Source organism: Jaculus jaculus, chromosome 12, assembly GCF_020740685.1.
Source record: "Jaculus jaculus isolate mJacJac1 chromosome 12, mJacJac1.mat.Y.cur, whole genome shotgun sequence".
Classification (NCBI taxonomy): Eukaryota; Metazoa; Chordata; class Mammalia; order Rodentia; family Dipodidae; genus Jaculus; species Jaculus jaculus.
In genome coordinates, this window is record NC_059113.1 from 87828006 (window position 1) to 88675505 (window position 847500).

General features: G+C 45.4%; 3 protein-coding genes and 1 non-coding gene across 5 annotated transcripts; 2 read left to right on the plus strand and 2 right to left on the minus strand.

The window, feature by feature from the left end:
• Window positions 1-28507: 28507 nt before the first annotated feature.
• Mgst2 (microsomal glutathione S-transferase 2) lies at window positions 28508-64209 on the plus strand. The gene is made up of 5 exons (XM_004655935.2): window positions 28508-28651; window positions 33599-33698; window positions 54070-54140; window positions 59710-59791; window positions 64077-64209. Exons 1-5 carry the CDS (start codon window positions 28594-28596, stop codon window positions 64207-64209), a joined length of 444 nt encoding a protein of 147 aa, XP_004655992.1. The 5' UTR covers window positions 28508-28593.
• A 10073-nt stretch (window positions 64210-74282) lies between these two features.
• Maml3 (mastermind like transcriptional coactivator 3) lies at window positions 74283-603811 on the minus strand. 2 transcript variants are annotated; one of them, XM_004655829.2, is made up of 5 exons: window positions 602465-603811; window positions 287629-289191; window positions 91179-91427; window positions 84955-85039; window positions 74283-77682 (listed from the first exon to the last, which is right to left on the minus strand). In XM_004655829.2, the coding sequence occupies exons 1-5, from the start codon at window positions 602945-602947 to the stop codon at window positions 76688-76690; spliced, it is 3375 nt and encodes a 1124-aa protein (XP_004655886.1). In that variant the 5' UTR covers window positions 602948-603811; the 3' UTR covers window positions 74283-76687. The 2 variants fall into 2 exon arrangements, with proteins under 2 accessions (XP_004655886.1, XP_044987113.1); XM_045131178.1 differs by lacking the exon at window positions 602465-603811 and adding an exon at window positions 359718-359829.
• A 14939-nt stretch (window positions 603812-618750) lies between these two features.
• On the minus strand, window positions 618751-618857 carry LOC123453867. The gene has a single exon (XR_006633044.1). It is a non-coding gene; the product is annotated as a U6 spliceosomal RNA (small nuclear RNA).
• Window positions 618858-621034: 2177 nt separating this feature from the next.
• LOC101596702 (40S ribosomal protein S24-like) lies at window positions 621035-621401 on the plus strand. Its single transcript, XM_045131842.1, is given in 2 exon segments — window positions 621035-621309; window positions 621311-621401. Coding segments are annotated over 2 exon segments (363 nt in total). The 5' UTR covers window positions 621035-621037.
• The last annotated feature ends 226099 nt before the right edge of the window (window positions 621402-847500 follow it).

An 847500-nucleotide genomic window follows, 5' to 3' on the forward strand; every position in this document is an offset into this window, starting at 1 on the left:
GCGCCACCTTGTGCGTCTGGCTTATATGGGTCCTGGGGAATCGAACTTGGGTCCTTTGACTTTACAAGCAAACATCTTAACTGCTAAGCCATCTGTCCAGCCCCTGAAGTGTCAATTCTCTCTCTCTCTCTCATAAAAACTGGCACTAATGAAAGGTTTCTGAATGTGCAATAACTGAAGAGTAATTCAAGTTCAAATGCATAATGAATCTGAGGAGCTTCTAGCAGTGGTCACTGGGGTTGCATTGAGTGACCTCACTGCAGCCTTGGTTCTGTGTAGATACCACACCAGAGTTCCGTGAGCCTTGGTTCCAAACCCATAACAAGGGCGCTTTGCATGAGGCACGCCACACAATGCCAACACACACTCTCTGAAACATCTCAGCGCATACTTGAGACTATCCCATATCATGAACTTACTGTACATGGAAAATTTTCTGCTATTCTGGAAACAGTGGTTTAATTATGAAATGCAAAGACTTTTAATCGTTTTCACCATCATTCCTTAGCATCTAAGTATATTATTAGCATATCTTTGGGTCGTATTGTGTTAAAATGTTTGATTTTAAAAATTGCTGTTTGAGTTGCTGAGTTGAGTCATAAAAAATTCATTAAGTGAATTTTGGCTTGGGATGAGAATTTCCAACAATTTCTGAAAAGGCCCTAAACATACTTCTGTCGTTTCATACTACATATTTATGTGAAGTGGAATTGATGATTATCAAATCAAAATATTGATCAATTCTGAGAAACACTGAAAATGGTCTGTGTCTTTCAGTATCAAATATTCAGCCAAGATTTCTTTTTGCAGAAATCAACAAGCATATCCATCTCATTAATATGCAAATTTGTTTCCATCTTTAATAAATGGAAAAATTATATGCATGCCAAATAATTGTTCTAAAACAAATTTCTTCCTGTTGTGTGTGCCAGAGGTCAAATGTCTTCCACAATCACTCTCCACCTTACTTTTGAAAATTTTTATTTATTTGTGTAAAATAAAATGTTTTTCCAACAATATTTTTATTTATTCATTCACAAACAGAGATGGGGTGGGGGGAGACAGAGTGAGTATGGATGCACCACGGCCTCTTACTGCTACAAACTCTAGAAGCATGCACCACTTTGTGCATCTGGCTTTAAGTGGACGCTGGGGAATCAAACCCATGTTGGCAGGCTTTGCAAGCAAGCACCTTTGAAATTATTTATTTAGTTAGTTATTTGTAAGTGTGTAATTGTGTGTGTGTGTGTTTGTGTGCGTGTGCAGGCACACACTAGCTCCTCTTGCCACTGCAAATGAATGCAGACACGCATGCCGCTTTTTGCATCCTGCTTACAAGGGTGGCTTGGGAATCGAACTGAGCCTGATAGGTTTCACTAGTAAAGTTCCTTTCTCCACTAGGCCATCTTCCCAGCTCCTATTTCTGTAAATGACTTAGTATTGGTAAATGTTTGGTTGTATACCTATTTACTCTCTCTCTCTCTCTCTCTCTCTGCATATGTGTGCCAGGGGCTCTGCAAAAATTTCTCAGGTAAAAAGAGGTAGCAAGAGGCTGGAGAGATGGCTCAGCCATTAAGTCACTTGCCTGCAAAGTCTAATGACCTGGGTTTGATTCCTCAGTACCCAAGTAAAGCCGGATACATGAAGTAGTGCATGCTTCTGGAGTTCGTTTGCAGTGGCTGGAGGGCCTGATATGACCATTCACATATTTTTTCTCTCTCTCTTCCTCCCTCCCTCTTTGACAAGAACGAAATAAAAAAAATTTTAAGGCCTGGAGAGATGGCTTAGCAGTTAAGGCATTAACTGGCAAAGTCAAAGGACCCAGGTTCAATACCCCAGTACCTATGTAAAGCCAGATGCACAAGGAGGCCCATGTGTTTGAAGTTTGTTTGTAGTGGCTAGAGTGCCTGGTGCACCCATTCTCTCTTTCTCTAGTTGCCTCTTTCTGTCTCAAATAAAAATAAATGAATAAAATATTAAAAATATTTTTAAAGGTGTGGTGAAATAACAAGACATTAAAAAAAGAAAAAGAAAAGGTGTAGTGAAATCTAGAATGATGGCTTAGGGGTTAAAGCACTTGCCTGTAAAGCCTAAAGACCCAAGTTTGATTTCCCAGAACCCAAATAAGCCAGTTGCACGGGTGGCACATGTTACCTGGAGTTAATTTACAGTGGCTAGAGGCCCTGGTATGCCCATTCTTTCTCATAAATAAAAAAAAAATATGGAAAAGTGGATGTACAAAATGGTGCATTCTTCCAGACTTCTTTGCAGTTGCTGGAGGCCCTAGTGTGCCCATTCTCTCTCTCTCTCTTCCTCTTTGAAAATAAATAAATAAAACATTTTTGTTGTTGTTGTTTTCCGAGGTGGGATCTTGCTCTAGCTCAGGTTGACCTGGAATTCACTATGTAGTCTCAAGATGGCCTTGAACTCACGGCTGTCCTCCTACCTCTGCCTCCTAAGTGCTGGGATTAAAGGCATGTACCACCATGCCTGGCCTTTAAAACATTTTTTAAAATTTTATTTATTTGAGAGCGACAGAGAGAGAGAGAAAGAGGCCAATAGATAGATAGAGAATGGGCATGCCAGGGCCTCCAGCCACTGCAAACGAACTCCAGACGCGTGTGCCCCTTGTGCATCTGGCTAACATGGGACCTGGGGAGCCGAGCCTTGGACCGGGGTCCTTAGGCTTCACAGGCAAGCGCTTAACCGCTAAGCCATCTCTCCAGCCAAAAACATTTTTTTAAAAAAGGAGTAGAGAGGACTGGAGAGATTGCTCAGTGGCTAAGTGTGCTCGCTTCCTGCACAAGCACAAGGGCATGAGTGGATCTGACACTGCCCAAAGTTCAAACCTCCAGATCCCACATAAGCAGCTGGCATGGTCACATGCTCCTCAGTGTCACAGGGGAGCAGAGACCCCAGAACTGATGGATCCCTGCAAGCTACACACACACACACACACACACACACAGAGAGAGAGAGAGAGAGAGAGAGAGAGAGAGAGAGAGGGAGAGGGAGAGGGAGAGGGAGAGGGAGAGGGAGAGGGAGAGGGAGAGACTATGGCTCAAAATAAGATCGGGCGGAAGAGCTATGCAGCTGGACACACAACATTTCACCCCAGCCACGGGTGACAAGTGACCACCACTGAAGGAGAGACAAAGGCGTGTGCCAAGGGCACATGCACAGGAAATAAAAGGGGGTAGCAAGTGGGAGAAGTCTGAGAAGCCTTCCTTTAGATTTGCCCCTGTCACCGCAAAGTGACACTCTAGTGCGGGTGGAGACATGATGATCTGTTGTTTTGCCCAGAGAGAAAAAGGCAGCTAGAGAGAGAGAATGAGCACACCAGGGCCTCCAGCCACTGCAAAGGGACTCCTGACGCATGCACACTTTGTGCATCTGGCTTATGTGGGTAATAGAGAATTGAACCTGTGTTCTTTGGCTTGGCCAGCAAGAGCCATAACCTCTAAGCCATCCCTCCAGCCCTTGCCCGGCTTTCTGATCTGCTCCAAAGAATTTATGTAAAATCCTATGTAGAAAGCCCAGCATGGTGGTGCACACCTTTAATCCCAGCTCTCAGGAGGCGAGGATCTCTGTGAGTTCAAGGCCACCTTGAGACTACATACTGAATTCCAGGTCAGCCTGGGCTAGAGTGAGACACTATCTCAAAAAAACAAGCAAAACAAAAATCCTATGTAGAGTTCTGTTATTGATTTTTCTTTTTAAATCCAAGCTGCTCTGGAAGCCAGAGGTACAACTAAGGTTCAAATCAAAGTCAAGGTGTATGTTTTAAGAAACTCAGTGTCCACTTGTGGGGTCACTTTTGTCTTTTTTTTTTTTTTTTTTTGTCAGTCAGTCTCCAGTAGGGATTTCTCTGAATCCAGAATCTGTGCCATGCTTGATGGAATGAATCTCTGTGGCAAAGCCTGGTTTGCATGTGTCCAGCTCTGAGTGGGTCAGGGCTAGGGCTAAACCCCGGGGTTTTTGTATTTGCTTAGCTGTTTTTTTTGTTTTGTTTTGTTTTTTTTTTTTGGCAATTGCTGCTTGTGAAGGGCTTGTGCCAGAAATGATCAATTTGTTGATCTCTGAAAAACTGCATTTTATAGCTAGATGACTTAGAAATGATTTTTGAGGAAGATTCTTCATGAGCTGACTTGTTCCAGTTTTGCTAACGTGCATCCTTGGGGATCTGGGCAGTGGGGAGGAAGCCCAGAGGACGGCTTGCCTCTAAGCTGAGGCTGCACCTACAGGCGGTGTGCAATCCCTGGAGGTCTGGTAACCCTGGGACTTGTGCCCCTCTGTGGTTTAACAAACGATGGAAAACACACAGTATAAGGCATTGCTCCCAGCCCTGAACATGTGACTCTGCGCATTCCTCCTCCACCTACTGCAAATTAGGGATGGAATGAGCTGAGCAGGCAGCGGGTCTGCTGGGAAGAGAATGAGGAGTGGGCTCATGGGGGGGCGGTGGGTGTAGAAGGATGCCTTAAGCTCCTCTGTTTGGAATTTCTGTCCCAGATCTATTTGGCTGGGAACTTCCCTGCCCAGAGACTGAAATTCCAAGGATTCTTCTTCAAAACTTCAGAGGAAAAAAAAAAACCCACCACAAAAAAAAACCCACCAGCAAGAACCAAACATGATCTAAGGGAAGCAGGAGGGCAGAGCAAAAGGCAAGAAAAAGAAGAAAAACAGGCATCTGGTTTGTGGGGTCCATTATCCTCTGGCTGGGCAAGCCTGACTAGCCTCTGGTGTTCCTATTGGGAGCCCGGAGGTTTCTTGTTTTGCTGTGGGGTGCCTTGTTTTCTATTAATCCTGACTGGGCCTGAGAATGAGTCAGGCTGGTGCCTCCTGAATCATATGGCAACAGGCTTGGGCTGAGGTTAACTCTTACCAGGCAAATCGTCATTACCAATGTAGGCCCAGCATCTCACTTCACAGTGAGGGAGAGTTAGTGTGTGCATGTCTTGCCTCAGGCTTCGTTTTGAGACAGGGTCTTACTCTATAGCTCAGGCTGTCCTTGAGTCCACAGCGTAGCCCAGGCAGACTACATCAAACTCATAATCCTTTTGCCTCAGCCTCCAAAGTGCTGGCATTACAGGTTGGTACCATCATGGCCAGCAGCTTTTTGGAAGCTGCTGTGTGTGTGAGATGCTTGTGTGTTCATGTGCATGCGTGCCTGTGGAGGTCAGAGGACAATGTTAGGTGTCTTCCCTAAATATATTTTTTTATTTTATTTATTTGACAGAGAAAGAGGGAGAGAGAGAGAGAGAGAGAGAGAGAGAGAGAGAGAGAGAGAGAGAGAGAGAGAGAGAGAGAAAATGGACATACCAGGGCCTTCAGTCACTGCAAACAAACTCCAGACACATGCTTCCCCCCCCTTGTGCGTCTGGCTAATGTGTTTCCTGGGGAACCGAACCTGGGTCCTTTGGCTTTGCAGGTAAATGCCTTAACCACTAAGCCATCCCTCCAGCCCATGTGTCTTCCTTACTTTTTTTTTTTTAAAAAAAAACTTTAACATTTATTTATTTTTTCCTTTTTTAAGTATTTGTTGACAACTTCCATAAATATAGATGATGGGCTGGAGAGATGGCTTAGCGGTTAAGCGCTTGCCTGTGAAGCCTAAGGACCCCGGTTCGAGGCTCGGTTCCCCAGGTCCCACGTTAGCCAGATGCACAAGGGGGTGCACGCATCTGGAGTTCGTTTGCAGAGGCTGGAAGCCTTGGGGTGCCCATTCCCTCTCTCTCCCTCTATCTATCTTTCTCTCTGTGTCTGTCGCTCTCAAATAAATAAATAAATAAATAAATAAATAAAAATAAATATAGATGATATACTATGATCAGAATCCCCTCTCACCACCCAGACTCCCCTCCACTGAATATTTCTTCTTTTCAACTCGTCTGTCTTCCATCTTAATGCCATCATTTTTTCCCTCCTATTATGCAGGTCTTGCTTTGGTAGCATCAGCCACTGTGAAGTCATGAATATCAAGGCCACTTTGTGTCTGGATGACAGCATCTTCCCCTGCCTTCGGCTCTCATATTCTTTCTGCCACCTCTTTTGAAGTGTTCCCCAAGTCTTGGAGGGTGTGATGTTTCACTTAGTTCCAAACACCCCACTGTCACTTCTCAGCACTATGGTGAGTTTTGAGTCACCCCAGCAGTCACTGCCATCTGGAAAGAGAATCTTCTCTAAGCATAAGTGAGAGCAGCATTAATATGTGGACATAAATGTGTTTAGAGGGTCATTTGTCCGCCTTATTATTTAAGACAAGGTTTGTCATTGAACCTGGAGCTTACTGGTTTGGCTGGACAAGCTAAGTGACAAGCTCCAGGGGCCCTCCTATCTACCTCCTCAGGACTGGAGTTACAGGCACACACTATCACACGTGACATTTATGTGGGCGCTGGGGAACTGAGCTCAGGTCCTGGAGCTTGCTTCCATCTCACAAGTGCAGAGCCAGTGCCGATTAAACTGGATGTCCAGGCCGCTGTATGTATGTCTAGTGATCTCCGTTCGATCTCAGCATATTGCTACAGTTAAACACAAAGCTTTGGAGGTCATAAGACTGGGCTGGACTAATCTTGGGCCGGTCACTAACCCCTGAGCATCGCTGCTTACCTGGAGAAGGGGAGTTCAAAGTTGCGTATCACTGGTTATGGAGGCCTCAGCCTCCAGGGTGCCAGGATCACGGGCTTGCAACACCACACTCACCACCTTCTTGGAACCTACTAGGATGGGCATCACAGGCTCTATTCAGGCTGAGAGTCTTCTGGGGCCAAGGCTCTTCTGTTTCTTACTCATCTGGTCCTAACAAATTTCTGCATAAGGCTCTGAGCATGGCCCTGAGGGGCCAGGGCAGGAAGCCCATGACAATCCTGTTTGTTTTTTTTTTTGTTTTTTTTTAATGAGAGCAAGAGAAATTGGTGCACCAGGGCCTCTAGCCACTGCAATTGAACTCCAGATGCAGGCGCCACCTTGTGCACATGTGTGACCTTGTGCAAATGTGTCACCTGGTGTGTCTGGCTTACGTGGGACCCAGAGAGTCGAACATGAGTCCTTAGGCTTTGCAGACAAGCGCCTTAACCACTAAGCCATCTCTCCAGCCCGACAATCCTGTTTTAAAGCATTTGATTCAAAATGTCGTTCAAATTTAAAATATGATGCTTACATCAAAGAGACGAACTCGTGGCTGTGGCCCCTCTTGCCCACCTACCCATGTGCTGGCAGTGGCTGCTTTATGAGTCAAACTTGTGTGGGATTGTGCAAACATGGCCGCCCTCCCTAGTATTTCTGCGAAAATATGTGTTCTGAGGCCTAAACATTCAGCTCACAGACTCTTGTTTTGGAACAGCTTGTGTGGATAGTATGTAAGTGCTCACGTGGCTTATGTGGCTATGGGTGCTGAGTGAGGGCATGCACGTGAATGTGTGGGCGTGCTGGTGGGTATGTGCTTTCAAGCAGGAAAGGGTGTGTAAATGACTGTGTGTGTAGAGGTGTGCGTGCTGGGAAGGGTCTGGAAGGAGGATGTCACTGTCTCCTCACCAGCCTCAGGAAGCTGCTTGGCTGTGCCCCCTCCGAGTCCTTATGCAAACTTAAGACACCTTGGGCTGAGACCTTCTGTGGTGGTGAAAAGCCATCTCGAAGCTGTTCGCATGCTGTTTTCCAGTCTCTAGGGGAACCTGCGTAGCCTTGGAAAAGAGGCCTTCATTCTGAGCCCCTCTGTGGCCATGTCATGTGGCCTTGTCAACACACACGGGCCAGTCTCTGCCCACCTGGGGCTGGGTGGCATGCACGGTGGGTGGGGTGGCAGTGGGAATGGACAGTGATGACAGCGGGCAGTGCCATGCCAGCTCTCTGCTGCTTGCTTCCCCTGGGTTACTTCCTCTGTTCATCGAGGAGCCCTGGAAGGTCAAAATTATCATTTTCATTGGAAGAAACCAGGTCCAGAGCAGCACAGCATCTGGCCCCTACACAGGGCTGTGGTGTCTGGTCACGGGCTCAAGTCACGCGCTCCTCTTTCCTCACGACGCTGAGAACTCTCTTTACCCTCTTGGGCCTTGCTCAGACACGGTATTCCTGATAGTGAGTGACCGGCAGTTTCTGCCAAGGTGTTTTTTAGAAGCAGACTGCAGCCCTCTGCTCTGGGCAGGATTTAGAAACAAGTACCTTTAACCACTGGGGTATCTTCCCAGCCCCTGGGGGTGTTTTTTTTTTTAATTTTTATTAACACTTTCAATGATTACTAAATATTTCCCATGGTAATTCCCTCCCTCCCCACCCCTACACTTTCCCATTTGAAATTCCATTCTCCATCATATTACCTCCCCTTTAAAATCATTGTAATTACATATATACAATATCAACCTATTAAGTATCCTCCTCCCTTCCTTTCTCTTCCATTTACGTATCCTTTTCAACTTACTGGCCTCTGCTACTAAGTATTTTCACTCTCACACAGAAGCCCAATCATCTGTAGCTAGGATCCACATATGAGGGAGAACATGTGGCACTTGGCTTTCTGGGCCTGGGTTACCTCACTTAGTATAATCCATTCCAGGTCCATCCATTTTTCTTCAAATTTCATAACTTCATTTTTCTTTACTGCTGAGTAGAACTCCATTGTATAAATGTGCCACATCTTCATTATCCACTCATCAGTTGAGGGACATCTAGGCTGGTTCCATTTCCCAGCTATTATAAATTGAGCAGCAATAAACATGGTTGAGCACGTACTTCTAAGGAAATGAGATGAGTCCTTAGGATATATGCCTAGGAGTGCTATAGCTGGGTCATATGGTAGATCAATCTTTAGCTATTTTAGGAACCTCCACACTGTTTTCCACAATGGCTGGACCAGATCGCATTCCCACCAGCAGTGTAGAAGGGTTCCTTTTTTTCCACATCCCCGCCAACATTTATGATCATTTGTTTTCATGATGGTGGCCAATCTGACGGGAGTGAGATGGAATCTCAATGTAGTTTTAATCTGCATTTCCTGATGACTAGTGATGTAGAACATTTTTTTAGATGCTTATATGCCATTTGTATTTCTTCCTTTGAGAACGCTCTATTTAGCTCCATAGCCCATTTTTTGATTGGGTTGTTTGATTCCTTATTATTTAACTTTTTGAGTTCTTTGTATATCCTAGATATTAATCCTCTATCAGATACATAGCTGGCGAAGATTTTTTCCCATTCTGTAGGTTGCCTCTTTGCTTTTTTCACTGTGTCCTTTGCAGTGCAAAATCTTTGTAATTTCATGAGGTCCCAGTAATTAATCTGTGGTTTTATTGCCTGAGCAATTGGGGTTGTATTCAAAAAGTCTTTGCCAAGACCAATATGTTGAAGGGTTTCCCCTCCTTTTTCCTCTAGCAGTTTCAGAGTTTCTGGTCTGTTGTTAAGGTCTTTAATCCATTTGGACTTAATTCTTGTACATGGTGAGAGAGAAGAATCTATTTTCATCCTTCTGCAGATATATATCCAGTTTTCAAAACACCATTTGCTGAAGAGGCTGTCTCTTCTCCAGTGAGTGTTTTTGGCATTTTTATCGAATATCAGGTGGCTATAGCTACTTGGGCTTACATCTGGGTCCTCTATTCTGTTCCACTGATCTACATGTCTGTTTTTGTGCCAGTACCATGCTGTTTTTGTTACTATGGCTCTGTAGTATAGGTTAAAATCAGGTATGGTGATACCACCAGCCTCATTTTTGTTGCTCAGTATTATCTTAGATAGTCGAGGTTTTTTGTGATTCCAAATGAATTTTTGGATTGTTTTTTCTATTTCCATGAAGAAAGCCTTTGGAATTTTGATAGGGATTGCATTAAATGTGTAGATTGCTTTAGGTAAGATTGCCATTTTCACAATATTGATTCTTCCAATCCAGGAACAAGGGATGTTTCTCCACTTTCTAGTGTCTTCTGCAATTTCTTACATGAGTGTTTTAAAGTTCTCATTGTAGAGATTCTTTACTTCCTTGGTTAGGTTTATTCCAAGGTACTTTATGTTTTTTTGATGCAACTGTGAATGGGAGTAATTCTCTGATTTCATCCTCTGTGTGTTTGTTGTTAGCATATATGAAGGGTACTGATTTCTGTGTATTTATTTTGTATCCTGCTACATTGCTGTAGGTTTTGATCAGCTCTAACAGTTTGCTAGTAGAGTCTTTAGGGTCCTTTATGTATAGAATCATGTCATCTGCAAATAATGATAACTTGATCTCTTCCTTTCCAATTTGTATCCCTTTTATGTGTGTCTCTTGCTTATTGCTATGGCTAAGACTTCCAAAACTATATTAAATAAAAGTGGGGACAGTGGACACCCTTGTCTTGTTCCTGATTTTAGTGGAAAAGCTTCCAGTTTTTCCCCATTTAGTAATATGTTGGCTGTAGGCTTGTCATAAATAGCCTTTATTATATTGAGATATGTTCCTTCTATTCCCAGTCTCTGTAGGACTTTTATCATGAAGGGATGTTGGATTTTGTCAAATGCTTTCTCTGCGTCTAATGAGATGATCATGTGATTTTTGTCCTTCAACCTGTTTATGTAATGTATTACATTTATAGATTTGCATATGTTGAACCATCCCTGCATCTCTGGGATAAAGCCTACTTGGTCAGGGTGAATGATCTTTTTGATATACTCTTGTATTCTGTTTGCCAATATTTTGTTGAGAATTTTTGCATCTATGTTCATGAGGGAGATTGGTCTGTAATTTTCTTTTTTTTTGTTCTATCTTTGCCTGGTTTTGGTATCAGGGTGATGCTGGCCTCATAGAAGGAGTTTGGTAGAATTTCTTCTTTTTCTATTCCCTGGAAAAGCTTAAGAAGCAATGGTGTTAGCTTTTCCTTAAAAGTCTGGTAAAATTCAGCAGTGAATCCATCCGGGCCTGGGCTTCTTTTAGTTGGGAGATTATTGATAACTGTTCGGGTCTCCATGTTTGTTATAGGTCTATTTAAGTGATTAATCTCATTTTGATTTAATTTAGGCAGGTCATATAGATCAAGGAAATCATCCATTTCTTTCAGATTTTCATAGTTTGTGGAGTATATGCTTTTATAGTATGTCCCTATGATTTTTTGAATTTCTCTGGCGTCTGTTGTGATGTTACCTTGTTCATCTCTGATTTTATTAATTTGTGTCTCTTCTCTCTTTCTTTTGGTCAGATTTGCTAAGGGTTTATCAATCTTGTTTATCCTTTCAAAGAACCAACTCTTTGTTTCATTAATTCTTTGGATTGTTCTTTTTGTTTCTATTTCATTAATTTCTGCCCTAATCTTTATTATTTCTTCCCATCTACTGATTTTTGGTTTGCCTTGTTCTTTTTTTCCCAAGGCTTTAAGGTGAAGCATTAAGTTGTTTACTTGCGACCTTTCTAATTTCTTAATATAGGCACTTAAGGCTATAAATTTACCTCTTAGAACTGCCTTCATTGTGTCCCAGAGATTTTGGTATGTTGTGTTCTCATTATCATTTGACTGTATGAATTTTTTGATTTCCTTCTTTGTTTCTTCATTGACCCATTCATCATTTAGTAGTGTATTGTTTAGTTTCCATGATTTTGTGTATGCTCTATAGCCTTTGTTGCTACTGATTTGTAGTTTAATTCCATTGCGGTCAGATAGAATGCAAGGAATTATTTCAATTTTCTTGTATTTGTTAAGATTTGCTTTGTGTCCTAATATATGGTCTATTTTAGAGGATGTTCCATGTTCTGCTGAAAAGAATGTATATTCTGCAGCCTTTGGATGAAATGTCCTGTATATATCTGTTAAGTCCATTCCTTCTATGACCTCATTTAGTCCAGTTGCTTCTCTGTTTATTTTTTCCCAGGATGACCTGTCAATTGATGAGAGTGGGGTGTTAAAGTCACCCACCACCACTGTGTTTGGTGTTATCTGTGACCTTAGTTCTAATAGTGTTTGTTTGACGAATTTGGGAGCCCCCATGTTAGGTGCATATATGTTTAGGATTGTAATGCCCTCTTGTTGGAGTGTGCCCTTAATCAATATAAAGTGATCTTCCTTATCTTTCTTGACTAACGTTGGACTAAAGTCTACCTTGTCTGATATTAGGATAGCAGCCCCTGCTTGTTTTCTAGGCCCATTTGCTTGAAACACCATCTTCCAACCTTTCACCCTAAGATAATGTCTTTCCTTTGTAGAAAGGTGAGTTTCTTGGAGACAACAAATTGTAGGATCCTGCTTTTTAGCCCAGTCTGCAAACCTATGTCTTTTGGTTGGGGCATTGAGGCTGTTGATATTAAGAGATATTACTGAAAGGTGTATATTTATGTTTGCCATTTTTTTTTTTTTTGTGGTTCCGGTTCTACCTGTGCTCTCTTCAGTTAACTAGTATTTGTTTATTGCTTGTTTTTTCTAGGTTCCTTATATGTGTGCTTTTCCTTTTCTTCAGCATGGAGGATTCTATCAACTATTTTCTGTAGAGCTGGTTTTGTCTTCAAATACTCCTTTAACCTGCTTTTGTCATGGAATGTCCTCATTTATCTGTCTATTTGAATGGATAACTTTGCAGGATAAAGTAACCTTGGTTGACAGTTGTTATCTTTCAGAACTTGGAATACATCACTCCAAACCCTTCTGGCTTTAAAAGTTTGTGTTGAATAATGTGCTGTAATCCTGATGGGCTTGCTTTTGTAGGTAACTTGATTTTTCTCTCTAACTGCTTTCAATATTTTTTCTTTGGTGTGTGTGTTTGGAAGTTTGATTATAATATGGCAAGGAGAGGTTCTTCCCGGGTTTTGTGTGGCTGGGGTTCTAAAGGCTTCCTGTATCTGCATTGGCACCTCTTTCCCAATTTGGGGGAAATTTTCTTCTATGATTTTGTTGAAGACGCCTACTATGCCTCTGGAGTGGATTTCTTCTCCTTCTACTATGCCCTGAATTCTTATATTGGATCTTTTCATAGTGTCCCGAATATCTTGAAATTCCCACTCATACTTTTCTATAAGTTTGTCTATCTCTTTGTTGGACTGTATTAGATCTGCCTCCTGGTCTTCTAGCTTAGATATTCTGTCCTCTCCCTCATCCATCCTACTGGTGAGATTTTCTACAGAGTTTTTTATTTCATTACCTGTGTTCTTCATTGCTAGTAATTCTGACTGGTTTTTCTTTATTATTTCTATTTCCTTATTTATATCTTGTATTGCCTTCTTTATTTCATTAAATTGGTGTCCTGCCTCTTCTTTGATTCCTTTGATTTCCTCTTTGATTTCTTCTTTGTTTCTTTTGATTTGTCCTTTGACCTCTTTGAACATATTTATAATCATTCTTTTGAACTCTTTCTCTGGCATTTCCTCTAACTCGTTCTTGTTGGAGGACATTTCTGATGCATTAATACTTTTAGGTGGATTTATATCATCTTGCTTTTTAGTGTTTCTTGTGTTATAATGTATATATTTTTGCATCTTGGATTAAGTTAATGCTTGGATTTTCTAGCTAGCTGGGTATTCTTAGCTGTATCAATTGATTTGATGTAATATATTTTCAGGGTAGGAGCTTAAGGTGTTAGGTGTGGCTCTTAAAACTCTCAGAATATCTACAAAGATGTTCTTAGGGGTTGAGTTTCCCTGCTATAGGAGTATTCAAGCAGGCTGAGTGGAATAAAATACAGGTAGATTCTAAAGTTTAACTAAACACTGTACATATTCAATCAAAAACAGCCCCGAGTATGTATGCAAGAGTAGTTATTATAACGACCAGATCCTCTATCAACAAAGAGGTTAAGATTTCTGGTCTGTTGAGGGATCCAAGTCAGCTTGCGACCAAGTGAGACCCTTCCCTGGTGCAATCCCAGTTACCTTGGATGATTTTGGTCTCAGTCAAGTTGCTGCCTGGGTTGTCGGGCTGCTGTTCTGATTTTTGGAGCTGGGCACTGCCTTTTCCTGCAGGGCAAACTGAGCCTGGCAAGTGTGGCCCTGCAGATCAGCACCCCTGCTCCTGGAACTGCTGCTCAAACTGCCACTGATGGGTCTGTAGCCGCTGCTGCTGAAGTTGCTGCTGCTGGACCCACCACTGCTGCTGCCTCTGCTGCTGCTGTAGCTGCCACTGCTGGAGCCACCACTGCTGCTGAAGCTGCTGCTGCTGTGTTCACTGCTGCTGCTCCCACAGAAGCTGCTGCTGCTGCTGGGTCTGCCGCTGCTGCCGCTCCTGGGTCTGCTGCTGCTGCTGCGACTGGAGCTGCTACTGCTGTGGCTGCTGTTACCGGTGCTGGAGCCGCTGATGTTGCTGCCGACCTCTGCTCCTGCTTGGGTCCCGCTGTCGGCTCAAGTTGGCGTGGCCGGGTCCCAGGCAGCTGCTCTGTTCGCTGGAGCTGGGTTCAGGCGGTGGGCGAGTGGAGGGAGCCGCGGCTGCTCTGGTTCTCTCGCTGCTCCAAGTGTTCTTCTACCTCGCGGTCTGCTCCTCCGTTGCTTGCTGCCGCTCTCCCCTCACGTTTCCCGAGTTGCGGAGAGCGCGGTGTGAGGGGAAGTGCCCGCATTGGCTTTTCCTGCGGCTCGAGCCGAGTCTGGCGGCTTTCTGCTGCGCTGCGGCCGTGGCGGTTGGCGGAGCTGCCGGAGCCGCTTTTCCCGCCTGTGTGGGCTCTGGATGCTCTGGAACTCTTCTACTTCTCCGCTGCCACTTCAATTCCCTATACACCTCACTTTTTAGTAAAAGTGTGTATTTTGCTGAGTTTTTTTGGTCTTTATTTCCCCCCTAGGCTGCTTTGGCATGGTGCCTACGCCGCCATCTTAACCGGAAGTCTTATGGGTGTTTTTTAATTAATTAATTAATTAATTAATTAATTTTTATTAACAACTTCCATGATTATAAACAATATCCCATGGTAATTTCCTGCCTCTCCCCACTTACCCTTTGAAACTCCATTCTCCATCATATCCCTTCCCCCTCTCAATCGTGTCTCTTTTATTTTGATATATTATTTATTTATTTGAAAGAGAGTAAAAGGGAGAGAGAGAGAGAGCACTAGAAGGATCCACGTATATTGCATCCAAGGGAGGATGTCTTTCTTCTGTCCAGCGAATGACACAAACAACTGGAATTTCTGTAGTCTTTTGTTAGGCTCTGTGGCAGTGTTTCATTGGCGGGATCATCTGGAAGTCCTGTCACTGTGGAATAAACTTCCTATTATGCTACATCGCTTTGTTTTATACCTTCCTACAGGCAGAAGCTAGCTACCCGCTCCTGCAAATGCGCCATTCTGGGGACTGAACTTAGGGCCTTGCACAAGCCAGGCAAGAACTCTACTTCTGAGCTATATCCTTCCCTCCCCACCAGCATTAAGTGCTCTTAAAGTAGATGCAAGGGTTTTAGTGTGTGTTGTGGGGGGGAGGGCAGGATGCAACAAGCCCACCATCTTCAGGGACGCTAGGGAGTCAAGCCCTGGGGTCCAGTTGGAGACATGGTATAGAGCCCCCTCCAGTGACTCCAAGGATGACTAACTGGGTGAGTGTTCCTTCACCAGCCAGACAGCGGGGCCACAGGCCCTAGCCACAGTGGGCCTGGCATTTGGGACACAGGATGATGTCTCCCAGGTTCCATACGTTGAGCCCTCCATCAGCTTCTGGATTGACAGAGCCCAGGACGCTGGAGCCATGTCCATAAACAAGCTTTTTAGCAAGGAGCAAGGCTCCCAGCCAGGGGCTCAGTCTTCCCAGTAAGAGATTTGGGTATCCAAAATGCAGTTGGGCATGGTGGCGCACGCCTTTATACCCAGCACTCGGGAGGCAGAGGTAGGAGGATCGCCGGGAGTCTGAGGCCACCCTGAGACGACACAGTGAATTCCAGGTCAGCCTGAGCTAGAGTGACACCCTACCTCCTACCTCAGAAAACCAAAAAACAACAACAAAAAAAGCACAATGGAGATGGAGGGGGTTTCCAGGCACCTTGGAGCTTTCTTTGTTTCTATTTTGAGAAAGAGAGAGAGAGAGAGAGAGAGAGAGAGAATTGATACACCAAGGCCTCAGCCACTGCAATTGAACTCCAGACATTTGCGCCACCTAGGGCCCATGTGCGACCTTGCTCTTGTGTCACCATTGTGCGTCTGGCTTATGTGGGATCTGGAGAGAGAGTGAACATGGGTCCTTCAGCTTTGCAGGCAAGTGTCTTAACCAGTAAGCCATCTGTCCAGTCCCCTTTCTTTCTTTATTTGACTTTGTATTAACCTTCTCTCAGGGTTTGAGGGATGGCTTAGGAAAGGTCAGGATAGAATCTTGTGAGTGGCCAGTCCAAAAAGTGTAATTGGGAGTTGTTCTGTCCTTTTTTTAAAAAAAAAATATTTGGTTTTTATTTATTTATTTCAGAGAGAGAGAGAGTGAAAGAGAAAGAGAGAGAGAGAGAGAGAGAGAGAGAGAGAATGAATGAGGCAGGTAGAGAGAGAGAATGGGCATGCCAGGGCCTCTACCCACTGCAAACAAACTCCAGACACATGTGTGACGTTGTACATCTGGCTTATGTGGGTCCTGGAGAATTGAACCTGGGTCTTTTGGCTTTGTGGGCAAGGGCCTTAACTGCTAAGCCATCTTTCTTTTTTGAATGTGGGCACTGGTGTGTGTGCATGGGTGTGTATGGAGGCCAGTTGACAATCTTGGGTGTAGTTCCTCAGTAACACCATCCATCTTTTGCTTTTTGAGGGTCTCTCATGGGCTGGCACCTTGACAATGAAGTTATAGAATGGTTGGTCAGTGAGTCCAGGGATCTGACTGTTGCCATCTCCCTCGAAGCTGGGCTTACAGGCACATGTCACCATGCCTGGCATCTTATCGTGGGTACTGGGGATTGAACTCATGTCCTCATGCTTGCAAAAGGCAAACATTTTGCCACCTGAACCATCTCCCCCGTTCTGGTCTGTGTGTGTGTGTGTGTGTTTTTTTTTTTTTGTGTGTGTGTGTGTGTGTGTGCGCACACACACATGCATGAGCCATGGCATGTGTGTGGAGATCAGAAGAACACTTGAGGATGTCTGTCCTTGCTTTCCACCTGTTTGAGGCATTGAAACATCTTCCCAGACTTGTTTTTTAAGCAGCTCTCTAGCTAGGGTCTACTCGACAGTTTCTCAAAACACAGGACTTGTTCCCTCACAGGTTGTAACCATCAGCCAGGGCCCCACATGTCTCTTCCCCTCTACTGCCATCCCTTGATGCCTCTCAGCTCCTCTGAGGCCTGCCATTTTTAGAAGCTGCTCCAGTGGGTGGTGGCTGTTTAGAGCTCTTGCCATGTGCTGAAGTGTGGAGGTCAAGCTAACTGGCAAAAGGCTGGTCTTTGCATAAGCTAAGCCTGGGGGCATGGAAGACAATGTGCCTTGGGTGGAGCTTCTCCTAAGATTTCCTGACGAATGTAAACAAACAGCTCATGACCTGATCTCATGTGAGCTCAGCTGGTGATCTGTCCTGGGCTGAAACCTCCCACTGCTTTGACTGCTTGAAGCTGAACAAAAGTGAGTACAGTCATTGGGCGAAGTGCTCGAATACATCTCCCCGACCCTCCATTAAGCCCAGTCTTGCCTGGTGTGTGTTCAGTTTGTGTTTGTCAAGACACAGCTGTCACGGCAAAGGGCAGAACCGTCCAGTGAACTGAGGGCATGAGAACACTTTGGTGCTGACCCAAACTTCACGGAGTTCAGATGAGCCCGAAGGAACCTGAAGTGACCAACCGGAGAGCTGGCAATGGAGGCCCAGGACTTGGGAAGCTGCGGCAGGAGAATCATGAGCTCCAGTTACCTGGGCTGTGTAGTGAGATCCTGTCAAAACCAAAGCCCACCAAGCAAATGGCATGGACGCTGTGAGCAGAGCTGGATTTCCGCGTTCAAGAATGTTGGCCGTCCCTGCTCCCAATATGAGTGTGGACTCTTGTCATAACACCTTGTACGTTCCCCCATGAATGACATACTTGAAGTCTTTGATGTGTTTTCACTTGAAATCAGGTCAGGGCATGAGTTTCACTTTTGATAATTTCTTCCTTTTGTTTTTTGAGTTAGGGACTCGCTCTAGCCCAGGCTGACCTGGAATTCACTATGTAGTCTCAGGGTGGCCTCGAACTCACAGTGATCCTCCTACTTCTGCCTCCTGAGTGCTGGGATTAAAGGCATAAACTACCACCTTTGGCTGATAATTTGTTTTTATTTTTATTTTTTATTTATGTTTTTGAGGTAGGGTCTTTCTCTAGCCCAGGCTGACCTGGAATTCACTATGGAGTCTCAGACTGGCCTCAAACTCATGGTGATCCTCCTACCTCTGCTTCCTGAGTGCTGGGATTAAAGGTGTGTGCCACCATGCCTGGCTAAATTTATTTATTTTTAAATTTATTTTTAAAATTTAATTTATTTGCAAGAAGAGAAAGGATGGGCACACCAGGACCTCCTGTCACTGCAAACAAACTCCAGATGCATGGCCACTTTGTGCATTTTCCATTCTGTTGGTACTGGGGAATTGAACCTGGGTGATGATATTAGCAGGTGAGGGCATTAGGGAAACAATTAAGTATAAGGTTCGGGAGTGACCGAGACCACGCAAACCACTCTGAGGCAAAGATGAAGGCTTTTATTTGGGAAAAACACGAGCTGCCAGGGCTGGCTCACAAGAGAGGAGCACAGCCAACCTGAGATTCCAGATAGTGGGCTCTATGGGGCTTTGGGGGGAAGGTGAGGAAGGGAAAAGAACAAATTGCCACGTTGTGAGACCAGATCAGTGAGCAGGACTTACGAGATAAGGGGGCAGGAAACCATGACCTGGAGCATTGTTAGGCAAGGACAGGATAATGGCTGGGTGGTTTCTTGAGGAATGTGGATAAGTCTCTGTTGCCATCCGGCTGTCCTTGGTGACTCCATTTTGGGAGCTTGTCCAGACCTAACACTCCAGTCTTTTGTTAATGATAAGAGACGAAGGTTAATTTTTTCATGCTGACCATAGGGGCGATGAGTTCTTATGGGAGAGGCTGGATAATGCAGTCAACGGGCCTTCCTTCAGGGAAGGTGATGAGGAGGCAGTTTCATGATGGCTAGAGGTGGCGGAGTGGTGAGATCGATAACCAGCACCAGTGTCGCATGTTGTTATGACTTGGTCCTGAGTGAAGCAGAGACTTCTCTCGTACCATCCCTGCATTGAGCTGGCTTCAGGGCAGTCACTGGCAGACACCGGTTATCGAGCAGGTGAGGGAGATGGGCTCTGTACACCCCGTGAGAAGACAGAAGGGAGAATTAAGGAGCTTGTTACTCTTGTCAACAGCTATGACATCTTTTTTTTTTTAAAATTAATTAATTTATTTATTTGAGAGTGACAGACACAGAGAGAAAGACAGGTAGAGGGAGAAAGAGAGAATGGGCGCGCCAGGGCCTCCAGTCTCTGCAAACGAACTCCAGACGCGTGCGCCCCCTTGTGCATCTGGCTGACGTGGGACCTGGGGAACCGAGCCTCGAACCGGGGTCCTTAGGCTTCACAGGCAAGCGCTTAACTGCTAAGCCATCTCTCCAGCCCAACAGCTATGACATCTAAAGGCCAGGCATCAAGGGAGGATGAGCAATCACAGGTGAGGGATAGAGGGCTTGGGGCAAGGGAGGAGGCAGAGGGGCATCAGTGTATTCAAGAGGAAAGTTATGGGACCGGGGAAGGGTAGGAACATGAGAGAGTTTAAGTTTATGAGTGTCTGTTGGGGTGGCAGTGTACTTAACTGTGGACGAGATAGGGTAAGGGCCAGGGAAGGAGGGGGCCTGAGGGATAGCTCTGCTTCTGGCTAAGGCAAGTGGGAGGGGCTGGGGCCAGGGTAGGTGAAGTTCAGAAGTAATCAGAGACAGGCAGAAGGTGTGAGTTAATGTTAGAGTTTAGTACTGTAAGCCAGCATCAGACAGGGGAGCCTATTAGTTTGAATCTGTGTTTATTTTGTAGTTATATTTTTCTTACTGGGTGATTAAGAGCATGGAGGCTGCCAGAATTAATGGTGTATTTTGGAGGTCATAGTGGAGAGGTCATACTGGAGGAGAGACTTTTATGGACCTGTGAGTGCTATGGCGCTCAGCATTGTCATCTGCTAGGATAAGTCAAGGTCGTGCTGACCAAGTGGCCCTCCCTCTTTTGGGAAGCCTGGAGGACTGATTTTCCTCCAGTGTGATGCTCCTGTTGCAGACACACTGACTTGGAATTCATTTCTGGGTTTCCACATCTTCTCTGATCAAGAAGACAGGTAACGTACCAAAGGCTAGCAGTTCAAGTGTTGCATCATCTCCTGTGGCCTTCTGACATGGGAGCAGAAAGCAAAATATTTGTTATCCTTTTTTAAAATTAGTTTTGTTGGTTAGCCTTTCAACTCCAATGTTTTCAATTGATTTTGGCTTCTACATAGGGTTATTAATCACTCAGAGAGACTTTACATACCTGATTAGCAGAACAGATTAGTTAAGGTGTTGAACGTATCTGGTTAGCAAAGTAGATCTGGTTAGAGAATGACACAATAGTTTAAAATCATTCTGATTAATACTTTTTAGTTGTTAGGTGATAGTGTCAGCTATATCTGGAACATAGAAAGCACACACATTTTATCTTTTTTTAAAAAAATTTTTTGTTTATTTTTATTTATTTATTTCACAGTGACAGACAGAGAAAGGAAGTGGCAGATATATATATATAGAGAGAGAATGGGCACGCTAGGGCCTCCAGCCACTGCAAACGAACTCCAGATGCATGCGCCCTCTTGTGCATCTGGCTAACCTGGGTCCTGGGGAATCGAGCCTTGGACCGGGGTCCTTAGGCTTCACAGGCAAGCGCTTAACTGCTAAGCCATCTCTTCAGCCCCACATTTTATCTTTTAAGTATCTGTCAGTTGTAAGTATAGGGAGAACATTTCAGTAGCCCTGAAAACAATATTTTACCAATAACTTTTAGACAATTGATTTAATCTAGAAATTGTATGTGTAAACTATATCTGGGACATAGAAAGTATACACATTTTATCTTTTAAGTATATGTCAGTTATAAATATAGGTAAAACATTTTAGTAGCCTGGAAAACAATATTTTACCACTTATTTTGTCAATAACTTTAAGCCAATTGATTTAATCTAGAAATTGTAAGCCAGGAAAAGACAAGACAGTATAAAAAGTTGGCATCTGTGTTTGAAAACAACTTTGGCTACTCTGCATACCAATGTAAATACCAATTACCCACTAAACTGGAAGCAGAATAGCAATTTAAGATTATTTTTCTAGGGCAGGAAACCTGGCTTAAGTATCAGTACCTCTATAAGCAATGAACTTAAGATACCAGAAATGAAACAATTAATTAAGTTAAACCTTGACTGAGACTGATTATACATAGCTTAAGAATAAAATAAAATATGGTCATTGTTGAGTTAAGCAAGCCTGATTTTAACATACATTAGAGACAATATGATAGACACAAAGTAACTTCTTAACTAAGTACCTTTACCATTGAACAATTTTAAGGCTTACCTAAAGAAATATTTATGACTGTTACATGAAGCTTAGCAAAACTATATTAACATTGTTGGCATACAGTGGATTTCCCTAAGACATAGGGAGCTTTCTTAATTTTCCTAAGAACAAAATCACAATAAATCACTTTTTATAAAACTTAGTTTATAATCTCAGTGATAGTCATCGAGCAAAACCAGCATGAAAAAGACATGACCATCTTAAATTTAGAGTTTTAGTCAGGCATGGTGATATATGCTTATTTCTAGCCAAACATCATGGACTTTGTATAAACCAAATTACAATATTTTCATATCTGGAAAAGTCTGATATTAACAGAAAGCAAAGTTCACATATTTAAGGTACATAAGGCTACAGAGAGTAAACTTTGAACAAAAGATCTGTTAACAGAATTGAAAATAAATAAACAAGAAATCTATATTATGTAGCAACATTTTTGCTTAAATATTAAGACAAGAAAAATTTCACAATTTTTAAAAGTTTAGCAGAATTGGGATATTTTTATATGGTAGATATTTTTATGAGATTTATCACTTTTAAGAGGTAAATAAGATGTCCACCCAGTGTATAAGTCAGTTTCTGAAATGAATTCAGCTATATTTATCATACCCAAAGAATAGAGGAACTGGATTAAACTGTCATGATCTAATGAAAAAATGAGACAAGTCTCATGGAAAAAGAGAGGGAATGGGCATGTCAGGGTCACTTGTCACTGCACACAGACTCCAAATGCATGCTCCACTATGTGTATCTGTCTTTGCAAATAAGCATGTTTACCGGCTGAGCCAGAAAGAAATACTTTTAATCTCCTTCAAATTAATTTTATAGAACTATATTGAATTTCAAACATACACAAAATTTTATGACACAATCTATAACTATTTGAACCTTAATCAACCCTATAATTCTGCCTGTGGTACTTTGGTAAACTTGTCTACTAATGATATAAGTTAAATTTAAAGAGTTAAGACTGATTTTTGGAGGAATCGCTGAATTACATCTTAAATCACACCATGTTTGTTTAGAAGTTGTTTTTTTTTTTTACTGGTCACCATGAAGTAAATAGTTTTCAAGCGTATGACAGATAAATATTGTTCAGTGTCTCCAAATATGGTCTATTTACCTTATAAAATAGGAAGAAAAGAGTAAAAACTTTCTCTGTGAGTTTTTTTTTTTTTTTTGAGGTGGTTTTAGATATAATGACCTTAGGAGAGAATTAAGTATTAATGAGTCAATTTTAACCTTAAGGTTTAGTTTAAAAGTTGACAAACAGGAACTTAGGTAACTTGGTTGGGTACTCTAAATTCAGTCTTTCATAACTATTATCATGATCTGATTAACATCAACAAGTTCAAGTTTAACGTTGCAGCCTGAATACCATAGCAACCTGTGACCAGCCAGCACCTTCCTTTGTCTGCTGTAAGCCCTAGGCTAATAGTCATTTTATATCTCAAGAGGTCTGTCATCTGATCAAGTCCTTTGTCTTTAACCTTCATATCTACATCTCATATCTTCATCTCCATGCTTTTATTCTACAGTCTATGTAACCACTCTGTAACAATCTTCGTCATCAAACATTTCCAACATTTAAAGTTTTCTCTCCAGTTTATCTTTTAGTCAGTTCATCTTATAACTACCAACAAAAACTTTGAAATAACTTTTTTACAAAAGAATATCTCAGATTTGACTTATACTTTTTTTTTCTTTTCTTTTCTGTTTTCGGAATTTTTGGGGTAGGGTCTCACTCTAGCCCAGGCTGACCTGGAATTCGCTCCGTATTATCAGGGTGGTCTTGAACTGACAGTGATCCTCCTACCTCTGTTTCCCGAGTGCTGGGATTAAAGGCATGCGCCACCATGCCCAGCTTGACTTATACTATTTATCCAGAATAAACATATAGAATTTATCAGTTATTGATTTTGGAACTTTGTTCCTTATAACTTTCCTGAAACACAATGTAAAAAAATATTTTATTTTTATTTATTTATTTGACAGAGAAAGAAGGAGAGAGATAGAGAGAGAGGGAGAGAGAGAATGGGAATGCCAGGCCTTCTAGCCACTGCAAACAAACTCCAGACGTGTGCGCCCCCCTTGTGCATCTGCCTAATGTGGGTTCTGGGAAATCGAACCTGGGTCCTTTGGCTTTTCAGGCAAATGCTTTAACTGCTAAGCCGTCCTTCCAGCCTTGAAACACATTTCTTTAAAAAATACGAAAGCAGATTTGAACATTATTAGAAATTTTGGAATATTTTTAAAAACTCAGTATTGAGTATGTCTAAATTGAAGCATAAATTTTGAGGCTGTTGTTTGTTAATAGTTTCACAGAAGCATAGAAAGATAAAGTAAATGTAAAGCAGCTACAAATTGTTTATAAGCAGCCCCCATCTGTTCACAGCAACCTGGCATTCACCCATCACCATGCTGGGGCCAGGATCCTGAGATTCCCTGTGCTTGCAACCCTCTGGCTCTCTCTGCAAGGCAGGGAAGCTAAGAAAGAGCCCCCTTTTTTTCTTCCTAAATTCCAGGGAGAGTTTTGGACTTCCCTCAGGGCTACAAGGCAGCTTTTTGATCCTACCATTTTACAAATCTTTAAGAGAAGGAGAATCTTGCTTCCCCCCTTCCCCCTGCCACCTATAATCTTAATTACTTTTAGTGTTCCTTCTGGGGGACACTCAACAGTAACAATTGGCTGTGCAGTCTGTCCAGTGGGCTTGTCCAGGGGCGAGCACTCCCCACAATGAAATGGCAGTGTTCAGAACAGAAATCACTGCAACCTTAGGGCTGTGAGCCACGTACATACTCCTACGTACACATTCAAGTGCACTTTTTATACAGACTCTAGACAACCATTCCCCCTCCACACATTCATTCATTCATTCATTCATTCACTCATTTAGAAACTATGCATGTCCCTTTTAAATGTCTATTGTATTTACAACTCCGGAGACTGAAATCAAACCTTGTCACCAGGCAGGGGCTCAGGAGAGGCTGAGGGTGCTGCAGGAGCCGGGGGAGCTGTTGGGGTGAGGTCCTCTATGGCGTCCAGGTCAGAAGCAGGGGGTGAGGATGAGTGTGGGGGAGGGGCTGAGCGAGAGCGCATTCCTGAGACCTTGGCTAGAGGGACCTGGTGAGCAGAGCAGGTACAGCAGAGAAGGCTGTGCATGCAGAGCAAAAAAATGTTTGAATATAGGGTATTTTGGACCATCTGCCTGTATGTTGGCAGCAGTTTTCTAACTTAGTGACAACTTAGAAATCAAAAGTACCCATTTTCAGGCCATTTGGACCCATTGTCCAGCTTATGGATGTGGCCAGGCAGAGTTGCAGAGAAAGATGTGGTGCAAGAGTCATAGAGGGGCTGGGGAGACGGCTTAGCGGTTAAGCGCTTGTCTGTGAAGCCTAAGGACCCCGGTTCGAGGCTCGACTCCCCAGGCCCCACGTTAGCCAGATGCACAAGGGGGCGCATGCGTCTGGAGTTCGTTTGCAGTGGCTGGAGGCCCTGGCGCTCCCATTCTCTCTCTCTATGTCTCTCTGCCCCTTTCTCTCTCTGTCTGTCCCTCTCAAATAAATAAAAACCAAAAAATTAAAAAAAAAAAGAGTCATAGAGGCTTTAAGTTCTTAAGGAGATAAGGAAAGAGCAAAACAACAGTGAGAGAAAGGAACCAGGGCTTAAGCTGGGTTTACACAGGACACCAATATGACCCCCTGGCCCACCAGGGTGAGTGGGGTCTGCACCACCCATGTGGGCAGAGGCCGTACAGGTCACAGCTGTCGGCTCTTTAGCCTGTTAGTGGGCAAGGCGGGCGAGGGTGCTCCTGATGGCAAAAACAGCTGGCAGTGGAAGATGAGAGCTCAGGAGGGAGGGGGACAGGAGGGAGGGAGATGGGGGTCCCGAGTTGGTGCAACTGATCCAAAGGCATCCCTTAGGGTACGGTAGACGAGAGAGCGAGAGGCCCGAGTGTCGAGAATGCATCTTTCTTGAGACCTGGAGTTGGGGCCCACAAGCGGGCAAGGGGCATAGCCTGGCATGCCAACATGGCTTCCATGAGGAGGGATTAAACCCAAGAGCAGGCCAACCCAAGAGGGACACTTACCAAGAAGGTGGGAGGAGACAAAGAAGGGAAGAAGAGCGAGGCCAAATTGTGGTGCATGTGAAAGCTGGTGTCAGGCAAAGATGGTCCAAAACCTTCAGATGGTCAATGGCAGCTTGGTGGTGTGGTCAGGGGAAAGAATGTTTGGCTGCCTAAGAGGGCAACAGGAAGCCATCTGTCCGAGTCAGGGCACCAGATGTAAGGTTCAGGAGTGACCAAGTGCACGCACACCACTCCGAGGCAAAAATGAAGCTTTTATTCAGGAAAAACATGAGCTGCCAGGGCTGAGTCTCAAGAGAGGTGCACAGCCAGCCTGAGATTCCAGGTAGTGGACTCTATAGGACTTTTCAGCTAGGGGGAGGGTCTTTACATCAGCCATTTCAAATAGCTAGAGGGTGTGAGACCAGAACAGTGAGCAGGTGACTTATGAGATAAGGGGCAGGAAACCATGACCTGGGGGCATTCTTAGGCAAGAAAGGGATAATGGCTGGGCAGTTTCTTGAGGAATGTGGATAAGGCTCTGTGGTCATCTTGCTGTCCTTGGTGACTCCATTTTGGGAGCCTGTTCCAACCTACCATTAAGTTCACAGGAGGTGATGAGAATGGGTGTCCCCATGATGGGAACAGTCCCTTGTAGGGGGTGAGCAGGGATGAACTTCCTCTGTCTCCACTACGTGAGGACACAGCGAGGTTCCTCCTTTATATTAAGTTACATTTCTCACTCCTGTGACCAAATCCCTGACAAGAAGGAACTCAAAGAAGGAAGGTTATTTCTTTTGGCTTACGGCTCAGAGGTTCCAAGTCCATCATAGCAGGGAAGCCATGGGAACAGGAGTGGGGGACAAGGACAGCAGGTCACATGACATCCACAGGAAGCAGAGAGAGAACAGGAAAGGGGGTCAGACTACCAAACTTCAAGGTCCACTCACAGCAATGCACTTCCTCCACTGAGGCTTCAGCCCCTTAAACGTTCCATTTCCTTTCCAAACAGCGCCACCAGCTGGGGACCACGGGGTTCAACACGTGAGCCTATGGGAGACCGGTCACTTTCAAAATACAACACTCCACAAACCGGGAGGAGCAGTTCTTCACCAGGTACTGAGCTGGCCAGTGCCATGAACTTGAACTTCCCAGTCATCAGAACTGCGAGAAATAGGGCTGGATAGATGACTTAACGGTTAAAGCACTTGTCTGTGGAGCCTAAGGACCCAGTTTTGATTCCCCAGGACCCATGTAAGCCAGATGCACAAGACTGCGCATACATCTGGAGTTCATTTGCAGTTGCTAGAGAGGCCATGCTGTGCCCATTCTCTCTCTAATAAACAAAATGTAAATAGAATATATAACAAATATAATAATAATCATAACTAAGTAATAAATATGAATAAAAAAGAACTGAGAAATAAATGAGCACTGTGTAAACCCCCATCTATGGTATTTTTGCTCTAGCAACCCCAGCTGGCTCAGATGGCGGCTCAAACTGAGCTGGTGAATGCGATGAGGAAGGTTCTTTCAGGGTGTTTTTTATTTTTGGTGGGGAGAGAGGCACTTCATCTTTAAGAACAAGACAGGTGTACTGGGGAGGGTGCTGTGATGGACAGGTCTTGCTGAAGAAATCCTCAGGTGAGGAGGGCTGTGCCTTGCTTAAGTGGTGTGTGATACGTTCAGATAGTGCAGAAGCTTGGCCCCCATGTGAGGACTGGGGGTGCTGGGCTTCCTACTAGATGTCTCCAAAATTCTAGATGCCTTCAAATAATAATCCACTTTTTTTTTCATAAGGGACCTCTTTCCCTCAGAACGTGTTTCTCAGTTTATTTATTTATTTTTCTTTGGTTTTTTGAGGTAGGGTCTCACTCTAGTCCAGGCTGACCTGGAACTCACTATCGAGTCTCAGGGTGGCCTCGAACTCATGGTGATCCTCCTACCTCTGCCTTCTGAGTGCTGGGATTAAAGGCGTGTGCCACCACGCCTGGCTTAGTTTATTTATTTTTGATTAAATTTTATTTATTTGCAAGCAGAGAGAGATGAGAGTGAGAGAGAGAGCAAGAGCAAGCGAGCACCAGGGCTTCTAGCTGCTACAAATGAACCCAGATACATGTGCTACTTTGTGCATCTGGTTTTACATGGGTACTGGGAATCAAGCTAGGGTGGTCAGGTTTTGCGGGCAAGTACCTTAGCCACTTAGCCATCTCTCCGGTCCTGTTTCTTAGGTTATTTTTAAAGAAATGTGTGGTCCCAGGGCTGGGGAAACGGCTCAGTTGGTTAAGTACTTGCCTTACAACCATGAGGATTTGAGTTCAGTCCCTAGAACTCATGTTTAAAAAATGCCTGGTGTGGTGGCCCACATTTCTCAGTGATGGGGAGCTGGCTCTCTGGGGCTCCCTGGCCAGCCAGTCTAGCCTAGTTGGCAAGCTCTAAGCCAGTGAGAGATCCTGTGCCTACAAAAGTGTGACCACACACAAGTTCACCTGCATACACATGAAATCACACACACACCACATCAGGGGAAGATTGAGGTGACAGTGGACAGCCACATGGTTACAAGGGACAGGGCACAGCTAGAATCGGGTAGGTTCAAATCATGGGTCTTTGATTTACGGTGTGATTTAAGTCAGGCCAGGTTTAAGTTAAGGGAGAAAAATCTCAGTGGGATGAAGGCAGGCTTTCTTCTCGACTTTCTACAGGAAGTGATTAAAGTCTCAGGAGGGACTGTCCATGTGGTGGGGGGACAAAGTGCTCAGAGAAGACCGTGTGACTCACTGAGGTATGGAGTTGGTGCTTCGGCTGTGTGTGTGTGTGTGTGTGAGAGAGAGAGAGAGAGAGAGAGAGAGAGAGTTTGTGTGTTCAGGAAGCAAAAGATATGGACTGATGCCAGCTCAGCCCAGCCTTCTAGGTTTCTGTTCCAGCGCAAAGGTCACTTCAGCCTTGAATCCACCCTTTTATTTTCCCCGTCCTCCAACTTTGTTGACCTGAGAAGGAAGCACAGCCCTTCCCGGGCCCACTCTTCAGCTGCTTTCCTACAAGTCGTTTGTGTACCAGAACAGCCCTGTGAAACATGGTGGGCCAATCAGTCCTGCTGGCAGCTGTCTCCTTCCTTTCTTCCTGTCAGCAAAGTAAGAGCATGGGAAGAGAGAGGGAAAGAGAGAGAGAGGGAGAGAGAGAGCGCCAGGGTTTGGGTGTGTCTTTAGTTGGTGGCCCTGGATGTTTAGCAGAGCGCAGACAGCTCAGGGAAGTCTGCTGCCTCCTTCCCTGGGACACGCGGTTTGGGGGACTTTTTCCAGAGAGGGGCCTCCAAGCCCAGGGACTCAGCATCATCTGTGGTCACAACCCACAGCCCTGAGCCCTGGAGCATGAGCAGTGTGTCACCAAGCTGGGGATCAATGTTAATTACCAGCATTCCACTGTTCCTGCATTTAAACCCCGGTGTGATTTCTTGCAACTTGGTTTTTTTTTTTAAAAAAGTATTTCTTTATTTGCAAGCTTGGGGCGGGGGAGGAGGGAGAGAGAGAGAGAAAGGGAGGGGGAGAACGGGTGTACCAGGACCTCTAGTTGCTGCAAACGAACTCCAGATGCATGCACCACTTTGTGCATCTGGCTTTATGTGGGTACTAGGGAATCAAACTCGGATCATTAAGCTCTTAAACAGCTCTCCAGCCCCTGACCTTATTTATTTATTTGTTTTGGTTTTTTGAGGTAGGGTCTCACTCTAGCTCAGGCTGACCTGGAATTCACTATGTAGTCTCAGCGTGGCCTTGAACTCATGGCGATCCGCCTACCTCTGCCTCCCAAGTGCTGGGATTAAAGGCGTGCGCCACCACGCTAGGCTCCCTGATCGTTTAATTAATATGCTTACTGAAATAAACTGCCCATGGCAGGTATGATGATCAAGTTAAAAATCTGCAGAAATATGAAATTTAGATGAAGTAAGTATTTCTAAATATTACAAGTCTCCACATCCCAATTTGCTGGTCACACGGGGCCGGGGCTGGGGTGGAGGGCTGCTCTTTTTCCACGAAGTCACTTTTGCTCTATTTGTGCAAATGTTACCTATTGACACGCTCCGGGAGCCAAGCTTCTTACCAAGAATGCCTGTCGGGTCTTATCAGTGTCACGGACTCAGGACCAGGGTTGGGTTCGGGCGGCAAGCGCCCGGAAGCACGACAGCCCGCTTCATGACAAAGGCCACCCTTTTTAAAATGATTATTGTTAGTTATGTACATAGTGTGTAAAAGGCCAGCCCTTCTCACACACCTGGTGGCTTGCCTAACCAGCCTGTTTGGTGGAGGGGGCAAACCTGAAACCTTCGGGCACACCGTCTGTGGTTTGGTTCCGGCGTCTTCTGTGGAGTCGAGCAGGTGTTTGCTACCAACCTTGGGGCTAAAGCAACAAGTGTCAATCTATGGGCGCTATGGAGCCCGCACGTGTCTTGATCCTGTGGGTGCAGAGAGAATAGGGAGAGCTTTCTGTCTGCTGACTGATGCCAGGGGCACTGTGAACAGGGATGAGAAGTTCAGTGTCCCAGTGGTAAGGGACAGAAGGGGCAGGAAGAGACGAAGAGAATGTTGGCTGGGCAGACAGGATGGTGGTGGTAAGGCCAGGGGAAGGGGTGTAGAATAATAGGGAAAGAGAGAGAGAGAGAGAGAGAGAGAGAGGGAGAGGGAGAGGGAGAGGGAGAGAGACAGAGAGACAGAGAGAAAACTTTGAGACTGTTCAGCTGGAGCTTAGAACAAGAATGTACCACTTAACAAGTCTTAGTGTTATGGGTTTTGGACGTCTTCTACCAAGGTGGAAAGAGTTCAGGTTTTTCAGACAGACCCATGTCTGTGTGCTCAAGCCACCAAATCAGTCGGTGACTCCTGGTGAGGGACCCTTCTGCATCTACGTCACAGAAACTCAAACAGGACCCTGGGTAGGAAGTGGCCCCGTGGCGCGTAGCCCGGGGTAGGAGATCCCATTGAGTTCTCATCCTAAACTCGCTCCCTGCAAAGAGAAGCTGCTGGCTGGCGAGGTGCTGCCTCAGGAAAAGGAGCCTGCTTTGGCCGAATGAATGGCCATCACTGGCTGGCAGGGTGGGGAGGGGAGGGATGACGCACCTCCCTTACTGTCTCCAGCATGTAGCTTCTGCCCTCATCCCGAGAAAGCTAGGAAAAATGAAAGATGGGGAAATTGGAAGATGGGTCAAACAAAGGCAACTGCTCCTAAGTGGGTTTAATTCATTCGTGAGAAGAAGGGAAGTTGAAGACTTCCAGGAAAAAAAAAAAAAAAAAAAAGAAGTAACCTGTTGCATGGTCTTTCTAAGGGCCCTCAGCCTAGGGTCTGGCACGGGGCCAGATGTTCCTTCTGATGGGATTATCCCACACCTCTCCCATCTGTCAGAGGTAGGTTCTCACACCTGCTGATATGATAGACAGGTGACTGTAAGGGACAGCCTTGAGGGAGACCGCACGCTCAGAGATTTTTCTAAATCTTTGAAGCCCCGAGCTCTTACGCCATTGCCAGTTTACCAATCTAGGAGCACACAGCCTTCATTGTTTCTGTTATGTAGCTGAAAATGAGGTGGCCAAGTGCTGTCTCCACAGCTGTGAAGCAAGTTAGGAGCAATGGCAATAGTGCAAGTTCCAACCCCCCTCACACATAGATCCCCTTTTGAGGGCTCAGCCGGACCCATGAGCTATTGGCTTGTCTAGACATATGTTAGCCTGGAAGAGTGCAGCATGGGCTGGCAAGAGTCAGCCCCCCCCCCCACGTATTCCTTATCCTTCCTCCAGTCCTAAGCCATCGCGCACTGGGAGTCCAGGGGCACAACTGGGAGGGACCTTGTCTGCTGTGCGAGCTGTGGGAGCCCTTAGTAAGCCAGGCTGTGTTGACTGACTGCTTGTTGAGAGGAGGCTTTAAGAGGAAAAAATAGCCCTGAATATGCTGACATGAGACAGACTGAAGCTGCAAACTTAGGGTGGAATTAAAAAAAAAAAAAAGAATTTAAAAAATATTGGAGTGTGTGTGTGTGTGTGTGTGTGTGTGTGTGTGTATGCATGTGTGTACAAGCATGTGCATGTATGTCTGGAGGTCAGAGGACAACCTGCGGGTACCAGTCCTCTCCTGTCCTCTCTTGTTTTGCTGCCGGGAAGGCCAGTCGAGCTGGCCCACGAGCTTTTGGATTCTCCCATTATCATCGGTGCATTGGGATTGCAAACCCATGAAGCCCTTTCGGCCTCGCTTTACCTGGGTGGTGGAGATCAAACTCAGGTTGGCAGGCTTGCAGAACAAAGACCTTTAATGGCTGAACCATCTTCCCAGGCCCCACAACTTTCATTTTTAAATTTATTTATTTATTTATTTTTTTAATATTTTAGTTTTATTTATTTATTTGAGAGAGATAGAGAGAATGGGCATGTCAGGGTCTCCAGCCACTGCAAATGAACTCCAGATGCATGTGTCACCTTATGCATCTGTCTTACATGGGTCCTGGGGAATTGAACCTGGGTCCTTTGGCTTTGCAGGCAAGCGCCTTAACTGCTAAGCCTTCTCTCCAACCCCTTTAAATTTATTTTTATTTTTATTTATTTGAGAGTGACAGAGAGAGAAAGAGGCAGATAGGGAGAGAATGGACGTGCCAGGGCCTCCAGCCACTGCAGACAAACTCCAGACACATGCGTCACCTTGTGCATCTGGCTAACATGGGTCCTGGGGAATCGAGCCTCGAACCGGGGTCCTTAGGCCTCACAGGCAAGCGCTTAACTGCTAAGCCTTCTCTCCAGACCAACTTTCATTTTTCTTTTAAAGAAAACTGTCTTCAAGTTGGAGGTGCAGGGATTGCTTAGTCAATAAAGGGATTGCTCTCAAGCATGAGGACCCCAGTTCCATCCTTACATCCCGTTCCTGGTGTGATGGTGAAGGATCAGGAATCACGGGACTGGGAAGCAGAGGCAGGAGGAACCCTGAGCCTCAGAGTCAGTGTTTGCGAAGCACAACATTGACGTTATCCTTTAGTCTCCACATGCTCACACGTGCGTGTGCACCCGCACACCTCCGAACATGTACCTCACACACATGAAAATGCACCACACACACTCATGCATGCATACATACACATGCATTAAAAAATGAAAAAAAAATGGCTGGAGAGATGCTCACTGGTTAAGGCACTTGCCTGCAAAGTCTAACAACCCATATTTGATTGCCCAGTAGCCATGTAAAGCCAGGTACGCAAAGTGGTGCATCGATCTGTAGTTCATTTGCACAGGCTAGAGGCCCTGGGGCATCCACTCTCCCTCCCCTTGAAAATAAATATTTACATTAAAAAGCAAATATTAGAAAGGGTGGACTTTGAGATATTAAAGTGAGATGACGTCATGTTGGCATGAGAACCCTTCCTGCTTTTGCACGGTCTCTTAGGTATCTGCCTCCTGGGGAAAATGACTGATATATAGGCGCTTTGTTTGACTAATTAAAAAAAAAAATCTCTTCCAAGATGTTTTTCAAAGTGGTTGGACCATTTTATGTTGCTACCAGTAGTATACAAGAGCATCAATTGCTCAAACATCTTAACTTGTCTTTATTTAAAAAAATATATTTTATTTAAAGCCAGGCATGGTGGCGCACAACTTTAATCCCAGCACTCATGAGGCAGAGGTAGGAGGATCACAGTGAGTTTGAGGCCACCCTGAGACTACATAGTGAATTCCAGGTCAGCCTGAGCCAGAGTGAGACCCTACCTCGAAAAACATTTTTTTCCTTTATTTATTTGAGAAGAGGGACAGATAGAGAGAATGGGTGCACCAGGGCCTTAGCCACTGAAAACAAACTCCAGATGCATACACCCCCTTGTGCATCTGGCTTACATGGGTCCTGGGGAATTGAATGGGGGTCCTTAGGCTTCACAGGCAAATGCCTTAACTGCTAAGCCATTTCACCAGCCCGTCTTTTTTTTTAATTTGTGTGGTCTGTTTTTCATTTTACACTTTCTGGTGGGCATTCAGTGGTATCTGGGAGGGGCTTAAAGTTGCATCTCCCTGGCGCCCAATGATGTGCCACACCTTCATCATTCCCTTCCCTTGCAGGTTATTTTGCCTGGCAGGTTGGAAATGCAAGAATGAAGTGCAAGGTTGCACCCCCAGCAGTCACCGGGTCACTGGAATTTGAGAGAATATTTCGTGCACAGTAAGTAATACCTGTCACAGAGTCCACACTATTTTTGGCCAGGAGGAGGGGTTCTGGAGATGACTTCAAATTCATTTCCAATAACCACTGACCAAAAAAAGCAGTCTTTATAGCCAAGGCCCTTTCTATAGCCCACGAAGCTTGAAGTGTCCACTGTAGGAATCTACACAGCTTACTGCAACTTTAGCAGGGTCTGTTGGGCAAGAAGACGGAGCCCCTGGAGGAAATGCCATGTCTCTCAGGAGCGGGAGGTTGGCCAGAGTCCCCTTCCAGCCTTTCCCAGACTGAGGTTGAACTAACTATTCTGTCTTTTCTTTACTATCTTATTTCTTCCCCCATCAGTTTCTCCATGGATCACTTCCTCAGATCAGAGCCATGTAAGAATGAGAAAGTTTTCCAGGTTTATGCATTCCAGCGTTTCTGATCATCTTGGGCTCCTGGCTTTTTCAGACCCACACAGGGCCATCTATCATAAACACCATGAACTTACTTGCTGTAAGAAGCTAGGATAACCTTTATATTTCCTCCCCAAAGCTAAGTGCTTTAAAAACATGACATGCATCACTGTTTATGCATTTCAAAAATTTTAAATTAATTTTTTGTTAATATTTTTTGTCCATGAGTGAGGATGACCTATACTTTTCTTGTATAGTTCTTGCCTCATTTTGCTATTAAGATTATATTAGTTTCACATAAGGTGGAAGAATCATCCTGTTCCTTTTTTTTTAGGTTTTTAAATTTTTATTTTTATTTTTTGGCTTTTCAAGGTAGTGTCTCGCTAGCCTTGAACTCATGGCAACCCTTGTGAGTGCTGAGATTAAAGGTGTATGCTACCACGCCCAGCTTGTTTGTTTGTTATATAGCTAGACTTGCCTGGTACTTGCTATGAGCCCAGGCTGTCTCAATCTCTTGAATTAATTTCTCAGATTATCTTTTTCTTTTGTGTGTGTGTATTTATGTGTGTGTATGTAGTTGTGACTAATGTGATGTGTGTATGGTGTATGCACACGTATGTGCAGATGTGCACACACTGGGTGTGGTGGTTTGATTCAAGTGTCCCAATAAACTTAGGGGTTCTGAATGCTAGGTTCCCAGCTGATGGAGATCTGGGCATTAACACCTCCAGGAGGCAGTGTATTGTTGGGGGCAGGCTTAGGGGTGTTATAGTCGGCTCCCCCTTGTTAGTGTTTGGCACAGTCTCCTGTTCCTGTGGTCCATCTGATGTTGGCCAGGGGGGTGTGTTCACTCTCTGCTCATGCAATCGTTTTCCCTGCCATCATGGAGCTTCCCCTTGAGTCTGTAAGCCAAAATAAACCTCTTTTTTTTTTTTTTCCCACAAGCTGCTCTTGGTTGGGTGACTTGTACCAGCAATGTGAACCTGACTGCAACAGTAAAGTGGTACTGAGGAGTGGGATTGCTGCTAGACACCTGACTGTGTGGCTTTGGCCTTTTGGAGATGATTTTCAAGAGGAATGTGGAAGGATTTGAAACCTTGACTTAAGAGATGTCTTGCAGTGCTGTAAGTACAGCTTGATGGACTGTTCTGGTCAGAGTTGAAAGACCTGAATGTAGTAAGCACTATGGACTGTGAGGGTTGCTTATGATGGTGAGAAAGAGAGCTGTGCCTGGACTGGGCTAGCTGTTTGTGTGCGAAGCTTGCTGTTATGCCCATGTCCTGAGAAGTTGTGCAGGGTTGCTTTGCATAGAAATGAACTGGTGTAAGCAGAGGGATATGGCACAGAAAGAAAAAATCTTCGGATGAACTGCTGCCTGTTCAGCTGCAACTGAGAGATTATAACCTTTGAGATTGGGCCAGCTGACCTGCACTGGAGCAAAGGAAGGATGTGACTAAGGAAGAATGTAGACTTTTTTGAAGGGTCTGAGTGGCCAAGGAATGTCCTGTTCTTCAAAGTCTGCTTTATCGCCCCCCGATTAACAAATTGGCACCTTACCTGGTATTGTGGAGGATAAGAAATGCAGGAAAAGGAGGGTTGTTGAATTTGCAACACGGTCTTATGTTTTGGAAATGGCCGTGGGCGGTGTGAAGCAGGTTTGCTGGTTGCCTGCATAGAGACCCCATGGAGCTTGATGATGAACCGTGGATTGCAGTGCAGACCCAGTGGAGATCCCGGGACCGTGAGATGGCTGCTAAGGAGAGCTGCCAGCCCTGGATAAAATTTCCCAGGACTGTGAGTAGCCTAGCTGCAAGGTGGAAATGGAACTCCAGAGACTTGCTGCTGGTTGGAAGTACTGGACTTGGAGAAGTGTCGCTGGCTAGAATTGTACTTGGAGCTCCAGGTGGATGTTTGCCCTGGTTGTTTTAAACCTTGTATTGGTTGAATATTCTTTTGCTATGGACAATGCCATCTTTTGCAGTGTGAATGTTTATTCTTTGTCATTATGTTTTTTTGGGGGGGTTGTTTGGTTTTATGGCTCAGTTAAAAGATTTTGGACTATGAGGATTTATGAACATTATTGGAATTGATAAAAACTATGGGGGGCGGGTGTGGTGGCGTACGCCTTTAATCCCAGCACTCGGGAGGCAGAGGTAGGAGGACTGCTGTGAGTTCGAGGCCACCCTGAGACTACCTAGTGAATTCCAGGTCAGCCTGGGCCAGAGTGAGACCCTACCTCCAAAAAAAAAAAAAAAAAAAAAAACAAAAAAACTATGGAGACTTTTAAAGTTGGGCGAATGTATTACATTTTACATCATGTATGGTTATCAGTTTATGGGTGGAATGTAGTGGTTTGATTCAGGCATCCCCCATAAACTTAGGTGTTCTGAATTAGGTTCCCAGCCGATGGAGATTTGGGAATTAACACCTCCTGGAGGCAGTGTATTCTTGGGGGCGGGCTTATGGGTGTTATAGCCAGTGTCCCCTAGCCAGTGTTTGGCACACTCTCCTGTTGCTTTTGTCCACCTGATGTTGGCCAGGAGGTGATGTTCACCCTCTGCTCACGCCATCGTTTTCCCCTGCCATCATGGAGCTTCCCCCTTGAGCCTGTAAGCCAAAATAATCCTCTTTTTTTTTTTTTCCCCACAAGCTGCTCTTAGTTGGATGATTTCTACCAGCAATGTGGACTAGGCGTGCATGTGTGGAGGTCAGAGGAGAATGCTGGGCGTCCTCCTCTATCACTTAGCCAGGTGTTTCATTCCTTGAGACTGAGTCTGTCTCTGAGCCTGAAGCTGCCATTTTCATGAGCCCCAGCACATCTCTAGCCTCCTTTCTCTATAGAATGGGGTACAGGTATGCAGGATCGTGCTCAGCTGTTTATGTGGGTGCTGAGGAATCAAATCAGATGGAGCTGGGTGTGGTGGCGCACATCCTTAATTCCAGCCCTCGGGAGGCAGAGGTGGAGGATTGCACGCGTTCAAGGCCAGCCTGGGACTACAGAGTGATTTCTGGGTCAGACTGCACTAGAATGAGACCCTGCCTCTAACACAAAACAAAAGCAAACCAAACAAAAGAAAACATTACAAAATAAAAACAAACTCAGATGGTCTCATGTCCTCTCATGCCCTTGTTCTTGTGTGGTAAGGGCACTTACCTGCTAGGCCATCTCCCCAGCCTATAGGTAATTTAAATTATATTGAAAGAACATGTTCCTCCAAATTTATGTAAATGTCAAACTGTCTCAACTGGATGTTTTTCTTGTGGAAATTTTTATTTTATTTTATTTTAGTTCATTTTTATTTATTTAAGAATGACAAAGAGAGAGGGAGAAAGAGGCAGATAGAGAGAGAGAGATTGGGCATGCCAGGGCCTCCAGCCACTGCACACGAACTCCAGACGCGTGCGCCCCCTTGTGCATCTGGCTAACGTGGGTCCTGGGGAATCGAGCCTCGAACCGGAGTCCTCAGGCTTCACAGGCAAGCGCTTAACTGCTAAGCCATCTCTCTAGCCCTTTTTGGAAATTTTTTAACTATGAAGTTTTCTTTCTTTTAATGACTACTGGGCCATGGAGGCTTCTAAAAAATTCACATCTTGAAGTCAATTTTGGCAAGCGTCTTAGAGCTGAGAACATGGGCCTCCTCTTGTTCAGTCACTTGTGCCGAGGAGGGATGGGTAGACTATTGGAGGTGTGGGGTGGATATCACTGGCTAGACACAAGATAATTTTGAGTTATGTGCAGACTTAATTTTCAAAACCATTGCCCCACACAAGGAGATGTTATTCCCACTCCAGTTGTCTTTGAATCCTTATAGTATATCAGGTAGAAAGGATTCACTTGGTGCCACTGGGCCCCACATCTAAAAGTTTATATTCTGTTTTTCTTTAAATCTGAGTAATACATATATAACTCATTATGTAGATAATTTAATAAATAAAGTGGAATTAGAAGTCATAACAACAAGCCATTGCCCTTGTGCCTACCTCTCAGCACCCCATCTATCTCCACGTAACTACTGGTGCCCATCTTGGCTACTTTTAGCTTTGCCAAAAATAAATGCTTTGGGACATATTTCTGTAGTTCTAAACACTATAGTTTCACTGTTTTTTTTAAAAAATATTTTATTTTTATTTCTCTATTTGAGAGAGAGGGAGAGAGAGAGAATGGGTGTTCCAGGGCATCCAGCCGCTGCAAACAAACTCCAGACGTGTGTACCACCTTGTGCATCTGGCTTACGTGGGTCCTAGGGAATCAACCCTGGGTCCTTTGGCTTTGCAGGCCAGCACCTTAATCACTAAGCCATCTCTACGGCCTCATCACCACTTTTTATTGGTTCGTGATTTGGGGCATTGCTAGTTCTTGTCCTTAATGGGAGAAAGGACTTCCTGTCTCTCTACTTCTCCTTGCCTTTCCTTATTCTTGGGTAAACTTACATCACTTTGGTGAGTTAAACCCAGAGCCAATGTATATATGTATGTATGTGCGTGTGTATATGTGTGTGTGTGTGTGTGTGTGTGTATATATATATATATATACACACACACACACACACACACACACACACACACACACACACACACACACACACACACATATATATATATATATATATATATATATATATATACACATACACATACATAGTCACAACTAAATATGGTCACAACTAAAGCTGAGTTATATAGGATTTTTGTCACCAGCCTAGATTTAGATCATCTGTTACCTGGATATCATTTATGCTTATTATTATTATTATTATTAATTTTTATTCTCTTATTTTGGTGAGGCATATTTGTTTGCTTTCTGTTATTGGAGTCAATAGTTGATGTCCTCATCTTACAGAGATGATTTACTTTGGCTCACAGTTTTGGGGATCTGCCATCTACTGGCCCTGTTGCTGTCGGCAAGTTCAAGACCAACCTGGAGTGTGCAGTGAGGTCCTGTCTCAATCAGCCACGGGCTGGAGATCTAAGTCAGTGTGGTGTGTTTGTCTTGTATATACACAGGCCCTGGGTTTGAGCTCAGCGTCACAAAACGAGTACCAACCAGCCAGCCAGCAGGCAGACGTGCACACAAACCCTTCATAAACAAAATAAAAAGCAAGCAAACAAAACACCAAGCCAAAAAAAAAAAAAAAAGTCAATTGCTGATTTATAAAAAAAACTGCTAAGTAGTGTATGGAGAAGCTAAAAATACCAACTGTGATAGGTCGATGTTTGAAGTTGGGTAGATACCATACTATTTGTAAGAGAACTGCAGAGGGAGATTTCAGATCGCCCCACTTTTTCTCCCCTGATCTGAAGACCACAGTGTTAGGCTTCTAGCAGGTTAGAACCATCAGCCACTTCTTGGTTCTATTTTAGTTCTCACAGTTCCCACACATATAATTTTCTTTCAAGTTACTGCTTTCTCTCTCTCCTTCCATATCTGGACTCTTCTCATCCCAGAAATAAAGCTGGACACTGATTCCAAATATTTCTCTATGTTGCTATTTATAAGGTAAGTATACAAGCTTAATTCTTTTTTTAAGAAAATATTTTATTTATTCGATAGGCCTAGAGAGATGGCTTAGCGGTTAAGTGCTTGCCTGTGAAGCCTAAGGACCCCAGTTCGAGGCTTGATTCCCCAGGACCCACGTTAGCCAGATGCACAAGAGGGCGCACAGTTCGTTTGCAGTGGCTGGAAGCCCTGGTGCACCCATTCTCTCTCTCTGTGTCTATCTGGCTCTTTCTCTCTCTGTCACTCTCAAATAAATAAATAAAATGAACAAAAAATATTTTATTTATTTGAGAAAGAGAAAGAGGGCAGGGGTTGAGAATGGGTGCACCAGGGCCTCTAGCCACTGCAAGCAAACTCCAGATGCATGTGCCACTGTGCATCTGGATTTATGTGGGTACTGCGGAATTGAACTTGGGTCCTTGGGCTTTGCAGGTGTCTTAACCACTAAGCAATCTCTCCAGCCCAGAAGCTCAATTCTCTATTAAATTTTTTTTGTTTGTTTGATTAATCACAGTGGTGCAGAAGGGTAAAAAATAATACTCATGAACTGGAGAGCTGGCTCAGCAGTTAAAGGTATTTTCTATTCAAGCCTGAAGGCCCGGGTTTGATTCCCAGTGCCCTCATAAACCCAGATACACAAAGTGGTGCATGCATCTGGAATTCATTTGCCCATTACTCTCTCTCTCTTTCTGTCCTTGCAAATAGATAAAAATATTTTTAAAATTATTTTCTGATAATACTGGGGTATCTGGCACCATGAGATCACTCAGTGGGCATATCAGCTGTTGTCTTTGTTTCTTTGAGAAGGGTGAATGGGGTGACCCTACCTCCTTCCCCGACTTTCTTCTACGATGCTCTACAACCCTAGGTGAGCTATTGCTTTAAGTTCTGTGGCTTGGTACAAATCTGGCCAAATCCCATCTGATGCATCACAAGTTGGCCATGTAGACCTTCTGACAGGTGCTTTACTTGAGTCTATTCAGTGATTTGTCTCCCAGGAATCAGTTTCCTTGACTTCTGAAGAAGGGATTCATTTTCCTTTCTGCCTTTCGTGGATGAAAGCATGGAGACCCTTCAGCTGTCCTGAAGCTTCTTATGAGCTTGACTTTCATAGAAATACTCTGTTTCCCACTCTTGTTTCTGGCTACTTCTATCTTCAGCATGGCCAAGATGCCCAAAGTTATTTAAGAAAAATAGAGAGACGGAAACACATAGAGAGAGAATGGGCACACCAGGGCCTTCAGCCACTGCAAATGAGCTGCGGTCTCATGTGCCCCTTGTGCATCTGGCTTCACGTGGGTCCTGGGGAATCAAACTCGGGTCCTTAGGCTTTTCAGGTGAGTGCCTTAACCACTGAGATATCTCTCCAGCCCTTAAATATATATATATATATATATATATATATATATATATATATTTTAGAATTTTACTTGCAAGCAGAGAGAGATAGAGAGAAGAGAGATGGAGAATGGATGCCCAGGGCCTCCAGTTGCTACAAACTCCAGATGCATGTGCTACTTTATGCATTTGCCTTTGTATGGGTACTGGGGAATCAAACACAGGTCATTAGGCTTTGCAGGCAAGCACCTAACCACTGAGCACTTTCTCCAGCCCCTTCTCGAATCTTTAAAAAATTTTATTTATTGACAATTTTGTAAAGTTGCATGCATACGATATATTTTGATCATAATAATCATTGCCTTCTCTTTTTCCTCTCTGACTCACATTGAACCATTCCCTCCTGGAAGGAGGAGGAAGGCTCCTAAGATTCAGGAAGTAAACAAACAACTCACAAGTGTCAGACAGCTCCTGGAACTCACTAGAATCCCAATGCCCCCTCCAAGGTTATAGGAGCAGTAGACAGTGGCGCAGAGGAGACTCCAAGCAGTGCAGCTGCCTGCAAGCCATATAGTGAACCCCAGGGGTCCAGCTTCCGTGAGCTGTCACCTATGCTGGGGTGGGCTTTTCAGTAACACAGCTGCCACACTGCAGGAAGTGACCTCTTACCCATGCTCCGTAATCCTAACAAGCTCATTGGTTTGCAAAGTTGTTCACTGGTGGAGTTCCACTTTGGTCTGTCATCTGTTCCTTGTCTGGGCTGAATGATGTCTGTTCACAGCTCCCAAGAACAAAGCCTCACCCCGACAATGGTTCTACTGGGGCTGTTCCCTCCCTTACGGAGCATGCACCCTTCACTGCTTAATGCTGAGCTGCTTAGTTCTAGTCCCAAGCTACCCCGCCAGAAGGCATGCATAAACCCCAGCAGCGCGAATCCAGCTGTCCTGGATATACTAGCCTTTCTCCTGTCTTAGTCTGTGTCCTTTTCCATCTTGTTAACTTTATATTGTTGGGTTTTTGAGACCGAGTCTCACTAAGTAGCCCACGTTGGTTCTCTGTCTTCTGCATCAAACCACAAACGAGGTGAGGAGGAGGGCATGCAGAGAGGGGCATGAGCAAAGTTTATAGCAGAGACAGAACCAGCTCTCCATGGAAAGAGGAGGGGCTTGGAAAGAGTCGCTGACCATCACAGGAACAGGCCTGAGTGGTGACTTACATGGAGAATCGGGCTCAAGCAGGTACGGGTGCTAACAGTTCTACATAAGCATATCTGGGGTCTTTGCCTGGTGAAGAGCTGAGCTTGTGCAGGCTCAAGGGGAACCCGCCAAGATTCTAAGGAAGTGAGGAGAGCAATGGGCAGGTGGTCAGCCCGCATCCTGATGGGTCAGCAGCCATCACTCAGCCCCTGAACTGGAACTGCAGTATTGGTGGAGGTCAGGGCACATAGATGTTTATTTCTCCTTGAAGACCTGTGAACATGGCTCAACTGTCAACAACTAGAGCTTTCTATCTCCCAAACTCTATGGGGGGGGGAGAGAGAAAAGGGGGTGTATTATCCAGAAGCACTCAATGCCTATATTTGCTGAGTTAGGTAAAGGGAATTCCCAAGATACTGAATAACTTGGGCTGAGAGAGGCAGCAGGGATTTGGGGGAGCTGTAAGGCTCACCCCAAGTGTTCATTCTGCTCCCACCAGCAGCACAATTACTGGGTGGCAGTTAGACTCATGTCCTGTGGCCATCAGAAGCCACCTCCCCGCTACATCCTCAAACATGAACCACCTGATGAAGAAAACCTTATTTTCTATGTTTTGACAGGCTCCTGCTTCATAGCTCAGGCTGGCCTGGAACCCTTGCCCCAGCTTCCTCACTGCTGTGATTACAGGGCTGGACCACCACACCAGCCCACAAGAATGTGTGTGTGTGTGTGTGTGTGTGTGTGTGTGTGTGTGTGTGCACGAATGTGTGTATGGATGCATTCTTTCTCATCCTACACACTTTTCTGAGCATGTCAGCATGTTGCTCTGGCCACCTTGATAATGTTATCTAAAGGATTTTTTTGGGGTTTGAAAGTTCACAGACCAGGCCTTGTCATTGGTGAATGTGAGGCTGCTGGGTCAGAGTGATTCAGCAAAACAGAGGACAAAGAAAGTGAAGCAAGAAAGAAACTTGAAAGAGGAGAACTTGTTTAGAAACCTCCTTTCATTGCTGACCTACTTGCATTTTCAACATTTTTTTTTATTTTTATTTATTTATTTATTTGAGAGAGAGAGAAGGAGAGAGAAAGAAGCAGATAGAGAATGGCACTCAGGGCCTCCAGCCACTGCAAGTGAACTCCAGATGCATGTGCCCTCTTGTGCATCTGGCTTACGTGTGTTCTGGGGAGTTGAACCTGGGTCTTTGGCTTTGCAGGCAAACACCTTAACAGCTAAGCCATCTCTCTAGCCCTATTTTCATTTTTTTTTTTTTGAAGTAGGGTCTCACTGTAGCCCAGGCTGACCTGGAATTTGCTATGGAGTCTCAGGGTGGCCTCGAACTCACGGCAATCCTCCTACCTCTGCCTCCCGAGTGCTGGGACCTATTTTCATTTTTAAAAGATGTCCTACCATGAGCATGGGGCTGGAATGTTCTGGGTTTGGCAACTTTTCCCTTTGGGATAAAAGCTTTTATTTTTTTTCCTTCTGATTTTCTGAATGAGGTGGTCGCAAGCAAAGGCTCATGTTGCAGGCTCAGAAATCTATTGTACAGAAGAAAGACTCAGAAAAGTTTCTTGCCAGATGTTTCCCCCATGCCAAAGTGTATCCCAAGTGTATCAGTGACTTTCTTGTTGCTTAGACCAGATACCCAACCAGAAGCAGTGCAGGGGAGAAAAGAGTTGCTTTTGGCTTGTAGTCGAGGAGAGCAGAGTCCATTGTGGAGGGGCAGGCAGGGCAGGAGCAGCAAGCTTGAGGCATGTCATCACAGCAGCAGGGAGAAGTGCAAAGAAGAGCATCTGGAACCATGCTCACAGAGTCCCGCCCCCAGCGACACGCAAGAACAGCAAGGTTCCATGGCCTTCGAAAACGGCACCACAGCCCGGGACTAAGTATTAAACATATATGTTAGTCGGGACTTTTGGCTTTCAAACCACCACACCAAGGAACCCACAAACAGCCAAGGACAATATTGGAGCTTCTATTTTTATTTATGCCCTTTTTGTTTGTTTTGCTTTCAAGGTAGGCTGGCCTGGAATTCCTATGTGGTCTTAGGGTAGCCATGAATTCACAGTGATCCTCCTGCCTCCCTAGTTCTGGGATTAAAGGCGTGCGCCACCATGGATGCACCAAGGCCCCCAGCCACTACAAACGGACTCCAGATGCATGTGCCATTTGTGCATGTGGCTTTATGTGGGTACTGGGGAATTGAACTCTGGTCATTCATTAGGCTTTGCAGGCAAGTGCCTTGATTGCTGAGCCATCTCTCCAGCCCTATGTTTATTCTTTAAAATCCCATTCTTAAATTTTTACTTTGTGTGCTTTGTAACACACATGTTGTAGCTACATTTCCATTGCTGGGACAAAGCACCTGACTAAAAGAAGCAGATGGGAGGAAAGTTTATATCTTGGCTTAGTGTCTCAGGGGAAGCTTCTTGATGGCAGGGGAAAGCCTGGCATGAGCAGAGGCCAGACACCACCTCTGCAATAACAGGTGGAAAGCAACAGCAAGAGAGTGAGCAAGGGGGCACTGGCTATAACACCCCCAAGCCCGCCCCAATAACACACCTTCTCCAACAAGACTCCACCTCCAAAACTGCCATCAGATGGGGACCAAGCATTCAAAGCACACGAGTTTATGGGGGACATCTGATTCAAACCACCACAATATGCAGAATCATTTTCTGGTTGAGCATTCCAAATTCTCAGGGGTTTAAAACAATGGATGTTTATATATTGGTCCCCTGATCTCTGTGAGTGTCCCCAGAATAGACGCCTTCCCACGTGGTCATAGAGGCCCACATTCCTTCCATCTTGTGGTAGGCTCTGCTTCCATCCAGCCCCTCATCTTCTCTGTTCTACAGTGAGTATACAAGGGGATTTGTCACAATAGCTACTTAGCCACTTAACCCTAGAAGTGACATCTTTGACTTTCCTTACTTTATATTCATAAGAAGTCGCTCCATTCATGTCAGAGGAGGCCGGAAACGTAGGCCTTGAGGAGCCACAGTTTCAGTGACAGTTTGCCCTTGTCTTTGTAGGTGGCAGCCTCCTCTGTGACAGGAGGAAATATGTACTTTTTATTTTAATGAGAGACAGAAAGAGAGAGAGAGAGAGAGAGAGAGAGAATTGGCATGCCAGGGCCTCTGCTACTGAAATTGAACTCCAGATGTGTGTACCACCTTGTGCATGTGTGTGACTTTGTTTGTCTGGCTTATGTGGGTTCTGGGGAGTCAAATCTGGGTCCTTAAGCTTTACAGGCAAGCGCCTTAACTGATGAGCCATCTCTCCAGCCCGAGAAATGTGTGTAGTTTTATGGAGTTGAAAATGTCACAAAGCAGAAATGTTTGGCGATTCCTATTTTAGAAACTACATGAGTTGAAATGGCCAGGCCTCAATTTGGCTTTTTTTTTTTTCTGTCTGAAGATGGTCAAAACTTTGTACTTGACTTGCTGACTGAGATGAGGCCCAAATGGACTTAATTCACAGCATCTCACTGTTTCTAGCCTTGGGCTTAGATAGAAGTCTTTAAGAGGTCACGTTCCTGAACCTCTGGGCTGGGACCAGGACCCCTGGTATTGGGATGGACAGTGAGGAATTTCAGCAACCCTGACTGCCCAGCCACATAGTGTGTGGCCCTCAGGGTGGCTACTGTGAGCTCACTATGCTAACATAGATAGACACGTGTGTCTCTCCACAATGTCAGAATTTATTAATAGCAAATTCTGAAGCTACATCATTTTGTTGGCTGCTATTTACTATGTAAGCAGCCTCCATTTCTCTTGGTAGCTGGCTGTTGGCCAACACAGGATCTTTCATTCTAATCTTTTTTTCTTTTTTTCAAGGTAGGGTTAAGTCTTGCTGTAGCCCAGGCTGACCTGGAATTCACTATGTCGTCTTAGGCTGGCCTTCCCACTCACAGTGATCCTCCTATCTCTGCCTTCCTAGTACTGGGGTTAAAGGTGTATGCCACCACGTCCAGCTTCACTCCAATGTTTTTTTAAAAAAATATTTTATTTTATTTATTTATTTGACAGGGAAAGAGGGAGAGAAGGAGAATGGGTGTGCCAGGGCCTCCAGCTACTGCAAATGAACTCCAGACACATGCACCCCCTTGTGCATCTGGCTAACGTGGGTCCTGGGGAATCAAACCTGGGTCCTTTGGCTTTGCAGGCAAATGCCTTAACTGCTAAGCCATCCCTCCAGTCCGTTCCAATCTCTAATATATATATATATATTTATTTATTAGAGGAGGGGTAGAGAATGGGCGCAAACTCCAGATACATGTGCCACCTTGTGCATCTGGCTTACATGGGGACTGGGGAACTGAACTCAAGTCCTTAGGCTTTGCAGGTAAGGACCTTAACTGTTAAGCCATCTCTCCAGCCCCTCAAATTTTAATTACTAATAATATCTCTCATAGAATTTTAGAGTAGGCTTCCTGGAGGCAGAGGCAGAGCTGAGTCAGATGACAGAGAATCTCTGCAGGTGGCTAGGCAGATGTTAAGGAACTCAGATGAAGAGTGACTGAAGGCTTGCAGAGCTCAGCCACCCAAGGTTGCAGGGCTGAGCTCCAGAGGAATAGGGCTGGACCATAGCCAGGAGGCCCAGAACTGGATCCAGATGGACCAGCAAGTGCAATTCCTGTGGGAAGTGGCCACATCAGCAGTGGGAACCGTGGTGAGCCAAAGCTAAGGGGCAAATTCTCTGCTTGTTGGTCACTTGATGCACACGCTGAGTGAATGAGTGGATGACTCATTGACAGGGCTATTTCCATTGCAATATCGGGTGTCCTTTTTATGGGGTACAGGTTAGAGTGTTGTACCTGTCATTGATCTAGTGTGTTTGATAGGTTCTTGGCCAGTTTTTCTTTTCTGATAGTGTTTTGTTGTTGTCTTAATCTAGGGCTGGAGAGATGGCTTAGTGGTTAAGGCATTTGTCTGCAAATCCAAAGGATCCTGGTTTGACTCTCCAGGACCCATATAAGCCAGGTGCACAAGGGGGCGCATGCATCTAGAGTTTGTTTGCAATGGCTGGAGCTCTGGTGTGACAGAGAGGAAGAGGAGAGAGAGAGAAACAACACAGAAGGAGAGAGAGAATGGGTGTGCCAGGGCCTCCAACCACTGCAAACAAACTCCAGACACATGTGTGATCTTGTGCATCTGGCTTATGTGGGTCCTGGGGAATCAAACCTGGGTCCTTAGGTTTTGCAGGCAAGCGCCTTAACCACTAAGCCATCTCTTCAGCCCTGATATGGTTTTAATACATGTGCTTATATGATCCTAATTTGCTTTGGTAAGTTTATAGGTGGTGCCTTCTAATTTTAGGAATAAGTTATCGTCGCTCTCCGTGCCTCGTGGTTGGTGGTGGACAGATGGTGGTATCTATGTAGGTGAGGTGCAGACTCCTCCTGCCTCTGTATCTGCCCTCAAAACGGAGCCAAATGCTGCTTTGTAAAATGGAGTCACTGAGGGCAAGGGGCAGCCTGATCACCACAGTGACCAACCCTTTCTGGTTTTTATGGGATTTTCCAAGTATTATCTCTTTAAGCTCCATGTTACCCCTAGATCTCTTAGCCTCAGGTGAATCAGAATAATTGACCTGGGGCTGTCCTGGTTTTAGAACCGGCAGTTCAGCTTTCTAGAAGCCATGGCAGTTCTGGTCAAACCAGGACACTGGCGCCCCCCGCTGTCCCAGTAAAGATCCTTTCTGTTATTTTTCCTTAGGTAGAATTCGAATGCCCCGATGACATTTGCTTATGACAAGGAATAAGCGCCCCCCACCCCACAATCTTTCCATGGAGACATCAGTGTCAGGAGAGCACACAAGTATTGTACAAAGTGGGCTGTGGTCAGGAAATGAGTACACGTGGCCTGTTTTCTCCTGGTGCGGACACTCACGGGAGGGACAGTCCATTGCTGGTCATAACCAACTGGACTCTGTGTTCCACACAAAGGACAATGTGTTCATAGATGCCCCCCACCATTTGCCATCTCATTTTGGGATTTTTCTTGTAGATCCTTCTAATGGGAGTACAGAGTATATCTGCTTTCATGGCTACAAAATTCTCCCGTGTTTCTTGTGATGTCACCAGGCCTAATTAGCTGCTGATCATATTGTCAAAGAATTTTCGGCACTTGGTTCCCTTTCGTTGAATATACCTGCGGATGGCTTACGGATGTCGAGTCTTCGTGGGGCAAACTACTTTCTATCATGGTGCGGGGGGCTTGCAGCAGCTTGGAAGAAATGCGGGTGGGGGCTGGGGAGATGGCTTGGCAGTTCAGGCACTTGCCTTATGAAGGTTATGGATCCATGTTCACCCCTCTAGGTCCCACGTAAGCCAGGAGCACAAAATGATGCAAGTGTGCAAAGTTGCACATGCGCATAAGGTGGCCCACGTGTCTGGAGTTCAATTGCAGTGACTGGATGCCCTGGATCACCAATTCTCTCTCTCTCTCTCTCTCTCTCTCGTGCTAATCTTCTTATCCTCACTTTTGCTCTTCACATAAAAAAGGCCAGTCTGTTGAGCTTCCTCCAAAAAGAGAGAGAGAAAAATGCAGGTGGAAGAAGGGCTTGATCACACAGCAGAGCGGGGAGAGGAGCGGACCCTCGGTGTTTGAAGGAGGCGCAGTACCTGATGCTGCACTGGGTAGGAGCAGCTACAGCAGAGGCCCCAGCTGGCAGTTAGAGAATCATTTCCAGTGTCTGGAAGATGAAGGCAGGAAGTGGGCATGGTTGCATGTGATGGTCTCTCTTCATACTCATCTTGACTGCAGTTGGAATCTCCTAGGAGACACACTCCTGGGTTTGCCTCCAGTGTGTTCTCAGAGAGGCTTGACTGAGAGGAGGGATGACACAGCCTTGAATGTGGGTGGCACCATCCCAGGGTCTGGGGCTCTGGGACTGAATTAAAAGGGGAGAAAGAAAGAAACCAGATGAGCAGCAGTGCTCCCCTCCTGTGGGGGTGTGAGTGCATGCCCCAATAGACTCAGGCATCTTATTTATTTATTTGAGAGAGAGAGAGAGGAAGAGAGAGAACGGGTACGCCAAGGTCTCCAGCCACTGCAAACAAACTCCAGACACATGTGACTCCTTGTGCAGCTGGCTTACATGGGTCTTGGGGGAATTGAACCTGGATCCTTTGGCTTTGCAGGAAAACACCTTAACCACTGAGCCATCTCTCCAGCCCCTCAGGTATCTTTTACAATTAAGGTTAAGCTTGCAACTTGAGTCTCCAGCAGGCTGCTGGAGGGTGTGTCACTGGGGATGGATCTTCAGTCCAGCCCCAAGGTGTGTTCAAAGCACTTTGAGCTCCAGCTGTTGGTGTTTGCTGGTGCTGGCCTCAATCTCTCTCTCTCTCTCTGCTGTGATGCATGCTGGGCTGAGCCCGCTTCTTTCACCATGATGGAACCTCCCCTGGACTTTGTAAGCCTGAAATAAACCTTTCCTCCCATCAGCTGCTTCTGGTCAGGTGTTGTCCAACAACGTGAAGATAACAGCAGCGCTTCTCTTCCTTCTGTCTGTGGATGCCTCATGGCCAGTTACGTAGGCTCTTACCTCCAGCTTCTTCTGTCATGATGAACTTGGCCCCTGAGCTGTGGGTCCTTCTTTCTTTCCTTAAGTAGATTTGTTGATGTTGGTTTTTTTTTTTTTTTTGAGGTGGGGTCTCACTCTAGCCCAGGCCGGTCTGGATCTCACTCTGTAGTTCCAAGCTGGCCTGTAACTTGTAACAGTCCTTTCACATCTGCCTCCCATTTCTATGCTGGGATTAAAGGCATGCACCACTTTGTCCTGCTTAGGTTGTTTTTTCAGTCAGGTGTTTTGTCATATCAATGAGAAAAGCATATATGGCATTTCAGAAGGACCAAAGCTCGAGGCAGGTCAGTCAAAGAGGATCAAGAAATCAAGGCGAGGGCTGGAGAGATGGCTTAGTGGTTAAGGTGCTTGTCTGTGAAGCCTAAGGACTCATGTTTGACTCTCCAGGTCCCACATAAACCAGACACACAGTTATTCAAGTGCACAATGTTGCATATGCACACAGGGAGACGGGCACATGCATCGGGAGTTCCTTTGCAGTGGCTGATGGCCCTGGCACGCCCATCCTCTCTCTCTCTGCCTTTCTTTCTTTCTCTCTCACCACAACAACAACAAAAAAATGAGGGCTGGAGAGATGGCTTAGCAGTTACAGTGCTTGCCTGCAAAGCCTAAGGAGTCATGTTTGACTGTCCAGATCCCATGTAAGCCAGATACACAAATGTGAGGCAAGCACAAGGCCGCTCATGACCACTAGTTGGCACCAGGTGTCTTCTGGAGTTGGATTGCAGTGACTGAGGCCCTGGCATGCTGATTCTCTCTCTAACTCTCTCTCTCTGAAATAAAATTTTAAAAAATGAAATCAGGGCAAATCAAACAGTAATTACTGTTTATGAGGGACAAAGGGGTGACCCATTTGGGGGAGAAAGGAAGATGCAGAGGTTTGATATAACCCATCCCAGTACTCCAGGCTCTGCCCTTCCAGAAATACAATCAATCGTTGCCTGATTTCAATGGCCTCAATGCTCATGCAGTGCCCTAGCATCAATGTCTTCATCTTCCTGGTTACTCTGGCAGCCAGAGGTGGTTCCCAGAGACGCAGGCTCTATTGCCAGCAATTTAAGGGAGGGGCTCAGTACCCGTGGCACCCATGCCTCAGGTTCTGGAGCCCCCCGTGTAACAGCCACAGCAGAGAACCCAGCTTGTCCACACTTTGCCTCCCCTACCTTTTGAGATACTCTGGGGATATCTACAGCCTCAGCCCCCTTTTTTTTGGTAGTTTGTATTTTAAGAAAAGGGCTCATGGACTTCATGGCTGGATTTGAACTCACTAAGGCAGGTTTTGAACTTAGCATTTCTCTTGCTTCAACCTCTCAGGTAGCTGGGGAGATAAACTACTAGGGAGCACTCTCCCATGCGGTCGAAAATGAACTAATAATGGTTAAGTTGACTTAGCTAATTTTTTAAAAATATTTTATCTTATTTATGTGTTTATTTGCAAGGAGGGGGGGAGAGACAAGAGAGAGAGAGAGAGAGAGAGAGAGAGAGAGAGATAGAGAGAGAGAAAGAGAGAGAGAGAGAGAGAGAGAGAGAGAGAGAGAGAGAGAGAGAGAGAGGGAGAATATGGGCATGCCTCCAGCCACTGCACATGAACTCCAGATTCTCGTGCTACGTCGTGCATCTGGCTTTATGTGGGTACTGGGGAAACAAATCTGGGTCCTTTGGCTTTGCCGACAAGCACCGTAAATGCTAAGCCATCTCTCCAGCCCCCTCATGGAGCTATTACTTCCTCTGGGATTAGGAAGAATAAGGAAATGACTATGCAGTCTCGCTGTGCTCTTTCTTTCTTCTTGTTGCTCAGTAAGAAAAAAGAGTAACTCTCCATGACCTGGGATAACAGACCAGGATCTTCTCCAGCTGGGTTAGTCGCTCAGTTGCCTCATGAATGAATAGTCAAGATTTCAGGCCTGTTAAAGGCAGACCCTGAGTGCCTTTGCCATCCTGTAGACCACAGTCTTTCACCCCTGTCTGCCCAAATCTCATTAATGGCTTCATAACGGTTCTTTCTGAGGTGAGGCGGTGGCTCAGTGGTTAAAGTACTTGCCACCTGACCATGAAGTCCCGAGTTTAAATCCCCAGCAGATATATCAAAATGCCTGGTGTGGGGGCTGGAGAGATGGCTTAGCAGCTAAGGCACTTACTGCACAGCTTAAGAACCCAGGTTTGATTCCTTAGTACCCACGTAAGTCAGATGCACAAGGGGGCACATGCATCTGGAGTTCATTTGCAATGGCTGGAGGCCCTGAATGCCCATTCTCCTTGTCTTCCCCTTTCTCTCTCTCCCTCTCAAATAAATAAACAAAATATCAGGGGAACAAAAGCCCAGTGTGGTGATGGTGGTACTCACCTGAAATCCCAGTGTTGGGGAGGTGGAGACAGGAAGATCTCTAGGACTTGCTGTCTAATCTAACAGACTAGATGAGCTCTATGTTCAGTGAAAGAACCTGTCTCTAATCATGATGATGATGATGATGTGGAGATGGGTTGGAGAGATTGTCAACAAAGCCAAAAGACTCGGGTTCAAGTCCCCAGGACTCATGTAAAGCCAGATGCACAAGGTGGCCTATACGTCTGGAATTTTCAGTGGCTAGAGGTCTAGCATCCCATTCTCTCTCTCTCTTTATCTGCCTCTTTATTTCTCAAATAAATAAATAAAATACTTGAAAAACAATGTGGAGACTAAAAATGACCTCTGGCCTTGGCACTTGTGTGTGCCAATCTGTGTGCATATGTGTGCCAATGTGCATAGAAATGAGCACTCCCCACACACAGTTCTTTCTGGCTGGTGACTGTAGGTGCAGAGCGGGGTCACCCTAACCAAGATCCCTTGGGGGCACAGCTCAGGAAGGAAAATGAATGTAGTTCATCTTTTCCCTCTTTGCTGGGGGTACCTGAACTAATCTTTAGTTCTCAGAGAACTATTCCCTTTTGCTTAAAATGGTATCAAAATTTCCATCTGACTTTCCTATAAATAGAAGCAATTTGCCGAGTGAGACTTTGGAATTGGGGATGGACACTGTCTGCTTTTGGTTTTCAGCAAGCAAGTGCCTTTAGCCACTGAGCTGTCTCCCTAGCCCTGACTTTTGGTTTTCTGTAGCACATCAATTAACCTGGCACTTGGGCCTTAGTTTCCTTCTATAAAATGGGAATTACACATGTTCATTCATTTACTTCAGAAAGTTTTAGGGGAATGATTGAAAACCATCTTTGAATGTCCTGAGCCACTCAAGTGGAAAGCAACGGATGTAAGGGAACCTTTGGGAGGAAGTCTGTTTAATATGAATTAAGTAATGGGTTCCTTGAGTCAGACACAGAATGATCTTGGGCTCAGAAGGCCTGTCTTTTAGGAGAGAGCTATGACTCATTGCTACTAGTGACAACTTATTGTAAGAGAATGATTCTTGGCTCTGCTCTGAGGTACAAGCCAGGTTTGAGTCTCACCTTGAAGGAATCTTTTTATTTTTTGTAAAATGTTATTTATTTTTAATTTTTTTTTGCTTATTTTTATTTATTTATTTGAAAGCAACAGAGAGAGAGAGAGAGAGAGAGAGAGAGAGAGAGAGGGAGGGAGGGAGGGAGGGAGGGAGGGAGGGAGAGAGAATGGGTGTGCCAGGGCTTCCAGCCTCTGCAAACGAACTCCAGACGCGTGCGCCCCCTTGTGCATCTGGCTAACGTGGGTCCTGGGGAATCGAGCCTCAAACCAGGGTCCTTAGGCTTCACAGGCAAGTGCTTAACCACTAAGCCTTCTCTCCAGCCCTTATTTATTTATTTATGAGAGAGAGACAGGCAGGTAGATAAGATAGAGAGAGAGAGAGAGAGAATAGGTGCATCAGGGCCTCTAGCCACTGCAAATGAACTCCAGATGCATGCGACACCTTGTAACATCTGGCTCACATGGGTACTGGGGACTCAAACCTGGTTTCTTAGGCTTCACAGGGAAGCAACCTTAACTGCTAAGCCATCTCTCCAACCCTAAAAAAAACCTCTTTTTATTTATTTATTTGAGTGCGTGCAAGAGAGGCAGAGAGGAGAGAGAGAGAAAGAGAGAGAGAGAGGACATACCAGGGCCTCCAGCCACTGCAAATGAACTGCAGACACATGTGCCACCTTGTGCATCTGGCTTATGTGGGTCCGGGGGAATTGAACCTAGGTCCTGTGGCTTTGCAGGCAAACCCTTAACTGCTAAGTCATTTCTCTGGTCCCTGAAAGACACTTTTTAAATGAAAGGCTCATTTAAGTTCTTTGTGTAAGTTCCTGTGTTATTATTGTTGGAATACATTAGACGTTTATGTATAGATGAAAATTAATGTGCATGGCTTCTCAGAAGTTAACCCACATCTTTATTTTTCTCCTGCAGACAAAATTCTTTGGAATTTTATCCCATATTCATTGTAAACTTGTGGATAGCTGGATGGTATTTCAATCAAGGTAATCACATAATAAAGTTATTTTATTCTAATGATGACTATGGATCTTAAAAATGACTAGGGGATAGATAGGCAAACATCTGGCTACTGATTCTAGAGACTAAACAACAGAAGCAATGCCTGTGTTTCAGATTGGCTAACTTTGGCTTCATTATGATTTAATGCAACTAAGAAAAATACTGAGAGCTGGCTGCAGGGGGAAAATACTCTAAATCCCAGCACTCTGGATTCAGAGACAGGAGGAGCCCTGAGTTCAAGGTTAGCGTGACCTACTCAGTGAGACCTGGTTTCACAAAGCCAAAGACTGGATATAGCTCAGTGGTAGAGTGCTTGCCTAGCATGTGTGAGATCAGCAGCACACATGCATGCAGCATGCACATAAACATGTAGGTGTGTGCACATGCACACACATACAATTTGACACAAGCTATATGCTGGGCTTTTAAGGTAGAAAGTACATAAGCCTTATTTTCAAATCTAATAATTTAATTCTAATTTTTGAAATTTTTTGTTATTTTTATTTATTTATTTGAGAGTCACAGAGAGAGAGAAGGAGGGAGAGAGAGGGAGAGGGAGAGAGAGAGAATGGGTGCATCAGGGTCTCCAGCCACTGCAAACGAACTCTAGACACGTGCACCCCCTTGTGCGGCTAACGTGGGCCCTGGGGATTAGAGCCTCGAACTGGGGTCCTTAGGCTTCACAGGCAAGTGCTTAATCACTAAGCCATCTCTCCAGCCCTAATTCTAACTTAACTAAAGGAACAGAACACAGAATTAACAATTCCCCTTCATAACAGTCATATAATGTTTATCACACTTACTTTGTATCACATAATTTTCAAGTTTGACAGCAAACCTGTAAGACTTAAACCATATAATTTAGGAAGTAAAGCCAGTCATGAATGCCTGCTTTATAGATGAGGAAACTGAGTTCAGAGAAACAAGCTGCTCAGCTTGAAATTCACCTTTGCAGAGAAACTTTCCTCCACGAGTCTGGAACAGGGTCTATTGATCTTGCAGGGTCTTATGGGTATTTGTCCCAACACATGCACTGAGGATCCCTTAGGACACAGTGCTACAGATGGTATGCGACAATTCTACAAACAGCCCCTTTCTACCTGACTGGAGTTTCCGTGATGAGCTGAGAGCTTGCTTTAAATCCTATGTACCTGTGAATCAGGGAGTTGCAAGTGCGTAGATACCTTAGCTAGAGAAATTTTATCCCCTCTGGTGTCTGGCAACTTTCATGGCCTCATTTGGATCTGGATTTGATTGCTGAGATTTAAATAAACCCAAATCTAAATGAATACTCATCAATCTCTTGTAATTTTTACCGTCAACTGAGGAATTTCATGTAAAATGACCTTTTTAGAGAATGACTTTTTAACTTTATCCAACTCATACTTCTATCCCTTAATGGTGCGAATGAAAGTGGCTGTTCATTTTCATCTAAGAGCGTATTAACGGCTAATAAGAAAAGTGCCTTTTCAAAAAGGGATCCGGTCTCTGCCTTTTGACCCCTCAGAGCTCCCCGTGAGGGGCCGAATGAGGCTGACGACTGCCTGGCAGAGAAAGAATTCTTGGGTGTACTGTTGTAATTCTCTGTTCATTTCTTTTCTCTTCCAAGTTATCTGCTAGCTGCTCCCGGATGTCCTTATTGGCTTTATGGGAGTAATTTGGTAGACAGGGATAGTAATTGTCAAGTCTGAGAGCATGCCTGGAATCTTCAATTTCCTCAGATGCCAGGGGCTTTGCCACTACTCTGGGTGCCCACATGCTCATCCTTCAGCCCTCCTCCACCACCGTTTCCTCCTGGGGGTTCTTCCTAGAGTCCTTTCTCAAAAGACACCCTCCTCCATGTCCGCCCCATCCCACATCACTCCTCACTTTTCAACAGTTTTTAAAAATGTATTTATTTACAGAGAGAGATAGAAGAGAGACAGACAGATGAGGGAGAGAGAGAGAGAGAGAGAGAGAGAGAGGGAGAGGGAGAGGGAGAAGGAGAGGGAGAGGGAGAGGGAGAGGGAGAGGGAGAGGGAGAGAGAGAGACTGAGAGAGAGAGAGAGAGAGAGAATGGATGTGCCAGGTCCTCCAGCCACTGCAACAAACTCCAGATGCATGTGCCCTCTTGTGCACCTGGCTACATGGGTACTGGGGAATTGAACCCCAGCTATTAGGCTTTGCAGGCAAGCACCTTAACCATCGAGCCATCTCTCCAGCCCTGTTCACATTTTTATTGTGTGTGCATGTGTGTGCGATTGCACATACGCACACTGACTGATGCCATGGTGGGCACATGGAAGTCAGAAGACAGCCTCGGTGTCAGTTCTCACTGCGAACCTCGTTCGAGGCAGGCTTCGTAGTTCTCTGTTGTGGATGCTATGCTGGTCATTCTACAAGCTTCTGGGGAGTCTCCTGTCTCTGCCTCCCATCTCCGTTATAGGGACGCTGGGATTACAGACACTTGTGCTATCGTGTCTAGTTGCGTGTGGGTTCCGGGGGTCTGAATGCAGGTCATCACACTTGTACAGGAAGTGCATTTCCCGCTGGCCATCTCCCCAGACCCCTCTGTATTTTCTTCATAGCACTTTGAAGTCTGGAGTTTTCTTCTCTCTCCCTTCCTCCCTTCTTCCCTCCTTCCCTTTTCCTCCTTCCCTCCCTATTTTCTTTCCTTCTTTCTTTCCTTTTTGATGTCCTTACAGATAGAATAAAAAAAAAATCTAAGACTAGAGAGATGGCTTAGCGGTTAAGGTGCTTGCCTGCAAAGCCAAAGGCCCCAAGTTTGATTGCTCAGGAACCATGTAAGCCAGATGCACAAGATGGTACATGCATCTGGAGTTCGTTTGCAGTGGCTAGAGGCCATGCGTGCCCATTCTATGTGCCTCTTCCTCTCTCTCTCTCAAATAAATAAATAAATAATTTAAAAAATCTACCCTATAAACTATTGTCTATGTATCAGACAAGTAATTCTTTTTCTTTTTTTGTCTTCTTGTGGTGCTGGGGACCAAACCCGGGATGTTGCACTTGCTGAATAAGTAAGTGCTCTACATGGAGCTACAGACTCAGTCCTAGAATATAGTAGCTATAATGTCAGAAAGCTGCTAAGCCAATCCTAAAATAATACTTGGCATACTGGGGACATCCAAAAACATCTTGATGACCAAGTAGACTGATGAGTTAAAAAATTTTTTTAACATTATTTTTATTTCTTTATGAAAGAGAGAGAGAGAGAGAGAGAGAGAGAGAGAGAGAGAGAGAGAGAGAGAGAGGGAGAAAGGAAGGGCATGCACCGCTTTGTGCATCTGGCTAACATGGGCCCTGGGGAATTGAACCTGGGTCCTTTGGCTTTGCCAGAAAACACCTTAACCACTAAGCCATCTCTCCAGACCCTTAAGATGTTTTTGCAGTTAAAACTTGTGGTGAAGTGAGTTCTGGCAAAGGTACTCACACCTGTGTGCTTCAGCCCTATATCAAGATGGGGCTATGACCCCCGAGACACTTCTGCTGTCCCCCCAAGTCACCCATTCTCACGCCTGTGCGCTGCGCACTGCTCTGCTCCTTCCATCAGGCGGTCTTCCCCATTCTTGATCTTCATGTGACTGGAACTGGGCAGAACTTGCCCATGCACAGTGCTTTGGCCACACAGCAGATGCCACTGAGATTTTCTGCATTATGAGAATGAGTCTCTTTTCATTGCTGAGGAACATTATACTGAACGACCACAGCGCCTTCTCCTTCTGAGAGACTTTGGGAGTATTCCAGTTTTGGGTTGTCATGAATAAGTAACTCATGATTATTAGGATAAAGCTTAATGTTTGGAAATGTTCATATATAAGCATTGATCAAATGGTATGCTTATTTTTATAAGAAATCATCAGGGCTGGAGAGATGGCTCACTGGTTGAGGTGTTTACCTGCAAAACCTAATGAACCTCATTGGATTCCCCAGTATCCACATAGATACAGGTGCACAAAGCAGTGCATGTTTCTGGTGTTTGTTTGAAGTGGCTAGAGGCCCTGGTGTGCCCATTCTCTCTCTCTCTCTATCTGCTTGAAAATAACTAAATAATTAGTTAAATTAAAAAAAAATCATCAAGGCTGGAGGGATGGCTTAGTAGTTAAAGCACTTGTCTGCCAAATGATCCAGGTTCAATTCCCCAGGGCCCATGTAAGCCAGATGCACAAGGTGGCACATGCATCTGGAGTTCGTTTGCAGTGGCTGGAGGCCCTTGTGTGCCCATTCTCTCTCTCTCTGCCTCTTTCTCTCTCTCAAATACATGAATAAAACAAGAAATAAAAAAGAAACCATCAGAACTTTTCTCAAAGTGGCTGGACCGGTTTGCACCCATCCACTCATATATCAGGACCCTAGCTGCTCCACATCCTTACTATTTTCTATTGATGGTCTTTTTATTTATTTTTGCATGTGTTTACAAGTGTGTGAATGTATGTATCCATGTTTATATGTATGTGGGTGTGTGCCTGTGCAGGTGCATACGCACATGTGTGCACATGTGTGTGGAGGTTGATGTCAAATGTCAAGTATTGGGCTGGGGAGATGGCTCACTGGTTAAGATGCTTGCCTGTGAAACCTAAGGACCCAGGTTTGATTCTCCAGAACCCACATAAGCCAGATACACTTGGTGATGCATGCATCTGAAGTTCATTTGCAGTGGCTTCATTTGAAGTGGCTAGAGGCCCTGGTGTGCCCATTTTCTCTCTCTTTCTCTCTTTCTCAATAAATAAATAAAGATTTTTAAAAATGTTTAAAAAAGCTTTAAGAAACTGGGTGTGATGGTGCATGCCTTTAATCCCAGCACTTGGGAGGCAGAAGTAGGAGGATCGCATGAGTTTGAGGCCACCCTGAGAATACAGAGTGAATTCCAGGTTGGCCTGGACTAGAGTAAAACCCTACCTCAAAAACCAAAAAACAAACAAACAAACAAACAAAAAACTTAAAAAAAAGTCAAGTGCCTTATTCAATTGACCTCACTTTCTTTATTGAAGCAGGGTCTCCCACTGAATCCAGAGCTCACTGGTTCAGCCAGTCTTGCTAGCCAGATTGCCCAGGGATCTGCCTGTTGCTACCTCCTGAGTGCTGGGATTATAGCTGCACACGGCTATGCCAGGATTTAAAGGGGTCCTGGGGAGCCAAACTCAGGTCCTTATGCTTGAGGGGTGAGTAGTTTACACCTGAGCCATCTCTCCAGCTCTCGATGTTCCTTTGAAATTGTAGCCATTCTGGTTGGCATGCAAAGGTTCACTGTAGCTATAGGTGGCAGTTGGCTGCCCTTGAATCATGTTGAAACACTTTTGATATGATTATTGGCACATTTCTTTATCATCTTATGACTTGTATATTCAATTATTTTACTCATCTAAGAAGGCGGTGTTTCTTTTATCATTGTAAGGGTTGTCTAGTATATTCTAGGTATAAATATTTTTTGTTGTTTTTTTGGGGGGTACAAGTATTTTGTCAAATAAATATTTTGTAAATGCTTTCACAGTCTCCATGCCATATTCTGAGAATCTCTTTCCATTTTGTAAATTCTCTTTATTTTTCCTTTCATAGTTTATGCTGCATGCCTGGGTTTTATGTACATGTTTGCGCGTCACAAGTATTTCTGGGGCTACGCTGAAGCCGCTGACAAGAGGTGAGGAAAAACCGATAGTGGGAGGGAGGCTGTGAGATGAGGCAGGGTGGAGTGAGCATCAGTGTCCTGCTTCTGAGGAGAATTAAGAACACAGGGTGACCAAAGTGATCCCTGTGGCCCAGACCCAAGTTTTATCATGCCACATTAGACAGGAGGTGGAGAAGTGCAGGTATGAAACTGCAGTGTCGGGGTAGGAAGAGAATCACAGGTATGAAAGTGTGCAGTGTCTGAGAAGGTAGGGAAAGGCAGGTATGAAACTGTGCAGTGTCAGAGGAGATGCAGAAATGCAGGTTAGAAAATGTGCAGTATCAGAGGAGGAGGAGAAATGCAGGTATGACAGTGTGCAGTGCGTGAGGAGGTGGATAATTGCAGGTATAACAGTGTGCAGTGTGTAAGGAGGAGGAGAAATGCAGGTATGACAGTGTGCAGTGTGTGAGGAGGAGAAATGCAGGTATGACAGTGTGCAGTGTGTGAGGAGGAGGAGAAATGCAGGTATGACACTGTGCAGTGTATGAGGAGGAGGAGAAATGCAGGTGTGACAGTGTGCAGTGTGTGAGGAGGAGAAATGCAGGTATGACAGTGTGCAGTGTGTGAGGGGGAGAAATGCAGGTACGACAGTGTGCAGTGTGTGAGCAGGAGTAATGCAGGTGTGAGAGTGTGCAGTGTGTGAGGAGGAGAAGTGCAGGTGTGACAGTGTGCAGTGTGTGTGGAGGAGGAGAAATGCAGGTATGACACTGTGCAGTGTGTGAGGAGGAGGAGAAATGCAGGTATGACAGTGTGCAGTGTGTGAGGAGGAGGAGAAATGCAGGTATGACTGTGCAGTGTGTGAGGAGGAGGAGAAATGCAGGGATGACAGTGTGCAGTGTGTGAGGAGGAGGAGAAATGCAGGTGTGACACTGTGCAGTGTGTGAGGAGGAGGAGAAATGCAGGTGTGACAGTGTGCAGTGTGTGAGGAGGAGAAATGCAGGTATGACAGTGTGCAGTGTGTGAGGAGGAGAAATGCAGGTATGACAGTGTGCAGTGTGTGAGGAGGAGGAGAAATGCAGGTATGACACTGTGCAGTGTATGAGGAGGAGGAGAAATGCAGGTGTGACAGGGTGCAGTGTGTGAGGAGGAGAAATGCAGGTATGACAGTGTGCAGTGTGTGAGAAAGAGGAGAAATGCAGGTATGACACTGTTCAGTGTGTGAGGAGGAGAAATACAGGTATGACAGTGTGCAGTGTGTGAGGAGGAGGTGAAATGCAGGTATGACAGTGTGCAGTGTGTGAGGAGAAGGAGAAATGCAGGATTGACAGTGTGCAGTGTGTGAGGAGGAGAAATGCAGGTATGACAGTGTGCAGTGTGTGAGGAGGAGGAGAAATGCAGGTATGACACTGTGCAGTGTGTGAGGAGGAGGAGAAATGCAGGTGTGACAGTGTGCAGTGTGTGAGGAGGAGAAATGCAGGTATGACAGTGTGCAGTGTGTGAGGAGGAGGAGAAATGCAGGTATGACAGTGTGCAGTGTGTGAGGAGGAGGAGAAATGCAGGTATGACACTGTGCAGTGTGTGAGGAGGAGGAGAAATGCAGGTGTGACAGTGTGCAGTGTGTGAGGAGGAGAAATGCAGGTATGACAGTGTGCAGTGTGTGAGGAGGAGAAATGCAGGTATGACAGTGTGCAGTGTGTGAGGAGGAGGAGAAATGCAGGTATGACAGTGTGCAGTGTGTGAGGAGGAGGAGAAATGCAGGTATGACAGTGTGCAGTGTGTGAGGAGGAAGAGAAATGCAGGTATGACAGTGTGCAGTGTGTGAGGAGGAGGAGAAATGCAGGGGTGACAGTGTGCAGCGTGTGAGGAGGAGGAGAAATGCAGGTATGACTTGCAGTGTGTGAGGAGGAGGAGAAATGCAGGTATGACAGTGTGCAGTGTGTGAGGAGGAGGAGAAATGCAGGTGTGACACTGTGCAGTGTGTGAGGAGGAGGAGAAATGCAGGGGTGACAGTGTGCAGTGTGTGAGGAGGAGAAATGCAGGAATGACAGTGTGCAGTGTGTGAGGGGGAGAAATGCAGGTATGACACTGTGTAGTGTGTGAGGAGGAGGAGAAATGCAGGTATGACACTGTGCAGTGTATGAGGAGGAGGAGAAATGCAGGTGTGACAGGGTGCAGTGTGTGAGGAGGAGAAATGCAGGTATGACAGTGTGCAGTGTGTGAGAAAGAGGAGAAATGCAGGTATGACACTGTGCAGTGTGTGAGGAGGAGAAATGCAGGTATGACAGTGTGCAGTGTGTGAGGAGGAGGAGAAATGCAGGTATGACAGTGTGCAGTGTGTGAGGAGGAGGAGAAATGCAGGTATGACACTATGCAGTGTGTGAGGAGGAGGAGAAATGCAGGTATGACAGTGTGCAGTGTGTGAGGAGGAGGAGAAATGCAGGTATGACAGTGTGCAGTGTGTGAGGAGGAGGAGAAATGCAGATATGACGCAGTGCAGTGTGTGAGGAGGAGAAATGCAGGTGTGACAGTGTGCAGTGTGTGAGGAGGAGGAGAAATGCAGGTATGACACTGTGCAGTGTGTGAGGAGGAGGAGAAATGCAGGTATGACAGTGTGCAGTGTGTGAGGAGGAGGAGAAATGCAGATATGACAGTGTGCAGTGTGTGAGGAGGAGGAGAAATGCAGGTATGACACTGTGCAGTGTGTGAGGAGGAGGAGAAATGCAGGTATGACAGTGTGCAGTGTGTGAGGAGGAAGAGAAATGCAGGTGTGACAGTGTGCAGTGTGTGAGGAGGAGAAATGCAGGTATGACAGTGCGCAGTGTGTGAGGAGGAGGAGAAATGCAGGTATGACAGTGTGCAGTGTGTGAGGAGGAGGAGAAATGCAGGTATGACAGTGTGCAGTGTGTGAGGAGGAGGAGAAATGCAGGTATGACAGTGTGCAGTGTGTGAGGAGGAGGAGAAATGCAGGTATGACACTGTGCAGTGTGTGAGGAGTTTAAATGCAGGTGTGACAGTGTGCAGTGTGTGAGTAGGAGGAGAAATGCAGGTGTGACAGTGTGCAGTGTGTGAGGATTAGGAGAAATGCAGGTATGACAGTGTGCAGTGTGTGAGGAGGAGAAATGCAGGTATGACAGTGTGCAGTGTTTGAGGAGGAGGAGAAATGCAGGTATGACAGTGTGCAGTGTGTGAGGAGGAAGAGAAATGCAGGTATGACAGTGTGCAGTGTGTGAGGAGGAGGAGAAATGCAGGTGTGACAGTGTGCAGTGTGTGAGGAGGAGGAGAAATGCAGGTGTGACCCTGTTTCTTGGCTCTGGACTTGTTCATCCCATGCAAGCATTCTGCATCTGCTCTTTCTTACCTTACTTCCTTTCTCCTGCCCTCCCTCCCTCTCTTTGTTTTCTCTCTTCTTTCTTCTTTTCCTGTCGTCTTTCTTCCCTCCCTCCTTCTCTTTCTCTTTCTCTTTCTTTCTTCATGGTAGGGTCTCATGTTCAGTCCAGCCCATGCTGACCTGGAAATCACTATATTGTCTCAGGGTGGTCTTGAACTCACGGCGTTCCTCCTTCCTCTGCCATCTGAGTGCTGGGACTAAAGGTGTGTGCCACTATGCCCTGCTGCATTCTTTCTTCCTCCCTTCCCTCCTTTTCCCCCTCCCTCTCTCCCTTTCTTCCTTCCTTCTTTCATTCTACCTTTTTTCCTTCCTTCCTTCCTTCTTTCCTTCCTTCCTTCATTCCTTCTTTCCTTCATTCCTCCCTCCATCCCTCCTTTCTTGTGAGTGGTTTATGGAGTGCATGCACAGGTGTACCATGGCATGCGTGGTTGCCAGCTGTTGCTGATTGACTTCCACCTTATTTTGAGCTAGAGTGTCTTAGGGCTCTGAGCTGTGCTTGCCAGGTTAGTCCGGCCCTGAGCTTCTAGCCCCCCTCCCTTCTTGGCTTCCCTTCTCCCTGGTAGGCTTGCTAGGATTACAGCCGCTCACACTGTAGCATCCGGCTTACATGGGCTCTGGGGATCTGAACTCAGGGACTCATCTTGTGTTTCAAGTGCTTTATCCACTGAGAAATTTCCTCAGGCTCACTTGAAAGGTTTATTAAAATATTCTAGCCAACCTTGATCATCCTTTGAGCTTTTTGAGTGTTCAAAGGGCGCAATTGACCTCTGTGCCTTGGCATCCCCTTTAATATATGTGATAAACCAAAAATGTCATGTGGCAAAAACATGGAAGTTCTGAGACATGCCATCAACGAGTGGCCTTTTTTAGGCCTCGCAAGTTCCTCTTCATAGCCCAGTTTGTCACTTCTGTCTTGTGTCTGTCCCACAGGGTCATTGGGTTCCGGTTGAGCCTGGGGATTTTGTTCTTGTTGGGTGTCCTGAGTGCCATGGGGCTTACAAGCAGCCTTCTGGATGAATACCTGGATTTCCATGTTGCCAAGAAGCTGAGAGGGGCCTTCTAACTTTTCCCTTTCATGCTTGGAGAAGCTATCTCCACTGTGAAGGTAATATGGTGTCATTTACTAAATAAAACCTAAAAGAATAAAAAGGGCTTTCCTTTGTTTTTCTTGCAATGGCTTTGTGGCAAAACACTCCCTATACAGAACGATTTCCTGTTTGTTTTAAGAGCTGCCTTGGCTGGATGGGACCCATGCCATCATCCATGTATGAGCACTGAGCTCTGGTGTTAGAAATGTGCCTTGCAGAATGATACTGGTGGGGACAGAGCGGCCCGACCCACGTACGTCTGCAGCCCAGGCTGCCTCCGAGACAGCTTCTGCCTGGACGAGATGTAGCAGACAGAGCTGCCGAGGCAGCTGAGCCCCTGTACTGTGCTCCAGATGGCTGCGAGTGGGAGATGTCAGATAAACACACCAGAGAAGCCAGAAAAGACAGCCACCAACTAATCGCACAACACAAATCTGCCTGGGAAAAATGCACTTTATAAAGAACAAAGGGAAAGTGAAAATAAGTTGTATCATGTTCAGAGACACCCCTCCTACCCCTGGGAACCAGGGTTCAGTGAGTATGGGTCCCCCAGGGCAGAGGAAGGAAGGAGGGGTCTGCTGACAGCTGGCCAATCTGAACTCGGTTCCCCTGCACATCTGTGTCCCGTGGGATTTTGTGCATGTTGCAGGATGCCAGTTGAGGCTAGGTGGCTGGCCTCTTCCTGATGTAGGCGTCTGGCACAATACGTATGCTATTTCTTCGTGTTCTTTCTCTGTGAAATGGGACTGATTCTGCCTCACAGCCTTTAAGGATCTTAGGAACAAGGATTCAAGCCATCCATAGCATGTTAGGAAAAGAGACCCCTGCCAGCTTCTCCAGAAAAAAAAAATTGATTGCTTGAGTCTGCTGTGGGCATCTTCCAGAAGATATTTTTAAAAATAATAATTTATATATTTATTTGAGGTGGGAGGAAGAGGCAGATAGGGAGACAGAAAATGGGCTCACTGGGGCCTTGAGCACTGCAACTGAACTTCAGACACACGTGCCTCCTTGTACATCTGCCTTATGTGGGTACTGGGGGATGGAACCTGGGTCCTTAGACTTCACAGGCAAGCAAGCGCCTTAATGGTTAAGCTATCTCTCTAGCCTCCCAGAGGCTATTTAATGTTACTTTATGGTAGGGATGACAGAAGTTAGGAAGGCTATGGAGAACAGAAAAAGAAAAAGAAATAAAAGCCACTAGTATGATAGTGTGATGAGTGTTTTTTGTTGCTTTTCTCACTGCTGGGACAAAATGCCTGAAAAAACAAAACAAACAACAACAGTGTACAGGAAGAAGGGTGATTTGGCCTTACATTTGGAGGTTATAGTCCATCATGGTGGGAAGGCATGGTGGCCGGAAGCAGCTGGTCACACTGCGTTGGCAGTAAGGAAGCAGAGAGCTGGGAATGCCAGTGCTCAGCCACCTGTTTATCTGGTCCAGGATCTCCCAGCCTGTAGAACGGCGTGGCCCATAATTAGTGTGTCTTCTCCATTCTGGATGTGGTGGCACACACCTTTAATTCCAGCCCTTGGGAGGCAGAAGCAGGAGGATTGCTGTGAGTTTGAGGCCAGTCTGAGACTACAGAGTGAGTTCCAGGTCAGTCTGAGCTAAGACAAGACGCTACCTCAAAAAAAAAAAAAAAAAAAAAAAAAAAAAAAAAAAAAAAAGCAAGGGCTGCAGAGATAGCTTAGTGGTTAAGGTGCTTGCCTGCAAAGCCTAAGGACCCATGTTTGACTCTCCAGGTCCCAGATGTACAAGGTGACCTGTGCACAGGTCTGGAGTTTGATTACAGTGGCTGGAGGCCCTGGCATGCCAATTCTCTCTCTTTCTCATTAAAAATATGCAAAAAATAAGAAGAAAAGAAAAGAGAGAGAGAGGAAAAACAACAACAAAAATGTGTCTTCTTACCTCAATGAACCTAACCTAGGCATGGCTAGGCTCATGCCCTAGGTGATTCAAGGTCCTGTCGATGAGCAAAGATGACTTACCAACCTGTGGGTCCCTAACACATCGAATGCCCCAGACTACATGGAGGAAGTACTGGCTTGGAATGGGGGACAGATGAGCACAGTTTTGAGTCCCCCATTGCTGGGTGTTTGACTTTGGATAAGAGACCCTGTTAGTGAGAGTTCTTATGGCAAAAAATTGAGGACTCTAGAGCTGCTGGCTACAGGACATCAGCACTTTCTAGCTTTGGTCTCTGTCTCTCCTTGGGCCAGATGGAAAGAGCTCTGAAATGCCACGATTCTATGGTGCTTTACTTAGCATGGCCTATTATGGCAGTGGCTTGAATCATGACATTTTGTTTCATACGTGGAAGATCAAGAAGGAAGAGAAGTGAAAATTTTGATCTTATGGCATACTCATTGCATAACAGCCCTTTGGAGTTTGGGGGAAAACACTTTCCAAATTGTGAGGATTTTAAAAGTTTCTATTTTGTCACGTGAATTGGTGATGGGCAATGTATGCTCCTTAGTTACCTTTCTCATGGCTAGGACAAAATACCTGACAAAAATCACATTAAAGAAGGAAGGCTTACAGTCTGAGACTGCAGTCCATCATGGTGGGGAAGGCATGGTAGCAGGAGCATGAGACAGATGGTGAACACACACACACACACATGCACACACACACACACATGCACATGCACACACACGCACACACACACACATGCACACGCACACACACATGCACACACACACATGCACACGCACACACACATGCACACACACACACACACAGTTTGGTTAAATAACATGTGGAAATAGGCAATGGGAGTATATCTTTAAATATTACTACTATAAATTGGATGTAGTGGTACATACCTTTAATCCTAGCACTCGGGAGGCAGAGGCAGGAGGATTGCTGATAATGCGAGTCCCGGTCAGCCTGAACTAGCGTGAGACACTACCTCAAAAAACAAAGAACAACAACAACAATGATGATATTACCACTACTTCGTTGTAATTCTCTGTTGTCAGGTAACCTCTTGATTATTTCAATTCCTATTAACTGGGGCTACAAGGCCTTGGGTCATGCCAGTATTTTCCACAGTCAGATTTCATTCTTTATGGCCAAAGAATTGTTTCTTTTGTTGTTGAGACAAATATATATCCTAGGCTGGCCTCAGTATCATGACCATTCTCTGTTTGTGAAAGTGGGACACTGTAGTGGTTTGAATCACATATCTCCATAAACTCATGCGTTTTCAATGCTTGGTCAGTAGCTGGTGAGAATTTGAGAGGTGGAGACTTGCTGGAGGAGGTGTGTTGTTGGGGGTAGGCTTTGCGGTATAATAGACTAATTTCTCCCATGTCAGAGCCCAGTTCATTCACATTGCTTTCCAAGAGCGGTGGCAAGACGCGCTGTCATCCTCTGCTCTACCAGCCTTTCCTTTCATCAGCTGCTTTTGGTCAGGTCTTTTGTCCAAGCAGTGAAGGTAACTGTAATAATATTTTATCTTTAGAAATCAGAGTCATCTGCATTTAAAAATATATTATATTTATTTATTTCAGAGAAAGAGAGAGAGAGGGAGAAAGAGAGGAAGTAGAGAAATGCTGTGCCAGGGCCTCTAGCCACCACAAATAAACTCCAGATGCATGTGTCCACTTGTGCCTCTGGCTTTATGTGGGTACAGGGGAGTTGAATCCAGTTCATTAGGCATTGCAGGCAAGCACCTTAACTGCTTGAGCCATTTCTCCAGCCGAGAACTTTGCACTATTAACAAAGTCTTATAATCCTTATATGAAAGGGCAGTGTGGGATCTTTGATAAATCCTGGTTAGGAATAAAAGAAAAGGGAAAAAAAGGCATGAAAACTTTTGTGAGACAATTGAAAAAATTTGAATAGGGGGTTAGAATTAGAAGGTTTTAGGGAAATAGTGCTCATTGTTTCGGGTGTGACGATGGCACTGTGGTTAGGGAAGAGGATTTCCATTGCAGCTGCATGCTGAGATATTGAGGGGTGATGTGCTCAGAGCTGCATAACTTGCTTTGAAATGTTTCTGAAATTATGTATGTGCGGTATTTATGGAAAAGTATTAACCATGATCAGACCTAGTTGACAAGTCTTTTTCATTTTCCTGTCTAGTTGAAAATGTTCATTAAAATGTTTTAATAGCTTTTAAAATTTTTTGAAGGACTTATTTTTTATTTATTTTAGAGAGACAGAGAAAGAGGCAGAGAGAGAGAGAGAGAGAGAGAGAGAGAGAGAGAGAGAGAGAGAGAGAGAGGGAGGGAGGGAGGGAGAGAGAGAGAGAGAGAGAGAGAGAGAATGGGTGCGCCAGGGTCTCCAGCCACTGCAAATGAACTCCAGACACATGTGCCACCTTGTACATCTGGCTTACAGTGGGTACTGGGGAGGAACCGGGGTCCTAAGCCATCTCTCCAGCCTTGTTTTAATATCTTAAGAGACATTAAAGTAAAAAAATAATCATGTTCTCCACATCTGGGAAGTTTCTTGTGTTGTGTGCTAGAGGTGTGAATGGGCTTTGACAGGGTGACAGCCATTATTGTTAGCCTATCCCTCGTACTGTGTGCGTGGGCAGAGACTCCAGGGCCCCAAGTATGTGGAAGCCTTAGTAATTCCTTCTTCTCTCTGTTATGGGAAGTGAGACAGGCACCAGTGACAGCTGGTTCAGAGTATACCAGAGTATATCACCTCCTCAGGACTCCTCACAAGAGAGAGGAGAGGAGGTGGGGATGTAGCTCAGCTGCTAGAATACTTGCCTGGTGTGCACAGAGCCCTGGGTTCAATCCCCAGCGCTGCATAAAGCTGGGCACAGTGACACACACCTCTAATCCCGATGTTTGGAAGGTCAAGGCAGGAAGTAGTTCAAGGTCATCCTCAGCCAAATAGGGAGTTTGAGGTCAGTAAAGATGTCTCTCTGAGAGAGAGAAAGAGAAAGAGGAGAGAGACACACACATACATTCAGGGTCCTGATATCCCTTCAAGAGCATGTTCCCAATTATCTAACTTCTTCCCATTAAGCCCCGCCTCTTAAAGGTCCTGCCACCTCTCAACAGTCCCATAATCTGGAGACCCAGCCATGAACACTGAGCCCTGGGAGGACACTTCACATCCAGTCTATAGCCTGGTGCCCCTGGTTCCTGCCTGGCTCTTGCACACAGCTGTGCGTGATCTGTAGTAGTGATCTGCCTCACCTAAGACCGCACATTGCTGGGAGATAGGGCGCAGACCCCATCTAGGGCTCATGGCATTCTGCTGAGCTGTCTCTCCCACTTCCATACCTGCCCTCACCTCCTAAATTCCATACTTTATCACGCCTTGGCCTTCCTTTGCTCTACCCTCCCTCAGCAACAGTTCTCCATTCCCCTCCAGTTGTCTGGCCCTTACTTAGGCTTTTGTCTCAATTTCAATGGCACTTCTTCCAGAAGCATCCATAAGTTCCATGTTTCTCCTTTCCCACAAACACTGTGCCACACTGTGATCCCTTGAAATCCATGCGTATTGCCTGATAAGCCAAAGATGGAATGAGCTTAAACAAAAAAAAAAAGGCTGGAAAGATGGCTTAGCGGTTAAGCGCTTGCCTGTGAAGCCTAAGGACCCCGGTTCGAGGCTCAGTTCCCCAGGTCCCACGTTAGCCAGATGCACAAGGGGGCGCACGCGTCTGGAGTTCGTTTGCAGAGGCTGGAAGCCCTGGCGCGCCCGTTCTCTCTCTCTCCCTCTATCTGTCTTTCTCTCTGTGTCTGTCGCTCTCAAATAAAAAAAAATTAAAAAAAAAAAGTCTTGAGAGGAGCTGCCAGGTCCTGTCTTCTCCTGCGATGGCTGTTGTGAAAAAATACCCCTGGCTGTGTGGCTTGAATGACACGCTGTCCCCCTCACACTTCTGGAATCCAGCATCAAGGGCTGAGTTCCGGTGCGGTCTCTTCCTTGCTTACAGGTAGCCACTGTATTAGTTGCTTTCCTCATTACTGTGACCAAATACCTGGCAAGAAGCAACTTACTGGCTGGGACGATGGCTCAGCAGTTCACGGTGCTTAGCAAAGCCTGCCAGCTAGGGTTGGGCTGTCCAGGACCCAGGTCAAGCCAGATGCGCAAAGGGGTGGATGTATCCGGAGAGCATTTGCGCTGCCCATTCTCTTTTCCTCAGTCTCTTCTTACTCCTTGCAAATAAATAAATAACGTTTTTGTTTTTGTGTTTTCAAGGTAGGGTGTCACTGTAGCCCAGGATGACCTGGAATTCACGAGGTAGTCTCTAGGTGGCCTCGAACTCACGGCGATCCTCCCACCTCTGCCTTCCCAGTGCTGGGATTAAAGGCGTGCGCCAGTAGGCCACTGCTGCATTTCTTACAGCATTCCATGCATTTACTTTTTGGCTATTACTAGGCTATTATTTAGGTATGGGATGAGGTGGAAGGGAAATGAGGAGGATCCTTTTGATGAAACTCTTGGTCCTATTTGGGGAAATGGTAAAATGATTGAAAGAAGAAATAATGGTTTGGTTTATGTTTAGAGTATTTACCTTTTCTTTTCTTTTTTAAAAAACAATATTTATTTATTTATTTATTTATTTATTTATTTTTTGAGAGAGAGAGGCAGCAAGAGAGGCAGACAGGGAGAGAGGGCAGGGGGGAATGGGAATGCAGGGGCCTCCAGCCACTGCTAACAAACTCCAGACACATGCGCTCCCTTGTGCATCTGGCTTATGTGGGTTCTGGAGAATAAACTGGGATCCTTTGGCTTTGCAGGCAAGCTCCTTAACTTCTAAGCCATCTCTCCAGCCCACCTTTTCCTTCTTTCTTTCTTTTCTTTCTTTCTTTCTTTCTTTCTTTTTAAAAGTTACTTATTTATTTTAGAGAGGCAAGGGAGGGAGAGAAAGAGACAGAGAATGGGCCTGCCAGGGCCTCCCGAATCATCAGGCTTTGTCAGGCCCCTTCACTGCTGAGCTGTCTCTCCAGCCCCTAGGTTTATCTTTTAAAGAAGAAGCATATTTTCTTCATCTGGTGCCAAACCAACTTGTCTGTCAACTTGAAAATGTGGTTTTCATCAGAATTAGCAGTAATGAACTCTTCACAGAGCTTCATATTTTTACCCCTTTTGTCAACTGCTCCTTACAGCCTCCCTTTATCAAAACTGATTTACTTCTTCTATCCCCTTACCTGGTCGAGTCCACATTCGCATTACAGGAAGCAAGGCTGGAGTCACACCACTTTCTCCCTGCTGTTCTGTATTAGTCTATGAAGCACAACTACCAGGATCAAGGCCAGCCTCTTCTTCCCCAGTCAAGTTCATTCTTTCTTTTGGTTTATGTATCTTAAAATTCACCTTTGTTTTGGACCCATTTTTATTTTATGTTAGACTATTTATTTTGGCAAGCACAGAGAGATAGAGAGAAGAGAAACAAACAGAATGGGCGCACCAGGGCCTCCAGCCGCTGTCAATGAACTCTGGATGTATGCGCCACCTTATGCATCTGGCTTTACCTGGGTATTGGAGAATCAAACTCTGGTTGTTAGGCTTTGCAGGCAAGTGTGTTTAACCACTGAGCCATCTCTCCAGCTCTGAACCCATTTTTTTTTAAAGATTTTTATTTATGTATTTGAGAGAAAGAGAGAAAGAGAGAAGAGTGCATGGGAGAGCCAGGACTTGCGATTGCAAACAAACTCCAGACACATATGCCGTCCTGTGCAGCTGGCTTTATGAGGACGTTGGGGACTCCAGCTTGGGTTGTTAGGCTTTGCAGGCAAGTGCCTTTAACTGCTGAGCCACCTCTCCAGCCCTAGACACATTTTTTTTTAAAGGAAAAACCCTTTATTTTATTTATTTATTTGACAGAGAAAGAGGGAGAGAGAGAGAGAGAATGGGCACACCAGGGCCTCCAGTCACTGTAAACAAACTCCAGATGCATGTGCCCCCTTGTGCATCTGGCCAACGTGGGTCCTGGGGAACCAAACCTGGATCCTTTGGCTTTGCAGGTATACACCTTAACTGCTGAGCCATCCCTCCAGCGCCCCCTTAGCCCCGTTTTTAATGCTGATGTTTTTCTGTGATCTGCTTTTCTGCCTGACTCACAGAGTTTTGGGACACATTGTTTTACTGTATGACTCAGGACAGGTCCCACAGCAGTGGAAAAATGTGTCCCCAGGTGATGCTTTATATGGTCAACTTGACAGGGCCTAGAGTCACCTGTGAGGGATCATTTAGATTCAGGTAGCCTCTGGAAATACCTGTGAGGGGTTGAGTAGGTTAATGGAGATGGGAGGGTTGACCTAAAGTGGGCAGTACCATTCCCATGAGCCCTGGTCCCAGGCTGTGTACCCGGGAGGGAGCTGGCTGAGCAGCGGCGCTCACCTCGCTGATTTGCTTCTCAGTGTTGGACTGAATGTGCCCGGTTCCTACGTCTCTCCTGGCCTGCCATGCTGAATGCTGCAGCGAACCTTTCCTTTTGGTCAGGAATTTTGTCTTAGCAGCAGGAAGTGAGTGAAACCAAAGGCTCCAAGGAGGAGATAAGGAAAGAATAGAGCAACGAGATTGAGGAAGGAGCATAAACCAAGCGTAGGGGACAACTTTAAGCGACACAGCCCAGTGAGCTGAAGGGTCATTCACTATCCGGGTCTGTCTGAACGAGGTAAGTGGTTCAGTCCTGCTCCAGTGGATGGTTATTAGCTAAAGTTAATAGATGATATACACGGACAAACACTTTCAGGATTAGTGTAGGCAAAAGCTGGGCTGGACCCTGATGTGAGGGGTGCCATCCATGTGGGCTTGTAGAAATAACGAACACCAGGAGTTGGGGTGGGGGGGGGTCTCAAAATCTTTCCCCATTAAATTTTCATTATCGGAGAGATTGTTCAGACGTTAAAGATGCTTGAGTGCAGAACCTGCCAGCCCAGGGTCAATTCCCCAGTGCCCACATAAAGCCAGACACACAGAGCAACACATGCCTCTGGAGTTTGTTTGCAGCAGCAGGATGTCCTGGTGTGCCCATTCTCTCTAAAATAAACAAATCAAAATATCTTTTTAAAAGTCACTATCTGGAGAAATGTCTCTGCGTCCTACCCATCACTGAGGGCTAAGTCCACAATGATGACCCATATACCTCAACAAGGAGGGGCCAAGGGGAGGGGGGAGGACATGGATGAGCCTAACAATGGTACCAACTTGACTGTATCCACTGAGTACAAGACTACTTAGTAAAACATAGTAATTTAAAAGAAGTCACCAATGGGGGCAGGAGAGATGGCTCAGCATGTGCTTGACTGCTAAGTCTAAGGACCTGGATTTGGTTTCCCAGCACATAAAGCCAGACGCACAAGGTGGCACACTTGTCTGGAGTTTGTTTCTTTTTTTAAATTTTTGGTTTATTTTTATTTATTTATTTGAGAGCGACAGACAGAGAAAGAGGCAGAGAGAGAGAGAGAGAGAGAGAGAGAGAGAGAGAGAATGGGCACGCCAGGGTCTCCAACCACTGCAGACGAATTCCAGATGTGTGTGCCCCCGTATGCATCTGGCTAACGTGGGTCCTGGGGAATCGAGCCTCGAAACGGGGTCCTTAGGCTTCACAGACAAGCGCTTAACCGCTAAGCCATCTCTCCAGCCCTGGAGTTTGTTTCTTTATAGTAGCTAGAAACCTTGGCACACCCATTCCCCCACCTCAAATAAATAAGCAAATGGTAAAATGAATATGTAAATAAAGAAAATTGTTTTGAAAATTCACTATCCCATTTTCTGAGTCCTCTGAGTTGGCCATTCTGAAAGTGAATTGCTCTGATAGGAATCTGTAGACAGACCTCTGGGTCTCTTGCAACACAGACATTCCTCCTAATATGTGCCCCATCCCTCAGCGCTCCAGCAAATTCAGAAAGTTTCAGTTGTGAGGTTGACTTATAAAGGCTGGGAATTACTGATTTCTACTGTCAAGTAAATGTGAAAACAATGAGATCAAAATTTTGAGAAAAGAATTTGCAATTCACCCATTAAACCATGGGAATAATGTGCCAGCTTAACTAGTGCCGAGGGTCTGGAAATGAACAATAAATATTTTGATTCAGATAATGATGTTTTATTTTTTTGTTTTTTTTCTTTAAAAGTGGTATGCCAACATCACTTCATTTCTACATTTCAGAGTTCTGTACATTTCTTGAAAGGAAATAAGCGATGCTCAATGTACAAAGTAAAAACAGAAAACTAGAAAAATCTGAATAAAATGGAGCAAGTTGCCAGAGGTCATACAGTACAAATTAGTCATTAGATGTCATCTGAAGTGTAATGCCACGGCTGCGATGATGAGTTAAGGAATGAAATAAAAATACTCTATTTTTAAACAAACAGTATATATATATATATATTTTATATGTATACTTTTTACAGCTAGTAGACCCAGTGATATCTGTAGTATTGTAAAAACTTATGTACAAATAACTTTTTTTAGACATTACATATACATCAGCACCGTAGTAAAAACAAAACAAAATCTTATTAAAATCTACCTCTCTATTAGTTGGTCCCCGTACTGAGCACTTGGAGGAGGCTTTATAAGATAAAGGAGGCCCCTCTCTCCATTGGCCTCCAGTTTCTCATCATTGCTTATATATTTCTTTCCTGTACCTGGCAGGAAAAAGTGATAATTATGTATTCTATCTCTTCTCATTTGTTTACTTATTATTATTTATTATTATTTTTGGTTTTCATGTATGTTTCCACTCGGTTTCCCTGGTGGCCATTCAGGGAGTTCACAGTCACCCCGCCACCAACTCTTTGGAGAGAGGTCCATGGCCCATCAACCTGGTGCCTCTGGCTTTACCTTGTGTCCCTTACTGAGCAAGTCTAAAACCCTTGGCATATGGAGAATGAGTCAAGGGCCATTTCTCTCCTCCATAACCCTCTGCCCCAGCATCTCTGGACTTCCCCAGGTCTGGCCACTGCACCCCCGCCAGCCCTGACCTTCTGTGGCGAGGTCTGTGTGAACGAATGCACAGAAGAAAGCCAGTATGTAGGACACGGGAGGAAAGCACACATGGTGGACAAGGGCCACGTGACCTCCAAAACAGGACTACAGGAGAGGACACTACTCGTGACAGTGGAGGCTGCTGGCCTCTCCCCGTTGATGATTTCACTTAGGGAAGAAATGGCCAAGTTACACAGAGAACAGCTCATCAGAGCTTTTGAGGTCGATTGCTCTTGGGAAAGGTACCATCATATCTTCTCCCTTTTTCCATCATATTTGCAAGGTGGAGCTATTGAGGTTTCTGCTCTTCATCTCTAGGACTTGATATCTGTCTTTCTGATGAGCAAAACTAATTTTGGGCAGTCACCACCCTTGGATGGTCCAAAGGGAACCACCAGACTTGGTGCCCTCCAGGCCGTTCCTCCCTGGAGCAATGAGCAGTGTGGGTGTGGCTCTTAGAAACTGGCTCCGGACACTAGTGCAGCCCACTTGGTTCTGAGAGGAGCTGTTTGACTGTACGCGTGCTGGACGAAGACAGCCCTGGAGCTACGTCTGCATTTCAACACTGTCTCAGTTGTTCTTATGGGTATTTCTGACTCTGCTCGAAGCTTCACTTCTTGGAAATCTGTAAGGAGAAGGGAAGGCAGGCTGGGATCCAGGAAGAGTAGAAGCAGTGGTTGAGGAGGAAGGCAATCTCTCTGGCAGTGAACAGATTGTAGCAGGGATCTCTCCACCTGCTCAGTGGGTGAGAACCACTTGAGAGTGTCAGATCGAATGGAGATCCCAAGAGGCTCATCCAACCCAGGAGTGACCGCCCCTACGGCCACCAGCAGAATCTGCCTGGAGGGACTTCTAGGCGGGACCTTCTCAAGCATAGCTGGCTTTCCAGCAGCAATGCCATGTCATTCCTGAGGGCCACTGCAGGGCCGGAGACAGAAAGGTCTGTAGGATCCTTGCTTGCCTCCATGGGGCCAGCTCTCTGCTCTTTGTGCCCGGGCCTCTGGTCCCGGGAGTGTGTTTGGACTTCTCTTTCCCCATCCCAGCGTTGGGAACACCTGGGACCGACGCAGGTGGCCTGTGTGCCACCTAGCAGCCTCTACAGGGCTCTCTCCAGGCGAGGCTCCATCTCTCCTCTCCAAAGCTGCAGTCTTGGGACCTGGGACAGGAGGGTCCAAGGGAATGTCACCTTGGCCTACAGTCCCTCTGAGCTGGAGCTGCTATTACCGGACCAGGCGGACACAGGGGTAGTGAGCAGAGGAGCTCCTGCTGCCTTGACTTCCCCACTCGCCCTCCACGCCCCTTCTCTGCAGCAGGGCTCTGCATGGCATCTCCTCTCGATTGCTGTGTGAAAATCAGGTGGAGTGAGGCCCCGTGGGGCTGAGCCTCCACACCTGGATCTTCCACTCTCAGCCAGCTCTATTTTCTTAGTGTACGTGGGTCAAAAAAACAACACAAAAAACAAGGATGGGTTAGCATCCTGTTTCTTTTTCTCTCGCGAAGCTCTCCCCGACTCCCGCTGTACCTCTCGATCCCCTCTAGACTAGGGGTTACTAAAGAGTTCATCAAGCTCTCGCATCCACTCGTCCCCGGGGCCCCCTTTCATGATGGAGTCTACAAGGTCGGGGCTGTCAGTGAGGCCCGGGAAGGAGGCCGCGGCACCCTCCCCGCTGTAACTGTATGGCATGTCCTGAGTGGGGTTCCGCTCATAAGCCTGGCCCTGGCTGCCCGCGGCAAAGTTGCCCACAGGCATCTGCTGCTGTGCTGGGGTCTGGCTGAATGCGGGCATGCCGGAGACACCTTGGCCAGACATGACCAACGGCCTCACCTGGCCGGTGCCTTGCTGTCCAGGCAGCGGTGGCATCATCGGCCGCCCCATAGCAGCTGGATTCAGGGTCCTCACTGCACCGGTGTTAGCGTCCATGACCGACTGACTCAGCCCCTGTGGGAAGTGTTGCTTGGTGAGCCTTGGCTGGCCAGCTTGAAGTGGGTAGCCGGTGCCATTGTTGAACGGTGCCAGGTCTCCACTAGTCCTCGTGGGCATCGCCTGCACGCCTCTCTGTGGCCAGCTTCGCGCTCCTTGCTGGGCCGTTCCCATGATGCTCTGAAGCCGTGGGGGCCCTTGGGCTCGAGGCAAGGCTTGGCCCACTGGGCCTTTCAGCTGCTGGTGTTGCTGAGAAAGGGCTGAGTTTACCAGCATGCTTTGCCCGAAGCCACCCACCATTCCTGCGCCTTGGCCAGAGGCAGGCTGCCGCGGTCCCTGGCCTTGGCTGTGTGGCATGCTCATGCCGCTTTGGTTTGGGTGCTGCATCAGCTGGGCCATTCCTGTGCTCATGTTGTACATTCCCGGCTGGCTGGTCGGAGGGGTGCTGTAGGGAGCCAGTCCCATCTCTGACTGGGCCGCTGCTGTGGCCATTGTCCCCGGGGTCTGGGAAGGCCCCATTCCCATCATGCCCGTGTTCTGGGCCATCAGCCGTGACGTTCGCATGCTCTGGAGGGTTGCTTGGCTTCGCACGGCTGCTATGTCCTGGGGTGAGCCTAGGGGAAAGCAAGGACACCCATTACGCACTTTTCTTCAATGCAATATGTAGTATAAGAGCTCGTTGAAATTTTCTTTGGGACTGACGATATTCCTTCACAAGAAAGGTACTCTGATAATAAATGTATATCTATATCTATCTATATATTTATCTTTAATGCTAATTGTGAAAAATGTGTAAAGTATTGAAAAGAACAAAGAGAAACATTATCACCCAAATTTCTACTATCCAAAGATGATGATCTCTGTCAACTTTTACTTACATTTAAATACACACACAAAATTGCGGTCACACCATGATGTTGTATTTGTTCACACTTCAGAAGCAAATTGTTTCTCACTTCTCTGGATATTGTATCACCAGCTCAGTGACATATCCTTTTCGTTGGAAGTGAGGAAGAATTTACATCTTGGGCAGAGTTAAGAAATATGAGCTGGTGGGACACGCAAGTCAGGAAGCAGAGGCATAAAGATTGAAAGTTCAAGACCAGCCTGGGGCTGTATAGTGAGTTCCAGGCCAGCTTGAGGCACACAGTGAGATCTTGTCTCAAAAGAAGGGGAGAGGGCTGGGGAAATGGTGTTTGCTTTCAAAGTCTGATGGCCAGGGTTTAATTCCCCAGTATCCTTGTAAAGCCAGATGCACAAGGTGGTACATGCATCAGTAGAAAGTACAATTTTTCTAAAGTATTTTATTTATTTAATTATTCATGAGAGAGAGAGAGAGAGAGAGAGAGAGAGAGGGAGGGAGAGAGAATGGGAGAGAATGGGTACGCCAGGGCCTCTGGACACTGCAAATGAACTCTAGACACATGCACCAGCTTGGGCATCTGGCTGACAAGCGTGCTGGGGAATTGAACCTGGGTCCTTAGACTTCACAGGCAAGCACCTTAACTGCTTAGCCACCTCAGAGTACTATCAACACCCTTACTTGGCAAGGGAGGGACCAGGATCCAGAATACTCTCAATGAAACCCATTAGGCTGACTTCCCTCGTTAAGATGTGAGTAGATTTGGGAGGGAGAGACCGTCATTAGCTCTGCCCTGAACCTCTTCTGACAGAGGGGACAGTGTTGAGAAGCACCCTTCAGCTTTCCCCATGCTCCCGAATGGAGTCTCTGGGTCATACCGGGTCGGTGCACGTGAACCAGCTCCTGAGGCTGACAAGAGAAGCCATCCTGCTTCCTGAAACCTGGCAACAAACTCTGCTTTTCTGCAGCAAAATGTATCCCCTTTTAAAAAAGTAAACATTTATTCATCTATATTTATGAGAGAGAGAGAGAGAGAGAGACAGAGAGAGAGAGAGAGAGAGAGAGAGAGAGAGAGAGAGAGAGAGAGAATGGGTGCACCAGGGCCTCCTTCCACTGCAAATGAACTCTGGATGTGTGTGCCACTTTGTGCGTCTGGCTTTATATGGGTACTGGAGAATCGAACCCCAGGCCATCAGGATTTGCAAGCAAGCTCCTTTAACTGCTGAACCATCTCTTCAGCCCAGGAATACAGTTTCAATAACGGTGTGTAAAGGTTGGCCAGAGGGCCGGGAATGTAGTTGATTGGTAGAGCACTGCCTAAATGTGTGAAGCCCTCGGGTCAATCCCCGGGACTGGCCACCAGGGGGCAGCTGACCAAAGGCTCCACACCAAGTCACTCAGCTTCCAATAGGTGGACCAGGGAGTCCTTTATATGTCCCCTGGAAGTGCCCACATGAGGCAGGGCAATCACACATCACCCACAAAGCCCCCATCCATGCACAGGCACATGCAAAATGGATTTCCGCTGTCCCTGCTAATGATTGAGTCTACGAGAAAAAGAAAAAGTTTCCCCCCACTTCTGGGCATTTAAAGAAGACAGAGCATGGAAGGTTAATCAATATGATAAGCAAACTTGATTGCACCTGGACCTGGGATGAAAAAGCAGGTAAGCATAGTCCAGCCTTGTTAAGTCTGGCATGTTGGTAGATCACTGAGGAACTTTGTTGTTTTGTCTTTCTGATGGGGTTATTGATTTCTGGGCAGCAACTATGTCTCTATATTGTCTTCCTTTCTTTAAGAATGAAAATTATGGGAATTTTGATTATGACTTAAGCTTTTGTGGGTTGGGATCAATATCATGTGGCATTAAAAACTGAAATGCTTACTGTGGAGAGAGCTGGAAGATCTTGAGTAGATCTTTAGAAATATTTCCACTTTTTGTTTTAAGCTTTATTTTAATGAAGAGATTATTGTGTCTGTGTGCATGTGTGCCGTGGGGTGTGGAGGTCAGAGGACACCTTTGGGTGTCTGTCCTAGTCTTCCACCTTGTTTGAAGCAGGGTTTCCTGCTGTTGTCTACTGCCGCTGTTCTCAAAGCTAGCTGGCCTGTGAAGTTCTGCGAGATTGTTCTGTCTTCTGTTTCCCTTCTTGCTGTAGGGTGCAAATGAATAAATTAAATATATATATATATATATATGTATGTATTAAAGTTCTTGGTAAGCCAGGTGTGGTGGTGCACGCCTTTGATCCCAGCACGCGGGAGGCTGGGATAGGAGGATCGCCGTGAGTTCAAGGCCACCCTGAGACTACATACTGAATTCCAGGTCAACCTGGGCTAGAATGAAACCCTACCTCGGGTGGCAGGGGGTAGTTCTTGGTTAAATCTTGGATGGCAATTTGAAATCGTGTTATAAAGTTTTGTGGCCTTAACCAGTAAATTTGTATTGACTGCATAGCCAATCAGATCAACTATAATACAATGAGATACTGAGTTGTTTGTAGAAAAAGTTAAGTGAAAAATATTGCTGACTCAGAGGTTAATTGGCCAGACCTAAATTATATGTCTAGGCCGCTGGCCTGCTGGAAACAGAAAAAAGACCATTTTGCTGTTGTTGTTGTATATTTATAATGCAAATGCTGAAGGCCTTCATACTGTGTTGCTCTAATATGTGAATGAGAAGTAGGTTTCTTTCTTAGCGGGCCCTTTGTCAGGGACTGAACCAATCATCAAAACAACAATTATTTTTACTTAGTGTGTATGAACTATCTAGATGTAATTCTGTGTGTTGGGCGGGCTATGCATGGAGGTCAAAAGAGACCCTTGGTTATCGGTCCTCATCTTGTATTTTGTTCGAGGCAGGTCTCTCGTTACCATTACATCTCACAGAGGCCTGCTGGAGCAGCTGGCTTTTTACAGGGGTTCTGCTTTTTATCCACTGAGCCATCTAGATGCAATTCTTATTTTTTTAAATATATTTTATTTTTATTTATTTATTTGACAGAGAGAAAGAGAGAGGGTGGGGGGGATGGAGAGAATGGGCACTCCAGGGCCTCCAGCCACTGCAAACGAACTCCAGACGCATGTGCCACCTTGTGCATCTGGCTTACATGGGTCCTGGGGGAATCAAACCTTGGTCCTTTGGCTTTGCAGGCAAGAGCCTTAACTGCTAAGCCGTGCCTCCAGCCCTAATTCTTATTTTTTTAAGAAACCATTGAAAACTCAGCAATCTGCCCAATATCTTCAAGTTAAGTGAGGTGAGAAGCCGTTTTATTAATCTCATTTTATGCCTTTGTTAATTTTAAATCTGTAAAGGGAAAAAATTCAAATGAATTCAAAGAATTAAACTGCTTTACCTGATTACTACATACATTAAAAAGAATACCTTTTCATTTTGTCTAAAACAGATCATTGTGAAGCACTGTATTCTCATGTATTCTCTTGCCTGCTGGTTAACATGACAGTGTCAATGAGAAGCTTCCATAGACAATAATAGGCATTTTCCCCTAAAAGGGTCTATATTTTCACTCTCAAGAAGCTTATAGTTGTAAAGAACAAGTATTTCCCCAAGGCAAAGAACTCAGTGAGGGAAGGAGTTACTAAGACCTTTGAAATGGCTAGGCAGGTAAAAAATTCTTGCTCTGCAAACATGAGGTCCTGAATTTGATCCCAAGGACTCATGTAAAAAGTAGGTGTGGGGCTAGAGAGATCGTTTAGTGGTTAAGGCGCGTGCCTGCAAAACCCAAGGACCCAGGTTCCACTCCCCAGAACCCATGTAAGCCAGATGCGCAAGGTGACACACACATCTGGAGTTCAGCTGCAGTGGCTGGAGGCTGGGGCATACCAATTCTCTCTCTCTCATTCTCACTCACTCTCTTTCATTTAAAAAAAAAAAAAAGAGAGAAAAAAAATGCTAGGTGTGTTCTTTCACCTGTAACCTCAGGGCTGAGTGATGCCCAGGAGAATCTCTGGGGTTTACTGCTAACAAAAACAATGGCTCCAGCTTCAATGAGAGACTCTGTCTCAAAGAAATATGGAAGAGTAATCGATGCGGATGCCCGGAATTCTCCTCTGGCCTTCAAGTGCATGCACACGGAGTCACGCACATCCGCACACACAAGTGTATATACCACACACACAAATTTTAAAAAAAGGCCTTTGAAAACGTGTAACGCAGGGGAGTACAGTATACATCCCTGGCCATTGCCCTTGAAGGACATTCATTATCTATCAATTTGTCTCTTTTTTACTATACCATCTAGAGTCCCAATGAAATACACACACACACACACACACACCCATAACATAGCAAAAACCTATTATATCTCAAACCAATCAGCTCAGAGACCCTATTTTGCTTATGTGGAGCTAAATTTCTGTGTCAACTACTTGTGGTTTATGGTTTCAGCAAAGTTCAAGGAGGTAAAGCCAATCCAGTGCAACTCACAAAAATATATCTGTGTCCTGCACTACAGAGGCATCCCTGGACTTCAGTGTGCCCCCTTTATTACAAAAGATAATAAACGAGGTACAAATAATCTATGAAACTCGGGAGGAAACTGTGTCAGCTTGATTAGATTTTACATTGTTTAAAAAAAAATAATCTACTTATTTGCAAGCAGAAAAAAAGCACATACAGAGAGACAGACAGACAGACAATGGGTGAACCAGGGCCTCTAACCACTGTAAATGAAGTCCAGATGCATGCACCATTTTGTGCAGCTGGCTTTATGTAGGTACTGGGGAATTAAATCTAGGTTGTTAGGCGTTGTAGGCAAGAGCCTTAACCACTGAACCATCTCTCCAGCCCCAGATTTTACATTGTAATAAGTGCATAATTTGATGTAGCAATTCTGCAAGTGTGGTTCTGCTGGCCTGGAGGATGAACAGCTCCTGGGAACGTATTAGAAACACAATTCTCAGACCTCAAGTTAGGACTACTGACTCAGATACCCTGGTGACGGGGCTTGGGATGTGGCGCTCCTGGTAGACTGCTTGCCTAGTATGCATAAGGCCCTGGGTTTGATTCCCAGCACTGTATAAACCGGGTGGCAAACATCTGTAATCTCAGCACTCAGGAGGTCGAGAGGCAGGAGGATCAGAAGTTCAGGGTTATCCTTTGGTACAAAGGGAGTTTAAAGCCAGCCTGGGGTACATGAGACCTTGTCTCAAAAACAAAACAAAACAAAACACCCACTGGGAATTGGGTCCCATTACCCGTGTTCCTGAGTCGTAAAAGGCTTTGTCAGTGATTCTGACGTGTGCTGAAGTTTGAGAACTAAGGTGAAAGGAGGGACTCATAACAAAAACTATTTATGGGCTGGAGAGCTGGCTTAGCAGTTAAGGTGCTTGTCAGCAAAGCCAAAGGACCCAGGTTCAATTCCCCAGTACCCATGTAAAGCCAGATGCACAAGGTGGCACATGGTTCTGGAGTTCTTTTGCAGTGGCTAGAGTCCCTGGTGTGCGCATTCTATCTGTCTCTCTCAAATAAACAAATAATATATATATTTAAAAACTATACATGTCACCTTGACTCTCTTCTGTTCTTCCCTATTCAAACAAGAAACGTAATTCTTCAAAGAATATTGGCTCAGATTCCATGCACGTACCTGCCAACAATTCAATTCCTTTTGTCCTTCCCTGGGCCAAGTTAAAGGGATTAAGATAAGGTCACTGGCCCAAAGTGGAAGGAACTGGAAGCTAGTACAGTCTTAGTGCTTTCACAGGCACTCCCTGGGGACAGCTGTCCGTAAACATGAGTGGCCCTCAGGGTCCTTCGCCACACTCATAGTACACGATCCACGACACACACATGTGGGTTTATAACAGAAACAAATGTTTCTGATATGCTATGACAAACTCTATAGTATTTTAGTTAAAACATGTTACTTCTGATCCATGAACTTGTTTGTATGTAAACTTATGTGCTGCGATTCAAAATCTGAACATGCTACCCTAAATTTTTCACCCAGGCTATTGATAAAAATTCCTGAGGGTTCCCATTTATAAAATGGTGCTGGATGTAGTTACATTCATGCATATTTCTGTGTAAGAGGCCCCATATTGTCTAGCATATTCTTTTTAAAATATTTTATTTATTTATTTATTTGAGAGAGACGGATAAAGAGGCACATAGAAAAAGAGGCAATGGGAATGCTAGGGCCTCTAGCCACTGCAGACAAACTCCAGACACATGCCCACCTTGTGCAGCTGGCTTCACGTGGGCACCGGGGAACTGAATCTGGGCCCTTTGGCTTTGCCTGCACGTACCTTAACCACTAGGCCATCTCTCCAGCTCTAGGGGAGCAGGTAACATTGACAAGTTGGGAAATACTGATCTTGATTCACAAAACACATTGATGTTATTTTAACTCACAAGAATTAGGATTTTGGCTGCCAAGTGACCCCCCCTGTGGGCTAGATTGGGAAGAGTTCTGTGGGCTGTTCCTCCACCCTACACGGGACTCTCTAGAGATCTCCCTTAGGCATGGGAGGGCTTGATATTTGAATGGGCCTTCTACTTGTACTATTTATACAGAGGTTATGCCGGCATACGGGGGCTCATGGCCACCTCTCTGCAGATGGCAGCAGGACCAGAACAGTCCATTTGCTCTCAGGGCCCCAGTGGTCTTCGGGGTTCAGCAGACTAGAGGTAGTTGTAAATCGAGTCTTTTGTTGGGTTGTCAGAAGTGAGCGTTTGGCCAGCCCACCTGCTGAGATGAGCAAGAAAGATAAGGCGCAGGCGTTTTGTCCCTATGGTCGCCGGGATGACCATGTGGACATGAACAAAGCCGATACCGGGTCATCAAGCATGGGTATGTTCCTGACTCTTGACGTACTCCGTAAGTAGGGTAGAGGACAGCTGTCTGCATTGCCTCTCCGCCAGATCCTGGGCTCCCGGGGCCCTCTCTGTGACCCCGGGAAGCCATTCTGATCGGCAGCTCTCCTGACTCTGCCGCTTGTTAAATAGGCTGGGCGGGCGCAGCAGCCACACGCAAGTGCCCGCCTCGGATTCACACGGCCTCACCTTGAAACTGATTGACCTGCTGCACCGGGAACGCGCTCCGCTGCTGCTGGAGGTGCTGCCGGGGAAGGTGAGGCTGCTGCAGCTGCTGCAACGACAGAACACAAGCCGGGCAGGGGTGAGACAGCGCCTGATCACGCAGCTAAGCCCCCTGGCAGTTTGGAGGATGTTTATCCAAAACTAAACTTCCTGTTGAGACAACATATACGCAGACGTGGGCCGACAAAGTGCACAGGTAAGATGGAGTTTCACAAGATGGTTTCCCCGGGTAACCAGCCAGGGCGTCACTCTCTCTTGATCCAGGGCACACTTACTAATTTTGAACCACTTAGATTACTTATGCCTGCTTCAGTATGTGATAGAAAGGGCTTTTTCTTAGTTTTTTAAAAATTTTTATTTTTATTCATTTATTTGAGAGCGACAGACAGAGAGAGAAAGAGGCAGATATATAGAGAGAATGGGTGCGCCAGGGCCTCCAGCCACTGCAGACGAACTCCAGACGCGTGCGCCCCCTTGTGCATCTGGCTAACGTGGGTCCTGGGGAATCGAGCCTCGAACCGGGGTCCTTAGGTTGCACAGGCAAGCGCTTAACCGCTAAGCCATCTCTCCAGCACTCTGCCTTTTTTTTTTTTTAAATGAGATTCACTCATGCTGATGTGATGGCTTGTTCAATCTCACTGTTCTATCACATGAACTGAGGTAGTTTGAATGTATGGCCCCATAGACTCAGGTGTTTTATTAAAACTGAGTTTTCAGACTCCTGCTACAGGGGGCGTGTCCCTGGGGTGGATCTGAATTCCAGCCCAAAGGAATTCAGAGAGGTTTGAGCTTTTATTTTATTTTTTTCCGTGTTTGCTGGCTAGTGATGGTGTCTCTCTCTGCTTGGAGTTATGAATGGGAGCCAGATTCCCCCGGATTCTGTAAGCTTGAAATATTTCCCACACAACTGTGTTTGGTTGGATGTTCGTCCCAGCATTGTGGAGCTGTCTGGTACATGAACCTATCACGATGGACCCATTCCACGAGGGCTAGTCTGTCTGTCCATGCTTTTTGCTGGTTACCTTCTCACATTTCTGACGTTTGACTTGCAGGTTCATGAGGGATGTATAGTGAGGGAGGCTTTGATATGGATTTGTGACATTAGCCTGTGTCCCTCCCAGCTCAAAGCAACAAACGACTACTTTAATGGCCTAAATAGATGCTGTGGGTATAAGGAAGTGGGCTCCGTAGGGGCTATTAAAAAAAGGGGTGATCTTATTCCCATCAGGCCACATTGCCTGTAAAATACACATCTACAAGTCAAATACTCAGCATTTACTACCCGAGGCCACCACGTGGATTTGTACATATGCTAAGAGCAGAGGCCTGCAGTTTTTATTTCTTTGTTCTCTCATGGGAATTCTGCAACATGCACATGGTCGTCAGCAGGCCGGGTGGGCTGCGACGATCGTTGCTGTACTGTACGCACGTGCAGGAGGGACAGGAAGGCCAGGGGAAGAGCGGGAAAGAGGTCTGAGGTCTAAGTGTGCCGTCTAGTAGCCGCATGACCTGCAGATGCCATTTAACCTCTTTCCCGCAGCTGCTGAATATTCAAGCATCAGGCAACCTTCCTCTGTGAGCGCCTCACACAGCTCATCTGAGTGTTCCTTATGAAAGTTAACACCCACAGCCCACTTCTTACCACCTGTGTTGACTTCTCTTTTATCCTCTCATATTTGTTCCAGGGCAGGTCTGTAATTTTCTGGTTTTCTTTCTTTTCCTCTAAAAGGCCAGTCAACATTCTGGCAAGAAGAAGAAGAAGAAGGAGGAGGAGGAGGAGGAGGAGGGGGAGGGGGAAGAGGGGGAGGAGGAGGAGGAGGAAAAGAAGAAGAAGAGTACTTTCTGCCCTGTTGCTGACCTCAGCCTGTATGTCTACTCTAGAAGTCTACAGAAAACTGTCGAAATGAATCAATGCATGGAACATTAATGTGTAGGCCAGAAACTACGTGACTCTTTCCTCTAAATTTCCTGCGCAGTGTAAACATTTAAATGCCCCCCTCGGAAGGTAGGAACTAGCCTGTGATGGGCTGCAGTGTGGCCTCCAGCCAGGCATCTTCCCATCTCTGCAATGTCATCTCTCTCTGGCTCTGTGGGCTTCCCATTTGAAAAATGCTCAGATTTCTCCACCTTTTTTTTTTTTTTGCATACGTACATGTGTGTGGTGTGCATATGTGTGGCTAGATGTTGACACTGGTGTCTTCCTCCATCCCTTCCTCATTGAACCCAAGGCTTTAACACTCAGCTAGTCTTGTTAGCTTGTCCTCTGGATTCCCTGTCTGTGCCTCTAGAGGGCTGGGATTATGGGGTGGTGGGGGAGCACCACACCTCCTCAGCATTTATGTGGGTGCTCGGGAGCCTACGTGTCAGTCCTCACATGTGCATGGCATCTGCCCTGCCCACAATCCCAATGTTTCTTTGAGACCTAAAATTGCAAGTTCGGTGGAACCTTGGAGAACGGACGCCAGGTGATGCGCTCTGTACTCTTGAAGAAGGTAGTTAGTGAACATTGGTTTCCACCTGCTTTCAACCTGCACGACTCTGATTTCCAAGTCACTGAGAATCATCTTTTTAAAATATATTTTATTTTTTAAAGTCTTTTGTTTATTTTTATTTATTTATTTGAGAGTGACAGACAGAGAAAAAGAGGCAGAGATAGAGAATGGGTGCATCAGGGCCTCCAGCCACTGCAAATGAACTCCAGATACATGCGCTGCGCTACCTTGTGCATCTGGTTTATGTGGGTCTGGGGAATTGAGCCTTGAACCGGGGTCCTTAGGCTTCATAGGCAAGCACTTAACCGCTAAGCCATTTCTCCAGCCCTAAAAAAATATTTATTTATTTATTTATTTAAGAAAGAGAGAGGGATTGAGAGAGAGAGAGAGAGAGAGACAGAGAGAGAGAGAGAGAGAGAGAGGGAGGGAGGGAGGGAGGGAGAGAGAATGGCATTGCCAGGGCCTCCAGCTACTGCAAATGAACTCCAGATGCCAGTGCCCAGTGGTGCTCTGGTTTATGGGGGTTCTGGAGAATCAAACCAGGATCCTGTGGCTTTGCAGGCAAACACCTTAAATGCTAAGCCATCTCTCCAGTCCCAACTGAGAATCATTTAAAAGTTCTTAAAGATACCTAGGGTCACCAATCCTGTTCTCCCTCAAATGACCTTTCAGGAAACACAAGTGTTTCCAAAATGGACCATGCTAGGACATTTTTAAAACCATAGAGACTGAGAACAATCAGGAAGTTAGCATGATGTGCATGCGATTAATATTTACTCTCAGGGCTGGGCTGGAGCTCAGTGGCAGAGCATTTTCCTAGCATGTGTGAAGTCTTGGGTTCCATCCCAGTATCCCAGACAACCACCACCACACACACACACACACACACACACACACTTAAAACAGGAAGCTCAGAGCTTACTGTGTGGAGTCCCCTGAGATCGTCCATCCTGACCAGCGTTATCTCCAGGCACAGGTAAGTGGGACACACCACTGACGTGACTGGATCCTGGTGTCAGCCTTTCTACACCAATCTCTACTATATTCCTGGCTCACGTGACCTGTGTCCACATACATTTGTGCACAGCACACAGCTTTCAAAGCATTTTGCACAGACTGCCTAGCTCACGTGATCTTTAAGACAGGGAAATTATTTTTGATTGTTGTTGTTGTTTTCAAAATCGTATTACAAGTGAAAGATGATCAGGTTCCTACCTTTGAGCCTAGTGATGTCTGTCAGGTTGATCGCTCCTTGGTACACAAGGTTGCTAAGGAATTATACTCAAGCCACAGCATCCTGTTTCTTCCACTGTTTCTAAGTAGCCTCAACTTTTTTATATTTATATTTCTTTATTTATGGAGGGGGGGGGGGTAGAACGGGTGTGCCACTGCAAATGATCTCCACACGCACGTGCCACAATGTGCATCTGGCTTACTGGGTTCTGGGGAATCAAATCTGAGTCCTCAGGCTTCACAGGCAAGTTCCTTACCCGCTGAGCCATCTCTCCAGCCCCAGCTTCAGCTCTCAACATGCTCAATTCTGAGGAGTTCCCCTCGTTCTCTCACCTCCTTGTTTATGTGCATCATTTTGACACACCTCTTCCCCAAAGCTTCGGTCCTCCCTCCTTGTTCCTTAGGGCTCACCTGACCAGGCATCGGTGGGAGTGTCCCTGGTTAAGCACAGGGGAGTTGTGCCCCAGTACCCCGATTTCCTTTGGTGCCTTGGTTGAAGCACACCTATCCATGGCCATTTCTCACAGCACCAGACACACCTAAAACGTCCTGGGGTTGGCAGAGGAGAGATTTACAAAGCCCGGTTTCCCCTCTGCAGCTCCATTTATCACTGCCTGAGAGATATTAGCCCGGCTCCCTGTCACACACCTTCTGCAGGGTGAGAGGGACAGAGGTTTGTTTGTACAATAGCTGCCAGGCGGCTGACTGACCTTGGTAAAAAGGGAGATAATTACACAGCTGTTCAGGAACAAAAGCAAAAATGGGGAACATAAGTGAACTGTGTCCAACAGTGCAATTTTTCTCTTTGCGGGGATGACTGGTGTTGCTTGTAACTGCTGTTCTTGGTGAGTAGGGACCTCCACGTGCCTGAATCCCACTCAGCGTCTTACATAGAGGCGATAGAGGAAGAAATACCCCGGATTCTGATCCTATCAGGAACATTCTAGAAGTAACAGGTAGAGCTTCGTTGGGCTTTGAGCCTTTTATGACAGCCTCACCTTTCCTATAATAAAGAGCCTGTTGTGTAAGATGCTTATGCAGGCCCCCACAGGGGCCATCTGGGGGTCTCTTGTGGGCAGCCTTAGGCCTTTCCCTGGGATAACACTCAATCAGCACCAGTGTTTCTAAAAGCAAAACAAATCAAAGCCTACAGGAGCGATCTGCAGGGAAGGCTGTCTTTCAAAGCTGGAGGAATTATAGTGCAGGGGTGGCCAAAGATGTCTAAGGAACAGGCACCTTTGTGTTAGCACTTCCTCCTCACAGATTTCCTGAGCTGTTTATTTATTTATATTTATTTATTTGAGAGAGTGAGAGACAGAAAGAGGCAGGGAAAGAGAGAGAGAGAGAGAGAGAGAGAATGGGTGCACCAGGGTCTCCAACCACTGCAAATGAACTCCAGACACATGCGCCACCTTGTGCATCTGGCTTATGTGGGCCCTAGGGAATCAGACTTGGGTCCTTTGGCTTTGCAGGCAAGCGCCTTAACTGCTAAGCCATCTCTTCATGCCCTGAGCTGTTTAAAAAGCTGTTAAGGCCTTTCTTGGGTTTGCACCCTTTTCTGTGACCCCCTCGTTCAGGTTCTCTGGTATTTCGGTTGGTCTAATTGTTGTGCATTGTTCTTGGTTCGTTGTCCATGACCAGTCTACAGTACCCTCAGTCTTTCCTCTTGCCATTTTCTCCCAAGAAACAAAGTTCTCTGAATTGTTATTCTTCTTTTACATGTGCACATGTATGTGTGTGTGCATGCACATGTGCATGTTGGCATGTGTGCAGGTGAATATATGTGTGTACAATAGTGTGAAGGCCAGAGACCACCTCATATCCTTGGATATGCCATTCACCTTTATTTATTTATTTTTTTGAGATGTCACTCACTGGCCTGGAGGATCACCAATTAGGCTAGACTAGCTGACCAGTGAGTCCCATGGATCTTTGTGTCTCTACCCCCTCAACTCTGGAATTTCAGGCACACATCACCACCCCAGGCATTCTTACGCAGGTACTGAGGCTTGAACTCAGGTCCTCATGCTTGCAAGGCAAGTACTTTACCAACTTAACTACATGCCCAGTTCTGAATTAATATTGCTGTCATTATCACTTATTTTGCCTAATGCTCGAAGTATTAGGGCTTATGAAGACCGTGAGCTAGCTCTAACTGCAGGCCCTTATTCCAGAAGTCAGAAGAAAGGAGCCAGGCGCAAATTGAAGAACTGTCTCTGGCAAATGGATCTTGAAGTGGATGGTGGAAGCATGTCTTTAAAGAATAGACTAATTCATTATAGGGAAAAAGCCTAACTAATTGAAAAAGCCTGAATGCCACAGGCTCTTCAACGATCCCAACAGCTGTTGTTCTGTGAGCATCTGCCAGAGGGAAGGGACCGTGGTGACTGCCTCACTGACAACAGGTGCCACGTAAATGCTTGCTGAGTGGATGGATCACATCACAGGGTAGTGTGGTGTTACCTGCTCAGCCAGAATTTGCTGCTGCTGCTGCTGCTGCTGCCTCTGCTCCCGCAGGAACTGCTGCTTCTGTTGCTCCATCAGCTGGGCCCGCTGGTCTAGCAGGATCTGCTTCATGATGGCTGCCTGGGGCTGGCTGCTTAAGAAGCCAGGAGCCCCAGGACTGGCACCTGAGACCATGCTTCCTGAGCCCTGCGGAACTGAGGACTGCATAGGGCCTGTGTTCCGGGGAAGTCCCACTGAGTGCTGCTCCTGAGGAGACAAGAAGAGAGATGCCACAGTTGCACTTGGTCACTTGCTGCCATTTCAAGGGAAGTTCCATGGGCGGGGGGGGGGGGGGAAGGGCAGAGACCCCCTGAGTGGTGCCCATTACATTTCCACAGAGGCACCTCACACTCCTCAAACTTGGCCTTGCCTTACAACTGCAGAGGCTCCAGGGGACAGTAACAAAAAATGACTGATTCAGACAGGACTGATTCATGGACGTGCTCTGTGTGGTCATCCTCCTGCCAAGGAAATGAACTAAGTTAAGTCCTCAGGCCGAGCTCACCTGAAGCCTGGAAGGCAACTTCCATCCTAAGCGATCCTTATCATCCTTATTCCTTTCTTTGCACTTGCACTTTTGTGTATGGTGCATGCATGTTCCCGTGTGTGTGCGTGTGTGTGTGCACACGCGTGTGCATGCATGTGAAAGCCAGGGGTTGACATTAGGTGTCTTCCTCAGTCACTCTCCATCTTATTTATTGAGACGGCATTTTTCACAAAACCCAAAGCTTGCTGATTTGGCCAGTCTAGCTAGCCAGCTTGCTCCCAGGATCCCGAGGGCTGGGATTATAGGCATGTGCTGGCATGCCTGGCCTTCACGTGTGTGCCAGGGACTCACACTTGTGCAGTAAGTACTTTACTGGCCAAGCCATCAGTCCAGCCCCTGATACTCATCTTTTTTAAAAAACAAATATGAGGGATAAAAACATAAGAGGCATTGGAGAGACGGCTTGGTGGTTAAGGCACTTGCCTGCAAAGCCTAACAACCCCATTTGCATTCCCCAGTACCCATGGAAGCCGGATGCACAAGCCAGGCAGTACATGCATCTTGAGTTAATTTTCAGTGGCTAGAGGTCCTGCAGCACTCATTCTCTCTCTCTATCTGCCTTCGTCTCTCTTTTTAATAAATAAATAAAATAAAACAATTTTTTAAAACACCAGAAGAGACAGGCATGGTAGTGCATGTTTTAATCCCAGCACTTGGGAGGCAGAGGTAAGAGGATCACCCGAGTTCAAGGTTACCCTGAGACTGAATTCCAGGTCAGCCTGAGCTACAGTGGGACCCAACTATGAAAAACCAAACCCAAAACCAACAACAACAACAACAAAATTCGTGCAAATCTGATATTGGATATTATTCCAATTGACTGCAATACTTAAAAGCCTTCTTACACACACACACACACACAGACACACACACACACGCACGCACATACACATTCAAATTCTACTAGCCAGAGTTATTGAGGGTGAGAACTGAAAATGTTTTCTTCTGAAAAAAATCTCAGTAATCTCCCAACATTTAAAAAAATAGAATCAAGTCTCAAATGTCTGGGATAATTTACGCATGGGGGATTAGACTGGGGCTTTTGATTCTATAATTATTTGTCAGGGAGTTAAGGATTGGCCTCTAGGAAATGGGATGTAACATGGTAAAGATCTAATTCCGTGTGCTGGGCAGATGTCTCCGTGGTTAAGACGCTTGCCTGCAAAGCCAAATTACCCAGGTTCGAGTCCCCAGGACCCACATAAGCCAGATGCATAAGGTGGTGCATGTGCCTGGAGTTCATTTGCAGTAGCTAGAGGCTCTGGACTACCTATTCTCTCTATTTCCCCGCCTCAAATAAATATAAAAATAATTTTTATAAATATTTAATACACATACTCCACAGGACAACCCAGAGAATATCCTCAGAGAAGTCTATGCAGAAGAATAATGGAGGCTGCCAGAGAAAATCAGCCAATGTTCATGGTAGGTGTGTGACCAAGGAACTCAGTTTCTAGACACTTCTAGCAGTGGAGGTCTTTTCTAAATATGTCTCAGAAATAGCCCTATTTCACTGAACTATCAAGCAAGGAATCTCAACAGGAGCTGACCTGTGAGGCCTACACAAATTAAATGGGTACACGTACAAGAATGGAACCAGCAGTACAATGAGGCATCATCATGTGACCTGACTAATGAAATGAATGTGAATCATCATCCCCATTTTAAAATTATAACCCCAAACTGGATTTCAGTATTTGTCTCCTTTTTGCTTTGCTACAGTTTCATTAAGGGCACCGTTGATCATGTAGGCAGTTTCCTTTCAAAATACAGAGCTAAGTTTATCTGCCTTTCCCACAGTTTTGGGTCTGATCCCTTCCTCTACCCTGGGCTTGCTGGGCTCCTCCTTCCCTCTAATGCCTACCCATGTGCATGGCCCTTTCTTGTGAATTTCCCCTATACAATATCTTTAGTCACTCTTCCTTCCTCTCCATCCACCCAGACAAAATGGAACAAGCAAAACAAAACTCAATGGTCTCTCTTACTTCGGAAACAACCGCCAAAGCCATTCTGGCCGATTAACGTAATAGTCCAGTAAACAGATGGACAGCAACAGACCCAGGCTGTTGACTTTGAGTCAAAGGCACATTCCTTGGAATCGCCTGCCCTAGACTCCGGGCCCAGAGTGCCAAGCACACTCCTCAGAACCACCTGTAATCTCCAGTGTCTCTCATATATTCACCGTGTTCTAGTTTTCAGATGCAAGTGACAGTCCTTATAGTTTTAGCTGCTGACAGGTTTCAGTTTATGTATTTGCTCTGCAATTAGGTAAGCTGTGAAGTATTTTTAATCCTAACGAAAAGATCTACAAAATGCCAAAAAACATTGATGTTACCAAAACTTTACTTTATAGCTGACCTTTGTTGGGGGTCTAAATGTTTCGGGGACTTTTTTCTATTCTAAATATTGCCACCTGCTTTTTTTTTTTTCAAGGTAGGGTCTCACTCTAGCCTAGACTGACTTGGATTGCAGTCTGTAAGCCCAGGCTGGCCTCAAACTCACAGCCGCCTTCCTACCTTTGCCTCCAGAGTGCTGAGATCAAAGGCGTGCGCCACCATACCTGGCTCTTGCTATCTGGTTTTCTAAGCCTTTCTTTAAAGCTTTTTTCTTGCATTGTTGAAAAACAAATGGCTGATTGACCTAACACTTTCACAAGGAATTCACACGGACATATAGTTAGCCAGCCAGCAAGAATACAGACAAGTTTCCCCCATGCTTTCCAGACCATTTAATACTTTCTAGTTATAACGAGGGAGAATTGGAGAGAAAGACGTAGCAAAGGAAATACACAATTTTCTGTAGCTGGAGTTTTTCTTTTCCTTTCTTTCTTGAGAGGGCTGATGCCCCGCCCTGCTTCTCTTGATGCTCTCTGAGATATTCTAGGCCTGTGTGACAGGCCTGCCCGGCTGGGTAATGTGGTTAGGTGTGGGGGAGGGTGCTGAGTGGAGGAAGGCTCCCCAGCCTCCCCCATCCACGGGGAAAAGAGAGGGACAAATGGAGTGGTGATATTCAAAACGTGGCGAGCCACTGTTTGTTGCCCTGTGTGGGGGGGAACCCCACCCCAAAAGCATAGCCAAGGTATCACTTCCGGGATTACATTAATTCCTCATATTAATATCCTCAAAGTTGCACCTTCAAGTTTCTCACTGAAGACTACAAGACCTTGCTGGCTGAAGGGCTGCCTTCCAGATGCAATAACCCTAAGTGCTTGCCCACAAGCTCTGCTCCAACAGAGGAGCAGATGAGAGAGGCCGAGCGCCCCGCACACAGGCACCCATTGAAGGTATACTTCATGACTGCTGTTTGTGTTCCTCCACTCCGTTTAACCTCTAGTTGAAGAGGCTTAATGAGAAATAGTCTTGTCACATTTCAGGATTTCAAGTCACCACTCTAGTTTCTAAGGAGGACACACACTCGGTTGTGCAATTAGAGACAAACAGGCTGAGCTTTCGTCATGCGACATGCAATGCCTTGAAGCCAAATGATGCAGTATTTTTAGTTTTAATTACTGGCTTGTTCTCTGCTCCCAGCCCAACGACCTCCCTTGCTCGCTACACAGAATCTTAACACGTTCTCTTCCCCTCAACTCCAATTTTGCTACATTAGATCTTCATCACTCTCTCGAAACCTTTCACTTTTCAGTAGAATAAGGGAAAGGGGGGGGACCCAAACCAAGGAACCCGTTTTACATGTGTATCTTTCCTCTCCAGGGACACGATTTGAACAACTTTCTAAACACTTAGGGTGAGGTGGGAGGTGTAACCCCCCTCCAAAGAGACACTTTCCGACTTAAAAAAAAAAATCAGTGGTAAAAATATCTCCCAAGAACAAGCCAGCTGTTTATTTATAATCTTGCAAGCGAGCAGAGCAGGGAAGCTCTTTCTCTGAACTGCTTTTTCGAGAACATTCCTAGTATTTGGTGAGCGGAATCAGATACTGAAAGCCCCGAGCTCCAAGGATGGAGGGGGATTGGTGATGTGACGGGGTACCTGGCTCCAGGGTGCCCAAGGCTTCTAGCAGTTTTTTTTTTTTCTTTCCAGGATGCCCTCCAAGCAGCTGCTGTTCTCCGGGTGGCCCAGCAGATGGTGGTGTCAGCCCGGGCCTGGGTTCCCCCCTCGGCCGCTGGCTGAGCCCCCGCCCCTCGCAGATGGCTTAATCAGGGCTCGGCGCCCCCGCCCCCGCCCGCGCCCGCGCCCCGCGCCCGGGCGGCCGAGGACCCGGAGCCAGGCAGTCAAGTGTTACTGCGTTCAGCAGGTCGCCTGGCAACTGCGAGCATAATACCGAGCAGATGGTGTTCGCACGGCGTGATGGACATCTCACACGACAGCCCGAGACAATCCAGGAATTCCCTGGTGACTCGAGGCCCTCTTTACACAAAATGAGTTCTCTCTCCAAGGCCGTGCATCTCGGGGTCCCTCTTTCTCTCTGTCTCTGTCTCTCCGATTTCTTTTTCCAGCCCAAAGGGAAGAGGGACTTGGAGGGATGCGGGAGGTAGGGAGGAGATGCTGGGGGGGCTCAGTGGTCCTCACACCCAGGGGCGCTTTATCCTCGGAGGGGACAGGATCCCCCTCCCCGGTGGCACAAAGCCTGCGCGGTTAAGGCACCGAGGCTCGGTCACTGCAACCCGCGTGGCATCTCCGCAGCCCAAATGAAATTTACGATTTGGGGTTGCAAAGTCCCCTGGGGCGTTAATTTAGCATCTCGACTCCAGTCTATCTGCTTACAAGTCCTCAGCCCCCCCCCCCCCCCCAGCTATGCTCACAGGAGAGCGGGCCCGGGTGCTGCTCCCAGGCCCGGGAAAGCCTCCCGCGCACGGCCTGGACGGAACAAAGAAGCCGCAGGGGCGACCCGGGCGCTCGGGGGCCACGAGGTCCTCCGCCCGCCCGCCCGCGCGCGCGCTCTGCAGGGCGCGGTGCCCAACGCCTCCGCTCCGCGTGTGCCAGTGGCCCGGAGGACACCGGAAAGGGCTCGTGGACGGAGACAAGGGCTGCCCGAGGCAGGAAAGAGTGGAAATGAATCAATACCTAAACAGAAAGGGTGCCCCAGAAAAGAAATCTGTGTTACAACACGCACAGGCCAGCACACGCGCACGCGCGCGAGCGCAGAACTGGGTCAAGTAATTAAAAAAAAAGAAAACATCAGTTTTGAGGCCAAATGGAATTTTGGCTAAATTTTATATATGAAAAGACTTATGGGATCGAGAGATGGCTTAGCAGTCAATACACTTGCCTGGAAAGTCTAAGAACAGAGGTTCTATTCCCCAGTACCCATGTAAGCCAGATGTACAAGGTGATGCATTTGTCTGGACTTCCTTTGCAGTGGCCACAGGCCCGGCATGCCCATTCTGTCTCTGTCTCTCAAAAAAATAAATTTAAAAATATATTTTTAAAAAGACTTCCATATTCATCCCCTCTGCAATACTGAGGGGCGGTCCGTAAAAGTACTATGTAAGTTTAAGTTCAGGAAAGCAGCAGGAATCTATGCACTGTGAAAGCTAACATCACACTTCCTGGGGAAAAAGTTCAGTAGTTTCATGTCAGTAGGCAGCAAGGTAAGATGAATCCATCCCCCATGAGTCCCTGGCTGTGACTCCCAGTGACACAAACGAGCCATCTTGACCTCTTGTCACCATCCCCACAGCCTGAAATGAAAACCACATCTAAGAAGAGTTGTCCTTGACAATGGAAACTTTGGAGATAGAAATGGCTTGGAAAATGCTGCAGTCTCCGTCCTTCTCAGTAGGGCAGTCTGCTTATAATAACTGACCGGCTTTAAGCAGCGACAGCGCCCCCTCCAGGAGTTTGTTAGAAATGCATGTTCCCAGGCTCAGCCCCAGGCCCATTCAATCACACTGGGGAGTGTTCAACCAAGTTTTCTGGGCGATGAGATGCCCCATCGTTGGAAAATCATTGGGGTAAATAATCCTGGCTGGTTGTAACCTGAGCCCTGATTCGACTGCAAACTTCCATTTTCAAAATCAAGCCAGGGCGCCCAGTTGCTCAGGTTTTATGACAAATGCTCCTGCATTTGGAACAAAGCTCTATTTCCTCCCTGACCTTCCCCGACCCCAGGATAGATCGACCCCGTCAGTGATGTTTGGCAAGTAAGCCCAAATATTCTAAAGGAAGTCCTGGCCTATGATTCCTCCGTGGAGGACACCCCTCTCTCCCAGTTGCAGCTGTGGTGCAGGGGCTGAGGGTGTTTAAACAAGACTAAGCAAAGGATGATTTTCGGCGTGGTCGTGCACGCCTTTAATCCCAGCACTCGAGAGGCATAGGTAGGAGGCTCACCATGAGTTCGAGGCCACCCTGAGACTACATAGTGAATTCCAGGTCAGCCGGGCTAGAGTGAAACCCTACCTCGAAAAAACAAAAAACAAACAAACAAACAACAACAACAACCACAAAAAACCCAAAGCAAAACAGGAAAGGATGAGTGCAATGTTGCTCCCTTAGCAATGACTTATGAAACATCACTCAACTTCCCCTCTTAAGGCAGCATGATAGATTTGAGGACTGTCCCAGTGGGCCATAGTGGAAGAAGATAACTAACATGTAAGAGGCAAAGCACTCTGCTAGGTGCATCCATTGGCGCAATTAACCTCATTTCATCAGTCAGAAAACCACAGCCTCTGGGCTGCAGAGATGGCTCAGTTGGTAAAGTGCTTGCTGGCCAAGCAAGAGGACCTGGGTTTGGATTCCTCATTATCCATGTAAATGTTGGGTGGGACAGTGTGCATCTGTAATCCCAGTGTTCAAAAGGTGGTGACAGGGTTCCCTGGGGTCCTCAGCCCAATTGGTGAGCTGTGGACTCAGTGCAAGAGACTCTGCCTCAGTGAGTAAGGTGGAGAGTGGCCGGTGAGGACACCTGACGCTTGTCTCTGCCTTCAATGCACACGTGCACAGGTGCACCTACATGCATATATGTACCCACACGTGTGCACACACCATACACAGCTGTACACATGTGTGTGCACACATACACAGTTGTACTCATGTGTGTGCACACACCATACACACATACGCAGAGGTACCCACACATGTGCACACACCATACACAGCTGTACACACGTGTGTGCACACACCATACACACATACGCAGTTGTACATACACATGTGCACACACCATACACACACAGAGGTACCCACGCATGTGCACACACCATACACACATACACAGCTGTACCCACATGTGTGCACACACCATACACACACACAGTTGTACATACACATGTGCACACACCATGCACACATACACAGCTGTACCCACGTGTGTGCACACACCATACACACATATGCAGAGGTACCCACACACGTGCATACACCTTACATACACATAGCTGTACACACGTGTACACATGAAACACATATATGCAGAGGCAACCACACGTGCACACACCATACACACACACACAGAGGTATCCACGCATGTGCACACACCATGCACACATATGCAGCTGTACACACACATGTGCACACACCTTACACACACACACAGAGGTACCACACATGCGCACACACAATGCACACATACGCACATGTACACACACATGCGCACACACCATACACACATACGCAGAGGTACCCACACATGTGCACAAACCATACACACACACACAGAGGTATCACACATGTGCACACACCTTAAAAACATATGCAGAGGCACCCACACATGTGCACACACCATGCAACATACGCAGCTGTACACACACATGTGCACACACCTTACACACACACAGAGGTACCACACATGTGCACACACCATACACACACACAGTTGTACACACACATGTGCACACACCTTACACACACAGAGGTATCCACACATGTGCACACACCCTACACACATAAACAGAGGTATCCACACATGTGCACACACCATACACACATAAACAGAGGTATCCACACATGTGCACACATCATACACACATAAACAGAGGTATCCACACATGTGCACACACCATACACACATAAACAGAGGTATCCACACATGTGCACACACCATACACACATAAACAGAGGTATCCACACATGTGCACACACCATACACACATAAACAGAGGTATCCACACATGTGCACACACCATACACACATACGCAGAGGTATCCACACATGTGCACACACCATACACACATACGCAGAGGTATCCACACGTGCATACACCATGCACACATACGCAGCTGTACACACACATGTACACAAATCTTACACAATACACAGCTATACACACACATGTGCACACAACTTGCACACACACAGAGGTACCACACATGTGCACACACCATACACACACACAGAGGTACCCACACATGTGCACACACCATACACACATATGCAGAGGTATCCACACATGTGCACACACCATACACTCATAAACAGAGGTATCCACACATGTGCACACACCTTACACACATACACAGAGGTATCCACACATGTGAACACACCTTACACACACACACAGAGGTATCCACACATGCACACACACCATACACACACACACAGAGGTACCCACACATGCACACACACCTTACACACACACGCAGAGGTACCACACATGTGCACACTCCTTACACACATACACATTTGTACACACACATGTGCACACACCATACACACATATGCAGAGGTACCCACACATGTGCACACACCATACACACATACACAGCTGTACACACACGTGTGCACACACCATACATACATACAGAGGTACCCACACATGTGCACACACACCATACACATATGTGCCCACACATATGGACACACCATACACATATACACATGCAACAAACGAAGGAAAGTGCAGGGGTCTGCGAGGGTAAATAACTGGTGGCGTGTCTCACAGCAGCAGCATCTCTGGGAACGCTCCTTGTCCACCACCTGGTCTTAATTGGAAGACCACCCCGGAGGACTCTGGAGTCAAGAGGGACAGGAAGTGGGAAGGGGACACACAGAAAGTACTGAGGTCAAAGAGCGAAGCTGACAGGGCACAGGAATATACATCACTTTTACTGCCGCCTGACACTCCAAACTGGGCTTCCTCCGCGACACCAACTTTGACATTTAAAGAAAGGGCAGAAGATTAGACCACTCAACCATAAATGAAAGGGAGAAACAAAATAAATTAAACCCTTAGAATTCCCTTTGAAGTTGATCAAGTGTCCAGGAATGGCTTCAGAATGGTGGCATCATATACATGTTTCTTTTCCTAGGACTTTGGTTCACCCTATGGGAACCCTTGGGCTTCAGAAGATTATTCCAGAAGGTTGTATCAAAAGTCTTGAAAACAGGGGGTGGCAGTACCTGCCTGTAACAGTAACACTCAGGAGGCTGAGCGAGAGGGCTATAAATGTGAAGTCAGCTCGGACTACATAGCACGATTTCATTTAAAAAAAATTGAAAAGAAATAAAAACAGGATAAAAGTCTGTGTGATGTGTGGTGGTTTGTAGCCCCCAAATACCTGACGTTTGAGGCGGTGGTGCTTAGTTTAGGAAGTGTGCCACTGAGGCAGCAGTAACAGAGCCTCGTGTGAAGGCTGTTAAATGGGTTCAGCAAAGTTCTTTGACTTCTAAGAAGACGCAGTTTACCTTGGCGAAAGCAGACGCTCCTGGCTGCGGGCGCAGCTCTGTGGTCAGCACGTGCCCATCACTCCGCCCAGCTACTGCAGGACAAGGAACTTGCACTTCCAAATTGGTTGGGTGCACGTGTGATTGTGTGTGTGTGTGTGTGAGCGCACGCGTGCAAGTGTGCACATGCTTGCGCAGGTCAGAGGTTAACATCTGGTGTCTTGTTTTTAAATCTTTTTTTTTTTTTCTTTTTCTTTATTTATTTGAGAGAAAGAGAGAGTGTGTGGGTGTGCCAGGGCCTCTAGCCACTGCAAACGAACTCCAGACACGTGTGCCCGCCACCTTGTGTATCTGGCTTTATGCAGTTATGGGGAATCAAACCTGGGTCCTTTGGCTTTGCCAGCAAATGTCTTAACCACTAAGCCATCTCTCCAGCTCTGCTGTCTTCCCAATCGCTCTCCATCTTATATTTTTATTTTTATTAAATTTTTATTTATTTATTTGAGAGTGACAGACACAGAGAAGGACAGATAGAGGGAGACAGAGAGAATGGGCACGCCAAGGCTTCCAGCCACTGCAAACGAACTCCAGACGCGTGCGCCCCCTTGTGCATCTGGCTAACATGGGACCTGGGGAACCGAGCCTTGAACCGGGGTCCTTAGGCTTCACAGGCAAGTGCTTAACCACTAAGCCATCTCTCCAGCCCAATCTTATATTTTTAGAGACAGGGTCTATCGCTGGACCTAGAGCTCACTGGTTCAGTAAGATTAGCTCCAGTGCCCACACAGCACTGGGATTACCATTGTGCCCGGCTGTTAGTGGGTGCTGGGCTCTGAGCTCTGGTTCTCATGTTTGCATAGCAAATGCTTAACCCATTGAGCCATCTTCCTAGACCCCTTTTTCTAAGTTTTCAATGAGCAGAATGGATTCTCTGCTTAAACACTTGATGAATCAACTGCAGTTGGTTGAATCCATAGGTTCTGCCTTTGAGCAATGAAAACAACCTCCCACTCCAAATCACATCTGTGCTGAACAACTACAGGTTTATTTTTCTTGTCACTATTCTCTAAACAACATGGTATTTACACAGCACTGACATTGTATTGGGGATTAGAAGTAATCTGGCGACGATTGGAAGTGTTCAGGAGGATTTGTGGGTTCTGTGCAAATACCAGGCTATTTTAGATAAGGATTGAGCATCCAGACTTTGGGATCCCAGGGGAATCCAGGAACCAATCCTCTACATACTCTGAAGGATAAGTACATTGTAAAAATGGATGCTTTGGGCTGGAGAGATAGCTTAGTGGTTAAGGTGTTGGCTTGTAAAGCCAAAGGATCTAGGTTTGAATCCCCAGGACCCATGTAAGCCAGATGCACAAGGTGGTATATGCATCTGGAGCCCATTTGCAGTGGCTGGAGGCCCTGGTGTGCCCATTCTCTCTCTCTCATAAATAAATAATAAATAATAAATAACAAAAATGGATGTTTTGCTGAGTCCCCAGCCTCTACCTTCTCAATCACAGAAATCTTAAATGCAACGTAGGAAAGCAGAAAGAAGAAAGTCAATAATGTCTCAGTGCTCCAAGGTGACCATTGTTAATGTTTCTGTTGCTTTTGTATCACCTCCCTCCTGGCTTCTCCTATGCAACAGCATTTTTATTCATTCTCCTGATCATGATATATAGAAACACACAAACACATAGCTACAACCTACTGGTTTAAACTATGTAAAATAGGACAGCAGAAAGTTCCAACTTCCAAGATGCTTACAGCTTATAGTTTACTGGCAGGAAAAATTGAAGTTTTTCCTTGTAGCCTCATGCTTAGCTTTTAACTTGTATGTAGCCAAGGATGTCCTTGAACTTCTAATCTTCCTGCCTCCCCCTCTCAAGTGCTGCTGGTGTTTTGTCCCATGAGGATAGAAATCTAAACTTTTTAAAAAGATATTTTATTTTTGTTTATTTATTTGAGAGAGAGACACAGAAATAGGCAGGGAGAGAGAGAGAGAGAGAGAGAGAGAGAGAGAGAGAGAGAGAGAGAGAGAGAGAGAGAGAGAGGAAGAAAGAATGGGTGTGCCAGGGCCTTTAGCCACTGCAAACAAATTCCAGATGCATGTGCCCCCTTGTGCATTTGGCTTACATGGGTCCTGGGGAGTTGAACCTGGGTCCTTTGGCTTTGCAGGTAAGCCCCTTGACTGCTAAGCCATCTCTCCAGCCCTGGATCTATAACTCTTCCAAGCATCCGGCACAGAGCTAGTCCCTCTGTTGTAACGTCACAAATATTTGCGAAACTCAGGTAACTGAGCATAACAGATTCTAGCCCAAACCAATATGAGGCATGATCAGAGCGGGGAAGAAGATAGTCTTATGATAAAACTGCTTCTCTAAGCTTCTGATGGGGCCTTCTGCTGAATATTAAGGGAAGGGTTAAAGTTGGCAGTACCATGGTGTTCAGATGTGGGAGTGTCACTAGACAAAGCTCAGGATTTCAAGGACTTTCTTGGGGCTAAAAACAACAAGAATGCCATTTGTCCCTGTCAGCTCTTTCACCAAAGCTACCATCCCTGCCTGCAGAAGATTCACAACTTTGAGAGTTATGTGTTTCCTCTGCCTTTGATGTAAATGATGGCGTCCTTTTGATCCTTTTGCTGTGTTTAATTCCACCACTAAAGAAACTGGTTAAAAGTTCATTAGTGTACAACAATAGGAGCTTGATTAAATAAATAATGCACATCCATCCCATGAATACAAGGTGACCAGTAAAAATCATGCCTTCTTAGACTACCACCTAATCATACGGGGAAAACTGAAAATACGTAGCAGAGAGAGGGGAAATAAGCATACTTTCTTTTTTATTTATTTATTTGAGAGCAACAGACACAGAGAGAAAGACAGATAGAGGGAGAGAGAGAGAATGAGCGCGCCAGGGCTTCCAGCCTCTGCAAACGAACTCCAGATGCGTGCGCCCCCTTGTGCATCTGGCTAACGTGGGACCTGGGGAACCGAGCCTTGAACCAGGGTCCTTAGGCTTCACAGGCAAGCGCTTAACCGCTAAGCCATCTCTCCAGCCCAAGCATACTTTCTAAAACACTAGCCACAAGATAATATTGTGGGGCAAGGATTATCAACAATTTTTATTTCTATACTTTTCAAGTTTTCTGTTATGAATACATACTGTTCTGAATAGATATTACCATTTGGGTTTTTTTTTAATTTATTTTTATTTTAGAGAGTGAGTGAGTGAGCAAGTGAGAGAGAGAGAGGGAATTGGCACACCAGAATTGGCCACTGCAATCAAACTCCAGATGCTTGTGCCTCCTAGCGGGAAGGTACGACTTGTGCTTGCCTTACCTTGTGCATATAGTTAACATGAGCTCTGGAGAGTTGAACAGGGGCCTTAGGCTTTGCAGGCAAGTGACTTAACTGCTAAGCCATCTCTCTAGCCCTTGGTTTGTTTCTATCTCCTTCCCTCCTTCCCTTCTTCCCGCCCTCCCTTCCTTTACTTTTTTTTTTTAAATATTTTTAAATTATTTATTTATTTATTTGTATACACACATTATATATATATATATATATATACACACACACATATATATACATATATATGTATATATATGTATGTATGTATGCATGTATGTATAAATAGAGAGGGGGGGAGGAAGGGAGGGACAGAGAGAGAGAGAGAATGGGCGCTCCAGCACCTCCAGCCACTGCAAACAAACTCCAGACGTGAGCACCTCCTTGTGTATCTGGCTAACATGGGTCTGGGGGAATCAAGCCTTGAACTGGGGTCCTTAGGCTTCACAGGCAAGAGCTTAACAGCTAAGCCATCTCTCCAGCCCCTTGCCTTTCTTTTTTAGAAAGTTAAAATATATATTTATTTGGGGGGGGGAAGGATGATATAGAGAGGAAATGGGCATGCCAGGGCCTTCAGCCACTGCAAATGAACTCCAAATACATTTGCCACCTTGTTCATCTGGTTTATGTGGGTCCTGGAGAATTGCACCTGGCTCCTTTGGTTTTGCAGCAAGCACCTTAACCACTGAGCTATCTCTCCAGCCCTCCTTCCTTTTTTGAGGCAGGGTCTTAGGTAGCATAGCCTGGCCTTGTACTTACTATGCAGCCAAGGATGACCTTGAACTCCTGATACTCCTGCCTCCACTTCTTGAGTGCCAGTATTACATCATATACCACAATGCCTGGACATATCAAATATTGCTGTTTTGAAAAGTTCATTAAAATCAGTCTAAAGTGTGCTGCAGTCATGGCTCAGAGACTGCTCTTACTGTAACTGGGATCATCAATATTCTGTCATGGATAGTGGAGCACAGCATGAGACCCCCCTCACTTTCCCCTGAGGAATTATTGGCAACTAAAGGTTCCTGAGGGACATTTTCTTTAGTGGCGTAGCCACTGGCAAGTTGCACGTGCTCTTGTAAATAACCCTCCACCCAGGCTCCTGCAGGAAACCCTAATTAAACTCAGAGTTCATACAAATACCCAAGAAAAAAGGCATCAAAGTAGAAGAGGGACTCGTTGGGGAGAAGAAGGGGTTCAGTGAGAAAGGGACGGGCACGTGGGAGAAGAGTAGGTGATGGAACTGGATGTTATTCAAAATACATTATATACATGTATGAGAATTGTCAATTAACAAAAAGAGTCAGTATGAAATGCTTTGCAATGAACTGTGGTGAGTTCATAAGGGACTCAGGTCATGTCTGGCTCAGGGCTCTGTATACTGCAACAGGTACAATGGTATGACCAACTAGGTTTGGCTGCCGGTTCTATCACCAGGCCAGATCTTCATGGATTCAGACAGCTCCCAAGCCCCAGGAAAGGCCCAGAAGGACCCTGGAATCTTTGGGTCTACCTGGATCTGCTTATCCTTGGTGGAGTTGCCCCGTTGTGGGTGGTTTTACTCCATGCCAGGCTGGCAATCACAGTGCATGGCCAGGAGCATTTACACCTGGCTCTTGAGAGTTCCCAAACTCAAGGGGTCAGCTCTGTGTGGTTGTATGCTCTTGGAATCCCAGCACTCCAGAGGCAGAGGCAGGAGCATTGCTGGGAGTTCAAGGCTGTGACAAAACACCTGGCCAAAGCAACTTAAGGGGCTGGAGAGACAGCTCAGCGGTTAAGCGCTGGCCTGTGAAGCTTAAGGACCCTGGTTCGAGGCTCAACTCCCCAGGACCCATGTTAGCCAGATGCACAAGGGGGCGCACGCGTCTGGAGTTCGTTTGCAGTGGCTGGAGGCCCTGGCGCGCCCATTCTCTCTCTCTCTATCTGCCTCTTCCTCTCTCTGTCTGTCGCTCTCAAATAAATAAATAAAAATAACAAAAAAAATTTTTTAAAAGCAACTTAAGGACGGGAGGGTTTATCTTGGTTCAGTGTGAGCACACAGTCCATTGGCAGAGAAGTCATGGTGCCAGGAACGTGAGGTGGCTGGTCACATTACATCCACAATCAGGAAGCAGAGCGAGAGATGGAAACTGGTGCTCAGCTCACCTTTTCCTTTGTACTCAGTCCAGGATCCCAGCCCTTGGAATGGCACTGCTCAAATTTAGGGTGTATCTTCTCACCTCAATGTACCTAATCTATAACCCCCCTCACTGACATGCCGGGGGTTCCAGGTGATGCTAGATCCTGTCAAGTTGATTATCAGTATCAACCATTACAAAGGCCAACCTGGGAAACATAATGAGTTCAAGGTCAGCCTGGACTACATAGCAAGACCTTTTTTCTCCTAAACAGAACAAAAGCCTCAAGAGGCTGACCTGAAATTCACTATGTAGTCTCAGGGTGGCCTCGAACTCACGGCAGTCCTCCTACCTCTGCTTCCCGAGAGCTGGGATTAAAGGCGTGCACCACCACGCCCGGTTCTGCCCTTTGTTTTTAATAATAAAACATTCCTTCTCCCCTTTAATGACTTTTTTTTTTTATTTCATAAGTGTGTCCAGAGGCTCGAAGGAATAGATGTGGCCCAGATATTTTCTTAACCTTGAGACTGATACAAATTCTCTCAGGAGGCTGGGCGATGATTCAGTAGGTGAAGTTCTTGCCACGCAAGCTTGAAGGGCAGAGTTTGGAGCCCCAGTACCCATGCAAATGCTAGCTAGGTATGTGGTCTGCTTGTAATCCCAGCACTCAGGAGGCAGACACGGGGGAATCCTCCAGGCAAGCTAGACTAGCAAAATGGATGAGCTCTGGGTTTAAGTGAGAGACTGTCTCAATGAATCAGAAAAAGAACAATTGAGAAAGATACCTGATATCAATCTGTGCCCCTCCCCACAAACACACCTGTATGCCCATACATTTGAACATGTATACACAAACATACACACACACAGGCACGCATACCTATGCACATACAGGGAACATGAATACACACATGCACGCATACCACATGCACGTATGACAAAAGGAAAGGAAAAGAAGGCTGGAGAGATGGCTTAGCAGTAAAGAGGCTTTCCTACAAAGCCAAAGGACTCAGGTTCGATTCCCTAGGACCCCCGTAAAACCAGATGCACAGGGTGGTGAAGTTGGTTTGCAGTGGCTGGAGGCCCTGGCATGCCCATTCTCTCTTTCTCTCTCTCCCTCAAATAAATAAATATATTTTTAAAAAAGAAAAGAGAAAGGAAAAAAATCTCGGAAGAAATCTAGACCTCAGAGAGATTCCTCAATTCTACTTGGATTGCAGCAAACACAGCTCTGGTCTCCACATCACGCGCATTGTGTGGAGGAACCAACTCGAACCCAGGCTCCCCAGGGTGTTGAGAGCTATGGGGGGGCCATTCTCATGCTCATTGTCAGCCGCTGTCACCATGGAAGTATGTAGCAGGTTCCTAGTCACCCTCAGCACCTCTCTAAGATGTGACATCTTAGTAACTTTTTTTTTTTTTGAGGTAAGGTCTCCCTGTAGCTCAAGCTGACCTGGAATTCACTATGCAGTCTCAGACTGGCCTTGAACTCACAATCATCCTCCTACCTCAGCCTCGCGAGTGATAGGATTAAAGGCCTGTGCCACCACGCCCAGCTGACCTTGGCATTCTGGCTGGCTTGTGGGAAGGGGACTCAAGGAAGACACACCCTCATGTCATTGAAATGCAGTGCCTGAGCTGCCAGCCTAACCCAAGGCGGAGTCAGAGATCTGAGTGTAGAGCTCAGAGTCTACGCTTTCCCTGTGGCCTCTTTTGTGACTGAAGCTTTGCCTCTTGGTGGCAGTTTCTGGACCTTCGAGAACGCACATAGCCACAACAAACAAAGCCAATAAACATACTAATTTGCTTGATACGGTACAAAATCTCACGGGAGTGGCTGGTGTTTACAGCTTTGCTTTGGGTTTCATGTGGGGCTGGTTACTATTGTTTCATGGTCAAAATACAAACAGAAACCAAGCATGTACCCCCAAAACCCGTTCCTGCCATTCGAGCACTGGAACCTCATGTATGGGGTATAACTGACCATTGCAGTTTTCTTTTTATTCTGATAGGTCTCTGTATCGATCTCTTTTTTATTTTTTAAATTTAATTAATTTATTTATTGGCAAATACTACAGACGGAATCAGTGCGAGGGAGGAGAGGGCTTGTATTTTGTAGTTCATGGTTTTAGGGGTGTTGCAGTCAGGTCCGCATTGCTGGTAGAAATCACCCAACCAAGAGCAGCTTCTGGGAAAAAGAGGTTTATTTTGGCTTACAGGCTCGAGGGGAAGCTCCATGATGGCAGGGGAAAACGATGGCATGAACAGAGGGTGGACATCACCTGCTGGCCAACATAAGGTGGACAATAGCAACAGGAGGGTGTGCCAAACACTGGCAAGGGGAGGCTATAACACCCATAAGCCTGCCCCCCAACAATACACTGCCTCTAGGAGGCATTAATTTCAAAATATCCATCAGCTGAGAAGCTAGCATTCAGAATACCCAAGTTTATGGGGGACTCCTGAATCAAGCCATCACATTCTGCCTCTGGTCCCCATAAACTGATAACCATCCAAGATGTAAAATGCAATGCATTCATCTAACTTTAAAAATTCCCATAGTTTTTATTAACTCCAATGATGTTCATACATCCCCATAGTCCAAGATCTTTTAACTGAGCCATAATATCAAAAAATAACCTCAAAAAAAACCCATGATGGCATGGAATAAATATTCACACTGCAAAAGATGGCATTGGGCATAGCAAAGAAACATTCAACCAATACAAGATTTAAAACAACCAGGGCAAACATCAAATTCTGTAGCTTCAAGTCCAACAACTCTAGCCAGTGACAAATCTCCAAGTCTGATAATTCTAACCAGCAACAAGTCTCTGGCATTCCAATTCTGCCCCTCCAGCTAGGCTATGCAGTCCTGGAAAACTTCATCAGGGCCAGCAGCTTTCCTTAGCAGCCATCTCGTGGTCCCAGCATCACCACTGGGTCTCCACTGCAACCCATGGTTCATCCTCATGGCCCAGGGGTTTCCATGCAGGCATCCAACAAACCTACTTCACACTGCCCATGGCCGTTTCCAAAACACAAGACCGTGTTGCAAACTCAATGACTCTCTTTCCAGCATTTCTTATACTCCACGATACCAGGTAGGGTGGCAATTTGTTAATCCAGGGGGTAATAAAGCAGACTTTGAAGAACAAGACACTCCTTGAGCACTCAGGCCCCTTCAAAGGAGTCTACATTCTTCCTGTTGCCCCAGTGCAGGTCAGCTGACCCAATGTGGAAGGTTGTATTCTCTCAAACAATTCGCAGGTGAATGGGCAGCAATTTAGGCCCAAAGATTTAATTTTTTCTGTGCCACATCCCTCTGCTCACACCAGTTCATATCTATGCAAAGCAACCTTGCACAACTTCTCAGGACACGGGTATGACAGCAAGCTTCTCACACAACTTGCCTTTATCCAAGTCCAAGCAAAGCTCTTTCTACCCTCGTAAGCCAAACCTCACAGTCCATAGTTCTTACTGCATTCAGGCCTTTCAACTCTGACCAGAATAGTCCATCAAGCTGTACTTACAGCACTGCAAGGTGTCTCTTGGGCCAAGGTTTCAAATCCTCCCACATTCCTCATGAAAATCAGCTTTTTTAAAAAGGCCAAAGCCACACAGTCAGGTGTCTAGCAGCAACCCCACGCTTGGTACCACTTTACTGTTGCAGTCAGGTTCGCATTGCTGGTAGAAATCACCCAACCAAGAGCAGCTTGTGGGAAAAAAGAGGTTTATTTTGGCTTACAAGCTTGAGGGGGAAGCTCCATGATGGCAGGGAAAATGATGGCATGAGCAGAGAGTGGACATCACCCCCTGGCCAACAGAAGGTGGACAATAGGAACAGGAGAATGTGCCAAACACTGGCATGGGGAAACTGGCTATAATATCCATATGCCCACCCCCAACAATACACTTCCTACAGGAGATTTTAATTTCCAGTTGCCATCAGCTGAGGAACCTAGCATCCAGAACACCTAAGTTTATGGGGGACTCCTGACTCAAACCACCACAAGGGGCATAGCCCATTCTGGGTGGGGAAGATGCCAGAGTTCATGTCAAGGACAGCATGTGGCTGGGTGAGGCATTTCACATCCTAATGGGGATGGCTGGAGCTGGAAGGAGGTGGGGCTATAGCCCTCAAAGGCCCATGCCAGCCCTGCCAGCCATGCTTCCTGTCTCAGAGTTTCCATAATCTTCCAAAATGGCACCAGTAGGAGGGGACCACATGTTCATACATATGAACCTGGTACCTGTCAGGGATAGTTCAGACTCAAACCATAATAGACTCCGACTAATTAAAAAAAAAAAAGCTAGCCGGGCGAGGTAGGTGCATGCCTTTAATCCCAGCACTCGGGAGGCAGAGGTAGGTGGATCACCATGAGTTCAAGGCCACCCTGAGACTCCACAGTGAATTCCAGGTCAGCCTGGGCTAGAGTAAGACCCTACCTCGAAAAACAAACAAACAAAAAAATGCTTTCGGGCTGGAGAGATGCTTTAGCTGTTAAGGCGCTTGCCTGAGAAGCATAAGGATCCATGTTCCACTTTTCAGATCCCATGTAAGCCAGACGCACAAGGTGGCATAGCCATCTGGCATTCAATTACGATGGCTGAGGCCCTGGCACACCAATTCTTTCTCTCTCTCTCTCTCTCTCTCTCTCTCTCTCTGTCCTCTTTCTGTCCCTTGCATTAAAAAAAAAAAAAAGAACTATCTGTTGGGCTTGGCTCAAAGAAAATATTTGAAAAGATGCTTTCATGTTCATGAAGTCTGCAACAAACTCTCCAGCATCCCCAGTATCAGAGCTGGTGTTGTGTGGGGTGCTAAGCCCCGGGTGGAGAATCAAGGGTTACCCTCACAGAAAAGCTCTATGCCAGCTGTTCAAATGGGAAACGAGTAACGTATGCTTTGGTTCCATGGAGTTCTGAGGAGCCAGCCTGGCCAGGCGTGGGCAGTCAGAGCTGCAGTATGGCGTGGTAGAAGACCATGGAGGTGAGGAACACTGGGATATAAGGAAGGCTGCCCTGGGGCGAGACTAAAAAGTCTCTGCTTCCTCTAAACAGTAGGTTTGTGGATAAAGAAGGATTTGATTGGAAGCCTGGATGGAAGTACAGATTTGGCTTTGACAGGAGAAGGAAGAAGAAGATGGAAATACCACCCACAAGGAGGGAGATGGGAGATTGTGTTTTATAGGTACACGGGAGGTCAGCCTCACATGGGATGGGGAAATTGCTATCAGCAAAGCAAACCTGGATTCAAGCGAGACATCATTTGATGCAAGCAATGGACAGCAGGGGCCAAAGTATAGGCGATGAAATGATAAACACTTTTCTCTTTTCTTCTCCCTTCCTTTCCTTGCCTTCTTTTCTTTCTTTCTTTTTTATTATTTGTGGTAGGGTCTCACTGTAGCCCATGCTGACCTGGAATTCACTCTGTAATCTCAGGCTGGCCTTGAACTCACAGCAATCCTCCTACCTCTGCCTCCTGAGTGCTGGGATTAAAAGTGTGCCCCACCACGCCCGGCCTAAACACATTTCTCTGAGCAGATTAAGCAGGTGCCAAGTAATGCAGAGATTAAATGGGGACTGGATCAGGAGAAGAAAGGCAGGAGGAAGGGTCGGCAGGCAGCCAGTGGGGCTAAACCAGCCAGGAGGCCAGGGGAAGCTGGTTTCCCACTGTGGCAACTGAAGTAGACCGGCAAACTACCTGTAAGGTAAGGTTTCTTGCCCTCTTTATCGTGTGCAAATACGGAGGGTCACTCTGGTCCATGAAGTACCCTCTCCTCTCACTTCAAGTCGGTTATTTTCTTTCTGTTTAAACCCAAACCACCACCAGAGGTCTGATCTGGCAGAGATAGTATAGCTCAAGCACTTAGGAGGCTGAGACAGGAGGATCCCCAGTTTGAAGCCAGCCTGCACTATGTAATGAGACTCTATTTTTTTTAAAATAAAATCTGGGACAATGGATCAGCGGGTAATCACGCTTCTGGTACAAGCATGAGGACCTGACGCTGCCTGAGTTAGACGCCCCAGCAGGGGTGCGCACGCTGGGCCTGGCCGCATACACCTGTAAGCTTGGTCCTGTGGGGCCAAAGACCTGAGACTCTCTGGGGCGCAGGAAAACAGCAGGCTCCGGAATCAGGGACAGAATGACACTTGTTTCTGTCTCAAGGAAACTTGTGGATGAGTAATGAAGGAAAGACACAGGCTCTTCTTCTCTGGCCTCTTGCATGCATATGCATGGGGTGCATGACTCTATGCACATATGCACACACACCCCCATACAATACACATGTCAATAACAAGCAAATCAAAAAGATCAGGTGTACATCATTCCAACAGCTCTTGTCTTCTTTGTTGTTAGAGAATTCAATGTATGTGAAACTGAACTTAGTCTACAGTGTTTTAGACATAGAGTATATGTGGTTTTTAATGGGAATTGAAGGTATATAGTATAGCACATGCCCTGGATAGTTGCTTTTTATTTTTTGTTTGTTTTGCTTTTTAGTTTTCTGAGGCAGGGTCTCACTGTAGCCCAGGCTGACCTCACTATGTAGTCTCAGGGTGGCCTCGAACTCATGGCAATCCTCCTACCTCTGCCTCTCAAGTGCTGGGATTAAAGGTGTGCTCCACCACACCTGGCTTTTCTTTTCATTTTTTTAAAAAATATTTTATTTCGAGGCTCCTCTGAGACTCCACAGTGAATCCCAGGTCAGCCTGGGCTATAGTGAGACCCTACCTCAAAACCCACCCCCCAATTCTTTAAAATTTATTTTATATGAGAAAGAAAGAGAAAAAAGCAGAAAGGCAGAGTGGGGCAGGGGAGAGAATGGGCACACCAGGGCTTCTAGCTATTGCAAAGGAGCTCCAGATGTATATGCCACCTTGTGCATCTGGCTTATGGGGGTACCGGGAATTGAATCTGAGTCCTTAGGCTTCATAGACAAGCACCTTCACCAGTAAGCCATCTCTTTAGCCCATGCCCTGAATATTTTCAAAGCTCTAACAATAAATCCTGGAGATGAAGGGAAGATGTCAAATAATATGAAATAAGATTTAAAAAGTACTTTGAGAAGACAATTTTTAATTTTGTGCATCTTTAATTTGCCTCTCCAATTTTATCTTTCCTGATAAATATTTTGGTTAAAGTTTATCAAGAAAGCCCGACAAGGAATAGTGAAAGTTGCAGGGCTTCCCAATTTGGGTTTTTATCAAAATTCTTCATAACCAACTAATTATATTCTAGGTTTTGGCTCATTTTGGGAGTAAAAAACGGTCAGAAAAGTGCTTTAACTCTCATAGCTAGAACTTGATGGCAACAGAAATGGTGTTGCACAGGTTTTATTTTTATTTATATTCTTTTTTCTTTTTCCAAGGCAGAATCTCACTCTATCCCAGGCTACTTCAAACTCCCTCAGAAGTTCCAGGCTGGCCTTGAATTCACAGTGATCCTCCCACCTCTGCCTCCTGGGTGCTGGGATTAAAGGTGTGTGCTAACAGGCCTGGGTTTTAGCTTTTATTATTAATATTTTATTTAGTTGCAAGGAGAGAGAGAGAATGAGCATGGGTGCACCAGGACCTCTCGTCACTACAAATGAACTCCAGATATATGCAGCATTTTGTGCATCTGGCTTTACGTGGGTCCCGGGGAATCAATCGAACCTGGGTCTTTAGGCTTTTCAGGTAAACACCTTAACCTCTGGGTCATCTTTCCAGCCCTTTTAAATTTTCCTCAATAATGTTTTAGATGCTGGGAAGCTGGCTCAGTGAGTAAGAGCAATTGCCTCACCATCATGAGAACCTAAATTCTATCCCGGTGCCCATGTAAGATGGCAGGCATAGCCAGGCACGCCTGTAATGCCAGTCCTCAGGGGACTGTGGACAAGAGAATCACTAGTCAGCCAGACTGGCCTGAAAACAGCAGGTCTAAGCTCATTCAGACTCTGTATCAAAGAACAACCTAGAAGAGCAATGGAGGAGGATGGGTGATGTGCTGCCCTGGCCTCTGCATTCATGCTCACAGGACACGGGCGTCTGCGCACACACACACACGCACGCACGCACGCTCTATACATTCTATGCATACATTCCACACATGTGTTCTTTTCTTTTATTTATTTATTATTATTTATTTATTTGAGTCAGAGAGAGAAGGAGAGAGAGAGCGAGACTGAGAATGGGCTCACCAGGGCCTCCAGCCGCTGCAAACGAACTCCAGATGCATGTGCCTCCTTGTGCATCTGGCTAACGTGGGTTCTAGGGAATTGAACCTGGTTCCTCTGGCTTTGCAGGCAAGTACCTTAACCTCTAAGCCATCCCTCCAGCCCCCACACATTCTTTTAGATTGGTATTTTTATGAGATAGCATTGCCTTTTTAGTATTTTTATTTATTTATTTGACAGAGAAAGAGGGAGGGGGAGAGGAGAGAGAGAGAGAGAGAGAGCACACCAGGGTCTCCAGCCACTGCGAACAAACTCCAGATGTGTGTGCCCCTTGTGCATCTGGCTAATGTGGGTCCTGGGGAATTGAACCTGGGTTCTTTGGCTTTGCAGGCAAACTCCTTAACTGCTAAGCCATCCCTCCAGCCCAGTATTGCCTTTTTTTTAAAAAAAATTATTTGCAAGCAGATAGAGATAAAGTGAGACAGAGAGAATGGGTGTGCCAGGGCCTCCAGTGGCTGCAAACAAACTTCAGATGCAAACATCACTTTGTATCTGGCTTTACATGGGCCCTGGGGAATCGAACCCCGTTTTTTTAGGCATTGCAGGCAAGCACTTTAGCCACTGGGCAATCTTTCCATCCCCAGTATTGCTTTTTTAACACTAATTTGTAAAGTTAAACTAGAGAGTGGTAAAAATAATTTCGAATGAGTTATTCAGCACAAAGCCACTTAGGTCACTGGACAATCATGACTGAAGTTAAGAATCCGCTGGTGGCTCTAGGTAAAATCTAATACTGTCCCCAACTTGGAGGTTGGTGTCTCATGTCAACACATGAAATACCTTCCCTATGAACATTTTCCTGGCCGTTATTGATGCCACAGTGAGGTGAAGCAAAGACTAAGGTTCATGACACTGAAATAACCCGAGCCTGGGACACGCATGACTTCCCCTGCCCTCTGATGAAGGGAGGGGCTGCCCGTCTCTTCCCGTCTCTGCTCCCAGGGCCGCTGGGTGCCAAGGTCCTTCCCACACTGGCATCTAAAGTAACAAGATTCCTCAGATGTTTGACACCAGCCTTTTACCTCTCTCCTCCTCTCCTCTCTCCCTTTCTAATGTGGGACAGTCTTTCTGTGTGTCTACCAAAAGTTATGTGTCAACCTGCCATGTTTTCTTTTATTAAACAAATACAGGGAGACAGATGACTTTCCTTCATCTGGTCAAGTAAAGCTCCAGGAAGTTGGGGATTGGAGGAGTGTCTGTTGGTCTAGCTGAGGCCTGCTCTCCACTGCACAGATGCTCTCTGAAGGAATGGGCTCACCCAGCTCTGTTTGATTTTTCCTTCTCTCTCTTTCTTTCTTTCTTCCTTCCTTCCTTCCTTCCTTCCTTCCTTCCTTCCTTCCTTCCTTTCTTCCTGCCTTCCTTCCTTCCTTCCTTTCTGTTTTCGAGGTAGGGTTTCACTCTAGCCCAGGCTGAACTGGAATTCACTATATCATGTCAGGGTGGCCTCGAACTCATGGTGATCCTCTTACCTCTGCCTCCCAAGTGCTGGGATTAAAGGTGTTTGCCACCAGGCCCAGCTCCAGCTCTAATTTTAACTCCTGGTCAGAGGCCAGCAGACAAGACTTCCTATTGTAGGAGCATCACATGTTCTGTATTCTGGGGGAAGGAAAGGAGAATAAAAAGAGAGGGAGGCCTGCCTTCTCCAAGTGCAGGGAAATCAAACTGAAATATCATGTCTTTTCTTTGAGACATATTCTGATATATCCTACAAAGGCTTTGAACTAGTGACCTTCTGGGACTACAGGAATGCACCATGGTGCCTGTCTTAAATGTCATTTTTAAAATAAATCTTTTATTGATTTACGAGAGAGAGGGAGGGAGAGAAAGGGAGGAAGAGGAGGAAGAGAGAGAGAAGCAGATAGATAGATAGAGAGAATGGGCCCACCAGGGACTCTAGTCACTGCACATGAACTCCAAACACATGTGCCATCTTGTGCATCTGGTTTTACATGGTTTCTGGGGAATGGAATACAGGTCCTTAGGCTTTGCAGGCAAGCACTTTTAACTACTGAGCAATGTCTCAGCCCTCATTTTTGTTTTACAGATTACTTTTCAAGATTCCAGAAGATCTGCAGGAAGTTATCAGGTAGGGAAAACAATGCATTTAACCAAGAGCACCAGCAAGTCCCCACCACGTTCACTATGGAGAAAGGACAACTCAGAGTGTGGACACATCTTGTTAGGGGCACCTGTGAGGGCCCATCCTCAGCACCATAGGAATAAAAAGGGAACATTGAAAATTGTGGGTGATATTTATTCCTTGCTCCCACGATTAATCTTTTTTTGTTATGTCTATGGTGTGTAAACATGTTCATATGTATGTGGACATAAGTGTACGTGTGGGTACTTGTACACATGTGTGCATGTGGAGGCCAGAAGTTGACATTCAATGTCTTCCTCAATAGTTCTTACCTTATTAGTAATATATATATTAAACATTTTATTTTTATTTATTAGAGAGAGAACATAAATGCAATGCAAACAAATTCCAAATGCATGTGCTACCATGTGCATTTTGGCTTATGTGCGTCCTGGGGACTCGAACCTGGTTCCTCAGGGTTTGCAGGCAAGTGCCTTAACTGCTAAGCCATTTCTCCAGCCCTAGTATGGAGCTTACTGACTCAGGTAGATCGGCTAACCAGCAAGCCCCAGGAATCCTCTGGGAAGGTGGGTGCATGCTGCTGCTAAGCCTGTTTTTTTTTTTTTAACATGGGTGCTAGGGATCTGAACTCAGGTCCTTCTGCATGTGCAGCAAGCACTCTACTGATGGAGCCATCTCCCCAGCCTGTTAATCTTATGCCCGATTCTTGTTAAAAGCGGTAAGAGTGCACAGAGAGCGAGACAGCCATGGTGGGCTTTTACAGAGCAGATGGAGCAAGAAGCTCCCAGCAGAGCTGCCTGCAGAACGTAAAGCACCATCCACTCCCAGGCTCTCTGTAAGAGTGCTTCCAGGGCTGGAGAGATGGCTTAGCGGTTAAGCGCTTGCCTGTGAAGCCTAAGGACCCCGGTTCGAGGCTCGGTTCCCCAGGTCCCACGTTAGCCAGATGTACAAGGGGGCGCACGCGTCTGGAGTTCGTTTGCAGAGGCTGGAAGCCCTGGCGTGCCCATTCTCTCTCTCTCTCCCTCTATCTGTCTTTCTCTCTGTGTCTGTCCCTCTCAAATAAAAAAAAAAAAAAAAAAAAAAAAAGAGTGCTTCCAGGGCTGGAGAGATGGCTTAGTGGTTAGGCGCTTGCCTGTGAAGCCTAAGGACCCCGGTTTGAGGCTCGATTCCCCAGGACCCACGTTAGCCAGATGCACAAGGGGGCACACGCATCTGGAGTTCGTTTGCAGTGGCTGGAGGTCCTGGCGCGCCCATTGTCTCTCTCTCTCTCTACCTATCTACCTCTCCCTCTCTCTCTCTGTCACTCTCAATAAATAAAAACGAACAAAAAAAATTAAAAAAAAAAGAGGGCTTCCAACCCTGTCAAGCGCCCCCGGGTGAAGCCCGAACATGGTACATCAGGTGTACAAGGTGGCACATGCATACGGAGTTCATTTGCAGTGGCCAAAGGGCCTGGTGCATCAATTCTCTCTCTCTATCTGCCTCTTTCTCTCTCTCAACTAAATAAGTAAAAATAAAAATATTAAAAACAGAACAAACAATGGCACTTGGGGACTCAGAGCTAGGGCACTGGGACCACAGGTGTGGGAACTTCCTAGACTGGAGTTTCCGGTCTCCATGACTAACACATGATGTACAGTGGCTTTGGAGAAACAGGCCCCCAACTCGAAATAGAGGCACTAGGGACTTAACGTCAGGAGGAGGGTCTAGAAGACATGACTCAAGTGAAGGATTGACCTCAGGAGAGATCTGGTTCTGAACATACAAAGCAGACAAGGGGGAGAAGAGGAGATGGCAAGATGGGAAGGACTAGAACTTCGGGAGCAGGAGGCTTGTCTGAGAAGAATCTGCCCAGGAGACAGGAAGAACAAATGTTGGTAAACAATCTGTTTGCACCTCCGTCCTCTGGCATGCCCTGGTACATTCTCCTCCCCAAAGCGGTGCATGCTTTCTGCAGTGTATAAGTTCCCAGGTTAGGGGGGCAAAGGTGCTGTTGAGATGAAATCTCTTTTTATTTTTTTTTTCTTTCAGCACAAATACTACTGGCTTTGAAAATTGAGCAATTTGAAGTAACTGCTCCATGGATTGTGGAAAGACAGGCTAGGCTTGGAATAAAGAATGAAGGTGGATCTTGATCTGATGGGGCATTTTTCTTGCAACCATTTTCAAGGCCTGCAAACTTGACCTGGCATTGTTTTGCTGGTCCCAGAAGGTAGCCTGTCTTAGAGGCATCTGTGAGGATGTCATGTAAGGTCCTGCGTTGCTGGTGAGTAGGGAGACATGACTTCTGGCTGCCTGAGCCTTGAAGTTGTAGAGGCCCCCTCCTTCTTCGACTGAGCTCCTTATGTGCCAGTGACAACAAAAACAATCCCACTTATCTATAGAGAACTCAAGGACAACTATTTCCTTCCTCAGAAAAGATTAGGAATTGCCTCAAATTAGGGAAGATCAAACAATGTCATATTCTAGTTTCTATATTCAACAAAACGGATGTTTCATGTGCTGGTTTGAATGAAATGTCCCCCATAGGCTTGTGTGTTTTGAATACTTTGTCCCTGGCTGTTGGCAAGTCATGAAATTTGAGGAGCCTTTGGGAGGTGGAGCCTTGCTCAAAGAGGTGTGTCACTGGGGGCAGAGCTTGAGGTTTATTAGTCCGGCCGGTAGGGTATGCAAATGTGCTCACACGGACTGCTCCCTCCCAGCTGCTGTGACAAGGTGTGATGCTCCAGTTGCCTGCTCTGCCATGTCTCCCTGCCAGGATGGAAGTGCCCCTTAAGGAGGGCAAGCTGACGTGAGCCCTTTCCTTACTTCCATATGCTGCTTCTGACTGGGTGTTTGGTCCCAGCAATGAGAAGGTAACTGCTTCATTCTGATTATATCAAATCATGGCAAAATTTACATTTGAACATCATATGTATTTCTTTCCATTATACAGACTTAAAACACATAAAATGAGGCTGGGGAAATGGCTTAGTGGGTAAAGTGGTTGTTAAATAAGCATGAAGACGTGAGTTCATATCCCTCCTCAAACCATATAGAACACACACACACACACACACACACACACACACACACACACACACACGCACACACACGCACACACATCAGGGGTGCTAGGACAGTCTGTAATCCCAGTGTTGAAAAAGCAGAGATAGGAGGATGTTGAGGGTTTGTGGCCAGGCTAGGTTAGCCAAATTGGTGAGCTCTAGGTTCATTGTGGGACCCTGTTTCAAAAAATAAGAGATGAGGAGTGATTGAGGAAGACACCTGACATCAAACTCTGGCCTTCACATACATGGGTACCTGTGTGCATAGATACCTGCACATTCACATTTGCCCGTGTGTGTGTGTATGTATGTGTGTGTGTGTATGTATGTATGTATGTATATGTATATATATATATATATATATATATATATATATATATATATATGTAAAATGTATATATATATGCATTCCAAACACACATGCCAAAAAGCCCACAGGATACAATACAAAAATTCTATAGTTTTGACCAGATCAAGCCACTATATAAGCACCATGGGGCCAAGCAGAAGGTTTAGTGGCATTAGCAGACACATGTTATCTCTTCTTAATGTTATTTTTTTTTTTTCTCTCCACAAACCCAAGTAAAACTGATTGTTCCAGCTCTAGGAAGAGCTCATAAACCTCACCACAGAGACAGCCCTCCCAGCAACAGGAACTATTTCCTTTGGCTTTACAAGCTCTGGTTACTGTTCATGGTGTGGGGTTGGGGTAAGGGGGAGAGTGGAGATCAGAGAAATCTGGAAAGATATGAGTCTGTCAGGACACATGAGAGGACTCCACACAGAGGCCACTTTTGTGTTCTACAACATGCATGAGCACTTCTGGACACATGCTATCTTTACGTGCAATTCTCAGGGCCATGGCAGCGATGCTAATTGGTGAGGTTGTCGATTGAGTGCGGTACCAAACAGGAGCTCTCTCACTCCAGGGAATGATTAATCCACGGTAATTATTCTATAGCCATTCTGCATCACCATCACTCCATTATCTCTTTATGCATCCTCCCCCTACAGTGGAGTTGAATGAGAACATCCATCCTCCTCCTATCCTAACCCCCCAAAGTGGAATTCATGTTTGAAATCAGCTTAAGGAAAGATTTGGAGGACAACAGCTATCCTTTTATTAATATGGATGGATTATTCAAGTCACTAGAGTGACAGTGAATCTGATTGTACCCTGAAGTGCCAACAGGATGCCAAACACAGCCGAGGAAAGCACAAGAAACTCACAATGCTTTGGAATTCAACTGCAAGTATCCCATCCCCCAAGGGATGGTGGCATGCAACATACTTGATATTTCAATACCAAGCAGAGGGAAGAGAGGGCCAAGGGTCCCCTGGGGGCCTCTTACAGCTACACAGGAGGGAAAGGAAGAGGGACAATTTCTCAGCCCCTTTCTAGATGGCATTAGAAGCTTTACAAACTTAATGTGGGTGTCCCTTGTGGGTCACCTTCCAGCTTCAATGAAATCAGTTGATGAGACAGAAGGAGAGGCCTTCCAGGTGGAACAGTTCTAGTCCTCCAAGTTGGCTACCTTGGCATTAAATTCAAACCAGGCTGGCATTAAATTCAAACCAGGCCGACTTCAGAAACGGCCTCTCAGGCAGTTTGGGGCCCTCCCCTTTGTTCCTTGAATCTTAAATGTCCCTGGAAGCTGAGAGTTACCAGGTAAGCTACTTCTAACCATACTGTGCTCCATGATGAAACCTGACATGCTAGAATTCATCCGTCTGCAGTTCACTCGGTCTGACCCCAAAGTCTACCCTTGTGGAATCCATAAAAAAAAAACAACAACAACAACAACAACAAATTTTCAAAGGGAGTTGAGTCCTCTTCAGGCTCCATTAATTTCTTTGTGTATGTTACCTACAGACCTGCATTTTGAGCTTATTCTTTTTAAAATTTATTCTTTTTATTTATTTATGAGAGAGAGAGAGAAGAGAGAGAGAGAGAGAGAGAGAGAGAGAGAGAGAGAGAGAGGGAGGGAGAGAATGGGCACACCAGGGCATCTAGCTGCTGCAGATGAACTCCAGACACATGCACCACCTTGTGCATCTGGCTCACGTGGGTCCTGGGGAATCGAACCTGAGTCCTTTGGCTTTGCAGGCAAGTGCCTTAACTGCTAAGCCCTCTCTCCAGCCCTTGCATTTTGATTTCCTAAAGCTAGAGACATACTTTCATCTCAGCAATTTCCTTCTTCAGGCTTCAGTGCTACTGCTCATGCCTCACCCCCTTTCGAAATTTTTCTCTTATGAATTAATTTTGGTTTCGTGAGGCAGAGTCTGGTTGCGGTTTAAATATGAAATTCCCTCATAGTTTGAATACTTGCTCCCCAGCTGATAGCACTGGGTGGGAAAGTAGATGGGGCCTTGCTGGAGGAAGCACATCACTGTAGACAACCTTGATGTTTTATGGCCCAGCTCCATTTCTCTCTCTCTTTCTCTCCTTCCTTACTGGATGCAATGTGACCAGCCACTTCCTGTTTCTGCTCACCATGCCTTCCCTACATTGACGGACTATATCCCTTGGAACTGTAACGCAAAATAAGCCCTTTCTTAAGCTGCTGCTTATATTTGCTTACAGTGATGAGAAAGTAACGAATACAAGGTCTCATGAAGCCCAAGATGAACTTGAACTCCTGATCTTTCTGTCTCCACTTCTGGACAACTGAGATTACAGGTCTGTGCTACCATGAATGGCTTCATCTCTATTTACCTATTTTTAAAATATATTTTATTTATTTGAGAGAGAGAAAGAGGGAGGGAGAGAGAGAGAGAGAACGAGAATGAGAAAGAGAAAGAATGGGCACACCAGGGCTTCCAGCTACTGCAAACGAACTCCAGATGCATGCGCCCCCTTGAGCATCTGGCTAACGTGGGTACTGGAGAGTCAAATGGGGATCCTTTGGTTTTGCAGGCAAATGCCTTAACCATTAAGCCATCTCTCCAGCCCTTCATCTCTTTTAATATTTTTTGTTTATTTTTATGTATTTATTTGAGAGCGACAGACAGAGAGAGAGAAAGAGGGAGGGAGGGAGGGAGGGAGGGAGAGAGAGAGAGAGAGAGAGAGAATGGGCACACCAGGGCTTCCAGCCACTACAGACGAACTCCAGACACGTGCGCCCCCTTGTGCATCTGGCTCACGTGGGTCCTGGGGAATCCAGCCTCGAACATGGGTACTTAGGCTTCACAGGCAAGCGCTTAACCGCTAAGCCATCTCTCCAGCCCCCTTCAATTTTTTAAATGTGGAGCTTCCAGAAAGGACATTTTTGTTTTGCTCCTCCATTTCTGGTCTTGGCTTCAGTTGAAGAATGAGCATCACTTATGGACAAGAGGAACGGGCGTCGTGTGCACCGCTCCTTCTCTAAGGTGGACGCCTTCAGACTTGGAGCTCTCACTCTGGGTCAGCATATGGCATCGAATACAAATGGGTCCTTTTTTGGAGCAGGGGAGTCAGGGTCTTGTGAATGTAGCCCAGGTTGGCCTTGAACTCTTCATCTTTCTCCCTCAGCCCCCTGAGGCCTGAGATTACAGGTGTACACTACCATGCTTACCTAAGGATGTGTCTTAAATGTGGGTTCAGTGGGTCACTGCCAGGAGCTATGCCTTGCTAGCAACGAACTGTCTCTAAACATATGTCTGTCATAGCTGTGTTCGCTTTTCATTTTGCACATGAGCACAGACCCCTTGACGATAACTATGACACCTCAAATCCTACCTGAAGCATTCTTACATATATACACAACCTTCCGTGCCCTGACCTCAAAGAGTGCTCGGGTTCCCAGGAGTGGCGGAGAGAAGCAGGGAACCTCGGGATAGGACCTTGCGTACGGAGCAAGGGGGAAGAGATATTGAAATCAACCTGACCCAGGTCACGATTCGGCCCTCAGTAAGCCTCCAAAGTTACGTGACATCTTTGACATCGAATCCACAAAAGATCTATTCTTTATTTCTTGTGTCTGAATGTGCGGTTACACTATAGCTCTTTTGATAAAGAAAGGTACCCATTGAAAGCGGAGACCTCCAAGGAGCCCCCATATAAAAGGAGGGCCCGTCTTGCATTCATTACTATTGTGGTCTGGGCCCAGGAGCAGAAATCTGAAGCTTATCATTTCTTGCTTGATTTTGGAATAACTGAGTCTTTTTCCTGGCCTGTGGCTTAGAGATTCACATTTGAACTTTCCTCACAGGTAGGTATTTCAACATTCCTACAAAATGGTATAAATGGCTGTCTTTCGTGTCTTCCCAATGTATCATATTTCTTTTAAAAATATTTGATTTATTTATTTGCAATCAGACAGATAGAGATACATACATACATACATATATATATGAGAGAGAGAAAGAGACAGAGAAAATAGGAGGTGCACCAGGGGTCCCAGCCACTGCAGACGAACTCCAGATGCATGCGCCACTTTGTGCATCTGGCTTTATGTAGGTATTGGGAAACCAAATCTTGATCATTTAGGTAAGCATCTTAACTACTGAGACATCTCTCTAGCTCCCAATATATCATATTTCATCAACTGTAAGACTCACAAAATTTAAGGCATTATTACACACCACTAGAAAGAAAGCTAAACGCTGCCTGACAAACCATGGTGTGCAATCAAATGTCAGATGCATCCTGACGTGAGTGGTGAAAAGTACATGCTAGGGGTCAGGATGACATGGTCACTTAGGCACTTTGGTCCCTTGGGCTCCAGCCTGGGTCTCAGTTCCCAGGCAGACACGAGGCCTGGAGTAGTATTGGTCACCTGCACTTAACCTGGCTCTCTTTTGCTCAAGGCCATCTCTGCAAAGAGAGATCACTCCCCACTTCCTTCTCAGGAGAGTGGGAGAGAAAAGTGGCCATGGGTCCTGAGGAGGTTAGAAGCCAGGCTTTCGCTCTCATGGCTTCATTCAGAGAGAGACTTGGTATAAACACCTTCTGTAACTTGGGTTTTTCTTGAGACGGTTTTATGTAGTCTGGGCTGGCTTCAAACTATGCAGCCAAGGATGACTTTGAACCCCTGATTCTCTTGTCTCTTTTCCCCCAAGTGCTGGGATTACAGGCATGCACCATCGTGCTCGGCTTGTGCAATGCTGAAACTTGAACCCAGGGCTTCATGCATGCTAGGTAAGCACTCTGCCCGCCCAACTCCATCCCAGCCCCACCTACTCTTTTTTTTGGGGGGGGCAGGCTAGACATTGACCCCAGTCTTCTGCTTGCTAGGCAAGTGCTCCACCACTGAACTATAACTTCACCTATCCTTTCGCAGGAGTCTAAATGAAACTAAACAGAACAAAGCCACACCTTACTACACTGCACGGCACACATTCCCCCCCCAAAGAGAGCATGCGTGTAGATGAGAAGGAGGAAAAAATTGTACACTCACACAAATAAACACAGGATGAACACCTAAGTGATTCTACAAGACCCAACAGCTATAGGGAGGCAAAAATTTTAAGGGGAAAAGTGCTCCTTCACAGTTCTACACATTGTGTAGACATTGCTTGTGTCACCAGCCATTTCATTTCCTGATGGTGACTCACACAAGGGCTCAAGGAGGGAAAGAAAATGGGATGGCCAGGTTTTGTTAGCTGGGATGATTATGTATATATATATATATATACATATTCTGGAAGATGCACCGCAGTCTTGAATCTAGTTCAGGAGAGGTTCAGCTAGTAAAAACCAGATGTTCAGAAAGAGTACGTACCACATGACTCAGTTCCTTCCTCTTCCCTCCCTTCTTTCTTTTTTACTGTGATAAAATAGGTAATAAAACCTTTCTCATTTTCATCCTTCTTGAGTGTGAGATTCAGTAGCACTGAGTACATTTCCAGTGGTGTGTAACTGCCCCCATTTCCAGGACTTTTCTATCTTTCCACAGAGAAACTATGTCTGTGTTAAGCAGCCTTCCTTGTTTTTTTTTTTTTAATTTCATCTAATTATTTGTGTTATTTTATTTTTGCTAGAAGCATTGCTAGTAAGGGCATTACTAAATTTTCAAAGGACCGTGGCAAATGCATGAAGGGAGAAGTACTGAGACTGAAAGCTAAAGATGAGATACAGAATCTAGTAGGACATTCATCATTCCCAGGCCTTTCCAACAGAGCCTAAAACTTATCAGAAACATAAAACAGAACCTTACAAAATGACCAGGAAGAATTGGGCAATTGTAAGACCTTTTATATTCCTTTCCCGCATACTTCCCTGAAGCTGAGGCCAGAAGTCACGAGTTTGCAAGGCTACAGCAAGGCAAAGAGATATGAGCTCATCAGATCCTGGCTGTTCATTTCCATGCAGCTGCTGGTCTGCCTCTCCTTCACGTGCATTTCTACTGAGAACGTGCCAGCACATGCCCGTCACATTGGAGGGCACCATCGCCGCCAAGAATCACTGGCTGTCTCTTAAGGCACTTCTACACCTGGGAGGAGGCGAGGGGATGTGAGTGGCTATGTCAGGAACAAAACTTAGATGCCAGAATGGCTAACTCTGCCTAGGGACTGGGGCAAGGGCAGGGGAGTTAACGAAAACACTCTCCACTCGCGGCAGAGTTCAGCATCAATATCAGCTACTCTGTGAGCACACAGCTGATATGTTATCAAGTTACAAATACAACTGGTACAGGCCATGCCTGATGATGACAGCCAGGTCTACTGGTGCGTGCCCTGTTGTTCCAGCATTTGGGAGGTATTGGCAAGATGATCAGAAGTTCAAGGTCAGCCAGGGCAACATGAGACCTTGTCTTAAAAAGAACCAAAGCAAGCTGGGTGTGGTGGCGCACGCCTTTAATCCCAGCACTCATTTGGGAGGCAGAGGTAGGAGGATCACTGTGAGTTCGAGGCCACCCTGAGAATACAGAGTGAATTCCAGGTCAGCCTGGGCCCGAGTGAGACCCTACCTCAAACAAAACAAGACAAAACAAAGAACCACACCAAACCAAACAACAACAAAACCCCCAAACTGTAAATGACACATGTCCTGTGAAACCTGACATCCTCTTTGCCCTCTGTACATGTGTGCAGGAGATGCACGCATCAGCACGTACATGTGCATGCACTATACACACCCACCATATCACACACACCACGCCACACATACCCCACAATTATGAGTGCAAAATGGTAAAGATTTGCTAACTTTTCTACCAAACTGTTGAATAAAATGAAATAAAAACTATGCTGTATTAGTCCATTGGATGGGGATATTATCACTTATTTAACCAATAGTCTGTTACTAGACATTTAAATCATTTTCAGTCTCTCACCTTTTTTTTTAAATTTCGAAGTAGGGTCTCACCCCAGCCCAGGCTGACCTGGAATCCACTCTGTCCTCCCAGGCTGGCCTTGAACTCACAGTGATCCTCCTAACCTCTGCCTCCCAGTGCTGGGATTACAGGGGTGTGTCCCCACACCCAGCCTCTCACCAGTTATTTTAATGCTAAAAACAACCCTTGTGCATAGTAAACTTTTGTGCATATCTCTGTTTCCTTTAGATAAATCCTACAAGTAGTTTTGCATCAAATAATGTGAATTTTTATGTCATATAAGTTTTTTAAAAAATTATTTATGAGAGAGAAAGAAGCAGAGAGAGACAAAGAGAGCGAGAGAGAGAAAGAGAGAGAGAGAGAATGGGCACACCAGGGCCTCCAGCCACTGTCAACAAACTCCAGACGCATGCGCCACCTTGTGCATCTGACTTATGTCAGTCCTGGGGAATCAAACGTGGGTCCTTTGGTTTTGCAGGCAAATACCTTAACTGCTCAGCCATCTCTTCAGCCCATCATATAATTTTTTTAATTCATATTATCAGTGTATAAAATAATGGGTTTCATTATGACATTTTCAGACTTATATCTCATTGTGCTTTGCTTATACTTGCCACTTCACTGTTTCCTGCCCTCCCTTACTGGTCCCCTCCACAAACCAAATAGTCCCTCTTCGAGCGTGCATCACTTTCCCAGCATGACCCCTAGCACCCCTGTAAAAAGCCAGGTGTGGCTGTGAATGCCTGGAACCCCAGTCCTGAAGGGGGCAGAGACAGGAGGATCACCGTGGCTCACTGGTCAGCCAGTGTACCTGAAAATCAGCAAGCTCCAGGCTTACTGAGAGATTGTCTCAAGGAAATAAAGCGGAAGGGAGGAAGACACCTGCCATTCTCCTCTGGTCTCTGCGTGGGTGTGAACAGGGTGTATGCATCCTCACACCCACCCTCCCTCCGACACACACACCACAAACTACACACACACAGAGCAAAAAATTTATCTGTTCATTGAAATTATTAGAAAAGCTGCCCATAGTAGATGGGAAAAAGAAAAACCAACAACAATGTCCTGCTTATATACTGAGTATAAGAATACCCAAGCATGTAGCAGCCGTATTGAACCTTCTCATCCTAATTTGCAGTTGCAGCAAAAGCAACATTCCAGGACTGGGCGTATAGCTCAGGAGTGAGGGTGCCTGCCTAGCATATGCCAAGCCCATGGAACAAGACAACTATAGTAGTAAAACTTCTCTCCCAATTGATATTTTGAAAAATAAGATGTGTATTGACAAGAGATTATTTACTTTAAAATTAAAAAAAATATTTTCAATATTTTATTTTATTACTATTTTTAATTTATTTATTTGTAAGCAGCGATAGCGATAGAGAGAGAGACAGAGACAGAGAGATAATGGGCACACCAGGGCCTCCAGCCACTGCAAATGAATTCCAAATGAATGTGCCCCTTGTGCATCTGGCTTACGTGGGTCCTGGGGAATTGAACCTTAGTCTTTTGGCTTCACAGGCAAGCACCTTAGCCATTAAGCCATCTCTCCAGCCATAATCTTATATTTTTATTTATTTGAGAGAGAGAATGAGGCAGAGGAAGAGAGAGAGAATGGGCATGCCAGAGAAATGAACTCCAGGTGCATGCACCTCCTTGTGCATCTGGCTTACATGGTTCCTGGGGAATTGAACTGACGTTCGTTGGCTTTGCAGGCAGGTGCCTTAACCACTAGGCAGTCTTCTTTTTTTTTTTTTTTTTTGAGGTAGGGTCTCACTCTAGCCCAGGCTGACCTGGAATTCACTACGGGGTCTCAGGGTGGCCTCGAACTCACAGCAATCCTCTTACCTCTGCCTCCTGAGTGCTGGAATTAAAGGCGTGTGCCACCACGCCCGGCTTAACCACTAAGCCATCTTTCCAGCCCACTTACAACAATTTTAACAATATTTTATTTATTTATTTGTGAGAGAGAGAGGGAAAGAGAAAGAATCTGAGAGGGAGGGAGGAAGAGAAAAAGTGAGAGTGAGAAAGAGAGAGAACGGGTATGCCAGGGCCTGTAGCTATAGCAAATGAACTCCAGATGCATGTACCACCTTGTGCATCTGGCTTACATGGGTACTGTGGAATCGAACCTGGGACCACAGGCTTCAAAGACAAGTGCCTTGCCACTAAAGTATCACTCCAGCCCCCAAACATGCATTTTCTAGCTGGGCATACACTGTCTAGACCCGGCCGCTTGACTACCACCATGGCATGAGGTCTGCTCTCATGCTGCTCTTTTTTTTTTTTTAATTTTTATTTATTTATTTGAGAGCAACAGACAGAGAGAGAAAGAGGGAGAGAGAGAAAGAAAGAGAATGGGTGCGCCAGGGCTTCCAGCCACTGCAAATGAACTCCAGACGTGTGCGCCCCCTTGTGCATCTGGCTAACGTAGGACCTGGGGAACCGAGCCTCGAACTGGGGTCCTTAGGCTTCACAGGCAAGCGCTTAACCGCTAAGCCATCTCCCCAGCCCCTCACGCTGCTCTTACTTGCTAAAAGGGTCTTGTTTACTCCTCTCTGTCTCCTCTGCCTCCAATCTGCCTTCTTTCATTCTTTCTCTAACTAACTCCTTTTCCTGATCCTTTAACTCTGAATTCTAGCAGCATACCCGTCCCCAGGAAGCCTTCCTTGCCCTCAGCGTCGCTGGCTGTCTCCGTTCCTTTGCTATAGGCCCACAGGCCTTCTTGTTGCCTGGGTCGCCATGTGTGCCTGGGGTACGGGTGCACATGCTCCGTCGGGCTGCGAGTCCCTTGCCAGCCCTTGACTTTACACTGGTTTTTTTCAGTGCCTGACACGCACTGAGATTCAGTGAGTGAGTGAATGAATGGATGATTGAATGAATGAATGACAGCCAAAAGACCCTTGATTAGCTGCTTCCTTGTAACCTTCCGACATTTCTTCAGATCTTTCCTACAGGTCAGCTCAGGACAGGACAGCCTTCATCTGCTTTTGTAAGTGTGCTGTCTAGATCACAAGTTTGAGCATCTATGGAAGAGACATGTCTCCCACAAACAGATGGGGCATGTGTATACACTGCTGAGTAGAAGCAGAGATCTGAGGGGTCACTGTAGACTCTACAAGGCTGATTTTTGTGGTTTTTCGAGGTAGGGTCACTATGCAGTCTCAGGGTCACTATGCAGTCTCAGGGTCACTATGCAGTCTCATGGTCAATATGTAGTCTCAGGTCACTATGTAGTCTCAGGTCACTATACAGTCTCAGGGTCACTATGCAGTCTTAGGGTCACTGTGCAGTCTCAGGGTCACTATGCAGTCTCAGGGTGGCCTGGAACTCACAGAGATCCTCCTACCTCTGCCTCCCAAATGAGTGCTGGAATTGAAGGCGTGCACCACCACGCCCGGTTTATAGAATTTGCATAACTTCTTAGAAAAAACATTGTAACCTATTTGCAAGGAGAGCAAGAGAGAGGGAGAGAAAGACACAGAAAGACTGAGAGAATGGGCATGTTAGGACCTCTACCCGTGCAAATGGACTCCAGATGCACACACCGTTTTACCTGGGTACTGAGAATCAAACCTGGGTTGTTAGGCTCTGCAAGCAAGCGCCTTAACCACCAAGCAATCTCTCCAGCCCTTATTTATTTATTTATTTTTCTGCATATCTTCTAAACTTTTCTGGTTAAAAATTTGCATAACACTGTAGCTGATTGCTTCCTAGCTGTGTGTGCAGAGACGGACAGAAAGACCAGGCTGTGTGGCCGACACCAGACCCATGACCTGTGTCTGAGATCTCCATTCAAGACCTGAACTATGTGGAGGTCTTTCAGAGCCAAGTTCTTTGCCAGAATGGTCAGGTCTTTTTCTTCATCCACTCCTGCGATGCCCAGTTGAAGGATGTTGCTCTGTATGTTGCTACATGCTCTGATCACCTCTTGCTCTTTCTCCCCACCATATTTTCCTTCAACAACTTGCTTAGAGTAGACCTTCCCCTTCCAACCTATGTTATCTTGCCACTAGCTTCTCTCCTCCCAGTTCCTCTATATAAATCATATTTTCCTAAAGCTTTTTTCTGGACCAAACTAAAGTTTAGTGGAGATTGTCGTGACATTGACAAATATGCCAAGTGATATCTGTTTCCAAAATATCAATCATACATCCAAAGGATGACTGAGCTGGAAGAGGCCTCTGGGAAGCCTGGTACATGAACTCCTCTTGATGAGAACCGACAGGAGATTCTGTTAGATGTTGGTCCGTCCATCCATCTGTGAAAAGTCACAGTGATTGGTTGAAGGCTGGTTCTAAACTGAACATAATGTATTTGGAGACAGATGTCCAACACATCACAGTCACCCAGAGAGAACCTTCTCACCCATATGATTCCTCTCTAAGCTTCAATGTTCAAATTGACATGTAGGGAAGCAAGACGTGTGTCCGGATGGAGGTGTGGGGCACAACTGCTATGATAAAGAGAGAAAGCCTGCAGCAGCAGAAAGGCCCAGTTATTCTCCTGTGGAGACCACATCGAGAAGACTGGCGGGCTGGGGAGATGGCTCTGGGGGTCAAGTGCTTGCTGAGCAAGCATGAGGACCTGTGTTTGCATTCCTGGCACCCACATAAACATGCCAGGCATGGTGGTCACACCTGTAACCCCAGCATGGGGAAGGTGATGACAGGAAGAGCCCCATGGCTTGCTGGTGAGCTCGAGGTTTCATGAGGGACTCTATCTCAAAGAATGAGGTAGAGGGCTGGAGAGATGGCTTAGCGGTTAAACGCTCGCCTGTGAAGCCTAAGGACCCCGGTTCGAGGCTCGGTTCCCCAGGTCCCACGTTAGCCAGATGCACAAGGGGGCACATGCGTCTGGAGTTCGTTTGCAGAGGCTGGAAGCCCTGGTGTGCCCATTCTCTCTCTCTCCCTCTATCTGTCTTTCTGTGTCTGTCGCTCTCAAATAAATAAATAAATAAATAAATAATTTTTAAAAAAAAGAATGAGGTAGAGAGTGACTGAGGAAAACCCATGACATTGACCTTTGGTCTCCACATGCACATATACATGTGCATACACACCTATATACACACACATACACTCAACATACATCTGGAAACAGATCAACACATGCAATACACACACACACACACACACACACACACACACACACACACAGGACTGGGGGACTTACCACCTTGAATATCAACATAATGAACTATGCAGAATGAACAGAGAAAACCTGTGGGAGCCATCCTACTGACTTATCCTCTTGAGTGCTGGGATTAAAGGTGTGTGCCATCATGCCCAGCTCAAGCGGTTAGTGCTGTTATTAAGAGTGATGTGCCACGGGTTGCTTCTATGCAGAACGTTCTATGCAGAACATTCATTGCCCACCAGAGCAGTAAGAATGGATACGGTGCCATGAATTTGAACTTAAGCTGCATACCCAAGGAGGGTCTCTTCGACACTGTGTTTAAGGTGTCAGGAGGCCAGAGAAGTGTCCAGAGCTGCATGACATGACAGCAAGAAATTAGAAGGAACTGGATATATTTGGGAAGGAAGAATGAGTAACACAGGTCCTAGCTCTCTTGAGGTACTAGACTAGCTGTTACATAGAAGAGAGCATTAAATTATTCTGTTGCTCTTGAAGACAAAATTTTTCAAGTCTGCAGCCAAGTTTGCTTAACCAAACGGAAAGCTTTTCAATAGAGCACGCAATGGAACGGATTGCTCCATTCTCCACCACTGCACACGCTCAGAGGACCTGCGTGAGTTACTTTCCTACTCAGTGGTAACAGCCTGTACTGCTTGATCCCATGGGGCCCCCTCCCAGCCTACCCCTTCACTATTAGGAAAGGATCTGCTGATTGCCAGCCTTTGCCACCAGGGATGAGAAGTCACAGTCTCACGCACAAGTGCACGTTCATCCAGTGTGAACTCATGGATGGCAGATCATTGCCCAGACACCACAGTATGCTACATGATAGGTCTCAGGAATCACCCAGGCTGAGGAGCAAATGGTCCCCTCAACAGCTCCCCGGGAAGAGACAGGCAAACCTAGAGGTGGGAGTTATCACCAGGGGCTCTGGAAGCTCACAGGGAGTGTGATTGTCCCAGTCCGGTGGGTTCAAGGAGGACCAAGGAGTTTTCTGGGAAAGAAGATTGGGTGAATTAACTACTAGTGGCAGAAGAGACAGTGAGACCAGAGTAATGGGATAGGAAACAGCCCTGTGGACAGGAAGTCAGGTGTAGCCAGGCTGTAGGCAGAAAAGCATGGCTTAGGAGGAAACTGGGCTGGGGAACCTGGGAGGGGTGAGTGCCCACACTGCCCTGTGGGCACTTCTAAGGGTCTGCATGCCACACTAAGGGTCTCCAGTCAAGCCCGATGAGTACATTGAGTCTCTGGCTTCAGGAAATGATGTGTGCACTTGCTTGTTTAATGCTTGTGGTAACTTTCCGTCCTCTGACTTAGGTCGGAGGTACTCAATTTATATAGAGAAGAAGGGTTATATTAGGTCACAGGCTCTTGTGTTGTTTTCTTTTTGAAAGAAGGAATCATGTATCCCAGGCTGGCCTTGATCTTGTCATACAGATGATGACCTTGAACTTCGGGTCCTCTTGCCTCCACTTTCTGAATGCTGGGATTACAGGCATGTGGCACCACGCCCAGGGCTGGGGTTTGAACCCAGGGCATTGTGTGTGCTAGGCAAGTACTCTATTAACTGAGCTACGTGCTCAGGTTGTTGGCTCATAGTCGTGATGGTTTAGGTTCCTGGTTGTCCGGCCTCACCGCTTTTGGACTGTGGTGAGACCACACATCCGGGCAGCGAGATGTGACCCTGCACAGCTGCTCACCGCATGGCTGAGATGGGAGAGAGAAGAGGAAGAGGAGGAAGAAGAGAAGGAAGGAACCAAGGACCCACTGCCCCTTCAAGAGCATGCGACTAATGACTATGCCCTATCTTTTACAGGAGTCACCAATTCTCCACACTTCCATGATCCAGGGACCGAACACCTAGGTTGCTGGAGGACCTTTCTTGCTATTACCATCGATGCGGTCTGTTCTGTGAGTGCAGGAACTTTGACTGTATAACTCACTGCTGCATTACCATTTCTGCTTTTTTAAAAAAATATTTTATTCATTCATTTGAGGGAGAGAGAATGGGCATACCAGGGCCTCTAGCCACTGCAAACAAACTCCAGATGCATGTGCCCCTTGTGCATCTGGCTTAGGTGGGTCCTAGAAAATCCAACTGGGATCCTTTGGCTTTGCAGACAAATAAATGCCTTAACGGCTAAGCCATCCATTTCTTTTTTAAACAATCTTTTCATTTTTATTTGAGACAGAGGAGGGGGGAGAGAATGGACACACCAGGGCCCTAGCCACTGCAAATGAACTCCAGACGCATGTGCCACCTTGTGCATCTGGCTTATGTGGAACCTGGAGAATTAAACCTAGGTCCTTAGGCTTTGCAGGCAAATGCCTTAACCACTAAGCCATATCTCCAGCCCCATATTCCCATCTCTAACAAGGTCTGCAGTAGCCATACAATAAATACTGCATGTTTTCGCTGAACGTGTGGGGACAGACAGGATACAACCTCACAGGACTTTTGTGAGGCTTCCTGAATGATTCTCTATAGCATGCGGAGAGTATCCCAGATCCTTGGCAGGCATTAATAAAGAAGAGCTATCATTATTTATTATTCATTTGTTTTGTTATTTTTTTAAGATTTTATTTATTTATTTGAAAGTGACAGAGAAAGAGGCAGAGAGAGAATGGGCGCGCCAGGGCTTCCAGCCACTGCAAAGGAACTCCAGACGCGTGCGCCCCCTTGTGCATCTGGCTAACGTGGGTCCTGGGGAATTGAGCCTCGAACCAGGGTCCTTAGGCTTCACAGGCAAGCGCTTAACCACTAAGCCATCTCTCCAGCCCCTGTTTTGTTATTTTCTTTTTCCTCCGAGGTAGGGTCTCACTCAGGCCAGGGATGACCTGGAATTCACTATGTATTCTCAGGCTGGTCTCGAACTCATGGTGATCCTCCTACCTCTGCCTCTCAAGGGCTGAGATTAAAGGTGTGCGCCACCACACCCAGCCTCATTTGTCTGGTTCTACCTTGGCTGTTGCTCCTGCTTACTACACTTAATTTTTTTAAATATTATTTATTTATTTAGAGAGAGAATAGGCGCATCAGGGCTTCTAGCCATTGCAAACGAACTCCAGATGCAAGCACCCCCTTGTGCATTTGGATTACATGGGTCCTGAGGAACTGAACCTGGGTCCTTTGGCTTTGCAGGCCAGTGCCTACTACATTTTTTTTTTTTTCATGGTGCTGGAAATGGAACCCAGGGGCCTTGTGCCTGCTAGGCAAGCCCTCTACTACTAAACTCTGGCCTCACTACACTATCATTTAATTTTGAGATAGGCTCTTGCTAAGTTGCCCAGGCTGGCCTTGAACTTACTCTATAGCACGGGCAGGCCTTGAACTCTCTTGATCTTCCCATTTCTGCTTCCCAAGTAGCTGGGATCACACTCCTACTCCACCAGAATCAGATGCTTAATGCCTTTCTGTAAGTAAAGGTGTTTCCCATCACCCAAATGCAGAGGTGCAGAAGGATTCAGTCATAAGTTGCAAAATGACATGTGCAGGAAGAGTGATAGGGAACTGATTTCTTCAAAGGAGAATCTTCAAACTTAGTTTTTTCAGGCAGGTCTTCTCAAGAAAGAGTGTGTCATACAAGGTTTTCAGAGTGAACCTTAGGTAAGGGGCGGGCAGGGCACTGGTGGGAATGGGACGTTATCTGTAGATGCCATGAGTTCTAACAACCATTTTAGGGGTGGGATTAATCTGGTCAAGGGAGGCCAGGAAATTGGAGGCTATGGTACTTTGAATTTATGTCCTCTAGTAGACTCACATGTTTGGTTCAAATTGTAAATTGTATTTCCAGCCACCTGGCTAAAAGAGGTGTCACTGGGGTCAGATCCTGGGGTCCATCCCAAAGGTGTTTGTTACTGGGGATGGATCTGTTTCCAGCCTAAAGATATGTAGCGTGAACTCAGCTGGGATCCATGTTGGGTTTTGGTGCATGCTTGCTTGTGGTGCTGAAGGCTTTGTTTTTTTTTTTCCTCTGTGCATGAATCTGTGCAAGGGGAATCAACTTCTTTTGCCATTATGAAACTTCCCCTGGGTCTGTAAGCGTCAATAAATATCCCTTCCTCCATAACTGTGCCTGGTCTGGAAGTTCATCCCAGCAACATGGAGCTCACGGTGACAGAGGCCTATGTGACCAAGGCATAGATGAGGATGTGTGAGTGTTTCTCCAAGGTTGTCCAAGGGCAAAAGCCAGACTTTCTCCAGAGCCAGCTGGTTCTGTGGGTAGAATGCTTGCTCCGCAAGTATGGGGTTTGGATCACCAGTACCTACTTAAATGTTTGGCATGATGGTGTGCTCCTGCAATTCCAGCACTGGGGAGGTGGAGACAGGGCCCCTGGGACTCACTGGCTATTTGATCTAGGACAATCAGTGAGCTCTACACCCAGCAAGAGACCCTGTTGCTTGGAGTAGTGTCTTCCTGGCACGGGACTGGCTGATCTTAGGGGAAACTGACCAGTGGCAGTTGGTGTATGTTTCTTGTTGGGAGATCCAGGGGAAATGGAACATTCTCTGAGACTCCAAGGACTTTTTCAGTAGTGATAATCTAACTTGATAGGGTCTAGTTAAAAGCTCACACATCCTTGTGGACAAGAACTTAAGCTCAGAGAGAGATTCCCCCACTACAAGATTAAGCCTACTAAGAGCTCACACATTCAGTCTCCTCTTTTTTCAAGTCCCCAAAGGAACCATCCCTTTAAGGAGATTTTGGCATCTCCCTCAGCCCCTACATGACTGGCCCCGGGCAAAGCAGAAGAGGTGGCTGCTCAAAGTTGGCTACGGAGGGGCCATCTGTCTACCGGAGTACAGGGCACATGACGTTCAAATATGCTCATCCCTGTTCTGGGGTTTCTGTTCTGTCTTGAGAAAAATGAAGCCTAAGTGTTATATGTTTTAGGGAAGGTAGAAATGACTTCCATTGCCAAAATTAACCAAATAGCCTAATGAATCTAACTGGGGGAAAAAAAAATAAATGAACCGGTTCAGTGTTAGATTAAAAAAAAAAATCCTCTTGCTGCTGCGCCTGTTTATTTGGCGGAGTGCTGGACCAAGAGGGTATATTTAGCCTCAGTATGCTGCAGCCTTGCATCTTGTAGCTCAACAGGAAATATCTGGAGTCATGGGCTAAAGATATCTCTGCATGTTCGGAAATTTACGAGCAGCTGTAAAAGTGGGGCTTTGGTGGGCAGGGGGTTGGAACCGTCTCCCTTTCAAATGAGGGAGGCCACTGAATTAAACACTCGAATATACCAAGTCCAGGGCACACACAGTGCACCTGACATGCTAAAAATAGCCAAGTGGAAGCTTCTACTGCTAAAACGAAACCCAACCGACGTGTTCCTTTCCCAAGCCTACAAGGTGCACAAGGGTGAAGGGATAGAGAGGCTGGGCTCTGAGTTTCCAAAAAGGTGTGTTGCCAAACCTTGCCAACGTGAGGGCAGTCATTTCCAAGATTTGGCACTTTCTAAAAATAAACAGCTTCCTTTAAACTGAGTGAGCTGAAGTCGTAGTAATCAATACATTGTTTCTTTAATAACAGGAGGCAGAAATGGCCACACCAAAAGGACATTGCATATCTGTGTCTGTAGTCAGCTGACAAGGAGCCCTACTGACAAACAGGCCTATTTCATCTGGATCAGGAACAATTTATTTTCAAATATCCTTTTTCCAGCTTCCCTTATTAGCAGCCCCACACACACCCTCCTCACTTATGCCCAGCTGGAAGGGTCCCATATACTCCTATGCACACGCCTGGCAAGGTCACAGAGCAGGCCACCACGTGTTCTAGAATCACTGGCAGACCCTTAGTTTGCATTCTGAGACCAAGGACAATACCTCATGTTCCTAAGTGTCACTTTCCCAGGGGTGCATTGTGGAACTAACACTTATCACCCTGGTGGCCTAGAAGGTTGTCCTGGAGACACAATGGGCCCACATACGCAGTGGCACTTGCGTTTTGGGGGAAGATACGGCCGCTGCTGTCACTGAACATCTCCCTGGAAAGATGGGGCACAAGGGCACTGTTTCTAGGTGATCGGAGAGAGCTATGCACACAACCAGCTGGCCTGTGTTGTCTTTTGTGAGGTGGAGCTATATGAAATAGGTAAAAATTGTTTCTATGCCTTCCGGAGCAGCGGGGGACTACAGGACATGTTCCATCCCAGGTTAGCTCTTTCCTGTTACACTCATGTTTCCCTTCCTGTGCCTTCTCTGGGCAGCGCACAGCAAGGCTGCGTCTGGTTATCAGCATGGCCACACTCTGTCACGGGTGCCCCAACACTGGTTAATTCCTCATAGCCAGGAGGACAGAGATGCCCACTTTTTCGTAGGCACATCCTCTGAAGGCTGCTCTTTGGGTGGTCATTTAACTAAGGGGATTATTGCTTATTTTCCTTGTTCCCTATCCCTCTCATGTGCCCTGTGTATTCCAATGAAGTCAGATAAAAATTATAACTCAGATTTACCTCAGTTGTTTGTTACAGTAGCATAAAGCCGACTAACACAGAAGCCTAGTATATTTTCAGTCCACGAAGAAGGAAGTATGTACTGGACACCTATGTGCAGAGCACTGGACAAGCTGTTATATATTTCTATTTAGTTCAATTCTCCCCCAAATGACTTCCCACAGTTGTCTTGTAAGGCACTTGGCAGCCAATATCCTTTGTGTGCGATCTTTTTTAAATTTTTATTTATTTATTTGACAGAGAAAGAGGGAGAGAGAGAGAGAGACAGAGAGAAAGAGAGAGAGAATGGGTGCACTAGGGACTCCAGCCACTGCAAATAAACTCTAGATGCGTGCGCCCCCTTGTGCAGCTGGCTAATGTGGGTCCTGGGGAATCGAACCTTGGTCCTTTAGCTTTGCAGGCAAAAGCCTTACCAGTAAGCCATCCCTCCAGCCTTGTGTGTGATCTTTTAATCTGCGTGTGTGTGTGTGTGTGTGTGTGTGTGCCCTTGGCCACTTCATAGGCTTGTCTGCACTGGCTGGAATAAATGTCAGCTGTCTCACTCAGTCATTCTTCCACCTGCTCTTGTTTTTGAGCCAGAGTCTTTTTTTACTGTTTCCAGAGCTTGCAGGGGTCCTTCAATTCTTGGATCTCTGCTCTTTGTGGGACTGGCGTTAGAGGCATGTGTGGTGGCACCCAGCTATTTTCATGTGAGATGTGGAAGTTTGAACTTGGGCAGTCTCAGTCCCCTCAGACCCTCATAATTGAGCAGGAAGCATACCCCACTGCTGAGCTCTCTCTCCTGTCCAGGCTGGCCTTGAACTCACTGAGATCCTCCTGGGTGCTGGGGTCACAAGGGTGCACTGCCATGCTTGGCCACGTATGACTTTTTTAAGCTCTACATATTAGGATAGCGTCAGTGATGGGAACATTTAACAATGTGTGGCACCTTAGGTATTCAGCCATAAACCATTAAAAGATTAGGCATGTCATTCCTAGCAGCATTCCTACAGCCATACTGTACAGTTTCCTCAGGAGTACAGCATAGTGGGTACCGACTCAGAACCTTTCCATTTCGTCCAGACAACTCCAATGTCACCATTTCCTCTAGCTTGATTATATATATATATATAAACTCTCACTCTATTCAACAAAGAGGTAAAGATTTGATGATGTGAAGGTTCTAGATGTTAGACACTCAGTGAACAAAGAGTAGAAATGAGAAAAGGGCCAAGTTTGGCTAGTGTTCTGACTGTGCATGCTGGCTCTGTAACCATGGCTACAGAGAGTGACAGAACATCCTCATGAGCTGGTAGCTCTTCATGTCACAGTGTCCACGCATGAAAACCTGGGGATCAGGGCATGTGTTCTTACCAACCTCACGGGGTATCTTGGGACCATGATTACTACTCATTTCATTATCACACCAATTTGATCACTTCAGTAAATCAACTTATATCCTTTACATCTCCAGGAAACAGATAAAATAAAACTACCACAATAACTTTTCAGTCCATTCTGAGTCGACACTTAAACCCCTTTGGTGGCACCAAGGGACATGTTAGGAAAGCACAGTGCTCTATATCAACGTCCATCTCAAACAGTGAGAGGCCCCACACCAAACCACTGAGTTTTCTCCAACATTACACTATAGAGCTATCATCCATGAAATTGGCTTAAGCCATTTTTGAAAAAATGTTTATAGTTCTATTCTTACCACATCTTAAGTTAATAAAGTGTCATGAGCTTATGAATCTCATGATCTAAATGAGTGGTGTTTCATTGTTTTTTCCTTCTTTTTTTAAAAGAATTATTTATTTGCAAGGAGAGAGAGAGAAAGAGAGAGAGAAGAAGGGAGAGAGAGAGGAAGAGGGAGAGGAAGAGAGACAGAGAAGAAAGGCAGATAGAGAATGGGTGTGCCAGGGCCTCCAGCTACTGCAAATGAACTCCAGAAACATGCGCCACCTTGTGCATCTGGCTTATGTGGGTCCTGGGGAATCAAACCTGGGTCCTTTGGCTTTGCAAGCAAGCACCTTAACTGCTAAGCCATCTCTCTAGCCCTGTCTTTTCCTTCTTGATTTTACCTTTGTTGGTCTCCGGCTTGTCCTTCTGATCACATTTGCACTAATATTTGGTGAAAGAATCCAATAAGCTCCTCTCAGTCTTTTAAAAAAAAATTAAGTTGTTTTTTTATTTGCAAGCAGAAGGAGAGGCAGAGAGAAGAGACACAGACAGACAGGGCACACCAGGGCCTCCAGCTCCTGCAAACAAACTCCAGGTGCATACGCCACTTTGTGCATCTGACTTTATGTAGGTACGGGGGAACTGAACCTGGGTTGTTAGGCTTTGCAGGCAAGTGTCTTAACCACTGAACCATCTCTTCAGCCCCTTTCTCAGTCTTTCTTTACTGAGACAGAAGAAATCCATAAACATTTCTCTAGAGTAAAGGATTAGAGTAATTCTCAAAGGAGCCCATCATTCTACTGAGAACAATCACCTTTTATCCCTTGGCTCCTGGAATTTTCTTCAGCTCTAGTTTGTTATTTTTGAGAAGCAGTGGCCAGGATGGCATCTATCTGTATAAATAAGAATATGTCAAGATTCTACAAGAACCAAAACCAAAAACAAAAACCAGATGATTTTCTCTGTAATCCCACAATCCCTCACCAGCAGGTGGATTTGGAATTATAGCAGCTGCCACTGGGTCCGCTTCTTTGGGGGAATGGTGCGTTCTGGTCCTCAGGCCCATTTTCCCAGTGAAATGTTATTAGACCATTAACACAACCTAATGAGAACAGTGTTCCTAGCTTGCTGCCTTGTGTTTTTCCACACTGAGTGTCACCTGCTGCTTCTCTTCTTTTCACCTGCCATCTTGTGAGACCTTCTGGGATTTATATGATGTGACTGGGCCTTTTATTGCGACAGTGTCCCCTGCAAACTTCCAGTGCTCCTGTTACGCCCCTCCCTGAACAATGTATAAATAAGGGACTGTCCATGTGGTGGACACAGCTACACCCTCAACATGGTGGTCCTGTGTGTGTGGCATGTATATATATATGTGTGTATGTGTGTATGCATACATATATGTATATATATGTATGCGTGTGTGTGTGCGTGTCTGTGTGCAAATCCCTGTGGAGGTCAGCAGTGGACAACAGGTGTTTTTCTCAGCTGCTATCCATCTTATTTCTTTGAGAGACAGAGTCTCTCAGTGAATCTAGAGTATACCAATTTAGCTAGACTAGGTGCTGGGTATCTATCTGAACTCAGGCCCACACACTTGCATGATAAGCATTTTACCCACTGGGTAATCTCTCCAGCTCCACAGTAGACTTTTGATTGAGAAGGGCCGTGACTGGGTGGGGCTAGCGGGCAGAGACCACAGGGCCAAGAAGCTCGTGTGTCTACACGTTAACTAGTTCTTGTCAGAGACATAAGCCAAGGGGAAGAAAGGTGTGTGAGCATTTGTTCTCCATTATTTCCTAGGCCCCATTTGATCATGAGACATAAGAAACAGGAGCCCACCAAAAGTATAAACCTGAGGGGAAACTTTCTGGAATGTTTTCCTCTATAGGAAGCTCCATTTCTCCCCACTTAGTTCAAATCTGTCTCTGCCATTTTCTAGACCACAAGAACAAGGATGCTTTTTTGGTAAAAATCCTATGTCTGAGATATTTTTTTTTAATTAATTAATTTATTTATTTGAGAGCGACAGATACAGAGAGAAAGACAGATAGAGGGAGAGAGAGAGAATGGGCGCGCCAGGGCTTCCAGCCTCTGCAAACGAACTCCAGATGCGTGCGCCCCCTTGTGCATCTGGCTAACGTGGGACCTGGGGAACCGAGCCTCGAACCGGGGTCCTTAGGCTTCACAGGCAAGTGCTTAACCACTAAGCCATCTCTCCAGCCCTGTCTGAGATATTTTTAAATAGTTTATTTATTTGAGAGAAAGAGGATGGAAGGGTGGGGGAGAGAATGGGCATGCCAGGGCCTCCAGCCACTGCAAACAAATTCCAGGTGCATGTGCTACACTGTGCATCTGGCTTATGTGGGTACAGGGGAATTGAACCTGGGTGCTTAGGCTTCACAGGCAAGTGCCTTAACTGCTAAGCCATCTCTCCAGCCCTGAAATAGCTTAATAGATTTTATAAAGGACTTTGTCAGAGATATTTTGATAGTTTCTGCAACAGCTTAAGCTATTTACTTAATTACCAGGTTCTAATAAAATATCACGTATTCTAAAAGTGTTTTGATTCATAAAAATAAATTGTTGTATAATTTCCACGTGTTAGTACTTACTATTACTTGGGTTAATCTGGTCTCATCAGTAGATAATACAGATACTGCCAGTCAAGCTGTAAACATCTCCTTTTTTATTTAAAATTTTTTGTTCATTTTTATTTATTTATCTGGGAGCGACAGGCAGAGGAAGAAGCAAAGAGAAAGAGAGAGAATGGGCATGCCAGGGCCTCCAGCCACTGCAAATGAACTCCAGACGCATGTGCCCCCTTGTGCATCTGGCTAACGTGGGTCCTGGGGAATCGAGCCTCGAACTGGGGACCTTAGGTTTCACAGGCAAGCGCTTAACCACTAAGCCATTTTTCCAGCCCTATAAACACCTCCTAAGAACCAACAACAATATAGAAAAGTGACTCCAGCTCCTTCAACTGTCCCCGTAATGTCTAGGAAATAATGCTACATTGGTGGAAATTTCTAGTGTTAGTTTTGGTACTATAATGATGTAAAGAAGATACCCTTGTAGGACTCTGTGGTGGTTTGAATAAGATAAAGCCATGGGTTCTGGATGCTTGGTTCCCAGCTGGTGGTAATTCGGTAGGTGGAGCCTTGCTGGAGAAGGAGCGTTGTTGGGGGCTTAGGAGTGTTATAGGAGGCTCCCTCTTGCCAGACCTCGGCTGTCTCTCATGCTGCAGCGTTCCACCTGCTACGGCAGAGGTGAGGTCCAGCCTCTGCTCATACCACATTTTCCCCTCCCTTAGAGACTATAAGCCACAATAAACAACTTTCCTCCCATCAGCTGCTTTTGGTGGGGTGCTTTGGCCAGCAACATGGGCCAAGGCAGAAATCAGTCTGGTTGCTATATGACGTTATTCTGACCAATGCATGGGGTCTTGATGGGCAGAAGTCAGATTCTGGGAGCCACTGTGGGTCTCTTAGACTGACAAGATTGCCAACATTGCATCTTTAAAGCCTGACTCTCCTTCACTCCTGGGTGGTAATGTAAGACAAGCCCATTTAAATCCACTTGGCTCCATCAGCACTGACATAAAGTGTACTTTATTGTATGAGAAAGGGAACATGGGAGCTTGGAGTCTGGCTACGATCCGATCGATCCTGGTTGTGGCCACTTTGGTAAGGACATGACATTTAGAATAAATAGTCCCTGTCTCTTTCAGATCTTGCCCTGTGGGTAATTCACTAAAGGAATTCCATGTTTCAGCTAAGACAGATACTCTGTCATCAACAAAGGCTTGGGGAATGTTCCAGGTTGGCGATGAACCCCAGGAACTGGAAGCAGATGGGCAGGGCAACCCACTTCTGGGTGCCCTTTTCCCACAAGTGATGCCCCCTGTACCCCCGGAGAGGCTCTAGGGTATGCAGATCCAGATCAGTTACAGATGAGATAAGGTAAAACACACTCTTGAGGACCATGAAATAGAGTGTGCTGCTTGACTAAAGGGTGTCCTCTCTCTGTTCTGTCCTCCACAGGAGAAAGTCATCTATATGACACTGATGCTCTGGTTTACTGCAAGGGACAGTGAGACCACAAGTTAGTAGCATAACCATAAGCAAATCCAGAGGTATGTGCCTCATTTATCAACCAATACTGTGATTTGGAAACCCTCCACATCCCACACTCCTTTTCTGTTGTGGGGATTTTTTTTTTTTTTAATTTCAAACCAGTTTAATTTTAAGAGTCTACATAAGGTAGAGAATACAGGCCATATACTATAATTTTATACACATAAAAGAAAGACACAATAATAGTAAAATGTTCCCTATCATGAAGGATGAACTTTAAAAGGGTGTTTTCTGCCTCTGCATTAACAATGTAATCTGATGATTCTCTGCTAGTTTAATTTACAAAGTCTCTGTGGCATTACAGTGAGACTCTACCAATCTCAAAAAGCAAAACAAAATCTTAACAAGGAAAAGTCTCTGTGATCACTCATTTTCACGCCCCCACGTGGGAAGTAGTCGGAGAATATCTGTAGAAATACAATTTATTGTCTGCTCCTCCACTCAGAAATAGCCCTGGTTCTGTCTAGTCCACACTTAGGACTTGTGGTAGTTTGAATAGATGGCCCCCAACATATTCAGTGTTTTATTACCTTGTAGTTTGGATCTGCAGCCACCTGGCTGGAGGAGGTATTACTTCATATCTTAAGGTGTGGTGGTGGGTTTGAAATTCCAATGTAAAGATATGCAAAATGTACCTAGGTAGAGTTCCTGAAGTGTGCTGTGTGGCTTTTGGCTTCTGGCTTCTCTCTTTCTCTCTCTCTCTCTCTCTCTCTCTCTCTATCAATCTCTCTGTTTTCTTGGTCCTATGAAAGCAGGCCCGCTTCTTCTGCCATTATGGAACTTCCCCTGGATCTATAAGCTTCAATAAAGATTCCTTCCTCCATAACTGTGCCTGGTTTGGAAGTTCATCTCAGCGATCTGAAGCTGTCTACCACAGGACTTATCTTTCTCCCCCCACCAAATTACCTTTGCATAGGAATAATGATATCGGGGAAATTTTCCTTTTGGAAACTTCTAGGTAAAATGGGGTTAGGGAAGATGCTCTTAATAATGCAATAGTTATCCTCACAGATAGAGCAGTGGGGGAGGGAAGGAAAAGAGAAGTCCTTAAGGGACTATTCTGATCATGTGACCAGTAATAGGCAACTCCCAGGTTCTCACAAGACCAGGAGAAAAAGAGATTGGTGGTGATTGGGTCGAAGCAGGACAGAGTTGGATACTGATGTCAGGGGAGAAGGCAGTCACTTGGTTGGAAAATTGTTCTTTGTTCCTAAAAATAAGTCTGACCTTGTTGTTTTTTTTAAACATCTCTGGAATGAAGCCACCCAACTGCTGGCCTCTTCTTTTTAGAAGTAGCTCAGTTACCCTAAGTCCTAAGGTGAGTTCCATAGTCCCAGTAAATGATACAGGACACGATTGCTTTTGAAAGGGCATGAGTGGTGTGTGTATTTGTAAAGACAGACCCAGTAGAAAGGGAGTCAGATCAGGACAAGGGCAGTGACTAGTGAACACAGGGAGAGCAGGCCACCTGGAGATTGTGAAGGGATGAACGACCAGGTGTGGAAGGAGGTATGAGGAGGTTCTCTAAGAGGAGGCTGGAGTGTGGCCCAGATGTCACAATTACTTTTCTCCTTGCTGTGACCACCTGGTAAGAAGCTACTTAAGGAAGGAAGAGTTTATTTTAAGAAAAAGTGAAAAAAAAATGGATACAGTTCATCATTGTGGAGAAAGTGTGGTGGCACCAGTGTTAAGGCACATTGTTTCCATAATCAGGAAGCAGAAAACAAACAGGAAGTGGGGCCCTGTTTATAAAGCCTTTCAGACCCACTCCCAGAAACCCACTTCCACCACTGAGGGTATACTTTCTAAAGATTCCATAACTTTTCAAAACAGCACCATCAGCTAGGGAATCAAATGTTCAACTATGTGAGCCTGTTAGGCACATTTCACATTCAAACCACAAAGCCCTCCCTGAAGGATCCACATCGTGCATTCTTTGCACTATTGGTGGGTTACAAGTTTCTAGGGTTACATGATTTTGGGGGGCACAAACAGAAAATTCTTTAGCAATAAGTCAGTGAACCTCATAGTAAATTCCAGCAACCCCATTGAGGAAGGCTGTCAGTGGAATGGGGGCAGGGAGGAGGGAAATGATGGTACCAACACATGATGTGTCCATACAAAGTTCCTACTTAATTACAAAAAATGTAAAACAAGGGAAGTGCAAATGTAGAACAGAAAGCTGTTTGCTGAGGGGTGTTTGTGTCTATGGCTGCATTAACGAGGTAACATACACGCAGGGTGCAGTTGCATAGACAGGGAGGAGACTCAGGTCATGTTGTCTCCCTGGTAAAGGCTTGTACAATAGAAACTTTTATTTTAGAGTACCATCTGGGCCTGGTTTCTTAAATTTCTTCTACCACATTCCCCCCTTTTGATGTCTTTTGTAAATACTGTCAAGAGACATCACCCTATCCTGCTATCATCACAGATGTTAATCCTTCGATACCCCTGGAAGAGTGTTTGAACTTTTCATATTGAGAATATAAGGGCCAAACAGAAGGACCATGAAGAGCATGAGGAGGAGGCCAGCAAATGGAAGAAGCCAGGATCCTTACCATGTGCCTATCTCTGGTTTGTAGAGCTTAATAGGGCACACAGTGTTATAAGAAGCAGATAATTAGGCTGGAGAAATTGCTCAGTGGTTACGGCACTTGCCTGCAAGTCCTAAAGACCCAGGTTCGATTACGCAGTGTCCATGTAAAGCCAGATGCACAAGATGGCACATGCATCTGGAGCTCGTTTGCAATGGCTAGAGGCCCTGACACACACCCCCTTATAAAATAAATAAATTTAAAATCCATTAAGAAGCAGATAATTTCTTTAACCAAGCACAGCAAATGTATGCGGAACATGGTTAGAGCTATCTCTTTTCGTTTCAGTGGGACTGGTGGACATCATGACCATTTTCCCAAGTATCTCACATCGAATTCCTCCGGCTTCTGCCACACGTGGACCAGCCAGCTTCCAGGATAGAAACAAGAGGGGAAATGGCCAATTGTGTTGGCTGCCCCCAGCATTTCTCTTCCCTGGCCAACAGTATCATGTGCACAGTCCATTGCTACTACAGAAGAGAACCCCAACACAGATAGTGGTGAAGCAGGTTACCAAAGGCTCAGGCTTCAAAGGAAGAGAAGTTGAATCTGGGCCACACAAAATGGAGACAGGACAGTGAATTTATAAATCCACGTCCATGGCTCACACGGATCCACTTGTCCACTTTCAGTGTATGTTGTGTGGATTCCTCCAAGGACCTTGACCACTTCAACCTCTGAACTGAAACTAGCGTTGTGAGGTGACTGAGTAATGTTCAATATGAAGAGAAATCACACACGACAGGGCCTCATGATGTCACATTCATTGGTTGTTTTCTTCACCTGGGCACTTCCTTTCTGAAACAGTTTTTCGAGTCTGAGAATATAAAACAAATGGCTAAGATGTGAAGCAAGCCCCACCTGGCCCCTCTTTGCTGTAGCAGGTCAGGCGACTTCACGTTTCCACTGAGTACCGCCAGCGTCACCGTGCCAAAATCTTGTCACAGCTCCCATCCAAAGGGTGCTCGCCCAAGGACAGCTTTGCTTCATTGTTCCCCAAACTCCAGAAGCTGAAATCATGGCCAGAGTGCTCCCATTGTGCCCAAGTCCTCCCCCTCAGCCCCACGCTGGGTGAGCATTGATTTAACTGCACGATGGTTTGATATGGTCTCCTTGGGCAGTCTGGAGGTGACAGGAGAGCAGAGACTACAACTGTCCTGTGCACCGATTTATCTCTAGTGCCCAACACCATGGCTGGTACAGACAGGGGGGTCATCCCCGAGGGTGGGGGATGTTTTGTCCTTACCTATTTGGCACCAACTTCTCACCGGGGCCACTGAGCCCAAACCAAAATTCCCCAAGAAGCAGGGCCTACCTGCATCAGAGTCACCTTCTTTCATCTGAGCAGAATGTATCACGTCACCTCAATGTGCCACGGACCCAACCGAGGCCAGAGGACTGTTGACAGCTGGATAAGGCTGCCACGCTCAGATTGAGCATTCCGAAGGGCCAGAGACGGCCTGCAGAGCTTCTGAGAATGAGAGGTGTCCGCCAAAGTGGAGGGCCAGGCCAAGTGGGGGGTCCCAGGCTGAGGTAGCAGCGAGCACAATGATGAAACAAAGCTACGTTCAGGAGCTGCAGGAAAGTCTTTGTGGCCCAAAAAGAGGGAGAGATGGAGGGATACAGGGATGAGAGATGAGGACTCCCCACATGGCAGAAGCCGGAGGGAGGATGTTGGGCCTTGAAGGTTGAAAGTGAGACTTTGTTCTAGGTGTGATGGTCAGTCATCTGGTCTGATTTATGCTCTATGAAGCTTTCCTGAGGGACAGGAGAGATGTCTCGGAGGATAAAGCACTGACCACACAAACGTGAGTAATTGAGTCAGATCCCTAGTACCCCTGTGCTGGGTGCTACAGAAGACATCTGCGGTCTCAGCATGCCCGTGGCAAGAAGTGAGGAGTCAGGAGGGCAGCCTGGCAAATGGTACAATGAATGACGAGAGGTCTTCCCTCCAGGAAGGCAGAAGGACCTATGCCTGAAAGCTCCACCCGCGGGCTGTGGCACATGCCCACACTCACGCACCCAAATAAAATAAAATAACTCAAACAAACAAACAAACAAACAAAAAGTTGTCTTGAGAATAGGTAGATGAGGTACACAAGAGTTGGGGCCAAGCAAACGGTAATGATGACAGCAAGGGAACAATGAATGGACGAGTATGCGAATGGACAGCAATAGAAATAACCGTGGGGCCCATTTCTAAGATTGACGGCATTTACCCGGCTTCATATTCAGTTTCAGAGCGCGAAGAATCATTCTGTAAGTTTATGAAAAAGATTTAAATTCCGTGTCACTCACTCCATTAATGATCAAGACAGGATGGATCTTAACAAGGAGGAAAAAAAAAGAGTGAGGGAGGGGAAAATGGTAGGAGAAGAATCATGTTTGAGAACTAATTGAAGATTTATGATAGTAATTTTTTAAGTCTTAGACATGAATTATTTTGAACCGTGATAACTGAATTCACTCCAGATGGCGGCTGTAGTGTGGCATGAACTGCTATATGATGTTTTATTGAATTTTCACACTGCAGAATTGGTGGAAATTAAGCTCTTTGTAGCTTACTTTGGAGGCAAGAGAAATAAATGTACATGTATATGTGAATGAGGCCCACGACCTATCTTTTGGTACAATATGAAACCTACACCTTGGATATGAGTCAAACTCTCTTTTGGGGGGAGACTTCTTACTTTTTTAAAACTATTTTTATTTATTTATTTGACAGAAAAAGAGATGGAGGGAGAAGGAGAGAGAGAGAGAGAATGGGCACACCAGGGCCTCCAGCCACAGCAAACAAACTCCAGGTGCCTGCACCACCTTGAGCATCTGGCTAACGTGGGTCCTGGGGAATTGAACCTGGGTCCTTTGGCTTTGCGGGCAAACGCCTTAACCGCTAAGCCATCCCTCCAGCCCAAGACTTCTCTCTCTTAGGAGTGCTAGCAATCTCCAAACCAGTAATGGTGAATTACACGGGTCTGGCAATAGGAGGGGGAAGTTACCATGACCAGCATAAACAGATAAAGCCGGGTACTTGCCCTCTCATGGCTGCGTGGTATCTGCTTCTCTGGGGTTTGTACTGTTCCTTCCTTGGCCCTGGGAACTCTTCATCCTGTTTTCATTGCTCTAGGTAAACTGGGAAATATCTCTTCCCACACTGCAGTTACTCACACAATAAACAGGTAATAAACATTTTACTGCCCTAAGCAACCTCCTGCTGGGCAGGCAGGCAGGAGAGGAAATGCTGCACAGGGGTGACCCCCTACAGAACAACTGTGGGTGACAAAGGATGTTAGTAACCCTTTAATAGAGCGCACCTCCTGGTTCCAGGAGACTGACCCTCAGCTGCTGGGACACATTAGCCAGCCCCAGAGCTCTGGAGTCCTCTCTGCTTGAGGCCAGTAGGGAAGATTTGATTTCACCAAAAGGTAATTTAGTTGCCATTTCAAAGCTCTGTCTAGCTAAATTAAGCATGAGGAATGAAACTGGAATTTACAGTCTCCCAGCTTAAACCATGGGCGCTGAGCCTGGGAGCGACCAAGAAGGGGCGTTTCGCTGCCACCGGAGGAAGGGGTCCTGGCCACTGAAAGATGCAGCTGGATTTCTCCTTGTTTCTGGATTGCATCTTGCTTTGTAGCACATCTTCATTTCTCTATTCGTGTTTGCATCTTCTCCATACGTCAGCCCAAATAAATGTTATCATCTGGTGTTTTGTTTGTTGTTTAATTTTTTTTTGTTCATTTTAATTTATTTATTTGAGAATGATAGAGACAGAAGGAGGCAGAGAGAGAGAGAATGAGAATGGGCACGCCAGGGCTTCCAGCCACTGCAAACGAACTCCAGACACTTGCGCCCCCTTGTGCATCTGGCTAACGTGGGTCCTGGAGAATTGAGCCTTGAACCGGGGTCCTTAGGCTTCACAGGCAAGCGCTTAACCGCTAAGCCATCTCTCCAGCCCTCATCTGGTGGTTTGTATAAAGCATGGTGGACATTGTATTCTTCTCTTCTTGATCCTCCTCTTTCTTTTCTTTTATGGTTTTTCTTTTGTTGAGGCAGGCTCTCGTGTATCCCAATCCCAGACTGTCCTCAAACTTGCTACAAGAGCTGAGGATGACCTTGAATTTGTGATCCACCTGCTTTTACCTCTGCAGTGTTGGGGTGTGTGTGCCATGACACGCACACACACAGTGCTGGGACTGAACCCAGGGCTTCGTGCACACTAGGCAAGAGCTTTTATCAACTGAACTACATCCCCAGTGCCTATGTTTTTATTATTTTCTGTCTCTTTTCTCCCTTTCCTTTTCTTTTAAAAAATATTTTATTTTTATTTTATTTATTTGAGAAAAGATAGAAAGAGGCAGATAGAGAGAGAGTGGGCATGCCAGGGCCTCTAGCTACTGCAAATGAACTCCAGATGCATGTGCCACCTGTGTATCTGGCCCACATGGGCACTGGGGAATTGAACCTGGGTCCTTAGGCTTTGCAGACAAGCACCTTAACTGCTAAGTCACCTCTCGAGCCCCTCTTTCTTTTATTTAGTTTTTGATACTGAGGATCTAACCCAGGGCTTTGTGCAAGTTGGTCAAACACTTGACCATTGAACCACACCCCCAGTTAAACACCCTATTTTTCTACCATACTTAGGATTACCTTCAAAGCTTGTTACTTTTAGACTTCAGTAAGACATTTTTTTAAAAAAAATTGTTTATTTTTATTTATTTATTTGAGAGAGACAGAAAGAGAGAGAGAATGGGCACACCAGGGCCTCCAGCCACAGCAAACAAACTCCAGATGCATGCACCACCTTGTGCATCTGGCTAACGTGGGTCCTAGGGAATCCCTAGGCTTCACAGGCAAGCGCTTAACCACTAAGCCATTTCTCCAACCCTGGTAAAACTTTTCATGATTCCAACTGCTTGGGAAAAATTTCAGTTTCCTTTCATGCTGAAGGCATAACTTGCAACTGTGAAAAGGTGCTGCGCCCATCTCTACTTCAGGGAGAGGGCAGGGCCGTATGGAATATGCTAAGCTTGGCTCCCACCACTGTGGCTTACCTTACTTACGGGAAATAAAAACCTTACTTACATAAATAGTTCCTCCAAATAGCATGCCAAATCTGAATGTTTTAACCCAAGGCAAAGGATAAATCTATCTGCAAAGACAATTTTCCAATTCGTGTAGGTTGGGGAAAAAAATGATCCTTTTATAAATCAATAGTTTTATGATATCAATCGCCATTAATTTATGGTATTTTTCTCTGCTTTTGTTTGGGGATATTAATTTCAGTGGCATTTTGTAGCAGAAGTGTCGGGGGCTGCCTGGTATGTGCCATAACCCAGTGCCATGGCTAAACACATATCTTTCCTTGAGACGCAAGTGTGCATGCCAGAAGTAAGGCATCGGACACTCTCCATAGGTCATTTTTGCTTTTGTCTTTCTTTGGAGCCTTTTTTGGGAGAGCTAAGGGGGTGACTTTAGATCAGGGTGACTACTGACTAGAAAGCACCTTGAAGAGATCAGGGGACCGTAACAAAAGCCACAAGGCAGCTGCAGCAGGGTGCCGGGCCATTTTGTTACAGGGATTCAGAGATTCTGTAAATGTTTCATACAAAGACAGGATGGGAAGTCTCAGAGCAGTCCCTTGCAAGGTGGAGCGGCACTTAACCCCTAAAAACAAAAGGCACAAAAATGGATGGCAAAGCCCGAGCCCTGTGGCAGCAGGGGACACAGATCACAGGTGGCCAGGGACCAGCCAGGCAGAACTCTCCCGGAAAGAGGACAGCATCCTGTGAGGCTTTCAAAGAGTGCTGGATCCTAAGTGCAGGAGGCAATCTTCTTGTTTTACTGGCGTTAGCCCGCTGTCGGGCCCCTCTGCCCTCCCACATAGAAAACTGGAGGAGACTCAGAGGCCATTAGCAATGAATAAAGGGACAGGGAAAAGTTCCTGAAGGCAGATCAAAAGGGATTCGGTTGTTTATCCTGGAGGAGAAGAGTGTTATGGGACAGTGTTCAAATACAGGGAGGGTTTTGGAGTGGCACCTCTCCCCTCTATGCTGCATGGTGACTGACAAATCCTAAGAGGCTTAGATTAAAAGAGCCAAGAGTGTTCAGTCAGGTAGAAGGAAGAACTTGGGGAATGGCTGAGTCAAAATCAAAACTGCAGACCACTATAAATCTTGGCTCAATAGTCCAACATAGAATTTCTGCTTCTTTTTTTACCACTCCCCCCAAAAAACAAGGCCAATTTCTACATTGTTGGTCAAATAAAAATAAGAAAAAAAATCTTGGGATTTGCTTGCTCCCATTTTCTCCTTTCCCTACCTACCCTCGTTGAATCCTTCAGCAGCTGCTGTAGGAAGGGGGTGAGCGTGATTGTTTTCACCCCTCACTATTGTCCCCATGGCCCAAAGAGTCATTACCACTTGTTTGGATCCAAGGTGGGGCATCACAAGGCCTCCTCTGCCCCATGCTTAAGGCAGGTCTTCCACACCATCCAAAGCGTTCCCATTATACCGACAATACAACCCCCCCCTTTCCATCACAGCCTGTAAATCCTGGCCTCCTTGGGCTCCTGCCCACTGTGGAGATCTCATCACAGTTTTTCCTCCCTTACAGCCACTCCTTTGAGCTACAACGACCTTCTTGCAATTCCCAGACAAGCCTACTTTATTCTTTGCTCTAGCTGCCCCTTTGGCCTCTTGGCACAGTCTGATCTCAGCCCATGCGTCACCTTAGCAGGTCTTCCCTTTGTCACTGGAGGTGTGCACTTCCAGGGTGGAAGCCTTATCTAGCTGTTGATGTTGGCATCTCTTAGCCTTCAAGATACCTCACACATTGGGGATGATGAAATAAATATTAGCCAAAAGAAAGAAAGAAAGAATTGATTACCAAAGCAGACTGTTACTTGTTAGCTTGAGAGAGGAGAGAAAATGAAACTGTTGAGGATGGTTTTATAGTGCTTTGGCCTGGATGGTCTTTGGGGCTGAGCAACATATTCACAGGGCTATATACTTTGTCTCCTCATTCTAGGTCCCAGAGAGACACAGTGTAGCTTGTCCTTACTGGAACAGGGAATTTTAGGGGTGTTTTCCTGAATACGAGAAGAAGCATAAGGGCTAATTTTGTCTTGGAGGGCATGGATGGGATAAGATCTCCATAAAGACAGTGGGGAGAGAGACGTGGCTCTGGATGAACTTAGAACTGCCAAGACAGTAACTCTCAGGTCTCAAGTTCTTATCTGCAGTTAGCAAAGATTTGAAAAATGCAGACACGGTGAAGGGTATACTGTGAACGATTTATTAAGGGAGAGTTCACGTAAGGGGGTGGGGGGGAGCAGAAAAGCTCCCAAGTCAAATAGAATTCCTCTCTTCTCAAGGGGAGAGAAGGAAACAGGACAAATCTCACACGGAGGCTTGAATCAGGTCCTTGTATAACTTAAGCATCTACTTAGGATGGGTCTCACTGTCAAGTTCAAATATATACAATGGACCTGGATTGGTTAGTGGGCCAAGAAGGAATGCAGCCTGAGAATGAAGCAGCCCATGGTGAATTCAAATCAGTCGACAGTTGAGGAAGGAGCAGGAAGATACTCAGTACCGCCACCTTGGATTCTTCTGGAGTTCCAGACTTGTCAGGGCAGGGTGGCATGCATGCTCGTTTGGGCCTGTGTCCCTGGCTGAGTACCTGTACAGGAAAGCTGACTTCCTCCTAATATGTACCAACAATGCAAGGAGCAAAGAGTAGGCTTGAAGGTCTTCTGCCTTGTCAGAAGACCATTGAGTTGCATCACCCGTCAGGATGAACTGAGAGATTTCTTCTTCCTGCTCTTCACAAAGCCTCAGGAGAGGCTGGCCACCATAGCTATTCTTGCCAGCACTTCCTCTCACACCCCCTTAGCCGGTTTAAGGTCCACGCACCTGTAGTTCTGCAGAAAGGCCATGAGCTATCTGCCTGAGTGTAGCCTCCTTTGACCCAGAACTGGACTGCAAGATTCCCAAAGCCCTGGCATGCAACAGCTCATCAAGGAAGGCCCCGGACAGTTAGTTAGCCAAGGCCTTTCCAGCAAGGTCAATGTCTTCTATTTTGTATTTGTCCCTAATGTCGGTAAAGAGCTGAGAGACAGTCTCTCTGGGGACTGTATAAATATCAATGGTTGGCTGACACACAGGCCACAGAATGCCATACCTCTATTGGGGTTGTAGCCTTTTTTTGTTGTTCTTCAATGAAAATCTCAAAATGTTATCATCAGGTGGTTGATGGACATTGAAAGTCATTTCAATGCATAGAGGCTTTAAGAAATAATGTGATTCCTCCCCTTAAAACACTGTTGGTGACAATTTTAATTGAGGGTGTGTTTTGAGGCAGGGTTTTATGTAGCCCAGGCAGGTCTAGAACTCTTGAACTTTGAATTCTCCTACCTTCAAGTCCTAATTGCTGGGATTATAAGCATTCCGTACAACACCAGTTTTATATGGTATTGGGTTTAAACCCAGAGCTTTAAGCATGTTAGGCAATCGTTGTATCAACTGAGCTACATCCCTAGCCCTTACTTGCATCTTTCAAGCTTTATAAACCTGTTCTTTTACATTTAAGATTGTTTCTAAAATGTTTCAGCAAAAACCAACAAACTTTTTCTATCTAGAAGCACAAGTTAGTATTTATTACCCATGGAAGGAATTAAGTCGTAGACAGTGCCTGTAACCTGGGATGTGACAGCATTACATCTGACCATTGGATACAGTGACAGCCGGGAACATGGACCGGGTTCTTTATAAATCAATAACTGGAGGAGGGGTGAGGGACTGTCGCTTTGGTGATTTCATTTTCAGACACAGCTGGCCAGCTTGCTTATTGGAAAATAAAAGTCATGGTAAATTGAGCTTGACAGTAACCAGGCTTGACTACGTAGGCCTCTTCTCCACCCGCTGAGGTTAGAGGGAGTGGAGGAGGGGAAGTGACAGGAGAAGACTTTCCTTGGCTCTGTCACAGATCCATCTTTGTTATCCTGTCGGGCACAAGCCATATGTCGTTCACGTTACTGCTCTTTCTGTTGCCTCACAGACTCTGCCCTTTCTTAGCTCCTCTAGACTGGCTGAAGGGGCATGGCCATGTTCCACTTCCTGCTCCTTTAGAGCTGACAAAATTGGAGGCGGGCTGTCCAATGCAGTGTCCACTCTTTGATGTGGGCTTTTGTGTGTGTGTGTGTGTGTGTGTGTGTGTGTGTATGCATGTTCATTGCACAGGTATACCCTCCATCTCTCTATGAAACAGGGTCTTCTTACTGGCCTGGAGCTGGCCAAGCAGGCTAGACTTGGCTGGTCAGTGAGCCCCAGGAATCTGCCTGATTCCTCCTCCCTACAGATTACCCCTATGCTTGGCTGCGGGGCTCAGTCTCAGGCCCCCACGCTTGCCAGGTATGCAGTTTACTGGCTGAGCCATCTTAGTCACCTCGGCTGCTTTCTAAGTACTGGGAGCAACACATGGCTGATGTCTACCATGGTGGGTTGTGTGGCCAAACAAACAAACAAACAAACAAACAAAAAACCCCAACACTCACATTCCAGAAACTTCTATAACACAGTTCCAATCCAGAAAACAAAATTGGCACCCCAATAGGTCCTTCTTTATCCACATATCTTTGTGGTAAAGATGAGAATTAGGTCTGCTAAGAATTTGAAGTCGGATGTCCCACATCTTTCTAGAAGGCAAGATGCGTGAATATTGTCACTTGGCACAAAGTTCAAGCATCCGGGTACTAAGAACGGACTTTGAATGAACGTTACATTTTCCAAAAGAAGCCTTATTCTGCCCAGCAATAAAAGACTCACGAGATGCTTTACCTTGTAGTAGCCTCCCTTCCGTTGTGACCCACAAGTGATCCTTACACCTATTTATTTGTAAATGACCTGTATGTAATTGTGCATGTATCATTTGTTTCTGACAAAGAATTTCCCCTTTGTTCAGAGGACGGTCATCAAAGTCAATACTTTTTCCTTGCTTGGCTTCTCAGCCTCTCAATCCCTCTGCCCACATGTAAGACTCACTGGACCCTGCTTGCAATGTATGTGAGGAACTTCTAAGATATTTTTTTCTTTTTTAAAATTCAATTTAATTTTTATTTATTTATTTGACAGAGAAAGAGGGAGAAAGAGAGAGAGAGGAGAGAATGGGTGCGCCAGGGCCTCCAGCCACTGCAAATGAACTCCAGATGCATGCGCCCCCTTGTGCACCTGGCTAACGTGGGTCCTGGGGAATTGAACCTCAGTCCTTTGGCTTTGCAGGCAAGCGCCTTAATGGCTAAGCCATCCCTCCAGCCTGAGAGTTATTTATTTTTTTTCTTTTGGAGGCAGGGCATTAATATGTAGCTCAGGGTGGGCTTCAACTTGTGATTCTCTTGTCTCAACTTGCAGAATGTGAATAACAGGTACGTGCACCATCACATCTGGCTCTTAAATTCTTCATTTATTTACTGCTCTCAAGGTGTTATACAACACTAGTGAAAAATAATTGAGAGATAGTTGCAAAGGAAACCTCAGAAACATTCCAAAGTACAAAGTACTCTAACCCTGCCTTTTCTGCTTCCTTTTGAAACAGAATTTACACCACTCAGCCTAATTGTTCACTTTTGGGGTCGGCATAAGGACAGGGAGAGCCCTTTATGCCTACCGACAGACATAAAACTGGGGTGTCCCACAGTTTGAAAGGCAGAGTCATGCTGTTTAAATTTGGTAACCATCATGCTGTTTAGTTCTGGTAAGCCCCAAAAGTCCTCATTCTGTGACTAGATTGAATTTATGACCAGCGCTTTCTTTCGATGATAACAGAACATTTTCATACAGATAACCCGCACCATACCCCACATTCTAGCTCTTTTTTTGTTCGTTTTACTGGATTCATTTGTTCTCCTACATTAGGCAGGATTAATTATTGTCCTAATTTCCTAGGTGGGCAAACGGTGGACAAAGCAGTAAAAGACTCTGGCTTCACACAGGGCAGTGAAGTGTGGCTTTACTTCCAGGCCACTGAGCACAAGCTAAGCTTATCTCACAGCCAAGACACGTGAGCACTGGCTTTGACATTAGCTACTCCATTCATGGCAAAGATGCCTGCCTCTCGTTGACGATATGAGAAAACTGTTTGCAACCTGAAATCGAGGTGACTAGCTAAAATGAATAGCATTATGTTAAGGATGGCAAAAATCCCTTCCTGACATTTCCCAGCATGTAAAAACCTACCTGCATCCTTTGCTTGAATAATCCTATGGTCATCAACGTTGGTCTGTGTGATGTGTTTGACGCCCACAGGCTCCCCCAACTGGTGATGCTGTTTGGAGAAGTGGGGTACTTTGAACAGATGCCCCTAGTGCATTCAGGAGTTTTATTAATGTTCATAATTTAGATCTCCAGCTGCCTGGCTGGAGGAGGTGTCACTGTGGTCAGATCCTAGGGTCTAGCCCTAAGGTGGATCTGAATTCCAACCTAAGATATGCAAAGTGTTGTGGTTTGGCTGCTTTATTATTATTTTTTTTTTCTTTTGGTACTGGTGGTGGATTTTCTCTCTGCTTGGACCTGTGAAAGGAGGCCAACTTCTTCTGCCATTATGGAACTTCCCCTGAATCTGTAAGCTTCCATAAACCCCTTGCTCCCTCCTATAAATGTGCGTGGTCTGGAAGTGCATCCCAGCGACAGGAGGTTGTCTACTACAAGGAGGTTGTGGAATCTTTGGGCCATGGGGGCTTAGATGGTGAATACAGGCAATAGAGAGGGGCTGGCCCTGCTTCCAGTCCTGCTCTGTGTGCCCCAATCTGCCAAGATGTGAAGACTTCACAGCAAAAACCCCTGCCACCACAGACAGAGCAGCTCTGTCCAGCCGCCATGCACTCCGCACTGTAACAGACTGCTCCCTCTGAACCAATAGTCCCAAAGGCGGAATTATGGGAAGGTGATGGAACCTTTAGCAGGCAGAGCCTACCTGGAGCTCATGGGGATTATGGATTCCGCCTGAGTTCCTCTTTGTCTTCTGGCTCATAAAGTGACCAGCAGGCTCTGCCATGTGGTCCTATCGTGATGTGCTGTTCTTGACAGAGGTCCAAAGAAATGGGGCCACCAGGTAGGGGACATGGCACAACGGCAAAGTGCTTGCTTTGCATGTGCCATGCCCTGGATTCAGTCTTCAGCATCATGCAAAAAAAAAAAAAAAAAAAAAAGGAAAGAAGGAGGGAAGGAAAACAAGATAAAGAAAAGGAAGGAAGGAAGAATGACTAGGGATAGTGGTATATGCTTAGTGGCATACGCCTTTGATCCCAGCACTCAGAAGGCACAGGTAGGAGGATCAATGTGAATTCGAGGCCAATCTGAGACTACATAGTGAGTTCTATGTCAGCCTGGGCTACAGTGAGACCCTACCTTGAAAATTAAAAAACAAAAAAAAAACAAAAAAAAAAAAACAAGAATGAAAGAAAGGGAACCACTGGATCTTGGTTTAGACTGGAACCCACAGAACTGTAAACAAACAAACCAAAAAAATGAAACCTTTTCATTGTGTAAGTTACTTGCCTCAAGTATTTTTATTGTGGCAATGTGAAGCTGACTAATACCATCAGGTTTGTTTTTTTTTTTAAGATTTAGCAAAATATTTTTTGGAATAACTTCACTATTTTTTTAACCAATGAGGCACACGATCTTAGGGTTCACATAGACACAAAGACGGAAGTGATAGATCTCAAATAGCTGGAGGATAGAGGGCTCTCCCTAGTTGAACAGGGCTTTCAGGATGAGCAATGCACACAGTAGACATAGATAGCCTTCCTGGTATTTCGTTTGACTGGCCTGTAATGAACAGCAAAGTCAGGCCAAGGAGCAAGTGTCAGTTGAGCTCTGTGGATACAGAGGAGCTGGCCAGAGCCAGCGTGTGTCTTTGGACTCTGTAGCAGCTGTAAATGTAGCTTTGGGTTGCTGGGGCAAAATTTAGGAACCATCTCTCACTAACCAATATTTTGTCCCTTCTTCCATTTCTCAGAAAGGGATTTACAGCTTCTGATGTAGGGCCTTATAATGCTATTTGGTGCTCTTTCCTACGCTCCAAACTTGGCTTTAGGCTGCCTATTTTCAGTGTTTGGAAGCCTCCAGACAGGAGTAATGCATGAAACCTCAAGCTAATACAAATCCTTCCCAGGGCCTGGCATTTAGCTGCAGCTCCAACAGGCAGTTTGAATTTTTAAATAAATAAATAAGTATTTTTAAAAAAGCCCATGCAGCCTCTCCAAGTACAGGGGCCTTAAAGGCGACGTGGTCTCCTGAAAGCCCTTTTGTGCTGTGGAGCTTCTGAGGGGACAATGAATGCGGAGATGTGTTGCCTGTTGTCCTTATGCAAATGCCACCTCCAGGACACAGTCTTTACCAGGCAGATGGCTAATTTCTGGGCTCTAACCTCATTTCTCTAGTGCTCCCGTGGTCCCGTGAAGTCCTGCCCCTGGAGTCAGGTCCTAATTGCTGTCAAATGTTCAGAGACAAAAGTACGGTGAACACATCATTCACGCGGAGGCTGTTAGCGGCTGGAGCTGCCGTGGCGGCGGCGGGGTTGCAAAGCTCGCGGTGGATAGGACCTGCCGGCGCTGCTGCTCCGAACCGGCTTCTCTATTTCCATGTGTCAAGCTGAACAGTTCCCTTTGTTACTGCTCCCAACCTCCTGACTCTAACACGCTAAAAGCTTCGTGTCTTTCTGTTAGGATCCAAGCCCACCTGCTCCCCCCGCCCCAACCTCTCTAGGTTTTCTCTGTGTCGTGGCACCAGGCAGATCATGCAAATCTGAGCAGGGCTAAGGGGGCCCATTTGTCTCATCACAGACTTGGGAGGGGGCTGGTTAACTTGTGGCACCCCTCAGAAGCCCTGCTGCCACCAAACAGACAGGTAATCCTATAGCCAGAACCCTGCCAGTCAGCGATTGGCCGTCTGATTGGATGCACATCCATCTTCAAATTATGTCGTGTGACAGCCCGGGCTGCTGAACACCATTTTAACATGCAGACTGACTCCTCGGAGGCTCTTCATTATGCATTTAGCGGTCTGTTTTCAGACTAACCAGCATGTCACAGAGGCCCTATCCCTTTTCCATCTGGGTGGAGGAAATAGCTCACTGACTGTGGGGGAGTCACAGATATTAAAATGCATATGTTTACTTTCCTAAGCAGCCACACCGACACCTTCCCCCCCGGTGCAAGAGAAGAAGGAACGAAGCAGGAGAGCCTTGATTCGGGAGGGCAGAGAAAATGGCTATGTCAAACAAAGAGAGCCTTTATGGGAGATGGGAGTCAACAAGCCTAGGCCAGCCAGGTTCTTGCAAGCCGGCCCGAGAGTGTCCACACAAGCTCTCCTCTCAGCTATGCATAGACCCTCTCTTCTCTCTCTCTCTCTCAGCCTGAAGTATTTTAAGCAGCACGCTTCCAGTTTCCTGTTTCTAAAATTGTCTTGTGTCTCCAATGGGATTCCGAGCAATCCTGGCGAGTCATGGGCTGAGCAGACTCTACTCCAAGGGAAGTGAGAGAGCACAGTGTCTGTTGTGGGAACACCCACCACCGTGCCTGGGGACACCTGCCCTTTTTCCTCTCTTTGATGTGATTTAACTTCCACTGGCTGGGACTACATCTCTGTGGCCTTTAGCGGTTAGTGTGTTTCATGTGTGTGTGTGTGTCCCCTTTCTTAAGCATTTTCTACATATTCAAAGAACCTTCATTATTACTGCTCAATCTTCTTCCTCCTCCTCTGTCTCTTCTTCCAGTGCTGGGAACTGAACCTTTGGACATGCTTGGCAAGTACTCTAACACTGAGCTACATCCTCCGCCCCGACCCCCTCGCTTCTTGAATGCACCCCAATTCCTCTGGCCTTTTCTATGGCTATGCATTTGTCTAGCCAGCAGACCCTTCCCATCCTGTGTGATCAGAGGGTGTTCCTAATGTGGAGAGCAGGTGGGGAGCCCTCCCGAGTGCTTGCTTGTGGGTAAGAAAGGTCCTGGACAGGCTTAGAAGGCTACCTTGTCCACACCAGCTCACAAGTGCCCACTAAGAGTCTCAGCAGTGACACCCACTCTGCTGCAGGCGTGCTGGGGGCCAGATGTCTGCTCAACAGCTTGTCTCTCAAGTTCTGGGTCCTCCAGGGTGGCACTGGCTCCTGGTATCAAAGCCCTGGCTGGGGTCTTGCTATTTACATTAAAATATTAACCAGCAGAGTTCATTTTCATCGGGCCACAGGCAGAAAATAATGTTGAAGGCAGCCTTGTATTCCTAATTCTTCTGGTGGGGATATGCAGAGGAATCAAATGATTCTGATGCTTGCCGTGGGATCAGAGAGCTCCTGATGAGTAATGGGGCAGAAACTGCAGCCTTTTCTTTTTACATGGAATACGGTGATCCCCACTGACAGGGACAGGTTGCTCGTGGTTGCGGGGCTGTTGTTGGCTGGAGTCACACTGTGGCGCATTGTCTGGAAAGGTCTCCCCCAGCAAGAACAATATGGCTACCTGATGCCAGAGGCGAAGCCTGGTGATCTGTGTCCCTTTTTCACTCACATATCTCTGCAGTAATTTTTTTTCCCCCTGTGATTAAGCAAAAGCAGCTCCTGATTTTAAAATGCTGCTGAAGAAATTCAGTGCTGGAAGATTTCATTGTGTGTGCGTGAGTGGAGTATGTGTGGGGTGTGGTATGTGTGGAACAGGCGTGTGCATGCGTGCGTGTGTGCACTCACAGAGGTAAATACCCTGTGTGCATCCGGGTGGAGAACTAAGGAGAACATCAGGGGTCCTGCTCTATCATTATTTAGCTTCGTTTCCTTGAGATCAGAACCCGGGGCTGCTGTTTTCAGTCAGACTGGGATTGCAGGTGTGTGGCCATGCTCAGCCTTTCAAACGGGTGCTGGATCATACCTGAGAGCTTATCCAGCCCTCTGGGTCTCTTGTGTGTGGGGCAAATGTTTTCATCTGCTGCCCATCTCCTCAGCCCCTCTTCTCTCTCTCTCTCTGTATGTGTGTGTGTGCATGCACGTGTGCTTAATATTTTTATTTATTAAAAAAACCAGGGCTCCTAGCCACTGCAAATGAACTCCAGATGCACGTGCCACTTTGGGCATCCAGCTATATGTGGGCACTGGGTAATCGAACCTGGCTCGTCAGGCTTCGCAGGCAAGTGCCTTAACCGCTAAGTCATTTTTCCAGGCCCCTGTTCTGTGTTTTAAGAATCGATCTTGATTGGCAAATGAGCAAGGGGCAATCTCTAGAGCGTAAACTTCTCATCAGGGAAGAAGGGGGCTTGGAATCCCAACCACAATCCCATGTGGTAGGAACCAGGGAGCTGGGTGGCTTTATTATGGAACAGTGGGGGAGCTGTGAGCTGAACTGTATCCCCTGTTCATGTGCTGAAACCCTCAGAACGTAGCTGTTCGGTGATATAACCTTTTAAAAGGGTGTTTAAAGTCAAGTGAAGTAGTTTGGGGGACCCTTCACCCAAAATGTCTGGTGTTCTTTTTTTAATTTAAGTTATTTGTTTCCAAGCAGAGAGAAACAGAGATAGACAGAAGAGAGACAGACACAGAGAGAATGGGCGCGCCAGGGCCTCCAGCCACTGCAAACGAACTCCAGACGCGTGCGTCCCCTTGTGCATCTGGCTAATGTGGGTCCTGGGGAATCGAACCTGGGTCTTTTGGCTTCACAGGCAAGCGCCTGAACCGCTAAGCCATCTCTCCAGCCCATGACTGGTGTTCTTGTAAGAAGAAATTTGGACAAAGACAGACATTAAATAAACATGGTGGCCATCTCCACACTCAACAGAGGCCTCAGAAGAAGTCGAGCTTGTCAACACCTTTATTTTTCCAGCCTCTAAAACTGTGAGGAAACAACTTTTCTGTCATTTCAGCCATCCATTCTATGGTGCTTCGTTACTGTGGCAGAAGCCGTCTCCTTACAAAGGGCATGAGTGCCAGTCTCCTTCAAGTGGAAGAGGGAAGGGAGCTTCTTCACATTATCTCGGGGTTTTCAGGCACCATTTTCTCTGATGGGGCTTACGGGACGCGGCTGGTCAGTCTCAGGCCAGATGTTGATTTCACAGGGACCAGGTGGAAACCGGGTTGTTTTCTCTCCGCAGAATCTCTGTAGAAATGCTGTTGCTCTTTTGCTTCCGGTGCATAAGGCAGGACTGACATCCTGAACTGAGAAAATGCCGCAGAGGACCGATCTGGCCCTTCAAATAAATCTCTGGATTTTTGTCTGAGCCAATCAATGGGTTCTCCAAGGTGTCAGCTGGCAACGGACGCGTCTGTCAATACGATAGGGGCTGCGGCCCGTGCGGCTGGGCTCACAGCAGGCAGCGAACTGCCTGCAGATCCTCAGATATGGAAAACGGATAACCCAGGACTGTGTAAAGAGTAAAGCGGGATCGAGGGCCAGCTGACTGCTAGTGTGGTTTCCAGGGGAGGGAGTGGGCATGATGTATTGACTGTGGGCAAGGCAAGGTTCTAGCCTTGGTGACGATCCGCACTACCCTACACCAGGGACATCCTTGACAGGGCCGGAAATACATGGTCTCTGGGCACATGCCTGCCAACTGTTGCTATGGGAGATGCTGAACTGTGAGAGTCTAGCCGGAGGCAACAATACACATTCTGTCCTGGGACAGTTCAGATTGTCAACTTGACAGGATTTAGAATTGTCTAAGAGACAAATCTCTCTAGGTACGCCTGGGAAGAACTTTCTCGATTAGGTTGATTGAGATGAGAAGGTGCATCGTCTGCTCCGGGGGGGCACCATTCCATAGGCTGGGGTCTGGGACTGAAGAAAAGGGAGAAAACGAGCTGAGCTCTCTGTTCCCTGACTGCAGATGTGACCGGCTCTGCCTCATACTCTGCAACCATGCCTTGCCTGTTATGATAGACTGACACCTCGAACTATGAACTGACATAAACTCTTCTGCCCTTAATTTGCTTCTTGTCACGCATTCTGTCATAGCAACATGGGAAGTAACAAATCACACACACACACCCCTGTAAAACAGAAACCTACTAGATGGACGTGGCAGGACAGGTCTGTAATCCCAGCCCTCAGGAGGCTGAAGCAGGAAGATTGCTTTGAGCTTGAAGCAAGCCTAGACAATAGTATAAGACTCTGTCTCAATATACAAAAACAAAACTTCAGAATCAATACCCTGCTCAAACAAAAAGAAACAAACAAAAACCCCAAGCACTAGCTAGAAGACCCAGACAAAAACACTCATACTTCTCCCATGAGCTTGGCCACTAGGCTTCTTTGGTTCTGGTGTCTGAGCAGCGGTGAGCAGGCCTGAGCTGCGCCAATGGGTCTGTAGCTTGGTGAGGCCCCAGGGATGTCCATACGCGTCACCTACACACTCCTAACTCAACGAACACATGTGCTTAGGCAAGCAAGTGCCTCTTTTTGCAAAATAATATTTGACTTATTTATTAGAGAGAGACACAGAGAGAACGCCAGGGCCTGCAGCCACTGCAAACGAACTCCAATGCAGGCTTCACCTTGTGCATCTGGCTTACGTTGGATCTGGGGAATTGAATCCTGGTCCCTTGGCTTTACAGACAAGCGCCTTAACTACTAAGCCATTTCTCCAGCCCAAGTCAGTGCCTCTTAATCACACAAAGATTTCCTTCCTAGAGCAAGGAAACCTCCATCCAAGGCACCCTGGGAAACAGCACCGTCTATCCTTGCCTGAAGTTCCCACCTTCTGAATTCATGAAGGATTGTCTTTTATGTTACACAGAGAACCAGGGAGGAAGTAACCCTTCCGAATTATCCATCCTGTTCTCCTGATGACACTTCCATTTCCTTCTCCCAAATGCCATTTTGTAAGTCAGTAAATGTCCAAAAAGCCCAAGCCTCACGACTTTTCTAAGCCATTGTCAAGTCCCTTTCCTGGGACTTAATATCTCTGAAGAAACTCAAACTGGACACAGAATAGCACTAATGTTTTATCTGTTATCTTAAAATTTTGATATTATTTTTCCTTTTCACCCCCCAAGCATCCTATTGGCTTTTTAAATTGCTGCTGCACATTAGGTAGATATTTTCCCCAAGTTATCAACTGTGACTCTTAACTTACTTTAGTATGAGTTCAAAACCGATCAGAGATTATGAGAAGTTTAGATTATTTCTCCCAAAGTGCATTATTTTATACTTAAGCAAATTAAATTTTGTCTACTTTCACGCTGCCCAATCCTCCAGTTTGTTTGACTTTGCCCAGAGTGTCTCATAGCAATCCTTAATTTTTTATTAACCGTGTCAATTCAAAGTTCTGTACTCAACTCTTCTTGAGTGCTTTCTCAAAGGCCAGCAACTCTCTTCACACTTTTGGCAATCAGCGGGTTTTAGAAGGTGTGCCATGAAGTATTATCTATTAGAGTTTATCTTTAGGGATATTTAAAAGGTCCCTCCAAATTACTGAAGACAGCCAGGAGCCCCAGAGTCAAACTCTACCCCACCAAACACCTTCTGGTCTGCACATGAAGCATCCTAACATGTCCCCATGTTGTTATGTTAAAAACTTGGGAAGACCAGCAAGTTGCTGACTGCTGGAGTGAAGCAGAGCCCTGTACTCCACTAATTACCCCTTCCTCTTCCTGGTGGCTTTTCCTTCTTTTATTTTTATTTAGTTATTTATGTGACAGAGAAAGAGGGAAAAAGAGAGAGAGAGACAGAGAGAGAGAATGGGCACACCAGGGATTCCAACCACTGCAAATGAACTCCAGACACATGTACCCCTTTGTGCATCTAATATGGGTCCTGGGGAATCGAACCTGGGTCCTTTGGTTTTGCAGGCAGATGCCTTCACCGTTAAACCATCCTTCCAACCCCTTTGATGGCTTTCCTTTCCTTTCCTTTCCTTCCCTTCCCTTCCCTTCCCTTCCCTTCCCTTCCCTTCCCTTCCCTTCCCTTCCCTTCCCTTCCCTTCCCTTCCCTTCCCTTCCCTTCCCTTCCCTTCCCTTCCCTTCCCTTCCCTTCCCTTCCCTTCCCTTCCCTTCCCTTCCCTTCCCTTCTCTTTCCTTTCCTTCCCTTCCTTTCTCTTCCCTTCCCTTCCCTTCCCTTCCCTCCCTTCCCCTCCGCTCCCCTCCCTTCCTTCCTTCTTGTGCATGCATGTGTGCGTGTGCATGTATGTTCAGGTACAAGTACACGTGTGTGTGGAGGTCAGAGGAGAACGTTAGGTGTTGAGGCACTAACCACCTTTTTGGAGAAGCTGGCCAATTAGGTTAGACTGGCTAGCCAGCAAGCTCCAAGGGTTTTTCTCATTTCTAGCTCCTCAGGGCTGGGATTAGAAACATATGCCATCACATCCAGCTTTTTTTTTTTTTTTTTAATGTATCTGCGTGTGTCTGAATGTGCCACTGTGTGTATGTGTGTGTCAGAGATCAACTTTGAGGGGTTTGTGCTCGACCTTTGAGACGGGTTCTCTTGCCGCTGCAAACACCAGACTAGCTGCCCAGGCCCCAGCTTTGGACTCTCCTGGCCCCGGCTCCATTGCTGCAGGGGCATCGGGGTGACACATATATGTACCACTTTGCATTCGGCTTTAGAGGGGTCCTGGGGAATTGAACCCAGGCCAGCAGGCTTTGCAAACAAGCACCTTAACCACTGAGCAATCTTTCTAGACCCTATACCTTTTTTTTTTTATAAATAGATATTTTTTTAAATTGTTTATTTATTTGAGAATGACAGAGAGAGAGGGGCAGATAGAAATATATATAGAGGATGGGCGCGCCAGGGCCTCCAGCCACTGTAAATGAACTCCAGACGCGTGTGCCCCTTTGTGCACCTGGCTAACGTGGGTCCTGGGGATTTGAGCTTCAAACCGGGGTCCTTAGGCTTCACAGGCAAGTGCTTAACTGCTAAGCCATCTCTCCAACCCCCCTATACCTTTTTAAATGTGGATTCTAAGGGTCAAATTCAGGTCCTCATGATTGTAAAAAGCATCATAGTGAACAAACTAGATCTCCAGCCAGGCTTTAATTTTTTCTTCTCTTCATGTGTGTGTCTCTGTGTGTATGCATCTTGATTAATAAATCAATAAAAAAGACATTTTAATGAAAGTTAAACAAAATTGATTTGACATTAAATTAAGCTGAAAGGTAATGTAGACATTTTGTTTTAAATAACTTGAAATTCTTATTTTTTTGTTTTTTTCAAGTAGGGTCACAGTCTAGCTCAGGCTGACCTGGAATTAACTCTGCATTCTCGGGGTGGCCTTGAACTCACGGCAATCCTCCTACCTCTGCCTCCTGAGTGCTGAGATTAAAGGCGTGTGCCACCATGCCCAGCTTATATCTTGAAATTCTTGATTGGTGCTGAATTTCAAAAAGTTTTACAACCATGTTAGAACTTTGCCGCAAAGTAAATCTTTAAGGTTTAGAAAATATCTCCCCCTTCTCAAAATGCTTCCTGAGAGGCAGTGTATTTTGGCAAAGCCTTTAAATAAAGGTATTGCAAGGTAAAAAAAAAAAAAATAAATAAATAAAAAATTAAAGTTTATAAAATATTATCTCATGGTTCAAGTAAACAAGGAACTCACTATCAAAACAGGTTATGTCACTGGATTACTAAGTTATAAAGAAATTTCCTCTGATATGTGATAAAAGAAGTTTCATGGGGTGCTGGTAGTGTAGCTTAGTGGTAGAGTGCTTGCCTAGCATGGGTGAGGTTCTGGGTTCAGTACTCAGCATTGCAAACAAAAAAAAAAAAAAATTCACTACGTGTTAAAACTTTCTCCCAGGCTGGAGAGATGGCTTAGCGGTTAAGCGCTTGCCTGTGAAGCCTAAGGACCCCGGTTCGAGGCTCGGTTCCCCAGGTCCCACGTTAGCCAGATGCACAAGGGGGCACACGTGTCTGGAGTTTGTTTGCAGTGGCTGGAAGCCTTGGCATGCCCTTTCTCTCTCTCTCTCTCTGCCTCTTTCTGCCTAATAAATAAATAAAAATAAACCAAAAAATTAAAAAAAAAATAAAACCTTTCTCTCTTTTTAACCTTTAAAGCTCCATCCACAATGTCAACAATTAAATTCAGAGCTTTGCACATGATAGATAAATTGCCCCGTTACTGAGCTATATGCTCTTATATGCTCTTAATTTCAAAATGACAGTCGAGGGAGACTGACTCATTAAATAGATGAATGCCCCTCCTGGAAATTAACCATTGAGCTTTTTGGTCGCAAAGCACATTATTCTAAAACTAATATTATTCCAGAACCCTGGGTATATTTTACAACATTTCATGCTAGCCATATGCTCTGTATGGGCTCCGCATGGACATAAACTATGGTTTGGCAGCCAGCTCTCTGGCATTGTTGCTGTGGATAAAGGTGTCCCTTCCCCAGGCAGCCTGCTACAGACAGATGGACCCTGTAATTAAGGAAGGTCTCTGCTGGCAGGTAGGAGACACACAAGGGTCTCGGCTCGAACTTAGACATTTTGGAGCATTTTTTGCAAATGGAGGTTGTGGGTGCGAGAAACATGAATTCAGACAATGCCATTGCTTTGAATGAACCAATTCACTTCAATGTTTATTGAGCACCTGCTAAGTCTCAGGCACTGTGATGGGCTCCAAGCTGCAACTGCGCTAGCAGAGATAGGGGAAGAATGGATGAGTGTCTTGTGATGGTCACACACGGGGGGGGGGGGGGGGGGCTCAAACTCACAGTGTCCACAACCCAAGAGAGACCTGAGAAGTCACTTACCCTAATCCCCCCCAGAGCAAGGAGCAAGCAACAAGACACTGCATATTTCACCAGTATTCCTGAGTCCAGCGGGGCACATCTACCACCCCAGCACTGGGGGAGTTGAGGCAAAAGAATTGTTAGTTCAAGGGCCAGACCTTGTCCCATAAAAACAAAAATAAGAACCGGGGAGATGGCTAAGTTAGGTTATGTGCTGGCTGTACAAACCTGACCAATGGAGTTTGGATCCCAGGAACCCACACAAAGCCGGGTGCAGAGCTCGAGCACTTGTAACCTAGAGACGAGGGAGGCAGAGGCAGGGTAATGCCGAAGCTTGCAGAGCAGGTGTCTGGGTGCAGATAGCCGCAACAAGAGAGCCCCTGCCCCCAAACAAGGCGGAAAGAAAGCGAGGACCATCCCTCCAAGTTGTCCTCTGACCTCTAGATGCATGCTATGGCACATGTGTGCCTGTGTTCACATACACGAACATGCATACCTCATACATGTACACATAATTAAAAAATTTAAAAGTCAATAAAAATACAACATAGATGGCCTTGGAATTGAGATCTAAACTGGTATCTGAACATCAATTCGTTTCATATATTTTTTAAAATTTTTTTGTTTATTTTAATTTATTTATTTGAGAGTGACAGAAAGAGAGAGAGAGAGAGAGAGAGAGAAAGAGAGAGAGAGAGAGAGAGAGAATGGGCGCGCCAGGATCTCCAGCCACTGCAAATGAACTCCAGACTCATGCGCCCCCTTGGGCACCTGGCTAACATGGGTTCTGGGGAATCAAGCCTCGAACCAGGGTCCTTAGGCTTCACAGGCAAGTGCTTAACTGCTAAGCCATCTCTCCAGCCCCCTTGTGTTTCAAATACTGAAGAAAGACTTCTGACAGTCATTTATTCACCCTCTTCCTAACAACACTAACTTCCTAACAACACAACTCCAATGCCATCTTGGAAGCAAGCTGTCTTCACTGCCTGTGAAACTGCTAGCCAAGACATCTGCCCTTTCATCAAAGTGTGTGCCCCTGACCACCGGCCCAGGGGAGCCTCACTGCCAGCTTACTGAATTCAAGCAGATGGCTGGAAGGATGCAAAGCAGTAGGAATTGACTCTTTAGTGATGCCCCCGCTGGGTGTGTGTGATGTGCATGTATGTATAAGCATGTCCGTGTACTTGTGGACGCCAGATGTCGGCTTCACGTATCTTCCTTGCTTTCTACTGGGGCAGGACCTCTCGCTTCAAGGCAGAGGTTCAGGTAATCTGGTAAGCTGGCTTGCCCTAGTGATCCCTCCGGAGCACTGGGCTGACAGGAGACACTTATGTGGGCTGCTGAGGATCTTAACTCTGGTTCTCAGGCTTGCGTAGCAAGCGCTAGACCTCCCCAGGCCTGGTTGTAACATCTTGATAGTGTAGGTACAAGAACCCCAAAAGTGCCTCTACTCCTCTGCTTTTCCAATTATAGCTCCTTAGTGTTCTGGAATCTGTGGACTGACTCCTTAATAGTTTTAGTACACACACGCTCACATACACATGAAACATATATACATGCATACATACATATATATGTATATATATATATATACACACACACACACACACACACACACATACATACATATGGCGATCACTCTGTAGTCTCAGGGCAGCCTCGAAGCCCTGGTGATCCTCCTGCCTCTGCTTCCTGAATGCTGGGATTAAAGGCGTGCAACGTCACGACTGGCTACGTACATGTTTTGTTTGAGTTCACTCTGGTTGGTCTCCACTACTCTCTCTCAAAGCACTCAAATTACATGCTGAGTACAGAGATGCAGCTCTGTCGCGCCAGAGGTCAGAACACAACTTCTGTAATTGTTTCACGGTGGACTTCCATAGGTGGCTGCTTGCGTGCCCACCTGCAGGAACCCCGGGTGGCGCACGGTTTGAGAGGCGATGACAGTAGTCATCATTGTACGCCGAGCATGCACTATGTTGCTAATCAGAAGACTGTCACCTTACAACATTGGCTAGAATTTATTGATGGGAAGTACTCTTGGGTCTCAAGAAGGGGCCTTTGTGGAGGATCAATATTCATGTCCGTGACTCCCTGGCCTCATTATGACCTGAAATAACTTATAAATCATTATCAAGGAAAGATTACATCAAACTACTTCATGTTAATGTAATGAATCTCATTTGAAGAATTGTAATATTCACGGTTTGTATTCTAGTTACTCCAGTAAGATTAACCAGGGTACCCTATCCCCTCAGCAAGTTAGATGGCAGGCAAAGTCATTTACGTCCTCGGGCAAATCATGCCATTCTGTCTGCAGGCTTGCCTCCTTTCTGGCTTGGGGCTAGGAAGATACATGGGGTGGTAAGGGGAGTAGGGGAAGCTACGACTCCAAACCAACACAGGCAATCCAGAGGTGCCCGGTGCTCCAGGACAACCAAGGCATACCCCCAGCCCATCGCACTGTGCACTGGATGCATAGAGGCCTCGCCAGTCTTGCCTTGGCCCTGCCCATAACATATTTCATTTTCATGCATGCTGTGGTTTCTAGCACTGCCTCTTCCTCCTCAACAGTTCAGTCTCTTTATCATGTGAACCACTAGGATTTACTGAGATGGGCTCCAAATCTGGACTTTGGCCCAGTATAAAGGACTATCCCAGTTACCAGAATGATTTCTTGGGAAAATGCCAGTTTTGTGGCTCCAGTGTAACTCGTGGGGGGCAAGGGTCCTGCGCTGGAAAAGGACATCTGTATTCTATTCTGGGGCTCTGCTAACAGTCCCCAAACCTCTGGGGAGCGGGCAAAAATTATCCTTGGTTTCACACCGTGTAATGGGCTGGGGTCAGGTGCCAAGGGGTTGCCTGCTCTGAAGGTTTCTTTGCTGAAGGAAAGTAAGAATTGGTGGCAATGACACATAGAAACTTCTAAATACCTGAAGTTTTTGAGAGACAGAGAGGGAGAGAAACTTCTGCCTCACCATGTAGTTCTGTGTTGAGAAAGTGGCTGAGACTCGAGTTACATTGCTTCTTCCCCAGGGCTCAGCAAGGGCAGCTGCACCATTAGGTGAGAAGACGCCTCTGTGCAAGATTCGCATCGCACCTGTCAGGTATGTCAATAATCCTTCCTGAGATTCAGGAAAGCCTGAAAAGCTGTCTAACTTGAAATTTCATTAGTAGCACTAATACAAAAAAAAGTCCAAACCCAACAATAACCCTGTGTAATGTCGAATGTCACAGACATTTTATTGAAGAGGAAATTAAGGTAGGCAAATTCAGAAGCCCTTAAAATGCAGAGTTCTGCCTAGTGTGGTTATTATTTTTTTAAAAAGGAAAACAAAACCACAAAAGTAGAAGGATGTTGGCGAAATTTGAATTCAATCAGATGGGTCGTGCTTTATATGCCTTGCATATTATACATGAGCCGTTTCTGAATGCATTTTAGTGAGTGTTAAGGGTGAAATTAGAATGGCTTAAAACTCTGAGGCAATTTCCTGTTAAATTGTCACAATCCATTTTGTTAACAGGACTTTCTGGGGGATGCTTAAAGCACTGCATTTCTTTCATTCGCTTTTTATAAGAAGCCCAAGAAGAGTGGATGACATTTTTAGAAAGTCGAATTTCCTGGTAAGGAACGGACTCCACTCTCTTCTCCAGAACACAGCCAGACTTTCTTGGCATCCGTGTGACAAATCTCTCCACCTCAGAGCTGTGTCTCAAAGGCTGTAGGCAGGAAAGGAACATCAGTCTTTATAGCTAATCTTTGTGAACAAGGCTTTGAGCGGATTCCTGTGACAACTCGCTGAACTATTGTTGCTGGGCATAAAACATTTCTGGAAGATTCTAAATGACTCTAGAAGCACTCCCTGGATGTACTTTTCATATATGTACAGACACACAGACGCACACACATGTATAGACAGGAGCCCACCACACCACCACACCAGCATACGGCGACACCCCACTTCATACACCTAGGCACTTATTCAACACTGGGGTTCCTACCTTCAGTGCCTTCTGCCACAACCTTCAGGGAGGGGATTTCAGGCTGTGTGTGGGAATCTTCTCTCTAAAGTTGGAAAGCTCATTCTCTTAAGCGAAGACTTTGTTAAGTGGGAAATTTTAGAGGACATGGAGATATGCGGGGGGGGAGGGAGGTCTTGTTTTTTCTTTCTAGAATGATCTTCTGTAATTTTTTTTTTTAAATGAAGGATAAGACCCATCTCTTACGCTAAATGGAATCCGTTCTGCCTTATAATCCTTGGCTTACCGACATGGTGGCTATATGAGACTTTAGGAACTGCTGCTATCTATTGGGTCTTTAGAGAGAAAAAAAAACTTTGAAAAACAGAAGATATTTTACGCTTCACATGTCTGACAAGGGTATGTGGGGCCAATTTACAGCAGGGGCTTAATATATTTTTGATGAAAATTGCTGCAATGTGGCTCGCAGATTAAAGAGAAAACAGCTATTTTGTAATGACAGCAGTAGATTCTAAAATGAAGCCCAGCTGGTACAAAGACCCTGTGTGGATTTCAAGACATGTTACCCCCTTCCCAGGCCTGCCGCTGCATTGCACAGTCCTCCAGGCTGTGGGCCTTATTGCTTTTCGTGGGGGGGAGCTACTGGGGCTCCACTCTCTAAAGTGGTTGGTCCATTACCAAAAGTGCAGGGGCATGAATGCATTGACAAACCAACCAGCCAATGAGCAGAAATCCGGGCAAGTCATTCCACCAGAACTTACCACTAACACCAAATATTATCAAAAGATGCACAGAGCAAAGATGGGTTCTGCTGGGCATAGTGGCACATGCCTTTAATCCCAGTCCTCCAGAGGTAGAGGCAGGAGGATTGCTGTGAGTTCAAGGCCAGCGTGAGACTACATAGTGAATTCAGGTCAGCATGGGCTAGAGTGAGACCCTACCTCGAAAAACCAAACCAAAAGAAAAAATAAGGGCTGGAGAGATGGCTTAGCGATTTAAGGTGCTTGCCTGCGAAGCCTAAGGACCCAGGTTCAGCTTCCCAGAACCCACATAAGCCAGACACACAAGATGTCACACACGCACAAGGTGGCACACACATCTGGAATTCGATTGCAATGGCTAGAGTCCCTGGCATGCTAATTCTCTCTCTCTTTCTCTCTTTCTCTCACCACACACACATTTTGCCTTCTGGTGCCAATTATTTTTTTTTTATTTTTTTTATTTTTTTTTGGTTTTTCAAGGTAGGGTCTCACTCTAGCCCAGGCTGACCTGGAATTCACTATGTAGTCTCAGGGTGGCCTCGAACTCACAGCGATCCTCCTACCTCTGCCTCCCGAGTGCTGGGATTAAAGGCGTGTGCCACCACGCCCGGCTGGTGCCAATTATTTAAGATGAGCAGAGCTGTGTTGGGCAACATGAAATTGCTAGTCTTGTAAGTGACCATGGTTGAACATCTATTATTTTATTTATTTTTAATATATTTTATTTATCTTTGTGAGGAGGGGGAGAGAGAGAAAGACAGATGGAGGTTATGGGTGAACCAGGGCCTCCAGCCACTGCAAACAAACTCCAGATGCGTACGCCTCCTTGGGCATTCCGCTTTCTGTGGGTACTGTGAAGCTGAACCTGGGCCGTTAGGCTTTGCAGACAAGTGCCTTAAGCCCTGAGCCAACTCTTCAGGCTACGATCTGTTATTTTAAAAGATTGAGCTATGAGCTGAGGATGTAACTCAGTGGTACATTGCTTGCCTCATATGCATGAGACCCTGGGTTTAATCTCCAGCAAAACAAAACAAAAGGTTGAATTCAACCCAAAGAACTTCAGGGTACTTTTCACCTCTGATATTTTACCCATAATCATAGATGGCTAAACTTTTCACAAAGTTCACTCTCTATACTAGCTTGGGCAGGACTCTCTAGATATGGGCACACAAAGTTTAACAGGCTAGTACCCTTCAATAACTGCTTCTGTTGTGCTGCTAATGGGAAGACATGAGCCATAGGTGTCCCCTTGCCTTGGCGCCTGTGGATGAGCCCACAGATCACTGGCCGCTAAGCATGCACCAGTATTATTTACCTGGAAATCTCTCAGATGCACATAGCATGTCATTCATTACCTAGGGGCCAAGAATGGGTCAGGTTTAATCTCCTAAAAACTGTACTTGTCCCCAGTTCACATGGGAGAAGCTCTCTTAGTTCGATATTCAGCCAATTGCCTATTGCAGTCCTGGCCTCAACATTCAAAATGAGACAAAATCTTTATGCTATTTTGTTCGTACTGGACTTCAAAGAGAGAAACTGCTGTTCAGTTTCACAGGGATGTATACATTTTTCCTTTTTCTTTTTACAGTGTCGGGGAGTCAAACGCAGGGCCACAGCTTTCCCATCACTTGATACCCTCAGCCCTTCATTCATATTTTTTCGTATATGTGTGTGCAGGTGAGCTTTCATATGGAGGCTAGAGGACAACTTCAAGTGTCACCTTCAGAAACACTACCTAGCCGGGCGTGGTGGCGCGCTCCTTTAATCCCAGCCCTCGGGAGGCAGAGATAGGAGGATCGCTGTGAGTTCGAGGCCACCCTGAGACTACATAGTGAATTCCAGGTCAGCCTGGGCTAGAGTGAGACCCTACCTTGAAAAACCAAAAGCAAACAAAAAACCAATAACAACAAAAGAAACGCTATCTAATTCTTCACGATACAGGTCTCTCACTGGCCTAAAGTTCATCAATTGGGCCAGACTGGCTAGCTGGTGAGCTCCGGGGACCTTCCTGCTGCCTCTTATCTTTCCAGGGTTGGGTTTACATGGGCATCCCACCACATCGGGCATCGCACATGGATACTGGACACCACACTCACGTGCACATGCTTGCAAAGACAGCACTTCCCCATTTACCAGGTTCCTTGATGGACCTCACCCATTAAATCTGTTAATTTTAAACATCTTATCAAATAAGATTATTTTTCTGTTCTTGGCAGATGAAAAGCAGCTGAGTCTCCTGGCCTGTAAGAAATTAGTTTAGCAAACTAAACTTAAGAGCCAAGGTCCTTCTTTCCTGCTGTCTGGATAACAACAGTATCCCATCCCTCTGAGGCCCTATCTATGATAGCCCGTGCTCCCCGGGGCTCAAGCTTGGAAGGGCACATTTACCAGAGTGGCCTGTTTTTCTTGTGTTTTAAGTATTTTGTATAATTACTGGATCAACTTCTAAAGCCAATTACTTCCATGACTTATAACTCCTCTTAAGAACACATATTCCGGCTGGAGAGATGGCTTAGCGGTTAAGCGCCTGCCTGTGAAGCCTATGGACCCCGGTTCGAGGCTCGGTTCCCCAGGTCCCACGTTAGCCAGATGCACAAGGGGGCGCACGTGTCTGGAGTTTGTTTGCAGTGGCTGGAAGCCCTGGCGTGCCCATTCTCTCTCTCTCTCCCTCTATCTGTCTTTCTCTCTGTGTCTGTTGCTCTCAAATAAATAAAAAATGAACAAAAAAATATTTTTTTAAAAAGAACATATATTCCATCTACTTGATCTTAGCCAAAAGACCATGAAGTGATGTGCTAGACTTTTAAAAAAAAAATTTTTTTTTTGTTTATTTTGTGAGCAACAGAGAGAGAAAGAGGCAGATAGAGAGAGAGAGAATGGGCGCAACAGGGCCTCCAGCCACTGCAAATGAACTCCAGATGTGTGCGCCCCCTTGTGCATCTGGCTAACATGGGTCCTGGAAAATTGAGCCTTGAACCGGGGTCCTTAGGCTTCATAGGCAAGTGCTTAACCACTAAACCATCTCTCCAGCCCTTTTTTTTTTTTTTTTGGTGGGATCAACAGCTCTTTAAGTGACTCTTGCTAGAAAACGTATCGCAACCTCACATAAATCAGCTTCATGCTACCAATTCTTTAATGACCAAGGTAATCCGTCTGGCTTCTGAGGATGAACCAACTGCACTCAGAAAGTAGCTAAGCAGGGCTGGAGAGATGGCTTCGTGGTTAAGTACTTGCCTGTGAAGCCTAAGGCTCCCGGTTCGAGGCTCGATTCCCCAGGACCCAGGTAAGCTAGATGCATAGGTGGCGCATGCATGTGGAGTTCGTTTGCAGTAGCTGGAGGCGCTGGTGCACCCATCCTCTCTCTCTCTGCCTCTATCTCTTTATGTCTGTCTGCAGCTCTCAAATAAATCAATAACAAGAAAGTAGCTAAGCAAACGTTCACAGATAGAATGGGGACTGTGTTTGCATGAAGGAGAAACAGATGGCCGAGAAGGAAATTCAACAATCCAAGGAAGGCCAGTACCAAAATTCTTACTTCCTCCTAAGGCAGAAGGTTATCGGGTTCGTGGAAGGAAAACTAAGACTGAATGATGTAAATTAGAATGGGGGGGGGGGGCAGTAAGAGCCTGGAAGGAACTCGACGTGAATCTTTTCCTTGGTGTTAAAATAACCCAGACCTTCTGTAGAAACCCCAAACTGGGACTGTACAATGACTGGTTCCCCTCCTACATTGAGCAGGCGGGGGAGGGAACAAGGTACACTTACAGTTGCCTTCAATTGCCGTCCTGGTTTTTCCAGAGGAAAGGCTCCCAGGCAGCCTGTGACTCACATTTACACAGTAGCAAACACACTTTCATAGTGAGCCTCTTAAGTTTCAGTGGAAGTAGGGCGAAAGGGAAGGAAAAGGGGGAACACAAGATCAAATATTTACAGTGTTAGGGGCAAAAGTCCAAATCTTTATAGGAAACAAAACTGGACTCTATTTACTCTTGCACTATACGAAAAGAAAAATCTATTATTAAATCCATGACCTGAATTGTTTTCATTTCAGTCAAGAGAAGAATCTGGCTCTTTTTTAAAGGCCTTAACAACCTACACTACTTATTTTTTTTAATATTACATGCATCACCTCATGGTGACTATTCTTGGCTGTTCCCTTATGTGGACAGTGTTACATGCACGAGTGGTTACAACCGGAAGATTATTTCTTGGTGTAGATTTCCTAATGATTACCTGTCCCATCTTCTTTAAGAAGGTGAAGAGTTGTATGTCAGTCTACGTATGTGGTCTTGGCAAAGGAAAATTATAAAGAGTTTTGCTTTTCGAGAGTGTAAACTCTTGTGTATGGGGCTGTCATGGATGCCTATGTGCTTAGCAAGTGACCTGAGAATTACAAAGATGAAACAGAGACCAATACACAACTCTTCAAAAGTTATAAAATCTGTTTTATAAGTTCTGCAGGGCTTGGCTTATGGGTACAGGAGTTGTCTACTGTGTACAAGGCCCTGGGTCCACACCCGGCACGTCCTGGTTTTAGGTTAATATTTTTTAACATTTTTTGTTTATTTATTTATTTATTTGAGAGCAACAGAAAGAGAAGGAGGCAGAGAGAGAGAGAGAGAGAGAGAGAATGGGTGCGCCAGGGCCTCCAGCCACTGCAAACCAACTCCCGACGCATGCGTCCCCTTGGGCATCTGGCTAACGTGGGTCCTGGGGAATCGAGCCTTGAACCAGGGTCCTTAGGCTTCACAGGCAAGCGCTTAACCACTAAGCCATCTCTCCAGCCCTAGGTTAATATTTTAACCAGTGAGAGATTTTCTTTTTAAAGTGGCTGGGGAGATGGCTCAGAGGTTAAACATGCTTGCTCCACAAGTTCTACCTCCTAGCACCTATGTAAAGTCTGGTGCAAAGTGGCACACATATCTGTAATGCCAACATGCCTATGACAATGGCAGAAGGAGCCAGGAGAATCAGGAAGTTCATGGGCCAGCTAGATTGGCATTTCCAGTGGCATCACAACAAGAAAGATCCTGTTTCAAAGAAAATGAACAGAGAGAACTGATGCTCCAAGGTTGTTCTTCACAAGCACACCTTGGCATGTGCACCCATATGTGCGTGCACACATGCACATGCCAATAATAATAATAATAATAATAATAATAATAATAATAATAATAAAACAGAACAGGAGAGCTGGGCCTAGAGAGGTTGCTCAGTGGTGAAAGGCACTCGCTTATAAAGCTTGACAACCCAAGTTCGATTCCCCAGTACTCATGTAAAGCCAGATGTACAAAGTGGCACATACATCTGGAGTTTGTTTGCAGTTTCAGGCGGCCCTGGCACGCCATCCTGTCTTTCTGTGACTGCCTGTTTCTCTCTGTCACAAATAAGTAAATAAATAACTTTTATTAAAAAAATAAAAAGAAAACTAATCCTTTTCAGGTGTCACGTAGTCCTTCATGATGCATAAGTGATAACAGTTTGGATCCTAAATACCTCCAGTGGCCACTGGCTTGGTTACCAGCCTGTGGTGTTATTAGGAAGCAGTGGAACCTTTAAGAGTTGGGATCCACTGGAAGGAAGTAGGTAACTGGAGGCATGCCCTTCCTTTATCTTAGTTTTGCTTCCTGCCTGCTCTCAGGTGAGCAGACGTCTCTTACCATGTTCGCCCCACCTCGTGCGGCTCTGCCACAGGCCCAAAGCACCAGGACCACATGATGAGGCATTGAGGCCTCTGACACCACAGACTAAAGTAAACCTTTCCCATCTTTAGTTTTTCTTGTCACAGTAATGGGAAGTGATCATAGGAGGCCCCAGTCCTTGGGACACTCTGTCCAGGAAGCCAAACAGAAGGGTGAGAAAGGCCTCCGGCCCACTTGTACTTGAAAGTGCAAACCTCTCTTAAAGTTCTGGAAGGAGGGCTGGAGAAATGGCTTAGCACTTAAGATGCTTGCCTGCGAAGCCTAAGAACTCATGTTTGAATCTCCAGGTCCCACATAAGTGGGAAGCACAGTTAACACAAGCACGCAATGTCGCACATGCACACAAGGGGGCGCACGCGTCTGGAGTTCATTGGCAGTCGCTGAAGGCCCCGATGCGCCCATTTTCTCTCCCTCTCTCAAAATAAATAAATTAAAACAAAAGTTTGGAGAGGAATCAGAGCCAATGACTCCAACATGACAGGGTAGCTCGACAAGCAGCTATTTGCCCAAAATGAATCATAATTTTGGACTGCTGAGTTGTAAACAACACCAATTTCATTTGTTTTGCAAGCAAGGCTGGCAAATGGTGTGGACCTGTAATGTTTTTGGCCCTCACTTGCAAAGTTGGAGGAAGTCCTGGCAGAGGGAAACATAAAAGGACATGTTGGTGCTTGTGATCAGATCTATCCTGCTAGGGTGAGTTCTTGGGAATGGGGGATGGGCTGCAGCTGCCTGCTCTCACTAACAGATCGAGGGAGGCAGTTCTGTTCATAGGCAGAACCAAGGTGGGCCTGCGGTAGGATGAGCCCATTTCAGTGGAAACCACCACCCTTAGCCCAGGGCTGTGAACCCTCGAGGCTCTTCCTCAGATGACTGTGAGTTGACAAATATGGCTGCCAGGGGCACTGCCAAGTAAAAGGCAATTTAAACAGTTAAACTTAAACTTCAGATGGACAGTTTCTACAGATTTATACACATAGCATAAATTATCTGAAGTTCAATTTTAATTGGGAATCTTGTTTTGTTTTTTTTTTTTTTTAAATATGTAACTTGATTCTCAAGTCAAAGTAATGCACTCTAGGGTGAAACTGAGCTTTGCCATCATTGCGGGGAGTGATGAAGCCCAAGGGCTGGCAGGGGGGACAGCTGGGCACCCACAGGGGCTCAGACACAGTGCACTTTTCCCTGCCTGATGGAAGGCCATGTCATATATTCTAGTGAGGAAGGCAACCCAGGAAAAGATTTCAGACAGCATCCAAGGGAGACCCACGTTGGAGAGATCAAGAACGGGGTGTACGTATGTATGCACACATGTCTGCTCACGCCTGAAATTCCAAGTCTCAGGCTCGCTGCAGCAGGTCTGGGATTCCCCAAACAGGTGCTCAGAGATGGAGGCAGAAACAGGACTGGACCCACACCGACCCCTTTAGAAAAGGGCTTGGTGTGCAACGTAGGAAGTCATGGTCTGCCTGTTTCTGAACACCAAGGGTTCTCTTCTGCTGTGGGGTTTTAATCCAGGGCTCAGATCAACATCACCTTAGAGACTTTCAAGTCCCAGACACAAGTGAGTTGGAGAACGTCACCTCTCTGGCCCCAGAAGGTCCAGCTATGCCCAGGAGAGTTAGGTAGGCTGCACGTGGGGTAGCTGAAGATATCCTGTGAATTGGGGACCTCAGGTATGGAACACAGCCCTTAAAGTGGCCAGAATATCTCGCTGGAAGATAGTATGGACCTTTGAATGAGCATCTTCATCTGGATGGCTGGAGGTGTGACACCAAGATCCCTCCTTCCGCAGAGGCCTTCCTTGTCTCTGCAGAGCTGCATAGGGGTATGTGGCGCTCCTCCTCTCCATTTTCTGTTCTTCCTGCATTCCTTCCTTGCCTCCTTTTGCCTCGCTGACATTCCTTATCCCTCCATTCTCTGAACACAGGCCTGTATTTTTCTCTACCTTAGATAATGAAATAATATGCATTTGAAAGGAAAGAACAAATACTGTTTTTTTTTTTTTTGTGGGTAAGTTGTGAGTGAGTGTGTGTGTGTGTGTCATTCATATGCATGTATGCATGAATGTGGAGACCAGAAGCTGACGCCTGGTGTTTTCCTTCCTTGATTGCTCTCCACTTGATTTCCTGGTCTCACGTGGACGCAGATCATGCAGATTCAGCTGGTCTTAGCTAACAAGTTTGCCCTAGAGACCTCCTGTCTCTAGGTGTTCTGGGGCGGGGGGGGGGGGGGGGGGGGCTGCTAACCCTGTCTGGAATTTACATGGGTGTTGGGAATCTGATCTCAGGTTCTCGTATCTGTGTGGCAAGTGCTTTATCCCCTGAGCCATTTTCCATACTCCTAAATACTATTTTCTTTTTCTTTTTTTTTAAATTTTTTTAAAAATTTATTTATTTGAGAGCGACAGACACAGAGAGAAAGACAGATAGAGGGAGAGAGAGAGAATGGGCGCGCCAGGGCTTCCAGCCTCTGCAAACGAACTCCAGACGCATGCGCCCCCTTGTGCATCTGGCTAACGTGGGACCTGGGGAACCGAGCCTCGAACCGGGGTCCTTAGGCTTCACAGGCAAGCGCTTAACCGCTAAGCCATCTCTCCAGCCCATACTATTTTCTTGAAAAACAAAACAAAACCCAAACTAACTAAATGCAACTGTTTCTTGTAGAAGTGAAACAAAACCCAAACTAACTAAATGCAACTGTTTCTTGTAGAAGTAGGGATGCCCCAGTCCTCCTGAGAAGGCACAGTCTGGGGGTGAGACTACCAGCTGCCTCTGAGAGATGGATGGATGCGTGGACTGGAGAATGCCTGGTCATAATGCCTGTGATGATTATGCGAGCGCCTTTCCTTTATTTAAAAAAATGATGATAGTCATTCCTTTTTAACAGCACTGTTGAAAAGATTAAATCAAATGTATATTTATACACTAAATTAATATGAATGCACTTTAGAAATTGAGTGGCACTTTTCGAATGTAAAATATTATTACTTAAATGAGAAAAATATCTTCTACCTTGTTTGGCTCTACAGAAATCGTGTTAGGAACATACGTGTAATGGTGCTGAGAAATGGCATGATCTACCCCCTAAAGTGTTCTCTTCTCGGATATGTAGCTAGTCCTAGGTGCTCCATAAGTGAACTGATGAAATCTCTACCACATTGTAGATCATTTTTTCCTTTCTTTTTAAAACTAAAATATATAAATTATGCCTGTTTATGAAATACGAGGTGATATTCCCATAATGTGTCTGACAGATCACTTTTGAATACAGTGCTTCTGGATATAAGATTAAAGCATCTTCATAGATTATTTATAGTTTCTCCTGTGTATTCAGGTTGCCATACAGATTTCCCTATTAATTTGTTAATGTGATGAAATTATATTTATTCCATCTCAAATATTAAAGTACTCTTATATTCCTGACGTCATTCCTACATAGGCTGTTGTCATACTGGATACACTCCTGGCTTTAATGTGTTAAAATTCTGAAGTCAAAGTTCAGAGTGCTAACCATTACACCATGAGGCCCACGATGTGTTAAAATTCTAAGAGTTTTGACCTCTGTGTTCATGAGGGATACTAGTCTACAGACTTCTTGTCTGGTCATGTCTTCGCCTGTGCCTGACATCATAGTAATGACTGCAATGTGGAGTTTGAGATTGATGCACAGCCTTTCTTGTCCCTTGGTGTCCTTAATTTGGCAGGCTAAAGTCCTGGACAGTTTATTGTTTTGTTTTTTTTTTTTGTTTTTTTGAGGTAGGGTCTCACTCTAGCCCAGGCTGACCTGGAATTCACTATGGAGTCTCAGGGCGGCCTTGAACTCACGGCGATCCTCCTACCTCTGCCTCCCGAGTGCTGGGGTTAAAGGCGTGCGCTACCATGCCCAGCATCCTGGACAATTTAAATGGCCACCAGAGTTGAGTCTTGACAAGACATGAACAATGGGCTGGAGAGATGGCTTAGAGGTTAAGCGCTCGCCTGTGAAGCCTATGGACCCCGGTCCGAGGCTTGGTTCCCCAGGTCCCACGTTAGCCAGATGCACAAGGGGGTGCATGCGTCTGGAGTTCGTTTGCAGAGGCTGGAAGCCCTGGCGCGCCCATTCTCTCCCTCCCTCCCTCTATCTGTCTTTCTCTCTGTGTCTGTTGCTCTCAAATAAATAAAAAATGAACAAAAAAATTTAAAAAAAAAAGACATGAACAAGTGAAAGTAGATTTAGTAAGGAGAAAGTTAGGAGGACTCTTAAGTGGGAGGGGAATGAAGGGAGTGAGGGAAGAAGGGAAGGAGGGAGAAAGGAGAGCAAGAGATCACCTAAGATTAAAAAAATTATAAATCAAAGTTTTCAATTCAAATATTACAGATTTCCAATTTGGGGGACAAAAAGATTTCAGAAAGTAAAAGAAAACCAAATCCTCTATCTTGAAGTTCTAAGTTAATGTTCTCCGACATAGAGTCATGAGGAGACCTTTGTCAGCAGTTGTCTAGGGAATGTGGAACTTAATGACACCCTTGCTATCAAAGCAGTGGAGAGGGCTAATTAGCTCAGGGGGGCTGGCTCTGGTGGAGGGTGTGAAGTTGGTGAACACAGGGTGGCAGCTGAAAATTAATGCTGCCACCCAACTCCACTATGCTTTTCTTACCTCAGTTCCCCCAGAGGTGGTAAAAATGGCAAACACCACCCAGCACTTTATCATTTAGACAGTACATAGATGTATGTATGCACATTCTTTCATTATAACCTGTCTACAACTTTGTGTGATAGGTCATGTTTCTGTAACTAATTTTTATTTTTAAAAATTACTTATTTGTTTGAGAGAGAGAATGGGCATACCAGGACCTCCAGCTAATACAAACTCCAGGTAGATGTATCACCTTGTGCATCTGGCTTATGTGGGTCCTGAGGAATTAAACCTGAGTCCTTTGGCTTTGCAGGCAAATGCCTTAACTGCTAAGCCATCTCTCAGCCCTGATATTTTTAATATTTTTTTTTGAGGTAGAGTGAGAAGAGAAAGAGGGAAGAAGAGAGAGAGAAAAAGAAAGAGAGAGAATGGGTATTCAAGGGCCTCTAGCCACTGCAAACTCCAGATGCATGCACCACCTTGTGCATCTGGGGAATCGAACCTGGGTCTTTAGGCTTCATGGGCAAGTGATGGCTAAGCCATCTCCCCAGGCCTTGTAACTGATTTTAATAGGAGACCGAGGTGAGAATTGAATATACAACAGGTGAGGCCAGAATTGGACTGAATCTCAGTAGAGGGGCCTGGCTTCTGGTGCCACCATCGAGCTCCTATGGGGCAGCTGTACAGAGCTCTGAAAGAATTTTCACAGATTTATACTAAAAGCTGGGGATTGGGAGATTCAACTTGCCAACCTGGCCCTTGTCCTAAAGGCCCTGTCGCCTCAGCAACAGGGATCTTTGTTTTCTCCTCTGAGTTCAAGAACTCTGTGGGAGAAGCATGGTCATTCTCAACTCTTTTTAGGGTGTTGCAACGCTTGGTAACCTCACAGTTTGGATGTACAACGTCCTCCAAAGGCTCGTGTCTTACAGGCTAGGTTCCCACAGCATTGTGCTATTGATCAGGTAGTGGGAACTTTATTTTTATTTTTTATTTATTTATTTTTTTGGTTTTTTGATTTTTTGAGGTAGGGTCTCACTCTAGCCCAGGCTGACCTGGAATTCACTATGGAGTCTCAGGGTGGCCTTGAACTCACGGCGATCCTCCTACCTCTGCCTCCCAAGTGCTGGGATTAAAGGCGTGTGCCAACCACGCCCGGAGGTAGTGGGAACTTTGAAAGGTGGGCTTGGGCAGGGGAGATAACTTAGTGGGTAGAGTGCTTATGTGACAAGCAAGAAGACCCAAGGATCCTCAGTGTCCCTGTACTAAGCCAAGGATAGCAGCAGCAGCCTGTAATCCCAGCTCTGTGGTGGTGGGGACAAGGAGAATCCCTGGGACTTGCTGGCTGGGTGGTCTAGCTGAATTGAAGGGTTTCAATTTCAGTGTGAGAGACGCTATCTCAAAGAAAAAAAGGTGGCAAGGGATTGATGGGAACACCCAATGTTGGTTTCTGACCTCCGCAGGCACGCGCATGCACCCGCATCACATACCTAGGCTAGCAAGTAGTAAGAGGCGAGGACTAATTAGGAGAGGCATTCAGGACCATGGGTTGTGTTCCCTGGAAAGACATTGTAGGATCCTGACGTCGTCTTCTCTTCCCTTTCACTTTCTGGCCACGACATGAGTGATTTCTCTCTCTCAGATGTTCCATGGGTGGCAACTTCTAAAATCACGAGCCCAAACAAATCTTTTCTCTTTGTAAGTTTTAGCAACAGGAAGTTGAGTAGCGCACACGTGAAATTCAGCTACATCACTCTTCAGAAAAATGGACACGTGTAAGATAAGCAACGTAACCCCGCCCACAATGTATCAGGGAACTCCTGGATCCCAGTGAGCCTGGATGGCTTGGGTGGTTGTTTGTTGTTTTTTTTTTTTCTTCAAGGTAGGGTCTTGCTCTAGCCCAATCTGACCTGGAATTCACTATTCTCAGGGTGGCCTCAAACTCATGTGATCCTCCTACCTCTGCCTCCTGAGTGCTGGGATGAAAGGCGTGCATCACCATGCTCAGCTGTCTTCTGTCCTTTTTAGCCACAGGGTCTTACTCTAGCCCAGGCTGGCCTTGAACTTAGGGGCTCACATGAGATTCCTGTCTTAGTCTCTTGAGTGGCTCATACCACTATGCCTGGTTATTCATCTTTCTCCAAGCACAGTCATTTTTCTGTGCTTATAGTCACATATGTGGGTATAAAGTTAAGTAGGACAGTAACGTATTCACTTGTGCATGCAGCTGATAAATGTACATTTGGGGAAATCAAAAGAAAAGATTTACTGAGCTAAGATTTGAGAGTTGCCTTAGGAGGGAAGTGTGACTTTAGAAGTAGGGAACAATGCACCTGAAACATTGCTACTTAGCAATGACAGACAACAATTTGATTAAAAATGAATTTATTATAATCCTGGAGTTCATTTACTTCTCATTTACTCATTGACTAAGAGTGGGGTGTTATTAGGGCAAGTCAGGGATGGTGATATGAAAGAGGGGTTGGGTATCTCTTGTCAGAGGAATAATACCTTAAAATGAGTTAATTTAATCCAATTAGTTTTCAGGTGAAAATTATTTAATTACTAATGATTTCTACCTTGTCAGGTTCTGTTGGGTTCCCACACAGTCTAACCTCAATTTAGCCCATCAGGACCCTCCTTTTAAAAGTGCCACTTTGCAATGATTCCAGAAACAGAAATAATTAAACACTTGCATTACTCAAGAATAACCTTCATAAGAAATGAATGGGAGCTATGTGGAGAAAATTAGAGAACTGTAAAAAAGACGGATGAATGGAGCTATGTTTCATGTTTGAAATGGAAAGACTTGCCATTTTAAAGATGTCAATTCGCCCCAAATTATTCTGTATATTTAATGTAATCCAAATCAATATTCCAGAGGGATTCATTTAGGAATTTAATGAAATGTTTTTATAGTTATCCTGGAAATCTCCAATAGGAGGAGGAGCTGAAGAAACTAAAGAGGAGCAATGTGAGATGTGGAATCTAGCTGGGAGCAACAAAAACAGAAACCCACGCAAGCAAGGGAAGGAACTGATGGGTCTCGGAAAGAGAAATGACAGTTCAGACAGATACTCAGAATCACTGTCAGTTAAGACATGGGGAAGGGAAGAACTATTAATATTTGAAGTTTGTACTTCATAACTATACCAGCATACACTTTTGAAAAATACATAATTACTGTGAACTTCCCAAGACATTTAAGAAGACAACATTTAAAGGTTTGGGCACAGGAGAAATTTTTCTATAACCATTAAAGAGAAGTTACAAGCTGGGCATGGTGGCGTACATCTTTAATCCCAGCACATGGGAGGCAGAGGTAGGAGGATCGCTGTGAGTTCAAGGCCACCCCAAGACTCCATAGTGAATTTCAGGTCAGCCTGGGCTAGAGTAAGACCCTACCTGGAACAACCCCCCCCCAAAAAAAAGTTACAAATGAAAAAGTTGATAGTTAAAAAGTTTTAAAATTAAGAAACAGATTAAATTCTAGATAAAATATGGACAAAATGCAAATTTATGTTACATAAAGTTTTGAAAAGACAAAATGTATGTCCTAGTCTAAAAAGTTGGCAACAGGCATGAATGGAATGCAATCTATGAATGAAAACTTAAATTTCATCCATAATTATTTTTCTTTGATACAGGTTCTTACTATGTAGTCCAGGCTGAATTTGAACTCATGAGTCTCTGTCTCCTGGGTGCTGGGCTTATAGGTGTGTGGTACAATGCTCCTTGATAACTAACAAATGTCCAATTTCCCTAATGACCCTACAAATGCTAATTAGAATTTCACGAAACAGTCTGAGGATGTGGTTCTGAGGTAGAATGACTACTGTGTGGGAAGCTCGGGGTTCAGTCTGTATCCCCGCAAACTAAGCAAACTCACAAAGATATGTTTCCAGTGCCATATTTGTAATTAGAAATCACAGTTCTTATGGCAGAAAAGATAAGATGATCAAAGCTGTTTTGAAAACTATAAACTCTCATAGAACTATAAACTATTATTACTAGGGATTTTTGTGTGGGACTGAGTTTAAAATACCAAACTCAATGGACCTTGCAGACGTAAGCAAAAATTTCTTAATGCCTATCTATGAAATCCCAATCCTGAACATCTTCAAATACACATGCTGATCTGTAACTAATGGCTTCACAGCAGAGAGGAATGACAAGTGACATCTACGGGCTGGGTAGGGTAGACAAGAGTTACGATCCAACCAAAGACACATGAGCTGGGTTGAGAATCCACAGGACACCTCAAGGGAGCATATAGATTGTCCCCTGAAACACTCAGGGCCTCAGAGGCAGAGGCAGAGGTGATTCGTGGTGGAACATACCCACTTCTATGCATGGGGTACACAGGGAGAGACCCACTTCTTTGCTGACAGAACGTGGCTCAAGTTAGATTATTGGCATCAAATTGGGAAGTAAATTGAAGAGGCTGATTTTATGATTGGCTTGACAGAGATGAACTGGGCTCTGGACATTGGGGTATCTGGCACATAAATCATAATGGCACACTCCAAGTTTGATATATTTTCTTATCAAACAACATGAGTATGGTTTTTAGCATATATAGTCTCAAGGAGGGGTACGCAGGACTCTTTCTTCGCTCACTTTCTCCTCTCTAGCCATGGGTACAGGCAGAGCATAGTTAAAACTTACAGTGTGTGACGATTTATCAGAGAACCTGGGTAAGTTTCCTGGCTTTCTGAGCAAGCTGTGTTTATAATACAGCACTGATCTCTCTTACCCATCATTCATTCATCTATTCATTAGCATGTCCGTCCATCCATCCATCCTTCAAACCACCATGTGTGCCCAAGCAAGTGTCTCTCTAGCATCTCTGGTGGCCTTAATACTTTCAGTGAACATACATTAGGGGTCAAGTGAAGGGTGTATATCATGGGCCTGTGGCCAACTGCTGTGGGCGCCATAGCACTTCTAAGCCCTGTTATTTGATTATCTCCAGCTTTATTGGCCACGGAGGGGAAGGGGTATTCTAGTTTTGTGGCTTTTGAGAGTTTCGGTCCTTTGTGAGCTGCCAAGGCTCTACGGTAGCTCCCAGATCACAGGATGGAGGGATTTTATGAACACACTGCAGCTCTCACTGGATAAAGGTAAAGGAAGAGAGCAGATGACACAGAATAGAATTCACAGTGACAGGTAAACGTAACAACACCAAGTCACCACCATTCTCCTTCTTACTTTTGCGTTCGGTCCCTCCCATTCTTCCTGTGGGAAATAGCCCCTCCCAGACTAGACTCCAGAAGAATCTAAATTGCCTCAACCTCAAAGGAAAAAAAACAAACAAACAAGTAAAACAGTTTATTATATTCTGTATCGTGGTTTCAAAAACGTGGCTCTCGGAGCCCACCTCGGTGTGAGCAGGTGCTCTCAGCAAGCCCTGAGAAGAGAGAGGGGCGTGGGCGTGGGCACACGCACAGATGTGTGGGGTGCGCAGTGCGCGTGTGTGCGCGTGTGTGCGCGCGCGTGAGAGCCGGAGAGAGAGGGAGGAAGGGAGCCGATGAATGTAGTGGGTGACGCCCCCCCACCGGCCCCTGCTCCGCAGAGCTGAGTGGCTCCCCTCTCTCAGAGCAATTACTACCGATGATTTATGTGGCCAGTCAAGAGGGCCTGCCAGGGTTCTTATTTCATCTCCAGAAAAAGGAACTCTGCTGGAATGTTATCAGGGAGTTTGGGATTAAACTGACAGCTGCCTTTTGTTTTCCCAGTGAAAGAGCTTCTCTGGACTGTGGCAAGCATGCAGTTTACACACACACACACACACACACACACACACACACACACACACACAGAGGAGAGAGAGAGAGAGAGAGAGAGAGAGAGCGCCAGAATGCCATTCAGCAAAGCTCAGCTAGATAGGGACCTCAAGGGAGGGAAGACAGTCATTCCCTGGGAGGAAGAGGTTTCTATCGGTCCTTCTGCATTCATCTTCAAAGACTGTGCGCCTTGCCACCCATTTCAGGAGGCAGCCCCGGCTCCTGCCACACCTGATGATTGGTTCTTTTTGCACGGTGAGGTCCCAACCACAGCACTGCCCCTTGTCCCTCTGTTAGCCAACGCCTCTTTGCGCTGCCAGGGGAACAATGGCCCCTTGCGATGCAGGTTGTTGACATGTGACCCTGGCTCTCAGCTTCTGCTGGATTGACACACGTGGACTCACAGGGAGTGGGACATGACACAAGGAAGGACGCAAAGACACTGAGGTCCAGACAGGCCGAGATGTGCTCTGGACACGAAAACACAGAGAGCAGAAGCTCTTGCACCCCGGGACGCCGGTAACAGATCGCAGCAGCCTTCCCAAGTGCTTGTGTGCAGCCCTCCCTGCCTAACATGGTTTGCAGTGTGAAAGGGGCAAGGGGCTGGCCGATCAAAGGCACACATGCACGCATGCACACATACACACCCTGAAATTCCAATGATCGCATCACAAAGCCCTGCAGATAAATAACAGTAAATACAAATTCAAGAAACTCTCAAGGGAACTGAGAAACATGGCAAAGAGAGGTGAGTGAGTGGGATAACAATGAGGGAAAAGAACACAGAGAAGATTAGAGATTCTAACGGGGGCTGGAGAGATGGCTTAGTGGTTAAGCGCTTGCCTGTGAAGCCTAAGGACCCCGGTTCAAGGCTCTATTCCCCAGGACCCATGTAAGCCAGATGCACAAGGGGGCACATGTGTCTGGAGTTTGTTTGCAGTGGCTGGAGGCCCTGATGTGCCCATTCTCTTTCTCTCTCTGCCTCTTTCTCTCTGCGTGTCACTCTCAAATAAATAAATAAAAATAAACAAAAAAATTTTTAAAAGATTATAATGAAAGACGTGGCCTGCAAAGTCATCTTTATGGATTTATATTTTTCTGTCTTATCATCAGAAATTCTCTGCCAAAAAATGTATGTTGGGGTTCTGGTATCAAATTTCACTTGTTTTAAATTCATGCCTTGTCAAGAGGTGTTGTATAATATCCAGAACACAATTAATTTTTATCAAGTTCTATGTAATTATTTAGCTCATCACAGTGTATGCTGATGGTGCGACGTGTTCAGGTATCAAACCAGAGAGGGAGGATCACAGATGGAGCCCCGATCTCAGAGCAGGGAATTCATATCTGTGGAGGCATGGTATGTAATAGGTATGATGTTAAACATTTCCTAGACATCTTCTCCTTCATCCCTCACTGTAACTCTGTGAGGAAGGCATTTCTATTCTCATGTGACAGATAAAGTTATGGATTTCATGTGAGATTGGCTAACTTGTTGCCTAGCATGAAAGACGCCTCTAATTGCCCAGCTAATATTTCTTTCTCTCTCTTCATTAGCATTGTGACTGCATTTGAGGAGGATTTCCCTGCCTCCTTTGTAGCTTGGGCTGGCTCTCTAACATAGTCCTGGCCCATGTGATGTCTTCAGAAGCCTGGAATTTGTGGACAGTCCCAACCTTTCTCCAATTGCTTTTTTCTATGGCCTGGAGAATAAGGCTGGTCAAGAAGACATCATCACATGACCTTGAAATAACAAGCAGGAGGATACACGAGTCAGGAATTACATGGCATTATCAATCAGTTGCATCTGTCTACATCTGCTTCTGAGTACATAAGGAAAACGAGGCATCTTTGGTATCATGCTGCTGCGATCTAGTCTAGCCTCTAACCTGGAGACCAACCTTCAAGCTATGTGTATCAAAAATCAATTTTATGTTTATGTTTGGGCCCTATCTCCAAGATACCTTATCATATATGTGCAAATATTCTGAAATCTGAAATATTTCTGGTCTCAAGCATTTCAGATAAGGGATACTCAATCTGTGTCTCAAACAGCCTGCTAATGTCGGTGGTTTACTGTGAAGAAACAGAAACATAGATTTGCCATAGGGATCAAAAGCATAGCAGAAGGTGAGAGTTTTGCATTTAGTGGAAATGTATGACTCAACGATGAGGTAGCCTTAGCCCATTCCAGATCACTCTGCCACCTGGTTTAAGAAAACTGGGAGATGGCCTCATTGTTCCATACAGAAGTCTGGTAGTCTCCTTTAATAAGCTAGCCAGCCTTTGAGAATTGACTCTCCTGAATCCCTAAATCAGGGCATCTAGGCTAATGATCATCACTTGAGAATCCTCACCTAGAAACATGGTGCCCCCAGTTAGAGTGCCAATGCCTTATGCTAACTATGAATGTACAGGCAAGAATCATCATACCTTTGAGGCAAGCCTCTAACACAGCATGTACTAGAGTCCAATAAACAAATGGTAGAGAGACAAAGTAGAAAATAAAAATAGCAGAACAATGATTTTAAAAGTCATTAATATATTTTCAAAAGAGCAAAGGATGAACCTATAATTGAGAACAGATTTTTTTTTTTTTTTCAAGGTAGGGTCTCACTCTGGTACAGGCTGACCTGGAATTCACTATGCAGTCTCAGGGTGGCCTCGAACTCTCGGTGATCCTCCTACCTCTGCCTCCCAAGTGCTGGGATTAAAGGCGTGCACCACCACGCCCGGTTCAGATTTTGTTTTTAATTACAGAACTTGGAAGGCAGAGGTAAGAGGATCGCCATGAGTTTGAGGCTACCACCTGAGACTACATAGTGAATTCTAGGTCAGCCTAGGCTAGAGTGAGACCCTACCTCGAAAACCAAAACCCAAAAGCAAACCAAAACAAAAAACAGGATGTTACACCTATAAATATTGGGGAATCTAAAACAAGCGGAGTATGGTTATACCAACTGAAATTCCTGGACTTGGGAGGCCGAGGCAGGAAGATTTTATGTTTGAGGCCAAACTGAGCTATACAGCAAGACTCTGGATGTGATGAGGAAGAAAGGGAGAAGAACAAAAAGTGGAAAAATATTCATAAAGTAAAAATAAGGCATCAGGAATAATATTAAATTAAAGGGTAATAAGGTAATGTTAAGGAACTTTTTTTTTTCAGTAGAATAAGGGGGCTGGAGAGATTGTGCAGTGGTTAAAGGCACTTTCCTGCACCTGCACCCATTAAGCCAGATGCACAGAGTGGTGCATGCATCTGGAATTCATTTGCAACAGCTACAGGCCCTAGCATGCACATTCTCTCTCTCTCCCTCTCTCTCTTCCTCACTCCTTGAAAATAAATAATTTTTTAAAAGTAGAATAAAATTCAAAGAGAAGGAAAGCAGAAATGTAGATAAGAGAGGACCAGATTAAAAGGTACAACATCCAAATAATAGGAACCCATCAAAGTGAAGAGAGAAACCAGAGTAGAGGAAATCATGAAAATACATGAAAATTTCTCAAGACTAAAGGTCAAGAACTTCTAGCCCTAGCCCCCAAAGCTCTAGAGAACTCCCAGAGCAATGAATTCAACAAAAGGAGCACACATCACTGTGAAATTTCAAAAAAAGCAGTAACAAAGGAGCAATCATGAAAGTTCCCAAGGATGAGGAATGGAATGGCAGTCAGCTTTTTTTTTTTTAATTAAAAATACTATTTATTTATTTATTTAGAGAGAGAGAGGGAGAATGGGTGCACCTGGGCCGCCAGCCACTGCAAAGGAACTCCAGATGCATGCACCACCTTGTGCATCTGGCTTATGTGGGTACTGGGGTCTTTAAGTTTCACAGGCAAGCCTTTGACTGCTAAGCCATCTCTCCAGGCCCCATTTTTTTTGTTTTGTGGGTCCTGGGGAATTGAACCTGGGTCCTTTGGCTTTGTAGGCAAATGCCTTAACCACTAAGCCATCCCTCCAGCCTCACAGTCAGTTTTTTGAAAGGAACTCTGGAAGCCAGATGAAAATTCATGAAACGCTGCATGGTTCCTTCTGGAAGTTATGTACTTCCTGGAATCCTATGTCTGCTCAAAGGTGAGACAAGTGTGAAAGGTGAGAGAAGTGTGAATCTATTTTTCTTTTTCTTTTCTCTTCTCCTCCCTTCCTTCTTTTCTTTTTTCTTTTTTTTGGGGGGGGGTTGAGGTAGGGTCTCACTCTAGCTCAGGCTGACCTGGAATTCGCTGTGTAGTCTCAGGGTGGCCTCGAACTCATGGTGATCCTCCTTCTTAACTCTGCCCCCCTGAGTGCTGGGATTAAAGGTGTGTGCCACCACATCTGACTTCTTTTTTTTTTTTTAAAAAAAAAAATATATATATATACATATACGTATATATATGAAAGAGAGACAGATAGAGAGAAAATGGGCACACCAGGGCTGCCAGCCACTGCAAATGAACTCCAGATGCGTGCACCACCTTGTGCATCTGGCTTATGTGGGAACTGGGGTCCTTAAGTTTCACAGACAAGCCTTTGACTGCTAAGCCATCTCTCCAGGCCCCCTTTTTTTGTCTTGTTTTTCGAGGTAGGGTCTCACTCTAGCCCAGGCTGACCTGGAATTCACTATGTAGTCTCGGGCTGGCCTCAAACTCACAGCGATCCTTCTACCTCTGCCTCTCGAGCACTGGGATTAAAAGGCGTGCGCCACCATACTTGGCTTGAACCTATTTTTCTATATGCAAGGCCTCTTATGCACTCCCCTGGAAGTGATCAGAGAACACATTTTGCCAAAACGGGTAATAAAGCCAGAGGAGACATGGAATGTACGGATAAAGGATCGCCCTCAGGAGTAACATGAGGATGGCTCAAGTGAGAGCTCTCCAGCCCTTTTAGCAATCCAGGAGGGGCCCTCGTGTGCAGGACTCGGGGGGAATCTTCCCAAAAAGAAAAAAAAATGTATTGGTTACCTCATGTTTGTGGGTAAATTTTGAAAAGGTTTCACCATCAATGAAGGTTCTATACATGGCTTAAGGATAGAAGCAAGAGAGTGCGAACAAAGACACATAAACAATTCCTGTAGGAAAGGTAAAATTTAGGTCTATTAGAAGTGCCATTAAAATCTGCCATCTGGCTTCCCTATGAACAGTATTTATCTAGCTGTAACACAGACACACGTACTCACTCCCGCACGCGCGCACACACACACACACACACACACACACACACACACACACACACACACACTGAATACTCATATTACTGGGAGTTATGATTTGACAATAATTGGGAATCTGGAGAGAGAGGAGCCTTGTTCGAGAGATGAATGAAATAAGTAAATCCCCGTGTCCCAGAGTTAAGCGGCAATATCAAAACAAAAGCCAAGTGGGTAAGAGTAGAAACTGTGTAAACATAGGCGTTCATTCCAGAAGAAACAGCTAAAATACTTCAAAGCTTTGGAACAGATATGGGGGTGAGGTGGGATTAATGCTTTTCCTCAGATAATGAAAGTATGTTTCTTGGTTAATGATACAGATCGAAGGTCAAAACAGCCAACTAGTGATGCCTGAAATCTAATCAGGGTGAAAGTAACTGGGGGTGTCAAATTCTCTGAGACTCCAGTGGCCATTTTGTGAACATATTCTACATACAGAGGAAGACGTCAGTATTTTTTAAAAAGTACTTTCATTTATTTATTTGCAAGGAGAGAGAGGAAGAGAGCAGATCAGAGGAGAGGAGAGTATGGGCACGCCAGGGTCTCGAGCTGCTGCAAACGAACTCCAGATGCTTGTGCCACATCTGGCTTTACGTGGGCAGCGCGGAACTGAACCCCGGTTGTTAGACTCTGCATATAAGCACCTTACTTAACTGCTGGGTCATCTTTCCAGCCCAGTGTCAGCGTTTGTATCAGTGATTCCTACAAATGTATATTCGTAGGGATCTTGATTTGTGCTTGTTTCGGAGTTACGAGAAAATTCCAATAAGCTATGTGGTTTCGCCAACTTTTTTTTTTTTTTTTTTTTTTTTTTGGTATTGTTCCAATGGCTGAAAGGTAGGTCTAACCTCCCAAGACTTGCTAAGCCATGTGGGTAGTGTAATTTCTGTGGCCTACAGGGCGGCTGAGAATTTTCTGGGGACCATGTGAGTCCCGTTTGCATCTGACACTTGCCTTGGCATTCTGTGACTCTCTCTGCCTTGCTCTCTTGCCCAAATAGTCCAGCCACTGACCACCGTCCTTCAACTAGTAAAGGCCATAGGCTGAGCGTGATCGAGAGAGCCGGGCAGTGCAGACAAAGGGAAAAGCTTCAGCAGAGAGTGGATATGTTCTACATCCACGGCTGAACCCAGAATCAAAGAGCACCATTAGGGCTGAGAGTCTATCGAGGCAGCAACAGATAAGCTGAGGCAAAGTCGCGGTATGGAAAATGTAATTATCTGAAGAAAAAAGTCACGGATTTAAAACACAAACCCCAACTTTGATGAAGTGAGGATAAAATTCCAACGATGGAAAAGGCAAATTCAAAAGCTATAGGGATTTGCTTATGAATGGAAGGTGGATCTATTCTGTAAATTAGGGTCCACGGAGTCTCTGTGAAGGATGGCTTATAAATTTAACAATAAGGTAAGGTAACATCCTGAGGTGTTCTGTGCTTGTTCAAAGAAAACTCTTTCAAAGACTGAATCATTTCTTTTAACATAGGTAGAACTGGTCTGATGTATAATAACAGCCAATATATATTGACAGCTTATCATGTGCTAACCCTAGCTTTTGTGTGTTTTCATGTTCACATGTGTGTGTGCATGCATGTAGAAGCCAGAAGTTGATGGTGTGTGCCTTCCTCAATCACTCTCCAGAACTTTATTTATTGAGGCAGAGTCTCCTGCTTGAACTCAGAGCTTGCTTAATTGGCTAGTTTAGCTAACCAGCTTGCCCAGGATTCCTCCCGTTTCCACCTCCCCAGTGCTGGGAATTCAGATGGGTGGAGGATCTGAACTCAGGCTGTTCACCTGCGCATAGCAAGTGCTTAATGTACGGAGCCAATTCTTTAGCCAGAAAACTGGATTTTGGGGCTGGATAAATGGCTTAGTGGTTAAGGCACTTGCCTGTGAAGCCTAAGGACCCAGGTTTGATCCTCCAGTACTCACATAAGCCAGATGCACAAGGTGGTGCAAGCATCTGGAATTCACTTGCAGTGGCTGGAGGCTCTGGCATACCCATCCTCTCTATCTGCCTCTTTGTCTCTCCCCCTCTCAAATAAATAAAATATATTTTAAAAACTAGCTTTTTTAATCCTCAGAACAATTCCATAAGACACTATCTATGATATATGTATGAGAGGTTAAAGAGTGTTTATTTTATATGGAAGAGAAAATAGAGACACAAGGAAATTAAGCAATCTGCCCCAAAATACAAGTAATAAGTAGGAGAGTGGAACTGAAATCCAAGGCTCCCAAGACCCAAGCACTTAAGATATCTATTTCTATAAAATATAACAATTAAAGTACTTCTCAGCATGCAGAGGCCTAGGGAGGAAAAGATATTGTTCACCAGTGGAGTATTTTTACAAGGCAATACTACTATATTGTGCTGGCGTTTGCTTTATATAGACTCATGGTTAGACTTCCGGAATTCAACCAGGATGAAGTTAAAAGTTGCAGTTCAGTACTGAAGTTTTCTCTGAAGACGAGTTTTAGAAATCAGATCCGGGCTCCCTCCCTTGCCTTCAATTCATCTCAGACCTCGGGAGGTAAGATCATCTTGAGATCCATAGAGCCACTAGAAGGATGCTGTTGAGCTTTACTAAATAACCCTTCCAACGTGGGCCCTGTGCCCCAGGAACTGGAAAACCACTGCTTGTCGTCAATGGTACAAATATCACATGTGTGCACGCATTCACCCAGGCCCCAGCATCATTCTTTAAAATATTTTATTTATTCATTTGAGAGAGAGAATGGGCATGCCAGGGCCTCTACAAACCAACTGCACGCATATGCACCACCTTGTGCATCTGGCTTACGTGGGTACTGGGGAACTGAACCTGGGACCTTAGGCTTCACTGGCAGGTACCTTAAGTGCTAAGCCATCTCTCTGGCCCCTCAGCATCATTCTTTTACCACTGCAGGCACTGAGACCTAGGCAGGGTGAGTCAGTGGGGAGGAGGGGGTGGAGAGCAAAGATAAAAATAGAGATGTTGATTGCATTGTTACTTTACTAATTCAGCTGAGCGCCAACAGCTCCAGCCTGGTGGTGAGTCAACATCAGGGAAGAGAAGACACTGAACAGAAAGGAGCCTGATGGATGCTCTGCGGGGCTGGGCTGAGAGAAAACAGCCAGTCACACTGGTGACTTCGCTGAGAAACAGACCCTCGGCACCAAGGCTGTGGTGTGAGTCCAAAAACAAACAAGTGGGGAGCACGGAGAGATGAAGTGGACTCAAATCGATGAGCAGCAGTTCTCTGACCCTCTGGCAAAGAGCTGCCTTTTGTAAGAAATCCCTGCTGTGGGGGATGGGCTGCAGACCCTGAGCTGAGAGGCCAACTTGCACCATTCAAACACAGCATTGTTTTCTCTGGGGCATAAGGCTTACTGCCATTCCACACTTGTCTCCATGGTAGCCGCGGAGGAGGGAGAGGACAGGAGGAACAGATGGGGGTCACTGAGGTCCTCATTCTCATGCAAGGGCCCCACTGCCTTTCTCCTTGAGGACCATAATTTGTTGTACCTTCTTGGGAGACCAGGGTGCCCCTGGTATTGGGGCAGTTCAACTGGATAGATCTTGGGGGCCCACTTCATGCTACCTTATCTTTCATTTTGTTTCCAGCTAGAAGTAGCTTCTGTATAAATACTCGATCTCTCCTTGGTTGTGGAAAGTCTTAAATGGGCAAAGGACCTGGTTTCCATACCCTTAGATTTTTTTTTTTTTTTATATTCCCAAGCTATATGGCTTAGAGGTTGATGATATATGGCCACAAAGATGGACTGTACTGAAAGATGTATGTTATATGGATGCACTTTGTAATCCTCAAATGCTAACCTTACATCAACATCAGAGGGAATGAAGTCCTGAGATGTTCCTGGCCTGGACTTCCTGCTTCTAGTTCCTCGCTTGGGCATGCTACTGCTGGGGGTACCAGGTCTTCCTTTCTGATCAAACATCCTCTGTATACTTGCACGGATTCCCTTCAGTGGTTAGCTTGGAATCCCAGATTGGTTATACCTGGCCCTTGTCCCTCCTGATCATTTTCCTCTTCTGTCCTTCAAGGGCTCTCATGGCCTTTGGAGGTCACAGTAGGTAGGATGTATGGATGATAATAAAGCAAACATTCTGAAGCTCCCTTCCATCTTCATTCTGCGGTCACCATATCTCCTTCATGAGAACAATTCCACCCCCCACCCCCCCTCAGCTTTTCACCTATGCAATTGCTACCAAGGTCTAGTTCATAGTTCTAAGGTTCCTCATAGTTGGTATGATCCAAGAGGCAGGCATGATCTCCATCCCTGGACTGGAGCCACTGCTGTCACTGTGGTTTTACAAGCTGGAACCCGGGCCCAATGCTGGAATGCCACTCTCCCTCAGGCTCCATTTCCAACCTCACCAAAGCCCTTTCTCCAGGGCCACAGCGCCGCAGTATCTGAGATCTGCTCTGCCAGACATTCTAGGAACTATTTTATCAGCTTTCAAATTATAGGGCCAAACTCGATTCCAGCCAAGTCTCTTCATGCCCACTCCTCTCCACCAGCTTAGCAGGAAGATAGAGGTTTTCCTTCCTTTCTCCCCCACGACCCCCTTTTGGTGTGCAGAGTCAGAGGGAAACCTTGGGGTCATCCCTAGGAATGACATCCACCTCCTTTGAGATTACTAATCAGGCTAGCTTGGTGGGCTAGTGAGCTCCAGGAATCCTCCTGTCTCCTCCACAGTACTGAGGCTCTAGGGAAACTTTACCATGTGCAAACATGGGTAATGGGGATCAAACTCAGTCCCTCATGCTTGTGAAGCAAACCCTTTACCCACTGAGCTACCTTCCCAGCCCCAGACGCTCATTCTACTAATCATCATGATAACTCACTGGCGGCGGCTGCTCGCTCTCGGGTCAGGGGACAGAACCCTCCCCACCTGCTGGGAAGCAACGTGACCACCACATCTTCCCGCTTTACTCCACCCCTCTCTTCTCCACTTGCATGTGATGTCTTCTCAAGCCTTGGGGTGTCATTACACTATTTCTTCTCCTTGAAATCCTCTGCCTCAGGCCATCCCTGCCCCTCCTCAGCTGCTCGCACACTGGTCCCCAAACGCCAAGTTCCATCACAATCACCCAGAAAGCTTACTACAACCAACAGTGTGCAGAGGCACGTTATTCTGCTGTAAAAAGATGGATACAATCCGACATTTGTGATAAGGATGGAACTAGAGGATTATGCTGAGTAAAGTAAGTCAGGTACAGAAAAAACATTGTTGCTTGCGTGAAAGCTAAAACACGGGTCTCGTAGAAGCAGAGAGAACAGTACTTACCAGAGCCTGGGAAAAGGGCGTTCAGAAAGGAGGGACAGTGGATAGAGTGTGGTTCCTGGGGACAGAGGTCCAGCTAGGCAGGAGGCATGGCTTCTAGTGGTATCTAGCACCATCACATAATGGCCAACAACCATTGCTTGAATATTTCCAAACAGTGAGTACAAAGGAGTTTGAATGTTCCCAACCGAAAGAAATGATATATTTCTGAAGTGACATTTAGCCTGATCTCATCTTTTACATTATTGAAATGTCACACTGTACCCCATGAAGCTGTACAATTACTAGGTGTCAGTTAAAAATAAAAGAGGGTTGGAGAGATGGTTTCATGGTTAAGGCATTGTCTGTGAAGCCTAAGGATCCAGGTTCAATTCCCTAGTACCCAAGCCAGATGCACAAAGTGGCAATACATCTGGAGTTCATTTGCAGTGGCTGGAGGCCCTGACGTGCCCATTCTCTCACTCACTCACTCTCTCGCAAATAAATAAATAAAAATTTAAAAATGTACAAAGAGAAGCATGATGATGCACAGCTACCTAGCACTTAGAGGCTATGGCAGGAGGATCGCCATGAGTTCAAGGCCAGCCTGCATGACAGAATGAGGCTCTTCTTTCATAAAAATACCAGAGGATAGGGAGGAAAAGTACAAAGAGAAAAATGAAGGTGAATAAAGATTTCTCAGACGGAGAAAAAAAAAATAGGCACCAACAACCGTCTCCCCGTTGGGAAGCACCAGGGGTTCCGGTTTAGTCTCAAGTAGGACACATCATCTGTAATTCCAAAAGCTCCCCAAGACGATGATGGACCCGGGACCACACTTTGAGAACTGCCTCCCTGGGTGCCAGCGTCTCCTAGAAGTTTCCTTGGCCAGCCCCTCCCTCCCACCGAAACTGCCTCTACATGTTCATGGCCATCTGTATGTTTCCTTCCCCGCACTGCCCCTCTTGGGGGCTGCAATTATGCATCTGTGTGCCTCATTTCATTACTGCCTGTCTTTGCAGCTGGACTCATGGGCAGGAGGTTAGGGGCCATCTCTATTTTCTGTCCCTGGTGTTTACGAAGGACCTGGCACATATGTGTGCTGTTACGGCAGGAATCATCTTTTCCATGAAGTTTTCTCTAGGGCACTCAGGGAAAGAGGAAAAAGCAGTGTGAATGCGGTAATGAGAGGTAGAGAGAGGGAGAGAAAGAAAAAAGATACATCAAGTTTTTGCGTTTGTGTGTGTGCGCGCGCATGGGCATGTGTGTGTGCATGAGGAAGCTAGAGGTTGATGTCAAGTGTCTTCCTCAATAGTTCTTCATTTTAGTTTTTTTTAAAAAATTTATTTATTTACTTTTATTACAGAGGGGGGGGGGAGGGAGAGAGAGAGGGAGAATGGGTATGCCAGGGCCTCCAGCCACTGCAAATGAACTCCAGATGCATGCGCCCCCCTGTGCATCTGGCTAACATGAGTACTGAGGAATCAAACCTGGGTCCTTAGGCTTTGCCAGCAAGTGCCTTAACCGCTAAGCCATGTCTCCAGCCCTTCATATTAGTTTTTGAGAAAGGGTCTCTTCTTGAACCTAGAGCTTGCCGATTCAGCTAGACTTGTTAGCCAGAGTTTCAGAGATCCTCCGGTCTGCCTCCCCAGCATTAGCCTTATAGGTACATGCTACCCCGCCTGGGCTGTTTATTTACTTTCTTATTTATTTATTTAACGAGCACTGCAAAGCTAAACTCAGGTCCTCAGGCTGTGTATAAGCATGTTACTCAGTGAGCCATGTTCCCCACCGGGATTCTGTACAGTGTTGAATGTGACATTAAGAAGCATTCTGCCCCATTCATTGGTAGTGTGGCTCCAACTGTGTATTCTGTGGGAATTACCTCAGCAACTCGTCATCTTTATGCCTCTTTTGGTTTGTTTAAGGGAAGATGAATGTGATATCTACATTCATTTAAATGGCTAGATAGACCAAGCTAGCCAAGTTTTTTTTTTTTTTTTTTTTTTTTTTTTTTTGGTTTTTCAAGGTAGGGTCTCACATTAGTCCTGTCTGACCTGGAATTACTATGTAGTCTCAGGGTGGCCTTGAACTCATGGCGTTCCTCCTACCTCTGCCTCCCAAGTGCTGGGATTAAAGGCGTGTACCACCATGCCCGGCTTAAATTTTTTTGTTGTTGTTCATTTTTATTTATTTATTTGAGAGCAACAGACAGAGAAAGAGGCAAACAGAGAGAGAGAGAGAGAGAGAGAGAGAGAGAGAGAGAGAGAGAATGGAATGGGTGTGCCAGGGCCTCCAGCCACTGCAAATGAACTCCAGACACATGTGCTCCCTTGTGCATCCGGCTAATGTGGGTCCTGGGGAATCGAGCCTCAAGTTGGGGTCCTTAACCGCTAAGCCATCTCTCCAGCCCTGTTTTGTTTTGTTTTTTAACTTCTTTTACTTAGTGCTTGCGTAGGCGCATGTGCCACAATGCAGATGTGGCGGTCAGAGGACAGCTTCCGGGACCATCCTCATCTTCTTCCTCATTTAAGGCAGGTCTCTCACTGTTCATCACTTGATTGACGAGCTTCCAGGCAATTCTCCCATCTCTGCCCTCTGCTCGCTGTAGACACACTAGTATTTAGAAGCCCCCCACGGCCTCTGGTGTTTACACGGGGCGTGGGGATCTGAACTCAGGTGCTCAGAGACATAAGGCAAACACTTTAACCCACGGATCTATCTCCCCAGGTTGTTGTTGATTTATCATTTACTTAAAAAAAAACACTTCTTATGGGGATATTTTCTTCTAGCTGGACAGTATTACTGCCAGGAAGGTGGTCACTGGTGGTTAGGATGCTATTATCCAAACACTCAAGAATTTCTCAGTGATAAAGCTGTGAAAGCAAGATTAACAAAAACAAACATAAACAAACAAACAACAACAAAAAAACCCACAACTAGAGGCGATGTTACTGAAGTATCATTCATATTTCTCTCCAACTTAATCTTAAGAATCTCCGAGAACTCTCCTGGGCTGGAAGACTTTTCTCATTAGACCCTGAGTGTTGGCATTTTATACTTTAAACCAAATGTCCTTTTGGGATATACATAGCTGCTATAGCCATGGTTGCCTTACCGCTTGTTGAATGATGTGTTTGTTTTTTTCCCTTGCTTATTTTTTTCTGATCCTTATGGTATTAAGATAGTATTTTGAGGCGGGCGTGGTGGTGCACACCTTTAATCCCAGCACTTGGGAGGCAGAGGTAGGAGGATCACCGAGAATTCGAGGCCACCTTGAGACTTCATAGTGAATTCCAGGTCAGCCTGAACCAGAGTGAGACCCTACCTCAAAAAAGCAAAACAAAACAACAAAACAAAACAACAAAAAAGATGATAGTCTTTTGAAGATTTGGACCTTTTTATCCCATCAGTGGTGCTTTGTTCAGCACCCACATGGCCGAGCCTCCCCACCCATGGAAAGAGGAAAGGACCTCCTGTATCCTTTTACTGCTTCGAGAAAGCATGGTGGGAGGATGGAAGATAGCTTAGAGGTCGAGCATGGGCCTAACACACGTGAGGTTCTGGATTTATTCCTCGGCGCTGCCACAGACCAAAACGCACCGTGGTGGATATGAGGCGCACCTCCACGTTGGTTCGACGAAGCTCCAAGTGGACCGACTCCAACTTGTCAGCCAGCTGTCTTGGCAATGCAGCAATAATGATACAAATGGCACAGATGCCTCTGCCTAGCTTTGAAAGGCCATGAGACCACGCGAGTGTCAGCTTACACCAGAACGTAACCTTTGGTAAAATAGGTTTTAAAGTCAGGAAGAAAATTAAAGGAGCATGAAGCAGGTTTAGTCTGATGTCCTGATGCTCTGTCATTACTGGCCACTTTGGCATCGAGAACAGTATTTCTGCCACTGCAGGTTTTCTCTGGCTTATTTCTTAAAGTCTTGGCTCACATTCAATAATAGAAAATAACCCCTATTTTCCATCTCATTAAACCCCAAATCAAACCTCAAGGTGTTCTCATCTTTATTCTTTAATAATAGTAGGATCGAGGCTGGAGAGATGGCTTAGCGGTTAAGGCACTTGCCAGCAAAGCCAAAGGACCCATGTTCGATTCCCCAGGACAGATCTAAAACAGATGCACAAGGTGGCACATGCCTCCGGAGTTCAGTTGCAGTGGATAGAGGCTCTGGTGTGCCCATTCGCTCTCTATCTCTTTCTCTCTGAAATAAATAAATATTTAAAAAATAATGCTAGGATCTGTCAGGTACGGCAGCTGACATCTGTAATCTCGACACTTGGGAGGTTGAGGCGGGAGAGTTGCTGCAAGTTTGAAGCTGACCTGGGCCATATAGTGAGTCCTGGGCCGTCATAGGCTAGTAAATGAGACTTGTTAATCCCATGAAAGCAAAACAAAAATAGGGGCACTGGAACACATTAAGATTACTTGAACCACTGTTTTCCCAGAATGCAATCCTAATTCTCCCCCAATACATAAAATTTTCTTTGTTCTTGATAAAAAGTAAAATATTAGAATCAGAGACAGTTTAATATTTCACCCATCACTTATTGTATCATGGACCCCCCCCCCAATTATTCAATCCTCTTCTAGGAAAAAAAAGGATTTAATTTTTAAAATTCAGTTTTGAGAGAGGACTTCATATAGCCCAGGCTGGCCTCAAACTCACTGTGTAGCTAAGAATGACCTTGAACTTGTGATATTCCTGTTTCTAGCTCCTGAATGCTGGGATTACATGCTTATGCCATCATACCTGGTTTATTTATTCAGTGCTGGGGATTGATGCCAAGGCTTTGTGCATGTTAGGCAAGCACTCTACCAAGTGAGCTACTTCCCCCTCTCCCCTTTCTAAAATACTTTCATAGCAGTTGAATGTACTGTCATTTATTTAGTTATTGCTTTGCTTTCGGTCATAGAGAAATTTCTCCCAGTTTTTTCACAACTATAATTAATGTCCCATGATTTTGATCCCATATCTAAATGTGTTTATTGTTTTTTTCAGTGCTTGGGATTGAACCCTGGGCCTGCACACACTGGTCAAGAACTCTACCACTGAGCCCCATTTGAAGCCCTCTGGTCATATTGTTAAAACCGAATAAGAACCCTCTGAGGGCTCCTCCACACGTGTTAAGTGCTCCTTGCTCATAGGAAAAATGCTTGGTGACAACTCTTGAAGGTTCCTATGAGAAAACCCATTGCTCAATTGATCTAAAATAGCACTTCTGTTCTCAGAGTAAATCCACTGTTCTTGTGACAGCAATGATTTACTTTATGTATGGAGCTCATCATTAAGTTTCACTTTAAATTAATTAGATGAACAATTTTTTGCAAAGGTTGTGAGATACATCCAGTAGGCAGTAAGCTAATCTAAATATGAAGGACCAACCTTAAGGCAGGTCTTCCTATCACACACAGGGAGACAAAGAAGGCTGACAGGGGACTGAAGAGTTGGCTTAGTGGTTAAGGCGCTTGCCTGCGAAGCCTAAGGACCCATGTTTAATTCTCTAGATCCCACGTTAGCCAGATGCACAAAGGCAAGGAAAGTGCAAGGCAGCACATTCCCACTAGGTGGCGCAAATGCCTGGAGTTCAACTTCAGTAGCTGAGGTCCTGGCACACCAATTCTCTCTCTCTCAAATAAAAGAAAAAATTTTTAAAAAGGCTGAGAGGAAGAGAGAGAGGGAGCAAAGCCTGGGCACTGGAACCCACCTTCTCCTAGGGCAAAGCCAGTGTGGTAGTGAGATATCAGTGAGCCAGTTTTTATGTAGTGCATGGAACCATGCCTCTATCAGGTAAGATAAAAATACTGATCACAGCACCATGTGGCTTGTAGGCATCCTGTACTTATTTCTAAAGACGACGAGGAGGATGGTGATGGAGATGTGGTGGTGGTGACGGTGGTAAGACGGTGATGACAAAGATCATAGGTACTTATTTTGGAAAATCATTAATTCTGTCCTCACAACTGCCTTTGGAACTTCATTATCTGGAGAGTAGTTGCCGCCATCTCCCTGGGTCCAGAAGTCTCTGTAGCTCACAGTGTTTCGTAAGCCCTTTATGTTGGTCAGGCAAGTGAGTCAGCATCATTACCATCCCCTCCGCCACCACCTCCACTCCATTCCGTCATCTTCCTCATCAACATCATTGCCAAAATCTTCATCCTCAGCACTGCCACCAGGACAGCCTTACCATCACCATCATCATCACCATCCACGCGATTATCATCTCTGCCACCACCACCACTGTCATTGTGACCTCCATCACGTCTCCAGCACCATTGTCTTCATCACCTTCATCACTACTGTCAGCAGGGACAGCCCCTCGCCATCATGGCAGCACACGGAGGAGACATGAGCTCGGGGATCCAGAGGGCTGTCCCTGGAGCTTTACCCCCCACCCTGTGCTTACTACTGGGTTCCTGCTGCAGCAATCAGCAAAGGCTTCTCGCTGGCGCTGCTCTCCATCTCTGGGCAACAGGTCTGCTGGAGGAAGAATGAGCCCTCCAGCTTTTCAGTCTCAGGAGACCCTTTATGGGCCCTAGACATATGGGCACGGTGTTCCTGCCAGGGCAAATGTTCTCCATCCTTAAGCACAGCATCTGTTCCACCAGAAATGAAGCGTTCTTTGAACCTGTTCCTTTCACTGACCATAAACAAGAAGCAAACAGCTGCAGAGCGACGCGCAGACACCAGGCTCCTTGCAGGATGGCTGCGCTCACTGCGGCACGGGCGCGCTTGGACAAGCTGCCCACATGTCAAACCCTAACCGGGAAGGAAGCCAGGGATCCCAGGGTTTAGTCCTAGTTAAGGAATGGGGACACGCGGCTCAGAGCTGGTTTGCTTTCTACTGAACAGATCCCGTAGTGTTCCGATGACGCATGTAGCGCACAGTCCTGACCCTGCCGATAGCAGACGAAGGTTGCGCAGTCGCTCTCCCGCAGGACTCCTAAGCTTGGCAGGGATCCTTGCCTACATCTTTCCTATTTGGCTGCAAGTGCTGACCACATAATAGGAGGAGAAGCATAGCTTCCAGATTTACAAAAAAAAAAAGCTGGACTAAACGTATGAGAAGCTTGGACAACTATGTGGCTTTGTTTTGGGGGTATCACTGGGTGGGAGCTCATGGGGCTGGCTCCGTCTTCCTTAGCACATCAATAAATGATTCCTTGTCAGCTAGACCAGCCACATTTTAATCGCTGTACCCGTGAGTCTATGATCGTGATCAGTGTCAGGAAAACATAAGTTTGTTTCACAGTGCAGGTCACACAATGAGCCGCTGACAAAAGCAGAGAGGCACACAACAGGTTCTCAAGTAGATTTTTGTTTAATGGATGAATGTTTATTAGCCGTTCTAATTTCAATTCTAGTTAAGCTTGTTAATGAATGCACGGACCAGACTTGCTCATCTGTTTGAAACATTTGCCCCCACCCATCCCCCAGCCCTCAGGCTCAAATGCTGCTCACGGTGCCCACGACACGGTTGGCTCTGACACCCCAAGCAATCACTGTCACTTGGCAAAATTGAGAAGGAAGTGAAATATTTACTGAAGCCGAAATTCCAGGGGTCAGAAGCCTGGCTTGTTGTCGCTTAACTAATGATGGCCCTTGACACCCAGGCCCACTTCGGTTTTTATTTCAGAAGGAGAAACAAGCCACTGGATGACTTTGTGAGTCACCATACTCAAAACTGTTTCACATCTTAAAAATTTCTCATATTGTCACCAACTACAATGAAACAAAATCCCAATTTAAAATGCCTTCCTATTTTCAGAGTGCCTTGCTCATTTGTTTTGTGTATATATCTGAGAACAGTCTCAAGAACTACATAAGAGAATAGAGAATAAAATTAAAGTCAGGGCTGGGGAGAGGACTCAGTTGGTCAAGTGCTTGGTTTGTAGGCGCAAGGACTTGAGTTTGATCCCCAGTGCTTTGTAAAAATGCAAGGGGTGTAATTCCAGTACTGGGGAGGAAAAGATAGGTCCCTGGGCTCCATGGACAGCCAATTTAGCTTAATTAGTAAGCTCCAGGCCATGAGAGACCTTATGTCAAAAAAGGTACGGTATACCTACGGAATGAGATTGTCCTCTGGCCTTCACACGCACACACATATAAGTGTGCTCACACAAATACAAACAGGAATACAATTGTATGCATAGGCATGGGCCACACACACACACACACACACACACACATAATGAAGCTGGAAACAGAAAACTGATTCTTTTCCACCCAAACCAGGACAGCAGGCATGTACTGTGATGGACTGTTTTAGGCGTATTGTCTTAGGTATAATCAACTTCCATTATGTTAGAAAAGTGCTGGCAATAAGTGCATTTGAAGTGTCATAAGCTCTGTGGTTGACATCCTGCTCAGTTTGCATTCAGGGTCACCGATGTTGATCAAAATATTCATATTGCCAATTTGCACTAATTTCACTAGTTTGTAAGTATCAGGCAAGGCTGTTCAATAATTGACCTAGCAAATTAATCCCTTTCCCCCTATTAATTTCCAGCTCTTTAGCCTGACAATATCAGCTACCCTGTTAAAGAAAAGGCCCGGGCAAGCTGGGGAGCTATTCGTATTCCTCCTTGGAGATGCTGTATCTACTTACATTCCCTCCCCCCAAACAGCTCATAGACCCCCCCCCCCATGCCAACCAGGCCTCTATTTTTTTTTTTTTTTTTTTTCAGTTTTCACAGTACAATCAGAATAAGTGAAAAAGGACCCTGATTTTCCGGAGGGACCATGCAGTCTGCAAAGGTACTTTTTCAACATCATTAGCAGTTCATCTTCTGAAACCTCAGGGCAGCCCGTAGGCAGCCCCTCCTCAACCCCCACCTCATCCCTCCTTTTGGTGTCAGCTTATCAAATTAATGAAGTCTATCTAGATAGGAGGAAGTTGGGATAGAAGATCGTGGCTTAGGCTCAATTTAATGCAAGTCCTCCTTCTCTTAAAAAAAAACAAAACAAAACAACACAGTGGAATAAAATCAGAATTTCTTTCCGCCTGGGAAGGGCAAAGGAGCCCATGTTGGGGGTGGGATGCCTATGATTGTCTCCTGGTTCCCTCAGGAGCAAGGTGTGTATTTGTTAAAAGACGCAGGTCCTTTGTGGGCAAGACTGATCCGGGCCACATTTTCTACTTGGTAGTGCTGGGTACAGGCTAAGCGCCCCAGGTAAAGGGTTAAACAACTTCCTGAGACCTTCCCTCTAACCTTTTGTTGTTGTTGTTGTTTATTTTTATTTATTTATTTGACAGCAACAGACAGAGAGAGAAAGAATCAGAGAAAGCGAGAGAATGGGCGCGCCAGGGCCTCCAGCCACTGCAAACGAACTCCGGACGCGTGCGCCCCCTTGTGCATCTGGCTAACGTGGGACCTGGGGAACCGAGCCTCGAACCGGGGTCCTTAGGCTTCACAGGCAAGCGCTTAACCGCTAAGCCATCACTCCAGCCCCCCCTCTAACCTTTTGATAGGACCCTTTCCTCTGTCATACTGAATGGCCCCCCTCCCAGGCGGGATGGGATTGCTGTGACCTTGCACAGTTGTGCCGTGGGCAGGTGGCAGTGGCAGCTGGGTGGCCACTGCCTGCTACCAGGCAAGGCGCACTGGGGCAGAGGCCCTTCCCAGCCTCTTTCTTTCCCTTGTATGTATCCGGAGAGGCAATTTTCAGTATGAGTTACAAAACACATCAACTGCTGCCATCACGTCACTGACCTAAATATAGACAATGACTTCAAGGAAGAGGAGAGGCGGGGGTAAAAAAAAAAAAAAAAAAAACAGTTGCACATTCTTTTATACCTGCAGAGCTCTTCAAACAAGCCTGGCAATGAGGAACAATAGATAACCAGTGAGATGTGAAGGGAGAAGAGAGGAGAGGTGACTGTTCTAGAATGATTGCTGTGATAAGGCCATTACAGTTGCTCAGTGGAACATCAATCCTCATTTGTAATCTGGGGTCGAGGCAGTGCTTTGGGAATGGTTTTGTGTCCCTGGCCAGCTTTTCCAGCGGGGAGGGCTATGGGAGGAACAGGGTGTCGGCCACACGTCCTCCCCGCTCGCCTGCACCGCTCTTCCCTGTTCAGGGCAGGTCAGATGCGTGTACTTGACCGGGCCCATTTATCTCCCATTCCAGAAGAGCGTGTGTGGTGTCTGAATTACTGAAGACACCAGCTGTCATTGCAGCCACTTCTGAGCCATGCACCAGACCCAGTCTTCCAGTGTCCCAGTCCCCTTCCTCTGGGGAAAGCTGGGGTGCGGTGGCTCCCTGGTGTCAGGGCCAGTTTTCCCCTCCCACCAGGAATTCAGAGTTGGGTCCCATCTTTGCATGCTGCATTCATGAGAGCACTTACTTTCTTATTAACTTGGGGATTATTCATCAGCTGCTTGAATGCAAAGGGTTAGATTGGAAGCTTTTTTTTTTTTTGGAGCAAGAATCCCACAGCCCATCCGGGGACCTTGGGAAAGATACCTGAACAAAGCACTAAGCAGAGACAGACCGGTATGGGCGATTAAGGCACAATTGAGCGCAATCTGTCTGAGGAGCAGTCACGTGCCTCGCACATATTTCTAATGCGCTTCCTGTTCACTCAGGCAACTATCTGCATGAGAACAACTAGGCAAGGGCTCCCCGAGTGATGCATAATTGCCTGCTGTTAGGGAACCAGCAAGCCACTTCAGACTTAAGCTGCCCAGAACTCCATCATTTAGCCTATAACACAAACCCACGCTCTTTTGGGTCAGCAAAGCTCCCATAAATGCAGCGATCAATTTGTTTCTGCAGAGAACATGCAGGCGCGCGCACACACACACACACACACACACACACACACACACACACACGAGCGACTTTGGTCAGAAACCTATTCCACCATCACAGAGTCCTGTCCCTTGGAAAAATGACAATGGAGAGTGACCGGAGGGAAGCCATGCCGCTTCCACCACACACGGACAAACACAAGTCATTGGAAGGATCCCAGCAAGAGTTGAGGACAAGAAGAAAGTAAGCCAGACGCTCTAATTAAAAACAAACAGACAACAATTATTTTGGCTAAAGAAAAGCCATGAGTGCCCAGGGTTAATAGAATCTCTCTGTGCGTGACAGTCTGGGCAGGAACACCTGGCACAGCAGTCCTCTGGCTGTCTCTACTTTTCCAGAAAGTGAGACTAAGTCACAGCGTGGAGGCAGCAGGTAGGTGTATATACTCAGAAAAAAAACAAAAACAAAAACATCCCAATGGGTGACAGAAACAGCTCCGCAGTGTATACATCATCACGAGGCACCCACAAGCAGACTAGGAATCCAGTTGTTCTACGCCATAGAGTGGGCAAAATTGGCAGCTGTGCCCTGCACCAGCCAAGACTGGCCGCTGATGGTGTCTACAGAAGAACTTGAACTGGGTTCACGTGAAGGTACTGGGAGATTCTGACAGCAATTCCACCCCATTGGGCCTGAGTTTCCCTACACAGACCTTGGAAATCATACTGTCTGGGCTAGGTGAATGCAATAAAAAATTCTCCAAGACTAGAGAAGGGAAGGAAAAGCAATTTGGTCAAGAAGAAATATGCCCAGAGTCATTTTTTTTCCAATTCAATATCTTTGTTAATTAAGCATTTTCCAACCTATGATGAGAATGCTAATAGTACTCTAATACTAGACCACTCATTACTAATAAAACATATTTATGAAATGGAAATATAATGTGCCTATTTCCAAAATGTGGTTATAAATGACTTACTAAGCCACAATTTAAAGTGGTTTGAGAAATGAGTCTTTAATAAAGAATTGATGAGGATGATGACTGCTGAAAATAATTCTATTTGGTAAGATTATGTGGCTTGCTTACGGCAATTTGCACGGAGGTGATTGCCTCAAAAATTACTACAAGTAACTAATATGGGGAAATTTAATTGATGATACATACAGTGGTGGTGTGTCAATTCTTGAAAAAGTGAGTGTGTAATTGAAGAATCTAGCATCATTTTTTTGTGTGCTAATTATCCTCAGTCATTATGGTGTTGTCAAGATGTTACTGGTTACATTTGCACATAGTAGGGATTTGTAAAGTAAGCGAATAAGTACCTATAATTAGGCCTCAAAGCGGGTTTCTATATACAATTACAGTTAATCATAAACCCATTAACATTTAGGGGGAGAAAACACCCAATTATACTACGGCTCAGGTTAGAGCTCATACCAGCATCTGTAATCGTGAGAAGTGGCCAGAAAACTCTGATGTTAGCACACCATCTCCACCTAGTCTGAGCTTTCTGGAAAGCAGGCACACCCTGTCAATTAAAACTCGCTTCTCTTTTAAATGGAATTACTGCAGTATGGGCCAGGGTGTCTTGACAGGTCCTGTCTGTCAAGGTGCTGAGAGTTTACAGAAGGCAAAGAGATGAAAACAAGAAGGTGGTCCCCCAAAATAAACCTGGTGCAATGACGGCATGGTACTAAAGGGAACAGAACAGGTGTAGAAGGAGAGAGAACTTTCTGTTTGTTTGTTTGTACTTGTCTTTATATTGCAATGTCTGGTCTTTGCTGGATATGAAAATACACATGGCACATTGGTTCAAGGGTTGGTGGAAACGAAATCCTCTGCTCAGTGTTTCCCTCCTGATCTTATCCTAAACATTCTAGCCTAACATGGGGACAACTAAGAGGTGACTCCAATTTGGAGATAAGCAGTAGTTTCCAAGTCAAATTAAATGTTGCCAAAGGTTCCCAAGCAGAGAACTGGCCTGTGTGAAGTCATGAAGAAGCTGGGTTTGAGCAAGTGTCATGTGACCCCTACAAGATGTTGGCGGGGGCAGGGGAACAGAGAACAGATGAAGTTGTATGAATCCAGGGGTCTGGATTCTACTGTGTGGATGGAGACAAACAACTCGGAAGGAATTCTGTTCTTCATTCACACTAGTAGATTTGTATGTTGGAAGAATAGCAGGAAAATGAGAAATATATTTTAAAAAAAAGGTCTTTACCAGGCTAGGAAAGATAAGTATTAATGCATGTTATAGTTACTGTCTCATTGCTGAGACAAAACAGCAGCTGATGCAGGGAAAGGCTTTTATTTTAGCTTTCAGTCTCTAGGGAAAGCTTCAGGATGTCAGGGAACAGCATGGCATGAGCACAGACTGGGCATCGCTTCTGCCACAGCAGGTAGAAAACAGCAGCAAGAGAGTGAGTCGATCTCTGGCAAGGGGGGAGCTAGCTGTGGCAACCCCAAGCCTGCTCGCAACAACACACCTCCTCCAGCAAGGCTCCAATTCTCAAACTGCCACCAGCTGGGAACGAAGCAATCAGAACGCATGAATTTATGGGGGACATCACATTCGAACCACCACAGTGTGCAAACACATGGATTCATGAACACTAACTGTAAGCAAAATCTTGTCTATATAACGTTTATGCTAAAAGATGGAAGGCCTGTACCTGATTCAAGCACAATGAGGCTGCAAATACAACACAGTAATGTTTTGTGTTCTCGGCATTAGTCAAGTGACATTTGGAATTTTAAACCGATCTGAAAAATATCTGATTTTAAAAAAGATGTATCAGTTAGTCTGAACATGTTGGAAAGAGGACAGTCTTTGTGATCACGGGTCAGAGAATCATGCCCCCAGGAGGAGCGTGGAAGGTCCAGCAGGGGCAGAGTGGAGACGACGGAGAACTATGATGGATTTGCTTAGCTCCATGGAGGTTGTGTATGAAAGCAGACTGACTCTGTGTTGTGACATGGGAACAAGGTGGAGCTTATATGGCGATGGATTTGAGCTGAACACGGGGAAGGACTTTCAAATCATTCCACATCCAGAAAGTAAAAGTGGGTGACAGGCCAGGACACTGTAGCCATTCTCACTCGGAGGCTTAGAGGACATTCCTGGTCTTTCTTGCCAAGAGTTAAGCTAGGTTAAGTTGACAGTCCTATGTAACCTCAAAGTCTCTGCAATGTCAGCATATCCTGGCTCTAACAGACCCCTATAATTTCAAAATAACTAATGGTCTGAAAGTCTGGTTTCCACGTAATTTTTTTTATATTATACCAATATTTGAGGAAGATAAAAAATGAAACACGTTCCTATCATCTCCCCCTTCCTCAAAGAGGCAGGCAATATCATCCAGTGGACTGTCACTAGCCTCTATGACATTAAAGACAACATGAATTAGGAAGCAGAAATCATTTAGAAATACTTCTATTAACAATGGAGCTTACCAAGTGCCTCGAGGGCGCAAAGGATCCCTTTGAATTACAAGCCCAAAACAACAAAAGACGTTTAGATAGAACACTTGGGTGCTTCAGGTTCACAGTTTGGCTTCTGGGTTGCATGAAGACAGGCAAAAAAAAAGAAAAAAAGAAAAAAAGAAAAAAAAAAAAAGATGGTTTTCATTTCCAAACTTGTACTGAGAATACAGTTGCGACCATCAGCCCCCTTCAGAGAATAGGTGTGGAGTTCATTTTTTCATAAGTAAGGGACAATGGATGAGTTCAAAGTGCAGAGGTTTGCAACGACTAGTTTCTAAGCTAGTGTAAGTATCAATTTCATGCAGCCCCAGAGATCTCTTTCTACCTATTATTACTTATGAAGTCATCAGGGTAAAAATTAGCATTAGCGTTTAAAAAATATTTTTATTTATTTGCAAGCAGAGGAGAGAGAGACACACAGCGAGAGAATATGAATGGGCATGCCATGGTCTGTAGCCACTGCAAATGAACTTGATGCATGCACCACTCTGTGTATCTGGCTTTATGAGTGTACCAGGAAATCAAACCCAGGATTTTAGGCTTTGAAGGAAAGTGCCTTAACCTCTGAGCCATCTCTCCAGCCTGAGCATTATCATTTTGTAAATAAATATTTATTTACTTGCAAGCATAGAAAGATAAAGAGAAGAGGAGAGAGAGAGAGGAGAGGGAGAGAGAATGAGCACACCAGGGCCTCCAGCCACTGAATGAATTCCAGATGCAGGCCTCACTTTGTGCATCTGGCTTTATGTGGGTACTAGGAAATTGAACCTGGGTCACTAGGCTTTGCAGGTAAGTGCCTTGACTGCTGAGCAATCTCTTCAGCCCCAGCATTAACATTTTAAATGTTTTTTGTTTGTTTTTTAAGCCCATAAGGAGGTCCTTGGATTTGTTTTGGAGAAACATAATTTACACTTAAAATCTTTTAAAAATCTGCATTAACCAAAAGTTTTAAGATTCACTGATAGGGCATCAATCCCAAACTCAAGCCCAGGCTGGGAGAACAGAGCCTTTAATTACAAGTCTTACTACAGTCAATTTTCCCATATGAAAAAACTTTTATACCATATTTTACTTATTGAAAGCAAAAGTCATGCTAGGTAACATTTTCTGTTCCTGACCAGTAAAGTCTTATTCATTCCAGTGACCAAGAGGTGGCCAGAAGGAGTATTTCTCACCTGACAAAGGTACCAAATGGGCCAGAGAGATAGCTTAATGGCTAAAGTGGTTGCCGGTGAAGCCTAAGGACTCAGGTTCAATCTCCTGGTACCCACGTAAGCAAGATGCGCAAGGTGGAGCCTGTGTCTGGAGTTTGTTTGCAGTGGTTAGAGGCCCTGGTGTGCCCATTCTCTATCTGCCTCTCTCTCTTAAATAAATAAATATTTTAAAAAATAGTTCCTAATGTATGTATAAGCTGGAGCATAATGCCAGGCCTCAGCATGGCGTCAGCTGAGATTCTGGCTAGGAAAAAAAAAAAGTCCACCAGAACATGATATCCTGAGGAGCAAAGGGTAGGGCATTTTAGGAAGCTGGTCCCTCCTCCCCATATTTAATAGGGATCGTGTTCCTCAAAACGTGTGGGAGGCTGGGAAGAAGGCTGGTTACACTTACTATCTGCAGCCCTCGTGTCCTTGAAGTGGGAGAGGGGTGTGGACTGAAGCATAGAAACCCCTGCTCTGATGTCAGACCTCCTCTCCGTTTCCCACCCTTTCCTCTAGTTTTGATCCACTGGGCAGGAATTTTTGCCTGGTATCTTTTTCCTCATTCTTCAGTCTCAGCAGCGAGACTGCATACAAGTCATCAGCTAACACACTTCTTTTGAAGGCATGACCTTTATATTACAGTAAAGCACGTGGAAAAGCAGAGGTGATTATGAAATCTGTGTAAACACATGATCCTAGAAGCTCATCGGTAAGGAAGTTCAAGTGTCTGGTATTTGTGCAGGGCGTTCTGTGACCAGCATGCGCCCTTCTTAAATAATAACCTTGGAAGAAGTGAGACACAGCTCCTTTATTTCCAGTTAAGAGGGGGAAAAAATAACAACAAACAGTCCAGAGAGCATAGGAGTAATTTATGATTTTGTTGGTGTATTATCATTCAGTAATAAGTGCAAAGCGAAACTGCCAATTATCTCCTAAGAGGGGTATCACCTTCTCTGTTGTGAATGACATCATCAATGACTGCGGGTTCAGCTTTTCAGTAGCAGAAATGAGCCAGGCAAGCACAGAGGAAACACACACACACACACACACACGCACGCGCACACACACACACACACACACACACACACACACAGCCAGTGTAGCTTCTGGCCTTACAACCCACCAGAGAGCCAAGGAAGACAGACAAGGAAGGGGGAGGGACAGTAGAATTGCCCGGAGCAGTTGGAGAGGTCACAGGCACGGGTGCTCAGCAGCAAACTCAGTTTACAAAGAGACATCTGTCCCATTACTCCAAAGCTTTGTGGCTAATTACATCCTGGTCCGTCTGTGAAATGACAGCCACTTATTCTCCAATGAACCGTAAAATCTGTACATGTTCGATTTGGGAATGGGAGTGCGGCCAGGAGGCTGGAGCACGGGAAAGGGGTGCAGCCAAAAGCCGACTGAACGAGGCAGCAGAGTTAGGAGGAGGGTCTGGGGGTCCCCTCTCCCACCAAGGTCGAGCGGAAGACAGGATGAGAAACGGAGGGTTGGCGTCCCTAGTTCTGAAGGCCCCAAGTTGGAGGTGAATTATGTGGCTATTGCTTTACCGTCCTGTTCAGCGACCGTGGCGCTTCCAAGTTCTCCATCACCATTTCCCCAGGGGGGACATGGGGACAGACTTGCAGTCTGAGGGCGGGGGTGGGGGCTTGGAAAAGAGGCAGCTGGTCCCAGCCATGGTGGGCGCTCCAGATGGGCAGGGTGGAGCCCTTGCATCGTTCTCTGGAGGAGTAGCTCAGAGCATCCACCCCCACCTGGGCACCTGCCTTCCTGGCCTTGGTGAGAATTGCCTTAGGGTGGCGGGAATCTATACCAAGTGTTCTTAAGAAAGAAAAAAATATCTGTGAAAGAAATCCTGGAGTAAAGAAAGAGAAAGAAAAGGAAAAGGAAAAGGAAAAGAAAGGATGCTCTCTCTGCTTTTGGGTAACATTAAAACTTTATCCTAGCCGGGTGTGGTGGCGCACACCTTTAATCCCAGCACTTGGGAGGCAGAGGTAGGAGGATCACCGTGAGTTCAAGGCCACCCTGAGACTACATAGTGAATTCCAGGTCAGCCTGGGATAGAGTGAGACCCCACCTCGAAAAAAGAAAAAAACTTTATCCTAGCAAAACTCCACAGAATCACTTCAGTAACTTGGTGACAGGTACTCGGGAAGTAGAAATGAGGACCACATAATAGAGCCCCGTTAAAAGTAGAGCTCTATTCTCGCTCTTCTCTCTTGTTTTCCACATACTCACCTCAACGACATAAACTCTGAAACTCTCCTGTTTTCTTACTTGCAGATTTGATATTTGTTTGTCTGACTTACACTGTCTCAAGACACATTCACACCTGAGTAGGCTCCCCTACACAGCTGGGGTTAAAGATTCAAAAGACCCTGGCTTTTGTTACTCCAGGAAAGGATATTCTCCTTGCCCACTCCCCACCCCCAGGTCAAGAGCAAAAGTCTGAACTAGGATCCCCTGCTGTGAACCCGAGCCTAACTGGTCAAAAGTTGCTGCTGCCCTGTTGTACGTGGGTGGGTAGAAGGATATGCAAAGACTGAGTTAAATAAAGCATTTTCATGAGCATGGTGGCCCACAGCAGGACAAAAATCTTTACTCCTAATGTTTGGAAATGTTCAAGAAGCAATGTCATGGAAGCAGCTAAACCAAGCAACCTCTGGATTCAGAATCTCTACTTGTAGGAAGGGCTGTTGGAAGGCCCCAAAGAGTCATCCATTAGGACCTTCGTTTAATAAAGCACTTAGCAAATTAAATAATGAAAAAAAAAAAAAAAAAAAAAAGTAGAGCTCCATCCACAGCGGAACGGCTTAATGGGAAAGTTATCTTCATGCCCCCACAAAAGACTGCCAGAGGATTCAGACTTCTGGGCTAAACTGTGGTTAAACATGGGTCTTTCTTATTCTTGGAACCAGGCTGTATTCTGTAGAACACAGTTTCTGGCATCAAAGAATTGGCATCTCTCTGGACCTGAGGTTTGCCCTGCAGTTTCTATTGGCTGCCATCTGTTTCCTCTCTTGGAGACTCAGGCTGCTGCCCCCCCCCTCCCCAACCCCCTTGTGGCCCTGGACTCGGCAGGATGCGGATTCTGATGCACGAAGTCAGGGTTAGGGCTTCTGCTGCTGCTGCTGCCCCCCAGACAGCAGCCAGGCCTGGAAGCAAGGCACCTCAGCCAGGTGCTGAGGCCCAAGAGTCTTGAGGCTCCCCTAAATAAGGAGGAATACGACAGAGTTCTTCCAAACTTAAAGAATAACACTAAATTGCTTTAGGAATTTGACTAATTTGGAGTCAAAGCAATTCTAACAACTCTGCATTAACTACAGAGATGTCATAAACTTAATCAGAGGGTGACCAACCCTCTTTGGGGAAGGGGTTGAGAAGGTTAAGTAGAGAGACAGGGGTGTGAAAATATGGAAATGGGCTCTCATTTTATGTGTACCCTCAAGAAGTTAATGTTGCTCAGTTTACACGGGGAAGGTAAGCTTTAAAGAGTCCTGGGTTTAAGCTCATAGTTGGTCAGGGAAACAAATAGCTCTGGGAAACAAAAGCAGGAGAGCTCTCCCTTCCTTTCTTTTTCTTTTTTTTTTTAAAAATTTTGGTGTATATGGGTGTATGCATGTTCACGTGTGTGTGAACACATACATGTAGAGGCCAGAGTTGGTGTAGGGGTCTTCTGTGATTTCTCTCCACCGTATTTACTGTGGCACTCAGGCTCTCTGATTCACCTAGTCTATCTAGCTTGCCACAGGGAATCCGCCTGCTTCTGCCGCCCAAGTGCCGGGATTAAAGGTCAGCTACTACATCCAACTTTATACGGGTGCTAGAGATCCAAACTTAGGTCTGCACCTAGAATGGCAAGCACTACATCCACAGAGTCATTTCCATAGCCCTAGTAACCTCTCTTCTTAAAAATATTTTTTTGTGGGGCTGGAGAGATGACTTAGCAGTTAAGCACTTTCCTGTGAAGCCTAAGGACCCCGGTTCGAGGCTTGATTCTCCAGGACCCATGTAAGCCAGATGCACAAGGTGGCGCATGCATTTGGAGTTCGTTTGCATAGGCTGGAGGCCCTGGTGTACCCATTCTGCCTCTATCTACCTGCCTCTTTCTCTCTGTGTCTGTTGCTCTCAAATAAATAAATAAATAAAAATAAACAAAAAATTGTGTACCCAATTAAAGTTAATGTAAGTTTCTGTAAATGTTTTCACTAAGAGCAGAGGATGAAGAGAGTTGAACACTTCATCCTCAGCAGAGATGGCCTCATGTGTCCACAGTGTACACAAATGCCATTGGTTGTACACACGTTTATGTTGCTGTTCTGCAATACTAATGAATGAGTTCTTAGCTTGGGCTACAGGATGCCTGATATGACGCCACAAATAAATACAAATATAAATTCAAGTGTTCAATGAAAGGTGCCAATTGACTAAATCCTTGAGTTCAGCTTTCATTTTATGAATGGAGGTGTCTTTTGGTTGATTTTCCTTTGTCTTATTCCTTTCAGACTCTGAACCTATACTTTTCTAGGGACCAGAGAACTGTGACTAGCTGGTTTCTGAATTCAAGAATCCAGTCTGGAGTGGGTAGTAGCCTGCAGACAGCTTCTAGACTGGGGAAATCATTTCAAGGCACATAGAGCAGCTTAAAAGAGCCAAAGGACCTTGGTTCGATTCCCCAGAACCCACGTAAGCCATATACACAAGTGACGCATGTGTCTTGAGTTCATTTCTCAGAGCTGGAGGCTCTGGCATGTCCATTCTCTCTCTCTCAAATAAATAAATAAATAAAAGTTAATTTTTAAAAAAAAAAGAAAGAAAAAAAGAAACAATCCACTTGATCTCTCCATTTTATCACTGAGGTCCATTCTCTCTCTCTCTCTCTCTCTCTCTCTCTCTCTCTCTCTCTCTCTTTTAAAGGTAGGGTCTCATTCTAGCTCAGGCTGACCTAGAATTTACTATGTGGCCTCAGGGTGGCCTTGAACTCAATCCTCCTACCTCTGCCTCCTAAGTACTGGCATTAAAGGCATGCACCACCATGCCCGGCCTATACTTGTTTTTTTTTTTTTTAATATTTTTATTTATTTACTTAGAGAGAATGGGCATGCCAGAGTCTCTAGCCACCGCAAACAAACTCCAGATGCATGAGCCACCTTGTGTGTCTGGCTTACATGGGTCCTGGGAAATCAAGCCTGGGTTCTTTGGCTTTTCAGGCAAGGGCCTTAATCATGAAGCTATCTCTCCAGCCCCCATACTTATTTTTACTCACAGATCTATGGGTACTGGGGCTAACAAGAAGCTGGGTGGTGTGAACTCTTGAATTCAACTCTCCTAACCATTGCTTGGTTTCATAGAACTTTTCCAAAGAAGGATTTCAATTTCCTTCATCCAATGAAGGGAGAGTCAAACATCATTTCTGCGAAGGAATTGGTACGGTGGCTCAAAAGAGGCAAACCTAAATGTAAAGATTGCATCGATGTAATGAAAATGGGGTAACTTTACAGTTTGGGGAGCCAATTAGTCATGGAGGTATGGATGACGGGATGATGGGGTTCTGTAAGACAGAGCGGATGACACAGAACCTCTTCAGGGATGCAAAAAAAGGTAGAGGAGAGTCACTGTGGCTATTGTCACTCTAGGGCTGAAATTCCAGTCAGGGGACATCAAATCTTACCACCGTGTCTCTTCGTGTCTATGTAGTTTCTATAGACTAAATGCCATAAAAATGCACTAGAGCCGGGCGTGGTGGCGCACGCCTTTAATCCCAGCACTCGGGAGGCAGGGGTAGGAGGATCGCCGTGAGTTCGAGGCCAGCCTGAGACTACATAGTGAATTCCAAGTCAGCCTGGGCCAGAGCGAGACCCTACCTCAAAAAAAAAAAAAAAAAAAAAAAAAAGCACTAAAATGGTAGCTATGAAACAGATAATACAAAGAGTCCAAAAGGTATTCTAGAGAGCAGTCACCCATGTACATTTCAGCCCTTCAATCATTTTGTCCATATCACTCTCCTGTTGTCTACTAACCTATTGCTAAATGAAGCAGGGTGTGGGGGGCAGTTGTGAGAAATGCATTCATGGAGTTGAAAACTCAGACTTTGCACGAGATTACTGGAGCTGGAGTTAGGGTGGGAAAGGAAACACCCTAAGAGGGTTGTTATGGAAATTATTTCCAGTTCAAAACAACCATGATGATAATCTTTATTCAATTATCAACTTCTGCTGTTTTAATGCTACATTTTGGGGTGGTCAGATTACCAATTAAAAAAGGATACCGCAGTTCCCACAAGCAAGCCCCAGGAGTTTAGACAGGGCTGGATCCTTCCTTTGATGACATGGCGAGGGGCCCTTCCCAGCTTCCTCACACCTGTGCCTTTCTCTAAGGGCCCAGAAATGCCCGAGAACTCAGGCCAAAACTACTCTTAGGGGATTACATCAGTCTTCTCACTTACAAAACAATACTGTTGTCATTACTATTCGACCATTTCTCCAAGAAACTATGAAGTGATTATAGATCTTTAATTTGCTTGACTGGCCAACTCTAATGCAATCCAAACATCTTCCCTGTCAATTTCTCTTTTCCCCCAAGAGCACAGTTAAGTTGTCAGATTGGGTGAGAGAAGGCACTTTCTCCCACCCTGCATAATTAGTTTATAATTCATTATTTATAACATATTAATTAAGAGGAAAATTGAAAAAGTTTAATTAGATAAATAAGAGCCAATTGGATCTGCATTCAATTGGAAATAGGGATTAAAAACTGGCCAAGAGATTGGGGCATGTTAGATTATCTTCCAATTAAAGGCAGGTTTGAACCAAGAACTGTGAAATTGAGATACAGTTCCAAGATCATCACTCCTAGGGTAATGTGGTTGGGGACCACTCCAAGAAGTTTCACTGTGTGAACCATGGACTTCTTTATGTGGTCCCAAGGAGACACTTAACGGTGATATAAGCACACATGTGAATCTCTTATTTATATTCCATGCGGCATGTGACATAGTTTTCGTTTTAGGAGTGAATTCTGAAAAACAAAAAAATACTGCATCTCAATAGCATTTTCTCACCTTCCAGATATCCTCTTCCCTTGAGATCTTCCCTGTCATCTCCTATCATGTCGAGTCTACTTCTGAAGAGGAGAGTACCCATTAGGTATACTCAACTCACCTTCTTCTTCACTCTGGGATATCTCTCTTGGTCTACTGAATCAGTTTGGGGAAAGCAGGGAGTCTTTCTGAGACAAGTATATTTCTGAGTCTGAAACAAAGATGATCCTGAAAGTACTGCTGTTCAGTCTCCTGACTGAAAACATTTTATTCTTTGGGCTTGCGAGATAGCTTATTCTGTAAAGTGCTTGCCTTGCATGGGGGTCTGAGTTAGAGCCCCTGTGTTTATATTAAAAATGGTGGAATGAGTCTGTAATCTCAGTGCTGGGGAATCAGAGATAGGTGGATCCCTGGGGCAGGCTGGCTGGTCAGACTGGCTGAAATGGTGAGCTCATCAAAATAACATGTCTCAAAACCAGGCAGATAGGGTTCTTGAGGTTGTCACCCAAGGTTGTCCACTGGTTTCCATGCATACATTCATACATACATACATGTGCACATGTAACTGCATGCATATGTACACACACATATATACATGCATATGCCCAAATTTTTAAATAAATTAATTTACTTTCAAGGAGAAGAGAGAGAAAGAGAGAGGGAGGGACAGAGAGGAAGGAAATTGTTGCACCAGGGCTTCTAGCCAATGGAAACGAATTCCAGATACATGTGCCACTTTGTGCATCTGGTTTTATGTGTATACTGCGGAACTGAACACAGGTTGTTAGGCTTTGCAGGCAAGCACCTTAACCATGGAGCCAACTCTCCAGCCTCTAGAATATTTTATCCTTGGCTCAGCTATCTTTTCTATTGTTACTCTTATAAGATGGATGCATTCTGTAGGGTTCCTTATGGAAAGTGGTGTGAGGTATATTTAGGAAAGCACGGTGTGGTGTACTTTCTGGGACTTTTTATTCTGGAATAGAAAAAAAGATAATGACTATTGCTGCTACTTTAACTATTATTAAACACTAATGTCATGTTCAAATAGTCTTTGACTCAAGCTGATACATCCCAGGGTAACATGAACAATGGTTAAGTGGACAGCCTGGCCCTCTGGTGACCTGTGCCTAAAGTCACTTGAAAGCATCCACGCTAAAACATTCAGGTGGTCTGAGCCTCAGCCAAGTTTTTAGTATCTCAGAAAGGTCTTAAGAGAGCAGATTTTCAGAAGCCAGGTGGCTTGTATGCCCGCAAGTCCAACTCATGGACACCTGAGAACCTGCTGGCATCATTCCTTGCCAGAGCATTTCACAATCCTCATGCCTGCCCCTTCTGCCACACCTCACTGGGAACAGTACTGACTTGGAAAGAATCAGACAGCAACACTGAGATCTTGGTCGGCCTAGAAAGTTCATCACTGCTTACTGTCACATAAATCAGATTCTACAAGAGCAAGGGGCTAAAGTCCTCTCGAGATATGTCACCAGAGAGTGGGGCTATGAAGCCGCTGCTTGTCGGAGTATTTCCTTATGCCTAGTGATCACCAGCGAGCTCATCCTTCATTGTACACTACTACCAGCTCCTTATCCAACAGATCAACTTTTTCTTTTAAGTGGAAGGTTCTTTGTGGGCGTTGCTTTTGCCCCCACCCTCGTGAGAAGTGGAGTTCGGGCCAGATATGTGGTGTGTGTGTGTATTTGTATGTGTGTGTGTGTGTGTGTGTGTGTGTGTGTGTGTGTGTGTGTGTGTGCAGACACCCAACATGTGTTTTCTTGTCCCCACCCTACATTGTTTGTTGAAATAAATATGGAAATAAGGCTGAGCAAGACAGCCAAGCCAGCCAAACTGAAATAAATTCATCACTCATGGGCTCTCAGGGGAAGGCAACCATGCATTTTTTCTAAATGATTATTTCTGAAGCACCGAAGGAATGGCTATGTCACTAATGAGGCCTGTGCACCATGACTGCTGATTATGAATGACCTGCAAAGGGACAAGGAGATGGTGGGGATGAAGGAGAGATAGTGGGGGGAGTGAGGGAAACAGTTATGGGTGCAGGCTGCTGCCGCTGGGACCCATGAACAACCACAATCCCCTCCCACGGGGTGAGCTCTTATCCCACTCCACTTTCTACCCCCAAAGAGCATGAGACTTATTCTATGTGAATTCAGGTAGATGAGAAATTGTCAAAAGCCCCTCCCAAGATAGCAAGTGACCTGTGTTTATACCTTCATCCACTCAGAAACATCCCTTTCTTCCCACGCATGGAAATTCTTGGCGGCAAGCCAAGATCTAGTGGAGGGGCTGGGGGAACGGCTCAGTAGGTAAGATGCTTGATGCCCAAGTGTGAGAACCCAAGTTCAGACCCCCGGCGCCCATGTGAATATTGACTGTGGTGGTGCACGCCTGAAATCCCAGCACTTGGGAGGCAGAAACAGGAAGATCACCGGTGTAAGACGTCTAACTAGTCCAGCCAAATCAGTGAGCTCCGGATTCATTGGGAGACCCTGTCTCAGTAAGCAAGGTGGAAAGAGACAGAGGAACGAAGACACCCGACATTAACCTCTGGCCGTTTCACTCACCTGCATGCACACCTGTGCACAAAATGTGCCCCCACACATATACCTGTATATATACACGGACATACCACACATGCAAAACCAAAAATGAAATAAAACCCAAAGGCTAAAACTCTCCTGGAGAATGAAGTGATACAAAATTTATATTAAGACACTAAATGTTTGCCCAACATTTGGCTGGGATCCTGTTTGGACAGGTATGAACTGAGCCTCAAGGACAAGAAGGTGCAGACAGAAAGGCAGCTCTTTTTACCAGAAGAGCCCACAGAGCAGTTCCAGGCCAGGCTGACAAGAACAGATTCACAAACTAGGACTGCTAACGTTCATCCCGGGACAGGCAACCCATATCTTAGCTTTGTGACTCAGTGGCACTAGTATTTCTTAAGATGGGTGATAAAGAAAAATACCTCTCAAATACCTCTGGGCAAGACTCATTCTGACAGAAGAACTCAGTATGCAATGCGAGCAGCCAGAAAAAGCCTAAAAAGAGATAGTTTTAACAAATGACATGACCCAGGCCCCGAGGGCAGGGGCAGAACCATGTGGCACACACTTCTGTCGCTGTGCGGAGTCAGGGTCTTACTGTGAAGCCCAGGCTGGCCTCAAACTTGACATATGCCAGCCTCCTAAATATAGAGTGTGTGTGTGCGCTACCACACCCAGCAAAATACCTTTTAAAATGGGTGCATTCCTTAAGCTATTATCAGTTACTTTCTCATTGCTGGGACAAAATACCTGACCAGAAGCAGCTTAACGAAGGAAAGGGTCTATTTTTGGCTGTTAGGTTCAAGAGGGAGTGTCCACTATGGCAAGGAAAACATGGCAGGGCTGGGCAGGAAGCCCGCGTCACCTTTTCACATCACTGGGGAGGAAGAAGCTAGACACCTGAAGACCTGAAGACCTGACCCCAGTGATGTGCTTCCTCTGGCAAGGCTCCACCTCCTAAAGGTTCCACAATCTACCCAAATGGTGCCACCAACTGGGGACCAAGTGTTCAAACACATGAGTCTATGGGGGACGCTTTGCATTCAAACTATCACACGACCCAAGGACACATACTCCTGAGGCTTGCATCCCCATGGAAAGCAGAAGTGGAAGGAAGGGACCTTTGGCAACCGGTTAGATCTGAAAGCCGTGGCAGGGCATGAGATGTGCCAGTGAGGTTCCCGAGCTTATTGAGTAGGCTTGCTTTCTTCCCTACTGTGCTGCATACCTTCCCACAATATCCAGCCACACACAGAGGAGCCACTTTTCACATGCCCCATGCATGCTTTTGTGTATGGCTACAGGGACACAGAGTTACCTGTGGCCAGAGGGAGGCACAGGCTTTGCCTCTTTCTGCTCTAAGCACTTGAGCCATCACAGGTTACTGGCAACTCATCCTAGTGACTGTACAATGAGCTGGGGATTCTGGATGACCACCTTCCATTTCCCAAGCATTCAAAAGGGGTAGGGGGGAAATATTAGAATCGAAAGATATGAGGCGGCCGGGCGTGGTGGCGCATGCTGTTAATCCCAGCACTCAGGAGGCAGAGGTAGGAGGGTGGCCATCAGTTCAAGGCCACCCTGAGACTACAGAGCAAATTCCAGGTCAGCCTGGGCTAGAATGAGACCCTCCCTCAAAAAACAAAACAAAACAACAACAACAAAAAGGATATGAGGCCAAATCTGCTAAGGCAATATTCATGAAGTGGGAGAGAGAAGACATAAAGGCTAATTATAAAGGTCCACTTGTTTTACTTTCTCCCTTCAGCCTTGCTGCTGTGGCAAGAAGGGTGCATGCTGTTAACACCCTTTCTGCAACCGCTCAGGCAACAAAAGGACACGTGTTAGTAAAGAGAAAAGTGACAAACAGCAGGTCCCTGTCTTCTTTACTTCATCACCACGAGAAATTCTATGCCCGGATCTATCTTTCTTTCTTATCTTCTTCACCTAGGGTCAAAGAACAAACAGGGGATCTCGAATAATCTTAACAAAGAAAAGAATGAAAAGTCACCCAATGCAAGATGTAAGCTCCATGCTTCGCTGTTCCAACCAGGGAGCAGAGCGGATCCCACCACACGTCGCCTCGCTCCTGGGCCACACGCTAATGATTCTGACCCCAGCTGTGGTTTCTAAAAGAGTGCAGTGGCGTGTCAGTGTAAACAGTGAAAGCCAGTGTCGTGTCAAGTGGTAACAAGGCTACTGCTGCTTTTTTTATATATATATAAGCACCATGCACTTAGCAGATAAAAATGAGCATCCTCTCGCTGTCCTCCACGAATCACACTTATCCACAGTGAGAAGAAACAATGCTTTTGTTTGACAGGTGTTGCTTGCTCGTGAGAGGAAGTTAAATTTCTTCCAGGCTGTCCATTAGCGTGACGAAAAGGTACCTTGCAGCTGCCTGCACCCTATCTTCCTGCATGCATGTGTCCACGGGCGTGCTGAGCTCAGCTTCCTGATGTCCCCTCTAATAAAGAGAACTAATCGCTCTCTGCAGTGCCACCTGGGCTTGAGACAAGCCGTGTCAGGACCGGGCTTTGACAAACACATTTATTTGTCCAGGACCAAGGCTGGGGCCAGCAATTGCCATTCTTCCTGGTATCAGAGTGGAGCCAGATGTATAAGAGATCAATGGAGGGTCCAGAGTTCACCGAGGGCTGGAGTCAGTACCTGCAGACAAGGTGTCCCCTGGGAGGATGTGGGCTTCCGGCATGGCAGGCAGCGGCCATGCAGCCTAAGCCTGCACAAAAAAAGGAGCCCAGCTCCTGCACCAGGACATAATACCAGGTCCAAATTCTTCTATGCATAAAGGTGAAGTGTTGGCAGGATGTCCAAAAAGAAAGGGTGCTCTTGATGTGAAAACTTGCTTTCTAGTAAGAGAATCCTAAGCAGATAAGTATATGCTGACATTAGCATCCTTCATCTTCTTTATTAAATATTTTGATTTATTTATTTACATGCAGAGAGAGATAGAGAAAGAAAGACAGAGAGAATGGACACACTAGGGCCTCCAGCCACTGCAAATCAACTCCAGAACTCCAGATGCATGTGCTACCTTGTACTGCATGTGGGTACTGGGGCATCAAACCCGGGTTATTAGGCTTTGCAGACAAGCGCCTTAGCAATTCAGCAATCTCTCTATCACCTCCTTCATCTTTTTTTTTGCATGTGTATGCATGTTTAGTGTTCGTGTGTGTGCATTCTTGTATGTGTGTGGGTGGGTGTGTGTGCAGACATGTGCACACAAATGTGTGTAACACAAGTTGACATTGGTCTTCCTCCATTGCTCTATGCCTTTTTTATTTTTTAAAAACATTTTGCTAATTTATTTGAGAGAGACAGAGAGAGAGCAAGACAAAGTGCAGGCAGATAGACAGGTAAGAGAGAGAATGGGCACACCAGGACCTCCAGCCACTACAAACAAACTCCAGATGCATGTGCCACCTTGTGCATCTGGCTTACATGGGTCCTGGGGAATCAAATCTGGGTCCTTAGGTTTCACAGGCTAGTGCCTTAACTGTTAAGCCATCTCTCCAGCCCTCCACTTATTGTTGAGACAGGATCTCTCACTAAACCTAGAGCTCACTGATTCAACTAGACTAGCCAGTGAGCCCTAGAGATTCCCTGTTCCTGAATCCTTGCAGCGGGGATTGCGGGCACACACCACCTCTCCTAGCATGTTATGCTCGTGTTGGGCATCTGAAATGGGGTCCTCATGACTGCACCCAAAGCACCCCACTGCGCCTGCTCCCTACACCAGCATCCTTCATTTTAAATACATCTGAAAAAGGGAAGAGAACTTGAATTTCTTGAACACATGCTCATTATATAGTTATCATTTTCACAATCCTAGGGTACACACACACACACACCCCTCAGGCTGAGGAATTTGATGAGTAAGATTTGTGGACTTGTTCAAAGCTTCTTGTGTAGTTTGGATCCACACCATGATCCATCTGACTTCCCACAAGCTGCTCAATGCCTCACAGAGATCTTTGTTTTGAAAAAGTGACCAGAGTACCTTTCTCAAGCTGCTGGGCCTATAGGAAGCCCTCAGGAGCCCAGTGGCCCTGGCCCACCCACGAAACTTTAATACGGTAAACAAACATGGCTCCGTTTCTCAGTTGGTCAGGTTTTACCTCTGGGGAGAAGGTAGAGATGCCTAAACCTACAACTCCCTGTATCTGTATCTGATCCTCCCCCGAACTCTTTGTGTGCCCATTTGATGATAGATCTTTGCCAATTACTTTATTTCTCCCAGCCCAGCCCCCTCAGCCTTTTGCAGAGCCCAACCCCAACAGCAAGAATATTCCACCAACCATTTGCCCAGAGGTGATGTGATCAGGACATGTCACCTCTCTGGAGAGGTGGGTTCACATTTAAGAACTTGCCAGTTCACTTACCACAAAGTTTGACTTGCTACCCAGCTTTCAGCATTTCAAAAATCACAGCCTTGACAGGCATGGAGCACACACCTTTAATCCCAGCACTCGGGAGGCAGAGGTAGGAGGATCACCATGAGTTCAAGGTCACCCTGAGACTACATAGTGAATTTCAGGTCAGCCTGAGCTAGAGCAAGACCTTACCTTGAAACACTAAAATGAATAAATAAATAAAAACAAATAAATAAATAAATAAAAGTCATGGCCAATTTATATAACAATCAGGTCTTTTTCTCTTCGTGTGTGGGGTGCGTGCATGTGTACATGAATTCTTGTGTGTGTGTAGGCCTGCTCATGTCCCTATGTGGAAGCCAGCAGTTGACCTCAAGTGTCTTCCTCAGTCACTCTATCTCATTTATTTATTTATTTATTTATTTTTTTCGAGGTATTTTTATATTTTTTTCGAAGTTTTCCGAGGTAAGTTCTCACTCTAGCTCAGGCTGACCTGGAATTCACTATGTAGTCTCAGGGTGGCCTTGAACTTATGGCGATTCTCCTACCTCTGCCTCCCGAGTGCTGGGATTAAAGGTGTGCGCCACCACACCCGGCTCATTTATTTATTTATTTATTTGAGACAGTGTCTTTTGCCAAACCAGAGCGTATCATCAATTTGGCTAGATTAGCTAACCACTAAGCCACAAGGGGCTGCCTGTTTCCCTCTCCCCAGTGCTGGGGTCACAGGCCTATGCCGCCACTCCTGGCATTCGACGTGGCTTTTGAGGATCTGAACTCAAGGCCCTCCTGCCTGCACAGCAATCACTGGACCCCACGGAGCCATCTCCCCAGCCCGAGCTATCAGGTCTTAATTATCCGTGTTTAAGGATGATGCAAAAATAAAACTTAAAACTTGATCGGTTAAAGTTCAGGATCATTTCATTTAACCCATATTTTTATCTTTTCAGCCCACCAAATTATTTGTTGGAAAGAAGTTTATAGACTACCTACTCATCGAGGTAGCTAATTATACGTAGTAGGAAATCACTTCTACACTAAAGTACATTAATTCTTTCGAATCTTGTCATAAAATGGCTACTATTCTCAGGTTAACAGAGAAATTATTACTGTTCTGTTTGGTTTGGCCCCAACACTAGCTTTTTTTTTTTTTTTTTTTTTTTTTTAATGGTGCTTACCTTATTTCTTAAGGTCTCTCTTTTTGGGCCCAAAGAAGTTGACTTCCTGTGTGTGGCACCATGGCCAGAGAGAAAAACCCACCACTGAAGGAAAAGGCTTTGCCCACAGGACCCCTGGGAAGTGCCATTTTCGTCTTCTATAGCACTGCGCTGACATTTTTAAATTATAATGACTCCACATCCCAAATGAGTCCTAAGAACATTCTGAATCAGCTAATTAATAAATCAATTGCTCTTCAGGATGGCATTTATCAAATTCACAACTAATATGTGAGGTGAGCTCAGAGTGGAAGTCTGTGGCCGCTATACCACTGGCCCCAGTAGGACCCACTTATGGAAGATCTGGCCAGGAGTTCTAGAACCTTCGCCGCACAAGGCGAAGCACTTGTGAGAATCCTTGCTACTCTTGGAGTCCCCTGGGACCCAGCTTCAGCATCCGAGGCATCCTGTGGAATAATGAGTAGCTGCCAAAGGCTTCAGCTCAGGGGCACGCCTCCTTCCCACACTCTCAGGGCTCCATATGGTGGCTGTTAACTGAAACTTCCCCTGGCCACACCGTCACACTAAGATTGAGATAATTAAGACTGGCAGATATCTAGATGTCGGTGACACTCGGGTGTCTTTATCCCGTTCAGGAGGCACCGGGGTGACATGTGGGTTGACAACACCAAGCTGGGCAGGCATCTTCGTCCTTGGTGCTTTTTATTTCTCTAGGTTCCAGAATCCTCCCTGCCATCCCAAATCACTTGTGACGATGAGATTGTCACAGCAGTGGGCACTGCACTGAATCATCTTTCTCATTCACCGTCTGTACCCACCTCACCATTGCATGTGCATGTGGTCGAGGCGTTGGTATTAACAGTGTGGGCAGCACAAAAATGATAGCGAGATATTCCAAATGTACCATCAGCTATAGTAGAATGAGGTAAAGTCGGACTAGAAGACAAGACAAAGGTGGTACAGGTGGTGGTTTTGGGGGGCTTGAGCTGATGAAGGAGAGACCTCAGAAAGCTGATGTTCCAAAGCCATGGGTTGGACAACGGATTGCTGCTGGTTGAGTCTTGGTTTGCCTCATATGGTTCACCCCAGTTTTCCTTCTTTTTTGTTCTGTTTCTTTAAAACTATTTTATTTATTTGTTTGAGAGAGAGTGAGAGAGAGAGGGAGGCAGATAGGGAGAAAGAGAGAATGGGCATGCCAGGGCCTCTAGCCACTGCAAACGAATTCCAGATGCGTGTGCCCCCTGGTGCATCTGGCATACATGGGTCCTGGGAATGGAACCAGAGTCCTTAGGCTTTGCAGGCAAACGCCTTAACTAACTGCTAAGCCATTTCCCCAGCCCCAGTTTTCCTTCTTTATATCATCTGTACGACTCTTTTCCTGGAGGGAACTGTTTTTTTGTTTGGTTTTGTTTTTTTTCTTTGGGAAGGAGATAATGGGCCTTGACTTTGCAGTCAAATAGTTACTCAGGCCTAATGGCTCCGCAAATTACTTAGACAGAATCTAATCTGAAGCATAGCTATTGAGGGTAGAATATGTGTGTGGGGAATTGGAAATGGCGCATCGTCCTCCAGAGAGGGCACACCCAAAGAGTTAAGAAGAAGGAGCAGGAGAAGAGGGGGAAGGAATCAGGTCTGTGACTGTATGAGACACAGTGTGAAGGAGTGCCTGAGCACTGAGGCAGGAAAAACACACGGGTGATGATAGGAACACAGACAGCTGCTGGTGCACTCCTGACGTCTCGGCCTTCAGGAAGCTGAGGCAGGAGGGTCACAAATTTGAAGCCAGCCTGGGAACCACACCAAGACCTTACTGAAATAGTACTACTAATCATAACAGCGATAACAACACAAACCCCAGAAAGAGAGAATGAAAACAGAAGATGTGATCACGATCCACGTTCAGAGGATCTGAATCAGGCCCAACTGTCAGAGACATCAGGTGGGAATTGAAGCCAGACAAGTTAGGTGCAGGGAAATCGCGTTTTGCTGCGTAAGTTCATTGGTGAGCAGGTATCAGAAAGCTTGACAGTTGCCTGTGTTCTTTCCATGACTGCACTGAGATCTCAAACAGGGAGTGTGCTATCCGGAGTTAGGCTGGCTTGACACTAAGGCAAAGCAGAAAACTACTTTGCATAAAATGTTACTCATTTCAGTGTTTTTTTAGATTCAAAACAGACGCTGACCACAGCATTTCCCGGAATGCGATTCCTTATTTCCTCTTTTGGGGTCCCCTTTCTAAATCGGTGGTAAGTGGCATATAATAGTTCTGTGGGGACCCCATCTCCTCATTCCCAGTATTATGAGAATTCTGCAACACCAACTGAATACATAGGTATTTTCCAAAGATTTTTTTTTTTTTTTTTTTGCTTGACAGATTGCATCTGCACACCAGTAAAATTATAGTTGCTTAGGTAAATCTCGAGTCAGAGGAAGGGTTAGCATGGCAATATTGATCTTTAACCCTTTCATCTAAAAGATGCTTTAGGAGTGGGAGGAAATCCCAACATCTATATCAACAGAGAATGCAGAGTTTGAAATGAGAAGCTCCAAAAAGACTTTCTCAGTTATTTATGACAGCTTGACAGTGATGAAGAAATCGAACTGGAATGCTTTCCCTGTGCGTTACAGATGACTATCTATGCAAGCCTGACTGATCATTTTGTGCCTTAATTTCCCTTCCTGCAGGTTGCCAGGAGCCTTGTCAACTAAATCAGATATTGTAATGAGCTGGCACATCACCTTATTTTTCATTAGTATCCAAACTCCTCTGTCATTAAAGTAAGCATCTTTGTATTTTTATTTATTGGCAAGGAGAGAGAGAGAGAGAGAGATTGGGCACACGAGGGCCTTCTAACATTGCAAACAAATGCCAGATTCATGCACTACTTTGTGAATCTGGCTTTCCCTGGATGCCTGGGAATCAAACCCGGACCACCAAGCTTTGCAAGCAAATACCTTTAACCACTTAGCCATCTCTCCAGCCACCCCTCATGCATGCATTTCCTTTGATGAAGTGTAGTGTAATCAATAGAAGGTAGAGATTCCTAGGATTCACTCCTTTTTTTTTTTCCAGTAAATATTGGATGGGAACCTCTAATGTTTTAGGCTCTGTGCAAAGGGTTAAGGAAATTGCAAACTGCCTTGAACCCCTGAGCAACCTCCCCAGCCTGGCAAATGAAACTTTTTCCTATTGTTGTAGTTTTCAAAACAAACTGCAAACATTGTTTGTTCTTGCTTCCCTTATACTTAACAATACTTACTGCTAGGCAGTGGCGATAGCTCAGTGGGTAAAGTGCTTGTCATGTAAATGTGAGGGCCCGAGTTTGCATCCCCAGAGCCCAGATCAGGGAGGAAGTGGTAGGACATGCCTGTAATCACAGCACCTCTAAGGTGATATGGAAGGCAGACAGGAGAATCTCTAGAAGCTTGCAATCCAAGGAACCTTATATATACAGTGTCAAACAAGGGACCCTGTCTCAAACAAGGGAGGAGGTGAGGGCTGATACCAAGGTCCTCTGACCACCACGTGCTCACTATAGTTCAAGTTTCACACACAGACACACACACAGAGACACACACACACCCCATACATACACATCACATCTACATAAAGATTTAAAAAAAAATACCTATGGTAGAGCTCTATCAGGAGATCCTGCAATTGAGGAGGTCAAAGTGATTCATTTCGATATTTTGGAGGAAAAGTGGCATGATTTTTGCCAGGCCACTCTTAGCCCTTTGATAAGCATAAAGGTGGGGGAGGAGAGATACCCTGAACTGGTATAATGAAACCGGATGGATCTGCATTTTTCTCACATCATTCAGGAAGATTTTCACAGTTCACACTGAGGATTTTCTGAATCTATGAAAAGGCAGGCCAGAGACAGGATAATGGGACTGAGCTGTCGCTGACTTGCAAATGGTATACACTCCATGAGGCTTGCTTCCTCTCGCCCTCCCTCCCTCCCTTCCTCTCTCTCTCTCTCTCTCTCTCTTTCTTTCCCCATTATTCCGAGTGGGTGAAATGACAGCATTAAAAATACACTTGCTTTCCTTTCTTTCTGGGTCACTATGGATTACTGTCAGGCCAGGGAAGGGCGGGGAGGGGGGAAGTTGGCACCCAAGGCAGAGGGTCCAGGACAAGTCCACTCACTGATCCCGCCTATTGGGCAATCAAGATTTTTTTTTTTTCCAGGAGACCTGTGAAAGTCCCGAGGAATCACAGTGCGCATTGCATCTGCATTTTCATGCATTCTTGATGCTGTATTTCCATCTCAGGGATTCAGGTCATGGAGGGCGCTCATGAGAACCGGAACACCGATTCTGAGCCTGGGTACAAAGCCTTTTAAGTGTGATTTAGGGAGTTGGGAACTGATTAAGAAAACTTCTGCGGCTGGCTAGGAAGCTGATTACACTGGTGAATGGAACAATTAGACACAGGAGGTAGGGTCTTCAGAAGCAGTCTCGCTGGGTGCACTGTTGCTCATCAACAACACTCGTTAAAAGAAGAAAATCATCTTCACTCGGTTATTGTGTCTGTGGACTTCACAGTGGCTTCTGCTGGCCTGAAAAGTCAAGTTCTTCTGGAAGAATGAATGACTGGCTGCCAAGCCTAGGTCACAAGGCACAGCATCCTGTAGGCAGAAATGTGTCTGTCTGGGATGCAGAAGAAATAGAATTTGCAACAGTTTGTTTGTCTGTCTGCTTATTTGACAGTATGTTTGATCTAGACAGAGGGGTATGTTAGGGTTCTCCAATCTCATCCACTTGATCAGTCCTTCTCTTAAGCTTGCATGCTTAGTAAATTATATGTTGGATAAGTGACCCTTGTGTGCCCAATCCCATCTCTTTTAATGTCCTCTTCTGTTCTGACAAGGAGCTCCAGTGTATTGGAATAATCTTCTCAACCGACAAAAGAGACCCCCAATTTCTAAGTTTTTAAACCATTAGTGGCTGATCAGTTGTAACAAATATGCTGCTACTGCTGCCGCAACACCTAATGACTGAATTTTAAATATTCATGATGGATGGCTGTCTGTGTGTGCGCCCAGAAATGACAGCAGCCGCGGTTGCGTCTCACCAGGGCACTGTTAGAGCCCAGACACAAACTGCGTATGTCAGATATTTTCTGCCTAAATATTCTGGCCATTAAAAAAATTATTCTATCATATAGATCCGGCAGCATCGAAATGCGAGAGCTGCACATCTACAAATATAACAATGTGGAAATGGGCAGATCACGTTGCCTCCCACCAAATGGCCCTATAATGACTGAAAAGCAAGGCAGAGCAAAGCCAAACACAACAGAAAAACAAGCAAGCCAGCAGTACTGAGGGGTGATAATTTTGGGGCATTGTGACTATTAAGTGATTGAAATTGTCTTAGTTTTTGTTTGTCTGTATTAAAAAAAACATTTCTTCCAATAAAAATAATCTTATGATAAGTTTAGAAATCCCAATCTAAACAAATTAATAATGTCATAATAAAATTTAAAATTCTTATTTGAGAGATAGACACAATTCACAAAAGAAGAGAAAGGAATAAGTTGTGTCTAAGTTTTAGCTTTGAATTAGGTGGACTATAAGGTCTTTATTATTCTCTAAGATGAGAAAAGGCAATCGATTTTTGGATGAAATTCAATACAGAGGATATAGTGATCAGAAAACAGACATGCTACATGCTTTAAATTTTTTTTTTTTTTTTACCAAAGGCCTTCTTTGATCCCTATTTGTGACTCAGATTATACACAACTGTGAAAAATTAGCCAACATAAAAAATGCAACATTTCAGTCTGTCAGGAAGAGCTTTTGCCTGCACTGGTCTTTCTGCTTTTCAACCATCTCGGTGGCCCCTTGGACTCTGTCTTTCTGGTGACGTTCTTCTTGGAACATGTATTTAAACACTGTAGGCCTTTGCTGCTTGCTGCACTGGGGCGTCCCATGACCCGCTTTCAAATGGATTCACAGTTAATAGTATTGATCACAGAAAAGGACAACAGATAACACAGGTGTAGCGGAGAGACAAGCCAGACATATTTGAACTGTTCTGATCGTGCAAAGAAAAACTGAACACTTGTTACCGTGTAGTAAGTCTATAGGTGGTAGGAATCAGTCAGTAAGTGGTTAAGAGGAAAACTGTGCTAAATGCTTGTCTGATTAGTCCCCAGGGATTTCCTGCAGGAAAGGATTAGAGTGAACACTGAAGGGAGAGTTCAGATTCTTCCCCGACAAGAAACGCAGAGGGGGCTGCAGAGATGGCTTAACGGTTAAGATGCTTGCCTGCGAAGCCTAAGGACTCACGTTCAACTTTTCAGGTTGCACATATGTACAAGGGGTGCATGTGTCTGGAGTTTGATTGCAATGGCTAGAGGCCCTGGCACGCCAATTCTCTCTTGCTTGCACACATACACACACTCTCTCTCTTGCCTTCTCTCATTAAAAAAAAAAAAAAAAGCTCCAGTCTGCTGGGCTTGCCTCAAAAAAAGAAAAAGCAAAAGAAAAGAAATAAAAGAAAGAGAGAAAGAAAAAAGAGGGGAATGAGCTAGACAAGATCTGAGCTGCCCGCTGTGTGTGTGGGCGTGGTCTGTGCCACTAGAGAGGTGGCATCGCGGGCTTGTTCAGGGGAAGGAAAGAGGCAGGGAGGGTGATGTAGAGTCAAAAGTAGCCTCACTGGGAAAAGAAAAATTTCGCATCTCAAGTCTGAAAATTGCTGGCATAGTAAAGATCTCACACCTAATGACAACAGAAACTGAGTAACCACAGTTACCCAACTGGGACTTGGCTTTGCCAATGCTTTTGCTCTGGCTCATCGTGATACCCCTGTGTGGTTTGTTTGTGGTTCACTGCGCGTCCTTGAAATGTTACACCAAATTTGAAGGGCTGTTTCTTTGTAACTGTTACCATGATGATAATATTTGGCCCTGTTAAAGAAGTTACAGAAGAAACTACCTATTAAAAAGCATGACTTGGAAGCTGGGCGTGGGGGCGCACGCTTTTAGTCCCAGCACTTGGGAGGCAGAGGTAGGAGGATCGCCATGAGTTCGAGGCCACCCTACCTGGAAAAAAAAAAAGGGAAAGCAAGCAAGCGGCTTGGTATACAAATAAACAAGACACACATATGAGCCTTTATACTATCAGAAAAAGTGGGATGCATAACTTATGACAGATTCACTGGCAGGCAGTATTTACACTGTCAACGATCTCTTTTGGCTTGCTTAAAACTTGTACTTGGGGCTGGACAGATGTCATAGCTGTTAAGTGCTTGTCTGTGAAACTAAGGACCCTGGTTTGAGGCTCGATTCCCCAGTACCTACGTAAGCCAGATGCACAAGGTGGCACACGCATCTGGAGTTCCTTTGCAGGGGCTGGAGGCCCTGGCGCACCCATTCTGTCTCTATCTGCCTCTTTCTCTTTCTGTCTGTCTGTTGCTTTCAAATACAAACAAAAACAAACAAAAAGAACCCTTTACTTGCCTGACACCCAATTTTTTTTAGGTTCCATTGATTTCCCACCACCACCCATTTATTTGTATCTAGTTGTCTTACACTTGCTATCAGGATATCAAATGAATTTGAAAGGAGGAAGCAGAGGTTGGGGATAAGGCTCAGTGGGTAAAGTGCTTACTATGCCAGCATGAAGACCTGAGTTTGGATTCCCCAGCACCCATGGAAAAGGTACGCATTTGCCTTTAATTCTATGATTGGGGAAGTCAGGACAAGACTCAGAGGGCTCACTGCCTAGTCCATGTTCAGTGACATGCCCAGACTCAAAAACTGAGGAGAGCCACTGAGGAAGACAGCCGACGCTGACCTCTGGTTTCCACATGCATGTACACACATGCCCACACACAAACATGCATGTACACCATACATATGGCCCCTCAAAAAAAAGCCCAAGAAAAAAAGAGGCAGTGTTTTGTGAACTCTGAAGCTTTCTCTGATTCTGTGCAAAGGAGATGCAAACATTTAAACAGCAAAATAAATATTGCAAAGACAGATTCAAGCCATTACTTAGCACTCTACCAGCCAGCTAACCTCACTGGGCACAATTAAGTCCGTTTGTCCTGATTTGCCATGCTCTTTCCTGATTACAGCAGTTGTCTTCCTGACCTCTTCGATTAGTGTTCCTTTTTATCTTTAACGGTGTGTTGGGTTATCATTCATTATTTGGCCTCACCTAAGGCTTTGTACCAGCTCAGGAGATAAGCTGGGTCATATTGCCAACATTAGCAGTGATGCAAAATCCAGCTTTATATAGTTTCTTTGCTCTTGCCATACATGTAGACCCGGTGAGGACAGAAAAAGACTGTAAGATGAAGAGAAAATACCGAATGTGAATAACCCAAGAAATACCCCATATTCTAGGGTCCTGTAGCCAGAAAAAGGGGAAGTTATGGTCATTTTCCATGAATTTCCCTTTGGAGTTGTAACACTGGCTCTTTTGACAACTGTGGCTTCAGTACTCTCTGTAAGTTTGCTTGCCTTTCAAACACTGTCTGAAGGCACCAATGGCTCTGTAATCTTACTGACTCTCCATGGGGCTCTTAGAAGTGGTCTGAGCCGGGATTGAAGGACAAACTTTTCATACATAGTGTGACAATGTGACTCCTTGTGGACGCTGCTTGCCTATGCCATGGTCTGCTATTGGCTTGCACTGCCTGTCCAACATCACAGGTTTGACATGGCACGCAGACCACCTTCTTCTGAGCCTTTGGAGCTGTCAAAGAAAAACCAGCTTCCTTTGGCTCTGAAAATCCACTCTTTATTGCCAGTGCTTAAAGCTATAAGCTCTGGATCTTAGAGAGATGCATGGGAGAAAAGAAATAGGAAGAGAAAGAGCTACAAACCTGGCTGAGAACAAAGTGTCATTTTAACTTTTTCTGCTTTCAAACACTGATGACCAACATATAGTTCATTATTTCCACTTTGCAGACAGAGTCCATATTCATAATTGGTAACATATGGCTAATATAAAGAATAAGAAGTGGGGCTGGGGAGATGGCTCAGTGGTTAATGGTGCTTGCTTGCAAAGCCTGGTGGCCCAGGTTTGATTCCCCAGTACCCAGGTAAAGTCAGATGCACAGATTGATGCATGTGTCTGGATTGTGTTGCCGCAGCAGGAGGCCCTGGCACACTCATTCTCTCTCTCTCTTAAATAAATACTAAATAAACATTTTAAAAAAGAATAAAGGAAACCGGGTGTGGTTCCATCTGACTATAATCCCAACACTTGGGAGGAAGGTGCAGGATGAATTCCATGAATCCAAGGGCTACAAAGCAAGATCCTGTCTCCAACACACAGCAAACAAACAAACAAAAACAAATCAAAACAATAAATAATGAAATACAGTGGCTCAAGGGCTTGGTTGGAGCTCAGTGGTAAAGTTCCTGCCTAGCAAATGCAAAGCCCTGGCTTTGATCCCTAGTATTGGGGGGAGAAAAGTGAGCTAGCATGGATGGCTCGGGATCTTCAACAGAAAATGGATTTTGAGTACATGGCTTCTTGAGGAGAAGTTTGCACAAAGAACACAGGAGGAACACGGTAGTGCTGGTCGACTGACCATTATGGTTTGTAGGTTGGTAGAAGTTCTTACACTAAAATAATGACCACACATGAGTGGCTGGTTACTGAAGGGACTTTCCCGCATGGAGCTGACCTGAACATTCGCCAGTGCGTAGGTGAGCGGTCACTAGAGGAAGTCATATGCTTCTGCATTGGTTAGATTTCCACCAATGTAACCAGTACCTGAGACCATCCACTTCTGAGGAACAGGCTGACTTGGCCTCTCATTTGGAGACATTTCAGCCCGTAGTTGGTGGGGCCTGTGGCTTTGAGTGAGGCAGCCCATTGTGGCAGAAGAGTGTGGCAGTGCAAGAGAGCTGAGGTCAGGGTCAGGAAGGACAAGCGCGTGTTGACAGGGTCGTCGCCTGCAAGCCCCTGGAGCGCGCCTGACCTTAATCCCCCCGCTAGACCTAACTTAAGTTCCAGCCATGCCCACGGGCACCGGCCTTTCACACACGAGACGCTGGGGGACAGTTAAAACCTACAGCAGGAGCTGGGACAAAGTGTTTGTTTCGCAGGCGCCAGGACCACAGGCTCTCCAGCACTCTCGTCGATGCCAGTGGGCATGGCAAACACGGGGAGCCCAGTGCCTGCGAGGGGTGCCCAAGGCGCGCAGCGCAAGACCAGCTGACTCGGCAAGGTCTGGGCTCCATAAAGAGACCCCGCCTCAGAAAAACGACAGCCATCCAATGTCCAACTGAGGCTTCCACACGTACACTCACGTGCCCCATGCATGCGCATGTGCTCACATGCATACATACCATGCGCACACATACACACATGTACGCACATGCATGCAGTCACTCCCAGACACATGTACCCACACACATGAACACCATGCGCGCATGTACGCACATGCGTGCAGTCACTCCCAGACACACGTGCCAACACAAATGCACACCATGCGCACACGTACGCATATGCATGCAGTCACTCCCATACACACGTGCCCACACACATGCACAGCATGCACACATGTACGCACATGCATGCAGTCACTCCCAGACACACGTGCCAACACAAATGCACACCATGCGCACACGTACACATATGCATGCAGTCACTCCCATACACACGTGCCCACACACATGCACACCATGCCACATGTGTGCAGTCACTCCCATATACACATGCCAACACAAATGCACACCATGCGCACATGCACACACATGTGGACAGTCATTCCCATACACACATACCAACACAAATGCACATCACATGCACATGTATGCACATGCCTGCAGTCACTCCCATACACATGTGCCTGATCACCATGTGCACACATACACACGTGTGCAGTTGCTCCCACATGTGCCTACACACATGCCCACCATGTGCACAAGTACACATGCGTGCAGTCACTCCCATACACATGTGCCCACATGCATGCACACCATGCCCACATGTACACACATGTGTGCAGTCACTCCCATACACACGTGCCCACACACATGCACACCATGTGCACATGTACACACATGTGTGCAGTCACTCACATACACATGTACCCACACCATGTGCACACGTACACACGTGTGTAGTAGCTCACATACACATGTGCCCATACACATGCCCTCTGTGTGCACACGTACCCATGTACCAAAACACAAGCAGAAACAACAGAAAGAAAATAACGCACAAAGAACGCCACACTACAGCCGTTTTCTGCGTACAGATGCTCTCCCAAACAAGAACCCCGGGCGTCTCGTGAGTGCACGTGTGTATGGGAGTGACTGCACACGTGTGTATAGCGCACTGCTGCTTTCATTCTGAGCTGTGCTGACACCACAGCCATCTCCATCCTGGTCTACCAACCGCACAGAACAGGGCAGCCCTCCAGCCCCAGGAAGCGGGCCCAGAGGAAGGACATTTGTGGAGCTCTTAACAACATCTTACCAGGCATATTCTGCATCACTAACGATCATTTAACCAGGCATTTCACGACCTGACTGAAGCGTGGTGGAGACGGTGTGAGATGGAGTTCTTGGCACCTTCCCTGTCAATCACCTGAAGCCGTGTCAGGCTTGCATGGCAGGATGGACGCGCACAGACGGTACCACTAACTGCTCCAAGCTCGCGGGGGAGGGCTGTCGTCCACAGCTTGTGTAACATGCTGCTCAACCAGGTCGGAGGACTGGGTATTTGCAGCAGTTTGGCGCTTTCCTTAGCTCTGGACCATCAGTAAAGCCATACCAGGAACTCCGCATTGGCCACAGTGGAGAACGGGGTTAAATCTTAGACTCACCAGCTGGGAACTGCAAGCCATGCCCAGGCTTCTCCCCTCACCCTGCCCTTCACTAGTGAGATGACCTTGACCTTGGGCAACTCTGGTGCCATGTCAGATGGGCCCCACTTTCTCTTTTCGCTTTCTTATTTCTAAGAAGTGACGTATGTGAACATTAGCTATAAATGGGAATAAATACTACACAAGTCATTACTATCCACTTGGGTTATAGACAAAGAAGTACGTGGAACAGTGAGGTAACCGACACAAGGGGCGTCCATTACAAAACCAGACATTTCGGGGAACCAACCTGTCAGGTCATAAACACTGTTCCTTTAAGAGGACAGATTTTCCTATGGACACAAGGGTGTGGCCCCTCCCCCCACAGCTTCTTCCTGACCCCATGTACAGGGAGAGGGAAAGCTGCCAGCCTGGGCAGGACCAGATAATAACCGGACTTGAACCCTATCCAGTGCCTTCTCAGCCCTTAACAGCAGGAACCATAGTCACATTTACTTTGGTAGCACGGCCTTATCTCTAGTTAGAGAACCTCTCCCTTTAAAAGGTTATGAGGGCTGGAGAGATTGCTCAGAGGTTAAGGTATTTGCTTGCAAAGCCTAAGGACCTGAGCTTGATTCCCCAGTAGCCAATAAGGCCAGATGCACAAAGAAGCGCATGCATCTGCAGTTTGTGTGCAGCGGCTAGATGCCCTGGCACACTCATTCTCTCTCCCTCCCTCTCTCCCCCTGCTTGTAAATAAATAAATGAGTATTTTTAAAAAGGTTATGAAAGTAAGGAATTTCCTTTGTCTTGAGAGCTACTTTGACCACCTGAGAATCTCCCTCAACTAAGCCCTCTCATTTCTGCTTAAACTTTAGACTAATGACTGACCTCAAATCTGCATTCAAAGTTTCAAGTTCAAATGGTTCTATCCAAAACTTTTCTCCTTTTCTGATGACAATATGTTCTCTTTATTTAAAAAGCATATTTATACTTATTTATTTGAGAGAGAGAAAGAGGGAGAGGGAGAGGGAGAGGGAGAGGGAGAGAGAGAGAGAGAGAGAGGGAAAGTGTGTATGTGTGAGAGAGAATGGGCACACCAGGGCTTCCAGCTGCTGCAAATGAACTCCAGATGGATGCACCACCTTGTGCATCTGGCTTATGTGGGCCCTGGGGAATCGGACTGAGGTCCTTTGGCTTTGCAAGCAAGTGCCTTAATCACTAATCCATGTCTCCAGCCCATGTTCCCTTTTAAAACAAAACAAACCTCAAATTTATCATTAACCTTGTTGAGGTTTCTCCTATGTTCCAAGTAGGGGACAAAGTTTATTTTCCTAAACAAGGTGAAGGTAGTGAGGACAGGGCCCTGAAGTTGTGCTTGCGTGTGAGCTGTGGGAGGGAAGCTGGGCAGATACTGGGGGATTATAGACATGGTCGGTGGGATGGCCCCTGAAGACACAGTTTGGAAGGCTGGATACAAGGTCAGGAGGCAGATGACTTCTGGCCCTCTTCTGAGGCGAGCTGGGAAGGTCACATGACCTCTTGATGTTCATTGTCTTGCCAAGGTCACCAGGCAAGGTCAGAAGATGTTAGAGAGGGGGAAAAAAAAACCCTCAGTGCTTCTCCCAATAGGTTGAGAATGAAGTCAAAACTTTCACTCTGTGTCTGGAGTATATTAAGCATTCTATTCAAGAAACAGTAAAATTCAGCCTCAGTTCTAGAGAGAAGGCTGAAGGGAAGAGGGGAATCCAGGCTTGTTCAAATCCATAAAGCTCAAATGAACAGAAACAACGCAAACTATAAACTTAATCACTTAGCCATGATTACAATGGGCACTCCCCCATGTCCTGCGCCACTTCTGATGTCCATGTGTTCCAGAGACAGGCATCTGGTGATGGACTGGGTGGACCCAGGTCTGCGGATGAATGATAATAAATGACAGAGTGGTGCACAGACCCTTTTCTCCATGTTCCATGTCAGTTCACGGATGAACCCGAGCTGGAGCTGGTTCACTGGGGCATGAGGGGCAATGTGGAGGGACCGAACCAGTCCCCGGGCATTGAGATTCTTGTTCCAAGGGTGGCCCCACTGTGTGCTCAGGATGAGGTAGTGTGGATATTATAGGGAAAGTGCAGAGTATGCAGGTGGGTACGAGGGTTAGCTAAGGGTGTAGCCAGCTGGTAGCTGTCACACAAGTTGCCCTGGCAAAATGTCCCTCTGTGTTGCTGGGGAATCGGAGCCTTGGACTCCTAGGACGACTGTGACCGTCTTCAGGCCCCTCCACAGCCTCTCTCCCTTGGCAAAGCTCATCAATGTGCTCTCTCCCTGAAGAAAGGAAACTGAAGCTAGTTTAAATCACTAACCTCCACCTACATTCCATCTAGAACAATCGCTTGGAGCCTGGCACGGCCCTGCATCTAAGGTGCTTTTGCCACTCAAGATGGGCAGGCTGAGAATACCCCGAGGACGCGTGAGGCATAGCCAGAGCAGGTGTTATATATTAAGCAATCCTGTCCTCCTTCTATTTGAATATGAACTTCATCTTGTGTTATGGGCAGGAGGGTAATAAATCTCCAACGCTGACACTTTTGGAAGTCTGAGTGAATGAAACTGCTGCAAGATAAAAAGCATTTCAGCCAAAGAGATGAGACGAAGCTGGAATAAAAAGTTTATCAATGTATATATTAGAGAAAAGAAATCTGTAAAATCAGGCAACATGGCTTCAAGGAGGTTTCATTGTTAAAGCCCTTATTTTTTCTACTGTTTTTCAACATGGGTGTTAATGGTTTCTCTACATGCATGGCAGACTGTTCTTGGCTCCATATTCTATTTTCTTTAAGAACCACCAGGGAATTTACAAAAAGGGAAAATACTCCCAATGTGATGCTTGATAGTCTTAAAATCTTACACTGGTGTGGTCTCCCTTTATAAGATGTGTCTATGCACATTTTCTCCTCCTTATCCTAGGCTTGCAAAAGCTTGCTAGCATTTGGAGTACAAGAGACTCATTCACGTCTGTGGAGATGGAATTACCCACTGCTTCTACATTTTAATTTTCATCTGGCAGCAAAAAAAAATTTTATGAGTCCATAGGAAAACAAAATAAACTCATAATGAGAAAAATCATTTTAGGCTTCTTTATAAAAAAAACTTATAAAAATAGCTATGTTACAAGTGTAAGATTATGAAAGGCCAGAGTCACTCTTTTTTTTTTTTTAATGTGTGCATGTAGTGTGATGTGGTGTGTGTGTGTGTGTGTGTGTGTGTGTGGTATATGCTTGTGCAAGTGTTCATGTGGGACCTGTGTGCTCTCCTGTGGTGGGGAGTGCTAGTCTTTAGAGGTCAGAGGGCAAGGCTGAGTGTCCTGCTCCATTGCTTTTTCTCCATTTTTTAAAAAATAGTTTTTAGTTTTATTTATGAGACAGAGAGAGAGGGAGGGAGGGAGGGAGAGAGAGGGGGAGAAAGGAGATGTGCCAGGACCTCCAGGCACTGCAAATGAACCCCAGACGCATGCGCCACCTTGTGCATTTGGCTTACGTGGGTCCTGAGGAATTGAACCTGGGTCCTTTGGCTTTGCAGCCAAGTGCCTTAACCACTAAGCAATCCCCCAGCCCTCTTTCTCCATTTCTTACTTGAGCTGGAGTTTCTTAATGATCCCAGAGCTTCGTGTTTATTCTTGAGCCCTAGGGACTCTCCTGTCTCTGCTCCCCAGAGGACTGGGCTGACAGATGTGGGTGTCCACGGCCAGTTATTCACTGGGTCCTGGGGACGGAACCCCAGCATCTCTCAGGACTGCTTAGGCTCTCGTGCTTGAACAGGAAGTGTTCTTAACTGCTGAGCCACCTCTCCAGCAACCAAGCCACTCTTTATGACTGCTTAAATCACAGTCCTTCTGGGGGCTGTCATACCCTGCCTCTGTCCCACAGTCTGGACCTGTGTCATTCTGAACTTCACAGGCATCTGTGTTTACCAAGATTTTGTCTCATTCCCACCACGTCCTGCCAGATAGCAAATCGGATGTCTTGTCCTGACTTCCACCTAGGTGTTCCGTACACACGGGATGAGGAGAGAGGAAACACCCGAAGGAAACCACACCTTATGTAAAGTGTGTAGTGAAAACTGGTGGATTCAAAGGTTGTGCTTAAGCACCAAGGTGGCTCTGGCTTTGATCGTCTGTGACATCAAATTCAAATGGGCACAGACAAGGGAGTGAGGAGAAGGAGGCTCCTGCTGGTGAAAGGACACTTAAAGGGAAGTGGATGGATGTGAGCAGCAGCGATTGGCCTCAGCTCTCTCCCCCAGCTTATGGCAGTTCCCTGGATAAAAGGATTCTGGGCTGCTGAAGGAGTGGAGCAGGCAATCCCCAGTGATAAGGAAGCAAGTGACCCGCTCTCTCCATCCTGATGGGCTCTACCCTGGCTACTGCAGGTCGATGCGAAGCCTCTTGTCCAAGTTCTATGAAGTGGAGAGAGGGTGGACTTGGAGCCTAGGGACGCAGGCCCCATGAAGTGATGCACCTCTCACAACGCTGGCAATCTTCCGCTTCTCAACTCTGAGGTACGGGGAATCCTGGCACTCCCCTTCCCTTACCCCCCAAAGTAAATCAACAATCACAGTGCTCGCCACGAGCGAAAAATATAATTCAGCACTCTTAGGAGACGGCAACTAATAATCCAGATCTGAACGCTACTTCGTGCCATTAACAGATGCTTAAGGCAATAATAAACCTAAACACACAAAGAGGATGCAAACTACTTCTGCAATGTCAGTGTGGTTCTGAGCTTCAAACGCTAATAGGAAAAAAATTAAGGAAATTTCCCTCCAAAGGATACAACATAAAAGATGATGAATTAGCATGGGCACAATGAAGTTCTGTGCTTTCATTTCATTTGTGTGTGTAGATGTGCACATGTGGTGGCAAAAGGACAAACTCCTTAGGTTCGCCATCTACCGTTTACAAGTATTTTTGGGGTGTGTGTGTGGTATGCGGGGTCTGTGTATAGTGTGTGTATGCATCGTGTATTGATAGTGTATGCACGTGTGTACGTAGATGCGTGCGCCCACGCACACACATGTGGAGGCCAAAGAAAAACACGGGGTGTTCCCCTCCACTGCTCTTCTGTACCACTTCCATGAGACAGCGTCTCTCATTCAACCTAAACCTGCTATTTGTTTTATTTTATTTATTTTTTTGGTCAGACTGGCTGACTAGCAAACCTTGTCAATTCTCCCATGTCTGCTCCCCACAGGACTGGGGTTTCAAGTCGGTGTGGCCATGGCTACCTTTTTACATAGGTGCTGGGGACTGAACTCAGGCCTTCGTGTTTGCAAGGAAAGCACTCTGATCTGCAGAGCCATTTTCCCAACCCCTGTTCACTTCTTTTTGGGACAGGGTCTCTCCTTGGCCTGGAGCTCAGCAGTTAGGCTGGAGGAGCTGGTGAGATGGGCCCGGGAGCTGCCGGCCTCTGTCTGTCCGGCTCTGGGACTCCAGGTGTGCACTCCTGTGTTGGAACTGCACGTGGGCCTGGGCGTCATGTCCTTAGGCTTGCAAGACAAGCATTTTAGTGACTCAGCTAACTCATCGGTCCCAAAGTTGTGTGCTTTAAAAAATTTTACTTGTGTGTGTGTGTGTGTGTGTGTGTGTGTGTGTGTGTGTGCATGATGTCAAGGTATATTGGTACTGCTAACAAATGTCTGTCCAGCTTTTCCTGGGTAACTGGGGAATTGAACCAGGGCCAGCAGTAGGCTTTGCAAGACAACATCTTTAACCACAGAGTCATCTCCTCAGCCCCAAGGTCTGTGATTTTAAATCCTAAATGGAACCTGAAATGAATGGGAACCATGAGTGACATTAAACACCAAAAGGAAAGAATAATGGGGGGTTGGGGAGGACTGGAGAGATGGCTTAGTGGTTAAGGTGCTTGTCTGTGAAGCCTAAAGACCCATGTTTGACAACCCAGATCCCACATACGCCAGATGCACAAAGATGAGGCCAGCGCAAGGTCACACATGCCCATCAGAGTTCGACTGCAGTGGCTGAGGCCAATTCTCTCTCTTCTCTCTCCTTCTCTCTAAAATTAAAAAAATAAAAATTAATTTCAAAAAAGAAACAATACCATCAGGTGTGGTGGTGCATGCCTTTAATCCCAGCACTCGGGAGGCAGAGGTAGGAGGACTGTGGTGAGTTTGCGGCTGCCCTGAGACCACATGGTGAATTCCAGGTCAGCCTGAGCCACAATGAGACCCTACCTCGAAAAAACAAAATAAAATTAAAATTACAAAATAAGAAAAGAAAGAAAGAATACTGGGTGTTGTCATTATCTCCATGACTAGTTAGTACCAGTGGAGGCAGAAGGAGGTTTAAGGGAGATGAAGAAGGACAGACAAGCAGGTCAAGGAGCTGGGCTTCCCTGGGCTGCCAGCACTCAGTCAAGGCAGGGTCTGAGTATGAACTCCCACTCCAGAAAGGGCAAGAGACGCGCAAGGGGGAGTGCATGCCTGCTCTTGGACACGATGGAGGTCTCCTCGTCCCATTCACGTGAATCTGAATGAAATGTACTAACCAAATTCTGGTCTGGTTATTTTGACTTTCTTTGTTGGCACTTAAGAAACCAGCACCTTGAGGGGAGATCGATCAGTGGGTAAAGTGCTTGTCTTATAAGCATAAGGTCGTGATTTTCTTCTTTTTAAAAAATATTTTATTTATTTATTTATTTATTTGAGAGGAAAAGAGGGAGAAGGGGGGAGAGAGAAAGGGGTAGAGAGAGAAAGTGAGAGAGAGAGAGAGAGAATGGGCATGTCAGGGCCTCCAGCCACTGCAAACAAACTCCAGACATATGCACCACCTTGTGCATCTGACTTACATGGGTACTGGGGAATTGAACCTGAGCCATTAGTCTTAGCAGGCAAGTGCCTTAACCACTATGCAATCTCTCCAGCCCAAGGGCTTGAATTTGATCTGAGTCCCTATGGAAAAATCCTAGGCAGGACAGGTTATACATGTAATCCCTGTGCTGGGGATGCAGAGACAGGAGAATTCGTGGGACTGGATGGTCAGCCTAAATAGCAGACCTGTTTCAAGAAAAGGTGAACAGAGCTCCTTAGGATGGTATCTGAGGATGTCCTCTAGCCTCCATATGCGTGTGAACACAAATGCACATGCACTTATACACACACATATCCATTAACAAATAAATCAATACATTCATAATTTTATTTTGCGCATTGTCCCCATCAAATACCCAGCCCCCTCTATTATCAGACTTACAGAATTTCAGAGATTGGAAATTGAAGGTCATGGAATCCACTCATCAATTCATCGAGTGGCCATTTGGCCAGTGGTCACTTATAATGGCCAGACCCTCATTTCCTCCTGAACACGTTGTTATCATCCTTGAGCAGTTCTGAATATTAGCACATTCTTCCTGAGATGGAGCCAAAATTTGTCTTTCTGAAATATCCACCTTTGGGCCCTAGGCAGAAAATAAATCTTAAACCGTCTACAATATGAGAACCTTTCAAATATTAGAAAATGCTCTTATGTACTGCTAGAGTCTCCGCGACTTCAGGCAATATATACTCAATTCTTTTAACCTCTCATCACGTGATTTTAACTTTTCCACCCTCGCACTACTTTCCTCTGAACTAAATCAAGTTTCTTTAGGTCTCTCTTAAAGTGTGGCATTTTTCTGGGCATATGTCACCTACTGTGGCCTGAAAATCACAGTCACAGAGGACCATCTCCACCTTGTTTGGGTCACCATATGCATCTGTCAGATAGCAGCAGACTGAAAGCAGCTCTTACTGTATTTACTGAGCACCTGCCATGTGCAAGAATTTCAGCATGCGGATTTTAATACAGAGACTGGCTTGACGTACGGGACTGCCATGATCCTGCTTCCCACATAAGGCCTCAGAGAGAGGTTCTTTAATTTATGTCAAGTCGCAAAGTAACTGAGGAGTCTTACATTAATTCCTGGCAGAATTAATTTTGTTCAGTTCTGCCCAGTATTCCTTTTTACTTACTTTTGATTTTATGCATGTGTGCATATGTGTGTGCATGTGTGTGCTTATGCGTGTGGAGGCCAGAGGACAAGCTTGGGTGTCATCTGCCTTTTATAACATGCTATATGTATTCATAAAAACGTCTACCAGGCCATTGCTATGGCTGGGTTGCCTCATGACTGTCTGCTCTTTCTTCTTCTCCTCCTCCTCCTCCTCTTCCTCCTTCCTCTTCCTTCTTCTTTCCTTTCCCCTTCTTCATCCTCCTCCTCTCCTACTTCTTCTTTTCCTCCTTCTCCTCCTCCTTCTTCTTTGAGACCAAAGGAAATTACTCCATGTAGTCAAATAATGAGACTTCATTTTTATTTATTTACTGATTGATTATTTTTTTTATTTATTTATTTATTTATTTATTTATTTGAGAGCGACAGACACAGAGAGAAAGACAGATAGAGGGAGAGAGAGAGAATGGGCGCGCCAGGGCTTCCAGCCTCTGCAAACGAACTCCAGACGCGTGCGCCCCCTTGTGCATCTGGCTAACGTGGGACCTGGGGAACCGAGCCTCGAACCGGGGTCCTTAGGCTTCACAGGCAAGCGCTTAACTGCTAAGCCATCTCTCCAGCCCCTGATTGATTATTTTTAACAAAATTTATTTACTTATTTATTTATTTATTTGCAAGCTGAGAGAGATAGAGAGAAGAGAGACACAGAATGGGAATGCCAGGGCCTGCAGCCACTGCAAATGAACTCCAGATGCATGTGCCACTTTGTGCACCTGGCTTACATGGGTCCTGGGGAATGAAACTTGGGTCCTTTGGCTTCACAGGAAAATGCCTTAACTTTTAAGTCATCTTTCCAGCTCCAAGATTTCATTTTTTAAAAAAATTATTTATTTATTTGCAATGAGAGAGAGACAGAGAGAAGAATGGGTACACCAAGGCCTCTAGCTACTGCAAACAAACTCCAGATGCATGCGCCACCTTGTGCACCTGGCTTACATGGGTCCTGGGGAATTGAACCTGGGTCCTTTGGTTTCACAGGCAAACACCTTAACTGCTAAGCCATTTCTCCAGCTGAAGATTTCATTTTTAAAAGGCACTCACAGGTGGTCTGTGGAATGCTTAGACCATGTCATATGTTTCTTTACATGCCATACAAATGCAAATGAGCAATGAGAATCCTTGAGAGAAAAAAGTACAGTGTTTACTGGGCTGGAGGGATGGCTTAGCAGTTTAGGCGCTTGCCTGCAAAGCCAAAGGATTCAGGTTCAATTCCCCAGTACCCATGTAAGCCAGATGTACAAGGGGGTATACAGGGGGTGCATGTATCTGGAGTTTGTCTGCAGTGGCTAGAGGCCCTGGTGTGCCCATTTTCTCTTTGTCTGCCTCCTCTCTCGATTTCTCCCCCTGTGCTTGCAAATAAATAAGTTGCTTTTTAAAGTATAAAATAAAAAAGCTCTCGGGTGGCACCTGCCCTGCTGACAGCTTTAAGGTGTGTGTACAGTTTCCTCACTAGCTCTGCTCTGTGCTTTCCCTGGGTCAGTAACACTGAACGTGATGCCTTTCAGACAGGAGACCTAAATGGACACTGAGACATCCAGAAAGAGTTCAAGACTGAAGTGAACTGGGGTACTGGATCAGAAGTCATCTAGAAGGAAGGGTGTCAGGATGGTAAGTGTCTGTCTACCACAGACAGGACCAGAGTCCAGAGATGAGAGCCCAAGCAAAAGTCTCTAGAAATGTCCACCTCTGAGGATGCCACCACAGACATAAATCTACATATACACATATCTACATGCCCAAAGACAGACACATAAATAGACACAAGACTGCCTGACACAAAAGGGGAAAGCTTCCTTGCCCCCAGTGCAGGTAAAACCACAGTGCAATGTCCATTTCTGTATCACTGTGAGCCTTGACCTTGACCTCTCTATGGTGTTTCTCATGGCCATCTTCAGATCAGGACATCACTCCCGCCTAGCTTCCCTCATATCTCCCAGAGAACTCGATTGTATCTCTTTCTTCTTGATGGCTCTTTAAAAAAACATTCTTATTGTTGTTGTGATATGTGAGTGATATGATGTGCACAGTGTGTACATATGTGTATGTAGAGGCCTGTGGCCCGTGTATACACTTGCGGAGGTCGGAGGAGAACATTAAGTGTCTTCTTTTCACTCATCATATTGCTTCCTTGAAGGTGGGGCCCATTGGGTCTCACTCAACTCAGAGCTGCTGTTTCCATCCCCAACCCTGTCAGCAAGCCCCAGTGATTCTCTGGTCTCTGCCCCCCACCCCCCAGTATTGGGGTTACTGATGTGCCTGGCCATCCCCAGCTATTTACATTGGTTCAGGGGAATGGAACTCAGGCGTTTTTAGACTCTCTCAGGATCTCATGGTTTCGTAGCGAACGCTCAACTGTGGGCCCATCTCCCCAGTCCTCTTACCAGTGCTTACAAAGAATTTTTTTTTTGTTTTAAATAAAACACGTTTTTTTGAAACAGAGTTTTATATAGCCCAGGCAGGCCTCTAACTCTGTATGTAGCTGAAGATGATCTTGATCTTTTGACCTTCCTCCTCCACTTCCACAGCGCTGAGTGACCACACCGACATATAGGTAACTGGGAAACAAACCTAGGGCGTTGTTTATGCCAAGCAAGAGCTTTCCCAAAGTGTGTCACCTCCAGTCTCCCTGTGCACGCTTTACTCTTTATATGTGCCTGGTACTTTTCAAAAGTCAGCACTCCCCAAGCTTCCGGGGCTGACTCAGTCTCTCTTCTCTGGGCACGTTCTCATCATACAGTTTTATTTCCTCCAAGGCATCCTTGGCTTCTCATTATTTTTCCCCCTGCCACTCCACTCACGTCCCTCCACCTAATTTCACAAAACGTACACCCATCTTTCAGTCAGCCACTGTTTCCAATGCTACAGAGTTTTCTATCTTATATCAACTAACCAAACCACAGTTGCACACTAGATAGAGACTGATCATATCCTCCACACCAGACAGAGACTGATCATAGAGCTGATCCTCCACGCTAGACAGACTGATCATAGAGCTGATCCTCCACGCTAGATAGAGAGACTGAACATAGAGCTAATTGTCAATGCTAGAGAGACTGAAATTAGAGCTGATCCTCCACACTAGATAAAGACTGATCATAGAGCTGATCCTCCACACTAGATAGAGAGACTGATCAAAGAGCCGATCCTCCACCCTAGATAGATAGAGAGACTGATCATAGAGCTAATCCTCCACACTAGACAGAGACTGAACATAGAGCTGATCCTCCACACTACATAGAGACTGAATATAGAGCTGATCCTCCACAGTATAGACAGACAGGGAATCACAATGAAGCTGCATTCTCCACACTATAGGCAAGGAAGTAAACACAGAACCAGATCCTGGAGTTATGGCTTTTGATGGCCAGGCTGCCCCTTGGTGGCCAATCATCCTTTAAGCTTCATTGTTCTCACTATCAGACACTAAGGCCATACTTAGGGGCCCGTGAAGGATTTTCATCCTTGAAAGCAGAGGTTTGGCTAATCACTTGACCTTGACAGTTGGCCAAGGTGTTTGCTTCTGTAGAGCCCCACGGGCAGGCCCCCTGTGGATATTATCAGGATCCCACAAGAATTGTTTCTCCTGGTTTCAGAAACTCCTCACATCATGTACCCTCAGGGTGGCCAGGGTTCCTTCGTCCTGAAATGTGATCATCTCTCTAGAATTTATTCTTAGATGAGGTCCTTACTAGTGGGTTTGGCCAGTGGTTACCAAACTCATTTGTACCGTGGAATCACTTCAGAGCTTAGAAGACACCAATACCTGTGTCTCCTCGGGGGATTGTGAGTTCACTGGTCTGGGATGTGGTCTGTATTTGATGTGGTCATATGTCACAGATTATTCTAGTGGCCAAGCATAAATTCAGGACGGATGTTTCACGTGTTCTGACTCTCCTATCTGTGTAGTCACTGCGTCTCTAACTCAGCTCTGGCCACCCAGTTTGACAAACTCCCGTGTTCTCTCCTGTTCATCTCACTTTTATTCTGGCCTGCCTGCTGCTGGGTGGAGAAGGAGTTAGACATGGCATAACCAGGGGAAACTGAACTGGATCTTGGCAGCTGTGTCTCCTGCCGGTCAGGCTATCCCTCGGGGCTGAACATCCTTAGTTGGTTGCTCCTGTTTTACTAGAAAGTAAGGCCCTCCATGAGGACCCCTGACAGGGTCTGTGCCCTCAAAAATGTTATAGCATTTGTGTTGTGGTTTTTGACCTCAGCTCCTTTCGTGGATTGTCTACAGGATTGTGGGAAGAAATACCCTCAAAGGGAGATCAATGATTTGGACTGAAAAATGGTCACTTCTCCCCACGAATATACCATCTACTTCACGATCATTCACAAGAGCTTTAAGATTCCCCAATGCAGAACCTCACTGGACTGTTTCCCCCTCTTTTAGGGCAGGCTACTCCAATCTCTCTTCAGAGTGTATGTTTTTCTTTGCTTTACTAAATAAATAAAGTTCTACTTAAAGTGTCCCATATCTCTGGGGTGGATTGTTTCCTTTGAGGAGACAAGAACGAAGAGATCCCCCTAACAGGGTCACCCATGTTGCCCTTTGATCTGGCCACTGGTCACTCAGGCTATCTGTGATCTGGCTGCTTGCTGGATGTGCACAGTGAAGGGGCCTCTGCCCTTTCACTGAAATGTCATCCAGAATATGACAATCGTCAAAGGGGAGACGATCTAGTGACTGAATGGGCGGTAAGTCCAGTAATGCCTGTGCAGGAAGAAGAAATGTCAACAGAAGAGCAATGATGAGAGAAAGACTTGATAATTAGGCAATACTGTCCCTACAGATGACATCTGGTAGGTGACAGGATGGGAAGCATAGCCTGAAAGACAGTACAGTCCACTGTGTGGCTCCCTCAATTTTTTTTTTCATTATCTTAAGCTCACATTCGTTTGTTTGTTTACTGGAGGTAGGGTCTCACTCTAGCCCAGGCTGACCTGGAACTTACTCTGTAGTCCCAGGCTGGCCTCGAACTCCCAGTGATCTTCCTATCTGAGTCTCTGGAATGCTGGGATTAAAGGTGTGCACCACCCCGCCCGGTTGATTCATTTATTAGCATGGCTCATTTTTCATCTCTGACTCATTGGCTCTTCTTGGGATGAATAAAATAAGGTCTTGAAGGGTAAATTTCTGAGCACTGAACATTAATTCCATTACTCACTCTACTCCTACAAGGGCCACCAAGCAGTTTAGGAGCAAAGGGGCCCATGTTGAGAAAAGCCCAATGTCGCCCCAGGAATGTCGAGCTCCTCACTCACTGAGCAGACCACGGATGAAGTGAAGCCTGGGTCTTAGGGACAACAATGCTGCAAATACTTGATTTATGCTTCCAGTCTTCTTAGTCACGTGCTTCCCTTTTTTTTTTAAAATTACTTGTTTATTTATTTGAGAGTGACAGACAGAGAGAGAAAGAGGCAGATAGAGATAGAGAAAGAGGGAGAATGGGAGCACCAGGGCTTCCAGCCTCTGCAAACAAACTCCAGACACGTGCGCCCCCTTGTGCATCTGTCTAACGTGGGACCTGGGGAACCGAGCCTCGAACCAGGGTCCTTAGGCTTCATAGGCAAGCGCTTAACCACTAAACCATCTCTCCAGCCCACGTGCTTCCCTTTTAAATCAGTCAAGTATTTTGTTCCTAAAACAAAGAGTTTGTGAAATGGAGACAAATTATAATGTTGAAATATCATTTAGAGTATTCTTTCAATTTGACAAAGTATGTTTGGGCAAAACTGAAAATGTGTTCTTTTTTAATTCTGCAGATAGTGCAATTTCAAATGCAGGATCTCCTTTCTCTGTATGGGTAAACATTCCATGAGCTGCTCCAGTTTTGTTTGAAAAAAAAAGTTATGTTTTTTTTTTTTTTTTTCTCCTTGGAGAATTAAAATTAACCTTCCACTGCGCCTCTGGGCGACACAATCAGTTGAAATGCTTCCTTGTGAAGGAGTCCAGGGCCAGCATCCAGTAGGAGGAGGAAGGGGGCAGATTGGAGATGGAGCCAGGTGACCTTGAGGAGAATTCATTCCTGTCATCCCCGCTTTGAGCTCACAAACTCATCATTCTTGTGCCTTCATATTCCTTGCCACTGAATTACAGAGCCCTTTGGCCCCTGTAAAAGCAGCGTCTCTCCACTCCTTAACTGAACACAATGACAGATTAAGAGTCCCTACCTTCGTAGAGCTGAGTCCCAATCTGGTCACCTCCCTTCTTTTCATCAGCCTTGCTGCTACCAGGTGACTCGACTCCACTTTCCTTGCCTCCCCCTCCTGAGTAAGCTGAGCATTGCGATGACCCTTCCTCTCTCATCTTCCTCCCCTCTTCTGTTATGAGGTCCTGGTCTTTCTGATTTAGCTGCCCTGTTGGGGTTCTTCCTTGACCATACCTTTCTGGACCACGATGATGCAGGGTCAAGGCAGGAGACTGTGATAGGTTCCCCTAGGTCTGTCCCCTGGCACTAGGTCACAAGATGGTCACAAGGACTGAAATGCATGTCAGCGGCATAGCCCAGTGTCTCTCAATGTGGAAGGCCCTGTACTACAGCATGGAGCCAGGGAGAGAGATGGCACCAAGGTGCCACACCCCCAGAAAGCAAGTACTCCGCGTTCTCACCCGGCCTTCACTGCTGTTGAGGATAAACTCGCTAAGCAAGCAATTCAGTAGAACAGATCTTACTGAGTGGGCTTTTGGCTCAATACAAATGATTAAGTACAGGCATAGGGTACGGAGGACTGCATTTGTAGTCTTGTCTAGGCCCCTCCTAAAAGTTAGGGGTGACACTGTCTCTCGCCACCCAGCCATCATCTTCGGGCAGATCTGCTGAGTTGGGTGGGGAATACCGATCAAAGCTGGGGTTGGGGTTGGGGTTGGGGGTCCCTCTTCCTGTCAGCCTCCTTCTTTGCACCGTATCCTCTCTCTCTCTCCAGGGTCAGCCACTGACAAAGCCCAGTGGTTAACTGCTAAACAGGAAGAGAAGTTGCTGTGTGTCCCGAGAGAGAAGGTTTGCAGGGAGCCTGGGCACTCCTGGGTCAGTCCCTGCCCACCAGGGAATCCGGCTGCACTGGTAACCACAGACACACGAGGGATCTCTTTTTCTCTTTATCGATTTTTCTCTTTCTCACTGTGTGATTTCGCTCCTCTCTTCTGAACTGTGCTGCAGACAGAGCAAGAGGCTGTGAAGATGGAAGCCGGCCAAGCAAAGATGAGGGGTGGGGGAAGCCACTGGCAATTCCAGTTTGACGCTAATGATTTGTGTACAATTCAAGGTCAGAGAATGATATGTGAGGCCTGCGCGCCCACCCACACGAGCATACACAATTTAGTACTTGATTATATCAGCATATAGCGCTAATGCATCTCGTTCACTTGCCTCTCCAATTAGAAAGAAAACGCAGAGGGCAGGGACCACATGTGACGCTCCTTTTGTTCCCCATCACACCCACCACCTTATTAGGCACATAATAGGCATTTGATAAATATGTTTTGTTAAAAGAGGCTTGCCTCTGTTAATGAAATAAATGTGTTCTTGAAATGTTCTGAATAAAGTGGGTTTCTGTAAATGGAATCTGATTTTAATGATACTGGGGACGTTGTAATGGGAGCGCCATGATAAATCCTTTTACAAACCCAATAATCATCACATTTGGATTGCCATATATTTTTTACCCTTTTGTATCTGAACCAGGGCATCTCTACCTGTGACTCTGGGAGTCCTTCACAATCATATCCACGTTTGTTTGGGAAATGCATATTTCCCCATGGTTTTGCTTTCATTCTAGCTTTATTGTATTTTCAAAGGGATGTGCTACTTTTTAAATAAATATTTTTATTTATTTATTTGACAGAGAAAGAGAGAGAGTTGGGGGGGGGGGGTGCGCCAGGGCCTCCAGCCACCGCAAACGAACTCCAGATGCCCCCTTGTGCATCTGGCTTATGTGGGTCATGGGGAATCAAACCTGGATCCTATAGCTTTGCAGGCAAACGCCTTAACCACTAAGGCATCCCTCCAGCCCAGATGTGGTACTTTTAAAAAATATTATTTCTTTGTAAGGAAAGAAAGACAGAGGGAAGGGGAGAGAGAGAGAGACTATATGGGTATGCCAGGGCCTCTCTGCCACTGCAAACAATTTCCAGATATATGTGCCACATTATGTATTTGGCTTTATGTGGATCCATGAGAATTTAACCCAGGCTGGCTTTGCAAGCATGTGCCTCTAACAGCTGAGCAACCTTCCCAGCCTGCCCCAAGTTTCTCTTTTTTTTTTTTAAATTTTTATTTATTTATTTATTTGAGAGAGACAGACACAGAGAGAAAGACAGATAGAGGGAGAGAGAATGGGCGCGCCAGGGCTTCCCCCTTGTGCATCTGGCTAACGTGGGACCTGGGGAACCGAGCCTCGAACTGGGGTCCTTAGGCTTCACAGGCAAGCGCTTAACCGCTAAGCCATCTCTCCAGCCCACTGCCCCAAGTTTCTCTATGCAAGTCCAGGCCAGCCTAAAACCCACAGTTCTGTCCTAGCCTCCCTAGTGCTGGGATTACAGGTGGGAACCAAGCACACTTGGATCAAAGGATGTGCTTCTTAAAAGAGAGGGGAAAAAAATACAGGAGTGAGTTTACATTTCTTGGAAAATAAGTCACCAGGTTTGGGATGAAGAAAGCTAGCATTTAGCAAGTATCTACTGCATCCAAATGGCACGCATGGTATGCAGTGCTCCCTGTGAGGAAGGCCCTGTCACTTCACTGTCAGATGAAGACACTGGAAAACCTAACCAGTGGCAGTTCCTAGACACTTCTGAAGTGTGAGATTGCAACCAGAGTTCTAAAACCACTTCAACAAAATCGCTTCTATGTCTGTGGCATTACACAGGCAACAAACATGAGGAAATGGCTCACTGGGTAACTTGAATGCTGTGCAAGTGTTAAGGCCAGAGTCTGGAACCTCAGAACCCAAGGAACGACACATGTGGTAGCTCACATGTTTAAGTTCAGCATTCTTATGGGAAGAGGGGATGCAAAAATGAGAGAATCACTGTAAACTCAAAGGCCATAGGGCCTGGTTTGGGCAGTGACAGACAAGAAAACATCCTTTGTCAAAGAAAGGTGACCGACACCTGAGGGTTGGCCTCTAACCTTCACACACGTGCCATGGAACACGTGTACCTGCACGTGCACATGCGCACATACAGACTGAAAAATAATTAAGATACGGGCTGGAGAGATGGCTCAGGGGTTAAGGCACTTGCCTGTAAAGTGTAAGGACCGGAGTTTAATTCCCCAGCACCCACGTGAAGCCAGATGCACAAGTGGCACATGGGTCTAGAGTTCGTTTGCATTGGCTAGAGGCTGTGGTGCATCCGTTTTCTGTCTCTCTCTGCTTGCAAATAAATAAATATTTTTTAAAAAGGTAATCATATGCAACTTAACCTAAGAGTACAGTATTCCATCCATGTCACAGACGGGAAAACGGATGTTAAGACATGTATGTGAGGGCTGGAGAGATGGCTTAGCGGTTAAGCGCTTGCCTGTGAAGCCTAAGGACCCCAGTTCGAAGCTCGATTCCCCAGGACCCACGTAAGCCAGGTGCACAAGGTGGCGTATGCATTTGGAGTTCATTTGCAGTCACTGGAGGCCCTGGCATGCCCATTCTCTCTCTCTCTCTCTTCCTCTTTCTCTCTCTGTCTATCACTCTCAAAAAAATAAATACAAATAACAAAATTTAAAAAAATGCATATGAGGTGTGAGGGATGTAACTCCGTGTGGAATGCTTGCAGACAAACGCAGGGCACCTGCCTGGATTCCCAGCCCAAGTCTGAAGGAAACCTGCTAAAGGCTCTGGTTAGGTAAAGGGTCAGTGTTCGAACCTTCGTCCGTCTACTGGCCAAGCCCACTGCTCCTCACTTCTTGGCCCAGTCGTTCCTGAGATGCATAAAAATGTCAGTGGGCTGAGGCCTGGATCCAATATGCCATAATGACTCTTCTGGAATGGAATTCTTTTTCTCTACATTTCTCTAGAGATAAGCTCAATCCCTCAAGCATTGATACGGCACTTATTTGAAGCCAGGGGGTGTGGCTGTGTGTGAGCATTTGTGTATTTGTAAAGAGACCACACTTTTAAACCAGTATGTTGGGTATTGCTTCTGATTGTCTGATTTTTACTTTTTAAAAAAATTACTTTATTTTATTTTTGTTTATGAGAAGAAGAGAGAGAGAGAGAGAGTGAGAGAGAGAGAGAGAGAGAGAGAGAGAGAGAGAAAGGCCATGCCAGGGCCTCTAGCTACTGCAAGTGGACTCCAGACATATGCACCATCATGTGCATCTGGCTTAGGTGTTTACTGGGGAATAGAATCTGGGTCTTTAGGTTTCACAGGCATGCACCCTAACTGCTAAGCCATCTCCACAGCCCACATTTTTTTTTACTTCTGAGCAGTTTGGGAAGGTGGTGATTATGGCTTCATCTGTTAAAGTTGCATGTAGAACCCACCTCTTCAGTCCTCAAGTTAATCCACCTCCAAATTTATCAGGGATCCAGACAATGTCACTGACATCGAATGTATGTGGAAGGCTAGCTTTGGGATCTTTCAGTATTCACTCGATCCTAAGAATTCATCCCATTTTGCTACTCAGCTGGTTCCTAGGAGAACAAATTAATGTGTTCATGTGCTTCCAGCTCATTGAAAACACATGGTCAGGTTGAATATGTAACCTGGAAGGCCATTTTGCACAGAAGGGAAGGAAAATTTGGTCCTGAATTCAGAGTAAACAGAGTTCAAATCTCTATACTGCCACTTACTAGCTCATAGGAAACAATGTGACCCAGCCTTCCTAAGCCTCCGTCTTTTCAAATATAAGTGGAGATCGTAACAGCACCATGAAAAGCTGTGAGAAGTGTGAGAAAATATGTACATGTCATGTAGAACTATGCTTGGAACATATATCACTCAAAATTGTAGGATTTTTTTCTTTTTTGCCTAACTTCATGCTTAAGAAATGGAACTTGCAAAAAAAAAAAAAAATGAATTGGTTAAATTTCTTTCTAAAAGTCCAAACAGGATGAAGGACACAAACACATTCTCCATCCTTATAGCGAAAGCTACAGGAAAAGAAATCTTAAATATGTCTCTTCCTGTGCATAGGTTTATCCAAAGTTCCTTCCCAATTTTATTTATCACTGTTGACATTTTATTGCTCAAAATAGTCTTGTGGGATCCCAAGGGAGCCCCCAGAAGGGGTGGGGTACTCTGACAAGTGCTTTGGTCTTTCTTACATGTCAATATGGAAACGGATTACTTGAATTCCATGTTTGTGTGGAAAGCACAGCCCAAGGAAGGGAGACTGAGCAGCCCAGCTGGTCTGTTCCAGTTCTTGCCTTTGTTTGGTATAGCTAAGACAAAATTCTTTAACCATCCTAAAAAGCAGAAAAGGTAGTGGAAGTGCCGGAAGCAGAGCAGAGACACGTGGATGCCCATGTTACTGGGCACTCGATCCTTCCCTTTCAGCTGACCAGCAAGACCATCAGACCCTTGTGTTAAAAGTCTGCATTTTCAAGGCTTCATGGAAGTCAGCTTTCTAAAAGCAATACTATTTAAAAATATTTTAGTTATTTATTTTTATTAGAGAGAGAGAAAGAAATGTATATATATATATATATATATATATATATATAGAGAGAGAGAGAGAGAGAGAGAGAGAGAATGGGTATATCAAGGCCTCTAACCACTGCAAACAAACTCCAGATGCATACACTACCTTGTGCATCTGGTTTATGTGGGTTCTGGGGAGTTGAACCTGGGTCCTTAGGCTCCATGGGCAAGGCCCTGAATTGCTAAGCCATCTCTCCAGCCCCTATTTTTTGTTTTGAATATACAAGTGTCCTTCAGTGAAAGTGGCAAGGAGGTTGTCATACCTTTAGGATACTGTAGACAGCAATTTTTTATCCAGAGAGGAAGTTGAAATGCCAAAAAAAAAAAAAAAAAAGAAAGAAAGAAAGAAAGGAAAAGAAAAAAAGACCTGGGAACCTGAATAAGAATGTAAAAACATCTGTCCATGCTACAGCAGGACCCGCGCAAACAGTTAACCACATTCCATCCCAACCTAACAGAGAGCGGATAGTATTCATTATAAACAAATAAACAAAAATCATTTACCTGACAGATGAGGATTCAGGGAAGCATGAAGGGAAGAGACAGAAAAGCACTGAAATTTCTTCTGTCATTGACTACATTTCAGAGGATTAAAAGTGCTTCGCATGGTTAGTGATCACTGCCTTGAAAAGGGTAGAAAAATGAGACTGAAATGTTGCTGTGACCTGTAGATGGTTTTCTCATCCTATTTTCCTCCAGGATTACCAACATGGTGACATAACTGTATCATGTTTCAGAGCTTGAGTTTGGATTGAACGTGGCTGTGCTTGGGTTCCTAGGTCTTGTGCTGATGCTGTGAGCAGACGACTTTATGTGCATAAGTGTTAAGATCATTTGACAATGACACTGAATGAGCGACTGACGAACGCTTCACACAGCACACAAAGCATTTCATTATATACACCTCACTTTGGGTCAAGATTCTCAGCTTCTGTGAGACTGGCATTTCCAGAAAGATAATCCGGAGTTGTAGGCACTGTCCTATGCATAGTAGGGTATTTAGTGGCACCTCTGATCATTATATACCAGATGTCAGTAGCAATCCCAATGTCCCTGCCCCTTAGTTATGAAAACCAAAAACATCTCTCTAAAAACCCAAACAGGATGATGGATGCATATGAGTTTTCCTTCTCCATGAATGATGTCACTGGGACTAAAAAGAAACTCCAGCCTTATCTTGACAAATGTCCCCTACGGACTAGGGGAACAAAATCATTTGTGTTTGAGGACCATGACTTTGAGCTAATCAAGTTCTAAAAGATGAAAATAACTCTATTCTTCTCTTTGCCATACATGTATATTTTAACCTCTACCTTTAGAAGAGTGAGAAATTTCATAATCACTAGGGTCTTGGTTTCCTCATTGCCACGCCATTATTTTGAGGTTCCCTCTTATTTTAAATTCTGAATCTGAAAGTTCGGTCCCGCCATTTTACTACATCAAGGATTTAAGATGATTTCTCCCTAGGCAGAAACGTATGAAAGCAGTATCAGTTCCACTAGAAAATTTAGAAAATCCAGGAAATTCAAATAAGCAAAAGAAGGAGAAGGGAAGAATTAGAATTTATAATCCAATTGGTCAGATAGAGTTAATAAGATGATGAGTGGGTTTGTGTGTATGTGGGTGTGGGTGTGTGGTGTATGCACATGTATGTGCCCGTGCAGTGTCTCATGGTTCACTTGTGTTGGGGGCCACATGCCCACCTGTGGTGACAGACAGAGTATTGGGCTTCCAGCTCCATTGTCCCTTCCTGTTTGAGCAGGAATCCCTTATGGATCCTGGAGCTTGCAGTTGTTTGTTGAGCTCCTGCGATTCCTGAGTCTTTGCTCCTCTGTGGGATGAAGACAGGAGAGCACGGGCACACTACATAGGTTCTGCAGATTCGACCTTGGACAGTGCCAGGTCCCCTCAGGTCCTTATGCTTATGCAGGAAGCACACTTAACCACCAAACCATCTCTGTAGCCCCCAGATAGTTTTCAAATTTTATTTGAGAGAGAGAGAGAGAGAATGAACGGGTGCACCAGGGCCTCTAGCCACTGCAAACCAACTCCAGACACATGTGTCACTTTGTGCATCTGGCTTCCGTGGGTCCTGGAGAATAGAACTTGGGTCATTAGGATTCGCAGGCAAGCATCTTAACCACTAAGCTATCTCTCTGGTCCTGGAAGCCAAACTGGACTCCAGTTTCCCTTCACGCTTTGGCTCCTGCTCTCCTAGCCCCTTCCCTCTGCCACGGCTGCATCTTTGGCTGCACATCCAGGGTCTTAATCGCTGGCTTCCGGTGTACTGTTTCCTAGCATCCCTCCTGCCGATCCCTTTGATCAGAATAGTTCTAGCCTCCTTTCCGAAGCCTGCAATGGCTGGCCATGGCTTCTTGTCTCACTGGGGTCCTATGGCCCCTGCATCCTCCTCCTCAACTCCTGCTTTTTTAAAATCCCTTCTCAGTCTTCATAGCCCCTGCTCTCTGTCCCTTGCTGAGCAACAGGCCATTCAAAGTGAAGCACACCAAAGCCCAGCGTCAGTGCCTTTGAAACGAGGAGAACCCGAGCACAGCGCTGAGCTGTTCTTCCGTCTCTAGCTACCAGTCTCAGAGACTTACTTGTCATGTCGACAGGGCCTACACCTTTTGTTATATATTGCTCATATACGTCTCATTTATTTATTTTGCTTTCAAAACACACATGGAATGTTTGCCAGATGGGGTGAAATCTCAACTTCAGACAATCTTCTTTCTTTTTTAAATATTTTTTGTTTTCTATTTTTATTTATTTGAGAGTGACAGACAGAGAGAGAAAAAGGCAGAGAGAGAGAGAGAGAGAGAGAGAGAGAGAGAGAGAAGGGGTGGGGGAAGAGAGAGAATAGGCGCGCCAGGGCCTCCAGCCACTGCAAAAGAACTCCAGATGCGTGCGCCCCCTTGTGCATCTGGCCAACGTGGTTCCTGGGAAATCAAGCCTCGAACCAGGGTCCTTAGGCTTAACAGCCAAGCGCTTAACCACTAAGCAATCTCTCCAGCCCCAGACAATCTTCCTGTAAAGACATCTCTCACGAGGACACATGTAGATATTTAATCCACTCCATGACAGCTAGCTTTCTCCATTAAAGGATGCACCAGAGCCCTTGGATTTGATCACTGTAACTTCTGGCTGGAGGTTTAGCTCAGGAGTGGAGCACCTGCCTAGCAAACTTGAGGCTCTACATTCTATCCCCAGCTCTGGGAATCAAACAAAAAGCAGCATAAATATTGTATCCTGGACACTATGTCACTCTTGTCTATAACTAGGACTTGATGCCCTGTTATCAGGTTTTTTTTGTTTTTGTTTTTGTTTTTCGAGGTAGGGTCTCACTCTAGCCCAGGCTGACCTGGAATTCACTCTGTAGTCTCAGGGTGGCCTTGAACTCTCAGCGATCCTCCTACCTCTGCCTCCCGAGTGCTGGGATTAAAGGCGTGCGCCACCATGCCCAGCCTGTTATCAGTTTTAAAACAAGCTTTTATATCCAGCTTTTGGGAGGGGGGAAACTTCTCAAGGTCGGGGGCCAAGCCTTTTGCCTGCTTTGTGACGTTCGCAGTGACGGGAACACGGCTCTGCAAGCACTGGGGTCTGGATGGAGTGTTGCTGGGTGATTCATGCTGGAGGGAGAAATGGAGCGACTGGCTGAGCACTCAGGATTTGCGTGCGGGCATCTCGCTGCGAGCGTCACCTCCGTGGGCGAGCTGAGTAAGTGGACAGCGTGGGGCACGGAGAGAGAGAGCTTCGGCCCCAGAAACATTCAGTGGAAGGAAGGGTTGCAATGGGACTAAGGGCAACACAAAGGTTGTGGCTGGAACTTCAAGGACAAGGGATGGAAGTAACCAAAGCTTTAACAGGAGGAAGCAAGGGAAAAGATTCTTAAAGCAAAAATGGAAAACAAAACAAAAAAAAAATCTGCCAATCACAAGGTTGGGTATAGATTGAATACGAGACTAGGATTCTCTTACGTTTCATTTCCTACTTTTACTACAGGCTTCCTATTTGACCACAGAACTCTGTTCTCTGTGGTAAGGTCTGACTTTGGTATCAGGCCTGGGGTTGTTAAGTGAACGGCTAGAAATTTCTGGTGTGTTTGGAGCTCATGGTTGCCTCCCTCTGCTCACCTGGCACCATGTTGCTGTCCCTGTCTGCCCACTCATGCCAGCTTAGTCTTTCTCACTCCAATCACTTCCTAATATGTCAAGAGCCATCCATGGCAATGATGGCATCCACAAGTTATGCTTCCAAATTCTTTGACATTCTCTGGTTCTAAAGAGAAAAATGAAATGTAATTTCCTACCCCTAGAGAGTGAGTGGATTTCATTATTTTGTGTCTGAGAAATGGAATAATAAAAGAAAGTGACAATGTGTGATGGCGACAGTCTCATGATGGGCACCAAGGTTTCCCCCTTGCTCTCTCTCGAATCACTGTCTCAAGGGGAGCCAGCTGCTAAGTGCAGAGAGCATGCGGGCAGCCTTGGGTAGAGCTCCTTGGGTGAGGAGCTGAGGCCCCCAGCCCCCAGCCAGGCAAGGGTACCACTGAGGAAGATCTCTAGCCCCAGGCAAGCCAGTGGATGGATGTGGTCCCAGGAGTGAGCCTGACAGTGACTTAGGAGAGACACTGATCCAGAAATGGCAGGCCTTCTGCTTGTGGATGCCCCCACTTGCTATGAGAAGCTACACAATTTAGATTTTTTTTTTAAAAAATTATTTTTATTTATTTATTTGAGAGCTACAGACAGAGGGTAAAAGAGGGAGAGAGAGAGAGAGAAAGAGAGAGAGAGAGAGGGAGGGAAAGAATGGGCATGCCAGGGCCACCAGCCACTGCAAATGAACTCCAGACGCATGTGCCCCCTAGTGCATCTGGCTAACGTGGGTCCTGGGGAATCGAGCCTTGAACCAGGGTCTTCTGGCTTCACAGGCAAGTGCTTAACTGCTAAGCCATCTCTCCAGCCCCACAATTTCGATTACTTATTTATTTATTTATTTGAAAGTGACAGAGAAAGAGGGAGAGAGAGAAAGAGAGAGAGAGAGGAAAGAGAGAGAGAGAGAGAGAGAGAGAGAGAGAGAGAGAATGGGCGCGCCAGGGCCTCCAGACACTGCAAACAAACTCCAGATGCGTGCGCCCCCTTGTGCATCTGGCTAACGTGGGTCCTGGTGAATCAAGCCTTGAACAGGGGTCCTTAGGCTTCACAGGCAAGCGCTTAACCACTAAGCCATCTCCCTAGCCCACAATTTCGATTTTTTAAAATTATTTTACTCTTATTTACTTACGAGAGACAGAGAAGCAGAGAGAGAGAGAGGCAGATAGAGAATGGACACGCCAGGGCTTCCAGTTGCTGCAAACAAACTCTAGATGCATGTTCCTCCTTGTGCTTCTGGCTTAGGTGGGTCCTGGGGAATTGAACCTGGCTTACTTAACTTTGCAGGCAAGCGTCTTGTTTGCTGAGCCATCTCTCGAGACCCACAATTTAGACTTTTTAAAATCAGCACTTTAGGAGCTGGAGAGATGGGTCAGTGGTTAAGGCCCTTGCTGACAAAGCCTAACCACCTGGGTTCGTTCACCATTACCCACATAAGGCCAGATGTATAAAGTGGCACATGCCTCTGGAGTTGGTTTGCAGTGGTTAGAGGCCCTGGTATGCCCATTCTCTCTCTCTCTCCTTGCAAATAAAAAAAAATATTTTAAAAAGTCAACACTTTAACAAAAAAAGTTTTCATTGCTTTTTGAGTATTGTTTATCTGCTCTAAGTAAATATGAAAGATGTTATAAATTGTCAGGTGAATTATATCCTATGTTTTTTTTAATTTCTAATTTTAATAAAAACAAATGATTTTTTTTTTCTTATAAATGAAGTTGTACAAAGCTGTGGGGATGGCACATAGCTGTAATCCCAGAGTTAAAGAAGTAGAGAGACAGGCAGAACCCAGGGGTTCATGGGTCACCCAGTGTAGCCTAATTGGTAAGGTCCAGGCCAAAGAGATGCTGTCTCACTAAAGATGGATGGCATTCCTAAGGAGTGATGCCAGTGGTAGTCCTCTGGCTTCCACATGCATATACACATGTGTGCGCACACCCTTCCCAACATGTCCTCACAAACACACATGTGCACACACAAAGGAAGGTCTAGAATCATCTAGAATATGCATTATAAGGCTTTGAGGGACCACCAAGGCATTGAATTGCTCATGATCTTTGAAATGTTTCCCCACTTAACATCATTTAACATTTGCCTAAAGGTGCCATTTTCAAATTAAAATGCAGCAAATAAATAATTTTCATTTTCAACAGAGGTAAAGGCAAGGAGAACAAGCTAGAGCCTTATGCAAAAGTTATTTCTAGCCAGGAGTGGTGGCACACACATTTAATCCTGCACTCAGAAGGCTGAGGTAAGAGGATCACTGTGAGTTCAAGGCCAGCCTGGGATTGCATAGTGAATTCCAGGTCATCCTGGGCTAGAGTGAGACCCTACCCCCCCAAAAAAAAAGTACTAAAACTTTCTAAGAAATGACTCACTATTTTGCTTATAATTCCTGCTCATATGTTTATATATTTTTCTCTCTTACACACACATACACATTTGTAAATATGTTTCTTCCAGAATCTTTTCTTCTTGGTATTGCTCAATGTCTAGACTACAGTTATATAATAAATGTCTATTGAATGATGAATGAATGAAGCCAGCTCCAAAAAAATGAAGCAGAGTTATATTTTCCTGGGGATTAAAAATGTGTATAACAGGGCTGGAGAGATGGCTTAGCAGTTAAGGCATTTGCCTGCAAAGCCAAAGGACCCAGGTTCAACTCCCTAGGACCCATGTAAGCCAGATGCATGAGGGGGTGCATGCATCTGGAGTTCATTTGCAGTGGCTGGAGGCCCTGACATGCCCATTCTCTATCTGCCTCTTTCTCTTTCCTTCTCTGTCTCTCTCAAATAAAGAAAAGAAAAAAATTAAATTAAAACATATTTTTAGGGCTGGAGAGATGGCTTAGCTGTTAAGCACTTGCCTATGAAGGCTAAGGACCCCAGTTCAAGGCCTGATTCCCCAGGACCCACGTCAGCCAGATGCACAAGGTGGCACACACATCTGGAGTTTGTTTGCAGTGGCTACAGGCTCTGGTGTGCCCATTCTCTCTCTCTCCCCTCTCTCTCTCTGTGCCTCTTTCTCTCTCTGTCTGTTGCTCTCAAATAAATAAATAAATAAGTACAAAAAATTTTAAATATATTTTTTTAAAAATGTGCCTAACTGAGGGAATAGTTCATGTTTTTAATTGAATGTAGGCATGTACATACGTGCTATGGGATATTACGGTTTGAATGAGAAACGTCCCCAATAGCCTCATGTGTTTGAACACTTGGTCCCAAGCTGGTGGCGCTGTTGGGACAGCTGTGGAACTGTAGGAGGCGGAGCCTTGCTGGAGGAAGTGGGTCACAGGGAGCAGACCTTGAGGCTCTATAGTCTGGCCCCACTTCCTGGCTCTTCCTGGATTCCTGTCCCACGCAAAGAGAGGAGCGGAGAAGTCGCTGCTGTACGCTGGTGCCATCATGCAGCCACCTGGCACCGTGATGGATTGCAGCTGTTCTAGGACCAGGAGCCAAAAGGAGCCCCACCTTCCTTATGTTGCTTTTGCCAGATGTTTTGTCATGGCAACCAGAAAAAGCCAATAGAATTCTAAGCGCTTTACTTAGACACACACACAGAATTGTTCTCCTAACCTCACTGTCATCATCTCTGTTTTCTAGATCAAACCCTCAAGCTCAGACAGGTGATGTCACCTGCCCGAGGTCCGGTCCTGCAGTAATGACGTGGTGAAGACTGGCTTCAGAATTGGCTCCCAACTTTACACCCCACCGCCACAGGCATCTCTTTGGTGGTGACAGACTTTCTTACACCAGGTCCTCTTTTTTTTTTAATTTTTATTTTTATTTATTTATTTGAGAGTGGCAGACACAGAGAGAAAGACAGATAGAGGGAGAGAGAGAGAATGGGCGCGCCAGGGCTTCCAGCCTCTGCAAACGAACTCCAGACGCGTGCGCCCCCTTGTGCATATGGCTAACGTGGGACCTGGGGAAGTGAGCCTCGAACCGGGGTCCTTAGGCTTCACAGGCAAGCGCTTAACCGCTAAGCCATCTCTCCAGCCCTACACCAGGTCCTCTTAACTAATCTCCACCCAAGTGAAGAGAAGGTGGAGATGGTGGGATTCTTCCAAAAGCTGCCATGTGTGGTTTAGGGGCATTGTGTTTATTCGTGAGTTTTCTCTTACTAGACTGCCAATTTAACACTCAGCCAACTGGCCAATTATTCATGTTCACGTGGAGCTAAGTGGATTCTTCTCCAGATGCACACCTTTCTTGCTCGACATAATTAATGAAGCTCATCAAAACCCTGGCAAACCAGCCCAGTGCACCAGCCACTCTCACTGACGTGTTAATAGGGGGTCAGGTGCTCCTGACCTCGCCACAGGATGTTTATATGGCCCCCAAGGCTCCTCACAAACGGTGTGTGTTGATTACGGGGTGTGGGTGAGGGAGGGTGGTGCGTCTTTGGATAAGTGGCCCGGTTACTAGACACACTCAGCTCCAGAGGGAACTGAAGACGGCTGGGTACCAGTGCCTGTGAGTTCTGATGACAGGGGCCCAAGACCAGCTGGCATCCAGTTTTCCAGAGCACGAGGCTCCCTCTCCACTTTGAGCTGGGTAGCACGAGTAATTTAGGATGTGTGGGGGGTGGCATGTGTGTGTGGGCGGGGGGAGGGTTCATGTCCGTGGAGGCCAGAGGTCTATGTCAGATATGTGTTTCAGTTACTGTCCACGTTGTTTTGAAAAAATAGTTTATTTTTATTTATTTATTTGAGGGAGAGAGAGAAAGAGACAGAGAGGAGAGAGGAAGAGAGAATGGCACAGTAGGGCATCCAGCCACTGCAAACAAACTCCAGATGCATGCTCATGCGCTACCATGTGCATCTGGCTTAAGTGGGTCCTGGGGAATTGAACCTGTGTCCTTAGGTTTTGCAGGCAAGCACCTTAACCACTAAGTAATCTCTCCAGCCCTCCCCCTCCTTTTTTTTTTTTTTTTTTTTGTTTTTCAAGGTAGGGTCTCACTCTAGCCCAGGCTGAATTCACTATGCAGTCTCAGGCTGCCCACAATGATCCTCCTATCTCTGCCTCCCCAGCGCTGGGATTAAAGGCGTGTGCCACCACGCCCGGCTTCTCCACCTTGATTTTTCAGACAGGGTCTCTCATTGAAACTGAGCTCAAGGATTCAGCTGCCCTGTGGATGTTTCTGTCTCCATCTGCCCAGTCCTATAAGTAACGCGAGTACAATCACGCCTGGCTTTGTGTGGGTGCCAACAGTGAACCGTGGTCCTCACTTGGGTGCAGCAAGCACTTTACTCAGTACTCACTGAGTCATCTCCCTAGCCCTGGGCTCTCCTCTCCTTTCCATCTATTCTGTTTTCTACTTTGATGTCATCACTTCCCCCCTTTTATTAGGCAGGTCTTGCGTAGGTCTTGAACAGTATGGCTACCTTGTGTCCAGAAGATAGTGTCTTAAATCACATCTCCCCTTCCTTTGGCTCTTACTCTCTTCCTGCCACCTCTTCTGCAATGGTCCCTTGAGCCTTGGAGGTGTGGTAGAGTCGTCTCACTTAGTGATGAACACCCCATTGTCAGTTCTTCTCAGCACTTTGGTGAGTTTTGACTGGCACAGCTTTTCAAAGGAGATGTTAGGGCTGGGAGATGGCTTATTGGTAAGAGTGCTTGCTGCGCGCATTAGGGCTTGAGGATGCCCAGAGCCAGCTGAACTCGATTCCCTGGGACCCATGGGAACAGCTGGGCCTGTCCACGCATGCCTGTAACCCCAATCCTGCAGGGATCAGAGACCCCCGTGACTCGCCTGAGCTTGCGAAAACCACGGTCCTGTGTTCCAAGAAGGCAGTCAAGGAAATGGGCAGGTGAGGAACGGAAAGAGGACATGGGACGTTTGCCTCTGGCCTCTGTGCATACAACACATGCATACAACACATGCAAAACAAAGTGCAATTCAAGTATCAGAAGCCCACGAACAGCCAGCACACCACGCAACGTCTCGCTTCACATCTGGTCCTGCTCAAGGGCTTTCTGGTCACGGCAGACACCGCAGCTGCGGCTTGGTGCGGGGCGTCCCTATGGGTGCCTGCCGCCCCCGTGGGGCTGTGGAGCCCTTGAAGTTGATGGGTCTGTGCTGAGTGCGCTCCAAGGGTAAAAGGAGCATATGGATTCAAAGATTTGGTATGAGAAAAAGAATGTGAAGTATCTCTTTAATGATTTTTACATCGACTGTTGTGCTGACGTAATTATAGTTTTTAATATAGTGAGCTAAATGAAAAGACATTAACATTCACTTCACTGGTTTCTTTTTACCTTTTGGAACATGGCTGATATAAAATGACATGGTTGGCATTGGTGGCTTGCTCCATGTTTTTGTTGGATGGCATTGTTTTAGAATGTGGAATCTAAAATTCACTAAACTGAGAGGGACTTTAAATGGTTTTCCAACTCTTGCCTCTGGGCCTTTTCTGCCAGGCTGATGAAAATATTACTAATGGGCAATATTTTTTAAAATTTATTTAATTTATTTGTTTAAGAGAGAGAGGGAGAGAGAGAATGGGCACATGTAACCCCTTGTGCATCTGGCTTATGTGGGTCCTGGGGAATTGAACCTGGGCCCTTTGGCTTTACAGGCAAGCACCTTAACCACTAAGCAATCCCCCCAGCCCAGTGGGTGATATTAAAATGAGAATCATGGGCCACCAAGGTTGGTCAGGCTTGGATGGCCTCGAGTTCCAGGGTCTTCTCTCCCACAGCTCCATGAGACAGGCTTGCACTCATCCAGCAAGCGCACAGTACAGCTTACCTCATTCCTACCACAAAGGCGGACTGCTCTGCATGTAGTGGCCGTTGGGGGGCAATCCTGTGGACCCAAGATGGCTCCCCGGGACTGTGCAGTGCTTACAAAGCTAAGTGTCCACAGGAAGGTGCAAACAGGGGTTGCCACCACACCACGAACACTGGTCCATATGGGTTTCTGACATGAAGGGCTCCTTATACACAGACCAGTCTTTTCTTGAACCACTGGGCAATCTTAGCCTGGTACTTACTGTGTTCCTGGCTTAACAAGCCCACTAAAGCGTTTAGAACATCTTGGCATGAACTGATCACAGCCCAGGGAAGAAAAGCCAGATATACCCCCAAAATGTGTCAGACTTAACAGCAACTAGAGAAATTAGGTATATGTGTAAACATTCCTCAGGAAATCACACTGTGGTAGTTTGAATAGGATAGATGGCCCCCAATATATTCAGTTGTTTATTTGTTTGGCTGGAGGTTGTGTCAATGGGTGATCTTAAGGTGTGGTGGTGGGTTTTAGATTTCAATCTAAAGATATGCAAAGTGTACCTAGCTGGAGTTCCTGAAGTGTGCTGTGGCTTTTGACCTTTAGGCTTGTACCCTTCTCTCTTTGCTTGGTCCTGTGAAGGCAGGCCAGCTGGTCTGCCATTATGGAACTTCCCCTGGATCTGTGAGCTTCAATAAATACCCCTTCCTCCATAACTGTGCCTGGTCTGGAAGTTCATCTCAGCGAACCTGAAGCTGTCTGCTACACACACCATTAATAAAAGGGCAAGTATTAGTTTGAATGTTATTTGAGGTTACTATTTACTATATAATAAAAATAGGTAGGCAAGCTGCATGATCTTACATCCTGATATGAATCAAAGCAATGCATTGGAAATTTCACTAACGTAACGTGTATTCTGAATTTTTATGTATGTTGTCAGATGCAACAACTTAATGTCATAAAGAAAATTATGCCTACAGAAACTTGCCCAGGAACCAAAATACATATTTCTATTTTATAAAATAGAGGAGTTTTGTAATTTCTAGAAAAGCTCAGAATTGCTGGGTAGTTAATGAATGTAGACGTCATACTTCTAAAGCTTGTAGCTCTGTTCTCATATACTTAGATAAGTGCTATCTTCATACAGAGTGCTCTTCTATTAATAGTCTCAAATTTCCATATCTGTGTTAAGCTCAATCCTGGGCTGGTAAATTTCTGCTAGGAAGAATTGTAACACCTGAATGTGGAACTCGTCTCTATGGGGGACACTGAACAGGGGGTCCAGCAGATCAAACACCACACCTTGAACAGAACCCACAAGTCAGGAGACAGGATGAAACTGAGCAGGTGGCCAACGTGTCCCCTCCTCAAAGTTCAGAAATACTTAAGGAAATCACTCAGTAGTCATCTTTGATCATGTCAGAACCCAGAACCCAGAGCCTTGGTCCTTATTAATGATATTCATGGGCTGGAGAGATGGCTTAGTGGTTAAGGTGCTTGCCTGCAAAGCCTAATGACGCCAGTTCAATTTCCCAGTACCCACGTATAGCCAGATGCACAAAGTGGCACATGCACCCCCCCAAAAAAAAAACGAAGAAGAAGAAGAAGCTGGGTGAAGACATGGGTGTAGGTGTGGGCGTGGCCGAGGGTGTGTGTGTGGACGTGGACATGGTGGCGCACGCCTTTAATCCCAGCACTTGGGAGGTAGAGGTAGGAGGATCACTGTGAGTTTGAGGCCACACTGAGACTCCATAGTGAATTGTAGGTCAGCCTGGGCTACAGTGAGACTACTTTGAAAACCAAACAAAAAAAGAAATGGCACTTGTCGTAGCTGGTCTGTTTGCGTTTGTGTCCGGGGCTGGAGGAGGGGAGATACAGAGTAATAAAATGCATATTCCCAGGCCTCATGCCAGAGCTACTGATTGGCAATGGAGTCTGTTTACCTGCATTTTGAACTATTTCCCCATGTGATTCCTAGGCCCATAAACGTTTCAGAACCTCTACTTAAGCTCTCTGAGTAAAAACAGAACATTCTCATTCCACAAAACTATTGTAAAACGAATTCCTTTCCCCCAAATTTTTCTTTCTGCTGTTTTTTCCCTCACCTAATATCAAAATCTGTCAGGATGTTTATGGAGGCAATTTTATTTTCCTCATAGATTGGGATGCTTTACTGATTATCTGCATTTTTTAAAATAAAATTTTTATTTATTTATTTAAAGCAACAGACACAGAGAGAAGGACAGATAGAGGGAGAGAGAAAGAATGGGCGCGCCAGGGCTTCCAGCCTCTGCAAACGAACTCCAGACGCGTGCGCCCCCTTGTGCATCTGGCTAACGTGGGACCTGGGGAACCGAGCCTCGAACCGGGGTCCTTAGGCTTCACAGGCAAGCACTTAACCGCTAAGCCATCTCTCCAGCCCCTGATTATCTGCATTTTTAAAAAGCATTTCTGCCTGCTTGGTTCCCTCAGCTGGGTGGCCTGGATTATGCCAGCCATGAGTGTTCTGCTAATACTTCACCTGGCACTGGAGTCGCCAGGTACCGTGGGCTTAGCCAGGGACACAGAATCTAAAGTGTTTTCACAGTCCTTTACGTAAGTCAGTATTTTCAAGATTCTACAAAGACTCCGTGAGTGTCGTCATAAGATCTTATTCTAAAGTGGCCCGGTGATGATGATGGCACTGCTGTCCCTTTGAATGCGTTTATACCCAGATAAGTACACTTATCATATCAAGACAGCATTTTAGGATTGATGGACACTGTTCCACTGAAGCCAAAAAGTGGATTTTTGGTGTATATATTTCAACACTGGACAATTTTTGGTATTCCAACAGGAAGGTATTGAAAGTCTCTGGTAGAACGAACTTGGCTTTCTCCAATACTCCTACCTCCTATATGATGTAAATAAAGAAGTAAAATGATATAAATGTGTGGTAATTTGAATTATGTCCCCCAATAGACTCAGCTATTTTATTAAAGCTTGCCACTAGCTGCCTGGCTGAAGGAGGTGTCACTCAAGGCAGACCTTGGTGTCCAGCCCTAAGGGGTCACTGGGGCAGATCTGCCATAAAGGTACACAGAGTCCTGAGCTCTACATGGGTCCTGTCTGCCTGCCAGTTCCCTGATTTTTGCTGTTGGTGCTTGCTTGTGGTGCTGGCTGTTTGGTGGCGTCCCTGCTTGGGTCTATGAATGGAAGCCAGCTCCTTCCGCCATCGTGGAGATCCTCTTGGATGGGGAAGCTGAAATAGCCCTTCCCCCCACAGTCTGTGTCTGCTTTGCATGTTCATCGCAGCCACGTGACGCTGTCTACAACAACATGGAAGGATTGGGGGGGATTGAGGAATGCCAACAAAATTTTAGATGATGAAAACCAGGTGACTTAGTGATCAAGAAAGCCTATTTATTCTATTGGTGAACCGGGTACCAGCACAAGGGTGAAGGAGATCAACACAGAGAACAATCAATTCCTACCAAATCAGATATCCAGAGACCCAGAGGCCCCCAACACCTCATCACTGAAGCAGACCATAAATGAACCCAACATGGCTCAGGGAAATTTTGTGGAAGAGGGGGCGGAAAGAATGTCAGAGCCACACGTTGGGTCATGATACACAGAGACCATTTCTCCTGCCCATAACTATGGGCTAACTCCAGAATGCACGATCCATATACCTCAACAAGAAGGGGCCAGTGGGAGGGGGTAGGACATGGACAAGCCTAACAATGGTACCAACTTGACTGCATCACTGAGTACAAAACTAATTTAAAAAAGTAATTACTTAATAACAAAGAAAGCCTATTCTAAGTCAAGGAGGGCCTAGCACCACCTCTGAATGCAAGGGTAGGACGTAGGAACATTACTGGAGTTGTTAGGGTCACAGCCTGGGCCCTGGAGTTAACCAGGTAGGCTCAGCCACCTGACCTCGACACACCAATGGAAGAATAAGTGGTATTGAATAGCAGAGAAAAGAGATTTTATTCACTGTGGTCATATTGAGAGGAACAAAAACAAGGGGGTCCAGTGACCCTTCTCAAGTCCATGTTCAGGGCACTGACATAAAGCTTAGGTGTAAACAGAGGACCAGAGGTGTAGGTAACTAAGTCATCCTGGTCAAGTAGTGGACCTGCCCTTCTTGAACCATCGTGGGCTCAGCTCTCTGGCTCTCCTGCGAGATAGACTGACAAGCTGTCAGAACGGTGTGAACCATCTTCCTGAGACACAAGCTCTTGCTTGGGCTGGTGCAAGGGCTTTAGCTGTCCCCTTGCTCCAGCATGGAGCTCCTGGTGATTGTAACGCCTTGGGACCATTGTTTTAATAGTCTGCTTGCCAGAGGGAGAAAGTGCAAGTGACTCTTTTTCGAATACCTTCACACCTTCCTGGATGGTTACAGAGATGGGTAAAGGAAAATGACTGAGGGTCTGTATAGTGAAGAGGTGGACCATCTCCTCCTCAAAGCTGGAGAAATGAAGGTGTTTTTTCTCATTCTTCAGAGATGAAGCCAACAGACTCCAGAGCCCTGGGTCGCAGGCCTTGCTGACGGTGGGTTGAGGGGTCACGGGAAAACTGAAAGTGTACACACTGTAGTGAGTCATCCCTCACTGTCACCAGCACTGCCAGTTCACATCCCTTGCTTAGTTCCAGAAGGCACTAGTACCAGGCCAAGAAGCCTCAGCAATGAGCTTAAGGAACCTTTCTGGTTGGACCGAAGGGAAAACCAACCGTGCCATCCATAGACATGGACCCAGTGACCTGGTCCAGTTCTAACCCACTGATCCTAGAGCAATGGGTAACATATATCCAATTTAGCAGGCACAGCAACTAACCAGGAGCACTGTGCCCAATGTGTGTGTGTGTGTGTATGTGTGTGTGTGTGTGTGTGTGTGTGTGTGGTGGCGGTGAGTGTTGGTGCTATGGTGGGTGTACCCTCTGTGCTTACTTGTGCAAAGGCCAGAGGAGAACTCTGGGTGTCCTTTCTTCTCACTCACCCATGTTACAAGTCTCTCATGGAACCCAGAGGTGTTTTCCATCAGACTGACTGACCAGAAATCCCCAGCTGTCCTCTGGTCTTAGCTTCCAACTAGGCTCATAGGTGTGCACAGCCATGATCACCCTTGGGTGCTGGGGAATGGAACTCGGGGTGAATCAGGTCCTCATGTTTGTGCGACAAGCACTCTTCACCATTGAGCCATCTCCCCAGGCACTTTAGTCTTAAGAAATAGTTAAGAAAACCTTTTAATAAAAAAAAGAAGGAAAACAAAATAAACGTGGAAAAGGGTGCTTGGGAGAAAACTGAGAAGAAGCAGGGAGCAAAGAGAACTTAATTTCAAACTGATAATCAAGGTAGATTAAAAAGGACAAGTCAGAGAACAAAAAAGAATTTGAGGGGCTGGAGATATGGCTTAGCAGTTAAGGTGCTTGCCTGCAAAGCCAAAGGACCCTGGTTCGATTCCCCAGGACCCAGGTAAGCAAGATGCCCAAAGGTGTGCATGCGTCTGGAGTTCATTTGCAGTGGCTGGAGGCCCTGGTGTATCCATTTTATCTCTCTCCCTGTGCCTTTCTCTCTCTCAAATAAATAAATAAAGATAATAAAATATAATCCCAGCACTCGGGAGGCAGAGACAGGAGGATTGCTGTGAGTTTGACCACATAGTGTACTCCAGGTCAGCCTGAGCTAGAATGAGACCTTATCTCAAAAAACAACAAGGATTTGTAGAAATTAACAACATGAGAAATGAAAAGAAACATTTGGTATCGAGGCTGGAAGACAAAGTTAAGGAAGAAAAACATAAAATAAGAAGAGAGCAACATGGAAAATATAACAGAGGAAAATAAAGAACAATTGAGGTGGTTTCCAATGAAGAGTGAGTAGAAATTTCAGACAGTTAAACAAAATAGAAAAACATGGGAGAAATTGTTCAAAAATATTTTTTAAAAATCCCAGATCTGAGGCGCATGCACTAACAGACTTCCAAATAGAGGTCACAGTTTTACATACAGTGAATCAAAAAGAGCTCCCTAAGATGCATTACTGTGAAAGCCTAGGGAAAAAGAAAGATCCCAAAACTTTCAAGTGACAAGACATGTTCCACCCACAGGCCTGGGAGAGGGCGCATGTCTCATTGCAGCTTTCAATAGTGTGGAAGTCAAAGAAACGCCTTTATGGTGTAATATGTTTCCTAACGTCTAGCTGTCCGGTAGGGTAAACTATTAACTCAAAGGACACAGAGATCCTCCTAGGTTCTCTTTCCTAAGAAACTCGAAAACCGTGTTCTACTGGCTTGAGAGAATGATACAAGAAGACGTGCCACACAGAGGCCAAACCCTTGAGAAGGAAAGATGAAGAGCCAGTGTGACACACAAGTGGACAGAAGCAGATTAGTGCAATGGAGTACAAGTCTTCCAGAAAGAAATGGAAGAAAGGAGGTAGAAAGACGGACAGAAGGAGGAGCTGGAAGGAAAAGAAAAAACAATCGATTTTCAGATGTGTCTGATCACACCGAAAGATTTTCAGGGTCAGAGAAATTCGTGGGTGGATGGGAGGTGGGTCTAGAGATAATATGCATTGTTAAAAGGAGCTGGCATGGTCGAGCAGGCCTACTGGAAATATTTTGTATTTTTTTGCAGAGAAAGAGAGAGAGAGGGGGAGAGAGAGAGAGAGGAGAATGGGAATGGGCGAATGGGCAGGCTAGGGCATCTTGCCATTGCAAATGAACTCCAGATGTATGTGCCACTTTGTGTATCTGGCTTTATGGGAGTATTGGGAAATCAAATCCAGACCGGAAGGCTTTGTAAGAAAGGGCCTTCAATCAGTGAGCCATCTCTCCAGCTACTCAAGAGGCTGAGGAAGCAAGATCAGAAGTTTAAGGGCAGCCTGGGCTACACAAGGGGTATCAGGCCAGCCTGAGTAACTTAGTAAGACTTCATCTCAAAAAAAAAGGGGTGTAGTTTATTGGTAGAGTGCTTTCTTAGTACAAGGCTCTGGAATTGATCCCCAGCATTACAAAATAAAAATTAAAGAAAGAGTCAATAATTCTTAAAGGTTGTCCAGGAAAGGAAATATAATCATATATACACCATGACCAAATGGTGAGATACTGTACAAAATTGAGTCATGTCTATATAGAATACTTATCAAATCATCATTTGTGATAGAGACAGTTATATACATATAGAAAAACAGACTCAAGAAGGTCACATAATTTTGTGAAGAGGCAATACACGTAAATTAAAGACTAATTCTCTTTTCTGTTCTGTTGTGTGTGTGTATGTGGGTAAATGTGTATGAAGGTGTGTATGCATGTATGTGTGTATGCAGGCTAGAGGACAGCCTTCGGTGACGATGCTCAGATATGTCACCCAGCAGCCTGGAGTTAACCAATCACTATGCTAGAAAAGCTGGCCAGTGAGCCCCAGGGATCTTCCTGCTTCTGCCTCCACAGCATTGGGATTATAGGCACATTCTAATGCACCCAGCATATTTATGTAGGCACTGGGGATAAACTCAAGTCATGCTTATGAGGACCTGACTGAGCTATTTCCCCAGCCCAATGCTAATTTTCTATAGAAACAGCAGTTGTTTTGTGCAGATAAATAAGCAAACATGCATTGAAGTGGTTGCCTTTGAGCAGCAGAAAGTAAGAAGAGCGAGTGGATAAGAGCTTGCTGTTTTTCATAAGATTTGAAGCAGTCATTGACTTTCTCAACTATGCATGTGTATTTCCTGGAAAAAGTATATATTTAAAGCAACTGAATAAAGGTGATCCAGGTTTTTGGGATTTTTCCTTTTTTGAGATAGGGTCTATCTAGGTTTTTATTAGGGATATTCAAAGAGATTTCCAGAAGGGCTGTAAATATTGGAGGTGTGCTCTGTTCTTTCTTTGGAAATGCAACGATCATTAACAGGCTCATCAAAATGCACCTTACAGATTTTAGGAACATAAACTTGAAAGGGAGAAACCTATCCACTTCTATGACACACAAGGCCGACACTCATTCAAGGAACAAAGAGGCCCATCAGCGTAGCCTTATCCAGTTCTGAGTGCCAGGAGGACAGGAAGTTCACACCACATTTTGGAAACTTGTCACTTTCCACCCGCTTGTATAGGAATTCTTCTCATGCCCTGGGTAGCCTGTGACCTTTCTTGACCTGTGGAGGAGGGTATTTGCTTTTAGTTTCTTTCTTTCAGACTCACCCGTTGTTTTTTGCTTGTCAGACACACGGATTGAGTCTGCCTTCCCAGCAATCTCACTGTTGCTCCATTGCTTCAAGATAACAACCTCCTATGAAAGCATTCTTTTCAGACTTGCTTTTCCACGTGCATTTGATCTCAAAAGCAGCTCAGTGGCATTTGTACCAGTGTGTCCTCCCGTGTGGCCCACGGTCAGCTGCAAATGTAATTCTGGCCTAAATATTGGTAACTGCTATTTTATTTATTTATTAAACATCGTTGGGTTTAAGACAGTGCCGGGCACTATGCGAAAATTAGGAGGGAGAGAGGGGAGAGAGAGCAATTACGAAAGAAAATACCTTAGGCAGACAAAACTAAAATGAGCGCTGATCATTTCATCTCAGAAATATATATTTGAAAAATTAGACAGGAGGTTCCATTGGGAGGAAAGATCCAGAACCTTGTTGTTGTTATTATTATTATTATTTTAAAGTGCAAAGTGGGCTGGAGGGATGGCTCAGTGGACACAGCAGTCACTGCACAAACTGGAGCACCTGAGTTTCATCTCAGGGCCCCATGTCAAAAGTTGGAAGGTACCGTGGGCTTCTGTGATCCCAGCATGATGATGCTGATGGTGAGATGGAGCAAGAGACTGGAGAATTTTCCAGATGAGCCCAGCAAAAAACAGCAGAGAGAGAATCCAGAGTGAGAAACCGTACCTCACATCAGGTGGTCAGGTGAGGATTGATCCGAAAGTTGTCCTCTGACCACCTCTAAGTGTGGCCTAGCACACCCATGCTTGCACTCACACATTAACACATGTGCAGGCGTACACATGTACACAAGTAAATAATAAAAAAAATATTAAAACTTAGCCGGGTATGGTGGCGCACGTCTTTAATCCCAGCACTTGGGAGGCAGAGGTACAAGGACTGCCGTGAGTTCAAGGCCACCCTGAGACCACATAGTGAATTCCAGGTCAGCCTGGGCTAGAGTGAGACCCTATCTCCAAAAACAAACAAACAAAAAATTAGAACTTCTGGAAAGACCAAAGAGGAGAGAGACATAGTCAAAGAAATCATAAAAAAAATGCTCCTGGCCTGGGGGAAATGGCTTAGCAATTAAGGCATTTGCCTGCTAACCCTAAGAGACCCAGGACCCACATAAACCAGATGCACAAGGGAGCATGTGCGTCTGGAAATCGCTTGCAGTGGCTAGCGGCCCTGGCATGCCCATTCTCTATTTCTCTCTAAATAAATAAATAAATAAAATATTTTAAAAAGGAAAATGCTCCTAGCCAGACGTGGTGGCACACGCCTTTAATCCCAGCACTCGGGAGGCAGAGGTAGGAGGATCGCCATGAGTTCGAGGCCACCCTGAGGCTCCATAGTGAATTCCAGGTCAGCCTGGGCCAGAGTGAGACCCTACCTCAAAAAACCAAAAAAAAAAAAAAAAAAAAAAAAAAAACCAATAAATAAAACCCCATGCTTCTGAGAAGACTGGCAAACTTAGAAAGCTAAAAAATTATTAAGACTTTCATTGTCACAATGCAGTAAGTCTTACAGGAATTAGAAGATAGCAAAGAAAGAAAGGGGAATGTTGTAAGGAAAAGGAAAAGAGACTCTGTGTGAGAGACAGGCTTGCAACTACGCAGTCAAACACGGACTCAGCTCACATATGCTAATGGCATTGCCTCAACAAAAGCACAAGTCCACTCAGTTCACAAAGTTGTCCTTTGAAAAACAGAATGCACAAAAGATAAACTTTATTTATTTATGATTTATTTATTTTCGAGTTAGGGTCTTACTCTAGCCCAGGCTGACCTGGAACCTACTCTGTAGTCTCAGGCTGGCCTCAAACTCATGGCCATCCTCCTACCTCTGCTTCCCAATGCTGGGCTTAAAGGCGTGCATCACCACACCTGGCACTTTACACACATATATACATATATATTTTAAATAGGGGTCCCCCTTGCTTAAAAATGCATTTTTTTTCAATGACAGAATGAGCACATGTGTGAGAGAAGATTCAGAAAACTCACTAAACAATGAAGAGCAAAATAATAATCACTCAGCCGGAAATGCCGTTTCTAACATCATCTCAGGGATGCAGTACTTTTCTACACTATTAAACAACACGATTTGGATCCTAGCATATATCCTATTTTATGATCTGCTTATTTAACTCATAGTGAGAGCCTTTCAACATGAGTAATCATGTCTTAGTAGCATGTGCTTCATGTATATTATACACTTGTTCAAAACACTTCTTTTAATCCCAGTTTTTCAGTATTACAATTAACAGCAACATTTGTTTAATCTGATGGCCATGTAGAACATGTAACTTCTGAGAAGTAGAATTATTTGAGAAAAATACATTACAAAGTATGAACAATTTGTGTATGTTTCTAGTTTTGGCTTATTTTTGTTTGCTTGTTAACTATCCACAATGATTTTCTACTCACTTCTGAAACAGCAGATTTCTACGTGTTTCAAATAAGTAATTATCTGCACGAGTTTCTGAAAACATTGTCTAGCTGTCTTGCATTATTTTTGATGTTCAAGCCATTCATTAAAATCGTGGCCAAGAAAAGTTAAAGTGAGTTGTCTCCCGTGGTAGCAGAAAACACAATAGAATTACGCTTTGTGTCTTGTCTGTAATTTGTGCCAGCGTCGACGTCATGTGTGGGCATACTACCGTATGCTGTGCTGAGAGCTAGGTAAATCCTGGTCCATGATCAGATAACACCCTGAAATCAGTGTCTGTAGAAAGAGCTCCACATGCCTCTGTGTGTATCTTGAAGCCTGTTTTGAATGGCAGAGTCACTTGCTCCTTAAAAAGCATGCTTGCATTTACCTGCCAACGCTTTAGGAGGTTAAGAAGCGATTATTCTAATGAGGCCTTGCATCTCGAGAGAGGGAAGGGAGCGGGAAGCAGCTCACTGCTTCTATCCAGAAAGCTTCTCCGCCTGACAAAGCCCTTTCAAAACATGACCCCCGTAGCTGAAGGCTTCTGTGACTCCGGGCCAGGCAGGCACCAGATCCCTAGGTGAGCATCTTCACACACGTTCCAGTGAAGTTGGGAACTCCGTCCCAAGTTAGTGGATTTCGAAAGAGGTTAGGGAGGGCGGGGGAGGGGGGAAGGGTGGGGACATGATCCAATCTCCGAGTCTGCCGAGCCGATGAGTAGGAATTAATCATCTTTGGTCAGGCTCAGAGAAAATACTGGCATAAAAACAGCAAGAGTCGAAGCGTAATTTGTATTAAGATTAACAACAGCTCATTTGACAGCTTGCGATCTCATAAGCCCTGTGACGCGTCTGCCTCCTTGTGCATTGCCTCTAATTCTGCCTGCTTTAGAATGTGATCTTTAAGTGTAGAAAAGGTTGTAGTTTCCAATGGCATGTATATGTATATATAATATATATATACCATATATAATACACACACACACACACACACACACACACACACAATGTTTCTATATTTTAGTGAAACCAAGATAAAAGCTCAAATCCACATTTTGAATTTCTGAGATGTTTTGCTACCACTTACTGATTGAGGTTGATGTAAACCAAGCAATCCTTTTATTTATTCAGACAGAATTTCTTTCAGGCTGGCTGGCATGTACAGACAAGAAGCCACTGTGAGGTTTGGGGGTTGGAAGGCTTGCGGAGGGCAAACATGAAGCCACAGAACTCAGGCCTGCCTCTGCAGGCTCATAGCACCTCCATTCCTGGAGCTTCCATCAAGCCAGGGGGTAGGGGGTGGAGAACGGGGGGGGTGGGGGTGAGAGTGGGGCGGGGGACTCTGGTCACCGAGTGAGACAAGATCTGTCTGTCTGTGTGGCAACCCACTTTTCTTAATGCATCCAATTGTAGACATATTTCCTTCCAACCAGTGTTTTAGACATGAAGGGCTATAAAGCAGACCTCTGCAAAATCTCCAGCTAGAATCATCAGGTCTGCATTCCAAAAAGGCATGGGGCAACTGAAGTGAAGTGGTCCTCATGAATTCATCACGTTTGTGGAGGTCGCTATAAGGTGCATGTCCCTGTTCTTTTTCTTCAGGGCGTGTCTAGTGTTAAATTAAAGGAACTTTGGGTACTAGCCATCAGCCAACGGAGGGAGAGCCAAATATTTGTCCATCAGTGGGTGGTTGCCCATTTTTATACTAGGCATTACAGTCCCATTCCCTAAGCAAGGCACCACAGAGAAACATGGTGGGAAATTTCATTTGAATATAGCATTGAAACCTAGTCACCATCAAAATTTCCTGAAACAGACCAGAAGAAGTTGGACAAGACTGAGGCATCACTCTTAGTGTGCAGCAGCAGCATTTAATGGTCCTACAAAATCTATCCTCCGATTCACTTTGAAAATTCAGAAAACTCCCCAACCTTTAGACATCAAGAATCCTGATTTTCCATTATTCATAACATATTAAGTTAGCTGGAAGGTGCTCAGGGCCTTCATAAATGGCTATAGTTGGCCCTAAACCCCCTGCCTTCCCATCACCATGAATATAGAGAACTGGATGACCCAGAAGAAAAACTGAGGTGCACCATGTTTGGCCAGATGGCCTATGAAGCCTACCTTTCTCACAGTGAACATCTGACAAAACTTTCGGTTTCTTTTCTGCACTCCAGAATAGGAGATTTGATTTTTATAAATTTATTATTTATTTTTATTTGAGACAGAAAGAGAGAGAATGGGCACCCCAGGCCCTCTAGCCACTGCCAAAGAACTCCAGACACTTGCACCACCTTGAGCATCTGGCTTACGTGGGACCTGGAGAATTGAACCTGGGTCCATAGGTTCTACAGGCAAGCGCCTTAACCGCTAAGCCACCTCTCTAGTTCAAGAACAGCAGATTTGAATCCTAGTCCATTCCAACACAAGAGAGTTCTCAGGCAAGAGAAGAGGGTTACCCAAGCACGTAAGGACATTCAGAGGAGAGTCAGCTGGTGACCCATCACACCAGGGGACAAAAGAACGGCTCCCAGCATGCCTCACTTCCCCACTTACCTGGCCATGGGAGGGAAGCGCAGCGTAGGCCATGGCTTGATTCATCACTCCTTTCTGCTTCATGAGCAGCATGCGTTTCTGGTCCTCGCTCAGGTGCGCCCTGGGGGCCTGGATCTGTGGTGCAGGTGGCGGTGGCTGTGGCTGCTGCTGCGGCTGCTGCTGCTGGGGCTGCGGCGGCTGCTGCTGTTGGATGTACGGCATCAAGGGGTTCTTGTTGGGGTTGGCCATAGGGGGTGTCATCCTCTGACTCAAGTCCGCGTTAAAGTGGGTCAGTGGTTTAGTGTTCCCGTATGTGAGAATATTGTGCTGTTTGCTTAAGGTGTTGGTGCCCAAGTTATTGGGCGGAGGATTGATCATATTCATGTGATTTGGAGGGAGGTAGTTCATGGTCTTCTGTAGGTTGTTTGCCATTGGAGGCACTGTCGGGGTTTGGTTGTTAAAGGCTTGGGGGTACATCATGGGGCTGTTTGGTTTTTCCGTGGGGAAAGCTGTCACATAAGGACTAGATGGGGGTCCCAAGGGAGACCAACTTGAAGTCTGATTTGAATGCTGCTGCTGCTGCTGTTGCTGCTCCTGCTGCTGCTGCATCAGCTTGGCCCTCTGCTGCTGCTGGGCAGCCATCTGTTTGAGCTGTTCAGCCGGAGACATGTCTGCGCTGGGGACCACCACAGGGCCTGACCCTGAACTGGCTACCGTCACTGCGACTGGGTTGAGGAGATATCCATTGCCAGGCCGAGGTGGGGCTTGGCCTGGAGCGTGGCCTTGGTTGGGAGTTTGAGGGGAGTGGACTGCACAGTTTGCTGGTGAGCTGGCCGGGTTTGGAGCCGCGGGGGTGCTGGCCACAGACGGTAAGCCAGAGGCCGACGAGACGGTGGAAAAGGGAGGGCCAGAGGACGAGGGCCTGGTCTGGGGTGATCCCAGGGAGGCGTGTGCAAAAGGAGAGTGAGAGGGGTCGCTCTTCACACTGGTGCTCTCCTGGGACAGAGGGGTCTCTGTGGCAGCCTGTGAGAATTCCGGCTCCTTCTTCTCTTCAAAGTCCTCATTGAACAGGTCCTGGATGTCATCTTCTGGAACTGTGTTGGCTAACTCATCGATCAGTTCTTGCCACTCCTGATCATTCAGGTTAATGTCAGAGAACAGTTTGTTCTGATTAGAAAGCGATGTTTCTGATGTGTCTATGCAAGTAGGGTCATCAAGAGGTTCTTGTTTGAGGTCCTTGCTCTGCACGATGGTGAAGCTCTCCTCCAGGTCACCACAGCCATTGACAGGAAGTTTAATCTCTGGGAGCCTACCATTCTTACTTAGGTCTTCTAGAAGCCCCGGTGTGTGAGTGCCACTGTTTTGCAAGGGCAAAGAAGGCTTCAGGTCGAGCTGGTGGAGAGGGGAAGCTGAAGGCAGTGGCATGCTGTTGGGTAGATTGTTGATGGCTTCCATCCCTGTGGGAACGTCCTTTCGGATGCGCTTGCTGGTTGGTGAAAAGCTCCCATCGCAAGCGCCGTTCTGTTGGTCTCCATTAAGTGGTGACCGGGCTCCTTCCAACTTCCTTTTCACAGTCTCTTGTAGCTGGAAAAGAAAGAGGAGAAGGGATGACTTCGTCTCCGAGTCTTATTGTGCACGTTAGGCATCGTGATGTGCATTGATATGGGCTACTCCCTTTTAAATGCTTTACAATACACACAAGAAACAAGGGTACGTATAGCTTCACAAACAGGAAACACGACAACGCAAATTCAAATGGGAAAAGGTTTTCTCTAGGAGCAGAGCACACAGAGTAAGAGACATCTGTAGCAAACAGCACAGAAGAATGGCCTTTTGGTGTTTTGAGGACTATCAGACATAAGATTTGGATGAAAATGTACCACACTTAGCTGGGCATGGTGGGTTATTCCTTCAATCCCAGTATTCAGGAGGTTGAGGGAGGAGGAACATCACAAGTTCAAGGCCAGCCTGGGTTACAGAATGAGTTTACTAGAGTGGACCCTATCTCAGAGAAAGAAAAAGTCTCATACTTGAGAAAAATGTTAATGCCTAGCTTATTCTCGCCACACCATCACTGAGAACATCAAGGAATCAAATCAACAATAGTTTGCGGAACATACAGAATATCTTATGTGTGTGGCATTTCCTACACAACACACACATACGATCTCTCGCAGGGTTCCATGAAAGATCGTGGGAGAGGGGACAGAAAGAACTCAGGAGCTGGTGAATGAAGGGAGGCGCTGCGGAATTCTGTCGTCTGGACATGACAAGGACATCGCACGTGTGAGCTCACAGCATGTGTGGTTACCTGCAGAAGATCTATAGAAGATGGGACCAGTCAGCACTTGGTTAGGCTAGAGAAGGGACTATCCCTCCCCTCTGCAAAGCTAAGGACAGTTAACAGTTTCTGGGACAGGGAGAGGTACCCTCTCCTGTAGCATCACCACTGGTGAGTGATGGGCAGACAGTATAGTGAGACTGGAAAAGGAGGGTAAGGGAGGGTCATGTTGGATACAGATAATCACAGATAGTCAAGATTCAACATGTACGTATGAAAACACGTAAAAAGAACAACAAATGACAGCTTGACAGATGTAAGCGGCAATTTGGTGCACACACCCCCCCCACTCTTCCTCTTTCCCTTTGTCTCCCTCTTTCTTCTCTCCACCTTCCCCCCCTTTTCTCACTCTCTAGGGACCTCTTGCTCTCTCCCTGGTACATGAACACCACTTCTCTTTCCCCCTCTTTCCTTCCCTATCTCACTCCTTCTTCTCCGGTCTCTCTCTTACCCATTAAAATAATGTCTTAAACTCAAGGAAAAGAAGGAATTTCATCCAGTTTTAGACTAGCATAAAAGTGAAGAATAATACTGGACATAACTGAAAACCCTCTTTCAATTGTTATCTGATGTCACCTTTGGGATCACTTGACACAGGGTTCTACTCTCTTTAAAAAAAATTGGGGAGGGGTGCTGGACAGATTGTTTAGTGGTTAAGGTGCTTGCCTGCAAAGCCTAAGGACCCAGGTTCAATTCCCCAGTACACATATAAGCCAGATGCACAAGGTGATGCATGCATCTGGAATTCCTTTGCAGTGGCTAGAGGCCCTGGCGTGCCCACTGTCTCTTCATATATGCCTCTTTCTCTCTTAAATGAAAAAGGAAAATAAAAATATGTTTTTTGTTTATTTGAAAGGAGAGAGAGAGAATGAGAATGGGTACACCAGGGCCTCCTGCCGCTGCAAACGAACTTAACACATGAGCCACTCTATGCATTTATCTGGCTTTACGTGGGTACTGGGGAATTGAAGCCAGGCAATCAGGCTTTGCAAGCAAGCACCTTAACGGCTGATCTATCTCTCCAGCTCTCTACTCTCTTTTAATGATATGTTTCCACTGGCTTCTAGGTCCTCCTCTGGACATTTCACAGACATCTAAACGTCAACATGCCTCCACATTCAAATTATTACTGTTTGTTCCTCAAACACAATCTTCACTCAAGCTCCCCATCTTGAGATCTATCCAGCGACCCAAGACGTAAGCCTGAGCGCTGCACTGGAACACGCTTGCCCAAGCACCCACGTGGTCACTGTCTCAGGCCAGAGGATCCCTCTCTATTGCTGGACTAGAGAAGCGGTCTCCCACTGTCCCTTAGCCTTTCTGTCTTCCATCCACGTATTCCTCCATCCTTCCTCATCTGTCCTTTTATTCTTTTTTTTTAAATTTTTTTTAAAGAGGTGGTTCTTTGTTTTATTTTATTTATTTATTTAAGAACAACAGAGAGAGAAAGAGACAGAGACAGAGAGAGAGACAAAGAGAGAGAGAACGGGCACGCCAGGGCCTCCAGCCACTGCAAACGAACTCCAGACGCGTGTGTCCCCTTGTGCATCTGGCTAATGTGGCTCCTGGGGAATCAAGCCTCGAACTGGGGTCCTTAGGCTTCACAGGCAAGCGCTTAACTGCTAAGCCATCTCTCCAGCCCTGTCCTGTTATTCTTTGTCTTGCTTTACCCAATCTCTTCTCTATACTGTCACCCTCCCAACAAAGGAACACTCCCGTTCCTGTGTATAACCCCGCAGTGATCAGATTACAATCCAAACCAGCTCCTGATTGAACCCAGCGGCTTCCGTCATCTGGGCACTCTCCTATCATTGTGCATTTTCCAGCCATTCTCCCCTAAAAGTCTTCAAACAAAACTCTCTGCCTATCTGATTCTGGGGCTCAAAGCCAGGGGCTTGCTCACGCTAGGAGAGCACTGAACCCCTGAACTACACCTAAGCGCTTCAGAACCTCTCTGAGTTCCTTACACATGCCAGGCTTCCCTCTGTCTCCAGGGCATTGTAATGTTGTTTTCTTTGCCTGGTACGTACTTGCTCTCTCCCCTTCCCCTTTCATTGGTTAATAGCTGCTTATTTTTTTCAGGTCAGATTCCCAATTTTCCTCACTGTAGGAAATCTTGTATCTCTCCTTCCCCTCCTCCAATCCACCGATGCTGGAGTATGTTTTTCCAAGCAATCAATACTTCCCCGTTGCATTTTTGTCATATTTTGAGGCAATAGCTTAAGTCTTGTGTCAGTCCCACGAAGGTGCAGACTGTGGCTGATCTGTCCCCTGCAATGGGCAGGTTCTCAGCAGTAGTCCATAAATAATTTCAAAATAGATGAAGACTTGTCTTGTCTAACGCGGGTGTGCTACAACAGTTGAATTTCAGCAGGGCTAGCAGCAGCCAGGGGACCAGAACAGAAGCCTGAGTTTGAGGCTTCATCCCTGATAATAAACTGGATAAGACTTGCTCTAGGGAGTATTATATACCCTTAGCTAGATTCATTGAAGCCATTCAGTTCGGGGCTGGAGAAATGGCTCAGTGGTTAAAGTTAAAGGCACTTGTTTATGAGCTTGTGGCCTGGGTTCGACTCCCCAGTCAGTACCCATGTAAAGCCAGATACACAAAATAGCATGGCTGTCTGGAGTTCATGTGTGGCGGCAGTGAGAGTCCCTGGGGGGCTGGTTCCTGTTTCTCCTTCTCTCCCCCTCCTTCCCTTCTAGCAAATAAATAATTTAAAAAAATCCAGTTAAGAAAAGCACTGGGCTCATCTCTTTTCCATCTTCCTTTCTGCTAGAAAGGGTCATTCGTAGGACTCTGGTAAATCAGTGGCTTTGAGTGGGTGCTGGGAAGATGTCTGATTGGAAAGGGAGACTGGGGGGCTGAGATGGGGCTCAGTGGTTAAATGTCCCTGGTGCACAGGCCCAAGGATCTAAGTTTGGATCCCCAGAACCCATGGTAGGCAGGACACAGGTCATGTGTCTTTTTTTTTTTAATATGTATTTTTTATTTTTATTTATTTGAGAACAACAGAGAGAGAGAGAGAGAGAGAGAGAGAGAATGGGTGTGCCAGGGCCTCCAGCCACTGCAAACAAACTCCAGATGCGTGCGCCCCCTTGTGCATCTGGCTAACATGGGTCCTGGGGAATAGAGCCTTGAACTGGGGTCCTTAGGCTTCACAGGCAAGCGCTTAACCGCTAAGCCATCTCTCCAGCCCCATCATGCCATTTTTTTAAAGTTTAATTTTATTTTTTCAATTTTAATGCTTTTAGAGTGAGCAAACGAGAGACAGAGAATTTGTGCACCAGGGCTTCAGCCACTGTAATCCACGTCCAGACACTTGCGCACCTAGTGGGCATGTGAAACCTTGTGCTTGCCTCACCTTTGTGGGCTTATGTGGGATCTGGAGAGTGGAACATGGGTCCTTAGGCTTCACAGGCAAGTGACTTAGCTGCTGAGCCATCTCTGCAGCCCCATCATGCCATTTTCTACCCAAGAACCCAGGATAAGAACTCAGATCCTCGTGCTTGTGGGGCAAGCACTCTTCCCGCTGAGCCATCTCTCCATTCTTGGAATAGGATTGGCTGAAGAGATGTTGGAAGGTGTTGTTTGTCCCTATGGGAGACAGGAATGGGATTCCCTGTGAGCCACACCTTCACTTCTGGCAAGTCTCTGGAGGAACAGCAGAGATGGTAAAAACCAACCTTCAGGGTGTAGCGGGTGGATGCTTTCTCAGAAGTTCAGGACTCCATCACTGAATCCAGAGCTGCTGATTTTTTGTTTTTGTTTTTGTTTTGTTTTAATTTTTCAAGGTAGGGTCTTGCTCTAGCCCAGGCTGACCTGGAATTCACTATGTAGTCTCAGGGAGGCCTCGAACTCTCAGCAATCCTCCTACCTCTGCCTCCCAAGTGCTGGGCTTAAAGGCATACACCACCACGTCCCAGCTTGAACTGCTGTTTTTCAGTCAGTAAGTTCCAAAGATTTTTCTGGTCTCTGCCTCAACACAGAACTGGGATTATAGGTGTGAGTGGCCACACCCAGATACTAACCCATGGGTGCTTAGGAATTGAATTCAGGACAAATCAGGACCTCTTGGGCTCATGCTTACAAAGGAAGCGAACACTCTTGCTTGCTAAGCCATCTCTCCAGCTCCCATCTTACATTTTTAAAAAATTTTTTTGTTCATTTTTATTTATTTATTTAAGAGTGACAGAGAGAGAAAGAGGTAGAGAGAGAGAGAGAGAGAGAGAGAGAGAATGGGTGCGCCAGGGCTTCCAGCCACCGCAAATGAACTCCAGACGCGTGCGCCCCCTTGTGCATCTGGCTAACGTGGGTCCTGGGGAATCAAGCCTCAAACCTGGGTCCTTAGGCTTCACAGGCAAGCGCTTAACCGCTAAGCCATCTCTCCAGCCCCCATCTTACATTTTAAGCCACAATTCCAGACCTGTCTCAATCACTTAGTAGAGGTTCTTGAAGTGCCGAAAACAGGGACCTAACTGGGACACACTAGAATTTGACTTCAAAGAAAATACTGGCTCAATCCATCATATTAGGTAGACACCGCTAGCAAATGATGTTATTTATGGAACAAACCTGCAGGCCATGGTTCTGATCATGACAGACACTTGTGCATACGGAGCTCTGAACACAGAGGCAAGTTCAAGTATCACAGTTTCAGGGCCTAATGGAAATGAGGCCCAGGGCACCTCCTGAAGTGATGTTAAGCTTCAAAAAACATAAGCACTTGTCTTGTAAAATGAACCCGACTTTATTTTAGAAATCGTAGGTCTGTGTTTCTGCTCAGGGTCATGTTATGGATGGAGCAGGACAAGAGAAATAAAGATGTTCCACTTGTCCCCTTGTGAAGTGACTGGGGCCAGGAGACAGGCCTGGCTGAGAATCAGTTCCCCTCTAAGCAGCTGAATAGGTGAGGCAATAGAGTGCAGTGTTATAGCAACAGGCTCAAGACCTTGGAGTCAGAATGACAGCTAAAGCTTGGAGCCAAGATGCCCTCCCCAAGAGTCAGCACGTATAAATGCTGTGTGGTACTCAATAAAGGGTGGTTGTGATGGTCTGCATCAGAAAGTTCCATGGAGGTGGCAATTTTCCTATTCTGTTTGCTTCTGAGACCCCAGCAGCTCACAGCTGACCACTCAAAAAATACCTGCTGAGCACCATGCCTTTAATCCCAGCACTCGGGAGGCAGAGGTAGGAGGATCGCCGTGAGTTCGAGGCCACCCTGAAACTACACAGTGAATTCCAGGTGAGCCTGGGCTACAGCGAGACCCTATCTTGAAAAACCAAAAAGGGAAAAAACAAGAACAAAAACAAAAAAAAAACAAAAACAAAAAAAAAACTCCTTTTGAATGGATAGATTTTGAGAAACTTCTGTAAACTTGTCCCAAACCTTGGTTTTGCTCTGTGCAAAGTGAGTTAATAACACTTTGCTCACAGAGTTAACAGTGAGGATGAGTTTATACAAAAATAATATGCAAACATGACCTCACACCTGGGACCCAGTCAACACACACTAATCCTTCACTTTAAATTCTTAAAATTCAGTGATCCAAAGAATCAGTCAAACCGGAAGAACAGAATGCTTCCTGGATCTTCAAGACACGCGTAGGTAGGATGATACTATTTCTGTTGCCTAGCCAGCAAAAACCCTACTGTTTTCCAAGCATCTGGTGTAGCTTTTTAAATATGATCAACAACAACAACAAAAAAATCAGATTTGCAATTCAAGCCGGAGTCCAAGTGCTAATGCATTCATGTCCTAGATTGTAGAACAGCAAAGGCCAGGTTGTTCCGGTTCAAACCAAATCCATTTTCAGCACACCACCTGAATGGAGCCACCTAGTATAATCTTTTCCCTAAGGAAACTCACGTTCTCCAGCACTGGCCCCTTTTAACCTAAATCTTGATATATATACATGTAATTCATGGATCAGCATTTTGCAGTATACAAAGGCATCGTTGAAGATGTTAGGCTATGGTTTTGATGTATGGTCTTTGTTATGTCTGAAATAGCAGAGCTATCTTCACGTCCATTCTGTCTCACCAGCCTTTGTTTTATGGAAAGGTGATCTAAGAGTCTAATTCTCTATTTCTGTCCCTTGTGGGAGATGGAAGGAGCTTGGGGAGGGAGACACGGAGCTGGCTGGGTATTGGATACCAGGCTTGTGAGCTTGCAAGCCGCTGGCTCAGTGAGCTGGAGAACAGCCGGGTGCAGACAGGCAGTTGTCCCGCGTCTCCTCAAGCAAACGACTCAGGCCAGTCCCATCCCAAACAGCCTATCTTTCTTTTTCAAAGTGGGGTCTCGCTTTAGCCCAGGCTGGCCTGGAATTGACTATGTAGTCTCAGGCTGGCCTCGGAATCACAGGGATCCTCCTACCTCTGCTTCCCAAGTGCTGATATATGCCACCACGCCCAGCCAAATGCCCTATGTCAAAAAGACCCTGGTCCTTCTGCCTTCCAGAGCTGGAAGTCTCTAGGTACTTACCATTGTGCCCTCGTGGGAGAAGCCCAGGAACTTTGCTGAGCAGTAGCCCTTTTGTTCCCATATGACCATGATTACATATTTTGTCCTGTGGGGCCGGGAGCTGAAGGGCACTGTTCATCCAATGCCTGTGACACTATGAGTCGCTGTCACATGTGTCACGTGGTCTGGAGAAAACAATTTCCCTTCCAGAAGATTCCTGAGCTTGCCTGCTGTGCATTATGGCTTCGTGGCTTGTGGTTTCTGTTTGATCAAGTGAGATAGTGTGAAAGACAGAAAGAGAGGTAGAGAGACAGAATGGCGTGTGTACATGCGTGTACATTACACTCAGAATAGCTGTGCCTTTAGAAGTACACAGCCCTTTTAAAATATTTTATTTGTTTATTTGAGAAAGAGATACAGAAATAGGCAGGGACGGGGGTGGGGGGGAATAGGTATGCCAGGGCCTTTAGCCATTGCTAATGAACTCCAGATGCATGCTCCCCTTGTGCATCTGGCTTACATGGGTGCTGGGGAGTCAAACCTGGGACCTTTGGCTTTGCAGGCAAGTGCCATAACCGCCAAGCCATCTCTCCAGCCCCAAAGCCCTTTTAGAAAGAATCACACTTATCCTCAGCATAGGCCTTTGGGGCATCATCTACAGTTGGGAAAGAGGAAGGGTTCAGAGAAATAGGGAAAGAAGAGTGACACATAACCCAGACAAGGCTGGCTAAGATGGCCAGGCCTCTGCTGACACCCTGGAGACCCTTCCTAGCAGATTGCTGAGGTGTTCCCACACCCCAGTTATGTCCATGATGACAATGTTTTTTCTTTTTTCTCTCTTGAAAGCTAACACAGGGTCAGCAAGTTTAAAGAAATTCTCAGTGGCGTGCCCGTGATTTTGCATGAAATTGGGAGGACCATTGCGCTTGGGAATATGGATGGCAACACTACCAACCGTGAGGACTGTAGCTGGGCATGGTGGTTTTATGTCTAAAGCCCAGCCCTCAGGAGGCTGAGGCGGGAGGGTGGAGAGTTCAAGGCCAGCCTGAGCTACATAGTGAGATTGATTTATTTAGTTTTTTTGAGATAGGGTCTCACTCTAGCCCAGGCTGAACTGGAACTCACTCTGTAGTCCCAGGATGGCCTCGAACTCACAGTGATCCTCCTACCTCTGCTTCCTGAGTACTGGGATTAAGGGCGTGCACCACCACGCCCAGCTCTGAGATATTTATTTTAAAATAAAGCACCACACGGCCCAAATGAAACTCTAAGACGGCATGCGCTAGAGTAGCCAGCAAATCCCTTACCCTGTACTTGTAGGGACTACTTCTAAAAGCGAGTTTTTATTAGAATCATCTGACCAGAGACAGACTTGAGGCAGTGTGAGATTAAGTAGTATCTGAGATTACAGAGGTCACGTCAGAGACGTGGCTAAAGTCAGGCTCAAAATTCAAACTCACGTCTGACTCCGTAGCCCTCACGACACCCTCATCTGGGACTGGACCAAGCACAGCTGGTGACTAACTCAGAGGTCAAGTGCATATAATGACCTCTCAGACTGTGTGTTCAGAACTTATCCTTGGTTCCATCTTCTTTGTGCTCACACCCAAGCTTCCAGCACTGCTGTCCTTTTTTTTTTAAAAAAAATATTTTTATTTACTTATTTATTTGACAGGGAAAAGAAGTACACACACACACAGAGAGAGACAGAGAGGCAAATAGGGAATGGGTACGCCAAAGGCCTCCAGCCACTGCGAACAAACTACAGATGCATGCGCCCCCTTGTGCATCTGGCTTACGTGGGCCCTGGGGAATCGAACCTGGGTCCTTTGGCTTTGCACGCAAGCACCTTAAATACTAAGCTATCTCTCCAGTCCGGCACTGCTGTTCTTATCATCAGTGGGTTTTATTCTCGCCTTCCATCCCCAGTGCCATTGCCTAAGAGCGCAACTCTTTTTTTTCTAACGGATCTTACGTCCCTCCTTGTTATGTCCTGCCTCCTCCCGTGCCTTCTTGACATGGTGGCTCTGGCTCTCTTCTTTAGATGTGCAGCAGGTCATGCCCTTTCTCCATCCCCAGCTTTAATTAAGCTGTTTACTATCATCATCCTATCTCTGGTCTGCTTCCTCCACTTTCTCTGCAACACTCACCGGCTCCAAACATTCAGCTACCTAGTCACGTGCACACAAATGATCTCAGACACGCCTCGTTCGCTGATGCTGTTCAAACGCCCCGCCCCGTGCACTGAGGTGGCTCTCATGTCACAGCGACCCAAAGTAACGGGGGCCTCTTGTATGTATGTCCCATCGCTGATAGAATAGTAACGTGGCTCGTAATTATTCTTAATGTGTGCAGTTCCAACAAAGATGTGTTTGTTTTCCCTTGAAATGTTTGCAAATAGGACACCCGTACCCGATTTCTTCACCCAGTCATTTATTTACCCTTCATAGTTCCAGTTAGTCATCTCTTTATGTGGTCATCCTTACAGCCCTTCCCCTGACTCCTGGTCTTGGCTAGCTCTCCGTGGGCTTCCCTGACATTCAGTAAAAATTCAGAAGTGGTAACCACACTGACTTCACGCCATCCCTCTTCAAAGCAGGCACTTGAAACATTGTCGGGCATTATGGCAGTTTTGAGGAAAACGAACAACTTCGTTTGGTTATTTTAAAATACTAGAAACAGAATTTTAATGTGTTTGAGGTCCCCAAAGGCCCAGGGGATCCCCACTGGGAAGTATGAGGGAACATACAAAGTGATTTGTGAAAAAGACCCTGAACCTGAAACCTAGAGTCTTTCAGAGACATTAACAAGGTCATGTTTTCACGTGCCTGTAGACTCGAAATGCTCAATTTTGTAGTTGGACTTCAAAGGCCCGCAAATGGCTTTGAGTGGGTCCACCTGACACAATGCCCCCTTGAAGCACAAATGTCAGTGAGCTTCGTTCCTCCACTGTGAGAGACCCAACTCCTTCCCGAGCTGAGTTTTAATCTAAGATGCCCATGCCCTCACTAATTCTGAGGCTCAAATAGAGCATCTTGGTCATTTTGGTCTGTTCTGGTCACACTTGAAGATGATTCCCTGGCATTAATTTTCATACAGTTATTCTCTTCCCACTCTACCGGGAATAATAAGCCTCTGGACACACGAATGAATTTGACTTGCTTATTCTGTATTTGATGAGTGACCCAGAATACTCATGCATTAGACATTTTCATTAGGAGAACAGGAATTATGTACAAAGCCTTTCCAGAACAATCTTCTACTTATTAGTATGCTTACAAAGGGTCTTCTAACATTTGTTAGGATTTTCCTTTTCTTAAAGAAAAACTCTGTTACACAGTAGTAAAATTACTTCAAATTCTTTTTTTGTATTAATTGTTACAGAGGGGGTTTCACTGGAATCTTTCCATATATACTTACAATGTGCTTTGATCATATTCAAGGGATTTCTTCTTTAGTGACCTTTCCACTTTAGTGGGACTGGTTACCTGGCAAGCTGTTAACAAAGCTCTCTAAATCTAAATCTAAATCTAAATCTAAATCTAAATCTAAATCTAAATCTAAATCTAAATCTAAATCTAAATCTAAATCTAAATCTAAATCTAAATCTAAATCTCTATCCCACCTCCAGCAGCCCCCCCCAAGTGGAGCCCAGACTGGGATACAGGATTGGGGGGCTCGGGTATCTATAGAAATCTAATGCATTCCTCAGGTTCTGAGTCAGCTAAACTAGGCTTTCCTGTGTTTAGACACTGTGATCTAGACTAACAGTTCTGTTTCTTTCTGACACACTGAAGGCTGAGACTTGATCTTTATAAGTGTTCATATGCATACTAACCTAATGCCCACAGAGAATGTTCCCGAGTTGCATCTCATAGCAGAACTAAGAAACTACACTCTATAATGGAATTTTCCAAACCTCAGGGGAATCTGATGTCTCTGCAAGATGGTTAGATTTACAAAATATATTTTGTGATTATATATGTATGTTTTAGGCTTCTCTGAGCAAAATAATCTATTTTGTTATTTCCCCTTTCTCACTGTATTCTTCCCTCCCCTTCCCTCCAGTGGACTGGGGAAAGGTGCTTCCTGCCTTTGCCTGGCACTGTGCCAGGCTTTCAGGGGCATCTCATTCCTCAAAACAAAGACCACCCTAGAAAGCAAACACATGCCACATGTATGCTCACAAAAGTTGGTGATGTTTGTTTGAAAGAGATTTGAATGAGTGGCAGAGAGGAAAAAGGAAAATAATTATCCCAACTCCTGAAGCTATGCTTGTCAACCTTAAGTTACAGAGAAAGCATATAAAATTTAAAAATAAGTTAAATTATATGACTATATAATTTTATACAAGTATTTAACACATGTATATGTATATATATTTTTATATATGTATATGAATGCCACTGCATTGAGTTCGAAGTATTTACAACGTCTGCATATGAGTAACCCATAAAGTAGCTCCCTTGGCCATGCTTGGTGGAAAGTGTTTGGTCTCGGGAGGGGTTGTAGCCAGGAGCACATCAAAATCTCCATTCTGAAATGTTTTGGGAAGAACAATCCAGTCATCCTCAAGGGGGCCTCATGTCCACAGTGACGATCAGCAATATCTGGAGACCCCCAAGGGAAGTATGGGACATGCAGCCCACTCTAGGGGACAGCACCGTTGGAAACATTTTTGAAGTACTCTGAGCAAATCTTTAAGAAATTGGCATGGTCCTTTTTTCTTTCTACTCTGAGTCAGATGAAAAACTCTATTCCCAGGTGGTCTTGAGTGGATGCAAGGCTGATAGTAGCTGTTTTCCAAGTCTGGAAAATGAATGATCACCAAATCCAGCTATGCTGTGCTGGAGCAAGGTCCTTGTTTAGGTACTCATTAAAAACAATTTATGGGGCTGGAGAGATGACTTAGCAGTTAAGCACTTGCCTGTGAAGCCTAAGGACCCCTGTTCAAGGCTCTATTCCCCAGGACCCACATTAGCCAGATGCACAAGGGGGTGCACGCGTCTGCAGTTCATTTGCACTGGCTGGAAGCTCTGGTGTGTCCATTCTCTCTCTCTTCCTCCTCCTCCTCTCTGTCTGTCACTCTCAAATAAATAAATAAATAAACAATTTATGGACCTGGAGAGATAGCTTAGTGGTTAAGGACCTTAGTGGTTAGATAGCTTAGTGGTTAAGTGGTTTTGGCCATCAAAGCCAAAGGACTCAGGTTCCATTCCCCAGCGCACACATAAAGCCAAGGTGCACAGCGGTGCATGTGTCTGGAGCTCATTTTGACTGGCTAGAGGCTTTGGCACACCCATTCTCTCTCCCTCTCTAAAAAACAATAAATAAACAATAATTTATGTCTGGGGAGATGGCTCAAGGCAAAAAATCTCTTGCTATCCAAGTGTAAGGACCTGATTTCAGATCCCCAGAACCCACATAAATGCTGGGTGTGGTGGCGCCTGCCTCTCATGCCAGTATTCTGGAGGAGACAACAGGTTGATCCCTGGGGCAAGGGCGCTAACTGGATTAGGGAAATCAGTAAATTCTGGGTTCAGTGAAAGACTCTAAATCAATATATAAAGTGGAGAGTGATTGAGGAAGACACCCAATGGGTGGACTTCTGGCCTTGACATGCATACACATATGCCACATACAAATACATATACATACATGCATGTACACCACACACACATAATATATGTATATAAAAAGTCCCACAACGGTTCATATCTTTTTTTTTTGTTTTGTTTTGTTTTTCGAGGCAGGGTCTCACTCTGGCTCAGGCTGACCTGGAATTCACTATGTAGTCTCAGGGTGGCCTCGAACTCACGGTGATCCTCCTACCTCTGCCTCCCGAGTGCTGGGATTAAAGGCGTGTGCCACCACGCCCGGCTTGGTTTATATCTTTTTATGTGTGGCTGAATTTTAGCTGTTTTTAATCCTTCAGTTACACGGAGACATGTAGTAAGTACCAGCTTAAATGTACAGCTCACTGACAGTGGGTCACAATACAACAGGAGCTGCATCAGGCAAAGCCCTTGACATTTAGAAACCCTAAGTAGTGAAGAGACCCCGAATCTCCACATTTTAGAATACACGAATGTGCACACAGACTCTTGGCTTTCTCACGACTGAATGAGCAAATTACGCTTTCATCACAGGTCACATGAATCATGAATCCTTTCTACTTTTCTATCTGACGTTTCAGGAGCTTTCATGAACTCTATACATGCCACTTCAACCGGTGCATTAACAACATGATTAACTTTTCATTAAAACCCGGGCTGTTATCCCTGTAATCACCAAGGTATGTGATTTTCAAATCTCCTCGTTCAGTTTTCAGTAGAATAAGTTTGTAGTAGATGACACAATTCACTATTGAGTAAATGTTTCCAGATATTATTATCATACACTATTCTAATGGCTGACAACTGAGTGTGTGTCAGGCATCAAGCTAAGTGCTCTTGATTTTTACACTAAAACAGGGTCTCCTATAGCCCAGGATAGCTTCAAACTCTCTACATAGTCAAGTCTGCCCTTGAACTCCTGGTCCTCTAGCCTTAGCCTTTAGGTGCTGGGATTATAGGTGTGTGCCACCATATTTGGTTAGTGCTTTTCATGTATTACCTTGATTTAATTCTCTCAATAACTTAGGATAGCTGGGGAATGTTTTCCAGGGATAGGTAACTTGTTCCTACCCAGCTCTGTCTCTCAAAGCTGTGTTCTCACTAACCTACTGGGGTGGTTTGAATGGATGCCCCTCAATTTATTCAAGAGTTTTATTAGGCCTGGAGAGATGGCTTAGTGGTTAAGGTACTTGCCTACAAAGCCTAAGGACCTAGGTTTAATTCCCCAGTGCTCATGTAAGCCAGATGCACAAGGCGGTGAATATGTCTGGAGTTTGTTTGCAACGGCTGGAGGCCCTGGTGCACCCATTCTCTCTCTCTCCTTCTCTCCAATAAATAAATAAAATAGTTAACTTTTTTAAAAAAAGATTAAAAACAAGACTTTTATTAAAGCTTGTAACTTGGTGTCACTGTGGGTGGGTCCTAGGGTCCACCTCTAAGGTGTGGGAGTGGAATTATAATTCCAACCTAAGATAGGCAAAGTGCATGAGTTATGCCCGGGTTCCTTGAAGCTTGGGTTTATTTAGTTATTATTTTGCTCTTGCTTTTTGATGATGGGCTTTCACTTTTTTTTTTTTAATTTGGCCATTATGGAACTTCCCCTGATCTGTAAGCTTCAAATCAATGCTATTCCTTGCACGAATGGTGCCTGGTTTGGGAGCCCATCCCAGCAAGGTGGGGCTGTCTGTTACACGTGCCATCCTGCCTGCGAGGACTTCTGTGCCCACCAAAGTGCCACACAGTCTGCTGAGTAACTCTGAGGCAGTGTCACGATGGTCTACAGAGAAGGCGCCTGACTCACAGGGTGTGCATGACACAGAAACGCACCATGCTTCTGAGCAGGAAAAGAGGCTGATCGTCAACATCAGCAAGTGTCTGAGCAGCCATGACAGCCTTGGCCCTGGAAACTTCCACGGGCGGTGTCTGTGTTCTTAGAGGCATCTCCTCCACTGAGCAGCTTTCTTAGAGAAAGCTCCATGGAGACCCATCATAATTCCACTGTTTGAACCCCGAAGGGCTCTGCCTTTCATACCCACAAACACACGCATCGCGTTGACTTTTTAAGGCCGAGAACAATTTTCTTAAGAGCATCTCCGGGTATTTCCTACTGGAAGTCCTGCATACATTTTCCATGCAAACACGCCTGCAGACATGACCTTGAGTTACGATGTGAAATTCCTAATGGGATTTGATTTACAGCTGTAGAGAAATGAAGGTGAAGGAGGTAGGGGAGGAAGAAGGGAAACCGGTAAGGGAGGAAGGGGGCAAATGAAAAGATTTAGCTCTTATCTGCATCCTTCCCAGCTGGGGACATTACACAGCAAGACCTACCAAAGAACAGGCCCAAGCAGGAGCCTGCGGATCTGTTTGTTTTCTGGGAGGAGGGAGGCAGGGAGGAGAAATACTTCAGAGATGTTCAGTCCTTTTCTCTCCCTTGGGTAGGAACGAAGAATATTTTTATGCTACTGTTTACTCAAAATGTCCCTTCTTTTCAATGAAGAATCCTCACTTTGGTTCTGAGCTCCCTTCCACAAGATCCTTTCCTCCCCAGCACTGAAGCCATGCACCATCTTAAGAGATGAAAATAGCTCAGAGCCTCCAGATGTGAGGTGCTGCTTTTGAATAAAATCCCAGAGCTGTTTATCTCCCTGAGGAAAACAAAAGTACCGAAATAAGATCTCTTGGTTTATAAAAAGCCTCCGATTTCTCTCAAAGAGGTCGGGTGCTATATGCTATCCTTCCTTTGAGTTTTCATTTTTTGTGTTCCACAGCCAAGAGCCACTTCAGGAAGGATTCTCTCTCTCTTTTTCTCTCTCTCTCCTATCAGCGAGCAAGCAAACACACATGATTCTTATTGCTATGCAGTATCTGATTCCTAGGCCTCTGTTGCTGGCTTTTACTCCAGAGCTGAAAGCTGAGGGATTTTGCATTCACCAACAAGGGGATTGCTGCATTGTTGCGTCTTTAGACTAACTCTGGCCACCAACAGGAGCCCAGACAGAACTGGAGTGGATCCTGTAAGAAGGAGGAAGACCCTCATGTGCACACAGGCCCATTCACATCCACAGGCCAGCATGGAGGCCAAGCACCGTCAGCTGGGGTAGCGCAGGCATCACACATTCAACCTGGAAGCGGCAGAGCCTTCTAGTGTGGGGAGTAGCTGTTTAGTTTCACCCCGCCAGCTGAAATTCATTTTTCAAAAGAAATTAGATGGAGGTACTGTCGTTATAGCAACAGCCAAAGTCATTTACACACTCCGCCTCTTCCCCACAGCCCCGCTAACTTCCGTGGGCTGCATCTCACCTGAGCAGTAGGAACGGCCAATACTTTTAAGGGGCACCCAGAAAAGCCCAGATCCTTTATGGGCAACCCAAAGCCCAAAGGCAATGCGTTCCACAGGGCAAGCAGGGAAGGCCAGTGGAAAACAAAGAAACAAACAAAAGAACTACTTTGGGGTCCATCTCCGAAGTAGGAACGGCGTGAACGCTGATTTCTCAGGCTTCCCCGAGGACTGGCAGCTCAGGAGGAGGAATTGCTGGTGAGCATGGTCAAGCTGCGGGGAATTCCGAGTGAAGCCATGACCTCAGTTCCACAGGACTTCACTGTGGCACTTCCCACTGCAATTGCCCACTCCAGCCTCTGGAAACAACATGCTCAATTCCAAAATGCTCTTCCCCTGATGGAACTGCACTCTTACCACATGTTTATGGCAAAGAACTCTCCAGAGAAGCAGCGCCACAATGCAGCAGCCCTTAGGTGTGCGAAGGTAAAAATCTGAGGCCAGTGCTTGTGACAAGTGCCACCTGTCAATTCATATGCTGAAAGACTAACCTCAGATGTGACTGTATTTGGGAACAGCCTTTATTTTAGGGAGGTAATTAGGTTAAAATAAGGTCCTTAGGGTGGGTCCTAATCCACTGACTAATGTCTTTGTAGGAAGGGGAAGATAGGACATAGATCACAAAGGAGACACAGAGAAGATGACCATGTGACAGAGAAGGAGAGAGGCCTGTCTTGGTCCATTTGTGCTATTGCAACAAAATAACCAGAGGCTGGAGAATTTCGTATAGGACTGGAGGCTGGGAAGACCAAGGGTAAAGGGCTGGCAGGGTTACCGTGTGGTAAGCCCATGCCTCACTGATGGCACTACATATGTGTCCTCACATGGAAGAAGAGCCAAAGCCAAAGGCCCAGACTAGATCCTGCTAACCCTTTTATTGTGCTTTCACCCAATTCATGAGGGTAGAGCCTCATGATGTAATCACTTTTCAATGGGCCCCACCTCTTAAGATGTCACCACAGGAGGATTAGGTTTCAACACTGAATTCCAGGAATCATTCAGACCACAGAAAGGTCTCAGGAGAGAAAAACAAAACAAAACAAAACACTGAAATGCCCTTTCCAGACACCATGGTTTTGAACTTGCAGCCTCTAGATCTGTGAGGGAATCTTTTTCTTTTTTTTTTTTTTAAGCCAACCGACGTGTGGTACTTTGTGATGGCAGGCCTGGTAAACAAAACTAATAACTTGATTTACACTTCTCTCGGCCCTCTCATGGCCTTAGGCTACATGCTTCATAACTATTTTAAAGTGCTGTTTTGCACAAACTTTCTCAGGCGTCTGTCCAAGTACTTTGGAACACTACTGGGTGCTGGTTCTGAATTATCAGACACCAGGGACACCCCAGTGGGCATAAGTCATCCTTGGGCCAGGAGTCTTCAGGAAGGAGGGAAGGGGAAGCAGTAAGCAGGCATGCTGCAGTTTGTAGTAGATACTGGAGCTGTGTGTCTCTTGGGCCACATCCTGACGGGTCTGATATGAAAGCTAAGCTTCTAAGGACTCAGGGTCCTGGGGAGACAGTCCCGGCAGAAGGAATACACCTTTTCCAGAGAAGAAATGAGTAGAAGCCTGAAGAACTGAACCTGGATAAGGAGAAACAGTATCATGAGGCACTTGGGTGGCATTGCGTTAGGAGGCTCAGGCAAGAACTGGAAACCTTCGGGAGACACGAGAGGAAAAGGAATCACTTGTGATGTTAACTTCTGATTTAGTAATGATAAAAATTGGCTACAACAACAAGTTACAGAAGGTGAAATATTTGAAGTGATCTATAGTGTTTCCCTCAGATTACCCTAACAACAACACCAGGCTGCTTGGCTGCTACAGTGTGGATCTAGAGGGCACCCCAAAGGTTCGTGGAACAAAGGCATGGTCTCCAGACTGGTACCCAATAGCAACAGAACCATTAAGAGATGGGCCAGCTGGGAAGATGTTATGTTATTTGGAAATATGCCATGAACAGGTCACGGCCAGTCTGCCTGCCTGCCTGCCTGCCTGCCTTCTCTCTCTCCTTCCTTCCTTCCCTCTCTCCCTCTCTCTCTCCTTCTTTTCCTAGCCACCATGAAGTAAGCAGCCTTCTCTTCCACATGTTTCTGCCATGATATCCTATACCACCACAGGGACAGACAGCAGGGCCACATGACCATAACCAAAACCTCTAAAATCATGAGGCCAAATAAAGTATTCCTCCCTCGACACGGGCTTATCTCAGGCACCTGTCATGAGACAGAAGGCTGACTATTCTGGAGGCTAGATGTCTAAGATCAAGGGGACAGTGGCATTGGTTTCTGGTAGGCATTCCCCATGTCCTCACATGGCCTTTTCCCTGTGATGTTAGATCACTAGCCTCTATATGTGTTCAGATTTCCTCTTCCCATAAGGACAGGTCACATTGGCTAAGGTCTTATTGTAACTGCTTCACTGTAAGCTTTCATGGCCCTACCTTCCAATATAGTTGCATTCTGAGGGCCTAGGGATTAGGACTTCAATCTATTAATTAATATTGCTTTTCTTTTTTTTTGGGGGGGGTGGGTTTCAAGGTAGAGTCTCTAGCCCAGGCTGACCTGGAAATCACTCTGTAGTCTCAGGGTGGCCTCGAACTCACAGTTATCTCAGTACCTCTGCCTCCTGAGTGCTGGGATTAAAAGCTTTGTTTACTTGTTTTTTTTAGTGTGTGTGGGGGAGTTCTATCTATAAATTTTGAAGAAGACAAAATTCAGCCCATAACATGATCTAACATCCTTCCTGCAAAGCTGATCAGACGAATGTCTAAAGGCATCCTTAAGTAATACATCACAAGGACATGGAGCGGGCCTTAAGGCACGTTCAACAATAGCTACTTGGTCCAGAGCTTATCAATGTTTTTATTTTTGGAAACATTTCTGTCTTCTTGTATTAAGTTACTGTTCTCATTTCTGTGACAAAAATAGACCTGACAGAAACAACTTCAAGGAGGAAAGGTTTATTTTGTGTCACGGTTTCGGTGGATTTCAGCCCACCGTGGTGGAACGGCACATGTCTGTGGCATTCCACTTCTCCATGTGGTGGCAGATACGAAGCAGAGAGCTGGACAAGAATCATCTTCAAAGGTCTGCTCCTCATGGTCTGTGACCACCAGCCCAGGTCCCACATCCCAGAGGTTAAACAATCTCTACCAAGGTGCCACCCTCTATGACCGAAAGCATAAGCCCGGGGCAGGGGGGTGGGTGAGTAATATTCCAGATTCAAACTATACTACTTTCAATTGCCAAATCCACTTCCTGTCACTCCTAAACTGCTGGCCAAACGCAACAGCAAGCTGTGACTTCAGAAGGACCTGAACAGTGGAGGCTCATTCCCTGAGCGTGAGCAAATGCTCCTTCATGGTGACAAGCCACTTGACTGCAGAGATCACAGAGGGAAAACGGGTACAGACAGGAGGGCCACTCGGTACTTCAGAGGCAGAACAAGGAGTGACAGGCAGGGTCCCTGCTCCAGCCCAAGGCTCCGTGTGATAAGTCACTTCACTTATAATAGGTTCAGAGTTTGTCAACTTTCTGCTCAAATTGTGGTGTGCTGTAAATGTACTGTAAGGCTGTAAAGTCAAGACTACGCGTGCCAGTGGTTTTTATCTCCCCTACCTAGCCATCCAGACATTATTGATGTAGTTTCTATTAGACTGCCACAGTCAAGTTTGCATAATATTTCCTGTAACTACCTACTTGTGAGTGGCTATGTGGCTGTGACTCTTAACAGCCCCTGGGGACAGAATCTCCGCCACCTCCCTCCACACCAGAGTCTCAGCTCATAAGTAACAATAAATAAATAAATAAAATTTAAAAAAACTGTAACCACAGACGATAACTTGAGAGATGTATTTCTGAAGTTGTGTGTAAGAGAAAGAAAGGGGGATTTCTTTTATTGCAAAGACTATTTTTTCACCTTTTGTCCAATTTAATACCATAAATCAAAGAAGTGGTCATAAAGACATCAAGCCAGGCAGTGTAATAGATTTCACTGCAGACTACCCCACCAACAGACTGAACTAAATGAGTTCTACACTCACATGTTTATCAGTATTTAAAAATACCCTGAGTGTACACAACAGAAAATGTCAGGAACTTGAAAAGCAAAAATATGCATGCAGCATTTTTTCAAATCTCTTTAAAGCACAGCCACTAAACAAACTTAATTATGTGATCAGGCCACAGTTACTTAACCTCACCAGACCTCAGCTGCCTCAATTAGTAAACGAGACAGTGGTAGTAACATGATCTCCAAGCTTTGTTCCAGCTCAAAGAGTCTCGGTCTGGATCCTGGATTCAAATCAACAGCTTACCTTCACAATTGCCCTGGAAGGCACTGCTAACTCAGATGTGCACTTGAGCATGGCACGTAACTAAGGTAACCAAGTAACTAAGATCCCCTTGAAACATCAGAGGGCAAGAACCCACGACTCTTCTGCAAAGGTCTCTTTGGCTGTTGGTACATTGTGAAGAAAAATTATACTTGAATCTTAATCACAATCATTTCTAAATCATCCTCCCTCAGAGCAAACCGAGCCCGTGAATGACACAATTTGTTTCAGCTTTTCCTAACGATGGCATACTTGGTATCAGATGGTAAGCCGGGTACAGAGGTTTTAAGAGGTGTGCAAGACTGATTTTGAAGAACTCTGCAGTCTGCTGCATGTTTTCATTTTGTTTCTAAGCAAAACTTAATTGGCAATGTTCCTTCATGGGTGACATTGGCATGACACACGACTCGAACCGTGACGCACCAATGCTGGCAGCTTGAACGGGGCTGACTTTTACCAGTGCGCATGCCTCCTGCCTGTCTTCACCATGAATAGTTTTTTTTATATATTTTTTTATTAATATTTTTTTAAAATTTTTATTTATTTATTTATTTGAGAGCGACAGACACAGAGAGAAAGACCGATAGAGGGAGAGAGAATGGGCGCGCCAGGGCTTCCAGCCTCTGCAAACGAACTCCAGACACGTGCGCCCCCTTATGCATCTGGCTAACGTGGGACCTGGGGAACCGAGCCTCGAACCGGGGTCCTTAGGCTTCACAGGCAAGCGCTTAACCGCTAAGCCATCTCTCCAGCCCACCATGAATAGTTTTGAATGTACGACCTTATCTCACATGAAGGGTCTGAACATTTTCTGTTTAGGTGACTAAATATTGGCACGTCGCTAGAAGGTATTCTCAAGAGGTGAGAATGTGACTCCGTGGGAGGGCACTAGCTGCTGTATGCAGGGCTCTGAGTTTGATGCCCACTGCTACCAAACAACAATACAGAACAGAACAAAACAGAATCACAGTTACAACGACAACAACAAAACTATGTAAGCTGGGAATGGTGGTGCATGCTTTTTTTTTTTTCGAGGTAAGGTCTCACTCTAGTTCAGGCTGACCTGGAATTCACTATGGAGTCTCAGGGTGGCCTCGAACTCATGGCGATCCTCCTACCTCTGCCTCCTGAGTGCTGGGATTAAAGGCGTGCGCCACCACGCCCGGCCGTGCATGCTTTTAATCCAAGCACTTGGGAGGCCGAGAAAGGAGGATCACTATGAGTTCAAGGTCACCCTGAGACTACATAGTGAATTACATGCCCGCCTGGACTAGAGTGAGGCACTACCTCAAAAAACAAACAACAAACTGGGCATGGTGGCACACGCCTTTAGTCCCAGTATTCGGATTACCACGAGTTCGAGACCACCCTGAGACTACATAGTGAATTCCAGGTCAGCCTGAGCCAGAGTGAAACCGTATCTTGAAAAACGAAAAAAGAATAAAAAAAGATACATGAAGAAGCAAACAACAAGAAAAAGCAAAACAAAGAAACAAAAAACAAACAAAAAAACCCTTATTTATTCCAGAGGTGGTCATACACATCTGTAATCCCAATACTCAGGAGACTGAGGCACAGGTTTGAGGCCAGCAAAGCCCTGTCTCCAAATAAGTAAGTAAATGAATAAATAACAAACAAGAATAAAGGAAGTCAGCATCTATTGCTATTTCTATGCATTGTATCGAAAAACCTAGGTCGTTTAATTCCTGTTAGCTATAACTTGGCTAAGGGCCAACCTGATATTTATCCCTATGTACAAAAAAAAAGAGCTTTCCATGTAAAAGAATCGGTATAATAAAGATGATAAGGGGAATGCTTAACCTACTTAAGATAGAAATGAGCCTCAAAGACTCAAGGACTCAAGAGACTCAAATTTAAATAAAACAATTGATACATGCATTATAAATTCTTCTCATACATTAGAGCAGTTCCCCAAGGATGCTTATTTACTAACAGTTTGATAGTCTAGTTCCGAACTGTACTTGCTACTTTTAAAATACATCACATGCGGTATGTATTTACCACTCTAGTTCAATTCCAATTTTTCTCAATTCAGGAAGCTGTTTGCCCAAATTAGTTTAAATTAGGGAGAGTCTATTGTATTCATAAACTCTTCATCCGCACAGCAGAAATGATGACGGTAACATTTGTCAGGTTTGTTGGGAGTCTGCAGCTTGACTCCTAGTCTGGAACTGGGAAAGAATGAGCACAACATGATTAATGGCCATTACTGATTTTTTCATTTTTTATGGCTGGAGCTTATCAGAATATGTATACACTAATACTGGACCCATGGTAATTATCTCATTACTATGAAGTGCCGCACAAATGCCATTTCAGGAAGCGCACGTTCAACCACATTTGGCAATTTCCTTCTGGGTTTAAACCTGAAGCTGTGTGTTCTGCAACAGATGAAGCCAGACATGGAAGCCGTGGACCCGGCTAATGTCGCTTGGACACTCAGCCATCTTCCTCTTTTTTTTGTGTGTGTTTGTGTGTTCGTGCGCATGCATGTTCATATGTGTGAGGGTACATGTGTGTGTATGTGGAGGCCACAGGACATCAGGTGTCATCCTTAGGAATGCCATCTACCCCTCTTGCGTGTGTGCGTGCACATTCATGTGTGTGAGTGTGGATGCACACCTGCTGCCGTGGTACACGTGGAGCTCAGGGGACAATGTTCAGCCGCGAGTCCCTGTTTTCAGCCTCATTTGGGGCTAGCTGCTCCATGAGCTTCCGGGAGATTTTCCAGTCTCTTTCTCCCATCTCGCCATAAGCATGCTGGGATCACAGAAGTCCATCACAGCTTATGACTCTGGCATGGATTCTGGGGATCTGATCTCGGACACTCACGTTGGTGTGGCAAGAACTTCATCCCTGGGCACTTCTTGTTGAGGTAAGGCCTCTCGTTAGCCTGGAGCTCACCACTTAGGCTAGATGGACTGGCCAGCGAGCTCCAGTGACCTTCATGTCTCTGCCTCCCCAGTGTTGGGAATGCAGGTACACACCACCACACCCATCATGGGTTTGGGGGGATTAAGCCCAGGTCCTCATGCTCACAAGGACAGTTCTTGTCTGACTGACACATCTCCCTGGATCCTCGGTTCCTTCCTCGAAACTTCCCTGCACCTCAATCCTGACTTGGAAAAGGAGTGTCTTCATGTGTGACCCCCACTATGTTAAACTGAAGGAACTGCGCAGTTTATGTCTATAAAACAGCTGGCCACCTACAGAAAAGGCATTGAAGAAAGTATTCAGCCTAGTGCTGTAGTGACTGCTCTGGCCACGTGAATATTTAATGAGCAGGTACACATAATGCTTGACATTTTTATGGGGCAAGCGTCTCAACATCACTAAAAGAAATGCATGGTACCAACGATCAGAGACCAGGGAGCCATCAGTGTCCTGGCCAGAGAGGGCAGAGACTGAATAGATTCGTTCTACATGATAGCGTTACCGAGTCATGGCATATTCCAGTACGGTTTTCCCTCATACCCGAAGGCTGTAGCCTTAGCAATAAGGAGGTGTCTATTTGAGGGTTACCCATCATGCAGAAGGCAAACTAAACAAGGTATGTGCAGCAGATCCCGAATGAATATATTGGTGGAAATAGGCCATGTTGGTTAGACAAGAGGAGACAGCAGAATATAGCCCGCATCAGTGAGAGGTCAAAGCAAAAGCCATCATCCAGGAAGAAAAATGAAACAAGGAGGAAAAACAAATGGTTACAAGCTGGGGAGATGACTGAACAGGTTAATAGGCTTATGGACAAACATGTGGACCTGAGTGCAGAACCGTAGCCCCCACGTAAAAGCTGGGTATAGTGGAATGCAGCCATGTCCCCGGCAGAGACAAGTGAATGCTTTGGTTAGCTAGCCCAGCTGGACCAGTGAAGGACACTGCCTCAGAGAATAAGGTGGACAGCAAGAGAGAACACCTGAAATCCACCTCTGGCCTCCACATGCACAGGAACAATTGTGTGTAGCCATGTGTCCACACACACACACACACACACACACACACACACACACACACACACACACGATAACCCCTACATATGCAGGGGTTACAGTTGCAGCTTTGAAATGAGGCCTGAGAAACTATGAGAGCAGCATGGAAGTGATTCCCTGGGGATCTAACAACATCAACTTCACCTACATTGACAACTCCTCAGAGTTCTGGAAGCTCTAACCCTAACCAAAGCCAGGACTGTGTGGCTCAAAACCGGCTCCAGGTGATGGGTGAGTCGGGCATCGTTGGCTCAGGAATAGCACTCTCTATCCAATAGAGCTTGGCGGGGGATGGACATATGCCACATCTGCTCCAATGCCTCTGTCACTAGCCACGTGTGGTTAGTGAGGTACTGGCTTTGAAATCCTATTAGTGTCAATCAAATTGAAAACAGCTATCTGTAGCTAGCAGCTACTGCATTGGGCGAATCAGTTCTAGAATGACACGGCCAATCACGGAGAGTTGGGGGCTCAGTAAACTGGGCACTTGGTGAAGAATGGAGATGTGAGCTGTGATTCCAGTGCATTCAAGAAACCTGTTTGGAAAGGTTTCCAGGAAGGAAAAAGGACATCATAGCTGCAGGTCATGAGGTGAAATAGAGACTTTTTTAGGTAAGGAAGCTAGAGCATGGGTGAAGGAGGAGGAAGACCAGAGAGCAGGAGAGCAAAGAAAAAGGGGACGAGTGAAATATTGTGTGAGAAAAAAAAATCTAAGATGCATGACATAGTCGTCTATGCATACTGAATTGTGGTATACTGCTAAGATAAAGTTTATCATTGCAAGCATCTTTCCACCTTGAGCATTTTTGTTACAGCTTTGTGGCGTTAAGCACATGTACCTTGCTGTAAGGTCATTTCCACTGTCCCTATTCAGAATTCTTTCCATCACGCAATTCTGAAAGTCCCTATCCCTTAAACCACTCCTCATTCTGCCCCTGACCTCAGCCTTTGGCCCGAAACCCTACTTTCTCCTGCTTAACAACTCTTAGCAGGACATATCAGTGCAATCATTGTCTCTCATCACTGGAATATTTCATTTATTATAATCTCCACGGGATTCACTCATATTGCAGGATATCAGGAGTTCCTTTCTTTTAAAGACTGAGTAATACTTCACAGTGTGTTGTAGACTACATGTTTATGTATTTCCCAGATTTCCTATGTTCCTATGATGGTACTAAGACGTAATGCCATGTGGGGCATCTGGGGAGCTATAGGTCATGTGGACTGTACCTTCATAAATGAAAGCAGTGACCCTACAAGAGTATTAAATAATCCCCCAGAGCGCCCCCTCATTCCTTCTAGCATGACAGCAACCAGACAGTTGTCAATGGCCAAGACCTGAGCTCTCACATGGACTTTCTAGCTTCTAAAACTGTAAGAAGTACACCTGTCATTTATAACCCACCCAGTATATAGCATTCTGTTACATTTACCCAACCAAGCAGACTAAAACATACATATGGGCCACATTTGCTTTGAAATTCATCCACTGATTGACACTTATCCTACTACAGAGAATGATGCTATTAATGAACACCGAGAGACAAAAGAATACCTGAATGTGGACCCAGAAGTGGAATTGCTGGGACATATGTTAATTCTATTTTTAGTGTTTTGGAGGCACCGGCATGCCATTTTCCTTTGTGGCCGTGTCACCATACATTCCCATGGAGATCTTTGTTTTGAGATAATAAAGGATGGCACGTTGGCATCTTCAAAAAGAATCATTATAAGACAAATGTCGAGGAGAGCTGCCTCACAAAGAGAGAGGCGGGGTGGGGACAAAGCAGTGCAGTTTTCACAGTTCCCATCTTCCCCGTGACCTTGGCGCAAGGTCATCATCTCTTGGAAAGAACACTGCAGAAAAGGAAAACGGGAGGACTTGGGGAGAAAAGGTTCTGTGGTGGCTGTCCATCACAAAAGAATCAGGAAACTTCTTATAGGCCACAAAGCAGAGGACTAGGCATTGCTGCAGATTGAATGGCATCCCTCCCCGCAAAGCATGTTGAACTCCTAACCCATCGTACTCTGGAACATGGCTTCTTTGGAAATGAAGAACCATGATGAAGTTAGTTAGGGCGAGGTCACAGAGCAATCCCCAAATCCAACACGGGTGGCACATCTTATAAACAAGTGGCCGTGGAAAGGTGACATACAAGTAGCATGTCGTGGGACCACAGGGGCATCTCCCTGCAGCTACACATAAGAGCCTGCCAGCCTCCCCGGACAGCTAGCAAGAAGCCAGGAAGGAGTCCCAGAAAGATCACAATCCCTGTGAGTCCTTGAGTTCTCACATCCAGCACCCAGCCCCGTGAGACAATCGATTGCTAGTGTTTTAAGCTCCCTTGTCTCTGGCATGGAAACCCTAGGAACTAATATAGCCACGAAGCCAATGAAACTACAGAGGGCCAAGGTCATTCCATACAAACGCCAAAATGAGTCTTTCCAAATTACGGCGAGTCCCACCTAGGAGCAATATGCTCTCTGACACACCGTGATAATAATACAGGCAGTAAGTCAACGTAATATATACCTGGAGTCACGGTCTTTACTGCAAGGTCTTCCTATGTCATCGCCAGGCAGAAAAGGGCCATGCATACAAACGTACTGAAATGTGTGCTTCTAAGAACAAGGTGCGAGGGGCAAGGAGGAGGAATTTCAGCCTCAGAAGTATGTACCGCGGATGTGCGTAAGTGGGGTTTCACGATACTGTCTCTCTTGAATGTCTTTCTGGTTTTTTTTTTTTTTTCACCTCCACATGTCCTATAATATTTTTTTCTGGGTTAAAATCCTCAGAATGGCTCTGGCTAGATCTGCAAAGGTCAAAGACCTTTCCTATGCCTTCAAACTTCTAAATGTGGCTGCTTTTGTTGACTTTGGTCTTTTCTCTCTCTCTCTCTTTTTTTTTTTTTTTGCTGGTTTATGTGTGTCTGTGGCTACACAAGTGTGTGTGTTGGGGGGTGGGGCATGCCAGAGCCTCTTACTGCTGCAAATGAATAGCAGATGCTTGCATCGCTTTTTAACATTTGGCTTACGTGGGTGGTTTGGGAATTGAATCTGAAGCAGTGGACTCTTCAAGCAAGTGCCTTTAATTGCTGAGCTATCCTCCCAGCCCTTTTTATCTTTTTATTTATTTATTAAGAAAGAAAGAGAGAGAGAGAATGGGCATGCTAGGGCTTCCAGCCACTGCAAACGAACTCCAGATGCGTGCGCCCCCTTGTGTATCTGGCTAACATGGGTCCTGGGGAATTGAACCTGGGTCCTTCGGCTTTGCAGGCAAGTGCCTTTTCAGCTAAGCCATCCCTCCAGCCCTTTCTTTCTTTCTTTCTTTGAACCACAGTCTCTCACTGAACCCAGAATACATCAATGGGGATAGACTAGTGTGGTAGTTTGAATGAGTACTGCCCAACAGATTTAAGAGTTTATTAAAGCTTTAGGTCTCTAACTGCCTGGCTGGAAGAGGTGTCACTGTGAAGGGATCCTAGGGTCCAGCCCTAAGGTGTGGTTGGGGCGCATCTGGACTCCCAGCCGTAAGGTATGCAGAGTGCTGGAGCTCTGTCTGGGGTGCCTGGGGTGTGTTGCTTGTGTTGTTGGTGTCGGTTTTCTCTCTGTGCGGACCTGTGAAAGGGGGCAGCTTCTTCTGCCATTATGAAACTTCCCCTGATCTGTAAACTTCAATTAATCCCTTCTTCCCACAAACTGTGCCGGGTTTGGAAGATGCCACCTCCCTAGAGCTGGGATTGAGGGCATATGCCAGCACAGCAAGCACTTGATTGACTGAGCCATCTTCCCAGCCCAACTTCAGTCTTCCACGTGAATATCAACGATTTCCTTTTTGTTGTTGTTACTTGGTGATGTGGATGGAGCCCGTGTCCTCACACATGCCAAGTACATGCTCTACCTCTGAGCTACATCCACAGTCTACCAGTGGTTTTTGGAAAAATGGTGACACTGTTGTTTTGTGACATTATTCTTTGGCACATGTGCACACACACACGCACACGTGTAAACTATGTATGTGGTGTGATGCGTGGCATTTGTGCATTCATGTTTGTGAGCAGATGCACACACTATGTGTGTGTGTGCTTGTGGAGGTGGGGGACATGAGATGTCCTTCTTTTGTCACTCATTTCTTTCCTTGAGACCCTTGAGACAGGGGCCTCGCTCTCTCCCCCAGGGGCTGTTGTCCATCAGTGAGGCCCAGTGATTTCTAGTCTCCACCACCCTGCAGACCATGTCTATAGACGAGCGCAGCTGTGCACAGTCTTTTACGTGGGAGACTTGCTGGTCTCCAGCTCGAGAGACCTCATACTTAAGCAGCAAGCGTTCTTAACCTATGAGTACGTTTTCTGACTTTTACACTTGAGTTTCATGCAAAGAAGTCAGGGATGGGCGGTGAGTGCAAACAAAAGGCTCCACTTAGAAAAAGCTGACTCTTTCAGAGATGGATGTGGGGCTGGGGAGATGGCTTAGCAGTTAAGCACTTGCCTGTGAAGCCTAAGGACCCCGGTTTGAGGTTCAATTCCCCAGGACCCACGTTAGCCAGATGCACAAGGGGGTGCACACATCCGGAGTTCCTCTGCAGTGGCTGGAAGCTCTGGTGCACCCATTCTCTCTCTCTCTCTCTATCTGCCTCTTTCTCTCTGTCTGTCGTTCTCAAATAAGTAAATAAAAAATAAACAAAAATAATTCAGGGCTGGAGAGATGGCTTAGCGGTTAGGCGCTTGCCTGTGAAGCCTAAGGACCCCGGTTCGAGGCTCGGTTCCCCAGGTCCCACGTTAGCCAGATGCACAAGGGGGCGCACGCGTCTGGAGTTCGTTTGCAGAGGCTGGAGGCCCTGGCACGCCCATTCTCGCTCTCTCCCTCTATGTGTCTTTCTCTCTGTGTCTGTCGCTCTCAAATAAGTAAATAAATAAATTTAAAAAAAAATTCAGAGGCGGATGTGCTATGCTGACGACAGCAGGAGGGGACCAAGGGTCTGCGAGGGGCCAGTGCTGCCACTTACTTCAGAGTGAGAGGAGGGCCAATGTCCTTCTCAAGGTCTGGCGGGTGTACCCTGAAGAGGCGGCCCAGCTATTGCCGATACAGAAGCACTGTGAGTTATGTGGTTAAGCAGAATAATCTACAACATTGGCTACATCACAACCCAAGTCACAAAAACAAACACAAGGATTTCCCTTGTGGCCACTTGCTCTCTCCCCTTCAGACATACTTCTTGCTTTTGTTAAAATTCACCTATGTCCTGGGAAAGGATGAGGAAAGAGCTCTGCATGGCAATTGTAAAGAAAACTCAAAACCCCAAACAATCACTGGATGAAGCTTAAATTTCCTTTACAAGGGGAAAAAAAATGTAGCAACAAATTCTTTTCCTCCACCCTCTCTCCCATCGCCCTTCCTTTTTCTTTTTCTTTTTCTTTTTTTTTTTTTTTTGCAAAAAAGCATTTCAATTTTGGCTTTTCATAAAAGGCATATACTAAAAGCATCTCTGTTCCAAAATTCCTGAGCAGTTTCACAATCATAACAAAATGAAGAAGGACATACTTTTGTTAAGGCCTTAAAAACAATCACCCCATGTCGCTCTGTGAACTATCTACTATCTTTATAAATTATCAAAGGCCTCACAAAAATTAGTTCATTCACTGAGCAGAAATGCACGAAGCATCATGGGTCCTCTGTGAGAAGCTGGGCTGTGAAGATGAATTAGGTTGAGCCTGTGTGGAAAAGCCAGCAACAGAAGGAAACAGGTGACGTGATCATTCACTGTAATGTGGCCAGGCCTCTACTGACTGTTTTCACCTTCAATCCCCAGGAACCTTGATTTTAATTCACAAGGAACCACCTTCCATACTGTGGGGAAGAAAACAAAACAAAACAACAACAACAAAATTGGAGGAGAAGGAAATGGCCACAGTAAATCCCATAAAGACGGCGGCAGGCCTTCTGGAAATAGTTACACTCTGAGCTTTAATCTCCTCTGGACTAAGGGCAGGGAAAGAAGAGACGCAGCCAAATGAAGAGCTGAGCAGAACAGAGGCCAAGTTCAGCAGACGCATGCAACGGCACGTGAGACATCCACAGCAAATCAGAGAGGAAATGATAGACAGCGTCAACATCAATTAGAGAGGAAAAGAAACAAGGTGGAAGAGGATGGAAAGGGCTTCCCCTCCCTGTGTTGTCCCTCAGAACTGCCCCAGACTCTCAGTGAAGAGAGACATTGAGGGTTCGCACACAAAGACATCTACGCCTGGCAGTGATATTCCAATTTGCACGTATTTTGGTTTTAATTGAGATGAGCCAACTTGGATCTCAAACCTCGGGTTTACAGATGGGACTGTACATTTGCTTAAAGCCAGCAGCTGAGGAGAGAGTGCGTGTGCAATACATCTGCAATCATTCATTACCTTCGGTCAGCTGGGAGGCTTAGATTCACTGCAACAGGCATTGGACTCACATTTTACAAAGACATGCAAATGGATCTCTCGCTTGCAAATGGTTCTGGGTACTTCTATGACCCCGTGCTCAGTTGGTGGAAGAACAAGGGGAAAGGTTTGAGCGAGTGATCAGGAAAATACTGCATTTGTCAGCTGTCAACAGCAGTCACGTGAATGTCAGCTCTCAGAAAGGGGTAAAAAATCAAAACCTCTTTGGAAACAGATTTATGCTGCAAAATTATCCAAGTTAATTTCCTTCAGTTAATTAAGCTAGTTTCCATATTAGCAAAGGGAGATGACCAACTCCGGTCCACATGTAATGAATGACTCACAGTGACAAGGTCTTAAGACTAAACTTTCAGGCATAATCTTCGAGAACTCACACAGGCCACACATATGTTACCCATGATCAAGTCCTGTTTCTATCATTTGATGAACCAAAGATGAGCTCAGAGATAACCATCTCGATCAACATGGAGACCTAGGAACTGCTAGATTCTTCCACACTGCTTCAACTCAGAGGTACGTGTGTGTGTGCGCACTCTGCGGGATGAGACACATTTGGCTCATTCTCTGAGTCCCCCAGGAACTTGACACCTTGCATGGAGCACAGGTTCACCCTGGACACCACCGGACCTCCTTCTCAGCAGTAGCAGAATGTGGAGGAATGATGACAATTGTAGACAGGGACCAAATTCCTTTGATCAGTCTGGGACCCAGGTCAAACCAGGCTACAGCTGGCAGCTGGGTGGAACTCAAGGAACATTACTCGAATGCTCCAACAGTTTTTACTCTTCTTCTAAGTTATCAAGCAACAATGATCTAATTTCATTGTTTTACTTCTGTGGCTGTTGTTCGGCAGGTAATCTCAAGAACTTCCTTCTCAATTCTCACATCAGTAAGGGAGATAAACTAATAAACGGCATTTATATAAATGAGGAAGCGGGAACTCAGAGAGATTAAATAAACTGCCCAAGGTCACCCAGCCAGAGCGAGGGAGTTGCGATTTGAATTCCAAAGCTCATGCTTGCCCTGTCACATGGCTCCCCACTTGTCTGTGGAATGTATTTCTCATTCCCCAACTATCCAGCATGACTCCTAAATGAGAGAGGACTTGGGGGTGGAAAGGCGTCCTTGGGAGCACTCTTGCTCCTCCAAGATGATCCATGGGACTTGCTGGCTAGTCAGCAAAACCTGTTTGGCAAGTTCTACGTGGTAAGAGACTCCATTTCAGAAAATGTGGACGAAACCCGAGGAACACTACCTGAGGCTGTCTTGTGGTCTCCACATGGATATTCACACAACACACACACACACACACACACACACACACAGTTGTAGACGGTCGTCAACCACAGTTCATTGCTGTCACCACAAAACCTCACTGTCGGGCTGGAGAGATGGCTTAGTGGTTCAGCGTTTGACTGTGAAGCCTAAGGACCCCGGTTCGAGGCTCGGTTCCCCAGGTCCCACGTTAGCCAGATGCACAAGGGGGCGCACGCGTCTGGAGTTCGTTTGCAGAGGCTGGAAGCCCTGGCGCGCCCATTCTCTCTCTCTCCCTCTATCTGTCTTTCTCTCTGTGTCTCTCGCTCTCAAATAAAATAAATAAAAAAATTAAAAAAAAAAAAACACCTCACTGCCACCACTCAGGAACCAGGTAAAGGAGGTGAGAGTATCTAGCAGGAGAAAGGAGTGTAGGGAGCAACCATTTTACAATTCCTTTATAAATAGTCGATGCCTGCTAGTGGGAAAAAGTATTGGGTTTAATCTGTGTCCCTCCCGAACATGGAACTAAGATCAATGACTCCTGTAATGGGAGAAAGAATTCAGTTTCCACTTACAGAGGAACTTTGAAAACGATTAGAGAGATTCAAAATAGCAAGGGCTGCTGGGTGAGGCTAATGAGCTTCCTGTCCCTTGAACTTACCCTGCCCACGCTGTGTGTCCATCTTTCAGGGCTGTGCCAAGAGGGCTGGGGGAGGGAAGGGAAAAATGACCTCTACAGCTGCTTCTAATGCCACGACTTGTCTGTGAAGGGGCTGCGTCTCTTATGAAAATTTGTAGTCAAAGACTCATTCACATCTTGCATTTATAGATACTCGAACCAAATCACCACTCTCTAAGTTTTGCTTATTACCTACTCTAGTTTATTAACACAGACTGCTCTTGTGTACAGAGGCACACTCCTCCCACTGGCAGCCTTTTCTGACTGAGTGCCATCCTGCCAGAGTCCAGCCTGTCTTGCCCCCTGCCCCGGACTCTTGCCCTTTCCACCTTACTTCTCACCTTACCCTCTCGGTTCTATTCTCCACGAGCATCCCGAGGAAGTCATCAAAGAAAAAAAAAAAAAAGGCCATTGTATCTTTCTGCCTAGATGTTTAGAGAATTCCCTTGCTCTTAAAGTCCGCTGTGTGCCATGGTCTAGGAGGTACTGGATGGCCTGGTGCCGTCAAACACGTTCGTGGCCCTCCTCTGCACCACGGCGCTCTTCCATGTTGCTCTGTCCTCTGGCTCCCCCTTCCCCCTTGCTTCTGCACCCGTGGGTCCCTCTGCATGTGTCCCTAGTGCTTCACCCAGTTCTTGACTGGGCTAGCTTGTGGTCATCATTTGAGTTTCGGTCCAAGGTTCTCCCAGGGAAGGCTGTCCTGGCCACCGTGTCACGGTCATCAACACTTCCCACTCTTCCTCTTTTATCTTCTGTGTATCACTAGTCACCAGTTATAGCCTCCTTGCCTTCATTAGTGTGTATATGTGTGTGCACATGCTTGCGTGCGTCTATGCATAGGCACGTGTCCACATATACGTCGGCAGAGAACAGGCGTGGGCCCGGGAGTGTGCACTTGGAATCCCAGTGATGGCACTTGCTGGTCAGTCAGAATATTCTATCTAGGGAACTCCAGGCCAGAACGTGACAGTGTTTCAAAACAGGATGGGCACACCTGGGGAACAGCACCAGAAGCTGTCCCCTGGCCACATGTCTGTGCACTTGTACACACACATGCACATGAACGCACATAAACATGCATCCACACACCAAGAAAAGCACACACAAAAACTTGAAAGCCAGAGATTAGAGAAAACAATGTTTTTCACTAGAAAGACCTTGTCCGTGACTCTTGAGTTTACGCCTATGCACAGTGGGGTAAAAATCCCAAGTAGGATGCTACTAAACCCCGAATCCAGGATGGTGTCTCTCCTCCCCACTCTCTCCCGGGGCTCCAAGAAAAAAAATATATTCTGGCAGTGAGGAGCAAGAGATTCTGGGATGGGTGACTGAGGAGGTGGGAGAAACTCCTTCTCCGGAGATTTTTAAAAATAGAGCAGCCATCTGGATGGTTTAGATGCGGTCTCCACTGAGGGCGGGGAACGGAGTGGGATAAAGGGTCTCTCTTGAGTCCTATCTTACCCTTGATGTTCTGATATTTCATTTTTGAATTTTATTTGCAACAAAAGCCAGAAGGGAGCAAAAAATTCACTTTTTTAAGCGAACATTCAATCCCACTTTATTTTGAACTGCAATTCTGCTGGCTCAGTCACCTTCTCTCTTCAAATGGGCAATTTGGATGTCAACACTTTTTTTTTGTTGTTATGTAGAAAGTTTGGATGAGACTTAACACACATTCTCTCTTTCCTAGAAAGGAAAGCGGAGGGATTTAAGATAGGAAGTATATTTAGATGTTGAGAAGTGACAGCCAGAGAAGTGCAGATCTACCTTGGGGCCTCTTCATGGCCCTGGGAAGGGCAGAGTGTTGGGACGCAACCCCTGGAGAAACTGAGCAGCATCTCAAAGGCTGTGGTGCACCCCATACTGGGGACACGTATGCCTGTTGAAGCTGACTCCGGAGTAAAGCCCCGGAGTTTGGGTTCGGTGTCTGTTAACTATTGATTGGTTTCTTCTGTTTGATGGGATTAAGTATAGCAAAATCAACATGTAGACAGCAAGACATTTATTTTTTTTTCTGAAATGTGGTAAGGAAATTATAGCAACTGAGTTGCCTCCTGGCTTTGTTCTTATGATTCTTACTTACCACATCAAAGCTGCAAAGTCAAAAGAATAATGGATTTTAATACACAGAAGGCTGGTTTTTTTTTTTCTATTTTTATCAGGAAGGCTAAACTGTAAAAAAAATCTTGTTAAATTTGTTTCTCAGCAGTATTTGCATGCCATAACTGTTTTTTGTAACCTGAATAAACTTGATTATCAAATACATTTATTCTAAAATGTTCATTACAAGCACTCCTGTATATAACAAACTAATGGCCAGTGTGACTCCAGTAATTTCCATCCCTTACCAAAGGAGCGCAGACAGCTTCCAATGATGACATTCACTTCTGTTTTTCTTTTGACAAGGTAACAAATAAGCCATATTTTCGTAGACTGTGTCTTAAGTCAGAACCGGGTGTGTCCATCAGTGTATGCACATAGGCTGGGCATGTCTGTGGGCAGTCCCTCTGAGCAGCTGGTGGGGTGGCTGCATGCATTTGCACTAGAAATGAAGCCTGGGTGTCAGAGGGTCACAGGAGAAAAGTGTGAAGGAAGAAATAAGGACATGGCTCAGCAGTTAAGGCGCTTGCCTGCAAGCCTATCAACGCGGGTTCCATTTCCCGGAACTCATTCAAAGCCAGATACACAAAGTGGCACACACATCTGGAGTTCGTCTGCAGTGGCTAGAGGCCCCAGTGTGCCCATTTTCCCTCTCCCTGTCTCTCATCTCTGCTTTTATTTATTAAATAAATAAAAATTGAAAACAGAAGGGAATAAGGACTTTCATACTGGGGTATTTGCACAGAACGTTGGGTTTGATCTCCAGCACTGCATAAACCAGGCCTGGAGGCACATGCTGGTAATCCTAGCACTTGGGAGGGACATGGAGGCAGGAGGATTATATGCTCAAGGTTATCCTTGGCTACATAGTGACTTCAAGGCTAGCCTGAGCTACATGCAAAAAAGAAGAAAAGGAAGAAGTCAAGACAGAAAAGAAGGATCTCTACACCAAATAGGCTGAAGTGGGATATTCTCAAAGACATTAATGAAATTTCTTCAAAATACAAAATCCACACGGTTTTGCACTTTGTTACATCCCGTGACGTGACTACATCACTTTAACCGAAGGCAGGTGTGTATTTGTTCAGATGGACAGAAACGCCTGATCTTTTAACAGTACAGCTAAGTGTCTGCAGGGACATTGCCATGTGGAGAACATGACTTCAACCTTCCATCCCGGAGGCTCCACTGTGAGCACTGGTGTCCCCAAGTGCTACCTGCACGAGCGATGCGCAGGATTCGAGCCTGGGCAGCGGCCCAGCGCTATAGCCTGGGAGAAAAGATGGGGTTGGCTTGGACCCAGCTTGGTTAGCTCTGCAAAGAGCAAGGTCCTGGTGCACACCTTCTGTGTGTTCTAGAATCTTCCCTTCACTCTATTCATGCCGGGCAGCTGGGAATGCAGCTCCCTTGGTCCCTCTTTCTGAATGCTTCGGCCCTCTCTTTTCCTTTTTGTCTCTTTCTTCCCTCCCCTCTCTTCTCTACCTTATGTTGTTCTGGTTGATTCCAGAGGCCTTCTAGGAGCTGGAACCAACTGAGCGCCCAGTGACTCTCTGGAGCCCGTCCCTCTGCCAGCCTCACAGTTCCAGGCTGCAGGGTGGTTCTCACCTAAACCCCACAGTGTTTCTTTCCCAGCTTCTGGTGGCCATCCTTCCCTGCCCAGGGCTGGCTGGCACATTGGAAAGCTGGTCACTTTGTATTTACAAAACACAGATTTCTGTCTCCCTCCCTCTTCTGTGAGGCTTGCAATTGCTCCTGTGGGGTTTTCTCACAGCCTTCCCTCACAAATTCAACACCACCACTCCCTTGGCGCGAAACAAGCCTGGGGAGCTTGCTGGGGCTTGCAAAGAAAAAAAAAAAAGGTGGGGGGGGGGAGAGCTGTTCTCTGCCATTGCCAATGTGAACGCCAATCTGTGGGGAGATTGCAATTCTAACATAATGAGATATTAATGAGCTTTGCGCAAGCCCCTAGCCACAACACTTCTTTCCTCCTCCCCCTTCCCCTCCAGGTTCTAGAAACCCAAAGAGAATGGGCTCCCTCAAGGACCCTACTCCTCCAGCCTGCCCTCTGCTGCCTCAGTGGGGCCTCCTCTGGCCTGCTCACCCCAAGCCACCGCCGGCACTACAGAGCACCAAGTGGGCGGCCACCACCTAGTTCCCCCGGCCTAATGGATGCTTGTTTAAACACTGGAGCTGTTTGCATTGCTGCGGCTCACTGCATGTTAAACACAGTCCTCTGAAACCCTATGCCAATCCAATAAAGGTATCAGCAGTTCAGCGTGGGGAGGCAATTACTATATGGTCCCAAGTGTGCCTTCTAAGCTCCAGGAAGGAAAATGTGATCGAACAACTAAAAGGAAAATCTGGTTCGGCTCAGCATCACGTGGAGGACACAAGGCTTAACTGCAGCCGGGTCTGCGGAGGGCACTGAGAAATCAATCCGCCAGCGAGGGAGACCAAGTGCACATTGTTAAGAGAGCTTTAAGCCAGGCTGTTAGTAACACTGTCTCTTCTAGGCTTGCGGGAGGCACCGCCTGTCCTCACGCCTGCTCTCTTTTGCCTGCCCACTTGCTTTGAAGGTCCAAGGGGGACACTTACTTATTATTATTATTTTTTAAATGACAAACTGACATTCCCTTCTGAACACCCCCTGGCTTCTCCCTCACCTTTAATTCCTTAAGCACTCATATAAAAAAAAAATGCCTTTTCTTGTGCCAGATCATTATCATATCAAAGGCCATAGAGAAGGAGCAAAAATGATAGAAGGATAATACACAGGCAGCTGGAAGAAGGCAGGCCTGGCTTCAGAGAGATCGGTGGGTCCCTAACCTCAAGCTAATGATACCAGTCGATACGGCGATGGATCAGTTTTCAGCCTTGGCTAAGTCTGAAAAATCAAGGGAATCAGACACACGATTTCCATTTATTTCTCACCCAAGAAGTTTTGGAAAAGTGAATCTCCTCTTGGGGCTTTTGAAGTCCTGGATATGACGAGACATGGGACTTGGGTTTCTCTGACTTGTGTTCCATGTAAAAATCTGCTCCAAGGGGCTGGGGACATGACAAGGTGTTTGCGTGGCAAGCATGGAGACCCAACGTCGAGTCCCAGAACACGCGTATGTCGCCGGTTGTAATGGTGTGCACCTGTCATTTAGCACTGGGGAAGTGGAGGCAGGAGGATCCCAGGAGCTCCCTGGCCATACAGACTGGCTCAATGAGACATGTGGACAGTATTCCTGAGGGTAACGCCCAAGCTTGTCTTCTGGCATCCACACAAAGGCACATGCATGTGCACATATGTGCACCCCAAAACATACACACACGTGTGTATGCAAAAGAAAACAATCTACTCTAAAATGGCCCTTCATTCACGAGGAAGCCTGGAAGAGCAGCCCCACATGTGCCTGGCAACACCAAGCAAGGCGATCCGCAGCGCTCTCTGGAGCGCCATCCATTTCCTAGGAGTGTGGCCAAGTCCCTGTCTATTCCCCCCAAGGTTCCTGGAGCAGGGGACAGAGCCAAGACTGAGCTGGAACACTGTTGTCAGCATTTGCCAGCCCAGCACTTTAGGTTGCAATGAATTTGAGAAGAAAGCTGTGCTTTCAAATGGTTTGGAGGCCAGAGTTCTGGGGCTCCAAATCTCAAGTCCTCCAATATGAAGACCTGCAGGAAGGACTGCGGCTCTGATCCCTGGTGTCCCCGCACAAAGACACAAAGGAAGCTCTACCCATGCCATGGTGCCGGAAGGATCAGTAGCACACTGAACTGCTCCGTCCTACAGCAGGCCGATGGGGCCTCTGGATCAGCACATTGTATCCCTGGATCAGCAAGGGGCCCAGTTTCATACCCTGTGCTGGCCTCTTTGTTACTGACTGCAGTTGGCTTTGGATAAAACTCCATTTCGTTGTTAGAGCAGGCTCCACCAAGCAGGCAGCGTAGTTCCTACAGGAGGTACTTTGGGGGTTATCTGATCACCAGCCACCTTACTATTTATTTTATTTATTTGTCTGTTTTATTTATTTGAGAGAGTGAGGAGTGAGTTTTTGTATGTCACGGCCTCTTGCCACTACAAACAAACTCTAGAGGAATGAGCCACTTTGTGCATCTGGCTTGATGTGGCTACTGGGGAATTTCTAAACCTTTGTGATGAAGGCTTTTCTGCAAATATTTCATGCTTCCTTGGTCTATTACAAGGTAGATAATTAGGGGCTGTGGAATTGGCTCAGTGGATAGAGCACTTTCTGTACAAATGTGCGTCTGGATCCCCAGAACCCATGTAAAGCCAGATGCTGTTGCCTGAGTGTCTGTAATCTTAATGTGCCCACGACAAGATGAGAGGGGGAGGCAAGGTCGTGGGCCAGCAAACTTGGTCATTGCAACTGTGAACAGTGAGAGATGCCACCTCTAAGGTAAGGATTAGTACACGGCCATCAGGCTTTGCAAGCAAGCACCTTATAACAGCTAAGCCATCTCTCCAGCCCCTCCCTTGTCAAAGATGACGGAGGCCTATGTTAGTGAGACTCATTGACAACGTTATTTTAGATGGCACTTGGCTGCATTTCCAGCATCTGAAGTCAGAGTAATGCTGCATTTGCATCCCTATAATGGGTGGCCTCGCCCATCTCCATTGGACAGGTGCAGCACATTTTAATTTCTGCCTCCTTCTTGGCGTTTGACATTGTTACCATGGAAGAAGAAACGGTAACAACTCCAGGCTTCTGTCACCTGTTTCTGTCAACTCAGAGGTGGAAGCTCATAAAATGCCTGTGTTCCTACAACAGCATTCCAGCCCTGAGACATCAGCTTAATTGTAATTACATTGCAGGAAGGAATTCTCCACCACTGATGGAGAAGCATGGTAAAAGAGAGGATTTTGAGCTCAGGGTATTGGTGAATACATATAGCCCTAGCAGTTAGGAGGCTGAGACAGGAGAATTCTGGCCAGCCTCAGCTATGTAGTAAAATTCTGTCTCAACGAACCAAACCAACCAAATGGAACAAAGCAAAGAGAAAGTAATTTTTAAAAAAAAATATTTTTATTTGTTTATTTGACAAAGAGAAAGAAGCAGAGAAAAAGAGAGAGAGAGAGAGAGAGAGAGAGGGAGGGAAGAAGGGAGGGAGAGAGAGAGGGAGGGGGGGAATAGAAGCGTCAGGGCCTCCAGCTGCTGCAAATATATTCTAGACGCATGAGTCACTTTGTGCATCTGGCTTATGTGGGCCCTGGGGAATCAAACCTAAGCTATGTGTGAGTATTTTTTAAAGAAAGTTTGGAGTTTGGTTTTTCAAAAAAATATATTTTTTTATTTATGAGAGAGAGAGAGAGAGAGAGGGGGGGGGGAGGAGAGGGAGGGAGAATGGATGGGTGTGCCAGGGCCTCTAGCCACTGCAAACAAACTCCTAATGCATGTGCCACCTTCTGCAAGTGGCTTACGTGGGACCTGAAGAATTGAACCTGGATCCTTAGGCTTCACAGGCAAACACCTTAACTGCTAAGCCATCTCTCCAGCCCCTGAGAATATTTTTTAAAATAGTAATTCTAGATTATGAAAGACTCAGTGAACAGTAATGGACATAAGGTCTGCTCATTTTTTGGACTGCATTTTGTTTACTCATTAAGAGCTTCTTGAATTCAAAATAAAAAAATAGAGAATCATACCTAAAATCTTTATCTTTTGTATTATTAACATAAAACCTCCTTTTCTCATTTGTCATACCTGATTTTGTTAACCATGCCTAGAATGGGCTTGGAGAAAGGCTCTTTAGTGAGTATTTGCACATTAGATAAAATACAGTGGCTGAAAAACAAAGTGTTGGTCCAAAACTCAAGAGTATAAACTGAGTCCAGTGCCATTCCTTCGTCCTTGCCATAATGAACAGGTACCTGTCTGGTTAAGGCCACATTGCCGGGGGGGGGGGGGGTTAATTTTAACACCAGGGCCTCTAGCTGCTGCAAACAAACTTCAGATGGATGCACCACTTTGTGCATCTGGGTTTATGTGGGTACAGGGGAATTGAATCCTGGTTGTTAGGCTTTGCAGACAGGCGCCTTAGCGGCTGAGCCATCTCTCCATCCCCAAAGCAATTTTAAAATACAGAACTAGTTTTTGTGTGTGGTATGTGTGGTGTGGTGTGTAATGCATAGGTGGTGTATGCACGCATGTGTGCAGGCATGGGTGCCTGTGTGATTGCAGGTGGCAGACAGAAGATGACATCAGGTGTCCTCCACTATGGCTCCTCAGCTGATTGCTGAGAGAGAGAGAGAAGATTGCACACACCAGGGCCTCTATCCACTGCAAATGAACTCCAAGTACATGTGCCGCCTTGTGCCTCTGGTTTTACATGTGTACTGGGGAATTGAACCTGAGTCCTTTGGCTTTGCGGGCAAGCACCTTAACTGTTAAGCCATCTCTCCAGACCTTGAACTAGTTTTTTACTTACAAAAAAAGTTCCAAAATGAGTAGTATTTCTTCTCCCTTGTGTGGCTTTCTCTAATGCTAACATCATACATAATCACTGTATAATTATGAAGAACAGGTGATTAGCTTTCAGACAACATTATTAATTAATCTGCAGATGTTATTAGGGTTTCACTCTGTTCTCCATCACTCTCTGACTCCAGATCTTACCCAGGATGTTTCTGTGGTGTATAGAATTGCTATTCCTGACAGTTTCTTCATGCCTATAACAATTTCTCAGTCTTCCCTTGCATTCCTTGACATTTTAAATAATATTTATCAAGTTTATTTCCTTTTTAAAAATAATTTTATTTATTTATTTGCAAGGGGAGTGGTGAATGGGTGAGCCAGGGCCACCAGCTGCTGCAAATGCACTCCAGATGGATACTCTACTTTGTGCATCTGGCTTTATGTGGGTACTGGGGAATTGAACCTGGTTTGTTAGGCTTTGCAGACAAGTGTCTTAACTGCTGGATCATCTCTCCAGCTGCCTTTCTTAACAATTTTTTTTTGTTTGTTTTGTTTTTCGAAGTAGTGTCTCATTCAGGTCAAGGCTGACTGGAATTAACTGTGTAGTCTCAGGGTGGCCTCGAACTCACAGCAATCCTCCTACCTCTGCCTTCCGAGTGCTGGGATTAAAGGTGTGCACCACTACGCTCGGCTTTTCTTAACATTTTTGAAGGGAACTGATGAAAGTGATTTTTGAACATGACCCCAATTTGAGTGTTTTTAAAACTTCATGACTGGAATGAGATGATAAATTCTTTTGCTTTAGCTTTTTTTATGACAGAGTGAGAGAAAGAATAAGAGAGAGAGAAAGAGAGAGAGAGAACTGGTGTGCCAGGACCTCTAGGCAATGCAATCAAACTTCAGATGTGTGTCTACCTTGTGCACATGCATGACCTTGTGCCTGTGTTACCTTCTCTGTGGCTTACATGGGACCTGGGGAGTCGAACATGGGTCCTTAGCCTTCACAGGCAAGTGCCTTAATCACTAAGCCATGTCTCCAGCCCAAGAGATTATGAGAAAAATGCAGTGTGTATGTGAGTGTGTGTGTGTCCTTTATGGTGCATCATTCCAAGGGCTTTGCAATGCCAATTGATCTTTTTCTGTTGGTAATGTGTTCCTTGATCACTTGATTAGGGAGGAGGCATATGCTAGTTTCCTCACTAAAGTCACTGCCCTTCCCTCTGTGGAAAAATCCATATCCATAGGGAGGGTGTATCTGTGTCAATCTCATTTCTCCTCCACTCATACTACCTCCCACCAAGTATGGTATTTATTATTAGTTATTTTTGTTCTTGAATGTGTATTGTGTGTTATGCATGCACATTTGTATGAGTGGGCGCACACATGTGTGAAGGTGCACATGAACCCGTGCCTGTGTGTACCCGTGGAAGGCAGAGATTGATGCCAGGTGTCTTTTTCAGTCACTGTCCGCTGTTCGTTTTTGGGTGGCAGGGTCTCTCGTATTGAGCCCAGAGCTCACTGCTTTGGCTGGACTGCTGGCCAGCAAGTCCCCAGGGATCCTCCTTTCTCTGCCCCCCCAGAGCTGGGATTCCAGGCAGCAGCCACTACATTTGGTTTTTACACGGGTGCCTGGATCCGAACTCAGGTCCTTGTGCTGCTCAGTAAGCACCTGACTCACTCACTGGACCTTCTCCCCAGCCCTGCCCTCCGGTCTTAGCACCCGTCTGTGGATCTTGTCTACAGCACGTGTTACTGAGGTTGTGTGCCTCGAAGTGATCCTGTTTCTCACTCTGACTTCGTTTTTGTTGTTTGGAGTTCAACTTAACAGTCATCCTTTCTCCTCTCCGTTTCCCCTTCCTTCTCATCCTCCCTCCCTCCCTCCCTTCCTTCTTTCCTTCCTTCCCTCCTCTCTCTCAGTTGTAGTCAGCTCCACTCTGCTGGAATGAACCTCCGAACCAGACAGTTTATGGGAGGAATGGGATTTATTGAAGCTTGCGGACCCAGGGGAAGTTCCATCACGGCAGAATAAGCTGGCTCCCTTTCACAGATCCACAAAGAGAGAAGAAGAAAAAAATCCACCACCAGCAGCCAGTCAGCTCTACAAACAAACACCAAACCAACAGCAAAACAACAACCCAGGCACAGCTCACTCCACATACCTTAGGCTAGAATTCAGATCCTCCCCAAAGCACACCTTTGGGATGCACCCCAGCACTTGATCCAGTGACACCTCTTCCAGCCAGGCAGCTGGAAATCCATGTTATAAAACTCCTGAGTCTATTGGTGGCATAAATTCAAACTACCACACCTTCTTTCTTCTTTTAGGATGGGGATTGTTACTAAGGATTTATATCAGGTCTTGAGTACATGAAACAAACATCCTATTACTGAGCTATCCTTCCAGCCTTTGGGGTTTCAAGATAGTCTACTATATAGGCCAGGCTGGTTTCAAATTCATGATGTTCCTACCTCAGCCTCTCAACTGTTAGGATTATAGGCACACATCACCACACTCAGCTAAAAGAAAAAAGTCAGACTTGATTTCAAACAATGTCGTTATTACTCTTTTAGTGCAATATTAAATCTCTAGTAGAGTGGAAAACTACAAGAAAAAGGCAAAATGAAATTTCTAGATGGTAATGAAATAGAATTCACCCTTGGTGATAGTCAGCCACTGCCACGCATAATCACCACTTGGCATTCTGAAGTTGGATAGCAAGCGCTCTCCATCCTAGAGACTGCCCACACTTTATCCGTTATAACTCAACGGCTATTAAAACAGAATCACAAAGCTTGAGGCACCAGGGAGGTTTGAAACACTGAGGTTCGCATGAAGCCATTGGAACATCTCTCCTCAAACATCACTGACCAGACCCATGGAACAGTTCGTGCTCACAAACACTGGCATCTTTACAACCAGGACAACACTTATCACTGGTGTGTGCTGTGTTCTTAGGGACTGGGCGAGTTGGAGAATAAGACTTTCAGATCCGAGGCTCAGGCATGAGTTGACTGCTATTGGGACACAGGCCGTGTTTAGGATGCTCTCACTGAGTATAAAAGCAAAGGGCTACATGTATGTGTTCCTTTGTTTTCCAAGATGCTAGACACCCAAGCCTTGTCATATAGGCCAACAGGACAGACAGAAGTGTGTGTGCAGGAGGAAGAGTAAGTCCCCTTCCCTCTTTTAGGATACAAGAAGGTTGGAGCTTTGGACCCATGGGCTGTCAGGAAGTCTGGCATGGGTGGCTAGCATGCCCAGATAAGGAATGCAGGTGGTCATGAGCCAGCATCTACAACTGCTTCTTCCTCTTTCCCTTAAACTTCTAAAACATATTTGTTTCATTTATTTATTTGAGAGTGAGGAGAGAGAGAGAAAGAGGCAGATGATGGCCAGATAGATAGATAGATAGATAGAGTGAGAGAAAGAGAGAATGGGTGTGCCAGGGCAACTGAACTCCACATGCATGTGTCACCTTGTACATCTGGCTTATGTGGCTACTCCTGGGTCTTTAGGCTTTGCAAGCAAGTGCTTTAACTGCTAAGCCTTCTCTCCAGCCCTTTCCCTTCAAATTTTGTTTTAAAGTACCTCTTCTACCCCAAGGCTCTCACAGAATAAAACTGTTAAAATAGATCGTAAAATAGACATCCTTCCTAATAAAGCCGTGATTGTAATCTTCAGCAAAGAAGATGCAAAAATAATTGAATTATGCTCTTTAGGATAGAGAAGCAGCATGTGGAAGATGGAGGTCGACCCATCTCTGCTTCAGAGGGTCAACAGGACCACGCTGGAGGACAGACGGATAATCCACACAAAGAATATCTTTGATATCATGAGAGTTGTCCCCCACCATCATCTCCAGACAGTCTGTAGATTTAAGGTTTAGGAGTGACCAAAACCATGGAGACCCCTCTGAGGCAAAGATGGAAGCTTTTAATTTTTTTTAAATTTATTTATTTGAGAGCGACAGACACAGAGAGAAAGACAGATAGCGGGAGAGAGAGAGAGAATGGGCGCACCAGGGCTTCCAGCCTCTGCAAACGAACTCCAGACACATGCACCCCCTTGTGCATTGGCTAACATGGGTCCTGGAGAATCGAGCCTCAAACCGAGGTCCTTAGGCTTCACAGGCAAGCGCTTAACCGCTAAGCCATCTCTCCAGCCCAAAGATGGAAGCTTTTATTCAGGGAAAAAGACGAGCTGCCAGGACTGACCCTCAAGTCAACATTGAGATTACAAATGGTGGGCTTTCTAGAGCTCTTCAGTTGGGGGAAGGTGAGGAAGGGAAATAGCTAGGGTGTGAGAGCAGAACAGTGACCAGGTGGGAGGTAAGGGGGCAGGAAACCTAGACCTGGGCATTGTTAGGCAAGGAAGGGATAATGTCTGGGCAGTTCCCTGTGGAATGTGGATGGCCACTTCCTTATGCCTCTGTCGCCCGCCTGCTGTCCTCGGTGACTCCATTTTGTCCTGACCTAACGGTAGACACGAGCCCTTCTGGTGAATTCACAAACGTATTGAGGAAGATCATCCCCTGTTGTCACTAATACGAAAACAGGCCAAGGACACAAAGGTCGATAGGACACTACCTGTCTCTGGGAATTTGGCCGCTTTGCAGATATCAACCAGAAATTCCTCCAGGAGGTTAGCTCCTTCATCATGAAGTTGTCAGGCTAGAAGGACCCTTGAAAGTTAAGTGAGGCAGGGCTGGCAGGCTTGAAGGGTGCGTTACAAGTTGAAGCAGAGGTAAGTAAGAAGCAAAAACTACCACAGGTTAAAGAGACATCTTTATTGCATGCTGACACAAGACACTTGTCCCCTTATTGGTCACTGCCTCTGTCATGGCTTTCAGGTACCCTGAAGTCCTTAGACCCTTCTAGAAGTGGGGAATAATGTGACACTGGCCATTGACTAACTGATTGATTGATTACACTTCAACATGCTGGATTCTTAGGGTTATCATGTTATCACTTAAAGTCATGATTTTGTTTCTAACTATGAAACCAAAGGTTCCGCTACTTGCTAGGTGGCCTTGTAGGCAGTGTAAAATGAGAGTGAGAAGACAGGCAGCTACAGTTGGTTCCAAAAAAAAAGAAGTAAGGCTGGAGAGATGGGTTAGCGGTTAAGCGCTTGCCTGTGAAGCCTAAGGACCCCGGTTTGAGGCTCGATTCCCCAGGACCCACGTTAGCCAGATGCACAAGGGGGTGCACACGTCTAGAGTTCATTTGCAGTGGCTGAAGCCCTGGCACACCCATTCTCTCTCTCTCTCTCTCTCTCTCTCTCTCTCTCTCTCTCTCTCAGATAAGTAAAAATAAACAACAACAACAAAAAGAAGTAAAAAGGGGTTGGAGAGATGGCTCGGGTGGTAAAAGTGTGTTCGTGTGCAAGCATGAAGGCCTAAGACCTGCAATTCCAGCCTCCAGAACCCACATTAAACAGCTGGCCACGGCTATGTGTGCTTGTAACTCCAGTCCCGTCCCCCCCCCCCCCCGCTGAGGGGAGCAGAGACCCTGGAATTGCCAGAGCTCCCGAAAAGACAAGCTCCAGGATCAGTAAGAGATTCTGGTTCAAACAAGAATAGGGCAGACTCCTGAGGTTTGTCTCCAGCCTCTGTGGAGCACACCCGGCCACAGGTAAGCACCTGGGTGCTTCACGGATACACACACACACACACACACCCCATGCACGTAAGTAATAAAAGGTGTAAGATGTAGAGGAGTGGAAAAGTGGAAGGAAAGGTGAGGTCCTTGCTTGTTTCTCTCTCCTGGAGTGACTGAGATCCTGCCTCTTGTGTTCCTAATTATTGTGAAGGAATCTCTACGTCTAGCTGGACTCAGATAAGAACCTTATTATATTTTTTTTTCAAAACATAAGAACTGGATAGATGGTTCAGTGCTTAACGGCGCTTGCTTGCAAAGTCTGAGAGCGCAGGTTCCACTCCCCTGGTGCCTACATAAAGTCAGATGCACTTAGTGGCACATGCGTCTGGAGTCCATTTGCAGTGTCAGGGGACCCTGGTGTGCCCATACTCTCTCTGTGACTGCCTCTTTTGCTCTCTTGCTCAAATAAAATAAATAAATAAAATATTTTTAAATATTAAAAAATGTGTGTGTGCGTGCGTGCACTAAGTAGCATTGTCTAAATAATCTCACTGAGTTTTTAATGCTTCAATCTGAGCTCTAATACTCTGGAACACATCCAATGGGATGCACCCTCTTCCTCAGGAACCACAGCTTCCTTCTGCCTAATCTTCACCTCACCACCCCCAGGTGCCCAGACACCTCCCCCTAGTCTCTCCCAGCAAGTCACACTGCTGGAGGCTCTTCTAAAATTAAAAGAACATTCTGAAATAACAGCCTGATTAGCAAACTTCTTTAAACACTTTATATAGTGGTTTTGCTTGTTTGCCTTGTCCACATTTATGTAGGAAAAATAACTGTGTAAGTAAAAGGTATTCATTCTTTTTTTTTTTTAATTTTTATTTATTTATTTATTTGAGAGTGGCAGACACAGAGAGAAGGACAGATTGAGGGAGAGAGAGAGAATGGGCGCGCCAGGGCTTCCAGCCTCTGCAAACAAACTCCAGATGCGTGCGCCCCCTTGTGCATCTGGCTAACATGGGACCTGGGGAACCGAGCCTCGAACCGGGGTCCTTAGGCTTCACAGGCAAGCGTTTAACCGCTAAGCCATCTCTCCAGCCCAAGGTATTCATTCTTATTTCTTACAGTAGGACACTAATTTTCTACCATTCTCAGAATTTTATTGCTTGACATACACATTAGTTTCTCAGTGGTTTATATGTTTTCATAACCTGAATATATATATACATGGTGTTTGTGTCTTGATAGATGGATGGATGGATGAATATTCCACTAATTTGGACTAACTGGAAATGAAGTGATGTTTTCATGTGAGGGGGAAAGGACTTTAGGAGAAATTAAGCCCCATTCGTCTCAAGATTAGGCAGTACCTCAAGGAAAGGTTAGCTCAATGTTACTTAGTTAGCAGTGACTTGGAATCATTTAAGTGCTTTAATAAACAGATAAGGCTTATTAGTAATTAGCATATTGATTGTTTACATATAAATGAGTGTCTCTAAAGTGCTGGAGGGGAGCTGAACAAGGCTTGTTAGGCGTTTTAAATACCCCCTCACAGATCATTTATTTCAAGATAAATAAACACTGCCTTCCAACAAGGCCTTGTCAGACTGAGGAAATATCAACCGAAGAGCTAAACTCACCACAAATTCCAAATAAGAATTAGTTAACTAATGATCGCCGCTTCTCGAAACACGTTGCCAAAAATCCTTTTAAAGTAGTTTAACCTGACTGAGAAGCAGTTGAAAAGACAGTAAGGAACTCCCAGAACTAATGCAGTTTCACATGCAATTCACCAGCAGCTCTGACCCTCTCCCCCACAGCTTCTTTTTAAGGGCAATGAACAAATCCGGTAAGAGTTGTGCAAAAGGTCGCTGGCTCTTTGCGTCACAGCCAATTGAGCCACAATGAGGCATCGGATGGGAAGGTGCCAGATGGAGAGAGGAAATGGGCCCTTAGCTTCTGTCCCTCCAAACACAGAGAACCAGATGTAGGCAACACCCACAGCAGAGCCTAAAGGACAGTGTGCCATGGAAGCAAGGCCGAGGTGAGATGCATGTGCCAACATATGCAGAAGTGAGGAAAAAGAGGCATTGAGAGGACAGAAAAGAGAAGGAAAGACCCAAGGACAGAAGGAAGGGGAGAGAGAGACATGTAGTTAGGGATGACCACGTGACCCTCAGGAGGACATTGGCGAGAGCCACATGTGACACACCACAGTGAAGTACTGCTCTGCACTGGGCGAAGCCACACTGGGAAGGAGCCTCTGACCTGGGCACAGGCATGGGGAAGACTTTTCCATGTGGCTTATCACACGCAGCTCTCGACACGGCATGGCTTGCCCTGGACACTCCCATGTTTGAATCTCTCTTTTTTTTTTTGCCTTTTTCTCTCTCTTTTTTATTTTTGGCTGTAGTGTTTGAAATTGAACCTAAGGCCTGTGCATGTGGCTGTGACAAGATGGGACACATCCAACATTGAGAAGTGTGCCTTCCAAGACAAAAGTGAATTTCCTTAAATATTTCTGTATTTTCACTGACGGAAGCACAAAAGGGGTCCCGGGGATCCTGAAGGCTGTATCCCAGGAGCTGGCGATTGCAGGGCTGCTGGTCCAGTGCCAGCGACAGTGCGGAAGGTTCGTGCAAACCTATCATTGCCCTCCATCAGGGCAGCCTTGGCCCGCTGCATAGTTACGTAATCCAAGCTGACCAATCCGACTTCGGGTCTAAGGCAGTGATGACAGTGACAGACCCAGAAGTCCCTTCCACTTCCTCAGATCAGCCTGGGGCTGTGTCTGCAAACACGCTCAGCAGGAGGAAAGAAACCTGAGGTGCGTTTGCATGTGCACAAGAATGCAGTCGAATGTGTCTGGTGCATGCTAACTTGTCTGAGTGTGTGGAGGAATATGTGAGTGTGTGAATATATGCGAAGGTATATGAATGTGTCTATTAATGTTTGCCTGTGAGTGCATGTGCACACGTATCCAAAGGTAGCTGTGAATCTGTGTGCGTCCGTGACTATTGCATAAATATGTGTGACTATGCCAATATGTCTATGATAGCATATGCATGGGTATATATGTAGGGGTCCCTGAGTGTGAGCATGTATGTTAATTTATGCCTGTGTGAATATGGCTGAGTGACTGTGTGTGAATATATGTGATGTATGTGAATAGGTGTGTGTCCGTCTGAGTATCTGAATATGTGTCTGTGACTCGGTGTGGGGGTATGTCTGTGAACATACGTGGCTATGTGTAAGTGTGTGTATGTGAATATGTACGTAAGGGTGCGACTTTGTTCAAGCACCCATGAGTGAGTGTATGTTGAGGGGAAGGAACAGAGAGCTACTGAAGAAACATGAATGGGGGCTGGAGAGGAGGCTTAGCAGTTAAGGTGCTTGCCTGCAAAGCCTAACAACCCAGGTTCAATTCCCCAGGAACCACATAAGCCAGATGCACGAGGTGGTGCATGCGTCTCAAGTTCATTTGCAGTGGCTGAAGGCCCTGGAGTGCCTATTCTCTCTATCTGCCTCTTTTTCTCTCTCAAACAAATAAAACACATTACATTTTTTTTAAAAAAAGAAAAGAAAAGAAAGAAGAAGAAGAAAAAGAAACGTGAATGGGAAATGAGAGGCTGTGAAAACATGTGTGGAGAGTCTCTATCCAGGTCAGGCTCTGTTGTCAAAGTGACGTCACTTGTTACCAGTCAGAAAGGGAGGCCGCTGGCCTCTGCTCCACCCTTCTTGGGTGAGGAGGGTTAGCAAACCCACCGTGCTCAAGCTGTCCACCCCTCCACCTCCATTGTTAGACCAATGGGACAATACGGTGCCCTTCACCCCGACTTCAGAGCATGCACTGCTTGCTTCCTCAGCCTCCATAGTGGGAGGGAATATGGAAGGTTTAGGAAAACCAAACCCAGCTCTCCATTCATTCTCCTGAAATGCCAGGGAAATCCAGCAGGCTGCTGCTGTTGTTTTGCTCAATCTCTCTGCCCAACAACACTTTGTACCTACATGGAGAGCAAGGCTGTCTGCCGAGAGAAAATAAACCCTAAGGCATAGAGTAATTTTCCGCTTGCTGAATCTTGTGCAGGTTTGTTTCAACACAGCCTTCCCCAGTCCAATCTATAGACCAGCACTTCCGCCGGAGTGTAACCATGTTTGAGCATGAGATCTGCTCTGCCAGCTACTTAATGTCCTGGGCAACATACCGCTGCCAATATCCACTCAATTAGTAGGTATTAATCATCCCCTTACGGCTGTCTTCTGCTGCCTGTCACCCGCTTCCTCGGTGCCACACACAGCCTGCTCACTTCTCATGTACTGCAGCCTTCCAGGCAGATGTGGTAACATAGCAACCATAAAGACACCTTTTTTTTTTCCGGACCAATATTCCATTAATCCTTACAAGTTTATTAGTTGTGACTCATAACAATCTATCAGCCATAAGTGCAATAAATGATGCTTGGAAATTAATACCCACATTTCAGTAGAGGAGGTTTTGCATATTAAATTATCCTAAAGTTATAAATAAATAACACATGTGAAATAGATTTAAGCAATAAGCACACATTCGGCAAACAGTCCCCAGTAAGTTGAATATTCAGCAAGCCCAAGCTATTTTGGCAATATCCTGTTAATAGGCTCGCTGCTCCCTGCCTGGCTTTTCTTTGCTGGTAAATCATAAATCCATCACATCAAATATTGGGGTTATTTCTTTCTTAGGCAAAAAAATGAGCTTCCTCTCATTGCTTCAGCTTTCCTATATAATTTTTGGCTCATTGTTTTGAGGGTGTTTGGGGCTTTTTCTTAATTTTTTAAAAAAGGTTATTTTTATGTCATTATATTTTTGTATAGCCTTCTTGAAGTACATTGGGTGTATGAAGACATGTGTGAATATATGTGGATGTTTACGTGTGTGTTAATGTATGTCTGAGTGCATATACATGTGCATCTGAATGTGCATATGTGTCGGTGACAAATAGAATTGTGCATATATTTAAGGTGTATTGCACAATGTTTTGATCTATGTACCCAAGTAAAGACAATAAATACTGTCAAGTTAATTAACATATCCATGGCCTCACACACTTCCCATTTTGTGTATGGTGAGAACCATTAAGATCTACTCTCCCGGCCATTTTCAAGTATCTAAGTACTATTAACTATAGTTATCGTGATGTACTTTCGACTTCCAGAATTTACTTCTCCTTAACAAGTGACACTTCATGCCCTTACACTAACATCTCCCCGGTGCCCACCACCGGCCACTGGCAGCCACCCTTCTACGCTCTGCTTCTATAAGTTCAACATTTTTAGCTGCCACACGTCAGTGAGCCCATGTGGTATCTGTGTTCATCTGTTTGGCTTAGTTCATTTACCAGCCTGGCCTCCAGGTTTATGCATGCTTTTGCAAATGACAAGGTTTCTCTTTTAAAAATACTGAATAATGTTTAGTTTTTATTTATCCTACGAGAGAGAGAGAGAGAGAGAGAGAGAGAGGGAAAATTGGCGTGCCAGAGTCTCTTCCACTGCAACTGAACTGAGACGCATGTGCCACCTTTTGCACATGTGTGACCTTGTGTGCATGCATGACCTTGTGCTTCTGACTTATGTGGGTTCTGGGGAGTTGAACCTGGGTTCTTAGGCTTCGCAGGCATGCCCTTAACTGCTAAGCCATCTCTCCAACCTTTGAACTTTTTTTTGCTTGTGAATAATGTGATATGTGTGTGTGGTGTATGTTTCCCTTCGGTGGCCTGGGGTAGCCAGAGTGGCATGCCTGGTATCCTGCTGCATCACTTTTCTGCCCATTCTGACTGGAGCTGGACTCTCTTACTTATCCAAGAGCTTGGCATCCTCGCCCCTTCTGAGCTCTCGTGTTTCTTGGGTCTCCACTCCCCTACTGACTGGGGGTCACAGATGACTGTGGCAATGCCCAGCTTTCTATGAGGCCTGAGAATCAAAGTCCAGTGGTCTTCTCAAGACCTCAGGCTTGCACAGGAAGAGCTCCTACCCAGTGAGCCATCCCTCCAGCCCCAGAATAATCCTGTGTGTGAGGATGTGGGCTACAGTACAAAATCCCTTCATCACTCAATGGACATTTGGATTGACTGCGTTTGTTAGACACTGACTCGGGCTGCAGCAAACACGGACACACAGATGTCTGTCTCACTGCAAGACTGACTTCATATCGCCTTTACGTATTTACCCCAAATGGGACTGTTGGATCATATGATGGCTCTGATTTTAATGTTCTGCCCTGGGGCTCCCCTGTCTCTGCCTCTCCTGCACAGGGATTATGGGATGGGCATGCTGCCACTGGGATTTACATGGGTGCTGGGGGTCTGAATTCTGGTCTTCATGCTTGTGTGGCAAACACTTGATCCACTGAGCCACTGCCATATCCCTGGCCCCTGACCTTCATTTCTTATTACCTAAATTCTCCCAAAGATACACTTGAAAGTTTTATAGTAAGATTTTTTTTTTCAGTACTAAACTAGTCTGTATAATTTCATCAGATGGAGCCCTGCATGGAAATGCAATTATTATTCTTGTCTCCTGTAACTAAATACTTTCTTCTTTATTAACCTCACTCATAGATGCAATGTACAATAACAAAACACCACAAGATTCTTGTCAGTGACAATTTAAAGTAAATTAGGGGTTAATGATGAAGGTCTGCGCTAATCTAGTCTGATTATAAATAAATAACATCTGTGAGAGAGACTTAAGCAATAAACGTATACTCATGTCATAAGAGATTCTAAAGGAGCATTTTTATTCCTTAACCTCCAAGGGAACAAAAGCTGGAAATTAACTCTTTGCTCCCACTCTGCCATCCAGTGTCTTCAGTTCTTTCCTTCTGCTTCTCCCTCCCCTACCTCGACCCACAGACGTGCTTCCTGCTTACAACTGTGAGGAATTGTATCCATAAATTACCTCACACCTTCCTGCCTATGTGCCATTTCCCCAGACTTCACAACTGCACAGCCACACTGATCAAGATGTTCAGGCTTCTGGCCCATGTCTCCGCTGTGTGCTCACGCTCAGCAGACAGCGCTGATTTAGTAGTTGTCTATCGGGTGCACAGTGCCGTTTCGAGACCTCATACACAGAGCTTACTGTTTTTCCTTGTCTCTTATGTTAACACATACACACTTACATCCCTCTCTCCTCCACCTGGTACCCAATGGCCAAGCATAACCCTGGCACAGAAAGCTCCAAACACAACGACAATGAACGCCATGCTCTGAATTGATAATCACAAACACTTAGAACTGCCCTTAGTTTTGGGGTAGATGCTCAACCTATTTACTGGGAGAGGAGTTAGGACAGTGATGGCAGGTCCTGGGCATCTAGAGGGTTATTTAATGAATGGGACACTCCATTGGTTTGTTGAAAAGTATAGTGAGATACATTATAAAGTGAGTTGCTGTGGTGGTTTGATTCAGATACCCTCCATAAACTTAGGTGTTCTGAATGCTAGATTCTCCAGCTCATGGAGATTTGGGAACTAACGCCTCCTCAAGGCAGTGTATTGTTGGGGGTGGGCTTATGGGTGTTATAGCCAGTTTCCCCACGTCAGTGCTTGGCACTCTCTCCTGTTGCTATTGTCCACCTTATGTTGGCCAGGAGGTGATGTCCACCCTCTGCTCATGCCATCATTTCCCCTGCCACCATGGAGCGTCCCCTTGAGTCTGTAAGCCACAATAAAGCCTTTTTGCTTTTCCCCCAAAAGCTGCTCTTGGTTGGGTGATTTCTGCCGGCGATGTGAACACGATTGCAACAGCTGCTCAAGTCACAAAGGCTAGGGTCTACTGTCCACTAAGAGGACTTTTGATACTAATACAAGCCAGCTCTAGCTTAGACAGTCAGAAAATAAAGTGACTTTCTAAAGCCTATGTCCATATGAATCACAGTGACCTAGGTCATGGAATAATAACCACTTTTCACTTTGCCTCAAGGATTCCACAACGGATCAGAATAAGACTTTGGAATTAAACAATAGTGACGGGCTGGGGAGATGGCCCAGGTGCTTGCTCCACAGTCCCAGCTCCCATGTAAAATGGTGTTGCCCATCTGAATTCCCAGTAAGTCTGTGGCAGTGGGAAGTAGAGGCAGGAAAATCCTGAAACTCATGAGCCAACTAGTCTGGCATTTGCAAACAACCCATAAGAACATGTCTAAAACAAGGTGGAGGGTGAGCTCTAATGCTGAGGTTGTCCTCTGACCTCCTCATGTGGTCTATGGTATGTATGTGCCCATACACACATCAACATCAACATCAACACACACACACACACACACACACACACACACACACACACACACACACACACCTAGCCAAGATATACACTTTACGGTCCAGGAGAGATGGCTTAGTGGTTAAGGCACTTGCCTGCAAAGCCTAAGGACCCAGGTTTGATTCTCCAGTACCCACATAAACCAAGTGCACTAGGGTGGTGCATGTGTGTGTGGAGTTCATTTGCAGTGGCTAGAGGCCCTGTGTGCCCATTCTCTCTCTCTCTTCCTGCCTCTTTCTCTCTCAAATAAATAAAATAATTTTTTTCTTCCAAATTTTTATTAACAACTTCCATGATTATAAAAAATACCCCATGGTAATACCCTCCCTTCCCCCACTTTCCCCTTTGAAACTCCACTCTCCATCATATCCCCTGCCCTCTCAATCAGTCTCTCTTTTATTTTGATGTCATCATCTTTTCCTCCTCTTATGATGGTCTTGTGTAGGCAGTGTCAGGCACTGTGAGGCTGTGGATATCCAGGCCATTTTGTGTCTGGAGGGAGCACATTGTAAGGAGTCCTACCCTTCCTTTGGCTCTTACATTCTTTCCGCCACCTCTTCTGCATTAGACCCTGAGCCTTGGAAGGTGTGATAGAGATATTGCAGTACTGAGCACTGAAATAAAATAATTTTTAAAAGATACATACTTTACGCATTGTAGCCATTGTAATGAATATAATGAAGCTGCATTTTTGTGTGTATATGGACGCATGCATGCCACAGTGCGTGGGTGAAGGTCAGAGGACATCCTCAGGGCATTGGTCCTCACATACCAACTGTGTGAGACAGAGTCTCTGAGATTTGCTACTGTGAACACCAGACTAGCTGGCCTGTGTGCTTTGGGATTCTCTGGACACCATCCCTCCACAGGTGCACTGGGATTCCAGACATGTGCGATGTGCACCTGGGTTTACATCATCTCAGGGGATCTAAACGCTGGTTGTCAGGCCTTGCATAGTGAGCCATTTCCCACCCTCATGAAGATAAACTAATGGTCAGTTTTACTCTGTGTCTAGCCCGTGCACAAACACATTTGGATATCTATGAACCTAATAATTATGGCAAGCTCTCATCGTTCCCAGACACAATTCCATGAATAAATAACCTTTTCTACCTCAATGGCTAAAGATGGGTCAGTTAACCACCACTCCCTCCACTACACACTGAATCTGTGAATGTGGGTTTCTCATTAAGCCTGTAGTCTATGACAGCTTTTCTTTCTCTGCTCAGGGAACATACGACACCTCACAGCCACATCCCTGACTTCTCGCAACTCTTCACCGTCCACATCTCATCTGAAGCCACCTCACCTCTCCAATAATGTATGCTTCGTCCCTTTGCACTTGTGGAAGCTCCCTGACCTCTTGTATAAACAATGACTGCGGAAGAGAAGACTCTTTCCTCTCTACAGAACGACCATCCTCACAAGCCTAGATTCATCAAGATCCCCTGAAACCTCCTCGCGGCTCACTGAGCAAAGTGCAAGTCGGTGCAGGATGATCTGGCTTCCCTAACAGGTGGTTCACGCCGGTTTGCAGCCCTTGGCTCAATCCTCCAGGAGCTTTGACAGAGTTCTATACTGTGCCTTCTTACCTGTGTGTGTGTGTGCGTGTGTGTGCCTATGCATGCCTCCATGTGTGTGTGGAGGTCAGAGAACAATCTTAGGTGTCTGTTCTTGTCTTCCACCTTGTTTGAGACAGAGTCCCTTTCTTTCTTTCTTTCTTTTTTTTTTTTTTTTTTTTTTTGATTTTTCGAGGTAGGGTCTCACTCTAGCCCAGGCTGACCTGGAATTCACTATGTAGTCTCAGGGTGGCCTCGAACTCATGGTGATCCTCCTACCTCTGCCTCCCAAGCGCTGGGATTAAAGGCGCATGCCATCACGCCTGGCTGAGACAGTCTCTTTCTTTTTTTTTAAATAAAATATTTTGTTTTTACTTATTTATTTGAGAGAAAGACAGACAGAGAGAGACAGAAAGACAAAGAATGGGCACACCAGGGCCTCTAGCCACTGCAAATGAACTCCAGATGTATGTGCCACCTTGTGCATCTGGTTTATGTGGGTCCTGGGAAATCAAACTGAGGTCCTTTGACTTTGCAGGCAAATGCCTTAACCGCTAAGCCATCTCTCCAGCCCTGAGACAGTCTCGCTCTTGTTCGCTTCTACATACTCCAGTTTCGCTGGCCCATGTGCTTCTTAGGAATCTTCCGTGTCTGTCTCCCATCTTGGCATAGGAGGGCTGAGATTACAGATGCATGCCGCTGCCTCTGGCTTTACGTGGGTTCTGGGACTCTCCCCAGCCCCCTTTGTGACCACTGACCTCTGTGCCCAGCATCATTCCCATTCCTCTCCCTAGTTCCGACACCTTCTGGCCAAAGCCTTTTCCATCTTTCAAGGTCAATCTCCAAAGCTGACTGCTCAGTGATGCTTCCCCCAGTCTCCCTGATAACATGGAGCCTCTTCTCTCCTGTCTTTGCTCAGCCCCTGGAGACATTGCCAGTGACAGCTCTGAATATACTGTTATATGCTCTTTCTTCTTCCATGCAACTGGTTGTGTGGTTATTTTCTCTTAATGGAATTGCTTCCTCTTAAAGGGAAGTGCATAAGACTCAGGAAGCCCAGAAAGTCCAGAGATTTCCCAGGACCCGCTCGAGGGGTACACATAGTAAACAATGGCTGGGGGAGAGGAGGCTGTGGTAGAGCTGCCTACAAGTTGTGCACTAAGCTGCAAGGATGTAGCTCTTTTGGGGATCACACCAGTGCTGGCGTGGGCTTTCCAGCAATGCAGCTGCCCTTGACTTACCCATGTTCCTGTGAGCAACCCCAATAAATCACTGGCTCTCTACACTAGACTATGGGTGCGATCATTTTCTTGGTCTGTTGCCGGTGGCCTATTTGGGTTCATATCACCCCAGAAAAAAAGTCACAACCATAACACAGTTATAAATTCAAGGACACCAAGGAGAGCGCCAAGTAAGGCTTTGCATGAAGAAGGCTCTCAGCATTTCAGGAATGACTGTTATACGTTTACGTTCCAAAAAAGATGTTAGCGCGCGGATTTCCTAATTGGCTACAGCTCTTTTGCGTTGTTTCAAGAAGAAGTTTTTAGGGGCATTCTTATAAGCTGCCCTTCCTCACCATCCACAGGTCCTCCTAATCTTTGTGGTATCTACGCCACACCCAAACTTTTACTAGGAAACCACAAGTAAGACATGAATGGAATTGGCCTCCTTCCTCCAGGACAAGGTGACCGGGAAGGCTGCTTGCTTCTCTGCTCTCAGTCACTGCCTGTTCTCCTGTAGGAAAGGATAAAAGTTCAAATCTGGGGCTGGAGAGATGGCTTAGCAGTCAAGGTGCTTGCCTGCGATGCCTAAGGAAAAGGACCCAGGTTCAATTCCCCAGAACCCACATAGGCCAGATGCACCATGGTGGCACATGTGTCTGGAATCTGGTTGCAGTGGCTGGAGGCCCTAGCATGTCCATCCTCTCTCGTTCATAAATCAGTAAAAATTAGAAAAAATTCAAATCTTATTGTTACTGAGAGAGTCACTGTCGTCGCTTGAATGGAAAATGTTGCCTATAGCTTCGTGTGTTTGAACACGTGATCCCAAGCTGTTTGGGGGGGAAGGCTGTGAGATCTTTCCATGGTGGAACCTTGCTGGAAGAGTGAGTCACGGGGCTGGCTTTCAGGTTGTTCAGCTTGGCCTCACTTCCTCTTCGCCCTCTGCTTCCTGACTGACGACGCAGTGCTGAGCAGCCAGCTCTCTGCGTCTGCTTCCGTGCCTCGCTGCCCGCCCCCGCCACCAACCGGCATGATGGGACGAATCCCCTGGAACTGTAACAAGTGGAAACAAACCTTTCTTTCCTTAAGCTGCTTCTTGTCATACATTTGGGAACAAGGTAAATAATCTATGGGGAAGAGAACCGATAAACACTGTTTTATGTGCTTTAGTTTAGATCAAGGTGAAGGAAGTACTCTGTTTCTGAAAGCTGTATTAGCTGTTTTGTGAATGAGTCTTCGAATACACTTTCTTATTTAATTTTTATTTATTTATGAGAGTTAGAAAGAAGAAGAGAGAAAAAGAGAGAGAGACAATGGGTGCATCAGAGCCTGTAGTCACTGCAAACGAACTCCAGATGCATGTGCCACCTTGTGCATGTGGCTTACATGAGTACTGGAGAACTGAACCTGGGTCCTTTGGCTTCTCAGGCAAATGCCTTCAATGCTAAGCCATCTCTCCAGCCCATTAGCACTCATTTTCAAAAGGTGGCTTCCTCTTGGGGCTTCACCTCTTGGCTTCTCCCCAGCACACGAGCTTTTGAAATGCCTCCATGGGGACCCCATTACTTATTCCTCCTCGCATGTACACTATGATACCACATGTAACACAAGCCATCCTTCACTTTTAGGGCACAGCCCAACTTAGATCTTTTCCACTATATTCCAACACACACACACACACACACACACACACACACACACACACACACAGAATAACTGGTGACTTGTTTATTAAGATTACACACCTGTAATCCCACCACTCAGAACACAGAAGGATTATGAGTTCAAGGCCAACTTGAGCTATGTATGGAGACATTATGTTAAAAAAAAAAAAAAGGAAAAGAAGATTTACTTGTATAATGTAGGAGTTGGTTCAATTCTCAGACTTCATTATTAATGATATCGTCATATAATCTATATTTAACATGAGTGATGGTGATGAATAGGCTTGCTCTTGTATCAGTGTTAGTTCATTTTACACTCATACAATTGTAAATTAGAGTCTTCTCCACCCTACTATGTAGATCTGTTCCAGGGGTTCATTATGGTGACTGATAACGCTCTTTGTTTTCATAAAAACATGCTGGCTTTTTAATTTTGGCTTCTATTTCTAGATTGAGCTATACATTATTGGCAACATATGCTGTCCACATTATAGAATTTTGCAATAAATTAGGTCTGCATTATGTTTGAAAAATCTTTGTGGGGTAGAAGATGTTTTCTAGCTTTCGTTGGTGTATGTGTTTAGTCATTGGTTTTTCTACAGATCTACAAAATGATTCATTGACTGGAGAATGTGTATCAATGTATCTTCTTTTTACAAGTGTGGATTGTGAGTGGCGTGTGTGTATGTATGTGGACACACGCATAAGGGGGTGCATGTGTATGTGCAAGGGTGTGGCGGCCAGAGGTCCATTTCATGGGTTTTCCTCAGTCGCTCTTCATCTTATCTTTTGAAACAGGGTCTCTCACTGAGCCTAGAGCTCACCGACTCAGCTGGACTAGCTAGCCAAGGAGCCCCAGGGACTGTCCGTCTGTGCCTTCCCAATGCAGTGATTATGAGCATGTGCCACTAACCCTGATGTTTTACATGGGGATCAGAACTCAGGTCCTCATGCTGTGTGACGAGCACTTTACCCAACTGAATCATCTTCCCAGCTCCCCAAAGAAAGTTTCTGACACCAAGTCATCAATGTGGAGAGGCAGGTTGAGGCTTCTGTAGAAATCTTTCACTAGCATTTACTATGCTTCAGAAGTTTTCCCCACAAGCATGCCATAGCCTGATTCTGATGCAGGATGACTAGGTCGTTAGCAGATAATCCTAATTTGTTCTTATTGAAGCACCTGAGGGGGCCGAGGAGGATTCTGGGGAGGAGAGCAGACAGCATCTGTGCACTTGTGTGCGTGTGGGTATAAACCTGCGTTGTGCTCATGTGGGTGTGTGGGTTATACATGCTAAACCTTGCTATGCATAGCAATGGTCAGTCTCTGTGCCCTTAGGTCTAATATGCTCTTGTATGTAAGACAACTAAATGAACTGATGAATCTTTTTGACATTAGAAACCTTTAGCACCAAAACCAAAGCCTTAATGTCAAAGAGAAGACAATCTAGAGATTTCATTTTATTTATTGGCGGCCATGTGCTACGGGATGTAGGAATCTATGTCCACGTCCACTTACAGGGTCTGTTATGAAGTCTGATAGACACTGGCTTGAAGCCTTGTTTTGCTTTTAGGCAAGCCCAACAGAGTGGCTTTTTATTTTATGTGAGAAAGCGAAAGGGAGAAAGAGAATTGGCACACCAGGGGCCCCAGCCACTGTAATCAAACTCCAGATGCATGTGCCTCCTTGTGCACATGTGTGACTTTGCACATTTGTGTCACCGTGTGCGTCTGGCAATGGTGGAATCTAGAGTCAAACAGGGATTCTTAGGTTTTGCAGGCAAGCGCCTTAACAGCTAAGCCATCTCTCCGGCCCAGTTGAAGCCTTTTGAATTACCCATCCTCTGCCTCACCACAAACATGCTGTGGCCTGGAACTCCTTGTGATTACTTACTTCTCTTGATTAATCTGAACATAACACTTTTCATAAGAATTTATCTGAGAGTCACCCCTTGGGGAGTCACTGTATGAGGTCACTTAGTCTGAGGCTCATACTTAGGTTAGAGAAAGATGACTTAAATCAACCTTCAATAGATCATGCAACTTCAAGACATTTTTCCTTACCAACGCACATCCCTGTTGAACAATTCCAAATATTAATCACAGACAATTCAAGTTTATCATTGTGCATGCAATCAAGCTAGTACACATGTAAACTTTGTGGAAACTCAGGCTATAGTGGTTGTGTTAGAAACCTCAATCGTGATTATGGTCATTTTATTTTCCAAAGCTAAAATAAAGCAGATATTGATGAAATTATGAAAAGAAAAGAAAACATTTTCAGCTCAATAAATTTAGACAATTTTTTTTTCTCTGCTCTACTGGGATAACTATCATAACTCTAAAATCCTGATGTTAAATTTTTCCAAAGATAAAATGTTTAGATAAATATTTGCATATTTATATTTTAAATCTTCTTCTGTGGTAACATGTAACAAAACACAGTTTTGAAACAAATGTATAAATCAATGTATATATGAAAAATGAGAGTTGACAAGTTGTAAAAGAACATCTCACCTAGTAGAAGGATTCTTCCAAAATGAAAAACTTAAAGCATGAGGTTGTTTTGAGCAATGCTTCCTCCCTCTGATCATATAAATTTACAGGATAGAAAGATGCTTCTTTATATTATAGAGAAAGAAAAAACAAGCATCTAATCTTTATGGCATTCAGATGGGAAAGAAGGTTCTGGGGGAAACCAGCAAGATCTGAAGGAAGAGAATCAAGAGGAGCCATTCATTATTGCTGGGGCTATAAAAATACAGAAAGGGGGCTGGAGAAATGGCAAACCAATTAAGGTGTTTGCCTGCAAAGCCTAAGGACCTGAGATTGATTCCCCAGGACCCACATAAAGCCAGATGCACGAGGTGGCACATGCATCTGGAGTTTATTTGCAGTGGCTGGAGGTCCTGGCACACCCACTCTCTTCCTCCCTTCCCCCCTCTCTCTCCCTTCCTCTTTCTCTCTCAAATAAATAAATATTTTTTAAAATACAGAAAGGAAGTAAAGAAGAAACAGAGCCTCAGAAAGGATAAACAGGAAACCAATGTAATCTGAGCCCTGGGGAGGGAGGCAGACCATAGGGCTTGGCAAGGTGAGGATGTATAGGCTTAAGGATGTAAGCACATGTTGGGATTCCTGGAATTATAAGGATGGAAGGGATTATGAACAGGATCATTTTGGCTAAAACGCAAATGGAAAAGAACATGGTTGAGAAGTTAAGCCTAGACCAAATACCTGCCCACAATGAATGCATGTGAGGTACTTTGTGCCGCATATAGTGGTGGAAAGCCTCCTTCACTAGCAGGTCTCCCATGTCAGCAGCCAGCTCTCTGTTTGCCCATCTGTTGATTGTCCACTACCAAAGCCTGGTGGTGTTAGGGTGAGGTTGAAGGTCTAAGGACACCATTTAAAAAGCTTGTGTGCATATGTGCAGCGTGAGTGTGTGTGTGTGTGTGCATGTCCACATGTGCATGCCCTGTGTGCACCCAACACAGGCCAGAGTACAGTGTTGAGTGTCCTCATGAATCACGCTCCCACTTTGTTTTCTTGAGACGGAGTCAGTCACTGAACCTGGGAGCTGCCACCTTCTGGTTACACTGGCTGACCAGCAAGCCCCAGCCACTGTTCTCTCTCAGCCCTGCTCTGGAGTGGGGTTATAGGCATGTGTGACTATACCAAGGTAATATTTTAAAGAGGAGAGGCTTTCGGGCTGGAGAGAAGGCTTAGTAGTTAAGACACTTGCCTGCCAAGCCTAAGGACCCACGTTCGATTTCCCAGTACCCGTATAAGCTAGATGCACAGGATGGCTCATGCGTCTGGAGTCTGTTTGTAGTGACTGGAGGCCCTAGCGTGCCCATTCTCTCTCTCCTCCTCTCTCTCTCTCTCTTTCTCCCTTTATCTCTCTCTCTTCCTCAGATAAAATAAAATAATAAAAAGGAGGCTTCTGTTCACTCAACACCCAGTCCCTAGCCCTTGAACAGGATCAACCCAGTTTCTAGGACGTTATGACTTGAGTCTCCCTGTTCACCAAGCCTCCTCTTCCTCTTTCTGATCAGGGTTTTTAATCTATTTATTTCAGAATAGAAAAAGACACATTTATTTTAAATTTAAAAAAAAATATTTTTATTTACCTATGAGAGAGATAGAGTGAGAGAGTGAGAGAGTGCTCCAGGGCCTCCAGCCACTGCAAATGAACTCCAGACTCATGCACCACCTTGTGAAACTGGCTTATGTGGGTCCTGGGGATTTGAACCTGAGTCCTTTGGCTTTGCAGGCAAATACCTTAACTACTAAGCCATCTCTCCAGCCCAACACTTCTTAAATATACTCCTAGGACTCCAGATGCATGTGCCACTTTGTGCATCTGGCTTCCATGGATTGCATGGGTAATCAGACCTGGGTATTTTGATTTTGTAGGCAAGCCCCTTAACCACAGTGGTGGTTTGATTAGATGGCCCCCAATATATTCAGTTTTTTATTTGTTTGTAGTTTGCATCTGCAGCCACCTGGCTGGAGGCAGTGTCACTGGGTGGATCTTGAGGTGTGGTGGTGGGTTTCAGATTTCAGTCTAAAGTTATACAAAGTGTGCCTAGCTGGAGTTCCTGAAGTGTGCTGTGCTGTGTGGCCTTTGGCTTGTGCTTCTCTCTCTCTGCCTGGATCTGTGAAGGCAGGCCAGCTTCTTCTGCCATTATGGAACTTCCCCTGGGTCTGTGAGCTTCAATAAATATCCCTTCCTCCATCACTGTGCCTGGTCTGGAAGTTCATCTCAGTGAACCTGAAGCCGTCTGATACAACCACTAAGCAATCACTCCGTGCCTTTACTTTTATTTTTGAGAGGGGATCTCACATTGGCCTGGGACTTGCCAGTACGATGAGACTGGCTGGCTCACAAGCCCCAGGGATCTGCCTGTCTTTGCCTCCCTCATGCTGGAATGACCAGCATGCACTGCCATGCCCAGCATTCACATGTGGGTTCTGGGGATCAAACTTGGGTTCCCATGCTTGCAAGGTGAGCAGTGTACCCACTGAGCTATCACCTCAGCTGCCTCCACTAGTGGTTTTTAATAATTCACTGTATGAAACAAATAGAAGAAGATGGAAGGTGTTGCCTGGGAACAAGTAACATTAACAAAGAGCCAGCAGATTAATAAGTGTATGCATGGCACACCTCCTCAGGCCTGATTAACTACATCCCATTTTAGCACTAGACATCTTCTAATGAGAAAATGTTAAATTTTCCCAAATGGCATGATGTAAAAATCAGAGTGAAAAATACCAATAAACACTGTGCATGTTCTCTCCCACCAAAAGAAAAAAAAAAAAAAAACATCAGTTGATAAAAATAATTTTGTCTTAGTTCCATTTTCAATTCTTTGGAATTAACCATTCAATATATGCACTTTTGACCATTTAATGTATATAAGGTGTGGTAAACTCTTATATGTAGAAACTGAAGGTAATATATGCATTGACTTCATCCAAAAAATTTTTTTTTTATATTTATTTATTTGAGAGCGACAGACACAGACAGAAAGACAGATAGAGGGAGAGAGAGAGAATGGGCGCGCCAGGGCTTCCAGCCTCTGCAAACGAACTCCAGACGCGTGCGCCCCTTGTGCATCTGGCTAATGTGGGTCCTGGGGAACCAAGCCTCGAACCGGGGTCCTTAGGCTTCACAGGCAAGCGCTTAACCGCTAAGCCATCTCTCCAGCCCATCCAAAAATGTTTTTTTGGAACCTAAAAAATACAACAGAACTGCCAGGCATGGTGGCACACACCTTTAATCCCAGCACTCGGGAGGCTGAGGTAGGAGGATCACTATGAGCTTGAGGGCAGCCTAATACTGATTGCAGGTCAGACAGGGCTAGAACAAGACCCTATCTTGGGGAAAAATGTTTTTTGAAGGTGAGAAGTTTATTAATTATCTCTATGCACCATGCAGGTTGATTGTATTAGACCCAAGGAAGATGGGTTTCAGCAAATTTTCATGGTTGAAATGAAGGAATAAAGATGAGAACCAAATTCTTTTCGGCGTGTGTGATGAGCAGAGAATCATTTCAATGCAATAATTCCTCAGAAGTTAAACACACTGATACACAAGAGAGAGGGCGCCTTAAGAGTCAAGCAGTAACTAACCCATACACAGCACTGCTAATGATGGGCATGATGGAATAAATGATTATTGTTATTTTTAAGGAATAAGTATTCATGCTGAAAACTTTATATTCAGCAGAAGAATTCATGCATCATTTACATATATGTATCTCCAAGTGAAAACCTTCTAGGTATCACATGACATTTCTGGTTTTGTAAGTAAATAAGGAGCAGAGGAGTAATAAGGTAAAGTTAAAACAGAGGAATAAAATATTCTGGGTGGGGGCTGGAGAGATTGCTTAGTGGTTAAGGCGCTTGCCTGCTAAGCTTAAGGGCCCAGGTTTGATTCCCCAGCACCTGTGTAAGCCAGATGCACATGGCAGCACATGGGTCTGGAGTTTGTTCACAGTGGCTAGAGGCCCTGACACAACCATTCTCTTCCTATTTGCCTTTCTCTGTAGGTCTCTCTCTCTCTTACATAAATAAAAATTTTTTTTAAATATGCTTTATGCTTTCCGGGAGGTTATCAGTTTACTGAAGGTCAAGAAATATGATCCATAAACTACATCAACCCTTGATCTCCTAATGTTTCCACAGGAAAACAAACAGCACCCGAAGTTCTCAGGCTAACACACGCACACACACATACGCACACGCACTTTACAAAAGGGAGATGTGCAACATGCTATAATTAAGCTCCCATCCCGACAGCAAAAACACCAAGTTTTATTCTAAATATAGCAGAGGACTCTGCATTGTGCAACCCCCTGTTTATTTTAACATTAGTCATGGATATGGTTGTGGTTCCTTTTCATAAAAAGCATCACTCTTTCTGAAAACGCACACACAGTAGACGTGAACTTTGTAGTATTATAATTTTTTTTTTTGAGCTGGAGATTTTCTTCTAGTCTCCGCTACATTTTATCCCCACTTCACCCTTCCTGTAACTCCAGATCTACTTTAGATGGCATTGCCTTCCTGCCTCCAAGGGTGGACGTTGCTGGTCACTGCATGGTCGTGAACAGATGGTCACAGCCAGGTCCTATGCCTTCATCTCCTCCAGAGATGGCCCCTGTCCACAGGAGACAAGCTACACACCCAGGTCTACTGTCGAGTAACCAGGCCAGCCTTGCTCCATGTCATACTAAAGTAATGTTAGCAGACGCTAACTTCCTGAGCATAGCGGGTCAGGCTCAGCGATATTTACTAAAAGAAGTAACTTGACCCCCATCTTGCCAAGCCCGTGCAAGTCTCTAACAGAAAAGGGGACTGACTTTGACTTACAAAACTAAAAGGAGGTCCCTAGAAGGCATCTATAAAGTATCTGGGCTTCTGCATTTCTGCCACCCTGAATCCACTTCACTTACCTGTTGTGCACCTAGAATAAATGAACCTCTGTAAGCCTCAATTCCCTCAAATTGAAAGTTATGGTATTTATGCCACAAAATTTGCTGGATTATTTTGTTTTGCTATTTATTTATTTATTTTTGGTTTTCTGAGGTAGGGTCTCACTCTAGCCGAGGCTGACCTGGAATGAGACTATGTAGTCTCAGGGTGGCCTCGAACTCACGGCGATCCTCCTACCTCTGCCTCCCGAGTGCTGGGATTAAAGGCACGCACCCCCACGCCCAGGCTTTGCCGGGTTAGTTTGAAATTTACAGGGCAGGATGACACACATAAAACACCTTCTATAGTATGTGGCATGTAGCGAGGCTTAATTCAGGATCAGGATTTTTAGAACAATCAAAGCTACTGCTTTGTGCCAAAAAGCCAAACATGGAAAGTACAAAAACCAGGGTTGGGAAGACGGCTCGTGGGTCAAGCGCTTGCTGTGCAAGTGTGAGGATTTGAGTGTGGGTCCCCAGCATCCATGTAAAATGTTGGGCATTGCAACTTGCTCCTGTCATCCCAGAGCTCGGAGACAGAGACAGGGAATCTCTGGGATCACTGACTAATAGACTTGCTGGATCGGTTAGCTCTAGGCTGAGCAAGAGATCGTGTCTCCAAAGAATACGGTGGAGAATGACAGGGGACACCTGACATCTACCTCCACAGTCACACGCACAAATGAGCACATGCATCCAGCACTAAGAGGCGTGACCACAAACATGTGAACACCCATATCCACATGCATGCATACCATGCACATGCAAAAAAAAAATTAAAAAAAAGAAAACCCAAAACTCTATATAGATTCTTCCTCCTGCCTCCCCCCTGCCCCGCCAATATATAAAGACAAATAACATGTGTATGAGGCAAACATTTACTAAATACCCTTTCTGCTCTCACTTGGCCAGGAAGAACCAGATTGGCCTTCGGAGAAAATTTTTCATCTTTCCAATAATTGCTTGGAAAAGGACTAAAAACTGTATTTCACTTCCTCTCGGGCAATTAAAGCATGACCATCTCCACTTTTGCTATTTGCTCATCAGGAAACTGCTTCCAAGACATTTAACATTCATAGGTGCATGAGCTCATTATTAATACCCTGGAAATTCCCCATGACTCTATTAACTACGGGGCAGGATTTGGTATACATCCTGGTTTTGATTCATGTAAGAGGATTATGGATGGAGTCTCCCAAAAGACAATGCTATAAAGTGGTCTCAAACACGTAAGGAATTATAGCAGAGCTCCAAGGAAAAATATTTCTAGAAACTTCTCTTCCACCATCTCAACTCTCTATTCAGGTTTTATCTGATTATCATAGCAAATGCTTGATCAGGATTTTATAGAGACACTTAGTTAATAGAATGAATCCTCACAAGATTATTATAGGGTAAAAACTATACCTGTCACCCCCATAGTATGTGTGAGGAAACTGAGGCAGGGGAAGGTTAAAAAACATGCTAGGCTGCTATAGAGATGGCTTAGCAGTTAAGGCACTTGCCTGTGAAGTGTAAGGATCCAGGTCAATTCCCCAGGACCCAAGTAAGCCAGATGCGTAAGTGGCACATGTGTTTGGACTTCCTTTGCAGTGGCTAGAGGCCTTGGTATGCTTATTCTCTCTCTCTCTCTCTAATAGATAAATAAAATAAAATAAAATATTTTTTAAAAAACATGCTAGAGACAAAACTGAGACTTGAACCCATGAGTGACACCCCAGTGTGAAGCTTTTCCCTATGGCTATACCCACCCACCCCCCATCTGTCTTGATGACATCTGAAAGTACAGAGGGACAATGGAAATCAATTCCATTCAGGCTCTGATCATAACACTCAGGCACTATCAGGAATCGAACTTCCACAGTTTCAGAGCTCCCAACTGGCCCACACAACAGCCACTGGACACTGATGTAAAAAAGACTACTTCCAACAAGCGCCCACTAGATTAGAGACTATGCCACATATAGTGTGTCACAAACAAACAAACAAATGAACAGCTAGCCTGTCACTGGAGCCTGGCTTAAATACAACTTTTATTGCAAAGACATCCCTATCATCTGACCTACGGAAATGCAACTAAAACATTCCACTCTTAATTTACATGAAGTTTATCAAACTATGGAGTCTAAAAATATTATTTATCTTAAAATCCTTCTGACTACTGCTTGCGGTTTCATTTCCATGCTTTTAATGTCCTGGAATTCTCCACGGGATGACTGCTCGTATTATGAGTCAACTTGCTTCGGCTATGGTGCCTAGTTGATTGGTGTTCAAATACTAAGTCTAATCGGGGAGCACGGGCACATGCCAGCAGTTGGAGGCTGACGAAGGAGGGCAGAGAACTTGAGGCTGGTCTGGGTGAGTTTGAGTCTGACTCCCAAAGCAAATAAGGCAGCAAGAGGGCTTGAGAGATTGCTCAGTGGGTAAGTGTGCTTTCGGCGAAAGTATGCAGGGGCCTGAGGCTACCTGAGTTCAAATCCCCAGATCCTATATCAAACAGCTGGGCGTGGCCACATGGGCCTGTAACCCCGCTCCCACAGGGGAGCCGAGAGCCAAGAATCATAGGAGCCACGGAAACTATCAATTAGGGAAAATAGACCCTTACTTTAAAACAAGACCGGGCAGAAAAGCAATGGAATGCAATATCCTAAAACTGCACTCAGCCATTGTAGGCGGGCGACCCCACTGCAGGAGAGCAAATGGGACATCACAAGGGCACATTCCCGACAATGCATCACACACCACACCACACCGCACCACACCACTAATACATGCACACAGACAAACAAAACTAACAAAAAAACCAACCAAGGGTGAAACCAAAACCCCAAGAGCCCCAAATAAACAACCTCCCGTCTAGATGCTGTTGTGAAGTGTTGTTTTTTTAATATAACCAACATTTATATTATTAACAAATTCGGTAAGGCAGATCACCCTCTGTGATGTGGGTGGGCCTCATCCCCTCATCCAATCCAATGAAAGTCCATGGGGCCAATATTGAAGTTTCTAGAAGAAACAAATTCTGCAACTGAGTCCGTGTCACAGAAAAGCTGCCTGAATTTACCAGCCTGTAGATTGTCATCTTAATCTTGAGTTTGCCAGCCTGCTCCACAAACCTCCAACAAATGAGCCAATTCCTTGAAAGATATATCTCTTTCTGTGTTGGTCTCTGCCTCCTTCTCCCATGGTAAATAGGTAGATTCTGAGTAGCAGAAATACAAAAGCTGAACCAACTTTATAGCTACCTTCTAATGTCCTTGAAGTCCCACAAATTAAAATCCGCCCTACCTTCTGCTAGGCAGTTATAGACGCTTGGCAGAGTGTAATTACAGACACAGCTCTGCAGTTCTTCTGAACAGGAGTATGAACAGCAATCAGACACGTTCTTTCTCTCTGGAGCACTCTCATGGGTTCTGTGGTCAGTTTTGAAGTGTCGACACGGTTCTTTGTTTTTGGAGGACCCTGATGCCCCCAGCACCTGCCTCCCATCGTTCCTACACCTGCGGCCACCACAGGGAGACGTGAAGCTGTTACTCCACCCTGATTACCCAGTTCTTTCCCACGGGGACAGCGGGAGTGGCATTTCTCAGGACAAGACGCGAAACGAGCAAGCTCTCTAGAACTGGGTGCCACGTTCTCCTGGTTCAGGCCTACCAGATCCTAATCCGCATGGCTCTCTGTCAATGGTTGTTTGACAGGTTACAGAGGAACACATGCTGGTCTGTGGAGGTCCCCCAAACCGGTGCTCCAGACTGCCCAGCCCAGGCACGCTCCTCTCTGCAAACATCACCCACATCACAGTCTTCTTCGTGCTCTGGGCCAGCTGGGAGGACGTGGGGACTGTCCAGTTGACAGATGGCCTTTTGGTAACCTTTTCCTTCCCAGACCATGGAGAATCACTTCACTCAAAGGCTCTCGACTTCTGTCTACATACAGGTTTGGGTGTTAGAATCTCATTTTGGTTCCTGGAGCCCCTCCTACCTCAACTGTTCCCTTCCCCTGCTGTCGCTGTTCCCACAGAAAAGCTCTAGTAGGAAATAGACATTTACAACCTTAAGAACAAAATCTCCACCAGGCAAGCATCCTTTTCTTCCTGTCTGTCGCTCTCTCTTTCTCTCCATCCTATACTAACCCTAACCATAAAGACCAGAACTTTATGGAGGGCTTGTGCTGGAAGGGCGATGGGGGTCTGGAGGGGGGGGGCGTAAGTCACACCCAGGCAATCATCCATGACCCAGAGCTGTTTTCCTTGTGGGTGTCTCAGTAGCAGGCTGGCTTGCCTTCTGTGTTTACAGTCAGCAATTCGGGAAGTGCTGACATGGAGAAAAGTGGCCACAGAGCCCACTGACACAGCCAGGAAGAGAACCAGATGTAGAAATGACAAGGGGCGTGGCCTCATCCCCCCCCCCAGCTCCCCCCACAGGCTGGCCAGCGGAGGTTGGGGATGGCAGGGCACGAAGGCACCCCGATTGCTTTTCCATCATCACTTCAGCTTCATCTCGACGTTTCTATTTTGGGGGCTGACGCAAGCCGAGCTGCGGAGGAGGGAGTCAACTTAGGCTTCCCTTCCTGCTGCTGGTGGATTAATGGGGGAGGAAAGGTCGGGCTGCCTGGTTCTGACCAGCCTTATGAGCCAGTGTTTAAGAGAAGAAAACTTCTTTTATTGCTGATTTGTGTTTGCTCACTTTAAAATTTTTTTTCTTTAATTTTCTCCCCAGAAGCAAAAGAAAGTTTTGTAAGCAAAAAGGATGCCAGGAAATTTCTGGATAGCAAAGTAAAGGGATGATATAATATGCCTGCAGTGTTTGACACACGGGCTGGGATGTGTGTGTGTTGGAGCCCCTTTGTCTGGGCCACTCTCTGGGTTTGATGGTGTTGGATGGTGGAGAAATCATCCAGTTAGAAGTTGGGGGAAAGCTGATCTTGATCCATTTCCTTCTCAAGCATGAAGACCCCACTTTCATCCCCAGTACCCAAGTCAATAATGGGTGTAATTCTAGCACCAGGGAGATGACGCTTGCTGACCACTAAGTGTGGCCTCACCAGTGAGAGGTGAGTTCCAAGCCAATGACAGACCCTGTCTCAAAACAGAGCTGAGAATGACGCCCAGTGCTGGAGATAGCTGCCTGTGGCTGGGATGGCACGTTTCTGGGAGGAAGGATTTGTTTCAAGCCCGCAGATCCAGGGGAAGTTCCGTCAGTGGCGGAAGAAGCCGCTCCCATCCATCCGAGCAGAGAGATAACCAAACGGCCTGTCAAAACCCAACGCAGCGACAAATACACGCGTGGCAAGCAGCAGGGGCCCCAGAACTCAGACTTCTCTGCACACCTTTGCACTGGAGACCAGGCCTACCCCAGTGACGCCTCTGGCTTTAATTGCTTTTAATGAAGCTTTAATAAAATATCTGATGAATCTGGGGGAGCATACATTCAAACTACTGCACCCCAGATTGTCCTCGGGCTTCTACATACACATGCACCCACATACACATGTGCGAAGAAAGAAAGAGAGGAAGAAAGACAGGAAGGAGGGAGGGAGGGATGCAGGGCATAAATCAGATGCGTGAGTATCCTGCAAAGACACTGTAACGAAAAGGAAACCGGGAACATTTAAGAACGTTAACTGTGGGCAAAGGTAGGAGGACTACTGTGAGTTCGAGGCCACCCTGAGACTACATAGTGAATTCCAGGTCAGCCTGGGCTAGAGTGAGACTCTAAGAGTGTTACCTGTGTCAGGAAGGGCTAGCTCTCCACCAAAGACCTGAGCATCCACTGTGGGGATTAGATTTGAGACCATTAAATGGTTGCCCAGCCAAAGACTACCTTACCCAGCAGCCCTTGCACCTGAAAGCAAGCAGAACATTTGATTCTTGCCAAAAGAATGTGGGCAAAAAGGCTGTGTGCCACTTCCAGGAGTGACCCATATAAACTCCCAGCAATCCTTCCCAGCATCCATTGAGCCCTCTCCCCCTTCCCCTAGCCATGACCAGGAAGTCAAAGATGCCAAGATCCTTGGAGGAGTTCCAAGGGGAAGGAAGTGGCTGCCTCTTGGTGAAATGCCCACACTGCACAGTGACGTGAGAGAAGCAAGCTGGCATCCGTGGCTCTCACATTTAGGAATAACCAGGAGCGATGCTCTCTCACCACCGCAAGGAGGGAGGGTCCCTGAGAGAGAGAGAGAGCTCAGCCCGTGAACACACACTCGGCAGCCATAGCAGGACTTGTACAGATTCCATGTGGTTTCCAGAGAAGTAGAGCTTTATGTGTCTGGAAACGTCAACACTTTGTACCACTAGTTTTCAAAATAGGCCCCAGGGACCAACAGCGCCTCGATGTATTCTCTCAGTGGCATGAAAACTTTCAGGATTTGTGTCTTCTACATGTAACTTACAAGTCGGCAGGACACGCACTATCTGGAGAAGGATAAATGTCTTCTCCGTCCCTTTCTTCCTGTCCCTCAGTTTCCTTTTCCACAGCTAAGCATGCATCCCATTTTCAAATACATCTTCCCCATGACGCCTCAAGCACGCATACATGCACTTGTGGGCCTAGGCTTTAAAAAAAATACAAACTGGCAGCTGGAGAGATGGCTCAGCAGTTAAGGGGCTTGCCTGCAAAGCCTAACAACCCAGGTTTGATTCCCCAGGACCCACGTGAAGCCAGATGCACAAAGTGGCACATGCATCTGAAGTTTGTTTGCAGTGGCTAGAGGCCCTGGTGAGCCCATTCTCTCTGTCTCTCTCTCTGCTTACAAATAAATAAATAAATAAATAAATAAATAAATAAATAAATAAATAAAAAGACTAAAAAATACAATAGTACACCATGGTTAAGTTACACTTTCTTGTATCATTTATTCTAATACCACATACTGATTTTGTGCACTTAAGAGTGACTTTAAAAAAAAATTTATTATTTATTTACTTATTTAATACAGAGAAAGAGGCAGAAGGAGAGAGAGAGAGAGAGAGAGAGAATGGGCCACCAGGGCCTCCAACCACTGCAAACAGGCTCCAGATACATGCGCCCCCTTTCCCCCTTATGCATCTGGCTTACGTGGGTCCTGGAGAATCGAACCGGGATCCTTTGGCTTTGTAGGGAGTCGCCTTAACCGCTAAGCCATCCCTCTAGCCCAAGAGTGACTTTTGTTAAAGAAAAACGCTGAAATCCAGGAAACCCAGCTGTGTCTGCCGAGGCTCCACGGTGATGCCAGGGGAAGATGGCTGGAGGCTCTGCACATTGACAATCACAATGACTCTCACGAGCAAATGCAATTTGGAGTGCTGTTTTATGTCCAGGCATAGTTAGGTCACTTTATGGCCAGGGATGGAGGGAGGAAGGCACTTTGCATGAGACAAGTCAGGAGTCTAGGCTGGCCTTGCACTGCTCAGGAAGCAGGGTGTCTCTTTTATCTCTAAATATGCTAAAATCATGTGACCCCCCCCAAATGCCGCCTAAACCCAAACCCTATGTGTAACTCAGAGACAACTTGCCCATACCTCTGATTGGAGTTTTTCTCTAAATCCACTACCCTGAGCTCCACACAGGGAATCTGGATTGAGCCACTGTGGAACCAGGAGCCTAGACAAGAGAGCTATAGAGTCAGGGTTATCTATCAAAACAATCGCCCTAGTGACAAGACAAATGCTTTTCTGGGTCAGCTGGAGGGAGGGATGCTGAGCATGAGACGCCTAATAAATTTTTTAAATATCTTAAGAGTGAGCCCTGGTATTTCTTAAAGAGTAACTTGAAAATTTCTCTAGAAACCATTAAATTTAAATCATGTATTTTCTGTTTATCTTTTGAAGAAAATGCCAATTTTAACAAGATCACACCACAAAAGGGTGAGGTGAACATGATCTATTGTGATTCTAATTGTTTCTTTCTTCTCTTGACAATCACCTCATATGTCAACTGGTGCTTAAATTGCTTTTGTCACTTCCATCCTTCAACAAATGAAATGCTCTACTTACAGTATTTATGATGGAGTTGCCTAATTCCAACTGGCTGCCCCATGTTGCACAGTATCTTTAAATGCACTAGAAGCTTCCTGCAGAGATTTCTGGAGATCAAGGCTATGTTGGAGAAACTATCCAGGCTCCCACGTAGCTAACGGGGGACGGGGTGGGGGGCATGTCACTAGTTCTGGCCAATGGGCAGTGAGCAGAGAAAGAGGTGCTGTGTGAAGGCCACACAGGCGACTGCAGGAGGAGTTCCTGTCACCCTGGATCTCCTGAGTGACCATGTGGATCTGGAGCACAAGCCTCTCTGACCTCCCACTAGCCTAATTGGGAAATTCAGCAGAAATCTTTCTTGTTTAAAGCCAACAATGTGGGAAGGGCACACACGGAGCAACTGACTAGAAATCTCTTGAGTTCCAGTGAGAACCCAGAGCCTCCCATCTGCGGAACTAGCAGGTTAGTTGCCCACCTGCTCCTTCTGAGTTTTGGGTTGATTCCCTGTCAAATGGAGATAATGATTCCTGGCATATGCACCATGTGAGGATCTAGTAAGATTTCCTGGAAGTGACTGTAATCTCAAATCACAAATGTCAGGCTGGAGAGATGGCTTAGCAGTTAAGGTGCTTTCTGGCAAAGCCAAAGGACCCAGCTTAAACTCCCCTGGACCTTCATAGGCCAGATACACAAGGTGGCACATGTGTCTGGAGTTCGTTTGCAGCAGCTGGAGGCCCTGGCACACCCATTCCCTCTCTAACTGCCTATCTCTCCCCCTCCATCTCTCTCTCTCATGTGGGTGATGCTAGGGCCTGCAAAGCTGCACATGACAGCTTCCTTGGAGTCACTCATTAGAATGCTTTGCTTCACTGGTCTGCAAAAGCCACCAGACATTTCAGTGATAGATCAGGATTGTACAGAGTCAAACTCTGCTATCACTCAGAGAATAATGTTTCTTCAAAATGTCAAGGAGAGGGCTGGGGAGGGAGTTCAATCCATAAGTGCTGGCTTTGCAAGTACAGAAACCTGAGTTCACTCCAAAGAGCATCCATAAAAATGCTGGGCATGGTGACGCATGCCTGTAATCCCAGTGCCAGGGAGACAGAGATTGGACTATCCCTGGGGCTCGCTGACTAGCCAGTTGAACCCTATTTGGTAAGCTCTGGAGCAATGAGCGACAACTCTGTCTCAAAATGAGGTGGCCAGCATTCCTGAGGTTGTCTTCTGGCCTCTATGTGCCTGTGTACACACTGGTGCATACATATACATCCACACATATACATGTGCAAAAAGAAAGAAGGAAAAGCAAGGTGTGGTGGCACACACCTTTAATCCTAGCACTTGGGAGGATGAGGTAGGAGGATCGCTGTAAATTCTAGGCTAGCCTGAGACTGATTCCAAGTCAGCTTGGGCTAGAGCAAGCCCCTACCTTGAAAAATTACAAAAGAAAGAAAGAGAGGGTGGGGGAGGGAGGGAGGAAGAAAGAAAACAGAAGAGGAGAAGAGAAGAGAAAAGAAGAGAAGAGAAAAGAAAAGAAAAGAAAAGAAAAGAAAAGAAAAGAAAAGAAGGAAAAGAAAAAAGAAAAGGAGTCAGGGCAAGCAGAACGATCTCCAAGTTCCACTCTGAGCAAGCAAAAGTTTAGCTTTTGGCATAGAAAGAAAAGTCCAGACCCTGGATGAAAGAAGCCCTTGGCAGTAGATCCTTCCTCCTCCCATGCCTGACAAGCGCAGAGAGGGAAGGCGGGAGGGACCGAGGAGTGGGGCAGGCGAGCCTCTCTCTGCCCCTGTGCACACGCAGGAGGGCACTACCCCTCTATGGTGTGTGGCTCCCCAGGGGCAGAGGTGGAGGAGATGGTCTCCTGCAGGAGGCCGCGAAGCAGGCTGAGGACCTGTGCATTTGCTGACAGGGGAGAAAGGCCGAGCCCTGGGCTTCGAACTCAGGAGAAGGGCTTCGTGGCCCTGAGCGCAGATGACGCCAGGCACAAACTCATGTGCCACTGGGCCATTTTCATCCAGTCGCTTAGGCTGCCGGATGTTCCCAGTGGGCTTTTTCTCTGCGTCCTCAGGAAATGTCAAATGCTTGGCATTTTGTATATCCGGGAGCAGAAAAGGCACAGCCAGGCTGGTCACTTTCCTGATGTCACGCAGCAGGAGTTTGGCAGAACCAGGTGTTGGGGCCAAGTTCTCCAGCCTCAGGCTCTTCTGAAGCACATTTTATGAGAGGATCAGAAATAGGAGATAGTGGGGAGCAATGTTATGTGCCTTTTAATGGGCTTCAGATACTCACTACATTCTTCTAAAGCTCCAGTCAAAAAGAAGCAAGTTGCGCTGTAAAGATGGCTCAGTGGTTAAAGGAAATTGCTTATAAACTCTGCCTGGGTTCAATTCCGCAAGTACCCACAGAAAGCCAGATGCACAGAATGGTGCATGCATCTGGAGTTCTTTTGCTGCAGCAAGAGACCCTGGCACACCCATATTCATTCTCTCTTTTCAAGTAAGTACATTTTTAAAAATGCATAAATATTTTTTTTAATTTTTTTTTATTTATTTGTTTGAGAGCGACAGACACAGAGAGAAAGACAGATAGAGGGAGAGAGAGAGAATGGGTGCGCCAGGGCTTCCAGCCTCTGCAAACGAACTCCAGACGCGTGCGCCCCCTTGTGCATCTGGCTAACGTGGGACCTGGGGAACCGAGCCTCGAACCGGGGTCCTTAGGCTTCACAGGCAAGCGCTTAACCGCTAAGCCATCTCTCCAGCCCCATAAATATTTTTAAAAAGAAGCAAGTTGATAACCAAACCCAACAGTGCTAAAGTGAAAGAGGAAGAACTATAGCAGAAAATCGGTCAAGACTTCTGAGAAAGAAAACAAAATGCATTAAGAAGGCAGAGAGACCATGGGATATATTTTATAATCATGGAAAATGTTAATAAAAATTTTTAATTGAAAAAAAAAAGAAGGCAGAGAGGCGGGTGGGGGGGAGACAGGGGTAACCACTGGGTGCTTGTCTCACAAGCATGAAGAGGTGTTAAGTTTGATCCCCCAAATCCATGTAAAAATGATGAACATGTGCCTGCAGTTCCAAGGCTAGGGAGATGGAGGCAGTAGGATATTTTGTTGTTGTTTTATTTTGTTTTTCGAAGTAGGGTCTCACTCTAGCCCAGGCTGACCTAGAATTCACTGTGTAATCTGAGGGTGGCTTCGAACTCACGGTGATCCATCTACCTCTTCCTCCCAAGTGCCGGGATTAAAGGCATGTGCCACCACGCCCAGTGGCAGGAGGATTTTTTATCTAGCCTACTTGAGTTCTAGCCCAGTGAGAAATCCTATCTCAAATAAGGAAAAAAAAAAAAAAAAAAAGGACTGCGCCTAAGGAATGATACTCCAAGTCTTCTGGCCTTTACACACATGCACACAGGTGCACCCCCACCACACACCAAGAGGGTGACTGCTGTTCTCACAATGAATAACCCTCCACCCCATGGGGAATATCAGCAACTCCACTGAGGAGGGCTCTCCTCAGGGAGGAGGGGAAAGATGGTACCAACACATGATGTGTCCATATGAAGTACATTCTTAAAAAATAAACATTTAAGAAATTAAATGAAATGAAGAGGGTGCAAAGACACTGTAGAAGTAATGAGGAGACATTTCTCTGGGTTCTGAAAACATCCTACATGTAAATACAGGCTAATGTCTACAGCTAGAGTTGCCATTACCACAAAGCCGTTTTGATTAAAAGGTTAGAGAGGGGCTGGAGAGATGGCTTAGCGGTTAAGCACTTGCCTGTGAAGCCTAAGGACCCCAGCTTGAGGCTCGGCTCCCCAGGTCCCACGTTAGCCAGATGCACAAGGGGGCGCACGCGTCTGGAGTTTGTTTGCAGAAGCTGGAAGCCCTGGCGTGCCCATTCTCTCTCTCTCCCTCTACCTGTCTTTCTCTCTGTGTCTGTCGCTCTCAAATAAATAAATTAAAAATTAAAAAAAAAAACAAAAGGCTAGAGAGATGCTCCAGTGTTTGGACCTAAGACAGACCTCCCTGCCCCAAGGCAGCCTGTCTATACCAGCAAGGAGCCGCTGTGAAGGTGGCCGGCTGCTTGGGGCTGCTCCTGGGTTTGCATCTTCTCACACTACATTAGGACAATGGTGCCCTTTCCCATTTCTGCAACTTCTGCATCGCTGCCTACGGGCTAGTTACTTGTCTTGCTGCTATTTTGCGACATTTACGAACCCGCAGCTAGACGGTTCCCCCAACATGAAGCCAATAGGAGCCACACACTTCAAACACAGGAGGCAAAGAAGCTCATTAACATATCCGTGACTGACATGGGGGATCATTAATTAGGCATTCTGAGCATACGTATATATGTATAAATTAGCATCTCTTCACCATTTAAACTGTAGGTGATTTTTCATAGCTGAATATTAACTATGTTGGAAAATTACTAAGTTTTCCTGAGTGAATTTCACAAACAATACCCAGCCCTGGCATCAAAAAGAAGATGCTGTGAGCAAAAGTGGACACAGGGAAGTTGTTGAATGATGTCATTGCTCTTTATCTACAGGTATCGTCATGGGGACACTTGTATTTTCAACTATCAATCATGTCGGGAGTTACGCGTGACCCTTTAGCTATGAACACTTAGCCATGGAGCTGCTGCTGACTCCTGAAGATGTTCAGTCAATGTCTGCATTCCATCACTGTTCATCTGTTCTTTCCAAACATATTCTGGGTGTGGTCTATGTACAGAAAAGGTGGAGGAGGACACCTATGTGGTGGATATGCCAGAGCTTCTATTGCTGATGGCTTGATAGTCTAACTAGAGAGGGGATCCATGCAATGATCTCATGAGGCTCCAATGTGAGGTGGACAGCAACAGCTGCCTAAGAGTGAGAGCTCATCAGAGAAGGAACAGACTTTAGCTGGCAGGGGGGGAATAGAGGGGTAGTTCATATAAGAGATCGTAAAAGGTGCAGATCTGGTAAAGTGTGGTTACATTAAGAGTAACCTAGGGCTGGAGAGATGGCTTAGCAGTTAAGTGCTTGCCTGTGAAGCCTAAGGACCCTGGTTCGAGGCTCGATTCTCCAGGACCCACGTTAGACAGATGCACAAGGGGGCGCAGGCATATGGAGTTTGTTTGCAGTGGCTGGAGGCCCTGGAGCATTCTCTCTCTCTCTCTGTCTGTTGCTCTCAAATAAATAAACAAAAAATTAAAAAAAAAAGGGGTAACCTAGCTGGGCGTGGTGGCGCACACCTTTAATCCCACCACTTGGGAGGCAGAGGTAGGAGGATCGCTGTGAGTTCGAGGCCACCCCCTTGAGTTTCATCATAGAGTTTTTTTCCAAGTTATAACTAAAGCACTTTACACAATCCCCTGTCTTAAGTAGGTAGCTTGTAAGCAAAGTGAATCTTACCATTTCCAAGCCCTGACATCCATGTACAAAAGTCAGATTAGCCGAGCATGGTGGCGCACACCTTTAATCCCAGCATTCAGGAGGCAGAAGTAGGAGGATTGCCATGAGTTTGAGGCTACCCTGAGACTATAGAAGTCAGCCTGGGCTAGAGCAAGACTCTACCTTGAAAATCAAACAAAAATCCAGTTACCCATAGAATTGAAGGCTTCGGGAAGAGCCTTGGGGTGTGGGTGTTTCCCCCGCTTTGATTGTGCAATCGGAGAATCAGGCTGTAGGTGGGTTTTGGTGGAAGCCCTCACTCGGAGACTTCAATGGTACCACACTTCATGATATGCCTTGGATAGGATGGAAGACCCACTTCTTGGATACCACTGTGGCATAGGCAACAGCTGCCATCAAGGTCAAGTTCCAGGCTCACTCCTAAAATAAAAGTCAAGGGGCCAGGACTGGTGCTCACGTCTGTGAGTCTTTTCCACTTCAACCACTGGCAGGTATTGAAGTGTCGGGGGTACTCTGGACCCCGGCCGAAACCAAAAGCCTACCAACAGATAGTCTAAGCTGGGAGAGCACCAGCTATAACTGAGGAAAGAATCATCTCGAATAGTGACTGCTGATTTCTTCCATCTCCTGGCTAAATAAATAGTGATCCCCTATTTGTGGGGTCAATTCATGTGCAGCAGTAGACACGTTCCGTTTTCCCAGTAGAGGTAGAGCTGGCTCAGGCCATTAGTCCTCAGGATGGGAGTGGGAGACAGCCCTTGCTTGCTGGATCACCACAGGGAATAGAAATTCATTAGTTAATTGGAAAACTATTCATTAAGATCCTGTTCTATACTCGACCTTAGGCCTGCCATGAGGAATACGCTGACAGATTAGAGAGAGTGTCGTTTACTTAAAGAGAGTCACAGGGGTATGTGTGTCTTAGAAATTCAGAGAGAAAGAAGGTATAGTGGTTCATTCTTTTTTGTTAATACTTTATTTGAGAGAGAGAGAGAGAGAGAGAGAGAGAGAGAATGTGTGCACCAGGGCCTCTGGTCACTGTAAACAAACCCCAGACACATGCACCATCTTGTGCATCTAGCTTTATATGGGTACTTGGGAATCGAACCTGGGTCTTTTGGCTTTGTGGCAAGTGCCATAACCAATAAGCCACCTCTCCAGCCCAAAGTCTTTCTCTCCCTCTTTCTTTCTTTCTTTCTTTCTTTCTTTCTTTCTTTCTTTCTTTCTTTCTTTCTTTCCTTTTCTTTTCTTTTCCTTCCTCCCTTCCTTCCTTCCTTCCTTCCTTCCTTCCTTCCTTCCTTCCTTCCTTCCTTCCTTCCTTCCTTCCTTCCTTCCTTCCTTTCTTTCTTTCTTCCTTTTAAACTTATTTAAGAGAGAGAGAAATAGAGACGGGCGGGGGGGATCATGGGCACATCAGGGCCTCTTGCCACTGTGGACAAACTCCGGACTTATGAACCACTTTGTGCATTTGGCTTTATGTGTATAATGGAGAACCGAACCCCATGCCATCAGGCTTAGCAAACAAGCACCTTTAACTATTTTTTTTTAATTTTTTATTTATTTATTTGAGAGCAACAGACACAGAGAGAAAGGCAGATAGAGGGAGAGAGAGAGAATGGGCACGCCAGGGCTTCCAGCCTCTGCAAACGAACTCCAGATGCATGCGCCCCCTTGTGCATCTGGCTAACGTGGGACCTGGGGAGCCGAGCCTCGAACCAGGGTCCTTAGGCTTCACAGGCAAGCGCTTAACCGCTACGCCATCTCTCCAGCCCCACCTTTAACTATTAAGCTATCTCCCAAGCTCTGAGTTCCAGGTCTTTCTAAGAAGCCTGTTCGAGGAGACAATATGGAGTGGGACCTAATTGAAAATGAGGGCACTACATAACCCTCATGATAGAGCCACGGCTTTAATCTTGGAAAGTTCACAGAGAGAAAGAATCTGAATTAGATAACCTTGAATGACAGTGTCTTATATTTCTGTGAGCTTGCAGGTGCATATGTGTGTATAACCATGTGGAGGCCAGGGGATAACCTTGGCTATTATTTCTCAAGTACCAAACACCTTTTTTTGAGACAGGATCTTTTCCTGTCCTGAAACTCACCAAGCAGGCTTGCCTATGTGATCTGCAAGCCCCAGACACCTTTCTGTCTTTGACTTTGCCTTTTCGGTGCTGGGATAACAGGCAGACACCATGATCCTCAGCATTTTTACCTGGGTTTTGGGGACAGCACCTTGTGAGACAGGGACTTTATTGCCTGAACTACCTCCCCAGCCCCCAAAATTTTGAAAATTTAATTGTGTTATACAAAGAATATGAACATCATACCCTGGGCTCTGCCGATGTGGGGCTTGCTTTGAGAGATAATTGGTTTCAGCCAACAGTTATGTCTGCCCCTCCCCCTTCAGGATCATCTAAAACTGGACAGAGCTCTTCTCACAGTGGCCTCGTTTTAAATGCCTGAGCTCTTCCACTATGCCAAGTGCAGCTTGGTAAAGCTTCACACAAAGAGATGTTCTGAGGCCAACCTACGGAGACACGTTCCAATTTAGGCCATGGAACGAAAATTACAGGGCAGCCACAGAGACAAGTTTAAAATTAGGACAAACTTCACTTTGGGTCTCTTAAGCCTCAAAGAGTTAGTAGATGAGGCAAAGGGAAATGGAAGGGGGAAAAAAATAGCAATAAGAACTCGAAGAGCAGAAATCCCCAGACTTCTGTACTTTCCCATCTCTTCTTAGCATCTTAAGCTTTTTGCACATCTGAAAAGCCCCAGGAAGAGCTTTGCTTCTCCCCATGGCTGCTTGAAGGCTTGGGCCAGTGAGGAAATCTGGGGGTACAGAGGTTGCCCAAATTCTGGCTAAGGGGTAAGGAATGGGAACAAAAGTAAGGCGAGGGCTAGGCAGATGACTCCTAGAAAAAGTGCCTGCTGTGGTACGCTAAATACCTGAGTTCGAATCCCCAGATCACACACAGGAGTCAGAAGCTGTGGCATGCATGTCCCAGCACTCATGAACACGTATGCACACTAAATGACAAATAAATAAATAAATAAACTAATTAATCAATTAATTTAAAAAGGGCTGGAGAGTTGGCTTGGCAGTTAAGGTGTTTGACTGCAAAGCCAAAGATGCATAAGGTGACACATGCATCTGGAGTTCGTTTGTAGCAGTTGAAGGCCCTGGCATGTCCCTTCTCCCGACCCCTCTTTCTCTCTACCTCTCTCAAATAAATAAATGTTAAAAATAAATAAATAAGTATTTTTAAGTGAGAAAAGCTGGAGAGATAGCTTTGCGGTTAAGGCTCTCGCCTGCAAAGCCAAAGGACCCAGGTTTGATTTCCCAGAACCCACATAAGCCAGATGCACAAGGTGGCATGTGTTTGGAGTTTGTTTGCATTGGCTGGAGGCCCTGGTGTACCCACTCTCTCTCTCTCTCTCCCTTTCCCCGTCTCTCTCTGCGTATTCCCCCCCCCCCCAAATAAATAAATTTTTTTTTTTCTTTTTGGTTTTCCGAGGTAGGGTCTCACTCTGGTCCAGGCTGACCTGGAATTAACTCTGTAGTCTCAGGGTGGTCTTGAACTCACGGCAATCCTCCTACCTCTGCCTCCCGAGTGCTGGGATTAAAGGCGTGCACCACCATGCCCAGCTCAAATAAATAAAATACTTTTTTAAGTGAGAAGAATCCTCCCCAGTACAAATATGTTGATCAGGCCCTGCCACTCCTTCAGGGATCATGCAGGTGGCTTGATTTCAAATAGAGTCACAGGCATCATTTGGCCTTAAGCGAGGCACAGGCGACGGCCATGCTGGGCACATGGAGACTCCTTTAGGAACACCAGAGTCATCGGTCCCATTCAGGAACAGATCTGGGCTCGTGGGGCAACCAAGGGGAGCCATCATTCTTGGTGGCCCTGGCTGCTAGTAAGTAGTGGCCACTCCTCTCTGCAGAAGTGGGCTCTGGAAAATGACACAAATGACCGGAGAAACTCAGCTTGATCTTCTTGCCTCTGACATGTCACCTGTCCCTCAAGTTAGGAAAACATCCTCTCCACCAGTCTTCCATTGAGACTCTTTTGGGTCTATGTGTATTAAACATTTGGGTGTTATGTGTGTAAGATGTGGTAAGGAAACTCCTATTTTTGTATGCTAAGAAATAATAATTAAAATTAACAATCCCTTCCCTTAAAAAGTTGTAACTCCAAGGAATTCAATGCTTCTAAGGTAGAATGAGTTATCTCTATCATTGCAGATAAAGGGTTATTTGTACCTGGACACCGTGTTTTCAGAAAACTTACTGGCATGCACGTTCTGTGAGATTCCCCTAAAACGGGTGCTGGTGTCTGAATGGGGACAAGTCAGTCAGATGCCACCATCTTTACAAGGCCCCTCCAGTGGGTCTGTCATAGACCCCACTTCCCAAAATCAGTTTTTTAGACTCTCTTCCTGCAGGTGGATTACATGTACTTTACCTTTCACTTACATGTCTATAACAGCCAGAGGCTAAAAGATAATAAAACATGGGGGTGGTTGCCCTCATGGCTGACTTCCTAACTGATGGCCTGAGTATAGGCACCCAGTTGGGTGAAGGAAGTGTCCACATGTTAGATTACACGGAAAAACAAAGTTTTCAGTGACTCGAAGGAAGAATGACCACCCCCCACCCCCAGGCAAGGTGTACGTAGACACCTAACGTCATTCATCATGTTAATTGGGACGTCAAGCGTATCACTGGTGGGCTTGGCTCATGTGAACGGGGTATAGAGCGTTAATAAACTAACTTGTTGTGTCAGAGCACACCTCAACAGTGTTCCCTTTTAGGGTGTACGACTCACTCGTTCACAGCGATTCCAGCTCCACTTAGAGCAAAACCAGTTCCACAACCCAATCCCATCGAAATATTTCGTACCCGCTCGAATGTTCCAACACATCCCACTGGGTCTTGATTCTGTTCTGGCAATTAAAGCTATTAAGTCGGCAGACAGACAGCAGGTTGTTTCACTGCTAGTGGAAAAAGCCAGCTTCCCCCCACCCCACTTTTTTATGCGACAGCACTGTAATTAGCCTTAATCAAATACGATTAGTGTTCAGTGCAGCAACTTAGCTTCCTTGGCCAGGAAACACTGCCAATCTAGGAACAAGAGAAACATGGCTCTGGTTGGAAAGCAGGAAAGATAGGTTTTGGGGCTTGGGGTGTCTCTCCACTAGCTTTGTAACTTTTCTGTAAACCTAGAGCAGTTTGAAAATTTAAAAAGTTAAAGCCAGGAGTGGTGGTGCATGCCTTTCATCCCAGCACTCGTGAACTGAGGTAGGAAGATTCCTGTGAGTTCAATGCCAGCCTGAGACTAATTTTTAGGTCAGCCTGGGTGAGAGCAAGACCCTACCTCGAAAAACAAAACGAACAAAAAATGTAGTTTAAATAAATCATGGGCTGGGGGTTAGGATTAGGATCAGTGATAGATGATGGGTAATTTTTTTTTTTTTTTTTTTTGGTGGCAGGGTCACAGCTGTGGATGGCCTTGAGTTCCTGGTCATCCTGTCTCCACATCCCAAGTGCTGGGATTACAGTAGTGAGTCATCAAGCGCAGCTCCTCCAGACACAAAATGGCCTGGATATCCATGACCTCGCAATGCCTGACACTACCTACATAAGACCATCATAATAGGAGGAAAAAAATGATCACGTCAAAATAAAAGAGAGACTGAGCAGGGAAAAGGGTATGACGGAGAGTGGAGTTGCAAAGGGGAAAGTGAGGGGACGGAGGGAATTACCATGGACTACTGGTTATTGTCTGCAATTATGGAAATTGTCATTAAAAATTTTTAAATTAGGGCTGGAGAGTTGGCTTAGCGGTTAAGCGCTTGCCTGTGAAGCCTAAGGACCCCGGTTCGAGGCTCGGTTCCCCAGGCCCCACGTTAGCCAGATGCACAAGGAGGCGCACGCGTCTGGAGTTCGTTTGCAGAGGCTGGAAGCCCTGGCGCGCCCATTCTCTCTCTCTCCCTCTATCTGTCTTTCTCTCTGTGTCTGTTACTCTCAAATAAATAAATAAATAAAATTAAAAAAATTTTTAAAGAATTAACTGAAAAGCAAAACAAAAGAGAGAGAGAGAGAGAGAGAGAGAATTCCGGTATTGTGTGCCAACTTTAGAGGTTTAAAACTAGCCAATTACTTCAGAAAATATGATTTCTTTTGCAATTCCAAGTTAACTCTTGTAACGCTGGAGAGACTCAACACTCTTACAGTTCCCACTGCCAATAAGTTTTCAATGGAGATAGAAGTAAGTGCAGAGAAAAGACAGTAACCACAAAGAAAACATTCTCTCCCCAGTCATGTGAACTTTTCTCTTCCTTAAACCCACCGCTGATTTTAATATCTTTTGTTAATGCACTGTGTACATGTGGGTCTGTGTGTGTGTGAAGGTTCAGGTGTGTAAGTGCATGTGTGTTCCTGTGGGCAATTATGGGGAGGCCCAAGGGCTGCCTTGACTGTCCTTCAGCAATGTCCACCCCCCACCCCACCTCTTTCAAGACACTGGCCTGGAGCTCACCAATTAGGCTGGACTGACTGGCCAGCAAGTCCCAGAGATTGTCACATGTCCACCTCTCCATTGCTGGCTTTATAGTCACACAAAACCACACGTGGTAAGTCTGTGTGGACGCTGGGGATTGAACTCAGGGCTTCGTGCTCACGAGGCAAACACTTTCCCAATGACACCGTCTCTCCTCAGTTAGGGACGATGTTGGTGAACAACTGAGGCAGGGGTTTCTTCACCCTTAGAAGCAGGTTACTTGAGGCCCAAGCTGCTGGCCCATAGACTAGGCTGAGAAGTGGGGCACCAGCCGCCAGGTGGCATGAATGCCACAGCAAGACAGTGAATGGTTCATCTACGTGGCCGACAATGGCTCGAGGCAGCTGCCAACACACGGATAATCATTTTCTATGTTCTCTTTTTTTTTTAATTATTTTTTTAATTTTTATTTATTTGAGAGCAACAGACAGAGAGAGAAAGAGGGGGAGAGAGAGAGACAGCGAGAGAATGGGCACGCCAGGGCTTCCAGCCACTGCAAACGAACTCCAGACACAGGTGCCACCTTGTGCATCTGGCTAACGTGGATCATGGGGAATTGAGCCTCGAACCGAGGTCCTTAGGCTTCACAGGCAAGTGCTTAACCGCTAAGCCATCTCTCCAGCCCCATTTTCTATGTTCTTGGCCGACAATCTTCCGGGTCAGATTTTCAAAGTACATGAGCAGAGCAGCATTAGGCTATGAGGCCGACTGTCTGTGAGCTCGGAGAATCCCAGGGACAGGAGAAGTTCTTTACACTGGTCAAAGCGCCCAAGCCATGATAGGGAACCATGAGGGGTTGAAGGGAGGAGGGGTGGAGGGATGGCTTAGCGGTTAAGGTGCTTGCCTCTGAAACCTAAGGACCACGGTTCGACTCCCCAGAACCCATGTGAGCCACTTATACAAGGTGACATGTGCGTCTGGAGTTCACTTGCAGCAGCTGGAAACACCAGTGAATCCATTTTCTCCCTCCATCTGCCTCTCCCCCCATCCTCTCTCTCCCAATAAATAAATAAAAATGTCTTTTTAAAAAAAACAATGGTGTGATCGTTGCTTATTATTTTGACTCCATGTCTCCTTATACCTCCAAATTTTGTAGCTGTAAAATAGTATCTATTACAACTAGTCATTTATTTTTTGCTCGTTGGGGCATTTTGTTTGTATGCATATATTACAGTCGCAGAAAAAATATTCCAGGACTCTCCTGCCTGTGTGTTTTGGTGTTGCTTTTCTTGTGTGCCATCATGTCAGTACCATAAAATCACTGCTAGACAGCTGGAAAGATGGCTTAATGGTTAAGGTATTTGCCTGCAAAGCCAAAGGACCCAGGTTCAATTCCCCAGGACCCATGCAAGCCAGATGCACAATGTGGTGCGTACATCTAGAGTTCGTTTGCAGTGGCTGGAGGCCCTGGCAGGACCATATTTTCTCCCTCCCTCCCTCTCTCTCTCTGTCTCATTCTCTTAAGTAAAAATCAAATCACTGTTAGGACAGAAGTACATTATTAGACCAGTTGACTACATCCTTGAGTTCTATTCATCACCCCATACTTGTTCAACCTTCCTGTGACGTGGACAATGGTCCCAACTCTATGACCATCCATGATTTCAAATTCGCTATGTAACCATGACTCATCACCAGTTAGTCAGGAGACAGGGGCTTTGGACTGCAGCTTAATAAGAAGCTCACACTTCCTCTCTTTTCAGCATGGTTGAGGCTGGTAAGGGCATCAGCCAAGATGTTCGTGAGCGCAATTACAGAGGCATAGAAAGAGAGCAGAAGAGCTAGAACTGGCAAAGGAAGTGTAACCCAGCTGTTTGGGGCTCACTGAGGTGCGACACCATTTTGGGAGGTGATCACAGCCCACTCCAGGGGTGAAGAAGCAATGTGTCATACAGCTGACACTCAGTGGACAAAGGTGAATGAGCTTACTCCATCTTCCAGTGGGAAGAGTAGGTTGTTCATGGCTTGGTACCTGGAAAGCTGACCCCTTGCAGCTCATGCAAACTACTATGAACCCACAAAAGTGACACATGGGGGCTAAGGAGATGGTCTAGTGGTTAAGGTGCGTGCCTGTGAAGTCTAAAGACCCAGGTTCAATTCCCCAGTATCTATGTAAGCCAGATGGTGGCGCATGTGTCTGGAGTTCATCTGCAGTGGCTAGAGGCCCTGGCACATCCATTCTCTCTCTCTCTGGTCATAAATAAGAAAAAATGCCACACAGCTAACTCTCCCTTAAGCCCTCTAACCCAATTACAGAATTGCAAACCATGTGTGTGGCTGTGTATGTCTGATTTATTTTAGGTTTCTCCCACATCTTAATGAATGTGACACAATTAGCCTTCAGATCCACTGGCATGCTGGGAAACATTTAGTATCTAGCTCTCCAGAGAAAAATTTGTTGATTCTGATTGGTGGAAACACCCCCACTGCAGCCAATTTCAAGGGCCTGGCTGGCCTTACTGAGCACAGAATCAGGAATGCACATGACAACCTTGAACTTGCCACATCCTGGCAAGTGACAACTGAGGAAGGCTGAAAGTATTGCGCAATTCCAACACAGTGTGGTTCTTTTAAAGCATTTTCATTTTGTTGTTGAAAAATGGAAGCCTTTGGGGATGATGGCTTAGTGGTTAAGCGCTTGCCTGTGAAGCCTAAGGACCCCAGTTTAAGGTTCGATTCCCCAGTATCCACGTATGCTTGATGCACAAGGTGGCGCATGCATCTAGAGTTCGTTTGCAGTGGCTGGAGGCCCTGAAGTGCCCATTCTCTCTCTCTCTCTCTCTCTCTCTCTCTCTCTCTCTCTCTCTCTCTGTCAGTTGTTCACAAATAAATAAATAAGTAAAGAGGTTTTTTTAAAAAAAAGTGGAAGCCTAGCTTTTTTTTCTTCAAGGTAGGATATCGCTGTAGCACAGGATAACCTGGAATTACTATGTAGTCTCAGCCTAGCCTCGAACTCATGGAGATCTCCTACCTCTGCCTCCTCAATGCTGAGATTAAAGGCGTGCGCCACCACTCCCAGAAGCCCTAGAATTTTTGTTTTTATTTAGTTTTTCGAGGTAGGGTATCACTCTGGTCCAGGCTGACCTGGAATTAATTATGTAGTGTCAGGGTGGCCTCGAACTCTCGGCAATCCTCCTACTTCTGCCTCCTGAGTGCTGGGATTAAAGGCGTGCACCACCACGCTGGGTTTAGCCCTAGTATTTTTAAAAACCAAAACTCACTCCCTTTAAATGACAATCTTACCATGTGTATAACCAACACAAAATCTTATAAGTAAGCAACTGAATTTTTTTTATTTTTATTTGAGAGCGACAGACACAGAGAGAAAGACAGATAGAGGGAGAGAGAGAGAACGGGCGCGCCAGGGCTTCCAACCTCTGCAAACGAACTCCAGATGCGTGCGCCCCCTTGTGCATCTAGCTAACGTGGGACCTGGGGGACCGAGCCTCGAACCGGGGTCCTTAGGCTTCACAGGCAAGCGCTTAACCGCTAAGCCATCTCTCCAGCCCAGCAACTGAATTTTAATGAGATCCACAAGGTGCAAGTTTAGACCTCTTGTGTATAAACTTGAGCCCAAAACTGTTTCCAGTTGGTGCTGAGCTCCTCGCTAGCTCTTCCCTTTGTGAAACACAAGGGAAACATACAGAAGAGGTGAAGGCACGGCTGTGGTTTTTCTTATTTCCCGAAATTTCCCCTGAGAATAATGGTGGCTTAATATCTTTAGGTCTTTTACTATATCCCAATTGATTTGCTTCAAACTTTAAATATTTTATTTATTTGTTTATTTTCTTGATTTGAGAGAGAGTGAGTGAAAGAGGCAGATAGAGAAAGAAAGAGAGACAGAGAGACTGAGAGAGAATGGGTGCGACAGGCCCTCTAGCCACTGCAAGCAAACTCCAGGGGCGTGGACCACCCTGTACATCTGGCTTATGTGGGTTCTGGGGGAATTGAACCTGGGCCCTCAGACTTCACAGGGAAGCTCCTTAATAGCTAAGCCATCTCTCCAGCCCTTGCTTCAAATTTGAAATTGTGGTGTTATACGGAAAGGACACTTGGATGGGACTTTACAGGATGACGATAAGATTATAAAATGGATACATTTTGTTTATCTAACATATCCAGCTCTTGAACTTTGATGGTTTAGATTGATGATCACCTTGACAGAACTGAGAATCACCTAAGGAAAGTGTGACCCTCTGGAGACACTTGTGAGGAGCCATCTAGGTTAGCTCGCTTGAGGTGGGAAGACCAACTTTAGTTGTAATAGCATTGATCCTTAGGCTGGGGTCTCGAACTGGAGGGAGAGGAGAAAGCGGGCTGAGCAGCAGCCTTATCACTCTTAACTTTCTCATGCCATTGCAAACAAACTCCAGATGTATGTGCCACTTTGTGTATCTGGTTTATGTGAGTACTAGGGAATCGAACCTGGATTGTCAGGCTTTTGCAAGCAAGTCCTTACGGTGGACTGCACAGGATAGTGCCTGTGGCCACCACGCTTCCCCGACCAAGATGGACCACCGTAACCTCGAACCACACGCCAAAATGAACCCTTCCTTCCTTGCGTTGCTTCTCACCAGGCGTTTTGTCTCAGCAGCGAGAAACTAGCTGACATTCACTATCATTTTAACCTGTTTCCTCCACCGACCATGTTTTTCAAGCAAGTCCACCTACTTCCAGCAACGAAGAACTTTTCAGAACAAAAATGTTCAGGCAGCTGAAGCTCCGAGGCTGGAGGGAGCCCAGCGGTGAAGAAATATCTGGCCAAGTAATGTCATTAACTTGAAGGGAAACATTTGCATCAAGACTGTACTCGTGTCTTTTTCCATCGGCCGAAGCCAAAGCCACGCAAACAAAAAGCCACCACCACCCACCCACCGCCTCAGACATACATGATTTTGGCAGCATAGTTAACATGAAAAAAAAAAAAATACTGCTTGAAACAAGCGAGCAAAGAAGCCATCATGCTTCCTCATCACGCCCTCCTTCTTGCTTTCTGGGGCTCAGCCTTGGAGCTTTACAAACGTGGCTTATGGGCTCCTGATACATCTTCAGCCATCAATCTAGCATTTAAAGACTCCAGCTTCTGAACGTGCAAAATCCATTTTGCCTGAGTGCTGGCTTTATGAAGAGCACATTAGGTCATAACGCATGCAGAACACAGCAGTCTACCCCCCGCCAGCCTCCAGACGTGAGGAGCTGGAAACATGCAGTGATTTTTCATGTTACAGACATGGTGGAAGTCAGCTCATCAAAGGTAAAAAAAAACAGGCCAAATATGTCCCCGCTTTTGCCTTTCCCAAGCTACATTCCAATTCGCCCGTTTCCTGTCTAACTTGACAGGACTCATTAATAGGATGAGCTTACCACTCGGATGGCTGGATCTGCAGGCCACAGGAAAGCCCTCCTCTGCCTCTAGTGTTTCTTGCCAAGGCAGGACATTACCACCTCATCAGCATTTAACAAGGCTGCTTGACTGTTGGTTTTATTTTTCTAGCAAAGTAAAAGTGGCAACGTGATTCTCATTAGATTAAAATATAGGTAGTCCTCCTGGTTTAGTGTGCATGTGTGTGTGTGTGTGTGTGTGCGCAGAGGTTGAAGTTGGTCACGCTGCATTTTATTTCCCATGGTGGTGTCTCTTACTTGAACTCAGAGCCTATTAATGCAGGTAGTGTATGGAGTCAGCTTGATCCAAGCATCCTGTGCCTGCTTCCACAGTGCTAAGATTCCAGGCAGGCTACCATGCCAACCTGGATTCTTGGGATCCAAACTGGAGACCTCACACTTTTGTGGTAAGCACTTTAGTGACTGAGACATCTCCCCAGGCGCTGACTTTCTTTTTTAGCAAAAGGTGGTTTTTTTTTAAGAAATGACCATTAGTTGGCCTTTTTATTTTTAAAAATATATTTTTGTTTACAAGCAGAGAAAGAGAGACAATATGTGCATGCCAGGCCCTCGTGCCATTGCAAACAAACTCCAGATGTATGTGCCACTTTGTGCATCTGGCTTATGTGAGTACTGGGGAATCGAACCTGGATTGTCAGGCTTTTTCAAGCAAGCACCTTAAACTGCTGGGTCATCTCTCCAGCCTAAGAAAAAGGTTTTATATCATCCAGAAGTGTCTGGTTTGTGGGCAGTAGAGAAAAGAAAAGATTCACAACACTGGATCTTCTGGAACAATAACAAAAATCACAATCCTGGCTTTCCCAGCAATCATCTACATTAGTCCTTCTGGACCCAAGCTGAAGCTACATCCAGAGGTTTGAAAAGAACATAAGGAGTTTGGGTCTATCTAAGGGGCAGCTACAGATAGAGCCATGGATGTGAACTTACACACAGACGCATTCCATTAAGTAAACAAGTGTTCATATCATTTTTAACTGTCACAGACATTGAATGAACTCAAGGTCAATCAAAAATCTTCCCACTACTCTAGAACAAAATGATAAAAACATGCATCAGTAATAGGAAAGAAGAGATCTTCACACATATTTGACGGCTCCTCACTCCTCAATGAGAAGAAAAGGAGAAAACAGTTAAAAGAAAGAAGAGATATACACAAGTGTTCAAGGCAGTCAGTCACTGGGGAAAGCTGATAGATCTTGGAGTTCATCTGCCTTCTGACCTTTTCTGGATGCGCTTCCTATGAGAACCATGTGCAGAACAGAAGAGGGATTGATAACCATCCTGGAATCATACAGGACTGGTGATACAGGACTGTAATTAATCCATGCTTAAGCAAGAGGCTGAGGCCAGAGGATCCCACGTTCCTGGTGTGCTCGCTCTAAAGAGCAAGTTCGAGGGCAACCCACCAAGAAGAGATGGTGAGATGGCTCAGTGGACAGAGAACTTGCTGTGTATACGAGGGGACCTGACTTGGATCCCTAGTACCCACGTCAATGCTGGCTGGCTGTGGCACACCCCCTGGAATCCCAACACTTAGAAGACAGAGGGAAAGGGTTCCCAGGGCAAGAAGCTAGGCTGCTGACCTGGAATTTACTACTACGTTGTCTTAGACTGGCCTCGAACCCACAGTGATCCTCCTACCTCTGCCCCATGAGTGGCGGGATGACAGCTGTGCGCCGCCATGCCCCTTACCATTCTTGAATCTACATTCGACCTCTTTCCCAACAGACACACAACTTGGTGCCACAGGACTCTCTCCCTCTCTCTGTGTATATATACACACACACATGGTCAGACAACAACCTCAGGGTGTCTGTCTGTCCTCACCTTTTACCTTCTTTGAGACAGGGTCTGTCTTCTTGCTTACTGCTGGGGATGCTAGTCTAGCCGGCTCGTGAGCTTTGAGAATCTCCTGAGTCCTCCTGCCTCTGCCCTGGGTGCATTAAGATTGCAGACACATGCACCATAACTATGCCCAGTTGTACATGGGTTCTGGGGAATCTGGACAGCAGGCTAGTGTAGTAAGCATGCTTAACCACTGAGCCATCTTCCCAGGCCCCACACGATTTCTCAATCGCCTTAGGAATTCCATCCTTTCTTAAGAACCGAGCAGCACACACAGATACTGAAACCGGATGTAGCCAGCAGCACTGTGGACACAACCTGACCTCCACTGGCCAGTTGATTTATCTCAGTGCCTCAGTTGGTCCTCAGGTCAAGAAGGCTACTACTCCCCCTGGCAAGTCTATTTCAAGTACCATAAATGGAATTTTTGAGTAGCAGGCAGAAGCACTTCGCAGTAATAATAGCTTGATATTTATATAGGGTTTATTATGGGCCAGACATTCTTCTACGTGCTGTATCTAAATTAGCTTACTCCTCACAAACTCCCTGTGTGGTGGGTTTTATGAGCACAATTTTATAAGTGCGATGCTACGATACATAGAGGTCAAGTTCTCTTCCACCTTGAGAGACAGAGGGGCCTTGAAATGTTGGAATCCTATGCTAGAAGCTAATATTTATCCATGACCTCTGAGTAGGAACTCTTTCAGGTAAAAATGAACTCAATTGAGTTTATTTTTTTCTATGTGTGTATATGTGTACATGTATGTGTGTGTGCGTGCATGCACAGAGGCTAGTGGACAACCTTAAGATTGCCACCCACCTCTCTTAGGACAGGGTCTCTCATGTGCTTAGAGTTCACCAATTAGTCTTGACTGGCTGGCCAGTGAACCCCAGGGACCCTCTGTCTTCACCTCCCTAGTCCCGGGGCTGGAGGTAATGTCGTGATGTCAAGCATTTTTATGTCCTTACTGGGGATCAAACTCAGGTCCCTCACGCTTGGAAGGCAGTTTGCTAACTCAGCCATCTCCCCAGATCCCAAGTGTCTTCACCTGCAGGACCTTTGGGGAGGAGAGAAAACCCTCCAGTGAATATGTCTGCAGACACAGGAAGCTCTCTATCCTTTTACCTAGCCAGCCTTTTCTGTCCCAGGGAGGCAAGCAGGCCATTCTGCCACCTATGACGGCCAGACACAGCTATTGTTTGAGTATTGTTTGTGTCCCATGGTTCATGTGTTTGAACACTTGGTTCCCAGTTGATGGTACTATTCAAGAAGGTTGAGGAACCATTAGGAGGTGGAGCCTTGAAGGAGTAAGTACCTCACTGGGGAGCAGGCGTTGAGGTGTTTTAGAGCCCAGGCCTCCTTCCTGCTCCTCCTCTGCTTCCTGGTTGCAAAGGGATAGCGCCAGCCTGATGGGCATTCCCCACTGTGCAATTCACCCTTGACACTGGGAGCCACAGATAAACTCTTTCCTTCCTTCACTTATTTCTGGTCAGGTATTTGTTCACAGCAACAAGTAAGTTCCTGGTATGAGATCCAAGGAACCAGAAACTGGGTTAGATGGAAAACGAAGCGTAAGAGACGACAGAGCGTCATCCCAGATTCTTGGGAGGCTGAGGCAAGATGAGCCCAAGTTCAAGGCTTGCCTTGACGACAAAATGAGCTCAAGGTCGTCCTGGGCTACTTGGTGAGACCTTGTCTCAAAAAAAGCAAGAAAAGAGGGATGAGGCTATAGCTTGGCAGTAGAATGCTCCTGAAAGGCTGTAGGAAGAAGGTAGAGAGAGAAAGACAGACAGACAGACAGATACATACGTGCCAATCAGAGGCTGGCTGCACAGACCCTGCATATAGAGGAAGAAGTTGCTGAAAAGAAGGGAGGAAGATTTGTAGTCCCCTTCTCTCTGCTCCAGACCACCTTTGAGTGTCGGCCAGATAATGATGGATCCACCAGACACTTGTCCACACCCCACACCCAAGTACCCTCACTGCAGGATAGGCAAAAAGAGAAGAGGGAGAAAGGAGGAAGAGAAGAGAGAGGAGGGGAGAGGAGAAGAGGAGAAAGGGGAGGGGAGGAAAGAGAAGAGAAGAGACTGCAATCACTCCTCTCATCCCCTCTGATTTTCTTCAGCTTCCTCATACTTTTTTAAAAATATTTTATTTTTATTTATTTCTTGAGAGAGAGAGAAAGAGAGAGAGAGAGAGAGAGGAAGAGGCGCAGAAAGAAAAAGAATGGGTGCACAAACAAACTCCAGACACATGAACCACCATGTACATCTGGCTTACATGGGGAATCGAACTTGGGTCCTTTGGTTTTGTAAGCAAGTGCTTTAACTGCTAAGCCAACACTCCAGCCCCTCCTTCACGTTTTTCTGCATCAGAAAATTACACTTGGAAAACACACACACACATACATCTTTTCTCTAATCAGCACATTCTTTTGTCAAGGATCTTTGTAAGTGTGAAGCATTTCCACATTTCATAATGTACAACAAACTCTTCATTTGGGTATTAACATGTAGGCGTTTGCAAAGCTTCCTGGCATCACTTCTGACAATGGAATCTTATTTATGTACAAGAATTCACCATAAAGATCTTATGCTAATACTCCAAAATCTTCTTGCATTTCAACTTAACCTTCCTCAAAGCAAATGGCGTCAGATTCCCCTTCAAGCATTCGGGGGGCTGCTGGGCTCAGGAAAGCACCCACACAGCATACATCCAACCCTGCATGGTCTCAGCCTCCTGTCCCCAGAAACACTGGGAGCCATGACGACACCGGCCATCTGGCATCACTGACTCACAAAGAAACATTTCCAAGGTGAGCCAATGATGCTAAGTAACACACTGGAATTTCCATTATTACTATTCTTATTTTTTACTTTTTGAACTTATACTTTTTTAGAGAGAGAGAGAGAGAATTGGCATGCTGGGGGCCTCAACCACTGCAGTGGCACTCCAGATGCTTGCGCCACCTAGTGGTCATGTGTGAGCACAGGATCTGGAGTGTGGACTATGGGTCCTCAGGCTTCCCATCAAGCACCTTAACCTCTAAAGCATCTCTCCAGCCCGAATTCCTAAAACCTTGATGTAAGTAAGAAGAAACCAAGATTGTAGATGTGCCATTATCACTGGACTATGGGCAGTATTTTGTGATGGTTATTATTATTATCATCCATCTATTGGATAATGAAAGACAGAATCCTTACCTTCCGGGAACTATGTGGCAAAAAGGGTAGATATGTCAACACTGATCATTGTAGCAGAATGAACCGAATGTCAGAGATGTCTACAAATGAGTGCTGTGGAAATGCATAGAATTTGTAATTAAATGGAGCTGGGAGATTCAAAGCAGGCTTCAAGGAATCAGCATTGACACGCTCATGAAATTAGTTGGATTTTAATAGGTGGAGAAAATAGTGTGAAAGAAAGAAATATTTTAGAACCGGAAGGCGGGAGGATGATGAGGGATGTGGAGAGCAGTTTGGGAGTGATGTGGTGTGAGGGACAAGAAAATCAAGGTTGTAGACTTTCATTATAAGGAGTCTAGAGGGATTTCTGGAGAGCACAGGGTACTTGCTTTAGAAGGGACATGGGATGAAGAGATGGCAAGCAGAGAGGGCAGGAGGTCGCCCAAGCAGCTGCAATGACAGACGAGGAGGAAGTCGCTTCATTTCAGGGATTTGGTAACATCAACTTTCTTTTCCCCCCAAACAAGGGAAGGTCACTTGTAGAATCAATTAGCCTGACTGTCTTGAGGCAGCGTTCAGGCCTGTTCTCCCAGGTTCTTACTGCCTCTGATACACATCTCCATTGGAGCAAATTCCATTGGATTTCAGAGCACACTTTCATGTCTCTATTTTTTTTCTCTCACTACTTGAAATAACTTTGGGACTGGGGAGATGGTTTTGTGGATAAAGTGCTTGTTTTACAAGCATGGGGGCCGGGGTTCAGGTCTCCAGTACTCAAATGCCAGGTGAGTGTAGCAGCATACTTTTAATCCCGGCTCTCAGGAGGCAGAGACAGGGGATCCCACGGGCAGGCTAGCTAGCCAGGCTAGCCAAACCAGCAAGTTCTAGGTTCAAGGGAGAACACCGGTCTGAATAAATAAATTATAGAACAACTGAGGAAGACACCCAACATCAACCTCTGGCCTCCACACGCATTTTGTGCACAGGTATACATGCACACGTACACGTTCACCTGCTACATGAGCACTCCCACAAACACACAAACACGACACACATACACATGCCAAAAAATAACAGACGTGCCCAATGAGCAGGAAATGTGTCTTTTCACTGTGTTTCCAAAGGCTCTCTGTTGTCCACTCACTCAGATCATTCTATTACTTTAAATTTTCATGTACAGGGATGAAATCTCCCAGAATCACAGATGATGACAAAACAAAACTCTCACCTCTAGGGGTGTCGTGTCAACCACAAACTATCCAACTCACGCTAAACAAGCAGGAAAGAGGATATTCATCCATGTCTTAGGAACCCTGGAGTAATTTTTGTGATCTCTTTGTACTCTACTACTCCTCTCTAGTTCTCAAAAATTATAACCCAGGGCTGGAGAGATGGCTTAGCGGTTAAGCGCTTGCCTGTGAAGCCTAAGGACCCCGGTTCGAGGCTCGGTTCCCCAGGTCCCACGTTAGCCAGATGCACAAGGGGGCGCACGCGTCTGGAGTTCGTTTGCAGAGGCTGGAAGCCCTGGTGCGCCCATTCTCTCTCTCTCCCTCTATCTGTCTTTCTCTCTGTGTCTGTCGCTCTCAAACAAATAAATAAAAATTTAAAAAAAAATTACATGTGCCAGCCCAGTTACCTTTTGAGTTGTCTCCTCTCATTCCTGGCATTTCCCACAGATCTGCAACACAGACTCTAACCAGGCGTCTGGGCCCGTTTCAGCCATCTACCATCAGAGCCAGTGACCATCCGCTGAACCAGCCAAAGCGTCCAGACATGTCTCCAGTCTCCAGTTCAGCAGAGTCTATCTCGAACGCCAGCAAACCTCCTATCCTAGGATGTGAACACACACAACCAAATACCAAGGAAATCCTCAGTATTCATAAATCCCCCATTACAAAAATACAGTGTCATATACCTGGGGCTGATGGCTCTCATCTGTAATCCCAGCACTTGGGAGGCTGAGGCAGGAGACTCACTGGGGAGTTCAAGGCCAGCATGAGCTACAAAGCAAGACCCTGACTCATCCTGTCCCCCAAAATAGCATGTAATTTCGCTTATACTTGACGCTAATACAAGCAGGAAGGGCCTTCCCAACCTCTGATGACTTGCCTGTCTCTTAAACAGTGCATTTTGCACTACTCAAATTCTTTTCCTTGAAACAATTTTAAAGATTTTCTTTCTTTTCTATAAGGCTTTAAACCTAGTCACCTTTTTATCGGGTCAATATTTCCATTTTTCTGGTTAACATAATATTTATCTTATTCTCTCAGCTATTTTTACTTCCATCTCTAGGACCAAGAATTTGGCCTTCTTTGTGAAGCCATTTCTCATGAAGATAGCATGTTTTTATCACGCTACAAAAATTTCCTCATCCTGACCTAGCACAGACAGATCTTTATAATAAATGGCTCTTTGGGTTTGGCATGATCCGCAATGGCTTGCTTCACTTATTTAGAGAAACTACTTACTTTCATACCTCACTCAAGCTTGTAAAACATTTTAAATTCAAATTTCTTTTTTTTTTATTTTTGAAAACTTACTAATTTCATTTGGTATCAAACCTTTGGGTTTTTTTGTTTGTTTGTTTGTTTTTTCGTTAACTTCTGCTGACATTTCTTTTTGCTTATTTTTATTTTCATGTGTGAGTGTGCATTCAAGCACATGTGGAGTTATCTGTACTCCTCTTTGTAATTTGTATTTTATTTATTTATTTATTTTTATTTAGTTAGTTAGTTTTTCGAGGTAGGGTCTCACTCTAGCTCAGGCTGACCCAGAATTCACTATGGAGTCTCAGGGTGGCCTCGAACTCAAGCCAATCCTCCTTCCTCTGCCACCTGAGTGCTGGGATTAAAGGCCTAGCTAATTTTTAGTTTTTAGAGGTAGGGTCTCACTCTAGCCCAGGCTGACCTGGAATTCACTATGTAGTCTCAGGGTGGCCTCGAACTCAAGGCCATCCTCCTTCTGCCTCCTGAGTGCTGGGATTAAAGGTGTGTGCCACCACGCCTAGCTATGTTTTTGGTTTTTTAAGGTAGGGTCTCACTCTAGCTCAAGCTGACCTGGACTTCACTATGGAGTCTCAGGGTGGAGCTCAACACTGCGATGGCCATCAGTGATGCTTGAGGCCTCTTCAGAAAACAGAGTCCCTGAGCTTGTCGCTGCGCTCTTTTCCTCACCTATCAGTCAATGTACCTTCCACATCCTTTGAACTTGGCTTCCTCTGCTTTTCACATAGTACACAAATTAAAATCACTAACACAGCTCCCCCACCCCCCAATAACTCACACTAATAGTCAACAGTGTTGCTAACATGAGGGAACTCTGGGGGAAGCTAGAAACATCCTGCATCATAATTATGGTGGTTATTACACAAGAATATACCATTATCTGCACTTAGAAATATACACTGGTTGAAAAGGAGTGAACTAACCCAGTTTTGTTTGTCAATGTTATCCGAATTAAAAAAAAAAAAAGCAAATACAAAATCTGAAGAAAATCTCCAAAGAAACATTGTATTTCAAGGATAAAGACCCATGCATGAAGCTTTGAAAGGTTCTAAAGCAACATTTAGAACATGGAGAATTATACCCATATAGACACAAACACACCACAATATGCGACCGAATACCTAAATCACACAGAAAAAGAAAAAAAAGGGCAGATATTTTCTCTTCTCTTTCACATAAACACTATCTGGATTATCCGTCAGTGAGAGTGTGTCTGATGAGTCCATGGAGCCATTTATATTTTAGCTTGGATTTGTGGCCACTAGAATTCATCAACTACGTGACTAGCTGGAGCAACAGCCCAGTCATAAGTCAAGGTACTTGGCTTGTCTGGGAATTTTGTTCTTTTTAACATTACCATAATCACACTATGGTCGTCTGAGTGAGCTGGCTTAGTCATCAGGCCAGACACTGGGTCATAACACTGAACCTTAAAAGTGTTCTCAAAAACAAGCAAGATTTCTCCAATAAGTCATTTCAAACGTCAAGAGGTTGGATCCAGCTTCAGCTCATGGGGAGCAATTTCAGACAGAATTCCCTTTGCATACCCCTGGTCTGTGTACTTGCACCTATAGAAGCCAAACTCAAAACAGTGCTGAACTCACTGGCAAGATGAGAACGGTGGAAAATCATTACTGACTGGTTTGGGTGGCTGAGAATGGTAAAGGTTAAGGGTAACAAGTTCACGGGTTGGACCTCAAATCTTGGAAGCCTCTTCGTCTGCTTGAGCACATATGACTGGGATGAAGCCTTCACACTGCTCTCACTGAGGGCTGTGTTTTTAAGTCAGATCCTATTCTGGACATTTCTGGATCAAAGGACGAATTAGGTCTCCTGAAGTGGCGCACGCAAGCGTCCACCACTGTGAACATCACAAGTTTGCACCTGCAGCCAAAACCACTAATTTTCCAAACACCTCCGAGCAGAGAAGTCTGCCACAACGGCCTTTCTCTTGTCACCAAAGAATGGTAAAAACCCACTTGTTTTCAATATAAACTGCTTTGATAAGTCTTGCTAAAACTACAAAAAAGGGGTGTGCCGTGTTGAAACGGTAGAATTATCTTTTTATCATTTTATCAGAATAAAGGCTTTCTATAAAGGTAACATGTTTTATTCTTTCATCCAACCACATTCATAACACTATTCCTAAACTCTAGAGCCAAATTATGGTTTCCTGCATACCCATGAATTCAAGAAGCTGTTAGCGCATGAAAGGCCTACATAATGTTATTTTAAAAATAAACAAACAGGGCTGGTGAAATGGCTTAGTGGTTGAGGCATTTGCCTGCAAAGCCTAAGGACCCCTGTTTGATTCCCCAGGACTCACATAAACCAGATGCACAAGGGGACATATGCATCTGGAGTTTGTTTGCAGTGGCTTGAGGCCCTGGTGTGCCCATTCTCTCTTTCTATCTGCTTCTCTCTCTTTCTTTCATAAATAAATAAATAAATAAAATTTAAAAGCAAACAAATTAACCAAAAATCCAATTTGCTTTCACATTTAGATTAAACGTATTATATGTTACATAAGAACTGCGTTAACTTATGTAACAGGGAGAATCTGGAGAAATGACAGACATGGTATCCCTTCATGAGATGATAATTTCATTGAGAGAGACTATGTACACATTAAATTAGCTGAGAAATCTTGAGCAGTATACTAGACTCTCCTTGGTTTCCTCATTTGTAAAATGCAGGAGATAGAATAGATGAATCCTTGAGATGGAGAGATGGCTCAGCGGTTAAGGTGCTGGCCCGCAAAACCTAAAGTCCCAGGTTCAGTTCCCCAGGATCCACGTAAGCCAGACGCACAAGATAGCACATGTGTTTGGAGTTTGTTTACCGTGGCTAGAGGTCCTGGCACACTCATTTGCTCTCTTTCTCTGTGTCTCTGTGCTTCTTTCTCTCCCTCTCAAATAAATATATAAAATATTTATTAAAAGAATAGATGATTTCTAAACCCTTTCAAGTCTACAATGCTACAAAGCTTTTACTACAATGCTTATGAGCCCTGTTTAGGAAACAATGTGAGACCGTGCTAACAGTTACATCCAAAATGTGTGAACTAAATAATCACTACAACAGGAGGTTGGAGCAGAGAGCCAATGGTGCTGAAATGCCAAACGCTTCCTGGGAAAGCAGGAACTTCTGACTTGGACTTGGGGGATGGGTAGAGTGGGGGGGGGATGTGGACGCTCTTTATCGAGAGTGCAGGGGCCAAGCCCAGGGAGACTGGAATGGCTCTGGAGTGGCATCAAGCAAGATGAGTGTGTAATTGTGTCTGTGGATAAAAGAGCAACATGCTACCAAATGGATAAGGTAGCCTTATAATGACATGATGACAAGATCCCATTAACCTGGGAGTCAGGTGACCCCTTTCTCTTCTTGGACTGTCCAAGTGATTCTAGTTCTCCGGTAAAGACTGATGCCCTTCCCAGGGATGCAGGGGGTCTGCAGCATCTACCTCTCCTGTGCCCACTCCCTTCCTCAACTGCCCCCTGGTCCTCCCCCCGCCCGAGCCTTCTTAGTCCTTCAACACCAGGAGTAGGCATGACGTTTGAACTCGCTTTTCTTTTGCCTGGACTGCCCTGCCTCCAAGGGTCTCTGTGTCTGGCTGTTCCTTCCCGTGCACGCTCAGAGATCACTCTCAGGGAAGCCTTCCCTGTCGCCTTTATTTTTACTTAACCTCTTATTAGTAGCATTGGGAGTTGAACCCAGAGCTTCATACATGCTAGGCATTTGCTCTACCAGTGAGGAGCTCCATCTCCAGATCCCCATCACCATATTTAAAATGACAGCACCCCCTTTTCCACATAGAGACACAGATACACACCCATGTGCACATGCACACATGTACATGCACACGCACACACATACCTGTCTCCTTAACCTGCTTTTCTCTTTCAATAACATCTATTACATTGTACCATACCATGTAGCTATTTTGTAAAATGTCTATCTCCATCAGGTTCCAGGTGCAATGAGTCCTACTTAGAAAATAATGCCAGAGGTGTTGGGGAGATAATGGCTTAGTGGCTAAGGGCATTGCTTGCAAAGCCTCCTGGCCCAGGTTCAGTCTCCCAACATCTGCAAAAAAAAGCTGCCGGTTTGTGGCAGCAGTAGACCTGTCTCAAAGAAGGTGGAACACAGACACCTCAAAGTGATCCTCTGATCTCCACACCATACATGCCCTTTGAAAGGCATGCCACCCCCACTAATTAATTAATTTAGAAAAAAAGAAAGAAATCAATACAACACAGTGTTAACAGTCAAGTCCAATACACAGTACCTTGACCACAAGAGGTCCAAGCAGAGAGAGAGAGAGATCAGCTCTGGGGTGATCTCCCTGAGGGCAATGAGTTGTCTGTTTATCCACTGCTGAATTTTCAGGGTCTAGACCAGTGTCTGGGAGAGGATGTATGTGTCCAGCTGCCCACAGGAGTGCAACAATATATATAATGAGAAAGGTGAGATGTCAAGCACCCAGGCTGAACTGTATGGAGGACATCCAGGGTCTACATACTGAGCATGAGGTCACGGGAGCTTGACTTAAAGGAAGGCAATAGAGAGAGAAAGGACAAGCTTGAAGTGGCCACAGAAAGCAGTGGCCAGCCAGAGGGGTGTCCACGTCTGGACTGCAGAAAAGAGAGGCGACATGGGAATTAAAAGAACGTCCCCCAGGCAAAAGAGGGATGGAAAATGTGTGGAAAATAAACCAATGCATAGTTTTATCCACAGCAACCATTGTCTGTAACTTCCGGTTTGTTTCTAAAGACAACTGGTTTTTGCCTTTTCCCTCCCGGCATTTCTGAGAATGGCTGGGAGGAAGCTAAAACCCAGGGAAGTGGCAACAGACTGCTGGCTTCCTTTTAAGGCCCACTGCTCTCTGCTCTCCCAGCCGCTCTCAAGAGCCCTCCGGGAGCCTGTTTTTCTTGTTCTCCTTTCTTCTCTTCATTATGTTTTCTCCTTTCCAGCAACCAGTAATCAATGCAAATGACCATTAATTATTCTAACACCAGCCTTGGGGGTAATTAATACAGTGGAAATGAAAAAGAAAGAGATCTGTTAAAGTCTTCAGTAGTGTGTGCGGATATTTTCTTTTTTTCTGGTGCTGGAAAGGGCACTCAAGGTCTCCTGGAGGCCGGACTAGCACTCAGGCCCTAGGCTGCACCCCAGCACAGCGATGACGCCCCATGGGTAAGGCCAGCTTTCTATATGCAGGCATTGCTTGGTATATTAACACTCTTTTTCATTTGGAGTCATAAGAGACATCTTCAGGGCCACAAAAGGTGGGTTTTTCTCTTTCTTGATTATTGAAAGAAATCTCATGTGTAACTGAGAAGATCCATGTGGATGGTATATATGTACAAAATGAGCTTTAAAACACAGTCCCACGTTGTTTGCGTATTTTATGTCACTATTACTTCTTCAAAAATTAAGCATTGTGGGCTGGAGAGATGGCTTAGCAGTTAAGCACTTGCCTGTGAAGCCTAAGGACACTGATTCGAGGCTCGGTTCCCCAGGACCCACGTTAGCCAGATGCACAAGGGGGTGCACGTATCTGGAGTTCGTTTGCAGTGGCTGGAAGCCCTGGCGCGCCCATTCTCTCTCTCCCCCCTTCTCTCTTTCTCTCTCTCTGTCACTCTCAAATACATTTTAAAAAAAGGAACCAAAAAAATTAAGCATTGTGCTGGGCGTGGTGGCGCACGCCTTTAATCCCAGCACTTAGGAGGCAGAAGTTGGAGGACCGCTGTGAATTTGAGGCCAGCCTGAGACTACATAGTGAATTCCAGGTCAGCCTGGGCTAGTGTGGGATTCTACCTTGAAAAATGAAGAAAAAGGAAAACAAACAAACAAAAAAAAAGCATTGTTTTCAAGAGACATTGGTTTACTGATTATTTATTTTTCTGCCATTGAACTACACATTCGGGTTCTCAGTTAGGGAATCTTTTGCCCCCAAGGACTCATTTGTGGAGGGGGTGGGGCTCTTACATGCACCAGGCAGGGGCCACAGGCTATGTATGGTCTGAATGCTGACAGTTCCCTTCCCAATACATATGTGAGAACTAATCCTGGGAGATGGGGCCTTTGGGGGTGATTGGCTCAGGAGGGTGCTGTCCTCATAAATGGGACGAGTGCCCTCACAAAAGAGGCCCCCCGAGAGTGGGCCTCGTGAAGCTTCAGTGAGAAGATATCCCTGTGGGATGGAAGCGGACACCGGGATTCATCTTGATCTTGAACTCCAGCGTCGTCAGAAATAACACTGGTGGGCTAGAGAGATGGCTTAGCAGTTAAAATGCTTGCCTATGAAGCCCAAGGACCCATGTTCTACTCTCCAGGTCCCATGAAAGCCAGACGCACGAGGGGATGCAAGCATGCAAGGTGGCACATGTGTCTGGGGTTTGACTGCCGTGGCTGGAGGCCCTGGCACACCAATTCTCTTTTTCTCTCTGTCTCTCTCGGTAAAAAACAAAAACATGATGCTGCTATTTTATTAAAATAGCCCCAGGGGACACCAGGATGCTGTTAAACACCCCGCGATACACAGAGAACAGTGGCTACCACACATGGCAGTCATCACATTTAGATGTCAGGAGTGCTGAGGACGCCGGCTCCAGTCATCTGATATCGAGCCGCAAATTATGAGACAGTAAGAAGATTTTTAGTTTGAGTGTCCTTCACAGGGCTGGGGAGATGGCTGCGTCAGTAAATTGTCTCAAAAGCACGAGAATCTGATCTGTAGCCCTAGGAGCCACATAAAAATGGTATGATGTTGCAGGCACGTAATTCCAGCAACGGAGGGGCAGACAGGCAGGAAGATCCCTGGGGCCAGGGAGTCTAGCTGAGTTGTTGAACATCGGGTAAATGAGAGATCCTGTTTCAAAGTAGGTAGATGGCATTCCTGAGCATGCTGTCCTCTGGCCGCCACACACACGGACACGTATAAACACGCGCACACGCGGACACAGGGAAGATGGGCCTCTCCTGTAGGACTCAGGACTGCAAAAAGTCAACCAGAGCCTGTTTTGGACACTTCATCCTCAGAGGTAATGCTAATCAGTCCTCATCTTCAGATGACCCTGAGAGTATATTCCGTTGTTTTGAAAATTTATTTTTATTTTTATTTATTTATTTGAGAGCGACAGAGAAAGAGGCAGAGAGAGAGAGAGAGAGAAAGAGAGAGAGAGAGAGAGAGAATGGGCATGCCTGGGCTTCCAGCCACTGCAAACGAACTCCTGATGTGTGCGCCCCCTTGTGCATCTGGCTAACATGGGTCCTAGGGAATTGAGCCTCGAACCAGAGTCCTTAGGCTTCACAGGCAAGTGCTTAAGCACTAAGCCATCTCTCCAGCCCTCTTTCCTGTTTCTATACAGACCCTCGGGGAAAGCTACTCACAAAATTAGGAAATAGCAAAGGTGAAAGGGAGCATCCGCCGTGGCCACAAACAACCTCACCTTGCTGCTGGGGGGGAGGCGGAAGCCACAGGCACGCTTCCAGCCCACAGCTGGCCAGGGCCGGGGCTGCCAGCACAGCTAACCCCGCCCTTCTGCCTGTGCTCCTTCCACTTGACTCAAAAGCAGCCGTGAGAAGAGGGGCCCCCCCAGAAGACCATGAAGTCCTTGGCGCCATGTACGTAACCCTTTTGAGCTGCCTCTGCCACCCGATGAAGGAGAGGACTCAGCAAGAGCCCAGCTGCTCATAGCAGAGACGGCTCAAGCAGGCCTGTTAGAGCGAGTGAGCATGGCCTCCAAAGTGGCAAGAAGTTCTCAAGTACCATTTTTTCGTGAATGGAAAGTCCTAGAAGAAAGATCTAGAAATGTTTTCCAGCTGAGGAGCATGCGCTGCTCCCTTTGCTTTTTCTCCTAGACACAAGGTAACTGCCTCACCACCCTCTCCAGATGTCTAACCCCAGCAGAACAAAGATGGCACCCCGCTGCCCTGGGGCCTTTGTCTTGTCCTCTTCCTCTTCCTCCAGGGTCTCTCCCCCAGGCCCTCATGGGTGGCGAAAGGACTTTGGGTCTTCAATGCCCAACCTGTCTCAGTAGCTTTGAGGTGCTATGCCTGTGGTTCTTCTCAGAGACCTGGTCAGCCATTTTTATTGTTATTATTTATTTGAGAGAGAGACACAGACAGACAGAGAGAGAGAGAGAGAGAGAGAGAATGGGCGTGCCAGAGCCTCCAGCCACTGCAAACCAACTCCAGATGTATGCGCCACTTTGTGCATCTGGCTTATGTGGGCCCTGGGGAATTGAACCTGGGTCCTTTGGCTTTTCAGGTAAGTGCCTTAACCGCTTAGCCATTCCTCCAGCCCAACCTGCCCTTTGTTCAGCGGCTACTATCTGGCCTCTCTACAGACTCAGCTCCACAGCTGTGATGGACGTGTCCCTTCTCCACTTCCATATGGCACTGGGACACACACGAGTCTCCTCTCACTTTCCACAGGCGTATGACCAGAGAGGCTCGCAGCAGCCAGAGCAACAGCCCTTCCCCGTGACTTTACTAAACCCTGCTGTGGGCCACCATTTATTAAGCCTCTCAGGAGGAGCGAGCTGCGTATTAGTCGCTCTTCCTGCATTATCTATAAAACTTCCCACAACACTGCCAGCCAGGCAGGTAATTCTACTCCCATCTTAAAGGCGAGAGAACAATGGAATAGAATGATTTAAGACCATAGGGCCTGCGAATAAAATTTTAAAACATTTTGTTCTCCGCTACCCCTTTTTTATCCCCCACATATTGTAAATGCATCTGGACAGGCCTGGTTCACAACTCCATCCTTAACTTCTGGATGATATTCATTTCAACACAGCTTCTCACATTGGGAGGGAGGGAGCCCTGGAGGCAGAGTTCATCAGCTCACCCCTCAGTGGAGACCAGTAACTTCTGTCACCCTGTGAGCCCTGGGTGTTCCTCCCCTTCCCTCTCACCCACGGTGGTATTCCCTGGTTGCTACTTTAGCTCTGTCCAGACTTTACACAGGAGGCCTGGGGCAGCATTCGTAAGGTTTGCTTTTCTGCCACTTGAGGGCACATTGCTCTCCTCACTTCATAGGATGTGCCATCTTGGTAACACACGGCTGCCCTCAATAGAAAGCTTAACCCACCCGTGTCCCCGTGGTGAGCTGTCTGGTTCTTTATAAACTGCTCTGTCCAGAGTTTGAAGGACTCCATTGATTCCTGCTCCTCTGCAGGACTGGGGTTACAGGTTGGGATCTGGATACTTGAACTCAGGGGATTCTTTCATAGCAGCACATAACTAACTTGGGACAAACATCATTAGTTAAGTGAGGTGCGTGAATACCCCTACCAAGCCTGAGTCCAGTTTTGACCTCTGACAATGTCTAGAGGGGCCTAGCTTCTAGAAACATCTGTATCCAAGAGCTGCAGCCTGGCTTGTGAAACCTCTCAGCTCGACTGGACGTTCCCACCTTTATCTTTATGGCTGTAAAACCTCAACACACCCACCCATGACAAAGACTGTGCCCACCTGAGAATCAGAAGTCCCACGTGGGCTTTGTTGCACCCCAACACTTCCTCACCCCAACCTGCATCATCTGCTTGGCTGCTGCAGTAGCATTTTGTTCTTATCTCTGAAGGTGTGTATAGGACTCCCTCCGGCTTCCATTCCTGGTTTAAATCCCTCTGAAGTGTAGGCGTTAAGAAAGCCCCTGTATTGCCTAGTTTATAGTCAACCCACCGAGCCAAACGCAGCGACTTAGACTCAGAGGTGCTTTGAGTCTAAGTATCCATGTGACTGAGCAATCCAAATCAAGTAGTATTCACTGAGTGTCTTCCTCACCTTCAGCAACAACCATGGTATGTGGTACGGGGAACTCAGCAGTGACCAACCTCCCAAGGAGCTATTCTGTTGCTGGAAGAGGGCAATTCATGAATATGAAAATCGGGAAAACAACCCTGGTAAGCCCCAGGCAGAGACATCCCAGAGAAGTCACGGTCAGAGCAGGGCCTGGGTCATCTGCAGCTGAGACATGGATGACAAGAAGGGTCCTAGACAAGAGCCCTAGACTGGGCACAGAAAGTGTTGTTTTAAAGATGATCTTATTTTAAAACACTTGTTCTATAGCTAGTGCTACGTATTCGTTACATTTCTCATTGCCCTGACCAAATACCTGAGAAGAAAGCAGCTTCAGGAAAAAGGGGATTATTTCAGTTTATGGTTCTAGGGGGAACAGGAAGCAGGCGCATTGCATCCACAGTCAGGAAGAGAGGGTGAACAGGAAGTGAGGCGAGGCTACACAACCTCAAAGCCCCTCCCCAGTGACGCACCTCCTCCAGCAAGGCTCTACCTCCCTAAGGTTCTACAACCTTCCCAAACGGTGTGCCACCAGCTGGGGACCAAGTGTTCCTGATCCTGCACAGCACGTTGTCATAAGGAAACACCACAGACGGTGACATTTATGTCCACGTGCCTCTGGAGCTTGGATATCCAGCATCAAGGTCAGCAGGACTGGGTTTATCTGGGGCCTCTCTCCCTGGCTTAGAGATGACCCATCTCTTGCCATTTCTTCACAGAGCCATCCTCTGTCCACACAAACTACTGCTGTCTCTTCACTTCCTTTCATTTATTTATTTCCTTTGTAGTACTGGCAATGGAACTTAGATAGGCAAGTGACCTCCTGCTGTGCTACATCTGCATTTCCATCTTGACTTTCTCTTTTTTTTTTTTTTCATTTTTTTTTAACTTTTATTTATTTGAGAGCGACAGACAGAGAGAAAGAGGCAGAGTGAGAGGGAGAGGATGAGCGTGCCAGGGCCTCCAGCTTCTGCAAACGAACTCCAGATGCGTGTGCCCCCTTGTGCATCTGGCTAATGTGGTTCCTGGGGAATCGAGCCTCGAACCGGGGTCCTTAGGCTTCACAGGCAAGTGCTTAACCACTAAGCCATCTCTCCAGCCCTTGACTTTCTCTTATGAACACCTATCAGGGCTGAAGAGATGGCTCAGTGGTTAAGTGTGCTTCCTGTAAAGCAGGCAGGCCACAGGGGGCCTGAGTTCAAGTGTCCAGATCCTAACTTGTAACCCCAGTCCTGCAGAGGAGCAGAGGTTCAAGAATCAAAGGAGTCCTTCAAACTCTGGGAACATGAAAAAATAAATAAATAAGAAAGGAAAGAAAGAAAAAAAAAATAACACCAACCATTGGTTAGCTCCTCACCCTAGTGGTCTCATTTTAATTAAGTCACACCTTTAAAGACCTTCTCTCCAAATGTGGTTACTTGCTGAGGTACAAGGGTGGATGTTTTTTAATATATGAACTTTGGGTTTCACAAACAGTTTTAGGGTCAAAGAAAAGTTGTAAAGAGAACACAGAACATTCCATATAGCCTATATTGGGTCTCCCCACATTACCTCCGACATTAACATGCTACATTTGCCCTACCCAGCCAACAATGGCGCACATGCTATTATTCATAAACATAAAGGCTTCTTTCAGGTTTTCTTCATGTTTATCTCATGTCATTTTCCCCGGGATGCCACCCAAGACGACAGGTTACATTTTGCCATTAAGCCATGCCAGGGTCCTCTCAGCTAGGGTAGTTTCTCCCACTATCTTAGGTAACCACCTTGGAGAAGAGGAAGTAACAATTTGGAGAAGACTGGAGAGCCTAAGGAATGCATCTCAACTGGGATTTGCCTCTTTTCCGCACGGTGAGACAGCATCATGGAGAACCACAGAGGCAGTGCGGCATTCTCACTCCGTCCCATCACGGGCACGCGAGTCAATGTGAACTGGGCCGGCTGAGCCTTCCTTACCTGGCTGAAGCAGTCCTGGCTCCCCAGGTCCCCTTGGTGTAAACAGGCTCTTTTCCCTCCTCCTACACCGTGCCCTTGGGGAGAAAGTCAGTCTGTGCAGATCTTGTCCAGGGAGTGGGGAAACTGGGCTCCCTCTCCTTAAGAGAGGAATGGCTACAAGACAGATTTGGAATTCCACTGTGTGGGAGATGTGCCTTTCACCCCACTTATTTATTTGTTCAATCGTTTATTTAGATCAGTAGGAACTCGTGGATGCTCCTTTTACACTCTGAGTTATTATCCAGTGTTACTTTATTTTGTTCAGCTTGTTCTAGTCTTGGTCAATGGGAGTTATTTTTGTTGGCGCCCATGTCCTTTTGACATAACCCCATTAGTGAATGTATGCGTGTGTGTGTGTATGTGTGTGTGCATGTGTGTGTGTGTGTGTGTGTGTGTGTGTGTGTGACTTCCTTAATTCTTCCCATCACAAAATTCCTCTGGACTTTTTATCTCCAGGCCCTGTGTACAACGGCTGTATAATCAGCCATTTCTTCAAGTAACCCTGGTTCATCCCTAGTATCACTTCGGAATGGTGTTAAAAAAATCAAGTGTCACCCAGGTTTGGTGGTGCACACCTTCAATCCCAGCACTTGGGAGACAGAGGTAGGAGGGATCATTGTGAGCTCAAGGCCACCCTGAGACTATATAGTGAATTCCAGGTCAGCCTGGGCGAAAGTGAGACTCTACCTAACCCCCCCCCCCAAAAAAAATCAAGTGTCTGTCATTTCTAAGACCTCTTTTTGTTTTATTAATTAGTTATCTACTCAGCGCATACAGTCAATTTGGTACCATTGTTAGGCTCACCCATGTCCTACCCCTCCCCCTGGCTCCTCCTTGTTGAGGTATATGGGTCGTGCATTGTGGAGTTAGCCCACAGTTATGGGTAGGATAAATGTCTCTGCGTATCATGACCTAACATGTGGCTCTGACATTCTTTCCGCCCCATCTTCTGCAAAATTTCCCTGAGCCATGTTGGGTTCATTTTTGGTCTGCTTCAGTGATGAGGTGTTGGGGGCCTCTGGGTCTCTGGATATATCTGATTTGGTAGGAGTTGATTTTTCTCTATGTTGATCTCCTTCTAAGACCACTTAATTGGCAGAGCACAGGAGGACATATGTGTACTAACCTGAACACATGCATGTGTGTATAACTGTTTCTGCATGTGACTGTCTCTATCTGCATTTTGCTAACTGTCAGTTCAAGCTGATGCTTCAATCACTAGTGCATGCAAGGTCCATGTGCATCATGGGAATCCTTGCTTTGCTATAACCAACCACCTACTTTAGAAGGGAGACACTTGCCTGCCACCCACTGACTCCCTCAGCCCTGAAGTAAGTGGCAGTTGCTTCGGGATGTAAATGTGCATCTGGGGGAGGCGAAGTGAAATGAGGTGCACAGATGCAGCTGCTTTTGTCGGCAGGAGATTTTCGTTTTGTTTATTGAAACAGGGCCTTGCCGAAGCTGTGGGAGAGCTCTGTGGGATTAGGACTTCCCATGCCAGCAGCTCTCAAATCTTGGGTTCTTATCCACATCTGCAACCAACTGAGAATGCAGACTGAAGAGGAGGGTAAGTTATGATTTCTGCTAGTAAGTGTTAACATAGGTGGGAAAACAAAACACGACTTCAAGGAGATAAAGATTGTGACAAATGAATCCGTCACACATATGTGAAACCACCTCTCAGAACAGACTGGTAGTCATGAAGGGGGCTGGTCTGAATCTCTTTAGAAAGGAATGGGGACTGTTTAACTAAAAGCAAAATGAAATTCTCCCTCTCCCCAGCCTGAGAAAGGGGGGAGACTGAGGAGATCCCCCTCACTTAGGGGCTCACACACATGCTCCAGGCCCACTAATAAGAAGCACACATACAATCAGAAAGAGCCTCACCAGGCTCAGGTGTGTAAGGGAGGAACCTGATTGGCTGGCTGACCCAGGAGGCTGGCTGAGGAAGGGCCGGCCCACAGGTGTTAAGCCTGGAAAAGTTGAGAAAGAAACAGGAAGCGATTGCTAATAGTGTTGGTGGTTGGCATTGCTATTGCTTTGCTTTTGCTTTGAGCGGGTGAGGAGGTTGCTGCTTCCAGCCATCTTGGACGAGACTGAACCATGGAGTTGTAGTCCTGCTTCCGCGGGCGAGGCAGCGCCATGTCTCTGTGGGCCAGTCCCCAGCTAATTACCTACCAGCAGAATGCTGCCTTACTCCTAATGTGTATCATTATGTCACAGCCCAATCTGACCTCAAATCCAGGATCCTCCTGCCTCAGTCCCCCCATGCACTGGGTTTGCAGGTGCACACCAACAGGCTCAGCTCTGCGTTTATTATTTTTTTTTTACTTTTAATTTTTTTGTTTATTTTTATTTATTTGATAGTGACAGACACAGAGAGAGAAAGAGACAGAGAGAGAAAGAGACAGAGAGAGAGAGAATGGGCACGTCACCTCCAGCCACTGCAAACGAACTCCAGATGCGTGCACCCCCTTGTGCATCTGGCTAACGAGGGTCCTGAGGAATTGAGCCTCGAACTGGGGTCCTTAGGCTTCACAGGCAAGTGCTTAACCACTAAGCCATCTCTCCAGCCCCCAGCTCTGCGTTTATTATATGGTCCCTATGCCATTCCAGTGAGATTCGGAAAAGCTCCTTCACCAGGCCCAGTCCATTCAGAGTAGTTAGATTTCCTGTGTGGGTGGTGGCAGGTTCTTTGGTCACAACCTGCTTATTTTTCTGAAGATCCTCTGACCTCTTAAATATTTTCTCACATTTGCATACACGAAGCCACACTATTGTTGAAATGCCCCACAGGCTTGATGAATGCAGTGCTAGGTGGTCACCATTACAGTATGGCGCAGACCAGATGTTCCATCGTGTAAAATCTCCTGGCGTCATCTCTTCAACACTCCCCTTTCCCGTGAATCCCTGGCAACCACTGATCTGTTTACTATCTCCACGGTTTCCCTTTTACAGGGTGTCATAAAAACACAATCATCCAGTAGAAAGACTTTTCCACCAGTCTGAACGCTGCGGTTGAGAGGTCATGGCCAGGCGCAGGGTAAAGTGAGGGGTAAGTGCAGAAGAGTGACTATTAGATTCGGTGGCATGGAAGGATAAGAAGGTGTGAAATACTGTTTGGAAAGTGAAAAAACAAAACAAGAAAACCACCCGCAGCAGGGAAGGAAGAGGTAAGTAAGCTGGACCACGGAGCACCGCTGGAGAAGCTGTGGTCATCGGTCTCAGGAGAGAGCAGGCCAGCATCGTCACGTGTTTTCATGCAGCGATGCTCGGCCGTGGGGGCGGAGGCATGTGATTGTTGAAAAGAGAGGCGTGACCAGGAAAGTTTAACGGAGGAGAGAGTAATATGCAGATGTGAATGCAATCTGATAAAGTGCTTGACTTGTCAAAATGAGGCCCGGAGTTTGATCTCCAGTACCAAGAAAAATGCTCATCATGCCTCTATAACCCCAGCACTGGGGCAGCAGAGACAGGAAGCTCCCTGGAGCTTACGGGCTAGGCTAATTGGTGAGCTTTAGGCCAATGAGAAGAGATCCTACCTCAGAAAACGTTGACACAAGGCTAGAGATACGGCTCAATGGCTGAGAGCGCTTGGTGCATGTGCGTGAGGACGTAAGACACCATCTGGGTTCAAGTCCCCAGCACCCATATAAATAGCAAAGCGTGACCACTCAGGCCTGTGACCCAAGTCCTTCAGGAGCAGGAACCTGAGGATCACTGGGATGTGCTTTAAAAGAAACAGTGGGCTAGAGAGATGGCTTAGTGGTTAACGCACTTGCTTGCAAAGCCGAAGGAGCCAGGTCCAAATTTCCCAGGATCCAGGTAAGACAGACGCGCAAGGTGGCGCATGCATCTGGAGTTCATTTGCCATGGCCGGAGGGCCTGGTGTGCCCATTCTTTGTTTCTCTCTCTTTCTCAAATAAGTAAATAAATAAATAAAAAGATTTTTTTTTAAAGAAAGGTAAAATTGGCAGGTCTGGGTTCCATGAGAGACTCTATCTCAAGGAAACAGGCAGATTAGCCGAAAGAAGAGGGCATCTGTTGCTGTCCTCTGGCCTGCACACAAGTACACGCAGGGCTCATGCATCTGCACACACGCATGCATAAACTACACACACTTTCCATCACACATCACACCATACATATCACACACACATGCCAAAAGTCAAGGTGGATAGCATTGCTAAGGAAAACACTTGAGATCGTCTTCTGGGTCCACACACACCTTCGCACACACATGCAGTACTTACAAACACACACACACACACACACACACACACACTTTTTTTTAAGAAAAAGCAATTATCATTACAGCCCTTGAGATCAAAGTTCGTTTGCAAGGGGGGTAAGGACATGGAGGTTAATATATGAGCAATGATTTGTTAACTGGAGTGGAAGCCACAACAGGAGGAGGTGGTTGAAGGGCAGGAGATAAAAAGAAGGTAAGATCAGTCATTGCTGGTGACAAGTAAGCCTTGACCATAGAGGGTTAATATGGGACACAGGAGCTCTTGTGAGGAGATAAACAGACACGAAGAGACAGTAGCGATATTATCAAATATAGTAAAGACAGACGGGTGGGGAAAATAGTAGCTGCTTTACTTTGGATCTTAAATGCTCCTCAAAGGCTCAGATACTAATGACCTGGTTACCATCAATCAGCCTTGGAATAATTTACTTGAAGAGGGAGAACCTTCAGAAAAGGGGCCCATAGTGGACCGATGTGAAGCCATCCGAAGGGCCCATCCTCGAAGGAGGCCATTCCTCTCCCTCTTGGCTTCCAGCTGGGTTGAACTGCCTCACCCCCAGAGCAGCAATGCTGGCCAACTGTGCACCAAAACCTCTGACCTCAGAGGACAAAGTAATAAAGCTTCCTTCCTTTGAATTGCCTTTCTCAGGTATTTTGTCATAGCAGAAAGGTAGCGCAGTAACCACAGGCACTAAACGTTCACTGTGAATGGCGGGGAGCAACCAGGGGATTAACTAGTATTTTAGAGCTGAATGGGATATCAACCTCAGCGTTCCCCTTGCCTGGTGTTGAATGTTAGAATGCGTAATTTCTCGACATGTTACGAGTCCACTTGTTACAGTGTATCTTACCCAAGACGCGGATCATAAGACAAAATTAGGTAATTCACCCATGCTATCCCAAATATAGCTCTTAAATGGTGTATCAGAGTTCTCTAAAGAAACAGAACCGACATGAGGTTTATTTTAAGGGATTGGCTTATGCAACTGTGGGGGCTGACAAGTCTGAAACTGGCAGGGCAGGCCAGAAGGCAGGGAACTCGGGGAAGATTGTGAGCTACAGTCTCAACAGGGAATTTCTTTTCCAGGAAACATGAATTTGGGCTGTTAACACCATCAACTGATTGGATCAGACCCACCCCGAACTGGAGGCGTTAACCGGTCTACAAAGTACCTTGACAGCAAAATGTAGATTGGTGTCTGATTAAGCAAGTGGGAAGTGTACTCAAGGTGATGTGTTACGAATGACCGTCATAGGTGGAATCACCAGAACAACAGCAAGTAAGGGAAGCTGTCGCAGGTTTCTGCGATTTCCTAGATTTACTACGTATTTACCATTTCTCTTCCTCGGGAAATGCCTGGAACCTTGCAGAGTATTAACCCCTGCATATATTTTTTTCTTATACAGAAATATACATGATGAAGTGTAATTTAGAATGCAGGCACGGTAAGAGATTAACAACAAGAGTTCTACAGCTCGAGAGATGGCTAGATGGATAACGGCACTTGCTTGCAAAAAGCCTGACAGCCTGACTGGAGAGATGGCTTAGCAGTTAAGGTACTTGCCGATGAAGCCTAAGGACCATGTTCAACTCTCCAGGCCCCATTTAGACATATAGTGATGTAAGTGCACAAGGTTGCATATGCACACAAGGGGGCGCACACATCTGGAATTTGACTACAGTGGCTGGAGGCCCTGGAGCACCAATTCTCTCTCTCTCCCATTAAAAAAAAGGTAGTCTGTTGAGCTTGCCTGAAGGAAGGAAGGAAGGAAGGAAGGGAAGGAGGGAGGGAGGGAGGAAAGGAGGGAGGGAGGGAGGGGGAGGGAGGGAGGGAGGGAGGGAGGGAGGGAGGGAGGGAGGGAGGAAGTAGTCTGACAGCCTGGGTTCAATTCCCCAGTACCCACATAAAACCATATTCACAAAGTACTGCATGTTTCTAGAGTTTATTTGCACTGGTCTTAGGCCCTAGCATACTCATTCTCCTTCTCTCTCTCTCTCATTGCAAATAAATAAACAAAAATATTTTTAGCCAGGTGTGGTGGCACACACCTTTAATCCCAACACTTGGGAGGCAGAAGTAGGAGGATCACCCTGAGTTTGAGGTCACTCTAAGACTACATAGTGAATTCTAGGTCAGCCTGAGCTAGAGTGAGACCTTACCTTGAAAAACAAAACAAAACAAAAAAAATTTAAGAATAATAAAATAGTACAAGTGTATCAGCATACTGGAATAAAAGTTATGTGAATGTGGTCACCTCTCTGAAAATACCTTTTTGAAAAAAGTGTGTGTGTTTGTGTGTGTCCTGAGTGTGTGTGGGTACACGTGTGCCATGCTGTATGTGTGTGTTTGTGTGTGTCCTGAGTGTGTGTGGGTACACGTGTGCCATGCTGTATGTGTGTGTTTGTGTGTGTCCTGAGTGTGTGTGGGTACACGTGTGCCATGCTGTATGTGTGTGTTTGTGTGTGTCCTGAGTGTGTATGGGTACACGTGTGCCATGCTGTATGTGTGTGTTTGTGTGTGTCCTGAGTGTGTGTGGGTACACGTGTGCCATGCTGTATATGTGGAGGACAGGAGATAACTGAGTGTTGGCTCTGGCCTTCCACCTTGTTTGAGACACGTTCTCTCCTGTTGTTTGTCACTGGGAAGGCCAGACTCCAGGATTCTCCTGATGCCACCTTCCATTGCCAGGAGTGTGTTGGGGCTTCAGACCCAGGTTCAACTGCATGTCTGGCTTTCCATGAGTGCTGGGGATTCGAGCTCTGGTTGGCAGATTTGACAGCCAGAGCCTTTAACTGCTGAGCCATCTCCCCAGGCCCTTTCAAGACATCATCTGGTGCTGAACGCTCACCGTTTCCTAGGTGATAGGAGGTGTGACGGTGCACTTTACGACGAAGGGAGTGACATAGGGTTCTTGATCCAGTGCTCAGTTAAGATGAACACAGCACCTGAACACAGCACTGCGCACTGAGAGGGGACCATGTGAATGATCGCAGGGAGTGGGGACACACCAAACAAAAGGATGACTCCTGACTAAGATGAGACAGTGCAGGGTCTTTTGTGTTTTGTGGGGCTGGAGCTGGAAGCCAGGGCTTTGCACATGATAGGCCAGCACTCTACGGCTGAGCTCTGCCACTGGGCAGAGCAGGACGCGGTGAGAACCGATCATGGTATGAAATTTAAAACTTAGTGGCTGGGGCCGGAAGGATGGGTTAGCGGTTAAGGCGTTTGCCTGTGAAGCCAAACGATCCAGGTTCGATTCCCCAGGACCCACCTAAGCCAGATGTGCAAGGTGGCGCATGTGTCTGGAGTTCATTTGCAGCAGCTGAAGACCCTGGAACACTGATTCTCCTCTACCTCTCTCTCTGCCTCCTTCTTTCTTCCTGTCTCTCTGAAATAAAAATAAATTTTTAAAAATTAAATTAAAAAACTTAGGAGTTAACAGGGCGTGGTGGCACACGCCTTTAATCCCAGCACTAGAGAAGCAGAGGCAGGAGGACTGCTGTTGAGTTCAAGATACCCTGAGATTGCATGGTGAATTCCATGCTAGCCTGAGCTAGGATAAAACCATGAGTTGAAAAACAGCAATAAATAAATTAATTAATTAATTAATTTAGGGGTTGTTTATTTCTTGAACTTAAATGTTTGGACCACAGTTGAATATGGCTAACTGAAACAACAGGATTCTGTTTTTTTTTTTTCTTTTTTTTTTTTGGTTTATTGAGGTAGGGTCTCACTCTAGCCCCAGGCAACCTGGAATTCACTATGGAGTCTCAGGGTGGCCTCGAACTCAGGGCAATCCTCCTACCTCTGCCTCCAGGGTGCTGGGATGAAAGGCGTGCGCCACCACACCCAACTCTGTCATTGTTTTTTTTTATTAGTGGACCTTCATTGTGATATTTTGATTAGAGGACATTCATTGTGAAATGCAAATACCACTGGTCTATAATTTTCTATGTATCAAAAGGCAGCTTTCTTTAGCATAGTAAGACTAACGTTGAAAACTTAATAAATTCAGTTTTTACTTAGTTTTGTTTTTAAGACAGAATTTCACCATGTAGCACAAACAAAACTCAAACATTTCTTCTTTCAAGGTAGGGTGTCATTCTAGCCCAGGCTGACCCAGAACTCACTCTGTTGTCCCATGCTGGTCTTGAACTCATGGAGATCCTCTTACCTCTGCCTCCTGAGTGCTATGATGATCATCATCATGCTTGGCATGACAAAGTCTTTAAAGTTTCCTCGAAATTAACAGATACTGGTTGAGTAGGTGGCTCAGTCAGTAAAGTTCTTACTGCACAAGTGTGAGGCCCTAAGCTTGAACCCCCCAGTACCCACAGAAATGCCCAATACAGCAGTGCACACCTGTAACCCTAATGCTCAGGAGGTGGGGAACAAGTGGATCCCTGGGCCCATCTGCCTAGCCAGTCTAACAGAATTGGTGAGCTCTGGGTTCATATAAGAGATCCTGTCTCAATAAAGTGTAGAACGGGCTGGAGAGATGGCTTAGCAGTTAAGGAACTTGCCTGCAAAGCCAAAGGACCCAGGTTTGATTCCCCAGGACCCCTGTTAGCCAGATGCACAAGGGGGTGCATGCATCTGGAGTTCTTTTGTGGTGGCTAGAGGCTCTGGCGTGCCCATTCTCTCTCTCTCTCTACCTGCCTATCTATCTCTCTCTCTCTTAAATAAACTAAAATTAAAAATTATTTAAAAGTGTAGAACAATTGAGAAAAACACACAACGTTGACCTCTGGCCTGCAGATGTGCCTGCACACACGTATGGACCTACACATATACACACAGAAGGGAGAGTCATTAGCAGGGCCAGGTTTAAAAGTCTTCAGCACTAAAACGAGACTGACAGGCTGCTATTTTGTTCTTTATCCCACTGTCTCAAAGGGAGAGGAACACTGGGACTCCAGACTGCAGAGAAGAGAGTCTGATCGGGGCCATGGAGTAACCCTCTGGAAGCCCAGAACTTGGAGATCCATTATCTACTAAGCACCCAGAAGGACAGCCAATACGCTACGGAACAACAGATAGCCCTTCACACACAGTGAAAGGTCAGTGTCTTTAGACGTGCTTGATCTACTTATCTTCGAAAAACTGGATTTAGATCAATTGTGAAACATGCCTCAATAACTTGGGAATCACTTAAACCAGCTGTCTATGTCATTCTGTTAAGAGCTCCTGAGTGAGGAATGTGTATACGTACCCAGATTAACACTCTGCACTCTCTCACCATCGTTTGTGTGGGGAGACATCCAGGGACAGTGTCATCTGAGACAGGACATACCTGACCCTGCTCATTTGCTCTCTACTGGGGAGAATGAGCTAGAATTCTACTCTGCTCCAGACGCAGCCCAGGGGGAGCATTTCAATGAATAAACAACACACACCAAAGAGGCAGCAAAAATCTCCACTGAGACCCTGATAAGAATTCTTCAAATACGGTTTGGGATGTAAATTCTTCAAGGGTAGCTATAGAAAGAGAGAGACAGGACGAAGTCATGCCTCCTCATCCTCTTTACAAACCTCATTTCCGCTGCTCGTCAAGTTCACTGGCAGACAGGGCAGTATCCTTTCCTACAAATATATACGCCTTATCACGTTGTTTCCCTCTGTTCTTCAGTGTCGGGCCAAATACGGGAACACACTGACACGTGCCTTTGCCCTATGTGGATTTTTTTCCCTATATTTTCTATAGGCTGTATAGTTTGTAGTGCTTTTGTATCCTGATCAGGGAGATAAGGCCAGAGAGCTATTGCACCTAACAGGCATCTGTTTTTTTCTTTCTTGGCTTGAGTATTAAAGTTCTTTAGCGTTCACCAGGGACAAGGGTGTTTGCCAAGATCCATGGATAAAAAACATCTTGGAAGAAAACCGAGAAAATGGTATAGCTACTGAGTTCCCACTTCTTTTTATAACTACTTTCAGTCATTATCACTAGATTAAACACAGACGCGCGCACACTGCACAAAACTGATTAGTTCTGGTAGTTACACGAAATGCTCTCACTTCTTGTTTCTAAAAAATCCGCACTCCAACAACCCTCCAGGAACTGATTCCAATCAACTGATCTCAAGCGTCACAATTAACAGTCCTAATATAACCACAGTGCCACAAAACCAAAGCCAGGGAATCACAAATCTCCATGGAAAGAGAGGCCAGAGAGGTTAACTGCAGCGCGATCCTGACATTGCAAAGCAAGACCTCGCCAGTGCCTTTGGCCAGTGGCTTTGCTTAACGCATGAAACCCAGTAAATACACAGTAAATTGCACTCGCAACGCAGCTGTAGGCGGTTTGCCTGGTGGGGATGGATAGCAAGTGGCTGATAGGTCTCCCAAGATGAGGGCCAAACAGCCATGATGGATAAAGTGATTGCTGGTGGCTGTGCCCTCGCCCTGAATATTTCACCATGGACGGTAATCAATTACTGGAGACCAGTAATGGTACCAATCAAACGCACTTAGCACTTGCACGGCACGGCCAACCTGAGGGCTGCCGATGTGCCAGTCTGAAAGAGCTTAGGGCTGTGTGAGAAATGATATGTGCCTGATAGGGTGACGCCTGTAGTTGGGGGAAAATGGGACTTTCCCTGCGTGTTCAAAAGATAAATGAACAAATTGGCCACTCACCTGGCCTACATTAAAGTTTATTTTAAAGCAAGCAATATTCATTCCCTCCCTCCCAGAGGAGGGGAAGGTTTATAAATATTTTGGCATCATAGCAGTTATCATGGTCAGCAGATTTTTGCAAGCAAACAGCCTCGGAAAGAAAAAATGAGAGAGCACAGGCCTTGGGGCAACCAAGTAGCAGCTACCCCTGTTGTTTCTGAACAGAGCCAGTCACTACGGAGTTGGGTCCCTGCGATGTCGCATCCTCGGTGTGTCCAGAATCTGTCCTTCTGGTGTCCAGGAGAGGGGGAAAGAAGAGACCCAGCTTCCTGTCTTTCTAGTATGGCCAAAGAGAAGCCAGGTTCACATCTTCTTGAGATTTACACATCTTCTCTTTCACTGTTCCTGGAGGGTCTCTGTTTACATGACAATAGACACGTGACCCTTGAGGGTGAAATACTGCACTCAGTCCCCTGCAGAGACTGAGCACCCCCTCTTCTGCGGTGGCCGTATCCCATAATCACCACCTCCGTGAACCTTCTGGACTAACAGTAATGGTAACTGGCAGAAGGGAGAAGGGGTGCCCAGAAGAGCTGTCTCATGTGCACAGTGTGTGTGTGTGTGTGTGTGTGTGTGTGTGTGTGTGTGTGTGTGTACGTGCTTGTGTGGGGGCTTGTGCCCAGGTGTGTGGACACCAGAGGTCAATGTCTGGTGTCTTCCTTAAGCATGCTCTACTTTTTGACAGGGTTTCTTACTGAACCAGGAGCTCACCAATCGGGCTACACTCGCTAGCCAGTGAGCTTAGGGGATCCTTCAAACTTGAGCCCTCACGTGTGTGTGTGTGGAGAGCACTTCACCTACTAAGCCATCTCTCTAGCCTAGAAGCTCTTTCTGTGAGCTGTGTGGAACAGAAACAACTAAGTGTATTAAATGTTTCCACTAACCTGCCACTGGCAAGTCACCTCTGTTCTCTTGGTGTCCTGACTCAAATCTCTGTCAAGACAGGGGCAGGCAGGGGCACAAGAGAGCCGTTAAATTAATGGAAATATCCTAAATTTGGGGGTGGCAGTTACTAATAATTATGTATTTAATGTTTATGTATTTAAAACTGGACTCAGGTTGGAGAGATGGCTTAGTGGTTAAGGCGCTTACCTGTGAAGCCTAAGGACCCAAGTTCATTTCCCCAGGACCCAATGTAAGCCAGATGCACAAAGTGGCACATGCATCTGGAGTTCCTTTGCAGTGGCTGGAGGCCCTGGCACACCCATTTTCTCTCTCTTTCTCTCTCCCTCCCTCTCTCTCTCTCTCTCTCTCTCTCTCTCTCTCAATCTGTCTCTTGCTGTCTCTCAAATAAATAAATAAAAGTTTTAAAAACTGGACTCAAGAAAGGCACATTTGTTGCAAGTTATACTTCAGTAAAGTGAAGGTAAAAACTTGACAATAAGCAACTCTCAACTGCCATGTAAGATCTTTGGATTTGAGCCGGGTGTGGTGCCGCACGCCTTTAGTCCCAGCACTTGAGAGGCAGAGGCAGGAGGATCGCTGTGAGTTCCAGGCCACCCTGGAACTACATAGTGAATTCCAGGTCAGCCTGGGCTACAGTGAGACCCTGCCTTGAAAAACCAAAAAGGAAAAAGAAAAAAGATCTTTGGATTTGAAAGTGAGATAAACATGTCCTTGCCTCACTCCTGTGACCTTGTGATGTGCGGGTTGCTCCTTGCTGAAGAGGATAATTTCTGCTATCTTCCTACCTAGCTGCTTTCATCAAGGACACTCTTCCACTCAGGCTGCTCTTCCCTGAAGACCAATGCTCTGGTTTTAGGGGACTAAATAGCAGCAAGGAACATGTGAGTACGTTAATCCTATTGCTGTGATTTTCAATATTTTTTCCCGATACTTTAATAATTTTCTTCATCTGGCTTCTGACCTTAGTAAAAAATAAATATTTCCTCCTAGAGCAACTTAAATATTTTAAATACTGTGTGTTTAAAGTAAATTGACAGATAAAAGAAAAAATTCATGACTATAAGAGAAAGGACAGAATAAAAAAATCTTTAATTTTTTGAGTGTTCACATTTTTTGGTAGTTCTGCAGCTTGTAGAAAGCTACTGTTCATGATGGAGAGATAGCTCAGAGGTTAAGGTGTTTGCTTGTAAAGCCTGACTGCCTGGGTTTGATTCCCCAGTACCCACATAAAGCCAGCTGCACAAAGTAGGACATGGAGTTTGGTGCAATGGCAAGAGGTCCTGGCATTCATCCTTCCTCTCTCCCCAAATAAATAAATGAAAATACTTTAAGAAAGTTATGCTTGCCAGTTAGCCTATCAATAGTGAAATCGCTGACTAGTGTTACTGAACTGTTGATTTCTTCACTCATTTCTGTCCATTTCAGTTTCATGTGATGTGAGTCTCTGTAGTTAGGTACATAATACATACATTTATATATGGTATGTATTCTTGATACATTGATCTTTTAATCATTATGAAAAAGTCTTTAATTATGAACTTCCCCTGTCTTTAGTGACCACTCTCAAAATAGCTTTTGTTGATGTGAATAGCAGGTTATTTGCATTGTGTTTTATCTTCCGTCCTTTTCTTTTTATACTATAGATGTTTGGGGTGGCGTGTGTTTCTTGTGAGCAGCGCATAGTTGGATGCTGCTTTTCTTTATCTAGTCTGACAGTCTCTGCTTTTTGAATTTACACACCACTTTGTTAGTTTTCCATGCTTTTTGTTCATTTTCTTTCATCCCACACAGGACAATGCACATGCTAGACAAGGGATCTACCACCAAGCTATATCCCCAGCTCTTTGCCTTCTTGGTTCCTCTGTATTTCTTTTACTGTATTCTTTTTTTGTATACTTGCTTTTTTTTTCTAATTCTTTTAATGTAATTTTTTATTTATTTGAATGCCTTCACTGCTAAGTCAATTCTCCAGTCCAAGTACATACTTTCTGATAAACCAGTTTAATTCTTTTTGCTAAAACAATGTTTTATAGTTATTTGCACTAGTTACTTAAAACGTTGTGACACACACCATAATATATCACAATATACTACAGATGTAAAGTAACTTAATTCTTCTAAAACACAGGAAGTTTGTTCCAACACAGATCCATTCCCTCCTTTATGGTATTATCACCATATAGCATGTATATGTGTATAGACAGAGACAGAGAATAGTACATATGTACGTGTTATAAATGAAATATGAAAGTGTTATAGATGTTATTATATGTATTTCTGTCTTTTTTTAAAGACATAAAAAAGGAAAATATATAGGGCCACTTATATTAACACACGTGTTTACCATTTCCACTGGGGTACTCTTCATTCTTTCCCCCTATGGACTGTGAACTAGTATTATCTACAGTCATATCCTTTTGGCTTTAAGGATTGACTCTAGCATTTCTAGTGATGACTGGCCAGGAAAGCACCGATTTTTCTTGGGCTCTGGTTGGGGTCTACTGCACATGTGGATAGCCTCATCTAAGAATAAGCGTAATTGAAACCATGACTGCAACCTCAGGATTACAGAGCGCGGCTGTTCCTGTCTGCTGCCACCAGCACTCTACTCCTCATGGACCATGAGTATTTTCCAGCATTCCAAATTCAGTGACCCTCACTAGAAACCTACCCGTCCTTCTGGGTTCTGTCTTTGTGTCCTCAGAACCACCACGACATGTGAGCTGAACAAGGGTTAGGTGCAGGCCCAGTTTTGTAGTTCTGCTGTTTTGAAATTTTCCAGGACAAACACCTCTCAGATGGTTGTAAGCCTTTCCTCTATTTCCAGAGCTCCGAAGTGATTGCTTTTCTCCATTCTGTCTGCCTTAGATGTGACATCTGAAAGAGGGGGTTGCCCACTGGCTTTTTATTTTCCCCCACTGGACTAGAGCTGAACATCTCACCTCAGGGCTTACTTTCAAAGGCTGTGGGTTTAACAAAGCATCTTGGCACTTTAGATTACTGACAGCCCACCCATTATAATTTTATAGCATCAAATATTATGCATGTATTTTAAAATAAATCTTATTGCCTGGCGTGGTGATGCACGCCTTTAGTCTCAGCACTCAGGAGGCAGAGATAGGAGGATCGGTGTGAGTTGGAGGCCAGCCTGAGACCACATAGTGAAATCCAGGTTAACCTGGGCTAGAGTGAGAGACTCTACCTCAAATAAAACTGAAATAAATATATAAATAAATAAATAAATAAATTGCCTTTGTGAGTGAATCAGGCCCAGCTGAAACGGTGGGCATTTGTTGCTGGTTGTATTTCGCAGTGCTGGGGTTCGGGCATGGGGCCAGTGTACTCTCTCAGGGAGCCGCATCCTCAGTTGGGATTGTTTGCTTACATGAGATATGTTACACAATACATAGAGATTTAAGTGAAGCCATTTAGGGGCCCAGCTCTACGGGCTAAGTATGCCAAATGATTTCTGATGCACAGATGTATTTTGAGAAGGTATTTGTGCTTAGTTTCCCATATTCTTATATCTCCGTCTACTAGGTTTTACTAATCACCTGTACTGAATGCTTTATGAAGGATATGCATAAGGCCCATTAAAAAGAAAAACAGGCCAGGCGTGGTGGTGCATGCTTTTAATACCAGCACTCAGGAGGCAGAGGTAGGAGGACTGCCAAGAGTTCGAGAACACCCTGAGATTACATAGTGAATTCCAGGTCAGCCTGAGCTAGAGTGAGACCCTACTTTGGAAAACCAAAAAAAAAAAAAACAAAAAACAAAAAAACCAGACTTGAAGTCAGTGCCATAGCTCAGTGGCAAACAAATACACACACATTCATTTTCCCTCTCTTACCCTCCCCTCATCTCCTCCCTTCTCCTCTCCTCTAAAAGCATCCAATTTGGGGTTGGGGTTTCAGAAGGAAAGTGACCTTGCCAAGAGAGTATTAGGCCTAAGAGGGCCTGAAACTCTATTTAAAAAAAAGATGGGCTTAGCAGTTGAGGCACTTGTTTGACCTGGGTTCGATTCCCCAGTACCCACATAAAGCCAGATGCACAGTAGCGCATATGTCTTAAGATCTTGGCAGTGGCTGAGGGCCTGGCATACCTATTCTCTCTCTCTCTCTCTCACTCTCTCTTGCTCTCTCTCTTTGTCTTCTCTCTATCTCTTCCTGCTTGCAAATAAATAAATGAAAATTTAAAAATTAAAAGGTAAGTGTGGCCTATAACCCTAGTTCTATGGAGGAGGCAGGAATAGGAGAATCACTGGGATTTACTAGTCAACCTCTGACTAAAAAACAGCAGCTCCAGAGTTAGTGAGAGACTCTGTTACAAAGGAACATGGAGGTGAGCAACAGAGGAAGACACCTGAAATTCTCCTCTGGATCTGCACTCACCCGTGCACATGCCACACACATACCACATCAGACACCAAACCCCACAGACTCTAGACACACATATGTCAAAGTAAGTAACAGCCAGTCGTAGGTACACACATAACTTTTTGGTGCAACCGTCCTCTTGAATGTCACAATAGGTCTTTCAGGTAATCTCAGGCAAGCACCTGATTGAGAGACTGCTCATGTTAAGCAGTAATGCCATTTGATTCATATATTAAAACTGTCATGGCCAATCTTATTTTCCTCAGCAAAGAGTGTTCATTACTCTCAATGGCTCTTTATTGCTCTATGGCAGAAATGATGAGATCAAGAATCAGCAAAGCAGCAGGACATCCACTACCTCTGTTCCCCTATTCCTGGCAGAACAAAACCAAAAAAACAACAAACAAACAAACAAACAACAACAAAAAAAAACCCACAGCACTTCCTATGTTCCTAGTCAATCCAGGGATAAAAAGAGCTTTGCCAACATCAACTAAAATGGCCCCCAGCTGGTGAAGTGAAAATCAATACTAGCCCCTTAAAGCAATATAAACATATTTGCTTGAGATCATGTAACAAATCGGTACAATAACCAGCAAAACATCCCAGAATGCTGGTCCCCTAATCACCACATCCCAGCTCGCTCTGCTGACATCAGATCCAAACCATGGGAAGAGTGCTCCAAGCCCTTTTCCTGCTCCCAACTGCTACAGGAGAAGAATGGTGATGTGGGAGAGATCAGTTTGACTATCCAGCGTCCTCCATGAAGAAAAGGAGAAAAGATTAAGAAAATATTTGCTCTTCCTTTTCTTCAAATGCAATGCAAGCATGATCCCAGGGACCGATCACAAACAAACCAACAAAACCTAGATTGATTTTGCTGTTTCCACAAAGGATGGAATAGATGTGTGTTCAATTTGCAACACACTACTCCAATTTTCTCCATGAGCAGTTGCGGGTTGAGTCATCATCAGTGCCGACCATGTTTAGACACATTTTCAGAGCTTCTTCTCCATAATGAAGCCAGTTTGAAAGTTCCAAATTGCTTTCTTATAGGAGGAGGGTGCTATCCCATATATCCTTATAACTATTAAGAAAACGCATTGAAGGAAAGGACAGCCAGCATCTTAAAAGATGGCCCCAAGGGCTGGAGAGATGGCTTAGTGGTTAAGAGCTTGCCTGTGAAGCCTAAGGACCCCGGTTCGAGGCTTGGTTCCCCAGGACCCACATTAGCCAGATGCACAAGGGGGCACAGGCATCTGGAGTTCATTTGCAGTGGCTAGAGATCCTGGCATGCCCATCCTCTATCTATCTATCGGCCTCTTTCTCTCTCTGTCGCTCTCAAATAAATAAATAAAAATAACCCCCAGCCTCCTTGCTGCATGTTGGAGTTCAATATTTTCAGATTTCACATGCAAGTGAGATCACACGGTGTTTGTCTTCCTGTGTGTGGCTCTATTATGTTTTTCTCCACCTGGACTCTATTCTGTTTAACCCGTAATTACATCTGGAATAGATTTAAAGTCTGAAAATTTATGTCAGCTGGGGTCTGAGGTGGGAAAACTTTTACATAGACACGGAAGCAGAAAACATGAATCATGCTTTTTAATAAGCCTCAATGGGAAAGAGTGAAACTGGCCAACGTTTTATCAAATTTACTTTCATAATACACTCATAAATATTCAGAAAATAATGACATTAAATTCCACTGGACTATAACTCCTATAGACTGGCTTTCAAATCTCAAGGTCCAGAACTGGTGGTCACTATTAGTTATGAAGTAATGGCCGGCTGCCTAATATGGTGTCACTGACACTTTGTCCTTAAAGACTCGACACTTTGGGGTGGGAAGCACAATACTCACACACCAGAAGAAGCCCAGATAGTCTAAGTCCATGGGCTCTTTGAGTTGTTCACTGGGTGCACATAAGCCAACGTGGCAAAAGAGAGACTTGTATGTGCTGAAATTCATTTTCCAACTTCACAGCAGCCTTTGCACCACGGATCTCCAAGTACTTGTCATTTCTCAGCAGCCCTGGTCCCCTGGGCTCTACAAGGTACAGACAATGGCCCAGATCTAAAGATGCTAAGGACTGGGGGTCCAAAACCTGAGCCACTTCAAAGAACTTGATTGAACTAAAGCTTCCGTCAACACATTCTTTCTCAAAATTTCTCTCTGGACATTTATAAGAACATGCAGGATTATAGAGTTGGAAGTCACAGGGCCTGGGAGTTAGTAAGTTTCCTGAGCTGGTAACAGCATCCAGGACTGACCTTCTGCCCACCGACCCTCCCCAAGCTCCTCAGGCCAGCTCTGCTTTGAGCATGCCACGCTGGGTTGAGGACATCTGAAATGACACTAGAGTTCCTTCTTTGACAATGTTGATGTGTATGAGTTACCTTGGGGGAACATTCTAGAAGGAGCTCTAGACAGTGTTGCAGTGATAAAAGAAAACTATCTAGGGAGAAATACAGGACATAGCTTTAACATAAAGAGAACAAGCTAAATGGCATTAAGTGAGGCAAGGGGGGGGGGGGAGGGAAATGGGCCTTCAGGAAAGAGAAGCTGAAACAAGAACCCCCCATGCTGAACTCAGCCAAAGAGCTGAGGCCTTTTAATAGCCCACAGAAGTCATCTCAAATAACTCAGGACTGGGAGAAAGACAATGAGCTATCTTACTAGCTTTGTTACAAATGGTTGACGGAGGGGCAGGGCTGGAGATGTCTTAGCAGTTAAGGCCTGTGAAGTCTAAAGACCCAGGTTCAGTTCCCCAGTACACACATAAAGCCAGATGCACAAGGTGGCACATGCACCTGGAGTTCATTTGCTGTGGCTAGAGGCCCTGGAGTGCCCATTCTCTCTCTTTCTAATAAATAAATTTGTTTAAAACACAATGGTTGATAGGGAACACTTTTCTCTTCCTGTGCTTAAACATCCCCCCTTTAAAGTGGGTTAATGAGTCCAGGAAGGAATCCTGAAAGAGTAACAGAGTCAAGTCCGGCCCAGCCACTCCCGGGTGGGTGTCCCAGGCAGCATCCCAAAACATCCCCACCCCCAGGTGCCTTTCCACACTCCCTGCAGTGCGGGGCTGGGCTTCTTAGTATAAATTAGAAATGGCTCTAAGAGCCTTGTCAAGGCAACCTTTCTTCCCCCTCGGCTCTCCTCCCCAGTCCAAGGAAGAGAATCACTTAAAAAGCTCTGCGAGCTGCAGATAATGGAGACCGGAGGAGAGCAAGGCTGGAAATGGGCTCTTGAGAGGAAAGCCCCTCCAAGCCACTAATGCCTCCCTTTGCACAGGACAGAATGCGGATGAGTGTGTTTTGTTTTCACAGGCCTCTTGGATCACACCACACCTAGCTATTTAAATTCGCCAGTCATTTGTTGTCACACCTGCATTATTAGTAATCATGGCCCAGAAGCCAGGGTCTGCTGGTGGTTCCCACAATACCTCAGGATAAGGCGGGACCCCTCAAAGACGCAGATTCCCTATTTGCAATGAATGTACTCTGAAGGGTCAGTCCTACCTGCCCATGCTGGGCCCCCTCCCCCCACACCTCCCCGGTATCCAGAGTGATTAACTAGAAAATGCTCCTTCCAGAAGGGAACACTGAGATCCACCACCGGGTACGGTCAGTTATAAGCACATCTATCTTGTTTCCTTACTTCCTGGAAACTCAGTAGAATCCCACCTTTTGAGTATTTCCTTCGCCCAAATGATCGGATTCCTAGAATCATAAGCTAGTAAGAAAGAAAGTGGGGGATGCAGATGCAGAGAGAGAAAGAAAGAAAACAGGGATGAACAGAGGCTGGGGGAGATTAGCTGAAGGAGTGTGTGCCCCAAGAAACCCACCACAAGCCAAACAAAGACACCCTGAACCTGGGAGAGGAAGACAAGGACGGTGCAGACAAATACAGTACAGAGTCTGCGGGGCGGGAGTGGGGGGGAAGGGCGTTTCCCACATCTGCACTCCAAACCCCATCAGGCTTCCTGCTCTTAGAGGGGAGGGGCTTCCAGAAGCTGCCACATTCCCTAGGGAAACGAAGTTTCTAGTTTCATATGGCTCTTTTTTTCCTTCCTCAGATAATAATAATAATAATAATAATGATGATGATGATGATGATGATGATGATGATGATGTCTCCGTGGTTACATTCCCCAGACCCATCAAAACTGCCAGCTACCATTATCAGTAAGCTAAAAAGAATGATTTTGGTTTTTGGTAAGAGTTTAGAATTTCATCTAAAGTCAGATAAACAATTAAGGGAGGAAGAGAAGACGTTCAGTTCAGTAACATAGTTAAAATCTGGGCTTGTTAAAAGGACGAAGGTTGATAAATGTGGGCAAAGAGTGTCTATGTCAAAGGAGCTTTTCACAACAGATGGGACCTCCACTTCTGTCCTGTTCAGGTGGACACAATTCAGAGAGGTGGACAGTTCACATTTCTCCTCTCTCTTTTCTGTTAAATAAATAAAACAAAAAGGAGCTAGGCACTAGAGATTCTCAGCCATCCTCACAGAAAAAGAATGGGAGATTTGACAACTAACAAGTATAAACATTCAGGGGGTTAAAAAAAACAAACCTGGGCTGGAGAGATGGTGTGGTGGTTTGATTCAGGTGTCCCCCATAAACTTAGGTGTTCTGAATGCTAGGTTCCCAGCTGATGGATATTTGGGAATTAATGCCTCCTGGAGGGAGTGTATTGTTGGGGGTGGGCTTAAGGGCTTTATAGCCAGTTTCCCCTTGCCAGTGTTTGGCACACCCTCCTGTTGCTGTGTCCCACCTTATGTTGGCCAGGGGGTGATGTTCACCCTCTGCTCATGCCATCGTTTTCCCCTGCCATCCTGGAGCTTCCCCTCGAGCCTGTAAGCCAAAATAAATCTCTTTTTCCCAGAAGCTGCTCTTGGTTGGGTGATTTCTACCAGCAATGCGAACCGGACTGCAACAGATGACTTAGAGGTTAAGCGCTTGCCTGTGAAGCCTAAGGACCCCGGTTCGAGGCTCGGTTCTCCAGGTCCCACGTTAGCCAGATGCACAAGGGGGCGCACGCGTCTGGAGTTCATTTGCAGAGGCTGGAAGCCCTGGCGCGCCCATTCTTTCTCTCTCCCTCTATCTGTCTTTCTCTCTGTGTCTGTCGCTCTCAAATAAATAAATTAAAAAAAAAAACCTTAAAAACTAAGATTTTAAAAAACCAAAACTAAAGTGCAGAAAAGAGAAAATTGAATCGAATAGCGTCACTGCTAAACAGCAACCTTCGGATGCAGGAGATAGCAGGCACCAAGTATAGTTTTCAAAAACCACTGTTTGCAAACATAACACTCACTAAATAACAGCCCAGGGAGTGGATGACGACAGAAAAGGGGTTGCACTTTTAAATAACAACAGATTGGAAAAATATTTCAACACCGGCAAACAACAAATTAAAATGAAACATCTTTTCTAACAGGAGAAATGTAGATCTAGCCAGGGAAAATTGATTTCCACCCACCCTCCCCTAAGGAGATTAGAAAGAGAAAACAGAACAACATATATCCTGGAGATGAACTTTGATAATGAACACAATAAACATTCAAGGGAGATGTGCTCCTATTTCATAGATCTTGGGGAAAAAAATTTTAATATGCACATGAGTCAGGCTGAAGTAAAATGCATATAATGTGTGATTGTTTTTATACACAGTTCTTCTAGAGGAAGCAAAAATCTTGTCACTCACAGGATGAAATCTGATCTCTCAAGCATCCCAGCCACAGTGTTAAAAACATTACCTCTGTGGCATAACTCAACCTCCAGACAGCTTGTGGGAAACAGAGGTCGGGTTTAAAGCACCAGGTGGGTAAACACATTATTCTGTCTCCCGACCTTGAGTTTTAGGAGTTGGATTATTCTCAGCTTTTGCTCAAAGGCTGCCACAGAAGATCGTGTGCTGTGTAAACATTTTCCAAATTTAAGTAGACTTCATAGAATAGGCTGACTCTTTTTTTTTTTTATTATAACAAATGAGGTGCCAAAAAAATCCCCTGCCTTGACACTAATTCTAAAATGCTAGGGACGGGAAGTGGAAAAGGAGAGGGATCCCACAGCCCTCCTCTCCAGACTGGTAGGAGAATGGACTAGATGCAAATTGGGAGTCATTTCAAGACCTCCAGAGGGAGGGCAGGGGAAAAGGCAGTTGGCATTGCTTTCCTGGTTCAAACAGAGGTATTTCCATTGGCCTCGAAAGGTCAGACAACTGCAGGACTAACTCTGCATCGAAGCACAGTGAGGGAGGAATGAAAATCAACATTCTACGCTCTATGGAACAACGAAAATGGATAGCGATGACGATGGTTTACGCACAGCCAGCCCTTTGACAGGAGAGCGCTGCATGTATTTCCTTCCTCACGTTATCTTCCCAACAACCCCATAGATAAGTGATTACAAACTTAGTTACACCTGAGAAATAAAATACTTGATAAGACTGGTGGTAAAAATCGTGCCAGCATCTGGATCTTGGAAGACCACACTAAAAGTCATGTATTAAAGTCTTGGCCCCCAGCAGTGGCATTATTGGTAAGTGAAAAGAAGTTAGGTTATTGGGATATACCTTTGAAGGGGACCCTGACCCCTGGCTCCTTGCAGCCTCTCTCCTTCACTTGTCAACCATCATGAGGTGAGAAGCTTGGCTTGTCACAGGCTCAAAGACAGTGGGGCCTGACCATGGATGGGAGCCTTGGAAACTGAGTCAAAATAAACTTTGTTTTCATTATACAATGATTACTTCAGGTGCTTTGTCACAGGGATGGAAAGCTGATAAAAATGGAACAGAGGTAAGTGACAGTTTTAGAAAGATATCAAGGGGCTGGAGAGATGGTTCAACGGTTAAGGTGCTTGCCTGCAATACCTAACAGCGGGGGTTCAATTCCCTAGTCCTTACATAAAGCCAAACACACAAAATGGCACATGCATCTGGAGTTCATTTGCAGTGGATGGAGGCCCTGGCATGCCTACTCTATCTGTCTCTCTTTTCTCTATCTCTCTGTGCTTGCAAATAAATAAAATAAATAAAAATGATATCAATAAGACTGCAGATCCTATAATGTAAGATGTCACCCCCATCTGTTGCTGTTGCAAATTTTATAAGAAGAAAATACAAAAGAATCCCTTCATCTGCATTTGGTTTCATCTTATTCATAAATTTCTATAGAAAAGAGCAGTAACCTCCATAGAGCCAAAAGAAGGACATAAAAGAAATTAAGTATGAAAAGAGAACTGGAGAGATGGCTCACTGGTTTAGGCACTTTCCTGCAAAACCTACTGACCCAAGTTCAATTCCCCAGTAGCTGTGTGAAGCCAGGTGCATCTGGAGTTTGTTTGCAGTAGCTGGAGGTCCTGGCGCACCCCTTCTCTCTCCCTCCCTCCCTCCTTCCCTTCATCTCCTTGCAAATAAAAAAATAATTTTTTAAAAGACTGAAAAAAGTACATGTTATGAAATGGGAAGACTCCTTATAGCAGCTAAAATTCTACCACCTACTTGAGAAAAAAAAAAATCTATACTCATCAAAGAAAATCTCAATGGACAAAAGAAAAAAATCTAAAGCTGGTCCTTCTTGGAAATCTCAATCATGACAGCTTTTACTTCCTGGGATCAGTCCTCATGGCCAGATCCTAGCAGCTGAAATAATAATAAAGGTATGAAACAGACTGCCAAGGGAGAGAGGAAGGGTTAGTGGATTTCATTCAATTTCAAGGAAAGATACGTCAGAGATCTAAAGGGAAAAGAAATGACCAGTGGAAAAAGAGTTGCTGGGTCTGTTTCTCTGGCCTTGTCACCCATTTTAAGTTGAACAGGGAGAGGTGGGGGAAAGACCAGGTGCCATTACAAAGCCACCAGGCCAGGCAGCCTGGGAACACACTCAGCTGGTCACATCCGGAGAGTCAGGGAAGCGACTAGTTCCACACAGTCCCCATTCTTGACAGGGGAAGCCACAGGCTTTCATCCCCTGAAACCACACTGCCCTGCTCTCGCGCTGAAGCCGCCCGCCTTTTTAAAGCCATGGCCCCTGAGGTCACCTTAATCTAGTAACTCACAGTCATTTATTTGGCCTTACTGTCACAGAGAATTTTTCATCAGTAAGAAATGGCATTGTTAGGTGGTGTTAAGTCAATTTATACTGCTGAGAAGGAGATTCCACATGTCTGGCATTCATATTTGTGATATTTACCCCAAGCCAGTCTCAGAGTGAGAGCATTTTTTTAAAAATGTTTTTGCAGCATATTTACAAGTTAATGACCTTCTAAAGTCATGTCAAGTGATGGGGACTAAACATTTTCTGACCAAACATTATTTTTCCAAATAAAGTGGGTTCACTGAGAATAGATCTTACCAGCTACTACCCCCTCACTGAAGAGACAATGCAGTCAAACAGGGCTACAAAGAGAAGACAATGCAAAGGGAAGATCTTCTTTTCCCCCTTCTCACAAGGTAAAAGGCTGACTTTATATTGATTTTCAGATGTAGAATATACATAGTTCATCTTCTAGCTAATCTCCCTGTGTCTTACTCCCATAAACAAATAAAATTTATGAAGATGGAAAAAAGGAGATGAATCTATATCTGTAAGCAATCTTTACCCCTGCCCTCAAACATCAGCCTGGTACCCCATTGAATTCCTGTGATAACACAGATATTTCTGTCAGGCCCAATCTGTCAACCTCCATAGGATGTAAATCCACCTTACATTTGCCGACAGCAAAATCTCTTTATAAATTAATTTGACAAGAAAGGGGCTGTGAAATTGTCTATAAATTATAATATTTATATCTGGCTTAATTTTTATTCTTTCCATTTGTAAAATAGTCATTCCTTTAATTCCAATACCTTTCAAACTGTGATTCTGTTTTGTTTTGTTTTTCTCCTGTTTTGTTTTTGAGGTAGGGTCTCACTCTAGCTCAGACTGACCTGGAATTCACTAGGTAGTCTCAGGGTGGCCTTGAATTCATGGCAATCCTCCTAACCCTGCCTCCCGAGTGTTGGCATTAAAGGTATATATATGCCAATATGCCTGGCTCAAACTGTGTGTGTGATTTTACATTACCTACATGTTGGAGTTCTTAACACAATGCTATGATAGATACACAAAAGCAAAATATAGCAGATACTTGGGTCATATGCTTAAGTCTGGCAGTAGCTAATGCTGACATAAGAGATCCTGTGTAGGATCAATTTTGGTCACAAGGGCTTCAGTTGACTACATGGGAATACCCAGAAAGCCACCGAGAGGGGCCACGTTTGGAAGGAACATACCTCAGGACCCCTCTGGCCCCAAGCAGGGTTACATCTCTCCTCAGAACAAGCTTCTCTCAGTCCCCACACTGCGTGCCCCCCTCCTGACCCACTTTCTGAAGTCTGAGCAGAGAGCATTTTCCTCGCCTTTTGTCCCAGGCCTCATTCCCACCAGCAAGAGCTCTTTCCCTATAAATGTTTCTCACCCAAGGATCATATACATTGGTTCTCTCATTGAATTGTAATAGGCATTACAGTAACGGTACCTTTTGGTGTGTGTGTGTGTGTGTGTGTGTGTGTGTGTTCACGTACCCTGGTGTGCGCACAGAGGTCAGAGGACAACCTTCAAATGTTGGTCCTCACCTTCCACCCTCTCTCCTCATTCTTGCAGTTGCCACTTTTGGGAGGTCCTGCTGTCCCCGCCTCTCTTCCAGTTGTAAGCACGATGAGGTGACAGACGCTTGTGCCGTAGCACCCAGCTTTTTGTGGGGGTGCGGTATGAACCCAGGCACTCACGTTTGCATGGCGAAAACTTCACCCACTGAGCCCCTTTTCAACGTGGTCACAATGCAGGTGTTCCCAAGTCAGGGGAATCATTCCCAGTAATCGGGGTGTCTGGGTTAACTGTACCTCACTTACTCAGTAATGATTTACTGAATACCTATTATGTTTTGGGAACCATACAAGGGGTCAAAGGTAAGAAGTGTAGGGAAGGACAGGAAATGTCGCCCACAGGACTTATAGGTCTTGCCCAGACCCACAGGAATCTGAACAGGTGATCTTGTGTCGCAGGCATTTTATCAAATTAAATCAATGGGGTAGACTGTCTCTTCAGCCTGGATTGCTTACTTTGTTTTTATATATCCCAGGGTGCTGCTTACCGCCACTTGAGCAAATCACTGATGGCACAGCAAATCAATCAACTTAGCAATCCAAAGGTGCTGCCCAACGGAAACAACGTGGAGACTGGCATCACTTTCATTGAGTGCTTGAAAATTCCAAAACTTGGTTTTCCATGCCATGCAAAAGCTAACTTTAACCCCCCTTCCCCCCTCACCCGTGCACAACCGCGATATCACAGCTGGTAAATAAGGTGAGGGAGTTCTGGAAGCTTCATGTTTTACAACCCACTGGGCTTCGTAAGAGCATCAGTGTGTACTGCCAGTGGGAAGGCCCTGGGTAGTTCAGGTCTTAGTGAAGGTGAGCTCATTTCTCTCATCCTGAAGCACTTGCCTGGTATTAAAAAGAAGAGAGAAGGCTGGAGGGAATGGCTTAGTGGTTAAGGTGTTTGCGTGCAAAGCCAAAGGACCTGGGTTCAATTCCCCAGGACCCATGTTAGCCAGATGCACAAGGGGGCACATATATCTGGAGTTCGTTTGCAGTGGCTGGAGGTCCTGGTGCACCCATTTTCTCTATGTCTCTGTCTCCCCTCTCTCTGTCAAATAAATAAATAAATAAAAGAAGAGAGAAATTCAATTATTCCTATTTTGTATGTGCAGTGTGCACGCATGCGTGTGTGTTCATGCGAATGGAAGCACGTGTGTAGGGTGTGCATGCACATGTGTACACATGCATGCGGAGGTCAGAGGCCACCACTGGGTGAAAAGGAAGAAATTTCAATAGATGCTGTGCCTTGCTTAAGTGGACTTTTGGACCAATGGTGGGTACACCTATATGCACATATGCCTACGTCTGCCACATGGTAGAGAAGTGTTTTTACATGTTGCTATTCATTTCAGGTGAATATGTAAATAAATATATATGGCAATACAGTAATATTTGATATTTAATTCATTCTCTTTGTAGGAGGCAGATCTGCCTGAATCATCTGAAAAGTAGAACTAAGGACTTTTCTTGAAAGAAGTGTTGTTTGTTTTCAAGTGTTTTATTAATTAGAACTAAGCCAGTTGTTGCCAAATACATGTATCAAGCATTTCGTTGAGTGTTTACCGATTTACAACAGCTTCGCAAAATCTTGCCTCCATGAGGAAAAATCCCCTAAGATCAGGAAAAACAAAAGAAGAGTCAAACTATTTTGAAAGGAGGCTGTGTCCCTGATGAAAACAGGTGACTTCTAATTTGGATTAAGGACAGCAAGTGATACAATAATTCCACCCAGCGATATATGAAAGGCCTACAAAGGCCCTGAAAGCTCTACTTGGATGACTTGGAAGCTAAGAATGCACATTAGCTTTACTCTAGGTTTTTGGGGAAGGATAAACCCACGTGCGTGCTCTTGAGCATGCGCACATGCACACACGTATACACACACACACACACACACACACACACACACGCACGCACACCACTCAAGTAAACTAATGACCCTGATGACTCTTATTCATGCTTAAGGTTTGGCTGTTTATGTCTAACTTCTGCTTGTTTATCGATGGACAAGTCACTGTACTTATGGAAAACATTCTGTAATTGACATAATTAATTTGTTCTCTTAATTATTCTCTTAATTTCAGCATTACATCTCTGAAGGGAAATTGTTTCCATGAGAATTATGAAAACTTCTTTCAGTCTAAAGTATCAAAAGTTCTGCCATTAGGAAGCGTATGTTAATTTTTTATCATACATTAGAGAAGTCATCTAAATGTTAAAGAGAAATAAGGTCTAAAGATGCTTTAAGCAATTACCTATTATTTCATACCTCTTTAATCAGATGAAATTTCTTGTGAGGAATTTTTTTTTTTTTTTTTTTTTTTTGCAAGGAAGGGATCTTAAAATAGAAAGGTTTAGGGCTGAAGAGATTGCTTAACAGTTACGGTGCTTGCTCGCAAAGGCAGAGGACCCAAGTTCGAGTCCCCAGTGCCTACTTAAAGCCAGATGTACTGGGTAGCACATGTGTCTGGAGTTCCTTTGCACCGGCTGGAGGCCCTGGTGTTCCCATTCTCTCTACCTGCCTCTTTCTCCCTTTCTCAAATAAATAAAGAAATGAACCATTTTTTAAAACCAAAAGGTTTAAAATACAGGAAGTCTTGCAATTTGGCAACCACAAAACTTTGACTTTAGAGACATTTCCACGAGGAAAAGATTAATGAATTAGTACCACAAATATGTGTGAGCCACAAGGTGGGAAGGCAGATGTGGGTTACTGTCCTCTGGACACTGACTGGTGCATTCATGACCCCACGGTGAGGCCCTCAGTGGTGGAATGGGTGTGAGGCAGAGGGGGGATGACCATGTGACGTTATGTTCCCAGTACGAATTTGAAAAAGTAAAATAACAACGTTTTGCTTGTAAATTCTAAGCTCTAGTTCCTCTGAAGTAGAAAAGTCAGTCACGTCATCCTGTCGGAAAACACACACTGTGTGCAGTACAGACTGTGGGTAACAACCACACCTGAAGGTCAAAAAGATACTCCCAGTCCTGGCTGTTTCCTCTTCCAGGCTCCTGTGTACTCAGTCACCCAGCCATCAGCTCTGCCATTCTCTTCATGCCTGCCTCAGTTTCCCTCCATTTGCCCTAGCTCTGCTCAAAGCCACCTCACACCTATGGTTCTGCACTTGCAAAGTTACCTCTGTACTAGCTTCCTGCACCCCCAACTTCTTCCTGCACTTCACCACCATGTGAAACACAGGGCACCTGTGCAACTGCCTTTGGAGAGACATCTTGGCATAGCAAATAAAACCCGGTACCTTCTAAATGAGCAGAGAAGTCTCCCAGGATCTGCGTCTAAACCACCTTTCTAGTTCTAGGTTCTAAACCTAGAACTTCATCTTCAGCCTGGCCATGTGCTTACCCAATGACACAACTGCCCTTGCACCATCCCAAAGGGGGCCCTGAAACACCAGAGATAAATCAGTGATAAATGAGAAATACAGTGTCCATCCGCTTAGGTCTCTAGCTTTCTCTCCTACTGGTAAAAGAAAGCGTGTCTCAATAAACAAACAAACAAACAAACAACTGGGCTGGAGAGATGGCTTAGTGGTGAAGGTGCCTGCCTGCAAAGCCAAAGGATCCCGGTTCGACTCTCTACAATCCACGTAAGTCAGATGCACAAGGAGGCACATGCATTTGGAGTTCATTTACAGTAGCTGGAGGTCCTGGCATGCCCATTCTCTCTCTCTCTCTCTGCCTCTTTCTCTCTCTTAAACAAATAAGTAAATAAAATGGATTAAAAAAACATCTATCCATGATTAATTTGACTAATCATATCCAACTATGAGTAATTAAAACTAAAAGCTATGCAAGGAAAGTCAAGCCCATATGAAAATGTCACGTTGTATTCTGAGCACTTAACAGACCCTTTATTTGAACATATAGAAAACTATATCTAGGGCTGGGTGTGGTGATGCACGCCTTTAATCCCAGAACTCAGAGGCAGAGGTAGGAGGATTGCTGTGAGTTCGAGGCCACCCTGAGACTCCATAGTGAATTCCAGGTCAGCCTGGGCTAGAGTGAGGCACTATCTCAAAAACCCAAAAATAAATAAATAAGTAAATAAAAACTATACCCAGATTATTTTTTTCCTTTCCATTCCTCCTAGAGAATACTAATCGCATATTTAAGAAGGTAAATACACAGCTCCCCTGCACGTCCGCATCCTTCACTCTTGCCATCTTGCTGGTCTCAGTGTGAACACATCTTGCCTGTCCGTATGTCGGCTCTTCCTTAGGCCTTCCCTGGGCGCTTCCTCAGCCATCTACGACTCTCACTGTCCTTTAAGGCTCAGCTTTGTCCTGTAACATCCTCCTCATCCTCACAACCTCCTGTCCTCTGAAATCCCATTATCTCTGAGGCATACCATTTGTCTTTTGCCCCCATCTTACTTTTGTGAAGAACACCTGTTATAGGTTGTGGTGGTGTGAATTGAATAGATGGCCCCAATATATTCAGTTCTTTATTGTTTGTAGTTTGCATCTGCAGCCCCCTGGCTGGAGGCAGTGTCACTGGGTGGATCTTAAGGTGTGGTGGTGGGTTTCAGATTTCAGTCTAAAGATGTGCAAAGTGTGCCTAGCTGGAGTTCCTGAAGTGTGCTATGGCTTTTGACTTATGGCTTGTGCTTCTCTCTCTCTGCTTGGTCCTGTGAAGGCAGGCCAGCTTCTTCTGCCATTTCTGGAACTTTCCCTGGATCTGTAAGCTTCAATAAATATCCCTTCCTCCATAATTGTGCCTGGTCTGGAAGTTCATCTCAGCGAACCTGAATCTGTCTGCTACACAGGTGTTTGCCCATGTCTTCTTCAAAATAACCAGATATAGGTTGGAGAGATAGCACAGTGGTTTAAGGTACTCGCCTGCAAAGTCTAGTGACCAGGGTTCAATTCCCCAGTACCCACGTCAAGCCAGATGCACAGGCATCGTCTGGAGTTCATTTACGGCAGTTAGAGGCTCTGGCATGCCTATTCTCTCTCTCTCTCTCTTTTCTTGCAAATAAATAAGTAAATTTAAAAAAAAATGTTATATTTATATTTTACGGATAAATACACTAAGGAGTCCACTGAAATTAGATCACTTGGTCAAAACTATTCAAACCCAGGAATTCTTCACCATACACAAAGGAAGAAATTACTGGAAGGACAATACTGTGCTGTGGCTTTCCAGGTTCTTCCCATCCCACTGCCTTGACCTACAGATCTGTAGCTAACGACCTTTAGCTAACATTGACAATGATGATGCAGAAGCTCCTCTGCCCTTCTTATAGGAGCGGGATACAGGCCCCAGCACTTCAGTGATCACTTCTACCTGGTGTGTGTGTGTGTCAGAATCCTGTTAACACTGAAATATTGTTTCCCCTAACCTCACGAAGAGGCAAAGATGCCCGCTCTTGCCACTGTTGTCCAACAAAGTATTAGACGTGCAAGGCGGAGTGACAGAGCACTTAAAAGGAAAGAGCTATATTGGGAAGAAGGGATCTGTTCCTGTTTATAGATAATACGATTATGGAACAAGCCGAAAAATCCCAGGAGCCTAAAAACAAAACAGTAACAGCTGAAACACACTTTTACAACTAGTGATTTCAACAAAGTCACAGGATAGAAGATTAGCAGAGAAAATATGATTCTATTTCTATATACCATCCATAAGCATGCTGGCCAAAATTGAAATGACAATATCAATTGTAATTAATACATGAGATGCGCATCAGCCTGGGTGGGGAGGTACTCAGTGGTCTAAGGTTCTTGCTTGCGAAGTCTCCTGGCTCAAGTTCAATTCCCAGCAACCGTGTAAAGTCAGACACGAATGTAAAGTGGCACATGCATCTGCAGTGGCAGAAGACACTAGGATGTAAACACACACACACACACACACACACACACACACACACACAAATTAAATGTTTAAGTCTAACAAAAATGCACAAATAGGGCTGGGAGATGGCTCCGAGGCTAAGAATGCTTGCTGTGAAAACATAAGGATCTGAGTTCAATTCCCAGCAGCACCCTAGAAAGCTGGTCATTGGGTTGAAGAGATGGCTCAGTGGCTAAAGTGCTTGCCTGCAAAGCTTAAGAACTCAAGTCCGATTCTCCACTACCCATGTAAGTCAGATGCACATGGTGGTGCATGCATGTAGAGTTCGTTTGCGGTGGCTAGAGAGCATGGAACACCCATTCTCTCTCTTTCTCTCTCTATCTATCTATCTAGTCTCTCTCTATCTCTGCTTGCCAATAAATAAAAATAATTTATTTTAAATAATTTTTGAAAAAAAAAGCTGGACAGGCTGGAGAGATGGCTTAGCTGTTAAGGTGTTTGCCTGCAAAGCCAAAGGATTCTGGTTCAAGTCCCCAGGACCCACAGCAGCCAGATGCACAAGGGGGCGCATGCATCTCTCTCTCTCTCTCTGCCTCTTTCTCTCTCAACTAAATAAATAAATAAAATATATGAACAACAACAAAAAGCTGGACATGGTCATACATGCCTGTAATCCCAGCAAGGAGAGGGACAGAAAATGATCACTAAGGTTCCCTGGTCAGCCAGTCTAACCCACAGTCTAACTGCTAGGCTCCAAGTTCAGAATCTGTCTCAGGATGATAAGGTTGAAAGGCTACAGAGGAGGCCATCAAATACCCTCTTGTGGCCTCCACATACTTGTATATAGGATGCCACAGCTATACACACACATACACACACACACACACACATCACATACTATACACAGACCAACAAAAATATATAACCATGGGCTGGAGGGATGGCTTAGCAGTTAAGGCGTTCGCCTGCAAAACCAAAGGACCCCGGTTCAATTCCCCAGGACCCATGTTACCCAGGATGCACAAGGCGGCGCAAGCATCTAGAGTTCATTTGCAGTGGCTGGAGGCCCCGGTGGGACCATTCTCTCTCTCTCTCTCTCACTCTCTCTACCTCTTTCTCTCTCTCTCTCTAATAAATAAATAATTAAAATATATTTAACCACATATATGATGAAAATGAAAAATGTTGAGGAATAAAACCAATGAAAATTTAAATAAACTGGAGGCACATACAGGGTTTATGGGTCGGAAGAGTCCATTAACAGTGAGATGCTTGCTTTCCTCAAACTGACACACACGTTTAACACAATTCATGTCAAAATCCTGGCAAGACTATGCTAAAGTTAATATGAAAATGCAGAAGAATGGGAATAACTGAAACCATCTTGAGAAAGAAAAAAGTCCAAGGAGGCAGTGTGCCCAGTTTCAAGGCTATGTACGCAGCCTTGGCGGGCAGGACATGGGCAGCGGGCACGGGGACAGAGATGCAGATCACTGGTCCAAGGCAGAGAACTCATGGGCGAGCCACAGCACAAATACATTCAATTGTTTTTTAAAATACTTTTTATGGGCTGGAGAGATGGCTTAGTGGTTAAACGCTTGTCTGTGAAGCCTAAGGACCACCCCGGTTCAAGGCTAGGTTCCCCAGGACCCACGTTAGCCAGATACATAAGGGGACGCACACGTCTGGAGTTTGTTTACAGTGGCTAGAAGCCCTGGCACGCCCATTCTCTCTCTCTCTCCCTCTTTCTCTCTCTGTCACTCTCAAATAAATATGAATCAACAAAAAAATATATATTTTATTATTTTTATTTATTTATTTATTTAACAGAGAGAGTGAGAAAGAGAGAGAATATGGGCGTGCCAGGGCCTCCAGCCACTGCAAACAAATTCCAGACACGTGTGCCCCCTTGTGTATCTGGCTAATGTGGGTCCTGGGGGAATCAAACCTGGGTCCTTTGGCTTTGTAGGCAAATGCCTTAACCGCTAAGCCATCCCTCCAGCCCTGTTCAATTGGCTTTTGACAAAGATGCAACAACAATTTCATGGACCAGGGATGGTCTTTTCAGCAAACAGGCTAGAACAATTAAACATTCACTGGCAAAGTAAACAGCGAGCAAAGAGAGGGTTAGGTCCTCATGCAAAAATTCATCTCAAAATGAATCACAGACGGAAACGCGTTATGAAGCAGCATAAAAAATTCAGAAAAAAAATACGGGAAAATCCTTGTTATCCAGAGCTAGAGAGAGATTCTGGAACTCGACCCTGCAATGTGAAGACTCAAGGCAGAAGTGATAAGGTTACTTATTCAGGTCTGTGAGTGTCTCTTAAGAGGACAAAATTGTAAATTACAAGTTGGAGGAAAATATTTGCAAGCCCCATATCTCACAAAGGAATTGTATCCAAACATATGAACAGCTCTCAGGGCAGGAGAGATGGCTCAACCGTTAGAGGAGCTTCCTTGAAAACCTGACAGCCCTTGTTACATTCCCCAGTACCCATGTAAAGCCAAATGCACAAAGTGGAGCATGCATCTGGAATTCGTTAGCAGAAGCAGGGGGCTTTAGAGGCTGCACTCTTTCCTTCCCTTCCCTTCCCTTCCCTCCCCTCCCCTCCCCTTCCCTTACGGTCTTCCCTTCCCTTCCCTTCCCTTCCGGTCTTCCCTTCCCTTCCCTTCCCTTCCCTTCCCTTCCCTTCCCTTCCCTTCCCTTCCCTTCCCTTCCCTTCCCTTCCCTTCCCTTCCCTTCCCTTCCCTTCCCTTCCCTTCCCTTCCCTTCCCTCCCCTGTCTCTCTTCTATTCCCCTCCCCTCCCCTTCTCTCTTCTCTTCTCATCCCTTTTGTCTTTCTCATAAATAAATAAATATTTAGCCGGGCGTGGTGGCACATGCCTTTAATCCCAGCACTCAGGAGGCAGAGGTAGGAGGATTGCCATGAGTTCAAGGTCACCCTGAGACTACATAGTGAATTCCAGGTCACCTTAAGTTAGAGTGAAACCCTACCTCGAAAAACCAATAAATAAATAAATAAATATTTAAAAAGAGCTCTTGGGAGTAGAGAAATTTCTTAGTGGTTAAGGCACTTGCCTGCCAAGCCTAAGGACCCATGTTCGACTCTTCAGCTCCCTAAGCCAGATGCAAAGTGAGACAAGTGTGCAAGGTTACACCTACGCACTAGGTGGCACATGTGTCTGGAGTTTGATTATAGTGGCTGGTGCTCCAATTCTGTCTCTGTCTTTCCCACTCTTTCTCTCTTGCATTAAAAAAAAAAAAAATCACCAATCTGTTGGCGTTGCCTCCAAAAAAAAAAAACTAGGCATGCAACTAACATGTGATCAAGCCACTGTAGCCCTGGACATGTATGTTTACAGGGGAAAAAAAAAATCTGTGGATGGTTGTTCAAATCAATTGTACTCATAGTGAGAAAACCATAGAAACGATGCAAATGGTGAAGTAACACACGGCGCCCTACCCTGCGGTCTCTCTGCCTCAAACACTGTTGATATGTGTAAGGACTCCAGAGGGCAGTGCTGGGCACAAAAAGTCACTCCTCCCACAAGGTAATGCCATTCCCTTACTTAACCTTTTAAAATGACAAAAACAATAGAAAAGGAGCTATAGGACAGGGAGGGAGCTGGGCAGGCACAGATACAGCTACATCATAAGGAACCCTGGTGTCTAGCAAATGTTCTATAGTGCCAACAGATAATGTCGATGTCTGCTCATATCCTGGTTGCAGCAGCGTATCACAGTTTTTCAAGATGCTACTGATAGGAGAATCATGAGGTCTATGTATCATGTCGTACAAATGCATGAGAATCTACAATTATCTTCCAATTCTTTAAATATTAAAAAAACCCATAAGGTAGATCAATAAACTGCTAGTCAATTTTCCAAGCTAAAGAGGGCTTGCGTACCCAGATGAGAGTATAGATAACTCCAAGTTCAACTAACCGAAAACTAACGAAAACTGAGAACTGACTCTGATTCTAGTTTTTGGCCTGTGGGTGGCACCCTCCCCTGGCGAGGGGGTTTCTGCAGGCACGTGCAGCAAGTAAGAACTGTACAGGGCCTGGAGAGATGGCACAGCAGTTAAGGCACTTGCCTGAAAAGCCTAAGGACCCTGGTTCAATTCCCCAGTACCCACATAAAGCCAGATGCACAAGGGGGTGCATGTGTCTGGAGTTGGTTGGCTGTGGCTAGACGCCCTAGTGTGCCCATTCTTATTCTCTCTCAAGTAAACCAAGTTTAAAAAAAAAAAAGAACTGGGGCTGGAGAGATGGCTTAGTGGTTAAGCGCTTGCCTGTGAAGCCTAAGGACCCCGGTTCGAGGCTTGGTTCCCCAGGTCCCACGTTAGCCAGATGCACAAAGGGGCGCACGCATCTGGAGTTCGTTTGCAGATGCTGGAGGCCCTGGCGTGCCCATTCTCTCTCTCTCCCTCTATCTGTCTTTCTCTCTGTGTCTGTCGCTCTCAAAGAAAGAAAGAAAGAAAGAAAGAAAGAAAGAAAGAAAGAAAGAAAGAAAGAAAGAAAGAAAGAAAGAAAGAAAGAACTGAACAAAACCCCCACACCTAATAAGTGCATAAAACATCAAACCTGGGAGCAGGGAGAACATTCACTGGGTAATGCACTTCCGGGAAAAGAATGAAAACGTGAGTGTGGATCCCCAGAACTCACACAAAGTCAGATGCAGTAATACTAATAAATAATACGCATCTGTAATCCCAGGAGCACCTGTGAGAAGATGGGAGACAAAGAAGACGGTGAAGTCCCAGCATTCCAGGGAGCAAGAGACCCACCTCAAACTAGGTGGAAAGTGAGGACAGACACCCCAACATTGTCCTCTGATCTTCACATGTGCACTGTGGCACGGTGTGCCTGCATTCATTCACGTGCTCTCTCTTTTGCTCTCTCTCTCTCTCTCTCTCTCTCTCTCTCTCTCTCACACACACACACACACACACACACACACACACACACACACCAATTTAAGAAATCAAAATGTGGGCTGGAGGGATGGCTTAACAGTTAAGGTGTTTGCCTGCAAAGCCAAAGGACCCGAGTTCGATTCCCCAGGACCCATGTTAGCCAGACGCACAAAGGAGCGTACATGTCTGGAGTTCCTTTGCAGTGGCTGGAGGCCCTGGTGCACCTATTCTCTCTCTCTCTCTCTGGCCCTCTTTCTCTGTCAAATAAATAAATAAAAATAAAATATTTTTTAAAAATTTTAAAAAAAGAAATCAAAACTTGTATACAACAATATTAAAGTAGAAATAAATGTGTAAATGTTGAAAAAATATACACTTATCTACTAATGGATTACAAGGAACAAATCTGACAAAAATATAGTGTGTTTTACTTAAGAAAAAAAGTCTTAGTTATTTAAACATACTAATATCACTATATGCAAAGGTTTTAAAAAAAACAAAAAGGACAGTACAGTTATTTGACCTTGAATTCTTATTCCAAATATGGCATTAATCAAAATACTTTTGTCACCTTTCACACTATCCTTATTATTTCTTCTTTTCTTGCGGTTAATTCTCTGTGGAAGGGGAGCTCTAATAGCCTGTCCCATCAGGCTTAATTTTTCCTCATTCATTAATATGTCCACAAGAATTTTTGATAGGAACTGAGGGAGACAGGAAGATGAAATACAAATGGTTTCTTGCTACTCATGTTTTAATGATTTTATTTTTTAAATAAATGGGATGAAAAATGAATAGTTCCATAGTTTAATATTTTTATAACTTTTCTCCATATTGCATGTAGCACTTTTAACTTATTATAAATTATGTCACTCTTTCCTTAACACTGAGAATTATGTATTTTCTTAACTTTTCATAATAATAATTACTACAGAACAGTAATAAGTACCATACACCAGAAATACAACAGACAAAAAATCTGAAAAAATAATTGAATAACAGATGGAAGTCTGTTGGGCATGGTGGCGCACGCCTTTAATCCCAAGCAGAGGTAGGAGGAACGCTGTGAGTATGAAGCCACTCTGAGACTACATGGTGAATTCCTGGTCAGCCTGGACTAGAGTGAGATCCTGTCTTGAGAAAAAAAAGAGTAGAGTAAGTCTTATGAAAATTCTCAGCTCAAATTGCTAATGTGTAAAGTTAGTAATGGGAGATTTTCTTTTTCCTCTAAATTGTTTAAACCTCAACCTTTTGAGCAACCTGGGTCCATATTGTTTTCTGCAGAGTGATCTTATTCTGTCCTTAGACCTATGAGCCACCCTTAATTTACCCAACAGACACCTTTTCCCCAGGGGCTTGGCATATTTTGTTGGTCTTAAAACTCCCTCCCGAATACTACACCTTCAGGTTTCAATATACATTCTGTGCATGTTACACTCTCTCCAGTCCCTCAGAAGGCTTAAGAAAGCACATCTATAATTATTTCCTCAAATTGCAAGGATTTCTTTCTCTGTCTTCCCCACTTTTAAAGTTCCTTAAAGGTGCTTCACTGTTTCCTTCCCAGCCCTGAAGAAAGGGCCGAACCCGCAACAGATGTACAAGAGATGTCTTCTAAGGCCAAGCATGGTGGCACATGCCTTTAATCCCAGCACTTGGGAGGCAGAGGTAGGAGAATCACTGTGAGTTCAAGGCCAGCCTGAGAATATAGAGTGAATTCTAAGTCAGCCTGTGCTAGAGTGAGACCCTACTTTGGAAAAAAAAAAAAGAATCGTCTTCTACATGAAAGAATGGGCAGTGGATGGATGGATAGATGGATGGATGGATGAATTCTAAACCTTGGCATAGCAGATAGGCAACTCAACTCACCCAGGGACTGGTTCCTGCATGAGGAGGATGGTCAACAACATGGCAAATCTCCCAGGAGATGCCCTGAACATATTTCAATGCTCTGTCTTCATTGAAGTACAATCAAGAGGCATAAGGACCTTTCCAAATATAATACCTGATCTGCACCACAGCTCCTGAGAAATACTCAAAGTCCTTTTTGACAAATAAGTGTCCAGCCCTTGAAAAGTTACACCTAACACCTTAAGTGTGCAGTAGGTCCATCATAGAAAACTTAAATAGGTTTATCTGACTGCTTAACTTACTGAAGAGCTAGCAAAGCCCTGGCAACTTTAATACAAGGATTTCTTATTTATTTATTTATTTATTTATTTATTTATTTATTTATTTATTTATCAGAGAAAGAGGGAGGGAGAGGAGGAGGGAGAGAGACCATGGGCACACCAGGGCCTCCAGCCACTGCAAACGAACTCCAGACACGTGTGCACCCTTGTGCATCTGGCTAACGTAGGTCCTGGGGAATCGAACCTGGCTCCTTTGGCTTTGCTGGGAAATGCCTTAACCGCTAAGGCATCCCTCCAGCCTGACATATATATATATATATACACACACACACACACACACACACACACACACACACAAGCACACGGGGGGGGGGGATTGGCATGCCAGGGCCTCCAACCAGTGCAATTGAACTCCAGATGCGTGCGCCTCCTTGTGTGCGTGTGTGACCCTAGGCGCTTGCATCACCTTTGTGCGTCTGGCTTACATGAGATCTGGAGAGTCAAACATGGGTCCTTGGGCTTTGCAGGCAAGCGCCTTAACTGCTAAGCCATCTCTCCAGCCCAGGATTTCTTAGTTCTAACCTCTGTCACCAAGTTTGCATGTTCACGGCTGGAGAAATGTCTCAGTCAGTAAAGTGTTTGCCTTATGAGCATGAAGACCCAAGCTCAGCTCCCCAGCGCCCGAGTAAAAGTCAGATACAGCATGTGTAAAGTCCCAGTACTGCGGAGGTGGCAACCGGAAAATCCTGAAGGGTTTACCGGCTTGCTACTCTAGCCAAATGGCTGAGCTCCATGATCAGTGAGAAATCCTGTCTCAAAAATAATATGGAGAGGTGGGCTGGAGAGATGGCTTAGCGGTTAAGCGCTTGCCTGTGAAGCCTAAGGACCCCGGTTCGAGGCTCGGTTCCCCAGGTCCCACGTTAGCCAGATGCACAAGGGGGCGCACGCGTCTGGAGTTCGTTTGCAGAGGCTGGAAGCCCTGGCGCGCCCATTCTCTCTCTCTCTCCCTCTATCTGTCTTTCTCCCTGTGTCTGTCGCTCTCAAATAAATAAATTTTAAAAAATAATAATAATATGGAGAGGAATTGAGGAAGATACCACATGTGCGTCCACACATGTATGACTATGCATGCGCACAGGCAAAAAACAAAAGGGCTTCCATCCTCCTCAGTGTGGAGCCTACATAGTTTCAATCACTGTCTGATCAAAGTCAGTTGGGCTCCTGGTGACAAGACCTGAAGACTCAGGATGTAGGCTTGCCTCTCCTGGCTCTTCCCACTGCAAATAGCAGCTCTGTTTTTTGTTTTTTCCTCCTGACCTTTGTGGACTTGCGCTGCAAGCAGTATTTGGAAGTATTAACAATGGCCATTACCTCCCTGTTTATTCAGCGTTAAGCATTAACAAGGCCACTGCCTTCTTTCTCCAGGAAAGAAGTACCTATGTAAATGTTCTAGTGCAAACACAGTCATGGCTTCTCCTAGGGTTGGGAATGGGGTGGGGGGGGGATCCTGAAGCCAGTTGACAGGACCCAAGGAAACAGTAGCTGTTTTGAAAGTACAGCTTTCAAAAACATGGAATTGCATCAGGAAATCGGAGTCAAAGCTGATTTTTGTGTCCTCACTTAGCCTTGGTATTTGTTTATAGTGGCCTCAAACAGGCTGATATTGAGTGAAAGCTATATAAATATTCTTCAGTATGAAGAGGGGAAGGCAAAAACCTTGCCAGTGAACTCTCTTTGTTCGGGGTTTAACACGCTGGGTGTGTTGCATGGAGTGGCTGTGTCAGAGAGGGGGGGTTCTGGTTCTGGGGAGATGGAGGCCGTGAGCGCAAAGAAGGAAGAAGAGTTTTATTAAAACTTCTATCAGATGCTGCTTGTTGGACAGTGAAATTGCAAAACTTGCAAAGACGAGAACCTAACACTATACAGACAAGATCAAATACAAATAAAAAAAATTGAGTTGAGGCAAAAAAAAAAAGAGAGAGAACATCTTTTGCTAGAGTCAGCTTTTCTATAAAAATTGGCTCCCTCTCATCATTTTTACCTAAGGTGACGCTGGGGCGAGGTGACGCGGCACAGTCCCTGCACCAGGCAGCCGCAAGGGACAGCCAGGGCTGGCAGACCACAGGCAAACGTGGGCTTCCTCCACAAGACCTGTCCTACACCCACCACGCTTGGAGGTCACCTTTTCATTTTTTGTTTTTTAAATAAAACCTATAGGAGGCCTGAAATGCCTTTTTTTTTTTAAAAAAAATTATTTATTTGTTTTAGAGACAGAGAGAAGGAGGGAGACAGAGAGAGAATGGGAGCGTCAGGGCCTTTAGCCACTGCAAACAAACTCCAGATGCATGTGCCACCATGTGCATCTGACTTACGTGCGACCTGGAGAATCGAACCTGGGTCCTTAGACTTCGCAGACAAGTGCCTTAACTGCTAAGCCATCTCTCAGCCCCACTTTTCTTTTCTTTTCCTTTTTTTTGGACAGCAGCCAAGCAATGACACAGAGATGTGAACAGGCAATGTGTGGAGGATAGAAGACTGCATGTTTTCTGAACAGCACAAGAAATACAACATTGACGCACCATCCGGGCTCGGGCGTCTGTGTATGTCTGGTAGAGTTTCACCTGCAAGCTTTCAATCCCAGCTTAACCGTTTCAGAGCTTTGTGAACTTGGACGAGACAACTGGCGATTTTAAATTTTGTGCTATTCAGGAGTGAGTGTGGATTATTTAAGTATTAGTTAAGTGGATTATTTAAGTAGTAAGTAACCAGGGATGCGGGGGGCGGGAAATGATTTTCCAGAAGTACATAAGAACATAACCTTTACACAAGAACAAACCTCATCCTTTCCCAGGCAGGGCCTCCTATGTGCCGGGCACATTAGATACATTGTTGGAATCTTTGTGCATCTCTTCAAGGTTAATGCATCAGTCCCAGCTTCTACTGAGAACACTAAGGTTCTGAGTTGCCAAGTTAATTAGTGTGAGGTCTCAAAGTTGAGAAGTGACAAGACCACTTACCTATCTTTCTTACCTCATAGGGTTACCAAAGCAGAGAGCCAGAGCCTCAGAGGCCCCCAACACCTCAGCACTGAAGCAGACTTTCTTATCTCATAAAAAAAAAAACCCACTGTAGATTCTCCTTCCCACTGTCTCTTTTCCCAATCTTACTTCATGCCACAGCTGCATCAGGAGTTTCTCCTTTTCTTTTCTTTCTTTCCCACATCTGTTTTACCAATTCTCTTTCTCCTTCACTTCCTAGAACTCTCCCTGCTCCCCCAAAAAGTCAACCTCATTTTATTTGGTTTAAGCCAGACCCTCCACCTCATCGAGCTCACCAGCTTCCATCAGATCCACTGTCATCATCGGCACTAACATGAAATCACAACATACAATTATTTAAAACTTTCGTGTGAGTGTGCCAGGTTCTATTTAAATAGAAACCATTATTATTCCCTTTGGAGATAACTAGAAACTGGGTCACCAACAGGTTAAGTAGCCTATTGAGGAAGTGGCAGGTAGGATGGTAACCCTCACAGTCAGCTCCCAGAGTTCTTGGTAGAACCCTGCACTGCACTATTTTGGGGGATCTGTAGGGATCCCTCACATGAATCCCTGGTTCTAGTGGGTCTGGGCAGGAAAGGAAGAAAAACTGCTTTAAAAAGTAGATGAAGGGCTGGAGAGATGGCTTAGCGGTTAAGCGCTTGCCTGTGAAGCCTAAGGACCCCGGTTCGAGGCTCGGTTCCCCAGGTCCCACGTTAGCCAGATGCACAAGGGGGCGCACGCGTCTGGAGTTCGTTTGCAGTGGCTGGAGGCCCTGGCACGCCCATTCTCTCTCTCTCTCTCTCTCTCTCTCTCTCTTTCTGTCTGTCACTTTCAAATAAATAAATAAACATAAAACAAAAAAAAATTAAAGAAAGAGTGAAGTCAGTTTTTTGTATGTAAGATTCAAAAACTTGAGAAGACAAAACATGTTTATGTCTTTTGGGCTCAGCCCACTAAATACTTTGTTCAATTGTCACTTTATACTCCTGGTCTTCACCTACCTTGATGAAGTTAATAAATGGATAGGTCTGGTTCAAGTTGAGGTGAAAATGACCATTGTAAATATTCCCTCCAGTCTTGGGTTGTGTATTCTCCCCAGGAGCGGACAACACAGGGAAGTTTCATCCCAAGGTGTGATGGTTAATGTTGACTGTCAACTTGACAGAATCTAGGAGGCTAAGCTCCAAGCATGCCTGTGAGGGAATTTCTAGACTGTGTTAACTGAGGTATGAAGACCTATTCTAGATATGAATAGCACTGGCTGGGTTCCAGACTGAATAATAAAAAGGAGAAAGTGAACTGGGCACCGGCATTCACCTCTCTCTCCTTACTGACTGTGGCTACAATGTGACCAGCCACCTCTTGCTCCCGCCACCCCACCGTCTCAGCCATGATGGCCCGTCCTCTTAAACTGTGAGCCGAAAGAAACTCTTCCTTCCTTAGGCCGTTTTGGTCAGATACTTTATCCAGCAACAGCAAAAATAAAAATCAGGGCTGGAGAGATGGCTTAGCGGTTGGGCACTTGCTTGTGAAGCCTAAGGACCCAGGTTTGAGGCTCGATTCCCCAGGACCCACGTTAGCCAGATGCACAAGGGGGCGCACGCGTCTGGAGTTCGTTTGCAGTGGCTGGAGGCCCTGGCGCACCCATTCTCCCTCTTTCTCTCTTCCCCCTCTCCCTCTCTGACATTTCCCTATCCTTGTTTTACTCACTAGGTTATCTCCTTAAAAAAACAGGGCTGGGAAGATGGCTTAGTAGTTGAGGTACATTCCTGTGAAGCCTAAGGACTCATGTTTGACCCTCTAGATCCCACGTAAGCCAAATGTACATTACACAAGTGCATAGCTTGCACATGTGCACAAGATGATGCACATGTCTGGAGTTCGATTGCAGTGGCTATAGACCCTGGCATGCCAATTCTCTCCCTCTCTCATGTGCACTCTCTCTGTCTCCTTAAAGAAAAAAAAAAAAAAAGAGCCGGGCATGGTGGCGCACACCTTTAATCCCCAGCACTCAGGAGGCAGAGGTAGGAGGATCACCATGAGTTCGAGGCCACCCTGAGACTACATAGTGATTTGCAGGTCAGCCTGGGCTAGAGTGAGGCCCTACCTCGAAACAACAACAACAACAAAAAGATGAAGAGCCAAACTTCTAGTTGGTATTCAATGTGTGCTTAATATATGTCTCTCTTCAGAACAACTAACATCCTTTAATAATTAGGAATTAGATTCTTTTCAAAGAAAATGATCACACAGCTAAGAAAATGATACTTTCCCAAAGTGCTTCTGCCAAAAGCTCATCAAAACATACATCAAAATGCAAATAAAAACATTTAGAGAAAGGAATAAACACTGAACAAATTAGTAGGTCAGCCTTCACAAACAGTGCACTGTCTCACTCTCTTCATAGAGAGAACCACTTTTTTTTTTTTTTCCTAAAAATACACTGGCTCATTGCTTTTAATCACATTCAGTGGTAAATTCTTCAACATAATTTTTTTTCCTCTAACATTAACATGTGACTATTTCCTTGTTCTGATTTTTCATCCACACCCATTCGTGGCTGGACAGTGTCCTTGGGATGGAGGTAGCAAATTTTAAGTTCCCCTCCTATTACTGAATATCACATTGTTGCCATTTGTCTAATAGTACAAAATAAATGAGTCTAATGACCCTCTCTAGGTGCAATGCCTCATGCAATCATGTGTTTCCATGGCATTAGTGCTCAGATCATTACATTAAAAAAAAAAAACAGTAAATGAAGGACAGTATCTACAAGGTCATCTTAACACAAGAAAAGAATAATAAAAGAGACAGGCAGCAGCGAGCGAGTGTGCAGTGGCTGGAGCTCTGATCTGCTGACTGTCTCCCAGACTGCGTGCTTGAAGAAGCAAGCCCGTGCCTGGCTTCCCAGAAGCCCATGGACCCCGCCTTGACCTAATCCTAAGCACTTCTCCTTCGAGTTCTTGCCCCTGTTGTTTCCTTCCTCAGTAATAACCAAACCTTGTATTCCTGACTTTTTGCTTTAGAATTTCTCCCCTCCTCTGCCCCCACAGCAGTTTTCTGTGACTCAAACATAGCCCTTTTTTCATCCTACCACATGCTACAGAAAGTTGTTGGCAGTGTCTGTGGATAAAACTTTAACCCTGCCGAAACTGTTTTGTTTTGCTGTGTCTGTATATGCGTACAGAAGATGGGCATGAGCCGTGGCATGGGTATGGAGGTCACAAGACAGTATCTGGTCCTGGGCCTCCTTGAAGGCAGGATCTCACGCTGCGCATGACCGCCTTTTTATCAAGCTGTCTGGTCACTGAGCTTCTAGTGGATTCTCCTGTCTCCCACCTCCCTTCTCTCCAGAAGACATGGCTGGGGTTAAACACTTGCCATGGTATCCAGCCCTTTTCTTTTAAATATTTATTTATTTATGAGACAGATACATAGAGGGAGAGGGAGAGAGAGAGAAAGAGAGAGAATGGTCAAGCCAGGGCCTCTAGCCACTGAAAATGAACCCTGAACATGTGTACCACCTTGTGCATGTGGCTTTATACATGGGTACTGGGGAATCAAACCTGGGTCCTTAGGCTTCACAGGCAAGCACCTTAACCACTAAGCCACCTCTTCAGGCAGGTTTTAAATATTTTATTTATTTATTTATGAGGGAGAGATGCAGGAAGAGAGAGAGAGAGGGAGGGAGAGAACACACAAGAGGGAAAGAGAATGGGCGCACCAGAGTCTCTAGTCACTGACTCCAGACACATGCATCACCTTGTGCATCTGGCTTTACGTGGGAACTGGGGAATCAAACCTGGGTCCTTTGGCTTTGCAGGCAAGCACCTTAACTACTAAGCCATCTCTCCAGCCCCCCAGCCCACACTGAGGCTCTCTTGAAATTCACCTTTTAGCTACTTACAGTGCCTGGGACTGTGCTGTGCCCACAGAAAACACTGCTGGGGGAATGAGCTGACTTTCACCTAAGCATAACCACCAGTCAGCTCTCTCCAGCAGGTGAAGTCTCTTTACATTATACACTGCCCAAACCAGACTTTAAAACACTTCTCTGTTTAGCTTGTACAAGTTTAATGAATATACTGCATATGTCCTGTCCCAAGTAATTAATGATGACATTAAAAGTCCATGCTGGACTTGGGCTCCCCCGCACCCTCCTCGAAGCCGGGCACATTGCTGTTTATCATTGCGTCTGCACCCCTCCAGGCAGTCTCCAATCAATTTGACACGTGCGACTCAATTTGATTTGTTTCTGAACTAGACTTCACGAGACCGGCTACCAGTTCTTCCATTAACATCTGGATGTATTTAGAAATGATAATAGAACCAGTGTTCTCATTTTATCTGTTGTTTTCTGATTTTCAACACCTAAAGTCAGCTAATTTGGACTAGCATGAAAAGCTGCGTGGCCGTGTGTGGTCATGGCTCAGGGCTGCGGTATCTCACGCACGCTCGTATTGACCCTTGCTATCACTTGTTCGCGAGGCAACGTCCTCATTCATTTCCTTGTTGAACAAATGCTTCTGGAAGAGTTACTCTGGGCAGGCGCTGGGTTTGGAACAGATCTGGAACCAATGATTAGAAATGAGTAATTCAGGGGCTCTTGTTCTGTGAGCTGTGCGGAATGAGGTCTCTCCTAAACTGGTATTTGGACGGCACAGGAGCACTACCGGAAACCAGAAGGCAGGAGAAGGAGAGAAAGTTCAGTGTGGCTTCTTTTTTCACAAAAATATTTTTTTTATTTATTTATTTATTTGGGGGGGGGAGAGAATGGGCGCACCAGGGCCTCTAGCCATTGCAAATTCCAGACACGTGCACCACCTTGTGCATCCGGCTTTACATGGGTACCTGGGCCATTGGACTTTGCAGCTTCTTGAGATAAGGATGCCAGAAAAGGTGGCTAATAGATGACAGCAGAAGGGATTTTTTGTTTTGATTACTGGTGCTATCCCTGCCAGCAATTTTATGGACAACAGGTGACTCCTGGGCTGGAAAGATAGCTTAGCGGTTAAGGCGCTTGTTTGCAAAGCCGAAAGACCTGGGTTTGACTCCCTAGGATCCATGTAAAGCCAGATGCACAAGGTGGCACATGCGTCTAGAGTTCATTTGCAGTGACTACAGTCTCTGGCGTGCCCATTCTCTCTCTCTTTCTCTTTCTCCTTGCAAATAAATAAATGAAATACTTAATTTTTAAAAAATAGTTGGGTATTCACTCTCTCTCTCCTTTCATGATTTCCATGGATAGCTTCCATATTTGGAAGAATACATCACCACTTCCATTAACACTGGTTAACACACCATCCCCAAACCTGGCCTATTTATTTGTTTTGTTCTCCTTGTCTTCTCTTTTTTAATGAAACAGGTCTTCATTACCACTTAATTATCCTTATTTGTCTTCTTAAAAGGCCAGTTTTAAAAAGCAGTTCAGATGTTCAGCCATCCTGCCATCAATAGCTCAGTCATTGAAGCATAATCATTAAGCTTATCTTTCTATTCATTAATGCCAGGCCTCCTTTATCTCAGCGGTGCCCTCCTTTCTCTTCTTTATTATCTTTGGATTATTACCCTCTGTGCCACAGATCGCCATAAATATTTCTCAGCTGTAACTCTGAAACTTCTTTGGTGATTCATGTGTTCCTATGAGAGCCCTATATACATCCAGACTTCATATTCTCTGTCTTTCTCTTGTCTGTCTGTGCGTATATGTGTGTCTTGGTCTCTCTGTATCTGTGTGTGTGTGTGTGTGTGCGCATGTATGTGTGTGTGTGTCTTTGTATGTGTCAATCAGTCTGCCTGTCTCTTTCTCCTTGTGTTGTTGTTCAAGTTATTTGAATATCGCCTGTTTTTTCTAATGGTGTCTAACCTCTGTAGTGAAACGTTTCTCCCTAAGTGAAACATCTGCACCGATTTAGAAGATGCTACAGGACGGTTCAGGCACCACCGCTACTGCTCCTGAGTGACAGGGCCACCTTCTAGAAGGAACAACCCTGCTCGGCACAGTAAAGCAGGCAGGCAGACTCTACTTAAAGACATGACCCCACCTGGTGTCTCCAAGCCCAGAAGAGCATGGCTGGCCTCTTCTGGCAGTTGTTCCTCTTCCATCCGTGGCTCTTCTGTTAAACACATTTTACTTCAGACAGCCCCTCTCCCGCGTTCAATTACGGTCCAAAGAAGCCAACTTCAGGGCATCTGTGAACTCTCTCTCTCCTGGGTGACACGATTATGTTTGTCTTAGGAAACATCCAGCGCTTCTCCTTGGATTCCTTTTCCTATTATAACTGTATCTGTGTGAGTCATTTGTTGTGCTGGGTGGCTCACAAATTAATTTCCACCCTGGATATGGCACACAATGCTTTTAAAATTAGGGACTATTTTGAGGAAAGGATTAATTTCAAATAGTCCAGTAAGACAGAAGTCACAAGCTAAAGAGAGGATCTGTTACCATATTAGTTGGTATAGTGCCATTAATAAACACCACACCTAGCCCTGGAGTGACAAGCTCCATATAAAAAGGCCCTAGATAAGATAACATAGCCCTGATTACATAAATGCTATTTTTATATCAGCTTAGCAAATGTGTACACTTTTCTCCCAAAATTTCCAATAAGTAGAAAGTGCCAACTTACTATATTCTATAAGATTCATACCAAATAAAGTAGGGGTTTTTTTTGGTCCCACACCCACAGTTTTAGCCAAAGATATTTTGGATGACTTAAGAAGTATGCTGTTTTGTTTGGCAGAGTAAGAGGATGAACACAAAATAAGTCAAACTTTTCCCCTCTTTGCCTGAATGTGAGCTGCTTCCACGTGTACGCTATTTTCACCTGGGAGTGGATGTCACATCCTGTGAAGGAGACCAACCAAGAAGGCGAAGGAAGGCGGTCTCCCTGCCGGGTTCTTGTTGACAACCATGGCGTCCTGGAGCCTCATGTTTCCTAATTCTTGTCTTCTTCCATCCTGACACAACTACCTCTCTCCTACTTTTAGCCTAATTGCTTTACTCGTCTTGAAATTACCATGCGCTAGCCACACGTGCAGAACCTCTTAGAATTTTCTAGAAGACGTGCAATGAGGTTAAATTATTTTAAAACCAGAACGAATGATGGATAAACTCCGGCACATATGGCAGAGGAGAGCAGATGCCAGCTCTGGGAAGGTACCTTTCCTAAATTGTCCAAATTCACCAAGGGATGCCTGTCTTTGTGGGGTGGGCACAAGAGGCACGGGAGCCAAATCTTCGCTTTTATTAGCAGGAGAGAAGAAAGGAGGGCCAAGTGTAGAATAGCTATTCCAAAGCATGTCATGCTTACTCCATCCACCTCATCCCACTCTTCCCTCTTCTCCCCCATGTTGTCTTTCATGCTTTTCCACCCAATTTTGCTTATTGCTCCTGAAAAAAAAAGATTCTTCTTCCTCATCTCATCCTCTTGACTTTCAGCTCGGTGGTCATTTCACTGCCCCTCCCGCCCGCCCGCCACCTTCATCTCCTGGCTTGCTGAGCTACAAATGCAGGCTTCCGACTGCTGTCGGCTTAAGTGCCTGAGGGGGAACTGTGGGCTTACCCCCTGCCACTGGGCCAGCCTCATCTCCAAGGAGACATTTTAAACCCCAGGGATGGTAACAATCATCATCATTATTACCCCTCTAGGCTCCACAGTGTTAGCAAAGATTGAGGCTCCCACCTTTGATAATGAGAAACTCAGAAATTACATAGGTTGATAATGCCAGGTCGGCATATAACACCATCTGAAAAATCCACACTGGATGGCTAATGACAGCAAAGACGAAATGGCAACGAGAAGAGAGAACAGTGGGCTGTGCCCATCCTGTGCCTCCACTCAAACTTAACCAGGTTCAAAGACATCACCTTCAAAATAGCCCCTCGTTTGGACGATGAAGGGACATTTAACAAAGACGAAGGGCATTTAAAACATATCCAGGTACAAGTAGGTTAACAACAAAGAAAACTTCTCCATTCATCTTCCAATGCTTCCTCATTCTGTGATTTAAATATTTATTCTGCAAACACAGCCAGTGTGTGTCCATAGGAAAACTCACCTCAACACTGGACCTTGGGCTCTCCTCTGAGGGTCACAGCTGAGATTCCGTGTGTATAATATTATTAGGGGAAGGATAAATATTTTAAAAGGGACTAAGTCATTTTGTTTTCTTATAGACTACCAGGGAGAACAAGAAGTTTCATGTCGCTTCGCACTGGGAGGAAGTTTTTGACCACATGTGAAGAGACCTCTCCAACTTCTTAGAGGACAAGCAATCCCTGGAAGACTGACACGACTCCCTCGCAGAAATTCTGCTATATTAAATTTTGATTCAAATAAGTAAGCCATCAGCAAAGGCTGTGCGATATTGCTTATACAAAGATTTGCCATGAGTGACATTTGTCGAAGTGGAATTTAAGTCAGGTTTGATAATCGCCCTGAGGTACCATTGAAACTTCCACCTCGAAGTTTTAAACTTTCATAGGGTTTGTCACCATGGCTTCCAAAGGACGAGATTACCTTCGTCAGAAACTTCCTTTTTCTCCCCAATTGTGCCTGCCACAGGGCAGCTGAAAAGATTCTTTCTCAAAGGCTTTCCTTATCTCTCAATGAGTGTGTGCTCTCCATTTTCCAAACATGCTCAGATCTGCCTGATACTCTATTGCCTTATCCCTCACTTCCAGTCCTGACTGGGAACAACATTGTCACCGTTGGGACTGACTTTGTGGTCTATGTCTGCCCTGGCTGACCAGCTACCTATCAGAAATAGCAAGCACTGGGCTGGAGAGATGGCTTTGTGGTTAAGGCGCTTGCCTACAAAGCCAAAGGACCATGTAAGCCAGATGCACAAGGGGGCACACACATCTGGAGTTCGTTTGCAGTGGCTGGAAGCCCTGGCGTGCCCATTCTCTCTCTTTCTCTGCTTGCCTATTTCTGTATCTCTCTCTCTCAAATAAATAAATAAAAACAAAATATGTTTAAAAAGATATAGCAAGCACTAAATAAAATATTGCTCAAGGAAGATGTGTAACTTTGGACCCTACCTGGAGCTCAGCTGCAAGTCCACTTCAATATTTAAGTACTGACCATTTTGCCCACATCGAATAATGTTTGCAGAATCACAGAACTGGACATGGCTTTATATCACAGGGCCAGGGAAACTCAAAGAGGACACATTCCCTCATGTGTGTGTGCTCTACATGCATGTGTGTATATATGTTCATATGTGTGGGGGCACACATGTATGAAGGTGGGTATGCATGCATGTGTGTGCAAAAGCATGCCTGTGGTGGCCAGGAGTCAATGTGGGAGGGTCTTCCTCAGTCACTTCCTACCTTATTTTCTGTGGCAGAGTCTCTCATCCAACCTAACGTTCTCTGATTCTGCTAGAGCCCTACGGAGTCTGTTTCTACTTCGCAAGGGCTGGGATTACAGGCATGCACCAACATGCCTGGTTTTCTTTTCTTTTCTTTTCTTTCTTTCTTTTTTTGTCCCATGAGGTCTGGGGATGGAACCCTAATCCTCACACTTGTGCTACAATTTCTTTACTCACCAGCCCCTGGGAACCCCCCTCTTATCACAGGGATGCCAGTCAGGCAAAAGTGAAAATGGCACCCCAGTCACTTTTGAAGCAGCTGACCTGTCTGGGAACTCGCTGAGCCTCCAGTATTAAATGTACAGTGAATAAAAACTTCAAGCTTGAAATCATTCCGTTTTTAAGGAAGTTGTTAATTAGGGGTAAGAAAGCATATTGAAAGTTATCTCACTCTACTTGGTTCCTTACCACACCTAGGCAGGCTCAATAGTCTTTTAACTATCAAAACTGTAAGTTATCTGGAAATAATTTTTATTGCATATGAGAAAAATGTAAGAGTTTGACATATAGCCACTTCTGGTAGACACAGGTAAATTGGTACAATCTCCTGAAGGCCGTTTGGTCTTATAAAAGAGTTAACCTTTGAGCTCTCTTCATAGTGTTCATAACTTCAAAGGTTATTCTATGGAAAACTTACTAGAGATCTAGAAATAGACTCAATTCTCCTTCTACCTTCCCACTTATTGATAAATTCCATACAATGAATTTATGTCATTTCTGCCACTGGGAAAAAATGACTTTTTGTAAAGAATAAGGAAATGGACTGGCTGCTTACCCTCTGGGGTTAGGTTTTATGCCAATGAGAAGATCTGTTTCAACAAAGGTAGATGCCTTTCCTGAGGAACAGTGTCCAGAATGAACAGCATCTGGGGTTGTCCTCTGGCCCTCAAAGGTCGAGCACACACAAGAACCCACACATACACGCATACATCAACACGAACACACAGACCCAGCGCTGAGACGTGAATCAGGGTAGCTCAGTACCTACCAACTCTGGCACTTACAAGGCCTTTGATCTGGGATAAGCCAACTTCACTCAGGTCTCACCTTAGTGAGGATAACAGGAAGACTCACCCCTCGGGGTTACCAGGAGGACTGAGGCATGCATGACTATGGAACGGGTCAAGATTCAAATGCTGGCAAGATGCCAGGCATAAAAATGGAGTGGTATCTGAATTTATAAGGCAATTGACAGAAGATTTTTCCAAACATACTCAATTCTTATTTGAAAACATTGCTTTTTTATTTTAGAGAGAGAGAGCAAGAGAAAGAGAATTGGTGCGGCAAGGCCACAGCCACTACAATCAAACACCAAACGCTTGCGCCATCTAGTGGGCATGTGCAACCTTGCGCTTGCCTCACCTTCGTGCATCTGGCTCACATGGGATCTGGAGAGTCGGACAGGGGTTCTTAGGCTTCGCAGGCAAGCACTTTAACTGCTAAGCCATCTCTCTAGCTCCTTCCTTGAAAACTTTTAAAGGTCTAGTCAACAATTTACCTGCTTAGAAATATATCAAGAGTACGAACAATGTTGTGGTGACCAACTTGATACAGATAACAGAGTTATCACTATACATTGCTCTCACCGGATAGGCTAATAATAATAGCAATAATAAATCATAAGAATAAAAATAACTACTGCCATGACTCTAACAACAGCCTTGCACACCCCCCCAAGTGTTTCAATAAGGCTCTTACAGAATCCATAAGAATTCTTTGAGGTAAAAGCCAACTAATGGATAGAGACCAGCACTGGGAGCCAAAGTTTCTTCTTATCCAGGATGCGACAGCTTACCGAATGTTGTGGTTTGAATGTGCCATGTCTCCCACAGGCTCATGGGTTTAGACACTTGATCACCAGCCGGTGGCCCTGCTTGGGAGGGCGTAGAACCTTTAGTGGGCAGGGGCCTTGCTGGAGGAAGTGGGTCACTGGGCATGGGCTTTGAAATTGTATAGCCTGGCCTCACTTCCTATTCACTCTCTGCTTGCTGACTGTGGGTGTGATGAGAAGAGCCAGGTTCCCCCTTCTGCCTTCCCCACTATGACAGACTTAAGGCAGTGGAAGCTCCTCCCTCCTTCTGCTGCTTCTTGCCAGGTATTTGGTTATAGCGACAAGTAAAGTGACCTGCAGGCCAAGAGTCCCTATTGAGGACACATGGTGAGTACAAACTGTCCTCTAGACAGACGTCACCTGGAACTTTGTTCCCTAGAGGCAAACGTCTGATCTGACAGTCTGGTTGTGACTTCAAATAGATCACTAGGAAATTTAAGTCCTTAACAGTTACTGTGATTTTCACTATCCAATGTTCACATTTCTGTAAACTCAACCATTTTGGTAAATGAGCATATTTTTTTTCCTTGTGTTGGATTTGAAGAGGAATAATTAGTAAGGCATTGTTATTAAATGATTATGCTTTGATTCCCTTTGAGCTTACCTGTAAGTGAATTCCAGCTAGTGAGAGATAACCAAGCAAACTAACAGTAGCAAAGGGGCACATGTGGGGAAAGGACTGGTGGAGTAGCATGGACTGGAAAAGTGGCCACAGCCAGCTCAAAAATCGGTTTTCTTGTCCAACAATATGAGCCAAGGAGTTTCTAAGATTAAACTCTCAAGGATACAATATGCATGATCTAGATACGTGAAATCAACATGGTCCTTTTCAGATCTGTTATTTGAACTAAGAACCCTGGTCTCCCTCCTTGTTCCACCCAACAGCATTACTACTATAAGCATCACTTAATAAAATATTGGGTTTGGGGGAGGTTGGTTGGTTTTCGAAGTAGAGTCTTGCTGTAGCCCCAGGTTGGCCTGGAATTCACTGTCTAGTATCAGGCTGGCCTGGAACTAACTCACAGCCATCCTCCTATCTTTGCCTCCAGAATTCTGGGAGTAAAGGCATGCACCACCATGCCCAACTAAAACACTGTTTTTAAGAGACAAATTGTCTTTTTACTTGTAGGGAATATACATGAAGCATTTCCACTAAAATGCTAATAGGATGCTAAAATTTAACGCCAAATTACTACAACTGAAGTTGAGGGTTAAAGATTTAGCTTAGCTCTTTGCTATTTACTTATTTATTTATTTATTTATGAGAGAGAAAGAGGCAGAGTTATAGAATGGGCATGCTAGGGCCTCCAGCTACTGCAAGTGAACTCCAGACATGTGAGCCACAATGTGCATCTGTCTTTAACTGGGTTCTGGGGAATAGAACGGCTATCCTTTGGCTTTGCAGGCAATCACCTTAACCACTAAGCCATCTCTCCAGTCTCTAGTTGAACTCTTTAGGACTCACTGCCTGCTCTTCTGCATGGCTTTTGTTCTGCTGTATTTCTTATCAATGAGCTTGTAAACGAACAATCGGCACAGTGGAGAATATGTTGAGATGAACTCAAACAAAATAGGAAATTCATCTGTGCAAGGAATGGATTGCACAAGAAAGCAAGGAGTGAGGCACGCCCCATTCACTGTACGGACACCTCGTTCTGGCATCAAAAGCCAACAGCACTTCTGTGGTGTATGGGGCTCCTGTATCCTCAGGTCAAAGTTTCCTTTCAATGGCAAGCACACGTTTGTCTAGTGCTTTTGAAGTCCATCCTGACGTGGTTTGTGCTGATATGAGGCAAAGAGATGTCTGCCAGGCACCCATGACACAGCCTGCGTCACTCACTGCTCTCCTACAGCCATCGGCCTCAGGTGGATGCATTCATTAGGAAGACAGAGGAGGGGCTCCTTGTCACCGGACCAACATGGCCCTGCAGTGAATGGGGCGTGCCTCACTCCTTCCTTTCTTGTACGATCCATTCCTCACACATCTGTGAATTCAGGACTAGGGAATTCCCAGCTCTCCCTTCACTTCCAGGAAGTTCCACACAGAGGATGAAAGAGTGACACTGACACCACATCTGCCCTTCTTCAAAAGAGCCATGTCACTGCTGCAGCACAAGTGACCCTTCCAAGGTAGGCACTGAGCTAAATCTGGAGCTCTCTGTAGGTTCCTTTGCTGGCAGGGTGTGCCTCGGACAGAGTGCCCGTCACTCCACACGCAGCTCTAGGGGATGTCCTGGAGCAGGAGCAGGGAAGTCCAGCAAGAGGGACCAAGCTTTCTACCTCAACTGGGCCCGTGTTCTAGGTCCTGCTGTCTCAACTCCAAGTAATGTGTCCTATCTTACCCCTTCGGCCTTTTATTTATTTTGAGGTAGGGGCTCACTCTAGCCCAGGCTAACCTGGAACTCATTCTGTAGTCCCAAGCTGGCCTTGAACTCACAGCGATCCTCCTACCTCTGCCTCCCCAGTGCTGAGGTTAAAGGCATGTTGTATCAGGCCCAGTTACTATTTACTTGTTTTTATTTATTTATTATTTAGTTATTTGAGAGAAAGAAAGAGGTAGACAGAAAGCGAGAGAGAGAGAATGGGTGCACCAGGACCTCCAGCTACTGCAATCAAACTTCAAAAGTATGCACCACCTTGTGCATCTGGCTTACATAGGTGCTGGAAATTGGCTCTGGGTCCTCAAGCTTTGCAGACAAGCACCTTAACCACTAATCCATCTCTCCAGCCCCATTCATTTTTTTTTTTTTATTTGTTTTTTTCGAGGTAGGGTCTCACTCTCGCTCAGGCTGACCTGGGATTCACTGTGTAGTCTCAGGGTGGCGTCAAACTCACGGCGCTCCTCCTACCTCTGCCTCCCGAGTGCTGGGATTAAAGGTGTGCGCCACCCCGCCCAGCCCATTCATTTATTTTTGACACCGGCTCTCATCTGCTTGGCTTGAAGTCACTGTGGTGCAGCCCAGGCTGGTCTTGCACTTCTGACCTTTCCATTTCTGGCTCTACTTCTGCCTACTCAACAGTCATGCTAGAATTTCAGGATTTAAAAAAAAAAAAGCTCGGCTTGTATTTCATTATTTTTTCTAGCAGTTGATCATCCGGAGCTAAGAGCTAGCTTCAAAACTGTCATATGTGTTAGAAACGTTGTGTAGGTGACAGTGTCTCAAGAGAGAGGACTTGTGGCCCATGCCCCAAGCACAGCCACTTCCCTGGGCTCTGCTGCGTCACTTCCCGGCTTGCTCCAACATCACACCTCACCAACACTGCCACAAGTTCCAACGGTTCCAAGTGACATCATCGAAAGCCTGGTTGGGGGCAACCAAAGTAGAAATCTTTTTATTCTCTTTTTTTGAGACAAGGTCTCATGTAGCCCAGGCTGGCCTTGAATTCACCATGTAGCTGGGGATGTTGTTGACTTTCTGATCCTCCTGCCTCCACTACTGAGTGCAGGGATTACAGATGTGTGTGACCACGCCTGCTTTTATGCAATGATATGGATCGAAACCATCACATTGTGCATGCTAAGCAAGCGCTCTGCTTACTAAGCTGTGTTTGAGTTGAGAAGATGCTATATTAACTCACTGAGAATATTCGGGAAACTGCTGGTTGTGGAACACAGCTGAGTCGATTCCTGGGAGGGCAAGACACTGAGAACCCTAGGTTTTCATTTCCAGAGAAATCTCAAAACTCAAGGCTATTTATAGGGAAACTATTATAAATGACTTACGACCCTGTGCTTTAAAAAGAAAACTGTGGGGCTGGAGAGATGGCTCAGTGGTTAAGACATTTGCCTGCAACGCCTAAGGACCCAGGTTAGATTCCCCAGCACCCATGTAAGCCAGATACATCTGGAGTTCATCTGCAGCAGCTCAATGACCTGGCACCCGACATGACCATTCTCTCTGTCTCTCTGCAGCTAGAGGCCCTGGTATACTCATTCTCCCCCTCCCTCACTCTTTCTCTCTCTTCTCTCTCTCTCTCTCTCTGCTTACAAATAAATGAATAATTAAATAAATAACTAAAGCTGTGATATCAGGGCTAGAGAAATGGCTCAGTGGCTAAGTGCACTTATGTGATGTTTGAGAGCTGAGAGGGCCCGAGACCACTCTGGTTCAATTTCCCCAGCAACCATGCAGACAGCTGGGCATGGCGTGCCCTTCTCTAACCCCAGCCCTGTGAGGAGCAGAGGCCAGGGAGAGGCTGGGACTCTCGATAAAGAGACAAGCTCCTGCCTGGCTCACGGAAAATCAGGTAAGACAGTGGTGTGGGGGTACCAGAAATTCTGCTCTAACCTTCCAGGTGTGGGCACAGCATACCAACCACATCTGCACATGCATAAACATACACCACCACATCAGGTACTATGCACACTTACACACACACACACACACACACACACACACTAACTACAATGCCCTCTGCCTCTTTCCCTCTCAAATAAATAAATCAAAAAGTTAACAAGAAAGAATTGACTTGAATTTGGTTTTAACATGAATTCTTAACACATCATTCTCTTTGCACTCTCCAACTGAAGTTTGCACTTTAAACACAGATTTCAGTAAACAAATGCATTAGCTACAATGAAATGCCTTCAATATAAATGTCTATGCAGGTGACCTAAATACTATTTCCCCTAAACAGGAATCTGAGTAATGTCCTACGCCTGCCAAGTCCATCTAAGCAGTGTGTGTCACCATGTGACATGACTCACAGGACACCTGTGGCCTGAGCTTAGAACAAATGGACACACACTGTCGCTCGGCACAGAGCTAGCTAGTGTTGGCTGTACAGGTAACTAGTTAGAAAGACTCTCCACGTTTGAAACATACCCCCAAACATGTCCTCCTTCAATAAGACAAGGCCCCAAGAGCGTAAGGGTGACCTAAAGCATGTGTATTTCAAGGCACATCAAGCTCCTCTTTCCAGAAAAAGTCATTTTGTTGAACAAACCCTCAGCCGCCCCTGACCAGACATCATCGCTAAGGGTCTTTTGTCTCTAGCTGTGCCTCTTGGCTGGGTGGGGCTCTTTGTGGGGCTCTCAATTGGTCTGGCTGTCCATTCCACCCATCAGGAGATGGCAAACCATCCATCAGCATAAATGCAATGCGCGAGAAGTCTCTTTAGCCAATTAGTCAGTAATGAGGACATCAGCCAAGATCCCTTCTGCACAGGGCACCTTCGCCATTCCACGAGATCGCAGGATACTTCTGAAATTCTGCACGGGGAAGAATATCTGACAGAAACACACTCAGAAGAGCTCAGTGCTTCCAGCACGGAATCCTCTAAGCCAAAGCCTTCTCAAATCACACGAGCAAACAACTGGAAGGTCCTGGATGACCACTGGGTGCCACCACCCCATCAAGGGACAGGTAAGACAGGAAACGATACAACTCATCAGAGGTCACCCAAGGGGCCAGCACTGGGGCACCTCTCAGAAGCACAGACAAAAATGTTCGTAAAAGCAGGCTGTGGTGGCATACGCCTTTAATCTCAACACTCAGAGGTAGAAGGATCACTGTAAATTTGGGGCTAGCCTGAGACTACATAGTGAATTCCAGGTCAGCCTGGGCTAGAGTGAGACCTTACCTTGAAAAAAAATGTTAGTAGATACAAAATAAAATTATTAGGGGGCTGGGAGCATGGTTTCTTCACGTGTCAAATAAGAATAACTGGGGTGCGAATGCCTGTGTCCCTGCAGAAGGACCAGGGAATCTGTATCCCGCCCACTCCCGCAGCCAGGGTGATTAGTGATGGCAATTAGGATCTTTGTGCCCATGGGTGATCTTGTCACTATCTTGTGAGTCACCAGGCATCTGACCTTGACAGTGGCTTTACTGTTTCCAGAGGCATCTAGCATCTTCCCCTCTTCCTGACCCACGCAGCCATGGCAGGGTGCTAGGGACAGTGCCTTGTCACACTTGCTGTGGCCCATCACTGCCTGTCTTACTCCCTCACGGTTTTTCTTTCATGCAGAGTCAGAGAGGTGTCAGACAAAAGGGCCGCTTCTGTGCCTTGTCCCTCCTTGGGCAATGTACAACCATCTCGGAAGCCACACTGTTACGACATCACTGCACAGTTACCAAGCACCTCGGAGGTGTCCCCTTTCTTTTTCATTTCTTTCCTTGAGATACGATCTTGTTGTATTGCCCAGGCTGGCCCCGAACCTGTGGCCTCAAGTTCAGCATTGACACTATAGGCATGTATGACCATGCTCATTTTTAAATCTGTTTTTGTACGCATGCTTTCATGTACATATGCATGCTCATATGTGCACATGCAAGTGCCCATACATGTGTATACGCATGTGTGTGGGAGTCAGAGGTGAACGTCAGGGTCCTCTCTACGCTATTCTTTTGAGACAGGGCCTCTTGCTCAATCTAGGGCTCACCAACTCAGCTAGACTAGGGAGCCAGTAAACCCCAGGGATTCCCAGGCCAGCGCTGGGATTATAAGCAGGCGCCACCACCAGGCCTGGCTTTTATGTGCGCGCTGGGGATGGGTCGGAATTCAGGTCCTCATGCTTGAGCTGCAAGCAACTACTGAGCCATCTCCCCCAGACCACCTTGCTTTTACTTTTTAAGAGCAAATACTCCCCAGTATCACTCTGACCCACTGCTCCTCTTACAGCTTCATCTCTCTCTCTGTCTCTTTCTCTCTCTCTCTCTCTCTCTCTTCCAAACACACACACATACCACACACACACACACACACACACACACACACAAGAGGTTCAAGATCAAGTCCTTGCCACTGTCTAATCACAAGAAAACAACAAATCCACTCACTCAACAAGTGAGGGACAAATGAGTGCATGCAGACATAGGGGGAAACGCTTTTAAGACTGAAATGCCACTAGGAATAGAAGGCTTAGGGTAGTAAAGCCCAGAAGGGGGTAAAGAAAGATACAGGGATAACCCTGACTTCTCACTTCCTTTGCATGCTATGCTTACCTATCTCCTGTGAAAGAGAGGGGGAAGGAAAGGGCATTGAACTTGTCACTCGATTTAACTAGGACTCAAATATACATGTTATGTGTAATAACAGTGCTCTTCCACTATCACATAAACATAAAATATTACCCTCCTTCTACTCTTAAGACATTCTGACATTCTGAGCTAATGCAGTTAATTCACCTCAAGTCCCAGGGAGAACAGAATGACACTTCGTACTTGGCAACAGTCTGACCCGCTAGGCTTGCCTCTGAAACGCGTCCGTGGCACTTCCATGGAAGTCACCATCAAATCACCATGTTGTGTGACATATGGTTCCTATAGTTTGTAAACTTCTGTAATACAACAGTCAAAACTTACTTTTTCTCATATCCACAGGTGTTACTGGATGTCCAATTCTATGTAAATGCATACTGAAGGACCCAAATTTTCAAGAGGAACATCATAATACTTTGTGAGTGGGTCTCGAGTAAGAGCTAGGAAATGAGAGTGGTCACATACACACACCTTTGCTAGCTAGGTGTTCATGGTCCATAAGCCAGGGGTAGGATTGGGAGGGAAGAAACAGAAGTAAATCCAACCCAACTCCATGTTTATAAAATGGCATATTCAGGGGCTGAAGAGATGGCTTAGTGGTTAAGGCATTTGCTTGTGAAGCCAAAGGACCTAGGTTCAATTCCCCAGTACCCACAAAGATACACAGGGTGGCACATGTGTCTGCAGTTCACTTACAGTGGCTGAAGGTCCTGACACATCCATTCCCCCCGCCTCCTTCCCTCAATCCCTTTCTCTTTCTCTCTCTTAAATGAATAAGCTTCTTTTAAAAAAAAAAAATGTTAATAAGCCAGGTGTGGTGGTGCACACCTTTAATCCCAGCACTTGGGATTAAAGGTAGCAGGATTGCCAAAACTCCATAGTGAATTCCAGGGCAGCCTGGTCTATAGTGAGACCCTACCTCAAAAAAACAAAACAAATTTAAAAAATTTAAAAATGGCAATAATTAGCCAGGTGTGGTGGCACATGCCTTTAATGCCAACACTCGGGAGACAAAGGTAGGAGGATCACTGTGAGTTCAAGGTCACCCTGAGACTTCATAGTGAATTCCAGGTCAGCTTGGGCTAGAGTGAGACCCTACCTCAAAAAAACAAGCAAACAAACCAAACACCGGCATCATCAATCATAAATGGAAGAAACCTACTGGGACTTTACTGGAAAGTTGCAATTCCACCAACCCGACAGCTGGACTATTTCATAAAACACCTTTAACTAGAAATCTTAGCAAAACCGCGTGGTAGCCCTCTCCCATTCAAGAGATAAGCACATGAAGTTACTTTCGGTGAAGTCTACCTGCAAAGTCTTCTCCAAAGCACCTAAGAACTCATAGAATCCTCACCAAACTCCAGTAAAATTGGAAACTTCTTATTCTTCACATATGATTGCATAGGTGTGTGTGGCATGTGTGCATGCATGTATGGGTGCTTGCATGTGGCTATAGGTGCTAACAAGTGTGTGCTCGTGTGCATGTAGGTGAGGGCCAGAGGTTGACATCAGGTATCAATTACTCTCCATCTTCTAGTTTATTTAATTTCATTTATTTGAGAAAGAGGCAGAGTGAAGGGGGGTGGAAAGAATGGGCACACCAGAGATTCTAGCCACCGCAAACAAACTTCAGACGTATGTGCCACCTTGTACATCTGGCTTATGTGGGCACTAGGGACTAGAACCTCAGTCCTTGGGCTCCACAAGTAAGTGCCTTAACCACTAAGCCATCTCTTCTGCCCTCTCCATCTTTTTTACTGAGACAGGGTCTCCCAATTGAACCCAGAGCTCACAGATGCAGCTAGCTTGCCCCACAGATGTTTTGCTTCAGCCTCCCCAGCTTTGAGATTATAGACAGTCCACCACAACCACCTGGAGTTTATGTGGGTGCTAGGGATCGGAACCCTGGTCCTCACACTTGCTCAGCCAGGGCTTTATCTACTGAGCCATCTCATGCCTGCACCCCTCATCAATCATATTCCACTGACAGGAATAAGTAATGCGTCCAAACCTCTCACCCCGGAAATGGTAGAGCCCAGTTCTTGGCTGTCTGACTCTGGACCCAAGGCCACTAACCATTTCACTGGGGAGTGAGCGTGTGGCTGTGGGTGAATACATGAAACAGATACGGTGGTGTGTGCAATGGCTGATGGTGGAGCCTGTGTATGCCACGGAGAAGACATGTGTGCAGACTCACACACACTCCTTCCCCTCTCCATTCTACATCACCCCTTTCAAAGCAGCAAGCTCCAAGGATATGCTGATGGCTCTTTCTGGCACAGTCACACAGAGATCATGTGACAATGTTGTGTGGGGGATCTGGCTGTGAGGTGCACACGGGTAAAGGACCATGGTGCTTCCTGTGGGCCCCCTGGTGCGTCCTGTTGGAGGACAAACACCTGCACTTTTGCCCTGGCATAAACTTTAGGTGCAGTCTGAAGTTTCAGTTTGTGGCAAGGCGGGTCAGTCCTTCCCGTTTGTCCCAAGCTGTTGGGTCAGACCTGTGCTTTGCATTCCTGTGACCTCAAGACTTGAGTAGTGAAATGCTCCCAATGACATTTTGTCCACAGGGTCCTAACCAGGGGCCTAGATCTGCGGAAAACAGGGACTGAGGAGATGGCTCAGTGACCAGTCTGATAGCCAGAGTTTGGCTTCACAGAGCCTATATAAAGCCAGACTCACACAGCATATGCACCTGCAATCCCAGCATGTCTGGAGAACGCCGCTCACGGGGCCAGCGAGATCGGCTTCCAGAGGCAAACAACAAAAGCGGCCCTGTCTCAAACAGCGCACGAGGGAGCTTCTCCTCTGACCTCCAGATGTGGAGCTACTGTGTGCCACACGTGCACAAAAGAGAGAACAGAGAAGCCTGGGAAGACGGCTCAGCAGTTCTAAGGTGAATTGCTTGCAAAGTCTTACAGCCAAGGTTCAATTCCCCGGTACCCACATAGAGCCAGATGCACAAAGTGGTGCATGTGTCTGGAGCTTGTTTGCAGTGGCAGGAGACCTTAGTACACCCCATGTACATTCTCTCTCTCTCTCTCTCTCTCCAATAAATAAATAAAAATATTTTTAAAAAGAAAGAAAGAAAAAATAATAATTTAATAAATCATCCCTGTTCCAAGACGTGCCTAGCGCACTAGGGACATGACATGGCTCGGGACATGTAAAATGCCCATTTTCTGAGTCAGTTTCTCTTTCCTTTCAGCTTCTCACCCGTCTTCTCTATCCCTCGGGTTCTCTTCGGGGTCTTTCAAGCCCACATGCATTTACCTAAGGCTCTGTTCAACCTCAACATCGCACACAGAATTCTCTCCCTCACCTACTTTAAAGTTTGGGTTCCAGTATTTGAGGAATGTGCTAATACAAAAGCCCTGATTTTTTTTCCCCTACTTTTCCTGAGGAAGAGGCCCAGGGAAAGCAATACTTCACATTTTCAAACCAGTCACCTGGGGGATCTGTAGCCATACAGAAATTTCTGATGATTTCTGACATCAACCTTCCGCCCTGCCTTCAATTCCTTCCCTTTTGTCCCACCCAGTCTCATTCAAGCAAGTATCTGAGCTGGTGAAAAATTTTACAATGAAAAAAAAAAATTCCTTCAGCACTGGCCCTGGCACAGCTTTTCCAAGTACCCACAGTGCATTTGAATCTTATCAACTGTGCCCATTGAGACTTAGTTCTTGAGAAGTGTCCAACAGGAGACAACACCTTCAGTAGGTTCAAAATAGTCTATTGTGACAGGTAGGTTCCTTGAACGTTAGTGAAGAGTCACACTGGAACCAATTTCCCCTCCAGGGAAATCAGTAAGTATGTATTCATTAGGGAAGTAATTCCTCCTTGTAAACACTCCTGACAGCAAGCCCTTTAATGAGCAGCCAGTAAAACCGAGAGCAAAGTGAGCTGAGTTCTAATTGTGCCCTTTGTAAAACAGGGAATACGAATCATACATGCTCCTTTCTTCATGGAGATGTTTAAAGATTTAAAAAGTAATGATTAAAAATACTTTCTTTTGGGCTGGAGAGATGGCTTAGTGGTTAAGTGCTTGCCTGTGAAACCGAAGGACCCCGGTTCGAGGCTCGATTCCCCAGGACCCACGTTAACCAGATGCACAAGGGGGCGCACGCATCTGGAGTTCGTTTGCAGTGGCTGGAGGCACTGGCGCACCCATTCTCTCTCTCTCTCTCTCTATTTGCCTCTTTCTCTCTCTGTCTGTCACTCTCAAATAAATTAATAAAAATGAACAAAAATTTTAAAAATACTTTCTTTCTTTTTTTTTTTTTTTTTTTTGAGGCAGGGTCTCGCTCTAGCCCAGGCTGACCTGGAATTCATTATGTAGTCTCAGGGTGGCCTCAAATTCATGACACTCTTCCTACATCTGCCTCCCAAGTGCTGGGATTAAAAGTGTATGCCATTACACCTAGCTGGTTAAAAATAAAAAATTTAATGAGGGTTGGGGAGATGTCTCAGTGGTTAAATGCACTTGTTCCCAAAGCCTGCAGTCTTGGGTTCAATTCCCTAGCACCAGATGTAAAGCCAGATGCATAAAGAGGTGCATTCATATGGAGTTCTCATTTGAATGACAAGAGGTCCTGGCCTTCTCCCTTCCTCTCTCTGTCTCTGTTTCTTTCCCCCTCCCTCCCTCTGACCCCTCTTTCTCCCTCTCCTTCCCTCTCTCTCCCCCCACCCACTTAGAAATAAATAAAATATTAAAAATATATTCCTAGTGGGGTCGGGGAGATGGCTCAGCAGTTAAAGACACTTGCTTGCAAGACTGCCCACCTGATATCAATCCTCCTTAGTACCCAAGTAAAGCTGGGCACAAGTGGCAAGTTCACCTGTAAGCCCAAAGGCCAATGTGCCTACAGCGTGGGAGGCAGAGGCAGGAGCTCACAGCAGCAGCAGAGAGACCCCGTCTCCAAAGAAAGCGGAAGGAGAGCAAAAACACCGAGGTCGTTCTCTGACCTCCATGGGCATACCAGCATGCACGCACACCCCCCCCCAACACATTTAAAAATTAGAAAAATATACTTTAAGTTCTTCTAAGCAAGGTGTTGCCTAAGTCCAAGAAAATTTGGGTTAAAATCCAAAAAAGAAAGAAAGAAAGAAAGAAAGAAAGAAAGAAAGAAAGAAAGAAAGAAAGAAAGAAAGAAAGAAAGAAAGAAAGGAAGGAAGGAAGGAAAAGAAAGGAAAGGAAAGGAAAAGAAAAGAAAAGAAAAGAAAAGAAAAGAAAAGAAAAGAAAAGAAAAGAGAAAGAAAAGAAAAGAAGAGAAGAGAAGAGAAGAAAGGGGACTGGAGAGATGGCTTAGTAATTAAGGCATTTGCCTGCAAAGCCAAAGGATCCCAGTTTGATTCCCCAGGACCTACGTAAGCCAGATACACAAGGGAGTGCACGCGTCTGGAATTCATTTGCAGTGGCTGGAGGCCCTGGCATGCCCATTCTCTCTCTCTCTCTCTAACTCTTTCTCTCAAATAAATAAATAAAAATTATACTTTTAAAAAAAGAAATAAAAAAGGAACAAAGAAAGGAAAAAAGGAAGGAAAGAAAGGTAGGTAGGAACAAAGGAGGGAGAGAGGAGGGAGGGAGAATAAGCAGGTTGGTCTATTTTCAAATTTCATTGAGGATTCTGGGTCCCAAAATGTTTTTAAAGCAAAAATGTTGGTGACACCGAAGATACTGTCAAAATACCTTTCCCTCTGGTTAAGAACAGGAGAGAGGGAGGGCTAGAAGGTGGAGCAGAAAGGAATGTCATCCAGGCATTGCTAGTATGAACTGAATTCTATCACGGTGGTGATACCTGACCATGGAGAATGGAAAGTGTTCTGCATGATGGTGGATTGACAATGTGACAACCGTTCATTGAGAGAGGGCGACAGCTATACCATTAGAGCTCGGTGCACAACCTGAGAGGAATGAGTGTTACAGATTCTTCCAGAATGGGCCTCTGTTTCACAAGAGTCCATCTCATCTCCAAATAAATACACGCCACCTTTTTACTACCTCAGCAAACTTAGCATCTCTTCACAAACCAATGTGCTACCAACAGCCTCAAAGTGCCAGCGTCATGCCCATGCTTAGCAGGTGGGAAATGCCAAGTCAAAATGCCATGGAAGATCTATACAGTGCCTTGGCAGAAGAAAGGGCAAGAAATGGTAATATGCCAGAGCCCGGATGTGTGCAAACTGGGTGTATTTGAACTGACGTCCAGCTGTCTCCGGATACACAGGGCAGTTCTGGAATGTGTGTCTTGGCATCAGGCTCATGTCATCATAGATTTAGGAAGGTCACTTGGATACCTCTTACACCAAATTACTCACCTAAAAGAAATAACATCATGAATGCTACTTGAAATTAAAATACGCAGACTGAAGAGATGACTTAGCGGTTAAGTGCTTGCCTGTGAAGCCTAAGGGCCCCAGTTTGATGCTCAATTCCCCAGGACCCACATTCGCCAGATGCATAGGGGGGCACACACATCTGGAGTTCATTTGCAGTGGCTGGAAGCCCTGGCGCGCCCATTCTCTCTCTCTCTCTCTCTCTCTCTCTGTCTCTTTCACTCACTCTCTCTCTGCCTCTCTCTGTGTGTCTGTCACTCTCAAATAAATAAATAATTTTTTTTAAAAAAATAAATTAACATACGTGAGAGGCCAGAGATACCCGCACACCTTATCTGCTACAAAAGCACTGCTACTTCTCACTAAAACACAAAGCAAAAGCAGGAGCACAAAATCCACTCATAACATTACAGGAGAGAAAGGGGTAAGACTCTCTTACATTTGTTAGCATCTTTATTTCCAGCATTTTAAAAATATTTTACATTATAAAATAGTTACTTAGTGCATTTAAAATATTTTAAATTTCACCAGTGAAGATACTCAATAGCGCACACTGCAAGCCTTATATTTTGGCAGCCAAGGCCAAATGAGTCAACGGGTGCAATGGTGGCATGTCTGTCATGGTGGAAACCAACTGCCCTCTAATTGGACTGCAGGCCCGCTCCATGGGAGAGAACACATCCCTGATACTGAAAACCTACAACAGGGGTAGTCATGAGCCCTAGAGGAGTAACGTCTGCTGCTGTCTGGCTAAATGCTATGCTCTTCAAATTGCCCAGTAAGCACTTCTCTTAATGTTCATAGCTATATATTAATGCTACTCTCACTTTTGGTAGAGAACCTTCTCTCTTCAGATGGCAGTGACCTTGGGATGACTCATAAGACATCATGGTGCTGAGAAGAAGTGACGGGAGTGCTCAGCACTGCAATATCGCTATCACACCTTCCAAGGCTCAGGGTCCATTGCGGAAGAGGTGGAGGAAAGAATGTAAAAGAAGGGTAGGATGCCTTACAACATGCTATCCATGACCTCACATGCCTGACGCTACCTACACAAGACCATCATAATAGGAGGAAAAGATGATGACATCAAAATAAAAGAGACACTGATTGAGGATGGGAGGGGATATGATGAATAATGGAGTTTAAAAGTGGAAAGTTTGGGGAGGGGGGAATTACCATGGGATATTGTTTATAATCATGGAAGTTACTAATAAAAAATTAAATTAAAAAATAAATAAAATATTTTAAGTTAATGTTATCTTCGATGCATGAAAGAAACTTATACATATTAAAAGGGTACCAAGGGCTGGAGAGATGGCTTAACGGTTAAGGCACATGCCTACAAAGCCTAAGGACCCAGGTTCGATTCTCCAGTTCCCACGTAAGCCAGATGCACATGGTGGCACATACATCTGGAGTTTGTCTGCCGTGGCGAGAGGCCCTGGCGTGCCCATTATATCTCTCTCTGTCTCTCTCTATCTCCACCCCCACCCCCGTGTCTAAATAAATAAATAAAAATCTTTTTAACAAAAAGGGTACCAAGATGTTGTGAGATGTGTACACATTGTATAATCAGGTTCAACCTATCTATGTCCTCTAAGATTTACCATTTGTGTAAGGGGAAAACATTCAGTCTTCTTTTACTTTTTATGATGCACAGCATAGAGCTGTGTAATAACACTCTAGGACTTTGTTTACTTTATGTTTATTCTGTGCACGCATGTGTGTATGTGCGCGTGCACCAGGGACCAACCTTGGGGTTACGGATCTATGCTCTGTGACTTCTTGTCTTGCCATGTGACCTGCTCCCCATGGAGTCCCACCACCGAGCCCCCATGCAGCACAAGCCCTCCTTCGACTGTAACAAAACTGCATCTCTTGGACCTCCAGAACTGAGAGCTGAGTCAGCTTTTTGTTAATGGGTTTCCCAGCTTCAAGTATGTAATTACAGAAACCAAAAAATGGGGCTGTTAGGAGATGATAGACTAAGAAAGACCCAACTCTGGCCCTGAATCTGTCAAAACAGAGAAGAGACACCTTCCTGGTCTCCATAAGGAGGAACTTAGAGTTAGCAACTGAGCTGTGAGGGGCACCTGGTGAGGAGGGATGTTCAAGTGGGTAGTCTTAGGAGTCCATATTTATCTGAAGTGACTTTTCAGGGAGGCTTAAGGGGAATACGGGAAAGGAGAGCTAGAGAACTGCTTGGAATGCTACTGGAATCATCAAGAATACACCCGGAGAGATGGCTTAGCAGTTAAGGCACTTGCCTGTGAAGCCTAAGGACCCAGGTTCAATTCCCCAGGACCCACGTAAGCCAGATGTACAAGGTGGCACATGCATCCGGACTTCAAGTGTGGTGGCTAGACGCCTCAGTGCACCCATCTCTTCCTCTCTCTCAAATTAATAATAATAATAATAACAACAACAACAACAACACAGCCAGTGCAACCCAAAAGAGAAGAAAAAAAGTGGCCATGGTACTTCAAAAGACACGTGGGAGAGACAGAGAAGTGTCACTGAGGAAGCTGAATTTGAGATGCACACATAAGAAGGCCAAGGTTTCTCTGGAGAGGGACTTGCAGGGAAAGAGGCAGCCGCAGCAAAGGCAGAGGACGGATGAGGCACAGGCCCCCTCTGGCATACAGACCAAGCCGGCAGAGGCACCAGCCAGCGCCCGCAGAGAACGTTAGACAAGTGCAAACTGGAGCGGGGAATGCTGAGGGACTTAGCAGGATTTGCACTTGGCCAGCTGAACCAGGAGTTGGGTGTGAAGCTGGGATCTGAAGGAGAGAATCACCAACCAGAAAGAAGAGAGGCAGAAGAGTGAGTGGGTTGCGGCCGGTTGGCTTGGCTGAAGATCAGCACCTGTGGATAAATGGTGAAGTCCATGCCACCCGAGAGCTGCAACTCAGAAAGGAGGCATCATGCCAGGGGCTGCCTGGCTCACGCCACAGGCCACACTCCCAACTCAGCTCTGGACAGAGCGAGGGGAGAGTCAAGGAGCTGGAAGGAATCCAAGGTAGGGGCTTGGGGAGATCTGGATGGGCACTTGTTTGTAATGTCAGAGACCCGGATGTGCCCATCTTTATACACAAAACATGTACACACGTATGCAAATAATCAGCAGGTTTTTTAAGAGAGCTAGCAGAAGGGATGAAGGGGCCAGTCAAGTGTACAGAACTGACTGCCCACTTTCTTTTTCTTTAAACTTTTTGACCCACTTTTGGAGCTTGACTTTGTTGTTAACTGGGCACAGTGGATGGTCACAGCATTACGTAGATGGATCTGACATGGGACTGCCTACTGCACATGGTGTGACCCGGAGGAGGCTAGCAGCAGGTGGAGGGAGGCTCGAAGATCCTTCATGAACTGAAACATAAATGAGAGCCAGCCAGAGGTAGGATGAGCCAAGTGCTTGGTGCGGACCTGAGCCCAGATCTATAACACACAGATAAATGCCTGGCAAGGTGGGGGTGTGCCCACCTATAAACCCAGCACTGGTAAAGAGGAGACAGGAGGACCCCTGGGGATTGTGGGCTAGCTTAAGTAGCCAAATTATAAATTCTAGGTTCAGTGAGAGATCTTGTCTTACATAAATGAGGTAGAAAAAAAAGAGGAAGACATCTGAGGTTGACTTTAGTTCTCAGCGTGTATGTGCCCACATGTGTACCTGCACATTCACGTGTACCTGTATGCATATGAACACACACATATGCACATCACACGGGCACACACACACACACACACAGAGAGAGAGAGAGAGAGAGAGAGAGAGAGAGAGAGAGGGAGGGAGAGAGGGCTGTCAGAATTGGCTACCTACATATAATAATAAGCAAAATATCAGGGCTGGAAAGAAGGCTTAGCAGTTAAGGTGCTTGCTGGCAAAGCCAAAGGAGCCAGGCTCAATTCCCTGGTAGCCACATAAATACCCAGATGCACAAGATGGCACCTGGCCTGCCCATTCCCCCTCATTCTCTCCTTCCCCCCCTCTTTCTCTTTCAAATAAATAAAAATAAGTATGTTTTACAAAAAAATTAAAAAATAAGAAAAATATCAGCTCTTTAGACACAACTGGAAGCACCCCAGTTCCTCAACATTTAAGTTTTCCAACATGATTCCCTTTAACTTCATCTGATACCCTGTGTTGAAAGCCATATTGTTTAAGTTCAAACAAAAAGACGAAAATTTGTGTAAAGGCTAGGAAGGCAAATGGAGTGGGAGAATAAGGATTACTTTTCTGTGTGGGCAGGGGAACGGATTTCTGGCCCAGCAGTAGTACAAGAGTATTTCAAGTTGAAAGGAAATATCTGGAAACAAGTAAGTTAGGCATGAATTCTTTTGATATCCCACCCAAATAGGAGCAAGTCCTGAGAGCAATCACACAAGACACCTCATCACCCTTGATTCTGAAATCATTTCAGCTTTTTTAAACATTGTATTTATTTTCAAGGAGAAAGAGGGAGAGAGAATGAATAATGGCTGATCCAAGGCCTCTAACCACTGTAAACAAACTCCAGATGCATATGCCACTTTATGCACCTGCCTTTATGTGAGTACTGAGGAATGGAACAAGGGTCATTAGGCTGTGCAAGCAAGCACCTTAACCGCTGAGCCATCTCTCCAGCCCCTCAAATTATTGTTTTTAAAGCACCCAAGAGTTGGGTGAGGTGGTGCACGCCTTTAGTCCCAGCACTGGGGAGACGGAAGTAGGAGGATCACTTCCAGGTTCAATGTCAGCCTGGGCTTCAGAGTGGGTTCCAGGTCAGGTCTAGGCTAGAGTAAGATCCTGCCTCAATACTTAACAAAGCATTCAAGTGACCAAATAATACAGTCATCTCCAAAAGGTCAGCGGAAACTTACTGGGAATCAACTTGACATTGAGCAGGATGTCTGTATCCTTTTCTCTCCTATTCTTGTATCTGGGACTCACTAGCTGCAAAAGCAATGGGTGCCTTCACTACTTTGTATCACCAGAGAGCAAACATTCTCCACACCATCTGTTTTGTCCTAAGGTCAGATCTACCAGGCTATAATTATCCAGGTAACTTGGAGCTGATGTTGCCCAAAATAGCCAGGTAATTATAGGAGAAAGGTCACTTCCTCTATATAATCTCAACTATCCACTGGCTGTCTACACCGACTGTCTACACTGGCAGCTTTCCAGTTAGGATTCACTTCTCTTTTCATGTCTCTCTTGCCAAAGTTTAGTGGGGGACATTTATTTTTAAATTACCTTTACACTCCCTGAAACAGTCTAATGATGTCCTTCACAAGAGGACATGTTGGTAACACCCTCCGCTAATTTTCACATTCCAAGGAAATTGCACTCTGGTAGGAAAGCATCATGAGACAGACAGGGAAAAGAGAGAGAGCGAGAGAGAGGTGGAGAGGAGGAATGGTCAGAGGGGTCCAGATCTCCAGAACTGACTGGATGAAACGCTCAGTACAGTATGGAGAGAGGAGGAACCCCAAGCAGGGCCGCAGATCCTTAGCAATCTTGAGCAGAGTTTGAGCTCTGTCAACACAGGCAGTTTGGGGGGCCGGAAGAGCGCGCATCGGGAAGCCACCCGATCCAATGCTTCACAAAGAAAAAAAAAAAAAAGGCATTTATCCTAAGTACAGCCAAGAGCATTAGGATTCACCTCCCCCATCCTTTCTTCCCTCTTCCTCCTCCCGTCCCTCACCACCGCCCCTTCCTGGCGGGTAAGAAAAGGTGGGAGGGGTCGGAGGACCCACCGGTCACAGACAGCACGGCGCGATTCTCTTTCTCCGGCTTTTACCAGCCCGTGGGGGTCAGGATGCTATTGGTTCAGCTTGATGTGCGCGTTGGTGCCTCTCACTTAGCAACAGCGAGCTGGAGAGGCAGGAAGCGACGCCACCTGGCTCAGCCAGGGAGTCGAGAATGGAGGGAGAAAGAGCAGTCAGCTTAACATATTGTACCCTGAACAGCAAGGCCTCCTCGGGCTCTTAATGACAGCCAACAGGCCGGCTACCAGGAAGGGCACCCGCTGGACCTGAGATTTCTTTTCTATGAGCGTTCTATACACACCCTATGTTGTCTCCATGTGTTTTTTTTTTAATTTTTTTATTTTTAATTATTTATTTGAGAGATAGAGGGAGAATGGGCCTGCCAGGGCCTCCAGCCACTGCAGACGAATTCCAGATGCATGCACCCCCTTGTGCATCTGGCTTATGTGGGTCCTGGGGAGTCAAACCTGGGTCCCTTGGCTTTGCAGGCAAGTGCCTTAACTGCTAAGCCATCCCTCCAGCCCCCCCCCCATGCCGTTTTTATATAAAAAGGACAATATATAGTGTTGCATGTGTGGTGGGTGGAGAGATGGTTATCTGGGAGAGAGAGAGAGAGAGAGAGAGAGAGAGAGGGAGAGGGGGGGGAGAAATCTACAACTCTCATCAGAGAGTTCACTGGGTTTTATTTTGTTTTCACACCAGGGTGTTACTAGAAAAGAAAAAGTAAAATTGGGTGTACTTGAAAAAGCAATTGGCTCTGTAATCATGTTTTTCTCTCTCTTTTTTTTTTTCCTTTCTTTTTTTAATTAGTCAATATAGCAGCTATTTCTAAATCCTAAATTCCATCTCAGTAGTTTGACAATTAGCTCTTTTTGAGTAGAAAGTGGCAAAAGAGAACCACTCTGCTGGAAGCCTGGGGGGGGGGGGGTTGGGGGGGCAGTGTCCTTCACCGTATGGGGGACATTTCTGAGAAGGCTGCTGATGGAAGTTCTGAAGCTGCCCGAATGTGTCAGGGCTGGGTGCCAGTGACAAAAAGCAAACGCATTCAGCTAGTGCACGTTCTTCCACATGACAGAATTCCCTGTCCACATTCGAGGTGACTGTGTCCCCCCAGCATCCCATCGCATCCCATAACATCCAGGAACCTCGGACACTAAACTACAGGTGGGAAAGCTCAGTCTTTCCCTCTTAGAGAAAAATAGAGTCAACTGGTGTCCTGGATACAAAGGCCAACCCCGTGGAGGGCACAGATGGACAGACTCCCCTCCCCATTCAAACCAGACCCAATTAACCCCTTAAGCACTGAGTCCTAGAAGCCACTGACTACAGTGACACCTACTGCCCAGGGACAGCTGTACAGCCTTATGTCGCTCCCCGCGTGCTCGAAGGCAGCCATTTGTGCCACTCACGTGCGGTTGCGGGCTGCGGGCGCCCCTTGGGTACACATGTCCCTGTCTCCAACTAACAGCTGATTGTGGTCATGTGCAGCCCCTCGCCCACAGGCTAGCCTCAGACCTGGTTACCCGGGCCTCGCCAGTGAGGGTACCACCTGCCAACCTGCAGGAACTTCCTTGAGAGGAGCAGAAGCCTATGCCTTCTTCAGATTCACCACTAAGATAAGCCCACCTAATCCATGCTCTCTGGTACCAGAAGGAGTATTCTGGAAAAATTCAGGATGCTACACTTTTTCCGAAGGCATGCCAAAAGGGCCTGTATGCCAGTGACAAGATTTCCACCTCTATGATCCTTTTCACCAGGAAAAGCAGAAACAGGACCACTGGCCAAACCTGTGACAACCCTGCCCCCCCAACACACACACAAAAGGTACCAAATTTAAAACTATACTGAGGATGGCAAGAGTTATGAAATTAATGAGACAGCAGAAGGCGCAGCTCGCTTCATTCTGACAACGATGACCTAAGGAGTCTGCAACCAAGGTACGAACGCACGGGACAGACAGGGCAACACAGCAAGTTTAAACACCACCACGTGTTTTGCTTTTTACTCCCTCACACTCCACCAGGAATAGCTGGGTATTAAACTGTGCTGGTCTCATTTCCCAACTAGGAAGGACAGAAGAGTTGGAGTTTATTTAAGATCACAGCAAGCCAGGAGATTTCTAATTTGAACCTACCCTTGGGACTGGAGAGATGGCTCAGCGGTTAAGGCACTTGTCTGTGAAGCCTAAGGACCTAGGTTCAATTCTCCAGTACCCATGTAAGTCAGATGCACAAGGTGGTGCATGCATCTGGAGTTCATTTACAGTCATTAGAGGCCCTGGCATGCCCATTCTCTCTCTCGCTCCCTGTCGAATTGCCTCTTTCTTTCTCAAATAAATAAGATAAATTTAATTTAAAAAACCTCACTTGTCACTGAGCTTACCATAAGAGAAGACTGTCAAAATCAGAGAGGAGGTGTAGCTTATCCTGTGTGTGAATTTGTGCTATATTTCAGTATTTTTAAAAATATATTTTATTTATTTACAGAGACAGAAAGAGGCAGAGAGAGAGAGAGACATACACACACACACACACACACACACACACACACACACACAGAGAGAGAGAGAGAGAGAGAGAGAGAATGGACATGCCAAGACCTCTAGCCACTGCAAACGAACTCCAGATGCATGTGCCCCCTTGTGCATCTGGCTTACGTGGGTCCTGGAGAATTGAACCAGGACCATTTGGCCTTGCAGGCAAATGCATTAACCACTAGCCATCTCTCCAGCCTTAAAAAAAAAAAAAATTTTATTTATTTATTTGAGAGAGAGAAAGAGGGAGAGAGAGAGAGAGAGAGAGAGAGAGAGAGAGAGAGAGAGAAAGAAGTGCTGTTTTTAAATATTTATTTACTTATTTATGAGACAGAGAGAGGAAGAGAGAGAATATATACATGGGTGTGTCAGGGCCTCCTGCTGCTGCAAACCTGAACCCCAGAAACACAACCTTGTTTGTCTGGATTCATGTGGGTACTGGGGAATTGAACCCAGGCCATCAGGCTTTGCAAGTAAACACCTGTAACCACTGAGCTCTCTGTCTATCCCAGTTTCAGAATTGTTGGTGGCTCTATTCACATTCTGCTTAACATTTCTCATGCTCTTAAGCAAATGAGTTACAGAGGAACAGCCAAATCTAGTTGTTGTTCAAATATAGATAGAAGGCTAACCTCCGTGTATCTACCTAACTTGTTACTGTCTTAACCCAAAATGAGCTCTGTGTGGAAGGGTGCTCACAAAGTTCTCCTACTTACCCGCCACGGAGACGGGGTCCACAAGGTGGCGCTGTCGGGGGGGGTGTGGTTAGCCAGCTAAGCTAATTAATAGCATAGCAGGAAAACTTTCCCACAGAATCTCACCCAGGAAGGACACATCTGGAAACAAGCCTGGATGGGATGTGTGAAACTCAGCACTGTGACTTTCATGGATCACCTGACCATGTGTGGGAGTTGGGAGCCTGTCCCATGGGGTGAGACCGGTAGACATGTCAGCCCCAAATATCCCTCAAAAATTCTACGTGTGGGCTGGAGAGATGGCTTAGCGGTTAAGCGCTTGCCTGTGAAGCCTAAGGACCCCGGTTCGAGGCTCGGTTCCCCAGGTCCCACGTCAGCCAGATGCACAAGGGGGCGCACGCGTCTGGAGTTCGTTTGCAGAAGCTGGAAGCCCTGGCGCGCCCATTCTCTCTCTCTCCCTCTATCTGTCTTTCTCTCTGTGTCTGTCGCTCTCAAATAAAATAAATAAAAAAATTTAAATAAAAAACTGTCTTTAAAAAAATTCTCCGTGTTTTCTATGTGGGGGAAAAGCTCTTTCCCTCAAAGTTTTCTTAAATCTACAACTAGTTTCTCTTAACAGGGAAGGTACAAAAATGGTCATAAATGTATCTCCATAATTCGTTTCTTCATAAAAAATATTTTTATTTATATTTATTTATTTATTTGAGAGAGAGAAAGAGGGAGGGGGGGAAGGGAGGGAGAGAGAATGGGGACATGAGGGCCTCTGGCCACTGCAAAGAAACTCCAGGCACATGCACCACCTTGTGTTTCTGGCCTTATGTGGGTACTGGGTAACCGAACTTGTGTCCTTTGGATTTGAAGGCAAGCACCTTAACTGCTAAGCCATCTCTCCAGCCCGCCATAATTCAGTTCTTTCCCAGATTGTTTTTGAAACAAGAAGCCTCAGTACCTAGTATCATTTATAGTTTAGCAGATAACCATTGAGTGTTGTAATGAAAACAGTCCACAGAATCCCTTTCATGCAAAAATGTAAACCATGTTTTATTAAGTCAGCCATAAAAGAGGAACATACCCTCCTAGTGGTTAGACACTCTTTAGCTAGTAGTATGAACTGTACCCCTGGTTCAGTGTTGGGCACATTGTCAAATTCCAAAACCCATCTGTCAAGCTAGTACCTTCCAGGAGTTATGTGTTTCCCATGACACCAGCATTTTATGACCACCATCCTGGAATGAGGGCACCTTGATTGCTCCTCCTACATTACTTCCTCAGTGGTGCAATATGCTCCTTGGACTATTCTTCCAGAATGTCTACCACCTGACTCTCCTTTCTCTTGCTAAGTGTTCCACATTGGGAGCACCTGTAGAATTGTGGGGGGCACAACGACAGATACTTGGTAATCTTTTGGGTTCCCTGGCTTTTACATTTGGTTGATCCTCACAATCAACACTGGTTCTTACTTAATCATTTCAGACCTAAGGAAATTTGCCACAACATGGGGCACACAATCTCACATTTATAAGTGAACCAGAATACTATAAGCATGCACCGACTATGTGCATAATTGTATGGAAAGTTTGTCAATGAATAAATATAACAGGGACCATAAAAATCACTTCTGGGGCTGGAGAGATGGCTCATCAGTTAAGACACAAGGCCTTAAGGACCCAGGTTTAATTTCCCAGAACCCATATAAGCCAGATGTACATGGTGGCACATGCATCTGGACTTTGCTTACAGTGGCTACAGGCCCTGGTGTGCCCATTCTTCCTCTCTCATAAATAAATAAATATATATATATATATTTTAAAAGTCATTTTGGGGGCTGAAGAGAGATGGCTTAGTGGTTAAGGTGCTTGCCTGCAAAGCCTAAGAACTCATGCTCAAATCTCCAGGTCCCATGTAAGCCAGCTGCAAAGAGACACAAGTGTGCACACAAGGGGCCGCACATGTCTGGAGTTTGTTTGCAGCGGCTGAAGGTCCTGGTGTGCCCATTCTCTTTCTCTCTCTCCCTGTCTTACTCTCAAAATAAGAATTTTTTAAAGTCATTTGTGGGAAGGGTCATTTATTTAGTAGACATTTTAGGTTTTGAGGGCCAACAGGAAAAAAATCAAGCTTTTAATGTACTTGTACCATAAGAGCAAAAACAAATTTCCACAAAAATACTGGCAAACAAAATGCAGTATTTAGGAACACTGAAATCTGAAATTCATACACTCTTCCTATGTCATGGGCAGTTTTTTTTTCCCCTTTCTGAATTTCCTAACCATTTGAAATACATAAAAACTCATTCTTTGTTAAATATTTTTAAATTTTTAATTATGTGTGTGTACACAGATGTGTGTGTGTTGGCATGCATGTAGAGGTCAGAGGACAACCTCAAGGTGCCTGTCCTTTCTTTTCATTTTTTAAATTTTCTTTATTTGAGAGAGAGAGGGAGAGAGAGAGAGAAGGAGAGGCAAAGAGAGAGAATGGGCGCGCCAGGGCCTCCAGCCACTGCAAACGAACTCCAGACGCATGCGCCCCCTTGTGCATATGGCTTATGTGGGTCCTGGGGAATCAAACCAGAGCCCTTAGGCCTCAGAGGCAAATGCTAAGCCATTTCCCCAGCCCTCTTTCTGCTTTCTTTAAAACTGTCACTATTGCTGTCGATTTTGCTTTTACATACACCAGACCCCACCAGCTTTGAGATTCTGCGGCCTCCCATTGCCTAAGGCACATTGAGATCCCAGATGTGTGTACCACTTCCCATCTGGCTTTATGTGGGGTGAGAAGAATAGAACTCAGCACCTTTATTCACTGAGCCACCTTTCCAACCCTCAAAAATCATTCTCCACGTGTGAGCCACACCACAGGTGGCCTTGGTGCTAGGTCATAGTTTGCTGACGCATAAATGTGCATGGAGTGGCTGAACCCAGTCAGGTTTGGTGGATGTGGAAGGCAGCAACAAGGATTTTTCCTTCACTTGTTAACTGTGATTTCTCTATTGTGTGCATTTCTACTGGAGATATGCATTGCTTTCATGGTTTGAAAAACAGCAAGAGAAGACGACCAATTAAAACAGAAGCACTGGAGCTGGAGGGATGGCATAGTGGTTAAGTCCCTTGCTGGCAAAGCCAAAGGACCTAGGTTTGATTCCCCAGCACCCACATAAAGCCAGATGCACAAGGTGGCACATGCATCTGGAATTCGTTTGCAGTGGCTACAGGCCCTGGTGTGCTCATTCCCTCTCTCTATCTGCCTCTTTCTCTCTTTCTTTCCCTCCCTCTCTCCCTCTCAAATAACTGAAATAAATAAAATATTTTTTAAAAACAAGAGAAGCATCTTCAGTCCTTTCAAGATCCTCCAAAGTCTCCCTCCTTCACTCCATTTTGGCCACTATCCTCTGTTTCTATGAGGATGTTGGTCGCTTCAGGAGTTCTACCCTGGGACCCCTCCTGCTTCACACATGTGCTGGCTGACAAAATCACATTCATAAATTCCAGTTAGTGAAATGTCTTCTTCCCTAACTTTGACCTTCAAGATTTCCCTACCTACAGCAATATGGAAAAAGCTTCAGTCATGTGATCATCACCTGTCTGCTGACTTAGTGCTTATTTAAGCTTGATTCCTGATCACTTGAGCAGCTCCTGACAGGCAAGGGTCCCCCCAGAACCTCCTATGCCCTTCAAAGACCATGTAGAGACGAATCTCCACAGAGGGTTCAACAAGTACTGGGCTGCTATTTATTGGTTCATCCTAGGCTAAAATATAGCTATGATATTTTTCAGCCAATTTTAATGAATATTCTAGATCAGCAGATGGCAGCTAGAAACGCAGAAATCTTGTCTTTACGTGTAAAATATTGTTTTTTTTTTTCACTTCTGGAACTATCTAGCAACGGAAAAAAAAAAATACACTGCCTCTTGAAATAACACGTTTCCTGACACGAGAAAATATTCAAAACACAAACGTAGGACCTCCTGTCAGGGATCCTGTTGACGGAATCCTGAATTCTTCAGGTCAGACCACATGGCCTCCAACCCCTTCTTACTCAAGAATTTGTTATTCTACTGATACTCCCCTCTCCCAGTCACTCACTTATTGCTTAAAATCAAGTGATTTAAAGAAATAGGAGTCACAAGTTTCCAACACAAATGAAGAAAATCTTGATTTTTTTTTTCTTTTGTAATTCTTTTTTTTTAATATCCCCTGAGGTAGGGTCTCACTCTAGCCCAGGCTGACCTGGAATTCACTATGGAGTCTCTGGCTGGCCTCAAACTCACAGGGAACCTCCTACCTCTGCCTCCCAAGTAATTGGGATTAAAGGCATGTGCCATCACACCTGCATTTTTTTCTTTTTTCTTTTGGTAATTCTATGAATTACCATTGTTTTAGCTGGTTTGTTTAGATCAGACTTAGGGTATTTGCTAACCACAGCAGTAATCTAGAGAATGGATCCCAAGGAAGTGAGTTTCTTTGACTCCTTAGGTAGTCCCTGGCAATGATCTGCTTATTGGTTTTATATCATTTCCTTATTTTTTTTTTCCCTGTATGTGTGTCATGCATGTGTGTATGTATATGGGTGTGTATGTGTTGATATGCATGGAGGTATGTGTATGTGCATGCATGTGCACGTGTGCACGCATGTGTGTGGGTATCTGCAGGCCATAGGACAATTGTGGACGCTCCTCCTCAGGCTCTGTTCTTGAGACAAGGTCTCACTGCCCTGAAGCTCACCAGGCAGACTGGACTGGCTGGACAGTGAGCCTCGGAGACCCTCCTCCTGTCTCTGGGATTACATGTGCCACCATGCCCGGCATTTAACATAAGGACTAGGGATCAAGCCCAGGTGCTCAGCCTTGAGCAGCAAGCACTTTACCAATTGAGCCTTCTCCCAGGCCTTTTCTTGTTTGCTGTCTCAAAGGCTGGGGTACCGTTGCTCTTCAGCTGCCTGGATGACAACACGTGGATTGTAATTGCTCCTGTATTTTAATTCAGCTGACTCTATCGTTCTAGATGCTTTAGAATGTGAGGAAACCCCAGATTGAAAAGGAATTTAGAAATATATTCTTACCTCCTGTTTGAAGGTAAAAAAGTATAACAGATAGATAGATATAGATAGATAGATGTGTATGTGTGTGCGTGTGTGTGTGTGTGTGTATGTATGTGTATATGCATGTATGTGTATATGTATGTATGTATGTGTGTTCAACTACATCAAACCATAAATGCAAAATCACGCAAGTTCAAAGTAACACCCGAGTTCCTTCTTCAAGTCCCTATTAAATACCTACTGCAGACCAGAAAGGGCTCTAAACACCAGGAATGGTGAGCAGAACACCCCGATCTTAACCTTCACCTCAGGGAGGTAGACTGGCCACCTAACAAGTGTCAGTTCCTTTAAAAAAAAAAAAAGAGTAAGAGAAGATACACTGACTGGCTTATGGTGTCTATAAATGACAAAGTACTTTTAAAAAATACTCTATTTGTGTGTGTGGTATCCATGGGCGTGCATAAGTGTGTGTGTGTGTGTGTGTGTGTGTGTGCAGATGCACTCATGTCACGAGGAGTGCAGAGGACAGTCTTGTTTGAGACAGGCTCTCCAGTTGACCATGGTGAACTCCAGGGTAGCTGGCCCATGAGCCTCCAGGATTCTCCTACCTCCTCCATGTGGCCGTAGGAGGTACGCAATTGCAGGTGCTTGACTACCGTGTCCAGCTTTGCGTGGGTGCTGGGGTCCTAACCAAACCCTCGTGTTCCCTTGGCAAGCACTTTACCCACTGAGCTATCTCCCTGTCCTAATGTGCAAGGTTTTTTATTTTTTTTCCCTTAAATGCTTAGAAATGGAGAAGTAGTGGCAGGAGAGATAACAGACAAAGGAGAAATGTACACACAGGAAAGAACGTGGCATCAGGGACCAGGATCAGACCAGGAAGAGCGCATGCTCACTGATGGAAGAAAGAGTGCCTGGCACGCTAGCTGGATATTAATTCTTGAAGTCAGTAGAGCACCTGTCACAGGTGTGTGTCATCTTGGGAGCTACATGTTTCCTACTACACGAGACCTTCACTTTGGCAAATGCACTGGTGTTTGCAAGAAGGGAGTAACTTATCTAAGTCCCCATTTCCACGAACTTCCCAAGAGCATCATGACGTGCCAGCCTCTAGGCGTAGCTTACAGCATGTCCCCAGCTCGCCTGTTTTCTTCTCCCAGCTCCCGTGAATCCTTCAGCAAAGACTCAATCAAGCTCTTAGGTCTTCTGATCCCAAACACAAACCCAGACGGGTAATGATAGCAAAAGCATTGAGTGCTCACTGTGCACAGGAACCAAGCTAAAACTTTAAACGGATTATCACAGTAACCCAATTACATAGGGCCCACGTTGCCGGACACAGAAATTGAGGATTAGAAAAGTCAAGTAAGGCTGGAGAGATGGCTTAAAGGTTAAGGTGCTTGTCTGAGAAGCCTAAGGACCCAGATTTGGCTCTCTAGAATCCATGTAAGCTAAATGCACACGGTGATGCATGTGCACAAGGTGGCACACGCATCTGGAGTTCAATTGCAATGTCTACAGGCCTTGGTGTGCCAATTCTCTCTCTCACACACACACACAAATAAAATAAAGAAAATTTTAGTATATAACAAATCCAGGATTTAAACCAGGGAACTTCAAAACTCAGCAGCAGGGATTGGGGAGATGGCTCAGCAGCTAAGGCACTTGTCAGGGGTACATGTGAAGACCCTCCCTTCCATCCCAAACTTCTTTCTGGGTTGTTTATTGTTTTAATTTTTTGAACTCAAGCCCAAGTTCCAGGTGGCAGAAGTTGATAGAAGTGTACTCACTCATAAAAATGTCATGTTACTCTAACTTTTTCTTTTTCTTTTTGTCCTCCCCCACCCCCTGGGTAGAGTTTCTCTCTACCCAAGCTGGGAGCTCAACAGCTAACTAAATTGTCCAAATTCCTGAGCTCTAGCTTCAGCAAGAGGCCTTGCCTCAAGGAACACAGTGAAGAGGGACAAAGTAAGATCCCCAACATCATTATTCCTGCTTCATTTTGGTCAATAAACAGGTGGGTCGATATTAGATGTGAAATGGATGGCTATTTGTAATGATGGCAATATTATTATTATTTTTTAAATTTTTTATTTATTTATTTGAGAGCGACAGACACAGAGAGAAAGACAGATAGAGGGAGAGAGAGAGAATGGGCGCGCCAGGGCTTCCAGCCTCTGCAAACGAACTCCAGACGCGTGCGCCCCCTTGTGCATCTGGCTAACGTGGGACCTGGGGAACCGAGCCTCGAACCGGGGTCCTTAGGCTTCACAGGCAAGCGCTTAACCGCTAAGCCATCTCTCCAGCCCAATATTATTATTTATCTGTGTGTGCATCCAAGCACTGGCCTGCCAAGTGTCTCTCAGGACTGAAAATGAACACCAGGCACTGTGCTTTTTTTTTTTTTTTTTCTCATTAGGCTTATGCGGATGTGGCTTGGGAATCGAACTAGGACCTTCAGGCTTTGCAAGCAAGCAAGCACCTTTAACCACAAGGTCATCTTACCATCCCAACAATATTGACAATCTATCTGTTCACAGTGTTTATATCCTACCTGTCTGAGTACTATTATTTCAGGCTCCTAATGCCCACCTCACCAGAGCATATCTCTCACATATTATCTTAATCTACTATCTTTTTTGAATTTTTCCTAGGCAACTTAGCATTTAGCTCATTTTATAATTTTTTTGGTTATTGGTCCAAATAGGACCACAATGGATTTTTTCATATAAATTACCAGTTCTTCTGAGTAAATCCTTTGGGTTTAAACATGGATTTTTTTTTTTTTTATGGTATTGGCCAAATTACAAATCTAAGCACAGAACAGAGAATAAAGGAAGAAAATGAAAAAGGTAATAGGTATGAGAGAAACGGGAGAAGAGCCTGGGGACATGTTTTCTCCCCTTGAGAAGTCTATGCCTTGCATGTAAGATGCTGGTAATAACATCTTTCTTTCTGCATGTGCAAAATGAGGCTGATACAGGTGAGGACTGTGCTTCCCAAGGTGACTTCACTCTCTGCCAAGATCTCCCCCACACAGAGAAGAACCAGAGAGCAGCGCTGTTGAGAACAGCCCCCTTTGTTTCTACTTGAACTTTACATCCAATGAAAATATCAGTTTAGGAGAAATAAAGAGGCAGACGTCCTATCATAACATTAGGCTTACAGAAGGAAAGAAAGCCATTTCTCTTACCCACCTGAACAGCCCTGGCATGGCCACAGGATCCCAGCAGGTAATTTTATAAACATGGTTGGGGGTGGGGGATCAGGAGGCAGGACGGACACAAATCAGCATTGGCTGAAGGGCACAAAATCACACTGTGACAGGATGACTCAGTTTGAATGCTCCCTAGCAAGATGTGGTTTTCTAGGTGTCAAGGTGTTTGTTTTCAAGTGGCTGGAAGAAAGGATTTTGAATACTCCCAATAAGAGGAATGATCAGTGTTTGAGGGAATAAATATGCTAATTACCCGGAGTTGATCATTCCACATTGCATCCATGTGTGGAAATATCACACTGTAGCCCATGAATATGCACAACGATTATGTGTCAATTAAAAATAAGTAAGCACACACATTCACCACAAGGAAGTGGAGATTCAGAAAACACTTCCTGGAGGATGCCTGGTGGCACAGTTATTTTCCCTGAAGGAAAAAAAAATCACTTTCTCCTACTGTAGGCAGACTTGGAGATGGGAACATTTCAAAAATCTGGTTCAACACAGATCCTGAGAAGTGTGACTAGGATCATGTGTGGACTGGTGATGCTGGTCAAACAAAACTGAACTGCTCTGACAGTCTCAACTTGATTTGAAGGAAATAAACCTCTACTATAAAAGTAGTTAAGTAGCTAAAAATCATTATTTTTTCAAAGGCAGGAAAGTAATGGGCAAATAAATGGCTAGCTGCATGTTCAGGACTATCAGGTTGATGGTCTGAGGTCAAATTTTATTAATTTTTATTGATATATTGAAAGAAGTCAATCGTTATTGAGGCTGGTTTGAAAACTGGCCTTGGTGATTTTAAGTTTGTCTAAAGGAGGAAATGACCAAAATAAGACATAGACAAAAACATGAAATGATTTATTAGTTTTGAAGAAATTCTCAGGGCATTGTAACAACAAATCAAATATGCATCTTTTCTACTGAAAAATCACAGCGTGATTTCTATCTGGTTGCTGGGACAGAGTACCTGACAGCTTACGTGAGTCAAGCGTTGACTTCAGACTTTCTCATCATGACCCGGCACAGCAGAGGCTGGGCATCACAGCAGCCGGGAGGCAGCAGCAAGCGTGAGCCCACTCTGGCAAAGGGAGTGTGGGTTGCCTCCACAGACTCCAAACAGCTGACTGTTAAACTGGTCTCTATATGGTTCGGGAGTGACCAAGAGCACACAAACCATGACAGCTTTTGTTCAGGAAAAACACGAGCGACCAGGGCCGGTTCACCGCAGAGGAGCACAGCCAACCTGAGCTTGCAGGTAGTGGGCTTTATAGGGCTTTTCTGTTGGGAGACGGCGAGGAAGGAAAAAGAACTCCTTTGTATTTTACATCAGCCATTTCAAATAGCTAGGGTGTGAGACCAGGACAGTGAGCAGGTGACTTATGAAGATAAGGGGGCAGGAAACCATGACCTGGGGGCAAGGAAGGGAAAATGGCTGGGGTGGTTTCTTGAGGAATGTGGATAAGTCTCTGCTGTCCTTGGTGACTCCATTTTGGAAGCCTGTCTTGACCTAACAGTCTCCAAAACTGAGAGTTAAGAAAAGCCACCACCCCTTATAAGTTATCTCAAGTATTTTATTACTATAATGGAAAGCTAACATGAGCAGTCACTGCCAACCTAAAATAATTTCACTATCATAACAACAGTCTAATGTTCTAATATGGTTTGCAATCTATTTAAATACAGGTACTGAATATTATTTGTGATCCGTGGAAAAGTAATTCTAGTTTTTTATTTACTTATTTTTATCTACCATGTCTCTATGCATATATATGTTTGTGTGGGGTAGTAGAGGTATGTGGAGGTCAGAGGAGAAGTTTAGGGTGAGCCCTCGCCTTCCATCTCATGTGAGGCAAGGTCTGTTATTGTTCATACTCAATTCTCTCACTTCCAGGAAATTCTGTCTCTCTGTCTCTCTTCTCACTGTAGACACACTATGGTTACAGATACCCGCCATAGCTTCCGGTTGTTTTGTGCCACCTTGTGTATCTGGCTTAAGTGGGTCCTGGGCAAACAAGCCTGGGTCCTTAGGCTTTGCAGGCAAGTGCCTTAACCACTAAACCATCTCTCCAGCCCCTGATGTAAATTTTTATGTGGTACCCAAAAGCAGAGGTTAGTTTTTAAAGATCTGCTCATCTCTCTCCTTCCTTCTGTTCCCTCAACCAATAGTATCAAACCTGGAGGTCATAATTCATTTTTGTTAAGATGAACAAAAATCTTTTTTTTAAATCACAACTGGACCCAAAAGGAAACACCATCCCTAACAATTCAGGGCACCAAGAATATTTATCATTGAGAAATGTTTGTGTAATGAAAGTAACTGCCTAATTCTGACATGAAGGCTGCATTCTCTTTCCAGTTAAGAGACATACTACCTCTAACACAGGAGAGAAAACATCCACCCAGGCACCTCTAAGATCAGTAAGAAAAAAAAATGCCATGCTTAGGAAATCCAGTATGGGAGAATTGTGGAGGATTTCTGTAAGCAAAACAATGTTCACAGGGGATGGAGAGATGGCTTAGCAGTTAAAGCACTTTCCTAGAAAGCCTGAGGACCGAAGTTCATTTCCCCAGTACCTATGTAAAGCCAAATGCACAAGGTGGTGCCTGCATCTGGAGTTCAGTTGCAGTGGCTGAAGGCCCTGTCATACCCATTCTCTCTCATTCTATCTGCCTCTTTTTTCTTTCTCTCTGTCTCTAATAAATAAATAATTTCCTAAAAAAACAATGTTCACATTCAATTGTGATGTTAATATTCCAGTAGATCAACTCAAAACAAGTAATGAGACCCACTTGCCAACATACAACCTTGAAAAGTAATAATTTGTTTCAACCCTACATAGGTCCTCCACCTATTTAATAACAAAGAAACCAGTGATGGTCATAATGGAAATGATCCTTGCAAGCAAGGCTGCTGGCTTTTTCACACCCGGTCACCTTCGTCCACAGCTTGTTGCTTAGGCATCATCTGGTGTTGGCAGACATCCCCACTTGCTGGCAGAGGAGCGCAGAAGAAAATGACAATATGGTGCCTGTATACGCAACCACCACAGAGCCCAGTGTTTTGACACTGTTACCGAAACACAAACTCTACTATTTATGGGAGCTAAGTGGAATCAAACAGTTGGGGTGGCAGAAGAAACATCTGCTTCTGAAGTCTTTGTATCAAGAAAGACCCTAAGAAAGGGGGTGGGGAAGCACAGCAATCTCACAGCACAAACATCTCCCCCCCCAAAAAATTGTGAGTAGCATTGTCAGGGGTGAGCAGATAGATACCTGTCACCCCTTGATAACACCCCACAGCCATGGGCCACCTCCGAGTCCTAGGCAGTGCCACTCTGCAGATGGCTTTTTCTCTTCGGGATAGCTTCCCTTTTGACACACCCAAACTGCTATTCACTAATTATCTTGCACATCTTTCTAGAATGAAACATAAGCCATATTGGCTCCTTCAGCAGGGAATGGACACAGAGGAGGTAGCCCAGCAGTACAGCACTTCCCTGGCATTCACAAGGTCCTGGCTTTCATTCCTAACATTCCAGAAACAAGCGTATAAGCAGAGAATACTGAATGTTTTCCTTTCTCTCTGGATCAGGTGGTGGCGTGGCGCCTGCTCCACACAGTGGCACCAACAGCACATGGAGATGGCTCAGCGGTTAAGGCGCTTGCCTGCAATCAACCTTGATTCGATTCTGCAGTGCCCATGTAAAGCCAGATGCACAAAGTGGTGCGTGCATCTGGAGTTCATTTGCAATGGCTGGAGGTCTCGGTGTGCCCATATTTATTCATTCTCCCTTTCTCTCTCTCTCCCTCGGACACACACACACTTCTATCTCTCTGTGCGTGTGTTTACAAAAACTGAATTTAAAAGAAAGCACATGGAACTTAGGAGAACTTCACTGGGAAACTTCCAGCTCTACTGCATCAGACATGCTTGGCAGAGCCCATGTGGTCCCTGGAACAAGCCCTCGAGGTGACACTGAGGTGACATTGATGGAAGCCCATGGTTATCAACGGGCTCTATACCACTGCTCATTCCGGCTGCTCCGCGAAGTTTTCCTTCTAGTTTTCCCTCAGTGACTACTCACTTCCAGCCACCATGTCGCCGCTTTTCTTCATCTTTCTCTCTTCTAATTTGCTGTATCTAATCTGCTGTAAGCTTAGAAATCGGTTGTCACAGTTGTTAAAATGGTGTGCCCAACACACAAACAAACTCAGATCAGCGAAGAATGGCCGAGCACTGGCCCAGTACCCCCACATGGGTATGAAAAGTGCGCAAACCCCAGGTACAGATGCTGAGTACCTATCGTGGCTGTATCAAGTCCTTTTCCTGTGCACTTCCTGAATCACATTGTACTTACTCCTGACAACACAGGAGGCCGCTGACTGAGCCCCAGCAGATCAGGTACTTCTGGGGTTGATAGATACGTCGTCACAACATTTATCCTGCACATTTCAAACACAGCAGCAGACATTCATTAGTTAACTGCAACGTGCCACCTACTGTGCTAAGCATCATATGTGTATATTAGATCCTCACAACATAAAGTACAACTCATTAGCCCTGCCTTAAGTGAGGATAAACCGAGGCATTTTGCTATGAAGTCACTTGCCTGAGATCATAGTATCATTGAGAAACATAGCCAGAATCTTGGTGTGTTGGATTCCAAAAGCTTTCTTTCTTTAAATTTTTTTTTAAATTTTTTATTTATTTGAGAGCGACAGACACAGAGAGAAAGACAGATAGAGGGAGAGAGAGAGAATGGGCGCTCCAGGGCTTCCAGCCTCTGCAAACGAACTCCAGACGCGTGCGCCCCCTTGTGCATCTGGCTAACGTGGGACCTGGGGAACCGAGCCTCGAACCGGGGTCCTTAGGCTTCACAGGCAAGCACTTAACCGCTAAGCCATCTCTCCAGCCCCTTTCTTTAAATTTTTAAAATAGTTTTTACTAGGGCTGCAGAGATGGCTCAGTGGTTAAGACACTCACCTACAAAGCCTAATTACCCATGTAACGCTGGATGAACAAAGTCGCACATGCATCTGGAGTTTGTTTGTAGCAGCTGGAGGCCCTTGTGTGCCTATTCTCTCTCTATTCACTTGCAAATAAATTTAAATATAAATATAAATATAGATAGATATAGATATATAGATATTATATATATTAATTTTACTAATATTACTGGGCTATGTTGCAGAGTCAATTAATCAGAACTCAAAACTTAGGAGAAAAAGTATAGCAAAAAGAACGCATGAGAAAATTATTCTCAAGGGAACTAGAATGAATACATGGCCAGGAATCAAAAAGGCACCGATGTAGCTCATGTTGGATGGAGTTACGAGAAACGCGGGGCTGGGAGAAGGTTCAGTGAATCAGAGGCTTACCACACAGGAGTGAATTCCAGAGTTTGGATCCCCAGCACCCATGTAAAGCCAGACTCTACAGCTCCCAGTATATGGAATCCTTGTGGGCCTGTGGCCAGACGAGAGGCAGAGGTAGGAGAATGTACCAAAAGCGCAGAGACCAGCCAGCGTGGCAAACGGAGTGGCAAGCAATGAGACGACCTGCTTCAAATGAAGTGGAAGGCAAGGACCTCCACCCAAAAGTTGTCCGCTGATGGCCACTCATGCACTATGGCGCGCGCGCGCACACACATCCACACACACACACACACACACACACACACACACACCCTGCCCTCACATATGAACAAACACATAACCCCCAAACAAACGAAGAAGAAAGGGAACTGAAATCATGCCCCCGAAACTACAGGTGTCTGTATTAAGAGTGGGGCGGGGGTCTGCCCTTCCCATTCTGCCTCATGGGCTCCATTCCTACACTTTCCTTCCTGCCTGGAACCTGGGCCACAGTTTGGATTGCCTCAAAGGGACCCATATTTCCTCTTATATCCTATTTTGGGGTACTCCAGGTTATGATTTAAGCTTGTCGAAAGGACACACCATCTTCTTATCTGTCAACATGGTTCTGTGAGAATATTCCAGCATATAACTGTAGTGATTGTAACTGGCCATCTGGAATGCCACAAAGTGAAATGGCCTTTCTTTTTTTGTTTGCTTGCTTTACATAAATAAATAAATAAAAGGGGATATTTCAAGTTCCTTTTCTTTGAGCCTAAATGGCCCAAGACAATTGTTCTACATTCAGTGCCACCCAGAGAAGCCAGAAATTTGAATGCTCCTGACATCAGATTTGGTTAAACAGCCACTTTATGATCCGCTGTGTGATGCTTTCTGGAGCATTCAGTACACAAATACACGCTGTACATCCACAAAGGAACATGTTGGGGGACAGGTTACTTAAGAATGTCTTCTGGGCCTAGGCTGTGGCTCTGTGTATAAGCATGATGAGCTGATTTGGACCTACAGAACCCACGTAAAGCCAGAAGGGGCAGTGGATTCTGTAATCCCCGCCCTATAGCGAGGTGGGAAGAAGAGAGGAGAATCCTGGAGCCCAACGGGCCAACTAGCCAGGCATTAGCAGTGGTAACCAGCGAAGACCGCCTCAAACACAATGGAAGGCAGGGACCAGCACCTGCAGTTGCCCTCTGACCTCTATGCATGCATGTGGCACATGGGCCCCCACCACACACACACACACACACACACACACACACACACACACACTGACGACAACAACAACAACAATTATAATAATAGTAATAGGAAGTACATGTGCTTCAGGTATCAGGCAGACCTGTGTATCTTAACACTGCTAGAAAAATGGCTTTTTTTTTTTTTTTCCACCTATCTCTAGTCTTACTGAGAAGAAAATCAGGACCAAAGCTTCAATGCCTTGATTATAATCACTATGGCCTCTGCTTTCTAAATTTCAATCATCCTCCTTTGATTTAGTTCCTGGAAGAATGGGGCTAGGGAATGGCTCAGTGACCAGTGCTCACAGCTCAAGCTGGAATTCCAGAGTTCAATCTCCAGAACATACATACAAAGTGATGCTGGAAGCCATGGCAAGTTTCTGTAAGACCAGCACCCTGACGCTGATGGGAGACGGGAGGCGCAGACCAGCACCCTGACGCTGATGGGAGACGGGAGGCGCAGACCAGCACCCTGACGCTGATGGGAGACGGGAGGCGCAGACCAGCACCCTGACGCTGATGGGAGACGGGAGGCGCAGACCAGCACCCTGACGCTGATGGGAGACGGAGGAGAAGACCAGCACCCTGACGCTGATGGGAGACGGGAGGAGAAGACCAGCACCCTGACGCTGATGGGAGACGGGAGGCGCAGACCAGCACCCTGACGCTGATGGGAGACGGGAGGCGCAGACCAGCACCCTGACGCTGATGGGAGACGGGAGGCGCAGACCAGCACCCTGACGCTGATGGGAGACGGGAGGCGCAGACAGCACAACTTCCTAGCAGCTTGTGGGGAGCACAGTAAAGACCACAGGGCGAGAAACCCTGCTTCAATTGAATGAGGTAGACAGGCGACCCCTGACCCAAAAGTTGTCTTCTGACCCAAATGCCTGCCGTCACTTGAGCACGCATACACACATGCACACAAATAAGTCATTTAAAAAAATAAATAAAGCAAACTGTGATCCTTGAAATAGTATTTCATGGGGGAAAAAAGTGCATTCTATAAAGTGCGTACAGAAATGTCTGGAATTGGGCTGGAGAGATGGCTTAGCGGTTAAGGCATTTGCCTGCAAAGCCAAAGGATCCTGGTTCCATTCTCCAGGTCCCGTGTAAGCCAGATGCATCTGCGCCCATTCTCTCTCTCTCTCTCTCTCTCTCTCTCTCTCTCTCTCTCTCTCTCTCTCTCTCTCTCTCTCTCTCTCTCTCTCTCTCTCTCTCTCTTCCCCCCCCCTCTGTCTCTAAAAAATAAATAAAAATAAAATCCTTTAAAAAAAAGTAATGATTTGAGTAATAAATGTTAATTCATGAGAGGGCTATCTTACCATTCTGATATGCATGCCAAGGTCATATAAGAAATCCATTATAAAGGCTGGAGAGATGGCTTAGTGGTTAAGCGCTTGCCTGTGAAGCCTAAGGACCCTGGTTCGAGGCTCAATTCTCCAGGACCCACGTTAGCCAGATGCACAAGGAGGCGCACACATCTGGAGTTCGTTTGCAGTGGCTGGAAGCCCTGGCACGCCCATTCTCTCTCTCTCTCTCTGCCTCTTTCTCTCTCTCTCTCTGTTGCTCTCAAATAAATAAATAAAATAAGCACAAAAAAAAATTAAAAAAAAAAAAGAAATCCATTATAAAAGACAAAAGGGAGCAAAGCCATGCCTGGTTTTGTAAACTGGCAGCATATAAAAGTGCTTTATCTATCTGTTAAGTGTTTTTGTTGCTTAACCAGTTGGGCTGGAGGCGACTTTCCACACTTCACACACTAGTTCTTCAGTGAGATAAGAACTGGTCACGGAGCTTGGGCCCTCTATTTCTACAGAGATCAGTAGGAGCAAAACATGAGCGCCTTCTGGGCTGCGGCCTGGTCCTCTTCAAAAGGCAGAATTTCACAATGCTGTAGCGGGGTGCATCCGCCTTCCTTGTGTCCCTGCCAGGAAAACAGCCACTTCCTGTCTTCTGACCCCCCTCCTCTCACTTCACCAAAACCAGCAGCTGTGCCCTGAAATTAAAGAGACCTTTAAAGTCCTCTTTCTTAAACATCTCTTCTTTTTTTCTTTTTAAAAAAAAGTATGTATTATTTATTTATTTGCAAGAGGAAAGAGATAGGAGAGACCGACAGAGAATGGGCGCACAGAGACTCCAGATGCATGTATCACCCTGTGCATCCGGCTTTATGTGGGTACTGGGGACTCAAACTTGGGTCATTAGGCTTTGCAGACAAGTGCCTTCTCTCCGGCCCTTAAATGTCTCTTCTTATTTAAGAGGTTTTCCCAAGGCTCTTTGCAAACTCTAAACTTCCCATCTTTTGAAAATGAAAACTTTTTCACCAAAATCACCAAATGGAGCTCTTTAAGCCACTTGGATGACGTTTTTCTAACCATAAGGGAGCTGTAACTTTTCAGAGCCTAGGCTTACCATCTTCAAAACCTTCCGGATTAAACTTGATCTGGATGGTCACCGCTGGCCTTCACAAGGCCTCAGATGTGTAAACAGGACAGAGCTTATTGTGAGAATTTGGGCCCTAAATTTTCTGAAGTAAGAATTCGGGGGCTTGGGAAATCGCTCAGTAATTCAAGGCACCTGCTTGCAAAGCCTAACAGCCCAAGTATGTAAGGACATACGTGTAATCCCAGCACACAACTGTAACCCTAGAATTTGGGAGATGGAAGCAAGTGGTTCCAAAGTTCAAGTTCACGGTCATCTTTGGTTAAATAGTTTGAGGCCAATCTGGTCTACAGGAGACCCTGTTTCGAAACAAAAGGGGAGAATCTGAATTTGATCACAGCTTTCTTTATTAACTGGTAGGACTGGCGACTATTTTGAGCCTGGATTTCTAACAGTGGAAATGAGGCTAATACTCCAGTGTTGCTGTGAGAAGTCACTGTGCTATTAAGTGGCTACCAGCACTTTCATCACACAGCAGATGTGAAATAAAGGCCCCCTCCCAATACATACAGTAGGTTCCCTGGCTGACTGACATCTGCTTACCGCCTACCCATCACAGAGCTTCCCTACACTTATATCACAGAGCTCTCTCAAGTACAGGCTCCTTGGACCATGTTTGGATTGCCCAAGTTGGCATGTATGTGGAAAGGTGTGCCCTAAGAACAGATCACAGAGGGAGGATTTACACTTCACACACACACACACACACACACACACACCACAGAGAAGCAGTGGAGGAGGTTATACCGCTAAAAGTGACTATCGCGAGAATTTGAGGATTCAAAGTGAAACGATAACAAGAAGAATAAAGAGTAATTGAATTCTAGCTCTCCTTCCCCTAAGGTCACCAAAGGTGGGGACATACACGTAACACAGTAGATGCTTGTGAGAGATGCTTCCACAGGACAGGGACTGAGCTGGTGTCAAGGCCACAGACCACACACTGGGCAGGCACAGCCAGGAGGGCCTGGTCCACCCACCACCACCGGCTGCTTCCTTGCCAGGTGACCTTGTCCATCCCATCCAGTTACAGACCCAAAGAGTGTCACCCTAAACCAGACAAGCACTGAGACCTGAACCACAAATCTTTTAATGCAATTACCCAGGCTCGGAGTGAAGGGGATTTGACAATACACTTGCTACTTCCAATCACAAAGATTTCCAATCTTTTATGTCAGTGGGTTAGGTAAGGCTAGCCTCGCTCATGTGAGCAAGCTCAACAGTGCTCTTCTCAAATGAGTCCCGGAGTGAGACACGTTGGCATTATAGTTTTTACTTTTCCTCCAGGATCCAAGCATTCTGGAATATTTTCACAAATGCAGAAGCAGAGTAAAGGGCTCCAGACAGTAATCAAGGTAACTGCTAAATGTACCAACCAAAGTGGGATGCTCAGGATGAGATTTTATGGGCAGGAGAGAGAGGGGGTGCATGCGCACAAGAAGAAGGAGGAGGGAAAGAGACGGACAAAACAGAAAGGAGGGAAGGGATGGAGGATTGAAAAGATGAGAAAGGAGAGGTCTAAGACTCTCTGAAGGTGTTTAATGTCCTCTATTGCTCAGGGATGACCCTTAAATTCAGTTATCAAAATGGCTGAGAGTTTCCAAATGTATCCCACAGATTCCAGAGAAGGGCTGAGAACAGCTGCAGTCAGGAATGGAGATACATAAGTGATATTGACAATACGCCTTACTAACAAGGTCTCTTTATTAAATCATAATGTTCCAGACATAACAGTAATTGGAGGGAAAAGAGTGTGATGATTAACGTTGAGTTCCTAAAACAGCAGTATTTTCCATACTGTCACTTTCAGATAAAAAACATGTTCAGGGCTGGAGAGATGGCTTAGCGGTAAAGCGCTTGCCTGTGAAGCCTAAGGACCCCGGTTCGAGGCTCGGTTCCCCAGGTCCCACGTTAGCCAGATGCACAAGGGGGCGCACGCGTCTGGAGTTCATTTGCAGAGGCTGGAAGCCCTGGCGCGCCCATTCTCTCTCTCTCCCTCTATCTGTCTTTCTCTCTGTGTCTGTCGCTCTCAAATAAACAAATAAATAAATAAAAATTAAAAAAAAACACGTTCAGAGCCCAGCATGGTGGCACTCCTTTAATCCCAGCACTCAGGAGGCACAGATAAGAGGATCGCTGTGAGTTCGAGGCCAGCCTGATATTAAGTAGTAAATTCCAGGCACGCCTAAACTAGAACGAGACCCTGCCTCGAAAAACCAATGTGTTCAGCTGCCAAGACTAGACAGTGAATTATACTCATGATAATAAATAACGCACATGGAGCCGGGCGTGGTGGCGCACGCCTTTAATCCCAGCACTCGGAGGCAGAGGTAGGAGGATCGCCAAGAGTTCAAGGCCATCCTGAGACTACATAGTGAATTCCAGGTCAGCCTGAGCCAGAGTGAGACCCTACCTCAAAAAAAAAAAAAATAAATAAATAAATAAATAACGCACATGGAATTGTTCCCATTTAGAAATGCTTTTAAACATTTAAACTGTCTACTTCGGGTAATACCTATGTGCCACTCTCAGCCTTTTAAAATCTGCTTTCAGTGAATAGAAAGACCTTGTCTGACTCAGTCTTAGAAGCACAGGAAGGCACACAATAATGTGTGCCTTTCTTCTATTCTGTTGGTCCACCTAGGTCACATGCCACCCAACACAAGGAGAAATGGCCGTGTGGGCAGTTTCAGTGTCATTGTGTTCCAACTGTCTCCATGGTTTTGTTGGGCTTAATCTCCTCTGTGACTCCTTGAAGGTAGTTGATTCTCCTGTAAGCCTGACATACACCCAGCCTGCATACATGAGGGGATTAATAAAAGCAGATCACAAGTTCTTTTTTCAAGGGGAAGATATGACATGGCCACTGACCTGAAGTCAGTTCACAAATGTTCAAAGACATGTATGTAGCGTAACTGTTAGGCACATTTCACACTTACTGAGCAGGTTCTTAAATCCTTAAGAGAATTAAAAAGAAAAAAAGAAAACAGCACTGTTCAGTAATGAGATCTCTACCAAGAGTTCTCTGTCAATCAACTTGAGAGTGAGAAAAATGTAGATTGAATCGTGACTCTCTCACATACAATCTAGACCTGAAAACATTACTCAAACTGTCTAGGACATATTTCCTCAAGTCTGTGTGTGTGAGAGAGAGGGGGAGGGAGAGAGGGAGAGAGAGAGAGAGAAAGGGAGAGAGAGAGTGAATGTCACAGTGAATGTCCACATGTGCAGGTCAGAGGACAGCATCTGGGTCTCCTTCCATCTTGTTGAAGGCAGGGCCTCTGTTTTTCTGGTTGTTGGCTGATCGCTCATTCCCGAGGCTAGCGGGTCCATGAGGTTCTGGGAAATGCCCCTGCCCCCCATCTCACTGGCAGTGTGCTGGGATTATACAAGCTGCCTACAGGGTCTGGCTTTCCCGTGAGGTCTGCACGTCTGAACTCAGGCCCTCAGGCTCATGTGGCCAATCCTTTACCCAATGAGCCGTCTTCCCAGCTGCTACTGCCCCAGTTTTAAAAGCAGATAACAAATAATGCCACTTATTTCATATCACTGAATGTACGAATGCCTGTAAACAGCAAGGAGGGAGCCAGACACACGAGGACACTCAACAAATATTGTTACTATTTGAAAATGCTTAGTGTGTCCTGTACCACACAGTAAGCACTCAGCACCCATGGCACTGTTACCCATGGTCCTCACTTTTTATCTGGCCTCTGTCTGCCTCTCTGTCTCCTATTTCAATCAACCATTAAAGGGCTGCCAACAAAATTCACAATTTGACAGGTCAAGCTTTCGAAGCGTCTTCAAGCTCTTAAAAAAGGCGTAAAAGTACAGGGGGTAATTTTAAGGAAATCAAGCTTTGTAAGTAGCTCGAATAATCATACCATTCATATGCGATTTCATCAGCTTTGACTTGACACCAGAAAAAAAAAATTCTGTACCTTGATTACTGAGACTCCAAATCGTTTCCCTCCTATAGGGGAAGGAGAAGAGTGAGGCCTTCTTTCAGCAACTATAGAGAGCTGGCTCTCAGACTGGGGAACACAATGCACATGGCTCGAGGGGTGATGCCCAGAAGGCGGGCACCAGTGATGGTATGATGTGGTAGAAAAAGACCAGAATGTGTAGCAAAATCATACTCGGGAGAAAGACCACATTGGCATTGCCTGACACAATACTTAAACTGAAAAGTGAGCCCGGTTGTTCACGTCTAGGAAAGGGGGTTTGCCTGTCTTGCACACCGCTGCATTTCTGATTGTAGCTTCAGTATTTGGCACTCAGCTAGTACTTCAGAATAATTTGTTGAATGAGTCGCATACAGTCACACTAAATCAATGGCTGGGAAATGAACCCTCTTCATATGTTAGCCTAAGTAAGTACTTCAACTTTTAGGCATGAGATGATCTTATTTTAATCTAAAATAATCCTGTTTTTTTTTTCCACTATGAAAATGTTTCTCCCTTTTGAAAGTGAGCTTACTTTGCAGTTCACTGATTAAAATGATCATAATAAAATAAAACATTCTCAGGCTGGAGAGATTGCTCAGTGGTTAAGGTAAGTGCCTATGAAACCTAACCACCACCCACCCCCGCTGAGTTCAATTCTCTAGTACAAAGTGGTACATGCCTCTAGAATTCATTTGCAGTGGCTAGAGACCCTAGTGTGCCCATTCTCTCTGTCTGTCTCTCTTCTCTTCTCTTCTCTTCTCTTCTCTTCTCTTCTCTTCTCTTCTCTTCTCTTCTCTTCTCTTCCTCTCTTCTCTCTCTCTGCTTGATAATTAATAATTAATTAAATAAAATAAAATAATAACACTTAAAATATCTTTTTAAGTTTTTTTTTTTTTTAATAGAACACACTCAGAAAGGAGATAACAAAGACAAGTTTCGTAAGTGAAGGCAGGACCCACAAAATTCCTGTCTGTAGCATTGGTGTAGTTGATGCCCAGAACCAAATTTCAGCCGTCCTTTTCTCCGCCGTGACTGAGTCAGAAGTATGACAGTCAAAGCCTTCACATGTAAACGGTGCCTAGGCCACCAGGAAATGCTTTGGGCTTGCCACTGAGGAAGGAGATTGTCCCCCATGCAGGGTGGCTTCTTCATGCTTTGGCCTCCAATATCTTCGTGTGTGTGTGTGTGTATGTGTGTGTGTGTGTGTGTGTGTGTGTGTGTGTGTGTGTGTGTGTATGTGTGTGTGTGTGTGTGTGTGTGTGTGTGTGTGTGTTTCAACCAATATTTATTTGAGTGAGAGAGAGCGAGGCAGATAGAATGAGAGAGAACAGGCCTCCAGCCACTGCAAGTGAACTCAGATGCATGCACCACCTTGCACATGTGGCTTCTGTGAGTCCTGGGGAGTTGAACCTGGGTCCTCCAGCTTTGCAGGCAAGCGCCTTAACTGCTACGTCATCTCTCTAGCCTAGCCTCCAACATCTTATTCAAGCTTGTTTAGGACATGAATTCACAGAGATGATTAGGCCCTGTGCATTTGGCCAAGGTAATGGGCATTCTGAACTCCACAGCAGTAGGAATGCTCCCCTGTGCTCTCCAGAGGAGGGCGTCCTGCCTGTTAATAACAGCACAGTGGCGTGTCAGCTCCTGCTAGCTGCATCACAGCCTGGCCCCTGACAACCTGCTAAACTTCCCACAGAAGATAAGAGAGTGTCACTCAAGTGAGAGGAGGCAGCGGCCCTCCTCAAACTCCAACTGCTGAGATCACCCCAAGATTCAGCAGGAGCCCCTTTGTTCTCCCAGAGGCATGGGGGGGATGTCATTGTAGGGAGGACAAAAACAGCAGGTGGTTTCTCAACAGCTGTCTGAGAGGGGAAGGACACATGTGCATAGACCCCTCTCTCCGCCCCCTCAAAACCCCACCTGTGCAAGGCCGCCTGTTCTTGTTCTAGTCGATTGGACCCCTTCCTGGAGAGCTCTCAGAAGATCTGCAGGAGCAAACATGTGCCTAGCTTCTTAATATTAGAGCTTGACCTTGAGATGCACCCCCTTTCCCCAGATCATGCATCTCCCCATCCACTAGGTTAACTTTACAGCTTATGAACAAAGCGTCAAAGCTGGGAAAGTGGCTCTGGGGGATAAAAGCACTTACCATCCAAGCACTAGGGTCTCAGAGGACCAGGGACAGTTCCGGTGTGTCACACAGCACCCACATAAAAAGCCAGGCATGGCCACCGTGATGTTTGAATCATATGGACCCCCCTAAGCTCATGTGATCTGAATGTTTGGTTCACCGCTGGTGGTAATTTGGGAGGTGGAATCTTGCTGGAAGCCGTGTGCTGTTGGGAGCAGGCTTCGGAAAGCTGGCTTACTCTCTCTCCTATGGGTGATGTCACACACACACACACACACACACACACACACACACACACACAGGACCAAGGGCTCAGTCAGCAACGTGCTTTCCTTATACCAAATCATTTCTGTGAATTCATGTCCTAAACAAGCTTGAATAAGATGTGGAGGCTAGGCTAGAGAGATGACTTAGCGGTTAAGGCACTTGCCTGCAAGGCTGAAGGACCCAGGTTCAACTCTCCGGGGCTCATAAAAGCCAGATGCACAAGGTGGCGCACGCATCTGGAGTTCACTTGCAGTGGCGGGAGGTCCTGGGCGCCTGTTCCCTGTCACTCTATCAGAGCTGAGTTGATCTATGCACCTGTAATCACGGCAGTAGGACAGGAGGATCCCTGGAGCTCACTGGCTCGCTATTCCAGCCTAATTGGTGAGCTCGAGACTGGCAAAGAGCCTGTCTCAAAAAGAGGTGAACAGTATTCCTGATGTTGTCCTCTGCCTACACACACACACACACACACACACACATGTACACACATATGTACCTGCAGATACATATGAACACACCAACACAGAGACAAAGAAAACCCAGAGAGCCAAGATAGCTACTTATTTCTAATGTTAAGAGATTCACAATAACATATGAGAGTAAACATCAACATATATAAACTAGGGTTTTAAAAATACTTCATACATTCATGGCCTCGCAGGAATCATATCAAATCATATTAAAACTAAACCTACCAAAAAATGTTTTAGTAGACATTCTCAGATTCAATAAAGAAAAAAAAATTACATTTAGAGTTGTATGGAATCGGGATAAAAGAGAGTGCGGGAGAGAATTATGCATGCCTTATGTTCTCAATGACCGTCCAGACAGATGGTCAAGCAAGTCATTTGTTAAGAAAGCTCTCATTCATGATCCCAGAGTCTCTTGGGCACGCTGGTGTGGGGTGCAAGAATGTCCTAGAATGTGATATTTGAAGAATGTGTTCGTGTCTGAGACATGAGTCCATGCGGTGGGTGTGGGGGAGGAAGGGGAAGAATAGAGAGCCTGTTGTGATCCAAGCAGCAACCGCAAGTACCTCCACACGGGCTTGTCATCCAGACACTTCCGGCTCCCGTCCCACCCACTCCCTCAACAGCAGTAAGAAGAAAACCATAGGTCCTTCTCTAGATCCTTCTCTAGATCAAGGGCCTCACAAGCAGACAGCTGTCATAAAGATGGAAGAGAAGGCACTGTTTCCGAAACTGCCATCTCTTTCGGCATTTCCGGGCTCACGCGGAACAAGAAAAAAGAAACTGGGAATCTTCTGCGTTCTACCCAATAATACCATTTCCAGGGCTTTCTCTGAGTCATCGCCCCACTTGAGCAAAACACGGCATATGTGGAGGACAGTAGCCATGGGGGCTAGTGACTTGCCAAAGATCTCACATCAGTGACTCTCAAACTGTCTGCTTTCTGTGCCAAGTCATACCGCCTTTCAACTCCGCTCCATCACAGAGGCTGAGGGAGCAACCGGTGAACTCACCAGCCCTTCTGATCTTTCTTCCCATCCTGAACTGAGCACCACCCACTGGGTGTGAGGTAAATCAGGCACCCACAGGATCCCAGGAGAAGTGGGGGAACTAAGGGTTCCCAGCTCACCATTTCAGGGGAGAGTGTATTTGTGAGTTAGTACCAGTGAGCATTCACAGATTCTGGAAGAAAACCTTCCAAAAAGTCCACACACTGCATTTCACGAATAACTCAGGTTAGTACTTGGATTGGAGGGCTCTGTGGAGGGAATCTACGAGAAGTTCTAAGGGAAGAAACTGGAATCAACAAGGAGGCAGGTGTGGAGAGAAGGAATCTGGAAAAGGAAGAGCATGAGCTATGAAGGAGACACCATTATTCATCTCCATAGCAGACTGCCTCTGTTGCTGAGATGAACCTCCAAGCCAGGCACCATTTATGGGAGGACTGGTATTTATTTGAAGCTTACAGATCCAGGGGGAGTTTCATAATGCCAAAAGAAGTTACCAAATCCACACAGAGAGAAAAACTGCCACCAGCACCATAAAAAAGTGCACTTCAGGAACTCAAGGCAGAGCTCGAACGCTTTGCATATCTTTAGCTGGAGATTCCAGATCCACCCCCAAACCTTAGGGCTGGACCGTAGCAGCCACTCACAGTAACACCATGGTATAAGCTTCAATAAACCTGAATCGAGTGAGGACCATCCATTCAATCTCCTACAATCTCCAAGTGTTCCTCACTGCCATCTGCTTCTACCCACTGACAACTCCGGGCTCCCACAAAAGATCTGCAGTAGAATCTTCTGCTGCCACTACAACTGACCCCTGGGGAACCAGCAACAGCAAAAGTCATGTTTATGGGCTGGAGAGATGGCTTAGCAATCAAGGCGCTTGCCTGCAAAGCCTAAGGACCCAGGTTCGATTCCCCAGAACCCACATAAACCCGATGTACAAGGTGGCGCATGCATCTGGAGTTTGTTTGCAGTGGCAAGGCACCCTGGTCTTCTTCTTCTTCTTCTTCTCCTTCTCCTCCTCCTCCTTCTTCTTCCTCTCTTTCTCTCATAAACAAATGAAAAACTAAAAAAAAAAAGTAATGTTGATACTTCACTGGGAACTTTCAGCAGGCTGGGCACTGTACTTTATGCAAGCATTAGACTTAACCAGCTAGTTTAATTTTACCTTCGGAGTATTTCTCGGAGGCATATTTTGCTGCCAGCTGACAGTCTGGCAATATAAAGCTACTGACCCAAGGTCACACTACTGACGTGGCAAGAAAGGAACTGGATCAAGACCATGTCCCTTCCATGTCAGGGTCCTCAGCAGTTTACTATAAACAGTCCTTTCCATATCCTGGTCAAAATGGCCTGAGATTTCCCAAAACTAACTACTACAATGGGTTGAATATAAAATGTCCCACATAGGCACATGTTGTGACTGCTTGGTCCCCAGTTGGTGGCACTATCGGGTGACTAGCTGGTGACTATTTGGGGAGGTTTTTGAAACTTTAGGAGATAAGAACTAGCTAGACAAAGTAGATCTCTGGAAGGGAACTCTAACTACTGCCTATCTCCCTCTCTATCGGCTTCCTTGTTGGCCAGGAAGTGAACAGTTCTCCTCTGCCACATGTTCTTTATGCCACCATGACCTGCCAAGTACATGAGGCCAAATGAACATGGGTTGAATCCTTGAAACCATTGCTACAACAAATCTTTCGTCCTTCAGGTTGTTTCTGGTCAGACAATTTCACAGCAACAAGAAAAATGAATAGTAAATTAACTACATTAAAGACTTAAAATATCAAATGTAGCTGGGCGTGGTGGTGCATGCCTTTAATCCCAGCATTCGGGAGGAAGAGGTAGGAGAATTGCCATGAGTTCGAGGCCACCCTGAGACTCCATAGTGAATTCCAGGTCAGCCTGGGCTAGAGTGAGACCCTACCTTGAAAAACAAACAAACAAACAAACAAAAAACAAAAACAAAAACAAATCAAATATAGAGCCAGGCATCGTGGCTCACACCTTGAATCCCAGAACTTGGAAGGCAGTGGTAAATGAATCGTCATGAGTTCAAGGCCACCCTGAGACTACATACTGAATTCCAGCTCATCTTGGGTCAGAGTGAGACCCTACCTTGAAAATCCAAATATGTGTATATATGAGACAACAAGTTAGCAAGACGCAAGTCTCTTGTGTTCTTAATATCAAAATCTAGATGCTTAGTAATTAGTCAATTTACTAATTGGTTTCCTTCATCAAGTGCTATAATAAGCATATATGTAGGTTTACATCATTTTAAAACACACTATATTTTAAAACACACTATAAAGGTAGTATTTATATTTAGGACTATTTCATATTTAATCTCTCAACCCAAGGCCTGTGAAAGTCAAGTAAGATACTATGGTGCTCAAGGGCTTTGCCTCAGATCTTTTCAGCGATCTAAAAAATATAATAATAAAAACTATCCAACATTATAATGTTATGTTTTCAAAATGAAACTATATAGCTATTGTAAATAAAGAGTAGAAATGGAACCCTACCTACCTTCCTGGCTAGGAGAGATCTCTAGGTGAGATATGTGCCTGAAAATGAGACAATCGGGCTCTTGTGGCTGGATTAAGATGCCTCTAGCCATCCTGTGCTGAGTTCGCAGTTCTAACCCCCAACCCCTCTCTTTCCAAGGTCTCTGGCTCTGAGCTCCCGGACTAAGGCCCCACTTCACTTGGTACTATTTGGGCATTTGGTACATCTGATTTTTGAGTCCGTTTCTATCCTTCTACAATGTTTATGTTCTTCTGTGACTTATTCTGAGCTGGCATTTGACCCATTTCATCTGTGGCTTCTGGTGGGGGGGGGGGCACCATCTTTCCCTGGAATCTGTCTGTAGCTTTTCTGTTTCTTCTCAGCACCTATGCTTGAGGATCTGTCTTCATGAAGATGGGCTGCCCAAAGTTGTCTCTAGGAGCTACTTATCTTGTTGCTGTGACAAAATACCTGTCAAGACACAACTTAAGAAAGGAAGGGCTAATTTTGGCTCACAGTTTGAGGTAGAGTCCATCACAGTGGGGAAGGCGTCGCTGTGGTAGTGTGTGAGGTGGCTGGTCACCCTGTGTCTGCAATCGGGATAATGCTGGTGCTCAGCTCATTGTTTCCATTTCACCCAGTCTGGGACTCCAACCCATGAATTGGTACCTCCCACATTCAGGAAGCACCTTCCCTCCTCAGGTAACACCCCAATAGAAGTGTGTTTCCATAGTTGTTCAGAATCCGATCAAGGTGACAAGGATGACTGGCCATCACACTGTCCTCTGACAATGACCAGTGTGCAGACACAGAGGAGGTGTTACTACCTTCCATAACTTTCATTCTTTAACTTGAGACACCCTGAAAAACCCTCTTTTCATCTGTCCCTGTCTAAAGTAGGTCTGTGATTAGTGCAATTTGCAAGGCTCACTTTCCTAGGCCATAGAATACTTCCCGAGGGCTAAGGAGATGCCTCAGTGGTTAAGAGTACTTCTTTGCAAAGCCTGGTGGACCGGTTTGACTCCCCAGTGCCCTCATAATGCCAGATGTACAAAGTGGCACATGTGTCTGGAGTTTGTGGTGGATAGAGGCCTTAGCACATCTTTTCTCTCTCTCTTTCAAAATGGAATGAAATAAAACATTTTTTTAACTATTAAGAAAATAAATTTTAAAAAATCTCCCCAGGCCATAAAAGTAAGTAAACGGCTATTTTGCACACACCGAACTAAATGCTGCAGCCCACATGAACGGTGGCCTTAGGGTGTCATTCCAAGGGGGAAAGCCAATGCTTTTGTCCATCCCCTTGCCCATTCTCAAGAAGCTCCCAGTTCTGGAGTGAAAGGGACATGAGTTCAAAATCCACTCTGTGCACTGCACAGGTCGCTAACGTGCTCAGGCCTCACAGCAGTTGACTTCTAATCTATGTGGCACTGATGACATTCGCGGTTACAATGGTATGACCTCGCTCAGGGAGGACACGGAAGTAGGTTAGCTCTCTTCACCAAGGTAAACCCAGCCCTTCTGAGCAAAGCAGAGTTTAAACACAGTCAGTTCTTTCTGCTCCCAGAGACTTCTGGAACTGACTCAGTTGCTAACAGTCTTTCTTAGAAATTAGCCCTCTCCCTTCCATCCTCCTTCCTGCTCCTTTCCAGAGAGCCTGAAAACCGAGAGTGCTGGCCAAGAACAAAAATGCACCAACGGTCTCCCCAGCCCAGGTTTGGGGCTGAGATCTTGGGGTTAAGAAACGGCTTGCTTGCGCAGTCTCACGCCCATCGTACCCAACTCATCTTTACTTTCATTTAGAAATGGAAGAGCCCTAGAGAAAAATAGAACGCGCTTAATCATTACCATTTTTATTACACTTTTTCTGCCTCCCACACAGTGCTTTGAGGCAAGCTACAGGGCTCGGGGTTGTTAATGTGGCACCAGGCATGTCCTGGTAACCAGAGGCCACTGTAGCCCCTGCTTGTCAGAGCTTCACTTCACAGAGGATGGGGGTGAGATGCATAGGGGGCCCCTCATTACAGTCCCGTAGTCCATCTGGATTGCGCAAGCAAATCTGTGCCTATAGATCTAAAAGACTGGAGGAAAAGGGGGCGTCAAGCTGGAATGGGCGAGGAACCCGTGGAAATGAAAAGAAAACTAGAGAGGCAAATAAATGAAGCTTCATCTCCAGTTCCTATTGCCAGGAGAAAAGGAACACCTTCACGCTAGGTGGAATGGGAGGAACATTCCCGGGGTAGCAAAGACTCATCGGGTCTTATCGTGCAGACCGGAAAGAGTACAGAGGGGTGACTGTTAGAGACCACCGTCACAGCAGGGGGGAAAAGGCAGGAGAAAAAGATGCGGAAAGAAGTTAAGTTATAACCCACGTCCGCGGTGACATGGGACCGCCAGAGAAGGCTCTAGTCTTTCTTCTGAATCCCTTCTAGGGCCACTGGGAAGGCAGGCAAGCCAAGAACCAAGAGTTGTGTGCTTTCTCGGGGTCCTGGCCCCCACTAAAGGCACAGCAGCCTCAGTATGTATGGAAGGAAACCTTTCAGCCACAGTGGTCATTTATTAAAAAGGAAAGAAATAGAGAGATGGCTAGCGGTTAAGGCACTTGCCTGTGGAGCCTAAGGACCCATGTTCTACTCTCCGGATCCCACATAAGCCAGCTACACAAAGGTGAGGCAAGCGCAAGGTCACACATGCCTACTAGGTGGCACAAGTGTCTGGAGTTCGACTTCAGTGGCTGAGGCCCTAGCATGCCAATTCTTTATTGCTTCTCTCCCTCTGAAAAAGAAAAAACAAAGTAGAGAAAAGGGGATCCTCCAGTAAGAGTCTTCTAGAAAAATGAAATGTAACAAGCAAGCAGTAGTTCAGTGTATTCATGTTGTTATTTTCCCCCTTTCATTGGGGAACTAAATAGTTAACAATTCCCCTCTTCTAAAGAAGGTTCTCTGACTTCTGAAGTCAGGTTAGTCAAGTTCCAGCCATGGATGAGAGAGCAGCTGCTGTTTCTCAGTGACCCCAGAGAGGAGTGAATTCTGCACCAGAGCCCTGTGGCCTTCTTATGTACTGTTCTGTATACAGGCATTCAAGGCCAAGGACACAGCTTGCAATATATTCATTTTCTTAATTGTTATAGAAATGTCTCAGACTGACCTGCAAACCATAAGAAATCACAGAGGTATAAAACAATCTGAAATAACTTTTTTTTTTTTTTACAAAATGCAAAACAGGTATTTGGATTTATTTCAAATACACTTGATGAAAACAATAATACAATATTCCTTGGAACAAACAATAGCACTGAGTGAATGGTAGTTAATTTTGGGGGAAAGAAGTGTGTGTAATCACTTGTATTTTTTTTTTTTAAGTAAAGGTTAATTTGTAGAAAATGGGAAGCTAAGACGTGTGCAATTAACCCAACGGTACACAATATACCAAACGGCTGGGAAAGACTAATGAAGGAGTCACAGTGAACAACCACGGAACTGCAAAAGCTGAAATGCATCTAATTATTTAGGCTTTTTTCTTGGTTTAGCCATGATGGACAGATGTTCCTATCATGGATCAGGGTGAGTTCACACACGTTGTTACCCAAACTGACAGGAATAAGGAGCAAGATAGTCCCACTTTTAGGCAGCTACTTGGGGTCTAAACTCAAAAAGGTCAAAATATCTACAGGCCCAGCCAGGTACAGGGCTCAGGTATGAAACTCTGAAAAGTCCTAACTCATGAAGAAGTCAGCTGGATACCAGCTCATGGTTCATTTGACTTCCATGTTCTTCCTCCTCCTTGGATCTTTGTGGCATGCATTTTCCCACCAGAGGGCTTTTTCTGAGTTTGCGCACCTCTTCCACCCAGCCCCTCAGCCAATCTGACTCATCTCAACTTGATGCTTAACTTGCATACAGACAGGAACCAATCAGATTCATTCTTTTTTTTTTAATTAATTAATTTATTTATTTGAGAGCAACAGACACAGAGAGAAAGAGAGAGGGAGAGAGAGAGAATGGGTGCGCCAGGGCTTCCAGCCTCTGCAAACGAACTCCAGACGCATGCGCCCCCTTGTGCATCTGGCTAACGTGGGACCTGGGGAACCAAGCCTCGAACCGGGGTCCTTAGGCTTCACAGGCAAGCGCTTAACCGCTAAGCTATCTCTCCAGCCCTCATTGTTAAGATATAAACCTCTCCAGTTTAGGCTTTTACATTAGCAGCCCTTTCTGGGACCCCATTCCTACGGCAGGGAGCTTTTTTTTTTAAATCATTTCTCAATAAAATTTTGCTTGCCTGCCCTTCATCTCTCTGCATTTGTCATTCTTCCTGATCATGAGACAATAAACTCACTTGCAACCAAGAAACTGGGAACAAAACTACGATCTCTAGATCCAGTGTTTAACCCTTAAAACACCAATCAGGTCTCAAGGAGGACGTGTCAATTACCTTTCTCACTTCTGGGACAAAGTATACAAGAAAAGCCAGTTTCAGGGAGGAGGGATTCATTTTGGTTTACAGTTCCAGGTCACACTATTCCATGGAAGAGAGGGCACGCAGATGGAAGCTTGAGGCAGCTGGCAACGTCCAGCCCACAGGGAGGAAGCAGAGAGTAATGAATGCTGCTATCCCTGTATGTTTCCCCTCTTTGGGTGGTCCAGCCCACGTGGGAATCGTGGGTCCTTCCAGTTCAGCTAATCTAGAACAACCCTCACAGACAGGATCAGAGACTTATGTCCATGGTGATTCTAAGTCCTTTGAAATGGACATCCATTGGAGAAACTCCAGCGGGGGAGTCACAGGCTCAAGGCCAGCCTAGATGACATAGTGAGACCCCATCTCAATAGTAGTAGTAGTAGTAGTAGTAATAATAATAATAATAATAATAATAATAATAAAGGATCCCACTTTGATTCTCCAGGACCTACGTAAGCCAGCTGCACAAGGGGCACATGCATCTGGAGTTCCTTTGCAGTGGCTGGAAGCCCTGGTGAGCCCATTCTCCCTCCCTCCCTCCCTCTCTCTCCCTCTCCCTTTCTCTCTCAAACAAATAAATAAATAAATATTTTTAAATAATAATAATTAATAATAATGTACTGTGTGTACGCTGCAGTTAGTAACCACTCACACATATGGAAAATTTTCCAATTTACAGTTTATAAATTTTATTTTTATTTATTTATTTCTTTTAGAGAGAGAGAAACAGAAAGAGGCAGAGAAAGGATGGGCATGCCAGGATCTCCAGCCACGGCAAACAAGCTCCAGTTGTATGTGCCACCATGTGCGTCTGGCTTATGTGGGTCCTGGGGAAATGAACCTGGGTCCTTTGCCTTTGCAGGCAAATGCCTTAACTGCTAAGCCATCCCTCCAGCCCCCAATTTTCAGTTTTTATCTTTGGTTTACATTCTCACAATGCAGAAGTCTGCTTGGCTAGCAGAGAAACTAGCAGCAATGGCTATTTCAACTCGAGACACACATTCCAATAAAATCAACACATGCTTTGATGCTTCTGAGCTCTTTTACATGAGGCAAAAACCTTGTAGGATCTTTTTGTTTGTTTGCCTATTAAAAGAAATTCTGAACTGAGGAATGTTCTGTAGAGGAAAAAGGAATTATTTTAATTATTAAACGCAGCCAAATATTTACACGTCATTAAACACAAAATATACGGAGTGATTAGAGGGGTGCTTTTCCCCCTAAGCCTCACTATAAAGTACTGTGTTACAATCCACGAACTCCTTTGACTCACAGATTGTAATATATTCCTTTATATTAAAACATATTTTATTTGAATATTTATGGCTATTCTCAGTGTCAATTTGTATCTTCTAAACAGACTTCAGGGTTCCTCTGCCTAGATTCCCTCCCCCACGCACACAGAAAATTCTGTTTATGGTCTAAAAACAGGGGGGAGAAAGCGCCTTTCTCATGAGAGTAAAAACATCAAGCAAAACAAAATATATGTACACACATGGACATGAGTTCAACTATAAACACATCTCCATACACACACTCCTGCAGTGGAACAAGCCAGATTCTCATTGACTGACACTCTTGTCACTAAACAGAAAACCAACCCAAACCAAAAAACCATGCCCAAGAACCATGGTGTCGTTATTTACTGATACCATGTGTTTACTGGCATCAAGCTGTTCAGGACTGCTCTGGCTTTCTGAAACAGGCCCACTTCAAGCTCTGTGGGTAAGGGTAAATTTCACTAACTAGGCTGGCCATTGGTGGGCTGAAGAGGGATGAAGCTGGCACTGGAGAGCCGAGGGAGAAAGGACGAGTCAACAGCGAATGGATTCGAGAAATTCTGTTAGTCAACACTGAAATCTCCCTGGCATGATTTCATCCAGTGGCTTTAACAGTTAGCTGTTGCTGTCAGCGCCGAGGTCACCGGAGGCGAAGGGTAGGACCTGAAGGAAGTGTTGCTTCTCGGCCATCCTTAGGTCTTCGTAAACAAGGTCCCTTCCCATCAAAGGTCTTGGTGGATGGTGCTGGGGTTGTTTATGGGGCTCTCTCTTTTTTTTTCATTAGGTTTACCTTCCTGATGTTAAACCCCGGCCCACTTAACTGCTCAGAGCCCTGTCTTTAGAATGGAGTCCTCCGCTTTGAAGACGGCTTTCAAGAAATGTCAAGGGGCAGTAAACATAAAATCGGATCCATAGCACAGCCGAGGACACACACGCAAAAAAATAAACGAGCCCCGGCTAATCAGGCACCTCCATAAAACAGCGCTCTGTCTCCCTCTCGCTCCCAGCGGCAGCCGGCTGAGATCTGCGGAGGGAAGGCAGCCAATGGAAGAGGAAACTGCTGGAAGGAAAGGATGCCTTCGGCCCCTCCTGGCGCCTCCGCCCCGATCAGCAGGGCTGGAGGGAAGAAGGCTTTATTGCACACTGCTGTCCGGGACCGGCAGTGCAACTTTATTCTGCCCGGGGACCCACGTGCTCCTCTCCAGATGTTCACAGAGTGACATTCTACCTTCCCTCCTTCAAGGCTGGCCTAATTTAAATCGAGACACACAGGCCCAACCTAGATCCATGTGCGCACTTGGACAGGGAAGGTCAGCCCGCCGCCGTGGAAGGGCCTCAGAAAAATCCAAGACGTGGACCTCCCTTCTCACCTGCTAGCCTCTTGGGCCTAGCAATGGAGCCCGCCAGGGTGTGGTTACCATAGCAACAAGCCCCCCCCCCATCTGCGTAAGCCTTCCTGACATCCTGAGGCCTGGGTGTCAGGAGGTGAGGGTTCAAATGATGAATGCACAAAGTCTCATTCAGCTCCAGGCTCCCAAGGCTCCCAAGAGACTCTCCCCAGATCAGAACTGAACAGCTCAGGGATTAAAAAAAGAAAAAGAAAAAGAAAAAGAAAGAAAAGAAGGTGAGCAGCCTGAGCTAGAGAAGACCCTATATCCCCCTCCCCCACCCAAAAAAAAAAATAGAGAGAGAGAAGAAAGGAAAAACAGAGGCTGGAGAGATGGCTTAGCAATTAAGGCTCTTGCCTACAAAGCCAAAGGACCCAGGTTCAATTCCCCAGAACCCTTGTAAGCCAGATGCCCAAGGGGAGGGGCGTATGAGCCTGGAGTTCATTTGCAATGGTTGGAGGCCCTGGCGGGCCCATTCTTTATCTATCTGCCTCTTTCTTCCTGCCCTCACCATTCTCAAATAAATAAAATACAATTTTGAAAGGTTTTGTTGTTGTTGTTAAGGTGAAAAAGAAACAAAGCTGGATTGTGGACGTGTCAGCATGACTACAAATGCACCGTAAGGTTGGAGATTAGGCTGAGGACCCTGGCCACAGCAGGGGAAGCTCAGGCAGCTCTATCAGAGTCAGAGTCAGAGTCAGGAATGATCCTACTGAGCAGGGGACTCCTAAAGCCAGTGAGGAGAGCCAGTAACTCTAGCCGGCTCTGGTATATATACTTGTTATCATTATTATTATTTTTTGAGGCAAGCCCAACAGACTGGCTATTTTTTTTTAATTTATTTGAGAGCGACAGACACAGAGAGAAAGACAGATAGAGGGAGAGAGAGAGAATGGGCGCGCCAGGGCTTCCAGCCTCTGCAAACGAACTCCAGACGCGTGTGCCCCCTTGTGCATCTGGCTAACGTGGGACCTAGGGAACCGAGCCTCGAACCGGGGTCCTTAGGCTTCACAGGCAAGCGCTTAACCGCTAAGCCATCTCTCCAGCCCTATTTTTTTTTAATGTAAGAGAGTGAGAGCAGGATGAGGGGAGGGACAGAATTGGTGCAGCAAGGACCCCAGCAGCTGCAGTCGAATTCCAGACACGTGTGCCACCTTGTATGAGTGCGACCTTGCGTGCTTATGTCACCCTGTGAGTCTGGCTTACATGGAAACCGAGGAGTTGAACAAGGGTCCTCAGGCTTCTCAGGCAAGTGCCTTAACCACTAAACCATCTCTCTGGCCCTTATTATTTTTAATAATGACCATTTTACATGTGTATATATTGCTTACCAGTGTACTCTGCATTCTTTCTCTGAACAATTTTATTTATTTAAGTTTTTACTTATTTGAGAGAGTCAGAGAGAGAGAGAGAGAGAGAGAGAGAGAGAAAATGGGCACACCAGGGCTTCCAGCTACTACAAAAGAACTCCAGATGCATGCACCCCCCTGTGCATCTGGCTTACATGGGTTCCAGGGAATTGAACCAGGATCCTTTGGCTTTGCATGCAAACTCCTTATCTGCTAAGCCATTCCTCTAGCCACACAATTTTAGTTCATAGCGACAACAAACTGAAGAGTGAGAAGGGTAGCAATGATAACAACTCTGATGGGGGTGTGGCTCACTTGGTAGAGTGTGTGCCTAACATGATGAAGCCCTGGTTTTAATACCCATCACTACATAAACAGGCGTGGTGGCACATGTCCATAACCCTAGTGCTATGGAGGTAAAGACAGAGAATCAGAAGTTCAAGGTCATCTTCTGCTACACAGTGATACAGCTTAGGAGTAAGATGGCCTTCTTTTTTTCTGGAAGGTAGGTAGCTAAGCCTTTCCCCATGTGAGGAAGATGTTCTGGCTTCCCCTAACTGGCGCTGGGAAGGGGGAGAATTTCTTTTGGCTTGGGCTTTCCTGCTTGCTTCCCTCTAATCCTGTCTCTAAAATAAATGTCATAGTTCATAATTTACCTCCTTCTGAATCTATGTTCTCAATGCTTTGTTAATATGGACAAGAACCTGTGACTTGAGAGCTGCTACCATGGGAATTCTAATCCCAGAGAGTTCTCAAATTCGCATCAATAGGAGTTTGAGGCCAGCCTGGGGATATATGAGACCCTAAAAAGAAAAGAAGGAGGGGGGGGGAAGAGTGGGAGGAAGATGGAGTGTGGTAGCATTTGCCTTTAATTCTAGTACTTGGGGAGAAAGCGTTGAAGCAGGAGGATCAAGAATTCAAGGCCATCAAGTACATAGCCTTGAAGTTTGAGGCTAGCCTGGGTTACATGAGACCCTGACTCAAAAAACTAAAAAAAAAAAACAAAGTAAAGAAAAACAAATTAATCCAGGCGTGGTGGTGCACGCCTTTGATCCCAGCACTTGGGAGGCAGAGATAAGAGGATCACTGTGAGTTCGAGGCCACCCTGAGACTATGTAGTGAATTCCAGGTGAGCCTGGGCTATGAGACCTTACCTCGAAAAACCAAAACCAAAACCAAAACAAAACAGCAACAACAAAAAACAACAAATTAATAGTAGGTAGCCCTCCCGTTTTGTAGGAAAAGAAAAATATAGCTCCGAATTACTGCACGATTCACAGAAACAACCTACAAAGCAGAGAACTGGCCCTAGAACTCAGGTCTTGTTTCCCTGTACCTTGGGGCTCCCCGCAGAAGTCCTTGACTTTCCTCATTTTACAAGTTCTTCTCAGGTGTGGGAAGAAATGACCCCCGGATGCCTGCTTGCTGACTGGCTTCTGAATCAACAAACTCTCTCCTGCCAGCTTTATTTTTATTTTTGTTTTTTTGAGGTAGGGTCTCACACTAGTCCAGGCTGACCTGGAATTCACTATGGAGTCTCAGGATGGCCTTGAACTCATGGTGATCCTCCTACCTTTGCCTCCAGAGTGCTGGGATTAAAGGCAAGAGCTGCCCACACCTGGCTTCCTGCCAGCTTTTATGAGTGTACCTTCACTTTTCCTGCCCCAGGCCACAGGCAGGAGGGCTCAAGTGACTGGCTAAAACAAAAACCAGGAAGGCATGCAGATGGAAGTGGCTCCTGGGAGGCCACGACTACCATTTGCCTCCTCAGATCTGATGCCTGAGCTTCTCCCACAGTGCCAGCTCGCAGACGGGTAGGAGCTATGCCACCCAGCAGCTGTGAGCATCTCCAGGTGTTCTTTGCCTTCACATCTCAGTGTTACCAGAAGGTTCTTGGTTCTTCCCTGTTTAACTGGGCCAGATGATGTTTTGCCAATGAGAAGGTCTGGGAGTTTTTGTTGTTTTTAGAATCAACTTGTCATTCCCTACCTCTCCCAATCTGTGAACAGGCATTTGGCCCATGCCACTCCTCTCCCGGGCCTGAGTTCTCTCCCACACATCAATTCCTGCAGGCTTCAAAGAGGAACCGTGGCAAAAGAAACACCCTAGATTAAAAGACCAAAGGGGAAAACCCCTGGCGATAGTGGGACTCATCCTTGGTGAGAACCAGGTGCAGCTCACTGTTAACCCCAGGCAAGGGCCAAACCCATCTCCTTAGTTCTGGCTCTTTCTAGAAGGTTTGTTTTATTTTGTGGTCTTGAGGCATCAACCCATGCACCCATGCACACTGACAAATAGTCGATCACTAAGCCACATCCCTAGCTGTCTTTATTATTATTTTTTTGGTTGTTTTTATTTACTTATTTATCTTGTTTATTTCTTTTTGGTTTTTCAAGGTAGGGCTTTGCTCTAGCCCAGTCTACCCTGGAATTCACTGCGTAGTCTAAAGGAGGCCCCAAACTCACGGCAATCCTTCCATCTCCGCCTCTTGAGTGCTGGGATTAAAGGGGTGTACTACCACAGCAGACTTTTATTTATTTGTTTATGTATTTCTTTCTTTTTTGACAGCATCTTCTTGAGTTGTTCAGGTTGGCCTTGAACTCACTCTGTAAGCAGGTTTTGAACTTGGGATCTTCTTGCCTCACACCTCCCCACCCCCGACCCGAATCCTCCCAAATACTGGGGACTACAGGGTTACACCACCAAGTTCGAAACATCCCAGCCATTCAGCAAGCAACACTTTCTGAATGAGTTATATGATAAATGGGATCCCTCATGTACCAATTCCTAGAGAACAATTTTTTTTAATTAGTTTGGCTTTTTTGTTTTAATTTTTATGATTAATTTACAAGGAAAGACACAGAGAGTAGGCACACCAGAGCCTGCAGCCACTGCAAACAAGCTCAAGAAGCATGCCCCACTTTGTGCATCTGGCTTTATGTGGGTACTGGGGAATCGAACCTGGGTCCTTAGGCTCTACAGGCAAGCGCCTTAGCCACTAAGACATCTCACCATCCCCCCTACAAAACATTTAAATGGCTGGACAAGCCAAAGGCCAAGGCCCTCTCAGGCTATTTGCTCTTTAGTGACATATACCACTTTAAAGGTATGCTGCAGTCATTTAAGTGCTGGGTTTGTTTACCAAGCTTTGCTCAGCTATTCCTCAGAATCTGCAGCCTTTTGCGCAACGTGTCACACAGGACAAGTCACGACTATGTGTAACACTGGCTTTACCGCTCTAAAGATCAGGCTCCCCAAGTCATCACAGTATTTGTTTATTTTGTTACACATTTTCACGCCAACATCAACCATCTTAAAGCTTATTTCTCCCCCCCAAAAATTTTTCAACTTCCTGTATTGGAGTTTTTGTCAGATTTCTCCCAGTCTCTCCTTTTCCCACCACTTTATTCCAAATATTCCACTTTTCACCTCAAGTTACTATAAAGCATGACCTAAAGCCAACATCTACTTCCTGAGTTCCTAAATGAAAGACCCGTTTAAAAAAAAAAAAAAAGGAAGAAGTTTTAGAAACTATTTTTGGCTCTCATAAACAAAACGTTTCTTCTTTCCTACAGAAAGAGAATCCTTTAACCTACTTTGAAGACTACAAAATGAGATGAATACATTGCACTCGGGGCTTTATATTTTATCATAAGGTTGAAGGAAATACACAGATCCAATATTAAAAATGTTAATAGATTTTTTTTCCTTCTACAATTACCTACATTAGTCCAGTAGTAACCTTTTAAAAAATGAAAAAACAGACCAGCTGCTGCTGTTTGGTGATCGATTGAGAGTTCTTTTGATTGTCCCCTTTAGTGCTTTTTTTTTTTTTTTAAATCTTAGTATCTGTCCCAGGACCACATTGAAGCTTGGAGCAGTCTGGAAGCAGAGCTCACCAAACCCAGGCTTTGTTTACCTACCAGGGCAGTACGTAGAAACTGCACCCGCTAAATGGCTGTTGTCTAACCTGTTTTGTGTTTTCTTCTCAAGCTTTGAACAAACAGGTAATGGGCAGCTAAATACTTTGAACCGGTTACTCATCCTTCTGTGCAGTCACACCGAGGGCAGGAATGAGTTACTTCAAAGCACATCCCTGGTTTCAGCTCTGCAGAGGAGACAAGGCCCAGCCTCCAGGGCACCTTATAAAACTGGATGCAGCAGTAAGTTCATTTTCTGCCCCTGGTCACCTGAGCCACACTGCACACATGCTCATAAATGGGCAGGAGAAAGAGCCAGAAAACCGCCTGTCTGTGCCCTCATGCAGGCTACAGGGAGAGGTCGCCTCAGACAAGGCAGGATGGAGGAACCAAGCATTTTGAAAACCCCTCTATTTTCATTGCTCCTCCCTCCCTCCCCTTGCCTGCTTCCCTTCTTTGCTGCATGTGTATGTGTGGGGGGTGTGCATATATCCAGGGGCGCAGTCACAGAGGGGCACACGCATGTTGAAGGATTTTGCCTAATTTCTCTCCCATCGCATTCTATGAGACAGGGTCTCTCGCTGAACCTACAGCTCTCTGAATCTGCTGGACTAGCTGGCTAGTGGGTCCCGGGGATTCCCTGTCTGTGCCCCCCCAGGGCTGAGATTACAGGCACAAGCCACCATCAGGCTGGTGTACTAAGCACCTTACCCTCTGAGTCCGTCTTCTCTCCAACACCGCCACACACACATACTACTTACGTGGTCTCTCAGACAAAAGCATGTTTAACTTCAGATGCCTTGCACCTTTTCAGTACTGTTCCAAAATAACACCTAGCACCTAGAAACACCCAAGATCCTCCCTATGGGTTGTGGCTGCTGCTGGAGTCTAGGTGCACTTTCATGAAAAGCAGGCTACCATAGGGGGCTGGAGAGACGGCTTAGCGGTTAAGCATTTGCCTGTGAAGCCTAAGGATGCCGGTTCGAGGCTCGATTCCCCAGGACCCACGTTAGCCAGATGCACAAGGGGGCGCACGCGTCTGGAGTTCATCTGCAGTGGCTGGAAGCCCTGGCGTGCCCATTCCCCCTCTCTCTCTCCCTCTTTCTCTCTCTGTTTGTTGCTCTCAAATAAATAACTCAGTGGCATGCAAGGGGCTGGAGAGATGCCTCAGAGGTTAAGGAGCTCGCCTGCAAAGCATAAGGACCTGCGTTGGATTCCCCAGTACCAATGTAAAGCCAGATGCACAAAGTGACATATGCATCTGGAGTTCATTTGCAGAGGGCAGAGGCCCTGGTGCCCCCATTCTCTCTGTCCATAGCTCGTCCATCTCTCTCTGCTCGCAAATAAAAGTATGGCATGTAAGTAAGATGGGGAGTAATGGGAAAGGAAGGTAGGTGATAATGGAAGAGAGGGGCAAGAAAGAGGAATTGGGGGAATAAGATCAAACACTTCACATATGTCTATGCAAATGTCAAAAATGAAAAAAAAAAAAATAAAAGGTTGTTTTTTTTTTTAAAAAAAAAGAAGATTTTGTACCCGAGGCCTCCTGTCCTGCAAATCAGGTTGTTCTTAAGCGCCTGTCATTTCTGATGATGAAAATTTCAGGTATTTTCTCTCAAATACTCAAGGGCTAAATTTACTTTCCTGAAGGAAACTCGGCCTTTAGGGAAAACTACTGTACACTTTTTGTTTCACTGAGGAATCTCAGATTTCTGATCTGCGGAGGCTCTCCACACATGTTTTGCAAAGTAAGAGAATCTCTCTGTCCATCCATCAAGTATCACAAGTGCCTGTGACATGTCCAGAACAGCTGTCTCCACATGCACACGGGGGCTCTGTCCCCCAAAGCACAGCCCTGTAAGACTCCTGCTGCCCCTGGCTTCCACTTTGATATGCAATGCATGTTTGGGCCGGAGTCCATTTCCTTGACTTTTGTCTCAGAACAGAGAGTTAAGCAATACACTTCTGCTGTAGATCCTTCCATGGGAAAACAGAGGAGTAGGAAATTTCAGGCATATTTTTTTTGGGGGGGGGGTTACAGTGCATCTAAAATAGCAAACATTTGGTGATTGGCTTAAGGTATGGGTGAATCAAAAAGAAATCAGCAGTTTTCAGACTGGTAGACATGGTGAGTTCTCCCGACTGCCCTCGTGAATATACAATGAACAGAAATGGAATGAGAGCTGCTTAAAGAAGGAGAGTGAGGGCTGGAGAGATGGCTTAGCGGTTAAGCACTTGCCTGTGAAGCCTAAGGACCCCAGTTCGAGGCTCGATTCCCCAGGACCCACGTTAGCTAGATGTACAAGGGAGCGCACGCATCTGGAGTTCCTTTGCAGTGGCTGGAGGCCTTGGTGTGCCCATTCTCTCCCTCTCTCTCTCTCTCTCTCCCTCTTTGTCTGTCGCTCTCAAATAAATAAAATAAACAAAAAAAATTTTTTTTAAAAGAAGGAGAGTGAACAGAGGGCTGGAAGATGGCTCAGTGTGTCAGTTCTTGCCACATAAGCATGAGTCTGAGTTCACACCCTCTGCACCCATGTAAAAGCTGGCCGTGGGGGTGCTCCTGTAATTCCACAGCTGGGGAGACAGGAGGATTCCTGGGATCCCTTGGCTAGCTAACCTAGCCAGGTCACTGAGTTCCAGGTCCAATGAAAAGCCTGTCACAAAAAAAAAAAAAGAAAAGAAAAAAAAGCGAAAAGCTGGATATGGTGGTGCACGCCTTTAATCCCAGCACTTGGGATGCAGAGGTAGGAGGATTGCCGTGAGTTCGAGGCCAGCCTAAGACTACATAGTGAATTCCAGGTCAGACTGGGGTACAGTGAGATCCTACCTTGAAAAACTAAAACAATGGAAAATGAAAAAAGTAAGGTAAAGAGTGACTGAGGACATCCAACATGGAACTGTGGCATTCAAATACATGCGTACATATATGAACAGCCTTACATTTATGTGCACATCATGGGGGGACAGGGAATTACTGAGCAGGAAACAATGTCCCTAAAACTTTTCTTCCTTTGGACTCACTTAGGAAAAGGAGTGAAGACACAAGTGGAGCCGCTTTGGGGTGGAGGGCTTCCATGTGCACCAAGTAACGGTGAGACCCGAGGAGTCAGCCCTGGTATTCTGTGTAGAGCAGGGCACCTACAAATGAAGATGCATGCATCTTTCAAAAGAACTCGAACAGGGCTGGAGAGATGGCTTAGTAGTTAAGGCACAGGCCTGCAAGGCCTAAGGACCCAGGTTCGATTCTCCAGGACCCACTAAGCCTCATGCACAAGGTGGCACATGCATCTGGTGTTCCTTTGCAGGGACTAGAGACCCTGGCACCCCCATATCTGCCCCTGCCCCCATAAGGTTTTTTTAAAAAGCTAGAAAAGACTTTTTTTTCTACTATTTTGCCCTTGAGGCAAAAGGAAGTTACCTATTTCCACACAGCATTTAAAGACATTTACAACTGTATAGATAAATCCAAAAAAAAAAAAAAAGTCAGATCAACTCTGGGTGGTGGTGCACACCTTTAATCCCAGCACTTTGGAGGTTGAGTAGGAAGATCGCTGAGTTCCAGACAAGCCAGAGACTATATAGCGAATTCCAGGCCAGCATGAGCTACAGCAAAACCCTATCTCAAAACAAACAAACAAACAAACAAAAAAATCTAACAGTGAGAATTTCCCTCGGTATTGTTGCAAAGTTCTTTCTACCAAAATGCTTTGCTATAACACTAAAAAGCATACATCAGGGGCTAGAAAGATGGCTTAGCTCTTAAGGCACTTGCCTGTGAAGCCTAAGGACCCATGTTTGACTCCCCAGATCCCATGTAAGTCAGACTCACAAGGTGACCCATGTGCAATGGTGTAAAACTCTAGGGGAAGAGTTGAGCAAAACTGAAGTGTAGCTCTGAGCTGTGAAGACACCTATTTGTTTCACAATGGACTTGAAGCCCCTTCAAAATGTACGAGCTTGAACCTATAATAGAAACAGATAATAAGCCCCCAACAAATCACAACGTTTAACTTGCACTATTGATGTGGGGGGGGGCATGTTGGAGAGAGTTATTTATTCATTCATCTATCTAATAATATGCCCATAAGTGTGTGTACATGTAGTGTGCAGAAACTTATGTATGCACTTGCGTATGAAGACCAGGTGTCGTTCCTCAGTTTCCATCCACCTTTTTATGGGGATAGAGTTTCTCAGTGGCTCAGATATCACCAAGTGGGCTCAAAGGGCTGTTCGGTGAGCCTTGGGGATTCTTCTATCTCTACCTCCCCAGTGCTGGAAAAACATGCATGTGCCACCACACCCCACATTTTCCTGTGGGTGCTGAAGACTGAACTCGGGTCCTCATGCTTGCAAGGCAAGTACTTTGCTGACCAGCCCATCAGAGAGATCGTTTGTACTGTTTTGCCACAAAGAAGGGATGAATATCTAATAACCTTGATTTCATCGCAACCTAATACACACATTTATCAAGGAGACTCACTGACCAGCGAGTCTAGCCAACATAGTGATGTCTGAGCCAATGAGAATGGCTAAACAATTTGTATGTGTCAATGAATAAATGAAATAAAGCTACAAAAAAATAGCTTGTGGGGGGGGGAGGAGATTAAGCCCTTTTAGTAGACACATTCTCTAGCCATAATCAGACGAGTCAGCCTTGTTTCCCACAGCCTCTCGTTCAATATTATTATATATTTACCCTGCCCTACAATCCCTTACTACTCCAAAGAAAATATCTTATGAAGCAACTGACTGGGGATGTGTGTGGGGAGCGGGGGTATTTTTCCCCTTTTATTTCATTGTTGCAGTAAATGTTCTCATTCTGCCATAAGAAACTTCATTCCTTAGAGTTATTTGGCATTTCCTATGATACTTATACAATGTAAAGGCTTAGCTCTATAATTACTACAAGATTCTTCCCTGGGCTTGCTGCACGTGTTCCTAGAAACCTCAGCACAACGTGAGGTGTTTCCCCACTTCTTGATCAGCGCTGGGTTGGGATTTTCTAGTTCTTCTTTAGTTTAGTCATTTTGACAAGCACTTCAATCCAGAGTTGTCTGGGTAGGAACAGTCAATCCCTAAATCGGCTGTGTGCTTTTCACTGCCATAATTTGTATTTCCTGTGACAACTGTCTCCTTCAAAAATATTTATCTAAGAGCCAGAGCCCCAGAGGCCCCCAACACCTCATCACTGAAGCAGACCAAAAATGAACCCAACATGGCTCAGGGAAATTTTGCGGAAGAGGGGGCGGAAAGAATGTCAGAGCTACATGTTGGGTCATGATATGCAGAGACATTTATCGTACCAATCACTGTGAGCTAACTCCACAATGCACGACCCATATACCTCAACAAGGAGGGGCCAATGGGGAGGGGGTAGGTCACGGGTGAGCCTAATAATGGTACCAAACTGCCTGTACTTGCAGAATAGAAAACTAATAAAAAAATATATTTATCCAATAACTAACCATACAACTGACTCTTTAGGACAGACACAGAAAGAAAAAACAACAACAGAATTCTTAACTGAAGGAAAAATAAAGTTCCAATTAGCCTTCTAAACACAAGGAACATTTAGGCATAAATACTCTGTAACAGGCTCACATATAACATGGGAAAACAGGACAGACACAGTGGAAGAAAGACCTCTCCTCTCTCCTCCTTCCTCCCCTGCACGATCTCTAGCTCCGTCCATGTTCCTCTCACACCATTTCCCAGGACAAAGCTGACTAACTCCTGTTAACAGGGCTGGCCTGTCCCCTGCATGCAGGGGCGCTCCCCAGTTCTCTCTGACTTCTTCTTGTATTCAGTAGGGTTTCCTGTGACTCAAACACCTCTTTCTTCCCATTTTAAATGCCCCATGCTTTGGCCCTGCCCAGATCAATGTATTTCCCAGCAAACTCTTTTTTTTTTTTTTTTTTGTTTTTCAAGGTAGGGTCTCATTCCAGCCCAGGCTGATCTGGAATTCACTATCTATTCTCCGGGTGGCCCCTCGAACTCTTAGGGATTCGCCTACATCTACCTTCCAAGTATTGGGATTAAAAGTGTGCGTCACCACACCCAGGCAAATTCATTTTCTAGTTTCTGGTTTTCTCCTGCAACCCATGTGTAATATTACCAATTAGCTTCCTATAGTGCAACTGTGACCTTCTCCCTTCCATGTACAAAATCTCGGGGTGCTCTGTGCACTGGCAAACTATATTGCAACCAGTTCTCACCAGCAGACCGCATTTCCTGTAGCACTCTATTAGAGCATCACTTTGGGGGCTGGAGAGATGGCTTGATGGTTAAGGTGCTTGCCTGAGAAGCCTAAGGACCCATGTTCAACTCCCCAGGTCCCACATAAGCCAGCCACACAAAGGTGATGCAATTGCAAGGTCACACATGGGCATGAGGTGGCACAAGCATCTGGAGTTCAAATGCAGTGGCCGAGATCCTCATATGCCAATTCTTTCTCTCTAAAAACATAAACACATAAATAAATAAATAAAGGAACTTCAATTTGGCTCTAGCTCACAGCTCCCTAATCTTTACAGCTAATGGTTGGCAAGATTCTAAGTGTTATGCTGAGGAGATGGCTCAGGAGGTAAAAGGTTGCTGTGTACACATGAGGGCCTAAGTTAGGATTCCCAGCACCCCACGCAAAATTCCAGGCGTGGCAGTGTGTGCCTGTAGCTGCAGCGGCGCTGGGGAGGCGGAGACAGGAGATCTCTGGAGGCTGCTGGTCCCTTAAATCTCAGCCATTTTTTGAGCTCTGGGTTCACTGGGAGAACTTGTCTCGAAAACTACCAAGTGTACAGTGACTGAAGAAGACAACACACACATGCATTCACACATATATACATATGTGAGCACGGATATACATACATGAACAGACATATACATATATGAACACACATATCTGACACATGTACATATGTAAGCACACATACATGAACAGACATGTACATATATGAACACACATATACACATTCAAACAATAGTGAAGATAGGCATGGTGGTGCACACCTTTAATGGCAACGCTCAGGACGCAGAGGTAGGAGGATCACCATGAGTTCAAGGCCACCCTGAGACTACATAGTGAATTTCAGGTCAGCCAAGGTTAAAGCAAAACCCTACCATAGGAAAAAAAAAAATGATTGAATAATTTCTCACCTACTTCTTAAAACCTTTGAAAAAATACATCTTGGGCTGCAGAGATGGCTTAGAGGTTAAAGCAGTTTCCTGCAGAGCCTAAGAACCCAGGTTTGATTTCCCAGGACCCACGTAAGCCAAATGCACAAAGTGTTGCATGCAGCTGGGGTTTGTCTGCAGCAGCAAGAGGTCCTGGCGGGCCCATTCCCTCTCTCTCTCTCTCTCTCTTTAGCTCTTTCTCTCTCTCATAAATTTAAAAAAAAATTAAACTTAAAAAGTACATTTTTGTTTTTATAAAATAAGTAATTACACTAATTAGAAGTGACATGAGCACCCACACACATATACACTAATATTCCCAAGGGCATCACAAACAAAGAGAGAGAGAGAGAGAGAGGGAGGGAGAGAGAGAGAGAGAGATTGACTCTGGGGTGGGAGATGGCTCAGAGTAAAGCTTTTGCATGAGTACCCAAGTACAGATGCCCAGAACCCACGTGAAGCCAGAGGCAGTACCCTGCAATCCCAGTGTACCTACAGAGACAGGGGAGGCAGAGACAGGGTAAATTCCAGAACCTTGTGGGCCAGCTAATCTGGCAAACAGAGCAGTGAACACCAAAAGACCCTTGTTCAAACAAGGCAGAAGGTTGTCCTTTGAACTCCATGTGCACGCGGGGCACACACGCACCCACACTCACACATATGAACACACAGAGAGAGAGAGAGAGAGAGGGAGAGAGAGAGAGAGAGAGAGACTCCAAGTATCCTCAAACAGACTTGAAGTTAGGACTCAGGTTTTGGTGTGCCCTGTCAGGATATCTAGCCATCAAAATTGGACACACTATATGCAGTGTTCTCATTCTACATCCCACAGCTTGGTACCTTCCAGTGTGGAGTTTTCACAAGTCGCCAGTTGGCAAATGAATTAAGAAACCAACAGCCTCATGCTCGTTGGGCCCCTGTAGCTATGTTCTAGAGTAAATGACCTAGAAACAAGCTGGCAGTGAAAACATCAGCTTAAAGAAACACAGCAATAGTAACAATACAATCATTGTTAGCTGTCAAGAAGAAGCTGATTATAAACACAAAACAAATGATAGGACTTTCACTCTGAGCTGTCGTTAAATCAGACTGGCTCTGGCAAAAACACGGCTATTCCAGAGGAAGAAACGCGTTACTGAGAGAGAGACTAGTCCACACACTTTCTGAAGAAATTGCACACTCTAGAAATCTGGCCTCTCCAACAGTGTTAATCTTAAGTAAGTCTCAGTTTGCCCGAGCACAATTTTGAACAATACCAGGTGGAAGGAGAGTGGAGCCCCTCCTGACAGCCGCACACACTTAAGCCCAGAGTGATCTACCGGGCAGGGTCTGGACTGATTCTGGGGAATTCCATATTCTTGTTCTTTAATTAGCTTCACCACCTTGGGCGAGTCACCTCACCCTAGGCTGTCTCGGTTTCTTCACTTGGGAAACAGTATTTGGCTCTGATTTTTCACATTTCAGCCACTTCTAGAAGTTGATGATGTATGACTATTATAAGTGTTTTGCTGCTACACACCAACAGCATGAGGAAGCACGGATGCATGAAGCTAAATCAGCCAGACTCAAAAGGCTACCTAGTCTATGACTGTACTCCTATGCCATCCGGGAGAAACAATACTATGGCATAAGAAGCACATCTAGAGCAACTGATGGAGGGCACACCTGGGGCTGCTACAAAGGGTAACATAGAAATGTCCATTAAGAGCCCAATATGGTGGCTCACCCCTATACTTCCAGCACCCAGAAGGCTGAGGGAGGAGGATGTCCCTGAATTCAAGGCCAGCCAGGGCTACAGAGTAAGTCCAGGTCAGCCTGGACTACAGTGAGACTCTAATTCAAAACCAACAGCAGCAAATATCCCTTAGGGACTAGGGGCAATAGATCAGTTGGTAGAGAGCTTACTGTGCAGGCATTCCCTGAGTTCAAGTCCCCAGGTATAGTGGTACCCGCCTTCAGCCTCAGAACTGGGGAAGGCAAGACAGGAGGTACTGGGGTTTGCTGGCTGGCCAGGCCTAGTCTTCTTGCTGAGCTCCAGTCCAATGAGGAATCCTACCGTCAATCGTAAGGTGGAAGGCTGGACAGACGACTCAGTGGTTAAAAGCACTGTGCTTGCAAAGCCTGATGGTCAGGGTTTGATTCTCTAGTACCCAACTAACGCCAGATTCACAGTAGTGAACGTATGCGGAGTTTGTTTGCAGCCGCAGGAAGCCCTGATGTGTCCATGCATACTCTTATTTATTCTCCCTTTCTCTCTCTTCCCCTCTTTCAAATAAGTACATATTAAAAAAAAAAAAAATCTAAGGTGGAAAACAATTGAAGAAGATCTCAAACATCAACCTCTATGTGCGCATACATGCACATATACATGCATTCACACATAAAAACGCATCCACATGCATACAAACACATATACAAAATGCCTCTTAAGGGTAGAGTCATGGGATTATTCTATATTGTATTGTGGTAGTGGTTAAATGATGTCTGCATTTGTCACAATTCATAGTACAGAATCAGAAGGCTCAAAAAGCCAGACTCAAAAGGCTATCTTGTCTACAACTGTATTCCTGTGCCATCTGGGAGAAGCAAACTATAGCAATGGGTAGAGGGAATTCATCCAAAAAGTGAAAACATGATTGCGTCTTTTCATTTAAAAACTTATTTTTTTTTTCGGGCGTGGTGGCGCACGCCTTTAATCCCAGCACTCGGGAGGCAGAGGTAGGAGGATCGCCATGAGTTCAAGGCCACCCTGAGATGACAGAGTTAATTCCAGGTCAGCCTGGACCAGAGTGAGACCCTACCTCAAAAAACCAAAAAAAAAAAAAAAAAACTTATTTTTTTTCAAATCCAGTGCAACTTTGACCTCATTAACAGCTGTACAGTTTTCCAAGAGATTCATAGACTAACTGCCTTGAATCTGCTATTCCCATATTCTTCCAAGAATAATGAGCTAAAATGGTATCCAATTAACACGCTGTTTGCTTTGTGCTTTTACTGTTGTTATTCAGTTTTTCTACAGAATCTCTTCTGTGTAGCACCACTTCTCATCAGCCCTGGCTGATGGGTAAGGGGTGGTTCACCAGGGTGCTGTAATGGTGAAAAGCTAAAAGAATCCCAAGTCGGAAGGAAGCCTGAGCTGCTGGCGGGGGCGGGGGGGGGGTAATCCTCCATGCCCTTCATGTAATATTAAAACGCTGTTATTGCTTTTGTGATTCATACTAACGACATGAGGCACCAAACACAGATAATAGCAAAAACACAGCAGCTAACAAGGGCTAATATTTAATTAGCACTCAGTATGTTCCAAGCACTGTTCTAGGTGCTCCTATGTAGTACTACTATGGACTAGAAAAAGCCATTCATTTAGTTTCTCAAGACAACCCTTTACTGAGTAATACTGTTATCCCATCTGACAGTTGAGAAAATCAAATATTTTCTCAAGGTCAAATGGCTAGCAGATGGCACCGTTAGCATTGAAACCTAGACAGCTTGGCTCTTTCCACTCGCTCAGGAACTGTATAGAAAGGCTTTGTTTTAAAGGATTAGTTTATTCATCTTCCCGGAGAGACTACAGGTACTCCTGAGCAAGTGCATGACTGCTCATCTAGCCTTTCTTTAGAGATCAAACAGAAGGCTTTGGCTAAGAAGGTAAAGCCAGAATCTTCACTGGGGCCTAGAGAGGTCCTGGAGATACAAACCCCTGCTCTGACAGCTTCTTACCACCTGGCACTTCTGTTCCCAGGTCACCCTCCCTGGGCTGGCTGGGGGCCCAAGGGAATTTTAAGGTTGCTAGACAATTCCTAAGTCTGCACTTGCAACTAGTTAAGAGTTACTCTGCTGTTCATCAACAGGATTGGGCCTCCGGGTAGAAATGTGTCCCAAAGTAGACAAGTTCTTGTTCTGGAAATGACCAGCTCTCTGCACAAGCTAAGAAAGAGGGTTAACTCCTATAAGATAGAGGAAATGCTCGGTGAAAGGGGAATGCGGGGAGGGGACAGACTGCCTGGGCGGAAGGAAGTGTACAAACAAAAACCAGTGAGCCCATTAGACGATACTTGTCAGTTGTTGAGACCCCAAGAACTTTCAATCCAGCAGGAAGGCGGGAGACTGGAGAAGAAGGACTCCCACAAGAGCAGGATTTAATGTCCTCTCAGAAGAGCAGGGCGGGCGTAGCTCAGCTCGTACTGGACCACAGCCTTGTCCCCTTCCAAAGACCCAAACTTCTCTTTAGTAAGGGTCTCTACCTAAGCAAGTCAAAGGAGGCCAGAGTTTTTGAAAATAATTCTTCAAATCTGACTGGATACTTCACAAAGAGAGGAGGTTGTCACCTCTGAGATTTATGCTATACCTGACAGATCAGTTTTGGAAAAGAAACTTAACTGAGGGTTAGAGAGATGGCTTAGTGGTTAAGGCACTTGCCTGTGAAGCTTATGGACCCAGGTTTGATTCCACAGAACCCATGTAAGCCAGATGCACATGGTGGCACATGATTCTGGAGTTACTTGCAGTGGCTAGAGGCCCTGGTGTACCCCTCTCTCTCTCTTTCTCTCCCTTTCTCTCATAAATAAAAATAAAATAAATTGGTATTAAAAGCAACTGAAAACAAGTCAGGGAGGATCTTGGGAGATGGTTAAATCAGTTAAGCCCTTGTGGGACCTAAATGTGAACCTGCAGCACCTGTGTAAAATGCCAGGTGGGGCAGTAGAAACCTGTAGTCCCAGCCATGGGGAAGCAGAGACAAGGAGGTCTCCAGGGTGAACTAGTAGCCAGTGTAGCCAAACTGGCGAGCTCCAGATTCAGTGAGAGGCCTTGTCACAAAAATATGGTTAAAAGTCTGGACAAGGTGGCACATGCCTTTAATCTCAGCACCCAGGAGGCAGAAGTAGGAGCATCATGTGAGTTCTGAGGCCACCCTGAGACTACATAGTGAATTCAAATCAGCTTGGACTAGAGTGAGACCCTATCTCAAAACAACAAAAAGGAAAAGGGTAGAAAACAACTGAGGAACAGATGTGAGGTGGATCTCTGGCCTCCACACACATGAAACATATATGTCAATACATACGAAAGAAAAGAAATCAGAGAGTTAACTGCCTGCCTGCCTGGAGGGAAAGATGTCGAGTCCGGTTAAATTAAGGCTTCCCAAAATTCCATGACCAACAGTGAGCACGTCACTTCCTGCTGCAAGAGAACTTTTACAAAATCTTGAGATTAAATCAAATATCAGTCTGTCAAGATCAGGGACACAAATTTCCCAGGTTGTCATCCAATGAAAGGAGTGGGTCCAGAGGGAGGAGACAATCAACTAAACTGACCTTTTCCCAAGCCACTTCCTCCCTTTCCTAAAACAGAACGAGAGAAGAACTCAAGCAAGTGAGGTCTGTTAAACGAGACGCCCTCCTCCAATTAGCTTGTTAGTGTCCCATTAAAACCAGGTTCAAACGGCCTGGCTGCTCACAGTATTCCTCCCTCACTCCTTATGGTCTCTCTCTCAGCCAATTACGGCTGTCATTTGTGTTTCAAAGTGTGGAGTCAGAGGCCAAGCCTGATCCTGAGCACCCTAGAAAACCCCTGGGACAGGAACCCACCAGTTCTCAACAGGCTGTTGGGAGCCAGAGCTGGTTCCTTCAATGCTGTGGAGGCTGAGGCGACTCAAACGAGAAATGTGGCTCCTGATGCCATGTCCATGATCATAATGATGGTGATATTAAAGCAAGGGAAATTCAGCTGCAGTGTGACGGCAGACAAGAGCCAAGAAGGGAAGATAGCAGGGATTACTGCAACGTTTTTCCTGGAAAATCAAGACAGGTTACAAGCTACAGACATGAAGACCAGGAGACCCTTAATTCAGGTCACACTGCTCTTTAAGGCAAGCAGATTCCAGGCAAGGAGCCTAACTGCCCTGGAATCTGAGGGATCTTGGAAGCTTTCTCAGCCACTCCTGAGTAAAAGATCTAAATATTCCATTTGTATTCAATTGTCATATTTGAGGCTGGTGGTGAGTTGGCACACTTGGTCACATTTTATTGTAATAAAAAGAGAGCAAAGTGTGAAGAACACCTAGAATCCCAACGTTAGGGAGGCTGAGGCAGGAGGATGACAAGTTGAAGACCAGCCTGGGCTACAAAGGGAGGTCCTATCTCAGACAGACAATCAGGGCTGGAGAGATGGCTTAGCAGGTAAGGGGCTTGCCTGCAAAGCCAAAACACCAGGTTCAAATACCAGATTCGCAAGATGGCACATACATCTAGAGTTTGTTTGTAGTGGCTAGAGGTCCTGGCATTCCCATTCCTTCCTTCCTTCCCTCCCTCCTTCCCTCCCTCCCTCTCTCCCTCCCTCTCTCTCTCTCTCTCTCTCTCTCTCTCTCTCTCTCCATATATATATATATATATATATATATATATATATATATATATATATATATATAATCTGCCTGTACCTCAGATATGTATAAATACTAATAAATAAATAAAAGAGCCATTCAAAAGTTGCTGAGGCTGTGGAGAAGGCTCAGCGGATATTGCATGTGTGATGCCAAATATATGGGCTGGAGTTCGGATGTCCATCATCCATGTCAATGCCAGGTGGGCATGGGGGCCACATTTAATCCCAGCACTTGGGAGGTGGGGTCAGGGGGTGGTGGGACAAGCTGGCTAGCTTGACTTGCTGAATGGGTAAGCCTTGGCTTAGAGTGAGAGATCCTGCCAGAGTAAAGAAAAGTGGAGGGTAGTGGAGGAAAACCCCCAATGTCAAACTCTGACCTCCACACACACTGGATGCACCCACAGGAATGTGAATATTCACACACACATATATATTCATACAAATTTTTAGGGCTAGAGAGATGGCTTACCAGTTAAGGTGCTTGCCTCTGAAACCTAAGGACCCAGGTTTGGTTCCTCAGAATGCACATAAGCCAGATACATAAGGTGGCACATATGTCTGGAGTTCATTTGCAGTAGCTAGAGGCCCTAGTGTGCCCATTCTCTCTCTCTCTCTCTCCCTCTCTCACTTGCTAACAAATAAATAAAAATAGAACCCCAAATGAAACTTACACTCATCATTCTTAACTTTGAACATTTAAAAAAAAAATAAGTAGATCCGGGAGTGGTGGTGTACGCCTTTAAGCCCAGCACTTGGGAGGCAAAGATAGGAGGATTGCCATGAGTTCAAGGCCACCCTGAGAAAACATAGTGAATTCCAGGTCAGCCTGAGCTAGAGTGAGACCATTCCTCGAAAAACAAAATCAAAATATAAAAGTAGGAAAACAAATTTACAAGCTGCCTTAAAGGTATAAGCAGATGTGAATCTTTATATATGAATCAGGAGAGGGAAGTAAACAAAACAAAAACCTTTACAGATATGTAGCCAGAGTTTTAGGTTTTCAAAGATGTTCTTCCTGAAAGCAGAGGAGAGTAATCTGTTTACTTGGTTTGCTCTGCCTTACAGGAGCAAAGCCCTCCTAGTCTGCCTTACAGCTTTTATGCCAAAAAGATGGAAATCTCTCCTGCTTGCAGAAGCAGCAGTTGGTCGAAATGCAAGACCCTGGCCTGAATGGACTCTCCCTCTTTACCCTATTTGATCACCTGGGGGATATAAGCACATGCTTAGCCACCCGGCCACAGGAGGCAGGCGGAGGCGAAGGGAAATGAAAGGAACTCTTTGCTAACACAGCTCCTGCCGGATGGTCGCCGGTGGGCGTGAGGATGAGGTCAACATGAAGGAAGGGGGCCAGGTGGGGTGGGGGGAGCCACGTGGGGTTTGTCCAGCTCGGCCCGCGGTCAACAGGCAAGCTGCCTCTGCCTCTGCCTGCAAACCCCAGCAACCACGGGCGCAAGGCCTGAGCCAGGAGAGACCTGTTCTAGCTGGATCTCCACCGCCCTGTCTCCGGGTCAAAAATGAAACTCTGAACTTCTCAGCCAATGAGCTCTGCCGGGCGCGGTGACGTCGCGATGTCGCGGGTTCCATCCGCAGGCCGGGCCCTGCGGTGTGCGCACCAGGTGAGGAGCAGCCTGGACGAGCGGGGAGCACGGCGGGAGCACCCGGAAGGCGGGCCTGTGCGCGCAGACCCGCGGCACGCATCGCCCACCGGCGTGGGTTTGTGCAAAGCAAAGCAAAGCGCGCCCGGCCATGATGGCTGATCGCCGTCCTGGGGGGCTGTGTGCTCCCCGCACCGAGTAGCAGAGAGAGAGGGAAATCTGATCAGTGCCTAACAACGAAAAAAATCACGAGCAAAATAAATGGAAGCAGCAGCTGGTGCTCGCTGGCTCGTCGCATTCGAGAACACTCGGCATCACTGGCTTCCTTGCTCATTTCAGTCATTAGGGGTGACCCAGCTCCCGTGAAGAGACGGCACTTGGAAAGAAGGGAGACTGGCTCTTTAGATAGCTGGCGGCCCCAGGGTGAACTTCCTAATTTAAGACCCCAGGTGTGGAACTTTCTCTTGCTTTGGGCTCTATATGTGATTGTGGTTTTTTTTGGGTTTTTTTCCTTGCTTCAAGTAGCATAATCCACTAGAACATCTGCCTTCCTTTCTTTCTACTTCCTCTGTTTCTCAGCTCATTAATAGCTGGCTCTCTGGATCATGAAGTGTGCAATAGGCTGTTCTTTTATCTTTTGTCTCAAAGCCAAAAGACACTTCATGGAGAAAGCAAGTTGCTCTCTCCTCCAGCCCTCCCCGCCCTGGGTGGCAAGCCCAGTGGAGCCTTGGCAGTCTGCCACTTATGACCAAGAGCCCCTCGTGGCCCAATGAGCGCACGGATCCCAGCCCACAGATACACACGCACACACGCGCACACACACACACGAGCTATGCTTCTCCAGCCTAGCTGCTGCCACCCACAGCCCCCAGGGCTGCCTCCACCCAGACCCGGCCTCCTTCTCAAAGGAGGGCACAGCGTACCTGCCCTTGGGGTGCAACATATCTTTCTCCCCTCGTTTCCGTCAGATTCAATTCTGACTTGCTGTACAGAGACTTAGCTCCTTCCAACTTGATCCACTCCTGGCATTTTTCCTCTTTCTCTGGAGCTCCCAGAATCTCCAGGGTCAAACTAAGAGCCAGGCTAGGACCCAGTGCCTCTCTGGGCACTGCTACAGACCTGTGGATCCACAGCAGGAGGTGGGCTCATGTTAGCTGGCCCCTCCTCAAGTCTTAGATCCATCAGCAAGCTTTTTGAATTTCCCCTCGTTTCTCAAATCTACCACTCCAAACCTGGAAATGAGGTCACAGCCTTAACTCGGGCCTCTGGCGTCCTCCGCTTTGCTGTTCCCTTGGCTCCTCCACAAGGAGGAAGCTTACCTGACACAGATGTTTACCATGGTCCCTCACCATGACATTTGAACATGTCTTCTCTACTGTTACCACGTTCACCCCTGTGTCAGTCCTCACCGCACCAGAAGTTCCGAGGCTCCCCTTTCTACACAGATCGCCTTCACCCAGCTAAAGCCTGCCACTTTGCTCAGAGCCTCCAACTCCAGATCAGGCAAGGCGCTGCCTGGAAGATTTCTATCACTGTATCAAGCTCCTAGGGGCAGTACCCTATTGTCCCGCAGAGTCCCCATACATAGACACCTGTTATACACAGTGGTCTCACAGCACTTGAGACATTGGATTTAGAAACTGGAGTTTCTGGTTAATGCCGCCTATTACTTCCCACAGAACAATCAATACCTTAGTCTAAATCAGATCCATTGGTGGGGGAGGGTATCGATTTGAAGACAGCAGGCTCCCAGACACTAAAGATCATGCCTGTGCAACAGATTTACTGTGGCGACTTAGGTGCTTTGGGGACTTAATGTGAAGGAGCTGAAGACGGTGACGATGACAGTGACGTCAACATGACAGGAAACCGGAGATGATTAGACATCCCTCTATTCTCTGAGGCTGTGGAGCTGCTTAAAACAGTACATGATGAGTCACGATGTGACAGCTCACTTATCTTGAAACCTTAACTAGCCAGATTCCAGCCAGGAACCTCAAACATGCTTCTGAGAAGACAAAATAGGCGCAGAAAGTCCACGCGCCACAGCCTCAAGGGATACCTCACGCGGTCAGCATTCGAAGGTTATTCGTTCTTGTTTTAATTCATTACCCAAGCACAGCAAGTTAGACGCGAAACACGGGAAGCGGGGGAGTGAGCAAGGGCTCCCGGGGACAGGCACAGAAGTGGGAATACAAGTGCTGATCCTGGGCAAAAGAGGAAGCAGGACAAACTCTATAGCATGCTGTCCACAGCACCCCGGAGCAGTTGACATTTGCGGACAAGTTCTACTCATGACAAATCCACATGACAACATCACGCTTTGTTGCAATATACAGAAACGGGATCTCTCCTGGTAAGAGCAGTCTTCTCCACTTGTGGTGGAATTTTAGAGTCTTAAAAAGATATACTACTTATTTATTTGAATGGCAGAGAAAAAAGCAGATAGAATGGGTGTGCCAAGGCCTGTAGTCACTGCAAACAAACTCCAGACGCATCTGCTACCTTGTGCCTCTGGCTTATGTTGGACCTGGGGAATCGAACCTGGGTCCTTAGACTTTGCAGGCAAGCACCTTAACCGCTAAGCTATCTCTCCAGCCCAGAAGTTTAGAGTCTTTTTAAAGAGCAGTTTCTACCAAGGTGGCTTTAAAATTAAAAAAAAAAGAGGATTAGGGCTGAGGAAATGGTTCAGTGAATAAATGCTTGCCACTCAAGTCTGGGTACCCAAGTTCAATGCCCAGAGCCCACATAAAAAGAGAGGGGCAATAGTGGACACCTGTAATCCCAGCACACCAAGAAAGTCAGATGGGAGGTAGAGATAGGAATTCTAGACAGCTCAGGGACCAGCTAGCCTGACAAGCACTGCGACAGACAGACCCTGTCTCAAATGAGGTAAAGGGGAAGGGTGACCCCCAAAAGTTGTCCTCTAACCTCCACACATGTGCCATGGACAAGCTATGGCACGCACATGCCCGCACTCACGCATACACGCACAAACAGGTAATAAAACAGAAAGAGTTCTAACAATTACTGGAATAGACTGTTTATCTAGAGATGTTAGATACTGCCTAGACATCTGTCAAATGAGCCGCTGCTTAACTTCACCCCGTGTAGACTTGGCCTTGCTCACTAACCTTTTCTACCAAGAATGTTCAACCTAAAGCAATAACTGCCCTGGAGAATCCATGTGTATGCATGTTTTATTTTAATGCACAAACAAGCAGCTCTATGAGCCAAAGAACTACCAAGTACAACACATCCCACACATCCCCACCCATGCAATATGCAAGTGAGCTAAGATGATACTTGTGAGCAAAAGATAACATGAATTTATTTCGTGGCAGGTTCCAGAGGGGAAATCCTATCTCCTTCCCTCCCTCCTTCCTTCTCTCCCTCCCTCCTGCCTCTCATTCTTTCTCTCACCTTCCTCTCTTCTCATTCTCTTGCTCACCCTTCTTTCTTTCCTTCCTCCCTTCTTTCTTTCACACCCCTTCCCTCTCTCTTCCTCTCTCCTCTCATTCTTTCTCCTTCCCTCTTTCTCTCTCCCTTCTTCTCTTGTTCATTCTTCTTTCTCTCCTTCCTCCCTCCCTTTCTTGAAAGGTCTAAATGAATCCCAGTCTGCCTCCTAATTTGCTACACAGCTGAAAATGACCTTGAACTTCTCCTGATCCTCCACCTCCAATGTGCTGGGATTACAGGTGTATGCCACCTCACCAGGTATTTGGGGTGCTAGGGATCAAGCCCAGGGATCTGTGTGTGTTACACAAGCACTCTACCAAGGGATCTCTGTCCCTTCCTTGCTCTTGTCGCTGTTTCTCTCCTCTGTCCCTCTCCTTCCACCACCTCTCAGGCCCCTCTGATGCACAGGAGGGCTCATTTGCAGAAGGTCAAAGGCTTTGGTTCAGTAGGAAAATGCAAAGAGGGGGTCACGAGTGATACCTGATTATTTTTCATAAAAGACGGGAGCTGTAAATGGGATTACAAGGAAAGGCTACTGAATTTGAAAGTATAAAGGGGGAAACCAGAACAGATCCTCCTACCTCTGCCTCCCGAGTGCTGAGATTAAAGGTGTGCGCCACCATGCCCGGCTAGAACAGGACATTTTTAAGAAGAAAGACAATAAAGGAAAAGAAAGGGCGAAGAGTTGGCAGAAAAAATTGGTTGATCGTCTAAACAATATCAAAGAATTAGTAGGATTGTGGGAGGAAGTTAAAGTTTGGCCATTTATCTGCCCCTTCCTGCAAAACTGGAAATTTCACCATTACAAGGTCATCATTCACTTTTCTTCCTGGTGACAAGGAAGTGAACATTTTGTTCAAAAGCCAGGAGACATTACCACAAAATTCTCATGGCGTGTTTCCATGGGATAGTTCTAAACTGGCTGTCATGGATTGGTTAGGCATTTTGTCAACCTGATTGTGTTAAGGAACTTGTCTTGAAAATAACTATTTTATTAAAAGGTAAGAACCTCCAAATCTTCCACGTCCTGTTTTCTCCACAACAAAATACAAAGTGTTAGTCTAGAAGGAAATAAAATCTAGTCCTGTATTTACTCAGCATTCACTAAACACTTAGGATATGCTTGGTCTTCAGAGTGAAAACAAATCAAAAATAAATTAAATCTCTTGTTTTCAAAATTGGTGTAAATTCTATTTTGCATAGGTGAAATTCCAAAATAATACCCCAATGAAGAATATTTATGGTGTACTCAAAACGTCTGTGATAGTCAAAGTACAGTCAAATCCACTTTTCAATCTTAACTGCGCTATATACAAGCTGCCTGGCCTTGGGCAGGCCGTCCAACCTCTCTAGACGCTGATTTCTTCCCTTGTCAAATGGGTCTCAATGGTTGTGGTGACAATTTAATGAGTTATCAGATCTCCAGTGGGTAACAGAACGTGACAAGGGTACTTCCAGTCACCATTCAGTCAGTAAAAGTCTACTGCACATCTATTGGGTGCCAGGCTCTGTGCTGGGCATGGAACCCCCAAGATTCAATATTCTTCCCTTCTCTTCGCCAATCACAAGTCATCACCAGGACTCATCAGGGCCTCTGCAAACCTGTGAATGCAATCAGGTGGGTGGGGCACTCATCTTCCCAAGGCTGTTCCTGCTCTTGCAAAATCTCACCATGGCCCCCATGTTCCAAGTGTGATCTAACCTGCGGCCACAAGACCAGAGCACAGAGACACTGTTGGCTGCGGGTCCCCGTCCGGTTGTTCACTTGGGACCCCCAAAATTAGAAGGCTGCAGCGAGTCACACTAGAGAGTAGGCAGAAGTGAAATTTAAGAAACACAGATTGTTGTCTCTCTGGCCTTTTAGCTCTTAAAATGAGCCAGGTGATTTATTGGGGGCCGCAGAGGGTTGCAGCTCTCTGCCGAGGAAGTTCCCAAATGAACCGCTCCATTGTTTCTCGAACTCCCTGACTCATTTTCACTTTTCCTCCCCGCTCCTTCCCAAACCTCTCTCTGTGTCTTTCGTGTCCCATATGGAGCACAATAGGATCTTTGTTTACAAGGTCTACTGTGCAACAAAATCAGGTATTAGGGCAAGAATAATGTGCGCACATAATGGGACAGTAAAATTAGCATGGATCGTGTATTTCACAGTACTTTCTTGTCTACATAACGTTTCAGTGGATAGCAATGACAAACCAACAAAAACTCTTCACATGTTCCCAATATATTTGTGTGTATGTGTGTGTGTGTGTGTGTGTGTGTGTGTACACGCACCAGGTCCTCTTTTCACTGTAAACACACTGTAGACACATGCACCACCTTTGCATCTGGCTTTACATGGCTTCTGGGGAATCGAAACCTGGGTCAGCAGGCTTTGCAAACAAATGCCTGTAACAGCTAAGCCATCTTCCCATTCTTCCTTACACGTTTATAAAACTGCATGTTCAAGTTAGAAGCAAGTGATTAACACACACATACACGCACGCACACACACCTCGGGAATAAAACATTTTTAAAAGGCTTAAGCACAATCCTGAGTCCTTTATTTTGTTACTTGTACAACCATCCGCCTCATCTCATAAGAAAGACGATTTCAGTCATTTTCAGTGAATGAGGAGGCAGGGAGGCTTATGGGTAGTCAGAGGTGGTGTGTCACTCAACATACTTGGCTTTGAATCTCAACCCTATTAATTAGCTTCACACTACCCACCATCAAGGAGGGCTATAAATGTTTCAAAGAATCACCTCATCTGAAGAAAATTTCTTTTTAAATATTTTTTATTTTTATTTATTTATTTGAGAGAGAGAGAGAGGGGAGAGAGAGAGAATGGGTGCGCCAGGGCCTCTAGCAGCTGTAAATGAACTCCAGACACAAACACCACCTTGTGCATCTGGCTTGCATGGGTCCTGGGGAATTGAACCTGGGTCCTTAAGCTTTGCAGATAAGTGCCTTAACCACTAAGCCATCTCTCCAGCCCTAATTTTTTTAACATCTTATCTATTTGAGAGAGAGAGGGAGGGAGAGAGAGAAAGAGAGAAAGAGCGAGAGAATGGGCACACCAGGGTCTCTAGCCACTGCAAATGAACTTCAGACACATGCGCCACCTTATGTATCTGGCTTACATGGGTACTGGGGAATGAAACCTGGGTCCTTAGGCTTCTTAGGCAAGCGCCTTAACCACTAAGCCATTACTCCAGCCCAAGAAGACCAGTTTTTTGGGAAAACTAAGTTTCAAGGAGGGCATAAGCAGAGTGTTTTAACATGCTAGGCTTCAAAAAGAGCCATCTTCCAACCTCCCCTCCCCCTACACACAACCTACAAAATCTTCAAAATCTTTTTGTTTGTCCACTGTGACTTCAGTTCTGGACCATCATCCTCCAGCTGGTTTTTCAGCTACTTGTCCACAACTCCTCTGAACTATCTAAGACCTGCTATTAGACCTATCATTCAAAATTCTAAAATTTGATCACGGTGTGCTCTGCCTCAAATCCTACCTTGGACAATCAGATCAGAAGAAATATGCATTCAGAACACAGTCCCAACCCATCTGTTCAACCTCACCTCCCACCGTGGCCCTGAGTGGCCATGGCTCTGTTAGAGATTCACAGTCATTGTTCCTGAAATACACCATCTGCTCTGGTGTACTGGCTCTGACTGTCCCCTTTCCTGGGTACTACCTCCACACCACCCCCTCCCAACTACAGAAGCCCCTGTCCTCACCCAGGCTGGCCCAAGGGCCACTTCCCCTGTGAAAGTCTCCTGACCTCCTTGGCTGACTCAGCAATGCTATACTTGAGTGTCAGTCTTGCCTCTCCGTTTTATTTCTCAAGCCCTGTGTTCTGTCATTATCCGTGCCCACAATGACACTCTCCATTGGATGGACAGTTTCTCCACAGCAGAGGGCAACTTTCATTCACATATTGCTGTCTGTGGCACTGCATTGTCCCGCCCACAGCCTCATGATGTCCCTTGAACAATGGCCTTGCATAACCGGAACTACCCTTATAAAGAGTAGGCATGGAAGTAAAGGAAAGAAGGGGAAACAGCAGTAGAAATTCAAGGATAAAATACCAAAAATCGGGCTGGAGAGATGGCTTGGCGGTTAAGCACTTGCCTGTGAAGCCTAAGGACCCCAGTTCGAGGCTCGGTTCCCCAGGTCCCACATTAGCCGGATGCACAAGGGGGCGCACGCGTCTGGAGTTCGTTTGCAGAGGCTGGAAGCCCTGGCGCGCCCATTCTCTCTCTCTCTCTCCCTCTATCTGTCTTTCTCTCTGTGGCTGTCGCTCTCAAATAAATAAATAAAAAATTTAAAAAAAAAGAAAAGTGCTTTATTTAAAAAAAGAAAAAAAAACCAGAAATCCGGGCTGGAGAGATGGCTTAGAGGTTAAGGCGCTTGCTTTCAAAATGTAAGAACTGAGGTTCAATTCCTCAGGACCCACATAAGCCAGACGCACATGGTGGTGCATGCGTCTGCAGTCTATTTCAGTGGCTAGAGGCCCTGGCAGCCCATTCTCTCTGTTTCTCTTTTTTTCTATCTCTCTCTCCTTGCAAACAAATAAATAAAATATTTTACAATATTGGTCTTTAGTTTAAAGGTGTACCACCATTTAAAACGAGGTTACTGATCTGATGTGCTCAATAGGGCTGGAGAGATGGCTTAGCAGTTAAGTCACTTGCCTGATGTGTTTGATAAGGGCTGTGTCTTTGCTGGGTGAATAGTGGAAGATAGTCTTGTCTGAACCATTTCTCAAAGACCAACAGGCAGGGCTGGCTTGTAAATTAAATGTGCTCTCTGCTCGGGGGAAGCAGGGAATGTGGTTTAGAAGCAGAATTTCTACGTCACCAGCTGTGTCTTAGGGAATGAGCTAGGCTTGGCCATCTCACACAGCCCAAGAAGGCAAGCTAGTAAGGGGCAGGCCACAGACAACAAGGTTCTCCACATTGTCCACAGGTCCTTCAATTCCCCTGTGCCTCCTATTTGTTGTAAAATGATTCAGATTGGGGGAAAAAGTGATTTATTTTCATATCTTTTAAAACAATACTTGAGCATGTCTAAATGCTTTATATAAAGTCTTATCTCAATGTGCTGGTTTAATTTTATATTAAATTAAAGATGAAAGGCTTCCTAATACACAAAAGAACTTCCACTCTCCCTCAACACCAAAACAAACACATATATAAACAACAACAATGAAAGAGTTCCAATTAGGATTTTCAGAACACAAACACCCTTTTAAATGCACCTAACAATTCTCTGCCAGCAGCCACTTTAAATTATTGTTCCTTCTGAAAGGAAAATCCAATAGTTCAAAGCGTGGGCTTTGAAACACAAGATTCTTTGCTGCACTATCTGCAAGAAGGAGAGAGTCATGTCTTGCTTTTATTTATTTTTTTTTTTTGATTTAACGAATTCTAGTTTATCAGAAAATCTTCATTAACTGTATTTATGAGCTCTGTAACACTCCAAGATCTGTGAAATTTTTTATTTCTATCTTTTAAAATATTTATTTATTTGAGATAGAAAGAGAAAGAAAGAGGCAGAGAGAGGGAGAGAAGGAATAGGCACACCAGGGTCTCCAGCCACAGTAAATAAACTCCAGACACAGGCACCACTTAGTGCAGCTGGCTTTATGTGGGTCCTGGGGAAGCGAACCTGGGCCATTAAGGTTTGCAGGCAAGCACCTTAACCACCAAACCATCTCTCCAATAGCATTTTATTTGTTTTGACGTAGGGTCCTCATCTACAGCCATACCACCCTGAATGGTCCCGATCTCATCTGAAGTAGGGTCTTACTCTATTCTAAACCAGGCTGACCTGGAACTCACTATGTAATCTCAGGGTGGCCTCGAACTCATAGTGATCCTCTTACCTCTACCTCCTGAGTTCTGGGATTAAAGGTGTGTGCCACCACGCCTGGCTACCGTCTCAATATTTTTAAAAAATACTTTGTTTATTTGTTTATTTGGAAGGAAAGGAGAGAGGGGAGAGAATGAGTGCACCAGGACTTCTCACCACTGAAAACAAACTCCAGAGGCATGCATGACTTTGTGCATCTGGCTTTACATGGGTTACTGAGGAAATGAACCCCAGGCAGTTAGGCTTTGCAAGAAAGCACCTTTAATCTCTAAGCCATCTCCCCAGCCCCAGCAATAATTTTTAAGGCAATACCATAAATAGAGCTGAGGAAATGGCTTAGTGGTTAAGGCATTTGCCTGTGAAGCCCAAGGACCCTGGTTCGATTCCCCAGGACCCACGAAAGGCAGATACACAAGGGGATGTATGCATCTGGAGTTCATTTGCTGTGGCTGGAGGCCCTGGTGCACCCACTTTCTCTTTATCTGCCTCTTCCTCTCTCTCAAATAAATAAATAAAATATTTTAAAAATTAAAATATATTTTAAAACTACCTTAAATAAAAGAACAGAGACATCATTATAAAACAACTTTTGAAACCAACCACAGGGGTTTAAAATTACACACACATATTTAAATGTACATATCTATGCTGCTCAGAGCTTCCCTCTCGCCCCCAAGGTAAGGTTTTGCTCTAGCCCAGGCTGACCTGGAATTCACTATGTAGTCTCAGGGTGGCCTCGAACTCACAGAAATCCTCCTACTGGTGCCTCCCAAGTGCTGAGATTAAAGGCGTGTGCCACCAAGCCCAGCTTAAAGCTGTTTTTGTTCTTCTTACTAAACTTTCCCAGTGGGATCAGATGCCCCGGAGTCAGGACTAAAAGATAACCCTGGTGTTTCCACCCAAATCCTCAGCCTAGCAGGAACTCGGTCCAGTGTCGTCGTCCTGAAGCTCCTTCCTTGTCTTAGCTGATCACATGGAGATACTCTACTGTCTCCAAAGCGACCACTACCGCCACCGGTAACATCCAGAACTCCCTACGCCTGTGACAATGACGCGTCCAGTCGTGGAGAAGATGCTGAGAAGGGCTATACGTCCTTTTCTGCTACTGCACATTCTTGGAACAAAGAGTTATATACATCGGGCACTTTATTTAACACAGTGACCAAAGCAATCGTGGTGAAGATCTACCCAGTGGAGGAGCCACGGGTTTCCTAGGAAGCTGGGTTCTTGTGCTGCTAGCAAAAATATCCTACTTCAAATTCTCATCAAGTCATCTCTCCTGCCCTGCCTACATTTTCAGAGGTACACTAAGAGCAAATAAGTACCAAGAACCCCTGTAGAAACCCCAAGTACCTTCTGGAATAAACGTGAGCAGACACAACAGAGCAACCCCTCCTCTGACAAAGCAGGTCACTGAGGTATTTTCCAATTAGGTCACATTAATATTTCCTGTTTACCAAGCTCGGTATTGATAAGGAACAGCGAACAGGTGCCCGTTTAAATAGTTTCAGTGACAAGTTAATCAGTAAAACAAAACTCGGGCAATCTGCTTGTGGGAAACGTGGAGTCAAATGCCAAGACCCCCTCCCCCAGTCTGGCCAATGAGGCATCCGTGGTGAGATGGAGACACTGGCCCAGTGTTGCTAACAGCCTGGGGCTCCGTAGAGCAACCTCCCAATAAAGAAGGACACAAGTGCTTCTGTCACTGAAGAATTTAGATGAATATGAAGTAGCTGTGGCTTTCCTATTCAAAGAAGGATCTAGCATGGCATTTTTCCACTTGTAAGAACCTAATACTGCTTTTTTTTTTCCGAGGTAGGATCTCACTCTAGCCCAGGCTGACCTGGAACTCACTATGTAGTCTCAGGGTGGCCTTGAACTCATGGCGATCCACCTACCTCTGCCTCCCGAGTGCTGGGATTCAAGGCGTGTGCCACCACGCCCGGCCCTAATACCACTTTTAAGGCTCCATGGTGATAATCACTACATCATGTCACAGTATTTGTGCATGCATATATGTGTGTGTGCAGGTAGAGACCCCATGACAACCTTGGGGGTCATCCTCAGGAATGCTGCCCACCTTTTTGTGAAACGGGGTTGCTCACTGGCCTGGAGTTCCCCAGTTAGATTGGAATGGCTGGCCAGTGAGCCCCGGGGACCCCTCTGTTTCCACCCCCCCCCATCTATGCCAGTGGTGGGATTACAGATATGTATACATTTTCACGGGTACTGGAGATCGAACTCGGGTCCTCATACGTGCACGGCAAGCACTGTATTGCTGAGCCATCTCCTCAGGCCCTATGCCCGTTACCATCATGGACAGTCACCCTAAACTGAAGAAATCACTTGTCTTCCCCCCACCCCCGCCCCCAGGATATTTCTTGATTCAAAACTAAGTGTTCTTTATGTTTGAATTCTTTTTTTTTTTTTTTAAGGCCTCATTCTGAGACATGTAAACAGACCAGGAAAGAAAGCAAGCTCAAATTAATTTTCCATTTCCTGTTTGTCTCAAGCTCTTCCTCTTTGATTAGACATTTTTCTGCTGGGAGGCAAGGCTAGAGTGACAAATCCGTGTACTCGGCCCTGGCAGTCACAGAAACAGTCTTTTGCTTCTAATTGCTCTCCACTCTCGAAAGCCCTGGTTCTGGTCAAGGGATTTATAACGCTCCTGAGTCAATTTCCTTACATGAGATGCATGGCAAATGGCTGCATGCTAGTATTATTAGAAATAGCAATCCAGCAGAAGTGTGTGTGCGTGAGGGGGTACATACCCAAGGAAAAATGAAGTATAAAATCAAGAGGGGGCTGGACAGATGGGTCAGTGGTTAAGGCACGTGCCTGCAAAGCTGAAGGACCCAGGTTTGATTCCCCAGGACCTGCGTAAGCCAGATGCACAAGGTAGTGCATGAGTCTAGAGTTTGTGTGCAGTGTCTAGAGTCCTGGCGTGCCCATTCTCTCTCTCTCTCTTTCTCCCTCTCTCAAGTACATAAATAAATATTTTTAAAGTCAAGAGGAATGTATCTTACTTATGCTACTGTGATCTTAGCTCTGGTTTCTCCAAAAGAGTAAGAAAGAGAGAAAGAAAGAGAGGAGAGGAGAAGGGAGGGGAAGGGAAGGAGAGGAAGAGGAAAGGAGGGAAGGGAGGAGATAAAGAGAGAAGGAGAAAGATACACAGTATTTCCAAATACCTCAAAGATGCTAGGACTAATTTTTCATACTAATTTAGAGACACAGCCCCATGGGGACTGATGATAGCATTTTTTGGTCACTGTTGTTATTTGTTTGTGAACTTTTTATGTTTATTTCTGTGGCTTTACGTTTGGTTTTGTGAGGAAAGGTCTCACTCTGTAGCCCAGGCGGGCCTCAAACTCACGGCTGTCCCCCTGCCCCAGCCTCCTGAGTGTTGGAACGCAGGCAATGGCTCCATGGCTTAATGTTTACCTCTTCCCTCGTCATTGGTATGGGAATGGCCTGGACCATTTGGAAAGCACTGGCAACCAATTCACAGCTTGACAATAAATCACAAGTTTTCTCTGTTAATTGAATATAGATAAGATTTAGCAAAAGCTTAAGATTAACTTCTGAAATGAAAACCTGTTAGCCAAAGAATGAGGTTCAAGAAGAGTGATGTCTTTATGAAAACAAGAATTATGAATATTACTGAATGGAGGGCCAATCTCCATTATGGTATAAACCACATGATGAAAATACTTTGATTTATTGACTGAGATTAGTTTGCAGTCTGTTACTTGGACCTTAAAGCTCAAGGGCTATTCCCATGGTGGTTCTTTTTTTACTTTTTTTTTTTTAAAAAAATATTTATTTGCAAGCAGATAGGAAGAGCGGCGGGAGGGGTGGGGGATGAGAATGGTCACACCAGGGACTGCGCACTGCAAACAGACTCCAGATACACGCACAACTTTGTGCATCTGGCTTTATGTGAGTACTGGGAACTAGAACCAGGGTCATTAGGCTTTGCAGGCAAGTGCCTCAACCACTGAGCCGTCTCTCCAGCCCCTATGGGTATTTTTTTTAATGTACAAATTTTTCAGGTCTTTATTTATTTGTATAGGACTGACAGAACACTCGGTTTCTTCATGTGTTCTACCTAGCATTTCCTTTTCATTAGGGTTCAAAAAATGTTTGCTTGAGTAGAAGAAAACTTCTGATCAAGAATGAGGAAAGAAAAAAGGACAATGACATGGTGAGCAAAATGTATGTTCTGAGAAACGAGAAGGTACTGAGGGAAAGAGAGAAATGTCAATAAAGCAAAAAACAAAACCTAAAGAGAACTACCAGCGTAAGCCAGCAAACCTTCAGCTTGTAAGCACTAAGAAGGCGAAAACAGTAAATGAATCCCCAATCACTTACCTGATGCTATATATACTGGGCTTAACCTATGCACATTGTAGAGAAATCTACTTGAGAGCCGGGCATGGTGGGCCCGCCTTTAATCCCAGCACTCGGGAGGCAGAGGTAGGAGGATCGCTGAGAGTTCGAGACCACCCTGAGACTCCATAGTGAATTCCAGGTCAGCCTGAGCCAGAGTGAGACCCTACCTTGAAAAACAAACAAACAAACAAAAATCTACTTGACAAAACTTGCTCCAGCTCCCAGCGCTGCAAAGTCAAATGCATTTGGGTGCATGCGTGCTTACATACACGCACAGGTACGCAATATTCCACGTGTATGGAATGTGCCATGGTCTCATTCATTAGTGCCCTCACTCGGGCATTCTGTTCAGCCTGGAATGTCCTTCCAGATCTTTTCGAGGTAAGGTCTCACTCTAGCCCAGGCTAACCTGGAATTCACTACGGTGTCTCAGGGTAGCCTTGAACTCACAGCGATCCTCCTACCTCTGCCTCCCGAGTGCTGGAATTAAAGGCGTACGCTACCACGCACGGCGACATGCCTAGTTTTGCTTATGACCGTGAAAATTGAACCATTTAGTTGCGTAGCACGTATTAATGGCTTAGCAATGGTCAAGTGTCATCTTCCTTCTGATTACTGGAACCAACCAAAGTGCCCACCAATAAGCTCAGGTGCCAAGCACGTGGACTGGGTCACATTCAATTGCTAATACTTTGGCTGATCAATTACATGTCAATGGGAAGTAAGGGAAAGTTCACCTTCTCTTATTAACTTCGACTTGAATGTTACAAAGGAAATGTTGGAAGTGGAACCTAACTTAGTGGCCTGCTTCTGCGTCTCACCTGTTCCGCCCCACTCTCTAATAAATAGACTGTTTCTATTCACAAATACTTCTTGTTGAACTTTACCATTTCTTTTCCCTCAAATATATCATGGAAACAGAAACATATATCCTCTTCTTCTGATTTTGTATGGTTACAAGAAAATTATAAAGATAGTTTTGCTTTGTTGAGACAGGGCCCACATCTCTACAATCCCAGAAGTTATACCCATGCTCCAGTAGCACCTGAGGGTATCAGTTTAAAACATTCATCAATTTTGTTTAAAGTTTTTTTAAAAAAATTTTATTTAGAGAGGGTGGGGAGGGAGGAAGAGGCAGATAGAGAGATAGAATGGGCATGCCAGGCCCTCTAGCCACAGCAAACCAAGTCCAGATGCATGGGCCACCTTGTGCATCCGGCTTTAAGCGGGTACTGGGGAATCGAAACAGGGTCCTTTAGCTTTGCAGGCAACTGCCTTAACCGCTAAGCCATCTCTACAGCCCAGACATTCATCAGTTTTTAAAGAAGAGACTGAGTAAGGAGGAGAAGAAAAGGGAAAAGGAAAAGAGAGGTATGGTAACTGGGCTGGACACAGAGCTATCCCTCTGCAGTTGAACATATCCTCGATTCTAGAAGATTCCCTGACCTGTGAAGTGCAGAGTACAAGTCTCTGTATGTGATGTCGAAAGTTCCCTGTTGGGATTTTATAGTAATCATTCTTACAACTGCTTGTAGGCAAACAGTAAGTCGTACTCTCTGGAAGGAAGGAAGACTCAACCTCTGTCAGTGTGTCGTTCTGGAAGCCTGGTCCCCTGCGGAGCTCCTAGAAAGCCTGGTGTGCCCTTGCCTCCTCCGAAGCCACCATGTTATCATCACATTAGCTCAAGAGAGAGCCAGAAAGGGATCGTTAATTATGCGTACAGCCATGCAACATCCAGAGGCCTATTTTTTTTTTCTTTTAATAATCCACTTTCATCTTATTAGTGAAAAAATAAAAACTCTGACTTCTTCAGAATCACCTAGAGCTTTCAACAGAAATCTTTGCTTCAACTAGGCTACCTTTTCTCCAGCGGATTCTATAAACACCGCTGGCAATTTTTTCCCCAATGCCTCTAACATATTTTCACTTAGCACCAGTTTGATGTATAAGATCTGACAGCCCGGCAGTTATAGGCCACCTGCATCACTGTCGCCATGACAACAGTGAAAGACAATCCATGATCCCATGCCCTGGTCACACGTTTCAATACAGCTTATCTGTCCAAAACCACTGAGTGTAATGGAAGAGTAATTACCATCTTCCACTCATTGTCAAAATTCCCACCATATAATGCTCTTCAAAATTATTTTATCCCTCTCACGTGGCTGCTTTGCAAAAACGAAAAGAAACCTTAAGTGGAAAGGAGGGGGGATGTGGGTGGGAGAAGGGGGAGGCTGTGACTGGTATAAACGTATCTGACTGTGTGTGAACTGTCCCTTTGCAGCCAAGGGACGAGCCAGCCAGCAGCGAGCTCTGTGAACAGTTTCGGTTCACTGAAGACCATCCAAAGATTTGGGGGAAAAAAATCTGGGTCAGGAAATTCAACAGTAAACTTTCCCAGTGTCAGCCTGTGCAGGAGGCATCTCCTTGCTCCCAACAAGCCTCCCACCGTGACCCCCTGGTTCAGAGGCAACAGAAACAGCAGCATCGAGCACTGCGGAAGCTCAAACGCAGGGCAGGAAGCGAAGCTTGGGAGTCCTTGCCTGTGCTCCATTCTTCCTTGGACTCTGCGCTCATGATAAAAATGGACACTCAACCTCGGGCGTTCACATTCACAACTGCAGGGTCTCTCTTTTGGGAAATTGTATTCATGCAATCTTAAAAATTTGACCAGCAAATAGTTTTTCAGTAGAAAGAAAGAAAGAAAGAAAGAAAGAAAGAAAGAAAGAAAGAAAGAAAGAAAGAAAGAAAGAACAGAAAATTTTTTAGCCAGATGTGGTGGCACACACCTTTAATCCCAGCACTTGGAAGACAGAGGTAGGAGGATCGCTATGAGTTCAAGGCCACCCTGAGACTCCATAGTGAATTCCAGGTCACTCTGGGCTAGAGTGAGACCCTAAAAAAACAAAACAAAAATTAAGGAGAAAAGTGCTTAAAGGAAACAGCAGTTAAATTTAAAAGTAGCATTAAAAGTCACATGAACATGTAATGCAAACTCCAAAGAACAAATCAAAAGGGGACAGAAGGGCATAGAGAAAGAGGAGCTCAGGCATCTTGAACGTGATAAGGCTGCTATACCCTTCTTTAGCCTCAGTCATTTTCAGAGAGATAATGCTATACCCATTATCCAGTCATTAACTACCCAAGAAAAGTTTTTATGGGAACCTAGCTCTGTGGTTTAACACAAAAAATATCCCCAATAAGAAAAATAAGCAATTTCATATAATAAAATAAACACCAATCTGAATAAAGTACAAATATAACGTAAATCCTAAGTATAAATAATGCATTCTTAGACAAGTATTTATGCACCTGTCAGAATGCGCCTGACATGTTTTATATGGCTAGACCCTAAAACCCCACAGCCATGAAACATTTAACCAGCTGTCAAAACATTATAGTTATGAGTTGACATTACATAGGCTAACTGTATTAAACATGGCATGACGCACGCTGTTCAACGAACATGGACGGCCTCAGCAGTGAAGACTTCTGCAACATATCTTTTAGGGGGTTGGAGGGGTCTTTTTGTATTCCTCTTGATCTCTTTTGGCTTACCTCACTAGTCATTAGCAGTCCTCAGGGGAGGCCAAAAAACGACAATGCGAGTTGAACCTGAGGCTGAGCTGTCAAATAGAAAGATGCAATAGTTTGGGCTGGAGAGATTTGCCTGCCAAGCGTAGTGACCGGAGTTCAATTCCCTAGTACCCACGTAGGCCACATGCACACAGCAGCACATGCATCTGGAATTCCTTTGCAGTGACTGGAGGTCCTGGCGCACCCATTCTCCCTCCCTCCCTCTGTCTTTCTCTCTCTCCCTATCTGCTTGCAAATAAATTAAAAAAAAAAAAAACTTGGGCTGGAGAGATGGCTTAGCGGTTAAGCGCTTGCCTGTGAAGCCTAAGGACCCCGGTTCGAGGATCGGTTCCCCAGGTCCCACGTTAGCCAGATGCACAGGGGGGTGCATGCATCTGGAGTTCGTTTGCAGAGGCTGGAAGCCCTGGCGCGCCCATTCTCTCTCTCTCCCTCTATCTGTCTTTCTCTCTGTGTCTGTCGCTCTCAAAAATCTTTAAAAAAAAAGATACAATATCTCTTTCTCCCATTGAACTACATGTAGAATGGCTTCTTCCAGCTTTCTGTCAGCTGGTCTACATGGAGGATGTTATCAGCTCAGTTCCAGCAGGATTTCTCAGCAGACTTGCAGCCCTAGTATGTGGAGTCTTCAGCAATAGGGTCTTACCGTTTATTCCTGGTGGGAAACCAAGGGCCTTCACAATGGCCTATAATGTTTTGGGGGCATCAGGGACCTCCCTGGCCAACAACTCACTGGAGGTATCCCATCCCTGGCACTGAAAATTTTCTAACAATGATCTATGGCTCCTGAGTGTTCCATTGTCCAAAACTGGAGGATTCCATATGATTTATTTGTATCCTCTTAGATTTTGATTAGCCCTCCCTCCACCTTTGCTTTACTCAATCTCTTCTCCTGACCTCACTTTGGGTCTTTTTACCCCCGTTAATCTGTTCTTCTACTTACATATATACAATGCCAACCTGAAGCCATTCTACATGTAGTTCAATGGGAGATAGAGATACCACCAGTGAAGATACTCAACAGTGGACACTGCAAGCCTTATAATTGGCCATCAAGGCCAAATGAGCCAGCGGGTGCAACAGTGGCACATCTGTCATGGTGGAAACCAACTGCCCTCCAATTGGACTGGAGGCCCATTCCATGGGAGGGAATACATCCCTGATACTGAAAACTTAAAACAGGGGTAGTCATAAGCCCTAGGGGTGTAACATCTGCTGATGTCTGGATAAATGTATATACTATGCTCATCAAACTGCCCAGAAAGCACTCCTCTTAATATTTATACCCTTATAATAATGCTACTCTTACTTTGGGTAAAGAATCTTCTCTTTTCAGATGGCAGTGACCTTGGGACGACTCAGAAGGTATCATAGTGCTGGAAAGAAGTGACTGGAGTACTGAGTAACATCTCGATCACACCTTCCAAGGCTCAGGGTCGAATGCGGAAGAGGTGGCGGAAACAATGTAAGAGCCAAAGGAAGGGTAGGAGTCCTTACAACGTCCTCCCTCCAGACACAAAATGGCCTGGATATCCATGACCTCACAGTGCCTGACACTGCCTACACAAGACCATTGTAAGAGGAGGAAAAGATCACGACATCAAAATAAAAGAGAGACTGATTGAGATGGGGAGGGGATATGATGGAGAGTGGAATTTCAAAGGGGAAAGTGAGGGGAGGGAGGGTATTACCATGGGCTATCTTTTATAATCATGGAAAATGTTAATAAAATTTGAGAAAAAATTAGAAAAAGATACAGCAGTTTGATGATATGAGTCAAAGCCGAGGCTGAGCTGTCAAATGGAAAGATGCAATAGTTGGCTTCTCTTCCCACAGGACATCAGGGACATAGATGCTATGGGCAAGCGCATAGGATGTTCAGCCACCTCTGCTCTGATTCATCAACATGACCAGAACATTCCATGACCAGAACACTTCAAACAGTCCTGCTAATTTGAACATCTAGATGAAAGATATCTGTGTAATCATTTGTGGATCTCAGCGCTCCTAGCTATGTCCCTTTCTCCCTTAGAGTGGAACTGTTCAAACATGAGGTAGCTAGCAGGGTTAAAGAGACATGAATGTCGTGATAGAATACACCAGGAAACCCAAAGTACCACTGGCAAAGGGATACCCTATCTTTTTAAAAAATATATTTTTTATTTATTTATTTAAGAGAGACAAAGAAGCAGAGAGAGAGAGAGACAGATAGAGGGAGAGAATGGGTGCACCAAGGCCTCCAGCCACTGCAAACGAAGTCCAGATGTATGCATCCCCTTGTGCATCTGGCTTCTGTGGGTCCTGGGGAATCGAAGCGGGATCCTTTGGCCTTTGCAGGCAAACGCCTTAACCGCCAAGCCATCTCTCCAGCCCAGAATATCCTATCTTCCATCTGCAGGTGAGAGGAATCCCAGTCAGTATCGGTCACCTATAATGTCTTCTGTAAGCATAAGCTTCAGAAGGCTCTTCTCAAGCTGGAGAGATGGCTTGGTGGTTAAGGCACTTGCCTGCAAAGCCAAAGGACCCACATTCAACTCCCCAGGATCCATGTAAGACAGATGCACAAGGTGGCACATATATCTAGAGTTCATCTGCAGTGGCTGGAGGACCTGACATACCCATTCTCTTTCTATCTTCCTCTTGCTCTTTCTCCTATCAAAGAAATGAATAAAATATTTAATAAACAATAAGTTTTAAAGGGTCTTCTCCATTGTCCTGCCTCATTTTAAGAGTAAACCTGAAGCCGGGCGTGGTGGCGCACGCCTTTAATCCCAGCACTCGGGAGGCAGAGGTACGAGGATCGCCGTGAGTTCGAGGCCACCCTGAGCCATAATGAATTCCAGGTCAGCCTGGGCTAGAGTGAGACCTTACCTCGAAAAACCAAAAAAAAAAAGAGTAAACCTGTAGTACTGGCTCCAGAGAACCATTTCCTTATTTTTTTAATTATTTATTTTAGAGATAGAGGGAGAAAGAGGCAGCTGGAGAATGGGCACGCCAGGGCGTCTAGCCACTGCAAATGAACTCCAGATGCATGCGCCACCTTGTGCATCTGGCTTACATGGGTCCTGGGGAATTGAACCCGGGTCCTTAGGCTTTGCAGGCAAGCGCCTTAACTGCTAAGCCATCTCTCCAACTCCAGAGAACCATCTCTTAAGGAAGTCAGGAGCTCCACAAGCAACAGGGAGAGTAGAAGTGTTTGTTTTCCTCCTGCTACTAACCCACATCTGCAGCTCCAACTTCCCCGGAACCCTCCTCAGCATCCCTTTTATGTTAAATGTTCTGCTAGCATTTTTGAAGGCTTTGGGCCCATTCCTTTGTAGAAGAGCCCTTAGTTTGGGCTTCTCTGATGTTTTCATCATTCTTTTTTAGAACAATTCAGAAAGAATGTGGTGTCTTTCCAGGTGCATCATATCAAGAAGAACATGATATTGGTGATATTAACTTGGGTCATTTGGCTAAAGTGGTATCTTTCCAGATTTCTCTGCTAGAAAGCTATTAAATTTGCCTTTCTAATTAAGAGAATAATTTGTGTCACCCATAATGCATGACCCACAATCCCCATGGGGTTCAACTGCGTCCCCAACGAGGAGGGCCTCTTCAGAAAAGGGGCGGGGAGGAGGGAAAGAATGGAACCAGCATGTGCTGTTTACATACTGGATATGTCCATATCAAATTTAAAAAAGAAAAAATAATAAGAATTTGTGGATAGATACGTGCAGGCTTCCTAAATACCCTGACCCCTCATCAAATATTCACTTACCAGTTTTGCACACACTGATGCATTTGGAACTCTTTCACTCCTTTTTATGTGCCCCGTGGCTCTCAATAAGAGCATTCACCTTCCCCTCATTTATTTATTCCATCAATTTCTAATTCAGGATGGGTTTTCAGATGCATACTTTGTTAATTTATTACAATCTATGACTATATTAACTATGATGGTCAAATTCTCCCATTTTGGCTAAAAGCAGCCCATAAAGCTGGTACCTGTCTTTCTTGAGAAACTTCTTGGTGATTCCCTCTACTTCCTAGCTTAACAAGATATATCCAGGGTTCATGCTATTCTTTCCTCGCCTTGGCCCAGTAGTGTCTCCATACCTCCAAGACATGTTCCACATTCTCAAAGGCAGTGTGTTGACTTGGTACTTTCTAAGACACTGATGTAAAGACATCCAAGGACGCAATGTACAAAGTCACCAATGGATCTGTTCCACACAGAAGGTACATACCGCTGGTCAGTCTGGAGAGAGAGCCAAAACCATGTGCTCACTGCCAGTCACAACAGAACTAGCTCTGTTTCTCGTCACATCCAGCAGGGCTATGAAAGCCCTCGTGGCTAAAGGTCAGAAGGAGGGAGAGGGACAGCAAGAGCTCTATGCAACCGTGGGAGATGGCAGGGCTCGGCCAGTCGGTCCTGAGGACAGCCAACCTCAGCCGAAAGGTTTCTTCAGAACCAATCAAGCTTCCCCAAGAGGTCTGGGCCTCTTCTCCTTCTGTGTCAGAACCAAATGTTTTATCATATGTAACTTGCATCCTCCTCTACCCCCAAATAATACCAGATTCCACTGGCCTTACAGCTGCATAGTAATCCATGAATGATCTGTGAAGGAGAAAATATTGCTATCTTCTTTTCAGAACAATATATATACACACACGTATATATACATATATATATTTGTGTGTGTATGTGTATGTATGTATGTATGTGTGTGTGTATGTATGTATATATGGTGTGTGTGTGTATATGTATATATATATGTATATATATACACACACACACATACATACAATACATACATACATACATACATACACCAGACATAGTAGCACAGAGTTGTAATCCAAGCCCTTTGGAGGTGGAGAAAGGTGGGTCAGGATGTCAAAGCCCGTCTCAGCTGTGCAGAGTTGGAGGTGAGCCTAGGCTACTTGAGACCCTGCCTCACACTGAGAACAGAGTATGGGGACTCGCACCTGCCACCACAACCCTCACTTGAGAGGCTGAGGCAGGACTGCTGTTAGTCCAAGCCCAGCATGGCCTACACAGTGTGACCCTGCCACAAATTAATTATTAAGTCATCAATTTTAAAAGAACAAATAAATAAATGGCATGTCGGGGGATGAGAAAAAAGAAAAGAGGGAGGGAAGGAATGGAAGAAAGAAAGAGCTTCTGTGTGATGTTCAGAAGCAGGGGGTTCTTGGTTTTGCAGAGCCTGAAGTCTGTAATATCATCTTTTTAAAAAAAAAACTTTATTTTTATTTATTTATGGGGGGGGGCTGAGAGAATGGGCATGCCAGGGCCTCCAGCCACTGCAAACAAGCTCCAGACGCATTTACCCCCTTGTACATCTGGCTTACGTGGGAACTAGGGAATCGAACTGAGGTCCTTTGGCTTTGCAGGCAAGCACTTTAACTGCTAAGCCATCTCTCCAGGGCCTGCAATATCATCTTTCAAGAATGGAATTTCTAGTAAGAAACAAAGCTTGACTACTCTTAGAGCCTGTTACAGTCACCCTCTTGTAGTTGGGACAGACACCTGACCAGAAGCCACTTATAGGGGGAAGGGCTTATTTCAGTTGGCAGTATTGAGGGAAGTTTCATCACGGCGGGGAATGCATGGCCGAGCAGACGGCAGGCTGGACATCACATTTCTATAGTAGCTTCAAGTGAGCTGGCTCTGAACACGTAGTGGGCTGGGCTAATAAACCTCAAGGTCTACCCCCAGGACACACCTCTTCCAGCAAGGCTCCACCTCCCAAAGGCTCCAGAACTTTCCCAAACTGCCACTAATTGAGGATCAAGTCTTCAAAACACATGAGCTTATGGGGGACACTTCACTCGAACCACCACAACGCCCCTTCTAGAATTTTGTGAAGGGGTATGTACAGAACCAGTACAGCTTCTTGCCATGGACCCCCAAGGTCTGACAGTAGAATATTTCTTCAGTGAGGCCAGGCATGCAGCCGTGGCATTGGTCTGCAGTAGTTTTGACCTTCCAGGTTCAACTCCAGTAAATTATGCCAGGGCTATCCCTACGCAATGGACCTCCAACACAACTCTTGGCTGTCAATATAAGTAGGAAAGCAACTGCATTCTGTTTGCAGAGGAGTCGTCTTACTGACTGTCAGCAAAGCTCACTGGTCTGCAGATACCAGTCTGCCCACCTGAGTGAGGCAATGCCACCCGGAACCTTAAGTCGAGTGAATATGGCACGCTTCCTCAGAGCCACAGGCCCAGCCTGACGAAGGTGCTGGAAAGTCACAGTAGCAGGTGATAAACCCGCTGCCCTCTGCAGAGGGCTGGACCGCATTTCCCATGTTCCTTTCCTGTTCCACTGTCTGCTCCAAGCCCGTTTCCTCAAGCTCATTGAAAGTAGTCCTGGTTTGATGAGCATTTCCCCACCTTTGTGCTGAGAAGCCTGCTGTTTCTTAGGCCTGCTCCCTCCTGGGCGGGGGAAGAGGGTCCACATCCGTGGACCCAGGGCCCCTCCTTCATCTGCTCCTGCAGTACAAAGTCATCCCAGCCTCTGTGTGCCCATGCCATTTCTTCCTAAGTTCACTACAGCCCTTGTCAAAGCATCCTGTGAAACGACGTGGACAAATCTCACCAGTCATGAGAACAAAGTCCTTAGCCACATTCTTCTCTGAATTTCCTGGTGCCCAGCGCAGAAGGGCTTTAAAGTTCTGTTTGCTGAATTACTGATTCTTGTAAACATGGCGAGTGTTCCTCCCTTCACCTAGGCACAGGCTTACCTTAATTAAAATAAAACTATAATATTATTGGGTTTTAAAATCACGTTGCTGTATATAGCTGTATGTAATTGCAATGCAATCAAACCTCTGGTATTTTTAGGAACATCCCCTTCCCGTGAAACCCTCCTTAACGCTCCTTGATAAAATATTGATGTATTTCCACTCAATAAGTTTTCTGTGTGTCTTCTTTTCAAAAACTTTTGTTATTCAAATTTCAAATGTGCAGGGTGAGAATACTAAGGCCTCATCACCTAGCTTCAGTTCATAGCCTCTGTTTTTTTCTATGTTTAATAATTATTTCCCTTTCCATATTATAGTAAAGCAAATCCCATTCAATATAGTGTAATCGCAAATATTGCAGAATGAAACTTTAGAAGAAGGTACGATCTCTCGTTTAAAAAAAATAAATGTATGGGCTGGGGAGATGGCTTAGCGGTTAAGGGGCTTACCTGCAAAGCCAAAGGACCCAGGTTCAATTCCCAGTACCCATGTAAGCCAGATGCACAAGATGGCACATTTGTCTGGAGTTCATTTGCAGATGCTAGAGGCCCTGACATGCCATTCTCAATCTCACTATGTGTCTCTTTCTCTCTCTCTCTCTCTCTCTCATAAATGAATAAAAATAAAAAAGATTTTAAAAGTAAATAAATAAAATTATAACAACACCACATTTAAAAGTATTTCAGGAGCTGGGGAAATGTCTTAGAGGTTAAGGCAGTTGCCTGCAAAGCCTAAGAACACGGTTCAATTCCCCAGGATCCATGTAAGCCAGAAGCACAATGGGCGCGTGCGCCTGGAGTCTGTTTGCAGTGGCTAGAGGCCCTGGAGTGCCCATTCTCTCTCTCTGCCTCTTCCTTTCTCTCTCTCAAATAAATAAATAAATAAAATATTTTTAAAAGTATTTCAGGGTAGCAGAGATGGCACAGTAAAGTCACTTGCTTGTAAAACCTGTTGGCCTGGGTTCGATTTCCCAATACCCACATGATGCCAGATGCACAAAGTAGCATATGCATCTGGAGTTCATTTGTAGTGCCAAGAAGCTCTGGCATGCCCATTCATTCTCTCTCTCCTTACAAATAAATAAATAAAAGTATTCATAATTATCCCTAGTACTATCAAATATTCACTGAGTGTTAAAATTTCTAAGCACCTCAATTCTTTTGCACTAAGATTTTCAACACTGGTGATTACTTTATGCAACTCATAAATAAATCATCTTACTTATAAAAGAGACCCACACTCACCAGAATCTATGGTCATACCACCCTTAACATGCCTGATCTCAAAAGCTAAGCAGAGTCAGACCTGGTTAGTACTTGGATGGGGAAAAGAAGGTCCCAAATTCAGATCTTATACAGTGGTAACGTACCACAGGACATGCCACGTTACGTATCATCTAAAAGCAGCATACTAATTATGCTTCCAACATTGTGTTAAACATTTGTCCTACACAGATATGTAAAATAATTTGTTTTCAGTTCATTACCTTTCTACTCAAGGATTTTATCATGCAAAGACTTCCACATGAATTAGCATTTTTGAGTTATTCGTAGCCTATAACATTTCCTTTTATTTTTAAGACTTGGGACCACGTGTTTCCTTTCTCCTGGAACTCAGGTGTTCACTCTCAATTAACACGAATGTTTTCATTTTCAATTTTCACCTTTAAAATAAAACTATGCCTTGGGTGATTTTTATGACATTGATCAACAATTCATGAACAAGTAAGGTATGCCAGGTTTTAAAATTGCCCTTATTTTGTGTACTTGGGCATGCATGTTTTCATTCACACTGACCCCTCTCAAAGAGCCTAAACCCATCACCAGGATGGCAGGTCACGGACCTCGGCGGGCAGATACCAGGACTATGGGCAAGTTCAGACTTAAGTGGGGCCAAGTTCACTTCTTGTTGTCTCTGAAGGCGTACCAAATATTCACTGTCCTGGAATGGGAAGCTCATGTGTAAAGTAGGTGTAATCAATTTATAAATAGAAATGTTTCTGAAGAACGGAACGTATTTTGTGAAATTGCAATTCTTTGTGATGTAAAAGCCATCTATTTGAATCTTACATTTAAATATAAACTGTGTTCCCACCAAATGCACACAGGCACTGGACATGCAGATGTCAATTTAAATATGGGAAAATATGCACTAAGTCACACTAAGTGACAGTGAAATGACACACAGGGAGATAGTAAATATTTACTAAAGATCTATCCTTTACCATTCTGCCTGGAGTGATTTGATTTTCATTTATTTTATTGCCTCCTTGGGGTTTTTAAAGGATGATTCTAAATAAAAGCAGTTTATCATATTGAATAGGTTACGTATCTGTTTCTCTTTCTGTTTACTGACACTCTTTTATGTAAGTTAAAAAGCTGTTATTACAGGGCTGGAAAAATGATTTAGCAGTTAAGGCACTTGCCTGCAAAGCCAAAGGACCCAGGCCTGATACCCTAGGACCCATGTAAGCCAGATGTACAAGGTGACTCATACATGTGGAGTTCCATTGTGGTGGCTAAAGGCCCTGGTGCCCATTGCCTGCTCGCTCTCTCTCTCTCTCTCTCTCCCTCTCTCTCTCTCTCTCTCTCTCTCTCTCTCTTTCTCTCTCTCTGTCTCTCTCTCAAAATAAAAATAAATGAATAAATAAAAAGGGGGGAAGCTGTATTACAATCACTACAAATAGTGAACATCCAAATTGACCAAGCTATACTTTATTCCTGGGATTCTTTTTTTTTTCGATGTAAGGACTCACTATACTCTAGGCTGACCTGGAACTCACTATGTAGTCTCAGGGTGGTCTCAAACTCACGGCATTCCTTCTACCTCTGCCTCCCAAGTGCCATATTCCTGGAATTCTTATCTGTTTATTTTCATGTGCTCAAAACCCCATCGTATGTCCAGAGAATGGCTTTCCTTACTCAAACTGGCTCTTAAGAGCTGGTCATGTGGTCTCCTGAGGAAGTCAACCACACTGAGAACATTTCTCTTGCATATCTGGGGTTACAGCAGCAGCAGAAATCAAGAGGGTGTGCAATCTATTTCAACACAAGGACATCAAATCCAACACAATTCACGTGGGGTCAACTGCCTAGATTCATGCCTGCCCCCCAAACCACGCAGGAAACTGCACCTCTCACCCTAGACACCAGCCCCACTGCTTCCCAAGCTGCCAGTCCTTCCATCCCGGGCAGCGATGGGCACTTGCAGACTAAGCCATTAGAGCTGGCTGACGCCCTACAGGGCAGGAAATGAATCATGCTTCACTCAACCGAAACTGCGGGCACATTTTAAAAAGGCTGAGCACCTTCGACCAAATTGAATCAGTAGCACTTAGCTTGTAAGGAAATGTCCAGGGATTGGGACCAATGACAAAGGATTAGCACTGTGGATTTGCATCTCCCCTCTTGGGGAGGCGCCAATGCAGCTGAGCAGACCAGGTATTGTAGCTGCTGGGAGCCTCAGATCCCCCTTGGTACCTGGTGGGGGGGGGGTTCCTAACAGGTAGGAGTATACACCCTGAGTTTTCAACTCACTCTGGCTTTCCTCTTAGCAAAATTTAGAAGTTCAATATCTTGTTCTCAAAATGGGGAGGATTGGTTCTAGCCTCCTCCCCTTTTATTCTTGCTGAGAAGCAGGGTGATTTTTAAACCTCAACACAAAGGGGAAATGCCATTATCTTACATCTTGTTTACATCACCCCAAAGCAAATGGTTGATGTTCCAACTCGAACTGGTCTAAATACATCTCCTAGCCGGGCATGGTGGCACAAGCCTTTAGTACCAGCACTCTCAAGGAAGGGGCAGGAGAATTGTCATGAGTTCAAGGCCAGCCTGAGAGAGAGAGAGTATATAAAAAATAAAACATCTCTAGACTTTTCTTACATGCTCGGTACTATGTTCCAAGCAAGATGGTTTTACATTCACACGTTTTTTGTTTTTGTTTTTTCAAGGTAGAATTTCACTGTGGCCCAGGCTGACCTGGAATTCACTATGTAGTCTCAGGGTGGCCTCGAACTCATGGCGATCCTCCTACCTCTGCCGCCCGAGTGCCGGGACTAAAGACATGCGCCACCATGCCCGGCTACATTCAAGCTTTTACTTAGAGCCACTAACTTCCTAAGAATCTAAATTCTAAAATGACACACTTACATGCAGGTTCATGTTTTCATGCAGCCTCTGCCTACAAAGTCCAAGAGTACACTATCCAGAATATATATTTCCCTAAGAAAACATCCAACACTTCACCAATGACAAAGCACAGTACTCCAAATCAGAAATCCCTTCTATAATTTCATTCAAAACTTCAAACATCGAAATCACCAAAAGACAACAGAGAAACTGTTCTAATGGGACTTTGCCTTCCCAGGTCCCACAAAAGTACAAATTCAGAGTTCCGAAACTCCAGCTAGCTCTTCAGTTAACTTACAAATCTGAGGACATGGAAGGAGCAGAGCTGGTTCTGTAAGCACATCAAAGCATCTCGAGGTCAGTGGTTCAGAATAAAGAAGAAAACTGTCCCTAGTGATGCTTAGGATAATCTGTGTATACATATTTTTAAGGCTTCTCACAGAAAAGTGTGCATAGTAATATATGAAAATATCTACAAGAAAGAAAACCTGCACCTTAACCATTAAGCAGTTCTTTTTTTTCTAATGTTTTCAGTCTCATAAAAAATTATAGGCATGGGATGGGTATGGCTCAGTGTTACACCATTTGCCTAGCATACATGAGGACCTGACCAGCAATAATAATCATAAGAATAATAATAATAAATTACAACAATGAGGATTATGGACATGAATACAGACCATGGAGCCAGACTTCCTGGGTTCAGGCTAGAGCTCTGCCACTTCCTAGCTGTCAAAAGTCCATCAAGTCACCTAGCCTTCTCTGAGCTTCAGTTTCCTCAGCTCAAAACATACCTACTTCACTGGGTGGCTTCGGAGAGTCAAGGCGTTACTAAGTTTAAATTGCTAACACAGTGTCTGCCCCATACAGTAAGTACATGGGTGTTAGCCGATTGGCAGGTGAGGCCACGGAGTAAAATCATGATCTTGATAATCTTTTAGTAGATTTCAACATTAGAGAATACATTCCAAAAGACGAGTGCGCACCATTGAGACTATTCTAGAAAGCCCTGATTTATTTCTCTGGTCAGTGTTTATACTGAGAGCCCACTGGACATGTTAAGCTGTAGCAAAAGAAAACCCAGCACATTCCAATTCAAAAATAATACCCAGAGTCACTTCTGGTCCAGGACCCACATGGATCAAATTCCCGTCGTCTCTCACATAAGGCCTCCGAGGACACACTGGGGAAGGACATAGGACTCTCCATTCTGAACATAATCATTCAAACCAAATGAATTCTTTTCTGACAAGAGCAATGGAAATTAGTGTAGGCTTATTAGAAAGAAGAATGGTAACCAACAACAGTCAAAGGTAATCCAATATACATATTCTAATTTCCAAAAACGTTTTATTTATATTTTGGTCATGGTTCAATCCTAGAGCTCCAAGCACGCACTCTACCACTGAGTTATACGCTAGCCCTTAGTAGATAATGTAAGTGCCAAAATCTAAGACTTCATTCGCCACAGAATTCAAGTCAAAAGCAAAGTTCAGCATAAGGGTATTTTCAAAATTCAACTAATTAGGACAACCTCAAGATTTTGTCTTTTTTTTTTCCTAATCTGACTCAAGAGAAAAACCTATTTGGTTTTTGACTACATAATCCTTTCTAAAAGACATTTAAAAAGACGTCACTGTGGCCAACAGTTTTCATAGATATCATAGCCATGTTGAGAATGGAATGAGAGCAATCAAGATTTAGCCACTGGCATCTTGTGTAAGAGAGGAATCCGTTCAATTACATTGACCTGACATCTTCCCAGATCTGCATTTCTCTCTTTTCTAGCATCTCATGATCTACCTGTGCACATCACAGGGGCACGCTGAATATACCTACTTCCACCCAGAGACACTCGGGATATACAATAAATTGTTTTGCATATGCATGTGTGTATGGTCGTGTGTGTGCATGTTTGCACGTGTGCGGGCAAGCATACGTGTGCATGTGAGGCCAAAGGTTGACATTGGGTGTCTTCCTTTTACCACTTTTCACCTTTATTGAGACAGGGTGTCACCCTTGAACCCAGAGCTTGCCAATTCTACCAGTCTAGCTAGCCAGCTTACCCCCGACTCGGGCATCCAAGTGCTGGAATGATTACAGGCAAGCCATGGCACCTTCTTGGCATTTTACTTGGGCATTGGGGACCTGAACACCAACCCCACATTGTACTACAAGAACTTTATCCCCAGCCCAGGAAACGCTGTATTTATGCTCTGAAGTCAGGCATTTTCGATGGCCAAACAGCTCTCAATCTATTTAGTCAACTACTATCAACTACCTTACAGAAGCAAATTAATAAGTATTTGGGGGCTGAAAAGAGACTTCCCATCACAATCAAGTTTGCCTGCTGATATTAAAAACTAACCAGAGTGTGACATCTACAGTGACATTCTCAGTGTCTCTACTAATGAGCAATATGAAATTACAGGCTCTACTCATACGGTATACAAAGGGAGCGCTAGATGTCTTCTCAAAGTAGTCATGAACCAAAGACAAATTAACAAAACCTTGGCTAAGCTGATGCCACTCCTGTTTTTCTATTCCCTTGCTGGCCCATGGAACTTTACAAGTAAGTCTGATGGGGATGAATATTAAAGGGCATCCAATCCTAAAGCTTCATGCTTCCACATTAATCTTTTGCATTTTGTTACATATAATCCCGTTCCCACAGTTCTAATTTTAGATGTAGTTAGTCCATTAAAATTAATCTTTTCCCATATAAAGACTGGTCACAGCTAAGATCCAATAGTTTCTCCTTAATCTTTTTCTCGTCCTCCTAGAGAAACATACATGTTATATTATTAACTGGTCTTTTTACTCTCACTTTTCGCATTGAAATGCTCAGCAGCTGAAAAAAAGGTATCCATCCTTTCACCACCAGTTCCCAGAGCAGAACATAACGACATTCCGTGTGTAATTCAATGGCATCCCTGAACGGGTAACAGGGTGCTGGGTTTTAGCCATTATTTAGGAAAACACACAGTGTCTTGGGAAAAACATGTACTTCTTGCATCAGAGGAAATCTTTTGGACTAAAACTCTGAGCCTACACTGAGGGACAGATTTAACTTTAAGCTTCTAATAGAGACTGCCTGTTTCTAAGTTTGCAGAGAACTTCTCTGGAGATTCTGCCACTGGATATATTGTGGAGAGACCCTGACAGACCAAGTCATTTTGGACGTGTAACTTTGATAAGCTCCGACTTAATTTCTTGGCTTCTTAAAGTCTTGATATTATTTTAAGATCTGGCTGTTCCAAATGATGCCAAAGGTATAAATATTAACGTCTCTGTGCCCACGTGAAACTCAAAATATTATATACTCTTTATTTTCACACATATACTCCAATCTTAGAAGAGAGCTTCTCTTGGTCACCTAACACAGCACATGTGGACAGAGAGGTGACGCACAGGGTGACAGTACTTGCTGCGCAAATGTGAAGGCCGGCGACAGCCAGCAACCACTTGTGTGCAAAAGCGGAGCATGATGTGGGCCATCCAGCCACATGGGTGCCTTTTCTTGGCTCTATACTTCCCTCAATAAATATAATAATTTAATTTCAAAAAACAGCTGAGCATGGCCACACATGCCTTGAACAAATCCCTAGAGCGCCCCTGTCAGCAAATGTGACCAAAAACAGCAGCTCCAGGTTCACTGAGAGACTCCTTGTCAAGGAAACAACAGTGTGGAAGAGTCATGACAGGATCCCCAATACTGATATTCTTTTCCGAAATATTTTATTTTTATTGATTTATTAGAGAGAGAAAAGGCACACCAGGGCCTGCCTCTAGGCACTACAAACAAACTCCAGACGCATGTGCCACCATGTGCATCTGGCTTATGTGGGTTCTGGGGAATCAAGCCTGGCTCCTTGGGCTTCATGGGCAAGCACCTTAACTGCTAAGCCATCTCTCCAATCTTTGATGTTCTGTTCTAGCCTCTGGATGCATATGCATGGGCATGAGCATCTGCGCACATACATGTACCCACATACCACACCAGACCCACTACACACAGATACACACAACTAAAGAGCTGCACAGCTTTTTCTAGGTTCTAAGGACAAATGAGTTCAGTGTTCTGTGATTGAGCAGAAAGGTGTTTTGAGCCAGCAAGCATGACTCACCCAGAATTCTGAAAGGAGAAAAGAGGTATCAAGCTATCTAGGCTCTAGAAGTGGGAAAAGCATCTATTTATATAGACTAGGCTCAGACTTTGCCTGTTTTGACACCCAGTGTGGCGAGTCAAAAGGACAGAATTTCACAATACTGCAATACTCTACTAAATGACTTTGTTCCCTCCAAGTGAGATCTATATCAGATTTTGAAAAACAAAAGAAAATTTAAACATATTAAAAGTTTAGGTACTTAAAAGAACAGAGGGAGCTGGGCATGGTGGCATACACCTTGAATCCCAGCACTCAGGAGGCAAAGGTAGGAGGATCACTGTGAGTTCAAGACCAGCCTGGGACTAGAGTGAGTTCCAAGTCAGCCTGGGCCAGAGTGAAACCCTACCTCGAAGAAAGAAAGAAAGAAAGAAAGAAAGAAAGAAAGAAAGAAAGAAAGAAAGAAAGAAAGAAAGAAAGAAAGAAAGAAAGAAGGGAGGGAGGGAGGGAGGGAGGGAGGGAGGGAGGGAGGGATTCATCTTAAAAATGAACACACTCTGGCCGGGCGTGATGGGGCATGCCTTTAATCCCAGCACTCAGGAGGCAGAGGTAGTTGGATTGCTGCAAGTTCAAGGCCACCCTGAGACTCCACAGTGAATTCCAGGTCAGCCTGGGCTAGAGTGAGACCCTACCTCAAAAAAACAAAAAAAAGAAAAAATGAACACACTCTGAAAGGGCTGAGGATGTAGCCAGTGGTATAACGTTTATCTAGCACAAATGAGGCCCTGGTTGCAACAACAACAAAATAATGAACAAATAAATTTTGGTGATAGGAATAACCAAACTTTTTTTTTGTAAAACCATTTTGTAAATCTGAAAGTGCCATCATTTCTTAAAATAAAGCATACCAATATTTAACTAAATATTAGGCAACTATCTCAGAGTACTTCAAGTACACTAGAATGTTGATTTTCCTGATAAGGCCTGAGCCTTTCTGAAATACTTTTCTTACTATCTCCTCCTCCAATCTCTCCCATCCTCTAAATCAATGTACTCACAATAAAAAAATAAAATAAAATAAATAAGCCAGCACCAGAAACTTTGAGCATTTCGAAGTTTTTTTCTAGGCAAACCTCTATTGCTTTTTAAAGAAATAGCTATGGGGGGTGGAGAGATGGCTCAGCCGATAACGTACTTCCTTGCAAGTATGATGATCTGGGTTCAATTCCCAGAACCCACGCTGAATGTGGTGGAAAATGCTTGTCATTGCCATGCTATGCGACAGAAGCAGACAGATCCCTGAGGCTCCCTGGCCAGGCAGTCTAGCCTACTTGGTGAGCTCCAGGTCAGCAAGAGACCCTATCTCAATAAAGATGGACAGTCCTGAGAAGTGAAATACCCAAGGTTGTCCTCTGGCCTCCGTGTGCACCCACAAACCCAAGAACATGCACTCCTCTCCTCCCACAACACATAGAAACCACCTGGCACTATTTTTCAGACCAGTTACTTTTCTGCTTTTATTCCTCCAGGAAAGGCTAATTAAAGGTGGTTGATGGGCTGGAGAGATGGCTCAGAAGTTAAGGTGCTTGCCTGCAAAGCCTAAGGACCCAGGTTCGGCTGCCCAGTACCCAGGTAAGTCAGGTGTATGAGGTGGCACATGTGTCCGGAGTTTGTTTGCAGTGACTAGAGTCCCTGGTACACCCATTCTCATCCCCTCCCATTGCAAATAAATAAATACCAAAAGAAAAGATAAACATAGTTTATAAAAAATTCAACAAAATAGGGCTGGAGAGTGGCCTAGCAGTTAAGCGCTTGCCTGTGAAGCCTAAGGACCCCAGTTCGAAGCTCGATTCCCCAGGACCCACATTAGCCAGATGCACAAGGGGGCGCACGTGTCTGGAGTTCATCTGCAGTGGCTGGAGGCCCTGGCGTGCCCATTCTCTCTCTCTTTCTGCCCCTTTCTTTCTGTCTGTCACTCACAAATAAATAAATAAAAATAAAAACAAAAAAAAATCAACCACATAAACCATAAAAATACAAAATTAGCAACTGTGGAGAAGGTACAGAAATGCCCACATACACACACAAAAACAATCTGTGTAATGGCGCTTCATTACACATGTCACCTGATTACTACAGTTTGGGGACTTTCTGTACAAAGATGTATTTTTACAAGTGTTTAAGGAGTAGGTGAGAAATTATTCAGCTGTTTTGCATGTGTATGTGTTGTGTAAGCGTATGACTGTTCACATGTATGTGGGCACACATGTGTCCATGCATGTAAAGACTGACGTCATAACTGCACATCAAGCACCTCATCCACTGAGCCAACTCCTGAGGTCCTCAGCTCCTTTGAATATAATCTCTCCTTCCCTCCTTCCCGGCCCGGCCTTCCTCCCGCAGACTTCCCCCATATCTTCCATTTTCTGGCCTCTGGGACTGACTGAATTAGCAGAATCTTCTACAGGACTATAGACAGACGGTACCATCTCCCACCAAGGGAGAGTCACGTTTGAAACCCACATGTGGCATCCCACAAGCTCACTGGTGGTGGCCACGGTGGAACACTGGGGGTCCCATTCCATCACTCTTCTGCCCAGTCTTGGTTTTTTCTGAGTTCCAGTCTCTTTTTACTGTTTGCAGAGCTCTGTTGATTTTCCCTGCTCCCCTGCAGGACTGGGGTTTCAGCATGGCTGGGCCACGCCCCAGCTATTTTACACAGGACCTGGCTCCCAGCACCCTTGGGCTTGAGCAGGAAGTGCTCCTAACCACTGACACATCTCTCCAGCCAGAGCTGAAACATGTTAAAGAGTGAAAATTTTGCATTCAATTTTGAGGAGGCACTACCTTTAAAAGACTTCTGATTTTCTTCTGGTGTGGGTAGACATTGCATAGCTTCTCTAATAATAAAAGTAAAGAACCAATAGTAAGAAAGAACTTATAAAAGGGGAAGAGGAGAGCAAATAACCCCCACAATCCTTCAAGGTTTCTGAAATGAAACCAGGGGGACCCTTTTCTAATTCAGCCTGAAGAGAAATAATACTATGTGTCCTGTTTTACAATAAACTCCACAGTGAGTAGGCATTGAGATGGAAACCCTTAATTTTTACTTCAACTTTTAGGGCAAGCTCAGTCACAGGTTCACTGAATATTCTCAAAAAATACCAACAATCAATTGCTAGCTTCCTTCCAACCGGAGTAGTCCATATACTTGCCTTCCCAAAAGACATAGCTTTACCCTATTCTCCAAAACTTTTAGAAATCACATATTCTAGGGCTGGAGAGATAGCTTAGCAGTTAAGGGGCTTGTCTGTGAAGCCTAAGAACTCATGTTCGAATCTCCAGGTCCCAGGTAGCCAGACGCACGGAGGCACAAGCATGCAGTGTTGCAAATGTGCCACAAGGGGGCATATATATATATATATATATGGAGTTCATTCACAGTGGCTGAAGGCCCTGGCATGCTCATTCTCCCTCTCCCTCCCTCTCTCTTTCAAAATTAAAAAAATAAAATAAAATTACATATTCTAGCCAGGCATGGTAGAGTAAACCTTTAATCCCAGCACTCAAAAAGCAGAAGTAAGAGAATCACCACGAGTTCAAGGCCAGCCTGAAACTACAGAGTAAATTCCAGGTCAGCCTGGGCTAGAGTGATACCCTACCTCAAAAAGAAAGAGAACATGACATATTCTGTTCTTTCTCTCCAAGGTCAGCTTATAGCTACTGGAACATGTATCTTAATCCGCACATCATGCATTTGTGTGTACACCAGCATTGCCAAGCGTGCTGAGTAAGACCCAAGCTCAGACGCCATCCCGAGGCCATCTCTCAGACACCCCCTTCTTAATTGGAACCTAGATACACCATGACAGAGGTTGGGTTGGCTGACTCATGCTGCACCTCACAGGTGTGACCCAGTGACATAACCTCTTACAAAGGCGCTCACTAGGTAAGCCTTAGAAAGTTGTTGGGATAGAAAAGCATTCAGCTGTCTTCAAGTCTCTCTTCATCTGAAAGAAGCCCTATCCCTCAGCAATGCTCTCAAGAGGCCGAGGAACCCACACAAGTTGTCCTGGAGAAGCCCCCTGAGTTCTAGGTGCAAGATTAGGAGTCAAGAATCATTCCAAACAGAATCCCAGAACCCCTTCAAAGCTGGGGCTTGGGGAGTATGTAGCTCTGTGGCAGAGCACTTACTTAAATGCCCTAGGTCTGATCCCCAATAATACACACACACACACACCCCTAAAAATAAACAAATACAATAATCCAAGTGATGGGGACACAGCAACTGAACATTTAGAGCTACCAGACCTATATCCATTTGAATCAGTCTCAGGCTGGCACTTTAACAAAGTTGTTCAGCTGGTAAACATCAAGGAAGACATGGGATACATCTTTTTATATTTTATAGTTTTATTTATTTATTTGACAGACAGAGAGAGAGAGCATGGGTGCACCAGGACCTCCAACTACTACAAATGAACCCCAGATATATATACACCGCCATGGGCATCTGACTTACATGGGTCTTGGGGAATCAAACCTGAGTCCTTTGGCTTTGCAGGCAAGTGCCTTAGCTGCTAAGGCATCGCTCCAGCCCTGTTTTTTATTTTGTTGTTGTTATTTGTTTGTTGAGGTACAGTCTTTATCTAACCCAGGCTGATCTGGAATGCACTATGGAGTCTCTGGGTGGCCTTGAACTCACAACAATCCTTCTACCTCAACCTCTGAAGTGTGTGCCATGCCTGGTATAGAATATACATTGTCCTGACTGTAAGAAAGCCCAAAGTATGGATGTCAGAGCCTGGGCCATCCTAAATTTTGCCATCAAGGATACCTCAAATTCTACTATCAGGATTCCAAATAGAGTACCTGCCAGGCATGGTGGCGCACACCTTTAATCCCAGCACTCGGGAGGCAGAGGCAGGAGGACTGCCATAAATTCAAGGCCACCCTGAGACTCCACAGTGAATTCCAGGTCAGCCTGAGCTAGTGTGAGACCCCACCTTGAAAGATCAGAAAAAAAATCCAGAAAGAGTAAGTAACCCCAGCACTTGAAATGTCCCCTGTACATGTGAAATTTACAGAGATATTGTATCCAGTGCTGAGTCAGATTCTATAACAAGGAAGAGAAAAATACTTCTAAGAGAAATAATTCATGGAAAAATTAATTTGTTCTCTAATGTTCTTTAATAATTAAAGGAACTGAGCAATGGCTTTGGTTTATTAATTAAGCCCACTTTAGCTTATTTCCAACTATTCTGAAGTTTAGACATCAAGTTATATGTGTTCTGTTAAAAGGCATCTCAACTGATAGCAGAATGAACTTAATATTAACATATTTAAACTGAAAAACAGCTAGGCTTGGTGGCACACAGTTTTGGTCTCAGCACTCGGGAGGCAGAGCCAGGAGGGCTGCCGTGAGTTTGAGGCCACTCTGAGACTACATAGTGAATTCCAGGTCAGCCTGGAGTAGAGTGAGATCCTATCTCAAAAAAACCAAAAAAAAAAAAAAAAAAAAAAAAAAAACCTTGAAAAATAGTAAATAAACTGACAACTTAAAAATAAAGTAGCTATTAACATGTGTGTTTTGAGCCAGACATGTAGGCACACTCCTTTAATTCCAGCACTCAGGAGACAGAGGTAGGAGTGCTGTGAGTCTGAGGCCAGCCTAAGACTACATAGTGAATTCCAGGTCAGCCTGGGCTGCAGCAAGACCCTACTTTGAAAAACCAAAGGGGAAAAGAAATTGTGCTTTGTAATAATGAAGAATTTACCACAGACAAAAGTTATTAATAATTAGCCAGGGATGGTGGTGCCCTCCTTTAATTCCAGTGCTTGCAAGGTGGAAAGAAGATCATAAGTTGGAGGTCAGCCTGGGCTACACGGTGAGAAAAATCTTTAGTCATCACATGACTTCATTCTGCTTCACTGTCGTTTGCAAGATCCAAGTGTCATCACATGAATTACGCCTAACCACGCACAAGGAAAACCACCCCACTCCAGGTACGGAAGGTGGCTCAGGTCTTAAAACTGCAACAGAGAATTATGCATTTTAACATAACGCTGTATGTCAGTCATATTCCCATTGGATTATGCTTTTATATGCCCTCTCCCTCCCCCAATAATGAGCTCTTTTTTAAAAATTGTTAAAAATAAAAGACTAATATGTCCATAGTATCAACAAAGACCTACAACATCTTGAGAGGGAAAATCTCTTCACAAAATCATGTCCCGGGGAGCTGGGGAGGTGGCTCAGTGATCAAGTGCTTGGTGCACATGCATGAGTCCCTGAGAACAGACCCTGGCACCCACCTAAAAAGACGGACACTATCGCATTAGCATCTGTAATCCCAGAATGCCTAAGCAAGGATGAAGTGGTGACAGAGAACTATCGACCAGAAGCTCACAGGCCAGTTAGCCTGACGAACACAGCTCTGAGCACCGAAACCCCGCCTCGCACGAGGCAGAATCTGTCCTCCGAGCTTCACACTGCGCTGTGGTACACGTGTGCCTACGTGCACACGAAAACAAATAATGCAATAGCAGCGGGGTGAGGGGGGGACACGGTAACAAGAACTACAAAGCTACAGATAGTCAAGGCACTGCTGCCGCAAGAAGATTAGCAAGTACTTGAAAGGGGCCCAGATGAACTCAAATGAGATCTCCCCCATCCCCTCTCCTTCCCGGTTGAGCTTGATGGTCTTTCCTGGTCAAGACTCACTCCTCCCTTCTCCTGTACAGGCATCTCTGCTCATCCCAGCCCATGGTCAGATACCAGGGGGGAGCTGGTCCTTGTCTTGCTGCCTATGGATTAACAAGCAACGCTCTCCCTGTTTTCAGCTCCCCACCTTTGCTGGAGGCCATGCCCAACTGGGCTCTTCCTTTCTCATCTCTTTGAAGGCTCCCCTCCTCTCAAAACACAGTCAATGTGGCACTGCCCACTGTACCCATCCTTGGTCTTCTCCATGCAGACGAGATGTGCTTCCTCACTGTCACCCATTCTGACATCCCCGTCATCTGCAATGTCTGGAGCTGCCACTCAGACATCTGGACTGAATTCTAGCCCCGTATGTCTAAATGACTGCTGACAGCCCTTGAGAACGGTCCATGGATTAGCCCATTAAGCCATGCATACCCAAACTGAACATATCCTTTTCAAAGTCTAAGACGGCTCTTATATGTCCTAAATTAGCTAATGACACCATTTCCTGAGCCAGAAACCTGGAAGTCACCCCTGACTTCTTTCCACCTTCCCTTGTATAGTCAGTGAGTTACTTACTTAATGGTTTTTGAAAAGGCTCTGAAATCTTCATCTCCACCTGTCACTCCCTTGCTACAAGCCCTTCAACGCTGACTGCTGGGGTATCCGGTGATATCCTGACTGACCTCCCTGCTTCTGGTCTCTCTCTCACATCTGTCTTTCAGGCGCCTTATCTAAAATCTAATGGCCACATGGCTTACTTACAATCTTCTCATGGTTTCCGGTCACTTGTATCACAGTGTCCAGTCCTGAGCCCAACACAGAAGTTCTCCGTATCCCAATGTCTGGCCTGCCTCTTCTTCCTGTACTTTCTACCCTGGACTTTCTGTTTCAACACCATTAGAACACTCCCCAACCCCTGTTCATGTCCTCTTGTTGTGTATGTCCATCCCCCACCACCCAAATCTTCAGCTCTTTCGATGCCCCCAGTGGTTAGTGTCACTTGTCCATGTGAACGGTGAGAAAACACTAAGGCAAATCCAAAACAAATGACATGATGAAAGTATAAAGGACACTTGGACTCACACTGAAAACCACAGCAACGGGGTCTGAACTTAACTAAACACATTCCACATTTACAAGAGGGCTGGAGAGATGGCTTAGCCATTAAGGCACTTGCCTGTGAAGCCTAAGGACTCATGTTTGAATCTTCAGGTCCCACATTAGCCAGACGCACAGCGATGCAAGTGTGCAATGTTGCACATGCGCACAAAGGGGCACACGTGTCTGGGGTTCATTCTCAGTGGCTGAAGGCCCTGGCACACCCATTCTATCTCCTTCTCTCTCTCTCTCAAAAAATAATTTTTTTAGAAAAATTAATTTAAAAAATGCAAGAGAAATGAGGCATAGTGGCACACGTAATAGCAGCGGGGTGAGGGGGGGACACCGTAACAAGAACTACAAAGCTACAGATAGTCAAGGCACTGCTGCCGCAAGAAGATTAGCAAGTACTTGAAAGGGGCCCAGATGAACTCAAATGAGATCTCCCCCATCCCCTCTCCTTCCCGTTGAGCTTGATGGTCTTTCCTGGTCAAGACTCACTCCTCCCTTCTCCTGTACAGGCATCTCTGCTCATCCCAGCACTTGGGAGGCAGAGGTAGGAGGATCACTGTGAGTTCCAGGCCAGCCTGAGACTACATAGTGAATTCCAGGCCAACCTGGGCTAGAGTGAGACCCTACCTCAAAAAAAAAAAAAAAGAAAAGAAAAGAAAGAAGGAAAGGAAAGGAAGAGAAGAGAAAAGAAAAGAAAAGAAAGGAGAGGAAAGCAAGAGAAGAGAAGAGAAGAGAAGAGAAGAGAAGAGAAGAGAAGAGAAGAGAAGAGAAAGGAAAAGAAAAGAAAAGAAAAGAAAAGAAAAGAAAAGAAAAGAAAAGAAAAGAAAAGAAAAGAAGAAAAAAAGCCAGCCAGCAAAAGATCAAAACCAGGGCTGGAGAGATGGCTTAGCAGTTAAGTCAAAGGGCCCAAGTTCTATTCCCAAGTACGTACTTAGAGCCAAATGCACAAGACGGTGCATGTCTGGAGTTTGTCTGCAGTGGCTGGAGGCCCTGGCATGCCCATTCTCTCTCTCTCTCTCTCAAATAAATAACTAAATAAAATTTTTTTTTAACAAAAAGATTAAGTCCTCCTTATGACATTCATGAGAAGCTCACAGCCATGCCCTCTGGTGTTGTTTTGTTCTGCTATTGTCTTTTGGGGAAAACACTCTGGCTCCCTGCTGAACCTGCCATCCGAAGACATAAAGGTGAGCATCCTGCTGATAAGCGAATAGTAACAGCTATTTACACAATGTTTATTGTGCAAGCAGACCATCACTGAAATTATATGTCAGTCCTTACATCAATATGGGGAGAAAGGAACTCATTATGGTGAAACTGAAACTTACCAAGACAGCAACTTTACGCAAAGTAAAGAGAATTAACATGAAGGAAATGATTCATTAAAACGCAAGCCAAGCCAGTCCATGCACGTCTATGTAACTGTCTCTCTAAGTACAACAAGTCTTACACTTGGTTCCTCCACGTACACATGTGCATCAGGAGCTAACCGAGAATGACACGATGATCTACTGTGCTGTCACATTTCTGAGCCACTGTCCCTCCAAATAAAGTGACCTCACTAAATTACAGTCACCGCTTTCATCTGATGCCTCGCTCAATATCAGCAGCACATCATAGAAACCCGGGCGACATGACAGGCAGCTCCTCTGCTCAGTGACGAGGCCCTTCTGTGCCCTGGCACTCCTCTGCCTCTTCATCTGTCCATCTTACTTATCAACTTCTCCCCCCTTCAACTGTGAACGATGGCGTAGAACACCCAGGAGGCAAGATGACTCGTTCATGGAACAGAGAGCTCGCCACGTAAAGCAGCACTAACGCAGAAAATAAAAATCTCTACAGGCTCCAGGAGGGTCTAGATCAATCCAGAGATGAGTGACACTCCAAGAAAGACACTCCTTTGTGCTTGGCTTTAAAACGAGTAAGTAAGCTTACAGGGATGTGGGATGTTCTCAGTGTCTGCTGCAACTAATGTGGGGTTCTACATCCAGCTCTGGCCTTTTTCTTTTTCTTTCTTTCTTTCTTTTTCTTCCTTTCTTTTCTGGTTGCTATTAGCGAGTATTAGCTCTCCTCAGGGCTCGTCCTGGGCCAACAAGATCTATAGCAGAAGTGTCTTCCTAACACGAAGGACCAGAGCTCTGGGAAGCTCCCACATGCTATGCATACTGTCAAGAAGAGGTGCAAGGACTAGGGAGATTGCTCAGTGGTTAAGGCACTTGCCTGCAAAGCCTAAGGACCCAGGTTCGGTTCTCCAGTACCCATGTAAATGAGATGCACAAGGTCGAGCATGCATCTGGAATTTGTTTGCAGTGGCTGGAGGTTCTAGTGTGCCCATTCTCTCTGTCTCTCTATCTGCCTATTTCTCTCTCTTGCTCTCTCAAATAAATAAATAATTAAAAAAAAAAAAAAAGGTGTTTCAGGGTGTGGTGGCGCACACCTTTAATCCCAGCACTTGGAGGCAGAGGTGGGAGGAGTGTTGCCTAGAGTTCAAGGCCACCTTGAGACTACATAGTAAATTCCAGGTCAGCCTGGACTTGAAAAAGACAAGGTGCAGGGGCTGGAGAGAGGGTTCAGTTAGTAAAGTGCTTGCCACACTGGTATGAGGACCTGTACTCAAACCCCAGTGCCCACACAGAAGGTCAGGTATAGTGCCATGTGCCTATATGATCCCAGAGCCAGGAGAGTGGAGACAGTCAGATCCCAGTATAGCTTAACCAATGAACTCCAGGCCAATGAGAGCGCCTGTCTGAAAGGAACTGGTGGCCAGCATTCCGGAGGGTAGAACATGAGGTTCCTCCCTGGCCTTCACACATATCTGCACACCCGTCCTCTCCACAGGAATACACATCCACAAGAGGTACATACATTTTTTTAAAAGGCACATGCGTTTTTAAAATTTTTTTGTTTATTTTTATTCATTTGAGAGTGACAGAGAGAGAGATAAAGAGGCAGAGAAAGAGACAGAGAGTGGGCACGCCAGGGCCTCCAGCCACTACAAACAAATTCCAGACGCGTGTGCCCCTCTTGTGCATCTGGCTAACGTGGGTCCTGGGGAATCGAGCCTCAAACTGGGGTCCTTAGGCTTCACAGGCGAGCGCTTAACCGCTAAGCCATCTCTCCAGTCCCACATGCATTGTTTAAAAGTGGTGTACACACACACCCACACATGCGCGTGCACAAACCGAAACTTTGAGACTCAAGCTTTTTCTTTGATTTTTTAAGGTAGTGTTTCACTCTAGCTCAGGCTGACCTGGAATTCACTATGCAGTCTCAGGCTGGCCTCAAACTCACAGGGATCCTCCTATCTCTGCCTCCCGGGTACTGCGATTAAAGGCGTGCGCCACCACACCTGACCTAGCCTCATCTTTTAAAGGGAAACAGTCATTTCAACAGCTGCATAGAGTCACTACCAAAATTCAAAGAAACGATCACATGTATAGCCTTGCAAAGTGTCTGGCACTTCCTCTAACACCCTGGATCAGCTTCTCGGGTCCCCAACAAGGTTTTGAGTTTGGCACTTTGAGAAAGGAGCCAACTGATGGACATAGACAGACATCAGCAGACTAACCATGACTAGTGGGCCATAAGTAAGGCCAGGCACAGAGTTGATACCTAGGCAATCCAGAAGCATCCCTCTCCTTATGGTGAGAGTAGAGTCAGAAGATGCTGGGAAAGGGCCAGGCCGGGGAAGGCTTCCTGAGTTCCCTTCAGCGGTGCTCCAGTGTCCTGGGCAGCGCCAGAGGTCACCGGACACTCCAGTGAGTCACACAGTCTGCGGGTTGATTTGTACCCCTGTCCTGCCACTTGACAAGTCACAGGAGCTCTCTGGGATTCAGTAACCTCGCCTTTAAGATGGGAACAGTAATTATAACACAGCCACACAGCAACACGGGGAGGAATAGTTGTCAAGCATTGAAAAGAGCGCCTGGCGCTCGGGCACTCTGGAAATGTGAGCGGTTAAGAACCATTCCTTGTTCAGTGGGAGGTGTGGGTAGGAGGATCGGAAGTTCATGGGCAGCCTCAGAGTCCTGTCTCAGAGACCCCGGCTCGAACATGGAGAAAAACAATGGAAACATCTATTGAGTTTCGGAATGGGTGCAACCCTGACAAATGCAGTTAACCGAGGAAAGCCTGAAGGACCTAGAAAGTAAGCCAGGAGAAAAACGAGGAACTTCACCCCAAGAACAGCAACCCTTGTTAGAGACCACAGGCTGGAGGGTTCCTTGTATGTGATCCCTGAGGGGACAGGGAGTGCTTCCCTTAAGGGAAAGATGGGGGTGTTATAAAAGACCGGGGTGAGGGGGGCTCCACTTTTACTGTTATGCCAGCTGCTTCTGTCTAAGGACTCTCAGGGCAGAGGCGCAGGGAGCCTTGGGATTCATGTCGAACCACAAAGATGCCCTCCAGGAAAGAACATGACAGAGGAATTTCCAAGATCGGAGAAGCGCTTCCGGTCCCCAGTTTAAGAATCAATTCTTTCTAATGAATAGTCAATATGCCAATGTCTGCGAACATTCCTGGCTCTGATTTATTTCATTTTTTTTTTCTCTTGTAGCTCTCTCGCTCCCCTCCCCCTCGGCCCCCTGTGGTCCACCTCCATCCACCTGTGTCCGCTCCAAGATCAAGTTCAGGGGCTGATGTTGACAGTGAGGCCAGTGCGTTCACAGTCTGAACAGTGAAGTGGAGATGGGAAAGGTGGTTTGGGGTCTGGCCTCCACTCAGAATAACACATTCCTGGTGCTCTTTAACCATATAAAATCAGGAATGCCATCTCCAGTTTCTACTTGGGGCACAGGGAAAGAGGCCATCACTTCCACAGGCTTCCCCCAGTAAGCAAGTGACATCTTTCTGAAGGTTCTGCAGGTAATGAGTCAGCTCAGCAATGGGCCACACAGGTCTGTGTACCACACGGAGGCGTGTGTGTGTGTGTTGCCTGCACTGATACAATCATGCTGCCATTCTCAGGCCTGCCAACAGCCCTGTAGCTTATAATTGAACTGGCATTGCCACGCATGCCTCAGTAATGACATTTAAGAATAGTGAAGAAGGGGCTGGAGAGATGGCTTAGCGGTTAAGCGCTTGCCTGTGAAGCCTAAGGACCCCAGTTCGAGGCTCGGTTCCCCAGGTCCCACATTAGCCAGATGCACAAGGGGGCGCACGCGTCTGGAGTTCGTTTGCAGAGGCTGGAAGCCCTGGCGTGCCCATTCTCTCTCTCTCCCTCTATCTGTCTTTCTCTCTGTGTCTGTTGCTCTCAAATAAATAAAAATTTAATTAAAAAAAAAAAGAATAGTGAAGAAGTCCTACCAAATCAGAGATCCAGAGACCCAGAGGCCCCCAACACCTCATCACTGAAGCAGACCAAAAACGAACCCAACATGGCTCAGGGAAATTTTGTGGAAGAGGGGGCAGAAAGAATGTCAGAGCCACATGTTGGGTCATGATATGCAGAGACATTTATCCTACCCATAACTGTGGGCTAACTCCAGAATGCATGACCCATATACCTCAGCAAGGAGGGGCCAGAGTGTGGGAGTAGGTCATGGATGAACCTGATAATGGTACCAAATTGACTGTATTCGCTGAGTATAAAACTAATTTAAAAATGAGATAAAAGAACAGTGAAGGGCTGGAGAGATGGCTTAGCGGTTAAGCGCTTGCCTGTGAAGCCTAAGAACCCCGGTTCGAGGCTCGGTTCCCCAGGTCCCACGTTAGCCAGATGCACAAGGGGGCGCACGCATCTGGAGTTCGTTTGCAGAGGCTGGAAGCCCTGGTGCGCCCATTCTCTCTCTCTCCATCTGTCTTTCTGTGTCTGTCGCTCTCAAATAAATAAATAAATAAATAAATAAATAAATAAATAAATAAGAACAGTGAAGAAGGGCTGGAAAGATGGTTCAGCGGTTAAGGCGTTTGCCTGCAAGGCCTAAATGACCCAGGTTCGACTCTCTGTACCCACATAAAGCCAGAGGCACAAAGTGGTGCATGCATCTGGAGTTCATTTGCAGTGGGTGGAGGCCCTTGCATGCTCATTCTCTGCCTGTCTCTCTTCTATCTCTGCTTGTAAATAAATTAAAAAACATTTTAAGAGAATGGGGCTGGAGAGATGGCTTAATGGTTAAGGTGCTTGCCTGTGAAGCCTAAGGACCCAGGTTTGATTTCCAAGAACCCAAGTAAGCCAGATGCTCATGGTGGCACTCATTTGGAGTCTGTTTGCAGTGGCCAGAGGCCCTGGTGTGCCCATTCTTACTCTCCCTCTCTCTTTCTTACTCATTTAAAAATAAAAAAAGAATAGTGAAGAAGATGGACACTCTCTGACACTCCTCTCCTATAAGAACAGAGCTAATCACGGGCTGGAGAGAAGGCTCAGTGGTTAAGGCACTCACCTGTGAAGCCTAAAGACTCAGGTTTGATTCTCCAGTATCCATGTAAGCTAGATGCACAAGGTGGCACATGTGTCTGGAGTTTGGTTGCAGTGGCTAGAAGCCCTGGCATGTCCATTCTCTCTCTCTCTTTCTCTCCCCCCACCCCATTAAAAAGAAAAGAAACAAACAAACAGAGCTAATCAAACAAGAGGCCTTAGAAAGAGTGGTCAAAGAAGCCCTTATGAATACACTGACACATGCCACACAACTTGGTGAGTGCCCACACGCCACGTGACTTCCATACACACCCGGCCCCTCACAGGACAAAGAAAGCAAAGCTTCCGCAGTGGTCAGGTAACTGTGCATCTCAGAGCCGGGCAGGTAAGAGGGAGGAAAATACGTTTTATAACATCCTCCAGCACTACCTGAACACTCTGGACATTGGGAAGCTATTAGAAAAAGGTTAAATATGAGATCAGTTAATGATATACCAAGGGACTCATGTCAGGGATGTTTGAACACTACTCAGAAGCAATTGCTGTTGAGAGCTGGCGACCACTTTAAAGGGCGCTGGAAGAAGGCAGACTCTGCAAGAAAATGCCTCCGTGGGACCCTAGGAGCAGGCAGCTGAAGCCTTCGAATGTTGCACAAACACCTTTGAAAACATTGGTTTAATGTTCTCTAATTCCAAGATTACTAGCTACACATATCTAGCAATTATTTCCTATGTGTGCCATATTTTACTCTATTGTTCTTGGCATAATTTGAATTTTACAAAGACATGGCTTTACAGACATAGCCGTACTCCACCTGGGTCTACAGCTTAGCTTCATTATTCATTCATGGTACTGGAAATTGAACCGAGGACCTCATGCTTGCTAGGCAAGCACTCCACCACTAAGCTATATCCTTAGCCCTAGTCCTTTTGCATTTATTCAGAATTAATCTGTTGCCTAATTCTTCATTATGATTGTATTGGTGAGCTTATTTCAAAGTATGAGTTCTGACTTGAAATACTATTAAAACTATATTGATGGGGCTGGAGAGATGGCTCAGTGGTTAAGATGCCTGCCTGTAAAATCTAATAACCCAGGTTCAATATCCCAGCGCCCACAGAAAGCCAGATGCACAAAGGGGTGCAAACATCTGGAGTTGGTTTGCAGCAGCTCCAGGCTCTTCAGTGCCCATTCTCTCTCTGCCTCTCTCTGCTAGCAAATAAATAAATAAAAATATTTTTTAAAAAACCATATTGATGAGGCAGATATAGTAGTCCATGCCTGTAATCTCAGCACTTGGGAGGCTGAGACAGAAGGACAATCATGAGACCCTGTCTCAAAAAGAAGATGATTCTGACACTTGTATTGGTTTTGAAATGAAGGAGGAAGAGATGAATTTGAAGCACAAGGAACTACCAGATTTTGCTATTTGTAATAATGCGTAAGTGTAACCTTCCGTTAGGATTAAACAAAGCGAGCAAAAAAAAGGGGGTGGGTAAAAGAGTTTACTCTCACTAGTCTTCTGTGTGGGGGGCATGGAGGCACACACCTAGAGTCCAGGCATTGAGAAGGCTGGGGCAGGATGATATTGTGTTTGAAGCTAGCCTGGACTATAAAACCAGACCCTGTTTCAAAAATGGTAAAATTAGGGCTGGTGGGATGGCTGAGCGTTTAAGGCATTTGCCTGCAAAGCCAAAGGGACCCAGGTTCGATTCCCCAGGACCCACATTAACCAGATGCACAAGGGGGCGCTCGCGTCTGGAGTTCGTTTGTAGTGGCTGGAGGCCCTGGTGCGCCCATTCTCTCTCTCTCCCTCTTTCTCTGTCAAATAAATAAAAATAAAATATTTTTTAAAAAATGACAAATGACAAAGTTAAATGGCCTATTGAAGGACTTCAGAGTTCATCTGTAATACTTTCTTGACCCTAAAGCTACAGTTTCTTCTCATATAAAACAGTAGCACTGCCCAAAGTGCATATGATGTCAATGACAGGGTTCGGAACACACACCATGAAAACCACCTCACTGGCTTAATGTCTCCAGTAGCTTTATAACAATATCTGCATAATTTATAACTACACAGTCCCCAGAAGACACTTATAATTCAATCACAGGATATTTTGTGAATGTTTGGGACAGAGACCGGAGAATCACAACATGGTGGTATTGCACTTCTTGACAAGTAGAATGTGCATGAAGCACCCTAAAATCCAGTTATCAATGCATACATCCACACATGTGTGTTTTCACACACATACACACATGCATACCAGCCACACATATATAGCTTTAAAATGTCTACAAATTCCGGGCTGGAGGGATGGCTTAGTGGTTAAGGTATTTGCCTCAAAGCCAAAGGACCCAGGTTCGATTCCCCAGGACCCATGTTAGCCAAATGTACAAGGGGGTACATACATCGTTTGCAGTGGCTGGAGGACCCAGTGCACCCATTCTCTCTCTCTCTCTCTCTCTCTCTCTCTCTCTCTCTCTCTCTCTCCCTCCCTCCCTCCCTCCCTCCCTCCCTCCCTCTCTTTTTCCCTCTTTCTTTGTCAAATAAATAAATAAAAATAAAAATATTTTTTAAAAGTCTACAAATTCCATGTTAAAGAGGTACGTTCCATCTAACTGAATTTTAACTCACTGTTAAGATCCAAACTAATCTTGTCATTTTTTTTTACCTTCCTCACATCTTTCCTTCTTCCTCCAACTGTCGTTTTTATTACCCACTCATCCCTCCTGCTCTCTGCACCTCTCCTTCAAGACTTTTGATGGTTGTTGTAAAGTTTCAGGATTGGCTGGGACTGCCTTCTGCAGTGCTCAGGGCAAGGATACATAGCCACCTTGCTTTCTCCATCTCTTGACCAGATAAAACGCAAAGACTGGTCCCCTAACTTAGGAAACAGGAGGAAAGTAATGCAGCTATGGTGGTGCGCGCCTTTAATTCCAGCACCTGAGGAGTAGGCCAGCCTGAGACTACATAGTGAATTCTAGGTGAGCCTGGGCTATATAGTGAGAGTCTACCTCAAAAAAAGAAAAAGAAAAAAAGATGGCTGAAGAGATGGCTTAGCAGTTAAGGCATTTGCCTGCAAAGCCAAAGGACCTTGGTTCAATTCCCCAGGACCCATGTAAGCCAGATGTGCAAGGTGGCACGTGCGTCTGGTGTTCGTTTGCAGCAGCTGGAGATCCTGGTGTGCCCATTGTCTCTCTCTCTCTGTCTGTCTCTCTCTCAATCTCTACCTCTTTCTCTCTCAAATAAATAAATAAGTGAATTTTTTTAAAAAAAGAAATATTCCCCCCACTGACTCTGACTTGTGTAAATACCCTACCAAAGAGAGGTTGAAAGGACAGGCACACACTTAAGGAGCTGGTACAATCCCACTAGCAAGTCAACAGCCTTGTCTCAAGATGGTCCGAGTCACACCCTGGGCATGGCATAAGGTTTCCTGACTGCCACAGCCAGTACAACTCCACATAGGGCATATTCATAAGCACCTATTCTGTTCCACATTAATAAAACATTTCTTCAAGCCAGTGATCAAAAATGTAAAAACCAACACATGAGAAAATTAAAAAAGAAAAAAATCAGTTCCCCTAGCAGATCCCAGTGTTAAAACAAAAATCTCTGATTAGTCATTAGTGGAACATCACATAGATACATATGCATAATTGGGGGAGGTAGCATTAGCCTTGTAATGACATTTGTTCTTAAGACAGAGAAATTCGCTCATCTTAACATCAGAACCCAACCAGCCCCCACATGTGTTCTGCATAAAAGGGTCCCACAGAGGCCAGGAATATGGTGACATGTGGTGCTCTTCAATTAGAATGTGAATACTACCCATGTCCTCCTTTTGCTAACTAGAATAAAGATATTCGTGTACACGGAGCCCAAGAGCGCAGGATACAGTCCCTCCTCACCCAGTGCAAGTCTCCCTGAGCCTCCCCTTCTGGTGTGTGAGAACAACCCCCTCCCAGGACCTGGCAGTCCTGGGGAACCATCCTGTGCCCCCTGGAGTCAAAAGGAAAAGAACCTAAAGGAGGGGCCATTCTCCAAAGGGAAACAAAGCCACCTAGAGAAACAAGGGAAAACTCTGGCCATGTGGAACATGCCAACAGGGTGACTGAGGACAGCCCTCTGGAAGGAAGTGGAGCTAATTGGACTTTTTATGCGCACACACACATGCCACCATCGCACATTCGAGAAACAGACCCAGGCTAAGCAGAGGCCTGATTTTAGCACTGTCGTGTAAAAACCAGACAGACAGGGATCCTCGCCTTTCTAGCAATACCCTGTCGCTAGCATCCTTGCCGATTTTAGCTATCCAAGAGGGCGTTCAGAGCGAAGAGGGAATGTGGAAAGTTCTCCAAAAAGTGCTAATTATAAAAACAACTTTGGAGCCGGGCATGGTAGCGCATGCCTTTCATCCCAGCACGCGGGGAGGCAGAGGTAGGAGGATCGCCATTAGTTCAACTCCACCCTGAGACTACATAGTGAGTTCCAGGTCAGCCTGGGCTAGAGCGAGAGCCTACCTCGAAAAACCAAAAAATAAAAATTAACTTTGGGCTGGTGAGATGACTTAACAGTTCACTTTCTGGAGAAACCTACAGGACCTGGGTTCAATTACCCAGTACTCACATAAGCCAGATGCACAAGGGGGCGCATGTGTCTGGAGTTCATTTGCAGTGGCTGGAGGCCCTGGTATGTCCCTTCTCTCTCTCTCCCTCTGCCTCTCTCTCTCAAACAAATTAATTAAACAAAAGATATTTTAGGGCTGAGGAGATGGCATAGGTGTTAGGGCACTTGCCTGAGAAGCCTAAGGACCCCAGCCCAACTTTCCAGGTCCTAAACCAGACACACAATGTGAAGCAAGTGTGAAGGAGGCATATGCCAACAAGGTGGCACATGTGTCTGGAGTTCGATTACAATACCTGGAAGCCCTGGCATACCAATTCTCTCCCCCGCCCTTGCTCTCAATCTCTCTCATAAAAAAATAAATATTTTTTTTAAATAAACATTTTTTAAAAGACAACTCCAAGAAAAATATTGAGTAGCCAGGAATCAGCACTTGTAAAAATTAACTGGTATTCTTTTTTTGTTGTTGTTGTTTATTTATTTGAGAGAGACAGAGGGGGACAGAAAGAGGCGGATAGAGAGACGGAGAGAGAATGGGCACGCCAGGGCCTCCAGCCATTGCAAACGAACTCCAGATGCATGTGCCCCCTTGTGCATCTGGCTAACGTGGGTCCTGGGGATTCGAGCATCGAGCCGGGGTCCTTAGGCTTCACAGGCAAGTGCTTAACCGCTAAGCCATCTCTCCAGCCCTTAACTGGTATTCTTGTAGAAATTTTTCTCCCTGTAATCTGGCCGCCCGGCTATGAGAGCATCAAGGTTGCAGTTGTCTACTTATTTAACATGATTTCGTGAGTGACCCAAAGGAGACATGCTGAGTGATGAGCAAGCATGAGGTCTCCTGGGCCTGGCCCAAGTCAGTGGCAGTGTAGCAAGCCTGGCCCAGGGCCAAAAGGATACCTGTCACACAGGAAGTCCCCCAGAGCAGCCACAGGCCCAAAGCTATGCGACTTCCCCACACAAAAGCCAGCCACCGACTTCCACAACTGACTTGCCATGACACCATATGGTCAGCAATATTGTCCTGGCTGCAACACGGAAGCCTGTCTTCGGGGTCCCCTGTGCCTCGCAGCTGTCAACCGGGAGCTATCTTATCATTACTTTCGCTGTTTTATTACTTTTCTGGGAATTCAAATCAGTGTAACCGCCGCTTGATGCGCCCGATGAAAAATGGAATCTCCCCACCCTCCTTCTTCAGCCTAATGAATTGCCTTTTTTTCCTTATCAAAGAATAATGAGCACCCAGCCACGTAATATTTATTCATGGAACAAAGGACGTAAGCTAGGGGCTGGCGGAGCAGAGGCAGCTCTGTGTGGGCAGAAGAAAAACTCGGGCATTTGGGTGAAGCCCCTTGCTCGCTCATCCTTGCTGACACGGGGTTCGATTCATAGGAGGATCCAAAGCTTTTGGTAACCCTCTTCTTCTCTGGGAGTCTTCATGTCACAGAATTCTCTAGCCAGTGATTACAGCCTGCTGTAGAGAAAGTCAATAACCAAAGGTAACTTTCTGACTGATGGCACTTCATGAAGGAATGCTCAGAAGCTGCCTTTCTCGGGAAAATTCCCCTCAAAACCTTCCTCTTCTCTCTCTGAGGCAGGATAGCAGAACCCTCACTCCCCCTTCCCCAGAATGTTCTCCCAAATACTTTCCAACCCTTTCTCTCTGTGGTATCATGACCCCCATTGTTGGTAAGCTCTTGATTTGGCTCAGCAAAAAGAAGCTAGAGAGAAACAGCAGACAGGGCTGGGGAGGCGGCTCAGTAGCTAAAGGCACTTGCTTGCAAAGCCTGTCAGCCAGGGTTCTATCCCCCAGCACCCAGAGCCCACAGTGGAGTTTATGTGCAGCAGTTAAGAGGTTAAGAATCCTGGGGATAAGCCAGGTGTGGTGGCACACACCTTTAATCCCAGCCCTCAGGAGGCAGGCAGAGGTAGGAGGATCGCTGTGAGTTTGAGTCCATCCTGAGAATCCATAGTGAATTCCAGGTCAGCCTGAACTAGAGTGAGACCGTGCCTCAAAAACAAACAAACAAAGAAAAAAGAATCCTGGAGGTGCCTATGCTTGCTTGCTCACTTGCGCGTGCGCTCTCTCTCTCTCTCTCTCAAGTAAATGAATGAATGAATAAATAAATAAAATGTTTAAGAAAAAAAAGAAAAACTGAAGACAGTGAACAGAGCCTTACTTACCTCCAAATGACATGAATTGTTTACCTTCCCACTTTTTGCCTTAATTGATCTCATGCTTTTTCTACAAAAATTTCTTGTTAATCCAGAAAAGAGAAACAATAGTAGGAAATCCCAACTCATTCTCAAGCTCTCTTTTCACAGACAGTGAGACCTTTTACCCTTCGCAGAAGACCCCCAAAGGGGGAGGCAAGAGGAAGCCACTACCAGGACTGTCAGGTTTCTTGAATGCTCCTTCCTTACCTGTTTGAGCCACCAAGGTAAAAGGAAAACTGTTCTTTATTTTCATACTTTACTTATGTATTTGAGAGAGAGGAGTAAGGGGGAGAGGGGGCAGGCACGCCGTGGCCTCTAGCCATGGTTTACATGCTTGCCTATGAAGCCTAAGGGCTCAGGTTCAATTCCCCAGTACACATGTAAGCCAGATGCACAAGGTGGTGCATGCATCTGGTGTTTGCTTGTCGTGGCTTGAGGCCCTGTCGCCCCTCCCTCCCTCCCTCCCTCCCTCCCTTCCTTCCTTCCTTCCTTCCTTCCTTCCTTCTTCCCTCCCTTCACCCCCCCCTCTCTCTCTTTCTCTCTTTCTCTCTTTCTTTCTTTCTTTCTTTCTTTCTTTCTTTCTTTCTTTCTTTCTTTCTTTCTTTCTCTGTTGGTATCGCTCTTCTTGCAAATAAACAAATAATTTTTTTAAAAAATCAAGCCACTCAGGAGGCAGAGACAGAAGGACTGCTGTGAGTTAGAGGCCACCCTGAGAGTACATAGTGAATTCCAGGTCAGCCTGGGCTAGAGCAAGACCCTGCCCCATAACAACAAAAACAAAAACAAAACACAAAGTTAGCTACTTCTGGTAACCTGACCTTCTCATAAGACTGTGATTTTGGGTGTTTTTTTTTTTTGGTTTTTTTTTTTTTTTTTTGGTTTTTCGAGGTAGGGTCTCACTCTGGTTCAGGCTGACCTGGAATTTACCATGGAGTCTCATGGTGGCCTCGAACTCATAGCAATCCTCCTTCCTCTGCCTCCCGAGTGCTGGGATTAAAGGCGTGTGCCACCACGCCCAGCTAAGACTGTGATTTTTAACACTAAAGAGCTTCTGCCACAGATCCTTGTCCCCAAGCACAGCAGCAGATCCTTTCCTGAAGCAAGCCCCCAGCCTCTCCCTAAGTCTCATTCCCGGGAGTAAGTTACAGGTAAGTATCTCTCTTCTCAAATGAATCACTCTTCGGTGGGTCATAATGGCACAGGTTACAAGAGGTGGAAGAAAACAAGTGAGGTACGCACTGCGCTGTGGGAGGATAGACAGGCATAAATAATTATTGAAAGAATCTCATCTCTCTGTGAATAGAGGAATGGAGATGGTTGGAGAAGCAGATACACTTGCCATAGGCAGCCAAATCCCCTTTCCTTTCCACATAGGGTGGATGCCACCCCCACAAGCCGATGCCAAACACTCCTACACCATCCCTGGAATAGAGGCCAGCCAAGGTCTCAGGTTTGCAATCTGGTGACACTCCGGACTCCAGACGGACTCAAAGGCTACCAAACCAGTGACACAAACAGCCGGAGCCTCGGGAGGGAAACAGGGCAGGGTTCTCACATGCACACACCAGCTCACTGGAAACAACTGTCTGACATTTTTGAGCTTTCTAATTCCAATCTCAACTACAAGTCAAAAAAAGCCCCTGAATGATTCCTACCAGACCTTTAAATCTAAGAACATCAGGGCACAGTGGCACACACCTTTAATCCCAGCACTCGGGAGGTAGAGGTAGGAGGATTGTTGTGAGTTCGAGGCCAGCCTGAGACCATGTAGTGAATTCCAGGTCAGCATGGGCTAGAGTGTGAACCTACTTCAAAAAATGAAAAAGAAGAAGAAGAAGAGAAAGAAAGAGAAGAAAAAGAAATCTAAGAGCAGGATCCAACATTAAAAACACAATGTGTTCTCTGTTTGAATTTCAATAGACAGGGTGCCAGGTAACCCTGAGCATAACTGTCACCCCGTCACCCTCATCATCGCCTTTTCATCGACTTCCCTGACATACAACTTGCCAAAAATATTTTTGAGTACAAAAATGGTTTCTGAGAAGAGAGACTATGATTTCTACCCATTCGCTTTCACGATAAACTCTTCCAAATATTCCTTCTGTACGTTCTAAGGAGAAGGCAGCAGGAAATCCCAACCCAAACATCATTGTTTGCATGCTTGGTGAGAGAAAGTGAACATGTCTTTACAAATTCAATAGCAGCTGCAAACCACGTAGGAATTCCTAGTTGAACTACAGCATACATTTTCATCATTTAGCCACAACAAACTTCTAAAATGACAAAGTTGCCTCATCATAGAAACCACCTCTGCTTAACGAACCTTCCAGGAATCAGGAGGTAAAGGGTGATTTCTGACAGCCATCTGCACACACCACAGTGAGGTGAGGAAGTGCCTGACTTGATTAAAGGTAAGCAAGACCTGGGTGCTTGCAAGGCCTCCTGGAGGATAGTATACACGGCCCACCCAGAGGCCTTGGATAGGGCTAAGAATGCCACAGGGGATCTGAATTGAAGATTTAAAAAAAATGCAAAACAGGGCTGGAGAGATGGCTTAGTGGTTGAGGCTCTGGCATTGGAAGCCTAAGGACCCAGGTTCAATTCCTCAGTACCCACATAAGTCAGATGCACATGGAAGTACACGTATCTGGAGTTTGTTTGCAGTGGCTGGATGCCCTGGTATAACATCTCTCTCCCTCTCTTTCTCTTTCTCACTCAAGTAAATAAACAAATAAAAGTTAAAAAAACAAAACAAAACACTGCAGTACAAGAAAACAATGGACCCAGAAATACCAAAAATCAACAACAACAAAGGAAGGCACATGCCTCAGGTGGGTGGAAGAAGAGAGATGCTAAATTAAGCAGTTAGAAGGGCAGAAGCAAGAATTGTTACTGCCTGACCAGAGCAGCGACTCCAAGCCTCTCTTCCTTTTTAGAATATTGGGTGGCTGAGGCTCACAATAAGGGGAGAAGCATTTTTTTATATATATACACAACCAACTGCTATTTAAGCTGCCAAAACAGAAGAAATGTAGCTGTCCTTAGGACATAGTCCTTTCCGTCAACCTGTACTGAGTACGTGAACTTAGCTGGCCAGAGATTTTGGCATTATGATGCTATGTTACTAGGATAGAGATCAAAAAGTGGCCAGGGCCACAGTGGCTGAGCCTGTAATCCTGGTTCTAGGGAGGAGAAGACAGAACACCACCAGGTGGGTGGTCTGGCTGAATCGGTGTGTCCTGGGTCCAGTGAGAGACCCTGTCCAAAAAAGTAATAAAATGAAAGAACAGGGCTGGGGAGATGGCTTAGTGGTTAGGACACATGCCTGGGAAGCCTAAGGACCCAGGTTCAATTTCCCCAGACCCACATAAACCAGATGCACAAGAGGGCGCATGCATCTGGGGTTCGTTTGCAGTGGCTGGAGCCCTGGCGCGCCCATTCTCTCTCTCTCTCTCTCTCTCTCTCTTTCTCTCCTACCTCTTTCTCTCTCTGTCGCTGTCAAAAAATAAATAAAAAAAAAATTTAAAGAGAGAGAGAATATTGAAACTGAAATATAATGCCTAGTTTACTGGAATTACTTGGAAGAGAAAGTATAAAGCATGGGTCCCTGATCACCTACCTAACACCCTTGGTTTACTTCTCTGGTCCACCTGGCTGCCACCCACACCCTGTGCAAGGTTATAGGTCCTAGTGTCACTGTGACACACCCAAGTGGTAATAAAGAAGATGGGCCGGGCGTGGTGGCGCACACCTTTAATCCCAGCATGTGGGAGACAGAGGTAGAGGCATCGCCATGAATTCAAGGCCACCCGAGACTCCATAGTGAATTCCATCTCAGCCTGCGCTAGAGTGAAACCCTACCTCAAAAAAAAAAAAAAAAAAAAAAGGAGGAGGAGGAAGAGGAGGAGGAGGGAAAGGGAGGGACACAAGGCTAGAGGTATCTGAGCCTGGGAGACAGCAAAGCTGGGTTCATGGCAGGGAGAGACACTCTGTGCATTTGGTATTACGTGGGTACTTGAGAAACTCGGGTCGTTAGGTTTTGCAGGCAAAGGCTTAGCTGCTGAGCCACATACCTAAGTCTGCCCCAAGCCAATCTTGTGCCCCAAAGACAAGTCTAGGGGCCAAGACCTGCCTCTTGGGAGAACATGGCTATCTGGAAAAATGTGCCTGCCAGGACGCGTTTTCCAAGAGGGAATCCCACAGGTAATTCAGAGGAGGCAGAACGTCACAGTAGCCAAGAGCACCTCCCAACCATTGTAGAAATTCAGATGATCACTGTTGTGGGCTTCATGCACAGAAGCTGTCTGGCTAAAGGCACATCAAACGAACCAAGAGCTCTAAAAGGGCCCTGGTGGGGCCACTTCAGCACCTGTGAGTAATGCAAAGTGGTAGGGTTTCTCTCTATCTAAACACACGTCAGGAGGGGATTGTCAGGCAAGTCCATTTTGAGGTATTTTCTACAGTTAGCAGGTCAGAAGGTGATTATTACCATGTTACACAGATGACTGGATTAGTCAGCGTAATTGAACCCATGTAGGAAGTGGCAAGTCACAGAACTGAGGTTTTTGACAGCCACTGGGATACACACCCGAGGACATTCCAGGACTTCATGGCCCACGGAGACACGGCTCAACTACACCACCACACAAGCATGCCAGGACACACACTTTGAAAAGGCAAAGAGGGCTGATACCAGTTTGGGGAAGGGAATGAGTTCCCCACTTTGAGTGCATAAGCACCCTCTCTAGGACCGGCTGGGAAGGAGAAGCATCGCCATGGCTGTGGGGTGTGCTATACTGGCTGATGACCTCTGAAGATTGCCATTAGCGTTCTGAAGGGATCAGGCTATACCTTAATGGTAGAACATTTGCCTCTTCTGCAGAAGGTCCAGGGTTCAATCCCCAGCCCAGCAAGAAATAAAAACCTAAAGGTTTATACAACACTAATTATTTTTTGAGTACTGCTTTGTTCTTATACTGTATTATTTCTGAACAGATACAGTTATCACTGGTCCTAAGTGGACTAGACTATAAGTTATATAGCAAACCACAGTAGGTTAAGAGACTTTTTCTACCAGCTATTTATTTTCTGCTTATAGTATTGTATAGAAAGAATGTGACATATGTGTAACAGAAATTCTCATGTATTATCCATACACAAAGGATATATGGATAAGGAGGTTGAAGCACTTATTTAATAAAAAATGAGGGGCTGGAGAGATGGCTCAGCAGCTAAGCCATTGCCTGCAAAACCTAACGACCCAAGTTTCTCAAGTACCCACGTAAAACCAAATGCACAGTGGACTTCATTTGCAACAGCTGCAAGCCCTGGTATGCCCATTCCCTCTATTTCTCTGTCTCTCTTTTTCTTTGTGCTTGCAAATAAATACATAAATATTTTAAAAATGAGAAGCTAACGTAAGTATCCATCCATATGGTTTCTTTCACTATGTCATGGGAGAATTCACAAAAGTTAAGACAAAGAGCTGAGGATTCACATGCATCAATTGAGGTATTCTGCAACTATGAATACAGTTCAGCTGGGAGAGGGCTTGCCTAGCCCTTGGTTCGGTTCCCTCTACCCTGTACACTGAGTGTGGTAGTACATGGCTGCAATCCCAGCATTGGAAAAGTAGAGAAGGCAGGAGGATCAGAAGTTCAAGATCATACTCCACTATATAGCAAGTCCAAGGCCAGCCGATCAGAGCCAGGGATACAGCTCAGTGATACAGTACCTACAGGGCTTTCTGAAGGCCCTGGGTTCAAGTCTGCAGCACCTCAAAAGGAAATAAAAAAAATACTTTAATGGAAAATTGTTTATTTTAGAATAATATATGTAATATAATTCTATTCATGTAAAAAAAATCTATTACATGGTTAGATGCAATGGAAGATCAGGAGACAGATCGAAGAAGGAGAATGGCTTTGAGGGGAGGAAATTCAGTCACTTATCCTATTTACCTTTAGTTAGCTATTTATTCAACAGAGTTCTTTCTATATATACGCATGTCTTTTGGAGTAAAAAAAAAAAACACAAAACATAAAGACAAATGAAGAGATAAAGCCTTTGTCTTCTCCAACATTCCAGACAACTGTAAAACTTTTTCTGGAATGTTGCCACTCATCTAGGGAGCCCATTGCATCTCAGAACAACTTTAATTTTCATAACACTGGTTATAAATGCATATATTCAAGAAATGGCTTAGTGGTTAAGGCCCTTGCCTGCAAAGCCAAAGGACCCAAGTTCGAGTCCCCAGTACCCCCGTAAACCAGATGCACAAGGTGGTGCATGCATGTGAAGTTTGTTTGCGGCAGCTGAAGACCCTGCCACACCCATTCTCTCTCTCATTAAAAATAATAATAATAATATATATATATATAATTGCACCAAAACGTGGCTTCTGTTAACCGCCAACCTCTGATCCCAAAGTGATCCCTTTGAGGCCTGAAAGAGCAGATCTAATCCTTTCTTCACATGACAGCCCTTCAAATATTTTCAGAAAGCAGTTCTATCAGCCTGGTCTACCATACTAAACACCTTCAGGTGTCCCCGCTGATCTTCATGTGATGTGGTTTCCAGCCCCTACACGTCCCCTCTTACTTCTTGCTAAATGTTCTCCTTCAGGTCAAATTTTCTGTTACAAGCCTCATGTCAGGTCACAATCACAGTGTTCCAAGTGACCTGCAGTTCCAAAAAGAGGAAGAGGAGGAGGAGGAAAACGAAATTCATCTATAGCATGTTAAACAACCATGCCCTCACCTGTTCTCCACCATGCCAGAGGATCTTTCCCTGAAAAGTGAGTGTTTGCAAAAGTATGGAATCGAGCAGGGTGTGGTGACTCACATCTGTAAGCCAGCAGGTGGAAGGCAGGAAGATCAGGAGCTCAGGCTGCATGGTTAACTAGTCCAAGGTTACAAGTCCTCAGCTACATGTTGAGCGGGAGTCTAGCTTGAACTACATGTGTGAGAGAGACAGACATAAACAGAGAAAGGAAAAGGTGGAAAGGAGAGGAAAGAAAAGAGGGGAAAAGTCTGGGCATGGTCCCAGCTCTCGGGAGGCAGAGGTAGGAGGATCACTGTGAGTTCAAGGCCAGCCTGAGACTACATAGTAAATTCCAGGTCAGCTTGGGCTAGACTGAGACCCTACCAAGAAAGAAAGAAAGAAAGAAAAAAAAAAGAAAAAAAAGGAAGGAAGGAAGGAAGGAAGGAAGGAAGGAAGGAAGGAGGGAGGGAGGGAGGAAGGAAGGAAGGAAGGAAGGAAGGAAGGAAGGAAGGAAGGAAGGAAGGAAGGAAGGAAGGGAGGAAAGAAAGAAAGAAAGAAAGAAAGAAAGAAAGAAAGAAAGAAAGAAGGAAAGAAAGAAGGAAAGAAGGAAGGAAGGAAGGAAGGAAGGAAGGAAGGAAGGAAAGAAAGAAAGGAAAGAAAGAAAGAAAGAAAGAAAGAAAGAAAGAAAGAAAGAAAGAAAGAAAGGGAGAGAGAGAAAGGAAAAAGGAAATGGGAAAAGAAACACAGGAGGAATGGAAAGAAGAGAAAAGAAAGACAAAGGAAGAGAAGAACTTAGTGACAGAAAGCAACACTTGCAGGAAGAGATAAAGTACTTAACACCCTAAGGGGTTCCTAAATGTTAGTTTATTGTTTCCCTGAACATCACTTCTTGAAGTTCCTCTGATGTACGCCTGTGCCCAGCTGTCCCCGAGGAGGACAAGGATGAGCCTTGCCACGGATTCCCCGGTGGCGCGCACACACTGCAGTGGCCCACTCACCGCGGCTGCATCAGCTCTTGGCTTGTGCAGGAATGACATAAATCTCTCGTGGCTCTGCGTGCAGCCTGCATCTGGGCAGGAGGCAACAAGGTGAAATCACGGTCCTTGGTGAAAACATGGCTGACCTGGTGTGCACAGCTGACTCTCGCCACCCTGACTCGTTTGTCTTCAATGATCATGCCAGGAGATGAGAATAAAGACAACCTGGACTTAGAACAGGCAAGAAAGCAGTGCCAACAATCCTGAAATGCAATGCCACAGACTCCCCAGCCAGCTAGGACCACGGTGAAATGCAACCAGCTGCGGCTAAATGCTTCCTGCCACTGCACAGTGCCGCCTGACAGCTCGTCCACCTCTCAGGTCTGCAGGTATTAATAAGTATGTTCCCAGAAAACATCCAGGGAAGGTCCTCGGTTAAAGCAGGAATTCACAACTCCAGCAGTAATGACATTCTGGACCAACTGAGTGCTTGATTGTAGGAACTTTGAAAGACACTTAAAGACATGCCTGTATTCTATAGGCATCTATGTCTCCCCTAGGTCGTGACAGGCAAAATTGTGAGATGAGATGGGAGGTTCAATTCCAGTTCTGCAAAAACTGAAAGGTCAGGGGCTGGAGAGATGGCTCAGCAATTAAGGTGCTTGCTGGCAAAGCCTAATGACCTGGGTTCAATTCCCCAGCACCCACGTCGAGCAAGATGTACAATGTGGCGCGTGCATCTGGAGTTTGTTTGCAGTGACCAGAGGCCCTGGTGTGCCCATTCTCTCCCTCTCTCTCCCTTTCCCCTGCCCTCTCTCTCCTTGAAAATAAATACGTAAAAATATTTTTTTAAAACAATGGTCAAACTTTCTTGAAGTGGGGGTAAAATCTCTACCAGTAAGAATTAGAGATCCCATTCAAAGAACAAAACTGAAGAGAGCATAGAAATATTTGTAAGCCCCCTTCTTCTTTTTTTTTAATTTTTTTTTTTATTTATTTGATAGCGATAGACACAGAGAGAAAGACAGATAGAGGGAGAGAGAGGATGGGCGCGCCAGGGCTTCCAGCCACTGAAAACGAACTCCAGATGCGTGCGCCCCCTTGTGCATCTGGCTAACGTGGGACCTGGGGAACTGAGCCTCGAACCGGGGTCCTTAGGCTTCACAGGCAAGCGCTTAACCACTAAGCCATCTCTCCAGCGCCCCCTTCTTCTTTTTTGCAACTATCAGCAATATAACCATTAACTTTAAAAATATGTATTGGAGTTTCAGAGAAGTCTGCAAGTACAGAACAAGCTACTAAACAGCATACTTGGGGCTGAGGAGATGGCTCAGTGGGTAAAGTGCTTGCTGCAAAAGCGTGAGGACATGAGTTCGGACACCCAGCACCTACTTAACATGCCAAGTGTGACTGTGGTAGTTTGAATCAAATGCCCCCCCCGTAAACTCAGAGTGATTTGAAGGCTTAGTCCCCAGCTGACAGTAATTTGGGAGGTGGCACCTTGCTGGAGGAGGCGTGTTGTTTGGGGGCAGGCTTCTGGGGTGTTACAGGCAGCTCCCCTTGCCAGAACCGACTCACTTTCCTGTTGTCCACCTGCTGTGGCCGAGGTGACGTCCAGCCTCTGCTCATGCCATGTTTTCCTTTGCCATCATGAAGCCTCCCATCAAGTCTACAGGCCAAAATGAAACCCTTCCTCCCGCCAGCTTCTTTGGGTAAGTGCTTCCGCTACCGTGGTGTACACCACTGATCCCAGCGCTGGAGAGAAGATGGAATGTCTGGGGCTCACTGGCCAGGATTCCAGCCAAATCAATGAGAGACCCTATCTCAAAGAAGCAGGTAGAGCAGGATGGAGGAAGACGTCCTGACACCAACCCTGGCCTTCACACCTGCACACACGTGTGTGCCCAGACACTACAAACATAAACACACACCAGGAAACACACCATACCCACGCACTCACAACAATAACAAAATAAAGAATACTTTACCTTTGTTAACACCAGTCTACTCCCCCAGGATATTGCTTATCCCAAGGGAGCAAGACCAATCATCTCTCCTCTGTCTACATCCCCCATGCCATCCATTCCCCTTATGCTTCTAAATGTTCGTCCATATCCTTTGGCATGGCTAACCTTCCCACTAGCTGCTTATAGCTCTTAACTGGGACAGTCCCTTTGGATGCACTCACAATCGCTGTGTGACTTTCAGCATCTAGGAAATAATCAAATACAGGAAAGCTAACAGACCCCTGTGAGAATGAGGGCCCAGAGCAGAGCTGATCTTCAGAGCTGGTATGATCCTTCCAAGTCATAAGTACAACTAGGTTGAGGCTAGAAAAAGACACACACAGTGTTCTAGCCTGGTCTTTGGAAGCATGTGGGCAGGTGGTGGGGAGCGGGGTGGAGGCAGACATGGTGGAGAGAAGGAGAAACACCCCCACATCCTCACCACGTCACAGGCGGAAGTGAAGACTAACATTATGGGGGACACTAGAGGGCCCACAAACATGAAACATTACACAACCAGATTCTAACACCAAGGTCGACTTATAAAGGATTAGAAAGGCTGGAAGCCGTTAGTTAAAATTTAAACATTTCATTGACATTTTCTATCATCGTTAGGACATTGTTGAAGGGGATGAATGTCAGTTATTAGTACTTGAAAAGATTCTATTTCCACATAAGGTCATTTCCAGCCAATAGGAGGCCCAATGTAATTAAAAGGAGGCGCCTAAATGAGTCCCAAAGAGTCGCTTTCCTTATATCATGGGAAATACTTCAAGACTTCTGAGATTTTTATTAAATTCTCTAAGAACAGTAAGACTGTCTTTAAAAAAAAGCCTTATTAGTAATTTCCTTTGCATGTATGTGTATACGTGACCCTAAAAGAAACAAATACAGAATTTCTTGCTCAAATAGAGAAAGGAACTCAAAGACCTCTCCATTGTTTATCAGATGGCATAACCAAGTAGCCTTAAAGAAAATAAAGATAAAGGCTGGAGAGATAACTTAGAAGTTAAGGTGCTTACCTGTGAAGCTTAAGGACTCACGTTTGGATTCCCCAGTACATATGTAAGGCAGATACACAAGGTGGTGCATGCATTTGGAGTTCACTGGCAGTGGCTGGAGGCCCACGATCACCCATTCTTTCTCTGTCTCTATCTGCCCATTTCTCTCTTTTGCTCTCAAATAAGTAAATAAAGTATAAAAAGATTTTTTTAACCTATAAAGAGTACACATTGTCAAGGTTTGGAATGGAAATTAAAATTAGCAATAAAAACTTCTGTGAGGAACTAGAAGCTGTGTACCAATACTACTCAATAGGTGAAATTTAAAATTCAGTCTATGTGGTGTGGTTTGTGCTAAGAAAGAGTAAACAATGTGTAAAAGCAAATCCACACTAAATACAAAATATCTCTTCCTGTGTGTGTGTGTGTGTGTGTGTGCGTGAGCGCACACGCATGCATAGTATGCGGGTGTACATATGTTAATAGTTTGGGTGTCCATGTGTGTGCATGGAGACCCGGGGCCAATGTTGAATAACTCTATTACTCACCACCTTATGTATTGTGACAATTCTTGCTGAGCCCAGAGCTCACCAAATCAGCTAGGCTAACTTGACGGCTTCTCCTGAGTACCTCACCCGTTTCTGCTCCCCAAGTGCTGGGATTACGTGTGTGCACAACCATGCCTAATTCTTCCAGGGATGCTGGGGATCCAATCCCCAAGCTTCCATAGTAAGCACTTTACCACCAGCCCCCGCCCCCCCCCAGATGGTATCTTCTCCAACTGTCTCAGGAGTTATAAGACCCAGAGAACTAAAATTAAAAGTTTCCTCTTCTTATTACTTCTTCCTAGTTCATGATAAAAGCGCTTTAGTATCAGGGAGATACCAAAAGGCCAAGCACAGGAGGGAAGAGAAAACCAAAACAAATGGCTACAAGATCTGAGAACTCAATCATCGGCTTTGGAATACTAGAGAGAGAGATGGAAAGCTATGTGAGAGACTTAAAAGGCAGATATGAAAATCTTGAGATGAGTTTTAAATATGTTTCTCTTTATAAGAGCTGGGTGTCTGATTGATTGATTTCACACTTCTCTATGATGGATAATGTTGAAAAAGACAAGACTTGAGCCATCCTCTAAGCTCACAGCACAAAAATGTTAATGAACAAACACAGAATGCTCATCAACCACATAACATTCCATAAGTGGCATTTGATAAAAACTGAAGTGTTTCAAATGTGTCCAAGAAATCACTATGTGACATGCAAAATGGTCTTATTACACTGGAGGTTTCCTGTGCGTGTGTGGGGTGGGGGAGGGTACACATGGTCATTCTTATCCCAACCAAATAAATATAAGACTGTCTGGTAAGCAATCTAGTAGTGAACTGCTGTCCTCACAAAATTAGGTAGAAAATAACCTATGTAAGTATACTTTAACGCCAAGATCCTAACCCTTCTTACAGAAACTAACTGCTGATCAGTACTACTTATTTCTCTCATATTAGGTGGAGAAAACCGGCAGAAGAATCTAAAACGTTTGCTCTCCCAATTCTAAAGACTGTCTGCGTGAGAACTCAGCCTTCCCTAGAAAGGAACTCGGCCTGATTCCCATGCTGTAAATCAAGATTAATGATTAACTAACTATACTACTTTCCTGAAGGCCTCCGAATCTAAATAAAATGCACAGCCACCATAGAACATAACAGAATTTATACATATTACAGCTTGGGAAAAATACTTCCTGCAATTTAAAAGAAAAAAAAACCTGCAGATTCTGTGAAGGACAAAGAAAAAGGAACACTCACAAACGTTTTCACAAACTTACGGGACACTATGCCGGGCTCTGGGAAGATTTGCAAAGATTGTCCCCTCATTCAAGATAGCTGTAGGACTAGTTAAGCCCAAGGAAAGAGTATCTTAGGTAAGACTGACAAACTGCCAAAAAACCTGGGTAGGGAGCCACTAAATTACTTTCAATAGGATTAAAAAAAAAAAAAAAAAAAAAGTAAACCAGATTCATTAACAAGGAAGTTCAGTATCGTCTACTATGTTGACATTGCTTGGAAGTATTCCAGGAAGGGATGAGAACATTCTAGATGGGCTGTAGTTATTCTAACACTCAGTCATTTATACTTGTATTATCAAACGAATTTTACGTGATACTCTTGGGAGCAAGGGTCCCAGTGATTCATGCAGCCCATAACACTGTCTATAAGTTAAGCGTAGTCTGACGGTGGTGATGCCATGAATGAATGGGTCAGGTAAACAGTAAGGGTCTTCACCAAGGTAAGACTCCCATCATTTTAAAATCAGAAACACTGCTACTTTTGTTTTTAAGGGAGGGTCCCCCTCTACCCCAGGCTGACCTTATACACACTCTGCAGTCCCACGCTTGCTTCCAACTCATGATGACCCTCCTACCTCAGTGTCCCTAACGCAGGGACTAAAGGTGTACACCGTGCTTTTTAAGGTGCCTGAGTGATTTCACTCCTGTCAACTCAATCTATGGGCTTGAAAACCAAAGGTTTTTGTTGTTGTTTTTTAATTTTTTGGTATATGTGTGTGTACAATATATGTGATATGCATACAGTGTTTGCACGTGTGCATGCAGATGCCAGAGGAGAACTTGGGTATCACAAATCTTTTAGCTCATTTGCTTGTTTCCTTAGAATCTTTCTCTCAATCTACAGCTGCCATTATCACTGTTTTCTCCCCATGTTAACAGGCCTCAAAGACTCTCGGCTCCGCCCTCCCCCAGAAATGAGATTATAGATGTGTAAGGCCATGCCTAGCTGTTTATGTGGGGGAGGGGGGCTAGGGACTCAAATCTGGCAGTCTGGGACCCTCATGCCTAGTCAGCAAGAGCTTTACCTGCTCAACACTCAGACCAGCAGCAAAGTGTATCTTGTGTGTGTATGCGTGTGGATGGGTGTGCACGCGGGCACACGCACATTAAGGCCAAAGGATGACATCAAGTGTCTTTCCTAAATTGGTCTTCGCTTTAATTTGGTGACAGTCTCTTCCTGAACCTGGAGCTCACCAAATTGGCTAAACTAGCTAACTAGCAGGCTCCGGAGATACCTTGGTCTCCACCCCCCACCACTGGGATTATAGGCATGTGTCACCATGCCCAGCCTTTACCAGGGGGTAGGGGATGCAAAGCCAGGTCCTAATGTCTGCACAGTTTACCCACTGAGCCATCTCCCCAATTCCTCAAAGAATTAAAACTGGAACCAGGATCTTTGTTCTGAGTGCTGCAAATGAACAACACATCTTGCTACCATAAATAATTAAAATGATTTTTTGGAAAAAGGTATCTTTTTCCATTGAGGTTCCTAAGTGAAATAGTGCTAACTGACAAGTCTTTGGGAGTGTGGGGGGAGGGGGCGGGCTTCTGTAGGAAGTGGTAGTGGTTGAAGTCCAGATGGGAGGTCATCTGACCACACGTCTAGAAAGAACTGGGCACTCAAGGCAAGGCAGCTTTCAAAACTATGTGCTGCCCACTCTTACTTACTGGGGGATCCAGAGAACCCACAGCAGCCTCAAACAGATGTCTAGTTCTCCTCCCTTCCTCCCCCTTCTCTCTGCTTTCTGTTTGCTAGTTTGGGATTGTTTGTTTTTCATGCCTCTGCCTGTAAATGAGTAAGATAGGAAAACAAATCAAAAACGGCAAAGCCCTCATTAGATGGTCCTCTTAACCCAAGCCAGGCAGCAAGAGAATGAATCGATAGTTAGTACTCTGGACATATTGGCCCTGAGAAGGTAAACAATGGCAATAAACCAGGAAAGAGCCCTCTTCCCCTTCATTTTTATCATCACTGTTATTGTTCGGCTCTGGTTCATCATCGTTTTTCTTTAGGGCTTTCCAAACAGAAAGTCCAATCTGAGAACGAAATTTAATTGTTCCATGCCTGCCTCACCGGAGGACCACTATAATCCAGCAGTCAATTCAGGAAAATGAAGATCAACATTTTCTTTGTAACCTGTCTTTAAGATCTTGATCTCACACATGGGCCAAGCTAAAGCACTCTTCCATTTCAGTGGCTGATGTGAACTCTTACATTAATTACTTTAAGGACAAATATAACTCAAACAGGACGGTGTTAATTTTTCTTTCTGTACACAGAATCTACACACCACTGAGGCTGAAGGCTGTTTTCATTGCTTCCATCACGCTCGCTGACATCAGTGGGAGATGCATAGGTTAGACAGTGGTAGTTAGAGTAAATAACACTATTCGGTACGTGGCTTTGGTGTTTCTGTATGTCTATGGGTTCAACTATTGAAAATACACAGAAAATTTTGATTTTCGGACAATCGTGTTTCAAGTCTATTTGTTAAAGTTGCTAAACTAGGATGCATTGTGAGATTTATAACTGATGCCTTCATTTAGCTTTTCATGAAAAAGTAAGCTCTGGCTGGGGCTGGCTGTGTCCCAGGTAACAGCAGAATGCAGGTTTACTTCACCTGCGGGTGTCTTGCCACCCAGGCGCGCCCTCCTCCTTCCACACATGTAAGGGTAATAAGAACACAGTCCAAACACCAGAACCTTCAGGTTGACAACTCTTACTCCTTGCCACCGTCCAAAGCGACCCAGCACCGGGAACTAAGCTTTTGTTCCACAGTCGCTGAGATTTAATCTTGGATTTCAGGAACCCTTCCCTGCGCCTCCACAGACCTCCCCCCCCCCCAATCGATCCCCTAGGGTCCAGAGATGTTCCCTGAGATGTGAATAGAGGAGGGTCACGAAAAATCAAAGTCCCAATTCGATGCGATGCGTGTGCGCGCGTAGGGTGTGCACACGCGAACAGGGGCAAGGGGATGGGCAAGGATGAAACCTTCCACGCCTTTCCGCTTTCTAACCGCCTCGGGTTCTAGGAAGGCTCGGTGGAAGGCTGGAGCGGGGCGCGGTGGGGGGCGGGGGACGCGGAGACCTCGCGGACTTGGAGCGACATGGGTGCCGCAAGGGTCCCCAAGTCCCGCCCCGCCTCGGGGTGCCCTCAGGAAAGGCTACAGTGTTAGTTGTCAGTGGTTTTCGGCTTCCTGTTTGCAAGCGAGAACCCTCCCCGAGACTCCGGGACCGTCGTGCCTTCCTCCCACTGTGCCGGTGGCCGGGGAGGGGGCAGGGCCGCGGGCGCAGCGCCCCTCCCAGCCGGGCGGTCCCCGGGGCTGCGCAGGGCCGCCGGGCGGACAAAGCGCCTCCCGATCCCTCCTCCACGGCCGCGTTCCAAAAGGGAGGGGAGGGCGGACCGGAGGGGATGGACCGGGAGGAAGGGGAGAGAGGGAGGAGGGAGAAGGGAGGAGGAGGAGGAGGAGGAAGGCGCAGCCGGCAGGACCGGGCTGGAGCGCGCCGAGGAAGGAGGGAGGGAAGGAGAGAGGGCGGGCGGGGAGGAGGGGCCGCGTGGCCTCCGCGAGCCCGGAGGAGGGAAGGATTCCTGAAACCCAAGATAAACAAATTGTTCCTCTTCACGTGCGGGGTGGGGGGTGGGGGAAGCAAGCGCAGCGGCCTCCCCTCCCCCACGCCAGCTCTTTTGTCGCCAAGCGCCCCAGCTAAAGCCCTGGGCGACACTGCCACCCATTTCCCCCCACCCACCCGCCTCGATGCTCCCGAGACCCGCAACGTGAGCGGTGGGAGAAACCGCACACCGGGGAGGGCGGCCCGCGCCGCCGATGCGAGCGAGCGGGCGGGCGCGCTCCGTGCAGACTGTCACCAGCCCGCCGCGGCGAGCCCCTCGCCGCCGTGGGGGAGGGAGCGCAGACACCTTTCCCGAGCTTCCGGCCCCCCTCTTTCCCCTCACCATCCCCGCCCCGGGAGGAAAGCTGAAGAACCAGCGAGAGGAGATAAGAGAAAGGATTCCACCCTCGAGGTTAGGGGGTGGGAACGGCCCCTTCCTCCCGGAGAACTTAAGCCATTGGCTGCGCATCCTCCCGCGAACCCACCCACTCGGCCATTTAAGCCTCTTTCTCCTCCCTGGTCCCCTCCACTCCTCCGGGATCGTTAGGCGATCCCTCAAAGTTGGCGGAGAGCGAGTCCGAGAGGACCGGGAGAACGTCCCAAGTCCAGCGGCGGTAGCAGGGGCGGGGCGGGGCTCCGGGCCCCCTACGGACCCCGCGCCGCCGCTCCACCTGCCCGGCTCGTCGCGGGTCTGGAGCGGCGAGCGCAGCGCGCCCCGCATCCGCGCGCGCTCCCGCGAGCACCCGAGCGCGCGGAGCCGCCCCTAGCTCTCAGCGCACCCACTTTCAAAGTTCATTCACAAAACTCGCAGACTTTCTCAAGCCCAAAAGGCACTATAACTGGGGAGGAAGGAGGGGAGGGGCGAAAAGAAGGCACTCTCCCAGTTAAGGGGTGAGGGCCTGGTGCCCGCCCCAAAACTTGCGACTACATCAATTTTCTCCCAGCACCCGGCGGATGTGCAGAGATGGGTGGGCGAAAGGGGAACGATCTGGGGAGGCGCGCGACAGAAAGGCCGGAGGTTAATGTGGGGAGCAATGTTTCCACTCCGAGGATCACACGCTTTCCAATCGGTTTCTAAGAATGGGAGGAGGAAACTTTTTTCCAGCGCCTCTGACGCTCCCTCCTCCCCACGCAGTCGTGACTGGCAGTCTCCCCCTTCTCGCCCCCTCCTCCCCAAATCTGACAACCCTGACAGATTAACAGGTAGCGGCGGCGACGACAGCTTTTTCTTTTCTTTTTCTTTCCCTGAGAAAAAGTTGACGTTAACCCTTCGACTTCATCCCACCTCACCACCCCCCCTCCCCAGTGCAAATCAAAGACACCCCCCCCTCAGCACCCCCATGTAAGAAGCTCCGCGCGCCCCAAACCCGCCGCCAGTGCGCCCTCACCATGATCAGCGTGTGGTTCCTCTGCTCCGCCGAGGCAGCCTCCGCATCTTGTTGGGGTTTGCTGGGGTGCTGCTGCTGCTGCTGCTTGCCGCCGGCGCCGGCGCCCGATTTCTTGGCCCTCTGCTCCAGGGTCCGCTGGTACAGGCTCACGGTGTCCCGGCGCTCCAGCTCCAGCTGCTCCACCTGAGCCTGCTGATACCTGTTCTCGCAGTTGACGTGGTGCCGCCGGCAGCCCTCGATGCGCTGGCGGAGTCGCTCGACCACCGTGCTGTGCTTGGGGACGACGACCGAGCTGCCGCCCGGGCCCCCGGAGCCGCCGCCGCAGCCTCCGGCAGCGGGGTGATTGCTACTCGGAGCAGCGGGAGTACTATTGGGAGTATTATTCACACCGAGGCCGGCCCCGCCGAGGCTGCTGCTCAGGCTACTGTTGATGCAAATGCTACTGCCATTCGCGGCAGCGGCGGGGGCTGCGAAATCCCCCATCCTGCTCCCCGGGCACACTATTTTGGAAGAACTTTTTTTTTATCCACAGCCCCCCCCCCCCCTTATCAGCCTCCTCCTTGGGTCCAAGGATTAAAATAGTTTAAGTGGAACGCGGGGGAGACGCAAGCACATGGATGGAAACAGCGATCCCGACGGGGTGAAAAAATAAAAGGTGGGGGGGAGAAATTTTGGGGTGGGTTTTTTTCTTGTTTCCTTTTTTTTTTTCAAACTGTAAAGCTCGAAGGAGAAAAAAAAAAAAAGCAAGGGGGGGGGTGTTATCGGAATACCATCAGACACCTATCAACAAAAAGAATCACAACAAACTGAGCCGGCAGCAAATCGGGTTGCAACTCAAGGGGGAGATCCGGTCCTCGCCTGTCTCCTTGTTATAATCCATTATTTTCTAATAAATTCCACGAGATTTCCGGTGGTCGGCAAGCGTTTTCTCCCTAAGTGCCGAAAAAAAAGAAAACACCCCGTGTCCACACACACAACACAAGCATATGCCTCCGGTGCGGACACGCGCGACGCACACTCCCTCCACACCGCATCGGAAAACGGCAAGCTTGGTTGGTGCAATTTTCCTTCCAGCACAAAAAAAGAAAAAGGGAAAAGAAAAAAAAAAAAGGAAGAAAAAGAAAAAATAAGGGGGGAGAGAGAGAGAGAGAGAGAGGAAAAAAAAAAGTTTTGGTGTTTATGCCGCCCCGTGTTCTCAAAAGTACTTGGGCTGCTGAGTTGTATTTCACAGGAACCTAGATCATCGAATAATCATCCTCGGGCTGGGGGCAAGTCAACAAACACATGGAACAGCCCAGGCGAGTGCAAAAGTAGATCGCCGAAGTCCTCGGGCGAAAGCAACGCCGCCGCCGCGCGGAGAGCAGCGCCTCGCGCTCCGCCCGGGCTGCAGCCGCCGCCGCCGCCGCCGCCACCATCACAATGATCAACTGCTCGCCGCCGCCGCCGCCGCCGCCTCCTCGCGCTCCTCCACCTCCTCCTCCTCCTCCATGCCAGCGGAGTGATATCAGGACGCGCGAGCTCAGTAAACACGGCAGCGGCGACGGCTGCTGCGGCTGCTGCTGCTGCTGCTGCTGGAGGCCGGGAGCCGAGCCCGGGGACCCGGCGCAAAACCCGGCCCGGACTCTCTCCCCGGGCAGGAACCGGGGCGCGGCATCCCTGTGGGTCCCGCCTCCTCCCGGCTCTTCCTCGCCCTCCTCCCGGCCCGCTCCTCCCACTCTCCCCCCCCCCACCCAACCTCTCCAGCTACTACTAACCCCAGGCCTCCAGAACCAGAGCAAAGAAAGATTCTGGGGGGCGGCGGTGGGGAGGGGGGGGCTGTTGGGGAGGGAGTGGGAAATCTCTGGAATGAATCAACTTTTGACCTGTGTGTAGGGACGCGTGTGCGCGTGCGCCCCCGCCACAACCCCGTCCACCCGTCCGTCCGTGAGTCCGTCCGTCCATCCCGCGCCGCGCACGCGGGAGCGCGCCAGGATGCTCGGGAACGCGCCTGGCTGGATTTCCCTTATTCTGAAGGGACCCAGCGAGCCCAAGTTGTTGTTATGTATTTATGCGTTCTATTGCAGAAGTGTGCATGATCAGGCAGAAACCCTGCCGCTCCCCTCGGCAGCCACCAGACCCGTCCATGTGGAAAGGAAAAGCCAAATGAATGACTTGTTTTTAAAACCCAGATAGTAAAAATCCTTCTCTGTGATAATCTGCTGCTCCATACACACTTGCTCAAACTCTAAGACAGGCTTTCCCCAAACACTGAATTCTAAATGAACAGAAATAAGCAGGAAAAAAAAACCAACAACTTGGAATATTGTTTAACTCGCTGTACATAATGACTGTTGTTATTAAGACGATTATTGTTTCACTTGCCCTTGGAAAAAAAATTAAAATAAACCAAGCAGGGACTTGAAGGTGAGGCTAACAGTAGGTTTTAACAGACTGTTTTGAACACTAGGTGCTAATGACAGCGGTAATTAAGGGTCCTTCGTAAATCAAGTGGAAAGATTGCAGATTTCATGGCCTAGAACTATAGGAAAAACACAACATTTCACAGTTTGTCATGACCAAAACAAAAACAAGCAAAAATAACAAGCTTTACTTTACTGCAGGATATATTTCTTTCTATTTCAGTGAATTCACAATAAGTACAATTAGAGTAGCGACCGAGGAAAGCAATTTAAACTTTCATTTTATTATGGCAAATTATCTTTCCAGACAGCGAGTATCTGAGCACAACAAGAAATAGAAAATACCTAGGATCTGGACTTACACCATTGCTTAGATAATTGTGTGAAGATGAAAATGCAAACACTTCCATGATCATCAGTACGCCATACTGATCTTGGCCATGGATTTTTCTTGGCCTCGTCTTCATTGTAAAGCATTTTGTATTATCTCGATAAATCGTATAGAATTAGTTTTTAGGGTAAAAATACACCCCAGTTTTCAAAAATAGCCAAGAATAAAAGAACTTTGGATCTTATGCATTAGTCATGAGATCTGATTTAAACCATCTTCATTTCTTGGCATTGCAGATTAGCATAGATGCTATTTCTAGCCTCATAATGTCAGTGATCAGAGGCTATATTTTTCTTCAATTAATCAGGTCTATGTGGGCAAACCATATCTTTAAAGACCACTGGGTTAACTGGTTAAAAAATTAGCAGCTAAATATTAATAATCATGGGGAGAGGCTATGACTAGTAAAACCAATGTGAAGCGATCTTGTTGGAGTTGTATTTTGTTTTTCCTGAGGGCCATTTAGTTAATATACAAACTCCTAAATCAAAACTTCCCATAGTTTCAGTCAGAAAAATAAACAGAATTATTCCTGTAGAAAAGGAATCCATTCTTTCTCCAAAAACATATAGAAAATGAAATTATAAGAAAAAAGAAGGACCCAAGTTGCCCCTATCTTTCTCACATATTCTCCAGCAATGTCTACTAACTCAAGAAGAGCATGACTTCGCCACAGATAGGAAGCTATGACTGCATGCACTCTTCTGTCTTCAGGGGACCTTATCTGGGCTTCCCCCTCCTAGCCTACCTGCCTGCCTCACCCATGCGACTCTGCACCTGGATTTACAGAGGCAAGAAACCGGGGAATCTGAAGCCCGGCTCTGCCCTTCTGAGACCCTGGTTCTCATTCTGGCTTTTTCTTATGACTCTGGATATAGCTTGCCTATCATGAAAGGAAACTGAAAATGCACAGGAATTTGCATCTTTCCCTTTGGGGGACCAACGATCTTTGTGGTTATACTCAAGTGCTCCCCAAACACAAATGGAGCTATCATGGCTGTGGTATCTTTTGCTATTGGATTTTAGTGCACGAGGTGGATATACTTGGAAGAAAAAAAAAATTGACTGTTCATAAGAAAGAGAGAGAGAGGGCTGGAGAGATGGCGTAGCGGTTAAGCGCTTGCCTGTGAAGCCTAAGGACCCCGGTTCGAGGCTCGGTTCCCCAGGTCCCACGTTAGCCAGATGCACAAGGGGGCGCACGCGTCTGGAGTTCGTTTGCAGTGGCTGGAGGCCCTGGCGCGCCCATTCTCTCTCTTCCTCTATCTGTCTTTCTCTCTGTGTCTGTCGCTCTCAAATAAATAAAAAAAAATTAAAATGTTTAAAAAAAAAAGAGAGAGAGAGAGAAAGGCACATCTCTTCAAGATGACGGGAAAGGTGGTCACACGTTCAAAGGCTGCCACGTAGGGAAAGGAAGAACCACGAAGCTGTGTGATGGAAAGAGAAGACTTTGAGAAAACCAACTTTGCATACTCCACTGTGCACACTTGAGGTCGGAAACCCCACCTTAATTGTGCAGGTTGATGACAATAAAGAAACACAAAGTGAACAAGATGGGGGCCTTGAGCCATTGTAGGCTAGGCACCCTGAAGTAGCAACGCTTATCTGCTCTAGAGATGTGGGAGGTAGCTTCAGGTCACCAGGATGAACGTCTAGACCAGGCACAATAACGGGAGGAAGTGATTTAGGTGAAGCTTACATATCTAGAGAAAGTTCTATAATGGCAGAACAAGTTGGCCCCTTTTACAGGTCCACTGTAAAAAAGAGAAAGGCCCCTTCAAAAAGCAAGCAAGCACACTTCAGGAACTAAAGGCAAAGCTCAGGCACTTTGCATGTCTTTAGACTGGAATTCCAAATTCACCCCACTCCTTAGGGATGGACCCTAGGATCTTCCCACAGTGACACCTCCTCCAGCCAGGTGGCTGTAGATCTAAATTAAAACCTTTAAGAAACCCCTGAATCTATTGGGGGGAACATCAATTCAAACCACCACAAAGCATCTTTGTCAACCAAAGCAAAAGTCTTTCTGGACTCTCCTGAGGTATCTTGACAAGACTTCCAGTTTTATTGGTCACCATGCTCAGTGACTCCTTGAGAATCTTAGGGAAAGCCAAGATCTAGGAAAGTGATTTTAGCCCTATCTCATGACCTAGGATGCATAACATGACCATTTTGTTTTATATATGAGTCTGTGATGAAACAAAATTTCACGATGGGAGAGGTATGCTCATTAGTAATGTTGTGGTTCTTGAGTAGAAAAAAGGAATTTCAAAAAAGCTGGGGAGAGGGATCTGTGGATAAAGTATTTGACTAGCAACAATGAGTAGCTGAGTGCAGATCCCAAGACCACTCTCGAAAACTAGAAGTTATGGAAGGCTTCTGTAATTCCAGTGAGGCTATAGCGAGGAGGCTGAGAGAGGAGAATTTTTCAGAAGCTCATGAGCAGAGCCATGAACAAGACACCCAGCCTCAAATGAATGGAAGAGAAGGACCAACCAAAGAGTTGCTCTCTGATCTACACACACACACACACACACACACACACACACACAATTACTTTAAAAAAAAAAAAGAAATAAAAAAGTTGAGATGTCATAGCAGGAATGAGAAAGAAATGACTATGGCTATATCAGACTTTGATGACAGCTCTCTGGATGCCAACCAGAGAAGGATGTGACGAATAAGCACCTGCAACAGGCTGTCCCAGAGCTCTGGCCCTGAGCCACAGTTGGTAGTTCCAAGAAGTAAATCAGATTCTTTGTCCTTTAGCCAATTCTGTCAACTGCCCATGTATATCTAACAGGACCCAAGTGCCCCAGTGACAAGAAAGAGATCTTGCTGTACAAGTTCTCGTTTACATACCCCTTCCCTATAGCCATGGAGCAAAAGACCTGCCTTCATGACTATACCCTGGAAGAGCACCTTGGTGACTAAGGAACCATAGGAACTCTGGCACCTGTGTGCAAATAAGCAAATGTTTATAAATCCATAACAGAGTGGTGCCCGGGCATTCCTGAAGTCCTCACCAACTGTCTGGCAATATCTATCATTTCAACAATTCCTCAGATATATTTATGACCGTGTGTGTGTGTGTGTGTGTGTGTGTGTGTGTGTGTGTGTGGCACCAAGCATCCAACATCACAGTGTAGATGACATGACATCAACTTAGTGGATCAAGGCAGTGGATGCTGTGACGGGACCAAGATGGACTGGGTGCAGGGACAAGTGGAACATCGCATGTTTGGAAAGAAAGCTTTTCCAGAAAAGCCCACCACTCGTTCCCTCACAGGACTGTGATGAGGGAGATGACGCTGAGGCTGGAGAGTTCAACGGGAGCCTGTGGTAGTTTGAATGGATGTTCCCCAATAGATTCGGTTTTATTCAAGCTTGTAACTAGGGGTCACTGTGAGTGGATCCTAGGGTCCTGCCCTAAAGTGTGTTTGGGGCAGATAGCCTAAAGATATGCAGAGTGCTTGAGCTCTGCCTCACTTTCCCAGTGTGTGCTTGCCTATGGTGCTCGGGGTGGTTTTTTCTCTCTGGGTGGACTTGTGACTTCTTCTGCCACTATGGAACTTCCCCTGAATCTGTAAGCTTTAAATAATTCCCTTCCTCTCATAACTTTACTACAGATCCACATGGTTCAAGGCCAGAAGTTCAGACTATCTCCTTGGGACAATGGCTGCTATTCAAAAGGATGTAGGCTGACTGATGCTCTCACAATGCAGCCAAAGTATTATCAGAAGTGTTTCCAAAGTGTGTCCTGGAAAACCTGGTCCTGCCTGATGCTTCGTGAAGAAGGCTTCTGAGCCGAGGAAGTGTGGGAGCATCTCTCTGGAAGATTCATGACCATGTTGGAGGTTGCGCAAAATCCTGCAACATTGCGTGTTTAACTTTGTTTAACCTAGCACAGCCAAAATGCTGCTGTGTCCCACAGAACACAACAGAAAGCTCTGTACCAAACCAATGAAAACTGAAGGCAGGGGTTGAAGGGATGGCTTAGTGGTTAAGGTGCTGGCCTGCAAAGACAAAAGACTCAGGTTTAATTCCTCAGGACCCACCTAAGTCAAATGCATAAGGTAGCACATGCATCCAGAGTTTGTTTGCAGCACCTGGAGGCCCTGGAGCACCCATTCTCTCTCTCTCAATCTCTCTCTCTCTCTCTCTCTGTGTGTGTATGTGTGTGTGTGTGTGTGTGTGTGTGTGTGTGTGTGTCTGTCTGTCTGTCTCTGTCTCTCTTTTCTTTCTCAAATAAATAAATATAAAAACAAAGTTCAAGGTCAACCTCAGCCTGAGGTCAGCCTGAACTGTGTGAGACCCGTTATCATAATAAATAAATAAATAAATATTTTTTTAAAACTGAAGGCAGTTCTAAGTTCGCCATCTTTTAAGCATGCAGTCTGGGTCAGAGCCCACACTCCTTCCCAAGCATCTGCCCTGTCAATACCCTATTAGCAGGGCTCAGGGCCCTTTAGTAACCTGGGCTAGAAGTGCCAAATTCTGACCTTTCAGTGGGGAAGAATTTGCCCCACAAGACAGAAATCCTAGAAGGGGGAATTTGAACAGCCTTTCAATATTGGCCCTTGGAGTATCTTATATTAATATCTATCTCTATATAAACAAAACCTTCTTATGAGGGGAAAGGTCAACCTTACTTAACTGAAAATCTTAATTATGAGATATCTTTTAAGATAAAGAGTTTTATTACTTTCAAACCCTACATTCTGTCTAGCATAACAAATACTGGCCTCTTGGAACAATTTCTAGATTACCTTCTACCCAGTAAGCCAATTGCTAGTAGGTGTCATTCCCCAGGGACCAGAGGTCTTTCAAAGTTTGTTTTCTTAATAGTTAAATATTACTAGCAAGATCTCATTTACATTATTTTTACTTTTTATTAAGAAGGGGCTTACAGAGCTCTAGACTATGTCATAAATTTCCAAAGAAATATGAATTAATGGTTTATTTTCTTGTTCATGTATTTTAATACCTATATAATGGTTTTATAGTTATTAGGGGAAAGGTTATCTTAAGTCCATGATGGGGAAAATTTTTGAAAGCCTTTCATTCTGTTTCACATATTTTTCTACTCAGTTCTCAGTCTTATAATAAGGCATCTGACTTTTAAAAACAGTTCTGGCTTCCATTTTAGGTGTTGAATAATGAATCTGATTTTTTTTTATATTTATTGAAGGCCTATAATCAGTTCAGCTATGAATGTTAGAAATAATTAATTTTTACTGCCAGCAATCATTGAACAGATGCCCTATTTCAGGCTCTATTTTTTTAAATCTTATTTTGAAAAATCCCTTTCTTAAATGTTTTATTTTATTTATTTATTCCAGAGAGAGAAAAAGAGGTAGATATATATAGAGAGAGTGGGTGTCTTGGGCATCCGGCTTACATGGGTACTGAGGAATCGAACGTGAGTCCTTAAGCTTTGCAGGCAAGCACCTTAACTGGTTAGCCATCTCTCCAGCCCAGTCAGGTTCTGTTATTATGCCTTGCTGCCCCATTTCATTGGTGAAGAAACTGAAAATCAGAAGAGTTAAGGAACTTTCTCTAAACGGCACAGCTTAAATTTCAAAAGACCAAATTAAAACTGAGGAATCTAAGCCAGGACACAGAACCAGTGAAAAACGTATAACTAGGTTCATCAATTTCCTGCTAGGTTTAGGTTCCGCATTTCTGAGCATGGACAGTTGCTGTATTGGACCCACCTCTCAGTCTGTTGCTGCCTGAGGGTAAGGGCTGAGGCATGAGTTTTGTTTTTTTGTTTTTTTTTTAATTTATTTTTAAAATTTTTATTAACATTTTCCATGATTATAAAATATATCCCATGGTAATTCCCTCCCTCCCCACCCCCACACTTTCCCATTTGAAATTCCATTCTCCATCATATTACCTCCCCATTACAATCATTGTAATTACATATATACAATACCAACCTATTAAGTATCCTCCTCCTTTCCTTTCTCTTCCCTTTATATCTCCTTTTTAACTTACTGGCCTCTGCTACTAAGTATTTTCATTCTCACGCAGAAGCCCAGTCATCTGTAGCTAGGATCCACATATGAGAGTTTTGTTTTTTTTTTTAATGTTAAATCACTGTTTATTTGCAATTTAACATGAGTTAGCATAACATCTAAGAGGAATATCACAAAACTCTTACCCATTTTCCACAGGACACAAATGTTCACTGGCTCATTCATTATGCTAAAGCAAGTATGTAATGCCAGTTTGGCAGAAAGCTGTCATTGGCCACGTCTTCCTTGTTCCAGTTCTGGGGTAATCACCTCAGTGCTCTAAGAATCCTGGCTATTTCTTTGTCTGGACACTCCTATGATCACATTAGATTCTATCAGTTTCCTGTCTGTTTTTTACTTGTGTTGTATCCATCTTTGTCGCTAAGTCCAGGCCGGACTGTAAACAGCTTTGTAAGTGGGGTGGGGTTGGGGTGGGGGTCCAGGACAAATAAGTTTGCAAACGTGGACAGAGCACAATTCTCCCACGCACCAGATCACAAAAGGGGATGTGGCCAGGGCCAGAGGAGGACTTTGAGGACCACGGTAGAAACTACTTGAGTGCAACTTAAGAAAGCAAAACAAAACAACAACAAAAAGACATTACTTATTTGTCAAGGTGGTATTTATTCACGGCTTCGAGGACCCTGTAAATTGCCTGGGAGAATCATGGAAGACATGCACCTCTGAGGGGTCTGCACCCTGCTGTCTGCAGGTGGGCTCATGTTTGATGCACCTCGGCCAGGTGTCACTCACTGGACCAGGAACTTTTCACATATTGACCAACTCAATCACCTTGTCCCCTCTCAAAGGCACGGCAACCAGAGGCAGTCCTTATGCGTTGTTAATACACATGGACTCAAACAGACACCAATTTGTTTGTTTTAAAGGAAATCTATGTACTTCTATGAGCGGGGAAGGAAAGGGGACTTGTAACAGGTAGTAGAGGAATGGAAAGACCACAGGTACTTTATTTACTTCACAGATGACATAGGGTACTGTGGAATGCGTGTCCTCTACTATTTACATGAAGCCCTAGTCACTAACAGGATGGTCTGAGAGGGCAGGATTTGGAGGGGTGAAATCACAAGAGGGAATCCTCCGTGCCATAATGGGATTAATTGTTAGAAGAGGAAAGATGGGCTGGAGAGGTGGTTCAGTCAGCTAAGTACTTGCCTCAGGAGCACCTGGATATAATCTTCAGAACCCATGTAAATAAGCCAGGCACGGAGGCATGTACTTGTAATGCTAGCATCGGGAGGCAGAGATGAGTGGACCCCTGAGGCTCACTAGCTAGCTAGACTAGCTGGATCGGTGAGCTCCTGGTCAGTGAGAGAGCTTGTCTCACAGAAGATGGACAGGCTGGAGAGATGGCTTAGCAGTTAAGGCCTTTGCCTAGGAAGCCAAAGGACCCATGTTTACTCTCTCACCAGATCCTACCTAAGCCGGGCACACAAACGTGGGGCAAGCGCAAGATCACGCATGCCCACTAGGCGGCGTAAGCATCTGGTTTTCTATTGCAGCAGTAGAGGCTGGTACGCCAATTCTTCCCCCTCTCCTGCCCCCCCCAAAAAAAAGAAAGTTCAAAAGAAACAAAAAAAAAAAAGATGGATGGTGTTCCTGAGGAATGAAACCTGAGGTCGTTCTGGCTCCCACACGTGCACACAAAAAAAGAGCACAAAATCCACACACTCTCTCTTTCTCTATCCCCCCTTCCCAAGCAACCTTTCACCTACAAACCAGGAAAAGAGTTCTCACAGATACTTCAATGAGCCTCACACCTTGACCTTGGACTTCCGAACCTTCAGAACCACGGAAATGAATGCCTGTTGGTCAAGCTACCTGACAGGCTCTGGTGTGTTTTTTTTTGTTGTTTGTTTGTTTGTTTTTTTGCCACTCATTTTTATTTATTTATTTGAGAGTGACAAAGAGAGAAAGAGGCAGATAAAGAGAGAGAGAGAATGGGAGCACCAGGGCCTCCAGCCACTGCAAATGAACTCGAGACGCGTGTGTCCCCTTGTGCATCTGGCTAATGTGGGTCCTGGAGAATCGAGCCTCGAACTGGGGTCCTTAGGCTTCACGGACAAGCGCTTAACCACTAAGCCATCTCTCCAGCCCTCTGGTGTTTTTATTACAGTAGTTCAAGCTGACCACTAAGACATAAGGTGTTTATCAGCTACTCACCTGAGAAAAATGTAGCCACCATGTTACTAAGTAAGTGCCCACATTTATTTTATAAGCGAGGGCTTAAAGAATTGACAACCAGATCGGTAGTGCAACTCAATAGTAAAATGTTTGCTTAAAATGTAAGAGAAACCCTGGGTTCTGTTCCAGCACCAGTAATATATACATATTACGTGGCTGTCAAGTTGGTTTAGTGAATGACAGTGGTTGCTATGCAAATGTGAGGACCTGGGTTCTGAAGATCTAAAGTTAGATCCCCAGCGTCCATGTAAAAGGTTGGGAGGTGGCTGCAAAGATGACTGAGCAGGTAAAGGCATTTGCTTGCAAAGCTTTATGGCCCAGGCTCAATTCCCTAGTGCCCACGAAAAGCCAGATGCTCAAAGTGGCACTTGCATCTGGAGTTCTTTTTCAGTGTCAGGAGGCCCGGGTGCATTCATTCTCTTCCCCCCTCTCTCCTTCTTGCTATTTGTAAATAAATAAATACAAACATTTTTATTAAAAGCTGGGGATGGTGTGGCCATGCCAGGGCTGGGAAGGGTAGCAGAGACAGCTTCACTGGGGCTCACTGCTTAGCTAGTCTAAATAAAAAAACAGGAACTCCAGATTCAGTGAGAGACTGTCTCAAGAAAACAAGGTCAACGAGCAATGGAGGAGGTCACATGACATCTTCTGGCCCATGGGGCATGCATATCTGCAGACACATAAACATCTCTCTCTCTCTCTCTCTCTCTGTCACACATACACACACACACACACACACACACACAGAGAGAGAGAGAGAGAGAGAGAGAGAGAGAGAGAGAGAGAGAGAGAGAGAGAGAGGGACTATCCGGGTATAGTAATGCACTCCTTTAATCCCAGCACTCAGGATGCAGAGGTAGGAGGATCGCTGTGAGTTCAAGGCCAGCCTGAGACTCCATAGTGAATTCCAGGTCAATCTGGGCTAGAGCAAACCTACCTCAAACAAAACAAAACACTTCCAAAAAAAAAAAAGGTTTACAAAATCAGATTCAAAAGATCCAAAGCCTCTGTCTTCACACTCCCAGCTGCCTGAATTCTCGGTAGTGGGGTTGGTGGAAGAGCCCCATACCTGTTCTTCCTCTGTGAACGCCATTCACTCAGCAAATAGTTACTGACTATTGACATTCCCTGTGCAAGGGCGTCACAGATGCATATGCAGATCAAAGCTTTCTTCTCCAGCAAGCTTGCCAGTCTAGTGGTGGGAAGGCCAAATAGGTAACATACCAAGAGCGTGTAAGGGACATATGGTCATTCCTTCATTGATCAGCGTCTGCCCTAGAAATAAGAAAAAGTTTATCCCCATGAAAACTAGTAAAAAGGGAGAATTTGTGGAGGCGGGGAACAACCAAAAGCTTAAGTTGAGTTAGAGTAACATTAAATATTAAGGAAAGGATTGCCACCCTACATGTACTATTTAAAATATTTTTTAAAAAGATACCAGAGTTGAAGAATTCGTTGTGTGATGGAAACTCACCTGGGGCACCTGGTTAATGGTTTGATATTGCGGGCTCCACAGCTCTGTTCCCCCTTTATGACATGGGAACCGAGCTTGGGGAAGAACTGGTAGTATAGACAAGCTGCGTTCTTCACATTAACTCTGGTAGACTGTGCAGGTCAGCGGATTTTAAGCTGTGTTGAGCCCTAGGAATTCCCTGGGTGGACCCCAGGGACCTGCAGCGAGGAGGGAAATTGGCTGCGTCTGGTCTTATTTCACGCACCACTATTACCTTCTCTTACAAACTTGAGTGGTAGTTGGCTTTTTTGTTTGTTTGATTGGTTGGTTGGTTGGTTGGTTGTTAGTTTTTGAATAAAGGGTTCCCCAGCTAAAAAGAGCTTGAATGTTTATTATTTTGTTTTTGTGGGAAACCCTCCCTCCATGCTCAGGCAAGCTTATACCCTTTATCACACCCCAATCATTTGTTTATCTCCCTCTTTCTCTCTTCTTCTCTCCTTGTTCTCCTCTCCTTCCTTCATCTCTGCTTGCTCTGTCCTTTCCTCGTTTTCTGTCTTTCCTCTCTCTCACTCCATGCCCTCTCATTTTTTTCTTCCCTCTCCTCCTCCCCTTCCCCTGTTCCTCATGCTAGACAAGGTCTCTACCAGTTAGCTACACCTCCAGACCTCCCTCTTCTCTCCTGGATGTCATCAAACTTTGGTTTACATGAGCTTCAACTTAGTATACTATGGTTCTAAAGCTTAAATATTTGTGTGTTGAATGTCAGGTTCTTCAGATTTCTCTTCATTCCTCAAGACTGGGCAGGTTCCAAGAAGATAGGACTAAGTGTGCTTGAAAGAGAAAGGCCTGTTTTGTGCCCATAGGGCATGAGGCTGGAGGTGGCATGCTCAGAGGATCTCGAGGATGCTGTGGCTGGAGGAGTGATGGGAGGCGTCTGAGAACCATGCATAGGTAGGTGGTTATTAAACTGCATCTTAAGAAGTGCAGGTCCTGGTTTCTCAGGACTTTGGTCTCACTGAGTGGGGTTGACCAGTATGGGACCATGGGAGACAGCACCACTCTTTTCCTAACCCCCACTGTGCCTTTTGAGACACTGGCGTATTATGAATTAAAGCTACCAGTGGGATGGGAGGAGTTCAAGAGCTGGGAATCCATCTAAGAGGTTCCAGGATCAGGGTTTTACAGGGTTACCCCCTTTGATGGACCCAGTTCCTCATTTTACTGGTCTCTCTTGTCAAGGCACATCTTCCCTCTGTCAGGGTAGAGTGTTAAGTTTTCATCTGTCTGTCTGATGTCAGGTGTGTTGGTCTGCTTGATGTAGGGTGGTTTCCTCAATTCCCTCCCATGTGCATTCTGGAGGGCAGAGGAAGCTGGTTCTTTCCTGAGGCAAGTCCAGTGACTGGATGCTCCTTCCTCCATTCCCCCAATTCCCAGATGCCCCGTGTGCCACCTGACCATCCATCTGGAGCTCTGGTGCTGGGGCTGCAGTGTGCCATGTAGCCACTGTAGTTGCAGTGGCCAGGGCCCATGGGCCTTCTTATCAGGATCCCAAGCCCTGGGTGCTCGGAGGGCAGGTGAAGGTGCACACCTCCCTTTGGGGCCAGGTACAATAGTGGACTACTTTGTGCTGCATTGAGCTCTGCGGGCTGGAGGGCATCAAAGGGCAATTGTTGTGGTCATCAGCACCTGGTATTAAATATGGCAATTCCAAGGTCAATGTATTGGTTACCTCCTGGGAAATTTAAAACTAAGGTCTCAGTTTGGGGCTAACTGCTCTCTTATTTCTTTTATATTTTTCTCCTGCCACTCACTCTTTTAAAAAATCTTCAATGCAGGAGAAGAAAATACGTCACACCTCAATTTCCATAAGGAACACACTTGTTACAGGATGGAAATCATAGTTGTCCAGGGAAGATTCACTGGGCCAACTACTTCCCATTCCTAGACATTATGAAAAGGCAAGCCTGATTGACAAGGATGAGCCATTGCCCTTTAATATAGAAACTGCACTATTTGTTGAGTAAAATGAGGTTCCAAACACAGGCAACGTCTTACCTATGAATGGTGTATGGATTTGAAGTCATCAAAAACTTAATTTTCCCCTGATGCTGGTTTTAGGCAAAGATGTAGTTTAGTTGGTAGAGTGCTTGCCTAGCAAGCCTAAAACCCTGGGTTTGATCCACAACATCACACACACTGGGTGGCGCAGATTTATAATCCTAGCACCTGGGAGGTAGAGGCAGGACAATGAGAGGTTGAAGGTCAAGCTCAGGTACAGGGGTACATTAGACCCTATCATGTGACTTTCCGTGGGATGGTGCGACCAAATGTGGATTCACCCTAGATAGGGTACCGATGACAGGCTGGTGAAATTCAACCCCAATCTAGCTTAGCGAGCCACAGTTTATTGGTGTTATTTACAGGAATACGGGCAAGAAGTGATTAACAAGACCACAGGTGACTCAAAGGCAGCTGCGTCACTAAAAGCCCACCCTAGCATGGGTAATAACTCCTGAGGGCTTCATCCTGGGGAGCTCCCTGACCAGCTTACAGGCAACTCCCTGGGTCAGAGAAGCACCCTCTGCCGGCCATTGTTACTGTGGATATAACCATGGGGAGAGGGTTTGTGCATCTTGAAATTCCTGAGCTCTGTTTCCTTCCTGAGCCTTGTGGCTCCTGTGTCTTCCCAAGTCTCCATAGAGAAAGTTTACATATGTACCAAATAGCCGCAGAGCCGTCTCAAAACCAAAATAAACAAAACTTGGTTTTGTCCTTAAAATATGTCTCTCTGGGGGCTGGAGAGATGCCTTAGCGGTTAAGGCGTTTGCCTGCGAAGCCTGAGGACCCAGGTTCAATTCTCCAGGTCCCACGTTAGTCAGATGCACATCATGGCACATGCGTCTGGAGTTCCTTTGCAGTGGCTAGAGACCCTGGCACACCCATTCTCTCTCCCTCCCTCTGTATCTAATAAATAAATAAAATGATAAAAAAATGTCTCTCTGCCTCAAGTATTATTATCTTGGGCTTCCTCATTAGCTTGCCATGCCTTTTGGTCACTGGACACCTCTGTATCTTTCAAATTCTCCCACATACCTTCTCAGTCCTCCAAGTTTGTAGCGGACCAGGAAAGCTGAGGGCTCCCGGCTGGCCAAACTCTACGTGCACTTTGACTACAAAACTTGGCTCCCAGACAAATGCGACGCACCTTGGTCCCAAGATTAAAGCCTTCTCTGGGAACTTTCCTGGAACTACCAGAAAAGGACATTTTCTCCTCCAGAAACTGTGGGATCACATAAGGTGAAAGCTGCCTGTGGCCAATTTTGACACACAATGGAGAAGGCCAAGCTGAGAATCAAGTCAACACAGAGGTGGAAAGTGACAAGAAATCGAGAGAGTCCTCATGAAACCACTGTTGCCCTGGATCCAGCCGAGCCAAGCAACCGATTCCCTGGAAGCAATCTCTATGGAAGCCGACTGGATCCCATAATTTTCCCCTTTCCCTCTTTCTGTTTGTTGAACCGTGGATGTGTGCACACGGATTGACTGACATAATCTATTATAGCCAAATAATGAAATGTGAATTTGCTCGGATCACAGGCATGGTTAAATAGGCAGATGTTACTATAGAGGGGGAAAAAAGCCACACCCTCTATGGTTCTTTGGTCATCCCAAGCATGGAGAGAGCCGACAGCCTGTGCGGGGCAACAGGGCAGGCTAAAGCCAGAGTCTTGATTCACAACTGTAGCCCATCCAGTGACTTCTTTTCCTTCCTTCCTTTTGTTCTTCCTTCCTTTCTCACTCCCCCCACCCTTTCTCTTTCTTTCAACATGGAACACTTCATGAATTTGCAAGTCATGCTTGCACAGGGCCCACGCTAATCTTCTCGATATCATTCCAATTTTAGTATATGTGCTGCCAAAGGGAGCACCCAGTGACTTTCCTTAGCCCAAGTCATACCCACCAGTAGGGAGTCCTTATTTCTAGGCAGAGGCCCCTCCCCTTTAAAGTTGATAAAAGTAAGAAATTGCTTTGTCCTTTTGTGGGTTTTGAGAGTGAGGGAGCCCTTCTTGGCTCTGAAGGCATTTGAAGTTAACTTAGAGGAGACAGTGCTAAATACTCAACAGTCACTGAAACTCCCTAACTCTCCAACTGAACTCTCCAGTTAAGTTGTCTGGCCACCTGTGAAGAATCCCAGTGTAGACACAGCAGGAGGGTAAGTTCAGGGTTTACTAGAAAACAACATGAAAGTTAAGCAGAAAAGCCCCAGGGCTGGGAGGCGGTCTGGGTTGTGTGGAGCCCTGCCATAGTGACTTGGACCCTAGGTTTCTATTTATTATTTATTAATTTATTTATTTATGCTTTTTCAAGATACGGTCTCACTCTTCTAGCTCAAGCTGACCTGGAATTCACTATGTGTGTAGTCTCAGGGTGGCTTTGAACTCATGGCAATCCTCCTACCTCTGCCTCCCAAGTGCTGGGATTAAAGGTACCAGCCACCATGCCCACTGGCATCCTAGGTTTTTATATACTTAGGGATGTAAATTAAGTATCAAGTTGGGGTGAATTGGATTGGTTACTTTAAATGTATGTAGGCTCCTGATAGGCTGATGGGTAAGACAAAGGATTGGTTCCTTTCTTTTGTCTGTGAGGTCAGTTGGCCTCCTGGTGAGAAAGCATCAGTTGGCGGTTTGATGTTATGGTGGGTCAACATGAGTCAGGGCTTTTGGATTTCAGTGTCCAGAATTCTGTTTTCTTAAAAACCAGTGTGTTCATTGGCTTTGTCAGGACAGATTACCTGTTTATTTCCTTTGGGCCTATAACTAGCCACCTACAAAAGGGGGGAGGGGGCTACCTTTTTATTACTAATTTCTATCACTGTAAGCTTCTGCTTTTGGCCACCTCAGAATCTACTCTCACTACCAGTGACCAACGTCAGTAAAAGGTTATATTTCAGCTCCTCTCCATTGAAATGGGTCAGAAACACATCATTTTTTTTCTGAATGAAAATTACAAGGTAGGTATTGATGGTACCTGGCCCCAGTGAGAGGTGCACACTGCCACTTGCATCTGGAGCAGAGCATGGTAGCCTGCTAAGTGGACCCACAGAAGCTGCAATTGTTTTGCAAGAGGCTAGCCCTGGCTACTTCCACATACGGGGCTATGGCCTTCAGCACCCCACGCTGAAGCCCCAGCACCAGCACTCTGGGGTGAATAGTCTGGTGCCAACAGGCCAGGCTCCTACTTTGTATGGGTGCTATCCGCGTCTGCTCTGCAGACTGGGGAAGTGCAGGAAGGGGCATCCTGTGGTGGGACTTGACTGAGGAAAGAGCAGCTGCCTCTACCACCCAGGATGCACGTGCGTGGCATCGAGGTAGCAGACCAGCAGACGGACATCTGGCAGAGCAGATGGATGGAGGAAGGGAAGAAGCTCCTTTGACAAGAGGGACCAATAAAAAGATGAGGAATGGGATCCATCATTTGCATGAGAGAAGAAAAGAGTGAAGCATGGGGTCCCTATACAACCCTGATTCTGGGTCCTGCTCAGATGGATTCTCAGCTGTGGGGCCTCTTCCATCCCAAAGGGAGCATTTGTTATACTAAACCAGTTTTCTGTATCTCCAAACATCTTTCTGTCTGTCCTAGGGCATCTAATTCTCTATTTGCCTTAAGGAACAAACCAGAAACCTCTAGACAGTTACACTGCACCACAGGTCCCTGCATCACTTGGACTCTTGGGAAGGTAAGTACAGCCATTGTAGAAAACTGTAGGAAGAGCCACAAGTTCAAGGGTGTCAACTTGGGCAACTTAGTGAGATCCTGTCTCAAAGTAAATAAATAAGAAGCCAGGTGTGGTGGGGAGGCAGAGGTAGGAGGATTGCTGTGAGTTCGAGGCCACCCTGAGAATATGTAGTTAACACCAGGTTAGCCTGGGCTAGAACCAGACCCCATCTCCAAAATGAAAACAAAAACATGGCTGAGGTTCTAGCCAATTCCCTGTGGTCCTGGAAAAGTATGGATGGCACCTCAAAAAACTCAATGGATGGCCCTCCTTTCCTCCTTGCTTCTTGAGCATCACAACCATCATGAATAACACAGGCCAGGAAGTTCATGACCAACCCACTGCTTCAGAGGCAACGAACCGCCATTGACGTCCTTCACCCTGGAAACACTACAGTACCCAAGACAGAAACTTGGGAAAAACTAGCCAAAATGTACAAGCCCACACCAGATGTCATCTTTGTATTTGGACTCAGAACCCATTTCGGTGGGGACAAGACAAGTGGCTTCGGCGTGATTTATGACTCCTTGGATTATGCAATGACCAATGAACCCAGACGCAGACTTGCAAGGCATGGCCTGTATGAGAAGAAAAAGAGCTCAGGAACAGTGAAAGGAAGGCAAGAACAGGATGAGGAAAGTCAGGGGCACTGCCAAGGCCAAGGTCGAGGCTGGCAAAAAGGCAAAGGACTGAAGACTGACTGCGGTGACTTAATCTGCCACAATGTTGCAGATGTCTAAGGCAACCAATAAACTGAAAAAACTCCAAAAAAAAAAGGGAACAGCCACATGATACAGTAAGTGCATTATTAGGTATATATCTAAAGAAAGTGGTATGATGGGACCTCAAACAACCAAACAGAACGGCCACACGACACAGCAAGTCCATTACTAGACATATGTCCAAAGGAAATGAACTCGTCAGCCTGGAAGAGGAAGAAAATCCTGCTCTCTGTGACGAGAGGGATGAAACTGGAGACTACCATGGTAAGTGAAACAAGCCAGATTCAGATACCTGCCACCTGATCTCAGCCATATATAAGATTTAAAGAAGTCTAACGCATAGACAGAAAGAGGAGAATGGTGGCCACCATGGGCTGGGAGAAAGCAATAGAGAGATGTCTGTAGAAGGATGAGACATTTTACTTAAACAGTATGAGAACTTTAGCAGATCTGTTTCTTGCTGTGACTAAAGTCAGAAGTAATGGATTGTATACTTGAAACTTGTTAAGACAGCAAATGTTCAGTGTTTGCATCACAAAAGAGTGAAAAGCATGTCAGGTAATGTACATGTTAATTAGCATGATTTAGCCAGTCCCATAAATTATATATACTCTAGTCCACATTGGGCACCATAAATATGTTTAAGTTTTGTCTGTCAATTTTAAAACAACAAGTATTTTTGTAAGAAATAAAAATCACTTTATAAGGACTGGATAGATGGTTTAGCGGTTAAGCACTTGCCTGTGAAGCCTAAGGACCCCAGTTCGAGGCTTGGTTCCCCAGGTCCCACGTTAGCCAGATGCACAAGGGGGCGCACGCATCTGGAGTTCATTTGCAGTGGCTGGAAGCCCTGGCACGCCCATTCTCTCTCTATCCCTCCATCTGTCTTTCTTTCTTTGTCTGTCACTCTCAAATAAATAAATAAAAAAATAACAAAATTTTTTTAAAAATCACTTTATAAAACAAATTACAGAGCTGGAGAGATGGCTTAGTGGTTAAGCGCTTGCCTGTGAAGCCTAAGGACCCTGGTTCGAGGCTCGGTTCCCCAGGTCCCACGTTAGCCAGATGCACAAGGGTCCAGCTAGGACCACAACCCATGGATTGCTTAGAGTGTTTCTTTCCACTTCAATGTACCTAACACAGAAACTCCCTCACAGACATGCCCAGAGGTCACTCATAGGTACTTGTAGATCCTGTCAAACTGCCAATCAATATTAGCCATCACAAAGCCTAAGAAATATCACCAGCCTCAGCACATCTACAACAAAAGCCTTGATCTCCATTCCAATGTGTTTCTCCTCTGTGAGGCTTAATCTATATCATCTGGACCACGAGGTGCCTAGATATGAGGTTAAAACTTTGCTCTGGGTGTTCCTATGGTCTTCCCTTTTGGATGAGAGTAATAGTGAGGTTGGTGGACTATGTAAAATAGTCTTCTTTCCCTGGTTTGGGTGGTTTCATCCAAGCAGATGAAACCTTAAAAAAATGTAAAATGGCTGACTATCTTCCAAGTAAGAGAGGTTCCTTCCCTCCCTGTTTGTCTTTTGACATTGGCTTTTTCTTGCCCTTAGACTTGAACTGAAACATCAGCCTTATGTGCGTCTCAGACCTGCCAGGCTCCAGACTGCGAAAGCATTGCTGGCTTTCCAGGCACCCCAACTTGCCAATACATCCTGAAGATGTGGAAACTTATAGTCTCCTTAACTACTCAGCCACTAAAATTGCTAAGCACTCATGTGCGCGTGTATGTGTGTGTGTGCACATGTGCACACACACACACAAACACATACACATACAAACACATACACTTGCTCTATTTTTTCTGAAGAACTTTGGCCAATGTCCTTACTTTCTCCAGAAGCCACATTCATCGACCAAAACCTTGGCATGAAAACCTGGAGCTCACCCTTGATACTTCTCTTTCTCCAACAAGTATGATCCAACCCAAAGGTACATCCGACTCTCTCTTAAAGGTATTCCCTGAATCTGCACCTGAGGGGCGTGGTGGTGAGAACGCCTTTAATCCCAGCACTTGGGAGGCAGAGAGGTTGGATGATTGCTGTGAGTTCAAGGCCAGCGTGAGACTACAGAGTAAATTCCAGGTCAGCCTGGACTAGAGCAAGACCCTACCTCAAACAACAACAACAAAGATCTACCCAGAACCTGGCCACTACTTACCTTGTGTCTTGTTGCCCACATTGCTTAAATCTACATCTTTACTTTGCCAATCTAGTTGGCTCCTAATGCAACAATGTCCTAGCTTCTCTCTCTTCCTCTTTAAACTCTCAGCACAGTACCCTCAGTGACTGTTCCCAAAGGTGTCAGCGTGTGAGTGTTCCCCCCTCAAAACCTACAACTGTTTCTAACTTATTTAGGGTAAAAATGAGTTCTCACTGTGTGTGGGGAGGGATACCCCTTCCATTTCTTCCACTTCTCTGGTTCCATTTCTTATCATTCCCCTTTCTCTCTGCTGCCTAGTCTCCTGGCCTTTCCCTCTCATATACCAGGAGCTCCCTTTGTTGTTGAAATGCTGTCATCCAAGATGTCTTCAGAATCCTTGCTTTACCCTCATCAGCTATGTCCCTCACTATCCCCCTTTCTATACATCTTCCTTCCCATCTTGGACCCTCTTTTCTTCATCACTGGGTTAAGCATATCTCATCACATTTATCTTCTGAAATCACTTTTTTTTTTTTGAGGCAGGGTCTTGTTCTAGCCCAGGCTGACCTGGAATTCACTCTAGTCCCAGGCTGGCCTGGAACTCACTGCAATCCTCTTACCTCTGCCTCCTGAGTGCTAGGATTAAAGGTGTGCACCACCACACCTTGACTCTGAACTCCCTTCTAGAATGAGAGTCTCATGAAAGCTGATCATTGCCCAGCTTCTCCAGGCCCTGCACAGAGAGCAGAGGTTTGCAAATAGAGGCATGTAACACCCTATTGGCTCATCACTGAAATAAGTATCTTTGCCTGGATTAAAGGAAATTAGGCACTTTTGGTGGAATAATAGTTCATAGCTATTGGCCATGTTTACTGAGACAAGAGTTTACATGAACTAACTCATTTGTTCTCACCACCATCTAGCTACAGCTCCAGTGCCAATGATTCCTGCATAGTCATTAAGAAACACTGAAGAATAGGGCTAGAGTGATGACTCAGCAGTTAAAACGCTCACCTGCAAAGCCAAAGGATTCAGGTTCAACTTCCCAGAACCCATGTAAAGCCAGATGGATGAGGTGTCTCACACGTCTGGAGTTCCTTTGCAGTGGCTAGAAGCCCTGCTGCATCCATTCTCTTTCTTTCTTTCTCTCTCTCTTTCTCTCCTTCTCCCTCTTTATCTCTCATAAATAAATAAGTAAAATATTAAAAACGCTTCTGGTTAGAGAAACTTCCCTTTTCAGATGGAGAGGACCACTGGGATGACCCAAAAGGCAAGATAGTGCTAAAAAGAAGGGACGGAGGAGTGTCCAGCACTGAAACATCTCACACCCTCCAGGGCCCAGTCCATTGCAAAAGAGATGGTGGAAAGAATGTAAGAGCTAAAGGAAGGGTACCAGTCCTTACAATGCAACTGTCCAGACAGAAACTGTCCTTGATATCCATGACCTCACAGTGCTTAGCAATTCCTTCACAGACCCTCATAATAGGAGAAAAAGATGATGACATCAAAATAAAAGAGAGACTAATGGAGAGAGGGAGGGGACATGATGGAGGGCAGAGTTATGACGGAGAAAGTAGGGAGGAGGGAAATATCATGGTTTGTTGTCTGTAAGTACAGAAGTCATCAATAAAATACACACACACACACACATGTATTAGGGCTGGAGAGATGGCTTACTGATTAAGGCTCTTGCCTGCAAAGCCAAAGAACCTAGGTTTGATTCCCCAGAACCCATGTAAGCCAGATGCACAAGGGGCACACACATCTGGAATTGGCAGTGGCTGGAGGCCCTGGCATGCCCATTCTCTCTCTCTCTCTCTCCCTGCCTATTTCTGTATCTCTCCCTCCCCCCCCCCTCTCTCTCTCAAATAAATAAAAATAAAATATTAATATATATCCATATATATTAAAAATATTGTAAAAGAAACACTGAAAACAGCTAGAATTAGATGAAATTTATCCCCTAAATTTATTTTTCAGTGATAAAATTTTTTCCCATGGTAGAGGATTTCACCCATCTACATCTTCATGGCAGAGAGCAAAGAGACAAGGCAAAGTTCTGGGCTCCTTGTAACTCACATGATACACCTTTGAAGCAATTTAGTTGTGCCTAAGGAGGTGAGGACAATGAGTTTGAAAAGTTTCCTTAGGTCACATGATCATGGCAAATTTGGTGGGAGCTGAGGAAGCCCACTTGAACATGCAAGCAGTCATTTCCTGGGTATCCAACAAATACTTGATAAATCGCATCTAAAACTGCCAGTTCTGGGCACGGAGCTAGATAAAGTGACATTTCTTTTAATGTTTTTTTTCTGATTTATTTATTTATTAGAGACAGAGTGAGAGAGAGAGAGAGAGAATGGGTGTGCCAGGGACTCTAGCCACTGAAATGAACTCCAGATGCATGCGCCACCATGTACATCTGGCTTACGTGGACCCTGGAGAATTGAACCTGGGTCCTTAGGCTTCACAAGTGCCTTATTGGCTAAGCCATCTCTCCAGCCCTCTAATCTTTCTTTTAAATCTCTCCCTCCCTCTCTCTCTTTCTCTCTCTCTCTCTCTCTCTCTCTCTCTCTCTCTGTGTGTGTGTGTGTGTATTGTGCGTGTGTATGTGTGTGTGAGCACATGCATGTGTGTGTGGGCTAATTGCATGTGTATGAATGTGCACATATCTATCGTTAATCTTTCTCTCTCTTTATCTCTCTATCTATCTATCTATGAAGGCCAGAGGACAACCTCAGGTATCATTCTCAGGAACACTGTCCACCTCCTTTAAGACAGCATCTCCCATTGGCCTGGAGCTCACCAGTTAGGCTAGACTGGCCATCCAGTGAGCTCCAGGGATCCTTCTGTGTCCATCTTACCAGTTCTGGGGTTATAGGCACACACCATCACACCCAACATTAAAATGTATATAATTATGAGAGAGGGAGAAAGATGGAGAGAATGGGTGCACCAGAATCTCTACTCACTGCAAACTACAGATGCATGCACCACCATGTGCATCTGGCTTACGTGGGTTCTAGGGAATTGAACCTGAGTCCTTAGGCTTCCCAAGCAAAGGCCTTGACCACTAAGCCATCCCTCCAGCTCCACACCCAGCATTTTTACATAGGTACTGGAGAGTCACCTCAGATCCTCTTGCTTGTATTCTACCCACTAAGAAATTTCCCCAAGCCTGTCTTTACCCATAGGGAATTGCAGCTTCTTTGTTATCCTGATTCACAGCTAAATGCTACAGTCAGGGAAATGTGGGTTCAAATCCCAGCCATTTTGACTGCATAATTTTTGGCAAGTTACTAGAAAGATCACATGGCAATTATTCGTGAAAGTCAGTTGGCGCTTGTACAAACTTTGTGCTTTTGAATATGGTTCTGTACACAAGATGAACTTTGTAGGCTGAGTTTCATGGAAGTGTCAAGAGCTTGTTCAGACTTTAGTGTTTTGAAAAACTTCAAGTTGAGTGAACATTTTCAGTCGGAGTCTCAGTTCTGTGATGAAGTCAGGGCTCCACTCAGAACTGGACATCATAACATAACTATTAAAAGAACTCTGATTCATTAATTTGTTGCCTCTCTTTCCTTGTGGGGCTCTCTGGGAAAGCTGCCCATTTGCAGATAGCTCCTTTGGCTGTCTTCCTTTGCCTTTCAAGCCCTCTAAACCAAGTTCTTAAAGTACCTCATAATGGGTCCATGAGATTGTTGATTTTGTTTACAACATGTCGGAAGTAACAATTTTTATACCACGAATAGACTCATAGCAAAGTATGGGGCTATCTCAGGTGGCTTCCAAATGGACCAGATGTACTGATTCATGGGCTCTCTCTGCTGGCAGGGACATTAGTCCCGGAGTTAGGAGGCATCACTTCCATTCCTTGGCCTGATGCTGAATAACCATTTCTGGCTCACTGGATGGCCAGTCTAGCCTAACTGGCGAGCTCCAGGCCAATGGGAGGTGCTGTCTTAAAGGAGGTGGACAGTGTTCCTGAGAATGATACCTGAGGTTGTCCTCTGGCCTCCATAGATAGATAAAGAGAGAGAGAGAGAGACAGAGAGAGAGAGAGAGAGAGAGAGAGAGAGAGAGAGAGAGAGAGAGATTAACGATAGTCGTGACTGTCCTGGTACTTTGTAATTTAGCTCTCAAATGCACTTGCCCGTGAAGCCTAAGGACTCAGGTTCAACTCCCCTGAACCCACATAAGCCAGATGCTTATGGTGGTGCAGACATCTAGAATTTGCTGTGGATAGAGGCCCCGGTGTGCCCCTTCTCTCTTTGTGTCTCTCTTTCTTCCTCTCTCTAACAAATGAAAAAAATGGACTAAAGAGATGGCTTAGCAGTTAAGGCGTTTGCCTGCAAAGTCAAAGGACCCAGGTTCAACTCCCCAGGACCCACGTTAGCCAGATGCACAAGGGGGCGCATGTGTCTGGAGTTTGTTTGCAGTGCCTGGAGGCCCTGATGTGCCCATTCTCTCTCAAATAAACAAATGAAAAAATTAAAACAAATTTAAAAACAGAAACAGATGATTACAGCGGCACTCCCATCTCATGTTGGAAACACAGGGCTGGAATGACACAAGATAAAACAAGGATTAAAGCAAAGCACAGACTTATCTTGAAAAAGAAACTAAAAGAATAAAGATAGACAACAGCTATCATTATCTCCTGGAAAGATACTTGAAGACTCGGGTGGATTGTGACCATTTATCTTCATTGTCAACTTGATTGGATTTAGAATAGCCATGGAAACACACCTCTGGTGTGTACATGAGGGTGTTTTCCAGAAAGGCTCAAGAGGGAAGACTCACCCTGAATGTAGGTGGCACCATGCGGTGGGCTGGGGTCCCAGGCTGAATAAAGAGAAGAAAGCTAACTGAGCAGCATTCATGTTTTTCTACCTAATTGCAGCCCCCTCATGCTCCTGTGGCAAGCCTTCTCCGTCATGGTGGTGGGCGAAGGCCTCCTGAAGTATGAATGAGAATAAACTCATTCTTCCTTACGTTGCTCTTGCCACATAGTTTGTCCCAACAAGAAAAGTAACTGAGACTGGTAGGTACTGAAAAGTTAGTGGAAATGCAGGTATTGGCATATCTCATCCTGGTTATTAAAGGCTGAACTCCATGGCCTTCTTGCCCATCCTGCCCTGCCTCTAGGCAGCCTCCGGGCACAGGCAGTTAGAATCAATAGCCAGCTTGACATTCAGTCTGGAGCACACTTCAGAGGAGCTTGCTCTTCAGATCAGGAGTGACGGTGGGGCATGCGGCTTTTTGGGGACCTCGGGAACCTTTGAGATAAAGGGCACACTCTGAGTCTGAGATCCTGTGAAACAAGAACTCAAAACGCTCCAAGTTTAAGGCCGAGTCACTCTCGGGAGCTTGTGGCTGTGTTTTGTAGATGGAAAGGGGCCGAGGGGTAAGGGCAAGAGGATCCTTTTAGGGAGGAAACTATTCCTGAATGTTCTTTCTAATCCTCAGTTGGGCCCCTTTACCTGGAGTTTGAGGTACTTTCTGAAGGCAAGATGCTAGCAGTTTGTCTGAATTGAGGCTAAACCAGTCGTATTTTGTATCCAAGGGCTCCTAACTACTGGCTGTGAGTTATGCAAATTAACCAGCTGTCACTACCCTTTCTGCGTAAGAAAGGAAAAAGGAATAAGTAAAATTGGTTAGTGTGTTTTTGCATGCCTGTTACTTTTCATCCTGTCTTCCCTGGAATGTGCCTGCAGTGAGTATGTTTGCTGTAAACAGTTGATTCCCTGGGAATGATGAACTAGAGAGCGACACAGATCAGACCCTTCAGGAATTCCCTGCTGTGGTGGGCCCATTGCTACCTAGTAGGGGCCTGAGGTATGAATATCATAGCTCAGGTAAGTAAAACGGATTTAAAGCATTATTCTTTTTCTTCTTCTTTTTTAAAAAAGTTTATTTTGTTTATTTTTACTTATTTATTTGACAGTGACAGAGAGAGGAAGACACACACACACACACACACACAGAAAGAGAGAGAGAGAGAGAGAGAGAGAATGGGCACCCCAGGGCCTCCAGCCACTGCAAAGAAACTCCTGATATGTGTGCCCCCTTGTGCATCTGGCTAATGTGGGTCCTGGAGAACTGAGCCTTGAACCTGGGTCCTTAGGCTTCACAGGCAAACGCTTAACCGCTAAGCCATCTCTCCAGCCCAAGCATTACTCTTTTGAAAATTTAGTCAGTCTTGACTTTTCCCTACTTCCATGAATGTGGGTATTTACAGAATTGAGGAATGATTTATAGAAATCAACAACAAATTCATACTTTTCAGAACAAGCAAATGTGCAAAAAGAGCTAAGTAAAAATTTTGGAAACAAAAATGAATTATTTGAAAATGTACACACACACACACACACACACACACACACACACACATTTGGATTTTCAAGCTCAGGCTGACCTGGAAGTCACTATGTAGTTTCAGAGTGGCCTGGAACTCATGGTAATCCTCCTGCCTCTCTGCCTCCTGAATGCTGGGATTAAAGATGTGCACCACCACCCCCAGCTTTGAAATTAAATATTTTTTTAAAAAATTATTTATTTATTTATTTGTAAGGCGAGAGACAGAGAGGAAGGAGAGAGATAGAATGGGCTCAACAGGGCCTCCAGCCACTGCAAACAAGTTCCATCTGCACGCTTCACTTTGTGCATCTGGCTTCACCTGGGTACTAGGGAATTGAACTTGGGTTGTTAAGCTTCACAGACAAGTGCCTTAACTGCTGAGCCACCGCTCCAGCCCTGGAATGAAATATTTAAGAGGATATAGTTCAGCCTGGAATGAGCCACAGGGAGAATGGGAAAGCAGTGCTGCGGGACTCACTCAGAACCCTGCAGGAGGAGACCAACAACGAGTTTGAAAAGGCTTGAATAATAGATTAAGAGGCCCCAGAGTCAATCTATAGAAAGTTCCAGAGGGAAACAGATGAAAATAAAGATGAAGGAACAACACTTAAAGAGATAACTGCTGAGAGTTTGTGAGAAATGAAGACCTGTATCCCCAAACTAAAAGTTCCCAACAGATTCCAAGCGATGACAGTTACGTGTGCTCTGTAGGATCTCTCTGCTGGAGAGAAAAGGGGTTTACCCACGGAAGAATAATAATTGATCTTCCAACAGACTTCCCAGTCAGCATTGACAGATGAACTAATCACTCAAAGTGCCAAAGAAGAATAATTACCATTATCATGCAGAAATTCAACTACCACTGAAAAGAGAGACAACTTAGTCATTTGACCAGTTTCAGAAACGTGACCACACCCAGACCATTAAAGGATGAACTTGAATGCAAACAGTCTATTGCTGCTGCTCCGGCTAATGCTGCAGCAATAATGCCATCAGATCCACCCATTTTCCAGCTTATTTTACAGTAACAGAATGGAGGAATGAAAGAGTAAGATCTCAGTGAGACCTGGCATCTGAATCAAGCAGCCTGGGAGACAGTGGATGAAATAACAGTCAGAAAAGGGGTTGATAAATTTTATTTAACTGTTTGCTGTATGGCAAATTCCTCTGAATTGAAATATTCCCTTTTAAAGGGAGGCTCTGGCTACTCAGGAGGTCAGGTCTGGGAGAGCAGAAACCTGTAAGGTCACATGACCAACCCCAAGATTATATACAACTGTGGGGAGCAATCTGGCCAAGAATGCTGTGTGGCAATTTTCTCTGCATTGCAACATTCCCTCCTTGGGGTTGCAGTCGGGGGTTGGGGGTAGGCTCAGGAGATTCAATGTAGGGCAGCTAGCAAGACCCCTCCTCAAAGTGATCTAAAGGATAACCAAGTGCTTACAGGGAGAATCCCCCACCAACCAGCTGTCTGCAAGGGGTTCAATGTCTTGGGGAGATGCATTTCCGCCACTTGTCACCTATGCTGAGGTGGACTTTTTGGTGATGAAAAAAAAAAAAAAAGTCACCTTTGAGTCATCTATACTCCTGTGAGCAACCCCTCCGCCTGCTCTGTAAGTCACCCCAATAAACTCATGGGTTCATCAGAACTGGTTTTGGTGCAGTTGTGCTTTGGTCTGTCATCCGGGCTCTATCTGGGCTGACTAAACTCGTATCACATCTCCCCGGGGGGCAAAAGTTTTATGCAACACTATCATAATTGGATTTTATTATTAATTTTTTTCCCTAAAACCGACCCAGAATTCTACCATAGAAAGATCAAGGTTTGCTCTACAAGTGGCTAAATCATGCCTCCAGCCCCTCAGTATGTTTGGAAGGATGGTGGTAGTTTTTTTTATAAAAGTTTACAGTTGGGCCTGGTGATACACACCTGTAATCCCAACACTTGAGAATCTAAATTAGCAAGACAAATGAGTTCAAAGCCAAGCTAGGCTACACAGTGAGATCCTGGTTAGATAAATAATAAATAGATATATAGATCAATGAATTAAATTTTAAAAATGACAAAAATTATAGTTATCTATGTTTAAAATCCAATTGTAAAAATAAGAACAGAAATATAATTTATAGTTTCCAGATTAACCGAGGATAATTTAAAAATGAACTAGAATGCTTATCAATTCAGCAGAAAACTAGAAACGATGGAGAATTATAAAAAGGAAAAGAAGGGCTAAAATTGTAGAAAATTTTAAAATTATTAATTTATAATAAAAATTGTTAAAAATGTAAAATCTTTTATCTTTTGTTGTTGTTGTTGTTTTTGTTTTTCAGGGTAGGTTCTCGCTCTAGCCCAGGCTGACCTGAAACTCACAATGTAGTCTCTGGGCTGCCTCGAACTCACAGTGATCCTCCTACCTCTGCCTCCTGAGTGCTGGGATTAAAGGTGTGTGCCACCACGCCCGGCTTTCATCTTTTATATTAAATTTTAAAAATTAGCGTGCAAAGTAATGAGTTTCATTTTCACACTTAAAAATATTTTATTTATTTATGACAGAGAGAGAGGCAGATAGAGAGAATGGCTATGCCAGGACCTCTAGCCACTGCAAACAAGCTCCAGATGCATGCTCCTCCTTGTGCATCTGGTTTTATGTGGGTATTGGGGAATCTAATCCGGGTCCTTAGGCTTTGCAGGCAAGCACCTTAACCACTGAGCCATCCCTCCAGCTCCCTGTCACATTTTTATACACACTTGCTGATCCCAACCCCTTCTTCTCGTCCCTTTCCTCCCCTCGTCTGTATTTGGCTTCCATATCACATGTATTTGTTATTACTTTTCACCTCCCCTTTCCATTTTTCCTGTTTCATGGGTCCCCTTAAACTATCATGACCTAACCCCTCCATACATTCACATATGTAAAAATAAAAATCTAGAGGCTATGGAGGTAGCTGAGTTGGTAAATCACATGTCTAGAAAATGAGGACCTGAGATCAATCTCAGGAACCCACATCAGATGCTGGCTATGACTGTGTGATGGTTAAGGTGCTGTCAACGTGATCTGTTTAGTAATCCACAGAAATCCCTTTCGAGGTTGCTTCCAGGAAGGATGAGCTGAAGGAGGAAGTCCTTCCCCCAGAGCAGGCTGCTCCTCTCACAGGGGGACTTTATATAAGGAAGCTCTGGGTGAAGAGATCCCTTTCCTTCCTTCCTTCCACTTGGCTGGGGAGCTGCTCACTGCCTTCCAGCGTGGTCTGCAGACCATAAGGGCTGAAGACCAGCGTCAACTGAAGACCCGTGTGGACTGAAACCCAGCGGCTTCTCAGGAAGCCTCCAGGCCTGCAGTACTGGATCGGGACTGCTGAGGCATCTGGCCACGTGGACTGAGCAGCTACCGGGTTCCTTGATTCTCAGGCCTGCAACTGCTACTACCATAAGCTTATCCAATAAATTCCTTTTTTTTTTTTTTGGTTTTCCGAGGTAGGGTTTCACTCTGGCCCAAGCTGACCTGGAATTCACTATTTAGTCTCAGGGTGGCCTCGAACCTCGAACTCATGCAATCCTCCTACCCCTGCCTCCTGAGTGCTGGGATTATAGGCATGTGCCACCACACCTGGCTTAAATTTCCTTTTTAATACAATTCATTCTAGTGGTTCTGTTCCTCTAGAGAACTCTGACTAATACAGGCTGCCTGCCTATAATCCCAGAGTTCGGGAGGCAGAGACAAGGGGATCCCTGGAACTTACTGGTAAGCTACTGTAACCTGACTAATATGCTCCAGGCCAATGAAAAACCCTGTCTTAAAAGATTTGGTGTTTCTGAGAATGACACATCTTCTGGCCTAACACACACACACACACACACACACACACACACACACACACACACACATGAACCCCCCACATGCCTATATATATATATATGAACATGCATACACATACCACATACATACAAAAACATAAAACTTAGGATCTGCACATGAGAAACTTGTCTTCTATGAGAATATTTGTCTTTCTGAGTCTGGGCTACATTGTTCCGTATGAGAGCCATGAACTTGTATTATCCAGGCTTTGTATCTGCCTCCTACAGGTTTCATTTTAGTTGATGATATAGACAGAACATTCCAGAATTATACCTTGTATTTGTGATTTTAAACTTTATATATATTTAAAAACCAGGACTTACACTTTTAAAAACCTGTTATTTATTTATTTCTGAGAGAGAGACCGAGAGAGAGAGAGAGGGAGAGAGACACCATATATGTGTGTCAGGGCCTCTAGCCACTGAAAACAAACTGCGGACACATGTACCACCATGTACATCTGGCTTACATGGGTATTGGGGATTGAACCTGGGTCCTCAGGCTTCACAGGCTAGCGCCTTAACTGCTAAGCCATCTGATCAACCCAAGTCTTTCCTTTCTGTAACGATGATGGTAAGAAAAATGGAAACCCATGGTGTTGTGTAGCAATTTCTTCAGCATTGAAACATTCCTTCCTGGTGGGGGAGGAAGGAAGTTAAGGAGACTCAGGAAGTAAGTGAGTCTGGGGAAAAGGTAGCAAGACTATGCAAAGGGAAAACAACTGCTTGGGATGAGACTCTCCAGTTGAGTTGCCTGCAAGTTATGTACTGTACTGTGTAGTGTGCTTGAGTCTATCCGACCAGCCCAACTGCCAGCAGGTTGAGCAGTGAGCTTTGGGGTCACGGCTTCTGTGAGTTGTTGCCAGGGTAACCCCAGTAACCACATTTGTTTACCAAAACAGGTTTTGGTGAAATTGTACTTTGATCTGTTGTTTGTGCCTTATTTGGGGTGAATTCTAAGATACGTGTTCATGTTGCTTAGGGAAAGTTTCTCATGACACATGGATATTTATAAAAATCAATATGGCAGAGGATTTATACCTATTAAATTCTCTCCAAATTAATAGTGGTTATACCATTTAATCTGTGCTGACTTCACTCTCTATTGGAGAATCTGCTTCTCTTTTTCAGATGGGAGCTGGACCTGAGGAGATAAACAACCCAGCGCACTTCACCCCAGACCCAGCTGAAACCACAGAGGAATTGGGGAAATGAGCAAGAGTGTTGCTTCCTCAGTGAACCTGATATCAGCACAAGGGTGAAGGAGATAGATGCTGAGGACATTCAACACCTACCAATGCAGAGATCCAGAGGCCCCTAAGAGCCCATCACTGAAGTAGACTTAAAATGCACCTAGCATGGCTCAGGAAATTTTATGGAAGAGGGAGCAGAAATATTGTTAGAGGCACAAGTTGGGACATTATGCACAGAGACATTGCCTCTCCCCCATAATTGGCTGCTGCCCCCAGAATACACGACCCATACTCCCCATGCGGATGACCTACCTCTCCAATGAGGAGGGCCCCTTTGGAAAAGGGGCAGGGATGAGGGAAAGGATGGTTCCAGCAAGTGTTGTTTACATACTAAGTATGTCTATAACTAATAAAAATAAATTTTAAAACATCAGTATTTCAGAAGTTGCCTAAAGTAGGACTTAAAAAAATTTTTTTTTGTTTATTTTGACTTATTTGAGAGAGACAGAGAGAGAGAGAAAGAGGTAGATACAGAGAGAGGTGAGCGCGCCAGGGCCTCCAGCCACTGCAAACTGAACTCCAGAAGCGTGTGCCCCTTGGGCATCTAGCTAACATGGGTCCTGGAGAATCGAGCCTTGAGCCGGAGTCCTCAGGCTTCACAGGCAAACGCTTAACCGCTAAGCCATCTCTCCAGCCCTAAAATAGGACTTTAAAATATTTTATTTATTTATTTTGTTGTTGTTGTTTATTTTTATTTATTTATTTGAGAGCGACAGAGAGAGAAAGAGGAAGAGAGAGAGTGAGAGAGGAGAGTGGGCGCGCCAGGGCCTCCAGCTACTGCAAAGGAACTCCAGACGCGTGCGCCCCCTTGTGCATCTGGCTAACGTGGGTCCTGGGGAATCAAATCTTGAACCAGGGTCCTTAGGCTTCACAGGCAAGCGCTTAACCACTAAGCCATCTCTCCAGCCCTTATTGATTTATTTGAGAGAGAGAAAAGGGGAGAGGTTGGGGGGGGGGAAGGATGGGTGTGCCAGGGCCTCTAGCCACCGCAAACAATTCCAGACACATGTATCACCTTATGCATCTGGCTTATGTGGGTCCTGGGGAATCAAACCTGGGTCCTTTGGCTTTGCAGGCCAGTGCCTTAACCACTATGCCATCTCTCCTGCCACCCTGGGTTAAATTTCATATAAGATATAAAGTTTGGGTCAGGGTTCTCTGCCTTTGTTTGCCTATGGATGTCCCACTGGCTTAGCCCGTTTGTGGGAAAAGCCGTTCTTCCTTGCCTGAGTTGCTCTGTGGAACTCAGTCTGTGTGAGTTCACTTCCCAATTCTACACGCCAATCCACTGACCTGTGCTGATTCCTCCTCAGGTACCCCACAGGCTTGATGGCTGTGGCTGTGTAAGTCTTGAAATCAAAAGGACTGTCTCCTCCTAGGTTCCAAAATTACTAGCTGTTTAACTTCCTTTTCCTTTCATATACATCTTTAGAGTAATTTTAGGCAAATCTATAACATGGCTTGCTTATGCTTTGATTGGAATCATAGTAAACTTATATATAAAGTTGGAAGCAATGAACTCTTTATGGTGAGCCTTCTAATCCTTCATGGTGAGCCTTCTAATCCATGAACAGTAATGTGTATTTACTTCCTCAGATCCTTGTCGATTTCTTTCATTGGTGTTTTTTAATCTCCAGCATATTTTGTACATGCTTTTGCTAATTTTATACTTCAACATTTAAGTTAAGGGGGGCAATCGTGAGTGAAATCGCATTTTAAAGTTTTCACTTCCGCTTGTTCATTGTAAGTGTATAGAAATGTGATTGATTTTTCTATGTGGATCTTGTGTCCTACAACATTGCTGGACTCAGTTATATGTTGCAGGGATTTTGTTGTCTTGCTTTATCACTTTTTGTAGATTTGAGGGATTTTCTAGATGTATATCATGCCACTTGAAAATAAAAACAGGGGCTGGAGCAGCAGCTCAGCAGTTAAAGATGCTTGCTGGCAAAGCATGAGGACCTGGGTTCAATTCCCCACTACCTGTGTAAAGTCAGATGCACAAAGTGGTGCATTTGCCTGGAGTTTGTTTGCAGTGGCCTGCTGTGATCGTTCTCCCTCTGGAATAAGTAAATATTTTTTAAAAGAGAAAAATAAAGACAGTTTTATTATTTTCCATTTGCCATATTTTACTGGGATGAGTCTTGTGGGGATCAAATCAGGGGCCTCCCACATGGGAAGTGCATGTTTTCCACTGAGCTACAATCCCAACCCATACTGTACCCTAAAATAGTCAGGTTCAGTGTTTCTTTCAAGATATACTCAACTTCCTTCCTACAGGCACTCAATGTTACTACCTTTTTCATTGTCAGTATACATAGTACAGCGTTCTCTCATCCCAGTTTTTAGCCTGACTGTTAAGCCTTGGTATATTTTTTCATAATTTAAAAATGAGATTGATGAGACAGTCAGGTAATATTGAGGATGACAGAGGGAATGTAAGTAGGATTTTGGTACTTATTCTAAACCCCCTAAGTGAAAATTATGTTGGAAGTTTTTCATATGTATGCAACAAAGTAGATGATTTTCTAGAGGAAAACAAATTATCAGAATCAGTCAGGCCCAATCAGGAATACAGCTTCTTGGGCAGCTCAGTACAGGGGGGTTTCTTTTACACACGCGTCATTGCAGAAAGAGAACTTCTAAGTGAAACGGTTCTTGGTGATGCGCTCCTCAGAGCAGTCACATGGAAAGCTGTTACCATCTATAGAGCTCCAGGGACCTTGGTCCATGGCATTGCTGGAGTGTAAGAGTTGCATTTATCTGCTCGGGCTGTCCTGACTGCAGAGGAGAGAGGAAGCTGAGGCAGGAGAATACTGGTCGGTGGGAGCTGGACTGCCAGAAAAGACAACCACTGCTAGAGGCGGAAAGGGACAGGAGATATAGCGTGGCTTCTCCCCCCACTAGCCTCCTATGTCACCCACTATGGACCTCAAGTAAGCGATTATTTAATCTTGGAATCTCATTTTCCAGGTGGAACGTAGAGAACTTATCTGAGAGCAAATAGGAAGCAAAGGGAATCTTCAAAACTGGTTCAAGGGCTGGGGAGATGGCTCAGCAGTTAAAGGCTCTTGCTTGCAAAGTCTGCTGGGCTGGGTTCAGTTCTCCAGCATCCCTGTGAAGCCGGATGTACAAAGGGGAGCATGCATTTGGAGTGTGTTTACAGCGGCAAGAGGCTCTGGAATACTCATTCTCATTCTCCCTCTACTAGCAAATAAATAAAAATACAATAAATAAATACAATATAAAATAAATAAATAAATGCAATATGATATAAATAAAAATACAATATTAAATAAAAATAAAAATTAACAGCCAGGTGTGGTGGTGCATGCCTTTAATCCCAGCACTTGGGAGGCAGAGGTAGGAGGATCACTGTGAGTTCGAGGCCACCCTGAGACTACATAGAGAATTCTAGGTCAGCCTGAGCTAAAGTGAGACCCTACTTCAAAAAACCAAAACAACAACAACAACAACAACAAAATAATAATAAAATAAAAATTAACAATAAATAAAACTAAAATTAAAAACTGACTCAAGATGAAAAAATGGGAGATGGCTCAGTTGTTAAAGTGCTTATTGTTTAAGCATAAGGCCATGAAATTGATCCCCAGAACCCAGGCAAAAAAGCCAGACATGGCAACACATGCCTGCAATCACAGACTTGGAACAGCAGAGGTAAGTAGATCCCTAAGGCTTACCGGGACCCAGAATAACCTAGGAAGATAGGATCAATCTTTTTCTCTTTCTTTTTCCACAAGTCATTATTTTTATCTTGGTGTGTTGTTAAATAGTGAGGCAATATCAGACACCATTATGCCTTTCTCTAAAATTCTATAATTGGGGGCCGGAGAGATGGCTTAGCAGTTAAAGCCTTTGCTTCAAAGCCGAAGAACCCCAGTTCGATTCCTCAGGACCCACGTCAGCCAGATGCACAAGGTGGTGCATGCGTCTGGAGTATGTTTGCAGTGGCTGGAGGCTCCGATGTGCCTACTCTCTTTCTCTTCCTCTCACACACATCTATCTATATCCCCCTCTCAAATAAAAAATTAAAATAAAGAATTCCATGATCTTTGATGATGAGAAGGGCTTCTGCTATTTTGTTTATTATCATGCACATGTGTCAGGTGCACGTGTGTGTGCAGGTGTGCCCGCACATGCTTGCACATCCTTGGGTGTCATCCACAGGAATTGTCCACGTTTTCTTTTCTTTTTGAGACGTGGTCCCTTGTTGGCCTGGAGCTCAACCACTAAGCTGGACTGGCTGGCCAGTGAGCCCCCCTGGAATCCTTCCGTTACTGCTTCCCTGTGCCGAGATGACAAGTGTGTGCCACCACACCCAGCATGTCCACGTGCGTTCTGGGGACCAAACGCAGGTCCTCATGCTTGCAAGGCAAACACAGTTATCTCCCCAGCCCTGATGGTTTCATCGCTTAATACCACAACTTTGGGGATCAGTATTAATCATATAAATTGGGGCACAAACGTTGAGAACACAGCAGTCACCAAGATTTTGCCCCCGGAACCTGCCTCACCACCAAATTTCCACCATCATAAATCCACTTGCTAGAGTCAAGCATTGTTTCTTTAAAAAAATATTTTATATTTATTTATTCATTTAGGAAAGAGGGAGAGAGAGAGAGAGAGAGAGAGAGAGAGAGAGAGAGAGAAAGAGAGAAAGGGTATGTCAGGGCCTCTAGCCACTGCAAATGAGCTCCACATGCACATGCCATCATGTGCATCTGGGTTATGTGGGTTCTGGGGAATCGAACCTGGGTCCTTAGGCTTCACAGGCAAGTGCCTTAATCACTAAGCCATCTTTCCAGCCCCCATTGTTTCTTTTTGTGTGTGAGCTATGTCCAAATATTGTGTGAGGGAATTGCAGTCATGCCCCGTACTTCCTCTGCTCATACCTACAAAGTGCATTTCCCAGGATCCCATTATCACCCAGAATTCCAGCAAAGTGTGGCCCCAAGGAAGTCCTAGCAGGTGGTTTAGTGGGTGCAGGGGGGGAAGATGTCAGGACTGTTACTACTCCCCTATTCTCTGCTTTTGGTGTTCCCTCTGGTAATATGCTTGTGCCCTGCATGGTCACAACGTGGCTCTGGTGTCTTTTAGGTGGTCCAGGCAACCACCCAAAAAGAGTCCTGTTGACTCCTCAGCCCTTCCACCCATCTGTAACACCATGCACACCACACGTACTACACACACAGAACAAACAAGCACTGTATGGAGTTTGTGAATATGTTATGCAATTACAGATCTAATCCACTGCAAAAAAACATTTACGGGGTCATGAAACCATTCACAAAACCATTTCTCTTTAGAGAAAAAAAATGAAGAGACTGTGATTAGAAAGAGAGCCATGGAGGCTTTAATCACACATATTCTTTCAAAATTTACTAGAAATTTTTTATCTATGATAAAATTTTGAGATTTATTAAACTCAGTGCTAGGCATAGAAGTGTTTGCTTTCTATCATTCTGAACACTCTAGTATAGGCATGAAATTATTTGTTGAAAACATCTATCTTTCAAAATACGCTTTTGCCGGGCGTGGTGGCGCATGCCTTTAATCCCAGCACTCAGGAGGCAGAGGTGGGAGGATTGCTGTGAGTTCGAGGCCACCCTGAGACTCCATAGTGAATTCCAGGTCAGCCTGCGCTACAGTGAGACCCTATCTCGAAAAACCAAAAAAAAAAAAAAAAAAAAAAAAACCACTTTTATTTTTCTCAAAAAAATTGATCAAATTGTTTAGTTTCCTCAAAATCAAATGCCAAACACAGAGAACTAGTTAAGTACATATCCCTTTACAAGCAAGTGCCTTTAACCACTGAGCAATCTCCCTAGCCTGATTTTTTTAACCTTTTAATCTATTTTTGCATTTTCTAAATCGCATAAACAACCTACATTGTGATCTGAGAAGTTGTGGGTTTTTAAAAATATTTTATTTATTTATTTGAGAGCGACAGAGACAGAGAGAAAGACAGATAGAGGGAGAGAGAGAGAGAATGGGCGCGCCAGGGCTTCCAGCCTCTGCAAACGAACTCCAGAAGCATGCGCCCCCTTGTGCATCTGTCTAACGTGGGACCTGGGGAACCGAGCCTCGAACCGGGATCCTTAGGCTTCACAGGTGAGCGCTTAACCACTAAGCCATCTCTCCAGCCCAGAAGTTGTGTTTTTAATAATAAGCACTCTCTATGGCTCTCTTTAATTCCTTTTCCATTTGCATTTGGCACATGGCATCTAGACATCCTGGGATCATAGTCGAGTGCAGGTAACTATAAATTGCCTCTTCTCCAGACTTTTAAGAAATGGAAGTAGTGTTGGATGCCTGTGCAGTCAACAAAGAAAAGCAAACGACGGGCTGGGGAAAAAGGGTCACTGGGCAAAAGTGCTTGCCACAAACATGAGAGCTGGAGAAAGCCCGCAACCACCTGAGTCAGAATCCTCAGGACCAGGGCTGGAGAGATGGCTTAGTGGTTAAGTGCTTGCCCGTAAAGTCTAAGGACCCCGGTTCGAGGCTCAATTCCCCAGGACCCGCGTTAGCCAGATGTACAAGGGGGCTCACGCATCTGGAATTTGTTTGCAGTGGCTGGAGGCCCTGGCGCGCCCATTGTCTCTCTCTCTCTCCCTCTTTCTCACACTCTGTCTGTTGCTCTCAAATAAATAAACAAACAAAATTAAAAAAAAAAAAAAAAAAAAGAATCCTCAGGACCAGGTAAAAAAGCTGGGCATGGCCGCATGTCTACGTCTCCAGTCCTGTGGGGAACAGGGACCAGAGAATTGCTCGGGCTCATGAAAAAACTGCAGCTCCACTTTCAGAGAGAATCTGTCTCAAGAAAATAGTACAGGTGAGTGATAGAGGAAGGACAGCCATCATTCTCTGGCCTACGTGTGTGCATGTAGGCACACACATCTACACACGCATATGCATACGCCACACAAACACACAATATGACACCATACATATTAAACATGCAAAAAAAGTGAGTAAGGGGTCAGTACTTTCTTTTCCAATCTTGCCCAAGTATATGAAGATTCCTTACTGCCCATTCTTCTTGGTTTATTTCCACTACATTCCTTCCATGTTGGTTTGTGACAGAAGCTGTCACATTTCTTTTTTCATCCCAAGGGAAGGGTTAAACTCTGAAAAATGCAGGGTAGATTAACATGGAAGATAAACTATCAATATGTCATCAAATATACATGCTATTTTTAATTTATCCCTGTACATTTGAAGCGAATGTATCTAATGTGCTACAAATATTTCTGGTAACACAGTATCCTTGTTCCCTTTAATAATGTGAATGTCTGTAACTCTCATTTGGACCTGGTGAATTACTGTTTTACTTAATGAAAAAAAGATAAATTGTACTTGATTTGTATATATTAATTTCTACGAATTTGGTATCTGACATTTCTGAAAACACAGCCACATAATTTCTCCTTCTTTTAATTTACAGCCAGGGGACTGCTTAAATACAATTTTAAATGATGCATAAAATGCTTCCTGTCATATTTGTTTTCTGAGTTTTCAACATGCATATTTGCCATTTCTGTGTGATGAAGCAACATTGTCTCAAAATTGTGGGCAAAGAAAAATGTTAGCTGGTTTAGGGCTTCTTTATTGAATCTTGGTTGTTGTGCCCTGGTGGTGGGAGGCTGAGTTTCCTGGCGGTTGGCAGTTTCACTGCAACTGCAAGCCAGTTCATGCTAACTCAATTTGAGAGGTTAGATTGCAGGTGTGGCAATCATCGGTTTGGTTGAAAACCTCAGTGAAAACCCCGAAATAGATTTCACTCTGGTGGCACTTTGAGGGAAGAGAAGTGAAGTGATAGATGAAGTGTGTGTGTGTTTGTGTGTAATAAAAGCATTGTTTCAATGATGAGATGGCCCGGTGAGTAAATTGCTTGTCACATAAGCATGAGGACCTGAGTTTGTGTCCCCTGCACCCAAGTGCCTGATGGTGTAATGGTAAGCACCTGTAATCCCAGTGATAGAGAGATGGGCTCATAACTGGAGCTCGCTGGCTAGCTAGTATAACTTAATTAGCGGGCTTTAGATTTAGTGAGATTCCTGATTAAAAAAAAAAAAAGGTGAAGGCTGGAGATTGCTTAGTGGTGCTTGGCTATACAAGCATCATGAATATTTAAGTTTAGATCCCCAGACCTTATGTAAAAGCCTGAGGCTGTATTGGACACACACACAAACCAATATAAGGTGGAGATTGTCTAAGAAAGGCACTTGACATCAACTCCTGGCTTCCCCACTTATATACAAATGCACATACACATAAACCACACACAGACACATATAAGTACAAACAAAAGGGCTAGAAAGATGGCTTAGTGGTTAAGTGGCTTACTTGTGAAGTCTAAGAACCCAGGTTCAAATCCCCAGTACCCACATAAGCCAGATGCACAAGGTGGCACATGTGTCTGGAGTTTACTTGCAGTGGATAGAGACCCTGGCATGCCCATTCTCTCTCTCATAAATAAATAAATATTTAATAAAAGAGCTGGAGAGATGGCGCAGTAGTTCAAAGACTTATGCTTGCAAAGCCTGATGGCCTGGGTTCAGTTTTCCAGTACCCACGTAAAACCCCATGCACAAAATGGAGCATGCAACTGGAGATTGCTTGTAGTGTCAAGAGGTCCTGATATGCTCATCCTCTCTGTCTCTGTCTCTCTCTGTTTCAAATAAATAAATAAAATCTTTGAAAAAGTAAACTCTTCAGCCTGGTATGGTGATGCATGCCTTTGATCCTAGCACTCGGGAGGCAGAGGTAGGAGGATTGCCATGAGTTCAAGGCCAGCCTGACACTATATAGTGAATTCCAGGTCAGCATGAGCTAGAGTGAGACCCTGCCTCAAAAAACCTAAACAACAACAACAACAACAAAAAACCCCTCTTGTTTCTCTGATCCTCTCATAAGGATTAAATTGCTTTTAAAATTAATTAAATAGGTAGTTTTATTCATATTTAACCCCTTGAAAGGATTAGATTTTTCCTATTTTGAATTATAATCATACTAACACAGACTACCTTTGAGAACCTGTAATTCAGATAATGTGTGGTTATTCCAAAATTACAATTGCTTAATTTTTTTGGTGTGTGTGTGCATGATGTATGTTTATATGTGTGTGTGAGTGTGGACACATGCATGCCTCTGTATGCAAGCATGTCAAGGCTAGAGGACAACTTTCTGGTGTCCATCTTTGTCTTCTACCTGTTTTGAGGCAGGACCTCTCATTCACCACTCCATTTGCAAGGCTAGCTGGCCTGAGAGCTTCCAGAAGATTCTCCGCCTGCTTTCTCCCTGTAGTTGTGTGCTGGGATCACAGACATCTGCTAGAGTGTCTGGCTTTTCCTGGTTCCGAACTCAGGAACTCACACTTGTGAGGCAAGGGCTTTGTTCACTGAGCCATCTCAGTTTTGTTTTGTTTTTCAAGGTTGGATCTTGCCGTAGCTCAGGCTGACCTGGAATTTACTTTGTAGTCTCAGGGTGGCCTTGAACTCAAAGCCATCCTCCTACCTCAGCTGAGAGCTGGGATTAATATGTATAATATTATATAATTAATTAATTATAATATAATTATATTATATAATTAAAATAATATATATAATATATATATTATATATATATTTATATATGTACAAATATATATTAATATATATGTATATATATGATATGCATGTGCCACAATACCCAGGAGCCATCTAAGTTTTTGAAATGTTAAAATAAAATGAGATTTATGGTGTGTGCTTTACTTCAGAATAAAAAAATCATCTATTTAGCTTCTTTCTCAGTAGGACCCAGTGGAGAAAAAAATAATCAGCAAGTCTCTCAGGAGCCCGTGGGTAGAGGAGGGAGGCCACAGAGCTGCTCATGTCCTGACTTCGGTCATTGACACTGGTGTTGTCTTTGACCTTGACCCACTTAGCCCACCTTCTGCACAGAAAGCGAAGGTTTGTTTGCCATTTTAGGACAGATGTCCATGCGCCAGCTCAGAAGACTGTCGTGTAGATTGGCTCTTACAATCTCTCTCTCTCTTTTTCAACTGAAACCTGGCTGGTAACTCCCATTTGAACTTGCATGGACTTCCACCCAAATGTTGTTTCATTATTTTTTTTTCAAAAGGATTTTCTTATTAATTGGATATTTCATATACACTTTGCGTGGTTCTGAGCCGCTATCGCTTTCGGTCTATGACGGACTTGCTGATGTCAGCAGCTGGGAACGACTGCTGCTGAAAGCAGCTGACAGGTCACTAATTGCTAGTTATGTGGCTGTCGTCTGCTTAAGGAGCTTGTCCCTGAGGTATGACTGAGAAGAGCCGGGGAGATCGGGGCTGATTGGTGAAGACATCCCAACTACGAGAGTGCCACTGAACTTCTCAGATTGATCCCGTGACAGAGATCTGTCTGATTAGGAGGCATTTATTTTCACACCGAGCCACAAAGAAAAAAAGAGGGAAAGGAAAAGGCCCAGCCGGCAAAGGAGTATTTATAGGAAGATTCTGAGCCATCACTAGCGCCGCTGACAGCAGGTGCAACCTAAGCATGTTCCCAGGGTCTAGTCAATCCAGCTAAGGATGAAGAGGTGGCACACAAGGCCATCTTGGCCCAGAGGAAGAGCTTCTGAAAGGCCAGCAAGCATTTTCTAGTCAACGCTACCTGTCTAGAAGCAAAGCACTTACCTGGTGGTCACCATGGGCGTAGAAGAGCTGGTCGAGCTGTCCTGGCTACCTGAGGATGGCAGAGTTGCTTCTATCATCCAGGTTGTGATCAAAGCAGACCCAGAGACAAGGGGTTCTGAGCGTCTGGGAGACGTGCTGAGGAGAGAGGGGGCCGGGTGGGGGTGGGAAGGCATGACAGCTAAAGACATTTAGGGTTTTTTTTTTTTAAATTATTTATTTATTTGAGAGTAACAGACAGAGAGAGAAAGAGGCAGAGAGAGCGGGAGAGAGAGAATGGACGCGCCAGGGCCTCCAGCCACTGCAAATGAACTCCAGACGTGTGCGCCCCCTTGTGCATCTGGCTAACGTGGGTCTTGGGAAATTGAGCCTCAAACCGAGGTCCTTGGACTTCACAGGAAAGTGCTTAACCACTAAGCCATCTCTCCAGCCCCATTTAGTTTTTTTTTTAAGACAATTTTATTTATTTATTTATTTGAGATAGAGAGAGATATAGAAATAGGCAGGTAGAGAAAGAGAGAGAGAGAGAGAGAGAGAGAGAGAGAATGGGCATGCCAGGGCCTCTAGCCACTGCAAATGAACTCCACACGCGTGCTCCCCCTTGTGCATCTGGCTAACGTGGGTCCTGGGGAATCAAACTTGGATCCTTTGGCTTTGCAGGCAAACGCCTTAACAGCTAAGCCATCTCTCCAGCTCTACATTTAGTTTTTATGTGTTTATGTGTGTAACGTATGCATTGTGCATGTGTGCATACTCATGTGTGTGGGTACACGTTTCTATTTGTCTGTGTTAGGTGTGTGGGAATCCAGAGGTCGGCATTGAGTATCTTCCTTAATTGTTCTCCACCTTATTATTTTTTTTCAAGGTAAGTTCTCACTCTAGGCCAAGCTGACCTGGAATTCACTCTGTAGTTTCAGGCTTACAGCAATCCTCCTATCTGTCTCCAGGGTGCTGGCATTAAAGGCATGCACCATCATGTCTGGGTACCTTATTTATTTTTTAAAATATTTTTATTTATTTATTTATTTGAGAGAGACAGACAGACAGACAGAATATGGGCATATGGGCACACCAGGGCCTCTTGCCATTGTAAGCAGACTCCAGATGCATGCACCACTTCTGGCTTTACATGGGTGCTAGGAAATTGAATCCAGGCCAGTAGGCTTTGTAATTAAGCATCTTTAATCACTGAGTCATTGTTGCAGTCATGTTCACCTTGCTAGTAGAAATCACCTGACCAAGAGCAGCTTGCGGGGGGGAGGGGGTGAAGAAAAAGAGGTTTACTTTGGCTTACAGGCTCAAGAGGAAGCTCCATGATGGCAGGAGAAAACGATGGCATGAGCAGAGGGTGGACATCACTCCCTGGCCAACATAAGGTGGATAATAGCAACAGGAGAGTGTGCCAAACACTGGCATGGGGAAACTGGCTATAACACCCATAAACCCGCCCCCAACACTGCCTCCAGCAGGCATTAGTTCTCAAATCTCCATCAGCTGGGAACCTAGCATTCAGAGCACCTGAGTTTATGGGGAACACCTGAATCAAACCACCACAGCCATCTTCTCAGTCCTCCATCTTGTGTTTTTGAAACAGGGTTTCTCACTGAACCAGTAGCTCACCAATTCAGCTCAACTAGCCAGGCACTTAGCCTCAAGGACTACCTGTCTGCCTTCTGGCATTGGGACTCTAGGTGCACCAGCATCTCAGGTATTTACGTGGGTGCTGGGGGATCTGAACTCTGGTCCTTATGCTTGTGCCACAAGTATTTTATCCATTGAACCATCTCCCCAGCCCCAGGCACTGAAGTCTTTGAGGATAAGAACTTGCTGGGCTGGAGATGTAGCATGGTTATAGAGAGCTTGCTTACCATGTGCAAGGTGATGGGTTTCATTCCCAGTACTGCATTTAAGAGCCAGGCGTGATGGTGCACACCTTTAATCCCAGCACTCATGAGGCAGAGGTAAGAGGATCACCGTGAGTTCAAGGCCACCCTGAGACCTAATGAATTCCAGGTCAGCCTGAGCTAGAGTGAGACCCTACCTCAAAACACCAAAATAAATAAATAAAAATAAAAAGCAGAACTCATTGTTGCTAAGTTAATATTGTGGGTGTGTTCATAATGACTCACTTACCTCTCCCTCCCCTCAATATTTGAAAAGATAAGACAACCATTAAAAAAACACTGCTGGGCTGGAGAGATGGCTTAGCGGTTAAGCGCTTGCCTGTGAAGCCTAAGGACCCCGGTTCGAGGCTCGGTTCCCCAGGTCCCACGTTAGCCAGATGCACAAGGGGGCGCACGCGTCTGGAGTTCGTTTGCAGAGGCTGGAAGCCCTGGCGCGCCCATTCTCTCTCTCTCCCTCTATCTGTCTTTCTCTCTATGTCTGCCGCTCTCAAGTAAATAAATAAAAAATTTAAAAAAAAAGAAAACACTGCTTACTTATTTGCCAAATGTGAGAGGAACTAACCCTTCATAGAGTCTCTTTCTGAGGAGGTGCAGATGGTATCTGCGATGGCATAGAGACGTTTTTGCAGGAGTGAAACCAGACACCTGAGTGAGGACACCAATACTGGCACCTCTGGGGGTTCATCCTCAGCTCTGTGTGTGGCGCTGTGTGCTGGCATGTGAATTTTCACAGAGCGGCCTGCCTGGCAGGCTGTTCATGAGTCATGCCCGCTCCCTCCTCAACCTTGGCACCATCTCAGTCTCCACGAGAGACAGAGCAGAAGAGAAAAAGGTGTTTTGAAAACACTTGCTAGTGTTGATACATGTTTTAGCCTTGCTGATCTAGCCACAGACTAGGTAACAGGGCAGGAAGTCATTGGTGCTTGATCCAGAAATATCTACCAGTGCATTCTGAACACACTTTGGGTGTCTGTGGCAGAGCAGGAAGCCAAAGTCGAGGCTTCAGGGATGGGGAGGAAGAGGATGACCATGAGGCTAAGGAGATCAGCAGTGTGTGTGTGGCGCCCAGCTGGTCTGCCGAGGTGATGCATGATTATGTGTTAGGCAGGTCCCATGTGCTTCAGCTTCCTCATGTACGAAAGAGCTTCCTACATATAGTAGCTGTAAAAGATCACATGTATGGGGGATGGGGAGATGGATTAGTGGAAAAAGTGCTTGCTGCACAAGCATGAGGATTCGAGTTCAAATCCTCACTCAATAGCCATGTGACATTTGCTCTTGGTGACATATGCCTGGAATGCTGGCATTGGCCCTTGGAGATAGGAGGATCCTTAGCACTTGCTGACTAGCTAGTCATAGGTAAATTGGTGAGCTTTAAGTTCAGTGAGAGATCCTCTTACCAAAAAAAAAAAAAAAGAAAAAAAAAAAGTGGAGGGCTGGAGAGATTTCTCTATAGTTAAGGCGCTTGCTGAAAAGCCCAAGGACTCAGGTTTGATTCTTCACATAAAGCCAGATGCTCAAAGTAGCACATGCTTGCGGTGTCTAGAGACCCTGGTGTGCCCATTCTCTCTCGCTCTCTTTCTCTCTCCCTATTTTTGCCTTGTAAATAAATAAATGATTTTTTTAAAATTTATTTATTTGAGAGCGACAGACACAGAGAGAAAGACAGAGGGAGAGTTAATGTTTTTTTTTTTTTTTCAATGAGAGAGAGAGTGTGTGTGTGTGTGCATGCGTGTGTCAGGGCCTCCAGCCACTGCAATTGAACTCCGGATGCACGCACCATCTTGTGTACACGTGCAACCTTGTGTATCTGGCTTTTGTTGGTACTGGGGAATCAAATCTGGGTCTTTAGGCTTTGCAGGCGAGCGCCTTAACAGCTAAGCCATCTCTCCAGCCCAGTAAGGTAGAGTTAAAAGGGAAGATTCAGCAAAATGAGCATGGGCCCACGCCTACACACGTGAGCACACACACTGTAAAGGAAAAATATAGTGTTCTATCTGGGTATGGTGGCACATGTTGATAATTCCAGAACTCAGGAGGCACAGGCAAGGAGATCACTATATAGTGAGACTCTGACTTGAAAATGTCGCTCTTGTGATAGCTTTAGGGAATAGCTTCACTGATTGTTTAGAGGGAAACACTGGCCCCAAGCCCTCACCTGGCACTACCAAGGGCACATGCTGAATCTGCTAACCGTGGCTTCCCGAGAGGCGGGGCATGCGGCGATTGACCACGAAGACCAGGGCTAGAATGTCCCTGGTTCAAATCTCATCCCGCCACTGCGCTAGCTGTGTGACTGGCAGCAATCTAATTTCTCGGTGTTCTAGGCTCTCACCCACAATGGTGCCTATCTCAGAGAGCTGTGAGGATTAAATATAATACACATTAAGAGTCAGTTCGTAGTTAAGTGTTAGTTATCATCATAGCTGCTATTAAGAACCCTCTTTTAAGTTGACACAGTCATTCTTGAGGTATGCTAATAGCCTTCAACAAGTTTTATGCTGTTTCTGGAGCCAGTTTGAGTCATCCAGGGGTCTTTGTAACTCCTGCTTGTAGAATACAGTGTCGATAGCATGCAATACAGTAGTTGGGTCCTTCAATTTTGCAGAGAGAGAGAGGGAGAGAGAGGAACAAACTCTTTGTTTGAATGTTCTTACCAAATCAAGTATCCCAACAAAAATAAACACACTAAAGAGCTTGGGGGAAGCTGGGAGGGGTGGCTGTGTTCAGGGCCTGGAGGGTGGAGATGATTTCATGGGCGTAACTCATCCCCACACTCATGGAGATGTGTGTGCTGTGTGTGAACACCTTTCACTGGGCCAGCCAATCTCAGGGTCATAAAATGGTTTAACAAAAGGGCAAGGGGGGGGGTCTTAGTTTATTGGTGTCCTGAGAGACCTGTGATTAGTTCCTTGGGGGATGGGACTGCCTTATTCCTCCTTTCATTGTTCTGACTGTTGTCCCACCAAAACAACTCGATTCAGAACAACTTGGACAAGGTCCAAGAGACTGTCACCTTGAGCCAGAAGGGCCAGAGGCCAGAGGGGGCTGTGACGCAGGAAACGGGAGTGATGGGTGCTTGTGGCTAGGCTGTGGGCCTAGATTTCCACATGGGTGGGGGGAGGTATTTTCAAATGTTGTCCAATCAAGAGCATCTTTAAGTACTTGGCCCTGGAATGCAGTCTGAAATTCTGCCAAGTTTATCTCGTTTTTCCAACTTGGGGGCAAAGCAACAAATCGGAGCCACTGTCAGATGAAGCCCTGATAAGTGCAGTTCTGCTCCAGGGTGGAGCTGCAGATCCGAAACTATTCAGGACAATGGGAGTCCTTGAACAATGAATGTCAGCGACTGCGGTGCACACGAGGGGTCTGCGTGGGGACTGTTGAAACACCTACCAGCCACAGGGCCTTGGAAAGAATGCTTGTCATAAGGCCCTAGGAGAATCAAAGTGTCCATAAGAAGTGAGTTGGACGTGTCACTACAGAGGAGGGACATTGAGAGATTAGGAGCCAACACATGAGCAGCAAGCTGGTGGGAAGGGCTTGGAGTCTGGAGTTGGGAGGCTCGGCTTCTGTTCTAGAAGGCATTGCTAATTAACACACCACAGAGCTGCTTGTCCACCATTGTTCATGGCAGCACTATTGACAATAGCTAAGCTATGGTGGCCAAAATTATAGGAGTGAATAAATGGAACAGGAATAAATACACATACATACATAGACGAAATAAAATGCATAAGGGAATATTTTTTAGTCATAAAGGAGAACAAAATTAAGTTATTTGCAGGAAGATGGATGCAAGTGGAGATAGTTACATTTAGTGCATTAAGCCGGTCTCAGAAAGACAGATATTGAACTGGGGAGATGACTCAATGATTAAAGGCAGCTGCTTGCAGAGTCTGCTGGCCAGAGGTTCAATACCCTAGTACCCATGCAAAGCCAGATATACAAAGTGGTGCATCCATTTGGAGTTCATTTGCAACTTCAAGAGGCTCTGGCACACTCATACCCTCTCCTAATTAAATAAAAATATATTTAAAAAAGAAAGTCACACACATACATACACATATATATGTATATATATATATATTTTTTTTCTCTCATATGTGGTCCCTAGATGGTGTATAGAAACATAAAAAAATCACAGATGTAGATATGACATGAAAATTCAAAGTGAATTTTCAAATTTTCAAAGTGAATTCAAAGAGAAACACAGGGGCTAACGTGAGAGGAGGAGGAAAGGCACGGGGCGTGGGGGCGTACACTCAGCACACGTGTTCACTTGCTTGAAAAGGGCTTATGGAATGCAGTGCTCTGCACAATAAACATATACAATGAAAACAATTCAAAAGTGTTGCTAATTGGCCATGTGACCTTGGACTGGCAGAAACCTTTTCCATAAAAAAAACTGGGGGCTGACGGGGTGGCTTAGCGGTTAAGGAGTGTGGTGGTTTGATTCAGGTGTCCCCCATAAACTTAGGTGTTCTGAATGCTAGGTTCCCAGCTGATGGATATTTGGGAATTAATGCCTCCTGGAGGGAGTGTATTGTTGGGGGCGGGCTTATGGGTATTAAAGCCAGTTTCCCCTTGCCAGTGTTTGGCACACCCTCCTGTTGCTGTGGTCCACCTTATGTTGGCCAGGGGGTGATGTCCACCCTCTGCTCATGCCATCGTTTTCCCCTGCCATCGTGAAGCTTCCCCTCGAGCCTGTAAGCCAAAATAAACCTCTTTTTCCCAGAAGCTACTCTTGGTTGGGTGATTTCTACCAGCAATGCGAACCGGACTGCAACAAGGAGTTTGCCTGCAAAGCCAAAGGACCCAGGTTTAATTCCCCAGGACCCATGTTAGCCAGCTGCACAAAGGGGCACACGCATCTGGAGTTTGCTTGCAGTGGCTGGAGGCCCTGGCGTGCCCATTCTCTCTCTCTCTCTCCCTTTCCTCCCTCTTTGTCTGTCAAATAAATAAATAAAATATATTTTTTAAAGTGGCGAAGTGGCTGGTTCTATAAGACACATTCCAAATCCAACTCTGTGTTCCTACCTACTATAAGGGATCGAAGGGTGAAAAAACTGTTCTAGTCAGAGAAACAACATTCCAAGACCCCTGGAGACCTTCCCCCATCAATCCCATAGTCCCAGCAAGACATTTTCACGGAGGAAGCTGAGGCATATAGACGTTCCTTGTCACTTCCTGTCACCAGCCATTGTTAGCTCAGAGAAGGCAGACCAGTGTTGGAGATTGGTTTGCTTCGGGCTCCACATTTAATTTCATGAAACCAGACCCCCATTTCGAGAAGCCTAGTGTCCTGCACCCACACAAAGTATAAAGCTTCTTGACATGTCATTCAGACGAAGACCAGGGCTCTCTCCTCATGAGTGCGAGGCCACCCTGAGAATACAGAATGAATTCTAGGTCAGCCTGGGCTAGAGTGAGACCCTACTTCAAAAAACCAAAAACCAAAACAAATAAAAAAAGATGTACATCTGTAACTTATATAAAAAATAAAAATAGGGGCTAGAGCCGGGTGTGGTGGCACACACCTTTAATCCCAGCACTCAGGAGGCAGAGGTAGGAGGATCGCCGTGAGTTCGAGGCCACCCTGAGACTACATAATGAATTCCAGGTCAGCCTGGGCTAGAGTGAGACCCTACCTTGAAAAACAAAAATTTTTTTAAAAAAAGGAGGGGTGGGTGGGCTAGAGATTTTCTGAAAAAGACATATGAAAGCCTACTTCTTTGGATAATGGCACATCCAGAAGCCATCGATTGCTACTAGAAAATTTTCAGTGCCAAGGATGGGATATTTTCCAGTGAGTTGTTGACCAAGGAGGTCCCTGTTGCCTCCAAAACATTATAGGTTATTGCCAAGGCCCTTGGTTTCCCATGAGTGACAGATGGTATGGCCCTACTGATGAAGACTTCCCATGCCTGGGCAGCAAGGCCACTGAGAAATCAAGCTGGTGCTGAGCTGGAAACTTTCTCTCTCTAGATCAGCCAACTGAAAGCTGGAAAAAATCTGCATTGCATGCAGCCCTATGGGAGACAGGAGTCATCAGTGGTGAAAACAGTGGACCCTGGAAACCTCAAGTTTGGCCAGATAGGCCAAAGGACCAAATGGGTGAGTGTCATGTCTGCTCTGGGGGAAACCGACTGCTCTCTAATTGGATTGGAGACCTGCTCTATAGGAGCGAAAACATGCCTACTACTGAAAACCAAATCAAAGGCCTATGGTAGGGGAAGTATGAACCCTAGGGGTATAAAGCCTGCTCTTGTCTGGCTAAATGCATGTATTATGCTCACTAAGCTACCCTGGAAGAATTACACTTAATGTTCATATTCATTTGTTAATGCTACTCTCACTTTTAGGTAGAGAAGCTTCTCTTTTCAAATGGTGGTGACCACTGGGATGACCCAAAAAGCAACATAGGGCTGAGAAGTGACAGAGGAGTGTCCAGCACTGAAACATCTCTTATCACACCCTCCAAGGCTCAGGGTCCATTGCAGAAGAGGTGGAGGAAAGAATGTAAGAGCCAAAGGAAGGGTACCACTCCTTACAATGCAACTGTCCAGACAGAAATTGGCCTTGACATCCATGACCTTGCAGTGCCTAGCAATATCTTCACAAGTCCCTCATAACAGGAGAAAAAGATGATGACATCAAAATAAAAGAGAGACTAACAGAGAGAGAGAGGGGATATGATCAAGAGCAGAGTTGTAAAGGGGAAAGTGGGGGAGGGAGGGTATTATCATGGTTTATTGTTTGTAAGTATAGAAGTTGATAATAAAAAAAGTGTTTTGAAAAAGGGATTAAGGGACATCCAGGTCATGGTGTTGGACAGAATATCTGCTTGTTAAAATTTTGAAACAACACGGATCATAACAGGACTAATTGTGAAGCGAGTGGTAACAAATTGCTTGCTAAAATCTTTAGGAAGTGAGGGCTCATGGCTGAAACTAGGGATGGTAGCCTTTGATTTTGTTTTGTGTGCATGCATGTTTGCGTGCGTGATGAGGTGTGTGTGTGCCCTTGTGCTGGGCCCAGACACTCGCCCGCAGCGGGGGTCGCTCCTCGGTGGGGGCTGGAATGGAACGGTGGGTTTCCCGAGCCACCGTTCTTCTGCCTGGTCTTGTTGGGAGCTGAAATCTCTTGGTGCTACTTCTGCAGCTTGCTGGCCCCCCACAGTTCTCAGGGCTCTACTCCCCTGTGGGACTAGGGTGCAGGCATGTCTACACCCAGCCGTGTCATGTGGGACCTGGGGATTTGAACTGGGGCAGTCTCAGGTCCCCTCAGGCCTTCAGACTTGCACAGGAACTTCACTTAACCGCTAAGCCATCTCTACAACCCTAGGCTGGGCTGTACAAGGGTGCATGGGTGTGTGTTGGGGGGCAACAGGGTCTCTCACATCTCACTTGTTCCCATCAAGTTTGCTGATTGGGTTAGACTAGTCGGCATCTCCGGGGATCCTGTTGGCTCCTCCTCCCCAGCCCTGGGAGTGTTGTCCCTGTGTCTGGCTTTTATGTGGGTCTCGGTGATCCAAACTTAGGTCCACATGTTTGTGCAACAAGCACTTCCCCAATTGTGCCATTTCCACACCTCAGGGTGGGTTCTTTAGGGAGAAAAGAGTGTGGAGGAGCTTGGGCTGAGCAGCAATGCAGGAGCTGGAGAACATCTATTGCACCTTTGGCTCCGAGGGCTAAAGAGAAACAGGTACCACACCATCAGTGAGGGCCACCAAATGGGACACGCGCACGCTAAGAGTCATCCAATAGATGAGGAACAGACAGCTAGAAGGCCCAGGTGGCATTTGTCGGAGGTTTTGGTATTGCCAAAGCAGGACGATCAAGTGTGTATGCCAGGGAATGACTGCAAATAGAGGTTATGGGATTCAAAGGGGAAGACATGACTTTGGGGAGAGCTAGATATTGGTCATAAAAAATAGTCAAGGAATGCTTTCAGAAGAGGTTGAGTCAGGTATTGGCAAACTAGTCTGTGGACCATCTGTTTTTGTAAAGGGTTTTGTGGGCAGTAGCCGTGTTCATTAATTAATTTTTTTACTGTCCACATATTTATTTCTTTGTCTCTTTCCTCACTGGTGCCTTCATCTCTCCTCCATTCTCCTATCCACTTGAGTTGAGTGTCACCTACAGCCTGGCCAGGGCCATAGTGTGGGTTCTACAGGGGATAGCCAGACTGCTGAGTGAGGCGGTATGTCCTCTCTGGGGGCTCTCTCAGGGTAGGGGGGTAGAGCGAACACCTAAAGGTGCGGCGGTCAGGCATGTCCACTAATGAACTCGCGATCAGCAGCTTCTTTTGTGCAACTGGGAGAAAAGGGACAGCTCATATGTCTCCCAAAGCCTAAAATATTGACTCTTTGGTCCATTACAGAAAATAATTTGCCATGTTTACGGCAGGTTTCTCCGATAATGACTGACCTTGAATTTCAGAGGTTGCTGGGAAAATGTTTTGGGAGACAAGGAGTGATGAGAGATGGAGGTGAGAGAAAGCAATATAAAACACGGTCTGGGACTGGAGAGATGGCTTAGTCAAGGTGCTTGCTGGTAAAGCCAAAGGATCCAGGTTCGATTCTCCAGTACCCACATAAAGCCAGATGCACAAGCCGGCACCTGCATCTGGAGTTCGCTTGCAGTGGCTGGAGGCTCTGGTGCACCCATTCTCTCTCTTTCTCTCTCTCTCTCTCTCTCTCTGCCTATTTCTCTCTGTCATAATTAATTAATTAAAAAAAACAACAACAACAACACTGTGTGGATAAGACCTGCAATAGGTGGAGGGAGATCTGACCATCCTGAGATTTTTCTTGGGTTGACGTGAGCAATGACTTTGAACCTGATGGTCCCAAGATAGACCACAGTGAAGGAGCGAGAGGCTGGCAGAGAAGTGTGGAGTCAAGGAAGTGGGGTTGTCGTGATCCCCTTTTCAAGGACTGAGATTGGGGGCTCACTCTGATACACGCTCTTCACCTGAACTCTCGAGAATTCAGGCCAACAGAGGGGTGTGATGGCCTTGGGTGAGTACATCATTGCAGAATGAAGCCTTAGTGATGCTGCAGTCATTCCTTTCCTGGGCTGAGAGTTGCTTATCAGATTTTCTGAATACAAACTTACTTGTTCCAATTTAATATTGATGCTTCATTAAACTGGGGGACCTTTAATCTGACCTTCAGTAAGACCAGCTTTATTCTGCTTGACGCCAAATGGTGCCAAACACACTGTCCACGGGCAATAACTTTAAAGGATTAAGTTAAACAGCCAAAGGCAGATACTCAGTAATGCAATTTATTTTATTTTAAAAATATTCTTCCTGCATACTTAAAGTCTGGTTATTCAACACAGACCCTTGCACACATAGTCAGGTTTAAGAAGAAATTGTGAAATTGGTGTTTGGTTTTGATCCAAGAAAATAGAGGCCTTTCAAACAAAGCAAATGAAGATTGATGTTATATCTGCAAACCTTTCCCAGCTAAGCCACTGTCTTGCTCAAAGGACCTAAGCTTGGGAATTGTCACACTGACCAGGCTGCATTTCCCTAGATGTCAGAGCCACCTTCACATGAGATAGGACTATCTTATCGTTTTTCTTCCTCTGTGAATCTCTTCTAATATGTGAGGTCATTGGACATGTATGTGTCTGTTCATGTATGTATGGGTGCACATGCACATGTACGTGTATATGTGCATACATGTGAGGGTCAGACGACATCCTCTGTCTTTGGCCTAGAGCTCACCATGTTGGCTAGATTGACTGGCCACTGAACCCTGGGGATCCACTTATCTTTCTCTCTCTCTCCAGTGTTAGGATTATTAGCAGGAGCTACCATACTTAGGTTTTTGTTTGTTTGTTTGCTTGTTATTTTTTTGCTTTTTGTTTTTCGAGACAGGGTCTCACACTAGCTCAGGCTGACTTGGAATTCACTATGTAGTTTCAGGGTGGCCTTGAACTCATCGCAATCCTTCTACTCTGCCTTCCAAGTGCTGGGATTATAGGTATACACCACTGCCTCCAGCTCAGGTTTTTTTTTAAAAAAAACTTTTCATTTATTAATAGAGAGAGAGAGAGAGGCAGGTAGAGACAGAGAATGGGTATGCCACGGCCTCTAGCCACTGCAAACAAACTCCAGATGCGTGTGACACCTTGTGCATCTGGCTGGTGTGGCTACTGGGCATTGGGGAATTGAACCTAGGTGCTTAGGCTTCACTGGCAAGCAGCTTAACCACTAAGCCACCTCTCCAGCTCCTGTTCTGATAATTTTGTTGGGTAATGTTTTAGTCAGCTTCCACACTGCTGAGATGAACCTCCAAACCAGGCACAGTTTATGGGAGGAATGACATTTATTTCAGGCTTGCAGATCCAGGGGAAGTTCCACAGTGGCGGAAGAAGCCGGCCCCCTTTACCCAATCCACACAGAGAAAAACCACCACAAGCACCACAAGGAAGCACTCTCCTGGAGCCTCAGGCAGAACTCCAGTGCTCTTCAGATCTTTTGGCTGAAAAGAGATGACTCCCAGTAACACCTCTGGGCTGGACACAGGATCCACCCACAGTGACACCTCTGCCAGCCATGTGGCTTGGAAATCCAAGTTGCAAGCTATAATTAAACATTTGAGTCTATTGGGGGACATCCATTCAAACACAGGTAATAATCAGTTATCTTTCCTTCAGTCATTTACACATGAAAAATGCACCAGCAAAGCAGATACTGAGTCAAGTAAGGCATGGTCTATGTCCTCACTTTCAAAGTGGGTAAGGACACAGTGTGACTGGATTCTGGAAACGAGAGAGAGGTTCCTGAGGATTTCAGACAAGGTTCTAGAAAAAGATTACTCAGCAGATGTTTTGAGAGCATGCACTCGGACGGGCGAGTCAGTGTGAGGTCCACTGGGGCAAGCACTGAACCTAACATAATTTTCTCTTTTGATAAGGATTCTAGACTAGTGGATCAAGGAAGTCATGTAAGCCAGGGGGCTTAAGTCGCATTTGAGAGTCTTTCAAGTTATCCTTGTGGACTTTGATGGAGATGAGTAACAAAGTAGTGGGTAGATTCTCAGTTGCTTCCCGTCCCTCTCTCCCTCCCTCTCTTCTCTTGCTCTCCTTTTTCTTCACTGTTTATGGTACCAATAAATAATGTGAAAAGCACCCTGTTGATAGTCACAATGGACACACTATCCTGCCTTCATGGTGTTTACCATCTATAGAAGGAATGAGTACCATGGGAGGCACATGTAATAAAATGTTGATGCAGGGCTGGAATGATGGCTTAGTAGTTAAGGCGCCGGCCTGCAGAGCCAAAGGACCCAGGTTCAATTCCCCAGTACCCACACAAACCAGATGTACAAGGTGGCACATGTATTTGTAGTTCGTTTGTGGTGGCTAGAGGCTCTAGTGTGCCCATTCTATCTGCCTTTCTCTCTCTCTCTCTCTGTCTCTTTCTCTCAAATAAATGAAAGAAATAAAAATATATTTTAAAAAACATTGATGCATAGGGAACTCACCAAGAATACTGACTAGTGGATTAATGTAAGTGGATTAAAGAAAGCTTCTAGTAGTTTGGATGGTAAACTTGGTTCTATTGTTCCCAAGTTTTATCAATAAGTTGGGCAGTCTAGAAAACCTTCTAATGTTTGGATGAGAATTAATTTATGCTCCTTGGTAAATAGATTGCAACTTCATTCTCAAATTGTTTTAAAGTATTTTAAAATTCAAAATTTGCAGGGCACACACCTTTAATCCCAGCACTTGGGAGGCAGTGGTAGGTAAGAGTTTGAGGCCAGCCTGTGACTACATAGTAAATTCTAGGTCAGCCTGGGCTAAAGCAAGACCCTACATTGAAAAACAAACAAAATAAAAAATTCAAATTATAGGAATGCCTAGTATAGACTCAAATAAAATATTTGTAGATCTATGAAAATGATAGTGTTCTCAGTTTTTAAAAAACTTAATTTAGGGCTGGAGAGATGGCTTAGAGGTATGGCTTAGTGGTTAAATGTTTGCCTGTGAAGCCTAAGGACCCCGGTTCGAGGCTCAAATTCCCAGGACCCACTTTAGCCAGATGCACAAGGGGGCACATGTGTCTGGAGTTCATTTGCAGTGGCTGGAAGCCCTGGCACACCCATTCTCTCTATATATCTGCTTTTTCTTCTCTCTCTCTGTCACTCTCAAATAAATAAATAAAAAGTAACAAAAAATTTAAAAAACTTAATTTAAACATAAACTACTAGAAAAATGATAGGCTTGAATTAGCAAAAAATATAATATCTGAACAATGCAAAATAATATCACTAACATTAAAAAGGAAAAAAAATATTGGGTTGTGGGGAAAGATTTTAGTCAAACATGACAGAGGAATTTTTATAATAGGTACAAAAAATGGGATCAAAATTACAAGAAAAAAACAAAACAAAACACCTGAAGAGGAACAGTAGCTCAAAAGGAAGGAAGCCCACATGTTCACAAAATGTTTTCTCAAAAGTGCCCGTGGAACGGTGAGGGTTTGAGAAGTTTAAGGGGTCTCCCCTGACTGAGGGTCTCTCTCCTTAAGGGAAGTTTCCAGCAGAGCATTCTGACGGTGGAAGGGAGGTGCAGCTCCTCTGGGGTGCTCCCATGATCGCTTCTGTGAAGTTCTCTCGCTGCTGATTTAGATCTAATTATATGCTTGGGTACTGATTTCACCACATTGGAAGCTTCTGGAAGGAACAGCCATCACTGGCTTCTTGACCTCTTCAGAACCTAGAACCCGGTAAGGCACAACACATGTGAATTTCTAATGAATGACTTGTACATTCTCCATCTGGGGACAGTGGATCATGATGTAGGGGGTGGGGGATTTAGCAAAATAATGAGTGGAAATACCTTGTGCCCTCCATGCCTCCACCATCAGAGCTTCTGTGCCGAGGAAATTTCAGTCCTTTCCCCTGCATGCCCTCACCACAGCAGAGTTTCCCATACTGCCCGAAAACCTTTGGTCTTTATCCCTCCAGACACTGACAGCCTATTCAGCATCCTTGCCTTGAGACCAGCAAGAGTCCCATCCCCATGTGCTGGGTCGTGATCCAGTGCATAAACCACCGTGCAAGCAGGAGTATCTGAGTCCAGATGGCTAGCGCCCACGTAAAAGCCACACATGGTAGTATGTGGCTGTCATCCCAGCACGCTTAAAGCAAGATGGGAGGCAGAGATGGGAGAACTGGGCCAGCTAGCCTGGTGAACACAGAGATGAGCAACAAAGAAATCCTGCCTCCAAAGAGGTGGGAGGGGAGGACCAACACCTGAAATTTTTTTTTTTAATTTTTAATTTATTTATTTGAGAGCGACAGACACAGAGAGAAAGACAGGTAGAGGGAGAGAGAGAGAATGGGCACGCCAGGGCTTCCAGGCTCTGCAAACGAACTCCAGACGAGTGCGCCCCCTTGTGCATCTGGCTAACATGGGACCTGGGGAACCGAGCCTTGAACCGGGGTCCTTAGGCTTCACAGGCAAGCGCTTAACCGCTAAGCCATCTTTCCAGCCCGAAATTTTTGCTCTCACCTCCACACATACCACCACCGCCACCACCACATTCACGCAAAAAATCAGTAAGTAAGGATCCCATCATGGCCCTTATTCCTGTGCATGTCAGCCATCATGAGCTCAGGATATGTGAGGCTACTGTTCATCCTCCAGAATCTTATCCACTTGGGGGACTTCTTCTTACCCCTGACACCTCAATCCATTGAGAGGCTCTGTTGCCCCACAGCCTGGGACTGGAGCCAGCAAATGTGAGGTGTGCCAGGAGGTGGGGCAGGAAGAGAATGAGCTCTGGGAGTTATGCATCCTGGTGACCACTGCTGGGTTGCCCTGCACAGCCTGCCTCCACTTCCACTAGGTGCCCTGTCAGTACCCTCTCCTTCAAGCTGCCTTCTTGGGGGCCCCTGTAACCTTAGGTGGTGAGAGCTACTGTTTGTGGTTAGCCTCTGGCTGCTGTATTACCCTAACTTCTGCCCACTTTTACAAATGCCCCTTTGGTAATGTCTTCCCAGTCTCACCGTACCATCTGTTGGCTAAGGGTAAGTCGATTCAGGTGTCGAGTGAATGAATTAGTGAATTAATCTCTTGGTAAAACTGAGAAAATGGCAGACTTCCAGTCAACATGGGGGCCTCCTTACCATGCTTCAGAAGTTAGAGAGACCGCAGGAGACAAACCACCCCTTGCACTTCAGCCAGGGACCAGGGGAAACCCCAGAGGACTTGAGGAGATGAGCAAGGGTGCTGCTTCCATGGTGAGCCTGACAACCAGCACCAGGGTGAAGAAGACAGATGCTGAGGATATTTAACACTTACCAAAGCAGAGATCCAAAGGCTCCTGAGAGCTCATCACTGAAGTAGACTTCAAAGTCACCCACCAAGGTTCAAGGAATTTTGTAGAAGAGGGGATGTAAAGATTGTTAGAGCCACAGGCTAGTATGTCATGACCAGAGGCCTTGTCCTCCAATAACTGATTGCTGCTACCATAACTCATAACCCACAACCCCAGAGTGAATACCAGCAACCCCACTGAGGAGGGTCCTAAGTAGAATGGGGGCAAGAGAGAGGGAAATGATGGTACCAACTTTGTGTACATGACGTGTCCATACAAGTTTCCACTTGATAAATAAAATAAAATAATAAAAAATAAATGACATAGGAACCGAAATAAAACGTACTAAGTCTTAAAGTATAAAAGAAAATTGGGCTGTAGGAATGGCTTAATGGTTAAGGTACTTATCTGCAAAGCCAAAGAACCCAGGTTCCATTCCCCAGGACCCACGTTAGGCAGATGCATGAGGGGGTGCACGCGTCTGGAGTTCATCTGCAGTGACTGGAGGCCCTGGCACGCCTATTCTCTCTCTCCCTCCTTCCTTTCCTCCCTCTTTCTCTCTGTCAAATAAATAAATAAAAGTAAAATAGTTTTTAAAAAGAAAGAAAATTGGTTAACTAGGAAGAATGCTGTATTAGTTACTTTTCTTATTGCTGTGACAAAATGCTTAACAGAGGCCATTTACGGCAGGTGAGCCTACTTTGGCTCACGACGTCAGAGGCTCTAGATCCATGGCAGGGTAGTGTTATCAGGACAGCTCCACGGAGGCGGGAGCGTGTGGAGAAACCGCCTTACTTCTTGACAGAGCAGGAAACAGAACACGCACCCAATGCAGCCAGGCATGATAGACCCCAAAGACCAACCCCCAGTGACCTACTTCTCTAGCTGGGCCCCAGAAGGTTCTATCACTTCCCAAGACAGCAACAGCTGACAGTGACCGTCAGTTTCAGATGTGTAAACACAGGAGCCTGTGGGGAGACATTTCACACTGAAACCAGAACATCCCACTCCCGGCTCCCATAGACTCATGGCCGTCTCTTCTTGAAAAGACCATTCAATCCTTCCTCAAGAGTTCCCATGATTTTAACAGTCCCAGCACTGTTCAAAAATCCAAAGTCCAAAGTTTCTTCCAGACTCAAGGCTAACTTTTAACCATGAATCCCTATAAATTTTTTTTTTAAAAAAGTTATATTCACCAAGTAAACATTCCCATTCCACAAGAGAGACAGCAAGGAAACATCAGACCTAGGCAACCCTGACACCAGAAGGGCAAACATTTCTGTGGCGCCATACTCAACACCTGGTGGTGTCATATGAGCTCCAGCCAGCTTGGGCAGCCCCACCCTGCTGCCTACAGCATCCACGGTTCTCTCTTGGGCCAGCTCCACTTGGGCCTGAAGTTTCCTTCAGCAATGTTCCTGGCATCTCCAACATCCTGGGGGCAGGGAGTCTCCATTTATGACCCAGGTTTCACCTTCGCAGCTTTATGCACACCTTGCTCAGGAAGTCCATACAGGATATCTGACCCTGCTCAGCACTGTCCTACCTCATTTGGCTCTCGCCCAGAACCCTGAGGTAAGCCTTTATGGTTCCACAACTTGGATTTCGTATGCCTATAAAACCACTACCCCATGGATGACACCACGCTCTGCTGAAGGCTTGACATGTCACCTGGTCCCCGTGCATCATGGCTATAGTGGTCTTTGAGTTCTTGTCTCACATTACCTGAACTTGGGAACATTATTACTTTCTTAGTTGGCTCTATTGGAGTGGAGCACCTTTTCTTCATTCCATTCAGACACATGCCTTTCAAATGCATTCACGATTTTGTGACCTGAACCTTCAGTGAGTGGCATGTTGCCCCAAAGCAACCTTGCCTACTATTCCAGTGTGAAGTATAGACATTTAAATAGGCTTTGTGGGCTGGAGAGATGGCTTAGTGGTTAAGCGCTTGCCTGTGAAGCCTAAGGACCCCGGTTCGAGGCTCAGTTCCCCAGGTCCCACGTTAGCCAGATGCACAAGGGGGCGCATGCGTCTTGAGTTCGTTTGCAGAGGCTGGAGGCCCTGGCGCGCCCATTCTCTCTCTCCCTCTATCTGTCTTTCTCTCTATGTCTGTCGCTCTCAAATAAATAAAATAAAAAATGAACAAAAAAAAAAATAGGCTTTGTCCTCAACTTATACTGGGTTCCATTCCCTTCCAAACTGTTCCATCTTTCTGCTTTCTTTCTTTTTTCTCTGCATTCCCACTATAAACCTGCTTAAAAGCATAATAAATATGCCACAGTTTGAATACTATCCTGTCTTGTCATTTCCCTTGCCAAGTAAATTAGTACATTGCTTTTGAAGTTAGCTTTGCTTATGTGCAAAATGTAGCCAGATCTTTTTAAAAAATAATTTATTATTTATTCATCAGAGAGAGAGAAAGAGAGAGAGAAAGAAAGGGGCAGAAAGAATGAGTGTGCTAGGTCCTACGGCCACTGAAAATGAACCTGACACATGCGCCACCTTGTGCATCTGGCTTACATGGATCTTGGGGGGTTGAACTGGGGTATTTTGGCTTTGCAGGCAAGTGAAGTACATTAACTGCTAAGCCATCTCTCCAGTCCCAAATCTTGTTTTTTTTTTTTTTTTTTTTTTTTTTTGAGGTAGTCTCTTTCTAGTCCAGGCTGTCCTGGAATTCACTATGTAGTTTCAGTGTGACCTTGAACATAGGGCAAACCTCCTACCTCTGCCTCTGCCTCCCTAGTGCTTGGATTAAAGACATGCACCGCTATGCCCGGCTAGATCTTCTATTTTATTTTTGCCAAAAGATGACACAAATCACCTTTAGGCCAATTCCCAATAGTATCCCTGCTCCCATCTGTAACATCGTGAGCACAGCCTCTAATGCTCACATTTCTGGTCTTGCAGACTACAATCAGAATGGCCTGTTAGGCTTTTTTTTACATCCCTGTTCGGGCGCCAAATGTCATGTGACACTTCTTCCCTGGGGAGATGCAAACTTATGTCTATTCACCCCAGATAGGACACAGATAACAGACCAAAGTACAATTGCACCCAAATAAGTTTGGGTGAACCAATGAGTTTATTCGGGTTACTTACAGAGCAGGTTGAGGGGCTGCTCACAGGAATATGGGTGACTCAAAGGCAGCTGTATCACCAAACAAACAAACAAAAAAAAAAAAACCCACCACCCCAGAGCACCTCTAGAGCCCACTGCACAACTTGCATGTAGCTCCCATGGTGGGACAGTTTCTCCCCAAGCAGTTATTGCCCCTTTACATAACCTTAGGGAGGAGTCTTGCAACGTTCCCTCCTGCCTTTTGGACCTTCTGAGCCTCCTGAACCCCCTGCCTTCCCCCAGGAGGGAATGTTTCCATTCAGAGAAACTTGCTGTACAACCTTAGTCAGAGTCACCCCTCGATTGTTCTTTAGTGCTCCTATAGTCTTGGGGAGTGGCTGTGTGACCAGACTTGACCTCCCGAGTCTCCTGAGCGAGCCTCCCTCCTGCCCTGAGGAGGGCCTGTTTCTGCTTGTAGAAATTTGCTGTATAACAACTCTGCTCATAGAATTCTATCACACTGCTCATCTACAGCTACGAACCCTTGCACGTTCCTGTTTCAGTCTAGTCCCAAAGGGGCCTATGAACCTCATGGCCAGGTTTCTCACAGCCACAATCCCACTTTTCTGTGCCAATTTTTGTATGTTTATTTTAGTCACCTTTCTCATTGCTGTGACAAAATATCTCACAGAAGCAATGTGAAGGAAGTTACGTGTCTTTTGGAACATGGTTTCCTAGGGCACAGTCACTTATGTCAGGACAGGTATGGCATTGGGAGCGGCTTCATCCGTAGTGGGGCAAGAACAAGATAGCAACTTCTCAAATTTTGGCAGACCAGGAAGAAGAAGGAGAGCCTGCCCTCAGTGTCTACTTTCTCTAGCTATGCCTCACCTCCTAAGCGATCCCACAGATTCCCAAAGTGCGTCACCAGTAGTTGCTGGGGACCAAGCACTCAGGTCCAGGAGCCTCTGAGGGATCTTTCAGACTCAAACCCTAACACACTCTCTGTGAGCTGTGAGGATGGTGGTAGTCTCCCCCATATGGGTAACCTGACCCTAGAAGCTGGTCATGCAGGGAAGGGCAGACTCAGGCCCTGAGGCATGGAGCTTACTTGGAAGCAGCCATGAATATGAACCACGGGCAAGGATGTGCCTTGTCATGGTGGGTCACAGGCACCTGTGAGATGCTCCAGGAGTCTGAGGTTAACTTATTGATGTGGTTGCCCTTCAGAAACATTGTCCCCCCTCTCACTTCTTCCCGTGTGTTCACTGACCTACCCGCACTGTTTCCTTAAGGCCGCAATAAGAATAGGCAGCAGTAGTCATCAAAGAAATGAAGTGTGAGAAACCTTGGCTATGAGATATCTGCCAAGTCAGCAAAAGCTCTTTCGCTGTAGTGAAACTGGTATTCCAATGGACTTTGGCAACATTATAAATCAACACAATTCTCCCAGAGAGTTCCTTCACATTATGTACAGCATTTTAACTAAAATGTCACATCTCCTGACTCTAATCTCATTTCCAAATGTCCATTCTAAAGAAAGTTTATGAAGTTAAATTTAGAATGCAGCCTTATCCCATGCTGAACAAGGTATAATGAATAATATTTAAGTTTTTAAAGTTTTAAAAAAATTTATTTGTTTATTTGAGACAGAGTAAGAGAGAGAGAGAGAGATTGAAAGAGAGAGAGAAAATGGGCTGCCATGGCCTCAAGCCATTGCAAATGAACTCCAGATGTGTGTGCCATCTTGTGCATATGGCTTATGTGGGTCCTGGGGAATTGAACCTAAATCCTTTGGCTTTGCTGGCAAGTGCCTTAACTGCTAAGCTACCCCTCCAGCCCATGAATAATACTTAGTATAAAGACTTAAAATGCAAAAGTAGATGTGAAAACAGGTATGCACAGAGGCAGAATGTGGAGATAATATATAGAACAAAATAGGGTAAATAGAATGGAATTTTGAAGGGCATTTTCTTAAAATTCTTTAATGTTGCTATATTTGCAGTCAAACATAGAAAACAAATTATCCTTGGACTGGAGAGATGGCTTAGCAGTTAAGGCGCTTGCCTGAAAAGGCAAAGGACCCAGGTTCAGTTCCCCAGTACCCAGGTAAAGCTGGAGGCACAAGGTGGCACATGTGTCTGGAGTTTGTTTGCAGTGGCTAGAGGCCCTGGAACTCCCATTCTTTCCCTCTCTCTCTCTCTCTCTCTCTCTCTCTCTCTCAAATAAATAAGTATATAGAATAGTTTTAAAAAAGAATATCCTTTAAGCATTATTCATGTATGGGTTGGTCGATTTATGTATGTATATGGATGGACATCTGGGTGCCATGGTGTGCGTGTGGAGTTCAGAGGACACCCCCAGGTGTCTGTGCTGTTTCCCGTCTCCTTTGAGGCAGGGCCTCTTGCAGCTGAACAAACACAGTCAAGTTGGCACATAAGCTCCAAATTCTCTTGGATCGTCCTCCCGCCCTCATAGGCATTTTGGGTTTGTAGGTGCATGCACCACTTCATGTCCAACTTTTTGTTTGGGTGCTGGGGAGGATATAACTTGGATTGGCAGGCTTTGCAAGCAAGTACCTTTAAGGAACTACTGCACTGTTTCCCAATCCCCATCCTTTAAGCATTTTAAGGAAGGGCCAGATCCCTTGCATGTCTGTAATTCTCCAACCCTCAAGTGGTTTCTTTGTGCAATAAAAGTCACATGAACTCCCTTCCTTCTTTAAGGATCTACAGGGCTCGCTGCTGTCACCTCTTGAACCACTTCTGTCACCTCTTCCCTTGGTGGACTTTGTTCCAGCCACTGGGCACTTAATGTCCCTTGAAAACATCATGCTTTAAAAAAAAATGTGGTTTTTTGCATTGACTTATTTTGTTTTTAAATGCATTTTTAAACATTATTTATTTATTAGAGAGAGAGAGAGAAAGAGGGAGAGAGAGACAGAATGGGAGTTCCAGGGTATACAACCACTGTAGCTGAACTCCAGACGCATGCACCCCTTTGTGCATCTGGCTTATGTGGTTCCTGGAGAATCGAACCGGGATCCTTTGGCTTTGCAGTCAGATGCCTTAACTGCTAAGCCATCTCTCCAGCCCATGCATTGACTTTTTTTTAAGAGTGATAATTCTATTTTATTTATTGGTGAGAGAGACACAGAGAGAGACAGACAGAAAATAGGCACACGAGGGCCTCTAGCCACTGCAACCAAACTTCAGACGCATGCACCACCTTTTGCATCTGGCTTTATGTGGGTACCAGGGAACTGAATCTAGGTCCTTCGGCTTTGCCAGCAAGCTCCTTAACCACTGAGCAATCTCTCCAGCCCACAAACACCATGCTTTGTTTCTGTCTCAACGTCTTTGCTTCTCCTGATCTCTGGTCTACGATGTGCTTCTTCCACATATCAATACAGCTGCCTTCACTAATTACTTAAATGCCATTTCAAATCCACCCTGCTTATTGTGTGCCAACAAACACCCCTGGCCTCCAGAATGCAAATTCCTGACAGGCAGGTTTTCTCTTTCGCTCCTTGGAGACTGAGGCATGGGCACATGACTTGAAGCAGCCAATCATTTCTTGACCTTGGACCTACACGGCTGCTCTTGTGTCTTGGACCATCCGGTAAGTGCTGGCTGGTGGGCGTCCACTCTTGGTGGGGTTCAGCACAACAGTGCCACCCCAGTGATGCCAATGCTAGTGTGTGTGGCCGCCTGGCTGATGTACAGGCTACCATGCGATTCTGTCTGGGTTGTGCATTGCCTCTCTTAGGTTCCTTCCAAAGCTGGTTTCTGCAGCAATGCTATGAGCCGCCTGAGGCCTTTCCAAGAAATGTCTTTTCTGTTTAATTTAAGCAGGGTCATTTCTGTTGTTTGCAACTGAAAACCCATACAGAGAACTTCTCTGTAAACCTAAGCTAGGGAACACTCGTTTATAGAGTTCAGTGTTGTTTGCTTTCGGTCATGAACCACCCTGTGCTGTATACTGAATATTTATGTCCTCCCAGAGTACATAGGTTGAAATCATATCCCACACCCTGTGGGATGGTTTTAGGTGGTAGGGACCCTGGGTGGAAGCCCTCATTAATAGGCTTAGCGATCTATAAACGAGGCCCTAGGAATCTCCCATTCCTCCTATCCACCACACAAAGATGCAGTCGACAGAGAGCCATATATTAATCAGGAAGCAGGTGTTCACCATACACCAAATCTTCTAGCACCTCCAGCTTGGACTTCCTAGCCTCCAGGTTTCTGAGATGAAAAGTTTCTGTTGCTTATAAACCATCCAGACTATGGTATTTTGGGTTAGCAGACCAAATCAAGCAAGATAATATATGGAACAAAACAAACAAACAAACAAACAAAAAACCAATCTGCAGTACTCGGAAGGCAGAGGTAGGAGGATCGCTGTGAGTTTGAGGCCAGCCTGAGACTATATAGTGAGTGCCAGGTCAGACCCTACCTTGAGAAACAAAAACTAAAAAAGCAAAACCACCACCACCAACAAAACAGATCTGTTTATTAGTTATTGTGTAGTGTGTGTATTAATTGGTTATTGTGTAGTTCCCATCTCTGAAATGACAGCTCCGTGAGAACATGAACTGAGCTTGTATACCCCATAGAGTGTAGAAAAATACCAGGTATATCATTAGCAATGGTGACTATTCATTTAATATTACATAGACAGAATAATCTGGCTGGGCACAGTGGTTCACATCTGTATCCCAGCACTTGGGAGACAGACGTAGGAGAGTGACTCTATCCTTGGTGACATAATAAGTTTGAAGCAAGACTAGGCTACACAAGACCCTGGCTCAGAAAATAAAACAAACCAAACCAACGAAAAATCCCCCAAAAGAATGTTCGATAGGATCAAAGTTCAAAAAGATCCTGGGCTAAAATTAATATGTAGGAATTTAACAGAATAAATATGAAAGGACTGTATGTTGATCAGTCGCATAAGAACTAGATCAGGAGTCCTTACCTAGAGAAATATAACCTTAAAAAATAAAATATTAGCCTGGAGAGTTAGTTGGGAAACAGACATTCAAACATTTGGGAGGCCGTGGTGCGGCTCTGTGGTCAGGGCTCTGGCCCAGCATGCGCAGACTCCCAGGTTCTGTCACTAACGGCACAAAACTGGGCACGGTGGCATGTGCCCGCCTGAACTCCTGACGCTTGGATGGTGGAAGACAAGGTGGTCCTCAGCTACATGGAGAGTTCAAGGGAAGCCGGGAATGGATGAGATCCTGTCTCCACAACAAACCACACACACACACACACACACACACACACACACACACACACACAAAAAAAAAAAAAAAAAAACCTACAAAATGTGCTTATAACTCTATTGTATATGATTTGGCTAAAATGATTAGATCTTGTGGAAGAAAATACTGATATCTTTAGCCCATTCAGGCTTTTGGGAAGTTCTGATCAAGGCACCAACAGACTTAGTGTCTGATGCGAACCCTCCCTCACAGAAGTTGTTCTCTCATTGGGTGCTCAACCTAGCAAAAGGAGTAAGGCAGATTTCTGAAGCTGATTTTTTAAAAAAAATTATGTATTTACAGAGATAAACACAGAGAGAGAATAGACATACCAGGGCCTCTTGCTGCTTCAATGAACTCCAGATGTGTACACCCTCTGTGCATCTGGCTTTTTGTGGGTACTGGGGAATCAAACCCAGGACATTAGGCATTACAAGTGTGTGCCTTAACTGCTGAGCCATCACTCCAACCTCTGAAGCTGATTTTTTTGTTTGTTTGCATTTTTTTCAAAGTAGGGTCTCACTCTAGCCAGGGCTGGCCTAGAATTCACTATGTAGTTTCAGGGGGGCCTCAAACTCAGGGTGATCCTCCTACCTATGCCTCCTGAGAGCTGGGATTAAAGGTGTGTGCCACTACCCCTGGCTTGAAGCTGATATTTTTTAAAAATGGTAATAATCTGATTCATGAACATTTTATTGCTGATCACCTCCTAATCTCGTGGCATTGTTGATTAGGTTTCAATATGTGAATTTTGTTGTCCCATGGCATTCAGATTGTAGCAACTGGTGAACTTAAAGATCCAGCAATAATATCTACTCAAAATGAAACACAGAAAAAAAAAATGACTGGGAAAACTAGTTTCCATGAACTTCAGGAGAATTCAAACAGTTGAACATGAATGGACTTGTAGACTTTGAAGAAGGCTGAGAGGAAAGGACACAAAAATTATATAGGAAAATATCATTGAAAAATCCAATTTGGAGGGAAACCATAAATTCATAATGCCTGTTGCTCAATGAGATAACAAAATGAAGAATGAAGAAAGATATTTCATAATTTTTCAAAGGTAATCATTTACAGAACACCTTAAACACTGCAAAGGTGAAAATCAAATCAAATAGAGACACAAAAATGAGATATTTTTGAGGGGGAGGAAATATAAGGCAGAAAAGTGGAGAAGCATATTTTAAGTGCTAAATTTAAAAAATGCTGTACCATTAAACTCTTTGCTGCATTGAAAAAAATATTTAATTTAAATTTCTATGTCTCCTGAAAGCAAAGCAAAATACTTAAAAAAATTATTTTTGCTCAATTTTATTTATTTATTTGAGAGCAACAGAGAGAGAAAGAGGCAGAGAGAGAGAGAAAAACAGAGAGAGAGAGAGAAACAGAGAGAGAGAATGGGTGTGCCAGGGCCTCCAGCCACTGCAAATGAACTCCAGATGCATGCACCCCCTTGTGTATCTGGCTAATGTGGGTCCTGGGGAATTGAGCCTCGAACCGGGGTCCTTAGGCTTCACAGGGAAGCACTTAACCGCTAAGCCATCTTTCCAGCCCAAAAATACTTTTAAGATGTAAAACAGCTAAAAACTTAATCATCAACAGATGTGTACTAAATGAAATGTCAGGGGAGATGAGAAACAATATCAAAGGGAAATCTGGTTATACACAGAAAATGGAAAATAGAAAATAATTTTAAGTGCATTGATAAATAGCAAAGAATTTATTTCTCATTTTTGAAACTTCTCCAAGTTGGGCATGATGGCAAATGCCTGGAAGGTTGAAGTAGAAGGATCGGAGTTCAAGGAAAGGTAATCTCGAGACTTCCCTCTTTCTCTCTCTCTCTCTTTCTCCCATTCTCTCAAGCCCAGAGAGTAGAAATGGAAATATACTGTAAATTAGGCTCTTATATTATATTTGAAATAATGTATTATAGCTTGGAGACAGAAGACTGTATCATGTTGAAAAGTGATTTGCTCAACCCTAAAGCAAACACTAAAAACAAACAAGAGTTGGAGCTAAATGTCAGCAAAAGAAACAAAAATGTTCACAAAACAACAAGTATTCACATTAGACCAGGGTGATTTGATTGCAGAATTGTACTAGAGCTAACGAAGTACATTTCCTAGTGATAACAGAGTCATTTCATTAAATGGAGACCACTATTTTAAGTATGCAGACACCTAAAAACAAGTCTTCAAAATATATGAAATAAAATCCTATAGAATCAAAAGGACAAACAGACAAGTCTACAAATTTAATGACATGATATGTCAAATAACTCTCTTAAGAATGTTTAGAACAAGTACAAAGGAAAATATAAACTATTTTTTACCACTGTGAAATTAAATTATAAATCAAAACTTAAAAGATATCTGGGAAAAAGATATCTGAAAATCCTCTGGCATTTAGAATTTAAATAACAAGCTACATAGAGGCTAAAGAGGACATAAAAAGAGAAATTAGAGGCTGGGCATGGTGGCACATGCCTTTAATCCTAGTACTGCAGAGGTAGGAGGATCACCATAAATTCAAGGCCAGTCTGAGACTACATAGTGAATTCCATGTCAGCCTGAGCTAGAGTGAGACCCTACCTTGCAAGAGAGAGGGAGGGAGAAAGAGGGAGAGAGATTAGAGAATATTTTAAATTGAGAGAGAAAATAAAACCTCAGAATTTATGAAATGCAGCTATAGCTATTCTTAGAGGAAATTTCATAGCACTAAAAATGATAATATTGGAAAAGGAAAGCCTTGATTCAGTAACCTCAGCTTTTGCTCTAAGAAAGTAGAAACAAAGATCAAATAGAGCCCAAAATAAACAGAAGAAAATGGTGAAGATAGAGGAAGTTAATGGAAATCTAAAAGAAAAATGATATATAAAAATCAATGCAATCAAAGAAAATTTCTAGCTAACTGGATGAGGAAGACAGAGAAGGCAAAAGAAGTAGGAATGGAAGGAAGGGCATCACAATTACTCCTATAGGGGACAATGGGGGAGCTGGGGAGATGGCTTAGTGGGTCAATTGCTTGGCATACAAGCATGAGGAGCTGAGTTTGGATCCCCAGCATCTGTATAAAAGCCAGGTGTAGAGCTGTACACCTATGCTGTTAGCCCTAGGGAGGCAGAAATGAAGGATCCCTTAGCTTTGCAGGCTAGCTCAGTGAGCTGAATCTGTGAGCTCTAGATTCAGTGTGAGGCTGTGTCTCAAAAAATAAGGTGGATAACAAGAGAGGAAGATACGCCATATTGGCTTTGGGGCACCACATGCATGTGCACATGCTCACACATGCACTCTCACACATACGTGTCTACACATGCACAAACACATACACATGAAAGAGGATAATGGAGAGTATAACAAATAGTTTTAGTCCCCTGAAGTTGATAACTTAGCTCAAATGGATGAAGTCATTAGCGTATGAGCTATCACTGTTCACTTGAAAAGAAGTCTGTAACTTGACTAGCACATAAAAGAGAAAACTTCCTTTCATCCCAGCACTCAGGAAGCAGAGATAGGAGGATTGCCATGAGTTCAAGGCCACCCTGAGACTACATAGTGAATTCCAGACCAGACTGGGCTACAGTGAGACCCTATCTCTAAAGGAAAAGAAAGAAAGAAAGAAAAGAAAGAAAACTTAAGGCCTAGCATGCTTTACTGGTGAATCTACCAATTACCTCAAAAAGAATTACAATGCTAAACATTGTTTTACAGAAAATGGAAATGTTTGCAACTTATTTCGTGACTCTAGAATTAGTCTGATAGAGAAATCCATGCGTGGCTATTAGGGTTGTGGCTTGCTAGTTGAGTGCCTGCCTAGCATGTGCAAGGTCCTAAGTTCATGTCCCAACTCAGAAAAGTTTTTTTTTTTTGGCAAAACCTGTATCTAGGAAAGGACTTGCATTTAAAATATGTAAAAGAGTTGGAGAAGATGGCTTAGCAGTTAAGGGACTTGCCTGCATATCCAAAGGACCCAGGTTTGATTTTCTAGTACCCACATAAGGAAGATACATAAGGTGGCACATGTGGCTGGAGGCCCTGGTGTGCCCATACTCACTCACTCTCTCATAAATAAATAAATAAATAAATAAATAAATCCAGAACATGTACAAGGCTTATGAGAAAGGACAAGAAAAGTGCCCCATTATTGCAAAATATTTGTATGAACACATTAAAAATGCATGGGTGGAAATAAGTTATTAGCAAAATACAAAATAAAAGGAAATTAAATCAATGGAATTGTCATTTTCATTCCTGCTGGTGGTAAAGTGGTGCAACCATTTAGGAACAAAACAGGTTGGTAGATTCTTAAAAGGTGAACCGTGTGTCTATCACGTAAGTCCTGCATCCATTTCACTCCTATTTCTCTGTGTGTCTTCACAAATACATGCCCATGAATATTTATAGCAACCATATTTGTAACAGCCCGAAGTTGGAAGCCAACCAAACAACTGGAAACAGGTGAATGGATAAAGACATTGCCACATCCATATCATAGAGCACTACTTAGCAATAACAACGTAGAAGATTCACATATGCAATTACATGGCTGGATCTTAAAATACTTGCACCGAGTGTAAAAGCCAGACAAAGAAGAATGCATGTGTTTGATTCTATCTGTATATCATTCTAGATGGAAGCAACTACTTTATTGTGATGAAAAGCAGATGTGGTGATTGAAGCTTGGGAAGGGATAAGGAGAAATGGTTTGTCATTTTCTAGTGGAGGTGGGGATTGGACCCTGGTCCTTGAGCATGCTAGGTAAGTTCTATACCAGTGAGCTACAGTCCCAACTGGATTTATAAAAGGACATGGAGAAACTTTTGTTGTCTGCTGGCATTATTTTTATTGTGGTGAGGGGTTTCTGAATTTTTACTTATGTAAAACTCAACACATTTTATGATGAAATATTTTCTATCTAATGAATGTCTGTTATATACATCAGTGGATCTACTAAAAGGTTAGCAAGGTACTTGATAACTGTATTAGTTACTTGTTTTATTGCTCTGACAAAAATATGCAACAGGGGCTGGAGAGATGGCTTAGCGGTTAAGCGCTTGCCTGTGAAGCCTAAGGACCCCGGTTCGAGGCTCGGTTCCCCAGGTCCCACGTTAGCCAGATGCACAAGGGGGCGCATGCGTCTGGAGTTCGTTTGCAGAGGCTGGAAGCCCTGGCATGCCCATTCTCTCTCTCTCTCTATCTGTCTTTCTCTGTGTCTGTCGCTCTCAAATAAATAAATTTAAAAAAATTTAAAAAAAAACGCAACAAGGGCAAATTAGAGTGTGTTTATTTGGGCTTATAGATTGAGGAGATTCAGCCCAGCGTGGCGGCAGCAGCATGAAACAGCCAGCTGCAGTCAGCACACAGTCAGGAAGCAGAGAGACGAATGTTAGTTCTCAGTTAACTCTCTCCTTATTCTGCCACTCAGGACATCCGACCCATGAAGTCATTTGTAAAGCTATACACCTCTCTCCTCTTCCTCTCCACGTTCTCATGATGCCCTTACCCATGTGGTCTTCACATATATTACACTCAAGTGTGATTATTAGTAAGAAACATTTTTGCTGAGCTGTGTACTTCAGGGCTGGAGCAATGGCTTAGTGGGTAAGGTGCTTGCCTGAAAAGTCAGAGGTCCCAGGATTGATTCCCCAGGACCCACTTAGCTAGATACACAAGGTAAGGCATGTTTCTGGAGTTTGTTTGTAGTGGCTAGAGGCCCAGGCATGACCATTTTCTCTCTCTATCTTTCAAATAAATAGATAAAATACAAATATAAGTATAAATAAAGTATTAAAAATCAACTGTGTATTCCATGTATTTGGACAGTGAGACAGAATAGTATTAAGATTATCACTTCTCCCTAAATTCATCTATGAATCCCACTGGAAATGTAAATAGATTTTGTCTTCAATTCTTTTGAACTTGAAAAAAATATGTGAAATTCAAATGGAAAAAAAAAGATGTGAAAATTGTCACAACAAAAACTATGAAAATAAAAAGATATTTATAATATTAAAATTTTTAGATAGCAATTAAAGTACTTTGATTCTGATGTCCAATTAAGCAGGCAATGGAAAATACATAGTTGTATCTAGACTGATCTATTAAAAAGGAATCAAACGTATCAGTGAAAAGTGATGTGGGAAAACATTTAACACAGTTATTGTTTCAGTTACTTTTTACTGTTGGGGCAAACACCCAGCCAGAAGCAGCTTATGGGAGGAAAGGGTTTGTTGCAGGCTCACAGAATCCAGGGGGAATCATTACCACCAGATAGCCAGCAAACACCAACAGTTAGAGCTCAAAGCTATCTCTGAATGCACCTTAGGGCTGGGCTTCAGATCCACCCCCAGTGACACCTCCTCCATCAGGCTTCTAGAGACTCAAGCTGCTTAATCAAAAAATATCTCAGGCTATGGGAGACATACATTCACATTCAAACCATCACATTCAAGTCACTGCAGTTAGGCACAAGATATATAATTCTGGGAACCCTATACCTCCATAGATGCACACACGTGTATGTGTGCACACTTGTATCTCTGTCTGGAAGAACATGGTAGGACTTATACAAAATATACCGTTAATGAATACTTTATTTATTTATTTTTTTAATTAATTAATTTATTTATTTGAGAGCAACAGACACAGAGAGAAAGACAGATAGAGGGAGAGAGAGAATGGACGTGCCAGGGCTTCCAGCCACTGCAAACAAACTCCAGACGCGTGCGCCCCCTTGTGCATCTGGCTAACGTGGGACCTGGGGAACTGAGCCTTGAACCGGGGTCCTTAGGCTTCACAGGCAAGCGCTTAACCACTAAGCCATCTCTCCAGCCCTGAATACTTTATTTTCAGTAGAAAGCTTGTGTATGTGTGGGTGGCAATTCTGGGATTAGAAAATACCTTACTTCTGTAATATTGGCATATATTTATATGTTGCATGGCTTTAAAAGATAAATTAGAAAAGAGAAGAATGGGAGAGAGAAAAGGCCCCAAACAACAAAGACCAGCAGAAATCAAGGATGGGCTTTTAAATCATGATGACAAGTCACTTGCCTGCTCCAAGATTCAGTTTTTTCTTTTTTCTTTTTTAGTATATAACAAGGGTCATAAAGACTATCTCCCAGAGTGATTTAAGCATTTAACATGAAACAATTGATGTAAAAGACCTACCTAATAATAAGCAAACATCATAGAACATCTATAATAATTCTTATTTGCTATTACTGACTACTATTATTTATAGTGTAAAAAAAGTTTCTAGGAAATGTACTGTTGAAAACTTATAGGAATATTCCCAATTCATTCAGATAACCTGGAGGAAGCTTAGAGAAGGGTGACAGTTATAAGATCATAGCTAGGAAAGATGCTATGTGCCTATAATCCCAACACTCAGGAGGTAGGGGAAGAAGGACCAGGAGTTTAAGGACAGCTTGTTTTACATGAGACTCTGTCTCAAAACACTATACTCCCCTCTAAAAAACAGAAAAGCTTTAAGTTGATCTTTTTACATGTTGTGTCCAAGCAATGTGTCAACAGAAGTGTAAACATGAACTGTGTGGAATCTAGAAAAAGAGGCCATTGGGACAAATGAGGAAGGATTTTATCTGTTACAAGTTGTTGGATAGAAACAAGCTCAAGGTTAAATTTTAACTCCCCAGGGAGATTTTATGACAGAACAAGAACACTTTGATGAACCAACGCTTTGGCCTGTGTATGTGAAAATGGGTTAAATACTGGCTAAGCCCTCTACCACTGAGCTATATCTGCAGCAATACCATATATATATAATTTTAAGGTAGACATCAGACTATTTGACTATCATGACAATGTTTTAAAGTCTGTTTTCTTCTGGGTAGATAAAAGACATTGGTTTTCTGAGTCCAAAAAGCTATGGTCCAGACCCCCGAATTTTGTGATCATCAGAGCAGTCTCTTGCTAGGTGGACCTGCTATAAATAAAGAAAAAAGAAAGGGTTTTTTCTTTGTTTTGTAGAAAATTTCAGGAAAAATGAAGATATCAGTTCTAGGAGTTTGTTTGTATTAGTTACTCTTCTCTTGCTGTCACCAAATACCTGACAAGAAGCAGCTTAAGGAAGGGCAGGTTTATTTCAGCTTTACAGTCCCTGGGGAATACAGACCTGGGCAGAGAAGGCAAGGCAGCAGGATGGGGAAGGAGTTGGTGACATTGCAACCTTACTTAGGAAGCAGAGAGAAATGAACAGGAAGTAGGGAGGGGCTATAAAACATGAAGGACAGGCTGGAGGGATGGCTTAGCTGTTAAGGTGTTTGCCTGCAAGGCCAAAGGACCCAGGTTTGATTCCCCAGGACCCATGTTAGCCAGATGCAGAAGGGGGTGCACACGTCTGGAGTTCATTTGCAGTGGCTGGAGGCCCTGGCATGCCCATTCTCACACTCTCTCTCCCTATTTCTCTGTCAAATAAATAAATAATAAAACATTAAAAAAAAAACCATGAAGGCCCACCCCCCAGTGCCCCACTTCCTCCAGCAAAGCTCCACTTCTCCCAAGCCTCCCCCTCCCCCAATGAGGTAGAGTCTAACTCTAGCTCAGGGTGACCTGGAACTCACTCTGTAGTCTCAGGGTGGCCTCGAACTCTCGGTGATCTGCCTCCTTAGTGTGGAGATTAAAGGCATGCATCGCCATGCCTGGCTAAGGCTCCACTTCTTAAAGGTTCCACCACCTTCCCAGACAGTGTGGCACAAGCTAGGGACCAAGTAAGGGCTCAAACACATGAGCTATGGGGAATAGTTCACGTTAAAGCCATCGTTGCCACACAAAATTGCAAACCCTGCTCCATTGTAGTCTATATCTCAGGATTGTGTTTGTGTGTGTGTCAGAGGTGTGGTGTGGGATATGTATGCACAGTACATGCACTCATGTGTGTGCTGATGCATGTGCCCCTTGCTCACCTGTGCAGAGGCCAGAGGAGAGAGAGTGTGTGTTTGGGGGGTTGTCCTTCTCTTTTGCTCCTGCACGCTGTTTCCTTAGACACTCTCTCACTGAACCTGAAGCGACTGCCTTTCTTTGTCTGAATGAGTGACCAGCGAGCCCAGGCAGTCTCTACCCCTCCCACAGGTCTGGGATCGCAGGTGTGCGTGGCCACGTGGGTTTTTCCCATGGGTGCTGTGAACTAGCTCAGGCCCTCGAGTTAGTGGGGCAAGTCCTCTTACACCCAAGCTGCTCCCCTTTGTTTATGGCATCTCTTCCCATCCTGTCCCACCCAGGTAATGGGCAGGACAAAACCCTGCTGGCTCTCACCTCTGTGATCTCTCTGTGTTATTCTCAGCACTTCCCATTGCCCCCAGCATTCCTTCTTTCTGGCTTTTTCTTTGCCTGAATGCCTGACCTTCTGCATAGCTCTTAGTTCAGCTCATTTTGCAGCCCAACTAAACAAACCCTCCAAGGCTGGAACAGATCTCTTCAGTGCCTTCTGTAGTCACTCTGTATAATGTGGTCCTCTCCCTCCATCACCCCACCATATGCTCTACATACTCTTGCAGATTCTACATATATTAATTTAATTTATTTACTTGAGAGGGAGAAAGAGAGAGAGAGAGAAACAGACAGATAAAGAAAGCGAATGGGTGCGCCAGGGCCTCTAGCCACTGCAAACGCACTCCAGACGCATGTGCCACCTTGTGCATGACTTATGTGGGTTCTGTGGAATTGAACCTGGGTCCTTTGGTTTCACAGGCAAGCGCCTTAACCACAAAGCCATCTCTCCAGCCCAGGTTCTAAATTTTATAACATGTTTACATTCTTGTCGGTTGAGAAGCGAAAGGCTTGATGGAGTTAGACATGCGGGGATTTATCCAGACTATGGACTTCCATAGATAAGGGGTTTGAGCAGAGCCAGCAGACTGCAGCGCAGGCCTGACAACTGTGGAGGGGACAGTGAAGGAAGGAAGGAAGGAGAGAGCTGGCACCACATACAGCTCGTAAAAGAAAGTCACAGCAAGGTGTGAAGGAGTCTTCAAACCAAAGTCATTCAATTTCTTGCAAAAATAGGTCCTTGTGCATGCCAGGCACTGTGCTTCCTCACTGGTTGGTGACCCAGTGGCGCAGCTATGGTGCAAAAATGATGACAGGGGCCTGGAGAGATGGCTCAGCACTTAGGAAGCTTTCCTTCCAAGCCTAAGGACCCAGGTTCAATTCCCTGGTACCCACGTAAAGCCAAATGCAGAAAGGTGGCGCATGCATCTGAAATTTGTTCGCAGTGGCTGGAGGCCCTGGCACACCCATTCTCTCTCTCTTTCTCTCTCTCTCTCTCTCTGTTTCTTCCTTTCTCTCTCTCAAATAAATAATAAATAAATGTAAACACTAAAAGGAAGGTAGATCCAGGAGAGAAATAGCTGGACCATTAGTCATTTATGCACCCTGTGGTTAGGCATCTGTGAGGTGTATTTTATGGTTGCTGTGTTATGCATAGGGTCTCACTCTAGTCCATAATACTGTTATGCATGCAGTTTTATGTATTTATTTGAGAGATGGAAAGAGGGAGAGAGAGAGAGAGAGCATGATAGAGGATGGGCCCACCAGAGCTTCCAGCCACTGCAAATGAACTCCAGATGTGTGTACCCCCTTATGCATCTGGCTTACATGGGTCCTGGGTAATTGAACCTGGGTCCTTTGGCTTTGCAGGCAACCACCTTTACTAAGCCATCTCTCCAGCCCCATTCATGCAGTTTTTGATACTCATCCTTGTCCTTACCACCTCCATTTCATGTCTTCTACATCTGCAACTTTCACCTCTCTCGCTCTCTTTCTCGGTAGCTCTGTGCCTGGAAATGTGTTTGCTTGTGTGTGGGTGCACGTGTGTATGTATAGGCAGCGTTGATGCCAGGGCCTGTCCTCAATCTCATTCCACCTTACTTTTTGGGGCAGTGTCTCTTGTTGAACCTGGTGCTCATTGGCTCAGCCAGTCTAGTTTGCCAGCAGGGTTCCTGAGGTTCCCATGTCTACCTCCCTAGCTCTGGGATATGGGATTCCAGGTGTTCACCACTACCTCTGGAACATACTTGGTTTCTGGGTGGATCTGAACTCAGGTCCTCGTGCTTGCTACACAAGCAAACACGTTACCCACAGAGCCAGCTCTTCAGCACAAGATGCTTAGCCACCATCCTCCCTCAGTGACTATGGGAAAGGCAGGACCAAGAAGCAGTCAGATGGTTCACTGTAAGCACACAAGTGTTCTTCCTTGTCCCTGGTTACAAAAATAGTTTTGTTGGGCTGGAGGGATGACTTAGTGGTTAAGGCGTTTGCCTGCAAAGCCAAAGAACCCGGGTTTGGTTCCCCAGGATCCACATTAGCCAGATGCACAAGAGGGCACATGCATCTGGAGTTCATTTGCAGTGGCTGGAAGCCCTGGCGTGCCCATTCTTTCTCTCTTTCTCCCTCTTTCTCTGTCAATAAATAAATAAATAAAAATAAAATATTTTAAAAAACAGTTTAGGGTTGTTGTCTTTGTTTTCTGAGATAGGGTCTCACTCCAGCTCAGGCTGACTTGGAATTCACTATGTAGTCTCAGGGTGGCCTCAAACTCTCTGCGATCCCCCTACCTTTGCCTCTGAAGTGTTGGGATTAAAGGCATGCGCCACCACGTCCGGCTTACAAAAATAGTTTTATTCCCTCCACAGTATTAGGGTTAATTTTCCTCTGCCATGATGGCGACTCTTTCTTTTTCTTTTCCTTGCTGATCCCTGGACATCGAGAGCCCAACTTGTACTGGTAATAGACATGCCTTATAGTCCAGTGGACTTTTGATTTGTCCCCTGGCAACACTTGGGGACTAGGATGTCCAGTCCTGAAGAAGATCATCGTGCTAGAGCTCATTCCCTAATTGGTCACTAGGAATAATGACAAGTGGCATCACCTGCTGCTTTTGTCCTTCATTGTATTTTTAATTATTTATTTGACAGAGAAGGAGGGGGAGACAGAGAGAGAATGGACGCACCAGGGCCTCCAGTCACTGCAAATGAACTCCAGATGCATGCTCCCCCCTTGTGCATCTGGCTAATGTGGGTCCTGGGGAATTGAACCTGAGTCCTGAGGTTTCGAAGGCAAAGGCCTCAACCACTAAGCCATCCCTCCAGCCCTCTGCCCTTCATTGTAGACACATGCCTACTTCTTATCAGAGACATGGCCCCATAGGCAGGTTTGTCTCGGATTGAACACAACCACCCTGCCTTTTCAGAGCATAGTGCCTGAGCTTCTGCCTGTGTTGTATATCACATAAAGGAAAGTGACCCTGCTGCTCTGTGAGGCTCCTTGGTACAGTGTGTGGTATGACCAGTGTGTGCATCTCATAGTCACAAGCCCAATCGCCTCTCTTTTGCTGGGAAACAAGCCTCTGGTCATATTTTGCATTGGATGGGACATAACATCTGGGTATGCTAGCAGTTAGTTTGCACAGAAAGATGACGTCAGGAATAGAAGAGGGCTCTCTCCCTAGGGGTTGAAATAGCTTGCCTGTTTAGAATCCAAGGGGCCCAAATATAGTTGATAAGTCACTAAGTAACCAGTAATTGTGCCATATTAGGGTTCAGCATTGTCTTTACTACTCACAGGCTATGATCAAGGCTAGATTGGCCTTAAGAAACAGTGAGGTATCCTTTAAGAACCAGAACCCCCATCCAATAACATGCTTTGGTAGCTTCCTGGACTACCATAATAGCCCATCATTTCATTATGCCCGAGTTCCTTAACCTTTAAAAAAAATCCATCTATCTATCTATCTATCTATCTATCTATCTATCTATCTATCTATCTATCTATCATCCATCTATCTATCATCATCTAATCATCTATCATCTATTTACCTGTATCTGTCTATCAATTAATCATCTATCTGTCTATCATCATCTATATAGTGTATGTAATGTATGTTCATGTGTATCTGTGTTTGTATGTGTGGGGGCGCATATGTATGTGGACACTACAGGACAACCTCAGAAATTATCCTCCAGTTAGCACCCCCTTTTTGAGACAGGGTTCTGTCATTGGATTGGAGGTCCATGGTACTAGCCAGTGAGCTCCAGGGATCCTCTTGCCATCACTTCCCAAGGGCTGGCATTATAGACATGTACTACCATGCCTGGGCATTTTATGTAGGCATAGGGGATTGAACTCAGGTCCTCATGTTTTCAAGCATGTACTTTCTCCACTGAGCTATCTCTCCTGTCCTTCCCTCAGCCTTTTTGGTACCTTCATCTCCTATCTCCAGGAAGACTTAGGCATGTGGCCTTTACCCAGCATTGCCAAGTACATTCAGGGAGCTTCTAAGAGCTACCCTGTTCCCTGAAGCCCTTGCTGGAAAGTTAAATAGGAGAAAAATCCCCCAAATCAAATCTTATTCACCCTATCCTACATTTAAGTGGGTTGGTCAAGCACCCTTACCGTCTAATCCAGCAGAAATGTTCTGGTTTCATTCTTGTACTTTATAGATGTTCTGTGCACCCATCTCTTTGTTCTCTTATTAAGGCCACACAAGCCAGCTGGCTTTGATGACATGTAGCCCTGGTATTGAGCCAGGCAATTAGCAGATGTAGGGCAGCTCCTGAGGCAAGGGCCACGTTGGGCTCTTGGAGATGAGACCCTCTGTGGAAAGTGCTAGCTCCCAGTAGATGTGTGAGTTTGCTACTACTGCAACAGTTTTAAGTTGTCATCGCCTTGGTGGCGTCAAACCCCACCCATTTACTATCACACAGTTTCTGTGGGTCAGGAGTCTGGCCAGTTTAGCTGAGTTCTCTCTGGAGGCTTTCAGAAAGGCTGTAATTTAGATGTCAGCTGGCTGCGTTCTGCTTGCAGGCTCTTGTGACTTTTGGAAGAATTCAGTTCCTTGAGGCTGTTGGACGGAGGTCCTCATTCTCTGGCTGGCTGTCAGCCAGGGACCATTGTCATCTCCAGAGGTCCCTCTATCCCCCTTACACGCATCTCTCCAGTACACTTCAAGCAAGGTAGCTCTCTTTCTCAAGGGCAACCAGAGAAACTCTCTGACCTCAGGGAGGAGTCATGTCTTTCTTAAAAGATCTAATGAAGTTAGGCCTAGCCAAGATAATCTCCCTTTTGATGAACTCCAAGTCAACTGGTCTGAGAACTTAATTTTATCTGCAAAATCCCTTCAACCTTGCTTGTGTTCTATTGGCTAAAAGCAAGTCACAGGTTCTGCCTGTGCTCAAGGGAGGGTGTCTACAAGGGTATGACTCACTGGGGTCACCACAGGGTGTGCCTGCACCCTAGGGAAGGGTGGATCTCTATAGGAACTTGTTGGTAAATCCAGATGAGCTGGCCTCTGGGGCCACCAGGCTCGAGTAATACATTTTTTAAATGGACACCCCCATGTCATCATCTCCACCCACAATTCCTGAATTCGATAATATGATCTTCATTTGGTATCTGCCTTCCCCACTGGAAATGCTCGGTAGAGATAAGGGCTACAGCTACCACGGTTATATAACCTCGTTGTCTGACTCAAAGCTTCTTGTATATAATGGTCTCTCAAAATATTTAAATGAATGAACGAATGGTCACAAAAGTAGCCATTTAATATTCTGACACTGTTTTCCCACTGAATTAGATTTAACTGATAGATATAAGGCTGGCATCCCAAACCATCCCAAGTCTCTAATAATTGTGAGCAGCCCACAGTCAGTTGAGCCAGCTGTACTTTGGATGACTGAAATGAAACCAGAATGCTTTGTTCTTTGTGAGCCAGTAAGACGGGGACCCCAGTCAGCAGTATGTGGGAGATGCCCAGCTGTGCAGATGGGCAGAGGTGTGCTCCTGTGAGTCCAGACACACATTCTCCTGGAATCTCTTCCTTGACTATCAAGAACTTCGATTCCCTCTTAGCCTCAGAATCATTTGAATTGGACCTGTGGAGCCTCCTTAGTACATTTTGGGGGATTTTAGAAAAAGGACAAAGAACAGCCGCCTGGCTTCAGTTTCTACAATAAAAGAGGTTTACGGGATGAGGAGAGAGCTTCAGAGGTTGGGGAAGAAACAAGAGGCACAGAAGCCAGAGAGGAGGTGGTAAGCTTGTTTCTGCAGATGACATGATCGTGTGCATTCTACCCGAAAGACTCAACAACAACCACAAAACTCTCTCAGAATAATTGAATTTAGTAAACTTGCAGGGTACAAAATCGACATAAAAATTAGTGACGCATGTGTGCAGTTACCTATCTGAGAAGGGAATTTAGAAAAACAATCCAACTTACGACAGCAAGAAAAATAATAAAATACTCGAGGAGTGAATGAGAGGATTTGGTTCAAACGAGGAGCAGGTGGAGACCTCCCCGGGCCACGGGCTGTGTCCAAGGTGAGAAGCATTGTTCTCATTCCAAGTTATCCTGCTCAACCTGTCCTGTCCTGCCCTGCCCTGCCCTGATTTGTGGAGCAGAAAGAAGAATGATGCAGCCATGGGAAGAGTCTCTGCTTTTCCCTTTGAAGGCTCCTTGAGACTACATGTAAGCCAGTGGACTCATAGGGCTTTCTGTGACAGACCCATTCACATTTTTAATAAGCATCATGAGGGTGAAATGAAAGGGTTCCATTGAAAAGAGGAATAGATGCTGATGAACGTGATGAACCAACTGAGATGTGGTCCAGAGGGTGGAAGCCAACAGGAGCGCAGGGGAGTCAAGGCAGGAGAGCCCGAGGAAGGAGAGGTGCTTGGGAGCATAGATGTTGTCCCATAATCATTCGTAGAGCACATGGCTGTCCATGGAGACCTAAGCTGGGAGGAGCAAGATGGAAGGGACCGCAACATGCATCTTACTTCTTCCAGGTGGAAGAGAAGACAGAAATGTCAGTCATTCACCCAGCAAAGATTGACAAGCAACTACTCTTTAGACTGATGACACAGTGTTGAGGAAGTTTCCTTTCTTCTCTCCCTCCCTTTTTCCTTCCCATTCTCTGCTTCCTTCCTTCCTCCCTTCTTTCCTCCTTTCTACCTTCCTTCCTTCCTCCTTCCTTTTTCCTTCCTTTCCTCTCTCTCCCTTCCTTCCTTCATTCCTCCCTTCCCTCCTTTCTCTTCTGTGGCCGGAACTGAACTCAGGGCTTTGCACATCTTGCAAATGCTAAGCAAGTTCTCTACCATTGAACCTCAGCTGTAGCCTTCAGAGTTACCTTTCTGAACCTATGTGGCCAACACCCATGCGTTACCACCTCTGCTCCATGATGAGTTCACGAATCCCGACTTCATTAACACCTGGGTGAGCACACAGCTATTTCTTCCACCTCCTGATGCTATCTTCAGGGAACCTTGGAGTGGACTGTGAGAGCTGAGAGGGAGGGAGAAGGCAATGCAGCAGATTAGCAGCTCTGTTTTTGGCAGACAAGACAAGAGGGGGCAGGAAAAGGGCCTTTTCATCTGCAGCAGAGGTGGCTCACTGACCACCAAAATTCACTCTGCTTGTAGTAGCTGTTTATCCAGGGACTACAGTTTCCCCTTTGCATCTAAGCTGGACATTAGAATGGTTGCCATGGGAACGAAAAGGCAAGTGATGTATATTATGTCCAGGTCGGAAGATTTTTTTTAAAATCATATATTTATATTTCCCATTTCAGCATGCTACATGTGCTTATAGCCCAGGGTCCCGCTGTGTGTGAGCACACTCACTCCACCAACTTTTACACGCCGAGTTAGAAAAGCATTTCAAATAATATTTCATGTCACGAACATTGGAAATTTTACTGTGCAATATAGCATGAATACGTTTTAAAAATACTACCAGCTTATTATAAAAGACCACATAGACTCATCCCAAGGCGAGGATGCATGGCATTTCATTAGGGACAAAAAGACAACAATAAGCAATTAATAATCCCCATGGAAGGGAGGCTCATACAAAAGTCACAAGGCAACAATCTTCAGTGAAAAAAAAAAATACACCAGAAAGAATTTCAAACAGGAGCAAAAGAGAATGCAGCAATTTGAAACAGACAATGGCTACACTTAAAACTGAGAGAGAGAGAGGTGATATGGGACAAAAGCCAGAAGGGAAGAATGAAATCTATAGCAGGGGAACAGCGTTAATGAGGACCGGAAATGGAAATAGGAGCAGAGAATATGTTAGCTAATTAATTGAAAATAATTGAAACAGGCAATAGAGCAATGTGCAAAACATGTGATGAGAGGAAGAAGACGCAGAGGACGAACATGAGGCGAAAGGCTTGCACTGCATTTCCCACCAGTCAACGCAAAAGGAGAAGCACGTTGTACTTATTGTCCCAAAGTAAATAGTGCCTTAAAGTGGACACACACACACACACACACACACACACAGAGTCAAGAGAGACGAACCTTTTATTTTGTTTTTTTTTTTGTTTTTAGCTCTGAGCTCTAGGGGAAATCTTTGGGGCATTTAGTAACATTCTGAAGTTTGTCAAAAAAAAAAAAAATACAAAGGTTTACACTTGGCTTTTGTTTTACCAGCCCTAAATCAATGTGATGTGTTACTTAAATCATAAAAGAAATTCTCCACAAAATAAGGGCAATGCTGATTTGATTTTTGGATGGCAAACTTATTAGACTGAAAGACAAAAAACAGAGAACCTAAATACAATATCAAGACATAATAACATTTGTATTATGAACATGTCATCATGTTTTGTAACAGTGAAAGGAAGGAACTCTCGAATTCTGGAGTTCCCAACTTCAGCACTGTTGATATCGGTGCTGGGAACCGGTTTCCTGAGCCAGGTCATCCCACATTGCAGACTGTGGGCAGAACCTCCAGGCTCAGCTGCGTAGTTGCAGTAGTATTGCTGCAACCCCACTCATTCCCTTCCAGCCCGTTGTAACAGCCCCAGACATCTTCCCATACTGTGAAAAATCTCTGGGGGCAACAGCAGTGCTGGCTGAAAAACACTGTCTTAATTATAATGAGAAAACACCATTTCTCCCATAGTCAAGGAGTCCACTGCACCTTTTTCTTTTTGACATGCGTTATGTGTGGGTGAAAGTGCCGGTGTGTGCATATTTGTGGGGGCTAGAACTTAACGTTGGGCACTTTGCTGGATCACTCTCTTATCTTATTGACTGAGACAGGGTCTCTTATTTGAACTCGGAACATGATGACTTGGCTAGTCTAGCCAACCGCCTTCCTCAGGATACCTTGTTTCTGCCTCCTGTTGTGGAATTACAGCTGGGGTCTGTCACACCTGCCCAGCATTTATGTGGGTGCTGGGGACTTGAACTCAGGTTTTTGTGCTGTGTGGCAAGTGCTTCATTGTCTGAGCCTCCTGTCTTGCCCTGAAACCTTTTCCATGTTGCCCAGACATGCTTACATACATCCATACATTGTACTGTATCATATATATTTCACCCAACCTCGTCAAGAAGCGTATGAATGACCTTAAAAAAACAAAACAATACTCCTGACATTTGAAAAGGCTTTTGTAAATCCACAAGAGGTAAACACCACCTGAGGATAGGAGCACCCCCTTAATGTGTGTTTGGGAATAAAGACAGGAGGGTGAAGTTAGGCCAAGGCTCAGACCATGAGCAGCAAGCACGCCAGGTTCATCCAGCAGCTAATGCACCTGCCATCCACTCATCAGTGTTCATAGCTTGCTTTGATCCATTTTGACTCAGCAGAGCTACAAATCAGGCCACATTGAAGCTTCCCTGGGACTCCACAAAGTAATGTACGTGGATTTGGGGGTTACAGAAGCAGAGCAGTCCTTGAAAGCATTATGGATGCCCATAGGCAGTAGTTTGGCCTAAAAGAACATTCAATGAGGCTAAACAAGGCCAGAAAACCTATGTCTTTAAAAGCAGTTTATTTATCTATATTTTTATTTTTATTTTTTTCTGAGGTAGGGTCTCACTCTAGCCGAGGCTGACCTGAAATTCACTTTGTAGTCTCAGGGCAGCCTCGAACTCACGGTGATCCTCCTACCTCTGCCTCCCAAGTGCTGGAACTAAAGGCATGCGCCACCACGCCCGACTTACGCATTTTTTTTTAAAAGGGCAGCAGCAGCAATTAGATCATTGCCCATCCTTTTATTTATTTATTTATGAGAGAAGCAGATGAGAGAGATAAAGATAGAGAGACTGGACATGCCAGGGCCTCTTGCCACTGCAAACTCCAGACATACGTGCCACCTTATGCATCTGGTTTATGTGGGTCATGGGGAATGGGACCTGGGTCCTCAGGCTTCACAGGCAAGCTCCTTAACCACTAAGCCATCTCCCCAGCCCTAAAAGTGGTTTAGTTTGTACATAAATATATTCTGAGGCCTGTGGAGGCAGGGAAGTGGGTGAAATGCTTGCCTTTCATGAGAACCTGAGTTTGACCCGTGGGACCCACGTAGAACTGCTGGGTGTGGTGCTGTATGCTCGTCACCCTAGTGTTAGGGAGGTGGAGACAGGTGGATCCTGCGCCCTGCTGGCCAGCCAGTATAGCTTAACTATTGAGCTCCACGCAAGTGAGAGACCCTGTCTCAAAACAAAAATGCCAGATGGGAACGGGAGAGATAGCCTAGCAGTCAAGAAGGCGCTTGCTGCAAAAAGCCTAAGAACCCAAGTTCAACTCTTCAGATTCTGCACAAGCCAGACGCACCAGGTGATGCAAGCGCACAAGGTCACACATGCACACAAGGTGGCGCAAGCATCTGGAGTTCAATCGCGGTAGCTGGAGGCCCTGTCATGCCAATTCTCTCTCTCCTCCTCTCTTATCCCTCTTGCTCTCTTACATAAAAAAAAAAGGTCACTCTGCTGGCCTTGCCTCAAATTTATATTTTTTTAAATAGCTGATGGTATTCCTGAAGAAGGACACTTGAGGTTGCTGTCTGGCTTCCACATGCTTACACACACATGTGCATGTGTGCACACACACATGTATGCATGCATACACACTCATGCATCCGCACACATAGAATACGAACCTATGCACAAATGCATACACAATTTTCGGTTTTTTCCTTTTGAATTTTTTGTTTTGGTTGTGCTGGGGATTGAATCCTGGGCCTCACACACGACAGGCAAATGCTCTGCCACTCTTATGTCCCAGCTGACAAAAATCAAAACATAGGATTGGGGCAAAAGGTGAATGATTAAAAGACAGATACAAATTTAAAAGCTGCCATGCAAGGGGCTGGAGAGATGGCTCAGTGGGTTAAGGCACTTGCCTGCAAAGCCTAATTACCTGAGTTCAATCCTCCAGTACCCACATAAAGTCAGGTGCACAGGAACGCACATGCATCTGGTGTCTGCAGTGGTTAGAGGCCCTGGCACACCCATTCTGTCTTTCTTCTCTCTATCTATCTCTGTTTGCAAATAAATAAATAATTGTCTTTAAAAACCTGGCATGCAAATTGGACACCTTAGCTTGGCTTGATGTTATGCCTCATCTCCAAATCACATCCACTTACAGTGTGGTCCTGGGAATGGAGCGTTAGCCGGAGAGTGGACCTGCATGGGAGAACATGCCAGAAATTATTTTTGCTCTGGAGCCAGCACAGGGCTAGCTCAGTGTCTCATTTAGACTCTGGACCAAAACAACCTCGGGAGTGTCAGAACTGAAGATGAATTCCAATATGATAGAGCACATTATGATGGTGAGGACTGGGGTAAGAAGACCTTTGTCCCAGTACAGACTTTATTTCTGAAAAAAGCCTCACCCCTGCATAGCCATTCAACTCCTGCCAAGATCAGGTTCCCGAAGCCAGTGCTACCTGGGAAGTCGGCAGGGTTGTCAGAAGGAAATGAAATAAAGATCCTAAAAGAACTTTGCAAACTTTGAAATGGAAGCCATCTGGGGCTAATTCATCCCACTGCTCAGCACCCTTCGTGAATATGGATGTCTCATTCATGGCCATGGCTATACCTTGTGATGTCACTTCCAGAAAGCTCTGGGAGGCCAGAGCAAGGGTGAAGTTTAGAGTGGGGATTAACTCCGCTTGTGTTTGTCTTTGTACTCACACTGAGGTGAAAATGTCATGAAGTGTCAGGAAAAACTGGTCCCAGCGTTCTCAGATCATTCAGGCCTTTATTCCCTTATTCTCATTGCCCACTGCACAACTTGGCCATTCAACGAACAGACAGAGATTCAAGGTAGAGACAAAACAGTGGATTTTGTACCTCTCTGACACAAGCAGGGGACCCCAGACCAAGATACCTAATCTGGCTAAGCCTCAATTCTGTCACATGTCAAACCAGAAATTTAGGACTAGATTCCTCCCTCAGTGAGGCTTACATGGAAGGATGAACTTGTCTGATAGAAAGGAGAAGCTCTTTTACAAATACCAGGGATTATTGCACAGGGAAGTGTTTATGATCAGCTCCATGGCTGCTCAGTGTAAGGCTGTGCAAAGAAGGGTCCAAGATGCTAATGAGTCAGGGTAAATTTGGATTTATCAGTAGATTTTCAAAAGATACAGTATTGCCTTCTCATCAAAAATCAAAGTTTAGGGCTGGAAAAATGGCTTAGTGGTTAAAGTGCTTGTCTGCAAAACCATAGGACCCATCAAACCCAAAGGTTCGATTCCCCAGGACCCATGTAAGCCAGATGCAAAAAGTGGCACATGTGTTTGGAGTTCCTTTGCAGTGGCTAGAGGCCCTGGAATTCTGATTCTCTCTGTCTCTGTCTTTCTGTCTCTCTCCCTGCCTTTTCTCTCTAAAATAAATAAACGATATAGAAAAGAATCAAAGTTTACCTCTAAGTTGAAACCCTGTTCAGCAGCAAAAGGACATGTTGACACACTACAATAGATGAATCTCAATTATTTTATTTTGGAGGTAGGGTCTCACTGTTGCCCAGACTGACCTGGAATTCACTACGTAGTCTCAGGCTGGCCCCTAACTCATTGTGATCCTGCTACCTCTGCCTCCCACGTCCTGGGATTAAATGTGTGTGCCTCCACACCCAGCTTGAATCTCAATTAATCTTGTGTACAGTCCCAGAAAGATATGTCGGGCTCCTGTAGTGAACGATTGCTTCACAAGCGTGAAGACCTCAGTTCGATTCCTAGTGCCCATGTAAAAACATGCAGTGTGAGTGTGGGGTACATGCTTATAACCACAGTGCTGGGGAGGATCCCTGAGGCTGGGGTTGTTCACCAGCCATCCACTCTAGGCTAACTGGCAAGTTCCAGACCAACTAGAAACACTGTCTCAAAAAAAAAAAAAAAAAAAAAATGGTGGACTATTCTTCTGCAGAATACCTGAGGTTATCTAGTCTGCACATATACATGCACACAGGTGTGAACACCTGCACACATATAAACATGTACACACACAAAAGATATGGAGAATATAACTCCCCTTAAATAAAACTCAGGGAAGCAGGTCTTAGGGAGATAGCCCAGTGAGGGCCCGAGGTGGATCCTCAGCATCCACCTTAAATGCCTGTCAGGCAGCACATGCCTGTAATTCCAGCGCAGGGCAGGCAGAGACGGAAGGATCACTGGAGCTCACTGTCTGAACAGTCTAGCCTAATGAGTGGGCTCCAGGACAGTGAGAGTCGTTGTCTCAAAAAGAGGTAGATGGGGCTGGAGAGATGGCTTAGCAGTTAAGGCGCTGGCCTGAGAAGCCTAAGGACCCAGGTTCTATTCCCCAGGACCCACATAAGCCAGATACACAAGGTGGCACATGTGTCTGGAGTTCGTTTGCAGCGGCTGGAGGCCCTGATGCGCCCATTCCCTCTATCTGCCTCTTATCCTCTCTCTTTCTCAAATAAATAAATTACTTCGTAATAATTTTTTAAGAGATGTGACTGGTATTCCTGAAGATCACACCCATTGTGGTCCTTTGAACCCCACATGCATACGTGAACACATTTGTGCCTGTGTCCTCCTCTATACATATGCCCACACACATGCATGCACACTCATGCCAAAAAATTAGGGAAACATAAACAAATAAGCTGTTTGGTGCCATGCATTTATGTGTAAAATTACAAATAAAAAAATGAGAAAGAACATGGTGAGAGGGTATATGGATATCTTAAAATTAAAGTACTTGACTTTGTAAGCTGGGTGGTGGGTAGAACCATGATCATCTTTATTATTTTCATGTAAGCAGCTTAAGAATAGTTTAATGATAATAGTTCTATATACACATATGTGTGTGTGTATTCCTCAGTATGCAGGAAAAATATTTAATCTGAGTTATGGTGGTATATACCTAAATATCAGCTCTTGGGAGGCTGAATCAGGGGATTGCCAGTTTGATAGTAGCCTGAGCTATATAACAAGACCCTCCCTCAAAAGAAGTGTTTTAAAAACTTAAAGATTTGTGAGCCGGCGTGGTGGCGCACGCCTTTAATCCCAGCACTTGGGAGGCAGAGGTAGGAGGATCGCCGTGAGTTCGAGGCCACCCTGAGAATACATAATCAATTCCAGGTCAGCCTGGGCTAGAGTGAGACCCTACCTCAAAAAAACAAACAACAACAACAAAAAAAACCTTAAAGATTTTAGTTGGATATGGTGGCACATGCCTTTAGCCCCAGCACTTGGGAGGCTGAGGTAGGAGGATCCCCACGAGCTCCAGGTTTAAAAAAAAAACATAAAACAAAAACCTATTTAATAAAAAACCCTTAAAGATTCTTTTTGTCTCTAGACTCATAACGAAACCTTATTGGTAATTCTTATTTTTGTTTGTTTTTCTTGGTTTTTCATAGCTCAGACTGGACTTCCTCTTGGTGGACTTTCCTCCTGTCGCCCCTGGGTGTTCGTGTGTCTGAGGCACGTTACTCCTGCTCTGCCCTTTTTCTCTCTGAAGGTCCATCCCTCCCCATCTCCTGCCCTTTGTTCTTTCCTTGAGTCTTTCTGATTGGGTTCAGTTTTCCTGGACTCATCCTCCAGAGCGCCCTGTATGCTTTGTTCCTAATACACACCTCACTTGCAAATACTACAAGTTCTGTCCTCCCCAGAGAGTGGAAGATGTTACCGTGCAATGGCGGTACGTCTCTGGCTCATTGGCCATCACTGGTGGCTCGCTCAGAGCATTGCAGATGGGCAGTGGTAGGTGCTGGCTGAACCAGGGAGTGACTGCATGGCAAAGGTGGCAGTGTTGGCAGGGATGAATAGGAGATCATAACATGGACTTCACCGGCTCCTTTTTGGGCAGTTTCATCAATGCACTTCTGAGAGCTTCAGTGAGCATAAGCTCTGAACAGTGCACAGTGTTGCCAGTTGTTTGTATGTTTTGCATATATATTTGCATGTTGTATATAAGCATGGTCATGTGTGTGTGGGTATACGTGTGTGTGCCTATACATGGGGAGGTCAGAAGTCAATGTCAAGTGTCTTCCTCAGTTGCTCTCCGCTTTATTATTTTATTTAATCCCAACAAAGGTTTATTTATTATTATTTATTTATTTATTTATTTATTTTTTGTTTTTTTTGAGGTAGAGTTTCACTCTAGCCCAGGCTGACCTGGAATTCACCATGTAGTCTCAGGGTGGCCTCGAACTCATGGCGATCCTCCTACCTCTGCCTCCCGAGTGCTGGGATTAAAGGCGTGCACCTCCATGCCCGGCTATTTATTTTTTAACACCTATTTATTTATTTATTGGCAAGCACAGAGAGATAAAGAGAAGATACAGACAGAATAGGAGCACCAGGGCCTCCAGCCACTGAAAATGAACTGCAGATGCATGCGCCACTTGGTGCTTCTGGCTTTATGCGGGTACTGGGGAATTGAACCTGGGACGTTAGGCTTTGCAGGCAGGCACTTTAACTGCTGAGCCATCTTTCCAGCCCCACCTTATTTTTCGAGAAGGCATCTCTTACTGCACCCGGAGCTCACTGCTAAGGCTTAGACTAGTTAGCCAGCAAGTCCCAGAAAGCTCACCTATCTCTGCCTAGCCAGTGCTGGGATCGTGGGCACGTGGAACCATACCCAGCTTTTGCATGGATGCTGGACATTTGAAGTCCTTGCCCAGCAAGAGCCTTCCTTACCCACAGAGCCGTCTCCTCGGCCCTTGTCTCTGTTCCCATGATCTAGTCTAGCCAGGGCTTCTTTCTGATTGTAATAGATTGGGATCGGGACGGTGATGTCACTCTGAATGCCAATCTAAGGTCTCGCTCTGGCTGCTCTGCAAGAAAAACTAGCAGGTTCCTTTCAGAGAGGCCTGCAGGATCATGCATTATTCGAGTTATCACCGTTCAATCAAGCAGCGCATGAAGGAGTCGCATACGTCATGTAGACAGCAATCACCGCGGAGCTCTGCGGGTCCCTCACACAGGTGATGAAACCCGAATGCCCTGAGAGCGGTGAATTACTCCTTGTGTCACCAACAGCGGTGCCGACAGCCGCGCCAAGGCCACAGACGTGGGGAAGGGGACGTTCAACAAATGGCATGTGGGAGAATTTGATATGTTTCATTGCTTGCTTTTCATCGGGATCGCCGAGGTTTTAAAGTAAAACTGCGAGGATGCTAAGCCTAGCCAGTGGCTGATGTGATTCATTTGCACTTGGCATTGAGGTAGGTGTGGCGGCTTCTGTCCAGGCTAAGCCTGGACTGCGGACTGTCCTGCCCATCCAGCACCTTCCCCATGGCCCACTTGCCCCTCAAATCCCAACAATGGTTGCATGCGTGACTCATGGGGGCTCTTTGTGTTTCACTTATAGTCAAGAAATGCGGCCAAAACCTCGTTTCTCTTAAAGTACTGACTGGATACCATAAATTTCTCATTTTGAAAAAGCCTTGTAGTGTGAGAGACAGGCTAACACAAGATTGTGAAATCAGGTGATTAGGAGGTGTTTGGAATGGCCTAGAGAACAGCAGGTAAAACAGTCAATTATACTAATATTCTTGTTTAGTTAAACTTTTTAATGTTTTCAAAAGCCCTTCATAATATAATGGATAAGTAAATTCTTGAACCTGATTTCAATTTGAGTCAAATTCCAACTAATAATGTTATACCCATAAACCTTCTCCTTAACAGCTCATAATGTTAAACTGAAAACAGAGTCCTTAAAGTACTCTCTTATGCCGGTCTACCCATGAAATAAGCATTAAACACTTGCAACAGATGTCTTTAATAGACATTGTTATTAAAAAGAATATTACATAAAATAAATTCAGACTGCTAGTCTAGCACAATTATGAAAAGACTACTTTTCGCAAGTTCAGATGATCACATCTATACATAATTAGGAGGTTAAAAAATCTACGGATAATATAATCTTCTGGTAGTAGCCATTTCCTCCTTCACCCATCCACCTCATTATCCCAGATTAAGATTTGTTAGTGCCCCCTTCATACCATAAGCCTCAATTTTCAGGAAATTAAAAGTTGGTCAGAAGAAAACAATCCCTCCAGTTAACAAGCATCAGCTTAAGACAAAGTCCTTATGAAAATCTTGTGGAAAAAAATTGAGTGCCCCCAAAAAAGAAATTCTGTGGTTTTAAGTACTTTAAGTCTTAGAATTTGAAAACGAGTAAGGCTTTAAGGGGAATAAAGAAAGTTCCAAGTCCATAATATAGATTATTGCCTTAGGTCCATCTTTGAAGATGAGATGAACTTGGCAAGAATCACTCAATGATTTGTGGGGAAATCGTCTCCACTGTGCATGAGTATTTTTAAACTGCTCCAACTGGAACTGGAGAGAGATGGATTATTGAGTAAGGATTGCCACCCAAGGCCTGAAAGGGCCTGAATCATTCTGAGTTTGATTCCCCAGCACCCACATAAACAGCTGGGCGTGGCCACACACGCCTTTAACCCCTGTTGTGTGGGTAACAGAGGCTGGAGAACCACTGGGTCAGCCAGTACTGTTGACAACAGCAGCTCCAGGTTCAACGAGAAACTTCGTTTCAAACAAACGTGTGACACGTGGATTAAGTGATGGAGGACCTCTCCTAGGTGTGCACAGGGTGTGGCATCTGCGCGTACACACACACACACACACACACACACACACACACACACACACGTAAAAATATGCTACCACTTATGCCAGCATTGGATTCTTGTTTCCACCTTCAAGCTTGCAGTATAGAAAATTATTATCTACTACAGTTAATTAGGCAATAACTGGAGTGGACACGGCGTCTTTCAGTTCAGGATATGAAGCAAAGTCAAGGGAAAGGGGCTACTTTCTTGGTCAATGATCTGCCCTTACCGTGGCCAGCTCTAATGGAGGTAAATCAGAGGTCAATGGCCATTAAGACAACCCTGATATTGTCACTCCCTGTTAACAAAGGACAGTGGGAAGGAAGGTCTTAATCAGGATGGTTTAGAAAATCGAACCTGAAGGGAACTTCTCTCCTTTCTGGGTGGGGATGTATCAGCTGGAGTGAGGCCGGCCCCTCATCCTCTTCATTTTAGGCCATGGCCTCATCCTTTTTGTTTGTTTTTTCAAGGTAGGGTTTCACTCTAGTCCAGGCTGACCTAAAATTCATTCTGTAGTCTCAGGGTGGCCTTGAACTCGTGTTGATCTTCCTATCTCGGCCTCCTGAGTGCTGGGATTAAAGACGTGTGCCATCATGCCCGGCCTTGGCCTCATCCTTTTGATTCAGGTGCTGTGCAGTCAGGCAGGACTGGGATGGACCAGTAGCCATGACAAGCACATTCTGCCTGAGGCTGAGCCCTTGTGGAAGACTAGAGAGGCTTTTGGATCGGACAAACCTCCATTCTATACTTGCTTACAACTTGCCAGCCTCATGGCTTTGCTTTTTTAAAAAAATACCTATTTATTTATTTATTTATTTATTTATTTATTTATTTATTTAAGAAAGAGTGAGAGAGATCTACCCACTGTAAACGACTCCAGATGCATGTACCACCTTGTGCATCTGGCTTTACATGGCTTTTGGGGAATTGAATTTGGGTCCTTAGGCTTTGCAGACAAGCACTTTAAATGTCAAGTCATCTTTCCCAGCTGCTTTGTTTCCTTTAATTTAACTTAATTTAATTTTATTATTATTATTTTAGTTTTTCAAGGTAGCGTCTCTCTATAGCCCAAACTGATGTGGAATTTGCCACGTCTCAGGATGGCCTCTAACTCACCAACATGCTAGGCTAAATTCTTTTAGATAGAGTTTTTTTTGTTTTAATTTCCTAGACTGGTCTTGAATTCACAATGTAGCCCAAACTAGCCTCAAACTCTAAGTGATCCTCCTGTTTCGTTTTCCCAAGTGCTGAGAGTCTAGGTGACCAGCACCATGCCCAGCTCAGTGAAGTGCTCTGTAAGGCATCCAGTCTCTGCTCATTCACTTCTAGCATAGAACTAGAAGAAAGACGTACTCCTACCGGCGCTCCTAGGGGCGACAAAAGGAAGAAGGTTTGGGAAGTAATAACCAGCGAAGGTCAGCCATCAGCCCTTTGGTTATGATGGCTCCCAGCGTCCTCCCCAGTTATTCGTCAGGCACGTGGCAGGAGGGCAAGGACAGCCCTCACTCAGTCCTGCACGGAAGAGACAGCGAGCGAGGCTCCTCTGCTTTTACATATTTGATGAAACCCGGCCATCAAGTGGAAGCTATGATGAAAAGAGAGACGCTGTGGATTCAGAAAGCCTGCTTCCCTGCCCTCGGCGATTGGAGCAAACTGAATCCATGTGCGGTTAAGATGCAAATTGGATGGAAGAATCTTTCCTCTATCGCTCAGTTTCTGTGAAGATGCAAGGGCAAGACAGATGTGAACACATTAAAAAAAAAAAGCACTATAAAGCACTTAGTTTAAACGAATTTGAGCGTTTTTAATAATGTCTAGCATGCCCCAAAGTCACTTGTGAATGATTTCTAGATCCATATTTTCCCTAAAAGTTTTTTGTTATTTGGAACAATTGTTATCTATTACTCACTTATTAATAGACATGAAATTCGTTTTGATGACAGCCTAATGCTAACAGACACCCAAACATGGATTAGAAGCTTAATACTGCTGCTCTGTTTTTCTCTTGCTTTGAAAAGTGGAGCCTTCGCAGGTTGTTGGAACAAAGGGAAGGGCTGTAAGGCTTCATAGCTACCCTGTTCACTGCATTATCCTTGATGGCTCTGACACTTACTGCTTCCAGAATATACTCTTCCCAGGGCTGAGGACATAGCTCAACCCTAGGAAGTTTGTGCGCTGGTTGGTAGAGTGCTTATCTAGTATGCACGAGGCCCTGGGTATGATTTCCAGCCCCACTGAATAAATGGTGTGATTGCCCACATCTATAATACCGCCACTCAGGAGGGAAGTAGAGGCAGATAGGTTAAAAGTTTAAGGTCATCTTCAGCTCCATCAAAGGCTCAAGGGCAGCCTGCACTAGAGACGCTGTCAGGAAATGAAACAAAATAAAATTATGTCCTCACTTGGCCTTATTAAACAAACATATACACGTGTGTGTATGGGCACGCACACACACACACACCTTTGATATCAAAGCAAACACACTAGTGCTGTTAGAATAACATTAAATGTGCTGAAACTTCAGGGCTTCTGAACCAAAGATTGAGTGTCAGAGTTACTAAGAAATTATTTATTTATTATTTTGAGAGAGAAAGAGAGGCAGATAGAATGGGCATGCCAGAGCTTCTAGCCACTTTAAATGAGCTCCAGACACATGCACTACCTTGTGCATCTGGCTCTAAGTGGATTCTGGAAAATCAAACCCTGGTCATTAGGCTTTTGCAGGCAAGCGCCTTAACCGCTGAGCCATCTGTCCAGCCCATGTCTGATATTCTCTCTGCCTAAAGTTAGCCCTAGAGAAGACTCAGCCAGTCACTGTCTTGATCCAGGAACGGAAGAGCTGCAGGCTCAGTGGAAGCTGGTTTCTGCTTCTCTGTCTCAGTCCTGGAGAGCAGTGTCTCTGCTCCAGCAGTGTCTGTGGGGTCCCTTTCTTCACAAAGTTCCCCCTTGTTCCAGCGACTGCAAACGAACTCCAGACTCAATCACCATCTTGTGCATCTGGCTTACATGGGTGCTGGGGAATCAAACCTGGGTCCTTAGGCATCACAGGCAAGTGCCTTAACTATGAAGCCGTCTCTCTACCCACACTAAGAAATTTTGACCAAGAAAAGAACCATAGGAAAAGTCCAAATGTTTCATGTCAACACACTGAGCCCTTCCTCTACCAAGCCTGTTTCTAAACAAAAGTCAGAAGTCAGAAGTCTAAAAAAAAAGTCTAAAGTCAGAAGGTTTGACTGAACTTCCATCAACGCAGCTCAGTAGTTCATAAGTCATTGACTACCTATAGGCCCAGAGAGAAATGGGAAAGGCTGACCTGCTGGTGGATTTCCAAAGTTCATGAGACACTTCCTTCAGGCTGTGGGTCCCTGTATGTCACCGTCTTTCCTACTGTTGTTGTAGTGAAGCTTTTCTCACACCAGATTTGCTCTGTCCAAGGAGGAAGGAACTTTGGCCATACCAGAGAACCAGTGTTTAGTTTCCAGAAATCATTCAAGGCACACTTCTTTTTCATTAGCACATCTACTCTCTGCGAGCGTTCATGGTTATAGAGTTACTATGACTCAGCTCCACTCCCACTTCACATGTGGATTTATAATGTTGTCCATGTCTTTGTGTGTGTGTGTGTGTGTGTGTGTGTGCACGCATGTGTGTGCCAGCTGAGCATGCCTCTCGCTCTCCCAGAGCTCATGTTCATTGTGTGAATGCAGGCGCACATGTGCCATAGTGTGTGTGTGTGCGTGCGTGTGTGCGTGTGTGCGTGTGTGAGTGTGTGTAGGTCAGAGAGCAACCTCAGGTGCCAGTCCCCGCCTACCATCTTGTTCTGAGCCGAGTCTCTCATTGACAGATCAGCTTCCAGAGGATTTTCTTTTGTCCACCTTCCATCTCTTGGTAGGCGCACAAGGATGACAGATGCTTACAAGACCACATCTGCCTTCATGTGGATTCCAGAGATCTGACCTCACAACGAGGGCTTTATCCACTGAGCCATCTCCCTGACCCAACTATGTCTTTTCTTTTTGTTAGCAAATCCGAACCAGGCTCTGAAAATAGAGGGAAACTGCCTGGTTGGAGGCTGGAAAGCTCCTCATTGGTTTGCTCTCTGCTTGCCATTTCTGTGATTCGCTTCTCAGTACACAATTTTTCTGAGGAGATATGGTTATTTTCCACAGCATCAGGAGAACCCCATATTTAGTGTTTGTAACTCAGAATAAGTCTTCCTCTCACCCATGTGGACATGTCTCTCCCTCTTCCAGAAGTCTGTTTGATTGCCATAGGACATCCTTTCCAATCCAGCCTCTGCATTTTAATCATTCCACTCTCTTCCCTAGTTTCCCAAAGCCAAGGGCTAATAGCTGCTTCCTGTGACTGTGAACGTCATGGTATTTTTGTGTGCGTGTGTGCATGTATGTGTGCGTGCATGTCTATATACTCATGTGTGTGTGAGTGCATGTGTGTGAGCGTATGTATGTATATGTGTGTGCATGCATATAGAGGCTAGAGGAAACCTTAGGTATCATCCTTGGGAACACCATCCATTTCCTTTGAGACAAGGTCTCTCATTGGCCCAGGGCTCACCAATTAGTCTAAACTGGTTATCCTTTGAGTTCTAGGGATTCTCTTGTCTCTGTCTCAGTGCTGAGATTGCATTTTTGTTGTTGTTTTGAGGTTGGGTCTCACTGTAGCCTAGCTGACCTGGAACTCACTCCATAGTCCCAGGCTGGCCACGAATTCACAGCAGGCCTATCTCTGCCTCGCTAGTGCTGGGATTAAAGGTGTGTGCCACCACGTGGGTACTGAAAATTGAACACAGATCTTCATGCTTGCAAGGAAAGTACTTTGCCCATTGAGTAAACTCCCCAGTCCCCTGCATGGGATTTTTATACTTTAAAAAATATTTTAAGCCAGGCGTGGTAGTGCATGCCTTTAATCCCCACACTTGGGAAGCAGAGGTAGGAGGATTGCCTAGAGTGTGAGGCCACCCTGAGATTACATAGTTAATTCCAGGTCAGCCTGAGCCAGAGTGAGACCCTATCACGAAAAATCAATATGTGTGTGTGTGTGTGTGTGTGTGTGTGTGTGTGTGTGTGTTTAATTTTTATTTATGTATTTGAGAGGGAGAGATAAAGAGGCAAATAGAGAAAGAGAGAATGGGTGCACCAGCGTGTCTAACCACTGCCAATGAACTCCAGACATATGGGCCGCTGTGTGCATCTGGCTTACGTATGTGGGTACTGGGGAATTGAACCTAAGTCCTCAGGCTTCACAGGCAAGCACCTTAACCACTAAGCAATTTCTTCGGCCCTCTATTTTTGTGTAGTTTGAGCTACTATGTTACTGAGAAATCTTCAAAGACAGAGCCAAGGGAAGGGAAGGGACAGAAGAATGGGGGACAGAGAGCAAGAGAGAAGGGGAGAGAGTGATTGGCTTATTAGTGGAGGATCTGTGGTTTCACTCAGTTGTTTAAGTCTGAATGTCCAGTACCCAGAAGCACCAGTGTCTGTGGGCAGAGGGAAATGGGGCCCCAGCTCCAGCACAGAGTGAACCCTCAGTTCTCCATTTCCCTGCTCTGTGCAGACCATCAACAGTGTGGCTGCTGTGCACGGGCATTAGCGAGGGTCATCGTTACTCAGTTTACTGGTTCACATGCTCACCTCTTCTAGAACTATGGGGTATCAACTACCTGGGTAATTGACATAAAATTGACTCCTGCTATTAATCATTTTCTGTCTAATTCCAGGCTCCTTACCTTATGTTCACTACCCTGGGGTGGTCCTGCCATTTGCCTAGAGCCTGACAACACCTTAGATCCAGGTGTGCACACCTTTATGGTATTTTCGACTCTCAGTAGCTTACTGTCTGCATCTACTCTCTTGTTTGCCAGAAAGAAGTCCTTGTTTTGGTAACCCTCCCTCTCTAGGCATGCAGTTTAAGTAGGACTGACTTTGTCCTGTTGCTCCAGGGGTAAGTTTGTGGCCCAAGCCTAAACAGATGTAATTACTGCCCCTTCCAGCCATAGTGATTGGTGCATAGGTGGTCATGTGATTCATGTGTACTTCAAGTTAGTGTATCTTCCTAAATGTTCCTGTTAGCTGCTGGGCGGTAGCTCAGTGGTACAACACTTGTTTATTATTTTTTTTTTAATTTTTTATTTATTTATTTGAGAGCGACAGACACAGAGAGAAAGACAGATAGAGGGAGAGAGAGAGAATGGGCGCGCCAGGGCTTCCAGCCTCTGCAAACGAACTCCAGACGTGTGTGCCCCCTTGTGCATCTGGCTAAAGTGGGACCCGGGGGAACCAAGCCTCGAACCGGGGTCCTTAGGCTTCACAGGCAAGCTCTTAACCGCTAAGCCATCTCTCCAGCCCAACACTTGTCTATTATTATGTGCAGGGCTGTGGGTTGAATCCCCAGCACTACACACACCACCACACCTCCCATAGTCAATCAAAAAACTTCCAGTGGCTCAGTGGCTAAGGTGCTTGCCTGCAAAGCCTAAGGACCCCAGTTCAATTCTTCTCCAGTACCCATGTAAGCTAGATATACAAGGTGGCACATTCATCTGGAGTTCATCTCTCTCTCTCTTAAATAAATAAATAAATAAATAAATAAATAAATAAATAAAATAACTTTTGAGGTACATAACTCAGTAATTTTCACTTTTTTCTTTTAAATTTTTATTTATTATTATTTTAATTTTATTAGCATTTTCCATGATTATAAAAAAATCCCATGTTAATTCCCTCCCCCCGTACTTTCTCCTTTGAAATTCCATTCTCCATCATATTACCTCCCCATCACAATCATTGTACTTACATATACACAATACCAACCTATTAAGTACCCTCCTCCCTTCCTTTCTCCTCCCTTTATGTCTCCTTTTTAACTTACTGGCCTCTGCTAATAAGTATTTTCCTTCTCACGCAGAAACCCAATCATCTGTAGCTAGGATCCACATATGAGAGAGAACATGTGGCGCTTGGCTTTCTGGGCCTGGGTTACCTCACTTAGTATAATCCTTTCCAGGTCCATCCATTTTTCTGCAAATTTCATAACTTCATTTTTCTTTACCGCTGAGTAGTATACATTGTATTAATGTGCCACATCTTCATTATCCACTCATCAGTTGAGGGTTTAAAAAAAAGTTAGGTTGAGTTGTGTGTGTGTTCCTGACAAGTTCTTAGACATCTTTAACAGCTGTACATTAAGCATCAGTTGATTCTCCCTGACCTTCAAGCCTGGGCTGGAGCCGGTGGTGGCAGGTAAGGATGTGCCCCCTTGTGGCCTCCCTTCAGCCTGGAGACTGGCAGGGACTCCTGGTGTCCACTTCCCCACAGGACAGACTTCATGGGACCACTTGTGAGGAACATCCAGGGGGCCTCACTTTCTGCTTTTTGTAACTTTCTATCTCTACGTGCTTAGTGACAATTTAGCTTCATTACAGAGACAGGGACAGAACTCAAATACATCCTCCCGGTATTTTCTAAGTGTAGCTATCTTAAACTGGAGAGAATTGGTACTTGAGGGGTACTGTACAGGTGGACTTAGACCCATCTCTTGTTTCATAGCTAGCCCCTCCTTTTGCATGTGTGTGCATGTATTTGCGTGTGGAATGGCGAGGTATGTGGGCCCTGTATGCTCATACAGAGGCCAGAAGAGGATGTTGAGTTTCTTCTCTTTTCACTCATCTACTTATTTCCTTTGAGGCAGAGTCTCTCACTGAACCAAAAATTTCAAAAGCTCCCGTGATTCTCTGATTTCCACTCTCCATGGGAATGGGGTCACAGGCGTGTGCCCAGCTCTTTACATGGGTGCTGAGGCATTGCCCTCAGCAAATCAGACCCTCTCAGCCCCTCCATGCTGGCATGGCCAGCACTCTTCCCTGCTAAACCATCTCGCCAGCCCCACCATTCACGTTTTTAAGACGAAACAACTAAAGCTTGCTCAAGGTGACGCACTGACAGATGCCATTCCAGTTCCCTATGACGTGGAAGCTCACTATGTCCGCATCAGGAAGGATCAAGAAGTAAACAGGCAGCTCAAAGAAAAGAAGTGGCCACTGAAGATGTCTCTCATCTTGATTTTCCAAACCTGGAGCTCCAAAGCAGAAATGTGGATGGGAAGGTGTTCTAAAACTCCATGGGAAGCAGGAAGCTTGCTTGTGCGCTGAGAAGAGCAAATGCAAGAGCTGGAGGCGTCTGAGTCTGGTACCAGTCCAGCCCAACCAATAGAGGATTTTATTTGTTGAGTGATTTACTGCCATTCATTAGCATGTTTTATACTTTGCTGAACTATAAGCTAGGCAAATTACATAAACCCTTTAGATATAAGCAGAACATGTCAGATGTCAGGACTCGAAATATGTATTTAATTAAAGAAACATGTTTCTTAATACTAAAGCCCTAAATACATATTAAATGATACCCTAATCTAAGGTAAATGAGATATGCCACCTAAAAGATACGAAGTGACCTACATTTAAAGTAATACATCCATTAATAAGGCAAATGCTTGTCAGCAGCCCCCTTTATTGCCAGAAATTTTATTACTCAAAGAAACAATAACACAGAAGTCTAAAGACCCATCCAAGGAGACTGGAAAAGAAGCAGGTAAAATGTGAAAGGATTACATATTAACTAAATTAGCATGACCTCCAAGAAACAAATAGATGGCAGTTCTAAAATGGAATAAGAAGAATTTCAAGGTCGTCAAGGGGCTAGAGAGATGGCTACATGGTTAAGGTGCTTGCATGCAAAGCTTAATGACCTGGGTTCGATTCCCAGTACCCATGTAAAAAGCCAGACGTACAAAGTAGCACATGCATCATGCATCTGAAGTTCGTTTGCAGTGGCTGGAGGCCCTGACATGCTCATTTTTTCTTTCTCTCTCTTTCTCCCTCCTTCTCTTTATAAATTACTAAACAAAACTATTTTTTAAAGTAGCAGAAACACAGGGCTAACCTGGGACCCTCCAGGGAGGTGGAGAAATGACATGAGAGGAAGACTATGAGGCAGCCTGGACAAACACAGAGTGCTGACAGCCAGATTTGCTTACTCCAGTTGTCCCAGAACAGGCCGTAGGGAAGCCAGACACACACGCGTCCGCAAGCTGATAATCTAGAGTGAAGAGAAGGCACTTCCGGGTCCTTTTCCCCCAGGAGGCCCCTCACAGTGCAATAAGGACAGGGTCAGAATCAGAATTACACACATGGCCTTTCACTGTACCCCCTATCTGATCACACATTCGAAAGCCACTTGACCATAGGGGTGTCTTTCATTAGTCATCAGACTCCAGAGCCAAAGTATATTTCCCTGGTTGAGATCCACGCTGATCAGAACCCAAGAGTCGGACAATCTCTGCATGAAACTGACCCGAAACACAACTCTTTCTTTCTTACCAAAAGCCAACAGTTTGGGGTGGGGGCTTGACACCGGGCAGCTGAAGGGACTGAGGAGCTTCCGAAAGATGACGAGACTCCGAAACCAGAGGCTGGGGAACCCCTAAATGTTGCTGATTTCCTATTTATATCACCAACCATGCAGGACCAACATACTCTATTCACTGAGGTATTTTTGTCTCGTGCAGCTGCGAGGCTTTAGCAGCAGCTCTGCTCTCCAGCCGTATGAGTCATGGCAACATTGCCGTGTATGATTTATGAAGTCTTAAAGAAACAGAAAACCACCAAGTCGACAACAGAGGAGCTTCGTTTCCAGAGGACTTGCTCAGCAGGGACCATGGTACACGTGGTCCTGTCTTTCTGGCTCTGTGAGTGAAGCAGAATGAAGCCCTCTCAACAGGCAATGGGGTGGAGAACTCCCTTCCCCAGTTGCCCTATCTCCTGTTGGAATAAGGGTCCTTTAGTTGGATAACAGGCAGCAATACTTAGAGAATCTGTAGCCTTCGGCAGGTTTATTGGTTGGACAACCTGTCAATCAGTCCTGTCAGAGGTATCACTTACACTAGGCACTGCTTTAAAATGTGGTCTAGGCAGTATTACTATGCTTCAAGGTCCTAAAACATTTGAGAGAACTAAAAGAGCTCCCGTGTTTATCATATGATCTCTTATTACATACACGTGTGTTAAATAGTATCAAAATAGTTCATTCATACAAAGATAACATGCTGTACAAATTACAGTGCTCAACATACCTGAAGAGGTATCTTCAAGCCAGGAGAATACATTGTGATACAAATTCGACAGTAATTTGTATTAAAAGAGTCCCTTACTCCAGGAAGAATGTTAACAACATTTCTAAAGTAACAGTGAAAGTTTTCTTTTCTTATAGTTTCTAGTGCAAACTTACTTACTATTTTATACTACAGAAAATATATTTATAAAATATCCTAAATGGAGAATAAAACCAAATGTTTTCACATTTAAGTTATTAGGCAATCCTTTCACTTTGTTCAAGTAACAATGTGCAGCAGATCCAAATTCAGAAATAAAACATAAACGGTCTAAATAAATAAATAAATGAATGAATAACTAAAATGTGGTCTAGGGGCTGGAGGGATGGCTTAGCAGTTAAGATGTTTGCCTGCAAAGCCAGAGGATCCAGGTTCAATTCCCCAGGCCCCACATTAGCCAGATGCACAAGGAGGTGCACATATCTGGAGTACCTCTGCGGAGGCTGGAGGCCCTGGTGCACCCATTCTCTCTCTCTCTCCCTCTTTCTCTGTCAAATAAATAAATAAATAATAAATATTTTTTTTAAATGTGGTCTAGGAGTTGGAAAGAGAACTCAGTGGCTAAACTGTTTACTGCACAAAGTTGAGGACCTGAGTTCAAATCCCCAGAGTCCACATACGTGCTGGGCACGGTAGTGCATTCCTGTAATTCCAGTGCTGTGGAGGAGGAGCTAGGAGGCTCCCTGGGGCTTGATGGCTGGCCATTCTAGCCATATTAGTGAGGTATAGGTTTGGCAAGAGACCATGTCTGAAAAAATAAGGTGGTTAGCAAGTGAGAAAGGCACCCGATCTCAACCTCTGGCCTTTACACCCAATTGTGCCCACAACATGTAAATACACATAGACATATTCATGGAGACACATGCGCAACAATGGAGTGATATTTCAAAGCATAGGGGAGAAGTTGCCAAGAGATCACATTCTACTGATGTCCACACGAGTTTTATGTTTGGGTTTGGATGTTGGATGTCTCTGCAAAGGTTCAAGTGTTGAAGGTTTTATTTTATTATTTTTAAATATACTTTATTTACTTATTTATTTGAGAGAAAGAGAGAAAGAGGCAGGGAGAGGGAGAGAGAGAATGTGCATGCCAGGGCCTCCAGCCACTGCAAATGAACTCCAGATGCATGTGCCACCTTGTGCATCTGGCTTATGTGGGTCCTGGAGAATCAAACTGGGATCTTTTGGCTTTACAGGTAAACGCCTTAACTGCTAAGCCATCTCTCCAGCCCTCAAGTTTTATTTGTATTGAGTTATATGAGAGAGAGAGAAAGAGGCAGAGACAGGGAGAGGGGGAGGGGAGTAGAGAATGGACGCACCACAGAATCCAGCCACTGCAAACGAACTCCAGACATGTGCGCCACCTTGTGCATCTGGCTTACGTGGGTCCTGGAGAATCGAACCTAGGTCCTTTGGCTTTGCAGGGAAGCGCCTTAACCACTGAGCCTTCTCTCCAGCCCAGGATTTAGTTAATTCTTATCAAAGCCTGAGGCTGGTTCCACTCAGGCTCTCTTGCTTCCTGTTTGAGATGAGTCTTCTCTCTCACACCTACATCCACCATTGCCAGCAGCGATGTGGCCAAGAGCATCCTCACCAGAGCTGAGCCCACATCAGTCCCATGATCTTCAGTCTCCAAAACTGTAAGCTAAAGAAGCTTCTTTTCCTTCATAAGCAGCCGACCTAAGTTATCTCGTTACATGATGAAAAGCTGACTAGAAGACTACATCTCCTTTCTTTTTAAACAACAACAACAATAAAAAATGGTCCCAGAGTAACTTTCAACAAACCTCCTTCCCTTACAGTCTCCCATAGGGATAAGAAGGGGCTGAGATCTCTAATTCCAAAGGGTTTCTTACTCCTGCCTTCAAATCTTCCCCAGATCAACCTGCTCTTTTCTTGCCTTCCCTCCCTGCTCACCAAAGCCAAGGCATACGTTTACTCCTTGAAAAATCAGATAGGCCACTGGGTGGTCCAGGCTTGATGACAGCAATGTGTAGCAGCTGCTTTGTGAATAAAATAGCTTCGTCGAAGAAAGCAACTTTGCCAATATCCTGTTTATTGGCTTCCAGGAAGGCACTGTTACCCGTCCATATCCCAGCCACAATGGAACAGAATAAAAGCTCATAGGAATTTGTGAACAATAACGTCGTCATAGGGACTGGACTTTGAAAATATTCATATTAAATGAAATTGTGGGATGCTCAGGATAAAGCTTGTATGGATACAGATTAGGAGCAAAACAGCTTTTAAAATTATTTTTTATTTTAAAGATTTTTTAAATATTTTATTTATTTTTTGAGAGAGAGAGAGAGAGAGAGAGAGAGAGAAAATTGCCACGCCAGGGCCTCCAGCTGCTGCAAATGAACTCCAGACCACATGAGCCATCTTGTATATCTGCCTTACATGGGTTCTAGGGAATCAAACCTGGGTCCTTAGGCTTCGCAGGTAAGTGCCTTAACCACTAAGGCATCTCTCCAGTGCCCCCCCTCTTTGGCTTAAATAAATAAGTACTTAACTAGAGCCCAAAGAAACATGATGCCACCCTGCCCGCCCTGGCAAGACTGGAACTCCAGCCTGATTCAGTCTCATCCAAGATGGCTGTCAGCAGCAGATTCCTGTCCTTCTGGACTGTTCTTGAACTTCTCCGGGCTTAGCACCTGTGGGCTGGCCCTTTCTAGGTCAGCGTCCTCCCGGACCCACCAACCATGCAGGCTCTTCCCTGTACACCTGAGCCTGTCTGGTTCATGCATGTGGGCCCAAGTCATGCGTGTGAGATCACCTCCTCCCACTGGAGATTTCTTCTGCTTTTTTGGGGGGGCACTTCTATTCCCCAGGTGAGAGAAATATTCTTCCCTGGCCTTTTCCTCCCCCTTCCCTGGGAGGGGGAAATTCCTCTTGGTGTTCTTGCTTTTTCTTCTCCCCTGTTTTCACTCTACTTTAATAACCCTCAGAACTTAGTCTTCCCCCCCAGTCTGAGTTTTTCAGTTCTTTGATAAATTGAATAAGGACCTGAAGTTTGGGGTTCACAAGCCTGGGGGGTTCTCCTGCATCGTTATGGAGGTCTAATGATCTAATCTCTCCTCGAAATCCAATACTGAAACAGTATTGGTCTTATTTACCTCATTGAGAATATGTGTGTGTGTCTATATATTTTATTCCTATGAAAGGTGAGAACATATCAGAGTTGAAAGACTTGCAATAGGGACCTATGGTAACAAGTCTGAATTTTTGCAAAGTGGGCCTGGAGAAATGGCTTAGTGGTTAAGGCACTTGCACATCTTGGCACATGTGTCTGGAGGACATTTGCAGTTACTAGAGGCCCTGGTGTGCCCATTCTTTCTCTCTCTGAAATAAATAAATTAAATATTTTTTTTAATATTCATATTTTTTTTTAAAAAAAGTATATGTCAACAAGGTCCTGTTCTTTTTTTTTTCTTTTGGTTTTTCCAGGTAAGGTCTCACTCTAGCTCAGGAATTTTCACTGTGTACTCTCAAGGTGGTCTCAAACTCATAGCGATCCTTCTATCTCTGCCTCCTGAGTGCTGGGATTAAAGGCATGCACCACCACGCCCAGCTAACAGGGTCCTATTCTAAGTGAGAAAAATGTATAAACAAAGTTGGGTATATATTTTTTTCTAGCAGAAGTGTTTAGTAACTCATCCTTTGATGGATTTTGTTCTGTTGTGGTTAGTTTGGGAGCAGGTTTTGGTCTGTTTTGTGTGTCTCAGCTCTGCCTACACTGACACACACACACATGCACATACACACACATGTGCACATGCACACACACGTACACACACATACACACAGCCTGTCTCTCAGGTAGTTTTATGAACCTTTACTCCTGAGAGCTTTGAAGGAGCTTTCTAGCTGCATCAAAGTCATTCATTGCTCTGCGCATCTGCCCAGCTTCAAAGCCACACAGCAGGGTTTTGTAGTGCCTCATCCTGCGTGATTCTAAAGGACCCATTATTCTCTATTTATTGTGCAAATTTTTATGGAGATTCCCTAGTGCCTTCCCTGATATACCACGTAGCCTTGTCCTGGTCTTCCTGGCTGTCATGAGGAACTGCCTCCTAGGAAAATTACCTAAAGGAACAAGTTAGGGTCAGACACCCTGAGACTAGTCCTGTTCACTTGTTCTCTGCATGTCTACTATGTGACACTCTGTTTTGCTAACTCTTCTAGAAGGTTCTACCAGCAGAGTAGTTGGTGAGCGTTCCCTGAGAAGTTGAGAGGAAGTTAATTAGTTGTGACTGAAATGACGATTAAAGAAAAAAAAGTTTCACTTTAAAAAAAATCATATGTAAATGGAACAGGAGTCCTGAGGCATAAGAGCAGACACATGTTCTGGGTTAGGATTTTTGATGATGAAAATGTTCATTTATTCTGACCTGTCCTGCATAGTAGACCCCAACTACATGTGGCTACAATGCATTTGAAATATGGCTAATATGACTGAAGAAATGAGTCCCTAATTTATTGCAATTTTACCTCATTAAAATTGCCACAGGTGTTTCTGGTAGTTTCTGTTATTCAAAAAAACAAAACAAAACAAAACACCACAGCTTTTGGAATTAACTTTGTATGTGTGAGTGTGAGTGTGTATGTGTGTATGTTTGTGGTATGTGGGGTGTGTGTGTGTGTGTGAGTATGATTGTGTGTGTGCATGTGTGTGTGCACATGCATTGAGCATGCGCTCGTGTTTATAGAAAATCTGGGACCTAAGTAGAAGTCAGGAGAGAAAAAGGAAGAAAAGATAGTACTTACTTGATCCTTCCTGGAGTAATCCTCTTGAATTGTCCCCATAATCTCTGTACCCAGGCCATGAGGACATGCCTACAATCAGTCCTGAAGAGAATGGTGTCATCATTTATTTTCATTACTCATTAGGGAGCCAGGCAACCATGGCCACATATAGGCCGGGCACATCCTTGCATTCATGCCTACTGATTGATAGCATTTCAAGCAATTTTGTGCTCGGCAATGGACAAGGGGGAAAAGGTAATGAAATTGCCTCCTCATTTAGCAGCCCAAGCCAATAACATGTCATTGTGCGTGGCTGTCAGTTTTATACATCAAGGGTGCCCAATAACAGGTACTGCGCCCACCCTTTTAAAGCGACATAAATCAGGGGTTGTACAAGTAGAGAGGGGTCACCAAGAGGCCACAGGAGTCTCAGGCTTGTCCACTTGTCTGATTTGAGGCCTTCACATTGTCCCCCTGGGCTGCCACAAACTGAGATTCCTCCTACTGGGTTGGGGAAGTACTAAAAGAAAGACCAACGGATCGGATGGTTCGTAGATGTGACAGAAGGTTCCAGCCAGTACGAGGGCAGGGAAGACATCCCACCTCACTTGGTATCCCACCCACTTCCTCTTGGTTCATTTTCCTGTTGTGCTGTAATGAATAATCAATGAAGATCCTACGGGGCCTATACTGGGGGCATACTGGGAAACTGCTCTTAGTATGTTTTCCTCCAACCGGGGAAACGCAAACTTGCGCACTAACCCGCATTCTACATTTGTAAAGTGTGGGCTTTTTTCTTGCTTTTCCTTGATAAAGGCATCTGGAACCATCATTTAGCAGGGTACTGACTGATACCTTAACTGCTGTTTGCTTCTGCCATCCTTCCTAGAGAGAGATTTGTCTTCTTCACCATGCTTTCTTTTGTTCCCAGTCCCCTCCCCGAGACCACGCTGCTGCAGAGACTTGGTCCATTGAGGTGACATTTAGGGAATGAGGAGCGCTACTTCACATGTCAGCTGTTCTACAGGTCAAAGCTTACAAAGAAAAGTCCTGGGGCTGGCTGGGGGGGCGGGGGTGGCTTGTCCTCCGACCAGCATGGCTTGGGAGTCTGAGGACGAAAGTAGCGACGCTGGGAACGTGCACACGGATTCTGCCGTCTCCACTCAGCACTGGGCGCTGCTCTCGTTCTTTCTTTCTGCCTGTTTTCACCCTCGCCCCTGCTCCTCTGCTTCCCCTGTTGCCACTGGTTTCTCAACCCATTGTTCCCCGAGGCCCGTGCACAGCCAGGCCCAGCGGCGCGCTCCCAGCCAGCAGCTTCCTCTGAAGCCACGATGATAATTACAGCCAGCTGCTCCAGGCTGCTGGCCGGCCAGCTCTGCAAACAAGCATCCCCATGCCCCAAGTGCCAGGGAGGCAGCAGCCCGCTTTTGGCAGCAGCTAGGGCTCCCAAGGAGGCGCCCAGACCCCTACCTCCTCCTAGGGCAGGGTACTCACTCCTATTGCTTGCAAAGGCTCCTCCGTGCCAGAAAGAGCTTATTGTATTTTATGGCAAAATACCTCCTGGGCCACCTGCAACTTGCTGGGCGGGGCAGGATGATGTCGCCTAGATGGTCACCTTAGGGTCCCTGGCTTCCCGTTAGCATGTCTTTTGAAGCATTCTGTGAATGTATGTAGAGAAATCAGGGTTTGAAATGTGTATAACTTGCCCTCCTTACCACCCCGCCCCTCCAGCTAGCATGAGGCTAAAAGACAATTTACCTTGCTTTGGAAAAAAAAACACACACACACAAAACAGTGAAAATCTAAACAAGGCCAGCTTAACTTTGCTAAGGAGAACAGTTTGTGGGCAAGGGAGCCAAGGACTCGCCCATGCCCCGCCTCTGAGCTGTGGGTTCATGTTGAGGCCTCAGTGATCTTTCAGGCTTGGCTACAAGGATGACTCTGATCCAAAATTAGGCTTTGAATGTGTGACACAAGGCGGCCAGCCCCACCCACCGCCTCTTTCTGCCCTATGCTGTTTCTTCCAAGCCTGGCTGCCGGCCAGATCTGGCCCTTCTGGCTCCTGGGGGAAGGGCCGGCCAAGTGCTCTGTTTCCAGGCAGGGTTTAGCCAGTGTGCAGGAAGGTATGTGGCACAATTCAGGGACAGGGAGAGAGATCTGCAGCCCCAAAAGGACGCACAACTCTTGAATCCCTCAGCCACCATTCCAAAACTGGAGAGGAGAGAGAGGGTGAGGACGGGCAAGGAGGCACCCAGAACTGCCCTGAGTTGCTCCTGCCCACCCATGCCTTCTGCCTCAGGCACCTAGTGGTCTTTCAACAATGAGAACATCAGGCTGGGAGGGCCACTCTGCCATGGTCATCAGCAGCCTTGGAGGCTGGAAATCGCCAGGCACCTCCTGTCGAAAAGGACTTTGCCCTGTAAGGTTCCCTAGATTGCTGGCCCTGGCAATAAGCAATGAGGTGGACAGCAAGGTGCCCCTGCGAGGAGCAGGCTAGCCCCCTGGTGCTCCAGGCTTTCCCTTAGCAGTGCTTTTTCTGCCCTGGTTCTCGGCAAGACTTTTGCTTTGCTGAGATGCGGGCCGAGGGGTCACTTGTTCTGAGCGTTGGCAAAGGGGGAAGAGGAGAGAGAGGAATTCTGGGTTGGAGGTGCGGAGAGCAGCTGGTGGACGGTAGCTTCTCTGCGTGCCTCCATCAGGGTCTCACCATTCTTGCAGTTCAATTCCCCGCTGGGGGAAGGTTGGGGGAGCCAGTTTCAAGTGTTTTCCCTTCTGGATCTCAAGCCTGGCAGCATTTTGCAGTCCACGCAGCAGAAGCGGCGCCTGGATGGAGCGGCATCAGAACGCAGCTCTTCCGGCCTGTATATTGCTGGCGCAGGGTGACCCGCTCCCACACAGACAAGCCTGCAGATCTGGCGACTTAGCCCTGTGGTTTTATTTAATTTTTTTATTCTTTATTTTTATTTTATTTTTTTTTAAATTTTTGGTTTTTTGAGGTGGGGTCTCACACTAGTCCAGGCTGACCTGGAATTCACTATGTCATCTCAGGGTGGCCTTGAACTCACGGCGATCCTCCTACCTCTGCCTCCCGAGTGCTGGGATTAAAGGCGTGCGCCACCACTCCCGGCTCCTCTGTGGTTTTATTTAAATTTTTATTTTTGCAAGCTTTTCCCCGGGGCTTGCGATGGGGAACAAACTTAACAAGCAGTCATGTCTGAGCTCTCATCACAAGCCTTGCTCAAGAGCGTCAGGGACGTGTGTGGCTCGATGCCACTCCACAGAGGGACACCTGCGGCCTGTCAAACCCTTGAGTGGAGGAAAGAAGATGATGGCCAGAGAAAAAGATGAATCAGCCTTCAGGGTTATAGAAAAAAAACAACTGAAATTTAGAGGAGCCCATTCTGGAGTGTGAGACAGGATTACACTATTTCCCCAGCTGTGTCTTTAATCTGCATGAATTCATGAATTGGGCTATTCCCTGACTTTGTCTTATTTTTTTTTTTTTTTTTTTTTTTTTTTTTGGTTTTTTGAGGTCGGGTCTCACTCTATCACTCTAGCCCAGGCTGATCTGGAATTCACTCTGTAGTCTGAGGCTGACCTAGAACTCACAACAAGCCTCTTACCTCAGCCTCCTGAGGGCTGAAACTAAAGGCTGCGCCCCCACACACCCCCTATTCTGGCTGTTCCCTGACTTCCTATGGCTGTGTTATCATCTATAAAGTGTGTGGGGCAGGAGCATGCAAAGTTGTTAAGAATCGTGCATTTCATAGCAGGAAAGCCAGCACCACTAATAAAAGCACAGACCTGAGTAAATTCTTTATCCATTTGCACTAGAATGAAACATTAGGTCCACCCGACTGAAGAAGCTTTGGTGAGTAAGACAATATAACTGCCTTTTCAGGTACAAGACCATTTTATAAAAACAAAACAAAATCCACAATAACAACAACTAAACCTATGCTTGGGCTGGGAAGAAATTCAGTTGGTAAAATGCTTGGTTTGCAAGCATGAGGACCTAAGTTCCTCCCCAGAACTTTCCTTAAAGAAAAGAACAAAAGAAAGAAAGAGAGAGAGAGAAAGAAAGAAAGAAAAGCTAGGGCTGGAGAGATGGCTTAGCAGTTAAGGCGCTTGCCTGCAAAGCCTAAGGACCCAGGTTTGACTCCCCCAAACCTAACGTAAGCCAGAGGCACATGGTGGCGCCTGCTTCTGAAGTCCATTTGCAGTGGCTAGAGGCCCTGGTGCACCCATTTTCTCTCTCTCTCTCTCCCTCTCTCTCTCTGCCTCTTTCTCTCTCTCTGTCCAATAAATAAATAAAATGAAATTATTTTTCCTTTTTTTATGATGTAGGGTGGGGGGAATGGGTTCACCATAGCCTCCAGCCACTACAGTTGAACTCCAGACCCATGCACCACCTTGTGTGCATACACATCCTGACGCACGTGTCACCTTGTGTGTCTGGCTTATGTGGGATCTGAAGAGTTGAACATGGGTCCTTAGTCTTAGCAGGCAAGCGCCTTGACTGCTAAGCCATCTCTCCAGCCCCTAAGGAAATAAAATCTTAAGAAATGAGGAAAAGCTGGTGTGGAAAAGCTGGCATGCCTTTAATCTCAGCACTCGGGAAGCAGAGGTAGGAGGATTACTTTGAGTTCGAGGCCACCCTGAGACGACAGAGTGAATTCCAGGTCAGCCTGGTCTGGAGTGAGACCCTACCTCGAAAAAAATAAAAGAGAGAGAGAGAGAGAGAAAGAAAGAGAGAGAGAGAGAGTGAGAGAGAGAGAGAGAGAGAGAGAGAGAGAGAGGGAAGCTGGGCATGGTGGGGCACGCTTATAACCTCAGTGTTGGGGAAGCAGATCTAGATGGCTCCCTGGCGTTCACTGGCCAACAAGTCTAGCCTACTTGAGATGTTCCAGGCCCACGAGAGACAGTGTCTCATAAAAAAGGTGGATGGAACCTGAGAAATGACACTCAAGACTGTCCTTTGGCCTCCACACGCAGGTGAACACGTTTACTACCATACACACAGACACACACATATAACCCAAGGGGTCTATAACTTGAAAATCATCAGATAAGGTTCTGTTTTTACTACATAAAGGGAAGCAGGAGGGCTTTCGGCCCCTTTCTAGCATCTCCTAGTGCTTCATAGAGATGCCCATGGCTCTCGGAGAGCAAGGTGTCAGGTGTCACGATTTCCAGGAACAGATGGAGAAACTGAAGCCTAAAGGTGAAGTAAGGTCACCCAGGGAGCAGGTGACGGGCTGGCCTCTGGTCTCTGGCTTCAAAGCTGCTGCAATTTGTCTTTCTTATAATCAGCCCTCTGTATCTTCATCTCCAGGCTAAACCCTGCCAACTGGGGGGCCTTCCATTAGTAAATGAGATCTTGGCTGTCCTGAGGCGGAACGCAGGGTACTGAGCAAGAATGAGAAAGAAGCAAGTGTTCCCATTAGAACGAGAAGCCCCATCAAAGGCAATCACCCAAGAAAATTCTAGAAATAAGGAAGTCAGGAGTGTTATCCACTAACAGATTAAGCTCATATAAACCTCCTGGCAGGACTTCCCAAACATTCACTTTATTTTAAAAATTTATTTTTTGACACTGTACTTAGAGATGTTCCTTCCTTTGTAAAACGGTGCAGAAAAATAGACTAGTGACACAATAATGAAAATTTTATGTTAATGTTCATATGTTGTGAGGATGCATATCATCATGCGTAAGTCAACCAACTACTTAGGCTGATGGAGCATTTCGATTTGAAAATGTAGGTTGTGACCCAATTTTCCTTGTATCTATTGTCTATTTAAACATGTATCCTACTTCCCCTTTAGGGTACATTGTTGTTGAGAATTTTTTTTTTTTTTTTGGTGTATGTGTGTTTGGTGTGCATGCAGGTGTGTATGTGTGTGAGCACTTGCATATGTGTGTGTGTGTGTGTGTGTGTGTGTGCACATGTTTGTGTGAGTACTTGTGAAGTCAGAGGTCAGTGTCAGGAATCTGACTCGATCACACTCCACCTTAGCTCTTGGCTCTCCCAGAGCCCGGCCACAGTGGTTCTGCTAGACCAGCCAGCCAGCCAGCCCTCGGGATCCTTCTGTCTCTGCCTCCACGATGCTGGGATCTCATGCCGCCGCGCGAGCTTTTACGTGGGTGCTGGAGGTCCAAACTCAGGTCTTCACGCTTGTGCCAAGAGCATTTTAGTGACCGAGCCATCCCCCAAGCTCCTCCCTTTAGGGTTTTCACCCAGCTATGCTGTGAGCTCTCTGACTTTCTTGCCCCATAAATAGAAAGAATCAACTTCCTGCTCGTTAAAGTATGGAAAATAAGGCTGGAAAGATGGCTAAGCATTTAAGGCACTTGCCCACGAAGCCTAAGGACCCAGGTTTGATTCCCCAGAACCCACAAAAGCCAGTTGCACACGGTGGCACATGCATCTGGAGTTTGTTTGCAGTGGCTAGAGGCCCTGGTGTGCCCGTTCTCTCTCTGTCCTCCTCTCCCCTCTCAAATAAATAAGTGAAGAGTATGAAAAACAACCCCTGCAACACAAATGATACTTAGTTATGCTGTATTCTCCTTCCCTACCTTGGAAGGGCTTTCATATATAATGCACACAATTCTAGAAGACAAGCTGAGGAAGGCACATTTAGATTTTCAAATATATGAGAAACTTCTGTCCCTGAGAGGATGAGAGGATGAACAAGCTGTTAGCAAACAGAATACCTGGTACCTTGTGTTCTTGTCCGGTCAAGTTCTACAACTTTCCCTCAGTGCTGCCGTGGTCTTGACCCAACGGTAAACCACCGGTCCAAGGCCCATGCCACCCAATTCCCACTGTCAGGATCTAGCCCCTTGGGCCCCTCTCCACCCTCTTCTCACTGCAGACCCAGCTTCCAGCTGCCCAGTCCTTCCACAGCAACCCTCCACCTCCACCTCCGTGCGAATCTGCGTTCACACTGACATAGTGTGGAGGCCAAAACGCAACTGAGGGATTGTTTTTTACATGAAAGAGATTCTTCTCCATGGTACGTGTTGGGTTGTTAAATATCTCTAGCATGATAAAAAACCATCCCAAATGTCACCAATCCCTGGGGGATTTATTAATAATTAAGCAGCTTTTGTTCATTTAGGAATGCAGATTCCATTTAGCAAGAAAATGTACACTCAATGTGTCCATTATATTGCACTTTGCAGCAGAATGTGCTAGCAATCTCAGCTGGATTTCTTCAGGACAGATGACAATGTTAATGCAGGTATCAGCCTGCCCAAGCAGCATCCTGGACTGGTTTATAAAGTCTGTGCTTATTAGCAGTGTTTATTGCAGTGACTAATAATGAAAGTGACAATTTGGCAGGAGAGAGGAAAGCTGGGAGAGTCCAGAGAAGCCCAAGGAAATGGGCCATCTTAAGCAAACCATGGAAAAACAGTAGCCACAGGAATGAAGACTTTTGTCCCCACATTGAGTTTTAAGGGTATTTAAGGAAAATGGAAAAAAATATTACCATTGCATATGTACCACCCAATGGCAAAAAACATTTACATTTTATCCAGAAAAAGTATTGTTCTGAGTCATACAACACAAACCCATACACACACTGCTCTTTTTAATTTTTTTTGTGTGTGTGTCTTATGTATGTGGTCATGTGTGTGTGTGAGTGTGTGGATGCACATACATGTGTGCAAGTGCCTGCAAGGGTTTGGCTTTGAGTGCCTTCCTCAGTTGCTGTTCACTTCATTTCTTGAGACAAGGTGTTGCGGTTACCTTCATGTTGCTGACATAAATAAATAAATAAAAACAGCTTATGGGAGGAAAGGGTTTATTTTTGCTTACAGTCTTGAGGAAAAGTTCCATGATGGCGGGGGTAAACAATAGCTTAAGCAGAGGGTGGACATCACCTCCTGACCTATATCAGGTAGACAACAGCAGCAGGAGATCGAGCCAGACACTGGCAAGGGGGAACTGGCTACGAGACTTATAAGCCTGCCTGCAACAACACACCTCCTTCAGCAAGGCTCCACTTCCCAAACTGCCATCAGCAAGGGATCAAACATTCAGAACACATGAGTCTATGGGGTACCTAACTCAGACCACCACACAAGGTGTCTCACTTGAACCCACAGCTTGCCGATTCAGCCAGTCTAGATGGCCAGCTTGCCCTGTGGACAGCTGTCTCCACCTCCTGAGACTTGGGATTACAGGCTGGCATTTAGGTGGATACTGGGGTTCTGTACCCCAGCTGGTTCTCACACTTGCACAACAAGTGCTTTGTCCTCTGGGTCACCTTCTCAGTTCCACAAGTATTTTTCTTCAAAAATGAGTTTTGGGGGGCTAGAGTGACGGTTCAGTGGTTTAGGCACTTGCCTGCAAAGCCTAACCAGCCAGGTTTGAGTCTCCAGATGCACAAAGTGGTGCATATATTTGGAGTTTGTTGGCAGTGGCTGGAGGCCCTGGTGTGCCCATTCTCTCTTTCTGACTCTCTTCTCTCTATATCTTTCTCTCTCTGCTTACAAATAAATAAATACATATATATTTTTTCAAAAGTAGTTTTTATTCCTTCCTTTTCCCCTCTCTCCTCCCCCCACCCCACCCAAGAAAGACTTAGCTTACAGTTTCAAAAGGCATCATGGCAAGGAAAGATTGGTAGGCAAGAGTAGTCACTTTGTGTTCTTTTGTAAGATACATGATCCTCTTCTCTTTTTCATCTTCCTTTGACAAGTCGAAGGAACTATCAAGAAATATCCAGAGCCAGGCATGGTGACACATGCCTTTAATCCCAGCACTCGGGAGGTAGAGGTAGGAGGATCGCCATGAATTTGAGGCCATCCTGAGACTCCATAGTGAATTCCAGGTCAGCTTGAGCCAAAGTGGACCCTACCTTGAAAAAATAAAAGGAAGAAAGAAAGATAGATCGATCGATCCAAGACTGGAGAGAAGGCTCAGTGGTTAAGGTGCTTACCTGCAAAGCCAAAGGACCCAGGTATGACCCTCCAGGACCCACAATAGCCAGAAGCACAAAGTGGCGCATGTGTCCGGAGTTCATTGGCAGTAGCTTAAGGCTATGGTGCACCCATTGTCTCTCTCACTTTTTCTATTTCTCAAATAATTTAAATTAAATTTTAAAATCGATCCGGATGTGGTAGCACAAGCCCATCATCCCAGTATTTTCAAAAGCGGAGGTAGGAGGGTTTGGAGTTCAAAGCCAGTCTCAGTCAGACAAAGAGACAAGCAGAAGATAAGAAAAAGGAGGAGAGGGAGGGGGATAGAAAGAGAGAAAAGAGGCTGAAAACAGGTTGTTAATCTTGTCTGTTCCAGAGGTTTACTATTACCCCATAGGCTCATCAAGAAGGTCCCTTTTGAAGATGATCAAGGGAAAAAGAGAACAACAGAGTAAGACAGGAAGAGCAATAGCAAGAGAAGAAAGAGGAGAGATTGAAAAATATGGGCAAAATCTGAAAGAAATTGGTCCATGCAGTCCTTAGCTGTGGGGCTTTGCCTAAGCAGTGGTCTGAAGCCTGATCCTGGGGCCTTTTATTTAATCTCTTTTCCCCCAGGCCCTTTTCCCTTACCAATAGACATTTTCATGACATTAGAGGTCTCCAGATAGCCTTAATGTTCCAGAAGTCTAGGCTTGAAGCAGAGAGAAGGCTTCTTTTTAATGGTTGCCTGAAAAAAAGGCTGTGACCTTTTAGGAGAAAATGGCTGTGGATAAATTCTTCCTCTGGTTGTTTTCCAACCAGAAACTGTGGCGAGCCATGCCTCTTTTTCCCTCGCTCACTTAAATCACCTGTCAACCCAATAAAAGAACCATAAATTTAGCTGCAAGGGTCTCAAGAAAGGCGCAAAAAGCCTCTCTTACCAGGGTGGTCAGTGGAAAACCCTGAAGGCAGCTAGCTCTCCTGTGAAGTGTGACCAGCCTGGGTGCCTGAGGCGGCAGCTGGGATAAGACTGAGCAGAGAAATGACCATGGAGGGTGGACTGGGTTAGCAATGCATTTTCTTAACTGTTGGTGAGGCCAAGGCCTGGATTTCAGACCTCCCTGTCTGACAAAGGCATGTGTCTGTCTCCACGGGTCTGCTGCAGCTGTCTGTTGTGAGAGGCAGGGTCCAGGCAAGCACACTGTTGAGGAAAGGCCAGTCCCAGAGCAGGGCAGGTGTGAAGGTGTGGCAGGAGACAATCAAAGGAGGGCCAGGCAGGGGTATGGTGGCCTGTTTGCCATGGAGCAGTCCAAGTGTAAGTGGAGCAAGAAGCTGGAGTTTCAAAATAATCCGTGGCCTGAGAGTCTACAGAGCGGTGGAAGAAAGCTAAGTTCAAGCCAACTAGATTAATAAGCTCTCCATTATCTTCATGGATTTCTTTATAGACTGTGATTTTGTTGTTGTTGTTGTTATTGTTTTACTAAAGGCACTGTAGTTTTTTACTATGAACCAACTTGTCCCAAATGATAAGTAGAATTCACCACTTATGGGGCTGGAGAGATGTCTCAGCACTTACGACCCTTGCTTGCAAAGCCAAAGAACCCAGGTTCAATTCCCCAGGACCTACATAAGTGAGATGCGCAAGGTGGCGCATGTGTCTGGAGATGGTTTGCGGTGGCTAGAGGCCCTAGCGTGCCAATTCTCTCTCTGTGTCTCTACCTTTCTCAAATAAATTAAAAAAATAAAATAATCCACCATTTATGGAAATAGGTGGTGAGTAGTCTCACTGTGCCTTCACATAAACACACTACTGTCATTGCGGCCACCACTATCATCAAGAACCTGATTAGCCTGAAGAATGGCTTTGCTGTATTTTCTTAAGACATCTAGAAATTTCTCAAATTACTGCCGAGGCTCATGGATCAAACTTGGTGCTTGTCACTCAGTGGGGTTTCATCCCCTGGGGTCTATACAGTGTTGCAACACAGAGACTGTGGTGTCATGTCATATATGGTGTGGGCTCCCCCTTCAGCACACTCTCAGAAGTAGTGTGTATGTCTGTGAGTTTGTGCCGAGGTTGCTGCCTGGTTTAGCTGCTATAACTTTCCCACAGTTTAGGTATCTCGTGAGGACAAGCATCTTTGAAAATTCTAGGACTCTCGACACGCCCATACCTTTTCCAAGCTTGTCCAAGTAGCATGGTGATTGCATGGGTGACTCGGTGATGGCCCCGTGTTTGTTCCTTTTCTGATCACTGTGACAGAACAGCTGACAGAAATGAGGGAGGAAGAATCACATTTTGGCTCCCCCTTTCTGGGGCTCTCCGTCCATCACAGAAGGGAAGGCACGGTGGAATTCTTGGCTGTAGGAGAGTGTAATCAAGGCTCCTCACATAGTAGCAGGTCAGGAAGGACAGAACTTAGGCAGGAGCCAGAGCCCTGAGCCAGTGACCCACTTCTTCTGGGGAGGCCACACTCTCAAAGGTTCTAGAACCTCCCTAAACCAGTGTCACAAAACACATGACTCCAGGAAAGTATCTCACGTTCAAATCAAAACGAACCCCAACAACTTAGATTTAGTGGAAGACACCTAGCTTGCTGGCCGGAGATGTGGAGATGGAAGAGAGCTACAGGTCTCATATTGAGTTCTTTCGACCCAGGGTGAATAAGACTTATTTGGCAGAATTTCTATTAGGTTTTGACCTCAGCTGGAGGCAATAAATCTGACTTTGGTATATGTTGCATCGTCGTTATCAGCCAAAGGTTCTCCATACTCTCCACTCTTGGAGCCTGAGCTGGCGCAAGTGTGTGCATCTATCTGCAGAGGGGTGTAGGGAGAGCTTGGCTCTGCAGCATATGTGCATCCTTCCATCACAGCTCTTTTTTTCTTTTCCTCAAGGTTAATTTCTCTTTGGCCTCAATTTCTTTTTGATTTCTACCTATTCACTCACGTAAGTTGGCACACCAACATTTCCATAAGTCAACTGTGAACGTGGGAGACACTAAACGTAGCTAAATGCAATCCACAGGGCCTGAAAAATACTCTTAAGTTTGGGCCATATTTATTTCCTTCTCCATAGAGCGATTGTGTCACGGGTGTCCCTTTGAAATCATGAGAATCTCTTGTGAAGATGAGGTTCAATGACTTGCTCAAGAATCATGGATAAGGCTGGATAGATGATTTAGTGGATAAGGCACTTGACTGCAAAGCCAAAGGACCAAGTCTGGATTCTCCAGTACCCATGTAAAACCATAAGGTGGTACATGGATCTGGAGTTCATTTGCAGTGGCTAGAGGCCCTAGTGTGCCCATTCTCTCTATATACATGTCTGGCTCTCTCTCTCTCTCAAATAAATAAGTTATTTTAAAAAATCATGGATAGAGCTAAAAATGGAATGATCTCCCAAGAGTGACTGGTATTTTTTCTTTGAATTATGCCATGGTATCCAACCTATGAGAATCTGGGTCCACCCTCTCTGTTTCTGTCTAAGGCCTGGAAAAGAAACTAATGGGTGACATGCTGGGCATATGTAAATAAGGGGGGGGCATGGAGAGGACAAGAAGAGGTCTGAACAGCCTGGCCTGGGCTCTTTCACATGCTAGCCACAGACCACATGAGCTTTCTTCAATTACAACTGGATGAAATCAAGAGCGTGGCTTTCCAGTGGCACTGACCACCTTTCAAGTGCTCAATATGGCTTCCATATGCACCATCATAAAAAAAATGGGTCGCAGCAGAAACTTCTAAATCCTAGGCCATGTACTATTGACTACTGGTAACTTTTGATCACCTACAGCTCGCTGGACTTTATCATGCTTTTTTCTTTCGTGTGTGTGTGTGTGTGTGTGTGTGGTGTGTGTGTGTGCACGTGTGTGCTCATGCAAGTGTGTGTATATTCATGGCATTCCTCAGGTACTATTCACCTTTAAAAAAATTATTTATTTATTTATTTGAGAGAGAGAGAGAGAAGCAGACAGAGAGAAAGAGAGAATGGGTACGCTTGGGCCTCCAGGCAAATGAACTCCAGACACACGTGCCACCTTGTTCATATGGTTTACGTGGGTCCTGGGGCTTTGCAGGCAAATTGGCCAGTGAGCCCCACAGCTCTGCCTGTCTCTGTCTCTCTGGCAGTGGGATTACAAGCATGTGCCACCATATGCATCTTTTTTCCACATGGTTTCTGGGAGTCAAACTCAGGTCCTCATGCTTGTGAGGCAAGCATTTTACCTACTGAGCCATCTCCCCAGGGCTCCCCCTATAATTTTATGACACAGGCTCTTACTATGTAGCTGTATTTGGTCCCCGGCGCATAACAACCCTTTTACTGAAGCCTCCTGAGGGCTGGGATTGCAGGCAGTGCACCAATATGTCCAGCTATCATTGGTGTTTTCTAACAATTTCCATAGAATTCCCCATAAAGCTTATAAATGATTGCTATTGACATTGGATAGAGGAGGAAGTTGGTATTTAAAAATTTAAAGAATTGTCCCTCAGCGTACAGTAGTGGTGGCAGAAATAAGAAAACAGAACCGGCCACAGCAAACACAATATGATCTCCCTTTCCCTGTGAGGAACTGAAAAGACTGGTAACACTCCAGAAAACACTTTTTTTTAAATAATTTTTTTTTTTATGAGAGAGAGAGGGAGAGGGAGAGGATTGGCATGCTAGGCACTCCGGCCACTGCAATCAAACTCCAGAAGCGTGCGTCACCTTGTGCGCTTTTGTCACCTTGTGTGTCTGGCTTACGTGGGACCTGGATCCTAGTACATGGGTTCTTAGGCTTCTCAGGCCAGTGACTTAACTGCTGAGCCATTTCTCCAGCCCCATAAATACCTTTTTTTTGAGCAAACTCTGTGTGCCAGGCACTGTTCTAACAGCATGCACCGTCACAGATTCTTTGTAAGGCAGACAGGAGCATAGGAAAGTTGGAAAACTGTCTTATGTTCACCTAGTTGATAAACACCCATGCTGGGATTCGAACCCAGACAGTCTGACTCTGCTGCCTGAGTGTCAAACTCCTACATTATACTGCCAGGCAACTGGCGGTTGCTTCTGTGGAGTACATAGCATAAAAACTCAACTGTGGGCTGGTTGCGTTCTCTAGATGGACTCCATCCTGGTGTCTGAAGTGAAGGGGTCCTCATCGGAAGGACCATTTCTCCTTGCTCCTGACCAACAAGCTCTGTTGTTTTCTCGGCCAAGCTGTCACAGCATGAGGTCATCACAAACATCAGTCCCGAGTGACTCTTGGAAGGGTCCTTTGGCCTAGTCATTGGAGTTGTCCTGTCTCAGCTCAACACAGGACAGCTTCAAGAGCATCCTATTGACACGCCTTCTTGGCAGGTGGCCGGCACAGCGGACGTCTCTTCAGCACTGGTGGGCTGTCTGCATTCCAGAGTGGGTTGATGAATCTATCTCACCCTTTAAGGTGATGCAGGTCTAGTTGGATATAGAAATTGCTTGTTATATTTGTGGCACTAGTCTATAGATTTCTAAAAACATATTTTATTGAGCCTGGCATGGTGGCACATGCCTTTAGTCCTAGCACTCGGGAGGCAGAGGTAGGAGGATCGCCGTGAGTTCAAGGCCACCCTGAGACTACATAGTGAATTCCAGGTCAGCCTGGACCAGAGTGAGACCCTACCTGAAAAACCAATATATATATATTGTGCATCTGGCTTACGTGGGTCCTGAAGAGTTTAACTGGGATCCTTTGGTTTTGCAGGCAAACGCCTTTACCACTAAGTCATATCTCCAGCCCCTGCCCTACAAATTTTTATTTCCTTTGGTCTAGAACCAGATATGAAATAAATACCACCTTCCACCTGCCCGCCTTACAATGATATTCTGATTTTTTTCTCCTCCTTTTACTTCCATTGTTTTACATTTCCAGAACAGTACTGCTATTTCAAAGATGAAAATCAGGGATGGAGAGATGGCTCAGGAGTTAAGGCACTTGCCTGCAAAGCCTAAGGACCCAGGTTCAATTCTTCAGTACCCACTTGAAGATGCACTAGGTGGCAAATGCGTCTTGAGTTCATAGGTAGTGTCTAGAGGCATTCTCTTTCTCTCTTTGTCAAATAAATAAATAATAAAATAAAACACTTTTAAAAAGATGAAAATCAATGGAAGGCTATGTATGTGTGTGTTTCAGTGGCAAAAATCCTTGGGTCCCAGCTGGGCGTGGTAGTGCACTTGGGAGGCCAAGATAGGAGGAACACCGTGAGTTCGAAGCCACCCTGAGACTACATAGTGAATTCCAAATCAGCCTGAGCTAGAGTGAGACCCTACCTCGAAAAACCAACCAACCAATCAACCAACCAAACAAAAGTCCTTGGCTCTCAGTAGGATCTTCATTGTATGGGCTGGCATTTAATCTTGGTCAACGTCTTGACATTACAAACCCTCAGCGAGGTTAAAAATCTGACAAATGGGCCCAAATCCCATGGTGGCTGCTTCAAGTAAGGTGGCTCAATAGTCGCCGTAAGAAAATTCCACGTGACTTTAAGAGCACGTCCTGTGTGTGGTAAAGCGGGACACACCACTGGAATTCCCAGGTCCCCAGGTTTCTTTATGGATGCCGGCAGGAGTTCCTACTCGAGCCAGCCTCAGAACAGTAGTGTTGCGCCGTGGGTGTGCAAGTTACCAGCACGTTCTTTTGGAATGCCATCGAGAGTTCCCCTAGTCAGGTAGCTAAACCGCTGCGTGTGTGTGCCAATTCTCATTATCAAAGACCTTTGTCAAATTGGTGGATACGATGCCCTTCCTCTGCATGACGTGCCCCATGGGCCGCAGGAAGGTCACCCCCAGCCAGCTGCTGTGGCCGAAACACGGGCTATCTTGCAAGGGCAAGACTGACCTTATTGCCTCACCACTGGGTGGTCAGGATGCCGACCTGAATTTTGCTCCATTAGCACTGCAGTAGAGAGTTTGGGTGGGGCTATTTTATCACTCCCAACTTTATTTTTCCTTCAGAAAAAAAGAGAGTGAACTTGAAGTCTCCCTGTCTGTCCTTGGCACCCACCTAAGAATAAATAAAGCAATCCGTGTCCAAGACGCTTCTTCTATTTCAACTTGAAATTGTCCTCAGATGCAAGGCTCTGATGATAATCATGATTTCAGTTTCTTAAGTTGGAGCAAATTCATATTTTTAAACTGAATTAGCATGGATACTTCAAGAGGCAGTGTATTTCCTCTCACTAAAGACACAGGCACAAGCTGGCTGGCTGTTTAAGGAAGAGTTATAAAGGAGACTTGAAAACCGGTAGGGTAACTAGACTAGATGATCCAGCCGGAGGCTGACACACTTGAATTCTAGAGTGTTCTCTACTCTGCACAAGTGTGCATTGATACTGTTCGATTATGAACAGGTCATGTGCTTGTCTTCTCAAGGTCTTTTGTCTATATTTCTTGGTTTTGTTTGCTATATCCATGCTCCCCATTCTTGGACATGGCTAGCATAGGCTTTTAAAAATATTTTATTTTGCTGGGTGTGACAGCGCACACCTTTAATCCCAGCACTTGAGAGGCAGAGGCAGGAGGATCGCTGTGAGTTCGAGGCCACCCTGAAATTACATAGTAAATTCCAGGTCAGCCTGAGCTAGAGTGAAACCCTTACCTCACAAAACCAAATAATAATAATAATAAAGTCATAATAATAATTATTATTTATTTGTAAGGATTGAGAGAGAGAGAGAGAGAGAGAAAATGGGTGTAATGGGTCTCTAGCCTCTGCAAACACACTCCAGATGCAAACACCACATTGTGCATCTGACTTTACGTGAGTACTGGGGAATTGAACCCTGGTCATTATGCTTTGCAGGAAAGTGCCTTGACAGCTGAGCCATCTCTCCATCCCCCTAGGCATTTTATAAAAGGGGTTTAGATGTTGATTAAAGTGCTTTCTTCTTAACAAGACCATCTCAAAGCTTTCTGTCAGAGTGTGGACACTGTTATTCCTTGCCTTTGAACCCGTGGAATTTTTTCCCAAGTTTATTCATTTTACCAGTATGTCTATGTTTGTTGTTGGGTTATCTTTGGACTGTTTAAATCATTAATATATAACTGTAGGTAGGACAAGCAGGCACTTAACTAATGCTGGAATGTCTGGACGAATCCGGGAATCTTGAGATTAATAAATACAATCTAAGCTATAGTGCCTGAGTGGTGGCAGGAGGGTCAAGAGTTCAAGGCCATCCTTGGCTACATAGTGAGTTTGAGGCTAGTCTAGGTAACAGGCGACCCTGTCTCCAAAAAAGGGGGGAGGGCAGGTCAGATGGCTCAGTGGATAAGGTGCCAGCCATGCAAGCAGGAGCACTTGATTCTGGACCTCAAAACCCCACATGAAACTGAATGCTGTAGCTTGAGGCACGCGTAATCCCAGCGCACCTATGATAAGAAGTGAGATGGGCGTCACACAGCTCCCTGGTCTTGGGAGCCAGCTATCCTGGTGAGCACAATGGTGAACACTGAGAGACCCTGTCTCAGATGAGGTGGAGGGTGAGGCCTGGCACCTGAATGTCCTGGAATATGTATGCCCACACTCCCACACAGACGTCACATACACACACACACACACACACCGGGACAAAGAGGGACTAGAAACGTAGCTCAGTTATGCACGAGGCTTTGTGTTTTAACCCTCCATCATATAAAGTAAACACAGTGGTGCATGCCTAGGACCCCAGTGCTGGGGAAATGAGGCGAGACGTCCAGCCAGGCATGGAGGCTCATGTCTATAATCTCAGCCTTGGGGAAGATGAGACAGGAGGATTGCCATGAGTTCAAGAGCAGCCTGGGCTACAGAGTGAGTTCTAAGTCATCCTGGGCTAGAATGAAAGACTGATTCAACAGACAAAAAAAACACAAACAGAAAAAGAGGATCAGAAGTTGCAAGGTCATCTCACTTACATAGAGAGGTGAAGGCTAGCCTGAGCTATATGAGACCCTGTCCTGTCTATAAATAAATAAATAAATAAAAGTATAACAAGGAATCTAAGCTGGAGAATTTTTTTAAATGCATATATTTATTTATTTATTTATGAGAGAGAGGGACAGAGAAAGAGGCAGAGAAAGAGAGAGAGAGAATGGGTGTTCCAGGGCCTCCAGCTACTGCAAACCAACTCCAGACACATGCGTAACCATGTGTATCTGGCTTGCCTGGGTACTGTGAAATGGAACCTGGGTCCTTAGGCTTCACAGGCAAATGCCTTAACTGCTAAGCCATCTCTCCAGCCCAGTGTAGCTATTTTTGATTAGGTTGTACTCTGGGAATTATGTACTATGGCATGGGAAATCCCAGAGAACAAGGCTGGAGTTTTGTCTTGTCTATGTTTGCTTTTCTAAACACTATCCAGAGCTTTGATGTGAGGTGAAGCCTTATCAGTTTCTTCCCAGATCATGAGGAATAACTTCATCATCGCTCAGACCCCATCTATCTCGCGTGTCTGCAGTTGCTGGGTCCTCAAGGCCTTCTTCTGGCCCTGTGGGTGGAAAATGACCTTGCCTGTCTGACCGTGGCCGGTCACATCATCTGTAGGAGGACCACAGCAGAAGACACCAATGACCAGATGCAGGAGGAACAAAGATGGAGGAACACAAGCTCCTGAAAATAGAAATCACATCGCAAAGTAGATGACGAGTTGATAATGCCTTGAGGCCTTTGTTCAGGAACACTCTGGAACTATAAAGGGAAAATTGACAGTGCCGTATTCTTCTGTGAAGTGTGAGTCGGCTTTCCTTCAAGAATTCTCTCCCCACAAAAGGTCTTGGGGTTGCGGCTTTCCATTTTTATCTAGATTTGTTCTTGGGTGTGAGTGTTATTCTTTTTAAAGGTTGCTGTATCATCGCATCAACAATAAGATAAACTTGACGAAAGTCCGCGGCACACTGTAAGTGTGGTAATTACATTTGTTCTTGTCCAAGGTACTCCCTTTTTTTGTTCTCAATTAGAAGGCAGTCCCAGCCGCTGGGCAAGCTGCATCACTCGTTCACCTTAAATAAATACTTTTGGGTCTAAAAATATAGCAGAAATAAAACTTTCTGAAAAAAAAAAAGAACAGAAAATCTGCAACTTTGAGTCACATCAAAAACAAGGCATGGACTTCAGGGGATCAGGATGGTTTTGAAAAAGCACAGTATTCTGGAGGAGTCAACTCCATGATAACCTGAATCTGTGGATGCCAGGGTTAGTACTGGCCCTGAGCTTCCAGCTGGCTGTGGAAACACTGTAGTACTTTATATTTGATCATACTGAGAAAACACCAGTTAAATATACACTTATGAAAAATACAGGATTGGTGCTGGAGTGATGGCTTAGCAGTTTAGGTGCTTGCCTAAGAAGCCTAAGGAGCCAGGTTCGTGTGCCCAGTACCCATGTAACTTGGATGATCAAGGTAGAGCATGCATCTGGAGTTTAATTTGCAGTGACATGCTCATTCTCTCTCTCTCTCTGCCTCTTTCTCTCTTTCTCTCAAATACATAAATAAATAAATACAATATATTTTAAAGTACAGGATTTAAGGTAGCACTTGGCCAGTCCATTAGAAATGAATTTATTTCTCTCAGTTTGACTTAGACACATGATTCCTCAGTGGGACTAGTCATGGAAATGCATATGACCTCTGCTGGAGAGAGTCAGTGGACAAGAATGAGTTTGACGCTTCTAGAGGCATGGGCTCAGCGACATGTATCTGCCTACAGGTGACTTGTCCTGGAAATGACCAGAGAAATGACAGGAAGAAGCAGAGGCTTGAGGGCTGCATTAGTCACCCCCAATCCATGGAGCAGCTGGCTTTGCCCTTCATGCCAAAGGAACCAGTGCCCTGCAACCTCCCACAGGCTTTTCAAGGGCACACATTAAACATGAAGACTGAAAGATCAAAGATCAGACTCAGCCGCCTTTTCTGCCTCCAATGCTTTCTCAAGACATGCTGAAATGAGCGTAGCAGAACAGACACACTCATCATAGGACCAAAGGCAGAGACAGCACTGGCAATTTAACACCTGGGCCAAGTGCCAGGACAGACTCTGGAATGAGGTGTGCCCAGGGAGGGATGGCCTGCCTCGACCCTCTCTGAAAACAATATTGGCACTCTAGTTACTCAGGGTGGCCCAACTTTCTCCTCGAGGTAGGGTCTGCAAGAAATTTTTCTCTCTCTCTCTCTATCTCTCTCACTCTTTCTTTCTTCCTCTCTTTCTTTCCCCCCATCTCTATCTCTATCTCTATCTCTATCTCTATCTATCTCTATCTCTATCTCTATCTCTATCTCTATCTCTATCTCTATCTCTATCTATCATTATCATCTATCTATCTGATACCTATCTATGAATGAATGAGACAGGGTCACATATATCCCAGACTAGTTTTGAGCAGGCTACAGAGCTGAGGATGACCTTGAACTTTTGATACTCTTGCCTCCACTTCCCCAGTGCTGGGGTTACAGACATGTACCACCACACCTGGTTTATGGGGTGCTTGGGATTGAACCTAGGGTCTCATGCATTCTAGACAGGCACTTTACCAACTGAGATACATCCCAGCCACAAGAAGGGGATTTTAGACTCCAGAAATGCACAGAACTAACACTTGACAAGTGCAGTGCAAAAGCCTGACTGTCTCTCCCACTGTGGCTCGTGGAAACCCCTTTGCTCTTCTCTGAGTGCTGTTGTATTAGTCATCTGTGCTGTGTCAAACATGCCCAAGTGTGTGCATTTATTTATTTAAAATTTCAAAGCTGGGTGTGGTGGCACATGCCTTTAATCTCAGCACTTGGGAGACAGGGGTAAGAGGATCACCGTGAGCTCGAGACCACCCTGAGACTACAGAGTGAATTCCAGGTCAGCCTGAGCTAGAGTGAGACCCTACCTTGAAAAACCAAAAAAATATAAATAAATAAATAAAAAAGAAAGAAAGAAAGAAAAGAAAAGAAAAAAATTCACACAGCTTCTCTGTGGGTCAGGAATTCAGGGATGGCTTAACTGCATGAATTTGGCCCAGGGTCTCTCAGGATGCCAAGAAGTTGGTCAGGCCTACAATCATATGAAGATTTGACAGAAGCTGGCAAATGTACTTCCAAATGGCTCACCCACATAGCTGGCAAGTTACTGTTAGCAGACAGCAGGCAGTCTCAGTTCCTTACTATGTGAAACACTCCATGTACAGCTGCTTGAGTGTCGTCTAACCTCACGCCTAGTTTTCTCTGGAATGAGTGACTAGAGAGTGAGGGAGAAACCACAGTGCCTCTTCAATGCTAGCCCAGGAAGTGATGCTGTCTTCTTGCAGTATTCCCTTGTTTATTAAGTCAGTTTTGTTTAATATAGAAGGGAAATACACAAGGGTGTGTGCACTGGTACTTGACCTCGTCTTAGTAGGTAACCATGAGTGTGGGTCTGCCTGATGCCTGAACTCCCAAGAGCTCTACAAATCTGATGCCTGTGGAAATGTTTGAGTATCCTTTCAGAAAAAGGTCAAGAGCTCCTGGCCTACCTGTCTCCAGGTGGGCCGTGGCATGGCAAATATACTACTCTGTCAGAGTGCCCAACAAGAGGGCTCAGTGCCTCCTCTGACCACTGCACCTCTTCTTAGGAGCAGTATGCATGTGGAGAATGAGGAGCCTCCAATCTACCAGGCACCTACTGTGGCTTAGAATACAAATTTCAAGCCAGCTCCAGCCCTGCAGAATGTTCTCTTCTGCAGTCTGGCCCTTAACATAGTCATCTGGTGGCCCCAAAGAGTTAATAAACCCACTGAGTGTCTGAGTTATACCTGGGAGGCTCTGGGGAGAATGTGGCCTCGCTGGATTTCTATTCTTTTCCTGGAGGGGAAATAACCTTGCTGTCTCAGATGGGATCCCAGAAGCCAGTTGTCAGCATTTGCTGGGTTCACCTCTGGCGGCTATCTGTGGAAATCCCAGTGAAATCCCAGTATTTTCTGCAAAGCAGTCCAATTTCAACTGTGAAAACTTTTAAAATTTGAATTCAGCAAATGGGTTGTGTTGCTGGGCTGGTGGCAAATCTGTATCAGAGCTTTGGAGGAGGCATCATGGCTGCCATCCTACAAAAGCGCCAGAGACCAGTCACTTGCCCAACTCCCCAGCTAGCAAGTGTGTGTGTGTGTGGGGGGGGGTGGTGCCAGGACTCTAATTGGCTGGCTGTGCCTTACTACAAAGTCTGGGCATGCATGCTACTGTCTCAGAGTGCCCTAACAGAAAGGGCATACATCACAGGAGAATGCTTCCGAGGAGAAAAAGGAGGCAGCCAGGTAGCAGGAGGAGGCCTAAGGGTGGCAGTGGACAGAAGGGGTCCGGCTGTTGGCCCTACAGTTGGGAGTTCCTTCCCCACCACCTAGGCCACAGTGATGCCAGCTCTGTCTCCAGGGCTGTATAGACTGTGCCCCTCACTTCCTCCAAGGAACCTGGCCGCTCTGTACCTGGTTTCTCACTCAGTTAAAGCATCACTTAAAAAGAAAATCCTGAACTGAAGAGATGGCTTAGAGGTTAAGGCATTTGCCTGCAAAGCCAAAGGACCTGGGTTTGAGTCCCCAGGACCCAAGTAAGCCAGCTGCACAAGGTGGTGCATGCATGCATCTGGAGTTCGTTTGCAGTGGCTGGAAGCCCTGGCTCACCCATTCTCTCTCTTTCTCTTTCTCAAATAAATAATAAATAAATAATTTTTAAAAAATCGTAACATTCCCATAAGATATTTAAAGCCCACATCTGATAGCTGGGGAAAGTATCAAGGTCACCAAGCCCCACAGGCTAAAACTCATGTTCTCACCCTGCCCTGTGACCGTAGGGCCAGAAGGGCTCTTAAAACCCATGTTCTGCCACACAGAGCCCGCGTGGCTGTTCACCTTGGCTCTAAGTGCATAGCATGCCCACGACCAGGAAAGGGTCAGGTGTGCCGCGGCTCCTCCTGGTGGAATGCCATTGGATCACTGGCACCGGATCACTGGCACCGCCACCCCCTCGGGAGCGCCTCGCTGCTCAGCCGCAGGACCCCAGTCCCTTCGCTGCACTTGTCACGACGCTTGGCGGAGGGTCACGCACGGTCAGCATCGGTGGGGTTGGGAGGGGGGGATTATAGCTGGAGCACCCACGCTCAGGATGGGTGATCTGGGAGGTGGGGGGGGGTATGATGAAGACCTCAGCCTACTACGGGGTCCCCATTCTCTTCTGGCGGGAACCCTGGTCGCTGCAACCCAGCCAAGGCGAGGGATCAGGGAAGAGGGCGCCCTGCTCTGGGGCTTTGTGTATTTGGATTCCCCGCCTCTTTCCCTCTTTCTTCTTTCTCCCAGACCCGAAGTCCCAGTGGACTATCCAGCAATTAGCACGCGAGGAGGCGGCGGCAGGCGGCGGCGGTGGCGTCGGGGTGGGGGGCTGCGAGACCCCCTTCCCCGCCTCTGGCCGCGCTCCCGCCTGCGCTGCCTTCGTGCGCCACCTACCGGCGGCGCGGGGCCACTGCGGCGCCCTCCTGCGCTGTTCCTAGGCAGATCTTGATCTCTGTGGACGACAGACAATAGGATTTTTTTTTTTTTGAACAATGATTTATTTTGGAGGGTGGGGATAAGGAGGAAAGAGAGGGGGAGGGAGGAGAGGAGGGAGGAAGGAAGCAGCAGTGTGTTTGTCATTGCTTTTGAAAAAAAAAAATCTCTGTTCTATCTTTGTTTCTGCATATCCATTATATAGAGGACAAAAGAATCCCGTCCTGGAGCAGCAAAGCCAAGAGAAATGTTTTCTGTGGCTGACATTTAATTGTGTGCACAAGGTGCTACATTATCACCGGGACAGACCGTGGAGCGGAGCGAGGCCACAGACTCGGTTGGAAAGCCAGATTTCTCTGCTTTTAAAGATGTGAGCCTTCGTACATGTGTCTCGTTTTAACTGGCTTCGTATGTCTCCACACACAGTTCTTTCCAGCCCATCACAGGGATTCCTTGTGGATCGTTTGCACACCACCTCCAAGGTCTGTTCTTTTGAGAATGACCCTTACTTCACAACCTCCCCAGAGGTTCTTAATAAAAGGATCCTAATCCAACTGCCACCCACCCAGGCTGTTAGAGGCCTTGGAGAATACTTCGTCCTGCTCCCGTCATTTCACAGATGAAAAAGGCAGGAAGCCTGTCCGAGGTCACAGGAATAACGAGAGATGGAGGGGAGACCACGCCTCTGGGTTTTGCAGTCCCAGATGGGTGACCTGCCCTGTGTTGGTTTTCATACCCGAAGCTCCCCCGCCACCATCTTGGCTTCCTTTCTGGCAAGAGACACCCATTCCCAGTGGGATGTGTTGCCAAAAGATGGGTGGTAACTGGGGACAGGAGACAGAGTGCAAGCCCCGAGCTGATGGGAACTGTTATCACTCTCCTCATCATATCCCCTCTGAGTGAGGTGGGGGCGACATGTTTATTTGTTTCATTATTTTGCTATGATTAGTAAGTACGAGAAACCTATTCTGGTGCTCTACAATCCTCCTGAAACCATTTCTTCTGGGATACAAAGATTTGGTTCCTCTTTTGGTCCAGGTCCAACTTAGCTATTGTGACATAAGAACAAGGAATGTCTTCCATCTTTGGAAATTGTGCTCTGTGGTCTCCTGGTAAAGCTAGTTTGCTCTGGGGAACTTTAGCAATACAGATTTCTGTTCAATGCGCGTGCGCACGCGCGCACGCGCACACACACACACACACACACACACACACACACACACACACACATCCTTGGGGGAGATGCAGCCAGCTGATCATGCTGCATAACAGACACATTTTTCTTATGTCACCTTGCAAAACATCACCCAACAGACGCACTCCCCTTAGAAGTCATCGTGTGTCACACTGAGACACGAGAATTTTCAGGTCTTACATGAGAAGCTCAGTAAACATCTTTGTGCCACCAAAATAAGTCAACCCGTCACAGCAGCCTGCTTGTCTGAAAGGTTGTTCGGTTTGTTTAAAGCAAACAGACTGATCTCACAGTCTGCCGAGAACTAGACAACAAGCAGACAGAATTTCAAAACAAAAGATCCAAATATTCCCCAACTCTCTTTAGACTGTTTCCTAAATGCGAGCTGAAGAAGACAAGACGAGGATAGTAAGCAGTTCCCGAACCTTCTGCTGGCTTTTGGCACTTTAACAGCATTGGTTGACACAGGCACCATGTGACATGTTAACAGGGAGATAAGCTGTCTAAATCTCCTAGTTTTCTTTTGTGTCATCCGTGCCCCCAGCTCCTTGTGTCTCTACAAAAAGACCCACAGTTCAATGATGCTGTAATATGACAACCACACGCTTATAAACACCTTGCCTCAAGAATTCTGTGAAAATCAAATGCAATCACATAGGTGAAAATACTTCCAAAAGCCCGAGGTGCTCTTTAGACCCAAGACATTGTTCTTGTGTCTATGAGAGTCTGTGAGCGTGGAGATCACTCATTGGGGCACCACAAATTCTGAAAAGCGATTGGGCCCCATTTTCAGATAGGCACTTAGGGGTCCACAACAGGGGTCGGGCTGAATGTCAATACAGACGGTCTAAATCGCATCTTCAAGAACGCCCTCCCCTCATGGTGGGCTCGGGTACATACTAGAACACTGGTGACTCACTGCTTCCCTGATGTCCTTATTTGGTACCATACAAATAAAAATGATCGTTTTCAGATTTAGATTTTCTCCAAGTGTGGTGCGAGTAGCTATTTATACTTTTGCTTCAGTCACCATTCTCTGTAGTAGAAAGTGTATTTAGAGTTGTAAAAGCTGTTTTTTTTTCTTTTTTCATTTGCAGCTTAAATTTAAATATAGAACACAGCAACTGAAAAAGTCTCTTGGTCGGATTAGGGAGTCACGATCAGGAAGTCCAGTGCTTCTGGTGCATGGCGTCCGTTTTCTCATTTCACAAACTTCGTGAAGTACTTTTACAAGAACATAGGTGCTATTTTCAAATACGTTTTATTCATTGATTTGCAAGCAAAGAGACAGAGAGAAGATAGAAAGATGAGAGAGAGAGTTCAGATGCATGTACCATTTTGTGTACCTGGCTTTATGTGCACACCGAGGAATTAAAGCCAGGTTGTTAGGCTTTGCAGGTAAGTGCCTTAACCACTGAGCAATCTCTCCAGCCCAGATGCTGTTGTTTTTCTTTTTTCTTTTTTTTTTTTTTCGAGGTAGGGTCTCACTCTGGTTCAGGCTGACCTGGAATTAACTCTGTCATCTCAGGGTGGCCTTGAACTCATGGCGATCCTCCTACCTCTGCTTCCCGAGTGCTGGGATTAAAGGCGTGCACCACCACGCCCAGCTCAGATGCTGTTTTTTATAGCACTCTTTTCCATCACACCTCCTTTGATGATTCCTGAAGTGATCCATAGATGTTCTGTAATTCTCTTAATATTTGTATTGGAGAGTTATGGGCTTTCTGACGTGACATTCATTTGCAGAGCGTGATGCCTAAGCCAGCCGGCTGGAGTCTATATTACAGGTCCATATTTGGCTCCGCAAGAAGAAAGGACTGATATCTGCCAGGGATGGTCACCGCCCCCCACCCCGCCCATGTCACCAAGCTTCATGTTTCTCCAGAGGTCTCAGCCCTCGCTTTCCTCTTGCCCGAGGGCTGCCGGGTCACAGCACAGCGATGACACTTCATTGCTTGATTGAACCTCCATGTCTACGTCTGACCTGCATCTGTGATCCAGCTACTTCCTGCGACTGGACTTTCAGACGTACCCGTGAATAGTGTCCCTTTGGGGGTTAGCCGGTCCAGACTGACCAGCAGTGAAAATGATTTCCATTCCACCACACTCCCACCCTCTTTGAAGAAGTCTGCCATAGCTCCCGAGGGCTGGTGGCACCAGCTTCCTGGAGCTGGGGTCTGTGGGACTGTGTGGGGCAGGTAGCTGAACCTCAGATGGGTCTTCTTGGACCATCTTGGCTGTCCTCTCAGCTTCTAGATGCTGTGGAGGACTCTCGGTGAGTCAGACCCAGGGTCTGACTCCAAATCCCAATGAAATGCAGGACAGCATGTGGTAAAGGCAGGAGACAAGGGGAAACTGACAAGTGTGGCTCTTTAGACAACTGGGTGTGTCCTCAGCTTAAGTCACCGGGGAGCATTCCACCCTGGAGCCTGCTCAGTGGCGTCTCATCCTCTGAGGCTCTGGGCGTGTGGTAACTTGTCTTTATCCCATTGCTTTCTGCTTGTGCCGTCTTTTCTGTCCCTGTCAATCCTTGTAGGAAATACCCAGTGGAGATGCAAAACAATCATGTCATCTTTCACACATTTATGGTATTTTGGCAATGTTTCTAATAGTCACTAAGGGACAAGAGTTTATCTTTCTATCTCACAACTCATAAATCTCTTAGCTTCTTTTTTCATCGCTAGCATAAATTGAGCTTAGTCCAATAACAAGGTTAAAATTATAGTGTTTTTCATCATTATATACGCTCTCTTGCTCATGGTAGGGAACATCTGAAGCTTAACAGATTTATTTTTTTTCCCCTCCCTTTTTCCTGAATCAAGGCATTTCTGGAAGGTCAGGGAGAGATTTTTCACTTAGCTGTACGCGGGCTTTGTTTAAGACATCTGTTTGTGAGTGTAAATGTTTATGGGAGAGGCCGCTAGCCTGGGGGGAAGTCAGCTCATCTGTGTTTCTTCTTCCAGTTCCAAGAAGGGGAGAATTATCTCAGGATTCACCCAGCAGTGAGGAGTCCAGGCTGTGTAAATATGGGCCAATTGTCTAACCTCTCTGCGCCTTTCCCCTTCCACTGTGAGGACTGAACGCATAGAATATGTACAGAGTGTATGAAGCCCAGTGCCTGGTGCACAATTAACACTTCCTAAAGGACCAGGGCAATGGCTCAGGGGTTAAGAACACTTGCTGCTTAAGTATGAGGTCCTGAGAAACTGAGAGGCCTTGAGTTTAATCCCTAGCACCCATGTAAACAGCTGGGCAGGGGCCATTCATGTCTGTCATCCTAGTCCCGCAGGGAGCAGACACCAGTGAATTGCTGGGGCCTACTTGTTAGCCAGCATGACCAAAAGCTAGCAGCTTGGGATTCTGTGAGAGACTCGTTCTCAAGGAAACACGCAAATGCACGCTATCAGGGGATGCTCACATTCGTCTCTGGCCTTGGCATATGCGCAAATGTACATCTTCACACACATGTGCATACACCACACGTACACAGACACACACAAAATGAATGAATGAATAAATAAACAAAAATAAAACACAACCCCAAATAACACCTGTGACTATTTCTAGCACTTACCAGACCCTCAGGAACAGTCTATGTGCCATTGCTGTTTTCATATCTCTCACTATGACTCCCATGGGGCCTCTGTCCCTTGGGCAAAGAGCAGGAAGAATTGGTGATGAATTGGAGGGGATTGGAGTCCAAGGCATGAATGCATCTCCCACCTCTCCTTTCTCCTGCTGACTGCTGCTTATCACACAGTCCACAGGGCTCCCAGCCTCCTGTGCCCACACCACACATCAGTTCAAAAGGTTTGGTGGGTGTGGCTGTTCTTTCTCATCAAGCACTTGAGCTCTCCTGAGTCTCTCCTTCCGTCCACACAGTTTGGAGAATGTCAGATTCAGGTGACCAAATGCTTCCTGTTTGCTAGATCTGAAGAGGTGTTTATTAACAAGTGGCTGCCCATGTCCAAATCAAGGTTTCATCTGTTCCTTTTCTCAGAAGTTCAACCTGTTTCTGTAGTGTTCCCAAGTTCTCTTTAAGGCTAGCATCTTGTGGTAATTTAGATGTAATGTGTCCCATAGGCGCATGTGTTTTTAGTACTTGGTCCACAGCTGGTGCTGATTTGGGAAAGTTGTGGAGCCTTTTGGAGGTGGAGCCTTGCTAGAAGAGGTGTGTCACTAGGGACAAGCCTTGAGGTTTATTAGTCCAGCTTTACTGGGTATAATAGATAGCTAGCTCAACCAAACTGCTTCCTGCCAGCTGATGTGACAAGATGCGATGCTCACTTGTCTATTCTGCCATGCTTTTTATGCCATGATAAAACCTCCCTTAAAAACTGTAAGCTGAAATGAAACTTTTCCTCCCACAAACTATTTCTGGTTGGGTGTTTTGTTCCAGCAGCAAGAAGGTTACTGCTACACACCTGTTGCTACATGTCCATCTCCATCCAAAATCTGATTCTTTTTTTTAAAATTGCTTTTGTTTATTTTTATTTATTTATTTGAGAGCAACAGACAGAGAGAGAAAGAGGCAGACAGAGAGAAAGAGAATGGGCACTCCAGGGCTTCCAGTCACTGCAAACAAACCCAAATGCATGCGTCCCCCTGTGCATCTGGCTAACGTGGGTCCTGGGGAATCAAGCCTCAAACCGGGGTCCTTAGGCTTCACAGGCAAGAGCTTAACCACTAAGCCATCTCTCCATCCAAAATCTGACTCTTGACTAGGGTTATAATAAAACATTTACTGCCTATGATTGGGCCACCCTTCACGTAACCTTTTACCCTTCTCCTGGAAGTGGAAGGTCAACACTTCTCTCTCATTTCATTGCGATGCTTCAATTGCCCTTTGCCAGTTTACCAGCCATTTGATGCTTGTAGAAGTAGAAGGGATGCTCCAGCTGGTACCTGAGTTGGGGCGCAAGAGTCACCCTCTAAAGCCTCAAGATCCGCTTTCTCTTCTCTTTGATTCTTGAGTAAGTGCCAAGGAAAGCTCTTACCTTCTCTTAGAAATTAGCCCAAGATCAACACTGGAATCAGTTTTTTGAAATGATAGTGCATCATATTTGCCGACCATTTCCTCCTTATCATGATTATCATCTATCTATCTATCTATCTATCTATCTATCTATCTATCTATAATTTATCTACCATCTATCTATGTAGCAATCAGTTACCATGTTTTTATCTATCCATCCATCACATCTCTATCATTTATCATCTCCCTATCTATTGTCTATGTGCCTTTTCTATCTCTCTCTCTATCATATATCTTCTATATATTCATAATCTGTCATCTATCTATCTACCTACTATCCATGTAGCAATCATTTGTGGTGTATTTATCCATCATATTATCTATCATCCATCTGTATCTATCCATATCATTTGTCATGTATTTATTCATCCATCACATATTTATCTATCAGTCTTCTATCTACCCATCTACTATCGACCTTTGCATTATTTATCATCTAATCACCACAGGCCTGATATGCTGAGGTCTGACTTACTGCTGCTACATCGACCTGCTCTTTATCAGATTCTCTGTAGTCTCAATAAGTGGAATCAGACGCCTCTTTGGTAACAGCTCACATCAGACTGCCACAGAGAAGGGCCTAGAATGATACCCACACCATTAGTTAAGCTGGCAGTCAGTAGAAAAATGCTTTGGCAAGGTATAGACAGAGGGAATATCTTTGTTTACAAAAGAGTGTGTCTGAAAGCTGAGCCTGGTAGCACATGTCTGTATTTCCCAGGTTAGAGATGAGGAGAGCAAGGAGACGGGGACCACTGGGGGTGCTCCAGGTTCAGTAAGAGACTGTCCTTATTTGCTTCCTTCTGTCTTTACATTCCTTTTATACTCAAACCCTGATTAAAGTCTTTTGGCCTCACACGTGGTCTGTTGCGATAGCCTCTTCACTGGTCTGTTGGCTTCACACCCTTTCTCTCTAAAACAATCATCCTCAACCTCCATGAGATTAATCTTGTGAACATATTACTTCTTGCAAATGTGTTGACCCACAAGCTCTAACTTTCCTATGGAGAAATATTCAGAATTGCCATGGGTTGCAATTGCTTACCTATTTAGCACATTCTTGACTCCCTTGCCCCTTGTGCAATGGGTTTCCCCCGCCTCGTCTAAAATTTGCTTCTGCCACTCCAGTTCCTGTGCCTGCCCCGGCCGGCACTTTCTGACCTCCCAGCTCTTCCCCCACTCTGTAAGAATAGGCTCAAATCCCACTTACAGCTTGAAATGATTGCTTGCCTAGCAGTTATAACCCTGAGAGGTTATAGCTTAGAAAAGAGTTAGTCAACGCACTCCACGAAACGCTGTCTCATGCTCTTTCTCCCTGGCTTTCATCTGCCTGCCGGTCTTCACATGGCCTGGATGTTGAACTCTTCACAGATACACGGGCAGTGTGTAGCACAAGTGTCTCCAAAGCCTCTGACACAAGCCTTGCACTAACTAGTCATTCCGTAGCCCATTAGCAGACAGAAAGAGAACTGGAAAGAAGGATACGCTGGCCAAAGCATTTTCAGCACTAGAAGAGAAGTTACAGGTCCAGGATTTTGTTCCTACACATGTTGAATTTGAGAAAATGATGATATATCAGGAGAATTTTTTTTAATTTTAAATTTTAATTTATTTATTTGAGAGAGAAAGAGGCAGATAGAGAGGGGTGGGGGGAGAGGCACACCAGGGCCTCCAGGCACTGCATATGTACTCCAGATACATGTGCCACCTTGTGCCTCTGGCTTACGTGGGCCCTGGGGCATTGAACCCGGGTCTCTTGGCTTTTTAGGCAGGTGCCTTAACTGCTAAGCCATCCAGTCCTGGAGAAAATTTTGGGAGGTCTTCCTGCCCAGTTTCCTGGCTCTAAGGCATTCAGGGCAATGAGTAATCAATCTATCGGAGCTGGAATTCCTTGGGTCTTTTTATAAAAAATATTTTTTGAATTATTTATTTGAAAGAGGGAAAAGGGAGAGAGAGAGAGAGAGAGAGAGATATCGAGGAGAGAGGGAATATTCATTGTGCATGCCAGGGCTTCTAGTGCTATAAATGAACTCCAGACACATATAACACTTTGTGCATCTGGCTTTATGTGTGTCCCAGGGAATCAAACCTGGGTCTTTTGACTTTGTAGGTAAACACCTTAACCACTAAGCCATCTCTCCAACCTTCCTTAGGTCCTTTTCTTTCTTTCTTTCTTTCTTTCTTTTTATTGATTTTTTTTTTGTTTGTTTGTTTGTTTTGAGGTAGGGTCTTGCTCTAGTCCAGGTTTACCTGGCCTAAAACTCATGGCAACCCACCTCCCAAGTGCTGGGATTAAGGGCATGTGCCACCACATCTGGCTCCTTAGGTCTTTGGAACAGTGATATTGTAGGGTGGTATCAACTCTTCCCAGGACAGTTTTCTCACTTGTCACTTTAGTTCATTGTCTTGCGATGTTATTTTAGCTGAACACTTCTCTTATGGTGCATGTCTAAAATGTAGGTCCCAACATCCAATCCATGCAATAGCATTCAATCACCTGGGATGAGAGCACACAGATCTGAAATGTATATGCAATATAACCCAGATCACCCTGACACCTGTGGCCTATGGGGTATACTGTGAGATTAAAACAGTGACTCTGACTTAGTTTAAATAGGTTTTTAGTTTCAGCATTTTTTATCATGATTTCTTTTTTTAGGGAACATTAAAAAAATTGAGGGCCTGGGCTGGAGAGATAGCTTAGTGGCTAAGGTGCTTGCCTGAGAAGCTTACGGACCCATGTTTGATTCTCCAGATTCTATGAAAGCCAGATGCACAAAGGTGAGGCAAATGCAAGGTCACACATGCCCACTAGCTGGCTTATGGAGTGTGATTCCAGTGACTGAGGCCCTGGCGCACCAATCCATTGTCTCTCTATCTTTAAAAAGGAGAAGAAGAAGAGGAAGAAGAAGAAGGAGAAGAAGGAGGAGGAGGAGGAAGAGGAGAAGGAGAAGGAGAAAAAGAAGAAGCAGAAGCAGAAGCAGCAGCAGCAGCAGCAGCAGCAGCATTATTGTTGGGGGGCTGGAGACATGTCTCAATGGATTAGAAGTACTTGCAGCCCAGGCACGAGGGCCAGAGAGAACCTGACTGCTATCCCCAGCCCCAGGCGTTCCTGCACCCCCAGTCTGGTGGAGGGAAGAAGACTGAAGAATCACTGAGGATTGCTGGCCAGCCAGTCTGACCAGAAAAAAAAAAAAAAAAAAAGACATTTCCATGTTCAGTGAGAGATTGTCTCAGTAATGAAACAAGTCAATGAGTGATAGAGGAGGGTGCCTGGCCTCTGCACACATGTACATGATGCACGTACATCTGCACACGCATGAACACACACGGTGTATACCCACACACCAAACCAGATATGCATACTTCATACATGCACACATCTAAAAGCGTTGATAGTTTTTCCTAGTAATCATGCGTCCTTACATGAATTTTTTTTTTTACATAATCTGTATTGTGGTCTTTTAAAAAAAATATTTTATTTATTTATTTCATAGAGTGAATGGCTGTGCCAGGGCCTCTAACCACTGAAAATCAACTCCAGATGCATGTGCCACCTTGTGCAGCTGGCTTGGGTAGGAACTGAGGAACCTACCATGAGTCCTAAGGATTTGCAGCCAAGTGCCTTAATACCTAAGCTATTTCTCCAGCCCCTATATGGCGCTCTGTGTTAAGTTGAAGTTGATATTCAACACTTGTTTATTGAAGACACGATTTGTGTACCACATAACATAGTTCAGTTGGGCATGGGGGCACACGCCTTTACTCCCAGCACTCAGAAAACAGAGGTAGGAGGATCTCCATGAGTTCGAGGCCACCCTGAGACTACATAGTGAATTCCAAGTTAGCCTGGGCTAGAGGGAGATCGTACCTCAAAAACCCAAAAGAAAAAAAGTGAGAGAAGTAATAAGATTTGTAGATCTTCATTCTTTTTTGTAGATATGAGTGGACACAGGTCTACGTGAGTATGCATGCACACGTGTGTGCGTTCATGTGCATGTGGAGGCTGGAGGACAACCTTGGGTTTGCTTCTCAGGCTCCACGTACCCCTTTTTGAGACAGTATCTTTTTTTTTTTTAATTTTTTATTTATTTATTTGAGAGAGACAGACACAGAGAGAAAGACAGGTAGAGGGAGAGAGAGACAATGGGCGCGCCAGGGCTTCCAGCCTCTGCAAACGAACTCCAGATGCGTGCGCCCCCTTGTGCATCTGGCTAACGTGGGACCTGGGGAACCGAGCCTCGAACCGGGGTCCTTGGGCTTCACAGGCAAGCGCTTAACCGCTAAGCCATCTCTCCAGCCCGAGACAGTATCTTGTATTGATCTGGAACTCGTCAAGTAGGTATGACTGCCAGGCTAGTGGGCCCAAGGGTCAACCTATTTCAGCTTCCCCAGTGCTAGGATCACAGACACACTCCACTATGCCGGGGGTTTTGTTAAGGTGCCTCCTGGGGATTGAATTCAGATCTGCATGCTTGCTTGTGAGGTGACCAAACAAGCTATCCTTCCAGCTCCCACAGATCCTTGTTCTTAAGAAGCTCACAGTAGAGTGGGAAGGTGAAACACTTGTGTGCAAAGTTTGTGGACATCATATATGTTTGCAGCAGTCCAGCAGGATGGAGACCTGGGGCCTACTGTACTTATATGAGACATATCCCTCTGTTCTGGCTCCTGACTTGTGCTTCTAGAGTGAATGGAATGAAAAGCTCATTAAGGCACCACTACAATAGATTTCCAAAGCAATGGAAGAACCAGCGCTCTGTAAGGCATTTGGAGAGGACCAAAAAAGCATCTCCCACATATCTAGACTTTTCCATGACAATGCTAAATTCCTTTCCCAATCATTTGGGTGGGTACCTTTAATTTCACTACCACTAACACTATAAGCTAAGTGCCCTCTTTGTTCACAAATTGAACACTGTGTGGATATGCCAATATGCAAAGCATTTGCTAACTGATGGGGTGACTATACAAACGAATCAGAGTCTGGGGAGGCACCTTGGCTGACACAGTGTTGACCAGGCAAGCCGAGGACCTGAGCTGGGTCCTCATAACTCATGAACAAGCTGGGAGGGGTGGTGCACAGTTGCCATCCCGGTGCTGGAGAGGCAGAGACAGGAGGATTACCCAGACTGTCCAGCTAGTCTAGCCAAATCAGTGAGCTCCAGGTTCAGTGAGAGATCTTGTCTTGGAAGGAAGGGGGCCAGTGATCAAGGAAGCTACCCAACATCTATTTCTGACATCCACATACATGAGCATGTGCACCTGCATGCCCCACATATATCAACACACATACATGCATATTACACACACACACACACACACACACACACACACACACACACACAGTGCAGGTCTTGCTCTTAAAGTCACAGCCTGGCATTGATAGTTGGCAAATGTGTGGCCCGAGCTTGCAAAGAGGTAAAGATCAGAAATATTGCTGAGAAGGGCATGGTGGCGCACACCTTTAATCCCAGTACTCAGGAGGCAGAGGTAGGAGCATTGCTGTGAGTTCAAGGCCAGCCTGGGTCTAAAGAGTGTGATCCAGGGCTTGGGAGATGGCTTAGCGGTAAAGAACTTGCCTGTGGAGCATAAAGACCCCGGTTCGAGGCTTGGTTCCCCAGGACCCACGTTAGCCAGATGCACAAGGGGCACATGCGTCTGGAGTTCATTTGCAGTGGCTGGAAGCCCTGGTGTGCCCACTCTCTTTCTCTCTCTCTCTCTCTCTCTCTATCTGCCTCTTTCTCTGTCTGTTGCTGTCAACTAAATAGATAAAAAAATAAAAAAATAAAAAAAAATTAAAGAGTGTGATCCAGGTCATCCTGGGCTAGAGTGAGACTCTACCTCAAAAAACAAAATCCAAAACAAAACAAAACAAACAACACCAAAAAAATACTGCTGAAAGACAAAGCTACAAGATTGGCTCCTATTGCCAGAAGCATCCAGGAGATGGGAAAAGGAGAATTAAAGAACATGAGAGATGAACCGGGCGTGGTGGCGCACGCCTTTAATCCCAGCACTCGGGAGGCAGAGGTAGGAGGATTGCCGTGAGTTCGAGGCTACCCTGAGACTACATAGTGAATTCCAGGTCAGCCTGAGCCAGATGGAGACCCTACCTCGAAAAACCAAAAAAAAAAAAAAAAAAAAAAAAGAACATGAGAGATGAACGTGAAAGGTCATACTTTCTTAGTATTTAGTAATTGAATCACTGACAGGTTGAATTAAATAATTTACTTACTGATGTTATTAATAAAACACATTTTGGACTAGAGAGGTAGCTCAGTGGTTCAGACATTTCTCTGAAAAGCCTAATGTCCAGATTCAATTCCCCAGGACCCATGTAAAGCCATAAGCACAGAGTGGCACACACATCTGGAGTTTGTTTGCAGTGGCTGGAGCCCTGGCGAGGCCATATTCTCTCTCTATTTCCGTCTTTCTCTCTCTCATCTTTCCTCCTTTTCTCCCTCCTTCTCCCCCTCTCTCTGAGTCTATGTTTCTCTGCTTGCACATAAATAAGTAAAATATTTTAAAACATAAAAATAAAACATATTTTCTTTTCCCATGCTTTTCTTGGGGACGGGATGGACTTAGTCTTTCCACATAGCTTGACCAGTGTTTCTACTAGACTTTTTGAATCAGATTAATAATTCTGTATCTGTCTTATTAGAAGAAAATGAAGGAATGAAAGATAAAGAAAGGACAAAAGAGAAAGAAAGCAGACTCCCCTTTTACAGGCACCTGGATTTGTAGATGAGTGAGGGAAGAATTGTGAATTTTAACTTTGATTTGATTGCGACCACACATACCGATTGGAAGGCTGACGTCATGCACATATCTTTGTGTCTATAATGTCACAGGCAGCCGGACGTTTTCCTTCAAATAACTCCATCATGAACACCTCCATCTTTGGCCTGTTGGATTAAAGTTTTAATCCCCCAAACTTTCCTGCTGTCCTTGAGTGTGGCACGGTCTCTCTTTTCTTGTCTTTTCGTATCATCTGCTCTCTTTTCTGAGATGTAGTTTGGGGCTTGATCATAATGGCTACTTGAATAGGAGCGGAATAAAAGGGGACAAAGAGAAAGAGTCATAAAAGAGTAACATCAAAGTGTTGATTTGCAAATTCCCTCAGCAGAACTGTTTAAGCCCATGCAAATTAAAGTCACATGCAAGAGATATGGATGTATTTGTGTCCCTTTTAAACATCACAGACAGCTGCATGCTGTCCTTGGCGGAGGTCCTCACGGAGCTCCTTGTCACAGTGACTAGTAGGTTTCAAATGCCCCGTACCTTCTGTTTACTTACTTGACAATGACATTCCCCCGTGGAAAATGAGACCTTGCCACATCTTAATTTAGTACCATCAGAGCCTATCCACCGACTTGCCCAGGGAACCATCTAGAATTCATTGGTTAGCAGTGGGCAGAGGTACCCTGGCCTTCCAGGACTGCTCTTAGAAACTCTCCTGTGGCTGAGAGGTGAACAGATTGCTGTCCCAACATCCTATTTGATGCCATGAGCCTTTGCTGGAGATGGCGTGAGAGTGGAAGCGGGTTATCATCCTTGTTCTCAGTGGCTCAGATTAAGAAGGAGACAAGAGCTCCAAGAGGTGAGGAGGTTAGTGAGGTTCAAATGGGATAATTGTCAAGGCAGGAGGAAGGCAGTAAATTATGCCTCTCTGACGTGGCTTAGTTATCATATCACAAGAGCAGATGAAATAGGTCAGCAGCCCTGGATGAAAAGAAAGCTCAGAAATTCTGAGTCAAGGATGGAAGCTGAGAGCTGAGCCCTCAGAGCTCTTTGTAGGACGAGCCAGAAGGAGCTGCTAGATTTCCATGCTTAGGATGAGACACAAGACAGAATCAAACACTATTCTCTGTGATTTATCTGGAAACTGTTTTCATGTGGCTCAAGCCTAGACTCAGTAGCAGAACACTGGCCTAGAGTCCGCAGGGTCCTGGGATCAATCCACAGGGAGCTGGAAAGGCAGGCGACAAAATGTAAGTAAAAAGAGACAGTTTTGGGTGTGTAAAGAAGAAGGTTGATCGAGGCTAGTATCCTTGAATCAGTGAGGTGATCACGAGAAAGGCTGTCCTTGGACAAGCATGCTGTTACCAGAATGGCCATGAGATGCTGAGGTCTGTGAGCAGCTAACAATGACTTTGGGCTGGTGATTGAATGAGTTACAGAGTTCTGGTGAGACCATAGAGATCTGAGTGGTGTCTGCACAGGGCTCCTGGAATAGAGAGGAAACAAGTATCCTCCTGCCCCTCTTTAGCTGTACCAATAAATAAATACAAAAAGAAAGGAAAAAAGAAGGAAAGAAAGCAGGCAAGGAAGGAAGAAAAGAGCTGCACGATATTGGCCTTCAAGAGGACAGGCCATCTTGTGTCTTCTAAACTGTCTCTTTTCCAGAGCTATCTACTCTCCTTTGGGGAACATTGAGACAACCATCCAGAAAGGACTGGAGGACCCCTTTGGCTGTGGTACCTCCTATTTCGTGGATGACTATGTCTCCAGCTAGCCCCAGGTCCAGGCACACCCACTTCCTGTTAGGGTGACCTCAGATGATGAATCCGGAGGCATTAGGTCTGTCCTAAAGGAAGGAGGAATATTTCTTTTTAAAAAATATTTTATTATTATTAACTTATTTATTTGACAGAGAAAGGAGGAGAGAGAGAGAGAGAATGGGCACGCCAGGGCCTCCAGCCATTGCAAGCTAACTCCACATGCATGCACCCTCTTGTGCATCTGACTAATGTGGGTCTTGGGGAATCAAACCTGGGTCCTTTGGCTTTGCAGGCAAACGTCTTAACGGCTAAGCTATCTCTCCAGCCCGGAAGAATACTTATTTATTCCCTGATAAGAACAAAAGGGTGCACTTATAGAAAAGGTCTGGATGAAAACCAGTTGTGCATAGAAGAGGTTTGCACACCACTGAGGAAAAGGTAGAAAGTGAGCTCTGTTTGCTGATATCCTTTAGCTCCGATGTGAGGGGTGGTTCGGCAGTAAAGTCCAGCGTGCCCGAGGCCCAGGTTCCACGTCCAGCACCACAAAGAAACCAAACGTCTGAAAATACTATAGCCTCCGCTCACATCTGTGCACAGCCACACCCACATCCACACACACAGAGAAATAACCCAGGTGCTCTGGTGTGTTCATGACTCACCGAATTGCCACAGCATTCTTATGCCTCATATGAAGTGTGTACCTCAGGCCCAGCTTCAAATAGAACAGAGAGTAATGTGGTAGTGCCCTAATTTAATATGCCTGGAATATTTCCCCACATCAGACTCCCAGTAGAGCAAATGTATACATATGATTCATTACGATTTTCCCCTCTTACCCCAACCAACCCACTTGGGCTTCTGCTAAGAAATGATGATAAGCAACGAAAACAAAACATAACATAATGTCATTTAACCAAAAAAAAAAAAAAAAAAAAAGAAAAAAGAAAAAAAAAAGAGAGAGAGAGAAGGAAAGAAGGATTTCCAGGAGGTCCTTTGTTGCTGGAAGAGTGCAAGCTGCCTGTTTGAGTGACTTCGTTTTCCCTTGTAGATAATCACACAGTAATGCAATCAAAATAAACCTCCGTGGCTGCTGAGGTCATCATTCCACTTCTGCTCACATGTTCAGTTGGACACAGAGTGCAGGATCTGGAAGGGAATACAGGCCTGGGGTTGGAGAGAAGGTGTCATGCCACCTCCTGCGGTGACAATGGGGACGGCATGTTTGCGTCGGGCAGTGCCCTCCAGCGCAAGCTGAGAGCGCGGACAGTGAGCAGACCTGGATCAGGGGCACCATGGATGACCATGGAGAGAGAATGCCACGCTGCATTGAGTCCTTGGAGGAAATGCAACGAAAATGAAAAGAACATTTCAGCACGGGTTTTTGTGGACTAGGAAGTCCTGATAGGTACTTATTCCAACTCCACACTGAGGCAGTGGTGAGGACGCTGGTCATGCTGTATTGGGAGAGAGGAGCCAGCATCCAAAGCTGAGTACGGAACAATGGATTCAAACTATAACGTCCTAGGGTCACTGGCTTTATTGTTCTAGTTCCTTCCCCAGAAATAAGGTGCAATTAAATATCATGCAGAGGACTGGAGAGATGGTTCAGTGGTTAACGCGCTTGCCTGCAAGGCCTAACGACCTGGGTTTGATTCTCCAGTACCCATGTAAAGCCAGATGCACAGTGCAGCATGCATCTGGAGTTTGTTTGCAGCGTCTGGAGGCCCTGGCATGCCCATTTTCTCTGTCTCTCTTCTATCTCTCTCTCTCTGTTTGCAAATAAGTAAATGAATAAATAAATAATTGTTAAAAATAGCATGGACAGAGTTTAGGCACATGCTTGATGAAGTCTTTGATATTCCTTCCCATGAAAACATGTGAATTAGTTTTCTTGTCATTATGACCAAACACCTGATAAAAAAAAAGCTTAAGGAGAGAAGGGTTTATTCTGGCTCACAGTCTTAGGGTTCAGTCCTCCCTAGAGAAGAGGCTATGGCAGGAAAAGCATGGGGCAGCTGGTCACATTGAATCCACAGTCAGGAAGGAGAGAGAGGGAGAGCAGGAGAAAGAGAGATGCTGGGCTCAGCTGGCTTCCTCCTCTTTTCCATTCCCAGTCCATGGGATTGATAGAAAGTATTACCAAGTGATAAACCCCATTTATTATTTTTTATATTTTATTACATATATATTTATTTGGGAGAAGGAGAGTGAATGGACTGCTAGGACCTCCAGCCACTGCAAACAAACTACAGACGCATGTACTACCCTGTGCATCTGGCTTACATGGGCCCCGGGGAATTGAACCTGGGTCCTTAGGCTTCACAGGCAAGTGCCTTAACTGCTAAGCCATCTCTCAGCTCTCCAGCCCCATTTATTATTTTTCACCTGGGAAAAGATCAGGGCTTGTTCTTGTTAGGACTGCGTTCTAGTTAGTCATTGCCACATCACAAGTCACACCAAAATTTGGTGGCTTGGACTAGCAGCCATTTTATCATGTCGCATTGTGGGAGAGGAATTTGGATAGGGGTTGCCCTTCATTATCAGGGTACGTCTTTCTTCTCTCCTCAGTCAGTAAAACCTTCTTGGAAATACTGTCATGGACATGCTCCGAGGTGTGTCTCCTAGGTGACGGTAAATCCAGTCCAACTCACACTGAAGGTCGACTGTCGCAATGTGGGATCTAGACCCCCTGTCTTTGAGCCTGAGGAAGAGGCAGTACTGGTACCCGAGTGATGTTTAGCACTTGAGTCCAGGGGAGTGACACAATAAGACTGACTTCTGAGGCCATGTGGCTTTCTCTCACTTTGCCAGTTGGAACACTCTCACAGAACCCTAAGCACCATCGACGGTCACCCCCATAACAGAGAGGCCACATGGAGGAGTTTCTGTTGACAGTCGCGGTGGGGCCCAGCCTTCAAGACATTGCTCTGGGGTACCTGGCCCTTGAGTGATTTCAGCCCATCTGCTGGCTAAGTCGTCTGAGTGGCTTCCAGCAAAGCTGCATGAGACAGATCGTCCCTCCCTGAATTCCTGACCCACACAATCATGAGCTATAATCAAATGGCTGCTATTTCAAGTCATCAAGTGTTGGCGTGATTTTCTGTGTAGCAATGGCTAACTGGAACGTACCGGCCTAACTAGAATGTTCCCTCATCTATTCGCGAATATAAATTAGGAAGTGGAGTTTATCACTTAGTAGTACGTCCATGTCAAACAGCCACCATCTGGTGGAAACCCCAGGAACGTTGGAGATATGAGACGAAGTTTGGTCTGGAAACTGAATGTTCTGGTAAAATAACTATGGGATGCCATTTATTGGATGATTACTGTGAATCAGGGCAATGATTCTCACAGTATCATGCTTCAGTAATGGCATCAGTGTCACCTTGGAATGGAATTTGTTAGAAATGCCAACCCTGGGGCTCCGGAGATTGCTCAGAGGGTGGTAACACTCACTATGCAAGCACAAAGACCCAGGTTCGAGCCCAAGCACCCGAGTAAAAAGATGTGCGTGCTCAAGCATGGTGGGCAGAGCAGAAACTGGGCGGCCACTAGGCTTGCTGGTCAGCCAGTGCGACTGAGAAATGGGGACCCCCTGATTCCGTGAGGCACTCTGTTCCAAAGAAATATGGCAGAAGAGTCCGGGTGTGGTAACACATGCCATTAACCCCAGCACTCAAGAAGCAGAGGTAGGAGGATCGCTGTGATTTCAAGGCCAGCCTGGGACTACAGAGTATTTCAGGTCAACCTGGGCCAGAGTGAGACCCTGCCTTGTAAAACCAAAAACAAAATATCACAGAAGAGTGTTAGAAGAAGACATCTGAATCCACATGTGTGTGCATGAGGTGCACACTTCACATATGCATGCACACACACACCACACACACACACACACACAAATTTAAAAAGAAAAAAATGAAAAATATGCAAATTCTCAGATTCTATTTCAGGCTCACTGCATCAGAACTCTTGGAGTGGATCCAGCAACATGCATTTTAATGGGCCCAGGTGAGTCTTTCTAGGTGTAGAGAACACATTACGTTCTTTACTTCACTGAATCTTCATGTAAGCAGGGTTCTTCAGTCGTGACATCTTCAACAAGCTGAAGGTGGCTTCCCTGGGTGTTGTGGGACATTCAGCAGCCCTGCTACATCTAGTGGTGCCTTCTCTTCAAGTTGCAACAACCAAAAATGACACCAGACCTTACCACATGTCCCCGGGGAGGGGGGTGCTCCAAAATCACTCTTCGTTGAGAATCACTACCATTACTTTATGGCATAATTAACATTTCTTTGGAAATAATTTTGCTTTATTTATTTTCAAGGAGGGGAGGGGAATGGACACACCAGGGCCTCTAGCTACTGCAATCAAACTCCAGATGCGTGCCCTATTTTGTGCATCTGGCTTTACGTGGGCACTGGGGAATCAAGGCCAGGTCGTTAGGTTTTGCAGGCAAGCGCCTTAATCACCGAGCCATCTCTCCGCCCCGCCATAATGTTTTCAAGTCTACTTGGTCGTCATACGTGCACACATGGAACTGACTGTCATAAAAGAGGAGGACATCATCACAGTTCCCTAGAGACAGGAGGCATGGTAAAGCCATAGTGGTGGTGAGGGTTGAGCAGAGAAGCAGTAGGAACGGTCAGGAGGCAGAGCCAGCATGCAGACATCACGGGCAGAACCTTCACTGTGATTGTTGAGGGAGGAATTGCAAGGTGAGGTGGCGCAAGCAGGTGTGGGGCTGGGTAGTATGAATAATGCTAATAGCTTCTAGGGCACCAAAGCTGTGTGGCAGCTAAGAGAGTATAGTAGGGTTACAAATGTGAGAGCCTTGTGGGGCACCACAGCTCATGTGTGATGGGTTGGTTTGCACTGAAAGACACACACACACATACACACACACACACATGCACACACAGGTTTGCTATCTCTAGGAATTAGCTGGCCGTGGGAAAGTCAGTCCCTCCAGAGAGAGCCTTTTATTCAGAGTTTAAAACAGCAAACTAAAAATATATGCTTAGTACAGGTAGATATGGCTACCCTACTTTTCAGATGGCAAAGCTGAAATCTTGATCATTTGCCTACCATGGGCTATGCTCCTCCCAAGAGGAGAACCCATATGTAAGCCCGGGTCTGCTGGATCCTCAAAGCAAGCTTTTCCCATCATGAGGATTGTGGGCAGTGATGTACACGGTGTAATGAAATCAGTGTGTCAATGGGCCACTTTGGATATTTGAAAGTAGGTTGGGAGCTGGAAAGGTGGCTCGGTGGTTAAAACTGCTTGCTTGATATCCTGATGTCCCAGGTTCAAATCCCCAATACCCATGTAAAACCATATAAATAGAGTGGCATATATATCTGGAGTAAGAGTCCTGGAGTGCCCATTCTCTCTCTCTCTCTCTCTCTCTTTCTCCTTCAAAATAAATAAATAAAATTAAACAAAAAGAAAGTAGGTTATAAGAAGACAAAAGAACATGTTCCTTAACATAACCACCTTGGCTAAATGAAATTTCAAGTGAATAAAGCTGGAAACTCTCATTTTAATACCTTAAAAAATTTTTTTTGTTCATTCTTATTTATTTATTTGAGAGTGACAGAGAGAGAGAGAACGAGGGAGAGAGACAGAGAGAGACAGAATGGGCGCGCCAGGGCTTCCAGCCACTGCAAACAAACTCCAGACGCGTGTGCCCCCTTGTGCATCTGGCTAACGTGGGTCCTGCGGAACCGAGCCTCGAACCTGGGTCCTTAGGCTTCACAGGCAAGCACTTAACCTCTAAGCAGTCTCTCCAGACCCCCATTTTAATATCTTACCAGATAATAAATTAGTCTGCAAAGCTTATGGCTGTGATGGTTAATCTAGACTGTCAACCTGATTGGATCTAGAATCACCTGGGAGACAAAACCTTGTCTATGTGGGTGTGTCTAGACCTGGTGAACTAGGGTGGAAGGACCCATCTTATCTGCACAGTAAGCCTAGCACCAGCATTGACCTCTCTGCTTCCTGACTATGGATATACGTCCTGCTTCTGCCACCGTGGTGGACTATATTCATTCAAACTGTATGCCAAGAGAAACCCTTCCTCTTCCTCCTCCTGGAATTTGCTTCGTGTCGGGTATTTTGTCACAGCAATGGGAAAAGTAACTAATACAGTGACCCACAAGGAGCAAACGAACAAAGGTCTTCCCATGTAGATGAGCCCTTGCTTCAAGGAGGGAGAATCTTCCAGAAGGTCATGGACCAGCTAGCCTGGAAAATGCAACAGAGAACAGTGAGATACCCTTCCTCAAATAAGGTGGAAGGCAAAGACCAACACCCCAGCAATTGTCCTCTGACCTCCACAAGTGCATTGTGGTACACATGTCCCCACACACATGCATAGGTGTACACACACAGACACACACACATGCACACACACTCATAAAGTCAGATGTACACTGGCACATGTGTCTGGAGTTCATTTGCAGTGGCTGAAGGCCCTAGCATGCCCATTCTCTCGCCCTATTTCTCTCTCTCTCTTTCTGTTTCTTTTCTCTCTATCACTCTCTGCTTGCAAATAAATAAATAAAAATATTTTAAAAAAAGAAAAAGAAAGTTCAGGACTCTTTTTCAAGTCACACAACCATCCAATCAGACAGACATCTGGATGGCAGGTCTATGTGATCACATTTCTATCAAATAATTTTAATGGGAAATGATACTGTATTCAGGGTCTGTCAGGCACTATGGGTTTTTTTAAACACTTTTTTCTCCTCTAAATTTAAATTTTTTTAGTTTTGACTTTGAATTTAATCTATTTCTCTATTTTACAGATCTTGGGAAAGAATTATATTTTATCCTGTTATATAGCTTCTCCATGTTTTCCCCTCTTCATCCCCTCTGAATTTGGCCTACTTTTGCTTTGGACCAGCAAGGTGTGGGCCTCTGGAGGTAAGAGAGGAAAACAGCTGGTCTCTTTAAAAGAAGCGAACAGATCACAAAATGTCTGTCAAATGCTCATGTCTGCCTGCAGCCTCCCTCTCTGATGGGATTCAGAGCTGAGCTCTGATTTGTTCTGGTTAAAAAAAAAATAAATTCCCCTAATTTTACTTGTCAAGATTTTGAGAAGCATTCTCATGGTTTTAAAGAGATTATTGCATAATTTGTTCATGTTTAAAGAATTATATTGTTAAATAAATTTAGCTCTCCAGATTCGAAATGACAAAAACAAGTGAAGTTACATCATTTGAATTATGAAGTGATAATGTCTTCCAATTCTGCCCCAATCAAAAGTGTAACAGTTTAAAGCTTATAATAATCATGTTCAAACATATTCAGATTATAATTACTTTTCTTCTGATAATGATAGCCCGTCTGATTGGATGATTACCTATTTGACTTTGACAAGTCTCAGAGGTCAAAAAAGGGATAATTGCAGACATCTGTTTTCTATGGAAAATATAATCTCAGAAAATAGTGTTTAAAGTGACATCTGCAAATATGTGTTTTAGAGAGGAGCTTGTCGCATATTTAAAGTCACAGGGAAAAGGAGCAGCTCCTAAGCCACGGTGGCTCACACTTGTCTTTGGAAATAAGACCAACAACTTTAACTTACTAGTATTCATGTATGCATAAGTAATTACAAGCAGGCATGATTATATTTTGTGCAGGTAGAATTAGAAATGGAAATAGATGGTAAGAAAGGAATTTGAACAAGTCTTTGGTGTGGAGTGATACACAAGGCTTTCTCTGTATTCTTGCTTCAATTTTGTCCTCACAGACACTGGGGCAGACATTCTCCTGGTTGGTTTTAATTTTCAAATTGGAGCCAGAAGGTCTTGAATCTCTTATGACAACCTTCTCCCATCGCGGGGCGGCACTCAGTGGAGGAGAATGGTGCATTCCTGGCGGCCACGGTTCTCTATGTCAGAGATGCCAGTTTCTCTCTCTGCAGGTGCGTCAGCCTCCCAACCCTCTTCTGGAGATGCCAAGACCCCCTCCCCCAGGCAGCAGCTGCATTTTGTAACACACAGTGTCGTTAATATTCCCTCCCACACATGGTAGAATTTGCTTGGTTTTAATTTATTAAAGCAGAATTCTCCCCAGTTCATGCAAGACCTGGGTAATCATTTTCATTAGGTTAGGCTTTGTCGAATGTAACTTTGCCTGCAGCACCTCCCTTCCCATAAGCCTTTGATGTGGCATTCTTGCTCATCTCGCCAACTCCTCTGTGGTTTCACCTGGGCCCTGGCTGACATGCGAGGGGTGGATCACGATGGGGGGCTGGCTGTCTTTTCCTGTGGCCTTTGCCAGGGTGGTAGCCACAGGCACTGTGGACTCTCAAAATGTACCAAAGCACAAATCCAGAAGTAGTTGAGAGCTCATCACTAAAGTAGACTTCCAACACACCCACCAGGGCTCAGGGAATTTTGTGGAAGGGGGTGGAAAGATTGTAAGCCACAAAATGGGTGGGAATATCCAGAGGCGTGGTGCCCCCTCCCCACAACGACTGACACGCTGCTCCCATATCTCAAAACCCTCAGCCGTGGTGGATGCCAGCAGACCCGCCGAGGGGGGCCCTCAGTGAGTGGGGGCGGGGATGAAGGAAATAAATGATTTCACTAACACATGATGTGTCCATACACAGCTTCTACTTAATAAGAATAATATAAGGCTGGAGAGATGGCTTAGCGGTTAAGCGCTTGCCTGTGAAGCCTAAGGACCCCGGTTCGAGGCTCGGTTCCCCAGGTCCCACGTTAGCCAGATGCACAAGGGGGCGCACGCGTCTGTACTTCGTTTGCAGAGGCTGGAAGCCCTGGCGCGCCCATTCTCCCTCTCTCCCTCTATCTGTCTTTCTCTCTGTGTCTGTCGCTCTCAAATAAATAAATAAAAAATGAACAAGAATAATATAAAAGCCTGCGGTGGCTAGCTGGTGTCTACGGAAGGAACTTGAATCTTCCAATGGTCCGTGATCCCTCAAAATCTGACCCTTACCTACTTTTGACGTCCTTTTTTTCCACTGGAAACTCTTCCCTTTGCCATACCCACTTCATGCCACGTGGTACTCCCCTTTCCTTCCTCTAGGTTAGATTTCTGGTGTTGCCAATGCATGTAAGTCCACGCTTCACCATGTCTGCCTGTTCATCTTTTCTTTCTGGCACTTGACTCATTTTTCTACCTCAGGTGCACATGACTGCATAAAACATTATCTTGGGCTGGAGAGATGGATTAGCAGTTAAGGTGCTTGCCTGCAACGTCAAAGGACCCAGGTTCGATTTGCAGTGGCTAGAGGTCCTGGCATGCCCATTCTTTCTCTCTCTGCCTCATTTTCTCTCTTTCTTAAATAAATAAATAAAATATTTTAAAAATATAGTCATTGGTCTATAACATACTCATGGCCCATGCAAGCATCTCTCTTTTATTTATTTACACATATTAAAAATTCATTTGCCTGCTTTTTGTGTGGGTGTGTGTGGTGTTCATGGGTGTGAACATACATGGTTGTATGTGTGGTGTTCATGGGTGTGTACACACATGGTTGTATGTGTGGTGTTCGTGGGTGTGAACATAGATATTTGTGCATATGTGGTGTTGTTCATGGGTGTGTATATACGTGTTTGTGTGTGTGTGGTGTTCATGGGTGTGAACATACCTGGTTGTATGTGTGTGGGCACACATGTCCATGCACATGGAGGCCAGAAGTTGAAATGAAGAGTCTTCCTCAATCATGTTCCACCTTACTTTTTCCTGAAGCTTTAAATTTTAATATTTTATTTATTTATTTGCAAGCAGAAAGAGAGAGAGAGAAAGAGAGAGAGAGAGAGAGCTGGAGAATGGGTATGCCAAGAGTCTACCTACTGAGAACGAACTCCAGGTGCATGCGCCACTTTATGGATCTGGCTTGAGATGGGTACTGGGGCATCAAACCTGGGTCACCATGCTTTGTAGGCAAGCGCCTCAACCACTGAGCCATCTCTCCAGCCCATCATCTTATTTTTTGATATAGGAACTCATGAAACCTAGAGCCCACCAACTAATTTTGACGAGCTGGGCAGCGATCCCAGGGTGTTCCTGTCTCTGCCTCCCCAGTGCTGGGATTACAAGTACATGCCGCCATGGGTGGCTTTTCTGTGGGTGTCGGGGATCTGAACTCAGATACCTGTGCTTGCATGACCAGTGCTTTACCCGCGGAACCACTTCACTATCCTGGGAAAAGCCTTTGAATTGCAAAGTTAGAGTTTTTGCATATCTCTCATCCAAGTACTAAGGAGGCCCAACCCTGCTTAGCTTCCAAGATCAGATGAGATCAGGTGTGTTTAGGGTGATATGGCATTAGACAAGTTTCTGCATATCTGGGAGTGACCTAAAATTTTTATTTTGGGACTGGAGGGATGGCACAGCCATTAAGGCACTTGCCTATAAACCCTGGGGGCCCAAGGTCAATTGCCCAGTACCCAAATAAGCCGGATGCACAAAGTGGCACATGCATCTGAAGCTTATTTGCAGGGGCTGGAGGTCCTGGCATGCCCATTCTCTCTCTATATTAATATTTGTGCCTCTTCTCTCATTCTCAATAAATAAATAATATTTTTTTAAATCTTTAATAAAAAATTTCAGGGTTTTTGAAAGTTGCCTGAAATTCAGGTTACTTTGTGTATTTTGATTGTTTTGTTTTATGAGACAGGGTCTCATTGCGAACCCCGAGCAGGTCTTGAACTTGCTACACAGCCAAGGCTAGCCTAGAACTTGAGCTTGACCTGCCTCAGTTTCCTGAGGGTTGGGGTTACCACATCACCACTGTGATTTTAGAATTAAAAATTAAAAAATTGTGTTGCGATTCCCTCTAGTACGAATTATTATAATTTTGAAATGCAAATAGCATTATTTTTTCAAGATAGATTGTAGATTTTGGGGGTGGAGTAGTCTTGATGAACAGAACACTGTCAATAGGGAGAAAACATAACGCAGGTAGGGGTGACATCTACCAGGTACAGGCCCCTCCTATTGTACAAGTTAGGGTTTGGGGAGCAGTTTTAAATCACCAGATTCCTTTTGTATTAGGCCAGCCTCCTTGGATCCTATCAGAAAGCTTTTATTAAATCTCTAAGAATTTTCATATTCTCTGTACTGTTCCATTTTCACTGTACCCCACACACATTGTTATTGAGGGAATATTTACTTGCTATGGAAGGAAGCCATGTGGGATATATAGTCAATAATTTCATCAAGGAATAACTTATCTTTGTGCTTTTAGTGGGAAAGGGAGGGAAATAGTTTCACAAAGGTAGCTTATGAGCTTTTGAAGAATATTTACAAAGAGATATTTTTAGAGAGATCAAGAAATTATTATTTTCCCATTTTTAGCAGAAAAGCAGCAAAAACAAAACAAAAAACCAAACCCAAAACCCCAACCAAACAAAGCCTGAAATGGAACAAAACAGAACAGACAAATCCAAAGAATATAATGACCATTGATTTCTGTCTTTGTCACTTAACACATATTGTATACACAGAGGTGACATGTTTGTTGGGACAAAAAGACCCAACTTGGAATTAGTCTGGATGTAACTTACATGACTAGAGATGTTTTTTTAGCCTCTTTCACTAGTCATGGGAAAAAAGAAAAATGAAAACACAAAACAAAAGATCTGGTACACCTATTCTCTCTTTCTCTCTCTCTCTCTCTCTCTCTCTGCCTCTCTCACAAATAAATAAAAATAAAACATTTTAAAAAATCAAACAAAGGGCCAGAGAGATGGCTTAGCTGTTAAGCCACTTGCCTGCAAAGCCAATGGACTTAGGTTTGATTACCCAGTACCCACACAAAGCCAGATGCACAAGGTAGCACATGAGTCTAGAGTTTGTTTGCAATGGTTAAAAGCCCTGGTACACCCATTCTCTCCCTCTCTCTGTAATAAATAAATAAATAAATGAAAAAGTATTTTTTTAAATCAAAAAAAGATGACAAAATTTCTAGATAAACCACATCTGCATCATGTGTTCCAATCTGTGATATACTTGTAATTCACTCACTGTATAATTCTGTGATTTCATTTTTGTTTTTTAAGCTATCTAGGTGAATTATGTCTAATTACTTTAGGTTTTATCTTAATCCATGTACTTTTAAAAATATTATTTATTTATTTATTTATTGGTTTATTAATTTGAAGGGAGAGAGAGAGAATGGGTGTGCCAGAGCCTCCAGCCACTGTAAATGAGCGAACTCCAGATGAATGTGCCACTGTGCATCTGGCTTTACATGGGTCCTGGGGAATCTAACTGGGTCCTTAGACTTTGCAGGCAAGTGCCTTACCCACTGAGCCATCTCTGTAGTCTCACCATTTCTTTCTTTTTTCCTTTTGGAGTTTTCAAAGTAGGGTTCTGACTCTAACCCAGGCTGACCTGGAATTCAGTATGTAGTCTCATGCTGGCCTAGAACTGATGGTGATCCTCCTACAACTGTCTCCCAAGTGCTGGGATTAAAGGTGCGTGCTACCAAGCCCAGCTCTTGTGTGTGTGTGTGTGTGTGTGTGTGTGTGTGTGATAAAGTCTTATTATGTAGTCCAGGATGGACTCAAATTCAAGATCTTCCTGTCTCAGCCTACGGGGTGCTGAGACCACCGGCTTTTAGTCCATGTCTATAGCCCTTACAAAATAACAATGAATGAATAATTGCTAAACATGGAACTTCTCTTCTCACAAGTCTGGGAAGTCTAAGAACAAGACGCCAGCAGAGTTGGTGTTTAGGAAGGGCTTATTTTCCGCTTCCAGGACGCTCCCTCACTCTATGTCCTTCCCCACATTACGGAAGGATAGACAAGGGAGGCAGCTCTCTGGGGTCTCTTATAAAGGCATTAAGTTCATGTATAAGTCATCCGGAGATGCTCCATCTCTTACTGTCATCACCTTGGTGATTAGATTTTGACACGTGAATATGGAGGGTGATATACATTCAAACTACCACACAGGTGTCATTCCCCATTATGTCAAGAATTCACCTTTCACTAACAACTGTTTCTTCTTTTTTCAAATTTTTTAAAATTTATTTGCAATCACAGAGAGAGAAAAGGAAGACAGAATAAAAAGGGAGGCTCACCAGGGCCTCCAGCTGCTGCAAATGAACTCCAGACATGTGCACCACTTTGTGCATCTGGCTCTATGTGGGTACTGGGGAATTGAACCTGAGTTGTTTGGTTTTGGCAGGCAAGTGCCTTAAGTGCTGAGCCATCTCTAGCCCTGACTCCTATTCTTGATGTAACTGGTCCTAATGATCACAATATCCTGCTTTAGCAGCTGTAATGATTTCGTTAATCAATTCTGCATCCTGCCTTTCTCTGCTCTTCACATCAGAGTTCATATGTATAATGGTATCTCCTCACCCTACTTTCCGCTTACATACTTCCTTGAAGATAAGAATGCTCATGCTGAAGGCCAAGATTCTTACCACGGTCCTGAAGACCCTATGCAGTTTGGGCCATTTACCTTTCACCCATTCCACCTCTCTCTCTCTCTCTCTCTCTCTCTCTTCTATTTCTAGGTTTCAGCCAAGTTGCAATCAGTTCTTCACCTAGCCCTGCATCCTCCCACCACAGAATTGTGACATGTGCTCAGGCTTCCAGCTAACAAAGGATCTCTTGGGCTGGAGAAATGGCTCAGTGTTTAAGGTGCTTGTCCACAAAGCCTAACAACCTGGGGTTTGAATCCCCAGTAACCATGTAAAGCCAGATGCCCAAAGTGGATCCCAGTTCAAAGTTCAATTCTCCAGGACCCATGTTACCCAGATGCACAAGGTGGCACACGCATCTGGAGTTTGTTTGTGGTGGTTAGAGGCCCTAGCATGCCCATACTCACTCTCTCTCTTTCTCAATGTCTTTATCTCTCTACTTGTTGTGAATTGAAAAACTAATGATATACTATTCTCTGCTTGATGAATTTCCTTCAGGTTGCACATCTGTGTCCACAGGAACGTTTCCCCGGAGACACTTGTCCTCAAATTTGCTTAAACTTTTTTAAAAAAACTTTGTTTGTTTTATTTATTAGCAGCAGACAGAGACAGAGAGAGACAGAGAGAGAGAGAGAGAGGGAGAGAAAGAGGCAGATGGAGAGAGAGAGAGAGACAATGGGTGCACCAGGGCCTCCAGCCACTGCAAACGAACTCCAGATGCATATGCCACCTTGTACATCTGGCTAATGTGGGTCCTGGAGAATTGAGCTTTGAACTAGGATCCTTAGGCTTCACAGGCAAGCACTTAACTGCTAAGTTATCTCTCCAGCCCCTGCAAGTTTCTTTGTAATGTATTCTCATAAGTTCATGTTCCATCCTGTGAACACCCACCCATGCAAGTGTGTAAAAATACACTCATGTATGCCATTAAGTGACCTGTGTCACTAAGTAGACAGAGCATGAAAGCAAATCTTTGTTTTGTCTTGGTATTTCATCCACAGCAAAGTGATTGACAGCCACTGGTCAGTGGCTCAGAATTTCGTGAACTTCTTTCAAGGCCTATCCTTGTACACTGGACATGCTGAGCGAGACAGGAACCAAAACTGGAAACACAATGAGGAAATTCTAATTCTGATTCCATTCTTCTGACTCGTTAGAAGATAACCTCTATCTGTCTTGGTTTCTATGTGTACAACTCAAGAATAAAATGTCCCACGGGTGCCAGACCCACTATGCGCAATGTGCCTTTCTTCCATTAGACCTGGTATTTCTTTTTTTTAATTTTTTTTTCCATTTTTAATTTATTTATTTGAGAGTGACAGACACAGAGCGAAAGACAGATAGAGGGTGAGAGAGAGAGAATGGGCGCGCCAGGGCTTCCGGCCACTGCAAGCGAACTCCAGACGCGTGCGCCCCCTTGTGCATCTGGCTAACGTGGGACCTGGGGAACCGAGCCTCGAACCGGGGTCCTTTGGCTTCACAGGCAAGCGCTTAACCGCTAAGCCATCTCTCCAGCCCCAGACCTGGTATTTCTTGAAGAATTCATCAAGAATCTCGTCATGTTGGTCAAGATAAGATTGCCCCATAGTGTCTGCCTGAAAACTTGCCCAACAGTAAGCAGCCCTTCCGTAATTAATGGAATAAATCAGACTTAGGTGTTGCAGTCAGGTTCACATGGCTGGCAGAAATCACCCGACCAAGAGCAGCTTTTGGGAAAAAAAAGGGTTTATTTTGGCTTACAGACTTGAGGGGAAGCTCCATGATGGCACGGTAAAACGATGGCATGAGCAGAGGGTGGACATCACCCCCTGGCCCACATAAGGTGGACAATAGCAACAGGAGAGTGTGCCAAACACTGGCAAGGGGACACTGGCTATAATAACCATAAGCCCGCCCCCAACAATACACTGCCTCCAGGAGGTGTTAATTCCCAAATCTCCATCAGCTGGGAACTTAACATTCAGAACACCTAAGTTTATGGGGGACACCTGCATCAGACCATCACAGTGGGTCTAGGTAACTGAATGCTGTTGGTGTGCAAACGTTTACCAAATGACAGTGTGACCTCAGTAAATCCCCTTTGTAACATTCATTCAGTCTATCAGTTCTGTTCCTCTAGACAGTCTGGTGTAAAGCAGGACCAGTGTGATGGGGGTTGGAGAAGCAGTTGGGGGCTAATGAGGCACCTTCCCCTAGAAGAACACACATAGTGGAGGAAGGAGAGTTCTCCACAGCAATAGAGGGGAAAACGTCACTTTGGGGGTGGGAGAAATGGGCCCCCCACTATTTCACTTGAAAAATACTTAGAACAAGTAGCTTATCCCTTTCCCAGTTCCACGTGTGGGAAACAACTGAATTGTAAATACTCATGGCTTCTATTTCTGATGATTTGTGTTATGTGAAAAGCCTCATTTCTGCTTTTTAACCCCAGCATTCATCACCCTGGGTCCCAGAGAACTGCTTCTACCTTGAAAAGTTCTGATCAGGCTGGCCAGTTCTGGGGAGCAGGTGTCTCCTGCGTACCTCCAGCTCTGGGGCTATTTTGGGTAGGGGACATGTGACTTCTTCACTTGGAACACCCCCTCCCTGTCACCGTTGGCGTACTTAGGGAAACCATGACGAATAGGAAATGGGACAGTTGGAAATCAAGTCATCACCTAGAGCATCCCGGAGAGACCATGGGGAGGGACTTAATTGTCCCAGCCTCTGACCTCTGTCACCCCTTTGCTTGAACAACTCATTGTTGTGCTTTGAAAGCTCTCTAGAGCATACCTTTCGTGAGTGGTAAGAAAATTGAACATTGTATATGCATATAATAATGGTTAATCACCGCTGGCAAGATACGCTAGGAGGGCCTCGCTATGACGTCTCAGGAAATCAACCAGGGAATTCCCATGGCCACTGTAGGGATTTTCCTGGATTCGGAAAAGCCTGAGCTAATGCGGCGGCTCTGAAGGAACCGAGCTGCTTTGGCATTTATTCCACTTGGAGCTTTGAACATTATAATATTAGTTGTTTAAATTTTCATAGAGTCCAAGGTTCAGAGGAGTTCTGGGGAAGTCATTGAAATTCATCCTCCTCCAGGTCTCTTTTGGCTAACAACGACAAATGGTTTTCTATCTGATTCTGAAAGGCCTCGCGGGGAACATTCCAGAACCAACCACAGGAATCATGAATTGCTAACATGAGTACACCTCCCTTTAAGAAAACCTGACACGAGAAAAGCCACGTGACACGATGATTTATTGAGATATTAATCTGTGCTTGGGTCTCTGTAAATTGCCTGTCCTGCCTCATGCTGCTACATAGCTCAAGGAGGAGACAGAATGCACCTTTGGCTGTTTCTATTGCTCTATTAGACAGAAACACAGACGAACAGGATCCTCTTGCCCTGGGGTTTAATTCTCAAGTCAGAGTCCAGCTTTGCCACAGATCAGAAAAGGAGGGGATGTGACTTGGAAGATGTAGCCCCAGGAGCCAAGGGCACCATTTGGTCCTGGCTCTTCACATTCTAGCTGCTCTTAGAGAATGGCTTTCTGTCTGTGTGACCTCTGTCCCACCAGCTGTGAAATGCAAGGTTGACTTGGTGACATTTAGTTCCATTCCTGCTCTTGACACTTGGGAGTATTTGTTCTCTAGAAATTAACTCCGCATGATAGCTATAGAGCATTTGCTTAAAGGCTTTGGGGGTTGAGTGGCCAACTTAGCAAAGGAAGAGAGGTTGTGATACAGTTACACTGAACAAATTATTTGCCATCTAAAAGTCACATGTGGTTGGCATCCTGTAGATACATGGCAGCTCTACCTGCATTTCCTAAGAGAGGTGGCTGAGGTTGGAAATCATTGCCTTCTTCTCATTTCTTTCCCAGTGAGCATGCCCATTGGATGTTCGAAGTTACAGAATGGGCACCTTGGAATGAGAGCTCCCCTAGCACAATTTTCTCCAGAATATTCCAGACAAATAGATAATAGGAAAACAACAAAAAGGATGAGCCCTATTAACTAAAAGTCAATTTTTTCTCAACTCGATAGGATGCGAGAGCAGATCGCGACACCCTCCAGCAAAGAGACCAACTCCTGAACAGCTCACCAACTCGACGTGATCAACAGTCTTTCACGTCACCTCTCCCAGGGACATCAAGAATTGTACGACCCAGAGGGAGTCTGTCTTCTTCTGACCGCAAAGCTTTTATGACACAGCAAAACAAATGGAGCCAAAGCCCTGGTTACTTTTGCTTACACGCTACAAGTCTAAAGATAAAAACTGACCTGCCTAACTTCCCACCCCTTACTTATGAAACTGCATTTTAATGCCACTCTGATTTCAGAAAAACAACTATGAACTGAACCACCCCAGTGATACAAGGGGAGCCCCCCCCACACACTCTTTTTTTTTTGTGACACAAAACAGGTCAGGATTTAAACCTGAAAGTGGAAAGAAAATGACTTATTTCATGCAATTAGTACATAGGTGACCTTTGTAGGCAAAGAACTTGGTCTCAAGTTAAAGGACTCTTCCTTTGATTTATTCCATTTTTTAAAAAAATATTTTATTTATTTACTTGAAAGAGAGAGAGGCAGAGAGAGAAAGAGAGAGAGAATGGGTGTGCCAGGGTCTCTAGCCACTGCAAACAAACTTCAGATGTGTGTACCACCTTGTGTATCTGACTTTACATGGATACTAGGGAATCGAACCTATGTCCCTAGGCTTTGCAGGTAAGCACTTTAACAACTGAACCATCTCTTCAACACCTATTTATTCCATTTTCAATCAAATGAAGAAACCAACACATTTAAGACCTGATAACCCATTGTCTCAGAATAAATGCTATTAAAACTTGCCACAGCAGTGAAATCTTTACCCATCACCAACAGGCCACTTGCTTGGTGCAGAATTCCGGGCATGAAATTCAGTGGAATCTAACGCTTTGCAAATGGGAATGACTGAGCCTTGGATTCCCTCAGCGCAACTGAGCTTGAGTCGATGGTAACAGAAGAATGATCTGCAAGAAGTGAATACGCTTTAAAGATACTTTAGTGGGCTGGGGAGATGGCTCAGTGGTTAAAGGTGCTTGCTTAGCAAGCCTGCCGTGTAGAGCCAGTATCCTCAGCATTCATGTAAAGCCACACGCAGTAGTGCACATGCCTGTAACCTGGAATCTGGCATGTCTACAGTAATGCCAATAGAAGGTAGAGTCAGGAGAACTCAAAGGCTTGTGGACCAGCTAATCTGACCTCAGCAGTAACAATGAGAAGACTCTGTCTCAAAGTAGAAAGTTATCCTCTGACCTACCTACCTACACCCCCCACACACACACACAAAACAGGGATACTTTACACACACACACAGCTAAGGATACTAAAGGTACGTGAGAGAGAGAGAGAGAATCTGAGATGGAATGAAAATAAGTCCTCAATGTTTAATTTTCTTCAATGTCAACCTGATCTCTCTTTATATTTTATAACCTATAAATAGATTTGGTTTGAGTCACAAGAAGTGCCCCAAAGCCATCTATTAGTGCCCATTGGCCTAGTTGATAGATTTGGTTTGACTTGCATTCACAGTGAGGGCACATGAGAAGTATTTCAGGGCCATGCAAGAACTGCCTGTCTGGTGGGCGAGGAAATTCATAAGCATGCTCGGAACACGGGACTTTGCTTCTCAAACGCACTTCTAAACACTCTCACGTGATCAGTCATGATCTGAAGGGAATTGCTCCTGTAGTGTAGACTAAACGGTCCAGTATTATCCTTAGAGATGGAGGAAAATACGCAAGTTTGGGGACAAATGCATAAAAGGGCAATGTTGTAGATGTTTAGCTCTGGCATTTTCCAGTGTCCAGCAGAGGTGGGGAGGCTAGCGGGGGCTTACACAGGGGAGCGTGGGGAGTAAGAGTGTGCAGAAAGGTGGGGAGAACTTACATCAGATGAGACGCTGCCTAGTCAGGGTTTAAGCCTTCGCCTGTTACCAGGGAGAGAAAGAGCCAATGAGGCTGACTACATAATTGCTATTTCTCTTAACAAAAAAAAAAAAAAAATAGACCAGGGAAAAAGAAAGGAAGGGACAGACTTAGAATCTCTGTAGGTTATTTCTGAATAATGGAAATACTTTAAATTCTCATTGTAATTAATCAAATCTATGTTCCTTTGGAATAGAAAAAGCAAATGAATGCATCATTAGTGGCTTACTGTAAGAGCACAATCATGCAAATTGAGCAGTGTTCTTGTCCCTTCAATTGGAAACTCCGAGGATCACAGACAGCACCCTGCATTTGCGCTGTGTGCCTGATACAGTGCCGAGAGATTCACGTGCATTTTGTTTTCTCCCAGCCACAGATGAGGAAACTGAGGCTCAGGGAATGTTGACAACTTGTCCACACAGCAGCTCACAGATGGTACAAACTTGACGGGAATCCCACAGGTCTGGCTCCGAGTGCTGTGTGCGTGGAAATTATGTTCTCTTTCCCTCCCTTGCTTCCCTGCAACAGACACATCCTTGCAATCAGAACCAGATTTTTCTTAAGGAGCCAAAGGAGAGAAGAGGCAATTTGGATGATGGGAAGAAAATTGGGGCAGCTTGCGCCTCTGTCACAAACAAGTCTTTGCAAACCCCTGATGACTGAGCAGAAATAAATGGAGACAGTGTGTTTATTGGATGTGAGGCATTGCGGGTCAGCGATGGCCATGACCAGTCCCTTGAAGACACAGCATGGTGACGGCACTGGCTGAGAAGGCTCACGGTCACTGTATTCTGGGTCGGGGTGGTTAAAAGCCATGACATGTTAGGAGGGGCTCTAGATTTTAATTTCTACCTTTTGCTTTATGGAGAGGTTGTAAGCAGTAATAAAGAAGTATGGATTTTCAAAATATCAAGACAGGGGCTGGAGAGATAGCTCAGTGGCTAAGGCACTTGTCTGAAAAGCCTAACAACCCCAGTTTGATTCTCCAATAACCATGTCAAGCCAGATGCACAAAGTGGTGCATGCATCTGGAGTTTGTTTGCAGTGGCTGGAGACTATGACATGACCATTCTCTCTGTCTCTTTCCCTCTCGCTCTCTCTCTCTCTCTCTCTGTCTGTCCCTCTGTCTCTCTCTCTCTCTCCAAATAAATAAATAAATAACAAATTTTTTAAAAAGATTGGGGCTGGAGAGATGGCTTAGCTGTTAAGTGCTTGCCTGTGAAGCCAAAGGATCCCTGTTCGAGGCTCAACTCCCCAGTACCCACGTAAGTCAGATGCACAAGGAGGAACATGCATCTGGAGTTTATTGGCAGTGGCTGGAGGCCCTGATGTGCCCATTGTCTCTCTCTGTCTCTTTCTGTCTGTCTCTCTCAAATGAATAAATAAAAATAAACACCACGAACAACAAAAAGACATGTGCTACTAAAAATAATATCAAGAGATTTAAATGCAAATGCAGCATTTTTCTTTGTAATAAGGGTCAGGTAGGAAAGAGATCACTTCCCTTTGGTGATAAGTCAAGACAAGGCTGGATGAGGAGTACAGTATAGATGGCTCCACGTTTAAGTGTACAGAGGGAGGACCTAGCCACACCTGACTACCCAGCCCCTCCTCCTCACAGGCAGGTCCTTTAGCCTCCCAGACTCAGTTTCCTCATGTGGTTGATGGAATTGGAAAGTTCACCTTGCTGGGCTACTCTCAGGACCTGAGTGGACGTGGACTCGTACAGACTTGTTAGTGGTAGTTATGATAGACATAGTACAGTTTCTAGGTTCACAAGAGAAGGCTAAACCAAGAGAGAAAACACTGGGGCTGCAGAGATGGCCCACCGGTTACAGTGTTTGCCTGGGAAGCCTAAGGACCCAGGTTCCATTGCCCCAAGACTCATGTAAGCCAGAGGCACTGGTGGAGTGTGCATCTAGAGCTTGTTTGCAGTGATTTGAAGCCCTGGTGTCCCATTCTCTCTCTAGCTGCATCTCTCTTTTGCAACTTAAAATTTAAAAAAAGAGAAACCATTTTAAAACTAAAGGAGGAACAAGGAAGAAGAAGAGAAGGGGATGGTGGCATCTGGCCTGCGAGGTCTGTCATTGTCCCTCCCTACCTCTGTCCCTTTAATGAGCATGTGCAGCTTCCAACCCTTGAGATCTGCTATCTGTAAAGACCAAACACAGCCAAAAGGCCGCGGAACATGGAATTGTAGACTGCTTCTCCCTTTAATGGGCCTCCTGCTCATTTAAAATGCAGTGCTGTCTGGAGCCCAGACCAGGTGGCACGTGCGGCCCTGTGCCCGCCCAGCTCCTCACATGCACATGGGCGGCTTAAGCTCACGAACATGACTGCCAATATCACGGTTGGTTAGCTCCCAGGCCAGCTCTGGGCGGCGTGGTGAACGTGGGAGGTGGGAGCCTGGAGCTGGCCGTCAAGGACAATTGGGGGAGTTGCCCAGCCTCAAGCTACTTGGAAAATGGACACTTGTCAGCAGTATATGTTGCTAAGCAAGGAGGTCCTCTGGGGAGGAAGCAAGAGGAAGAAGAGACGTGCACTGCTCCCCCCCAAAAGTTTGCTTGCTGCTCAGCTGGAAGACCACACACATCCTACATGCATCACATCACGAGCACACATACACCTACATATTCCACTTAGCACACATATGCCACCATCCAGGTACATATGTGCACACCACAGACACATTCCAGGCGCATGCCACACACACCTTGCACATGCGTATATCTCTTTCACACGCCACACATGTCCATATAAACAAACCACACATATATATCATAAATGTATATATACCCTTGACATGAAACATAGCACATACAAACACAGACCTATGACAAATTATGACACATACATACTCAACATAATACAAATACAGAGATACATCATATCACATGACACCATGTGCCATGTATACCACACACGTGTATATATACTATGATCACCACACAAGTTACACAAGCACACCCTCTACATACATCAAACACAGATACTCACTGTGATGTGTATGTATATGTCATACACACATCATACATGCCTATTATCCTTAACATAAAACTTAACATATACACATCCCCATCACACACACATGCACACCTATACACCACATGCCTGATCACATCAACACACGACACATGTGCAGCAATCTCCCCAACGTCCACACATACCACACATGCACTCACTACCACACACACGCACAGCTCACATATCCCATAAAATAGGATCATGGAATGTACCTTGCATGTCCCCTTGCAAGAGCATTCTCCTTTGAAGATCATAGCGCTAACCTTGTACAGCAAACGTTGTGGGGACAGAGAGTCGAAATTTCAAGCTGGGTGTGGTGGGGCATCCCCTTAATCCCAGCACTTGGGAGGCAGAGGTGGGAGAATTGCTGTGAGTTTGAGGCCATTCTGAGACTACATAGTGAATTCCAGGTCAGCCTGGGCTGGAGTGAAACCCCACCTTCACAAAACCAAAAAACAAATTCTTTTTCAGTAGGTCATTAAGAGCGGTACTAAGGACCACTACATCTGCACCACACTGTGAATTATTCTTTAGTGACATGACATCACAAGGAGACCTCTGACTTCATGGACATTCATCTCATCCTAAAAGATGACACCCACCTTTACAGCATTGCCACCAAGTTGCAATTTCAATTGCTCGTTTTGAATGTGGTTGCAGAATTTGAGCCTAGCTGTTTTGGAATGGTATATGATAGATGGTGTATATGTCATGGACTCTATTTCCCTGTCTCCCTCTCTCTCTCTCTCTCTCTCTCTCTCTCTGTGTGTGTGTGTGTGTGTATGTATGCACATTTGTGTGAGTGTGGGTGCACATTGTGTGTAGGTATGTGTGTGTAGAGACTAGAGGTTGACATCTTGGACTTCCTAAGTCACTCTACACCTTATTTTTTTTCCCTTTTTTTGGTTTTTCGAGGTAGGGTCTCACTCTAGCCCAGGCTGACCTGGAATTCACTATGTAGTCTCAGGGTGGCCTTGAACTCACGGCAATCCTCCTACCTCTGCCTCTCGAGTGCTGGGATTAAAGGCATGTGCCACCATGCCTGGCTTTTTTTTTTTTTTTTTCTGAGGTAGGGTCTTACTCCAGCCCAGGCTGAATTGAAACTCACTGTGTAGTCCCTGGCTGGCCTTGAACTCACAGTGATCCTTGTACCTCTGCCACCCAGGTTTTGAGATTAAAGGTGTGCGCCACCACATTCACACCCTGCTTCCACCTTATTCTTTGTGTGTGTGTGTGTGTGTGTGTGTGTGTGTATGTGTGTGTGTGTGTGGTTTTTCAAGATAGGGTCTTGATCTAGCCCAGGCTGACCTAGAATTCACTCTTTAGTCTCAAGGTGGCCTCCAACTCATGGCGACCCTCCTACCTCTGCCTCCCGAGTGCTGGGATTAAAGGTGTGTGCCACCACGCCTGGATCTACCTTATCCTTGAGACAGGGCATCTCAGTCAACCTAGAGCCCATCAGTTTGGCAAGACTAGCTAGTCTGTGAGTCCAGAGAGTCCCTGTCTCATCTCCCCAGTACTGGGATTATGGGCCCATGCCACTGCCCATTACTTTTACATGGGCACTTATGCTGATGTGGCAAGCATTTGACCCACCGAGCCGTCTCCCCAGAGCCGTGCTCTGTTATTTCCTTCGCCAGGAACAAGTCCCCTGTGGGGCGCTGCGTTACTTAGGATAATGACACTGAGGGTCCACAATACTGCCGACCTCTGGAGAGCGGTGCTGGCTGAAGCTCTGGGCAGAAAAGACAAGTTACTTTTGAAATTGGCATCGGTGGTGGTTTGATTCAGGTGTTCCCCATAAACTTAGGTGTTCTGAATTCTAGGTTCCCAGCTGATGGAGATTTGGGAATTAACACCTCCAAGAGACAGTGTATGGTTGGGGGCGGGCTTACGGGTGTTATAGCCAGTGTTCCCTTGCCAGTGTTGGGCACACTCTCCTGTTGCTATTGTCCTCCTTATGTGGGCCAGGGGGTGATGTCCACCCTCTGCTCATGCCATTGTTTTCCCCTGCCATCACAGAACTTCCCCCTTGAGCCTGTAAGCTAAAATAAACCCCTCTTTCCCACAAGCTGCTTGTGGTTGGGTGATTTCTACCAGCAATGTGAACCTGGCTGCAACAGCATCTTTCCCTGTACAGGTGACTTGTCCCTCATTAGTCATGACTAAAAGCGCCACATCAGGAGCTCGGTACTAATCCTTGTCACTGACAGTTGGGCACACAATTCTAGTAGAGTAGTCTTAGCACTAGAAGCCACACTGTTGGGTCTACAGGTTGCTACTGTCTCTGTCCCGATGTCCACCCCACGCCTGTGCTTATTATTCCAGTTCTGAGATGGCCAGAGACAATACTGGCCAACACCACGTAGCTGAGGCATCTTTGCCCACTTGGTTGTTCAGTCCCATTCCTTAGAGGATGCCTTTTTTGTTTATTTATTTATTTGAGAAGGACAGAGAGAGAGAAAAAGAGGCAGAGAGAGATATAGAGAGAGAGAATGGGCGCGCCAGGGCCTCCAGCCACTGCAAATGAACTCCAGACGCGTGCACCCCCTCGTGCATCTGGCTAACGTGGGTCCTGGGGAATCGAGCCTCGAACCAGGGTCCTTAGGCTTCACAGGCAAGCGCTTAACCGCTAAGCCATCTCTCCAGCCCGAGGATGCCTTTTTAACAGTAACTGAAGGATGGTACAGCAACTTCAATGCCTAATGCTCAGGCTCATGTTTCCTTCCACAAGCCTCTTCCCCAGACCTTCTCCTCAATCGTCCAGCTTTTTCTCCCAGGCTTCCCTATCAGTCTCAATCAGGTCTGGGAGTAAATGACCAGGGGTGTTGCTCACTACTCTGCACACTGGAGAGGTATCCCTCCTCTGCTGTTTTGCAAGATCACCTTCTGACTGTGGATATAATAGAGCTAGCATTCACTGGGCTCACACCCATGCCAAGCTGGGAGTCTCTCTTATGACTTTGTGTTCGAAAGCAGGGGCATCCACTGTCTTTATTCCAGCCTGTCTTTCCCAGGGTGCTGCTTGTGTAGTGGGTGGCCTTGGACATGAGCGATAGCTCCTCCCCAAGGAGAAAGGTTGAGCATGGTTTAGTGCCCATTGTAGATGTGGGTTCTTTAAGCTCAGGGTCTGTCTCTTGTATCTGTGAGCATCACCCAAGTCTTTGCATTACTTGACAGGGATTGGAGCTCAGGGAATGAGCCTATGAAAATGCTGAAACACTGGCTCCTGCTCGTGCGCCGAGTCTCTAACCTCGCCTCTCCTGCCAGCACCCATGCAGTAGCGGAGGGACAATGGGTCAGCGTACAAGCGAGGCGAAATCAGGCTCTTGACAATTTGGAAGCCATGTCTGGGTTCCTCTGCCTTCCTCATCCATGCAGTTAGTTACATGGAACCCTCCTTTGGCAAGAAGTGAGAACTGGGGCAGCCCCAGTGGGTGACTAAGAGTCCTGACTTCCTGTTTAAACCTCTGGTCTGGCTTATTTCCACTTTAGGATAGACTATTCCTGAGCCTGTCTGACTTCAAGACGGGGCAGTTCCAGCCCAGCCCAGATCACAGCGGGCAGCGCGACGCACTGTATTGTCATATCAGAAACACGCAGTAGTTTGTTCAAAAGATGTGTGGCTTGCTCCAGCACCTGCATCACTGCTTCCTCATGGGACTTGTCATGATAGTCACACTGTACTTTATTCTACCATAACACCCGCAACAAGGTAGGGCCTTTGAGAGCTTGTGAACGAAGTGGCAGGAGAGCTTGGCCCACAGCGTGGCTCTGCCACAGAGCCCACTGGGAGTTGGCAGTCTTCTGTGTTGTCTGGAAGATGGTGGAAACGGAATTCCTGAATGTGGAATATTTCAGTTTTAGAAGAGACCAAGGAGGCCTATTAGAGGCCATGCTTCCTTGCTGTTGTAAGGAGAGCAATCCTTTCACTTCCGGAAGGATAGCCTAACCCCTGATGGCGTTACCAACGTGGCAGCTTCCTGACCCTTTGCGGATCTCACTGTCTGGAGCACCCGTGTCTAGCTAAAAGACCTGAGGTGTGTAGAACCACTTGTCCACCTTGCCCGGTCAGCAAGGTGCCACCATTGTAATGGAACAATGTGATGTCTGGCAGGACATCCAGAGGGGCCAGGTCTCCTGGGATTGTATTGTAGCACTGGTTGTGGGAGTGTAAAACACCCTAGAACTGGGCTGGGGAGATGGCTTAGCAGCTAGGGCGCCTGCTTGCAAAGTCTATTGACCCAGGTTCAATCCCCCAGAACCCATATAAGCCAGATGCACATGGTGCACATGCATCTGGAGTTCGCTTGCAGTGGCTACAGGTCCTGGGGTGCCCATTCTTTCTCATAAATAAAATAAAAAATAAAAAGCCCTAGGACAAAACTAAGTTGTAATGCATACTGGTTTTCAGCAATGAATATGTATGTCCCATACATATGAGGCCCCTTAGGCACGGCAGCTGCCCTCAGGGTTACGGCATATCTAAGCCTGTAGGGAGCGACAGACATTCAGGGGCCACCAAATTCTTCTCAGAGGCAAAACTGGCAAAGTAACCAGAGATAACCACCTGTGTCCTCAGCTGGGTGGAGGGCACCACCCAGTCCTCCATTTGGTTCCCCCACTGTGACAGCATCCATCCACCAGAACAAGGATCCAATGTGGGGACTCTACCGACAGCCACATGTTTCCACACACCACCCTGAGGACATGCTGAAAGCCAAACATTAGTAAAGACTTCATTTCTGAGGAGTGAGGCTCCAGGAACAGGCTCCTGGCCAGTTCAACCCTCATGTTTTTTTTCTCTTTCTTTCTTTCTTTCTTTTCTTTTCTTTTTTTTTAAATTTTTTATTTATTTATTTGAGAGTGACAGACACAGAGAGAAAGACAGATAGAGGGAGAGAGAGAGAATGGGCACGCCAGGGCTTCCAGCCTCTGCAAACGAACTCCAGACGCGTGCGCCCCCTTGTGCATCTGGCTAACGTGGGACCTGGGGAACCAAGCCTTGAACCAGGGTCCTTAGGCTTCACAGGCAAGCGCTTAACCGCTAAGCCATCTCTCCAGCCCTCTTTTCTTTTTTTTTTTTCTTTTTTTTTTTTGATAGGCCTGTGGGTGTTGTCTTTGGGCAAAAAGAATTATTACATTGCATATTTGCCACTTGCTGCTGTGGTGTTGATTCGGGTCTGAAAACCGTTAGTCAATGAGCCTCATGCAGATCAGAAATCTTTTCTGAGGTCCGGGAGGTCAATAAGCGATGATGACACTGTTTATGGGAGCGGTCACCCTCTGCCTCCCACCCCACCTTCCTGCCGCCTTTTGACAGCAGCTATTTCGCAGCACCCTCATTGTCTGGCCATCTGTTTCGTCCCCAGGGGGTGCTTTCACCATCTTGAACAAGTATGCTTGAAATCAAATTCCAGAGGTGTTCTCCTGCTGTGGACGGTTTATGCTAGTTAATTCTCAGAGCCCCCCGTGGGATGAAATCTCTCCCTTCCCGTATCAAACCCAATCTATTCCTGACTGGAATGTACTGAAACTCAATCACATTGGTAAAGGTGGAGATGGCTCCCAAGGGAGGCACCTGTTACCTTGCGGAGTGCTGATCTGCAGTGCTTTTCTGAATTGGAAGAGGGCTGGGGCTTATTCTGAGGGCCACCTCTGAGAGTTCCGGGGGCTCAGGCAACCCTGAAGAATCAGCATCCTTGAGAGCATCTCGTTTTTAGGGCCTTGCGTTTTTTTCTAGTGAAGGGTCTGCTTCCACAGCCAGTCTGACCTGGGCTCATGAACCGTAATTGTCTGACTTGGGTGCGTGTGACCGTAATGATCAGATTCTGAGTTTGTTTTCCAGCCATCTCTGCTGTCCCACTGCGGGAGATCAAGACCTCCCCATAAACTATCAACAAGGCTTTCCAACCTCCACACTCAGCCGTCCTCTGTGAACTAATGGCCTGGAGTTTTCCATCACTCTCCTGCAAGGCATCTGTATGACTTAGTGGAACCTAGCAACCCCCACTGTCTTGTAGGCCATGTTGCCTTGTATCTCTCAAGGGTCTGATTCTTTGTAAGGGGCGTACTGCCCCAACAGAACGATCTTCAACTATGGGGCTGACAGATTGTGGCAGGAAATGGCCATGTATCACTGCCCCTTAGGATGGGGTCTTTGTTAGCAAGGTCATGAGTAACTCAGTTCCAAGACACCATATTTAAAAAAAAAAAAACAAAACATTTTAGAGCTGGGTGTGGTGGCGCACGCCTTTAATCCCAGCATTCGGGAGGCAGAGGTAGGAGGATCACCATGAGTTCGAGGCCACCCTGAGACTACATAGTGAATTCTAGGTCAGCCTGGGCTAGAGTGGGGCCCCATCTTGAAAACCCCCATCCCCAAAAATTTTAGGGCTGGAGGGATGGCTTAGTGGTTAAGCACTTGACTGTGAAGCCTAAGGATCCTGGTTCAAGGCTCCATTTCCCCAGGACCCGCATTAGCCAGATGCACAAGGGGCGCACGTGTCTGCAGTTTGTTTGCAGTGGCTGGAAGCCCTGAAGCGCCCATTCTCTCTCTTACTCTCTGCCTCTTTCTCTGTCTGTCGCTCTCAAATAAAAATTAAATAAAAAAATTTTTTAAAACATTTTATTTATTTATCTATTAGAGAGAGAGAGAAAGAGAGAGACTAGGTATGACAGGGCCTCTAGCCACTGCAAACGAACTCCAGACACATGTGCCACTTTGTGTATTTGGCTTATATGGGTATTGGAAAAAATAAAACTTGGGCCCCTGGGCTTCAAAGGCAAGTATCTTAACAGCTGAACCATCTGTCCAGCCCCAATTTGCAAGGTAAATAATTAAAAAAAAAAAAAAAACATCTTATCGCCCATGTTCTCAGAGCATCCCTGGTGTTTCCCTTGTCTTCTGCACAGTGCACAGTGGACAGGATTAGGTGTGCAGGACACGCCCTGGGATAATTCCTATAAAGCATAAAAAAGGTGCAAAGGTATACGTAGAGAAAATATGGAATTTCTTTGCCAAAATGTCATTCAAGGAATTTGTTAAAATACATATTTCTATGGGCTGGAGAGATGACTTAGCACTTACAACATTTGTCTGCAAAGCCTAAGGACTCAGGTTCAATTCCTCAGGACCCACATAAGCCAGATGCACAAGGTGGCACGTGCATCTGGAGTTTTTCAGTGGTTGGAGACCCTGGTGTGCCCATTCTCTCTCTCTCTCTCTCTCTCTCTCTCTCTCTCTCTCTCTCTCTCTCTCTCTCGGAAATATAAAAGTAAATGAAATATTTTAGAAAAAACTACATTATTTCTAGACCTCACTCCCAAAGATTCTCAGGAATGTGTCTTTTATAAGCTCCAAAATTAGCTACTTTTCTCTGCGATCAATACCTGCCCAGGAAGAGACTCACAGAGGAGTGGTTTGTTTGGCTCGTGGCTCAGAGGGTAGAGTCCGTCAGGGCAGGGTGGGTACAGCAGCAGGAGAGGCTCCGGGCTGTGGCGGTGGGAACTTGCTCACATGTGGGTAGATCCAGAAGCAGAGTGGGGAGAATACAGATGTTTGTTCAGATGCCTAGCTGCCTTTCCATTTTTTAGGGATTTTATTTATTTATTTATTTATTTGCAAGGAGAGAGAGAGAAAGAATGGGCACGCCAGGGCCTCTAGCTTCTGCAAAGTAATCCAGATGTCTCTGCTACTTTGCGCATCTGGCTTTATGTGGGTAGTGGGGACTTGAACCTGGGCTTTGCAGGCAAGCACCTTAACCGCGGAACTATCTCTCCAGCCCCTGTTTTCTTTTTTGCTCATACTAGAACCCCAGCCCATGGGATGGTGCCATCTTCTGAGTTGGTCTTCTCAGGGAACCATCTCTGGGGTGGTGCACACTCTCAGGATTGGTTTTCCCTTCTCAGTTAAACAGCTCTGCAAACACTCATACTCAGCCAAAAATGTACCTCATGAATGTTCTGAGTGTTTCTTAATCCAATTAAGTGGACAATGGAAGTGAATCCTTACAAAGGTATCAAAGGGCATAAGGTCCCCACTCCTCTCTGAGGAGTTATTAGTAGTTAGTGGTTACTCGGGTTAGGAGAAATTTTCTTCAGTGGTTAAATTGCATTTGCTCCGATAAATAATCCCTCACTCACACTTATGCAGGCACCCTTTAAGTAAAATGCAGCAGGTCTCACACACACGTGAGAAAAAGAAAGACATCAAAGTGAATGAGCCGTTAAGAAGAAGGGATTCTGTGGAAGGGAAGTGGGAAGGGCAGGAAAAAAGGGAGGAATGGGAGGGAATTATGACTAAATTACAACGTATAGATGTGTACAAATTATTGCTAAAATTAACAGAGATTAATTATCGCAGTCCTGCAAGGTTTTTTTAAAGAATTTTTTCTCGTTCATTTTTGTTTATTTATTTGAGAGCAACAGACAGAGAGAAAGAGGCAAATAGAGAGAGAGAGAATGGGTGCACCAGGGCTTCCAGCCACTGCAAACGAACTCCAGACGTGTGCGCCCCTTATGCATCTGGCTAACACGGGTCCTGAGGAATCAAGCCTCGAACCAGGGTCCTTAGGCTTCACAGGCAAGCGCTTAACCACTAAGCCATCTCTCCAGCCCCCCTGCAAGGTTTTTATCTGCAGATTGTCTTATGCACCTCTGACACCTATGAAAGAAGGGAGAGAAAAAAACAAAAGCAAAGAATGTGTGGGCAGGGGTGGAGGACCACAGTGCAATTTGCCGTTAAGTCTTGGCTAGACCAATGGAAAGAGCCTAAGCTACAGTTGTCTGGTAGGAAGTTCCCCACCAAGCAGGAATGGACGGGCCCATTCTGTCGCTGGCTGGGAGCAGCTCAGAATGACAGTCACGGTGGATCCAGAGGGGTAGTGTTCAGAGGCTGTTGACTGGCCATTCTCCCACAGCAGGTCCTCTTACGAGGAGAGCTGAGTGCTGTCCCTCCATGGTCACAGGGATGAAGAATAGCCCCTAACAGGACTGGTGGGTGGGGAGGGGGGGCAGCTTCTAAGCAGAGAGTGAAGGAAGCCCCCCCCCCCCGACCTCTTTCGAGAGGAAGTAAACTTGTATGAGCAGCTGTTGGGTTAAGACCAGTCAAACGTGGGAGGGGAAACTCATAACAGGACACCATGGACTGGGTATGTTCTCAGAGAAAGAATTTATTTTGGCTCAGGTGCGGAGGATCAATGTCAATGGGGCTGCATCTGGTGATGCTCTTCTTCCTAGCAGAGTCTTGAGGCAAAGCAGGGCCTTAGGTGGTGAGAAAAAGAGCCTGAGTATGTCTGTCTGTGCGTGCGTGCGTGCGCGCGCATGTGTGTGTGTTCTGATTTCTTTCTTCAGAAAACTACCAGGATTCAATCATGATGGCTCCAACCAATGACTTTAATCTTTTTACAAAAATTTATTTATTTATTTGAAAGACACAGAGAGAGGCAGATAGAGAGAGAGAATGGGTGCTCCAGGGCCTCCAGCCACTGCAAACAAACTCCAGACCCATGTGCCACCTTGTATAGCTGGCTTATGTGGGCCCTGGGGAATTAAACATGGATCTTTTGGCTTTGCAGGCAAGAGTCTTAACTGCTAAGCCATCCCTCTAGCTCGACTTTATCTAATCTTAATCACCTCCTCTATTAGTTTCTTGTCTCCTTGCTTTGATAACACACATGACAAACACAGCTTAAGGAAGGGTGATTCATTTGGGCTCACAGTTTGAGGCTCTGCTCCACTGTGGTGAAGAGACCACGGTGGCTGGAGTATGAGGTCACATCATTGCCACAGACAGGAAGCGGCGAGCAATGTATGCGAGTGTTCGATTCACTTTCTCCCTTTTATTGAGTCTGGGACCCCAGGCCATGGGATGACTCCTCCCACAGCTAGGGTGGGTCTTCCCACCTCAGTTAACCTAATGTTAAAACTCTCTTGGCGGGGCTGGAGAGATGGCTTAGCAGTTAAGCGCTTGCCTGTGAAGCCTAAGGACCCCGGTTCGAGGCTCAATTCCCCAGCCCCCACATTAGCCAGATGCACAAGGGGGCGCACGCGTCTGGAGTTCGTTTGCAGTGGCTGGAGGCCCTGGCGCGCCCATTCCCTCTCTCTCTGTCTCTCTTTCCCCCTCTTTCTCTCTCTGTCTGTCGCTCTCAAATAAATAAATAAAAATTAAAAATTAAAAAAAAACTCTTTTGGGCTGGAGAGATGGCTTAGTGATGAAGGCACTTGCCTGCAAAGCCAAAGGACCAAGGTTTGATTCTCTGGGACCCACATAAGCTAGATGCATAAGGTAGCACAGGCATCTGGAATTTGTTTTTAGCAGCTGGAGGCCCTGGCATACCCATTCTCTCTCTTTCTCTCAAATAAAAAAATAAAAATTTCAAAAAACCTCCCTCTCAGGCATGTTCAGAGATTTGTCTCCTAGGTGATTGTAGATCCAATCACGTTGACAATTAACCGTCACATCCCCAAAGGCCAGGATTAGACTTCTAACTTAGCCTTTCCTCTTCCGTCTTAACTTTCTACCACAGTGTTATGTTAAGAAGATGAAGCACAGAGACATTGCCTTTCCCCCATAACTGATGGCTGCCCCCACGATGCCCAGCCCACAGTCCTCATGGGGGTGACCAGCATCCCCATGGAGGAGGGTCCCTTTGGAGGGGGGTCAGGGATGAGGGAAAGGATGGTACCAACATGTGCTGTTTACATACTGAATATGTCCATAACTAATAAAAATATAAAATAAGGGCTGGAGAGATGGCTTAGCGGTTAAGCGCTTGCCTGTGAAGCCTAAGGACCCCGGTTCCAGGCTTGGTTCCCCAGGTCCCACGTTAGCCAGATGCACAAGGGGGCGCACGCGTCTGGAGTTCGTTTGCAGTGGCTGGAAGCCCTGGCGCGCCCATTCTCTCTCTCTCTCTATATGTGTCTTTCTCTCTGTGTCTGTAGCTCTCAAATAAATAATTAAATAATGAACAAAAAAAATTTTTAAAAATTAAATAAAAATATAAAATAAAATGGAAGATGAAGAAGACTGAATGCCTGAGGTACTTAAAATCAGAGTGACATTTGTAAATGGCCTGTAACCCACACTGGCAATTGTGACAACTACCATAGCTCCCAGAGCCTAAGGACTCAGGTTTGATTCCCCAGCACTCAGGTAAGCCAGATGCACAAGGAGATGCTTGCATCTGGAGTTTGTTTGCAGTGGCTAGGGGCCCTGGCATGCCTATTCTCTCTTTCTCCAATAAGTAAATAAATATAAATAAAATATTTGTAAAGCTTACTTTTTAATTCATTTTAATTTTTTATTTCAGAGAGAGAGACACAGAGAAAAAGAGAGAGAGGCAGACAGACAGAGAATTGGGATACCAGGGCCTCAGCCACTGCAATCTAACGTCAGATGCTTGCGCCACCTAGTGGGCATGCACGACCTTGGGCTGGCCTCACCTTTGTGCATCTGGCCAATGCGGGATCTGGGAGAGAAGAACATGGGTCCTCAGGCTTGGCAGGCAAGCTCCTTAACTTCTAAGCCATCTCTCCATCCCAAGCTTATGATTAAAATTAAAAAAAAAAGAACGTGCATTCACTGCCAGGGAAAGACTTAAGCCTTGGGGAATTTGTCTGTATCCACGTTCATTGACGGACTGCATTGTCACATTCAAATATGTCGAGGAGCTGGGGACATAGTGTTGTATGACACTGTCCTCAAAGAAGAACAACTGTTGTCATCTTTCTCAGAAGCAACAGCAACTGTTCACAAGAGACTCTTGAGATTGGATCTTCTGATGTTTCCCCATAGAAGGAGGGTCCCCTGAGACCTCAGCATCCCCCTCCCCTCCCCCCGGGGCAAGCTGCATACAACGATGCTTGGGGTCTCCCAGCCTCAGGGTGAGGTGGAGCTCATGGAGGGAGGAAGATCGAGGGACAGGGAGCTCCATCTGTGCAGCTCAGGGAGGCTGCTGTCCATGTTGAGATGAGGCCTTTCAATGCTGCAGCTACTTTGGGGTCTCCACACTCTTGCAAGTAGCCCCTCATTCATGCTGTGTCCCAATAAATTCATTGGTTTTCCCAGGCTGGATGTTGATGGGCTTGGCCTTTCCTCTGTGCTGCCTGCTCTGTGCTGGTGGCTTCTCCCTAGAAAAGAGTTCCCGGGACACTCAGTACTTGGGAAGCTGAGGGGGGAGGGTAACTTGGGCCCAGGAATTCAAGGCCTGCCTAGTCAATATAGATAGATTCCCTTCTCAGTATGAAAATTAAAAAGGGGCTGGAGAGATGGCTTAGTGGTTAAGGCGCTTGTCTGCGAAGCCTAAGGACCCATGTTTGAATCTCCAGATTCCACATAAACCAGACTCACAAAGGTGAGGCAAGCACAATGTCGTACATGCCCACTAGGTGGCACATGTGTCTAAAGTGTATTAGCAGTGGCTAGATGGCCCTGGCATGTCCATTCTCTCTCTCATTAAAAAAAAAAAAATTACAAACATAACACTACAAAAAAAAAAAAAAATTGGAGGAAATGAGCCGAAACAGTGACAGGAGAAAGTCTGGATATGTTGTTTCTTGGGTTCCAGGGGATTGTTAAGGGTCTTCCTTATCTGAGGGCTCACATCTGAGAACGAGGTTCATGGGATTTCAAGATGAGAAGATGCCATCTCAGCTCCCACAAGCTGAAATGCTGGCATCCCTCTCATGTAGAAATGTGGATGTCATGCTGCCGTGAATATCAACTCTTCTATTACATTTACTTTCTTTTTTTAATCTTGTTTTAAAAATATTTTTATTTCCTTCTTTGATGACCTGAAGCAGTTACCCGTCCCATGCTGTGGCTGTCCAGACTATCTATGGTCCAAGCTTTGCTTCTAATATATTTAAGCTCTGTGACTAGAAGGGTTGTAGCCTTCCAGCCATTATTGTTATAAGTTGACACAAACCCATGCTAAGTGTCCCCAGCCACCACACCCACTTCTATCTTGCCAAGCAATCTGCTGGGAAGTGGCTTAGGAAATAGCAGTGACATACTGGTAAAAAATATGGCACAGTTAGGAAGCATATCTCCTGTCAGGAACCATGCAATTAATTCCAAAGTAAAAAATAATTGGATTATCTTTGCCATCATTTTCTTCATTAGTAGAGTTAATTGGGAAATTTCATTGGTATATTTTCTTCCGTAAAGGAGAAGTGCAGTAAAAGGTGTCCTTCACCTTTAGGTGGGGCCTGGGTGAGCGTTTGTAGGAGATCTGTCTGGTATCTATGGTAAGGTAAGGGGTAAAGTCTCAGGGAAAAGAAATAGGATAGCTCGAACCAGAAAAGCAAAACTCACTCATGTCTTAGCTATGGCTTCCCCCAAGTGGCATCTGCCGCATACTCGCAACCTGAGGTGGAAACTATGCAGAAACATGCTTTCCATGAGGAGCCAAAGGTCACGGTTGGGCTAACTAGGTGGGATTTGGCCCTGTAGGGAGAGACTAGGGAAAGGCTCTGTGGGCAAAGCACTTGCTGTGGAAGCATGAGCTCAGACGAACCAGATCTCATGTGAGACGCCAGGCATGGCGCGCATGCCCGTAATCGCCCCCGCAAAAAGGTGGGAGCTAGAGAAACAGCTCAGTGGTTAAGGCATTTGCCTGCAAAGCCTAACGACCTGATTTCTCAGTACTCATGTAAAGGCAGATGCACAAAGTGGTGCATGCATCTGGAATTTGTTTGTAGCAGTTGGAGGCCCTGGCACACACACTCTCTCTCTCTCTCTCTACCCTTGCAAATAAATAGAAACATTTTTTAAAAAGAATTTTAAATAACGAAGGTGGGTCTGGAGCGATGGCTCAGCTGTTAAAGGTACTTGCTTGCAAAGCATGATGGCCCGGGTTTGACTTGCCAGTACCAAGGTAAAGCCAGATGTACAAGTTGGTTCATGCATCTGGAGTTTATTTGCAGAGGCAGATGGCCCTGGCACATTCACACTCATTCTCTCTGTGTGTGTTCCTTTCTGTCTCTCTCTCTCTCAAATAAATAAGTAAACAAATATTAAAAAAGAAGGTGGAGAGGGCTGGAGAGATGGCTTAGTGGTTAAGCGCTTGCCTGTGAAGCCTAAGGACCCTGGTTAGAGGCTCGCTTCCCCAGGTCCCACGTTAGCCAGATGCACAAGGGGGCGCACGCGTCTGGAGTTCGTTTGCAGAGGCTGGAAGCCCTGGCGTGCCCATTCTCTCTCTCTCCCTCTATCTGTCTTTCTCTCTGTGTCTGTCGCTCTCAAATAAATAAATAAATAAAAATTAAAAAAAAGAAGGTGGGGAGCAAAGGAAAAAAAAGGAGGAAGAGGAGGAGGAGGACAAGGAGAAGGAGAAGATGAAGAAGGAGGAGGAGGAGGAGAAGACAAAGAAGAAGGAAGAGGTAGAGGGTGATGGAGGAAGGTACCCAGCGTTGACTTCTGGTCTACACATGCACACATGGGCACTCCCACACACACGTGCCACACAGTAATCACACACACACACACACACACACACCAAAGAAGGAGAATACATAATAAGTGCCAGGGCCCAGGCTGTGGGCTAATAAGACCAGTAAGGAGATACAGTGAGAGCAGAGCTGGGAAGAGATAGTGCTCACGGTGCTGGGCTAGGAGACAGTGTCTCACAATATAGGCACAAGACCTGCATGCATGCACCCAAGGACCCCACGGCAGTGCAGAGTCCAACGTCCTAGGCATGGATCTATTCTTCAGTACCAGTGAGACTGAATTCCAGGAATCACATATGTAACATTTCCTGGGTAGCTCTTTAAAAAATTTATTTATTTATTTATTTATTTATTTATTTATTTATTTGCAAGCAGAGAAAGATAAAGAGAGGATAGAGAGAATGAGCATGCCAGGGCCAGCTGCTGCAAATGAACTCCAGATGCATGTACCACGTTGTGCATCTGGCTTTATGTGGGTACTGGGGAATCAAACCAAGGTCGTTAGGTTTTGCAGGCAAATGCCTTAACTGCTGAGCCATCTCTCCAGCCCTCTGGCTGGTTTTCATTGTGAATGGAGAATTCAGGCTCACTGCTCTGAGCATGATGTCAGAAGCTCTGGTACATTCGTGCAGGGTTGTTCCGTGGGTCTCGGTTTGAATCGGTATCTGGTTGTGGCAGGTGCATCACAGAGGTGCCTCACAACCCCACTGGCACTGCTGTTCACAAGGATCCAGCCCAAAACGCATTTGATGAGCGTGGTCCTTCTGAGAAATGTGTTGGGAAATCCCCAACCAGCAGCGGGCAATCTCTTAAGGCACAGAGGCTGAAAATCAGCAACAATTTATTTCCTCCGAACCAGTCAGGGTGGAGAGGGGCTGTCTTTCCTAGCTAGACGGGCTGAATTAGAAACATGCCAAACAGATACAGTTCCCCTGGGGTCCGGAGCATGATTTATTTCCAGATTTAATGAATGGCCACGTGCCTGGGCGAGTGGAAAATAACCCGCAGACTGGCTCATCCCTGAAGCACACTTGGAAAAGCCTCTCTCACGGATGCCACTGAAGGATGCTGACACCATTTCCCCATCCTAAGCTCTCAGCAAAGCAGGTATCACTGGGCAGGAGGAGATACACGGGCTGCCAGCTTTACCTCTGGGAACACGTTTCCACCACATCCTCCGAAATGTTTATTGATCTCAGAGCGTAGCTGATGTCAACTCCGATTGTCTGAGGGGAGACTGCTCAATATCACAAGGTCACGACAAGAGGACAAAGAAAAAAAAAAACCCTAATAATTCACTACCCTTATACACAAAGGACAGGATATTGTTTTCTTCCTTCTTAATAGTATCTTTGGGTGGCTGCCTGTGACTCTCTGCTTGTCCCTGCCCTTGATGTGGGATTTTGGTCTTGCATTCGCTCTTATTTACCTGCCTCTCTCCTGGCTTAACTTTTCAGATTCATGTCACAGCGAACACCTGCTTTATATGCTCTTCCCTGCCACAGCTTCGTGGCACCGGAGTCTGATTTAACTCCTCATGAGAAATCCATTATTTCACAAGCCCTGGGACTTTTCAGAATCATATTTTCTGCCTGTTAGAGGCACCATCTCTACACCGAAATGATATTTATCGGTTCTTAATTAATTTAATAGGCATCTGCCTTGCAGGTGTACTGGTGGACTTAATGAATTCATGACTGTGTGTGAGGCGCTTATCAGCACACAGAGGGAATGTTCTAGAGGGGTCTGGCTGCTCTACATGAACACTGTTGTTGTACCCGCTGCTGCCAAAGCCAACGTGGCACTTAGACATGAGTTACATAAAACAGGGACACCACCCCTCCCTCTGGAAGGGCAGCGACTCAAGGAAAGCCAGCCAGTCTGCAGGATGTAATGACAGTTCTGTCCTGACAGCTGTCCCTACCCAAAATTATCAGGTAGAAAAAGTTTGCATTCAGAGGAATCATGCTACTCCTTTTAAAACATATTTTATTGTAATGTATTTGTTCATGAGATGGGGGAGAGAGAGAGAGAGAGAGAGAGAGAGACAGAGAGAATGGGTGTGCCAGAGCCTCCAGCCACTGCAAACGAACTCCAGACACACGCACCACCATGTGCATCTGGCTTATGTGGGTTCTGGGGAGTTGAACCTGGGTCCTTAGGCTTTGTAGGCAAACACCTTAACTGCAAAGCCATGTCTCCAGCCCCCATGCCTCTCATTCTCGTTTTGTACATGTGTGTGTGCAGGTTTGCAATTGTGCAGGTTCACGTGTGTGTGTGTGTACAAATGGAGGCCAGACCTTGAGATTGGGTGTCAACCTCAATCACTCTCCATGATATATATACATACATACATACATACATACATATATATATGTATGTATGTATGTATGTATGTATTTGAGGTAGGGTCTCACTGTAGCCCAGGATGACCTGGAATTTATTGTGTTGTCCCAGGCTGACCTGGAACTCACAGTGATCCTCCTACCTCTGCCTCTTGAGTGCTGGCAATAAAGGCATGGTGCCACCACGCCTGGCTTTTCACGTTAATTTTTTTTGAGTCGAGATGTCTCACAGAACCCAGAGCTCATCAATTTGACTAGACTAGTTAATCAATAAGCTGCAGGGATCATTCTGTATCCATCTCCCTGGTGCTGGCATTGGCAGCATATGCTGCCATGCTTGGCATTTTATGTGGGCACTGGGAATCTGAACTTCAGTCTTTATGTTTGTGTGACAAGCACTGTCCCAACTGAGCCATCTTCAGCCCTTCCCTCTTTGTCTACTTCCCTCCCTTTCTCTCTTTCCTTATTCTTCCCTCCCTCCCTCCCTTCTATTCTCTCTCTCTCTTCTTTATATCTCCTTCCATCCATCCCTTCCTTTCTTCTTTCTCCCTGCATGTTATTTGCCATTTGATTCCCTCATTCTCTCCTGTTATCCTCTCAAGCCCTTCCTTCCAGCCCATCCCTCATCCCTTACTTCTCTTATGTAGAAAATATCCCTTGCTGGCATTCGGTTCAGACAAATGCTGTATACATGGCTATATTAAGGAAGGATTGAGAAGATTAATATGTCTCCAACTCTCCAGTAATGCGTATATCATAAGGCTGGGGTGATAGCTGAGCTGATAAAATGTTTGCTTTGCAAACATGAGGTTCTGATTTCAATCCTCAGAATTCATGTTTATATGTTGGGTATGAGCCCTGGGTAGGTGGAGACAGGAGGAGTCTTGGGGCTCAGTGACCAGCCAGTTTAGTGTGATTGGCAAGTCCCACACCAATAAGAGACATTGGGGGTGGATGGAGTTCCCAAAGAATGACACCTGAGCTTGTCCACACACACAGATAAGTAAATACAGAATTAAAACAATAACTTGTGGGGCTGGAGAGATGGCTTAGCTGTTAAGGCGTTTGCCTGCAAAGCCTAAGAACCCCAGTTCTATTCTCCAGGTTCCATGTAAGCCAGATGCACATGGTGGCACATGCATCTGGAGTTCGCTTGTAGTGGCTGGAGGCCCTGCTGCGCCCATTCTCTTTCTCTCTCTTTCTTTCTCTCTCTCTCTCTCCCTCCCTGTGTCTAATAGATAAAAATAAAAATAATCTTAAAAAAACTTGGGTATTGCAAGATGGAAATCTTAAATCCAAGGAGAAAAGCCCCTTTCAGGTGCTGGAAGTTCACATGGCAATGCCAATATGAATGCAGCAGAATCGGGTACTTCTCATCATTCCAAAGTCACGAAGCTTCTCACGTGAACTGCCTTCTTGTCTATCTTTGACACTCGCAGAGACCTCTGCTTCATGGCTATTGCAGTCAGGTCTGCATTGCTGGTAGAAATCGCCCAACTGAGAGCAGCTTGTGGGAAAAAGAGGTTTATTTTGGCTTACAGGCTCAAGGGGAAGCTCCACGATGGCAGGAGAAAATGATGGCATGAGCAGAGGGTGGACATCACCCCCTGGCCAACATCAGGTGGACAATAGCAACAGGAGAGTGGGCCAAACACTGGCAAGGGGAAACTGGCTACAACACCCATAAGCCCGGCCCCAACAATACACCACCTCCAGAAGGCATTAATTCCCAAATCTCCACCATCCGGAAACCTGGCATTCAAACACCTGAGTTTATAGGGGACACCTGACTCACGCTACCACAGCCCGCGTGTTCGGTGAGTTAGAAGCATTTTCCTTTGTTTTCTTCCTGTTTACTTCTTCACCTGCAGCTCTTCTGGGGTTTCATTTAATTTCATTTGGATTTGGCTTCTCCCCTTCTCCCTTCCCTGGGCATCATCTACATTTTGGAGGCTTAGGTAGTGCCAAGCCTTGGGAGGGGACATCTGGCTCTCAGGATCATTAGCCAAGTAGGCTGGCCTCCCTGGAGGTGTCCACCTTGCCATCTGGCCCTCGGTTATTGGTCCAGCAGGGGACTGCTGAGTCATCGTGTTGCAGACCACAGGCTCTGCATGCCAGCTCTCTCTCAACAACTCCCAGGGCCTTCTGGAACATACAGGTGTCATCTTTCTGCTACACAACTCTGGCCTTCAGAAATCCCCACAGGACTATCATAAAGCCTTCTCTAGTTCTTTACCACGAACATGAAACATTCTAGTGCCTCAGGTTTCGTTAGCACTGGAGGCTTCTGTTGTTTTTCTGAATCATGCTCCTCCCCCAGTTCCTGCTGGAAGCTTATATACGGGTCCTATAGCCAGAACCAACCATGGAGGGTGGAGAAGGGTCTTTCTTTCTTGTTGGTGTCCACGCCAGGCTGGAGTCCTGAATACAGCTTATCTCTCAGGGATCATCAGCCTTAAGATCTTGGAGAGTTTCTTCAATTCCTTACCTGTAATCACTCACTGTTTTCTCTAACTTCCATGGTCTCATCCTTTCTACATCCCCATGGGGAATTCCAGCAACCCCACTGAGGAGGGCCCTCAGTGGAATGGGGGCAGAGAGGAGGGAAAAGATGGTACCAACACATGATGTATCCATAAAATGTATACTTTTAATAAAAAGAAAAGAAAATGACCAGAGGAATGATCCCAAGATATAAGACTAAACATGGATATTTTAAAATATCCAGTAAACTATAGGACATGATGATAATCATTGTGTAGAGTGCAAGACATTGTCATGGAGGGGTCCTGTGTGCAGGAAGGTTAAGCACAGCGTGTTGGGACAGGGTGCAGGTTTATAATCCCGACACTCTGTCTGTAGGAGCGGGAAGATTAGAAATTCAAGGTCATCCTCAGCTACCAAAGCCAGTTCCAAAGAAGCCTGAGATACACAAGACTCTGCATCTCAAACACACAAAACCAAACGTGAACACATAAATGTGACACTAAATACCAATTCAGAAATAATAAAAATTTATAAGGAAAAGAAATCAGTTCAGAATTACCATCACACTTCTTTCTTATTTTTTCTTGCAAGAAATTAGGATTCAGGCTGGAGAAATGGTTTAGCGGTTAAGGTGCTTGCCTAGAAAGCTAAAGGACCCAGGTTTGATTCCCTAGGACTCATATAAGCCAGATGCACAAGGTGGAGCACATGTCGGGAGAGGCTGGCAGCCCATTCATATTCCCCCCCCCCTCTCTCTCTCTCTCTCTCTCTTTCTCTTTCTCACATATCTGTGGCTAAACCAAAATTACTAAAGCTTTACAATGGAATTTGCTTACTTTGAGCAATACTGGCTGCAGGTAATTCTGAGACAGCTAAAAACTTTGTACATCTCCCCACGAGTTGGAATGTCACCTGCTCTTTTATGAGTCTTTATTTTTAATGAACCTTTATTCGCTAATATAAAAATTTCAGAAGAGGAGCTGGTGTGAAAGAAAATGGTTGTATTTGTCAAGGTAAGTAAGGCTAGTTACTGTAAAACAACCCCAAAGTCTCAATGTCTTAACGCAAGCATAGTTGTAATTAATTTCTTGTGTGTGTATAATGTGCATGTTTATGCATTTCTGTATGTGTGAGTGCTTAAGTATGTGGAGATATGTTTGCACACACGTGCTGTGGGTAGAGGCCAGAGGTTGATGTTGGGATCTTCCTTAGTCATGCTTCACCTTGTGTTATGAGGCAGGTGCTTGCGGTGACCCTAGAGCTCACTGATTCAAGTAGCCTCACTAGACAGCAAGCCTTGGGAATCCTCTTGTCTCTGCCTCCCCGACTCTGGGATTACAGGAGCACACTTGCCTGGCCTGACATTTTTACATGGCTACTTGAGAGCCAAGCTTAGCTCCCTGTGCTTGAACAGTAAGCATTTTAGTCATTAAGCCATCTTTCTTTTTTTTTTAATTTAATTTATTTATTTGAGAGCGACAGACACAGAGAGAAAGACAGATAGAGGGAGAGAGAGAGAATGGGCGTGCCAGGGCTTCCAGCCTCTGCAAACGAACTCCAGACATGTGCGCCCCCTTGTGCATCTGGCTAACGTGGGTCCTGGGGAACCGAGCCTCGAACCGGGGTCCTTAGGCTTCACAGGCAAGTGCTTAACCGCTAAGCCATCTCTCCAGCCCAAGCCATCTTTCTAGTACTTTATTTTTTGCAGGGCCAGGGATGGAACTAAGGGTCTTGTGTGCTAGGCCATGAACTCTCTACTACTGAGCCATATTCCCAGCCCTGAGAATGATTAGTTTTCATTCATCATTTGTTCCCCACTGTCATGGGGTTTCCCAAGTTCATGCTGGGTGTTGTCCCTGGTCGCACTCAAGAGAGAACGAGTGTGCAAGATCACACAGGTCTTATATGACTGGCTCAGAGGCAATAAACCTCATTATTTTCATACTCCGCTAGGACAGACCCAGGCACTTGGCCCAGCTAATTGGAAAGGGCTGGGAGATGGCATTTCTCCTGGGTCCAGGAACAAGGTCAACAGGTGAGGTGCTGGTGGGAGGCTATTGGCCATGATTGTGAGCATAATTTCCCTACCTGAAAGGGCTCCTAGTTGTAACGAGCTCTTTGTAAGCAAAGGACCAGAATTGCTTTGCCACACACTCAAAGCTGGAGTGCCAGGAGCAGGTAGTACCCTCCCCTTGGCTCCTCACTGTTTCCCATCCGTGCCCGTCTCAGCCTGCCCTTCTTGGAGCACAATCAGGCAGGACCAGAGCCTGCACCTGCCCACTGGCTGGCAGGCTTTCAGGTTTCTTCCGAAGCCCGGGCAACCACAGCCAGCGCTGCGCTTATCCTCCAGGTGCTCTGGGCTGCCTGGGAGCTTAGAAAGCTCAGCCACGAATCATCACTGCTAATGCGCGTGCAGGCGCTGGCACAGGCTCTGCCCAGCCCTGGATTGCAAGCCTGGTGCCGGTGCCCGGCGGGCCCGGTGGGAAAGAGCTGAATCCCACCGAGCCTGCGCTGGAGGGCTCTCATGCAAGCTCTCGAAGCCTCTCTTGGATTGTTCATACCAAGCACAGACCCTGTAAAGCTCTCCCTTTGTTGATCAAAAGGAAACCATGTGAGACCAAGAAGGAAAAAAAGAAAATGTCTACAACACTAGTGAGAATTCTGCCCCTGCTCCTTCATGTTGACTTGGTTTTAAGGAAGGGGATTAACATGGTGGTTTCAGATGAAGGGATCATTCCTTCCTGTCTTGAAACGCATAGTGTGCATATATGAGGCAGGCTTCTGGGGTGAGTCACCTCAGAACTGCGGCCGGGCACCTCCTTCGGTTGGCAACGCATCGTGGCGGCTTAGGCAGTCACCTTCCGCCATGACGCATGTTGGGGAAAGCCCAGGCCTGGGGAGTGGAACTTGGCCACTGGGAACCAGACTTCCAGGGAAACGGGAAGGTCCTGATCCACACAGTTAGACAGCAAGTGGGATCCAAGAGGAGAAAATTTGAATTTGAAAAGGATCGAGAGGGGCTGAGGAGGTGGCTCAGTAGGTAACGCCCTCTCCAGACAAGCATGAGAACCTGAGTTCAGATCCCCAGCACCCATGTAAAATGCCGGGTGCAGTCATGTATGCCTATATTCCCAGCACTGGGTGGGTGGGGGGCTGAGACAGGAAGAACCCTAAAATTTGATTTCTAGCAAGTGTAGCCAAATTGAGAGCTGTAGGTTCCGCAGGAGATCCTATCTCAAAGAATAAGGTAGAGTGTGACTGATGAAGATGCCTGACATTGTCTTCTGGCTTACACGCGCGCACACACACACACACACACACACACACACACACACCTTTACACACAGGTGAGCACTCATACACATGTTAAAAAAAAAAAAAGAGGAGATAAAGGAAAAAAAGCTGATTTCATATTTCCACATAGGGCATGTTGAAGTTCTGGGCCAGGAGGATGAACGTGTCTGTGTGGAATGTGTAGTAGAAGGAACTCTTTCATTTGGCCTTCTAGTAAGTTCTGAAACAGTGAGGCATTGAATTTTCCTTCCTACGGACTTTCATGCAAAAGGCTAACCCTCCTTCAGTTCATCTCTGTGGAGTCAGGGGGATGGACTATATCAAATCAGAAAGTCTCTTTCCTCCAGCGTTTCTGTACTTGCAGGCTTTACACATATTAAAGCCAATCATTTCCTTGCGGCTATAGGTAGTCTCTTCACCCTTTCATTTACCACGGAGGGTCAAGCTTTCAATTGCAGCTTTTACCTCAGAGATGGCAATTGTACTAAATGCTGGCTCTCGAGAGGCTCCTGCTAAGGTATCTGCAGTCACTTCTGCCCTGGTGGGATTGTGATCCCAAACACTTTCTATAGGAAGAGTTCTTGTCCTGGTCCTCCCAATCCCACAAACCAAATAAATCTGGAGGGTAGTTGTGAAGTCACCAGTGAAGCTCTAGATGCTTGAGGGATGTTTCCCTACACACAGTCACCCTGCCGTGGAATTCTATAGACACTTCTCTTGAGAATTGATGCTTCTAAAGAGAAGCCTAATTCCCCAGAACACATGAAGCATGCTTCTAAATAATTGTTAAGATCAGCAAATTTGTGTGTGTGTGTGTGTGTGTGTGTGTGTGTGTGTGTGTGGTTTTTCAAGGTAGAGTCTCACTCTAGCCCAGGCTGACCTGGAATTCACTATGGAGTCTCAGGGTGACCTCAAACTCAAAGCGATCCTCCTACCTCTGCCTCCCAAGTTCTGGGATTAAAGGTGTGTGCTACCACACCTGACTAAGATCAGCTAGTCTTTAAAAAAATATTATTTTTTTTTTTATCTCCAAGTGGAAGGAGATAGAAGAGAGAGAAAGACAGAGTGTGAGAGAATGGGCACCCAAGGGCCTCCAGACACTGCAAAAAAAGTCCAGATGCACACTCCACTACTTCTGGCTTTACATAGGTACTGGGGAATTGATACATGTCATTAGGTTTTGTAGACCTTAACAACTAAGCCATCTCTCCAGCTTTTAGCTAGTTTTCTTTCTTTTATTTTTTTTTAAATTAAAAAACTGTGAAATGAGGCTCCTTAACAAATTGCTTACCCTAGCCACAAAGGGGATCTTTCTCATTTGTTCATGCCTTTAGTAATGTTTTATTGTGAAAGACCTGCCATGCACCAAGGGATAAATTATACAGAAAGGAAAACCCATCTGGGCATGGTGACTCACATATTTTTAAAAAATATTTTATTTTATTTTATTTATTTGAGAGAGGGAAAGAGGGAGAGAGAGAGAGAAAGAGAGAATGGGTGAACCAGGGCTTCCAGCCACTGCAAATGAACTCCAGATGCATGTGCCACCTTGTGTATTTGGCTTACGTGGGTGCTGGGGAATTGAACCAGGGTCTTTTGACTTTGCAGGCAAGTGCCTTAACTGCTAAGCCATCTCTCCAGCCTTATGACTCACATATTTTAATCTTAGCACTCAGGAGATTGAGGCAGGAGGATTTTTGTGAGTCTGAGGCCAGCCTGGAATATTGAGTAAGACCCTGCCTCAGAAACAAAACACACACACACAAAAGTAACAACAACAGCAACAAAAGTCGGGCTTGGTGGTGCACACCTTTAATCCCAGCACTCGGGAAGCAGAGGTAGGAGGATTGTCATGAGTTCGAGGCCACCCTGGACTCCATAGTGAATTCCAGGTCAGCCTGGGCTAGAGTGAGACCCTACCTCGAAATAACAACAACAACAACAAAAAAGTAACAAAAAGTAAAACCTTGATTCCAAAAAACCATCAGAGATACAGTTCTTTGAGTTTCTTGCCTTCACAAAGGAACTGGGGGAAATTGAAGAAATGATAGCAAATTATGGGTTTGGTTTTGGGCATGAGCACGTAGCCAATTTAAGACTGTCTAAAGCTGTTGAGTTATCTGAGGCATCCGTCTCTCCACCATTCATACATAAAGTGTACTAAAAATAAGCCAGCTACTATTCCTAGTCTTGAGGTCATGTTGGACAGTGTCTGCAGAATGGATATTGCCCTCAATGATAATCAGGTGATTTGCTAAGATTAGAAGGGAAGCAAGTTAGCCTAGTCATTCTCTTGTCATTCACAAGAGACCAAAGTGAATTTGAGAACATCATGAAGCTTGGTGCTCCTTCCCCCATAGAGAGTGGAGAGCCAGTAACAAAAGTAGATTGGAGATGAGTTACTCAGTTTAATATTTAAATGTGTCTATGCAATCACACAGCCAAATATATTCTGGGGTGGTTTCCTTTACAAGAAAAAAAAAAGTAAATGAAATGTTCAATGATGACATTAGCTCAATTTTATGTTTGAAAACTTAATTGCACCCAAGTGAGAAAATACAAAATTAAAGTTCTCAGTGCAACAACAATTGAGCTGAGTAACAAGGAGAGATTTGGTGTCACCCATGTTGTGAAAGGGATGTGATGCGTGTACTGAAGCCTTGCCGCCTGCAAATCTCTGTCTACCCCCCTTGTGAATTCATGAAACATAACCTCAGTGTCCTAAGGGACATCTGAAGGGAGCCCGGGTCTAAGCCCCACCCAGGTGCATCTGCAATGACGCCAATTGAAGGTTGACAGAAAGAAATTACTGTTTACCAAGTATCCTACAACGGGCTAGGCACTTGTATGAATTTTATCCAAAAAACAATTGTGTCTTTCTTTGTCCCCTGTCTGCCAGGACAACCCCACCAATGTAGAGCGAAGAGACCAAGTCTGCCTATGTGTGCGGGCGGGGGCTGGAGGGAGGAGCCCCGGGCCACTGTTACCAACATGGCTTGGTTATTAGTGCCTAATTGTAATAGTGCCCATCATTATGGTGGCATGCCACACTTTTCAGCGCCTGCCACAGGGATCCTGAACAGTTTCTTTCCTTCTCTACTCTGGTGTCTTGAGCTGTCCTGGCGTGGCTACTCCATGCCCGTATCAGTTGTTCATCTAGAAAGAACTTTCTCCGTTCATCTAGAAAGAACCATTCCTGAGTTCCTCAATCCCACTTGAGTTTCCGAAACAATACCAGGACCTCCTACTGCCTTTGTGAAACATTTCTAAGAATCTAGGAAAGGGAACGTAGGGGCTCAAGGGAAACAGATTTGGGGCTCCTTCACCCAGAATGCCTCTGACGTAGCTAAGTCCCGTCTCGCTCGTTTCTGTTACGTACTCTCAGAGATCTGACGACAAAAATGAGCCAGGCTATGCCAACTCCACTGTTTGCACAGAGATCTGTTCACTCAGACAGTTAGTCAGCAAACTCTAAATCGAAGTCAGCTGTGGCATTGTGTTAGCATTCCCAGGCATTCAAAGATGGTGAAGATATGGTCCATACCCTAAGGAGGTAGGTCACTGTGGAGTTCAAGAGATGCTGCATGGTTAAGCACCTCCTAACGTCAGCTAGAATTGTAAGTGTGCTGCGGAGGGAAACCAAGAGCCAGGGCTGGACAGGAGGGTTCAGGGAAGGAGTAACATTTGAACTTGACCTCGAAAGTGTGTAATGTCAGAGCACGCATGGCCACACAATGGCAGTGATAGGCTGTGGACCACAAGGGAAACACAGTGAGTTTTTTTTTTTTTTTACTAATTTATATATTTATTTATTTATTTAAGAGGGAGGAAGGGACAGAGAGAGTGAGAGAGAGAATATGTATGCCAGGGCCTCTCAACACTGCAAATGAACTACAGATGTATGTGCCACCTTGTGCATCTCTCTTACATGGGTACTGGGGAATTGAACCTGGGACCTTAGTCTTTGCAGGCAAGAGCTTTAACCATTAAGCAACCTCTCCAGCCCCATGGTAGGTAATTTATTTGCTTTTATTTTCTGAAGGGAGCAGACAAGAGGCATGAGGTAGTAGGTGAAAGGGAAAATAAGAATGGTCATTCTTCTAGTCTGGGCACATTGAGTTTGAAATTTCTGTAGGACATCCTAGTGGAACTTTCTAGCAGCCCAGAAGAGTAAAATGTTGAGAAATTTAAACTTGGGACCATACATCTGCACAAAGAGGCACGCCCAGATACTGGATGTTGCCTAGGACCTGGAGCTGAGTGCTATAGTGAAGCAGTTAATGCAATGCACCAGATACTAATGTCCTCATTCCTTGCTGGCTGCCCATGTACCAACATACGGGGAAAACCAGCCTTGTTTCTTCAGAATTACCAGGAAAGCTCAGAAACACATGGCCACTGCCAGACTAGAGCAGCAAGATGGGCCTTTGGTGAGTGGATAATGCTAGAGACATTTCAGTCACTTGTCTCTTTAAATTTAAAAGAAGAAGGGGGTGGAGAGATGGCTTGGTGGCTAAAGGTGCTTGCTTGCAAAACCTAACCTGACAGCTGGGATTTGTTTCCTCAGTACCCATGTAAAGCCAGATGCACAAAGTGGAGCATACATCTGGAGTTCGTTTGCAGTGGCAGGAGGGCCTGGCACACCCATTCTCTCTCTCTTGCCTTGCATACAAATCATCAGTAAATATACTTAAAAGAAAATATACCCACTGGGAATATATCTCAGTCATAGAAACTTTCCTAGCATTCACAAGACCTCTGGTTAAATCCCAGCACCTTGAGCTACAGAGATTGCTCAGTGGTTGAAGGCATTTTCTTGTAAAGCCCGTGGTCTGGGTTCAATTCCCAATTAAAGCCAGAAACACAAGGTGAACTCATCCTCTCTCTCTCTGCTTGCAAATAAATAAAAAGTATTAAATTAAAAAAAATAGGGCTGGAGAGCTGGCTCAGCAGTTAAGCACTTGCCTGTGAAGCCTAAGGATCCTGGTTCGAGGCTCAATTCTCCAGGACCCACATTAGCCAGATGCACAAGGGTGCACATGCGTCTGGAGTTCCTTTGCAGTGGCTAGAGGCCCTGATGCACCCATTCTCACTCTCTCTCTCTTTCTCTGCCTCTTTCTCTCTCTCTATGTCTGTCTGTCACTCTCAAATAAATAAATAAAAATAAAAGAAGGATGAAGAGGAGGAGAAGAAGAACACTGATTATTTTTTTCAGCCGAAACTGCTCTGAGATTGGCATCAGGAGCACCCTCTTTCTGCTACCTGGTGGAGCCCCGCCTTCTCAGGATGGTGCAGCTGTGGGTTCTAGCTGTTCTCGCTTTGCCCACTGCTGTGCTATTATAAGCAGTATTGATCACATAGTCCATTAGGGCACCATTCTCTATAAATAATTTATCTCTTCAGGCATGAGTTCGTCTCTGCCATGGATGTCATCAGCAAGAATCCCCTTCAGGAGGAAAAACAACAGCACTGCAGTTGCAGCTTAAACACACAAGGCCCAGGGAGAAATGAAAATGGTGGCTGATCAATCCCTGGGCCTGGAGACTGCATGCCACATGGCGGGGGGGGGAGGGTCCTGGTAAGGAGAGGGCAGGTTGGCACACCAGCATTGCTTGCGTAGAAAGCACATCGTCCTGACAAATAGCTGTGAGCCGAGCCTTCCTAGCTCAGGGTTTGTTTAGGCAGTGTATCAATATTTGCTCAATGTACTGGATAGTTCTAGACATTATAATTGCTGGGAGCTGGATGGATGGAGAGGGAGGAAGGAGCAGACAGCAATAGAAACATGAGCAGGTTCAATGGTTAAGAGCTCTTGCTGTTTAAGCATGGAGGCGTCTGGGCAGGAGACTGCTAAGTTTGACTCCCCAGAACCCATGTAAAAAATTGGGGTGTAGCCATGTATTTTGGTAACCCTAGTCCTTGGGATCGGAGACTGGTGAATTGCTGGGGCTCCATGATAGACACCAGCTCTGGATGGAGGGGAAGACCCTGCCACAGGGAACTATGCAGATGAATGACAAGAGAAGGGCATCCATGTCCTCATCTGGCCTTCTCACGCACTGTGTGGGGAGTGTGCATCTGCACACACACACACACACACACACACACACACACACTCAAGAAAAATAAGAAACAACACACAGCACAATCCCATATCTGTACAGATCTTGAAATCCTATTGGCCAACCAGAAATCTACTAGACCTCTGGCAAAACTCAGAGAGACCATAGAGCAGTATAGCATTAGATCCCAGTGCTCACATGATTGGCTTTAAGCAGACTGTCATTCAGACAGAGGCGAGTCACAGAGCTCATGCCTCAGGGGACAGGATGGATGTGCAAAAGTCTGCAGTTGGGAGTTTGTGTGTTTTTTAGGGAAACAAACAGATAACAAGTGGGACCAGAAACGGGTCTGTATGGGGAAAGGGTTCTCAGTACACCCCTGTGTGGTGGTTTGATTCAGGTATCCCCATAAACTTAGGTGTCCTGAATGCTAGGTTCCCAGTTGATGGAGACTTGGGAATTAACACCTTCAGGAGGCAGTGTATTGTTGGGGGCAGGCTTATGGTTATTATAGCCAGTGTCCCCTTGCCAGTGTTTGGCACACTCTCCTGTTGCTATTGTCCACCTTATGTGGGCCAGGGGGTGATGTCCACCCTCTGCTCATGCCATCGATTTTCCCTGCCATTGTGAAGCTTCCCCTCGAGCCTATAAGCCAAAATAAACCTTTTTTCCCCACTAGCTGCTCTTGGTTGGGTGATTTCTACCAGCACTGCGAACCTGACTGCATCAGCCTGTCATGCTCTATTAGGGCCAGTGAGGCCTCTTACAGGGAGGAGACTTTCATTTTACTAATGATTTCTTCTCCTTGGCACTTCCCTGGTACTGCAAATATTGCAGTGAAAAAGAAAAATGATCGTTAAGCACCCTTACTATCTGTCTGGATGCTAGCCCTTTGCATAAGTCATAAATAAGACAGGACAGCAGAGCTCACGTGGTCAGGACAGGGCACATGGAAGAGCCGAAGTCCCAACAGGCACACAGCAGTAAGCAGAGATGCAGATACCAAGATGTTCTTGGAGCACCCAAGGACACTGGAGCCATGGTGGGACCCTGTGGGTCCATGCACACTGACACAGAGATCACCTGAAGCTGGGAATGAGGATTAAGAATATTCTTGAGGACTAGAGAGATGACTTAGCAGTTAAGGTGCTTGCCTGCAAAGCCTAACAACCCAGGTTCAAATCTCCAATACCCACATAAGCCAGATGCACCAGTGCTGCATGCATCTGGAGATCATTTGCAGTGGCTGGAGGTCCTGATACATCCATTATCTCCCCGCCCCAATAAGTAAGTAAATAAAATAATGTTTTTATGTTTAAGAAAAAAAGAATATTCTTGGGCTGGAGAGATGGCTTAGCAGTTAAGGCGCTTGCCTGAGAAGCCCAAGCACCCAGGTTCCATCTCTCGCTAGGTCCCACCTAAGCCAGATCCACAGAGGGGAGGCAAGTGCAAAGTTGCGCATGCCCACTAGGTGGCTCAAGCGTCTGGAGTTTGATTTCAGTGGCTGAGGCCCTGGCGCTGGTACCAGTTCTCTCTGTCTCTCCCGCTCTCTCAAAAAACAAGAATATTCTTGACATCTTCCCTTCCTCCACCCTCTAGCCACCTGCCAGGACTTCCCTTTGGCTGCCACTCTCTGGAAACCAGTTGTAGGTATGAACGGAACAGAAGGATGGGGGTGTTTGTATTCCTTCATGTACTGTTTGCAGATAAAGAAAAGTGATGCTTATCGTTGGTGACTGGATTTATGATGGTGGACCTGGACAGTGAGTCAGTATCCGGGGAGGAGATCCATACACTGAAAATTGTGCTGTTAGGAGATGGGGTACAGGGGTTGGAAGAGATAGATCAGTTGGTCAAATGCACACCATTAACACGAGGACTGGAGCTTGATCCCCAGGACCATGTAAAAATGCCGGGCTAGCAGCCTGAGCACTGGGGAGGCAGGGATAGTAAGGTCCCCGAGGCTCTCTGGCCAGTCAGTCCAGCCCACTTTGTGAGTTCCAAGCCAGCGCGAGACACTGTCTCAAGGAAAAGTGGATGTGATCCTGAGGAATGACACCCATAGCTGTCCTCTGGCCTCTGCACACAGCTACCCCCACAAACCTGAACTCCCTCACAGTCAGAGATGGGGCCTCCGGAAGTGAATAGACGGTAAAAACTCCACCCTCGTGAGTAGGGCTGGTGTCCTTACAAGGCAGCCTTTGGGCAAGAAGGCGCTGTCTAGGAGAAGGAGCAGAAACTGAGCTTTCATCTGGACACTGAGTCTGCTGAAGTCTTAATCTTGGCTTTCCCCACCTCCCGAGCTGTGAGCAATGTCTGTCGCTTATAAGACACCCAGCCTGAGGCATTTTGTTACAGATGCCCACACTGACTGACTCAGCAACTTTACTTGTGTGCTACCGAGCTTCTGGCCAACGAAATCCAATGGGGGGTAAGTGGAGAGGTGCCTGGATTTCGTTTTTCAAGAAGTCTGAGATTCTATATTTTCTTTATTTATTTATGAGAGAGAGGCAGATAGAAAGGGAAAGAATGGGCACACCAGAGCCTCTAGCCACTGCAAATGAGCTCCAGACACATGCACCACCTTGTCTATCTGGCTCTAAGTGGATTCTGGGGAATCAAACCCTGGTCATTAGGCTTTGCAGGCAAGCGCCTTAACCGCTGAGCCATCTGTCCCACCCATGTCTGATATTCTCTCTGCCTAAAGTTAGCCCTAGAGAAGCTTCAGCCAGTCGCTGTCTTGATCCAGGAATGGAAGAGCTGAAGGCTCAGTGGAAGCTGGTGTCTGCTTCTCTGTCTCAGTCCTGGAGAGCAGTGTCTCTGCTCCAGCAGTGTTTATGGTGTCCCTTTCTTCACAAAGTTCCCCCTTGTTCCTCGGGGTTCTCAATTACTCCATCAGGGTGTTCAGTCCTGACCTAAGTCTCACAGGTCTAATTTGAACATCGGATTCCAAGATCAAGAGCGCCATGATATTTACAAAAAAATAAATAAATAAAAAAGGTGAAAGGTGGGGTGCAGCTCCGTGGGGACAGTGCTTGTTGCTCAAGCATAAAAACATGATTTCAGATCCCCAGTATTGACATAAAGCCTGGGTGTTATGATGCATGCTTACAATCCCTGTGCTGGGAAGGTGGAGACAGGTGATCCCTGGCCCCGCTGGCTAGCTAGTTTAGCCAAATAAGTTAGCTCTGAGTTCAGTGAAAGATCTTGTACTCAAAAAATAGGGTGAAGAGCAACAAGAAAGAGGCCCAGCATCAATCTCTGGCCTCCTCACAGAGGCATGTCATACGAACATACACACATGCACATACCAAAAAACCCACAAAAGATTGTCAAAACATTCCGGAGCCTAGTGGACACTCCCAGATACTGGATTTTGCCAGAAATCTTGTCTCTGAAGACGTTCCTTAGTAGCATTTTATGCCTTCACCCCATATAGCTCAAAACCATTTCAAAGTATAGTCATAATGAGGAATGGAAACAAGAAGATAGATTGTCCTGTTTTATTCCAAGGAGTAATGTGAATGCATATCACAATGATCTAATATACACCTGCTACTCTGGCTTGATCAATTAGAGAGCGATGGGCCTTTTAGAGATCTGATTTCTGTGGTTATGCCAATTTAGTTAGGGCCAAGGGCAATGTTGGACCCTGTTGGTGGCAGGGCTGCTAAGTCCCAGACTGCAGACAGAGCATGGTTTTCAGAGTGTGTAAGATAGTCATGCAGTTCACCTGTTTGGGGCTCTTGCTACAATTCGCTGGTTCTTAAACAGAGCTTGACAAAATAGGCTTGTTGTTAAGCCAGGCTGCTAATTGTGCTAGTAATTAAAAATTGGCAGCACTCAGTTTGGCACACGGTCCCTACCTCAAAACCTTCCAAGTCAGCATTTGCCTTTGACAATGAGCAGAGCACCTGCTCTGCTTCCCCTTCTCGCTTCCCAGGGCCTTGAAATGCCACCGAGCCAGTGCTTCCACAGCGCTTGGGAGGATTTCTGGTATTTCATTCAGAAAGATCAGCATCGCATGAGTGGTGGAGAAATCAGAGCTCTACATAGTCAGGGCCAGCCAGAGGGCGACCTCCAAGAACGCTCCAAGGAGCCAAGGGCGTTAACCATGTTCTCCTGCCAGGCTGCTTCGAATGCACTTCATTCTGTTCGAATTCCCCCACCTCTGGGAACCTGCATGTCAGTTCCTGGCGATTGAGAGCCACGTGGCAGACGGCAGCTCGCAGGCTCGTGATGCTCACACATGCCCATCCACTCACAGTTGATGCGTCAGCCTCGTGTTTATCCAGTTGCTGTTTCAGGGGCATGGAGAAGTGTCTGGGGAGGGGGAAAAACCACAACTGCCTCTTCCTGCTATACAAGCTGTCTGAGCTCCAGAGACAGGGGTGTGTGTGTGTGTGTGTGTGTGTGTGTGTGTGTTGGAAATGGAAGTGACAAACCAAGACAAGGCATCTCATGTGCTCCAACAATGACTCCACTGCCCTTACTCCCAGTTAGGGCTGATCAGGAGGGACGCTATGCAATAGAATGAACAGCTGGATAGGGAAGTGGTGCTGGCCTTGTCCCTGGGGCAGGACAGTGTGGTGGTGATCTCTGCAGTAATGATAGACTAGCTGTGCATAGAAGAGCTGACACGGGCTGGTAGTGTGTCTTGCCAGCGCTGCTGCGTCACAGGTGAGGAAGCTAAGGCCAAGCTGACCCTTGGCGGAAGCTGGGGAGCTAAGGCACAATGACCTTGTAGTCATTCTTCATGGACACATTCCTGTCATGTAGCACAAGGTTTTCTGGCCAAGACCTGTGAATGCTCTTCCGGTACGTTGCCTTCAGCGGGCTCATCCATTCCCAGGGATGTTTGCTAGGGGATGCCCTGCTCATGAGGCGAGGTACCAACTGCTGGGCACAGCATCATGCAAAGTGTCTGCCTTGGAATTCAGTAGTCCAGGGCTTTGGCTTTAGGATGGACACTTAGCAGTTAAGGTGCTTGCCTGCAAAGCCTAAGGACCCAGATTCGATTCCCCAGTACCCATGTAAGCCAGATGCACAAGGTGGTGCATGCATCTGGAGTTCGTTTGCAGTGGTTGGAGGTCCTGTCATGCCCATTCTCTCTCTCTATCTGCCTCTTTCTCTCTCAAATGAGTAAATAAAAAGATATAAAAACAAAATGAGTGGAAACTTGTTTGGCATCAACATAACCAGCTTCTCTTTTTTGTAATATTTTATTTTTATTTACTTGAGAAAGGGAGAAGGAGAGAGATGGGAGCGCCAGGGCTTCCAGCCACTGCAAACTAACTCCAGATGCATGCGCCACCTTGTACATCTGGCTTAGGTGGGTCCTAGAGAATTGACCTGAGGTCCTTTGGCTTTGCAAGCAAGCACCTTAACTGCTAAGCCACCTCTCCAGCCCCAGCTTCTCTCTTTAGCAGCATTGTTCTTAGGACATGATGGTGGACCCATTCTCAGCTTCCTAACTGCCGCCAGCTGGGGCCATTCCTTTTCTACTCAAGATTGTGATCAATTCTTCACTCAGTCTCAAAGAACAGTAAGCCCTTCGGGAACTTTCAGTAGTCCTCAGGCCACAGATCTCTGTCGCTGTTTCACCTGAGTGTGAACTCACCGCCAAGGCAGCCTGTCGTATGCTCAGAGCCTTTGACACACTTCCTGGCATTGGCAAGCATCTTCCCTCTCTCTCCTAGTGACCTCCTTGGAGCATGTGACAGGCACTTCCATTTCTTTGAAGGCATTGGCGAATGTAGGTCAGCCCTCACTTGGTCCTGCTAATCTCTGCCAGCGACATGTACTGACTGGCCTGTAGGGCGAGGTGGAAAGTGTACGAAATCCAAACCTTTCTTCCTGAGGTGAGCCATGTCTTGTTCACATCTTGCCTCGCGGGCAGCAGTCATGAGGGGTCAGAACCCCATCCTGCCTGAGGGCTGGTTCCCATCCTGATGTCACCTTGTTCCTATAAAGGGACACAGGAGATGCAGATGGCTCAGCTCTGGTTAACAGTAGCAAGTTTTACACTTGAACAAGATATTAGGGAGTCTGGCTGTGTTCACAATTAGGCCGTCCACTTCAGCCCAGCTTTATCCCTCATGAAGCCTTCAATTGTCTGCCCTCTGTGCTTCTTAGTGGCACTGATGAAGCCATCAGATAGCATTGAATTCAATTAAGCTAATATCAGCTACCAACTCAACTACCCCTAGGGAGGAAGCACATTAATTCATAACCCTTTATAATAAGTGAATCTATGTCTGCAATTAACATTGCCCAATCATCTACAATGAGTGGGTCTAATGCCAAGAAAAATTTGTAGCTCATCCTAGATAAGTTCATGAACTGCTCTACCAAGTGTGAGGGTCAAGACTCCAAGCCCTACAGCCTGACTTACAGTGCATTTTACCTCAGTGCCTGCCAGATTAGGAAATGGTTCCATTTCCCCAGGTGAACGTTGAATGTGTGGGTAAGCAGTGTGATGCCACATGAAGGGATAGCTTACGGTCAGACTAGTGAGCTCATCCCCTCTCCACCCAACCATAAGACCCTGGGCAGGCTATGTAAACCTTCTTTTCTTAATATTTTTATTTATTTATTTGCAAGGAGAGAGAGAGAGAACGTGAGCACATCAAGGCCTCTTCCACCCACTGTGAATGAACTCCAGATGAATGCACCACTTCGTGTACCTGGATTTATGTGGGTACTGGGGAATCAAAACTGGGTTGCTAGGCTTGGCAGGCAAGGGTCTTAACGATTGAACCATTTCTCCGGCCCTGTAAGTCTTGTTCTTTCTTTCAATTTAAAAAATTTTTTAATATTTATTTGAGAGAGAGAGAGAGAAAGAGAAAAAGTGACAAAGAGAGAGAGAGAGACAGAGAGAATAGACACACCAAGAACTCCAGCTACTGCAAACAAACTCTAGACCCAATATGCCACCTTGTGCTTATGTGGATCCTCGGGAATTGAACCTAGGTTCTTTGGCTTTGTAGGCAAGTGCCTTAACCACTAAGCAAACCCTCCAGCCCATGGTCCTTCAATTTCTTACCTGGAAATTTGAGACTAAAAGCTGTTAGGATAATTTTTGGAAATGAAATGAGAGCACTGTGCAATGATTTTTGCATAACGTCTGAGTAGTAAAATATATACATATTAAGTAAATTAATAAATACATCAAAGAAACCATAAATAAAAAGGTAGTGATTAGTAGTACTAGTAAAATACTTTTCCAAAATGTTCTCCTTAAGGATGCATTTTTAGAAAGCGCCAAGGCTGGGAACTGGAGAGATGGCTCAATTATTAAAGTGCTTACCTCACAAGGCCTAAGTTCAATTTCCAGAAACTACAAAAAAAAAAAGTCAGGAATCAGACTGAAGAGATATCTTAGCAGTTCCCCAGCACCCAGATAAGCCAGATGCACAAGGGGGTGTATGCATTTGGAGTTCGTTTGCAGTGGCTAGAGGACCTGGAACACCCATTCTCTCTTTCTATATATGCCTCTTTCTCTCTCTCTCCCCTCTCTCAAATAAATAAAGAAAAGAAAAGAAATGTCAGGAATGGTTGTGTAATAATACAATCCCAGTATGGGGAGGTAGAGGCAGTAGGGTCACTGGAGCTTGCTGGTCAGCCATGTTAGCTCCAAGCTAACAAGAGACACTCTCTCAAAATAGGTGGACAGGGGCTGGAGAGGTGGCTTAGCGGTTAAGCACTTGCCTGTGAAGCCTAAGGACTCTGGTTCAAGGCACAATTCCCCAGGACCCATGTAAGCCAGATGCACAAGGGGGCGCACGCGTTCACTTGCAATAGCTGGAGTACCTGGCGCGCCCATTCTCTCTCTCTCTCTGTCTGTCTTACTCTCTCTCAAATAGATAAATAAAGAAAAATATTTTTTTAAAAAAGAGGTGGACAGCATTCCTGAGAAATAAGACTGACGGTTCTCTGGCCTCCATGTGCCTGTGTACACACTTCACGCACACCCTCACACTTGTGAACACGCATTCACCCATATATACACATACACATGGATTTTTACAAAGAGAACATGCCAAGGATGAAGTGGGCCTCCCCGTCTATATCTTTATTTAATTATTTCTATTTATTTTAGAGAGAGAGAAAGAGAAAGAGGCAGGGAGAGAGAAAGAGAATGAACGCGACAGGTACCCCAGCTGTTGCAAATGAACTCCAGGTGCATGTGTCACCTTGTGCATCTGGCTTTATATGGATACTATGAAATCAAACCAGGGTCCTTGAGCTTTGTAGGCAAATGCCTTAAACAGTGAGCCATCTTCCAGCCCCGGGACCTTCCTTTTTAAAATATTATTTCACAAGCGTTTTAAGAAGGAACACTTCTCTACAGCTCTTTGGCTAATATGATGTAGATAGACTTGTCAAATAAAACTACTATTTCCATTGCTTTCTCCATTCATAACCATCTCAAAGACATTTCTGTATAAATTTTATTTATTTGAGAGCAACAAACACAGAGAGAAATAGGCAGATAGAGAGAGAGAATGGGCTCTCCAGGGCCTCCAGCCACTGCAAACAAACCCCAGATGTGTGCGCCCCCTTGTGCGTCTGGCTTATGTGGGTCCTGGGGAATCGAGCCTCGAACTGGGGTCCTTAGGCTTCATAGGCAAGCGCTTAACTGCTAAGCTGTCTCTCCAGCCTCTGTGTAACTTTTGACTGAAGACACATGTCAGACCTAAGCTCTGCTGGAGATCCAGGAGGGGCAAAGAAGCGGTTAAGTGCTCATGGCAACACTGGCCTCGAGCACTGGGAGGTTGGTCTCGGTGGACAATGAGACCTGAGATGGACAGCCATAAGTGCCCTCCAGCTCTCCATGGATGCGGCGCTGGGGTTGCTGAGATGACTCACCTCCTAAATTGTATTGTTTCTTTCCCTCCTTCCTTCCTTCCTCTTTCTCTTTCTGTCTCTCTTTCTTCTTTTTTCTCCTTTCTCTCCCTTCTTTCTTCCTCTCTTTCTCTCTCTCTTTCTTTCTTTCTTTCTTTCTTTCTTTCTTTCTTTCTTTCTTTCTTTCTTTCCTCTTTCTTTTTGGTACCTTTCTGTTGCTGGAACAAAACACTCAACAGGGCTGGAGAGATAGCTTAGTGGTTAAGGCACTTGCCTACAAAGTTAAAGTACCCAGGCTCGATCTCCCAGGACCCACTTAAACCCGATGCACTGCAGATGGTGTCGGAAGGCCTGGAGGCTTCCTGAGGAGCCATTGGGTTTTGATCCATGCGGGTCTTCAGTTGATGCTGGTCTTCAGTCCGCACTGGTCTTCAATCCACCCTGGAAGGCAGCGAGCAGCTCCAGCAGCCAAGTGGAAGGAAGGAAGGAAGGAAGGAAGGAAGGAAGGAAGGAAGGAAGGAAGGAAGGAAGGAAGGAAGGAAGAAAGAAAGGGGGTGAAGGTGTTTTTTGTAATAAACAGCGTAAGCAAAATTATGCACATAAAGGTATGACTTGTATGGACCTTTGTAACTGGCTGATTAATCATGGTGTTCTCAAAAGTCAAATAGATAAGAAGCCTACTGGGTTCCTTCTTTATCTGAATAAGGAGAAAAGATCCAGAGCAAGGGAACATAAAGCCATTTGAATTATAGCAACAGAGAATCAAGGCCTCTTAATCCGTTTCCAGACTTGAACCAGTTTTCAAATCCTGAGCCCCTTGATTGAAGAAGTGTCTGGTTCCCCTCGAGGAAGGATCCTCCTACAACCCCCAAAAGTTTCAATATTAAGCTTACACTTATCCTTCCTCAGAGGGACCTGTGGTAACTGTACACTGGGGGAAAGGAAATAATCAGATCTTTCGGGGCCTACTGGACACTGGCTCTGAATTGACATTGATTCCAGGAGACCCTATAAATCACCATGGCCCTCCAGTTAAAGTAGGTGCTTATGGGGGTCAGGTGATCAATGGAGTTTTGGCAAATGTTAGGCTGACAGTGGGTCCCCGAACTCACCCTGTGGTTATTTCCCAGTCCCAGAATTCATAACTGGGATAGATATACTTAGGGGTTGGCAGAACCCCCACATTGGCTCCCTGACTTGTGGAGTGAGGGCTATTATGGTTGGAAAGACCAAATGGAAGCCATTGAGGCTCCCACCACCAGGGAAAATAGTGAACCCAAAACAGTATCACATCCCTGGGAGGACTTCAGAAATTAGGATTTGAAGGATGCAGGGGTGGTGGTTCCCACCACATCTCCCTTTAACTCTTCTATTTGAGAACCCTGACTAATAAACAGGGGTTCATGGTAGGAAGTGACCCCGAGGTTACAATACAAAGTAATAGCCTAAAGCTTGACTAATTTACGAGGGCGACACATGTGGCTGGCAATACCTCTCCTTTATAAAGCTGTTCTATACCCTGCACTGGGCACACAGTACCCAATGTAATCTTCACCCCAGTCCTTCTAGAAAGCTGTGGTCCTCTTGTTTCCTTTTCACACGTTAGTAACTGACTTCAGGTCACAGAGAAGTAAGGGGTCAAATTAGGATTCAAAGCCCACGGGAGGTTCTAACCAGTGTTCTGTAGTGAAAGCAAACTCAAAACACCCACCACCCAATTTCTGTGTAATGTTCCTTGTGTTCTCCATAGTGTCTTCCACTGACAGGTCAGGTGCTAACCTGCATCTAGCCCCCCTTGGACAGCTGCTGGCTCATCCACAGCATGCCACCAAAGGACCCCGAGGTCTGGTGGGAGCGTGGTGTTTTCCGTGATTCTTGAAAAAACCCACAAGGGACAAACTTCCTCTCTCAGCTGGCTCTTTGCACACCAAACTTTTACCTGGCTTTTGCCTCTTGCTTCAATTTATAAGAGGTCTCTAGCCTCAGGCTTTCTTCGTCATGTACCCTGCTGAGAGAAGAAAAGATGGGGCATGACATGATTTTACTGGATGCGATAGATTGGGCCCAATATGTGCAGCAGCTGCAAAACATCTGGTTGCTGTGAACTTTGGAGGTGTTGAAACATTTCCCCCAAAAGTAAAAACCAGTCCCAGGCTGGGGAGATGGCTCAGTTGGTTGAGTGTTTGCCACACAAGGATGAGGTTCTCAGTTCACATCTCCAGTACCCACGAAATGCCAGGTGTGGCTCTGCGTGTTTATAATCCCAGTGCTGGGGAACTGGAGAGAAGAGGACGCTTGGGGATAACTGGCCAGTTAGTTTAGCTGAATCGGTGAAGGACCCTGTCTCAAAAAAGTAAGACGGAGACCTGGAGAGATGGATTAGTGGTTAAGGCGCTTGCCTGCGAAGCCTAAGGACCCGGGTTCAATTCTCCAGGTCCCACATAAGCCAGAAGCACATGGTGGCACATGTGTCTGGAGTTCATTTGCAGTGGCCAGAGGCCCTAGCACACCCATTCTCTCTCTCTCTCTGTCCCACCCTCTCTGTCTCTAATAAATAAACAAAAACAAGTCTTGAAAAAAACAAGACGGAGAACAATTGAGGAAAACCCCTGTTGCAATCAGCTTCATGTTGCTGACAGAAAACATCTGACCAGGAGTGGCTTGTGGGAGGAAATGGTTTCTTTTGGCTTATAGACTCAAGGGGAAGCTCCATGGTGGCAGGGGAAAATGATGGCATGAGCAGAAGGTAAACATCACCTTTTGGCCAACATCAGGTGGAGAACAGCAGCAGGAAAATATGCCAAATTCTGGCAAGGGGAAGCAGGCTATACTGCTCATAAGACCGCCCCCAACAATATATCACTTCCAGGAGGCTCCAGTTCCCAAACTGCCACCAGCTGGGGACCTCACATGTAGAACACACAAGTTTTTAGGGGACGCCATCCACTGCACTCAAACCAACATAACACTTGTCACCAAGTTCAGACCTCTGCATGCCTGTGCACACACACACACGCATCCACACGTATGTGTACACACACCCATGTGAAGTGTAAGGTGTTGTCCCCCAAAACTTCTTCTCAGTCCACCAGGGTCTTGTCTGTAGGAACAGTAACAAGCAAACACATACTCCTCTGCCTTGACAGTGTGGAGATGAACTCACCTTTAACACTCAGCATCAGAACTGGCGAGGACAGAGAAAGGCCTTACATTTTCATTCAGATGCTTCTGTAGGTTTCAGAGACTCCTTTTTTAAGTGAGAGAGAGAGAGAGAGCACTGACCTGGCAGGGCCTCAACCACTGCAATCGAAATTCAGATGTGTGCGCCCCCTTGTGACCATGTGTGACCTTGCGTGATTGTGTTACTGTGCATCTGGCTTATGTGGGACCTGGAGAGTCAAACATGAGTCCTTAGGCTTCACAGGCATCTCTCCCACCCAGAGGTTTCTTCTTACAGGCAACATGGAAGACACTTTCTTAGTCAACAGCCACTTCCCAAGCAGGAATCCAGGGCTGATTTTCCTACTGGCCACAGATTCACAAATACACCTACCTGTTAGCTGCCTATAACACAAATAACAGTAATTATTTCAACTCATATACATAGCACTGTATGGCTTCACATAGATATGCTGGCTTTGTGTGAACACATGTCCTACTTGCAAGAGTCACACTGTGTTTTAACATCCTAATTGAAAAAGGGGTAGAGAGACACAGAGAAGAGAGCATGGATTCTCAGGGAAGGAGTGGGGAAGGGAATTAGGTTGTGGGAGGCAGTTTTCAGAACCCCATGGCATATATTCAAAGCGTCTTTCTCTTATTGTCTCTGCCATCCACTGCACTCCAGGGGCAATTGGTACAGTTGAGGCGCAGGTATGGAAGGGTGGGAAAACTCACAAGTAACTACCACTGAAAACATTTTCAATGTAACAACAGGGGTAGAATATTTTTAAAGCAGGTATCTCAGTCTATAAATTAAGGTGCACAAGCAGTATTAAATCTTTTTTACTTTCCAGATTCAACCAACTTTGATGTTGTGTTCTGGCCCCTCCTCTGTCAAGTTCCGTCAGTGTGTGGCACAAAGTCCAGAGTAAAGACATCTCTCTGTCTTAGTTACTTTTACCACTGCTGTCACAAAATGCCTGACAAAGTCAACTTAAGAAAGGAAAGAAGGGGCTGGAGAGATGGCTTAGCAGTTAAGGCGCTTGCCTGTGAAGCCAAAGCACCTCAGTTTGATTCCCCAGGACCCACGTTAGCCAGATGCACAAGGTGGTGCATGCGTCTAGAGTTCATTTGCAGTGGCTGGAGGCCCTGGCCTTCCCATTCTCCCTCTCTCTGTCTCTCTTTCTCTCTCTAGCTCTCTCAAACAAATAAATAAAAATAAAATATTTTTTTAAAAAAAGGAAGGAAGGGTTTATTTTGGCTCGCAGTTTGAGGTCACACTCCAGCACAGCAGTAAAGAAATGAAGGTAGGAACATGAAGCGGTTGGTCACCAGGCACCCACAGTTAGGAAACAGAGCAATGAGTGCTCCGCTCACTTCTTATGCAGAATGGGACCCCAGCTCATGGAATGATGCTGGTGACAGTCAGTCTGGGTTTTCTCACCTCGATGAACCTTATATTGAAGCTCCCTAATAGACATGCCCAGACTTTTGTCTCCTAAGCGATTCCAGGACCTGTCAAGTTGATAACCAATATTAACCATCACAGTATCGGTGGAAGTGTTAGGTGCATAGGTTTCCAGGGAGACAACCATTGTCCTTGGTCCTACAGGGTTCTTTTTGTGGGGGGGGGGGGGCTGTTGATTCCAAGCTACACATAAGCCAGAGACTGCTTGATAAGATGACTTGGGAACCTTGTTTGTCTGTGTCCTTCCTCCTTACTCTTTTCCAAGGCCTCCCTTGATCTCCAGGCCTAATGCAAAGGGCTTCTTGTTTTTCCAGTTTTCTATTTCTCTCTGCTTCTTCAGTAGTTGGAAGCATTTGCAGCGCATGCTGTTATTCAAGTTTGGTCCGTAGAATCCACTTACAGCTAAATAAATGCAAGTAGCCAATGCAGCTGTAATCTCAGTGCTTTACAGAAATCGGAGACAGGGTGAGGGAAACCTCAGCGCTCCCGTGGCCCAGCTAATCTGACATTCACATTGGCAAACAGTAAGAGAGACCCTGTCTAAAATAAGGTGGAAGGTGAGGACCAGCACCCCAGGCTGTCCTCTGACCTCCACAGGTTCAGCCAAATATACACACCTGTGACAGACACACACACACACACACACACACACACACACACTAAGTTCTATCACAGGCTTCTGGAAACAAAACCCAGGAATTCTTGGAGGTTACTTATTCTTTTTATCCTGCCACATACCTTTCTTGAAGCAATGAAATGCAGAATCAAGTCCAAGTTTGAGAAAAAAAAAGAAAAAAAAAAGACATACAAAAATGAAGAAGGAAAGAGAACACAAACCTTGTTTTTTTACACATTTTTGTAGCCTCTTCATTAAATAAACCCAGTTCTGGTTTCCAAATAATTTACAAATATATTTGGGGAACACTGCAAAATATATATATATATGTATATATATTCTCGAAAACATTCAAAATCGAGTAAATGGTGGTAAAGTTTTTGCTGTGGGTGTTTTGATTTTCGAGATTTTTGAGACTTCTCATATAGCCTCTGCCTCCCATGGTCTAGGAGTTTAGGAACGCACCACCAGGTCTAGCTGATGATTCGGAGATTGAAGAATTTTAAACATAAAGCATGGCTCTGATTAAAGCTTGATGATTTAAAAGTCAGAAAGAATGTTGTTGCTGTTCTTAGAACAAGAAAAACAAAGGCTAGGTAAACTACAAAATTAGCAACTTCTCTTGAATCTGCCAGGGAATTGGTGTTACAGACAAATAACTTAAAACCAAGAAAAAGAAAAAAGAGGCCTTCAGGGAGAAACAGAATTCTAGCGCTTGCTTACCTAGGACAGATGCTGCCCTAAAAGCTTAGGTAAGGAGATGAAGCAAGAATTGTTTAAAGAATCGCTAAAGGTCAGAAGTGGACTAGCCAGAGCTGGATGGGGGGGGGGGGGGGGGCGTACACACGCTCTTCATGTTTTCCCTTCCAGATCATCAGGTACATAAGATGGAAGGTGAGGAGCCACACCCAAGGTTGCCCTGACCTCCCCTAGGTGCATGCGAACATGCACACCCTCCCCCGCACGTCCCCCACTTTCTCTCCCCTGGCAACCAAAGGTATGTCTCAGGCTTCTGGAAACAAAACCCTTAACTGGGAGGCTCAGGGGCAAACCTAAGAAAATGTCTTCCGCAGGGCGTGGTGGCCCACACCTTTAATCCCAGCACTCGGGAGGCAGAGGTAGGAGGATCGCCATGAGTTCGAGGCCACCCTGAGACTACATAGTGAATTCCAGGTCAGCCTGAGCCAGAGTGAGACCCTACCTCAAAAAACCAAAAAAAAAAAAAAAAATGTCTTCCAGGCTGGAGAGATGGCTTAGCGGTTAAGCGCTTGCCTGTGAGGCCTAAGGACCCCGGTTCGAGGCTCGCTTCCCCAGGTCCCACGTTAGCCAGATGCACAAGGGGGCGCACGCGTCTGGAGTTCGTTTGCAGAGGCTGGAAGCCCTGGCGCGCCCATTCTCTCTCTCTCCCTCCATCTGTCTTTCTCTCTGTGTCTGTCGCTCTCAAATAAATAAATAAATAAAATTTAAAATAAATAAATAAATAAGTAAAAAATTAAAAAAGAAAGAAAGAAAATGTCTTCCAGGACGCTGGCTGGGGAAAGGGAACAGTGGCTACTGTCGAAATTCCAACCTCACGTGTCCCCTCTCCCACAAAGCCTTAACTCACAGGACAAAAGGGATCAAAATGTACCCTCAAGCCGGGCGTGGTGGCGCATGCCTTTAATCCCAGCACTCGGGAGGCGGAGGTAGGAGGATCGCTGTGAGTTCGAGGCCAGCCTGAGACTCCATAGTGAATTTCAGGTCAGCCTGGGCTAGCGAGAGACCCTACCTTGAAACCCCTCCCCACAAAAAAAGGTACCCTCAAGCACTGGAGGAAACCAGCCTCAAACCTCCTAGAGAGAACAGGGACACATGGATAATTTGCCACTTAGGGAAGACTCAGTAGGTCCCCAGCACCCCAGCTCTGTAGGGCCCCGAGCTTCAGGGCAAAAAATGGCCACCCCTCCCCCATTCCCAGTCTATGCTACCAAGAGTGGCAGCGCATAGGGTTTGGGGAGCTGAGGGACATAGAGACTCTTCCAAAGCGAAGACCCACACCCAAAAAGGCCAACAGAAACAAACAGTCATCAGAGGAATTTGTGGCCTCTGGAGCGAAGAGGGTCACCATAGCAACCACAAAGTCCTGGTCCAACTCTGGATCGGAGTTACTCTGGATCGGAGTTACTCTGGATCGGAGTTACTCTGGATCGGAGTTACTCTGGATCGGAGTTACTTGGACGCCCTCATGCGAGGTCTCACAGAGGTGTGGGTACTTTCGTAAGCAGGAAATGTATTTATGCAGCATATCACCTGCTCTAGCTAAAGGAAGATCACATTGTGAACTAAAGTTCCCAGAAAAGCTGTTTGTGTTACATCTCATGCCAGCCAGGCTGAATGGACTGACAAAGCTCCTGTGATCACAGAGACATGGGATGTTGCAAGACCAAAACCTTGGGCGACCTTTAGCTCCTCAGAAGACATTATCACCCTCCTCTGTGTCTGACCTAACATCCCTGTGACTATCAGTTGATCAGGGGCAACCTTTTTAAAAAATTTTTTGTTGTTGTTTATGTTTATTTATTTATTTGACAGCGACAAACAGAGAGAGAAAGAGGCAGATATAGAGACAGAATAGGCAATGCCAGGGCCTCCAGCCACTGCAAACGTATGCCAGATGCGTGCGCCCCCTTGTGCTAACGTGGGTCCTGGGGAATCGAGCCTCGAACCGGGGTCCTCAGGCTTCACAGGCAAGCGCTTAACTGCTAAGCCATCTCTCCAGCCCCAGGTGCAACCTTTTTGGAATGTCCTGGCAGACCCCCAGCTCCCACCAACCCAAGGACGAAGAATATCATGAGACAGCATCTGAAGGGCCATGGTGGACAGTTCTCTGCTTTGCTGTAACTCGCCCACCTGACTTGATTTATGACTCTCTTTAGTTCTGTAACTGTAAAACCTTCATGAAACTGTTAACATGCTGGAATATGGAATTTGGGGTAACCTAACTCTCTTCCCAGGCCATGCTCACTCATATTTGGCTCCAGAATGAGCTATCTTTTAACCCTTCTGAGGGGAGAGCTGTGTCTTTTGCATCGATAACATGAAAGTCACCGCATAGCTAATTTCTGCACAGAAAAATAATGAGAACATCGATGAAAATAGTGTGTAGCTGGTTGTGCTGGCATATGCCTTTTATCCCAGCAATCTAGAGGAAGAGGTAGGATTCAAGGGTGTGGTAGTTTGAATAGATGGCCCCCCAATATATTCAGTGTTTTATTACTCTATAGTTTTGCAGCTGCAGCCACCTGGCTAGAGGCGGTGTCACTGGGAGGATCTTAGGGTGTGGTGGTGGGTTTCAGGTGTCATTCTAAAGATATGCAAAGTGTGCTGTGCTATGTGGCTTTTGGCTTTTGGCTTGTGCTTCTCTCTCTCTGCTTGGTTCTGGGAAAGCAGGCCAGCTTCTTCTGCCATTATGGAACTTCCCCTGCATCTGTAAGCTTCAATAAATCCCTTCCTCCATAACTGTGCCTGATGTGGAAGTTTATCTCAGTGAACCAGAAGCTGTCTGCTACAAAGGGAAAAAAAGAAAATGCTACTAATCAACATGGTAATGGGTATGAAGAATAGCTTTGATGGCTCATGGATAGTACAGTGAAGAAAAGAATTGGTGAAGTTTAATATGAGTCACTGGAATTTCCTCGAACTGAGACACAAGGAGAAGAGCCTGGGGCAAACAGAAGAAGGTGCTCAGGAGCTAGTGATGCAGGCTTTGGGGTTCAAGAGGAGTCTCCCAGAATTCATGAATCCCAAGTTTTGGTTCTGTCTTACTTTTCACAAAGAATTGATAAAGACAGACTCAAGAAAGATAAATTGGGCTGGAGAGATGGCTTAGTGGTTAAGGCGTTTGCCTGCAAAGGCAAAGGACCTTGTTTCGATATGCCAGGACTCACATTAGCCAGATGCACAAAGGGGCGCACGTGTCTGGACTTTATTTGCAGTGGCTGGAGGCCCTGGCACGCCCATTCTCTCTCTCCCTCTCTCTGCCTCTTTCTCTTTCTCTCTCTCAAATAAATAAATAAAAATAAAGTAAAAATAAATAAAAAGAGAAAAATAAATTATGAATTATTAAGTTGCTGGGGTTTATTTAAGGGAGAAATCACAAACTTGGGTTTAGGAAACACTCTCATGTGGAAACACTGCATAGTTTATAAGGTTTGTTTAAGAGAAACTGAGGTTTCAGGAAGGAAAACTGGAGTAAAGCCCCAGGCATATGGACTGAAGAGAAACTGAGGCTATCAAGGAGAAGAAACCAGAGGAAAATCATGCATGTAATCAAAGAGAGAAGTTGCCCCAAAGTGTAAGACAGAAACAAGCAGAAAAGCCATCCAAACCAAGAAACAGTCATATGCTCTTCCCCTGGCCCCAGCCAGGCTCATGTGTAGCCGTGTGGCCCTCGTGAAGGCCCAGGAGCACCTGGCTCTCTCCGGAGCTGAGGCTGGGGGGCTTCTGAGTCTTCCCACTGGTAAGACCTCCCTCTCCCATCCTGGCAGCCATGCCGCAGTGCGAAGGGACACTTCCCATTCTTGTTATTGCTTTTAATCTCTTTGGAAGCACACGCTTTCTGAGAAATCCCTTTCTATTTTATTATGATCATGTTTTAAAAATCTAAGGTCCATGTTCACTTACATGGGCTCCTGAATCATGTGGTATGTGTCCCTTTTCCCACTTCACCTTCCCTTCCTCAGCCCTTTCCCTCCCCACATCCCTGCGAGATCTGAATAAAATGTGGTGTTTCAAAAATCATTCTCTCGAAGCCGGGCGTGGTGGTGCACGCCTTTAATCCCAGCACTCGGGAGGCAGAGGTAGGAGGATCGCCATGAGTTCAAGGCCACCCTGAGACTACAGAGTTAATTCCAGGTCAGCCTGGACCAAAGCGAGACCCTACCTTGAAAAACCAAAAAAAAAAAAAAAAAAAAAAATCATTTCTCTCGAAGCTGGGTGTGGTGGCAGGCACCTTTAATCCCAGCACTGGGGAGGCAGAGGAAGGAGGATCACTGTGAGTTCGAGGCTACCCTGAAACTATATAATGAATTCCAGGTCAGCCTGAGCTAGAGTGAGATCCTACCCTGAAAAACAAACAAACAAACAACAATAAAAAAGTCATTCTCTCTAGTCTGGATTTGCCAATTCTTTGGTTAATTTACAGATATGAACTCAGGGCTTGGAATTCCAGGAAGTACCCAGAAGCCCACACTTATCTGTTACGGTATGATCCGCTTTTTCACCTGTGTGCATATGTATGTGTGTGTACATTGGTAGTATGTGGGGTGTGTGATCTATGTACGTGTGTGTGCACAGGTGTACACATGCTATGTGCACATATGAGGAGGTCGGAAGAACACACCAGGCATCCTGTTCTATCACTCTCCCTCTTGATTTCCCCGAGACAGCGTCTCTCGTTGAATTTGGAGCTGCCATTTTTGGGTCATACTGGCTGATCTCCATAACTGTGCCTCCTGTCTCCATCCTTCACTCATATGGGACTACACACGGGCATGGACACACCCAGAAAACCCCTGAGAAAGCTAAAACTACATGGGAACACTCTAATCTCACACAGGAAGCCTGAGATGCCTAGAGTTAGCATCAAACTGAAGGGCAAAATAGCTCATGCTTTTTCCTCTAAGACTGGGAAAATGACAAAGATGTCTTTTCCTATAATCACCGTTCAATATCGTGCCGGAAGTTACAGCCAGTGAAAAAGAAATAAATGGCACATGGATCTTAACAGAAAATGCTTTTTTTTTTACTTAGACAACATGGATGCTAATATAGACAATTTTAAACGCTCGAGAATATTCCTTGATCTAATACATTTAAAAGGTTGACTTAGGGGCTGAGGACATGGCTCAGTGTGTGGAACATTCACTGCTCAAGCGTGAGTCCTGAAGTTTGACCCTCAGACCCTGTGTAAAAAGCCAGGAGCAGGCTGGAGAGATGGCTTAGTGGTTAAGGTGAAGCCTAAGAGCTTACGTTCAAATTTCCAGGTCCCACGTAGCCAGACACACAATGACACAAGCACACAGTGTCACACAGACGCACAAGGGGACATGTTCATCTGGACTTGGTTCACAGCAGGTTGAAGGCCCTGGAGTGCCCATTCTCTCTCTCTCCCCCCCCCCTGCCTCTTTCTCTCTCAAAATATAAATAATAAAATAGTGTTGTTTTTTTTTTAAGCCAGAATCTGTGGTGGGCTTCTGTAACATGAGCCGGGAGGCAGAGACAGAGAATTTTCCAGAAACTCTTAGCAAGTGCAGCAAAAAGAACAATAGTATAGAGTGAGATCAAGAGAAACTCTGCTTCCAGTGGGGGGACCGGCAAAGACAGACCTGAAAGTTGTCTGCTCATTTCCACACAACCCCTGGCCTTCGTGTGCCTGAAACTCACAAACACAGCAGGCATACACATGGAGACACGCGCGTACCCACACACAAGTAATAAATTAAAATGAAAATAGAACACCTAAATTTGGACCCACAGAAATACTGCCAGCTGAGTTTGTGTGTGTGTGCTTTGTGTGTACATGTGCATGTACGTCCCTGTGGGGGGGGGGTATGTGCGCACAGGTGTGCATGTGTGTGGAGGCCAGAGGTCAAGGTCAGGAGTCTGCAGTCATCCTCCACTCTATTCTTTGAGAGAGGATCCTTTTTTTTTTTTTTTTAAGAACCCACTGGCCACATTTCCAAGCCTTATTTTTTTTAATTTTTATTTATTTATTTGAGAGTGACAGACACAGAGAAAGACAGATAGAGGGAGAGAGAGAGAATGGGCGCACCAGGGCTTCCAGCCTCTGCAAACGAACTCCAGACGCGTGCGCCCCCTTGTGCATCTGGCTAACGTGGGACCTGGGGAACCGAGCCTCGAACCGGGGTCCTTAGGCTTCATAGGCAAGTGCTTAACCGCTAAGCCATCTCTCCAGCCGGAGAGAGGATCTTTTGCTGAACGTCTAGCTCACAGACTAGTCTAGACTCCAGGGCTTCCATCTCGACCTCCCCAGTGCTAGGATTATAAACATGTGCCGCCTCATCTGCGTTTATGTGGGTGTTGGAATCTGAACTCAGGTCCTTATGCCTGTGGCAAGCACTTCACTCCTGCGCCATCTCCACAGCCCCTCAATTGACTTTAAATTTTTTTGTTGTTATTTTTATTTATTTATTTGAGAGTGACAGGCAGAGAAAGAGGCAGATAGAGAGAGGAAGAGAGAATGGGTGCACCAGGGCCTCCAGCCACTGCAAACGAACTCCAGACGCGTGCGCCCCCTTGTGCATCTGACTAAGGTGGGTTCTGAGGAATCGAGCCTTGAACCAGGGACCTTAGGTTTCACAGGCAAGTGCTTAACCACTAAGCCATCTCTCCAGCCCAAACTTTTTTTTTTTTTTCGAGGTAGGATCTCACTCTAGCTCAGGTTGACCTTTAATTCTCTAGTCTCAGCTCAGGGGGTGCTCGAACTCACGGTGATCCTCCTACCCCAGCCTCCCAAGTGCTGGGATTAAAGGTGTGCGTCACCACGCCCGGCTTCCCTCAACGGATTTTTAAAAAAATTTTTGTTTTGCCTTTACTTATTTATTTGAGAGCAACAGACAGACAGATAGAGAAAGAGGCAGATAAATAGAGAATGGGCACTCCACAGCCTCCAGCCACTGCAAATGAATTCCAGATGTGTGCGCCCCCTTGTGCATCTGGCTAACGTGGGCCTTTAACAGGGGTCCTTTGTCTTCACAGGCAAGTGCTTAACCGCTAAGCCATCTCTCAACTGATTTTTAAAAAATATTTTTATTGGGCTGGAGAGATGGCTTAGTGGTTAAAGCACTTACCTGCAAAGCCTAAGGACCCAGGTTTGACTCCCCAGAACCAACATAAGCCAGATACACATAGTGGCTCATGCATCTGGAGTTTGTTTGCAGTGGCTGAAGGCTCGTTCTCTCTCATAAATAAATAAAAATATAATATTAAAAATATTTTTTGTTTATTTATTTGCAAGCAGAGAGAGAGTAGACATGCCAGAGTCCCTAGATACTGCAAGCAAACTCGAGACACAAGGGCCCCTTTTACGCATCTGCCTTTATGTGGGTACTGAGGAACTGAACTCAGGTCATTAGGTTTTGCAGGCAAGTGTCTTATCTGTTGAGCCATCTCTCTAGCCCACCTCCCCCTCCCCCGCACCAACTGATTTTTGATGAAAGTTCCAAGGCAATAGACATAGTTTTTGAAAAAATAAAGCTATATTAATTGGACATCCATAGGCAAAAGAGTGAATCTCTTCACCTCCCCCCACCCCCAGGGATAAATTAACTCCAAATGGATCATTGCCTAAACATAAAACCATGGAGCATCTAGAATAAACACACCAGAAACTGCATGACCTTCAGGTTGTCAGTGAGCTTTCAGGTATGACGTGCAAAGCACAATCCATAAAAGAAAAAGAAATAGTGAATTTGATGTTATCAAAATTTAAATCTTTGCTCTGTCAATGATTTTGTTAAGAAATTGAAAACTCACAGAGTGTGGAAAAAAAATTAGCAGGTCACATGCTTAACAGAACCTCATATCCAGCACATATAAAAAAAAAGCATCTTAAAGCTCAACAATAAGAAAAGTTAACAACCCAATCTAAAACACAGGCAAGTCAGAACTGACATTTCACCAAAGATATATGGCAAATAAAGATATAAAAAGTGCACAACATACTTTGTTGTTAGGAAAACGCAAACGAAAACCATAATGAGAGAGGACCACATACCTTTTAGAACTGTGAAAGGAAAAAAAAATACTCATGTTATCACAGTCTAGTGAGGGTGTAAAGAGTTGGAAATTCTACTCATTATTGAACATGCAAAATAGAACAACTGTGTTGGGAGGCCATGCCAGTTTCTTAGAGTTGAACATAAACTTATCCTATTTCCAGAGATCTCACTTCAGGGCATTCTTTGGTTATTTTTCATGTTTATACAAAAATCTATGTAGGAATGTTTGCTTAAAAAATACTTATTTATTTATTTGAGAGAGACAGAGAAATAGAGACAGAGAGAGAGAGAGGCAGAGAGAGAGAGAGGGAATGAGCATACCAGGGCCTCTAGCCACTGCTAATGAACTCCAGACGCGTGCATCACTTTGTGCATCCAGTTTCATGTGGGTACTGAGGAATTGAACCTGGGTCCTTTGGCTTTGCCGACAAGCACTTTAACAGCTAAGCCATCTCTCCAGCCCAAGAGGTTTTTCTTTTCTTTCTTTCTTCCTTTTTTTTTTTTTTGGAGACAGGATCTCACTCTAGTCCAAGCTGATCTGGAATTCACTCTGTAACCTAGACTGGCTTCAAATTCTTAGCAATCCTTCTACCTCAGCCTCCCGACTGCTGGTACCATAGGCATGAGCCATCATGGCTGGCTGGCATACAACTTTTTTTTGCTATTCGTTTGTTTGTTTGAGACAGAGTCTTATCCTGTAGCTTAGGCTGAGCTGGAACAAACTCACTAAGATAGCCCAGGCTGACTTTGAACTCATGGCAATTCTCCTGCCCCTGCCTCTTGAGTTTTGGGAATCAGAGTTGTGAGCCACCATGTTCAGCCTCATAATGATTCTAACAGCTTTTCTCACAGTCATCTCAAAGTGGAAACAAGTGAGCAAAGTAGTGTGTAAATAAACTATGGTAGATTCATCAAGTAAACTGTTCCATAGCAATAAAATATATGGCTAATGGTTCACATGCAATGTTGATGCTTCTTGAATGGATTCTGTAATTTAAGGAAGCCAGACACTCAAGGATACATATTATATGATTGCATCTTTATTGTATTATGCAAAACACACATCTATCAAAATGGCAACAGGTCACTGGTTACCAGGCTTGGGGGAAAGGGAAGGTCTTCCAGAAAGGGGCTAATGAAGCAACTATTTTTAGGGTCCTGGGGCTGTCCAGTGTGGTGCTGGAGTGGCTCCCTGCACTTGTCAAACATGATAGAACTGTGAAACATGAAGAGTGGACTTCACTGGATCCATATTGGTGGAGGTGGAAGATTTCAATTATGATGTCTCTGGGCATCTCAACAGGGACCCAGGAAAAGGAGTCCCTGTAAGGAGCCTCTATGGGTAGAAAAAAACAAACAACATTAAAGGTAGTGTCGTCACTTCAGACAAGTCCAAGCACAATTTCTCCACTTGTCCACTGTGGTGAACTGTGTGTTAAGGTAAACTTCTCGAAAGCAAGGCCTGTGTTTGTCTCCCTCTGTAGGTTCATGGGCTACAGTACACTATTTCTCAGTCTAGAAATAGGCACCCCCCCCCCCAATTTATTTGTATGTGAACACTCAAAAGTGCTTCCATGATGAGAAATAAATCTTTATTCTTAAATGCTAGATATATGGCTTGCTATAGTAAGATTAACATATAGTAAAGCTATTTTTTTAAATTTATTTATTTATTTGAGAGTGACAGACACAGAGAGAAAGACAGATAGAGGGAGAGAGAGAGAATGGGCGCGCCAGGGCTTCCAGCCTCTGCAAACGAACTCCAGATGCGTGCGCCCCCTTGTGCATCTGGCTAACGTGGGACCTGGGGAACCGAGCCTCGAACTGGGGTCCTTAGGCTTCACAGGCAAGCGCTTAACCGCTACGCCATCTCTCCAGCCCTAGTAAAGCTATTTTATGAAAACACAGTTAAACATGAAAATAAAAATATGTTCTTCCTATTTATACACAGCTATGAAACCATGTCAAATTGTCGATTACATATAAAGTAAACTGCAATCCTAATAAAACTCAACTTTAATCACATTCAGGTCATGAAACTGTCGCACTATGGCTACCATCTTGTCTCTTTATTCTTTTCTTTTTATGACATTTAGTGTGTGCATGTGGAGGCCAGATGTTGGCATCAGGTGTCCTCCTCAATTGTGTGCCCCGTGACTCTTTGAGATAGGGTCTCTCACTGAACCTGGAGCTCACCCGTTTGGCTAGGCTAGCCAGCCAGCAGGCCCTTTAGCACCCTCCTATCTCTGTCACCCCAGAGCTGGGATTTCGCAGGCATGCCGCCATGCTCACTATCTTACATAGGTATTCGGGATCTAAAGTCAGGCACTCATGTGCAGGAAGCATTTTACCAACAACCCATCTCCCTTCCCCTGTGACCTGGTTTTTGGAGGCACACAGAGTTGATAATGGCCATTTCTCTCTCTCTTTCAATGTAAATATTTTATTTATTTATGAGAGAGAAAGAGGCAGACAGAAAGAGAATGGACACACCAGGGCCTCTATCCACTGCAAATGAAATCCAGATGCATGTGCCATCTTGTACATCTGGCTTACATGGGTCCAGGGGAATCGAACCTGGGGCCTTAGGCTTCACAGGCAAGCACCTAAACTGCTAAGCCACCTCTCCAGCCCTTTTCTCTCTTTTATTGACTCTACCAAACACAGTTTTTCAGCATGCCCTGGAATCATGCAGGACAAAATGAAGAAGTTGTAACTTATTTCCCATACATGCACCAAGATAACAACAATGAAACAGAATTTTTTTTTTTTTTCTGTTTCCACCTGCACCTAAACCTGGGATAAATAAACTTCAACTTAAGGGAAATTTGCTCTGTGTCCTCCGAGGTGTCTAAATGACGATGCGCAATGATGTGGATAGACACAAGGTTCAAAGGAGAGAAGACTTTGCTGTGGATTGTGAGGGAAGCGCGTGCATTCTCTGTCCAGAGTCTGCACGCGTTAGCAAATTCTAACAGGAGGGAGATGCCAACACTGGCCTCGGGTGGGATTTCAACATCTTGTACCACTCCACTGATCTCTTTTGAACTATCTGGAACTCCCTAAGGTTACAGAAATATGCTTCAAGATGTAAAACAAATCACTTCTAAAAGACATGATGAACCAGCAGTTAAGGTAGGTGTGTGTGTGTGTGTCTGTGTGTTGTATGTGAAGATGTGTGTGCCTCATGAGCATGACTGTGGAGACCAGAGTAAGATACCACCTGTCTTCACCTTGCTCTTGCACTGTATTTCCCTAAGACAGTCTCTCACTGAACCCGGAGCTCCTTGTTTTACAGTGACACTGGCTGACCAGGGAGCCCCAGTGAACCTCCTGTCTCCGCCCCGCTCAGCACCAGGGTCATAGACACGCATGACCAAATCTGGCTTCTCAAGTGGACACCAGCCATCAAACTCAGGTCCTTGTGTTTGCGCAAGAAGTGACCTTACCGACTGAGTCATCTCCATGGCCTTAGAAATTATTCTTTCAAACATGCTTGATACCTGCTTGTGGTGATTATCTGTGATTTGGTGAGATTCATGCCTTAATGGTGTACTTAGCATTGGGGAGTAAGCCAGTAGTTTGTGAAATTGTGTATGAAAATCTGCCATGCCTTTGAATTATTGTGATAGTGCAGCCAGTCTTTGGTCAGAAGCTGGATGGCCTGTGTGACAGGAAGATTCTAATTTTCATGTTTCCCCCCCCTGTAGTACTGAGTGTTGCTGCTGGTTAGACGCCCCAACAGACAAGCTCCCTGGAGAGGTCCCTGCTCCTTCATTGCTTCACAGGTTCCTCCAACACCACCCTTGATCATTGGATCCACTAAGCCGAATCCTGGCTGCCACACGTGCCAGCGATACAGACCTTGGGCCCCTGTGCACTGTCTCTGGGCTTGTATGTCCTCCTCAGAAACGTAAACATATAGGAAATGGGCTGCAAGCAAGGAGAAGCAGAAGAAGGGATTCAGGACTCACTTCTCCAAAATATGGTGGTCTGGTACGCTGGTTCCTTTGAGCTGAAGACTCTTGAGGCCCAGCATCCAGGCAGCCACGTGCTCTGAGCACCCCCTTCATCTACCTAAAGATCCAGGGGAGGGGCTCTCAGGGCTGCACCCCTCCTTGAGGATCTCTTGACAGTTAATAGTTACTGGGGAATGAAGAGACATTTTCTTTGGGGACATAGCCACTGGCAAATTGCCAATGCTCCTATAAATAATCCCTCACCCACATTCCAACTCTACTGAAACTCCGTGGTATGCGCATGTGTGTGTGCATCACACACACACACACACACACACACCATGAAAGCTGAAGTGGGGGTTGGTTGCAAAGAGGAAGAGGATCTGTGGGGTCAGTAGAGAGTCATAGAGGGCAAATGTGATTGAAATAATATGTATAGGGCTGTAGAGGTGGTTCAGTAGTTAACACAGTTAACTGCAGAGCCAAAGGACCCAATTTCAATCCGCCAGGGTCCATACACGCCACATGCACAAGGAGGTGCATGCAGCTGGAGTTCATTTGCAGTGGCTGAAGGCCCTGGCCTGCCCATTCTCTCTCCATCTGCCTCTTTCTCTGTCTCTCTCAAACAAATAAATAAAGATATTAAAAAATAATATGTATGAAAATGGCATCATCAAACCCATTACTGTATCGAACTGATATATGCTAATAAAAAGATTAATCCTACAAAAGAACTTAGTCATAATAAATTCCCTTTCTAGAATCTTAGTCTGGGAAGAGCCCAGGAGAGGAGAGCAGAGGTTGACATGACTCCCAGAGGAGCTGACACCTCCACTTCTGAGGTACTGTGTGTAACAAGATCGCATCCTTCCTCCCCATCTCCTCTGATAAACCGTTGCACCCTCCACCGTCTGTGAAGCTCTGGCTGCTTTCTGAGGCCCAGGAGGCTGGATGAGGTTCGATCACCTGGCTCCTCCCCCCTTGGTCTGTATTTTGTGGAACATCATACACATCATTCTCAATTCAAGTTTTAGCTCAGCTAGAGACTTCCAGGAGGCCATTTTCTTTTTTGTCCCCTTGCACAGGTAATGCGCCCAGAGGACAGGCGACCACAGAAGGATGTGAATTCTGCTAGCAATTCCCGCTGTCATCCTAACCCATTTCCTATTCCTACTTTAAACTCAGTAATTCTATGAGTTCTTGGAAGGCAGGAATCACAACTTATTCTTGACTGTGTTCACACCCTGGAGCACACAACATTCAGTGTGTGTGTGTGTGTGTGTGTGTGTGTGTGTGTGTCTGTTGAACTGAAGGGAAGAGACAGAATTGGAAAACTATTTAGAAGAGAGAAAAAGAGCAAAGGTAACCGAGCCAAGGGACAAAAGAAATGAGTAATTTTCTCTTTTGAAGTGGAGGGTAAGAGTGTCTATGTGCCACCCAGAATCAACCTCTACAGGCCACCTTTTTCCTTCTCAATGTATTTGTCAAATTATTCCTCACAGCTCCACTGGGTAGACTGACAGTAATTCTATAACTACAGGTTGATTGTTTTCTTTGCAGAAAAAAATAAAAAGACCTAAGTACTAAAAAGCAAACCAGTTTTTAAAACATCTTATCCTGAGGTGCTGGGAATGTTTTGGATGTGGGCATTGGATGGATTTTACACATCTGTAATCTTACAATTTGCATAATTTTCCTTACGTATGTTAAACTTCATTCTCAAAATCTTTCCCCCATCAGTAGCCAGTTCATCCGAATCACGTTGACACTTTCCTACTGCTAACCATTCTAATCTCTTCTTCATCACCTTCCTAGACAATTCTCCCAAGGCAACTTATATCCGCTTAGCATAGAAACACCAGGACCTTCTGGTACTCACGTTGAATGGACTTGAAAATGTTGAAGCCGTTTGTTGCAAAGAGCTTCCAAATGTGACGTTGACACCATCTAGCCACCAGGGGGCGCCAGCGAAGCCAGACTGTAAAGAGCAGGCTGACCTTAGCCAGCCTCCCATCAAGCTTTTCAGGCTTGGGCCACGGACCTTAGAACAAATAAGAATCAATTGCTTGGTTCCAAGGGAGGTGTGTGAAAAATTTGTTGAAGTCATATTTAATTCATGGCTTTATTTTTCTCAACACCAAGCGTAATTTAATAAGAGAAGAGGGGGTGAAGAGATGGCTTAGCAGTTAAGGCACTTGCCTGCAAAGCCCAAGGATCCAGGTTAGATTCCCCATAACCCACTTAAGCCAGAAGCACAAGGTGGCCCATGCATCTTGAGTTTGTTTGCAGTGGCTGAAGACCCTGGCGCACCCATTCTCTCTTTCTCTCTCTGTCAAATACATAAAATGTTTTTCTTAAAAAAAAAAATAAGAGCAGGAGCCGGATGTGGTGGCGCACGCCTTTATCCCAGCACTCGGGAGGCAGAGGTAGGAGGATCGCCGTGAGTTCAAGGCCATCCTGAGACTCCTTTGTGAATTCCAGGTCAGCCTGGGCTACAGTGAGACCCTCCCTCAAAAAAAACTAAAATTAAAAAAAATTAAAAAATAAGAGGAGGTAACTGATTTTGAGGGTGTTAATGGTAATACACAGCTAGTAAGAAGGTGGACACCCCTGGAAAACATTTCCCAGATGACAGAGTTTTCACTGGGAGAGGAGAGCGCTGGCAAATTTTCTTCTAATGTCGGCATTTATTTGAACACAGCTCGTAACATCTGGAGAAGAAACAGTAGCATGTTTCGCATCATCTCAGGACAGACACTATTAGCATATATGCAAAGTAGACAAAATATGCCAGTGAGGCCCATGGCACTGCTTGGTGAGCAGAGCACTGGGGCCAGTTTGGACCCCAGTGAGCCCCATCACGCAGTGCTGCATGGGTGACACCCGTATGTGGGCAGTGGCTCTCCAAGGGAAAGCTTAGGAGAAGTTAAATCCCCTCTCTCCTCCCATGCTTGGATAATGTTATGTGTTTTCTTAATCCCGTGTGAAGCATGGCTCCAAGACTACTTGCTCATTTGTCCCCTGCCAATAAGAATACTTACCTTGCGCTGGAGAGATGGCTTAGCGGTTAAAGTGCTTGCCTACAGAACCAAAGGACTTTGGTTCAATTCCCCAGTACCCACGTCAGCCAGATGCATAAGGTGGGGTATGCATCTGGAGTTCGTTTGCAGTAGCTGGAAGCCCTGGTGTGCCCATTCTCTCTTTCTCACTCTGCCTCTTACCCTCTCTCAAATAAATAAATAAGTAAATGTTAAAAACATACCTGTATTAGTCAGGGTTCTCTAGAGGAACAGAATTACTAGAATGAATTATTTTATAAAGGGAATTTATTGGATTAGCTTACAGTAGTCCAATAGCAGTTGCAGGCCTGAGAATCACCGAACCTGGTAGCTGCTCAGTCCACGTGGCCAGATGCCTCAGCAGTCCCGACCCGGCACTGCAGATGGTGCCGGAAAGCCTGGAGGCTTCCTGAGGAGCCGCTGGGTTTCGATCCACGTGGGTCTTCAGTTGATGTTGGTCTTTAGTCTGCACTGGTCTTCAATCCACGGTAGAAGGTAGCGAGCAGCTCCAGCAGCCAAATGGAAGGACGGAAGGAAAAGAGGGAACTCTTCTACCCAGAGCTTCCTTATATCAAGTCCCTCTCTGAGCGGGGCCGCCCACTCTAGGGGAAGGGCTCACCCTGGGGCAAAGACGTCCTCCTTTAGTTGATCCTTCCTAGAAGCAGCCTGTGGATTACTAAACAGATCAAGTTGACAACACCTTAACTATCACAATACCTTTAAATGAAAAGAATGCTGACCTTACTTTCCTCCCACAGAGAAATTCTGTTTCCTGGGCTACAGAAGGAATCAGTTACCATCCATTCTGTTCCTAGCTTTCAACCTACCCTGCTGGAAAGGGACTGCTCTTAACTTCCCAGATAACCTTTTCTCCATTTCCATTTTCCTTTTTAAAAAAATATATATTTATTTTCAAGTAGAGAGAGGGTGGGGAGAAAATAGATAGACAGAGAATGGATAGGCCAGGGCCACCAGTTGCTGCAAAGGAACTCCAGACCCAAGTGCCAGTTTGTGCATCTGGCTTTACATGGGTACTGGGGAAATAAACTCAGGTCATTAGGCTTTGTAGGCAAGTGCCTTAACCACTAAGCCATCTCTCCAGCCCCCATTTCCATTTTCTGAGCACTCCTCTACTTATTATTATTATTATTTGTAATCAATATCTTCATCAACTTTTCTCACTACTTAGAAACCTTCATAGGTGGAAACTGTAACCAGGCATTCCTTGTAACATCTTCCCATTGGCCATTTCTCAGGCCTCATCTCATTTGAACAGGCACTCTGTTCTTTTGCAAAAGATATTTACTTATTTGCGAGAGGTAGAGAGAAGAGAGACAGACAGAATAGGCATTGCAGGGCCTTCAGCCAGTGGAAACAAACTCCAGATGCATGCGCCACCTTGTGCATCTGGCTGTAAGTGGGCACTGGGGAATCGACCTCCAGTCATTAGGCTTTGCCAGCAAGCAGGTGCCTTAGCCACAAAGCAGTATCTCCAGCCCAATCACCCTGCTCTTAATTGGGTTCCAGGACCAGCTTGTTCACTTCTCCTCCTCCTATGTTGTCTCCTGGGTTGATTTCTCTCCATCTCCCTGCTTGCCAAGTATGGACTGTAATGAACCATCTTTCACTGTATTTTGTCTACTCCCATGCTTATGTAACCTCTGGTTAATGGCTTTAACACCATCCATCAAAGACAACTGCCCTAACCTCTGTCCTCAAATCTGAACCCACACTCAACTGCCTCCTTAATGTCTCAAGTGGGTGTTTAAGGGCATCGCAGACTTCACACTCATAACGCATTACATTTCTCCTCTCACATATTCCTCCCATAAGGCTTCTCACCTGAAGTGACAATGCTCCCCTTTGTGCTTTAGTTGCCTGTGTTGGAAACCCAGAAGGCCCCCTAGACCCTTCCCTCTTCTTGCTCTGCACATTAGCAAGCATTGCCGGATCTACCTGTGCCCGACGCCCAGCATTTGACTATTTCTCATGACCTTCACAGCTGTCGCTCAGGCCGGGAGTGTGGCATTGTCTCTTATGGGATTTGTGAGATAGGCTTCTCGTTCCTTCTGCCCTCCTTCACCCCTCCCTGCAGTCAGAGTTCATTTTCTCCACTCTGCAGGCAGAGTGATTCAGTGACAAGCAAAGCAGGCCGTGCCTTTCTCCTCTGAACATGTCCTTCTTGCCTTTCAGAATGACACCTGAGGAGCTCAAGGGCCTCCTGAACTCCTTCAAGCCCTTCTTATCCCTGACTCTCTCTTCTCAAGCGAGCCAGCTCTGATTGATCTCAGGGTCCCTGCACACGCCCAATTCTCTGCTAGAGCTCTGCCTTAAGATGTCCTTGCTCAGTCTACTCCTCCCATTTCTCCTGTAGGCAGCTTCATGTTGCTGGGATGAGCATCCAAGCCAGGCACAGACCATGGGAGAAAGGGATTGATTTCAAGCTCACAGATCTGCGGGGCGGGGGTTCCATTGATGTCAGGAGAAACTGCTTCCATACATGCAAGCAGAGAGAAACAGCCAAGTAGCCAGCAAAAATCAAGAGCAAGTAGCACGAACCAGTAAGCAAGCTTCAGGGGCCCAGGCAGGGCTCAAACCTCTCTGTGTATCTTTTGGTTGGAATTCAGATCGGCTCCCAGTGACACCTTGGGGCTGGACTCCAGTATCCACCCCCCTTACCCCAGTGACATCTCCTCCAGCCAAGGGGCTACAGATCCAAGTTACAAGCTTTAATAAACACTTGGATCTGTGGTGGACATACATTCAGCCTACCACATCTCCAATATCATCCCAGCAGCCAGCCTTTCTCTGGTGTGATAAATTCAACAGCATTCACACCCCAATCCCCTTCCAGATGCCTTGCCTTGCACTAATTCCTTTCTTTCTCTTCTTACATATGTGTGTACATTGTGTGTGGGCATATGTGTATGCATATTCATATGTGTGTGGGGATGTGCATGCCTGTGTGTGCAAATGTATGTGGAGGCCAGAATCAACTTTGGGTGTCATCCTCAGGCATACCATGTGCCTCTTTTTAAAAATGTTGTTTGTTTGTTTATTTATTTGAGAGAGAGAGAGAGAGAGAGAGAGAATGGGCATGCCAGGGCCTCCAGCCACTGCAAACAAGCTCCGGATGCATGTGCCACCTTGTGCATCTGGCTTACGTGGGTCCTGGGGAGTCCAGCCTTCAACCGGGGTCCTTAGGCTTTACAGGCAAGTGCTTCACCACCAAGCCATCTCTCCAGCCCCCATGTGCCTCTTTTAAAATGGGGTCTCTCATTGAGCTGGTACTCACTAATTAAGCTAGACTTATTGGACAGTGAGCTCCAGGGACCCACCTGTCTCTACTTTCCCAGCACTGATATTACATGTCATATATATATATATATATATATATATATATATATATATATATATATATATACACACACATATATACACATGTGAGACACATTCCACCATGCCAGACATCTTATGTGAGTACCAAAGATTGAAGTCAGATCTTCATTATTTCAAGGCAAGCACTTTATTGATTGAACTATCTACCCCATCTCATTCATTTCTTCACAATGTTTCTCTTCATTATAAGTAAATGTTAACTATACATATACATGGAATGTACACACATATGTACATATATATTTGTATATTGAAGTGATTGTGTATCTGTTTAACTGTCTTCATACCATAAATTTCACCTCTGTGACAGAAAGTATTTTGCTTCATTGGTGTTAACTCCCCACTGCCTAGAACAATGCTTAGCACATAGAAGATGTTTCGTGTCTGTTGAATAAATGTTGAATGAATCTAGGCAATTTTAATATGTAAAATCAAATGTGTTAAACTTTGCCCTTAATTTTCTATTGTTGCTCAAGCAGAATCGAGCATCTTGGAAAGCATTTAAAGAAATACAGTGTTTACCCTTGAAGCACCGAGGATGCCGCATGAATATTTGATGAATAGTGGAATGAAATCTGCCATCTTTGTGCTGGAGTAGATTGCCTAAAGGTAATTGGGCAAAAAGAGAGGAAATGACAAATCAACATCATTTAACCCCTTATTGTTACGCTGAATCACGAAGTTTTGTATTTCCTACATTTTGCTTTTACAAACTGCTATCAAATGCCACTATTAAATTAGATTTGTATGTATTATACACCCAGCTAAAGAATCATGTTATGAATGTCATGTTTTCTTTTTCTTGTCTTTCTTTTTTTAATTTTTATTTATTTATTTGCAAGCAGAGAGAGAAAGAGAGAGAGACAAAGGAGACAGACAGAGAGAGGATGAGCATGCCAGGGCCTCCAGCCACTGCAAATGAACTTCACATGCCCCTTGTGCATCTGGCTTACATGGGTCCGGGGGAATCAAACCTGGGTCCTTTGGCTTCGCAGGCAGATGCCTTGACTGCTAAGCCATCTCTCCAGCCTCCACCCCCTTTTATTTTTGAGGTAGCATCTGGTGGCCTCGAACTCAAGGCAATCCTCCTACCTCTGCCCCATGAGTGCTAGGATTAAAGGCATGCGCCACCACGCACAGCTTCTTTTCCTTTTTTTACTGTTCATACTGAAGATTTCAGTTTGAATATCCATCCGTGAAGTCACGAACTGGGTTTGTATTGGTCATCCTATTGCCAAAGCTAATTGTCTATGTCAAAGATTCCCACACATTGTACATTGTTAGCCAATCAATGGATATTTACTAAAACCGAAGCCACGTGTTAATGACATATGATTTAAACACTTGTGAAAATCCACACTTAAATTAAAGCAAAATAGAGCAGAGGGCCTGGGGGAATGGATGGCTTGGTAGTTAAAGACGCTTGTCCTATAAGCTTCCCAACCCAAGTTCTATCCCCAGTGTCCATGTAAAACCAGAGACCAAGTGGTGCATGCCCTCATCTGTAACCCCATGTGCCTACGGCAATGGGACTTAGGGCCAGAATAATCCCAAAGCATGCAGGCCACCTCATCTGGCCTTTCCAGTGACAAAGCAACAATAAGAGACCCTGACTCAAACAAGGTTGGAAAGTGCCAACGCCCCCAGGGTCGTCCTTTGACCTTCAGGTACACACTATGACATGTGCACACACCCATCATACACACACACAAATAGTAATTATTGTATTTTATTTTTATTCATTTATTTGAGAGCAACAGACACAGAGAAAGAAAGAAGCAGAGAGAGAGAATGGGCACACCAGGGCCTCCAGCCACTGCAAAAGAACTCCAGATGGGTGTGCCACCTTGTGCATCTGGCTTACATGGGTCCTGGGGAATGAAGCCTTCAACCAGGGTCCTTAGGCTTCATAGGCAAGCACTTAACTGCTAAGCCATCTCTCCAGCCCCACAAATAATTTTTTTAAGGAGTATAATTGGGGCTGAAGAGATGGCTTAAGAGTTAAGGCACTTGCCTGGAAAGCCAAAGGACCTCATTCTCTCTCTCAAATACATAAATAAAAATTTAAAAATAGTATAAAAGGTTCAATGGTTAAGGTACTTGCTTGCAAAATTTAGTGCCTTGGCTTTGATTCCCCAGTACCCATGTAAAGCCAGATGCACAAAGGTTAGCATGCATCTGGAGCTCATTTACAGTAGCTGGAGGCCCTGGTGTGCCCATTCTCTCTGTCTTTCCTCTATCTCTCTTTGCTTGCAAATACATAAATACAATTTTCAGTTAAAAAGGAGTATAATTAAGGATTTAAAAATATTTTATTTTTATTTATTTGACAGAGAAAAAGGGAGAGTGAGAGAGAGAGAATGGATGCGCCACGGCCTCAAGCCACTGCGGACGAGCTCCAGATGTATGCGCCCCCTTGTGCATCTGGCTAACGTGGGTCCTGGAGAACTGAACCTGGGTCCTTTGGCTTTCCAGGCAAATGCCTTAACTGCTAAGCCATCCCTCCAGCCCGACTAAGGCTTTTTTTATTTCACTTAGAAAGAGCACATTTGCAACTAAACTGGTTTTCCACTAATTTTTATTTTATTGTATATAAGCTCTTAATGAGTTTGACAGTTTAAGCTAATTTTTAATGCACAGTGCAGTCTTGGCACAATTGTATATAGAAGCTGTCTAGAGATCATTGGCTTTGCAAAGCTGAAACTCTCTTCCCATAAAATTGCTGCTGTGCACGTCCCTCACCCCTCTCCCAGCACTCTCTCCGTTGATTCTTGGAGTCTATTTCAAATGTCTCATGTAAGGAGTCATGCAGTAATTGACACGTACAACTGTGGATTAGTACTTTTTTTTTTTCAAGATAGGGTTTTGCTCTGGCCCAGGCTGACCTGGAATTCACTATGTAGTCTCAGACTGAGCTCAAACTCATGGCAATCCTCCTACCTCTGCCTCTCAAGTGCTGGGATTAAAGGCATGCACCACCACACCCAGTTTAGCACTTGGTTTTTTTGTTTTGTTTTGTTTTTAAATTTTATTTTTATTTATTTATTTGAGAGCGACAGACACAGAGAGAAAGTCAGATAGAGGGAGAGAGAGAGAACGGGCACGCCAGGGCCTCCAGTCTCTGCAAACGAACTCCAGATGCGTGCGCCCCCTTGTGCATCTGGCTAACGTGGGACCTGGGGAACCGAGCCTTGAACCGGGGTCCTTAGGCTTCACAGGCAAGCGCTTAACCGCTAAGCCATCTCTCCAGCCCAGCACTTGGTTTTTTAAAAGAAGGAAATCCTGGCTGGAGGCATGGCTTAGTGGTTAAGGCATTTGCCTGCAAAGCCAAAGGACCCAAGTTTGATTCCCCAGGACCCACGTTAGCCAGATGCACAAGGGGGTACATGTATCTGGAGTTCGTTTGTAGTGGCTGGAGGCATGTACATGTGTGTATGGTGTATGTGTGTTTGGCATCTGTGTGTGTATGGTGTATGTGTGTGTATGGTAGCACGTGTGTGGAGGTCAGAGGAAAGCCTTGGGGTGTTGGTCCTCTCCTTCCACCTTGTTTGAGCCAAGGTTGCCCTTGTTGTTTTGCCACTGGGAGGCCTGACTAGCTAGCCCTCTGAGCTTCTGGATTTCCTGCCTCTGCCTCTCACTGTCATAAGTGTTGGGATCACAGATGTAAATGCCACTTTGCATCTGGCTTTATGTGGGCTGTTGTATCTGAACTCTCATGGCAAACAAACCTTGTTGGTCCCTAAGCCATCTTGCCAAGCCCCAAATTATATGTTTTAATGCTCATGTATGATAGAGGCCAGGTGCCCAGGTGATCAGTGTGGACTGCTTGGCTGGACTGCTGGGGTGTGAATCCCAGCCCTTCTGTTTCCCTGGATCTTGAGAAAACACTTTCATCTTTGTTTTCCGTTTCTCACAGGGTGGCTGTGGGGAATAACAAGGTGGTGTAGGTAAAACCTTTAAAACAGTGCTGAGCCAAGAGTAACTGCTCAACAAATACGAGCCCTTGTTATTAGCTACACATGATGAAATCAGAACCTCACCACCATGGTCTCCCTTTATACCTAACAGGCTGAATTAATCCAATTTACACTAATTTGTCAAAAATATCCAAATAGTTGTACATGAAATTACTCCTAAAGAAAGAGAACCATTTATAGTAAGGAGGAGCACTCAGATCCTTCTTCAGAGATGCCAGTTTCTCCCCAGGAGTCTCCTGATTACATGCACTTCGGATGTCATAACTGTTACTCAGAGCTCTCAGAGATATTGCCTGCGTTATTGCTTAGAGAAAGTGCTGAGGGAGCCCGCAGCAAAGGCTGGCTTCCAAATGGCTTCATGATAGATAGTGACATTTTGACATCATAACAAGGGAGCATGAGAATTTACTAATTTCCCCTTATTTTATGGCTTCTTGTTCTGTTACCTCTAAAACTCATCCCCCCATTTTCATCTTTTTATGAGAGACAGAGAAAGCAAGAGAGAGAATTGGCATGCCACTGCAATCAAACTCTAGATGTGTGTACCACCGTGTGAGCATGCCCAATTTTGTGCATGCATTACCTTGTGTGCCTGGTTTACATGGGATTTGGGGATTTGAACATGGGTCCTTGGGCTTCACAGGCAAGAGTCTTAACCACTAAGCCATGTCTCCAGCCCTCATATTCTTCACTTTAAAGAGAGGAGGGGAGCTGGAGAGATGACTTAGTGGTTGAGGTACTTGCCAACAAAGCCAATGGACCTGGGTTTGACTCCCCAGTACCCACATAAAGCCAGATGCACAAAGTCATGCATGCAGTTGGAGTTTGTTTGCAGTGACTAGAGGCCCTGACACATCCATTCTCTCTTTCAAATAAATAAAATATTTTCAAAATCAAGAGCAGGATATTTATTCTATAACTGTGGTGATCTTAGTATATATGCTTTTGGAATCTTGTTTTAGAGAAGACTGTGTTATAACAAAGATTTGTGTCTTTACCTGAACCTCTTTTGATAATAGGCACATTCAGTCCCTATTAAATTATGATAGAGGATTGAGTTGTCTTACATTGAATCTGAAATTTCTGAGTATGTTATGATTTCAGATACTCATAAACAATTTGCTCACTCACACTGTGGAGAGAAAGGCACATGGCAGCTATGTTTTTTAAAATAAGGTGAGAATTATGTAGAATTTATATAACAAAACTAAATCATTGCAGAGTATATGACTGAGTGGTATCGACTGCATTGTCGCTGCGGCCCAACCACTGTATTTCTCTACCATTATTTTCTATGTGAGTAGGAAGAAAACTCAGTAGCAGAGGCCATTAAGATAGATAAAGGGAATAGAAAGGGAGGGAGGGGAGACTTAATAGGATGGTATTGTATATAGGTAAGTAGAAGAACAGAGGGGTGAAAAGACCAGAGGAAGTGATTGAGTAAAGAAAAAGTAGAGGGAGGGCTAATCAAAATCTAAGAGGATATAAATAAGTCATATGGAAACCTACTCTTTTGGACAATGGAGCACTCGGGAGCATAGATTGCTACCAGAAAACTTTCAGTGTCAGGGATGGGATACCTTCCAGTGAGTTGTTGTCCAGAGAGGTCCCTGATGCCCCCAAAACATTACAGGCCATTGTCAAGGCCCTTGGTTTACCACCAGAAATAGATGGTAAGACCCTATTGCTGAAGATTCCACATACTTGGGCTGCAAGGTCATTGAGAAATCCTGCTGGAGCTGAGCTGAAACCCTCCTCCATGTAGACCAGCTGACAGAAAGCTAGAAGAAGCCATGCTGCATGCAGTTCAATAGGAGAGAGAGAAATCACCAGTGAAGATACCCAACAGTGGACACTGCAAGCCTATATTTGTCTAGCCAGGCCAAATGAGCCAACAGGTGCAATATTAGCATGTCTGTTATGGGGGAAAGCAACTGCCCTCAAATTTGACTGGAGGCCTGCTGTTCCATGGGAGGGAATACATCCCTGATACTAAAAACCTACAACAGGGGTAGTCATGAGCCCTAGGGGTGTAACGTCTGCTGCTGTCTGGCTAAATGTATGTACTATGTTCATCAAACTGCCCAGTAAGCACTTCTCTTAATGTTCATACCCATATATCAATGCTACTCTCACTTTTGGTTAAAAAAGCTTCTTTTTTCAGATGGCAGTGACCTTGGATGACTCAGAAGGCACCACAGTGCTGAGAAGAAGTGACAGGAGTGCTCAGCACTGAAATATCTCTATCACACCTTCCAAGGCTCAGGGTCCATTGTGGAAGAGATGGAGGAAAGAATGTAAGAGCCAAAGGAAGGTTAGGACTCCTTACAACACACTCCTCCAGACACAAAATGGCCTGAATATCCATGACCGCACAGTGCCTGACACTACCTACACAAGACCATTATAATAAGAGGAAAAGATGCTGACATCAAAATAAAAGAGAGACTGACTGAGGAAAAAAAAATTATTTATTTATTTATTTATTTATTTATTAAGAGAGAGGGAGAGAACAGGCATGCTAGGGCCTTTAGCCTTGTGCATCTGGCGTACATGGATACTGGGGAACCGAACCTGGGTTCTTAGGCTTCTCAGGCAAGCAACTTAATTGCTAAGCCATTTATCCAGCCCTACTTTCACAACTTTTTAATCACTCTAAAAGAAACAAAACAACCACTCATGAACACAAGGTGATGACTCTCTTCTCTACTTTCTCCACTCCCATCCTTCAGAGTTCATTACTTCACTTCCTGCCTCCAGGGCTTGCCTATTACATAATTAACATATATGTAACATAAACAACATATACGATATTACATAAATGTCATGTAAGAGGAATCATACAATATGGAGCATTTTGTTTGGCTTCTTTCATTTCACCCTTCCTGAGGTTCATCTCAATTGTAGTAATACCATATTTATTCCATTGAATTTATCTCTCATGGTTAATCCAGATGTCCCCTGATGGGCATCTAGGTCATTTCCACCTTTGTTGCTGTAAACATGCACAATTTTCTGGGTGGACATAGGATTTCATTTTCTCAGGTATATATGTGCAAGGGGAATTTCTGGGTCATACAGTAACTCTGCATTTCACTTTTTCACTAACAGCCTCTGGTAGTTTGAACGGATGTCCCACAATAGATTCGGGAGTTTTATTCAAGCTTGTGTCACTTGGTGTCACTGTGGGAAGCTCCTAGGGTCCAGCCCTAAAGTAGATCTGTAATCCCAGCCTAAAGGTAGGCAGAGTGCTTGAGCTCTGCCTGGAGTCCCGGGAGTGGGCTTTCTTATGGTGCTGGTGGTGGTGATTCTCTCTGCGTGGACCTGTGAAAGGGGGCCAGCTTCTTCCAACATTATGCAACTTCCCCTGGTTTTGTAAGCTTCAAACAAACCTTTCCTCCTATAAACTGTGTCTGGCTTAGAAGTTCATCCCACCAACGTGAAGCTGACTAAGACACTGCCAAACTAGGTTTTTTTTTTTAATAACTGTCTTACATTCTCATCAGCAATGTGAAGACTCTCTTTCTCCATGCCCTCACCAACGTTTACTTTGTAAAATAAAGCCATCCCACTAGGTGTGGAGCCATATCTCACTGTGGTTTTGATTTTTACATTTTATTTATAACAAGTGATGCTGAAGATCTTTTCAAATACCCATTGACTATCCTATCAACTTAGGAAGAAATGTGGTGGTGATTGGAATGTAAAATGTCCCAGAGACTCATGTGTTTGAATACTTAATCCCCAACTGGTGATTCTGGTCCAGAAGGTTGTGGACACCTTTAGGAGGTGGAAATTTGGCTGGAGAAAGTGTGTCACTGGGGTTGATGCTGCTTGTTACGCATGATCTCTCTCTCCTTCCTCATGCTGATGTAATGATGTGACGCAGACTTCCTGCTCTTGCCATGTGTGCCCCACCACAGTGACCTCTACCTTTACCCTCTGGAACTGTAAGTGGAAATAAACTCTTTCCTTCCCTCAGTTGCCTCTGGCAGAGTAACTTGTCTTGGTAATGAGCAAGTAATTGATACAAGTATCTATTAAGTGTCTTGCCCATAAAAAAAAAAAAAAAAAGCCTGGCTTTTCAATTGTTGAGTTGTAAGAATAATTCATTTGCTTTTTGTTTCTTTTAGGTAGGATTTCTCTATTTAGTTCAGTCATGTCTCAGCCTCCTAAGTACAGAGATTATAGGCATGATCCACTATGCCCAGATGGTAAGATACATATGTTCCCTAATGAGACATATAATCTGCAATTTTTTGCCCTATCTATTTTCCCATTTTTTCCCTCTTTATTTTCGAATTCTGTAGGTTTGCTTTTTCAATTATACCTTTTAATGACCAATAGTTTTAAATTTCTATGAAGCGAAATTTAGCTTTTTTTTTTTTCCTTTTGTTGTTTGTGGTTTGGGTAAGCTAAGGATTTGTTGCCAAATCAAAATAAATCCTCAAATTTACAACTGTGAAGGAATCCAAATACCTAAAATAGAAATAAGAAAAAGGTGGAATACTCACGCTTTCCAAAATTCAAATTTTACAACAAAGCTACGGTAATCCAAACAGTGTAGCACTGACATAGAATAGAAATATCGAACAATAAAATAGAAATGAAAATTCCACACACCACTGCTATATGATTTCCAAAGAAAGATTAAGTTAAATCAGCAGATAATTCTGTCTCAGCCAAAAGTGAGCTTATTCATTTTAACTTTGATCTTTTAGCCTGTGTATATTCATATATGTATGAACATATGTGTGTAGGGGAATGTGCATGCACATTTGTCATGCATGTGTGTGGAGGCCAAGTAACTGATGTCAGGTGTCTTTCTCAGTCTCTCTCTTCCTTATTCTTTGAGACAGAGTGTCTGTCTGAATCTAGAGGTCACTGATTTGGCTAGACTTGTGAGCCAGCAGCTCTTGTCTTTGCCTCCCCAGGGCTGGGATTCTAGGTGTGTGCTGCATGCCTGGCCTTTTAGTTAGGAACCTAGGTTCTTATGCTTTTACAGTAAGCACTTTACTGAGCAAGCCATCTATGCCCCAGGCCCGCTATCATAACTCTTTTTTTAAGGTAGGGTCTCTAGCTCAGACTGACCTGGAATTCACTATGTAGTCTCAGGCTGGCCTCGAACTCACAGTGATGGGACTAAAAGGTGTGGGCTGCTGCACCTGGATATCCATCGTAACTTTTGAACAAGAAAGGCAGTACTGCTCTTGTTTCCTCCCTTTTAATTATTGGATGATGCTTCATCAGAAATCTTGGTGAAGAATGCTAGAAAGAAAGCAAGGAATTGTGGGTCTGCTTACTCCTAATGGAAAGAACAAGTGGCTAGGCACAGTGGTTCATGCCTTTAATTCCAAAACTTGGGAGGTAGGAGGATTGCCATGAGTTTGAGGCCACCCTGATACTACAAAGTGAATTGGAGATCAGCCTGGGCTAGAGTGAGATCCTACCTTTCAGAAACAAATATGTGTATATATATATGACAATTGGTCATGAATAATTAAAATAAAACTCTAAGACACACTGTAAACAAAATGAGCCCTTTGGTTTTATAAATTCTTTGGCCAAGTTGACCAATTCTTGTCTTGTGCCCCTCCTTCATCCAATTTTTTTTTTTTATTTTTTGAATGGATATATAACAGTTTGAAGCATAGAGCCTGGATCCAGAAGTCACTCATACTTGCTGACTTGTATGACATTCTGTCATTTATTTAATATCATACCATACCTCCTCCTCATCTTTTAAACTCTAACTCTAGGGTGGTGGCCTCGCATCTAGTAGGCGCTATGATTCTAGGACTGACAAAGACGGATCAGCCAAGAGAAGTGGTTTTCTGTTGCCTAAGGTGCTGGTCCACGATGACAGCGAGGGAGTAGGAAAAGTAGGCCGCAAGGTCACTGTGGGCCTGCGCCTTGCAGACTGTCCACTAACAGGCAAGTAACAGCTCTCAACCACTGGGCTCTGAAATTTCTAATTTCATTTTCCCAGAGACTTCATGTCCCACCAGATGCTCCCAGCCAGTGCCAAAATGCTAACGGAATGCTACAAAAGGCCATTCCTGGAGGAGGCGGCGCTCTGTTTGTGGCCACCTTTGCCTCCAGACCTCTCAGGTGAAGACCTTGTCACAATGCTGTACTCTGAAGGACAAGTCGGACCCTCTAATCCATTTCATTTTCTCCCCAGGTTGGACCTGTTGCAGTTTGATGGCTCTGATTTCCCTTTCCTCATTCCTTATTTCTGTCCTCACTGTTTCAATCCCATCTTGGTTTGCATTCTAAGAGGACTTGAGCTGATACAATAAACCTAGCATCACATAAACTTTTCTTTTTCTTTTCTTTTATTTTTTTCACTTTTCAAAGTAGAGTCTCACTCTAGCCCAGGCTGACCTGGAATTCACTATGTAGTCTCAGGGAGGCCTTGAACTCATGGTGATCCTCTGACCTCTGCCTCCTGAGTGCTGGGATTAAAGGTGTTCACTGCCATGCCTAGGCCTACTTTATTTTATTTTTAAGGTAGGGTCTCACTAGAAGTCAGGCTGGCCTGGATTTCATTCTATAGTCCCAGGCTGGCCTTGAACTCACAGCAATCCTCCTACATCTGCCTGCCAAGTGCTGGGATTAAAGGCATGCACCACCACACCTGGCTAAAGTTCTCTTGCATGTGATCTTATCCCATTTTTCTTCTTATCTTCCACCTCTTACTAACATGCATCTTCCACTCTTGGTTCCCAAAGGTGCAGTTTTTTCTGTCTTTCCTGCTCATTTCTTCACTGAGAAAGCATTCCCTGGCCATTTTTGCCTCTGGGTCCTATTTGTCACTGATCATACCTCTCACATGTCACCTCCAGTAAGTATGTTGGTTTGAATCTAAAATGTCCTCCATGAGTCATGTCCTAAAGGCTTCATCATTAGCTGATGACCTTTCTGGAACTGACTTGGCTCTGAGGGCTCTGATCATTCATAAGATGAAGGCATTATTGGGAGGCACTAAAAACTAGGAGGGAAGGTCTACCTGAAGCATGCTACTCTGGGTATCCTTGAAAAGATATACCTTACATCTGGTTCCTTCCTGTCCCTTTCTGCTTCCCATCTGTTGTGAGGCGAGCAGCTCTGCTCCATCTCAGTCATGATGTTTGTTCTCACTGCAGACCCAAAGCAAGAGAGACAGCTGACCATGGACTTAAAACCTCTGACACTGTGAGCCAAGATAAGCCCCACCCCCTTGAGTTGTTTTCACACAGTAACAAATCCTAGCTAGCACACTAAGCCTTTCCAAATGCTGTCCACCAGATAAGATCCTCCCCTTCTCTAAACTTCCAGAACTATTATTTCTTTAAGTCTTTTATAGGCTTATTAATAGTAACAAATAAATCTCGTCTTTGAGCCCTCCCAAATTCACAGCTTATATAGAACAGGCACTCAACATTAGTAGACTGTAATTGAAAAATTAGAGGGAATTCTATTCTAGTGAATGTAATTTTTAACATTCACAGTTTCCTACAGCTCACATCCGTTTTGCTTGATATAGCAACAATGCACTGGGGTGAAGAAAAATCCCATGTATCAAAGCACTCGGTGCAGAATATAGCATGTGGTAACTCAATTTGAATAGCTGCTTAAAATGCTTCATCAAATTTGGCTGATTTTTCTCTCCAAAGGAGTGATGATTTGAAATGCTAAAATAGGTTTGGTTTGTCTGTATATATGATTATGGACTGGGGAACCAGGAAAAACAATTGTAAAGAGTACTTCCTCCTTAAACAAGGGCTAGCAAGATCCTATCACTCCCTTTTGGCTCAACTCCCGATTGGGGAGAGAGGAGGCCTATCAGTTCCGTAAATTTTTCCATGGGTGGTGTGTAAACACCCAGGTGAATGAGGATGGATGAGCTCAGTGCCATCTTCTCACGTGCCTGATCACGTGGTTATTTTCTGTGCCAGTTACTTTCTTGTTGCTGTGACAAAAACACTTGACCAGAAGCAAGTGAAGGGAGAACGTTTCTGTTTTGGCTCACAGTTGCAGGTTACAGTCCATCGTGGCAGCAAGGGCATGGTGTCCTTAAGGAGCTACTCACCGGCAGTCCACAGCAAGTACGTGGAAAGCAATGAGCGCTGCCGCCCAGCACACTTCCCCCATTTTATCCAGCGCAGAACCCCAGCCATAGAACAGCGCCACCAGCAGTTAGGGTGGGTCTTCACACCTCTGTTAACTTCATCTAGAAACTCTCTTCTAGGTAGGCTCAGAGTGTATTTCCAGTGAGAATCTATATCCTTTCAAGTTGACAGATCAAACATCACAAACGCTGCGGTTGACATTATCAGTTTCCCATTATGGGCCTGGCACTTTTAATCCCATTCTTACAATCAGCCTTTCCTCGTATTACACAAAGGTTAGGATATAGTTCCTTACTTGAGCTATGGAGCACTATAGTAGGTATTGAAAAGATCTAGAAATCATGTCGAAGGTCTCTGTTCCCCTCAACCTCATCCTAAAGAATTCTGGCCCCGCGTGGTGGCACACACCTTTAATCCCAGCACTCAGGAGGCAGAGGTAGGAGGATTGCCGTGAGTTCAAGGCCACCCTGAGACTCCATTGTGAATTCCAGGTCAGCCTGGGCTAGAGTGAGATCCTACCTCGAAAAAAAAAAAAAAGAATTCTGGACAGGGTTGGAGAGATGGCTTAGTGATTAAGCGCTTACCTGTGAAGCCTAAGGACCGTGGTTCGAGGCTTGATTCCCCAGACCCACATTAGCCAGATGCACAAGGGGGCACATGCATCTGGAGTTGGTTGGCAGAGGCTGGAGGCACTGGCGCACCCATTCTCCTTCTCTCTCTCTCTGTCTGCCTCTTTCTCTGTCTGTTGCTCTCAAAATAAATAAATAAAAATAAACAAAAAATACTTTAAGAATTCTGGAAAATTTCCT

What these genes read in the sequence shown, in the direction of transcription:
- Maml3 (XM_004655829.2), bottom strand. Translation starts at nt 602,947, where the DNA reads ATGGGGGATTTCGCAGCCCCCGCCGCTGCCGCGAATGGCAGTAGCATT. An exon ending in GGAACCACACGCTGATCATG is followed by an intron (nt 289,192 to 602,464) that starts GTGAGGGCGCAC and finishes TTTCTTTTCCAG; the next exon opens with CTACAAGAGACTGTGAAAAG. An exon ending in GCAGGTCAATCAGTTTCAAG is followed by an intron (nt 77,683 to 84,954) that starts GTGAGGCCGTGT and finishes GCTTTCCCCTAG; the next exon opens with GCTCACCCCAGGACATAGCA.
- Mgst2 (XM_004655935.2), top strand. Translation starts at nt 28,594, where the DNA reads ATGGTGGGCCAATCAGTCCTGCTGGCAGCTGTCTCCTTCCTTTCTTCC. An exon ending in GAGAGAATATTTCGTGCACA is followed by an intron (nt 33,699 to 54,069) that starts GTAAGTAATACC and finishes TTTCTCCTGCAG; the next exon opens with ACAAAATTCTTTGGAATTTT. An exon ending in TGGATGGTATTTCAATCAAG is followed by an intron (nt 54,141 to 59,709) that starts GTAATCACATAA and finishes TTCCTTTCATAG; the next exon opens with TTTATGCTGCATGCCTGGGT.